This window comes from Pongo pygmaeus, chromosome 8, assembly GCF_028885625.2.
Source record: "Pongo pygmaeus isolate AG05252 chromosome 8, NHGRI_mPonPyg2-v2.0_pri, whole genome shotgun sequence".
NCBI lineage: Eukaryota > Metazoa > Chordata > Mammalia > Primates > Hominidae > Pongo > Pongo pygmaeus.
This window is the reverse complement of record NC_072381.2, coordinates 132,239,203-133,325,745: the sequence shown is the minus strand read 5'-3', so window position 1 is coordinate 133,325,745 and position 1,086,543 is coordinate 132,239,203. Positions and strand designations below refer to the sequence as shown.

The following is a 1,086,543-nucleotide window of genomic DNA, read 5'->3' as shown; positions in this document are numbered from 1 at the left end:
TGCGTTTCACAAGCACAGGTGGGTGTGTGGAAGTGTGAACACAGGCCTCCATGACTCGGCCTACAAGATGGGTGGATGGCATAGTGAGGCAACAATTCATTACACAATGAATAGTAATTTGCTGTTTTAAAATGGCTTAATAAATGTACATTGTTTTACATTTGGTGAATAGATTCACCTGAAGCACTATTTCGAAGGGGTCTGAACTAGTCATACTATGACCGTTGAAACATTGTATGACTCTAATGAACCCATGTGGTCTTGTTATGATGATCTGGGTTGCAAGGTTTATCCATATTTGCAAAATAAGTTAAGTTGTATAAAATATATACTCTTCATATAGTCTGTGATGATAACTTTAGAGAAATCAATACTTTGTTGTCAAACTGATTGGGCTCAGCCAGTGAGTTAGTGTTTGCAAAGCACGGTGGGATACGGGAGGGAACCTCCAGGCAAGCTTTGCTATGATCATTAGAATTGTGTCTGATCATCTCAACAAACCCTGTGGGTTAGGCAGGACGGGAGCATTGTGTCGTTGGATATGGCATTTCTCAGGGTCCGCCTAGGGATCCTGCAGCCAGCCTCACATGGCCATGCACTAGTGATGCCCTTGTATGCTGCCTGTGGAGCCGCAGGTACACGCCAGCAGCTTCATGCCTTTTGAGGCTGCTTGGCCTCTTGGAGGGCCTGGGACCCTGCAGATTCTGCAAACGGCAGCAGGTGCTAAGCAGAGTTGCAGAGTGGGCGCTCCTTCCCCACCCCACGCCTACCCAGCAACCCTCCTTCTCTTATGCTGGAACTGGTCATTCAGGGTAGACTCAAAGTAGGTTTCTAGTTGACTAATCTGTTGCCTTTCTACAGCCTAGACAACAGGCAAGATGTGTAGGGGGCAGGGGTGGCTCAGAGTCAGGGGCCCTCTGACCCTGAAATTCCAGTGTGGAGAGAAGCTGGGAACCCTTGGTCCCTGCGCCCCTCTGGACTCTTTGGACCCAGCACTCAGAACTTTCAGAGGCCTCAGGCAGATGAGGTCATCAGCCAGTGGTGCAGAGGACTGACCTCTTATAACAATTGACCAGCTCTCTAGCCCTGGTCCTCGTTCCCTGACCCCTTAGACACCTCTACCTCCCAGGACTTGAGAACGTTCGTAGGTTGCTCTGACATCCCACAGAGAGTGGTGAGAAACCAGCAAAGTCACTGCGTATCTCTGAGCTCATCTTTCCTCATGAAAAAAATAAATACACAAATAAGAGAAACAATAATCAGTGTAGGATGAAGCAGTGAAGTTCTGGAGTCACGCCGCCTGGGATCTGCTACTGACGACTCAGAGAAGTGACTTCATCTCAGTCAGCCTCATTCTAATCATCTGTGAAATGGGATCACAAGAGCTGGTTTAGCTTGGAGGGCTGTTGTGAGTGAACCATAATAAGGAGCTCTGTGCCCTTGACAGCTCAGGGTGGCCTCCTCTTTCACAGACCCATAAGTTCCTAGAACACAGTAGAAACTGTGGGGAACAATGTCACCACCCTTAGCCACTGCAGGCCATGCTCATTCTGCTGTCCTGTAAATAAACAGTAATAAACAAAACACTTCAGCCCAGAGGCGTTAGTAGACCTGCCCAGGAACTCAACCTGACAAGTGGCAGAGCTGAATGGAAACAGGTCTCCAAGTCCTTTCTTTCTGTGTTGGATTCGTTTGACAATTTGTGTGTATCAGGCCGAGGAGAGGTGCTTGGGTGGAGTCAGGAAGGGAAGGAAGGGTGGCCCCTGGTCCCGGAGCTCTGTCCCAGATGGGAAGTGTGGCATTCCTGGTGTGCCCCAGAGGAGGTAAGGCCTCGCCTCGCCTCACCCCACTAGTGAGTCTTATGGTGGGTCTTCTTCATTCGGAAGGAAAAGAGGCAGCAGGCTTGGGCAAAAGCATCCAATGTGTTTCACATGAATCCTCAGGTGAGCTTGGGTGCTGACCCCAGCAGGGGATGGTGGGGTCTCCTCTGCACGACCCTCCACACCTACCCAGAGGGGGACCTTGTGATCCTTCAAATAGAAGGCCAGGGCGCAAAGCACTCCTGGTGACCAGGGCGCTGGTTTACTACAGCTGCACTGGAGAAGGACCTGAGGCGTAAGGGATGTCTGTGAAACCTGAATGTCCCATGCGGGGTGGCAGTGAGGACGCTGAGGATACACAGGTACTATTTCCCCCGCTATTAGGGCCGCCAATTCTGTGTTTGTTATGCTCTTGCTGACATATGTCCTCACGCTGCCCAAAGACCCTGAAAAATAATGACAGCACTGATTAGAATTTCAGACAGTGTCCTAGTTTAAAAGCAAAACAGGATTTGTTTTAGTGACAGCTTTCAGACCATGAAAGTTTCATTTTCAAAATGTTTAAATGTTTAGTAAAAAGGGAAGATTGAGGAAGAAATGAATTATATTTTATGACTATTCATTTTACAAAAATCACTGTGAAAAAGAGCACCCCTCCTGCTTCTCACGCCCCTCCTGCCAAGCAGCGGGGAGGTGTTTCATTTCATCCTGGCCCTTGGTTTCATCCTGGCCCTCAGAATGCCCTGCTCCTCTGGCTGTCTTGAAGCACGCCACTTCAGCACCACGTTCAGCTCCCGTAAGTCACTGTTCCCACAGGGGGAAGCTTCTCCTTTTCTTACTCAGTGTAGGGATATGGTGAAGCCTTCCAGGGTCCCCCAGAAGAGAGCGGTGGTCCGAGTAGGGGTCCCAGTCCTCAAGGCTGTCGCAACAGCAGAGACCACAGCCACAGGTGCCAGGCCTCAGGGTGTGCCTGCCCCAAACCCTGCAAACAGGAGACTGTGTTGAATCCTCACAGCGATATCATGTGTTGTTTTAAAGTTAACCCCATCTGACAGATGAGCCACTAAGGCTTAGGTTGGCAAAGTGGTGTCCCCACCATGCCACAACCAAGGAGAGTCTGAGCAGAGATTCTGATGCAGATTTACCCACCAACGTCTCCTCGAGGCACACCTGGGACCTACAGCCTGGCAGCGGCCCTGCGTGTGTATAAAAGGGTTGCACAAAGTCCGAAGTGCACATCCCAGTAGTAGACCTTGGCCTCCCTCTGCTGGCCCCAGGCCCGTCTCATTTTGAGTAACCCAGTGTGCAGGACTCTTGTGGTATATACACTGGGAAACATTGACCTTTTGACTACAAATGTAACCATTTTCACTGGACACTACATGCTGACCAGTATCTTTCTTGTCTTCCTAAATAGGTCCTGGTCTTAAGATCAATGAACCTTTTTCTTCCCCCATGCTAGCAGATGGGAGGCATTGTTAGTTAGCCTGCCTCTCCCACTTGGAAACACAAAATAGTGTGTAGAGATTCACGCTGTGAACTTTTCTCCAAGAGCAACACAGGAACTTAACAGAAAGGGAAAGAAACCATAGTCCCTTTGAAAGAAGTGGCGGGCAGCAGCCTATACCGCGAAGCAGATGGAAGACTTTGAGTCTCCAGAGCGTGAGGGGAGACGCAGCTGCCAGGACGCTCACTCCCACAGGAGAGCGGCAACCCTCAGAAGCTCATGACCCTGCCCAGCACTGGAGCCGAGTTAGTGAGTGGAGGGAACAGAGGGAGGAGCAGCATCAGAACAGGCTTTGTGGGCACTCCCAGGCTCCAGCGGTGATGGAGGGAAGCCATTCCTGATCCCATCCCACAGGGGCCCTTTCGGAAGTCTGCCAGCCAACTCAGGCGGTGGTCACAGGGTGAGAGAAGCTCCCGACTGAGTTTTGCCACATAATCTCTAGAGCGGACAAACCCTATTGGCTTGAGCCCAGGGGGAAGTGGGAAGTGTGCTGTGGCCACGAGTGCAGGAGCTGGCACCCCTGCTTCCTGGGTGGACCTGGAGGGGCGAAGCATGAAAGCCAGGTTTCTGTCTCTATCAGGAAGGCTCATGGCCCGGGCAGTTTTGAGTTCTGAGAGCAGGCTGCCTGGAACCCAGCTCGCTGCTGTTGGCTGAACCCTGCGGGTGTGAGGCCTGCCTTGCCAAGTGCGTGGGAGCTGAGTGAGACTGACTGCCGCCTGTTACTCCTCACTCCCCATGAGGATTCTTTTGTGCAGCAGCGGCAGCTACACTCATCTCTGGAACATTATCCCAGCAGCCAGAGAACTGCCCTCTAATCCCCTGCTGAGGACACTGCTTGCCCCTGCATGTAGAGAGCCAGAGCATGGACTTACCTGACCTAGCCTGACCCGCTTTGCCCCTTCACCTGCTCTGGTAAACACAAGGGACAGGGACATTTGGGAACTCCAGGACCCCACCCATTGCCTGAGACTCCAGAGTACCTACCCTGGGTAACATGAGGCAAGCACCAACCCCATCACTACCACCTCAGCTGGTGATCTTTTGCAAGTGCCACCTCCTGGCTGGTGGCCAGCTGCCACCATCCATTACAGCATCTGCAGGCACAATAACACATTACTCAGGAAGAAGAAAACTTCTGTGCAAACTCGCCTACTGCCATTGCCTGCATCACCCTGGCTAACCAGATGTCGAGTCTTTCCATATGCCTAGTACGTTACTACTATTGTTGGCTTTGAGAAAGCCAACATGCTAAGGCTATTTACAATCAAGGAAATCTCAGAGCTTATGTCTCTCCCCTGCCACTGCTGGGAGACTAGACAAGTCACATCACTGGATCCCTTGTAGATATCCCTAGCACCAGCCTGGAATGTGGCAGCCCGACTGGGTGGCTAGACCCAGAGGAGCAGCAGCATTCACATTAGTCTGGCCTTCAGGGGCTGCTACTTCAGGGGAAGTGAGAATGCACACATTAAGGGAGGACCCTATGAGACAAAGGAATTCAGAAGGCAGGACTTGAGTGCCAGACTTTCCACGGGTGGGAAGTTTCTTTCAGCAGAGGCACAGGTGCAGTGCTCGGTTCGGTGGGGAAAGTCTGTTGCTCTACCCAAGTAGTCAGGCAGCCCTGGTACTTGTGAATGGTCTTAGAGAAGGGGACTTCTTCCATCCCTTGACCACCACTGCAGAGGTAGCGGGGGCTTCTCCCATAGGAGCTTGGTGTGGGTACATTAGTAGACACCCTTTCTGGAACACTTTAGGGTGACTGCATCCCCACAGCATTCCCTTCCAGGTTCAGGCTTGCGTGAGAGAGAGAGAGAGAGAGAGAGAGAGAGAGAGAGAGAGATTCACAACCCCTCTCTACATGGAACATCAGTATTCCTGATGAATAAGAGCTGCCTGTCTGATCTAACAGCTGGAATACCAGGTCAGGTGTGGGCTGGGAAGTGGATTACTTTCTTTCTGGCCTGGAAGGAGAACTGTGGTGGATCCCTCACCTCCCCCTGAAAAGAACTCAGTGCATTTTACTGACAGCTTCCTCAGTCACCTCTGTCAAAGCTGGGACCTCCACCCACCACTGGGATATCGCGTTTACCCACCTGCTTTAGCGGCAGCCATTTTCTTTTTAACCCATTGGCACCTCCTACTGGCCCGAAGCCTGAACTGTTCAACCTAGTGAATAAAATACTGGGGATTTTTTTTTTTTTTTAAGTGCACACCACTGGGGAATGAGATATTCATGAAACCACTGCCATTCCAGCCCCACATGAGACAGTGAATCTGCTTACACACACAACACATTTTTAGTACATCCAGCATCTGAGAAATCCATCACACAAAGATTCTCCATAACCAAGGAACTCAGAGTCTTTACCACTGAAAGTATGCAGAGCTGAAGCTAGGTGACAATAAACTATAAATATTAAAGTCACATCCTCAAGGGGAAATGTTTTAAATCCAATCAAATAAAAATTAATTTAAAAATCATAAGAAGAAATAGTCTACTTAAATGACAGTAAATCAGAAAGACAATTCTGGTGATATGAAAAAACAGGGTTCTAAAAACACCCACAAAAGATCACACTAACTCTCCAGCAGTGAGTCTAAGTCAAGATGAAATCTTTGAGATACCAGATAAAGAACTCAAAAGGTAAATTATTAAGTTACTAAAGGAGAGACAAGAGAAAGGTGAAAACCAACATAAAGAAATATTAAAAACAATTCAGGACATGTATGAAAAACTTTCTAAAGAGAGGCATATTTTAAAGAAAAATCAATCAGAACTTCTGGAAATGAAAGACACATTTGGGGAACTACAAATACTGTGGAAAGTTTTAGTGATAGACTAGACCAAGTAGAAGAAAGAATTTCAGAGCTGAAAGACAAGGCTTTCAAATTAGCCTAATCAGACAAAAATAAAGGAAAAAAGGAATTAAAAAAATAAACGAAGTTTCCAAGAAATATGGGAAAACAGCCAAACCTAAGAATTATAGGCATCCCTGAGGGAGAAGAAAAAGCAAAAAGTAGGGAAAACCTATTTGAGTAAGTAATTGAGGAAAACTTCCCTAGCCTTTCTAGAGATTTAGACATTCAAATACAAGAAGCTCAAAGAACTCCTGGGAGACTCATTGCAAAAAGGACATCACCAAGGCATATAACCATCAGGCTATCTAAAGTCAATGTAAAGGAAAAAATTCTAAGAGCAGTCAGACAAAAGCACCAGGTAACCTACAAAGGAAAACCTATTAGACTAACAGCAGATTTTTCAGCAGAAACATTACATGACAGAATGGAATGGAGTCCCATCTTTAGTCTCCTCCAAACAGAATAATTGTCAGTCAAGAATTTTGTACCCAGCAAAACTAAGTTTCATAAATAAAAGAGAAATAAAATCTTTCTCAGACAAGCAAATGCTGAGGGAATTTGTTAATACTAAACTAGTCCTAAAAGAAGTGTGAAAAGGAGTTCTAAATCTTGAAACTAAAGGTTGATACACACAGAACAGAAACTACTGAGAGCATAGAATTTACAGGGCTTATAAAACAACACAATGGAGAAAACAAAGTTACTAGGTAACAATCAACACAGTGACTGAAACAGTAACCCACATCGCAATATTAATGTTGAATATAAATGGCCTAGATGCTCCACTTAAAAGATACAGATTGGCAGAATGGATAAAAAAATTACAAACCAAATATCTGCTGTCTTCAAGAGACACACCTAACAGGTGAGGGTTCATATAGACTCAAGGTAAAGGGGTGGGAAAGGATATTTTGTGCAAATAGAAAACAAAATGAGCAGGAATAGCTATTCTTATACCAGATAAAACAGGCTTTAAAGCAACAACAGTAAAAACGGATGAAGAATGACATTACATAATGATAAAAGGACCAATTCAATCAGAAGATATAACAATCCTAAATATATATGCATTTAATTCCAGAGCTCTCAGATTCATAAAAAAATTACCATTAGACCTAAGAAAAGAGATAGACAGTAACACAATAATAGTGGTGGACTTCAACACTCCACAGATAGCACTAGACAAATCATCCACACTCCTCCAAGTATGGGGTGGTGATGTCCCCAGTGACAAGTTGTGCAGTTTGATGCCAATGCCTTGATACTGTGGTAAGGTCAACCCATCTCACCCACCATTGCTTTTCCACCATCTGTTCAAGTATCCCCAAAGAAAAAAGGAAATAACATCTAAGTATTGTGATGAAAATAGTTTTGATCTTGCAAACCTCACAGTGTAGTCTCAGGAGCCCCCAGGAGTCTGGGACCACTCTTTAAGACCTGATACTATAGATGCCTCCCACCCAAACTCTGCCATTCTGGAATAAATCAGGCAAATCTAGTTTATTAAATAAATGTCACACACTTGGTTTTGGTCTTCCCATCAGTTATGTTTTGATATAGAATTTCCAGGAATCCAAAAAGTTCTGAATCTTTAAGACAACCTTCTATTTCTTTAGTTATCATTTACTTTCCTGTGGGTAGCTTCTTAGACTTGGGAAAAGGTCCCTTCTTCAAAAGGTGATCAACGGAGAACAGCCAAAAATTCAAATTAACTTGATAACTTGGAGTTTATATCACTATTAAAAAGTGTTTGAATAGTTATTCACTGATTTGGAGAAAATAATCTCATCATCTCGTGGGTCCTCAACACTAAAGCTTGTAGTGTCAACACTTCCAAATGGCTCACATCTAATCTTTGGAAGACTCACTCTGCCATCAGCAATTCACCTTCGTGCACAGCCAGTCTCTGTGTTAACCAGTCCAAGGCCCTCCTCCACCTGGTCTGTAAATATATTCCCTGAAGCTGGCCTTCTTAGGGTGAGTGAGGTTGCTGAATATACGTCTGTTGGTCATAACTGTTCTGGACTCTTTTCTTTTCAACAGTCTCACTCTGTCACCCAGGCTGGAATGCAGTGGTGCAATCACGACTTGCTGCAGCTTCAACCTCCTGGCCTCAAGCTATCCTTCTGCATTGCCCTTTCAAAGTGCTAAGATTACAGGCATAAGCCACCATGCCCAGCCCTGGACTCTTTCTTTGAATTGGAATAAATTTTTCTGGTCTTTTTTTTTGTGTGTGTGTGAGATGGAGTCTCGCTCTGTTGCCCAGGCTGGAGTGCAGTGGCATGATTTTGGCTCACTGCAACCTCTGCCTCCTGGATTCAAGTGATTCTCCTGCCTCAGCCCCCCGAGTGGCTGGGATTACAGGTGCAAAACATCATGCCTGGCTAAGTTTTTTTGTATTTTTTAGTAGAGACGGTGTTTCTCCATGTTGGCTAGGCTGGTCTTGAACTCCTGACCTCAGGCTATCGCCCTCCTTAGCCTCCCGAAGTGCTGGGATTACAGGCATGAGCCACCATGCCTGGCAAACTTTTCATTTTGTGAGGGCTCCATTATGTCTTTATAAAAATTCAAAGTTATACAATAGTTTGTAATCACATGTATTTTTTTTTAAATCTTCAAGAGCTTTCCCTGCATCATCTGGAAGTGTGTTCAGTCGTGTTGGAAGCAAGCTGTGCGGCAAATATAAATCCTCCTGCTTTTAGGTTTTAAATGCACAAGCCAGGTTCTGTTGTAGCAGAAGCTCCCAGTGGGAGGGACACCCAAAGACCCTGTAGCATAAAATAATTCATTTTATCATGAAGGAAATCTGCTTGTTGCATGCTCTCCAAAGGATCTGGCTCCTTCCTGTAGGTTTAGTTTTAGACTGATGTATTCCATAATTTTCTTTGTTTCTATCTTTAAATGCTGGAGAAGAGGCTAGGAAAGAGGGAGGAAGAATTGTATTGACTCCTCAAACTACAGAAGACTTAAAAAAAAAACTAGGTTGTGTTTAAATTGCATCTTCAGCTTGATCCAAGGTGACCATTTATCTGTGTCACCAGCTACACTCAGGTCTACTCTCTGCCAGGACAGTGGCTTCCAGATGACTAGTGTGCCCATTGGACCATTGGACTCTACACACAATGGTCTCAGATCTCTGTATTTGTTTAGTTTCTGGATTTTTCCTTTCTAGATAAATGCTCTCTTTTCTTGCTGCTTGTTTTTTCTTTCAGTTTACTTCTCTGCTGTTCAGACACTCGTTTGTAGAAGGCCATGCCCCACTTCTAATTTGCTGATTCTAGTTTTACGTGAACGTAACAGCACCCAGCTGAGCTTCCTGGCCCCATCCCTTCTTTCAACAATGCATGGGCATCCTTCTTGGGTGAGCTGCTACGCTGAGTGATGGAAATATGGAAATAGATGAAGACAGCAGTGGAATAAGGATAGTGTACCACAAGCGCCCAGTGGATGGAGCAATTGTCTGGATGTGCCTGCAGTAAAGTCGTCCTAGAGGAAGAGATCCTTTTACTGAGGCTCGAAGGACAAGTAGGCGATTGTCCTGGAAGTGGCAGGTGGAGGACATTCTGGCCCCTGTCCTGGTGACTTCTCTTTGAGAACTGCTGTTTGAACCAGTTTCCAGGCCACACAGGGAAACAGCCCCCTTCCTTGAGAGCTTTGTTCCACAACTCAGTCACAGTCTTTGTTCTGAATCGGCTGATTCCAAAGGCTAAATAAATCTACCTGCAAGAAGGTTTTCTTCCATTCAGGCTGCTACCTTGGGCTTCTGAGGCAATTCCTGAACCTGTTTTGAGAATGGTCACATGATTGAAATAAACAGTCTTCTATAGTAAGTAGGAACTGTTTCTAACCTGCAGATAGGTTTCTAAATTAGTTTTTGTTATGCCATAACATAGAACTCAATTGGAACAATATTATCAAAGGAAGGTTAGGATCCCAAGATGGTCTCCATTTTGCAATTGAGAATCTGTATCTTAATAAAGCCTTTGAAACTAATTTCCATGTTTTACTCTGTTTCTATGGAGAATGACAGTTATGGAGGTTGGAGATGTGCAGAACATGGTTATATCCATGCATGGGATGTGACGAAGCAACTGAAAATCACGCTTGAGGAGATGATACATACAATATGATGTTGTATGAAAAAGGCAGGAGTGAGATTGTTAACACAGGTGCCTCTGGGTGGTGAGGCGTACTGGGTTTAATTTTTCCTAACACTGTCCTGTTGAAACAAAAGTCCTCTATATTCACACAATGCTTCTAATACCAAATGTGTAGTTATCGACACCAAATTCCCCAATTCTGTGGGGACACCAGCTGGGTGTCCTACAATTTAATTCAATTCTGACACTATCTACCTGGAGTCTGGGCAGACTCCCCAAATTAAAGAGCTTACCCCTCCCCCAAGACTGCTCCACTTCAGACACCAATCACAAGTAGTGGGTCCCCAGGTTACCCACACTTCTCTCCATCTTGGCTACAAATCAGAGGTTCCCCCATTCCCCTCCTCTAGTTTGATAATTTGCTGTAACTACTCACAGATTAAGGGAAACACATTACTCCCTATTACCAGTTTATTACCAAGATACAACTTAGGAACAAATGGCAGAGACACATAGGACAAGGTACTAGGGGGTAGGGTAAAGAGGAGCTTCCATGCTGTCTCCAGGCACAGCACCCTCCCAGCTCCTCGGTGAGCTCACCAACCTGAAAGCTTTTTCGACTCCATCATGTGATGGTTTTATGGGGGCCTCATTGATGAAGGTATGATCACTAAATCGTTGGCCATTCATGATTAAGTCAATCTCCAGCCCTTTTCCCGTCTCTGAAGGTTGGAGGTGAGGTTGAAAGTCCTAATTCTCTCGTTAGGCCTTGGTCTTTCTGGTGACCCACCCCCATCCTGAAGCGACCCTATGGGCTCCCAGCCAGCAGTCATCTCATTAGCAGAGAAAAGACACTTATCACTCTGGAGATTCCAAGGGTCTTAGAAGTTCTTGTGTTAGGAATGAAGGACTGAGACCAAATATATAACAAAAGATGCGCCTATCACCCCTATCACTCAGGAAAGTATAAATAAACAACAGAAATTTATTTCTTGCAGTTCAGGAGCTTGTGTCAGGAACCAGGGACTGAGACCAAATATGCATTTCTTATGATGTCATAATTAGCATGCATTACTTCTATATTTAGAAACAATATTCAACATTTTTCTTTTTAAAAAGGAAGAGAACAGAAAATGGGGGAAAATTAGTTCACTTATCATAAGGTCTGGAGGTTTTAGAGCATTAGCCAGAATCATAGGAAAGGGGTAAACTTGGAATTGCAGAGCTTGCTGGGGGTTTGATTTCAACTGCAAAACTGAGAGCATATGACTAAAATGCTGGTTCAGTTGCTCACCACTTGTAGAATCCAGTTAACAAGAGTGAGGTCTGGTATAAAGAAAGTAGCTTTTTCACTCTAAAGCTGGCTTAAGGGAATAAGTATAAGCTTCCTGCCTAAGGGTACCACTTAGCTTTTGGAGAAGAAAGTGAACACTTGTAAGGGGGGCCTAACATGAATGGCATTTGGTAGGGGGGCTATTGGGGAGTCCAAGGAGGCAGGAGTGGGGGAAGTGAGCAGTTTTGGGGCCCATGTGTTAGCTTGGTAGATGCAGTCAAGTTAGTGATTGCTGGTGTCTTCGTGGGCACGCATACTTTGAGTTGTAAATCTACTGTTGTCTCTAGAGGCAACCTCTTGGTGGGTGAGTTCCCTTCTGAAACTCCCAAGCACATAGTTAGATGAACTTGCCCTGTGGGGAGTGTCTAATAAAAGGAGGTAAAAGGCTATATATGCATTTCTAAAGGGCTAAGTAGGAAGTAGGAAGTATGGAAAAGGAGAAAAGAGAAAAAGAAAGAGGAAAGAATAATTAAACTATCTCTTAGAAAAAATGGGGGTACTTGGTTATAAGAACAATAACACAAACCACCTCTTACCATAGAGGTTATCACCAGGATAAAATGAGACCATTGAAATCACTAATTTTGGGGCAAATGTTGGCTGAAACTGTGACCCATACAGCATGGCCTCCCCCTTGCTAATTTACCACAATTTCTAGTGTCAAGTGGTGTCTTCCAAGATGGTCCTGGAAGTTTTCTGCATTTTGTGGGTTAAGGCTCTTTTCATCGAAGGACAGCATAGGGAACTTGAACAGAAAGAAGACACCAAGGAAACTGTTAGAAACAAGAGCTTGGAGTCACAAGGAAAATGAGCACTCAAACAAAGGATTTCTCAGGAAGGCAAATTTACTTCTGCAGAAGTATGCCACTCACACTTCTGGCCACTGCAAGAGCACACCGAACAAAGGAGGGAAGGGGTTTTTATTCCTAATGCAGTTAGTTCCTGGTTCTGTGTCTTGTCCCCATTGGCTGGAGTTGGATCACACGATCTATGCTGACCCTGGTTGGCTAAGGCTTAAACTTTTCCAAACAGGGTAAACATGCGATTCGTAAGGGAGGGAGGGGGTAGGAGTGGTCCCTCTGCTGCAGCACAAGGCATGTTCAGACATGTCTGGGCAAGTCAGGGCACAACAAGAGCAGGAGGGCTGCTTGAAGGCTAGAAACAAGAAAGTACAAGGAGATGGGGCCTCCAAACCAAGGACAAGGACATTACACAATTAAACCTTTTGAAGAGGAATTCACCATCTCTGGCAAAACTATGTAGACTATGCAGGAAAGTTTTTAGGGAATCTGAGAATTAGTCAGTGGTTCTTGAGTGGGGTGGGAGGAAGAGGCAGCGGGACTTCCAACTAACTGGCCATGCATCCTTGAGCTTTGACTCTTCCTCTTTGGGCCTCCATTTTCTTCCTCACATGACAGAGTATTATGATCCCTGAGCTCACCGCAGATCTAAACATTGGATCTTTCACAAGGATCTGGAAAGGGCAACTCTAGTGAATTTTCTTGTTCTTAACTATCACTTTGCACTGCAGCCAGCCTTTGGGAGTAAAAAGCATGAGCTTACTGTGGTGGGGCATGAGGAAAATAAATGGACCACACTTGGAAGCATTTATCCTTTAGATGAGGACAGATTCTAGCGGTGAATGAAGAGGAGAAGCCCCAGTAGGCAGACAGTCAACAGCATATGCCCTCAGTCTGCAGGCCAGCCCAGACCCACCTGGTCCCTCAGAAATCACTCACTGCTGTTTATCATTTTTTGACAATTTAGTGCAGGTTCAGGAGGGATGATCTCTGCCCAAGTCAGGAGGAAGATTGATAAAGCTTTTCAAAGGCCACTTGTTTGAGCCATTGGCACTATGAGCTTGCATAGCACAGGCCTTGCCCCTACCTGAGACCCAATCTCTGCAGAAAGGAAATCTAACAGCCACCTTCAAAGGAGACTCAATAAAATGGAAAAACACAGCCATGAATTTTTAAGGGACCCTAATGCCAAAAGGATGATGACAGAGGGAGGAATTTTCTTCATGGAAGAACTTGTTAGCCCCACGGATCTGAATGACAGCATTCACTGTGGCTTCTGCCTCCATTTGAGGAACATACAGACCAGAGACTCGGGAAAAACCAATTGATAAACGGGCTTCTTATCGCCTCGGACACCTGCTCCCAGGAACAATCCCGCTTTCTCACCCAAGCCCTTCTGCTGGGTGGAATGTTGCCAACTGTAGTACAGAGTGCTCGTAATTTGCCTGATTCCAGCTACACAATAATGTTTTGTTGCCCTTCAACCAAAGTAAATAAAGAACCAGTGTTTGGGGGCAAGATTTAGCATTGCCATCAGTGGCAGCAGCCTGGTGTCCAGGCTGCCCCAAAGGAGGTGGCTGTGATGAGCAGCTGCCACAGGCCCATCCTATGTGGTTGACTAGGAAGAAAAGCTGGAGAACAGTCTCCCCATTGGAGCTGATGAGTATACAGTCTACTGCAAAAGTAAAATATCACCTCCTACCTGATTGGAAAAGTGCTGGGTAAAGCTCCTCACTCTGCCTTCTGGAAGTCTGCAGATGGACTCCTAGGCCTTAGGTGTCTTCCCCATGAGGCTAGCTCAGAAGGGAAATGGAGCAGGCATCTTGCAGGCCTCTGGTGTACCTGCCAGCTCTTTTGTACCTCCTCCTTCAGGCATCTTAGGCAGGGACATGGCAGATGTTATATCAAGCTTCTCCTGCTGAGGTTGAGTAGTGGGTTCAAGGGCGTTCTTTATATTCTTTGAAATAAAGATTGTGAAAAGGAACAAGAAACATTTTAAAAAGTGCATTTCCAGGCACTGATATTGCTCTACAGAAAGTAGCAGAGTGGTATTTAACCACCTGGGCTTGGGGTCACACATCCCCAAGTACAACCTTTGTTCTGCCCCTAGTAGCAACAGCTTCTCTTCTTTGACCCCAGGGCATCCCAGGATGTCCCAGAGGATGCAGAGGGTTGCTCTTGGCTTTCCCTCAGGCTGGTTCAATTTCCTCATCTGTAATATGGAGTGGGAACAGAAGTGTGTTTTTGGGATGTGGTTAGGAGGTTACACAAGGTCCACGAGAAGGACTGGCTCATGGTACATGTGACATGGAAGACATGTGGGCTGCTATAACAAAGCACCATAGACAGAAATTTTAAACAACCGAAATTTATTTCTCACACTTCTGGAGGCTTGGAAGTTCGAGGTCAACGTGCAGGTGTGTTAGGTGTCTGGTAAGGGCTAGATTCCTGGCTCATGCACAGCGTCTTCTCCCTGTCCTTGCATGGTGGGGTGGGGTCGGGGGAAGGGGTGGGGGAGCACTCTTTTAGAAGGACACTGATCCCATTCATGAGTGCTCTGACTTTATTACCTAATCACCTCCCAAAGTCTCCAACTCCTCACACCATCACCTTGGGGGTCAGGATTTCACATGAATTTAGGGGACTGTGAGCATTCAGTCTATTGCAGAAGGCACCATAGATGATCATGAATGAGCAGAACAACCTCTTAGCAGACTCACTTCCAGATGAGTCTTTGTGGAGAAGAAGGGAAGGGCAAAGAACCAGGTACAGAGTCGGGCTGGACCAGGCTCTGAGGGACAGGGGTGGCAAGATAGTGCTGGGAGCTCAGGAGGCCTGGTCAGGAGGACCGGACTTGCTGAAGACCATCTTGCTGGCCCCCCCGGTGCTGACCTTTTCAAAGGGTCCTCTTTCCTCACGTGCCTGTGGCACTGCGCAGGTTGTGGGGACCCATGGGGGGCAAGGGGGTGAGCTCGGAGGGCATTTTAAAATCCTTGCTAATCGTAATTATGCAAGAGAGGGCTCCAGAGGACTTCTGGGGCATTGCTACAAGGACGGCGAGTGAATGACACTCTGTCTTGGGAGGGCGGGTGCTCAGGGGACCATCAGAGCTGGGGGCCCTGAGTTGAGAATTGCCCTGGCTGTCTCGGCAGGGAGCAAGGGGCAGGCCCCAGGGCATGGACAAGGCTGCTCAGACCCAACTCTGCTGTCCCAACTACATCATGGTCATTTGTTGAGGCCTCTGTGATAGACACTTGGGTAAGCCCCCTTTCATTAAGCCTTCTTACTATTTATTAAGCAAAATAGTAAGCAAAACATTTTTCAGCAAGGTGTAAGCATACAGAAAATAATATTCCAAACATCCATATTTCCATCACTCAATTTAAAATATTAAAAGTCTGTGCTCATTGACATTAATTACCAGGGAACTGCAAATCAAAACCACAGCGATACTGCGTGACACTCATGAGTCTGGCTAGAATCAAGGCATCAGATAATAGCAAGTGTGGTTGAGGATGTGGAGAAATCAGAACCTTATTCATTGCTGGTGGGAATATAGAATGGTACGACCTCTTTGGAAAACAGTCTGGCAGCCCCTCAAATCATTAAACAATTACCCTATCACCCCACAATTCCACCCCCAGGTGTATACCCAAGAGAACTGAAAACATTTCCACACAAAAGCTTGTACACAAATGTTTACAGCATTATTCATAATAATCAAAAGACAGAAACAACCTAAATGTTCGTCAACTGACAAATGGATAAACAAAATGTGATCTATCTATACAATGGAATATTATTCAGCGATGAACAAGGAGTGTAGTGCTGATACATGCCGCAACAGGGATGAACCTTGAGAACATCCTGCTGGGTGAAAGAAGCCAGACACTAAAGGCCACAAAGTGCATGGTTCCATTCACATGCACACATTCCCATGATTCCATCCATATGAAATGTGTGGAACAGGGTAATCAGGAAAAATAGAAGGTAGATTTGCGGTCTCTTGGGGTAGAAGGAAAGATGGGGGAAGAGATGGATAAAGCTACAGAGTTTCTTTTTGAGATGATGAAAGTGTTTTGAAGTTGTGATAACAGCTTCACATATCTATGAATATATTCAGTTGATGCAAAAGTAATTGCATTTTTGCCATTATTATTATTTGAGACAGAGTCTCGCTCTGTCGCCCAGGCTGGAGTGCAATGGTGCAATCTCAGCTCACTGCAACCTCCGCCTCCCGGGTTCAAGCAATTCTCCTGCCTCAGCCTCCCAAGTAGTTGGGATTACAGGCGTCCACCACCACGTCCAGCTAATTTTTTGTATTTTTGGTAGAGACGAGATTTCACTATGTCGGCCATGCTGGTTTCAAACTCCTGACCTCAAGTGATCTGCCCTCCTCGGCCTCCCAAAGTACTAGGATTACAGGTGTGAGCCACCGCACCTGGCTGCCATTACTTTTAATGGCAAAAACCGTAATTGCTTTTGTACCAACCTCTAAAAACCATTGAATTGTACATATTATGTATGTTTGTGAATTATATCTCAAAACCATCCCTAAGAGTCTGTTATATTCTCTTCCTGTATGTTTTTAATTGCCAAATAAAAATTGTATATGTTTATGGTGTGGAGCATGATGTTTTGATATATATTGTGGAATGGCTAAATTAAGCTAATTAACATATGCATTACCTTACATGCTGGTTATTTTTGTGGTGAGAACATTTAAAATGTACTCTCTCAGCAGTTTTTAAGAATATAATGCATTGTTATTAACTATAGTCACCACGTAGCACAGTAGAGCTCCTGAACTAAGCTTCCGGTCTAACTGAAATTTGTTTTGTTGTTGTTGTTGTTGTCCAGGCTGGAGTGCAGTGGTGCAATCTTGACTTACTGCAGCCTCAATCTCCTGGGCTAAAGTGATCCTCCTACCTCATCCTCCTGAATAGCTGAGACTACAGGCGTGTGCCACCACACCCAGAGAATTTTTCTATTTTTTGTAGAGATGGGGTTTCACCATGTTGCCCAGGCCAGTCTTCAGCTCCTGGGCTCAGGTGATCTGCCCACCTCAGCCTCCCAAAGTGCTGGGATTACAGGTGTAATTTTGTATTTTTACCATCTCCTCTTATTTATTTGTATTTGTATTTTTAACCATCTCCTCTTAATTATTATTTTTTTTTTACATAAAAGAAGTCTGGCCAGGTGCAGTGGCTCACACCTGTAATCCCAGCACTTTGGGAGGCTGAGGTGGGTCGATCACCCAAGGTCAGGAGTTTGAGACCAGCCTGGCCAACATGGAGAAACCCCGCCTCTACTAAAAATACAAAAATTAGCCAAGCATGGTGGTGCATGCCTGTAGTCCCAGCTCCTTGGGAGGCTGAGGCAGGAGAATCACTTGAACCCAGGAGCAGAGGTTGCAGTGAGCCAAGATCATGCCATTGCACTCCAGCCTAGTCAACAGAGTGAGACTCCATTTCAAAAAAAAAAAAAAAGAGAGAGAGGGAGAAAAAGGAAATCAAGATCACTGAATACGTGGAAGTCGAGTTCCTACCCCTCCTTAGTTCCATCCCCTTCCACCCTTGCCAAGGCCTTCACGATCCTGGATTTCGACCTTGAAGTCTGTGGTTAGAATGCTGTTCCATACGCCACTAAGTGTCTTTCTTGTGTTTTTCATTTAACCACCATATGAGCCCTGTGAAGCTGTACCGCTGCTATGTCCATTTGACAGATGAACAAACCAAGGTCCAGAAAAATAAAAAATTGAGCCACCCAAGGTCTAAAAGCCAGACTGACTCCAGCCAACTGTGACTGGATGCTGTTGTCTCACCTTTGTGTTATGAAGCCCTCTTTTTCATCCTCTGTCTAGTTTTCCAACAAGGTTCTGTGGCTAAACCTCACAAATAATCGCATTAATCTGAGAATATTGTGCCAAAAAGAACATGTGAATAACATTAATGGTGAATGTATTACACACAGAAATCTAAAAACACCTCTGGTGTTTTCCCAGAAATATTTTTACAGTTCTAAGGTAATTTTATAAATCTTGTTTAAAAGGTAAAGATTACTATTCTGAAGAGCTTGAGCAGAAATCTAGATTTCTTAAGAACTCAACTAATTCTCACCTCCTTCATCTGCAAATGGCACAAGTTTCCCAACAAGTCTTGAAAATTTTACCTCTTTTGTCGACAAAGGATGAAAACCAGAGGAGTGAAGAGGCTTTGCATTTCAGACAGTCCATCATGGTAGAAAAAGAACCTTCACTAAGGGATAAAACATTTGCCTCAGAAACAGGGATGAGTAAACAGATAGATTACTCTAGAAGCCCATCCATGGGGAGTCTCAGACTACTCCTACCCTGGGCACCACTTCTTTAAAAAGTACCTGCAGGGCCTCTGGGGTGAGCCACTGGCCCACCAGCCTCTGCAAGGCACCATGGGAGACACAAAGGTGAATGAGAGATGGCCTTTGCCTTCAGTGCCATGTTACCTATGAACAGATGTTGACTTGCTTCTTATTGGAAGCCTGCCCATAACAATGAGAATTAGTAGGTTTTCAAGAACTCTTGTAGACAGGGCCTTGCTCTGTCACTCAGGCTGAAATGCAGTGGCACCATGTCAGCTCACTGCAGCCTCAACCTCTTGGACTCAAGCCATCCTCCTGCCTCAGCCCCTCAAGTAGCTGGGTCTACAGGCGTGCACCACCATGCCTGGCTAACTTTTGTATTTTTTGTAGAGATGGGGTTTTGCTGTGTTGCCCCGGCTGGTCTCGAACTCCTGAGCTCAGGCAATCTGCCCGCCTCAGCCTCCCAAAGTGCTGGGATTACAGGTGTGAGCCACCATGCCCGGCCTACCCTTGTATATTTGTCCAGGAAGCGACTCTTGAGTTAGCTGGTGTGTCCCGTGGCCTGTGTTCCACAGATGAGCCTGAGGCCGGGGAACGCCTGCCCCACTCAGGGGAATCTGGGCAGTGCTGCGCTGGTGTGGGCGGAATGACATCCCCTAGAAGGGAATGGTGAAGCCCCAATCCCTGGCACCTGTCAATGTGACCCTATTTGGAAACAGGGTCATTGCAGATATAATTAGTTGAGTTAAGATGGGGTCATATTGGAGTAGGGTGGGCTCCCAATTCAATGTGATGGTCTCTGCATAAGAGGAAGGAGATTTGGTCATGAAGACGCATACAGAGCAGAGTGCTGAGTGAAGACAGACACTGGGAGGAGGCATGTGAAGACGAGGCAGAGTGCAGTGATGCCCCTCCAGCCAAGCAGCACCGGGGTTTGGCCCAAGGGGAAGGAAGACTTCGCCCCCAGAGCTTTCGGAAGGAGCACGGCCCTGCAGATGCCTTGGATTGGGACTTCTGGTCTTCGTGACTGTGACAGAGTAAACTTCTGTTGCTTGGAGCCTCCCAGGTTCTGGCCTTTGCTAAGGCAGCCCAAGCAGACAAAGACACTGACGCTTCCTGAAATTCTGGAGGCCGCTCCCCTGGGGGGCAGCGTTGCTTCCTTCTGTCAAATGTGGGGCCTGGACCTGGGCTTGCTGGGCCCCCTCCTGTTCTAGGCCACTCCTCCTGCTCCAGAATCCCAGATCCTCCCTGCCTGTCCTGGCTGATTCATGATCCCAGCCTGGCTTCACCATGGGGCCCTTCAAAGAGTCCTGAGACCTGATCCTGGGTTTCTGGAGCGCAGCCATCACAGATCCCTGCCATGTCTGTCTGAGAGGCTCCATCAGCAACAGGATACAGAAGTGAATCGTCAGCCTCCCCAACTTATCATGGGGCTAAATCCAGGGGGCCAGACAAGTGCCCAGGCCTGTGGGCCCTGGTCTGCTATTTCCAGGTGCTTGTTCCCTGGCCCTGAGGGAATCCTTGACCTCAGCCAGCCCCAGCCCCTGCAGGAGCCACCTCCATGCCTCTAGACCCCCAGTAGACACCCTCCTTCCAGGATCTGACTCTGGTTGTTAGCCTGGGCCCCCAGGATGAGGACAGTGTAAGGAGCCAGGAGGCTGGGACCAGAATGGCCTCCTAGCCTAGCTGAAGAGATGGGCCCTGGCCTCACGAGCTCCCATATGACTGGAAGCTTCCCCAACCCTGGAACCACAGACAGTTCCCGGGCTCTGGTCCTCTCAGCCAAGTGGTGCAGGGGCAGCCCATCCTGAGAGCTCCTGCAGGGAAGAGAGGCCTGTGGGGACAAGGGGATGCTACAGTGAGTGACTTTGAGGACAAGGACACACACAAGCACAGCCCTTTCAGCCACCCCATGGGCCCTGGGTTGCCAGGAGCCTCACCAAACCCCAGCTTGCCTGGTCCCCACCTCCATGAGGCCACGAGCCAGCCTGGCTGCCCCTGGAGCTAGTGCTGGAGCCCATCACAGGATCTGCTGTCCCACCATGCAGCGAGAAGAGGGACTGAGAGCCAAGACACTTTTAGAGCCATTTGACCGAGTGTCTGCCTGTCGAATCTAATCATGTGATTTGCACATCTGTCGAATCTAATAATGTAATTTGCATATCTTTATTTTCATTTTCTAGGGGTTGGGAGCTGTGATCAGTACAAGCTGCTTGGTTAGGAGGAATGACCGCAGGGTCGGCAGACACAGGTTGGTACTCAGTGGATACCTGAATGAATGAATGGATCAGAGCTGGGGAGGACAGCGGGCATGGGAGGGAACTGCCATTGTCAGAGAAAGCCCAACACAGACCTTCCTTTCCCTAGGACATCCCTGGGGTCACCAAACCTCCCCCATACACCTGAGGAGAAACCACCTGAGTCACAGCCCACAGAGCTCAGGCCAAAGAGCTGGGCTGGATGGGCTGGAGCCAGGGGACTTGGCTCAGGGTCTAATTTCCTAGTCTTGACCACTATCCCCTCCCCTACCCTGAGCCTCAGTTTCCCAATCTGTAAACTGAAGGGGATGCTCTAGACCAGGGATCCACAAACCATTATCCTCTGGGCCAAATCTAGCCAACTGCCTCTTTTTGCAAATGATGTTTTGTTGGAATGTGGCCATGCCCATTCACTTGCTGCTGTCTGCAGCTGCCTTTGCGTTGCAATGACAGGGCTGTGTAGGTGTGGCTGGGAGCTTCTGGCCCACAAAGCCATGCTTATGCACCACCTGGCCCTTTACAGCAAGGCTGGCCAGCCCGGCCTTCCGCCAGCGTTGCTCAACGGAAGCAGTGTCACCTCTGAGTGGGCATTTAAGAAACTGCTTCTGGTGAGTGCAGGTCAAGCTCATTGCAAGACAAGTTCCATGCTTTAAAAGCTACTTTTCTTTAAGTTCTTATACTTCCGCTTTATATTAGAGTTAAGATATTATGTTTATCTTTTGAGATTTGGAGCATAGATAGGCGATCGTCTGTATGGGTTTCATTACAGGGCATTACAGAGCGTCTGTTAGAACAGCAGGGCATTGATTTTGATGCAATGAGGCAGTTTCTTTAGAGGACCCACGAGGCCCTGGATTCCGCATCAGCCTTAAGTGGCAAAGCCGTGCGGCTATTTCAAGAGCACAGCACTAGAGGGCAGCATAAGCCCATGTGTGCAATGCGGGAGCCCTGCGCCCTGGGCACCGCCACTTCCCGAAGGCTGCAGGACTGGGGAAGGCTTGTGCCACCAGGACCTGAGCACTCAGCAGGAGCATCAGGCCTCTGGGCCTGGGTCAGAGCTGGTGGAGGGACCGTTCCAGCATGTGAGACGCTGGAGGGAACTGAAACCCACCTGCTGCACGTGCATGCTTCCCCGGTGGTTTTGGAAATGCTCTTGTTGTCAAAGATGTCCCTTCACATGGGGCTCTGCCTTCCCCACTGCCCTCCTGCACAGGCACAACACATGAGTGCACACTAAGGCTTCCAGGAATGTGTCCATCTAGCTGAACTGATTTTCTCCCCAAATTTATTCGACATTAGGATCTTTTGTGAGAGCCTGCGTGTGTGTCTAAACTTAGCCACATCAGGAAGCAGACATTGGTAAGTCTTAACATTGTGGGAGACATCCTTCTACACACCTGTGGGTTCCACATCCATGGATTCAGCCAACTTTGGATTAAAAAACAGTTTTATGGTTTTTTTTGTTTTTGTTTTTGTTTTTTTTGACAGGTTTTGTTCTGTCACCCAGGCTGGAGTGCAGTGGTGTGATCACAGCTTACTGCATCCTAGACCTCTGGGGGTCATGCAGTCCTCCTGACTCAGCCTCCCGTGTAGCTGAGATCACTGGTGCCCGACCCCACACCCAGCTTTTTTTTCTTTTTTCTTTTTTTTGTTGTTGTTGTAGAGATGGGGTCTTACTTTGTTTCCCAGGTTAGTCTCCAACTCCTAGGGTCTAGGACGCAGCCTCCCAAAATGCTGGGATTATAAGAGTAAGCCACTGCACCCTGCCAGGATAAAAAAATACTTTAAAAAACTATAAAAATCACAATACAACAATGAAAAATAATACCAATTCTAAAAAGACAGTATAATAACCATTTACTTAGCATTTGCATTGTATTAGATATATATAACTAATCTAGAGATGATTTAAAGTACACAAGAGGATTGTGTGAGTTCTATGCAAATACGACACTATTTTATATCAGGGACTTGAGCATCTGCAGATTTTGTTACCATGGGGGTCTTGGAACCAATCCCCCTCGGATACCAAGGAATGACTGCATATATATATTTTTTAAGTTGGGATTCTTGTTCATTTTCAAACCATCTTTGCCAATATAGCAGTTGGCTTCCCTGGGAAGGAGGGAGCATGCCATGTGCAGACGGCATGCCCCTCCCCTACACAGGAAAGAGGGCCTGTGTGCGCGGAACTGCATCCGTCTCTAAGGGGAGAGCGGGGCTCCCGGATCCTAAACACTCTGTCACAGCATCCATCACACTTGTGGGCCAGTTTGCTTCTCCTGATCTCTAAGTCTCTCTCAGGCTCCCTCTTGTCCGGGGACATGTGACAAAAGCAGCTGGAAGGTTCATGATTAAAAAGGAAGTCTTATTTAAGAAACAGATGCAGAGCGCCCTGAAACCCCTGGCAGTGCCTGCGTTGCCATGGCTTTTCCACTCAGCGTGGAAGACCATAAGTCGTGCATCTCCCTGCTGGACCATGGCTTCTGGAGATGGAGGATGGCAGGGCCAGGTGTGATGTTGTCCTCCTGTCCAGCTCCTCCTGCACCATAGGATGTCTGTCATTATCTGGTCTTAGAAGCCGAGAAGAAATGCAAACCTCTCCCAATAGGCCTCGCTTTGGCAACAGCCACTGAACAGGTAGATTAATGTCACCACTCAGGCCATTTGGTCACCTGCTCACCAAGGTGCCACCACCACTGACACCAAGCTGATGAAGGTTTCCATCCCCATTTATGATGTTACCAGGAAGCTGATTTTAGCCACAACCATTTTAAAAAACAAAACCTATTGTGTCCTTGTAGATCCAAAGTGTTGGAAATCTTCCCTTTTCCCCCCAGCCTCGCCCACCTACCATTTCAACTTAACCTCCCAAATTCTTCCGCAGAGCATTGTTGAAGGCCCTGAGAATCCTTCAACCTCCTCCACGAAGCCTTCCAGGGCCCCCATCACAGCACTCCCTTAGCATTTTATCTGCAGCTCTTGGACACTGTCCCCACCCTTCATGACAGGCCGGGGACTCCTGGCACTGGATCCTTTTTGCATAAAGTAAGCTGATTAAATTAAGCACCCATCACTGAAATGCTTTGCTTTCCATGGAACCACACTGCCTCTGAATGAGGATCTGTTGCTCTTTAAATGCTCACAGACCTGCCGTCAATGAGCTGTTGTGCGGTTCTACCAGGAATTGGAGGCGTTATGCACAGCCCTCCTTTCCAGCCTCTCCTCCCTGCCCCTTATGGTCAATGCTGCCTCGGATGGTCCCATTTCCTGGGGGCCCGGAGATCCCCGCTCACCTAGAGGTGATGGGCCCTGCTGGCTCTTCTCTGTGTCCTGCCTGGCCCTGCCATCCTCTTCTAGCTGCAGAAGAGGGCAGTCTGGGGACTAGGGCCTGCCTCCCTTCCCCTGGGGCACAGCTTCTGCCAGGCACAGCGCCATCCCCCAGGTCACGCCAGTTCTTGGATGTCCCCATCAAAGCGGAGGCGTATGGCCTCTTGTTCCTCCTCTGGAAAAACTGTAAGTGGAAATTATAAAAGGTTCTCCAGAAGGTCTAGTCAGAAAAGTCTTGAAAAGATGAGCGGCCCCTAGAACTCCAGGCCAACCCCAATCTCTCTGACCTCCCTCCTCTTGTCCTCTTCCCTAAAACCACAGCCTCTCCCCTCTACTGGCACCTCTTGTCCCCATGAAGCATCCTCTGGGCCCCTTCTCAAGGAAAACACATCAAGGAGCTGCCTGGGGCACCTGCCTTCTTCTCTGCTGTTCCACCTCACTGGGTGGCACCCGATGTGCTCCTGCTTTCAGCTGCCCTCCCCACAGATGCTACTCCTGCACAAGGCTCCAGGGGCCTCCCAGTCACAGCCTCTCCCCAGGCAGTGCCAGCTCCGCCTCACCTGACCTCTCGGGCCCAGACCCATCCCTCTGCCTTGGCCTCCTCTGGCCCGAGCCGCCCAGCACTGTGCCCAGGTGGCCTTCCCGGCACCCTGCCTCTCCCTCCTGCTCCACAGTTGGATCCGAGCTTCACTGCTAGTTGCAGCCCATGGGGTGCTGCCTGGGGTGGCCGCTCTGGAGGCCCTGGCTCTCCCTCTTGGTCTTTCACTATGGGCCCCTTACCCTGAGACAAGTGACCTCCCTCCCAGGGGAGGCTGGTCCCTCCTCCTAGCCAAGTCCCACTGTTGTCTTGTGGCCAGAAAAGGAAAGGAAGTGGCCCCCAAGTCAGCAGTGGGGGTTTATGGACCACATTTGTAATTAACTTGAAAAACAACGCATGAGCTGAACGCTTGCTCTGGTGCTTGTCCTGGGTTTTGAATGTTCTCTTCACCTGTCTCAGAGAGCGACATTTATACAAACTTCTTTCTTCTGTGTTCTTATGAACAGCAGCCAGAATGGGACCTTAGGTCTGCCTCATTTGAAGCATTCACAAGCCAGAAAAGCCATCTGTGCGCAGGCTCAGGTGTCTCTTGCAAGGAGGCAGCAGCCCTGCCTCTGGCTGTCAGTTTTGCCCTGGTGGGAGGGATTCATTTCTCTCTCCGTCTAGTGAGTTCGCACTCAGTTCATCGCCTTTGAAAAACAAGGAACAGAACAGAGCCATCAGAAACAATGCCACATATCTACAACTATCTGATCTTTGACAAACCTGACAAAAACAAGAAATGGGGAAAGGATTCCCTATTTAATAAATGCTGCTGGGAAAAACTGGCTAGCCATATGTAGAAAGCTGAAACTGGATCCCTTCCTTACACCTTATACAAAAATCAATTCAAGATGGATTAAAGACTTAAATGTTAGACCTAAAACCATAAAAACCCTAGAAGAAAACCTAGGCATTACATTCAGGACATAGGCATGGGCAAGGACTTCATGTCTAAAACACCAAAAGCAATGGCAACAAAAGCCAAAATTGACAAATGGGATCTAATTAAACTAAAGAGCTTCTGCACAGCAAAAGAAACTACCATGAGAGTGAACAGGCAACCTACAAAATGGGAGAAAATTTTCGCAACCTACTCATCTGACAAAGGGCTAATATCCAGAATCTACAATGAACTCAAACAAATTTACAAGAAAAAAACAAACAACCCCATCAAAAAGTGGGCGAAGGACATGAACAGACACTTCTCAAAAGAAGACATTCATGCAGCCAAAAAACACATGAAAAAATGCTCACCATCACTGGCCATCAGAGAAATGCAAATCAAAACCACAATGAGATACCATCTCACACCAGTTAGAATGGCAATCATTAAAAAGTCAGGAAACAACAGGTGCTGGAGAGGATGTGGAGAAATAGGAACACTTTTACACTGTTAGTGGGACTGTAAACTAGTTCAACCCTTGTGGAAGTCAGTGTGGCGATTCCTCAGGGATCTAGAACTAGAAATTCCATTCGACCCAGCCATCCCATTACTGGGTATATACCCAAAGGACTATAAATCATGCTGCTATAAAGACACATGCACACGTATGTTTATTGCAGCATTATTCACAATAGCAAAGACTTGGAACCAACCCAAATGTCCAACAATGATAGACTGGATTAAGAAAATGTGGCACATATACACCATGGAATACTATGCAGCCATAAAAAATGATGAGTTCATGTCCTTTGTAGGGACATGGATGAAATTGGAAATCATCATTCTCAGTAAACTATCGCAAGAACAAAAAACCAAACACCGCATATTCTCACTCATAGGTGGGAATTGAAGAATGAGAACACATGGACACAGGAAGGGGAACATCACACTCTGGGGACTGTTGTGGGGTAGGGGGAGGGAGGAGGGATAGCATTGGGAGATATACCTAATGCTAGATGATGAGTTAGTGGGTGCAGCACACCAGCATGGCACATGTATACATATGTAACTTACCTGCACATTGCGCACATGTACCATAAAACCTAAAGTATAATAATAATAATAATAATAAAAAGAAAAAAAAAAAAAGAAAAACAAGCTCCCTGGCAGTGGGGCTTTTAGATTGAGATATAAAAGTTAATTGTTTTATTGAACTTTAAAGAAAAGAACAACCACCAGCTAACAGTAAGCGCTTAGGAGTTGCTTGCTAATTTATTTTTATAACGAGTTTTGATTTGATATTGATTGTCACAGGCTCCAGGGGGAACCTCCGTTCGGCCCCTCTGGAGGGCGGATGGCATCAAGGCAACATGCACTTCTCATTTTGTAATTAATTCATTTTTTAAAAGAAAGCAATCAGGAAGAATCTCATGAAGTTGGAAATTTCCCCAAACAAAATATTCCCAAAGGCTTTGCCAGGCTTTCTGGTACTGAGTGGGGCAGCTGCTGGTGCTCAGTGCAGGCATTAGGTTAATAGAGTTGTGCTTAATCCTTCTTACACTGGAAACTTGTTTGTATTCTGAGCAAAGGACTTCCTTCGCTAACCTCTAAAGGGAAGGATTTGCCTAGTTCCTTCCCACCTTTTTCCTCTTTGATGGGATTACCGCAGCTTGGGAAGGATTCATTTCACCTAACAGGCTCTGACCGATGGCCTTTTTGCAGAGCCAATTCAGAAACATCCCATGGCCGGAGGGAAAAGCTCACATTTCTTCTTGAACAATTATTTCTCACAGGCTCCATTTCAGTCCTTTTTCAATAGAGATTTTCCATAAATTTCCAGCTCTCAGATTCTCTCAATAAGACGACCGTTCTTTCAAACGGAGCTCTAAGAAGGCAGATTCTTTTTTTTTTTTTTTTTTTTGGTGTCCTTCCTTTTGTTAAATGTGCATTTTTGATCTATCTGAATTAATACAAGGGGGTTAATTCCATACCAACTACCAGAAAGGAGCCAATATTGTGGCATGGCAGAAGCTTTTACTGTCAGGTTGCCTGTGGGAATGGGAATGGGAATGGGAAGAGTTGATGTATTTTTCACCATCTTCTGCACAGGGTGTAACCTGAAGGTCCCTGTGCTGGCCCTGGGAAGGGGCTCGACGGCTTGTCCTTTCAGGGACTTTGCTCCCCCCTCGCTGTCCCCCAGGGCCTTTCTCCTTGCCTGCCAGGGACCCTCCTCATAGCCCTTGTCCTCGCCTCCCCAGCTGCTCTCTATCCCATGGCCCCTTTTCAATGTATGCCAGGCACTTTATGTTTTGGTTTGTCCAGTCTCTGTCCCCACCCTCTTCCTCTAAAATCTAAGTGCCCTGAGGGCAGGCGCACAGCTGAGTATACCCCCAAACAGCCCCCGGCCCATTGGCAGCCACAAATGTCTGTTGAGCAAGGGAGTGGTGGGTGACAGCAAATTGCTGGTGCGCTGGCTGTGGACCCTGGAGAGTTCTTCCGCATTTATAAGCCCCGGTCCATTCCCCAGGGAACAGGGGACTGCTTTTTTTATTTTTTATTTATTTATTATTTATTATTATTATTATTTTTTGAGACGGAGTCTGGCTCTGTCGCCCAGGCTGGAGTGCAGTGGCGCAATCTCGGCTCACTGCAAGCTCCGCCCCCCGGGTTCACGCCATTCTCCTGCCTCAATCTCCTGAGTAGCTGGGACTACAGGCGCCCACCACCGCGCCCAGCTAATTTTTTGTATTTTTAGTAGAGATGGGGTTTCACCGTGGTCTCGATCTGCTGACCTCGTGATCCGCCCGCCTCGGCCTCCCAAAGTGCTGGGATTACAGGCGTGAGCCACCGCGCCCGACCCAGGGGACTGCTTTTAGGGTGGCTCCAGAGCCCACCGCAAGACCCTGCTGGTTGAAGGAAGGATGAGGGATCGCTTGCTCCCCTCCTGGTCTGCATTATGGTGGCGGAGGAGGCTGGCCAAGGGGAGCAGCCCTGAGGGTGGTGCCAGGGAAGGGGTCCCTGTGTGCAGGAGATGCCAGAGTACAGAGCCCCCTCTGTGAGGATGTTACTCACAGAGGAGGACCCCGGAGAGCTGGGATCAGCAGGAGCGAGGGTGTTTCTCAAGCACACTGTGAAGGCCCAGCCTCAGGAAGTTCTCTTGAGGAGCGTTGTCATGGAGGCCACGTGCATCTAGATGCAGCTGAAGCCTCATCTCCAGGGGAGACTCCTCCGTGGACCCAGGCATCCAGCACACCCTTGTGGGCCCCACCCTGCAGCACTGTCACTCCATGGCCTGGAGTCCTCCATGCCCTACAATCGCAAGCCTAAGTGCGCAGGTGCTGCTCACTTTCTCTCTCTCTCTCTCTCTCTCCCCCCCTTCCTCCCTCCCTCCCTACCGCCCTCCCTCCCTCTCTCTCTCTCTCTTTCTTTCTTTCTTTCTTTCTTTCTTTCTTCCTTCCTTCCTTCCTTTCTTTCTTCTTTTCTTTCTTTCTTCTTTCTCTCTCTTTTTTTTTTTTGACAGAGTCTCACTCTGTCACCCAGGATAGAGTGCAGTGGCGCGATCTCAGCTCACTGCAACCTCTGCTTCCTGGGTTCAAGTGATTCTCCTGGTCATTTTCTCTCTGTGTCCCTGGAAGCCAGCAGAGGAGTGGTGCCCAGGAGGGTCCATTTGATGCTTGTTGACTCAGCACTTGATGGGGCATTGGGACTCTGCAGCAGCAGCAGCGTAGGGTGCCTGTGTCCCTGTGCACAGTGTCTGCGCTCACGGGCAGGAAAGGTGGCTGGAGACAGGGATTGTGCATCCTTTCAAACACTGCTTTTAGTCTTACTCACATCAAAATAGCATGGAGCCATGCAGCAGGCTGTTCACAGGTGGAATGTGTCTGTCCCACAGCACACCAATCACAGACAGTTCTCAGGCCACAGGTAGCCCATCGGGTGTGGCTCGGCTGGGATGGTACACTCCAGTTTCCTGTTTTAGATTTTAAATAAAATTTTTTTTTAAAGATTAAAATAATAAAAATGGTAGATTTTAAATAAAAATGGTTAGAGAAGAGACAGGCAGACAAAGTACCTATGTTATGTGAACTCTAATTCAACAATTGCTGGATGCATGCTGTCTCCGTACCGGGCACTGTTGGGTTTGAGAAGAGTATCTGGAAACTCAAAAAAGATGCATTTACACAGCAGACACTGCCTTCCGATCATTAGGAGACGCTCTGCCAAGGAGCAAACATTCTAGGGTAAGTGAAACAAAGCCACAGGGCTGTGTTTCTCAAAGTGAGAGCCTCTAGTAGCCCACGCTTCTTACATATCCCCTCTCTATTACATCCACACAACACATTTCTGTTTCGTATAAATATAAAAGACTGTATGTTATACATAACATACAAATATATGTAAAAATGGAATATTAAATTACATATGTGTGTCAATATATCATCATCTACATTAGGTAAAACACACAAACGCATGCCACACCAGGGTCATACCTATGCGCTTAAATACATACTTTAAGACGTTTACTTGTAAAAATGCTATTGTGTAGGCTGTAGTAATATTAACCCTGCTGAACTTTACTTTTCAGATATGATGATGGACCCCTTTATCCCAAAATTAGGAGCCAACAGGTCTGTGGTCCAGTGCATAGATCCCCAGTGTAGACTATTTTAATGTTGGGTGAGCTTGTCTGTTATCCTCAGGAAGCAAAAAGCAAGAGTGCAGCATCACTGGGAGAAGGGAGGTGGGATGGGATAAAGTTGCATATCAGAGAAGGCTTCCTGGAGGAGGTGATATGAAAGGCCAGGAGGAACTAGTCAGGCAGTGAAGGAAGGAAAAGGCATCCTGGGTAGAGGGACCAGCAGGGGCAAAGAGCTGAGGAGAGGGTGTTTGCTGGGTTCTGGGGACTCCACGTGGAGGAGGGTAGTTGGGACTTAGCAAGAAGGAGGAAAACAGCGAGAAAGGAGGATGCAGAAGTCGAGAGCCTGGATTCCTCTCTCATCTTCCCTGAAGGCAATAGATGCTGTGAAGGGGTCTGAGCTGGCAGCAGTGGCCATGAGGTGTGGTTTAGATGGGCTATCTGTGGCGGTGTGGCCACTGTCCTGGCAAGGTCACAGCAGCTGTGGCAGCAGAGCTAAGGAAGAAGATCAGGGACTGAGCTTTGGGAGTCTCATGGGAGTGGAGGGAAAATACTTATTTCCCAAAGATTAAGAATATGAAACTGATGGGTTCAGAGAACAGATTGGAAAGAGGAGCAAGACAAGGATGCCCTGCGGGTTTCTGACAGGGCAGATAGTGGGGTGGACCCTTCCCTTAGAGTGGGGGCCACTGAGGGAGGACCAGGTCTGGGCCAGTGGGGAAGAGCTCAGTTTGGGACACATACGTTTGGGTATATTGGGGACATGGCAGGGAGGCTGCCGAGCAGGCTGTGGGCTGTGCCATCTGGAGCTCCAAGAATGGTCTGGCTGAAGCTTCGGAAGTCACTAGCCCGGGGACTGATGGCAGAGGAAGACATGGGAGGCCCTGGTGTGCCAGGAAGAGCACGGGGCATGGGAAGGGGCCAGGCTGAGGGTTGAGCCCAGAAACCATGAGACCTTCCCCCAGAGAACGTGCTTTCTCCTGCAGAAGCCCCACTTCAGGTTCTGGGGTGAAGCTGCCACAGCAACCAGTTCCCTGTGACACTGCAGCCCTGAGTGGCTTAGCCTCTCCCCCAAGCCCCTGGGTTTCTCCAGCCCACCCTCCAGCCCCCAAGGAGCCTCCCAGTGCTGGGTCTCTTCTCCTGCCCGCAATGAACCACAGTGAGAATATTAAGCCTGAAAATCTCCCCAGATCAGTTTCCATACCTGGTGCACTGAGAGCAGAATCAAGGAGTTACAGGTCATGATAGAGATCTCTCCTTGTTTATCCTGTAAACAGAAACCCACAGGGACCCAAATACCCCACTGATCTCTTCCTCTGCCGCCCCCTTCATTTAAGCAAATAGATAACAGTGATTCCAAGACCCCAAGAGAGTGGAGGGGGAGTACTGGGGCTTTGTCCTTTTCTAAGATAGCTTTGGGTGCCTGGAACACTCCCACTCACTGGGACTTGATTCCTCTTCTTCCCTGGCACCCTGCTTTGCCAGGCCAGGCTGAGCACTGCACCCTGGCTGTGAACTAAGGAAACCCACAAACCTGTAATATTTTTCAGAGAACAATAAAGACATTTCTCAGTCCCTGAGCAATTATAGGACTCTATTTGTACATGAGAAATAATCAAATCCTCCTGCAAACTAATGAATTTGGAGATAAAACTGATGGGGAAAATCAGGAAGGAGACTCTGGAGGCCTAGGAAGTGGGCTAAATGCCCTGGAGGACACTCTCAGGGCGGGTAGGGTCTTGGGCTCCAGGCGGTCTCCCCAGGTTGTCCTCTCTCCTCTCCATCCCACAATGGCCCTGGGACTCAAGTTCTCTTTTACCATCAGGAAAGAGAGAGCGGCGAATCCAGCGTTTGCCGTATCCGAGGGTCTCTGGGCTGCACTCTCCAGGACATGGCCACACCCTCGGTCTGGCTTCATCATGTCGCCCCAGCCCTAGTCCTGTTGAGATAGACTGGAGACCACCTCACACAGTGCAGTTTGACTTGTGCTTAACTTTCTTTTTTTTTTTTCCCCCACAGTTGAGTCCCCTTGGTGAAAGGCCATTGTGGTTGGCCAAGCCTTTCCGCTGATGGACCAGGTCATCCACGAAACTGCCTCAGGACTAAGACAGCTCCCAGCAGAACAGCACCTTGCCAGAGAAGCTCTGGTTGGGGGACAGCATTGCTGGGCATCAGCACCCGCTGCCATTACCCGTGTGTGTGCGTGTGTGTGTGTGTGTGTGTGTACCATGCACATGTGTGGCTCACTCAGAGGTGAGAACCCAGCATGGGCATGCTGCTGTGTCTGCACTTGTGAGACAGTATTTTTCCTTCAAAAGTCAGCCGGGGAGAAGATTCATCTGCCTATAGTCTCACAGTTCTCACTGGTGTCTTGGGCCTGGGAAAATGCTTTACATGTTCAAAGGAGACAGAAATCACCACTCTGCAGAGCTTCAGGCCCTGTGTTCGCCAAAGAGACTTGCAGAGCTACCCATCCTGGCCCCAATGGCAGGAGGGGCATCCTCCCTCCAGACCATCAGCACTCTGCATCATCTAACAGTGCTGGCATAGCAGGCCTCCCTACTCTCCTGCAAAGGAAGCTAACACCTGCCCAGGGTGGCTACCAAGGGAGGATCTGACATTCGAGGTGTGGATGAGGCACCTGCCGCAGACGTGGTGCCCATTCAATGTTGGGTTCTTCCCTTGGAGTTCCTTGGTTATGTTGACAGCCACCCCACCATGGTCTGGCCTGTTCCTACCTTCCCATCTCCCTTCTCATGACTTGTCTTGTAAGATGTCCAGTGCATATTATATGGTGGGCGGATAGGATGAGCTTCATTTATTAATTTTGTATTACACATATTAACAACAAACAGAAATCAACCAGAAATATTTCATAGTCCTTGGTCAACCATTTGGATGGCTACAGAAGTCCAGTGGAAAAGTCAAGGTCAGTATTAGTTCTACCTTACAGAGAAGGTAACTGACCTGCCTATGACCACAGGGATAGGAAGGAGCTGAGCCAGGTACAGGCTTTGGTCTGGGTGATGATGGGTCCTGGGCTCTTCCCAGCACAGAAATTAGAAGGGAGGGACTGTGAGGCCCTTAGCCATGCACACAGTGGACTCTCCTCTCATATTTGGCCATCTGGACTGGACAGAGAAGCTGTGATGAACTTCAGAGGGACTGTTGTGATCACATCACTCATTTATTACATGAATCATTCATGTATTCGCTCCTTCATGTATTCGCCACCTGTTGAGTGATGTCTTCTGGGCAACCAGTACTATGGAAGATGCAAAAGATGGAAGATAAGACCCCTATTCCTAGGGACCTTGCTGGCATTGCACAACTTGTCTTAAAACCTCTGTACGCTCACCTGCTTTCTAAGTTCATAGAGGAGAGCACCCCCTTTGAACCGGTAGGATAAACCCTTAAACCAAAAAGCACCCTAAAGAATTAGAACTTTCAAAATTAAATGGACACACACATTCACACACATTTTGTTTTGCAAGCTGCTTCAGGGTCCTGCAGCAAATCTTAATAATAAAGGCTGCACCTGTGTGATAGAAGCTTTCTAAACCCCACATTTATTTTAATCTTGGGACACCAGTCTGGTTTTCTCCTTCTTCCAAATCACATTGTATTAGTCTGTTCTCATACTGCTAATAAAGATATACCTGAGACTGGGTAATTTATAAAGGAAAGAGGTTTAATTGGCTCACAGTACCACATGGCTGGGTAGGCCTCAGGAAACTTACAATCATGGCAGAAGGCACCTCTTCACAGGGTGGCAGGGGGAAGAATGAGAACCGAGCAAAGGGGAGAAAGCCCCTTATAAAACCATCAGATCTCGTGGGAGCTCACGCACTATCACGAGAACTGTATGGGGGAAACTTCCCCTATGATTCAGTTATCTCTGCTTGATCCCACCCTTGACAAATGGGGATTATTACAATTCAAGGTGAGATTTGGGTGAGGACACCAACAAAAACCATATCACACATATTAAAAAAAACGGAAAGAGATAATTGATATTTCAGAGTGAGAAGCATTATTCAATCTCTAAGTCTTAGCAGACCAGAACTGAAACAAGAGAACACCAGATATGAAATTCATGCTGCTGAATCTCAGTTTAGGAAGCCTCAGTGTTTCCTAAGGCTGTCCAAATCCCATTCAAACACCAAGCCGTTACAGGGTGGTATGTTTTGTTGTATAACGTCTTGTTCTCTGCTAACACCACCGAGTGCATACTGAGCTCCTCAACGGCACCTGCAGTTGCCATCCTCGCCATCCTCTCCTGCTTCAAAACTGGCCTCCCTATGTCAGGTTACTGAGAGGTAAATTACTACCCAGAGGAAGATTACTGACACTCTTGACAGTTCCCCGACTCCTTAAAGTGGGCTCATTTTTATCTCATAGGAGACACCTCTATGTGAGATGATATTGATAATCGGGCTAAAGGGCTAAAGCTTTGATGTTGGCTGCAAGTACAATCAGCAGATGGAAACAGGTCAGTTTGTGGAATGCCAGAAAGTTGTGGGTCATCTCAGCTTAGTCCAAATTTAATGCCTAACTTTGAATTCTACCTAGAAAAAAAGTAGTTTATGAAGTGAGACTTAATAGGTGGGGAAACACCATTCCAGAGTCTCTGTGCTGTTTAGCACAAAGATGTTACCAGCTCTCCTTGGAGCCTTCCTATGGTCAGCAAGGCCAGGACAGAGTTGCTGAGCATGGATAAGGAAGCCCATGCTGGGAACATCCCCAGACCGTGCATGAGGTTTCAGCTTGGGCGTGGCTCTGTTGCTTAAGAGCCCTGGAACCTTGGGCAAGTCAATTCCCAATTCCTCTCTTTCTCCATATATATAATTAAGTTCCAACAATGGTATTTTCTTGTTTGATTAATGCCAACACAAAAATAATGATGATCAATTTTTACTAGGTGCCGGCATTGTTCTAAGCATTTTGCATATAATATCAGTCCTTACAATATAACTGTCTGAAGTTACATGATTACTTCCATTTCCCTGCTGGGTCAACTGAGGCCTGGAGAGGTTACGTAACCCGCGCAGGGCCACACAGCTAGTGAGTAGTGGAGTGGGAAGCATCCAGGTGGTTTGGAGGGGTCTGTAAGAGCAGTGATGTGTGAAGGAGTTGCAGGTGAGGTGAAGGGCATTTTTGCATTTGCATCTTATGTGTCTATCTGCACCCCTCTGCTTCTCCTCACTGCTCACTCAGCTGCCCGGATTCAGTGTGTCCCCACTGCATAGACACCTGCGGGCTCTGCTACCTTCCCAAATCACCTCCCCCTTGGGTGGAAAGCCATTGATCTAAGTCAGCTTCACTGCAGAATCCGGTCCCATCTATGCCTTTGGAAAAAGACACCTGAGCAAATTCTGTCCTTTTTTTCTTCTCTCGTCTGAGGACAGTGGGCTTGAACCCAGCCAACCTACAGGGGTCAGCTCGCCCTCAGATCCAGGTGTACTGCCCTTGTAGGCAGGACTGAAGGCTGTTTGTGACTAGCAGTATGCGTAGGCCACACGAGACCTTTCAAAAGGCAGGGCCAGAACATCTTTACTTACAGTGAGCATTCTGATCAGCTGGAGTTAAGTGTTTTCCTGAAATGTCATTCCAGCGTGGTTAGAAGCTGCCTTGAGAAAGCTCCACTCATTCCCAGATGTGCTCATGGGCTCGGCGAAAGTCAATATTGCTCACTTGGAGACTCAGAAAACCAGCCCAGAAATGAAGAGCCCTTGGTGCCGAGGCAGGCCTGCTCTTGATGGCATGGGCCCTGATCCTGGCTATGTGATTGGAAGATACTTCATTTTCTGTGGCTCTCAGATGCTTTTGTGAAGCCTCTTCCTCATCTGCCTCTCAGAACTCTGCTTTTTACTGCACTATATGTAGCGACAAATACCGATGGACAGAGATTGTGGAAGCCTCAGGATTCTTCTTGGCAGAACGTTTAGGAGCCCCCATCTTCCTCCCGCTCATCCTGTGGTTGAGTTGAACGTGCCTGATGCTAAAGACCTGGTGCGGGCTGTGCCCTGAGGCTAACTTCCTGATCATTTAAAGGTGCTCACTTGGCAACGCACATGCTATCAGCCCTCGAAAACTGTCAATACCCGATCTGCGGCAATGCCGTTCTCAGCTCTTAAAAGGCTTATGTAAGGAAATTCCTTCTTCAGCTGAGGCCTCCAGGGAATACAATTTTATTTGTATAATAAGGCTTAAAAAATAAACTTAACTTGAAGCTGTGCTACCCAGTGGCTCCCACTTTGGCCTTAATGGACAACTGCAGTTACGAGAGAAATAGCTTCAGGAGGTAGCGCCAAACGGTCCCTCCACCATCCTTATCGACCTGCGCTTTCTGATTTACCTGGCTGCCTGGCGAAAGCCTTCATCACCAGGCCTTAAATCAACCTGACAGGGGGAGCCTGCTGACCCTACCTACCTCATCTGTCTTCATTTGTCTTTTGCAAATGGAAGAAGGCAGCAGAGTCGCCACCTTCTTCTTCCACCTTCAGCAAGTGACTTCAGAAACCCCAAAACAAAACTTTGTGATGGAAATTCCTCATGTAGTTTCTGGGCTTGCATTGCTAACAAGAAATATGTTTATCTGTGTTGTCTGGATTGTTGACTCAGGGAAACAAAAATAATTCTTGCCCCTATAATTTTTTGTCATTCCTCATTTCTAATCTTTCGGAATTGAACTGCTATTCCCATTACAAATTGAGAGACTAGGGGCTGGGTGCAGTGGCTCATGACTGTAATCCCAGTACTTTGGGAAGCTGAGGCAGGCAGATTATTTGAGCCCAGGAGGTGGAGCCCAGCTTGGGCAAAATGGCAAAACCCTGTCTCTACAAAAAAAAAAAGGAAAAATTAGCAAGATGTGGCACACACCTATGGTCCCAGCTACTTGGAGACTGAGGAGGGAGGATCACTTGAGAACAGGAGGTAGGGTTGCAGTGAGCCATGATAGTGCCACTGCACTCCAGCCGCCTGGATGACAGAGTGAGACCTAAACAAAACAAAACAGAACCTACCGACAACAACAAAAAAAGAAAGATTAAGGGTATTTTTATTTTTTATTTTTATTTATTTTTAATTTAATTTAATTTAATTTTAAGTTCTGGGATACATGTGCAGGATGCGCAGGTTTCTTACACAGATAAACGTATGCCACCACGGTGGTTTGCTGCACCTATCAACCCATCACCAAGGTATTAAGCCCCACATGCATTAGCTATTTATCCTGATGCTCTCCCTCCCCTCACCCCCGCCCCCATGACAGGCCCCAGTGTGTGTAGTTCCCCTCCCTGTGTCCATGTGTTTTCATTGTTCAGCTCCCACTTATGAGTGAGAACATGTGGTGTTTGGTTTTCTGTTTCTGTGTTAGCTTGCTGAGGATAATGGCTTCCAGCTCCATTCATGTCCCTGCAAAGGACATGATCTCATTCCTTTTTACGGCTGTATAGTGTTCCATAGTATACATGTACCATATTTTCTTTATCCACCTGTCTTTAATGGGCATTTGGGTTGATTCCATGTCTTTGCTATTGTGAATAGTGCTGCAATAAACATACATGTGAATGCATATTTATAACAGAATTATTTACATTCCTTTGGGTATATACTCAGTAATGGGATTGCTGGGTTAAATAGTATTTCTGTTTCTAGAACCTTGAGGAACCACCTCACTGTCTTCCACAATAGTTGAAGACAGTGTACATTCCCATCAACAGTGTAAAAGCGTTCCTATTTCTCCACAGCCTCGCCAGCATCTGTTGTTTCTTGACTTTTTAATAATTGCCATTCTGACTGGCATGACATGGTATCTCACTGTGGTTTTGATTTGCATTTCTCTAATGATCAGTGATGTTGAGGTTTTTTATCATATGTTTGGCGGCCACATGAATGCCTTCTTTTGAGAAGTGTCTGTTTATATCCATTGCCCACTTTTTGATGGGGTTGTTCGTTTTTTTTTCTTGTAAATTTGTTTACGTTCCTTATAGATTCTGGATATTAAACCTTTGTCAGATGGATATATTGCAAAAGCTTTCTCCTATTCTGTGGGTTGTTTGTTCACTTTGATGACAATTTCTTTTGCTGTGCAAAAGCTCTTTAGTTTAATTAGGTCTCATTTGTCAACTTTTGCTTTTGTTGCAATTGTTTTTGATGTTTTTGTCATGAAATTTTTTCCTGTACCCATGCCCTGAATGGTATTGCTTAATCAATAAGCAAAAATCACAAGCATTCCTATACACCAACAATAGACAAGCAGAGAGCCAAATCATGAATGAACTCCCATTCACAATTGCTACAAAGAGAATAAAATACTTAGGAATACAGATAACAAGGCATGTGAAGGACTTTTTCAAGGAGAACTACAAACTGCTGCTCAAGGGAATAAGAGAGGAAACAAACAAATGGAAAAACAGTCCATGCTTATGGATAGGAAGAATCAATATCATGAAAATGGCCATACTGCCCAAAGTAATTTATAGATTCAATGCTATTGCCAGTAAACTACCATTGACATTCTTCACAGAATTAGAAAAAATTACTTTAAAATTCATACGGAACCAAAAATGAGCCTGTGTAGCCAAGACAATCCTAAGCAAAAAGAACAAAGCTGGAGGCATTACACTACCCAATTTCAAACTATACTACAAGGCTACAGCAACCAAAACAGCATAGTACTGGTACCAATACAGACACATAGACCAACAGAACAGAATAGAGATCTCAGAAATAAGACCACACATCTACAACCATCTGATCTTTGACAAACCTGACAAAAACAAGCAATGGGGAAAGGATTCCCTATTTAATGAATGGTGCTGGGAGAACTGGCTATCCATATGCAGAAAATTGAAACTGGACCCTTTCCTTACAACGTATAGGGATATTTTTAAATCCTTTTAATTTACGGTTAAGGATATCACAGCTAATAAAGCATAATAAAAAGGCATACAAAGCAAACATTTAGAATCATATGCCTTCCAGAACAAAGATCTTCATTTTACACAGATGTTTTGTTAATAAAACAATTTCACTGATAAAAAGTAAGACACAGATACATCTGTCTTTTAACAGAACAAGACAAGGGTTTTGTCATTATGAAATTAATACGCATACCTCAGAGCTAAGAACTCGGGACTGACTGATGCTTTAAAATAAAACCAAAAAAATGTCCTGCCTACAAATGCTGTTTTCAAAGAACGGATGTTGTGATTGGTGGAGAGGAAGAGGGGTGCACTGGGGTTTCACAGGAGATGCCAATGGGGTGCAGTCTGCTTGCTGTGTCCCCAGGTTGCCTGCCTCTATTCCTATTAAAAGTCAAGTGTGGGCAACCCCAGTGGATTCTTTGATCCCTGTATTTTCCCAAATTGAGACCTAGATGATTCACTCACAGGAGGCTGTCACCTCTAGGGACTCATGTCCAGTTTTCCCTTGGAAGTGAAGTTCCTTCACCCTGCATCTGGACCCCAACCCTCCTGCTCTCCCGCCGGCTGCTGATGGAGACTTCACCTTCTTGCTGTCACAGACGCTACACAAAAGTCTTCTCTGTGCCCGCTGTGCAGTGCTCCTTCTCCAAAGGAAGTATCTAGTGATGAAGCTGGTTTCTTTTCCTCCAAGTGCAATTTCTGGCAAGTGTCCAAGGATCTATCTGCTGTATAATTTCAGCATGACAACTTAATCAGCATTTCTCCACTGCCGGTTTTTTATTTATTTATTTATTTATTCTTTTTTTTCCCTCAGAATTTGGAAAGCTTGTTAGCAAAGAGAGAGAAGAAAAAATGAGAATGTGTGGAGCCTCCTTTCTGTTACATCTCTTTGAACAGAAAAACAACCATCACCAACCCAAGTCAGCTCGCTGTGCTTCTGTCACCACTACTCCGCAGAAATGAGGAAGAAGGGAATTTCTCCTCCAAACTTTTCCAAATTAAATAATGAGTTTTTGTAGTTTCAAAAATATGACTCACTTCAATGAAGAAAATTATAAGTCCCTTCCTATTTGCTTTTCTTAGAGCTTTCTGATGTATATGAGTGAGAAACACTCACCTCCGCCAAACCAGTAACAAGGCTGAGTATTTTTCTTTGCACAGAATTTCTTGGTGTCTTTCATTTGTACTAAAAATTAGGAGACCACCCTAGTGAGAACCCCCCCATGACAATGGGGAGTAATTGCAGTGAGAAATTAGTCTAAATTAGTGAAAAGATAAATTTTGCCATCTGTCAAATGACACGTCAATTGTTCTTACATCATCATCCGTCTTTTAAAGTTCAAGTCTGTCAACCAGAAGAAAAGGCATTAAACACCAAACAAAAGGAAAATAGACTTCCAATTCCCATTTCCATTCTGCATGTGAGTTCTGAAAGAATCCTGCCATCACACATGGGCCTCGGGGGCATCCTCTAGCGTCCTTAATTAAGGGGTCCGAATGTGTCTCCACAGTCATTCTTGGCATTGCCCAAAGTGACTGTAGCTCAGGAGAGAAAATGAAGAGAAAAATGAACACGCATTATCAAAAGATGTGTGTGTGTGTGTGTGTGTGTGTATGTCCCTACAACAGCTTCACTTACAAAGTAGTTGAAAAAGAGGGGCTGCTTCATCACAAGCAGACAGCTTTCTGCAGGTATCTATGTAAACTGATGCCAGCGACAGACATCTGGTTTATAGAGCCCCAGGGAAGCCAACTGGAAATTCCAAGATCTCTTTTTGCAAAAGTTTGGAGGCAGCTTCACAATGTTACAGCGGGGTTTCTAACCCTGGGCACTGCTGAGGTCTTGAGCTGAATCATTCTGTGTTGCAGGGACTGTCCTGGGCATTTTAGGATACTGAGCGGCATCCCTAGCCCTACCTACTACATTCCGGAAGCACCTTCCCTGCCCCCAGCTGTGACAAGCAGAGATGTCTCCAGACTTTACCAAATGCTCCCCAGGGAGCAAAATCACCCTGAGTGAGATCCACTGGAGTAGAGACCTGTGTGGGGACAGGGTGGTGGCATTTGTGTGTGTGTGTACACACGTGAGCTGTGCGTGTTACTGGTAATGGAAAGTTGAGCTTAAGTGGCCAACATATTTAGAGAGTCCTCGGTGGAGCTGACCCCAGCCATGTGGTACTTTTCTAAGGGATGGTGGTTTCACAGTAGAGCAGCTTCTTTGTTTACCTTCTGGAAGAGACGGCAGCCACTGTCTTTGGGAAAATGAGTCTGATGCATTGTGGAAAAGCTGTCCTCACCTGGCTTTCAGGGTTTTGCCTTTGGCCCCATCTGCCCAGCTGTTCTCCTGGACCCCCTCTTTGTCCTTAAGGTTCTTTGGGACAATATCCTCAAATGCACAGGACAGTCCCCATAACACAGAATTGTCCAGGTGACAGGGAGTGTGGATTTGAGAAGATGCCTGTGGGCCACTTCCAAGGCCCTGTGTCTGCACCCCTAGCCATGTCCCCAGCCTGCCTGGCCACTCTCCTGATCACTGAGGGAAAGTGTGCCCAGAACGGGGTCTGTGCCTTGCTCAGGGTCTTTCAGTGGCCTGTTCCCACACTCCCTGTGGCCTCTTTAAAGCTAGGAAAGGCACCATTTGCAGGGAAAGAAAGGCCATACTGAGCAGCTCCCTGTGCCTCCCCTCATTGTGATGCCTTCTCGTTTTGGGGACCAGTTGCAGGGACTCAAGGGGAATCATCAGTTCTAGCCTTAAAGAGCAAACTTCATGGAGTACAGGTTGGGTGGAGAGGCTGTAAGTAGGTGGGCACAGGGGTGTCTCTGCCCTTCTCCTTGATCCGCCCACCACCCAGCCACAGAGCACAGACAGCCTGCTCTGCCAGGCATCCAGCCAGGTGCTGGGACTCGATGGATGAAAGAGATGGTGCCTTCTCTCCAGGGGCTTGAGGTTAAGTGGTTGGGTGGGGGTAGACCATCAGCAGCACTGTGGTCAGACACAGGCCTGTGGTGGAGTTGGAGAGGCAGATGGCAGTGGCCTCCTTTCTTTCAGGAGCCCTCCTGGAGATGGACACACTGGGCAAGCCTGTTCAAGTCTCAAGGCCAGGTTGAAGAACAAGCCAGCAAGGGTTTCAGGGACCACTCAGGCAGCAGGGAATGAATGGCAAAAGGAGGAGGAACTGTGAGCCAGGGGTTCCACCCTATCCCTGGAAGGTGACATGGAGCCGGGCCCCAGGTGGGGTCAGCCCACTGTCCTTGACAGGACCAGCTTGGCAGAGCCTGGAGCCTGTGGAATAGAGAAACTGCAGTGGGCTGTATGCTTCCCATGGGGAAGGTCCTGCAGAGCCCCACAACGCTGCTGTGGAGTCCCCGTGGCTGTTGAAGGAATAGCTCGGCTCATGGCCAGAGGGTGTGGAGAGGATGTGAGCATGGGTGAGGACGGATGTGACCAACCTTACATACCTTTGTAAGGATGACTTCCTTACCCCTGCTCCCCAGAGTGGACGTCTGGGTCTTCCTGGCATCAGAGGCATTGTTCAGGGGTAGAAGGCAGTTGGAACTGTCATCCCAAGCAGCTTCAGCAGGCCCTGTGTCCCTGGGCCGGAGGAAGCCAGAGGGCAGATAGATGCTGGTCCAGGGCTCAGGCACTGGTTGCCAGATTAAGCACATAAAAATGCAGACAGCTCCATTAAATTTGAATTTTAGATAAGCAACAAATGGGACATATTAATACCAAAAGTTATTTATTGTTTATCTGAAATTCAAATTTCACTGAGTGTCCTTTATTTTCTCTGGCACTGCTCCCGGACACCCTGGCTCAGCTAAGCCCAGGGGAGGCCTCCCAGTGACACCTGCGGGTGGGGACAGGGAGGTGCTGGTGGACGGGGAGGTAGAGCCCATTACCTCCCCAGCCCCACTCCATCCGCCTGGGACACTCATCTCACCGCTCAGCTTCTGCCGTTGAACAAGGAAGGCTTTCCCCAGGCCCTTTCCGGAACTATTGATCTATAATTTAATTACCTTTTGCTTCTTACCTGTACCATCTGTTACAATAAAACCCATACAACATGACTGACGTTGAAACCTTCAGTGAAGCTGCCAGATTTTAAAATCTCATACCGTTTTCCCCGAATTGTGTTTTTAAGGACAACAACAGAGAAACAAAATGAAATGTTTTTTCCCTGTAAAACTACTCAGGAACAATCTGTATCATGAGTTGCCAAGAAGAAAATGAAAATATTCTACAACTTTTTTTCAAAGAAAAAACTATCAGCATTATGTAACGTGTGACAATTACTAAGCCCAATAGCCAACCTGAAGTAAACAATAAATGTCAGCCATAATGGTTGCTGTTACGATTTTGTAAGATGTTAATGTTTTCTAGAATACAGTTTAGTAAACTCTAGCCTATCCTTTTGCCACTAAAACAATATTACTATTATAAAGAAAAAATTTTTTTGAATTAGTCAGTTGTTTGGACAAGATGGCCTAGTGAAATAAATCAACAAGTTTAGACATGAATGCTTTTAATCCTTAAAATTTCAGTCAAATAAAATGTGGAAGCCATGGCCACCCTTACTTACAGAATGGAACGGAAGAGAATGTAAATGGACAAGAAGCTAGACTTCCCCTGGGTTGAATCCCTCACACCCAGCACTTCCTCAGAGTCCTCAGGCCCATTCACTGAGGTCAGGAGCAGTGAGGCTGAAAGCAGCAGGCATTTGACTACATTTCTCAGGCTATCTCCATTATACCAAGATGAGCACTAACATTAGTTTATAGCTTACATGCATAACTTCAGAACCAAAAGAGAACTCCCCTCCCAGTCTAATGGGGTCAACCGATGAAGCAGATCACAAATGGCAATTGTTGAGAGATTGTACCGTGCACAATACTGCCCTCATTTCACAGGTGGAGACCAACCTGCCCTCCTGCCTACAGCTGGGACCCTCTATGTGCCTCCGTGCTCTTGCTCACTGGCCTCATTGCCTTTGCCTGACCCCCTTCCACACAGCAGATATGTTACCAGTGGAGGGTGTCCAAGTTCTTGGTGTTTTGAACCAAAAAATTGGACAGAACACATAAACAAAGCAAGGAAAGCATGAAGCAACGAAAACAGAGATTTATTGAAAACGAAAGCACATTCCACAGGGTGGGAGCAGCCTGAGCAAGGGGCTCAAGAGCCAGGTTACAGAATTTTCTGGGGTTTAAATATCCTCTAGAGGTTTCCCATTGGTTACTTGGTGTATTCGCTATGCAAATGAAGAGGCTGAGGGAGGTTAGAAAGTGATTTACTTGATGTACACCCTATGCGAGTGAAGGAGATGTTTCCTGTCATAGCTGAAGCAGAATTACAAAGTTCTGTACTGGGTTGTAGAAAGTTGGGGTTCTACTGTTTCAGTTCTAGGAAGCCCTTAGGCTCTCTGTCCACAGACCCTATTCTCCTGCTTCAGCTATGGGGGTGTTTCTGGAATGCTGAGCTGGTCAGCCAGTCTTCCTCCCTCCCCACACATAATGCCCTTGCATTTCTCTCAGGAGAAGATTTGTTAGTAAGCCCCTGAGCTCGGAGTCTGCCTGGGCCCTCTCCCTACTCTCCTGTGTCTCACTTTCCCTCCTTTTCTGTGCCCCAATTGCAGTGTCCTCTGAGCCTCTGCATCTTCCACTCTCTGTTCTACCCCAGGGCCTTAGCATATGCTGTTCCCTTGGCCAGGATGCTTTTCCCTTCTTGTAGCTGATAGTCTGATAGGGCTGCCATAGCAAAGTATCACAGGCTGGAGCCTGCAACAACAGAAATGTGCCTTTTCACTCTTCTAGAGGCTGGAAGTCTGAGATCAAGGTGTGTGCAGGGCTGGTTTCTTGAGTCTTCCCTCCTTGCCTTGCAGATGGCCACCTTTACTCTGTGTCACCACGTGGTCTTTCCTCTGTGTGAAGCCTGTGTCCTAATTTCTTCTTCTAATAAAGACATCAGTCAGATTGGATTAGGGCCACCCTAATGACCTCATTTAGTTCTAATTCCCTTGTTAAAGGCTGTCTCCAAATTCAGCCACTTTCTGAGATCTCAAAAGTACGAGTTTTGGAGGGAATGCAGTTGAGCCTTTAATGCTGCGCTGAAGCCACTCTGCCTCCAGCCCTGTAACCCTGAGCGGGCTCTGGCTTCTGGGAGGCAAAGCACTTGGCAGGTGGGATTTTTGTGAAATGAGTGGGATTGCATGTCCCCCTTAGACTGTAGTCTTCATGGGGACAGGTCCCGGATTAGTCTTCCTGTTTGATCCATGCCTCGTTTGTCACAATTGCCAGCACATAGTAGGCACTTAATAGGAATCTGTTGATCCTATTTGATAGAGCAACAGGGTGACTATAGTCAATGATAACTTAATTGTACATTTTAAAATAACTAACAGAATGTAATTGGGTTGTTTGCAACACAAAGGATAAATGCTTGAGGGGATGGAGACCCTATTCCTCATGATGAGGTCATTTCACATTGCATGAATATATCAAAACATCTCATGAATCCTATAAATTTATATACTTAGTATGTACCCACAAAATTTCTTTTAAAATTTATGAAAAGGAATCTGTTGAATGAATGATTTCCTGAAAGTCTCTCCCCCAGCAAAGGGCAGACCAGCATTCCACTCCAGGTTTCCTTTCAGGACATACAGCCTGCTCCCTGGCATCACCCCACAACTGGGACTGACTGGGCCCATCTTGCTTTCCAGGGCGTACACCCTGAGCAGGGTGCCGACTTGCCAGGGAGTGCAGTGTGAGCCATGTCAGAGCAGGGACGCTGTTGCTCACCCTTTCATTCATTCAAGCATTTACTAGAGCCACTTTTCTTCCAGGGATTTGCCCACTAGATCAGTAGTTTTGAGATAGTCAAAGACATAACCATGTCCTTGGGAGGCAGCAACCATGGAGACCTCACCATCAACACACAATTTGCACTGTAGTCAAGCTCATTCCAGCAAAGCTGCCTCTGGTAAGGACTTTCCCCTGTAGAGGGTACATGCATTTTGATTTTACCTGTCCTCAAACTGACCCTTTTTTATAATAATAAAAAACACAGCCCTGGGTGGAGATTTAAGATGCTAATGAGACACGCAACGTATGAGCAAGCCTGTACAGCTACTGTGCATGTGCACCCAGAGGAGCACCCAGAACGTGCTTACTAGCAACACCTCTTCCACCCGCTTATGAATAATCACAGGAGACTCCCATAAAGGGAGTCTTCCCATTAATGGTCATTGTTGTCTCATCTTTACAAACATTTGCCCTGCATGCTTTCAGGGTGTTGTCTACTCTGCATTTCACTTACAAAATACTCTTTCTCCTGTGCAGTAAATTGCTCTATGCTGCATCTCCTTTGCTGTGTGTCTCTTGTTTAAATTCTTTTAAACTAAGAAGACAAGAACCGAGGTCTCACAACAGTTGCCAACAGTTTTACAAACTTTAAGGAAGCAGAATCATTGAAGCCTTGCCTGACTTCTCACTACAGAAAATGAAAAAAATGAAAAAGGATTTGTCCTGAGTTGAATCGTGTCTCCCACTTTGGAAAAAAGAAAAAAGAAAAAGAAAAAAAGAAAGATATGCTGAAATCCCAGGTCTTAGCACCTTAGAATATGAACTTACTTAGAAACAAAGTCATTGTGGATGTAACTATCAAAATGAGGTCTTGCTGGGGTGGAGTGGACCCTACCCCAATATGACTGGTGTCCTCTAAGGAGGCCATATGAAGATACTTCTTGGAGAGAGGAGTAACAAATTTGTGGATGTAGTTTAAAATCACAGCAAGGATAGTACATTTTTAAAGCATAAACTAGTGGAATTTCAGTTTTCTGCCAGAGGGAGGGATACATATAGAATCAGGATTCTAGAAATTACCAGTGCTCTACCTTTCTGTGAAGATGCCTCTGACTTGGGAGGCTGAGAGACAAGGTGCCTCTTGAGGATTCTGCAGGGCATCTCTGGAAACCCTGGGCTGGCAGGAGTCTCCTTTATTTGTGGCTTGGGGGCCTGGAATGTAAACGGAACTCCCAGCCTAAGAGACTCACTGGGTGACCAAATAGTGAAGACAAAGATACCGATGGAGAAGAGCCGGCCATCTGGGCTCCTGGCGAGCTGAGCTCATTGAAAGTCATTGAAAAGACGTCAGTGGAAGAAGGTGGAGTCAGAGCCAGGCTTGGTTCTCCCAGGCCTGTGGTTCAAGCTCTTACTAATGTGAAAGTTGATCATACAAATTGGGTCATTCTTGCCATACCCAAGTAAAACAGAGTCCAGAAGCCAGGAGGATAAAGCCCTCAGGGCACATTACATTGCTCCAAGGATTGAATTCTCTGCAAGCCTGGCTGCTGAAACTGCTTGCTGTCACCTGAAACCAGTTTTATCTAACAGCTACTGAAACAACCTACTGCAACTTTAAGACTAGTTGTATCCACCACCATCACTCACCAATCGGAGCTTGCCAGCTCCCCAAAACTTTACTAGTGCTACTCTAATGAACTTTCTTGCAGAACAATACATAACATTTCTCTAAATTCTTTAACCTTCTCTTTGTTCTTTGAACATAACAAAGACCACCTGGTCTGTATGCTCTGAATTGCAATTCTTGCCTCCTGAAGAAAAGTTTTTAAATTTAGAGATTCTGTCTCTATCTTTTATTCAACACTGAGGAATATAGGGAGAGCCCAGTCCCTGAAGCCGGTGTGCTCGGGTCTTGCTGAAGGGGGATGGTGGGTAAATGCATTTTAAAAGGCCTTGACCAAGAGTGGTGTGAGGTCCTGGCCCAGTATACTTTCCTGGGCCTTTGTAATTCTACATTCAGAGGATGTCTGCAAAGACCCTTACCATCACCTCCCATGAGAGGCTCCTGAGAGCGGCCCTTGGAGGAGACACAATGGGGATTTCCATTATTCCCATTTTACAGACAAGAAAACAGAGGCATTAGGAGGCCACCTAACTCAGCTCAAATTTGACCTCCTCAAGGAAGTCCAGCTCGACCATCCTTAATTAGAATAGGTTTCCCCATTGCAGGCTGTCTCAAAAGCTGGGTCACTGTAGAATTCACCGCAGAGGCAGTTCACTGGATGAGGCTGTTTTCTGTCAGTGCTGTGAGATGAGCCCTCATGGTGCTGTGCACAGCTGTGCCCCCGCACCTAGCTCAGGTGGGCTGACAGAATTAAGTGTGGCAGGGCGCAGTGGTTCACACCTGTAATCCCAGCACTTTGAGAGGCCAAGGCGGGCAGATCACCTGAGGTCAGGAGTTCGAGAGCAGCCTAGCCAACATGGTGAAACCCATCTCTACTAAAAATATGAAAATTAGCCAGGTATGGTTGCCGGCGCCTGTAATCCGAGCTACTCAGGAGGCTGAGGTAAGAACCCAGGAGATGGAGGTTGCAGTGAGCCAAGATTGAACCATTGCACTCCAGCGTGGGTAACAAGAGCGAAACTCCGTCTCAAAAAAATAAAGAACAAAAGAAAGACAAAAGAAAGAAAGAAAAAGAAAGAAAGAAGAGAAGAGAAAAGAAGAGAAAAGAAAAGAAATTAAGTGAATGAATGAATGATCCATCCGAGACAGGGTCAGACATCAGACTTCTGTGTGGAAGAGTGGAAACAAAGCAGCTGGGAGGCTGGCCTAGCTTGCTTTGAGTCCTGGCTCTACTACTTTTTAAGCTCTGTGGCTTGGACTATGTTACTTCTCTGAGCTTTGGTATCCACCTCTGTAAGGTGAGGGTTCCAACAGCAACCTCTGGGACATTTTGAGGATGAACAAGAGAGAGCAAGGACGCAGTGACCGGGCTGCTTCCCACACTCCGGCAGGGGAGCCCCCACACTGGGCCCCACCCCCTCTGGATTCCTAGGTGCTGTTCTTTCAGGACTTTTCTCTCAAACACCTGGGCACACAAGTCGAGTCAAGGTATGTGTGGGTGAGTAAAGCAGGCCTTGGGTCTGTCCAGCAGGTGTGAGGATTTTTTCAGCTGCCACCCAGGCATGACAAGCCAAGGAGGGACTGCAGCCAGCCCCGTCTGGCCCCTGCGTCCCAGAGCCTATGCGCGCATCCTCAGTTTGGACAGGCTCCATGGCTGAGCCTGGCCAAGCTCTTCAAGAAAGGTGGCCACCAAGGGGGCTAAAAGACTTCCTTTAGACCCACAGAGCCTTGGACCTCTCTGACTGGCACCTAGGATGTCAGTCTGTTGTACTGACAGATGCTGGGCAGAGTTTTCAGTGGCCAGCAACAATTGTGATAAAGACCTGCCACATGCAGACACCCGTCTCTCAGGACAGGGCCTTGGGTCTGGGAGCACCACTCCTTCCATTCCTCCTGAATCTGCGGAAAACTCCCTCCTTCCTCCATGGGGCCAGCGAGCCACAGTCTCCCCTGGTTCCCTCAGCCCTCAGCCTCTCTGGGTCTCAGTTTCCTCATCTCAGGCTAGTACTCTCTGGGCCAATGAAACATCCTCTTCCAGGTCACTTGAGGACTTTTGTTCCTGGACTGTGCCTTAAAGGGTCCCTGAGAACACTCAAAATAGTAACAAGGCCAAGGTTTCCTGACACTTACTCTGAACCATGAGCACTAAAGGACACACCTATGCCTGGACACCCACAGCAACCAGAGGGGAGGCAGGCCGGGGCTCACCCACCTCCGCTTGGATTGCCAGCCCTGGAAGGGCCTTAGGAATCTTGGGATCAGCACTGTCCCACGGGACTTCCAGCCTTGATGGAAATGTTCTGTTACCTGAACCAGCCAGTATGGGAGGTGCTGGTGACACGTGGCTATTGAGCCTTTGAAAAGCGGCTAGTTGACCAAAGAATGGAATATTTACTTTTACTTAATTTTAATTAATTCAAACACAATTTAAATAGCTACCTGTGGCTGGTGGCTATCATATTGGACTGTGTAGGTCTTGGGGATCCTAGCTTTTGGTTGTATACCTGCAGAAACTGAGACACAGTGGGGGAAATAAATTCCTTAAGACCTCCCAGGAGTCAATAAGATTTGGGTTTCCTCTGTCTGGCAGCTGGTGCTTCTCATGACACAGCAAATGGCTGACAAAAGGCAGATATCTGCCTGGCTGAGCCACAAAGACAAGTTCCAAATAAGGGAATGTCTTGGTTGTTTCAGGGGGGGCTTTTAGCTGTGGCTGGAGAACACAGACTCAAGGCCTCTGGTCTTTTTGAGAAGCAGAGGCCAGTGGAAGGCTGAGGTCTGGTAGCGTGGAGCCCCCACTGCAGCCTGCTCATGAGGGCCAGGCCTCCCTCTGGGACCTGCAGCACTGTGACAAATACTTCTTTCCAGCTGACTTTGCTCAGACACACTGAATGAATACGCAGCATGGCAATCGCCCTCTCTAACATGAAGTGAGAGCCTTGGAAAGCCCTGTAAGCAATGTGGCTGCAGCCTCTTGTTCCTTCACATATGCACACAAGCAATGCTTTGAGATGGCACGGTGCTTTGTGGAGCACGCAGCCAGCAGGAGGCTAGGACAGCAGAGGCAAACCTATTTTCTCCAGGCAGTCTGGAAACCCGAGTTGCATGTTAAGTATTATGTGTAAATGAAATAGGAATCAGGGAGAGGAAAATACCAATTTGGGCTGAATTGGCAAAATGTATATAATTTACAGAATTATGCAAAAATGAAAGGCTTCCATTTCCCTTCCATCAAAGCACTTCCTGTGAGAAAAATCAAATCCCTTCACCCTGCTTTGCATGTGTGGTGTTATGTGCTTGGGGAACTGTGTGGGGTTTTTTGCAGCGCTCTGAGCAGTTTTTCCTAGGAAGCCCATGAAACCTCTAAGGGCCAACCTGAGTGCCACAGAAGTAACGAGCCTCTATTGCCAGGAAGTCCTCTTCCTCCCTGGCTCTTCTCTGGGGCTCCTCCGGCTGACAGCCCTCTCAGCCTGCCCCCTCCCAGAAGGCCTAAGAGTAAAGCACTCTCTTCTGGGCTGGCTCCCTCTAAGGTGCTAGATCAGGACGGAGGAAGATTTGTTTTACCTAGCTTTGAATCAAAACTCCTGCTCACACTCTCCAAAATTGAGAAAATACAAACTTGTGAAAGCCAGAGGCCTCTCTAAGGCCAACAATGAGCACCGTGTGATCACTGCTTCATTTGTCGTGATGGCACAAACACCAAACTCTGCCAAAATAGCTAAAGAGGTTTATTCTGAGCCATGTGAATGACCACGGCCAAGGAAAACAGAGTCTCAAGAGGCCCTGAGAAGGTGCCCCCGAAGCCGTCAGGTTCTACTTTGGTTTTATACATTTCAGGGAGACAGCAATTGTGGGTAAAATCAATACATGGAAGGTATACATTGGTTTGCCCAGAAAAGATGGGACATCTCAAAATGGGGACTTAAAGGTCATAGGTGGGTTTAGGGATTCTTTATTTTATTTTAAAATATTTATTGTTTATTATTTTTATTTTTGAGACAGGGTCTCACTCTGTCACCTGAGCTAGAGCACAGTGGCATGATCATAGCTCACTGCAGCTTCGATCTTCTGGGCTCAAGCAATCCTCTGTCTCAGCCCCCCCAGTACCTGGGACTACAGGTGTACAGCACCACACGTGGCTACTTTAAAAAAAATTTTTATAATAGAATAGAAAAGGTCTCACTATGTTGCCCAGGCTGGTCTCAAACTCTTGAGCTCAAGCAATCCTCCCACCTCAGCCTCCCAAATTGCTGGGATTACAGGTTTGAGCCGCCACACCCTGCTGGGTTTAGGAATTCTTTAGTTGGCAATTGGTTGAAAGAGCTAAGCTTTGTCTAAAGACTTCAAGTCAGTAGAAAGGAGTGTTTGAGTTAAGATACGGGGGTCTGGTATCTCTCAGGTGATGCCATACCAGAGTCAAGTTGGAAACAGGCCACATTATGCAGGGTCAATAAAAACCTTGGGCTGTGATAGGGTTTGCTTTGTGTCCCCGCCCAAATCTCATCTTGAATTGTAATCCCATAATCCCCATGGTTTGCGGGAGGGACCTGGTAGGAGGTAATTGAATCATGGGGGCAGTTATCCTCATGCTATTCTCATGATCTCATGGTTTTATAAGAGTTCCCTGCTGGCACTCATTCTCTCCTGTCGCCCTGTAAAGAGGTGCCTTCCACCATGGTTTTAAGTTTCCTAAGGCTTCCACAGCCATGTGGAACTGGGAGTCAATTAAATCTTTTTCCTTTGTAAATTACTCAGTCTTGGGTATTTCTTCATAGCAGCGTGAGAACAGACTAATACAGGCCAGGTGCAGTGGCTCATGCCTGTAATCCCAGCACTTTGGGAGGCCAAGGTGAGGGGAATCAATTGAGGTCAGGGGTTCAAGACCAGCCTGAGCAACGTGGCCGTCTCTACAAAAAAATACAAAAATTGGCTGGGCATAGTGGCGTGCACCTGTAGTCCCAGCTACTCAGGAGGTTGAGGCTCGAGAATCCTTGAACCCAGGAGGCAGAGCCTGCAGCGATCGGAGATCACGCCACTGCACTCCAGCCTGGGCAACAGAGTGAGACTCTATCTCAAAAAAAAAAAATCTTGCTCAAGGAAATTTTATGGTTTGTAAGGTGAGACTTCCTAAGCCCCTTAGAAAGAAATGTGAGCAAGAAAAGGTCAGAGTATGGTCTTCAATCACCACCCCCCATGCCTTCCAGCCCCTCTGCCCCACTCTGTGCCCCAGAATCCCACCTCCCCATGCTGCTTCTCCCTCTGCTTTCTCAGCCCGGTGGAAGATGGCAGGGTAGGCAGTGAGAAGACAAGCATCTCTCTCCTTTTCTTGCCCACACTGTTCTGTAAGTGCTGGCTTCCCTCAGTGACAATCACTTCTGTACCAAACACAAACCCAGGCAGGTGGAACCCCTGCTCTGATCCCCTATGCCTCAGCAGGTTCCTCGTGTCACAAACACACACAAATGCATTAAGGAACACATGGTGCCTCTCTTGCTTACACAGGGTATCAGAATATGTCATCCCAAAGTCTGTCTCTTTGACATGCACATTATTTTGAGCTGAAGGCAACTGAGAACCAGCAGACACATGAAAAGCTGCTTACGTCCCCCTAACTGCCTAAAAATGTAGTATACATTTTCCCTCTTGTAAAGGAAATTTACATTTATGAAGTAAAGCTGTTTCCATAGCAGGGAGTGAGCTGCTCCTGGAGACAACCCCCATGCCCTGAGAGACTCTTAGCTGCGTAACAAGATGACCCCAACTTGCTTTCCCAGAACTGGCTTCTCCTGCTCCCAGAAGCCCCAGACCCCTTTTCCCTTGTGTGGCCTATGATGGTGCATAAGCCTCAGTCACCTGGCCACCTCCTGGAACTATATTTTTCTTTGTGAACTCCTGTGCATACCACATACAGAATTAAAACTGCTTTTACTCTTGTTAATCTGTTTTTCACCAGCCTGATTCTTGAGCCCCAGCCACAGATCCCAGAAGGACAGGGAGGAAAGACTTTCCTCACCTACACTGGCACACCCACAAGCATGTGCTTTCAGGACTAAAGCCCTTCAGGTCCCAGAGGATACATCTCCATGTCTCTTTCTTGTGTTCTGACAGCAAAAGGCAACTTCTTCCCAAGGCCATCAGGATTCGGCGGCAGTGCCACTGCCAAGGCAGAGATGGATGTTGCATTACAGAGCAGGGAGGACTTGAGTGGCTGAAGCTCTCAGGCAAGAGAAAAGACAGATCAACAACCTTGTCAGATCCCTCCCCTTATGCTAAGAGATGTAGGAGATTCATGCATAATGAGGCATCAATCACCTGTAGGGCCCAGTGCCCATTTGCTTACTTCTCCTATGGCTGATTCTGGTTCTAGTGGGTCTTGCATGTCAGGCACTGACACGTTTGTTACCAGGAGACATGGCCCCAGCTTTTCCAAGCCATGCCATTCTTTTGTACTAAGGAGTAATCCCTTGATGGGTTCTTCCTGCCTGTTGCACAGACAAAACCAATTCACCAAGACCATGGCATTGCAGTAAAGGGTTTAACTGATACAAATCTGGCCACACCAGGTGGGAGATGGGGTTATTACTCAAATCCATCTCCCTGAAGGCTAAGAGGTAGGGTTTCCAAGTATAGCTTGGTGGGCAGAGGGGGCTAGAGAATGAGTGCTGCTGATTGGTTGGGGATGCCATCATAGGGAAGTGGAAAATGGTCCTCATGTGCTGTCTGCCTCTGGGTAGGGTCCACAGGACTGAGTCAGGATTCGTGAGTCCAGGTGGAGATAACCGGTTATCAGAAATGCAAAAGACTGAAGACATCTCAAAAGTCCAGTCTTAGGTGTTACAACAGTGATGTTATCTGTGGGAGTACTTGGGGAAGTTACAAATCTTGTGACCTCTGGAAAAATGACTGGTTATTGTTTAACTAAACCTACATCTTAGCAGGATTCAGGACCTTCTTGTAATCCTAATCTTGTGGCCTTTCATTAGTTTTACAAAGTCAGCTGAGTTTTGGGAAAGGCTATTATCATTCTTGCTTTAAAGTTAAACTATAAACCAAATTTCTCCCAAGGCCAGCTTGGTCTATACCCAGGAATGACCAAGAACAGCTTGGAGGTTTGAAGAAAATGGAGTAAACTATGTCAGGTTTCTTTTACTGTCATAATTTTGCAAAAGTGGCTTCAAAGGTCAAAATGGTATTTTCTGCATCTGCCCACTATGGAACGTTGTGATGAAACACATGTCAAATTTGACTTTGCAACTGCTTTAGACACACAATAGAATGCCAGATGGATGACTTCAAAGCACTTAGGTTTAATTTAGTCAAGATAAGAGATGCACTGGATGGTTAAGCAATGACAACAAGAGGTCTTCAAATAAAGAATAAGTCTTGGTCTTTTATGAAAAATCAGTGTTGAATTCGTGATACTGTCAGTTATAATTCTTATAAATTATTGCTTGCTGTTAATAATGTTAGCAAAATCAAACCAAAAAAAAGTCAAGTAGATCATAGTTTCTCTATTTTTACTTTTTAAAGAACTTTAAATGTTTTTAAATTTTCAAGAGAAAAAAATCCACATGGAAAGGATATCAGAAAAAGTAAAGTTACATTCCAAAAAGCATATGAGAAAATTAGAATCCAAAAATAAAAATTTTGCATGACTATGAAGGAGAGAATTCTATAAAATAATTCTGAAACCAGTTTCTGTAATTAAAGAGAAAATTGAATAAATTGAATATTCTCGTACTATTATCAGTTTTCTTTATAAAAGTCTAGCATTGAAAAATTTGAAAGAGAAAAGAAAAACTAATTCTCTATACACACACACACATTGCTTTAAGAGATAGTTAAATTGCTTAATATGTGAGAATGATTTATATAATAAACTTAAAATGTTCTGAATCTTTTAAGGAATAATAATTTATCATGTGAGAACTCATAATTTTTGAACATGATATGTCAAATTTATGATTTATTTCTGAATTTAAGTATTGCTCAGAATTTTTTTGGCAATTCCAATTGCTGTTGCCTCAGCAGAGCTCACTTTCTCCCAGCTGAGTTTAATAAATGAACTTAAGAACTGAAGAACTACAGCAACTCAAGAAATGTCTAATTCGGCATTGTCATCAATACAATATAAACTATGTTAAAAGGCTTGATTTAAAACATAATTTGTAAGTTTGAAGAAATTAAGACACGGAAAATACATTGTATGGATTAAATATATAGAAATTTATGGATCACGTAGGGTTTTTCTACTCATTCAAATATTGTTTGCCTATCAACAGAATACTCCAAGATGTGTAATAATAATGAATTCAGTTGTGTAGGGGCAAGAGAACCTTCTCTCTCCCTTCTGGTGTTTCAATACTTACATCTGAGAAATAAATTTGACAGTAGCCAGATTAGCAGGAGAAACTGCATACAAATTGATTAAATGTGTATGCATGGGAGTCCCACAAGCATGAGCCTCAAAAAGGTCCAGGTGGTTGAAGCTTAAATAGCATTTTGAGCTACAAAAATAAACAGGAGCTTAAAGGCTCCTGGAGAGTGGTGGTGGCAAGCTATGGGAAGGTGAGGGGAGGAACTGCACTGGGAACAAAGGTCGTCTTATGCAGAAATAAAAGTCCCTCAGGTAGGAGCCCTCAGAAGAAGAGGTGAAAAGTCTGTCTGGGTGTGGTGAGCTGGGCATGGAGACCTTTAATCATCTCCAATTCACGTGGATCCCAGGGAGAACACTCACAACTGTCCCATTCCTTTTAAGGGAGGAAATTCCCTTAGTTAAGAGAACTTCAGGAAAAGCCCCTGCCTGCACTTCAGGAGAGGTGAGAGAAGGTCAGAGGGGCCGTGACTATGAGGCTGTGGCTCTAAAGGACTTATCACGTCCAAGTGCCATCCACTGGGGTATTGTAGACAACTATAATTTTACATGTATTTTTCTGTTTTGTCATTATAGAGATATACTTATCAAGGCAGGAGAATAGAACTAATTTTATTTAATAATTTGTTAGCTTGAAACATCACTTGGAAATGTTTACAGTGGTGGTGTGTGGGCCTTCACTGGTGCTTTGGCCCTTGCCTGAGTTTGGTCTCAACCTTCTCTCTTCTACTGAGCAGGCTGTCACGTGGCCTGTTAATTCCTTTCTCTTTCAAGCTCTTTCAGGTCCAGGGAAGTAATGGCTTCCCACTGTAGCTCATTGCTTGATATTTCAGCATTTTTGGTAGTCTCTTAACTCATATAACTGTCTTCAGCTAAATCTGTTTCAAGTGTTCTGCCTGCTCTATCCAGAATCCTGCGGATGCTCCTGATGTATGACCACGTTGAAGAACACACTTCCTCTTCATACCTTCTGTCCTTCCAGTATGCTTCATTTTCTTCATAGCATTAGTCTGCTCCTGACATAATAGGATCAGCCTGTTTGGGGCTTGTTGTCTGTCTTCTGCCCTAGATTGTGAGCTCCCTGAGGGCAGGGCCTTAATCTCTGCTATAGCCTCAGGGCTGAGTATAGTGCCTGTCCCATAGTAGGTACTCCACAAATACTTATTAAATTAATGAATGAACTTAAGTGGGAGAAGAGAACGTGTAAGTACAGGCTACAGGAACATATCAACTCCAAGCATTGGCCCAGGATGTATTTTATATGATATTCAGTGAAATAGGACTCCAAGTGGGAAAATTTTATTTCTAAAGGACCTAGATGTCCACCTACCATTTTGTGGTGGAGAGAGCTGAGATGGAAGACCTATAATATCAGCCTGGTTCATGGGCATGCAATATCCATGAGCTCCCTCTACTTCTTACTTAAGAAACAGGTGGAATATCTAAAGGCCATTTTCCCACCTCAATTATCTTTCTTAGGTCAACTACTACAAAATAGGGGGCAGGAAGTTAAAATCAGTGAGGTTATAAATGGACTGAGTGGAGAATTATAAGCCTAAATTGAGAAAAATAGAATTTGTGGCTCAGGAGTTCTCAATGTCTCAATTAAGATAAAACTGAGTTGTCTAATGTTAGACTCACTCGGATCCTAAGGTTTTTTTTTTCCCCTCCCATAATGAGCTGCCAAGAACTGTGATATACAATCACACAGCAATTATTTGGAACCTCTGGCCCGAGGAACACAGTGTTCATTAGTTGAAGGGATTCCTACAAAAAAATGGAGTGGGTTGTGCAAGAGTCAGGCTGCCTGAAGTGAGAAATGGCCTGATCCCTGTCGCTCAAATGGGAGCGGGGTCAATGGCCTCAATCCAGAGAAACTGCTCCTTGGTAAGTCAGGGTGACAGGTGCACACTTTACGGTTGTCAGGACCTGCGTGGGAGATGAATGAGTGTTGTCGCAGGGTGTCAGGAGGTAATTAGCAGCCTGTCAACTGTCTGTAAACAAACACTTTTGATGCACGCCATGAAGAGATGAAGCTATTTTGGTGACCAATTTTGCACTCACAGGAAGCAGAATTTAATTGCTTGTCTGATCTACAGAGCCCTACATCATGCCAGAGTGAACTGTGGGCAAAACATGGCCCTACCTGCAGAGGTGGCAGCTCTCTGATGTGAGGGTCTTTATTTTGTTGACCACTCATCTACAACAAACCATCCATTTCCACTGATTTTTATGTAAGGGCTATTTTATTTTTGTCTCTAGAGTGAGTCAAGAAAGCCTCAAACTTCACTGAAAAGCAGCTACAGATAAACATAACCGAGTTCTATAAACGTTTATTGAGTGCCTACTGTCTACTGTATCCCTGGCCCTATGTTAGAGCCTGCAAAGACAAAGCTGAATGAAGACAGTGTCTACCCCCAAGGAATGGGGAATGTGGATGTATCAAGCACATAATATTAAGACATAGTCATGCACGGCATAAAATGGGAGAGCAGAGGGCACCTTAAGCAGCCCAGGCATGAAGGTGAAATTAGGGAAGGTTTCACAGGGTAACCCCTGAATTAGTCAGTTCTCACACTGCTAAAAGGAACTGGCTGAAAGTGGGTAGTTTATAAAGAAAAGAGGTTTAATTGGCTCAGTTCCACATGGCTGGGGAGGCCTCAGGAAACTTACCGTCATGGTGGAAGGGGAGGCAGGCATGTCTTACATGGCGGCAGGTGAGAGAGAGAGTGTGTGAAGGAGAAACTGTCAAACACTTATAAAACTATCAGATTTCATGAGAACTCACTCACTATCATGAGAACAGCATGGGGGAAACAGCCTCCATGATCCAATCACTTCCCACCAGGTTCTTCCTTTGACTTGTGGGGATTATGGGGATTACAATTTGAGATGAGATTTGGGGGCTGACAAAGAGCCAAAACATATCAACTCCTGAGCTGGGTCTTAAAGGGTGAGCAGAATTAACTGAGAAGCCGTGCTAGAGTCCCTTCACATATAACTGTCATTAGCTACCTTAGATAACTGGAGTGAAGATGTCTTTTTAGAATTCAGCTTAATGAGCTTTGTTCTAGATGTGTATACAAACAGAACAGGAATAAGAGGTCATAACTTCTAGTTTTAGCTATAAATAACAGCAAATGCAAGATAATAGGGGCTTCAAAATTTTAGGGTTTTTTTCTCTCATGTAAAAGAAGTTCAGAGTTAGGTAGCCCATGTCTGGAAATGTAGATCTAAGGTAACAAGGACCTAAGGTTCCTCTGTTGTTTCACTCCATCATCCTTAGCACATGACAACCATTCTTAAGATCACCTTGAGGTCCAAGATGCTGTCAAATCTCCAAAAGTCATATCAGTATTCTAGGCAGTAGAAATGAAGAAGTGTAAAAACACTAAGATCCCATTAAGGAGTATGCCAAAAGCTTGACATCTGCTTTCATCTTACGGGTCAGCACTTAGTTACATGATTGTATCTAGCAGTCAGAGAAGCTAGGTTATATCATCTTTCAGCTGGGCAAATGGAGAATAGTGGATAATGGGTAGAAAATTACCACCTTCAACCATACTGGTCAACTCATTGAAGTATAGTTTCCCACTCTGACCCCCAGCCCATTTTCTACCCTCTCCAAGATTAGGATAGGGACCTTTCTTGACACACCCCAAATGAGAGAGTCAAGTGCTGACTTTACAGTGGCAGAACAATTTTTATTAAATTGATTGACTAATACATAGGTACCACCATCTCTTGAACAGTCAATGACAAAGCAGCAGCACTATCTTAGTCTGATTGCTTGTCACTTTTAGAATTTGTCACCGTGAGGACTGGTGCCACAAAAATGATATACTGAACCCAACACATGGAGAAATGCTTGTGGACTGGCTGACGAAGGAATCCTACCATGAAATAGGGTCAATATCAGGAACAGCCAGCTCTCTGAGTTCCCCATCCTCCTCCTCTTGGGGACATTTGGGTGTAGTTTCTTCTGCAATTAGCCTCATCTCTAACAAGAAGAATGTACAAGGTTCTCAGATTGAGACTAAGAGGGTTAAGGACTCAAGACCCTTTGATCCTCAGAATGGGCAGCCACTCTTCTGTTTATTCTCAGCTTGCTCCCGTGTAGCCCTTGGTCTCAGTGTCAATTTTGTCTTATACCTATTCTTATCTCAAAATTCTTAAGGCAGTGAAACAAATAAAAGACTTAACATTTGTTTTAATGTTAAGAAGATGGTTATATTTGTTTGGGTTTTCTGTTTGGGCTTTTGCAGTTTCATACTGACTTTTACTGTGAGCCTAAATTTACCTATAATTTATTTCTAATCTGGTTTAGGAATAGGGAAGCCATTCACATTTTCCTTGTTTAATTTGTGTCTTTCTAGAAACAAATAGCTTTAAATCTACCATCAATAATATATTTGCTGTCCCTTATATAAGATAACCACATTGTATTGTTATAGGACTACCAGGCTTCTGGTGACTCAGCGATATTTAGGAATTCAGGAATTCTAGGTTGGGATTTTTGTGTTCTTTCTTTCCTTTTTCTACTTATATTTTTTATTTTTTAGAGACAGAGTCTCAGGGTCTCACTGTGTGTCACCCACGCTGGAGTGCAGTAGCATGACCAGAGCTCACTGCATCCCTGAATTTCTGGGCTCAAGTCATCCTCTTACCTCAGCCTCCCAAGTAGCTGCAACTACAGGTGCATGCCACCATGCCCAGCTAATTAAAAAAATGTTTTTCCTGACTTTTTAATGATTGCCATTCTAACTGGTGTGAGATGGTATCTCATTGTGGTTTTGATTTGCATTTCTCTGATGGCCAGTGATGGTGAGCATTTTTTCATGTGTTTTTTGGCTGCATAAATGTCTTCTTTTGAGAAGTGTCTGTTCATGTCCTTTGCCCACTTTTTGATGGGGTTGTTCATTTTTTTCTTGTAAATTTGTTGGAGTTCATTGTAGATTCTGGATATTAGCCCTTTGTCAGATGAGTAGGTTGCGAAAATTTTCTCCCATTTTGTAGGTTGCCTGTTCACTCTGATGGTAGTTTCTTTTGTTGTGCAGAAGCTCTTTAGTTTAATTAGATCCCATTTGTCAATTTTGGCTTTTGTTGCCATTGCTTTTGGTGTTTTAGACATGAAGTCCTTGCCCATGCCTATGTCTTGAATGGTAATGCCTAGGTTTTCTTCTAGGGTTTTGGAGAGGATGTGGAGAAATAGGAACACTTTTACACTGTTGGTGGGACTGTAAACTAGTTCAACCATTGTAGAAGTCAGTGTGGCGATTCCTCAGGGATCTAGAACTAGAAATACCATTTGACCCAGCCATCCCATTACTGGGTATATACCCAAAGGACTATAAATCATGCTGCTATAAAGACACATGCACACATATGTTTATTGCGGCATTATTCACAATAGCAAAGACTTGGAACCAACCCAAATGTCCAACAATGATAGACTGGATTAAGAAAATGTGACACATATACACCATGGAATACTATGCAGCCATAAAAAATGAGTTCATGTCCTTTGTAGGGACATGGATGAAAATGGAAATCATCATTCTCAGTAAACTATCACAAGAACAAAAAACCAAACATCGCATATTCTCACTCATAGGTGGGAACTGAAGAATGAGAACACATGGACACAGGAAAGGGAACATCACACTCTGGGGACTGTTGTGGGGTGGGGGGAGGGGGGAGGGATAGCATTGGGAGATATACCTAATGCTGGATGACGAGTTAGTGGGTGCAGCGCACCAGCATGGCACATGCATACATGTGTAACTAACCTGCACATTGCACACATGTACCCTAAAACCTAAAGTATAATAATAAATAAATAAATAAATAAATAAAAAGAAAATAAACTGTTAGGAAGGTAATACAAATTTTTTCTTTTATTGAATTTTGGTTTAAACAAGCGATATAAACATCTGTGATACTGAAGATTATATTTTAAGTTTGAAATAGAAAAATACAAATTGATAAATTAAAAAAAATAAAAAATAAAAAATTTTTTTTTGTAGAGATGGGGTCTCCTTATGTTGCCCAGGCTGGTCTCGAAATCCTAGCCTCAAGAGATCCTCCCACCTCAGACTCCTGAGTCACTAGGATTTCAGGCATGAGCTACTGTACCTGGCCCTAGGGCCAGTTTTAAGCGGAATTTTCCCTAAGGCCTAAAGCAACTTGTTAGACAGTCTGTAAGGCACTTTTGGTTGTTGCATAAAATTAAATAAACATGACCGTGTTTGATTCTCCTCTTTTTAGAGGGGCATTGTATATTCAATGGCAAAAAGTGTATTTCCCATCTCCAGTATTTTCCCCCCTCCTAACTTAAATGTTCATTTATTAGTATTCTTAACACTAATTAAACAGTCATGGGGTAGACTCTGCAAAAGACACAAAAGGTTAATAAAAGCAAAATGAAAATGGCTTACATTTTTAGTGCCAGGAACTGGGCTTGACAAGTGACAAGTATTTAATAATAGTAATTGTTGTCTTATTAATACCATAACCCTTTAAAGTAGATATTACAATTGTCCTCATTTCACAGAAGTGGAAACTGAGGCTGAGAGATGCTAGGAAATTTGCCCAGTGTTATTCTTGGACCTCTTGCACCACAGGTTTTGATTCCAAATAAAGTTTTTGCTGTACCATAGCATGTGAGGATGTATTAAAAAGAAAAATGCAAAATATGGTTTTGCTTTTGCTTGTGGTGACATTCCCCTCACAAAATTGTAATTAAACAAAATGTTATTAACTTCCTGTATGAAAATCTACCAAAGCCAATGTTTCACATAATGCTTTTCTCATGTGAGTTTTGGGTTAGTGTCAATATTTTTGTCACCGTGTTAACTTTCGGAAATCCTAATCTAAGGACCTCTTCATTTATGACCTCTATTCAAATTGTGATTTTTAATGGTCCACAGCGACAACTTTTCTGTTTCTTCTTTGTCCAGTAGGGGATCACCTAGTTACATGGAACAGAAATTCACTCAAATTAGCTTAATCCAGAAGAGATCACTTTGCTCATAGTGTGACAGTATGGATGTTGCTATAGAAATTGGTGATGGTAGCTACAGTGGTGGTAATGATTGTCATGATGGGCATGGTTGGTGGTGATCGTGGTCATGGTTCTGGTGTCATGGTGATAGTGCTGATGGCTTTGGTGATGATATTGATTGGTGATGGTGATGATGGTGGAAATGGTGATGGTGATGATAGTGCTGAAAGTAGTGCTGGTGTGAAGGTGGTGAAGATCATGCTCATGATGGTAAAGACGATGGTGGCTATGGCACTGATGGGGGAGGGGATGGTATCTTTGGGATTCCATGGTGGAAAGGAGAACCAGGTTGTACAAGGGGCTAGACCTGGGACATGGGAAGTCAACCAGTGAGGCTACTTTTTTTGTCTTGCTGGCGGCTCATGGTTTCTCATCTTTGCTTCTTTCTGCTCTGTTGCTGCACTGCCTTGTGTCAAGTGCTGAAAACTAACCACCGTGGCCCTGGGTGCACATCACCATCCAGTTAAGAGCTGGGTATCTTCAAGTTTTCCAGAGTGAACAAATTGGACTGCCCCAGTCCAGCTGATAACTTGCCTGGAGTCTGCTGTGGATATATGGGGAGGAGAAGCCCGGTCCTTGCTATAACCTGAGCACCCAGGACTGAGAGAAGCAGATTCTCCCAAAGTCTGTAGGACAGAGGAGAAGCTGAGGAGGAAATGACCAGCATTTCTCGCACCTGTGTATCTGGAATAAGAGGAGTAAGGGTGAAGATCTGATAAGAGGAGCCACAGGAGCAAATTGGCTGAAATTTAAGAGGAGACAGTTTTAATGGTAAATACCTTCTCATTTTTAAACCATTCTTGCCAGCTCTTGAGAAGTTCTACTACGGGAGAAATTATGTCTTCAACAGTATAGGTTCAACCTTTTCAGTTTATATCTGTTCTGAAATTTTGGGAAGCATTTAATCTTTCAGTTGCTGTTCCTTCCTTCATCTTAGCAATTAAATATTTGCTAACAGCATCTATCTTCCAATATGGAGAAAATCTTTCACTTGTAAACAGATTTATGATAAAGAAGCTTCCACAATTAAATACCAGTCTCCATTCAATTTTTTTTTTTTTTTTTTGATGGAGTTTCACTCTTTGTCGCCCAGGCTGGAGTACAGTGGCGTAATCTCGGCTCACTGCAACCTCCGCCTCCCGGGTTCAAGCAATTCTCCTGCCTCAACCTTCCAAGTAGCTGGGATTACAGGCCCCTGTCACCATGCCCAGCTAATTTTCGTATTTTTAGTGGAGACGAGGTTTCACCATGCTGGCCAGGCTGGTCTCGAACTCCTGACCACAGATGATCTGCCTGCTTCAGCTTCCCAAAGTGCTGGGATTACAGGTGTGAGCCACCATGCCTAGCCCAAATTGTGATTTTTAAATGGTCGTCATGACAATTTTTGCATTTCTTCTGTACCCACTTCCTCTGTCAAAATAAGGCTATAAAACAAGCCAAAATTGAATATAAAAATACAGTAATAGAATATTTTTCTCCAAAACCTTGTTTGAAAAAAGTCATTCAAATGGTACGTAGAGGATAGTTAAGATCAGATTATAGTAGCTCTGCTTCCTGGGCATGATAGAAGGCTGGTTTCACCCTTGTGAGGCATGCCAGGGGGCATCGGGAAAGAAAAATCAAAGGCAATGAAACTAGGCAGTCAAGCAGATAGTTCTATCAGCCTGGCGTTTCACAGAGGAGAGGGCTCTGAGTTGCTGTCAAGGGCTTTCCTCCTTCCTCCCTCTTTTTCCTTCCTTCCTTTCTGGTAATGGTCAGTCCCATGATTCTTCCAGCAGAGGTCATACTTTTCCTTTGAAATGATGCAATGTATTTTTTATTTGAGAGAATAACACAACTGATTGTTCTGGGCTATAAATTTCCACAATGTTTGGAGAGATTCCACAGTGACATAAGACCGTTGGAGAGGTGTGGGAGATAGACGTAGAGATATAAGGCGGCCAATCAGCTATGCATCCCACACCATGATGAGGATAACAACACCAACACCTCCAAGATCCAGATGCCCAGTGCTGGCCTGTCATGTTGCCATTTGTATTTATTACCTCTCTGATGTTTTGGCTTAATTAATGATAAGGGCAACACTGGACACTAGTCTCTCTTTGAGATCCAGGTATTATTAGCTCTTCCTTATCAAAACCTGACTTGCAACAGACTAAAGGGGTTTCATAAATACCCTGGGACTACTGCTGCATGAATTTGGCAGGATTCTGAGAATGGTCTGAAGTTATCAACGGCTGTCCAGGGGCCTCCGGTTTGCTGGGTTGTGAGTCCACCACTCAGGAGGTTAGAGAAAGCTTCATGGAGGAGTGGGGAGAACTGGGCAGGACTTCAGGAGGTGTGTATGTAGAAACTGGACTGGCAGAGTCAGGAAGCAGAAAGATGTTATAACCCCTGAAGAGTCTGAGCAGTTTGCCTGGGGCGTCATGTGGCACATTTCTCTGGATGATAGTCCATTTTGTTTCTAACCCTAAGTACATCACAAAGAGCTTAGATTTACTGAGTACTTCCTAAATCCACTTCTCTAAGCTAAGAACTTCCCATGCATTATCTCCTTTTGATACTATAGTTGGGAAAATCAAGGTTAAGCAGTCTGCTCAAGACGTGCAGCTTCTAAGCCATACAGCTTACAGTCCGACTGTAGTTGCCTATCTAAAGGGCCCAGGCTTTTAACAGCTACGCTAAGCTGCCTCTTGTGATACAACTCAGCTCACAACACACTCACTCAACCTCACTTTGGTATGTAAGTTTGGCTGAGGAACTTGCATTTAATATGTTTAAAGTATGACACTCAGGACACAGGCAACTCCCCATTGCTACTGAGTTCGTTCCAATCCCTTTACACTCAATTGAAATACACATGCATGCTAAACCAGTTAACAATGACAATTTAAAAGGAGCTGGAGAGAGGCTTCCTGGAGTTTGGTCCTTGGGTAGTTGGCCGGGAAGGATTTGATGTCATGCACCTGAAAACAGAAGATGCCAGGGCCTCTAAGAGAGATACTAGCTATGCTCTGGTGCTCTTCCTTTAATCTTCATTTCTTACAAGCTAGAGTAACTCCTGACAGGATTTATGAGCCCATTGCACCGAAGGCACAGAAGGTAATGAGGTAGGAATGTTCATTAGCTGCTGCTCTTCGCAGGTAGGGGGTGAGTTTAATGGTGTTAGGCAGAAAGTGACATGGACTGAGCAACAGCATACAAGAGGGTTCATTTTTCACTAAGACTGCATACAGATTTCCAAGGAGATTTCAAAATATCTCTAATATCACCATAGCCCATGGAACCCTGAACATGGCAGAAGATCCAAGATAAAGTTTATGCTAGAGAGTGCATGAAGAAGAAGCAAGGTTTATTACATGAAGCAATAAATAAAGGCATAGTGCCTCAAGACTTATCTGGACAATGTGTAAGCAAAGGCTAAGATGCATGCATGGAGCACAAAGAAGAAAACTCAGCCAGAACTGTGCCCTCAGTCTCTGAGTAGGGTATCATCAGCTCCTCAGTGAGAAGAAACTGAAAATTCAACCTCAGAACTACCACACACACTTCACACCACCTTGCATATAGGAACGCTGAATAAAACACACACAGTTCTCATTAAAAACTGCCTAGAGTCTAGTCACTGGCTACAAACCCTTTTGTCATCATTGTGGAATCCTTAAATCCTATAAAGTAGTTTTATTTTTATTTATTTATTTTTTATTATTATTTTACTTTAAGTTCTAGGGTACATGTGCACAACGTTCAGTTTTGTTACATATGTATATGTGTGCCATGTTGGTGTGCTGCACCTATTAACTCATCATTTACATTAGGTATATCTCCTAATGCTATCCCTCTCCCCTCCCCCCACCTCACAACAGGCCCTGGTGTGTGATGTTCCCCTTCCTGTGTCCAAGTGTTCTCATTGTTCAGTTCCCACCTATGACTGACAACATGTGGTGTTTGGTTTTCTGTCCTTGCGATAGTTTGCTGAGAATGATGGTTTCCAGCTTCATCCATGTCCCTACAAAGGACATGAACTCATCCTTTTTTATGGCTGCATAGTATTCCATGGTGTATGTGTGCCACATTTTCTTAATCCAGTCTATTACGGATGGACATTTGGGTTGGTTCCAAGTCTTTGCTATTGTGAATAGTCCACAATAAACATACGTGTGCATGTGTCTTTATAGCAGCATGATTTATAATCCTTTGGGTATATACCCAGTAATGGGATGGCTGGGTCAAATGGTATTTCTAGTTCTAGATCCCTGAGGAATCGCCACACTGTCTTCCACCATGGGTGAACTAGTTTACAGTCCCACCAACAGTGTAAAAGTATTCCTATTTCTCCAGATCCTCTCCAGCACCTGTTGTTTCCTGACTTTCTAATGATCACCATTCTAACTGGTGTGAGATGGTATCTCATTGTGGTTTTGATTTGCATTTCTCTGATGGCCAGTGATGAGCATTTTTTCATGTGTCTGTTAGCTGCATAAATGTCTTCTTTTGAGAAGTGTCTGTTCATATCCTTTGCCCACTTTTTGATGGGGTTGTTTTCTTCTTGTAAATTTGTTTGAGTTCTTTGTAGATTCTGGATATTAGCCCTGTGTCAGATGAGTAGATTGCAAAAATTTTCTCCCATTGTGTTGATTGCCTGTTCACTCTGATGGTAGTTTCTTTTGCTGTGCAGAAGCTCTTTAGTTTAATAAGATCCCATTTGTCAGTTTTGGCTTTTGCTGCCATTGCTTTTGGTGTTTTAGACATGAAGTCCTTGCCCATGCCTATGGCCTGAATGGTATTGCCTAGGTTTTCTTCTAGGGTTTTTATGGTTTCAGGTCTAACATTTAAGTCTTTAATCCATCTTGAATTAATTTTTGTATAAGGTGTAAGGAAGGGATCCAGTTTCAGCTTTCTACATATGGCTAGCCAGTTTTCCCAGCACCATTTATTAAATAGGGAATCCTTTCCCCATTGCTTGTTTTTGTCAGGTTTGTCAAAGATCAGATGGTTGTAGATGTGTGGTATTATTTCTGAGGGCTCTGTTCTGTTCCATTGGTCTATATCTCTGTTTTGGTACTGGTATCATGCTGTTTTGGTTACTGTAGCTTTGTAGTATAGTTTGAAGTCAGGTAGCGTGATGCCTCCAGCTTTGTTCTTCTTGGTTAAGATTGTCTTGGCAATGTGAGCTCTTTTTTGGTTCCACATGAGCTTTAAAGTAGTTTTTTCCAATTCTGTGAAGAAAGTCATTGGTAGCTTGATGGGGATGGCATTGAATCTGTAAATTACCTTGGGCAGTATGGCCATTTTTATGATATTGATTCTTCCTATCCATGAGCATGGACTGTTCTTCCATTTGTTTGTGTCCTCTTTTATTTCGTTGAGCAGTGGTTTGTAGTTCTCCTTGAAGAGGTCCTTCACATCCCTTGTAATTTGGATTCCTAGGTATTTTATTCTCTTTGAAGCAATTGTGAATGGGAGTTCACTCATGATTTGGCTCTCTGTTATTGGTGTACAGGAATGCTTGTGATTTTTGCACATTGATTTTGTATTTTTACATAAGGGATTCTCAAAGACTGTTAAAGTCAAAATTCTGGTACCCAGAGTGGGCAAACCAGGAAAAACCTCTTCTAACATGAATTGGTCCTGATGGGGCTTATGCGTATCTGGGACACCACATATGCCTTATGAACACAATAGAACAATGACTTAAGTCATTTTTTGTTGCTATTACAGAACACCACAGACTGGGTAGTTTGTAATAAACAGAAAAATTTATTTGGCTCACAGCTCTGGAGGCTAGGAAGTCCAAGAGCATGGCACCAGTATCTGGTGAGGGCCTCTGTGCTGTTTCATTCCATGGCAGAAGGCAGAATGGTGAGAGGGCATGTAAGAGACCAAACAGAAGTGGGCTAGACTTATCCTTTTATCAGGACCCACTCCCAAGAATACACAGCCACTATTGCAATCATGGCATTAATCTAGTCATTAGTGCAGAGCCCTCATGACCTAATCACCTCTCAAAGGTCTACCTCTCAACGCTGTTGCATTGGGAATTTAGTTTCCAACTCACGAACTTTGGGGGACACATTCTAACCATAGCCATTTGTATTTCTAATCTATATTTTTAGCCTGGAGGACACCTGTAAATCAAAGAAAATGAGCAAGGCAAGTCTTAATCATTTTAGGAGGTTTATTTGGCAAAATCAAGGATATGTGCCCAGGAGACAGATCTGTGTTTTTCTCCAGAGATAATCTTGAGGGCTTCAATATTTAAAGGGGAAAAGGCAGGATATTGGGGAAACACACAATTTTCATATGAGGGAAGGTAGGGAAATAGTTATTTATGCCTTTGTCTGGCTTAGTGAATCTGTATCTTTACATAAGATAACATAGACAATAGGGCAGAGGAAGCAATCAGATATGCATTTGTCTCAGGTGAGCAGAGGGTTGACTTTGAGTCCTGTCCTTTGTCCCACACCTGTGAAGGTAAGCTATCAATTTACATCGTCATGGTGAACTTCAACAGAACTGCTTTAGGGTAAAGATCTTGGGGCCCACAAGGAATGTCCTTGTGGGCAAAATGTGAGGGAGGTATGTAGTTTTTCATCTGCATAGCCATCTTATTTAGGAACCAAAATGGGAGGCAGGTTTGCAAGACCCAGTTCCCAGCTTGACTTTTCCCTTTGGCTTAGTGAGTTTGGGGTCCCAAGATTTATTTACTTTTTTCACACACTGTATGGCTAAATTCACTGTTTGGCTTAGGGAAAGGAGCGTAGATGGTTACCCAGCTGTTGCAGGGAATGAATGAATGAACAAAAACTAAACTTTTATCCCACCCTGGATGATGCTATAGTTTTAGAGTTCATATAGAAACCCAGAGCAAAGTCTGAAATGTGAGTTAGAAGGAATGCCTAGAACATCAAATAACCTAGATGTGGAGACTCTAAACATCCCCTACACATGGAAACCATCTGGCAAGCCACACATCAGATTCAAAGTGCCCAGACTCTTGGGAATTATTTGTTTAAATCCCCGTGAAGTTGACAGTCATTCTTCCAGAGCAATTGAGTATCCCCAGTTTGCTTTGAGCAGCTTAAGGAAGCTAAGCTCTTTCTGTTGTTTATCTGCTTGGGATGTCGGGCCACTTTTCAGAGGTGTTTACCCTGGAGTCCCTGACCAAACTTGCGAGTTCCCACTAAAAATTCAAAGCAGTCTAAAACCTAGCTGTTCTTTTCAAATCATGTGGTCAGCATTCTAATAGGATGATTTTTCATCTCTTCTAGCGTTTTCCACTTTATTGTGATAAACACACTCTACATTTTTGGGCTAAATAATAGTTTGTTGATTTCCTGTTTTCCCATTATCAGTTTCTCATATTGTGAACTCTAAGGAATGTTGAGACCCAGGGAGTTTAAGCAGAAACCCTGCTCCTGTTAAATCACTACTGCCTTTAGGGCTCAGATCCCATGCTTCTGGGGCCCTGCTAAGACATTTGAGAGCCAAGGCCTGAGACAGGGGAAGCCTGGGGTTTAAACTTACATTTTATGTCATGCTATTAGCAGGAGGTCATGGCTGCATCTTTCAAAGACTTCTGGTTCCCAAAGCGGGGGTGCATATCATGTTAGAAAACCTTAAAGTAATTATGCTGTGGCCTTACAGACTCATTGCTTAGGTCTCAGGAAAGTCAAGAATTTAACCTTATCTACTTTCTATCCTTCTCTCATCTGTGCAAATCTGAGATTAAAGGACAGGCAGGTTGACAAAGTCCCAGGAAGAGTGAAAACCCCAGGAAACAGAGATTCGGGTGTGCTATGAAAGGTTAAAATCAGCTCTATCCGTTGATCTTCTACAAATGGACCAAAGCATAAAATGACACATTTTTCAATTATTTGTAATAGCCCAATTACCTATTACTTACTGCATACTTTTTTTCTCTTTTGTATGCATGTTTCCAGATTTTTCCAGACTGTTTAGTAAATAGCTGCCTTATAGTGTCATTCACTCCATAATTTAACTTCTGAAGCTTTGTTCTCAGTAACAGATATGATTTAGGGTAAAAAAGATATTTTTTTCCTGATCATTTGCTCCTAAGATAACACAGAAGGTTTTCAAAGCAGAGAGTAATTCAATTCGTTACTTCAACAAATATTTATTAATAACCTGCTATGTATCAGGAAACAGTCTAGGTGCAGAGAACAATCTCTGTGGACATCAGCCCTGCATTGTAGCATAAGCAAACAAATAGCACACTTCAGAAAACACAAGGTGCATTGGGTGGCGGTAAGTGCTCTGGAGAAAACTAAGCAGGGAAGGGGGTCAGGAAAACTGGGGTACTGGTTGAAAAGGTCACATGTGAGCTTCAGTGGTAGATATTCCCATTGCATGCCAAAGTTTCTCCCAGTGGGACCTAGGCCACTTGTATTTCACACTGGACCAGATGTGGGTGTCGGGTACAAAGTCAATAAGTGCTAGGGCTGGTAGTGACCTTACAGAAGCTACTTTTATATTAATTTTACTTGTGGGGAAACTGAACCCTGAGATGTTAACTGCCCTGCTTCTGTCTCAGCTTAGTCATAGGACCAGGACACTGTGCGTCTTACATGGTGCTTGTGTCTAATGACCTCTCCCTGAGAATTCACAAAGTCCACCTGTCCCCACTCCATAGTTATGTAGATTGCTTATGGAGCAACCTCTTATCATTGTCAGGAACCAAAAGACAAGCAAGCTGGCACAACTGTGCCCATTGTCCCAGACTCAGAAGTGGCTGGAATTTGGCATTAGGACACAAAAGATCTTCTCTGAGGATGAGACGGTGATCTTCCCTGTGAATTCCAGAGGCTGCTGGGCAGCCTAATTTACCTTTCAGAGAAGGTATAGTGTGTTCTCCCTCGCACACTTGTAATATAAACTCCTACTGGCATTGATCTTTGGGTGGGAGGGGATTTACAAGTAAAGTATTCTGCACATGTCTGTTATCTCTATAAACCAGCAGAAGTGTCAGCAACCAACACGCATTATGATGTTGAATGGGTTGGTTCTTCTCTTTGTAGTTTTATAATGTGTGTCAAGTATTAAAGCCTTCTTTCCATCTGCTTTGAAAAGAGCAGATGCCGAGTTTGACGTGTATAAGTAATTGGGATTCTTCTGCTGAAAATATTATGTTCTGCAGAGTGGCGAGTCATCAACATTCTATCAGGCAAGCCCATGGAGCCTGGGTGGGCTGCCATGGTATCTTTGAATAAACTAAGAGCTATGTGTTTTCTGTTCAACCATCAGAGAACTTAGGGGTCAAAAGAAGGTACCCCTTCCTTATACACTGAGCTCATAAGGTGATAGTATTAAACCCTAAATACTATTAAACTTAACACATCATATTGGTCCAAACATCTATTAATTCAACACACATCTATATGCCAGCACAGATGGTACAAAGAGGAACAAGATAAAACATGATCCTTACCCTCCATGGGGCTTGCAGTACAGTGCAAGTAGGGAATCAGACCAATGAATAAATAGCTGTAGTTCTGTTTGATGAGTGTTATAACTGTGATAAGAAACAAACTCCTGTATGGGTAAGGGGGAAAGAGATAAGAGCCCAACTTGGGCTTGGGGTGAGGGAACACTTTTTGGAGGGGGTGATACTTAAGCTGGGTCTTGAGGGGTGAGTGGAAACTCATCAGACAGAAGACAAGAAAGCATTCCAGGTAGTGTGGACACTAAGCATAAGGCATGGAGCTCTGCAAGACCAGATGTGGGGTCCAGGAACCCAAAATCAATCCATGTGTCTGAAGTGTGAAGGGCAAATGGGAAAGTTTGGTGCATAAGACCATGAGCTGTAGGCCTATCAGGAAGGGCCTTGGATGCCCCATTAGTCTTAGGGAAGGTGAAGTCATTACCTGCACAGATCCCCATCCACAAAGGTGAAGATTGTCTCACCTGGCATTGCAGTGAGAAGCATGAACCTAGAGCTCTGCACTGGGCCCATAAAGACAGCCAGACATGCCTGCAAGTTCCTACAGTCATGATCTCTTCTCATTTTCCCACATCAGAGCAAGTGATTCACAGCTGTTCTGGAATTTGGTGATTTTTAGCTCTCTTTTCCTAAGACTATCTCTGCACATCAGCTTTTCCAAGCACCAGCCAGGCAGCTAGCACACTGTTAATTGCAGTGATTGTTATGTTATAATAAAGGGATGGGCTCCATCTGAGAATCACATTCAGTTATGCAGCTGGACAAGTCTGCTTGGTGTAGCACCCGGGTCTCCATGTCACTATCGGATGCATCAGTGGCAGACAGAGCTAATTGGGAAGCTGGCAGTCATCTCAATTTTGTTGGTCTGAGACAACACTGGGTCACTGCAGTAATTTCACATGAGTGCAAAAGGGCAGCTTGGGGTGGTTTTCATTTTTATCGTAAAACAATGAAGCTGTTTGAATTTGTCTAGGGGCAGGAGCAGAGGGTGGGCAACGCTCCAGTAAACATGACAGATAGAACTGGATATGGCATCCATCATGCGTTCTGGGTTGGGGATAGGTAGAGATGAAAATGCATTTTCCCCTTCCCTCTCCTTCTGTCTTCTTCCCCTATGATGGCAACATTGTGTGATGGGGAGGTCAACCCATCCACAGTGGAAAAGCTCCCGTGTCCTTTCTTCAGGGAACCAAACACATACTTAGAATCCCTTAGAGTACACCTGACTGTAAGAAACAAACCTTGTGTCTTTTAAAATGCTTGTTCACATGGTTCCTAGAGCATAGGTTTCATGGCTGTTAACAATAACAACAAAAAGTACATCTGATTAAAACTCTAGGGTTCCGTGAAAAAGCACATGCAGGAGGAACAGACCCACAAACACTGGCTGAAGAACGGAGGGCTGCTTAGCAGAAAGCATGTGTGGATGATGGAGGTGGCGTTTTAAAAATGCAGTTGGAGAAGACCCAGTGGCAGCAGTAGTGGAAATGTCCCAAATCAATCAATCAACTCCAGGACATTGACCAAGGATAGAATATGGCATTATTGCTTAGGATTAAAATGAAAAGAGAAGACAGTGCTCCTGTCCAGAAGGAGAAGAAACTTTTATAGAGTAACGTTTTCAACAAGTTCGAACAATACTACCCAGATAATGCTGTACAGTGTGGGGCACAGAGTGGGTGGTGTTTGGAAGGCAGTTCTGATGGTGCAGCAGCCCCTCCAGACAGGACAGCTGGGGAGAAGTAGCTTTCTGTGGTTGCCAGGAGACAAGCCAATGACTGAGCAGAAGGCATGACAGAGGGAGCTGGTAGGAAGTCTGCCTAGAGCCTTTGGAGGGAGCCTCTGAAGGTCCCACCCGGGCCAGGGCTCTGGCAGGTCTATTTGTTTTTGCATATTTTTCTGGTTTGCTGGAATCTAGAATAAATGGATTCCTGGGTTCTCTTTTCTCCCAGAAAGGCCTGTGAACATTCAGAGCCACAGGGCATCAACCCCCATGACACCATTTTCTGGACTGCATTGCCCTCCCTCCCCACCACCCCAGCCCACCTCTGGGTTTGGTCTTCCACACCTCCAAGAAGGAATGCTGCAGGAGTTTCTAGAATAAAAAACCATCTTTTTGACTTTTTAAAAAATGCACTGATCTGAGTGCCCTTTGGAAGCTGAAGCCCTACGGACACCCACTCAAGGTGACCTTGGGGGTGACCTTGGGAAGCACCCTCTTGTTGTTTTCACTCTATTGACAGTCAACAGTGAGGGGAGTTGTCTCAGCTGTTGAGAATGTCAGAGAAGGCAGGTGTCATGGTGCTATTCTTATCTGTGTAAAAATAATATTTACTGTAAATCATTCTGGGTCACTTCATATCTTTCAAACATGTTCAGAAGAAATCGGGCACTCTGTTCCATTATGAAAGTGTGTTCTGAGTAAGCCACTGTGTGGCTCAAGCTTGTCTTCCTCCCAGGAGCTCTTGGCATTGGGTGAAAGGGGAAATTTACAGAAACTCCAATTCCAATGTCATTAAAGAAATCTCAGTTGTTGCATAGCTTAATACTTCCCATTCCAGAGAAACACTCTGATGAAGAAATGAAACCCTGCTGACCTGCCTCTTTGTCATATCACAGTTCTGCACCCTGAGGGAGTGGGATGGGTTTAGGAAGCTGTTTTGTTTTTTTCATTGGAAGTGAGACAACATATTGGCATTTACCAGGGCTGCAGGCTGTGCCGGAAGCTCAGCTGCTGTTACCATGGCAACAAGATGCTCTTGTCCCTTTCTGTGATGCCACTTTTGCTTTGCTGGAACCATTTTCCCCAAGTGTCTGGAGAGTTATTTTGCAGTGGACATTTTGACCTGACCTAACATTTACAGAATATCTGCCAAAAAGCTCATGCAGAGTTTGCACCTCAGATTCAGAAATGCTTCACCTTGGAAATCTTGCCAAAAAGTAAAATTTTGAAAGCAATGGTTTGTCCAAAGCCTGTGAGAAGGCTAGGTTGGCAGACAGGCAGGGTCACAAGGTCAAGATATTCTCCACTGGAGAGGCATGAACTGGGTCCAAGCAAACAAGAAGGCATTTGTCATACATCCTGGGTGAAGTCACCTTTAAAAAAAAGCCAGGACCTGACACGAGTCCCAAAGACTCTGCCAGAGCATGCAGAGACTCCGGCGCAAAAGCAGGAATGAGAGCCAGCTAGAAAGAAAAAAATAGGAGAAAGTTTAGGTGAGTAGATGAGTAGTTGTGGTCTGGAAAGATCACTCAATTATCCATAAGAGGCTGTGGTCTTCAGCACGACATGGCCCTGACTGGAATGTAGGTCCTGCCAAGTATTAATTCTGTAGCTCTGAGAAGGTTTTCCGACTTCTCTGAATGTCAGTCTCCTTATTGGAAAAGAGTGTTCATAATTCTAACTCCTGTAGGTTTATGTGAGACTTAACTATTGTGTGTGAGCACTACATCATTGCGTGTGACACACAGTGGATGCTCAGAGAATTCTTTGCTTTCTCATTCTTTGTTTATAGGGTATTTGTAGGGTGATGTGGGCACTCAAATGGGCAAGTTTCAATCCCTACTTTTAAGGATCTGAAAGCCTAATGCAGGGTGAACATGTAATTCATCCAATGATGATGCAGTGCGAGCCAACTGAAAGTGGGGGCATGGACAAGGCGGCTTCCCTACAGGAAGAATTGGGCAAGCCTCATCAGGAGGGGCCCCCAAACCATGCCTTACAAGAAGTGCTAGAGTTTACCAGATGGGGAAGTAGCTGAATGGTCATTCCTGGTCAGAAGGGCACCAGTGCAGAGGGGGAACTTCTTGGTGCATGGAGAAGCTTCCATGATTGGGGTGGGCTAACTCATTGGGTGTGATGTGGACTCTCTGGCTCAGGTGTTATTCACTCAATGCCCTTCAGCACTGATACTTCCAGGATAGTTCCCTGACATTCAGTGGGAGCGGATTCATAAAGGGTGTGCCCAGGGACCTCAGACCACTTTAAAACTGGGTCCAGCTTGTCAAAGTAACAACAACAACAATATACACAAACTACTTGCTTATTTTTTTAAAAAAATAATAGTTTTGTTGAAATATAATTCACATGACATCATAACATCACTTATTTAGTGTGTAGTTCATTGGTTGTCATGTGTTCACAGTGTGAACCATCACCACAGTCAATTTTGGAACTTTTTTTATCACCCCAAAAGGGGTCCCCCTGTATTCATTAGCAGTCACTCACCATCTTTCCCCATCCTCCCAGCCCCAGGAAACCATTGAGCTACTTTCCACAGATTTGCTGATTTTGGACATTTCACATAAATGAAATCACATAAGATGTGGCCTTTTGTGACTGACTTCTTTCCCTTAGCATAATGTTTTCAAGGTTCATCCATGTTGCCAACATGCTTCAGCACTTTATTCCTTTTTATGGCCAAATAATATTCCATTGTATGGATAGACCACATTTGTTTCTCCATTACTTGGCTGATGGACGTTTGGGTTGTTTCCACCTTTTGGCTACTGTAATTAGTGCTTCTATAAACATCAGGCATAAGTTTTTGTGTGGTTATGTTTTCAATTCACTGGAGAATATATATCTAGGAGTAAAATTGTTGGGTCATAGGTTTTTCTGAAATAATCTGAGGAATGCCAGACTGTTTTCCAAAGAAGCTACCCTATTTTACATCCCACCAGCAGTGTATAAGGGTTCTGATTTCACTAAACCCTTGCCAACACTTTTTGTTATCTTTCTTTCTGATCATAGCCTTCCTATTGGGTGTTGATTGGTATCTCATTGTAGTTTTGATTTACATTTCCCTGAGAGATAATAACATTGAGTATCTTTTCATGTGTTAATTGATCATTTGTATATCTTTTTTGGAGAAACGTCTATTCAGATCATTTGCCCATTTTTCATTGGATTGTTTGCCTTTTTATTAATGAGTTGTAAATATTCTTTACATATTCTAGATACAAGTCCTTTATCAGTGTATTAGTCAGGGTTTTCTAGAGGGACAGAACTAGTAGGATATATATATATATAAAGGGGAGTTTATTAAGTATTAACTCAAAGGTCCCACAATAGGCCATCTGCAAGCTGAGGAACAAGGAGAGCCAGACCAAGTCCCAAAACTGAAGAACCTGTAGTCCGATGTTTGAGGTCAGGAAGCATACAGCACGAGAGAAAGACGTAGGCTGGGAGGCTAGGCCAGTCTCACCTCTTCACATTTTTCTGCCTGCTTTATATTTACTGGCAGCTGATTAGATGGTGCCCAACCAGATTAAGGGTGAGTCTGCCTTTCCCAGCCCACTCACTTAAATGTAAATCTCCTTTGTCAACTCCCTCACAGACACACCCAGGATCGATATTTTGCATCCTTCAATCCAATCAAATTGACATTCAGTATTAATCATCACAATCAGATATATGGTTTTCAAAAATTTTCTCCCATTGTGGGGGTTGTCTTTTTACCCTTTGGAGGTATCTTTTGAAGCACAAAGGTCTTTAATTTTGATGATATCCAATTTATCTATTTGTTGCTTTTCTGCTTGCTTAAGTTTTGAAACCTAATTATAAATGATTTTGAAATTTTGGATAGTTCCCTCTGTATACTTCTTCTGGTATGCATAGATAAGAACTGACCATAATGTCTTGGAGAAAAAAAAAGTGCTCCAAGAACGTTAGTTATAAAAATAATAATTAATAAATAATAATAACGATTATTATATAATATCAGAAAAATATTTAACTTTCAGGACTGTTGTTTATTTATCTAGAAATGAATAAGGAAAGAGAAGGAAATTTCCCATTTTGATCTGCATTTTGTGCCAGGCACTGTGTTAGGCACTTAAATAGGTAGATGAGAATCGTCAAGCCTAGTAAGGTTAAGTAAGTTGCCCAAAATCACACAGTAAATGGTGGAACTGGGATGGACTTGAGCCCAGAAAAGACTAGCTCCAAAATCTGTTTTTTCTGCTACCATTGTAATACATCATCATAATGGGAAACAAAAATCTTTAGAACAATTTTATTAAAATCCTTACACTAAGAACACTTACAGAGTGTCAAATGCTTTGGTAGGAACTCAGAATAAAATGATCAAAGATATCCCCTGAAAATGTGAGGTCATCAGATTTTGTTTTTGCCATTTGTAAGCTGAGGCTTGACTGGATGCCGTTTGATTAATGACACAAAATTCACTCATACATTTGAATTATAGAACTGAGCAGTCTAGAGCAAGATGGGAGGTAAGCCAAGGTGGTATATGTTGGTGGGGCAGGGTGCAGAAAGGTTGAGATGAGAATTGCATAATATCGGAGGTGGAAATACCCCTCAAAGTGCACATCTTTTCTGCTACCCCATTTCACAGAAGATCTTGCTGGGGAGGGGTACCCTTGGAGGAAGCTCCTGCACAGAATCCTTCCTTTCTAGCATTGACCTTGGTAATGTTTCTGCAAGAAATGTATTCTGAGAAGCCATTTTAGTAGACCCAGGAATCAGAAATAAATGATTTTGAAGTGCTGGTTTAAATTGTATGTTGGCAGGAATTGAATGCTGGAGGACCGTGAGTGTAACTGATTATAAGAGATTGCCTCTTTTTGAGGTGATGCAATCATCAGGATTATTAATTTGGCTGCTTGAGGGGACTGGCAGGGAGGGTTTGAAGGTGTGAAGCATTTGCATTGGGTGTGCAGGAGGAGCGTTCATATAAGATGACTGATTCCTTGTCTAGTCCTGGGGCTGTTTCTGTCTTGAGTGATAAAGAAGTATTTAAGGCCCTAACACTTCTTGAAATGAACTATTTTACCTGGGAAAGACAGGCAGTCCCTCTATAGTGCCTTGCGTTCCAGCGACAGTTCCAGTGTCGTGTCACTGAAGTCACTCAATGTGACTGTGTTCTGCAGAAGCGAAGACCCAAGTGTGGGCCTGGGAGTGCTAGGACAGGTCTTCTCCATCACCCCCGTATCCAAGGTGAAGCTGCACTGGGCTGAGACACTCCACCCCAGAGACTTCGCTGGGCTGGTGACCATGGCAAAAAGCATTTTGCTGGACTATTCCCCTCCCTCTCACTCCGTGCCCCTGGCTCACCAGGGCAGGAAGCAGCAGCAGAATTTGTTTTTCAAGTCTGGTTTTCTGTTGTGCTCAGAAACTTTCCTACATTTCTGGGGAAGCTGCCAACTCCTCTGGTAGAAATAATCTCTCTCAACCATTTCGAGTGTGATATTGGCTTTCAGGCAAAACCCCCAAGATGAAGTTTCCCGAGGCCACCTTTTTCTTCTAAAAAAAAAAAAAAAAAAAAAAAAAAGCACCAGTTTCTCTGCAAAAATCAAATTCAGGTAAAGCAAAACAATAACAACAACACAAATCCAAAAATGGTTGTTTGGAACTACAAATGCCTGCCCCAAGCCTCCAGCTTCCTGACAGCCACAGCCAGGGTATTACAGAAAGGCCCTGGGCTGTTCCCTGACCTGCTCAAGCATCCTTGCAAAAGGAGGCAACAGGATGGATGGAGAGTGTGGGATGGATGGAGGGTAGGGGATGGAGGGAGGCTTCGGAATGAAGGGGGGCTGTGGGATGGATGGAGGGTGTGGGATGGATGGAGGGTAGGGGATGGAGGGAGGCTTCAGAATGAAGGGGGGCTGTGGGATGGATGGAGGCTGCAGGATGATGGGAGGGTGAGGAGTGTATGGAAGGTGAGGGATGAGAGGAGGCTGCGGGATGGAGGGAGGGTGGGGGATGGATGGAAGATGCAGGATAGATGGAGTGTTTGGGATGGATTGAGGGTGTGGGATGAATGGAAAGTATGAGATGGAGGGAGGCTGTGGGGTGGATGGAGAGTTAGGGATGGAGGGAGGTTGTGGGATGGAGGGAGGGTGTGGGATGAATGGAGTGTCTGGGATTGACCGAGGGAGGGGGATGGATGGAGGATATGGGATGAATGGAAAGTATGAGATGGAGGGAGGCTGTGGGATGGATGGAGGGTTTGGGGTGGATGGAGGGTGTGGGATGGATGGAGGGTGGGGGATGGGGGAGGGCGCAGGATGGATGGAGAGTGAGGGATGGAGGGTGAGGGATGGATGGAGGGTAAGGGATGAATGGAGGGTGAGGGATGGAGGGAGAGTGTGGGATGGAGGGAGAGTGTGGGATGGAGGTAGTCTATGGGATGGATGGAGGGTGTGGGATGGTGGGAGGCTGCCAGATGGAGGGAGGATGCTGGATGGATGGAGTGTTTGGGATGGATGGAGGATGTGGGATGGATGGAGGGTGTGGGCTCTCACGGGCTGATAGGAAGGAGGCTAATTTGCCTGAGTCTTTCTTCCATAGGACAGAGGGTGCAACAGGGCATGGGGCCTCCCTGGGCACAACTCGCAGTGAGAAACCTCTGTTCTAATCCTGAAACATATGGTCCCCCTCGTCCCTTAGGGGGCTCTTTCCTCCCTACGTTTTTCCTAGCTTGGCTTCTAAAGCAGACACATCTGGTGCCATAATTCGGAGACATGTTTTAATCATTGGTAATTTATCAACCGGCTGACGTACTTCATAGATAAAAGAATTTTACAGACAACCTTGCCTAGATCTCTCTGTTTTCCAAATAAAGATTCAGAGATGTCAACTTTTAGTTCTAGTCACAAAGCTAGTGGATGGTAGAGTCAGAACACAGCCCCATGTCACAACCCTCTTCCAGGACTTGCTTAACCATGCCATGTGCTCTCCATCTAACTCTTTAAACACTGTGTGTGGTGGGATGAGGTTGGAGGGTAGAGAGACATATGGTTTTGACCGAGCGGAGTAACTGTCAAAACATGGAAACTTGAGTACCAGATGGGAGAACACACTTTTAGACTAACTGGTCTATTTGTACCTTCTTCTCTCCCAGACACACAAGCTGAGCGTCTGCAGCCTCAGTTATAGTTAAGGGGAAATGCACAATGGCCAGGTCTGTATTACTTTTGGGCTGACAAGAGTGTAAGTGATTTTCTCCAGTTATCACCAGCACGAGGAAGGACTTAGCTTATGTTAAGGAGATGGCTTAGCTGGCCTTGTTCACGTGTGTTTCACCTTCCTTAGCATATTGATTCAGAAGATCACCAAAAAATGACTAAAGCCTCTTTCCTGGTGGCATTCGTGAATTTTTTAAAATCATAAAATGAGCCTGGGTCTTTAAGGCCTTAGAGGAAATGGACGTATTTCCTCTAAGAATTGGCCATTTCTTTGGCCATTTTTATTCTGGTTGGACACATGAGTTGTTTGGGTCTAATTTTCCTGATGTTCTGACATTTTCTAGAGCAAGAATATAATTATGAGTGTTTTTTACCTTCTGTCATCTTTTCATAATATTGATTTGGTGTGAAATTTTAAGGAAAAGCAAATATCCACCACTACAATGATGTAGGAGTTCTCAGGAAGAACGATGTCTAATATCTTTGACTTATGAAGACGCTAGCAAATTTTCTCCATGATAGCAAAGGATTTCTCCTAGTTTCCTAGAACCCCTGAAAATTAAAAGGCTGCGCTAGAAGAGAAAGCCAATAAATGGCCTTGAAAAAAGTAAATCTGGAGTTTTTCAAAGACAAGGGTAACTAAGCCCCACTCTTGGCATAAGTGCCTATGGGCGTCAAATTTCAGTTGAAAAGTATCAGTAAATAACATTTGCTTTGTAGGTAAATATCAGTTTAGGAGCCTGAGGAGCAACAACTAGTTTGCCCTGGTTGCATGCAAATTGTTAGTCAAAGTCAAGCCCATTGCTCTGAGGGGTCAAACTCTGCCAGCATCACAGAGCTGAACTTCCTCTGCGGCTGTATGCCTGTGTGTATATGTGTTTGTATGCATGCACGCATGTGTAGTTGGTGGGGTGGACAGAGTTTCAAAGTTATTGTTTACCTGGTTGATGAGGAGGATATTCCCCCGCCCCCCCCAACCCCACCCCACTCCCCTTGAGGTCTCTTCTTTCTTTCTTCTCACATTTCTTCATCAGGGACCCATGGAGTATCTCTCCAGGCCACGCATAAAATAATGACTTCACCCTCTTTGCTGCCAAGCTTGGATCCAAGCCTGAGTGACATGCTAGCAGGACCTGCATGTCACTGCTCATCACCGAGTCTAGAGACACAAAGCACAGTGCTTCATGTGTGAGATACTTAGCAAACACCTGCTGAAAGAAGCCGTGAGTTTCATGATGATAGAATAGAGGTCCAGCCTGGCTCTTTTCATTTGATCCAGGATTGCCAAATGAGTAAGGCAGAGCTTGGGTACCAGCTGATGGTGTGCCTTCATCACCCCTTCCCCACTCCCCACTTTACAGAGTAGGATAACTTTCTTTCTTTTTTTCTTTTCCTTTTTTTTTTTTTTGAGATGGAGTCTCACTCTATCACCCAGGCTGGAGTGCAATGGAGCAATCTCGGCTCACTGCAAGCTCTGCCTCCCAGGTTCTAGCCATTCTCCTGCCTCAGCCTCCCGAGTAGCTGGGATTACAGGCGCCCGCCACCATGCCTGGCTAATTTTTTGTATTTTTAGTCGAGACGGGGTTTCACCGTGTTAGCCAGGATGGTCTCAATCTCCTGATCTCGTGATCTGCCCGCCTCGGCCTCCCAAAGTGCTGGGATTACAGGTGTGAGCCACTGCACCCAGCCGAGAACTTTCTTTCTATCTCACATAGTTATATTAATTTTGGCTAATGATTTTCTAATGGTCATGTTTAAGATGAGCCAAGAGCTTGAACACTCTAGTAGACTAAATTTCTCTGATGTAAAAACCATCTGGAAGTGGCCAACCAAGCCTGGTACTGAAATGGGAGAGTTCCCCTTTCAGTACCAGGAAATGGGAGTGACCCCTTTGTGGGACTTGTGGGACTTGTGGGACTGCAAACCCACAAGGTGTGTGTGGCTCATTTGCTCAGCTGCTGCACACTCAAATCCCTTACAGGAAGGGGAGCATGCAGATGGGCAAGTGCAGGACCCAGGTGAGCACTTCTGGGTTTCGGCCGCATGGTAGCATCTACGGGTGTGTTACAATTAATGCTCTTTTAGCAGTTGCCATCCACGGACGGCTAAGTGTTAAACCAGCTCAGTGGAGAGTCAGGGCGGCAGCCTTTTACACCATGCCCTCTTGGTACCCAGGTCCTTGTCCAGTGTCCAGAAAGAATCAGGTCACATGGACTTGAAGGATGGTGGATGTGGGGATTTTATTAAGTGATGGAGGTGGCTCTCAGTGGGATGGATGGGGAGATAGAAAGGGGATGGAGTGGGAAGATGATCTTCCCCTGGAATTTGGCCATCCTGTGGCCGATCTCTCCTTTAACTGTCCCCAGCTGAATTCCTCTTGAAGTTGTGATGCTCCTTCTCTTCTCCCCTTCTCTGCTGCACCACTCTGCTGCTTTTCTGCTCATGGAGTCTGGTGTAAAGGATGGCGGTGTGGCAGCCCAAGATGGTCTTGGAAAAGGCAACATTTGGGTGTGAAAACAAGAATTTCTGTTTCCATTTAGGGCTGTGGGTTTGCAGACTTGAGGGTGGGGCCTTTGCTGGGGAACTGCCCTCTTCTACCCAGTATTTCCCTGTCTCCTATCTGTATCAGTACAGGGGTTCCACAAACTCATCTGAGTTCCAGGTTCTTTCTACTTTTCTGCTCTGCTGTTCTCAGGGGTCCTCCCCATCCTGATGCTTTCAGAACAGTTCCTAGAATTCCAGCTGTGTCTGCTTTCAAGCAGGAGGAAGACAAAGAGCAAAGGGCACAAAGCCAGTATACAACCCAAATATGCACCTCCTTATCACGATTTTAAGATTTGCCAAATCCTCACCAAACAACTTCTCATTATATTTCATTGGCCAGAACTTAGTCACTGGGCTGCCATATTTACACAGGATGATGAGAAATGTAGGTTTCTTTTTTTTAAAAAACCAGGTACATTGCCTCCACCCACAGTAATAGTGAGATCTTGTAGACACAGTAAAAAAGAAGGGAGACTAGAGTTTCAAAAATTGTTACCTATTTATCTACTTGTTTAGAGACAGAGTCTTGCTCTGTTTCCCAGGCTGTAGTGCAGTGGTGTGATCATAGCTCTCTGCAGACTCGAACTCCTGGGCTCAAGAGATCCTCCCACTTCAATCTCCTGAGTAGGTGGGACTACAGACATGTGACACCTCAACTGGATATTTTTTAAATTTTTATGTAGAGATGGGGGTCTTGCTGTGTTGGCCAGGCTGGTCTCAAGCTCTTGGGCTCAAGTGATTCTCTCGCCTCAGCCTCCCAAAGTGCTTCAATTACAGGTGTAAGCCACCATGCCTGGCCAAGACTAGATATTATCAAAGCAAGTAAGTGTCTTTATTTTCAGTTGAAGCTTTTCACTGATGAACATTAAAAATGAAGGTTTAGGCCAGGCATGGTGGCTCATGCCTGTAATCCCAGCACTTTGGGAAGCTGAGGCAGGCGGATCATTTGAGGCCAGGAGTTTGAGACCAGCCTGGGAGACATAGTGAAACCTGATCTCTACTAAAAATACAAAAAAAAAATTAGCCAGGCGTGGTGGTGTTTGCCTGTAATCCCAACTACTAGGGGGGCTGAGGCATGAAAACTGCTTGAACCCAGGAGGTGGAGGTTGCAGTGAGCCAGGATTGCACCACTACACTCCAGCCTGGGTGACAGAGTGAGACTCTGTCTCAAAAAAAAATGAATATAAATCAATATACATGAAATATATAACCCACTACATTTTAAAAAAAATGAAAATAAGAGAGCTGTCTACTCTAGGCACAGTTCCATCTCCTACCACATGACTCTGGGGTCTTGAACTTGAAAGGAGAAGCACTGAGCAGGATGGTGCCTAGCAGTAGCTGATTCCAATGGGATTCTGATAGTGAAGCAAAGCCTGTTACCATGGTCTATACCCCCTTCTTTTCTGAGATGGGCCTGCAAAGAAGTAGTTTTAGTTTGGCACCTTTATGCCTCTTGCTTGATAGGAAAGACCAAAAATATTTCCAGGATGGACCAACAGCTGCCTCCAGTCTCCTCTGTCTTCCCCATGTCCAGTTGGCCCATGAGCTTCTGACTACCTCTGACAACCACTGGTAGCACACTCCCTGGGTGTTTACCATGTCCAGGGAGCTACAGATACTTTATCTCTTTTAAGTCTTATAAACAGTACTCTAAGATAAAGGTCCTTATTTCATGGATAAAGCTCTTTGAGCCCTGTGAGAATACCTCCACTGCCCCTGGACAGAATCTTTCTTCACTCTCCGGGCCTGGGGCAGAAAGTTGATCTTGCACCTTTGTGGCTGTTGGTTCGAATTCCTTCTATTGGTGTCCCCATCATCTAAGGACCTTGTTTTTTCCTTTTTCCTTTCTTCTACAGGAGCTGGAGCACTAGACTCAGGGTCAATGAGGAGCAAAGGGGAAACAAAATATAAACATGTACAACTATACAGGTTGACCTAACTCCCCCTGTTAAGTTCTCAAGGACAAGAGAGTACTGCACAGCATGGTGACTGTGCTTGATGAAATAAAATATGAGTTCGGGTTTTCTTTATTAGAAAAATCCCTTGTTCCCACAACCTCAGCATGGAAGCCTCTTGATGCAATTGTCAAGGCTGCAGTGCATGGCTCCAAGCAGATCTTTTTGCCCCAGATGCTATAACAACAGGTGCTGCACATCTATGTCGCAGATGTAATTGTATCCCAGTTCATTAAAATGAGCTGTCATAAAGTCAGGATAAAATGAGAAGAAATTAATTGGAAAAGGATGAATTGTTTTAAAACCAATCAGGTGATATTGTTGAGTGTTTTTAAAAAGAAAATATTGATTTAAAAAACAAAGAATCTGGTGAGGTCAGAAGTTCAAGACCAGCCTGGCCAACATGGTGAAACCTCATCTCTACTAAAAATACAAAAACTTAGCCTAACGTGGTGGTGGGGGCCTGTAATCCCAGGTACTTGGGAGGCTGAGGCAGGAAAATCGCTTGAACCCAGGAGGCAGAGGTTACAGTGAGCCAAGGTCACGCCACTGCACTCCAGCCTGGGCAACAAAAGCCAAACTCTATCTTAAAAAAACAAAACAGGGACGGGTGCGGTGGCTCACATCTGTAATTCCAGCACTTTGGGAGGCCAAGGTGGGCAGATCACGAGGTCAGGAGATAGAGACCATCCTGGCTAACACAGTGAAACCCTGTCTCTACTAAAAATACAAAAAATTAGCCAGGCGTGGTGGTGGGCACCTGTAGTCCCAGCTACTCAGGAGCCTGAGACAGGAGAATGGCGTGAACCCGGGAGGTGGAGCTTGCAGTGAGCCAAGATAGCGGCACTGCACTCCAGCCTGGGCGACAGAGCCAGACTCCATCTCAAAAACAAACAAACAAACAAACAAAAACAAACAGAAAGAAAAAGAAGTTAGAATTGTAAGTTCCTAAAATACATGATGCCTGCCTTTTGTTTTTAAGGTTTAGTACATTCTATGTGATCTTTCATTAACAGCATGGTATTGGTACCAAAACAGAGATATAGATCAATGGAACAGAACAGAGCCCTCAGAAATAACGCCGCATATCTACAACTATCTGATCTTTGACAAACCTGAGAAAAACAAGAAATGGGGGAAGGATTCCCTATTTAATAAATGCTGCTGGGAAAACTGGCTAGCCATATGTAGAAAGCTGAAACTGGATCCCTTCCTTACACCTTATACAAAAATCAATTCAAGATAGATTAAAGACTTAAACGTTAGACCTAAAACCATAAAAACCCTAGAAGAAAACCTAGGCATTACCATTCAGGACATAGGCATGGGCAAGGACTTCATGTCTAAAACACCAAAAGCAATGGCAACAAAAGCCAAAATTGACAAATGGGATCTAATTAAACTAAAGAGCTTCTGCACAGCAAAAGAAACTACCATCAGAGTGAACAGGCAACCTAGACAATGGGAGAAACTTTTCACAACCTACTCATCTGACAAAGGGCTAATATCCAGAATCTACAATGAACTCCAACAAATTTACAAGAAAAAAACGAACAACCCCATCAAAAAGTGGGTGAAGGACATGAACAGACACTTCTCAAAAGAAGACATTTATGCAACCAAAAAACACATGAAAAAATGCTCACCATCACTGGCCATCAGAGAAATGCAAATCAAAACCACGATGAGATACCATCTCACACCAGTTAGAATGGCAATCATTAAAAAGTCAGGAAACAACAGGTGCTGGAGAGGATGTGGAGAAATAGGAACACTTTTACACTGTTGGTAGGACTGTAAACTAGTTCAACCATTGTGGAAGTCAGTGTGGCGATTCCTCAGGGATCTAGAACTAGAAATTCCATTTGACCCAGCCATCCCATTACTGGATATATACCCAAAGGACTATAAATCATGCTGCTATAAAGACACATGCACACGTATGTTTATTGTGGCATTATTCACAGTAGCAAAGACTTGGAACCAACCCAAATGTCCAACAATGATAGACTGGATTAAGAAAATGTGGCACATATACACCATGGAATACTATGCAGCCACAAAAAATGATGAGTTCATGTCCTTTGTAGGGACATGGATGAGATTGGAAATCATCATTCTCAGTAAACTATCACAAGAACAAAAAACCAAAAACCACATATTCTCACTCATAGGTGGGAACTGAACAATGAGAACACATGGACACAGGAAGGGGAGCATCACACTCTGGGGACTGTTGTGGGGTGGGGGGAGGGGGGAGGGATAGCACTGGGAGATATACCCAATGCTAGATGACGAGTTAGTGGGTGCAGCGCACCAGCATGGCACATGTATACATATGTAACTAACCTGCACGTTGCGCACATGTACCCTAAAACCTAAAGTATAATAATAATAAATAAATAAATTAATTAATTAAAAAAAGGAAATCTGTAATAGATGCAATTGGCTAAAATAGTCAATAAAACTTTATCAATTCAGAACTTCAGCCCAAAGATGAAATGACTTGGAGATCCGAAAGTATATTTAACTCTTTGAAGAGGAGAGATCTTCATGTTTAAGTGTGTCAACAACACCATTTTTATTTTAAAAGTTGTGCTAATTGACCTTTATCTGTATGTATCATTTTAAAAGCCCTGGGAGGCATTCTCCATTTAGCCATTTGCTGTTGTTTAGATTTATAATTTACAAAACAGCATAGAAGCTATAATACCAAGTTTCTTTAAAATTCATACTTGCTTTTCTTTCAGCTAATCTGAGCAATGATGTTTTGTTGAACAGAGAATGCACTCTCTTGACACACAACGTTTAAAACTCCACAAACATGCACCAAGTGCCTGGCCACGCACCGTGCTGAGCTCTGGGAATACAACAGTAACCAAAGAGAGGCCCCTGCTCTGCAGGAGCTGGTTGCAGGGAAGACGGATAAGCAATGGACTGAAGGGCTCTGGAAATGAGTAACCTGTTACAGAAAAGCTCCATACAACAATGCAGAAGCCTCCAGATGAATGCCAGTGCCCTACTTTCTTGCAAAGAAAATGGTCCCGAGCGATTCTTTGTGGCCCATGCTTTGTGTGGCGAATGGCTTATTCACCATGCACGAGTGCTTTCATGGTGCCTCACTCAAAGCTGATGGAACCAGAGTTGGTGCTTGAGCAGGAAGAAGCCCTACCTGGAGGTTTCCTGCCAGAATGCTGCAACAAGCCAAGCCTCTTTTTGGGAAGTGGTATGAGAGGGAGGAGGGTAGATATGGTAGGTCAGGGAGTATGTTTGAAGTCAAGAGTTTTCTCTGACTCTGGCTGTCACCCTTACTAGTTACAATGCACGGTCTAACTGGCATGTAACATCCGTAAGATGCCTTGAAAGAACCTGTGTCCTTGGGCAAATTAATGTTCAAGTCCTCATTTTCTCATCTGTACAACTGCTCATCATACTTTCCTCACATAATACTTTCCTCACATAATTGTTGATCATAATACTTTCCTCACATAATTGTTGACAGTTTCAATATTATATAATTACAGTGTGTTTTATTGTGCCTAGCTTATAGAAACGGCTAAGCAAAGGATATTTTGCCTTAAATATGAATGTTCATGGAATTAAGAGAAGGGGGCCTACGTGAACCTAGATGGTGTACAATAATGTTGAACTCCTTGTGCTCTGGGTCTGGGTTGAGCCTGATTCAGCCTTGGAAGTGAGAAAATTCAGAATGGTTAAGTAGCTGATGAGGACGTAAGAATATTTTCCATCTTGCCACATGTTTCTATAAAATCTTGCAGCAAAACTCTAGTACTTAATGATATTTTTGTATCAGAAAAGAAACACACAGATTAGTTTTAAACAACTAAAATCATGTCAAATGGCCAAAAAATAATAATAATAAATATATCATTGAAAAGCATGACTGAGACTTATTTTACAATGAAAATACATTGTAAAATAAACCTATAACTGTCATGAGTTTTTATGTACCAAATAATATAAAATATTGTTAGCACCACCACTGTGCATAAAATATACAATAGCATCAATACGTGTGAAATGTAAACTGCAAGCAATATAAGAACAAAGTGGATAGAAACATAATAGTAGCAAGAGACTTTAAGTAACCTCTAATATCTTATCAAAGACCTAAAAGAGAAAAAATAACGTATGACATGGTCGTTCTCAAAAACATAATTGATAAAATTACCTAATAGATATATCAAACTTTATCCCATTCTACCTGTGAATACATGTATTTTTTCACTGCTTATGATGCAGCATTAACAAACATTGATGTATGTTAGACTACAAATAACTCAATAAATTCCTTCCAAATGTAGAACAGATGCAGACCCTCTGGCATAATGCAATATACTTGTAATTTTTAACAAGTATATTGTATTTTTAACAAGTACATTGTATTTTTAACAAATACAAAACTGAAAAACTCAAGGAAATTTTAAGTACTTTAAAATATTTAAAATTTCAGAAAAATCCCTCAACTATTTGTACTGGCAGTGCCTTAGTCAGTTCAGGCTTTCATAACAGAATACCATAGACAGGGTGGCTTAAATAACTGAAATTAATTTCTTGCAGTTCTTGTGGCTGGAATTCTGAGATCAAAATGTCAGCACGGTTGGGTTCTGGTGAAGGCTCTCTTTCTGGTTCACAGATAGTTGTCTTCTTGCTGTGTCCTCTCATCGGGGAGAGTAGAAAGTGGGAAAGCAGAGTCTCTCCAGTCTTTTTATAAGGGCACTGCTTGACCTAGTTACATTCCAAAAGTTCCAGCTCCTAATAGCATCACATTGGGGGCTAGGATTCCAACATTTACATTTTGGGCAAACATCCACTTCATAGGAGGCGGAGAAGGGAAGCAGTCACACGAGCCCCTGAAGATAATAATCTTTAAAAAATGGGTTAAAATAGAAAAACCAACTCTTTAAAGACACTGGGAAGCATCCAAAACCAAATAGAAGCCAAGGGAGTTTAATTTCAGAAGATTGCCAAGGGAAGTGGCAGCAATTTTGAGTTTGTGGCTCATGAGCACAAGAAGGCTGATCAACCCTGATTATGGCTCTTAGGAATGGTGGCTGGACAAAACATGGCCTTCCTGCCAGAAGTCAGAGTTCAGAGCTGAAAAAACAGCTGAAAATTGAAAGTGGAAATTATGGCAATACCAACACCTCAGAAAGGATAAGACCCAAATTCAGGAATAAGCTCCAAAACTCTGGCTGATGCTAAATATGCCATTGTAGGTGAGACCACAAGGGACCCCATAAAAAGCAACAAGAAGATGGAGAGAACTAGATTCTTGAAAGATAATCCACACATCTATGTGGAAACAGATCAGTGAGTTTGATACTTTTAAAAACTGTCTGTATTCTTCAATTATGAGGAGACTGAGTGACAGCTGAAGTTGATTGGGCTTGAAATGTTACAATGCAGAGCCCAAATCCAGCAGAGTAACTGAAAATGAGAATCTCTACAAGCAAGAAAAACAGAGAGGTGAAGCCTTGTCTCTGCTCAAATTATTGACTGACCACCAAATTTCACAAGCACAGGGGAGACATACAGGTGGCTACCTATGAATGGAGCAGAGGAAGCCCTATGAATACATAGCAGCAGCTGCTTATTGGGGGGAGATGGAATTTGCAGTATGAATCCAGAAAAAAAACAATAATCCTCAGAAAAATTACCATAGACTTATTACCACATGTAATTTACATTTTCTAGTTTTAAACCAAAAATCACTAGACAGGTAAAGAAACAGGAACGTATGACACATACTTAGGAAGAAAAGAAGTCAATAGAAATTGACTTCTTTCCTTATTGTTAGAGCTGTTTGTTGAATTTAGCAGACAAATACTTCATAGATGCTATGATATATATATTCAGAGAATTAAAATAAAATACATTTAAATAATTGGAGATAATATGCTAGTAATGAATGGATAGATAAACTCAATAGAGGAAAGCAAACAATAAAAAGTCTTGGAGCAAACAGTTCAATACTGAAATAAAAATTTGCTAGTTGGGTGCAACAGCACTTTATAAAGAGCAGAAGAATAAATAAACTTGACGATGGATTAATAAAAATTACCTAATGTGACAAAAAGAGAGAAAAAGAATTGAAGATTAATGAACGAAACTTCAGAGACCTATGGACAATATGAGGCGGCCCAACATATGTGTATGGGAATCTCAGGAAAGAAAAGAGAGAAAACAGAAAAAGTATCTATTTGATAAAATAAATTTGGTGGAAATCATTATTTTATAGATTCAGGATCTCAACAAACCTCTTGCAGTATAAACACCAAAAAATTGTTTCTAAACATACCATAGTCAAATGCTGAAAGCCAAAAAGGCAGAGGAACAACATTGAAAGCACTGAGAAACAAAGAAACATATCACAGATAGAGGGGCAGTGACAAGATTAAGGGCTGACTTCTTTTCAAAACCGTGGGAACTACAAGACATTGGAAAAAAATATTCAAAATGCTGAATAAAACCAAACCAAACCAAACAAACAAATAAAACTCTATCAATTAAAAATTTGATGTCCAGTGGAATCATCTGTCAAAAATAAAGGTAAGATAAAAACATGTTCAGATAAAAAACTGAGAGAAGTTGGTAGAAGCAGACATGTACAACAACAACAAATTGGTAAGGCAAATTCTTCAGGCTGAAGGAAAGCAGCACAAATAACTCTGATTTACCAGAAGAATGAAGAGTACCAGAAATGTTGAGTATGTGGATACATGAAAGACATTATTAACATATACATTATCTCTTCATTTTCTTGAAAGATATGTGACTTTGTAAAGCAAATATGATGGCACTGTATTGATGGATTTGTAACACCTGTAGATGAAATCTATAAGGCAATAATATCACAAAGAAGATGTGTGGGGATACACAGAAATATGTAGTTTTGAGTTTCCTGTATTTTACCTGCAATAATTCAATATTAACTTTAAGTAGTTTGATGAAAATTTAAGATGCATATTCTAACTCTTAGAGCAACTACTAAAAAGTAATGCAAAGAGGTAGCTACAAAGCCACTAAAGGAATTAAAATGAAATATTGAAATATTTCTCTCTATATATTTCTCTCTCTCTCTCTCTCTCTCTCACAGACACACACACACACACACACACACACACACACACACACAGTCAAGGCAGGGAATGAAGAAGAGATGAAAAATAAACAAATAAGACAAACTTTAAAAATAGTAAAATAGCAATCTTAAATACAACAATATTAATAATTAAAGGGAAATGAACTAGATACTTGTCAAAAGACAGTATAGAAATTCAAGAACTAACTATTAATATATACTATTACAAGATATTTACTTTGAATATAAAAACAAATCGACTGAAAGTTACAGCCTGGATAAGGATACACTATGAAGACTTTCAATAGGGGTTGCTACATTGATATCATACAAAATAGATTTAAAGGCTGGAAATATTACTACAAAGAGGAACATTTTGTACATCAAGACAATATAACTACATTTTGCTATGAAAAAAAATTTTGTGTATGTGAGATCAAATCTATCAATCCTTTTTTTTTTTTCTTTTTTGAAACAGAGTCTCACTCTGTCACCCAAGTTGGAGTGCAATATCCTGGTCTCAGCTCACTGTAACCTCCGCCTCCCAGGTTCAAACGATTCTCCTGCCTCAGCCTCCCATGTAGCTGGGACTACAGGTGTGTGCCACCACACCCAGCTAATTTTTTGTATTTTTACTAGAGGCTGGAGTACAGTGGTGCAATCATAGCTCACTGCAGCCTTGCCAGGGCTCAGACCACCATGATGAGCTATTTTTTTGTAGACACAGCATTTCACTATGTTGCTCAGGCTGGTCTTGAACTCCTGGGCTCAAGAGATCCACCCACCTCGGCACTTCCAAAGTGCTGGTACTCCAGCCTGGGTGACAGAGTGAAACTCTCTCTCTCAAAAAAAAAAAAAAGGGTTTTTTTTTATGACTCTATTTTCTTTTTACCTTTTATTTTAAGTTCAGGAGTATATGTACAGGTTTGTAACATAGGCAAACTTGTATCATGGGGTTTTTTTGTACAAGTTATTTTATTACCCAAGTATTAAGCTTAGTACCCATTATTTATTATTCCTAATTCTCTTCTTCCAACCTCCTCCCACCCTCCATCTTCTGAAGGGCCCCAGTGTGTGTTGTTTATCTCTATGTGTCCATGTGTTTTCATCATTTAGCTCCCGCTTGTAAGTGAGAACATGTGATATTTGGTTTTCTGTTCCTGTGTTAGTTTGCTAAGGACAATAGCCCCCAGCTCCCTCCATGTCCCTGCAAAGAACATGATCTCACCTCTTTTTTATGGCTGCATAGTATTCCATGGTGTATATGTACCACATTTTAAAAATCCAGTCTATCACTGATGGACATTAAGGTTGATTCCATGCCTTTGCTATTATGAAAAGTGCTGCAGTGAACATATGCATGCATTTGTCTTTATAACAGAATGATTTATATTCCTCTGAGTATATACCCAGTAATGAGATTGCTGGGTGGAATGGTATTTCTGTCTTTAGGTCTTTGAGGAATTGCCACACTGTCTTCCACAATGGCTGAACTAATTTACACTCCCACCAACAGTGTATGAGTGTTCCTTTTTCTCTACAACCTTGCCAGCATCTGTTACCTTTTTTGACTTTTTAAAATTAGCCATTCTGACTGGTGTTAGATGGTATCTCATTGTTGTTTTGATTTGCATTTCACTAATGATCTGTGATGTTGAGCTTTTTTTCGTATGAGTGTTGGTCACATGTATGTCTTCTTTTGAGAAGTGTCTGTTCAGGTCCTTTGCCCACTTTTAATGGGGTTGCATTTATTTTCTTGTAAATTTGTTTAAGTTTCTTATAGCTGCTGGATATTAAACCTAGTTGTTTGCATAAAATTTTCTCCCAATCAGTAGGCTGTCCCTTTACCTTGTTGATAATTTCTTTTCTTTAGCTTCTTTTTAGTTTAATTAGATCCCATTTGTCAATTTTTGCTTTTGTTGGAATTGCTTTTGGAATCTTTCTCATGAAATATTTGCCTGTGCCTATGTTCTGAATGGTATTGTCTAGGTTGTCTTCCAGAGTTTTTATAGTTTTGGGTTTTACATTTAAGTCTTTAGTCCATCTTGAGTTGATTCTTGTATATGGTGTAAGGAGGGGGTCCAGTTTCAATCTTCTGCATATGGCTAGCCATTTATCCCAGCACCATTTATTGAATAGGGAATCCTTTCCCCATTGCTTGTTTTTGTCAGGTTTATCAGATAGTTGTAGGTGTGCAGTCTTATTCCTGGGTTCTCTATTCTGTTCCATTGGTCTATGTGTCTCTTCTGGTACCAGTACCATGCTGTTTTGGCTACTGTAGCTCTGTAGTAGAGTTTGCAGTCGGGTAGCATGGTGTCTCCAGCTTTCTTCTTTTTGCTTAGGATTGTCTTGGCTATTTGGGCTCATTTTTGGTTCCATATGAATTTTAAAATAGTTTTCTCAAATTCTGTGAAGAATGTCAATGGTAGTTTAATAGGAATAGCAATGAATCTACAAATTTCTTTGGGCAGTATGGACATTTTCACAATATTGATTATTCCTATCCATGAGCATGGAATGTTTGTCCATTTGTTTGTGTCATCTCTTATTTCTTTGAGCAGTGGTTTGTAGTTCTCCTTGTAGAGATCTTTCACCTTGCTAGTGAGCTGTGTTCCTAGGGATTTTATTGTTTCTGTGGCAATTGTGAATGGGAATTTATTCCTGATTAGGTTCTCAGCTTGATTGTTGTTGTGTAGGAATGCTAGTGATTTTTGCACATTGATTTTGTATGCTGAGACTTGGCTGAAGTTGTTTATCAGCTTAAGAAGCTTTTGTGCTGAGACTATGGGATTTTGTAGATATAGGATCAGGTCATCTGCAAAAAGGGATAGTTTAACTTATCCTATAAGGCCAGCACCATCCTGATACCAAAACATGACAGAGATACAACAAAAAAAGAAAACTTCAGGCCATACCCTTGATGAACATCGATGCAAAAATTCTCAACAAAACACTGGCAAACCAAATCCAGCAGCACACTGAAGAGCTTACCTACCACAATTAAATAGGCTTCATCCCCAGGATGCAAGGTTGGTTCAACATACACAAATCAATAAATGTGATTCATTACATAAACAGAACCAAAGACTAAAACCACATGATTACCTCAATAGATGCAGAAAAGGCTTCTGATAAAATTCAACATACATTCATGTTAAAAACTCTCAACAAACTAGGTATTAAAGGAACATTGCTCAAAATAATAGGAGCCATCTGTGACAAATCCACAGCCGACATCATACTGAATGGGCAAAGGCTGGAAGCATTTCCCTTGAAACCCAACATAAGACAAGGATGCCCTCTCTCACCACTCCTAGTCAACATTGTATTGGAAGTTATGGTCAGGGCAATCAAGCAAGAGTAAGAAATAGAGGGCATCCATATAGGAAAAAAAAGAAATATTTGTTTCAGAGTATGTAAAAGGTCCTGACTCAGCATAACTGAATCAAAATGACATTTGGTGGTTAAGAATGATTGTATTTTCAGTTGCATTTACATGGTAAATAATCAGCATAAAATTTTGAGATATGAAAACAAAACTTCCCAAATATGTTCTGTTATCAGCATCAAAGTGGTGGGAAATTTAGCAAGTGTGAAATAGCTCAGGCTCCTCACAGTTTTCTTGTGCGTTACTTTAAAATGAGCAGGAAGCTGCAAGGATGAGGTTTGAGAATGAATCATTTCTGGAAAGTGCAGAGCTGTGATTTTGGCTTCCCAGCGTGGTTAAGATCATCATGTTCCTCTTTGTTAGTGACTTTCAGAGGGTCTCTCATACCTGTCCAGCCAGGGTGATGTGTGGCTCCATGCTCTGGAGCCCAGCCTACCAGCACGAAGAAGGGTAAGGTTACATGGCAGCAACAAGATAGGCAGACAGCAGTAGGGCTTGAGGAATCTCTACACACTCTACTCCAAAGGGGTTCCATGTATGACTTTTCATAACTATAACTTATATGGCATTATTGAGATACTGGTTAAGTTTCTCACTTTATAGAAGCTATTATAGAACAGTTAATATTTTGCTCTTTGCAGAGAACACACTTTCTAGGTTTAGAAAACACATATACACGTATACACACACATACTTTATCTATCTTCTATCTTTTCTGGCTTTTACGCAAGATTTACTGCTATGTTGTTTCTTTTGAAAACAAAATTGATTTGGATATCCATTGTTATTATCAAATAACGTGTCAAAATTAGGTGTAACTGTATATGTATAAATGAGACATGTGGAAATAATTTGTATAAATCACAACTCCTGTGGTTTGCAAGTGTTGGATTATGTGAGGATCTTGCAGTCAGAGGCCCTAATTCAAATTGTCTTAGTATGTTACAAGCACTAAGGTTAGGGGAGAGTGATACTCTTGGAATATCCTCCAATTACACAATGATTTACGAGGCCTGTGAACAGCTGTGTCCTTTAGTAATTAAATTAGAACCTGCTTTTAGTTCATTTTTAGGAGGGTGGGACTCCCATGAGGTATGGTGGGAAGGACCCACCATTTGAAATCTTCAGGCTTAGGTCAGAGCCCTTGTTTGGTTTCTTTGTGGCTAATTGATCAGGGACAATCCACTTGGACTCTCAGCCTCAATTTCTCCATGTGGAAAATCATGATGAAAATAATGTATGCACCTTAGCAGTTGTTTATGAGGCTCTGATGGATAATTCTTGTCTAATAGGCAAATATGCTTTGTGGTTGTGAGAGGACTTGAGCCAGACTATTTGGGTTCACATCCCAGATTTTTACTTAGTTGCTGTGTCATTGTGGGCACTTTAATCAAGCCTCTCTGTGCCTCAGTTTCCCCTTCTATAAAGCAAGGATAACAATAAATCCTAGTTTATAGGGTTTGAGGGTTACATGAAATAATTCATATAGACTAGTGGGAATAAAGTCTTTGACATAGGATATTAGCTATGATCACTAAAAATGAAAGGATGTTTAGAGAGAGATGCTGCAGAATAAAAAATTAAATAAATAAAAAATGTCCTACCAACTGCAGGGCATTTTCCAGGAAATTTGTAAGTAGTTTATCCTTCAGTCTTCACAGAAGCCCTATGAAGTTGTGTGCCTTTTACCACAGCAGAAAGAGAAACCCGGGAATCTCACAAATTAAACAATTTTCCCAAAGTCATCCTGATGGTAAATACAGAGCCAGTGTATGAAGCCAATGCTCATACCTCTTCACTCCACCATGATTGTTTTCAAAAGCAAGTGGGTACAATCATTTCCAAGTAATCCCTTCCCCACTGGGCCAGCCCCTCTTGGCACCAGAAGCATCTGGTCTGTGGATTTGTCCTGAGAAGCAAGTCCTAACTCCCTACAGGACTTGGACCTGCTTAGCTTCCCGGCCACATCTGGTGCCCCTTTCCATGCTGGGCACCGGCCATACTGATCTGCTGTCCTTTCCCTGAAACATGCCAACTTCTCCATTGCCTTTAAGGCTTTGTAGGTCCCCACTACCTGGAATACTCTTACATTCTTGTTCAGTTTTTTTATTTGAACAAAACTATAGGTCATAAAGACAGGCAAAAGGTTTGGAAAACAATCTCAAGGACCTACATTTATTTTGTTTATTAGTGAGCTTTGCTGAGAATTATCTTTCTCTGTAAGAGAAAGTAGACAAGGAAACAGAATATTTATTGCTCTGTGGGCTGAACTCGAAGTCTGTTTATCTGACTAATCAGGTTGAAGCAATGGGCTTAAGCAAGAATAAACTTGGTCTGTTCTGTGTTCTTTATCATTAGAGATCCTCTTCTGTCTTCCTGGACACTCAATATACAGAAGAAATGGCTCCCTGAAATGACAAAGTATTTCATTATGGAGGCTTTTTTATTTTTAAAGAATATAATCTTTCAAGAAAAGGCTAATATTAACTCTAAAGTTGGTCACACATATATTAGAAAAACAGCATTGTATTAGTCTGTTTTCACGCTGCTGATAAAGATGTACACAAGACTGGCTAATTTATACAGGAAAAAGGGTTTAATGGGCTTACAGTTCCACATGGCTGGGGATCTCACAATCATGGCAGAAGGCAAGGAGGAGCAAGTCAAGTCTTACATGGATGGCGGCAGGCAAAGAGAGTGCTTGTGCAGGGAAACTTCTGTTTTTAAAACCATCGGATCTCATGAGACTCATTCACTATCATGAGAACAGTGCAGGAAAGATCTGCCCCCATTATTCAATCAACTCCCACCGGGTTCCTCCCATGACATGTGGGAATTGTGGGAGTTACAATGCAAGAAAAGATTTGGGTGGGGACACAGCCAAACCATATCAAGTATGAAATCATAAAAATGTTTATTACAGGATAACAGGATATGTAGTGGTAGTTCATAAAAGATGCCTGTTATTACTGGGTTTAATTATACCCTAGACTTTCCCCCTTTTTTTCTCTTCATTCCTTTAAAAATATGGCTGTATACTGGGAGCTTGCTGGAGAGGAGAAAATGCAATTCTCCATCACAACTTGTACAGTCCTGCACTGTACAATAATGTCTCCGTTCATGACAGATTGTATACATGACAGTGGTCCCATAAGATCACAATGAAAAATTCCTATGGCCTAGTGATATAGCTGTCATAATGTTGTAGCTCAGTGCTACTCACATGTTTGTGGCGATGCTGGTGTAAACAAACCTGCACTGCCAGTTCTGTAAAAGCATAGCACAATTATGTACAATTCATAATACTTGATAATGATATATGATTATGTTACTGGTTTATTATTTACTATGCCATACTTTCTATAGTTATTTTAGAGCATACTCCTACTTATTAAAAATTAAGTTAAGCCAGGTGTGACGGCTCATGCCTGTAATCTCAGCACTTTGGGAGGGTGAGGTGGATGGATTGCTTGAAGTCAGGAGTTCAAGACCAGCCTGACCAACATGGTGAAACCCCATCTCTACTGAAAACACAAAATTCGCTGGGTGTGGTGGTGCACACCTGTAATCCCATGCCTGTAATCCCGCCTGTAATCCCTCCTGTAATCTCAGCAGGCTGGGGCAGGAGAATTGCTTGAACCTGGGAGGCAGAGGTTGAAGGGAGCTGAGATCACACCATTGCACTCCAGCCTGGGTGACAGAGCAAGACTCTGTTTCAAAAAAAATAATAACAATAAATAAAAGTTAACTGTAAAACAGGCTTAGGTACGACTTGAAGGAGGTCTTCCAGAAAAAGGCATTGTTGTCATAGGAGGTGACAGCTCCAAGCATTGTATTGTCCTTGACGACTTTCTAGTAGGACAAGGTGGAGTGGAAGACAGTGATACTGTTGATGCTGACCTTGTGTAGGCCTTGGCTACCATTTGTGTTTGTGTCTTTGCTTTCTCCAAAACTTCTAAAAAGTTATTATAAAATTTTTTTGATAGATAAAAGCTGATAGAATAAGAATATAATGAAATAAAATATTTTTGTACAGTTATATAATGTGTGTTTAAGCTGTTATTACAAAAGAGTCAAAAAGTTAAAAAATTTGTAAGTGTATAAAGCCAAAGAGTTACAGTAAGTTAAGGTTACTTCATTATTGAAGAAAGAAAAATATTTTTACATAAATTCAGTGTAGCCTAAGAGTACAGTGTTTATAAAATCTTTGGTAGTGTACAGTAATGTTCTAGGTTTTCACATTCACTTGCCACTCACTAACTCACCCAGAGCAACTTCCAGTTCTGCAAACTCCATTCATTCATTGTAAGTGTCCTATCAGAAGTATTAGTCCGTTTTCATACTGCTGTAAAGAACTGCCTGAAACTGGATAATTTATAAAGGAAAGAGGTTTAGTTGACTCACAGTTCAGCCTGGCTGGGGAGGCCTCAGGAAACTTACAGTCATGGCGGAAGGAGAAGGAGAAGCAAGGCACCTTCTTCACAAGGCAGCAGGAAGGAGAAGTGCTGAGTGAAAGGGGAAGATCCCCTTATAAAACCATCAGATCTTGTGAGAACTCATTCACTATCATGAGAACAGCATGGGGGAAAGCACCCCATGATTCAATTACCTCCACCTGGTCTCTCCTTTGACACATGGGGATTATGGAGATTATGGGGATCACAATTCAAGATGAGATTTGGGTGGGGACACAGAGCCTAATCATATCAACAGATGTCTTAAAAAAAAAAAATCTTTTCCATGCCTATAGTCCCAGCACTTTGGGAGACCAAGGCAGGTGGATCACCTGAGGTCAGGAGTTTGAGACCAGCCTGGCCAACATGGTGAAACCAAATCTCTATTAAAAATACAAAAAATTAGCTGGGGGTGATGGCAGGTGCTTGTAATCCCAGCTACTCAGGAGGCAGAGGCAGGAGAATTTCTTGAACCCAGGAAGTGGTGGTTGCAGTGAGCTGAGATCACACCACTGCACTCCAGCCTGGGGAACAAAAGTGAAACTCCATCTCAAAAACAAACAAAACAAAAAATCTTTTCTACTGTATTTTTACTGTACATTTTCTATGCCTAGATATGTTCAGATACACAAATACTTACCATTGTGTTACAACTGTCTTCAGTATTTAGTACAATAGTGAAACCACCTTTGCAAAATTATGACTGAGACAGTGAAAGAGATCTAACTTAACTGACTCCATCTTGCTTCTAACCTCCAAGCTGTCCTTGTTCATTCCTGGGCATAGACTGAACTAACTTCGGGAGAAAATTAGTTTATAGTTTAAACAAGAACGGTAACAGCCGTTTTCCAAAGCAGACCTCCTTTTTGCCTGGGGACTAGATTGCCTTTGTAGGACGAAGTTTAGCCACAAGATTAGAAATTATGGTTTAGGAGTCATGCAGCTGGAGGCTACAAGATTCTGACCCTCCCTAAACTGTTCCTAACATCAGTGCTTGAGATGTTTTGCAGACCCTGCACTTGATGGATCAACTGGCACCACCCAGATGGATAAACTGGCTCATCTGATCTTGTGGTCCCCACCCAGGAACTGACTCAGAACAAGAAGACAGCTTTGACTCCCTATGATTTCATCTCTGACCAATCAGTACTCCTGGCTCACTAGCTTCCCCCAACCTACCAAGTTATTCTTAAAAACTCTGCTCCTCGCATCCTCAGGGAGACTGATTTGAGTAACAATAAAACTCCAGTCTTCTGCACAGCCAGCTCTGCATGAATTACTCTTTCTCTATTGCAATTCCCCTGTCTTGATGAATCAGCTCTGTCTAGCCAGCAGGCAAGATGAACTGCTTGGGTGGTTACAATAATATGCCATAAAGGTTTGTAGCCTAGGAGCAATAGGTTACACCATATGGCCTGGGTGTGTAGTAGGCTATGCCTTCTAGGTTAGTGTAAATACACTCTATGATGTTCACCTAATAAGGAAATTGTCCAATGACATGGCTCTCAGAATGTGTTTCAATCATTAAGGTACACGTGACTGTACTTAAAAATGTCTCTGGCAGTTTCTGATGCAAATACAGGGAGGTTCAAATTTTCTCTCTAAAGCTTCAAGTCTAAGTCTGGTGAAATGAATTGACAGTAGACAGATTAGCAGAAAAAAAGGCAAACAATTTGATTACTGTGTTGATAACCCAACAACCCAACCACCCAACCAGGTAGATGTGGGAATATGCCTTCTCTATAGGGGAGGGAGGAGACAGGGACTGCAGGCAATTCTTTGGAGGGGTAGTAAATAATTATTAGGTGAATGAATGGACCTGAGAGACAGAAATCATCTTGTAAATAATTCTTTTTGGAATTTGAGCCCAGGAGGCAGATATTATCTTGTGAAAAAGTCCATCAAGGCATGGTTATATTCCTTCCTTCTCACTCTTCTTTTCTTCAATAGATGATGAGATTTCAGGAGGGGATGGAAGGTGATTGTGTTCTATTTTCTTAAGGTAGGTAAGCCCATATCTGAGTACACCAATTTCAGCATCTTCTGACCTTCAGGGGTCTTTAATTTAAAATAATCAGCATACCAGGATGCCATATGTTAGGGTGAAATTCCCTGGATTCCTTATCAAATACACCAGAAAGATATCTTTCTTCCACCCCCTCCCCATAAATACACTCAACCTGGGTCAAGAACAATTTTCTGATGCTTCCAACTGTCACTCCCAGAATCTAAAGTTTAATCTGTGCCAGTTTGCTAATGAGGCCCAAAGAGCACGTCCTTACAGACAGCACAGCCTCCAGCATGCCTTCAGCTACAGATAATCACTTGTTCATCAAATACTAGTTGAGCACCTACTGTGTGCCAAGGCATCGTTCTAGGTCAGGGGTCAGCGAACTTTCTGTAAAGGGCCAGAGAGTAAATATTCTAGGCTTTTCAAACCACACATTATCTCTCCCACATATTCTTCTTTGTTTTTGTTTTTTGTGTGTGTGAGTGTGTGTGTGTGTTGTTTTGTTACAACTGTCAGCTTAAAAATCACAAGATCTATAAATTTCACAAGGAGCACTTTATTTCTCAGAAGCGTGGTGACCTGCAGGCTGGGAATCAGGGCCTCCAGCTGAGACAGAAAGGCACTTCGAGGGAGGAAGGGTGGAACAGGAGTTTCATGCTACATGGATTGGCTAAACATACGTATTTAACAGGTTATAGGGTAACCAAACCCAGGTTTGGCTGCTCATTGCTCAAAAACCAAACAGGAGAGAGGAGAGTTGGTGGGGGGAAAAGCAGGTTTATTCAGAGAGCCAGCAAAACTGAGAACTGGCATTCTAAAGTATCATCTTAAGTCAGCACAGATTTTAGACCCTTTTATGTTAAGGGAATGGGGGCACGGGGGAAGATGACAGTTCATCAACAGTTCTTTTGCTACTTGATTCTTAAAATAGAAGGAACTAGAACTAGAATATTTTGTGGGTGGATCATGTGCATGTGTGGTAAGCAAACATACGTGTTACATATGTCTAGTGTTTACTTTGGGGTGGAGACTTAACATTAAAATGCTGTAAACCTAGGCTGTATACCTCCAAAGGTGAAACTTTAGACGTAGGGGTGCTTAGTGCACACCCTCTGTAAACCGGCAGAAGCTGCCTGTGGTCAGGATCATTTAATAGGAAGGAAACTGGTCAGCTGTCAATATCAAACCCACAAAAAGTCCAAGGAGTCTGGCTGCAGTGTCAGGTATTGGTCAGTGGAGGAGTCTTCTGTTCTTTGTTTTCCAGGGCGGGTTTCTGTTTAACTCTTAGAGGGAAGAAAAAAGGTCTGGCAATGGTTAACTAGGAAAGGGAGTGTAATGAGACAAGACCAACCTCCCTCCTTTGATGGCCCTGAAATTTAGTTTTTAAAGGTTTCTGGACTGTACTTGGCTAAGACTGGTCTGTTCAGTCAGTCAGGGGGCTTAGGATTTTATTTTAATTTCATACAACCATTTACAAATATAAAAGCCACTCTTAGCTCAGAGCAATACAAAAGCAGGCACCAGGCTGGATTTGCCCCTGGTGCTATTTCAAGGGGACCCTATGAGGAAAAATCTCAACATGTTCCCCATCATAAAGAGTAACTAGGAGTGTGCTGACCGCTATCCCAGGAAGTAGGGGTTGTGAAAATGAAGATCAGGCCAAACTCAGAGAGAGCTTCCTGGAGGAGCTATGCTGCTGCGTGAGCTGAGTGGGGCTGGGAGGAAGCTTCAGTGGGGAGGATGCAGGCAAAATAAGCAGGAAGAGGAAGGCTCTGCATGGCTCAAATTTGTGGGCTGAGGGGTGAGTGTGGCCTGAGAGGAGGCAGAGGCCTGAAGTCTCAGAGCCCTGTGGGATGTGCCAGTGATTTGGGGTTAGAAGGCAATAGCGAGCAGCTGAAAGAGTTAAGCAGGGATGAGGATTCTCCAACCTTGGCTGCAGAGGGGCATGAACGGAGGCAGCGACAGGGCAGAAGCTTGTCCAGAGACAGGCTGTGCAGGGATGCAAGAGGGAGAGGACAGGGCTGAGACTCCTCCACTGATCTTGACGTCTGTCTGGGAGATACCAAGCCTCCTCTTTACAGAGGAATTGCTTGGGGAGAGGAAGAGGGACTTTGAGATTATCCTGGGCTGTTCCACCTTTCCCACAGCCCCTGGACCTTCCAAAGATGAACCAAGTCCCCATCTAGTGTGCCAGGTGCCATCAGCCTGGTTATGCTAACTCTTAGGCAGGGGGTGCCCTTCTCCCAGCAAAGCTTCCGTTGGCCGCCGCCTGATGGAAAAGGGGCCTGAGTTCTCATGGGCAGAGCTTCTGCAAGCATCCCACCAAGGTCAGTTCCTTTGCTGTTTTTATGGCCTCTGCAGGAGTGTCCATGACCATGACCTCAGTCTCCTGTTGGCTTCACTTTCTAGTTAGGTCTTGGGGGTGCCTGGCCACAGCAGGTGTCATCTAATCGCCACAGTCCACCATACACATGCTTCTCACTCTGAGGGGTCAGCAACTTCACTGCGAAATGAGTCACTTGTTATAAGTGACACCATTTTGGAAGATTTAGGATCACAAAACATTATTATACATCACCATCTACCCTACTGACCTGCGAATGGAAAGCCAAGTTCAGCTAACTTGTGCACTTGTCTTACAGGTTCTGAGAGTCCACTGGCGAGCTCCATACCGGTGTCCTGGGATTCTGAAGACTAGTTAGCTTGCTTTGTCCAAAGAGAGCCAACAGTCCACTCAGGGAGATAGACAGGCAATGCAGTAAAAATACAAGAAATAATTTAAAAATCTTGATAATTAGCAAGAGGAGGTAGAATGCTGGATAGATGGTAAGGCAGCTTCCCACAAGCTGTGGTGCTCTGAGCTGGACAGAACTTGCATTCTAGGACTCAAGTTCATGTTATTTGGAGACCCTGGATATTTCCAGAGGTGAATGAAGGGATCTTTGTTTTGGGAAACCATCTTGGCCACTCTATGGGAAATGGGTTCAAAAATAGAGTGATTTGTGGAACAGAGAACCCATCTATCTGATTTCTGCTTTTATTTTACTCATCTTGATGAACTTAACTGCCTGTCCATCAGGCCATGCCTGCAATGTGGGCAACTGTGGGAATGGACCTTCCCTGTCATCCTCGTCCATCCCAACACAGCCCTCATCCCAAATGCTGGAGCGACTCATTAACCAAGCCCAGCTACAGAGACAAGAGCTATTGGATGATAATGACTCTCATTCATTATTGAGTGATAGTAACGATTCAAGTGAAACTAATGACAATTTTTTCCTCAAACAGAAACTTTGTGCCAAACTTCTTGTTGATGATGCTTGAAAGATAGTAAGAGGTCATTAAGGAGCTTCTCCCAATTTTGTGTTCCTATTGTATAACACTTTTAAAGAAACAGTTAGGTTTATAGTCAATAAAACCCCATAAACTTCTAGGTCTTACTTATGTCAGTTATCTATTTATGAAGAAATGATCAAAATGATGCACATGGTTCAGCTGAGCCTTCCTTGATTATACTTTTCACAAACATGTTCTCTCCAAAGTTACAGGATTGTCAGTCTGATACTAAACTGGAGCCTGGGTGGAGGATAAGCTCAATGCGACTTCCTACTCTACTTTCACATTCAGGGTGGAGGAAGATGAGGACCAATTTTCATGACCTTCCTGGAAAAATCAAGACCCTAAATGCAGAGGCAAATTCTCTGGCCGATTGGGACAACCAGAGAGATGGGTCCTGTTGTAATTTTACCCTGTGGCCTCCATGGGTGGTGGGCCTGGGCACTTATAGAAACCTCTGTTTTCAGTTACCCTGCTAGGATGAAATATTTCTATTTACAAACCACAGTGAATTTGAAACAGTGAGACCATGGTCCACAAGCCTCCAGCTGGGGAGAGAAATGAAAAAGATACACTTCAAAGCAAGCTTTCCAGAGGCTTGCCTGATGGAGGGAAGTTGGGTTGGAGGGAAGAGAGAAGCAAACTTTAACCTGAGCCCCCTCCCCCAGCATCAATTCTGCTTCATCATCAGCACATAGCATCACCATCAGACTGGTCATCTGGGTACATAGGACCACTGTTTGGACAAACAAATGGTTAGGAATGTTGGTTTTCAGCCAGTAGGGCTGAATAGAACTATCCTAAGTATTTAATATAAATTCAGTTTAAAAGAGGTTTTTGTAGCTGTAGACTTTTTATTTCCACTGTTTATCAACCTATCTGTAAGTAAAAGTTAAGGATATTCTGTAGAGAAATGACATCAGGGAAAATAATATTAAAATATATTTTCATTTTTATTATATATTTATTGCTTCCAACTTTAAGAGAACAATAAATTTGAGCATATATGTAATCTGATCAGATTTTTCACTGTGAACTTGCAGAAGCTTTAAGTTCAATATTATGATTATTTGCGGTAAAATATCTGAAGCCAGTAGGGTGCATTTAGGAAAGGAATTTTGCCTATCAAGTATCACCTGCAGAAGCTGTGTTGCACTGCCAGCTCTGAACACTATACTTTGGCTGATATTGAACGCTTATGGTGGCTGAAGCTGGCAATACCACCTATGGCCTGAGCAGTGAGATATATCACTAGCAAAAAGAAACAGAGAAGAATTTATCTAGTGTCTGACTATTGGATTATTACTCGCATAAAAATTTAAGCGTCAAAGCCTATGGACAGAATAAACACACCTGTGAGAACTGCCCAGACCCAGGTGAAATTGGAGAAAAATGAGAATATGAATGACAGTGATTAAAGACTCTTTTCTCCCGTTGCTGGTCACAGGCTTGTTCCATTGAAGTGCTTAGCAGTGGGCCTGGGGTGAAGGTGCTGCCCAATACCATATGCAGAGAGGACACAGTGATGACTCAGACACACCTTGATTAAAAGAAAATGGAAGTGTCAGGTAAGATAAGTACAAAGTAAACCCTTATAGAATGTGTTTTGGACACCAGGAATGGTGTGACATGCTGGAGTTGCAGAGAAGTGGAAATTCCAGACTCTTTCCACAAAAAGTAAACATGCAAACAAATAATGAAATCCCAATATGGGACATACACACCAGAGGCATGTGTGTACAGTGCAAAGGGAGTCATGGGGAAGCAGCTATTGGGTCTGATTGGTGGGGAAAATGTCTATCCCAAGGGGAGGCCCAGAGGAGGTGACCCGACATGATATGTGATATTTTAGAGATGAGACCAGAACACAAGGACGTTGCCTCAGTGTGGCTACGGGAACAACCACTGTCTTTTGTGCATTTTATATATCACAGGTGTGCTTTTCACTGGGACTCACGTCTCTCGAACTTGAGGTTCTCTTTGCAGAGACCATGATATACACACTAAGACCCTTCCAATCAGTGGCTATTTTAATAGAATATTATTTTGGAAGCCAAAGACAACGTCTATTTTAAAGTGAAGTGCAGAAGAACAAAATTGCTGATTGAAAAGTGAACTGTAAGTGACCACTTCACCAATAGAGCTAGGAAGAATAAATAGGATGTTTGTAATCTCAGCTAAAAGTCCAGGCAGTGAATATTCCTAGAGACTGAGGCAGAACTTGGAACATGTATTTTCAGGTTGCAGTGGAGACTCATGAAGCAAGTTTCGCGTAGAATACAATTTTAGTTCCACAGGCACATTAGTCAGGGTTCTTCAGAGAAACAGAACCAGCAGGATGCCTATAGATGGAAAGGGATTTATCATAAGGAATTGGCTCCCATAATTATGGAGGCCGACAGTCCAAGATTTGCAGTGTGAGTCAGCACGCTGGATACCCAGGATTGCTCATCACCTGAGCAATGTACACTGTACCAAATGTGTAGTCTTTTATCCCTCATCCCCCTCCCACTCTTTCCCCCGAGTCTCCAAAATCCATTGTATCATTCTTATGCCTTTGCATACTCATAGCTTAGATTCCACTTACGAGTGAGAACATATGATGTTTGGTTTTCCATTCCTGAGTTACTTCACTTAGAATAATGGTCTCCAGTTACACCCAGGTTGCTTCAAATGCCATTATTTCATCCTTTTTATGGCTGAGTAGTATTCCATGGCGTATATATGTATACCACAATTTCTTTATCCACTCATAGATTGATGGACATTTGGGCTGGTTTCATATTTTTGCATTTGCAAATTGTGCTGCTATAAACATGCCTGTGCAAGTATCTTTTTCATATAATGACTTCTTTTCCTCTGGATAGATACCCAGTAGTGGGATTGCTGGATCAAATAGTAGTTCTACTTTTAGTTCTTTAAGGAATCTCCACACTGTTTTCCATAGTCGTTGTACTGGTTCACATTCCCATCAGCAGTGTAAAAGTGTTCTCTTTTTACCACATACATGCCAACTTCTATTAGTTTTTGATCTTTTGATTATGGCCATTCTTACAGGAATAAGGTGGTATTGCATTATGGTTTTGATTTGCATTTCCCTGATCATTAGCGATGTTGAGCACTTTTTCATATGTTTGTTGGTCATCTGTATATCTTATTTTGAGAATTGTTTTTTCATGTCCTTAGCCCACTTTTTGATAGAATTGGTTTTTTTTTTTCTTGCTGATTCGTTTGAGTTCCTTGTAAATTCCAGATATTAGTCCTTTGTTGAATGTAAAGATTGTGAAGATTTTCTCCCTCTCTGTGGATTGTCTGTTTACTCTGCTGGTTGTTTCTTATGCTGTGCAGAAGCTTTTCAGTTTAATTAAGTCCCATCTATTTATCTTTATTTTTGTTGCATTTGCTTTTGGGTTCTTGATAAAGTCTTTGCCTAAGCCAATGTCTAGAAGGGTTTTTCTCATGTTAGCTTCTAGAATCTTTATGGTTTCAGGTCTTAGATTTAAGTCTTTGATCCATCTTGAGTTGATTTTTGTATAAAGTGAGAGGTGAAGATCCAGTTTCATTCTTCTACATGTGGCTTGCCAATTATCTCAGCACCATTTGTTGAATAGGGTGTCCTTTCTCCACTGTTTTTGTTTGCATTGTCAAAGATCAGTTGGCTGTAAGTATGTGGCTTTAGTTATGGGTTTGCTATTCTGTTCCATTGGTCTATGTGCCTATTTTTATACCAGTACCATCCTGTTTTGGTGACTATGGTCTTATAGTATAGTTTGAAATCAGGTAATGTGATGCATGCAGATTTGTTCTTTTTGCTTAGTCTTGCTTTGGCTATGTGGGTTCATTTTTTGTTCTATACGAACTTTTGGATATTTTTTCTAGTTCTGTAAAGAATAATGGTGGTATTTTGATGGAAATTGCATTGAATTTGTAGGTTGCTTTTGGCAGTATAATTATTTTCACAATATTGATTCTACTCATTTGTGAGTATGGAATGTGTTTCCATTTGTTTGTGTCATCTATGACTTCTTTCAGCAGTGTTTTGTAGTTTTCCTTGTAGATGTTTTTCATCTCCTTGGTTAGTTATATTCCTAAGTATTTTATTTTGTTGCAGCTGTTGTAAAAGGGGTTGAATTTTTTATTTGATTCTCAGCTTGCTCACTGTTGGTGTACACCAGAGCTACTGATTTGTGTACATTAATTTTGTATCTTGAAACTTTACTAAAGTCATCTATCAGATCTAGGAGCTTTAGGGTTTTCTACGTATACAATCATATCATCAGCAAACAGCAACAGTTTGACTTCCTCTTTATGGATTTGGATGCCCTTTATTTATTTCTCTTGTCTGATTGCTCTAGCTAGGACTTCCAATACTACGTTGAATAGAAGTTGTACCAGGAAATCTTAAGGGAATTTTCAGTCATGTTGCAAATGGGTTGATTGCTTTTATGTTCAGTTCTGCTTTGTGTTATATGACCAACATTTTCAAATGCCTAACTGCAAATAAAGCTTGGGGGGTATACAACTAAGTTATATTCCCGTTAGAGCTGACAGATTTAGCAAATAAAAATAGAGGCCAATGCCCCCCAAAATTTGAATTTCAGATACACACTTTTTTTAGTATGTCCCAAATAGTGAATAAATATTCAAATTTAATTGGAGTCCTAAATTTTAACTGGCAATTCCAACTTCAATACAAGGTCGAGTTAAAAAAACTACCCTTAACTTTATCTGTACTAATTTTTGTGTATATTTACAAAATAAGTTTACTTTTTAAAATTTGAATTTCTATTCCATTTCAATCTATCAAAATTTGAATTAAAAAAATGAATTTTCTTTAAAAAGTGAAACTGGTAAATGACAATATCTTTGATGATCATAATAAAAAGTTGAAAAATCTTAAAAAAAACTAATGACTGCAGTAAGAATTTCCATGGGAAGATTTCCTGAGTGGTCAAGCAAGACTTTTCTGCCAGCATTAATGTTATTTTGACTTGATTTTAAGTTGTTTTTGAAATCAATGCTTGTGACTAAAGTCACCTCATATTTCAGTGCCATACTACAAAGCTGACAGAACCTTGGCAACACAAATCCACATATTCACTCCCTACACCCCACTACATCTGTTTGCTGTTTCAAGCCACTAAGTTTGTGCTCATCCAGTCCCTGTTACCAGGAATGCCTTCCACCTAGCCCAGGTGGGGAAGCTCAGTTTGCCCTTCAGGACTCAGGAGTAGGGGTTGAAACCGCCATTGCTGACATAACCCATTCCATCTTGCTTCCAACCTCCAAGTCGTCCTTATTCATTCCTGTCATAGGCCAAACTAACTTTGGGAGGAACTTAGTTTATAGTTTAACTTTAAAACAAAGATAGTAACAGCCTTTTCCCCAAAAAAAACCCCTTCCTGCCTGGGGACTAGACTGCCTTTATAGGACTAATGAATTAGCAACAAGATTCAAAATTGTGGTTTAGGAGTTAGGCAGTGAGGGGCTACAAGATTCTGACCCTCCCCGAATTGCTCCGTGGGATAACATCACTATTACAAAACCTAAGATCAGTGCTTGAGATATTTTTGCAGGCCCTGCACTTGATGGATCAGCTAGCACCACCCAGATTGACAAACTGACTCATCTGATCTTGTGGTCCCCACTCAGGAACTGACTCAGTGTAGGAGGACAACTTCAACTCCCTATAATTTTATCTCTAACCCAGCCAATCAGCACTCCCAATTCACTGGCCCCTACCCACCAAATTATCCTTAAAAACCCCAATCCCTGAGTCTTTGGAGAGACTGATTTGAGTAATAATAAAACTCTGGTCTCCCGCACAGTCAGCTCTGCATGAATTATTCTCTTTCTCTATTGCAATTCCCCTGTCTTGATAAATGGACTTTGTCTAGGCAGTGGACAAGGTGAACCTGTTGGGCAGTTACATTGTCTCATAATGAAGTCTTCTGTGGGCTGCATGCTACCGTGTAGATGGGCATATCCCCCTTTCTCCAATTTTATTGTCCTCCTTGATTTGCTCACTGACATTTCCCAACTCACTTGCAAGCTGTTTAGCTGTTTTCGTAGAGCCTCAAGTATATACTAGACAGAGTTTGCTGAAAGAATGAAGACATAGGCCTGTTCATAATTTGGTAAGCTTTATTCAAGCCCCTCAAATATAACATCAATTCAGTAAAACAGTAATTAATCTGCCTGCTTTTTGCCTCTGTCTCAACTCTTTAAAAAATAATGTAACTCCAGCTTAATTAACCAGAAGATGCTGTCTATTATTTTATGAAGCATACCTGGTTTAATTTTAAAACACATTAGTGGAGAGTTGGTTTTTCCTTCTGTTCTCCTCCTTGGTGAATAGTCAGGTTTCCTTCATGGTGGGACTTCTATATTTAAATCATATAATTTACTAAACAGAGGAAGGCATGCAAAATGAGACAAATGTTTGAAGATGCATGGGGTTTTGCTTATTTTTCCTGTTATATTATTAGTTAATAAAATATTTGGTTGCTTGCTTAGTGTATTTATAATGAGGGTATGATAAGGGTGTCAGGTGGGCAAGAGTAAACCTAGAAATCAGCCAGGTAATCTCAAGGCCAGGATAAAGATAAAAGTCAGTGAAAAGCCCAGATCCTTCCATTTTATAATAGCAAACATCGTTTTCTTGAAACATATATTGATGAAATATTTCAATTTTCTTGCAACAAATATTAATCAAATATTTCAATTTTCATATGGTTTCTTGTTGTGAGAACTAATACTTATTGCTTGCTGTATACCTCTGGCTTGTCAGGCCACAAGAAGTAACTGAGGGTGAGCTGTGTCTCCTAAAAAGCCACATATTTTTTAGCAGAAGAGAAAAAATATATATTTATAATCACCTTAGAGAGTTAAACGTCACAGAAAACGTGCATGTGTGTAAACATGGAAAAGGAACGAGTTCATTTTGCCTAGGAATTAAGGAAAGTTGAATGAGCTGCTTAAGGATTATTAGGGGTTCCATGGGACATGGGGAGAGAGCAAGGACACTGTGGGCAAAGGGACTTGCCCCGGCACAGTTGGCAAGGGGTGGGAAGAGTTATGGAGATGAGAATGGAAAGATGAGTAGGCAGCTGGTGACCAGAAGGTAAAGGATCTTGTATGCGTGGTGACAAATTTGGACTTAATCTTATATTCATGATATTTTAAGAATAATAAGGGAATATTAAAAATATAAGTAGGGTAGTAATGTAGGTAAAGGACTGGAGGGCATTGAAGTCAGGAGACCACTGGAGCATCCCAGACAGAGGTGACTGGGACCCAAACTAAGGTTATGGCTATGGGGATGAAGAGCACAGGTCTCAGTTAAGAACTAAGAAGAAGCAAGTGACAGGTTTATTGATAAAATAGAGGAATTTGGGGGAGGAAGTGATCAGTGTCTAAAAGGACCAGAGTGAATGCAGAACTAGCAGCTGGTTTGGTGGGGAAGAAGCCGAGCTCCAGATTGGAAATGTTGGGTTTGAGGGGCCAATAGGACACCCTTCTAACATCTAGAGGCATGAGTCTTTGATTTAGGAGGAAAGGCAAGGCTGGAAATGAAGCATTAGAAGTTCCCAGACATCTATGTCAGCTCAGCAAAGGCAGGGATTTTGTGTCTTGTGTTCACTGCCATGTGGTGTGATATGGAGTAGGCTTCTAATAAATGTTGGGGAAAAATGCATGGGACTTCTAGTTTCAGCTTTGACACACAAAAAGCTTAGAGGTCATCACTCCCCTCCTTGCAACAAGAAAAAACTGAACAAGCTGAAGACCAATGACTTTTCTCGGACTCATCAGAGAACTGAGGCCTCAGGACAAACTGCTACCCTAAAATCTGGAGAGATAGGCAAATCTAGAGTCACAGCCTGAAGCAGATCTAGAGACCTGCTTGCCAGGAGCAGAAGTTGCTGGGGCCATAAACTAGTAGGAACAATTTAAATGGGAATTTTAACAAATTGCTTAAGGCTGAGCGTGAACTACTGTGAGAGTGAGAAACTACTGGGGATCCCCAGACTTTCCTGGGTTTGACTTCCAGGAATCCCACCAGGCTGTTGTTAAATTAAGCCTAAAGCTGCCTCCTTACATATTTTGAGTTTGGCCTCAAGGTTTCTCTGTACATAGTGAACTGTAACCTAAATAGATGTGTAAACAGACTGTAACCTACTCTCGTGCCAATCATTGAGTTTTGGTTAATCCAAGGGGGCCAACTGTTCAGACCATGTTTAAATAAGGCAAATACCAAGCTGTAACCAATCGGGCTGTTTCTGTACCTCACTTCTGTTTTCTGTATACCACTTTCCTTTTTCTGTCCATAAATCTTCTTCCACCAAGTGGCTGTACTGGAGCCTTTTTAAGCCTACTCTGGCTCGGGAGGTTGCCTGATTTGTAAATTGTTCTTTGCTCAATTAAACTCTATTAAATTTAATTTGGCTAAGAATTTTATTTTAATATTACCATGGTGAGGAGATGAAAATATCCCTCATGGTTCTGGCAAAGGAAGGGGAAGAGTATTCTTTCTGAAGTACAAGCAGTGTTCTTCACAGGACAAGCTTATTCTCCAGGGCAAAAGACCACCACAGCCTTAGTCAGATGGGAGAAGAGCATTTCTCTGACTCTAGCCCCCTCGGATATTCTTGTCTAAGAAAGGGCATAAAGATTATTAAGAAATACTTGTGAAGATCAAAACCCAGGGACACAGGCCAGCTAAGATGCTGAGATGTAATCATAAGATTGTAGAATGCTTCCCTTCCTGCATACCTCACCACCACACCAACAGGGAGTCAGTAAAATCACAATGGATTCCAGCTGAAAGAGCTGCAAGACACAGGCTCTCTTTCAGGAGGAAGATTTAGGGAAGCCCAAAGTCAGCAGGGTAGCCAAAAACAAGGACACTGGGGGAATTTGAAGCCTCTGGCACCTACAGCTATAGCAAATATTAAATACAGCCAAATCCCCAGCCAGATAAATATACAACCTCACACTAAGGGTCTATTTATTTGAATTCCCAAGACATTATAGTTGGCTTTTTACAAAAAACTACAATGCATATTAAAAGGCAAAAACAAACAAACAAACAAACAGAAAAACACAGTTTGAGGACACAAAGTAAGCATCAAAACAAGACTCAGGTATGACACAGATGTTGGAATTATCAGACAGGTAATTTAAAATACTATGATTAATAGTTTAAAGACTCTAGTGGAAAATATAGATGATATGTAAGAACAGACGGGTAAGTTAAGCAGAGAGATGGAAGCTCTAAGAAAGAATCAAAAGGAAATGCTAGAGATAAAAAACATAATATAAATTAAGAATGTCTTTGATTAACTCATCAGTAGACTAGTCATGGAAACAATCAGTGAACTTAAAAATAGGTCACTAGAAATTTTCCAAACTCAAATGTAAAAGTTTTATAAAACCGACAAAGCAGAATAGAACATGCAAGAACTGTGGGACCATTGCAGAAGGTATTTTATATACAAATAATGTAATACAATTAATTACATACAAACAACTGAAATACCTGAGAAGAGGGAAATGAGCCAAGTAAATATTTGAAGCAATAATGGTTGAAGAACTTTGAAAATTAATGACAGACACCAAATCAGAGATTTAGAAAGTTCTGAGAACACCATGCCGGATAATTATTTGAAAACTGGCATCTAAGTGTATCATATGCAAAAGGCAAAAAACCAAAGACAAAAAGAAAATATTGAAAGATAGCAAAGGAAAAAAATAACCAAGATAGACCACATTATGGGCCATAAAACACACCATAACAAATTTAAGAGAATAGAAATCATACAAAGTACGTTTTCAGATCGCAATGTAATTAAGCTAGAAATCAGTAACAGAAGATAGCTAGAAAATAACAAAATGTTTGGAGATTAAATGATGCAATTTTAAGAAATGTTATAGAGTTGCAAGATTCATAGACTACTGTATTCAACAGACCAGTACACTGAGACGGTGGGGTTTGCAGCAGAGAAGGAGTTTAATAATCTTAAGGACACTGAACAAGGAAACAGGAGCAGGAGGAATCCTCAAGCCTAAAATCTTTCTCTATGAGGGGTCCTGGGCAAGGGTTATTAAGGGGATTGTGGAGGATGAGGGACTGGAAAATTGGGGTCATTAACTGGTTGAGGTAAGGGGGGAGGAGATAATTAGGATATAGAAACTACATTCTTCCATGAGTTACGTTTTTGCTGGGCCCTTTGAACCAGCTGGTGTTGGTGGTATGCAGAATCTAAAAGAGAAGCTCAGAGTGGAAAGCTTATATAGATCTTATATATAGAACAGAAAAGGAATAAAGAGTCTCATGACAAGGGCTACGTTATCCTGGGTAGTAAAGTGGCAACTAACCACAAAGAAGGGGCAAAGGGTGAGCTGGCTTACTGATTGCTGCCAATTGTTCTTCAAGCCTACTTAATCTTTTTTTCCTTTAATCAATTTATAAAAATGTTTGAGGGACAGTTTCAGTAACACATGGTTAAATAAGAAGTCTCCAAGAGAAATTTTAAAATATTTTGAACTAAATAAAAATTAAACATACAATTTATTAAAATCTATGAGATGCAGCTAATGTAGTGCTTAGACGGAAATTTATAACACTAAATGCAAAATGAATATATTAGAAAAGAAGAAAGATCTAAGATCAACAATTTAAGCTTCCACCTTAGGAAGCTAAAGAAAGATTAGTAATTAAATCCTAAAACAAACAGAAAAAAAGAAATAACACAAATTAGAGTGAAAAATCAGTGAAATTAAAAACAGGAAAGCAATAGAGAAAATCAAATGCAAAAGCTGATTCTTTGAAATGTTCAATAAAATTGATAAGCCTCTAGTCAGGCTACCCAAGAAAACAGAGAGAAGACTCAAATTACCAATATCAGAAGCAAAAAAGAGGTCATAATTACTGATCCCATGGACATTAAATTATAATAAAGGAACAGTATGAACAACTCTCTACCCATAAATTTGATAACTGAGATGAAATGGATCAATTACTTGAAAAACACAAACTATCAAAACTTATCAGGAGTAAGAAATAATCTGATTATGCCTGTATCCATTAAATAAATTTTAAAAATAATTAATGACCTTCCAAAAAAGAAAGCACTACACATACATGGTTTCACTGTTGAATTCTACCAAATATTTAAGTAAAAACGATGCCAGTTCTCCACAATCCCCCCTAGAAAATAGAAAATGAGGAAATACTTCATAGCTTATTCTATGAGGCCAATATTACCCTAATACCAAAATCAAAGATATTACAAAAAAGGAAAACTAGAGACCAATGTCTTTCATGACCATAGATGCAAAAATCCTCAGTGTCAGATCAGCTAATTGAATCCAAGAATGTAAAGAAGTAATTATATGTCACAGCCAAAGGAATTTATTCCAGATATGCAAGATTAGTCAACAGTTGAAAATTAATGCAGTCTTTAAATGTAAAGACTCAACCATTTTAACAGACTAAAGAAGAAAAATTATAAATCACATCAATTGATACAGAAACAGCATTTGACAAAACCCAACATCCATTCATGATTAAAATTCTCAGAAACTAGGATGAACAGGCAATTTCCTTAACTTGATAAAGAACATCTGAAAACACCTACAACTAACATCATACTTAACAGTGGGAAACTAGACCCTTTCCCTCTATGACAAGGAACAAGACAAGAATGTTCTCTCTCATAACCCCTATTTGATATTGTACTAGAAGACATAGCTAGTGTAATAAGATACGTAAAAAAAAATAAAATGTATACTGATTGGGAAGAAAGGAATAAAACTGCCTTTATTTTCAGATGACATGATTGTGTAGAAAATCCTGAAGAATCCACAAAATAACTCCTGGAATTACAAAGTGAGTATAGAAAGGTTGCAGGATACAAGGTGAACAAACAAAGGCCAATTACTTTCCTATATACCAAAAATGAACAATTGGATTTGAAATAAAAAATATTATTTGTAATAGCGTGGAAAAATAAATATTTGTATATGAATCCAACAAAATATATAGAGCATCTATATGTAGAAAATTAAAAATCTCTGATTTTAAAAAATCAAGAAAGATTTAAATAAATGGAAAGAGATTCCATGTAAATGAACTGAAAAACACAATATTAAGATATCAATTTTCTCTTCTCTACAGGCTCAATGCAATCCCAAAATTCAGCAAGTAAGGCCAGGTGCAGTGGTTCATGCCAGTAATCCCAGCACTTTGGGAGGCTGAGACAAGCAGATTGTTTGAGCCCAGGAGTTTGAGACCAGCCCGGGCAATATGGCAAAACCCCATTTCTACAAATAATACAAAAAATTAGCCAGGCTTGGTGGCGTGTACCTGTAGTCCCAGCTACTTGGGAGGCTGAGGTAGGAGGATCACCTAAACCCAGGAAGCTGAGGATGCGGTAAGCCAAGATTGCACCACTGCACTCCAGCCTGGGTGACAGAGTGAGACCCTGTCTTAAAAAACAAAAACAAAACAAAAAAACAAAATCTAGCAAGCTATTTTTGTATATATTGACAAATTTATTCTAAAGTTTATATGTCAACACAAGAATAGCCAACACAATGCTGAGAAAAAGGACAATGTTGAAGGACTCATGCTACCCGATTTCAAGACTTACTATAAAATCAAGTAATCAAGGAAGCATAGTATTAGAGAAAGAATAGGGACATAGATCAATGCAATATGATAGAGAGCCCAGAAATAGACCCCTGCAAGTATAATCAACTGATCTTTTGGCAATTCAAATGGATGAAGTACAGTCTTTTCAATAAATAGTGGTGGAATGATTAGACAGCCATATGTAAAAAATAGCTTCCAAAGAGGACAGTGTGGAGGGAGAGAAGAAGGATAACTTTACGGTGAAGAAACCTGACAAACATGACCTCAGGCAGGTGATTAAGGTTACAGGTCAACATGATGATAAATCATTGTGATAAATCTTAATGTGGTGTGATGAAAATGGCACTTTATCTCTGCTGTCTTCCTCTAAATAACTCAATCTGAGCCTAATCATGAGGAAAATATCAGACAACCCAAACTGAGGAGTTCTGCAAAATACCTGACCAGTGCTCTTCAAACTGCAAAGGTCATAAAAAAAAGTCTGAGACACTGTCACAGCAAGAAAAAGCTAAGAAAACATGATCACTAAATGTAACATGGACTTTTTTTGGATGGGATCCTGGAACTGAAAAAGAACGTTAGGTAAAACTATAAAATAACAATGTATTAATAATTTTTATTAATAATAAAGTTTATTAATTGTAGCAAATGTACCATACCAATGTAAGATGTTAGTAACAGGAGAAACTGGTTACGGGGTAGATGGGAACTCTCTGTTCTATCTTCATGCTTTTATGTAAATCTAAAACTGCTCTAAAAGAAAAAGAAGTGGATAGAAGGATGAACAGATATGACATTTCATGGAGACCTCGTAGAGGGCAGAAAATGGAATTTTTTTTTGGAACATCAGCAAAATGTAGAAGAAGAAGGGCAAATCAAGAGGTGCAGGAGCTGAGGAATTAGAAAGAACACAAAAGAAAGCAAAGTCCCCAGAGACATTGAGGAAAAGGGGAAAGGGAGAAGGGGTTGGAGTGTGGGCACTTAGGAGGAAACCTGGGAGGGGAGAGCTTTTCAAAATTTCAGGAGCTTTCCCAGAAGGTGGGTCTTTTAAGGAGCAAGAAAAATTATAAAAATAGCTAAATGTGATTGTAAGGGAAGTGTTAACTGGTGAGGGAGACACTGAGGAGTTAACTTACCATGAAATATTGGAGAGCTCAGAACAGATTGCTATCTGGACACACACTGCCCAAGCCCATGGCTTCCTCATCATCTCAGCAACCTTGATAGGCTTTGGATGTCCTAATGGGAGCTAGGAGCAGTGTTGAGGAATAAAGTCTAAGAGAGATGAAACCTTCTGCACAACAGAGGGAGGTGAATCGGGATGGCTGGAGGCAATCTTCAAGGATAGGAACATAATGAGGAAAGACATGGGATTGGGAAGTGAGATGGTGAGGCCAGGGCAGCCCACATCCACGGGGGCAGGCATGGTCTTCTGCAGCCAGGGGCAGAGGGATATTTGAGGAACAGATGCCCAATCCTAGAGTCTCAGATTTCTGCTCTGAGGTATGAAGCATTGTCCCCTCTGTGGCCTACAGACACCCAGAAATAGCTAAGGGGACAGAATTCTGAAGATGCAAGGATGCAAAGCACCCGGAAGTCTCTGAGTGGGCACTGGACTTTCCATTCTCCTTAACTTTCATTTCATCAAGCTTATATACGCTTATATTTTAGAAAGCTAAATATTGCTACAAAGCTTTTATAAAAGTTTTTACCCTAATTTCCTCCCATTTTCAAGTCCAAATCCTTGGTGGTAACTACAGTTGACGCCAGACCAATGAGGGGATCAGGGACGCCAAGTTCCTGCACAGTTAAAAACACATGTATAACTTGTGACTCCCCCAAAACTTAACTACTAATAGCCTGCTGCTGACTGGAAGCCTTACTGATAAAGTCGATTGACACATATTTTGTATGTTATATGTACTATATACTGTGTTCTTAAAATAAGCTAGAAATGAAAATTATTATTAAGGAAATCACAAGGAATAGAAAATATATGTACTATTCACTAAGCGGCAGTGGAAAATGTATTTATTATTCACTGAGTAGCAGTGGATCATCATGAAGGTCTTCTTCCTCATCATCTCCACAGTGAGTAGGCTGAGGAGGAGGAGGAAGAGGAGGGGCTGGTCCTGCTGTCTCAAGGGTGGCAGAGGTAGAAGAAAATCCATGTATAAATGGACCCTGAAGTTCAAACCCAGGTTGTTCAAGGGTCAGCCGTATTTATAGTTCTTCTAGCTGGGTTTTTTTTTTTTTTGTATTTTGTTTCATATTTCCAAATAATATGACCTCACTGCCATTTCTTTCTTTCTTTAAACAATTTTTAGAAATTTTCCTTTGACCTCCTACAACATAGGTGTATATTTGGTCCTACCCCTACCTCACCTCCACTTCTTGACCCCATTCTTCCATTCAAATTATGATTTTTGGTTAAATTAATGTGCATTGCTCATACTACTTTAACAAGTTAATTATTATTTGTAGTTGAACTTTGTAAAATTCTAAGATTATATTTTCTGCCTTGTACAACTTGTATTCTTTTGAATCAATTGCTAATTGTTCTCCAAACTTTCCAGCAAAGCAGTAAAATTCTGCTCAATAGCGTCAAGGGCACCATGCATATCATTCCCCCAGCTTTCTCTTTCTCTCTCTTCCCCTATGAGATACAGAGGGCTCTAGAGAGCAGTCAGGAGGGGGATCAAGAGCGGGCTTTGCTGGGAGGGTCCCAGCAGGTAAGGCTGGGCAGTCAGGGGACTGATGAGCAGGAGGTAGAGGAGCTTCCATTTCAAAGTAGGCGCTCAGCTGGAGGTCAGGAGACCTGGGGAGACTCCACAGGCCTGGAAGCCATTGATGGAGCCAAGGAAAAACATTATTTTGCAGGGCCTGGCTCCAGCAAGCCTGCCCCAGGTGCTCTTGGTGTGTTCCTGATAGAGTCGTTCCAAAGTCCTATGAGATGCGTGATATTGTTGTGAGTCTTCCAGGAGAACCGAGAAAAAACAAAACGCTGCTAGCACAGCGCCTAGTATCCACTTGTCACTCAACACGTGGTCTTCCCTGGCCCAGCGTGCTTTGCTCTGCTGCCTCCTTGTGGTGGGCAGCAGCGTAACTCAGCAGGGTGGCCAGCTCCTCCCTCTATGCGGTGGACTCAGTTGTTTGAGATGAACAACAGCCTCCTTTATACCCACCCACCACCTGGCTACACCGATTGAACATCCTCCTAGGAACCCTCAGACAAGGCCCCTACGCAAAGGTCAACAAGGCACGGTTCCTCGTTCCTCCTTTACGGAGTTTCTAATGTAACAGGCGATGTCATATACCCATGTAACCAACTAAAATAATGTAATAGTTATTACATTATAATACAGTATAAAATAATGTAATAATAATGTAACTAACTAAAATAATGATCTGGAACATAAAATGCAGCACAAACATATTTGAGCTGAATACAGATTTCCTTAGATTTTGCCTTTTACTTGAACAGAGCTTATCATTTAGGTGATAGGTATTGAGAAGTAAATATTATTATACTTAATTAGCAATTAAAAATGACAAAGTAGGAAAACCTTGAACTTGGCTAACGAAGCATTGTTTGATTAGTCATATATGATTTAAAATGGATTAAATCAACACTTGGCTCTCCTATGGCCTCATTCTCTATTTTCTACTCTTAGCCCTTTTGCCAATAGGTCTGTGTGTGTTAAAAACAATGACTTTCCATACCTATGTTGGTTATCTGAATTCTGTCCCTACTGAACACAGGTGACTTCGCATCCATGTGCCCTTCTCAAATGATACTCTCTAGAGAGGGGAAGTCAGCTTTGTGTAACTCTTCTTACACTGCATGTGGCAAACTGCCAGGGGTATTAAGGTTCCCAATAGATAAATGTGTTTTTACAAAACAAAAAACAACACGATTCTTATGCTCTCTGGAATAGCTAGAGAATCACAAGAAAATGAAGACGATAGAACTTGGTGGACTAATTTTGGCTAAGTTCTAAAGTTGAGGCTAAGATGTATGACATTTCTGTTGTGATCCTCAAATACCATCTCAGATGCCAATTGGTGGACTGGCGAATTAAGGAAGTGATTAAAAAGATGCACTTATCAAACAACTTCCATAAAAGATTCATTTTTTCTTCAGCAGCATCCAAGTATGTTTCTGCCTTTAGTTCCAATAAATCATGATCTTTCGCAACTCCTCGTCCCCAGAGAGAAGTGCCCCTTCTATTCTAGAGGCTTTGCCAACACCTGGCTGTTAAAAGAGAGCTGGTGAAATGAGGATCCAGGTTTGGGTGAGAAAGCGCTTGAACTCAGTATGTGGGCTTCCTCTTTATTGCAGTGCTGTGAAGTGCAGAGTCCCTTCTCCTAGCGGCAGTGCTGAACTCCGCTGTTAGAGGGAAACATTGAACTGGCTCCAGGATCACCCAAGCTTGGTTTTTAGCAGAGTTGTTTAAGAGAACAGGGAAGTTTCACACTGGCCCTGGCATGGACTTCCATTTGTTCAACCTCTCTCTCTAGACTGAAAATGGCAGGAAAAAGAGAATTTGGAAGACAATAAAGATCTGTGTGGAATGTGCACCATCAAAGAAAACAGAAGGATTGCTCTTCTCTCCCAGCCTCTGCTGGAATTGGATGAAAATGACCAAGAGTGCAGCATGGCCCCCTTATCCATAAGGGTCCCACACCGGAAAGTCGTCAGATGGTATTATCGTACCATAAAGTTTCAGTTAGATTAATGTTCACATATTTATAACTCAGAGTTTTTGAGGGAGCTATTTGTTACAAAGTATGTAGCTCCTACCAATCATATTAAAAAATACATGGTTCTAGAAGGCCAGGATGACTAAATGCTTACAGACTCACTATTTTGAAATTTGTCTTTTTTTTAAAAAGGAAGGAACATCAGTAGCTTCTAAACCTGTATTTGATAGTTTCTTTCTTTAAGGTCAAGATAAAATTTTAACCTACCCAGGATGACCTTTAAAAGAGAAGATACTTGCTGAAATATGTTATTGGTCATGGCTTATGAACTCTGCTGAGAGGATGTGTTAAGGATTATTAAGGGTCCAGCTCTGAATCAGGTGGCCTGAACTTGAATTCTGGCTCTGTCACCTTCCAGCTGTGTGACCTCTCTGCAAGTCCCTTGACAAGCCCCTTGTGCCTCAGTTTCCTCATCTTTTCAATAAATAATAATAATATCTACTTGGATATATTATTATGAGATAATTAAATACTAATATATCTCTTTATAAGATTATTGGTAGGATGATATAAATTTATATAATAAATTTAAAGTATTCAAAGTAGAGTGTTGCTCATTTGTGACATGTAAATATCAGCTCTTGGGAACTGCACTTAGGAGAGAACTTTCAGAGACACTCATATAAAGCAGCAACTGAAATTTCCAACACAAAGGGTATGCCTGGGTGGCCATTTAAAACCAAGCCTGACTGGGCCAACAGCACTTCTGTTTTGGAAGTTTTCTTTTTTTTTCTTTTTTTGAAACAGGGTCTCACTCCTGCCCCCCATGCTGGAGTGCAGTGGCACGATCACAGTTCACTGCAGCCTCAACTTCCCAGGCTCAGATGATCCTCCCACCTCAGCCTCCCAAGTAGCTGGGACCACAAGCACACACCACCACACCTGGTTAGTTTTTGTATTGTATTTTTAGAAGAGATAAGGTTTCACCATGTTGTCCAGGCTAGTTTTGAACTCCTGGGCTCAAGTGATCCTCCTGCCTCAGCCCCCTAAAGTGCTGGGATTACCGGCCTGAGCCACCATGCTCATCCTTTGGAGGTTTTCTTAATGCTTCTTTGACTTTTTCAAAGATGTCTGTCCAATTTGCACAAAATGCTGGAATCAGGATATTCAAGGAGATTTGGGTCTACTATACAGTTATTACTGAAATGCAGAGATGTCTGCCACCTTTTCCACAGCACATCAGAATGACAGATGGCAGACTGAGTGGAGAGACCTAGAGTCTTTGTATGGCTAAGCCACTGAGCAGTAGTCCCACTTTGAACAAATTACTTGACCTCTTTCAGTTTTCATTTATATTATCATGGCTGGAAACAGGTTTAATTACACATATGAACTCTGATAGACCGGCAATGACTTCCTGAAAAACAATGATGAGAAAGGCTCTGAAGACAGAGCAGGTAACCGTCCAGTGACAGATTACTGATGTCTTCTCTGGGAGAAACACCTGCAACAAATTTGCCATTTCTGGAATAATGGTGTCAAAGGGTCCTTCTTGCTCTAAAATGCTTGAATTTTAAGATTACTTTAAACCAATACAACTTCATAGTTTGTAGTTGGAAATAATTGTTTGAAGATAACACAGCTTTTAATTTTTTAGATAGAGCCTTGATAATTCTGCCCCTCTCTGCTTGACACCAGGATTTAGACCCAAATAAGGGACCTATTCTTGACCTCGCCTGGACCCTTGGTGATAGTCCCCAGAAGTTTTAGGGCTATTTAGTCACCTCCTTTTATCATTCACTGCTATATTCCTCTATGCCGTCCCTTCTAAAGACTGCCTTTCTTCTTAACCAATCCTTCCTTCACTCCCTCTCATACTCAACTTCTATTACCTGCAATTACTTTTACACCAACCTAATACCTCTCAACAAGTAACTTCACCTTACGCTTCTCAGAGAAAGGCAGAGCCTCAGATGGGAGCTCCTCCACCATTGCTGGAGGTGGTGACTGCATCCTTCTAGCCCCTTCCCTCCAGTGAAAAAGGAGGAGGTGGCCTTCTCCTCTTCCAGCTCAGCCCCTTCCCTGGGTTCTAAGCTGTCTCCTGCTCTCCCAGGTCTTTCTCTATCTAGGATTCCCCGTCTTGTCTCTGTTTTTTACTTTTCCTTTCCGTTGGTCCTTTATCCTCTAAATTTAAACATGCTCACTCTACACACCAAGCAAAATTCAAACCACTTAAAATACTTGTCCACATCCTCTGACCCCACCCCACTGCCTCAACTCCTAGTCCCTTAAAACTATCTGGTTCCCACCTTTGTATTGAAACTCTTGCCTCTGAGATGATGAGTTCTGCTTCAGATATGGTGAGGTGGAGGTGCTAGGAGGACGTCCATGCAGAGATGTCCACTAGACAGTTGGATATCCATGTGTGATGTTTAGGAGCGACAGAAAGGATGAAGAAACAGGAGATGAGCTGAAGCAGTAGTAGACACCAGTGTGACCCTTGGAGACAGACGTGGAGCAAGCAGAGAAAATGTATGGCACTGGGCTTCTGAGGACAACCAGCCTCTCAGGATGGTGGGAGGGACTCATCTTTCCAAGAGTGTTCATTGGTTTCCTTCTTTCCTCTCTGTTTTTCTGACCTTTTGCCTGCTTTCTTTATTTTTCAAAGTACCAACACTTGGCTCTGTTGATCATCTCTATTGTTTTCTTTTCTTTTCTTTCTTTCTTTTTTTTTTTTTTTTTTTTTTTTTTGGTGGAGTTTTGCTCTCTCATCCAGGCTGGAGTACAATGGTATGATCTTGGCTCACCACAGTCTCCGCCTCCAGGGTTCAAGCGATTCTTCTGCCTCAGCCTCCTGAGTAGCTGGGATTACAGGTATGAGTCACTGTGCGTGGCTAATTTTTTCTTTTTTTTTTTTTTTACTAAAGAGGGGGTTTCACCATGTTGGTGAAGCTGGTCTCGAACTCCTGACCTCAGGTGATCTGCCCACCTCAGCCTCCCAAAGTGCTGGGATTACAGGCGTGAGCCTGTTTTCTATTTTATTAGTTTATTCTTACTGTTATGATCTCCACTATTCTTGTTTTTTGAAATAATTTTTCTTTTATTTAAAATGTAACTGAATTATTTTGATTTTCTTTTCTCTAAATAACTCATTAAACATAATTCTAAATATCTACTTCTATCAATCATCTCACAAGTAGTTTTTCTTTTTTGCTTGAGACAGATTCTCACTGTGTTGCTCAGTCTGGCGTGTGGTGATTTGATCACTGCAGCCTCAATCTTCTGGCCTCAAGCTATTCTCCTGCCTCAGCCTCTTAAGCAGCTGGGACTACATTTATGCACCACCATGCCAGACTAATTTTTTTTTTTATTTTTAGTAGAGATGAGATCTCACTATGTTGCCCAAGCTGGTCTCAAACTCTGGAGCTCAAGTGATCCTCCTGCCCTGCCCTCTCAAAGTGCTGGGATTACAGGTGTGAGTCACCATGCCCCACTACCAGCACTTTCACCATTGCTTTTTTCTATCTGTCTTTAACTCATGCAGTTTTTTAAAATTTTAATTTCAGAATGTTCAGAATTTATGTTAGTGTCCAAATATTTTTAATGATCTTTTATTGTTGATTTCTAATTTAATTGCATTGTGATCAGAGAACATTATCTATATGATAAAAGATTTTTTTTTAATCATTGTTGAGATTTCCACTTGGGACCTAGACTGTGGTTAACTTATAAAATAAACCACTATATTTTACTTGTAAAGACTGTATGTTATTATCATATTTGGTACCTGCCTCTGTATCTATGATATCACATTTGGTAATTTTGGTGTTCAAATCTATAACCTTAGTAATCTTTCATTTTTTTGGTCTGCTTGAGCTACTAGGTGAACGTGAGTTCAAACTGACTATTCTGTGGATTTCTTAAATGGATCTATTTCTGTCGGTTTTTCTTTATTCCTTGTTTTTTGCAATATTCCCATATCTTCCTTATGGCCAATTATTTTTATTATTATGTTGGTTTCTTCATTATCCATATTAGCATTTTTGACTTAAATTATGTTTTAAAAATTAACATCATTATAGCTTTGTTTTGGTTAGAATGTGCCTGCTATGTCTTCTTCTATTTCTTTACTTTCAATTTTTTTTGAGGTCTTATTCTACATCTATTTCTTGTCAGCAATGTATAGCTAGATTAAAAAATACATATCCAATCCTCTGTCTTTATTAGAAGAGTTCAAAAATTTATATTTGTTATGATTAATTACATGTTTGTACTTAATTGCTAACATCTTATTTTGTTTGCTGTTAAATATTTTTTCCCATTGTCCTTTTCTATTATCTGATAGGTCAGGAGTAAGCAGTTATTTTCTATAAAGGGCAGATGGCAAACATTTTGGGCTTTGTGTACCAAGGGGCAGAGGCAAAGATGCATTGTGATACTTATACAACAACAGAGAAAACAAGTTTCCACAAAATTTGTATTGATGGTGTTCAAATGGTAATATATAATTATAAGAGAACAAAGTTGAGGACAAAAGCTAATACTTCTAAACAAGTTTATTTTTCCTGGACCACTTCTGGGCACATTTCTTCAACTGCTGCAATCAAACATGACTTAATTAACTTCCCATGGGTAAATGTATTCCCTGCTTGGCCAACAAAGGAGACACTTGGAAATTACTGTGGCCATAGCCTTTGTTCATTTTCTCTTTTCTTTTCTTTTCTTTTCTTTTCCTTTCTTTCTTTCTTTCCTTCCTTCCTTCCTTCCTTCCTTCCTTCCTTCCTTCCTTCCTTTCTTTCTTTCTTTCTTTCTTTCTTTCTTTCTTTCTTTCTTTCTTTCTTTCTTTCTTTCTTTCTTTCTTTCTCTCTTTCTTTCCTTTCTTTTAGAGATGTTTTTGTCATATTGCCCAGGCTGGTCTCAAACTGCTGGACTCAGGCCATCTGTCTGCCTTGGCCTCCCAAAGTGCTGGGATTATAGGTGTGAGCTACTGTACCCAGTCCATTTTCTTAACTCTGTAAAGAAATTCTGCTGTGGTGAGGGAGAGCCTGTTCTAACGTCCTTGTTTCCCTCACCATAGCTTCCATGAGAAGCAATGTTGTGAAGGGTGCCTAGTCTGGCCATGCTGGCAGATAGTGGGTTCTTGGAGCTGCAGCATGACATCATTGCCTAAGAAACACAAGGCTTAGCTTAGCCAGCTGACTCAGTAACAACATAATCCATACTCTACCTTGCCTTAAAATTGCAACATGTGAAGTCCACTTTTTTCTTCTTTTCTTGTTTTGATATGATGGGTAGGCACCAGTAAAAGAAAAGTCATGGCCTGTCAACACATGTGGCTTTTGACATGCTGTGCTATATGCCACGGCTATAGCATATATAGCTATATGCTGCATGTCATATGCTATAGCGTAGTGTCTCAAGAGTCACATGTGTTGATAGGCCATGACTTTTGGCGACCTGTCCAGTATGGTGACAAGTCCTATTCCTTTCAAAACGTTCAGCGTATGGCCAGGAGAAAACCACAAGTCTCTGGATGGGGCTGCCCAATTCTGCGCACGTAGCACTAAAGCCACCATGGATTGCCTATAAATGAATGGGCATGCCATGTTCCAGCAAAACAATATTTATGGGCACTGAGATTTTAATTTCATACAATTTTCACATGTAATGATGAAATATTCTTCTTATGAGTTTTTTGTTTTTTGTTTCTGTTTTTTTGTTTTTGTTTTTTGTTGTTGTTTGTTTTTGTTTTTGAGGTAGAGTCTCAAATCTGTCACCCAGGCTGGAGTGCAGTGGTGTGATATTGGCTCACTGCAACCTCTGCCTCCTAAGTTCAAGCAATTCTCCTGCCTCAGCCTCCCAAGTAGCTGAGATTATAGGCACACACCACCACACCTGGCTAATTTTTTGTATTTTTAGTAGAGACGGGGTTTCCTCATGTTGGCCAGGCTGGTCTCAAACTCCCAACTTCAAGATATCCACCCGTCTCAGCCTCCCAAAGTGTTGGGATTACAGGCATGAGCCATAGCACCTGGACTTTGAGGTTTTTCAACCATTAAGAAATGTAATAACCACTCTTAGCTCATAGGCCATACAAAAATAGGTGGTGGGCCAGATATGATAAATAATTTAGAATTTCCTGCTGCAAATTTTGTTCCATCTCTCCTGCTTGGAAGCTATAGATTGTATCCCTTTAGTAGTCTCTCTTAATTTTTAAAATCATGCCTACTATTTTTATAATAAAGAACAAAGTCATATTTCTATTTTTAAAACTAAATTATACTTGTTTATAGTAAATCCAAAGTTAATCATGTTTCTATCCTGTATTTGATCTTTCATAAGAGGACACAACAGATTAAGGTCTCTAGATCAGAGCTTTAGGACCAGGAACACAGCATTTCTCAGTCATCTCCATGTATTACATAGAAAGGCCATGCAGACAGCGGTGGGGAAAACATGAACTTTGGGGTCAGACAAGTCTGGCTTTAAATGTTAAATGTTGGTCCTCCCCATCCTCCCTAACTCATTTAATGAGGCCAGCATCATCCTGGTACCAAAACCTGGCAGAAACACAATAAAAAATAATTTTAGATCAATATCCCTGATGAACATTGATGTGAAAATCCTCAGTAAAATACTGGCAAACAGAATCCAGCAGCACATCAAAAAGCTTATCCACCACCATCAAGTCGGCTTCATCCCTGGAATGCAAGGCTGGTTCAACATATGCAAATCAATAAACATAATCCATTACATAAAGAGAACCAAAGACAAAAATCACATGATTATCTCAATAGATGCAGAAAAGTCCTTTGACAAAATTCAACAGTGCTTCATGTTAAAAACGCTTAATGAACAAGGTATTGATAGAATGTATCTCACAATGATAAGAGCTATTTATAACAAACCCACAGCCAATATCATACTGAATGGGCAAAAACTGGAAGCATTTCCTTTGAAAACCAGCACAAGACAGGGATGCTGTCTCTCACCACTCCTATTCAACATAGTGTTGGAAGTTCTGGCCAGGGCAATCTTCTGGCCAGGGCAATCAGACAAGAGAAAGAAATAAAGGGTATTCAATTAGGAAAAGAGGAAGTCAAATTGTCCCTCTTTGCAGATGACATGATTGTATATTTAGAAAACCCCATCGTCTCAGCCCCAAATCTCCTTAAGCTGATAAGCAAAGTCTCAGGATACAAAATCAATGTGCAAAAATCACAAGCATTCCTATACACCAATAACAGACAAACAGAGAGCCAAATCATGAGTGAACTCCCATTCACAATTGCTTCAAAGAGAATAAGATACCTAGGAATCCAACTTACAAGGGATGCGAAGGACCTCTTCAAGGAGAACTACAAACCACTGCTCAACAAAATAAAAGAGGACACAAACAAATGGAAGAACATTCCATGCTCATGGATAGGAAGAATCAATATCATGAAAATGACCATACTGCCCAAGGTAATTTATAGATTCAATGCAATCCCCATCAAGTTACCAATGGCTTTCTTCACAGAATTGGAAAAAACTACTTTAAAGCTCATATGGAACCAAAAAGCAGCCTGCATTGCCAAGACAATCCTAAGCCAAAAGAACAAAGCTGGAGGCATCACGCTACCTGACTTCAAACTATACTACAAGGCTACAGTAACCAAAACAGTATCATACCAGTACCAAAACAGAGATATAGACCAATGGAACAGAACAGAGGCCTCAGAAATAATACCACACATCTACAACCATCTGATCTTTGACAAACCTGAGAAAAACAAGAAATGGGGAAAGGATTCCCTATTTAATAAATGGTGCTGGGAAAACTAGCTAGCCATATGTAGAAAGCTGAAACTGGATCCCTTCCTTACACCTTATACAAAAATCAATTCAAGATGGATTAAAGACTTTAATGTTAGACCTAAAACCATAAAAACCCTAGAAGAAATCCTAGGCAATACCATTCAGGACATAGGCATGTGTAAGGACTTTGTGACTAAAACACCAAAAGCAGTGGCAACAAAAGCCAAAACTGACAAATGGGATCTAATTAAACAAAAGAGCTTCTGCACAGCAAAAGAAACTACCATCAGAGTGAACAGGCAACCTACAGAATGGGAGAAAATTTTTACAATCTACCCATCTGACAAAGGGCTAATATCCAAAATCTACAAAGAACTTAAACAAATTTACAGGAAAAAACAAAAAACCCCATCAAAAAGTGGGCAAAGGATATGAACAGACACTTCTCAAAAGAAGACATGTATGCAGCCAACAGACACATGAAAAAATGCTCATCATCACTGGTCATCAGAGAAATGCAAATCAAAACCACAATGAGATGCCATCTCACACCATTTAGAATGGTGATCATTAAAAAGTCAGGAAATAACAGATGCTGGAGACGATGTGAAGAAACAGGAACGCTTTTACACTGTTGGTGGGACTGTAAACTAGTTCAACCATTGTGGAAGACAGTGTGGCAATTCCTCAGGGATGTAGAACCAGAAATACCATTTGACCCAGCAATCCCATTACTCGCTATATACCCAAAGGATTATAAATCATGCTACTATAAAGATACATGCACACATATGTTTATTGAAGCACTATTCACAATAGCAAAGACTTGGAACCAACCCAAATGTCCATCAATCATAGACTGGATTAAGAAAATGTGGCACATATACACAGTGGAATACTATGCAGCCATAAAAAAGATGGGTTCATGTCCTTTGCAGGGACATGGATGAAGCTGGAAACCATCATTCTGAGCAAACTATCACAAGGACAGAAAACCAAACACCTTATGTTCTCACTCATAGGTGGGAATTGAACAATGAGAACACTTGGACACAGGGTAGGGAACATCACACCCCAGGGCCTGTAGTGGGGTGGGGTGCAGGGGGAGGGATAGCATTAGGAGAAATACCTAATGTAAATGACAAGTTAATGGATGCAGCAAATCAGCATGGCACATGTATACCTATGTAACAAACCTGCACATTGTGCACATGTACCCTAGAACTTAAAGTATATATTTTAAAAAACTACATATATCCAATAAATTTTTAAAAACATGTTTGTGAGAAAAAATTAAAAGTAGAGTTGTTACATTAAAAAAAAAAATGTTGGTCCTCCCCAATCCCTCCCCTTTGGGCATTCACCTTACCATTCTGAGTCATAGTTTTTTTTTTCATTTGTAAAGCTAAGCTAGTAATACTTACAATGACTATGAGTTTTTATTAGAAATCATATCTATAAATCTCTATTCTTATTAGGCACTCACTGAAATGTCCTCATCACCCTAACTTTACTCAAGCCTGTGTGCTGCATCTTAGAAACACTAGTTGCAGTTGTAGGTGTCTGCATTCCTCAATACAACAATCCAGCTCTAAACTTTTGCTCTGTCTTGGAGATTTCACTCAGTCTGTTGTGCAAGAACATTTATAAAGCACGCAACACATCACCTCTAAATGGAACATCTCCATTTCTCAAAGGCCACAACACCATGTCTGGTTTCGTGAAAGACTGCTCTGGTGGATGGTAAACTGGACATCTTAGCAAAGACTCATCATTCTACACTCAGCCGTGCTAAAAGTCTGTTTTACTGTGGGCGCCCCATTAGGCCATCAAGGGAGCTTTGATGTGCTGTATGAATGAGCCTGTGTGAAATCTGAGCTCAAGAGTGGGTCCGTCCTGCCAGGTCAGAATGTGCGAGCATCCATCTTACCAGTTACTTGAAAATGTATGGCTTCTTCCTGTTATAAATCTCATTTTAATTTTGTTCCTGCAGTGAATGTGGAGATATAGTTATGTGTACTAACAGCCTTACACATTCTAAACCTGAAAATGAAGAAAATATTCTCACCAATGATAACAAAAATAAACTTGCTGATAAAAGAGTATTATTGTTATAGATTCTTAAATTTTTATGTCTCAAATTTTCTTTCGTGTATTATGTATATCAACTAGGGCATTGTAGAGAAATTAAAGCAATAGTGAATGACAGAAAAAAAAGACTAGGAGCAAAGTATCTCTTAATAACTGCATAGCAAATGATTATTTAAGTTTTCCCTCTTCCTCCCCTTGCAATTTCTTTCTTAGATGTTGCATTATTTAAACAGTATACCAAACTGCCTTTAATTTCCTCCAATTGAAATATACAATGTAGTCTATTCTTTTTAGCAAAAAGGAAAAAATTTTTTAAAAATCAAAGTAGTCAATATAAATAGAGCAAGGAGGCAGTCCTATACCATTCAGGATTACAAAAAGAACATAGAGAATTAAGCTCCACACTTTTCAAGAATGCTGAAACAGAAACCTTCCATTAAAGTATTAATTCTACTCACTCCAGAAGTCCATCTTCTTCCCATAACCAGACCTGCCCTTAGGCTTCTCAGAGTAAAGTGGTCTCAGCCCAGCAAAGGGAGGTTCAGTCAAAGCGGGTGGAGTTGTTTGGTTCAGGTGTCGAGGGGAACCAGTGCCTTAGGCAGATCGGAACCACCCGTGCGTGCATGCAGGTCTGGGGGCCTCAGTGCAGGTGATGGATTGCCAGACCGGATTAGGGGCCTGGGGACAGACGACTCCTCAACACCTCTAGAAGGCAGTAAAAATGATCCCTCACAAGCAGCTTCAATGCCTCTCTCATCTTTCAGTCTGATTGCACCCCTGGCCCTGTGAAAGGAGCACACTAGCCTGACTCCATTCCTGACCTCAAATTCTTCCTGCCTCCTTGGGAGCTAAGCCCTGTTCTGGATGAGGAGGTTTAGATCCAGGGAGTGCAGCAGGAAAGGGGAAGGGTGATCTGGAAAATGCTTGGACATCATTGGCAAATAACAAATCATCCCTCAGATAAAAATATACATGTCTGACCACTGACCAACATGTGAAAGCAGGGGTGTCAGCCTAGATTCTCAAGGACATAATTTACATTATCATGATTGCTTTCACATTCAAAGCGAAACTTATATGGACTAACCAAACCCTACTGGCCTCACTGTCAACCCTATCTCTGAATATTCCTATCCCCCAGCTCTGTGCCCACTCCAAATTCCCCCAGCATGACACACAGCCCTCCAGCATGGGTATTCAACAACAATGGCCTTCTGGGCTTGGCCCACTCAGTGTTGTATCTACAGGGTCCAGCAGCAGGCCTGGCCCTGGGTAAGGAAGAATCACACCCATCATAGGAGGCTGGGGGCTGGGTGGTGGGTAGAAGGGTTTATGAAAAGCTGAAGGTATAACTGTATTCACTCACACATATACTCATTCAGTCATTCAGTCAGTCAGTCCGTCGTTCAGCTGCTACCACCTGTCCACAGTCTTCGTGGCTCTAGGGATGTTACTCTGGAAGAAGGCAAGCCGGTCCCTTCCCACATAAACCACAGGAGAAGAGGCAGGAAGGAACTTGGTCTTCTGTGAGTGTGATGCAATACATCCAAGGCCCTAAGAATACACCAAAGGGCACTTAACTTGGACCTGGTTTGTCAGAAGGAGTCTGGAAAAGTGAGGTCTCTCTAGGACCTGAGAGATGAAGTGGGAAGCAGAAAAGTCAGGAATAGAGAGTAGGAAGGCTCCTACTGACGTAGCTCAGTATTATCTGTGGCCTCTGAGAAACAAGTCACTTAACTGGTCTGAGCCTCAGTTTCCCCATAAGTAAAATGGGGATAATAATAGGGGCATCACTGGGTTGTTGTGAAGGCTTAATGAAAAATGCACAGGAAACATCTAACAGAGTCGCTGACACTTTCCTTGACCTTCAATCTGTCTGATGGATGAATGAATGGGTGACTCTTGGGGTAGAGAAAGACTCAATGACTTATAAGTTTAATTTGCTCTAGATTACAGCAGGGACGCAACTCCAATTTTCTTTTCTTTCTTTCTTTTCTTGGTGAAGGTCCAATTCAATATACTATTTATTGCCCTCCATGAAATGGGTGAAACTAAAGATATTTTTAATTCTTTGTGTTCAGCCACTGGTGAAATCTGACCAAAGAAAGTAGTTTATTGCAGGTACCCAGTAGTTAGCCCTGAATAACGTTGATTAGCAAATTTAAATTAGATTAAAAGAAAAAGAGCTCTAAAAACTTTAACCTATAGATGGACTGCACACTCAGAAGCCCTGGGGAAGGGCCAACTCTGTCCACATTAATTTCCTCCTCGTCACTGCCAAATGACAGATCTTCTAATATGAGGACAGGTTTTAAGGTTCCTAAATGACACTGTGGAAAAGTGAGCAGATGGGACCTACACCAGCCCGGGGCAGTGCTTAACTCCCTGCCTAAAATCACAAAGAAGTTATGAAACTGAGAAATCAAACACTTCCTGAGTTAGCAGGGTGTGAAACACACTGGGGTCTGTATACAAGACACAATATGATACTTGTGTTGACAAGTGAGATGGTTGATGACTTGATCATCTATAAGTAATCCTTATAGAGCCAAAAAGCCACGTCCAGCCTGTAATTGCTCACTCATCTTTGTTCTGACCACTGGAAGGAGGCTCTGTGAGGGTAGCAACAGGCTCAGCTTATTCACTGCGTGACTTAATACCACAGAGTTAACACTCAAAAGAGATAGATTGAACAAGTCACATTTTATTAGGATACAAGTGACTCAACCTCTATTGCATTCTATGGTGGTTCCAGATGTTTCTCTCCTACCTGGAGTCAAATCCTGAACTCAATGGATTATTTGAAAATACTATGCCTTTAGGTATGGAGGGTAGGGGGTGTGATCTGTGGCTTTTCCCTTGAAGATCCTACCCAAGATGGGGCTTGGTGGTGTGTGTGGGGTGTGTGTGTGTGCACATGTGTGCATGTCCATCAGTAGGTGCATTTCTGAATATGAGCCATGTAAAGGTTGCAGGTGCATCTGAAGTCCCTTTTAGCTCTCATCAGTTTAGCTTCTGGAGATCATTTAGCCCCTTGACTCAGCTTTTCTATCTGCAGAATGGGGATGAACTTCAGTGTTCTGTTTCACTGAAGAGAGAGTTCTAATAATTACTATAATGGTATTTCTTTGAATGAAAAATGTCACTTGACCAGCGGATACATTTTAGGAGACTAAAGATTGAAGGTTGATTAATATCCCAAGGCAGCACTGCTAAAATCCAAAATTTTTCATCAGAAAAAAAAAACATACTCAATGTTTAATCAATATGTGAAATGTCTTGAAATCCAATGTTCACTTTTTAGAACACTATATATGGCACTTTAAAAAACATTTCTAACAAATGTTGAGCCTTCTTCATGAATGGTTCTTCTTTGTATGGGGATAATTGACCCAGTGACCAAAGGTTTCTAGGGCAGATTACAGTTTCCTGTATTATTATTCTCTTTGATTTTCAATCACTAGGAAATCACCATTGCTGCTTGGCAATGCAAAGAATTCCTAATCACCCAATATTTTGGCATGTTTTAATTGTCTTTCACCTCTGAATTTTGAAGCTTGCTTCTGTATTTGAAACTATTCAGTGCCACCAAGTTGTTTATTAAGACTAAGAATTGGATATTCCTATGGCACACTGCCACGTGCCTATGCCATGATGTAGAGGTATTCCTTTCATTGAAGTTTCACAGTTACTTTTGGAATTGTCTGCAGGATCCATGATTTCAAAAGCAAAAAAATTAAAAAGACAGGGCAGGGGAGCAGACGGGGTCTGAGTGCCACAGTGGGCTCAGAGCCCTGGGGTTAGAGCACCCTCTTAGCCTCCTGGCAGCAATGCCCAGGCCTGACCAACAGGACCACGTCCTTCTGCTGCCTGCATTCAGTGAGCTCTAGGGACTGTGGTCAAGTTCACCAAGCCCTGGTCAGAAGAAAGTATTTAACCATAAAGTGACCTCAAGCTGCATTTTTTTGTTTTGATTTCAACAGTTTCTTTGCTATGGGAAAATGCTTCTTTGGGATAATGAGTCTGAAGCTGACTGTGCCATGCCTGGGCCTATGAAATGCATTTTGGCCTGGCTTCCCCTCTCCTAAACACATCCAGGCATGTGGGCTGTTTTGGACGACGGAATGGGTTTGCCATCTAACCCCACCCATGTCCAAATACCTTGCACTGCTAGAAGTATTTTTAACCAAGCTTTTCTCATGAAGATTTCACCTATTTGTTTATACTATTACCTACTAATGGTATAAAGCTTTGAATAAATGAGCAACTTTCAAATGGTAAAAAACGATCTTTGGGCAAACAAACCAAAAGTTGAAAAAATCTTAAATTTTTTTCCTCAATTTCAACATAAATACCATTGTTAGAGAAAAAAAAAAAAGCAGCTTCCCAACGTCTAGCAGTCATGCAGCCATGACATTCCATGTTTACATCCATACGTGTCAGCCAGTTTTCTCAAAGCTCCACTGATTGTCCAATTGTCCATTGCATTTTCCAACTGTTGTCAAATTTAATTAGGAAAAGTTCTTTCCAAGTTTCCTGCAAGTTCAGACTCTAAAATGGGGATGTTGGTGATAGCAGTGGAATTCTTATACGAAATAGCATACACATGCAAGCTATGTATGTTATATTGGTCTTTATTTTTAGCATTTCATTCCATTAAAATAGGTTCAAGAGATAATTTTTAAATGTATAAGCTAAGGAATTTATTTTCCTTTCCTGGTCTTCTTTAATTGTATTGCTTATGGGGAGTGTCCCCCCAAGAGAGATTGCGGGTTGGTTGTGAGTTTGGTTAGGCGACATCATCACCTTCGACACAACTGGCACTCTGCTCACCTGCTTGTGGGGGGCAGCAGCAGAGATGGCACGCGGAGTTGGGAGCCACCACTGATGAAACATATGATCAGGGGCCAGGTTTATCCCAACTCCTGGCTCCTTCTCTCCATGTTCCCCCGCCTCCCTCCTTCTCCCTCCTTCTCTGTCTTATACACACACGCACACACACACACACACCCCTCACTCTTCAGCAGGGCCATGATGAGTCAGCTCTAGGGACAGACAGGAGCCCTGCTCTCATTTCCAGCACTGGCGGCAGCTGCAGTGAGGGGCCCTGCAGGCAGATTAGGAATACCTGCGTGGCTGGGGCTTAGGGTTGCTAAACCAGCCTGTCCCACTCCAAAGTAACAGTATCCTGTCTCCACTCTCTTCCTGGGAAGGTCCCCTCCCACCCTCCCCCAAAATGCAGGGAAGATGGGTACCCCCCATCAACAACAAGATGGGTACCACTCCACCAATGTCTCCATCTCCAGGGAGTCCCAGATGCCACAAAGACTCAGGGCATCTGACTGGGGCACTTAGGTCCTCTAAGGAGTACAGAGGCCAAAAAATTCCTCTTCCCAGTGACTGGTGGCTCCTTGTCCTTCACAAAGATACCATCTCTAAGAATGAACTGCGTGGGCCAGGGTTCAATTTACACAGGAGGCTGCTGTTCAGGAGCTCGGAACACAGGCACAGCTTTGGCTCAAACTGTGGGTTTGGAGGGGAAAGAGACCAAAACAAGTGTGGCCTTTCATGAGCCTGTGTGAGTGTGAGTGTGGGTGGGGTGGCACAAACCTGGACCCTTGGGGAACTCCTGGGTGCTGGGCACTGCTCCTGTGGTCAGTGATGGTAGGGCCCTGGGGAATTGCCTTGTCCTAGAGGGGGGTCATCAAGGGCCAGGGCTGAGCGACAGGGAAGGGAGCTGGTATCCCAAGGGTGCTTTCTGCACACGCAGTGCTTCTCCCTCCCACCACCGGCAGTTCCAACCATTAGCAAGACCTTCCTCACACAGGACCCAATCCCAACAGTCTCAGATCTCCTCACTGCAGGCTCCTGGCCCACCTGGAGCCCACTGCAGCTGCTCCTGAGCTCTGTCCCCCAGCCCCTGCGGCAGCTTCCCTGAAGCAGAAGGGAAGGCCCTGAGCCAGGTGGGCCAAGCTGGGTGGAGATGGAAAGGGCCCCCACCACCCGGGCCGCCCTGGCAGCCTACCTTCCTTCCACCTGCTCCAAGGCTCTTTGGAGTCAGCCAGCCTCCTTGGAAAACGTTGGAGCTGAGGGCCAACCCGCCGCCCCTTCAAGGCAAATCCCTCGAGAGCACAGGTTCTAGAAGCCCAGGAGGGCTGGACTTAGAGGCAGAGCAGGGAGGCTCCGAAGGTCGCCTGGGTGACGGGTGCACAGCAGAAGGGCCACCCACCCCGAAGCCCAAGAGCCGCTCAGCCCAGCTCCCTGCTGGCCGAGCCGCCCCCGGCTCTGCGCTTCCTCCCAGGGCACCAAGGCCTTCAACGCCAACACGTGGGGCTGTCACCAGGGGAAACCAGAGGCCTGAGCTCAGCACCTCTGGACACCGCACCCGGCTAGCCTCCAGCCTCCCTTCAAACTTCGGTCCCTTCCCGGCTGTAGAGGAGCTGACTGACGCGGAAGCCAGTGGCCGCGGTCTGGTGGCCAGGGGCGAAGCCAGGCGAGGGGCTAAGGGTCGGGGGAGCGTGCGTGGCGACCGTCGGTGGCGGCCTCCCGAAAGAAAAGTCGCCCGCCAGGCCCCCGGGGAAGGTGCCAAGGCCGCCAGCCAGAGCGCTCATAGCGGAGGCGAAACCAGAGAAGCAGGTGGCGGCCTCGGGTGCGGATGGAGAGGGCGAGGCCTGCAGGTCCAGGCAAGCCGCGCTCGGGGGCTCCAGCGCGGGCGCCTCGGCCCCTTCCCCGCTCCTGGCTCCCGAGGGCGCGGCCGCGCTGGCTTCAGCTCTCCTCTTCCTCTTCCTTCGGAAGTTCCCGTTGTCAAACATCTTCTCGCAGTTGGGGTCCAGGGTCCAGTAATTGCCTTTACCTGCAGAAGAAGAAACAGCCCAGTTCAGAAAGTTCGAGCTTTGATGGGCCGTGGTGTGAGCCAGCGAGGAGGTCAGCTTCAGAAAGATCCCCTGCTGGCCCTTGCAGAGGGTCTGAGTCCTCGCCCCCATCCTACCCTTGACGGCACTCTGTATCCGATGGGCCTCCACAGCAGGACTGAGAAGAAAGTGACAATCCAGAAAGGAGGAGGAAGGGAGCCCTGGGAAAGGCCGAGCCCCGCTAAGGTGAAGGAAGGCCTGCGAGATGCTAAGGGTGGGACTCCGCCAGCCACTCTGCCAAGAACAGCGCAGACCACGCCAGGCCCCCAGGTAGGCTCCAGAGCTTTCCAAACGGGCATCCTATTTGTTTTGCCCATCCTTGGGGTAGGCGCTGTCTTCCCCATTTTACCAGGTAAGGCACTGAGGCCCAGGGAAGTTGAGTCACTCCCAAGGTCACCCAGCTTGCTGGCTCTCCCGCTTCTTCCTCCGAAGGAGCGCACAGAGATTGAGAGCCCCGTGACCGCCGCACTGTAAACGCGGGCCTGTGGGCTCAGCCGCTGTCTGAGAACCTGTCCGTGCCCAAGCACGTCTCCCCTTTCTCCCTCTTCCCCGGGTATCCCCAACCGCGCAGGGAGAAATTAGGTTGTACAAGGTCGCTCCCACCCCCGGAGTGCCCGCGGCCCAGCGGGAAGATGGGGAGTCCTGGACGGAGAGAGCCGGCGCGCCGCTGTTACCTGGATCGTCCTCGTCACGGGGCACCTTCTTGAAGCAGTCGTTGAGCGACAGGTTGTGGCGGATGGAGTTCTGCCAGCCCGCCTTGCTGCGCTTGTAGAAAGGGAAGTTGCCAGCCACGTACTGGTAGATCTGGCTGAGCGTCAGCCTCCGCAGCGGCGCGCTCTGGATGGCCATGGCGATGAGCGCCGAGTAGGAGTAGGGCGGCCGCACCAGCCTCAGCAGCTCCTGCTGGCCGGAGAGGCTCAGCCAGGCGAGGTCGGCGCCCGCCAGGCCGCCCGGGGCGCCGAGGAGCGGGCCGGGAGCCCCGCAGCCTGGGGCTGCGTAGGGTGGCGCGGGCCCGGAACCCGAAGCGTAGGACTTGGGGCTGAGCGCTGGCGCGTTCACCCACAGGAGCGGGCCCCCACCCACCGCTCCCAGATCCCCTCGCTCATAGCCCGGGGGGTGCGCGGTGGCCCGGGCCTGGCCGGGCAGGGCCGAGGAGGTGCCCAGGTCGTCGCAGTAGGTGGCCATGTCCAGCCGCGCCCGGGCCTGGGCCAGCGGTGCCGCACCGAAACTCACTGGCGACCCATCCAGGTTGGCCGCCAGCAGCGACCGGGTGCGAGCAGCGCCCGGGTGCGACCAGCCCGGCCCAGCCCTCCGCCCTTTAAACACCGTCGGGGCCAGAGCCCATGGAGAGTGACGGTGGCGAGCCCCTCCCCTGGCAGCCCTGGAGGAGCGAAATCCTTGTCCTCGCCCTGGTGTCAGTTTTCCGCCCCGCCCAGGCCTGACACGTCCTGGACCAGACGCCCCTCTGATTCCCCCTTCCTCCTTTGTGCGATCCGTCCCGAGTCCACAGTCGCTCGCGGTCTTGGTTGCAGGGACCCTAAGTCCGTAGCCTCGTCTGGCTTCATGGGCCCCGCAGCCCCGACTGCCCTGGACCGTACCGCGACTCCTCAAGGTCCCCAGGTCTGTGGCTTGGGAGCCCCGTCCAATGCGCGGCCCCTTTGCTCGCCTAGGGACATCTCGCCCCAACGAAACCCGCCTCGCCGAGGCCCCTGGGTTACCCCGGACTCGGGGCTAGGGGTAGAGGGTGACTACACTGCCCAAGAGATCGCAATGAAGTCCGTAGATCTCCAGGCTGCAGCCGCAGAGGGAGGTGGCGAGGTAGAGAACGCAGAGCTGGGCCTGGACAGCGGCCCTGGGGTCGTGCGGAGTCCTCGCGCCCTCAACCCGCGAAGGCAGCGGACTGACATCTGCGCCGAAGTCGCGCGTACCCCACGGAGGGTCGGGACCCTGGAAATTTCGGACGCCCCAGCAGTCCGGGGCAGTCATCGCTCTTCCCAAACCGGGGAGTCCGGGGCCCCGCCAGGTTTCTCCGCGCTGTGACCTCCAGCGCACAGTGCGGAGGGCGCCGAGCTCTCTGCTGGGTGTCGGAGGACGCACGCGGAAAACAGGGACTTCTCTGCAGTGCGTCCGACGCCAGCCGTCCAGTCCTGCTGCCTCCCGGGGTTGCTGCAGCCCGGGTTTCCCGGCCCCCCAAGCTGCCCGGCTTTCGGCCTCCCCTGCTCCCCGCGCTGTGGGGTGGCGGAGGATGGACCCAGGCAGACACGCCGCGCTGGTGTGGGTACCTGGGAAGAGCGCCCGCCTCCCGGACTCCGAGTCGGACACCTGTGCGAAAGAGGCGAAAATTCAGGCCTGGTGCTCAAGGCTCAGAGATGAGGAGACCTCCCCATCCCCCAAATTCCTGCCGACGGTGTTGGCGCTGACCTCCTGGAAGCTGGTCTCGCCCTGGGTATTCCCCAGCGTTACGCGGGGCTGTGGATCTAATTTTAATTCATTTGAAAAACAAAAGGACCAACTCTTCCTGACTTTTGGCGGTGGAGGAGGCTTGTAGATTGAGGCCAGCGGTTCGATCGAGGAAAGAGTTTGGGTTTGGGGATTAAAGGGCCCGGTTTGAGTCAGCGACTTACTGGTGGTGCAGCCCCTAAGCCTCCCAGATCGTAGTTCCAAATTTTATGTAAAACAACTAATTTATGGAACAATTTAACAAATGGCAGAAAGAAGTGAGAGACCCTCTGTTGGGACGTTGGCCTCTCGCCTTAGAAGTGAAGCCCCTTCAGAAGTGGTGAGTGAACTGAAGGCAGTTCCCAAGCAGTCAAGAGAAAAGAGATACCCCGAAATGGTTCTTTGAGGTCGGCTTTTCGGCTGGACTCTGCCCCCTTTTCCTTCCCCCTTTCCCAAAGATTTCTGATTTTGTCAAAGGAATGCTAGTTGTGGGGGTCCCAGGTGCCTTTTACGAAGCCACCCTCCGCTTCCATCCCCATCGTTGCAGGGGCGGTTGCGGGGTCAACGGGAAGTACTCAGGGTAGGACACGCCTCTTCTTGCTTCTCAGGTGAACACAGTCTATTGCTTCCACCCAAAAGAGCAGCCAGTGCCACCTGCCACTCAGCTTAGCGATTTCCAGTGCCCCCCTCAGGGGAAGCCATGCTGTTGTCCATACATGTGACCAGCTTTTTGGTGACTACCTCTTGAAGAAAGTGTCTTTCCCTCAGCACGTGTGTAGCAAACACGACTTGGATCCTCTCCTTATGGTGCAAACCCATATCACCGCCTATAGACACCCACTTTCCTCCCATAACACCCTTCCAGAGCTTGCCAGAGGGCCTGGGATGGCTCCACATCTTCAGGAATTTTGAAACGGCTGTTGATTAGGAAGCAGTTTTTGAGTCCGTGCTTGATGAGGATGTACAGAGGCTGCACAGCTCTGCCTTGACCCAAATCATCCCAGAGAGAGTGCAAAGGTGGGAGCTGCAGCCAGACTGGCAGGGCCACCGGCATGGCAGGTTCTACAAGAGCCTGCCTGGCTGTCTCTGCTTTCTAGCGGCTGACGTGAAGTACTGGACAAAAGCAGCTGCTCCTTGTCAAGGATTTCGCTTGTCCAAGGCTGTGTACGTAGAAAACACCTATTTTGGTGGAATAACACAATGATTTGACAGGAATAACTAATTTTATCTGCAGTTAACTGCACTACTGTGAGAATAATATCAGAGATGTTGAATTTTAAAGAATAGCTTGGGTCATCTTTTGCAATGTAAAGGAATTTTTTTAAAAAGACAGCAGCTCCTTCCACATTCTCTTGAATTTTAATAGCCTTTCTTTCTGTAAATACTATAACTCTGTAACACTCGTGAGTTTCAGGACCTCTAAGAAAATCAAACGAACCTTCCTGTAATTTCCCTCAATTACACTTTACAGAAATCATTAAAATTTGTGCCATGGATATATATGTCCATATCTTTGTCACCCTTCTTTGCTCTCTGAGCCCAATTTCCATCTTCCATCTCCACTGTGGTAGTTTTCTTATCTTTCAACAGACTGGACTCATAAAATGAATTTCAGTAGAGGGACTGCAGTCATTTTGGGGGAAAATGTGTTAACCCTTAAATGGTCTTGCATGGAACTTTGATGAGAATTTTTCCAAGAGAAAAAAAAAAAATCTCAGGAGAGAAATAACAAGGACAAAGATTGTGCCCTGTCTGGGAGTCCTGCTGGGGTTCTCTAAACAGAGCAGCCCTCCACACCCCCCTCAAGCCTCTGATCCATTTTCCTTTTCTTTATTCTCAAAAGTGACCCCCGCTGCCTACATGGAGGATAAGTCTCCCCAGCCTCCCACCTTTCAAACTGCCAAGCCCACCTGCAGCTGCACCTATACCTGTTGCTGGGGGCACCTCTTCTCCTTCTCCATCATCAGGCCAGTCTCTCCTGGGCAGGACTGGGACTCAAGTGCACACCTGGGATGCAGCACTTAGGGGACACTCGCTGGAAGGGTGTTGTGCCCTTAGGTCTGTTCTCACACTTTTCTCAGGGGCCTCACTCTGTGATCTCCTCCTCTCTCTTCTTCCCATCAGCATTTGCAGATCTCAATTCTCTCCGTGGCAACAAATCCCTTCAGCCCACATCCCTTTTGAGGTGTCTCCAGGTCTTCAGAAGCCTAGTCTCTAGTGGCTGCTGCCCCATCCTCCTCTCTCAACAGCACACTCTTCACTCAGCACAGACAGCCATCCACCCCCACAACTCAACTGAAACTGCTCAGGCACAGCCTCTGGTGGCCTCGGTCACCCTAAATCCAATGATGGTTTTTACTCCTCATTTTGCTCGACTCGCAGCATCCCTTGACACCTGCCAGAATCAATACCTCTTTCTCTGCCTGTTTTTCAGCACTGTCCATCTGGTTGACCTCCCCTTCTCTGGCTTCTTCTTGGGCTCTGGGCTGGCTTGCCCTGCTCTGAGGCTGAGGTTCTGCAGAGCTCTGTTCTGAGCCCTCTTCCTCACTCCTGTGGCTGTAATTTGTGGCCTCTGGTTCAGGGTTTGTCAACCTCAGCACTATTGACATTTGGGGTTGGGTAAACCTTTGCTGTCCTGTGTGTTGTGGGATTTTTAGCAGTACTCCTGCTTTCTACCTGCTCAATGTGGACAACGCCTCCACTATTATGGCAACCAAAAATGTCTTCAGACATGGCCAACTGTCCCCTGTGGAGCCAAATCACTCCCATGGAGAACCCCTGCGTTAACCAATGATTCCCTCATTTTTAGCATCCATTTGATTGTCTTCCTTTCAAACTCAACATGAAGAGGAATAACTCGTTATCTTCTACTCCAGAACCTGTTTATCCATAGCATCTCCGTGGATGGCAACATCACTTGCTCAGTTGTTTGAGGCAAAACCTGGGAGTCCTCCTTGACTCTCCCTTCCCTCCCTCCCACAACTAATCAGTCAGCAAGAAGTCTTTATGCTGTGTCTAAATCATTTCTCACTAATCCAAAGCCCATTCCTCTGTCTTTCAGGATGATTGCAACAGCTTTTAGTAGATCGCCTTTGCTGTCTGTCTTGTCCCTCCCAATATGTTATCCACACTATGGCCAAACTGACCTTTCTAAAACCATGGTGGGAAGGATTCCAAAGATGATTCCCAAGATTCCCAGATTACTCAACCAAACACTAACCTAGTTACTGCAGATGTAAAGTCCCAAGTCAGTTGACCTTAAGATATAGAAGTTATTCCAGTGGGCCTGACCCAGCCAGGTGAACCCTTTAAAAGCAGAGTTTACTTTGGCTGCCAGTAGCAGCATAAGTCAGAGAATGATTTTTTTTTTTTTTTTTTTGAGACAGAGTCTTGCTCCATTGCCCAGCCTGGGGTGCAGTGACAAAATCTCAGCTCACTGCAACCTCTGCCTCCCGGGTTCATACGATTCTCCTGCCTCAGCCTCCCAAATAGCTGGGATTACAGGTGCTTGCCACCATGCCTGCCCAACTTTTGTATTTTTAAGTAGAAATGGGATTTCACCATGTAGACCAGCTGGGTCTTGAACTCCTAACCACAGGTGATCATCCCACCTCAGCCTCCCAAATTGCTGGGATTACAGGCGTGAGTCACTGCACCTGGCCAGAAGTCAGAGAAGTATTTGATGCACCATTGCTGGCTTAAATATGGAGGCCACAGGAGGAATGTGGGCAGTCTTCAGAAGCTGAGAGTGGTCCCAGCTAACAGCCAGCGAGGAAACAGGGACTTCAATCCCACAACCAAAAGGAAATGAATTCTGCCAATCACAAGAATAACCTTGGAAGAAGACCCCAAGCTCCAGATGAGAACACAGTGGCTGACACTTTGACTTCAATCTGAGCAGAGAACTCAAGACATATCCTGCTAGACTTCTGACCTACAGAACTGTGAACTAATAAGTAAGTATTGCTTTAAGCCACTGAATGTGTAGTAATTTGTCACAAAGCAATCAAAAACTAAAAAAGAAATGGGGTCATGCACCCTCCAGGCCAGACACTCCCCTTGTCTCAGAAGATTCCCACTTCTCAGCGTGACTGAGCCTCCCCAGGACACGGCTCTGCCCCTATAGCCTGTGTTCTCATCACCCCGAGTGTGGAATCCCAAGCAAGGTGTGTTTGCTGAAATTTACAGCTGTTGTGCAGGAATCAACTTGGCTAGAGGAGTCTACTTAGTATTTTCAAACTTTCAAAATCTAGAGAGAGCTCAAGAGGCTTTTGTCTTAGAAGGGATCATTTGCAACATCCTCAGATACTCTCCTTGACTTTTGCAGTTTTTTTCTTTCAAATTATGTTGTAGGTTTTGGAATTTTATGTAGCCTTCCGGTTTCTCACATTAGAAAGGGTCAGGTCAGGGGCTACTGTGGCCAAGAGCTTAGTCTGGGGATACAACCAGATCTTGGTTTGAAACTGGGCTACAGCAATGAGATCTTAGGTCAACCATTCCATCCCTGAGCCTCATTTTTTTCCCTGCCTGTGAAGTGCTTTGACATAGTAAGTTTCTCCGTTAGCACAGGCATACTTTGTTTTATTATGTTTCACAGATACTGTGTTTTTTACAAATTGAATAATTGTAGCAATCCTAACTCAGGAAGTCTATCAGCACCATTTTTCTAACTGTGTGTGCTCACTTCATGACTCTGTGTCACGTTTTCGCAATTTTTGAAATATTTCAAACTTTTTCATTATTATTAATCTGTTATAGTAATCTGTGTTCAGTGGTCTTTGATGTTACTATTGTAATCATTTTGGGGAGCCATGAACCGTGCCCATATAAGATGATGAACTTAATAAATGTGTGTGTTCTGACTGCTCCACCAACCAGTCATTCCCATCTCTGTCCCTCTCCTTGGGCCTCCCTATTCCCTGAGACAAAATAATATTGAAATTAAGCCAATTAATAACCCTACAATGGCTTCTAAGTTGAAGTGAAAGGAAGAGTTGCAAATCTCTTACTTTAAATCAAAAGCTAGAAATGATTAAGTTTAGTGAGGAAGGCATGTTGAAAGTTGAGACAGACCAAAACATAGGCCTATTGTACCAAATAATTAACCAAATTGTGAATGCAAAGGAAAAATTCTTGAAGAAAATGAAAAGTGCTACTTCAGTGAACACATGAATAATAACGTGAAACAGCCTTATTGCTGATATGGAAAAAGTTTCAGTGGTCTAGATAGAAGATTAAACCAGCCCAGAACATTCCCATAAACCAGACCAATTCAGAACAAGGCCCTAACTCAATTCCATTCTATGAAGGCTGAGAGAGAGGTGAGGAAGCTGCAGAAGAAAAGTTTGGAACTAGCAGAAGGCTCATGAGATTTAAGGAAATAACCTGTCTTTATAACATCAAAGTACAACATGAAGCAGCAAGTGCTGATGTAGAAGATGGAGCAATATATCCAGAAGATCTAGCTAAGACCATTGGTGAAGGTGACTATACTAAACAACAGATTTCCAGTGTAGACAAAGAAGATTCCATCTAGGACTTTAATAGCTACAGAGGAGAAGTTGATGCCTGGCTTCAAAACTTTAAAGGACAGGCTGACTGTCTTGTTAGGGGATAATGCAGCTGGGAACTTTAAGTTGAAGCCAATGCTCACTTACCATTCTGAAAATCCTAGGGCCCTTAAGAATTATGCTAAATCTTCTCTGCCTGAGCTCTATAAATAGAACAACAAAGCCTAGATAACAGGACATCTATTTACAGCATGGTTTGCTGAATATTTTAAGCCCACTATTGAGATCTACTGTTTAGAAGAGAAGATTTCTTTCAAAATATTACTGCTCATTGACAAAACATCTGGTCACTGGAGAATGCTGATGGAGATGTACAAGGAGATTAATGTTTTTATACCTGCTAGCATGATGTTAATTCTGTAGTCTATGGATCAAGGAACATTTTCAACTTTCAAGTGTTATTAAAGAAATACATTTCATAAGGCTATAGCTGCCAGAGACAGTGATTCCCCTGATGGAGCTGGGAAAAGTAAATTGAAAGCCTTCTGGAAAGGATTCGCCATTCTAGATGCCATTAGGAACATTCATAATCCATGAGAGGAAGTCAAAATAGCACATTAACAGGAGTCTGGAAGAAGTGAATTTCAGTGCTCATAGATGGCTTTGAGGAGTTCAAGACTTCAATGGAGGAAGTCACTGCAGATGTGGTAGAAATGACAAGAGAACTATAGATAGTAATGAAGCCTGAAGATGTGACTGAATTGCTGCAATCCCATGATAAAACTTAAACAGATGAGCAGTTGCTTCTTACAAATGAGCCAAGAAAGTGGATTATTGACAACCCAAATGCCCATCAGTGACAGACTGGATAAATAAAATGTAGTACATATACACCATGGAATACTATGCAGCCATTAAAAGGAATGAGATAGTGTCAGGGACATGGATAGAGCTAGAAGCCATTATCCTCAGCAAACTAACACAGGAACAGAAAACCAAACACCGCATGTTCTCACTTAAAAGTGGGAGCTGAACAATGAGATCAAATGGACACAGGGAGGCAAACAACACACACTGGGGCCTGTTGTGCAGTGGGGTCAATGGAGGGAGAGCATTAAGAAAAATAGCCAATGCATGCTGGGCTTAATACCTAGATGATGGGTTGATCTGTGCAGCAAACCACCATGGCACATGTTTACCTATGTAACCACCTGCACATCCTGCACATGTACCCCAGAACTTAAAATAAACATTAAAATTTAAAAAAACAAAGTGGATTATTGGATGGAATCTATTCCTGGTAAAGATTCTGTGAACATTGTTGAAATAACAACAAAGGATTTAGAATAATCCATAAATTTAGTCAATGAAGCATCAGCAGAGTTTGAGAGGATTGGCTCCAATTTTGAAAGTGGTCTGCTGTGGGCAAATGCTATCAAACAGCATTGCGTGCTACAGAGAAACCTCTTGTGAAAGTAAGAGTCCATCTATTTGGCAAACTTTATTGTTGTCTCATTTTAAGAAATTGCCACAGCCACCCTAACCTTCAGCAACCACCACCCTGATCAGTCAGCGGCCATCAACATTGAGGCAAGACCTTCCCCTAGCAAAATGATTGATGACTTACTGAAGGATCAGATGGTTGTTAGCATTTTTTGAAAGTATTTTAAAATTAAGGTACGTATATTGTTTTTTAAAGACATAATGATATTGCACACTTAATAGACTACAGTAAAGTGTAGACACAACTTTTATATATACTGGGAAACCAAAAAATTAATTTGACTCACTTTATTGTAATATTACCTTTATTACAATAGTCTGAAACCAAACCCCCAATGTCTCTGAGGTATGCCTGTCCATATCCTGTTTCCTTACCACTCCCTGGTAATCATAACTAAAATTTGCTTCAAACTCTCCTCATTGAGAAAAACTACATTAAAACGACATTAGGCCTATGTAGACTCTCAGGAACTTTTCTCAGCTGGTGAATTTCTCAGTTTTAATTACAGGTAGACCTGTAGTCAAATCTTGGCTCTAGTTTCAAGCAGCTAAATGGGTAAACTGCTAGTCCCTACAAGTCTCAGTTTCTTCCTCTGTAAAGTAGAACTAATAGTGCCCACCTCATAGGACATTGTGAGGATGAAAATGAGATAATGCATGCAAAACACTTAAGCACAAGTATTAAGTAATTTATGTATAGTATTTATTGGTATTCTCTCTCTCTCTCTCTCTCTCTGTGTGTCAATCATTCATTGACCTAGAGAATGAATCTTACGTTTAAAGTTTGGCTCTCTATATGTTAAATACACTCTTCTATTCAAATATGTTATCTATATTCTTGATACCAAACTGAGAAAAGACTTTATTTACAATATCTTTTCTCCAAATATACGCTAGTGTCCATTTACTAGGAAAAACCTGACTGTACCAAAATACAATATTTAAGAGTATCCCATGTAACTGATTTCAAAACTATTTTAAATTATATATGTTTGAACTTATATTCTAAAAAGTCTAGACATTAAATTTAAATTTGTAAATAATTGCTATATTTACTTCATCTCTGTTTATGTATGTATTTTGTTGTTGGAGCCTTTAAAAATATAAACTTTAAAATTTTTACCTTTAAACACTTCGGCATCCATCTAAAAAAAGGGAAGACATTCTCATACATAATCACAACTAACATATTAGCAGCAGTCCCTAATATTATCTTATACATATTTCATATTTCAATTTATTCAATTTTCTCTAAATAACTTCTTGCCTTTTTTTTCCAAATCAGAATCCAGTGTATTTATGAGACTGCTCATGTATTTGTCATGTTCATTATATTTCTTTTATTCTAGAAGAGCTCCTCCCCCCACCTCAAATTTTTTATTTAAAAAAATGTTGTGGGTACATAGCAGGTGTATGTATTTATGGGATACATGAGATATTTTGATACAGGCATGCAATGTGAAATCAGCACTTGGGTAATGGGGTATCAAATGGGGTATCCATCCCCTGAAGCATTTATCCTTTGAATTACAAACAATCCAATTACATTTTTTATTTTTAAATGTACAATTAAGTTATTATTAACTACAGTCACTCTGTTGTGCTATCAAATAGTAGGTCTAATTCATTCTTTTTTTTTGTATCTGTTTACTATCCCTACCTCCACTCAGCCCTCCATTACCCTTCTCAGCCTCTGGTAACCGTCCTTCTACAATGTCCATGAGTTCAATTGTTTTGCTTTTTAGATCCCACAAATAAGAGAGAACATGCAATGTTTGTCTTTCTGTGCCTGGCTTATTTCACGTAACATAATAATCTCCAGTTTCATCCATGTTGTTGCAAATGACTGGATCTCGTTCTTTGTTATAGCCAAATAGTATTCCACTGGGTATAAGTACCACATTTTCTTTATCCATTCGTCTATTGGACACTTAGATTGCTTCTAAATCTTAGCTATTGCAAACAGTGCTGCAACAAACATAGAAGCACAGATATCTCTTTGATATACTGATTTCCTTTCTTTTGGGTATATACCAGTAGTGGGATTGCTAGATCACATGGGAGCTTAATTTTTAGTTTTTTGTGGAGCCTCCAAAATGTTCTCCATAGTGGTTGTACTAGTTTACATTCCTACCAACAGTGTACATGGGTTCTCTTTTCTCCACATCCTCACCAGCAATTGTTATTGCCTGTCTTTTGGATATAAGTCGTTTTAACTGGGGCAAGATGATATCTCATTGTAGTTTTTATTTGCATTTCCCTGATGATTAATGATACTGAGCTCCTTAGTTTTTATTTTCATTTCCCTGATGATTAATGATATTGAGCTCCTTTTAATAAGCCTGTTTGCCATTTGTATGTCTTCCTTTGAGAAATGTCTATTCAAATCTTTTGTCCATTTGAAAAATTAGATTATTAGACTTTTTTCCTATAGAGTTGGTTGAGCTCTTTATATATTTTGGTTATTAATTCCTTGTCAGATGAATAGTTGGCAAATATTTTCTACCATTCTGTGAGTTGTCTCTTCACTTTTTTTATTGTATCCTTTGCTATGCAGAAGCTTTTTAACTTGATGTGATCCCATTTGTTCATATTTGCTTTGGTTGTCTGTGCGTGTGGGGGATTGCTCAAAAGATCTTTGCCCAGACCAATGTCCTGGAGATTTTCCCCAATGTTTTCTTGTAGTTGTTTCACAGTTTGAGGTCTTAGATTTAATCTTTAATCCATTTTGATTTGATTTTGGTATATGGTGATAGATAGGGGTCTAGTTTCATTCTTCTGCAAATGGATATTTAGTTTTCCCAGAACCATTATTGAAGAGACTGTCTTTTCCCCAGTGTATGCTCTTGGCACCTTTGTCAAAAATGAGTACACTGTAGGTTGTGGATTTGTTTCTGGGTTCTCTATTCTGCTCCGTTGATCTATGGGTCTGTTTTTGTGCCAATACCATGCTGTTTTGACTACTATAGCTCTGTAGTATAATTTGAATTCAGGTAATGTGATTCCTCTAGTTTTGTTCTTTTTGCTTCGGATAGCTTTGGTTATTCTGGATTTTTGTGGTTCCATATAAATTTTGGGTTTTTTTTCTATTTCTGTGAAGACTGTCATTGGTATTTCCATAGAGATTGCAGTTAATCAGTAGATTGCTTTGGGTAGTATGGACATTTTAACAATATTGATTCTTCCAATTCATTAACATGGAATATTTTCCCCATTGTTTGGTGCCCTATTAAGTTTCTTTCATCAGTGTTTTATAGTTTCTATTACAGAGACCTTTCACTCCTTTGGTTAAGTTAATTCCTAGGTATTTAATTTTATGTGTGGCTACTGTAAATGGGATTACTTTTAAATTCAGACTGTTCACTGTTGGCACATAGAAATGCTACTGATTTTTGTATGTTGATTTTGTATCCTGCAACTTTACTGAATTTGTTTATCAGTTCTAACAGTTTTCCTGTGGAGTCTTTAGGTTTTTCCAAAAATAAGATCATATCATCTGCAAACAAGGATAATTTGACTTCTTCATTTCCAGTTTGGATACTTTTTATATCTTTCTCTTGCCTGGTTGCTCTGGAGAGTACTTCCAGTACTATGTTGAGTAGCAGTGGTGACAGTGGACATCCTTGTTGTGTTCCAGATCTTAGAGGAAAGGCTTTCAGTTTTTCCCCATTCAGTATGGTACTATCTGTGGGTCTGTCATATATGGCTTTTATTATATTGAGCTATGTGCCTTCTATCCCCAGTTTTTGAAGGTTTTTGTTATGATGGGATGTTGAATTTTATCGAATGCTTTTTCAGCATCAATTGAAATGATCATATGGCTTTTATCCTTCATTTTGTTGATATAATGTATCACATTGATTGATTTGTGTATGTTGAACCATCCTTGCATCCCAGTGATAAATCCCTCTTGGTCATGATAAATGATCTTTCTAATGTATTGTTGAATTCAGTTTCCTAGTATTTTGTTGAGGATTTTTGCTTCAGTATTCATCAGAGATATTTACTTGTAGATTTTTTTTATGTGTCTTTGCCTGGTTTTGGTATCAGGGTAATACTGGCCTCATAGAATGAATTTGGAAGTATTCCCTTCTTATCTATTGTTTCGAATCATTTGAGTAGGATTAGTATTAATTCTTCCTTAAATGTTTGGTAGAATTCAGCAGTGAAGCCATCAGGACCTTGGCTTCTCTTTAGTAGGAGACTTTTTATTATGTCTTTGATCTTGTTACTTGTTATTGGTCTATTCAGGTTTTGCATTTATTCTTAGTTCAATCTCAATAGGTATGTGGCTAGGATTTTTTCCAGTTATTCTAAATTTTCCAATTTGTTGGCGTATAAATGCTTATAGTAGCCAATAATAATCATTTTAATTTCTGCAGTACCAGTTTTAATGTCTCCTTTTTCATTTCTGATTTTATTTATTTGGATCTTCTCTCTTTTTTTCTTATGATTAAAAGTTTGTCAATTTTGTTTAACTTTAAAAAGAAAACAACTTTTTGATTGATCTTTTGTATTGTTTTCTTTCATTACAATTTCATTTCTTTCTGCTCTGATTTTTCTTATTTATTTTCTTCTACTAATTTTGGGTTTGATTTGCTCTTGCTTTTCTAGTTCTTTAAGATGCATCATTTGAAGTTTTTCCTCTTTTTTGGCGTAGGCACTTAGAGCTATAAATGTCCCTTTTAGTACTACTTTTGCTGTATCCGACAGATTTTGGTATGTTGAGTTTCCATTATCTTTGTTTCAAGAAATTTCTCAATTTCCTTCTTACTTTCTTAGTTGATCCACTGGTCATTTAGGAGCATATTACTGAATTTCCATGTATTTGTATAGTTTCAAAAGTTCTTTTGTTATTAATTTCTAGTTTTATTCTATTGTGGTCAGAGAAGACGCTTGATATTATTTCAATTTGTTTGAATGTTTAAAGACTTGTTTTGTAACCTAACGTATGATCTATCCTTGAGAATAATCCATATACTGAGGAAAAGAATGTGTATTCTACAGCTCTTGGATGAAATGTTCTGTAAATACCTATTAGATCCATTTGGTCTATAGTGCAGATTAAGTCTGATGTTTCTTTGTTGGTTTTGTGTCTGGAAGATCTGTCCAATACTGTAAGTGGGGTGTTGAAATCTCCAGCTATTGTTGTACTGGGGCTTCTCTGTCTTTAATATATCCTTTATATAACATATAATAACATATCCTTTGTATATCTGGGTACTCCAGTGTTAAGTGCATATATATTTAAAATTATTATATCCTCTTGCTGAATTGACCCCTTTATCATTATAGAATGACCTGTTTTGTCTCTTCTTATAGTTTTTGTCTTGAAATCTATTTTCTATAATATAAGTATAGTGACTCCTGCTCTTTTTTGGTTTTCATTGGCATGTAATATCTTTTTCCATCCTTTTATTTTCAGACTGTGTGTGTCTTTATAGGTGAAGCATGTTTCTTGTAGGCAACAGGTCAATGGGTCTTGTTTTTTCATCCATTCAGCCAGTCTATGTCTTTTGACTGAAGAGTTTAGTGCATCTACATTCAATGTTATTATTGATAAATAAGGACTTTTTTCTGCCATTTTGTTATTCATTTTCTGGTCTTCTCTTCCTTCTCTCTTTTCTTCCTTTTCCTGTCTTCCTCTAGTGAAGGTGATTTTCTCTAGTGATGTGATTTAGTTTCTTGCTTTTTATGTTTTGTGTATCCATTGTATTTTTTGGTTTGAGGTTATCAGAGGCTTGCAAATACTACCTTATAACCCATTATCTTAACCTGACAACACCTTAACATTATATGCATAAACAAACAAGCAAAAAGAAGTCTAATGAAAACTCTACATCTTAACCTCTTTTTAACTTTTTGTTGTTTCTATTTATATCTTATTGTACTATGTCTTGAAAAGTTTTTGTAGCTATTATGTTTGATTGGTTCATAATTTAGTCTTTCTACTTAGGATAAGAGTAGTTTCTACACCACAGTTTCAGTGTGATAATATTCTGTGTTTTTCTGTGTACTTATTATTACCAGTGTGTTTTGTACCTTCAGATGATTATTTATTGCTCATCAATGTCCTTTTCTTGCAGATTGAAATACTCCCTTTAGCATTTCCTATAGGACAGGCCTGGTACTGATGAAATCTCTCAGCTTTTGTTTGTCTGGGAAAGTCTTCATTTCTTTTTCATGCTTGAAGGATATTTTTGCTGGATATACTATTCTAGGGTAAAAGTTATTTGCCTTCAGCACTTTGAATATGTCAAAACACTCTCTTCTGGACTGTAAGGCTTCCATTGAAAGGTCTGCTGCCCAATATATTGGAGCTCCATTTGTGTGTTATTTGTTTCTTTTCCCTTGCTGCATTTAGGATCCTTTTTTTAATCCTTGACATATGGGAGCTTGATTATTAAATGCCTTGAGGTAGTTTTTGGGTTAAATCTGTTTGGTTTTCTTGGTTGAATCTGCTTGGTGCTCTTGTACTTGGATATTGATTCTCTCAGTTTTGGAAGTTCTATGTTATTATCTCTTTGAATAAATTCTCTACCCCTATCTCTTTCTCTACCTCTTCTTTAAGGACAATAACTCTCAGATTTGCCGTTTTGAGGCTATTTTCTAGATTCAGTAGGCATGCTTCATTGTTTTTTTATTCTTTCATCCCCTCTATGTGTTTTCAAATAGCCTGTCTTTGAGCTTACTAATTCTTTCTTCTGCTTGATCAGTTCTGCTACTAAAAGATGTTGATACATTCTTCAGTATGCCACTTGCATTTTTCAGCTCCAGAGTTTCTGCTTGATTTTAAAAATTTTTTTCAATCTCCTTGTTAAATTTGTCTAATAGGATTCTGAATTTCTTCTTTATGTTATCTTGATTTTCTTTGAGTTTCCTCAACACAGCTATTTTGAATTCTGTGTCTGAAAGATCAGATATCTGTATTTCTCCAGAATTCATTCCTAGTGCTTTATTGCCTTCATTTGGTGAGGTCATGTTTCCCTGGATGGCATTGATGTTCTTTGGTGTCTGGAGATTGAGGAGTTAGGCATTTATTGCAGTCTTCACTGTCTGGGCTTATTCTTAGTCATCCATCTTGGGAAGGCTTTCCATATATTTGAAAGGACTTAGATGTTGTGATATAAGCTGCATCTGCTTTAGGGGAATCCTGAGCCAAGTTATGCTGTAGTTCTTGCAGACTCGTAGAGGTACCACCTTGATGATCTTGGACCAGACTTGAGAGCTTTCTCCAGGTTACCACAGAGACTCTTGTTCTCTTCCCTTAATTTTTCCCACATGTACAGAGTCTCTCTCTCTCAATATCTCTCTCTCCCTTTCTCTCTGTTCTGAGCCACCTAAAGCTGGGGGTGGAGTGACACAAGAACCCCTGTGGCCACCACTACTGTGACTGCACTGGGTCTGGTCGAAGGCCTGCTGTAACCACTCCCTGGCTACTGCCTATATTCATTCAACGCCATGGGGCTCTACAATCAGCAGGTGGCAAATCTAGCCAGGCCTGTCTCCTTCCCTTCAGGAAGGTGAGGTCCCCCAGGCCCTGGGTGGGATCAAAAGTGCCATTGCGGGGGTCAGATGCTGTTGTGGAGTCAGGAACTAGAATCAAAAACTGTAGATGTCTACCTGGTGTTCTACTGTATTGCAGCTGAGCTGGCACTCAAACCACATGACACAGCCCTTCTGACTCTTCTCTCCCCTTTCCAAAAGCAGAGGAGCCTCACCCTGTAGCCTCTGCCACCAAAGTCCACTAGGAGTACTGCCAGACTACCGCCCATGTTCCCTTAAGGCCCAAAGTCTCTTAAGTCAGTTTGTCATGAATGCTACCTGGCCCAGTACTCCCCCTTCAGGGCAGCAGACTCCCCTCTTGCCTAGGGCAGATCCAGAAGTGCCATCCAAGAGTCAAGCCCTGGAATCTGGCACCACAAGAGCCCGCTTGGTGCTTTACTCTCCTGTGGCTGTGCAGGTACCTAAGGTATAAGACAAAGTCCCCTTTACTTTTCCCTTTGCTTTTTTCAAGCAGAAGGAATTTGCCCTATAGCCACCACAGCTGGGAATGTGCTGAGTCTTACTCAAAGCCTGCAAGCCTCAGAGGCACGATACCCTGATGTAGTACCTGAGTATCACTGTTGGTTGTTCTGGGCCCAAGGGCTCTTCAATTAGTAGGTGATGAATGCTGGCAGGACTGAGTCCTTCCTTTCAAGGCAGCAGGTTCCCTTCTGGTGCAGGGTGTGTCCAGAAATGCCATCTGGGAAGTAGGGCCTGGAATGGGGGCCTCATGACTGGCCAATGCCCTATCCTGCTGTGGCTGAGATGGTATCCCAGATGCAAGACAAAGTCCTCCTCACTCTTCCCTCTCCTCTCCTCAAATGGAAGGAAGGGGTCTCTTGGAGCCTCCAGCTGTGCAGGCTGGGGTTAGGAGAGGGGTGATGCCAGCACTCCCTTGGCTGCCCCAGCTGGTGTCTCAGTGTGCCATGTGCCCCCTCAGTCCACTGTCTCTGGGCCTAATTCAGCACTAGGACTTGACTAAGAGTTGCAGTTCTTACGGCCTAGACTCCCTTTCAAGTTTACTTGGAGACACAGAGCACTGTAGCCCTCAATGGCAGGGTTTTCAGGCACTCAGATTTGGTCCCCTGAGGTCAGTGATTCCCCTCTGGCTAGTGTTGTGGGAAGTCAGGGACCCTGAATGGAGGGACCGGCTGAAGCCACGGCAGAAGAACATAAATTATGAAGATTTCATGGACACTTAACACTTTCCCAATCAATACTCTTGTGATTTCCTATGCCTGTCTTTATTTTAATCTCTTAATCCCATCATCTTCGTAAGCGGAGGAGGATGTATGTCACCTCAGGACCCTGTGATGATTGTGTTAACTGCACAAATTGTTTGTAGAGCATGTGTGTTTGAACAATATGATATCTGGGCACCTTGAAAAAAGAACAGGATAACAGCAATGTTCATGGAACAAGGGAGATAACGTTAAACTCTGACTGTCGGTGAGCCAGGCGGAACAGAGCCATATTTCTCTTCTTTCAAAAGGAAATGGGAGAAATATCACTGAATTCTTTTTCTCAGCAAGGAACATCCCTGAGAAAGAGAATGCGCCCTGAGGGGAGGCCTCTAAAATGGCCGCTTTGGGGGCAGCCGTCTTTTACGGTCACAGTGGTGGGATGAAATAAGCCCCGGTCTCCCGTAGCGCTCCCAGGCTTATTAGGACGAGGAAATTCCCGCCTAATAAATTTTGGTCAGACTGGTTGTCTGCTCTCAAATCCTGTCTCCTGATAAGATGTTATCAATGACAATGCATGCCCAAAACTTCATTAGCAATTCTAATTTCGCCCATGTCCTGTGGTCCTGTGATCTCATCCTGCCTCCGTTTGCCTTGTGATATCTTATTACCTTGTAAAGCACGTGATCTTTATGACCCACACCCTATTCGTACACTCCCTCCCTTTTGAAAATCACTAATAAAAACTTGCTGGTTTTATGGCTCAGGGGGTATTGCGGAACCTGCCGACATGTGATGTCTCCCTCAGACACCCAGCTTTAAAATTTCTCTCTTTTGTACTCTTTCCCTTTATTTCTCAGACCGGCTGACACTTAGGGAAAATAGAAAAGAACCTGTGTGAAATATCGGGGGTGAATTTCACCCAATAGGCTAGGGCTGGTTTAAATGCTCCCTCCGTGGGTGGGCATCAGCTGAGTTTGGTCCAGGTTTCCTTTCTGCTCTAACAGGACAGCACTGAGTTCAATGCCTCACAATTGCTGTGCCGTCCACTCCCCAGCACCCAGAGAAGCTCTCAGCACCATGCCACCACTGCCAGGGGTGGGAGGGGTGGCATCGACAATTCAGGACTGTTTATCCTATCTCTTCAGTGCCTCTTTCAGTGATAAGAAGTTATATACACGGACTGATTTTTGGTTCTTATGAAGGTGTTTCTTCCTGTGTAGATAGTTAACCTGGTGTCCTTGCTGGGCCCAGGTTGGTGAGGGCAGGGAAGGCAGGGACAATCAGTGGAGCTTTCTATTCCACCGTCTTGCTCCACCTCTCTCTCAAACTTTTTATTTAAATGTGTTATTTTATTCATTTTTTGTTTTTGAGATGGAGTTTCCCTCTTGCTGTTCAGGCAAAATGAGTTAATTTTTTGAAAAGAGCAGTCCACTCAACTCATAGAAGGTCCCACAATCTGGGTTGGGCATGGTTGCTCACACCTGTAATCCCAGCACTTTGGTGAAGCGGGTGGATCACTTGAGGTCAGGAGTTAGAGACAAGCCTGGCCAACATGGTGAAACCCCCTCTCTACTAAAAATACAAAAATTATCCAGGTGCGGTGGTGCATGCCTGTAATTTCAGCTACTCAGGATGCTGAAGCAGGAGAATCACTTGAACCTGGGAGGCAGAGGCTGCAGTGAGCAGAGATCGTGCCACTTCATTCTAGCCTGGGCAACAGAGTGAGTGAAATTCTGTCTCAAAAATAAGAGTCCCACATCTGAAGTTGTCTGATTGCTTCCTGCTGGGGATGTTTCACTTATTACCCTATCCTTTGGATTTTCTGTACAATCAAAGTTTAGTGTATCAAAAATAAAATCAGATCAAGTAGGACAAATTTAAAATGTTATTGTCATTTAAAACTACAGATCACAATCCAGGAGACTTCAAACCAAGTGGTAGGAAGTGCACTGTATAATTAGCAGTTTCCACAGAGTTTAAGGAGAAAGTATTTTGATACTTTTTGAGATTAGCTATTATATTTTCTTTTTTTGGAAGGCAAACAGTTGTTTTAGCCAATTTGTTTATAGCTGTTTGATTTAATTTCACTGAATCATGCTGACAAGGCCATAAGACTTACATCTTGTATTTCATTTATGATTAGAACTAGCATTTAGGGGAAATCAGGATGACTTAAAGTTTTGATTACGTGGTTATAGGCAGTTGGTTTTAGGTTATCTCTAACCTGTGGTCTCCATTTTTTCTTTTTCTTTTCCTTTTTTATTTTGAAATGGAGCCTCACTCCATAGCCCAGGCTGTAGTGCAGTGGTGCAATCTCGGCTCACTGCAACCTCTCCCTCCCGGGTCCCAGTTCAAACAATTCTCCTGCCTCAACTTCCCGAGTAACTGGGATTACAGGCACATGCCACCATGACCAGCTAATTTTTGTATTTTTAGTAGAGACGGGGTTTCACTATGTTGGCCAGGCTGGTCTTGAACCCCTGACCTCATGATTCGCCTGCCTTGGCTTCCCAAAGTGCTGGGATTACAGGTGTGAGTGAGCCACCTTACCCAGCCTATTTTTCTTTTTCTTTTCTTTCTTTTTTTTCCTTTTCTTTTTTTTTGTTTGATGGAGGAGTTTCACTCTTGTTGCTCAGGCTGGAGTGCAATGGCGCAATCTTGGCTCACTGCAACCTCCACCTCCTGGATTCAAGTGATTCTCCTGCCTCAGTCCCTCGAGTAGCTGGGATTACAGGTGCCTGCCACCAGGACCAGCTAATTTTTTGTATTTTTAGTAGAGACTGGGTTTCATCATGTTGGACAGGCTGGTCTCGAACTCCTGACCTCAGGTGATCCACCTGCCTCGGCCTCCCAAAGTGCTGGGATTACAGGTGTGAGCCATGGCACCCGGCCTCCATTTTTATTTTTCTTTAACAGGTCTAAAGCTATGTTTAGATTCTCAGGTTAAATTATTTACCTCATCACAATAGAAGGCACATAATGTCAGGCGTGTCTGCTATTCTTGACATGGGATTTGATCATTGGGTTAGGGAATGACAGCTGATCTCTCCATTGTAAAGGTCAGCAGCCACTAGTCCAGGGGGTGATGCCTGTATACACTGTGAAAATCCAGTTCCCCAGGTAAAGATATTTCCCGAGAAGAATTGCTATTGCTTTTGTTTTCCATTAATGACCTCTACCTGAATCAATTGTTCTACTGGGAGGTGCAAAGTTGAAATTTTCTAGTTCTTTCATTAGTTTGACATTCACTAACTGGCATTTTTCTGTAAAAACGAGCTTTCTATCATCTCAGCTGAACTTATTTGGTTTCACTGAAATACAATTCCTATTAAAAAGGCAAAATAATTGCTTAATTCTTTTCTTTTATTGACCGGTTTTTAGAGTAATGTATTTGGTGAAACAGTCATCTTCATTGGTCACAACTTTTTGTTTTGCTGTATGGGATTTCTCTTCTTTTGAGTATCAGCATAGACGTAAACATTTTAATATGTTTAATGTTTCAATAAATTATTATTATTTTTGTGATGCTTATATCATCAAAAATTGGGTCATATGGAGTCCCCGGAGACTGGCTCTCGTGTCCTTTGGACGTGGCTCTACTAGTCTCTAGATGTTTCCTTCTTTTCTGACAGAAGCTGACCCAGTCTCACTTTGCACATTCCCTGACCCTGACATTAAATAGGCTACTTCTTCAGTGGTCCCAGATTCCTTTTCAGAAAGAACAGTAAGAGAAACCAAATGATGGGACTGGGGGGCTAATTTTCCTGGGGAAGGGGTAACATTGCTTCTAGACCTTTCAATGGACAGAACTAGGAAACGTATTTCTAAAAATCATAAGTTAATATGCTTCTTATTTAAATTAAATACTTACAGGCCTTTAAAAAAACCTACATTTACCCTCTACTTGTATCTCATTTCTCTTATACTGAAAATCTTGGTTTCTAATACTATCAACACAATTATCTCTTGTGTTATGTTACAGTATACCTGTATAATTTCAAATGACCACACGAGTGTTAGTATTAACAAACTACTAGATGAGATTTAAGAGATTTAAGATTCTTTGGTAGTTTTTTTGGGTTTTTTTTGTTTTTTTGTTTGTTGTTTGTTTGTTTGTTTGTTTACATTGGAGTCTCACTCTGTTGCCCAGGCTGGAGTGCAGTGGTGCAATCTTGCCTCGCTGCAACCTCCGCCTCCCGAGTTAAAGCGATTCTCCTGCCTCAGCCTCCTGAGTAGCTGAGCCAGGCATGTGCCACCACACCTGGCTAATTTTTGTATTTTTAGTAGAGACGAGGTTTCACCATGTTGGTCAGACTTTTCTCAATCTCTTGACCTCAAATGCTCTGCCTGCCTTGGCCTCCCAAAGTGCTGGGATTATAGGCATGAGCCACCGTGCCTGACCTGTCTTTAAAAAATAGATCCCAGTAATGACATACAGTCAAAGGACTATGTTACAGAGTCACTTGAAATGTTTTTCTCAGTGGTTTCTTGTTTTGGCATATAGTTAGGGTTATTTCATTTCATGCCACTCAAGTTTAAAGCCTTAAATTTGCTAAGAAATAAGAAGTTGGAAAACACAGTTGGTGATTTACCTACACAATATTTCTATTCTTCCCTGTATGGGTTAAATAATTAGGTGTGATGGAATTTATATAGGTTGATTGAGTGTTAAAATTTATGGCAAGCATTGGGATCATCTAAGGACTTTTAGGTTTGTGGTAAACTTTGTTGTGTTGTATCTCCACAGACAAGCAGACCCTTTCAGAGACTGAGAGGGAAGATGCTAATGGTGCTTGACTTTGGCGATGAGAAAAAGTGTTTGAGATGTCACCCTGAAGGGTCAGATTGACTCAGGCAAGAATCCTAGTCCTGTCAGTTATTACCTGTGTAATCCTGGATGAGTTAACTTGGACCCTCAATTTTCTTATCTGTAACACAGTAATAATAATCATCTTATAGGGCTTCATTTCCCATCTGGGTTAAATGAAATCATGCATATAAAGCACTTTGCATGTTTCCCGGCAGCATACATGTAGCTAATGTTATTAGGGTGGCAAATAAGAGTGCACTTTTTCTCTAATTATTCTATTGGTTTTTCAAAAAAATGTTTTTATAATGAGCATGGTTTGTCTTCATAATAGCAAACAAACAAACAGCAAACTCCAATAATTTGGAGGTGAGGGTGAGAAGGAGAATGAATTCACTGTGGTAGTTTTGTGTATTGATCACTCCTCTGTGAATTTTTCTGTCCTTAATTATGTGACTTTAATGCCATCTAGTGGAAGGTGACAGAGTCTATTTCCTCAAGTAGCCTCATTTGATAAGGAAAAAATCCCATGTTTATTTTATGTAATAGATGACTGAAGTTCCATTCCTTCCTTATTAAGGAAATGTTCAGAATCCATAGTCATCAATAAAGATATTTTTGGTGAAATTTATTTTAAGGGCATAGCCTTTAGTATTTTATGAGTGAAAAATTTCCTACAGACAGGGTAGGTTTGTTTTATTCTAAAACTTTTCTCTTGTATTTTTTATTTGTATTTAAGATTTTACATGTCAATTTTTATGATAAGTCTACTGAATTTGTTGTAACATAATGCTAGCAAATACACAGGAGCTTGCAATAAGACTATTCTTTTTAAGAGAAAGACCTGTTGTCGTTAAACACTTTTTTTATTTTGCCTTGATTTTTTTTTAAATAATGAATGTGGAATGAATATAAAGTCTCACTGATCATGAACCTAAGCTCGTCCAGTTTCACGGTGGCAGCAGGGAGCGCCAGGGAGCCAGGGGGCCAGGTTGGGCTCCTGCCTTTCCATCCAGTGTGACCTCGAGTAGAGCCCCACACCCACTTCATGTGCACATGATCAGACTGGGTGAGAAGCTCTCTCATATTTCATCTTGTGGCATCTTTTAATCCTTAGCTTCGGGTTTGTAAAGGAGAGTGAGACCTGCTCTTTACCACTGTAGCTTACCAGTTATAGGGGAGTCTAAGTCCTGATTTTTACTTTGAAATAGTTATGGTAATCGATCCATCCTGTTAGGATGTTCTTGGCTGCTGGGGCATTTCTGCCCCTTCCTTGCTGCTACCCAGATGTAACCCTGGCCACACCTTGTATTGACTAGACTTCAGAAAACTGTTTTATTTTTGAATTATTATAATTTTATTGCTTTAGTTGAATCAGTGTCTCCTGACTCCTGCCAGCTTGCTTTGGGTTTGGTGCTGAATTGGGCCAGCATATGCAGGAGGGCCCAGGGGGCCAGGCTCCCAACTTCCTGCCAGAGATGCAGATGGATATCATGAGACACACCTTAAGGAGGGTACCATTGCTCCAGCATTGGCACTTGCTGTGTTTAGGTACCACAAAGAGAAAGTACAGCTGTCATGTCTGAAGGTTACTGACTCTCCAGAAATGAGGAAGGCCTGTGTGGTCTTCGTGATCTTGCTGCTGCACAAATTGTTGATACCTGTCCCCTGTCCTGGCTCAGAGATGATCCCTTGTGGCAGGGATCAAAAGGACATGAGAGCCCAAATGTTGTCCTAAGTGGCGGTGAAATTAGTGTTTAAGTGTGGGCTCTGGATAGTTGGGGGGTCCTGGCTCTGAATCTATTTCTTTGCTCTGTGCCCTTTCTTTGGTTACAAGTGATGAACCTCATTAGCCCCGTGTGTAACGCATGTGTAATAACAGCACCTGCTTCCTCCAGCCACAGGAGAAAGCTCATACATGCTAAATGGTTAGCATATTGCTTGACATCTGGTTAATGCTTAATACATTGTTCTTAAAAGTTAACTGTTATATGTTATGTATATTAAATGAATCATATATTAATATATTAAACGGTTTTCATATTAGTTACATGTTGTATAATATTATTGCATATAACTTAAAGAGTGTAATTGGATTGTTTATAACTCAAAGGATAAATGCTTGAGGAGTCAGATACCCCATTCTCCATGAGGTGCTTATTTCACATTGCATGTCTGTATCAAAGCATATTATGTATTATTTATTATATACTATATTATTTAATATGTTTCATTAGATTAAAATTTTAATTATGTATTATAGTGTGATACTAATAGGTTGAGATTTATTTATTTATTTGGTTTTCTGGTATTCCTGGCTGAAGGAAATCATGCTTCCATTTCCACATAATGATTGCCTATAATTTGGTTTTTCAGCTTTCCCCATTTCCCCATGTCAGTTAAATAGGTCTGATTCTTCTTCCTCTTGTTGCATTTTCCAGACCTGGAGGATTTTTATGGGTTACCTCCCTGGAATTTGATAGCCTGTGGCATTTTTGAAAACTTTGGATTTCTGCAATTTTGCCAATTTTGTATATAAAAGGTGGAGATGTTTTCGGAATAGATCGGCACCCCCAGCGGAACCCCTCCCACCTCCTTGGATTTCATCTGAAGAGCCTCCATACCCACGTCAGCTCAAGCTGATCATCATTATCCACGATGATGCAGAACTGAAATAAAATGTACTGTGTCCAAAGGAGTTCCACTCTGAGGCTCTTTTTTATTTGTTTAAGTTTTGTGGGTACATCGAAGATGTATATATTTATGAGGTAGATGAGGTATTTTGATACAAGCATGCAATGTGAAATAAGCTCGTCATAGAGAATGGGGTATCCATCCCCTCAAGCATTTATCCTTTGAGCTACAAATAATTCAATTACACTCTTTAAGTAATTTTAAAATGTACAATTAAGTTATTATTGACTGTAGTCACCCGGTTGTGCTATCAAATAGTAGGTCTTACTCATTCTTTCTAACTATGTTTTTGGTCCACGTTAACTGTCTCCTCCTCCCCCACCTCCGGTTCCCCAATACCCCTTGCAGCCTCTGGTAACCATCCTTCTACTCTCTATGTCCGTGAGTTCAATGAGGCTCTTTCCCACACCAAGCGGTGCTCTCTTCCCTGCCAATGGCTTGGAATTTGCTCTGTGTTTCCATCAGACTCTTGCAGGGATGGTGGAAAAGAAGTCGTTTTCCGTAATGTTTTAGATATATCCCTTTCATCTTTAATTATCTTTAGATAGCTACTAACAGAATGTCAGCTCTGAGAACATAAAGCCAAATGCCCAATATCTGTCTAGGTTTGTTATACATTTCTAGAGAACTGCATTAAGAAAATAAAACTAGGCCTGGCATGGTGGCTCATGCCTGTAATCCCAGCACTTTGGGAGGCTGAGGCGGGTGGATCACCGGAGGTCAGGTGTTCGAGACCAGCCTGGCCAACATGGCAAAACCCCCGTCTCTACTAAAAATAGAAAAATTAGCCAGGCGTGGTGGTGCACGTCTGTAATCTGAGCTACTTGGGAGGCTGAGGTGGGAGAATTGCTTAAACCCAGGAGGCAGAGGTTGCAGTGAGCCAAGATTGCACCACTGCACTCCAGCCTGGGTGACAGAGCAAGATTCCCTCTCAAAAAAAGAAAAAGAAAAAGAAAAAAAGAAAAGAAAAGAAAACCAATCTAATTACAATATGGCAATCATCTGTGTATCTCCATAGCACATGGAGTGGGTGGGGCATTGGGTACAAGGTTGACCAGTTCACTCCGAGGCACCACACTGGGCTGGTGGGTCTCACTCACCCTTCTTAGTCTGTGAGGACCAGGTCTAGTAGCCATGGCCAGAGTCCCTCACACAGTGCAGCTTCTTCTGTGTCCTGAGACCTTTACCACCCTGGAGACCCTAGAGAAGCAATGGGAAGAGCTCTGACCAGGGAGCAGGTGGGCGGCCTTCAGGTTCATGTTTTACCAATTACTATCCAGGTGCCCTGAGGCACGACCCTTAAACTTGCTTGAGCCTCCATTTCTCTGAATGGTGAAACATGTCATATCTCAGAAAGGCTTTATAAAGAATAAAAAGAGATGAGTCAAAGTACTTTGTGATGTGCTACACAAGGATATTGGTTTTTTTTTCGTCCACAGGAGACACTGAAGGAATATGTACATCTCTTAAAAAGAAATGATGTTCAATTAGCCTTTTACCAAAACTGAAAAAATTTTAAAGTTTACTCTTCTTACACTTATTTTTTTGAAGTCCCCTTGAAATGAACTGCAGCCTACTCAGTCTCACTTTCTCCTTAGATATCGGTGTGGTTACAATGACCAGGGCTGCATACATTTTAGAATAACAAGTATTTAAAACTGTGCCAGATATCATCTGCAGCACACATTTCTCCATCTGCTCTTCCAGGCCTTTGTATCTGCTCTTTTGTTCTGCGGGGATACAAACCTACAGGAGCAGCTGGGGTTCCATTAGCTTCTGCCAATTTGAGACTCTTGCATTAGGCAGGAGAAGGTGGGAGCCGTTCTCTTTCTGGCGGCACCTCTGGTGAGGCAGGGCCGTGGATCCCTGCTAGGGGCAGCAGCAGGGGACTGTGGAAAGCTGCAGGTCTGGCAGGAGCACCTGTCGCAGTGGCAGGTGTGTGGGGTTCTTCCTGCAAAGGTGGCAGCCCGCAGAAGACAGCTCCTGGAGCCCTGCACAGGATGGCAATGGGCACGGGATCCAGTGAGTTCCAGCTCCAGCAGAGAGGTGGCAGGTCTGCAATCCCTGATATCACTGTAAAGCGACTACAATCTTTAATAGGTACTGTTTTGTATCTAGATCTTTCATTCAACAATGTTTGTTAAATTCTTCCATGTTGTTGCAAGTACTGATAGGTTTTTTGTTTGTTTGCTTGTTTGCTGTCATCTATTCCACTGTGTGACTGTACCATAATTTAACCATCCATCTTCCCCATTGGTGGATATTTGCATTGTTTCCAGTGTTTTGACTATTAAATATAGCACTGCCAGGAACATCCTGTACAATGCTTTTGAGAAATATGTGTATGGCTTTCAAGGAGTAGAATTACCTAGTCATAGGGTAAGTTTATGTTCAGTCTTATTAGATATTGACAGTTTTCTAAAATGGTTGTACTAATTGACATACATATCATGTGTAAGATTTCTATTATAATAGTTGCTCTGATCCTTTCCAACTCTTGATATTGTCTAACTTTTCATCTTACTGGTTCCATACACTTTGGGTGGGTGGTAAACGTAGGGTTCTATTTTCAGGATTTATAACGGTCAGGGTCCATAAACTGTATCTTGCCCTGAACCCTAATAGTCTGATAGGTAGTGGGCTTCGTTTTGCAGGATCATATCACTGAATTTTAAAATCGTTGACATTTTCTTCACTCAGAGCTCCTGTTTTTTTTTTTTTGTTTTTTTTTTTTTGTGGGGGGGACCTTTTTTTATAATGCCTTCCAATACAAGTTTGATAAGAAAATAGTTTATTTATTTATTTTTATTATTATAGTTTCATGTTCTAGGGTACATGTGCACAATGTGCAGGTTTGTTTCATATGTATACCTGTGCCATGTTGGTGTGCCGCACCCATTAACTCGTCATTTACATTAGGCATTTCTCCTAATGCTATCCCTCCCCCCTTCCCCCACCCCACGACAGGCCCCCGTGTGTGATATTCCCCACCCTGGGTCCAAGTGTTCTCATTATTCAGTTCCCATGAGAACATGAGGTGCTTGGTTTTCTGTCCTTGTGATACTTTGCTCAGAATTATGGTTTCCAGCTTCACCCATGTCCCTACAAAGGACATGAACTCATCCTTCCTTACGGCTGCATAGTATTCCATGGTGTATATGTGACACATTTTCTTAATCCAGTCTATCATTGTTGGACATTTGGGTTGGTTCCAAGTCTTTGCTATTGTGAATAGTGCCACAATAAACATACGTGTGCATGTGTCTTGATAGCAGCATGATTTATAATCCTTTGAGTATATACCCAGTAATGGGATGGCTGGGTCAAATGGTATTTCTAGTTCTAGATCCCTGAGGAATCACCACACCGACTTCCACAATGGTTGAACTAGTTTACAGTCCCACCAACAGTGTAAAAGCATTCCTATTTCTGCACATCTTCTCCAGCACCTGTTGTTTCCTGACTTTTTAATAATCACCATTCTAACTGGTATGAGCTGGTAGCTCATTGTGGTTTTAATTTGCATTTCTCTGATGGCCAGTGATGATGAGCATTTTTTAATGTGTCTGTTGGCTGCATAAATGTCTTCTTTTGAGAAGTGTCTGTTCATATCCTTTGCCCACTTTTTGATGGGATTGTTTGATTTTTTTCTTGTAAATTTGTTTAAGTTCTTTGTAGATTTTGGATATTAGCCCTTAGTCAGATGGGTAGATTGTAAAAATTTTCTCCCATTCTGTAGGTTGCCTGTTCACTCTGATGGTAGTTTCTTTTGCTGTGCAGAAGCTCTTTTGTTTAATTAGATCCCATTTGTCAATTTTGGCTTTTGTTGCCATTGCTTTTGGTGTTTTAGTCATGAAGTCTTTGCCCATGCCTATGTCCTGAATGGTAATCGCCTAGGATTTCTTCTAGGGTTTTTATGGTTTTAGGTCTAACATTTAAGTCTTTAATCCATCTTGAATTAATTTTTGTATAAGGTGTAAGGAAGGGATCCAGTTTCAGCTTCCTACATATGGCTAGCCAGTTTTCCCAGCACTATTTATTAAATAGGGAATCCTTTCCCCATTTCTTGTTTTTGTCAGGTTTGTCAAAAATCAGATGGTTGTAGATGTGTGGTATTATTTCTGAGGGCTCTGTTCTGTTCCATTGGTCTATGTCTCTGTTTTGGTACCAGTACCATGCTGTTTTGGTTACTGTAGCCTTGTAGTATAGTTTGAAGTCAGGTAGCGTGATGCCTCCAGCTTTGTTCTTTTGGCTTAGGATTGTCTTCACAATGCAAGCTCTTTTTTGGTTCCATATGAACTTTAAAGTAGTTTTCTCCAATTATGTGTAGAAAGTCTTTGGTAGCTTGATAGGGATGCAATTGAATCTATAAATTACCTTGGGCAGTATGGCCATTTTTATGATATTGATTCTTCCTATCCATGAGAATGGAATGTTCTTCCATTTGTTTGTGTCCTCTTTTATTTCGTTGAGCAGTGGTTTATAGTTCTCCTTGAAGAGGTCTTTCACATCTCTTGTAAGCTGGATTCCTAGGTATTTTATTCTCTTTGAAGCAATTGTGAATGGGAGTTCATTCATGATTTGGCTCTCTGTCTGTTATTGGTGTATAGGGATGCTTGTGATATTTACACATTGATTTTGTATTCTGAGACTTTGATGAGGTTGCTTATCAGCTTAAGGAGATTTGGGGCTGAGACGATGGGGTTTTCTAAATATACAATCATGTCATCTGCAAAGAGGGACAATTTGACTTCCTCTTTTCCTAATTGAATACACTTTACTTCTTTCTCTTGCCTGATTGCCCTGGCCGGAATTTCCAACACTATTTTGAATAGGAGTGGTGAGAGAGGGCATCCCTGTCTTGTGCCAGTTTTGAAAGGGAATGCTTCCAGTTTTTGCCCATTCAGTATGATATTGGCTGTGGGTTTGTCATAAATAGCTCTTATTATTTTGAGATACGTCCCATCAATACCTAGTTTATTGAGAGTTTTTAGCATGAAGGGCTGTTGAATTTTTTCAAAGGCCTTTCTGCATCTATTGAGATAATCATGTGGTTTTTGTGTTTGGTTCTGTTTATATGAAGGATTACATTTATTGAGTTGCGTATGTTGAACCAGCCTTGCATTCCAGGGATGAAGCCAACTTGATCGTGGTGGATAAGCTTTTTGATGTGCTGCTGGATTTGGTTTGCCAGTATTTTATTGAGGATTTTTGCATCGATGTTCATCAGGGATATTGGTCTAAAATTCTCTTTTTTTGTTGTGTCTCTGCCAGGCTTTGGTATCAGGATGATGCTGACCTCATAAGATGAGTTAGGGAGGATTCCCTCTTTTTCTATTGATTGGAATAGTTTCAGAAGGAATGGTACCAGCTCCTCTTTGAACCTCTGGTAGAATTCAGCTGTGAATCCATCTGGTCCTGGACTTTTTTTGGTTGGTAGGCTATTAATTATTGCCTCAATTTCAGAGCCTGTTATTGGTCTATTCAGGGATACAATTTCTTCCTGGTTTGGTCTTGGGAGGGTTTATATGGCCAGGAATTTATTCATTTCTTCTAGATTTTCTAGTTTGTTTGCATAGGGGTATTTATAGTATTCTCTGATGGTAGTTTGTATTTCTGTGGGATTGGTGATGATATCCCCTTTATCATTTTTTATTGCATCTATTTGATTCTTCTCTCTTTTCTTCTTTATTACTCTTGCTAGCAGTCTATCAATTTTGTTGAACTTTTCAAAAACCTGTCCCTGGATTCACTGATTTTTTGAAGGGTTTTTTGTGTCTCTATCTCCTTCAGTTCTTCTCTGACCTTAGTTATTTCTTGCCTTCTGCTAGCTGTTGAATGTGTTTGCCCTTGCTTCTCTAGTTCTTTTCATTGTGATGTTAGGGTGTCAATTTTAGATCTTTCCTGCTTTCTCTTGTGGGCATTTAGTGCTATAAATTTCCCCCTACACATTGCTTTAAATGTGTCCCAGAGATTCTGGTATGTTGTGTCTTTGTTCTCACTGGTTTCAAAGAACATCTTTATTTCTGCCTTCATTTCATTATGTACCCAGTAGTCATTCAGGAGCAGGTTGTTCAGTTTCCATGTAGTTGAGCGGTTTTGAATGAGTTTCTTAATCCTAAGTTCTAGTTTGATTGCACTGTGGTCTGAGAGACAGTTTGTTATAATTTATGTTCTTTTACATCTGCTGAAGAGTGCTTTACTTCCAACTATGTGCTCAATTTTGGAATAAGTGCAATGTGGTGCTGAGAAGAATGTATATTCTGTTGATTTGGGGTGGAGAGTTCTGTAGATGTCTATTAGGTCCTCTTGGTGCAGAGGTGAGTTTAATTCCTGGATATCCTTGTTAACTTTCTGTCTCGTGGATCTGTCTAATGTTGACAGTGGAGTGTTAAAGTCTCCCGTTATTATTGTGTGGGAGTCTAAATCTCTTTGTAGGTCTCTAAAGACTTGCTTTATGAATCTGGGTGCTCCTGTATTGGGGGCATATATATTGAGAATAGTTAGCTTTTCTTGTTGAATTGATCCCTTTACCATTATGTAATGGCCTTCTTTGTCTCTTTTGATCTTTGTTGGTTTAAAGTCTCTTTTATCAGAGACTAGGATTGCAACCCGTGCCTTTTTTTTGTTTTCCAGTTGCTTGGTAGATCTTCCTCCATCCCTTTATTTTGAGCCTATGTGTGTCTCTGCATGTGAGATGGGTCTTTTGAATACAGCACACTGATGGGTCTTGACTCTATCCAATTTGCCAGTCTGTGTCTTTTAATTGGAGCATTTAGCCCATTTACATTTAAGGTTAATATTGTTATTTGTGAATTTGATCCTGTCATTATGATGTTAGCTGGTTATTTTGCTCATTAGTTGATGCAGTTTGTTCCTAGCCTCAATGGTCTTTACAATTTGGCATGTTTTTGCAGTGGCTGGTACTGGTTGTTGCTTTCCATGTTTAGTGCTTCCTTCAGGAGCTTTTGTAAGGCAGGCCTGGTGGTGACACAATCTCTCAGCATTTGCTTCTCTGTAAAGTATTTTATTTCTCCTTCACTTATGAAGCTTAGTTTGGCTGGATATGAAATTCTGGGTTGAAAATTCTTTTTTGTAAGAATGTTGAATATTGGCCCCCACTCTCTTCTGGCTTGTAGAGTTTCTGCTGAGAGATCAGCTGTTAGTCTGATGGGCTTCCTGTTGTGGTAACCCGACCTTTCTCTCTGGCTGCCCTTAACATTTTTTCCTTCATTTCAACTTTGGTGAATCTGACAATTATGTGTCTTGGAGTTGCTCTTCTTGAGGAGTATCTTTGTGGTGTTCTCTGTATGTCCTGAATTTGAATGTTGGCCTGCCTTGCTAGATTAGGGAAGTCCTCCTGGATAATATCCTGGAAAGTATTTCCAATTTGGTTCCATTCTCCCCATCACTTTCAGGTACACAAATCAGATGTAGATTTGGTCTTTTCACATAGTACCATATTTCTTTGAGGTTTTGTTTATTTCTTTTTACTCTTTTTTCCCTAAACTCCTCTTCTTGCTTCATTTCATTCATTTGATTTTCAATCAGTGATACCCTTTCTTCCACTTGATCAAATCGGCTACTCAAGCTTGTGCATGTGTCACATAGTTCTTCTGCCATGGTTTTCTGCTCCATCAGGTCATTTAAGGTCTTTTCTATGCTGTTTATTCTAGTTAGCCATTTGTCTAATCTTTTTTTTCAAGGTTTTTAGATTCTTTGTGATGTATTCGAACATCCTCCTTTAGCTCGGAGAAGTTTGTTATGACCAATTGTCTGAAGCCTTCTTCTCTCAACTCGTCAAAGTCATTCTCTGTCCAACTTTGTTCCATTGCTGGTGAGGAGCTGTGTTCCTTTTGAGGAAGAGAGGCGCTCAGAGCTCCTGTTTCTGAAAGGAGAGCTTTATATAGCCTAACACAGCTATATACAGCACTCTAACACAGACCCAAAATCCAGGTTTTAGGGGAACATTTTTTCAGCATAAATCAAAGATATGAACAAGAACTTGAGCAAAAGTGAAATACAAGACTTGAAAATGTAGCCACAAATGTTCTCCATAACATTACTCACAGCTGCTTCCATTTTGACACAGAGAACAGAAAGTCCTTGAGCACATTTTTGCAGACTGCTTCCTGCAGTGAGGGTAACCTGGCAGAGTGGCTGAAAGTGTAAGGTTTATGTTTGGGATGATCTAGTCTTCAATTCTGCTCCACCATGACTTGTTACTAATCAAGTTACTTCGCCTTGCTAAGTTTTAACTTTCTTATGCGTTAAATTGGGGATTAGTCAACAGTCACTACCACAGGGCATTATAAACACCAAATGTGATAATTCATGGAAAAGCATTTAGCTCAGTAACTGGCACTCGGGAAGCCCTCAATATTTGTTAGCTATCACATTTTTCTTTGGGCGGTTATTAGATATTGTGACATCTTTTTAAATTGCTATAATAACCTTAAATATGTTAATTTTTAATTCTATAATTTTTTTTTCTTCATTATTAGAGCAATATGTACATGATGCTAAACAGTTTAAAGTGAAACATCAAAGTCTCCCTCTTCCCTGTAACCCAACCTATTCCCTAGAGGTAACTCCCTTTAATTCTTTCTGTGATAGAACTTCTGAAGTTTCCTCTCTAACTCTAAATGATATACTTATACCATTTTTCTTTTTTTGATTAGTTCCTATTTTTATCAAAGCAGTACCAAGAGCTTAGAACACGAACTTGTTGCCATTCCTGCACACCTGCCCTATTCTGTTGTACAGAGTTGATTACTTTCAAACTCTTTCACCTGATTTTAAAAATATTTACCTCCACATGTTATGACTTCATTCAAAGACTTTAGCTTTGTCTATTGGCTTCATTTAAGAGAGATGAGATTCTGGCTCATTTATCCTAACTCCCAACCCATTTTTCTGGTATAGCATCTTTATTTTTATTTAAATCCACCTTCAGGGTTTTTAACTATTTTAATAGTGTAAATATTATTCACTGCTGATGATGCAGAGTGGTATGATTACATTTTCTTTTCTGTAAACATTTATTTTTCCAAGTTTCCAAGTGCCTCATCTTTTCAATTTACGTAGTTTTTCTTCTCATTTGCCTAAGACACTCCTTATTCCTGTACTCTCTGAAGATGTATTGATACAATTCTTCACACAATCTACCGTGTCAGGTAAGAAGTTAACTAGCTGTGTGTGTGTGTGTGTGCCTGAGAAACTGTCTTTCTGGACTCCTTTTAACTTTCTTTAAGCCAAGCTGGCTGCTCTGAAGGTATCTGGGGATTTTCCTTTGCCATAATCCAGGTAATTTCTTTCTCCTCTTTGCTTATTGAATCTCCTCCTTTGTGGGTCTCTTAACTGTCTTGTTCCTGGGTTATTCGCTTCTTTTAAAGTAGAGCACCTGTTGCTTCCCAAGAAAGGGAGGTATGTGGTTTTGAGAATTTCATAAATTGAAAATTGTACCCTTACTTTGATTAGTAGTCTGTCTGGGTATAGGCTTATAGGTTTGAATTATTTTTACTCAGAATTTTGAAGATTTTTTTTTCATTGCACTCCTGTTTCAAAACCAGCTGAGAAGTCCAATGCTAGTTTTAATTCTTGAATCTTGGGTTAGGATGTATTTTTTTTTTCTACTTGAAAGTTTTTGAGGTCTTCTTTGTGTTCTTAGTGTTCTAAAGATTCATGATTATAAAGCCTCTGTTTCATTATTTTGAACATACAGAGGGCCTTTTCTTTCCAGGGACTCAAATCCTTTGAATATGAGAAGTAATCGTATTGTCATTTTTAAAAAAATATCTTATGTCATTCTTCTTTGCTTGCTCTTTCTATAATGTCTTCTGGTCAGATATTGGACATCCTGGATTGATCCACCATTTCTTTAACTTTTCTGTCCCATTCTCTCTTTTTCTTAATGTTATGCTTTCTGGAAGAATTCCTTGACTTTGCGTTTCAGTCCTTCTATTGATTTTTTTATTTGTTTTCCCAGATATTTTTAACACTTAAAAAAATCAGCGTAAGCCTGAGCTACATGGTGAAACTCCGTCTCTACAAAACGCAAAAACAGCAAAATTAGTCGGGCATGGTAGCATGTAACTGTGGTCTCAGCTATTGGGGAAGCTGAGTTGGGAGGATTGCTTGAGCCTGGGCTGTTGAGGCTACAATAAGCTGAGAGTGTGCCACTGCACTCCAGCCTGGGTGACAGAGTGAGATCCTGTCTCAATATATATATATCAGTGTCCTTTCATATTTTCTGTTTGTTCCTTTAAAATATATATATTTAAAGACAAGGTCTCACTATGCTAACCAGGCTGGCCTCAAGCTCTCCTGGGTTCAAGGTATTCTCTTGCCTCGGCCTCCCAAGTACCTAGGAACCTAGGAATATAGGTATAAGCCCCCATGCCTGGCTTCCTGGTTTTTCCTTTTTGTAGCTTCCTGTTCTTGTTTCATGGTTGTCAAGTTCTCTCTTACCTGTTTAAGGATATTAACTATAATTTTTTTGAAATAATATTTTACATCCTATGTTGCCTCTGTTTCCTTTAAGTTCCTTTCTTATTTTTTACGTTTTAATCATTTTGATCTTTATCTTTCATGGTGGAGCCTGTCATTAAAGGTGAGCCTTGGCTGATCATATTTAGGAGTAAGGCAATAAAAAGTTGGTTGAAAGCTGCATCAGTATGTGTGTGTTTATGTGCTTGTGTGTGTGTACACACATGTGGAAAGCAGGTCAACTTTTGAGTTGACCCTCAAACGTCAATTCAGAAAAAAATATGAAGGCAAGTTCCTTTTCTTTCTTTCTTTTCTTTTCTTTTTTTTTTTTTTTGAGACAGAATCTTTCTCTGTTGCCCAGGCTGGAGTGCAGTGGCAAAATCTCAGCTGCTCATTGCAACCTCAGCTTCCCAGATTCAAGTGATTCTCCTGCCTCAGCCTCCCAAGTAGCTGGGGATTACAGCAACTCACCACCATGCCCAGCTAATTTTTGTATTTTTAGTAGAGATAGGGTTTCACCACATTAGCCAGGCTGCTCTTGAACTCCTGACCTCAAGTGATCCGCCCACCTTAGCCTCCCACGGTGTTGGGATTACAGGCATGAGCAATTTTCAAAGAGGGATCTCTCGTTTTTCTGCCTGGGTGCAGAGACTACTAGTAATGCTATGGAGCTGGGGGGAAGAAGAGGACTTGTACCTCACTGTTCACTTTGCAACTTTTACTCAATTGCCCTGGCTTGAGTTAGGGATTTGTTCCAACTTCCTCTGTCCCTCACACTCTTGAGTCTGAGACTCTCTGGTAATGTTTTCTCTTTTATGGGTATGAGGTACTGATTTGAAAACATTGGTTGGCAATGGAAATATGGGGACCTGACTGCTCTTTTATATGGATTTTAAAGCCATCCCTTTGTCTTTAGACCCCTACCTCATCCCCACCTCTCTTGGCAAGTGGTGCTTTCAATTCTTAAAGATGTTATTAGTGTGCTCCCAATGGCATGTTAAACATAAAATTTTCTAAAGATCAGCAAATTGTATTAATTCTATAAAATGACAAGTCCTTTAGGCATCTGGGGAGCCTATTCTCAGCATTTCCTGTAACCTCTACCCCCACTTTAATCATCAGCTCCTCTATCCCTGAGCATCTAAGCTTCAAACCGCAGGAGAAGGTATAGTATTTATAAAGCAATCGCTAAAACCAGATCTCCTGACCTAGTCTTGTGAAATGCGGGTCTAAGCATTAGACCCAGACCTCCCTGAGGTAAGACTCTTTTACCAGATAACAGGAAAAATCATTTTGTGTGGAAACCAAAATGTGTACGGAGTTGAGTGCATGTGTGTAACCTTCTGTGAGAGCGCAGGGTAATCCTCAGACACTTGAGTGTCACAGAGGAGGAAATGAATAGAAAAGAATTCCTCTTGTACTTTGGGGGAAGGATTCTTGATCTGGTTCTACTGCAGGCACAGCAGTGGTGTGGGTAGTGGACACGCTGCTTCCAGGAAGCACCTGACTGCACCTCCCGAGCACTCAGTAGCCCAGTTGAAGACTTTTGGGGAATCCTTACAGCATTTGTCCCTAATGATGAGCCCCCTAGACCAAGCTGGGCCAGCCACAGGCAACTTAATCATCAAGACACCTTAACTGATGCTCCACAAGCCCTGCAAATGGAAAGCTTGAAGACAGACACAGGTGAATTGCTCACACAGAGAATCGCACTTTTCCAATGAACTGCCATTCCACATGGCAGGACTCTTAAACAATCACTCATTTTGAGCAAAATCAAATCTCACATCAAGTCAAAGCAAGACGAATACAAAAATTCTTTCAAAAAGTTACCTGGGGTCCAGAACCTGCCTTGAAGGAGTTGTGGTTTTACCTTCCAAGTACATTCCTTTAAGACCAGGGGTTATCAAATTACTAATTACAAAGGACATTTGAGCAGTTTAGAGTTAACAACGCCAGCCACTTTGAACTATGGCCGTATTAGGTTCCTGCCATGTGCATGACTGTAATGGTGCCCGTGGCTACAGCAGTCTGAACCTCCCAAACCCCTGTAGCTACTGCAGGCTGGACCTCCAGCCTCTGAAATAAACATCAGTGATGCTTGAGTAAGTAATAGTGTTCTTCCTAAAAGAGAAGGTCAGGAGCTCAACCTTTGCTTAAGTAAGGCGGATGTACCTCGTTTTACTCTACAAAACTGCTGCTTTCTGGAAAAAGTCAATAGCCATATCATGTTTCCTGTATGCTAACTGATTAAATGCTGTCAAAAACCAGACAGATCCTTTTGGTTCTGATGTTATCTGAGGCGTCATTGAAAAACACATACATTGCCAGGTTTAGTGTAGCAGTGCAGAAGTGGGCAGGGCAGCGCACCTCTGGCTCAGGGCAGTGTCCTGAGACAGTTTCCTGTGGACACTGCCCTGAGCCTACAAGACTGGATGGGGAAAGGGACTGATTCTCCGCCCTCCCTCAGCAATCTTGTAGGAAGTATGCCAAAACAAAGTGTTTTATTTTTATTTATTTAGTATTATTATTATTTTTTTGAGATGGAGTCTGGCTTTGTTGCCCAGGCTGGAGTGCAGTAGGGCGATCTCGGCTCACTGCAGCCTCCGCTTTCTTGGTTCAAATGATTCTCCTACCTCAGCCACCCAAGTAGCTGGGATTTCAGGTGTGTGCCACCTTGCCTGGCTAATTTTTGTATTTTTAGTAGAGACAGGGTTTTACCACGTTGACCAGGCTGGTCTTGAACTCTTGACATCAAGTGATCTGCCCACTTTGGCCTCTCAAAGTGCTGGGATTACAGGCATGAGCCACCACACCTGGTCCAAAACAAAGTGATTTTTAAAGAGCTTTTTATTTATTGAAGCAGTATTATTTCCACACACTGCATTTCAAAGAGGGAGCCATAAATATTGTATAATTCCTCTAAATACCAAATTACCTTTTTTCAAACAGGAAGAAAAAAGATTTAAAAAAGCATATCTCATAGTAATTTTTCTGGTGGATAAATATCTATGAAATTGCTGTGAAGGATGAGGTAATCAGAAGGCATTTTATAGGTTTAAAGACACGGGTCAAAATATATTTTTTTCATAGGTTAATCATATTGAATAAAAGGATTTTTAAAAACCATCTATAACACTTCTTAGTGTAAGAGATTGTTGGTTTTTTCTTTTGGACTGAAGCCATTGGAGGGCAATTTAAATCAAGTTGGTAGAAATTTGCTCTTCTTTAAAATTGTGTTTTTAAAAATGTCCTAGCCACTTTGCTAAAGTGGAGTGGCACTTCATTGTGGATTTATTTACATGTTGTTAATGTCTCCTTTTGAAATTTTTTTTAAGAAATAAAATGTCCCAATCTGTTGATGCATTTCAGTCTCCTTTCCCTGAAGGTTCAGAGAAAAATAGGAAGCAGACACATCTAATATTAATGTGTACATTCAAAATGAACAGTCAGCTCTAATTTTAGGCCTATCAACCTTGACAGCTCCTTTTTAATCACTTGGATTTGAACGGATATGCAAATACAGGAATGAGAAGTAAAGAACTCACAATTTAGAAGTCACATCAGTGCTAAAATTGCTCGAGAAGTGCATAGATTTGTAATTTGTTCATTACGCTCTGATTCCAGAAATCTATGGTTTTATTAAAAACGGAAAGCAGAAACCATCTAGAATGTGCCATTCCATATAAATGGTGTGCTTATTTGTAAATGACCCATCTAAGAAGCCACAGATGTCTCCTACACAGAGATTTCTAAACTTGCCTGTGAATGGAGTGTTCGCTCACCCTCTGGCACTGAGACTGTGAAGGCTGGTAAGTAAATGAAGCCTTCTAGCATCTTTCTCCGTAATTCCTTGTTGGACGAGATAGGCCTTTTGGAAGCTCTATAAAGAGTCTTTAATATGTGAACTTCACCATTTCTTCACTCCCAGATCAAAGTTAGTCAAGTACTGTGTACCAGTTGAGTAATAATATAGTTTGACCTTGACACAAATGGAGGATAGGATGTAAGAGTCCAAAATGTATACCTCCTGGGAGCCAAATGAAACTCAGTATTCTACAGTCATGTGTGACATTAACACAGAAATGACAGAACGTTTAGCCCAGTGAGCCCTATATCTTATTTTCTAGAGGAAGCAGGACAGTGGGTGGCTGGGCGCAGTCTCACGGCGTTTCATGAAATGCCTCTCTTTGAGCTCCTGATGCCAGATTGGGTGCCGCTGCGAGTCATCCATCTTCCAGGCTAGTAAACCCTGTATGATCAATTCCTCTGCAAAGCATGGTCGTAAAATTTTTCAGCGGTAACTGCAGAATTCTCACATCAGGAAACATCATGAACTCATGCATTATGATCAATGTTTAATCAAAGACAAGAATTAAAATATACAGCAAAGGCATGCCATGGAGGGAGAGACACTGCTGAAATGCCTGTGCTCACCAGACACAAAGCAGGTCCAGCTGGGTGGCTAATGGTCCTGGCCATGTTCTTTGTGTGGCTTCTATGCAATGACTTCAGGCTTCACTGGACACATCCTCCGCCCTGCTCCCACCCCACTCCACCCAGCTGGCCCTTATCCTATTAAAACTCCACATTAGCACTAATTTCTCTCTGCTGGAATTCTCTGACAATCGTGCTTGAACACATCAGGCAGGGAGACCTAAGCCACCTACTCGAGAGCCAGTGCTAGGTGCTAGGTGTCTCAGATGCTAGGTGCTAGGTGTCTCAGATGCTAGGTGTCTCAGAGACAGTGGCCCATGGAGGGTGCTCTGCGTTGGCCCCAAATTCCGGGGCAGAGTAGTGGCAGTATTCCCTCTGCAACCTTTGAAGATAGAAGTTTAGGAGTGGGATGGCAGCTGCCCACTCTGGAAGGAGTTCCAGGGCAGTTGACTCCTCATTAGTGCTCAGCTTAGTCATAGAAGAACCCTGGAGAGAACTGGAATGCATCATTATTTATATGGCCCATAGAAGGGAGACACATATCACTTGTTTGGTGCCAGTTCTTCTTATATTTTATGAATAATGCTATAATAAGGGGAAAATTAAAACAATAGTGTGCCACGAAGCACTCTGACTTAGGAGGGAATTCAGGAAGAAGAGAAGTCTTGCTTTAAAAGCCAAAACCTGAAAATATCCAGGGCACTGATGAATGCTGCCTATTTCAGAATTTCTCCGCATCTCCCCTGTGCTATATTTTCTAAGCCCTGGATTTGGGCCCCTCCTGCACATTCCGCGCAGCTGTGATGGGTGTGCTTCTGTGATATGAATTGGCTGTCTTCACTCCCATTTTCCAACATGAGCCAACGGTAGTTATAAGTTCTTGATGGAGTTATTTTGGCAGTTGAGAGGCTGACAAGTCATTTTTTTCCACTGTCATCTAACACTTGCTTTCTCTTTTCTTTTTTTCTGCTTTCCCCTTCCTGAGGACTCCTGCACACACACAGTTGTACTCATGACAGGGTCCTCTGGTGTGGCATGTTCTTTTTAGCACACAATTCGATGGCTTCATCTAGTTCTTATTCAACAGGTAACTCCCTGCATCGTTGGCATCGTATTTTATATGGGTGAAAGACTGCCATTGTTCCCTGATACCTTTCAGAGATGTTGTATCCTTTTTGTAAAGAACGAAAACACTTTTACAGAGAATTGCCTAAATCAGTATTTTTGGAAGACTTGTGGGCTATCATTATAAAAAATGGTCAGACGTACTCTCTCTATATATTAGTATTTCAAAGTTAATGAGCCAATCATTTAAATTCCATTCTTGAGGTAAGTGTTTTTTTTCTTTTTTTAAGAAAGAAATGTATATTTAAGCATTATCTACCACTACCAAATATTCTCTGGGCCTTTAAGTTGCATCTCAGGGGCACTGGCATGTTGACAAAATTATGGTAAACAGTATTTTTAAATGCCAGGTAATGTACTTTTGATATTAATGTTTACATTAATATCAAAATTGAAAAAATATATAAAGTACCATTTAAAAATGCCGTATTTGGTAAAACTTAACTATATACATACACATCAGTTTATAAGAATATATGTATAAACACATACCTATATACAGGCATACATTTGCACATACACAAATATATATGTACACATCGTTTTTTTAAAAAAAGTTATGTCTTTTGCTTGGCATTTCCATTTTTTTGTTTCACAAGATCTCAGTCATCTGTCACTTTGCTGGAGTGGATTGGTTTCTTAGTGGGCTCCTAGGGGGTTATTACATTTTATTTGCTGATGTTGAAACCCTGACTTATTATTTCTTGAGGATGGGTTTGAATGTAAATTAAAAATATTGAATAGCAATAGGAAAAATGACTCACATCCTCTGCAGATTTCAATATGTGCTTTTAGTTATTTTGTTTGATCTCTAATTCCTTTAACTTACATGTTTTAACTCATCCTACCAAGAATTAGATTTCATCTAAAAATAAAATTTCTGTGAATGTTTATAGCTAATTGAGCTGTGTCTTTCCTTGCCTCCAAGTTATACTCACCAGTGTGAATGTTTTTGCTTCTGAGTAAATGTCAGCAAACAAACATCTTGTGTTGAAATGAAATAAAGCCTCCTAAAAGCATACACTATTCAGTATTGAGTTTAAGTCTGTAATCTTTCTTAATGTTTTTTACTCTGTGCATCTAATTTCTAGCATATTTTAGTTTGATTTAGAGGTTTGTGGAATCTTTGTGATATTTATTTACTTAGCAAATAAACTTATTATTATAAACTAAATTAATATTGTATTGATTACAATCTTTTAAAATTAATATTGTTAAATTATTTTCAGTTGAACTTTGATCATGATCACTTACTATGATAACCAAAATATATCCCATAGGTCTTTTTATTTTATAATATTAGAGCTATTTTTGCTTAAAATATGGACTGGGAAAATGTCATTGAGCTTATGTACGGGGGAGGACCATTGCCTGAATACTCCACAACAAGGTTCTTCTATCCAAAAATGGCATCACCTCTTACTGGGCAGGTAGCTCTGAGGAATATCTTTAGCTTGTGACGTGAGAAGCATGGGGACAGCTGGGGCTGACAGATGCATATTGTCAGCACCAAGCTGCACGTGCTGCCACCCAGCCACTTTCATGTCTGTGATTAAAATTAAGATATGGAGAAAAATACTCACGGAAGTGAACGGTTCAAGTACAATGCATTTAAAGCAATTACTCCTTGAGACTAGTGCGAATAGATATTAACGTGTAGATGAAGCCCCAATAATGAAAATAGGCCTGGTGCAGTGGCTCACGCCTGTAATCCCAGCACTTTGGGAGGCCAAGGTGGGTGGATTGCCTGAGTTCAGGAGTTCCAGACCAGACTGACCAAAATGGTGAAATCCTGTCTCTACTAAAAATACAAAAAGTAGCTGGGCGTGGTGACACATGCCTGTGACCCCAGCTACTCGGGAGGCTGAGGCAGGAGAATCACTTGAACCAAGGAGGTGGAGGTTGCAGTGAGCCGAGATCGTGCCACTGTACTCCAGCCGGGGCAACAGAGTGAGACTCTGTCTCAAAAAATAGTAATAATAATCAAAATAATTTAGTTCTGAAAAAGCAATGAACAGCCAGTGGAACAGAACAGCAAGTTACTAAAAGAATCAACTAAAAAGGTAATTTACAATATAATACAGATAAGCTCTTCCAATAAATAGGGGAAAGAAGGATAATTTATGAAAATGCACAACAAAATTATAGACTGGCCTTTCTTTCTTTCTAAAGGCCAGTCTAAGTAAGGGAGCATGAGTGGGGGTGGGAAAAGAGATCTGTTTACTTCTTACATCATAAGCAATTCCAGGCCAATTGAGGAGTAAAGCAAAATAAAATGAAATCAAGCCCTAAGAAACCAAAAAGAAAAAATGTTACACATGAATTTATTTTAAATCTTGCAATATGGAAAGGCTTTTAAGCAAAACACTAAATGCAAAAGCCATAAAAGAAAATTGAAACATTTTATTACTTATAAAATTCACATTTTCACATGGAAAAAAATATCTTAACTAAAGCCAAATGACAAGTGACAAACTGAGAAGCAGTATTTGTGACCTATATGGTAAATAAAGAGCTAATTTTCTTAATCTACAAAAAGCTCATAAAATAAAGACAGACAAACAGCCCACTAGGAAATCAAGCAAAGTAGTTAAACATGAATTTCATGGCAAAGAAAGTCTACTGACTAATTAACCTAAGAAAATCTTATGCATAGTTAAAGAAATGCAAATAAATATAATGACATACCATTTTTTTTTCATCTAACTGGCTGAGAATTTGACAGCATTCACTGCTAGCCTAAATGTGAAATTTAAAACCTCAGCTACTGTTGGTCAGAACATAACTTAGGACAACAATTTTTATAGGGCTATATTCTAATATTTTAAAATAAAAAAATTATAAACCAAGAGATCTGCTTTCAGCAATGAGAAAGTCCCTTGTTTCAGACTTAAGAGTTACAGTTAGATATAGTCACATAACAGCTACAAGCATAGCAGTTACAGTATACATACATAACTGTTACAAAACATTTCTTAAACAACTATTTGAATACACCAGAAAGTGACCAAAAGAAGGCAGAAAGTGGAAAGGGTTGATCTTTGAAATACAGGAAATACATTGGGTGAGATTTGCCTTTATACAGCCTTTTCCTTGAAGTTTTGTGCTGTGGGGTAGCTGGCGATGAAGCAGGAATGCACAGACTTAATTGGTGTGAGTATTCAAATGATAGAATTCAGGCTTGCCCCTGTGGCTGGAAGGTAAGGGTGGGAGGGAAGAGGATATCCTGAAAAAGAGGGAGCTGCAGAGGTAGGAAACCCAAAATCTGAATACGAACTGCACTCAAATTCTTGGCGAACATCTGAAATACCCATGCATAAGAAGGAGACCTGAGAGAAAGCAACAGATGGGAGATGAAAAAAAAATGATTGGAGATTTTAGCTTCAGCCCACCCCAGGGAAGTCTACAGTTTAATTCAACTAAGTTTATTGCATGCTAGGAAAAATATTAAAAATCTTCAAAGCAACAAAACAGAATTCAGAGTCTCTACTATTATCATCCACTTATTTGTTCAGCATATAATGAAAAGTTGCTAGACATGGGAAGAAACAGGCAAACATGACCCATAGTGAAGAGGAAAGAAAGGCAATAGAAACTGATTCTCTCAAATGACCCAGATGTTGGGTAACTCCAACATAATAATTATAATAAACCAGAGTCCCAAACAATCATTTAATCATTTAGAAAAATGTAACCACCAACTTCAAAATTTTAAAAATTTTCTATTCTTTTGTAAACATATACATGTGTACAATGCTACATATATTTTCAGATAGATGGAAAATATAAAGTATTACTTTTCCTTATTACCTAGTTGATATGTCTTTCTCTAGGAGGACATTAAGTATGTAAAAATATATAAAGAACTCTGACAACTCAATATGAAGGCAAATAACTCAGTTTAAAAATTAAGCTCTTGTCTTCCAGCCATACCCACTCTGCTTTCTCTGCTTCGTGATGCTGGGGCTGGGACCCAACAAACCCCAAGTCTGTTTCGCCAGCTACTCCCTGTGGGGAACTGCCAATAGAGGGCGCTAGCGGGAGGATGCAAGGCTGAGAGATGGAGGCGGGACTCTGCTTTCTGTTCCTATCAGCATCAGTTTGTTCCAGGAGAAGCAGTTGATTCGTTTTCAGTTCTTCCACCAACGTCCCCAGAATCAGCCCCACCGTGTCACCTCTAGGGTTACCTGCCCCACCAGCCAAGCAGCCCCTCCTGCTTAAAAATCTGGGTCCCAGTCTCACAGAGACCTTCCTCCAAGCTTCTAAGCTTTGATAATTCTGCTTCTTTCTGTTCTCCACACGCTATACCTTCCTGTTTACTTTTCGTCTTTTCAGTTCTATAATACCTGGTTAATAATTCTTTATATTAAATTCCCTTGTTAAAATAACTGGAGTGCTGTCTGCAGGTCCAGCTGCTGACTGGAACCTGACTGCCAGGCCATCTGGATCACAGGTCAAATTCTTCCATTTTCATTTCCGCTCTCAGTCTACTTGATATTTTAATAGGCACCAAGGAGCAAGGTGTCTTTTGACTTCTCTTGGTTTAGTCTCCAGTTGTCAAAGGAGTAAAACAATGTGGTGCCGGGGGTGAGGAATTGAACGCTCATCCTCGAGGGGAGCGATCCTGTGGCTGTCTCTGCCTTCACCAGGGTTTCAAATATGAGAATTCTCTCAATCCAGAGGGCAGTTTTAAGGGGCTGTTCTGAACCTGGTTAGAATTAAATCTCAGACTCACCAGGGCATTATCATGCTACCTCTTCAATAGCTCCAGTAGTCTGGACTGAGGTTGGACTACATAACAAAAATGATAACTAATTATTTCTGATTCTGCCTGGCCTCCTGTGTTACTCCCTCACCCCATCTTACCATTTGCTGTCCTGCCTCTTTGAATTAGCTTTCATAAAGCACTGGTGATTTTTTTTTTTTTTTTTTTTTTTTTTGAGACAAGTTCTCACTCCTATGCCCAGGCTGGAGTGCAGTGTTGTCAACATGACTCACTGCAACCTTGACTTCCCGAGTTCAGGCGATCCTCCCACCTCAGCCTCCCAAGGAGCTTGGGCTACAGGTGTGCATCACCATGCCTGGCTAATTTTTTTTTTTTTTTTTTGAAAGATGGGGTTTCACCACATTGCCCAGGATGGTCTCAAACTCCTGGGCTCAAGCGACTCGGCCTGACTCGGCCTCCCAAAGTGCTGGGATTACAAGCGCGAGCCACCATGCCTGGCCCACTGGGTATCTTTTCAAACTGCAATTCTGATCACTTTGTTCTCCTCCTTCAGACTTTAGGTTGTTTCTACTTACACTTAAGACAAAACTACAGATCTATGTCATATACAAAAGGCCCTGCCTGGTTGGCTCCTGGCCCCGCTACTGCCATGTCGCCTGCCAGCCACTATTGCTCCCTTCCCCAGCCCCAGACATGCTGCTGACCTTCCAGCTCCTTAAACTACGCCAGGTCCTCCACTCATGAAACCCATCAGCCTTGAATGTTCTGCTCCCAAGATTTACCCGCCCACTCCTACTCATTCTTCAGGTCTCAACTTAAAAGTCACTCCTCAGAGTAGGCATCCATGACCTCCACCTTCTGGAAACAGTCCCTCTGTGACCCCCATAGCACCTTGTCTTTCCCTTTGATAACCTGTATTGCAACTTGCAATGATGTATTTATTTGTGTGGTTATTATTTGTGGGAGATATCTGTCTTCTTCAGGTGACTGTAAGCATTCCACCAGGACAGGGACCAGGTAAGTTCTGTTCTTCACTATATTCCCAATACTCAGTGTGGGCCCTGGTGTGTGTTCAGAGGCCTGGTAAGTATTGAGTGAATGAATGAATGAATGAATGAGTGAAGGCATGCATGAGGCAGATGTAGCCCCCCTAGAATAATCTACAAACGGCCCCTCTGCCCAGGACTCCCAGGTTTTAAGAACTGACCAAGATTCAATGTCACAACAGGGTATTCTGAGTGGAGACAGAAGTGGGCGTCAGGGCCTCGCTCTCCCCATGGACTCTACTCAGCCCGGTTCTCAAGTCTCTTGTCAGTTCAGTGGTTTCTGGTGTTGATTTCCCTGAGCAAGACGACATCGTGGTTCATGCCGTGGCCTTGATGTGTCCTTCCCGATGTCGCTAGCAATCAGTTTGTTTCCTGATTACCTTTATCCACTATGAATAATTATTAATGTTATTATTAGACCTAAAATGTGATGAATAAACAGTCCTCTTTAAAAGGCCTCTTACATGGTGTATAAAGATCCTCAAGGTGCTGTTGACATTAGGTTGACAAGGCTTGGAGCTCTCCATGGACTGACTTTCAGGATCGGAGAGGGAGGAGGCTCTTTAAAGGTATTTTCTAAGACCTTGTCTCTACAAGGTGAATAGTGATAAGTTCTGTCATCTAATTTTATATGAGTGCTCATCATGTGCTGATCAAGGGGTCAAGCAGTTTCCACATTAATACCTCATTTAATTTTTGTTATAACCCAACTGCATGTACGTGATGCTGTTCTTGGCATTTTATAGGTGAGGAAGCGAGCTGAATGCAGCGAGATGACTTGCTCCAGGACTCTCAGAAAATAAGTGGCAGAGCCAGCCAGGGAAAGCATAGTCCAGAACCCCCCTCCCCAAAACAATTTTATGTGTTGAATTTAAGAAAGAATTTTCTATTCCCTGAAACTACAGAAACCCATTACAACAAGATCCAGGCATGATTAGGAAGCCTCAGCAAGGTCCTGGCTATGACTCTGTTAAGCACATTTTGGAATGGGGGCTGTTGGAAGCATGAAGACCACACCTGCATCTCCGGTAGCAAAGACCTCCTCACTTTCCCACAGCAGGGAATTCCACAAACAGGACCCTTACTTGGCCCAGTAGGCAAAGCAATCATTTTCATCTATTTTATTCCTCAAAAGTGGTTAAATTACATAACATTAAAAATACAATTCTTCATTTAGAGCTCAGATTTTATGATCTATCCCTATAGGAGACCAGAAAACCTCAATTAAAAATAGGTCATTGCCTAGAAGGGGGGAAATGCGCAAAGCAAGTAATTATAAATTTCTCCTAAAAGGTAAAATTTATTTATTTAAAGAAGCATGAATATCGATGATGGTACAATTAGTGAAATGCTCCAGGAGCTAATTTTAATATCAGGGAAGGTAGATTAATTATTTTCAGATTGCGAGGATATTAGGGAAAAAGCGAGAGTAAGGAATCACAGGGCTTAACATGATGTTAAAGAAACCCCAGCCCAGTGCACTTGTGTTCATTTCCCACACACACACCTATGCACTCTTTACCGCAGAGCTCTGCTGCCAAGAGATGATTCTAATGTTTATCAAGTAACAACGGGTTAAAAATGGCAGAACTGGGAGACTCTCTGGGATTCAATTTCACTTAGCTCATGGCCTGTGTTCAACTCCACTTTCTCTTAAAGGGGAAGGATCGTGGAATCGTTGTTCTTTTACGATGTGACGAAAGTGTCAGGCTAGGTTTTTGTACTGTTTTGTGAAGCATTTTTCTAGAAGCAACCATGTACTCCCCATCCTGAAAAATCCAGCAATTTGTTGACGGCAGAATATAACAGAGAAGTTGAAGCCAGAAGATCCAAAGAGGCAAAAAAAATAAATCATTTTTAGCCCAAATGTTACTGACAACCTTAGCAGATAAAATGTATTCTATGAGCATTTTTATTTGCAAGAAAGCCACAAAGTAGTTTATATATTTTAGTTGAAAAAAAAGGTTGATCTAATATATCACATAAATAAAAGTCAATATTTTTAAACTTTCTACTTTCTGTACTTAAAAACAATGGTCTCACCTACCATTATTCAGAGTGATTCTTGGGTACAGATAAATAAGTAGGTTTTGTTTATTTGTTTGCTTTTAGTGTATATTATAATGATCAGTAGTCTGAGTCCAAAACCAAATACATAAAAACTCCAAACTAGATATCCACTCTTCTCATTAGATTTTTTAGTGTGGAAAATAAATATGTTCTCATTTGAATCACATTTCATGTGATGCATTTTTTCCCTTCGTTTTCAATTCTTTGTCAGAACTATGTATTACAGAGTCATTTAAAACAGACTTGAGCTGGGCAATGACCAAATAAATTCATTTTGAAGAGAGAAGATGTATTTTGCTGTGCATTTTGGAATTATCCCTTTTAGTCATATTTTCCCCGCATGCTGCATAACTAGTAACAAGCCACAAGATGGATTGTACTCTTGGGCATTTTTGAAGGGAAAAAAGTCGAGGACATTATTTGCTAGAAAAATGTTTTTACATGAGGCAGAATCTATTTGTGTTGTTCCATGGAAACTTCTTTCTCACTAGAGTCTCTCCCCCAAAATCACTTTGCAGGAGCTGTGCCTTCCACCTTCTTCCCAACTTCCCCCATGCCTGGAATGAGCCCCAGGGCCATGGTGGTGCTTAATAGCTCTCAGTGCCAACTCCTTTAGCAAAGGACTGAAACACTGGATACAGGACCTCACACAAGAGGGTTTTATTAGGTTCCATCTCTCCTGGATTAAGCTGCTCAGACCTCAGTGCAGCAAGTGAATTCCAAGAGAGAGAAAGAAGCTTAATTTTCAGGCCAACTGAATCTCTGGCCTCTTTATAAGACCCACCAGCCCTCAGTAGAGCTTTCTGACAGGTTAGGAGAATTTTTTTGTACATATGGCGGCCTCCTATCTAGTGGATCATGATAAGGTTTTGAGAGGGATCCTGGTCGTCTACATGGGCAATGTTCTGTCACTGACAACTTGGGCTAGCTTTCAAGTAATTAAGATTTCAACAAATGCCAAACATAGGAGAAAGGGGAAAAATTCCAATTTTCAGGTATATGAATTTTAATAGGGTTGGTGTACAGGAAAAAGGGGAGCAGTGAGGTGGATTAACCCATAGAAGGTTGAAACCAGAAGGGCTTCAGAGAGTATCTACAGCTCCTGCCCCATTTTATGGGCAAGGAAATCCAGTTGCTGTGGGGAAGTAACTTGATGGTTATGTATCATACCGTAGCATGTTGTTCTTTTTGACTGTATACCAGTCTTATTCAACACTGAATATAAAGGCTTGAACCTCCTACAAGTTATAGAGACTAGATGCGGCAAGGGGATCTGGAGGCATGGCAACAGCGATTGCAAGCTTAACTGCAGAACAAAATCTGGTGTATTAGGGAGTAAATTGAGCCAGGCATAAGGTGACTCTTAATCTCAATGTCGGGGAGACAACAGGGAGTGGTGAGGATTTGGTAAGCTGGAGCACTCATGTCCTATCCAAAGGGGACAGCTGCCACCCAGCGCCAGCCATCATTACCCTATAGGAGGGCAGGCCCAGGGTGGCAGTTCTTCCTACTTTTCAAAAGAAGCCAGAAGTCATATATTTGTGTGAAATTATAGTTGACTCTTCTTTTTATATATACCGAGTCTCACTACGTTGCCCAGTCTGGAGTACAGTGGTGCAATCATGGCTCACTGCAGCCTCCGCCTCCCAGCTCAAGCAATTCTCCTGCCTCAGCCTCCTGAGTAGCTACCACATCTGGCTAATTTTTGTATTTTTAGTAGAGATGGGGTTTCGTCATGTTGGCCAGGCTGGTCTCAAACTCCTGACCTCAAGTGATCCGCCTGCCTTGGCCTCCCAAAGTGTTGGGATTACAGGCGTGAGCCACTGCGCCCAGCCTATAATTGACTCTTAAATAGCGTGAGTCCACTCATAACTTGGATTTCCTTCTGCCTCTGCCAACCCTGAGACAGCAAGACCAACCCCTCCTCTTCCTCCTCTTCTTCAGCCTATGCAATGTGAAGACCACAAAGATGAAGAGTTTTATGATGATCCACTTCCACTGAATGAATAGTAGATATATTTTCTCTTTCTTATGATTTTCTGAACATTTCTTTTCTCTAGCTTACTTTATTGTAAGAATACAGTATATAATACATATAATAACAAAATATGTGTTAACTGACTATTATTGATAAGGTTTCCAGTCAATAGTAAGCTATTAGTAGTTAAGCTTTTGGGGAGTCAAAAGTAATATGCAAAGTTTTGACTACATGAGTAGGGGTAGGACGCAGTGTCCCTAATCCCTCTGTTGTTCAAGGATCAATTGTGTTTTGAATTTAAAATGTGGTCCCCATTGTGAGGGTCAAACAAAACACCTCTGCAGGCTAAGTTAGCTTGTGAACTATAGTTGGAGACTTCTGTTTAGAGAATGAACTGGACTTGCATTCCAGAAACACTGTCTCCTCCAGGCCTGCCAGGCTGTGGACTGACCAACTCTTCAAGCACAGAGATCTTCATCTTAGCCCGCTGGCTACCATGAGTCGCATCTTGAGAGATGAGTCATAGCCTCTTGATGCTGAGAAGAAACTTGCTCTGCTGTTCTTTCTTTAAGCCAAGGCTGTCCAAGCTATGCCACAGGCCCTAAGAAAGCCTCCCTATCATCTTGGCATGGCTTCGCCCAGAGAGGTTTCCATCCATTTGTGCTGTTGGACAGGGCAGAATTAGAGCCCCGGTCCTGGACACAGAGCAGGGGTGCAAGAGGAGCTATTGCTAGGTGACTACATGTTTTGTGTGTCCCTGGTATCCTTATACTTTTGGATAAAAATGTTTGCATATTATGTTGAGAAAAAATGTAGAATGCTGCCCTGCTTCCAGGGAAAGAAGGAACATTTGAGTCCTTTTTTTAATGACTCTCAAATAATGAAATGCCATAGGGTTTCTTAAATTATAAAATATATTTACACATTGCACAGATTTACAATTGTTTTTCTACCCTCCAGACAAAAACAAACAAAACGATAAATACTAAAATAGTCACTTCCAGTTGTTATCAGTGCATGAAACTCAATTTTTTACACTCTTGACTCTTCCCTTGTTTTCTTCTTTTCCCTGCGTATATTTTTCCCTCTTCAGCTACTTCATATTCTAGCAATTCCACCTTCAGAACTTGAACTGATGTTCAACGGACCTTGCAATAGGACGTTTTCCTTATCCCTAACCCAAGAGCCCTCTTTAATGGGTTAAGCCTTTGTTTACTTTTTCAAAGAGACTGAAAATATGTTGAGAGCCCTGGGCTTTAATTCCACATGTGCCGTCATCAACCAACTGTGAGACTAGGAGATTCCCCACCCTTTCCGTGATCCATTTTCTCTGTGTAAAATGGATCGGTAGAAATATGCTGCAATGCAAGCTAATATGAGAATGCAGGCAGGGAGTATAACTGCGCAGGCAAAGAATTTGCTGCTGCAGCCTCAGTGGGAATAGTGTCTGGAACATGTATTTGCTGATTATATGAATAAATTGGAAAAACAGTTCAATAGGTGCATATTGAACAGATCGTCTGGAAGCACACTTATATAGGAAAGGTAGAATATTACATTCAGGATTTTATCACCATAACTTTTAAACTAAATTACAGCCTAGTTCCTCTGGGTTATTCTCCAGGCCATTTTATCTACTTCATGACTTTCTTATGGAGCCTGCTACAAATTATCTATATTTTTCCAATTTTTTTTCTAAAACAATTTTACTTCATCTTCAAATGAAACTTCAAATAGAAAAGAATTGCACTTATATTCTACAATTTACCAGCAATTATTTTATTTGTCTGTTACAAATATTTATTCATGTATAAAATGACATGTAATCAATGATAAGTATTTTCTGTTTTTACTTATTAAGTCAATGTTTAGCAACAAAATCCCTTTTAAGCTTTCTTTTTCAGAAATTTTAATGTCAGCAGAGTATCTCTTGCAGGTTATCTCTTTAGGGTTAATACAGCATAATTCCTAAAACAGTCTCCTGTTAGCGGATATTTAGATGTTTCTCATATTTTAACCTCTTGGACCTGACTACAAATGCCAAGAGGGCAAAATAATCTTACTTACCATGTATAACTGTTAAGTTTCAATGCAAACCAAAAGCAGGTCGGGTGCGGTGGCTCACACCTGTAATCCCAGCACTTTGGGAGGCAGAGGTGGGTGGATCACTTGAGGTCAGGATTTTGAGACCAGCCTGGTCAAAATGGTGAAACCTCGTTTCTACTAAAAATATAAAATTTGCTGTGTGCGGTGGCAGGCTCCTGCAATTCCAGCTACTCAGGAGGCTGAGGCAGGAGAATCGCTTGAACCTGAGAGGCAAAGGTCACAGTGAGCCAAGGTGATGCCACTGCACTCCAGCCTGGGCGATAGAGTGAGACTGTGTCTCAAAAAAATAAAAATAAAATAATAATAATAATTTAAAAAGCAAGCCTAAAGCACTCTAGGTATTTTAAACAGAAAGGGGCTTAATACAGGAATTTGGTGCTCACAAAGTTGTCATAAAGGCTAAAGGCTTAAGACAGAGGAATCAGAAGACTATCAGGAACTACTGTTTTCAAGAAGAGAACACTCCAGGAAGCTGGGTTAGAAAGCTGCTGCTGCCACTGCTGCCCCACCTCTTAAGACCTGCAACCCTACAGCCTGGCCTAACAATGGAATGGCCCAAAAGCAGAACTAAGAATGGCCTCCACCCACCTCCTGCTTTCCAAGTTTCACATACGTGCATCTAACTTTTGGGACCTAATTTGCTCCAAGATTCCTAGCTGCTGGGGACTTTTAAAAAGGTTAGTTCTTACTTTTCCAGCCTCTGTAGTAAAGAAAGTCACACTGGAAGGAGGTAGGCATGGATGCTGAAAGTCCACTCACTGCATCCATCAACGATTCCATCTCTGGCACCAAGAACTGTGCTTGGCATATGTAACATGAGTATATTAGAAGCTAGGTCTCTGTTGGGAAGGTGCATGGAGTCTATCTAGGAAATGGGTATGAAATAATCGAAATGCAATAAGACCAACGAAACAGTTTCTTGAGCAGTACAGCAGAAGTGACAATTATTTGATTATGAAGACAAAAACGCATTTTGTTGAGGGCTACTATTAATCATTTATAACACCAAAACACAATTAGAGGTGAATGCAGACGAGTTTTTGGCTTATCTGTCTGCCTGCCTTATGTGGCATTAAGGCAGAAAGCTATCAAAAGGCCAACAATTTGTTGATGGATTTTTGTTATCCCTGTTGTCCCAACTAATGTTTTTGGAAGACAACCTTACGTACCAACTTCCTCTAATAGGACTCAGTCCCAATTATGTGTACAATTTATGTAGCTTGGGATCATCAAAACATTGTGTAGAATTTAGTGCTGCTGTTATACACGCTGGACTCTCAAAGACCAAGATAAGACCACTAGATAATCTCCTGTCAGAAAACTTTTTTCTCTCTCTTTGTTACATAGGCACTGCCAAGGTGAAGGAGAGGAGAGTACTGAATATGGAGGAAGCTGGAGGAAATGTTTTAACATCCTACTTTATGGAACATTTGTGAACACTTATCTAACGTTGGCCTTGGGCAGGACTTGACTGAGCTGTGTGATTGGTAAATTGTAACATTCTTCATGAAATGGTCCTGTGTGTTACTCTAGCTGTTCGTCAACACAGGAAGGAATATTTGACATATGGCGGGATTTTAGCAGCTGGAACAAGATGAACAAGTATCAAGGCAAGAAAGTTCATGGTCTATTCATGGATGGTGCTAAGTTCACTGGGGTTTTAAAATAAAGATTGTTTGAGAACATGCTATGAATTGAATTGCATTTCCCCCTAAAAGTCCTAACCCTCAGTACCCCAGAATGCCACCTTATTTGGAAATAGGGTCATTACAGATGTAATTAGTTAGAATGATATCATACTTCAGGAGGGAGGACCCCTAATCCAATATGACTGGTGTCCATGTGAAATGGGGAATATTTGGACACAGACACACACACAGGGAGAATGTCATGTCAGCGTGAAGCTGGCCCCCTACAAGCCAAGGAGAGAGGCCTGGAACAGATCCTTCCCTCTGAAGGATCGACCCTACTGACCCTCTGATCTTGCACTCCTAGCATCCAGAATTGTGAGACAACGAATGACTATGATTTAAAGCATCAAGTTTGTGGCAGCCTTGGCAAAAAAAAAAAAAAAAAATACAGGAGGGACGTAATAGGATAGGTGGTTGAGAAAGGCAATTTGGGGCCATATCAAGAAATTTGGATATTTTATATAGAAATGGCATGCAGAGAGGAGAAAAGACAAGACTGGTAGTTTGGGGGTAGAAAAGAGAAGGGTACGCCTTGTGTTCCAGGAAGATGGCAGGGGGAGACCCGATTGGCATGTGCAGGATGGAAAGCTGGGAGCCCTGTGGGCTTTCCTGTGGTCCAGGCAGGAGATGCAAGACCTGGGCAGAGGAAGTTCGGTGGGACAGGAGACTTGGTTGCTGATGAACTTGAGTGTGCTGGCGGGGAGGTGGTGAACCAGGCTCAGGGGTCCCAGCCTGGCCAGGGCAAGGAGGAGAGGTTGTTGGGGCTTCATTTGGAATTCAGAATTTTGTGAAAAAAAAAAAAAAACTCTACATACGGGAAGTTCTCAGATGGTTGTAAATTTAGAACAGACCCTCAAGGCAACGCTGGAGGTGTCTGTTCCAGAGTTGGCAGCTTTGGGATGAAGCTGAAGCTGCCACTGTGGACAAAAGCACCAAGTGGGAAATGCAGTGAGGGAGGAGAGTGCAGAGTCTGCCTTCAAACGGGTCTCTCAGGAGAGATTTTCAGAAGTGATATGAGTGGGCCAATCCCATGCATATTTTTGTGCTCTTACTATGTGTTGTCAAATGGCTTTCCCAAAGGACGGTACCAATTTACAATGCCACAAACTAGCACTGGACAAGTAGATCTTTTCCCCCTGGATTTTAAAATCAGTTTGTGTTCACTGCTTCAAGCCATCCTGATTTGCTGGGATAAATCTTGCTTCATCGAGATAAATAAGTCTTTGAATACATGACTTAATTTCCTTTATCAGAACAGTGCTGTGGCTCACTTTTTTTTTTTGTCGTTCTGTACACCGTCAGCATCACCATCATTATCACCATCGACACCACTGTCGTGTTCGCTGGAGAGCTGGGGCTCACCCAGTGTTCTGTGGCAGGTTGCCAGGGAAGTTGTCAGCCCATGGGAGTGGTGAAAGTTTCTGTATCTGTTCCCTATCCTTCCCAGCCTCTGGTTTATTCAGGGACCCTATGTGATGAGGAACTTGGAGCCAGGCTGGTTGCGCTAGAAACTGGAGTGAGGTTGGCTGGGAGCTTCAAAAAAAGGGAGCAGAAGCTGAGGCAGCCAAGGGAAAGAAGGCCAGGCAGGAAGGACCCTGAGGTAGTGATAGTGCCCAGATCACGGCTTCCCTGACACCACACTTCTGTTCCACTAGAGTGCCCCTCGCAGACAAACAAGCATGAAAGGATAATTCCATGGTTTCACACTCTCTTAGAATATTACCTGTGATTACCAGCCTAAAGCACTGTCCATTAGGTCAGTGGTCCTGGACTGTTTTCCTAAGAATGCAGCACACAGCACAGAGCCCAAGCATGGTCCAGGGGCCCTGTTACAGGTGCACTTGGAGGAAGAGGCTGAGGCTTGAGTGGGAAGGGACAGCACAGCCCAGCCTCACCGAGGGAGGCATTCTGAGAATGACGGGACTGGCATGCTGCTTGTTCTCTGATGCTGTGCCTCCTTCGCAGCAGTTATAGGCCTAATTCATTGCCAGGCACAGACAAATGGCCCCACCATCGTAAACACTGCCTAATGCACTCACCTCTACCACAACAGCAATTATGTCCACAGAGAACAATTTGTAGGGTGAAATTTTTCACTTGCTGTGAGGCTTCTATTAGTCTTCACCAAGTGCAGTTATTATGATGTAAATGCTATGTTTTAATTAGTTTTCGTGTATCTGTTTACCCAATTAGCAGCATTTTTCCAGGAGCATGATTGGTGGAGTTCAGCTAATGATGTGCACATGCGCACACGGAGCGAGGAAGATGATTGACAGTCACACACACGTGGCCAATAAAACATTTGACAAGCCATCTTCTGTTTTTAATAACATGAAACATTTTAAGGGAAGAGAAACAGGGAGGGAAATAGATCTATTTTTATAGAGCAGGAGATGTAAAGAAACACCATATGAGAAGGCCAAGTACGTGTTCAATAAAATTATCATTATAGATGATTTCAATTATTCCAAACTAATTGGCAATCTCTAAGGAATTCTGCACCACAGCCTCCCTAAGAAAGAGACACACAGAGAGCATGACTATCTTCTGATTCAGAAACTCCTCAGAGCAAAATTCCATATTTCTCACTGCCAACCAAGATGGTGCCTGCAAATTAGAATTAGCCAAGACACCAAGGTCAAATAGGGCTGCGGATTTATTACAAAGATGACAGGAGATGTAATTTAAAACCAGTATTCCTCTCTGCTGCTGAGAAAGTGGCTTCCATTGAATGGTGCTTGCTGGCTGACTTTAGATTTGGTGGAAGCCTTCCAATCGCCTCCAAAGGTACCCAGGCGCTTCCTGGAACCTCGCCTCCTTAAGTAGGGCCATCTTTTGAGTAATACATCATCGGTGTGTCCTGTGTAGATTATTACACTAATATATCATTAGAGCAACAACTTGCTCTGGTGATGGATGGCTAATAGAGTCTGGGAGGTGCCATTCTGTCCATGATGGACTGCTCCCTTATTCTGATATATACTCACCGTACTGCCCATGGGTCTTTTGTGAAGGGGAAGGGACAGGTTGCCGAGTGGGTTTTGTTTACAGAAGTACAAATGAAGTTCTTTCCAGTGGAGGTTCCTTGTAGATCATCCCAGATGAAATCATATAAATCCTGCATCCAGCAAGACTCTAAAAAGCCAGGATCTTGGGTAAGCAATATTGAATGTTTGAAAGACAGTCACTCTGTAGGAGATAGATGCCTCGGCTATTGGAGCAACAATGGATTCTCTTTGATTTTCAATGAATGTGTTACTCTTGGTATCCCATATACCCATATACCCATTTTCAAATAGAGTTCTAGTAGCCCTGTTTTCTAACAGATGAGCACTACTCTTAGGTAAGCAGGACATTCTGCAAAGTCCAACACCATCAGTCATAAGCAGGGCTTGAATTTCTGCCTTGCTTAGCTGTAGATTACAGGCAGATCCTGGGGTTTAGAAAGAGGGGTGCCATATTCATTTGTGGGTGCCATTTATACCCCATCAAGTCTCTTGCTATCCATAATCATCCAGCATGTCATTTAACAAATCAACCAATGTTTCCCCAAATCTCCATGCAATTCTTTTAAAAGGGGCTGGTAGTGCAAGGTCAAACTCGGGGTATCTTTCTCCCCAATTTGGATGTTGCTCTATAGCTGTAGTTTAAGACTATTTCAAGGGGTATTTTAATATATTGGCCTGCACATTTTGAATCACCTCTAAAATGATTAAGAGCAACAGTAGCCTCCTGGTATAGAGTGTTTTAAATTCTAAAAGCATAGTCACATCATTATGCAATGTGGATGGCTCTCCTGCACATCCACCTATCACATAGATTGGGTCAGTATTACAACCTCCATTACAGGGAAGGAGCTGACACCACACCCCTTTGGGCAAAGCCAGCACTGGACATACGCCTCCATGGCACCAAGCCCCGCCTCTGCCCATTGTACCACCTGCCTGCCCCTTTCACCAACGAATCATTTCAGTATCCCTGAAACCTTTAACAATCCTTCAAAGCAAAATCCCTGGGAGAATCAGCCACAGATTTGTGAAATAAAATAATGTGTAGGGCATGTGCTGGAGTTAGTGGAGTTATTTTAGCTGAAGCTAAAATATCTAAAGCGAAGTAACCAGGGACCTCAAAGCACCTGAAGGAACTCAAAGCTGCTGAAACCACAACTGGAGTGAAATACATGCGGATTTAAAATCCCTGTTGTATCCAGCTAAAAATATATTCTTTTTTCACTTAGAAATATTCTTGAAACTTGACAGGCTGACATCATCCTGCTCTGCCCCTTATGGATAAATAATGCCCAAGTCTTGGACACCAAGGCTCTGCTTCTGTTTAATTAAGGTGTGTTAAGGGTTGACTGATCCTTCCTCTGGCTGGCTTCCCTGGATCGGATCCTGCCTGGAGCCATTCTCCCCTGCTAAGCATCACCGCCTAGGTATAGCTCATGTTACTCCAGGCTTACCACTAAACTGTCCTAGTTACCCACTGGAAGTGAGGGCCCTTCCACCCTCATACATGACTGTTCAATGTCAGTCCGGCTACCATCTGGTCCTCACCTAACTGGAAGAAAGCAGACTCACTGGGCTCAGCATCCATGTCTCTCTCCTTCTCTCCTGGCCTCAGGCACAGTGGTTGCTTATGTAGAGGAGGCAAAAATAATTGTTCCTTTACCCTTCATAGTTCTTAGCTGGGACCCCCATAACAATACCAGATTAACAAGAGAAAAACAAGGAGACATTTATTAGTGTGTATACCTCATGTATGCATGGCAGATTCCCAAGGAATAAACAGTAAATCTCAAAGAGGTAGCCTAGATCTCTGGCTTATACAGCATCTTCAACTAAAACAAAAAAACAAGGGTGTAAGGGAGGCAAGTGATGGGAAACTCAAGGTAGATAAATGCCACTTAGTAAACTTTGTTACTGAGAGTCTTTGGATGCTGCCTCCAGACTGATGAGGGTGTCAGGTTTCTGGTGAGTGATCAGTCTTTGTCCTTCTATGATAAGACGGGAGAAGGGAAATCTTTAAACTTATGTCCCACCTTTAAGCAAATGGGGGGAGGACAAACAGCTTTTCTTGTGTCTGCTTCGCAGGTGCCTGCAGCTCAAAGCAATCCTGCCAAAGTGGCGTATTTTGGGGGGTCATATTCTGCTGCCTTCACTTAGTCTAGGAGGACCCAGTGTCAATGCCCACAAAGGCAAGCCCACCATCCTGGAATGATTGTGGAATCCACAGTGGGTTCAGGCAATCATTTAAATTTATCCAACAATTCAACTTCAATCCTTGGAACAAAGTTAATTTTACACCTTTTTTTTGAGACAGGGTCTCCCTCTGTTGGCCAGCGGTGAAATCACACCTCACTGCAGCCTCAAACTCCTGGTCTCAAGTGACCCTCCTGCCTCAGCCTCCTGAGTAGCTGGAACTACAGATGTGTGCCACTATGCCCAGCTAATTTTTTTAAACTTTTTTATTATTTCTATTTTTTTTTTAACAAATGGGGGCTCACTATGTTGCCCAGGCTGGTTTTGAACTCCTGGGCTCAAATGATCCTCCTGACTAGGCCCACCCAAAGTGCTGGGATTACAGGTGTAAGCCATGGCATCTGGCCTAATTTTACACTTTTTATTTAAAAAGTATTACAAATACATAGTCGAAAGTTACTGTGTAATAATGAACTTTTAAAAACGCAGCAATGTCCCCATCTCCTCCCAGAGGCGAGCTCTTAGAACCGGTTCTGTTTTAGTTATTTCTAAGGTTACCTTCGTAGCCCTCGGTAATATGCATATACCTTCATTTCTTGGCATACCAACGTTAAATATCTTCTCCACTGTTAGGTTTTTAGTCAGAAATTCTTTTGTCATTTATAACGATTACAACAGAGATCAAAATATGCACCATTCACTTATTACAATCCACCCTTGATATGGCTTAGTTGTGTCCCTACCCAAACTTCATCTTGAATTGAACTCCCATAATTCCCCGGTGTTGTGGGAGGGACCTGGTGGGAGATAATTTGAATCATGGGGGCGGTTCCCCCATACTGTTCTCGTGATCGTGAGTAAGTCTCATGAGATCTGATAGTTTTATCAGGGGGTTCCGCTTTTGCATCTTCCTTATTTTCTCTTGCCACTGCCATGTAAGACAAGCCTTTTGCCTCCCACCGTGATTCTGAGGCCTCCCCAGCTATGTGGAACTGTAAGTCCAATTAAACCTCTTTTTCTTCCCAGCCCTGAGTTTGTCTTCATCAGCAGCGTGAACGCGGACTAATACAACCTGCATTTGGTACTTTTAACACTTTCTGGATACTGCAGGGACTGTACTGCTCCATCTCTCCTGTCCCTTCCCTTGTGCGTTTGTCATCGATTTTTCTTCTCCATATGCTCTAAATGCCAGGAGACATTGTTTTGAATGTTGCCTTAAACAGGCCATATTAATTTATATTTACTCACATGTTCCTTTCTGAAGCTCTCCCTTCTTTCCTGCAGTTCTTCGCTTCCATCCAATGTGACTTTCCTTCAGCCTGGAGAAATTCCTTTGGTATGTTTTTAGTATGGTTCAGTTGGTAATAAAAATCCCTCCGTTTTTATTTGTCTGAAAATGTCCATACTTTGCCCTCATTTTTTCTTTAATCCTTAAAACTTCTCTTTTGATTTTTTTTTTAAAAATTGAGTATTTCTTAGGTATAGTTATGTGTACAAATCTTAAGTGTATAGCTTCATATATTTCTAATATGTCACCAAGATCCAGAATAAAACATAAAACACTTGTAGTGCCCCAAAACGCTCCCTCGAGCCTCTTACAGTTGCTAGTCCTTCAAAGGAAACTACCATTCGATTATCACCCTAGGCTAGTTTTGTCTGGTTTTGAACTTCATAGAAAAGGAATCCAGAATATGCAGTCTTTTCTGTCTGGCGTCTCTCCCTCCACATTATGTCTGTGAGATCCATCCATGCTGTGGCCTGAAGCCATGAGCCATTCCTTTTTATGGCTGTGCGGTATTCCATAGAGTAGCTTCCATGCCACAATTTATGTATCTAGTTTACTCCGGATGGACACTTGGGTTCTTTCCAGTTTTAACTATTATGAATAATGTGGCTATAAACATATTCATACATGTCGTTTGTTGAACATCTGCACTAATTTCTCCAGCAGTGAAATTTCTGGGTTACAGAGTTGACATATCTTTAGCTTTGGTGAATACTGCCAAAGAATTTATTTATTATTTATTTATTTATTTATTTATTTATTTATTTATTTATTGAGACGGAGTCTTGCTCTATCGCCCAGGCTGGAGTGCAGTGGCACGATCTCGACTCACTGCAAGCTCCGCCTCCTGGGTTCATGCCACTCTCCTGCCTCAGCCTCCCGAGTAGCTGGGACTACAGGCACCCGCCACCATGCCCAGCTAATTTTTTGTATTTTTAGTGGAGACGGGATTTCACCGTGTTAGCCAGGATGGTCTCGATCTCCTGACCTCGTGATCCGCCCGCCTCGGCCTCCCAAAGTGCTGGGATTACAGGCGTGAGCCACCGCGCCCAGCCATGAATTTAAGAACATGATTGCATCTCTTCAGGGACCCACCACCAATGTGGGCATTCTGGTTGATCCTCATTCTCATCAGTATTTGGTGCTGCCAGTCCTTTTAGGTTCAATCACTGCAAACCAAAAATAAAATTCGAAGCCCCCCAACCGACTGAATGGACCCCTTTTCTTGGCCAAGTGTGTTCTAAAGTAAACCCAGCATTAATATTAAAACAGATACCTTAAGACTGACAAAACAGATTCTCTGTAGTGATAAGATACCAACATGACGGATAGCAGGCCCTGAAATAAATTGAAGTATTTTACCCTAAAATATATTTCCTTGACATATTTTGAAATGGTCCCGCAAAGCTGTCTCTCATGGGGAAAGTCTGCATTCTGTAGAGAATCTTTTTCCCTTTCCAGGTCCTTTAATCGGATCCAGGAGAAAATTAACTAAGAATGTGGCACCTAAGTCTGGTAAGAATCACTTACAATCTATTCTCTCTGAAGCCTGCTACCTGGAGCCTTTATCTGCATAAGAATCTTGGTCTCTACAACCTTTTTATCTTAACCCAGACACTCCTTTCTATTGATTCCAGGCCTTTAGATGATAACTTAACTCTTTCAATCAATTGCAAATCAGAAAATCTTTGAGTCCACTATGATCTGGAAGGCACCCCGCCTCACTGCACCCCTGATGCCCCACCTCCCCACCACCACTTCAAGTTGTCCTGCGTTTCCCAATGGAACCAATGTACATCTTACATGTATTGACGGATGTCTTATGTCTCCCTAAAATGTATAAAACCAGGCTGTAGCCTGGCCGCTTTGGGCACATGTTCTCAGGATCTCCTGGGGCTGTGTCACAGGCCATGGTCACTGACATTTGGCTCAGAATAAATGTCTTCAAATACTTTACGGAGTTTCACTCCTTTCGTCAACACCATTATAGATGGGGTGTAGGGGTAGCTCTTGCGATTTGACTCTGTTTCCCTGATGGCCAAAGATGGCTGAGCTGTTTTAGACTCCACTGGGATGTCATCCTTTATGAAATGCCTGTATAAGCCTTCTTCTCAATTTTTGATTAGGATACCTGTTTTTTTCCATTTGTAGGAGCTCTTTACATAAGAGCTCTTTTTAAAAAGTAATTTTTATCTATCCAGCATCATAACAATATTCCCCTGTGTGTTCTTCTAGAAGCTTAATTGTTTCATTCTTCGCATTAGGTCTCTGATACATCTTGAACTCATTTTATGTATAGTATGAGACATGGCTCATTTTTTTTCTATACAGCTGCTATGGTTTGAATGTTCATTTCCTCTCCAAAATTCACATGTTGAAACTTAGTGACCAATGTGATAATACGGTCATCCCTCAGTATCCATGGGTGATTGGTTCCAGGACCCTCATCTGAAAATCCAAGGATGCTCAAGTCCTTTATATAAAATGGTGCAATATTTGCATATAAGCTATGCACATGCTCCCATATATTAGATTATCTTGATTACTTATAATATTTGATACATTGTGAATGCTGTGTAAATAGTTTTTATTAGGTTGGTGCAAAAGTAATTGCAGTTTTTGCTGTCAAAAGTAATGGCAAAAACTGCAATTACTTTTGCACCAGCCAAATATACTGTATTTTTAAACTGGCTCTATTTTTATTGGTTTTTCCTTTTTTCGCTTATAATATCTAACACAACTTGAATGCTATGTAAATAGTTTTTATACTGTATTTTTTAACCAGTACTGTTTTTTATTGTTGTACTGTTATTTTTATTCATTTTTCTTTTTTCAAATATTTTCTATTTGAGGTTGGTTGAATCTGCAGATATGAAACTTGTGGATATGGAGGGCTGACTGTATTGAGATGAGGCCTTTTGTAGATAATTAAGTCATGAGGACAAGCCCTAGTGAATGGGAGTAAGGCCTTCATAAAAGAGGCTTCACACAGTGTTTGGCTTTCTGCCATCCCACCTTCTGCCACATGAGGAAGCAGCAACAGGGCACCATCTTGGAAGCTGAGAACAGCCCTCACCAGAGACACCAATGCCAGCGCCTTAACTGGGACTCCCCAGTCTCCAGAACTGTGAGGAATTTCTATCCTTTGTAAATATCCAGTCTCAGGCATTTTGCTACAACAACACAGACTAAGACAATGGCTATCCAGTTGACACAACATTGTTTATTGAAAAGACTCCTTTTTCCTGCTGAATTGCTTGGAGACCTTCATCGTAATGGATTTAAATGTACATGCATGTGGATCTGTTTCTGGACTCTGTTCTGTTTCATTGAACTGTTTGTCTGTCCTTGCACCAACATTACTCTGGTATAGCTTGGTTAGGTTTTAAATCTATACTATGCTGTCCTTTTCTTATATTGTCTACTTGTTAGGTTTTGGATCTACACTATGTTAAAGGACTTTGTGTAAAATTAATACTTTTTCCTTCATAAGTGTTTGGAAGAATTCAGTAGTAAATCCATCTAGACCAAGTGTTTTCCTTGTGGAAAGTTTTAAATTATAAATCCAATTCCTTTATTAAATATAAGGCTGTTTGAATTTTATATTTCTTCTTTTGTCAGTTTTGATAAGTCTTATTTTTCAAGAAATTTGTGTATATGTTCAAAGTTGTCAAATTTGTTGGCATAAATTTATTTATAACATTATCTTATCTTTTAAAAACCTATAGTAACCCTAGTGACTTTTTTATTTTTATTTGTTATTCTTAACTCTTTTTTTGAGACAGGCTCTTACTCTCTCACCCAGACTGGAGTGCAATAGTGTAATCTTGGCTCACTGCAGCCTCTGCCTCCTGGGCTCAAGCCATCCTCCCATCTCAGCTTACTGACTAGCTGGAACTACAAGCGCATGCCACCACACCCAGCTAATTTTTGTATTTTTTGTAGGGATAGGGTTTTGGCATGTTGCCCAGGCTGGTTTCAAACTCCTGGGCTCAAGCAATCTGCCTGCCTCAGCCTCCAAAGTGCTGGGATTACAGGCGTGAGCCACTGTGCCTGGCCAACATTTTTTTAATTTCTGGTATTGAAAACAGGTCTTCTTTCTTTTTTCACCCTGACCAAACTTTCTAGAGGTTTACAAATTGTATTAATTTTTTCAAAGAATCAACGTTTAGCATTGTTGGTGCTCTCTTTTATATATTTGATTTCAATTTTATTGATAAAAAACTTTATTACTTCCTCTCCTCTAATTTATTTGGACTTAATTTGCTATACATTTTCTAGCTTCTTGAAAGCAAAGTTTATATTCTTGATTTTTAGTCTTTTATTCTTTTTTGTAATGTGCATTTAGAGCTAGAATTTTTTCATGCAATAGTTTGAAGTATATTGCACAAATTTTGGTATGTTGTCATTTCATTATAATTTAGATCAAAATATTTTCTAATTCCCATTGCAACTTCCTCTTCAATAATGGCTAATGTGGAAGTGGGGTTGCTTAATTTCCATCTCTCTAGAGATTTTCATAGGTATATTTCATTATCAGTTTTTATTTTAAGAATTCTGCTGTGGTCATAGAACACACTTTGTATGATTTCAATCTATTGAAATTTATGCAGGCCTGCCTTCTTTCCCAGCATATGGTTCGTTTTGGTAAATATTCTCTGTGCACATGAAAATGATGCCTATTTTGTAGTTGTATTCTATACACATCAATTAGGTCAAGCTGTTTAGTTAAGTTATTCAAATATTCTATATCTTTATTAGTTTGTTTGCTTTTACCTACTGAGGAAGTTATGCTAAAGTCTTTACCTGCAATTGTTTATGTGTCTAATGCTCTTCTTTAGTTCTGTTACATTTTGCTTTATCTCTTTTGAAGATGTCTTATTTGGTGCATACAAATGTAAGATTTTTGTAACATCCTGTTAAATTGGTAATTTTATCATAGACGATGTCTCTTTTTATTTCCAGAAATATTTTTTGCCTTAAAATTTTACTTTGCCTGATGTTAGTATAGCAACATTAGATCTCCTCAAGATAATATTTTCATGGTGTATCATTCTTTATAATTTAACTTTCAAACTTTCTGTGTCTTTACATTTAAAGTGTGTCTCTTATAAAAATATACTATTTGCTTTTTAAATTAAAAATCCAGTCTGATTGTTTTTGTCCTTTAATTTAAAATTTTAGCTGATTCATATGTAATGTAATCATTAATATAGTTGGGCTTAAATGGACCATGATGCTTGCTTACTCTGTATTTTTTTTTTGTTCTTTAGTGCTTTGTTCCTCTTTTCTTTGCTTCTTTTAGATTAATTAAATATTTTTTACTATTCCATTGTCTCCTCTTTTGGTTTATTAGTTATATGTATATATACATATGTGTGTATATTTATATATATATAATATATTATATATATGTGTGTATATATATATATATACACACACGTATATATAAGTTATATATATATGTGGTTACCCTAGAAAATACAAGAAGCATCTTTGACTTATTTACATCATCTCTTAAATTAATGCTTTTACTACGTCCCTAACAATGAAAAGCCTTATAAAAATTTAACTCTTTTTTTCTTTCTCATTTTTTGTGATACTTTTATAATAAATTTTACTTCTACATAAGTTTTAAACCCTGCAGACATTACTATTGTTGTTGTTTTGAAGAAACATCTTTTAAACTTTGTGATAATTTTTATATCTTCTAGCACATCCATGCTTTCCTGTTAAATCATTTTTCTTCAGCTGAAGGCTTTATTAGTATTTCTTAAGGGTAGTTCTGGCAATTTCTCTCAGCTTTTATTTGTGTGAAAACACTTTTACTTGGTCTTTATTTTTAAAAATCAATTTTTTATTCAAATGTCATGTATATACCACAAAATAAACCGAATTTTTAGTATAGAGGCTGATAAACATATATATCCATTTAAATATCACACCAAAGAAGATATAAAATATCTTCGATACTCTAGAAAGTTCTCTCCTGCCATTTTGCTCACCTCTAGGCAAGAAATGATCTGAATTCTATCACAGTCTTTTAATTTTGCCTCTTCTAGAACTTTATGTGCCTGTATTTGCCTGGCTTCTTTCACCCACACTATTGCATTTATCAGTAATGTGTTCCTTTTTTGCTGAATCATACTCCATTGTATAAATAAACACAACTTTTTTAACCATTGGATGTTTGGGTTATTTTTAACTTTTGCTCTTATGAATAAAGCTCCTCTGAATATTTTTGTACAAGTCTTTTGTGGACATGCCCTCATTTCCCCTGGGTAGTTTGGAAAGTGCATGTTAACTTTTTAAGAAACAGCTGGACTGTTTTCCAAAGTGTTTTTACAATTTTACATGACCATGATCAGTTTATGAGAGTTCTAGTTGTTCCACATCCTCACTAAAAATGGTATTGTTAATAATATTCATTTTAATCGTTCTAGGGAACGTATAGTAAATAATACTGTAGTTTTCATTTGAATTTCTCTGGTGGCTAAAATAATGTTGAGCATCTTTTTATGTGCTTATTGACCCTTCATATATTTTCTTTTTTTTTTTTTTTTTTTGAGACAGTGTCTCGCTTGTCGCCCAGGCTGGAGTGCAATGGCACAGTCTCAGTTCACTGCAACCTCCGCCTCCTGGTTCAAGCAATTCTCCTGCCTCAGCCCCTTGAGTAGCTGGGATTACAGGCGCCCACTACCACGCCCGGCTAATTTTTGTGTTTTTAATAGAGATGGGGTTTTACCACGTGGGCCAGGCTGGTCTTGAATTCCTGATCTCGTGATTCGTCTGTCTTGGCCTCCCAAAGTGCTGGGATTACAGGCGTGAGCCACAGCGCCCGGCTCATATATTTTCTGTGTAATATGTTGTTTTAAATATTTTGCCCATGTTAATGAAGTGGTTTTGTAATTACTGAATTATGAGTTATTTTTATATTCTGGCTACAGAAACATTATCAGATATATGTTTCCCAAATATTTGCTCTCATTCTGTGGCTTTTCTTTTTATTTTCTGAAATATATATGTGTGTGTGTGTGTATAAATATATTTTTAGACAGTCTCACTCTATCACCCAGGCTGGAGTGCAGTGGCGCAATCTCAGCTCACTGCAACCTCCACCTCCCAGGTTTGAGTGATTCTCATGCCTCAGCCACCCAAGTAGCTGGGATTACAGGTGTGTGCCACCACACCTGGCTAATTTTTGTATTTTTAGTAGAGACGGGGTTTCACCATGTTGGCCAGGCTGGTCTCAAACTCCTGACCTCAGGTAGTCCTCACCCCTCGGCCTCTCAAAGTGCTGGGATTACAGGCGTGAGCCACTGAACCCACCTGAATAATATATTTTAAAGAAAAGAATCTCAATTTTTGATGATGTCCAGTTTATCAGGTTTTTGATAATTTGTGCATTTTGATCTATTTGACCCATGGTCATAATGATATTCTGTTCTGTGGTGTTCTTCTACAGGTTTTACAGCTTCAGCCCTTATGTTTAGGTCTGCGGTGCAATTTGAGGTACTATTTGTGAATGAGGTAAGGGTAGGGGTTCATGTTTTTGCATATGGCTATCCCTTTGTTTCAGCACCATTTTTGAAAAAAATTATCCTTTTCTCATATTGAATTTCCTTGGAATTTTTATCAAAAAATCAACTGAACATGCCTTTGGGTCTGTTTCTGGATTCTTTATTTCATTGATCCATATGTCTATATTCATAGCAATTTCACTTTGTCATGAATAATGTAGCTTTACAGTAATTCTTGATATCAAGTTTTTCACTTTTGTTCTTTTTCAAATTTTTCTTAGCTATTCCAGGTTATCTGTATGTTGATTTAAAATGTAAAATCAGTTTGTCATGTGGAATTTTTTTCTATATACTGTTGGATTCAAATTGTTAATATCTTATCATTTTCCAGTCTACATTGATGAGTTACATTGATCAATTGTTTTTCTTGTAAAGTCCTTGTCAGCTTTGAGTGTCAGAGTTATGCTAGCTCTATAAAATGAATTAGGATATTTTCCTCCCTCTTGTATTTTCTGATAGAATTATGTAATATTAGCATTATATATAATTCTATATATAATATATATGCAACATTTATTATATATGCACTATAATATGTATATGTATATATTTGTGACAGGATCTCAGTCTGTCACCCAGACTGGAGTACAGTCGCACTGTAATGGCCCACTGTATCCTTGATATCCTGGGCTCAAGCAATATTCTCACCTCAGTCTCCCAGATTGTTGGGATTACAGGTGTGAGCCACCACGCCTGGCCCCCTTAATACTTTATTAAGTGTTTAACATAATTCACCAATGAAGCCATTTTAGCCTGGAGTTTTCTTTGTAGAAAGATTTTTGATTATAAATTCAATTTATTCCATAGATATAGAACTGTTTATGTATTAAAATATTTTTCTTGTTTCAGTTTTGGTAATTTGTTTTCAAAGAACTTGCCCATTTCATCTAATTGTAAAATTTATTGCTATAAAATTGTTTGTAATATAACCTTAATATATGTAATTATTTTTGTCTATATTAATGGCCTCTTTCATATTTCTATATTTTACTTTTTTTTTTCTCTTTAAATGTCTTTAAAGGTTTGGTAATAGTCCCGTATGAAACCATCTGATCTTGGTGTTTCTTTGTGAAATAGATCCTTGTTAACTTTTTATATTGCTTCCACAAATATTAATCTGATTAAGTATTTTTCTTTAATAGGATCAATTTTGGCAAACTATGTTTTTCAAGTAAGTTGGGGATTTCATCTGGGTTTCCAGCTCATTTATTTAGAAGTCTGATGAATATCTGAATTTAAATGTTTTCCAGTTCCAGTGGTTGTCTCCGTTAGTTATTTCTTATTTTATAAAGTCATTTCTCCTTTTTTGATTATATTAGCTAGCGGCTTTGCAGTTTTGTTAACAAAAAACAGTATTTTGATTTATTAATTAGATATATTGCTTTTTCTTTTCTACCTCATCAATTTCTACTTTTACCCTTATTGTTTTCTTCCATATTCCTTCTATGGATTGCTTTATCCTCATTTTTTAGTTTTTTTGGGTTAGAAATTTAATTAATTTATTTTTATCCTTTTATTTTAAAATATAAGTATTTAAGGCTGTACATTTCCCTTTAATAACTATTTTAAATGTGTTTCATACAAACAGATATGCAGTGTTTTCATTAACATTATTTTTCAAAAATTTTGTAATTTCTGTATTTACAGTTTTACTCAGGAATTATTTAAGAGAAGGCTTCTTACTTTCCAGGTGGTAAGGTCTTTTTAAGTTCTGTTATTATTTCTAGTCTTGTTGAATTATAATAAAACAGTGCTGCTTATAATATTACTATTTTTTAGTAAATTTACTGAATCTGTCTTTGTAAGTTAACATATAATTACTCTTTGTGAATTGCATTAGTGTGTTCAGGCTGCCATAACTAAATATCACAAACTGAGGGGCTTAAACACAATTCTGGAGGCTGGAAGTCCAAGATCAGTGTGCCAGCATGGTGGGTTTCTGGTAAGGACTCTCTTCCTGGCTTGTAGATGGCAGCCTTCTGCCTGCGTCCTCACATGGCCTTCCCCTATGCATGCACACTGAGTTGGTGTCTCTTCTTATAAGGACACTAATTGTATGCATCAGAGCTCCACTCTTATGACCTTATTTCATGTAACTTTATTTCCATCATGGTCCTGTCTTCAAATACAGTCACATCGGGGGTTAGGGCTTCAACACATGAGTTGGAGTGTGGGAGAAGAAGGCACACACATTCAGTCCATAACACAAGTATCCACTTGGCACTTGAGAAGTACCATACACCACCCCCTGCATCCTCAGGAGTTACGGTCCAAGACCCCCAATGGATGCTTGAAACCACAGATAGTACTGAACCCTGTATATGCTTTGCTGTATAGTATCAGAGGCAATCTGTCCTTCCATATTTCATGCCCTGGTGCCTCTTTTGCACTTTTAAAAATGTTATTTCTATTGAGCATCTTCTTCCAGTAGAGCTCACTTCAATAGCAATTGAAGACTTGCTTTGGATGGTATCCTTTCTCCTTGATCAACTTCAGCTCTGCTGGAAGTGTGGCAGCAGCTTCTTCATCAGCAGATGTAGCCTTTTGAGTAATTTTTATATTTTTCATTCCATACCTGAATCTGTGTAATTATTCCTTACTTGCAATAAATGACTTGGTGTCACTCTTTTCAAGGAATCTCTTGTTGAAGTCTTCATATAGGCTCAGTACTTTCTGGCGCAACACATTGTCATCATCAGTTGGAACTTTCGTGTCTTCCACCCACAAATGTAATGTCTTTTCCATCTTAATTAACCTATCACACACTGCAACTTTTGTGATTTCAGGTCTGACAGCAAAACTGGGATAATTTTTTTCCTTACAATGTAACCAATAGAAGATTCATTCTTACTGGAGATCTTAGCAACTTCAGCATAGGATTTTTTTTTTTTTCTTTTCTTACTAAGTTGAGAACTTTCACCTTTTTGCTTAAAGGAAGCACATTATGGCTTCTCTTTGGCAAGTCTGAATTGCCACCACTACCTTTGCATTTTAAGGAAAATAAGAGTTAGTCGAACACAAATACTACCATCCCATCACAGCCGATCTGATAGTCCAGATGGCTGTGAAGTGACCAGTGGGCAGGTGGCGTAGACATCAGGGGTACGCTGGACAAAAGGATGATTCACGTCCCGAGTGGGATGCAGCAGGACAGTGTGAGATTTCATCTCACTACCCAGAACAGCATTCAATTTTAAACTTACATATTGTTAATTTCTGGAATTTTCCATTTCATAAGTTCAGACCTCCATTGACCTTGGATAACTGAAATTGCAATGAATCCAAAGATGAGAGGGGCCTACTGAATTCTCTGTTTTATTGTATAAAGTTTGATATAGTGAGAGAGAAAAATAGAGAGGATACACCTCACCATATTGTGTTTAAGTATGATACATCCTTACTAAATTTATTTTGTCCCCTTGATCTAACTTGTACTAAGAGTGATATTTTAAAGACTCCACTTATTGGTGTGTTTGTTTCTGTCCCCTAATACCACCTGTAGGATACACTTTATAAAAGTGGAGATTCTGGCTATTAGCCCTTTATCAGATGGGTAGATTGCAAAAATTTTCTCTCATTCTGTAGGTTGCCTGTTCATCTGATGGTAGTTTCTTTTGCTGTGTAGAAGCGCTTTAGTTTAATTAGGTCCCATTTGTCTATTTTGGCTTTTGTTGCCATTGCTTTTGGTGTTTTAGTCATGAAGAATCTACAAAGAACTTAAACAAGTTTACAAGAAAAAAACAAACAACCTCATCAAAAAGTGGACAAAGGATATGAACAGACACTTCTCAAAAGAAGACATTTATGCAGTCAACAGACACATGAAAAAATGCTCATCATCACTGGTCATCAGAAAAATGCAAATCAAAACCACAATGAGATACCATCTCACACCAGTTAGAATGGTGATCATTAAAAAGTCAGGAAACAACAGATGCTAGAGAGGATGTGGAGAAATAGGAACGCTTTTACACTGTTGGTGGGACTGTAAACTAGTTCAACCATTGTGGAAGACAGTGTGGCAATTCCTCAAGGATCTAGAACTAGAAATACCATTTGATCCAGCCATCCCATTACTGGGTATATACCCAAACGATTATAAATCATGCTGCTATAAAGACACATGCATACATATGTTTATTGTGGGACTATTCACAATAGCAAAGACTTGGAACCAACCCAAATGTCCATCAATGATAGACTGGATTAAGAAAATGTGGCACATATACACCATGGAACACTATGCAGCCATAAAAAAAGAATGAGTTCATGTCCTTTGCAGGGACATGGATGAAGCTGGAAACTATCATTCTCAGCAAACTATCACAAGGACAGAAAACCAAACACGGCAGGTTCTCGCTCATAGGTGGGAACTGAACAGTGAGAACACTTGGACACACGACGGGAACATCACACACTAGGGCCTGTCGGGGGTGGTGGGGGGCTGGGGGAGGGATAGCATTAGGAGAAATACCTAATGTAAATGACAAGTTGATGGGTGCAGGAAACCAACATGGCACATGTATACTTATATAACAAACCTGCATGTTGTGCACATATACCCTAGAACTTAAAATATAATAATAAAAAAATAAACAAATAAAAATAATAAAAATATATACACTCTAAAAAAAGTGGAAGTGCTTGCTCTACCTTTTTCATACACAGGCTTTCATGTTTTTTGTCTTTATTATTAATTACAGTATTTTTTAACACTCAGAAGTATCCTTTGTCATATTTTACTTTCTTTTTAGCTTGAACTCTATTTTTTTCTAAGAAATCAGGCATACAAACCCTGATTTCTTATTTCTTCCATTTGACTAGTATTCTTTTGACTGTCCCTTCATTTCAGCCTTCCCAAATAACAGGGTTCTACATGTGCTTTGAGAGGTATCCTTCATATACATTATAATGTTGGGTCTTTCTTTGTGAGAAAAGTATCTTTTGCTTTAACAGGTGGGTTAAATCCATTCACATTTACTAATCTTACTAATATGTTTGGTCTCACCTTTGTCATACTCTATGTTATAATTGCTATATGTATTATGTAATATTTGCTGTATTTTTGTCTCCACAGGATGTGTTTTAATTGCTTTTTTCTTTCGGTATTTAGAAGAGTCTGTTTTTGTTTGAATGCGTGCTTTAATATACTTAGTTCCCTGGATTTTTACAATTTAATTGTTTGCTGTCTGGTTATTCTTTTTTAATGGTATCCTTGACTCCCACTTAGTACCTACACAATTAAAAATGAGCTTGTTCTACTTTCTCTTGCCCTCTTCCTTGTGTCCTTATTTTTAACTGCATTATTTCTGCCTCCTCCTATCATATAACACCTGGATATTACTTTTCCACCTAGTTTTAGTGTTACGTCTATAATTAAATGCACACAGTCAATTCTTTTGCTGCTGTTTTCCCCAGCATTCTCTGAGTTGTTGCATGTTTAAAATGTTTCCTATGGCTTTGATATTTGAAGGACAGCATGACTGGAAATCACAATTTGGGCTCATAATTTATTTCCTTAAGCTTCTTGACAATGCTATTCAATTTTGCTTCTCTTTGCATATTACTATTTAGAAGCCTGGTGCTGGTTAAATTCTCTTGCCCTTGTAAGCAATTTGATACTTTTATTTAAACAGCCTTTGAATATTTTTCTTTATCTTTAAAATCTAACAATTTTATTTAAATAGGTAGGTATCAGAATTCATCATTTTGGGTCAATTATCCCAGTGGGAGCTCTTTCCTATACAAGGTAGGGTCTTTTCTTTCCAGAAAGTTTAACTGGAGTATAGTTTTAAATATTAGTTCTCTTTCATTATTTGGTTTCCAAATTCAGGGACCCCAATAGTATGTATGTTGGACTTCCTTTGGCTGTCTTCCATTTCAATCACTTTCCCTCTAAACATTTCTCTTCCTCCCCTTTTTTCTCTTTTTTAATCTCAATTTTTTTTCCCCTCAGCTTTCAAATTTTCTTTTCCTATATATTCCTTATTAAATTTTCATTCAAATACATTCTCTGTTAGGCACCATGAACCTGAGATATTTTTGATATGATGTTTGTCTTTTTTAATATTTATTTTCTAAGTTTAGCCAGCCGTTGTTTTACATCTTCCTGTTTTAAACCTTAGAAAATTTATTTTTCATGATGTTTTTTACATCCCCCAATACTGGTTTAATGATACTTAATTTAGTTTAGAATTTTTTCTTACATTTTTTCCTCCGCTTTATGGCTATTTGGGGCAGAGAGGAGGAAACTTCCTATCAGGTGACATACTTTGATTTTTTGTTGTTGTTTGCTTCTTAGAGGAGCTTTAGAGATGAAGATTCCTTATGTTCCCACCATACATGTACATGGTTGGTGGTTTGGGATAATTTACAAGACCATTCTTTTCTTATGTGTAGTGCAGTTTTTTCAATGGATGGCTTCTTTTTGGGGAGAGGGTGTGCACACTTTGATTTTATTTTTATTCATTTAGTCTTGCAGAGCCCTAAATTTTCTTTCTTGTTTATTTTTCCTTCCTCATCCAGTCTCCAAAGTCTCTTTATATTCTTTTTCCTTCAGAAACATTATTATTTTTTTCAAACTGCCCATAGAAGTCCCATGCCCACTTTTAGTGTGTTTCCTCTGGTCAGCACTCTTATCTACAAGGATTCTTTTTCAGTATTATCACACTTACAGTGAACTCTTTATTTCTGAGGGATTTATCTCAGTTCACCTTGTTCAATCTTATGCAGCTTTTCCAGAGCCTCTACCAGTTCTCTTAGCAAAGGTTTGTGGTAGAAATTCAAGAAATAATCTGCTGTTTATTTTTTGAATTTTGATGTTTATTTTTCATGTAATTAGAAGTATTCAGTATTCTCTATTTTTTTAATTTTGCAGAAAGCATAAGATTTATGTGATTTTATTTGCTCTTTTTGTAATTTGGTAATGTTTCTGGGGTATGTGTGGAGAGATTCTTATTTAGGTAGTCTCTATTACCTTGGCTACCGGGAAATGTCCTCAGTGAAATTTTAATTACCGTGTATTCCCTCTTTAGCTTTTGTTTGTTCATGCAAGACTGCTACAGAAGGGGAAAAGTTTATATAAATATATATAGAATAAGTGAAGATATATTTTTCAAAATTTGATTCTGTAACATAGTAAAAACATTTGATTGTAAGACACAAAATTTGTATAAACAAAAGTCATTTAACATATAACATAAATTCAATGTTTAATACAATTAAAGATAGTGGACAATACTGTGTATCTTTCTTTTGAAAAAAACTCATAATCAGATGCTTCATTCATATTTCTGTGTTTTGTGACATTTTAAATTCTAGACTGCATGTGAATTCTCTCTAAATTAGTTAAACTAGGTCTCAGTACAAGCTTTGTTAATATAATATTTATCCTGCTGTCTAGAGAGAGGTAACAGCAGTGGAAACAAAAAGGAATAAACAGGATTAAACCATACAATCTGTAGGGTTTAACCTTGCTGATATTTTTTTTTTCAGTGTTACATGCTCATAAATAATTTCTTAACAGTGACTAGAATTTGGTTTATATAATATAATTACATCGCATAATGAGTCTTTCCCATTATGCAGTAATAAAGACAACTGGTAATGTACTTTGGAGAAAGTGCTGAAGTTTAATAAATATTTAAATTATGGATTCAACAAATATAAAATAATAAGTTTGAACCATATTGTTTATGTACTCAAGTAATTATTCTCCTATTTTCTTCTAATATCCCATTGTTACTATAAATTTTATGCCTTATTAATCTTCCTTGACATCTTCCTACAGTGTAACATTACTATTAAACACACACAAGTTTCCATGTACTCATAGACATTCACACACAAACAGGCACCTCATGGGAATCATTACAAGCATTGATAGTGAGTAGTAATAAAATTAATGTACAATAGAGATAACAGACATGTTTCTAACCATATAATGGACTATTTTCTAGCTTTATTCTAAATACATGAATGAGGAAAATTAAACATGGAGGAAATCCTTGGACATGTAAAATATATGAATAAAAGCTGAAGTGATATGTTTTGCATGAATCTTTGAGTTTGGCAGTAATTCAGATTAAAATGATTTTGAACAACACCTGGCAGCCTGAAGGTTTCTGTGGTGTTTCTTTCTAGCCACAGAGAATCTTGATTAAATGCATCTTCCTTATGGACCCTCATAATTCCTTGTGAGATGTGTGATTAGCATAATGTCACCCGAGGAAGGAGGTTAGCCTTATTGATTGAAAGGTACTATCTATATGTGACATTTATTCTTTAGCCATGAATAATCAAGTGTTGACTAAAGGATCAATTCACCTGATATTAAATCATACCTTTTCCTGAAATATTCGGAAAATGTGTAGGCACAGGGAGGCAGAAAGGAAATGTTTAGCTGCACATCCTTTCTGTGATACTTTGGATTTTTAAAAGTGCTTTTATGTACACTTTCAAATGCTCTGCCTGGACTTATGTAAAATAGGTATTTTCATCCCCTATTTGATAGATGGGGAATCTGAAACTAAGTGACTTGCTAGGATCACTTGGCAGCCTAAGATACCTGGGCTTGGGGAAGCGATCTTCTATCCCCTCAACCAGCATTCTCTCAACCATAACCCTCAGCTTCATTGCTTGCAAATTGATGCAGCACTCTCTACTTAGTATGTATTTAGGAAGTTAGGACTAAAGTATTACAACCAAGGCATCTTTATTCACTTAGCTTCTAAATTGTTTATACTTCATAGAGAGGTTGTGAAATGAAAAGCAGAAAACAGTGAGTGAAGGAATGGAAGTAATTATTGATCATCCAACTATGGAAGAGACATTTAATCCTCATGTAAACCCACAATGTCAAGTTGGAGTTACCCTCATTTTGTGATGGAGCTGCAATTTGGATGCTCCATCAAAGAACCAAAAGTCCTTGAAATTCTGGGCTTCTAAAACCATGCCTAACCATGTTTCAGTCAATAGAGGAAGAGCAATTTTCAACGAAGGCTTCAATGTCTAAAATTATTGAGTGCATTTCCTTCCAAACTGCTTTCTGGACCAAATTTCACCTCTGCTCCTAAGTCTTGATGAGATCAATATGAACCCAATGCTCACACTTTCTGACACATTCATCTAAATCATTTTTATTTTTTTCCACTATGGAAAATCTATCTTTAAAACAGGGGAAAAGTATATTTCCCAAGTCAAAATAGTGCTCACCGAAAGTCATATTTTTTTGTCATGTGTAATAGACACTTATTATTTTCACCCAAGGAAGAGTCAGATTTGATTTCTGCAAAAGAAGGGTCAGTAATAAGAAGTTGATGAGTTTCAAATCTGTAGTCAGACTTCTTTAAGCAAGGTCAGTGCTGAAAGATCTGGTCTGTGGTCTGAAACCCAGTGTACAGGAGCATGCGTGCGTGTGCAGACACACACACATGAATACACACACACACAGGCACCCACACAAGTGAATGAGGATAAAGAGACTCATGGCCAAAAAAAAAAAAAAGACTCAGCGTTACAGCATTTTTACACTGACTTACACTATAATTTAGGCTTTAATGTCAGTATTTCAGAGAAAATATTCAGGGAAGTAAAGATATTTATTGTTATTTCTTTTACACTATACCAGGACATGTGCACTGGAAGTTGAGGCCCGATTTCTGGATTCACAGCTTACTCATAGGAATATGTTTCAGACAGATATTTGACACAGAGTATAACCCTTGATTTATCAGAATTGAATTTATGCATTTTTCAGAGACAGCAATTTGGTATTTGAAAATTCAGGGCCAAGTACGTTAGACAAGTCACATTATTGCTGGCTGTGTTATAATGGCAGCTATAATTAATATTTTTAAGTGGATCTCTCCAGAATGTTTTGGAGTAATATTTTGATGTAAGTTTACAAATATAAAAATCCTGTTTTCTCTATTGGTCTAAAAGCAAAGATAATTCAGGGGCAGATACCCATTTTCTTTGTGTATGCAGCATACTCATCTCACAAAAGATATATATCCTTCTTGATATCCGCTAAGTTTACTTTTTTAGAATAGTAGGGCTTTCAATTTATACGTAGGTCATAAAATAGCTTTGCTAGCATTCTATGTAGTTACGTTAAAACTGAATCACTAAAACTTTGGAATTGTGGCTGGAATTCTTTTAATCAAGAATATTCTCTGTGGAAAACCCTAATTTTAAAAAAAAGAAAAAGAAAAGAATTCATTTCCTGGAGGTTGGACTTCAGCATTCTCGTATATGTGATAAGCTGAAAATGATAGGAAAAAAGGAAGTGGGTAGAAATATGCCCTTGTGTTACAGCAGGTTGGATAATTTAGACAGTTGATGGTGGTTTTTTTCTTCTACAACTTCATGAAAATTGTGTGTGTGTGCGTTTCATTTTGATGAAATATAATACTTTGTTACTTTAAATCTTCCTTAAATGTAGAGTATACATGTGTCTTTTTAAAACCTCTTTTGAATACTATTAGAATTCTTTTGGAATATTTCTACCTTTAAAATTTTATACTTGATATAACTCAATTTATATCACTGGTCTCTCTCAGTTAGAAACTTTCATTTTTCTGGGATCATTTTTTGTCTTTCCTGAATTAATCTTCCAACTACATTTAGAGACCTGGACTCTGGCATAAATATTGTCTTCTCAAGTCTCAAAAACCTGCCTTTGGGTCTGAGTATGTTTTAAATCTCTCTCCCTTATTCCCCAGTCGGCCATCCCTAGGGCTTCATTGTTATTTTAGCAATGTGAGTTCCACAGGCTGTGAACATTTGAGACTCTAAGCCAGTTGTCTCCAACTGATTTGGCTCATTTACCCACTCCCCAAAAAATTGAAAAACAACCTATCCTCTGAAATAGTTTTAATTCAACACCCAAATGCATTCATCATATATATAAAAGATGCAAATAGGCATAACTTCCAGAAGATTATAAGTATTTATGTTTTAAAATAAAATAATTTTATCATTCTTTTTAATGAACCTAATGGAATCTGATACCACAGTGATTCAATATCCACCATGTACATTTAAGAGTTATACAAGCTATCTTTTAACATCTAGAAACTTTATATTTTTATTTTTTTGTCTAAACTTGTGTTATCATTCCACTTCTGCTTAGAATATTCTCTAATTTAGTATGACTGAAAATCTGTTATTGATCAATCTATAATTCTTTTTTGCAAAAAAAGTAGGTATATTTAAATTTAAATTTTAAAAAATTTTATTATGACTGTAAGTCTTCATTAAAATATTCTGGCTAAAGCTACTATTAAAAGTGTTATTAATATGAAATTGATCAACACAGCATAGATACTTTTATCTTTTTGAGACAGGGTCTCACTTTGTCACCCAGGCTGGACTGTAGTGACACAAACATGGCTCCTGGGCTCAAGTGTTCTCCCACCTCAGCCTCCTGTGTAGCTGGGGCCACAGGTGTGTGCCACCATCCCCAGGTAATTTTTTAATTTTTTGTACAGATGGGGGTCTCACCATGTTGCCTGGGCTGGTCTTGAACTCCTGGTCTCAAGCAATCCTCTGCCTCAGCCTTGCAAAGTGCTGGGATTACAGGTGTGAGCCACTGCGCCTGGCCCATATGTAACTTTTAAGTAATTATTAATTATATACAAAATTTTATTGGAAATATAACTCTTACTAAAATGGATGGGGATTTTCCCATTTGGTTTATACACGCATGAGCGAATATGGATGAGAATGACATCGTTAAAGTGTGGCAGAGTTAATCTTACACTTTCAAGTAGATGTAAGTGCTGAGAGCACCTGTTAACATAGATACATAGATAAAAGGAGTTTTGTGATAGCAATTCTTTGAAATGCTTCTGGGTTATATACCAAAAATTATGCCAATTTAATTTTTTTTTAAATGAATGATCTCTCAGCTGACAGCTCTATTAGTTTCTCCTTCAGTTCTGTTAAAAGCAAAGGTTTGGAGCCAGGCACGGTGGCTCACGCCTGTAATCCCAGCACTTTGGGAGGCCAAGGCAGGTGGATCACTTGAGGTCAGGAGTTCGAGACCAGCCTGGCCAACATGGTGAAACCCCGTCTCTACTAAAAATACAAAAATTAGCAGGGCATGGTGGCGTGCACCTGTAATCCCAGCTACTCAGGAGGCTGGGGCAGGAGAATTGCTTGAAGCCGGGAGGTGGAGGTTGCAGTGAGTGGAGATTTTACCACTGCACTCCAGCCTGGGAGGCAGAGCAAGACTCTGTCTCAAAAAAAAAAAAAAAAGAAAAGAAAAGATTTGGAAAACATCTGAATTGAAAAAGGAAGCCAATCACCCAATCATTAAAGTCATTCACTTTCTCAACAGCAATATGGACTTTTCCAGTCATTCCTCATGTGGGGCTGGCTTCACACCCCAGAGCAATATACCAAAGTAAGAGATGCGTCTTTTTTTTCTGTTAAATAAAGAAGGGGGAAAGAAAGGAGGACCTCCATTTTCAAGACCAATTTTAGGAAAGGGTAAATGTAGGACTGACGTTTTCTTAAAACCGTAATTGGTTGTATATTTCTTGAAAATCCCGGGGGTCTAATAACCCCGTCTGAAGATGGCCGTGCCAAGGGAAGGTGGGGATGCTCTGAGGTTCAAAAGCTTCAGCATGTAAGCAAAAGGACTGGATTTGGGTCAGGAAGAGCTGGTTAGATAAGTCTGTGGCCAAGTTCCCTCTTCCCCTTATCTTGTATTCCTCATTAACATTCAGATTTGGTAAGTCTGGGAGGCAGCCCAGGAATCTGCAGTTGACAGCACCCCTGGGTGATTTAGATGCAGGGAGGTCACAGATAAGTCACCCTTTGAGGAACTCTGGACAACGGGAAAACAGATGGACTTTGGAATCACCTGGTCCCAGCCCGGGATCTTCACTCTCTGTCTAGTAGCTGTGTGGATCTTAGGCCCACAGCTGGACCTCTCTAAGCCTCATCATCTTCATGATTTATCATTTTGAGAATTTAGTGAAATAATGTAAGTAAGGCTGATACAGTGTCTGGGCATTTAGCAAATCCTTTGTAAGTGTTATTTTACTTCTCCTTTTCTTCCCTAGTCTTCTAATCTCTTTTATTTCTTTACTTGAGGCAGGGAATATGTGACTTATATTTATCCTCTAGGTCTTAGCATTCAGTGACTTAAGAGAAATTTCTGAATAAAAGTCGATACAATGAGAATGATAAACAAAACAGAGTTAAAAATCAGCTTAGAAAGTTCCTTCTACATTGATAGAGGTCTTTCCATTAATATTGAGGGGAACAGCATTAAATGCATCCAGTTGTTCACACAATTTACCTAATAAAACTAGTATCCATACTCTATTTCTCTACCTTGTCTCCAAGGATAGAAGGATATAAAGGTTTGATATACCACATCTTTCAGGTTCTCAACTTTTCCAGTCTTAAGAAAGTAGTAAGGGCTTTTCAATAGGCTCTAATGAACTCTCAGTGAATATCCATCATATTATACACCATGGTCCAGGCACATGAGCTACCAAGGAGTACCAGGTGCTCTTCCTGTCTTGGGAACAATATGGCTTACTCTCCTCTAAGTCACTATACTCTGCCCCTCCTGGGTGATTCAAGTTGTCTTTAAGTAGATGACTCTAGCATCTCATCCAAGAATAACGTTGAGGTCACCTTTCTTCCACCGTCTGAAGATCTGAAATTCACCATACTCGCTCAGAGATGAAGCAGTGGTGTCACAGTGGGGGACAGCACAGGCTGTATAGTTGAGCTACCTATATTCAAATCCAAATGCTCCTTCTTTCCAGTCGAGTTCCTGTCTGAGTCTGAATTCTCCCAAAAGCAGGGCCTGAGACAAAGGCTTGCATCAAAGAGCTTATTTGGGAAGTGACCCCAGGAAGCAGGAGTAAGAGAACAAGGGAGCGAAGAGTACAGCTGCTTTATGGAGTTGGCCACTGGTGGGATAGCCAATGTTCTGTCCTGCAGGGACTTTCAGAGGCGCCTTACAAATGATGTTTCCTAGTTACCCACCTGTGCTCAAAACTCAGGAGCACCTCTGGGAATGCTAATTCCTCACACTTGTGGTGTGTGCAGCTGAGGGCACCAGTGAGTTATGGACTGCAATCCACAACCTGGGGCTGGAGGAGTCTCACAGGCAGCAAGAGGTAATAAGAGCACTCAGAAACCACACCTCCACCAAGATCCTGGTAACTAAATGGTCTCAGTCCAAGATTTGATGTCTTTTAGAACACCTTAGTGTGCTCTTTTAAAAAGTCTGTTTCCATCTTGACTTTCAGTTCCTCTGACCAGTCTTCATTCTACTCATTTCCATCAGAAGATCCTCCCCTTATGACAAAGAGAGGAGCGGTGTGGGACCTTCATGGCCACAGTTGCATCGTCAGCACTGAGGGGCTGGTCATTTTGCTTCCTGCTTGTCTCTTTGCTTTCTTTGTAACTCTAAAAGCTCTTTGTTGACCTTAACATTGAGTAGGGGCCAGTGTTTCCTTCCATTCTTTATTGTTCCTTTCAGTCTTAGCTCAAGAGTCACCTTCTTTTTGAGAACAAGTCTGTCACAATTAAAATTGCAATCCACACCTCTCACCACCCCTTCCTCTCTTCTACTTAAAAAAATAGTACTTAGCATCTTCTAATATACTTCAATTTACATATTATATTTATAGTTCATTTTAAGCTCCACAACATCAGGGACTTTGACTTTTGGGCTCACTAAGGTATCCCAAACAGCGAAACAGTTTCTGCCACTTAGTAGATGCTCAATAAATATTTGTTGATTGAATGAATACATTGTGAATGGTTCAGGCATATTCCTTGGTAAATAAAAGCAGGGTTTGACGTTCAAGAAGAATGTTGGAATTTTCTACAGACTGAAGCTCAATCAATGTATTCACTCTAATCAATGAAGAAGGCTTTACTTGAATTAATAGCTTATCCTGAGAATAAAAGCTTGAAGAGAGACTTAGCTAATATTATTTTATGACCATTCACCATTAGAAAAACATAAGAGAGCTAGTGTGGGTTGCTAGCTCCCTTCCCCAACCAGAATTAAAGATGCTAAGAAAGGAGGACTAATCTCTATGGCTTTGGAGAAGGGAAAAAAGCCCATGAGGACCCCCAGAGACCAGATGGAGTTGTGGCCTGTTGTGGGGAGAAAAGAGCAATGAGGCTGAGGAGGAGCAGGTAGTGGGCTGGGAGGAGGAGGGGAGCTAAATGGGGCAAGAGCTGGTTAGTTGTGCTATTTTCTCTTTGCTGCACTGCCCTAGGTTGGTCATTGTCTTCCTCATCACCAGGGTGAGACAGAAAAACAGCAGTAACAGCCTAGCACTACAGGGTCAAGGGTGAGAGACTACTATTGGAACAGCAGGAGCCCTCCTACTGGGGGCAGGGGCATTCTGGATGGCCCTTCACCCTTTGCACACTGGGTGATTAAAATGAAGAAGGAATGTCTCTCTAAAGAGAGTAGAAATGGGCTGGAGGCAAAGAGAGGCCATGAGTGTTAGAGTCCCCTATAAAGGAACAGCAAATAGGGCATCAAGTTCGGGTTGTGTCTTCATGGGCTCTAGTCCCTGGGTAGACTAGGGACTAGTTTCCTCCCTTCTTTAACTCACCAGCAGCAGAGCAAGCTATAATCTTGGCCTCATACTCCAGGATAAATATTACCTCTTTAAAAAGCTGATATTCCCAAGGGGGAAATGATTCCAAAGGCAAAGTTAACCAGATGCCTAAGGATACCATAAAATTAAAGAGAAAAGAAAAACTGAACAACATGTACCGGATGAACAAGAACAAATGGGGCAGAATGATCAAGACTTTAAAATAAATGCAACAAAAGTTGAAGAGGATATTGGTAACATGAAGCAGGGGCAAGAAGAACTAAATGGAAATACTCTTTGTAGAAAATGTAATAGTTGAAATGAATAAGAAAACACAAGAATAAATGAAAGAGTGGGTGCAGTCAAATAATATATCAGTGATCTAGAAATTCAAATTGAGAAAATTCCCCAAGGCATCAGGAAATAATAAAAAGATGAAAAAATACAATAGAAAAATTGAGATGCAAAGAATAGTGTAGATATATATGTAAAAAGAGCATATATATGATGAAAAGAGGGCATATATATATGATGTCCCAGAAAAAAAAAGAGAAAAACAGAAAGAAAATATGTATTTTGAAATGAGTAAAAATTTTGCAGAAGCAAAAACTTAAAGATCCCAGATTGCAAAGGCTGATAGAATCTAGACTTTATGAATAAGAACAAATCCCACACACATGCAATTTAAGACCATCAAAGACAAATTTAAAAACCTAAGAGCTTCTGTGTAGAAAAAGCTCATGGCCCGCAGGCTAACAAGGATCAGATTGACTCTCAATTTCCCAACAGCAGTCTTGGAAACAAGAACTTACTTCATAGGCAGCTAAGTTATAAGTTATGTAACTGCGAGGACACCGTAAATATATTCTAAGCCATAGAAAGCTGAGAAAGCTTATTTCTCAAAGATCTTCTTTAAAAACACTCCTGATGGATGTCATCCAGTAAGAAGATAAATAAATTCAGGAGCATGTCATGAAACTTGTGGGAAGTATGGGTGAATAAATAACAAGGTAAAATAAATAATCAGATAAATATTATTGAGATCTAAACGTTAAGAAGCAAAAAAAAAGAAGGAAAGGAAGAAAGGAAGGAGAAGAGGAAGGAAGGGAGGAAGAAAAAGAGAAAAGAAATCATATTCAATTCCTTCAGAAATAAAAATCTAGAAGATACTAAATTTCAAAAATTCTTTCATTGAGTTGAACTTGGATTTAGAAATGATTAATTAAATTTTCTGATTTCTTTAAAAGTGTCTACAAAACACTCTTTCTTAGTGCTTTTGATCAAAGTTTAGCTTTTTAACCAGAACATTCAGGAAGAGCTTCTGGGAAGCTGGCCAAGTGTATTGATACTTGCTTTTACCTTTCAATACGTGAATTATCTTCACGTTTGTCCAGGCTGCAGTGCTGAGGAGAGGAGTGGTAGAGGGAAGCAGGTGAGGTGATAAGTCTATCAGACTTTAGAGGCATCTATATAGCAATATGATGACAAGGCTGGCCCTGCAGAGACTAGACTGATTGTCTGTTTTCCTTTGGCTCATTTGATTTCTGGCCACACTGTGTTGACTGGGAAGCTGTGTATGGGCTCAGTCCCAGCACCTCCATGCAGAGTGCGGCTCTTGGGGTTGCAGAGCAGGGGGAGGCTTCTGGGACTAATTAACAGCCTCTCTGTCAGAGTTAATGAAGGCACTCCAGCCACAGAGAATATGACTGGCAGATCGGCCTAACACAAAACGAGGCCTTTGACATCATCAGTATGCAATGCACAGTGCACTAGGCTAAGAGTCAGCCATCCAGGTCTTAGTCTTGCCTGGCCTGGTGTGAATGTTGGGTAAACTGTTGTAACCAGCCCAGGTCTTAGTGTAGACATTTGCTAAATGAAGGCATTGGACAGATCCAGGTCTTAGTCTTGCCTGGCCTGGTGTGAATGTTGGGTAAACTGTTGTAACCAGCCCAGGTCTTAGTGTAGACATTTGCTAAATGAAGGCATTGGACAGATTCTAGCTTTAATGTTCTTGGGCTCCACCAACTGAAGAAGAGATTTGGGTTTAGACTACATTGGACTACATTAGACTACAAAACAACTACACTAACTTTGGGATGAGATAAATGTGATCTCCCATCTTTGATGTGTCCTATGAACTCAACTAATAAAAGCTATCATTTTCTGAGCTCCTACTATGCACTCTGTACTTGACATTCACCATTCTGTTTAATGTTGACATCAACCTTACAAAATAAATGGCCAGGTGCAGTGGCTCATGCCTGTAATCCCAGCACTTTGGGTGGCCAAGGTGGGAGAATCTCTTAAGGCCAGGAGTTCAAGACAAAAATAGATGGCAATCTGCTCGTTTTTCAAAGGGGAATTCTAAAGTTTGAAATGGGAATGAGGATGGCAAGTGTCAGAAAAAGGACTTGAACTCTAGGCCCAGTCAATGACAATGGCCCTGATTTTCCCCCTACAAGCAACTTGCACTTTCCCCTGCCTGATGTAGATTATGTGCTGCTGTGTAAAAAGCCACCTCAAAACTCAATGGCTTATGACTTCTATGAATAAGGAATCCAGGAGTGAATCTGTGGACTCTTCTGACTTGGGGTCTTTCATGTGACTCAGTTAGAGGATGGCTGGGACCGCAGTCATCTGATGGCCTGACCAGGGCTGGAGGAGGTGCGCTCCCATGGGCAGCAAGCTGGTGCTGGCTGTTGGTAGGAGGCCTCAGTCCTTTCCGCATGGGCCTCTCCACAGGGCTGCTGAGTGCCTTCACAGCATGGCCTCTGCCTTCCCTCAGAACAAGGGATCTAAGAGCAAGAAAGCCAGGCAGAAGGCATATTCACAATGACCTATCCTTGAAAATGACGTAGTATCACTTCCACCACATTCTACTCAGTAAATGTGAGGCACGAAGTTTGGTCCACATTCACTGAGAGAAAAATTAGACACAGCATTTAAATTAGGGGGGGTGTCAAAAGAATAAATATATATTTTTTAATTCAATATCTTTCTAGTATTTTTTAAATTGTGGTTAAAAAAACCCCACATAACATAAAACTGACCATCTTAACTATTTTTGAGTGTATAATTCAATAATGTTAAGTGTATTCCCATTGTTGTATAATAGATTTCCAGAATTTTTTCATCTCACAAAACTGAAACTCTGCAAGTGAGCACAGGTAGACTCAATTAACAAAAGCTAAGAAACAGAGGGTGGCATTGTTGTTTCACTCACTTTTATGACTCCAATGTGACAACAGGGTGTGATCCATGCAAGAGCTCAGAAAATATGTGCTAAGTGAATAGTAAGAGTCAGACAGAAAGGAGATGAGAGGCGCTGTATCCAGAAAGCTGAAACTGTGTCTCACATCTCACTCACACTGCATCCCTTCCTCACTCCAGCGTGCAGCAAAGGGGCCCGCGTGGTCCTCTGTAAATATTGGAAGCAATGAACTAGATGATGTTAGCCATGGCCACTTGAATCCTTTGGTCTTAAAATCTTTGATATGGTTTGGCTGTGTCCCCACCCAAATCTCATCTTGAATTGGACCTCCCATAATTCCCACGTGTTGTGGGAGGGACCGCTCGGGAGATAATTGAATCATGGAGGCAGTTCCCCCATACTGTTCTCATGGTAGTGAATAAGTCTCACGAGATCTGATGGTTTTATAAGGGGTTTCCCCTTTCTCTTGGCTCTCATTCTCTCTTGCCTGCTACAACATAAGAGTCCCTTGCTCTTCGGCCATGACTGTGAGGCCTCCCCAGCCATGTGGAACTGTGAGTCCATTAAACCTCTTTCCTTTATAAATTACCCAGTTTATAAAAAACCGAAGTGTGTGTCTATTAGCAGAGTGAGAACGGACTAATACAACAGTTTTTTAAAAACTGTATGTAAACAACAACCAAAAAATGTATGGAAAAAAGGGCAGATTTAGCTTCAAATATAAGATGTCAGAGTTTATGACTTGATGTGCAAACTTAGCATCCATTATAATATATGTTGCCATGTTCTATGTACTTGCCCCTAAACAAAATTGAGATTCAAAGCTGCAGTTTTAAACAATAGCCATATTTTCAGGTTACCAAAAGAAGAATCAGAGAGATAGGTGGAGCCAAGATGGCCGAATAGGAACAGCTCTGGTCTACAGCTCCCAGCCTGAGCGACGCAGAAGACGGGTGATTTCTGCATTTCCATCTGAGGTACCGGGTTCATCTCACTAGGGAGTGCCAGACAGTGGGCGCAGGTCAGTGGGTGCGCGCACCGTGCGCAAGCCAAGGAAGGGCGAGGCATTGCCTCACTTGGGAAGCGCAAAGGGTCAGGGAGTTCCCTTTCCTAGTCAAAGAAAGGGGTGACAGACGGCACCTGGAAAATCGGGTCACTCCCACCCGAATACTGCGCTTTTCCGACGGGCTTACAAAACAGCACACCAGGAGATTAATATCCCGCACCTGGCTCAGAGGGTCCTACACCCATGGAGTCTCGCTGATTGCTAGCACAGCAGTCTGAGATCAAACTGCAAGGCGGTCAGCGAGGCTGGGGGAGGGGCGCCCGCCATTGCCCAGGCTTGCTTAGGTAAACAAAGCAGCTGGGAAGCTCGTACTGGGAGGAGCCCACCACAGCTCAAGGAGGCCTGCCTGCCTCTGTAGGCTCCACCTCTGGGGGCAGGGCACAGACAAACAAAAAGACAGCAGTAACCTCTGCAGACTTAAATGTCCCTGTCTGACAGCTTTGAAGAGAGCAGTGGTTCTCCCAGCACGCAGCTGGAGATCTGAGAACGGGCAGACTGCCTCCTCAAGTGGGTCCCTGACCCCTGACCCCCGAGCAGCCTAACTGGGAGGCACCCCCTAGCAGGGGCAGACTGACACCTCACAGCAGGAGCAGACTGACACCTCACACTGCCGGCCTGGTACTCCAACAGACCTGCAGCTGAGGGTCCTGTCTGTTAGAAGGAAAACTAACAAACAGAAAGGACATCCACACCAAAAACCCATCTGTACATCACCATCATCAAAGACCAAAAGTAGATAAAACCACAAAGATGGGGAAAAAGCAGAGTAGAAAAACTGGAAACTCTAAAAAGCAGAGCACCTCTCCTCCTCCAAAGGAACGCAGTTCCTCACCAGCAACGGATCAAAGCTGGACGGAGAATGACTTTGACAAGCTGAGAGAAGAAGGCTTCAGACGATCAAATTACTCCAAGCTACGGGAGGATATTCAAACCAAAGGCAAAGAAGTTGAAAACTTTGAAAAAAATTTAGAAGAATGTATAACTAGAATAATCAATACAGAGAAGTGCTTAAAGGAGCTGATGGAGCTGAAAACCAAGGCTCGAGAACTACGTGAAGAATGCAGAACCCTCAGGAGCCGATGCGATCAAATGGAAGAAAGAGATCAGCGATGGAAGATGAAATGAATGAAATGAAGTGAGAAGGGAAGTTTAGAGAAAAAAGAATAAAAAGAAATAAGCAAAGCCTCCAAGAAATATGGGACTATGTGAAAAGACCAAATCTACGTCTGATTGGTGTACCTGAAAGTGACGGGGAGAATGGAACCAAGTTGGAAAACACTCTGCAGGATATTATCCAGGAGAACTTCCCCAATCTAGCAAGGCAGGCCAACATTCAGATTCAGGAAGTACAGAGAACGCCACAAAGATACTCCTCGAGAAGAGCAACTCCAAGACACATAATTGTGAGATTCACCAAAGTTGAAATGAAGGAAAAAATGTTAAGGGCAGCCAGAGAGAAAGGTCGGGTTACCCTCAAAGGGAAGCCCATCAGATTAACAGCGGATCTCTCAGCAGAAGCTCTACAAGCCAGAAGAGAGTGGGGGCCAATATTCAACATTCTTAAAGAATTTTCAACCCAGAATTTCATATCCAGCCAAACTAAGCTTCATAAGTGAAGGAGAAATAAAATACTTTACAGACAAGCAAATGCTGAGAGATTGTGTCACCACCAGGCCTGCCCTAAAAGAGCTCCTGAAGGAAGCGCTAAACATGGAAAGGAACAACCGGTACCAGCCGCTGCAAAATCATGCCAAAATGTAAAGACCATTGAGACTAGGAAGAGACTGCATCAACTAACGAGCAAAATAACCAGCTAACATCATAATGACAGGATCAAATTCACACATAACAATATTAACTTTAAATGTAAATGGACTAAATGCTCCAATTAAAAGACACAGACTGGCAAATTGGATAAAGACTCAAGACCCATCAGTGTGCTGTATTCAGGAAACCCATCTCACGTGCAGAGACACACATGGGCTCAAAATAAAAGGATGGAGGAAGATCTACCAAGCAAATGGAAAGCAAAAAAAGGCAGGGGTTGCAATCCTAGTCTCTGATAAAACAGACTTTAAACCAACAAAGATCAAAAGAGACAAAGAAGGCCATTACATAATGGTAAAGGGATCAATTCAACAAGAAGAGCTAACTATCCTAAATATATATGCAACCAATACAAGAGCACCCAGATTCATAAAGCATGTCCTGAGTGACCTACAAAGAGACTTAGACTCCCACACATTAATAATGCAAGACTTTAACACCCCACTGTCAACATTAGACAGATCAATGAGACAGAAAGTCAACAAGGATACCCAGGAATTGAACTCAGCTCTGCACCAAGCAGACCTAATAGACATCTACAGAACTCTCCACCCCAAATCAACAGAATATACATTTTTTTCAGCACCACACCACACCTATTCCAAAATTGACCACATAGTTGGAAGTAAAGCTCTCCTCAGTAAATGTAAAAGAACAGAAATTATAACAAACTATCTCTCAGATCACAGTGCAATCAAGCTAGAACTCAGGATTAAGAATCTCACTCAAAACTGCTCAACTACATGGAAACTGAACAACCTGCTCCTGAATGAGTACTGGGTACATAACGAAATGAAGGCAGAAATAAAGATGTTCTTTGAAACCAACGAGAACCAAGACACAACATACCAGAATCTCTGGGATACATTCAAAGCAGTGTGTAGAGGGAAATTTATAGTACTAAATGCCCACAAGAGAAAGCAGGAAAGATCCAGAATTGACACCCTAACATCACAATTAAAAGAACTAGAAAAGCAAGAGCAAACACATTCAAAAGGTAGCAGAAGGCAAGAAATAACTGAAATCAGAGCAGAACTGAAGGAAATAGAGACACAAAAAACCCTTCAAAAAATTAATGAATCCAGGAGCTGGTTTTTTGAAAGGATCAACAAAATTGATAGACTGCTAGCAAGATTAATAAAGAAGAAAAGAGAGAAGAATAAATAGATGCAATAAAAAATGATAAAGGGGATATCACCACCGATCCCACAGAAATACAAACTACCATCAGAGAATACTACAAACACCTCTACGCAAATAAACTAGAAAATCTAGAAGAAATGGATAAATTCCTCGACACATACACTCTGCCAAGACTAAACCAGGAAGAAGTTGAATCTCTGAATAGACCAATAACAGGAGCTGAAATTGTGGCAATAATCAATAGCTTACCAACCAAAAAGAGTCCAGGACCAGATGGATTCACAGCCGAATTCTACCAGAGGTACAAGGAGGAACTGATACCATTCCTTCTGAAACTATTCCAATCAATAGAAAAAGAGGGAATCCTCCCTAACTCATTTTATGAGGCCAGCATCATCCTGATACCAAAGCTGGGCAGAGACACAACCAAAAAAGAGAATTTTAGACCAATGTCCTTGATGAACACTGACGCAAAAATCCTCAATAAAATACTGGCAAACCAAATCCGGCAGCACATCAAAAAGCTTATCCACCATGATCAAGTGAGCTTCACCCCTCGGATGCAAGGCTGGTTCAATATACGCAAATCAATAAATATAATCCAGCATATAAACAGAACCAAAGACAAAAACCACATGATTATCTCAATAGATGCAGAAAAGGCCTTTGACAAAATTCAACAACCCTTCATGCTAAAAACTCTCAATAAATTAGGTATTGATGGGACGTATCTCAAAATAATAAGAGCTATCTATGACAAACCCACAGCCAATATCATACTGAATGGGCAAAAACTGGAAGCATTCCCTTTGAAAATTGGCACAAGACAGGGATGCCCTGTCTCACCACTCCTATTCAACATAGTGTTGGAAGTTCTGGCCAGGGCAATTAGGCAGGAGAAGGAAATAAAGGGTATTCAATTAGGAAAACAGGAAGTCAAATTGTCCCTGTTTGCGGACGACATGATTGTATATCTAGAAAACCCCATCGTCTCAGCCCAAAATCTCCTTAAGCTGATAAGCAACTTCAGCAAAGTCTCAGGATACAAAATCAATGTACAAAAATCACAAGCATTCTTATACACCAAAAACAGACAAACAGAGAGCCAAATCATGAGTGAACTCCTGTTCACAATTGCTTCAAAGAGAATAAAATACCTAGGAATCCAACTTACAAGGAACGTGAAGGACCTCTTCAAGGAGAACTACAAACCACTGCTCAAGGAAATAAAAGAGGATACAAACAAATGGAAGAACATTCCATGCTCATGGGTAGGAAGAATCAATATCATGAAAATGGCCATACTGCCCAAGGTAATTTAGAGATTCAATGCCATCCCCATCAAGCTACCAATGACTTTCTTCACAGAACTGGAAAAAACTACTTCAAAGTTCATATGGAACCAAAAAAGAGCCTGCATCGCCAAGTCAATCCTAAGCCAAAAGAACAAAGCTGGAGGCATCACAGTACCTGACTTCAAACTATACTACAAGGCTACAGTAACCAAAACAGCATGGTACTGGTACCAAAACAGAGATATAGATCAATGGAACAGAACAGAGCCCTCAGAAATAATGCCGCGTATCTACAACTATCTGATCTTTGACAAACCTGAGAAAAACAAGCAATGGGGAAAGGATTCCCTATTTAATAAATGGTGCTGGGAAAACTGGATAGCCATATGTAGAAAGCTGAAACTGGATCCCTTCTTTACACCTTATACAAAAATCAATTCAAGATGGATTAAAGACTTAAACATTAGACCTAAAACCATAAAAACCCTAGAAGAAAACCTAGGCATTACCATTCAGGACATATGCATGGGCAAGGACTTCATGTCTAAAACACCAAAAGCAATGGCAACAAAAGCCAAAATTGACAAATGGGATCTAATTAAACTAAAGAGCTTCTGCACAGCAAAAGAAACTACCATCAGAGTGAACAGGCAACCTACACAATGGGAGAAAATTTTCGCAACCTACTCATCTGACAAAGGGCTAATATCCAGAATCTACAATGAACTCTAACAAATTTACAAGAAAAAAACAAACAACCCCATCAAAAAGTGGGCAAAGTATATGAACAGACACTTCTCAAAAGAAGACATTTATGCAGCCAAAAAACACATGAAAAAATGCTCACCATCACTGGCCATCAGAGAAATGCAAATCAAAACCACAATGAGATACCATCTCACACCAGTTAGAATGGCAATCATTAAAAAGTCAGGAAACAACAGGTGCTGGAGAGGATGTGGAGAAATAGGAACACTTTTACACTGTTGATGAGACTGTAAACTAGTTCAACCTTTGTGGAAGTCAGTGTGGTGATTCCTCAGGGATCTAGAACTAGAAATTCCATTTGACCCAGCCATCTCATTACTGGGTATATACCCAAAGGACTATAAATCATGCTGCTATAAAGACACATGCACACGTATGTTTATTGTGGCACTATTCACAATAGCAAGGGCTTGGAAGCAACCCAAATGTCCAACAATGATAGACTGGATTAAGAAAATGTGGCACATATACACCATGGAATACTATGCAGCCATAAAAAATGATGAGTTCATGTCCTTTGTAGGGACATGGATGAAATTGGAAATCATCATTCTCAGTAAACTATCGCAAGAACAAAAAACCAAACACCGCATATTCTCACTCATAGGTGGGAATTGAACAATGAGAACACACGGACACAGGAAGGGGGACATCACACTTCGGGGACTGTTGTGGGGTGGGGGGAGGGGGGAGGGATGGCATTGGGAGATATACCTAATGCTAGATGACGTGTTAGTGGGTGCAGTGCACCAGCATGGCACATGTATACATATGTAACTAACCTGCACATTGTGCACATATACCCTAAAACCTAAAGTATAATAATAATAAATTTAAAAAAAAAGAAGAATCAGAGAACAGTGTTTACAACTGGTGTAAAATGGATATTCCCTCATATGTGCATATTTCGTGTAAAGGTTTTGTAAGTACTCTGTCTCTGTGATTCGGAGTTATTTATTTTCAGGGTTTACATTTGAAAGTAACCTTTCTATCTACTGTAAGGTAGATTTATATCTAGAGAAGTATAGTTTTCACAGGGCTCATTTATTAGGCTGTAATGTATTATATAATACCACAGAGAGAGAGAAAGAGAGAGACTGATTTTTGGTAAAAGCTTAAAAACAACCAAAAATATCCTTTTAAACGTCTCCATTTTTCTCAAATATTTTTGAGTTTATCATCTAGTTTTTAAAAATTCAGATAAACAGTAGACAGGTCATGGTACTTTAAACCTGGCAGTTTACCATAAAATAAATTGTGTTTAGTAAGTTTCAAACCTGCTTATTTTGTATGTTTGTAAATGTTTCAGTGAAAACAATTATTTTTAACAAAACGAGCAGACCAAACATTCTGTATGACCATATTTGATTAGATTGTTAGAACCAACTCCACAACAGTCATACCCAGTCATGTAACATGGGACATTCCCATCATGAAGATAAAGCACATCCTCCAGGTCCTAAAACCTCAATGGGATGTGTATTTGAGAGCATCCCACACCAGTAATTCCCAGCATGCTAACATCCCGAGGAAGAAAACAACAGGTTCTGAACTCAGGTATCTCAGGAGCCTGCTAAGGGCTGCTTTTGCTTCTAGAATAAGAGCTTCTAAGTGTTATTATAACTATTTTTATGCATAAACTCCCCAACCTCATATTTCAAACACTTTTTTTAAAGGCATTCAGTAAGAAAAGGAAATAAATATGGGGATTATTTAAAACTCTTTAAGTGGTACTAAAATATAGTCCCTTAAGCATTTAATACAGCAAACAACTTAGCATGGAATGAATAGAACAGCCTGAAAAAAAAAAAGTGGGACATTTTTTGACAAGGTGAGCATTCCCGTGCCCCAAAGAAAGGTTATATAAAACAAAAGCTTCTAAAAATGTGAAGTGCAGCCAATCCACTTGGGTCATACTTGTCTCACTTGACACTGTGTCCTATAAATTTCTAAAATATCAGAGAAAATTATGGGTTTTGGTTTGATATAGGTCAGTTTTCTATTCTCTCTCTCCCTCTCTCCTTTCCTAAACATACTACATATTTTTCAAAATAAAAGTAATATAAGCATATATAATTAAAAATTGAAAATACTGAAAACCACCCAAAGTCATATGACCCTAACAAAAGACCTAACCCAACTTTGGAATATTTCTCTCACTTCTTTCTCTTGTTGCCTAGATTAAAACAAACAAACAAACAAACAAACACACACACACACACACACACACACTCTTAACTGTAAGTTTTCAGGATTGCATAAGAGTTTATTCAGGCCGGCTGTGGTGGCTCACACCTGTAATCCCAGTACTTTGGGAGGCCGAAGTGGGCGGATCACTTGAGACCAAGAGTTCAAGACCAGCCTGGCCAACATGGTAAAACCCTGTCTCTCCTAAAAACACAAAACTTAGCCAGGTGGGGTGGTGCACGCCTGTAGTCCCAGCTACTTGGGAGGCTGAGATGGGAGAATCACTTGAAGCCGGGAAGCAGAGGTTACAGTGAGCTGAGATCGCGCCACCATGCTCCTGGGCGACAGAGTGAGCCTAGGCGACGGAGTGAGACCCTGTCTCAAAAAAGAAAATTTATTCAATTCTCCCCACACTGCTGAGCTTATAAATTATTTTTAGTTTTTCTAAATTATTAATAATGCTGTATTGTATATCTTTATGGACACAGGTTCTCTTCCTCTCTCCCCCTCATCCATATTTAGAATTGTTACTTTGAGCTAAATTTCAAGTAGAATTATAGAGTCAAGGAGTATGAACATTTAAAATTAAAACAATGCATGAGTCTGCTCATGGCACCTCACCCTCACCAGCAGAAGAAAATATAAGCATCCCTTTATTTTAATGGTGCTAAATGGAGCCCATTCATTTAGTATACTTTTATTAATTATCTGCTAGCAACCATGGTTGCTGTCCTTGAGGGACTTACTATCTAATATGCTGGAGACCGGAAGCTTCCAGAAGGGTATTGGGGTGGCCCCCCGGTAATGTAGGTGTGAGCCTCCCCTCTCCCCTCCAAGGGAACCCTTCCCAAACCCGCAGGGCTGAGCAGGGAGCTCTGGCTTGTTTTCTATCTCAAGGCTGCCCCCTACTGAATGGCCAGCTTGTGGATTTTCTCACTGTTCCCAGATCTATTGAGGAGGAGGAAGGAGAACGGAGCACCAACTCCTGTGGTCAGAAGAGGACATAGATTCTCCCAGCGGGATTCCTTTGCAGTGTTGGAGCAGTCCAGCTGCCTGAGCAGCACACAAACCCACCTATGAGCGGGTGCGTCCCTCTCCAAACCAGTTCCTCATTTTTTAGAATAATCCAGTGCAGATGCAGTTTGAGAAGGAGCTGGCTTCCTTTCCTTGGCCCCACTATTCTATAGAGCGGTGTTTGCTTCTTTCCTGACTCTCCCACCAGCTGCCTGAGCAAAGAAGGTAAGGGACAGTGTTGCACAGATGTGGAAGGAGGGTGAAGTTGATCCAAATTTATTGACTTGAGGTTACTGAACAGAGATTCTGCATTTCATGTTGCTGTTAAGGAAAGTAGAAGAGGCTCTAACAGTTTGTTTGCTTGGTTGGCTGAAGCATGGACCAGAACTGGCCCACAGTGAGTGAGTTAGAAGTGCAGGAGTTGTCTTGAGTTAGTATGGAGGAAGAAATTCAAAGGCTTAGAGAGACTGGAATACTAGCATGGACTTGTCACTTAAGTTCTATTCACGCACACCGGGAGGGTCCAGAAAACACACCTCTCACCACAGGTATAAAAAATAAATTTGTGAGGGGACCCCTGGCATCTTTGCAGAGCTCTGTGATCGCTCTTCTCTGCAGGCCAGTCTTCACAGCAGGAACTGCAGTCACTGAGCTGGGAAACTCACACAAGGGAGTAATTGGATCCTGGGTGGCAGGAGCACTCAACCCCAAAGGGCAGGTGGGCGTAGTGACCGTAGGGGACAGCAGCATTCCAGCAGCAGTCAGAATACAGCAGTCTGACTAGAGCAGACCTTTGGCATTGGCACATTGATCCACCATGGTGATCCTAAATGAAATAGATATAGGAAGCCTACTAAATTCCTACTTGATCTGTATAAACAGAAAAGTTCTAGGTCAAGTGAATAAAAGTCTAATTCGAATCATAAAAAACAGAGTCACGGCCCCTCAATTAATTCCTAGACTTGAGCCAGTTTACAGACCCAAAACCCCTTGTATTAAAAGGAGGCTGTGTCCCTTTGAGGAAGGACCCAGGTACACTGCCAAAAACTGATACTGTTCAACTTTGGCCTTTTACCAGGGTAGCTGTGCCTTGGGGAAGAGGAAATAAACAGGTTTATCAGGGGCTATCGGACACGGGCTCTGAACTGACATTAATTCCAGGAGACCCAAAAAGCCACTGTGGTCCACCAGTCAGAGTAAGGGCTTATGGAGGGCAGGTGATTGATGGAGTTTTGGCTCAGATTTGTCTCAAAGGGGGCCCATTGGGTCCTCAAACCCATCCTGTGGTCGTGTCTCCAGTTCAAGAATGCATAATTGGGACTAAGACAACCAACAGCTGGCAGAATTCCCACAGCATGGGCTTGGAAATCACTGTGGGCTTTGGGTGACCTTGGGCAAGTTCCCTAACTTCTCTTAGCTTGTCATCTGTGAGATGAGTACACCCATGAGGTCCACCTCACCAGTGTGTTGTGAGGAGCAGGTGCATTAAGATATGGATAGCTTTCAGCCAAGCCTTGTTTCAACCACCCATGTTCCCCATGGAGCCTTCTGAAATGAATCCTAAACATATCCTTGTATCCATAAAAATGCCAGCATGTGTCACTGAAAGCTAAACTATCTCCTTAAAATATATGGCCACAGTACCATTATCATCTTTTAAAAATTAATAATAATTTCTTAATATCAAATATTCAAAGTTTGAATTTATTCATTGGTTCATAATTATTTTAAAGTTTTTTGTTTGAATCAAGATTTGTGGAGGGTCCATAGATAGCAGTTCATTGAGAAATCTCTTAATTCATAAGTCTCTCTCTCTCTTCTATGCAACTTATTTGTTGAAGAAACAGAATCATTTGCCCTACAGAGTTTCTGTCAGTCTAGATTTTGATGACTGCATCCCCATTTCATAGTTTAATATTTCCTGTGTCCATTGTATTCCCTGAAAAGTTAAGGTTAGGGCTACAGGCCTAGTCAGATTATGGTTCAGTTTAAAATATGTATATATAGTCCATGTTTTACCACCAACTGAATCATTTTTTATGCTTATATTATCCCAAATTTGGCCAGTGGGAGTTCTTTGAAGCTGACTCTTGTGCCATTATTTTCCATCAGTTTTATTGAGGTGTAATACATGTATGATAAAATGCATCCATTTTAAGTGCACAATGTGATGAGATTTGGCAGATGTGTCTACCTATAAAGCCACTGCCATAATCAAGATATAGAATATTTCCATCAGGAGCAAACTTTTCCTTGTGTTCCTTTGAAATCCATTTCTCCTCCCTCCTCTGCCCCCAGGCCACCACTGATCTAGTTTCTGTAGCATGGATTTGTTTGATTTTTCTTGAACTTTTTATAAATTGAGCAATATAGTAATATTCTTTTGTGTCTGGTTTCTTTTGCTGAGTGTAATGCTTTTGAGATTCACCATATTGTTCCATGTAGCAATCGTTTATTCCTTTTTATTGCTCTGTGGTATTACATTGTATAGATATGTCACAGTTGGTTCATCCATTTATCCATGGATGGGTACTTGGGTGGTTTCCACTTTTTGCCTATTACGAATAAATCTTCTAGGAACACTTTTGTACAAGTTTTTATGTGGATATATGTTTTCACTTCTCTTGGGTAAATACCTATGTTCAAAATGGTTATGTTATAGAGTTTGTTTAACTTTTTAGGAAACAGCCCAACCGTTTTCCAAAGTGGCTATACAAATTTATATTCCCACCAGCAATAAATGACATTCCAGTTGCTACACATCCTTTCCAGCACTTGGTTTTCAGTGTTTTGAATTTTAGCAATGCTACAGGTGTGTACTGGCATGTCATTTCCCTGATGACTATTGCTACCAAGCTTCTTTTCAAGTCCTTATCTTCTTTGGTAAAACATGTGCTCAAAGCTTTTGCTCATTTTATTTAGGATTTATTTATGTCTTTATTATTAAATTTTAAGAGTTCTGAATATATTTTAAATACAAGTCCTTTAACAGATATATATGTATATATGTAATATGTGTAACATTATATATAATGTATATTTTATAATGCGTATATATATCTATCGAAAGACTTGTATTCTGTTTTTCTTTCTTTATTGCTGTCTCTCTCTATATATCTATATAGTATTCAGTAAGTAATATTTTCTCCCATTATGTGATTTGCCTTGTTGTTTTCTTAGAAGTGTCTCTTAGATATTGAAATTTTTTTAATTTGATAATGGTCAGTTTGTAACATTTTTCTTTACAGTCTAAATTTTTGTGTCCTGGCTAAGAAATATTTTCCTAAACCAAGGCCACAAAACTCCCCCTGTGTTTTCTTCTAGAAGTTTTAGATTTTACATTTAAGTCTCGACTCATTTAGAGTTCAGTTTCATAAGTGGTCTGAGGAAAGAGTTGTTGCTCATTTTTTTTCTATACGGATATCCCATAGTTCCAGCACCATTTGCTGAAAAGATTTTCCTTTTCCCCCAAAGTTGCCTTGGTAACTGTCAGAAATCTACAGACCACACAGGTGAGGGTTTGCTTCTGGCCCTATTGGTTTCCATTGATCTGTGTGTCTATCCCTTTGCCAATGTCAAACTGCTCTTACAACTGTAACTTTATAGTAAGTACCCTATCATGTTCTTTAAGTTTCCAACTTTGTTATTCTTTTAAAAATCGCTTTGGCAATTCTAGCTCATTTCCATATAAATTTTATAAACAGCTTTTTCTCAAAAAAATTTTAAAAAAAACAGGTCTGCTGGAATTTCAATAGGGATGACACTGACTCTATAAACTATGTCCTAGAGAAGTAACATCTTAATAATAGTAAATCTACCTAGCTGAACTAGGTATATCTCTCCGTTTCTTTAGGTCTTCTTTAATTTCTCCCAGCAATGTTTTGTAGTTTTCAATGAAAAGGTTTTGCATATATTTTCTTAAATTTATTCCTAAGTATAGTTTCCTTTTGATTCCTTCATAAATAGAATGATGCTTTAAATTTTCTTTTTAGTCCTTTTCTGCATCCTTTTAGCATGCTCCCTTACTTTTAATGTTTGATTGATAGTTTTTCTGACAGAGTGAGATGTACTTTTCTTGTCCCAGGCCTGGAATGAAATTGTCTTTTTCTGAGAGTAACTCTGGTTTCTCTTTAGTGGAGAATGGCATTTTGTCTCTAGAATATGTCCCACTAATGTATACAGCCCATGTGTTGAGTTCAAAAGTCACTTGAAGTCATATCTGTGTGGTTATTTTACTCTTTTAACACAATGCCGGGTTTATTTGATTCCATTTATTTCCAATTTTAAGGTTTGATTTTGTCTGTTGATTTAATTTCAGTTTTTTAATATTGACAGCTCAAAAGCCCAAATTATATGCTCTTAAAGAAGTCTTGCTTCCCCATGACTTCCACTGTTTCACATACAGGGATTATTTTTATTAGCCTGTGCATTTTCCTTCTGAAGGTGTTTCTTTTTGCAGTTATGGCTTCCTGTTTCCCCACCTTTCTTTTACAACTTTAGCACCATACATACACTGCTCTGCATCTTGCTTTTATCACTTAAAAATATATCCTGGTGATTATTAGATATAAGTATATAGTTATCCCTCAATATCTATGGAGAATTAGTTCCAGGACCTCACATGGACACCAAAGTCTGTGGGTGCTCAAGTCTGTGATATAAAACAGCTTAGTATTTGCATATAACCTATACACTTTCTTCCATGATTACTTACAATACCTAATGTAAGTGCTATGTAAATAGTTGTTATGCTGTATTGTTTAGAGAATAATTATAAGAAAAGGTCTGTATGTGTTCAGTATGGATGCAATTTAAAACTATATATATAATATATATATATATATATATATATATTTAATCCATGGATGGTTGTATCTATGGATACAGATCCAGATCTAGAAGGCCAACTGTATAGGTGACTTTCTCATTCATTTCTACAGCTATATAATACTTCTTTGGATGGGTATACTGGGAGGTTTTCAACCAGCATCTTGCTGAGGAACCTCTGTGTTGTCTTACATCTGTAGCTATTACAAAGAATGCCATGATGAATAACTTTAGGTATAGGATGTTTTGCATTTGTGGACATATCTCTTCAAGGTAGATTCCTACAAGAGGGATTGTTGAGACACAGGTAAATGCATATGTAATTTTGTTAGATATTGCCTAATGTACTTAATAGGCTTTCCACAATTTTGTACTTCCATTAGCAATATATAAAAATGTCTATTTCCCAATAGCCTCACCAAGAAAAACAATGATTCCTTTAGATATACCTAGAATATTTCCTGGAACCACCACATTTTTCAAGGTACACAGAGTAAAGCCTGAAGATACAAGTTGTGGTTAAAATAAATTGATGTGGATTATTCAATGAGAGAGTGTCGTGTCTGGTCTGTTTGTGCTGCTATAACAAAATACCCGAGGCTGAGTAATTTATAAACAATAGAAATGTATTTCTCACAGTTCTGGAGGATGGGAAGTCCAAGATAAAGGTGCTAATAGGATTGGTGTCTGGTGAGGGCTGCTCCCTATTTCCAAGAAGGCACATTGTTGCTGCATCACTCTGAGAGGAGGAACACTGTGTCCTCATATGATGGGAGGAACAGAAGGGCAAGAGGATGCTCCTCTCAACTTCAAGCCCTATTATAAGGGTGCTAATCCCATTCATGAGAGCTTCACTCTCATGACTTAATCACCTCCCAAAGGCCATACCTCTTAATACTATTGCATTGGGGATTAAGTTTCAGTATAATTTTTGGAGGGGACACCATCCTTCGAACCATAACTGGTGGTTAAAACCTATCCTACTTAAATCATATAATTAAGTACTTGTTATTTTCCCATAAATTATCACTATAACTCAAAAAATATTTCATATTTTCAACCTCCTGGTAATAAAAAATAAAATAAGCTAGCTGCTGGGTAGATTAGGTTTGGGTAATATATCATTTTCACTTTAATTAAATGTGTAGAAAAGTTTAATCATGAAGTATATTGAAGTTAGTGGCATTATTGCTACTTTTATATCTGATATTTATTTAATTATGCCCAAAAGCCAAATACCAGACTTTGACACATGAGCATATAAATGCATTTACCAAAGGATGCCATGCCTTTTTCTCTTCCTGCTGTAACTGACTTGTAATTTTAGTTACACATTGGTTAATTATTATGTATAATTACTTATAAATTTAGTTACATATATTGTATTAATATAAATTAAGTAATGAGATGTGGCATGTTGACTTATCTTGTTTTAAAAATTAATACAGAGATTATTCCTTTTAGATGTATGCCATTTTAATCTTAACAGATTTTAGTTGTCTACTTTGTACAATGCATTCTGTAATTTATTTCTTAGTGATTTAAAAAATATTCTTAGCATGTTATTATGAGTTCAGTTGTATCAAACCCCCCCAAAAGGAAGAAATGTTGAAGTGCTAATCCCTAGTACTTCAGAATATGACTTTATTTGAAAATAGGGTCATTGCAGAAATAATTAGTTAAGATGAAGTTGTACTGGAGTAGGATGGACTCCTAATTAAATATGATGGGTGTCCTTGTAAGAAACAGGCCTGCAAAGACAGAGAGGCCCAGGGAAAATACTACATGATGATGGAGACAGAGGTTGGAGTTATGCAGCTGTAAGGCAAAGAAGTTCAAAGATCTCCAGCAAGCTACCAGTAGCTAGGAAAAGGTAGGTATTCTCGACAGGTTTCAGAGGGAACCTGGCCTACCAACACCTTGACCTTGAGGTGGCGTTCCAGCCTCCAGAACTGTGAGACAATAAATTTCTGTTGCTTTAAGCAACCCAGTTTGTGGTGCTTTATTTCAGCAGCCCAAGGAAGCTCGCACATGTGTGAAATACCATATTTTTAATTACAAACTGAAATGTAAAGTTAGGTATTTGTGATAGAAAGCAAATCTTATTTAGCCAATGTATTTGATAGTGAGCATTGACTTTGCTATTTAGGATGTAGAAAGGGCTTTGTCCATAAAATTCAATGAGCTCAGTCAGCAGCTCAAGTTGATTAAGGATGTAAAAAGTATTTTTATCAGGAATGTTATCTTGTCAAAAGCATATTGATATGTTTTAATTTTCCCATCCCTTCTAAATGTATCTTGTTAAACAAATTGCCTCTAAGTGAAAGAGTAGGAGTATACTCAGTAGTGATTTCATAATTTTTGTTACACATTTTTGCTGTATTTCCCAAAATTTGAGAAAGTTGTAAATCCTTTGCAGATCAAATGGTACCAATGATTTTGCTTACAACAAAACTGACAGAAGATTGGAAGTAGTTGATGGCCAATTAATCATTAAAATTCTATTTTATGAGAATTCACTGTGATTTATGACATGTAGCTAATTAGTATTATTCGCTTATGAGTATCTGCTCATTATTAGTATCTACTCTTTTATGTGAAGATTTCTCAGTGCCTATGACCATGAAAATAAGACTCAGGAATAGACTCAGTTTGATTTCTGTCTCATTCTAGCAATAAGTCATATTCATGAACAGCCATGTGAAGTAATTTGATTCATCTCATTAAGACATATATTTCCAATAAAGTTGTCTTTATCTTCAATAATTATATGTTCCATTAAAAGTTAATTAGTAACATATTTGCTCATTTTTATTTTTATTTCTAGAGACAGAGTCTTGCTCTGTTGCCTAGGCTGGAGGGCAGTGGTACAATCATAGCTCACTGCAGCCTTCAATCCCTGGGTTCAGGCAATTCTCCCACCTCAGATTCTTGAGTAGCTGAAACCACAGGTGTGCACTACCATGCCCTGAAAATTATTTTTAAATTTTTTTGTTGAGATGGGGGTCTCACTATGTTGCCGAGGCTGGTCTTGAACTCCTGGGTTCAAGCAACTCTCCCACATAGGTCTCCCAAATTGTTAGGTTTACAGGCATGAGACATGGTGCCTGGCCAACATGGGGTTTTTTTTTGTAAAATATACACAAATACTTGAAATTATACCTTAAGCTAGCAAAAATGTTAGAGCCCATGATTTCAGAAAATTTAAAAGATTTAAACAATTCAATTTACAGACATCTTTGTTATATGAACTAATGATGAGGTAAACAATAAAGTCTTTAATTCATAAAAGAATATTTGGACAAAAGTAAAAAGACAATAATTCAAGGAGTAAAAAAAGTTATGAATGTTCTAATTTTAGAGGAAGGCTTACTCTTGGATCTTCTAAGTGAGTGACGGTGGGCAGTTGCTATGGAATTTTGATTCCTTTGGAGACATTTAAATGCAGACACTTTTAATGTTAATATTTGAAATATGCTGGAAGTTATTTTCTTTTCAAGTCTTTAAATATAATTTAAAATGTTAGAAAGTAGCTTAAAATGTACAAAGAGGGTACCCGGTCTCTGGAAATCATTTTAGGAGATAGGCCCTATCACTTTAAGCCACTTTTACTGAGCTCTTCAGGCAGCCTAAGTGATACCACAATCCAATGATCATCTCTTTGTGATTGATTAATTGATTTTTACCCTTAGCACAGGGTCATTGATTTATAAAATGTATTGATTTTCCCCAAATCTTTCTTAGTTAACTAATTAGAGGTTTTCCATTGTTTTTGTTGTTGTTGTTGTTGTTGTTGTTTAACTTTCTCTGAAATTGTCTCAGTTTCCTCTGGAGTAGATTTTCTACTTATTTTCAAATTCCTCTTTAGTGATGCTGATCTTCCTTCTACCCATGGAGACCCCTCCTTTCTCATTGCTATTTAGGATGATAGGCTGGAGATGATGTGGGGGTTGCGGTGGGTTTCTTCCACAGAATTGGCAGAGGGCCAGGGTCACAGAGCTTGGGCACCTAACTAGCCGTTCCATGAGCAGCAGGAGAATAACTCTAAGAATAAGAGGGTTAAATGAAGAAACCTGAATGCTTGGATGGGAATTGTAATTAAAGGTAAGCATTATTGAAGAACAGTTCCTTAGCTTAAAAAAACAAAAAGAAAGAAAGAGTCTGGTTATATGACAATTGAAAATGCCCATGATGTCCCAGACAAAATGAGTGAAAAAATGATTACAGTTTTGAATGAAATAATTAAAGGAAAAATCCTAAATGCACCTAGATTGATGTATTAGTCTGTTCTCATGCTGCTAATAAAGATATACTCGAGACTGGGTAATTTATAAAGGGAAGAGGTTTAATGGACGCACAGTTCCATGTGGCTGGGGAGGCCTCACAATCATGGCAGAAGGTGAAAGTCATTTCTCACATGGCAGCAGGCAAGAAAGAATGAGAGCCAAGGGGAAGGGGTTTCCCCTTATGAAACCATCAGATCTCAAGAGACTTATTCACTACCACGAGAACAGTATGGGGGAAACTGCCCCCATGATTCAATTATCTCCCACAAGGTCCCTTCCACAACACCTGAGAATTACAGGAGCTACAATTCAAGATGAGATTTGGGTGAGGACACAGCCAAACCATATCAATCAATAAGACCATAAAGACAGAAAACTCAATTGGTCTCAGACTTCTTTGAAAAACTACGATCCAGGAAACAGAAGATCATTGTCCTCAGATTCTCAGGGGAGAAAAATTTTAAGGCCAAATTTTACACCCAGCCAAATTCTGATCACGTGTAGAAATAATGCAATGATGTCCTCAGCTGTGCACAGTCTGAGAAAAGGTCTTTACAAATCCACCTTGCTGTATGCTCTCTTGTTAACAGAGAGATGTTGTTTCACTAAATGTTCCAGATTGGGGAAGTGATTAAAGGACATCCTGTAGGAAATAAGCCAATAGAGAGCTAACTGTGAATACTGGTAGGCAAACGGTTCGAGACAGACTGTAAATGTAGAAAAGCATTTTGGAAACCAGAAAGCTACATCATAAAATATGCACACGATAATAATAATTAGTGGTCTCAAACCAAGAATGTGCTAAATTCTTCCTTTTACCTGGGGCAAGGAGGAAAAAGAAGAAATAAATTCATTCTTGACTTTATAATGAGAGAAATGCAGGTTTTAAAAGTTCTGCAAATGCTTAAAGATACACTCCAGTAGTATTTTTTAAAAAATGATGGAAATCACGGAGGGAAACTAACCAAATACAAAGTTAGCCCATGGAAAAGGAAAGAAACTAAACAAGCCAAAAAAAAAAAAAAAACTGGAGTGGAAGTTATTAGCTGTGGCAAAAAGTGAAATCTTTAGTTAACGATAACTCACAGTGTTCTATGGGTTGTTGGATGTTTCAGAAAACTGGTATTCACAATATAAATAAAAGCCCTGGGCCCCACACTGCTTTGCTGAGGTAGGATCTACAAGACTGGGGACACAAATTTTTGATTGAACTAATACTCTTAGAAGTTCTGTTTGAGAGGCCAGGTGCGGTGGCTCACGCCTGTAATCCCAACACTTTGTGAGGCTGAGGCAGGCGGATCACGAGGTGAGGGGATCAAGACCATCCTGACTAACACAGGGAAACCCTGTCCCTACTAAAAATACAAAAAACTAGCCAGGTGTGGTGGCAGGTGCCTGTAGTCCCAGCTACTTGGGAGGCTGAGGCAGGAGAATGGCGTGAACCCGGGAGGCAGAGCAGTGAGTCGAGATCATACCACTGCAATCCAGCCGGGGCGACAGAGCGAGACTCCATCTCAAAAAAAAAAAAAAAAAAAGTTCTGTTTGAGAACCTTGCCTTATATATTCCTAAGAATTTGGATTGGATATAAGAAAATCCAGCTGCATGCTGCTTGAAGACACACGCTGAAAATAAAACCACAATGAAATGTTAAAAATCAAAGGATGAGTAAGAAATTTATTGGGCAAATATAATTGTGAAAGGAAGAAATGGTCGTATTGATCTCAAACAGCAGAATTTAAGGCCCAAACTATTAAATATGACACAGAATAATTTGATATCTATAAAAGATGTCATTCACAAGGGAAAAAATTAATAAATCATGTTAATGCAAATGAAAATATGTTAAACAAAATATTGAGAAATTATTATAAGGGCCCTTAATTTTTCTCTTTCTCTTTCTCTCCCTCTTTCCAGCACTTTTAGATCCTAAAACCAGAAAACATTTACAGAAGTTAAAAGCATATAATATATAATAAAAATGAATAAATGAACAAGTCAATGAATTCTAAAAAGCAAAAATTACAGTTCATACTAGCATTTGTTATTAAAAGATAAATTATTAGAATGTTTTTAGCTAATACCTACTGAATTCCTAAAATGTAGCCAAGGATTAGGTTATCTGTGTATATATATTATTTCCCTCCTTGCCCTCAATTTGCCAGGGAAAAGTATTGTATTTAATTAATAGATTAAGAAACTGTGGGAGGGATTTCACAATGGCTGACTAGAGGCATCTGGTGCTGGCTTCCTCCACAAAGAAGAGCCAAAATAGTGAGTAGATAATCACACTTCAAATAGACCATCCAAGAGAGGATGGTCTATTCCTACCTCAAGGATGGAAAGAGAGAAAAGTGAGGCAGACTGCTTAGCTAGGATCTTCTGGGAGCCTAGAGAACGCTCCCTAGTACAGGGAAAGGGTAAGTGAGAAACCCCACAGTTGTCCACAGTCCCACCACAGGCTCCTGCAATCCTAGCCATGGAGAGGCCCTTGAACCTTGTGAACACTGAGACTAACATAGGGAGCTGTGTGTAGACCGTGTGACAGCACTGCTCCAGCAAGGGAGCGCAAACTAAGTCCCACACCTCACCCCAAGTCCTAAGCAGCTGCAGAACAGCACCATTTTGAAAGCCTAGGCCCCACCAGACTGCACTCTGACCTGGGGCCCAACAGCCCCTGCATCTCTATATCCCTGGAGCCCCATCTCATTGATATCCCCTGCCTATGGCTGCCACAAGATCTGGCTGCTGCCATCAGGGCTGAAGCATAAGCCACTGGCTGTGACCCTGTCACCCCCAGTAGTAGGGCTGCTGCACATTTTCAGGCACTCCAAGGACAGGCTTCCCTGCTTACAGCTGCCATCACTAGGACCAAAGCTCAATCCATTGGCAGTGGAGGCACGATGCATTTACAAGCACCCTAATGATAGGGTACCCCACATGCAGCCACCACTTGGGGCTGAAGTGTGTGCTCCCCAGCCACCTGCCTATGGCTGCTGCCACTGAAAGCAACCTCGCCCTCTCCAGTAGCAGGGACACAGTGCAGCCACTGCCGCCCCAACCTGAGCATTCTGCTGGGGACCTGGGGATCACCCTTCTCCTGCCTACCACGGCCAGGAACTGGATGTGCCAATGCAGGGCCTGAAGTCAGGTCTGTTCAGCCTGGCTCTGTCCTTAACAGTGACGGAGCTTGATGTCTGGGGGCCTGGGGATTTCCCAGCTCTATTCATCACCATTGGTACCTGAGCACTCCTCTTGGGGGGCCTGAGATTGAACCCACCCAACCTGTTGCTATCGCGACAGTTAGCACCCATGAGAACATGCCACCTATGGGCCTGGTCACTGGCCTAGCCAGCTTATTGCAGCTACTGCCAACAGCAGTGTGGATCACTTGGGAACCAGAGGGGTGTTCCATCACAGCTACTACCATTGCCCACACCACACCCACTGCCCAGGGGCCAAAGGACCTGTCCGACTACGTGAACCACCACTGCCACTACTGGCACCTGAACAAGCACTTGGAGGCCCAAGAATTGGCTTGCCTGGTCCCACTAACACCAGTGCCAGCGTACATAACCCTAGGGCCCAAGGACAGGCATACTCAGTCCACCACTGCCACCACAGCTGCCTGAAGCCTGGCTTACCTAGCATTCTCATCCCCAGGAAAACTTTAGCAACCACAGCATCCAGTAGCAACCACACCCTAAGCCACTGATGAAATTACAAAAGCACTGATGCTGTTTACCACAGAAGAAATCATATGAAGACTACAATACTGCATGCACCCAGAATCAAATCCAAAGTGTCCCATCCAACTAACATCATAGACACATCATCAGGAAGGATTCCGACCCTATGAAAGCAAATTCAAAAAGTTGGAGAAGCAACTATTTATACCAGATGTGCAGATACCCAACATAAGGACACAAGAAACATCAAAAATTAAGGAAATATGACACCTCCAAAGAAACACAACAATTTTCTAGCAACAGATTCCAGTCAAAAATAAATTTATGAAATCCCAACGCATTCAAAATAATAATATTAAAGAAGCTCAATGAGATACAAGAGAACACAGATGAAGAATACAAAGAAATCAGAAAAACAATTCAGGATATGACTGAGAAATTTACCGACAAGATAGACGTTATCAAAAAAGAACCAAACAGAAATTCTGGAACTGAAGAATTTATTGAATGAGACACAAAATACCATTGAAAGCTTTAACAATAGACTAGATCAAGCATTAAAAAAAAACAGTTTACAACTTGAAAATAAGTCTTTTGAAATAACCCAGTCAGACAAAAAATAAAGAAAAATAATTAAAAAGAATGAACAAAGCCTATGTGACACATGGGACACCATAAAGCAACCAAATATTCAAGTTTTAGGTTTCCCAGAAGGCAAAGAGAAAAATGAAAGGGATAGAAAACCTATTTAACATAATAATAGCTAACAGCTTCCTAAGTCTAGCAAGAGATTTAGATATCCAGATACAGGAAGTTCAGGGATCCCCAAATAGATACAATTTAAAAATGTCATCTCCATGGTACATGATACAGTTTGGCTCTGTGTCCCCAACTGAATCTCACATTGAATTATGATCTTCAGTGTTGGAGGAGGGGCCTGGTAGGAGGTAATTAGATAGTGTGGACAGATTTCCCCCTTGCTGTTCTCTTGCTAGTGATTGAGTTCTCATGAGATCTGGTTGTTTAAAAGTGTGTAGCACTTCCTGCTTTGCTCTCTGTCTCGCCTGCTGCCATGTGAAGATGTGCTGGCTCCCCCTTTCATCCTTTTGCCATGATTGTAACTTTCCTGAGGCCTCCCAGCCATGCTTCCTGTACAGCCTGTGGAACTGTGGGTCAATTAAACCTCTTTCCTTCATAAATCACTTAGTCTTAGGCAGTTCTTTATAGGAGTGTAAGAACAGATTAATACAGAATATTGGCACCAGAGAAGTGGGGCATTGCTGTAAAGATACTGGAAAATATGGAAGTGACGCTGGAACTGGGTAATGGGCAGAGGTTAAAACAGTTTGCAGGGCTTGAAAGAAGACAGGAAGATAAGGGAAAGTTTGGAACTTCCTAGAGACTTGTTGAATGGATCAAAATGCTGATTGTGATATCGACAGTATAGTCCAAGCTGAGGCGGAGATAAGGAACTTATTAGGAATTGGAGCAAAGGTCATTTTTGCTGTGCTTTAGCAAAGAGACTGGAGGCATTGTCCTCCTGCTCTAGAGATCTGTGAAACTGAACTTGAGAGAGATGATTTAGGGTATCTGGCAGAAGAAATTTCTAAGCAGTAAAGCATTCAAGATGTGGCCTGGCTGCTTCTATTAATAAAAGCCTATGCTCCTTTGCATAAATAAATAACCTGAAACTAGAACTTATACTTTAAAGGGAAGCAAAGCATAAAAGTTTGGAAAATTTGTGGCCCAACCATGTGGTAGAAAAGTAAAACCCATTTTCTGGGGAGGAATTCAAGGTTGCAGAAATTTGCATAAATAAAGAGAAGCTGAATGTTAATATCCAAGACAATGAGGAAAATGGTTCCAGGGCTTTTCAGAGATCTTTATGGCAGCCCCTCCCATCACAAGCCCAGAAGCCTAGGAGGCAGAAATGGTTTCCTGGTCTAGGCCTAAGGCCCTGCTGCTGCGTGCAGCCTTGGGACATGGCACCTTGCATTCCAGCTGCTCCAACTCCAGCCGTGGCTGTAAAGGGCCAAGGCACAGCTTGGGCCATTGCTTCAGAGGGTGCAAGACCCAAGACTTGATGGCTTCCATGTGGTGTTGGGCCTAAGACAAGAGTTGAGGTTTGGGAGCTTCCACCTGGGTTTCAGAGGATGTATGGAAATGCCTGGATGTCCAGGCAGAAGTCTGCTGCAGGGGTAGAGTGCTTATGGAGAACCCCTATTAATGCAGTGCAGAGGAAACATGTGGGGTTGATCGCCCACACAGAGTTCCCTGTGGGGCACTGCCTAGTGGAGCTGTGAGAGGAGGGTCCTCCAGAGGGTCCCCAAGACCTCAGAATGGTAGATCCACTGATGGCTTGCCCTGTGCATCTGGAATAGCCACAGGCACCCAGTGCCAGCCCAGGAAAGCAGCTGCAGGGGCTGTACCCTGCAGAGCCACAAGAGCAGAGCTGTCCACCTCTTGCATCAGCGAGCCCTGGATGTGAAACATGAAGTGAAAGGAGATTATTTTGGAGTTTTAAGATTTAATAACTGCCCTTCTGGGTTTTGGACTTGTATGGGGCCTGTAGCCTCTTTGTTTTGGCCTATTTCTCCCTTTTGGAACAGGAGCATTTACTCAATTCCTGTACCCCCATTGTATTTTGGAAATAACTAACTTGTTTTTTATTTTATCACCTCATAGGCAGAGGGACTTGTCTTGTTTCAGATGAGACATTGAACTTGGACTTTTGAGTTAATGCTGGAATGAGTTAAGACTTTGGGGAACTGTTGGGAAGACATGATTCGTTTTGAAATGTGAGAAAGACATGAGATTTGGGAGGGGCTGGGGTGGAAAGATATGGTTTGTCTCTGTGTCCCCACCCACGTCTCATGTTGAATTGTAATCCCCAGTGTTGGGGGAGGGACCTGGTGGGAGGTGATTTGATCATGGGGGTGGATTTCCCCCTTGCTGTTCTTGTGATAGTGAGTTCCCATGATATCTGGTTGTTTAAAAGTGTGTAGCACTTCCCCTGCTCACTCTCTCTTGCCACCATATGAAGATGTTCTTCCTTCCCTTTCATCCTTCCACCATGACTGTAAGTCTCCTGAGGCTTCCCAGCCATGCTTCCTGTACAGCCCACAGAACTGTGAGTCAATTAAACCTGTTTTATTCATGAATTACCCAGTCTCAGGTAGTCCTTTATGGCAGTGTGAGAATGGACTAATACAGTATATTATAGTCAAACTGTCAAAAGCCAAAGACAGAGATAATTCTAAATGCAATGAGAGAAAAATGCCTAGTTACTTATAAGGGAACTCCCATCAGAATAACGGCAGATTTCTCAGCAGAAATCATACAAGCCAGGAGAGAATGGGATCATATATTCATAGCACTGAAAGAAAAATATCCTGTAAGCCAAGGATATTATAACCAGAAAATTATCCTTCATCAATGAAGGAGAAATAAAGGCTATCCCAGACAAGCAAAAGCTAAGGGAATTCATCATCACTAAATCAAGCCTACAAGAAATTCTTAAGGGAGCCGCACACCTGGAAGTGGAAAAATGATATCCAAAATCACTAAAACACATGAAAGTATAAAATCCACTGATTGAAAAAACACACAAATGAGGACTCTAATGTTACCAGTACCACCAAACCACAGTGATAAACAATAAGACAGAAAGGAGCAAAGCATATAGAAAACAACCAGAAATCAATTAATAAAATGACAGGAATAAGCCTTCACGTATAAATGATGACCTTGGATATATACAGATTAAACTTTCCACTTAAAAGATATGACTGAGGCTGGGCACAGTGGCTCACACCTGTAATCCCAGTGCTTTGGGAGGCCTAGGCAGGTGGATCATGAGGTCAGGAGTTTGAGACCAGCCTGGCCAACATAGTGAAACCCCATCTCTACTAAAAATACAAAAAATTAACTGGATGTGGTGACAGGTGCATGTAATTCCAACTACTCAGGAGGCTGAGGCAGGAGAATTGCTTGAACCCGGGAGGAGACGTCAATAAGCAGAGATTGCACCATTGCACTCCAGCCTGGGTGACAAGAGTGATACTCTGTCTCAAAAAAAGGATATGGCTAAATTGTTCTTTAAAATGATCCAACAAAATGCTGCCTATGAGAAACTCATCTCACCTGTAAAAACACATATAGACTGAAAGTAAAAGGATAGAAAAATATATCCCAAGCAAACAGAAAGAAAACACAAGAAGTAGCTTTCCTAATATCAGATAAAGCAGACTTTAAATAAAAAGAGTAAAAAGAGACAAAGAAGATCATTACATAATCATAAAGTTAAATTCAGCCAGATGATATAATAATTTGAAACATATATACACCCAATACCAGAGCACCTAGATCTATAAAGCAAATATTATTAGATCCAAAGGGAGAAAAAGACTCCAATACAATAATAGCTGGGGACTTCAACACCACACTCTCATCATCAGACAGATTATTTAGACAGAAAATTAACAAGGAAACATTGACTTTAAACTGCACTTCAGACCAAATGGATCTAATAGATATATACGGAAAATTTTATGCAATAGCTACAGAATATACATTGTTCTCATCAGTACATGAAACATTTTTCAGAATAGACCATATAATAGGACACAAAACAAATTGCAACAAATTTTTAAGAATCAAAATCCTATAAAGTATCTTCACAGACCACACTGGAATAAAACTGGTAATCAACAACAAGAGGGACTTTGGAAATGTACAAATACATGAAAATTAAACAACAAGCTCCTGGATGACCACTGGATCAAGGAAGAAATCAAGAAGGAAATAAAAAATATTTTCTGAAAACAAATGAAAATTGAAACACAACATACCAAAACTGAAGGGATACAGCAAAAGCAATGCTAAGAGGGAATTTTATAACAATAAACACCCACATTGAAATGGTAGACAGATTTCAAATAAACAATCTAATGATGTACCTCAGGGAACCAGAAAAGCAAGAACAAACCAAGCCTGAAATTAGTAGAAGGAAAGAAAGAATAAAGATCAGAGCAGACCGAAGGAAAATAAAGACTTTAAAAAAATACTAAGGATCAACAAATCAAAAGAGTTGGTATTTTGTAATTATAAAATAAATCAATAAAATGTTAGCTAGAATTATGAAGAAAAAAAGGGAACACCCTAATAACAAAACCAGAAACACAAAGAAGACATTACAACTGATGCCACAAAAATGTAAAAGATCATCAGAGACCATTATGAACAACTATAAACTAACAAAATGGAAAACCTAGAGGAAATAAATAAATTCCTGGATACACACAACCTACCAAGACTGAATCAGGAAGGAATAAAAAACATGAACAGACTAATAATAAAAAAAGAGATTGTAATGTCTCCCCACAAAGAAAAATCTTCACACCTGAATCCTATAAAACTTACAAATAAAAACGAAGATCAATTATTCTCAAACTATTGTAAAAAAATTGAAGAGGAGGGAATTTCCCCTAAGTCATTCTATGAGACGACACTATCCTGATACCAAAACCAGACAAGGACACAACAAAAGAACACTACAGGTCAATATTCCTAGTGAACATTAATGCTAAAATCCTTAACAAAATACTAGCAAAGTAAATCTAACAGCACATCCAAAAGATAATATGCCATGATAAAATGGGATTTACCCCAGGGATGCAAAGATGGCTCAACATACACAAATCAATAAACACGATATATCACATCAACAAAATGAAGGACAAAAACTATTTGATCATCTCAATAGATGCAGAAAAAGCACTTGGTAAAATTTAGCATGTCTTCTTGATAAAAGCTCTTAACAAACTAGGCATAGAAGAAACATACCTCAACATAATAAAGGCCATACATGAAAAAGCCACAGCTAACATTATATTGAATGTGGAACAGTCTAAAGCTTTTCCCCTAAGACCTGGAACAAGACAAGGATGCCCAATTTCATCACCCCTTATTAATATGGTACTGAAGCTTCTAGCCAGAACAATCAGGCAAGATAAAGAAATGAAAGGCATCTAATTTGGAAAAGAGGAAGCCAAATTGTCCATATTTGCAGATGAAATAATCATGTATCTAGAAAAAAAAAAGACTCCACCAAAAAACTTTTAGATCACACAAATAGAGTAAAGTTGCAGGATACAAAGTGAACATACAAAAATTAATAGTTTCTCAATATGCCAAGAATAAACTAGCTGGGAAAGAAATCAAGAAGGCAATTCATTTCCAATAGCTACGAAAAATAAAATAAAATACCCAGCAATAAATATAACCAAAGAGGTGAAAGACCTATGCAAAGAAAACTACAAAACACTGATGAGGGAAACTGAAGAGGACACAAACAAATAGAAAGATATCCCATGCTCATGTATCAGAAGAATTAATATTGTTAAAATGACCATACTGCCCAAAGCAATCTACAGATTCAATGCAATCCCTGTCAAAATACCAATGTCATTTTTCACAAAAATAGAAAAAAAATCCTAAAATTTATATGGAACCAAAAAGAGCCCAAATAGCCAAAGCAATACCCAGTGAAAAGAATAAAGTTGGGTGTTGCGGGAAGTCAGGGACCCCAAATGGAGGGATCAGCTAGAGCTGCCACAGAGGAACATAAATTGTGAATATTTCACCTTAATATGGACATTTATCAGTTCCCAAATAATACTTTTATAATTTCTTATGCCTGTCTTTATTTTAATCTCTTAATCCTGTTATCTTCATAAATTAAGGATGTACATCACCTCAGGACCACTGTGATAATTGTGTTAACTGTACAAATTGATTGTAAAATGTGTGTTTAAACAATATGAAATCAGTGCACCTTGAAAAAGAACAGAATAACAGCAATTTTTATGGAATGAGGGAAGACAACCATAAGGTCTGACTGCCTGCAGGGTCGGGCAAAAAAAGCCATATTTTTCTTCTTGCAGAGATCCTGTAAATGGACATGCAAGTAGGAAAGATATTGCTAAATTCTTTTCCTAGCAAGGAATATTAATATTAATGCCCTAGGAAAGGAATGTGTTCCTGGTGGGAGGTCTATAAACAGCCGCTCTGGGAATGTCTGTCTTATTCAGTTGAGATAAGGACTAAGATGTGCCCTGGTCTCCTGCAGAAACCTCAGGCTTACTAGCGTTGGGGAAACTCCACCCTGGTAAATCTGTGGTCAGACCGGTTCTCTGCTCTTGAACGCTGCTTTCTGTTGTTTAATATGTTTATCAGTGCACCACTGAACATAGACCCTTATCAGTGGTTCTGATTTTGCCCTTTGCCCTGTGATCTTTGTTGGACCCTTATCAGTGGTACTGCTTTTGCCCTTTGTCCTGTTCCCTCAGAAGCATGTGATCTTTGTTAGACCCTTATTAGTGGTTCTGCTTTTTGCCCTTTGAAGCATGTGATCTTTGTACCTACTCCCTGTTCTTAGACCCCCTCCCCTTTTGAAACCTTTAATAAAAACTTGCTGGTCTGAGATTCAGGCAGGCATCACAGTCCTACTGATATGTGATGTCACCCCCGGCGGCCCAGCTGTAAAATTCCTCTCTTTGTACTGTCTCTCTTTATTCCTCAGCCAGCCGACACTTATGGAAAATAGAAACAGCCTACGTTGAAATATTGGGGGCGGGTTCTGTCAATAGCTGAGGGCAGAAAACTATGTGAATTCAAATATATTACAAAGCTATAATACTCAAAACAGCATGGTATTGGTATGAAAACACACCAAAGGAATCCAAAATAAATCCACATATTTATAGTCAATAGTTCTTCTTCGGAGACACTGAGAGCACCCAGTAGGGAAAGTACACACTCTTCAATAAATGGTGCTGGGAAAACTTAATCCATAGGCAGAAGAATGAAACTGGACTCCTATCTCTCAACATATGCAAAACGCAACTCAAAATGAACTAAAGACTTAAATGTATAACCCAAACATATAAAACTGCTAGGATAAAATATAAAAAACTTTAGGGCATTGGTCTAGGCAAAGATTTTATGGCTAAGACCTTAAAAACACAGGCAACATAAACGAAAATAGAGAAATGGGACTGCATTAAACTAAAAAGCTTTTGCTCAGCAAAGAAAACAATTAACATAGTGAAGAAACAACTGGTTGGATGGGAGAAAATATTTGCAAATTATTTATCTGACAAGGGACTAATACTCAGAATACACAAGGAACTCAATTCAATAGTAAACAAAACAAAACAAAGTCAAAAATTAATAATCCCATTAAAAAGTGGGCAAAGATCTTTTTATGTGTGTCCCAAAATAGGACATACAAAATGTCGACACATATATGAGAAAATGCTCAACATCACTAATCATCAAGGAAATGCAACTCAAAACCACAATGAGATACCATCTCACCCCAGTTAGAGTGGCAGTTATTAAAAAGACAAGAAATAACAGATTCGGTGAGGATGCAGAAAATTATATTGATTATACTTTTGGTGGGAATGTAAATTTGTATAGCTGCTATGTAAAACAGTATAGAGATTTCTCAAAAAAACTAAAAATAGAACTACCATATAATCCAGCAATGCCACTTCTAAGTATTTATCCAAAGGAAAATAAATCAATATATTAAAGGGATAACTGCACTCCCATGTTTATTGCAGCACTATTTACAATAGCAAAGACATGGGATCAACCTGTGTCCATCAGTGGATAAATGGATAAAGAAAATGTGGTGTATATACACAATGAAATACTATTCACCACAAAAAGAATGAAATCATGTAATTTACAGCAACATGGATGGAACTGGAGGTCATTATGTTAAGTGAAATAAATCAGGCACAGAAAGACAAATATCTCATGTCCTCACTTATATGTGGGAGCTAAGAAGTTGTGATCTCATGGAAGTAGAAAGTGGAATAACAGATACCAGAGGCTGGGAAGGGTGTATGGCAGGGAGGATGATGAGAGGTTGGTAAATGGGTACAAACATACAGTTATATAAAAGGAATAAGTTTGATGTTCGATAACAGTGTGGGCTGACTATGGTAAACAACACTGTATTGTGTGTTTCAGAATAGTTAGAAGAGAGGACTTGAAATGTTCCCAACACATAGAAATGATAAATGCTTGAGTTGATTGATACCCCAAATACTCTGACTTGATCATTACACATTCTATGCATGTAGCAAAATATCACATGTATCCCATAAATACACACAGATATTAAGTTTTAATTTTAAAAACAGAAACTGTGAGTCAGAGATGTTACATAATTTGCCCAAGGTCACTAAGAATAAGAGCAAGAACTCAGAGCCAGATTGGCCTGAGCTTTTTCTTTTGTCACTATAACTCATCCATCCATTCATTCTGTACATATTTCTTGAGCACATCAATGTGCCAGCTACAGTTCTAGATTCTGAGGTACTGTGGTAAACAAAAATCACACAGTCTTGCCTTAATGGCTCTTACAAGACACTGAGAGGGACAAACAAAAAATGTGTATAATTAAAATTTGTAATAAGCATAAAAGCAAAAATAACTAGAGGAATGTATCTTCAGATCTACTGAATAGGAAGACTCCCCTGGGGTGGTAACTACAAAATGGAAACTTGAAAGATGAGGAGTTAGCCATACAAACAGCTAGGGAAAGAGTATTCTTACAAGGGGAATTGTATGTGGAAGGACTCTGATGTGAGAAGGAGCTTGCTTTAGGAGCTGAAAGATCAGGACAGCAGGACCTAGTAATCAAGAGGAAAAGATGTGGCAGCTGAGCTATGGGTGTGGCTAGGATCTCCATCTTGAGACCGCCCAAAACTATGTTAGATTTTCTGAATTTTATTCCAAGCCATTAGAAAGACTTGGGAGAATCTTAGGCAAGGGTATAATGTCAACCAATTTGTGTCACTGACTGCTGCTTGAAGTACTAATTAGAGGGAAAGAGGAAAGAATGGTTAGAAATCTATTAAGGCAGCATAGCTGAGATATGTTTAATTGGATGGGATGCTGGGAGTAGCAATGGAGGAAAATCAATGCATCCAGGATATATGTTGGGGGGACTCCACAGGAATAAGTGATGAATTGACTGAGGAAGGATGAAGAATGTGCTGGGATGGCTCTCAGTTTTCTGGCTGGGGCAATTAGATGGATAGAACTGACAGTTTTTTTTTTTAAAGATAAGAAGATATTCTTTGTTGTTTTCCAGACAAATATACATTTCTCTGTTCCAGTCCCCAGAAAATAATGAATACCTTTTAAAAACACTACAGATAAATAAAAGAAATGAATTAACAAGCCACAAAAAGACTTGGATAAATCTTAAAATATATTTTGCTTAGTGAAAGAAGTCAGTCTGGAAAGGCTATGTACTGTATGGTGCCAATTAGATGGCATTCTGGAAAAGACAAAACTGCAGCAATAATAGAAAGATCAGTGATTGCCAGGGGCTTAGTGGGTAGGGGGGAAGGATTAAATGGATGAAGCACAAGAGATTTTTTTAGGGCAATGAAACAATTCTGTATGATACTGTGAGGCATTTGTCATGACTGTGCTTTTGTCAAAATCCATAGAACTTTACAGCACAACAAATGAGCAGCGATGCAAAGAATTTTAAAAATATAACTTAGGCGGTCAAGGGATCCCAGGATATGATGCAGAATATGACAAGAGAATCTAACTCTTTTAAAATATATGACACAACCTCATTGAAGAGATTGGAGAGAAAATGTGCTGACCTAAATAACTTTGGACATGAATGGATTCTATAAGACTAAAGACAAAAACAATTGTGCATAATCTTTGTACTCCAGTTGATAAAGTGTCTACCCATGGAGGCACAGGTAAACAAGAGGCATGGTGATACCACAATATGTGTATACTAAAACTGAACAATTAAATAGATCGATTATGGATGTGGAAGCTAAGTTTCTCACTTTATCTTCAATGTTTTCTTCAGTACCAAATTTTACAAATCTTGTTCAGTGTACTTTTTATTTTATAAATTGTTTTTTATCTCTTAAGTTTAATTTGAGTCTTTACATGTTTTCCATTTTTCTCATTATGTGCATGGTTTCCTCTACCTTCTTGAATGAATGGAGGATATTTATAATGGATGTCTTAACATCTATGTTTGGTAATTCTATCATCTCTGTAATTTCAGTGTCTTTTACTATTCATTGATTATTTTTCAGGTTATGAATTGCATTTTCTTGCTTGTTTGCATGCATAGCAATTTTTGCTTGGATGTCAGACTTTATGAATTTTACATTGTAGGGTGCTGAATTTTATTATATTCCTCTTATTTCTGGATTTGATTTGGGGATGCAGTTAAGTTACATGAAATCAATTTGACCCTTTTCAGGCTTGTTTTAAATAGTGACATCTCATTATGTTAAAGGAGTTAATTCATCCAGGAGACATAATAATTCTAAATGTGTATAAGCCTAATAACAAAGATTGAAAATACTAGAAATAAAAATAGTAGAACCAAAAGAAGAAATAGGAAAATGCACATTTATAACTGGAGAACACAATGGCTTTCTTTCAATAATTGATAGAATAAGTAGATTAAAAAATAGTAGGAAATGGAAAACTTGAAAAACATTATCAAGCAACTTGATCTAAGTGACAATTATAAGGCATACCACCAGAAATATTAGAAAAGAGAAAAGACTTCAGAGCAATTACCTAATATTCCAACTTAAAACACTAGAAAAATTGAAATTAACTCAAAGTAAATAGCAGGAAAGAAACAATAAAGATAAGAGCAGAAATCAATAATATAGAAAAAGAAAAGAGATACAATAAACTAGTTGTTGAAAAAGATCAATAAAATTGATAATCCTCTAGCCAGAGTGAGCATGGGGAAAGAAATTCAGAAGACATAAATTACCAATATCAGGAATGGAAGAGAGAACGTCACTACAGATCTTACAGACATTAAAAACATAATATGGGAATATTATGAACAACTTTAAGTCAATAAACTTAACAACTTAGATGGAATAGAAAAATTCCTTGAGAAACATAAATCACTAAAACTTCCATAAGAAAAATTAGATTATCTGAATAGCCCTATATTTATTAAAGAGATCAAATTTGTGCTTAAAAGAATGCACACACACACACACACACACACACACGCACACACACACACAGATCTCCAGACCAAGATGACATCACTGGTGAATTTTACAAAGCATTTAAGGAAGAAGTAATATAAGTTCTCCACAAACTGTTCCAGAAAATGATATAAGTAAAAAGACTTTCTAACTAACTTTATGAGGCTAGCATTCTTCTCACGTCCAAATGAGACTAATGTTCCAAGGAAAACATAACTACAAACCATAGTTCCTCATAAAAATAGATACACACATACACACACACACACACACACACCCTTAAAATATTGTCAAATGGAACCCACCAACATATTAAAAGAATAATATATCATGGCCAAGTTGAGTTTATCTTAAGATTGCAAAATTAGCCTAACATTTAAATATTATTGAAATTTTCACATTAACAGACTAAAAAGAAAAACCATATGATAATTTCAATAGATGCAGAAAAAATTTGATGAAATTTAACATCAACCTATGATTTTAAAAAATTATTATTAACCAGAAATAAAAGAAAACTTTCTCAATCTGATAAAGGACATCTATGAAAACCCCATAGCTAACATCGAACTTCGAACTGATTTTTTCCCCTAAGAGCAGCAATAAAGCAAGGATGTCTACTCTCATCATATCTATTTACTCTTGTGTTAGCCAGTTCAATAAGGCAACAAATAAACAACAAATGAGCAAGCAAATAATTGTCTTATAGGCTGAAGAGGAAAAAATAAAACTGTCTTCACAGAAATGTGATTTTTTTTGTAGAACATCCTAACAAATCTACAAAAAACTATCAGAATTAATGAGATATCAAATTGCAGGTCAATATACAAAATCAACTATGTTTCTTTATGCTAGCATTAAACAGTTAGAAATTTAAAATTAAAATAAAACATCATTTACAATAGTATAACTGTATAAAATGCTCAGGAATATGTATAGCAAAATATATAAAGAATCCATACACTGAAAATTATAACACAGGGCTGACAGAAATTAAAAGAGTTCTAATAAATGGAGAGATATACCATGCTCATGGACCAAGAGACTCAATATTGCTAAGATGTCAATTTTCCTGAAATTGATCTGCAGATACAATGCAATACCAACTAAAATTCAAGCAGGCTTTTTTTTTTAAAGAAATGAACACGTGAATTCTTAAAATACATAAAACAATGTTTATAAAGAAGAACAAAGTTGGAGGGCTTACAATAACTGATATCAAGACTTATTATAAAGCTATAGTAATTTAGACAATGTGGTATTGTCAGAAGACAGACAAACACATAGATCAGTGAAGCAGAATAGAGTTCAGAAAGGGACACATGACATTTGACAAGGCAATTCAACTGTGGGAAAGATAATCTTTTCAATATATTGTGCTAAAATACTGATAGCAATATGTAAAAAAAAAGTTCTTATACCAGATAACAAAAGTGAACAAAAAATAGACGTGAATGTACCTTAAATTATAAAACATTTTAAAGAATTCTTAATGACCTTTGGTTAGGCAAAAATTTCTTAAATAGAATACAGAAAGTGTAAATTACTAAAAAATGATATTGAAATTTAAAATGTTTACTTTTCAAATAATACTTTTAAGAAAATGAAAAGGCAAGATACATATTGGAAAAAAATTCCAAAATATATATCAGAATATATAAATAATTTTTACAATACAATGATAAGAAGATAGACAATCCAAATTTTAAAATGGACAAAAGATTTGAACACTTCACCACAAAAAATAGTTGAATCACAAATTAGTACATAAAAAGATGATCAACATCATTAGTTATTATGGAACTTCAAATTAAAACTATTATGAAATATGACTACATATCTACACAAAATAACTAAAATTTTAAAAGCCTGAAATTACAAAATGTTTGGAGGACATGGGGTAAATGGAACTCTTGTGCATTGCTGGTAGGAATGCAAAATGGCACACTTTGGAAAAGAGTTTGATAGCTTTTTACAAGTTAAACCTACATCTACCATATGACCCAATCATTCATTAAGTATTCATTTACCAAGAGAAATGAAATTACATGCCCATGCAAAATTTTTTATTTGAATATTCAGACCTACTTTGTTCATAATAGCCAAAAGCTGTGAATAATCCAAGTGTCTATTAACTGATCAATAAAACTGAACTAAAAACAAAAACAAAAGCACCCTAATACAAAATGGTTCAAAAAATAATAAAAACATTAAAGAGGAAATATCAGGGGGATTTGAAAATTGATCCTAAATACTGAATAATGAGAATAACTTTACCAGTTAACACCAGAGTCACTATCTCAAGAAAAATAAAATTTACTTATTTTCAACTAAACTTATTTTATCAGGCAATAAATACGTGCAATAAGTGGCTTTAATAATGAGAAGATATTTTAATTCACCTATCCATTTTTTATGTAAATGAATGAATGAAAACACTTTGTTCTCTTGAGTAGCTTAAACATTCCCTCTCTAATCTTATTTACATTTTTAATTTGCTTTGCAAATTTTTCGTTACCCAGATAAAATTCAAGTGGCTACAAATTAAGAATAGAAATACCTAAATTAATGAGGTTTTCCCATATATCATTTTTAGATTATGTTTTTCATGGCTTTTTAGAGAGAGAGATTTGGTTCCAAAATTCCCCTGGAGCCTGGCAGATTTCGTTGGTCTTAGGTCTGGGTGTATCTGCCTTTGCCATATTTATGCCAATGGCTTCATCTTTCAATTTGACTGTTTTCCCTGCAGAGCTAAAATTATATGTTATAAAGAAAGGCATAAAATAATATTTTGGTGAGCTCTTCATCAATGTTTTCCAAATAAGGACCTTTCAGATTGTATTGTTTAAATATTTATTAATTTCAATAAAATGTTAATTTCTCTTCAAATATATCCCATTCCATTATTCCAGTAGTCTTGGATTCTTTTCCAACCTCTCTGTTTCCCCCTCCACTCCTTGCACACAGTACAAATGCAGTTGTCTCATTGATTGAAGACATTTGAGTCCCTCGGGCCTGAAGTGCCAACCACTAACCCTGCCCTCCACCAAGAGTCCCCTAAAATCCCTTGTCCTCCACTCCTAAGAGATTGCATTCCTCTGCTCTTCCTTAATTCTGTCATCATTCATTTTGCAATTTATTCACCTACTGGAGGCTACTTGAAAGCAGAGTCTGTGCTTAATAAAAGTTTAATGGTTGCTTCAATGAATGAAAGTTGTACCTTGTGATTAACATGTTCATTCAACAACTTTTTATGGAGCTAATGGAATAAGCCTTGAAAAACAAAGTCCTAGCTTCATGGAATATAGGCTGTAGTTGAAGGAAGCAAATAAAAAATAAACAGCTGGTCATGGTGGCTCACACCTATAATCCTAGCACTTCGGGAGGCCGAGGCAGGAGGATCACTTAAGCCTAGGAGTTGGAGGCTATAGTGAGCTGTGATAGGCTCCAGGGTGGGCAATGGAGCAAGGCCCTGTCTCAAAAAAATAAAAGAATGAAATGTCTGGGAATTGAGAAAAACAGGAAAAATAATGACAAAGCCCCTGATTGCCTGGAACTCATATCCTAGTAGGGGGCACAAAATATGAAGCAAATCTTTAAACAAGGTGAGTTCAGCAGCAGGCACAGAAGCCCACTTCAATCTCACAGAAGCTAAAAGATAATTTATTGGATCCTGTAATTGGAAAGTTCAAGGGCTAAATCTGCTTTGGGATTCAGGGTATAAAATGCCATGGGGCCTTTACCTTTCCCTCTTTGACTTGACTATGCCCTGCTTGGCTCATTTCAAATTCTCCCTTCATACCAGTAGCAAGATGTCTGTGAACAAGCCTACGTGTCCCCTTCAGATTCCATTTCAGAGCAAGAGAAATGGCCCTTCCAAGTGGTCCCAGCAGACATCTCCAGGAAAGCTCGCATTGACCAGATCTAGTCATGGGGACCTGACTCCCAACTAATCACTGTGGCTCAGGGGACACTGGTTTTCCAGTTTGAGTTATATGCCCACTCCTGGGACTAAGGGAGTGAGTCCAGCTTTGCCTCAAGCAAAAACATTGAATGAGATTACAGTGAAATGGGGGGGTGGGAACTGGACTCTCCAGGATGGGGAACCTGGTCAAGCAAAACCATCTAGGACATGGCTTTATTTCCATAGCACTTGCCTGCATCTTAATACTGATAATAGACTCTCTCATGTCCTCCCATCACCCACTACAAGAGGAAAACAAGGAACAGAGGAAAGAGGACAATTAAGCAGGCGGGATCTAAGTGATCAATGAGTTTTTAATTATTGCTTTGGGGAGTGTAATGCGTCTGTGTGCTGGGACCTCATCCATTGCCAAGTCTTCTAAGTGTCCTATTCAGAGGAGAGATAGGGCTCCAGGGGATCTCCCCCAGGGTGTTTTTTTGCCCAGGATCAGAGGATGAATGCCAAGGACATGTTCCAACACTAAGGTGCTGGTTCTTCAGGTTGCACGTATTATTGACTGAAGGTCCTTCCTTACTAAGCCCTGTTAAAGAAGGAGCAGATTGTTTATATCTTTCAAAAACAAAGCCACGGCTTCCCAGCTGTACAGAATGGGGTCATCTCAGAGGGTTTTGCCAGGGAAAACCAGCAGGCTGGTACAGCCTGACATTAACTTCCCCCACAGTTAGCCACCAAAAAGGCTGTGTTCCCATGCACGCTGACCCAAAATCCACATGATGCAGCTGCTTATCAAACAGCTGCCCCATTACCATGCTGGGGAAAACATCCTTGATGCATCTACTAACAGCCTGTGCCAGGGCTCACAAGAGCAGATTAGATGCTGCAAAGGGGGGGCTGGATCCAAAGCTATAATTTGAGCCAGGATCTTGTTACACTTACATGCAGCTGTTGCATTCAGAAATACAATATATTTCTTCCTCTTCTAAATAGGCTCTGTTCATCTCAACCGCTTCATTTGCTGGCTTTTTTCTACAACTTTGGCAGTTGGGTATAATAATGTAACTGTTGAACTATCTGCTGTTAACAACCTTCTTTTTGTGGCATTCTTTTCATGTTACAGGCACTTGTGTAGAAAGAAATGTTTCCCCTTCCCGTCGTTTTGTCAATCATGATATCCTTTTTAGTGGCGTTTCATTTTTCTTCGCATGGCTTAAAATTCCCAACAAACAGAATGGAACTACCAGCGATGCTAAAAGGCCTCCATGACTTTATAACGTGACCCACTCTTTTCATTATGATGGTGTTTAAGGGAAATGAAAGTACTTCAGTCTTTAAGTGCTATGACTATCTGATGTACTGATACCATTCCCAGTGCTGTAGATATTTTGCCTTTGTAACAGTGAATTAATTCAAATGATTATTTTTTTTCTTGTAATAAAAACTATTTTCAGGATCTGAACTCTGGAGTAATTACAATGTGTCATTTATTTTCAGCAGGGAGAGCCATACAATTCAATGAGTGTTTATTAAGCACCTACTATGTGCAAGCCTCTATGTCTCATGCTGGGGAGGATTCAACGATGACTTGCTCCACCTCTGACCTTAAGGAGAGTGCTACTCAATAAGAGAGTCAGACAGGAACAGAGCCACTCCTAAAGCAAAGCAGAACATTCTGTGGGTGATTGAGCATAGAGACTTAGCTGCACCCCTGGAGTTGGACATCTGGGGAGGCTCCACAGAGTAGCAGCATCAAGTAAGCCTTAAAGAATGAGCAGATTTAGGCTGGGAGTGGTGGGTTATGCCTGTAATCCCAGAACTTTGGGAGGCCAAGGAGGGTGGATCACCTGAGGTCAGGAGTTCGAGACCAGCCTGGCCAATGTGGTGATACCTCATCTCTGCTAAAAATACAAAAATCATCCAGGTGTGGTGGCGGGCGCCTGTAATCCCAGCTACTCAGGAAGCTGAGGTGGGAGATTCGCTTGAACCCAGGAGGCAGAGGTTGCAGTGAGTCAAGATCGTGCCATTGCACTCCAGCCTGGGTGACAAAGCAAGACTCTGTCTCAGAAAAAAAAAAGAATGAGCAGATTTAGATTGGCTTTATTTTGCTGAAGAATAGAATGGGTCAGCAGAGGCTTCACAGCATCGAGTTGCCTGTGTTTTTAAGGACTGGTGAGTTGGGTAGGTGCAGCAAATAGGGATGGGGCCAGCTTGTGGGAGAACCTGAAGTGCCAGGTCAAGAGATTGAAATTTTTTCCAAAAGCAGTAGGATTCCCCATGCTTATCTTAGGTTCCATTTCTCCCTCAAAAAAATTCGGACCAGAATACCCTTGATTCAATGTCCTCATTCTTAGGAGGTGCACGTTGAGGAGTTTAGGAGTAAAATCACACTAAGAATCAAGACATTAACAAATGTCAACATTGGAGGAAGAACATATGGATGCTCATTGTATTTTTTTAACTTTTTGAAAGTTGAGAGTTCTCACAATAAAGATCGCGACTAAAAAAGAATGCCTCATTCTACCACAGAGTATGGACAAGTTGGCAAATCTGCCTAGCATTTTAAGGATTCTGGGTCTAGGGATTTCGCTCAACTAGCAAACAGTCTGTTCTAACTAAGAGTCCCAGCTCCGTCACCCCAGAGCTATGGGGCCTCAGACAGGATACTCAAGCCACCTGAGCACAGGTTTCCACATCTGTCTGATGGATGCAGTAATAAGAACTGCCAGCCTCCCAGGGCTCTTGGGAAGATGAAATGACAGAATTCACATTTAAAGCCCTTGATGCGTGGCCTGACACACACTAGGGCTTAGGAAATGGTACAACTATCATTAAGCTTTAAGCTGAAATATTATATTTCTGAGTCCCATTCTCCACCTTTCTGCCCAGCCTCCGTGATCCATGTCACAGACTCAGGGCAGCATCCCGACGGCTTTGCTGGTGCCTCACCCTTCAGTGAGGGCTGAGTTATGAGGTTCAGCAGCAGCCTGTGCTGGCAAATAAACTCTGTCTGTCCAATCTGATAGATCGCAAAGACCACTCAGATGACACCGGTGAGCATATTTTGAATATTTAGATGAGGTGTCGATATCTTCAGTGGTGTAATAATTTGATTTAAATTTTAAAAAATGCAAATAAGGTGTGAAAATGACACTGTTCTTTCAATTGCATCAGCAGAACCACTATCCTTTTTTATAAGTTATTGTTTCTAAACAAGTGAAACTTATTTCGATGTGACAATAAATCATCATAAATGTGACATGATTGATTTGAAGATGGCCAGAAAAGCTCAAAGGTAAAGGTCATCTTTTTCCTGGCACAATCTGGTTTTCTCGTGGACCCACTGCACCTATAAAATGATGTTACACTGAATCGGGAGGCATTCTGCATGTAAAACAGAACATTTAAGACCACGCGCTCAACTTACAAAAAATAAACTTAAACTTTCTGCATTGAAGCCACATGTCTTTGTTTCATGTTTGAGAATGGGAATGCACATACATGTGTACATACAGCTAAAGTACTAAGCAAAGTGAAATGAGTGATTCAGTACATATATATTTTCTTGCTCACAAAATTATCAATTTACTATTAATATCAAATATTAGCAAGTCGCTGGAAAAATAAGCATTCCAATAATCTTTTGGTTGGGCATTAATAAGAAAATTTTGATAGGCAATTTAAGAATGTGAATCAAAAAACAAAAGGCTTTCGCACCAGCAACATTGATTCTAGGGCTAAAACATTAATAAGCATAAATCTACAGTGACATTAATCAAATCATTCTTTATAATAAGGAAAAATATGAAACTTTGAGAAAGCCCAAAACATTGAATTACAATATATCACAAGGTGGAATATCACTTAACCATGAACATGATATTGTAGAAGATTCATGCATACATATATCCTAAGTAATAATGCACTGAAATTACACACAGCAAAACCATGAATGTTCAATGCAAATATATATGTACACAATAGTATAACCAAATATACTTATATGTATAAATATTGCCTCATTTAGTTGAAATAAACCACAGGTACATGTATCACAATGATAACAGTGCACATACTAATACTTGTATGAATGTGATGCTCCAAAGAAAACACAATTCAAGCAACAAAGGTAACTAAATAATAAAACTGGCCAACTAAAACCACTTCGATGCAGCTATACATGGTTTCCAGGCTTCCACTAGTTTTGTAAATCTCTTTTTTAAAATAGATTTTTAAGAAATAACAGTTTTAGATTTACAGAAAAATTGGGAGAATTGGACAGAGTTCCCGTATAGCTCACATCCAGTTTCCCCTATTGTTGACATTTCACACTTTATGGTACATTCGTTCCAGTTAATAAATCAATATTGATATATTATTATTATCTGGAGTCCATACTTTATTCAGACTGCTTTAGTCGTTACCTAATGTCCTTTTTCTGTTCCGGGAGCCCATCAAAGACCCCATATCACATTTAGTCCTCACGTCTCCTCAGGCTCCTGTTGGCTGCGGCAGTTTCTCAGACTTCCCATGTTTTTGATGACCTGGATAGTTTCACGGCCTTCACACTTGTTAATGGCCTCATTTGCCTGCCTTCCTATTTCTAACCACTAAATACTGGAAGCTTCCAACACTGTTGAAATGCTTTGAATAGTCTTTGCAAGAGACTTGTATTGTAATGTCAAAGCAATTGTGATTGACTAGTAGTTATACTTTAAAACTGTGTTTGTGTTGAATAATAGATTAGAGCATTTGTATACAAAATTGCTTTCTGGTAATTAGATATTTTGAAATGTGTTTTATAACCCCAAATTTCATTTTACTTAAAATTACAGTTCACTACAATTATAAACATAACCCATTTACATTGGATCAGTCTGATAGCTATTATGCATTATGGGCATAATTATATCTACCCCATATTCATGCCTTTCTCACTCTGTAAAAAAAAAAAAAAATTACCAGAAAAGTAGGGTGGAGGGAAATTTTTAGAGGGGAGAGCTGATGGGATGGCATCACATCCTTTTGTCTCCTTGCTTCCAAGTCACAAAACCCCAAACTCCAAAAGCCTGTGTCATGGGTCTTTTTCCCTAAACCAAGCTCTTACGGCTTTGAGAGTCCACGGACCTGCTTCTTTCATTATTTAAAAATATATCCTGAGCCGGGCGCAGTCACTCACGCCTGTAATCCCAGCACTTTGGGAGGCCAAGGTGGATGCATCACTTGAGGCCAAGAGTTTGAGACCAGCCTGGCCAACATGGCGAAACTCTGTCTCTACTAAAAATACAAAAATTAGCTGGGCATGGTGGCACTCACTTGTTGTCCCAGCTACTCGGGATGCTGAGGCAGGAGAATCACTTGAATGCAGGAGGCAAAGGTTGCAGTGAGCCAAGATCACGCCACTGCACGCCAGCCTGGGCAACAGAGTGAGACTCAGTCTCAAAAAAAATAAAAAATAAAAATATATCCTGAGCAGCTTCTCTGTACCAAGTACTTGGCATGAACAGAACAAACCTTTGTTCCTGCCCTCGTGGATCAATCTAGACAGGGAGATAGACATCGAGTGAATAACCTGCTAAAGACTTGGCCAGCACAATACAGGAGTCCCATAGGTTGGGAGAGTCCCAAGCCTCGCTGTGATCTCACTTTTTGTCCCTTCTCCCTAACCTGACTGTCATCTGTGTACCCGTCTGTGTGCTTGCTGCACCTCTCAGCACTCTGCATGTGACACATCTCAGCCTGCCAGACTGATCCAATGTAAATGGATCATCTCAGCCTGCCCAGCCATGGCTCAGCCCCTCCACGTCCCTGTTGCTGCGAGCTCTGACTTGTCTGAGACTCCTCATCTCTGACAGTTTCCCATTTTGATGATGGGGCCATGCTGTCTGGCTTGTGATGAGAACTGCATGGCATTAGTGGAGGTCAGACTAATCACAGAAGAAAAGCAGTTGCAGACACAGCTATCAAAACTATCCAAACTAAAACACTGAAAGACTGAAAAAAATTAATGGAGGATCAGTGAACTATAGGGATATATCAAATGGCCTAATATGTGAATAATGGGAGGCCCTGAGGAAGCACAGAAAGTGAAGGAGACAGAAAAAATATTTGAAGAAATAATGGCCCCAATTTTCCTTAACTTCAGACAAAGTAGATTCCAGAGCAAAGAGTATTACCAGAGATAAAGAGGGTCATTTGATAACAAAAAAGAGGTCAATTCATCAAGAATACATAACAATGCTAAACACTTGGTGCACCTAATAAGAGAGCTTCAAAATATATGAAGCAAAACCTGATAGAACTGCATGGAGAAATAGACAAATCCATAGTTTTTGTCAGAAATTTCAGCACTCCTGTTCAATAATTGCTGGAACAAGTAGACAGGAAATCCGAAACGTATTTTTATGTTAATATAGTCAATTTAGCTCTCTTTTGATCAGTGTAAATATATCTTTCACCATCCTATTACTTTCAACCTACTTGTGTATTTATATTTAAAATGAATTTCTTGTAGACAGCATGTGGTTGAGTCTACTATTAATCAAACTGGCACAATTTATAATTTTAGAACACTCCACCCAACATTAGCAAAATATACATTCTTATCAAGTACACACAGACTACTTACCAAAATTAACCAAATTCTGAGCTATAAAATATGTCTTAATACATTTAAAGGGATTCAATGTATATAAAGTATGTTACCTGACAGTAATGGAATTAAATTAGAAATCTATAAAAGAAAGACATCAAGTATATCTTCAAATATTTGAAACTAAATAACATACTTTAAAATAACCCATGGGTTAAAGAAGAAATCAAAAGAGAAATTAGAAAGTATTTTCAACATACTAAAACCGTGCTAGTATGTCTGAAAATATAGCATAATAAAATTTGTGGGATGCAACTAATGCAATACTTAAAGGGAAATTTATAGTAATAAATTTATATCTTAGAAAGTAAAAATAATTACAAATCTGTGGCTTCAGCTTCCACTGTAAGAAAATTTTAAAAGTAGAGCAGCTCAAACTCAAAGTATGCAGAAGAAAGAAATAATAAAGATCAGAATGGAAACCAAAGAAATACAAAACAGAAACTCTAAAGAGAAAATCAATGAACCCAAAAGCTGGTTCTTTCAGAAAATGAATAAAATTGATAAACCTTTAGCCACGCTGATGAGAAAAAAAGAGAGCAGATACAAATAACCAATATCAGAATTAAAATAGATAACACCACAACAGATTTTCGATTTTACACATGTTAAAAAACATAAAAACCTTATGCCAGTAAATGCAACAGAGCAGGTGAAATTGACAAATTTCTTGAAAGACACAAAAACTACCAAAGTTCATCCCAAAAGCAATCAAATTTGTAGTCTTGTTGATTTCATGAGTATATATACAATGTCGAGACATATCAAATCATGTACTTTAAATATCTGCAGTTTATTGCATCTCAATTATGTGTCAATAAAGCCATTAAAAACATATCACCTACATTTATACTCAGTAATCCCTTTCCTGGGAAGCTATGCTTTAAAAATTATACCACCTGTACATAAGGATCATGTAAAGGAATATTACTGCAATGTTTAACCTAATGCTAACAAATGAGTGGTTGAATATGTTCTGGCACATACCAACCTTGGAACATTATTCAGCTCTTTAAAAAGATTGAGCTCTTGTCCAGCAGCTGACAGGAAGGGATCCACTGGATGTGCTGTGAAGGGAGGAAGCTAAGACGCAGAACAATGCATGTGTGAGATGAAGGTAATTCAATGGCTACAGTGAGTGAGAGCAGGGCAGTCACACCTCCTTTGTTACCAGAGAGGGCAGCTTCAGAGGAGCCCTGTTTGAGCCTCTGAGCTAAGATGGTTCCTGTAACCAGAACTGAGACTTGGTGTCCAGAAATGTTCTCCCATCAGCCTCCAAAAAGGGGCATCCAGCAGAGACTATTGGTCTTGCAGTTGAGAACTACCCAATCTGGACTCAGTTGTTTTCAACCAACTGGGACTGAATGAGTTTAAATTCTTCATTTACATGAACAGATTTGGTTGAGGCTGGCACGGAAACTTTTCCTACTTAAACCAGACCCACACTTTGTTTTCCAGAGTCCTTTCCATTTACACTGGAAGCCGTGTCTCCCAATCTTCAGATTCTTTTTCTTTTTTTAAGAAAATAAAGTTCTCCTTTGTTTTTCCTTTGCAGAACCCTTTGCATGTGTATTTGTCCATTTTCATGTGGCTATCAAGATACTACCTGAGACTAGGTAATTTATAAAGAAAGGAGGTTTAATTGACTCACAGTTCCACATGGCTGGGGAGGCCTCAGGAAACTTACAATCATGGTGAAAGGCAAAGGGGAAACAGGCACCTTCTTCACAATGCAACAGGAGAGAAAGCACAAAAGGGGAACTGCCAAACACTTTTCAAACCAATAGCTCTCATGAGAACTCCTCCATGATCCAATCACCACCCACCAGGTTCCTCCCTCACGAATGGGGATTTCAATTTGAGATGAGATTTGGGTGGTGACACAGAGCCAAACCATATAAACATATAGTCTATTTCCACTTTTGTAAACTGATGACCAAATTTCTGTCACATGAATATACTGTCTATGCATACACACATATATATACATATATGCTATGCAGATATACATATATACATATGTATGTGGTATTGTTGATATTGGTTTAAAGTCAGGGAAATAGGGAAAGAATGAGAATAGTAGAGGTAACAAAAATAAAGGTTACAGTTTTAAAAAGAGGCTCAACCTAGTTTGGATACTAATTCAATAAACTAAAAAATATGTGAGGTAAGAAGGAGAATTTAAATGACTGGATATTTTGTAATATTAGGGAGCTAGTGGTGTTTTTTAAACTATGAAAAAATGGTATTATGGTTTTATTTTTCAATGTTATCTTTTAGAGAGGCATACTGAAATACACATTTATGAGATGACATAATTCTGGAATGCAGTCTTGGGATTTGGAAAGAGTAGGAAGGAGTATAGAGGAAGCGAGCTTGCGAATAAGTCAATAATCACTGGGTAATGGGTTTAGGGGACATGTCTAATTATATATGTTGAATTGCTTTTCAGTAAAATTATTGAAAACTGTGGTTTCTAGTCTCATGTAAGGAGATTGGAAGTTGTCACTCCTGGCCTCACGACAAGAAAAAAGATGAACAAATTCTTGATAAATCCATCAGAGAACTGATTCCCAGGGCAAACTACTGTCCCCTTAATTGGAGGGACAGACTAGTGGGTACAGAGAGTCACAGCTTACTGGAGGAGAAGCCACCGTGGGAACCCACGCTGGAGTAAGAAAACCTAAACTGTAACTGAGGAATTGATGGACAAGCTCAGAAACTCCAGGGAGACCCAGTTGTAGGGGGAACCCCATACTTGCATGAGTTTTACTCCCAGGAGCTCTACTAGATTCTCATAGTGTAGATCAGAGGAAAATCACTTCTGGCAGAGGTAAGAGGGAAGTAACCATTTGGAAATATGCCCAGAGTGTTCTGTTCTCCTTAGCAAAACATTGCCACCAAGCAAAACTATTTTACTAACCACTTTGGATTTTGCCACAGTGTAACCTGCCTGGGCGAGAGAAATATCCAACTCCAGCCCCCTCTACCCTTCCGGCCTAAGGGGGAAGAAACAAAATAAAACAAAATGAGAAGCTGTGTGAAGGTCTCAGCCCAGGGATACAGACCCACTAGAGGACGGAGACCAAATTAGAGGACCAGAGAATGCTTCCCTTCCCCATGCCTGACCATCTCCCCAACAGACTCCTGTGTCATAACAGGAATGCAGCAAAAGCAGAAAGGAGTGCATGAAAAAGCCACGCATGCACAGACGATCAGACCCTTCCATTGGCTTATTGTTTCCTCTGCTCCTACTCTGGTCCCAGACATTGTCATCTCAGCTTGGTCGTTTTCCAGTTCTAATTTCAGCCCTCTTCTATGGGAGTATCCTCTCCTCTTTTCCATCCTGGCCCTGCAGGTTAGGAACTCCAAACATGACTCTCCCCTCAACCTTGTACTCATTGGCTCCAAAGGTTTAGCTCACGCTATTCTGTCTTCTGGAGGTACCCTTTGAATCTACTTTACCAAATCTAATCAACCCTTGAGAACTCAGCTGCTTCAGCGCAAACCTGCACATCCTCTACTGATGTCTCCATTCGGAGCCAGTGCTGAGGAAGCCAGGACAGAGGTTATCCTTCCCTCCATAAGTGGGATTCAGCATGAAGGCAAGGCTGCCATGGGAAGAGGAGTGGGGGTGCATATCCAGGCTCCTGGCTCTTCCACACACTCACCTGACGTGACTTGGGCAAGACACTTGTTCCTTTTGAGTCTTACTTACTTCAAAATGAAAGGAATATCTCCCCTGCATCACAACTTTAGGTTTCTGGGCAAGATCTTCTGTGAGGAAGTTATAAACTTGCAGGTAGCTTTATTCACATAGAGTGTGGTTATTAAGAAATCTTGTATTATTTCATTTTCCTTGTATTTGTCTTTTCTGTCAACTAGTTTGCAAGTTCTTTTTGGGCAGGATCTCAGCTATAGCCCTCTTTGTATGTGCTGATTGTCCAGTAACATGCATGTAATAAGCACACTGTGAATAATTTTCTGAGCCAATCACTGCTTTTGTGGCTCATAAGGGAATATTTCTGCAGGCTGAGACCATTGCATATCATCCCTTCCCCATCTTCAGCAGAGATATCTGTTATTGACCATTACAGATGTAAATCTCTGCAAACAAAATACAAATCTATAATTGAGTTAACGTTTCATTGTTTTACATTGTTTGTTTCATTTTAAAAGCAAAGCAATATGAAGTGGCTTTTTAAATTTTGTAAAGCAAAATGTGAAGTGAATAGTCTCTTCTGGTCGATAATGGCATCACATTCTCTTTATCATTTGATATCAGGCATATTACTGCTAAAATGGTGGTGATCATATAATGAATTCTGACAGCATGAGTTCAGCAGATTTCACAGAGGCCCATAGCTAGCAACTAATCCCAATTTCAAAAGGTACAGATAGCCATAGGAGATGAGAGCCTAATCAGATTTTCCTAAAATGACTGTTTGAAGAAGGTAGACTGTACATTTCATATTAACCTGTCTCAGATATTAAAAACAGCCATGATTTTTATTTCCAACCTTTACCTTTATGACCCATGTGTCATCGGCCTTACTAATCCAAATTTCAGCTCCAGCTCCTCAGCTTACTGGCATAAAATTGCCCTTTAAGATTCAAATCTTGAAGAGGACAAATTAATTGTGGTATATTTACATAATGAAGTGCTACTCAGCAGTGAAAAGTAATGATCTTTTAATACATGGAATAATGTGGTTGAATCTCAAAAATATGTTGCCGAAAAGAAGCAAGGCACAAAACGGTACTTACTATATGATTCCATTTATATGAATTTCAAAAATAGGCAAACTTAAACTATGGTGGGAAAAGCCAGAATTGTGGTTTCCTGAAAGGTGGGGAGGAAGGCAGTGACTTGATAAGAAAGAGCACAGGGAAATTTTCTAGGGGATGGATCAGAGAGATGTCTGCTATCTTGAGCTGGGTGGAGAGCATAATGGGCGCATATGTGTAAAACTGTAACCAGTACACCCTTAAAATGTAGACACGTTTCTGTACGTAAATTATACCCCTAAAGTCCTATTTAAAAAGAAATGAGTATTTCTGCTTCTGAAAAGATGAAGTAGACATACTTTCTCCTATTCCTTTCATGATGTACAACTAAATACCCAGAACATTACACATACATAACAAAAATTTTAAAACTCTAAAATGTGAAGAGAAGAAGGCAGAACAGCTGGGAATCCTGAGAACAAGTGAGGCAGGAGATCAGTGGGACTTGTTTTCCAAGCACTGGCCATGACCCGGGTAGTGACCCTGTTAATAGGAGCAGGATCTGGTGGAAACCAGGTACAGGGAGAAAGCTGGCAGAAACCAGCCAATGGCTACAAAAGTCACCTCTAGCTGCCCTCACTGCTCGTTAACATAAAGACACTCCCACCAGCACCATGACAGTTTACAAATGCCATGGCAATGCACCATGGCAATGACCTGAAAGTTACCTTATATGGTTCTAAAAACTCTCTTTTCCAGAAAAACTTAAATAATCCTGCCCTTAATTAGCATGTAATTAAAAATGGATATAAATACGGCTGCCAACAGCCCATAGACTCTGGCTACTCTGGGTACAGAGTGCCTATGGGTTAGCCCTGCACTGCAAGGAGCAGCACCTCTGCCGGTCACTGCCCCTTCAATAAACTTGCTTTCTCTCACCACAGGCTCACCCTTGAATTCTTTTGAATTCTTTCCTGTGCAAAGCCAAGAACCCTCCCAGGCTAAGCCCCAATTTGTGGGCTCACCTGCCTTGCATCACAAGGAACAACACAGTGGAGGGTTCTTGGGGTTTTCTTTTTGCCTCATATATCCCAAGCTTGGAGCTGAAGAAGCTGGCAACCTGGATGGCCCACACATTGCTGGTAGGAATACCAAATGGCACAGGTACTCTAGAACACACTTCAGTGGCTTCTTGAAATATAAACATGCAAATCCCACATGACCCAGCAGTGCACTTCTGGGCAATTATCTCAGAGAGAGGACCATTTATGTTCACACAAACACCTGTACATGCATGTTTCATAGCCGCTCCATTTGCAATAACCGAAATGGGAAATGACTTAGATGTCCTTCCACAATGAATGGTTAAACACACTGGAGTGCATTCGTATCATGGACTACTACTTGGCAAAATAAGAACTATCTGTGCAGCAACCTGGGTTAATCTCCAGAGAATTAGGCTGAGTGAAAAAAAAAAAAAGCCATCCCAAAAAGTTTACATGCTGCATAAATCCCTTTCTAGAACATTCTTGAAATGACACAATTATAGAAATGGAGAACAGCTTAGTGGTTGCCGGGGGTTAAGGATAAAGCAAGGGCAGGAGGGGGCTGGGTGTGGCTATGAGAGGCAGCAGGAGCGATCCTAGTACAGACAGGCCCTTCGAATCATCACTATGTCGATGTCAGTATCCTGGCTGTAATTGTTGTATTAGTTAATTGTTAACAGTTTTAAAAGATGCTGCCATTGAAGGGATATAAAAGCACATAGGATCCTTCTGAATTATTTCTTATAACTGCATATGAAGTTACAATGATCTCAAAAGAAAAAATTTAGTTAAGATAGTTTTAAAATTATAGCAGAGGAGGATTTGACTGGAAAGGGGCCTGAAAGAGCTTTCTGGGGTGATGGTAAGTTTTTATGCCTTGATAGGGACTTGGGTTACACAGGTGTCTGCAGTTGTCAAAAATCGGCAAATGGCCACTTAACCTTTGTGCACATTGTCTGTAAATTTTACACTAAAAAATTAAGTAAAGGCCAGGCACGGTGGCTCATGCCTTGTAATCCCAGCCTTTGGGAGGCTGAGACTGGCGGATCACCTGAGGTCAGGAGTTCAAGACCAGTCTGATCAACATGCTGAAACCCCATTTCTACTAAAAATACAAAAATTAGCCGGGCATGGTGGCACACATCTGTAATCCCAGCCACTTGGGAGGCCGAGGCAGGAGAATTGCTGGAACCCAGAAGGTGGAGGTTGCAGTGAGCCACGATTGCAGCACTGCACTCCAGCCTGGGTAACAGGGTAAAACTCCTCTGTCTCAAAAAAAAAAGGAAAGAAAATTAAGTAAAAGACCCCTCACCCCCATCCTAGGTACAGTGGAAAAAACATCATTCATCTTGATCCTCTAGGGAGCTTATGGAGGGGCAGGGGCTTTGCTTTCCCAGTTCCTCCAGTTCTAAACTGAACCCTTGCTGAATTTCTCACGTGGTGAACCCTGGGTGGTTCCTTTTCTCCACTGCTCAGCTGGACTCTGAGCTGGACACATGGCTGTGTGTGACTGACTTACCACCCATCAACTTAAAACTGGACACTGGGTATCCCTGTCCGTAAACATCCCTCAGCCATTGTTGACCCCTGGGAACCTCCACTAGTGGCTTCTACTTGGGGTCTGGTCTTTCATCAGTTTCTGAGCCACTTTAATTCCAACCCCTCCCTGCCTCATCTTTTAACATCCTCCCTCGCTCCTTGACCCTCCACCCCAACACAATTCTTTTTCTTTTTCTTTTTCTTTTTTTTTTTTTTTTTTGAGATGGGGTCTCACTCTGTCACCCAGGCTGGAGTGCAGTGGTGCAATCTCGGCTCACTGCAAGCTCCACCTCCCGGGTTCACGCCATTCTCCTGCCTCAGCCTCCTGCGTAGCTGGGACTACAGGTGCCCACCACCACACCTGGCTAATTTTTTTGTATTTTTAGTAGAGACAGCGTTTCACCGTGTTAGCCAGGATGGTCTTGATCTCCTGACCTCGTGATCCGCCCGCCTCGGCCTCCCAAAGTGCTGGGATTACAGGTGTGAGTCACTGCACCTGGCCCACAATTCTTACAACAATCTTTCTCTGTGTCTCTTCCCCAGCCTAGCCTGACTCATTATCAGAGCAGCAAGAGAACATGGAAGCTTGCTAGGAGTGTTCCTTCCTGAATGGCCCAGGCATCACCCTACTTGCTCATAGAAGTCATCAAGGAAGCACCGGAATGGTCTCTCCTACTCACCCCCAACACCCCCAGCACATCAGGCCAGCCTTGAACTAGGATGTCTGTGTGCTAAGTGTTGCTCTAAGGACCACCTTGACAATCTCTTCCCAGGATCTCAGGCCTGCTGCTTTTGATAGAAGAAGCCTTCAGCAGGCCAGGGTGGAGTGGAAGTTATCTTTAAAAACAACAAAGGTCACTCTCTGCAAAATTACGTGTGGTGATAGGTAGAATAATGGCCCGTAAAAATGTTCATGCCCTAACTACCAGATCCTGTGAATGTGTCATGTTACCTGGCGAGAAAGACTTAAGGTTGCAGAAGGAATTAAGCTTACAAATTGGTTGACCCCAAGGTGGAGAGAGTACCTTGAATTATCCAGGTGCACCCAGTGTAATCAGAAGGGGTCTTAAAAGTGAAAGAGGGAGCCAGAAAAAGAGAGTAAGGTGGAGGGGTGATATGGAATGAAAGAGGGGCAGAGAGAGATGATGATGCTAGCTTTGAAGGTAGAGGAAGGGGCCATGAGCCAAGCAATGTGGGCAGCCCCCAGAAACAGAAAGGGCAGGTGAAGGAATTCTCCTGCAGAGCCTCCAGACCTGAACCCAGACCTGCTTGCACCTTGATTTTAGCCCAGGAGACCAATGTCAAGCTTCTTTTTTTCAGCTTTATTGAATTATAATTAACAAATAAAATTGTATATACTTAAAGTGTACAATGTGATGATTTGACATACGTGTACATTGTGAAATGACTACCACAATCAAGTTTATTAACACAGCCATTGCCTCACATAGTTACCTTTTGCTGAGAGGAGCGAATCCTTGAGGTCTACTCTTTTAGCAAATTTCAAGTACACAATACAGCGTTGTTAACTACAGTCTCCAGACTGTGTGAGAACTCCAGAACTTGCTGATCTTATACCTGAAACTCTGCACCTTGAACCAACATTTCCCCATCCCACAACCACCCTTCTATGCTGTTTTTGTATAAGTTAACCTCATTTATTTTAGGTTCCACATATACATGATAACATGAAGTATCTGTCTTTCTGTGTCTGGCTTTTTTCACATAGCATAACGCATTCCAGGTCCATCCACGTTGCCACAAATGGCAGGATTTCCCAATGTTGAACTTCTAGCCTATGGAACTGTAAAATAATAAATTTGTTTGTTTAAGCCACTAAGTTGTGTTAATTCATTACAGCAGCAAGGGGAAAGGAATACATATATGAATACAGGTACTGTGATAAGTAAGTAGGAGGACCAAGGAGAATAAATTATGCCCAAAGGCTTTGCAATAGATTGGTTTACCCTAACACTGTTGTAATAAAACTTAGTAGTCATAGCTGTCTCTGATGCAGATCAACCTTGCCAGGGATTTAATGAATTTTTTTGAAGAAAGTCAGTACATTCCAGTGAAGTCCATTTTACCCTGACCAGCCATTTCTATATTGAAAGAAAAATAATAAGTATGAAGACAGGAAAAAAAGAAAATCATTATTAGGGTGGTTGTTTTGTAGGTGGTTTTGATTTGGACTATTGACTTCTGAGATTTCTAAGCTGAGAGGGAATAGCAGCTGGAAGAAACTTTGCAACTAAAATTCTACAAGTTTATGTTTTCTCTTAAACTTTTACAATGTTCTCCTGTACACTTCTTTTTTGACAGCAAGTTTTTGAATGACTTGTCTTTTCCAACTTGGTTTTCATAAAACCCGCAACTAATTCTGCATTTACATTTCAACAGTTTGCAAACATGATAATAAAAACTTCAAGGAACTGGCATAAACCGACTTGGGAGCAGACACAACTGATCCTTGGTGAGCTGACAGTTCAGCTGGTGGAGGAAGAATGTTCTGGAGCCTGTCATCTGTGGGGAGAAGGATTCAGGAAGCATGGCTGTCTGCATGTTGCTATGAACTTACGTTGCCTGCAAGGGCTCCCTCAGGCCATGGGAAGAGTCTACAAATGTGTTCACCACATGAAACTTGCCTGAGTCAAATATGCTCCAATCAGCTTAGACCACTGTCAATTTCTACTCCAGTTTCTCCTCACTCTGGGTGATGTGGAGTGGCTGATAGCAATTTTGGGGTTGGCTCAAGGAAGCTGAGTTGGGGATACATTTAGCTTAGGTTTGCTGGGACATGTGATTTGCAATGGCTTTCATGTGTAAAAAAGTTATTATAGCCACAGTTTTAAGCCAGCAACACGCACTGTTAGATCCGTAAGCAGGTTTGAAGTTCTCATATGCTAAAGATCACACCACTACACTGTAAGGCATTTCCTATGCTGCTAGTGTGTCAGGAACTGTGAGGGGTCTGAGGTTTTACTTTACTTGTAAGATCACAAATGAGTCTCCCAGTTTCATGGATGTTCGTAGAAGACATGAGACTCCTGGGCCAGAGACAAAGGACTTCAGTATTCATGGCAGAGCAGGCAGCAGGAACTCATGTTCCTATCAGTTCCTTTTGTTCCCCAGGGTTCATAGGGGTGACACAGAGTGGCCCTAGTGGATGCTGTGCACAGAGTGAGTCTGCATCACAGCTGAGGATCACCAAGTTTAGGAGATGCACACCTTATAAGAGACTACTAGCAAACTTTCCCAACCTTTACCTAGAAGAAACCATTATCTTTACTATCCTGGTCAGGAAACAAATCTGCCCTCTGACCTGGAGGGAGACATGATCGCTGTCTTCCAAGGTCACTTGTTATGCTAACATTCTTGGAAAGATAGTCCAGGGGGTAAAAAAGTCATCAGTTTCTTTACTGAGAAGGTGTGCAGAAATATTAGAGATCCATGGAGAAATATCTCCAGTACAGTGCTATATCCACAGGTGTTGATTCCTTAACCTAAAGGCAGGAGAACCTCTCCTTAGCCTCTCACTAGCAGCCGACAACCTTTCTCACCTCCCTAGCTGAGTCCAGCACACTTTCCTTTTTTTTTTTTTTTTTTTTTTTTTTTTTTTTTTTTTTGAGATGGAGTCTCGCTCTGTCACCCAGGCTGGAGTGCAGTGGCACAATCTCGGCTCACTGCAACCTCTGCCTCCTGGGTTCAGACCATTCTCCTGCCTCAGCCTCCTGAGTAGCTGGGACTACAGGCGAGCACACTTTTCTAATCTTATCCTGTCTCCTTCTACCTCCTACACATCATTCACGTGAATTCACCTGTCCAAGCACATCTGTATAGGTTCTTTTCAAATTTCCTGCAGATTTGTCATGGAATACTGACATCAAAGATAAGACAAAAAAAAAAAAGCCACTACAATGTGAATATTGACAACAAACTGGTTAATGAAACCACAATGAGATACCATCTCACACCAGTTAGAATGGCAATCATTAAAAAGTCAGGAAACAACAGGTGCTGGAGAGAATGTGGAGAAATAGGAACACTTTTACACTGTTGGTGGGACTGTAAACTAGTTCAACCATTGTGGAAGTCAGTGTGGAGATTCCTCAGGGATCTAGAACTAGAAATACCATTTGACCCAGCCATCCCATTACTGGGTATATACCCAATAAATCGTGCTGCTATAAAGACACATGCACACGTATGTTTATTGTGGCACTATTCACAATAGCAAAGACTTGGAACCAACCCAAATGTCCAACAATGATAGACTGGATTAAGAAAATGTGGCACATATACACCATGGAATACTATGCAGCCATAAAAAATGAGTTCATGTCCTTTGTAGGGACATGGATGAAACTGGAAATCATCATTCTCAGTAAACTATTGCAAGGACAAAAAACCAAACACCACATGTTCTCACTCATAGATGGGAATTGAACAATGAGAACACATGGACACAGGAAGGGGAACATCACACTCTGGGGACTGCTGTGGGGTGGGGGGAGGGGGGAGGGATAGCATCAGGAGATATAACTAATGCTAAATGATGAGTTAATAGGTGCAGCACACCAGCATGGCACATGTATATGTATGTAACTAACCTGCACATTATGCACATGTACCCTAAAACTTAAAGTATAATAAAAAAAAAGAAACACACTAAAACTAAAAAAAAAAGAAGGTCTTCAATTTAAAAAGAATTTAAGATTAATCCCTGCAGAAGATAACCTCAAGTGCCCTGAAATTTTACAACTCATATGTGAAAGACTTCATAGAAGTTTTTCCAAATACGGTGATAATCCTAGACATTTCATGAGTTTGAGAAGCTAAAAGGAACTTTCCTAAGTTACCAGTAATAAAAAATAAATTTTGGTCCACCATGGCAGAAGGAAGACTGGATTATCTGCCTAGTCTAGATAGAGCTGCTCAGTCCAATATGGTGGCCACTAGCCACTTGTGACTACTGGGCATTCAAAATGTGGCCAGTGCACATTGAGAAGTGATGTGAGTGTAAAATGCACACCAGATTTCAAAGACTTACTAAGAAAAAAAGAATGTAACATTCCACATTAGCATATTTTATACTAATTATATGTTCATATTACAATATTTGGCTATATTGGGTTAATAAAGTATATAACTACAATTACTTTCATGTATTTCTGTTTTACTTTTTTAAATGTGTTCACTAGAAAATTTGAAATAATAAACGTGGCTCACATTACATTAATCCGGGCAGACAGTTCCTGCAAGTTGATTATGAGATCATTTAGTGTATTGTTTCTAGCCTGCTTCTCATGAGGTTCCAAATGGCTGTAGGATGAGAGGAGAGTTGGGTGAAGAGAGCGGCAGGGGACAGAGGGGGTGGGGACAATAAGAAAAGAGGAGGAAGAGGACCGAGGAGGTCAGAAAACTCTTGAGAGAGAGATGCCTGCTCTTTATTTTATGATCCCATTCCACACAGTATAAAGGCCTTCGTCTTCATCAGTACTGATGTTAAAGAAGAGGGGAGAATGAGTTAACAGAATTCGGTCTGTGCAAATGAGGCAAAAACAGATCACCTCTTGAAGGAAAAAAATGATATTATAAAAGAGGCTGAGCAAATTTGTGGGCAGGAGTAGTAATGAGGAAAGTCAGATACAGCCCGTTTATGAGTTTAAGTTTATGCCACAGAAGGACACAATTGGAAATTTTTGAGTAATTGAATTTAATGGCAACACAGAAAGCAGCAATTAAAAGAAAGCCAGGTGACACTGAATCAGAGACGTCCTCAGATGAGAGGTTGCACACCCTGGCACGGGGGCTGTGCTCTGGTCCATGGCAGTAGTAAGAAGGAAGCAAATAGCAAAAATAGAGGTAAAGGATGAGGTCAGGCATTCCTATCATGTGAGTTAATCTGGTGCTAGAGTGTACAGTGGTATATGTCTAGTGTAATGTATAGCATGCTTTTAAAAGACTGAATGCAAGGAAGGAGGAACGATGGATAACTCTACGACAGGTAAATAAGTTCTCCAATTTGTAGAGGAGAGGACTCAGATGATCAAAGCTGATAATCAACTTTGTTATGCCGTTCAGTCACACAGAACATCTTAGCGGCACATCACTCAATTTCCCCAAGTGCAATCATCATACCTGACCCTGGTAATGATTCCTGAGGCACTGAGTGCTCTTCTGGCTCCAAATGTGGGTTCTCCCCTGACTCCTTCTTTTCCTTTATCCCCAATACAGTCAGCCGTTGACTTCTGTCCTTCCTTCTAAGTGTCCTCCAATCCACTTCCTCTCCACTGCCTTTGTCAGCACCCTGGACAGGGCCTCGTCCCAGGTTCAAGGGAGGATTGTAGTGAGGATTGAAGATGACCTGTCCCGCCCGCAGGCTGTAAGTGTGAAGTGCGGCCCACAAGTGTGCAAGGCAGTCTGCAGATCTCAGATACAGAGCAACCCGGCTGCTCTGCCTGGTGCAACGGTTCTCCCCAAGGTGATGATACCCTGAGCCCTTGCTCAGGCTCCCATGGCCAGGGTAGGGGAGATCTGCTCTTCCTTGCATGCTACCTTCACTTGGTGTGTGCTATGGCAAGGATGCTCAGGGTTTTATATGGTGCAGAGTTTGGGAGCAGCCCCTTTCAGTGTTGCCCTACAGTCCCCTTTCTTCCTATATCTGGACCTGAATCAAGGTGCTGGGGCAGAGTGGAGAACAACCACTACCTTCCTGAGGATCCCCTGCACCTGTGACTGTGGCTTTGTAGCTAAGACCTGTTGATCATATCTTCGTCCTTCTTCACCCAGAATGGGGTCTCTCAGAAGAGCCTCTTCAGTCTCTGCAGAGTCTCGCAATTGCCCTTGTTTTTCCACCCACACTGAGACAGCCCTAGACCCTGACAGTTGGTGACATGGACATAACATTGGGATGAGCAATCGTCATCAGTACTGTTTTACTTCCTGGCTCAGAAACAACCAGGTACCTTCGATTCCCACTGTCTGTTTGCAGGATAATGTCCAAATTCCTGCCCTCCCCATTCTCTGTGTTCTCTGCAGACTTAACTTCAGTTTTTTCCTAGCACTAGAATCCACTTGAGCCATCATTCCTCCCTGGGTGGAGGACATCACTGGTTCATGTTTGAGTCCAGATGCTTTGTTTCCTGCTACTCCCTCCACCTCCATGAGGATTCTTCTCCTTCCAGTCCATCTGTCCATCAGTCCATCAATGATGACTGATAGGCAAAGGCTCAGCTCTTCAGGCACCAGCTCCTGTCATCTTCCCCCAATCAGCCACCACCAGTCCCTGTGCCCAGGCTGGCTGCTGACTCTGGATACTCCTTTATGTAGCTGTTGCTGTTGGAACCATTCATGTCAGAGCCATGTGACCTTCCTCACTACTTCCCATCAGCATATCACTTTCCCAGCTTGATGGTGATGACCTTGGCTTACTCTTCCTTTGCCTTTCTGGCTGGGTGAGATGCACACTTGGCCTCCTTTAAAAACACAAATGAAATAGGTGCTGGTGTGCTTTCTAAATCACAAAAGAGGAATTCCAAAACATATTAAATTGCTTAATATTTTTTAATGTTTATGTTTTCAGAAGTAGAAATCCCTGAGAGATATTTCATGTCATGAATATATTCAGTTTTAGTGTTGAAAGGCAGTCCTGGAGGAGCCCTCTCTCCAGCCATCATTCCAATGGCTGCTCTTGCAGGTAAATGAAGACCTTGGTTATTAATGTGTAGAACCAGTGGCAAGACCTGACAGAATTGAAAAATTGAAAGGAGCAGAAATAGGCTGTACACGTATGAATATAACTATTAAAATGGCAATTTATGATGAAGAGGAGTCCCAACTCAAATTAGCTTAAGTAAAAAGCAGGATTTATTGGCCAATATAATTGAGAAGGATGGGCTGGAGAAGGTCTCAGGCACCACTGATCCAGAGGTTCAAATTGAACCATCAGGTTCTGCTTTCTCTGTCCATCTCTCCTTATCTCCATGGGGCCTCTGTCCCTGTGTTGTTCTCACCTCTCAGGCTCCTCCAGGTGGTGGCGACATGGATTCCAGCAGCTTTGGTCACATTCTTATAGCCAGTCAGCTTCTCCCTGCCAATTTCCTATGGCAGACCTTAAAGTGGGCTGTCTTGGCCATGTACCCAAACCTGGGCAGTCACTTTGCTGGCATTTGGAAACTAGGATTTACCAGACTTGGGTCTAACATCCACTCCATGGCAAGGCAGAAAATCAGGCTGAGTGGGTGAGGGGCAGTTAGCGTTGTTACCAGAAGAAGGAGCATGCACAACCCATGCCAAGCAAATAAAAACAACATGTTACCCCTGCATTTAAATATGCAATTGGCTCAATATCTTTGTCCAGTCATAAGCAAAGAAATGCCATATGGGGCAACATTAAAAGCTGTGCGATTAGGATGTGTCTGTTACATCCTCTTGCGTGTTCTCCAGATGCCACCTATTATCATTTAGCATGACTTCGATTTCCCCCATTCTGACCTACAGAAAAATCTTCAATTTCTTCCTTGTATACATCAGGTAGCCAAAAGCCCAGCAGTGAAGCTGGGAAACACAGCTGTGGGAATTGCTCCTTCTCCATTGCAGTAAGATTGCCTTCCTGTTTGTCAAAACTACTTTTCGTGTGGAGCACCCTTCCCTGGGGCTGTCTCCCTAAAACATGCAAAGACCTCAGGTCCTACAACTTTCCTTCTTTTCAGCTCAAACACAGAAAAGGATGAAGAAATAGAGTAAGGGGCCCCATCTAAAGAAGGCCGTGGAAGGATCCCTGACCCATTCCTTCCAAATGGGTCAGTTACTGGATCAACACCTTCCAAGGTGAGAATCCCACCAGAGCTTCCTCTTTACTCAGCATTGGGATGCCCACTTTGCTAAGATCCCTTCCAGATTTATCAGCTAATCTTCTTAAAAGGAAACAGTGTATCTCTCTCTCCCACCCATAACACACCCTCCTGAATTGCTTGAAATGCACTTTGCATCTGGTGGTGGTTTTGAAGCCTGTTCACACAGTAGATTTTTTCAACCACACAATCGAATAATTCACAAAACCCAATTTCCCAGCTCCCATTCTAACTGGACAACACAGTGTTGTATCCAGACTCTATCTCCCTTCTCTTTTGCCTTTTTCTTGTATAAAAATGTATCTGAAATACAGAATTTTGTCCTTTTGTAAAGAGGGAAACTTCTGCCCAGCAGATTAAGGAAATACGTGGGCTGGTGTGAATCACTTAAATTCATACCTAAGTCCACCCAAAGTTTATCTGTGGAAAACACATAACTTAGTATCCCCAAAGCCCACTTCTGGTCTTGGGATAGAAGTATGGCTCAGGAATCCTCTTTACAACTTTGCTTCCTGTAACACGGACACACTTTGATTCCTTGAGCAGTCTTATCAATAGAATTAACTATCATTATCACGGCCAGATGCGGTGGCTCACGCCTGTAATCTCAGCACTTTGGAAGGCTGAGGCAGGAGGATCACTTGAGGCCAGGAGTCCAGGAATTAACTATCATTGTTGAGAACTTACTATGGAACTGGCTCTGTGCTAAGCAATTTTGTTTATATGTCATGACAGCCCCTAGTTTAGGTATTAGCATCTTCATCTTATATATGAAGGCAGCATGGGGTGCAATCATGGAGAACTGTGCCCTGGATGAGCCAGCTGGAGATGAAGCCCCAGTACCAGAACTCACGTGCCCCTGAGTACTGCTCCATCCAGGGAATTGTGACTTGGATACAGACAAAGCCTTGTTTAGTGACGTTTTGTTTTTAATTATCTTCTGTTCTTTTAACAGTCTTCAAAACGTCACTCAGTCTTCATTTTATTTTACTGATAATGTAGGCACTTCATCTAGAGGCAAAATAGATAATGGTATCTAATACCATCTCATGCCAGTTAGAATGACAATCATTAAAAAGTCAGGAAACAACAGATGTTGGCGAGGCTGTGGAGAAATAGGAATGCTTTTACACTGTTGGTGGGAATGTAAATTAGTTCAACCATTGTGGAAGACAGTGTGGCAATTCCTCAAGGATCTAGAACCAGAAATACCATTTGACCCAGCAATCCCATTACTGGGTATATACCCAAAGGATTATAAATCATTCTACTATAAAGACACATGCACATGTATGTTTATTGCAGCACTATTCACAATAGCAAAGACTTGGAACCAACTCAAATGCCCATCAACGATAGACTGAATAAAGAAAATGTGGCACATATACATCATGGAATACTATGCAGCCATAAAAAAGAATGAGTTCATGTCCTTTGCAGGGACATGGACGAAGCTGGAAACCATCCTTCTCAGCAAACTAACACAGGAACAGAAAACCAAACACCGCATGTTCTCACTCATAAGTGGGAGTGAAACAATGAGAACACATGGACACAGGGAGGGGAACATCACACACTGGGGCCTGTTGGGGGGTTGGGGGCAAGAGAAGGGAGAGCACTAGGACAAATATCGAATGCATATCGGGCTTAAAACCTAGATGATGGGTTGATAGGTGCAGCAAACCACCATGGCACATGTATACCTATATAACAAACCTGTACATTCTGCACATGTATCCCAGAACTTAAAATAAAATTAAAAAAGAAACAAAAATGGTGTCTAAAAAAAACACATAAAGATCTAACTCTGAAATAAAAATTGAGATGAAAGCTTAATTTTCTAATTCTCTTGCTCAGCTTGGTCTTCAGGAATGCAAGCCAGCTTGCCTGCCGTTCTAGAAGTTAACACAGATGCAGATTTTCCACAAGGGCGTGGTGGAGAAAGCACCATGTTATGGAGCCTTGCACCAATAATCTCAGTGTTTCTAGTCTTGTGGCTAAAAACACACACACTTGCACACACACAGACAATAGGTATGTTTTAACTGTTTATCCTTATAACCAACAGTGTGATCAATTTTCATTTAGAAAATTCGCTTTCCATATGGCAGTGAGACAAAGGAAAACCTTTGGTATTTTAAGAATTGTCAATGATGTGCAATAAACAGATGCAGGGATGAAGTGATTCCACATGTCCGGCATGAACGGAGCTTTATTGACTTTGAGAGAAAGAAAAATACATGAATGGATATGGAAATCATTTGTCACTCTTAAGGAGGTCTTACATTTTAAACAATTATTAATTTTAGAATATTTCCCCTCCTACAATTTGAAGTGCCACACAATTAGTGGTGGGTGCTTTTACTGAAGAGCTGTCCTGAAACAGTAGCTACCATTTTTTCTCTAACATAAAAGAGAAAATTTAGTACAAAAGGGGCTTATGGCAAAGAACCTAAAGTGGGTTCACTCCTTAAATAACTAAAGAGACTGATAACCAATATGTATTTTTTAGCCTACACTGAATAGCAAATATTTTATTTTTCCAAAAGTTATGTTTTTAAACGGCATATATGTTAGGAATGTCCTTGTTTATAATGTTTACAATTAATTAATAATTGGTGAATCTGCTTTTTGATGAGCCAACCCCAGACTCTGCCCTCTGAAGACCCCAGTGGATGAGGCAGACTGAGACAGGAATGGGGTGCGGTGCAGAGAGAAAGGGGTGATGTGGAATTGAGGCTTGGCCCAGGTCAGACACAAGAAATTCCTCTCCTTGCCAATTCTCTCTGGAATAAGATTTCCTGACAATCTTCACTCATTGAAGTCATTCTCAAAAATACATAGTCATATGAAACCACTTAAGGATATAATCATTTAATGTTTTTTATAAATATGTTACCTTAAACATATTTTAAGTTGTGAATTTTGGCTTTGATTAGTATATTATTATTTGATAATTAAACTATCAAATTAATTTTAATATAATCTAGAATGTTATTTATAATCTGTCTGGCTTCTTTCCATTTAGCAAAAGATGCATACATTTTTGTTTGCTTTCAATTGATTTTATAAGAAAAGGCATGATTTGTCAAAGATAAATTTTTTGTTTCAGTACCTTTAGAGGTTCAGAGGGGTTTGGTTACATGGATGAATTGTACCATGGTGAAGTCTGAGCTCTTAGTGTCTTGGTCACGCAAATACTGTACATTGTACCCAATCAGTAATTTCTCATCCTTCACCCTCTGCCCACCCTTCCCTTCTGAGTCTCCAGTGTTCATTATACCACTCTGTATGCCTTTGCATACCATAGCTTAGCTCCCACTTATGAGATATGTGATGCTTGGTTTTCCATTCCTGAGTTACTTCACTTAGGATAATGGCCTCCAATTCCATCTAAGTTGCTGCAAAAGACCTTATTGTGCTCATTTTTGTGGCTCAGTAGTATTCTGTGAGACATATATATACATATGTATCACATTTTCTTTATCCACTCATCAATTGATGGGCACTTAGGTGATTCCATATCTTAGCAATTGTGAACTGTGCTGTGATGAACATGCACAAGGAGACTTCTCTTTGATATAGTGATTTTTTTTTTATTTTGGTTGGATACCCAGTAGGGGATTGATGAATGGAATGGTAGATCTACTTTTAGTTCTTGTCAAAGGTAAATGTTAAAGTTACATGTGGTAGAATGTTTCCACTGGGGACCAAAAACTGTACGTTAAAACATAGGATGATAGTTACATACATGTTATGCTGCAGTCCTTTGAGGTGACCAGGTGTTCTGAACTTCCACCTGGAATGGAAGTTCCATTCCTCCCCCACTCCATAGTCTTTGTCAGCTGAGGCTCTACTTTCTATCCCAAGCTTTCAACTCCATTGAAAACCTTTGTACCAGGCATTCTCCACTTTGTACCAGGCATTCTACATTTTGCATGCTTCACACGTTAGCCTGAATATTCCCCTAATTTGGAGAAGAGAAAATTTAATTTCCATAATTTTGATAAAAACAAAGATGCTAAAATTTAGTTTTAAAAATGCTTTGTTTAAAAGGGGTCCAAAAATATTTTTAAGTCTAACAAACATATGCTTACTTAACACCCACCTTTTGCAAAGCATTCACCCTGTCCATTTCCTCTCTCCATGCTCTTTTATCAAACAAACAATTTCCAAGGCCAGAGACAGCCTACGAGAAGAATATCTTATTTTGGCTTTAATACTTTGAGTTTTCCTTTGCAAGACGATTTATTTTGAAAAAGGAGGGAAGAAACCGAAGCTGCCTATTTATTTTCACTTGAGCTGCTTATTTATTTTCACTTGAGTTTATTTTTATTTACACTAACATTGTAAAAATTTGATATTGCAAAGTTTGGGTAGACTTTGCTCCACAAATTTCTACTGAAGGTTCAGAGCTGTAAATCTCAGAGAAGTGCAACATGTCTAGGAATTGCTCACATATCCTTCATTTGTGCCCTGCAAGTATCACCACAGGCAGTGAGAAAGGGCATGTGGTTAACGATGCAGGAAGCATTTTCAATCAGCCTTTACATTGAATTTGCCTCACACACGGGACACTAGATGCATCATCTAACTAATAAGGCCAGGAAAGAAATGTCATTTGCTTCAAGATAACCTCCAAATTTCAGCTTGCTTTCCTTTGTAAAATAGTAAGAATTAAAATAGCCGTTGCCAGCATTTTTCTGAAAACAAGTTAGGAGTCTGAGAAGTCAAAATAAAATCTATTTGTTTTATCTGATTATTTAAAAATAAGAAATGCCTTTATAATGAAATCTACAGAATACGGGAAATACTAGTTCACAGACACATTCTCAATGCAAAAACACTTTTAAGCTTGAGCTTTTTCAATTATCAAAAGGCTCTGGAAGGGTCCTCTTTTAATTGATTACTTACCTGGGTTTTTTTTGTTGTTGTTGTTGGGGTTTTTTGTTGTTTTTTTGTTTGTTTGTTTGTTTGTTTTTCCTAAGCATAGGTCCGTCAACACTTCTTTGGAGCCAGTTTTTTCCTTGGGCTATTTAAAACCAATTTTGCTATGCAGTGAAAAATTCATTCAGTCTTTTGATGGTATCATCTGTCCATCCATCCATCCACCCACCCGTCCATTTATTTATTAGAAATTAGTTTAGTGGCTTCTTTATGCCTCTTTGATTTCTATGCCAGACACTGTAATAAGTCTAGAAATCCAGGGATGACACAGAACTTAGAGTCTCACTGGGGGAACTCTGTCTGCACACCCTGGGCTTTATAAGACCGCCAGGGCCATGTCCCCACTAGGAGAATTAGACATCTATCTAATGAAAATGGCTTGTGGAGAACAGGGCAATTTAGACTCTTTCCTGGTGCCACATGGGGAAGGGCTGTCTCTACTTCACAGTGATTAGACACCCACCTCCTCTAGACCTGTCAGTAGCAGGAGCAGCAGCAGCAACAGAGAGTGATTGCTTCCAGACTTAACCCCAAACCTCATTTTCTTCTGTGCCCGCTTGCAAAGCCCTCTTGACCAACTGTGGGAGGTTTGAGAATGTGCCATTTCTGGATTGTAATGGACAATATTACAATCCCCTCCAGCCACTGAGTTTCTCTGACGTCCCAATGCCTTATTCAATAGAATTGAATCTGGCAAAGGAAAGAAAGGATTCACATTTATTTTTAGAATTTAACTTAGGGTTTTATCTGCAGGTAGGCTCTATCTGACTAACAGAGCAACTAATTGAAAGGAAATCTTCCTTCTCGCAAAGTTAGCTCACAGGAGTTCAAGAAAACATGAAGATCAAAATTACTGTGAAGACGTTTTATCCCAGGTGATTTAGTAACACAAACTAGCTTCCAAAACATATCCTGGATCTCTATCAATTAATATTTCCTTAAATAATCTGTGAAATTGCCCAGTTACCACATCCTCACCAGCACTTGATATTCTCTCTCCCTCCCCTTTTTAAATTTGGTCAATCAAATAGGGAGAGAAATGTGTGCCCATTAATGTCTTATATAGAATTTCCTAATTATGAAGGTCCAATTTTTCATTGGTTTATTTCCCCTTTACCTTTTTTAAATAAATGAATTGTCTGTTAAATATGTATACCTATTTTTATATTGAGATATTTGGCTTTCTTTTTTAATGTGGATAATTTTTGTTATATATTTGCTAAATTTTAAAAAATTGAATTTAGTAAATAATTGACTGCATATTTCTCTTTCCTGTCTTTCTTTCTTTTTTCTTTTTGTAGTAGACTTTATTTTTTTAGAGCAGTTTTAGGTTCGCAACAAAATTGAACAGAAGGAAGAGTTACCACTAACACGGTTAGGCTTTGTGTCCCCACCCAAATCTCACCTTGAATTATAATCTCCATAGTCCCCACAATCCCACATGTCAAGGGAGAGACCAGGTGGAGGTGACTGTATTATGGCGGCGGTTCCCCCCATGCTGTTCTCATGATAGCAAGTGAGTTCTCACGAGATCTGATGGTTTTATAAGGGGATCTTCCCCCTTCACTTGGCACTTCTCCCTCCTGCCACCATGTGAAGAAGGTGCCTTGCTTCCCCTTCGTCTTCTGCCATGATTGTAAGTTTCCTGAGTTCTCCCCAGCCATGCTGAACTGTGAGTCAATTAAACCTCTTTCCTTTATAAATCACCCAGTCTCATGCAGTTCTTTACAGCAGTATGAAGATGAACTAATACAACTACATACTCTCATCCCCCGACAAATGCACAGCCCTCCCCATGATCAACATCCTCCACCGGGATTTTATATTTGTTACAATGTATCAAGCTACATGGACACATCATTATGTGTCCACAGTTTACATTAGGGTTCACTCTTGGTGGTGTACATTCTACTGGTTTTGACAGATGTATAATGCCATGGATCCACCATTGTAGAATCATATAGATTGGTTTCACTGTCCTAAAAGTCCCCTGGGCTCCACCTATTCATCCTCAGCTGCCCCTGGTCCCTGGCAACCACTAATCATTTTACTGTCTCCATAGTTTTGCCATTTCTAGAATGTAATATAGTTAGAATCATGTGGTATGTAGCTTTTTCAGGTTGCCTTCTTACTAAATTTTTCCACAAGCAAAATTCCTGGTCTCCTCCTCCTCCTTTCTTGCTTTGCCCGTGGTCTTCCCCACTTTGAGAATGGCAATTCCATCCTCCCAGTTGTTTATTGGAAAACATCCATATTTTAGCCATGAATAATATTTCTCGTAGCTTCTGTAAATTTACTCTGAAGAAAACATTTACTCACTATAAATAAAAATCAAAAAAACAACACAAGCTGGGCTCATGTTGCAAGGTCACCACCATCTTCTACATCACCAAATCAGATACAGGGGAGTCCTTGTACCTCCTGAGAAAACTCAAGGCAGAAATCAGAATCACAACCAAACACTGCAGTTGGAGATCAGGAGGAAATGTAGCATCCTCCAAGCCCACGCAAGACACAACCTTTGTGCTGTTGTTTAATTTCCACAGTTGCACACCCCTTGTCAGGAGGACCATTCACGTCTCCACGGATGAACCGCCTGTGCCTCATCTGAAGCCAGCACCACCGCCTGGTGCACTGCAGGCCTCCCTCAGCACTCGGGAGGGGGTGCTCCACACCATGCTCTCTCCCAGTTATCAGATCTCCCCATCCACTGGGTTGTTCCATAAACACACGATCGCCAAACACACTTTACTTTCTCTCACTAAGCAAACAAACAAAACAAGGCAAACAAACAAGAAACCCTTATTTTCTAATACCATCTGACAGCGTTCCTTAAGTGACTTGGAGCCCCACTCCAGGAAACTAAGTGCCATAAAGAATCAAAGTGAGACCAGCCTCAGGCCACCTTCAAACCAACTCCGGTGAGGAGGGTTAAGACACAGCACATTTCTTTAGGAATTGAGCCAAGGGGAATATGTGCAGCACAGTTTTGTGTTGGTTTCATAGTTTTAACAATAGAAATTTTAAGTTTCTTTCCCATACAAAGATGCTCTGGGAAGGTAGAACTTCTTTTTCCCTCTGGATTTGTCCTGAGGTGCCCAAATTATCTCAGAGGCTGTCTGAAAACCAAGTGGATTGGGAGCTGAGTCTCAGTGAGGAGGGAAACACGTTGCCTGCTTTCCATGGAGCTTTCAGCGAGGACCGAGAGCTCACTGAAGACTGTGGAACAGACCAGAGCACTGCAGTGTGATAAATTCAAACATATGAAAATCAAAGTGGATTCCGACTGTGTAATCATAATTAGTGATAAGTTCCTGATTAATCATTATTCATGTCATGGGATGTTTTAAGTTCCCCCGAAACAGATGGGCAGAGCACAAACTTCTTTTATAAGAGTCCTTCAGTTTTCTAAAGCGAGTCAAGTTTTCTGAGCTCTTTGCTGATTGGCATGGCCCAGTAACCCTTGACTCATATAAATTTGGAGAGAGAGCTTCTTGGCTGGTTGGCAGTGGTTAAAAAGGTACCCAACAGATGGCTCAATTGGTTCATTAGAAATAGATCGTGTTTGGAGAAGCTCTTGCTGTATTTCAGTGGTTTACTGTTCTGAAATCGAGGGTGGGTGGTGGCTCCTAGTTGCTAAAGCCGCTGTGACTGCTCAGAGCTCTAGAGGGGGTCCACAGAGAGCTGCACAGGATGAAGCCAGTGTGATCAGAATCAGCTTTTCTTATCCCCTGCTCTTAGCATGTGCCTGACTCTAGTAGGTGCTCAGTTAGAGTTTAAAGCCAAGCTCCTCCCTTGCTGGTGATTCTTTTTTGTTAGGGTAGGGAGTCTCAGTTTTGTGATTTGGAAGTTGGGGTGCAGCAGGGCTCATGGAGAAAGTGGGATCAACCCCATGCACAGATGGTCCTGCCCTAAGCCCCATGCCTTTGAACCTCTGCCACTGCCTCCAGCTCCTAACTGACCTTGGAGCTATCTGCTGTGAAAAGCACATTGCCCCTTGGTTCTAGCTCCCTAAGTGTGATCTGAAGTAGGAGCCCTCTGGCTTAGATCATCCAGAGGTTCATCAAAGTCTTTGGCCCACTGAGTTGTCCCCATGAGTGTGTGACCTTTTCCTCTCAATTAAGTGTGATCACTATTGGAGGGAGGCAAATGCGTGGATCAGGGTCCCATGTTGAACTGAAAGTGGAGGTTTAAGAAGCCATGAGATCATCACTTATGGGCTGCTGTTGCATCAGAAAATGCTATTGGCTCTTGCCAGTCAGTTCACCTTCTAGAAGTTGTGTTCCATCAATGATTTATTTATCAAAAAACATGACTTAGTTAAAAGTCAGCCACAAGGAGCTTCCTGACAACCTTAAAAAACTAAAAGGTGATGGGTTTAGGAGTTCCTTGTTCTTCACTAGCCGTTTTACACTTGGTCTTAGCCAAAAGGCCAATAAATGATATTATTTGCCATTTTAAGGTGTAAATTTTTAAGAATTTATTTCTTTTTGTGCTTTTAAAAAAAGTGTCACTGGAAGTTTATTTTGAGGAAGTAAAAATATGTTCTCAGTGCAAAATCTTGAACTAGAAGCCATTTTTAAAGTGAATGTGTCACTTCCTGAGCCTGTGTTTGATTAAAGAAAATAAAACTGGCCCACGCAAGTCAGTTTAGCTTCCTGCCATTGTGCATTGGCTCAAGATTTTGTTTATCAAAATGCAACTTTGCCTGGTTCCAGCTGCAATGAATTCTCATGACAAAAAGGACTGCAAATCAGGCTTTTGCTGAGTTAGTACCATTCTTCATTTTCCCAATTAAACCATTATAATTTTAAAAATTATGTTTTCAGTTGGGAACTTGAAACAGATTACTTTTAAAAGGGAAGTTAGAAGCCTAAGCATGAAATGAGTGAAAATATGCCAGGTAATGAAGACATTTGGAGCTTCCTGGAGTTGCTGAGGATTAAGACAGATATGCCTTTGTCTGTGCAGTTCTGACACTGAAGCTGACGTTGCAGAAGGCACTTCAAACACAGCCAAAAGCAGCAGCAGCCACCGATCCAGAATGCATAGGTGTTCTTAGAATGTTATTTCAGAGATGAATTTTATCACTGTGTCAATGCAAATAAGCTCAAATATTATTGTCATCTGTTCAAAAAAACTGTGCAATATATTATACAAAACCAAGATCATGACGTAGTGTTTGAAAAACAAACCTGCTGGCTTTAAAGAAAATCTAAGAACTTTTTTTGAGGTCAGAAAAAAATTCTTTATTTTATTTTTAATTTTTGTGGGTACATAGTAGGTCTATGTATTTATGAGTAAGAATGTTTTTTTGAATCCGGAAAAAGTGATGTCTTGACTAGAAACAATAAATGAAAAGTACAAGTAAATAAAACCTAAAATAAGAAGTTGCTTGACTCTTCCATCAAGCTCAGTTTCAGAAATGTCTTATGGTGAAATCCACATTATGAGAGAGAAGTTGATGACAACCTACCCTGTCAGTATGATTGATTCTAGTTTGGAACAAATATAAGTAGTCCCACTGGAAAACATAGCCTTCTCAAATGGCATGGTAAAAACGCATTTTATTCAGATTAAAAGTTGCCTTTTGCTTAAATAAATGGTTAAGATATTGAGTTTAATTCAATGCTTTAATCTTGCAGTTGGTTGATCACAAACATGTTAATGATAAGAACATCATATTGATCTGTGTTTACAATGTTTATAATGATGATGTCTGTAAACACTAATTACAATGCAAAGCACCTGATGGTTAGATAATAACACAGAAATTTTAAATGTGTGAGTGTTTTTAGTTATGGCAGGATTGACTATGGAAGACACGTGCATTCAGAGGCACTGATGGGCTTAAAATTATGACAGTTTGTGTTCCTGAGAAACATCCCCTGAGATGATGTTTGTGGAAGTTGTTTATCAGGAAGTGATCCCAGGAAAAACTGGTAGAGGAATGGGGAAGTGGTACCAGGAAGGAAAGGAAGCCAAGCAAAGGCAATGCCAGGCTGAGGCTTGAGCAGTGAAACTTTGGTTTAAACCCACACCCCCACCCCCACCCCAGGACACTGTAGAGATATGTAACTCACATGTCAGAAATATTCCAGTTAGTGTAAAGAGAATGGAGGCATTTATACTATTGGTTAAGGGCTGATCCTGAAGGCATGTAAATTCCCAGACACTTTTCTTCTCTCCTGTATATAAACAAGGTGCTACAGCAGCTTCAGGCAATCTTTCAACAAAGAGACATAGGTGCTTCCTTTCAGGAGTGAAAGCAGGTATGCATGAAAATTGTTAGGAGCAGCGGCTGCGGGTGATGCTGATGCAGCTGCTCCAACCCTTTGCACACTCTAAGCATATTAAGCACACCTCACCTCCAAGACCTTTGTCTGTTGATTTCTGTGTGTCTATGGCAGAGTCTGCTAGTTGCATAGCCAACATCTCTTCTGCCCATTTTCCTCACTAATAGGATCCTGATGGCACCTTGGGCACAGAGAGCTCAGATAAAATATCCACACTGCCAGACTCCCTTGCAGCTAGAAATGGCTGATGTGATGCACCTTCACCTATCTGCCTTCCCTTTTTTTCCATCCTTTTCCCTCCTGCTTGGTATGGAGGTCATGTTGTGACAAGAGATGGCAAGCATGACAATGAAGTCTGCCATGAGCACAGTGGAAAGCAAAGACAGAAGAATGGAGACAGCCTGGTTCCTGGAGTCCCCTGCATCAGCCCTAGATGGCCAACTCCTTGTGCTGTGGGTTAAATACATCTGGAGCTAAGCTACGTTAGTCAGTTTCTTTTATTTCAGGCTGAAAGTACTCCTAACCAATGCTGCATTAAATGGAGGTGGTAAAAAGTAATACATTTAATAAAATAGGTGGTGGGTTTTATTTATTTTTGGTCAATTTTTAATAAAATGGGAAGTGGCCTTGAATGTTTGTCCTGCTCTGTAGATACTAGCTGACTTGGACTGGTCAGTGTTTTCCAATTCATGGTTGGATTGTGTTTTTCTTCAAGGAGGAAAAATAATAGGCACCACTTGGATAAGGGAAATGAATTCATTGTTCATCCTAACAATAAAGAATGGCTCACAGATTTGGTTTATTTTAACACATGTTTAACATTCTTAGTCAACAATTGCAAGGCGAAATGGAATATGTTTATTGCAGATGACAAGATTGCTGAAATGAAGATGAGCTTGGGAACTGGATGAAGACAATTTATCATGGGGATGATTAATCATCGGGGACTTTCACTCATTTACATGTGATGAGATTTACTGCATTGGCAGCAAAATAAAGTACATCATCAATCGTCTTTCCTCACCAAGAAATAGTATTGCTGGCAGTGTGAAGGACTGACCAGGAGTTCTCTCCCATGTCTCTTGAGGTCCGCAGATTCCCCTATTATGTGGCTTGTAGCAGGTGTGGTTGCCAGTCTTCCCCACCCCAGGCTCTGAGCTCCAGGAGAATGGGGAGTGGCTCTCTTATTTCCTGTTTTATCCCTTTCCTTAGCCATATCATGGGCTTGTAAATATTATGGAATGGATGAACACAGAGAGGGTGACAGACCTCTTCAGTCTGCCATACATACAAACACTTGGCCCCCACTCAGAAGGTGCAGTCATTGAGATCCACACGTGTGGAAGCCCAGACACTTTGCACTGTGCAGCATCTTGGGCAGCAATGCAGTTCCCTCTCATGGGCAATCACACTCACATGGGTGGTAGAAAAGTAAAAAATACTAATGCCAGCCTGGATTTCTGAAATACTGAGCTAAGAAGTCAGGGAAGAGAAGGGGCCAGGATATAGAATCTCATAGACAGCTTCTTCCAGTTCAGCCTAGGCTGGGTGCAGTGGCTCACACCTGTAATCCCAACACTTTGGGAGGCCAAGGTGGGCATAGCTTGAGCCCAGGAGTTCAAGACCAGCCTGGGAAACATGGCAAAACCCCATCTCTACAAAAAAAAATCCAATTGAGCCTAGGTTTTTGAAATTGGTAGACTCACTGCTACAGCATTTCATCTGCTAAGCAATGAAGCGTAAAGGAAACCTTTGGTTCCTATTTTTCTTTATGGTATATTTAAAGTATTATTTTCCATGTTAAAGGAAGCCTAAACACTAAATTAGAATATATAATTCACTGTTATTGGGTGGCAATAGGAAATTGGTGGCAGAAAACAAAACCAAAACTGGAAAAAAAATTTTAAAAACTGGAAAAAAATCAAAAGGAGTTAAAAATGTTTCCATCCAATTATCCCTTGTGGTGGAGGGAATGAACTGGTATTTCCTAGGGTGTGTGGTGAAATGCAAAGAGGCCCTGTGGGTATAAAATTTTCCTTAAAGTCTAACAGTTCTTCCGGAAAATGAGTACTTTCTATACATTAACTTTCTTTTAATCTATAAAAGCCAGAAGAGTAGCATAAATATTTTGGAAGGGTCAAGAAATATATAAAGGCTTATTAATTTTTGTTATGTAACATTAAATTCTAGGTACTAAAGGACTGGCAATTAAATGCCCTTTTAATCCAAACTGTCATCAAGCCAATGGACAGCTAAGAATAGTGGATTATCTAGCTTTTAGTCTTGCATCTGTAGCCTTCTTGCATCTGTAGCCTGAATTAGAATTGTCTATTTTCAGTGGTTTCACATGTAAGATACCATGAAATCAAATAATTTTGAATCTACATCACTCCTTATACAATCTCTGTTTTTGTATTCTTTTGTTTATAAAGCAGAGTAGTTCCATGGAGAGAGAATATTCTTTTCAAAAAACAGTTCTGGAATAATTTGACATATATATGCAAAACAATAAACATTGATTCATACCTCACACCATATACAAAAAGTAAGTCAAAGTGGCTAGTCTTAAATGTAAAATCTAAAATTATAAAACTTCCAGTAGAGAACATAGGAGAATATCTTGGTGATTTGGAATTAGGCAAAGATTTCGTGGATACAATCGAAAGTATGACCAATAAAGAAAAAACTGGGAATCAGAATTGGAGTTCATCAAAATGAAAACCTTCTGCTCTTTGAAAGACACCACTAAGGAAATGAAAAGAAAAGCCACAGACAGGGAAGACATATTTGCAAAACATATAATGGGTAAAGAACTGGTAACCAGAAAATATAAAGTACTCTCAAAGTTCAATAATAAGAAAATAAACATCTCCCCTGCCCTGAACAAATGCTTTGACCATACAAAACACTTTACCAAAGAAATACACGGATGGCAAATCAGAATGTGGAAAGATGGTCAGCATCAACTGCCAATTAGAATTACAACAAGTTCCATGACACCCTCTTAGAATAGCTTTAGAAAACCCAAACAATTTCAAATACTGGCTAGAATTCACAGCAACTGGATTACTGGAGGAATGCAAAATGATGCAGCCACTTTGAAAAGCAGTTTGATAGTCTTTCATGAAACTAGTCATAACTTTAGCATTATACCCGGAAATCCCAATCTTATGTATTTACCTAAAAGAAATGTAGTGCACAAAAACCTGCACACAAATGTTTATAGCAGCTTTATTCATCATCACCAAAAACCGAAAGCAATTCCAATGTCTATCAACTGGCAAATGGATGGACAAATTTTGTTAGTGCATGAAATTCTACTCAGAAATTAAAAGGAACGAACCACTGAAACATGCAACAATGTAGATAACTCTTAAAAGCATTATGCAAATTGAAAGAAGTCAAACTCAATAGTTAGACTCATCATCATACTGTACAATTCCATTTATATGACATTCTGGAAAAAGGGAAACTTTACAAATAGAAACCAGACCCATGTTTCCCAGGGGTGAGAAGGGGAAAGCGACATTATTGATTATGAAAGGGCTAGAGTGAAATTTTTGGTGTGATGGAAAAATTCTATACCTTGAAACTACCACCAAAGTAGTTGCATCACTATGTAAGTTTATCAAAATTCATAGAATTGAACGTCTAAAAAGACTGAATTTTATTCAGTGCAAATTCTACCTCAACAAATTTGTGGGGGCGGGGGTAACCAAGTGCAATGTGGAAGCAAAACAATCGGATCCCAAGCCAAACAAATGAATAAACAAAACAACATTTCAAAACCCAACAACTATAAAGGACATTATTGGGACAGGTACGAAAAAAAATCAAAGTGACCTATATATGGGTTAATATTAGGGAACACATGTTAAATTTCTTCAGGATGGTAAAGGTAGCATGGACATCTAAGAGAATGTCCTTTCTTTGGAGATGGAGATGAAGGCTGAAGAGTTTAGAAATGAGTGAAATATTGTGGTGTTTGCAAGTTATTTTCTAAAGGTTCAAGTCATTCAGGGAAGTGTGTGTGTGTGTGTGTGTGTAGAGAGAGAGAGAGAGAGAAAAGAAGGAGTGAGAAAAATGTTCCCATTTGGTGAATCTAAATGAAATTTTGATTATACTATTCTTTCTACTTTTCTGTAGGTTTGAAACTTTTCAAATAAAAAGTTGGCAGAAAAATGTGTTAATTCTTTTTCATCCAACAGTGAGCTTTGAAGAAGTTTGTCCTAATAAAATAATTGAAGGTATACAAAGATGTGGGAAAAATATACTCAATACTATAAAATTTATAAAGCTAACAATTTAGAAAGTAACAAAATGCCCAACAACATATGGCACCTAACTCAATCAATTTCTATTGAACAAATGAGCATTTGCATGAAAGGATAATGGGTAAATAAATTATAGTATAGTAATATAATGGAGTATTATTCAGACATTAAATATGGTATAGTAATAGAATATTATGCAGATATTAAACATGTTTTGCTAAATATTTAATGACATGGGGAATGCTTATGCTATGTTAAGTGGAAAAAAATCAAAATGAAAAACCTGTACATATGAAGTTACTTTCTAAAACCTTTTTTTTTTTTTTTTTGAGACCGAGTCTGGCTCTGTTGCCTAGGCTGGAGTGCAGTGGCTCAATCTCAGCTCACTGCAAGATCCCCCTCCCGGGTTCATGCCATTCTCCTACCTCAGCCTCCCGAGTAGCTGGGACTACAGGCGCCCGCCACCACGCCCGGCTAATTTTTTGTATTTTTAGTAGAGACGGGGTTTCACTGCGTTAGCCAGGATGGTCTCGATCTCCTGACCTCGTGATCCGCCCACCTCGGCCTCCCAAAGTGCTGGGATTATAGGCGTGAGCCACCGTGCCAGCCCTCTAAAAACGTATTTTTTAATACATGGAGAGAAAATCTAGGAGAAAATCCACTAAAAAGTTAAAAGTGGTTGTCTCTGGTGATGGGATTTATTTTTTGTTTATACTTTGCTCTATTTCCCAATTTTCTATGCTGAGTATATTTTTTTTATTTTACTTTTGCCACATCAACATCTGAAAATGCTTTTGAGTTCAGCAATGCAGTGCATTAGAAAGGAAACAGTGTATATAGAAGAATTTCTGAAAACAAGTCTCTGTAAGTAAGATGACAACATGGGTGAGACCATTGGGACAGTCTATGAGTTCAACAAATCCTTGATGGATTCATTGATTCACAGTTATTTACCTTATTATGTCAAAACCTCTGGCTTACACTGAGTTGTTCTCTTCCTCTTCATTAAGAAGATATTTTCAAATATGCTTTAATAAAATGATAGCATTTTCTAATTGGGTATTACCCTTAGAATTTAAAAACATAGTAAAATTAAATCTTAAAGGCAGATTAAATAGAAAAAAATCGTTGCCCCGTTTTCCAGCGTTTTCCTGGTGGCCCCCTTGCCTCTCCAGACAGGCTCTGCTGCAGGGTGTGTGTGTGTGTGGGCGGGGGAAGGGGGCGGAGGGCAGCGAGCTCGGAGCGAACCCCCTTCTGATCTGCTTCCACCCCAGGGTTGTCTCTGTGCCAACTGGGTGACGTTCAAATCCTAGTCAGAACTTCTTTCTTGAAATCATGTGGCTTGAGGGAGTGAGCATGAAACAGGAGACAGACCGTGCAAAGGCCAAGCGGAAACCGCGTGAAAATGTGGAGCTGCTCATCAAAATCTCCCAGCGGGAGGCAGCCCTGGGCGACTGGTTCTCGGTCTCTGCAGATCAAGGCTGGGTCATCCAGTGGAGCCCCGGGGGTCTCAGATTTCAGAAAAGTCCTTTTGCACTGCTGAGGTCATTTCACCGCCCGGAAGGGAGGGCTGTGCAGGGGCCCCGGCCACAGGACGCACGGTGAGAGGATGCCGCGGCTTTTCTCAGGCTTGGAGCCCGAAAGCCGAGGTCGTGGGATGATGCAGCGAGGCCAAGAGCATCCAATTTGGGGAAACTGCTCTTCAGGGAAGTGTTTGGGTGTGTTCGCTTTGGGAGATTCCTTTTAACGGAGGATTTGATGACTCGAGCAGAGAAGCTGCAGTAACCAGGCTGATGCTGAGCAGCGTTAGGGAGGTCAATGTCACACGTCTGGGAGAATCCACAGGGAGAGCCAGAGGCCCGTGGCCGGGGAAGACCTGGGATGCCAGCGGGGTAGCTGGGAGGGTCCAGTAACTGAGTGCGTCTCTTGCTAAAACCAGTACCATGAATCCTATGAGGTCTGGATATTATTAAAGTGTCAGGCTGACATGGTGTTAAGAGAAAAGGGTGGCAAAAATCCCAGTAGGCAAGCAAGAATGTTTCAAGCAAATTGTCCTTTAAAAAACTTACCAAGCCATATTTTATTTTTTAAAGACAATTTTTTTCTTTATTATGTCTTCTTGAACATTGATTGTTATCATGTACAGACTGGTCTTTCACATATTTCACAGAGTAATTTCATATTGAATGGTATTGAGTTTTCCTTTTTTTAATTTTTAATTTTTGTGGATACCTTATGGTGCATATATTTATGGGGTACATGAGATGTCTGGATGCAGGCATGCAATGTGAAATAAGCATGTCATGGAGAATGGGGTATCCGTCCCCTCAGGCATTTATCCTTTGCGTTACAAACAATCCAATTACACTCTTTCAGTTATTTTAAAATAAACAATTATTATTGACTACACTCACCCCGCTGTGCTATCAAAATGCATATTTTTGAATGGACTTTCTTCATAAAAATATTTCTCTATGCTTTACTTCTCAGGATCATCTGAAGGCCTGTGGGAAACTCTTAACAGTCCACACATTTGCTTTGCACTTTATTTGAACATTAACTGCTGCAGAATTCCAGTGTTGCCAGGCATTTCGAATATCCTAAAATGGACACTTGCCCTTAAATAATGTAATTGTCCTGCATAAATACTTTTATGCCTGTGAACTCAACTGAGTTAAATATTAACTGTAAAGAGTCCTACAAAATCTTGTAGTTAATAAATGATGTTACAGCTTAATGTTGGTGCTTAGGAACCTTTGAGAGCTTTTTATCTTCATATTTTAAATTCTTAATGATCCCTCCCCCTTTCTTATTAATGCCATTTTGAGAAATGAATCTTTTTATTCAGGGAGTCCTTACCATTTTCCTCATTCGTTGGAAGAAAAGGGACTGTAGTGAATGAGTGAATGCCGCCTCTCTTTCTCTCTCTCTCCACAGTGCCACTGCCTCTATCTGACTGTGTTCCATTGAAACAACTGGAATCAAATTTTAGCGGGAGAATTCACTTGATATGACCACGCAGCTACATGCTTCCCCGTACCAAGCTCTTACTGTAGTAAGCACCCTGTGTGTGGATGAGTGTGTACCACACAGGCACACACAGTCGTGGTTGGGGGAACCTCAGAACGTGAGAACAGCTAAGGTCCTCAATAGATCATTCTAGCCCAAAGCCCTCATTTTCTATGTGAGATAACAGGTTCAGAGAAGACAAGTGAGATGGCCAAGGTCTCCAGCAGGCCTGGGGTCACTGTCCAGACTCCGTGCCCTTCTGTTGCACTGTGTGGTGTGGAAGGAGCAGGAACATGTCAGTTTGAATATCAGCCCGTTTCCCAACCCCACAATGGGACTGGGGTCACCTACCCCCAGGCTGGAGGTGAGTGAGGTAGCCTTCCTTACAAGGCTTTTGATGTGCCTCAGTGAAAGCAGATTCCTAGAACTTTAGTGCGGTTACCCAGCCCTGGACTTCAGGGCCCATCCCGCTGGTACTGGGGTGAGGTGGAGGGGACCCAATGGGTGGGAGGCAGTAGGCACTGCCAGTCTCTTGGTGCCTGTTCCTCGGCACAAGTACCACCCCATGCTCTGTTAAAAGGAACTTCATAGTGGAATAAGTGTGCGGGCCACAACACATTGTTCAGCTTTGTGTAATTCGGCAGATCTTGGAATGATTGGACCCCACCCACCAACATCCTGCTGAACGAGCATAGTCAGGAACAGCTCAGGAATTGCTACTCCAGGCATGGGTGACTAAAAATGAAACCAAACTTCAAGGAAACAAAGCCAAAAGTACTCCGTGGCTAGATTCTCAAATGTGGGTCACCCCTCCCCATTCCACTGTCCTCATAGCTGAGAGGGGCTGCTGGCCCGGTTTATGCTCCTTTGACCCCAAGCCCATAGTGATCCCCACCCCCAGATCTATTCTTGGTTTTTCTTTGAACCTGGCTTCACCTGGGGCACCACATTCAGTGGGTACTTTCTGGGACATTTCCCACGCCCACCCCTGGAGACCTCACCTGCTGACCTTGAAGGTACAGCTCAGACCTCTTCAGGCAGCGCCTGGAACTGAGCCTGGTGTAAGCATCATGACTGTGCTCCCCATGAACAAGAGCTCCTCTCACAGCTCCCTCCCTCCTCAGTGAGGGATGTTTCCCAGCAAAGTGACAGGCACAGCGGCTCGGCTCCTGGTGCCACACTTGACCTGGATGAATGCATGTCAGTGTCCAGACAATGGTTCAGATTTTACAAAATCTGATCAGGTAGAAACCCTGAGTTCATTTTATGTTTGTCGGATGTAGCTGTTTTGATTCTTCCCTTTTCTTTTTCTGTTCTGTTTTTTTTTCTTTGTGCCTTAACACTTCAAGACAGCTTAGGTCACTTAAAGTTCTGAAGCCAACATAAGTCCTCTGGAGCATATCCGGTACAAAAGCAGAGAGAGAGCTGGACTCCTTTTCAATAAGGACCGAAGGACTTACCCATCCAGTATGTGGTTATCTTGAGGCTGCTAAAAGGTATTTTCTGTGGTCATCGACTCTGTAAGCTGGGCTCTTCCTACTTTTATAAAAATAAGGACAACTCTCCCATTAGCTTAATGAACTGGGCTGTGTGATTCACTAGACTGAAATTGTGAAATTCAACAAATCCCCCTGGAAACCATCGGTGTGCCCTCTAAAGCGCTGCCCACTGTTGCTTAGGGAATGGCAAGCATATGCCATTTTCAGGTCATCTTTACTCTGCAAATGACCAAAGAATGACAGGCAATTATGAGGTGCTACTAATTTTTATGAAAAGAGAAAACAATCACCTTTAATAGAAATTGAGATCCCTTTTTAAATGAAGAAAAAACGACTTTGCTTATTCCAGTCAATAAAAAAGTAGACAAAACCATTTATTGACCAGTTGGTGGCAGTGTTTTCATTAAGAAAAGATACAGTGATATTACGCACACTTTACTTCTGATTCATTTTATCAAATGTTTAAGAGGATGGACTTTAGATATTTCTCACTAATATGCTTAAAATTCCAACAGAATTTGGAATTCCAATGGGAAACAGAGTTTTTAAGAGTTCCTGAGTAAGTTTCTACCTCCAGGAAATTACATAAAGTATATGATGCAAAATTTAAATCTTTGTTATATTTTCTATTGCTAGTCTCTTTGCTAAGGTTTATGCAAATGGTAAACAGCACTGCTTGGCTGGGAACACGCTTCCGTTGATTGGTTTACAAGTTGACTTGAGCTATATGGATAAGATGCGCTTTTAACAGGTTAACAGTTCCTCTTTCCTGTGTTCTATCAAAGAGGGGAAAGGAAGTCATATTCAGCTCTCTTCTCTAAAATTATCCAACGAAAGCTTTTCTCACTCACTCGCTGCAGACAAGGAAGTCTGCCTGCAGGGAAGGGAGTCGTACGTCACAGACAAGCAGAGCACCCCGAGGTTTATTTCTGTAACATAGTCACGTGACAACATCCTTGCCAACATGTAAATTCCATTACGCCAAAAGAGATTGCCAATCAGGTGTGGGAATAACGTTGTCCTTCTACTGAAAGGCACCAAAAATATCCACAGCCTTGACCTCTCCATCTGGGAATATGATTTTACTCCTTCTCCAAGGGACTGAACCCTCCCACTCATGTGCTGCTGGCACCATCTGGACCGTCTCCATCTGGGAATTGGATCCTAAGCCCACACAGATGTACTCAAAGCCAATGTCTCTACCCAGCAGATACTCTGACCTCTTGGCCCAGGGGGAGACACAGAGCAGCACAAAGTAATTTGTCAGAGTCTGTATTTTTCCCTCCTCATCCAGAACCTGTGCCTTCTTACTCTCCCTGAGATTTGAATTGTGTTATTTTGTGTTCAGAGTTTTATTTCCAAGGGTATGTTGTTCTAACTGGCATTGCATTTAGGATGATCTTTACCAATTAGTATGGCAAAACTCCCTTGCCCTTCCCTGCTGCCTCCAAGATGCACAGCTCTCCAGGCCCATACAGATGAAGGATTGGGGTCACCCAACTGAGGGCTGCACAGCAAATTTACAGAAAAATGAAAATGGCAGCCTTGGATGCAGTTTTCAGTTCATGACAACTACTGTAAGTGAATGAAATGCACATTGTTGATTTAATCAAGTAGGAATGCATACTCTGCCCTAAGAACAGGAGCAGCCTGGCCAAGGGAAATCGACCTTGAACACTTTTTTATTAGGTGGTTACTCCAATCATCACACTGGCCAAGCTCCTAGAAGCTTGCAAAGATGACTAACTAAGCCTAATGTGTATAAGAAAAGCTGTCACAAAGGGCTTTGTGGCAAGGCCTTCTGAGGGATCTAAGCATCCAGTATCCTCCACCATCCACACAAGGCCACCCGAAGCTTCCAATGCCCTTGGCTAGGACTTTTGCCAATGACCTGGGACACTCATGTTTTTACGGATGCTGGTGCCTAGAAGACACTTAGCATTTGACCTGCAAGTGGGGTAATTGAGTCTTAGCTTCAAACCATTGAGCAGCAGGTCAGGGGGGCATTGCAGGGCAGAGTAGCTGTTTTTTCAAAAGCTTGAAAGACTGTCAAGCTTCAAAGAAAGGGGTTAATGTCAATGAATGGCCGATTCCCTCTCAGTGTAAGGAACAATTCAAACTGCTCCTGATAGCACACAAGTGAGAACATTCATAAATGTGGTACCAGAATGATTCAGGTTCAAATCTTCACGTTCCTACTTCCCAGCTGGACGACCTTGAGGTTATTTAACCCCTCTGGTCATCTCTTTCACCTGCTCATTCTCTTCCTCAGAATTGTTATGGCAGTCAAGTTCAAATGCGTGTGATGGGTCCCAATTTGAAGTGTAAATATTGTCACCTGAAGTGGTCATCATTTTTAAGAAGCAGAGCCAGTGGTTACCAAGGTTATTAGCAAGGGAATTCATAGGGTAATAATAGTTTCATTCATTATTCATTGAACTGTATTGTTCATTTACATGATTTCAGATAATCCTCTCAAGAACCTCTGAAAGAATGTTGGAATTCTCATAGGTCAGGAAAGTGGGGCTTAGAGATGTGAAGTAAATTGCCCAGATGACTGGCATCCCTGAAACTGGAACCCACATCTGCGGGGGCTCTTATCTCCTCTGGGTCCCCCATACACCCCTCTTAGTCAAGGGAAAAGGCTATTCCCAGTGATTCCAACAGGGTTCACTGCAATGCAGAATAGAATGAAAATGGAAGAGAAGTGTGCACATCTTCCTACAAGTCTCCACCCACTGAAATCTGGTCACACCAGGAGATCAGCAGTAGTTTAAAGGTTGTTTGTCTCTTACTTTTTGACAGAGCTGCCCTGCTCCTTTCTGTACATAGCAGCTAAACCTGTAAGTGTATAATGCTTGAGAAGATCAAAGGGTTGTCTTCTAAAATATGCTCTAAATAGCTATTAAATTCTACTTTAATCTGAAGTATAAATTCTACAAACACAGCTGTGATCTCCCAAGTGTATCGTGAATGTCTGAACAGCTGGGCAAAAGCTGCACTGGTGTAAATGGACTTGTCTCAGACATGTCTGTTGCAGCCCAGCATGAATTGGAAAAATTTTCCTGTGATATTCCTTTGGTTTGTTAATAAATGATTACAGGCAGACTGAGAGTGATCTAAACCCTACAATTAGTGTTGTGAAGACAGGAGAAAATGTGCCTATGTACACATTGCCGATCAAATTGTGCACTCTGAAAACGCTGCTGCCTAAAGTTCAGAGTCCTATACATGATCAAGACCAGGTATCAATCAGCCAAAACATCATCTGCTCAGAAAAAAGAATCTGTGCACCCTCTTTTTCCTTCTCTTGTGTTTCATTCTTTCCATTTCTCCCACTTCTCCCTTCCTGTCTTCCATCCTTCATCCCCTCGTCCTTTTCCTCTGCTTGTCAGTTAGTTTTTAGTTTTATCAAACTTACACATGTATATAAATTAAAGAGCCAATTAATCATACACATTTCCTCACTCCTCTTTCCCCTTCCCAGAAGCAATCACTTTCAACACCTTCAGCTGATTATTTTATCACCTCCATATCTCCAAAAATATACCTGTATTCCTTCTTTATTTTTCTGTTTCAGACATTATAAAGTCATCTTTTTCGTGAGATCAACAGTTATTTACATATTGTGACTTTGTAACATCAGACACAGGGACGCCATATAGTAAGCTAAGAGTACTTGTCTTTTCGTGCACAACTTTTGCTTTCTCTGGAGTTAATATATTTATCTCTTTAATTTGATGAATTGTCTATGTACTCATCCTTAATCCAACAACAAAAGCTTCATTAGTTGTATAATCTCCCTTAAGACATTCAGACACATCTGGATCTTTGTCTGTTTAGTCTTCCTGAAGAAACCTCTCTCAGAGCTTTCCAACCCACTCCAGTCTGAATCAGTCAAGCTGTAAGCTTGGGGCACAGCTGTCCCCTAGAATCACCCTTCAGAATCATTTGCAGGGTTCCTCTATTTATCTTTTGTCTTCATCACACGCTGTTCTATTCCTATGTCACTTTCTTGATCTATACTCTATTTTGGTGTGAAGCACATCCGTCTACAGACTCCTGAGAAAAGGTGCATGAGAAGTGCATCTTTGAGACAGTGCTTGCCTGAAAATATCTTTATTTCACTCCCACAATTTCCTTCAGAATTACAAAGATCTCATGCAGTTGGCTCTCAGCTATACATGAGTGTTATTGAGAAGACAGAAGCCTTTCTGATTCTGGATCTGCATGTGACTTTTTTTTTTTTTAACTTACAGAAGCTTATAGATAGGGTCTTCTTTTTCTTCCTGAATGTTCTGAAATTTTATGATATGTGAATAGATTTGGTGAGGCCTATTTTCAACTATTATGTTACATGCTTGGCAAGCTCTTTTAAACTAGAGACTGATGTTCTTCCATTATTGGAAATTTTCTTGCTTTATTTCATTGATTATTTCTTTCCATGTGTTCTCTCTTTTTGGAACCACTATTTCCATATTATTTAAATGTTGAACCTCCTAGACTTGTCCACTAATTATTTTCTTCTATTTTATATTTTTTAGATCTTTTGTTCTGCTCTCTGGGAGACTCCCTTGACTTATGTTTCAAACTTTCTAATGACTTGTGATCTCTATTGTGATGTTTTTTATTCCCAATAATATTTTGTTGTTGTTGCTGTTCTTTGAATATTCCTTTTCTATAGTGTCCAGTTCTTATTTCATGGTTTCATTATATCGTCTTATCCGTGTAAGGATATTACTGATACTTTTTTGATGTTGCTTTGGTCCAGTTTGGTTTTGATGTTGTCATGTTCCTCTTCCTGTATAGTTCTATTTCCTAAAAGTTGCTTTTTTTTTATTTGTAAATGTTCTATCTTCCATGCTAGAGGCTTTCCTCAGATGTCCCTTAATATTTGGTTGTCTTCTCCTATTAAGTAGAGTGCACTGCAGAGTTGGCCATGAGCTCTAAACACATTAGGTGGAGGTTTTCTTCTATGTGCCTCATTGCTAAGTGGGATGGATGACTGCTCAGCTGGGGAATCTCCAGTGTTAGCATCTTTGTGTCTTTCCTTCGGGTGGCCAAATAACCAAGGGAGGAATCTCCAAATCTTATGACTGGAGGGTGAAATGCCAGCCTTGTGGGAACTGAGTGAAGGTAGAGGGTTGAAAGAGATTCTCAGCACCCAGGATGTCCATATTCACCTGACCTCTAAGTTCTCAATAGAGTATCTCTGCGTTCAATTATACCTAGTTCCTCCAGTCCAGAAACCCTCTTTTTATTATTGACAAAGAATAAACTTCCAGTCTTGTATCATGCAAGGGGCACAGGGGAGAGGTAGTCACCTAGAATGAAAGAGGGAATCTGGGGTCTGATTGCTTCTTAAACCGACTTCTAAAAATACTCCTTATTTTAGTGACCCACTTTAACCCTACTTCCAGAGGTATCCAGTGCCACTAAATATTAAGTCTTTTGAGGTATAAATCATCTTGTTTTGTTTTGTTTTTTTTTTTGAAACGGAGTCTCTGTCACCCAAGCTGGAGTGCAGTGGTGCACTCTCGGTTCACTGCAACATCTGCCTCTTGGGTTCAAGAAATTCTTGTGCCTCAGCCTCCTGAGTAACTAGGATTACAGGCATGTGCCACAACTCCCAGCTAATTTTTGTATTTTTGGAAGAGACGGGTTTTGCCATGTTGGCCAGGCTGGTCTTGAACTCCCAGCCTCAAGTGATCCACCTGCCTTGGCCTCCCAAACTACTGGGATTACAGGCATGAACTACCATGTCTGGCCGAATCATCTTAATTCTAAGTTTTTTCCATTGCCAGTTTAGGATTAAGTTTTCCAGGGTCTGATAGGTAATTTACCCCCTTTTCTATCTTCTTTGTCCCTTTCAAAATTTTATTGCTGTTGTTTCCTCCCTCATTCTCCTTATCCTTTGGGTTTATGCTTGTTTTAAACATCCTTTTATTATGATTTTAGTGGAGCTTCTGGAGGCTATAAACATAGATGTATATGTTCTATCTTCCACCTTTAGTGGAAAGTCAGCCAAGATTTCCCTTTAACAGTTGAAGTCATGAGAAATCACTTGTTTGTATCTACCTCTAATACCGTGTATTAATGTTTAAACTCATTTTCTCTTCTCCCATTTTCCATGATGATGAAAGACAGCTAATCAATGATTTCCTTATGCACATTTTCAAGTACTCCATTAAGGCACCATTAAACATAAATGGAAGTGACTCCTCTTTTTCATTAAGAATCATCTTAACTTTTAATTTGTGCTTAAGTGCAGTTTACAATCCATTGTGATTCCTTAGATGTTTTTTAGTTCTACTTATTCCTAGTTAGTCACTTCTTAAAAATAAAGCAAGGTTTAAGTAAGTAAATAATTTATTCGTTTAATCAGTGAGTTATTATTATTTTCCAGTCACTGTGTTAAGTACAGAAATAGCAACAGGGAATTAGACAAATATGTTATGTGCACAGGGACCTTATTTCCTGTTCTAGTGGAGCTCAAATTCTAGATTATTAAAATTTGGGATAGCATATGTTTTTCTGACTGGCTATTTCTTTAGTGTTTGCTGTCATTTTGAACTCTTTTTTGAAGTTCTCTTATGCAGTGTAAGGATCCCATTAACATGTCAAAAAATTCTCACAGAGAAAAGTAATTGTTTTGGATGCCATTATCTGGGGGGAAGATTAGATTTTGGTTTCCATCAGTTTGGTAGGAGAACTTCACTGGTCCTCTTGGCACATTAGTTATATTTACATTAATATGGAAATTCCACTTCACAAAGCTTATTTCCCAAGTTCTAATGGTTACATAATAGAAGAAGCATCTCCTTATATTATTTTATCATCTTTAATTACAGTTTTCAAAAAACATTTTATGTAATATATTTATATTGGCTTGCCACTAAAAACTATGTTAAGATATTTATGTATTTATAGGAACCATGTTTGGGACATGGTTATTATAAGGACATATAATAAACATTGAGAATACAGTGTATGAAAAAATCCATTGCAAGAGCTATATTTTGCATTTCGCCATATTTTTGCAGGCTAGAAAACTGGCATAAAACTTGTACCTAGCAAGAAATATGTGAACCATATTGAAATTTAGAAATAAATGTATCCTTATGAGGTTTTGGTGGATATATTCAGCTGTAACATTGCCCAAGGATTTCCTAATCACCCCATGGAAGTGACTACCCATGCCTAATATGCCTACTGTTCTGCATGGCCTGGAATCCAGGTACAGCCATATTCCCTGAAGCAAGCAATGCTGGGTGCTGCCTCTTCTCCCTGAAAATATGCTTTTTTTAAGGAAAGATGGCCAACCCAGGGGGCATTGTGAAGGTGACACCCGCCACCTCCTGTCACTCAGGCCACCTGTCCTATTCCAAAAAGCTAAGGAAAGGTGGTTAGACATCAAGAATGATCAATCCTGAAGACCCAATCCAGTCCACATGACATTCCAGCAACAGGCAGACTTATCTATCTTTCCTACCAATTCTTCCTGGTGTTTAAATGTTTTCTAGACTCTCTGGAAGACACAGAGAAAGCCTGTCTTTGAAGAGAAGTCCAGTGGACATTTCACCCTAAGTGGACTTCCATGGGATTGTCTTCCATGAATGGCTCCCTCCTGAGGCTGATCCTCCACATCATGGTTATGTGGCTGTCATTCACAAACGAGGTTCATATGTAATGAGACTCAGCATGCCATACACCGTGTTCACACAGAGGGGTCTTTCCTGGCCACAGTTGATTGAGCCAGGAGAGAGTGCCCGCCTGGAGCCTGGCCAGTCAGAATCCTTCCACCAGAGTTTCCCAAATACCAGGGACTCAGAGCACAAGTTTCCTTCTCAGGGAGTTTCCTTCTCCCTGAGCCGCTGAAGCTGTTAGATGAGCACAAGGTATCTCCAGGTCCAACTACATGAAGGAAGCTGTTCTGTTGAGTGGGAGAAGAGAGAAACCAACAGAGAGAGAATGGAGGAGAACTTTCCAGACAGAGTCTGGCTGAAGCTGGGCCTGAGATCAGTGGCTTCTGAGGCCCGACCACACTCCTTCCTCCATGTCTGAGAACACGCTCTGTGTTTCAGAAACTCCATTGAACTTGACTCTCGCCACCTGCCATCGAAGGAGTCTTGACCGATAGCCCACCCCAGCCCAACACATGCTGTTTGGTCTTCCTTAGAACCAGATGTTGCTGATTTCATGTGGTTCTTCCTCAAAGACATTGAGCCAAAAGCTTCTCAAAAATCGTTCTGTTTCCAGAGCTCATGTCAAGTGATATTTCAAATTAGAATAAAGAAGGGGAGACAAAAGAAAAAGAGAGAGTCTGTTGGGATCAAAGTTGCTTTGAAATACACAGGAAACATCTCTCTGAACCAGCAACAATGAGAGTCCAACTGGCATGTGTGGTCAAGCCACCCTCGGAGGGGATGCTTCTCCCTCTGCTTGTAAGAGAGTCCCTTTTCCGAGCATGGAGCCAAATGAGGGTGAGTTGTCACATTTCTTTCTTTATTGGTTCACTTACTCAGCTCATGCACTATTTTAATATGCCTCCTACTCAGTGCCAACTGCTGACGGACAGGGATTCATCTTCTTCTCCTCCCCCATCTCCTCCTTCTTCTTTGAATCCTGTGATATAGAGTAGAGGAGGCACACAACAGATCCTTGTACATGAGTAGATCAACTGTCTTCCTTCATCAAGGAACTGGTTACCATGCAACAAGCCAAATGTATCTCTTGATGCTCCCTAATGAAAAACCTTTATGCCTATATCTAAGGAACCAGAATTATGATGTCTTGATGTTTCTCCTGCATCAAATCCCCAAACCTACCCCAAACCAGCTTGAGAGGGCTGTGGCTACAATTTCACAAAGGTTGGAATTACGGATTTTGTGCTCACAAAGAAGTGTTAGGAGTGTCAACAAGACTTGGGGTTAATAATAGTGCAATATGCTTACTTTTTTATGTGTAAATATTTTCTGCAAACTTGAGCACCATTCTAAAATTAAACGTGGAAAAAGAAACTTGTGCACATAACTTAAGCAAAGAAAATTTAGCTGAAAGTAAACAGACATCCCACACAACCACTCTACTATAAGAATTCTAAAACCTTATGATTTTTAAAAATATGTAGTTTAAATCTTACAATTGCTTTCCTTCTTTCCAGCAACTGAATATCTTACTATAGATGAGAGGAGGGAAGTGGAAATGGAATAGATTTTTCTAATCTATTAAAAAAATTTTTAGCATACCTTGTTCCAACATCTGTCTCAGACCATTTCACCAAGTAGAAAGACTTTCTTTTTTCTCATTAAGCCAAATTATATTTTGAAAATTTGAAAGCTTTTAGCAGTATTTTCTTCATGAAAATACACAGATGGAGGGGTCTCATAATGGCAAGTGATTTTCCAAGCCAGGGCTATTTAAAATATATAATCATCACAAGGGGGTATTAATCAACAGGACTTTGACAAATAAAGCCATCAGATTTGCACCTGGGAGTAGCTGCTGCAAGTGAAATATACTCCTTGACTGTCTGGGGTCCTAATGAAAAGTCCTGGATTTTCTCTTGGGCTATGCAATATTAGAGCCCGGTGAGAAGCAGAATGAGAGAAAAACACAGAAGTGACTACAGTCAGCAAGTAAGGCCAATTTCCATCATTTAGGATTATAACTATAAAATGGCAAATATCCAAATGAGCCCCTAATTTGTTAGTGGAGTGTTTATAGAGCTACTGAGTCATTCAACTGGAATTACATAAGACACTGTGTTACCATTTGAGAATTATATTTCTTGTCATATTTTATGTTGACTCCTGTGTGTGATGCTGGGAGTATGAAACACAGAGCACAAGCCAAGCATGGTGGCTCATGCCTGTAATCCTAGCACTTTGGGAGGCTGAGGTGGGTGGATCACTTGAGGCTAGGAGTTCAAGACCAGCCTGGCCAACATGGCAAAACCCTGTCCCCACTAAAAATACAAAAAAAAAAAAATTAGCAGAGTGTGGTGGTGTACACCTGTAATCCCAGCTACTCGGGAGGCTGAGGCACGAGAATTGCTTGAACCCAGGAGACGGGGGTTACAGTGAGCCGAGATTGCACCTCTGCACTCCAACCTGGCCAGCAGAGCAAGACCCTGTCTCAAGAAAAAGAAAAAGAAAGTAAGAACCACAAAGCATACCTCTATATCACAAGCAGACAGGCAAGGTCATAGCCATGGAGTCAAGACACTAAACTGTTGGATCTCAGGAAGGTCGATAACTAGAGTCCCCAAAAGAGAGACCTAACATGGTTTCCATGATATGATGCTGCTGCTGCTGATGATGATGGTGATTCGGGGGATGAGGGGAGTGCTATGCCAAGAATAATGCTAAAAGTAGCAATTTTTTCAGTACTTACTGAGTATCAGGCTCTGTACTGAGTACTGTATGTGTATTACCTCTTTTAACCTTTACAAAACCCTGTAAAATCGTTATTGTTATTCAGGACATTTTACAGAGTAAGGACATAATTCCTAGATAAGTAAGTAACTTGCCTAAGGCAACCAGCTAGTAAATGGTGAGCTGGGATTACTCCTAGGTCTATAATGCCAGTGCCCATGAGCCTGATGGGGATTGGATAGCATCCAATGCATTCCAGTCCCACCTGATTTTGCTCACTGATCTGAGGCCAGGAGCCCAGGGAGATCTGCCTACCCACCTTTGATTTGCAATGTGGCTGTGTCTGTTTCTTAAGTAAAGTGCAGTTGTACTTTAACTGGAATCTTGCAAATATCTGTACTTCCGACCTGATACAATGTGCTGCTTCTGAAATGGTAAACTTAAAGAGAGCTTGGAAATAGGATAATGAGTTAAACCTTCCAAAAGTTCTTATAAAAAAATTGAATGTAGCATTTAAAATTAATTATTTTGAAGAGTTACTAGTGAAAGCATAATATCAATGGTAACACTGGTCCTTTGCAAAATTCTTTCATAATTTGGAACTTCTGGGATTGTGGACAAGACAGTTCATTTTCTCAGTAGTGAGTTTCTGCATGATCTTTTTGAAATATAACATAATATCATCTGTAAGTCAGAAAACAGAGAAGTTCTTATCCTGAGAACGCACAGAGCATGGATTAATAATTAGGAGTATGTCCCTGGTTTATTTCTATGGAGCTCAGTTTTATCAACTGTAAAAACTGAAATTACAGCATCTTCTTTCCCTATATCACAGAATTATAAGGATCAATTCAGATATACATGTGAAAGCTTTTTGAGATATAAAAAGAAAAAAGCCTTATCCAAATGGAAGTGATTTTTTTCATGGTTATCACCACAAAATAAAACAAAAGAATTTTTAAAGCCTCATTCAACTTCTTCTCCTGTCCTCTGGTATATCACCTTTTTTCGTGCTTATTGGCAGGATTTTATAACCAAAGATGCCACTGCCTTTATTCTCCCTCTCTGCTCCCAATTTATGTGAGAGAGCTAGTCAGTACACATTTCGGATGGAGGGTAATTCAGAACCTTCTCATCCCCACATGCCCTGGAAGCTAAGGAAAGGAAGTCTCCCACGTAAGAAGAGGGCAAATTTATACTAATTATGCTTGTTGAAAGTTTTATGTAATACTTCCAGGAAAATAACACTCTAAGGCAGGTGCGTTGGGCAACTGAAATGCTATGGCCAAATTATTAGAGAATATCAAAGTTGTTTAGTAGAAACCAAGACATTGGAGAAAACACTGACATCTGACTTCAATGGAAAGAAAGAACAATAAGGCTCCTGCTTAAGCACCCAAGCAGCCAAGGTGAACAGTGTACTGTAGAAACATTCGTTAGCAAACTGCAGAAAACTCCACTCAAAGCTGTTTAAATAAGAAGATAATTTATTGGATCATATCAAGTGAAGGGCTAGGGTGGATATGGCTTCTGGCATGATGGACTCCAGAGCCCCAGACCTTGTCTCCAGGGACTTGTGTCTCCCCGAATTCCTGTATCCCTCAATACTATTGAAAGTTTTCCCTTGCTGTGGAAAAATGGCTACCAACAGCCCCAAGACCATGGAAGAAAGGAGTTTTCCTTCTAGGCGGATTCAGCAAAAGTCTGGGCTCCACGTGACCATCCCTGCACCCATCCCTGTAGAAGGGAGCTTAGTAGGCTGACCAGCTGCACCTCGGTCACATGGCCACCCCTGGAATTGAGGCCAAGCCCAGAGAAACCACAGGGCCAAGAGTACAGGAAGGTGGGTCCTCGACGTGCAATCTTTTGTTACCAGAAGGGGGAACAGATACTAGGTGGTGACAAACAGCTAGCATCTACTGTGCAAACCTGGAGAAAGCATAAGGACATCACGACCAGCTCACTTCATGACACCTCCTTCTTAACTTCTACAAATGAAGTCCAAATCCTGGACTTTGTGATTAAATATCAGGCACGTTCCTGTCCTTAATGGAGAACCCATCTCATCAGCTGTGTCCCCACCCATATCCCCAGCATTGTCCAATGTCTTCTCTTGAAAACCAGAGGAAACATGCAATTAAAAGGACTTTTAAAACTTTTTAAAAATCCACAGAGATGCACCCTCTCCCTTTGGACAGTATTTTATATTATTAAAAGAGATGCTTCACTCACTATCCTGGCCTGAGGTGCTTGGCTTTGAATTTGTGTTCACTCAATATCTGCAGCAATGCAGAGGATACAGAGTGACTGCTTGGCCTACACTGGTGGTCAGGAGGGCTTGGTTCTTCTGGGAACCAAGAAAGAGTCTACACCAAAGCTTTGTTCCTCTCTTGAGTGCTGAGAAGCAAAATTCTAGCAGTTCTTTTCTGTGTCTGGTAATCAGCAATGCACTGCACCCTGCTACCCAATTGAGATGAATGCTGGGGACAGGGAGGAAAGTCGGGCATTTTTATCTGGTTTTTAAACCTTCCTTTTGGCAGATGAAGAGCTGAGATTGCAGCCCCGTTGTTTCAATCCTGGACAACCAGCAGCCCATATTGAAAATACAGTTTGTGTCTCCAAAACAATACAATATGGGGTAGGGAGAAAATACAGCCAAGAAACTCAAAGCTAGAGGAAAATTAATTTAAGCTCGGTGTTTCACACATGAGGAAATTGAGCATAAATAGTGCAATGACTTGGTCAAAGTTCTGCAGCTAATCAGATGAATAAACAAGGCTAAAAGGTCTATTTAGGAAGGCATAATAAGCTCTTATATACAGAAAGCCCTCGATATGTGAAAACAGGATTTGGAGACAAGTACAGCTGGGTTTAAGTCTCCTCTATGTTTTAGCTATGTGGTCTTGGGCAATTTAATGGATTTCTCTATGCTTAATTGAGAAAACACTACCTATGTCATACTATTGTCTTAAGGATTCAGAATGCTTACCAAAGTACTTGCCATTAGTAAGCACTCAAAAGTGCATGATTATTCTGGAATTTTACTTTTAGAAAGGAGGAAAAGAAGGAAAGAAGGGAGAAAGGAAGACACAAAGTGGTCACTTTAGAAAATCAAATAAATCAGAGAATTTCTTCACGTACTTAGAAAGTAAAACTAACAAAAGATAAAAGCCTAAAGAAGATAATAGAATGAGATTAAAATAGACCTGGCAGGCCTAAGTAAAGATAACGAAGAGAAAAACAGTGCCATTGCAGAAATCCCAAATGTTTTAGAAGCTGCAGTTACCAGAATCGACACAGCAGAAACCAGTTGAATAACATTCAGGACAGGACTGAAAAGTCACAGATAACATAGAGGCAGAAGACAAAGAAACAAAAAAATGACAGAGAAAATTACTGTTCAGGGGCTGGACATTTAAGCCTCCCAAACTGTCTGGGCTGCACACCTCTGGGCCCCCTGGGGAGCCTCAGCAGGGAGGCTGCCCTGCCCCCCAGTGAAGACAGCCTGCATCAGGGGCTGCAGCCACACACATGGTACAACCAACACACACACCTGGCCCCAGGTCAGGGCCTCAGGCATTTCTCCTACTACCACAAGCTTAGGTTTACATCTGCATCCAACCCCCTTCTCCTCCCATGACCTCCAGACTCAGATGAAGAATCATGCACTGGAGCTAGGACTATGACTGCCCAGCAGCTGCCGGAAGGCCCAGGTAGCACATCCCAGTATGAAGGAGTAGGTGGTGAACCCTGTGGCAAACTTGGATGGAAAGGAGCAAGCAGACAAACATGACCAAAGACTTGGTGACAGATGATTTGTCTCTCCACCTGCTGCCTGATGAACTGTTCCAGGACACAGTGGTTCCTGAAGCCGCGGAACACCAGCTGTCTTCTATGGATGTGAGACCAGCTCAGGAATGCACCCTGCTTTTGCTTTGTCTCTTCCTTTGCTTCTCTCACTGCCGTTGTTCTTTCATCCTTGCTGTCCTGGGATTGGATTCCAAACAAAGTGTCACCATGAAGTTTTGCTCATATTCTGTTTTGGGGGTAATTCAGACTTAGATAATGATCAAAATGTGATGACAATGGAGATGATATTGGGTTCCATGAATTAGAGAATACAATAGAATGGAGAATGGGCCAATGGAATTAATAATAAAAATGCAAGAGAAACGGACTTTCAAGAAAGGTACCATGGCCTAGAATAGTATTAGGGAACAATAAATACTGGGATTAATCCTGGTAAGATTACTAAACTTCAAAACAACTAAAAGAAATGTATAAATATTCAATAAGAAGAAACAGGTGGCTCATAGACAAAAATAAAAAATAAAAGATTGGATAGAATGTCTCCTCAACAACATAGGACTGCACGACAAAATGGACCAATAAAATGTCTATAATATTTTGACGGAAAAAAATGCAAGTCTGAAGATTGTATACTCAGGAAACTGTTATTTACATGAGAAGTCTGCAGAAGGACACTCAAAATATGCAAAAGGGATTAATATATGAAATGCACTTGATATAATCTCACCCAATAAGTGATACTGTCCTGGAACAGAGATTTAAATAAAACCTTAAAACCTTTTATTATCCTGAAATAGGAATATATTTTCTTTCCCATGACCCAATAGCCAGAAACTGTAAAGGAGAAAAAAAGAAAGATATTTGCAAGGCAAACACAAACAATGCAAAATATAATTACAAATGTGACAAAAATGCTAATATCCAATTACATAAGGAAGTTTTAACACCAGTAAGAAAAGAAGCCCAACTGAAAAATGGACCAAATACATGAAAAAGCAATTTATAAAAGAATTCCAAGGGTGCGTGTGTGTGTGTACAAATATTTGTTCTGACTCATAATGAAAAAGTACATATTCAAGGCCAGACGCGCAGGGACGGCGGCGGAGGCGGCCGATCTGGGGCTGGGGGCCGCCGTCCCCGTGGAGCTGAGGCGGGAGCGACGCATGGTGTGCGTGGAGTACCCGGGCGTGGTGCGTGATGTGGCTAAGATGCTGCGGACTCTGGGCGGCGAGGAAGGCGTCTCCCGGATGTACGCGGACCCCACCAAGAGGCTGGAGCTGTACTTCCGGCCCAAGGACCCATACTGCCACCCAGTGTGCGCCAACCGCTTCAGTACCAGCAGCCTGCCGCCCCGCATCAGGAAGAGAACGAGGCGGCAGAAAGGGGTGCTGGGCACTGAGGCCCACTCTGAGGTCACATTTGACATGGAGATCCTTGGCATCATCTCCACCATTTACAAATTTCAGGGGATGTCTGACTTCCAATACTTGGCCGTGCATACAGAAGCAGGCGGCAAGCATACGTCAATGTATGACAAGGTGCTCATGCTCCGGCCCGAGAAGGAGGCCTTTTTCCACCAGGAGCTGCCGCTCTACATCCCCCCGCCCATATTCTCCCGGCTGGACGCCCCGGTGGACTACTTTTACCGACCAGAGACCCAGCACCGGGAAGGCTACAACAGTCCCCCCATCTCAGGTGAGAATCTGATTGGCCTGAGCAGAGCCCAGCGCCCCCACAATGCCATCTTTGTCAACTTTGAGGATGAGGAGGTGCCCAAGCAGCCGCTGGAGGCTGCAGCCCAGACGTGGAGGAGAGTCTGCACTAACCCTGTGGACCGGAAGGTGGAGGAGGAGCTGAGAGAGCTGTTTGACATCCGTCCCATCTGGTCCCGGAACGCTGTCAAGGCCAACATCAGCGTCCACCCAGACAAGCTCAAGGTCTTGCTTCCCTTCATAGCCTATTACATGATAACAGGCCCCTGGCGCAGCCTATGGATTCAATTTGGGTATGACCCCCGAAAAAACCCAGATACCAAGATTTATCAAGTCCTCGATTTCCGAATCCGTTGTGGAATGAAACACAGTTACGCCCTCAGCGACTTGCCGGTCAAAGCAAAGCGCAGCACCCACAACTACAGCCTCCCCATCACCGTCAAGAAGACACCCAGCCAGTTTGCCACCATGCATGACCTGAAGCAGGGCCTGGGCCCATCGGGGACGAGTGGTTCTCAGAAACCAGCTTCCAGCAAGTACAAGCTCAAGGTCAGCCTTCAGACACTGAGGGACTCTGTCTACATCTTCCGGGAAGGGGCCTTGCCACCCTATCGGCAGATGTTCTACCAGTTATGCGACTTGAATGTGGAAGAGTTGCAGAAGATCATTCACCGCAATGACGGGGCAGAGAATTCCTGCACAGAACGGGATGGGTGGTGCCTCCCCAAGACCAGCGACGAGCTAAGGGACACCACGTCCCTCACGATCCGGCAGACCATCCGCTCCAAGAGGCCTGCTCTCTTTTCCAGCTCAGCCAAGGCTGACGGCAGGAAAGAGCAGCTGACGTACGAGTCTGGGGAAGATGAGGAGGAGGAGGAGGAGGAGGAAGAGGAGGAGGAGGACTTCAAGCCATCCGACGGCAGTGAAAACGAGATGGAGACAGACATTCTGGACTACGTGTGACAGGGCCCAAGGCTGGACCTCCCTGACCCGGCCAGACTGGTGTCTGGCCTAATGAGGGAGCCAAGGCTCCCCATTGCCACCCACAGTGCCCGGAATGGCCCTAGGAGGCCCTCTGAGGACAGCTGGAGTCCCAGCAAAGGGTGCAGCTGACCCTAGCACTGGCTGTGACGTGCTGCTTGGTGCTGCCTCTGGTCCTGAGGGGTTAGGGACATCCCCAAAGGGGATGAACCAGCCCAGCATCCAGCCAGTGAGTGGGCACCCAATGCCTCTCAGGATGAGACCAGTAAATGCCAGAGGTGGAGCTGGGCAGCTGCGGAGCCCCAGGCCACAGGCCAGTCTTGCTTGGCTCTCATGACTGTGGTGGTGGAGACAGCGTGGGGAGCCTGGCCCATGGTCTCTGGTGGCAAGAAGTGCCTTTAGCTCTGGATCCCAACCGTTTGGCAGAGCTTTGGCCACAGCCAGGCCCCTCTGGAATTGTCCTTATTAAACCAGTTTCCTGAGAAAAAAAAAAAAAAAAGAAAAAGTACATATTCAAACGAGAATGTGATATTGCTTTTTACTTAACATATTGGCAAAATTGGAAAGGATAGACAATGTTCAGTGTTCCTATAGTGATATGACTGTTCTGGGGGGTAAGTTACAGTAAGTGTTGAGATTGTAAATGTGTATAATTGTTGACCGGCTTTCCCACTTCTAGCATTCTATCATTATAAAACAAGAGGATAGATGTGTAGTAGTATACATTGTAGCAATCTTCCCATTAGCATAGTGCTGTGAATGATCTAAATGTCCATTAATAGAGGATAGCTTAATTAAGTGTGACATATCCATTCAATTGAATATCATACAGATGTTCAGCACAATGCTGTATTTCAACATTCTTCGACCTGGGAAGATATCCATCAATATTTTGGATTTCAGAATGAGAATTTTATAATCACTTTTATGTATAAAAAAAGTATGTGTGTGTGCACGCACGCATAGTCCCACCCATATCACACAGGTATCTGAATGCATGAGGGTGGTTCTCTATGGGAAGAGAGATAGGGGTTACATTTTTACCTGTTTGTCCTTTCTTAGTGTAAATTTTCTAACTGTCCAACTTTTAAATTTACAGTGAGTCATTAATACAACTGCCTTTATTTAAGAAAAAGACTACTTAATCTTTTTATGAAAAAAGATTGTGACTTTCACTGGGGAGTTCCTGTGACGTTGGTCTTGCTGTGTGCCACTTTTACCATATTAGTGTTCCAGAAATAAAGAGCACCCAAATTAGGACAAACAGAGGCTATGCATTCAGAACTTCCATGGCAAGGGTCAGGCATCATCACTTGCATTTGGCAGAGACTTGAAGGCAAGCGAGGAGCTGGAAAGTTTCATAGTGAAAAAGGAATGGCTTCCAGTGTGATATGCTGGCAGGGTGTTGGTGTGAGGAAACTGGAGGTGGAGTCATGTGAAGTAAGACATCGTATGTGATTGGCTGGAGAACATATGTGGCTTTTTCTGCTGGTTCTGAGTTGGAAGTTGGGGGCGGTGGGTGGGAATTAGGAATGCTGGCAGTCATTGACCATGTCCTGGCTGTTCTGAGCCCGTTACTGCAGTGATTGGCTTCCTGAACTGGCTGCTGCAGCCTTGTGGGTGTGCATCGTTGTACATGGTCTGACCATTGCCCGTTTGTATATTCATCTCTCAATGCACTGCAATTAATTTACTTTATTGGCCACATCATTTCTAAAAAATATAGAATTCTCCCCTTGGGACTCAGCCATACCAGCATCTATATTAGCTTAGCAATATACTCAGAATAATATCTAATCTGTATTTCCATTATCAGCAAGTATTATCTGCCTCTATTCTTTACTGATTTAGTTTATAAGTATGAGTTATATAGCCAACTTTCGATTCAGCATTAAACTGGAATGTTCAAAACACCCCTGCTGTGGCTGGCTGCCATTTATGGAGCACTCACATGGGATCAAGCACTGGGTTGAGGGCATAGCATGTACTATTTCTCTTATCTCTCACTACAGCCCCACTGGGATGTCACTGAGTTCCATTTCACAGATGAGGAAATTGAGGCTTGGAGAGGTCCATGAACATGGCCACAGTCATGGACCTTGTTAAGTGGAACGCCATTTGAGCTTGGGTATGTCTGACTGTAAAGCCGGTGCTTATAAATCCCAGGAAATGTGAGACCGTGTAAAATGATTTGACCACACATCCGGCATCCGACCTGGGTTACCAAATCCCAGAGAAGCCTGGGAGAGAATGCAATGCACCAGCTCTGAGCTGCAGATCTTTCTTCTTAAAGACCATAAAGGAATCTTAACCCATAATTCTTTTATATACCTGGAGAGTTTCCATCATGGTTGCAGGAAGCAGGATTCTAGCTAGTGTCATCCTTTGGCAGTGACTGTAATTCACTTTGATAATTACTAACCTGCTTGCCCAAGGATGCACGGAGTCCCATCGTGGACGGGGGAACAAGAGTTACAAACCCCCCGCAGGCCGTCTTCTCCAGTAAAACTTTTAGTGCATTTACTGTTGTAGATGGCAAGACACCACAGATCCATTCCTTACAGAAGAGTTACCTTGCGACGTTATATCAGTGTTTACCAAGTGCGCGGGCAGCTTCTTTATAATTTCATAATTTTCTATTTGAACTGGATCCAGTCATTTGCTAATTGCTCCTTTGTTCTTTCCCATGGGAATGTATTTCACCATGTGAAATATACCTTGAAAATTTCTAATACATCTTCGTTTCCCCTCACTGGGTCCTTTTTGCCATTTCTATTTACTTACTCTCCACCCTGTCTCTCCTGTAATCAAATGCAGCCAGCTTTTCTTCACCAGCCTGTGCCATTCAAAAATGTTGGGACACTCAAGTAAGATAAAGGCTTCAGACACTGGGCTGGGGACATGTTCATATACTGGAGTCAGACTGCCTGGGTTCCCAACTTGGCTTTACTGCTCACAAGCTACATGACCTTGGGCAGAGAACTTAACCTCTTTGCACCTAATGGCTTATCTGTGAAATGGAGCTAACAAGAGTATCTACCTAACAGGTATTTTGTTGTATTTTTAGAGTTGTTATGGAAATTGAATGAAACCTTATGTAAACTCTTCAGCCAGTGACTGGCACATAGTAGGACTCTAATAACTCAATTATTTATATGTGTTTAGGCCCTAAAAGAATCTAAGTCTGAGCCTCAAGGTTGTTGCACAGCACGCAGAGACACAGACAAGCCCTATGAAGGAGAAGCTTGCTTACATGTATGATATGGTTTGGCCGTGTCCCCACCCAAATCTCATCTTGAATTGTAGTTCCCATAATCCCCGTGTGTTGTGGGAGGGACCTGGTGGAGATAATTGAATCATGGGGACGGTTTTTCCCATCCTGTTCTCGTGATAGTGAGTTAGTTCTCACGAGATCTGACGGTTTTATAAGGGTCTTCCCCTTTCATTGTGCATTCATTCTCCTTCCTGCCGCCCTGTGAAGAGGGACGTGTTTGCTTCCCCTTCTGCCATAATTGTAAGTTTCCTAAGGCCTCCCTAGCCATGCTGAACTGTGAGTCAATTAACCCTCTTACCTTTATGAATTACCCAGACTCGGGTATGTCTTTATTAGCAGTGTAATAATGGACTAATATAATGCATATACTTGTGGTTTAACACCTCATGGCTTCTTTTTTGCAGTTCTTGCTCACATACTAGTCAAATTTGGTATGGATCTCACTTCTTAGGGCTCTGTTCCCGCCTGGGATGGTCCTCTCCCATAGCTAAGGTGGCCACTCATAATGTCAGTGCTGGACAGACTCCACAGTGCCCCTCATGGTCCGTATGTCCCTGTGCTCATTCTCTTGTATAAGCCACTCCCCCTGAGTGTAGGCAGGACTAGTGACTTGATTTTAGCCATTAGAATACAGCAAAGGTGATGAGATGTCACATTCATGATGATGTTACCTAAGGTTGCAGCACCCCTTTTGCTAGAAGATTCTCTCCCATGATGGAATTGATGAAGCTGGCAGCCACGGTGGGTACCTATGTGGCAAAGAACTGATGGCAGCCTCTAGGAATCAAGGTGGCCTTCTGCCAACAGCTAGCAAAAAAACTGAGGCCCTCAGGCTTTAAGCCACAGAGAAATGAGTTCTGCGAACAATCATATGAGCTTGGAAGCAAATTTTCCCCCCAACTGAGCCTTGAGATTATACTGTGGGTAGTTCGACATCACAGATCACAGGGCACCAGCTTTGAAGCCAGGCAGACCTGCCACTTACCAGATATGTGACCACAAGAAAAGCACTGCATCTGTCCAAGATTTGGTTTCCTTGTCTGCACACAGGACTAAGAACATCCTAGTGCCCCTCACATGGCTGTGGAGGGGCAAATGAGACACTATATGGAAAGCACTTGGCAGAAACTTCAGACCTGTCAAGTGGAGGCTAGGTGAACATTGAAGAGCAGCCTGTTTGTACCCACATGTTGGGTCTCACTTATCTCCTTGGGTTAGATTCCTAGGCAAAGTTTCTCCATAGAGGGCATTAGCTGGATTTAAAACTTGATAGGCAGATGTCAGCCAGGTAGATGCCAGCCAGAGGCTCAGACACACTCTAAACAATGCACAGTGCAAGGTGGAACTCACAGGCACAAGGCCTAGCAGATGGAACGATCCTGCAGGACCCGGTCTTGGTCTTTGTTATTCTAGAGAGGGATGTTTGTGCTGCATGGGCTGCATCTGTGGCTCCACCATGGTTTGCGCTCCAGGAGTGGCATCTTGCCTTTCATCTCCCTTTGTGTAAGGCAAGCATGAGAATGACCTTGCAAGCTGGTGACAAACACTGAGCTGGTGGGGTCAGCTGCTCAGAAAAGCTGCACACTTGGCTTGGGGGAAGGTGGCACTGGGGGAAGCTGACAGTGTGCACAGCCCGCATGAAGAGGAGAAGCACAGGTGAGAGTCCATCCCAGACAGCCCTGAGAGAGCCATCACGGTCAACCAAAAGACCATCTTTACCCCATAAAGCAGAAGTCAATCCAAAATCTTCCACCAACAGAGAAGCCTGCCTATGTCCTCACCACGTGAGTGTGTCTGAATATTAACAACGAGAAGTTCAGGAGGGAAAGAGTGGAGAGGAGGCTCCTGGATGCTCACTGTTATTTTCTGATGGGACCAAAGGAGAGATGAGAATATTGAGTGTAGGAACAGGCCTTTGATATCAAATTGCCATATTCTCAGCCTTACTGCATGTGGGAGATGAAATCTAATTGGTTTCAGATTTCCCTTCCCTAAAATGTTGATCTCTTACTGCAAGTACTCAAAGATGAGTGGGAATGAATGTTTGGAGTAGAAATTTTATAGCAGACCTCTTTGTTTGTTTTTTAAGGACTTAGCATTAGAAATAAATAGCCAACAGAAAAAAATGAGAGGAGCCCCTAAAAAGTCAGGTGCAAGAGTAGAAATCTTAATTATTTTATTTTTTTGCTTGAGCTTTAACCCACAGACTTTCCACACATACTCATGTGTATTAGTCAGGGTTCTCTAGATGGACAGAACATATATATATATATATATATGTTCATATATGTTTATGTTCATATATATGTTCATATATATGTATGTTCATATATGTATATGTTCTGTCCCTCTAGAGAACCCTGAGTAATACACATGAGTATATTCCATATATATATATATATGGATAAGGATATATATATAAATTCCATATATTTTATATATATATATATGGAACTTATTAAGTATTAACTCACACAATAACAAGGTCCCACAACAGGCTGTCTGCAAGGTAAGGAACAAAGAGACCCAGTCCAAGTTCCAAAACTGAAGAGTCTGATGTTCAAGGGCAGGAAGCATCCAGCACAGGCGAAAGATGTAGGCTGGGAGGCCAGGCCAGTCTCTCGTTCACATTTTTCTCCCTGTTTTATATTCTAGTCGCGCTGGCATCTGACTAGATGGTGCCCACCCAGGTTAAGGGTGGGTCTGCCTTTCCCAGCCCACTGACTAAAATGTTAATCTCCTTTGGCAACACCCTCACAGACAAAACCAAGGTCAATACTTTGTATCCTTCAATCCAATCAAGTTGACACTCAGTATTATCCATCACAACATGCATCCCTCCAAAAAATAATGGGGGATATTTCTATGATAATCTCAGTAGGTATTTGTGAGAACAAAACGTTCCTCATTCGCACATGAAAAATAATCCAGGGGCATGGCATTCTAGCCTCAAGACCATTTTCAGAAGATGGGCCAGGAATCTGCTCTACTGTCCCAAATCCCCTCAGCACCTTGGAGAGCAGCCACGTTCCTGTCTCAGGGTCCTGACCCAATCCAGGGCTTCACGTGGCCACTTAATTACTTCTCAGGGCAGAATCGCAAAGCAGGCAAGGAAGGAGAGAATCTGTGTTGCTGGATGTCATTCACACCACGAATTACTCCTACTTTTATTGAAACCTGCTAGGTGTATATTTTCGTTTTCACTCTTAGGAATTTATGAAAACCAAAAATACATTTGATGATGTCATTTATTTGCTTAAAAACCCTCCAGCGGTTTCCTCTGTCACTCAGAGGAAAAACAAAAGTCCTGCAAGGCCACACAGAAGCCCTCCTACCTGTAAGGTGCCATCTCTCTCCACCCTCACCCTGCTCACTCTAAGCCAGGAAACTGGGATTCTCACAATTCTCAGCGATCCCTTACTTGACCGCTGAATCAGAAATCGCATCCCCATCTCCACCTCACAATACTCCAGCTCCCCCTTCCTTGCTGTTTCTCCTTATCACCATCTGAAATACTGTGTACACCTACACATATATATACACACATACATAGGATTACATATTAAATATATATTCTTGTTTTCTCTAACTCTATCACCCCATCCCACCCCAATAATTGGGCTCTATTTTCTTCATTGCTGCATTCCCGGTGCCAAGAACACAAAAGGTGCTCAATAAATATTTGTCAAACAAATAAATTAATTAATAAATGAACAATCTTCAAATGTAAGTAATACTGGCCCCATTTTAAGGGTGATTAAGCTTGGGCTCAAAGGATTCTAGAAGCTAGAGCAAGGTGGCACCACTGAGTGAAAAAGGACCCCAGGATTCAAGTACAGTTCATGTGGCCCGGTGCCTTTGGTATCTGGCCTCCTAAGCTTCCCTTTGCACTCCCCTCCTCCACACCAGCATTCTCACTCTCCAGGTATCCGTGGCCCTCATGAGTTCTTTTCTTTCCCTTCCAGTAAAATCTCTCCAGATAGAACATGAAGATCAATCACATTCAGGTAGAGTTGGCCAAAATTGACTAAAAGATTATTCATCCCTTGGGAGGCTTGCAGTCCAAGGGCTTCCAAAGCTTTGCCTGATGCATCCAAATCTAAAGGTGAAATTCAGGCCCCCAGCAGCACCCCTGGTGTTGGAGGGTAGAGGGTCACCAGGGCCCTCTCTTATCACTGCCCCCGTCACCCCAAGCCACTCTCCTACTTGCCAATGCTGCCTTGAGAGCAGGCCTTGCTTTTAAACACTTTATTCCTAAAACTTTAGTAAGAGGCGCAATTTTTCTTCAGAAAGAAAATACTCCTTCCTACCAGCTTTTCATCTGCTATGATTTTTGGAGTGCAAATAGTTTTTCATAGGCCTTTTTCCCCCTGAGGTTAAAATGATATTTTAGATCTAGAAGTGGGAAGTGAATTTTTCCAATTATGTTTTTGGTGTTTTATTATTCCAGCCAATCCATACAAATGCAAATAATAGAAAATTAGGAAGATTCTCCTGAAATAGCAATCTTTTCTGTATACAAGATGCCCCATTGACACCACACTTACTATGAGCTTATTAATGAAGTAACTCGTTTTCTACTCCGCAGCAGTAAATAACGCCTATCAGCCTATCTAATTAGCTTCCCTGCCAATAACGTTAGGCAGATAAGAAATACCAATTTCCCTGACAAGCTTCTGTCAGATTTTGCACATTTTATTGGAAGCATTTTGCATGTTACCCTTGAAACCTCACGGTGCTGCAGAGCCCTTTGCCGCATTTGCAGATGCTCCAAGAGAACTCCAGTTTCAGGGCCGAGGGTAAGGAGAGTGGTGCTGCCACTGGCTGATGGCTTAGATTTTTAAAGCCACCTCATAGGAACAAAGGCAGAGGCCATAGCGGCAGAAAACAAAGGGACACAGGATTGCCTGAGTACTTCACTGCATCTGTGTCCACATACGTATGGAGAAGTGGGAAACAGAATGATTGTTTGGGGTTAAAAAAGAATTAAAGGTACATCCACTTCAAAGGGTTTTGCTTGTTTCTGATTTCAAATATTTCTTTAAAATCTCAATGACTTCAGCCACTTGTGTGGCCACCAAGCAGGAAGTAACTGGATGTCATTAATGGATAAGGGAAATGCCTTCAGATCCTACACCAACACCTGGAGCACTGCTGGGCTGATCTCTCATTTCAACACCTGCACAGAAGTCTCCCACCTGCCCCACTCCACACACCCTGGGAACAGAGGCAGGGGCCACGGTGCCACTGAAGGGATGGCAGTGGGTTGGTATGACCTCTTATGTGGCTGCTGGTGGGGGAAGATGCCAGGGCCACCGCTAATGTGACCATGACCAAGAAAGGACCAGGCCCATGAGCAGACAAGGGAGCAGCAAAGGAGCAGGTGGAGGACGCCCATCCTGAGCTAACTCTTCCTCTCCCAGTGATGCCTGCGCCCTGCATCCCCACCTGCTTGTCCTCGCAGATGCCCAAAGGCCACGTTTGCATCAAGACTCAAGGCCATGCCTTTGAATCTAGAAAATCAGCCCATAGCTGCCCCTTCTGGTGTGTGTTCCTATGCGTGTGTGTGTCTTTAGGGGAACACTGATGTGAAGGAGGTGACCTTAGAAAGAAAATATGAATTTGTTAAAGCAGACCGTCTAAAAATTATTGAAGGGTATATCTGGCTTTCCTATACATGGAATATCTGCTGAAAGAAGGACCAGACCGGAAGGCCACGTGTGTCCTTTTGGATCCAGGGAACAGTGAGGGTGCAGTGGGTGATGCAGCAGAATGAGCAATGTCCTCCTCTTCTTGCTCTCTCATACCCCTTCTTAGGGGTCTGCCCTGCCACAGCCCATGCTACAGTCACACACACATGACCCTGTCTGCATCTCTGGCTTCTGCAGAGAGAACCAGGAGTGGATCCCTGACCCCAAAGGGAAATCAAAGATGCTGGCCCAGGGGAGGTGCTGGGCCTGATGTTGTGAGGCCCTATAGAGCAACACAAAGCCCCAGGTGGATGGAAGTTATGGGAGAGCAGAAACAAAGGTCTTACAGACCATCCAGTTTGCAGGGAATAAAACGCAGCTAGAAGGGCACAAGGGACCCTGGAGGGCAGGGATGCTGCCTGATGTCTTCTACTTCTACCAAGCTCCTCTGTGCTTCCCAAAATGTGTTTCCCCGAAGTTCCCTGATCCTTAAAATAAATGCTCCTTCCCATAACTTGCATTTGCATGATCTATGTTACTTCATCCCCCAATACTTAGGATGAATCTGTGTAACAGGAGTAGAATAAGCATACACCACAACCATGAAACCACTTGTTTTCGTAGAAGTCAGCAACAAATCACAGAAAACCTTTAGGGGCCTCTGTTTCTTTCAGTGGGCACTTGGCACATCACCAACAATATGGCATGTGTAAAGACTGCTTTGTGTAGAAACCGATTTGTTTGTGTGAACCTAGCTGGTTACCTTGAGACCAGCTCACCACGAGTACTGTTTTCTGAAGACTGTATTTCTATCTGAAGCTGATGACTAAGGACAGGTCATCCTAAGGCTTCCGCTGCCCCTAGTCTAGGAGCTGTGTGTGGCTTACCGCGAACACACTTAGTGTGCTGCAGAATCCAATATGCGTGAACAGATTTATTAACGTTATGCATTTGAAATAACACGTCAACCAATGTCGCATTATCCTTTTAAAAAAGCAGTGTCAGGAGTTTCAATGCAAAGAGTGGGGAGTCTTTCCTGGAAGGACAGGGGAAAGGAGAGGGCATTAATCAGCATAGTTTGGGGAACAGGTTTCCAAATGGCTGCCCTGACAACATAGGGCACTGTCAGTCTCTCTGTTGTTGTTGTTACTGGCAGCATTTCTGTGCTTAAAGATTTTAAAAGGCAACAAATTTCCAAGACAAGACAACAAAACAACACCCTATAGCTAAGTGTATTTGGAATAGGAAAAGGGAGACAAGAATTACATCTAGAGTGCTCCAGGGATGTTTGTTCTTGGTATCAATTAATTAATTGATTGATACAGCTGTACTATTCACCTTAATTTTGGTGAACTTCACAAGCCCCTTAGAAACAGAAATAGCACATCCCCCCACCCCAAGAATTGCGCCTGTTAAGTCATTTGGGAAAACAGTATTAAAAAGAAAACAAATATCACAGTATTCGTGTTATGATATTATAGGCATGAAAAAATATCATACTATCGTGATGACTGTCAACATGCTCATGTATTCTGGCCAAGTCAAAACCAAAGCAAAAGTGTCCATCCCATTCAGGAAAAAGTTACTAGTGGACCACATAAATTGTTTTTTCTCTCAGAAGTGGAAGTTTGAGACAGGTTTGAGACATGTTTACATTTTTTTTTCTTTTTTTACTCAATTTGCTCTGTACCAGTTGGGAGAGGAAAGATATTTGAGAATCGAGAGGAAAGATATTTGAGAATCGAGAGCATGCCAACACTCAATGATAAAGAGACAATGGACTTTGAGCACGTCAGTCACACTCTACAGTTAGATTAATTCCCTGAGTCCTTTGCACACTTAGTCATGATTTTGCTCTTCGAAAGGAAGTTTTTTTCATCCCTGTGCCAACTCCATTGCAAAAGGACCTTTTCACAAACATCTTCTCCAAAATTGGCTTTAGAAAAGCTAGTTCTTTGCTCCTGTCCAATCTGGTTGGGCAGCTGTTCAGCAGAATGAGAAAGTAATCAGATTTTCCAGACACCTGGCAATTCAGATGGGTGAGGAGAAAGAGAATACAGCCTTAGGGTTAAAAGAGTATTTCAACAGTAACAATTTTCAAAATCTTATGGCGATAAATCCAATATATCAATCATGTTAAAGGCAGAAGTTTTGCTAAAACACAGTATCTACTTTATCTGGATACAAAATATTATTTGGGGTGATCTACCCACTTGTCCAATTTTTACACTACTTATATACTTGCTGCTATTCCGTATTTACATCATGCACTACACATAAGTTATCTTGTTGCTGTTATTTTAAAAAGAACATTTCAAGCAGCACTAATTAGCCCTGGGAATTGTTTTTGAAATTCATTTAGAAAAACAATCCATGAGGATCAGACTCTAGGTGTCAATCAGAACCACTTTTCTCCTGGGGCCTGTCCTGGGCCATTTGCCAAGTTTCCCCATAAGGATGTCTTGCTACTTGAACAATGGCATCTTCAACTTCTGACTTTAGTTCAGGTCCTCATCACTGGCTCGAGGCCTGGATAGTGTAGGAGAGTGTGTGGCGCTTAGTAGTGGAAGAAATAGATCTGCAATAGAGTTCAAACTGGCCTTCAGGAACCTGAAGTTCAACCCCATATTTTGAGGATAAAAAAACTAAGTACAAGACCAAAGGTGCATGCCCCGTGTCACGGGGCTGGAGATTCCAAGAGGCAGCTCTGACCCAGGGCTTGGGTACGAATCTTCAACACTTGTCATGTTTTCCCTCTTGCACGGTTTCAGAAGAATTATAACACACTGATAAGATGCTAATACAAATTTCACCAATAATGCAAAGCACAGATTTATCCATGATCTGTGTGCTGCTTACATTATGGGCATCATCTTATCCTACTCCTGAACAAAGCTCTGTGAAGTAGATACTATTGTTTTCAAGGCTTCTGACTCCAAGTTTAGGTTTCTCAACTATACTAGAACTACAAGAGGAAAAGGAAACTGAGTGCTTTTATTATCAATAAAGAGACATACTACAAGGTAAAACTCATACTTTTTTTTCTATCTTGGTGCAGGAAAACAAGTGTGGTCTCAGGTTGCTGTATTTGGAAGTTGAAACGGGGCCAGAGTGCATAAAGCGTTCCCTGTAATTCTTCACCCAATAGTGGGTGGTTTACTGAAGATTCAGTGCATCCCAGACAAATCATTCCCGCTGGCCTCTGGGGGGGGGGGGGGGAAGAAAACATTGGGCTTTTTTTCCCCCTTTTTCATCTCAGAGAGTTTGGTCAGAGAGTTTCAGAAATATTGGTCATGAGAAAACCAATCAAACACTCTTAGTCGGACATCCACTATGTGTTTTTCCGTGTGCTAACAGAGGAAATCTAAACATGATAGAGAGAATGCCTTCTATTTAAAATCCCCAGCAGGGAGGGGCCTCTGAGTCATTGCAGGAAGGGAAGCAAGCCAGTTCTTTCCAGAAATACTCATGATGCCACCTTTATACTGCAAAAGGAATGTATCAGTTCTGGTTATGAGATTCCTGAAACATCCCTAAAAGGATACTGATGCACTTTGCTTATCGTTGAAGGCAGCCCCTGCCAGGGCAGACTCATTAACATAATAAGATTGTATATTTGCCTGGTTAATGGACTCAGTGAAGTTCGCAACAAATATTATAAAAGCCTATGTGTCATCTGCCTGCATAATCATTCACCCTAAGCAATCAAATTGGCATGAATAGCATCCACACTCTTCCTACAGAACTAGGTAATAACAAGAACAAAACTGTCACGTGCAAAAATAGAAATAAGGAAAATGCAGTGGAAGGAGAAACATTTCATTTATGGACAAGGAAGTCTCATAAGTATATTAGAACAAAGAACATTCTTAATTTCTTTTTAAAAAGCTACAGAGAAGAGCCTGTTATTCAACAGAAATGTCATGAGTAAACCTTTGGGAAAAGAACAGAAAGTAATTAGGAAGACACTTGAGAAAATATACCAGTATATGGATTGTGACTCATCAGCTTGATCAATGTGGTGTCTTATAGAATTGATGACTAAATTAGTGTTGAATGCTCATAGGAGTAAAACCAAAAAAAAGAAGCTATATTAAATAAACAAGAAATAGAAAAATGACAGATGCACAGATTAGTGAAAAAGCCAATAATAGAAATAACTAGATCATTATGTTCGGACATACATTTATCATTTAGGATTTATGCGACATCCCTTTATCCTAAAAGTAGTTTCATAAATCACATTGATTTCAGTAATTATAATGTGACAGATTACGTTTTAGTGAAAAAAAGTTAAAGTTCAAAATGCCGTCAATGACAAAAGATATTTTAAAATTATAAACAAAATATTGATATAAAGGCAACTGAAATATTATGTAGAAATAGTATTAAATATTCCAAAGAAAGATATTTATTTTCTGAATATCTTGAACAGTTCAGTGAACATAGGAGTTCAATCAATATTCTCTAATAAATATATGAATTAATATTTTAAGTGATATTTCATTTAGATCTAATGTTTTATCTATATTCTGCATCTGAAAAAATTAAACTGTTTTTGAAAAATGACCACTTTATTTTTTTTTTCTTTTATTTATTTATTTATTTATTTATTATTATACTTTAGGTTTTAGGGTACATGGGATCAAATTTGAATTAAGAGACTGTTAAAAATTGAAATGTACAATTACCAATTAGAAAATATCCAATAGGTGGTAGATGTTTCCTGAGAGCCTTAAAAAGTTAACAGACTAGAAATCAATACAAACTAAGTCTTTTTTGATCAAAGAACCAAAAGCTTCCCTCTGTAAAGTACCTGTACATATTGCAAACAGAAGAGCCAGTGGAAGAATCTAAGTTAAATTTTGGGACCACTTTATCTTTAATATTGTTTCCATGGTTAAGTGTTCACTTTGATTATGAATGAATGCATGTGGAATAAATAAATTGCCACTGGCAAAAAAAATTATTTTAGATTGAAATGAATATTTCCCTTTGCAGGAGCCAACCCTAAATAATTCAAAACAAATTTGAATATAGTCCAGTATTACTTGTCACACAAATATTTTCTTTTACTAATGTCATCAATCTGCTGACTTTTTCCCATTGAGAACTCTAATAACAAAGGAAATTACTTTTCTGTCACATATTCCTTGAAAGTATTTGGAATTTACATACTTTACCATTCTAGTCATCTATTTAAGTATCTAAAATGGAGGCAAATCCTTACCTTAGAAGACGGAACTGGATAACACCAAAACATATGCATTGTGGACAGCGACAGAACTAGGATGAGATTGAGTTTTAATGAGCTGCAAAGTAGAAAAAAAGCACAATCAAGATTTAGTCTCATGTAGGCAAGAATAAGTAAAACAGCATATAAAAATTCAACATTTTTCTTTGCATAAAAACATAGCCTTTTACCTAATCATTTTCGACTTCCCAAAATCTGTGAAGATAGGTGGTTTTATTGCCAAATTTCTCACACTTGCTGTCAGACCCTCATTGGGTGGCCCTTTTATATCAGAAAAGTTCGGGAGTGAAAATGTCATCTCATCCCTCGTATATGACTAATTGTTCTGGCTGTGGCCTTTTCTTCTTGATAAGTAAGAAAAGGACATAACATGTAGGCATTGTCATTGAGCTGCCAATGATCGACTTCATTTAAAGTTTGCCATTAAGAATGTCCTTCAAAACCATTGTCTTCGAGACTGCATCATTGTGGCATGGGTGGCCAGAGGTCTCAAAAGGAAACAAAAGGTTTTTTTAGCTTAGAATTTAAACTTTTAAGAAGGATGACATTCTTTCCTTGAATGTCCCAGACATTATGTTTCAGAGACTAACACAAAAGAAATACTTACAGGAATAAAGAACATCTACCCGGCTGGGCGCGGTGGTTCACACCTGTAATCCTAGCACTTTGGGAGGCCAAGGCGGGTGGATCACCTGAGGTCAGGAGTTCGAGACCAGCCTGGCCAAAATGGTGAAACCCTATCTCCACTAAACATACAAAAATTACCCAGGCGTGGTAGTGCACACCTGTAATCCAGCTACTTGGGAGGCTGAGGAAGGAGGCAGGAGAATCACCTGAACTCGGGAGGCAGAGGTGGCAGTGAGCCAAGATTGCGCCACTGCACTCCAGCCTAGGTGACAGAGCCAGACTCTGACTCAAAACAAAACAAAACAAAACAAAAAAACAAAAAAGAGACACATTTACCCAAACAACTCATGCAGATTATTTACATTTTCTACCTTAGATTTCTTTCCTTTAGGACTTCAGCAGTTAAAGCAGGAAAATAAATGTCACACGTTTTCCACTAGCCATCCAAATAAAGGAAGGACACTGTGTATCCCCTGTCCATGCCATGTTCTCCCAAAGTCCCACGGGTTCCCAAAGTCCCAGGCCCACAGTTCTGGGACAGCCTGCTTTCATGGCTTCCTTTTTCTCCCCAGGGTGTGGGATTTCTCCAGGAAGCCTTTGCTGTCCTTGCACTTCAATGGGCATCTGCATTAATAAATGGATTCAGGAGCGCTAAGTGTGAACAGATGTTGCTGAGGCTTACAATGGAGAAAAACACCAAGGGAGGTGCTTTCTGCTTGGATAACTAGTGTTTCTGAGATGATGCCAACAGTTTTTGAATACAAAGCAACCAAGGATAATCCGTGCCTCCTCGAGATCAGCACCTTTTGGAGGACAAAGCTGCCCTGTGTCTGGGACACTTGCTGCCAATTTGTTGGCACTGCATTTCTTTCTTTGGGGAACTACCATTTGCAGGATTTTTATGTAGCTGTCAATCATATAGTCACAGTTTGCCTATCACAAGGAAAAGCAGATGACCAGGACTCTCAAGGGAACCAAGCTCACAGGATTAGAGCCAAGTTGAGGGGCTGAGGAAGTGATGCAAACGTCTTTGATCAGTGTTCTTATGGGACATCGTGAGGATATTAGGAGACAAAGGGCCTAAGAACACCAAGGGACTGAACACACATATTTACTTTTGGTAGTTTCAGCTAAAACACACACACACACACACACACACACACGTACACACGCACACAGGAACCCAAAAAGAATGCAGAAGGATTTTATTAAGTGATAAACAATTGATCAAGTAGATCTGAGAAAGGTGCTTACTGAAATACCCCCAACAGACTCAAGTTATTTTTGCATGTAGTGAAGATGGTACCAAAATGGAGGGTTAAGTGGAAATTTGTTTAAGAATCAACTCGATCAATAGCACATCCCCTCCCAACTGCCCATTGCCAGACACTGTCTACTTTCTAGAATTGGCAGATGACAGGTTTATTATTTTTATTTTTTATTTTTGAGACAGGGTCTCCCTCTGCTGCCCAGGCTGAAGTGCAGTGGCACGATGATGGCCCACTGCAGCCTTAACCTACTGGGTTCAAGTGATTTTCCTGCCTCAGCCTCCAAGTAGCTAGGACCACAGACATGCGCCACCATACTCAGCTAATTTTTTAATTTTTTTGTAGAGACAGAGTCTCACTGTGTTGTCCAGGCTGGTCTCGAACCCAAACTCCTGGACTCAAGCAACGATCCTCCTGCGTTGGCCTGCCAAAGCGTTGGGGTTACAGGTGTGAGCCACTGCATCTGGTCAGAGAGGTTTATTCTAAGGAGAAGGTAAAAAGAAGGAATCAGGTATAGTGAAATGAAAGAGTATCTTTCTAAAAACAAAGATTGAATAAGGATAATACTCAATGCTGAGACCCATGGATCTCTTCCTTGACACAACTCTCAGCACACTGCCAGACAGGTCTTAAACCTCAAGACAAGTCCATAGAAGATCCTCCTATGAGAAGCCCAAGAGGAAAAACCTAGAGATACAGATGTTAGGATTTCTAATAAAAACATCTCAGCCAACTGCAGTACACAGAAGTCCACAGCTGATGATTCCCAATAACACACAAAATCCTGCCATGGACTTTTTAGTGTCCACTTTTAAACAGACAATCCAGAAACACACTAAAATGAATGAAGGATATTTATGAAGTCATAATCTAACAAAAACAAAGAAGATAAGAACTCTATAGCAATAGTAATTTATCACGAAAAATGGAGACCAAAACATGCAGAAAAAAATAACTCAAAGGAAATAAGAGAAAACACAGGAGAAGAAAACCTTAAAAAGAAACACCTTAATATTCTTCATGAAAAGGGAAGATACTGAGATATTGTATCTACAAATAAGAAAAGAAAGCTATAAAAGAGAAACATCGAGGACTCAGAAAAAGCTCATGAAAAATTAAAATGATTTTAAAAAACTTAGAAGAATTAAAAGATAAGGTTAAATAAATCTCCCAGATATCAGAGAAAAAAGACAAATGAGAGAAAATTAAGATAATAAAAAAAATAAGAATAGTTTAACAGGTCCAACACAGAAACAAAAGAATTCTACAAACAAGAATAGAAAAATGAGGGAGGAAGGAATTATCAATTAAAAAAATCAATATCATGTCCCATAATACAAGGCTGTGACTTTCCAGATGGAAAGGACTAATCAAGTTTCCAGCACAATGAATAACATTCAACCCAAACCAAGGTACATCTCATAAAATTTCAGCAATTGGATCCTACCAGCTTCCAGATGACCTACAAAGTCTCAGAAGCCAGAAATACTTTGGACTTCTTAAAAATAACCATGGGAGCTTAGAAGACAATGGGAAAATGTCTTCAAAACCCTGGAGAAAAAAATAATATTTTTAATCTAGAATTTCTTCCCAACGATTCAAGAATAACCAGAATGTATTACTCTCCATTAATACCATAATAAACATTTTCAAATATGTAAGATCTCAAAATTATACTTCCCCCAACCCTTTCTCAGGAAGCTACTTCAGGATGTACTCCAACAAAGTAAGTATACAAACCTATAAAGAGAAAAACATGAGATACACACAAACAGGCCATGAATAGAGGAGACAAAAGAAAAATTTCAGGATGACAGCAAAGAGAGATCTCCAATGAGAAGTGTATGCCAGATCTAGAGGGCAACAGATCCAGATTGCTGTGGGTTAGAAGACTCTGGGAGACACTTCTGCAGAAGTATGAAAGCCATTGAATGTCTGAACGTCTTGAGTGGAGAATCAGGAAATTAGAGAACTTGGGATTGAATTAGTGATAAATCTATAGAGAACTAAGCAAAAGGAAAGCAAAAGAGGAATATGTATTCACGCCAATGAAACAATATTATATACAAAAAAGAAGTATGTATTTCACAGTTAACCACTTGACTCAGCTTGGAGTAGTATTTACATGTATAATAATGTCATTACCAAATAATAATCTAACAATAGAATAATTTAACTATAGTGGGAGCTGGGTTTAGGGAAGGGTATATTTCTGTGGTGAGGTGAATTGCCTAACTTCTACAGAAGGAATTCAAGACATGATGAAAAATTAACAATCAAAATGTACTATGTAATTTAGAAAGAATAGTAAGATAATCCACTTCAAAGTTTGAAAGTGATGACTCCGGGGGAGGAAATTGAACAAGAAGCAGAGACAGCTGTTTTTGTAAAAATGCGCCTTAGAAAGATTTGATTCCTTAAATATGGTGCACCATTAACTGCAATGAAACTAAAGCTTTGAAAAATTACATCATTATGGACAAGGTATGCCTGGAGATGCCAGAAAGCACCTGTGTAACTGCATTGAGAAAGACTGCCTGATAAGGAAGCGTACACCAGAAGCCAGAACCCAGAGATGGAGAGGAGAGGGAAAAGGAGGGAGGGGAGCAAGAGGGAGAGAGAGAGAGAGAGAGAGAAATGAAAAGGGGGAGAGAGAGAGGGCGAGATGGAGAGGAAGAGAAAGAGAGAGAAGGAGAGGAAGAGAAAGAGAGAGAGGGAGAGGAGGTGAGAGAAATATGGAGAGGGAGAGAGAGAAATGGAGAGGTGGGGAGAGAGAAGGAAATGGAGAGGTGGGGAGAGAGAAGGAAATGGAGAGGTGGAGAGAAAGAGGTAGAGAGAGAAGTAGAGATAGTTGGAAAGAAGTAGAGATAGTTGGAAAAAGGGAAAGTTGAAGACATAGAGAGAGAGACAGACAGAGAAGGAGAGAGAAAGAGAGAGAGAAACAGAGATAGAGAGAAATTGAGAGGTGATGATATTGTTTAAACTTTTGGCTCCAGCCATGCTTGAAACTAATTTCTCTCCTTCAATTCCCCATTTACATACACCAGCTCCCACACTCCCTTTATACAAACTAGTGATTGCAACTGAAAAAGTTTGACTAACATACCCCAGGCTGAATACAAAATAATAATAATGGGCCTCCCTCCAAGATAACAACTACTGGTTTGGACATACACCTATAACCAATCCAAATCGTCTCACCCCCAGGTAGAAGGAAGCTGGACAGATGGCAGCTCTTCCCACCTCTGCCATCGTCCTCACAGCACCCATGCATTCACTCATTCATAGGACAAGGTTCATAAAGGGAGCAAAGAGTACAAAGTCTTATTGTGAATGAGGCTAATGGGATATTTCTGGCATGTATTTGGGCTGATAGATGAGATCCTTGTTCAGACATATTCACTCCTTCCTGCCTTCCCTCTCCATGCAGAGTGTACTTTCCCACCCTTCAACTTTGAGGATGGCCATGTAACTTGTTTTGGTGCATAGATCCCAGCCAGACATAACGCTACAAAAGGTATGAAAGGCACTTGCTCTCTTGCACGTCTGTTATTGCCCTGAGAAGAACATGCCCATGTCAGGCTGTTGATCCCAGGAAGACAAGAACCTCGTGGAGCAGAGCTGCCCAGACAGCCCAACCTAGATCAGCCACCCCAGCCTGCAGATTCAGGAGCCATGATAAATGGCTGTTGTTAAGTCACTGAGTTTTGGGGACTATTGGTAGTAGAAGACTGGTACAGTAGGTGTTCAGTTAATAATCACTGAAAGTCTTGAATGCAGCTCCTTCTCAGATGTAATCCCATTGGCCTTCCTTCCCCAAACACAAACACCCCCTGGTACCACGAATAGGGTTAGAAACCTCTCTCCTAACACTGACCACTGACCAAAGAGTGATCACCCCTCATACATAGTAATAAAGATTACAGAGTAGAAATGACTTAAAATTAAGTTTTCACTGGTATAATTGGCAACCCACATGTAGAGAAAGGAAACTAGATTCTTATCTCTCACCATATACAAAAATCAACTCAAGATGGATCAAAGACATAAATCTAAGACCTGAAACCATAAAAATTCTAGAAGATGACATTAGAAAAACCCTTCTAGACATTAGCTTAAGCAAAGACTTCATGACCAAGAGCCCGAAAGCAAATGCCACAAAAACAAAGATAAATATATTGGACTTAATTAAACTAAAAAGCTTCTGCACAGCAAAAGAAATTATCAGTAGAGTAAACAGACAACCCACAGCATGGGAGAAAATCTTTGCAATCTGTATATCTGACAAAGGAATAATATCCAAAATCTACGAGAAACTCAAACAAATAAGCAAGAAAAAAAACCAAACAATCCCATCAAAAAGTGGGCTAAGGGCATGAATAGACAATTCTCAAAAGAAGATACACAAATGACCAACAAGCATGTGAAAAAATACTCAACATCACTAATAATCAGGGAAATGCAAATCAAAACTACAATGCAATTCCACTGTACTCCTGCAAGAATGGCCAAAATCAAAACATAATAGATGTTGGCATGGGTGTGGTGAAAAGGGAACACTTTTACATTGTTGGTGGGAACGTAAACTAGTACAACCACAGTGAAAACAGTGTGGAGATTCCTTAAAGAACTAAAAGTAGAAGTACCATTTGATCCAGCAATCCCACTCCTGGGTATCTACCCAGAGGAAAGGAAGTCAATATATGAAAAAGATATTTACACACGTATGTTTACAGCAGCACAATTTGTAATTGCAAGAATATGGAACCAGCCCAAATGCCCATCAATCAACACATGGATAAAGAAAATGTGATATATATATTACTCAACCATAAAAAGGAAAGAAATAATGGCATTTGCAGCCACCTGGATGGAATTGGAGACCATTATTCTAAGTGAAGTAATTCAGGAATGGACAACCAAACATCGTATTTTCTCACTTATAAGTGGGAGCTAAGCTATGAGGACACAAAGGCATAAGAATGATACAGTGGACTTTGGGGACTTGAGGGAAAGGTTGGGACAAAGTGAGAGATACAAGACTACACATTGCGTGCACAGGAAGCAGCTGTACACTGCTCGAGTGATGGGTGCACCAAAATCTCATAAATCACCACTGAAGAACTTATTCATGTAACCAAACACCACCTGTTCCCCAAAGACCTACCAAAATACAAATAAATAAATAAATAATAAAATTAAGTTTTCAAGGCCTGGGCCTGCCCACAGGAACACCTCCTTCCTTTGAAAGTAACCTCTGCCACGTGAATCAATCACAATGTTTAGCTCAAGAGGCATTCAGTCTACCATTTACTCATTGGATCCATATTGTTTGGTCATTACCCATGTACTAGGACCTGTGCCAGATGCAGAGGACCTGGAGTGAACAAGATGCCCTCAACCCCTGTCTCTTGTCTTCATGGAGCCCTCAGTGAAGGCTCAAATAGCAGGATTTGCTTTTTAATTCTGAGCTTATTAAAAGCAGCACCCAGGAAGCAGCTGTGCATACCCTTGGGAGAGAGCAGGGCTGGGGCTCAGGTTACGTAAGTGGCTCTGACTTCGGAGGCAGGGCCAAGGCCTCAGCATCTCACCTTCCTTCCCAAATCATTAATAGAGGCTTGACTTCCTCAATGAGAAGCAGAGACTTTCCCCACTCTAATTAGGGTCTAGGATCAGAATGTCCCAACCAGCAGCAGCATCACCCTCCACGGCAAATGACTAATGCAAGATATTTCTTTCAACCAGGTTTTAATTGTGGGGAGGAGAGAAAGAAAACTGCGCTCTGGATGTTTAAAATCATAGGTGACTACCTGTCACACACGATGGAGGGCAGAAATGGGAGTGGAGTGTCAAGAACCTCAAAAGGATTCTGTCTGGTACAAGATCATGAGGGTTTGCCTGGCACTGGACCATCTCTTGGTGCTGCTTCTGGTGTGTGATGTCTACAATGAGTATTTAGGGTGCAATTAGAATGTGCAAAGACCAACTGTCCATACCAAAAGAGAAGGTCAGCACCCAGCTCCATCCTGGAATTTGCCAGACTTCTCATGGAACGTTGACCCTCTTCTTTGTCATGAGGTAACTGTCTTAGAGTCACCCAAGCCCTCTTCACACGTTTCCTCCTAACATCAGTGTGAGAGCAAGAGTGAGCAATTTCTTTCTTTCTTTTTTTTTTTTTTTTTGACTTTTGCTTCTCATTTGTCAATGCTAAAGTGTTTGAGACACTTTCTGAATCACCCCTCAGAAGTTCAGTACGTCAAATCAGACATATTTTGGACTGAAAATATCAAAGGAGGCCTTTTCTTATTCCCAGAGTTTCCTGTTATCATACCGAAAAACTTCTTACAAGGGCCAGCTTTATTACTACTGGGTTTAGCAGCTTGCCAAAAGCAGGACTTAAAAAGGTGTTAGACTGATTTTAAGGAAACAAGTGACAAGCTGGAAGAGGTTGGCAGTTCAATATAATTTAGGGTTTTAGTGACTTTGAAATAAATTCTACAATTGATTTCGTTGTCCCTAATTATAATGCACATTAAGTCCTGCATCTTTCTGCATGTATGGAAAAATCGATTTAATTTTACTGCTTCTTAATTCATACAACCGTTATATCCTCTGAAAGTATAATTAAAATGCAGAATGTGTCTAAGTGCATTTTCTGGTTTTATACTAGAGTGGGAGAAATAAAGGCTTGTGCAGAGCTTAGTTTAATCTATTGAAATAAATCATGGCTCCAACTCACGGAGGCTCCTAAAATGCTTTGTTAGAGTTTTCGTATATGCATTCTGAATGGGCCCAGTGCTTAAGATCAATGCTCTACAGAAAAAAAAGCAAAGAAAATCCAGAAGATGATAGAATACAAAAAGTGCAAGCAATTCTTGTTTGTTCTAGAGCACCGTTTCTCAACACTGGTGCTACTGACGTTTTGGGCTGATGATTCTCGGTTGTTGAAAGTTGCCCTGTGCATTGGAGGAGATTTAGCAGCAACCCTGAGCTGTACTCACTAGATACCAGTACCACCAGTACCCCAGTTGTGACAAGTGAAAATGTCTCTAGACATTGCCCACATCCCCTCGGGCAAGGGGGAAGCAAAAGCACCCCCAGTTGAGAACCACTATTCTGGAGATAAACTCTATGTTCAGACTCTCCTGGTGGAGGTGAACAGGCAGGACAGTCATACGCTTTACAATCAGGGGTCACAGTTAATTGGAAGCATATTTTTCTTTATTGATAGTGCATAAAATAAGGAAAGGGGCGCATGGCGATCTGAGGACCTGCAGATGGCTCGGTCTCACTGCCACAAGGGCCGAGTGGGAGGACACAGAGTATCCCCACCGTGCAGGGCATGGGTGCCAGGCCACAGCATCTGGACTTAATTCTGAGGACCCCAGAGGCCACCAAAGGGCCACAAGCAGGGATTGGGCCTAATCAGATCTGTGTTTTGGAAGAATGATCTGGCTGCCAGAAGCAGGCAGAGAAGAATAGGAGGGTGAATGAGCAGGGCAGTGCTGTACATAAAATAACAGCTCATCTTATGATTGATGGAGTCTTAGATTCAATGAAAGATGGTACTTATTTTTAGATACTATGGAAGGCAACAGCATTTGGGACAAAAGGCTTATGTATTACATATTGATTTAAACAATTAGTAATAAAATACGCTATTAGGTTTTCTTTTCACTGACATATGTTCTTAGTTACAAACTTCTACATATGGTCTTATTTTTCTTGTACTTTTTTTTTTAAATGATACTCTGAATTTGTTTTTAAGAAGGCAGATGTTACACTAGGCATGATTTCATCGTATCCTAAATGGCATTCTGTTTAGTAAATTCCCGTCAATCATTGATGTGGTATCTATGGTTTACTATGTATGTGTCTGGATCTTGCAATAGCCTTTTTTTTTTTTTTTTTTTTGACGGAGTCTCGCTCTGTCGCCCAGGCTGAAGGCAGTGGTGTGATCTTGGCTCATTGCAACCTCTGCCTCCCAGGTTCAAGCGATTCTTCTGCCTCAGCCTCCCAAGTAGCTGGGACTACAAGCCCGTGCCACCATGCCTGGCTTCTTTTATTTATTTATTTATTTTTTGTATTTTTATTAGAGGTGGGGTTTCACCATGTTAGCCAGGATGGTATCTATCTCCTGACCTCGTGATTCACCCGCCTCAGCCTCCCAAAGTGCTGAGATTACAGGCATAGCCAAGTAATGGCCTTTCTAAAGAACCACCATAAGAAGGGAAAATCCTGTTACAAAGCACCTTGCCCTGCCAGGGACAGCACAGCCTCCTGAAAGCATTTTCAAGGAAGACTCTGCAGAAGCCAACACTGAATTTACGCATTTCTCAAAAAACCAGTGAGGGTCCTCTACATGCCAGGGACTGGACGAGGTCCTGGGGTGCAGTGATAAGTAAACACCAAAGAGGGGTAAAAGCAGGAGATATAGGAATGTCAGGGTGAGACTGGGGTGGAGCAGAACACAGGAGGGGGCAAGAGCAGCATGTGCTACAGCCAGGACAGGGACGGAGCCCACAGTGATCTGAAGACCTGCACGTGGCTGTCTCACTGCTGCAAGGGCCCATTTGGGTGGCCCCAGCAGGTCCCCATCGTGCATATGTGCCAGGCCAGAGCATCTGGACTTGATTCTGAGGGCCACAGAGGCCACCAAAGGGCTGTAAGCAGGGGCGGGGGCCTGAACAGATCTGTGTTTTGGAAGCGTGCTCTGCCAGAAGCAAGTGGAATGGGAGGGTCAGTGACTGAGGCAGAGGGCCCACCCTACGGGCTGTGGTAGGAACCCAGGTGAGAATATGGGGCTGTGGACCAGGGCAGTGGCAATGAGATGGGCGCAGGAGCAAACTGACACTGTTACTAATTGGATGTGTGGGTGTGATGAGGAGATCTTTATCACCAGCTCACTGCAGCCACTCAAAAACGTGCCCCCTCCAAATGTCAACTCAGTCCCTTTCCACCTGAAGTGCTCCCAATCACCCACCTCTCATGCTGTCCTGCCCTGCAACACTTCACCCTCATCATTGATATCTTCGTTTCTTCTGTTTGTTTATTTTTGGTATCCTGCCCTATTCCAACCAGAAACAGGTAGTTTACCATCTTGTTCACTGCTTTATTCTGCAGACCAGAACAGAAATATCTCAACAGTCATTTGTCAAATGAATTCATTAATGAAATAAAGAGAAGAGAATGAGTGCATTGTAAATAGCAAAAGGATTGTGGCAAAGTTTTGTTTCACGAGGGAGATCATACGTTCAGTTTTACTGTAGAGAAAGCATGTGTTTATTTATTCAACAAGTACTTTTAGAGCTTCTCTTGGGGCTGTGCCCTGTTCTCACCAGCCACAGGGTGGACAAAGAGGAAGCCTAAACGATGAGAGCAACAGGGATTGTCTTCTTCCTCCTCCCTTCCCTTCCCTGACTGATGTGCCACCCATCACCCACCCCCACTCTCTTCCGGCCATGGTGGGGGCCAGGCTCGAAACAGGTGAGGAGGCCAAACTGCCGTGAAAGTCTGGGGAGACCAGAGTCACCTTTGTGGGACACATCCCATGAGTGTGTTACATATTTTCTCCAGCAAAGGGAGCAGCACTGGAAACAGCCCCTGGGAGTTGGCAATGGGTGTCCAAGAGTCTTCACAGGTAACCTAGGGTAGCCATGAGGACGTGCCCAGCACGCTTGACCAGATGTTCAGGTGAGTGTCATGGCTGAGTAGAGCCGGAGTTAGGGGACAAGGTAGATTGATTAAGGGTGGCAATGGGGTTGAGGGAGAAGAGGGTGCCACAGACGTAAGAGGCAGAAGTGAGGAGGAAGAATGGGAGACATGGCCACAGGAGGAAACTGCAGCCCCTTGCCTGGTGGGCATCACAATACTGGGAAGCCAAGTGGATGTAAAGTTCCCACTGCAGAGAAGGGGAAGCCGGGATCATGAATGGCCTCTCAAGACACCTGTGGGCCAGGCAGTGGGGCAGAGCTGAGCCAGGTGCAGTGTCCTGCTGGAAGGTACAGAACCTTCCTCTTCCTTCTGTGCCTCTCAGAGATTAGACTAAGATGACCGGGGAAAACAGCCGTGTGTGCCGGGCGCCGTGTGGTTGCTTCATACTCACTTCTGTACTGCATCCTCCCCATGGTGATGGGAAGCAGGGGCTGTTCTCATCCCTGCTCACAGATGTGGACACCCAGGCATCATCTGGAGTCCGGCTTAGACATCCGAGGTCACTCTCACGATGCCCCAGCCAGAGCATGACCCCACACAGCTGTGCCCGAGGAAGAACCGGAGCCTGCAGAGCCACCAGCTCCAGGGGCCCAGCCCTGTCTCCCCTTCCTGCTTCCCTCCTTCCTGCTCCAGAGGCAGCTTCCAGAATGATCTCCCTAAGCGTGGCAATGCAGATAGCAGGTGATGGGGCAGGGAGCAATGCTGGCCTGGACAGGGAGGCCCAGCCAGCCCCCATCAGCCCTCACCTTCTCACATCCCAGACAGAATTTTGTCTGGGCTCCAGAGCTGAAAGGCTCAGAAACAACACAACAACAATCTTTAGGCCCCTCAGGGGCTGCTAGCTTCAAAGCCTCTTCCCTGGAGGCAGTGCTCCAGGCCTCAGTGATGCCAGTGAATCCCATCTCTCAGGACAAACCTGCCAGCTATGTTCTGTTTTCCACCTCTGTCCTCATCTCTCGCTCTCTCTTTTTTTGTTTTTGCAAGGTTTCAGACCTCTCATCCATAGATTCTACTACCGAGTTTTTATGAGTACCATAGTTATCTTCCAACTACATACCCCTTTAAACTTTACAGTCTTTTATTAGGGTTGTATTCATGGACAAATAAATACCAGGCACTTGAAACTTTATCTACTGGAAGCTTCTGCTTTGGCCTACAGAATGATCCTGATCTCCCAGCTGAAATAATTTTGTGTCATTATCAAGCTCCTCTGAAAGACAGAGCTTTCTGAATCTCAGACCCCTAAACAAGATAACGATAAATTTATCTCTTCACTCAAACTCCCTCTTGTTATTTTGTGAATTTCTTTTTACCATTTTTGAATTTTTTATTTAGAATTCTGAAGCTATCTGTGACTATTAAGTATAATTAATTTCCCTGTGAAATGAACACTAAAGCCTGATTATAAACATGATGTCTACAGTACATGTGGTTTGGGTTTCGAGCAGACTTCCGTTGGTTGTCACCTTGCATTTTTAGACAGATTATGAATACAGTTGCTTGTGAAAATCGCAAGGGCATCCAACTAATATTTTAACCACACAATTAGTAACAGATACCACAATTCATTTCTGCACAAATGAGAGGCTGCTGAGCCCAATAAAAGCAGCTTGTTTCCTCTAAATATCTATGTCCTTTATTCTTACCTTTATTTTTACCAGCTTAAGTGGGAAAAATTTGAAATACACATCTGACATTGGCCAGAAGGAAAAGTTAAATACCTAATAAGAGTGGGTGTGGCTGGGGGCAAAGATGAGCAAACAGGAAGGCTCAGGCATGGGGTTGCTTTGGCAGAAAATCTTACCAAGCTGGGAGCAGAGCCAGAGCACAGGATCCCTCCACCAGGACGGGGGCAGTGTCTGGCTTCCTGGGAGGGAGAAGGTTTGCAATGGCTGGTGTCGGGGCTGCTGTGTTTATTCCCTGGCCCTTCCTTTCTCTAGCCGAGGATGTGTCACTGTGATCTACAGATTCTACCCAGTGGCCCCCTTCCCTGAAAGAAGGAGGGAGAGATCAGCCATGGCTGTCACCTGCTTTCTCCTTTGTGCTGCAAGAAAGGCAAGAAGATATGTCGAGGATTCGCCTGTGGGGCTCCAACCTGAAAACCACTAACAATAGCGTGTTTTGAGAATTGCATTTGGATAACACACTCATTATTTTTTTCAAGCTCTTTCAGGTATTTGGTCCTTAAAACAACTTGTAATTTTGGTCATGTGGTTTGGCTGTGTTCCCATCCAAATCTCATCTTGAATTCCCACATGTTGTGGGAGGGACCAGGTGGGAGGTAATTGAACCACGGGGGCAGGTCTTTCTCATGCTGTTCTACTGATAGTGAATAGGTCTCCCCAGATCTGATGGTTTTGAAAAACAGGAGTCTCCCTGCACAAGCTCTCTCTCTTTGCCTGCTGCCATCCATGTAAGACGTGACTTGCTCCTCTTTGCCTTCCATCATGATTGTGAGGCTTCCTCAGCCACGTGGAACTATAAGTCCAATTAAACCTCTTTCCTTTGTAAATTGCCCAGTTGCAGGTATGTCTTTATCAGCAGCATAAAAACAGATGAATATATTTGGGAATGTTTAATTTATTTTATACATGGGGTGCCTGAGACACAGAGAGGTAATTAAGAAATAACTATTGTCTCTCTATTTTCTCTATCTGTTTCCTCATCATGCTCACGCTAGGATTCTTCAAGGGATGAGGCATCTGGAAATGTTTTAAACTTAGCATTGAAAGCTAATTCAGTTGCCAATAAGGGTCTCCTTGTATTTAAACAGTAGCCTGTAAGTCAACCATGTGTTGGTGGGTTTTTTCCTGCCATTTCCTGCTCCTCTCCCAGAGGCACCTGGGTAAGGTAGGAACTGCTCTGTGGTAGCTGCAGGTAAGGGATTCCTGTTTCTTGGCTGCTCCTTCCTGGAGCAGGGCCGTCCCACAGGCATCTGAGACTCGTGTGTTCTCCTGTCCCCACCCTGTCCTGACAGCTGCATCAGCCCCTAGCTTGTTCACCTGCAGCCTCACTAAGGGGCCTGGCCTATCTTGCTCTGGTCCTCTCAGGTGGGGACAATGGCTTTTTGACTTTTAGTTGCCTTCTACTGAGAGCAATAGAAACTTCTCTATTCCTCCCTGTCCACCTGATGGTTCATGGAGCCCCGGGGAGTTATCTTTGATCCTCTTTCTGGCTTAGAAAACCCTAAGCCGTGGTTTCTATTCTCCTGTGGTCACCCATTCTGGTTCAGGAATCAACAATGAAGCCCTTCCAGAGACTGAGAAGAGAGGTTAAATCCCTCTGCTTCTGCACCATTTCTATGTATCTGAGTCTTTTCTACTGATCCCCTCTGCCACCAAGTTTCCACTGTGGACAGAGCTGTGGATGGGAAGGGGAGATGGGAGAGTGCTGACCTCTCACCACTGGCCTCCTTCCTTCCCTCAGAACTGGAAAGGATTTGTGTGACTTTCACTTTCTGAATTACAAGGAAGCCCCTAAGTCATAGCTTCTGCCTTTTGAAGGTAGCATTCATGCTTGCCCTCCCCAGTGGAATTGCAAAAGACAAACATGGTTGCTAAGTTATGTAAGCTTCCTTACTTAACCGTCTCTGAAAACATACTCATCACACTAGGTCAGCCAACTAGGAAACGTCTTCTAACTGGTGACATTTCAGAGTTTCCTGTGCCTGTGAAAGCAACGATGACCACTGCAGTGCATTGAAATTAGGTGGAATTGGCAAAGTTCTTTAAAACTTGCTTGCATGTCTGCAATATGTAGCTTAGGTGGGGAAAAAATGTTAGGGTTTCTTGTTGACAATGGTAAGTTCTAGATTGTAGCCTTGATCAAATTGGTCCAAAAGACTGGAATACAAGGGGAAGGCCCCTGAGGGTCAGAGCAGATATGGTTTAAGATTCTGGAGGGTAAACTTGCAGGTCTTCTGCTGATGACATGTTCTGTCCCAAATGTTCCTCACACCCCTTTCCACAGCCCGGGCTGAGTTCTCTTGATTTCCAGTGGGAGCTAATGGGGATTTGCCTGCAGGTCAGTCCTCGGGCCTCCATTTGCTTTTCAACTTCCCTGAGAGTGGGGGATGCCCACTCCTCCTGCCAGAACATACCCCCAGGCTAGTGCTAGACTCTGCACTTACTCAGGAGTGCATGGGGGCGGGGGCCCCTTCCCGCTGGAGTGCACTGCCCAACAGCATTGCCAACCGTCTCATCTCAGCAGCCAGAGCTCTGCCAGCCTATCTGAGTGCTGCTGGCCTGAGAAATAGGCAGCAAAAACAGCCATGGTGGACACTGCAAAGGAAAGAGGCAAGATTCCAGCCTGGGGAGGAATCGCATTAGGATGGCACTCACTGGCTGCCCGATGCCAGGCCCACCCCCAGGAACCAACCACACCTCCTCTGTGCTGTGGCCATTCCTGAAGGCATTTGCCCTCAGTTTTAGGAAGTGTTTATGGCTTCTTGGCACTGCTTCATCCTTCCCTGATAGTCTGTGATTCCTAAGCAGGACTGTCCAATCTTTTGGCTTCCGCGGGCCACATTGGAAGAAGAATTGTCTTGGGCCACACATAAAATACACAAAATATCATTAGAACACTAATGATAGCGGATGAGATTTTTTTAAATTGCAAAAAAATCACATAATGTTTTAAGAAAGTGTATGAATTTGTGTTGGACCGCATTCAAAGCCATCCTGGGCCTCATGTGGCCCCCAGGCTGTGGATTGGACAAGCTCGCCTAAGAGATTTATCAGCCCCAAAGTCTGTCTGGTAGTTGCATATTTTTTCTTCTTGTAAATACAGATTTCTGGTGAATCTTCAAGAATGAACAAGGTGGAGGAAGGATGTACCATATTTTAGAGACTGCTAACTACAAGATTGAGGCAATTCTAGAGGAAGAGGAGCACAGAGGCAAGCAGGCCTGGTGCCAGCATGGGAGAAGTGAAACCGCCAGTGTCTGCTCTCCTCTATTCCCCAGGCTGCTCTGTGCCAAGCCCGCCCTCACTGGTAGCCAAGAGCTGGCAGGGCCTCCAACAGCCAACTTCAACTTCATGTCTGAATAGCACCAATAACCTGGTTTTGAAAAATTTGTGAGGACTTTTGAATTTCACTCCTTTTGGAATTACTTTACTTATTTTCCACGAAAGCCCATTAAAGACTTGGCCAATTCGGTCTAAAGAATCAACACATCTACATGGCAGATTATTCTTTTTCTTTACATTCATATTTGAAGCTCTGGGAGGAAGGCAGGGGGCTACAGGCAGAAAGTGGGACATTCTTTCTGTTTGGAATGTGGCTTAGGAGGCCCAGAATGTGCCTCCTCCACTTGGCAGCAGCTAGAGAACCTGGGAAGCTGGGTCCACCAACCCGGATGACGATTTCGCAGGCAGCTCAGAGAGATTCTACGGGAAGTTGCTGCTTGAGAAACACGTCAGCGCTATGGAAAAGACACCCGTCAAAGATGAAGCCTCATCACACTTTAGAGTAAAGAGCTCCTTTGGCTTCTCAGCTGAACATGTGATAAACAAGGAATTTCTCTGAGCAGCCACAAGAATAAATTGCCAGTAAAGTTGCAGGAATGTGAAGAGCAGAGTCCTTGACTTTCAGCGCAAATGGCCACGGCCATCTTTTTCTGAGCACCTACTGTGTGCTGGGTCTGAGCCAGGCACATGGCGGGCATTGTTCTGTCACCACAATCCAGCATGGCAGTTATTATCACCATGCTCCACAGACAAGCACCCCAGGCCCTGTACAGGGTGGGGTTTTCCATTGTATGACACAGAGATGGGCTCATTCAACCAGACCAGGGAAGTCTGTGGGAGGCTCACAGGAAGAAAGCAGTTGAGCAACGGGGCCTGGCACTGGCAGATCCAGGCAGACCCAGGGATCTTGGTGGCAGAAACGCATGGATGCAGCAAGGTGATAGACCACTTAGCAACTCTCTCCCCGAGGAAAATTCCAGAGAGGAAAAGGTTAGAATGGCCTATCTGGCTCATAAGACTTTGCTAGGGTGGGCTCAGGGCAAGCATGAACTACTCCATTAGAGCATCTGGGAAGGTAGCCGGGCCTTTCCATAGAGTTCACGCAGAGGGCTGCTACCTCAGAATCCCAGGAATGCCAGGCGGGCAAAGGCACAGAGACAGCTCAGGGAGATCAGATACTTGCCTCAGAAGCAGCAGTGTGTGAGGCTGTGAGTATTAGACTCTGGAGCCTTGAACTCCTACCTTCTAGCTTTGTGACCTTAGACAAGTGGCTTAACCTCTTTATGCCTCAGTTTCCTCATCTGTAAAGTGGAGCTAATAATAAATACCAATAACTACCTGATAGACTTGCAGTGAGATGCATGCAGACACAAGTGCCCAGAACAGTGCCTGGCACAGCTCAACGAGGTGGCTATTATTGTCACCATCTTGTCTGAGATCTAGGACCTGCTGCATATGTGCAGAGCCACCCAGTGAATAATGAAAATATGGGGCTTCTTGTCCAAAAATTACGAAGAATTTCCAGACAAGGACAGCAGAGCATTACACAAACGAGGAGCCTTTCTGAGCATGGGCCCCATGGGACTGCATGGGCCACACACCCACGGAGCCGCCCGAGGTTGGAATTGAAACGCTGGCCCATCTCTGCTCCCCCATATCACCTCTCTATGGGGTTCCTCTTCTCATTCTAAAGAACTACATACAGGAACTAGCAGGGTTCTCTGAGGAGCTCAGGGACAGGCAAACCCGGAAAGAGAAGCCGAGATGAAGCTGCTGCTTTCTCCAGATGACCGCAGAGTGACTGTGGCGCGGCTTAGTTACCAAAATCAGCCACTCCAGAAGCTCCCCAGCATGGGGTTCTGGGGAGAAAAGGCTGTGGGTACAGAGCTAGGTTTCAAGTGATAGAAAGAAGGCCACGAGAGAGCAAGAAAGGCCAGAAGCAGCTTGGCACCTCACCATCTCAAGGTGACAGGCTTTACTAAGAAGTGACTGGTAGGAGAAAGAGCCACAAGACGGAAAATGTCAGCGGGAGATCAGGATTTGATGCCTATCGTCTTCTGCAAAAAGGTCCCCTTAAGAGAAAGCAGCCAGCATCACGGCAGCATAATCCCAGCCCAAGTGATACTTTGTCTGGGTCTGAGCTCCTAGCCTGGTTTCCACTCAGGAGCAGACACTTGTCCAAGAATATCATACACCTTGGGCCAGGGAGTGTTTCCCATCTCAGTCCCCTTTTCACCAAATCTCAGACTTCTACCTCAGGCGTCTTTCTGGATGGCTGGGTCCCATTTTGTCTGCATTAGTGATTTGAGACCATCTCTTGGAAGTCAGAGGAGAACCAATGCATGTCCTTCCCTCTGGTGCAGTCTCCCAAGTCCCCAGTGTTTTTCAAAAGAGAAAAATGAAGTGGCTTTCCTGCTGAGCTTCAGCGCTACTGCTCATCAGCTTGGGTCCCTGGTGACCATGACAGCCCCATCCTTGCCCTGGTCCCAGCTTCCCCCTGTAACTTCTCAGCACTTCTCTCTCTCTTTGTTTCTTTCTTTTTTTTTTTTTTTTTAAGACAGAGACTCACTCTGTTGCCCAGGCTGGAGTGCAGCAGTGCAATCTCAGCTCACTGCAACCTCCGTCTCCTGGGTTCAAGCGATTCTCGTGCCTCAGCCTCCCAAGTAGCTGGGAGTATAGGCGTTCACCACCACGCCCTGCTAATTTTCGTATTTCTTTGTAGAGACAGAGTTTCACCATGTTGCTCAGGCTGGTCTTGAACTCCTGACCTCAGGTGATCCACCCACCTCGGCCTCCCAAAGTGCTGGGATTATAGGTGTGAACTCAGCCCTCGGCACTTCTCTTGCAATGCAAACAAGGGTGTCCACTGTTGGCCCTGGCAGCCCTCAGGCCCTTGTTTGCTGATTCTGTACCCCAGCTCTTCCTCCGGGCTCCCAGGGCCAGCACCTGCTGCTCTCCTTCAGAGGCTGCCCTTGGGAGATCCTGGAGTAGAGAGCCAAGTGCAAGGAGTTCACACTGCCTGGACAATTGCTAATCAGAGACAGTCCCTGCATGAGGGCAAAAACCCAACTTTCTTGACTCTATTAGGGACAACTCTGAGATGTCTCTTAGATGGTCAGCCTGAAGCAAGGCCACGTTGTGACTTTCATGAGTCAAAGCCATTATTGTCCTCATAGGCCCCTTTCTTCAAAAAAAAATGTTTTAAAGGAATATTAAAATTTATATATTCTGACTATTGTGGCATGAAGACAAATATAATCAGGCTGGTTTATAGTCTTCTGATTCTAAAAACAATTAAAGCATCTTCACAGGTTCTAAAATGCCATAGGCCCCAGGCAGAGGTCCCACTGTGCCTCCTGGATGAGCTGATCCTGGGCAGAAGTTGCCTCTGGTGCTGTCACCGGAGCTCCCTCCTTGCAGGTCCCTGCGCTGCTTCCTCACCTGCTGCTGCTATTTCCCAGGAGAGCTTTCTGCTTGCGTCCCCCTTCACCAGCCTAGATGCCCCAGTGTCTGTAGAACCCACATTCACCCATGTTTCCCCACACTCTTATCCATGTGTGAGCCTGTCCCCAGCTGTGTAAGAACCCCATAAGACCAAGACACGCCTTGTCCAAGTGTGTGTCCCAACAACCCAGCATGTGTTGGACCCATAATAAAGGACACATATAAACATGAACAAATGCTTGTTAAATCCATTCATTCATCCATTAATACTTCTTTGTGATAAATTGAAGTCTACAGACAACATTTTAACCAAAAAACAATTATCTGAAAAAAACCTAGAGCTTAATTCCAAGTTTGGGAAAATGAGAAACACGATGCCTTTGAATTTTCCTTGTGGCTTTCAACCATTTCGCCTTGGATGGTGCTGACTTTCAGAAAGAGGAAAAGTCATTCCGAATCAGGGCTGTGAATTCAGTGGGGAATCAAATCGACCAATACAGTATGATTAGGCTAAAAATAGAGGCATGGCTGGGAAGAGATGAGAATGATTTTCTGGAGTTTCCAGAGTTTCAAATAATGTAGCTCTGAACACCAGATCAAACGGCTGTTTGAGTGATCATAGAAGCCCTGGAAAACATGAGTAGATTCAAAAAGTGATGATTTTGAAAGGGGTTGGCACTTCCAAAAATGCATCAGTTGAGGGTTATATTAAAAATCACATTCTCATCCCATTGTAATAAAATCTTGTTAAATCTCTGAGCTCTGTCATGTGATGACGATCTGACAGTTCTTTGAAAATGTGATGTACTTTTCAAAGTCAACTAAATCCACAAAATTGCAGTTTATCCAAACATTCTGGCAATCTCTAATAAGGACCTAGGACCTCTCTAACTCCCTATTTCCATAGCAAAGTGGAAATTTGATCACACACACACACACACACACACACACACTTCCTAATGCTTCATTGTCATAAGCATCAGAAACTAGGAGGAGGAAATTTTTCTTCTGATGTGGGAAGCAGGCCACATTTGGTTCAGCAAGACCAAATCTTTATTCCAATTTGGCAAATGCGTAAAACAGAGAATTTCCAGTCTTTTCTCTATTGTAGCTATTTGACATTCTCAAGTCCTATTTTCACATCGGAGTGCTAATTCGTGATTTCAGATAACTGCTGTATTATTTTCTTCTTTTAGTAACACTTCACAGCTCACAGTCAGGGCCACATTTTCAGATGATCTTCAGGAGGTTTCAGTGCAGTCTGGTTTTCTGAAGTGTTTCTAGCGTGGCAGTCCCGCCCACAGCTGGCTCTTCTCTAGATAGAGCTTGGCTGGCTGTGAACATCCTGGCTCCACACCACAGCCCCATGCTGATCACCTCCTCTCATGAAAACAGTGACGGCTTGAAACAGGAAGCAGCTTTTCCAAAATATGACAAAAAGATGCAAAGATACCTTCTCATACATTTTATTTGGCTTTCTATTGTGAATGTGGATTCTCTTACAACCATTTCATCCAACACAGGTGAACAAGGAGTAAATCGTAGAGTCGATTCATCATTTCAGTGGGACCCTTAGCCAGATTAGGAAGCTGGTTGTCCTGCTGCCTCTGAAAACTTCCTTCTATCTTGTGTAAGGAAAAGGTGCTCTCTTCTACCCAGAAGAAACTTTGGCATCGGAAGTTCTGTTGCTCATTTGCTGGGACAGCTTTTCTTACTCTTAAAAGATTCTGGTTTTATGAGTTAGGTTTCTTTCCTTTCCTTGAGGAATTGCCAAAAAGCTCTTGTAGGGTTTTGCATTGTGTTGCAGAGCTGGAAAAAGGTGGCATAGGTACATGCAGAAGTCATGGGAGAGGCGTATAGGGAGGGGATGCTGGGGAACTGGAGCCTGGGAGAAAGGCAGACAGAGGAAGAGGAAGGCTTGGGAGAAATACCGCCCTGCACGACTCATGCCATTCAACAAGAGTGCAAAAGACAAGGAAGGAATTGGGTTAATGTGAAATCACTTTCTGGTGGCTGAGCTGTTATTAGAACTTTGATAGTGGCCTTCATAATGTTCCACTCCAAACCTGATCATCTCAAAAGTGCATCTAAAACGAAAGCTTCCCCTTTGAATTCCAGACTCATATTTCAAACTGTTTGGCATGTCCACAAGAATATTCCTGGGAGATCTGAATTCATATGTGTGAAACTGAACTTTGGCTTTCTTGCCACTCCCCTGTCTCTCTCTCCTTCCTGGGGAAGGGGAGGAAATGGGTTTTGATGAAGAATGGCATCTCTGCTGAGATATGAATTATGTGGCTCCGTGGGCTAGGAGAAGAATCTGAAGGCACCTCTGCCCAGTCACTGCCCATCTGAAAGACCCAGAGCACTGTGCCTTGAGGGCCTTAGATCATCTGTCACATGTGAGGGCTCAGGGAGGCCATGCCTATGTGATAAGAAATCACGGTTGATGTTTGTTGCACTACAGAAACATCCAGAAGGATTTGGGGCACTGCTTCATTAAATTAGGCCTTTCGAATATGTTGTCATAAGAGCCTTGTATCTACATGTCCCATTTTTTAAAATCTGTGATTGAAATGGTTATGCATAGCATTAATTTTCAAGTTCTTCTTTGCTCCTAAATATTTAATCTCTTACTTGATGTTGCCTCCCCTTATTTTGTACCAATATAACAATTCCCAGTTGGAATTTTAAATAAAAGTAATTGAAACTGTATCTTGTAGCTGAGTAATAAGTCGAGAATCTGTCCATCTGTTGGCAAAGAAGGTAAGTACTGTTTACCTCTTCATTGTACCTGCCTCCTGTAATTTGGGTTGCAGACAGCACCATCTGTTTCCAAAATCCACTTATCTGCAGTCAGACAAGAGGGTAATAACCTTCCTGGCCTGGATTCAATCTGCCCCTCATTCTGACCATCCATGATACTCCTCCTCCCTTCCACCCGAGAGATTGGCCATGGGAGGCCGGGAGCCCAGGTCAGCTAGGCCAGGATAGCCCACCTTCCTCCTAACAAAGAGGATGTGTCCTACGCCCAACAAAACCCACAAGTCTAGGAAACAAAGAGTCTGAGAAAGTACCCTGAACCCAATGAATAGGAAGACATTTCTGTTGCCTGGGAGATGACTCCCTTTGTATCCTGGGATCAGCACAGACATATTCTATAAATTTCCTCTCAATGATACTCTCATCTTGCTGATGTGCAGCATATTGAGAAAAGCCTGACGTTTGATAAAACTTGGATAGCAATCCACTAAATCTGATTAACCCTTTTTAGCATGAACTGTCAATTCCTGACATTCAAAGCAGTGCTAAAAGCTTTAAGCCTGCATACAATGTATTTCCAACAGTTAATAAAATATCTTGGTTATAGGCCTGTCTCCCCAACTGGTATGGGGGAAAGATGGGGCTTAAGCCATCTGGTGTATACTTAGCAAGCCAGAAAGAACTCTGTGAGGTAAGACAGCTGGTTAGTAGTCAGGCTAAAGAAAGGTTTTGGGAGAATTAAACTCCATCTATTCATTGAGCTGAGTCATCTATGAATGACAGTTAACTGTGGGAGGATGATTTAGGAGGAGAATGTCTCCATTGACATTTGTATAATAGTTGATTCATTCTTAACCACAACATGGTTAAGAATTTGGGATCATTATTTCTGCTCAATCCAGCATCACAATTGCTACTTTATCGGCATCCTATTCCACATGCTCAACTCAAAAATATGTAATAAAGAACCCTATTAGTGTGTACACTGATTTTCAGTGGTTGTTTCTTCAAGTTGCTAACTACCAATGTTGCTACCCAGTTTAGAGATGTTGTCCTAGAGAATTAACCTGTCCACAACTACTTGAATGCCAGAATTAGAGCTCTGCTATTTGTGCGTATCTCAAACTCTAATAGGAAAGGCTTCTAACTCATGGAGGGCAGAATAAAAGGAACGTAAGTGGAACTGGGGGATATCAGCAGGACATTGTCAGTAGTGATCAAAGCACACCCATTTGTGCTTGGGCTTCTCGGCAGTGAATGGGGAGGATAGAAACCAGACAAGGCTGCTCTCCAAGGGGTTTAATAACACACAGTAAGAAACTCTGGTTCTAAGTCAATATTTTAATATTCAGAGAGTGAAGAAACAGTCGTCTATAAAAACCCTACTGTGTGCCAGTCACTGTGTCATGGACTGGGGACTCAAGGAAGCCTATGCCCTGGTTTCTGAACTCAAAAGTTTATAACACAGCTGGAGAGAGGCATGCACAAAGAAAATGGGTGACTCATAGCAGCATAAATGTGCCAACAGGGTGGCACGGAAATGGGAAATTGATTCCCCACCCCTCCTGCCCACAGCAGGCATCACTCATTGTAGCACTCTTTGTGTCTGAACTGAGATGTCGCTTCAGAATTTTCCCCAACATGGTCCTCCAGGCAGCCACTATGAATCAGTTACAGCTGTGTACAAGGACGCCTGTGTGCCATCCCTGGGGTAGACTGTCAGTGCTGGGAAGGAGAAGGAGACTCCTCCACAGATCTGTGTCTGCTGATATTCTTTTTTCTTTTTTTCTCATTAAACTTTTTTAATGGGACTCAAAATTCTGTGAGAAATTTTTGGTCAAGTTGTTTCCATTAAAAAGTACTGATCCTAAAAACTAATAACTTAAAATTGCCACACGCAAAAAAGAAAACCAAAGTGGTCCACAAAACATTCTCCTTTCCTTCTGAAAGTTTTACGATGCATTGTTATCATTAACCAGTCTTTTACTACTAAACTGAAATGGCCAATTGAAACAAACAGTTCTGAGATAGTTCTTCCACCACTGATTAATACGGGGGTGGCGGGTGTCAGGGATAATATTCATTTAGCCTTCTGAGCTTTCTGGGCAGACTTGCTGCATATCTGCTGATATTCTAAAGGCCAGTCAGCACACCTCTTCTGAGCTAAGTCGGAAGCAACAGAAGGGTTTTAACCCTTGTAGCAAAATGCCTGAGCATGGAAGGATTTCCCCTAGTGGACTGTCATGATTGCTGCAGGCAACCTTAGATTCCCTGGTGTTATGTGAAGTCTAGGGTATGGTTCCATCCCAATGAGAGGTGAAGCCGTTTGGACCAGGCCACTGAAGAGGGGATAGGATGAGAGGGTCTTACCTGAGTCCTCATAAATAATTCTAAAGATTGGCAGAGAGTGTAGTCTTGCCTGGAAGGGGCATTTTCACTGTCATGGCAAGCATCCCAGTCCTACCATTTGGCTGAGATAAAGTATGTCACCTTGGGACAGAAACTGGACCTGTGGGGAGGCATGAGATGGGGGTGTTTTGACTTTGGAAAACAGATAATAACATAGCGGGGAGTAAGAAGCTCACATCTTGCAGAGACTACAGGCCAGACACCACCAGAGTGAAAAGGAATCGGGTCCTTGAGATTGGCAGGTGGTTATCATCAGAGCAAAAGTTATCTTTGAGAAAGGGAACAATTCACTCATGCCTTTCGTAAATATCTTCTGTGTGCCTACCCCAGGTAGATTACAAGAGCAGGCAAAATTAACCTGGATTCTACCCTGTGATGCTGATAGTCCATTAGGGGAAAGGCAGCATTCTTCACCCAACCCCACCAATAGTGATGTGTCACCACATAAGATTTTGACGTATTACTACACGTGTTTCCTATTGCTGCTGTAACAAATTCCCATAAACTTAGTGGCTTAAAACAACTCAAATTTATTATCTTACGATTCTGGAGGGCAGAAGTCCAAAATGAGTCTCAAGAAGCTAACATCAGGGTGTCAGCAGGCTGCATTCTTTCCAGAAACTCCAGTAAAAAAAATCTGTTTCCTTGCCTTTTCTAGCTTCCAGAGGCTGCCTGAATTCCTGGATTCATTCCTCCCTCCATCTCCAAAGCTCATCCCTCCAACCATTGCTTCTGTTGTCTCATCTCCTTTTTTCTGATTCTGACCCTCCTGCCTCCCTCTTATAAGGCCCCATTGATTATGTTGGGCCCACCCTGATAATCCAGGATAATCTCCCATCTCAAGACACTTAATCACATCTGCAAAGTGCCTTTTGCCATGTAGGGTAAATTCACTGGTTCCAGGGAATAGAATGTGGTCGTCTTTTGGGGGCTATTATTTAGCCTATGATAATTACCATCTGTTTTTCCTTTGAGTTCCTTTCACTTCTTCCCTCCCCTCCACCACTCAAGCAGCATGAAGGGCTTTTTTATGAACACCTCCCTCGCCCTGGAGGAGCTCTAAGAAGATGAGAGGAAGCTGGGGCAAAGCATGGTCTTGAAAGCCACAGCACTGAATGGTGAGAGCTAGGCCCTTGAGAGAGAAAAGGCTGATTTGAATTCCAAAAACCTTCGCTGGGAAAATCAAAAGCTGAAGTCTGAAGGATGAAGGCACAAAGTTAATCCACATATAATAGATTAGAAAGAGAATTTGTTTCTGTCCAAAAGGGGATAAGGCTTTGCCCAGCTAGTTATAGGAGAAAGACCAGAGGGGACTGGCATGAATTTAGAACTTGTAGGACCTTGAGAAGTCTGAAGCCCTGACCCACTGCTTAGGTCAAAACTCCAAAAGAAGGTTGGGCAATGGGAACCACCAGGTCATCATGGGACTGTGAAGCTGCCCTTGCGTTTCTCCAAGGACAGCCAGATGTGGGTGCCTCCCTGGCCTCTCATCCTGAGGGCTTTGGAATTCCATGCACTCCACAGTGGGGCAGAAATTCACCTGAGATGTTCTCATTTCCCTCAAGATGGGAACAGAAGGGCTGAAAAGGAACCAGAGGGCCCAAAGTCTAAGGAAAAGAGAGAAGTCAGCCTTCAGGAGCCACTACTGATGGACAAGAACAGCAGTTGGGTGGATGAGCTACATCCAGAGGAGGCCATCAATCAGGGTGGAAGCAGCCTGGCCCAGGCCGTGCCCCCAGGGCCAGGTGACACAGAGCCCCTCACCACCCCACCCACCCCAGTGTGGTGTCTGGACTGCAACCCAAAGAAGTGGGAGACAAAGAGGCAAGAGGACCCTGAGTTGCTTCAGCTTAAGGCTCGTTTTGACCACATTTAAAGCAAGAAGCCACAAGGTCATTTTTACAGAGACTGAAGTAAAATGGGAGCAGGTGATTTCTGTTTGAGAAAACACCTAAACTATGGACAGTGATGCGGAATTCTTTTCAAAGGATGTTCAGGGAAGATCTTGGTCTAGACAGGTACAGTGAGGGTCACTCACGGGAGGTGATGTTTGGCCTGAGACCTGCAGTCTTTTCTGTCATTTGGTAATCACCAGTTCTGTAAGGCCCGTTAATGCTTTTTGAAAGTGTCAGCCCAGCGTTTCGTCTGGGTGTAGGGGAGAGCGAGAATGAGGATGGCGAGCATTGATGGAGGATCTGCCATGGGAACGTCACTCGGCCAACCACTTCACGTGTGTCATCTCAGCGACTCGCCACCTTAGGCCTATGAAGTGGGTTCTGTCATTGAGTCTGCTTTACAGGTGAGGAAGCTGAGGCTCAAAGGAGCTGCCACTGCCCCAGGTCACACAGTGAGGAATTCTCCATCTTACCAGTTTGTGTCTGGAGTTATTTTTTTAAAAAGGGTCTGTCTTCACACAGTCCTGAAGAGGGAAGCTGGCCTTGGGCATCTGAGGGGTAGGGCACAGGAGGAGGGGAGACCCTGAGCCAGGGATTCAAGGTTAACCTTCCTGAGCCCTGGTAATATAGTGTCCAAGGTATCTGAGCCTCAACAGTTTGCCATTCTGTTCCCCACTTCTGACATTACTATGCCTGCCTTGGGGTAGGGGGCAGCTCTTAAAGTTTCCAAAACACACACATTGCACATCTTCCCACGCACCAACGTTCTTTTTAAGATTTGGAAAAAAAAATTAAGTATTTAATTAGAAAATAATTTCTATGTTTTCTTAAGAATGTAATCAAGTATACCCAAAGTGTTTTTGTGGTTATGAATGCATTTTATTTTATTTTATTTTATTTTTAACTTTCATTTTAGGTTCAGGGGTACATGTGCAGGTTTGTTACATAGGTAAACTACATGGCATGGAAGTTTGGTGTACAGATTATTTCGTCACTCAGGTAATAAGCATAGAACCTGATAGATGTTTTTTTTCTGATCCTCTCCCTCTTCCTGTCCTCCACCCTCAAGTAGGCCCAGGTGTCTGTTGTTCCCCTCTTTACATCTATGCTTTCTCCTTGTTTGTTTGCTTTTTTTGTTTTTTGTGTGGGTTTTTTTTTGTTTGTTTATTTATTTTTTTTGAGATGGAGTCTCGCTCTGTTGCCCAGGCTGGAGTTCAGTGGCGCGATCTCGGCTCACTGTCACCTCGCCTCCTGGGTTCAAGCCATTCTCCTGCCTCAGCCTCCCAAGTAGCTGGGACTAAAGGTGCTTGCCACCACCCCCAGCTAATTTTTTTGTAGTTTTAATAGAGATGGGGTTTCACCATGTTGGCCAGGCTGGTCTTGAACTCCTGACCTCAAGTGATCCACCCGCCTCGACCTCCCAAAGTGCTGGGATTATAGGCGTGAGCCACTGCGCCCGAAGCATTCTCCTTGATTAGCTCTCACTTATAAGTGAGAACATGCAGTATTTGGTTTTCTGTTCCAGAGTTACTTGCTAAGGATAATGGCCTCCAGCTCCATCCATGTTGCTGCAAAGAACTTGATCTTGCTCTTTATGGCTGCATAGTATTCCATGGTGTATATTTACCACATTTTCTTTATCCAGTCTACCACTGATGGGCATTTAGGTTGATTCCACATCTTTGCTATTGTGCATAGTGCTGCAAGGAACACACTCGTGTATGTGTCTTTATGGTAGAACGATTTATATTCCTTTGGGTATATACCCAATAATGGGATTGCTGCATGAAATAGTAGTTCCATTGTAAGTTCTTTGAGGAATCACCACACTGCTTTCCACAATAGCTGAATTAATTTACATTCCCACCAGCAGTGTATAAGCGTTCCCTTTTCTCTGCAACCTAGCCAGCATCTCTTATTTTTGACTTTTTATTAGTAGCCATTTTGACTGATGTGAGATGGTATCTCATTGTGGTTTTGATTTGCATTTCTCTAATAATCAGTGATGCTGGGGTTTTTTAAATATGCTTGTTGGCTGTGTGTATGTCTTCTTTTGAAAAGTGTTTGTTCATGTCTTTTGCCCACTTTTTAATGGGGTTGTTTGTTTTTTGCTTGTAGATTTGTTCCATATAGATTCTGGATATTAGACCTTTGTCACATGCATAGCTTGCAAATATTTTCTCCCATTCTGTAAGTTGTCTGTTTACTCTGTTGATAGTTTCTTTTGTTGTGCAGAAGCTCTTTATTTTAATTAGGTCTCATTTGTCAATTTTTGTTTTTGTTGCAATTGCTTTAGGTGTTCTTGTTATGAAATCTTTGCCCATCCCTATGTCCAGAATGGTATTTCCCAGGTTATCTTCCAGGGCTTTTATAGTTTTGGGTTTTACATTTAAGTCTTTAATCCATCTTGAGTTGATTTTCTTATATGGTGTAAGGAAGGGATCCAGTTTCAATCTTCTGCATATGGCTAGCCAGTTATCCCATCTCCTTTTATTGGATGGGGAGTCCTTTCCCCATTGCATGTTTTTGTCAGCTTTGTCGAAGATCAGATGTTTGTAGGTGTCTGGGTTTATATCTGGGCTCTCTATTCTGTTCCATCGGTCTATGTGTCTGTTTTGGTACCAGTATCATGCTGTTTCGGTTACTGTAGCCTTGTTGTATAGTTTGAAGTCAGGTAATGTGATGCCTCCAGCTTTGTTCTTTTTGCTTAGGATTGCCTTGACTATTCGGGCTCTTTTTTGGTTCTATATGAATTTTAAAGTAGTTTTTCTAACTCTGTGAAGAATGTCATTGGCAGTTTGATAGAAATAGCACTGAATCTGTAAATTGTTTGGGGCAGTGTGGCCATTGTAATGATATTGACTCTTCTATCTATGAGCATGAAATATTTTTCCATTTGTTTGTGTCAACTCTGATTTCTTTGAGCAGTGTTTCATAATTCTTATTGAAGATATCTTTCACCTCCTGGGTTAGCTGTATTCCTAAGTATTTTATTATTTTTGTGGCAGTTCTGAATGGAGTTGCACTCCTGATTTGGCTGTCACTTTGGAAGTTGTTGGTGTACAGGAATGCTACTGATTTTTGTACATTTTTGTATGCTAAAGTTGTTTTATCAGATCAAGGAACTTTTGGGCACAGACTATGGGGTTTTCTAGATATAGAATCATGTTGTCTTCAAACAGGGATAGTTTGACTTCCACTCTTTTTATTTGGATGCCTTTATTTATTTCTCTTGCCTGATTGCTCTGGCTAGGACTTCCAATACTACATTGAATAGGAATGGTGAGAGAAGGCATCCTTGTCTGGTTCTAGTTTTCAAGGGAAATGCTTCCAGCTTTTGGCCATTCAGTATGATGTTGGCTGTAGACCTGTCATAGATGGCTCTTGTTATTTTGAAGTAGCATACAAAGAGTTTAAGCATAATCAACATACAGAGACATTGAAGGAAGAATGCTGTGTCCAGCTGAATACCTCCCACCCGAATCAACCTACCGGCTCAGACAGATGTTGTTGTTGTTGTTGTTGTTGTTGTTGAACCATTGAAAAGTAAGTTGCACATATCCTGATGCCTTACTGTTAAATATTTCAACTGGATCTCTTGAAAATATGAACATTGGCTGGGCATGGTGGCTCATGCCTGTAATCCCAGCACTTTGGGAGGCCAAGGCAGGCAAATCACGAGGTCAGGAGATCAAGACCATCCTGGCTAACACGGTGAAACCCCGTCTCTACTAAAAATGCAAAAAATTGGCCTGGTGTGGTGGCAGGCGCCTGTAGTCCCAGCTACTCAGAAGGCTGAGGCAGGAGAATGGCGTGAACCTGGGAGGCAGAGCTTGTAGCAAGCCAGGATCATGCCAATGCCCTCCAGCCCGGATGACAGAGCGAGACTCCATCTCAAAAAAAAAAAAGAAAGAAAGAAAAAAAGAAAATATGAACATTGAAAGTATGGATCACTATCACAGCTAAGAGTATGACGTAATTTCTTGTCTAATGTCCAGGTCATGTTCATATTTAATCTATGGCAAATGTCTTTTATAGCTCATTTGTTTTCTAATCAGGATCCCAACAAGTTTCACGGACTGCATTTCTTTGTTATATCTTTAAATTGAAATTGCCCCTTTACTTGGTTTTAATGACATTGACTCTTTGAAAAGATAATTCCAGCTGTCTTGAAAAATATTCCATGTTCTAGCTCTGATTATTTCTTTGAGGTTTTGCTTAGTTTTTTCTTTATCCACGGACTGCCAAGCTTTTATAGGTCATGTTTTCATATGTACATATTTTTATAATCTTTGTAATTTATTTATAATTATAATAAAAAGGATAAAAATTTACTCTGATCCAGGTAATTGTGCAAAGTGTGTTGCATGCATTACCTGATAGAATCTTCACAGAAACTTACAAGGAACACATCCTGACACTTTTAATATATCCATTTTGCAAATGAGGACACTGGTCTTTAAAGTGTTCAGTCATTTTCTTAAGACCACAGAGTAAATGGTTGGACCAGGATTTTGACCTCTTTCTGTCTCTCAAGCCCAAGCACACTGTAAGCCTCACGCTTGTGTTGCTCTTGAAGGGTGAAGTCACGTCTTAACCTTGCTAGCCTCCTAGCACAGGGCCCAGTGCCTCTGCCTCCGTACAGATTCAGAAACAGGACTGCTGAGTGAATATAGCCTTCTGCTAAATTCTATAATGTTCTGGATTTCTTTTGTTATTTCCTGTGATGTTGTCTATGTTCTCTCATCCACTAAATTTGCTGTAAACTGGCAGTTAGGTCAAAGGGCTTTGTTAGATTCTGGTTAAATATTTTTGGCAAGAATGCTTCAAAGGAGATACCGTGTGGGTCACATTGCATCACATCAAGAGATCCAGGATGTCAGCCTATGTCCCTATTAGTGATGCTAAGTCTGACCGCTGGTTAAAGGGTGGCCCTGGGATCTCCCCCTGTAAAGGCTGGATTCCCCACTGTGAGTAGTCAGCAATCCACATGGGATACTTTGGCACTATGCAAATATTCTGTTCCCCAACATTTCAGAATGGTTTTAGCATCGTTTAAGTCTCCTTGCTTATATCAGTCATTTGCTTGAGGACTGTAGAATGGTGATTTGCAACTTTCATCATAATTTCTACATTTATTAGCCAGCATTCTTCTGAAAGGAGAGCTTGCTAGCATAAACTGGAGATAAAGATCATTTCTCAAAAAATGCACAGTTCATGATTTTTCCCCTTCAATTACCAATTTTCAGAGCAAAGAGTTAATGTAAAGCCACTGGAAAACTTATCCCCCTCCACCAGCCCCCCTCTCAGGGTGTACCACTTGGGGGACTCATGTATTTTTATGTATTCTATGAATTAGTCTTTTTTTTTTTTTGAAGTTCAGCTTGTCTCCCCCTATCTCATTTAACCAGTAGAGCCCCAGTCATTTTAGTAAGACCCCTTTAGCCTTTGAGTATATCCATGTCTTTTGGATCAAAATGATCCCAGGCTTACCATCCATCTTTCTTATCTGAAATCATTATTATCTGCCCCAAGAATCCTTATTTCCTTTTAGGGGAAAATGATATTTAGAAACTAAGGTCTGGGTGTTAGATAGGTTTGTTGCTACTGAAGAGTCAGTCTCTAGGCTCTCTCAGGAGGTGAAGGTAGGATTTTATTTTTAAAAAGCATGAGCTTATATTGCTATTCCAATTCAAATTAAACATTATAGGGTTTTGTTTTTAACCTTTTAGACTTTATAGTTGTACTTCTTTTCTCATATCATGAATATCTTAGTTTCTAATAACATTAATGTATTTACTATTTACTTTATCCTACAATGTAGATTAAACTGTTTTAAAATTACAATACCAATAGAATTTCTACCCATGAAATCACTAAGGAACATTCAAACTTTCTTTGCTGTTCTTTTTGTTGAGGTGATAACTCTCACCATGTGCTGACCAACTGGAGAGAGTCACATCCAAATGTGACCAGCGATAGCTCACTTCTGCAGACTTTTTTTAAACCAACTTGAAGTGTAGTTAGTTTCGTTGATTCTATTTGAATTTTCTTTTTAGATTTTTCTCTCTTTTTTTTGCCTTTTAGGATTAAATTTTACTTTTTGTATATATAAATCATTTTCAGGATTCAAAGACATGACTGTCTAAAAGGTATTATTTGAGAATTCACGTTGCCTTCTCTATCAGCTCCACCATTAGTCCACTTTCCTGCCTCTGTGGGCAGCCACTTCCATTCATTTCTAGAAATTCTTGGGGGGTTTCTTTGAATTTTTCAAAAGTAGGCAAACACACATATCGTTTTTATTTCCTCTTATTTTTTATCCCCAAAGTAGTATTTTAGATATCCTGTTCTGTGCCTTGTTTTTTTTTCACAGAACAACATATGCTTGACATCATTTCAAATCAATCCAGAGAGGTCTTCCTGCTACGTTTTTTCATGGCTGCAGGCTCCGTCATCATTTATTCAGCTAGTCTCTTGTTCATGGCATTGGGATTAATTCTAATTATCTGTTATTGCAAAAAACGGCACAATTAATAAACTTGACCATATGTGCTTTTGTATTTGTGGAAGTTTATTTTCAAGGTAGCTTTTTAGAAAGGAGATAGTCTGGTCAAGGACAAATAGAGTAGAGCTAACGCCACATTCCGCTGCATAGCGTTCATATAATTTTGTGTTCCTACTGGAAATACATAAAAGCCTATCTGTCCACAGACTTTCCAACAGAGTGTGTTTTTCAATGTCTGCATTTTTTAAGTGATGGGTAAAAAATGACATTTCAGGGTAGTTTTAGTTATCTTTCTTTTTTTTTTTTGAGTCGGAGTCTCACTCTGTCGCCCAGGTTGGAGTGCAGTGGTGCGATCCTGGCTCACTGCAAGCTCCACCTCCCAGGTTCACGCCATTCTCCTGCCTCAGCCTCCCGAGTAGCTGGGACTACAGGTGCCCACCACCACGCCCAGCTAATTTTTTGTATTTTTAGTAGAGACAGGGTTTCACCGTGTTAGCCAGGATGGTCTCGATCTCCTGACCTCCTGATCCACCCGCCTTGGCCTCCCAAAGTGCTGGGATTACAGGCATAAGCCACTGCACCTAGCCAGTTATCTTTCTCTTATCAGGACTGAGGCAGAGCCTATTTTTATATATCAAGTGGCCATTTACCTTTCTACCTTTCTTTTAATCTAAACTCTGTGTTTGGCATCTATTTTCAACATCAGGTTTATCAATCTTTTATTCTTGTTATTTTAGAGAACTTTTTATATGCTAAGATATTAGCCATTTGCCTTGGGTTTAAGATGGAAATGCTTTCTCCCAGAAAACACAGAAGTAGAATGTAAAAATCACATGAATTTTGAACATAAAATATGAGTTTTCTTTCTTAAGATCCTTGGAGCCATGGCTTCTGAGGGCATTGGAGAGGCAGGGCAGATTGTGCTTTCTAATTTGGACCTCGTTGTAATAAATGATAATAATAGCTACCATTTACTGAACACTTCTTATGAGCCTGGTGCTAAGCTAAGCACTTTATGTTAAATTTTCCCACCAACTCTATGAAGTAGGCAGTATCATTCCCTTTTTACCAGTGAGGGAACTGAGGCACACAGATAATTTAGGGCACATGTCCAAGGCCACCCAGCTAGCAGAGGATGGCGATGGGATTTGAACCCCAGTTAATTTAACCCCTAACCTGAAGCCCTTAACCTCTGGGCTATTTGCCTCCTACTTCTAAAGGGAAGCCGTAAATCAGAATGACCATTTTCCAATAAAAGTACTTGCCAGAGTCCATCTGTGTTCACGTAGCAGCAGCTTGTCCAAGAGTCATGGTGGAGAAGAGAAAAGGAACCACCCTCTGGGGAGCCAGAAACGTGGCCCTGGAGTTCAGAGGACAGCAAGCTGTCTTGAGAACGGAGACAAGGCCACGGTTCCCAGGTGATCTGGTGCTAAGGAGGATAAGGAGCTGTGGGGTCCGCGGGTCCAGCTGTGGCTGTGATTCCCTGAGCAGGGTCTTCCCCACAGAAGCATGTTCAGAGGTGGGGCACTGGAGGATCTGGAAGAGGATGAGATTTTTGAGGCTTTTCTTTTTCCTCTGTACATCCTTTACTGGGCCTCTTAGGGATGAAAAGCCGGGCCATGGGGCCAACCAGCCTGATCTGAATCCTGCTTCCCCATTCCGCAGCTCTGGTCTTGTGCCTCTGACTTAATCCTGGGTATCTCAGTCTCCCCATTCATAACCGGTGGAAATAACACTGTCGCTTATGCTTCAATCAGTATAAATTATGTCGATATAAATTGCCTCACACTGCTACCTGAATCATAGCAATTGGCCAATAAAGGCTTCTCATTATGTTTTTTTAAATTTTGTTTTAATAAGGGAACTTTAAAATGTTGCGTAGACTAGAGCAGCCACTGAAACACAGCTACCCTTCCCACCTGCCATTAGACACAGTACCCCTCCCCAGGCCGTGGAGGGTAAGAACGATGGCTCTTTCTCTTGACCACTGACGGGATGTCCACACCTGTTCTCGCCCTCAGTTGTCACAGTCACCCAGGGCTGTGTGTGGGTATTGTTATTTTTATTCCTATCTTAAAAGTGATTTTCCCTCATCACGAAGGGTATGACTGGCAGACCCAGCTCTCCTGTTTCCAAAGCAAAGCTGACTCTAGATAGTTAAGATCCATATTCATATCCCAAGATCATTTCCCAGGGTCTTATTTAGTGCTAGTCAGCGAGGCTCAGGGAAATGTACTTACGTTATCACATTTTATTCCATGTTGACAAAAATATGGAGGCAGGAAGCATTTTTGCCACTACACTGCAAGTTGGACTCCATTTTGATGAGAAAAACGAAGTCAGCAAAGCTGAGTGACTTGCCCAAGCGAAATAGCTAACAAGGGCAGGAGGTGGGATTTTAATCCTAGGTGGTCTAATCCCAAGTCTACTATTCATTCCTCCTTTTTGCCATTTATTCATTTGTTGATTGAATAGTTTAGTGAATAATTTTAAGGCAAATAATGTTGCAGCCATCGCTGCAATCATGAACTTGGCCAGTCACCCCCTTTCAACCCTAGACCCTTGCTTGCTCTAAAAGTCACCACTGTCTAATGTTTAAAGTAATCACATCCTTGGGATCTCTTATGTTTTTGTCACCTGCATTATCTTCAGATATTACCATTTAATCTTGCCCATATTTTGAAACTTGATTTTTTTTAAGTTTTGAGGAATCCATATTCTTTTTTCTTTTCCTACAATTTATATGGAGAAGAACCTAGGCTCTTTGACTTATAGTTTCCCACAGATTGGGCTTTGCTGATTGCAAGATCCTGGTGTGGTTCGTCGTGTTCCTGGGCCTCTGTATTTCCTGGAATTTGTCAGCTGGATCTCAAAGCTGGGTCAGACTCAGGTTGGAACATTTTGGCAAGTCTGCAAGTTGTGTTCTTTTATCAGGAGAAAAGAGGGTCTGATTTATGGTCTTTTTAAATGTTAGCAGCCATGTTGCTTAATGCCTGTATCCATTAGTTCCCTGGGCGTTACAGAACACTGATGTTCTCATTCCATCATTTCATTTCATTCTATCATTTCATTTCACTAGAATAATTTTATTTATTTAGTTAATTTTATATATATATATATTTTTGAGATGGAGTCTCTCTCTCTCACCCAGGCTGGAGTGCAGTGGCACATTCTTGGCTCACTGAAACCTCTGCCTCCCAGGTTCAAGCAACTCTCCTGCCTCAGCCTCCCTAGCAGCTGGGATTACAGGGGCCACCATGCCTGGCTAAATTTTTGTATTTTTAGTACAGACAGAGTTTCACTGTGTTGGCCAGGATGGCCTCGATCTCCTGACCTCGTGATTCACCCGCCTCAGCCTCCCAAAGTGCTGGAATTACAGGCGTGAGCCACGGCACCCAGCCTCACTGGAATAATTTTATAAGAAGATGCTTTCTTCTCCCAGTGTTTGGTTATCAGTGGCATAGTTCTTAAAGAAAAGGCAAAGTAAATGCTTGATTCTTTTCTCTATTTTTTCCCAGCTTTCAAGATAATGAATTTGTTCCTGTCATTTTCCAAAGGTGACAAGTTAATTGTTTAAAAAGTCATTGCAAATTCATAGATATAAACATATTTGTTGGAGTTCAATCCATTGCAATTCTCATTCATAACAAAGCCCTCTTTACTTGTTCCACATTTGGCCAGAGGAAGTAGTCTCACAAGCTTCCTTACTGCATTAGTCTGTTTTCACAGTGCTGATAAAGACATACCTGAGACTTGGCAATTTACAAAAGAAAGAGGTTTAATTGAACTTACAGTTCCACGCGGCTGGGGAAGCCTCACAATCATGGCCAAAGGCAAAGAGAAGAAAGTCACGTCTTACATGGATGGCAGCAGGCAAAGAGAGAGAACTTGTGCAGGGGAATTCCTCTTTTCAAAACCATCAGATCTCGTTAGACTTATTCACTATCACGAGAAGAGCACGGGAAAGATCTACCTCCATGATTCAATTACCTCTCACTAGGTCCCTCCCACAACACATGGGAATTCAAGATGAGATTTGGGTGGGGACACAGCAAACCATATCACTTACTATCTAGTATTATGTGATATTCCAGATTCATCTTATACATCTCTTGCTCCAGACCTGGAATCAATTATTTCTCTAAGCTCTAGTTTCTTTTATTGGAAAGTGATATTTCGAGACCACAATCTGGGTTCTTACAATTTTCATTGCTACTGGATGTTCATAGTTACAATGGACAGAGTTGGGCTATATCAATAGATGATAGATAGATGATAGATAGATAGATAGATAGATAGATAGATAGATAGATAGATTTCTCACTCCCCACTCCAAGTAAAAATAAAATAACTTGTAAGTTCATACTGATATTTTAAAATTACATTCAAAGTTACAAGGTTTTGAACTCTATTATATTGAAATTCCCCCCGGCCTTTTTTTTACACTAAGAGTGTTGGTTCTAAAGGACATAGGAGATGGTAAAATTAGAATACCTATAGTTACTCACTTGTTTCATCTTATTTACACATACTAGAGTCAGATGGTAATTATTCTGCAGTCAAATGATCTATCCCTCAGCTACACCCCCTTGTTAGATGGTAAGTATTCTAATACTATCATCACCAGTTATCATCATTGAAAACATTTTAATTTTTTTATTTTGCTTATATTCTACCTATAGCCATTACACACTATGATATTTCCCTTTCAGCTTTTATTGAGTCTTCATTTACAAGGAAATATATATGTAACGCACACTGCCAGTGTTTAGGCTGAGACTCTCAGGTCATTTTGACTGCCTGAAGTACGTTCTTTACTAGTTCCTTAGGAAGATCTCACTTGAACAAGATTCCTTGAGTTTTTTACATTGGCAACCATTTATCTGTGCTCTTTGTACTTGAAGATAAACTTTGTCAGATGTAAAATCCTGACTTATATTTTCATTTCTTAAATATCTTAAATGTGCTACTTCATTTTCTTCTGGCACAAAATGTTCTGAAAAAAGAATCATCTGCTAATAATCTATGTTTATTTTCCTTTTAAATTGTATTTTCTTTCTTTGCTGAATATCTACAGGATTTTTCCTTTTTTAAAAAAAAAGTGTAGTGATTTCACTGGAATATATCTTCTTATCGGTTGTTCTGTGTTGATATTCTCAGGCAAGTGTGCTGCTTTGGCAAGTAGTTTTATATATCTTTATTTCAAGAAAGTTTCCTTGCATTAGAGTTTGTATTATTTATTCTATAGCTTTCCTTCAGTTTTCTTCTTTAGGGTCTACTCTTATCTGTTGGATCTTCTTTGTCTATCTTTAATCCTTTGTGCATTATCTTCAATTTAAAAATATATATATTTTTTATGCATTTCTTTTTTTTTAATTTTTTTTTGTTATTATACTTTAGGTTTTAGGGTACATGTGCGCAATTTGCAGGTTAGTTGCATATGTATACATGTGCCACGCTGGTGCGCTGCACCCACTAACTCGTCATCTAGCATTAGGTATATCTCCCAATGCTATCCCTCCCCACTCCCCCCACCCCACAACAGTCCCCAGAGTGTGATGTTCCCCTTCCTGTGCCCATGTGTTCTCATTGTTCAATTCCCACCTATGAGTGAGAATATGCGGTGTTTGGTTTTTTGTTCTTGAGATAGTTTACTGAGAATGATGATTTCCAATTTCATCCATGTCCCTGCAAAGGACATGAACTCATCATTTTTTATGGCTGCATAGTATTCCATGGTGTATATGTGCCACATTTTCTTAATCCAGTCTATCATTGTTGGACATTTGGGTTGGTTCCAAGTCTTTGCTATTGTGAATAATGCCGCCATAAACATATGTGTGCATGTGTCTTTATAGCAGCATGATTTATAGTCCTTTGGGTATATACCCAGTAATGGGATGGCTGGGTCAAATGGTATTTCTAGTTCTAGATCCCTGAGGAATCGCCACACTGACTTCCACAAGGGTTGAACTAGTTTACAGTCCCACCAACAGTGTAAAACTGTTCCTATTTCTCCACATCCTCTCCAGCACCTATCGTTTCCTGACTTTTTAATGATTGCCATTCTAACTGGTGTGAGATGGTATCTCATTGTGGTTTTGATTTGCATTTCTCTGACGGCCAGTGATGGTGAGCATTTTTTCTTGTGTTTTTTGGCTGCATAAATGTCTTCTTTTGAGAAGTGTCTGTTCATGTCCTTTGCCCACTTTTTGATGGGGTTGTTTGTCTTTTTCTTGTAAATTTGTTTGAGTTCATTGTAGATTCTGGATATTAGCCCTTTGTCAGATAAGTAGGTTGCGAAAATTTTCTCCCATTTTGTAGGTTGTCTGCTCACTCTGATGGTAGTTTCTTTTGCTGTGCAGAAGCTCTTTAGTTTAATTAGATCCCATTTGTCAATTTTGGCTTTTGTTGCCATTGCTTTTGGTGTTTTAGACATGAGGTCCTTGCCCATGCCTATGTCCTTAATTTTAAGACTGTATTTTTCACCTACTATTTATTTATTTATTTTTTTTGAGATGGAGTCTCACTCTGTTGCCCAGGCTGGAGTGCAGTAGCACAATCCTGGCTCACTGCAACCTCTGCCTCCAGGGTTCAAGTGATTCTCCTGCCTCAGCCTCCTGAGTAGTTGGGACTACAGGCATGCACCACCACATCCAGCTAATTTTTTTGTATTTTTAGTAGAGACGGGGTTTCACCATGTTGGTCAGGCTGGTCTCGAACCCCTGACCTCAAATCATCCGCCCACCTCGGCCTCCCAAAGTGCTGGGATTACAGGCATGAGCCACTGTGCCTGGCCTTCACCTACTATTTTTAATAAGACATTATTTGTTTGCTTATTTGCTCTTGCATTCCTTCTAGTTTAATGCTAATTTCTAATTACGTTTTAAAGTTTGTATTTCTAATCGTTTCTTGAGTTCTGTTACCTCATTCTGAGTTTTTCTAATTCTGATTTATTTTGTTCTTTTGTGCCATGTGTTGTTTTCTTAATGTCTTAGCACATTTTGAAATGGTTTTCTTTTTTCTTAGCATGGCTTTTTGGAGTGCTTTCATGGTGGGACAGTTACTCTGCTCCGTGATCTATTTTTCCTTACTGTACCTTGGCATGGGATTTGATCTTGATAGTAATCTGTTGTCATTCTTTACATGAAGTTAGTTTTTCTGAACTTCTAGAAGGTGGCTTGTTCCAATACAGCTTTTCTAACTTCTGCTGTTTTCATATGGTGTTCAAATACAACTGCTTACTTTTTGATATTTCCTGGCTCTGTTTCCTCCACATCTACAATTTTATCTCACTTTCTATTTCCGTTATCCCCGGGGCCCTTTCCTGCTCAATTTTGATTGCACTTCTAACAGCATATTGTCAATTTGAAGCTTTGTCCTAGAGGTTCCCAAGGGTCAGTTTCAAGATTCATCAGAGCTGGATAGCCTCAGATTCTTCTTAATCCCTGTCTCTTGCCATTGCTCATTATTGGAACAAGCCAAATCTCTCCACATTTCAACCACTGTTCTCAGATTGTCACACTGTGCTTACCCATGAATACCTGCTGACCATGTTGGGGTCCCCCTGTTCTCAAGTCTTCCTTCCACTTTCTCCCATACTGACTCCAAAAGTCTGCCAACCACTGGAGATTTTTCTCCATTTGATTGCATTTTTGAAATTGCAGGAATACTTTGTTATCTAGTTTTCCTGTAAATTTTGTCCATGGGTTTTGATTTGCTGTGTAGTTGCTCTATGTGTTTTTATGTGGAGATTCTGGAAAATTCAAAAACTATGTCCCCTGACAGCTTCTCAGAATTGCATTCTTTCTTTTGAAAAAAAAAAGGAAATTATACATTATTTAAAATGCATAAAAATGTAGAGAATAAGATAACGAATATTGTACAATCACCATCCTGCTTAAGAAGTAAAGCATCACAAATATAGTAGAAACCTGCCGGGGATCCCTCTTCAATCACTTTCCATAGCTCACTATACCAATCCTCACCACTCCCCAGAGGCAGCCAGTCATTGATAAACAAGTCGTGGTATATTCACGGAATGGAATACACAGCTTTGAAAAGGAATTGCTTAAACCACAGGTATCCAAATATATATATATATATATATATATTTTTTTTTTTTTTTTTTTTTTTGAGATGGAGTCTCGCTCTGTCACCCAGGCTGGAGTGCAGTGGCGCGATCTCAGCTCACTGCAAGCTCCGCCTCCCCGGTTCATGCCATTCTCCTGCCTCAGCCTCCCGAGTAGCTGGGACTACAGGCACACGCCACCACGCCCAGCTAATTTTTTGTATTTTTAGTAGAGACGGGGTTTCACCGTGTTAGCCAGGATGTTCCCAATCTCCTGACCTCGTGATCCACCCGCCTCGGCCTCCCAAAGTGCTGGGATTACAGGCATGAGCCACCACACTTGGCCACACATTTCTATCTTAACTGGGCAGAATGTAGCTGCTTTTATATCTCATTCACTGAAAGTTCTGTCTGTCTGTGTGGGAAGCTGATGACCTTACCAGTGACCAGAAATTTCCACCAGGGAGTCCTTCCAGTGCCAGCTAATTCTTCTGTAGTCATTTTTCCCATTCGAAACACAGACTTCTCTTACACTTCACGGTTTGTAATTTTCACAGGTTAATATTCTTTGCACCAAGAAAAAACATAATTACTTTGCACTAAGCTGTAAGGAGCTGTACCAACTCAAGAACATAATTATTGCTGTGTTGTGAGCACAGTGGAGTTGATTCTTATTTGTAATCCTGAGTTATTATGCTGCAAGTCTGCAAAATTATTTAGACAGAAATAATTATACCCAATGTAGTCAGATTCAGAGAATCACAGATTGCAGTAAATTAGGAAGCCTGATCCTAAATATATATATTATGTTATCTTGTTTTCGCTCTCTCTTTCCCTGAGTCATTTATCCCTTTCCTTGCAAGTTTTTGATTCACTTAACTGCTTGTCTTTGAAGGTTTTTTTTCTCTTTTCCTAGCATCTTTTAATAAGATGCAAATGATGAGCATCACAGGAAGCCAGTCCATCCTCGGCTGCCTGTCTTTTATGAGCGTATGTGATTGTGTAGTTCCTCACCCACGCCCTGGACATCTACCCCCTACTCAGTCAAGCTTAGAGACTCGCATAAAAAGCAATTATCAAACAACTTCTAACGTGGGCAAGCTCAACTCAGCAGTAAACCTTTAAGAGTTTGCAGGCCATGTGGTGTGATAGCAAGACCACTGGGCTGGGCTGTTCCGAAAACCTGCATATTTGTTCCATCGCTTTGCAGTCGGGCTAACTTGTGCAAATGCTTTTACTTTTCCGAACACCACTTTCTTCATCTGTAAAATGTAGTTGGCAAGATCAGCCCTACCTAATTCAGAGGGCACACTGTGTAAGGTATTGAATATGATTAAGGAAATTGACAAGCAAGACTTTTTTCTGGGATGACCTCAAAAGTCAGCAAAAGGCAACCAAATCGACATGCATTTGAACAGGGTTTTATTTAACTCAGTTTTTCTCAATGCTGCTGTTCTAGAATCTTCTAAGAAAGCTCTAAATGAAGAATGCCTTGGCTTCACCACAGGGATTCTGACTTAAGTGGTTTGGAAAGAGGGCAAAGCACTGTTTTTAAAAAGCTGCTGCAGGTGGTTGTAATGTGCACCCAAGACCGAGATGCTTTGACTGCTTGGCTCAGCTCTAAGGTGATCTTTTACCTTGCGGTGATTTAATCCTCTTTAAAAGTATTGCTGACCCTGCTGCTGGTTTTGAATAATTATAAATTTGTGCTTCCCAAATACAGCTGTGCTCAGACTCATCCCAAAAGGTATTTAAAAGTGGAGATTTCTACACAAGCTTAGGTCTACTGAATCAGAATCTCTAGAAGCAAAGACCAGAAATCTGAGTCTTTTTAATAAGCACCACAGCTATAAATGATTATCTAAATGCCAGCAGGGCCTGTTTTGCTATTCGTGGAGGGATTGTTTATCAAGAAAAAAAAATGAGCTCAGATCTAGATTTCTCCTTTGAAAACCAAACAATGTAGATGAAATTGAGTGGGCTGTCTGAGTCCGTGCTAAGTCATTTTATATCTCATTTTCTTCCAAGAATCTTTCCTTATTTCATGTGGCTTTATTGAACACCTGAGTACCTACACTGTGCAGACACCTTGCAGGTCCTTGCCAGAAAACATCAGTAAATCAGGTATGACCTTTTCCTCAAAGGAGCCTGATGGAGAATTAGTGATCAAAGAACACTGGAAATATTCTTACATTTTTTTTTCGTTTGGGGGATTTTCAGAAGAAATAAACACATAAAACCTTTTTAATTTCTTGAAAATGCATATTGTTTGATGCTTCCATATATCTCTAGTTCTGAGCAGTGTGGAGTTACTTTTCTAGCCATGATGAGCTTAAAGCATCCACCTCACTGAATTCCAAAGAACGCCGCTTCCTGTCATCTAATCTGCACATCCAAAGGCGGAAGTGCATGATTACTGTGTGGGCGCCGTCTACCTCTGCTCTCCTGAGAGTTATGGAGGAAATGCTCTCATCAACACTCCTTTTGCAAATGCTCCAGCTGCACGAAGGGTTGACTTACGTCCATCCTTTCAAGTCATCTTCTAAAGAGCCAAGATCGCAAGGAACAAGGGAAGGAAAATTTTACTTTACAGAAAGTGTTTTAGTAAATGAGAATCTGTAACAAGGTTTTAAATATCGAATCTGATCTTCCCTTGCAATATAACATTGGAAAAACTTGTGGTATTTGCAAAGGGGTTACAAGATTACAGCAAGGCCATTGCTGTCATTCATGAGATGTCCAAGTCCTTTTTAAGAACAAGCTTACGTGACCAGGTGTTAAAAGCAGTCCAGTTCACTGCTCTCTCCCAAATTTCGGATTTTAATGAATCTCAGCTATCTAAGACTGAGCTAATAGCCCAAAAGATAATCACTGATTCATTCATTCGTTCAACAAATATGTGTCCTGTATGCCAGCCCTCATTACAGGCTATAGCAGAGGGTTGCCTTCACTCAGCATTCTTGCTTCTGAGTATGTACTGAGGCAGAAGCATTGGGCCCTGTGCTAGGAGTCTCCGTAAGTTAACACATGAGTTCACCCTCCAAGGAAGATACAGGTGTGAGGTTTATAGTGTGCTTGGGTATGGCAGACAGAAAAAGGTTAAAATCCTGGTCTAGCCATTTACTCTGTAGTCTTAAGAAAGTGACTGATCACTTTAAAGATCAGTGCCCTCATTTGCAAAATGGATATAATAAAAGTGTCAGGATGTCTTCCTCATAAGGTGCTGTGAGGATTCCGTAAGGCTGTGTATGTAATGTGTGTAGCACGGCATCAGGCTCAAGGTGAATGTTCCATAAATATAGCTTCCTCGTTCTGATCTTTTAACAGGAGCCTGAAAGCCACAGAGTCTCTGGAGAATGGTCAGCATCCCCAGGTGATCACAGTTCAAGTGACAAATAGGTTTCATCACTCCTGCCAACTCCAGCTGATTGACAGGACATTCCAGGAGAACTGTTCAAAGAAAAAATAATTTTTGAATATTGTATTGAGGTTGACATTTGATGTCTCAGAAAAGGAATTGCTTAAAACCTGAGTCTAGTGGACCAGAGAAGTTGTTTCCTGTGGTTTCTTCAGACTTTCTGATTTTCCAAGTAGATTTGGGACAGAAGTATATGGCAAGCTCTAGAAACTTCAGCCATCTAGGAAAGCATCCTACCTCTTTTTCCTCCCAATTGTCATTCTCCCTTTGTAGGTGCTTGATTTGTTGGAGATAATGATAGGTGAATGGAATCAATTACAAGTTTTTCGTGTTGAGATTCCCATGTGAACAATGAGTTCTCATGTTGTTAGTACAGGAACCACAAGGTAGCAACAGACCCTGTCGCCACTGCCATCCTCTCTGGGAGTGTTTCTTGGTACATCTGTCAGGCAGGTGATGGGAGCAGGTAGGGAGAGGAGTTCAGCCTTCCAAGGTTTACCCATGGTTCTCTCTCTAAAGTTGCCATTGACTGAAACCCATGAGGGAGGGCTCAGGGGATGTACCTCTGAGTATCAAGCAGCCCCTCCCAAGTATCCTCATGCCATTAGTACTCAGTCTCCCTGCTCCCTCGACTTCCCCTTCCCATCCCTAAGCAATTGTTAATCTACTTTCTGTATTTATAGATTTGCCTATTCTAAAAACTTTATATAAATGAAATCAGACAATATATGGCCTTTTGTGACTGGTTTCTTCCCCTTAGCTTGTTTTTAAGGGTCATCCATGTTGTAGCATGTACCAGCACTTCATTCCTTTTTATGGTTGGTTAATAGGTTATTGTATGGATAACCCACATTTTGTCTATCCATTCATCAAATGAGAGACCTTTGGTCCAGCCAATTACTAGTCAAACAAAGCTGCAGGGAACATAGCAGTCTGTGCACATATGCCATTTTATCTTTAAAATAATAATATAGCATTGGAATGTCAAATTCAAAGGTTACATGCATTCTGACTTTTAATAATGTGGCCAGATTACCATCTACTACTTTCCACAGGAATGTAATATCATGGCAATAATAGTGAGTAAACAGGCTGAACTATGTCCTTCCAAATTCATTTGTTGAAGTCCTAACCGCCCGTAGCTCAGAATGGGACTGGATTTAGAGCCAATGTCTTTAAAGAGGTAATTAAGGTACAATGAGGTCATATGGACGGGCCCTAATCCAATATGGCGGATGCCTTTATAAGAAGAGGAGATTGAGAGGCAGACAACACAGACTGAGGTATGACTGTGTGAGGACATGGCAAGAAAGCAGCCATCTGTAAATCAAGAGAAGTGGCCTCAGAAGAAAACAAAGCTGCTAGCACCTTGAACTTGGACTTCCAGCCTCCAGAACTGCAAGAAAACAGATTTCTGCTGTTTAAGCTACTCAGTCTGTGGCACTTTGTTATGGCAGCCCCAGCAAACTAATACAGGGGGCATCTTAATCATAACTTAACTGGATTGCTTCTTGTATTTTCCCCACTCGCTGGATGCTAGCTTTTGGTTGTACAATGTAGAAAGATTTCCATGATGTCTTAGTTTATTAAGAAGTATTTGTATTGTAAAAATTGGATATGAATTTTTTCATGTATGTACTTTGCCATCCATGGAGAAGGTCATTTGATCATTCTTCTTTGATTAATTAATATCTTGCATTATATTAGTGGATTTGCTATGTCATGTTATCCATAAATTCTTGGGAAAAAAACACACTTGATAGTAGTAGATTTCAGTTTTTGTAACAAGTTACTGGAATCTATTGCTAATATTTAATTTCAAATTACTGTATCAATACTTATAAGTGAAATTGCCCTAGTCTTCTGTCATATCTTTGATATGTCATGTTATCCATACATCCTTGGGAAAAACACATTTTATAGTAGTAGACTTCAGTTTGTGTAATAAGTTGCTGGAATCTGTTGCTAATATTTAATTTCAAATTACTGTATCAATATTTTTAAGTGAAATTGCCCTAGTCATCTGTATTGTTTTGTTTTGCTGTGTTTGACAAGTTTTGTTTTCCATGTTACTCTGGCTTTAATAAAGAAGTTAGATTATGTGTATTTTGAAGTTTTGACAAAATTTGCCTCTGAGACTTCTTGATAATTCTGTTTCTTTCCTGGAAACTTATCGACTTTGATGTTCTGTATCTTTGTTTTCTATTGCTGCTGTAACAAATTATCACAATTTCACAGCTTAAAACAGAGCCCATTTATGATCACACAGTTCCGTAGACCACATTTCAGGTAGACTCAACTGGGTCGTCTTCTTAGGGTTATGCCAAGCAGAAATCCAGGTGTCAGCCAGCTGGGCACTTATCTGAAGGCTCTGGGAAATAATCTGCTTAAAACCTCATTCAGGCTGTTGGCAGAGTTCAGTCCCTTGTGGCTGCAGGACTGACAGCCCCATGTCCTTGCTGCCTGTCAGCACCCTCTACTCTGTGCTCCTAGAGGCCACCTGCATCCCTTCTTGTGTGGCCCCTTCCATCTCCACACGCACAATGGTGCACTGAGTTCTTGCACTTCAAATCTTTCTGACTTTCTTCTACCACCAGCTGGAGAAGGTGCTCTGCTTTTAAGGGTTAATGTGATTAGATGACCCAAAAGCTCTCTATTTTAAGGTCAACTGTGCCATACAAGAGGACATCATGATGAGAATAATATTTCATCATATTTACAAATATTTACATCATATTTACAAATATTTAATCATAATTTAAGGTCAACTGTGCCATACAAGAGAGCATCATAATGGGAATAATATTTCATCATATTTACAAATATTTACATCATATTTACAAATATCTCATCATATTTACAAATTCCAGGGATTAGAGTGGAGTATCTTTGGTAGGGGTGGGGGAGTGTTTTAGATATGTGACCACAGTTTTCTAGGGCTAATGTTGGTAATTTTATGCTTTCCAATTGGAAATCCATTCCATCCAGGTATTTAAGATTTATGCATAGTGTTGATGAAGTATACTTTCATAACAATTATTTTAATCACATTGTATTTGCTTTTAATTTTTCACTCCCATTTCTGATTTTTTATATTTATGCTTTGTCCTTTTTTCTTAACTATACTAACTAGGGTTTCTCTCTCCCACTGCAAAGAATCATCTCTTAAAGTTAATTGATTAGTTTTCACCGGGCGCAGTGGCTCACACCTGTAACCCCAGCACTTTGGGAAGCTGAGGCGGGCAGATCACGAGGTCAGGAGATCGAGACCATCCTGGCCAACATGGTGAAACCCCGTCTCTACTAAAAATACAAAAATTAGCTGGGCGTGGTGGCACCTGCCTGTAATCCCAGCTACTCGGGAGGCTGAGGCCAGAGAATAGCTTGAACCAGGGAGGTGGAGCTTGCAGTGAGCCAAGATCACGCCACCGCACTCCAGCCTGGCAACAGAGCGAGACTCCATCTAAAAAAAAAAAAAGTTAATTGATTAGTTTTCTGATTCTATATTTCCAATACATTAATTCCTCCTTTTGAGTTTTTATAGCTCACTTATGTGTGCCTGTTTCCATGTGACTGCACTGTCTTTTATTTGTTTGCTATCACGGAGAAGTGCCTGTTTACTAGTATGTGCTGTTTCAGGGCGTAATTCTTTCATTTGTGTATTTTGGTCCTACATTTGATCTTATCAATTTGATAAATTTGGTCCTACATTTGATTTTTATCAAATGTTTTTTTTATCCTTTTGTTTTGCAGTTTTACTTCTGAGACCCATACAGATTCCATTTTGGTGCTTCTCATCTTTGAATGAGTGTTTTCAAGCCAGGCATTTGCCCAGCTACAGCACAGAGGTTGTGCCAGGAGAGTGAGTTTGGATGGGGACCGAAGAATATCGATTGTCCTATTGCTGGGCAATCTGCCCTAGAGAGGCATCTCTGCTTTGAGCAAGCAGGGGGCTTGCCTGGCTCACAGAGGAGCCCAGTATGTAAAGGCCCTTCTGGCACACACTTAATGTTTCTATCTTTTCGACTGCCTGAGATCAAGAGTTGCAGACCTGATCATCACCAACTGTCTTTCTTCCACTCTGACACTCATAGAAGAAGCATCTTGCAAAGACACTGTGTCTGCTTGGGTCCTCATTCAGCACTGCGTCAACTGACACTCTGCAGTGTCACCACATGATCAAGGATGTTCCACCAGAACCCATCACTCCAAGCAAGGTATTTCTGGCTCGGCCACTTGATATCACGGAGCTCAGCTTACTGCTTAATATCTGCAGAGTCCACGCCCTTTCTTGGCCTCTACACTGCATTCTCCTGCTGCTGAATTCGGGAGCACACAGGTGTGTATCCTCCAACAAGCAATGTTTGCATCCTGGCAAAGGGAAAGGTCTCTCTCTGGGAAGCTATTCATTTTACAATAAACCAAGACAACATGTCCCAAAATGTTGTTTTGAAGCCCAGAATTAACCGGTGAAGCTCTAAGTGCAGACACATAAAGTGGCACCTGGATGTTTGCCAATGTTTGCCATTGGTGAGAAATTGAGTAGAAGAATTAGCATTTTATGTTCTTCCTGAGTTGCTACCTCTTTTACTTTCTGTGAGCCAGAAAAATTGGGTCATACCATCTAATAAAAATTCTGCCATCTGCATGTCTGCCCATGCAGTTACTTTGAAACAGGAGAGCCCTGATAGGAAAGCTCAGCTGTGATGAGAATATGTCTGATTTCAATCTCCCCAATGTTAATTGGGGAACTTTCCTGACACAGAGCATAATGAAGGTGGAAATGACGAATATGGTAAATGATTACATGTCAGAGGCATTTTCAGGAATGCTTAATGTCTAGATTTGTTTCCAACTAATGACCAAGATGGTATTAGGAAATTAACGAGAGCTAGACACTGGGGTCAGGCTACTCACTGTGATGAAGTTGATGTAGTGTGGAAATCACAAAATAGCTATTGGCAAGAATTTAAAAGTGTGACTCCAGTAGGCAGGAAGGATGCAGGCGGAGCACACGGAAGTCAGGGAGTTCAGATTCTGTGAGCCACTTTCACAGACAGAAATAGAACAAACAGAGAAGCAGTGGCTTCTCCAGGAGGCCGTGATTTGTTTACCCAAATAGCAAAACGAATGCTGTCATATGAAAATTAAGGGCTGGTTATGGAAAAGATTGTGCAAGAAATCAAATAAATTGAAGCAACAAAAAATGGCCATCTTCACTGTGAAATAGTATTGGGTTTCTGAAGTCAGAGGAAAATCACTTCCATTTTGGAGTGTGATGGAGATAGATTGGACCACTGATTCTGCTCCTTTGCCGTCTGTGATGGGATTCTGTGCCTCTCCACCCCTGCCAGGTTACTCTGCAGCCCCTCCCCTGCCAGCAGACTCTTCTTCTCCAGTTAGGTTGACCTTGGCCATGTGACTTGCCTTGCTCAATGGAATGTTAGTGAATGGGACCTGAGCGGAGGCCTTACCAGCACAGTACACTTGGATCGGCCCCTTGTACTCCTGACTCTTGCTATGAGAAAGCTATGCCCCTGGTAGCAGGGGTCAAAGAAGCAACATGTGAAGAGGACAGGTGCCAAACCCTCAGCCTGGAGCCACAGTGCCGATCTGCCACTGACAGAGCTGCCCACCCAACCCTCAGATCAAACCAAACGAAATAAACTAAATAAAACTCAAGTCTCTGACACCAAGTCTAAGGTGCTTTGCCTTTTTCAATGGTTTCATTTTCATAAAAATTCAAAATCCCAATTTTACAAAAATTTAGGAATCATGAGTTCTATCTGTATTCTCAGCAGTTTTTAAAAATTTTAGATTCAGGGGCTACATGTGCTGGTTTGTTACCTGGATATATTTCATAGCGGTGAGGTTCGAGCTTCTAGTGTACCTGCCACATGAAGGGTGAACATTGTACTCAACAGGTAATTTTTCTAACCCTCAGGACCCTCCCATCCTCCTTCCTTTTGGAGTCCCAAATGTCACTTTATAAAATTGAGATAAAATACATATAACTTAAAATGTACCATCTTAATCCTTTTTAAATGTCCAGTTCAGTGGCATTGAGTACATTTACATTGTGGTGAAGCCGTCACCACCATCCACCCAGAACTCTTTAATCCTGCCAAACGAAAACTCTGTACCCAATTAGCAACAATTCCCCTCTCTTCACCTCCCCCAGCCCCTGCTGACCACCATTCTATTTTCTATGTCTGTGAATTTGACTATGCTAGGTTCCTTATAGAAGTGGAATAATACAGTATCTGTTTTTGTGACCATTTTATTTCACTTAGCATAATGTCATTAAAGTTCATCCATGGTGCAGCATGTGTCAGAAATACTTTTTTTTAAGGCTCCCTAATATTCTCCTGCATAAATATTCCATGTTTTGCTTATCCATTCCCTCACTGATGGACACCTGGGTGACTTCCACCTTTTGGCTGTTGGTTGCCTTTTGGCTACTATGAATCATGCTGCTATGAACACGAATGTACAGATACCTGTTCGAGTGTCTGTTTAATTCTTTTGGGCATATACCCAAATGAAATTGCTGGATCATATGTTAATTCTATTTTTAATTTTTTCAGGAACATCCATACTGTTTTGCATATTTCAAGGTTTTTTTTTTTTTTAAACTCTTCACTTCTGGAGGAAAAAACACTCATACAGAACACAGGCCTGGCCCTGCATATTTTTAAATGAGGAAACTCAGTCTTTAGAGAGGATGGGGAACGCACACAAGCTTACACAGCAAAGATCTATGTTATGGTAGATAGCTTTGTTTATTCCAGTTTTGCTAGAAAGCTTTCAAAATTCAGCTCAGAAGACGCTCTCTCTGAGAAGCCTCTCTTCATGCTCCAAAAAGGAATGGCCTGCCTCGGGCCCGTGCAGGCCTGCCTCGGACGCTGTGCACTCGTCTATTTTGTTCAGATGTCTGTCTCCCCTCCTAATTGAAAGCCCTTGGGAGGCATAATCCCTCAGTGCTTAATCGACATTTATTGGAGGACCCATGCAACGTGTCACCTCTGAATCGCTGCGCCCCCTCAGCCCTCAGTCTATTAGTATTTGGACACATTCCAGCACATACTGGAGCAGCCCTCTGCAGCCACCCCTGAGCTGGTTTTCCGGACCTCCCTGAAGCACAGGACATGGTTGGTCACTCCCTCTGTGGAAGCCTCCGCTAGCTCTTGTCCTACATCTCTGTCATTGTTTCTCAGGGTGGGCCACCGTCCCCTTCACCAGGGCCTTCAAGATTTTGTGTTCTTAGCCATGAAGTTTTCCTGCAAACCTGCAGCCATTGAAGAAATCATGTGCCTGCCCCACGATTTCCGCCATGTATCCCTCTGCTCCTGCTCCGTCTACCTATCCTGTTGCTCCCTGGCTCTGAGCTCCATGGCCACTTTTTCCAGTGGCCTAACAGCAGCTCCCACTTAGCAAGCCCGCCCACGCTTTACCCTCTCTTGCCTATGTCCTCACCCCACCGCCCATCCTGAGCTGCTTAGCTTTGATAATGGCCTTGCCGTCTTCCTCATCACACCCAGAGGTCACTGACAGTGCTCTTTATAATATCCAACAGTTTGCTAGAAATGTCAGCCGGTCCCTCGGGAGCTCTCTAGGCTGCCTGTTTCTTCCTGTGGATGCCGCCACCACCTTTGTGTAGGCCTTTGCCATCCATCTCACCACCTCCCATGTATCTTGCACATGATTACCCAATGCAGATGACGCCAACCCTGCCCAAACACCCCCAGTGGCTTTTTACTCTTACACGGGGCAGGCAGACACCTGCGCAGCCCAAAGCCTGGCTCCATGACTCTTTGCCTTGTCAACCTTAGCGAGGCAACAGAAGGAATATGAAGAACATGAACTCACATTTCAGCCTTCACTGGGTCGCTGGGGAGAGCATGTCCACACATCCAATCACTTCCTTATCTTTACAATGTGGCAACTGTTTCTGGTTTTTAAAAAGAGATCTCAGAATGTCTCCATCTCTGTCCAGACTTCTGTCCTCATTCCTTCACCTGCAAAGTCCTGCACCTCCCAAATCTTTCAGACAGCCCAAATCTTTCTGACAAGTTTTGGCACAAAATTTCACCCCAGGCATGATGAGATGGCAAAGCCCCTGCCCTCTGTATTCTCCTTTTCATCGCTGCAGATGTTTCCACTTGCATTCTTGCACTTGGGATGCAAACAGCAGCTAGGTCAGGGGTCTTCACTGTGGGCGCCTGTGCCCTTGACTGCTGCACCAGCTGCCAAATGCCGTGCAGCGGCTGCTCCAGCCCCACAGGGTATGAGAGCAGGATCCTAAGAAGAGGCGGCTGCCTGAGGGCCATGTGCGTTCGCGAGCAGACAGATGGTCTCCCCTCTGGAAACCTTCATAATATGCTCGGGCTCGGCAAGCATGGAGAGGTGAAGTCCTGGGCTTGGGCGGAATTGGGGTCTACCTGGGCCCAGCTGCATGGGGTGCTGCTAGCCAGGGCCCGCGGGAGATGCAAGGAGTGCTTGTTAAGCAGTTATGGTTACCGCAGTCCACACAGAGAAACTGAGTGGCCCGCTGGACCTCACCAATCTGTGGCTGCTGCTGGGGTCTGGAGACTAACAAGCCTCTTCAATCAAACAAGATTAATTTTTGAGAGGCAAAGCCCACTAGGGAGGAAAAAGGGACTGTGAATCTCAAAAGAGCTGATTTCTCATGGAGCGCAAATCCTAACAAGTGCTGGGACCACTGCCAGGGTCTCAGATCTCGGTTCAGGACTCTCAGGCCCAGAGCAAGAGGTAGGGTGGATTTAAACTCTGACAGTTCAGGATTGGCTGGCTAAGAGGGGAACCACATCTGGGACCTGGCCTGAACTTGCGCTTCGAGTATAAATGCAGGCCCAGCCACTTACTTCCCAGCATCATGAAAAAACAATTAAACCCCCTCTGCAGGAAAGTGCAGGCGAGGGTACCACGGTCAGCATGGGAGCTGAACTAATGTCCTTGAATCCAGGCGGGCTTCAAGCATGGCCAGTGACGGTGCATACAGAATCAGCTATTTCGATTCTTCAGAAGAGATACTGATAGACAGCTCCTTGTGGCAGGTTCCTGCACAGGAAATGAGCCCTGGGGATACAACCAGGGACATGAGAAGGGAGAAAGTGCCGGATCATTACATAAAACAGATGTTACTTATCCATGGAGGAGCTGAACTGATGCTTTGCCAGGGCCACTGATGGAAAGACTGGCAAGGTGCAAAATATGAATCAAATTCCATCCAATAGGCTGTAGGATGCGCCATCTAGAGTGTCTAGAGCAAGTCAGTCTCCCACCCAAGACTGACAGGGAGCATGGAAGTGCGGGTGGAGGGCAAAAGTAATCAAGGCAGTGCCAAAGAAGGAAAGCCAGGCTGCAAGGACTTTGGGAGCGGTATAGCATTGCACGATATGCAAGAGCCAGGAGAGGGACTGTGACTAAAGCACAGACACGAGGCTCTCCCAGGAACAGAGATCCTGAGACGGACGATCGTTAGGAGGCTAAGACAAAACAAATATGCATGCTTGCCACAGGGCTCCAACAAAGGGAAGCCCACACAGGGCATTTTTAGGGCAGTGATATGATCCTGTGTTGATACTGTAATCGTGCATATGTGATATTATGCATTTGTCAAAACCTATAGAACTAGAAGACACAAGGAATAACCCTGATGTAAACCAACACCTTCAGTTAATAATCAGATAGCAACGCCGGTTCATCAGCTGTAACAAATGCACCAGACCAATGCAAGAAGAGGTGAATACCAGAGGAAACTAGGGAGTGGGAATGTGGGAACTCTGTTCTTTCTGCTCAACTTTTCTGTAAATTGAGAGCTGCTCTAAGAAAAAAAGTCTGTTAATGTTTTTAAAGGCAGCTGTATGGGAATGAAGAGGACTCAACTGAGAGCCTGCATCCAGCTCTTGACCCTGACAAGGCCATGTGAAATATAAGTGACACTGTCCTTATTTAGTGACCCCTGAATCACCACATAGCTCATGGTATGGCTTATTTTGCTCTAATCTTATAGTAAAACGATTCCATATTTGAATAAATGTACTTAATTTGGTTTTATCTTTTCCAGATTCCAGAATACTTGCATCAAGATTTGGCATTTATATGTGTTTCCCTGCTTGATGAAGACTTCATTTACTTAATGTTTTCATCTTGTTGTTGGACAGATAATACATAAACAGGAGGAGATTTTGCAGAATAATGCCATCATTTTTCATCTGCCAGAAGAGTATAGAACTTGTCCCCAAACTCGGATGGAATTTCTCCTGCCAAATAGCTTGTTAAAACTATACCTTATCATTGAACTTTTCGTTTGGAATCATACGCCAGACTAAATAGAAATTCAGCAGAATTTCTAAAACTTTCACAATGTCAATTCTGTATTCAACTCACAAATGCACACACACAAAAGACCTAGCATAACCCTGAATTGCAGAAAACAATTAAACAAAAATCCTTCTATGACACCGACGATGTTCTTCTAGTGTGTATCTCACAGTGGTTTTATTTCTGCTAAAGCACAGTTATGTTTAAATTCCCAGTTTTACTTTTCTGCTCCTGAACTTAGATGATGCCGAGCAATTTGCCTCTCTCATTCACTTCTGATCTATTGGGGTTTGCAGTGCCTGTGAGACAACTCTATAGCAGAGGGAGCATCATAGAAGTTTGACAATAAGATCCCCCTCATATCTCAAAGCTGGTGAAGAGATGAAACCCTTCAGTGAGATGCTAAAAATGAGTCTGCAGCTGCCTGGGCTCCCTGGGTAGCCTTATTGAAGCAATCCCACTTAACCGTGACATCCGAACACTGATGTGCCTTTGCACAGGGTCTTTCGTCTAATGAACAAAGCTACAGGAAGAGCCTGTCTGCACCCACTTGCCCACTATCAATGGATGGCATTAGTGGTCACACTGTCTTCAAGACCTCCATTGGGCTGCTCCCTGGCTGGATAAACTCATGCTCAAGTTTGGGGGGTAGGGGGCTATAATAGTTTTAACTTCATTATGTCTGATAAGCACCAAGCCAATCAGAATGTAAACAAATGCTGAGACTATGAATGAGAAGGTGTTGTCGTCTGAATATTTGTGCCCCATTTCCCCCCAAATTCCTATGTTGAAATCCTACCCCTCATTGTGATGGTATTACGAGCTAGGACCTTTGGGAGGTAATCAGGTCATGAGGGTGGAGACCCCATGAATCGGATTAGTGCCCTTATAAAAGAGATCTTTGAGAGCACTTGCCCCACTTTCAGCCACATGAGGATACAATGAGAATAAGTCAGTCTGCAACCCGCAAGAGTACCTCAGCAGAATGCAACCATGCTGGCATCCTGGCCTTGGACTTTCAGCCTCCAGAACTATGAAAAGTCAATACCTATTGTTTATAAGCCACCCAGCCTATGGTATTTTAATACAGCAGCAGATGAAGACAGAGGGAGGTATGGTCATGCAAATAATAATAAAGATGATCCTTTTAATTGAAAAAGGATGACAACAGAGTATGTTTATATGTGTATATGTGCATGTGTGCACAGCCTTTGTATATGTGGATATGTATATGTGGCCTTAGGAACAGTCTTTAGAACCCAACCTGTCAGGAAGGATACAGGTGTCTGTGTCTATGAATTCACTTCTGTTGATGTCTTAGGCAATTTTCTGTTGCTTATAACAGAATACCTGAACCCAGGTACTTTATAAAGAAAAGGAATTTATTTCTTACCGTTATGGAGGCTCAGAAGTCCAAGGTCTAGGGGCCACATCTGGTGAGGGCCTTCGTGTTGGCGAGGACTCTCTGCAGAGCCTGAGGTGGCACAGGGCATCCCATGGTGAAGGGGTTCATTGTGCTAGCTCAGGTCTCCCTCCCTCTCTTTTAAAGCCAGCAGTCCCACTCCCCTGATAACTCATTCATTCATTCATCCATTAATGGATTCATCCATTCATGAGGACAGAGCCCCCATGACCCAATCACCTCTCAAAGGCCCTGCCGCTCAATATTGCCACATTGGGGATTAAGTTTCAGCATGAGTTTTGGAGGGGGCAGATATTCAAACCATAGCAGTCGGCTTTGGGAACTGCAAGGATGTAGATTCAAATATGGGAGAATCAGGAGACCCTCCTGAGAGGCTCGTTGGGAACACAGGGTGCTGGAAATAGGGGCAAAGCAAAGTGAAACACCAAGAAGAAACATCTGTGCAGTGAATGCTTGGTGCAGGCACAGCAGGGACATGGGCTCGGAGCTGCCCTCTGATGGCCAGGGTGAGTGTGGCCTTGAGCCCCACATAAGAGGGCAGAGCTGAGGGAGCTTTATTCAGTTAACAACTAACAACTAGTCCTTAAAAAGTACTTAGCAAGTGCTGGGCTCCAGCATCCTGGGAGGGTTTTTCGTGTAGTCTGTATAAGGGAGGAACGGTGATTGTCATCCCACTTGAAACATTGGACAATGGAGGCACAAAGAGACTAAGTAACTTGCTCAAACTGTACAGTGGGTAAACACAGGAGCTGCCATCGCAACCCACGCTGTCTGGCCCGAGTCTTCATTCTCAGCTATTACGCTGTGAACCCAGCCACTCGTCAAGAGTGAGTACAATGTAATTCTTACCATATCTATTGTGCTAATTTTATAATTTTGTTTTAGCAATTATAAAAATAGTTATGAGAGGTGGTAGGAAGAAGAATGCTTACTCCCCCCACACCCCTGCCAAAGAAAAAAAAAAAATGTCCACGTGCTAATCCCTGGAGCCTATGGTATATTAGGTTATAAGCAAGGGGAACTAAGGTTGCTGATGGAATTACGGTGGCTAATCAGCTGAATTTAAGATAGAGAAATTATCCTGGATTATTTGTGTAGACCCAATGTAATCACAAGGGTCCTCAAATGTGGAAGAGGGAGGCTGGAGAGGAGATCAGAGATATTCTTTCTGCAAACTTGACCTGCTGTTGCTGGCTTTGAAGATGGAGGAAGGGGCCATACACCAAGAAATGTGAGAAGCCTGGAGAAGTCGAGAAAGCGAGGAAATGAATTCTCCTCTACAGCCTCCAGAAGGGAAGGTAGCCCTGCCAATGGCCTGATTTTAACCTGGTAAGACCTGTATCAGGCTTCTAACCTACACAAGTATGAGATAACTTTGCGTTGTTTCAAGCCACTGTGTTTGTGACAATTTGTTATAGCATCAATAAAAAACTAATATATAAGGAATATATATTAGTTGAGACAGTGAGTACTCAACAAATACTTTTGAATACTCACTGTCTATCAGGCATTCATGTGTCTCCTCATTCTATCCTTATGACAATCCTAGAAGAGCCCCATTATTTACCCCATTTTAGAGGTGAAGAAACTGAGTTATAGAGAGGTTATTGCTGACTGTGGGTTTGTGGAGCGCACCTGCTTCCAATGAGGGTTTGCAGTCAGAGAGAGGGGAGGAGAAGGAGGGCTTACAGACCATCTCAGAGGCTTTGACTCTTCTAAGCTGAGTTAGGAGACTCATGAAAGAGAAGAAGCTGGGCCACACAGAGCTTGGCTGGGTGCCTCGAGCCGTCCTGGCTCCTGGTCCCAAGGGATCTCTCCTGGACTGTTTCTTCCTTTGCCTGATTCTCTCGCAGGCCAATGAGCTCACAGCTGATCCTCCTCCAAAGCAATGCTGACTCTCTACTGCCTGGCTCAGCAGCTGTTCTCTGCATTGAATCCAGCAGTGTGAAAATGTGAAATCAGGATGCTGGGGTTCCAGTCCCCACTCTGCCACTCGAGCGCAATCTGCATGCATTTTCCTGGGCCTCCATCGTTACTCCTGGTCAAGGGCATGTCTGTGCAGGCAGCTGAAGTGCACGAAGCCCGATGCCTGCAAACCTCCAGAGAGCTTTTCTCCGGACCTTGCAGTGACTCATGGTAATTAAATCATATTCTTTTCTCCTAATGAAGGTACAACAGTGATTAAACTGCTAAAAAAATATTTTTTTAAAAAAAGAGAGTTGGAAATTGCCTTACTTTTGCCCCCATTTTTTTCCAGTGAAATTTTGAAAACAGTAAAATCATAAGAGAAAAATAAAAACTTTGGAACCAAAATTCCCATTACAATCTCCCAGAGGCTACTTCTTTGTGAATTTCAGACTACTCTGGAGAATTACTTATTCCCTAAAACCAGTTTTTTAAAAAAAGGCAAATTCATCTTCAGGTGAGAAAGAGGGGCCATTATAAATACAAATAATGCACTTTGCCCTTAGCTTTTTTTAATAGATGCCTCTCATTGTTGAATAATGAAGAAGAGAAGACATAGCTGTGTTTGCAGAACAGGAAGGTACTCAGTAGGGAAAGGGGACTAGGGAGGGGGAGGGAAGAAGGAAAAAGTTGTGGCTGCACAGGTGGGCTGCTCATGGGACGTCTAGGAATAAGCTGTGCTGAAAACTAGAAAAAAAAGTCACCTCCAGTGGTCCATCTGATTTAAGTTGAAGAAGATGGCCTTGAATTTAAATGATAATTGATATAATGCATTTCAGCAGACATTAATTGTGAGTCTGCTGTGTGCCAGCCCCTACACCAGGCACGGAAGATACAGGGACGGCTACACCCTCAATGAACTCACCTAAGGGGAGAGAAGATAAACTGTACTACGGGCAGAATCAGAACATCAGGGAAGCCATCGCTGCAATTCATTATGTTAAGAGGTTAAATGAGAAAACCATATGGTCATCTATATGGGTGCCAAAAAAACATTTAGTATGGTCACAATCCACTTCCGATATGAATTCTAAGTATTCCGAGAGTAGAATTAAATTTTCTAAAATTAAGAGTATCTATTAGAAACATCCCACAAGCATCATACTTAATAACAGATCATTAGACTGTTCTACGCCACTATGTTTTAGGGTGATTTGTTAAATGTACTAGTCTGCTAGGGCTGCAGTATTAAAGTACCAGAAACTGGTGGCTTAAACAACAGGCATTATGGGGAGCCACAGTTCTGGATGCCAGAGTCTGAGATCAAGGTGTTGGCAGGACTGGTTTCTCCTGAGGGCTAGAAGAGATCCTTCTAGGGCTCCCTCCCCAGCTCGTGGGTGGCCGTCTTCAGGCTCACACGGCGTTCTCCCTGCGTATGTGTCTATGTCTCCTTTTCAGAGCTACTAGTCATATTGGATTACAGCCTACCTTAATGACCTCATCTTAATTTGCTTATCTTTTTGAAGACCTTATTTCCAAATTAGATCACATTCTGAGTTGTTGGGGTTGGGATCTCAACATATGAATTTTAAGAGACACAATTCAACCATAACATCACACAACAATAGATGACTCATACAGTTGGGAACAAGAATAATTGCTATTCTTTAACTTTGCTCTGAGGGCTGTAACTAATATAATAAGGCAAAAACACAAAGCAAAATGTTTATTGCAAAGGAAAAGACAAGATGATCATCATTAGAAGATTACCTCAATGTCTACCCAGAACAATCTAAGAGCATTTCTAAGAAACATGATTAAAACTCCTTAACAAGAGCATTTCTGAAAATTCCCACATATAACGTTAAAATCGTTTTCAAAGCAACTTTCCTTTATATCAGTAACAACCAATTTGAATATATAATCTTTAAAACTATATTCACAAAAAGACTTGTATATAAATGTTCCTATCAGCTTTATTAACAATATAACAAAATATTATTTCTAATCCAAAACAGAAGCAACTCAATTATGTTTCAATAGTTGAATGTCTAAATAGTGGTATACAGTGATGTTTACATTTGACAGTGTGTACATGTGTGGTATATAGATTTTAATATATTAAGTGGAAATATAAAATACATCAAATCTACACTTAGTATGGGTGCATTCATTTTATCATATGCTGATGAACTTCAAAAAATAACTTTTTAAAATTCCAATTGTGTTAAAGGGATAAATCTAAAAAAAAGAAGACATTAAAATTCCAAAGAAAATTTAGAAGAATATTTTTGTAACCTTATGGTAAAAAAAATAATTTAGTCAACATGAAACAGCAAAGCAAAAGCTATAAATTAAATGATTATTATACAAAATAATTAACCGGGCATGTTGGCGGGAGACTGAGGCAGGACAATCACCTGAACCCAGGAGACAGAGGTTGCATCAGTGAGCTAATATTGCACCACTGCACTCCAGCCTGGGTGACAAAGTGAGACTCCGTCTCCAAAAAAAAAAAAAAAATTTACATTATGTAAAACATCGACATGATTTGTATGTCAAAAGACACCAGCAAAAAAGTTTAAAAACAAACAACAAACTTGGAAAAACTGCAACATATTTGGAAAACAATGGGACTCCATGAAAAACAGTAGTCTAGGGTGTGAAGTGAGAAGAGAAAAAACTACTGGGACTCCTGGGACCTCGGAGATCCAAGAACGGGAACGACAAGGATGCCGGACCCATGTGATGTCGAAGCTGCCAGGAAGGGAGGCCAGAGGACAGGCAGGCAGCCAGCACCAGGCGCTCGCGCCCCAGCCACACTGGGTAGGAAGCAGTGGGGGCATCCTGTGCTTCTGTGTTTAGTGCAACGCACGCTGATCCCCAGGCTTAGTGGCAGGTGAGATGCAGTCACTGTCCTATCAGCCTACTGTCTTCTCCTCCCTAGGTGAGAGCGGGATTAGGACAAGGATTAACTGGGCCAGTAATTCTTAAACCTTTGGCTCTCAGAAGCGCTCTACCCTCTCAAAAATGTTTGAAGACCCCCAAATAACTTTTCTTAATGTGGGTTGTATCTATTAATGTTATCGTATTAGAAAATAAAACTAGAAATGCTTCTAAATTCTTGATACAGTTTAAAATAATACTAATAAAGCCATGATGTATTAACATACACTATTTTATTTTAAAAAATAGCTATTTTTCCCAAAACAAACAAAATATAATGCAAAGAGTGGCGTTGCCACATATCTCTTTAATGTCTGGCTTAGTAGAAGATGGCTGGATCTTCAGAATTAACCTGTTGTGATCTGTGGTTTTGGTTGAAGTATAATAAGAAATTCAGGCCTCATTCAGATACGCTGTTGGAAAAGGAAGTATTTTAATAGCCTTTTCCAATCATTGTGGATATCCTCTTACAGACTTCATAAAAACTCAGCAAGTTATAGGTTCTTAAAGTATGTTGCAATGTAGAATCAGAAACCCCACCAGGGAACATTTTCTACTCTGCTACATTAAACTCTTGGTCCATCTTGTGCTTTGAAAGGATCATTTCTCCACATAACACCATGCATTGGTCATTGGAAAATGGCAGGTCACTGTTATGCAGATCTTCCAAATGTTGACACATTTCACTGTACAGGATTAAAAAATCATCTTTGTTAAAATCACCACCTGTGTCATCAGTGAAGTATTTAAGTCAAGGGAGACTGTCAAGCTCATGGTGGCTGAAGGAATGTTCCAAAATTCCAATTTTCACTTGAAAGCTTGAATTTTATCACGGGCAAAAAATAATGTCAGTTACTTTCCTTGAAGTGACAGGCTCGCTTTGTTCATTTTAAAGAAAATGACTAGCAAATACCCAAGTCTGAATAGCTGTGGTATGTCTGTCAGTCTTTCTTTGAAGCGAAAATGACGGTCCAAGGAAGACGCAGTTCATTCAGCTCAGAACAGAAACAATCGCATAGGTGCCTTTCCTTGAGATAACGTGCACACCGGGTATGCACACTTCACATTTTAACACGGAGAATATAAAGGATATGTACACAAGGGCCAAGGTTTAATAAAATTAATAGTTTATGCTGCTTCATCAAAAACATTCTTAAGTGAAACTGGTGCTTTTTTTTTTTCTTTTGAGATAGATTCTCACTTTATCACCCAGGCTAAAGTGCAGTAGCACGATCTTGGCTCACTGCATCCTCTGCCTCCTGGGTTCAAGTAATTCTCAGGCTTCAGCCTCCTGAGTAGCTGAGACTACAGGTATGTGCCACCATGCCTAGCTAATTTTTTGCATTTTTAGTAGAGATGGGGTTTCACTGTGTTGGCCAGCCTGGTCTCGATCTCCTGGCCTCAACTGATCTGCCCGCTTTGGCCTCCCAAAGTGCTGGGATTACAGGCATGAATCACTGTGTATGGCTGGTGCTTTAAAAAAAATCGTGAGTACACAAAATGACCAGGAGTGTAGTTGGCTACCGCTGCTTTGATTCCTGCTAAAGATCACTGTTTTACTCACCACTGCTTTTGTACCATAAGTACAAGTGTCTGCACAGTGAAAGAGAAAAGGCATCTTATATTATTGTGGAAAGAACCTTGACCTCACAGACCTCCTGAAAGGGTCTCAGGAACTTTCAGAGTCCACACTTTCAGACGCACCTTGTTATGCTATTCTGAGGAAGTCATCAGAAGTTTGTTCAAAGACGTGTGGTCAAGATGTTACTTTCAACAACGTTTAAAATAGTCAAAGGCTGAAAATAAGCTGAATGCACCTAAGGAGGGCACTGTTTAATGACGTGTGGTGCACCCATGCAGTGAAATATTACACAGCAGTTCAGGCCTCAGGGGAATCGGATGAGAGACTGAGATTTGCTCGGGAGGTTTGTTGGGGAGAACACACGGGACCAACACCTGGAAGGATGTGGAAGAAGGAGAATTGAGTAAGTGTGGTTGCAAAAGAGGCCTCAGCTCATCATACCGAGAGCTGGCAGGCCTTTCAGAGGCACCTGCAGGGCAAGGAGACAAGACCTTTTTACCCCTGCCTCGGCCAGCCACTGGAGCATGTGTGCCTGGGCAGGGGCTCAGGTGTGAGCTGTCCCAGCAGCAGCTTGGGGAATGAGTGCCTCATTGCTGAAGGGGATAGTAGAGGTCTGGAGGCAACAAAACAGAGAGAAGTTTCTGGAAAGAAGCAGCTGTGCAGAGGAGGAAGGAACAGTGTGAGAAGGGCTGGAAAGGCAGCCTGGGAGAAACTGAGGTGCCTCAAAGACCTGTCCCAGAGTTTGTGACAAGCATCTAGGCAGTAGGGCATTAGAAGTTTTTGAGTGAGCAATTTGATAATTCTGGGATGGAAGTTGCACTCCTGAAAAATTAATCTGGCAGCTCAATTGTTCAAGGAGACATCAGAGAAGCAGAAATATCAGTAGAGAAAATAAATGGGAAATAGAGTGAATGGATTTCAAGGAAAAGAATGGAGCCCTTAGAAAGAATGTGGAAATTGTTGAAACGACGCTGATGCGCTGCGCTTAGCGCTGCTCAATTCTGTGTCCAGTTATGACTATCGAAGGAAAGGTCACCAGGAGAAAGTATTCATTTGATCATCGACTAATTTACTCACTCACTCAGCCTGCATCTATTGAGCCCTCCCACATGCCAAGCAGGTGTTTGATTGTGTACAAGTTTGTCAAAGCTTCATATTCCAGGCATAGCTAACCTGCCCATGGAGGCGATTTGGGAAAATTCAAGCCACATGCTGAGAGACTGAAAAGCAGGGAGAACCTTGAGAAGCTTCCGTGATTGTGTTATTTAATGCTGGGAACACAGAGCAGTCACCTCTGCAAAATTATTTTTCTAAGAGCTTCATGCCAGGAGGTTTAAGACCTATGTCTTATGACTCAGCGTGAGCAAGAGCAGCAGGGATGACGAGGCCCTGCAGAGGCCACTGCTCAGTGACATGCATGGGAGACTCAGCACCAAGGTCAGCAGCGAAGCTCCAGCGGGGAGGCTGAGCCAGGCTGGGGCCCAGGGGCAGAGGCAGGAGGGCTGGGACAGTGGGTGTCCTGAGCTGCTCCCAGGGAAGCAGAGCACAGAGGGGGCAGGCTGCTGCTGCTGGTCTCAACCACAAGGTCTTTACCTGTGGCAGCGTCCCATCACTCACCGGAGCCCACGCAAGTCCACAACCACGTGCAAGGCCCCGACTCTGGGCTGGGACAAGTCCCATTCTTGAAGAACTCAGAGTGACCCATAGGTCCAAAAGCCACACATCTAATGAGCTCTAGCCCAAATCAGGTGCTGGCGGGCGTGTGACAGGAGGCTGAAAAGGTATTAGGGGAGACAGGGAATGACAATGGAGTTTTGTGGTGATGGAGGCTTCTTGGAAGCTTTGGCATTTTGGCAGAGCCCTTGACTGATGAGGGTGATTTTAAGTGGAGCCCCTCTCACGTTGCAGTAAGAATTTCTGAAATATGAGATGGTTTTCCATATTTTCAAGCATGAAATCATCTCAACATCACTCTGTAAGAAAGTGTGATCTTGCACTTAGATCCCCCCTCTGCCTCCCTTTCTCCCCTAAACAATCCATCCTGGAATCCAGGGCTGAATGAATTTTCCTAACAGTGTTTTCATCATATTGCCCCAAGATCAAAATCCTGCCATGATTCTGCATGTAGAATTAAAAAAAAAAATCAATGGAACTAAGAAACATCTCAGAAAAATGGGGTGGTGGGGAAAGCCCTGCTTTCAAAGCAGCAGCTCTGCTAAGAAAGGCCTGGGAATTGCCAAGACACTGGTCCTGGTAGAGCCCACAAGTGGCCCCATTAGAGCCCAGGCAGTGACTTCTTAGAGCCTGGGAGTGCCTGGACTGCATAGAAGGTTGGACAGAGTTTAGACCATGGCATCTCAGGAGTCTGGAGAGCTCTGTTGCCCTCTGGGAGAGTGTCCTTTAAAGGGGAAATTGCCAGTGGGGAGCCTGCAGAGGAGGGAGAGAGGATGAAGACAGTCTGGACACCATGGGGATGGGGACTGATGGGAGAGGCTTAATCCGAGAAGGGCCTGCAGGAGCCGGAACCCCAAAGAAGGAATCCCCGCAGAAGGTGAATCATACCTTCTGTCTGCAGCTCCCAAAAGCAGAGGAAGGACCAGGGCTAAGAGCCACATGGAGCAAACTTGGGCTCAGCAAAAGGGAGACTTTCTTAGGGACATGATGGCATATTGATCAGAGAAGTCAACTTGCTCAGCAATTGCCAACACCTAGATTCTTCCTCATATTCATCCCACCCCAAATCCGTCCTTGGAGGCAGTGGGAGGAGAAATGGTATTGAAGCACCATTGTGTGTCAGTCCCCATGCTGGAGACGTAGCGTCCCTAACCTCATGAGTCTTGTAGTCTAGTCTAGAGCAGGGCTCAGCGACAGCCCCCAGCTCAAATTGGGCCTGCCACCTCGTTGAGTAATGATTTTCTTGGCACACAGCCAGGCTCATTTATTTACGTATGGTCCCGGGCAGCCTCCAGGCTGCACTGGCAGAGTTGAATCGTTACAAGAGAAAGCCTGAGACCCACAAAGCTGAAAATACATTCAGGAAAAGTTTGCCAATCCATGCTCTAGATGAGAAAATGGGCTGCATCTAGTGTACAGCTGCCACACCAGCTCCTAGAGATGTTGTGATGATTAAAGGGTAATTCATGCAGAGTACTTAGTGCAACTCTTGCTACATAGTGTCTAGGAAGTCACAGCTGTTGATGATGAGGAGGGGGAAGGTGTGTGGAATGCCACAGGCACACAAGAATAGCAGCTATGGGGGCAGGAGGGAAGGCGTCCTGGAAGAAGTGATGTCTGCGATGACTGTCTGAAGGATCAGTGTTAGCCAGGTGGATTACAGTTCCACACAATTACAATTACATGGAAATAGCTCATGTAGGAGTCAGAGTGAGGAGGCATGGTGCATTGGAGGCCATTTCAGCATGGCTGGAGTAAGCACAGGGGAGACAGTGCTGGCAGGGACGTCAGGGCTGTAGAAGGCACATGAGGGGTTTCTCCAGTGGGAATTCAATACAGGTTTACTGGGCACTGACATAATCAGGCTTGAATTCTAGAAAGATTTGTCCTGACTGCAGTGTGGAGAGTCATTGAAGGGCACAGAGGCAGGGGAGGGAGGGAGACCAGGTGATGTCCTGCTGGAAGATGACAGTGGTCTAGACAAGGGTTGTGGCCATGAGGATGGAGAGCCCAAGAACAGAGGTTGGGAGCTTGAATGGGGTGAATCCTGGTGGTGAGGGAGAGGGAAACATCGAGGAAGAGTCACAGTGCCCTGGCTGGGGCAACTGGGTGGTGAGGGGCCAGTCACTAAACTCAGAAACAGGGGTGAACAGGGAGTGGACAAGGGGGAAGGTGGGCAAGAGCAGGCAGAGAGGCAGGGGGATCATCACACTGGCCACAGAAGCAGAGGGCACACCGATCAGGGAACCCAGGAGAAGGCAGCGAAGGCACCAATGGCACCGGCCTGGGCAGGGATGAAGGGGCAACCAGGGACAATGAAGCTGCCGGAAAATGGGGGCAGCAGGCCAGCACATCCTCCAGGCCTGAAGGTGAAGGGAGCATCCGTTACTGAGTCAGAGGGAGCAGCTGTGCAGAAGGGGACACAAAGTCAATCCCCAGCCTTGCAGGGAGGGAGAGAGCCCCCAACTCTGCCTGGGCTCTCCAAGTCTTCTGTGGAAGCCCAAGGGTGAGGGGCCCATGGTGCAGTCCACAAGGGTCACCGCCCGGGCACGGAGCAGGGTGGAGATGGGGGAGAGCCAGGCAGAGAGCAGCCAGCACAGACACAGGGACACTGAGGGCCCAGGGGACATCCTCGTGGCGCCTTACCTGGGTGATTGAATATATGCGCCTGAAACTCGGGAGAAATGTCCGGGTCAGACACGGAGTAAGAGGAGCCATCAGCCGAGATGTGGGACAAGCACAGGCAAATTCCGCGAAGGTACTAGGAGAAGCCATCGGTGAGGTGCGAGGGAAATCAGGAGAGTGTGGCTTCCCGGAGGCAGGGAAGATGAGGTCCCTCAAAGGGAAGGTGAACCGCATGGAGTGCTGGGGAGAGGTGAAACCAAGGACCAAATATTGCCCATGGATATAGTTAAAGATGTGTCGTCAGTGAGCTCAGTATAGGGATCTTACTGGATGAGGGAGGGAAAAGCCCATCTGCACTCAGCTGAAGTGAAGCCATCAGGTGCGGTTGGTCGTGAAGGGGCAGACGTGGCAGAACTGAGGGACAATGGGGGCTCTCCCTGCACGTTGGAGGGTGTGGCCCCAGTGGTGAATGCAGAGTCAAGAACAAGGCTCCTGCCTCCCTGGAGGGCTGAGCACAGCAGAGACGTAGCCCCATAGAAGTTCTTGCTTCCCTGGGCTAATGGGCTCCACACTCTGCGGGTTTAGATCTGAATAAACCACTGGAACCTTCAGTAAAGGAGAGTGGAACATCTCATCTGTCCAATCCCTTGTTTCCATGCTGTGGGTACTGGGGGTAACAAGGAAGGTCCCTTCATGGGGGACAGAGAGTGGAAGGGAAGGAGGATATAGTGGGCACAGCCTTGCAGACAATGAGAGAACACTGACTATGTAAACACACAAGATTTTCCGGGCTACGTAGAAAACCCAGAGATGCCTTCCACTTACAGGCGTTATGACCTTGAGGAAATTCCTCAGCCCCTTCAGGTCTTGACCTAACTCTGTTACTTAACCGAAGGTCGTACCTCCAGCTCCAAGTGTGAGGGTGACAATCAGGTGGGGTGATGATTACCAAGTGCCGGGAAGGAACTGATGTCTAGTAGGGGCACAATACATGTTCATTGCTTCTCCAAACTCCATGTGTGTTTCTGAAAATACTTGTCTTGCCTCTTCCATCAACAAAGAAGCCCTAAAAGCTGTAAACCCAAAAGAAATAACTTGGTCACCAAGATAGAGAAAGAGGTTGAGAATAGTTCACCCTTCTTCTAAGACAATAACATAACCAAATGTCTCTTTTGGAGGGACAGTTTAATCTATAATCTTTCTGACAATAGAAATCTTTAATGACGTAGAACAAAAACAACAAAAAAAAGAAGAATGCTTTAACACATAGCCTTTCAGCTGGCACTTAAAATACAGATGGAATACATCTTTTTGTCAGGCTATTCAATCCTTGTTTCCATGTTTGTTTTAATTAGTTCAAGCTCAAGCTACCTAAATTATCAGAGGAAAGAATTAAAACAAACTTGCTAAAAAAAATACTTAGCTACTAGGAAACAGTTGAAGAGGGCATGATATTTTTTCATTATCTCTTAACTGTTCTGGTCTGACAAGAATTATTTTATTGTCAACAGATTTGTTACAAATTTATGAACCATTTTAACCTCTTTCTGTTGCACTGGGAAGATTTTCTGGTGAAGGAGTTTGAAGAAATTGTTCAAAGCAGCCTCTTATGAAGAAGTTCCCCCATTTTCCCTGGAGAGCTTCTGGGAGAATGATGCACTCCACCGAACTTATCAAGAACAACTGCTCATGTCTGTGGATGGGAGCATAATATTTAGGACAGTTAGAAGTCATCTTCATAATATAATAAATAGGACAGAGCACTGTGAGATTGTTCGTGCCTATTGACCTATGAAAGTGAAAGAAATGATAAAACCACATTTAAAAAAGATAGGAAATAAAGTTCCTTTTAGGGAAACATTTTTAAAACACTTAACTTTCCATCACTGATCAAAACTCTCCAAAATTATTGTTAGTTGATCTACTTTTCTTAATCAAAACTCACCTCTGACATTCTGTAGAGGGCATAGCTGCATCCATTATAAACTGCTAGAAGAAAAAATACGAGTGTCCAGCCCATTGATTACATTGTATTCTTTGGACAGTAATCTTTGTCAGAGAGAGAGGATTATATGTCTCATCATCACTTTAATTGCACAAGGAAGTAAACTGAAACATTTTCTTTCACCTATAAATGTCATTATCTCACATGTGAGCCTGGGAGAGGAACGTGAGAATATGATCATTCTGCCAAAGTGTTAGCCACTTCTCTTTTGCAGAAAGAAAGCTCTCAGGTCAGGGTTCAGGCAATAATTAGACACTTTATGTATACATTACCTCCAATTGTGCCTTTCCATTCATGACAGAGATGACCCAATGAGCATTCAGGGAAGTGGCAGGATGACAACAGCCTTGCTTTGATCCATGGACCATTTGTAAATTAAAACAAACAAAAAGAAACTCTGCATGTTAAAAGTCCTTGAAAATGCCTGAGTAGCATAAAGAAGAAAATGTTACAACCTAAGCCCCTGAATATAAATGTATAAAAAGAATTGTTGTCTTACAACATTGAAGAAACTGGTAAATATTCTTTCTTAGAAAATATCTTGCCTATGGGAACTGGGGGTATATGAAAACTCTCTGTACCTTTTGCCCAATTTTGCTGTGAATCTAAAATTGCTTTAACAATAAAAGCTATTTTAAAAAATGAAAATAACTTGCATATACCATATGGAACAGCATTAATGCCGCTAGGCAAGCATTGGGCAAATAGTTCTGAACATTCTGAGGATTTTAAAGTCACTGTACACAGGACCTTCAAAGTCAGCAGCAATTCGCCTGGTCTGCTACCTGCATAACCAGGTAATTAGGGACAGGCAGGGGATGTCTTTCTAATCTCCAAATATCAGACTGGATTGTCAGACTGGAATAATGAAGCTTGCCGAGACTAAAGTTGAAAAAGGGTTGATAACAATGAATCTGCTACAAGCTCTGAATTTTAACACAAGGGTAATATTATGCTTTAAATGAAAAGTTAGCTAATCTGCATGTTTTTAATAAAATATAACATTTCACAAAGAAAATGTGTGCCCAACGTACACTAGAGTCATTGACCTTGGAAATATATTACTCAACAAACATTTACCAAGTTCCTACTTGATGCCCAGTGCAGTGCTAATCCCTGAAAATGCAGAACGGAGGGAGACATAGCCTGCCCTCGAGGAGAAAGACGGACACTGACTAGCATAGGATGGGATCACTCCAATCACAGCAAAATAACTAAGTATTCTGAGGACCCAGAGATGATTTGAGAAAATGGTCTCCTGTGGCTGAGAGTCAGAAAAAGCTTTGCAGAAGAGATGATGTTTGATTTTGTTTCTGAAGGAAGACTAGAAGTATGCCAAGCAGAGAGGGGATGTTTGGGGCAGAAGGGACAGGGTGACTATATATATAATATCTATAGCTTTATATATTTATATTTATTCACATGCTTACGTATATCTAAATACATACAAATATATGTAAATATATAAAACTTTGCACTCTAGCTAATACATATTATCCTGAAATATCCCTGGGCCATGTACAAAAATTTAAAATATTTTTAAAAGTTAAGAGTGTTTAGATCACTTTCTCAGACCACATAAAAATGGATGATGAAAATTCAATCATTGAGAAGTAAAACATTTCTTTTTTTTTCCATTTTTTAAAATTATTTATTTATTATTATTATACTTTAAGTTTTAGGGTACATGTGCACAATGTGCAGGTTAGTTACATATGTATACATGTGCCATGCTGGTGCGCTGCACCCACTAACTCGTCATCTAGCATTAGGTATATCTCCACTGCTATCCCTCCCCCCTCCCCCCACCCCACAACTGTCCCCAGAGTGTGATATTCCCCTTCCTGTGTCCATGTGTTCTCATTGTTCAATTCCCACCTATGAGTGAGAATATGCGGTGTTTGGTTTTTTGTTCTTGCGATAGTTTACTGAGAATGATGATTTCCAATTTCATCCATGTCCCTACAAAGGACATGAACTCATCATTTTTATGGCTGCATAGTATTCCATGGTGTATATGTGCCACATTTTCTTAATCCAGTCTATCATTGTTGGACATTTGGGTTGGTTCCAAGTCTTTGCTATTGTGAATAATGCCGCCATAAACATACGTGTGCATGTGTCTTTATAGCAGCATGATTTATAGTCCTTTAGGTATATACCCAGTAATGGGATGGCTGGGTCAAATGGTATTTCTAGTTCTAGATCCCTGAGGAATCACCACACTGACTTCCACAATGGCTGAACTAGTTTACAGTCCCACCAACAGTGTAAAAGTGTTCCTATTTCTCCACATCCTCTCCAGCACCTGTTGTTTCCTGACTTTTTAATGATTTCCATTCTAACTGGTGTGAGATGGTATCTCATTGTGGTTTTGATTTGCATTTCTCTGATGGCCAGTGATGGTGAGCATTTTTTCATGTGTTTTTTGGCTGCATCTTATAGATAACACTTGACACAAGAAAAAATCAAAATTGCAGTTATGAAAACACACAGTGGGGAAAGGACAGTCTTTTCAAGGAATGCTGTTGGGGCAACTGGATAGCCACATGCAGAAAAATGAAATTAGATCCTTATCTCACAACCATATACAAAAATCAACTGAAAATGGATTAAAGAATTAAACATAAGACCTGAAACTGCAAACGACTAGAAAACATAACGGGGAAGCTCCATGATGTTAATCTGTACAATGACTTTTTTGGATATGACCCCAAAAGCACAGGCAACAAAAGTGAAAATGCAGTCATCCTCCCTCATCCATGGTTTTGTGTTCTGCAGTTTTAGTTACAGTTTCAGTGCAGTGCAATAAGATATTTTGAGTGAGATATATAGAGAGGGAGAGAGAGAGCGACTACATTCACATAACTTTTATTATAACATATTGTTATGATTGTTCTATTTTATTAGTTAGTGTTGTTAAGCTCTTACTGTGCACAATTCATAAATTAAACTTCACCAAAGGAATGTATGTGTAGGAAAAAATGTAGTATTTATAGGGTTTGGTACTCTCTGAGATTTCAGGCATCTACCTGGGGTCTTAAAACGTATCCTCATCGATAAGCATGGACTATTGTAGACGAGTGGGATTACATCAAACTAGAAAGTTTCTACACTGGCAAGGAAACAATCAACAGAGTGAAGAGACAACCTGTGGAATGGAAGATAATATTTGCAAATCCTATGTCTAATGAGGGGCTAATATCCAAAATACATAAGGAACTCAAACAACTCAATAGCAAGAAAACACACAACTTGGTTTCAAAAAATGGCAGACGGCCAGATAGACATTTCTTAAAAGAAGACATACAAATGGCCAGCCAGTATATGAAAACATGCCCAGTATCACTCATCATTACAGAAATGCAAATGAAAAGCACAATCAGATAGCATCTCACATCTGTTTGAATGGCTAATATCAAACAGATGCAAGATAACAGGTGCTGGTGAGGATGTGGAGGAAAGGAACTCATACACTGTACGTGGGAAAGTAAATTAGTACAATCATACAGAAATCAGTGTGCAGATTCCTCAAAAATTAAAAATAGGACGCTATATGGTCCATCAATCCTACTACTGGGTATATATTTAAAGAGAATTAAATCAGTATGTGGAAGACATATCTGCACTCCCATGTGAATTCCAGCATGATTCACAATCGCCAAGAAATGGAATTAAACTAGTGCCCATCAACAAATGAATAGATTGTGTGGCGATTCCTCAAGGATCTAGAACCAGAAATACCATTTGACCCAGCAATGCCCTTACTGGGTATATACCCAAAGGATTATAAATCATTCTACTATAAAGACACATGCACATGTATGTTTATTGTGGCACTATTTACAATAGCAAAGACTTGGAACCAACCCAAATGCCCATCAATGATAGACTGGATAAAGAAAATATGGCACATGTACACCATGGAATACTATGCAGCCATAAAAAAGAATGAGTTCATGTCCTTCACAGGGACATGGATGAAGCTGGAAACCATCATCCTTAGCAAACTAACACAAGAACAGAAAACCAAGCACCACACGTTCTCACTCATAAGTGGGAGTTAAACAATGAGAACACATGGACACAGGGAGGGAAACCACACACTGGGGCCTGTTGAGGGGTGGGGTGAGATGGGAGGGAGAGCATTAGGACAAATACCTAATGCATTTGGGGCTAAAACCTAGATGAAGGGTTGATAGGTGCAGCAAACCACCATGGCACATGTATATCTATGTAACAAACCTGCACATTCAGCACATGTATCCCAGAACTTAAAGTAAAATTTTAAAAAAAGATGGTAAATTTCATGTTATATGTATTTTAACGCAATAAAAAATGTTGGAAGGAAAAAAAAAACAAAGGAATATATAAAGGAAATGGAGTATATGTACACAATGGAATACTATCCAGCCTCAAAAAGAAGGAAATCCTGTCATTTGTGACAACCTGGAGGACATTTTGTTAAATGAAATAGCCAAGCACAAGACAAATACCACATGATCTCACTTAAAAGTGGAATCTAAAAAAGTGAAGTCACGAGAGTGGCAGGCAGAATGGTGGTCAGTAGGGGCTGGAGGTGGGGGCATTGGGAGGTGTTGGTCAACGGGTACAAAATTTCAGTGAGGAGAAATAAGTTCCACAGATCTATTGTAGAGAATGGTGACTATGCTAAATAATATATTCTTGAGAATTGCTAAAGGAGTAGATTTTGTGTTCTCACCCCCGAAAAACAGTATGTGAGGTAATGCATATGTTAATTAATTTAGCCGTTCCACAATGTACACATATTTCAAAACATCACGTTGTACATGATAAATGGATATAACTTTTATCAATTTAAAAAATAATAAATTGCCATTGCAGAGTATTTATACAATAATGATACTGGAAACTTCAAATGTAAAAACCTTATTTAGATGAAGTCACATTCTCATTTGCTTTTTAATTATTAAATCAAAAAAATTAAAAATAGGCTTGTCTTTCAACCAAAGACTTAAGAAAGAGAGAGAGAAACCTTAGGAAGCTGTGATAACACAATTAATCAAAATAAAAGAGAAAATAATGGAACTGGAATATACAAAGAAGATGAAAACATTGATGAGTCCAACCAATGTTTCTATTAAAAAGACAATAAAAAGATAATCTCTGGAAAATCTAATCAAGAAGAATTATTTCCAACAAAAGCACATCATTATGAATGACAAAAGGATATAGACACAAATATAATAATTTTAAAGGTAGGGTATAAACAACTCTCTGAAAAGACATTTTAAAGTTTGAATGAAATGCATGCTTTTCTTAGGAAAGGATAAATAAACCAAGATCAATTTAAAATGGGGTTGAAAGTCAAATAAGCCAAAGTCATTTTAACTCTATCAAGGAGCTCTTACGGTGAAACTCAAATAAGCCAAAGAGAAAATTTTATGTCTATCAAGGATCTACTTTCAAAATAAAATTTAAAAAACTTCTTGTTCCAAATGGATTTGTGAGTGAGTCCTATCAAACTCCCAAGAAACTGATCATTTCTATGTGATTTTAGCCATTCCATGTCATAAAAAATATGAAAACTGTCCCAATTTATTTTTCCAATGTAACAGAGCTACATTAGTTATCCATTGCTTTATGATGAATTACCCCAAAACTTAGTGGCTTTAAACAAGAAGCATTTACTGGCTCACAGCTTTTGTGGGTCTGGGATTCAGAAGCAACAGAGGTGGGTAGTTCGACCTCCGAGTTTCTTACAAGGCTGCAGTGAAGGTGTTGGCTGGGGCAGCACTGATCTGCAGGCTTCTCTGGGGCTGCAGTTTGCAACTCCAAGATGGTTCATTTTCATGGCTGTTGGCTGAGGACTCATTCTTTTCTGGCCGTCAGAAAGCAGCCTCAGTTCCTCACCATGTAAGGCTCTCCATAGGATTGCTTAGATATTCTCATGACATGGCAGCCAGCTTCTCCAAGAATGAGTGATCTGAGAGAGAACAAGAGTGAAGTTGCAATGGTTTTTATGACTTAGGCTTAGAAGTCACACACTGTCATTTCTGCCTTATTCTATTCATTAAAATGAAATCGCTAAGTCCAGTCCATATTCAAAGGGAAGGGAATGAAGCTGCACATCTTGAAGGAAGTGTGTCAAAGAATTTGTGGATATATTTTAAAGCCAGCATAGCCTGCCTTCTGGCCACAAATGATTTACATTTCTTCCACAGGCAAAATATACTCACCCCTCCCCAAGACCTCCTCAAAGATCCATTCCCTTATATCATTAGCTATGTCCAGAATGTTTTCCCCTAAGTCAAGTCTAGATTGAATGGGGCTCGTTGGATGCATTTCCTGAAATGCAGCTCCTCAAATGCACTCCCTTCTGATTCTTTTGATTGGAGACCTGTGCACCAAAGAGAAAAGTTACCCGACCCTCACACATCCAATGTACAATGGTGGGGTGAGCATAAAATAATTGCTATTGACACTTGCTCAAAAAGGGAAATTGGAAGGCATGGAGGATTTGCCATACTAATTTTAAAATCCAGCCAGGCAAGCTGTAGATTTTTTTAAAATTAGGACTCAGTCCCATTCCTGCCTTGGCTCTTGGCTCTGTCCTCTGAACTCTGATTCTGCCTTCTGAATCATACTTTCATTTTCATAAATGGTAACCATGTTCGCAGCTGCAAAAATTTCTCAGCCTGCTTCCAGTCAGCATTTGTGGGTTCAAAGTTTACTTTTTGTTTTCTGTTTTCTCTCTCCCTTGCAGTCCAAGCTGGTGGTATTTATGCTAATATACTTCTTTTTAAAAGTTTGGGGGTCTTCTGCAAATCTAATTGAACCTTCATTCCATTAGACAAAAGCCACAGCCACAGATATCTTCAGGATAAATCCTTTCCTACCTTGAGCTTCTACTAAGGGACAATTCCCCTAAGCTTCTTGGAAGCTCTACTATTGGATTGAACAATTCTCTGAGGCACCACGTTATATCTTTCTGGGGTCTAAACAGAGGACTTTACAGTAATACTCCTAAATTTATCTGGAGGCAATACTTGCCCATGAGCACCCTGAATGTGATTTTTACCTGGAAGCCATTCTTTATCTTAGCATTGTTTGCCTTCAGGAGAGGCTAAGTTCCAAAAACACGAGTCCTAGCTCCTTTAATGTTTAATGGCCCTTCTTTAGATTCTCTCTCTCCTCTCACATTTTACTGTAAACAGCAATAAGAATCCTTATTTATCACTAGCTGCATCTGTATCACTTTGCCTGGAAATATCATCAGCTAGATTATCTAGTCCTTTATTCTACCTCCCACATTATCACAGGTGACAGTGTTGCTAAACTTTCTGCCAACATATAACCAAAGATGGCCTTTCCGCCACTTTTAATAAGATTTTTCCACTTTTGGAAAGCTCCAATTCATTTTGTTCTTGTTAATGTGACTTCATGAAAGTGCATTATCACGACATTGACTTTATGTGTAGGCGTTTTGTGTGTGTGTGTAAACATGTTGAAGCTGCCTCAATAAATGAAGAGATGTCCCTTTTGAAAAAAAAATATATTTTCCTCACTTTCCTTTAACAACTATGTCAAAAGCCATCATGCTTCTAAAATTGGTTTCTTCAAGGCCTTTCAACCTTTCTTCACTAACTGACTTCAGAGTCCTTCTAGCTTCTGCCTACTGCCCAGTTCCAAAGCTGCTTCCATATTTTAAGCTTTAGTTATGACAGCACCCTACTCTTGGTATCAAATGTTGTATCCATTAGGGTTCAATGAAAGAAGCAGATTAGAGCCGCTGGAACATATCTAAAAGGATCTGACTTGATCGGGTGGTTGTGGGAGCTGGCTGAGCTGTGTCTGTATTATGGTTGTGTCTGGTGGTGGAGCTTCAAGTCCTCAGGGCAGGCAGCTGGGAAGGGAGCACAGATATCAAGTGGAGTAAAGCAAACATGAGCTGGAGTTCCTGGGCACAAGCTGGATCAAACCCACGAGGACAGATGAGAGCCTGTGACAGTCCCACTGCCTTTTCTCTTGGTAAAATGCATCGAGAGACTAAGCATACAACTGGCTCTGGAGTCAGAGAAGCCAGGGAAGGTTCGAGGGAGGGTGGAGCAGTTGCTGGTCCAGCTGCTGCCCTGTGCCAATGAGGTGAATCAACAGACAAGTGACAGCGTGTGCACTCCAAAGGCACCTGCCCTGACCATCCACGTGGACAAACAAAAATGGCTGTGGCCTCATTACATCTCATACACAAATGTCTGTGGCCCAGCCTAGCTCAAAACTACAGAATAGGAAATTTGAGGAACTGGTTCAGTCTAACCTTAGTTCAGCCAGGCCAAATTGACATATTATAAAGTCACACAATGGTCCTAATACCAAAATGTGAAACCAACAGCCCACATTTCACCCCGAATAAAACTACAAACAAATCTCCTTTATGAAGATGAAATAAAAAATTCTAGCAATAATATTAGCAAGTGGAATCTGTAACTTTATTAAATGAATACGAATACTACTTCATGACCAAGGAAGGCATTTGTAGAAATAAAATTACAGTTCAATGTTAGGAAATTAGTGAATACTTTTTCCTTTCCAATACATTGACCAAATTATCCTCAAATTCACTTGGAAAAATAAATTGGTGAAAATATATTTGGGAGGCTAAGTTGGTAGTATTAGCCAAGAAAAGAGGCTAAAAGAAGAGTCATCATGGAGAGAACTGCAGTCTGTAGAAGCTACCTCTATCTTCTAGAGATCTCTACAAAAAAGAAATTATATTTTGTACTGCAAACATTCTGCAGCCATCAGGCATGTCTTGAGCAACCCTGAGACTGCACTGTGAGCCCTAATTCTAGAACCAACATGGAGGGAGCAGCACATTTGGTGTGTTTTTGGAAGCTAAAGAAGTCTTTCAAGCCAACAAACAGTAATACTATAAAGTAACCTCTTCATCGTGTTTAATGTCATCACCATCTACCACAAATGGTGGCCCCCACTTACCTGGTCTCACCTGCCCCTACACACCTGAAGGGAAGAGATCATCAGAACTCCTCCACCTTGTCCTCCCTGCTCTCTCCCCTGCACCATCCTGTCCTCATCTCTCTCCTTTGTCCACCTTCCCTCCCTCTATCCTCCCTCATCCTCTGCCATAATCTGCTCCCTCCTGTATACTCTTCACAACCCTCCTGACACAGCCCCACACACTTGTACAAATGGGTGGTGCTGTCATATATGCATCTTCTTTTCTTATTTTGTAGAAATTTGTCTACATTCCTCTTTTCTGGGTTCTAATTCTTGGTTTACTCTGCAATAAATGATTCATTGTATTGAAATAAGCCAGGAAAATACGTGCAGGCACGTCCGCGAGTGTGAGGGATGTCCCTATAACGCTCCATTTACCATTATTTCTCATGACAAGATTTGGTTTGATTCACCCAGATTTGCCTTACATGTGGATTTCCAGAAATATATTTGCAGCCAAAAGATGCTTTTATTTAAAGCCAATGGTTCGCGTGGACTCACTATCCCCAAATCAAACTTTCTGTGCTCTGATGATCTCGTCCCTTCAGGTGGTTGGGCAGGTGAGACTGGAAAAGAACAGCTTTGCCATGCACCTGGGAATGGAGTCCCGGAGAAAGTAGCTTCCTGGGTCATTTGCCTGTGCGGGTAAGTTTTGAGTCCTGGTTGGATTAACTCCTAGCACAGAGAAGAGCAGCAGGAAGTGCTTTCAAAGCAGCGCTCTCGTGTAGTTCTTTGAATCAAGCCTGCATTTCTATTCTGTTCATTATTTCTATTTCCCAAGGTAGATTTCCTCCCTTTTCAACATAGCCCACTTTGGAAGATGCTGCTCAGAGCCACTTATCATCCATCCATCCATCTACTCATCATTTTGACCAAGCACCCCTATGAAGAAAGATCTAGGTGCTGAGAGCTGTAGGATAGACCAACCCCTGGCCTGCCCTGATAGGGAGACCCTTCCCTCCTGAGGCTAAAATCTCACACACTCCATCCTTTAAGTACTCAAGTGATACACACTCTGGAGTAACCAAACAGTTTTCTCACTGACAAATACTATCCAGCCTTAACACCATGTATAGCTTCCCTGGAAATTAGGTCTATTAAGACCATCTGAGGACACAGCTTGCCATCTTCCTAAGAGCACTGCTTTCATGCTGGGCAGAGAGTGCACTTAATGATCAGGCAGGTCTCAGGAGGCTGTGAGGGAAGGAACGATGCTTGAGATCAGAGACCAGGGAATTCGAGGAAATCCCGTCTGCCTATGGTGGGGCTCAGCTGGTGAATCAGTGCCAGCACATCTGAACTGCCGGGTGAGTTCTTTCTCTGTGCTGAGCCTATGTGGGGGCAGCTTTCCCTGCAGGATTCTGAACCACCCCCGAAGAGATTCCTGAAGGCCTGCCACGTGACCAGAGAGAGATGGACCACTGGGGTCCCTGCAGAAGACCCTGAAAAGAAATCAGGAGTCAGAGGATGATGGTGGTGTGCGTGGACCCTCGCTAGCCCTGACCAGAACAGCTGCCCTCACCACGGCCAGGGATGGATCCGTTCATGGCTCTATCCAGCCTGCTCTTTGGTACCAAGCTGTCATCTTCTCAGGTCTTGAAGAAAGAGTCCTTCACACAAGCAAATTCTAGGATGGGCAGAGGGAAGGAACTGGAGTTTGGACCATGACTTAGTTTGTAAGACAAAAGGCTCTGAACCATGAATTTCAGAGAGTTTCCCTGGACACATGTATTCCCTGGATTCGTGTAAGATCTGAAACAAAAGACGTTGTGTAATCTATATCCCTTGATGAGACTCACTTTATCTGTCAAGGCAGGGCAGGGCTCAATACAGACATATTTTAGATTCTGAAATTCATTACCGAGGAGCCTAAAATTTTATTATAAGGGGTTCAGCAAGATAGGTATTGGAATGTTTCCAAAGTTGATATGCTCAGCAGAGAGTCGTATATTAAAGACGATGTTTTAGAGGGTCTTTTTCTTATTGTTGTTGCTGATGACATTGGCTTCTGCTGACTTTTTTCCTTCATAATTTAGTGTGATGGGTGGGTCACGCAGCAATTATGTGTTGAGTGCTTAACGTGTAAAAACCCAGGGGCAAGGAGCTAAGGGGAGCCCCCAAAAGTTGAAGTAATTGAAAGCTGAACCTGAGGAACATTGAACAAATCTATATAGGAGTGGAATTGGGTTGAGCCATCTGCCAAGCGGGCAGGTTGTGCCGGGGACCAGGCCTGGGTTTGAACTGAGTTTGGAAGGACGTGATAGGCATGCTGGGTCCGAGAGGGACAGCACAAACCCTGGTGTAGAAGCAGGGCTGGGGTCTCTGCAGATGTGAAGACCAGCTTTGCAGGTATGGGGGGACCATGGCGGAGCTGCAGATCCCTGAGCCAGGATTCCATCCTCCCATCCTGAATATGGCAGCCGTGGTTTTCAGGGCCCTCTGCTACTCACAGTGTGACCTACAGGGCACCAGCATTGGTCCGGTTGTATAGCTCCTGACTAGTTTCCAAAGGCAGACTTGTTCCATCCTTAAAAACTGAAGCCTAGCCGGGCGCGGTGGCTCACACCTGTAATCCCAGCACTTTGGGAGGCCGAGGCAGGTGGATCACGAGGTCAAGAGATTGAGATTATCCTGGCCAACATGGTGAAACCCCGTCTCTACTAAAAATACAAAAATTAGCTGGGCGTGGTGGTGCACACCTGTACTCCCAGCTACTCAGGAGGCTGAGGCAGGAAAATCACTTGAACCTGGGAGGCAGAGGTTGCAGTGAGCCGAGATCGTGCCACTGCACTCCAGCCTGGGCAATAGAGTGAGAGTCCATCTCAAAACAAAAACAAAAACAAAAACAAAAAACCGAAGCTTTACTGCTAGCTGCTCCTCGTGCAGGCGGAGGAGCTCCAAAGTGTTTGCTGCAGGTGGCCAAGTGGCATGTGGCTCTGTCTTGGTCACTGGTCCCGTCTGTGTCCAAGCTGGCATGGCTGGTCTTGGCTCCTAATACTGTGCTCATCCTCATGTAGTTGCCCCCTCTGGGTAGGTGGGGGACCCCACTCCTGTGGCCTCCTCCCACACTGACCCGTAATTCACTGGGGCCACAGCTCTGTTTTAGCACAGGTCCTCTCAGTAAAGGGGAGCTTAAGACCGGTTGGTTGTTTTTGGAAGGATCTATGTACCTGTGGAAGGAGGTGATGGAACCAGCCCTCGCCTGCGCAGCCTTGCGGGCATCTATGAGCCCACTGGATCATGCGTGGTGCTGAGATGGACCACCTCTTCATGCCCTTCCTGGGCACTGTCACTTTGGCCTTCTCTCTACTTTGAGCTGCTAAGGGCAAAAGGGGTTCTGCTATGCCCCTGCGTGTGGGATCCAGGCCTTGCAGGATGGAGAGGGAGGCTGAAATTGCCACTGGGTCCCAGCTGGGTTTAGCATGGACTGTATCACCTCCTGGAAACAGCTGGAGGGCAGGGTGGCATGGACGGCTGAACTTGAAGCCCCTCTAACTGGGTTGAAGGGCCGGCTCTATGCTCACTTCTTCTCCTGTCAAGGGGATATAATCTTGCCTAATAACGTGCAGAGAATGTCTAGTGCACTGAGGAACGTAAAGCAGGAACTCAACAAATGGCCTTTCCATTGGAACAGCTATTTGTTAACAGCTATTTCTAAAGCACTCTGCATGCGTGAACACACACACAACACAGAGACACAGACATACATGTGTGCACTACACAACACGTGCTCACACACATGTACAAAGTACACACTCAGATGCCCAAGATCACAGTAGATAAGCTGCCCTGTCATTTCCCGGGAACTAAGCAAGGAGGGCCGTGAGTCTCCTGAGTCGTCAGCTGTTGCTCAGAGCACCTGCCTCTCCCCTGTGCTCTTCACTTACAAAAGAAGAAGAGGAGAACCACTCTCCTTATTCTGTGCAGGGGTAGGGACATCCCTTGCTGTTCCCCAGGTTAGCTGGCAGCAGGGGCACATCAGGAAGACGGGCAAGGACAACGGGCACTCTGGAGCTCAGAAACGTTAACTCCTGCTCAGAAAGACTTGTGATCGCTCTGAGGCATCACGGGAGCACGTGTGTCCTGAGTAAAACATTACCCAGCACGTGGGTGTGTTGATGGGGACCTTGCCTCGATGAGGCAGCCTGGGCCATGTTCTAAGTGAAAAAGATGACTGAGCACTAGGAAAGCCCCCATTGCGTCCCCAGTATTTTGTTAGTGGGAAAACACCCATAATATGGAGGTTACTTCTCAGGATAATTTGGGAAATTCAGCAGCATATTCAGAACTTTCAGGATGAATGGGGCTGGGCTCCATCAGACCCCTGAGGAGGACTTTGTTCACCAGCCTGGGTTAAGCACAGGTGGCAGTGGCCCTATACAGGTCTTGTCCCATCTCAGCCAATCCCCCAGTATCCACAAAGGCAAGAGAGTTCCTTGTATCCATGTGTCTTCCTTCACTAAGAAGCACCACACCAACATGATTCCATGGTGAGTCCACGTGTCCTCCTTCATCAAGAAGCACCACCCCCACATGATTCCATGGTGAGAGTCACTTCCAACTATGCTGTCCCATCGCTAATGCTCTTTGTCGGGCAGAAATAAGAGCAGTGGTGGCAAGGAAGTTCTAAGAGGAAGATTGTTTCTTTAGTGTAACTGTGACCTGAAGAACAAGCAACCATTCCCAGGGAAGACACATAATGATGGGTTAGCAAGCACTGTCGGGAAGTCCACAGCGGTGGGCATTGCCCATTAGAGATGCTGCCCTCCCGTCAGCCCCCCATCAGCTCCTATCTGCAGGGGAAGCTGTCCTCCTGCTCAGGGACATGCCTCCCCAGACAAAGGCAAGGGAGGCGGAGGACATGGTGCTATGGCAAGCTGTGGGCCTGGATAGTCTAGCTTAGGGAATCAATCCTGGTTTAAATCTCAGCTTTTCCCCCAGGGAGCTCTGGGAGCTTGGGGAACAGTCTTCTCAGACACAGTGAAATGGCAGTGCCTGCCTCCATAGGTTGTGGATGATGAGTTGGATGTCAGTCATGATAGCTGCCATTCACTGTGCCCTGCACAGAGCTGAGTGCTCCATGCATGTCGTATCACTTAGGCCTCTTGACTGCCACCACAAGGTAGGTGACCAGTTAGGATGCTCACAGCTGTAAACAACAAGTGGCTCAAAGAAGCGCAGACTAAACTCAAAGGAAGCAGAAGGAAGGAAAGTATGGCGATGAGAGCAGAAATAAATGAAATAGAGAGGAGAAAATCAATAGAGAAAATCAACGAAACCAAGAGTTGGTTCTTTGAAGAGATCAACAAAATTGACAAACCTTTCGCTAGACAAACCAGGAACAAGAGAGAGGACTCAAAGTACTAAAGTCAGGCAGGAAAGAGGGGGCATGGCTATGCTGACCTTACAGAAAGAAATACCCAGCTCAAAGAATAAGCAAAATCACCATTTCACATACAGTAACTGGAAATCGAGAACGACAGCTCAGCAGTGCCATCAGGCACATGGGTTCTCTTTGCTTTGCGACTCCATGATCACCCAATATTTCTACACTCTCTGCTAGCATTAACACCACCCTCCTGCTTGCCACTTGAGTTAGCTGGTGAAGTGTGAGCAGAATGGCATGGGTCACTTCTGGGAAGCTGCTTTATGAGTGAGGGTATGTTCACAGTATGTTCTTTTCCCCTCTCTGGGATGATTGTGGAAGCCCCTTGTTGGAGGAAGCTTCTGTCTGCCTGGGCCACTGAGTTCCTGCAGTGAGTAGCTCTCCTTTCTCCTCCAGGAGGGCTGAATACAGCAGATCAGGTAGCAAGAGTGAGTGATGTGTGTTGTTTTAAGCCACTTAGATTTCAGGGTAGTGTATAACTGCATGTGACTGAGAGACTATACACAGGGCCAGCCTGGTGCTAAGGTTGGTTCTCCTGATTACAAAAGAGCTATACAACAGGGTCCATGCATAGTCATGACTGGGAACAAAAGCTGTCGTTCTCACAACCATCAAGAGCAGGAGAACCTCTTCCCCAAGGATTAAAAAAAAAAAAAATCTCCCTTCAGTCTGATTGGGTCCATGTAGGTTTCATGTCCATGTCTGGACCAATAAAAATTGCCAGGGGATGCTCATGTTGATTGGCTGGGATAATGACCAGCTGACACATCAATCCCATTCTTCAGGACATAGATTCATATTATTATTCAAATGACTTATATCATGATTTGATAACGCTGATGAGACAGGTTCATTAACTTGCTCAAGGTGAATAATTTGCACAAGTGATAAGTGGCAGAACTAGGATTTACACTGGGCTGTCAGGTTCCAGAGACGGAGTCCTCACCATTCCGTAAGCCCTAAGGTGAAGGGCTTTTTGGATGGGCATTTTCCCATTGCCTTATCCTAGCACCTAGAAAAATGGACTTCTGTGGAATAAATGAATATGTCAGGCTGCAGCCACCTGATGGGGTGTTGAGAAGATTAAATGAGACATTACCTGTTCTAAGCCTCATGGGAGGCCTGGCTGGAAAGTCTGGGGGCTTGGTTTTGCCACAGCCACAGGGACCCGAACTTTTCAAGTTTTAGTACCTCCTCCATGAAATGGGAAGGAAATATGTTACTCTTCTTATCTATTTACTAGATATTTATAAAAACTCAATGAGATAGCCGGGCATGGTGGCTCACACCTGTAATCCCAGCACTTTGCGAGGCCAAGGCGGGTGGATCATAAGGTCAGGAGTTTGAGACCAGCCTGGGCAATATGGTGAAACCCTGTCTCTACTAACAATACAAAAATTAGTCGGGTGTGGTGGCGTGTGCCTGTAGTCCCAGCTACTCAGAAGGCTGAGGCAGAAGAATCGCTTGAATCCGGGAGGTAGAAGTTGCACTGAGCCAAGATCGTGCCACTGCACTCCAGCCTAGGTGACGGAGTGAGACTCTGTCTCAAAAAAAAAAAAAAAAAATTCAATGAGATAATACAGGTGAAGTTATTTTAAAAAGTAGAACGATTGCTACTATAACAATAATGCAGATTATTGTATTTTATGTACAACAATAATTCGCCAACATTATAATTTTCTTGGCTCATGACTAAGGGGCTCTAGGAAGCTGATGGCAGTGATTAAAGTTTTAAGATTTTTCTGTTTTTCATTTCCTCAGACTCAAGATGGCCTTTCCTGTCCCCACCAAAGAAATCTATCAGGAAAGGAACAAGTGACAGAGAAGGGTGCGAATTAGCCTTGTCAGAAAGAGGCAAGCCTGGGCATTCGGTGGGCACTGACTGGGATTTTTTTTCCTTTTCTTTCCTTGGCTGTGCATCCTCTGAGTCGGTGAAATCGATGACAGGTCCCCAGAGTGTGTGAATTAGGTAGAGCTGCAGTTGCACAGCTGGGCCAGGTGTTCTTTTTTTCTTGTCCTTTCTCCTCTCCTATTCTCTTCTGTCTTCTTTCCTCCCTGCTTCTTTTTCTTTCTCCTCTTCTCTCCTTTTTCCTCTACCTCCTTTCTTCCTTCTTTCTCTCTCGTCTTCAATTATTGTCCATCCCACTCTCTCCCTCTGTGGGCTGGTCTGTGGTAACAGGAGTTCTCAAAGACACACATCGCCCTGCCACTGCTGCTCTGGACTTGGAAGCCCAGTGCTCTCTCGGGGTCTGCACCTGCACCCCCCTTCTGGAAGCCCCTCCCCACTGCCTCCACAGCTCCCTTAATCTGAACCTGGATTGCTTTGCCGCCTGACTCCTGCAGACCCTGATTCCCTGCAACCATCTTTAACAAACCCTGTTTCCTCTCACATCCCCTATACCTCAGGGCTAGGGGTGGTGGTGCTGAACAGGTACTCGTCCTCTTTGCTTCTGGTCAGGGCTAGGGGTGGTGGTGCTGAACAGGTACTTGCCCTCTTTGCTCCTGGTTGCCACCTCCCGATCACTCCTCCCCCATCCTCTTCCTGCTCCCATGAAGAAATGACGTCCACCACCACCAGTACTTGGCCCTGAGCTGTATCTGGGACCAGTTGCCTCATCCCAGCAGGTTCCCCCATCTGCAATCCCTTACTTTTTTGTCTTCTGCTGACCTCCTGATCTTCTCCCTCAGTTGCTAGCAACTCTAGACCCTGGGGTCTGGTCTTTATCGCCACCTCAATGCCTGTTCTTCTTCTCAGGTGCTTTACAATCCCTGCTGACCCTCCCCTTCTTCACCTTCCATGCTTACGGCTGATGACGTTGCCTCCTACGTCATTGTCAAGTTCAGTGGACACTCTCAGGATGCCGTGCCATGCTCTCTGGCTCAGCTATGACCTCAGCACAGTTGAAGAAGTGACAGGACCCACTCCGACTGCCCCTTTGCTCTCAGCTTTGTGCCTCAAGGGCTTCTCTGAAGCTGCTCAGGCTTTCTCTCAGCCTGGAGGGTTGGGGCACTTAACAGCCCCACAGGCAACTCTCAACCAATGGGAACCAGAGCCTGTATGCCCTGCAAACTCACTCTCCAACTGAGGGTGTCGCTAGGGCTGGAGGATAAGAATAAGGCAAATTGCTGGTCACAGGAGGGGAGGCGCACTGGTGGCTGCTGGTCTCACCCAAGGCAGGACAAGGACTAGGAGGGTTTCCTGGTCATCCATCTGGTGACCCTCTCCATCCATTGGTGTCATCCATTGGGTGACCCAAGCTCCAGTGTATATGGGTGGAGGCTCCCTGCATCCCATCTTCCCCTTCACCTGGGGAAGGACAAGACGGCTTCTGAGGATATGGTACTAGGGGCAAAGGCACACAATGAAATCGGACTGGGTGGCCACTCGGCTTTCCCAGCTCCAGCAAGAATGTGAGGATTTGCGGAGGGTCCTGTGGGTGTCACTCCAGCGAAGGAGACACATGCTCAGGGGGAGAAGGGGGCGCTTAGCTGAAGGGAGGGCACAGGGACAGCAGGGACCCCGATGCAGGAAGGAAGCAAAGGACATGGAGTCCTTCCTCCAACAGCATCGTCTCTTCTTCCCTGTCGCCACACGTGGCATGATCTGTGCGGCAGGAACCACGGTGCTGGAGGCACAGCCCTCTGGGGTCTCCATACTCACCTGGGAAGGGGCTCTGGTCGCCTGATCCCTCTGTGGGCTTCAGGCAGGCTGGGAGGACCCTGGGAACAAAGAGCTGAGTCCTGGAAGAAGGAGGAGATCTACCTTCAAAAGCAGGGAGAATGGCAGGTAGAAACAAATGAAACGTCTGGAATAGGAAGGGTGAGTGTTCCCAGAGGGCTTTGGAGGGAATTGGGAGTGGGGCAGAGTGTGAGGGGCCCAGCTGCCATGTGCATTGATGAATAGTGACCACAAAGGAGAAAGGCTGTTTTTAAGCTGACTAGTAGGGCTTTTAAGAACTGTACCTGCTACTCCTTCCCGGCCCTTAAGTTCGGTGGATTTCTGCAAGACCGTTGGTTTTAATTCTTTTTTTCTATTCAAATGTTGTTCATTTGAGTCCGCTTTTCTCAAAGACTGGCTCCTCTGGGGCCCTGGGTTACATTTAGATTACTCGAAAGCAGCCTGTTTGGGTTAAGAACTCTATTTGTCTTCCCCTGGACCCTGGCCAACTGGGCGTTCCCCTTTCCCTCACAAAGGTGAGGAAGGAAAGAACTGGTTCTCTCTTTCAACATGGTTATCCGTGGAGGGTGATGTGAAAGGATGGCTACTCCAATCACTGGCAGGATGATAGCTTTGAGTAATTAATATGTACACAATTTGGTAAGGCACTGTAGCATGAACAATCATCTGTGGTAACTGTGGCTTTGGCTTATAATTACACCATTGTTAGAAAAGGAACTGCAGCCTGGCCAGCTACTTTGTTACACTTGTAGAGAGAAAAACAACGTGGCAGCCTAGTAGTCCAATCTGCTGCTGATTTTCAATTATGAGTTGTGCTTCACACCAGTGAAGGAGGCTTGGAGCCTTAAGAAAAATAAAAGACCCACCTTTCAACTGTCCATTTCTTTTTTTATTATTATTATTATTATTATTATTTTATTATACTTTAAGTTTTAGGGTCCATGTGCACAACGTGCAGGTTTGTTACATATGTATACATGTGCCATGCTGGTGTGCTGCACCCATTAACTCATCATTTAGCATTAGGTATATCTCCTAACGCTATCCCTCCCCGCTCCTCCCACCCCACAACAGTCCCTGGTGTGTGATGTTCCCCTTCCTGTGTCCATGTGTTCTCATTGTTCAATTCCCACCTATGAGTGAGAACATGCGGTGTTTGGTTTTTTGTCCTTGCGATAGTTTGCTGAGAATGATGGTTTCCAGCTTCATCCATGTCCCTACAAAGGACATGAACTCATCATTTTTTATGGCTGCATAGTATTCCATGGTGTATATGTGCCACATTTTCTTTATCCAGTTTATCATTGTTGGACATTTGGGTTGGTTCCAAGTCTTTGCTATTGTGAATAGTGCCGCAATAAACATACGTGTGCATGTGTCTTTATAGCAGCATGATTTATAATCCTTTGGGTATATATCCAGTAATGGGATGGCTGGGTCAAATGGTATTTCTAGTTCTAGATCCCTGAGGAATCACCACACCGACTTCCACAATGGTTGAACTAGTTTACAGTTCCACCAACAGCGTAAAAGTGTTCTTATTTCTCCACATCCTCTCCAGCACCTGTTGTTCCCTGACTTTTTAATGATCGCCATTCTAACTGGTGTGAGATGGTATCTCATTGTGGTTTTGATTTGCATTTCTCTGATGGCCAGTGATGATGAGCATTTTTTCATGTGTTTTTTGGTTGCATAAATGTCTTCTTTTGAGAAGTGTCTGTTCATGTCCTTTGCCCACTTTTTGATGGGGTTGTTTGTTTTTTTCTTGCAAATTTGTTTGAGTTCATTGTAGATTCTGGATATTAGCCCTTTGTCAGATGAGTAGATTGCAAAAATTTTCTCCCATTCTGTAGGTTGCCTGTCTACTCCGATGGTGGTTTCTTTTGCTGTGCAGAAGCTCTTTAGTTTAATTAGATCCCGTTTGTCAATTTTGGCTTTTGTTGCCATTGCTTTTGGTGTTTTAGACATGAAGTCCTTGCCCATGCCTATGTCCTGAATGGTATTGCCTAGGTTTTCTTCTAGGGTTTTTATGGTTTTAGGTCTAACGTTTAAGTCTTTAATCCATCTTGAATTAATTTTTGTATAAGGTGTAAGGAAGGGATCCAGTTTCAGCTTTCTACATATGGCTAGCCAGTTTTGCCAGCACCATTTATTAAATAGGGAATCCTTTCCCCATTTCTTCTTTTTGTCAGGTTTGTCAAAGATCAGATAGTTGTAGATATGTGGCATTATTTGTGAGGGCTCTGTTCTGTTCCATTGGTCTATATCTCTGTTTTGGTACCAGTACCATGCTGTTTTGGTTACTGTAGCCTTGTAGTATAGTTTGAAGTCTCAACTGTCTGTTTCTAATCCAAAGTGAGCTCTAAAAATGTCATCAAATAGCAAACCAGCTATGTGACTTGGTGTACTGCATGGCCATTCTGTACCTTGTCCCTCCCAGGCTCACATGGAGTGTTATGATGAATAAAGACTCTAAACATTGAGGGCATTGAGCACTGTGAGTTCTCAGGGTCCTTCCTGAGACAAATACTGGAATTCATTTTTGGCTTTTCTAAAATATGAGCCTGTTCCAGCTGTGGATCCCTCCTTTCCTTTTACTTCTGATGACAAATTCAGCTGGAAGGACTGAGGTAGCTAATGCATTTGAGCCTTCACTGCATGACAGATTTTGAAAATACCAGGTTGCTTTGCCGAGAAGCAGAGCTCTGGAGGTCACGTTTGCTCTCTGCTGGGTCATTCCTTCCTAGGATGACTTCACAGTCTCCACAGTTCCATGCAAATCTCTTTTCTCAGCCAGGAGGACCAAGGTACTTGGGAAGTGCACCGTTTTTAGCTGTCAGTTTTTGCGTCTAATCCCTGGCAGTCCTCCCTTGGGGAGGGGGGGCATTTATCCAAGGAACATTAAAAAAAAAAAAGCTGTGACCCACAGGCCCCTTCTGTCCATTTCACCTCCAGGCTGCCAACTGAGCCTCGTCGGGAGGCACAGGACCAAAAGCAGCAGCACCTCCTCGCTCCAGCGCTGAAGTAACACGGTCTTCCTGTCAAAGAACACTCATTTCACTAACATTTCTGAAAAATGAAACATTTCTGAGGAATGATTCTGATGTTGCTTTTCCATGATAATTGCTTTGCCTTCCAAAGTTTGCTTTTCATGTGAAAAAGCTTTAGCAAGGCAGTGAAACCCCACGATGTCATCTGTGTTCCCTGCAAAAAAAACCCAAAAATATGTAGGAGCTTAAAAATAACCCTGCATTTTGCAGGTAGCTCCTTATTTGATATTAAGTGCCCTCCTCTCCAACACAAGTGTACATAATCCTAAATTAACTGTTAACATTTATTTTAAAATAGTCTAATTTATGCTAATTCAAAAAGATTCCCATTTCCAAACTGCATGTTTTTACCTCCCAAATTGCCACACTTTTGCATTGAAGGCTGACGAGTCAGGGTGCTGTGATCAAGCCTCTGTGTGGCTTCTGGACTCCTGGTCACTTCCATGGGAGTTGTGCAGGGGAGGTGTCCACGGGTGCACATGCACAGCTTGCCTCAGAACCCCATGGACAACAAATTTGTGTGTTTAGTTTTACACTATGGATATGATCTGTCATGACTGTTGGGAGGATGGGGGACATCACCAGCACCGTGGGGCTTCCAACTCTGAGGACACATGGGCCTCCTTGTCTCTCAGGGTAGGGCAGCCATGGGAGAAACCACTGGCTCCCACTGAGGGCGCTCCTTTCTCCCCTCTCACCTGCAGCAAGAACATCAGGAACTCTCAGGGTGGGGACAAAAATCCCAACACCAAATGCTGCTTTGGGGGCTTTTCGTTTCCACTGATGTTTGGACCCCTGTTTTGTCCAGTTGAGAGGTGAAGCCAGCTGGACTTCATGGGTCAAGCCTGTACTTGGAGAACTTGTCTGTCTAGCTAGAGGATTGTAAATGCACCAATCAGCACACTGTAAAAACACACCAATCAGCACTCTGTGTCTAGCTAAAGGTTTGTAAATGCACCAATCAGCACTCTGTAAAAATGCACCAATCAGCACTCTGTGTCTAGCTAAAGGATTGTAAACACACCAATTAGCATTCTGTAAAAACGCACCAATCAGCACTCTGTAAAATGGACCAATCAGCACTCTGTAAAATGGACCAATCAGCAGGATGTGGGTGGGGCCAAATAAGAGAATAAAAGCTGGCCACCCGAATCCGCAGTGGCAGCTGGGGGTCACCTTCCACCCTGTGGAAGGCTGTTGTTTAGCTCTTTGCAATAAATCTTGCTGCTGCTCACTGTTTGGGTCCACACTACCTTTATGAGCTGTAACACTCACTGTGAGGGTTTGTGGCCTCACTCCTGAAGTTAGCGAGACCACAAACCCACGGGAAGCAACAAATAACTCCGGATGCGCCACATTTAAGAGCTGTAACACTCACTGAGAAGGTCTGCAGCTTCACTCCTGAAGTCAGCGAGACCAAGAACCCACCGGAAGGAACAAATTCCGGACACACAGTGGGGGGTGAGGAGATCCTGTGGCCGCACGTTCTACTTCCTCTAGCTCACTGCAGGGGGAGCACTCCATCCCACCTGGCCCTCAGCTGGGGAAGGCTGGTCATATCTTCCTCCTCCTGCCTTTGTCATGAAACCCAAGCTCTTCTAGCGGACAAGGCCATGGCCTGCCCTGGCCAAGCTCCGTGCCCGCAGTGCCATCCACTGGCTCTTCCCCCGAGCCTCCTTCACCTCCTGCTTCTGTTTTGCAGATATTCCCTGGTCAGTCCTAGCCCAGGCAAGGCCTGTGTGCCTGCTCTTTCTCCACCCTGTACCCTAGATTCTCACCGAGCTCGCAGGTCTCTGCTGAAGTCTCCCAGCCTCAGGGAGGACCCCTGGCAGGGGAGGTGAGCCCCGCCCGTCGGATGACTACCCTGTCTCACCCCTTCCAGTTCTAATGGCCGTGTGGAATGGCCTTACTTGGTTACTTGAATATTGCTTGTCCTCTCGTGGAGGAACTTTGGAGATGTTGTTTGTCCTGCCCACCTCAGTACCAAGTCTGTACCGGGCTGGGTTTGGCAGGGACTCTGTCAACATTTAATATAGACAAGAAAACACTGCCCTTACTGTGGCCTGCCCAATGCTCCTGAGATAGGGACTCACTTTTCCCTCCGTTGGTTTCCACGTGGAGCCTTGATTGTTGTAGAAGCACAGAGGTGGCTGCTGGCTAGAGTCTCCGCCTCCTGTTAGGGTGGCACTGTGCCCGTAAACTGTTTTTGCGAAGTCCAGCATGTAGGCATGGCCAGAAGGCTTTGTCAGAGAAGCAAGTGAAAATGATATCATTATTCCCTGGGGAAAAAAGTATTTCTAGAGTGGAAAAGGAAGGGCATTCTGCACAAGTACAATATGGGTCATTCTCTCCTACCCCGCTCAGAGTAAGTTGGAAGTAAGTTGCCTGCCTGGTACCACACTATCCCCAATGGCTCAGTGTTCTTTCTCTTTAAATGATGACATCCTTCTACATAGCCACAGTACAACCAATAAAGTAAAGAAATGAACACTGAGATATCTCCGTCGTCCAATCCTCAGACTCCAGTCAAGGTTTGCCAGTTGTCCCAATACGTCCAATGTAGAGAACATCCAGCTCCAAATTACAAGTTGCGTTTACTTGTCATGTCTCTTTAGTCCCCTGTAGTGAGGACTAGGTCATTCATGGCCTTGACTCTTTCCAAGATTATAGGCCATTTAAAAAAAAAAACAGCTTTATTAAGATATAATTAATTCAATAATCATAAACTTCACCCCTTTAAAGGGTGCAATTCAGTGGTGTTTAGTTTTGTCATATAGTTGGGCACTATCACCATAATCTGATTTTAGACCATTTTGATCATCCTAAGGAAAAAACCTGTACCCCTTAGCAGTTATTCGTCCCAGCACCTGAACACCACTAATCTACCTCCCAGCTCTGTGGGGTTGCCTCTTCTGGACATTTGATGTAAATGGAATCATACATGAAGGGTCAGTTTCATAGAACCCCTCCCAATTTAAGTCTGGCTGATGTTTTCTTGTGATTTCATTCTGATCATGCATCTTTGGTAGGAATATTGCAGAGCTGATGTGTTCTCAGAGCATCAGTACTGTGGTGGTGGGGGGAGCATGTAATTTTAATTTGTCCCAATACTGATGATGTTCTCTTTTATTTCTTGATTAAGGTGGTATCTGCCAGTCTTTTCCACTATGAAATTGTTTTTCCCTTTGTAATTAGTAAGTGTTTTGTGGGAAGACACTTTGAAACTATGTAGATATCCTGTTCTTCATTAAACATTCAATTTATTCATTTATTGATTTATATCAGCATGGACTTACAGAAAAGGCCTACTTCATTCAACTGCTTTAAAATTTGTTACTGTCGTCATTGATTTTGATGCTGAAATTGTCCCAGATGTGGGCCATCCCATAGAAGCCACTTCATATGGGCCCCAATGTCCTTTTGAAGTGTGGCCCTTATTTCTTGAACACTTCCTTGTATTCTGGTACAAAATGTTCTAGGCCGTCTTGTATTCCCAGACCAGAGTCAGCCATTTCTTTTTTCTTTTCTTTTTTTTTTTTTTTTGAGACAGAGTTTCACTCTTTCGCCCAGGCTGGAGTACAGGGGCACGATCTCGGCTCACCGCAAGCTCCGCCTCCTGGGTTCACGCCATTCTTCTGCCTCAGCCTCCCGAGTAGCTGGGACTACAGGCACCCGCCACCACGCCTGGCTAATTTTTTATGTTTTTAATAGAGACGGGGTTTCACCGCGTTAGCCAGGATGATCTTTCTTAAAGAAGCCTTGGTTTGTTTGATTGGAGAATGGTATTTAGAAGCCAAAGAAGAGATGGAATTAAGCACTTCCCCAAAGTGAAAAGAAACATTAGTTAGTAGCAACAGCTTAAGCCCGGGTGCCAACAGTTGAACAAAGTGACAGGACAGGAAGGAGATAAGGAGAGAGTGCTCTGGGGCTAGACAAAGGCATGGAGCCCTTCCTAGTGGCGGGAGGGCAGCATGACCACTGGAGTTTGCATGGCAAATTCCGGAGCCTCATGTTGCAGACGAAGCACATCAAAAAAGGAAAGGCCAGCAGAGTTGCGTGGGCGGCCTGGGGAGGCTGGTTCAGGACCAGCTCCCAAGCCACTTGCCAAGGGCCAGGGGAACGAGGACAGGCTCAACCAAGAGCTCAGCATGAGAGGCTGCAACACGGGGAAGCCGCAGAGCGTGACCAAGGAAAACTGAGAAGAAGGGTAGGTCACGGTGGCAACCTCACAGTGGTTTACCAGGAAAAAGAAATTCTGTTTGGGATTTACACAGGGAAACCCTGAGCATGCAAAGTAGCTTCCTACAGATGAAACAGCCCTGGAAAATGAAGGACAACCCAAGGGAGATGGAAGGAGGGAGGGGGAGAGGGAGAGAGAGAGAGAGAGCGGAGAGAATGCCTAGCCAGCTGCAGTGAAGCAGCGTGCCAGGTGCGTGAAGGAAGCCATCTTGGATGTTCCAGCCTCAAGACACCATGACAAGGTGGCAGCAGACATTATCACGTGACCCATAGAGACACACATGACTGAAGAGGCTAAGTGGCTTGCTTGGGGGTCTCTAGATTCTTGGATTCTACTCCAGGTATGCCTGAAGTCACCTGTTTCTGCCAAATACCACTTTATGAGAGGAGGTTTGCTATGGTCTGTCCTTTGTCAGAGAGAGTGTGTGTGTGTGTGTACAGAGAGATTTAAGGAATTGGCTCAGCCATTGTAGGGGCTGGCAAGTCCAAAATTTGTAGGGCAAGCCAGCAGGATAGGAAGTCAGGCAGGAGCTGATGCTGTGGTCTTGAGGCAGAATTCCTTCCTCTCCAGGAAACTCTAGTTTTTGCTCTTAAGCCCTCTTCAACTCATGGGATGAGGCTGTCCCACATTATCAAGGGTCACCTCCTTTATGTAAGGTCAACTGATGATAGATGTTAACCACATCTACAAAATACGTTCACAGCAACACTTAAAAGTTGCTTTGATTAACTGGCTACTGCCGTCCAGCCAGGGACACTCAAGACCACATCAGAACTCTCTTGTCCAGGGCTGAAACTAACCCAGGAAGTTTGCCACACACCAGACATCCAGGGAGTCCTCACTCCACTCTCCAGCTAGTGACACTGCACTCAGGCCACCGTACAACCTGGAGGAGCAGAGGTTTCCTCATGTGTGTGGGAGACAAACAGGGCAGGACAATTCTAGCTTGTTTGGGTACAAAGGCTTATTGGCCTACAGGTTCCCCATTTTTTTGAATCATCGTCAATGAAACAGTAGATGTTTAAATAATTCTGAAAAGGCAGATTGCCAAAAAGTGTGGGGGCAGAAGTTCCCAGACTTTAAAAAGTAAGTAAAATATTAAAAAGTAATTAGAGATAGAACTAAAAAGCAAAAACGAAAATCCATTAAACCAACAAAGAGTTCCGTGGACATGAAACAAAGTCCAATACCATATAAGAATCCAGAGCAGAAGATAATGAAATCTGTAAGGAATTTAAATGATCAAATCTTTGCATGAAAGAATAATCTTAAAATTGATTAAAAAATAATTTCTTTAAATACTAGGAAGCAATCTTCAAGCACCAAGGGTGGTTTTCAAGTAAGAAAAAGACTTTTCCATTTATAAAATACAGTTTATATACTAACTACTTTGAATAAAGATTTGATGAAAGCACATATGAAACTAGGTAGTTAAAGTAAAGATGGATTTTTAATAGTCCAGAAAGCTTTTGGAAGGCAGGAGAATAAAACCAAAATTTAACTGAATGTGTGAGGGCAAAATTTGGCTTTGAGCATCCTGGAAACCAGAGCAAAAGTAGAGCCTAAGAAGCGCACCATTCCTGCTTTGGAGCATGCGTCTGCAAAAAGGCAGTATCACCCCCTGAAAACTAGTACTTGGGAAACAAACAAACAAAAAATCTTATTTTTTAATGTAAAAAAGCATAGGTATACACAAAGTACATAATAGATATGCAGTGTATAGTCTAAGTGATACACAGTATGGCTGTACTATTAAAATTTCATCATCAGAGTGATGGAGGGAAAAAATGTCTAAAAAGTCTCCTTGAAAGGTAATTGTGAAAAAAAAAAAAAAAAAAGGTTAAGAAATAGTGTTTCTGTGTAGAAGGGATATGTCCCCTCATGTACAGAGGCAAACCTTCCCCTGGAACCACATTCCAGAAGGAATGCATGTAGCAGGCACTGTGCGCAGAGGCCGGTTTGTCTCTGATTATTGTGTTGCAGCCCATCCATTGATTTACAAGCTGAGGAAATGTTGCATCTGCATGAAATGTTTGAGAAGTTTACTCATTGGTGAATATATTAGCATATTTGTAATTCATATTAATAAATAGGAAATGTCTGCAACATTTTGGCTGTCTTCACTTTTCTTTAACTCTGTTCTGTGTTCTCTGCAAACCTCCCAGCTCTAGAGATCCCCGAGGGATATAAGGTCCTTGCGGGGCTGTGGGGCAGGGATTCCAGCCAGGGTTGTGCAGCGCGAGGATTAACCCGGTAGATGGAGGAAGAGCAGGAGCCCACACGTCATTCCACAAGAAAACCATCATTTATCTTAGGGCCAGGCACTATTCTTTCTGTGTTTTTATTTTTTTTATAAATACAATTATATTTTATATCATTTTATAAATTTTATAATTTTTATTTTTTAAAAATACAATTATATTTATGAAAATAAAATATTTTTATTTTATTTTTATAGCTGGAGATAGAGACGGAGACGGATTCTCGCTCTTGTCGCCCAGGCTGGAGTGCAATGGTGCAATCTCAGCTACTGCGACCTCTGCCTCCCAGGTTCAAGCAATTCTCCTGCCTCAGCCTACCGGATTGCAGGCGCTTGCCACCATGCCCGGCCAATTTTTGTATTTTTAGTAGAGATGGGGTTTCACCATGTTGGCCAGGCTGGTCTTGAACTCCTGACCTCAGGTGATCAGCCCGCCTCAGCCTCCCAAAGTGCTGGGATTACAGGTGTTAGCCACCGCACCTGACCTATTCTTTCCGTTTCTGGTGGCCGCTTATACAATGTGGGGCACAGACTGCCCAAAAACAACCTGTCCCCAGGCTGGGCTCTCCGTGGTCGCCTACATGGGTGTGCCCATTTGACGATTTCTAGGGTTGTGGATAATATTCAGTTTCTCACACACTCAACAGAAGATGAATATTTATCTTGGTGCAACAGTTGAAACAGTAAAGATTCTTCAAGAAAAAAATCCCACATTCACACAGGCCTACAGTTTCTCGGGGGTGGACTGGATATTTACAAGCATGAATACGCTGGGGACAGCACCTGAGTAGGAGGAAGAGCCTCCCAGCTTCCTGGGCTCCACAGCAGCCTCCTCCTAGGCCGGGTTAGACGGGCAGAGGGGCACATCCTTATGGCTTCCACACGTCTGGCAGGAGCAGAGGTGAGAGCCCCGTCCATTGAGAAGAGGACCCCCTGCTTTCCTTGTTTCTTGCCACCCCAGATCCAGCCAGATAGGCCCTGGAGAAAGCTCTCCATGTCCAGGCCTCTACAGCTAAATCACACACCCATTAACCAAAGCCCTCTCTTAAATTAGCAGCTGAAAAGAGGCCCACATGATCTGCAGCCCCAGAGCCCTCTGGCTTTGGTGATGGGGAAGCACTCAGCTGGGCTCTGCTCAGCTTCTGTCTATCAGGACGTGCAGCCATGCACGGGACACGGGCACTTCCCATCTGGGCTCCAGATCAGACACAGTTAACAGAGAGGATTAAAAACAGTGTTGGAGGAAGAGGTGCATATAGAAATGTGTGTCACCAAGCACCTTAACAAAGCAGAATAGAAACAGCAGCGCCTGTATTTTACAATCAAGGATGAAAACACAGTATGTCAGACACTGTGAGTCTTTTAAAATAACATTTTATTTTTCATCGTCAATGATTAACTTTTGAGTCTATTAGAAGAGTATCATGATTATAGTGAATAAAAAAATATAGATGAGAAAATACAAATATTAGGTTACACAAAGTTAGTTTTTTAAAAATCATTGTCCACCAAAATTTTTAGGCCTTTGGAGTTCTGAAAAAAAAAAAATTTAATTTGTGTGTGTGTGTGTGTGTGTGTGTTTTTTAATACTTCCAGCAGTTAAAAATTAAGAACACATACGGAGAATCATTTGTGGATGCCTATTATAATAAACAGAAGGACCACAAAAATTAAAACAAGTTCTAAGAACCATCGTATGTACAAATTTCTGTACAGAATGACGACAAAAACAATTCACCCCATTAAAACCAGCTCTTGTGGTACACATACTCTTTTTCAGAAAAGAACGAACATTTATCTTCCTGTATTCACTTGTTTTTCCATTTGATTCAGTATTCTTAATGCTGTTTCCACCCCATAAATTAGTAACTGTTCAGTAGCTGAGAAATATCCTATTTTCAATTATGCCAGGGGAAATCAGGAGCTTCCCTGGAGGGGTTTAACTTCATTGTCTGATGTAGGTTGGAGACACACCTCAACCAACGAAGTCACACCACCGTCTGGAACAAGGAGGGGCTGGATACAACATCCCATGACAGTGAGGAGGATTCTTATACATCATCACTACACAGCTTCCCAAGAGTGACGGCCTAGCCTCTCCTACTTGGCTGAGCTCAGAACCGTTGAGCTCTTTGCAAATGCAAGTCATTTGGCACATAAAGAAAGAATGTTTGGGCAAGACTCGGACTCTCTCAGAGCCAGACACACTCAGAGGCCCCCAACTCTGATAACTACGATGGCACATCCCGGACCCATACCCACCTCCCCGACCCACCTTGCTCCATGACGCGAAAGGCCACTCACTCCATGGTGAGAACTGAACTCCTCTGAAGGAAAAGCAATTGCACGAAATGTTAACATCACAGGCCCAATGAGGTAAACAGCAGACTCAGGGGACACAGAAGGAGAGGACATGGAGACGGGGAGGGGCAGCACACTCTTTCCAGGAAAGACAGCCTCGTGACGTCACTGCACGATCCCGGAGTCCACCGATGTCTGCTTGCGAGTTGTCTTTGGAGGGGGAGGAGGCGGAGTTTTGCTGGGCAGTGGAGGTGGCAGATGCTAAAAAAACATGAGGATCGGGAAGACGTCACATTACTGATGTCCTGACAGAAAAGACACCGTCTCCAGGTGGGGTCTGACCTGGCACAGCCACTCAGCCAGAACCATCCTCTCCACGAGTTGGGCTCCATCCTGTCTGACTTGGGGCTGGCAGGTCTACTAGGCTCAAGACTGGGCTGCTATGGGCCTGGGCCTTTCTGACGCCTCTGAGCACTCTCCCACCGTCTGCACAGCCCCTGAGAGGTACCATTGCCCTTTGCATGGCCTTTTTAAATCTAGATGCTATCGACCAAGTTATCCATCTATTGTCTAAGGGATAAACAAGTCCTTAGAGGCACTCTCCAGGGGCGAGATGAGAGACCTTCTTTTGCTTTCTGAGCTTCAGGCAAAGGTTAGCAAGCTTTTCCTGGAAAGGGCTAGACAGTACATATTTCCAGCTTTTCGGCCGGCCACATGGTCTCTGTTGCAGCCACTGAATGCCGCTGGTGTGGCCGAAAAGCAGTCACTGACAGTGTGTACAGAAAGGGGTGTGGCTGTGTTCCAAGAAAACTATTCACAGAAACAGGTGGCTGGCTGGCTGGCTTCAGCTCATGGGCATATATTACCTTAGATTCACAAAAAAGAACGCTAATTTCCAATGTAAAGATAATAGCAAAGCCCCTGCTGATGGACCTGGCTGGAGTGTTATGACTGAGGGCAGCTGCACCCTATTGCTTTTGGGACCCTCATGCCCATCACACACACCTGATGTGCAGGAGACTCTCTGGAAATATGGGTCAATCGAATAGGAAAGTGGATGAATGAGTGAATAAATGAATGAGTGAATAAATGAGTCAGTGGATAAATGAAGAAATGAACAAGTAAGTAAACGAATGAAGAAGTGAACAGACCAGGGTAAGTGGGAGCATGCCACAGGTAGAGGAACCAGAATGAAATCACAGAACACTATCATCTAACTTAAGGGTAAGAGTGGATTTTTATCAGCCTCTCAGTGTGGGTTTGCATTTAGCTGAATCTGAGAAAAGAGGTTTTCAAGGATAGACAGTGACGCAGTAGTCTCTCACTCATCGCCCAGATTTCCTCCTGATTCACAGACGAGTAAATACAAAAATGACCTAGTGCTTAACACAGACAGGAGAATAAATGTGGAAAAGTAAAGCTGACATAAAGATGTCCTATGAGTATATGACCTTATATTAAGGAAAGTAAAACAACAATTAAGTCTTTTTAAGGTTGGTTAGAACCATTAAAAGAGACATCTATTTTGAGGTCTGATGAAACTGTTTACATGTGAAAGCCACACTGATAGGCCAATGAGGAGCAGGTAAGGACCACACTAACACAGCCTGATAGCAACACAGCGCTGCAAATGACCTCCGTGCCAAATATGAGCATGTCAAAAGTTTATCACCATTAAGCAAAATGATAGCTCAGATTACTGACAGGAAGAGCCATTTGGAAAGAAATGACAGCTTAGTGGCAACAACTAGAGACAGAGTTGCCTACAAGCCTGAGGCTGATCAATGAGAGTGACAGGAGGATATTGATCACACCCCCATCATGGCAGATGGATGATCATTATCCTAGAACAGCTTTCAGGGCCTGTGCAAAGGGAGGCACCCCAGGAAATGCAACCGCTTCTGCCTAATGATGACATACTAATCACCAGCGTGTCACCTGAGCATGCGCTCAGGCTGCAAGTAAATTAAACAAGAAACAAAGACCAAAGACACTTGGGTCATTAATCTAATTGAATTCACACCGCCTTTATAAATTGAGACAGAGCTAATCCATGTTATCCCTTACTTAATCAACTGCATGTGGCATCAGTAACCCACAATGGTGTATCCAAGAAACTGAGACAATAAAATGTTACCCTGGAGTTGATCTGTAACAAGAGGAGGAATTGGCCGTAATTCTAAGTTTAGAATTTTCAGTTTACTAGTGCAGGGAGACTAGGGGGAACATTCCTGCCTTTGCAATAAAATAAAGAAATGAAAATGTGACCAATTAATGAAGCTGTTAGGGAAACAATACTCCAAGCAACTCAATATTCTTGTTAGACCCCCCGAATCTCCTTTTGCTCTCACAAGTAGTTAGAAATGCCTGGGGAAGGTCAGGCTTCCATTTCGGCGCTGCAACAAACCATTCCAGCCTGCCAGAAAACCCTCTTCACGGGGGAACCTGGTGCCTCCTCCAGGACCAGTTCTCCATCGAGGCGTCTCTAGGGAGAGGGAGCCTGTTTAAATGGCATTTGGGTCTCAGAAGAGCAATCTGCCTCTTTGATATTAAAGATGACTGCTTGTTTAGTTTTCTGTTACAAAGGGAATGATGAAATATGTATGCTGTACACAAACACCGTCTCTCTTCCACTCCTAAGGGATGTAATGACCTGGCGGAACACTCCATCAACAAGCCTCCATTAAAAAAAAAAAGAAAAAGAAATGGTACGTGGGATTTATATTGTTTATTAAAGAAAAATTAAAAAAAAAACCATGTCTCACCATTATGAAAAAAACAGAGCCACCGAACAATCTCATGTTTTCAACGTTCTACAGGAGTTTTGCGGCCATATAATTACTTCACTGAGGCTGGATAGCAAAAAAAATATGGCCAGCTGTCCACATATGAAGAGGGATATTTTACTCTTCAGACAGCACTGATTTAATTGTCAAAGCCTGTGAATACCATGGCCTGGGGAGGGCTGAGCCTGGAAGCAGAAGTCCTGCTGCGGCTGAGTCAATCACTCGCCTGCCTCCATCCCACTCATGCTGCCCTCTGCATACGCCTGGGCCCGACATGAGGATGGGGCTGGGACCTGCAGGGATGAGTGACGCCCGACAGCATCCTTGAGAACCAGGAGAGGAACGGGGTGGATCTCAAAAGAATGTTTCTAGAACTGTCAACTGGTAACTGAGGTGCTTGTTTAAATGGCTTTTTATGACTTTGACTAATATTTGTACGGGCAGGCAGGCCCAGGGGCTGTTCGGCAAAAGGCACTTTAGGTGGGATGAATGACTAAAACAGCTGCTGGGGGGTACCAGCTTCAGGGACTCATGCCGAAGAGGGGTTCCAGCAGGTTGCTTAGGCTTACAAAGGCCAGTGCTGCTGGAGGAAGCCAGGCCAGCACCCCCGAACTAGCACTGGGGAGGGTGCCCAGGAGTGGGGGCACAGTGAGGGTGACTGTGCCCAGGAGCCAAACCTGGCTGTCTTCTGCAGTCTCTGTAAGGTGAATACCTGTCACCACCCAGGAGCTCCCAGCACCAGGTGAGGCTGCCTGGAGGAATGTTTGGAGATGAGCTTCTCCAGGGCCAAGCAGGTGTACAACAGGTGCCTGCCACACAGGGCAATACTGGCCAACCTCTTTAAAAAGTCAGACCTCTTGATAGAAAAGCCACTTCTCAAAAATCAAAATTTCATTAGAATTGCATCTCCAGTGGAATGATCTCCATGGTGATGATAACCGATGACAACCTTGGAATGTCTTTCCTCTTCCTCGTTCTGAGGCATGATATCAAAATGTGCTTTTTGATGCAGTTATTGATAATGACGCAGACCCACAGATCTTACCCACTGGAGTCCTTACTGCTTTGATATCTTTTTGCAAAGTCAAACCCGGGCCCATCATACATGGTTTTCCTCATGTGCTCACTAGCCCGAAGTAAACCTGCTAGTATCTGGAATGAGGGACTCGTCCTACTTTGTGGAGGCGAAGCAATGAAAGCCCGTGTTTCAGATTGCCGACTTACCCTCTGGTGTGGAGGGGGAGGTGGAGGTGTTGGCGAGCCCAGCAAGTCCTGGTTTTCCATCAAATTCCCGTAATCGGCCACGCTGCCTTTGAGAGGCAGAGGGGGTGGGACATCGGCCACGTCCGCCCCCGTCATGCCGTTCAGCTCCAAGCCTGGAAAACCGGGATCTATTTAAAATCAGCCCGACTTCCCCACGGAGCCTGACTGCTCAGGGAGCTGCTCCACGTTCCCTCCCAGAGAGGCAGGCACAGCAGAAACACTTCATCTGGCAGACACGTTTGTCAACAGAGCAGATGGGGGCAGGGAGGGAGTGAACACAAAGGGTGGGACCCTCTCCTAATGGCAATGTTCTAGAAAGAGAATAGCAAGTATCACATGACAACTAAAACCGGAGCGTGAAGCAAGGCATCCAGCCACTGCAGGAAGGGTGATGTTCGCCCTGGCCTCTCTGTCCCTGCTCGGGCCCCCTGCCTCAGTGGAAGTTAAACAGCTGGGTGCCACAGGACCGTCTCCGCTGCTGCTGCTACCGCTTTCAAAGCCCAGCCAGGCCTCTGCAGTCACCCCTGCAGTTATCACCTGGAGAGATTCGCTAAGCAAAGTCTAACATGGCGACCAGCCACCCCACTTCCAATCTCTTTCCACAGGAAAATCCACAGTCGTGTGACATGAAGTCATTAGCCGTAGCAGTCACTGTGGCTGTTGCTTTAAATAAGCCAAGGGGAAGTACAATTGATTTTTAAAGTAAACTGGAAGAAAATAGCTGTTTTCAAATGGAGGAATAATCATTAAGGCAGGATATTTTCTCAACCCTTGTTGAGACTCTTAAAAATAATTTGTTTTCTTTTATATTAAAGAGAGAAAAATTGACATTTTTACTGATGAGTCTCTTTTGGAGTTTTCCCCTAGGATCCATTTGATGAAAAATCCTTTATTAGGAAAATGTGTCCTAGGAAGCCACAATGTCAGCTTATAAGGAAGCTCTGCCATGGGGCTGAGGGAAATACGAAGGCTTCGGCGAGTGACTGTCCTCATGACTGCTGCCTACTTCTTTGCTATTATTGTGTGGCAAGATATACATGACATAAAATTTGCCATTTTAGCCATCCTTTAGGGGACAATTTGGTGGCATTAATCACATCGACCACGGTGGACAACCATCACCATGATGTATTTCTGAAACATTTCCATCACCCCAAACGGAATTCTGTACCCATTAAACAGTAACTCTCCACTCCTCCCTCCCGCCCCTAGTATCCTCTATTCTACTTTCTTTTTTTTTCTTTTCTTTTTTTTGAGATGGACTCTCGCTGTGTCGCCCAGGCTGGAGTGCAGTGGCACGATCTCAGCTCACTGCAACCTCTGCCTCCCAGGTTTAAGTGATTCTCCTGCCTCAGTCTCCTGAGTAGCTGGGATTATAGGCACGCACCACCACACCCAGCTAATTTTTGTATTTTCAGTAGACACGGGGTTTTACCATGTTGACTGGCTGGTCTCGAACTCCTGACCTCAGCTGATCCACCCACCTCTGACTCCCAAAATGCTGGGATTACAGGCGTGAGCCATGCCTTTCGGTCTCTGTGAACTTGCCTTAGATATTTCATTTAGGTGGAGTCATATAATATTTGTCCCTTTGTGACTGATCTATTTCACTCGGCATCATGGTTCTGAGGTTCATCCGTGCTGTAGCACGTGTCAGAACTTCACTCCTTTCTACGGCTGGGTAATATTCTATTGCATGGATATTTCTTTGGACATACATTTTGTTAATCTGGTCATCAGTTGATGGACATTTGGCCTGTGTTTGCTTACTGGCTCTTCTGAAAAATACTGCTATGAATATTAAGTATCTGTTTGAGTCCCTGTCTTCAATTCTTTGGAGTACAGGCCTAGAAGCAGGACTGCCGGTTGATATTATAGGTTTATTCTACGTTGAACTTTGGAGGAACCACTAAATTGTTTTCCACAGCAGCAGTGATGGTGTCTGTTTTCAATATTAAAATAGATTTTAAACACATTTTTAGAAAGATCATGTAGTAATAGTGCAAGGATGTGAAGATGCACCCTCCAAAGACATATCCAGTGCCCAGAAAGCTCTTTGCCTACTCAATTAGACTCACGCACCCACTCCTGGAGCCAGCCTCCCCACCCACTGACAGTCTCCAGAATCATGACTGCTCCCCTTTCAGCAAGAGGAAAATCAGGAGCAGAGGACAATCACTCACTGCCTTGCACAGCCCTCGCCACAGGGCACAGAGCTCTCCTGCCTGGGACCCCTCTCTGTGCCACAGGAAGGAGAGTGGGCTCCCTGGTTCTGCTGCTGTCCTCACCCTCAGCACCTTCTCCCTGCCAAGATTTCTCCTCTCTGCTGGCTCTGAATCTAGTGGTGAAAAGCTGTCTACCACTTCGAGTAAGTTGAGTAGAGTCTCTCCAAAATGTAGACCTCTTAGGGCCACCCAGAACCTCAGAATGTACCTTATTTGGATGTAGGGTCTTTGCAGATGTAATTAGTGAAGGATCTCAAGGTGAGATCATCCTGGATTTGCAGTGGACCCTATATCCAATGACTGGTGTCCTTGTAAGAAGAGAGGACACAGAGAAGGAGGCCACATGAAGACAGGGGCAGAGAGGGGAGTGATGTGGCCACACCAAGGAGGGCTAGGGACTGCTGGGAGCCACCAGAAGCTGGAGGGAGGCCTGGGACAGGCTCTCCCTTGGAGCCACCAGAGGGAACCAACTTGCCACCTCCTTGATTTCAGAGTTCTGGCCTCCAAAACCTTCAGAGAACAAATTTCTGCTGTTTGGAGCCACCAGTTTTGTGGCAACTTCTAGGGTAATTTAAACATTGGTCAAAACTAGAAAAATAAGCTGCGCCCCTTAGCTGTTGCCAATTGCCTGGAGGCGCTTCTCCAGCGCACAGTCCTAGACACAAGCAGGCCCACGGCCTCCTGTAGCTCTGTGTCCTGGGATAGAAAGTGTGGCGGTTCCACATGCCTCACAGGTCCCCTCCACATGGACCCTGGGACAGACCCTGTACTTTCTGCCCCTCCAGCGCTGGAGACCTGGGCTCTGGGTTTTGGCCTGATTTTCGGAAGTTCAGACTCTACAGCCTGTCCCAAGGGATGCTCCCAGGAAGCCAGGTGTTTATCTAAACTCCCACCCTCTGCTGCAAGGGGAGGGAGGAAGCGCTTCTAACCTCAGAGCCTTCAGGCAGGGGAAGTCACGGAGCTATAGCACGATTCGTATGTGGGGAGTGTTCCACTTACTCGACTGCATGCTGAAGCTGAGCTTGGCCCTTGGTGTAACCGGAGGGGGTGTTTGCTGGGAGGACGGTGACGAGGGGGACACCGAGAAGCGCCTTTCGCTTCCAATGACGTTGATCACCTGGCTCTTCGGTCTCTGGGGCCGCAGGGGACTTATCTACATCGAAAGGACAGAAAGAGCACAGTTAGGGTCTGTTATGGGCTGAGTTGCGTTTCCACCTAAATTCCTTTGTTGAAGTCCTGACCCCCATTACCTTAGAATATGACCTTAACTGGAAATAGGGTCTTTGCAAATGATCAAGCTAAGGTGTGGCCCTGAGGGTGGGCCTGTTACAGTGGGCAGATAGTAAGATATGAAAAGGAAAAGGGGACTGGGAGAGGAAACTCTGGAAAATCTCAGGTCCCAGAGACTCCCCCAAAACACACATGCTAGGTGTGAGCAGAGGGGACGGGAATACCTAGGCAGGAGGCAGCGTCCTGAAACACCCCTTAAGACACCCAGTAATTGCTCCCTCTGCAGCTAACCTGTGACAATGTAGCTAGCTACATGCTGATCAGGAGGGAAACAGGGCAAGGGATTAATTCCTAAGAGATACACACGCACAGTATGTACAGATTTGACCGCTATACGACCTTCTTGGGGTGGCGGTAATGAGCCATGCCTCCATTAGGTAGGTTCCTATTGATCGCTGGGCCCCACGCATGCACATCAACTAGCAGCAAGGGAGAGCCCCACACACCTGGGCGGGAACTAGGCAGGGAAAAGGTGGAGACTTAAGACAGAGCGGGAAAAACAGACAAAGACAAAGGGAGAGGCCTAAGACAGAGGTGGGAGCTTAAAACAGTCCAATATAAAAACCGCAACACAGAACTCCTGGGGGCTGCTCTCCACAGGGTCAGCCTGCTCCTCTCCTGGAGTCTATGCTACTTTTATTTTCTTAATAAGCCTACTTTACCTACTTTACTAATTTCCCTACTTTACTAATTGGTCTCTTGGCTGAATTCTTTCCTCTAAGGAGACTAAGAACCAAGGACCTGCACGCTTCCCAGTAACAGGTCCTAATCCAATAGGACAGGTGACCTTATGAAAAAGGGAAATCTGGACATGGACGTGTCCAAATTTGGGAGGGCACAACTTGAAGATGAAAGCAGAGGTCAGGGTGATGCTTCCATCAGCCAAGAAACGCCAGAGATGGTAGCAAACCCCCAGACAGGAGGAGAGAGGCATGTGCAGACTCTCCCTCACAGCCTCTGAAGGAATCAGCCCTGCCGACGCCTCTAGAACTGGGAGACGATGAATTTCTGGGGTTGGAGCCGCCCAGCATGTGGTTACAGCAGACCTCCCCCACACGAGGGGCTGGCACTGCTGTCCTCACACAGCCTGGGCTGGACAGCACATCGCAGGTGACCTGAATATAGATGCAAAAGTGGCTGAGTATTGTTGCAAGCCACGCAGATACCCAGCAAGGACACACGGGGCAACCTCCGTGCGGTCAAGAACAGAATCAATGGCCTGTTCCATGGCAGAATTATTCCCAGGTGTGCTCAGCATGCTTTGGTCTCCTTGGCGTGTACCTGAAAGTCTAGGAATTGGCTGAAGGATTTTTGCTATTCCTCTCCTTTGCTTCTTCTCTCATCCTAGGTCATTACTGGACAGGGATTCTTTTTCTCTCCTTTTCAACGCATATTTTTCCTGCTCATATCTGGCTTTTGGAGGCACTTGACTTTCCCCCACCTAAGCCTTTTCCCTGTTTGTTCCATCAGTAAGTTGTATTTATATATTTCTTACAGGTTGGTCTCAGATCATCAGGCTTTGGGGAACAGGAACAGTTACAAAATACTCTGAGGCAGGAGTAATTAGAAAACTTATTAACCCAGCCAAAAAGAAGGGGTCAAGGTTCTCCCCAAAGGAAGGGCAGGCAGGTGAGTGGGCAGCTCCGGGCTTGGTGCTGCGGCTGGGTCTGGGGGCCTGGTGGATGCGCTGTGCTGGTTTGGGTGAGCAACAGAGCACGTAGGCTTCAATGTCTGCCCCAGAAGGAGTCAGCCGTGCCAGGGCCAGTCTGGAGGTTACTGAGGCTGGAAGGAGGAAATGGGAACTAGGCTTGGGAGGAAGATTCAGGCCCTCTGGTAAATGAGTGACAGGGCCAGGCCAACAGGTCTATTTCCAGAACTATCCTGTGCTGTCGGGGGAGCCAAGTACCCAGGAGCTGCACCTCCTCTGAAGAAATGGCCTTGTTCCAAGCAGCAAAACTGCTGGGGGAAGTTAGGAAAGGCCGGGTGAAGTGCTGGGCTCTCTAAAGGTGAATGTGCTGGCAAGAGAGATTTGGGGTCTGCTAAGGTGCTTCTCCGGGCTTCCTTGCATCCCAGGGCGGGCACATTCTGATTCAGAGAGCGTGAGGAGGCTGGACTGCTGAGATGCAAATCGCAGCCTGGAGGCTCTAGCTGGAGAGGCTCAGCTAAAGGTCAGGAAATTGTTGATGATGCAAATCAAGTAGGAAACCGAATCCAGCCACAGGGGTGAGGAGGGAAAACCTTTGCAGAAGCTGGGGTGCAGGGGAGGCCAGCAGGGGGGAAGGGCAAGGAGGACACTACAGTGGGGGTGGGGTAGGGTGGCTGGTGGTGTCCCCAGGGAATGGGTTGCTGCTTCTGCTCCTGTGAACCTCCTCCCCACCTCCCCTCCTGCACATGGCTGGTCACAGGCATGCAACCGCCTGCTAGGAAACTTCAGGTGTCTGACTGTCCTCACAGACCTTGCCGGCACCCGTCCCCTGGAGGAGGTGGCCTCTGCGTAGACAGACAGGTCGCTGGGCTGGACCAAGAATAGTAAGCCTGTCCCCGGTGGGATGTTCGGATTCTCCGCCTCCTGGAAGGTTCAAGCTGACACTGGGCCAGATGCTGAGAAGCACCGCCAAGGTTCTGTGCTCTGACCTTGGTGAGTTCCTGTGGATTCGCTGAGGGTGCTAGGGCCAACCGTGGGGAAGCAGCCCTCGTGGTGCTACCCCTAGCCCTGCTGTTTGCAAGGATCCTAGAAGGATGCTTGGGCCACCAAGGGCAGGGACAGAAAATGCACTGTGCTGGCTCTGTGCCTGTCACGTGTGTGCTTGTGTCCTTGGACTTCTTTTCACACAAGTCAGCTGTGATCAATTCTGCCACTTGGCACAACTGCTCTGAGGCCCTCCAATTTAGCATCTTAAAAAAGAGCTTAAATTAAAATGTATGAAAGACTTGCACCGTGTCTGGCACTAAATAATATTCAAAAATGCTTCTGTTCATTCCCCTACCCAGCTACAATGTTTTGAGACTTGAGAAATCTACCTGGGGCTTGAGAGAAGGAGACTTCAGCCAGCCTCTGGGGTGGTGGCACCCCAACTTCCCAGAACAGCAGACAGAGCATGCTGTGTGGTCAGGAACCCCTCGATCTGCTGGACGCTGAGCATCTGGGTGCTTCAGGCCAACCTCCAGCCAGTGCCCCCCTGGTCTGACATCCTCGGCCACCCTCATGGGAATTCTCCAGCCCAGCTGCAGCCGCAGCACCTGCCCACAGGCCGCAGAGCAGCGCTGGCCTGCTGGACATCAAGTCACGGCTGGGGCGTTTGCCTTCCACCTCTAGATAGCCAGGTAGCATGTGACTGCTTTCTGAGTGGCATGAAGTATAGATAAAACGTACCTTCTGGGTTTTAAGTTATAAACAAGCAGTGCAGTATGTCTAACCCTCTAATCACAGCCCGCCGACGCCCAGGGCTGAGACAAGCAAACACCCACCCATTTCCAGGGAGGGCGGCTCCAATCCTGACTTTGCCTTTGATGCTGACAGCCCATGAGAACTCCTTCTTTATTTTTGTTTCCAACTACAGCTAGCACTTTCGGAATCAAGTTCGCCCCGGAAGTGGGCTGTGCCTCATCTTCGCACTCAGACTCTGATACAGCTCGGATATCTGTCCCCTCCAAATCTCATGTTGAAATGTTGGGGGTGCGGCCAGTAGGAGGTGTCTGGGTCATGGGGGCAGATCTCTCGTGAAGGGCTTGGTGCTGTCCTTGTGGTAATGGGGGTAATGAGTGGGTCCTCATTCTATCAGTTCACGTGAGACCTAGTCATTTAAAAGAGCCTGGAACACACCCCCCAGCCCCCGCCCATACTCTCTTTCTCACCATGTGACATGCCTGCTCCCCTCCCCTGCCTTCAGCCAAGGATAAAAGCCTCCTGAGGCCTCACCAGAAGCCAAGTAGATGCTAGTGCCATGCTTGTACAGTCTGCAGAACCATGAGCCAAATCAACCTCTTTTCTTCATAAATGATGCTGGCTCAGTCATTCCTTTACAGTAACACAAAACAGATGAACAGACTCCCAGTGCGCTGCACTTCCGGGAAGATCAACCCTCAGGCCCAGCCCCAGGATGAGAGCCGGCTCCTCGGTTTCACCGCCCTCACACGCCCACGACTGTGGAATGAACGAGACTCCCTGGGACCCGTTTTTAAGGTCAGCTCAGCAGCTCGGGTCATATGAAGTCCCTGTAAGTCCTTGTGAAAGATGGCCAGGAGATTTAAAGGTGGAGCAGATGAGACAGAGCAGGATACCCCAGAACCAGGTCCAGCTGCTGGGGCCCAGTGGGAAGAGGTCTTTGGATTCTAGTTCCGCTGATTTTAACACTTGGGCCGTAACTAGCTTAGAGAGCTCCAGTCGGCAAGGGGAAGACAACGAAAGGACTCCTGCTCATCTTCTGGGATATTAGGACATGTGTAGGAAACAAGTCCAACAGAGCAGCAGAGCCTAGCAGCACAGCGGCCTCACCCCAGGTCCTGTGGAAGGGGGACAAATGCTAAGCCCACCTTCCTCCAGGTCTCTCCAAGGCTCTGGCTGTCCTACTGCCTTGGGACATTCGAGGTTAGGGGAGGAGGACCCCAGGTTTCTGAGTTGCTAATTTATAACAAGTTCAATAAGAGCCCACTGTCAGCCCTGTTGGCTACAGGTGTGGCAAAGGTAGGTCCCTGAAGCTACTGCAGAGCGAGGAAAGATACCCTGTCAGGTTACCGTTTCTGAAAGGATCACAGCCTCAGACTGCTGCAGGGAAATGTCGGTGGGTTTAAATTCTTTCTCAAATATCTCTTGATGTTTGCTGTTCCTTTTTTCCTTCTTCTTGTCCTTCTTCTCCTTCTCCAGGTCATCCTTGTCCAGCTTGTCCTGGGACCTGGAGTGCATTTTCTTTGGCAGGAGAGGCTCCAGGGCAAACCTAAAGGAAAGGTCAATGACATCTTAATAGGAGAGCAATTGCTTTCCAGCCCACAGACACGTGTAAAGTCACTCACAATCCATCGAAGACATTTACAAGGAAAGCAATGATTTAAAAGGGAGGCCAAGGGTGACTTCAGATACATAGTCACCAGATGCAAGGACTGTGTTTCAATTCCAACGCAGACAAACTGGAAAAAGATAGAACACTTAGCACGATAGGGCAAATGTGAAGTCTCACTGGATATGTGATGATGATATTAAGGAATTGTTCATTTACGATGGGAGGATGGTATTTAGGGCATATTTCAAAAGGGGAACCCTCGTCTTTTAGAGATTTATATAGAAATATTTTGTCTATTTTTTAATGGGGAAGAATAGACGTCAATGCAAAGAAATGTCTGCTATCTTAATCCTGACCAAGGCTCTATGAGTACAGATAGATGGTTGTTTCCAGGTGAAAGCACTTTGCATGGCTCGGTCAGAAGCAAGCCGGGGCCAGCTCACAGGTGCTTGGAGATGCCCTGAGGTTTCCAGCCGGCAACTGAGCTGGAGACAGAAGACCTGCATTCTAGGTCTGCCACTGTGGGTGACTCTTGATGTCCTCGTAACCTCTGGCAGCTGTCTCACTTATAAAAGGGTATAAAGACACCACCATCCTTCTGCCTACCCCAGAGTTGCTGTAAAGACACATTCGTGGTTATACCATGGAGTAAATGAATCTTAGGCTAGTGTCTAAGTCATGTACCAAAAGGTTAGTGTGCACGCATATCCACACACGATTGTGATTTGTCACTCCAACACAAGATTGACATGTCCATCCTGTTTCTGGTCCTAGAAGTCCTATCAGGAGGTGGAAGAAATGGATCCAGCTCTAAGACTGGAGTTTCATCCCTAGCAGCTCCTGCTGTGAGGAGTCAGGAGAGATGGTTGAATGGATGAAGGCATGAGCCCGCCTAAAAAACTGTATAGCGTAACTCACATGGAAGGCAGTGCTGTTACTAGGATCTTACATTTTCAAAATATAGCCTGCTCTTTGGAGCTCTGAGCCTCACAGTAACTTCCAAACCTGACTTCCGTGATCGCCTGGAGAAGGCAATTGGCTTCTTCAAGGGGAGCATGATTTCAAGAGAAGAAAATTTAACCAGCCAGTCATATTTTCATCCTAGCTCTAGTTTCTCTTACATGTATTTCTGAATGGGACACTTGGAAGGAAGCCACTGTTCTCATTAAGAAGGCCATTGCAGGGCTGGGCGCAGTGGCTCATGCCTATAATCCCAGCACTTGGGGAGGCTGAGGTGGGTGGATCATTTGAGCTCAGGAGTTCGAGACCAGCCTGGCCAACATGGCAAGATCCAGTCTCGATAAAACATACAAAAATTAGCTGGGCATGGTGGCGTGCACCTATAGTCCCAGCTACTCAGGAGGCTGAGGTGGCAGGATGGCTTGAGCCTGGGAGGCAGAAATTGCAGTGAGCCAAGATTGTGCCATTGCACAGCCTGGGTGACAGAGCCAGATCCTGTCTCAAAAAAAAAAAAAAAAAAAAAAAAGATGGTCATTGCAGCAATCTCGCTCCCCATTGATTTGCTCACTGTTGATTATTTCCACGTTGCGTGTCCCATAATTGGAAGTAAATTGAACCAGGAAGGGAAGGATCATTTGCAAAACTGCGCTTAAATTCACTGAAGATGCAGACTGCCCAGAGCAAGGACCACCACCTACTCTTTGCTTCTCCCATCTAATGTGGCTGTGCAGTAGGATCTGCTGCAGGTACATACGCTATGTGAACAATAATGGTATTGAATCTAAGCACTGATTATCAATAGCTGTTAACATCTCCATAAGAGAGATAACAGGATATGATGTGCCTCTGAATGGAAGAACATACAAGTACCTATGAAGTCATCTTGTCTCTAAATCAAATCTGAATCTGAACAAATCGCTAGACTCAACTACCAATATACAGGGAATATGGAGAATCGAGACACGAACTAAACAATGCGATAGGACATGCTATCAGCAAAGTCCTGATGGTGGGGACCATGACAGGATACACAACCTAGGGTTTCCCAGAAATAAATTACAAGGGAGAAAAGGGGACTAAAAGAGACTTAAAGAGATAATATCAACCAAGTGCAAGGTACAAGGTGGGAACCTTATTTGGATTTTGCCTCAAACTAAAAAAAAAGACATGACAATGGGAAATTAACACTCATATATTATTATCATATGGAATTCCTGTCAATATTTTTGGTGTGAAATAAACTATATTACTATAGTTTATATAATATAACCTAGTTATGGTTTTAAAAAAGAGTTCATACCTTTTAGAAATTCATAGTGAAATAGCTATAGATAAAATGATATGATATTTGAGATTTGCTGGAAAATATGATTGATACAGATTGAAAAAAAAGATTAGTTAAAAGCTGACAATTGTCAAGACTGGCTGATGGGGCATGGGGGCCTCATTATACTGTTTGGCCCATTTTGTATATATCTGAAATTTTTCTTTTTTTTTCTGAAACAGAGTCTCACTCTGTTGCCCAGGCTGGAGTGCAGTGGTTCAATCATGGCTCACTACAGCCTCAACCTCCCCAGGCTCAGGTGATCCTCCCACCTCAGCCTCCCAGGCAGCTGAGACTACAGGCATGCACCACCACACCCAGCTAATTTTTATATTTTTTGTAGAGATGGGGTTTTGTTATGTTGCCTAGGCTGGTCTTGAACTCCAGAGCTCAAGCAATCCACCTGCTTCAGCCTCCCAAAGTGCTGGGATTTTAGGCATGAGCCACTGTACTCAGCTTTGAAATTTTTCTATAATAAAATGTTTAAAAAATTTAAAATGATTGATAAAATATACCAATATTGACTTAGATCATTAAGGCATTTTGGGACATCTGGACTTTTCACACTGGATATACAATACATCCATATCCGTTAGGTGAGAAATATTTTATCTATTATAAGCAACGACCAAACATTTCATGATTTTATTCTAGGTTTAGCAGAACTTGAGATAATGTAGGTAAGAAAAGGACTAGTAGATGCTGTTTAGCTCAGGGAGAAGACCCAGGTTGTGAAATCCTGATGCATATACAAAGAACCCAGAGAAAGGCAGGGGGAGTTTTAAATTTTCATATTACGAGAAGCAACTGCCTACAGAATGAACTTTATTCCGCATGTAACCTGTGCCATTTGAGACCAAAGCCTCATTTTCTCCACATTAGTTAGCTAGGAAAGGGTGGTAACCCCAAGAATGAACACAAATCTGGACTGTAATAAAGATGCCTTCCAGTCAAAGGTTAAACAAATGCCTTCTGGGGAAGAGCCAGCAGCCCGAGCTCACATGTGCAATTCACCACTCTTCTATGTAAAACCTCTCCATCAATTTCCACCCTAACCCCTATGTTCCTAGAAATATAGAAACCTTTCCATAACCAGCCTGGGGATTTTCTCGGGGAGAAGTTGAATTAAATTTCTGTAGCAATCTTGCTGTAAGTGACAAGCACACATGATTTAAATACCTCTAAATTGAGAATTTCCATATGGACTTGGCCTTATAAATATCAGACGCTGATAAAAATTACTGTTAAGAAAAAATGTGGGGATAGTTTGCAATTATCCATCAGGCACATCAGTCATTGGCAACAATGGGCAATCAGAGTTGAGCCGTCCCTTGGGGCTCTCTGGAAGTTTGTGTCTGTGTGTTGAAGGGGCCAGATGCCTGTGGGTTTGATAGGGTGATGGATTGTAAACCAAATGGGATTGGACACACAAACAACTGTACAAATCGGCAGTAAAACAATTAGAGGTTCTTCTGTTTTGTTTAAATTGCATGCAACATTTTTTTCTTTTTGTAGAAGAACAAACTTTACGTGCTTGCCACTCAAAAATACAAAAAAAATACCAATGTTGCAGTTCTCTCTGCAATAATCTGAGCTAATGCCAGAGCCACAGTGTGTGCTCAATAAATGTTAACTATTGGGTACTCAAGAGCAAAAATGCATCTCCAAAGTGGCCTTGTAGAAAGAAGGTGGCCCATGAGTATTTAGAATAGTCAAAATCATAGTGATAGAAAGTGGACGTTGGCCGGGCGCGTTGGCTCACACCTGTAATCCCAGCACTTTGTGAGGCCGAGGCGGGCGGATCACGAGGTCGGGAGATCGAGACCATCCCGGCTCGATCTAAATATAGTAGATATTTAGACGGGGTGAAACCCCGTCTCTACTAAATATACAACGAATTAGCCAGGCATGGTGGCATGTGCCTGTAGGCCCAGCTACTTGGGAGGCTGAGGCAAAAGAATTGTTTGAACCTGGGAGGCGGAGGTTGCAGTGAGCCAAGATCATGCCACTGCACTCAGCCTGGGTGACAGAGGGATACTCCATCTCAAAAAAAAAAAAAAAAAAAGAAAGTAGACATTGTCAGGGCATCAGGGGTGGGGGGAAAGGAGAATGCGAAGTTAGTGTTTAATCGATATGGGAGGTAAAGAGTGGGGAATTGTTGTTAAATGGGTACAGACTTTCAGTTTGGCAAGATTAAAGAGTTCTGGAGATGGATGGTGGTCATGGCTGCAGAGCGATGTGAACGTACTCAATGACACCGAACTGTTCACTTACAAATGGTTATGATCGCTTGAGCTTGGGAAGTGGAGGCTGCAGTGAGCTGTGATCACACCACTGCACTCCAGCCTGGGTGGCAGAGTGAGAGTCTGCCTCAAAAACAAAATTTTTTAAAAAGGGTAATATGTCTTTTATTTTCCAGAGTTGTCGTAAAAAGTAGGGACAGATGGTCATTCTCAGAAGCATTCACTTAAACACCATTCCCCTTTAAAAGGCAATAAACCTCACCAGAAACAAAAATAAACAAAAAATTTGCTCTCCAAAAAAATGAGGAAGGGAGAGAAAAAAAAAAAAAAAGAAGGTGGCCCAGCCATTCATCATGAAAGCCTGACTCTGTGACAGTTGTCTCGGCAGAATGGTGTCACGGGTAGATAGTGGAGGTTGTGTCATGCTCAGACCACACCAGCTCCTGTCCGGGCACAACACCCTGGAGGTGAACAGGAGATGAAAAGTACAAGGCGCTTGGCCAACCTGAAATGCACCTTGCTTCTTCCCAGGGGTGTCCAATCTTTCGGCTTCCCTGAGCCACATCAGAAGAAGACTTGTCTTGGGCCACACATGAAATACACTAACACTAACAATAGCTGATGAGCTATTTAAAAAAAAAAAAAAAAAAGAAATCACAAAAACAATCTCATACTGTTTTAAGGGAGTTTATGGATTGGTGTTGGGCCACATTCAAAGCCATCCTGGGCTGCATGTGGCCCGTGGGCTGCGGGTTGGACAAGCTTGTTCTAAGCCATGCTGAAGAGGACTGAACACTCACTGGAGGTTCTAAATTGGATGAAAACCTTACCCAAAGTGGTACCCAAAGAGAGGATGTTTTTCTCAACGACTCACAAGACCTCAGAGTAATATTGGGCACTAATTGGTCAGAAAGTCTCGGAGGGTCTCAGTTTCAAAGATAATTTTGATGAACACAAAACCCTCAGTTGTAAGAAAATAAACCCAGGGTCCTGGGTGGCTCCTTCCAGATCCCCCAAGCCCTCGCTGCTCAGCCCAGCCCTGCTGTGAGCTTGACTCACCCGTCGGAGCCTGGCCTGGAAGGGGTGCTGTCCGATGAGAGGGAAGAGACAGAGGCCACAGACAGAGGCCGGGATGAGGAAGGCATCGTGAAGGACCGCACCATGGACCGGGGGCGGCTGCCTCTTCTATCGTCCAGACTTGAGGGCTGAGAGCGAGAAAGAGAGAGAAGGAGACTTGTTTGATGCCTGTGCCTGCCACAGTCAGACTCCTGAGATAAAGTGGCCTTAGCTGTGTGGAATCGAGACCATCATCGTTCAGACTTCTGTAAACAGTACATGTTCTTGCTCTGAGTGGAAGACAAAAACAATGATTATTTTCGAGTCTTTTAAAACCTAATCCAAGACTGTGAAAGTATCAGAAGGAACCTTCTTAGCCTTTTAATACTCAATGCAAGTTTTCTTCAAAGACCGCAATGCGTCAACACATTCCAAAGCCACAAGAGAATGTGCCGACCAGAAAGTTTAATGTAGAGTAACACCTAGAGAGTGATTAAAGAGTCTTTCGATCTTTAGATGAATTTTGTATATCTCTGCAGGTTGACAGACTACACAGGCCATCAAAATGCATGAATCCATAATGACTGACCTCCTCTAGACAAAAATAAGATGCTCCTGCTGCTTAATTAAAAGTACGTTTCCTTTCTGCAAGTGACTGATGCCACGGAGTAGATGAAACCACTGCTGAAGTTGCTAAAGCTTCTCCCACTTGTTAGGTAGTGAATTAGTGATGCATTGTGCCAAAAAAAAAAAAAAATCTCTAGATAGACTTTTCCATCTTCTTCTTGACATATTACTGAAGAAAGTGTCCCTGAAATACAGCATGTGTCAACACCTGATTAGCTAGAAAATTCCCGTGTACCTGCACCCCGAGCCAGATGTTGGCACATCTGGGACTGCAGCTGCTGCACAAGGACTTTCCTTTAACCTGAGGATGTGGAAACTAAATTCCTGTAGGGCACTTCCTCTCTGTGTGGCGTTGACTTCCCCACCCTGCAACCCCACCCCGCCCATTTCATTCAGCCAATCAACTACAGAAGACCTGCTGTGGACCATGGTTCCAGCCCTCCGAGGCCAGAAGCGGTAGATTACAGGTAATATTAATATAACGCCACTTCCCCTTCTGAAAAGTGGGCCTTTTTCTTAAATATCTGATCTCAAATAAAACAGCATTTGATGTGTAAACTATCTCTTTCATAATAAAAAGTTCAAAATTGTAAAAGGGCAGGAATTGGCCCACATTTTCTGTAAAGCAGTGGTCCCCAACCTTTTTGGCACCAGGAACCGGTTTCATGGAAGACAGTTTTTCCACAGACCAGCAGGGGATGGTTTCAGGATGAAACTGCTCCACCTCAGATCATCAGGCATTAGATTCTCATAAGGAGTGCGCAACCCAGATCCCTCACATGCACAATTCACAATAGGGTTCATGCTCCCATGAGAATCTAATGCTGCCACTGATCTGACAGGAGGCAGAGCTCAGACAGTAATGCTCCCTCACCTGCCGCTCACCTCCAGCTGTGGGCCCAGTTCCTAACAGGCCACAGACTGGTACCAGTCCACTGCCTGGGGGCTGGGGCCCCCTGCTGCAAAGGACCGGGTAAGTATTTTAGGCTTGCAGGACATATGGTCTCTGTGGAAACTAGCACGCACTGCCACGACAGCACAAAAACAGCCACAGATAATACAGAAATGAATGAGCATGGCCTGCCTGCCAACAAAAATTTATTTACACAACCAGGCCAGGGGCCACAGTTTGCTGACCACTGGCTCTGAGTGACGTGCAGCTGGGATTTGCCAGCAAAGAGGGGCTGGTCAGTCTTGGACTTGCACCAGTGATGGTGCCGGGGGATAGCTTCATGGAGATGTTCATTGTAATTACTCTGCCTTTAGAAGAAACTAAAAGGGAAATGGTTGCTTGGGGATTATCCCCAACTGTGAAACCTTACCCCATACATAATCTCAGAAGGTGACCTCAGGTCTTGGTTGAGATGTGTGAGTATGGATTTCAAGGAATAAAGGAAGGGGGTTGGCAGGAGGATGACTCCCGGCAAGGAGGGGAAGAGGGCACTCAGAGTCCCACATTTGCAGGGCACTCCCTGGGTGCGACCGTGGGTTTACTGGGCGGTCTGCCTCATAATTCCTTCTTGATTGAGCAGAGCCTCTAGAAATCAAGACATCAGGGCTTTACTTTTGTTTCATCTGATGCAATTAGAGTCTCACCCAGTCCTGGGAGGTGGGACTCCACAGCCAGACACTGTGACTGAAAGCAGGGCTGGTGGGTAGGAGTTGGGGATATTGGAACTAGGTTGGAACTGTGGCCCTGGCACTGACGGTGTGACCCTCCATAAAACTCTGAGCCACTCCGAGCCCCAGCTTCCTCCTGAGCACACAGGGAGCAGTCCTCCCTGCCCAGAGGGCCAGCATTAGAACTAAATGAAATGATGCTGGGGAAGCCCACAGGGCTCGCTACCCTGAGGCTGCTGTCTTCACCGCCTGAGCAAACACTCATTTCAGTTCTCTGACCAGGAGCGACCCTCTGGCCCTGCCCAATGACCCTTAGTTTTACGTCGCTGTCTCCTGGCTGAGCTGTAACATCCCACCTTGAGCCAGCCACAGGCGTTTACTGCCCAGAGTCTTGGATGCCAATGGGCTGGGTTGAGGGGGTTGGCTGAACTTAATCACAGGGACCAATGCTGTACGAGGAAGGGTGAGAAGCAGGCACACTTCATCGTGATCTGGAATGTCCCTTTCCAGGTGCTATACAAATGCCAGCTACAGCCTGGAAATCCATAGGGTGACACATTTTCCCTTGCAGAGGGCAGGTGGGGGAGGAGGGGCTGGGGGGTGGGGAAGAAGATGGGCAGGCCCAGCAGGGAGGGTGCGAGTGTGATGTTAGAACCTTGGCCGGCCCTCAGAGGCCACAAGACTGAAGGACACAACTGCACCATCAGCTCTGCATCTGAAACAGAACCCTGGTCCCTGGCTGTCCTTGTAGGCCATGCCACACTGCTTCTCCTCCCCATGGAACTCCAGCACATGGAATAGGTAAAGCTAAATGTTCCTGCTGAGGCAGGGGCTATCAGCTCCACCTCCCAGTCAACACCCCTCCCAGCAGCCTCTGAGGAACCCCAGGGTCCCATGGATCCCAGTTAAGAGAACTACTGGGATGGGTCCCCCTGGCAGCCGTGGAGGGAGGGCGAGAGAGGAGAAATCCTGGAAGCTGGGGGCCAGGTCAGGGGCCAACTGTGATGGCAAAGATGGTGGGGTGAACCCCAGCACCACCAGGGGATACCATGGCTAGAACTAACTTGAGGGAGGAAGGCGACTCCTGGTTCTCTCCCGGGTCTGGGTGGCCAGCAGGTGTTGTGACAGTAGGTGGAGAGGGGGACGATGGCATGTTGGGGTTATGGCTCTCCACGGTGTTTGGAGTGATGAGGTGGATGGCAGTAGAGAGAATGCAGAACCAGGATCAATTTCCCTGCTCCTAATCGGACTTGAAGAGGTAGATGAAGATTTGGTGAGAAACCTAAAGCTCTTTTTCACAAGCTTGAAGGCCAGCACACATGCCTCCTGCACGCTGTGGGCCAGTGAGGGCACGGGGGCCAATGTCGAACGTGGCGCTGTGGGCCTGTGAGGGCACGGAGGCCAATGCCGAACGTGGCGCTGTGGGCCAGTGAGGGCACGGGGGCCAATGCTGAACGTGGTGCTGTGGGCCGGTGAGAGCATGGGGGCCAATGCCAAATGGGGCAGGTGCTCACGGGCTCATCCCCGGGGCCCTGCATACCTCACTCCCTAAAGGTCAGGAGAAGCTGGCCTGCAGAGCTCCCATCCAGGGAATGGCAGCTCCTTGGAGCCCCAGGACTGGGAAGATGAAAGCCAAGGCAGAGTGGCAGAGGAGCCTGGGTATCAAGAAGTCAGAGGGCGTCCACACCTTCTCTTTCTATGGCTTAAACTGGCCCAGAAACATTGACAAAAGGGTTTATGACCTTTCTGTGGGTTTATTTTTAAATTTTAAAATCCATCTTTTTTTGCAAACAGGGTGATACTAGATTGCTTTTCAAAGTGCTCTGAGATGCTTGCAAGTTTCCAAAGTAGGTAAGACAGGACAGGCACATCCCAGACTGCTTTTCATTGCCACATTTCTCAGGGAAGGACAGGGGGACCTGCCAGTCCCCTTGCCTGCTCAAAGGATGCTTGCAGAGCCTGCTGTTGGGGTTGAAGGATGGAGCAGGACTCTGCAAGGTGGGTCTGGGGAACAAAGTATCCCAGGGTGGAAAATGCAACCTTCATTCTGTAAAAGCCTCCCACCCCCTAGACGGGGTGCCCCAGCTGGCGCTACAGAGAAGGATGGGGAGTTTGACGGAGATGGTGCTGCCTCACGATGTGCTGGAAATAAGCTCCAGCCAAGGACACACAGCATCCCAATCCACACGGCACCCGAATCCACACGGCACCCCAATCCACACGGTACCCCAATCCACATGGCACCCCAATCCACATGACATCACAATCCACACGGCACAATCCACATGGCACCCCAATCCACATGGCACCCCAATCCACACGGCACCCCAATCCACACGGTACCCCAATCCACATGGCACCCCAATCCACATGACATCACAATCCACACGGCACAATCCACATGGCACCCCAATCCACACGGCACCCCAATCCACACGGCACCCCAATCCACATGGCACCCCAATCCACATGACATCACAATCCACACGGCACAATCCACATGGCACCCCAATCCACACGGCACCCCAATCCACATGGCACCCCAATCTACACGGTACCCCAATCCACATGGCACCCCAATCCACATGACACCACAATCCACATGGCACAATCCACACGGCACCCCAATCCACACGGCACCCCAATCCACACGACACCACAATCCACACGGCACCCCAATCCACACGGCACCCCAATCCACAAAGCACACCAATCCACAGCACCCTACCTTCCTGCCCTTGCTTTCTCCACCTGTGCCCAAAGCAAGCACACTCAGAACTCATGAACGTGGCAGAGAAGGGGATATGCAGGATGTCTGGTGAGCCAGACAGCTTTCTGTGATTTTGAAATATACATTAAATGACTGAGAAAAGAGGAAGCTTTTCACTTAGGAAGAAAATGTCAAGATTTCACAAGTGTTTGTTTCTTAGAACGAATTAATACAGGCATCAACTTTGAAAGAGATGCGACGTGACGCACTCCGAAATGCTTCTTGCCACTCAGCTCTGATTGTAATGAGTTGCAGGCTCTGAAGCTATCAAGCGCTACTCTAGCATTCTGACTTGCACAAAGGATCCTCCAGCCCAGCCTTGAAGGAGAGCGCCCTGATTTCCAAGCCTGTTCACCTGCAGCAGCTCCCGCTGGCTGGCAGTTCCAGACTCCCACCTGCTGAGTTTTCAACCTCAGAGCAGCAGTTGTGTTATATTGGCTTTGTTGGGTTCAAGCCCTGCTGGGCCTGGGACCCTCTCATCTGATGGACACCAGGCCCTAGGCTTGGAGGCACCAAGGTTCACTCATGCCCGGCAGAGGCGGGGAGACTGGGAGAGCATGCAGTGTGATCATAACCAAATTACCTTCTCTCAGGGGTTGTCCAGGTGTCATATGCATTTCCTGCACATGTGGGAGAGAGGCGGAGAAGCTCTGTGGTGCCAAATGTTAGCCCCTGGAGTAGGGGCTAAAAGCACAGACCCTGGAGGTACATGGATAGGGCTTGAACCATGGGTCTGCCACGTGCTAGGGTGTGACCTAGTTATCTTCCCATGTCCCCATTTCCTTGACTGTAAAATGCAGATGACTGCAGTGCCTGCTTCACAGTGTGAGGCAGATGAAGCAACTGAGTATCTATATAGCACTTAGGAAGGTCCCTGGCACGTGGGGAGCACTAAATTAGTGTTTGCTTATTGAGATCAGTGTGTGAAAGAAAAGAGGGTTCAACAGAGAGCAGCTGAGAACTTCAGGGACTGGTGGACAGGCGGCCCTGGGCCCAGAAAAAAACCAAAATGGCACACCCCACTCGGCACCTGGTCTTCAAGGAGCAGAGGAAAGTGCCGTATGTTATCTGGGAGAAGCAGCGCGACTTCCCACAGCTTGCCTTCCTTTTGCAGGGGAGTTGAAGCCCTGTGCACACCCCCTCAGTGCCGGCAGGCATGGAATTCCAGTAGACAGAAGAGAGCGCCCTGCTTCTCTGTGCCACATGGCCCCTCATCCCTGAACAATGGGGAGTGGGGACCCTTTGCTGTGTCTGGTGTCTCCACAGTTCCCGAGCAGGCAGGGTAGGCCCAGCAAAGCTCCCAGAGACTGAGTAAAGATGGGAGCGCCACTCTGAGCTGCAGAGCAGGGCAGCACTGTGACTCACGGCGCCTGGCTTTGCCCCCACATCTGCTAAGGCATGGCTCCTGGGGACGGTCTCAAGTCGGCTATAAGATTTGAACTGCAAGGTTTTTGCATCATTAAAACTCAAAGCTGCTCTCCACCCTGCTCCTGATGTCAGCCTCTGCTCAGAAACCTTCCATAAACTCATCGCAAAAGCTCAGTTCTGCCCTTCATCCCGAGCAGAGCCTCCTGCCCCAGCCTGGCATCCCTCGTTCTTGGAGGTTAGGTGCCTTTCCATCTCCACTCCAAATTTTCTCTTCTGCCCAAAGCATGCCTGTGTCTGCACTGGCCCCTGGCCTGCCATCCAAACTCCTGCCTCTCAGCCTCTGTTGAGGGAGTTCTTTCCCCAGGCAGTGTCTTCTTGATCTCCTCCCCTGACCACATCTGGCTTATCCTCCTTGGTCTGGCTTATCCTCCTGGGTCTAGATCAATTACCCCTTCCTACAATAGGTAAATCTTCGCTAATAATTACACACTCCAGATGTTGGTCACTTCTCCCCTGATGGCCACGATCCTTTGACGTCAACCTTGGGCTGGGCCACCTCTGCCATGGGCCATCGTGAGTGCTGTTGCCCTGTGGATGACCGAACCCTTTGTGTGTATTGTATGACTGTAGGTGTGTGCTGTCAACCAGCTGAGTTGCCTGGGAGCTGTGAGATTTCTCCATTGCTCTGCAACAGTAAGGTTGGACTGTGTTCACAGCAGGTCAGGGGGCATTTGGCAATCAAGGAAATTCATGAATGTTTATTCGCCCTGGCATTTCCAGTTATTGAAAGGAGGTTGGCTGGGTTGCCGGTAGACAAGACTGCCCAAGGGGGCTGAGCTCCCTCACATCCCACTTCCTAAGCAGGCACCATGTGTACATGTGAGTTCCTCTGCTCTGGAAGCTTGTCCCAGTTCAACAGTGGGATGCCCAGACACCCACTCTTCTGCAACACTACGCATACTACACTCTTACCATGATTCGGACGCCGTACTCTTTCTCCACCTTTTCCTTCAGCTGTTTGAAACAGGCCTCCATCCTCTCATGGAACGGCCTCAGTGCCTCCGTGACTTTGTCTCCGTGGATTCTGATCCCTTCGGCCAGAAAAGGAATCTGGAAAACACAGAGGTTGACATTCCTTATTTCTTGGATAATGGTCTAGGAAGAGCAATGCACACTTGGGGAAAGGGGAACTGGCAAAATGATCTGCTTTGGTTTCCAAATCAAACCAGCTGATTCAATTCACAGGAGGCATATTACCACCAAAGACCAAAATGGTTACATGAAAACCATTTGTGTTCTGAATTGACTATGTCCAGTGTGGTGCGTCCTACACCACGGCTACTCAGTTAATTTCCCAGAATAGACTTATCTGTGCTTTTCACTTGAGTTTGGGAAGAGCTGCACCTTGAATTTGTTTAGATGTAACTTGTTCTATTAGCAAAGGGTCATGTCACAGTGCAAACATTTTTTAGCTAAGAATATTGCCTTTACGAGAACCCTATTCCAAAAGGTAATTACATGTGATCTATAGTCCTGAAAAATCTTCCTTTTTTGGAAGGGAAAACCAAATTTATTCTTCTTTAAAACTAAAAATAATCGCTTCTCTGCCGACACTGCTGTCACAAAATATCCATGCCAACACTTCACTTCCGAGAGTGGAGATGAAGCTGACCTTTAAAAACGTTCTAAGAGAGACATTTTCCTTCTCCCAGCTGCAGAGACCCACCAGAGTTGCTGCTGTTGTAGGGTGGGAGAAGGAAAAGTCTCCCTTTCTGTCCCTGGTCTCTGCTTCCCTCCAGGGCCTGGACTCAGTTAGACATTCTTCCATGTAATCAAGCTAAGAGGCTTCCTCTCAATAATTTATAATTAAATCAAAATACTGATTAAAAACAGATTTTCCTAATAGGACAGAACACCAATCTAAATGAGCAGATTTATTAGTATGAACGATAATAAGTACACAATTGAATTTCATGTGAGCAAATTCAAGAAATCTTATCAAGATGAATCAACGCATCAAATGTATTTGGTTACCATTTATAGCACGCAGCTGTTGCCTCTCTTGGTGCTCCAGGAAAGGAGGGAGTAGCAGCGCTCTCCTCGCTCATAGCCCTCCTAGCCTGCTTGGAGGCTGCACCGACACAAAAGTTTGTTTTGCTGACAGTTGGCCCCAAACCCTAGGCACACGTCAGGCCTTTCTGGCCAGTTATCACCGAAAGGACAGCATGCAGAGAGATTTCAAAATACTTGGGATGTTTTAATATTCCCTATGAATTACTCGTGCAGATGGCAGCTTCCCTGGGGCTAGCCACGGTTTACTCAGGGCCAGGAGTAGAAAATGCTCACTGTCAGCCTTCTGCCTCCTGAGTTCCGCCTTGGGGGATGACGCAGGCAGACTGGGACAACTTTTGGCGGGATGTCGAATGTGTTGTGTCTCTCTCTGGATGCAAAGGCAGGGATGTGTGGAGGCGCTGTCGCAAGCTGAAAGCACAGCCACCCTATATACTAAAAGCATTTCTGATTTAGGGTGGGCCTTTCTCAAACTACAAAATGTAATCTAGTTCCTGAGTTTTGCTGTTGTTGGTGTTGATGGTGGTGTGATAAAACTCTTAATGGTCAGATTCTTTCTGTCAAAGAAGGTACTTGCCAGATGAGAGTTAAGACCATTTGGTTTAGGATGCTGGTACTGCTCGAACTGCAATCTGATAGGTGAAATTTACCAGGTGTGAGAATTCACCACTCTCAACAGTTCCTGACATTGACGGGGAATAACCTTCTGATAGGACAGGACCTGGTTCCCTGTTATATGTCTACTTGGGGCTGAACTGCAGGTGTGATTCTAAATGAAAGAAGATAAGAGGATGCCCTGAGTAAACACATTCCAATGCACAAAGCACTTAACATAGACCGAGGGTCTGAAATGGTCTCTGGAGACCATTTCAGTGGGTTCCACTCTGGCTAAGCATCAGTGTCTCTCAGGCGGATTCCTGAACCCCACCTCCAGAGCCCTGATTTGCTGTAGGCAGATCCCAGGAATCTGCATTCCTAAAGAGTTTCTCAGAACCCAGAGATGGGAGAGGACTTTCCCTAAGTCACACCTCTAATTGATCAAAGCGAGCCTGCAGCCTGCTCTATAAAGACGCCCTCCTGATGGGCCGTATTTGAAGTTTGCTCCTGTCTGTCCCCTGTACGGATTCATGCCCTGAAAGCAGCACAGAACATTTGGAAACCTTGCTTAATGCTCCAGGAGCACCACCCCTGGACACAATAGTCATGCTTGTCATCAGCTGGGGATGATGGCTGAGTTCAGCCTTTCATCTTTGTACATTTCAAAAGAGAAATATGTATACATCACAGTAGTTTAATATGAGACTGTATGGATTTATCTTTGGATACTCGGCAGGGAGGCAGGGATGCTCCGCAATGACAGCTGTGTATGGAGAAAGATGGAATTGTGCCTTTGAGAAAGTGACTCATGACCTGGTGCCAGCCGCAAACCTAGAAGAGGCACTACACAGTGTGCACCCTGACTGCCACCTCCCACCCAGCGAGGAGCAGGTCAGCCCATCCTCTGTTTCTGAGTCAGCAAGCAGGGCTGAGGAGGAGCTGCCTGGGATTTATTAACCAACCTTCACAAACCATTTTAGGCATCGGAGCTGAGCTTATTATATATCGGTGATGAAAACTCTGCACATGAGTCCTGGGGCTCCCAAGAGAAAAACCTCACTCTGCCCTGACAGTTTCAGGAAAAAACCAAACCAAATGAACTAATAAACAAAAAGAGAACAAAGCATTCTGATAAATTCAAACTTCTTATTTTTAATGAACATATGACTCAGTTGCCAATACCAAGATACGGGTTTTCCAAACACTTGCAAATGAAAGCAAAATCACAGGTAATGTTTGGAATATGCACTTTTCATCACTCTTTGATTTAATGAAGCTACTAGAAAACTGATTTGCTTTTAACTTTCCTGTGACCTGCTTTAAAATTCATCCTTTAATATAGTTATTAGGAATGATGACATAGTACTGACATAAAGCTGCTCTCTGGGGAACAAATTATTTTCCTCTGTAGGACTTGAAACTCTTAAAATCCAATTTGCTGTAAAAGCTTACAGGAAAAAAAAAATCAATAGAACTTTTGCAGACCAAACTAGTTTTTGTATAGCAATAGTTTTATAGCCTGCAGAGGAATTTTGAATTTCATACCCTTTAGTACAAAATCTACAACATCTAAAATGGAATCATTCACAATTTTAAACTCTCTCCCACTTTTTTAGTTACAGAGGGAGACTGTCTACATGAGGCTTACAATCCATGCAAAGAAGCCACAGTTGGCCAACAATGTCCCTTTCAGTCAAACTCTTAGGATGTTCAAAACCATAATTCCAAAGCAAACAGATTTCAAATGCAGATTTGTGACAAAGTCTGATTTCTTTCCTTTTAATTTTTGTTTATATATACATATAAATAAAACTTCTCACTCATTAAAATCGCTATTACTTAAAAGATAAACAGGCCAGGTGCGGAGGCTCACACCTGTAATCCCAGCACTTTGGGAGGCTGAGATGGGCGGATCATGAGGTCAAGAAATCGAGACCATCCTGGCCAACATGGTGAAACCCCATCTCTACCAAAAATACAAAAATTAGCCAGGTGTGGTGGCACGCACCTGTAGTACCAGCTACTCGGGAGGCTGAGGCAGGAGAATTGCTTGAACCCGGGAGGCAGAGGTTGCAGTGAGCCAAGATCATGCCACTGCACTCCAGCCTGGTGACAGAGCGAGACTCCATCTCAAAAAAAAAAAAAAAAAAAAAAAAAAGACAAACAAAATAACAAGTCTTGTTGGGGGTGCAGAGAAGTTGGAATCATGCATTACTGCTGGTGGGAATGTCAAACGGTGCTGCGACCGTAGAAGAGTTTGGCAGTTTCGCAAAAAAGTAAACACAGAATACCACATGAGCCAGCAATTCTAAATTTGGGTATATACCCCAAACTATGGGAGTATTGAAAGCAGGGACTTGAGCAGGTATTTGTACACCCACATTCATAGCAGCATTGTTCACGCCAGCCAAAAGGCAGAAACAACCCACATGTTGTTCCTCGACAGATCCATGGAGAAACACATTGCGGTCTAGCCCTATAATGGAGTATTATTCAGCCTTAAAAAGGAATGGAGTTCTGACACACGTTACAACATGGATGAATCTGGAAGACATTCCGCTAAGAGAAACAAGCCAGACACAGAAGGACAAGTATTACACGATTCCACTCATATAAGGTATCTAGAGTAGGCAAATTCATGGAGACACAAAGTAGAATGGTGGTGACCAGGAGGTGGGTGGAGGGAGGAATGGGGAAGTCGTTCAACGGGTAGAGAGTTGGAGCTTTGCAAGATGACAAGGCTCTGGAGATGGATGGTGGCGGTGCTGGTTGTACAACAATGTGAATGTACTTATTGCCTCTGAACTGGACACTTAAAAATGTTTGAGATGGGAAATTTTATGTTATGCATATTTTATCACAATTACTTATAATATATACATAATGTATATTATGTTTATATATCAATATAAGGACTTAGAATTATGAAAATCCAACCCGTCCTATATATCTAAACACAAATTTAAGAGGACTCGTACCTTGGCTCACAACCAAAGCTCAGCCTTGCTCCACTCTAAGACGTCTCATTGGCCAATGTGCTGACGACAGAGAGGCCACTAAGAAGAGGCCCTGCTGGGATGTCAGAATAAAAATGCTCACAGTGGCCTGCTGCAGTGGCTCATGCCTGTAATCCCAGCACTTAGGGAGGCCAAGGTGGGCGGATCACCTGAGGTCAGGAGTTCAAGACTAGCCTGGCCAACATGGCAAAACGCCATCTCCACTACAAGCACAAAAAAAATTAGCTGGGCATGGTAGTGCACACCTGCAGTCCAAGCTACTCAGAAGGCTAAGGCAGGAGAATCACTTGAACCCCAGAGGAGGAGGTTGCAGTAAGCTGAGGTCACGCTACTGTACTCCAGCCTGGGCAACAGAGCAAGACTTCATCTCCAAAACAAACAAACAAACAAATAAACAAACAAAATGCTCACAGTGATGTCTCATAAGAGGAACAACCTTGCCCTGTTCTTTCTTTTTTTTTTTTTGATAGAGTTTTGCTCTATCTTTGCTCTTGTTACCCAGGCTGGAGTGCAGTGGCGTGATCTTGGCTCACTGCAACCTCTGCCTCCCGGGTTCAAGCGATTCTCCTGCCTCAGCCTCCCGAGTAGCTGGGATTACAGGCATGCGCCACCACGCCCAGCTAATTTTGTATCTTGCCCTATTCTGGACTGGGTGCAGATCAAATGCACAGCATCTCTGGGCCTCGACTGGGAGCCTGGGACCCCAGCTTAGCAAAGTGGCCTGGGCTACGACACCCGGTCCAAACCCATGCAGGCCTTTGCCCCACCTCCCTCAACTCTCTTTACGCAGTGTGGCAAGATCTCGGGGACAGCACCCTCCTTGCCTCCCACTTGCGAAAAGGAAGCCTAAAGAGGCAGTGGCCTAAAGCAGCAGAGCAGGCAGGTGCCGGCCCAGCTCTTCTGAGGACTGGCTCTTGACGACCCCTACACTTCCAGGCCCAGGAAGGCTCTGAGAAGCACAGACGCATTCGCCCGGTTCTGACACTTGAACCCAAGGCACCCAGGGTCTGCCCTTTCAAGATGCTGGCCCTCTGGGAAAGGCTCCCGAGGCCCCAGGAGCATGAGTAGAACAGTGAAATAACATGCACAACTTCAGCTGGGAAAACACAAATGAGGATGCACACCGCCGCCAGAGGTGCACGGAGAACAGGAAGAGGGTGCGCTGCAGCTTCTGACCTACATGTGTTTCACAGGGACCGCACTGGCCCGAGCGCCTTTCCTGGTACAGGCTAGAGCTCAAGGCTTCATGGCTCTGAGCTCACCTCAATGTTTTATCAACACAGAAAGAAAAAGTTTTCTAGCAGCCGGCAGAATTGACCAAGGGGAGGAAAGAGACCTTGTTCATTTGCAAGAGATAATTTTCTGGGTGTTCAAATTCCTGACTGCAGCCCAGGAGCTGAGTTGATCATGACAGCAGTGGGTAGGTTCACCCAGGGACAATCACAGCCACGTGCATGGTGACTGCAGCCCAGGGACCTCCATGCTGGCTGGTGTGTGCTGAGCTTAGACCCTCCTAGCTTTCCTTCCCTCCAGCCATGCAGGGCTCTCGCTGGACACTTTACCTGCCAAGCAATCAGGTCCTTGAGCTTCTCGATCTTTTCATGGGCCTCAGGGTGCTCCTGCAGGTACCGGTCTGTAAAGAAGGCCTGGTGGAGACAAGGAGAGTCACTCAGTGCACCTGCTCAGCAAACACAGGTTTTTGCATACTTACTGTGTGCCAGGCCCTGAGAATAGAGCTGTGCATAAAACAGATCCACACGGAGCTCACTGCAGACTCAGGGTCACACCCTCCACAGCACCCAGGACAAAATGTCCCACAAGGTCAAACACTGTAAGTGGAGCTAACAGGGCTGTCTACAGCAGCAACACCGGTTCTTAGGGTCCAGGAAGGCCACAGCTGACCTGGTGGCTTGGTCCTGCTGGGTGGCAGTGAATACAGCCCTCCTAGCTACTCACATGCCCATGCCTCCCACCTAGCCCCTGCACCTGCCCAGGCCTGACCACACCTGAAGGCAACAAACTTCTTTGTGCAAGGGTGGGTAACCACCTCCTCGCAGCCTTCTCTCAGGCAGTATCCTTTTTGTCTGTTTTTACTCTGTCTATATCAGCGGTCAACAAGCTTTTTTGGTGAAAGGCCAGATGGTAAACATTTTAGGTTTTGTGGACCATACAGGTCTCTATCACAACTACTCAACACTGCCACTACTCAACTCACCAGTTATAGTATCAGGAAAACACCCTCAAGCGGTAAGTAAGTGCACAGGTGTGGCCTTGTTCCAAAAGAACTGCATTTACAAACACAGGCAGGGGTGGTCTAGGATACACCCTGTGTCCTTCAACTTCTGCCCATTCCTACAGAACTAGGATCCAGGGAGACCAGCTGGCCAGGCCCCCTCCACTGTCAAAGCGCTACCTCCCTAGTCCTGATATTCTGGTGTTTTTGTCTAACTTTATCTTTTGTCCTTTAAGATCCCAGACCTTGTAAAAGCCACTGGAGGCCTGGGTGCAGATAAGCCCAGCCTGGGTGGGTCAGTGGGGGCTTCCTGGCTGTCTGGGGATGCCCAGCGGAGCCTTGCTGAGGCTCAGGCCTTGACTTTGCTGCAGCCTTCAGGGGCCGCCACTGGCTGCTGCTGCCTGGCCTTGGCTGGGCCACTGCTGAGATTGCTCAATGAGACCAGGGGCGTTTCTGGGCTTTGGGGACTCTTGGGAATTTTCAGTTTGTCCCAGGGCAGGACTGCTTGCCCAGAGCAAGCTGGTGGGTCCCGTGCCTTTTCGTAGTTTGTGAAGCCCCCCATGACAGCTGGGTCCACGATGCCATTCAGGAGCATGGAGAGCGGGTTGATGGGCAGGCTGGGGTCATCCAGGTGCTGCTGTACCATGCTGTTGATCTTGTCGTTCGTCAGCTGCATGGTCTCGATAGCATTCTCCAGGGGGCTGATTTCCACCTGCAAAGAGAGAGGAGAGCCCGATGTCAGCCCCACAGCTGCCTCCACTCCCGGGGTCTCACCAGAGGAGCCACATGCTCTGGGGCAGGCTTCCTGCTCCTCCACGAACCTTTCTTCCAAGCAGAATTTTTGGGCAGCTGGGCATTTTATTATTACTGTTTGTTCCCAGAGATGAAAATTCCAAAGGAACAAAGCAAAGCTGCTGCTCAGCTCTGGGGGCGGGGGCTGTGTGTGTGCAGGTGGCTATGCACATATGTGGTCATCCCAGGAAAACACACAGCCTTGAGTGCTTGAATACACCTGCTTCAGGACAGAGACTTCCAATCCTGTTCTTGTTCTCTGCTTGCTGTGCAGAGGGAGATGTTCAGGAATTCTGAGGAATCTAGGCCAGGGCAGCCTGCACTACCTGTCCGGTTAGGGAGGGCAAAGGAGGTCAAGGGAGGGCCCCGCCATGGCACCCCACACCATCATGTGAAGGAAGAGTGATGGGCAGGCATGGTGGCTCCCGCCTGCAATCCTAGCACTTTGGGAGGCCGAGGTGGGTGGATCACCTAAGGTCAGGAATTCAAGACCAGCCTGGCCAACATAGCGAAACCGTCTCTACTAAAAACACAAAAATTAGCCAGGTGTGGTGGTGCATGCCTGTAATCCCAGCTGCTTGGGAGGCTGAGGCAGGAGAATTACTTGAACCCAGGAGGCAGGGGTTGCAGTGAGCCGAGATTGCGCCACTGCACTCAGGCCGGGCAACAGAGTGAGACTCCAAAAAACAAACAAACAAACAACAACAAAGAGAGCTCATGGCCCCTGAGGTTGGGAGGAAAATGCTGCTTGGAGCACTCCAGGCTGCCCTCACAGGCCTCATTTGCACACCTGCCATGGTTAATGAGAGCTTCAGTGCAGGAGATAGTCCTGGCTCCGGTGTATGTCTCTCAGGGACCTCCACCCTCTTTATCTGAGGGCCCCACAGGGCTTGGCCTGGCCGAGTCCCAGCCCAGTGCCCTCCAGCTCAGCCCTAAGGTGCCAGGGCAAGGTGGCTGGGTCTAAGGCAGGGACCACAGCTGCCCTAAGGTCTTGCTTGAGCAGATCAAACCTCCTCCTCATGCTGGGCCACGGGGACCATGTCCCAGGGTGACCTCAGCAATAACTTTGCTCCTTCCAAAGGAGGCGTGATGGGCCCCCACCCGTGCCCAAGAGCTCTTGGTATCCTCATGTCCGGCTTTCTTCCTGCTACAGCCTCTAGGGGACTGCCTGGGAGCTGGGGGTGGGGCAGGGCAGAGATGAACAGAGAATGGGCGATTCTGTCCATCAGCAACCCTAGACTGGCACTCCTAGGTGGCTGTGGAGATAACAGAGGCCTGCTGCCCACCGATGTCACTGTCCTTGCACCGATGGAAGGACAGCCTCGGGGAGATTGTGATGCACTGGGTGTGGCCAGCCACGTGCACACTGCTGAGAGGGCCGCTTGTCCGGTGTCCTGGACAGCAGGCATAGCCACGCTGACCCCACAACTTGCTTTGCCAGGCCCTACGACATTTCATCCCGGGCACATAGCTTCAACAAATGCACACTCCAGGGCAGTATTCCACCTGGACTGACTGTTACCTCCCTGTTACTAATCTCATTTGCACTAAGAAAGAATCCCTTCCTATTTTTATTGAAGAAGGTTAGCTGCTGCTCCCACTGATATCCCACGGGGCTTGGTCCCAGGTGGCACAAGGAGGGCATCAGGGTTTGGTAGCAGGACGGGAGTCCTGCCATTCTGGGATTATTTGCCTTCCTGCCCTCTTAGTCCATTCAAAATGGCCAACGCAGTCCGAGGAGAAGCTGCATCCTCACGAAAGGTCAGGGCTCCCCTCTCCACCTCCCTAAGCTCCTGCATCCGGCAGCTGTTGGCTGGCAGGCCCCGATTACAAAGGGCTCATGGGCAGAGGGTGATTAAGAGGATCATGGCCTGTTTAGGTGGAGGGCCTGCTCTTCTGTTGTCCCTCAGATGTACAGTGCCTCACTAGCTACAAAGGGACCCAGTAAAGGGGGTGCATTTTTACCACCTGACACATAACTCCCACAGCCTTCTAACTGTCAGGCACTGCCTGGCTGCTAGGGGCACAGAAAGGGAACTCCGGAGCAGAAAGTGACCCCAGGAGGGATAGGTGAAGAGCCCTGGGTGCTTCAAGTATAAAGAAGTGGCTCTGACTGCGGGCGACCTCTCAGAGAGTGGCCCATAGCTGCCCACAGCTCATGCTGGTGTGGGCAAAGGAGAAGGCTCGGCGCTGGACACGCAGCTGGGCAGAGAGATGCCGGCCCCTAGAGACAAATAATCAGGGGTTTCGGGGGGACTCATTGAAAACTAAATGGCAAGTGCCACCCCCTCAGTGAGTTCTTGCCAGGTGAAAACAAAAGGCACTGAGACACATGAACAAAAACTTACAGATTTCAATCAGATGTTTTCATATTGCCAGTTGCCTTGGCCCTGACATTTCAATACTGTCAATAAATCTGCTGCCCAACTCTGGTTCATGTAAATGAAACTGTCCAATAGCTCACTGCAAATGTGAGCTTCATGGAAATGAAACTGTCCCATCGCAAAGCAAAGTTTAGCTTTGCTGAGAGCTGGAAATCGTTATTTCTTTAAAAGGAGTCAGGGAGGGGTATGTTCTCAGGCTATTTTTACTTGAAATGGGCAAGGACTATTAATTAATAGTTGTTTGTCATGTAAATGGCAATGAAACCATCAGGAAAAAAATCTTTAAAAAAGTTTATGTAGATTGGAATTTGTCTTAAACTTTTCACTTGGTTAACACAAAGCATTGTCAAAACAGCACAGCTATGACTGAATTTAAATATGTTGTAAGAAGAAATGAAATCTTCACTCTGGGTTTTTGATAAGCTAGAGTTGGTCGTGATTACACAGGATTTCCACTAAAATATGGCTGAGCGAGGAGATACCGATGCTCTCAAGAACAGGTGGGGTCGTTACATGAACTGTAGGGTCTGCTGTGTGCACGCTGCCACAGTGACCACGGGGCACGAGCAGGTGAAGAAGGCGTGGCAGACTATATTGAGGAAGGGAACGGACAATTCCTTCTGGGATGGGGCCATCCTTACCATGAAAACAGACTTGACCTCAAACCATCTTAAAATTCCAGGTAATTTATATGCAGTTGTATATATGGTTCGCTCGATCCACATATTCTGCAAAGGAAACACACACACACAACACGGGTTAGAAGGATGTCAGCAGGTGGACAGCTCTGCCCTAAGGGGGATTTATAGAATAACTCCACAAGAGTCAGGTCCTTCAGCAGGACAGGGTCTGTGGTGCTCAGCACAGGGCACGTGTGCCTTCATGTAGCACCTCACAAGCCACGCTCTGCCTAACGGTCGCTCAGGATACATCAAAGTATCCCCTGTCCCCTAGCCAACATTGCCTACCACTCTGGTATTTGACAATGAAAGTATACTAGGTGAGTGAGAAAGATGTGTATACTCCAAAATGAGGCATGGGGAGCCCCTCTTGAGCAAACAGATTTTCAGAAAGGCTCCAAAGAAGTGTTACGTTAGCTACAGTGTTCATAAGAAACTAAAAGGGGCAAATACATCTTTGGGAGACTGGATTTAATCAAAGTGACCTCTGATGTTCTGATAAAAGCAGTCGGTATTTTAAACTTTAAAATGTTTTGATGTAACTAATATATGTTTACACGAGAACACAAAGATATGGAAACAGCAGGAGGAGAAACCATCTCCTACCCGAAACTGATAACCTACATGCTTTAGTATCTATTGTTCAGGACTTCTTACTAAGTATTAAAAAGTGTGTCTATGCATATTTTAAATAAAAACATCATTTGACAATCTGTGTTCTTTGTAAAACAGTATATTACATATTGCAGGAAACTGTTCTAATCCAATAAATACAATTCTACTACTCTTTAGGGATTGCACAAAAACTCCATTGCAGGGGTCAACTGGAAATTCTTTATCCTACCGCCTCTTTTGTACTGTCTAGCTTGCAACAATCTTCTGCCATTCCAACCTCCCTGCACCACAGGGTCACTGAGCAGTCTGAGTCTGTCAACAGGAATCTAGCCTTAAGCAGATGGGATAATGGAATGCCAGTCATTCCAGAAAACTGGGACAAGCGTGGGGGGCTCACATCTGTAATCCCAGCACTTTGGGAGGCCAGGGCAGGCAGATTTCCCGAGCTCAGGACTTCGAGACCAGGCTGGGCAACGTGGCAAAATCCCATCTCTACGAAAAATACAAAAATTAGCCAGATGTGGTGGCATGTGTCTGTAGTCTCAGCTACTCAGGAGGCTGAGGCACGAGAATCGCTTCAACTTGGGAGGCGGAGGTTGCAGAGAGCTGACATTACACCACTGCACTTCAGCCTGGGCAACAGAGCAAGACTCTCTCTCAAAAAAAAAAAAAAAAAAAAAAAAAAATTCAGAAAACTGACTTGGATCTTGGAAAGCACTTATCCCAAACTTCTTACGTTCCATAGGAGGAAAGGGAAGGAGCTGGCTGAAGCCACAGGGACACAGGCTAGGCCTCTGTGTCCCAGGCCAGTCCTCCTTTGCCCCATGGGGACGGCTCCCTCAGGTTTTTGTCCTAGCAATGGAAGCAGGTCTGGCCCTCCCATATCCACCTCTAGACCAGATTCCAGTGCTTTCTCTCATGTCAACGTGCCCTGAGAGGGACCTCTGGGTTCCACCCTGGGCTTTACGGCCAGCTTCTGCTCATGCAGGCCCCATCTCATCTTCCTCCTTGTCAGTGCCCTCACTCCCCAGCACGTCAGTCACCCCTTGCCAGGTCTGCAGGTGTGAGCCACCTCGCACTGGTCTCGGCCTGGTGGGCAGCTTCCCCAGCCCCCTGCACTTGGAGCTGGGCTCTCTGCTGTAGGGGCCGGAGCCTGGCTTCCCAGTAGAGCAAAAGGCGTTGCACTAATCTAAGGCTTTGTGGGGCATGCGAAGGACCAAATCCAGCGGCTTCCGAACACTTTGTCCAAGTGCCCGGACCTCAACGGGGCCATTAGGGGGATTTCAGGGCCATTTAGAAGAAGCATAGCCTCTGAGGCTCAGCACAGCTCAAAATGTCAAGAGCCTTTGTTACTCTTAGCTCTGCACCCAACTGGCCGCGCACCCTTCAGCGGTTCACTTGACCTCCTTGTGTCTATTTCTTTATAGTCTAAGAATATATCTACTTGCCAGATGGGAGAGGTGTGAGGGAAATTCAAGAACTGCCTATAAATCCCACAGTTGAGGGACTCCATATAAATACTAGCGTTAGTGCTTGTGATGACAGTAACAGGTGCAGACTGCTCTGAAAGCCACTGCTCTTAGCGAGGGTGTCCAGGTTGGAAGTGCCTAGGTTCTGCCTGCACTGTTGCAGACAATAGATACTGCAGTGACCAGTCCCGGAGGAGGTCCAGGGTGCTGGGTTCACCAACAAATAGGGTGAACATAATCTTCAAACAGCCAGCCTGTTGGGACTGCACAATACTGCAGATTTCACCAACTCCAAGCTCCTTTGTGTTCCTTGGTGACACACACGGAATCTGGCCTCAGGGCTGGAAGGAACTTCCCCATGGCTCTTGAGAGCTGAGATAGCAGACTCACAGGTACTGCCCTGAGGATCCGATGACCGGCAGACCCCTGAGGGATTGGGAGGGAGAGTGGGTAGATGCCACTCTTTACTTGAGGCAACCCTGCTGGAAGGGTTCCGAGCTTTGCTCTGGTTAGGAGTAGGGTGCTAATTCACCTTTGACCTTTGCAGCCTAGATGCCTTCAGACGGCACACAAGAGAAGCCATTCTCAGCAGAGCTGGTCCTCCTTGGGGGTCCCCAGGCTAATGCCTCCTTGCAAAACAGGAGTACATAAGGATTTCCGGAGGTTTCCCAGGCAAGATGGAGAAACATTAACATTTTTTAAAAATTATGGCTTATTTGATGCCTTTTCAACATGGATCCACTCACTTGAGCCCAGGAGTTTTGAGACCAGCCTGGGCAACATAGACCCCACCTCTACATAAAAAAATAAATAAAATAAAAATACAAATGAATCCATGAAAGCAGTTTGTATATAGAATTTTTAAAAGGCTCTAGGGCTGGGTGCGGTGGCTCAAGCCTGTAATCCCAGCACTTTGGGAGGCTGAGGCAGGGGTATCATGAGGTCAGGAGATCGAGACCATTCTGGCTAACACCGTGAAACCCCGTCTCTACTAAAAATACAAAAAATTAGCCGGGCGTGGTGGTGGGCATCTGTAGTCCTAGCTACTCGGGAGGGTGAGGCAGGAGAATGGCGTGAACCTGGAAGGCGGAGCTTGCAGTGAGCCGAGATCACGTCACTGCATTCCAGCCTGGGCGACTGGGTGACAGAGCAAGGCTCCGTCTCAAAAAAAAAAAAAAAAAAAAAAAGAAAAAAGAAAAAAAGGCTCTAAAGATGTTTGCTGTTATTTCTACAACTTGAATGCCACGGTTTGCAACAGGGGGTGGATGTTTTATTTTGCAACGTCCGGAAACCTTTTTTTTTTTTTTTTTTAATGGCGTTTCACTCTTGTCCCCCAGGCTGGAGTGCAATGGAGCGATCTTGGCTCACTGCAACCTCTGCCTCCTGGGTTCAAGTGATTCTCCCACCTCAGCCTCCCGAGTAGCTGGGATTACAGGCATGTGCCACCACGCCCGGCTAATTTTGTATTTTTAGTAGAGACAGGGTTTTACCATGTTGGTCAGGCTGGTCTCGAACTCCTGAACTAATTTGATCCACCTGCCTCGGCCTCCCAAAGTGTTGGGATTACAGGTGTGAGCCACCATGCCCGGCCTGGAAATCTTTTTGATTGGTTGTCCCAACTGGGGTGGTGGCACTGGCACCTAGTAGGCAGAGTTCAGGGATGCTGCCAAACATCCCTGGATGTACAGGATGGTCCCCACCACAGAGAATAACCCAGTCTGTATTGCCAGTAGTGCTGGGGTCAACCCTGCAGTTGTGTGTTGTGCTCCAGTGAAGTTCAGGTGCTGGATACTGAATGAGGAATGAGCACCCGGGTCCAGATCCAGTTCATGTGCTGACTGCTGTGTCACCTATAGAAAGCCATGTCAGCACCCAGCACCTCAGCACTCGGTGGGTCCATTTGTAACTAGAGATAACAGGCACCTGCTCTCTCACCTGGGCCTCGCAGGGAAGGCAATGCGCTACTTATATGGGAGCTCTGGCATTCGGCTGGCATAGTCTCCTTATTAAATATCTCAGTGACCTTAGTCATATTGTTAGTGAAATGGCAATTAGTTTCTCTAACTTTGGAGGGGGTAATAGATTAAGATTTCTGCACATAATATACAAAGACATTTAATATGGCCCCGTGGCTGCCTCTGAGGCCACGCTTCTCCAATGGCAGTTCTACTGGTGGTGGAATGATGTTTTTTGTTTGTTTGTTTTGGTGGTTTGTTTGTCTTTTACCGCAAATTCATTGTCTGGGTTTTTCTCTCCCTTCCGGATTGGCCGAGAATATTCAAATCGCTGGACCTCGTTCACCCTGTAAAAACTGTACAGAGACAGACAGATCATTAGACATTTAACCTGGCAAATAGCCAATTTGCTTTTGGACACGGGGTCTGGCCTTAGAATATGTCATTGCCTCCTGTAAAATGTCCCTAACCTTGACCGGAAGCCATCGCCTTGGCGTCCTCTCCCAGCCAGGGAAATGTTGGCAGGTGGAAAAATTAACTTGAGTTTTTGCCTCTTCCCTGTCCCCAACAACCCTCAAGGGAAAACAGAAGCTGAGTAAGAGTGAAATGAGCAAAAACAGAGGAAAGGTGAAGCGAAGGAGAGAGAAAAAAGCTTTTGTGTTCAACGTATGTGTTTATTATTATTTTTAAAAAGTATTACATACTTTAGTTTCAGATCTACAAAGTACAGATTTTGCAACCACCCCAAGAGTGACACACAAGAAACATAAGTAACCTGCCTCCGCGGTTGGGGTAGGAGGCAGGCTTTCCGCATGCACAGGGGAGGGCGTGGAGAGACTGAGACTGATTTCTCCCCTGCGCTGAAATGCAGGCAGGCTTCCACAGCCAAAGAAACTACTGCATCTGAGAAGGCTCTAAGCTTCACTATTTGCTTAAGGCCTCTGAAAAAAAATGTTGCAACACTTAAAATGTATGCCTTGCGAGAGCAATCCTTTGTAAATAAACAGGGTCCCAGTTTATTTCCCATTATTGCTGATGAAAGGTCAAAGAAACCACCAAACTTCAGGAAGCAAAATGAAGCAGATCCTAAGGAATATGAGGTCATCAAAGAGATTAATATTTTCACCAGAACATGGATCAAACAAAACAGAAAAGTCTTAATATCAAACACATCTGCTAAAGCAGGTCTTTCTACACCATTGCTAAGTCAGGTGCAATTCAACTGACAGGCAGAAAATCTCACTCAAATACGGACAGTTGACTCAGGAGTTTTAAAAGCCCCCTCATAACCCTACATTATGGAATTGCTGTGCTGTAAGGCTGAAGGGTTCTCCTGTGTGTCACCAGGAGCAAATGTGCAAATCCCATTTCCCGCCTTCTAAAATGCAAACATTCAGGCCGCACTCACATGTACGGACTCAGCTTTGCTGGGAATGGGCAGGACTTGTGCACTGCTGTGAAGCTCCCTAGGGGATTGTACCCCACAGGGCAGGTCTATAAAGGAGACCAGACGGCCTCCACTGCCCGCTTAGGTTTTCGCCGTCAGCTGACTTTGGGAAAGGAATAGGCTTTGCACACTCCCAGCACACGGATTAACATCTCCTTTCACTTTTTTTGGATGCTGAAAATAATTAACTTCCCTTGCTCTTCAAAGAGGACAGAAAGAGCATTTGGAAAGCAAATCCAAGGCCAAAGTCCACCCTTTAAAAGGTGGAATTATTAGCAAGAGATCTGTACGCAGCCTCTTACAACCCTCACGTTGGGTAAGAAAAATGAGATGATTACCTTACGATCTGCTCTGACACTGGCCTGTGAAACTTAGGAGGCAGATCGAGTTTGGGCTTCACTGTGAAGCACTGAATATCTGAGGTGAGGGGGTTAAGGATCACTAAGGCAGCATAGACATCAACCATGAGAGAGGCCCCCCATCACACCCAACCACCCAAATGAATGGCGCCACCGTGGTTTCAGAGTCAATGAGGTTGTCTTAAAGGATACACTGGCCAGGGGAGTTTTTAATATCGTCGCCTGGTGGAGATGTTGTCTTCATTTTCTCGGCGTTTGGAAACTGAGTTAATAGCCGAGCCTCAAAATCTTCCCGGCGCTCATACTCTTTCCCTCGGTAAATGAAAACTTTTCCCTGAAAAGGGTGACATTCATTTAATAACACCACAGAGAAAGGGCCACGAAGAGTTCACATGCAATATGCTGGTCTTAAAATATGCCTTACAGGTTCTTACAAAATGTCATTGAATTTAAGAACAACTTGTAATTTTTATGTTTTTTGTACTTGCGTTGGCTTTGTTAATCAGGAACACATGGTCATCAAGCATGTAAGTTAATACTGTTTAAGAGGCACTCAACACTGCGCTACTAACATCTGTGATATGTTTTCATCTTGACAGTAACAACTGAAATGAGCACTCAGAAGCCTGCACTAGAGGGTGCATGAAATGGTTAGAAGGGGGCAAGGCAGCCAGGACAAGTGGATAATGATGTCCACACTTTTTCTTGTTTTTGTTTTCTTCTCAGGTAGGTCCTAATGAAGTCGTTTTCATTCTGCCATAAGGAATTTAAGAGAGCTTGAGCTAAGGTGGGGCCCCAGCACCTGAACACGGCCACCTGGTGCTGACTCCTGTGAGACACAGTCGAGGCGAGCAGAACCCGAGGGGAAGGGATGCAGACCAGAGCCGAGAGCTACTAAGTTCCTGGCCTCCCCCGAGTGAGTGACTGGAGATGGACGGAGAGCAGGACTTCCCTTCCTGCATTCAGAATGCATGTGCAGGTCAATATCCATCAACACATGTCAAGATAAAATATACACAGCTCTTCTTGGAAGGGCTGGGTTTGGTCCATCTCAAATGACACTTTTGTCACCTCCATAAATTCCAAGTTGGAGAGTCAGTCCACTGGGGTTGTTATAGACGGCTAGGCTAGACTAGTTAGCCTGGGGCGGGGAGGGGAGTTAAGTAGGTAAGTGTTCTTCCTTCCACAAGGCTGTCTTGTCGTGGTCATTTCTGCCTGAGTGTGACACAGTCCTCTGTAAATTTACCTTTAAGGAACGTTTTTCTTGCAAGATATAACAGGTCTCCGTTTTTTTTCCTGATTTCAACACGTGTGTTCTGAGTGTCAACTCGGTCACAGAAAGGGGCCAGTGAGTACCTAGTGTAATGCTGCTGCTGGTTTTGGAAGGCTTCTGCCTCCCCCCACCCACCCTGTCCCATCTGGGGCTGTCTCAACCGAAATGAAAACTGCCACAAGGAGGAGACAGCAAGAAGCCACAGGAGTACAAGAAACAGAAGTCTTGGGGGGTAACACTTTCCAGGACGGGACGTGGTTGCTGAGGCGCTTCTGTTCTTTGATCAGGGGACACTGGGGAAGAACCTCCAGGTTGCCTGCTCCCAAGTCAGCTGCAGCCTTGCCCCATCTGCAGTCATTCCTGGACAGGTGCCAGAGAGGGAGATGAACAGAGACAGAGGCAGACAGAGAGGACAGCATTTTGCTGCATATTTTTACACTTACCCCCTAAAGACTAAGATTGAAATCAAATTAAAATTTGTCTAACTAATGGATTTTCAAAAGGATTAAGAGAGATTCTATGACACTGAATCAATTGATCCCTGCTGTGGTCAGAATGTTTGTAGCCCCCAAAATTCAGATGTTGAAACCTAATCACCAAGGTGATAGTATTAGAAGGTGGGGCCTTTGTAAGGGAATTAAGTCTCGAGGGCTCCACCCTTATGAAAGTGATCAGTGCCTTAGAAAAGAGGCCCCAGAGAGCTGCCTGCCCTTTCCACCCCATGACAACAGATGGAAGGTGCCATCTATGAAGAATGGCCCTCCCCAGACTCCAAATCTGCTGGCACCTCGATCTTGGACTTCCCAACCTCAGGAACTGTGAACAATACATTCCTGTTGTTTATAAAGTACCCAGTCTAAGGTATTTTGTTATAGCAGCCCCAGTGGACTAAGACAGTCCCCTTCCCTTGCCCCAGCTTATTCTGAGTTCTCCTAAATCACTAAAAAAGAACCAGTTTAAGAATTGAATTCTTTTTCATTTTGTGCTTAGATATATCTTAAAAGTACCATTATGGAAGAAAAATGTTCTATTTCTCTCCACAAAAAAAAAAAAAAAAAAAAAAAAAAAAAATTCAAGCAGAAACCAGATAATATGTAGTCTTAATTAGAAATATAAATACAGTTTGAGCATCTTCTAAGGCTATATAAAGCCACGCATTTCCAAAATTCAGTAAGATTTAATGTATAACAGACTACCATCAAACTAGCAAGCATTTTTCTTATGCTTTACATGAGAAGACACAATAATAAAAATGTATATAAAGACTTTAATAGAAAAAAGCTAGTGAGTTATAGATAAAAACACGAATAACACTTTCTGAAAATGTCAGTTACTTTGCACTCTGAAGTGATCCTTTCGAACATGAAAACAAGGGGAAAATGTACATATAGTCAAAGATATTTATTCCTTGTAAGGCCTATAAATATCAATATGAGCACAAAAAACAGTGAGATCAATTTTTAGAGAAAAACAAAGCAAAAGGGACAGCTAGTCAGTTCTTGGAGGCTCCTCTCCAGCAGGGCATGAAGCACCCATTCTGCCCACGTTTTGGTAACTGCCAGTGTCATTGGCAGATTGACCCCTGACAGGTCGTCTGTGAAGTGTGATAAATATATTGCTGCAGCCCCACAGAATGATCTAGGTGTGGCGGGAAAGTCAGTTCAATATTAAATCAAGCCTGTTAACCTCCATTTGGACTTTTCATTTTGTCCTTTTGGCGTGGAGATGACCCAGCACCGCCCCTGGAGCCTGCTGCGTGTGAGCTCCTGGCACAACCTGGCATCTACTGGCTCAGAGGCTGCGACGTGTCCTCCGCACCCGGCACTGCCTTCACATAATATTCTACGCAGGCTGCTCCCTTGCTCTGGATTCTGGGATAACCATCCTGCATGGATCCAGAGTTGGTGCCTACATACCAGAGGTAGATCTCCATCCACAGGGGCCACACGCACCATCTAACACCATGCACTGCACAAGGCTGCCACAGCTTAGGGTCCATCTCTCTCCCTTTCCTAAAGATGTATGTTCCGGAGCACACAGACACTCGAATTAAAGCCTTTAGCAACAGTAAGTGGCTTTAACTCCAAGCTCATTCCACCCTTCAGCTTTGTTTTTTATTGAGAATGAAGCTAATTTCAAATTTGTCTCTAATTTAGAGCTTGTAACTAAGCCTCCTTTATTCATTCTTTGGAAAGGAAGACTTTGTTCAGAATCTGTGCTTCTGATCAACCACTGTCTTTGCTGCACGATGAAGGCAAAGGGGAAGCTGACCAGCAGTGACCAGGAGTGACCAGGACAGGGCCAGACGCCTCCGTCACCAGGCAGGACACTGAGGAGTGGGCAGCCAGCCTCACCTCCTAGAGCAGGCCAGAACTGTGGGGCTCCCCTGTCAACAGTGACATGCCCTTCCTAAGGGGAGGTCTGTATCCTCTGGGTGCCGTGATGAAGAGATGTCACACTATTAGTGACTCCCGTGGAGTCGGAAACACAGAACCCCAAATGAGCAACGTCTGGAACGAGGGGAATCTCCCAACTGGTTTCAACTGCCCCAGACAGCTGTGCTCAAGACACAGAGCTTCTGCTTCCTAAAGCCAGAGCAATCACACATGGTCTCCTAGGATAAGAGAAAACTAAGTGTCCAAAAAAAAAAAAGTCATAAGAAATATCAGGAAATCATGACCCACTGGTCAATGGCATCCAAAGAATGTGTTCTTGAGAAAATTTATAAACAATTCTATGGTAGGCCAGGCAGCACTATTAATATTTATGTAACTTCTCCTTTGGCCTCATGTGAATATTGGGAAATGGGCACCTGGCAGGTGATCATGGTTACTGCTTCAATTACATGTCTGAAAGCACATGCCTGTCTCAGGGATGGAGCCTGATTTGGAGTTTCCAGCACCGTGGCCATACAGATCCATTTCCAATTTCCCATATAATAAAAAACATACATCTTCATAGCAGCACATTGGGCAGGGACAACCCAAATGTTCATCAATGGATCAATGAATAAATAAAATGTGGCCTCTCCATGCAATGAAATACCATTCAGCCTTAAAAAGGATAAAGTTCTGACACATGCTACAACCTGGATGAAACTGGAAGACATTCGGCCGAGTGAAACCAGCCAAACACAGAAGGGCGAACACTGTACAATTCCAGTAATACAAGGTCCCTAGAACAGTCAGATTCATAGAGACACAAAGTAGAATGATGGCTGCTGGGGATAGCAGGAGGGAGAATGGGGAGTTAGTGTTTAATGGATGCAGAATTTCAGTTTTGCAAGATGAAAAAGTTCTGAAGGTAGTGGTGGTGCTGGCTGCACAACAACGTGAATGTATTAATGCCACCGAACTACACACCTAAAAATGTTTAAGATGGCAAATAGTATCACATATCATATATCACACCTCAATTAAAATAATATGTGTAAATCTCTGAAGGAGGGTCCTTTTAAGGAAAAATCAGATAGAAAGGTTATATGCAACCAAATAAAATCTTGTCAGCCCCTCTGTCCCCTGGGCTAACCACCGAGCTATGGCAGTGTGGAGAGTTGCACGTTCCCACGCGGATGCAAACTCCCCACCCTTCCTCAGAACGGGAAGGGGATTCTCTGCTGGGGGAACAATCAAGGCTCAGATTAGGCAGAATCAAACTTTACCCTCAGGAATGTGGGGAACCCTTGTCCGTAGTAGCCAACAGCAAAATAATCAGGCTTGGGCCTGATCACTTTGACGATGTTTTCATAAAACTGAGCCTGTTTTTTCTGGAAGGAAAAAAGAAAATGCATTTCAGGTTTGAGTATTCAAACGTGTGCCTCTGGATTCTTCTTGCGGGCTCTTTAAAAGCTCTGGCAACTTCTATAGGGTGGGAGGGGGAGATGGTGGGAGAGGGTACTGAGGCTTGCATCTGAATTTCATCTCACTCCATCGTTTTGACATTATTTTTCACGCATTCTCCATCATTCCGCAAGGGAATCTGAACAAACAAGCCCAAATTCAGCAAACAGTTGTGACTTATGGGTGTTTTCAATAACTAAAGAGGTGCCATAGAAATGGCTGGCCCTTAGTATTTTTTAAAAGGTGGGTCAGATAGTGGGATATGTTCAAGGAGAATTTAAAAGAACAGAATCGTTCTGTTCTAAATTCATGACAGACATTCCCACATCATTAAGGTGATCTGCTGAATACAAAAATGACAAGGTGGAGGAGGTAGCAATTAGAAACTAACAGCGTTCCCATGGCAGAAAAAAGGTCTGGTCATCATCCGTCCATCCCCCTCTCATAGAAGGGTCAGGTTTTTTTGTTTTTTGAGACACACTCTCACTCTGTTGCCCAGGCTGGAGTGCAGTGGCATCATCTCGGCTCACTGCAACTTCCACCTCCCGGGTTCAAGCGATTCTCCAGCCTCAGCCTCCCAAGTAGCCGGGACTACAGGCGTGTGCCACCACGCCCGGCTACTTTTTTGTATTTTTAGTAGAGATGGGGTTTCACCGTGTTAGCCAGGATGGTCTTGATCTCCTGACCTCGTGATCCGCCTGCCTCGGCCTCCCAAAGTGCTGGGATTACAGGCGTGAGCCAGTGCGCCTGGCCTGGGGTCAGTTTTAAACTAGTACAAATGCTCACAGACTGCTGGGCTGTCAAGACCACTATACACAAGGTCAGCAGTTGTTTACATACAATTTGTTCATAGAAGCCTTAAGAGTTTGGTTATAAGAGCTGACTTGGGACTAAAAAGTAAATATTTATGGGCCAAATATCAACCAGCAAATTAACTAAAACCATCTTCCTAGGCAAACGGAGGGACATGGCCAAAGTCCCAGAGTGCCTGGGGGGAATCCCAATGTTGACATGGAAAGAGAAACTCCTGAAAAACCAGCTGAGATTGCCTGTGTTCATTTAAATGAAAAGAAATAAAGACTCACCAGCAATTCACTGAGTTGCTCATAATCAAACATTTCATTCTCATACTGCTCGGCTAGCTCCTTGCCCAAGGCAATGGCCTCCTCCCACATCTGTGAGTTAAAATAAAGAACAGAAAGAGAAACCGAGGCCTGAATCGTGCAAAGAGTCAAACAGGAATGCAATCATTCAAAATAAAACAGTGTAGAAGTACATTTGAATGAAACACTATGGGAATAACACCGAAAAAATACAAATATTTTCTTGAAGCTCCTGTCTTTTGGCTCGTGACCCACGGCATCAGCTGGCCAAAGAGGTCAATCACTGGCACGTGAATCACGCAGGCCTCTGGCCATGGAACAGCAGTCTGTTGGCCAGTCCTCACTGCTCCTGTCTTTGCTCTCCTGCTGCCAGCTGTGGCCCGAAGCCCGTCTGTCAGAGCAGCCTTGGAGCCAGGGAAAAGGAACCGTAGGGTGAAGAGAGGCTGTGGGGTGCCATTTATGTAGAAACTGGCCGCCTGACTTGGCTCTTTTCCCAAGCCATCCACCTAAAAAATGCTATGTCAAATATTATCAATGATCAGAAATATCAGGGCAGACTTTGACTCTAAACTAAAGCTTGCAGAAAGTTTGATGTATGTGTGTGACTATGCTATGGATATAAAGCCTGCTATCATTTTGAAAAGGGGGAACTTTGTAAGGTAAGTAACTTTCTAAATAAGTGATTAAAATGTTGATAAGTTTTGACACATGTGGAATAATTTTTTGATAGATAGTTGGCCTGAATTTCCCTTATTTTTCTTGGGAAAAACAAAGCGGACTACTGGAGAAAACCATGGAAAAGTCAGAGGAACCATCTCTTCCAGGAAGCCTTCCTAGCTGCCGCCCACTCTCCTCCTTTGTGCTCCCACAAAGACCCAGGATCCTGCTGCCTCAAAACTTTTGGTAAGGTACTGAAACTAGCATGCCCCTTTGTCCTTCCTCCTCAGAGAATATAAGCCCTTGAGGACAGGGGCTCAGCTTTATCAACCTGTAAAACCTCTGGACCTTAATCCAGGGCCTGCTTAACAAGGTTTAGTGAACAGAACTGCAGGATGCTGATTTACAATCAGGAAAGCTTCCTATATGCTGCATTCCCAGCCACGAATCACCACTTCTCAACTTCCATCATTCCCACAAGACGGTAGCCCCAGTCCTCAGGGGAACCACGCAGCTTTGGAACCACCCAACAGGCCAGGCTTTATAGGCCCCGAACCTAGACTACCCTTGGCACTAAGCCCCCACCCGCCTGCTGCACAAAAAAAGACCACAGCATTGCAGTAAAGAAGGAGTTTAATTGACATAAGGCCAGCCATGCTGTTACAGCAGGTAGCTAGTCAGGCATGAGCGGGGCAGGAGAGGGCTGCCCTGACACCCCACCAGGAAAGTCAGGTGACCGTCAGGTGATGGTCAGGCAGGTGTTACACTGTCTCTCTAAAATAATAAGTGGTTGCAGACAGTGCCAGGGAAAGGCAGTTTCCCAAGAGCTAGAAACACCTTAAACTGGTGATCAGCAGCTTCCTGATAAGATCTCAGGAACTGGGTGAGTGGGCTCAAGCATGTGAATTGAGAGGCAAAATGACGGAGTTTAACTGGTAACCTTCCAGGGGCATTCCACCGGAAAAGGGGTGCACGACGCTGGAAGTAGGCCAGCATATCAAACCCCAAGCCCAAGGTCAAATGGGGCACTTGCCCTCCAAGATGTCTGCTTGGCCTTCTTCCAAGTGTACTTTCTTTTCATTCCTGCTCTAAAACTTTTTAATAAACTTTCACTCCTGCTCTGAAATTTGCCTCGGTCTCTTCTTCTGCGTTATGCCCCTCAATCGAATTCCTTCTTCTGAGAAGGTGAGAACTGAGGTTGCTGCAGAGCTGTATGGATTTGCGGCCAGTAACACCGTCATGTGGGAGACGGTATCATTACTCAAATCAATCTCCCCAAAGGTTCCTAGGGGAGGGGCTTTTCAAAGGCAGTTTGGGAGAAGGGGTGGTGGCCGCCAGGTAACGGATGCTTGCTGCTGATGGGTTGGGTCGGACATGAAATCACAGGGGGTCAGAGCTGTCCTCTTGAGCTGAGTTGCTTCTAGGTGGGCCATAGGAGTGGGGCTGGTGGTCTGGGTGGAGCCAGGTGTCAGGCATGGAAAAAACCTGGAAAGATCTCAAAAGGCTCATCTACAATAGTGAAGTTGCATATTTTGTGAGCAGTCTACACCTTAGCAGAATTCAGGTTTCTCCCCTCTTCCTAGCCTGATGGCCTTTCATTAGCTTTATCAAGGCGGCTGGGTTTTAGGGAAGGCCTATTATCATTTAAACCATAAACCAGAGGTCTCCCAAAGTTGGCTTAGCCAAAGCCCAGGAATGATTACAGGAGAGGCACGACTGGGGGTGGGAGGCGGGTGAGGATTTAGATCAGATCTCTTTTACTGCCGTCATTTCCTCACTGTTAATTTTTTTGCAAAGGTGATTTTGGCTTTTCCCAGCTTACTCTATGTCCAGCCACCTGTGCTCTCCTGTTTAAGGCCTCCAATCACCTTGTCAGGTGGGCATCTGCATTATACCCATTTTGCAGATAAGGAATCTAGGGATCAGACTGGTAAGTAGCTTTGCCAAGGACACACAGCATATAAGCGGTGGGCTTGACCCAGTGTGGCCTTTTTGAAAGTCCTTGCTCCTGATGGCCACGTAGCAGCACTTCCAAGCTGCTTCCCCACCTCCTGCCAGGACGGATTTGAAAACAGTCCAGGCTGGCCTTGAACTCCAGGTTCCCACAGGGGAGACAGACTGCCAAGCCCCAAACCTGGGTCACCCATGGCACTGAGCCCCCACCCGCTCACTGGCCTTCGCCTTTTCTTTCTAGGATGACCCCACTGAAGTCCTCACTCACTTCAGAGCCACCCAATAAACTTAAGAACACTGTTTTACTTAAATGCTCCCAAAGTACTCTTGTCATAGACACGACGTAAAGAAACCATCTGCTTTTTTTTTTTTTTTGATGAGAGTAAAAGTTATTCTACAATCAGAGCTGCATTTTAATACTTCGAATAACAAAATAAAAGTAAGCCCAAGAAGACAAAGATTTCAGAGCTGGGACCAGCGTCCAGGGAGGGTAGGAGATGGCCCAAGACATCCCGCCTACGGTCCCTGCTCTGCTACCTGGTCCCTTCCCAGAGTCCCTGTCTGTCTGTCTCCCCCATCCTGCTGAAGGTTTAAAGTTGCCTCCCGTTCCTGGAATACTCAGTCTGCTGCTCTCAGTCTTTCGTATGTCCTCTGCCAGAGCCCCAGCTCACATTTTCTAGGAAGGGAGAACTTCCCTACTTTTAATGTTTTTTTAAAGCTCCAGTGACCCCTTCCTCTCTAAGCAGATTTCCATTTCAAAGAGAACATTACCTTTCCTTGTAGGTCTCTTACACTGGATTCTTCTTCTTCTTTTTTTTTTTTTTTAATTTTCTGCAAGTGGATACAAACTCTGTAGCTGCCTAGAATGCCAGGGCTTCTAATTCTAAAAGCCTAATCTGTTTTTATCCTAAATGACAGAGGAGATACTTTAGATACATATCAAAAGTAATTGTTTTTAAAAGAAATACAAGTCTTGAGTAAATATCTTCTCAGACTCACCCTCAGGTTACATGGTGGTATCTTCTATCGGATTTCCTGTAAATATGTATCTCTCATCCCTCCCCACTACCCCTGGCATGTTCTAAAGGACTCTGCATTAAGGAGATTTTCATCTACTTTTAATTGGATGGGGCTTTAAAGAGAGTGTGGGTAATTCATACTTCCAGCGTGAATACCTTAGAAAATGTTTCCATGCCAGAGAGAAGGCGGATTCAATATGATCTAGATTTAGATTACCTCAGTGAAAGAATCACTTTAACCTCTGCGATTGAACACCCTGGTTTGGCTCCGTTCTCAGAATTGCTACAGGCTTATGAGGTTTGCCACAGCCCCAAATGAAAAAGCCCCATATCAGCAGAAAACTTTATTTTCTGATGCGAAATCCTTAATCCAATTTACAGCATTCTTGAAATTGCCGGTTGACTTGCAGCAAGGAGCACAGTCTCCCCACCCCTGCTTTCTCCCAGATGATATGAGACGTGTTCTTTTGAGATGATAATCTTCTCTCTATTTTTCTGAACCTCCTGGTTTCAGGAAGTTCCATTTCTTCAAGTACCATGAATAGAAACTTGAATAAAAACTTTCTTTTATAATAAAACTCCTTCCTTAGTTCCCAGACAGAAGCAGCTGTAGAGAACGTAGCAGGAATTGATTTCTTACCCATGAGGTGATGTTGATGATTCTGATAGGATGACAACACGGATGTCATAGGACAAGGGAACAGCAGCAGATGAAAGGAAAGATGCCAGCCGGGACAGCCATCCCTTTCTAATAATTCAGGCTGGCGATGACTCACCAGGATACTGGTGGGCGACTCTGGTTTCGTTTGCTGACTAGCTGTAAGTAACTCACCAGTGGAGATACTTCACAGGATGCTTGAATTTCAGACATTCTTCTAAAATTCATCTGTTCTGTTTTTTCACAGCAGTTATTGGGAAAAGAGTCATACTCAATTACCTTCTGAACTTCCAGAGTCCTACACAGGTCTCTGACATCAAAATGGATTAAAATCACTGGTGCGGAAGAATCCGGAGCTCTGGGGGGGTCCCTCAGCAGCACAGGAGCCAGGGAGGCCCAGGACTAGCAGGAGGCTGCGTTCAGTCCGTTCTTTGCTCAATGCATGCTGAGTGACAGCGTCCCTTCCAGGTGTGGGGCTGGCGGCCCTGGTGAGGTGGGCCTGGATGATTCCAAGGGCCCAGCTAGTCTTGGTGTTGCCTGCAACTACGCTGCAAGGAATGGAGACCCTTTTCAAGCATCTCCACTCCCTCCAGGCCCCTCGCTTTTTCCTTGAGCCAAGCCTCATCCTTGGTCCTCCTGGAGTGCTCAACCGGCACTGACTGATCTGGGTGCAGGATTGACTTTTTGCAAAGACCTTTCTGACACAGACTCAGGCCTGACTCCCTGCGCCAGCTGCAGTTCAAAGCTGGCTGATCATGCAGTAATGATGCCAAAGTCTGCAGTTCAAAGCTGGCTGATCATGCAGTAATGATGCCAAAGTCATCCCAAGTGTGCACAAGATGGATCAGCCACTCCAATGTCATCCTGGAGCCACTGCCCATGTCACACAGGAGCCCCATCACACGGGAACCACTGCCTTGTCAAATCAGAGTCACTGCTGTGTAATACAGGAGTCAATGCCTGTGTCATCCAGGAGCCACTACTTGTGTCATCCAGGAGCCACGACCCATGTCATACAGGAGTCACTGCCCAGGTCATACAGGAACCACTGCCCAGGACATGCAGGACCCACTACCTGGGTCATACAGGAGACAGTGGACATGTCTTACAGGAGCCACTGCCTGGGTCATGCAAAAACTGCTGTCCGTGTCATACAGGAGACACTGCCTGGGTCATACAGGAGTCACTGCCCGGGTCATACAGGAGACGCTGCCTGTGTCATACGGGAGTCACTGCCCGTGTCATACAGGAGTCACTGCTCATATCATACAGGAGACGCTGCCCGTGTCATACAGGAGTCACTGCCCGGGTCATACAGGAGACGCTGCCTGTGTCATACGGGAGTCACTGCCCGTGTCATACAGGAGTCACTGCTCATATCATACAGGAGACGCTGCCCGTGTCATACAGGAGTCACTGCCCGGGTCATACAGGAGTCACTGCTCATGTCATACAGGAGACACTGCCTGGTCATGCAGGAGCTACTACATGTGTCATGCAGGAGACGCTGCTCAGATCACATAGGAGTCACTGCTCATGTAACTTATGCTCATCAACACGGCTCCTTTATTCCACAGCAAGTCCTTATTAGTCAAAACAGAAAACTACTCACTGAGCTTGTAATGCACTAGATTTAAAAAATGAAGAATTTTTTTTTTTTTTTTTTTTGTAACAGAGATACGGCATTTTTTCTTTAGGCCGGGACATTTGTAGTTTTGCAAAGAAAGACCTTGAAAAAACTAAAGCGGGCAGCAAGAGATACAGTTGCTTCTTGCTCGGTGCTTTAACTGGACAGAAAGAGACACCGTGCTGCTCACTCCTGCCTTCCACAGGCAGCTACTGGCCACCGGTGAGGGAGTGGGCTCCAGAGACAACAGAGGAGAGGAACAGCAAGTGCAGACCACCCTTTACGGAGTGTTGTAGAAAGAGGCGGACAAATGGGCAGTGGCTGGACAGGGGAGTTGGAACAAGAAAGAACTCTTCTTAAAGGTGAGAGCAATAATGGCATGGTTGCAGGTGGGAGGGTGGGAGCTGACAGAGAACAACACGTGGGTGCTGCAAGGGGAGAGTGCGGACTTGCTGGTGTGATGTCCTGGGATCGGGGGGATCCAGGGCACAGGCTGGGGAGTCACCAAACATCACTGCAGCTGTGACCTGGCCCATGGCTCTCTATGCACCCAGCATCACTGCAGCTGTGACCTGGCGCAGGACTCTCTATGCACCCAGCATCACTGCAGCTGTGACCTGGCGCAGGACTCTCTATGCACCCAGCATCACTGCAGCTGTGACCTGGCCCAGGACTCTCTATGCACCCAGCGTCACTGCAGCTGTGAACTGGCCCAGGACTCTCTATGCACCCAGCGTCACTGCAGCTGTGACCTGGCCCAGGATTCTTGAATGCAGCCAGCATCACTGCAGCTGTGACCTGGCCCAGGATTCTTGAATGCACCCAGCATCACTGCAGCTGTGACCTGGCCCAGGACTCCCTATGCACCCAGCATCACTCAGCTGTGACCCTGCTCATTTCTCCCTTCCCTTGACACCCTCCTTTAAATGCCCTGCACAGGACTGCTCAGTGTGCACCCTCGCTGCCTTGCTCAATGCTGAAAGGATGAAAGGACCTCCATCTGCTCTCTGCAGCAAGTTGAGCATTCTCTCCCTACATCTTCCTCCCAGCAAGAACTCTTGGCTTCTAGGCCAGTGGGTGCCCCAGCCACTCCTGGCACTTGCTTTTCTGTCTTTAACCCTGTTCAAGGGTCTTTGACACTGTGGAATCAGCTCACTTGAAGTCTCATGACATCACTTCCATCTGCCACTGGCTTTGTGGGGCTCCGGCTTGGCCCAATGCCCCAGCCCTCGCCTGGTCTCTGGCCCCGCCCTCCCTCCTCTAAGTCTGCTGCCACCATATTGCCAGAATCACCCGCTGAAAAGAGGAAAATGAAATCATTACTTTCTACTTTCATGAAATTTCCATTAGGTCCTTGTAAGCCAAATCTTCAGGAGACAATACAGGGCCACTGACAAACTAGCTCCAATGTCTGCTACGCTCCGAATATTTGTGTCTCCCTCAAATTCACGGGTTGAAATCCTTACCTTCAAGGTGTTGGTATTAGGAGATGAGGCCTTCGAGGGTGATTAGGTCATGACAGTGGAGCCCTCACAAATGGGATGAGTGGCCTCAAAACAGAGGCCCAGGAGAGCACCCCCACACCTGCCAGGACATGACAACTCAGAGAAGGCACTACTTATGTGGAGCAAGCAGAAGGCCCTCTCCAGACACCAAATCTGTGAGTGCCTTGATCTAGGAATTCCCAGGTCCAGAATGGTGAGAAATGAATTTGTGGTTTATAAACCACCCAGTCTGTGGCATTTTGTTATAGGAGCATGAAGGGACGAAGACAGTCCCCTGCATTGCTATCTCCCAGAATGGCTATGCTTCCCCGGAAAAGCGAGATGTCATCAGGAGCTCTTCCCCTTCTGGCGCTATTCTCACACTCTGAAATTCCCGTTCCTCCCAGCCATCATCTGGCAAACTTAATTTCACTCTTCAAGAAGCATGAAATGTGACCACCTCTGTGAAGTCTTCTCTAGCTCTCCAAAAGAAGGCATCACTCCTGCACCTGTGAGATAGGGAGACCCACCGCCCGCCTGTGTGATGGGCGGAAGGTGGGTTTTGTTATTTATCTGCTCATACGAGAGCCCTGATGCTAGAATTGCCTCGAGGTGGGCCCGGCTCCATCTTGGTATTTCATGGCGCAGGACGGCACTGGGCACACTGTGGGCTTTGAGAGGAAAAGCTTGTTAGTGATCCCACATAAGCTAAGGGAGCAGTGTTGTTACTGGCTCGAAAATGGACTTTCTCATGCTTTGATCATAAATTACTGTATAGGAGCAAATCATAATGAACATATGATCTCTTTGAATATTCAGGCCAAATTCTGGCTGAATAGGTTCTGCTAATATCACATTTTCAAAAATTCTAGAAATGCCCACAAGAAACCCATATGATAGCTTCATTATGTTGACCTGCAATCCCTCTTAATAACAACTGTGTTTCCAAAGGGAAACTTGGAAGATGAGAAAATTTCACCCCAAATACTTGGAAAAGAGATGCAAACATTTAACCAAAAATGGAAATTCGCTCCAAACTCCTATTTTTAGTTTACACAATGATGCAAGATGCTTTTTTATCTTATTTTTTATTTTTTTATTTTGGTGCAAGGCAAAGTGTGAACTTTGTCAAGGGAAGGTTATTTTAAGGGAAAATACAACAGAGCTCCAGCTGAAAAGAGTCACAGGGCTTCATATATCACTTGGGCTATAAATTATGTATCGCATTTGTCAACCTGCCAGGCTGTTTCTTGATTTCAGAGGTGGCTGGTGTTGGCTAATACTGACTGTCTCACTCTGACTGCATTTTCCTTATAGAAGGACTTCTATTTTCGACTCTCATCCTCCACAGAGAAGCCTGGTAATTTTCAGTGAAGTACTTGGATTAAGGGCTTTATCGAAAATTACTAGGCCTCAACCAAACACAATAAGACAGACAATTCAGAGCATCTTCAGAAAAGAACACTGGTCTGCCATGACAAAACCAAACAGAAGGCTTTTGGGGCACACTCAGGCGGGTGGCAAGAATGGAACGGAAAAGGAGCAAGGAGTCATTATTAGCTTGGGAAGGAAGAAAAGTAAAAGAATGAAAATGGAAACAGATGGAAATGACATTTTGCAGAGAGAAAGAAAAAGATTAAGAAACCAAGAGCTAGGCTGAAAGACATTCAAAACTTTAAAAAATGGTGGAAAAGCAAAAACAGAAGAATGATTCCGCGGGGAAGAAATACAGAAAGATAAGAGAACATCATTCAAAAGCCCGTGTCCAATATAAAACAGCAGCAAATCCACTCTGCTTGCTGGTTTCCAAGCACAAAGGCAGAGAAACTTTAATATCACCCGATTCCCGTCTCTCCCTGCTCCCCTGCCCCCGCTCTCCTGGGGAGCACAGACGCCATCGCAGGGGGCCCGGGATGGAGACCCCTGCTCCCTTAACAGTCTGCTCAGCCTTGTCCGGAGGCAAGCTTGTCCTGGATTCTGGAAGCCCCTATTTCCCCTAGGAAGCTGTAGACATTTCAAACAGTGAATGAGCTCTAGGGTGTATATTTCCACAGAGTAAGTACGTAATGAAGATTTCCTTAATTGCATATGGAAATGGGCCACGAGGAGACAGGCTGGGTCAGTGGAGCTGTAGCTGGGTCATGGTTTTGCCAGACTGACGTCCCACTTGGCTTCCATTTTATCAGATTACTGCAAGCCCCAGTAATCGCTGGTCTCCAAGCTTAACTGAGGTCTTCAGTCTCCTTACCCCAATATATTTGTAAAACCGGAATTGCATTGTTTCCCCTAAAATGAAATACATGTAAGATCGAACCAAGGAAATTCTTGTAAACACTCCAAGGGCTGCGGGCACATGCTCAGGACGTGAGCCTGGTGCACGCGGCGCCCTCAGTCAGGTCGGTAAGTTCTGTGGATGCTGACGGCCCTCCCTGCATGCTTGTCTGCCCCTTCGGTCACTTAATAAACTGCTGTAATCATTTGGACAAAGATTGTTATTTTTAACATACAAGATTCTAGACAGGAAAATCCAGCCCTGCTCCTGCAAGAATTTGTCTCTGTCTGATCCATAACTTTTGCAGTGAACGTGGTGCTACAGTCAAGTTAGCGTTAGCCTTGGGAAAGGAGCACACTGACAAAACCCAACCGCGATGCGGCACGTGGCAGAGTGGGGTGCGATCTGCCCCCGGCCCGGTGCTGGGGGTGCAGAGGTGGGAGGCATGGCCTTTCGTCCTCCTGGGGGCTCAGTCTGGCTCAGGAAGCAAGATCCATTAACAAACAAAATATGACCCAAATAAGGAACTTTGTGGAAAGTCTGAGTGACGGCCACCTTCTTGATCGTGTGCTGTTTGCTCAAGTGCTGGCCAGAATGTGCTCAACTCACTAATGAATGACCACCCTGAAAGCCCCATGCCTGTGTATGTGTGTGGGCGGGGAGTGTCTGGGACCTGGCGGTACTCACTGTTCAATGTTGCTGTGAGCCTAAAACCACTCTTTAAAAAGCTATTTAAAAAAATGGAGTGGAACCCAGGCCACCGCACAGCTCCCTCAGAGGGAGATCCAGAGGTGGCAGCCACAGCCACTGCCTCTGCTCCTCTGCTCTCAGGAGCTTAAGTCAGCACGGGCCCTGGGGACTCAGGGATGGTCCCTGGAGCAGCTGGGACATCACCTGGGAGCTTCTCAGAAATGCAGAGCCTCGGGGCCCACCCCAGACCAGCTGAATCAAAATCTGGATTTTAACAAGATTCCCCAGTGAACTCCAAAAGCCACGAAAGTTTGAGAGCAGTGAAATACGCCCAGAAGGCGAGAAGGCAGCCGTCATGGCAGCCGTCACACGAGACAGCAGCAAGAAGCAGCTGGTCCACGCCCGGGCAGACCATGGGAAGGTGCAAGGGCTTGGGGATCAGAGGGCATGTTCAGAAGGCCAGATGCTGTGGGTGATGAGAGGGTACATCTGGAGGCTCGATTCCTACTCTAAGGGGCCTCATGCCAGGTGAGAGGCCTGGATCGCCTGCAGAGGAGATGGGGGAATCCCTGAGGTTTGGGCATCTTTGAAGCAGTTCACGCTGTGATCCAGAGGCCACTTTATTAGAAACCAGACTGCTATCTATCTGCAGGAGCAGAAGGGTGCAGACAGGCATGGGGCCTTGGGGAGGAGAGTGGGTAGGCATCTCAGACAGACCCAGGTGAGAGGGACTGAGAGCTTACAAGGAGACACAAAGTGAACTGGATCTAGCAGCAGGGCTTCTGCCCAGAGGCCTGAGTTGTTCAGAAGTGGCCCAGGTAGAACCGGGTCAAGACGGTGCAGATCTTAGAGCCAGTCTGTCAGCGGGGAAGGCTCGCATTCCCTAAGGAACGTGCACAGACAGATCCTGAAGAGCAAACGTGACTTATCCTTGCTAAGCCCGGGAAATGAAAAATGAGATTATAATGGGATTTGTCCAAAGCACAAATGAAAACAACATCACCAAGGGGCATAATTCTAAATTTTAATAATAAAATAGGTATCAGAAAACTCTGTCTTGCTCCAACAAGGAGATGCTGCTTTTTCTTGATTTCTTACACTTTATCTTCGCAGCCGCCTGTTTCTACCTCTCTCCTATTTGCCTCATCTGTATTTCCTTCAGGGCCACGGGAGAACTCCCAAGCCACCCTTCCCTCCAGGTTCCCGCTGGTAACTGCCGTAGTCTTGACAGCTGTTTCATCACTACAGAAATGACATTGAGTCACAGGAAAAAAACCCCTTGGTGCTTGTGCTCATGCTTGATCATGCTTTTTTCCTTGCCATTTCGACATACATTTTATTCTTTCCAGACTTGAGTCCCCATTTTGTAACTCTTTCAGAAATATTTTAGCTTTTTAAATATTCCTGTAGTCTAAGGAGTAGATACCAACAGGCACGCAGGCAATTCTGGCTGCCTGTGAGGCCCCACAGGACAGTGGGCAGCTTCCGCTTCCCAGCCGCATGTGGGCGGCAGTGCTGGTCTGACGATGTTCTTGGTGCTCAACAAGAGCAAAGTCTTTGACTCAGAGCAGCACCGTCCAACAGGAACCCAATAGGAGCCACATCTGTGACTGTTCCTTTTCTTAGCTGCTACCTTTTAAAGAGTAAAATTAATTTTAGTAATATTGACTCTATCTAAAATATTACTATTTCAACATGAAATCTACACAAACAAATGAATGAGACACCTGGTATTGGTATTAGTTTGCCAGGGCTGCCATAACGAAGCATTGACTGGGTACTGGGGGCCTCAAGTCACATTCATTCACTTCCTCACTGTTCTGGAGGCCAGGATTCTGCGATCAAAGGGTCTGCAGGGCTGGTTTCCTCTGAGTCCTCTCTCCTTGGCTTGTAGACGGCCGCTTTCTTGCTGCATCCTCAACATGGTCTTCCCTATGTGTGTGTCTGTATCCTAATCCCCCTTCTTATAAGGACACCAGTCAGATTTGATTAGGGCCCACCCTAATGACCTCATTTTACCTTAATTACCTCTTTAAAGACCCTATCTCCAAATACAGTCACATTTTGAAATACTGAAGGTTAGGACTTCAACATAGGAATTTTGGGGGGATGCATCTCAGCCCATAAGAACATTTGTTTTTTTGTACTTCATCTTAGAAAGATGGTTCCCACGGGCCCAATGGCCACATGTGGCTCAGGACTCAGTACTGGACAACAGTAAGGGTTAGAGTCCTACCGAATAATTGAGAGCTGGTTTCTCTGGTGCTCAGCTGCTCGGAGGGCTTAAAGAAAGATCTGAAACTGAGTAATGTATAAAGAAAAGAGGTTTAATCAGCTCACAGTTCCATAGGCTGTCCAGAAAGCATGGCAGCAGCTGCTTCTGGGGAGGCGTCAGGGAGCTTATACTCATGGCAGAAGGCAAAGCAGGCACAGGACCGAGAGCAGAAGGCAGGGAGGTCCCACAGACTTTTTTTTTTTTTTGAGACAGAGTCTCTGTTACTCAGGCTGGAGTGCAATGGCTCGATCTCGGCTCACTGCAACCTCCGCCTCCCAGGTTCAAGCGATTCTCATGCCTCAGCCTCCCGAGTAGCTGGGATTACAGGTGCCTGCCACCACACTGGGCTAATTTTTGTATTTTCAGTAGAAATGGGGTTTTGCCATATTGGCCAGGCTGGTCTCAAACTCCTGACCTCAGGTGATCTGCCTGCCTCAGCCCAAAGTGCTGGGATTACAGGCACAAGCCACCACACCCGGCCGGTCCCACACACTTTTGAACAACCCAGATCTCACGAGAACTCACTCACTCTCACGACACAGCACCAAGGAGGAAATCCACCCTTATGACCCAATCACTTCCCACCAGGCCCCACCTCCAACACTGGAGATTACAACGACTTGAGATTTGGGCAGGGACCCAGATCCAAACCATATCAGGGCCCCACACGGATCAAGGCCCTCCTTCAAGTCTCCTTGGGCTGTGTCACCTGCCCACTAAGTCCTGTGATGACCTGTGGACCATTTAAAAAGTATTTTTCCCCCGAGATAATTGCAATCTGGGAATGGAGTGTGGAAAGGTATGCCCTGGGCCCTCCCAACTTCAAGCTTCTCAACCTTCAGCCATGGCCTTTGTCATTCCACTGCATTTAGGAAAGGCAGGAGGACGTTATTTCTCAAATGATGGCACATCCCCAAAGCAGCCAGGGATACTCAGGCCTCAGCCTTGTTTCTTAAACAAAAGTGATTCTAAGTCTGGCACAAAATGTCACACTTTGAGCTTCTCCTGTGACTCCCTTCCTCCTGCACCGGCCACCTGGTGGGATTCCCCACATCGCAGTCACGGGGGTCAGGAGCCCATTCTCTCAGGCTGCTTCTCCTGCAGGGTCCTGCCTACCTAAGCCCCCTCTTTAACGGAAGAGCAAACTCCACGACGAAGAAACGAGGATTGAGGCCCAGCAAGTTTTATGGGATGCTATTCTCACATCTCTAGTTGCCGGGGAAGCCAAGTTATTTGGGAGACTAGTGTGGACGTCGTCTTTCTCAGAATACATGCATACTTAGGGGATTTCTAGATGAACTTTTGTTAATGTAGATTGGATGGTGCTCTTGATTGGAACCCGACTCACCTGTCTAACGAGCTGTGTGGTGCACGTGGGTGCCGCTCACACTCACTTGCCCCTAAGGGCACTTCTCCACCCCTTGAAGTCTGGGGTGACCATGTGATCTGCTTCAGCCAACGACATGAACACTGTCATTTTGGGGCAGAAGCCCCAGGGTTGGGGACTCCTTGCTGTCCTCTCCGGCTGTGTTCCTCTGTGGCGGAACCTCTGTTCACCTGGGTTCCGAGCGAAAAGGAGGACACGGAGCATGTGTGAGAAACACACCTGTGCTGTTTGGAGCCATGGCGATTCGGAGAGGTTCAAACTCTAGTGCAGGCCATCCAGATTGTTACAGAAGATGAATTATTTCCTACTGCTCTTTTTCCCAGAAAATGTAATGCTTGTTGATGTTAAAATGAATTTTTTGCCTTGCAGCTGATCACTCAGATACTTCAAGTTTCATTTTATCAAATTCTTTCCAGCACCTGTTCTTCGTGTCACTTTAGTTTTACAGGGATAAGGAGGCTTTGTTCCTTTTTAACATTCTCGTGGAAATATTATGGATATTCAGAAGTGGCTTTTCCATCGGTTTTATCAATACAACTACCATGAAGAGAATCCTCCTAAAACTCATTCTGATTCAAGGCCAGCCAATGATCACTTTGCCATAGCCCTTGTTCTGTCTCCACCAAAACACAGGGACATCTGAGGACATTCCTTGAGTCTGTTTTGCTTTAGCTGCCCATCCCATTTCGTCACTTGAATTCATTTTTTCTAAGGCAGGCTTTCCCAACCTGGACACGACAGGGATTCTGGGCTATTTCTTTCTGGTGTGGGGGCCATTGTGCACTGTTGGAGGGTTAGCAGCACCTTCTCTTCCCCCAGTCAGAAGAACCCACAATGCCTCCTGCAGATCTCAGTTGAGAACCACTGTTCTGAAGCGAACACATTCGTTTTGCCCCTCCATGTGATTTTTTTGATGAACTATCACAATGTAGAAAAAGATATTTGGCTACCTTTGCTAAAAAAAAAAAGACTCTGTTTTTTGATTTATCATTTATTGAAGGCCACCTGTCCTGCCATACATGAGCATTTCTCATCTGTCAGGAAGCATTGTTAAATGCTGACTTTTCATTCATTTGTTTGTTCTTTCCACACACGTCCATAACGTAACGAGCAAGTGCTGTGTGCCAGGCACTGTTCCGAGCATTAGATGCATGGTGGGGAATCGACGTGTGAGGCTCTGTCTTCACAGAGCTCAGAGCCTACTGGGGAACTCATTAAAGAAACACACAAGCAAATCTATCATTGCAAATGATAGTGGGCGCCATAAAGGAGAAAAGAGGATGTTTCCGTGGCTGGAGAAGAGGTGACATTTAAGCTGAGACAGGAAGGAGTAAGCCCAGGGCACTGCAGGGAGACATTCCTTGAGTCCACCATGCACGCGTGGTCCTTTACCACAAAGAAACACCCCAGAATGCCAATCGTGCCCAGATTGAGAAAGCCTGGCTTAGAAAAAGCTAATTCAAGTGACAAAATGGTACAGGCAGAAAAAGGAAAACTGACACAAGCAATGTCCTCAAGGCAGCGCAGCAGAAACCCGCTGGGCAGTGTTAGGGAGGGCTGGTGCATTTCAGGACGCAGAAGGGCCAGTGTGGCTGGAATGCAGAGGGCAAGGAAAGGAATGAGGGTGGAGAGGTCGCGGGAGCCAACGCTGGTCAGAGGATCTGCTGCCACAAAGAGAGCCTGGCAACAGCCATCAACAAATGCACATATTCCTTCAGTCTGGTGACCTCTGGCCCTCAGGCCTCCCGGCCACCCTAGGGTCCCTGCCTCCTGCCCTGCCCATTCTGTAGCACTGCTCACCCTGGAGCCAAGAAGCCACTGCGGGGAAGGGATGGCTGCATTTGCTCCATTTCTTTACCAGTTTGCTGAGAAACAGGATTCTCCTGGCTAACCTAGTACAATTTTAGTAATTGGCCCTAATCCTCAAAGCTTCTCATTCAAGTGGAACAAAAATATATCCTGTTCCACTACAGCAGCAGTCCCCAACCTTTTTGGCACCGGGGACTGGTTTCAGGGAGGAAAATTTTTCCATGGACTGGGGTAGGGGATGGTTTCAGGATGATTCAACGGCATTACATTTATCGTGCACTTTATTTCTATTATTATTACATTGTAACACATAACGAAATAATTATACAACTCACCATCATGTAGAATCAGTGGGAGCCTGAGGTTGTTTTCCTGCAACTAGATGATCCCATCAGGGGAAGATGGGAGACAGTGACAGATCATCAGGCATTAGATTCTCATAAGAAGTATGGCACCTAGATCCCTCACATGCACAGTTCACAACAGGCATCATGCTCCTGTGAGAATCTAATGGTGCTGCTGATCTGGCAGGACGCGGAGCTCAGGTGGTAATGTGGGCGATGGGGAAGGGCTGTAAACACAGATGAAGCTTTGCTCGCTCACCCGTTGCTCACCTGCTGCTGTGCGGCCTGGTTCCTAACAGGCCACGACCTGTACCAGAGGCTGAGGACCTGGGGTTTGGGGACCCCTAAACTACAGGACTGGGTGTAATTCACAGAACATTTCCGATCCTTATTTCCAAGCAGCCTTTGGGAGCCCACATGCCATTCTGAAAACGTCAGACTTTCTCCCTGTGTCAAGAATGGCAGGGACAAATAAAGGATGCAGCAACGCTTACTCCAAATGTGAGCAGAATCCCAAGCTCGTGACCACGGGGACTCTGTTAGGTCATTGTTTTCAGTGGGGTTTGGTTTACATCAACAGCCACAAAAAGGGGCAGCCATCATCCCTCCCGGGCATCAGTGCAATTGTGGGTAGGACTGTGTCCCCAGAAATATTTGAAGTCCTAACCCCTGGTATTTCTGAATCTGACCTTATTTGGAAACAGGGTATTTGGATGTAATCAAGGGAAGATGAGGACCTGCTGGAGGAGAGTGGGCCCTCATCTAACCGCTGGTACCTCCTAACGAGAAGGAGATTGAGACAGAGACTCGCATGAGGAGAAGGCCTGTGATGACGGAGGAAAGGCTTGGAGCGATGTGGTTACAGATGACCAGTGCCAGAGACCGCCAGCAACACACGCAAAGGAAAAGGCACGGGGCAGATTTTCCCCTGCAGTCTTCAGAGGGGGCGGCCACGCCAACACCGTGACCTTGCAGCTCCCAGCACTAAGCTATGAGAATACATTCCCGTGGTTGAAAGCCACCCAGTTTGTGCTACAGCAGCCCTAGGATGTGAACGTCGGTACCTTCATGAAGTGTGCTAGTCAGTTTTCTCAAAGAAAAAAAAGAAAAAGAAAACAGGTTCTGAAATGAGTTAGGAATCTTGATGAAACCAAACAAGGAGTTCCAATGTCACTCCGGTGGCAGGTTTTAAAAACTTCTGAAATTGAAACACCTTTTTTTTTTTTTTAAAATAGTTACTGCATATCTTAATCACAAGAACTACAGTGATCAAATATAATACTGGCTGATTAAAATGACAGCAGGTTTCCTTTTAGTGGAAGTCAAGTGGAATCTATAATTTTGTTTAAGCCAATTAAACTAGAAGCCACCAGGATGGAGCAACATCCATCCTACCATGGGATTAATTCTTCCGTGACAACAGAAAGATGCAGGATGTCAAAGGAATACATTAGCTCTGTGGGCACGGAAACACCTCCGAATCAGTGTTCCAGACTTAGTTCCCTCTGGTAAGGGTTATAAAAATACTTGGTGCTTTTTTAGAGCATCTATAAAAGGGCTATTGATTTTTTTTTAAAAAAAAGATTTCTACTTTTAAGCGCAAGCTGAAGGAACATGCATAAAACATTTCAATATACAATTTGTAATAAATTTCTGGTTCTGCAAAAATCACATGCTAAAAAACGTGTTTACAACGCTGCAGGTAGGTGCATGGAAAGAGGAAAACAAGAACGATTGCTTTTTGTGTTTTACCTTGCCTTTGTCGAAGTAGTGGATGATTTCCTGGTAGAGCTGCTCCTTCAGCTGTCCCTGCGTGGTGGCCTGGTACCCGTCCCGCTGGGTGAGGTGGGCCACACACACATCCTCCGACCACTAAGGGAGAAGCAGAGCATGAGCGGACCCGAGGCGGACACACCCAGGGACGTCAGAACGGTGTGAGCTTTGCATCGGACACGCGTGTGGGCTGCGATTCTGGAGACACGTGTGGCTGCTGTCAACAGGCTGGGGATTGCCAGGACAGAGCCTCTGTCCGGACATACCGACAGGCATAAAAGACTTGGGGGAGGCACAGCTGCAGTGGGGTTCAGACAAAAGAAAAACCCAGCAGGTTCTGGAAAGCACAGAACTGGCAGCTTGCAAATGACACCTCCTAACATCCTGGGACAAATCAGGAACCAGGTGATCCAGGGCCATCCTAAGAGTGGCACCCCAGGGCTCTGGTCTCGGTGCTGCATGGGTTGGCATTTTAATCAACAGCAAAGATGGTACATGGAACACACAAGTCACCCAGAAAGGGACTAGAAAGGCTGTCAAGCTCCTTAAAGATGGGGAGGTGTCTTTGCACCATCAGCCATAGGCAAGGTGCTGGGCACAGAGTCAGGGCTTGGCCAGTATTCCTGGAAGCAGTGGTGCAGTTGGCGTGTGAGCTGAAGATGCACGAGGAGACATGCCAGAGGGAAGGCGAGGCCACTTGACAGATACAACGTGTCAGCTCCTGAACTTGGGCTCAACACATCGGTGGCATTAAGTATAGGGTTCAATAAAATTCAGCAGCTATTTGATGAGGACCTGCTGTGTGCCACAAACTAGGTCAAAGAGGAGGCGGAAGATGCCTGACCCCCAGGATGGTGCGATTCTACATTAGAGAATAATGACACAGAACAACACGGCGTGAGCTAGGACCGGGCCACTGCACTCTAGCCTGGACAACAGAGCAAGACCCTTCCACAAGAAGAAGAAGAAAAAAAAAAAACAGAACAAGAAAAAGAACACTGCGAAAAAGACTCCACGGGCACCTAAGGGCAGGAGGCATGTGCTCCCACTGGGCAGCCTGGAGGCTCACAGGAGGACACGGTGAGCATGGGCTTGCTTATTGCTGGCCATAGGAGAGGGAGCTTGACCCTGTTTTCAGCCAGGCCAGGGAAGGTGCTGCAAAGGCACTAAGTGGGAAGCTGGGGTCCAGGCAACGGGGCAAGGCTCTGTCAGCTGCTTACTGTCTTAGCAAAGGTCCTGCCCCACTTTCCTGAAACCACGGGCTGGGGAGCACCTCCCGCTGGACATCAGGGCTCCCAGGCACAGGGCACAGGCCCCGTATGGCTCTGCCTTTCCAGAAAGGTCAGGCAAGAGTGAGAAGCCTTTAAGTGGTCTGCAAGATTTTTCACCTTAAAATTGAACTTGCATATCTCCATCACAATTGGACAAACTCTTTAACTTTGAAGTTTGTACAACATAAATTGGTCTACTTTTATTGGAGGATGGAAAATAAAAGTAAAACTAGATTCTGAAACATAACCACAATAAAATAAATTAAGAACAAGCAAGTTCAGAATCCAAATGACTTCCTTGCATTTTTAAATCACTTTTGCAAATGAAAACGTTGACTAGGGAAGCAAAAATCCTCTCTACCTTCCACCTCCACATGGAGATGTAATAATTTGATTGCTAGGCGAAAAACTAAAGTTTTTATTGCTCTTGGTTTTGACGAAAGATATACCTAACCAAAAGAGAAGATTCTATTTGAGGATTTTCAGTTAACAAACAATAATATATCTGTCATACTGAAGAATTTTCGCAACAACACAAATCATGTTCTTTAGTGAGTTGATTAGCATGAATTCACATTTACAGTAATATCAAAACATATTTAGAAAAAATTGCAAAATGTAATGGGACAAAAGATATGGAGAGAGATTATGTAGCACTCCCCATTAAACTGGAAAATTCAGAAGCTCAGGGGAAACAACAATGCAATCGGGCCTATCGATTTGAGTTGTGAAACAAACCATCATGCAGTTTGTGACAAACCCATCTGTACTCAATAAATCTAATGATTAAACAAATGATGCTTTATGCACATATATATGTTTTACATTCACACATGCATATAAAAGTTTACGTTCTATGAGAGACGGAGTAAGGGTTGAGTGAGCAGTTTGTCAACCCCATTTTAATTTCCCTGGGGTAAAAGAAATATCTTCACATTTGCAAAAAACACCTTGTTACTGAAATTTGAGTTTTGAATAAATGAAGGCCATCAGAATTCATAGTGGGATAGCTGGTATCAGATGTACCAACTGAAATTTCCATCCTCATAAATTATGCTCCTTGGGAGAGCCTTATGTGGCATGGGGCCAAATGGGTCCTCAGACAGCCAGCCTCAGGAGGACAACTGATGAGGCCCCTCCAGACTGAGCTGAGCTCTGTGTGTTTTATTTGTAACAGACACTGCTGTTTCCAGGCAGAGGCAAATTTCCACGCTCACACGTCTCTAGGGCAGCCTGTGTATATTTGTGTCACAGAAACTATCAGAAATTTCAGGATCGGGCCAAAGACGGAAAGAGTCTTACCAGAGTTTTACTCCATAACACAATGTCTTCCTTAACTCCTATTACCTAATTGACACTACTGAATGCCCATTTAATGTAATTTTCTCTGGTTTTCTTTCATTACATTTTTGGTTTTTGGGAGGCTGGCCTGGATTTGGAAACATGACTCCTTGAATGAGCAGTCTTTGTGGAATGCCACCAAACTAAATTCTAATTCTTGTAACTGTTCTTATTTATCCAGTTCATAATTTTTCAAATTTTTATAAGGATGTCATGAGCAAGATCATCTAATAACTTGCTGAAGTTGTGAAATATAAAACTAGAGGCTGTATAGCAATTTATCCATCCATCCATCCATCCATCCATCCATCCATCCATCCATCCATCCATCCATCCATCCATCCATATGTCACTGTAAACAAAGAAAGTCAATGTCTGAAGCCATCTGAATAATAAAAGAACCACTAAGAGTAGACAGTTGTCATGCCAGACTTGTGCTAGGAGCAACACTCTTTAGAAGAATCAGGCAGAGAGCACTAGCAGGAGGTCTCAACGTGAACTGATGATAGAGTGAAAAGTCATGATCTGGTCCCCGACTCTTTACTAAGACAATTAGGGGTATGTCTCATCCTATCTCTTAGCTGTTCCACCAGGAAAATTCCTTCTTGATATTGTTCTCCACCATCCTGGAGTCCTGGAGTCCTGAACAAGGAATTGTAGAATCTCTAACTTGCTGTCAGCTCACAGCCAAGTGACGGGAGTTTATAATGCTCAGTGATCACCTGCTATGACATCTAATTAAATCTGCATTCAGCAGGGACAAATCTCTAATCAAAGTACTTCCTAAATATTTTTGTTCATATCCTTGCATTTATTTAGTCAATTTCATAAAAACTTAAGTTATAGGCCACTAAAATTTGCCATGGAAAAATACAATTCTGAATACGCTTAGAATTTATAACAATAGAATCATCAAAGTGACTGGTAATTGACATTACCTTAAGAAGCTTTGCATGGAGAAGCAAGGTGTAAGCTGCTTCGGTGTAGTTATCACACTCCTTGTGCAGGTCACAGAGCTTGTACAAATACCTGAGACAATAAAACAGAGGTATGTCCTTAAAATGTCACTAAATAATCTGTGTTGAGGATTGCAAGAGCTAAATTCTATGTTCAACAGTAAATCACGGCTACACTTTCCTTTTACAATGTTCATAATTTATAATGCCTTAAAAATTTTTGGTATAGAAAGCACTAAGAAAAACTCAGGAAAAAAATAAAGATGATACACAAAGGTAGAATTTTCCTTCAAATTTTTCATTCCTTTTCATTTTCCCTTAAACATTTTTAATGAGACACACAATGCTTGATTGTGATTTCCTGCATTTCTACTGAGTCCAAATGTACAAAAAAATCCGTAAAAATACAAATCCATCCGAATAAAGAGCTCCAATGATTACAATCAATGTGATCAAAAGAATTTCTTTGCCATAAAGAAATAAAGGTAACTGAGTTATTAAATTCACATAGTATGTTTTTAAAAAGGAGAAGTAAAAACAATCTTAGAAATAGAAAAGTAGACAATCACACTCAGTGTAATAAACACATCACTAAAAACTCATGCCGCATAGGTTACATCCTTCTAGTCTCCAGAGTGGTAATCTTGCTAATTATTTGACACTAGACTTTAGAAGTAACCAAGAGAGAAGGGCTCAATCACAGTCCCTCACTCAATCACAGTCCCTCACTCCAGGGAGCAAGGCGAGTAGGGGAGCAAAATCCAGCAGGAAATGCAAAATGTTTCTCTTCTTCATGGAAGAAAGACATAAAAAACATGGGACTGTGGCATCAGTTAACTAACAGCACACTGAAAAATTATAACTCCCCTATGTCTGGTAAAGTTATAACTGGATTTCTCACTGGATCATATAACTTACTGTGAAACATTAAAATTTATGTTCTTATCTTTTTGCAAAAGGGCCACATGAGTTGGTCAACAGGTACAAAACGCTGTGAAACAATTATTTGTAGTTTTGCTTCTGAGTTGGCTAATGGTGACCACCAAGAACTCTGCACTGGTCTGGACAAGCTACACAAGAGCTGAGAATGTACCTGGGAGCTCCACCAAACTCTACCTTATACGTTTCACAATTTTCTACAAAATAAACCTTTGTGGCTATAACACATTTCTTAGAATACGTAAACATACAACATATATTATTATTTATAATTAACATGCAGACAAGCGTGATGCATACATACCTTATATACATTTCTTCTCTTTCAATTTCTTTGTAGAAATTCTGAAAAGTTAAACCATAATACTGTTTTAAGAAATCTGTTCCACAAAAGGTATCACATGCACAATAAAAATTCAAGATACTTCATCTTGTGTCAAACACATCCAAATGGACCCAGCTCCGGATCAGAACCATAAATTCACATAAATTGCAAAACCATCTTACACGGTTCTTCACTTTTTTTTTTGCTAGTCAAACACAATTACATTTCTACACTGAACACTGTGATGACTAAAATCAACTTCTGCCACTTGAAAGTCACTTGTCTTTAATTAAAACAAGGTATTGCCCAAAAAGACATGAAGACATGATATCTTAGCTATAGTAATCTCATTAGAATAAATGAATACACAAATAAATATCCCAAATTTGGGAATAAGCAAATAAGCATCATCAACATGATTTAAAGCTTTCTGGGCCCAGCCTCAGCAAGAGCTACAAAAAGGCAATATGATAATACAGGCCTGAGTCATGCAATACACTAGCCAGTAGCCACATATATTAAAAGGCAAAGTAAATTTAATTAACACTGAATAAATAATTCACTTCCCCAGCTGCACTTGCCACACTTGGAGTGCTTAACAGCCACATGGGGCCAGTCTACTGTATCAAACAGTGTAGACACAAGACACTTCCATTATCCCAGAACTTTCTGGTAGACAGCACTGTTCCAGGCAGACAAACTTTCCAAACCACGGTTAAAAAAAAGGGCTGCCTCTGCAAAAGCCCCCTGTGTATAAACACTGATGGAGAAAGCTTAGTTAGTTAGTAGATTAAAACCAATGGATTATTTCTACATATTTACTGGAAAATATCGTCTGGTTGAGCAATAACATTTCTATGAAAATTATATTTCTTAAGGTGAACATCTCCATAAACACTTTAAAATCTTTTTCACACAGGAGTCACCAGAGGCACAGAAGTCACCCCACAAGGCCTAAGGTAAGGAAACATCAGAGTCACTTTCAATGTGAAATTTAGCACCTAAAAATGATGTTAGCCCCTAGAATCGGAGCCTGAAGTAACTAGTGAATATCACCATTACAGAGACATACAATTATCCAAGAAATGGCATAGGCTCTTGAATTTCATGAGCAAAACCCAGCGTTGCTTCTACAATTGATGTCTCTGAAAAGAAATGATAACTAAGTCTAGAAAATAAGCAGGGGCACATTTAGAAAAATGCACCAAGATTTTCAAGTTTTGTTGCCGGTGACACTTTAACGTCCTCCAGTTCATATGACACGGCTCAGTAATGAGGATATTTTCAGCTGACAACTCAGTGTCGCAACAAAGAGAATCTGCATCAAAGGCAGAGGATAAGCCCTTCATTTCCAACTCAAACTCGCCAGTATTTACAAGCTACGGTTTCACACCATCCCCTTTTGTACCCGTATTTTTAATCCTTTCTAAGGTTTTGATCATTTTTCTTTACAATTTCACAACACGAATATCATGCGACCTTAATTCCTCTCTCGGAGATACGAAATGTCTTCTATTTTCTGCCTGTGCTGAGTCCTGTTCCCTTCCTAGGACTTCAAAACCTCTCCACAACCGAAGTACACTCATCTCCAATCCCAATTTCTATATAAAACCTTTGTGTTTCTTACGTAAAGGTTCACGTGGTGCTCCCACTCCTGGGCTCCGCGGGCAGCCTTGTCTCTCAAGTCCCCCCACACCAGCGCTGACTGACGTCTGTGCCAAGCTTGCAGCTCAGCTCCCAGAGGAACCCCATTGGGACCGGCCCCCCAACTCCAATCCACCGCTAGGCATTGATCTTTTAGAACGCAGACATCTGCATTATATTTCCAATTTGGACTAAAACAGATACCAAGATTTTAAAAATACTGTACCCCACTCTGCATTTAATTAGCCTTGTCAAGAGGCCAGGAAGAGAAGTAACCAGCACCTGCAAATAATGACGAGTCTACCAGTCTCAGAGATGGAACGTGTGGATGACTGCACAGAAGCACTAAGTGACACTCAGCAACATTAATGACCAATAATTAAAGATGCTCGATTATGAGCTGTCAGTGAAATTCTAGTTAAAGCATTACAAATATACATCCAAGATCCAACATACATGCAGACATCCTTGCAGGAGACGTCCTGGGGACTTAGGTGGCCAAGCAGAGTGACTGCTGCGTCTCTTGCTTTTTCATTTTCTTTCTTCTTTTTTTTTTTTTTTGAGACAGAGTCTACCTCTGTTGCCCAGGCTGGAGTGCAGTGGTGTGATCTAGGCTCACTGCAACCTCCACCTCCCAGGTTCAAGCTATTCTCTTGCCTCAGCCTCCCGAGTACCTGGGATTACAGGCACCCAACACCATGCCCAGCTAATTTTTGTATTTTTAGTAGAGACGGGGTTTTACCATGTTGGCCAGGCTGTTATCAAACTCCTGACCTCAAGTGATCGTCCCTCCTTGGCCTCCCAAAGTGCAACAGGCGTGAGCCACCGCACCCGGTCCTATTTTTGTTTTTTCAAGGGCAAGAAAATAGGACATGAAGGAGCCTACACAACTTACAATGTTCCACTAACTGTGTTTTGTAAGAAACCACAAAGCTGGTTCTAAAGGAAACGTGGCAACAGACTTAAAGAGCATTGGTAAATTCTATGTTCTTTATTTTATTAATTTAATTTTTTAACTTTAGGCTTCATTTCTTCTTAGTGACTAACAGTATACTTTATACATCTCCAATATCTATACATCTATATTCATTTGGAGATGGTTATACATATCCATCTCTATTACACACTGTTTCTGTAATAAAAGTACCAGGAGAAAAGGGAAAAACTGACCAGGAAATTGAGCTGGGCAGTGAGTATCTATGGTTAGGAGACCTATCTACCTATCTTTAAAACTCTGGTTTCTTGTTTCTCTTTATTCCACAGATTTATTTTCTAAATGAAAAAACTGTGACAGTTGGGATCCATTTTATCATCCCCAGGAGATGGTTAAGAGCAGAACACTTGATTTTTCATCAAATGATTCAGGACGTTCCCATTTGAAGAAAGTTAATAATGTCAGATAATCTTGAGAACCCTGGGTGTGTTTCTTAGTTAAAACTGAGCAAGTGCAGACCACAGTAAAAGTACGTGGGCACTGAGTCTGGCTCTGAATGAAAGAGGAACACAGGTTCACATTAGAAACTGTGGTTGTAGGTTTTATTACAAGTTTGTTTTCTGACCCTAGATTCAGGTAGTAAGAGCCCATATTCAGAGCACACCACCATTTCTCCACTGTTTCATGTCCTGGTGAGCATAAGAGATCTTGCTTAAAACAAACAGAAGTCTCAATCATCAAAGTTGGAAGACTAATAAACTTATTGATAATTCTTCCTTCTGGGCACTTATCAGCCTCTTAGATCCCCTTGAGGATTAGAAGGAACACTAGAAAGTTATGTCCATAGTAGGGAAGGATTTTGTAAAGTTCTCCATTTCTTCCCAAATAGAAAAATAATGGTTCCTATTTCATGTCAATCACATAGGCACCATGACAATAAATTGCTTTGAACGTTGGTCAGAGTGCAAGAAGACAGTGAAGCAAGCGTCAGGTTCTTTTCTGTCTGGAAGATCAGACCAACTGACCTGGGGCAGAGCTTGCTGCTGTACCACTTGGTCAGTCTCCAGGTGAATATAAAGACAAACACAGCCATGGCCCAGACCTCAGGGCCAGACATCAGAGGCCAGTAATTTCTACAGTAGCCTAAGACACCATGATGTATCTGCAAACATTCAGATTTTTCAAGCTCACAGATTCTGTGTCCAGTTGATTGATGAGACCATCAGAGGCATTCTTCACACCGTTACAGTGTTTTAGATTTCCAGAATTTGTTTTTGATGATTTCTTAGTGTCTCTACATAGTTTACCCATCTTCTTTTATGTTTTATCTACTTTTCCCATTAGAGCCCTTAGGATATTCATCATAGTTGTTTTAAATTGCAGGTCTGATGATTTCAAAACCTCTGCCATATCAGAGTCTGGTTCTAACGCCCGCTCTGCCTCTTCACTGTGTTTTTGTCTTTAGCGTGCATTGTAATAATACGTTGAAAGTGAACATGATGGACTGGGTAAAAGGAATCTAGTACTGGCTCCAGTGGTGGTTTCCGTTCCTGGGCTTCCACTCTGTGGTTCTCTGTATCCTCCTGTTTCTCTGGGTTTGGGGTCAGAAGTTTGTCTACAGATCTAAGAAGATGGAACTAATAATTGTTGACTGTTTTCAATTTGTTCAGCTTTTTTCTTGTTGTGAGGACAGGAGTGACAATTTGCAAGCTCTTTACATGCTGGACCAAAAACTGGTCCCTTATATCTAGATTTTCAAGGAAAAGAAAACTTGTTAGAGAAATGTTTATCATTAGCCTAAACAGGCTGTCCAGCCATGCGATGAAGGGGCGAAGACTGCTCATGAGCTTTTAGCTGTGAAGTTCCTCGTGGCAAAGCACAGATCCAGCACTGATACCATAGTCGATGAAAAGTGAAAGCATTCCTTTTCGTTTATCTTTTTAATCCACACAACTCTGGCTTTTTAAAGAGTGAATGATGTGTCATGTTCCTCCTGGCATGAAAGTCCATTTCCATGAGCATAAAGCACCCACGAGTCCACACAAGGGGTGGATGTGGCAGTGAGGGCTATGTATCCACATGTTGTTGGCGACTCTGAAATCCAGAGGCCAGTGGCTAGGCAGAGAAGGGAGGTAAGTAGAGCAAAGCAGGAGTAGTGTTTTCTTGCATTCCTGCCATGGGACAGGCAAGGAAACTTGAGGAAAACCCTACTATGGCCACGAGTCAGCCCTTATGGTTCTTTATAAGAGAAGCAGCGAAGAGAGAAGCAGAGAGCTCTGGAGGCAGGTTGTGGGAGTGACGAGGCTGCTGAGAGCCATGAGGCTGGCCAGGAGCTGAGCTTGTGGTAAAGCTTCCCAAAAGCTCATTGGTACTAATGGAGTTCCTGGAATCCATGTTCCTGTATCAGGGCAACAGCAGGAATGCAAAAGGCAGACAGATGGCAGCAGCCAAGGTCGTCCAGGCGTCTGCTCTCCATGGTGCCCAGATCTGGTTTCCTGTGGCTGCTGTAACAAATTACCATAAACCTAAAACAACAGATATGTTTCTTCTCACAGTTCCAGAGGCCAGAATCTGAAATCAAGGTGTGAGTAGGACAACGTTCCCCTAGAAAGCTCTAGGGGAGGATCCTTTCTGGCCTCCTCAGGCTTCTGGTGGCTCCAGGCATTCCTTGGCTTGAGACTGCATCCCTCCCATCTCCGCCTCCATCTTCACAAGGTCTAGCCTGTTTCTGTGTCTTCTCCTCTTTTGTCTCTTATGAGGACACCTGTCATTGGAGTTAGTACCTCTCCCCTCCCCTTGCATGTAATCCAGGATAATCCCATCTGAGATTCTTATTTAATTATATTTGCAGGGCCTCTTGTTTCCAAATAAGGTCTCATTCACAGGTTCTAAGGACTGGGGGATGGATCTACCTTTGAGGCCACCATTCAGCCTATGTACTATATAGCATGCGTTTATAGTCTCCTAATCACAAAGCCTTAAGGCTGTAATCCATGAGGCACTGCCCTGGCTGCAAAATACGGTGACTCATCATTCACAATGACAAGGAGAGCGATGTTAAAACGTCCAGAGATGGGACCATTTTACAGACTTATTCAGAGTGGATGACTTCATGATTCCTTCCCTGCAGCAGATGAGGAAACAAGCAAAGGAGATTGTTCTGCCATGGAAAGCTTCGTGGCTGACTGTCATAGATAAGGGCTGGGGCACTCCCCGCTTCAGTTTCTGGTGTGCTGTGAAAACTGAAAAAACGTGATTAACCTTTCACTCACCAGCACATTGACGGTGCAGCTCATGCGGTTTTCTTTGTTCTCGTCGTGCATGATGGTTCTATAATCCAAAAGCCTTTCCATTAAGCGCACAACGAGTTTTACAAAAGTTTCTCCTGTTTTGGCGAGGTATTTGTGCTTCCTGCAGTGCTCCAGAAGGCTGAAAAATAATTATACACACCTTGTTAATCACACTCAGAAAAAGAAACTCAACAGAGGTGCAATTTTAACTATTTCCCATTATTAACACATTTTAATTATTTCTGGGCTACAAAGTTCATTGTAGTCTAATTACGGTCTCTCTGTCTCTGTGTCTCTCAGACATAAATCCCACTGCTAATCAACACTTACATTTTATCAAATAACACTTTGTACTGTTCGTCTCCTCTGCCTCCTTCGACTTCATGATCCAGCTTGGTGATGATCTCATTTTCAAACTATAATTAAACAGAGGAAGCGTAAATAATCAGCATGGCGAGTATTTCATTTTATGACTTGAGTGTCAATAGAACATAAATCGGCAAGAGAGATCATCACAGACGGCTACCCTCTGCCTTTGAAGCCTCATTTAAGAGTTGCCAACACAGAACCCCTGGAGGTTTCTGATGATCCCCTGCCACAGGGGGACCTTTCATTTCCTTTTCTGGTTAATGGAGCCTGAACATGCATGTCCTGATAGCAGGAGCAAGAACTAGGGGAAGAAAGACAAGGAAACCATAGGGGAAAAGAAAAAAAAAAATCAAAGCGCAGCATGAAAAAAAGTCTCAAACTTCATCTCTACAAACACGTAACATCTAAAATAGCTTGTTGGTTCCTGAAATGAACAGATGGTGCTTCCCCTGCCAGTGAAGAGTTCTCGGAAATCTGAAAACATCCTAGGGGCCACTTAGCTGCCATTCCTTGATAGATCCTAGTGAAATACCTCACTCTGGCTGAAAAAATGTTCTAAAGAGCAAGAGGAGCAATGTCCCTAAAGATAGACCAGCAGGCACCTCAAGAAGGTCCATCTCCAGCCTATCCTCCATCCCCAAAGCTTCTGATTAAATTTCCTGGGAATCAGGGTGCAGAAGGGTCGCCAGTATCAGCTAATTATGTCTCAGATCCATGCTTTCAGAAAAACTCTAAATTCTGGGGGGTGGAAATCTCTAAAATGTCTTCAAGTGTCTGATCAGGCTGAAAAAAACCTCGATAACAATGGACACGTTTTCCCCATCCTCACTGCCCAGTTCCCCATCTCTGGCAGAGTTCAGAGCCATCTCAGTACTGGGACTCCGGCCTGGTGACCAGCCATGCTGCAGGGGGCCCTGAGGTTACCATCAACTTGTGCCAGTAGCAAGGAGGGGCTGTGAGATTGTTCATTCCCGTAAAGATGAGACATGCACACTCTAAACTGAAGGAAGACGGACAAAGGAAGAATTGAAGAAAGCTGAATCCAGGGTTCAGAAAGCAAGTACGCCATGGGCATGTATGCAAGGCTCTCCAGGATCTCTCTAAAGCCATGTTCAATCACCTACTTTCTCAGGCAACAATTCTCAAGCCGCCCGTTGTTATTAGGATCCCAGTGGAATTTAAGCTGAGTGAGAGGAAGAATTTTTTTTTGGTCATTGCTCTAGCCAGCCCCAAAACCTCAAACAGTGCCTTTGATGCTCTAATGGAATGAATGTGCTGTGTGCACATAAACTACTGAATACAGTCGGTCTTAGACCAACTTAGATTGGATTAAAGTGCTTAGAGTGGATAAAGCTGGAGAGGGCTTAATATGTCAGCAAAGGAGTGGTCTAGAGGGTTGATAAATCACAACCTGCATTCTTGGCCAAGCCAAGTCCAGTCGTGAAAACAGCTCATCCAGAGTGCCTGTGACAGACACTGTGGGCGCTGGAGACTTGGGGATGCCCCTGCAGGAGCAGCTGACTGTGGCCCCCTGAGAAGCAATTAGCAAGGAGCCGTGAAACCCAAGGAGGGGCCTCAAAATGGGCACAGACGCCCTGCCTGTCCTCGATCAGTACACACTGCCCAAAGCCACAGCTACAGATGAAACAAAGGCTTTCAGGGCTGGAGAGAAGTATTGATTCTTGCCTGACATCAAGGACTCAGCAACATCCCCAGAACCCGGACCTTTATTTTCTTCTTGATCTTCTCCATAGTCTCCTCCCCCAAATAAACACTTCTTTTTGATTCTGTCTGGCCTAAGAAGTTCAAGGATTTTAGCAGCATAGACAGATGGTTCTATTGAAGAAGGAGGAATGAACTGCTTTAGATGTTTTTCTCTTGAAATCTCACATTAACAATTTTTACTGTAAAATAACAACCTTTTGATACTAACCACTACTATCCTGCCCTTTACAGAAAAGAATTCTGCAAAAGGTAGTACTTTTTGGAATCACATACAAGGGAGATCACTTGGTGGTAGCCCAGAAGTTGGCATTTCAAGGCAGTCCCATCTCCCAGATGGTGCCATGATCCAGACAGACTTCAAAGATTAAATGTTTGATGAGGGCTGATGCTTCAGGACCAATAACAGAGACACAAAATTAAGTTAAATTTAATCAAAACATGATTCAATTTCATGTATGTTTAATGAGTACAGACAACAAGAAAGGTACAGAGAATGCAGAGAAATGTGCCTTCTCCTGACATGGGCAGACACACAGGCATTTAAAACGCTCATCAATGGTCAAGCTGAAGGGATCTGAACGCGGAGTGTAGGTTATGAAAACGGCTTGTTTTCTCTGCTTCCATGTAAACCTAGCTGTCACAAACACAGGCAATGAGGAAGCTACAGCTACCTAGGTATGCTGCTGATCAAATTTTGACTGATGAACTTAATGATTTCCAAAAAAGGTGGATGAGTGGTAAGTAAACCACAACACAGCTGATTCGAATTTTACTAACCCTAGTCCAAACTAAGTAATTTACACAAACACCTGGCCACCCTAATCTGTTTATTAGCAAGGATTCAATACCAGAGATCTACAGCTAGCCTCTAATTCCAGGATCCTCGTTAATTTTTACAGAATACACTCGAATTGATTCGCTAGTGTGCTGTGAACTGTTACTATAATCAGAATTAAATGATCCTGTCCCACTAAATTGGAGACAGTACATTGGCTGATAGAGCAGAGCTGGTTTTATAAAAATCATGCTTATTATCTTCCTCATAAATGCACATTGTCTGGTGATTTGCAACAAGGTTCTCTATGGCTGGGATAAAATTAGCAAGGGTTTACTGTGTTGCTCAAAAGGTGGCAGAGGCTCACTCACGTAATAAGCAAAACCATTATATTTTCTTCTCTTTTCTGAATCACTAATATTGCTCCAAAAATATTCACAGGGTGTCCAACTGAAAATACTGAACAGAGAGTCTCTAAGTGTCTGATACCAGCAGCCCTCTGAGAACATGACACAAGAGAACACTTATGAATAGAAGGCCTTTCAGAAAGTTGCTGTTAAATTGAACCAGATGGAGTCAGGGGGCTGTGCTCGAAGCGATATTGATGTCTTGTTAATTCAATTAACTTAAAAAGGAAACACTGCTTTTGCCACTCACTGCCACAGTTAACCATGGGCTATTGGCAGCTATTTGAAAGATCATGGAGAGAAGGATCCCAGTAGTAGCTAATCCAAAAGCCAATTATATTTGGTTTGGAATGCATAATTTTTGTTTTGGGTGAGATTTACTCTTCTTACTCTAATGCATCTATAATTTTATACATCTATAATGTATAAAATCAGCCTGCACTTGCCAGACATCCAGGACCATGCTTTATACACCAGAAGAGCTCTACGGTTCTGTGGGAGCGCAGCAGGAGGCTGGGACAGGGTGGAAAGGTTTGCACAGACCACTCACCACCTTGACGGAGGGCTCCGAGGTTATCAAGAGCTGGGTGAAATCTGAAATCTATGGACATGGCCTGCCAAGTACATTAGCTGAAGGGCTTATTTGACCCTTTACAAATAAACCTTAGTACAATGCTGCTCTTTGCCCAGAGTGCTCTAGTTTCTCCTGTATCTAAAGAAAAAATGCTCAGAAGATACTGCAGGCAGAGGGCACCAAGGAATCAGACTCTCTCTGCCCTCTCTCCCTGGGACGGGGCCAATCTGATGAAACTGCACAACCACACCTTACCCCCTAAGCATGTGCAGGAGGAGGTGGGTGGGAGAAAGTTGCTGGACTGTATCCGGGTGGAAAACATGGTTAAGAAGATGAAACCCGCAAGGTTCAGCAGACAGAAGCGTGACACCGCACAGCCCTTGGGGCTCCAGGCACCCATGCTGACATCCTACAAGTGACTGGTCCCTCCCGATCCATCACTCAGCCTTGAGTGCCTGTGCTCAGACACATTCATATCTTTATGTACAGGGCATTCCTCTTGCCTAACTGCTCTGGAAACTTAATTACACACTAATTAATCGGTGGCACTTCATCCCACATTCAAAAACCTCCACATCCTCCTACCTCTGTCAAGCAAGGGGCTTGCTGACCTTGGAGCTCCTGTGAACACTCATGAGCCTGGAGGACCCAGAGCCACTCACTTGGAGCAGCCTGGCTGGGGAGCTGTCCATCGCAGGCCACGACACCTTGCTGATGCCTGAGACAGGTGCAGCGGCTCCTTATGTCTACATGACAGATTAAAGAGTGACTTTAGGGCTGCATGCAATTCCAGAGGACTCTGGGAACATGGCCTCAAAATTAGTCCTGTTTAATCTGGTTAAAGGGGATTATGGAAGAATCTCTTTGCTGGAGGGCTTTTAAGAATGAAATTCAATATAATCACAGCTCCTGGAGTCAAGGATCTTGGTTTCCATGGCCTCTCAGACCATCTTTGGGTCTGGATTCAATGAAACAGAAGCCTCTTGTGCCATATTTCCTCTTTAGGCAAGAATTATTTTGACATTGAAAGCAAAAATAAACAAACCAACACATAAAATCCTAATGAATTAAAGAATACACAAGATAGAATTGCTACCAAACTCATTCACATTCATATTACAGTGGAAAATACGTTGGCCTTTCCACTAAGTGGCAGAAGCCGCTGACATTCACCCGGCCATTCAATTACTGGCTTCCGGTTACCAGCATGCGCAGCGTGAAGAGATTATTCAAACAGGAGCTCGGCAACACTGATGACACAAAGATTACTCATGTTCTAATACTGTTACAACTAAATGGGAATTTCTGGAAGTTGTGCAGCATTTTACTGAGCCTCACAAAGATGACAGAAAATAGCTCCATGATTGAAAATATTATTTTTGCTGGGCAGCTTTTTCCATTCCATTTTTATTAATGGTCTATGGCTCATATGGTCATTTGCTGCAATTCTCAGCTGTTAGTTCTGTATTTTCCAAAGGCATAACAAATGGAATTCTTTAAAAAGATGCCAGGAGGGAATTTAAAAGTATGCTTTTTATTATGAAGCAAAATCCAGTATGAGGGTGAGACTCGGAGTGTGGTCCTCGGGAGGGCAGGGTTCTTGGTGAGACACGGAGAGTCAGCTTAAGGCCAGGAGAGGGCTCATCTCCCGTGACCAAGGGCAGGCTCGTCCAGGTGGATGGGATAAGGGGCGCGAAGACCCCAGTGCCTCTCCACATCTCCCCTGCCAGCTTATCAGTCCCGAAATCTTCCCAAGTAGGACCTCTCCTTTCAAACAAATGGAGATTCCTAGAGTCCTGAGCTTAGGGGTAAGCATGCTACTCTCTGGATTGGGGTGGGGACAGGGCGAGGGGGTGGGATGAACACAGCTGTGGTGGTGTCTTGAGGAGTTGCCCAGCTGTAAGGAAAGGTGGCAGAGAATGTGCCCTTAGGCGCCAGGACAGGAAGCAGCAGCGGGGGGGGGATGATTTAGGAGAATGGCTGGGGCATCCGGGTCATAAAAGATTCATAGAAAGTGCTGGAAGAGCCAGGATGACCACAGGCAGCTGGAGCACTCGAGACAAAAGAGGCAGAAGAGATGAGAAATGGGTTTTTGTTGAGGAGCTGCAGTGAGTGCCTTAGGTCAGCCTGACAGAGCTGGCTCTGGGGAGGTGGTGATGAAGCTCTGCCAAGGCCTCCAGACGGAAGGTCTCTGATGCTAATGGAACTTCCCCTGTGAAGGGCCATGTTCTGGCAAGAGCTTGGCCAGACAGATGCCTATGAGATAGGAGGCCCCAGATGTCCACAGTGGCCTTGAGTATGGACAGGGCAGGGAAGTAGCACAAGAGTGCCCAGTGATGGAGGGGGTGGCTGATGACAGTGGCCACAGGGCTGGGGGCCACCCCAGGGGCATGGCTACAGTGGGCATCCACTGGGGCTTCCCACATGTATCCCCACCTCCCCCGGCTTGGAGTATCCACACTGCAAGCACTAGGAGGAAAAGAAACCCCATAGGCAGCAGCCGCCTGGCCGTACACAAACAGGGATGGGATGGGAGAGAGGTGTGAGATTGCAAGAGCGTCATGCAGCGTCCAGTCGCTGCGAACGCCCTCCTGTCAATGGACTGGAGCTCTATGGCTGTGGACCCAGCCCACAGTGAAGCATATGACTTTGAAGGTAGGAGGGATTTCTAAAAAGAATTCAAGGCCACTGTGCACATCCAGGGCCTCCCATCTCACAGGCTTCTGTCTGGCCCAGCTCCTGCAGAGTACGACCCTTCACAGCGGGCTTCCACTAGCATCAGGGACCTTCAGCCTGGAGCCTTCTGTGGAGCTTCATCGCCACCTCCCCAGAGCGAGTGCTGTCAAGCTGACCTAAGGCACTCACTGCAGCCCTGGACAGCGAGTCCCAGGCCACAAGGAGGACATGGCCCATGAAAGGATAACTCCATGCCACCCCATCCCACCACCAAGAGAGCCCATTCAACACATGGACCCTGGAGAAGCAGGATAAGGGCAAGGCTGAGCCTATTCCGAAGGAACATTTGTGCTCTTTCTTGCACAAGTGGAGACAGGAAAGCAGTAGGCTCCTGGGGAGGTGTAAGGGAAAGAACGTTCTAATGAAATGCCCGCCACTGCGGCTGAAGAGCACGAGCACAAGAGCAGAAACTCTGGGCAACGTTAGAGAAGCCAATTTGTAACACATGCTTTTAAAATTCCAGTAATGGTTTGGTGCAGTTTAATCCGGAGTAAAATAGCAGGTTTTTCTTCTGAATCCAGCAGGTCTCCTCTCTCCTCCAACTGTAACAGTAAAATACAACCTGGACATATGTATTATTTCATATTTCATAAACAGTAGCATATTAACAGCTCCACTCCAAAAGACATAGCAACCTTTAAAACATAAGCTCTATCATGGGTTCAAAACACTAAAGTGTCGTAAAAACAAACCCCCCTAATGTCTTCCACCCACTCCAGTAGGGTCTGCACATCTGCTATAAAAGCTATAAAAAAAACTTAAGCCCCTGCTGATGTGACTAATAAGGTGAGGTAACTGGGCTTGTGGCAGAGGAGTTACGCAGCAGCCGACCATCCCCATCCCAGAAGCTCGTGGATGGAGAAGCAGGTGGGGCCAGCCCTGCACCAATGTGCCACACACATGCCCACTCTACACATTCGCCCACATCACCGACAATAGGGGCCATCCCTTGTGCTTTAGGAAGACCAGCTGAGAGGGACGGGTGGAACTGGGGCAGAAAGGACTTAGAAAATGTAGATAGAGCGAGTTAAGAGATAAATACTGTGGCCCAGGAATAATCCTGGACTAGGGCAATGGTGATTGCGCAGAGGACGGAGGCTGCAGACGAGACAGAGGGAGGACTGATGAAGCTTCACAACCGACTGCCACGGAGGCCAGTGGAGCAAGCAAAGGCCAGCCCAGTGTGACCCACAGCCAGAAAACCCAGTGACAAGGAGACCGGCAGAAAAGGGGATGATGCTGCAGGCTTGGGGAATTCCAGCTGGGAAGCTGAGGTGGGCACATCAAACAGAAGAAAACTGATCTTTTCCCAATCACAGAAGCAGATTAACATACAAGAGGGATTTTTTTAAAACAAGGGTTAGTTTTTATGCCTTCATTTTAAAGATCTTTAATGTACGCTATCCCTTGTCTGCAGAGGTGCAAGCAGATGACAACATAGATAAACAGGTGACTCTGAACCAACCACGCTCAGCCTGACCGTGGGTCCTTCTTGTGGATGAATCTGTGTCTTCAGGCTTATGCTTGGATTTACATACATCCAAGCACGGCTTGTTTCATGCTAGTGAAATAGTTTGTTGTTTATGAGATGGAACTGAATGTGCCAATTACTTCATGGTATTACTCAAAAACAGTTTGGTTTTCTGGAAAGATGTTTCCTGACGCTGGGTCGATGTTGAAGCCCCAATGGGGAGACAGTGTTTAAAATGGCAGCACAAATTCTGGCTCTCATTAACTTCGGACCGTTTCCTAGCAAACCTGGGGCCCCTGCAAATTGGAGAAAATGAAGCACTTCCTCAGAAGATTGTTGTAAGATTTTTTAAACCTACCACAAGGCAGCCATGAGACAAAAGAATGTAAGGGAAAAGGGGAACAATTCAGAAACCAAACTCTCATTCATCTTTATTCTAACTGCCCTTGACCTTATTTTGACCCAAAGACTGCTTAAAAAAATGACAAATAGAATGATGTTTTAAACACTTTTGATCTCAGTTTTCAGTGCTAGTGACATTTATCTATATAAATACACTTTCCCCCTCAGCCTGATTCTTTAATAGCAATTTTTCACAAAGTCCTTCTTTGGGCTAGATTTATATAAAATTCAAAAAGTCAGATGAATTTTCTGCCTAAGAAAAAGCATTTAAATTATAATTCATAGTTTCAATGAATGGGCAGTGAAATTGGGGCCATGATATAGTGCCAGCAGCAATGGAGATGGGGCAAATCTTATCGTATTAACATCAAACCATTTGGCAATAATTCCAAAAGTTACAAAAATATTTGAAATCAGTAACTACATTTATAAGAATGTATACTGGGAAAATTTTCAAAATAAATTCAAGCTATATGCATGAATGTGTTCACTGCACAGTTATTCACAGCAGTGAAAATCTGCAAACAACCTACATGCCCATTTATAGGTGATAGATAAGAAAGTGATAGTTAATTTTACGCCATCATTAATATCATGGTTGCTATGTTGTAATTAAGGGAAAGCTCTTTGATATATTGTCAAACAGAAAGAACATTAATAAAAAAAACCTAGGTATAGTATTTACAATGTTGTATTAGTACAGTCTTTATACAAAGACTTTGTATATACATAGACTGACAGTGAGCCAGAGAAACAAAAACAGCTGTTCTTTCAAAAATGAATTATCTTTAATATTATTAAAAATAAATACAGGGAGACCTTCTGCTATCATGGGAAAAAAGAGAATACATGGGAAAAAATAAATACAGGGAGACCTTCTGCTATCATGGGAAGGAAAGAAGGAAGGGAGGAAAGGAGGAAGAAAGGGAGGGAGGGAGGAAGGAAGAAGGGGGGAGGTATTAACACCACTCATCCCAGTCCAACTGACATTACACTGGGGAAGTTAAACTAAAGCCCTCTCTACTGTCCACGGTTGGAATAATGTGAAAATAACAGTCACCAGTCACCTTATAAAAAACTGCCTAGGGCTGGGTGTGCTCACGCCTGTAATCACAGCACCTTGGGAGGCTGAGGCAGGTGGATCATGAGGTCAAGAGATCAAGATCATCTTGGCCAACATGGTGAAACCCCGTCTCTACTAAAAATACAAAAATTAGCCAGGCGTGGTGGCACGCACCTGTAATCCCAGCTACTCGGAGGCTGAAGCAGGAGAATTGCTTGAACCTGGGATGTGGAGGCTGTAGTGAGCTGAGATCACGTCACTGCATTCCAGCCTGGCAACAGAGTGAGACTCCGTCTCAAAAAAATAAAAAAAATAAAAAAACTGCCTAGTGGAGCAAAGTGCAAGAAACAAATAATGATATCCTAGCCAGGTGTTAGGCTCCTCTGCAATGGGTTTTGAAACACAGTTGTGGGCGTGTGGAGGTTAAAGGAAACGAATCCAGCAGTCAGACTCTGTTCATCTCCTGTGCGTTCCTCCCCGGCTTCGGGAGCGACCCGGATGAAATGGCCATGCCCAGGTTTGTATGCAGTGTTGGGCCCCATGGTCCTACAGACACTGGGGGCTCACCCTGTACGTTGCCCCCTGCACTCCACAAACACCCAGACCAAGGGAGGTTCTGGCCTTGAGAGAAGAGCAGCATCCACAGCCACCTTTTATGGTGCCAGACACCGTGCTAGGGATTGTACAGGTCTGATTTTATTTCATTCTCACGACATGCCTTTCTGGTAGATTCTATTTCATGCCAGTGTTACAAGCTTGAACTGGAGACTTAAAAGATGTTGAGTGATTTGCTGAGGACCCAGATAATACCTGGCTAAGCCTGTGAATCTCCGTCTCCCTGCCCTCAGTATCTAAACTCAACTCACAGTGTGGAGACCGTTTTGGTTTCGTATCTCTCTTTTCTGTTCTAGGAAACAGCAAAATCATTCTTCATGGATACTGCCTTCATGTGATATGATGAAGACAACCAATGAAAATCTATAAACTACTCAAAGCTCCCTTAAATGATAAATTGCAGAGGCGGGTAAGGATAATATACCCTTTAATATTAGATCTCACCAACATTAAGCTATCTTGATTGATGAAGTTTTGATTTCCTTTCATTATAGGAATTTTTCTCCAAATTCCTGTAAAATATATGTAAAATGCTTAGTATGTTGACTTACTTGAATTGCTATAATAATTTTTAATATTTATTTATTTATTTAGAGACAGGGTCTGGCTCTGTCACCTAGGCGGGAGTGCAGTGGTGTGATCACAGCTCACTGCAGCCTTGACTTCCCTGACCACAGGCGTGCACCATCATGCCTAGCTAATTTTTGTATTTTTTGTAGAGATGGAGTCTCACCATGTTTCCCAGGCTGGTCTCGAACTCCTGAGCTCAAGTGATCTGCCTGCCTTGGCCTCTCAAAGTGCTAGGATTACAGGCATGGGCCACCACATCCAGTCCAGTATAATAACTTTTAAAAGGTATCTTTCAATTCAGAGGACTCCCTAGCACTTGGGCTTCTCCCAGGTCTCCTGCAAAGCACCATGGCCAAACCATTAGTACACTAAGGAGAAAGTCACAGCATGTGCACGTGTGTGTGTGTATGTGTATGTGTGCACATATGTGTATATGTGGGGATGTACGTGTGTGTGTGGGATGTGCGTGTGTGTGTGGGGATGTGCATGTGTATGTGTGTGGGGGGGATGCGCATGTGTATGTGTGTGGGGATGTACATGTGTGTATATGCGTGTGTGGGGATGTGCATGTGTATGTATGTGTGGGATGTGCATGTGTGTGTGTGTGTGGGATGTGCATGTGTGGGAGTGTGTGGGATGTGCATGTGTGTGTGGGATGTGCGTGTGTGTGTGGGATGTGCATGTGTGTGTGTGGGGGATGTGCATGTGTGTGTGTATGGGGGAATGTGCATGTGTACGTGTGTGTGTGTGGGGACGTGCATGTGTATGTGTGTGTGTGGGGATGTGTATGTGTATGTGTGTGGGGATGTGTATGTGTATGTATGTGGGATGTGCATGTGTATGTGCGTTTGTGGGGATGTGTATATGTGTGTGTGGGTGTGGGGATGTACATGTGTATCTGTGTGTGTGGGGATGTGTGTGTGTGGGGGGGAGGTGCATGTGTGTGTGTGTGTGGGGATGTGCATGTATATGTGTGTGTGGGGATGTGCATGTGTATGTGTGTGTGTGGGGATGTGTATGTGTATGTGTGTGGGGATGTGTATGTGTATGTATGTGGGATGTGCATGTGTATGTGCGTTTGTGGGGATGTGTATATGTGTGTGTGGGTGTGGGGATGTACATGTGTATCTGTGTGTGTGGGGATGTGTGTGTGTGGGGGGGAGGTGCGTGTGTGTGTGTGTGGGGATGTGCATGTATATGTGTGTGTGGGGATGTGCATGTGTATGTGTGTGTGTGGGGATGTGTATGTGTATGTGTGTGGGATGTGCATGTGTATGTGTGTGTGTGGGGATGTGTATGTGTGTGTGGGTGTGGGGATGTACATGTGTATCTGTGTGTGTGGGGATGTGTGTGTGTGTGTGTGGATGTGCATGTGTATGTGTGTGGGGATGTGCATGTGTATGTGTGTGTGTGGGGATGTGTATGTGTGTGTGTGGGGATGTGTGTGTGTGTGGGGGGATGTGTATGTGTTTGTGTGTGTGGGGGATGTGCATGTGTACGTGTGTGTGTGTGGGGATGTGCATGTGTGTGTGTGGGGATGTGCATGTGTGTGTGGGGATGTGCATGTGTGTGTGGGGATGTGCATGTGTGTGTGGGGATGTACATGTGTATGTGTGTGTTTGGGGGTGTGTGTGTGTAGGGATGTGTATGTGTGTGTGTGGGATGTGCATGTGTGTGTGGGGATATGCATGTGTGTGTGGGATGTGCATGTGTGTGTATGTGTGTGTGGGATGTACATGCGTATGTGTTTGTAGGGATGTGTATGTGTGTGTGTGTGGGATGTGCATGTATGTGTGTGTAGGGGGTGTGCATGTGTGTGTATGTGTGTGTGGGATGTACATGTGTATGTGTGTGTGTAGGGATGTGTATGTGTGTGGGATGTGCATGTGTGTGTGTGGGGGGATGTGCATGTGTATGTGTATGTGTGTGTGGGATGTACATGTGTATGTGTGTGTGGGGATGTGCATGTGTGTGGGGGGGATGTGTATGTGTGTGTGGGATGTGCATGTGTGTGTGTGTTGGATGTGCATGTGTATGTGTGTGGGATGTGCGTGTGTGTGTGTTGGATGTGCATGTGTATGTGTGTGTGGGGGGATGTGCATGTGTGTGTGTATGGGATGTGCATGTGTATGTGTGTGTGTATGTGTGTGGGATGTGCATGTGTGTGTGTGGGGGGGGATGTGCATGTGTATGTGTGTGTGGAGGGATGTGCATGTGTATGTGTGTGTGTGGGGTTGTGCACGTGTATGTGTGGGTGTGGGTGCCAATCCAAGAATACATAAACACTATACTTATTTTCTTGGGATCCAGAAGGAGATTTTGTTACTTCTTGAGCATAAGTTATGCAACAGAGTTTGTCCCTCATGCTGTTTGTCACAGTTTGTTTTGAGCACTTTACATACACTTTCTTAGATAATTTTCATCAGTTCCATTGCATAGGCAAAAGAACATGACACACACTTAAGAGAATAAAGCAAAGACTTTAGCTTTCAAAATACCATAATTCTGCAATAAGCAGCCGGTCTGAGAGAATGTAACACATGACATTTGATTAAACACTCTACAAGAGCATGTACCAAGAAGTGGGAGCGAGAGACTTTTATTCAGGGTTGAATGTGTAAGTAAACCCAGATTAAAAGAAGTAAGAGCTAAAAATTGAGAATAATCCTCCCGAAAATTGAGTGCAAGGGATGATAAGCTTCTTCAGTAAGGAAAATCACAGGCTTTTTCTCTCTCTCAAGCTGTAGGAAAATGTGTTTTCCACATTGGCACCTCTAACTCCAGAATTGTCTACAAGTTTCTTTCAAGGTTTTCAGGTTCGTCTCCTTCATGTCCCCCGGCCACTCGCTGCACATCCTTACCATTTGGAAGCTTCGGGTCGAATGGAATTCACACTGCATCATATCAAAGAAGATGGGGATGGTGGCTTTGCGCAGCTCCGTCTCGGGAATTAATGTCATTTCTAATATTGGGCCCACCATTTCTGGAATGAACTTTATCTTGTGTTGACCTTGGAATAAAGAGATACAATATTCAGAAATAAAGAAAAATAGAATTCTAAAATGGGCTTAAATGGATAAAACAACACAACACAGATCACAGTGACTTTGAGCAGCAGGATCCTGAAAATGTGCATCAATTTCTCGTCTGCAGATGATGATTTTGAACTTTCCCAGCCATTAGTATAAGAAGTGGCCTGTATTCCACGTTATAAGTGAAGTTATTCAAAGATCCGCGGAGTATAAGCCTGTAATCATGACTTCTCTGTCAGAGAAGATAAACACTGTTTTACAAGTAGCCAATTCCATCACACGGATTCAGAACACATGCAGCTAATTCCCAATTCTGAATAGAGCAGGGGCTGCGAGTGGGGAGTCTCAGCCTCTAACTCTGTGCACAGTGACAGGAACAGGAGCCGACAAATGAGAGAGAGCAGATAGTCTCTTGGGTCCTTTTTATCTCCCACATCTTATGAAGATGAGTTTACCATTTGACACCTCTGTAAATAATGCAGGGTGATTTCTGCAACATTCCAAATGACTCCAATCAAAGTAAATCAAGGCGCTGGCATCTGAGGCTGAAACCCTAAAAACAACAGTGATTCTACCTTTTCGAGCTATTGTTTGACAGGAAAATGCTTATTTAAATAACTACTTTAGGCTGGGTGTGGTGGCTCACGCCTGTAATCCCAGCACTTTGGGAGGCCAAGGCGGGCGGATCACGAGGTCAGGAGATCGAGACCATCCTGGCTAACACGGTGAGACACCGTCTCTATTAAAAATACAAAAAATCAGCTGGGCGTGGTAGCGGGCGCCTGTAGTTCCAGCTACTTGGGAGGCTGAGGCAGGAGAATGGCGTGAACCTGGGAGGAAGAGGTTGCAGTGAGCCAAGATCATGCCACTGCACTCCAGCCTGGGCGACAGAGAAAGACTCTGTCTCAAAAAAAAAGAACTACTTTATTAATCTCATCTCACCTATCTTGTTCCAGATATGATTTTTAAAGAACTCAGAAAAATGTTTCTCAAAAGTTTTTCAAATGTGAATAATAATGAATATGATCATATTAGTTAGCATTTACAGTTTACATGACAAGCTCAAGATAAAGCATCATCTCACTGAATTTTCACGGTAACTTTGCCAGATGGGTACCTTCTTAACCTGTTAAAAAGACGAGGAAAGTGGGCTGTACCCAAAGCTGTTCTGTGAGCTGTTCAGAGAAGTGGAGAAGCAGGATTTGAACCTGGGTCTGAGACTACGAAGGCTCAGCTGTGACCCTCATTTTACAAATTCCTTCTCTGTTTGCTTGTCTCAGGATCTTTGCATGGCACTCGGACCCTACCCGCCTCTCTGAAAGAGAAATTGTTTGAGCTGTCCACTCCCTTATTTGTCCTCCCTAATTGCAAAATGAACACAGAGGTCAGTGATCTGTCATTTTCTGTCATTTTATCCCCCACTGTTGACCTGGACCTCTGTCACTGACTTAGAAAGATGCTAGCCCAGGATCACCATCAGGAAATCTGGCGACTGGGCAGAGCAGCCGGCAGCTGAGCCTGATGTGGTGGCCAGCCCCTCCCTCCTGCTAGTTGTGGGTTGGCTGCCATTGTGCCCACCCCAGCCGGGGACCCCATATCCTGTGGGTGCGTGGCTGCTGTACTCCTGAGGATCAGGGTGAGCTCATAAGGAGCTTGAAGTGAACCAGGCAAGTTCAGAGACATGGCAGAGGGAGGAAGCCACAGCAACTGCCAAGCTTCTTTCACTGCCTAGACATTGCACCTCTGGAATGAAGCTCCTGGAAGACTCCTTTCTAAAAATGGGGCTGCGAACCTTAGTTAAGGTGTCATAATGAAACTCAGAGGCAGGTCCTGTCAAAAAGGTGGTCTCTTAAAAGCTGACCCTCTTTTCTTTCAGAAATCTTGATTTTGTTTTCATTTCACCCCACTGCAACTAAAACCATTTCATTTCCAACATATAACAGAAGAATGCCCAAGAAATTAAATGTTTGAATAAATTATTTGCAATATTTTGTTAACACCAGCAATGTATCCCGAATTCATCGATCTTATTAATATTTTTACACAATCAGGAAACTAAATTCTTTAGTTTTCTTTGCAACTCAGCGAATATACATTTCTGTAAAGAGAATCATTAAACAAATGTGGCTACTATAACTCTACTTAAGAAAATACGTAATCCTCATAATTAGACTGAATTACTTTTTAATGGGTGGACATACACACAAAATGTAATTAACATCTTATTTTTAACTTTTACTAAATAATTAATATTTTGACTAAGGCTATCATTGTGTGATTCTCATCACTTTCCCAAATGCTTAATGTTTCTGAAAGGCCTGTAACTGCTGCAAAGCATTCTCTTGAAAATGCTATTAGATTCCATCTCTCAGGTGACACTTTCCTTGTATTATGCCTAAAAAATGTCACAGCCAATGTTTCAGAAAACAGATGACGGTGACAGCGAGTTGTTCATCAACCACAATTTCAGTGTCATAAAAGTTCTGTCTGTCACCAACAGGTTTTATTGTTCCAAGCTGGGAAAAACATAGAAAGCGTAACAAGTGGTTGTAGAAGCAGGGATTGGAAAAAGAAGCTACCAAAACGACAGTAGCTTAACCTTTTATTATCACCCTCCTTATTAGTACAGAAGACACACTGGCCTGGAGCTGGTACTGGGTTCTATGGATAGTGACAGCCCTGGGGACTGACTCTTTGTAAACCAGTGGTCCCCAGCGTGAGCAGGAGTGGGTGAGGAATGTTCTCTGGTAGCCACCTTTTTTTTTTTTTTTTGACATTTGCATTATGGATTTCCCCTGGAGCATATCTCGCTCAAATTTAAGGATGAGCTCAGGTTTGGAACCAATGAGGATCAAGGTGACTCCTGCAGTGTAGACTTAAAGAAAAAGAGGACACACTTTTGAGCCAAAGGAAGGTGATGAGGAGAATATTTTACTTCCAGTCCTTGCCGGTCTCACAGCCCATCTAGAGTCTATTTTAGTTACAGAACGTGGAGCTCTTTCCCCTGGGAACAACATCTTGTTTTCTCACGAAGCCAGGGCCTCCCCAGTCAGAAGCCTCCCTGTGGGTGTTTAAATTATCTCTTTGCAATCACTGGTGTTCAAAAATCTGGACATTAAACATAGACTTATCCCAGAAAAATCTCTATACACAAGAGCAGGCAGAGCAAAAGGTTCTACCACCCGGCCAAACCCATTAGGCCACAGTGTATATGGGTTTTAATGAAAAGCACACAATTTGCCCAGTCGCCACTAAACACCCATGAAGGGAATCCCTGCATGAAAAATATCCCAAACCCAACGCGGCGGATAAAGATCTTGCTCCAAGCACATTCGTTCTGGCTGGCTCGGGTCTAGTGCTCGCTCCAGTGTGCTGGATGTAATAAACAAAATGTAAATTGAGGCGGCACAGGCAAGGAGATCAGGTGCTCCAGCGGGCTGCCACACAGAGTGCGCTTTGATAAATAACTCAGGAGCTGGGTAAATAAGCACATTTTCCCCCCTTTTTTCTTTTGAGAGAGAGCCTGCTTTTGATTTCCCCTTTTAGACTCAAAATATGACAGGTTTGGGAGGGAAAGAAACACATCACTCTGTCTCATGGGGCAGTGCCATGTTTGCCCTTGCATTAAACTGAGCAAAACAGACCCCAGATCCTTGCTCTGAGGCTGGGCAAGAAGAGGCAAGAGCTGAGATGCTCCTCTCTATGGGCCATGTATACTATTGGAAAGACTCAAGGAGGAGGCTCATGGAGCATTCAGCTGAAGGTCTGCTCAAGCGACAGTTTATTAATTGTAAGCAGATAAATAGATCTGATTTCCATTTCTATTTTCTTGGCAGAGTCGGTGCTATCATCCTGCCAATATGTTCCCAAACCTGCACCATTTATAAAAAGTAAAAAAAAAAAAAAAAAAACAAACAAAAAAACTATGTAGAAAGTAGGTTGTATACATCCTGGGAAACTGAGATGTGCTGTCATAAATTTGGAGCATGACAGCCTTGGCAAACACACTCAGGCACCTGGCACCATGGCAGGAAGGAGGCCACCCTGTGGCGCTATCCTTACCCATCCTGAGGGGCTGCTTGGGGAGGATCCTGTGGGCTTGGGGAGGGGCTTGGGGAGGATCCTGTGGGCTGCAGGTGCTTTTAAGATCATCTCCCTCACTTTGAAAAATAACTTATTTTACCAGCAAGGAACCCAACTCTGGTGGCTAACTGTTATTTCTTGTTGTTTCCAAGTCCCTGACCCTAATTGGCTTTGGTTTACTTTTGACCTCTTGGCCACTTCTCAGGCCACAGTCAATGTTCCTGGCTAAAAAGCTGCAAAACACACATCTCATGCATTAATCACCATATTCAAATCAGCCACTGACAGGAGGGAAGGGGGGGAACTTGCTCTCTTCACTGCAACCTTTTCCAAATCAGAAGTCTCCTGTCGCTTGACTTGGCCTATCTGGAGCATGACAGATAACATCAAGAGAACCAAGTGCTTTGTGTCAGACCCAAGTGTATCCTCAGAAGGCCAGGCCTGCCCAAGCACTTGGAGGGGGCACGCGGAGAAACTCGGCCTTTCTGGGCCCGCCTTTCCTTCCTTCATTGTTGTCATGGCACATAGCACAAATTGAAATGGAGCCACTTTCAATGGTGATCAATCTCAGGGACTACAGAAGTGACATTAAATATACTTGAAAACAAAAACAAAAACAACCCCAAATCAGAAAACTAGAAAGGCAGGAGCACCCATCAGTCAGGGTGACCTCTGGCCAGCTGTGGCTCGAGCTGAGTTTTAGAGGCTCCCTCGGTGCTAGGCAATGACCTTGGCACATGGAGAGCAGTGGAGGATCCTGGGGGTGCTCAGGGGCCAGGGTGAGTCAAATGGTGGCTGCAGCTGTGTACGGGGAGAAGGAAGCATTTCAGTATGTAATGACCCATCAGATCCTCCGCTAGGGTGGTGTCTCTAATTACCAGAAATGATGTGAAATGTTATCGAGCCATTCCAGAATGAGAACCTTCATTTGAAAGTATATGTGTAAGTGTCCTCTTGGGGGAAATACACAACTCCCTGTCTATACTTTAGAGTTGAAATGGAACAACAAACAAGAAAATGGACTCACTCTTTTAGGAGGGGCCAGGGTAAAAGATGGCCTCAGAGACAGCCTGTGTCCAGAGAAGAGGGCTGGGGTCTGCTCTGAGAGCCCGACTGTGGCAGATGGAGCTCATATCAACTCCTTCATGAACGTTGGTGCCTATAAAAGTCCTGGACTCCCTGAGTTCCAACAGAGAACAGCCCCCCTCCATGCCATTGCTGTGAAAGCCCCCTCCCCCGTCTCCTGCCTCTCTCTCTCTCATCGGACCACACTGGGTCCCTGCCAGGCATGGGGCCTGCTGTCTGGCCTGACAGAGCAAATGACAGATGCATCTGTCAGAGCAGGATTTTAACAGAGAACACAGAGAGATCAATTAGAATGAATCATGGATGGTCCTCCTCCCTGTTCTAAAAGCCTTAGCATGTTATTACTGAGATCATCGTATATATATGTCATAGAATTATTGAGTTTTGGGATTGGAAGGCTTTTGAAAAATTCAGTCCAACCACTTTCTCTAACAGCCCAGAAAGACTGAACCATGTGAATTAGGCCTGACGGGGAAGCAGGAGTAGGAGAGGATGAAAACTTCAAGGTGGGACTTATCATCTCTCTTGACTCTGAGCCCAGAGCCCCTACTTTCCTCCCTGGGATGGCAGGAAGGCCAAGGACAGGATGGTGCCCGGTAGGTATCATGTTGCAGAGATCAGCAGGCCCTTTGACAGCTGAGACCCAGTACTCAGATTCTGGACATAGGAGCTACTGCAGCAAAATCATGTGCAGAGATCTAGCACAGAGCTTCCTCGAGGAGTCCTCCACTGACTCCAGGACTGACACCCAGAAAGGATGCAATGGTGCAGGTTCTCTTTGTACTGGGAGGGCACAGGCAGACAGGGCCACTCTGACCCGCTCTCCATCCCCACCCGGGAGCATCTGCTGTGGCTTTCCATTCCTGAGAACCTAACTGGGCCTCATGTCAAACCAAAGAATGGCAAGGAAGATGCAAAAGCAAACAGCGAGCTAGAAGTGAAGCGTGGCTCGCTGGGTTCTGCGTCTTTCTTGCCATGCTCTCCAGCCACCGCAGGGAGTCACAGCTGCTTGGGAAGTAAGCAGGCTGGGGTGCAGCTAAGTTGTCCCAACCCTGGTGCAACAAGTGAAACCCAAATGCAACGAGGCTAACAGAGTGATGCGGACAGACCCCTGCCTCCTTCTAATAGGAAAAGATTCTCTGAGGTAGAGGGGAGAGTGGAGGGTTTCTCGCAACAAGCCAATGCAGGCTTCTTGTGTCCATTGGAAGGAAGGAAGCAGAGGCCTGGAGATCCTGGGGCAGAAAAGCAACTGATGCTTTGCTCAGGACTGAAGCAACGCCACCAGCACCCCATGGCCTAGGACACCTCGGCACAAAGCAAGCCTGAGGGCTGAGGGCAGGAGCCAGGGAGAGCTTCATCTCAACGAGGAGTGAGGCCGGATTCCTAGAGGGTACTGTAAAGATTCTGGGAAGATACCAAGTTATTGTCAGTCACTGATTTCTTGAAGGGGCTTATCTATAAGAATTACATGTCACATTGGTTAAAATTTTAATAGAGAATTTATTCTTACTGTTCATGATAAAAGTAGTTGGAAAAAATTACTTAATTTACAAATAAACTCGTATTAATTTCATATACACATACAGACCCTTCACTGCTTTGAGTGCAGGAGCATGTTAGGCTGCCACCACCTGGTGGCAGCGTACCTAAATACAGGATCTGGTTTTGAGGAGGGGAATTAACCCTTTAGAAGGCAGAGTCTGTAAAACTGAATATGGTTAAGTGATGGCAAATGTCACAGCAGGATGAGCTTCCTATTTGATGTAGAAGGAACTGAGGCAACTGAGGGAGGGAGGCAACCAGGGAGGGAGGAGCTCCAAGCCACATGTCTACCCGACACAAGAGGGTGCTCTGCGGATTTTTCTTTTTGCCCCACCCATGAGATTTTCTTTCCTTGCCTTTGGTCTTCTATCTCTTAATTCCTGAAAACAGTTACTACAAAGAGTAGCAACTGCTGTCCGAGGAACAAAAGCCATTAGGATCTTCAGAAATCCCAACACTGATGAACACGGCCAGCGTCATGATCCACCAGGGATGCAAGATATTCACCATGCCCCCACATCCAGGCTACTCACCAAGGTTGTACCACATGTCTCTGATTTCAAAGCCAATCTGTCTCCTCATATCTCCGTACCTGGAAATCAGGGAAAAGAAAAACGCTGAATCACTCCAGAGAGCATTGGAAAATCAGACTGGAATTATTTTTAAGTGCAATTAAAGCCTTCTAGCACTGAGGCAAATAAATAGAGTGTCGAAGCTTCAACTTCTCTTGCCACCAAAAGGAATCAAAGTTGGAGGAATCTAGCTGGGGGAAATCTCACTTTCTCATCACTGAGGATTACACAACATCTTCCCCCCCGGTGGGAACATGGGGGAACTTGTGGAGAGTCATGAAAACATTTCCCTTTCTTCAATCTCTTGGCTCCTGGGCCCAAGGGGGAGCTTGGTTCCATGCATGTTGTTAGCGTCCAGGCACTGCAGACACCACAAAACATCCTACTGCACACAACAGGTTGCTTTCCAAAGTTAAAATTAAATCCGGAGTCAGGGCAGACCTCTTCCAAAGTTCTTGCATTCCTCTGTCATTTTAAATGCAAGGAAGGGCTTAACACCAAAAGATGCCAACAAATCTTCCACTGTTTTTGTTTATCAGGGAAAATAAATGCTAATTTTCCTCCCGATGGGTGCATAGAGGAGGTGTGTGTTTCATGAGTAAACAGAATTTGATGCTCCAGAAGATAAACCTTTATTAGTTTGTGAGCAATTTAACTTTTTCTTTTATTGCCTAAGGAAAAAGCTGATTATATTAAAAATAATAATTTGCAAAATTATCATACAGGATTACAGTTGAGCAGCTGTGTCATCGAGCCTGCTCTGCTCATCCTCGTGTCAGGAGATGTGAGAAGGAAAGCACTGATTACAGATGAGCTTGTGGTTCTTGAGGCGAAGATCCTGGCCGGCAAATCAACAACCACGGCCTGCTGCCACCTTATTAGAGAAGACTCTGGTGCCCTAAGCACCTGTCTGTCACTCACGGCGTGAGTGGGCTACAGCCAAGAGTGATCATCTCAACCACAGAAGATCAATCTCACCTGGCAGCTCTGCTGCAGTGCGTGGAAGGCCACGTGCCTTGGCCCACAGTGCTGGTGAAGAAAAGGAACTGGAGCCTAGGCCACTCCCTACCAGGACACGCTAGCTCTAAGCGCAGCCCTAACCCAGGTGAGCACTGATGCAGGCAGACTCGGCTAAGGAGGGGGCATCTCAGCTGGGGAGACGGCCCAGCATTGAGGCCACGGTAGGAGAGGCCCGTCCATGGTTGGGGAAAGCACACAGGCAGCAAAGCTACTGGACCTGGGTGGGTGGGAAAGAGGAAAGCGCTCTGGGTAACTCACGCCCCCAATTGCCCAGGAAACACACGACCTGAACACTGCTTTGAGGCTTGTAGTGCTGGCTCCCCCATTCCCATTTTGCTTCTGCACTAATGACAAAGGGATCCCAGCAGCTGCTGCGGCCAGGGCTGGGAAAGGATGCAGTTGGCTGCGGGGTGACCTGGCAGGCTGGCGTCCTTGCAGCATTTCCCAGGGGTGGGACACACAGAAAGCAAAACTGTGGTGAAACCCCGTTCTAATCTTTCCTCTGAGGTTGGTGAGGTTCTCGCTGTGCAGGTGGGCAAGCCCAGGAACATGGCATCAGAAAGAGGTGGCCCCCCTGAACGCAAACACCCCCTGCGCCCATGTCCCCCAGCGGAGGTGAAATGCTCACAGTGGGATCGGCCTAGCATATATTGACCCACTCAAGCTCTGCACATGCTTCTCACATCCCAGCTACACAGAGTTCTTCTCATTCTGGGATGATTCCCTCAAAATAGGAAGGCCCAGGCCAGGTGCGGTGGCTCACGCCTGTAATCCCAGCACCAAGGCAGGTGGATCACCTGAGGTCAGGAGGTCAAGACCAGCCTGGCCAACGTGGTGAAACCCCATCTCTACTAAAAATACAAAAATTAGCCGGGCGTGGTGGCACATGTCTGTAATCCCAGCTACTTGGGAGTCTGAGGCAGAAGAATTGCTTGAACCTGGGCGGTGGAGGTTGTAGCGAGCTGAGATCGCGCCACTGCACTCCAGCCTGGGCGACAGATCAAGACTCTGTCTCAAGAAAAAAAAAGGCCCAATGCTAGGCTGAACTTCATCAGTGTCTGTGCCTTGCTGGCCCCCGACTCAGTTACTTCTCTCAGGTCCCAGAATTATTAGAATGATAATGATCCCAGGGAAATCCTAAAGTTCAGACATCCTAAAGTACAGGAGACTCAGCTGCAGTGGATTTTCCACTTGTGGTTTGGGTAATTCAGGAGTGATTTCCAGAGCTGGCACCACAATCTGGATCTGGGAGGCCAGGTGCATCCGCTCCTCCCCATCCTCTTTGCCCCTCCCCACCCCTTCCCGCTCCTCCCCATCCTCTTTGCCCCTCCCCACCCCTTCCCGCTCCTCCCCATCCTCTTTGCCCCTCCCCACCCCTTCCCGCTCCTCCCCATCCTCTTTGCCCCTCCCCACCCCTTCCCGCTCCTCCCCATCCTCTTTGCCCCTCCCCACCCCTTCCCGCTCCTCCCCATCCTCTTTGCCCCTCCCCACCCCTTCCCGCTCCTCCCCATCCTCTTTGCCCCTCCCCACCCCTTCCCGCTCCTCCCCATCCTCTTTGCCCCTCCCCACCCCTTCCCGCTCCTCCCCATCCTCTTTGCCCCTCCCCACCCCTTCCCGCTCCTCCCCATCCTCTTTGCCCCTCCCCACCCCTTCCCGCTCCTCCCCACCCCTCCCCCATGCTCCCCACCCCTCCCCACTCCTCCCCATCCTCTTTGCCCCTCCCCACCCCTTCCCACTCCTCCCCACCCCTTCCCACTCCTCCCCACCCCTTCCCACTCTTCCCCACCCCTCCCCCATGCTCCCCACCCCTTCCTGCTCCTCCCCACCCCTCCTCCCCACCCCTCCCCACTCCTCCCCATCCCTTCCCGCTCCTCCCCATCCTCTTTGCCCCTCCCCACCCCTCCCCGCTCCTCCCCACCCCTCCCCGTTCCTCTTCACCCCTCCCCGATGCTCCCCACCCCTCCCCACTCTTCCCCACCCCTCTCCGATGCTCCCCACCCCTCCCCGCTCCTCCCCCTCCCTTCCCAATGCTCCCCACCCCTCCCCACCTCCCTGCACAGCGCCTCTCCCTTGGGTGGTGAAGGAGGCTGAGGGGTGAGGGATTTCCATTCTCAGATAGACTTTACTGTCCTGTAGGTGGAAGATGACAGTTGCTGGCAGTATTTGAGAACTGGGGGATTAGCAAGGATACAAGAGCCCACCCCTCAGGAGAGTCGGGCCTGCGGCATCAAGGTGCTAAAGATGCGGTTTTAATTGTCAAATAGGACAAGGGCGCTGTAGCCTGGAGCGGCGGCAGTGAGGAAGAGTGGGAAGCTGTGAAGGGGAAGGGCCAGCTGGAGGTCCCTGGCAGTCAGAGGGATCTTTTCCTTGGTTTTAATAAGAAGGCAGCTTTGATGAATGTATACATGCCCCAGAGTAATCCCCAAATAAAGTCACAGCTGTCACCAGACCTCCAGAGGGCTTCCCAAGCCATTTCTTCGTTCTTCCCACTGAGGAGGAAAAAAGGGTAATTGAGAGCGTAGGGCTAATAAAGCTTATTGCCTGGAAGCAGAACCCCAGGCTGGTGGCAGCCCTGGGGACCATAACTAAGTTCCTCTCTAGCAATAAACAGCCGAGGGGACTGCACTAGTCATAGAAGACAGAAGCAAAAGGACATGGCCATCCTCACCAGGAAGGAGAGTAGACAATCCAAGTCCTCATACTCCCACACCCACAGCATGCACCCCCAGGACAGGGACTTTCCATGCCCCCATAGCACGACACAGCGTCGCATCTTTCAAAGTGTTTCCTTTCACTTGATTTTGGAATAAGACTATGAGCTGAGCAAGCTGACATTTCTGTGCCCATTTTCTCAATAAGAGAGCTGAGATTCACAGTGGGGAACACACATGCCTGACTCCACCGAGCCAGGATGGCCTAGAGCTGGGGTCACCGTGCTCTGCCTGGAGCTTCTCACCTGAGCCCACCCACGGTGTGAGTGAGCAGGAGAACCTATGCTTAGGAGGCACACTTCCTACCACCCAGGGAGATCTGGGATCCCACATCCACGCTGTAACCTGGACATAAAATCGTGTGAATTTGGTCCCTGTGGCCTAAACTTAGCACCTGGTTTCTTGCACCTTCACTCCAAGAAACATACCCCCGAGCGATAGCTCAGGCTTGGGGATAAGGCCAGCCTGAGCCTGAAACTAAGCACACCGGGCAATTTACCTGATCACTCTGACCCTCAGTCTCCTCACCTGTAGTGCTGGGAGAATGGTGCATGGTGCTCAATCCTAGGCTTTTGTGCACAACAAGAGAGTGATGATGTCCCTGTCTATCTGGCAAGCACTGGAGCCACGCTAGGTCCTTTCTTTAAAATCTCAGGCTGGACACAATATTCCCTTCATGGTTGCAATGGTCATTTAGATCGATTCATTTAGGGAACATTTACTGAGCACTTGGGCCAGACACAAAGCTAATGTGGAAATATGAATATTCATATTGGAATATTAATATTACTATGATATGGAGAACAGACAAGACTCACAAACCACAGTGGGCTATGAGCGTGGTAGGAGAGATGAACATTAATAATCACACAAGATAAACATGTATAGATACATAGAGGAATTGTTTTTGCGAAAGCCAGGATCATGGCTTTATGGGGAAAGCATGGGAACTGTGAGAAAATGTAACAGTGGGCTCAGCTTGGCTCTGGCAGGAGTTCTCTAGGACAGTAATATTTGCTCTGAGATTTGAAGAAGGAGAGATGAAATCTGGACGAAGAGGGTAGGGAAGAGCATTCTGGGCAGGAGGACCAGCAGGAGGACCAGCAGGCGCCAAGGCTCCGTGGCAGGGAGGGAGGAGGTGAGTGCCTGGTGGGTGGGGCTACAGAACACAGAGCTGGCTCCTTCTGTTTAAGAGACCAGGGGGTGAGGGGGATGCACTGTGAGCAGAGGCTGCAGGAGGCACGTTTTTTTTTTAAAGCACCACCCGCCCCCGCCACTTTTTTTTAAGTTTCATAAACTTTTCTGACATAAAAAATGCATTTATTAACCAGCACATTATTAATATACATGTATGTGTATAAAGTTTTATGAAATGATGCTTAACCTTACTGCCTGCAATGAATGCTGATATTTTTTCCTAGATTCTATTTCACTGGAAAAAGAAAAAAAAAAGTCTATTGGTCATTGACTAGTGTGGGTTGGACTGTGTCCCTTTTAAAGCTATGTTGAAGTCCTAAACCCTGGTATCCATGACTGTGACCTTATTTGGAAATAGAGTCTTTGCAGATGTACTCAAGGTAAGATGAAGTCATACTGGAGTAGGGTGGCCTCTAGATCCAGTGACCTGTGTCCCTATAAGGAGAGGGAGACTGAGAGACACAGACACACAGGAAGACACAAGGAAGAAGGCCACAAGAAGATGGAGCAGGGATTGGAGTGACACAGCCACAAGCTACGGAATGCCAAAGACCGGGGCAGCCACCGGAAGCCAAGAGAGGGGCGGGGAATAGCTTCTCCCTCAGAACCTCCAGAAGGAACCAACCCTGCCCACACCTTGATTTGGGACTTCTGGCCTCCGTAACTGTGAGACAATCAATTCAAGCCACCCGGTTTGTATTCACTGTTACAGCAGACCAGCCTAGGAAACGGATATGATGGCCCTTTAAGTGAATATTCTGACCCAATCAAAGGTTGAGACCTGCAGTTCGAAAAATGCTTTCCTAAGGAAAGAGAATAGAATGTGAAGGCCTAAGACCAAGGTGTGTGGACCTCCCCCGCTACCCGCCACTTGATGCTGGGGTGCAGGGGTAGAAATCTGACAAGAGACAGCAGACACCAAAAAGCTTGGAGAAAAGCTCAGGAGAGTCCTGAGAGCGAAGAAAAGCATGTTCTGAGATGGAGGGAAAGAAGAAACATGTTGAGGATGTGGGGAGAGCATCTAGGGGGCTGAACACCCTCCATCTGCTTGGGGGCAGCCAGGACCTGGCTGAGGCTCTGGGGGAATGCAGTGCCCGGAACCAGCAACGGAGTGGGTGGGAGGTGGGGAAAGGAGACAAGGAAAGGGCTGAGATGGACCTAAAAGAAGCTGGAGGGAGCTGATGGCTGGGGTGAGGCATTTTTAACTTCATGGGAAAGACTGGTGGGTTCCTAAAGAGGTGAGAGGGAGTGGGACCTCAAATGGGAGCCAATGAGTAGGAGTAAACCTTGCCAGACACAGGTCTGATGTGACAGTGCCTACCTACCTGAGGCAGGACACAACACCACCGGTGCGTGTGGGACACAGTGAGCTTTTCTGACTTGAAGCTGGCACAGGTCACCGCTTGTTAAGTCTAACTCCCTGAGTCTCCTTCTAATAAGTGAATTTAATTTTGAATACTTTCAGTCTCTTGAAAAAAATTAGCACAGACACAAATTAAATTGATCATGTCTCCTGTTATAATCAGGAATATACAATTGGAGCTTCTGATTAGGTCACGCTGCAAAATGCCATGCGTGGCACGTTTATTTCCTGTTAGTTTCCTTAAAGGTAGTATCTAGAGTTTGATGTAATCTTCTGGAGAAGATTCTGCAGAACCCAGTGTTTGGTCAGATGGGGATATTTTGGTCCAATTGTGAAACCTATCCTCTTAGAACACTGCAGACTTCTATAGTTACAAAAAAACAAAAACAAAAACAACCCCCCCCACCCCAAAACTGAAAACAGCCTAGGGACCAGGTGGGGAGGTCTTTGTGGATGGTCTCTCTGCACTGAACTGGACTTTGCCATCAAACTTAACCTCTTGTGCTGAAATTTTAAGTGAGTATTTTATGCTTAGATATGTGGGAGGCCCAGATCCTGAACCCTGTTGCTCTTCTGGTCCTGAACACAGAAGCTCCTTTGCAGTCATTCGACACACTGCCCCACACCAGGATGCATGTGTCTTACATACCAAAATTGTCAAGCTGGCTGCTAATCAAAAGTCATCCCTTTTACATTTTAGACATATTTCCTGCGCCCCAATAATGTAAAAAGGGCTAGGGGGCTGGGATGGGAGGAAGAGCTGCCGGTCAGGCTTAGAATTCTGTTGACATCTCTGTCCTTCCTTGGGAGTCACTAGCACCAAGGATGTCTGAAGGTTGAGCCAGTTAAATTTTCATATTATGGACTTGATTCCTAGGGGTTATTTGTTTTGTGGTACACTGGCCAATCTCATACTCAATTTGGGTCTGACATAATCAGTTCTCTGCGTGGTATGGCCCATTCTTTTATTTACTCCCATGTACTTTGGGGAATGTCTTTAGAATGAAAATCCTAATTCTCTCCCCAACCTCAGTCATTAGGAGGATGGAGCAGGCAGGTTTCCTGATGCTGGAATTTCTATTGTTTTGAGCCACAAAGCTGTGGACCAAGCAGAGGTGAGGAGCTGCAAGGGCTTAGCAAGGGGGAAGGTACAGGTAGGCTGAGGGGTTGGGGATGCTCCCTCAGATGCCTTAGGTTGGATTCACAAGCCCTAGAGTAAGAGACAGGCCCCAGATGGAGGCAGTGCTGAGCCCACTAAGTGGGTGTGTCATGGCTCCACCTTTATACCACATGCCTTTCCCCCTAGAAACAGACAGGTGCATGCATAATGCTCCGCGGGGCTCCAAGTCAGCGCCCATCATTTGCCCAGAGTGTGAGGTTGACTCCCAGACCACGAGCCCCCACACCCTGCCCCAAGCTCCAAGCCGCCCAGGTCCTGCTGCTCCCTTACACTTCAACAACCCAGATCATGTCTCTGTTCATATGTAGATGGCGCCATGCCCTTTGGCACTTGATGTCCTGTGGCAAACCTCTCAGCTGCCTTCGCCACCCAGCCGGGAAGCCCAAGCTGCCAGGAGGCCTCTGTCTCCCACAGCTGAGACCCACAGGCCGTCTCCGGGCTGCCAAGGCCCTCCGTCACCACTCCATGCGTGCCCCACTCCACTCATTATTTTTGCTTCTCCATTTACCCCATTAGACCATGACCTTCTTCATCATGAGGTCTGTGTCTTTGTCCCCAGCACCAGGACCATGGCCCGACTGAGCACAGAGTGGGCACTGAATCCCTTTTACCCAGACAATTTTAAACAAATCACATTTCTAGGCACTGTATGTGCCTGGGAAAATTTAAGCACTGGGGTAGGACATCTTCACATATTTCTTATGCAGGTTTTGCCATTTAGAAATAAAATTTGCAAATGGACTATGAAGGGCTGAAGGCTTATCAAGTGGCACGAAGACTACAACACATAGGGCTGACCCTCCACACGTGTGTGCCGCGCGGCCTGAAGGTCAAGGCAGCCTTATCTCAGGCTCTGGGGGCTTTGTCCTGGATCTCCTGTCACCTTCACAAGCGGAGCAGAACTCATGCCCCTGGAGAGGCCCCTCAGACAGCACAAAGCCCTGAGGCTATCCTGCCAGGGTCTTGCAAAGACAACTTCTGAACTGCCTGGGGACTTTCCTGGGGGAAATCCAGAGTCTCCTGTTGCTATCATCGCGACAAAGAGAATACGAAAGCCCTAGGCAGAGGCCCTGCGTGGCTCCTGAGGGGGCGACACTGGCTGGCTGTGTTTAATTTTCCGTGGCTTTGAAGCTTCTGAATCCACGCCACTATGTGGGAAGCAAACGTTTTCTTTAGTAGCCAAGGCCCTTCGAGGTTAATGTTTTTTTTTTTCTTTTCCTTTTGGTTTTTGAGACAGAGGGTCTCACTCCGTCAGCCAGGCTGGAGCGCAGTGGTGTGATCATGGCTTACTGCAGCCCCGACCCCCTGGGCTCAAGAGATCCTCCCACTTCAGCCTCCAGAGTAACTGGCACCACAGGTGCGCGCCACCACACCTGGCTAATTTTTGTATTTTTTGTGGAGAAGGGGGTGTTGTCATGTTGTCCAGGCTGGTCTCAAACTCCCGGACTCAAGCTATCCTCCCATTTTGGCCTTCCAAAGTGCTGGGATTACAGGTATGAGCCACCGCCCCACTGTTAATGCATGTCTTGATGTTGCCTTAGGCTCTTAACACTCACACCAACAGAAGGAAGGGCCCAGCACAGATCTGCCCTGCTGGGGCTTGTGGGGTGCTCAGCCCCACCACTAAGAAGATGCCAGCTCTTTTGGGGCAGATTTCCAGTTTAAATTCACCTCTCTTCTCCCGCAGGCATCTCCAAGGCTAGGAGCTGGGGGGCTGGGCTCAGGTCCCAGCTTCACCCCACAGCGGGCGCTGGGCACGTGGGCAGGCGGCTCCACCTGCTGTGGCCAAGCCGTCCTTTTGCTGGACGGGACAACAAGGGGCGTGTGCTGAAGGAGGTGTGTCCGCACCTGGTGGATTCACAGTGCATTGAAGTGCATTGTGCCGCACTGCGCTTTGTGTGTGCTGGTCACCACCGTCTGCACTACAATTCCCAGCACAAAGGCAAATCAACAAGAACAGCAACAATTGCAAAGCACCATCCCTCCCTTCTCCGGGTCCTGAGGGAGCACGCATTCCACAAAGCAGGAGCCCGCGCCCCTGCCCCTGCTGAGCCAGTCTCCAGAAGATGCAGCCTGGAGAAGTCTGTCTCTCGATGCTGCAAGCCAGGACGAGCGACAGACACCTGCGCAGGCCCCGAGGTGGTGGGCTGCAGTTGCTGCGTGCCGCTCTGGTAGTCACAGGCGAGCACCCACTCTGCCTACACCATTCTCAGTGCTTGGCTCAGCAAATGCATTTCTCGTTTCTGAACAACGATCACTGGTTACATAGATGGCTGTCACACAGGAATCACCCAGCTGAGGAAGCCTGAAGGAAAGATGACCAGGTGAAAGGTGATCTTTACTTAGATAGGTGCAGACCAAAAGCTCGAAGGTTCTAAAAGCAGCCCAGGTGAAAATGGTGGGCCCTGAATCACCTAGATTAGAATGCTGCTTTGCCACATTCTAGGTGTGGGACTGGCCAAGTGGCTTGGTCACTGCGTGTGACCTTCCTTATCTGGAAACTAGGGCAGATACGAGGGCCTAAGGAATGGTTTTGCTTTTTAATGATTATATTAGAAAAATGCACATGAAATGCCTAGAAAGTCACCGACATAAAGTACAGGCTGAGTAAATGATTTGCTGAAATACACTCATGCTTTGTTTAATGACAGGGATATGTTCTGAGAAACATGTCACTGAGTGATTTTGTTGTTGTGTGAACATTGTAGAGTGAACTTACACAAACCGAGATACTACAGTCTACTACACACCTCGGCCATACGGTATAGCCTGTTACTAGTCTACAAACCTGTACATGTTTGTAATGTACCATGTGACTACAATAAATACCACAGGCAAATGTAACACAATGGTGAGTATTTGTGTATCTAAACAAAGAAAAGTTACAGTAAAAATACAGCATGTAGTCTGTGGTTATGCAGTGTGTGACTATAATTCCTTCTTTCTTTTCTTTTTTTTTGAAAGGGGGTCTCGCCATGTTGCCCAGGCTGGAGAGCATGGCAATTCACAGGTATGATCATGGTGTACTACAGGCTTGACCTCCTGGGCTCAAGTGATCTTCCTGCCTCAGCCTCCCAAGTAGCTGCTATTACCACTACTGGCTGAACACCAGAGCCCAGCTCATGACTATAATTCTTACTCTCCAGAGATGATGTGCTTTGGATTTGCCTTGAAAGTGAGATACAGACTCACAGGATATAAGAGCAGCTGCCACCTTCTGAAACTCTTTCTGGAATCTCTAACCTCAGCTAGCAGCACGGAGTTGGCCAAGCCTTAGAACAGTCGAGATATTGCAGAGGTATTTATAAAATGACAAACAGGGACTGATGACTCGGCAACATCAAAGCAATTTCAGAACTCTTCTCAAAAGGACTTATGAAAGGAACACCGACAGCAGTGAGAAATTAGTGAAACGGAGGCAGAAAGAGACGAAGCAAGACCCTCCGGGTGTCCAAACATGAGAAGGAAACCCATGCAACAATGGTGCTTCTTGATACTGAATCATGAGCGGTGCCTGATGCAAACTGGGGTTACAGAGCTGGAGGAGCCAGTAAGGATCTCGGCCTTCATGGAGCTTTGGAGAGGTTTATTTACAATGATACAAGGTGCCACTTCAGTCCATTCAAAGCTCCTGCCCAGAAGAAGACAGGGGTTATCTGCTGCCAAGAAGGAATCACCGATAGCTCTAACTCCCCAGTAAATTGTTCAACAATCCCAACAGACCCAAGAGCTTTCATCAGAAGCTCCTTTCAAGTTGAAGAATTAAGCAATAAAGTAAACCACATGCGAAATGACATTGGAATAGTGCACAGCAAAAGAAATTATCTCCAGAAGCTGAAATTCTGCGTTGCACTAATAGTCTTGGATTACACTGACCTGGAACCTTCCAGGATGAGTCCTGCAATTTTAGACCCTGATTCATGGGTTAGAAAAGGCAATACCTGATTTGTGATTTAAAACTACCCTTTCATTACACCGTGATTACATCTCAATTTGTACCAAGTTGGCTTAGAAACGACATGAAAATTATGCTATTAGAGTTGGAGGCTCCTGCCTGCAGTTTCAAAGCTGGATGAGAACTTACTTGTTAAGGATTTTGGCTCTCTTGGCACTTGAAAAATTCTCCAGTTGCAGGGACTCTTGAGTAAGGAAAGCAACAGCCAGGTGAAAGTAGTTGTTCCACAGCTGAAAACCGAAAAGGAGGAGATGCTAAGTTGTTGAACAGCTTGATATAGGATCTCAACAATGCTCTCAGACATTTACCATTTGCTCAGCACACACTTCTGAAAAGTTAAAAAAAAAGCCCACACTCACTCTATACATGTTGCTAACCAGCCACCCACGGTGTAGTTCAGGTCTGAGTGTGTGGGCTCGGAGATTACGGTGCAGAAATTCAAATCTTGGCTCTACCATTTACTCAGACTCTAACCTCTCTCTGCCTCAGTTTCCTCATGGATAAAATGTGAATTTCAAGAGTATCTATCTTATAGGAGTGCTCAGAAGATCAAAGAAGTAAATATATGCACAGAATTTAAGGCAGTACAGAGCATGTGTAAGCACTTCATCAATGTTAGCTCTTTTTTTTTTGAGATGGAGTCTCCCTCTGTTGCCCAGGCTGGAATGCAGTGGCATGATCTCGGCTCACTGCAACCTCTGCCTCCTGGGTTCAAGCAATTCTCCTGCCTCAGCCTCCTGAGTAGCTGGAACTACAGGTGTGCACCACCATGCCTGGATAATTTTTGTATTTTTAGTAGAGATGGGGTTTCACCATGTTGGCCAGGCTGGTCTTGAACTCCTGACCTCAGGTGATCCACCTCCCTCAGCCTCCCAAAGTGCTGGGATTACAAGTGTGAGCCACCATGCCTGGCCAATGTTAGCTTTTGTTAATGTAATTATGAAGCTCCTCACTTAAGAATAGTATAGATTTCCATAATTTAGGACTCTTTACCCCCAAATCATACATACACTAGACAAGGAAAACAAATGTAAAAAGATCAAACATTTCTTGTTTCAATAAACCCATATTTCAAGGGTTTATGGACTACATATATGTGGTTTAAAAGACAATGGCCTTTAGAAGAAGAAAGTTGTGGGTCTCAGTTTTCTCATTTACAAACCAGGGATAATATTTATTATATCAAAGGAGATAGCTGCAAAGAGTTCTATGAAAATAAAGTGTGAACGTTATATTGACTCTATTTTTAATTACCTGAGAAGTAAGGGGAAATTTAAGAGCATTTGCAGGATTTGAGAAAAGTCTGTTGAGCTTGCATTTATCCAACACTTCCCATGAACAGCACACTTTATATAGTAATAACACCAGCTCATTTGATTACCACAGAATAACCAAGTAGGTGTTGTTATCCCCATTGCAGAGCTGAGATTTAGAGACCAGCCCAAAGCTACAGGTAACACATGAAGCACAATGGGGGTCTGAGCCTGGCACCCCCAACCTCAGAGTCCACAATAGGGCTCTCTTTTTTTAGCCCCCTTTATAAAGAAAAGGGAACACCAGTCAACAAAATACAAGTCGTTCCTTTTGTTTTTGGGACTGACACCTCCCACCCATTTCAGCCTAGCCACAGCACCGGCAGGAATCACTGGCTGCAGCCACCTGTATTCTGAGAATCATGGTCAGGGGCTCAGCCAGAATAGGACCCATGCCTGCAAGGACCCAGAATAGATCTTAATTTCTACCTGCTCCTTTTAGCAACAACAACAACAGCAGCAGCAACAACAACAGCAACAGCAACAGCAACAACAACAAAACACAAATGCTTCTTTTTAAATGACAGCTTCACCAACTCCTAATTCTTTCTGTTCCTATGTGGGACCAGGACTGCCTATGAGCCAGAACACTCATGGTAGTGATGGTGGTGTTTAAATTAAGATCTGTTCTGGGTACACGCAGACATGGGTCCCATTCTAGATGGGCCCCTGACTGTGACTCTCAGAATGCAGCCGACAGCAGGCAGCGATTCCTCCTAAACCCTCCTCAAACAACAATAAATATGTGTGTCACACCTGCCAAGGGGCGAAGCTCTATGTGGGCCCTGAAGCACGTGGCTTGTAAGGTGTGTGGGCTCACGGTGAGAGTCCAAGGGGTCATCCTCATGAAACAGGACGAAAGCCAGGGAGAACCAACATGTTGAGAAACAGGCTCCCCCACCAGAGCAGCCACAACTAAAACACACGGGAATCTACCCAGCAAGTCATGTGTGAGACCTGACCTAGAAAAAACCAGAACAATGGCAAAACAAATACTTAAATAGTCTAGTATGAGATGGGGAAAAAAAATTCTGCAAAGTATTCCCTCAAATACCATAAACTTACTCCAAATTTATTTATCAATTCAATGGGATTCCAGCTAAAATCCAAGCAGTATGCTTTTAAAAGAGAAACTCAGCTATCTGATTTTAAACTCCAAATGAAACAGGAAATGCACAAAAATGGCCAAGATAATTCTGCAGTAGAAAACGAGTGGAAAAGTAGCGACTCGGCTAGCTGGGTACAAAGGTATAAGGATTAAGCCTCTATGATAATAACACAGAAAATGGAATTTATACACACATACATTTATAATTATGTTAATTGTAGCATTTCAAATCATTGGGGAAAGAGTCATCTATTCATGAAATGACGTGGGAAAAAGTGAAGTTAGATCCTTACCCCTATACTAACTACAGAAATCCCAAATGGATGAAACACCTGAAAGGTAAAACAAAAACAAAAACACAAAACCACAAAGGTATTAGCAGATCCTAACTAACACAAAATAGTAAAATTTAGAAGTATATAATATTAAGGCAAGGAGAGATTTGCCAAGTAAAACATGAAACCAGATAGCTGTAAAAGAAATAACAGATTTCACTACAGAAAAATGAAATATTTCTATATGATAAGCCTAAACCCATGCCTAGCCTATATCAAGAATTCCAACTTATAAAAAAGAAAGACAGCCAAATACAAATGTGAGGAGAAGAAACGATCAGAGAATTCACAGCAGAAACCCACATGGCCACTAAGTATTCTTAGCCTAAATAATCATCAGAAAAATGCCAATAAAAACAAAAATCAATCATTTTAAAGAAATCAGTGTTGAAGAAGATTCTAGATAGAAAGTGGCTGCTCTCAAACAAGGTTGGTGGGATGGCAAATTGCTAAAATCATGTTAGGAAGGAAATTGATCATTTTCCATTAAACTTGAAATGTCATATCATTTGGCCTAGAGATCAACCCTTTCCATAGCAATGGGGGTACTAAGAGGCACATGTATCACAGCCCTCACGGTAGCACAGCCTGTGATTGTAAACACCTGGAAACAGCCTCTAGGTTATCAGTGCAGAAATGGCTGAATAAATGTTGGTACATTCATATCGTGGAATATGACAGGGCTGAAAAACACAGAATATGATCCAGTTCATGTTAAAGGCCAAAAGAAAACACACACAGGCCCATATAAATGCTGAAAGCATGACAAAGAATTCAGAACAATGAGTTAAAAGTTATCCCTGCAGAGGGGCAGTGAGAGGCAGCAAAGGGTTAGGAAGGAATGTTTCCTATTTTACCTGCTAAACTGATATTCAGCACATATATATTGTATAAAGAGAAAGCATGTTATTATGACATATGAAAACAGGCATTCAGCAGAGAAAATGATAAAAAATTTTATAAACAAGTAACATGTTTAGATATACGGCACCTGATAATATTATTATCTAATTATATCCTATAATGCCAATACAATAAACATTTAGAATTAAAAAATTATAAAAATAAGGGCAATGCAAATGAAAGAGCATTGGGGAAACTTATTATTTGCTATGGGGTAACTTATTTTGGGGTTGGATCACCCAATGGGTGAACAAAAATCCTTTGGGTTCCTTTTGAGAGAGTGAACCATCTTGCCCAGGAAATAAACATGCCGTTTGTATCTGCATGCTTTTCAAAAATTTGTATACTTTACTAAAATAAACTAAGTAATAATAATGACAGATAAAATCATTACTAGCAGAAACACATCCAGAGTACAATGGAAGTGAGAGGCAAAATCAATCCTTACAGCATGCATGCGCGCACACACACACACACAAACACACACACTCTCTCACACTGCATTCACCAAAGGAGCATTTCTGATGGACCATGGGGTCTGGGGGGCAGGGTCTCTGGCCTGGTAAAAGCCACTGCTAGTAGCACAAGGCCCAGAGAGGATATGGGGGGAACACAGAGTTATAAAAGCAAACTGAGCTCGAGGTGCAGACCTGTGTCTCCTCCTCTGCTGATCCTCCCTCCACAGTAAGATGGGCTGAGACAATCTTGGCAGATACACACACTGGGACTTGGTGGCCTCCCTGCTTGGAGAGTCCCTCCTTGTCACTCTGATTCAATAGCTTCTCTCTGAAACAACTCTATCTCTTTCCTTGCTAAATTAAGCAAATACTCCAAAGGCATAATTTTCACTCCTCAGGTTCCAATAGTATATACTACAAATTCCATTTCTGCATCTTGGATGGGAGACCAATTAAGTTCAAGGATTAGAAATACTGTAAGATACTGGCTCGGACCAGCAATTTGTTTTAACATGATTTCTCAACAAAGGTCGTGTCTACCTCTTCTCTTACCTGTAGCTCAAAGTTGGCTTGATCCAGAAATTTTTTGTTCAGCATATCTGCATACTGATTAATTGCTCGCAGGAAGACTCTGAAAGATCAAGAGAAAATTACATAATTACACACTTACGCTCTGGCACTTCGGTAGGTTTGGCATTTCAATTAGATACAATCCCAGACTGTCTGGAATGTGAACTCTCCAAGTCTTGCGCAAAGCTGTGAGGGTTTGCCAATGAAAACATCATGGAATTATATGCAGATGTTCTCCAAATTAATCAAGGAAATTAGCACATGCAGGATGAAAGAAACAGACCAAAATAACAGCTTCTGAAAGTAACATTTGAAAAGTATGACTTAAAAAAAAATCTAATTTAAAAAAAGAAAAAAAAAGGTGCAAATTAAATCTTTTTCTCAAGTTGCCATGTCTTAATGTTCTATGATTCCATTGATCTTTGCTTAGCTGGCGTTTTCAAGTTACCCATTTGAAAGCACTCTTCGCAAGGAGCTATCAGGCTTGGAAGAGGTTGCTGCAGTATCTCTAGGCTTGGAAGCATGGCTTACGACTCCAGTATCATTGGCCTACTTTCCACATGCTAATTTTGACCACTATTTTACTAGAGAAAAAGTTAAAAGCTTTAGTAGACATGAAAGTGATTTGACAAGAATTTTCTCAGAACTTTTAATTTCTTGATTCATTGATAATGTATAATTTTAACACTATAATACCATGACTTTATATACTTTTTATAATGAAATATACAATTTGGGCAATCACACATGACTCTAGAATACCATCTCTCACATGCTTGTTCATTCAACAGATTTGTTTTATAACCCTTGAAAGTGTTTACAATACTAAAGCTCGTCCACTACTTTTTAAATGGCCCTTTTCCTTTTGCACAAAGGCAGGATGTAAGAAGAATTAGTATTAGGTCACAGATAATAAACTTAATTCCACTTTCTCTATTTAGACAGCAGGGAGCAGCCAGAGTAGAAGGGAAATGTAGGTTACTTACCAGTAACTGCTGTCCTCTGACAGCGTTATCTCTTTAGCTAAGCGTGCCTGGAGAAGCTCCCCACGCCCTGGCCATGTCACAGCCGCTAAAAGGCAGTGAGCCAGGGAGAAGAAGAAATTCACCACCTGGGGTTTTAAGGAGGTCTCCATCACCACCTGCCACCACCACCTCCCGCCCATCACCCGCTGTCACTGCAGATTCTCTCACGCTCACACTGCGTGCCGCTCTGAGAAAGGGATTCGCAGACATTATTTCATCAAGAAACCGATCAGCTAGCTCTGGGACCAAAACAGCTGTGACAAAGGGCCTGTGACAGAGTTTGCAATTTTGGTCACTAAAGAAAACTGCAGGCGGAATTATTTGACTTCTTTCCTGGGGACATTAAAATATAACCAGAAAGGAGGAATTAGTGTTTCTAAGTGACTATTAATGGAGGGACGCGAGCATTGCTGCCTTGTCCATTAACCAAGAACACAGGCTGGGCAGCAACATTCCTCAGCTGCAGGGTTGCCAGATTTTGCAAATATACGATGCCTGGTTAAATTTGAATAATAGCTCTTATTGCTGAATTCTGTAATTGATTAGAAAAAAAAAAAAAAGCTGAATACAGGACATTTAGTGCATCCTGACAAATTAATACAGGATCCAGGACAAAAGTTGCAAAATTCAGGGCATGCTTTGTATATACGGGATGCCTGGCAACTCTAATCAGCCCCCCAGTCTTGGGCTAGGGTCTGTCCTGTTACCTTCAGCCCCCAGAAGTACAAGGTATGAGCTAGAGAGATGGTCTAAGTAACCCACCTGACCCTTGGTAACTGTGTTGAGAGAGCCTCTGAGGATGTACATGCAGCAACCCCAGGGTTCACAGAAGAGCTCCCAAGTGTCAGTGGAATACACCTTCTTGTCATTACAGGGTGGGCTGTGCCATGATGCATAAGGACACAGGGCTTCTGAACACTAACACAATTTTTTTTCCCCCTTAATTTTTTCCTTCAGGTTTAGAACTCTGCTATTCGCAGAGTACCCTAGGGTCCTTATGAGCTTTAAGAAGACACTCTTTCCAGCCCTCTATGACAATAATGACCAGTTTACTAAAACACACATTATTATTATAGGGTAATTATTGTGCCTCAAGATAGCACCCAAACAGTTGCAATATGCTGCTTCGAATTAAGCTCTGGGACAACTGCAGCTAGTTAAATAAAGATAGTTCTCAAAATGACTTTTAAAAAATATCGGCCGGGCGCGGTGGCTCATGCCTGTAATCCCAGCACTTTGGGAGGCCAAGGTGGGTGGATCACGAGGTCAGGAGATCGAGACCATCCTGGCTAACACAGTGAAACTCCGTCTCTACTAAAAATACAAAAAATTAGCCGGGCGTGGTGGCGGGTGCCTGTAGTCCCAGACACTAGGGAGGCTGAGGCAGGAGAATGGTGTGAACCCGGGAGGCGGAGCTTGCAGTGAGCCAGGAGTGCGCCACTGCACTCCAGCCTGGGCGACAGAGCGAGACTCGTCTCAAAAAAAAAAAAAAAAAAAAAGTCATGCTAAAATAATTTGAAGGCTGAACAAAAACTTTTTAAGAAACTGATGACTGAGAAAGTGCAGGGCTGAGAGGTAGATTCTGTAATTCAGATTCCCTATAAATTTTTTAAAATGCCGGGACAAAAACAACATGGAAATTCAAGTAGCATGAGGAAAATTGAAGGAAAGATCAAATAAAACCATAATCAGTGCAGTAAACAAAGATCAGATGATGCTTGGGCTCAATGCATCAAGGGCTGCATCACTTGCACAGAAACTTCCAGGACATGCATAAATGATATCCTACAGCCCACATCTGATGGGACGGAAACACAGCTACGCCCCGGGCCAATCACTCAACGAGGCAAGGAGAAACATAACCAGAGACTAACTTTTAGGCAAGAAAATCTATTAGTTGGCCGAGTGTGGTGTGGGAGGCTGAGGCAGGCAGATCACCTGAGGTCAGGAGTTCAAGACCAGCCTGGCCAACATGGTGAAACCCCATCTGTACTAAAAAAAAAAAAATTACAGGCTGGGCATGGTGGCTCACATCTGTAATCCCAGCACTCTGGGAGGCCAAGGCAGGCGGATCACAAGGTCAGGAGATCGAGACCATCCTGGCTAACATGGTGAAACCCCATCTCTACTAAAAAATACAAAAAAATTAGCAGGGCATGGTGGTGGGAGCCCGTAGTCCCAGCTACTCGGGAGGCTGAGGCAGGAGAATGGCATGAACCTGGGAGATGGAGCTTGCAATGAGCCGAGATTGCGCCACTGCACTCCAGCTTGGGCGACAGAGCGAGACTCCATCTCAAAGAAAAAAAAAAAAAATTAGCTGGGCGTGGTGGTGTGCACCTGTAATCCCAGCTACTCAGGAGGCTGAGGCAGGAGAATCACTGGAACCCGGGAGGCAGAGGCTGCAGTGAGCTGAGACTGCTCCACTGCACTCCAGCCTGGGTGACAGAGCAAGACTCCATCTCAAAAAAAAAAAAAAAAAAAAAAAAAAAACTATTAGTTACTGTAATTCATAAGTTATTTCTAATAAATGTGAAAGTAGGGAAAATAAATAAGAAAATCATATTAGAAGCTTTTACATACCAATCCGCTTTCTGTTACAGAGGAATATGAGAAGGATCGCAAGCTAAGCCAAGTGTTTGGATGGCAGGAGCCTTGCCAAACTAAATGAAGGGCTCCACACAGTGCAGGATCATAGTCCTTTGTCCAGCAGGCAATTCTAGGGCGTGTGGGGTAGGAATGTGCCTGACTCTGCATCCTGACGACTCTATCTGTGCTGGACACTGCTGGAGTTGGGTTTAGGTAAGAGAAGCCCTCCAGATTGTGAGTAAAGCATAGGTATCTCGAAGGCAGTGGCCACATCTGCTTGTTCACCCAAGTGTCCTCAGTGCCGAGTCAGCATTTGGTACACAGTATATGCTCACTAGGTAACTGACACAGGAATGAATGAATAAGTAGATGGAAGAGTAAGTGAACGAATGAATGGATGACGGAGCTGGCTCAGAAGGTCAGGCTCTGGCCCAAATGAGAGGCCTCAGGGAGGCTAGAGTATTTGGTTGCCTCTGGCTCTCCCTGAGTCCTTGCAGAAAACCGTGTAGGTTTTCTGCGGTGGGATTCAGCTCTCTTCAGGTTCTTCTTATGCAAACTTCTCATTAGGGATTCCACCAGAAATGCCAGAAACTCAGGGGGAAGGGATCAACCACCTTGTGAACCACACAAATTAGGTCTTATTCTGAGCCAGGAGAATTAATTAATTAATTTCTTAAAAAAAAAAAAAAAACAAATGCTGTGAGAATTAAATGCTTTCAGGAACGCTGTCCTAAAAATGGTCAAAATCTATGGAAGGATTATTTGTAATCTAAATTCAGGAGATAAAACCAAACATAAATAATCCAGAAAGAATCACAGGCAAATTATGTCAACCTAAAAAGATTCAAAAAGCCATAAGGTCTAGAAGCCTGTGAATTTTATTTTTAATGGCTCAGTGGAGAGAAATGTTATCTCTTCTTGGTAATTGATTCCTGTCTCCAGGAAGTCAGAAGCATCATCTTTATCAAACCTGTCATAACATTATCCACTTAAAAAAATGTGAGACCAATAGGAAAGGGAGATGGGGTCACTCCTAAGCCAATGCAATTAAAGCAACAACAAACCAGTAAGCTTTCCTGACTTCTTTCTCTGCTATCCCGGACATTTAACCCCATTAGAAACAAAAACTACTAATTCTTGACAGCGTCATATATGAGTTTAATTGTAGCCTACACATACACACATTTGTACAATTAAAATCTTAATTCAAGTGTATCTATCTATCGATGGCTTCATGTCCATTTAAACATGGAGCTACCTGACCTTCAGAAAGTTGTTCAACACCACCAAGACATGAGAAGCATGTGAGGGAACAGACATGTTAATTCGTTTGATTTAATCATTCCACAATGAATGCAGGTATCATAACATCGACTGCATACCATACACGTACACAATTATTATTTGTCAATTTAAAATAGAATTTTAAAAATGTTAAAACAAAAAAAATGTTGCTCAAGTTTTTGAGATCCTCATCTTCTCCACTGACAAATGAAAGCACTCAACCACAAGTGCCTCTAAGCTCCCTGGAACTTTGAACCTACAGGTTTTGTTTTTTTATTTTTGAGATTAAAGGTAAGGAAGAGGCATCACCATATGATACAAAGTTATTTGAACACTGATATGATCTCCACTGACACCTTACAAAATGTAAAGTCGCATTTGGTAAAAGAGAAAGACAAGCCCTGTGCATTCTGCAGTTCTGCGCGTCTTTGGGAGACAGGCTGGTGTGGCCGGCGAGGCTCTGCCTGCAGGAGGCACCTGACAAGGTCCAAGCCTCTCCGCAGCATGAAGGTTCTGGAGGAGGTCCCACCAGCCTTGCTTTTGTTCTTGAACAAAAAGGGCGGGTAGATGCAGTGAGTGGGCTCCCGAGGGAGATCATCCCCCAAAGCTGCCTATTTGGAAAGCCATGTGCCAGTAATAAAAGTAGCATAGTCCTAAATAATTATATGTTAATTGAGCTGAGGGGAACTTAGCAAGTGAAAAGTAATCAGGAACCAATTTAACTATTCCAGGCTCCTGGCACAATTATAGGCCCTTGATTATGACAGAGCCTCAGGCCCTTCTAGCACCCCTGTTACCCAGTGTTTGCTGCCAATAAAACAGGAAGATGAGGGGCCTCATTACTACAGAGGGAGAATGTGGAGGAAGGCATGGAACTTCCAGCAGCTCACACAGCCCCATTTCCCACATTGTGAAGCTGTGGGGGTATTTAAATTCCTTCCCTAAACTTACTTTAAGTTACATAATTAGCTTGTACACTTCAATATGAGGGCATTTAAATCCCTTCGGCATGAAGACAGGCTGCTTTGGGGGTGGAGACGATGTATCTTTTAACACAATGTTTTACCCAAAATGGGTGGGAAAAAAGGAAACAAGTTAAAAGTGACACATTCCTCAATCCCTGCAGAAAAACGAGTCTAGCAACAGTAGCTGGGAATAGGCAAGTTGAGGTGAAGTGATAACAGAGATGCAGAGAATGTCACTTCAGTTCCATGGAAGGAGAGATAATGAATGCTTCATCTCAGCCGGTCCGTCTCCTGGCACCTCCCCACACTTGGCAGGGTGGCTCCTTCATCCAGGTGGTGACTCACATGGCCAGCAACTTCCTACCTTGGGACCTTGACTGGGAAATGAAAACCATATGTGCGGAAAGAAGTGACTTCTAAGAAAGACCCCCCAGTATCACAAGGGCAAAGTAACGCAAAGCTGGGGGCCTAGGTGGGATCTGCCTCGTGTCTTTGGAATTTGGGAAATGGTGGGAAGACCAATGTCACTAGAAAGTTTTGGGAAGGAGGTAAGGGGGGTCACCTGGGCCAGACTGTGAGAGACGGGGATGGATTTGGGAAATGGTGGGAAGACCAATGTCACTAGAAAGTTTTGGGAAGGAGGTGAGAGGGATCAACTGGGCCAGACTGTGAGAGACGGGGATGGATTTGGGAAATGGTGGAAAGACCAATGTCACTAGGAAGTTTTGGGAATGAGGTGAGAGAGATCAACTGGGCCAGACTGTGAGAGACGGGGATGTGGGGCTCTGGAGTCTGCATATTTGCTTGTGGGCAACAGGGGTGGAGGGGGTGCCTGAGGATTTTAAAGCGAGGAAGGGACCTCTGGGGTCACGAGCAGGAAAGCCAAAAGATTTCATTGCTATTATTTCCTGTCTGCACTACAGCAAGTTTCTTTTTTCCAAGATTTCCTTTCTTTTCTTTTTCAAATCAATAAAAGCTTAAACCTCCATCAAACTCTTAACTAAAACCTAAATTGCCCCAGACCTTTCTTCTGGTCAGCCCTGCTGGACACAGGCTTGGGCTGTGATGCCGACAAGAATATAGAGGATTCCCAGGGCGCGTCTGCTTTAGCCTGAGACCGTGTCATCCCCACTTGGGTCTCCATGAGCCGAGATTACTGGGCCCTTGTCTACTAGTCTGATGCCTGCTAAACAGAGTGACGTGCTGGATGCACACCATCCCTGTTTCCACCAAAACAGCATTCCTGGCCAACGAACTGTCGTGGGCCAAAGGTAAGAAATCCTGAAAGCAGTCAGTTCCCAGCCACCGGTTCCTCCATCCTCTCCCACACGACCACCTCTAGTTTCTGCTGCTTTGCCGCTAAGCATTTGGTGAGCGCCCCCTAAGTTCCAGACACTGTCATTGCTTTCACACAGATCATGTTATTTAATGCTCACAAGTCTTGCAGGGTATGAATCACCCAATATTTTACAAATGAGGAAATGGAGGCTTTTGGATGCATATGCCACATCGTGTATACCACCCATTTATCTGTTGATGGCCACTTGAGTACATCTACCTTTTGGCAACTGTGAATAATGTTGCTATGAACATCAGTGTACAAATCTCTCTTCAAGTCCTTATGTTCAATTATTTTGGATAAATATTGAGAAATAAAATAAAATCCTAATTTTCCCAACGGACTGAACAGACTCCTTCTTGGCCAAGGGGACTCCAGAGAAGCCTTAAAAACTGAATCCGGGCCGGGCGCCGTGGCTCACGCCTGTAATCCCAGCACTTTGGGAGGCCAAGGTGGGTGGATCACCAGAGGCCAGGAGTTCAAGACCAGTCTGGCCAACATGGTGAAACCCCGTCTCTACTAAAAATACAAAAATTAGCCGGGCGTGGTGGCAGGCGTCTGTAATCCCAACTACTCGGGAGGCTGAGGCAGGAGAATCGCTTGAACCTGGGAGGAGGAGATGGCAGTGAGCTGGACTGCACCATTGCACTCCAGCCTGGGCAACAAGAGTGAGACTGCATCTAAAAACAACAACAAAAAACAAAACAACAACAAAAAAAACTGAGTCAGCCCATGACCATGATGGGATGGGAGGTTGGACCCGCTTCAGTATACCCTTTCCTTAATAGCCTTTAACCAGAATTCTCTCCTAAGAAGGAAGCAGAAACTGGCTCTAGAAAACAAGAAGCAGACAACTCATTCCTATATCACCTTTAGCCACTTGTCTGAGCCACAACTGGACTCTCCCTCCCTCTTTGCAGTTTCCACGTGACAGCTTGCCCGTTTGACACTGCATGTCCTCCTGCTGAGAGGCCACCGACTGCAGGGTGGCTCTGGCCAGTCTAAGGAGGATGTGCAGTGAGGGTTTTCGTGGTCTCTGACCTTTTGACATCAGAGGGCCAAAACCTCCACCCTCGGGTCATCCTGATGCTGGTATTTTTTTGAACATGGGATCCACGAAGAGGCATGGCTCAACCACATATGCGTGTGTTTCTCCTTCCTTAATATTCATGACTTCTTCTATAGCTTATTGATTATGTATACTTAGCCAACCCACTCAGCATAAATTCCTGTCTCATTCCTCCTCCCTGGAAGTGCTTGCTCTTGGCAGAAGCTGGAGGCTACGCTTCCTAGTTTGCAGAAAGGCTGGCCTGCAGGCTACAACCCTTTATGAGAAATAAAGCTCTGCTTTCCAAATTTATGAACCTCACGATTCTTCAGTTGACGATACCCAGAAGTGGAATTGCCAGATCATGTGGCAGTTCTATTTTAAAGTTTTAGAGGAACCATCCTACTATTTTCCATAGTGGTTGTGCCATTTTACATTCCCAGCAACAGTACACAAAGGTTCCAATTTCTCCACACCCTCATCAACACTTGTTATTTCCCTTTTTTTTTTTTTTTTTCTGATGTAGCCATCCTAATCAGTGTGAGGTGGTTTAAATAAAATTTTATTAGAACACAGCAAAACTCCTTTACTATGGATTATCCAGCCATTTCCCCACTACACCAGCAGTGTTGAGTAGGTGTGCCTGTGTTGGTCCTTTAAGGAAAATTTTGCCAAGGCCTGAAAAGTTGTGATTCAATTCTGATATGTCCTCTCTACAAATTTTGAAGAGTTCTTCACCTACTTTCTTTTGGTGGGGAGTCGGAGAGTTCACACCTGTTTCTAGGTCATCAAAAAATAAAATTTGTTGATCGAAAAGACCTTAAAATGCTCCTTCCAAAGCTTAGAGTCAATTAGCCACTTCCAGCCCTAACGCGGAGTTAGCAAGTGTTGGGATAAACCAGTCTGGAAATCAAGGTAGGCAGGTTCCCTCAGCTTCACCTCCAGAGCACCAAGCCTGTTCTCACTAACAGTCTAATTTCAGGATTGTGTTTTAAATATCATAAGGCCACCCACTCTCCCTCCACTCTCCACCACTTGGTCCTTCTTATTCGCCTCTACCTCCTCCCAGTCCTGCCTGGTCCACCTATTTCAACTTCACAAAACAAATGTTGATGGATTCAGCAGCAGCTTGGGTAATGAAAAAACCATCTCCAAGACAAATACATCAGAAATGCCCAGCAGCGAACATCAGGAAGTGAGAAGTCTCTACTGCTGGGGGAGGCCGTGAGAGAGGGCAAAGCCTGACTGTAAGACTCCATCCTGGCAAATAAAAAAGGGTCCTGGGTAGCCCCAGAGTCCCTGCCCCAGCACCCCAGTATCTGCTCACCCCAGAATCCTCGCCCCAGCACCCCAGTGTCTGCTCACCCCAGAGACCTCTGCCCCAGCACCCCAGTGTCCGCTCACCCCAGGGACCCCCGCCCCAGCACCCCAGAGACCCTGCCCTAGGACCCCAGTGTCTGCTCACCCCAGAATCCTCGCCCCAGCACCCCAGTGTCTGCTCACCCCAGAGACCTCTGCCCCAGCACCCCAGTGTCCGCTCACCCCAGGGACCCCCACCCTAGCACCCCAGAGACCCTGCCCTAGCACCCCAGTGTCTGCTCACCCCAGAGACCTCCGCCTCAGCACCCCAGTGTCCATCCCTCAGGCCTCCTCCTTCCTCTCCCAGGCTCCTCCTGTTGTCCTGTGATCACTAATTGGATGAGTGAAGGACAGCCATGGATGGGCAGAGGAAGCAGGGGAGGTCGGGGTGACCGTGCCCCATCCCTCGGGCACAGGACAGCTTGCCCTGGACGCTCTGCTTGCCGAGGTGTAGGAATGTGCGTCATCAGCTGCCACTGGAGTCTTTTCCTAGTTCCATATGCATGGGGGATGGGAACAGGGAGTTGAGAGTTTCTGCTTGGGGTGAACAAACATTCTGGAAATCAACAGTAGTGATAACTGAACAACACTGTGGATGTAATTATGCCACTGAATGATACACTTATAAACGGTTAAATGGCAAGCTTTGTAATGTATGTATTTTTTCTTTTTTATTGTGGTTACATATATATATATAATATTGATTTATATATATATAATCACAATAAAAAATAAAAAACACAAGAAGGAAAGAGGGCATTTTTCAGAAACTGTAGGCATGGGAGTCATAATTTTTCTGTTCATATCTGTACCATTGGTGTGACTCAGTTTCGTGACTAAAAAATAAATCAAAACAACCCGGGAATAAGAATCTCTAACCTTCACTTCCCAGAGAACCAGATCTCTCTGGAAGTAGGTGGGGTGTTAATAAACAAGCATAAACAAAGACACACCCAGAAGCCCAATCACGACAACCAGAGACCTCGCATCCCTGCCGTCCCTGGCATCCCTGCCGTCCTTGCTGTCCCTGCCATCCCTGGAAAGCCTCTGCTCACCAAACACCACCCAGGACAGCGGTCCCTGCAGGGAATGGCCCCTGGTCTACAACAATACATTGAGGGTCCATCTGTGCAGAATCTTTACTCCCCACAGCATCCAGCAATGCATCCTTACAAAAACAGTGTAAATGAATCCTAGTGAGCCCAGAAAAAAAGGAAGTAGTAGGAGGCCTTGAGAAAACTGTACTGTTCAAGGCAGAAATGCTTAAGAGAAAATAAGATCCTTACAAAAGAGAATGCTGCTTTCAAGGTATTTCATGCTCAGCATACACCAGTGATGCTTAAAATTTATCCGGGTTCATTTTCAAGACCTGCTATGGACACTGTAATCATTTAGCATGCTTATGTCATTTGCTCAAGGCTCATTTGCCACAGGCTGAAAACTGAGACAGATTTTTTTTTTTTTTTTTTTTTTTTGCCCATTTGTAGGAGCCTAGGTGCTTGCTACCTGGCAGGTGGTGACATTGTCCACATTTTCCCATTCTCACTGGTGCTTGGTAACTTCTACTCACTACGCATTTAGTTTCACTCAAGCCAGGCCTGGTGGGTCTCTCTATGTGGGGTGTGCCCTTGGAGAAGAGCTACAGGAAACACACAAAGAAATGAAGAACTAGAAAGAGCAGGAGCCTCATGGTCATAAGTGATCTATAAGTGACAGGTCATACTGATTCATGTCCTGTCACTTATAGGCTGTGCAACCTTCCTCAAGTTAGATGACAGCTCTGAACTCATTTTCCTTATTGAGGTCTTGAGAAGGAGATTAGAAGCCTCAGTGTCTATAGAGAGGCTGGGTCCTACCAGCTGTTCAATAATTGGTAGCTACTGTTGAAAGCATGGTAAAGATACAAGAGATGGCGGCTTCTGTCATCTTTGCTATGTGTTTCCAAAGAGGTCTCTGAAGGATCTTCTCAGCTTGCAGTGGGCAAAGAATTGAGGAGATTAATGTCCATGATAGCTCGGCTGTTGTCAAAGCTCTTAGGAAAAGAGAAAGTCTTGTAGCTGAGAGCTTTCAGCTCTTTGATTTTACGGTGGCTCAGAATTATCATCATTCAATTATTGAGCGCATGGGACTTTTTTCAACTGTCATTGTTTATGTAATATTTCTTTTTTTTATTTTTATTTTTTATAAAATTTTATTTACAAAAATAGGTGGCGGTCCACATTTAGCCTGCAAGCTGTAGCTTACCAAGCCCTGCTTTAGAGCAGAAGTTCTCAAACTTTTTAGTCTCAGTACTGCTTTAAACTCTTATTGAGGACTCCAGAAATCTTTATATATATATATCTCAATATTTACTATTTTAGAAATTATAGATTAGGGACTTTAAATTATTTATTCACTAAAAAATAAACAATTAACCTATTATGTGTTAACAACATAAATAACAATTTTATGAAAAATAACTCTCTTTCCAAATAAACAACAACAAAAAATAGTGAGAAGAGTGTCTTTCAGGGATCATTTCTATAGTTCGTTTATGTAATATTTCTAACTCCTTTCATTATTATTATATTTGTTATAGTGATCTATGATTATGGATCTTTGATGTCACTCTTTTTTTTTTTAGACAGAGTTTCGCTCTTGTCACCCAAGCTGGAGTGCAATGGCGAGATCTCGGCTCACTACAACCTCTGCCTCCCAGGTTCAATAGGGTCTCCTGCCTCAACCTCCCCAGTAGCTGGGATTATAGGCGTGCACCATCATGCCTGGCTAATTTTTGTATTTTTAGTAGAGACGAGGTTTCACCATGTTGCTCAGGCTGGTCTCGAACTCCTGGGCTCAGGTGATCCACCCTCCTCAGCCTCCCAAAGTGCTGGGATGACAGGTGTGAGCCACTGCATCTGGTCTGATGTCACTACTGCAACTGTTTTGGGGTGCCAGGAACTGCACCCATCTATGACAGAGAGCTTCATGGATAAATGTTGTGTGTGTTCTGACTGCTTCACCGACTGCCCTTTTCCTTGTCTCTCTCCCTCTCCTCAGGCTTCCCTATTCCCTGAGACATAACAATTGAAATTAGGTCAAATAATAACCCTACAATGGCCACTGGGTGTTCAGTGAAAAGAAGAGCCGCACAACTCTCTCTTGAAATGACAAAGCTGAGCGAGGAAGGTGTGTACAAAGTGGAGACGGGCCGAACGCTAGGTCTCTTGTGCCAGTTGGCCAAGCCGTGAATGCATAGGAAAAGTTCTTGAAGGAAATTAAAAGTGCTACTCCAGCGAACACATGAATAAGAAAATGAAAATGAAACAGGCTTACTGTTGAAAGTATGGTAAAGATACAAAAGATGGCAGCTTCTGTCATCTTCTTTGCTATGTTTCAAAAGAGGTCTCCGAAGGATCTTCTCAGCTTGCAGTAGGCAAAGTTTAGTGGTGAAACTTTTTTACGGAGAAAGTTTCAGTGGCGTGAATAGAAGATCCAACCAGCCACAACATTCCCTCAAGCCAAAGCCTAATTGAGAGCAAGGCCCTAAACTCTGTTCAATTCTGTGAAGGCTGAGAGAGGTGAGGAAGCTGCAGGAGAAAAGTTTGAAGCTACCAGAGGTTGATTCTTAAGGAAAGAAGTCATCTCCATAACATAAAATTGCAAGGTGAACAGCAAGTGCTGATGGAGAAGCTGCAGCAAGTTCTCCAGAAGACCCAGAATAGACCATTGACGAGGGTGGCTACACTAAAAAGCAGATTTTCAATGTAAATGAAACCACCTTGTATTGGAATATGTCATCTAGGACTTTCATATGTAGGGAGGAGAAGTCAATTCCTGGCTTCAAAACTTCAAAGGACAGGCTGACTCTGTAGCCGGGGGCTAAGGCAGCTGGCGACTTTAAGTTGAAGCCAATGCTTGTTTGTTATTCTGAACATCCTAGCGCCCTTAAGAATTATGCTAAATCTACTCTGCATGTGCTCTATAAATGCAAGAACAGAGCCTGGATGACAGCACATCTGTTTGGAGCATGGTTTACTCAATGCTTTAAGCCCACTGTTAAGACCTGATACTCAGAAACAAGATGCCTTTCAAAAATATTACTGCTCATTGACAATGCACCTGGTCAACCCAGAGCTCTGATGGAGATGTACAAGGAGGTGAATGTTGTTTTCATGCCTGCTAACACAACATCCATTCCGCAGTCCATTAATCACGAAGGAATTTTGACTTTCAAGTCTTATTATTTAAGAAATATATTTTATAAGGCTATAGCTGCCAGAGATAGTGATTCCTCTAATGGATCTGACCAAAGTAAATTGAAAACTTTTTGGAAAAAATTCAGCATTCTAAAAGCCATTTAGAAGAGTCATGATTCACGGGAGGAGGTCAAAATATCAACATTAACTGGAGTTAGGAAGAAGTTGATTCTAATCTTCATGGATGACTTTGACCGGTTCAAGACTTCAGAGGAAGAAGTAAATTCAGATGTAGTGGAAACAGCAGAGAACTAGAATTAGAAGTGGATTCTGAAGATGTGACTGAATTGCTGCAATCTCATGATACAACTTGAATGGATAAGGAGTTCCCACTCATGCTTATGAGCAAAGAAAGTGGTTTCTTGAGATGAATCTACTCCTGGTGAAGATTCTGATAACATTGTCGAAATGACAACAAAGGATTTAGAATATTACATAAAGTTAGTTACCAAAGCAGTTGGCAGAGTTTGAGAAGATTGACTCCAATGTGAAAAGAAGTTTTAGTGTGTGTAAAATGCTATCAAACAGCATCACATGCTACAGAGAAATCTTGAGTGAAAGGAAGCATCAAATGATGTGGCAAATTTCACTGTTACCTTATTTTAAAAAATTGTCATAGCCACCTCAGCCCTCAGCAACCACCATCCTGATCAGTCAGCAGCCATCAACATTGACGCAAGACTCTATCAGCAGAAAGATTAAGACTTGCTGAAGCCTCAGATAATTGTTAGCATTTTTTAGCAATAAAGTATTTATATTAAGGTATATACACTGTTTTTTTAAGACATACTTTTCACACTTAAGAAAATATTTTATAGTGTAAACATAACATATATGCACTGGGAAACCAAAAAATTTGTGTGACTTTATTGCAAAATTCACTTTTTCGTGGTGGTCTGGTACCACGATATCTTGAATATATAGCTTTGACTGAACATTCAAAGAGCTAAGATATAATCACCTACCCTAAGCCGAAGAACAGTTTTCACTACTTTGTCCTTGTAAACGAATTACTCCTTTCCCATTTTGTAGTTAAAATCTGCTGCCTTTTCATATCAAGACCATCTGGTCTTTATTCTTTCCTGGGCATACAGGAGTTTGGCTATCAAGAAACCCTGAGCGTCCTCCTTAACAAAAGCCCAGGCTTGAGATTTGGAAAGTTGGATTCAAGCATTGGTTGGTGTTGAGAAGCAGGTTAATATGGTGGTTAAAGCAGGGACTCCAGGAATAAACACCCAGAGATGAAATCCAGGCTGTACCACTGACCAGTTGGCTGTGTAAACATTGAGCAGATTTCCTTAGATTCTGCATCCGTGAAATGGGTGTCAAGAGCACATCAGCCTCCTAGGTGGTAACCATTAAATAAGCTCACGTTGCATAGAGTGCCCAGAACAGTTCCTGACACACAGTTAGCAAAAGGAAAGACTTAGGAAGTCTGCAAATAACTCTCAAGTACTCAAACGGTGAGTGCCAGCTTAAAGGATGTGCTACTAGCTTGTCAGCTGCTTGCCAATCTTTAATCAGAAAACTCCATTCCATGAGAGTGACCTGGGTGGGTGCTTCGGCTATTCTTATCTTGATCAAAAGCAGAAACTGCAGAATAATAATAGTTAGAAATTATTTTCTGTTGTGAGCTTTGTGTTTTCTTAATGAGTGTAATGATTAAGAGAAATGGGTTCTCCTTGTTGAATTCCACACCATGCAAGGTATGTGGATGAGCTAAAATGTTTCAGGGACTCTCCCGGGCTGTGTGTGGATTGGACGTGTGTGTGTAAGAAGCCCAGTGTTGAAGGACAGTGCCCAACGCTGGACCCTATGTTCTAGTGGCAAGAAGCCGTGGGTCTGGAGGATGCTGGTTCCCTAAGATGACTATCCATGCAAACTGAATCTTGCCTCCAGAATACTTTCTCATTTGCTTCTAATGAATCATTTATCAAGGCTCAGGGAGAGCACCTCAAATGACAGGGAAGAGGGTTTTATGAAGCCTAAGAACAGACTGTATGCACTGATTGTGCAAAACTGTTTTTCATAAATGTCTGTGTGTGTGGCTGACTTTGATCTAAGACTTTCTTTGATTATAACCTGGTAGCAAAGTGGTGAGATAACAGTTAACTTACACCCAAGTCTAGTGATGATCAACTCACAGTACCTTTAAAAAAAATAACCGAGTCTGTTGTGGGGTGGGGGGAGCAGGAAGGGATAGCATTAGGAGATATACCTAATGCTAAATGATGAGTTAATGGGTGCAGCACACCAACATGCCACATGTATACATATGTAACAAACCTGCACGTTGTGCACATGTACCCTAAAACTTAAAGTATAATAATAATAAAATTAAAAAAAAAATAACCAAAATATTGCCTTTGCTCAGCTCACAATGGTGGGGCTCTCCCCCGAGAGAGGTGTGACTGGGTGCTGGATGAGACTTCAGCTGCCACATCTGCAAAATGGGTTTAGAAAGAAAGCTGCCCTGAGATGACATGTACATGGGTCCCCAGTCCCGCCCAGAAGCCCCAGTGGGAGCCAAAGGGGTTTGGAGACCCAGAGGCTGTCTTCTCCATCTGCCCTGCAAGAAATCTACTTTCCAGGCATTTCTGATTTCTATTATTGACAGAATTCTTTAACGAATGCCTAACTAATGGCAAGCCTGAGATGACAGGCAGGTGACAGTTAAGGCCACTTCATGTTTCCGAGGAGATGTGGCTGGTGCTGGATTGTCAACTGAATTTGAGATGGGTGATTTTTGCTCAGCCCATCTCTTGCTGTTTGACACTTGAGGTCCAGGGTGGAAGACATCAGAAGCGGATTCTCCCCCACCATGGGCTCCTGTGCTAGCATCTACCTCACACTCTTCTCCATGGCCTTGAGAGTATATTTGTTTTCCTGCTGTTCCTTCATCCTGGGACCACTCACAGCTAAGCTGGCAGAGCCACCGCTCCCCCTCCTCAAGAACCAAGAACCAGCTCTGTATGCAGCATCCTAATCCACTGCCCGCTCTCCCAGGAGGATGAAGCAGCGCAGGGCCTTATTCCACAGGAGGCTTTGGCACCACACAGCAGCGAGGGAAGCACTGAACACCAGCTCAGATGCCAAATGCACCACAGGGGAGGAGCAGGCTTCCTGTTCTTCCCATGAAGGAGAAGGGGGCTCGCATTGATCAAGCAGCTCTAACATGCTACCTGCTGGGCCAGGAGCTCAGAAATGCCCTCTTAATTACTCTCCCCAATTTGCTGGTGGCAACAAAGAATCAATGAGGTTCACCACTTGCCCAGGTTACTCAGCTCGTAGGTGGCAGAACTCAAAGAAGCAGGCATGTGACTGCCTGTCCTTCTGTGCACCCCACGGATCAGTGGCCATGTGGTCTGGAGAAGGGGGATGCTGAAATCCAGACTCATCACTCACAGAGGAAGGCCCCACAGATCTACTCAAGCGCCTGGTGTTACACAAAAGTACCCTTTGTGGATAATGATGTTTGGCTTTTAGAAGATACATCAGAGAAACTGCAATTTAAGTGGCCCGCCTTTGCTTCAGCACAATTGGCTGAAAAGAACCACAAGCACTTTGCTCAGCCACCAGAAATATCCACAGGAGAGACATCCTCACCAGACAGGACATCTCTGAGAGGCTGGAGGGAGGCACGGTGCAAGACACACACCAGCACCACCCTTAGGCAAATCAGTAAACTCACTGGGCAGGGCGGCCATGGGGAAGAGAATGTCTCCTGTGACTCTGGTCTGATGTTTGCGCCTTACCCCTCATTTTTATGTTGAAGTCCTCACCCACGAGGTCCTCACCCAGCAGAGAGGGAAGCGCTGAACACCAGCTGGGATGCCAAATGCACCACAGGGGAGGGGCAGGCTTCCCATTCTTCCCATGATGGAGAAGGGAGCTCGCATTGATCAAGCATTGATCAATTATCCAGAACTTGTGAAACAGACTGGGGCGAGCACAAGGGGAAGACACGGTATCCTCTACAGCATGCTTTCTACATAGTATGTTCTCAGGTTACATCAGAGTGATTGATTATTGATTATTGATTGCAGTCTGTGAATAAGATATGCCCATTCTTAACAGTGCACTTTCCATTCTTGACAGTCTACTCAAGGGATCAGTACACTTTTTCTGTAAATGATCAGATAGTAAAGAAGTCAGGCCTTGCAGGCCATATGGTCTCTTTTGCATTTACTAATAGACTCTGCTATTATAATAGCGCAAAAGAAGCCACTGACAATAAAAAAAGTGAATGGGTATGGCTATGTGTCAATAAAACTTTATGTAGAGACAGCAAAATTTAAATTCATATAATTTTCATCTGTTATGAAATATTATTCTTGCCTTTTTTCAATCCCTTAAAAACATAAAAACTATTCTTAGCTGGTGGGACAGACACACAGACACACACACACACACACACTACAGATGGAGGGCTGGATTGGGGTCATCAGTCACAGCTTGTCAACCCCTGGTTTAGAAAATTATGTGTGTGCCAGCTGGGTGCAGTGGCTCATTCCTGTAATCCAGCACTTTGGGAAGCTGAGATGGGTGGATCACTTGAGGTCAGGAGTTCGAGACCAGCCTGGCTAACATGGTGAAACCCCGTCTCTACTAAAAATACAAAAATTATCCAGGCATGGTGGCACATGCTTGTAATCCCAGCTACTTAGGAGGCTAAGGTGGGAGGATCACTTGAACCCTGGAAACAGAGGTTGTAGTGCAGTGAGCTGAGATCACACCACTGCACTCTAGCCTGGGCAACAGAGTGAGACTCTGTCTCCAAACAAAAAAAACCACACACAAAAAAACGGAAAACGAGAAAAAGAGAAAATTATAAAATTATGTGTGTGCCAATCTGCCATGGCCTATCATTCTTGTTCATTCATTCTTTTTTTTTTTTTTTTTTGAGACAGAGTCTCGCTTTGTCTCCCATACTAAAGTGCAGTGGCATGATCTCGGCTCACTGCAACCTCCATCTCCTGAGTTCAAGTGATCCTTGTGCCTCAGCCTCCCAAGTAACTGGGATTACAAGTGTGTGCCACCACACCTGGCTGATTTTTGTATTTTTTGTAGAGACAGGGTTTCACCATGTTGACCAGGATGGTCTTGTACTCCTGACCTCAGGTGATTGGCCCGCCTTGGCCTCCCCAAGTGCTGGGATTACAGGTGTGAGCCACTGCGCCCAACCTCTTGCTCATTCACTCTTTAAGGAGAAGGAGCATCCAGGTCATGTCTGGAACTGACCTGGTCTAGAAAGGGTGACAAAGTAAATTTAGCAGGGGTGGGGGGAGGGCAGGTTGCGGCTGAGGGGAAGGAGGCTGCAGAGGTGACTGCGTGTCTACCTCATGCAGAAGGTGGGGGAGCCATCCACAGCCATGGGGAGTGGGCTCAGAGCACCTCCTTGGGGATAGGAGGGGCCTGTGCTCAGCCTTGGGGACCTAGGTGAAAGTGGGGTCTGGGATCAGGTGAAGGTCAAGAGTGGAAGGTACAGTTTGAACTCAATCTCCGTCCACTTATAAAGAAATCATTGGAAATCAATGAGAGAGCACTGAAGAGAGATTTAGAATAAGAACCTAAAAAGGAAGGCTGAGATAACAGCCTTGGAGAATGTCAGTATTTCTTCTGGGCAGAAAAAAAAAATGAGCTAGAGAGAGAGAGAGAAGACAGAGGATAGAGAAAGGAAAGAAGGGAGGGAGGGAGGAGAGGGGAGGGGAGGGAAGGGGAGGATAGGGCCGAGGGGAGGAGAGGAGAGAAGAGGGGTGGGGAGGGGAGGAAAGGAGAGGGGAGGGAGAGAGATAAAGCGAGAGGGAGAGAAGGAATGAGACATGCCAGAGGGAAACAGGGCAAGATGCGGGGTCATGGAAGCTACTGGAGAAGAGCACTTAAAAGCAAGGGCTCCATCAACAGTGTCTGAGACTGGAGAGGGTGGTAATGTGGGCTTATTGATGAGGACACCATTGGTAACTACAGTAGAACAGATTTCATTAGCCTCATGGGGAGATGAAGAGTGAGTGAAGGCTGGGGACCTAGGGACCACTCTGTGTGGTCTGTCTGTGAAGGACAAAACAGAGGTGTCCACAGTGAGGGTGAGGGTGAGGTCAAGGGAGCTTCCCTGCAGTAGAAGAATCTGGAGGTGAAGGGACAATCGACAAGGAAGGCTCCAGAGGACGTAGACAGATGACTCGGCGCCCCAGATCCGGGGTTTCCTGGGGGTAGATCCATTCTACACCTGCCACACCTAGTGCTTAATAAATATTTCTAGAACAATCAAGTGCCTAAGTGAATGGCATCGTGGCCAGATTTTAAACTGAGGATCTGCCACCTTACTACCATTGTTATTCTTGTCTCTGTCTCTTTTCTCCCCATGTCTAGTTTCTGGCTCACCACTGTCCCTGGGACACCTCTGCTCACCCCATCTGCCTTGAGCCCATTCCTCACGCTGCTGTCGGGTTTACAGCCCCCACCTGCCTTCCCCGGCTCTGACCTCTTTCCGGGCTCTCCATCCTGGTGCACGGTGTCTGATTTGATGCTATAAAACCTGACAGGTTCCCAGCCACGTGGCCGCGCTCGAGGGAGCCCTGGGCATCTCATTCTACTTACGCAAGGACTTATGCAACTGCTCCTTGGCCGCACTGGCCCCTGCGTGTTGGCGGCCCCTGCCTACCCAGCCAGCCGCTGGAAAGACTTGAAATAGATTTTTAAACCAGCTCCACATCTGCCTCTGCTTTTCCTGCCAGATTCCTTTTCTTTTTTTTTAATGACCCCTTTATTTCTTCCATGCTCTTGTCTTAATCATAAAGAGGTGAGTCAAAGGTCAGTGTCCGCAAGGCCAGGCCCCAGAAGCTTCTGCTCTTAGACGGCTACTGGGACTGAGAGGAAGAAAAGGAAAAAAACCTAATGGGTTATTGCGGGCACCGATGAGTGCACAAGGGCTCTGGCTTGTAACTTATTGACTCCTCTGCTACAACAGCCCACGAGGCAGATTCCGTGGCCTATATAACATGATGATCACGGTTCCTCCACCTCAGGGGTTGATTTAAGATGAAATGCGATGCCAGACAAGTGGACCACTGGACAAAGGCTAGCTAGCATCTTGCCCTCGCCCTCTTGCCCATCACTGGCAACCAACTCCTAGGTCATGCCAGAAGCACACATGGAGCAAAGACCAATGTCTGTCTGCAGCAGAGCTCAGGTTAAACACAATTGGTAAGGCAGAGCCGATCAGACACGTGGCCACATGACGCTCTGCTTCCAGGCAGGGCACTGGTGGCCCAAAAGCCACTTTCACACTTGACTGTGAATATGGGCTTTCCATGGCCCACAGGGGATGGAATTCAGGATTTCCTTGTTCCGTCTAGTAAATCGTATTCACCAGTATAATAGTTCCACTTTCCATGTAACTCCACATTTTACCACCCGAATAGGGCCACAGCGATGGTGTGCATTGACTTTGCTATTAACAGGAGGCAACTGGGTGATCATGGGCTAATGATCGTCTACCTTCTTAATGCTAAGTGACTTATTACCCATAAACACATGCGGGAAGTGCTCTGGGAAGCTCCCGCCCGCCGAACATATGCAAGTTAAGCTTCTTAATTGAAAATATAATCTGTATTGCAGAGATTAAAATATATTGGATTCATTTTGGCTCAATTCTTCCCCATTGTCCCACATACATTTTCTTTATGCTACACAATCAAATTAGTTCCCCTGCTACGGAAATTATTTCAACACAATAAACCAATTTTATAGTGAAGCTATGACTGAATGTCCTATTCAAAGGAAAAGCAAATCAGGGATGGAAACAGTTTTCTTACTGATGTGATCAGTATTTGCACCGCGCATTTGGTGATCTCTCTTGGTTTTATCTTTTCTGATTTCTTCGTTTTCTTTTCTTCTCCTTTGTTGTCCTTGGGGAAGGCAATCAGTTTTGTGTGGTAGAGAGGAGGCAAGGAGGCAGATCCCTGCCATTAGGGTGCCAGAGCAAGTCACAGACGGGACCCTTTGGCAAGGCTGGCTTCATCATTCCGGTCTCCGGTCAAGGGACAGCTCCAGCATCCACGCTCCAAAGCCTTTCCCAGACCTCCCTGACCACAGCAATGCAGCCTTCCAGGCCCCTCTGGCCCCTTGTTACACTGTATCTATTTCTATTCATAACACTCATAGTCTCTGACATTGCATGGCCCAGTTATAGGTTTGCTGGATTACTATCTGAGCCCCTGCCTAAGTAGAAGGCAAACTCCACGAAGGCAGAGGCTTGGTCAGGCTTATTCAGCACAACATCCCCAGCATTTAAAATAGTCCTGGTGCAAAAGTCCACACATAATCAAAACACCTTAAACAATGAGATCACACCGCCGTGCCACGCCCAAAGCATTCGTGAGCTTCACTCTCACTGCACTTTTCCCTCAGGGAGGGAAAGCAGTCATCAGAGTGGCCTTGAGGCCCAGACACATGCTTGAAGGATGAACCCAGTGCTGGGCCCCCGTCCTTGCACATGCTGCTGCCTCTCCCCAGGAGGTTACTGCCTCCTGCACACATGGTTAACTCTTTCCAATGTCACAGCTCCCAGCCATCCCAGACCTACTAGTCTCCTCACATGCTCTTAGAGAACTGTGTGCCTCTCCTTCAGTGTTCCGGGATCACACCTGTCATCTCATTCGGCTGCTCAAACAATGTCTAGTGTACCTCCTCTCCACCCCCAACCTCTCAGCTCCTAGAAAACAGGTTCCACACCTGTGCTGGTTCACACGGTTCCTGTCTTCTAGCACTCTGCCCAGCCCTTAGCAGGCACTCAATGCACACCGAATAGGGAAAGAATGAACAAATTTTGCAATGAAAATAATCCAGAAGTATACGTATCATTTTCATTTTGATTATCACTGAACTTAGCAAATCAATATCTAGTTGTGTCCTTACGTACATTTCTACTTAAAGGTGGGAAAAAAGAAGGGAAATAAGTCCTGAGCAAGGGCCATGCCCCAGACAGGCTGCCAGCTGCATTAAAGATGCCACCCACCTTCAGTAGAATGGCCTGATGACTCCCCTAAGGCCACTATCTTCTTTACCCTTCAACAGAGTGAAGTCAGAGCCTCTGGGTACAAACTGCACTGCTGTCAATGAATGTGAACCAAACACCTTGGTATCTTCCAAGAACACCAAGAACAGGCAAGGCACTGCTAGCAGCATGGGAGTGACACACAGAACATGCGGGCACACTGGCAAGTTTCAGAGACTTCCTGTTGTAGGATTTTCAAAGTTGGCCAAGTTCGTTATCTCAACTAACCCAACTGTACGAGGTGGCTCCCGGACATGTATTAAGTTGCTATTCAAGAGGCTGCAGCACAAGGTGGTTTTGGTGAATTGCCTGCTCAGTATTATCAATGGGTGAATGTGCACTCGAATCCAGAGCTCCTGACTCCAGACACTGTGTCTTCTCTCCACCTCGCTGTGAGTTCTGTAATATAAATTGTGCGGGGCGAGCAGAGGAACGAACAGTGCCCAGCATGAAGAGCAAGACAGCTGGACTCCAGGTTGCACATTTGCAAATCACCTGCATGAACATGGCAAGCAAACGAACATAGAAAAATCTGTATGACTTCAGCAAATCCAAGAATTCTGTGTTATGCCATATTTTGGAAAAAACATTGCTTCAATATCTTTTGGTAAAAGGTTGTAGTGAACTAAGTCACTCTCCTAGTCCAAACTCAGATGTACGGACATGACTTTAAAAGGCCAGGGTTGTTTTTAACTTGGGATTTTTAAATAAGAATACAACGTGTGTCCTCACACCAATACCCACAGGCTCATACAAAAATATGCATATAATGAGGTCACAGAGTTATTACTGAAATGTCTGAAATACATACTGTGGGTCCAGAAAAACTGTCAGCAAAGTCTCAAAATAGCTTTCCTAAGGTCTGTCAAGTTTTGGGAAATAATCCAGGAAAATGATACGGAGTGTATACAGAAAAGCCAGCTCGCTTTAGCCAGTGACGGCACAGTGGACAGTTTGGGGTGAATTATTTGATTATCTGAGGGGAATGTTTATGTTCTATGCTGATATTTTTCTTAGTGTTGGGGAGGGGGTCTTTGTTTTTGGTGGGGGAGCGGCAATGTTCAAGCCCGCCCACCCACACACGTGGCCACAAGTGTACCTGGGATCCAGTGGGGCAGAGCAGGTGTTTGCAGCAATGGGAGGCTGACAGGTTGCTGCTTCAGGCCCCACTCTGTGTTCCGCCTTGTCTGTACGGTTCTGTGTTCCTGCAGAATAATGCTACTCATAAACCCACCCTCAGTTAGCCTGTAAACCGCACCCTTTTGAGTTAAGGGTCATATATCTTTGCCAAAATCACCCACAGTCCCAGAAAATAACATAAAGGCATCACAAAAATGACAACCCAAACAGTGCTTTCAAAAATAAAAAGGAAAGAAGAAATGAAGCAAAGCCTTTTGTTTTCAGTAGTCGATTCAGAATGAATCCAATACAAAGCCAAACAGAACACAGATGGCTTTTTCTAAGTTTGTCTCAATATGATTTCTGATATCCAGAAATAAAAAAGCAATGTTACCCTCCTCCCTTCTAACTAATATGATGGAGTTTTATCATCACATAGATACAGTGCATCAGTCTCTGTTTCCCCCACGTACTAAATAAAGGTGGGGTGAGTGGGGAAAACAGGCAGATAGAAGTCAAAGGGTAGAAAGTTGCAGTTCTGTCCATGAACAAGTCAAGAGCTCTTAGGTACAGCACCGGACCAAAGTTAATAATATTGTATCATATGCTGGAAATTTGCTACGTGAGTAGATTCTAGGTGCTCTGACCACAAAAAATAAAAACTGAAAGGTAACTACGTGAGATGATGGATATGTGAATTTACTTGAAGGTAGCCATCACTTCACTACGTGTATCAACACATCCCATTGTAGGCCTTAAATATGCACCTTTTTTTCTTCGTTTTAAAGAGCAAGCATTCAAAAGCCTGTCCCCGGCCGGGTGCAGTGGCTCACACCTGTAATCCCAGTACTTTGGGAGGCTGAGGCGGGCAGATCACTTGAGGTCAGGAGTTTGAGACCAGCCTGGGCAACATGGTGAAACCCCGTCTCTACTAAAAATATAAAAATTGGCCGGGCATGGTGGCAGGTGCCTGTAATCCCAGCTACTCGGTAGGCTGAGGCAGGAGAATCACTTGAACCCAGGAGGGCGGAGGTTGCAGTGAGCCAAGATCGCGCCACTGCAGCCTGGGTGACAGAGAGAGACCCCATCCCAGCTATGTGGAAAAGGTATTTGGAATCCGGAAATGCAACTGATGTGACTTCAGGGGCAGCTCTCATTACAAAGATTGGTAATAGGATTCCGTATTAGTTCGTTGGGGCTGCCCTAACAAAAGGCCACAGGTAGCGGGGCTTAAACAACAGAAACTTCTTTTCACACAGTTCTGGAGGCTGCAGTCCCAGATCAAGGTGTGAGATGTGTTGGTTTCATTCTGAGGACTCTCTCCTTGGCTGGTAGAGGGTCGTCTTCCCCCCGTGTCCTCAAATGGCCTCTCCTCTGTGTGTGTCTGTGTCCTAGTCTCTTCTTGTTCTAAAGACACCAGTCAGATGGGATGAGGCCCTATCTTAATGATCTTGTTTAACTTTAATTACCTTTTTAAGGGTCCTATCTGCAAATATAGTCACATTCTAAGGTACTGGGAGGTAGGACCTCAACATGAATTTTGGATTTTTAATAGTCCACAGAACAGATTCCTGTGGATGTAGCTCTGTGTACACTTGGTGTTACTTTTCCTTGTTAACACCCCACCACCATCTTCTAATCCACTCTCACGGAGGAGGGGGCAGCTCTCCGCCATGCCAAGTGCATAACCCCCCTGACATCAGGAAGAAAGAGCTGGCTGAGCCCACCCTAAGATGAGGAGCCTCCCAGGGCTCAGGCCCTGGGCCAGGAGGAGAGGATTTGCTTTTCCCAGGGGCTGCTCCTTCCCCTGCGGGCACTCCCCTGCTCCGTGGTGACCAGCTGCTGTTATTACCGTCATGGTTGTTTCTAGATATCTGCCTGCCCATGTGAGTGGCAGGGATGTTGATCTTGGAGTCCAAGTGCTTTCTGAACACACCCCCGTTACTGTGTGTTACTCACAATGCTGGTGGCCTCAGACGGTCTCAGCCCCCTGCCTGCCCTAGGAGGGTGCCAGGTCAGCACACACAGCAATGAGCTTCCAGACCCTGACAGACAGGGTTCTTTCCAACAGTTACTTTGTGAAGAAATCTGGGAAGACTTTGAAAACTGGCTTCCCATTAATGTGCTTCTGGGCTTGCGTAGCTCTTCTTACTTTAAGAACACAGGGATTTTGTCACATTGTGACCTCTGATTTTCAACAAAAACCTAGTGCTGGAGACAGGATCTGTGAGGTTTTGCCTCTATGTACATGCATACATTACTATCTGCAATTCCCTAGAGGGCCAGGAGGGCATTCAAAATGACTCACAATGAATAAAGCCCATTTACACTGGAAGTTGCTCAAGCTGTCCTGGCTTCTCCCCAGCATGAATGGGATGCTCATCTGGAGGCCGGCAGGCACTGCACAGCCACAGCTTGCCCAGAACCTACTGCTGGAGCCACTACTGGTCTCCAGGTAGTCCTTTATGATTCATTTTCCTCTTCTTCAGTGTGTAGTTGAGAAAAATGATCTATCAAATCATACTTATAAACACACACACACTCCCGCCCAGTGCTAAACTTGAAGCTAAATACTCCCACAAAGGAAACATTTCCATGGTCTGCCCTTTCCTGTTTTCAGGAGGCACTAAAAATAGGCATTATTCGGATCCTCAGGTCTTTGGAGGAAAGTGATGCCATGAGCAGGCTCATCAGCTCAAGTGTGAAAACAAGTGCACGCAGATGCTTCTGAGTTCAGAGAAATATTTCCAGCCTCATTATTCACGGGCATGAAAGGTCATTTTCTCTAGAGGGTGCAAAACTCCAAAAACCACCACATAAAATACGTTCCACACAAAGCATCTGAACAGAACAAATCGATGTGCACATCGGAGGGAGATCCTATAAAAATGTAACACACACAGGCCCGGATCAAACGAGCAAGCTGGGAGCCAGATGGGAGCCAAAGAGCCAAAAGTTCCCGGAGTCCCCTCGAGGGGCTGTAGTTCTAGATGAAATCCCTCAGCCCTCAGGCGAACCTGTCTAATAGGAACCAGCATTTGGCAGCATACCCTGAAAGTACCTCCAAAGGGAAACCAGGGAGGCGGGGGGAAAAGAGGAAACCTGGGGGTGTCTGCTGCAGGTCGACAGGGGTGGAGGATGGGTGAGGACCGGGAATGAGGGCCTTCTCTCAGGACTCCATCCTTCTGAAAACGTGCACCTGCAGTAAGCCCCCTGAAGAGTACGGTTAGGTCTGAAGCAAGCCCACAACAATATCAGAAAATAAGAAATCAGCTCATTGACTGACCCAAGGAGGAAACATTTTACTTGACATTTCATTGTGAATTTCAGAAATCCCATTAGCTATTTTCTCGCTATGGCTTAAATGCTGTTCCCTAAAAGTCCAGTGCTTGTAGTGGAAGGTACCAAGCAGTGATATCTATTGTCCATTTACCCGCTCTTCCAGTCTATCATTGCATGTCTACTCATGAGCTTGTCCTGGGATGTAAAGATGCTTAGGACATTCTCCCTGCTTGTGTGTGTCAGGGCTATTGAGAGTGATTGCATCGCATATGGGTGGCACTCCGAGGGGAGGGGAGGGGTGCATATGGTGCCTTATGGAAATAGAGGAAGACGAGGGTCTGGGGCTTGCATCCAGGTGGAAGACGTCATAGAGTAGCTGGCGTTTGGAGTGGGTCACACAGCTGAGGTCTGGCTGAGCCATGATGTCTAGCAGAGGATGGCATGGGCAATGGCTGACGGTCAAGGGAGCCCAGAGCTTCAGTTTGTTTGCAGCCCAGGACTGGGGGGGCCAGGGAGCCAAGGCCTCAATGGCCAGGCTAGGGGAGTGGACTTACTACATCTCTCCATTTATAAATGGTAATCCTTGAAAGGTTTCCAGCAGGAGAGAGAAGTGGTCTCGGTGTGGAAAATGGTATGTGGCAGGAGGTCCAGAGACCAGGAGGTGAGTTGTTCAGTGGAAGGGAGGGAGAGAAGGAGGGAAGGAGGGAGGGAGTGATGGCTGTGAGGGGGAAGACCATCTGGCTGCCAGGAGGATGGGGGTGGAGGCACAGGGACAATGGGAAACCCTAGCAAGTGAAGAGAGAAAACAAACATTGCTTTTGGTAAACAGAGGAGGGACAGGCATTGCAAACTCAGCAGCCCACTGAACAAGCCCACTGGGATGAGCCCTTAAGAAATTTAGCAGGGGCTAGTCCTCAAGCCCCGGGGGTAAGGACAGAGACAGAGTGGACCCTTGGCCCAGTGCATACCAGTCACCAACCTAAAATGCTGCATGAGTAAAGGAAGTGTGAAGCCCTCACTGGAGACCATCCCAATTCATTGGGCTTTCCTATCCATGGGGACTTAATGCGCCCTGCAGAAGTGCATAACGCCTGGGAGCCCAGATCTCTCATGTTTGCAGCCCCCAGAGGGGCAGCGACAGCCCCCACTACCAGCCAGTGCACTGGGGAGTGCACGGCTCTGCTGCTCTGTCCTAGGAAACCGTACTGGAGAGCTTGGTGATCATCACTGCTATTTCTACGGACACTGCCTCTCAGGAGTGCCGGCTGGGATACCTGCAAACCTGCAAGTTTAACAGCCCCAATTCTCTTCTTCTTAGGCAGTAATGGGCCCATCAAGAGCTCTGGGTTCCTGACAGAATGCCATGAAAACAAAAGCCACCATTTGAACCACGAGAATATATGTTGTCAGCCTGGCCAACATGGTGAAAACCCGTCTCCACTAAAAATACAAAAATTGGCCAGGTGTGGTGGCGTGGGCCTGTAATCCCAGCTACTCAGGAGGCTGAGGCAGGAGAATCACTCGAACTCGGGAGACGGAGGTTGCAATGAGCTGAGATCACCCCACTGCACTCCAGCCCGGGTGACAGGGTGAGACTCCATCTAAAAAAAAATAAAAAAATAAAAAAATAAAAAACAGGTGCATGCAGGATATATATTGAGCATGTAGGAGTCAATTTAAGCAGCCCAGAGCAACCTTCTTTGTCCTCACTGAGGATGAGGCAAGAGGGGAATGGGTTAGATAGAGGGTGTAGGGAGTTCAAATCCGATCACTCACAATCAGCTGTGCAAAGACAGGGACAACAGTTATGTAAAGGACGAAAGGACGACTGTGAAATAAAGAACAACAGGCTGAGTATCCCTGATCTGAAATGCTTAAAACCAGAAGTGTTTCAGATTTCATTCTTTTGGGGGGATTTTGGAATGCTTATAGACTGAACATTCCTAATCTGAACATCCAAAATTCCAAAATACTCCCAAACCTGAAACTTTTTGAGCACTGGCTTAACATTCACAGGAAATGCTCACTGCAGAAGTTTGGATTTTGGATGTTTGGATTAGGGATGCCCTAAGTGTATTACATAAAGGAAGACAATGAGCTGTTTTCGGTTCTGCCTGGAGGATGTTCCTTCTGCAGGATGAGTAAGAATTTCTGCAGGTCCCTTCTACAGGATGAATGAGAATTTCTGCAGGTTCCTTCTGCAGGATGAATGAGAACTTTGCTCCTTCAAAGCATGGCCCCAGGAACAGCTGCCTTGGAAGCATGGAGGAGCTTGGTAGAAATGCAGAGTTGCAGGCTCCTTCCCAGACCTTCTGGATTGGAATCTACATTTTAAAAGAGCCCCAGGCGATTCGTGTGCTCAATGAAGTCTGGGAAGCACTGGAGCAGACAGCCTTTTGGCCTATTCTTATGCCCAATCTGTCATCTTCAAATATCTCTGTACTAACAAATAAAACACACTGAAAAAGCGTTGAGTTCAAGCTTGGGTTCTTGAACTTAAGAACGATACAAGCCTGCCTGCATCACACTCATTTCAGGGTAATTTTCAGCCATCGGCTTTGGTTGTCCTTTTTTTTCTTTTCTTTTCTTCTTCTGAATGTCACTTAATAAGACATAACGGGAGATAAATCAGTCTCCTAGTTTGGGGCATTAAGAGATTGTAGTAATGTGTTCTAGCAGCCCACTGGAGTTTATTTCCTTCTATTTCACGACAACTGGGGCATTAAATTATCTTAAATCATTGGGCTGTCGTTGCCCGCTCTGTGGCCACTCCTGTAGCTTTGAAAATCCAATATGAGAAATCATTCTTTATGGCAACCTCCGCAGCTGCAAGCAAAGCAATCTAGAGAACGCTTTTACAAGAACGGTTTCTACATACTCTGCTTCTGTTGCAAATTACTCCCTCCCTTTGACAACACTTACAAAATGCACAGTTTAAGTAATACAAATGGATTATCACATTTCCATAATGTAAACAGTCAAAAAAGTTGTTTCTTATCAAATCCATAATAAGGCAGTGACAAAGCCTGGCCATGCCCTTGGCCTCCCGTGATTCCCGCTAATTTAGCACTCAGCCGCTGGGGCAGAGCTTTCATCCCATTTCCTTCATTTTCAGAGGTGATCTGCTTAATGATGGCTCGGCTGCTTCATTTCTTCCTTATATTAGGAAGGCTGTAGGGGTGGGGGTAAGGGGGTGGGGGTAAGGGGGTGGGGTGGGGGTATGGCATATAACAGGCTGTCATTCACAGAAAAATCCCAGGTCCAATTCTCACCAGGATCTATGTAAAAAGTGTAGAGCAGGCCGGGCGCAGTGGCTCACGCTTATAATCCCAACACTTTGGGAGGCTGAGGCAGGCGGATCACTTGAGGTTGGGAGTTCGAGACCAGCCTGGCTAACATGGTGAAACCCTGTCTCTACTAAAAGTACAAAAATTAGCTGGGTGTGGTGGCACGTGCCTGTAGTCCCAGCTACTTGAGAGGCTGAGGCACAAGAATTGCTTGAACCTGGGAGGTGGAGGCTGCAGTGAGCTGAGGTTGCGCCACTGCACTCCAGCCTGGGTAGTTGAGCGAGACCGTGTCTCAAAAAAAAAAAAAAAAAAAAAGAATATGGTATTCCTTAACCTAACACATAAGATATATGGAGAATTGTTTAGTGTTGTGAGTCATCTCACTGATTAAAAACATTGACATTGAAAATTAAGGAAGTTCTCCACAGGGTTGGTCTCAACCAGCCTTAAAAATGATCAGAGGGATCTTCAACAAGCCAAGCAATGGGGAAAGCATTCCCTATTTAATAAATGGTGCTGGGAAAACTGGCTAGCCATATGTAGAAAGCTGAAACTGGAACCCTTCCTTACACCTTATACAAAAATTAACTCAAGATGGATTAAAGACTTAAATGTAAAACCCAAAATGATAAAAACCCTAGAAGAAAACCTAGGCTATACCATTCAGGACACAGGCATGGGCAAAGACTTCATGATCAAAATGCCAAAAGCAACTGCAACAAAAGCAAAAATTGACAACCGGGATTTAATTAAACTAAAGAGCTTCTGCACAGCAAAAGAAACTACCGTCAGAGTGAACAAGCAACCTACAGAATGGGAGAAAATTTTTGCAATCTACTCATCTGACAAAGGTCTGATATCCAGAATCTATAAGGAAGTTAAACAAATTTACAAGAAAAAAAACGAACAACCCCATCAAAAAGTGGGCAAAGAATAGGAACAGACATTTCTCAAAAGAAGGGATTCATGGTGCCAACAAATGTGAAAAAAAAGCTCAACATCACTGATCATTAGAGAAATGCAAATCAAAACCACAACGAGACAGCATCTCACGCCAGTCAGAAGGGCGATTATTAAAAAGTCAAGAAACAACAGATACTGGTGAGGCTGTGGAGAAATAGGAACACTTTTACACTGTTGGTGGGAATATAAATTAGTTCAACCATCATGGAAGACACTGTGGTGATTCCTCAAGGATCTAGAACTAGAAATACCATTTGACCCAGCAATCCCATTACTGGGTATATACCCAAAGGAATATAAATGATTCTACTATAAAGACACATGCACACGTATGTTTATTGCGACACTATTTACAATAGCAAAGACATGGAACCAACCCAAAAGCCCATCAATGATAGACTGAATAAAGAAAATGTGGCACATATACACCACGGAATACTATGTAGCCATAAAAAAAGAATGAGTTCATGTCCTTTGCAGGGACATGGATGAAGCTGGAAGCCATCATTCTCAGCAAACTCATACAAGAACAAAAAACCAAACACTCCATGTTCTCACTCATAAGTGGGAGTTGAACAATGAGAACACACAGGCACAGGGAGGGGAACAATGCATACCAGGGCCTGTCAGGGGGTTGGGGGTAAGGGGAGGGAGAGCATTAGGACAAATAGCTAATGCATGTGGGGCTTAAAACCTAGATGACAGGTTGATAGGTACAGCAAACCTCCATGGCAAATCTATACCTATGTAACAAACCTGCACGCTCTGAACTTGTATCCAGGAACTTAAAGTAAAAACAAACAAACAATAAAAGATCAGAGGAATAAAGAAGCTTGGTCAAGGCTGTGTAACTGGGAGAAAGATGGAGACAATCCTACACTGAGTCCAAACAGAGAGTGGGTCCAGCATCCCAGGTCACCTCCACCAACGAGGTGGCAAGGAAGAGGCCAGGCCCCACACTGGAGGGGCTGGTTAGCTGCCCAACACATGCCATTATGGCACCACCCGGCATGAAGACACTCATAAGGACTGACAGGAGGATGGAAGCCAACAATGCTGTCACGCCCAGAGAGAAAGGCATGTGGTTTCTGAATTTCCACAAACTGAGACGTCAACAGAATTGACGGAAGAGACACAATCTGAGATGCAGCCAATGGTGCTGCCAGAAACAGCAACGTCATCCACCAGAAAGAAGCCTGACAGCTCCAGCCCCTCCCCAGGAGTCCCCATGGGTCAAGGCAGTCTCAAATGCAGCCAGATCACCAGCCCACAGGGGCCACTTGCTGGGACAGCCAGAGGGCTACATTCCCCACCCTCCCCACAGAACTCATTCTCTGCATTGTGACAATTCCAGGAAAACTCATGGACAGGAGAGACGGGGAGCCTTCTGAGGGGTGGGGCTCCCATGAGAAAGACTGTAGGTGGCAAGAGACCAAGGAGACAGAGAGAAGCTTTGCAGCAGGATGTCCCAGAGATGGTGGTGTTCACACCAGGATGTGCACTGAACTCAGAGTGGGGGTGGGGCAGGCACTCAGCTATGGCAGGGAGTCAAACAGTACTCAGGGTTTCATGGGGCGAAGCCAGGTCCACCTAGGGCAGGACTTGAAACCCAGAGGTTGCAGAGGTGTTTGCCATCCTGTTCTGCCCCAGGCCAGGCCCGGGAAGGATCATGACCATGCCACACCTCCTCGGATCGGGGAAGAACGAGGCAGCCTGCAGCCTGCAGCCAGCAGAGCACGTTTGTTTCTTGATTGGGCACCATTTGCCATGACAGTGCATTGAACGACACAACTCCACTGAGGACTTTTGTGTCCAGTGTCAGAGGGTGGGTTAAAATCTAAAACACTCCAGAGAGAAGAGGGCGGGCGGGGAAGAGGGGATGCTCCCACAGAAAAAGTGCAGAACCTGAAAAGGTAAAATGTCAAAACATGGCAGCATAATGTTTCGCTTGATGATGCCAGCCCAGGTCAGGGACAATGCTGCCCAACTGTGGGCCAAAGCAGGAAGGAGCTTCACCTGTCTCACATCAAATGACAGGCTGTCAACACAGAAGACTTAAATACAAAAACAAAATGAAGAAAGGCCAGGAAAATAAGAGGTACCATAAATCTGATTAGTATAGTTCCAGTAGGCTCTGGGAAACTCTTTTTACCTGCTCTCAAAGTAATATATTGAGAAGTAATATAATGAAGTTATCAAATTACCATTACTAAAATGAAAACATTTTCTTACAAATGGATCTCACTTTTAATCCTGAAACAATTCCCAAACTATTGACAATATTGCATCTTTTCAATTATGGTGAATTTAACGGATACACTTTGCACATAACACATGTAAGTATTTTTCTTAATTCTTATCCAGAGAGAGATTATGGTAAAATTCCTTTTAAGAAATCAAGACTTTCAGATTCTCAAACTTCCTTTATAATGGCCCCCACTGCCTTCGTTTGGTTTAGTTTCATAATAGCTGAAAAACTATCACAGAAAGATAAATTTAAAAGTCCCCCAAACAGTTATCCAAGCTTCCCATAATGTAGTCAGTATAAACAGAACGTATTTCCCTGATAAATTCCTAACAGCACGCCAAAGTCAGAGAAAGCTGATGTAATGCTGAATAGGGGACAAATTCCTGTGTGAAAGAAGAAAGTTCACATAATCCTCAATCTCCTAGCTACCCGAGAGCTCCTGTACCAAAGGTTGGGCTTCTAACGTATGATGCTGAGCCACGTCTTCAGACGGACACCGCGTTCACTGCTCCTAAATGCAGGAGCCAAGGGCATGGCCACAGCACCAAGCATCAACAGTCCATTCAGATGAAATCGGTGAACGTGGAAACCTATCCCTAAAAAACCCAGTGTTCTCACAGCCCCCTTGTGAGGTTTTCGAGTTGATTCACCAACTCAAAATCAAATATGCATAAAATGGGCCGGTCGCGGCGGCTCACGCCTGTAATCCCAGCACTCTGGGAGGCCGAGGCAGGCGGATCACCTGAGGTCAGGAGCTTGAGACCAGCCTGACAAACATGGTGAAACCCCATCTCTACTAAAAATACAAAAAATAGCTGGGCATGGTGTTGGGCAGCCGTAATCCCAGCTACTTGAAAGGCTGAGGCAAGAGAATCGCTTGAACCTGGGAGGCGGAGGTTGCAGTAAGCCGAGATCATGCCACTGCACTGAAGCTTGGGTGACAGAGCGAGACTCCGTCTCAAAAAAAAAAAACAAAAAAAAAAAAAACAGGAAAAAAAATGCATAAAACGTATTTGAGCTAACCATATAAAACCCTCAGCCTCTAATACTCATATTTAAATGCATAGATGCCACAGTGCTGGGTGCCAGCCATTTGGTCAACCCAGCAGAGTAAGGGGCATGGAGGAGCGGGGGTCACTGGTCTATGACATGAACAGAAACTGAAAAAACAAAACGAAAAACTACTTCTGAAATCAGAGGAAACAAATCAATAAACTTCTACCTCTGTGCGGAGATGCCACAGCAAATTGCTGTCTCAATTCTCTTACCTGTGTTTCCTCTGGATTCTTTTCTGACTGTACACAGAGTCCAGTGAACCCAACATGATGTTCCTGAGGATCTGCCTTGAGGCTTGAGCACAGTCACTGCTACTCCCTGCTGGTCTCCAGCAGCTCCTTGTCTGATCTCCCTGAGGGCACATCTCATTTCTTTACTGTTCCCAGAATGGCCCCGTGTCTCCCACACTGTGTGCCCTTACGGCTGGACCAGATCATGTACATCCAAGTGTCCCCTCAAGGTCTAGCAATGTGTGCTGGGCACTCGAGGAACACAGAAATCCTCAGACAAGATTTCCAGGGAAGCAAGTCCTTGCGATAAGCGAGGTTTTGCAATGCCTCGGGACACTACACTGACCAGTGTCCATGGCACGCTGACCACTCGCGGCCACAGGCTCCCCTAGAACACCTGGGCTCTTCTGCCCGACTCATCAGAGTGCACAATCCCAAAGTCATTGGGTTTCACTCAAAACTTACTTAATACCAATTCTCCTTGCTACTATAATTAGGTAATTCAATTAAATGTGACATGAGAAAATGAATTATTAGTGCCATGAAGAAGAACCAGTTTTGGAAAACTAAATGGAGTGCTTTAGAAAGGCTATAATAAAGGTAAACAACTAGAAGAATATGCAAAATTAGGCTGGGGTGAGACAACTGGAAAACCTGAAAAATGTGACTAACTCCACTTTAAAAAATCGTAGGCAGAACTGTTGACGAGGCATTATAGAAGCTCATCAGTGGAACCATGTTCAAAAAGAAGCAGTGGACTTACATAAAAGGTAAGCAAAACAAACAAACAAACAAAACAAGCCTAAGGTACACTCATGTGAGTTTTTTTGTTGTTGTTGTTTTGGTTTTTTTTTAGACAAAGTCTCACTCTGTCACCCAGGTTGGAGTGCAGTGGTATGATCATGGCTCTCTGCAATCTTGAACTCTTGGGCTCAAGTGACTCTCCCACTTCAGCCTCCTGAGTAGCTGGGACCACAGGCATGCGCCACCACACCAAGCTAATTTTATTTTTTGTAGAGATGAGGTCTCCCTATGTTGCCCAGGCTGGTCTCAAACACCTGGGCTCAAGCAATCCTCTCACCTCACCTCCCAAAATGCTAAGATTACAGGCATGAGCCAACACACCTGACCTCACTTATGTGTTTTCAGTACAAATAAAATACAAGGTATGTGGTAATCATAAAAATAGCTTCCACGTTTTCAATTAATCAGCTAACTTCTGGTCTCTGTGGGGGATTCCTCCTACTCTGGAGGTTTTAAAATTTAATTGAAAGTCACAAGTGGACAAAAGAAACTTCAGGAAAAGGGCTGACGTTTTTCTCTTTGGTAAGGTTAGTGAAAACACAAATATACATTAGAATTTTGCTCACCATAAAAAAGGAATTTATTTTCTGAAGTGCATGGAAGGCCACTCAGATCATCCCAAGTAACAGAGGGCTTCGTAACAAGCGGCTGGGGTAACACTCCTGGAACAGCATGGTTTGGACTCACTTGTCAATGATGGAAGAGGTTCCCCTGACTGCTCAGCAGCCTCAGCTCCTGCCCCCACCCCCACCACGTGTGCCTTGTAGGCCTGGCTGGAGCTCTGCCCCCTGAGCAGCCACAGAACCCGGCTCTTGTGTTCCCCATCGCTTGGCACGTGCTGTTCCCTCAGCCCAGTGCCCTTTCCACTCTCAAATACTCTCATCCCAGCAAATTGTTAAAATCTAAGAACAATCCCCAAGGTAGCTTCTTTGCTGAATTTTCCCTGGGGCCCAGAGGGAATTCTTCTGGTTGATGAGCCCGCACTGGGTTTTCTGCACAATTCCATTCTTGCATGTTTTTACACATTGCGATTACATGATACTCTCTCACCTGCCACTAAACTATTCCTTTTTGAGACAGGATCTCACTCTGTTGCCCAGGCTGGAGTGCAGTGGTGGGATCACAGCTCACTGCAGCCTCAACCTCTTCAGCTCAAGATATCATCCCATCTCAGCCTTCCAAGTGGCTGGGACTATGGGCACACACTATGATCTGGCTAATTTTTAAAAATTTTTTGTAGAGACAGGGTCTCACTATGCTGCCCAAGCTGGTCTTGCACTCCAGAGCTCAAATGATGCTCTTACTGTGGCCTCCCAAAGTGTTGGGATTACAGGTGTGAGCCACCCATGCCTGGCCAACTTTTTTTTTTTTTTTTTTTTTTTTTTTAAGTGTTTAACCCAGTGCCTAGCTCAGAAAGTATCAGTGTTGTGTAATAAAACTAAATCGAGCACTGACTAAATGTTAGCCAGGCTCCTCTGAGCTCTCTTCTCAACTAGGCATTGACTTTGGCTCTATCCTGCTAAGAGACCTTACAGTGAATCCCCACCCTTGACATGAGATCAAATTACTCATCCTCCACCTTTGCTGTCTAAGTCATCAGCCTGTTTTCAGCAAGAATCCTATTAGGTTCATTTAGCAAGAAACCTCCTATCCTTGAGGTGTCCTCTTAGTAATTTTCCATCCACTGACTGTCACCTGCCCCACCCAGGTTGTTGGCTATAAATCCCAAGTTTTGTACTGTATTTAGAGTTGAGACTGATCTCTCTCGTCTTCTGTGGAATCTTGACACCTATCGCAACACTCCTGAGTAAAGTCTTCTTTACCCTGTTAACCGTTGTCAGAATAACTCTTTCCTTAACAGGACATGGTGTTTTGGTTTCTGATTACAAACTTAAACGCAAGACTTAATAATACTACATTTCAGTAAAATATTTAATGTCACACAGGTGTTTCAAAGAGCCAAAAATTCAAAGAATGAGGCATCTTTTCTAGTGACCACACACCTGCATTTTCATTGCACACAGGGATGTCTGCTGTCCATATTTCATGCTGTTCTCTGTTGTCACGCATTTTGAAGTGTTTCTCTTCCATTGGTTTTTGACAACACACACACACACACACACACACACACACACACACCCTCTTTTCCAGAGTTAGGAAAAGCTGTCCCTATGCATAGAATAGTGATTGTGCCTACAAACTATCAACATTAACCACAAAGACTTCAACCGAAGAATACATTTAGGAAACAAAATTGTTTGAATTGTTCCTCTCAGCACTCTACTTTCTAAGCCACGATTTCTAGGCTATGGTTTGGACTGCCAGCCCATCACCAGACAATGATGGATTGTGTGGGGGAAAATATGTTTGCCGTCCTCAAATTGCCTTTACCTATGGAAAGCAACCATAGCTTTCACTGGGAGGCAGGTGGCTGTGACACAGAATCACAAACCAGCTTCAGAATTCCCTCAGGGAGCAGCTCCTGGCCCCAGGAGTGGCCCCCCAGGGCTCTCCTGTAGTCTAGTCCCACCTGGTCTGCACACAACTCTGCTCTCCTCAGCATCTCCCTCCCAGACCTTCCTACCTCCCCAACAGGTGGCTAGAGTTAGGGGACAGACACCCCCGGGACTCAGGTACATGGCAAGCTCAGGTTGGCCAAGCCAGGCCAAACCTGACTTGAATTTCTCTAGAGCAGACCAGAAGCAGGAAACACAGGCTGTGGAAAAGCTCCAGGCCACAGCATTCAAAGCTTGTGCTGCAAGCAGAGAGGACCCTGGATCCTGAGGCTGGCCACAGAGGGCCATGCAAACCCACAGGGCCACTGCAAGAAAAAGGGAAGGCACACGAAGCAGGCAGGCAGGCTTTATCAAAAGCTTGCATTTTTTTTCTTTTTTTTTTTTTTTTTTGAGATGGAGTCTTGTTCTCTCACCCAGGCTGGAGTACAGTGGTGCGATCTCAGCTCACTGCAACCTCCACCTCCTGGGTTCAAGTGATTCTCCTGCCTCAGCCTCCCAAGTAGCTTGGACTACAGGCACCCACCACCATGCCCGGCTAATTTGTGTATTTTTAGTAGAGATGGGGTTTTGCCATGTTGGCCAGGCTGGTCTCGAACTCCTGACATCAAGTGATCTACCCTCCTCAGCCTCTCAAAGTGCTGGGCTTACAGGCATGAGCCACAGCGCCCAGCCAAAAGCTTGCATTTTATGTCCAAGGATCTTTAAATGGCTGGTTCATTATAAACCCTTGCCCATAATACATTTGATTTCCAGATAAACACTAAAACCTAGACGCATATATTCACCGGTGACCACAAAGCCTTGAGAAATTCCTGTTCTACTCACGACAATAGCAAAGTGAAGCCGTTTTGCAAACACCCTTCTTTCCTCCCCGCACCAAAAGAAGCGGTTAGCACAGTATTCACTGAAGTGTGTTTTACACATTCATTTGTGTAATATTGGAGTTATTTAGCTAGGCTCAATACACAGGGTTAGCAGCTCAAACAAAGGAAGCAGCCTGACTTGTAAAAGCGCTTATTGCACAGCACTGGTGGGAAAAGCAGCCGCGGAGAAACCTAACCATTAACCCTCCAATCCAGGCCTAACCTGCACTTCCGCCTAGCACTCAAGTGACACTGACACCCTACATTCAAGCGGCACTGAAACTGAGACCCAATGCCTGCCCAGTTCTCACTGTAACTGGAAAAAGCTTCACAACTCCTCCCCTTGGTGGATCCTGGCTTTTACAGAGCTCTGATTGCACTGATGCATGCTGCTAAGACACAAACATTGACTCCTCTTCCCCAGAGAGTTATGATTTTGACATCTCTCAAGCAGTTCAAGGGTTAGAACAGGCTAAGGGGTTAGGAAAAGCTGGTATCTGTTCTGGAGATTACAGTGAGCGGATGTGCCCAGCCCTCCCGGCCTCGTGGTGGGGTTGCAAGCACTGATAGGGTTCTCCAGTGCTGTCACTGCCTTCAAAATGACAAGGAGGAATGGATGAAACAAGCTCAGCCGCAGAGGCAAAGCAAAGCAAAGAAAGTCAGGTGGGGCTCTCCGGAGGCCAGGCAGGCCAGGCTCCAGAATTAGGGAGAGAAAAAGGCTGGAGAGGCCATTTTGTGGTGGCCCCTAACAGGGAAAAAGGCCCAAGAAAAACTAGCTACCTGGAAGTATTCGAAGATGGATCAATCAGGCATCTCAGGCCTGGAAGGGAAGAAGATAGTAAATTGGAATATAATTTTTGATACTAGCATGACTGGTAACGTTTGTGCTATAAAAGGGAGGGCGATATCTCTTTTCTGTTTTTGCGGCCTGATGCCATCTTCCTGAAGGGTGAACCCCACGGACCTTAGACTTTGTCCTTCGATAGGTCCTGGAAAGGGGCAGCTGTCTCCTCTGCAGTCCCCAATGCTAGAACATAGAATCTTTTCTACTTGGCCATCGTTGTCTAAGCCCGGTCTCTTGGTGGCTCATTTCCTGTTTGGCTTTTCCCGGGAAGCTTTAGAAGAGATCCAGGAAGCACAAGAGAGGAGGCAGACGACGGAGAGAAGCTGCAGAGGAGAGGCAGCGTGAAAGAAGCCTTCCAATCTGTCTTCAATATCCTGCTTTGCGTGGTGGTCTCTAGGCGGCAATTCCCAAGAGTTCAGGTGAGGACTCCAGGAAGTGCCATCGGGGAGGATGCCAGCTGGCCTGCGGAACTTCCCAGAAAGGAAAAGCCAGGTCAGTGTTTGCTGAGCAGGTGGAGTCCACTGGTCACCTTCCCCTTTGCTGGGTCTGCTTGGCTTCCACTCCCCAATCACATCTCAGGACAGAACTCACATGGGAAGGCTGAATTTGGAGAAACGGAGTCAGCTCTCAATGGCTGGATGCTCTGAGAAATGCCATGGAGCCTGAGATAAGGAACTTTGCAGGAATACTTTTCTTTTTTTCAAATCCACATCTTCAGAAAGGCAAGAGAAAAGGATGCAAGGTTTGATTTTACTAGGTTGAGGCAAGAATGGGCTCCAACAGCTTGGTTGAACTAACCAAGTCCTATGCCTCTCGCTGATCATACCCTGGCTAGCTCCAAAGTACATAGGTCTAGGAGATCACATCAGGACTTAACCAGTCACACGGAGAGATGACATGTCAGTTTCCCAGGGTTGGCATGACAAGTGACCACAAGCTGGGGGGCTTAAAGCAATATAAAGTTATTCTTGCAGTTCAAGAGGCCAGAAGTCCCAAATCCAGGTGCTGGCAGGGCGATGCTCCCTCCGAAGCCCGTCTGGAAGACTCTGTCCCATGCCTTCCTCTTAGTTTCTGGTGTTGCTGGCAATCTCCTTGACTTGCAGATGTTTCACTCTGATCCACCTCCACGGTCACACAGCATTTTTCCTGTGTGTCTGTGTCTTCTCTTCTTTATAAGAGACCAGCCAATGGATTAAGAGCCCACCCTTCTTGGCCGGGCACGGCGGCTCACGCCTGTATCCCAGCACTTTGGACGGCCAAGGCAGGTGGATCATCTGAGGTCAGGAGTTCAATACCAGCCTGGCCAACATGGTGAAACCCTGTAACTACTAAAATACATGCAAAAAAATTAGCCAGGTGTGGTGGCGCATGCCTGTAATCCCAGCTACTCGGGAGGCTGAGGCACGAGAATCTCTTCAACCTGGGAGGTGGAGGTTGCAGCGAGCTGAGATCATGCCATTGTACTCCAGCCTGAGTGACAGAGCAAGACATGGTCTCAAACAAAAAATAAAGAGCCCATCCTTCTCCAACATGCACCCACCTTAACCTGATTATATCTGCAAAGACCCTATTTCCCAATAAGGTTACAATCACAGGTGACAGGAATAAGGACTTCGGCCTATCTTTGAGGGGTTCACAATCTATCTTACAATAGACACCTTGGCTGACTCTATCCCATCTCCCTGGACCACCCCGAGATCATCCGAATTACTTTATGAAGAAAACAATCCCCAGGACACCTGGGTGGGTTCTCTCCTTTCTCACTACCATAGCCCTCAGGTATCTTCCTATGTCAAAGTGCAGAAAAGCTCTGACAAAGGTACTCGAATGATTTTCAAAAAAGATGAACTGCTAACTGCAGGCCCTGGGCTTTGTAATATAAACCCCAACAAGTTTGCTAGGTGTTTCCTTCGAAATCAACCGCTAACAATTTTTATGCGTCTTCCTAAGATTTAATAAAGCCCAGCTCTGAGCACATCATCGCTTCCAGCTTGCTCAGGAGCAGACAGCAACCTCAGTCACGAGACAATTTATGGCCCAGTTGGGAGACAGAGAAATGCTGTGGGGAAATTCTTTCTGGTTGACAATGGTCAAAGTGATTGCTTCTCACTCAAGGAGAACTGAAGGATACTCCAGTACATTTAAAAATGAAGGGAAAACTCCCTCTTAACTGAACCAGGAGTAGTAATTTAACAAAAAGATTTCATTTCAGTTAATGGATGATTTACTGAAAATGCAAATAAATTCAGCCCTCTGCTACAATTATCACTAGAATTTCAAAATAGGGTACTCACTTTCTAATTAATCACAGATTCGAGCTAACCCCCAAAAAAGGGGCTCATCTGTGAAACGCCTGATTGGCTGACCTGTGATTTTTGACACTAATTAGCATATAGATATTATTTGTTTGGATATTAAGGATTTAAGGTTACAGAACATGGTATAACACAGTATGCATGAACAAATACTAAAATTATGGTGCTCATAACGAGGAACCAATCTGATCTTAATAATAGTTTTAAAATTCACACTGATTCACACTTAATGGATTATTTTCCCTACAGATGGCTTATTACACGTGGTGGGAATAATTGCTTTTCCAATATTATGTTTGGTGGGATTAATTAGGTAGTGTTTGTTTCCCCTCAAGATAATATAAACAAAACCTTGAAATGAGTAATATTCAGATTAGCAAGCAGAGAAGAAGGCATCCCAATAGGTAATGGGTGGTGAAATCGGGCACTCTCGCTCCGACATGTCTGAATAATGCATAGCTTTGGGATGCTCCAAGCTGTCATCACTTTCTGCTAAAAATGCTTCCCTCATTTCCTCTCTCATTGAGCTGATTTTCATCACAAGGCCTTCCCATGCTAGTGCCATGAGGGTTTGGTTTATGTTTCCAATATTCCAAGGTGCTAAAACATAACTAGAGAGTTAAGAAATGTATTACTGTAAAGTTGGGAAGGTATAACATGATTGAGAGGTGCTTTGTATTTCTGAGGAGTATTAGTCTGTTGGTTAATTATGAAAATGTGATGAAAACACATCACAGCAAACGCACCCTTCCGTGATGAAAACACATCACAGCAAACGCACCCTTCCTTGGTGTCACTGGCATAGCTCCTGCCTGGTCAAATGCTCGCTTCCTTGGTGTCAGTGGCATACTCCTGCCTGGTTCTCCTCTCCTCCTTCTGTGCTCACTGCCTATCTCTCCTCTCTTTTCTCCCTCCCTCCATCAAGATGGTCCCCATGACGATGCGTCCCCACTTCTCTCATCACACATCCTACTCTCTACAATTAGGGCTCATTCTTATGACTCATTGACCCCCTATGATTCAGTCAGTGTAATCCATTCCTGCAGATGCCACTTGCTTCCGAGCTATGGATTCATCCCTCCACATTCCCACAGGTTAGCTTATCCTACTGCCCTGGAGGCATCTCAAACTAAGCATGTCCAAAACCAAGTCAATGACCGCGTTCCTCCGTTCCAACACCTCCTTCCATCTCCATTAATGGTGTCCACCCACATTTATTGGCCTGTGCTTGTCTTCCACAACTAGCTAGCGGGCAAATCAACAGATTCTCCCTCTCAACCATCCCTCACTCCCACCCCTCCTCTGCACACCGTGGCTGATGCTGATAAACTGGGAATAGCTGCCCTACGCTCTGTGCTGGCCTCCCTGACTCCACAGCCAAGCTCACATGAGGCCACAGCAAGTTGTTCAGAACACTTGACACAGGCCCTATCTCAGTGAAAAACTCAAATGTTCCCACCTCCAGCCACTGATGGGCCACAGCTCACAGCTGCCATGGCTGAGTGGCTCTTTAGGAGGCATTTCCAGGCTGCTCTCCTTCTTCAGCTGTGCCCCGAGATTCAGGCTAAGCCTCCCCCGCAACTGTGGAGAGCGCCCCCTACCGCTTTACTGTGCATGCCACATAAAAGCCACCTCTGCCAGCCTCTCTCTTCCCCTTCCCTCATCCCCTTGTCCTGGAATCAGCTGTGCAACCCACTAGACCAGGGGTGTTTAGAAGCTCAGCCCTGAGGCAGACAGAGAAGCAAACACACTCTGCAGCGACTACTTTCATCTGAGTTAGAGAGTAGGAATCTGGAAGATTCTTTGCCTGGTGTAGACAGAGCCTCGATGGCATCTTGCAACGTTCCTGACCTTACTCCACATGGCAGGTTTCTTGTTGGCTTGCTATGGCAGCCATGTAAAAAGAGAAAAGCAAACCCCACTGCTGGATAATCTTCTCTTATGCAAAACGGACCACAGCTAGGCTTGCAACAAACAGGCCTGCAGGTGGAGGCGCTGAAAGGGGCTTGAAGGATTTTCTGGGAGATGGGCAGGTGCAGCTCCACTACGTGAGGATGGGTCTGGCTTCCGACACCACATTCCCCCTCCTCCCCTGCCTTCCCTTGTGAGTAACTGTGACGCTTTGTTGCATTGTAAGAATCTACGTGAAAAACAACTGGCTGACCTGCTTCGATAACAAAATTGAATGGCAGGCGGCACAGTCAGGTATAGAGAGGTAATGCTCCATCTTTTAAAAACAGTCAGAAGCTCTGAGTAAGAAGAGGCTTCAGAAATTACACAGCAAGTACAACAACTGCTCATTTCAGACAAGAGGAAAGGAAATCCCAGAGAGGTTAAGAAACGTGACCCAAACCACACAGCATGCTGTGAGAAAGCAAGAGCCTGTCTCCCCAGATAGGCCTCTGCTATATTTATTTTTACTTAAGAGCATCATTATCCAGTATCCAATAGAGGAGATTTAAATATTTATCTCCAACCTGATTTTAGGTTTTTCATATTGTCAACACCCTAGTTACACCCATCACCTTTTCTTAAGAACAAAAGGAACTTAACGTATCTTAGCTACTTTATTGGTTATCTAGGGGTGAGGCAGGAATCCCAAACCTCAATTGGCACAGAGCTGTGGGCTGTGTTTGTTTAAGCAACCTTGGCCCCAAACCCTCCCAATCACAGTTCTTTCTTTTTTTTTTTTAATCGGGGTGGGGTGGGCAGGGTCTCACTGGACTGCAGTGGTGTAATCACAGCTCACTGTAACCTCAAATTCCTGGGCTCAAACAATCTTCTCGCCTCAGCCCCTCGAGTAGCTTACAGTACAGGTGCACACAACCACACCTAGGTATTTCTAAATTTTTTTGTGGGGGGGGCCATATGATTTGGATGTTTCGTCCCCTCCAAATCTCATGTTGAAATGCGACCCCCAATGCTGGAGATGGGGTACAGTGGGAGGTGTTCGGGTCATGGGAGTGGATACCTTATGAATAACTTGGTGCCCTCCCCATGGTAATGAGTGAGGTCTGGTTTGATAGTTCACACGAAAGCTGGTTGTTCAAAGGAGGCTGGCACCTCCTCCTCTCTCTCTCTTGCTCCTGCTCATGCCATGTGACATGCCTGCTCTCCCTCTGCCTTCTGCCAGGAGTAAAAGTTTCCTAAGGCCTCTCTGAGAGCTGAGCAGATGCTGGTACCATGCTTGTACAGCCTGCAGAACTATGGGCCAAATAAACCTCTTGTTTATAAATTATCCAGCCTCAGGTATTCCTCTAGAGCAACACAAAATGGACTTACATAAGGGGTTTCACTTTGTTGCCCAGGTTGAAAACTTAAATTCCTGGCATCAAGTGATCCTCCCACCTAGGCCTCCCAAAGCCCTGGGGTAACACCTGAATCCCCATAATAATTCTATATGTGCTATCCTTATTTAAGAACAGGACAACTTGGCCAGGTGAAGTGGCTCACACCTGTAATCCTAACACTTTGGGAGACTGAGGCAGGCGGATCACCTGAGGTCAGGAGTTCGAAACCAGCCTAGCCAATGTGGCAAAAACCCGTCTCTACTAAAAAATACAAAAATTAGCTGGGCATGCGTCTTTAATCCCAGCTACTCGGGAGGCTGAGGCAGGACAATCACTTGAACCAGGAGGTGGAGGTTGCAGTGATCTGAGATCGCGCCATTGCACTCCAGCCTGGGTGATAGAGTGAGACTCCATCTTAAAAAAAAAAAAAAATAGGACAACTCACATGAAACACTACATTTGAATGGGCGCGGTGGCTCACGCCTGTAGTCCCAGCAATTTGGGAGGCCAGGGTGGGTGGATCACCTGAGGTCAGCAGTTCGAGAGCAGCCTGGCCATCATGGTGAAACCCCATCTTTAATAAAAATACAAAAATCAGCCTGGCGTGGTGGCGAGTGCCTGTAATCCCAGCTACTGGGGAGGCTGAGGCAGAAGAATTGCTTGAACCTGGGAGGTGGAGGTTGCAGTGAGCCAAGATGGTGCCATTGCACTCCAGGCTGGGCAACAAGAGTGAGAATTCATCTCAAAAAAAAAAAAAAGAAAAAAAAATCAACGACAACAAAAAACAAAACCAAACCACATTTAGGGCAAATAATGGTCTCTGGGAGAAAAGGAAGTTCAACTGGTAAATAAAATCTGTTCTATTGCATTATAAGTATATCTGAGACAGGCCTTAAACTGGACACCCCAAGGACCATGAGGATGGAAGACAGAGGGTCAGTAACACAACCTGAGTTGAGGGGCCAGGTGGGCTGAGAGAAGTGGCCACCTGCACCTGCCCTGGAGGGTACCGTGGGCAAGCACACACACACTGGCTTTCTCATGCTGCATATCCGCGGTGTGTTCCGGGTGGCTTCACCTGAGGAGTGAAGGAGCTCAGTACGCCTGCATGATGGAGGCAGATCAGATGACTAGGCGGGTTCTCAGGGCATACTGGAGGCAGAGAGTTGGGTGGGGAAGTGGATGGTGGTTTTGGCAGAGGCCACATCCTATCTGTTCTCATCAGGCTTTTTTACAATGAAGAGTCTTTTCTTCTGTGTTGGTTTCTTTTTGATTTCCTCAAGCATCCCACAAATACGTAGTGGGTGCCACCAACACGTTAGGCCCTGTGCTGTATCTAAGGGTGATCTAGCCGCAGAATCTGCTGCCTGGCTTCAGAGGGGTTGATCTTCTGGTTCATAGGGCAGGCAAGTCGCCCACATCCCATGTCCCCAGACCCAGCCCTTTCACAGCAGGTGGAAGAGGATGAGCTGCCAACGTGGCAGTGGGATGGGGTGGGGGAGAAGCACGCTTTGGTCAAGGACCTCCATCCACCTCAATGGCAAAGCCATCACAGTGCTCGCTGGGAAGGGACCAGGAAACCAGTCTGGGCTGTGTGTACCAAGGGAGAATAAAAGTGACACACAAAACCCGGTGCTGGCCCCGCAGTGTCCAACGACAGCAGCACTCCTTCATGGCACCAGCCACAGGTAAGGAGAGGCGGCTACACTCAGCCCACTTGTGTTCTCTCCATGGTCGGGCAATTTTTCCTTTCCCACTTGTGCTAAGGTCTCCTTTGAGATAACAGATTGCACATCAGTTACAGCATCCCATGCCCTATGAAAAGGCCATTCCCACCACTTCCGTGCTTCTTCAGATGACACAAGGCCACGGGAGCATGCACAGGAGCTCAACGTCCCTGACGCTTTGTGGCCCTGGGCTAGCAGCAGCCCTCTTCCCAGGATTATGTATGAGTCCTCCAGGGCACCCTACAACAGCCCCCTCCTCTCCCACACTCATGCTACTAGCAGATAGATCCCCTTTCTCTTTCCCTCTCTGAGTGTGGGGACAGCAGCCTTGGCAGGAAGCTGCCTGGGTCCTTGCTTTGTTTCTCAGCACCTTTCACATTACAAATCGAACCTGTCAAGTGGGGACTTGCCACTCCTGTTTTTAATATCCCTAACAACTCAGAGGCAGCAAACTGGTGACCAGGAGACAGGACATGCAATTTGTCTGCCAGTATCAGCTCTCGGCGGGTTGAATGTCACTTCACATCATCGACAAGTTTTCCTCAGGAAGCACAAAACATAAAGCCCATCACTGCAGGTGGGGCTGCGGGAACGACTTTATTTCTTCTTAAATAATGTGATCAACAGCATACCTGACAAGCAGGCACGTTGCACCTTGAATCAATCAGCAGGAATGCAAAAGCATACAAAGATGTAAGCAACAGTGCATCTGAGAAACAGGGAGTCACACAGAGTAATGATCACACCTGCAATTTGTCAGTTACCAACTGTCTTTTCCTCATCTTCCCAGCATGACTCCACAGCTCCAAGGCCCCTGTTTGCTCTTCTCCTAGGCATGTTACCCTGAAGCTCTGGTGACAAACACTGGTGGCCCATCTCCCTTGTAAACACCCAGAAAGGCCTCCGTGTACTGTTTCACACTCTTCCACTTCTTATGAAGCAAGAGAAAAGAGCTTTGCAGCAGAGGTGGCCAGTGGAGAGCGCTCCTAACCAGTAGCAGGGCTGCCTGAGTCACTAAGGTCCTAGGGCCCAGGGCAGAACCCTGAGCTTCCTTCCCTGGCATTGGCACAGAACCCACAGTGTCTGGATGGGCATTTTGAGATAGACGTGGGCCCCCCAGAAAACATTAAAACAGAGGATTTAAAAAGAAATATTAATGCAGAGACCTGGAGTGGTCATTCTGGAAGTGCAAATGGTAAAAACTGTCCAACAACAGAGTGGTCTTTTAGAAATATTGTCAGAGGCTAACTGTGACTCAGCTCAGGCAGGTCCATGAAATATATCCAGAGGCACTCTGGACACAGACTTTCCAAGGATTGGCTGCCCTGTGCATCCTTGTCAAGCCACAGATACTTGGTTCTGGAGTGGTGCCTGGCACAGAACCTGGCTTGCGACCCTGGGTCAGGAGGCGCTCTGTGAAGGAGGGAGGGAGCCCTGAGAGGGCCTATTTCCTCACACAGGCCTTCCTACCGCAAACCCACCCTTGTTTAAAAGATGATTTATGTCTGCATTTCACTGGATATGCCCTATCACCAGAAATGCTGTCTGTCCTTCTGTTCTCTCTATCTAGGCTATAATAAACAGTACACAGCCAGCGCAACAGGAGAGCAGAGAGGCCGAGCTCTGTCTCCCCACAAGGAAGAGAAATCAGTAAAACCAAAGGAAGGAGGCAAATGCCTGGGGATGCAGGCTCAGCTGCTGATGACAGCTCCTGTCTGACCGTGAGCAACTCTCCTTCTCTCTCAGGTTCTCACACAGAACTGACCCGACAGGGTGCTACTGTCTATGACAATTGCCCCAACGCTGGCACTCCCAACACATAGGGCTGTGCTGTAAGACTCTGGCACTGGCCACCAGGGACAGAACTAGACATAGGACCCAAAGGGACATTCAGAGTTCTGTCTTAGGACATCTGGAACTCAAATTAAGGGGCTAGTGTACATCTCTGTCTGGGGGTGGGGTTGTGGGGGCTGAGCCTGAGAATGCCAAGTGGCCATATTCTCTGCCTGCTTTGAGGATAAAGGGGACAGGGCATGCAGGAAGGAAGCTGGCACTTGCTACCAGGTAAAATTCGATATCACTTGCCTCACATGTGCACAAATGGTCCGTCCAGTAAATCCACGTGATGCTTAAGCACTGTGAGCCTCTGTGCTGCCCTTTGTAAGCAAAAGTCTTGACTGAAGTGAGAGGGCTGGAAGAGAGAACAAGTGATGTCTTCCCAATCTCAACCTAAGCCAGAGTACACAGACTCTAGACATGTGTCTTCAGCTGAAGTAGTCGAGGATGCAAAGCCCCAGCTGTCCTATGCATCCCTGGGGCCCCAGCAACCTTAAAGTCCTGCCTCCCAGATGTTTACAAAACTAAACATGCAATTACCATGGGATCTAGCAACTGCACTCCTGGGCATTTAACTCGGAGAAATAAAAACTTTTGTGCACGCACAAAAACCTGCACATAAATGTTCAAAGCAGCTTTATTCAAAATAACCCCAAACTAGAAACAACCCAAACGCCCTTGTATGGTTGAAAATAATTATGCTACATCCATATTATGGGATACTGCTCAGTAATAAAAGGAACAAACTATTGCTATATACAACAACTTGGATGGACCTCAAGGGAATTATGCTGAGTGGAAAAGAAGCCAGTCTCAAAAGGTTACCTACTGTATGATCCCATTTATGTAACATTCTTACAGTGAAAAAGTTACGGAGATAAAGAAGGCATTAGTGGTTGTCAGAAACTGGGTAGGGCAAGGAGGAGAAAAGTGGCTTGGCCAATAAAAGAGTAACACAATTTCTTGGTTGTGATATATTACAGTTATGCCAGATGTTACCACTAGAGGAAACTGAGAGAAGGCGCTACAGGATCTCTTTGTATTATTTCTCATAACTGTGGACATCTTCAATTGCTGGAAAATAAAAAGTTTTAAAAACACAATACAAAACTGCCTTCCACCAAAACTACCATGACCTTCATTTTGAATATCACAGAAAAGGAGTTTCATGGTATTAAACAAATATACACAATATAAAAACACAGGAAATTAGGAAAAAAATAAATGCTATCTGGAGTAAGATAACATCATCGTACCTTCAATTAACTCTGTACATTTTTTACATATGACCTATAGCATTCATTTCAGGAAAATCTAGGTATACCAGAAACCAGGATGTGATCATAAAACAAGACTGACTTCTTCCCAAAAAACTCAACAGAAACAGATCCACAGAAACAGAACCACCAAGAGTCTTTAAGGGACCAAAAGACTGAACAGGGAATTTTAGTTTCCAACTAGCAAAAATAACCAAATGAAAACTCCATAACAGAAACAGAGAACAAAAATGCATGAATTTACCAGCAGATTATAGGACAGAAGAAAGAAATACAAAAGTAAAAAATATATCAGAAATGTATAGCTAGAATAAAATACAGAGAGAAAATGAACGAAAAATAAAGTTAAAAAAAAGAAAAAGCACAAGACATGTATGTGATGTGGGGATAAGGTCTAACAAATCTGTAATTGAGTTCCAGAAGAAGAAGAGAAAGGGAATGAGATAGAAGTAATGATAACGGAGATACTGGCTGAGAATTTTCCGAAATATTATAAACTCTAAGCAGTATAGAAACAAACCAAAAAACACACATTGAGATCTATAAAACTGCACTCAGATGCCATTTCTCACCTGATAAATTTTCAAAGGTACAAAAGTCTGGCAACATAATAGGTTGGAAAGGTTGTGGAGAAATAAGCAGGCTCATTTATTTCTGGTGAGATGTTACAATTCAATAACCTTATGGCATTCAATTGAGTATTATTTACCAAAATTGTCATACGCATTTGCCTTCCAATTACATCCACCCACTGCAAAGAATCGATCATGACGACACACTGGCAAAACCATATAAAGTTGTGTGCATGAGGCTATAGATGAAGCACCATCTGTAACTGTAAAAGATGAAAAACAATCACATGCCCATTATTAGAGGACAGGTGCAAGAAAGTATGAATATGCATGCAATGCAATCTGCACAGTGGTAAAAAGTGATGAGAAATATCTCTATATACTACAACACACCAATCTCCAGAATACAAAGTTAGATTTAAAAAGCAGTATCGATGTTACCATTTAATAAGAAAGGGATGGGAATACAAGTGTGTGTGTGCACGCATGTGTGTGTGCATGTGTGTGTGGTGTGTATTTACTGATATTAAAAGTTAAGTTACAATATATAAACAACAAATGAATAAAAGTGGTTTCCTGTAGGGAAAGGTAGGGGCAGAAGTGAAAATACTATGAAAACACTTGCTTAGTATATCTGAGACACATTATTCTAAATAAGAAAGTGCAATCACTAAAAATCAAAAACAAAATAAAATTATCCTAAATATCAAATTGATGAGTTTAGCTACATGCAAGGATTCATCTCAAGTGCCTGAGAAACATAATGACTTGATTGTGTATGTCTGCAGGATATACAAAGGAGAAAACAAACTTTTCAAGTAACAATTGGCATTGTTATTCTGAAACTATTTTACGTGTGTGTGTGTGTGTGAAATATATATAGTATAGTATATACTATGTATTCTATATTATGCTGTATATTACAAATTATTATATATTTTATATATGCAGACAAAGCAACAAGACATCATGTTTGCGTCATTAGGGACCCAAATTTTCAGTGTAAGAGACAAATTACACATATAAAATCAAAGAAGGTAACTAAAATCTCCATAATCCTAAATTGGAAATGCAAATATAGTATGAATTCATGTTGATTTTTTTTCCTACCGAAAATGTATTTCCTTACTTTACATGCTGGTGCAGGGAAAAGAGAATTAAAAAAAAGAAAATGTATTTCCTAGCTCTGCCCACTAGAAGGCTTGGAAAGAATGAGTAACTCAGTTGCAGTGAGCACCCCCGTTGTCCATATTATGATCTCTAAATACCATTTCCCACTAAAAGCAACTATATTTTCTTGGCTTATTCCAGGTTTGAGATGGAAAATGTAAAAGATCAGCCTGAGATATTTTGTCACATCAAAAAGAAGACCATTATCAAAGACTACTTGAGCAGGGTGGTAAGGACCCAGGAATCCACCTGAAAAGACTCCCAGTGGACCAAGATGGAAGAATTTGTTCAGCAAAAAGAATCATAACTACAACGGACTTAGACACATGAAGATTCATGAAGGTATTAAAGAAAAAAATTTACTGGTCATCCTTGGAGGATGCCAGGGAACCAATTCACTATTTAGCAAATAGATAATTAAAATGAAAGAGACAAGCATCTATCCTTCCTTTCCTTTAAGAAACGCTCTCAGGGTACCATCTATTCTATGAAAAAAGTTTCCATCTTATGAAAGAATTCTGGCTAATGAAAGCAGACAGAATAACATAATTAGAGTAAGGATTTTTTTTAACTCCAAAGAAAATAATGGGTCTAGTCAATGATCATTGGCTGCCATAACAATTAGGTGAAAAACTACTGTATATTGAAGGAATCTGGATAATCAATCTTCATGTTATAAGAGAGACAGAAAAACATGACGTGCTTGCTGGTGTGATGCAATGGGAAGAACACCACACCACTTATCAGGTATTCTTGCTAAAAAACAACAACAAACAAACAAACAAAACCTGAATCTCATTGAGTCTGTAGATCTATCAGTTTACATAAATATAGCAGACAGAGGAACATGTTAAATAACAACATGCGGATTCAATCTGCAAAATCCAGAATGTGGAATTTCCTACGGAACTTGAACAAACATTGCAATATAAATTATAAGGCAAAAAAAAAAAAAATGGGGAGCCTGGTCCAGTGGCTCATTCCTGTAATCCTAGCATTTTGGGAGGCTGAGGTGGGAGGATCACTTGAAGCCAGGAGTTCAAGAGCAGCCTGGCCAACATGGTGAGATTGCAGCTATACAAAAAAATTAAAAATTAGCTGGGCATGGTGGTGCACACCTATAGTCCTAGCTATTCAGGAGGATTGCTTGAGCCCAAGAGTTTGAGGCTGCAGTGAGCTATGATCACATCACTGAACTCCAGCCTGGACAACAGAGTGAGATCATGTACTTCAAAAAAAAAAAAAAAAAAAAGGCCAGGCACGGTGGCTCACGCCTGTAACCCCAGCACTTTGGGAGGCCGAGGCAGGCGGATCACGAGGTCAGGAGATCGAGACCATCCTGGCTAACACGGTGAAAACCTGCCTCTACTAAAAATACAAAAAATTAGCTGGGCTTGGTGGCAGGTGCCCGTAGTCCCAGCTTCTAGGGAGGCTGAGGCAGGAGAATGGCATGAACCAAGGAGGCAGAGCTTGCAGTGAGCCGAGACTGTGCCACTGCACTCCAGCCTGGGCAACAGACAGGAGTCTATCTGCCCTCCAGACAGAGCAAGACTCTGTCTCAAAAAAAAAAAAAAAGAAAGAAAGAAAAAAAGTAGGAGTGTCAACCTAAAGATTATCAGAAACTTACTAGATATAACAACCAAAGGCAATATTTTTACCTTGTTTAGATACTAAATTGGGCAAACTATAGGAACTATATATAAAACAACATTTTCTAAGGAGTAATAATCTAGAGGTGTTAAAAAATTCTTATTTTTAAGAGATATTTTTGAATGACAACTGAAATATTTATGAATGACATGATATAATGCCTAAAATTTGCTTCAAAATAATGGTGGGAAAGACAAAGCTGGGATGATAAATCTAAGAAACTTAGCTATGGTTGACAGTGGTAAAGGTGAACAATGGTTATAACAGGGCTGTAGTATATACTATATAATATAATAGTAATAGTATAACTACTATTCTACTTCTGTACATGTATGAAAGCTTTGATAATAAAAAGTTTAAAAACAAAGACAAAAAAGCACTGAGATTAAATCTCCACTGGAGAAAAAGATATGTTATCTTCAACAGAAACAATGAAAGCTAAAAGATGGTGCAATAATTATCTTTGAAGTGCTGAAAGAAATCAACTGCTAGCCTCAAATTCTAAATCTGAATTATCCTTCAATATTGAATTTTTGAAATAAAATAAATTTCTTTTTCAGACAAACAGAAAGAGAATTCAAAAACCAGCAGACCCAGGTGTTTCTCAAGCAGAAAAAAAATGACCACAGATGGAAAGTAAGATATGCATCATTTACTTTTCCTGGAAATGAACACGATTCAGGCCTACACATGGAGTTATCCGAGGGCAACACAGGAAAGGGGGATTGCAGTAGGCGCGTCGGGCTGAGCCCAGTGGGAAGCCAGCTGGAAAAAGGGCATGCTAGGACACCATCACCAACCAGAGGAAAACACTTGCCCTGCCTTTTGAGGATGATTTCAAAGTGGGGAGCCAGCCTCAGGCTCGTGAGAGCCCAATGATATCAGATCAGTTCACTGAAAGACTGACCTGCTTAGGTAGTTTCATGGAGCCCAGATAGAGGTCTTTCAGGTGATTCCTGTGACAAAGTCACCATCTCACAGATAACAGGTCGTCAAGCAGGAGGGTTGGACTGTGGAAGCACACTCTGAAGAGTATCCTCAAATCCTCCAAATCTTCCTGCTGGCCAGCAGCAGCTCCATAGGGACTACCAGTGCCCAGAAGATGGCATGACCTTGGTGGTCTGACTGCACCTTCCACATGACCACTGCCTGCATGCCTCACTCTCTGGACCTGGCTCCCTGCTAACAGGACAGATGTGCATCTAGGGTCCTCAGCACGGAGTCCCACTCCCACCTCCAGAGTGAAGGTTCAGTGGTACTGGAACAGCCTGTGAAGTATCAGTCCCACTGCCAAAGCCAGGAGAGAGAAGATACGGGCACAGACCAGACAGTTCTACATGAAACAGTCAGCAATGGCCATTTATGGAGGATGAGCCACTTGCTTCTCATCTTTCACTGTTTTCCATAATAAACATAATTTCCTTTGCACAAAAGGAACAATGTTGAGTATGAAATCTGGCACCAAAAGGTGTGCCTGTTTTAATACTGAGCTCTAATGCAAATCTAATCAAAATTAAAATAAAAAACTATTTTTGCTGGATTTCACGGAATGATTGTAAATTACATTTGGTAGAACAATAGGTTAAACTACAGAAGAAAAATCAGAAAATGAATAGTAAAAGAGAGATGGGCTGCCAGATATTGATTTATTATTTATTTTGAGACAGGTTCTCACTCTGTCACCCAGGCTGGAGTGCAGTGGCGCGATCACGACTCACTGCAGCCTTGACCTCCTGGGCTCAAGCAATCCTCCTGCCTCACGCTCCAGAGTAGCTGGGATTACAGGGGGCACACCACCTCACCCAGCTAATTTTTAATTTTTTTTTTTTTTGTAGAGACAAGGTCTCACTATGTTGCCCAGACTAGTTCTGAACTTTTGGGCTCAAGCAATCCACCTGTCTCAGCCTCCCAAAGTGCTGGGATTACAAGCGTGAGCCACCGCACCTGGCAGATGCCAAATATCTAAAACACACCATAAAGAAATGGTAATTAAAACAACATGGTACTAACCCAAGAATAAAAGGTGATGATGGTGATTACTGTTATTTAGAGACAGGGTCTCACTTTTTCATCCTGGCTGGAGTGCCATGACATGATAATAGCTCACCATAACTTCGAAATCCTGCCCTCAAGTGATCTTCCCACTCTGGCTTCTCAAAGCGTTGGGATTACAGGCATGAGCCACTGTGCTTGGCCAAACATGTTATTATTGAAACAACAAATTGCCCAGAAATTACCCCTAACATTATGTTAAAACCTTAACTGAAAGAACCACTTTTAAACCATAAAGAATTATTTAATAAATGGTGCTGTAATAACTAGTTGCAATTTAAAAAATCAACTTACATGCATTTAATACAAAGCATCAAATTCTAGATAAACCAAAAGTTTAATATAAAATAATAAAACCTAAAATGGGCTATCAAATTTATAGAGGGAGGGTGTTATTATGGAGAAATCATTAAAAAAGATGGAAAGATATAAATTACATATTTGTAAGTAAAATAATAAAAACGAATTTTTAAAAACCTAACCAGATGAGATGGGCGAACACCACCACAGAAAAAATAACTGTGGGAATATGAAATAGGTTACTATGAGCATAGTATAACAATGTTAAGAAAGTTTTTAAGAAAAAACACTAAAACCAAATAGATTAATGAGCAAAGTATGTAAATAGTTTACAAAAACAGAAACTACATTTGGAAAGAAAATGGCTGGGAACTGTTTTATATTGCAAATCACTGAAGACATGAAAATTTAGTAAAAATAAAACAACATTTTGCTATTACATTAACAATTTTTTTAAAAAGACAATATTGAATTCTGGCGAGAGTGCAATAAAATCAGTAAAATCCTTTTGGAAAGCAATTTGACAATGTGTCTCGAGCCCCAGTAATCCGACTTCTGGGCATGTGTCCTAGCAAATAATCCAAAATATAGAAACTATATGCATGAAGACACTCACTACAATGTTATCTATAACAGATACAACTTGAGAGCAACCTAAATTTATGAAAATGATACAATGTGCTGACAAGTTATGGTATACCCACTGGATAGACTCTCATGCAGCCAATAAGAAAGTTGGCAATGAAAACGCTGGAGTAACATGGAAAAATGCTTGTGATGGAATGTTAAGTAAAATAATGCAGTACACAGATGATATTACACCATGATTATGAAAGAGTAAAGTATGCATGTAAATAGATCTGCAGAAAATCAAACCAGGAAGAGTTGCAACCCTAATAGGATTACATGTGCTCTTTTCACTCCTTCATTTTTCAGAGAAGATATAGGATGGCTTTATTCCTTCTATAACTAATGAATGTAATGCATCGGAAGGAAACTATTCAGTGTTCCTCTGGCATGTGAGTTGGTTCAGACAGTGTGCCTTCTGGAGGCTTCAGTAACCTCCATGGTGAGAAGACCGCAAAGGTGGGCCCAGCCCCTGTTCAAGGGTTTGCTCCAACCTCACTGGCTTGCCTGGCTATGCAGTCCAGGCCTCCTTTCCCAATTCTGACCTGCTACTTCCAACAATTGCTGCCTGTGGCAGACAAGGAACCCAGCAGTCCCATCCAAGAGTGAGGGTGTGGAAGCACAGCTGGGAAACAGAATTGATGGTTCATTATTCAAGGCAGCCAAGCAGAACTTCCAACTGGCCTTCAAGGCCTCCTTCCAGAGCAAAGCAGGAGGTGCAGCAGCTGGTCACAGACCACGTAACACTCCTTGTTGTCGCCAAACAGGCCCCAAAGAATGTCCTGCTCTCCCAGCACATTCTAAACTCTCAGGACAGACAGCCCTGGTGTGGAGACCTTTCCCTGTCAGCTCTACGTTTACTTGTTCTTCTGTGGTGGGAGAAAAGAGGATGGAAACACAGTTAGTAGGATCCACGCATGATCCTGCTGCCCCTCTGGCAGCTCCCCACTATCACTCTGCAGAGACTGCCTATCCTTCTTCATTTCTTGAAAAATAAAGGCTGCCACTAAGAAATGACAACTGGATGTCACCAAGGCAGAGCTTGCTCTCAGGTCTCACGAAGATGTCGGAAGAAACTGAGGGAGGAGAATATGCAGTCAACTGAATGCCTGTTACTGAACCAACAGGTAAAGCAGGTAAGAGCAGGCAGAGTGCCTGGACTAGTGTGACTTAAACGGAGAGGCAGGTGTGTGCTGTGGCTTTGCCCTGGTGACCCGCTTGTGGGTGTTCACTGGCCTTTTAAAATTAACCTTTGCAACAGAATTCTAACCACTTTTCATTCCTGCAGATCACCCTGAGGGGCGGAAGTGTCAATGAATCTGAGAACAATCCTGCTCCAAGCAGGCTGCCTGACTTCTAAAGCAAGAGGAAATCCTGCCTGTGTCTCTCAGGTGAGCTGCAGGCCGCCTGGCCACATCACAGGACCTCAGAGATGCAAGTCAACAAGTCTGTGCTTTTGTCCTCTTTTCCATTCAGCACACGTTTCTCCCCCAGGCCAATGGTTTAGCTTTTGGGACTACCCCAACAGGACTTCTTTCAGAGTGAGAGATGACAGACAGAGAGAGAGAGAGAGAGAAGAGAGAGAGAGAGAGAAAGAGAGAGAGAGAGAGAGAGAGAACACAAGAGCGCACCCTTACCCAAGCAACCAACCAAGCTGAAAGCTGCAAGTTCTTCTGTCCTCTAATCCAAGCTTGTCCAACCCGCAACCCACAGGCCACATGTGGCCCAGGACGGCTTTGAATGCAGCCCAACACAAATTCATAAACTCTTAAAACATGAGATTTATGCACAGATCTTTTTATTAGTTTACCAGCTATTGTTAATATTAGTGTATTTATTTATTGTGTGGCCCAAGACAATTCTTCCAACATGAAGCCAAAAGATTGGACACCCCAGCCTAATCCCAGCACTGATGCAACATCACTGACCCACAGGGAGGCCAGCATTCTCCTAATCCCTGCCTTCCCGCACCATGGGTGGTGCCAGGGAGCTGTACGGAACTAAGTCAGCATCTACTCATCTGAATTGATAACTGCCCTGCTCCCATCATTTCTCAAATCATCCCAATCAAAAGGAATCCGGCTCTTGATGTGAGATCAGAGCCCATGAGCACAGATCAACCCTACGTGTCTTCTGCTGACCTCTGACTGCCACAAGCCCCTGGGGTCCCCCTGCAGCAATGCCAAAGAGGCACGGGGTCCTGAGGCGAGGAGGAACCCCATCTCTAATATGTGGTGAGGGCTCCTTCAGAGACACCAAGTGTGTGTGTGCAGCACCTGTGACCCACTCCCAGGGACAACAGATTCCTGGAAAACAATGAAAGACTTCCCTCCTGACGCCTCCTGGAGTGAAACATCCTTCTGAGTTCTTCCAGGAAGGTCAAGAATGGTCCCATTCCCAATTCTCCCGGAAAAGGCAGTGTTTGTTGTTTGTGAGGCTCTCCCGTGTCACTGCTGTGTCCTTCTGCTTCCTAAACTCTGTATCATTTTCTCAACAAGCCACAAAACTACCTGAGCGCATTACAATTTGCTATGCCACAGCTCGATGAGCTAATCCTTCTTTCTTGCTAACTTTCTACCAATTATGATCTTGGCAATGCATTTTAGGAAAGCCAGAGCTTTATGAGTTTGCTTCTTGGAGGATGTTAAACAAATCCACTTTTCAATTTAAAAATAAAACTGTATGAGTGAGGCAAAGCCCTGGAGCCTCCACTTCCAGCCACGTTGGAAACACAGAAGAAAAGTCTCCCTCACAAACCAAACAAGGAAGCCAAGGCTGTTATTTAAAACAAATACTTGCTAAATGGAAATATATTAAATATGGCTTTACTGTAAATTCCAAAGGAGTAACTCGCTAAACTAAATAGTGTTGGTGATTTGCTAACTCAAGGAATAAAATATGGACCATGGGCTGACGTCATCTTCACTTCCTTTGCACTATTTCACCAACGCTAAAGTTGAAAATATTCCGATGTTCCTTAGCTTGGAGTAAAAAATGAAAAAGAGAAAAACAAAAAAAAAAAAGAAAGAGATCTGCAATTCTACACCAGCACAGGTGTCGACAGCAGCATGAAACCTTTCAGAACACGGTGAAGAATGATGGCATTTTGCATTTCTATTGTAAGCCCTTAACTTACCTGCACATAGCTTGCCTCTGCAGCCACTGATTTCTGATCTATGCCCAGAATTCTCTGATGTTAAAGTGCTCGGCAAGAGGCTAAGTGCTTGCAAGAACAATGAACAAATTGCCAACTTTGTCCCCAGCAGTTGTCAAGGATGACTGAGCTCCCTTCATTCTGGCCTTCAATTTTGCAAGTGCCTGAGAGCTCTCTGAATGTAAGATGATGTGAATGGGTAAGCATGATGCTGTGTGAAACGTGGCGTATGTCTGTCAAAATAAAAAAAACCTTAAAAAATGTTCACTACCAGGGCATTTTACTCAAAGAACAAAGGTTTCCCCTTTTTACAACATAAAAATATATGAAATAAAATTTTAAAACCACTAAAATGTCTTTAAACAATGAATGCATTCTCAAAGTGTGACACTTGCCTCAATTTTAAGGTCACTTTTCTCGAACTCTATTACCTGGCGATACTAAGAAAATGCCACTGCTTTGAATGAATGAGAGATGATGGAATAAAATAAATATTGCCTTTGCATGTGATAATCCTTTATAAATTACCAGGCTCTCTCATTCTTGCCGAGGGCACCAGCCTCAGGAACTGAACTGCCACCTTTTCCCAATAGAGCTGCAGCCCAGGCAAAGCACTGAGGTCTGAATACACCAGGCTGGGAGGGGCCTCTGTTCTGTGCTGGTTTTCCAAAGTGCGTTGTGAAAAGGTGAGGACCAGCCCTGTAGAGAACAGTAACATGTTTCCTTATTTGAATTTCAGCTTTATATTTAACCCCAAATATTTACTCAACCGGCAGAGGGTTACAATTGGTACAGAAGTTCTACATCAAAACAAGTAGGGAAAAATGTTTCTCCAAGCGATTACCTTATTGGATGACCTCATGCCTTTGCCTTTTCCAATTGAAAAATAAAGATCATATGACCTGCCCTCTTATGGCTATTGAGAGGATTTCTTAAAATGATACTTGTAAAGTGTGGCCTGCACTAAAGACACAATAAATATGAAATGCTTTGATTTTGATTTTCATTACCTTTAATAATAATTTGTGAGAAATCCACCTACAAGTCTAATAATTTGGGGTATTTCAAGCTGTTTTAAGGCACCATGAATGCTATTTTATTGTGAAAAAGCCACATGTGTGGATTCACACCACCTTATAGGAAACGCTACACTGGAAAATTATTAATTAACTATAAAGGAGGAACAACAGAATTTGTCAATTAACCAAATCAAGTATTTCTGGAAAACCCAGACTGTTCATGGCACTGTGTGTCTCTCATGGGGACGTGGTAGGCACCTTAGGGCCTGGACATCACGCTGGCATTTCTGGTGATGAAGACTTCAGGAGTCAGCCTGTGCAGGTATTAATTTTTGCCCCCATCACCTTGTAAGTAACAGATCTAAACACTGTCACTCTGATCCCCTGCTTGTCATACAGAAGGAAGCTCTTTCTATTTGATAAACATTGCTGAGAGCATCTCGTGGGTTTGCTAACAATGGTGATTACATTTTGCCAAGAAACAACACATCTTTTTGAAGAAAAACAAAGTTAAGTTCCTCGCTCCTCCTCTCTTTCCCTCCCTGTGCATGGCCAGCCTCACAGCCTGAGTGGTGCTTTGCCGGGTGATCAGGTACTCTGGCTCAATAGCCTGGGCTTTGGGAAGAATATACATCTTTTGAGTTAAATCAGCCTTCTTTGGTAACTTCCTGAATTCAGCTACCTGCAACTCCCTCACCCTTGCTTAATTCTCTGTCAGACTAGATGAGAGAGATTAGCTGGAAAAGGGAGAACAAAACCTTCTGGTCCAGTGAATTCTAGTTCTGCTTGCTTTATTTTTTTCCCCTCAGATCTTAACAAAACTTAGTCTCATTTTCTGAGGACCTGGGAGCTCACCAACCTGCCCTCTTTCCCGGGTAAACAAACAGTTAATGAGTGGCTCCCTTACTGTACCGCATACTAATGGTCTCTTGGCTGCGGAAAGACCTACACAATGGAGTTTCCGTCTCTTTCCTTTTAAAAGGTAACTACAGTGACTCAAGGGACACCCATGTGCAAATTTGCTTACACTGGACACTGGCCAGTGAGAATATACTTTTTTACTTTAACAGAGTGTTTAAAACTCCGCCTAACAAGGACAGCATGGGGTTCCACTGAATAGCTCCCCTAGTGATGTGATCATGCGGTGTCTACAGCTAAGAGGGAAGCGTGTGCACATGGATTAGTGAGTGGACACAGCTGTGTGCATGCTCCATACCTGCTTTATGCCAAATAAATCTGTTATTATAACTGTTTTAATGAAATATTATATAAAATAGGGCTATGAAAAGAAAGTTGACTTTTACATGAAAACGAATTCTAAAGATTTGAAAAGATTAAAAAGATGACTCACTTGAAAAAGTGCTGTCAAGTCAGATGGGTGAGAGACAACTTAAAGACTCACTAAATCTAAAAAGCGTTCAAATTTTTTCATCTATTGTCTTCAGTTCTTTTTTTGAGATGGAGTCTCGCTCTGTCACCCAGGCTGGAGTACCGTGGTACAGTTTTGGCTTACTGCAACATCTGTGTCCCAGGTTCAAGTGATTCTCCTGCCTCAGCCTCCCCAGTAGCAGGGATTACAGGTGCCCGCCACCACACCCAGCTAATAATTTTTTGTATTTTTTAGTAGAGACGAGGTTTCACCATATTGGTCAGGCTGGTCTCGAACTCCTGACCTCAGGTGATCCACCTGCCTCAGCCTCCCAAAGTGCTGGGATTACAAGTGTGAGCCACCACGCCCAGCCCTTATTCAACTTTAAAGGTATGAAAACTGGCTCACAGAAAACAAAGGCAAACACTCATCTGTAGACCTATCTTAAGTCAAATAAAAAAAAAACAAAAAACAAGAAAGAGCAACTTGACAAATGCACATGCTTTGTGAAATGGATCTATTTATCTACTGGAAGTCAAAATGAAGTGTGCAAGGTCTATATGTATTTTTTTAATGATCTGCTGCCTTATCAAAATTTTTTATTAGCTACCAATAATGTTTATAATTGTATAGGATAAAATGCTTCTACATTTTTAAATGGAGAATTTTTTAAAGTCAAAAGGCCATTTGAATCACTGCTGCTCTTGAGAGTAACATTCTTTTCTGAAAGGGAAACTGAGCATGTACCAGTTGAGCTCAGTTCTCCATATACAGGCAGCTGAGATAGGAATCCCTTAGTCATGGCTACCCCAGGCAGCAATCACATTTCCAGCTGGACCAGAGAGATGAGGCCCCTCCACATCAACGTGATCAGTAAGATGCATCTAGTCTATTAGTTTTTCCAGCTCTGTGCACACTGACCGGCTGCTCACTGGCACCAGGGACATTCATCTTACGTCTCTGAGGAACTAGGAAGGTAAAGTCAGCAATAGGAAATGGCCCATAACGTTTACCATGTGATTTCTAAATTCTCTTCATGCATTCTGCAACAGAGGAATTGGAAAAACAATGGCTTCATGGAGACCAAAGAGTAATTGGGATAATATAGGAAAAATTTGATTTTCAAAATTTTTGCATCCATGATTTCTGGGGCCTGACAAAGGAGCTCAGAGCAGAGGTGTACAATCTATACCTCTAAACAAAATGGAAAAAAGATCAGGTGCCTGCCTGAAGCGTCCCACAGCTAGAGCCTGAAATGTCCATGTCACCAGTGTCCTGAGTCCCTGCTTTGTGGTCTTAAAGGACCAGAGGGTGAGAAAGACAAAAAGCATGAGTGGCGAGAGAAGGAACAGGAACCCTGGTCTTCCAGGAATTTCCACAATCAAACAGCTGATAGTTCTGGAAGACACCTGAGTATCACAGAACTGCACTCAAAGAAAGAGGACCAGCAAAAGGATGCTTAATGCTGCCTGTCCCCCTGTCCTCTCCTAAATATCCCTAAGCCAAGGCAAACAGAGAAGATACATATAGCCACTGACAGCCCATGTATTGGAAAGCTTTAAGAATGATGCTCGGACACAAGTCATCTCTCTAGGGGCTCTGGTTCCTATGTACATAGCCAGCATCCCCACCCAACCTCTCCAGTGGCCACCCAGCCATGACGCAAGCATGTGGGAGCAAGTCTGATGAGGGCTATTTTGAGAGACTGGAGGATTTTGATGGCTAATAGGGTTTGTTGAAGCTTAAAAGACAAGATCCATCGAGAAATGATCACAGGAGGATGATTTAGCATGAGTTATTTAAAGCAATCTATCGTTTTAGACTCTTCTGCTTGTGAGGCCTCTCCAGGGCATTACGTAATAAGGCAGCATGAGCCGCAGGGATCTCCAACGCGGCCTGTGCACCATGCGTGGGCATTAGCGGGGAAACTGGTGAGAGGTGAAATATTAATACGGTCATCACAGAGGTATAGAGGTCATAATATCTGACTATTCCCTGCACCCCTTCTCACTAATTACCTGACTTCATACTGCAGTAGGAAATCAGAAGTCATATGGGTTTTTTTCCATCATCCAACCACCACCTACATCTACACACAGGTTGACACCTGTACCTCCCACTGTCCTCTCCTGTTGCAACGAATCACCTGACCTTGCTCCTCTCCGGGCCAGCCCCTCCTCTGCCATCCTTTTCATCTAGAACTCACTGCCCTAATGAACCTCCTCCATCCCAGCGTTTCCACCGTCACCCATCATCGGCTCATCTCCACCAGTGTTCCCAACATGCCCTGAATCAACAGCAAATTCCTACAAACTCTCCTGGTATCACAGCTCCCGACACACCATCTGTCTGACCCTGAGCGCCATGAAAACCCAATGAACGCCCACAGCCAGGGTGCCTACCTCCTTCCATGCCTTCCTCCGTGCCGCACAGCAGGCTGGCCTCCTCCTCTGCCACTCCCTCCACTGAGGCAGCTCTGGTCCATGGGAGCAGTGACCACTATGTGGCCAAATCCTTTGGTTACTTCTCTGTTAATTTCTATGCTCTCTCTCAGGAATCCAACACTGTCTTCTCTCTCCTGTGTTTTCTTTTCTTCCTATTACTGACTCCTGCTCTTGGTCTCCTTTGCTGACTTATCTTCCACTGCTAAATCCCCAGATATCAAAGAGCCCTGGGGCATTAGCGTGGGTTGGCTTCTCTTCCCTAGAGACACTGCCCCCCAGGTGGCCTGAATATCATCATCTAAATCCCAAATTATACCTTCTAGCCTTACCTTTCTTCTGAACATCAGTGTAGAATTTCCAGTTGCTAGCTAAACTTCTCTATCTGGCCACCTCCTGGGCACCTCAGAATTAACCAGGCCACACATCCACACTGGGGGAAACATCTCCACTAAGGGGGTGAAATTGATTCTTGGGAGGAGGGTAAAGAACATTTTCGATATTATTCTGCTTGTGGTCTTCCAAAGCACACCCTACCCCACAAATTCTTATTCCTTAGCATTAAATTTCTCTTCTTAATTAAATTTAAAGTGAATTTACTCCTCCCCTTAGGAGGGTCATAACGGAAAAAAAAAATAAAGAAGGTTGAGAAACACTGCACTAGGCCAAAACAGAGCTCGGGAACACTCCCACCTCACAAGCCCGCTTCTTTATCTTTAAACTTTCCACCAATCACTTTTGGCTCAAGCCAAAAATAATAAGACTTTTCCTTGATTGTTCATTTTTCTTCACTTCTTACATCTAGTTTGTACAGGTTCATGTGGCCTCCAAAACACGCCCCAAATCTCTCATTGTTCTCCTCTTCTCAATGACTACCTTAGCCAAAGACACGGCCATCGCTGGTGTAGCTTATCCCCAGGGCCCTCACTGGCCCTCCAGTTTGCACACGAATCTCCTATTCCCTGTGCTCCGCACAGTGGCCCAAACAGTCTCTGAAAAATATTAGGCAGTGACAGCAGTGCTCTGTTTTAAAGTTTCCAGCAACTTTCCATCTCTAAATGAATGCAGGCTATCACCGTAAGCCCAGCCTTTGTTCTGTTCCATGGATTCCCTCCAGTCCCTCTTCACCCAAAAGTCTCTCTCTCACTGGAGGAATATATGGTTTCTTTAAGCTAAAACACAACCCTAAATCCAAGCTCCAAGCAGAATATCAATGGTAGCCAGGACCAGGACATGCCCTTTCTCTACCGTTTCTGTCAGTATTCGAAACTCACTTCATCACGCACTTTTTTTGGGAGGTCACAGTCCATGGCAGACACGCATTTGAATACTGCTCTGAAATGCCAAGTCCTGTGAATTACATGCAGATCATGTTTTCCCCCAAGCGTATCTCATAAGAAAGAAACACTTTTTTCTAAATCCAGCTTAATTCTTAGGCTGAATATCATAAATAAATACATCTATCAATTAATCAGCTTGCTTTTTAGGTCCCATTTCCAAATCATCTGCAGGCTAATAGCTTTTTTTTTTTTTTTTTTTTTGAGACAATCTCCTCTGTAACCTAGGCTGGAGTGCAGCGGCGCGATCTTGGCTCACTGCAACATCTGCGACCGAGGTTGAAGCAATTCTCCTGTCTCAGCCTCCCAAGTAGCTGGGACTACAGGCGCCTGCCATCACACCCAGCTAATTTTTTTTTTATTTTTAGTAGAGATGGGGTTGCGTCATGTTGCCCAGGCTTGTCTCAAGCTTCTGAGCTCAGGCAATCTGCCCACCTCAGCCTCCCAAACTGCTGGGATTACAGGTGTGAGCCACCGCACCCAGCTGCTAACAGCTAATTAAAAATACCTTTCGCACAATATGCTACAGCATCAGATGGCAATGAGATGGCCATTTACTTAAATAAAGTAGAAGCAGTAACATTCAGTTTGAAGAATCAAATCAGATTCCCGGCCCCATAGTCCAAGGGACACTGGGGACAGGTGCAAGGATCCAGCTTGGAGTTAGCAGGGAGTGGGGAACTTCCAGAGTCTGAGCTGAAGCTGCCACCTATCAAATCCTGCACAGCTGCCTAGACTTCCTTAGCTAAGGCAAAGGAAGGCGCACAGCAAAAGGGTGAAGGGTGAATGCTGGGAAGCTCCTCAAAGCAATACCAAAGTGGGAGGTATTTATGGTTCAGCCTTGGTCCAAGGAGCCCAGCCCTACATCCACCCACTGCATCTCAGTTGCAGAATTCAATTTGTTAACTTAGGATTTTCTGGCTCTTGCAGGAAACTTCACTTTACTGTTTTCCCCTGAATAAGAATAAGAAAAGAAGGTGAGGCCGTCCAGCATAATCACAGAATAGAAGAGGAAAGGTGGTTGATATGGTTTGGCTGCGTCCCCACCCAAATCTCATCTTGAATTCCCACGTGTTGTGAGAGGGACCTGTGTCCCCACCCAAATCTCATCTTGAATTCCTACATGTTGTTGGAGGGACCTGGTGGGAAGTAATTGAATCATGGGGGCAGGTCTTTCGTGCTGTTCCTCTTGATAGTGAACAAGTCTCACAAGATCTGAGGGTTTTAAAAAGAAGAGTTTCCATGCACAAGCTCTCTTCTCTTGTCTGCCACTATGTGAGACATGCCCTTCACCTTCCGCCATGATGGTGAGGCCTCCCAAGCCACATAGAACTGTGAGTCCAATAAACTCTTTCTTTTGTAAATTTCCCAGTCTCAAGTATGTCTTTATCAGCATCGTGAACACGGACTGATGCAGGGGTGCTCCTCCAACCTTCTTTGCCAAACCTCTGCATCCCAAGCAATATCACTGAGGCAACAGCAGCAAACCAGAAAAACTAGAAAAAGATATTTTTTCTGTTTATAAAAAATAGATTGCATGCTGGGAAAAGTGGCAGGTGCTAAAAGCTACCCATCCAGTCAGCCAGCAAAAGAACTCCTTCCCTTTCGGGGTATGGTTAATATTTATATTTACAAACATTAGCATTTAGCAGAATCTATCTCTTCCTAGGACTCTGTGTGTCCATGACATGGAGCCGGTAGCTGCCGAGGTTTGAGCATGAAGAATAGCTCACAGTGGTGTCTCTGCCAAAGCATGGAGGAAAGAGGCTTCAATGCAGGTCTTTTGTTTTGAACCATTAGAATCCACTGAACTGAAAAGATCGAGCTGTCAGAGTTCGTTTTCTTTCTAAATCAACCAAACTGCAGAATAACACAAAATATTTCACTTTACAACATAATTTGTATCTTCAATTTACTTGCAGCTCTGGGAATCTGACAGGTACGGTATTAAGTAAAAACCTTCTCTGAAGTCTTATTGGAAAGGTTGACCACAAAACAGCAAGTAATCGTGCACAGCAGCCTTCCTGCATCCTCCTGCAGTTGTGATGGAACTGATGTGATGCGGTCGGCTGAAACGTACAAACACAGATCGCCCTCATGCATTTTGGTGGTAAATTTAGAACAACATTCAATTAAGGAATTAGCTCTGGCTAATAGATCTTAAAGAGAATAAGAGGTATTTGTTCACTGCATATTTATAGCTGCAATTGTTTCTTTGTGGACTCAAATATAAAAAGAGTAACTGCCTTTTATTCTCCAAAATGAACTGCTACAAAAGTATTTCATGTATTTTACTGGTTCACTTTGTTCCTAGAACATTTCCTAGGGATACGCCTTCTTTCAGCCCAGCAGTTACACAGTCACTGCCTGTTGAGCACCTACTGTGTGCTGGGTAATGGGACAGTGCACGGTGCAGCCACTGAGATGTTCAGAAGAGATTCCCCCCCAGTGCCAAAGACCCATGCACAAACGCACAATATCGCGCATGACAAATATTAAGTGCCACACAGAAGGGTCTTGCATGAAAAACAATGTATAGGAAATGTCACAATGCTGTTAACATTTCAGTTCCATGGAAAAATTATAATTAAACATTATCATTTCTCTATAGACCTGAAGATGTATTACATAAGTGAATTTTTAAAAATTTAAGTATATCACAGGCAGGATTTCTTGAAGATGGAGACAGTATATTATTCAACTTTATTTCCAATTTTGTGTTGAAAAAATAGCAGGAGCTTGACAAAGAATGGTGGAATTGCATGTTTGGTTTTGAAGATAATTTTATTTTTTAAACGGCATTTCATAAAGCTTCCACACAGCAAGCATGCTGAGCGTTGCTACCCAGACAGTCACCAGCAGGTGAGTCCATTCAGGTTCTTTCTGCAAGCGTCTTCAAAAGACATTTTAAATGTCATCCAACAAAAAACACTATTAAGAGACAAAAAAAAAAAAAAAATCCTGCAGTCACTGAGTGGAGAAAGATACCTACAGCACACATACCTGACCCAAGGATCTTATCTAGAACATAGATACATTTATATGTGTATATATATACACACACACACACATATAACACACACACACATATATAACTTTTGTTAAGCATAGAAAAAAGGGACAAGAGTCTTGAATACAAGAGAAAATAATGATAATTTCTCATAAATAAAAATGTGCTCAACCTAATCAGATTATCAAGGAAAGGCGAGTTTAACACAATCTCACCACATACCACCAGACTGGATAAAGAAAAATCAGTGTGAAGGTACAAAGTATGACTGAGGCTGCATAGCAATATGAACACTGCTTGGGGGACAGCGACATGTAAAAAGGTGGAATGAACAACTCTGGACAACAGTGAAGCCTTCTCTGAAGTCTTGTTGGAAAGGAAGTTGGCAGCTCCTACAGAAGTTGAAGACACACAGCTCCCCTGCCTACACAACACTACACACCCATGAGAATGGCTAAAATGAAAAATAATGACCACGCCACACACAGGCAAGGACACTGGGAAAGAGGAAGGAAGGAAGGAAGAGAGGGAGGGAGGGAGGAAAGTCAGCCATGTGGCATTTTCTGCTCTGGGTGGCATAGGCTGGCATCAGTTGTGATTCATTCAGTGGAGCATGAAATCAATAGAATGGGTAGAATGTGAAATTGTATTTATTTATTTATTAAGTGAAAAGGGATAGAATGGAAGGGATGGAATAGAACAGAACAGAATAAAAACATCGGAGGGCTCTGCACAGTAAGGAATTCTCGCTCAGTTCCACCTCGATGGGGGTGGGAAGTGCATCGAGCAGTGATCGGAAATGTTTTTCTTCATTGGAGTTTTGTTCAAAAACGTTTGGAAGTCCCTGCTTAGCTTTTCTCGCCAGACATTGGGAGCCTGTGGAGGTGCAGCCAGGACTGAGATGGACACTGATTTCAGAGGAAGACACCCCTGCCACAGGAGAGAAGGACGGCAGCTCGGAGGAGGGTCTGGGGAGCTGGCTTCCGGAACTCCAGTCCTATCCACTGGGTCCCGCGTATGATTGGCTCTGAGGGTGGGAGAAGGAGAGGAGGCAGGTGGAGTCCCCGGTTCCTGAGAGGCTCTGTAGACAGTGCCACTTACTGTTAGCAAAACTAAGCGTGGTTAGGAGCTGGCATTCATTCACTGAGGACCTCCTCATCAAGCTCTCTACTCTCGTTATGCCAATGGGGCTTCCCAAGGGCTGCATGGGTGGTGGGCGTCACTGTCCACATTTTATGTGCCTGGTCTTAGATGTGGCTTAAGAGCAACCAGTTCTGCAGTCTCTCCTGCTACTCACACAGGGGGCCCGGAGCCGCTCATTCAACCCCCCTGAATCTCAGAACCTCATCTGCACATGAGGGACAACACGGGGTCCTCTCTGGGGACTGCAGCTCTGTCCTTCCAAGATGCCAGGGCAGACAGGACCACCATTTTGGTGACTGGTTTCTGAACAGAGACAGCTGCACAAGACCTAGGCTTGACAGCATGTCAGCCATGTCACATAAAGCAATTCACAAATGCTGCTTCTAGGAAAACAGCAAGCAAAAATGGGTTGACTTAATTACCTATAAATCAAGGAAAACCATAATTTGAATATATACAAATATCCTCACAAGAAGAGAGTGAATCTATGAAAGCAAAGAATTGTACTTTTTATAATGTAATTTCTCAATACACGTACAAAGTGCTCTGAATCTCCAAGGCAATGTCTATGCTTCACACCCTCACCTGTGGGCTCAATTCTCACATTCAGAGGGACAATGACATACTATCATGTCATCTTCATAAAAATGGAGGTGGCCACAGATACCGCTTGTTACAAGGTCACTGGAGGTCAGGCTCTGAACAAAGCACCCCACATGCACTTTCTCATTTATTCCCCCAAAACACTCCAGCAAGGCTTGACTTCTGTCTCTAATTTACGGGTGAAGAAACTACAGCACGGGGTAAATCTGCCCAACAGTAAATTTACAAAGCTCACAAGTGGTGGAGCATGGATTTGACCTGACAAACTGACTCCAGGGCTCAGCTCCCAACCCTTGGACTGAAGGTTGCCTCTGGCTGGGAGAGGTAGAGAGGAAAGGCATGTGGCTACTCTTTTACCCCAGGCTCGGCAGAATCCGGGTGCAGAGGCTGGCAGCCCAAGCACCCTGAGAACAGGCTCTTGCTAATATTTTCAATGCGTGTCCCACATGCCAGGCAGGACTGGAGGCAGCCCTGGCATGTACATTCATGTCACTGTGATTCCAACGCCATCTTGCTCGCAAACACCACCCCAAACCAAAGCCCACAAGAATCTCCTGCAAAGACACTGGAGCCCCTGGCAGAGCGACTTGAGGAAACCACCTCCAATTCTCGGACACCCCCCTAATAAGTGAAGACCAGTCCTATCTTCAGCAGCTAGCTGCTATTATTTGTTCTAGAGGGCACTGGTTTGGCTGAGGTCACATGGCAGAGAAGGGTGGCTGAGAAATGGGGAAACAAAGAGAAGACAGTCACTGCAATAAATCCCTCCTCTCCCCTCCCCTCCCCTCCCCTCCCCGTTCCTTCCTTTCCCTTCCTTTTTTTTGGCGGAGTTTCGGTCGGTTGCCCAGGCTGGAGTGTAGTGGCCTGATCTCGGCTCACTGCAACCTCCGCCTCCTGGGTTCAAGCAATTCTCCTGTCTCAGCCTCCTGAGTAGCTGGGGCTACAGGCACACGCCACCATGCCTGGCTAATTTTTTTTTTGTATTTTTAGTAGACAGGGTTTCACCATATTGGTCAGGCTGGTCTTGAACTCCCTCGGCCTCCCAAAGTGCTGCGATTACAGGCATGAGCCACTGCACATATATTTCTATGTATTTCTAACAGTTACTTAGCATCACTGAGACTCTGTTTTTTTCATCTATCACATGGAGACACTAGTGACATTTTGGATGAAATGACTCTTTGCGGCAGGGGGCTGTCTCGTGCATGGAAAGATGTTTAGCAGCATCCCTGGTTTCTACCCACTAAATGCCAGCAGCCCTCTCTCCCCAAGTTGTGACAACAACAATGTGTCTGGACGTTGTCGATTTTCCTCTAGGGGAAACAACTGTCCTTCATTGAGAACTACCAAAAAGACACGGAAGACACTGCCTGGCAAGCCTGCGAGGACTCAGTTCACCTGGCTGCCTCTTCCTCCTGTTCTAGACGTAAAAGCATCACACCAGAGGGTCCTATACTGCACAGACCTTCTTCCAAGTCCCAGTAGCACAGGAGGTTAAAACTTAGCATGAGAGGACCAGGAGGAGGATCATAATAAAGTGTATTTCCTCCATTTTACTTTGTGTGGAGAGATGTTTCATGCATAAAATAGAGAGGGCACTTGGCTTCGGTCCTCGTAACGTGAAGTGCCTCCTCCGGCATTAAGTGCCAGCGGGATGCAGCATCAGTACCAGCCAGGCACTCCCGACGAGGTGCGCGTGGTCTCTGAGAATTCTTAAACAGACTTTGCCCTTTTCAAACTTTCCTTTAAAGCAAGCTTCCCTAAATAAGAGTCCTGCTGAGAGCTCTTCATCACTGCCACTCCTTTGAGAGTAGGTTGATTTTTCATCTCTGAATTAAAATTTAAAACAGGCAATCTGAATAAGACGACATAGTTTAAAATATCTAGGCTATGTGCAATACATTGGTTATAAACAACCAGGTAAAACTCTGGAAATTATTTGTTTTAGTTATTAAGCAAAGAGCAAAAGCAGACATGAAATAGAATAACTGTTACAGAAAGTATCTGAAGTAATTTATGACTAGGCCTTAAGAATGAACAGAGCTCGAACAGGTAGCATTTGGTCGTAGGTCAGTTTCCATCCCAAGGTGCGGTGGGCTCTGATACACCATCTGCAACCATATCTAGACCCAAAAGCTGCTGAGAGAGAACTGCCAATGTCCCTGTGTCCCCTCTAAAAGCAACCTCTGGAGATAAAACTAAAATGTTAGACAGCAATGTAGCCCCAGTGGGGTCGTTTTCCTGCTGGAGGGTACAGAGCGTCATTACTGGATCCAAGTCAGTATCTGTCTTGAAATCCTGATGCATCACAATGGCCAACGCAGCCCCCAGAAAAGTCTCATGTGTTTCTCTGGGTGACTTGCCAGAAATGCACTCAGGTATGGCCCAAGTTAACCAACCTAGGAAGCAGACCTGTGGCCCTGGTGCCTGCAAACTGGGGGCTCTGGGCTGTGAAATGTCTCAGGTTAGGCCAGTTTTCTTGGAGAGGAAGAAGGCTCAAAGAGCAATATTATTAAGTGCATGAGCTGTAGCAAAATGCAGGTATGGAGAACTCTAGGGAAATCCTCATTCCAGAATGTTTTCACTATACTGACTTTCAATTGCTATTTTTTTCACCCCAAATTCTCAGAGACCGTGCACATCTCATCGTGAGCACCTGGCTGGTGTTAATGCCACATCCCACTGGCACTTAATGCCAGAGGAGGCACTTCATGTTATGAGGACCAAAGCCAAGTGCCCTCTCTATTTTATGCATGAAACATCTCTCAGCGCAAAGCAAAATGTATAGTCAGTATAGTCTATATATGTGTGTGTGTGTGTGTGTGTGTGTGTTTGTACTTAGCTAGTTGTGTTTTGACAGTGTTTCTGTCAACAACTGCTGTATACTGTTTCAAAGGAAAAAAAATAATTTTAAAGTGTGCCTAAAATCATCAAGCCATTGGATGTGCAAAACCTCAATAATAAGCCAATAATTTTTAAAAATAAATTAAATGAGAAGTCACAACATCAACTAAAATCCAGGCTTCAAAGAAAGGAAAAAAGATGTTAAGAAGTAATAATCCAAGAGTTTCTCAAGCCCCAAATGCTTTATAACCGTAATTTCGACCTGCACAAAGAATATTCAACTATGCACCCTTAATTGGGATGCAGAGGTGCTTCTCTGGACGGAGGTAGAACAGGAAAGAAAACATGCAGTTCTCCTGACTTGGCCATCCACAGGTTGCCACTGGTGCCATGGTCCTGGGGGCAGGTCCCCTGCACGTGGGCACTAATTTTTCCCTCTCTCCCATCCTAAGGCAAGTGGTGCCTTTCCTCTGATCCAAGCCCTCAGCTCAGTGCGGCCAACGACTAAAATTCCTTCACGGCAACAAAAGCAAATGGCAAAGTACCTGCAAACAGCCTACCCTGCAAATTTGCCTTCTGAGCACCAACACGACTTATCCTTAAGGAACTGGCATCTCCAAGGTGGAATCCCTTTCTAGGGCTTAAGGCCCTTTCCTGTCCTGACTATAAGCCAAATTAATTTTGGCAGAAATAGCAGAGAGCTTGCCATCCTGGACTCTGATACATCTGGTAGATAATACTTATGAGTGAGGAAATGCATTATATTTAAAAAGGGAGAAATTGTTAAGTTACAGAAATAAGCACGGACGATTTTCCTCATGAAAGGAGCTGCATGTGATTATGAGGTGTCCATAGACATCATATATGGCAGGCTGGTGAAAATGTAATACGCTACGTCACTGGATTGAGGAAAACACTTCCTGACTGAAAGAAGGATCAATCATGGGGAGAGGAGGACAGGCCACAGAGAAATGAGCCAAGACAGTTGTCAAAATGCGGTCAAGAGATCAAAATCCTCCACCCTTTGCAGACTGCAAGCATCATCCTAATCTGTTTGGGATGGTCTCCATATGGCCATAATTTTTTTTTTTTAATGTGTAACACAGACACTGGAAATAAATAGCAACATGATCTCACAAACTCCAAATAGGGATGCAATTTCAAAGTTTGAAAGGACAAGTATAAGATTAATTGATTGCAGATAGAACAAAATCAAACAATAATTTTTGACTGACAATCTCTAATGTTGAAATGGTCAACGACTAGACAAGACTGAATGGATCAGGTCAGCTAAACCCCCTTCATTTGATGAGCTAGTCTTTCAGACAAGTCCAATTATAACCAACCACTGTTATAACCAAGATGCTGACTGGTAACATCTTATGCATTTCCTAACTGAAAGAATAATCTCTTCTGTTTTCTATGGGCAGAATTTTGAATTCTCAACTGATTCCTTCTCTATGATCTTCTCTTGATCAGTGTCTCCTATATAAAGATCTACATCATGGCCGGGTGTGGTGGCTCATGCCTGTAATCCCAGCACTTTGGGAGGACAAGGCAGGTGGATCACTTGAGCCCAGGAGTTTGAGACCAGCCTGGGCCATATGGTGAAACCCCATCTCTCCAAGAAAATAAACCCACAAAAAACTAGCTGAGCACAGTGGTATGTGTCGGTAGTCCCAGCTACCTGGGAAGCTCAGCTGGGAGGATTGCTTGAACCCAGTAGTTAAAGGCTGCAGTGAGCCATGATCCTGCCACTGCACTCCAGCCTGGACAAGAGTGAGACCCCGTCTCGGAAAAAAAAAAAAAAAAAAATCTACATTGTAAACTGCCAGCTTCCCCTGATAAATGGCAAGGATCATTTTCACCATCCAGTGAGAATCCGGCAACCGTCTTATTTGCCTTTATGTTTTATCTTGCAGTCAGCTTTGAGTATTTCGACTTCTAGAAAGCATCGTTTTCTCTACAATTTTATGTATTCTATTTTATATTCATGTTCTGTGAACCTTTACTTGCAAGACATACCAAGTCCTCTATGAAACTGTGTGGGCTTCAAAACACTAATCATTATTTCTGGTAGGTCCCAGCCTAGCCTGAAAAAGAACAGGAAGTCTCAAACACAAAACCTATGCCAACAGAGAGGAATGCCTGGAAGCAATTGATAATCACAGTTGCAAACTACACTAGCTCTGAGGAAATGCAAATGCTGGTTTCATGTCTTTATTATCCTGAGAGCAGAGGGTACAGTAGGCAGGGAGGACTAGGGAAGCTGTGAGCTGGAGTAGTTGAATTTTTAAAAACTCTGTTACAAGTCTGAGTAGCTGACAACTGTGGATAAGGTTTTGTTACACGCTATGTAGTCAATATGAACAAGAAAGTCTAATTCCAAAATAGGGAAAATTACATTCAGTACTGGCCTTTCTCTCACCCACCACATGTTGCAGAAATGCCTTTCTCAAGCAAAAGTAAAGCAGTTAATAAGAAACGGTTTCTTCGAGGTGACAAAGGGATTCGGTTTACCTGGCAGACTCACTTCCTACCAGGTCATTCCTATCACTTAAAATTCTAGTAGGGGTTATTAGTACATAAACTCAAGCAGCCTACTGGAGCACGAAGGCAAACCCTAAGACTAGAAGAGACACAAAAATTCAAGCAAGTGGTCACATTCTCATGAACAACCAAGGAGAACTCTATGATAGCCATGGTATGGTTGCTGGCCATTAGACTATGCTGCACACACAAAGCGTGAATCTGAGAAAGTCAGCTAATAAGAGTTCCAGGATGGATACCAGCATGTAGGTGCCAACAGGGAAAGGTCTATGCTTCCAACAGAACCTGAGAGCTTCAATGAAAACTTAGCAGCTGCTCCCCTCTGGGAAGATTCTAAAGCACTTCTGGGTGCTAGCACACAAGCACACTTCTATTCTTTCTGTGCTGTGCTCATCTTAAATGTCATCTTGCCATCTGGTACTCTCATATCCTAGAGCACAGCTATAATGTCAGGCCATCGCCAATCAGTTCCCATCTTGAATATAACCAAGTGAACACCGTCCTTTGGGATAGTCATTAAATCCTGTAATTTTGATTCTTGATTTACAAGTTATATCACCAAAAGTAATAGACATTGTCCTTAATTACATTTTACAAGCCCCATGTATCGAGGAAAGGTATGTTCACAGAGACAAAGACAAACAAGTACGCAAATATATAAGAGACCACAGAGGCTGATTTTGACCATTTCTAAGTCATAGGTGGTAAAACTACATGTCCAACTGTGCCATTAAAACTGAAATACAGACTCCAGAAGCTTCTGGAACCACTGCTCCTCCAGCCGAGGCAAGGAAGTCTCTGGTACTTGTTAAGGGGTGGAGGGAGCAGGGAAGTCTGGCAACATATAAAATATTAATCTAGTAAGAGGCAATCTATATATACACATATATGGCAGGTAGATAAAGACATAGAATATGGTATCTGTAATTTCCATAAGGGGATTACTTTATGACAATACTAGGGAGATGTGATTTTTCTAGACTGCACAGTAAGATTCGCTCTTATGAAGCACATTGATAAATGCTGCATACACTTCTAAAGGTGAAGAAAGTAAGTAGGAATGTAATGAATTCCACACTCAAAATTCACTCACGTAAGCAGTAAACCTTGTGGAAAAGTTGTTATGTTTTATGGACACTCAAATAAAGACAAAACAGAAACTCCTAACACTCTCTTGGGAAACAGGAGACCTACTTAAGACTAAGAAGCAGGGTAGCTAGGTGGCTCAGGCACGGCTCTGGGGTGGATGCTCTGGATTTAAATTTTGGCACTAACACCACCCAGCTCTGTGTCTTTTGGTAAGTGACCCAACTTCCATGCCTCAATTTTCCCATGTGTAAAGTGGGCCTAAACACAGCAGCTGTCACAGAGGGCTGCTGAGGGTATGAAGGACATGATGGCATGTGACATCCCCACAGCAGTGCCTGGTGCTGGGAGGCATGCCCAATGTTAGCTCACTCTCAGCTCCAGAACGCAAACGTGCAATGCCTCATAAAGAATGGGTATGTACAGGGAAAGTGATGCAAACCCTTCATTTTGAAGCTGGTATTGAAGCAAAGGTGTCAAAGAATACTTAAGGGTCTCCCAACCAGCTGTCTCCAGACAGTTTGAAGCATCTTACCACATGGAGGCAATAACCTTCTTCAAAAACCCACCTAATCCAGCTTCTAAACATTCATGTTGTTTATTCAACACAAAGGGCAGCATTTGGGGGCAGAAGGATGTGGGAATAAAAGTTACAGTTATCAGTGACCAACTCCAATTAGGACCTAAAATGCCTCCTCCGTGGCTGACTCTTGTGCTGTTTGGGCTTGGGAACTTGTTTCTGCTGAATGTGTCAACTGGGATAGGAATATGGGTTTGTTTGAGCTTCTGAGAGTCAGAATCTCCGCAAATAAGTGTCTTTACTTGAAACCAACACCTCAGCACACAGGTACACACACACACACCCACAGGCACACACATGCACACACATACACAGATGAGCACGGTACACACACACACACGTACACACATGCAGGTACACACACACCCACACGCACACACACACACACGAGCACGGTACACACACACACACACAGATGAGCACGGGCACACACACACACACCCACCTGCACACACATGCAGGTACACACACAGATGAGCACGGGTACATATCACTTCTCTGCAGGAAGCTCCCATGGAGGAAACACTGTTTGCTCAACGACCTGGCCTCACAGTACTAGAATCCTTGATTAGACGGTTCAGGATAACATTTTATGTAAAACAGAAAATAAACTGTAGGGATTTTACATTCAGGCTGCTTCCCTTGTCAAGACGTCTTTCCAGCTGCAGTCTGTGTACACGATGAACAAGAGAACAAGGAGGACTTTATCATCACCAAGGTAGACTTTATCCTCAGAAGTCTCATCCAATCAACTGCTGAGAGGACACTGAGCACTGTGGCTTCTCCCCAGAGTTTCCCTGTCCTCAAAACAAAAGACTCTCTTCCCGGTTTCTAAGACGCAAAGGCTTTGGTCCAAAATGCCACTGTACCAACCTGCTGCTGCAGCGTGGGTACTTCTGTCAGGCGCCGTGCCCTGTGAAGGGGCTCTAGTGAGTAGGGGTGCTGGCCGGGGAAGGTTGCCACTGGTTTGCAACAAATTCATGATTCCAAGGAATGTGGATCAAGCCACCTGCTCACCCCAGAAACAATAGAATATCCCAGGAGAAGCTGGACAGGGTCTCTGGAGAAGGAGACCAGAACCATAGCACTCCCAGGGTTGAGCCCCAGACCACTTACTGTGTGGCTTTGCATCACGGCCAGTGCTGCAGCAACCCTTATGTAGCGCAGGGCTGGCGGCAGGAGGAAGACATTGTAGTAGGAAGAGAGAATGATGCGGCTATGATGTTCCAACTGAAAACAGGCTCTCAATTATAAAAAAAAAAAAAAATCATAAAATAAGTAGATTTTGACTATGCCCTCCTAAACAGGAGACCCTCGGAGTAGAAGCGACATGAATGCAACTTCAGGGAGCCCATCCTGCCTGACCTTTGTTGGAGCAGTACTCACCCAGGGCCACGGAATCCACAGCCTGAGAGCCAGGACGTGCTGCTCTGCTGGGAGACCCAGAAGGTCAGGTCTACACGTGGAGGAGTCAAGAGGTGGACAACAGCATCCACACGTGCCGCCTCCACACCCTGTGCTCAGGCGCCTGCTCAGCCACACCTCTGCTCCTGGCCAACGATGCCATGAGATCTATGGCTCCAGGACAGCGGGGTTTTTGATTATTGTTGCTGATGTGTTTGCTTGTTTTCGCTATGTGCAAAATATAGCCATTAAAAACACAACGCTCTAGAGCTCTTCAGAGGAAATCTAGACTGTCAATCACAAAAGTTCATCCTAACAGAGAAAAAGGGAAAAGACCAGTGCTTTCTATTAAGTCCACCATTTTCTAAATCACGACTCAGAAGCTGAGAGATGGCCACAGGAATAATTTAAAGTCACCCAGCAGGTGGAAGAGTGAGGAGGAGCAGAGGCCAGGACCCTCGCTCTGCTCCCTGGGCCAGAGCTAAGGCTACAGCAATGCCAGGGTCTCCGGGGCTTCCTCACCATCTACTCTCAAATGCCATCTTTGATGTGTAGAAGGAGACTTCCAGCTCAGTAACATCTGACGCGGGGTGAACATCACTCCCTCCCTCATGCTCACCCCTCAGGGAGGTTTGTAGGACTCCTGCAGCCGTGGTACACAAGGCCAATCTGTCTCTGCTGCCCCAGAAAGCAGAAAAACCCAGAGGAGGCCAAAGGAAAGGTCGTGCTGCTTTGGATTTGTCGAAGGGAAGGACAACAGGCATTAAAGAGAGGCAAAGCCATCACAGAAAATTCAATTTAACATCCTAGGGAGATACACTACACACTTATCAGCATGGCTAAAAGAAAAAACAGTGTCAACAGCAAAGGCTGGATGCAGACAAACCGAATCACTTACACGGCTGATGGGAATGTAAAATGGTACAGCCATAGATTGGCAGTTTCCTATGTCACGAAATGTGCAATTACCCGACAAGGCAGCATTTGTCCAGGAAGGCATTTATGCCACAGAAATGAACTCACGTTCACCCAAAAACTATGCACGAAGGCTGGTGGCAGCTTTATTCATAAGAGCCACAAACTGGGGATAGCCCAGACGTCCTTCAACAGGAAAATGGTTCATCACACTTGGTCTGGGCGTACCATGGGACACTACCCAGCGATAGAAAGGAATAAGCCATTGATACAGGCAACAACCTAAATGGATCTCCAGTGAATTAAGCAAAATGAAAACAGCCATGCTGAAAGCTTATATACTGTATGATTACACTTATGTAACATTTTTGAAATGAAGCAATTATACAAATGAAGAACAAATGAGTGGTTGAGAGAGCTTACGGATGGTGGAGTGGGGAGGGGAGAGGTATATGTGGCTATAACTGGGCAACAAGAGGAACACCTGTGGTGATGGAAACACTCAGCGGCTTCACTGTGGTGGTGGAGTCCACAGTATATGCATGTGGTGAAACTTTACACAACTCAACACAAACACTAACGAATACAAATTAAACTGAGGAAATCTGAGTAAGATCAGTGAATCGCATCATCGACTGACTCCCTTATACACAAGATCTCTATGACTTCCTACAACTGCACATGAACCCACAATTATCTCCATAAAAATTGCAATGAGAAAGAAAAACAGAGATGAACAGAAAGTTCTTTTTTAAAATCCCACGTGACTGAGAATTCTATGGTCATTGTTAGTGCTTACAGAAATGATAAAACCCAATGTGCTAGAAAATTAACCAACAGCCCTCGCTGGAGATTATAAACAAGGCACAAGTTCAATATTTAATGAGTATGAAGAAGATGCTCATGATTAAAAAAACTGAAATATGTGAAATGTCAACACTTTGCAAAAGCCTCTCGCGTGGAGCTGACAGTGGCTAGGGCTGATAAAAATATGTGGGTAACATGAGAGCGCAGAGCGACGCCGAGCAGAACCCCTGTGCCCATGACGACAGCTATGGGAGATCCAGGTTCAGGCTGTTTTTCTCCAGGGGACGGAGCTCAGGTTCTTAGAGCCAGAGCCCTGTGTTGTCATAAGGAAATCACCACAAACTCAGAGTCCATGTCTCCCTAGAACTGTTTGCATCACGGAATTAGGAACAGCGTTTGCAGAACATTTGATTGAAGCCAGCTTAGTCTCCAGGCAACACCACTGTTCCCAGCAGACATGAATTGGGAGCCATAGGAAAGGTGAGGGCCGCTCCCCCCACACTTACTTATTCTGCACCATGTTCATGATCACCCAGTCGAAGGGGTAAACGTTCTTTCCAATGAGGTTCTTAAACATGATGAATGTTTCCATTAGGAAATCCTGAAATAAAAAAACAAAACACTGAAATGGCCTACCAAGAAAAAGGTAAAAATGATACCCTCCTGTCAATTAGATTACAAAAGACCCCATTTTAAAGGCTGAATGAAAACATCCTGAAAAGTAATGAAGATATATTTCACAGGAGCTGTGAATTAGACCTGTCTTTCTGTTTACCTGAGCACCTCCTGTCTGAGATGGCTTCTTCAAGAATATATTCTGAAACAGCCCCTGAGCATGTCTCTTTAATAGTTAAAGAGTAAATCCCCAAAGGTTAGGAATAGGCATTCAAATCCTTTCTGCTTCTAGGAAAACATGATTTTTACAAACAAGGCTTGCGGGTTACAGCTTTTTCTTATGTTTGCTCTAAATCAATTTTTCATAATGAACAGGACACATCAGGTTGAATATGGGATACTACTGTCTGTTCCTTTCACTTACGGAATTTCAAAACGAAAGACTCCAATAGGTACTCCTGACCATCTGCACAGATTTGGCATGCAGTAAACCATTTGAGTGTGCGGCCGTGTTGCCAAACTCTCCTAGATGGCAGCTACATCCCCAAAAGCTACCGAGTTATGCTTCTGTTGTCTTAGATGATGCTCTGTACTTCGCAGGGCAACTGAAAAGAAGCAGGGTTCAGTACACACCCAGCTGCTCTACCCTGCTTCCACGCCAGTAAGAATGTGCCTGACATCAGGAAGGGTTAGCCGGTTCCTAGGGGCTCCACTATGTGTCTATCAGAATTAGAAGATTTCCTACTTTTGAGAGCTGGACAGGTGCTCTGAGCTAACCTGAACAAAACAAGTGGCTATCCCGAAAAGCACACATCCCTGGTAGCCCCAAGCTCACTCAACACCCAAGGTAGGAAAGGAAAAGGCAACCGAGAACTGTCTTAGAAAAATGAGGCCATGGACAGGCGTTGCCAAATGAGTGGATATTTCTCATTTATTTAATCTCCTGAATCATAATTAGGTGCAATGGCTGTGAAAGCCAAGGTGGTGAACAGAATTTAAGCAGCCAAGAAAGCAATTCCCAGTACGAAGTTCTAAATAAGCAGCTCCTGCAAAGAGGCACAAGTTAAATTTGATGACAATAACAAGCTATGTTCAAAGTTAAGATACTTTCTCTCTAACTCTAATGGCAAAGTCAGGTTCTGGCAGGTGAAGTCTGCAGGGTGAGGAGTTTGGTGTGCCCCACCATAAATAAAACGAGTGATCCTGATCACTCTATTAAAGCAGATGCCTCCAGTCTAGGAGACATTAGTGACCTGGACAAAATCAAGTTGGAAAAGTCAGTCCAGATGTCCTCCAAACTCTGTACATGGGCACTGTGTCCACCTGCTCTCAGGAGCGGAAGCATCCCAGTCCTCCCTTCCGACACAACAAATGGCTTCTTTTCCAGTTTAATTATTGAAATTCATATTTCACTACTGAGTTTCCTCACTTTGTCAAGAGTTTCCCATTTTAACGACCAGGCTGCATATTTTGTAGGCTGAGTACCGTAATTCAGTCACATCTCTATTTGCATGAAATTGCTGGCTTTCTTGATGATTACTTCTCAAAGCCTAATAATTGAGCTACAGCCTCTCGTTTTTATTATTCTGGAAGAGAAGCATATTTTCCCAATTCTCTTTCTTTTCTAAGAGACACAGTCCCATACTTCATTAGTATGGCTCAGCTGTTAAATTTTGGTACTTTGCTGATCAAACAAAATGCTGCATCTAGTGGGAGATGAGTTCTGCAAGGCTTCCTTGTTTTCTGCATAATTCACTAGCCATGGTGGTGGCCCCTAACAACTGTGTTTGCCTTGAGCAGCTGATGAGGCTTACCGGACTGTTCCACTAGGGTCTCCAAGTCAACAAGGGATATTTTGTGAAAATTTCATCATTCAATGTGGATTTATTCCTGTTGCATTTTTTGTTTTAGTTTCTATTTATTTTATTTATTTATTTCATTCCCTCACCCAGGCTGGAGTACAGTGGCACAATCTTAGTTCACTGCAGCTTCAACCCTGGGACCCAAGTGATCCTCCCGTTTCAGTATCCTGAGTATCCTGGGACCACAGGTGTGCATCACCATGCCTGCCTAGTTTTTTTTATTTTTAGTAGAAATGGCATCTTGCTATATTACCCAGACTGGTCTTGAACTCCTGGGCTCAAGGAATCCTCCTGCCTCAGCCTCCCAAAATGTTGGGATTACAGGTGTAAGCCACCGTGCCCGGCTGCAAGTTTTAGTTTGACTATTCACAAGATGTCTTACACAATAAGCAGGCTGCTCTAAAAACAGCCATCCATCTATTTCAGAGGCAAAATCGTGTCATACCTCTGTCTGCACCTTTCCATCCCTGTGCCCACCCACTAGAATAAAACAGCCATCCCCTCGCACCTGGACTGCCACAGGGGACTCCAAACCCATCGACTTAGGTCCATCCTTGTCCTTTCTTGTCCCCACGCTTCACTTTTCAAATGAAATCTCATCAAGGCATCAATGCTTTCCAGACATCACACTGAACCCATTTCCCCAATGACTTCCCAATGCTCGTAGACTAAAGACAAAGCATCTTCACTGTTAGACTTAGGAAATTCCCATTCTGCTCAGCCAAAGGAGTAACCATTATGGACAAGGACCAGCCATAGATTTTCAACCCATCCGATGAAGGATTGTTAGGGAAATAGGACATGTCCACATTTTTGTGGATTCAAAGTTTCATCCAAAGATTATCTGACAATTGCAAAGGTAGGAAGAGGTACATATTTTCACAATGGAGGGATCTGGAAGTTACCAGCTTTTAACCCAGCGGTCAAATTCAGCATCGCCAGTAGTGGGTCAGCATGACATGCCCAGCCTCCTGAAGTAACACAGCAGGAAGCTTTCAACAGCAATGCTGAAACGCTCCTGCCAAGGAGCGGAGCTTGAATCTCAGAACAAGCTTCTGGTTTGCAGAACATACAGGGGGATAAAGAAACCAGTCGAAAGGCATATTACAAGACAGCACAAAAAAAGTCCAGAATGGGAGATAGTCTACAAAAGCTAGTGGATTGGTCTCTTCAAAAAAACTGAAAAGCAATGCTATGAGAAGAAAATAAAACAGTGTGATGGTGATGGATTTATTTTAGAAAAAGAAAGATTAAAGAGACACAATCATCAAATGCAATGCGTGAAAAGGACATAAAAGTCTGGAAAGAATGGAGGAAATCTGAATATAAATGGCATGAGGGGTTGTTGCTGAATTCTCATGGAGCAATAAGACCAATATAGAATGTCTTTACTCCCCAGAGACGTTTGCTGAACAGTTTAGGGCAGGTGCATCCCTGTCTCTCACTGACTGAAAGGGGTTGGCTGTGTAGATAGAGACACCTGGAGACACATTACGGAAGCAAATATGCCAACGTGCTTTCAACTGATGAATTGAGGTGGCAGGAATCATGGTTTCCTTTTTTTTTTTTTTTTTTTGAGACAGGGTCTCATGCTATCACCTAGGCTGGAGTGCAATGGCATAATCTTAGCTCACCGCAGCCTCAAACTCCTAGGCTCAAGTGATCCTCCTGCCTCAGCCTCCCAAGTAGCTGAAACTACAGGAATGAGCTATCATACCTGGCTATTTTTTTTTATTTTTTGTAGAAATGGGGTCTTACTATGTGGCACAGGCTGGTCTTGAATTTCTGGGCTCAATAGATCTTTCCGCTTCGACCTCCCAAAGTGATGGGATTACAGGCGTGAGCCACTGAGCCTGGCTCCATTGTATTTTTTTTTCAGCTTTTCTGTATTTGTAAAATTTTTTGTGATCCACAGGGGAAAGAGAATAAGTAAAACACTGGTGAAATCTGAGTAAGGTCAGATAAGCCCTTTTCCTTGCAGAATCTGATGCTAACTCCAGGTAGATGGTGTCAGAACTGAATTGGATTGTAGGACATCTAGCTGGTGTCAGGGAATGGGTTGCGGTGGGAGAGACCCACACACTTCTGGTCACAGAAGTGTGAGAGTGTAGGAAAATGTAGTGTGTTTTCCAAAGCCACACAGTGGGAATTTGTGACAAGTGGCAAAACAACACTCTCCGCTAGAAGTCCCAAAGCCCTCATCGTCCCCTTCTAGCTGACTACAGAGAATCGGGGCACATTCTTTGCTTCTGTTACTGAGACATGGACACGTGGCAGCCAGCAGCCCCTTGGGCAGGTCAGCATCTCCAGTGTAGAAGATTCTACAGATTCTTTGTGGTTCGAATCCTAAAGGGTTGGGATGGCCTCTGTCCTGAGAGTTCTGAGCTGAACATGTCTATTGTGTTTCTCTTCTGGATCAGTCATTCCACTTGTGCTCTATATGCTCACTATAACTGGTGTTGATAATAAGTGATATTTTGTATGAAAAGGACTCACTCAACCAAAAAGGGCTAAATTTGAGAACCTGAATTAGTACTTGTTAAAAGGAAACAGTCTCAAGAAAACGGTTTGGCCACTTTCATATTGAAATACTAAATAACATCAAATAATTTTGTACAAAATAATCTTTTATTTAATAGTTGTCAGAATAAGCCGGGCGTGGTGGCTCACGCCTGTAATCCCAGCACTTTGGGAGGCCGTTTGGGAGGCCTAGGAGGGCAGATAACCTGAGGTTGGGAGTTCGAGACCAGCCTGACCAACATGGAGAAACCCCATCTCTACTAAAAAAATACAAAAAAAATTAGCCGGGTGTGGTGGTGCATGCCTGTAATCCCAGCTACTCGGGAAGCTGAAGCAGGAGAATCGCTTGAACCCGGGAGGAGGAGGTTCTGGTGAGCCGCGATTGCGCCATTGCACTCCAGCCTGGGCAACAAGAGTGAAACCCCGTCTCAAAAAAAAAAAAAAAAAATCATTGTCAGAGTTGAAAAACAGTCATATACTCGGTATAGTTAACAGACAGAAACACATTTTACAAAAGTTCTGACAGATTAACAACAGTAAAAAAGTTCACATACTTTCCAGTCTACATTTGTGGTATAAAAAACCACAAATGTCATTTTTTTTTTTTTTTGAGATGGAGTCTCACTGTGTCGCCCAAGCTAGAATGCAGTGGCCCGATCTCGGCTCACTGCAACCTCTGCCTCCCGGGTTCCAGCGATTCTCCTGCTTCAGCCTCCCCAGTAGCTGGGATTATAGGAGCCCCCCCAACCACGCCTGGCTAATTTTTATATTTTTAGTGGAGACGGGGTTTTGCCATGTTGGCCAGGTTGTTCTCGAACTCCTGACCTCAGGTGATCCACCTGCCTCCACCTCCCAAAGTGCTGGGATTACAGGCGTGAGCCACCACGCCTGGCCAACATCGTTTCTTAATGGAAGTCAAACTGTCCACAAATCATTGATTTTCTGAACTGTTGTGTCTATGGAAAAACATCCCCTGGGAAATTGAGACCACAACACACAGTAAACATCTGATCCTGGGATCCGAGCAAAGACAGAGGGCACACACTTGGAATTCAGCAAGCTACAGTAATTTTTAAATAGCATTCGGCATCATCGCTTTTCACTTACCTTGAAGGATCCTTATCAATCACAGCACTTAATAGTTCAGATTACATGTTTGCACGTGGGGATTTTTATGAAGTGATTGTTCTGAAAAAGGGCAAAGTACTAATTGGAGTCCTGACTTTTCCAGATGGGTAATTCTTCTATTTCTGAAGACTTTATTATTCAACCTGGAACGTTATCTACAAAACTCTTCCTCTAGCTTTAAGCTACAACTATTCTTTACACTGACCAAAGCAGGTGGTCGGGTGTAGTTTAGATTCAATTATGGAATAAAATGTTACAAATGTAAAATTTGATTTCGCTATGCCATGATTTCCAAAGAGTCATGGGATATAAACAGGATACAGGTTACATATTTGAATATACTCCTACTATCAACTACTCATTAATATTCAGGGAAAACCAGACACAGAAATACAAACATATACATATTCTTGTTCCCTTACTTTTATTTAGAGGAAACTGCTAGGGCTTTAAGGTCTAGATCCCATTTTTGTTCTCCTTAGAAATCTTGAAGTACAGTCACATGCTGCATAAACATTTTGGTCAATGACAGACTGTGTATATATCAGTGGTCCAAAAACTGTAATGGAGCTGAAAATTCTTATCACCTACTGACATCATAGCCATTGTATTACAACTGCCTATAGTACTCAGTGCAGCCACATGCTGTACAGGTGTGTAGCCTCAGAGCAATAGGCTAGACCATCTAGCCTAGGTGTGTAGTAGGCTCCACCATCCAGGTTTAAGTAAGGGTACACACTATGAGGCTTGCACAATGATGAAATCGCCTAATGATGCATTTGGCAGAATTGTTAAGCAACACATGACTGTGTGTGTGTGTGTGTATATATATATGTATATGTATATATGTGTGTATATATACATGTACATATGTGTATATATGTGTATATATAAATATAAAAAGATTATTTTTTCAAAGGATTATTTCTAATACATAATTTTCTTATTGCTGCCACTATAGATATATAAGAAAATTATGCATTATACATACAGTGGCAACAATAAGAAAATTATGTATTAGAAATAATCCTTTGAAAAAAATCATACAGATCATTCTCTTCTTCCCATTTCTTAATGAGATACACGTCAAGTACAACAACCCCTGTTCTAGAAACACTAGTACACTCCTGTGTTCTGCAGGTATCCATGAGTATTCTTTTATAGGGGTCCCCAACCTTTTTGGCACCAGGGATCAGTTTCGTGGAAGATAAATTTTTCCATGGACCAGGGGGTGGTGGGGGCAGGTTTTGGGATGAAACTGTTCCACCTCAGATCATCAGGCATTAGATTCTCATAAGGAGCGTGCAACCTAGATCCTTCACATGCACAGTTCACAATAGGGTTCGTGCTCTTATTAGAATCTAATGCAGCCACTGATCTGACAGGAGGCGGAGCTCAGGCAGTAAGGCTCCCTTGGCCACCACTCACCCCCTGCTGTGTGGCCCAGGGATTGGGGAACCTGCTCTACAGGACCTTACGGATCCTTAGAAATGGAATCTCAGAGTTCAAGTCAACATGTAATCACGAAATCTGCCAACAAGTTTGGCTGCAGCCTTGCAGAGGATATTTGCCATATGGCAATGTAATTTCAGGTCATTAGGGAGGTAGTTCATAAGCAATAAATTCCCCTCTATTATACTTTTCCTAATTAAGTTGTATCATAGTTTTACTGAGGATGACTAGAGAATTATTTGGAGAAATGCTGATGAGCTTCCATGATTACAGCTAATTAATAACGGAGTACAACTTAGAGCTGAAAAGTCACTCTGGCTTCTGCTATTAAAAAGTCAACCAATAAATGAATAGGAGTTAATGGGAGACTATCCATGGATAACATCTCCAAATTTTCAATTATCCCAAAGCACAGGAGAGGAGACTGTCACCAAGAAAGACAAGAGATTTCCCTGGGCTCAGTCCCTGAGTCATTCTCCATTCAGCCCTAGAAGCAAGTCTGCAAATCCAGACCCTTGTCTTGTTAGAAACAAGGCTTCAGTCAGACCTTTCCAGGAGGCATTGGAAACCAATCAGAGACAAGTTCTCATGCAAAATCCTATTTTAAATGAATATATTGATATCAGGCTTTTGTCTAAAGTGCTGGCCCTAAAACACGGTTATGTGAACAGGATGAAAGGGACACTTACTACCACATCAGTCCTCATTTTCCCAAAAGTCTTGATCAAGTGGGCATAATGGTAATCTTCCATTTGTCGTAAAATAGCTGTCATGCAAGCCACGAAGTTTCCCTGTAAATGAATCAAAAGATAGAATTAGATGAGACAGAACAACACTCATGGGAAAAGCCGAAATCATCCCAGATTCTGGGACTTGAAACTGTCAGGGAGAAGCAACGGGGCATGGGCAGGGAGCCCTGGGTTCTGCTGCCCCTCTCTCAGGGCTGATCAGCAGAAGGCATGGGTCACTTCCAACCCCAGGAATGTTTTTTTGGTAGGGGGTCTTTAGAATATCAAGTTGAAAGTAGAAAGAAAAGCAAAACCCCTGAGGGGGTCTCACAATGCTGAGGACATGAGCACACAGTAACATGAATGAGAAACACTGGTGCACTCACACTCAGGGCTGTATTTTATTTTCGCTAACTATTAATACCTCAAGTGTTTCCTGATACAGGGTTGTCCTGACTGGAAAAACAAGCTTGAAATATTTTTGCATTAAATACAAGAAAATTAAAGACAGGATGGAAATCACGGGAACTTCTGTTTTGTGCTCTCTTGGAAACTTGCTGCCCTTATTATCAGGCAAAATGTGTGTGCAGCCTCTCCTCTTGGGCCACGGCAAAGAAAGGCCTCTAATTTCTCAAAATCAGCCTGTATCCCCCCATGCCCGATGTGGAGGCAATCACCACAACTCCACAATGAGTTATGGCCCAATTCTCCTCCTGAGAAGGAAAGGAGGAACGCGGGCTCATCAGAATGTCAAGTGGGAGAGCTGGGAGTTTCTCAGACCAGACGGAGCTGGGTGGAAAGGAAAAGAAGGAGGAAAAAAGAAAGCAACACAGAAAATCAAGAATGAGGAAGGTAAAGGGCCAAAGCTGAAACGTCTGTCTGGCTGTTGCAAATGGAGGCAGCCAGTATGTGTGTGGACGTGGGTGTGCACACATTTGTTTGCGTGCCCTGAAGGGTGTTTTCTTTGGTGGTGAGTTGTGGGCTAAGCAGTTCTGTTGCCATTAACTGCAATTGCTCACTGCTAGGGTTTGTAGCTAACAACATTGTAAAGCCTTCCTTGCTTTTAAATATTGCCCCCTTAAGTTAATGACATTTTAAGAAACATAGGATATATATTTTTTCCCATTAAGCCAGTACAAGTTTGGTAAAATTAATAGAATGAAACATACTTTGAGACATGTCCCTATTTTTCCTCTATTAAATGAGCTATCAAATTGCATTCTTTTACTAACTCTCCTTTTACCAGCAATATATCAGAATGCCTAAATGTCTTTTATATTAATTTGGAATACAGGCTTTACAGTGAAAAGTTAAAATCCAATATTTTCTCTCATCCATTTTATACCTATAGTATACATATCTATTTCCAAATGAGTCCTCGAAGGACACATTACTCAAATTGAACAAATACAATAATGATGATATGATATCTTCCATTTGCCCAGAAATATAAATTATTTGTAAATGATGATAATTGCTGAGATTTAGATTCCAAGTTGGTGTTCAGGGAAATAGCTAAATAATGCTTGTTTTCCATTGAGGCAATGATTAGTAAAATGAAAAAATTTGTGAACTTTCGAAACATATAAATATTTGGCATACCATTCAGCTCAAGAGAGGCTGCCTTTGTATCTTGTCTACTCCTTATGACAATGAGATGTGTCCCGTGCATAATCGTCTTAATAACATTATACACTGATCAAGCACTGTGCTAAGGCTGTTAGAACTATGGCCCTTTCAACACTGTCACTTTAACAGAACACGACCTCTTTCAATCACACACAACTTTCTCTTCCTGTCCCACTTTACAGGCAGTGAAACTTGACGCTTAGAGGTTTCACTCTCTGAAGGAGTGAATGGCAAAGCTGTGTGTGGAGGCTGTACTCTAGGACTATAAGACAGGTACTTACTGGCTAACCTCATTTCTTTACCCCTCATCCAGATGCCCATTTTAACTCTTCCTCTAAGGAATCTGAAGACACTTCTGATGACCAACACAACACGAGGTAGAGATTCACTTTCCCCTACTCTGGCAGTCGTCAGAGAAAGTTGGAAGAGGGTGAGGAAGAAGAGCCTTCAAAGTACTCTGCCCACAATTGACCCTGATGCAGTCGCTGACCCAGACTCTTCCCCATGAGAGGAGGAGCTTTTCCCGCTGAAGAAGAGGCCTGTATCAGCCTAGGTGAACCTAGTAGGTGCTGAAATCAATTTTCTGCAGGTCAAACCAGTTACACAATGGAGACTCACACATTAGAATAAATGAAATCACAAAGTCAGCTATTTATCACCAGAAGCAATGTATCAATGTGCTTCGCTTAAATGATCAGGCTGAAAGTAGAAAGAAAAGCATAACCCTTGAGGGGGTCTCAAAATGCTGAGGGTATGAGCACAGAGTAACATTAATGAGAAACACCAGTGCGGCCAGAATCAGGCCAGATATGTGAACAGGTGACATGGACATACTGAATTCAGGGAGCAGGCTGTCATGTCATGCTGAAAAATTCATGCAAGGCAACAAATGCCAAAACCGTTGTAACACAGAAAACGAAAAACCGAAGAGAACACAGCAATTTCCATAAAGCAAGTCCTGGGAGGACGTAAATGCCCTGTTGGGAAGTCTCTCTGGATGAGAATATCAGAGAAGGCAACCAAATGGCCCCTTGTTTAATCACGATGGGGATTAATTACAGGAGGCCCAGAAGGGCCAGAAGGACAGGCCATTCTCCAAAAGTTAGAGGCAGTGCTGCCAGGCACTGTGCGTGCCCTCTTTACCAAACTTAAGGAAATGTTCCAGAAGTCATTTGCACCATTCAGTCTTTCCTTTCTTAGCGAAAGTAAGTCTTGCTTTTTCAGCTCTAAGGTGAAGCATGAACTCCATTAGGAAAGGGATGATCTGCATATTAAAATTCACTGAAATGCCCCTCCCTTTCCTCCCTGCCCTTTGGGAATGGAGTCCCATCCTTGGGGTATCAGTATTTTTCTGGGCAAATACTGCAGATACCATGAAGCCTTATGGTTTCCATGAACACAGCAGAAGCCTGCAGCATATTTGTGGGCTTATAAGGGTGGATAAAACGGGTATTTATGGAAGCCCTTTGAAACCAGTCATTTATTAGGAACAAAAGTGAGGGAGCTCTGTGAAAATAAAACTTTAATTCTGTGTGCTCAGAAGGAAATTACTATTCTATGCTTTAATTGATTTATTTTAAATGCATTTGGGAGATGACTCCTAAATGAAGCTTTTGTCTTCTAGACAATGGGTAGCCTAGCAGGTAGGCTGGGAGCAAAAGCCACTGTGCAGAATCATCCCCGAGCCTGAACATAGGGACCAGGCTCCAGCACCAGCAGCTGAGTAAAAATAAGTCAATAAGTAAAAATAAGACATATTCCTTATAACTTCAAAGCAATGCAAAGTGGGGCCACAGAAGTCAGGATATACTTGCAGAAAATTTAAAAACCAGGACACTAAATGCCTAATAAACAACAAAAAAAAGTGAACCTCATTAGTAATCAAAGATGAAAATGATACATCATTATTTGCCTGCCAAAATAGCAAAGAAGTATTTCAATGATGATAATGTGAGCAAGGGTGCAGGGAATGAGGACTCTTGTGTGCTGTTGGTGGGAACATAAATTGCTATAACCTTTTTAAAAAGTGATTTGGAGATAGGTTCGAAAAGTCTTGAAAATAAATACTCATCTCCTCAGTAATTCTACTTCTAATAATCCACCAAAGGAAGTAATTCAAAATAGAAAATTTCATACCCAAAGATGTCCGTAGCATTGCTGAAAATTCTAAATATCCACCACAAGAAACTGTGTAAATAATATGATATTTTGTAGGGTTGCAAGATAAAATACAGGATGCCCAGTTCCATTTGAATCTCAGATAAACAATGAAAAATAAATATGTCCCAAATGTTGCAATGAAATATTACATGAGACATACATATACTAGAAAAAAAATTTGTTGTTTACCTGAAGTTCAAGCTGAACTGAGAGTCCTATATTTTTATCTGGCAAGTCAAGCAATCATAACTTGTGTTATGATGAAATATTGTGCAACCATTAAATCATTAAACATTATGCAAATATGGAGTATTTTAATAGCATGAGAAAATAATTGAAGAGGAAAACTGCAGTAATTACGTATACACATTTGACCAATATAAAGGATATACAGTAAAAGAAAAACAAAAAATGACTAGAAAAGATACCAGATAGTCATGAGTGGAGGGAGACTAAGCCCAGATTGTTTTTATAAAGAGAAAATATGCTAATATTTTTAAAGGTGGTCCAGAAAGAAAAGGATCCATCTGGCAGGAGGGACAAACTCTCCCTGCCTGCCCCTGATCTAGTTCCATTTCTTAAGCTCCTGTCTTAAAAAATCTCTCTTGCAGGGCTCCCCCTGTTGATGTGGCCTTGGCTACTGCCTGACACTGTTCCTGGAGGGAACCCTGGACAGAACTCATCCTCACACACCCCCAGCCCCCCGGAAGTACCTCAGTGCCCCAGTTTTAAATGTGTTTGGGCCCCCATTTCACTAGATAGGTTGATAGGCAAAATGGAGAACAGGTAGAACTGAGCACAGGTAGAAAGAAAGGCAGGTGGAACTGGGCACAGCTTTAAGTGAGTCTCAGTAGAAGGAAAACAGCACAGGTAGAATGGGGTGCTGGTGGTGGAGCAGGGGGACATTCGGTGGCAGGCAAGTTGAATGTAGGATGTCACTGCAGGATATAAAAACAAAAGGCTAACAAAAGCACAGACTGGTGAATGGAAACTCAGGATGAGACATATCTTTTAAACAGTGCCTTTGTCAACTATGCCTGGTGGAAGGTCTAAGTATGAATTAGAAGAAAAAAATCCAAAGGGTTTTAATTCATATCCTTGAGGAGCTGTGAAGGTGTAATAAAAATGGACTTAGCCATGTGACTTGGATAGCAGGGTACAAAATTGCTCGTGGTAATTTCATCAGCCAGACAAGAGCTGTCTCAATCGACCCTGGAGCTCACACTTTGTACAGAGCACAGATTTGCTCTCTGGGACACACAACACAGGCAGAAATTTTAATGTTCTTCTAAGTTCTCTAAATTCCAAAGGATCTCTGGGCAGTTCTCAGCCTCAGAAGCTGTTGGAGCTGTAAACAGAGACACAGGAGTGCCGAGTGTGGACAGTAGGTGCCCGGTTTCAATAAAAGGAGAACTCTAAATACTGAATCCGGGATTATGCTTCATGATTTCAACTGGGGTCTTGTTAAAAAGTTTAACTGTGTTTTCACTAAGGCAAGTACTTTGAAGAGGAAATCTCATTCAAATGCTTAAATTTCAAATATATTAATGAAAATAAACCCATCTTATAATCATCATAAAAAGTAATGAAAATGAATTATCCAGTAACATTTTAAAATATATTACTAAAAAACAACAACAAAAAAAAACATAAAGGTGATGACTTCTGGATGATTTTTCTTTTGGGGTGCATTCAAGCCAAAGAATCAATACTGTAAAGCAACATTATGAAAAAGAGAATATAGGAAAAGGGAATGTAACTGAGAGTCAAGTCCTTCTTTTAAAATGATTTGAAATAAATCCAAGTATGAGTAAGTTCTTAGAGCTGATAAGATGGAAGGCCGACAGAGCACAATGGCTTGCTTTTTTGTAGAGGGAAAGCCAATGGCAAAATGTTCATAGGTGGTATTTTCTGTGAGAAAATATGAAGGAGAAAAACAGGGAGTCCAAAAAACAAACAAAACCTCAAAATATTATAAATTAGCCCCAAACTCATGCAAAGTCTGCACAGAGCTGAAGTTTGTCAAAGTATACTTAGGGGGCACCTACATCACAAATTAGAAACTATTTAAGACGTGCATTCCCAGTTCCTCACATTAAATGACAGTAAGGCACATATTAAAACTGCACAAGCCCACAAGGACCAGGGGACTCTGAGGAGATGCAACTAAAGACAAGAGAATTCTGGAAACAGGAAAGAGGGTGATGAGTGGGTACCAACTGCCCTCGAGGCAAGAATGTGGTGACATTTAACAGGAAGGCTGTGAATCCCTGGTGCAAAACCCTAGGAAGGCCCAGAAACTAGGGGGTGCCAGGTACTCAGGAGGCTACATGTGAGGTGAAAAACAACAGTGCTGATGGCTTTGAAATGTGACCCTATATCCAGTCTGCCTATGCCAGCATGTCCAATGAGGGGCTCTCCAACTCACTCTTGGGGAGAGGACCACATGTTTACTCTCTGGACAAGGGAGGTGCCTGAAAAGCAGAAGACAATGACAAGAACCACCTGAAAGAAACACCTGTTTAGTTTGATGTCAAACCAAACAGTATACTCCCCTCTCTCTTTTCTGCTCAGCTCCCAGCATATCAGCAAGGAGGTTTAAACTAACCCCTGCTAACCTTAGTCCCAAACCAAACCTAGAAAGAAGACCAGAAGAATCCTCTTTGGTGAAAATGACCAGCCAAAGAGAACATAAGCACTAAAACTAAGCATGGAGGTTGCAAAAGTATGACAGCTCAGCCCATCCAGGCTTGCCATGCAGGAAAGCCCATGCGCCTCCGTGCTCTGTGCACAAGCTTGGAGACAGAGGGTCTGAGCAAGAGCACTGGGCTTGTGAAAAAAATTCACCCAGCATTAATAAAGGAGGCCCAAACAAACAAAAACAGAACCGAGAGGAAAGGAAGAACATTTAGAAAATGTAAGAGAAGTAAAAAAAAAAACAACTACAATAATAATTATTATTATTGTTATTATTTTTGAGATGGAGTGTTGCTCTGTCTCCCAGGCTGGAGTGCAGTGGTGCGATCTCAGCTCACTGCAACCTCCGCTTCCTGGGTTCAAGTGATTCTCCTGCCTCAGCCTCCGGAGTAGCTGGGACTACAGGTGTGCCACACCTGGCTAATTTTTTTGTATTTTTAGTAGAGACGGGGTTTTGCCATGTTGGCCAGGCTGGTCTCGAACTCCTGATCTCAGGTGATCCATCCACCTGGGCCTCCAGAGCGTTGGGATTACAGGCGTGAGCCACCGCGCCCAGCCAAAGAACTATAATTATTATCCTCAGGTAGATATGAGATTATATTCATGATCATCATATCTTCCTTATATTCCTCCCCCAACTTAGTGATTTTCAGGACAAGTCAAACGATTTGCCCTTATAACTACCATATTTCTCAGATTTAAAATAATAACATACTTGGAAAAATATTTCAAAATTCTCTAATCCTTGTAACGTTGTTCTTTCACTTATATTTGTTGAAATAAAAATGAGATAGCTTCTCCTTGTTGCTTTGATTTTCTCACACATGTGTTTTCATATTATATAGAATTTCTTTAAAGCTCCCTCAAAATCCTTTTAAGATTAAGGGGGGGTGGGAGTATAAGAAAGAAAGAATAATTAAAAATATAGAAAGAACGATGTGGTAAAATGAGGACAGAGGATAGTGTGCAGTGCCACATACATTGAATGTCAGGAGTCATCGCTGTGCCCTCAAAAAGTATGTCATGTTTTATTAATTAAATATTTGATTAAGCATAAGACATAATAAAAAGGCTGATTCAGGTATTATTGTTAAAACTGAAGCTCACTGGAAAATGGGTGTCCATTCTCATCAGTGAACTTATAAAACCTTTCTCATATAAACGACCCACGGTGAAATTATTCCGTTTTTCATTTAAAGATAAATTCATTCCCATGATGCCTTTATTCAGTATATAATTAATTTTTACTCATTTAGTCTCCCAAATATTACAATTTCTTTATTTTATAAAGAACCTTAGAGTGAGGAATGTTTAAAAAAAAAAAAGCCAAAACTATACAAAACAGAAAATAACTTACACTAATGTCATCTTTTAGCTATTTGGAACTACTAACAACAAAATTAAACCTGTATCTTAAATTTAAACTGAGTGCTTAGTTGAATTCATAGAGTACTAGTATCTCATACCATTCCAGGCACTATAAGGAAAGAAATATAATTTAAAAACAAAATTGATTTCATTTTTATAGTGGCAGTAATTGCAGAAGATGTTTATTGGACAAATATACCAAAAGGGAATATTTGGATCTTAAATTACCCATAACAGTTATTTGCTACTTATACAGTATAATAATTTAAACACATATTCACATTTGTTATGAAGAATAAAAATAAATTATAATCAAATATAACATATAAATTATAGTTTATGGTGTAATGAGGACTACATACTTTGTTTGCAGCTTAATATAATTCATTTGATCCTAAAGCAAGACAGCAAAGCAGAAAATTTTATATGTTATTTTTATATACTCAAAATATCAGGTAATATTAGAGCCTTAGAGAGTTTAGAATTTTCGAAGTCTTATCGCATGATATAGAGGATCTGGAAACACACTGTAATAGAAACAAGAGTAATTCGGTCTTAAAAAAAAACTCTTATTATTGAAGAGAAGATCGATATGTCTATACATGTTTTTAAATTGACTTTCATAGATAAAGGACACTATGATTATCATTTTATAAATGAAAGTTGAAACTCTTTCTTAGCTAAAATGGAATGCCTTACATAAATCATAAAAGGATACTGTCCTCAACATTATTAACATTGGTTGGATGATGTATTAAGGAGAAATGTCACACACATCATTAAATATTAAGTATTAAATATTTATGATAATACTTAAGTATTATAAATATTAAGTATTAAAACATTAAATGAATCGTAAGGAGAATAAAAGATACTTTGAAATATGAGATTATAGTAAATAAAAACATAGATAATCTTTTATGGTATTTCTTATAAATACGTATGTACTCATAATATATACATATGTTGTATGCAGTTGTATGCTCAAACGCTGCACATGACAAGTGATCATCCAATAGCTTATCTACTTACAACTACATAAGCTACCAAAGTGACTTTAGCCATAAATGCCTAATGCTTATTTTCAAAATCGCCTACTGTGGTGGACTGAGACTCAATTTGTGGGAACCCACAAGGAATTCTGCAGTAGCCCTGTACCTGTCTAGCAGGGTGTGCAGGAAAGCATCAACACAGGAAGCACAACCCACTGAGGTTCTACTTCCACCCCCTGTCTCACTTTCCCCACATCCCAGGGGAAATTGAAGCTTCCCTAAATGGGTCCTCCTAGAATAGGTCATGAGAAATGCAGGGGATAAGGCTAAAATGACAAGAAGATTCAAAACCATGAAGAGCATTGCCAAGTCAACACTCAACCAACATTCAACGAGTGTGCAGTGTGTTGACAGCATTGAGTTCCCAGGCGTAGGTCAGCAGGAGATAAAAACAGCCCCTGACCAGGATGACCTCGGTGGGAGGCTGGGTCATGTCTTTCTTCTAGGCTAGTGGGGCCATGTCAAAAGGACACAGGAGGTGGTGTGGGGAGGCTCCCTGGCCACGTGTAGGATGCGTGAGACAATCTGAGTATCAAAATGAACAATGACAACAAACAAATGTAGCAAACTGAATGAGCAAAAAATCCATGTATCTATACAGACATATAGGCGAGGTGGCAGGGTTGAGGGCAAAAGTAAAGCTGTGACCTGCGGAAGACTATGAGCCAAAAAAACAGGGAATGAAGAAGAGAACTTGATAACTGAAGGTTTCAACTCCTAAAGGAATGGTTGGTCCAGAGGAGACTCCTCAGTGGGCACTGAAACCTCGAGGTAAAAGGTCTTTGGGGACCAAGACACTCAATCTGAAAGCAACACCCTATAGATTCTTCCTAATTATAGTCTGGGCCTTTAGGTAGAATGCTAAGCACACAGGATCACTTAGGTAGGTTACTTTTTTTGCCAAAAATGTTCCAACATGAGGAAATGAATAGACAGATTCAGAATATACAGCATTTGACAAGACAAATGGTAGGGACCCTTAAGGTCAAAGGGAAAACTTCACAGGGAAGAGATCTTACATTCTATTTGGGAATCATTGTTCATTTTCATAGGCATCATAATATTACTGTGACTACAGAGCAGTTATTCATAGGAGTTGCATGAAGCGAGGAATGATGTGTCCCTGTATCTGTGACCAACTTTTTGGTATGTCAGAAAAGAAAGTTTCCACATGCAGGGATAATGCAGACATGGCAAAATGTTAATATGTAGTGAATTTAGGTGGGTAGGTGTGTTTAACACTAATACTGATTCAACATTTTTGTACATATGAAACATCTCAAAAAGCCAAAGGAAAACAACTTCTACTCACAACCTAGTGAGAAGACTTATATGACAACAATTAATTAAGGCACAATGTTACAAATATAAAAGGGAGTTATTACAGACTGCCAGGGAATTCTAAAAAGGAGGTATTTCTTTTCCAATCAAAGGAACTATTACTGAATATAATAATAGAACTACAACCAATGATTTAGGTATTTTAATCTGGGCAAAAGGGAGTAGTACAGAGATTAAAGCAGCAGGAATAATCACTCAGAAAAGTATCTGAGGAGCTAAAATATAACTAGAGGGCTTTGTTGCTTTTGCACATAAAGCTCCACCATATGCATGCTTCTTAAGTATGGGAATGGCTTATTTATTTGGACTGTCCACTGTAGAGGTGTATTCTGGTCTTAACAAAATACAGTGGAAGTGGTAAGAAAGAGTACAAATATCTTGCTTCCCTGCCAAATATGGATCCCAACATCACTCTTGCTCTTTTCATTAGTTTATAACATTTTTTGTCTTTTTTTTTTTTCTGAGATGGAGTTTTGCTCTTGTTACCCAGGGTGGAGTGCAATGGTGTGGTCTCGGCCCACTGCAACCTCTGCCTCCCGAGTTCAAGTGCTTCTCCTGCCTCAGCCTCCCAAGTAGCTAGGATTACAGGCACCCGTCACCATGCCCGGCTAATTTTTTATATTTTTAGTAGAGACAGGGTTTCTCCATGTTGGCCAGGCTGGTCTCAAACTCCAGACCTCAGGTGATCCGCCCGCCTCGGCCTCCCAAAGTGCTGGGATTACAGGCGAGAGCCACCACGCCTGGCCAATATTTTTTGGTCTTAAGGCAAAAGTTATACACATAAATGATACAAAATTAGTTTAGGAGTCAAGAGTAAAGGTTTCAAAGGCGGACGATTTGGAATAATCACTTGACCAAGGGTACGTTTGCTGTATAAATTATAACAGGCTATTTAACCTTTCTGAGCCTCATCTTCCTCATCTGTAAAACTGGGATCATGATTCTAAAATCTGGAATTCTGGAAAAGTTTAATTAGATATGTATTTAAGGATATTTGCACAGTGGCTGGCTACATAAATGAATGGTGGCTATGATGATGGTAGTGATGATGATGGTGATGAAGAATAAAACACAAAACCATATACAGAAGAATATTTTAAAGTCACAAAACTGTATACTGAAACACACAAAACATTGACAAGGGAGTCAAATAAGACCTAAAAATTGGAGGAATATACCATATTCATGGAATGGAAGATTCAATATGGTTAAGACTTATTATAAAACTACAGATATCAAGACAGTGTGGTACTACTGGAAAGGACAGACAGACAAATAAAACAAACTGGCTACACACATAGGGTTAACTGATTTAAAAAAAAAAACCATGTCAAGAAAGATCAATGTGCAAACTGTACTTTCAACAAATGGTGCCGAAACAGTTGGATACCCAAATACCAAGGAAGGAAGAAAGAAAGGAAGGAAGGGAGGGAGGGAGGATGGGAGGGAGGGAAATAGGGAGGGAGGAAAGGAGGGAGGGAAGGAGGGGAGGGGAGGGGGGAGGGAGGGAGAAAGAAAGGAGCCATACCTTAAACCATATACAAAAATTAACTCAAAATGTATCATAGATTTAAATGCAAAACTTAAAACAACAAAACTTTTTAAAGAAAACATAGAAAACTTTTGTGACCTAGGCATAGGAACATATTTCTTAGGATACAAAAAGCATGAAACATAAAATTTTAAAATTGGTAAATTGAACTTAAATTAAAATTAAAAATTTTGGTCTTTGAATGACACTATACAGAAAGTAAAAAGACAGGCTGCAGAATTGGAGAAAATATTTTTAAAAACACCTATCTGACAAAGGGTTTGCATCCAGAGTATATAACAAACTCTCAAAAACCAATAAGAAGAAAACAACACACCAAAAATTGGCAAAAAACGTGAGCAGATATTTCATCAAAAAAAGGAACACAAATGGCCAAGATGCACATGAAAGCATGTTCTATCTCACTAGTCAATAGGAACAGGCAAGTTAAAACCATATTGAAATATAACTATATACCTATTAGAATGGCTAAAATTAAAAAAACAACCACCAAAAAGATGAAGAACAATGGAAACTCATGTTGCTCGTCTGAAGGCAAAATGGTAAAGCCATTTTAGGAAATAGTTTGGCAGCTTCATATAGAGCTGATAATATACTTACCTCATGACCCAACCACGCTGCTTCTAAGAATTCACCCCAGAGAAATGAAAAGATATGCCCACACAGAGACTTCTATACAAATATTTATAGAGCTTTCTTCATAATTGCCACACATAGGGGACACTCCAAACACCTGCTACCTACTAAATAAACAAATAAATTATGGCATATCTACATGATGAATAGTACTCAGCAAGAATGAGGAACAAACTACTGGTAAATGAACATGAGTGAATCTCCAACACATCATGCTAAGCAAAATAAGCCAGATACACAAGGCTAGATACTGTATGAATCCATTCTTATGTCATTCTAGAAAAGGCAGTACTAGAGTGACAAAGAAGAGAGAACTGAGTATGAAGGGGCATGAGAAATATTTTTACGGAAATGGAAATATTCTAAATCTTGTATTTGGTAGTGGCTACACAACTGTATTGTCTGTCAAAATTTAGAAAGAAGAATGGATGTTACTATGTGAAATATAAAGTATATCATTTATAAAGTATAAAATATATGTATTTTATACTTTATAAAGTATACAAACTATATAATGTTTAAAGTATTCATATATAAAGTATTCTATACATATAAAGTATATAAAGTATACTTTATATAGATTTATGTATAAGTATATATGCTTTACACAGTATATACACTTATATGTATTTATTATATATGTATAAAATATACATATATTATTTACTTTTTATGTATAAAATCCATATACTTTATATGTATAAAATATAAAGTATATATTTTATATATTTTAAAATAAAGAAGAAAATCTGAAAATCACCATGTCCTATAAGCCATATGTTGTATTTCAAAGGATTCCTTCTTGCTCTTACACTTATATAGAAACAGAGTACTTTCAATTTAATTAATACTTTATTGTAGCTTTCAAATGGTTTTGCTATTCAGTATTGCAAGGCCTACTTCACATTACTCTTGTTTTTCACATTTTTCTTGAGTATTCCTGCCAATTTATTCTTTTGCATGTACTTTAGAACCACATTATTGAGTCTGAAACAAGGTCCTATTGGGATTCAAATTGGAATTCCATTGAATTTTTAAATTAATTGAAGAGGCTTACAATATCAGCCTTCCCATTTAGACATGCAAACTGTCTCTCCATTTGTTCAAGTCTATTTTTATGCCATTTCAGGAATGTTTTGTGGTTTTCATCATATGGATCTTTAACAGCTCTTTTTATTTTTGTTTCTTTTGGAGGGAGTGCTTTTTTAAATAACCCTTTGAACATTTTGTGTATTTTTATTTGTATATTAGGGTAAACTATTGAATTTGATGTACACATTTTGCAATTGAACCTACAGAATTCTCCTATTACTTCCAAACTATTTTTCCCCCACTTTGGAGAGGGTTTCTAAATACATCAAACCAACATCTGTCAATATTTTGGTGTTGTCTTTTCTAATCACTGTAGGTCTTAATTCTGCTTCTAGACTTACTTACTCCTCAGGCTGCACTATCACGGTAATGTCAAATTATAATAATGACAGCAAGTGCCTGTTTTCTTAAGTGATTTTAATGGGCACGCTTTTAGTGTCTAATTTTTAACTATTATTTTTAATGTTGGTTTAATATACTGTATGTATCACGTCAAGGAAGTATTCCTAACCTCAGGATCGGCTATAACAAAGTGCCTCCAGTTATGGTTATGGATATTATTGGTTAACAAACATGGTATGGAAATTATTATAAAACAAGAGTTCTATTATTGAAGAACAAGTAGATCAACAATAAAATGGAGCAGCCAAAATCACATTGAATTGATGCTGTTACATTCTTACTAAGACGGGAAGAATGGTACCTTCAAAACGTAACTTATATGTAAGGTCACACTATAATAAAATTAAACTTAGAAGATCAACATTTTTTATAATTCTTATTTCCTAGAAAGGGAATGTAGCCACAGTATTTATCCATTCGCTGAAACCTTTGCGAAGGCACACTGTGTTTCGGACATTGTTCTAGAAGCCTGCATATAACTCACATTCTATTGGGAGTGCTCTGACAGAGAACTTACTGGCAGCTGAATTTAAACATTAGCTTCACTTGTCAGAGTTGACATTAATTAGTATCTTAATAAGACCATCTGGTACCTGGAGTAAGTTAACAGTTATGCACTTGGCAAGTATACATTGTAGATGTTTCACATCACATTTTGTGGGGGAAAAAATCTCTTGAATGTCTGCTCATTGAGAAAAATAATCAAGGGGATATCAATGTAAATATATAGCTTTGTTTGTAGCTGTATATGTTTGTTGTAGCATGTCCCCTGTTATGTAGACAAAATTCATATTTCCAACTTCTAAGTTATTTTTATACAGACATAATGAAAATATGTGAAGAGGCCATTTCATCAATCTTATCAAAATTTAGAGCTTGCACTTCCTAATTACCAAATAAACACTTAGCATTGATCATACTGCTGACTATCATAATTCTAATTAGGGAATACAAAACATTGGTTTATAGAGATTCATCTCCTTGAACAAAATTCAAATATTTTAATGATATTTTTTCACTTATGACAATCATGGACATTTCAGTTATTTGCCTCGTACATAAAATTAAAACGGGACCATGCCAAATCAAATCAAATTCCCTTAACCTAAACCAAAAACTCTAATCACCAGACACATAGTGAAGAGCCAAATTGAAAGTCACTTTGCAACAGATATTCAGTCAAGATTTTTTATTTTTTATTAATCTTGCTTAGATGAGATCTTAACAGCATGCAGTGGAAGGTAAATCCGCAAAGTAGTACTATAATGACTAATTGTAATTACTTTCCAGAATCACTACTTGTATGTAAAACTGAGTATGTTTTTCACAAGCTAATTATCTGGCTACACAGTTAAAAGCTGTGAAATGCAATGCTCCTATTTCCTGTTTAAATAAGAAGCACATGAGATCACAAAATGAAGTCCACTTGTTTTGAATTTCAACCCACTGTGTTGGTGTCATGAAGGGGCAAAAAGCAGAAATCTAGGTTGACTTGTTAAATGGAAATAGGGTCAACAGGAGGCATTTGTTTGAAAGAATCAGAAACCTCAGACACTACTATGTGGTAAATATGGTAGGAATATCACCATTATTTAGTATAAAATCATTATCACAAATAAAAACAATAACTGCAGTACGAATGTGGACCAAGGCGCAGACCTATAAGGCCATGATGAGTGCCCCAGCCCCACATCACCTCCCAGACTCTGCCTCTGTTGCTCACATTGCTCCAGTCACAGTATCCAGCAAGGGATCCTGGAATTTGCTGTATGGAAAACAGGAGACTTTGTACAGCACCCTCTCTAAATGTACAAGACATTTAAAATAGAAACCTGCCTTCATTTTGATATTAGGAAATCATTCTGGGGATTCTTCCACTCCTGAAATGAGTTGATTTGCAGATAACTCACAACTTCTTAAGCTAAATGGTATTTTCATTTTTCTCAAGCTCTTCCAATACATATGACCACCAAGATGCAGAACCAAAAGGTCTGCACCCTTCAGGACTGTACTCTACCTGTACCCTCTACAGAACGCTTCTCTGCCAGCTGACCACCTGGCTCACTTCCTTCCCTCCTTTTCTGCCTTCTCCATGCACCAGTCAGGTTGACACAAATTGCACAAATTGTTTATGTCTCTCCTCACTAGAATATGAACTCCATGTGTGCAGGGACCTTGGTTTTGCTTGCTGAAGGACCCCTAGCAGACAGCCTTTACCTAGGTGACATGTGAACTGTCTCTCCATTTGTTCAAGTCTGTCTGAACAAATGGAGAAGTTTATTTGAACAAATGAAGACGTCTGAGCGAATGCACTCAGTCTTCTATTTGTTTTAAAGTGTATTTAAAGGCAAAGAAAAGAAGAAAGCCTGACACAAACAAGAAGGAAGGAAAAACATTTATTCCAACAAAAGCCTTGAGTCTAAATAAGGGGACAATGATTCTATCAATTAATGAGTGAATGTACTTCTGACAAAGTTATAGATGTCATTTCTAGTATTTTTAAAGATCCCCAAGCCTCTAGCTAAATGGCACTGTTCTAAAGTAATGTGTTTAGCCAGGCATGGTGGCGTGTGCCTGAAGTCCCAGCTGCTGGGGAGGCTGAGGAAGAAGAATTGCTTGAGCCTAGGAAGTGGAGGCTGCAGTGATCCATGATTGTGCCACTGCACTCCAACCTGGGCAACAGAGAGAGACGTCACCTCAAAATAAAAAAAAAAAAAAAAGAATAAGAAAAAGAAATTCATACACTGAATATTCTTTTTTACAATACACTTAAAATATACATTGTAAGACACTGACTATACCAACATTTTCTTGTATCAAATAGTACTGAATTCGTATTTTCAAAATAACTTTGTGGTGGGGCTTGTGGAGAGGGCATTTAAATGTTTAAAAAAAAAAAAAAAAAAAAAAAGCCTTGGATTCAGTCTACCCATTCGCTAAAGAGTGTTTGATCTCCATGTGATTATTTTCAAAGCAAACTTTAACCCTGCTCTGATAGAAAAGAATTACCAGATTAGTCTTAAAACAAAAATTTCTGGTTGTTTAATGAAAGTTGCATTAATGAAAGTAATCAAACGTGATAAAATATGCTTCAAAAAATAAAAGACTTAGGAATAATTAAACCAAGAAAGAGAGAGATCTGTATACTGAAAACTATAAAACACTGATGAAATTGAAGATGCTAAAAATAAATGGAAAGATACCTTATGTTCACGGATTAGAAGAATTAACATTGCTATAATATCCATATTACCCAAAGTTATCTACAGATTCAACGCAAGTCCTATTCAAAATTCCAATGACATTTTTCACTAAAATTAAAAGAACAATCCTAAGATGTGTTTGGAACCACCAAAAACAAACAAACAAACAAACAAAAAAACAAAAACAAAAAACCTAGAATAGCTAAAGCAATCTTGGGCAAAAATAACAAAGATGGAGGCATCAGACTACCAGATTTTTCAAGATCTAATATAAAGCTATAGTAATCAAAACAATATAGTGCTGGCCATAAAAACAGACTCATTGACCAACGAAACAGGATAGAGAGCCTGGAAATAAATCCACACACTTACAGTCAATTGATTTTCAACAAAGATGCCAAAAACACACAAGGAGGAAAGGATGGTCTTCAATAATGATGCTGGAAGAACTGGATATCCACATGTAAAAGAATGAAATTATAACCTCATCTCATACCATATACAATAATTAACTCAAAATGTATTAAAAACCTAAGGCCTGAAACTGTAAAACTGCTAGAAGAAAACATAAAGAAAAAAACCTCTTGAAATTGGTCTGAGCAATGAGTTTTTGGATATAACCTTAAAAAGCACAATAAAAAATAAAGCTAAAAATAGACAAATGATGTTAAATCAAACTAGAAAGCTGTTGTACAGTAAAAGGAACAATCAGCAGAGTGAAGAGACTCCCTACAAAATGGGAGAAAATATTTGCAATTCATATATCTGAAAGGGGATTAATATCCCAAATATGTAAGAAACTCAGATAACTTAATGGCAAGAAAATAAATGACCTGTTTTAGAAAGGGGCAAAGGAAATGGACAGACATACTTAGTACATGTGCTGCTAAAGTGAGCACTGGATAGATATTTTTCAAAATAAAAAGTGTACAACATATGTATGAAAAAATGCTCAACGTTACTAATAATCAGGGAAATGCAAATCAAAACCAGAATAAAATTATCACCTTACACCTGTTAGAATGGCTACTATCAACAAAAGGAATGAGAACAAGTGTTAGGATGTGGAGAAACGGGAGCCCCTGTGTGCTGTGGATGGGAATGTAAATTTGTAAACAGCCATTATGGAAAGCACAACGGAGGGTCCTCGAAAAATTAAAAATGAAATTATCAAATGATGCTGCAATCACACTTCTGAGAATATACCCAAAGGAAATGAAATCAATATGCTGAAGACATATTTGCACTCCCATGTACACTGTAGCGTTATTCACAATAGTCAAAACAGGGAAACAGCCTAAGCGTGCATCCACGGATGGATACGGAAAATGTGATCTAAAAACACAGTGGAGTACTGTTCATCCTTAAAAAGGTGGAAATACCATCATTTGGAACAATGTAGATGGACCTGGAGGGCATTATTTTTAAGGGAAATAAGCAAGGCACAGAAAGACAAACACAGCATGATCTCACTTCTAAGTGAACTCTACAAGTCGAACTCATAGAAGCAGAAAGTAGAATTGTGGTTACCAAGGACTGGAGAGTGGCGGCACTGGGGAGACAATGGTCAAAGAAAACAAAATTTCATTTAGACAGGCAGAATAAGTTCAAGAAGTCTACATCACGGTGACTTTAGTTAATAGCAATATACCGCACACTTGAAAACTGCAGGCAGTTTTGTGGGGTTTATTTTGTTTGTTTGTTTGGTTTGGTTTGGAGATGGAGTCTTGCTCTGTCACCCAGGCTGGAGTGCAGTGGTGCGATCTCGGCTCACTGCAACCTCTGCCTGGTGGGTTCAAGCGATTCTCCTCCCTCAGCCTGGGATTACAGGTGCGCACTACCACGCCCGGCTAATTTTTTGTATTTTTTAGTAAAAACAGGGTTTCACCATGTTGGCCAGGCTGCTCACGAACTCCTGACCTCAGGTGATCCACCCGCCTCAGCCTCCCAGAGTCCTGGGATTACAGGTGTGAGCCACCGCACCTGGCCAAAGACAGTAGTTTTTAAGTGTTCTCACCACATGTGAAAAATAAGTATGTGAGATAACGCATGTTAGTTAGCTCAATTTAGCTGTTCTACAATGTAAGCATACATCAAAACATCATGTCGTACATCATAAATATATATAATTTTTATTCATCAATTTAAACAATAAAATTTTAAAATGTTGACATAATGGCAATCTAATATGCTAGAGAATGTGTGTGGTTTTCTACATGGAACAAAAACACATGGCTTTGTGTTTGACAGAAAGGGGGTCTGTGAGGCTATTCAATCAGCAGTAACAAGCTCCTGCTCCAACATGCAAGCACAGCCTCGTGGCTGCTCACCACCTGCAGAGCTCCACCATGTGTCTCAGGCATGTCACATCATCAAAAGACATGGCAAAGGCTACGACCAAGCCACAGACTGTGCCTGGTACCCACCCAGCAAGCATAATGCAGACGTGGAATTCAGCCCCTGGAAGCAGAAATCCTCATTTTGCAAACAGGCTTTTTATAGCATTTGAAAGAACAGTCCGCTCAGTGCTCTCTGCTGGTCACCACCCAGCAGATGAAAAACAAAGTGAGACTTCCAGCCACCTCCAGGCCGGGCAGCGCAGGGGTGACGCACATACACGTTCTGGAGAATTTAGCAAGAGCACATTCATCTAAATTCCATGAGGAACGAGGGAAGTTGGGTCCCCAGTGATTTAACCCTTCTCACTCTACCACCCCACAGCATAATTCCCTCATAAGGAAATCAGGCAGGAGGCAAATATGGCTTGTTTTTGAAATATTAAAGACAGATATTTACTGTCTGCAAACTACTGATATTTTTACCTTTTTACCAGGATGGAAAATCGTTTTGATTTTTAACAAATAGCAATTATAAGGCAGCCAGTAAAATTCAAGCTAGGGTGTAGAGGCAATGGGGAAGAAAGAGTCAGAGCTTGAGAAATTGCCAACATATCAGGTTTCTGGAAGGTTCAAAGTCCTACTTTAGTACACCGGGAGGCAGATGAATGGGATCACTGAGAATTTATTCTCAGCTTAGTCCTAATGCCACTCTAAGATCTGGCTTCTAAGATTTGGCTTCCAGATTTGACTGTCTGAGCCAGTGTCAAACCCCAATGTCAATGCCCCAGTAGAAGGGTCAAAAGTCAAAGAAGGTTTCATTTTGATTTCAGCCAGCATGGAAAGACGTGCCAAGTTCTTAGTGCCTGGAACCTCAAGGCTGTAGGGAAAAGTTGCACATCCCTGTGGCTTCCCCACTAACTATGCACAAGCCTTCCTTTATAACAGAACTTGAAGCAAACCTTTTCTAATCAGAGGGAACCTTTTCAGGTGCAGAAGGGGTAGGGTTGTTCCTGTGTGGACCAGCATCTGTGTAGAGTGCTCAGCCCATCTTGTGTAGCTAGATGTTTCAGTTAAAGTGCTACTGGAATGTGGCTTGGAATGCAGGTGGCAGGAGGCTAGAGGCCACGGCCCATATGCCTTTCGTGCCTGCTTCTTGCCAGGCCAGATGGGTGCTCAGGACACACTGGGACGCAGCTCAGAGGCACTGGGAATACCTCGTTCCAAGGCACTGAGGCAGGCCTGCACTGGCAGGGTCTTACCAGCATATCCTCCATCTCCCTACTCCCCACAGGCATCCTTAATGGTGGTAGGTGTCCTCATGGCCTCACCTACTAAGTGTATTTGTGCTGCCGTGGCCGTGAAGGGGCCAGGATGAAAAGTTCTGGAGCAGCAAGGCCGAAGACTACAGGCAGGCATCAGGTGAGGAAGAGGGCTGGCCACGGTGTCATTCCCAGGTCAGCTGTGGGAGTCAACGGTGGCCACGTGGAGAACTGGCCTTCAACGAGATTCCTGGGATCATGTACTCATTCGTTAATAAAAACAAGCATTGTCACTTGCTATAGGCCAAGGCCGGTACTGGGGCTTGGGGCATGGAAGAAAATACGCAACATGGTCTCTGCCCCCTGTGTCTAATGAGAAATGACCCTTTAAAGGAGCAGTGGTGTATGCAGCGTGACAGGGCCATGATGGGGTGACTTGGGTGCTGTGGGGAATGCAATAGCATGCCTCGCAGGTGAAGGTGGGGATGGGAGCGGGAGAAAGGCAGTCCAGGTAGAAATATTGTGTAATCACAATGGCAAAGGCATCAGGAGCCCCACCCACTCTTTTCTTTTGTTTGTTTGTTTTCATTTTGAGACGGAGTCTTCCCCTGTCACTGAGGTTGGAATGCAGTAGCACCATCTTGGCTCACTGCAGCCCCTGCCTCCCGGATTCAAGCAATTCTCCTGCCTCAGCCTCCTGAGTACTTGGGATTATAGGCACGCACCACCATGCCCAGCTAATCGTTGTATTTTTTAGTAGAGATGGGGTTTCACCATTTTGGCCAGGCTGGTCTCGAACTCCTGACCTCAAGCGATCCACCCACCTCGGCTCCCAAAGTGCTGAGATGACAGCTGTGAGCCACTGTGCCCAGCCTCCCACATGCTATTTATGGGGGCTGGGCAGAGAGGTGGAAAGTGAGGCAGGAGCAGAGACAGGAGGCCATGAGCGCCTGGCATGGGATGTAGTGGGCCTGGCTGACAGCATTATCCAACCCTGTTCTTGTTTGATCCTTCACTAACTGCCAAGAAATACCTGTAGATAGGGTAGGGTGGAGCAAAGGAGTATAAATCAATTTTATCTGCCTTCAAGTTTTTCCTGAGTCTTATGCATAATCATTCAACTTGCAAATTCAATCCTATTCCAGGAAGCTCAAAATGACAGAGAAAAAAACTGATGATTAGGAAACTCCAACAACTTGGGTGATCACTTAAGGAGAAGCATATGCTATTAACTACATCTTTTTTTTGTTTTGTTTTTGTTTTTGTTTGAGACAGTCTCTCGCACTATGGCCCAGGCTGGAGTGCAGTGGCATGAACTTGGCTGACTGCAACCTCCGCCTCCCGGGTTCAATTGATTCTCCTGCCTCAGCCTCCCAAGTAGCTGGGAGTACAGGCACCCACCACCACGCCCTGCTAATTTTTTGTATTTTTAGTAGAGACAGGTTTTCACCACATTAGTCAGGCTGGTCTCCAACTCCTGACCTCGTGATTCACCTGCCTCGGCCTCCCAAAGTGCAGGGGTTACAGGCGTGAGCCACTATGCCCACCCAACTACTTCTTATGGGTACATCAGGTTTGATATGGTTTTCTACTTTTCCACTGTTGTACACAATTTCTATTCCTGCCCATTACAGAGTGAAAAGGTAAAAAGGGTACTGGTAACTTTCTAAGCTAGGGATCCAACAGTTAAAACTCAAAAGACTAGCTTCTCGCAATTATTCCAAAGCAACCCCAAACTCCTTGGCTAGAAATCCTTCAGTCTGGTGTGTAGTTCATTAGCTATAACTAATGAAGCCCTTCATTTGGTTGCTGGCAATCAGGAGCAATATGAGATGTTCACGAGTCTAAACAAGGAAAAGGAGGGGTTCCATTACAACCTACGTTGTGTCATTTGCCTGGGATCTCAAAGGAAAGAATGAAACCCAAAGAAAACATCAAGACTCACAAGCCAGGTCATGTCATGGGTTACCTGCTCTCCTTCCTGCTTTGCTTCAGGAAGTTACTGCAGACCCCCTCCTGTGCCCTTGGCATTGATGGGGTAAGTCGAGGAACACTGTTTGACTAAGATGTATTTGTTTTCTGTCTTTACCAATAAAACATAAAAATATATATTAAACACCTGTCAGTTTAGTACTTAGAAAATTGCATGCGCCTTAGTAATGTATCACAATTCTTGTCCTTCTCATAAATTACTTTCTATATTTTTGGCACATAACAACATAAGACCTCCAAACCTCTCTAGTTCAGGTTTCCTGGTAGGAAGAGAATAGATTTAATGGTGGAAAATATGAACTTCAGGATATATTTTGAAAAAGAATGTATGTATATTTGGGTAGCAACTTACCCAACAGTAGATTCTTCTATGGTTTCCTTAATTAAGTATGGCTTTCTCATTCTTTTCTAGCAGCTCAGATAACATTCACATTCATTAAAATGTACTCAATGGCTCCATCATCTTGAGCCTAAAGGAAAGTTTAATGCATGCACTCCTTCTTGCCCTCTCCCTAAAACTCCTACTTCAAATTTCTACTGAAATAATTTAAATTATAATATAAAAATATACAGATATAGATAATATATAGATATATACATATGAACATTAATATTTCTTTTCTTTTTTTTTGAGACAGGGTCTTGCTCTCTCTCCCAGGCTAAAGTATAGGGGTTTGATCAGAGCTCACCACAGCCTTAACCTACTGGGTTCAAGTGATCCTCCCAAGCAGCTGGGACTACAGGCATGCACTACCACACCATTTTTTTTTTTTTTTTTTTTTTTTTTTCTGAAGCAGAGTCTTGTTTTGTCACCTAGGCTGGAGTACAGTGGCGTGACCTTGGCTCACTGCAACCTCCTCCCAGGTTCAAGTGATTCTCCTCCCTCAGCCTCCCAAGTAGCTGGGATTACAGGTGTGTGCCACCACGCCCAGCTATTTTTTGTATTTTTATTAAGAGACAGGGTTTCAACATGTTTGGCCAAGCTGGTCTTGAACTCCTGACCTCAAGTGACCTGCCTGCCTCAGCCTCCCAAAGTGCTAGGATTACAGGTGTGTGCCACTGCACCCAGCCAAACATTAATATTTCTAAATAGTCATTCTCCATCTTAAATAACATGATCCAAAGCCATCTCTGGATATAATTAAATCAGAATCTTTTCTTATTAAATACCTTATAACTAATTGAAAAAAAGCTGGTTTTCCATGGATGAAAAACAAATAAATGAATTTTAACAAGAAGCATGTCTATGTAAGCTCAAAACATGATTATAAACAAAACCCAAGAAAATATCAGTATCTTCTTTTTGCTGTGAGTCACTAACTAACTTTGATAGCCTAAATAGCAGAAAACAAACACCAGAGTTATAATGGCAGAAAGGGATTAATTAACTCATTTCTCACCCACAAGCACAGCTCAGCATCCTTTCCCCTGATCCTGTCCCTTGATGCTGAGACAAGTAACTAAGCTCCACCCTGAGCCTCACTGTCACCTAAGATTTCCTGGGTCCCCTCTGTAGACAAGGAGACAGTAATCAGCTTAAAAAGGGTGCTAAGGCCTAAAAAGACCACTTCTTAAAAAGCCTCACTTCTTTATATGAACAAACAGCACTCCCAAAAAAGTAAAGTGCTCATCTGTAGCTTTCATTTGATGCTTGATGTCTTCTCTGGTGGTTTCTTGGTGAATAAGAATAAAAGTGAAGTATCCCTTATTCAAAATGCTTGGGACAAGAAATGTTTCAGATTGCAGATTATTTCAGATTTTGGAATATTTGCATTATACTTACTGGTTCAATATCTCTCATCTGAAATCCAAAATGCTCCAATACGCATTTCCTTTGAGCATCATGTTAGCACACAAAAATTTTGGGGTTTTGGAGCATTTCCGATTCCGAATTTTCCAATTAGGGATGCTCAATCTGTAATATTAACATTCCACTAAGTAAGTAGAAATTGAAGGTACATTAGCAAGATAGAGTTACTAAACTCAAGAAAATCCTGAGTTAACTAACACCATGTTATTAAATTAAAAGGCATTAAGAGATAATTTTGATAGGAAAAATAGATTTTTAACTTTCTAAATGATAAACACACACTTTGAGTTGATTTGCTTTTGTATACATTTCTAAGCTACTTTCTTTCAGAAAAAAACCTTGAAAGTTGCTAATTTATGTTGTTCCAAATTTTGAGATTACTAAAACTAAATAATCAGACATTGTTATGAATTCAAAGAGATTTTCAGTATTGGTTTATTAGTTGTGACCACCGTGACATGGTAACACAAAATGTCAATAATGAGGGCAGAGACTGAATGAAGGATACATGGGAACAGGTTCTACAATTTTTAAAAACTTATTTGCAGATCCAAACTATAAAGTCAATCTTTTAAAACCTAGGAGAAATGGGCTCGGCATGGTGGCTCACACCTATAATCTCAGAATTTGGGGAAGCTAAGGCAGAAGGATCGCTTGAGCCCAGGTGTTTGAGACCCGTCTGGGCAACACAGTGAGACCTAATCTCCACAAAAGATTTTTAAGAAAGAAAAAAATTAGCCAGGCGTAGTGGCAAGTGCTTATAGTTCCAGCTACTTGGGAGGCTAAAGTGAGAGAATCACTTTAGCGCAGGAGGTCAAGGCCGCAGTGAGCCATGACCACTGCACTCCAGCCTGGGTGACAGAGCAAGATCCTGTCACAACACAACACAACACAACACACAACACAACACAACACAAAACAAAAACACAGGAGGAATGAAATGTCGACCAAAAAGAAAGGTTGTCTCTATGTACAGAAACCACAAAATTTATCTCCCAAGGAAACTTGTTTATGACGTTAGCATGTTAACATGACAATTTGATATACTCTGATCAAGCATTTTTTAAAAACTTGGCTACAATTTCAAAAACTAATGTTTGAAAAGAGGTATTTAACCCAGTATTTGTGTGTATGCTGAAACTTCTGTAGTTCCTACAACATATTGAGAGAGAGAGAGAGTAAGCCACAGTGATATGGGGGCTGTTTTTCAGAGATGTGGAGAGACTGAGGAAGAAAAGGTGATTTAGTAGGCTCATTACACAATTCCTTTTTAACAGGCTATCGGTAAGCGCAGATCCTGATTAAAAATAAATTCTGGAAATGCTGGCATGGGTGAAATTTCACATCTGAACTCCTGCACTGCTGCTGGCAGCTCAGAGGCAGCCACTGTCCTCCCCACATGTGAGCCTTTAAAGACTACAGGGACAAAAAGCAATGAACGATGCTATTAAAACCGCATCTCCCTGAGAGAATTTCATTAAGCTAAAGAGTCTCTGTCAAACACCCTGCCATAATATTACTTTGTTATGCAGCAAGTAAGTTTACACATTGAACATAATTTTAGTCTCCTTTGAGTGAGGCTAATGTCTCTATTGCTTTGGAGAACAGAAAATCTTGAGCATCAAAGGATGTGGAATGTCCTCCCAAATGTTTACCGTCAATATTTTTTAATTGAAATAGCACTAAGGCGTTCCATTAAATTAAGGAAATAAATGAAGAAAACCTACTAAAGGAAAGATAAGCCATAATTTGCAAGCTCCATACAAGAGCTCATTTCAAGCCACATTCTGACTTGGTTCTCACTAGGACACCACTTCCCCTGAGTTGCACTGGACAGCTCTGCACAGAGTGACACCTCAAAACAAAGGACACGTGACCTTGAGTGTTCACGCACTTTTTGGACATCCACGTTTCCAACCAATTACATCATATATTATGAGCCCTGGAGCAGTGGATCAAAGGACAAAAGTCCTGAAGGGATGTCACAAGGACGACACATGGGCACATGGATGCCCAGAGCTCCCTGAGCAGATTGGAGCTGACCATAAGGCGCAGCCACCCTCTCACCTGGAGAGGCCCTCCACACAAGACACACATGCCTTTCACGTTAACATACATGAGGATCAATGTCTTGAGATAAGATCTTGATATTAGTTTGCTAGGGTTGCCATAACAACACACCATGCACTGTGTACTCTTCTTTACCTCATAAATCACACTCATAATGCATTTTCTGCAATTTCCAGTTTCAGTTCATTTAAAGAACTTGAAGACATAGGAAAAACGACGTGAATATAAGATGCTCCTCCATTTTTACGATTTCTTCCAACCTTTGATAATGGTTCCACCCACATCCAATTCAACAGAAACTGCTTAGCAACTTGATTTTCTCGTACTTTCCATAGCTAATTGAAAAATAAAATACCATAGCTTCCAGTTACACTTTTTTGTTTATGTATATTAAACAAAGCTAAACATGGACCAATGGTACCAACAGGTTTGCAAACAAATACCGTGACTCTTAGCAACCACACATCTAAACTGGTGAGTGCACAGTTATCCCCATAAAACCTACTGCCTTCCAGCTGCTATTCTGAGGATGTTGAAAGCATCGGCATAGAGAGAGGAGAGCTCTGCTCCTCCACGGAGCCTGTTAAGTGGAGGCCATTTAACAGCACTTGTTTGGGAAATAAATCTATAAACAGAGTATTCAAAAAAGAACAACTTAAAAACAGAGGTAAAAATCAATTAAAGGAAAAAAAAAGGGCAAATTCTTTAAAGGTGGAAGATGGAATTCTACGGCCCCCATCTTTGCTTGTAATTCTTGTAATCTCCACCCTCTTCCCTCCATATTACTGAACTGGACTGGGGACCCCGATCGCTCCTCCATCCATGCCTTTGTCCAACGCTTGGCTCTACCCTACAAAACTCCTTCTTCCCTTTATAGCTAGAGTTGCCAGACAAAATCCAGGACACTCAGTAAAATTGGAATTTCAGATAAGCAACATTTTTTCTATTGTAAGTATATCCTAAATATTGCATGGATAGACTTGGGTTTTTTTTACCTGAAATTAAAATTTGACTGCATATCTTATATTTTTATTTGTTAAATGTGGCAGCCCCACACGCAGTTCATTCTCGCCCATTCACACTCAAAGCTGCTGCAACACACATGTCCCTGGGCCTCCTGGTTCTCTGTTTCTTCCTCCCCACTCCTGCCTCCTCCTCATTCTCTTGTATCCTCAGTCTAGGGACTCATCAAGTTTCCCTACTTAGCTTCTCCACACTCTTTCTCTGCAAACTCCAAACTCTGGTATATTTAAATATCACATCAACTGAGACAGACAACTTCCCATTTATCTAGGAAGACACAACAGGGGTCAATCTAGGAGGCAAAAGTGGAAGGAATGAATGTTTAACTACATGAAATCTTCAAACATTTTTTTCTCTGTAATTTTCTCCTAATGCTCCCAGCATTGATTTTGAACTCATGTTCTGTGCTGAAGACTCTGTGAAGGATGGAGGATACAGAAATGTAAAGATAATGATCTCAAAACTGTAGATTCTCAATCTGTAAGTAAGACGATCCTGTGAATGGTGCACAGGACTGCCAGGGTGTAAGTCAACACTAAGAGACATTCTGCACCTGCTGAAGGTGTGGGCTGGGGCCAGGGTGGGTGTCGCCAAACAGGATGGGCTGAAGACGCGGATGGGATAGAGTGTAGGATAGAGCTCCATGGGCAGGGTCATGGTTGGCAATGGAAATAAGTATGTTGGGAAGAGGATTCCACCTCAAGAAAGGCTGTCAAAATTGGCCCAATAATCTAGAGTAACCAAACTCATAGAGACAGGAAGTAGAACGGTGGTTCTACAGGTGCTGAGAGGAGGGAGAAATGGGGTGTTGTTATTTAATGGGTAGAGAGTTTTAGTCTTATAACATAAAAAGAGTTCTGGAATTTAATCATGCAAAAATGTGAATGTTCTTCACGATACTGAACTGTACACTTAAAATGGCAAAGGTGATAAATTCTATGTGATATATATTTTACCACAATTAAAAATTTTTGAAAAGAAAAAATCAGCCCTGACATGACCTAGCACGCCCACATAGAAAAAATGGCCAAGGACTAACTGGCCTAAGCAAGTAGGCCAACGGGTGATGAGAAAGTTAATATAAAGCTAAGTAACTCAGAAATAGCCATATGCTCAACCAAAGCCTTTCCTTCTATAATATAATACTGCTTTGATAAGATGGCAAAGCACGTTCACAATTGTTGGGATGTGTAGAATATATTCAGAAACTCCACTTCCACCCAAGATGAATTTATGGTTTCTTCTTTACCCTTTTATTCTACTTCCTCCTGAAAGGAAAACTTCAGAACTCATCTGCAGTCCCCACTACTTAATTTGGGGAATTAAATAAACAATATGCTAGAAGTTAGTCCTTGCTACAGTTTGAATGTGCCCCCTCCAAAATTGCCAGTGCCAGTGTGATACTATTAAGAAGTGTATCTTTTAAGAGGTGGGATTAAGGCCCTTAAAAAAGAGGTTTCACTTAACCCTAGGTTGGCTTGCCTTTCCATCCCACTAGGAGGGGACACAGCTTTCTCCCCTCCAGAGGATGCAGCAACAAGGCGCCATCTTGGAAGTAGTGAGCAGCCCTCACCAGACAACCAAACATGCTGGTGCCTTGATTTTGGACCTCCCAGCCACCAGAACCACGAGAAACAAATTTTTGTTCTTTATAAATTACCAGTCTCAGGTAATTTTGTTAAAACATCACAAAGTGAACTAAGACAGACCTTAATACTGGTTTTACTTTGATTGGGAAATAACAACAGAAAGTGGAGGGAAAAAAAGGTAAGAGACATTGAATTTTAATATGGCACCAACTGTGCAGAGCCCATATGGTCATGTGTGAGCTTTGAAAAACCACTGCTTCATTTTAGCACAAACAGTCAGAAGTCATTCCAAGGGAATATTTTTGGTTGGTAGAGTGAGAAAAGGTTGATAATCACAGGTATGATGGGGAAAATACTGAACAGATTGGGAGTCAGAAAACTTTCGTTCTAGTCTTAACTTTGGCCAAGAAGTAATGCAAGTCATTAACTTATTGTCATTGAAGAAGATTTCCCTATCACCACCTCCAACCAAAAAAATAGAAAAATCCCTTGAAGTTCAAAAGTTTTATGACTTGATGATTCCATTGTGACCCAAAGTTCTCTGGCTCTACCATTACTGGTGTAAAAAGGAAATGAGCAGATTCTGTTTAGACAAAACAACAGTTTCAATTGTATAGTCTCATGTATACTACTGCATATTAAGTCAAATTATAGTTGTATTTCTATAAATATCTGTATTCAAATACATTAACAAGGATTCTCTTAATGAGATTAATTACTTTCCACAATTTTTAGATTTCATAAAGATACATTTTTAAAAATTTCAGTTTTTATTTTATCAGATACTTAGAACAACCGAATAGAATAGAAAACTCAGAAATAAAGCTGCACTCCTACAACCATCTGATCCTCAACAAGGCCGAGGAAAAAAAAAGAAAAAAGCAATGGGGAAAGGATTCCTTTTCAATAAATGGTTCTGGGATAACTGGCTTAACATATGCATAAAAATAAAACTGGCCCTTTAACTTCCGTGATATGAAAAAAATTAACTTGAGTTGGATTAAAGATTTCAATGTTAACACCTCAAACTATTAAAATCCTAGAAGAACACCTAGTTAATACCCTTCTTGACATTGGCTTTGGCAAAGAATTTATGGCTAAGTCACCATAAAGGTATTTCTATGTGGCATGTTTTTCAGATAGATGTTACTAGCATATAAGACAACCTTATTCTTCAAGATGCAGAAGCATATTTGAGTATGCTCAGATCTTTAGTTTGTTGGCATTATATATCTGAAACAAGACTTTGTCATTATTTCCACGTGGTTCTGCAAACAGATAAGAAACTGTTAAGTGAACTCAAAATTTCATAACTGAAAATAAAGATACATCTTTGCTATTTTTTAAGAGAAGGATGAAAAAATCTTAGGAGCTCAAGGTCTCCTGGCCAAGTCCAGCAAGCTGAACAGACTGCCAATACACATGATAGGCTTCTTGTCAATTTGGTTTCCAGTAAATCAGCATATTATCAGTTTATGAGAATTATAATCCATACAGCATATCACTAATGAAATAAAGCCCAGTGTGAAACTACTTAAACCGCTTATGTTCTGCAGTTTCACAGAGGTAATATGCAGAATCCAATTTAAAAACCTGTTTTCATCTGTTAAAGCAGGAAATCAAAAACTAATTCCAGGTAAAGTGAAATAAGAGGGTGTTTGCAAGTGTCCCATTAGCACAGACACTGGTTCTAGCTCTAATGTCCTGAGACATGGCTTTGGAATGTTCCTATTCTTTTCCTGCCTGTGCCCCTTCCCTTCTTTTCTCTTTCTTTCTCCTCCTTTCCTTCCCTCTCCCTCTCTTTATAATATAGCGTCCATGAAACTAAAAAGCAAGGGTTCTGCCCTGATCTCAAGGCAGGATTCAGAGGCTCGGATTTCAACCAAATGGAAATGATGCCAGTTGTGACAGGCCCCATGCACTGCCCAGGACATGTACTCACCACAAAAAGAAAAAGTCACATCTGTGGTAAAACTACTTTCTAGTTGGTCTGACTCTTTTATTCAACCAGCAAGTTTATTAAATCAGCAATTTTTTTTAAGTACTTCAGAACTTCACTAACCTTGAAAAGTCATGAGACAAGGCACTGATTTTGAAAATTAAGGTGAAGGGTATTTTGAGATATGCCTATGTTTCCTGAACAGCAAAGCTCTGGGGCAGTTGGGATGGGTGCATTACTATTATTATTGAGATGGGGAAATCACGACTTTATCAAAAGGAACCTTTTGCCTGCATATGAGAGTGGGGTTTATCCTCTTCATTTTCCAGCCAATGGAAAGGTGAGGTTGCCCAGCCCAACGGCTGCAAGGCACATTCATCAAGAACACTCGCGGGGCGGAGACTTCCAGGACAAGCTAGCTCAGAAAGAATTCCACCCCTCTAAGCAGAAGTGGTCTTCCCAGCAATAGCTGGCAATGCTTCCAAAGACAGGCAATAGTCTCTCTCTGCCCATAAGTATCTGTATCCTGCACTTTCAGGTTGGTTTCGAGGGCTTGTTTGCTTTTTTTTTTACTAAATTATCACTTTGGCACGAAGACTGGTAGAAAAGCTCACAGATAGCGACTTCCTAACTTGGGTACTTAAAAGCATATATAATGAAAGATACAGGTCTCCAGTAGCTCACAAGTGATGCCAAAAGGGACTTTTTGGTTTTTGCTCTCCCTAAAGCAGCTCCAGGACGTGGCAGACTACATCCTCTCTAGAAAACATTCTCGTTCATGCATTTCATTGTCAGCCCCTTCCCTACCTCCTGGAGATCAGGGATTCTATTACACTCAGTGAAGACCCCATCCTGTCAAAGTTAAGATAGTTTACTGGGGGAGCAACATCTCTGTAGGCTTACGTTTCAGATGGAAAGCAGCAGTTAGATAATCCAGCAACGCAAACACAAACGAATATTCAGAGCCACATTTAAATGAAGTGGTGCAGTTCCTTTTGGCTGAAGGTACTTGGTAATAAAGGGGAAATCTTGTTTCACTGCAGGGATTATTTTGATGTTTTTGCTTTTGTTGTTTTCTGGGGGGTGGAGGGGGGGCATTGTTTGCTTGTTTTTGCTATGGTAAAGTTGGGTTGTGACTATTTTGAAAGTGTCCATACATCATCCCATATGTAGGTAGGACTTTTTTTCCTACTTATTTTTCTTTAGGTCAATTTAATATATCTTGAAATCAACCTTGGGTGGCATATTTTAAGCCTTTGAATGGGATTTAGTTACAAAAAGTGCCCATGAGTCAAAAAGCATTATCAAAGCCAACCCGTCTATTTCAGGGTCTAAAAAAACAAGGCAGAGCTATTTGTTCACAATCCATCATTATTGGTACCTGCTAACAGGAACTCAAGATAAACAGGTACAGAATTTAGCTACAGCTTCTGCTCTAAATTATCCTGGTTAGATGCCCTGGCCATCCGTGGGAGCTGGACCTGCCATGCTTAGGGCCACGTAACAGAGACCCTCCTTTCAGTAGCAGCACCAGGCGGCCCACAGAGGGGTCACATGGAGCTGTGTGGCTGGGTCTTCCCCAGCGCTCCATGGATGCTGCAGGAAACCCGAGGCCAGTGGACCAGGGGAAGGAAGACAGGGCAGGGCAGGAAGACAGGGAAAGCTTCCCGAGATTTACAAACAGCCACTCATGGATCCCAGGACTCCTGGGGATGTGGGAGAACATGATTACACAAGCTGTCCATTGGGTGTGGAACGTGGCTGGGGATGTATTCTAAAGAAGGCTGATAGCGAGGCAGGAAGGGAGGCAGGAGTCTTGGAACAGGCAAAGAACGAAACGAGAACCAAAGGGAGGCCCTGGGTGAAACAGATGCAGGGCTCAGGGTGCCCAGGGGAGACTGTACACGATGATTAAATGAGGGCAACCATCCTGCACGTGAGGCGGAAAGGAGCGGGTGACCAGGCTGGATACTTAAGATTCTCACTACCATATTCCATCACATAGAAACTACACGCATATGTTTAAAATGACAATATCATAAATATGATTCTGGGTTAGGAAAAGAGGAGGAGTGGCTGAGAAGGAATCACGGTAGCTGAGTCTTCATATTACTATTGCTGTGTAGACCACACTTCTGAAGCCTAAGAAACACTGGGGGCCTCTGTTTCCCTAAGGTAAGCACCTGCCTTAAGGACCTGCTGGCCTGGCAATCCTACCCTGGGGTGTGTTTCCTGGAGGCGCTCTCCCGCAGGTGTGCCTGGAGATCGCTAAATGCAGGATCTAACACGCTGTCCTAATAGCAAACACTGGCATCACTCAGGTACCCATTCATGAAGAGGGGTTACGCCTGCTGCCATCTATTCCTACAACAGGAGTATTGTTCAGCTAAGAAAACGAATGGACCACAGCTGCACCCACCAACCTGGACAGACTGCAAAACCACAGTGCTGAAAGCTAAAAGCATGTCATGGAAAATTATATATTGTTTGACTCTGCTTCTATAAACGGCAAAAGCAAGCAAGGCTTAAGAACATATTGTTTAAGGATACATTAATACGTGGTAAAACTAAAAAGAGAAGCGAGGGAAAATGAATCCCAAATCTGTGTAGAGACCACATCACAAAGAAGAAGAAGTACACAGCTGGGCGGGGGGAGCTACTCAGGGACTGGAGCGGGAAGCAGTACAGAGGCCCACTGAATGATGTGTCACCTCTACATATGTATTTCTTCTCTTGTATGAATGATCTGTTTTGATTTAAAAGTGAAAAAAAAAGGCCGGGCGCGGTGGCTCACACCTGTCATCCCAGCACTTTGGGAGGCCGAGGCGAGTGGATCACGAGGTCAGGAGATTGAGACCACCCTGGCTAACATGGTGAAACCTTGTCTCTGCTAAAGAAAAAAAAAAATACAAAAAAATTAGCCAGGCGTGGTGGCGGGTGCCTGTAGTCCCAGCTGCTTGGGAGGCTGAGGCAGGAGAATGGCGTGAACCCGGGAGGCGGAGCTTGCAGTGAGCTGAGATCGCGCCACTGCACTCCAGCCTGAGTGACAGAGCAAGACTCCGTCTTAAAAAAAAGAATGAAATGATGCTGATGAACATTACTTATCAGCTGGAATAAGGCAGAAACGTCTACGGGGGAAGCTCACAGCCCCTTGTGCACTACACAGCCAAAGGAGCATCATTTCCTAAAGTGTGTTTCCTGGAATGCTGGCCACGGCAGCCTAACAAAAAATAAATAAATAAGGAGCCCGTGAGTAAGGAAAGTTAGGAAAACACTGTAATGCTGAGCTCTAATCCTTCTTCTACAAATGCTTGGTGTATATTAATGTATTCATGTTCCTGAAAGCACTGCTATAGGGAAACATTTTTCATTCTCTTCATCTTGGTGTTACCCAATCTCACGTGATCAATCTCTTTAAAGAGAACTTATCACTATTCCAATCAAACATTAGAAAAACACCCCCAAAAATGATTCCAAATCATATAAATTCCACCCTAGCTCAGAAGTACACAAAAGTAATTTATGAAGAATAAATCAGACCTTTCTTGGGAACATTCTAGGCATAGAACCTTTCCAAAGCATTAGAATATATCATTGATTGCTTTGAATAAAAAGAAAAACTACCCATCTTGTTCTGTCTCTAGCATCCTACTTGTTACTTATACTGATGCCCACGCTTAACTTCCAAGTATTGTCTTAAAAATCAAAGAAAACATCTTTCTCTCTCTTCCCTTCCCAACAATATTCTGAGCTTTTTGAAATACATGTAAAAGAAATATCTATGCATACAAAAGCTTTCATGGGTACACACAAACAAGAAGTAAGGTGTGTAAAGACATACAGCAAGCTGTCAACATTGCTGAGTAATCTAAAGGAGATGGATAGAAAGGGGGTGGCGGAGAAGAATGATTAGCTTTGACTTTATACATCCTTATTGTATTATTTTCACTCATTACAAAAAGCAGGTATTACTGTTAAATTTTTTTAAATAGGGAGGTTGTTTATATGAAAACATTTTTCCAAATGTGAATTTAAAAAGCAAGAAATCATCACAGAAGAAACGCTGAAGCAAAAATGAGATCCTCCATCCTCTTTTTTTTTTTTTTTTTTTTTTTGGCAAGGGGTGGGGAGAGTGGGAATGAAAAAATGTTGACAAAATAAGTCAAGTAATTAACAAGGTACTTTCCAAGCCCTCAACAGAGAAGCTGCCATCATGGACAGGTGTAATTATGGATTTAGAAAATTCATCCTTCACTGAGAAAAAAAAAAAACAAAAACACTCCTAAAGGAAATGAGAGCTTCGGCCTTGCTGGGCATTGCGAAATCACTACAAGGAGAGGCTTAACTCACGCAGGCTCCCTGAAAGCACAGAGGGAGCTAAAGAAAAATAAATCGAGGTGTCTGCAAGCGAGAAGCACAGTCCTCCACCCTTCGCACCTGCCCGCTGAATCAAAGGCTTCAAATACTAGAGGCTCTTTACCTTCTAACGGAAACACATTCTCAACTTCTGTATGGATTAGATCTCACGCTTGCATAGCCCTTCAAGCATACATGAGTATAAAATAATGTGCAAAAATAAAGTCTCACTTTTCTTGACATGCAGCCAGTGATGTCACACGATGGCCTGGTAGAAGTTTGCTTCTAAAACCATTTTTACTTGAGAGCAAAGACCAAAATGATTCTTGAAATAATTTAATACCTTACCCAAGCAGACACATCACGGAAAGCTGCCTTGTAAACAACTCTGAGAAATCAGTGAACTTGGGTTAAATAACTCTGCTTCCGTGAGGATATCATCCTCAGAGTCGCTTAAAGGGTGCACAGAGCCAGAATGACACACCCACTTGTGATGGGTGATTGAATAATTTTGTAATATGTGCTTATTCTCCAAAGCATCGAGTCCTTCAAGAAGCAAAACACATTGTATTCTCAAATGCAAAGTTAGTTTTATTTGCAGGTTTAAATCTTTTCAAAGGGCACTGCTTTGAAACTCCGGAATATTGGCGCACTCTGCAGAGCTTTCGGAACATGCAGTGGGCTGGCTGACACTCACAGGAAATGATTTGCAAATGTCCAGCAGCGGGGAAGGGCAGGTGTGTGCAGGGACCTCCTTGTAACTCAGCGCACACCCCGTGAGGATTCAGGGCTCCCATCCCAGGGGTGGCCTGGACAGCAGGGCTGGACCCTCTGCCATGACATCTTCACTTTTCACCAGGTACATGCGTAATTTTCAGTATGTTTAGAAAAACAATGCTGTCTGAATTCTTCTTATTTGGCCAATTATCTGATCCATAATTTCTGCTATGAAGAAAAAAATCAATGTCTTCAAAATTCAATAAATGAAAGCTGTGAAGTGTCAGCAGCAAACATGACAATAATAAAAAGCACACAGACAGCTATATTTCCTCTATGAAACAGCAGGTCCTCATCAGATCACGTCTCAAGACCCCAAATTCACTAATAGGGGATGGCGATGTCTATAAAGACACCAAATCGGAGACATAAACGGCAGCTTTGCTAAGGGCAGTAGATGAATTAGGAGCATGCTTATCAGGGGTATTAGGAGCATGGCTGAGAGGAGTGTCTCTCCTTTTATGATGTCTGACAGCATCAGCCCAGAACCCGAGTCTAGGAGTCTGCTGAGTACACTGAGACAATGTCCTGCCTGATAGATGAGACATGAAAATCCCATCTGTCTGGCAAGTTGCACTTGGCTTTCCTTAGCTGCCCTTCCTGCAGTTAGAGTGCGGGACTCAGCAGCCCAGCTAAGGCTTTAAGAAGGATCACAGACATAGTTGCACAGTTTCACCTCCGCAAGATGAGTAAGTTCTAGACATCTGCTGCACAACATTGTACTCAGAGTTAACAGTACCGTAACGTACACTTAAAACTCTGTGAAAAGGGTGGATGTAAAGTGTTCTAAATAAAACAAAGACAATAAAATAATAAAGTAAAACAAAATGCTAAACAAAATATAATAAAATATCATGGGTCCTATACCAAGAGCTGCTGGCTGTAATACATTTAAGTCATTACGCCACGTGTCACATTCAGAAATCAGTCACAAGAATATTCTGAGTTTTAATTTTTCTCTTGGGAGAAATTCAGTAACACCTAGAACAATGCAGCGGAGGGAGAGGATCTGCATTAGGCTTTAAACTTCATGAGGCTGAGGAACCCTCAGAGAAGGAAAACAAAAAGAGGCAGGGGGAGACAGCAGAGGCCATGCTGCACCAGCCTCCACTCACCAAGAGGGCAGAGCCACGAGTTATGTGCCTGGCACCCATGTAGTCCATGGCTGGAGCCACCCAGGGAAGAGGCAGTGGCTCAGAGGCAGGACTCAGGGACAGATAGAAGAACCAAGGTTCAACGAGACAGAGCAAGAGGGAAAAAGAAACCCCTCCGCTTTGACTCCTGGTAGGTGTGCGTTACCTGGTTTCCCAGGCTCAGCCTGAGAGTTATTCCACAGTAATCACAGAAAGTCCTCCTCTGACTGCATTATCATCCAAATGCACACGGTTCTACATCCTGCAGAAGAAATTCTCAGGCATCGGTCCCTTTACAGCCCCTCTAATGCCGCCTGTCACCTTCGTGGCTCTCCACAGCTTCCATGGGAGTCATTTGCCGAGACAAGCAGGGGCCATTTTTCCTGGGATGAGCACTGGGGCCACCTTATGTGGCACCGCCGAAGGCCACAGCGCCTGCTGATGGCAGCACTGTGGGGTCTTTACAGCGGTTTCCATAGGTAATGGGCCAATAATCACCAAATGTAAGACTTCATAAAAAATCTCATTCTCACTGTGAGGGAACCAGGAAATGGAGAGAAATCTTTTCTTATTTCTTGATTGGGGTTTTGGGGAAGTCTGGCATCGCATCGCAATGCATCCAGGTGACTAGAAAGAGAGAATGATGGCTTGTACCAGCAGCCTAGCAGTCAAGCTTGGAATTCCCTTAACCTAAGTCTCCATGTCCACAGGACTTACCAACTCCTGCAGCCTTACTAAGGTGAATAAAATTAAAACGAGGTTTATTAAGTAGGCTCTCAACGGAATGTCTCTGCTGAGAGATTCTGCGTATTTAGGTGTGTGTGCTAACAGGAAGAGGTGAGCACATGCATTTATAACCACCTTTGCAATCCCTGGGACACTCCAAAGTTCTTTCCATAAATTCTATGTGTAACATTTAATTGCCCAGTTGTGGGACATGTTGATTTTTACACCACATCTGATGGAGCACCTACTGATGTGAATCATTTTCCTGCATTTTCACTACTTGTCCATTTTCCAAATCCATCATTTACAAATGAAAGGCAGCTCCACTCAAGGAAAGAAAAATGGGTTTGATGATGCCCTTTAAGCACCCAGCTCTAGTGGTATAATGTGAAATACACTCCAGGGCTGTATTGTTGCCTCTGACAGTAAGGATGAGACGGGCCCTCACCTTTGCATCTATGATGTCCTGAAAGTCACCAGGTGCCTAAAGGACACACAGGCACCACCCAGTCCTTAGCTCTGCTCTCCGGGAGGCTACTTCTGGCCCTTGCTCCTATTTTCCATCTGTAATCTCGGATGAGGTTTTCCCACACAGGGTGACCTCAGATTTTGCTTTATTTTATGAAAATCCAACTCAGGCCCTAAAATAGGCACATGCACTTGCATTTTCATTCTTAAACCCCAAAAGCAAGCTCAATCTTCTCCTAACTTCTCGGAGTTAAACATTCAGACTCATCCACTGGAATCTCAGTGTAAAGAACATGAAACCTTCTCAAAGCTGCCACTTGTTGTGGATGGAAATAAAGTTTAAAACCAAGGAACTGATTCTGGATCATCAAATAGATTTCAGTATTTCCAGTTACGCAGTGAGAAGATAAATTCAAAGATGTTTCCTTCGGTTAAACACACATGAAAAAAATGCAATGTAGGTTAAGCTTTTCATTGCTAGGTAAACAAAAAGGCATCACCTAAGAGAGGCTGTATTAACTACCACTTGGTAAGTGGTAGCAATATACACAGTGAACTAAATTTAATTAATAAGGAAGCTCCACAGTCTTAATGATAGGCAACACAAAAATACTGCAATAGGAAATTAAATTAGAAGTTTATCCTAGGTCTTTAGAGAATATCTGAACGTTATTATCTTAGAGAATATCTCAACATTAGATATCATCTAACAGATGATATCGTGTTGACAAATTTGAAAGTGGGGTGCTAATCCACAGTGAAGCCCAGTGATCTCCACGTTCACTATGTCACATTTTGTCATGTTTTTAAAGAAATGAAACGGGGTCTTGAAATCTTGGCTTCCTGATAATATTCAAATCTGAGGCATTAAATATAATATTCAAAAGGATAACCAACTGATTACTGATTCTTATTTTAGTGAAAAAACTCATGTGAAGCTAATACATAATCATTTTTCATATGGTTACAGAGAACAATTATAGAAACTTAACTATTCATCTCAATGTTTGGAAACCATCAATACAGGAAACTAAATTACACCAGTCATCATAATAGCTCCAGTATTAAAACCCTACAGCAAAGATACTCCATTGCGTTGCATGAAATATTAAATAAATCAGCTGGAGATGAAAATCCAATGCTGACTGTCCAGGATTGTCTCGTCAAGTCTTCTCTCAGGGGAACGTGCTGAATAAAATTATTGGACTAAGGAGCCAAACATATATGACCATCCATTTAAAGCAATTACTGCACTTTGGTTCCCATAACTTGAGTATTCCCATGACTAAGACAGCAAAATTCTTCAGCTTCACAATGACAAAGACATTACTATTCCCAGTTGTTTGTATGGAACTGTTTCTTACTCAAATATTAACAGATGAATGGCCCCTTCACCATATCCCTTGCCAGAAGTAATCCTTGATAGGACATACTGCTCTAATTCTGCCCAAATCACAGAGGAGGCCGGGTGAGCCTACAATCTAGTGTATGTAAGAAGCAAAGGGGAAAAACACTGAATTCTCCTGTGATCAATCAAAAGCATCAATTCATTCTTAAAATTTGGGTCTACATATGGTATCAAAGTTCTGTCCAACAACTTATGCTATAAGCCAGGGGTCACAAAACTTTAGCCTGTGGACCAAATCTGGCCCACCTCCTGGTTTTGTAAATAAAGTTTTGTTGGAACACAGTAGTTGCCTATTTGCCTACATATTCTCTACAGCTGCTTTCCTGCTTCACCAGCAGAGTTGGGTTTTCATGACCTTTGAAATGTTATGATGTTATGGCCTTCAAAGTCTAAAATATTTATAATGTAGCTCTTTAGGAAAAACTTTTAACACCTGCTATAAACTAGTCTTTCAATCAACACGTAGATAATAAAGTCAGTTGCCTATTAAGACAATCCTAAAATGCAATAATTGTTCATGTTCTTAACACGTACAGGAATGAATACTCTCTCATTTTCCTGGGAAAAGAGGAAGAGTACGTCCAAGTCTTCCAAAAGTGTTATTGGTACATTCAGGTACAAGTTAAACAAGGCCAAAATATGCCTATTTTTGCTTTACTAAAATTTGAACGATTTATCTGGTATTTCTGGAGACAATTCCTAATCACCCCCCAACTTCCTTGTGAAGCTTTCTACATAAGATTCCTGACTTAGTCACATTTAGGGACCGCCCTGTGCTTGCTGCCTCATCTCACAATGGTGCTGATAACAGTGCCCAGTTTCACAGGGATTTTAGGAGGATTAAGGTGAGATCAGGATTTAATTCTCATAAAGCTCTAGAACTATGACCAGCAAGAACTGGTTGGCATAAATTGAGTTAGCTCAATTAAGACTGGAGAATGAGGGAAGGTTGTATTTTTCTTTTTCCCCCACAAAGGTTCAGTTTCTTCTGGCAATTGCAGTCCTATTCTCTGTGAAGTGCAGGCAGGTTTTGGGAGAGATTACACCTCCACCGCCAAGAAGAAACTGAAAGGCATTAGAAGTAAAATACTTAATAGGCCACTAAGTCTGTTTATATTAGGAGGAGCAGGGTATTGGATATGGTAAAAACAGGAATAAACTGATTTAAATTGAAAAAGACCTTCAGACATACTGAAAGACAGCACATTATTAAGTTCCAATGGAGCAAAGCTTTGAAAAATGGAGCAGGGAAGGAATCCTGCACTATTCCGTAAGACCAGCCCTTGATTTTTTCATATCCTATCAACATTTCATAGTTCATAATCTTGTCAAAAAATGAAAATTAAGAGACGTATGTATAAAGCAGATAACACAGTGCCTGGCTCTTTGGGAAGTACATGAGGTTCTTTATTTATTGAGCTCTGGATTCTACTGAATAAATGCCATCCAGGAGGTGGAGGGGGACTTTGGAGAACATAAAGCACCTAAGTTCTGCTCTCACAGCACAAATCACATCAAGATTCTCTTACCCAAGGAACATGTGCAGAAATCCACAACAAACAATTTTGTACATTGATAGCCTATTAAGTAAATGCATATTCTTATACACATGTATGTATAAGAATATACGGTAGGCCGGGCGTGGTGGCTCACGCCTTTAATCCCAGCACTTTGGGAGGCCGAGGTGGGCAGATCACTTGAGGTCAGGTGTTTGAGACCAGCCTGGCCAACATGGCAAAACCCTGTCTCTACTAAAAATACAAAAATTAGCCGGGCATGGTGGCGGGTGCCTGTAATCCCAGCTACTCAGGAGGCTGAGGCACTAGAATTGCTTGAGCTTGAGAGGCGGAGGTTGCAGTGAGCTGAGCTTGCACCACTGCACTATAGCCTGAGAAACAGAGTGAGACTCTGTCACAAAAAAAAAAAAAAGAAGAAGAATATATGGTAGATGACAATGTAATAGATGATGTTCTAAAAAGTCACCTTTTAAATTATTTTGGAAAACTGAATCCCTCTAAGTGCATGATAAACAGTGGTTATCTGAAGGTAGCCTTAATCAAAATGAGCATTTATTTGGTAAGGTTTACTTGTTGATAAGTCATACTTGCATGTAAAGAGTTTGCTTAAAGTGCACTATACCCATAGATGATAACTCTTTTAAAATAACTGACTCTATTCTGTATTCAAACAGAGAGATTATTCATGCTTGTCAAGAAGTAAAGAATAGGGGAAGGCTATGGGAGACCATTGCGTCTTACATGGTATATAGACATTTCTGCTTTAACGTAGCTTATTTAAATTTCATGGCAAACATCACCCTGTTTCAACACTTGTCATATGAATCGCAATTTAAGCTGATTTCACTTCAGCAATGTTTAAAAATGTCCTTTAAATACTAACAAAATATGTATTGTCATCAAAGAAGCAAAAGTCCAACAAGGAACTTTACACAGGCCTAATGTATGGAAGAGGAACATTTCTTCGTAAAGCCACATGGTGTTTGCTGTGGCCACCTGCCTCCATTCACTTACGCCATCAAGAGTGGGTGGTTGCCAAACACGTGTCTGAGTTCAGCTTTAATCTGCTTACCCTATTTTCTCAGTAGAGGTTCTGTAAAATATCAAATCGAATGCATCATGCAACTCGCCCACCAGAACAGAGACGGAACGTGGAAATCCCAGGGCTGAGAGACCCAGAGAATGAACCAGGCAGGCCAGAAGGTGCACTCCTTCATCCACGCTGGAGTCGGAAGCAGAGAAAGCTCCAGAGTGAAAATGTTCATTAACACCCACGGACCAAAAAGGAAAGAGCCAATAACGTATGAATCTGAAGGTGAAGATGTTGGTTCTCTACCATTTTCATGGTGTGAATGAATCACAAGTCTTATTTTAAGGGACTCAGAAGTATCATCAGCAATTCCATGTGACAATATTTACTCTGTGGGGAAGGAAAAAATCAGTACCTTCAAAATAAATTTCCTCATTGTCATATTTGGGTTCAGGGAAGAAAAAAAAAACATCAATAAATGTTATTTTCCATTAGAACTTAGGGGCATCCAGCTCAGATAGCCCAAGGCATGGTAATGAAAGGGTAAATTTATTGCTCACGGTCATCAAACAGAGCCAGGCCACCCACAGTCAAATGGGGAGGGTGACTGATCTGGAGGCGGGTCATAGGATAGCAAGCCATGTGCAAGGATGGCTTGTCCGACAGGCCAAGAGCAGCCATTGAGGGTATCGGCTATCACGGCCTCTCAAACCCACATTTACTTCTTACCTACTCAACCCTAGGTGATCTTCAATGTTTAACAAATTCTGAAACAAATGTCTGGGATGCACACTGGAAACACAAATAAAATGAATTTAGGTTTCCTTTCAACTTTATACTGAGTAACAGATCTCTCGGACAATGCTACTTCACCTTTTGAGTGACTCAATTTCCAAATGCCCATCTCTATTTTTTAAAAAAAAACGTTTGGGCATGGTGGCTCACGCCTGTGATCTCAGCACTTTGGGAGACTAAGGCAGGTGAACTGCTTGAGGTCAGGAGTTCGAGACCAGCCTGGCCAACATGGTGAAACCCCATCTCCACTAAAAATACAAAGATTAGCTGGGTGTGGTGGTGCACGCCTGTAATCCCAGCTACTCAGGAGGCTGAGGCAGGAGAACTGCTTGAACCTGGCAGGCGGAGGTTGCAGCGAGCCAACATCACATCACTGCACTCCAGCCTGGGTGACAGAGGGAGACTCCATCTCAAAACCAAACCAAACCAAACCAAACAAAACAGATTTTCAAGTTTCTTTCTCGAATCCACGGAAACAGCCAATAAATGAACACAAATGGGAAAAAGCTCTGTAGGATTTGCCTCCCTCGCTTAAATGAAATGAATATTCTGGAATCTTAAGATCCTCCCTTTCCCCTCTCAATCTAGGAAGGCCTAGGAGATCACTCAGAGGCCTCCGTCCAGGCAAGGGGGAGAAGGTGCCAGGGAGCTGTGACTGCCGAGATACAGGGATGTGGATGAAGCCAGGAGCGTTTGTAAAACATTCTAGCCATATTCACTTTAAACTATGGACACTAGATTTTCTAAAAAGAGAAGAAAACATTAAGCAACATTTACAAGCAAAATTCCCTGCCTTTCTTTGAATCTTAAAAAAAAACAATCAAAATTGTATAAGAAATGTCTAAAAATAAGTTTTTGATTTTTTACTTTAACTTTAGTTAATGGGCTAATATATGAGAACCCAGAAGTGAGGGGTGCACACACTTTTAGAGTATGGCACAGCTGCAGAATGTGCCAAAACACAAATTAGGTGAATTGGACATGGGGAGATCTGCAGCCCTACCATGCAGTGCAATTCTCCGAAGACTCAATAATATGAAAAAAAAAATGTTTACGGAAAACATGGAACCGACAGTCTGTGTGCCCTCAGAGGTCATCAAACATAACGAGATTTTTTTTTATTTTTAATTCTGTACTTTTCCCATTTGGAACTTGGTGTTTAAGAATAAAATGCTTGCTTTCCAATGTTCCATAGCTTGCTATCACATCACCCATGAGCCACGCTGCTAAATAAATACATCTAAAGTCAGGTCGTCAATTCTTAGACCAAATTAGCAAAATAATTTATTGCACTAAGCGCATAAAATGTCAAGGGTAGGTACTTAGAATTATATGCACAGTGTGTTAGCCATCTTTAAAGAAAAACAAAAGCACATATCCTGTCCACTATGACTGAATCTCAGCAAATGACAGTACCAAAGAGGTGTTCAGGATAGTTAAAAGGCCATGGTACTACGATGCCATTATACCTGGCACCAGAAGGGTGTGAAGTGGCCTCTTGTGGTATAGATGGGATACGTATATTGTGATGAACCATTTTAACAGCTGTTATTCAACGAAGAAAACGTGATAATATCACTGAAATTATATTGGGGAAGCTTAGAGTGCTATCGAAATGCAAAATGATATGAGTATATTGCTGTTTCAGTGCCTGTTTTTATTTCAAAGAGTAACTAATGCAGTGAGATAATGAGAGACGTCTAATGACGACAAAAGAATGCTGGTCAAAGCTACTCTCCAGCCAGCCTGGATGTAGCATCAGCTTCCTGAGAGCCTGGCATGAGCATTTGGCATTTTTGGTCAGAATCTGTCCTCTGGTTGCATCAGACAGAACTGGATTTGAATCCAGGCTCCACTCCTTCCTAGCTGTGTGACCTCGGAGAGATCATTTACGTTCTCAGATCCACATCTGTGGAGAGAGTTTAACAGTATCGAGCGCCCAGTTATCTGGTAAGAACCAAAGTATATAACCCACAATGGACCGAGCACTTGGCACCCTCGAGGTGCACAACCAAAGCAGAGCATCATTCTCATCAAAGTCTCATATTCAGTCAGGGCTTGGGGAAGGAAAAAAGTAGAACAAGGAGGCTTCCATTTTCCTTGCCTTCCCCTTTACTCCATCCCTCTTCCATGCCTGTGGAACCTAAGGTGGGGATGGAGGGCAAACAAGGAAGTTCCTACACCACCCAGCTGGGAGAATACTCCAGGCCTCCCTGCAGTGGCCCCCTAAAGAAAAGCCTTCTGTGCACCGGGGCAGAAGGCCTGGGAAGGGCAGCCAGTAGTTCCAGCACCAGCACAGAGCGCGGGTGGGTGGAAACTCAAGTGTGAAATCCATTCTTACCCCTAGTTCTTTTTTTTTTTTTTTTTTTTGGAGACAGAGTCTTGCTCTGTCACCCAGCCTGGAATGCTGTGGCGCGATCTTGGCTCACTGCAAACTTCACCTTCCAGGTTCAAGTGATTCTACTGCCTCAGCTTACCGACTAGCTGGGATTACAGTCATGCGCCACTATGCCTGGCTAATTTTCCTATTTTAAGTAGAGACAAGCTTTCACCACAGTGGCCAGGCTGCTCTCGAAATCCTGAGCTCAAGCAATCTGCCCGCCTTGGCCTCCCAAAGTGCTCGGATTACAGGCATAAGCCACCGTGCCTGGCCCCTTCCTGCCCTAGTTCTGATCAGTGTCACTCTCTGTGGGCATGTTAGCCGCTTTATGAGAAGGTGGCTTCAGCAGGCTCAATGAGACAGGTGGCCTTACCAGCAAGGATTAAGACAGGCCCATTGAGCCATCTACCTGTGCTGAAGAGGTTGGCTCCTCAGCGATGAGAACGGGATAGTAAGAAACCCTATAGAAACCAGCACCCAAGACTGACCAAATAAAGGTCAACAAAATAAAGGGTTTCTGTTTCATTCCTCAGGAGTCCGCCTAAAAGAAAGGAGAGGCTGCAGTTGGGAGGGGAAAGCCTTAGGGTTTGCTCGGAGCCCTGAAAATGAGGGATTGTGAGGGGAGAAGGGAGAGCCAGAGTGCATGCCGGCTCCTCCTTATTCCCATACATCACTGCCTCAGTTGTAGGGAGCATTAAAAAAAAAACAAAAACCTAGAGCCACTTCACTCTCTTCCAAAATGAAAACCTTCCATTTCTGTGGATAAATTAGATTCACAATGATGCATCATAGAAAGCCAGGGATCTCAACTAGTCCTCACGATGCTCAGGTTTTCCAAAACAAATTTGTATTTCAGGCCAATAAACCATCTCTAGTTTCTTATTATGAAAGGAAAAGAAAGCCAGAGGAGTGGCATGGCCCTGGAACATGGACCAGCACCTCAGAAACAGCTCTGGTTCCCACCAGAAGGAAACACGGCTTGGCTGCCAGGACAGTGGAAGAGCCACGGGCAAGGGGCTTTACACAAAGCGAGAGTCTTAAGCCAGAAATAAGCCCAGAAAGAGGAGAGTGAAGGCTCGAGCAGAATATGACAAGGGGAATGATGCAGAAAGCCTTCCTGCAGGGCTTCTCAGCAGAAAAGGAGGCCCCACTGGGGCACCTTGAGCATTGTATCTGTCTTGTTCTTGAAAGGCAAGGCTAAAGTGCCCCCAAGTGAATGATCTCGACCCTACAGGTCGAAGGCGATATGAGAGTTACTTTTCCCTTGTAGGCGTTGAGCACTGGCTGATCTGCTACCACAGCTTCTGAACTGACAGGTGTAACCTGCCCATCACAGACTTAGGTTGGGCTCATCTAAGAGTCTCTCTGGAATATGAAGATGTCAGAGGCATTCAAACCACAGCAACTCCATTTTGAGTGAGGACTAGAGAAATGAGGCTGAGACTTACTGGGCTGCATTCTTAGAAAGTTAGGCATTCCTCACCTCTAGATGTTTAAGGTTAAGGAAACACACTGATGATGTTTACTAAACACACCCAGACTTGGGAGTGTCCTAACATCCAGATATCCTGAGAACAAAGGCATTCCTAATTTTACTTTAAAGATAATAATATCGGGCGCAGTAGCTCACGCCTGTAATCTTAGCAGTTTGGGAGACTGAGATGGGCGGATTGCCTGAGCTGAGGAGTTGGAGACCAGCCTGGGCAACATGGTGAAACCTCATTTCTACTAAAATACAAAAAAATCAGACAGGCGTGGTTACAGGTTACTCAGGAGGCTGAGGCACGAGAATTGCTTGAACACGGGCGATGGAGGTTGCAGTGAACTGACATCACGCCACACTAGCCTGGGCAACAAAACGAAACTCTGTCTCCAAAACAAAAACAAAAACAAAAACAAAAACAGGTAATATCGATTCTTGCAAAATATAATAATTAAGAAATTTAATCCTTTATCACAAAACCTTGTAGCAGAGCAGAGCTCCCCATATATATGAGTATTGTACCTAGGCTGGACGCATTCCTCCTCTTACTTTTGGGAATGCCCCACTCTCTATGGAGTAGCTGTTCTTTCACTACTTTATTCTCTTAATAAACTTGTTTTCACTTTGCACTGCGGACTCGCCCTGTGTTCTTTCTTGTGTGTGATCCAAGAACCCTCTTGGGATCTGGATCGGGACCCCTTTCGTGTAACAAAGATATGGGAAAGAAAAATTCATGTCCATAGTGAGCTCTGTCATAGCCACATCGGACAGTTGGGAGGGCAGGTGTTTCATCGGCAGCCTCCTAAAGAAGGAAGTTCTGCCGTGCAGCTAAACCAGAAGGCTCCTCTTCGGCAGTTGCTAGTTTGGAGACACTTCTCTCTTCTCCTGCCTTGCACACTGGAGAGGATACAGGTTAATCGCACTGACAGATATGCTGCTTCATTGAGGGGTGAGGGTTATTGGGGAGCATGCATGTGGACACTGCAATGACACAGTGATGATGCTCAGACAAACGGGGTCACACTGAGACAGGAAACATCTCCGTGAATTTCTATATATGTGGAAAACTGCATAAGCAACTAGTGCAAGAGACAGAATGATCTAGCACCAGTGAAGGTGCTGTGGTCCCGGGCAACGAGTATGCCTCAAAGGTAATCCCCACTCTGATATTTTCCACCATTGATAACTTTGTCGCATTCTTGGACTTCATCTAAATGGATTCATGTCATAAACACTGGGCGTCTGGCTTCCTTTGTTCTGCACCTTTGTAGAAGCCCTCCATGTTAAAGCATGCATCAGAAGTTAGTGCTTTGGGGTTGCTGTCTAGTATTCCACTATATGAAGAACCAAGAAATCTTTATCTACTGTTGACTGGTATTTGGATTATTTCCAGTTTGGAACAGATATAGATAAACCTGTTAGGAACATTCTTGAACATCTTTGACTTGTATATTCTTGACTTCTTTATGTGGAAATTGAGACCTCAAACTTACTATACCATAGGGGTGGAATTCCAGCAATTCTCTGTACAACCCCTGCACAATTCCAAGAAGGCGGCAAAAGAAGAGAGACTTGGATATTTTGCTTAGTTAGCTGTCTTGAACTTTCCTTTATTTTTATTCCTCTGCTTTTAGGAAATCCCACTTGAAAAGTAGCTATTTTCTCCTTTGCAAGTCTATCTTTTTCAACAAAAATCTTAAGCAAAATATAAAAAGCTAATACCAATTGATTCCTAAAATGAATCTTTCTATCAAGTTTCACTTTTTTTTTTCCTGAGGAAGCCGAGCATATTGACTCATTCTAGACCCTAAAAATATGCCTACATCCCATCTATTAAAAAAAAATGCAAGAGGGATCTGTGGGCAGGAAGATGGCTGAAACTCCCTTCTCTCCAGCCAGCCCCCAGCATGATGCTTGCTTTAAATTCTGGAGCATGATGACACACACCTCACCCATGTGGAATATCTCTCCAGAGCCAAAGGTACGGTGAGGCAAGTTTTCACCAATATTTTGATTTGTGATGCTGAAGACATGTACTTAAGTAATACAATACGTAAATGGTTTCTTACTTCAAAAAAAAGAAGGGATGCCAATGATTTTAATAGACAGCAAAACAACTGTAAGTCTACTACACAATTGAACAACTCTAAGCAGTCTTGATGATGTTACAGAATTCCGTTATACTCTCCTCTTCATATAAGTGGATTTTCTAACCAGCCAATTACGGCTTTCCATTTTCTTCCTGGAGTTATACATCATGCGAATCTCAGATAGCACTGTCCTTGGAGCTGTTTTCTTGCCAGCTCACAGTGCCACCTGTGGCTGAGCACTGCCTTGCTGTGCATGAATTTATGTTGACCTGTTTTCACTCTTGGTCCCGGAAAACTTCAGCCTTCTGATACTACCAGCCCAATGCCCAAGTTTCCTGGCAGCTTTATTTACAGTCACTTTAAAAGACGGAAGGCAGATTTCAATTTTATGGATTGCCAATAAAGTAAGACTTACAGAAGTTCCCCAGACCACTGGGAAAATTACTGGAGCCCACAGTTGCAACAGCACATCCCCAAGGGAACATGCTGGAGAGTGGCAACTTCTCCTATCTGGTTTTAAACGTCCCCAACTCCTATACATTCCCTTCCCGGGCCTCTTCCAGGCAGAAGAGGGGACTGCAGTTTCCATACTGCTCACACATAATTAAGCATCTCTTTCCAGCCAGCTCCCAACAGCCTCCCTGGTAAGCTGGAAAATCGGGCTTGGGGGATCTGAGTTAAGAAGGAGAACAAGAAGAGTGAGGTGGGCAGAGTTTGGATCCACAGGCTCAGGACTTCCGTCCTAGGCATAATAACTGGATCCCCAAGGCTGGCAAAATTGTATACCAAAGGATGCTGCGGGGTAAGAGGGAAATAGATAACATTTTAGATTTTTTTTTTTCTTCTGGAATGTCTGGACACACTGCCCAAAGCATCCACATACAAAGAAGGTATTTCGTATAAAGTCATTTATAAAAAACAGACACTCTATAAGGCAGTGATAGGCTCAGTTCGGCTCAGTGAACAAGGATGGAGCTATGGCTTGGCACAGGCACAGAGCTGGTGCTAGGTGCAGAGACTCAGGGATGTATAGGCAAAGAGGTCTCACTCCCCACTGATGTGTCTGGAGAGGTGGGTGGGTGAAAGGACTTTCCATTTGTCCTCCCAATTTCCTCTCCGAAGCCTATCCCTTCCCTGGGGTCCACTACTTCTCTGTCCTTTCCTGAGAAACAGACTAATAAATGTGGCTACTTACATTTTACATTACGTTCTAGGAGCAAATCCAGGGGGCCAGGAGCCCTGCACTCAGCTGGCTGCTTAGTCCCTGGCCCAGGCCCCAGGGCCTGCCAGGCATCAGAGGAGCCCCTGGGTCTGCTGCTCTGAGCTCAAAACACCCAATACTCTTTGGTGTGTGGGAAATTAAGGGCGGGGATAGCTCCCTGTGCATCCTAGGTCTTTTCCTCCCCCAAGAAAATTCTACTCTGCCACAAAGGAACTCAGCCTCTGCGCCCTGTGGCTTCTGCTGGTGGGTGGTGTGTACTCTAGCGGGGGGTAGGGTTCCTGGCTAGGAGTGGCAGTGGCGCCTGCTCTGGAGTGTCCCTAAATGTCAGCATGCAACATTACCAGGCAGGCCCTCCCACTTCAGTCCTCAGGACACTCATAGGACCTCCTGTCCCAATGTAGAGGGGCTGACACCAGCTTGGAGCCGGCACTGAAAGGATCCCCGAACTCCTGCTTCTACAAGGCAGCATCCGCAGGTGAGTGGCCAGGCACCTACAAGACCCCCACCCTTCGCGCCTGGCTTCCCAAAGCCCCGCCGGGCCAGGCTGGCTGGCACAGCAGACAGTCATGCAGCAGGGTCCCCAGCGACCCCCCATCCCTGAGAGAACACACGGAGTCCCCCGCCCGCCAGCTGCTCCGGAGGCGGCTCCAGGGTAGACTCAACAAGTTCCCGGGCCATGCAGCGCCGCCTGCAGCCCAGAAACCCGGAGGACGCGCTGTGGTGTAGCCCCGCGCGCAGGCGGCAGCCGGCGGCAGCTCCTTCCACCTCCTCCTCCTCTTCCTTCTCCTCCTCCGGCTCCGGCGGCGGCGGGAGGGGGCTCCTCCACTCCCTCCCGATCCCCCACCCCACGCACGCGGCCCGGCCCGGCCCCGCGCCGCCCCCGCCCCACCTCCGCCCCGCGGGGCCCAGGGCTCCGCCCGCCTCAGTGCCAGCCGGGCGCACAGGCAGCAGGCGCGCGGCTCGGGGGCGCCCTCGCCTCTGGCCGCCCGGCTCCGCGGAGTAGCTGGGACCTGGAGCAGCGGCAAGGACTTCCCTCCTGCTCCCTCCCCCGCCCCGCCCCCGCCTCCTGGCCCTGGCTCTGAGATCTCGCCGAAGACAATTGCAGTAAATGAGGACATCGGAGGAGCGCGAAGCCGGGTGGCTGTGGCTGGCTCCGCCGCGTCGCGAGCAAGCCAGCGCGCGGGCGTCCCCGGAGCTGGCCGAGCCGCTGCCTCCCCGAGCGCGTCGCTAAGCGGGGCCGGAGGGACGCGAGCGACGCAAGCTGCGGCGCGGGGGCCGGCCGGGCCAGCAGGGCCGGGCCAGCGGCGGTGGAGGGGGCGGGCAGCAGGCGCGCAGCGGGCCAAGTTCCCGGAGCCGAGCCTTCCTCCGCGCGAGCGCGGCGAGTCCGGCCGCGAATGCCCTGCCCGGAGTGCTCCGTGCCGCGCCAGGCTTGCCAGGGTCCGCGGCGAGACATGCCCGAGCCAGGCGCTGCATCGACCTCGACTTATCTGTAAGCAGCGGAAGGTAAGCGGAGCCCCGCGTGCCCTCCTCCCGCGCCCCCGCGCCACCGCGCCCTTCGTACTTGGCCGCGGGCAGAGCACCGCTCGGACGGGCGCCCACCCCCGACTCGGGCGCACACACTCGCCCCCAAACCGGCTTGGCCGGAGACTCGGCGGCTCCCGGGGCCGGGACACCCCGGTGCAGCCAGGAGCGGACCCGGTGCGGGCGCAGGTTGGGGGCGAGGTTATGCAACTGCATCTGGCGCGACCAGGTCGCTGAGGGGCGTCTGGCAACTTTGGCGACATCAGGGAGGAGCGGGGCTGCGCCTTTGCAATGTGGGTTCCAGACAGACGCCACAGCTTCGTGAGCGCCCGACAGCCCTAGCCAGGCAGAACTGGGGGATCCGGGGACGGCCGTCTCCTCGGAAGGTTTCGAGGCTTTTAAGTATTTTCCAAACTAAAGCGCCCTGGAAAGTACAAGTACGGCTGATTAACTTCGGGGGCGGGGGGATGAGTTGGAGCAGAGGGGCCCTGACGCCGGCCGTTGAGGAGAGGCACGAGCAGCAGTGAAGGCAGATGCCCACGTGAAATGCCCGTCTCCTCCACTCGCTGGGGTTGGCACCTTCCCGGGGCTGCGGGTTGGGGTCGGCGCCCGCGGGGCTTCCCGGTGCCTGGCATCCCGAGTCAGACCGGGACAGGCGTGGGAAACCAACCAACGCTGCAGACCTAAGAGAGGGCGAGCTGGCGGGCGAGGGCAAGAGGGAGGAGGGAGCCCGCGGGCAGCCCGGGGCCGGGGCAGCTCCTGGAGCCCAAAGTCAAGAGCGAGAACCTGCATCTTGCTGGTTCATGCTCAGGGCTCCAGGCTGATGTCCCCACTGCTTGGATAAAGAGCCGCTCCCTGTGACCTCAGCATTCTACTACCCAAAAATATGCCACAGGGAGAGGGAGCCAGTGATAAAGAGATGCCAGGAGTGGGGGAGGAGAGGTGCCTCTGGAGTAAACAGGAGAGAAAATGGGTGCGTTTTGCTTATCTACAGCCCAGGGCTCCCACCCGGACCCCTCTCCTGCTGTTGGTCTGTGCTGGGGAGCTGGACGCGCTCTGGGCCCCTGCTCCAGAAGCAGCGGTGAAGCGGTTTACTTTGACCTTGTCTGCTTAGGCGCCGAAATTCTGCGGAAGCATCCCGAGGTGAAACTGCAAGAGTGGGAATGAACTTTGGGGGAGCCCTGCCTTGGCTGGGAAGCCAAGCGATCATTTCAGAAGACTACAGCTAAGGATAGCACAGGGTAGACGTCTGTGCACTAGAACGCTTCCCCCTCAACGAGGACTTGCTAGAGGGTTACCTTTCCATATCTCAGTGGGGGGACTGTCAGGGTGACTGCGCTGGCTGGGTACTTGGTTAAAAAATACCACTCACAAGACCGGGGCCATTCCCAGAGTAGTACATACGTGAAAAGGATATAACCCTTATTAAGCTTACGCTACAGCAAGTTACCGTCATTTCACTATGCAGAGGCGGAAAGTGCTGGTTTTTACTATTCCCCCACACTGTGCTATTTCTTACATTCATATCCTGTTGAATGTTACTTTTGAAAGTTCATATTTATCTTTGCAATTTTTTTGCAAGAATGATTAGCAAACATGCACAAGGAGCTCAAAGAAAAAATGGAAGTCCTGCCATCTGCATGCCTCACCAGATATTAATCATTTACTATCCATGTTTACTACTTACATTAGATGGCACTGCTCCTCACGATGGTTTTATTAGAGGCGTATTTGGTTAAGAAAAAAAAAAAAGTCTAGCACAGCTATCACTAATTGCATGATTTTGCATAAATTACGTTAGCCATGGAGAGTTTTGTTTTCTTCACTAAATTCATCATTTTGTTTAAAAGACTAAACAATTCAGTTTAATTTCTTTAGCTAAATGAAAGACTTTTTCTTAAAGACAAGATGTCCTTGAAAAGCTACATATGTCTTTAAACTTATTACAGTTGCCACGACTTTGTATTTTATCATTGTGATTAAGACTTTGAGCTTTCATGTAAGTCAGGCCCTTTATCCTATTAAGAAACAGAATTACTGGTTAAGAAATAGGCTAACAAGGCAAAAGCTGGGAAGCTCCATGTCTGCACAATGAGATTTCTGCAAGCTCTATGGGAGGCTGGGTACTCTATTACTCTGTTTACTTCGGGAGCTTCTCTGTTTTGCCACAGTTGTTTTCCCCTGTGGCAGGAAAGGGAATTTTTGTTTTGTTTCTCCCTCTGTAGGGAAAAATTTTAAAATAAATCAATAAATAAGAGAAAGACTTGTATGTGAAAGGCATTCATCTACAAGGAAGACTCCTACACACTGAAATAAGCAGTCCAAAAATCAAAATGATTCTCAGAAATAACAATGGATCGCAGCAGAGTGGCAGGACAGACCCATTCATGTAGACATTTGTATTCTCTTGTTTGCGCCCAGCCATGGCTATCTCATTTAGAGACACAACTACTGAACTCTGGAATATGAGAAGCAGGTGACTTACGCTTCTCAGAGACTCATGATACAGAAATGATCACAGCTACCTCCCAAAGCAGCAGCTCTGTGGTCAGACATTTACATAGGAGGGCAGTGACAGGTTCACCAGGGATTTTAATGCTTGTGAAGGATGCTGTTCAACCCATCCATAGCACCCAAGAAGCTCAGTTGGGAAGGCAGGCAAATTCTACATACTTGAGGCAAACCACCGTCATTCTGGGAGTGTGAGGTCATAAAAACTCCCCAGATGAAACCAGTGTCATCGTCATTTTCAACAGTCCTCCATAAATGTGAAGCACCACATCCTTTCCCCACCATAATTCCACTGGTTGGAGACCTACATTCCCCAACCAGAAATTAGCTGGCATGATTTATGAAGCAGATCCTTTTTTGTCTCCTCACATATTTGATTTTAATATTTCATAACATTATGGGGTGACTTCAATATTTTAAAGCAAAATTTAATATGATTGATACTACATGACGACACTTCGAGTACCATGAAATTCTCATACAGACATTGAGAGAAGTCTTTATTCCAATACTGGAGCTAACCTATGATAGGTATGCAGTGAAACTTCATGACTTTTAATCAGTTAATTTAAAATGTACATTGTTCTTATACATTAAGGACAGAATACAGACTTGCAGGAACCAAACGACAGGGACCCTGCCAGGATTGCTGTAAACAAGTTGTTTGGACAATGTCTTGTGTTAAGCACTAAGCCGGGAAAGTACAGGTTTGAACCTTTGGACCACGTGTGATAATGTGTCTGTTTCAGATCCTGAAGGCACTAAGGTATCTCCAGGCAACCAAGGATCTTACCTCTCACACTGAGAAAAACCATAACTTCAGAGACATTTCCTGGCTCCAAGTCCTTTCAGAGACCCCTCTACTGTAAGTCACAGGATATTCAGTGTGCATTTGAGTCAGATGTGCTTAAGACATTATTCAAACCATAATGAATGGGTTGAGGGACTTTGAGGTGTACAAAGATGTTATCAGATGACAAATCACTACCTGAATAAAAACAAAACATTCTAACCTGACAACTGTGTCTCTTTCTGCTGAGTATATACTGCCAGCTCGAATTGGGACTGAGAGAAAATTAACTTGAATGTAGAACAGCAGATATTAGGGACAAGCAGGAATTACGATTCTAAATTACTCTATAAACCTTTTGGCTAACAACATATTTCAAAGGGATTTGGAAATAACTCTCCCCAAAGTCATTATTTGTGAATATTTATTTTATAGAGCACTGAACTGTTTATTCAAAGTATTGCACATCCATAGACATGTTCTCTTTACCACACTATCCTGCTGTTAGGAAGTTTGAGCAAAAAAAGAAAAGAGATTCTTACATCTCTTCACAGCATACGTTCATATGAATTATACTATTCTATCCAATAGAATGGTAAAGACACACACAAAAAAAACCTCAGCTTATCAAAATGCTTGTTGAAGTTTCTATTCTACTTAATATGGAAAATTCCAGTTCAGTCCTTAATAATCTAGCTTTGGCCATGAAATGAAAGGCAGTAAACTACAACATATGAGAGACATGGGAAGGAGGCTACAGAATGCTGAAAATACTACAGGCAGCCTTTCAAATAAAAGTTGCTCTCACTCCATCTCAGTAGAGATGATCACAGCTATATCCCAAAGCAGGGGTTCCATGGACAGGCACATCCCAGAGAGAAAGAGGAAAAAGCACAGGCTGATGGCATGAGGGCCTTTTTACAGCTGTTCAGCTGAGGAAGCAGCATGGGGCTATATCATACGACCTTAATGAAATTGAGCAGTCTTTGTGTTTCTAGGTCATTCCACTGGTGATGTGAGATCCCCCACCCTTGTTCTTCTCTAGGAAGGATCTTGTATTTGTCAATTGTCCTTCTTGATGTTTTTAAAAATCTTTTCTATGTGTACTTAGTGGTTACGTTTTAGATACCTCTTACTACCTGCATTTTGTACAGTGAAATCTGCTTATTTTTGTAGTAAGTGATTTTAGCATCCGTAAAAATGTAGCAAAGACATAAAACCTGGGATTTTTAAATGGGGCAAGCACAGGGAAGGTAGATGGATATGCAGATGGCTTTGTTCAGAGAGGACTTCTGATTTGTGGATAGGTACTGAGCTGTTGCAGCAGTGGCCAAGGCAATGTGTAAGGTGTTACAAGACCAAGTGAGAGGACTCCAAGAAGCTCAAGTCCAGGAGGAAGGGAGGAGGTGGCAAGGAAGTGGCAGGAGGCTAAAGACTCCCAGGTAGAATCAGGATAGGAGATTACAAGCAGAGAGTGATGCCCTGGCTGACTTCGTGGGTGATGCTTGAGATTGCACTCCTGAGCCCAGAAGACATTAGTCCTGGAGCTTAAGCAAAGTGGTAGGGTGCTCAGGGCTACAGACTTGTATGGGAAGAGTGAGAAGTGACATTTAGCAAAGGTTGAGGTGCTGGAATCAGAGAGTGGAGGCACAGTTTGGAGTCAGTTTGAGGAGCAACCAGCAGGGCAAGAGGGTCCTATGTTGATGTTTGAAACAAGAACATATATTCTCAGAAGATTAAGGCGGTATAACTAGAGGCAAACCAGAGGAGAGGAGTTGGAGACCAGTTGAGAAGGTGTCACAGGTGAGAATGTGCCAGTCTCAGTAGCACTGGGAAGTAAGTTAGGGGGCAGCTATGAGAAAAACCTTCTGGCAGACAAGTCTTTGTCATGTAGCAAGATAGAAAGAAGGGATTAAAGATGCTACCCAAGGCCAGCAAGGCGGTGGGGTATTTTAATGGAAACAGAAGTCTGGGAGCCAGCAGGAATGGGGGGAAAGATAGGATTTCTATTAAATATTTGAGTGTGAATTTTCAACTGGAAATATTATTTAAAAAATAAGTTTTTCATTATCTCTTACCTCCTAGAATGTCCACAAGAAATACTTTGAAATAGGAGGAAATTGGATGAAGCTATTCACAACGCAAATCCTTAAATGACTAAGCATAGTACTATCTATAACAGGTGCTTAATAAATATTTAATGAGGCTACTAACACAAACCTAGCCAGTGATTTTGCTACCAACTCAGGGAATCCTGATTGGGAAAGAATTGTTTTCTTCCATTTCCACTTGTAACTTTTTGTGTAGCAGGAATCGAAGGAAACACCGTGAGAAGGCAGTAAAGAGGAAGACGGCTTCCAGGGCTGAACAGTACTGACGTCTGGCCATGCAGTGTTTAGAAAAGAAAAAAGCACCAAAGGGTTGGGTTCTTTACCACCAAACTCAACCTCAGCAATTCCTTTGGTGAAAACTCAGTTGGGTAGAAGTTGAGTTTTTAGGGAAAGAATGTCTTTGAATATGGTGACCTAGTATTAGGGTAAAAGAAGCAAATAAGGAGAACTGAGAAAATGTATCTCACTGCAGTCAGATAAATTAATGTTCTTATAACCCAAATGCTGACATTTGGGGTTAAAAAGAGTTTTCACCAGAGCTCCCAAAAAAACTGGAGAGTTCATTGGGTCAGCAGGAGAGAAGGAAACGTCTGTCTCTCAGCCTTAACCTCACATCTCAATTTGACGTCGTGACTTCAACTCCATTGATCTCTGTGCCAGACCCACCAATTTATCATTTTAAAAACCAATGCCAGTGCTGCATAAAGACTATTTTTGTCTTTTTTCCTTGAGTAAATCACACTGTATGGTATCCACTTAACCATGCGCTTGAGACTCCCATAGCTTAGATAGTGTGCCATGTGCAGATGTAGTGTGTGAAATTAAAGGAATGCTGAAAATATGCTGCTCACTTTCAAACCGTATTTTTCATTTGACTTCTTGCCCAGTGATAACTGCATTTCTCAATTACTTACTGTTTCTGTTTTAAAGGTAGTTGTTAGCTCAGTGGCTTCACTGAAGTCATTCACATCCTCATTTAATTTGTTTTGCACTTGCTATTTATATTTTAGTCTTGCTATATAATATTTATTCTGAATATATATCTACTTTATTTATTGTGTCTATCACATTTGTGCATGTGGCAAAAACACCCAGGGTGAGGCTGAATGACAGAAGTTAGCAGGTGGCTGGACACTGGAGCCTCAGACAGAGTGCCCAGACTCATTGGCAGGGTTGGCCCCACACTGCGCTGGGCAGGTCAGCTACTGAGTGAGTGGCAGAGACTGGACCCCAACTCACTCCTAGTAATTATTTAAAATAATTCCACATGGAAGCATCAGTTCTAACTGTATCTGAAGAGTCAGTGAGAGTGACCACTGGCAAATGCAGCTTTAAAGTATAAGTCTAAGACAACCGTACAGTTTTTAATCAGCCACTCAAGGTTGGAACCTTCTGGTGGTGATTTTCAAGCTTGTGTCGCTTAGGTCCTGCATCCAGTGTCATCCACATGCACAACACATCCCAAGGTGTGCTGTCTTTGTGTACATCCACTTCATTACCAGGGCTGTGTACTGAGTGCTTCCTAGGAGCCCACCACCTGAGCCCTGACCCAGCTCACAGTGGAGTGCAACGTAGTGGTGAGATAACAGGCTCCAGGCCAGGCTGTCCTCCTTTGCCCTCCTAGCTCTGCCAGTAACTATCTGTGTGACCTTTGGCATGTGACTCCACTACCTATGCCTCTGTTTCCCCATCTTTATTAAAAATAGTAATTTCTCCTTCAGAGGGTGTTTGGAGAATGAAAGGTTCAGACATATACAAAGCACAGAATGGTACCTAGCTTGTGGTGAGTGTTATACACAAATGTTACCTTTTCTTATCTTTGCTCTCCCAGGTTAGATCACTTGCCCAGAGTTCTGGGCTATTAAGTGGAGGGGAAGGGCCAGAACTCAAAACCAAGCAAGTGCTCTCAACGCCCCAGTTCTTAAGAACTACGGCCAGAAATTAACCACGTTAGCAAACCACGGTAGCATGGGAAGACCTTGAGCACCCCCTCTCTAGTAGAAAATCCAAAAGTTATTCACTGTGCAAAGACTGTCAATGTACGAATGACTGGTCTCAAACCCCAGATCCATGGTTGAAAAGAGCTGCCCCAAGCCATGGAATTTCTAGAAGGGAACAGAATTCTAAATGTTTTACATCTCCAACCAGAAATATATATATATATATAAAAAAGTGTGAATATGCCCTATTCCTACTATGGGTCTGCTCAGTGACAATTTACTTGGAATTTGCCATCCCATAATTAATGGATGTTGTGAAAGACCTGGATTTTCATCCATGACAATAACTGGCCACTATTGTCTCCTCTATGGAACATGAATCCACCCCATCTGTTGGTGCACAGCACAGCCCAGCCAGGCAGGGCACAGACACTCTGTGGGCCTGTGTGGGATCTGCTGGTGATCATCCCAACACCTGGCTGATGTCTAGGTTCATTCTAGAAAAAAATGGAAGGGGCTCAACCTCCCTGCTCCCTCGTGACATTCACTCATTCATTAAGCCCTTCGTTCAGTCAATATTTCTGGGTACTTTTTATATGCCACAAACTTCTCTAAGCTTTGGAGATACAGCAGGAAATAGAAGACAACAAGGGGTGAAAAAGATAAAGGAAGAAGGCCAGTGGTTCTTTATCGTATGTGCATTATTAAAATTATATTAGGTATTTAAAACAAAAAGTGGTACCCAGTCTCCATGCTCCAGAAGTTCTGATTTACCTGGACTGGGGTAGAGACCAATATGCTTTCTCTTTCTTTCTTTCTTTCTTCTCCTTGTTTTTTAATGGATTAACTTCCTGGCCTCCAAGTGTGGCCTTCGAGGGAGCGAGGCTGAGGGAATAGAGCCCTTAAGGAAAAATGCTTGTTTACCTCCTTCCTGTAGGAGGACAGCCACCCCCTGGATTTTCTTCTACGTGGCAGGATATGCTCTCTTTAAAAACCCACACACAAAAACCAAAACCAAAACAACTTTTAAAAGACTCCATTTCATCCACACCTATGCTCTCCTCCAAAGCTTCAAGAAGGCCAAAGCATACAGGGGTCATGTGAGGTTTTGGAAAGATTTATGTTTTCCTTTTTCAAGATCTTTTTAGCATGCTCAAGTCCACAGAGAATGATTTCACAGATCATCAGTACTGCTTACTCACTACGATGCTAACTTCTATTCATGAACTACACAGGCTTTTGCTACTGTTCTCTTTCTCTTTTCCACAAGCCTTGTAAAGTAGCAGGGCATCTGTTCCAAGGAGGTGCTGGAGAGATAAAAAGATAGAGGCAAACGCAGGAATACTCATTGAAAATGGGACTCTTTGTTGAGTTTAACACTTAATGTGTTATGTGTTGGGTACTTCATAGAACAGGAAACTGTATGATGTCCTGCTTCGGGTGCCTGCCCAAGCCTGGGCTTTTGTTTTGCCCCAGGGTGAATTGTCACATTCCCTTCTGGACAGGAGATGGGGTTGCTGCAACTGGCCCTTTAAGAGCAGCCAAAACGCTGGGAGTCGTGGCTGAAGGCCATCAAAACTCTGTGTGCCTGATTCAAGGGAACAGCCCACAGATGTCCCACAGCTGACCTGGACTTATGTTCCAGCACACATCCCCTTCCCCTCCTGTGTCTGTGTGTGCATGTGTCTGTTTGTCTGTGCATTTCTCTCGACTCACCATTCCCCTAACAACCTCTCTCTCTTTATACATCCCCAATGCCCTTCTCCTTCCTCTCCACATTCATCTCAATGGACAACAGCAGTGTGGCATGAGATTCCTAAGTACTGCGCTTCCTTATTTAGTATAATTTTATATTCATTGTTCTCAATCCAAAGAACAGGAAAATGAAAGCTATTTCATTCATGTTCATGCCCCTCTGATATGGTTTGGCTCTCTGTCCCCACCCAAATCTCACCTGGAATTGTAATCTCCATAATCCCCAAGTGTCAAGGGCAGAACTGGGTGGAGGTAACTGGATCAGGGGGGCGGTTTCTCCCATGCTGTTATCATGATAGTGAGTGAAATCTCAGGAGATCTGATGGTTGTCTAGTGTCTGGTATTTCCCCTGCTTGCGCTCATTCAGTCCTGCCACCTTGTGAAGAAGGTGCCTGCTTCTCCTTTGCCTTCCACCATGATTTTAAGTTTCTTGAGGCCTCCCCAGCAATGCAGAACGGAGAGTCCGTTAAACACCTGTCCTTTATAAATAACCCAGTCTCAGGCATTTCTTCATTGCAGTGTGAGAACGGACTAATACACCCTTGGCAGTGACTAGACCCCTGGGTATGCCCCAGACCCTCTATTGTTTTTTTCCCTCTGAAAGCCAGTGATTCATCCTCTAGAGCAGATTAGACAACTGAGCTTAGGAAAGCTGCCATGCTCTAAGACATTGTTATTCCAAGCTATGGAGATTTTTTCATTAAACTCAATTTATTTTGCCACTACCATATCTTGGGAGTACCCAAGAAGAAAGTTGAGTAATGTAAGAACAAGCCTTCTGATAATTCCTACCAAGTCACATTTTCTACAACAGTATGGAGCCCCAATATACTGCATGATTAAATACAGAACCTGTACCATTTCTGTGCCATCTACTCATTTTTGTGAGTGTGTGTGCCATCTCCTTCTCTCCCGTCAGCACCGGAAACATTTGTACGACAACCACTCAAGGTAGTTATGCCAAAGTTCAGAAGATAAAAATCTCTGGATATGGTTTTACCTCAACGAATAAAACTCTATCCCTTCTCCTTTCCAATTCTCTAATTCCTACTCATGTTTCATTATACAGCCAGGTTCTACCTAATCTGAGGATCCAGATAATGTAGAAAGACTCCTTGGAAGCCACTAATATTGTACACTCATCCTAAGTCTTCTTGCCATATCTCAGCTCAGGCCCCAGCTCTAAGGATACTGTGATGTACAGTGTTAAGATTCTCTTGCTGGAGTGTAGTGGTGCAAACTCAGCTCACTGCAACCTCCCACTCCCTGGTTCAAGCGATTCTCCTGCCTCAGCCTCCCAAGTAGCTGGGATTACAGGCACGCACCACCATGCCCAGCTAATTTTTGTATTTTTAGTAGAGACGGGATTCACCATGTTGGCCAGGATGGTCTGGATCTCCTGACCTTGTGATCCGCCCACCTCAGCCTCCCAAAGTGCTGGGATTACAGGCATGAGCCACCGCGCCTGGCCAGTGTTAAGACTCTTAAACCAGTAAGTAAAGAAGGATGACTGAGCAGTGGAGGAAGATGGTGCTTAGAGGGACCTACTCCACAGAACACTTACATTTGTGTTAAGGAGAGAAAACCGACACATAGCAAAGCAAAGTGAGCATCCTTCAGGCCTGCTCTTGCACATCTCTCAGATGGAGCCTACCCTGACTCCCCAGGGAGCACTCTCAGTACTTCCCTCTTCTTACATGGTCCTGTGCACAGTGGACTGGTGTCAGCCATCAACGTGTCCCTCCCCTGCTGGACTAGACACTGCCAAAGAGTATGCCTTGTTTTTTCCTGTGTGCCCAGCATCCAGTATGGTGCCTAGGTCCCCCTAGGCATGCAGACACTGTTCAGTGAGTAAATGAAGGTGACAGATAAGGACTGGAGAAGGCATAGAAGATAAGACTAGATCTAGACCACCAAACACAGACTATCCATGAGGAAGGAGGACCAGGGCGTGGTCCTTGAAAATGAACCTGTGGAAGTGAAGACACAAAGTAGAGACTGACCATGGTGTGTTCAGGAGACAGTGCAGGAAATGGCTTAATGGAAGTCAGCAAATGGAGCATTTCTGAGTAGCCAGGAGAAATCCAGAAAGATGAGGAGGTAGGAAAAAGTATAGATGATCTTATAATAATAGCCTCTTTGGAAGTGCTACCAACTGGGATGTATCCAGGTATATGCAGAGAGAAGCGACGTGACTTGAAGCCAAGACTAACAGGAACTGCAGGACGGGGGATGGGGGTGGGGCATGGGGGATGGAGAGCTGAGGGCAGGAGAGTTATGAAGGCCAAGATCAGGGTGGGAACAGTGTGGAACTAAAGGGAAGAAATCAGTAGGAGAAGCAACAGGAAGGAAAAACAAAAATGAATATGGCATGGTGATGACTGATTTGGGGGATTAGACTGGGGAATGAATTAAGCAAGCCGTTGGCAGCACTCATTGGAAGCCTTCAGCATAAAAATACTGAAAGAATCTACTAAGTTGGAGATGGGTCTCGTGACACCGATGCAAACCAAGTCCAGTCCTGCCTTTAACATGGAGTGTCTTTTGCTCCAAGCTCAGCTGGGGTAAACACAGTAGCTGTGTTGCTGGGTTTAGTCCAGGCCACCCTTGGGTCTCAGGCATTACATCGTGTCCCAAGAAAGACCACTGAGTCCTCCTCCTCCAGATTACCAGAGACACTGCCAAGCTTTTCATGCACAAAGAGATAAACCTTCGAAGACATTAGATGAAACTTTGTGAGGGAAGGATATGGTTTCATGTTTTTAAAAAGTAGCTACTTATTATCATGCACAGAGAAGACAGAGGTTCGCAACAGCTGCTGGTCAAGGAAAAAATTAAACAACCAACTAACCTGGCAGAGTAACACCAGGATTGCTAAGAGATAGATTTTATTTATATTTATATTTATATTTATTTTATTTTTAAGGAATAAAATATACAATATATAGACCTTTTGTTTATTTTCTCTTCTCTTCACCACCCCCCAACAAAATGACATTTTGTGTTATGAATGCTAAAACTTCGCTCTGTGCACACTTGCAATGAATAGCTCACTCAAACCAAGACAGTCTTTTCAGACTAGGCCATGGACTGCAAACTGTATGAGGGCTGAGAAAATTACAAGCACTAAGTCTTTCTGCAGACTTCGGTTAGGATTGTGTACATGGACCCCAACGGCAGGTTATTTTCTCTACATTTGGCTATCAGCTTAGGAATAGAAGCTCATTACAAGAAATGCTCAAGTTTCCTTTTCTTCCTGGCACAGCTACCTCTGCAGTGAACCGAAGACCATGCAAAGTTTAGGATTTGGCCAAACCAAGGAAACATCGTGGTATTTTCACACTACGATGAAAATACAAGAGGGATCCATTCTGACGGTTGAGTTGATGAGCATTCCCATGGCCTCACCAGGAAGACAGATTGCATCTTCAACTCTAAATGACTTCCATTGTAGTGACCGTTACCTCCAAGCAGATATCCTGCCCTGAGTGTTCCAATAGGGTATCCTCAAATAAGACTGGGAAGTGGCAGGGAAAACAGACTCCTTTGATATAAGTCTTTTTAGGGAGGAAAAATCAATGTCCTAGTTTTAGTTTCAGATAAATCATGAGTCAAAACGTGCTGTTTAGTTAAAAAAAAAAAAAAGATTCAGCATAATCAGGAAGGCAAAGCACTCCCCAAGTACATTCTAGTATGTATCTTTGTGTTTTCCTGTGAGTGAGATTCCCATTAAGTCTAAAAAAGGGAGACCATCTCTTCTGTGTCCTGCCAACTCCCGCCTCTGATGGGCCCCAAACTACCAGCTGATTGTTGCTTCATCACCAGGAAGCCTCCGGGGTCAGTGGGACACTTGCTGTCCTAACTAAAGGTACTCATGAGCTGTGTTCAAAGCACAGCCCTCCTGTCTCATACTCTGTCACTGTCATGATGATGGGAAAGGGGGAGTCAGGAGAATTAGTTCCTTTTACCAATCTCACAGGTGATTTTGGTGAGTTGTTGGAACCAACTGTACTGAACTCCTTTTGGCCATTATTAGCTGGCATAGCTAACTGCTGCAAATAAAATTTTTTTTACATTGACATAATGTCTCATTTCAAGGAGGCATATTTTCCAGTTGATTTTCACCAACATCATAAAATTTTGGTAATTCATTTCTACGAATGTAGATTCCATTTACACAGGATGAGCAAAGGTTAACATCAACATAAGCTGAAAAATCAAAGAACTGGGTAGTGAAACATAAATTAAAAGTCTGGACCATTTAAGAGGGCCATTCCCTGGTTCTTTTAAAACATGAGCACCAAACCCCAAGCATGCATGCTTCCCCTCCTTTGTTCTCACTCCCCGAAGTAGGCCAGTGTGAGCCTGTGTGGTTTACATTATGCGGCTAAAGCAACTGACCATAGGTTTTTTGTTCGTTAAGAGTGTTCTCTAAAATCGCAGATACGCACGAGTGGGGGCTGCACCTAAGATAGGTTTTCTTCTGCCTCGATGCCTACATTTAACCTCCGGGAGTGCCCCTTTTCCCTGCTTTGGACTGGGTGGTCATCAGTTCTTAATGACAGAGGCTTCACTGCAATATTCTACACATCGAGGGAACGGGGCGTGCCATCTCTGTGTTTCCTCCAAGGAGCCATAGTTCTGCAAGAAAACAGTTCCTCACGCATGGCTCAGTCACACAAGGGTGTCTGAATTCATCTAGTCACCCCTTTTTGGTCCTCATCAGTGACCTCTGCAGAAAACAACAAATATAGGGGAAAAAATAACATTTCACTATATAAAGAAAATTAAACCGGATAATGAATCTAAGACACAGTCCACCATCTATGGCAGCTGGCTTTGCCCCGAGGAAAAGAGGACTTCCAGTTCTGAAGACTCAGTTGGCACCTATGAAACAGGTCTCTAAGTTAACTATTTCACAACGTGAGTGACTTCATTGAGTGAGTGAGGTTCTATTTTACCTCCCCTTCCGGTGGAAGCCGGTGGTGAAGAATGGGATGTTCATTTTCACCATTCTCCCGTTCTGAGTAGCCTCATGTTCAGGCACCCCCTTGGCATATGGAAGAAAATGCTGACCCAGTTCATCTTGAATCCCCGCCAGCATCTTTGACTCCAAGGTGTCTGAACAGTGAGAAAGCCACTAGGAAAACCCATAATTTCATACAATCCCTTGTGGCACTCATCAGACTGCTTGCCTAGCTATCTTACTATATGCGGGGATTGCTGGGCCCTGGGAGGTGTCTCGGTCAGACTGGCAGCTGCCTGCATCTTCCCCCACAAATCCCATCACAGGGTCAAACCGCAAACCTGCAAATCAGCATGGACATTTTAAGAATGGACAGAATCCAATGGAGACTTTCTCTTGGCAGCTGATGGAACCCCACAAAATTGCCTTCAGACTATTGAATCCGTTTTATTTCTAATTAAAACAGATGTTAACTTCCTTCCTTACAGTACGTTTGCTCAAATATTGACATATCTTCTGCTAAACACTTAACTATACATAGCTAAATACATATGCAGGCACGAATATACCTATGCATATATACGTACATATACACACTTGAAATTCATTTTCATTCTTTATCAGGGCTCCCTCAAAACAATAAAAGATGACCTTTGACAAACTACTTATACCACCATCTCATCATTTCTGGGTTTTTCTTATTCTGATACTAGTGGTTATGCCTTCCAGAGGCCTGCTTCAGGTGTGGATTGGATTTTACTTTGTGTTATTTTCATTGGCAAAACCAGAACGACACTGTACTTCCCTCCATTCTCCCCAAATTGGAAAACAGAAGGAAAAATAAATCTCTCCGAATGTGCTGTCTTAATACCAAAACGATGACCGTTTTTGTTCATTTTTTTCCAGTATAATTTGTAGATTACTTTGTTTCACTTAACATTATTTCGTAAGTGTTTTTCTATGATACTAAATAATCTCTACAATTATCCTTTTAATGGCCGCCCAGAGTGAATGTAAACCATAATTTACTTAACTGTTTACCTATTGGTAGTCATTTAGTTGCTTCCATTTTTCACTTATTTAAGTTGGAATGCACATTTTCATATCAGTCATTAATTTAAAGCAGCATGCAGAGATGGTTCTCCGTCACTAATCTAAAAATGCAGGGTTTATATATTTACAACTCACATTTGATTATGAAATTGAATTTGAGGGTAATTAAGACATTTATATTCCAAGCAGCTCCTCGACATCTAGCTCTCTCGAGCCAAACAGGCACAACCATGACTAGCCATTTTCACCCCAAGACAGCACAGTACAGTGAATTCTAAAACACAATTTTCTTAAGAAAAATAAACTTTATGAACTCCTGCTGCTTTACAGCCAAGAGATTAGCTCCCCGAACCAGAGTCCATGGTTCTCTAGGGTGACCCAGCCAAGGCAAACCATCATGAAGAATCCAATTGCGACTTCATGCTCAGTCCAGAATTCAACGCAATATTCACTCAGTGCTCCAACACCCACTGTGTTACTGGAACTACCTGGATGTCCTTGCCTAACCGGCACCCAGATACACTGTGGGAACAAGACAAGGACATTGCTCAGATGCGTTTCAGTTGTTTGATGTTTTCAAGTTTATCATGGATCACTTCAAGTTACAGAGTTCCTTGAGCAGGGGTAGTGGGTTAGGGCATGTGATTGAAACGGATTCAGCTGTTTCAATGGGTGTGGCCCACTAGCCTTGTGACTCTGAGCAAGTTGCAAAAAAACCCCAAAATCGTGTGCCTCGGTTTCTCAATCTGCAGTACGAGGACATCAATAGTGGCTGCCTTGTAAGGATATGATGAGGATCAAATCTAGAAAACACAACTGCTATGCATAGGGGAATGCTGACATTTGATTAGCACATAGAAGCACTTAACTGCATGCTTACTGAATGTTAATGCTACACTGTAACGTACGTACATTCACTTGCTGAATAAATGCATGAAGGAATGATGAATGAAGTAGTGTGGGAGAAGGTTCCACTTGTCTTAGGGACAGTCCTCTGAGGAATGCCCCATTTCCTTTCATAACAAAATCATTGTCTTAATGGTAATCACTGTAAGCCTTACCCTCCACCCCCAATAAAGAGCAAATGAACACCCCGAAAAGATGTGTCCACCTTAGTAATTCTTAATGTCCAGAAATTCAATTTTAAAGCTTTAGAAAATGTCATCCAGCCATCATAAAGAACTCATAACCTCATTTGAAGCCAAAATAAACCAGCCACAAAAATTCCTTGGTGTTTTCCCTATCAGAGAATAAGAACAACTCAATTACTATTACTGTTTTTTTTTTAAGTCAGCAATAACAAACTAAAGTGATTAAAAATCCTAAGTATTACCATCATTTTTTTACTAACAACAAAATGATTTTTATGTACTAGCAACTCTCTATAAAACGGAGAAGAGCTTAGAATTTTTTATTATTATTTGGCCACCAGCAATTAATTCTTCTGATTTGTTGTATTAGTTTGATGGTTGGGTCCAAGACCTAGAATATTTCTTACCCCAGCCAACTGATGTAAGAAAATTATTTCAGTGCAGTCCCTAGCAAATGGTGATGATGAATAGCATGGCAGGACAAACTTATTCAGACACACATTTTTCAGAAGTAGCAGGGAAAAGGCTGAAAAATTACTAGTAAATTGCTTTTTGTAAAAATGCTCTCTCTTTCAAATTTTCCCTAGTATGAAGGTCTTCTGCAGAATGACGGCACAATACGTTCTGACATACCTGGACAACAAAGGCAGTTAAAGAATGAATAGGAGATCAGAGTGAAGGTTAAGATTTAATTTTCTTATTCCATCCCCACTGCCACCCATACTGTCCCCCACACCAAGCTGTCTTGTGTGCATCTGTTTAACCTGCTGGGATAAGAATCTCTAAAAGCCATCGATGCTTTCTCTTGAGCAGGCACGCCTTGTCCCTCCTTCCACCTATCATCTAGCCATCCCAAACGGAGCCAAGATATTGGTGCATCTCCAGTCTGTTTCTTGCCTTTTCTCTCTTCTCTAAAACTGCCCAGTTTTCAAGTTTCAAATTGCAGCAATCTCCAAATATCCCCAGCACCTAGTAAAGCACCAAGGACTTCCTCTGCTGTCTACGCAAGCCTTGCCTTTCAGGACATGCTATAGGATAATCGAACAAGAGCCCGAGGCATCCAGAGGTGCAAGGGCTAATGCAGCGGTTCTCTGCCAGGCAAGACTCTGCTCCCGGGCTCATCTGGTAATGGCTGGAGACATTTCTAGTTGTCACACTGGGAGGGAGCGGTGCTACTTCTTCAGTGGGGAGAAGCCAGGGACCGCTGACCACCCTGCGCCACACAGCACAGCCCCTCCAACAGCAAATGATCCATCCTGAAATACCAGTAGTGCCAGGATTTAGAAACTCTGGTCCCATCTAAATCAAATGCTGCAGAGATTGTTTTTTTTTTGTTGTTGTTCTTATACATGATTACCTGTTAGTTGTTCATGGCATAATGTATGAAGAATTTGATTCCTTCACTCTTTCATCCAGTGAACAGCAGTGGAGACTAGCAAGGTGACAGGACCAGGCTGGCTTGAGACATAGAGGTCACTTTAACAGAGGGCCAGTCATGTCACTTACTTTTTAGATGGGGGCTGTGAAGTTGTCTCTTCTTCCCCTTTACGGAACCACCGTGCACCTCGGCCTGTCATGCTAACTCAGTAAGGGCTAAGGATGTGGGGAGGGGTCACGCCTCTGTCTGTCAGACAGCTGGGTCTATGAGGAACAGCATGGATTCAGAGGTCCACTAAAGTAGGAGGGTCCCGCTCCTGCCTGCGCTGCTTATTTCCTGTGTGACACTGAAAAGTGATGCAACATCTCTGCACCCTGGTATCCTCCTTGAAATGGGAAGTGTAGCCTTGACGTTCAGGAACATTTGTAAGCAAGGCATTCTGTATGTGGACGAGCAGAGCATCTGGCACTCGAACCACCTCACTCCAGAAGCAGTGGCCATGCTGTGCATGTCATAGTTCTTGTGGCATTTTCCAATGAGTGCTGCCACAGGTCTCTGGGCTGGTTTTTCAGACTACCCCAGGATAGGGCACAAGGTCTGTCGGCAGCCGGGCTGGGGGCAACGTGGACAAAGTCTGTTTTTGTGCAGCTCTCACGGGCCCATGTCTATGACCTTGCCTCTCTGGGCACTCGGCTTCAGCCACTCAGGCCCTGTACACCCTCGGTGCCTTCCGTTTGACTGTTTTCTTCTCAAACACAAGGGGGGGAAAAGGCGAAGCCTCACTCACAAACAACATACTTAACTCTATTTTCTTGCTTTAAGTGCAACCATCAAATAAGTTCCTCCCTGTGCAATAAGCAGCTGTGAATCTGCCTAATAAAGTGAAGGCATTTTACCCCACTGGTATTCCCCGAGAGGAGTCACTGGCCACCTGCATCTTTTTAGCTGCATTTAATAATTCAGCCCAGGATGAATTTGCATGATTAACATAAAGCCTCATAGTTTTATTTGCTTTCAGAATTTAAGTACTGAAACCACCACCGTTGTTTTCATTTTTGGAGGTTGTGATCAAAACACAAAACTTGATTCTAGAATGAGTAATTTCTTTTATTTTTTTTTTTATTTTTTATTTTTTATTTTTTTTGAATAAAATGCTAGTCTTTATTGGAAGAGTAACAACTTGAAATGGCACTGGCAGGCTTCAGACTGGTAGAGTTTGAGAACGGAATTGCAAGGGAGCCAACAGTCAGGTGAGTCAGGTTAGTCGAGCATCAGAAAGTGCTCATCAAGGACTTCCCGGATGCCCAGCCCAGCATTCCAGAAGAGCAAAGCCCTGTCTCCATCCTCAAGGAGCTAACAGTCCACGGGGGAGACACACAGACAAGACACGGTAGTTTCAATACACTGTAAGAAGTTCTCACTGAAGAAAACAATTCATGAACCGATGCTAGGGGAGTCCAGGAACATCTATAAAGTTTACTACGTGCTCAGTGCTGAGTGGGAGCATGGGAGATGTACAAGAGCTGGCAGTTTAGATATTAACCCAATCTCTGTTCTTTTGACACCCTTTCCTGTATTCCACCAACACCTATAAATGGCTGATTGCGTGTCAAGTATTAGGGATAAAGCAATAAATGAGTAGATACAGTATCCACCCTCAGTCTAATAGAGGAGAAGCTACTTAATAAATAATCACACAGACCCTCAACAATACCTAGAAGATCTTTGCAGCGATGCAAGAGTGATAAGAGTATTTGCCTCTGGGAAGGAGAACTGAGAATCAGAGGGCCAGGAGCAGAAGCTAATTTTCTTTTCCTAGTATGCTATTATTACTGTCTGTATTTTATATGTGGGTATTTTATGAATTACTTTTTTTAAGTGAAATTTAATAATCATCACACAAATATACCATTAAAAACTGTGATAAATGCCATGGTGGAAAAGTTTAAGGTATCTGAGAGGGTAACAGGAGGAACTGCTTTATTTTATTATTATTCATTTTTTGAGATATGGTTTCCCTCTGTTGCCCAAGCTGTAGTGCACTGGCTTGATCATGGCTCACTGCAGCCTTGACCTCCTGGGGCTCAGGTGATCCTCCCACCTCAGCCTCCGAGTAGCTGGGAGTACAGGCAAGTGCCACCATGCCCAGGTAATTTTTGTATTTCTTGTAAAGACAGGGTTTCGCCCTGTTGCCCAACCTGGTCTTGAACTCCTGGGCTCAAGCAATCTGCCCACCTTAAGCTCCCAAAGTGCTGGAATTACAGGGGCGGGCCACTGCATCTGGCCAGGAATTGCTTTAAGTTGAGGAGTCAGTTAAAGGCATTTTCATGAAAAGGTCATTGAAGCTAAGACCCACAGGTTTAAGTTGTAGGTGACCAGGCAGAGTGCAGGGAAGCGTTCTAGAGGAGGACCCAGTGTATATAAATCCTGGAGGTGAGGCGATGCTTGGTGTGTTCCAGGAATCCGAGGAAACCAGTGTGATGGAACCACTCAGATGAAGGAAAATATCTTTTTATAACCTCAATTCATTCTATGAATGAATCCAGCACCTATGTTAGGCTGGAAGGGTGATGAAGACAGGGAGAGTATCTATTTTGTTCACTGCTAGAGCAGTACCTAGCATCCTATAGGTAATTAAGTTCTTGTTGCATGCATAAATGAACAAATTCAAACTATAAAAATGTCAAGTGGTGGATTTGCATTAATGCTCTACTGCCTAAGAGTTGGGGATTTATCGAATCTGAGAACCACTGGAGGGTAGAGTCACGGAAACCAAGTATAGGCTGAACAAGTCACTGAAAGAGCTGATATGCCTGGGTATAAGCTGTGGTCACAATACAGTATAACAGAACCATGGCCTTCTGAATTCTATTGTTTTCTTTTTTTTTTTTTTTTATTTATGAAGAATTTATTGATGATTCTTGGGTGTTTCTGGGAGAGGGGGATATGGCAGGGTCATAGGATAATAGTGGAGAGAAGGTCAGGAGATAAACACATGAACAAAGGTCTCTGGTTTTCCTAGGCAGAGGTCCCTGCGGCCTTCTGCAGTGTTTGTGCCCCTGAGTACTTGAGATTAGGGAGTGGTGATGACTCTTAAAGAGCATGCTGCCTTCAAGCATCTGTTTAACAAAGCACATCTTGCACCGCCCTTAATCCATTTAACCCTGAGTTGACACAGCATATGTTTCAGAGAGCAGGGGGCTGGGGGAAAGGCCATAGATCAACAGCATCCCAAGGCAGAAGAATTTCTCCTAGTCAGAACAAAATGGAGTCTCCTATGCCCACCTCTTTCTACACAGACACAGCAACAATCTGATCTCTCCTTCCTTTCCCCACACTTCCTCCTCTTCTCTTCAACAAAACCGCCATCGTCCTCATGGCCCGCTCCGGATGGTCGCTGTCTCTTCGGAGCTGTTGGGTACACCTCCCAGACAGGGCAGCCGGGCAGAGGCGCTCCTCACCTCCCAGACCGGGCGGCCGGGCAGAGGCGCTCCTCACCTCCCAGACGGGGCGGCCGGGCAGAGACGCTCCTCACTTCCTCCCAGACGGGGTGGCGGTCAGGCAGAGGCGCTCCTCACCTCCCAGACGGGGCGGCTGGGCAGAGGTGCTCCTCATCTCCCAGACGGGGCAGCCGGGCATAGGTGCTCCTCACTTCCTCCCAGACGGGGTGGCAGCCGGGCAGAGGCACTCCTCACCTCCCAGACGGGGCGGCTGGGCAGAGGCGCTCCTCACTTCCCATACGGGGTGGCGGCCGGGCAGAGGCGCTCCTCACTTCCTCCCAGACGGGGTGGCGGCCAGACAGAGGTGCTCCTCACTTCCCTGACTGGGTGGCCGGGCAGAGGCGCTCCTCACTTCCCAGACGGGGTGGCCAGGCAGAGGCACTCCTCACCTCCCAGACGGGGCGGCCGGGCAGAGGGGCTCCTCACTTCCCATACGGGGTGGCAGCCGGGCAGAGGCGCTCCTCACTTCCCAGATGGGGCAGCCGGGCAGAGGCGCTCCTCACTTCCTCCCAGACGGGGTGGCGGCCAGGCAGAGGCGCTCCTCACTTCCCAGACGGGGCGGCCGGGCAGAGGTGCTCCTCACTTCCTCCCAGACGGGGTGGCGGCCAGGCAGAGGCGCTCCTCACTTCCCAGATGGGGCAGCCGGGCAGAGGCGCTCCTCCCTTCCCAGACGGAGTGGCCAGGCAGAGGCACTCCTCACCTCCCAGAGTGGGCGGCCGGGTAGAGGCGCTCCTCACTTCCCAGAGTGGGCGGCCGGGCAGAGGCGCTCCTCACTTCCCATAGGGGGTGGCAGCCGGGCAGAGGCGCTCCTCACCTCCCAGACGGGGCGGCCGGGCAGAGGCGCTCCTCACCTCCCAGACCGGGCGGCCGGGCAGAGGCGCTCCTCACCTCCCAGACGGGGCGGCCGGGCAGAGGCGCTCCTCACCTCCCAGACGGGGCGGCCGGGCAGAGGCGCTCCTCACCTCCCAGACGGGGCGGCCGGGCAGAGGCGCTCCTCACCTCCCAGACGGGGCGGCCGGGCAGAGGCGCTCCTCACTTCCCAGAGTGGGCGGCCGGGCAGAGGCGCTCCTCACTTCCCATAGGGGGTGGCAGCCGGGCAGAGGCGCTCCTCACTTCCCAGATGGGGCAGCTGGGCAGAGGCGCTCCTCACTTCCTCCCAGACGGGGTGGCGGCCAGGCAGAGGCGCTTCTCACCTCCCAGACGGGGCGACCGGGCAGAGGCACTCCTCATCTCCCAGACGGGGCGGCTGGGCAGAGGCGCTCCTCACTTCCCATATGGGGTGGCAGCTGGGCAGAGGCGCTCCTCACTTCCCAGACGGGGTGGCGGCCAGGCAGAGGCGCTCCTCACTTCCCAGACGGGGCAACCGGGCAGAGGCGCTCCTCACTTCCTCCCAGACGGGGTGGCGGCCAGGCAGAGGCGCTCCTCACCTCCCAGACGGGGCGGCCGGGCAGAGGTGCTCCTCATCTCCCAGACGGGGCAGCCGGGCAGAGGCGCTCCTCACTTCCTCCCAGACGGGGTGGCAGCCGGGCAGAGGCGCTCCTCACCTCCCAGACGGGGTGGCAGCCGGGCAGAGGCGCTCCTCACATCCCAGACGATGGGCGGCCGGGCAGAGGCGCTCCTTACTTCCCAGATAGGGCGGCCGGGCAGAGGGGCTCCTCACATCCCAGACGATGGGCGGCCAGGCAGAGATGCTCCTCACTTCCTAGACGGGGTGGCGGCGGGGCAGAGGCTGTAATCTTAGCACTTTAAGAGGCCAAGGCAGGAGGCTGGTAGGTGGAGGTTGCAGCGAGCCGAGATCACACCACTGCACTCCAGCCTGAGCACCATTGAGCATTGAGTTAGCGAGACTCCGTCTGCAATCCCAGCACCTCAGGAGGCCGAGGCAAGCAGATCACTCGAGGCCAGGAGCTGGAGACCAGCCCGGTCAACACGGCGAAACCCCGTCTCCACCAAAAACACAAAAACCATTCAGGCGTGGCGGCGCGCGGCTGCAATCCCAGGCACTCGGCAGGCCGAGGCAGGAGAGTCACAGGAGCCCGAGGCAGGGAGGTTGCAGCGAGCCGAGATCATGGCAGTACAGTCCAGCTTCGATAACAGCGGGAGACCGAAAAAAGAAGGAGAGGGAGACCGAAGAAAGGGGAGAGGGAGAGGGAGACCGAAGAAAGGGGAGGGGGAGGGGGAGGGGGAGGGGGAGGGGGAGAGGGAGAGGGACATTTTTTTTTTTAAGAATTATTTTCCAGTACCCCTCTCCATGGAATAAACAGAGTTGCAAACACGGCCTTTGTAGATGCAGGGAAACCCACGTTCCTTTTAGGGCTGGTGTTAACCCATGAGAAGTGACCACCCCTCGATGACTTCTCCTTTATGGTTCCCACCCAGGAGCACGGCCAACTCTCCCACGGAATCCATAATGGCTCACACAAATAGATTTCTTTCCGTTCCTCCTCGGAGGGCTCTCCACATTTATCTGCTCAAGACGTAGCAGCTCCAGTAAGTCTTTAAAACAGCAGCTCTCCCAGATTCCAGCAATAGATTAATGACGTCATCCTCAAAAAATAGTCAAAACGCAAACCAAATAAGTAGCACTTGGTAAACCATCTGCCTAAGAAGGGGAGTCACGCGTGTGAAAAGATAATTTGCAAAGCAGAAGAGGCAGCATCATTGGGTTTCTTGATGAATGTAGTAAAACAGGTTTGTCTAATGGGGAAACATGCATTACTATCAAAAGAAAAAGCGAGTGTATCCCACCTGGAAAAGCAAGCAGGCTTTAATATCTGAGAAGCATTTCAAGCTGTGCTGCCAGCGACTCTCAGCCCGTGTGATTTTCCTTAACATAAAGGCCGACCTCACCTGCTTAAATATAATTAGGAAACAGGCAGTCGTCGTGGTGGCTAAAAGTTTGTGCGGCCGGTGCTTGCGTGTGTATTTCTGTCCCACTGACACCTCTGTTGCTGTTTCTGAATGCAGGAACCATGGTCAGTAAGGACACCGGCAAATGCATACTCACAACGTCGGAGAGTGAAGTGGAACCCGCTGCCTGCCTGGCCCTGGAGATGAAATATGCCCTGGACCCCAACCGGCAGATTAAAAAACGGAACAAAGCCCTGCAGGTGCGATTTAAGGATATCTGCGAGGCACAGAATGAGCAGAGGGACACACAGCTGTCCTCAGGCCAGCTGGGGGAGAAGCGGGAGGCCAAGCCCGTGTCCTGCAGAGCAGCCTACCGCAAATACATGACAGTGCCCGCACGCAGGTCCATCCCCAACGTCACCAAGAGCACAGGCGTGCAGACCTCGCCTGACCTTAAGAAGTGTTACCAGACGTTCCCTCTGGACCGCAAAAAGGGGAACCTCAAAAGCCTCCCAGCTGCAGATCCCTTTAAAAGCCAAAACAATGGGTTTCTAACAGATGCTAAAGAGAAGAACGAGGCTGGACCCATGGAGGAGGCCCGGCCATGTGGCGCAGGGCGGGTGCACAAGACCACAGCCTTGGTTTTCCATTCTAATGAACACATGAACACAGTGGACCAGCCTTTGGGGGTCAACTGCACAGAGCCCTGTAAAAGCCCGGAGCCGCTCAGCTATGGAGAAGCTGCGCTCCAAAACTCCACTCGGCCCCCATCCGAAGAGCCCGATTACCAGCTGCTCGGGAGGGCCAAGCAGGACCGGGGGAGGCCAAACTCCGAGGAGCCCGCTCCACCTGCCCTCACGAGGGTGTTTAAAACGGAGGTTGCCACCATTTATGCACCTGCCCTCAGTGCCAGGGCCCCCGAGCCTGGTTTGTCAAACTCTGCGGCCGCCAGCCAGTGGTCACTCTGCCCGGCAGATGAGGAGCGGAGGAGAGCCACACATCTCAACGGGCTCCAGGCGCCCTCGGAAACTGCCCTGGCCTGCTCACCCCCGATGCAGTGCCTGTCCCCCGAATGTAGTGAGCAGCCCTCGCAGACTCACACCCCGCCGGGGCTGGGGAACCAGCCTAGTCCCACAGCGGTTGCTGCTGGTGAAGAATGCCAACAAATCGTGCCTCATACGGAAGTGGTCGACCTCAAAGCACAACTTCAGATGATGGAGAACTTGATCAGTTCAAGCCAAGAAACCATCAAAGTGCTCTTGGGGGTCATTCAGGAGTTGGAAAAAGGAGAGGCCCATCGGGAAGGGTATGTATGTTCACCCATGTCTTAGGAAGCTATGCAGGCTCATCACCGCAGGGTACATCTGTAGCCCCAAACCCAAGTCTGTAATGAGACTAAAGCCAGCATTTCTGTAAACAGGTCATAGTCTAAGGGCGTGGCGGGCTCCAAGGGGTCACAGATTATTTTATGATACTAGACTTCACTGCATCCTGCACGATACACTTTCTGGTTAATGTTCATCTTTCTGGCCTTGAGTTCAAACCATACCTATGCTCAGAATGAATTGATAGACTTTTCCTTTTATTCTGCTAGGGCTAAAGGTTTATGATATTGATAATGTATAATAACATATGCCAGTCCAAAATATCTATTCTAAATAAGAATAGAATCATATTAAGAAGAGAAGAGGCCACAGGCCGCTTAGGAATCATATTAGGAAGAGAAAGGAAATTTCATGTGACATTTGGAAAAGTAAATGCTGACTTGCTTATAATAATTGAAATAATATTGGTATTCAGGACTGTACAAGGCTTTACATCATAGACAGTGTGTTTTCCATTCTGTACCTGGAACTCAAAGAAGCAATGGGCATCGTGAGACCAGTCCTGACTGTATATGATTAGGAGACAGATGCCCTTCCCCACGGGCTGCCCTATGTGTCCAGTGGGGCTGCAGAAAGAATGATACTACCTTCACGGCCAGTACTTTATTGCGTTGATAAGACCAGGTTGCAGTTCATCTTTTGAAGTTTAAACTGTGCAGGAGCATCTTTAAAAACAAATGACCTAAAGGTGGGGCTTTAGTTCTTGAGCTCCCCAGTGCAGAAGCCTCCTACAGGCTGGCATGTGCTCAGCTGATACAAAGCAGCCTGTTCTACTCTGGGTCCGGGGGTTATTGGACTTCGCCTGGATTGCCGAGACCTCTCTTGCCCATTGCCCCTTGAAAGTGTCTGTGTTCCTGCCAGCCTGTGTAATGGAGGTGACATCGGAGGCAGCGCCCTGTTGCCTCATGTGATGTGCACCCTTCACTCTGTGAGCCCTGAGCCCTGGGTTTAACAAGCTAGAAGCCAGCCTGAAATAAGCCAAGTAATGTGTTTCCAGGACAGAAAACCACCTGGGCACAAAGTTTCCTTAAGAGGATTGCTGTGGCTGAGTTAGACAGTTTGCTGACTGCAAAGAATGGGGAGGAAACACCTCCTGCCTTAAGGTGGAGGCTGAGGCAAAAGGCCCAGCTCCAGCAGCAGAGAGGCTGGGGCAGGTCCTGCCCTTGGCTCTGGCTGCTCCAGCTTGGTGCAGGAGGCCTGTCTACAACTTGATGCTCTTAAGCAAAAAGGATTGCCAGCCAAATGTACAAAAATCTTAACAGTAGATTCATAGGTAATCTAACACCATATAATATTTCCAAAAGGCCTTGTTCAATCTTGGGTTTACATCTCCATTTTCATCCCATTTCCATCAGTACAGATCCAAAAGCAACACTCATCGGGGGTGGGGTGGGGGAGACCAGCGATTTACTGATCAGTAGTCCACATTCCTGCAAAAAAATTAAAAGGTCAAACAGTGACCAATCACTGACGTTGATATAGTTGGTAGTGAATTAAACCAGACAGCAAAAGAGAAAGATGCCAACATCTTTGGTGAAATAAAGTTCACCAAATGGTGTAAAATGAAATATGTACACTAATGTGCATACTCACAGGGGTGTGTGCCCAAAGAAGAACCTGAGAGGGCTGAACACCCACGAACACAAGAAAGGAAAACCGTACGATATATGGGAGCTCCTTCTTACACTCCTCTTAGAACAAGTATGGAAGACTGCTTTAAATAAGATCCTCAGGGTTCTCTGAGATGCCATCCATCTAGCAGTGTGGTTCTAAGTTTACTAAGACATGTCTGGGTAGGAATCTGGCACTGAGGGCTTGGGCAAGGGCTGTATGTCTCTGTGCCTTCTTTCTTCACCTGTAAGTTGAGATCACTGTCTGTCCTGCAGACAGGGGATGGAATGACATGGGGTGACCTTCTAATGTGTTCAGCCTAGTGGCAGGTGTGTCTGAATGGGTAGATGTCCGCTAGTGGCATGAGTGTTGATCTTGCTGGCCAGCAATGCTGGAGCAGGGGCCTGGGGAGGACTTAGTGGTCTTGTGGGCGTCTAATGTGATGAATGCATCCCCTGTATGCCTGGCACACAGGCTGCCACATAAGACTGTCCCTGAAACTCTGGAGCTGCTCTGTCCAATACAGTGGCCACTAGCTGCACATGGCTATTGAAATTCAAACTCAATGACAATTGAAAATTCACAGTCACAGCAGTCACATTTCAAATGCTCAATAGCCACATACATAAGACAGTGCAGCTATGGAACATTTCCATCATCATGAAATGTCCTTCACTCCGGTATCCCAGAACATGGCACAGTGCCTGGTTCTTAAGCATGTGAGGACTTGGGCACCTTAAATCAAGACAAAGGATGGTTTTACTTTAAAATCAATCCTAGTTCAGTCGCTGCCAGCACAAGCTCACGGTGGAAGGTAGAAAGGCAGGTCTCTGTTGTGTTCCTGGGAACATTCATTTCCTCCTCTCTGTCAGCCCTCTGGACTCAGATAGCAAAGAATCAAGTGGTTCCAAAATTCAAGGCCACCTTATGGGGCCCCCTCTTGCTCAATGCCCCAGTGTCGTTAATTTGGCTGAAATTCAAATTTCCCACCCGTCTTCTCCATGTCAGAACATAGGAGAGGACTGCAGCCTCAGAGACAGGCAGATAAGATGCAAGCTCATTCTCCATCCCTTCCCAGACCCTGGGTACAGCACAGAGTCCCAGGAGTGACAGCTGTGAGCAGTGGCAGCCAGCACTGGGCTGGGACATCTGGAACAACAGGCTCTGGAGGGAAGGGAAGTAGCATCTGCTGATTTCCATGGTGTAAATACTGCTACCGTGGCCAATTTCAATCTCATGAAATCCTAAAAATGTAACACTCTGCTCCACTGAGCACCCAACCAATCCCTTGAAGGGCAAGTTCTAGGACTTTAGAACGAGAGATTCACACGGCTTACTTTATGTACCAGATCTGAACTGGGAAGTAGGTATTTTAGTTGCATCTCATGGTTTAAAAGAAAAACAAAACCAAAAAGAAAACAGGAAAATGCACTCTGCTTTGTGTACATGATACATAGTTATTATATGATAGGACAATGAACTCAATGACCAAGTTAAAATATCAATGGAGGCCGGGCACGGTGGATCATGCCTGTAATCCCAGCACTTTGGGAGGCCAAGGCAAGTGGATCACTTGAGGTCAGGAGTTTGAGACCAATCTGGCCAACATGGTGAAACCCCGTCTCTACTAAAAAATACAAACATTAGTTGGGCGTGGTGGCGGTCACCTGTAATCCCAGCTACTCCAGAGGCTGAGGCAGGAGAACTGCTTGAACCCGGGAGGTGGAGGTTGCAGTGGGCCAAGATCATGCCACTGCACTCCAGCCTGGGCAACAGAGCGAGACTCCGTCTCAAAAAAATAAAAATCAATGGAACTTTTCTTGGAAAATATTGTAAAGCCTACAAATCAGGAGCTGGAGAACACTCTTGAAGCTGGGGAAAGTCAGTTCCTCTCCCCACTTGCCACCCCAATAAAGCATACAGGGGCTTCCAACAGAATTTCATCTGCATTCAGAAGAGTCCTAGTGAGGGCAGGCACCTCGGGGCCCATGAGTTTGAATGCAAGTGACAAATCTTGCCCCCACATTTCCACACTGTACTTAAGGTTTGACCTGGCCCAAAGGGGCCATGGGCCTGCTCCTTGGGAAGCCAGTACTCTTTGAATCCTGCTGATGGCCCTGGGCAATGTATGTTTCTTAGAACATGTTTATTGTAAAATCTCCTTAATAGGACTTCTTTTCACTATTGAGTTTGTCAAGCAAGTGCTTCCCTGTAGTTCTTAACCTGTGCAGGAATTTCTGTGTCACTGGCTACAGCTGCTTTCGGTAGCTTCCAAATTATGTTTCATAAGAGACTCTCCTTCATTATTTTCATTTGCTTATGTAGATTTCCAAATGGCTTCGGCAGAGAATGTTTATGGCTGAGACAGGTTAACCTCTGTGAGCTTCAATTTTGTCTGAATCAACTAGGGGTGATAGACACTGAAATACGGTATCCACAAAGCTCCCACTTATAACCAGCACACAGTTGGTGCTGAATAAAGGACATATCCTGTTACGAGCATTTCAGTGGGATGAATTCTGCAAGTAGGTTAGATGTGCAAAAAGTATGCAAAATCATGCCTTTCAGTCCCTTGTAAAACACTGGGGCAATTCACTAAAATCACTCTGCTTTATGCAGTGCGGGCTTGCATGAATGCCAAGAATTATCCTGCTTATTTCAGAGCTCTTAGTATTATGCTTGTGTCTTCCGGAGAAGTTCAGGGTCACACAGGCTACCTAAATAAGTCACTAATGGGAGTCACTGAAGGCTAAGAACAAGGCAAATGGGACAGTGGATTTAAAAAACCCAATCAATTATTAGAACAGTGCTAATTCCCTGTAGCAGCTATGGGATTCCTGGGCAGGAGATCCTCAGACCAATGGGGTGTAGGTCTTGGTGGCTCGCTGGGTAAACTCACCAGCAACTACAGTGTGGCAACCCGGACAGTGCTCTTTGCCTCTTAGATTTCCTACCCCAAACATTTAGTGTCTTGAAGTGTCCATTGGCTGGTGACAGCTTAATGATACTCTGCTATTTGGAGAAGACCAGAAATGATCGTGAGAAGCTTTACTTGAGGATATCAAGCACATGATCAGGATCTGTCATTGCCCAGAGTGAAGCAGATTCTTCTACCGGCCAGGCCTCCCTCAGCATTTGCTGGGTGTTACCTGCAGGCTTGGGGTAGGGGGAGAGAGCAAGAGGACCCAGGCCCTTAAACATGACCAGCAGGTAGTGATGAGACCCTGAGGCTTCGGGGCTTTGTGACTTTACTAATTCAGAGCAAAGGCAAGAGTATGATTAAAAACAGAAAATCCTAAGTAACACACCAACCCAAAGAGTCTAGTACCTTGCAGGAAGGGTGGCAAACCCAGTTATTTACCACCTTCCATCATCCCTGCCACCCCATCACGGGGGCAGTTCCCTGTCAGCAGGGGTCCTGTTCATCCTTACTGAGAAAGGGTGGTTTCTTGGTGGTGTGAGGCCAGCTCTCCCGAGTCTCGGGCACACAGTGGTAAAAAAAGAAGCTAAAGGAACCCCCTGAGTTCAGGGGCTCTGTGAGGGTGCCGTTCACAGTGGTGTTCAAGACAAGGGAGAGAGGAAGAAAGATCTGAGGGATGGAACGAGTTAATACAGATAAAGCGTGGTATCCTGTATCAAGGTTTGCTCAACTTTACCAAAAAAAATGAATAGCCAACAAGTAATGAAAGGTCTTGTGCACATACACATAATTAAGAGGTAAGGACTTAGTCTCATGGACATCAGTGTTTACTGCAGGGGCTCAGGGTCAGCTCCTACATGGCAGAGGTCAGCAAACTTTTCTGCAAAGCGCCAAGTAGTAAATACATATTGAGAGCCAGTCTATGTCACAGTGATTCAACTCGGCCCTTGTATCCTGAAAGCACCCACAGACAATCTGTATGAATGAGCATACTTGTGTTCCAATAAAACTTTATTTACAAAAACAGGTGGTAGCCAGATTTGGGCCACAGGCCATAGTTTATGGACTCCTGATATACGGTTTGTAAATACAGTGACCACATTCATACAGCTAAAACTGTTCAGGCCAGAATATGGGTGCAGGCAATCCAAGGTGTGTGACTGCCAGGCACACCGGCCTATCATTCATTCACACATTTAGAAGGTTTCTGCCAAACATCACTGAAGTGATGGACACTGTGCCAGGCAATGAGAGGATGTGAGAGTCAAAGGAATTCGGGCCCAGCCTTTGAGGGCTTCACAGTTCATCAGCATTCAGGCTGTTCAAATATACGCTTAATTGTTCATCGGCCCATACAACCTGGGATCCTGCTTTGGAACTTTGTGTGTGTATGATACACATATACCTAATATGTATGTATAATGTATATGACAGCATCTCTTGGAAACATGAAAAAGTCTCATTCTCCCAGCAGCAGGAATAAAAAGCCATCACAGAACATGTTTGTGTGATGTGACTTGCGTTAACCTAGATATTGATGCCAGATGGGTAGAAATGATATACTTGCTGTATCTTATGTCCTCATATTGACAAATCACTCAGAATCAGGCATTCTTCAGAGAGACCTGTCAGGGTATAAGAAATCTCTGAATTTGCTCTAATTACCAATGCCCAAACAGAATAAATACTGCATCACAATTACAGAGGAAGCATAAGGGGACTATTTAAGTTACAGAGCAGAAAGAACCCACATAGAAAATTGTGCACCACTGCAGCAGCTGTGCATAAACGCTGAGGAATCACGAAGGTGTGGGCTTAGAGTCTGATTTCCTAGCTTCCCAGGTTCCCCCCTCCAAGAGCCAAGGGGAAAGCTGGGCACGGTGAGGTGATCCCATCCCAATTTGGCTGTGCACCCTCTAGCAGGATGATTAGGTTGTTCTTGCCAAAACCTACCCTCTTAATAGAGATCAAAGTCTTCCACCTGGTTAGCTGGGAATGGCCCAATTTTGAGGAGAGGAGGTGGGTGACATTAGACGGTCTCTCAACAGCCTCTGCAGTCCTGAAAACGATCTTGTGGCTCTTCTCTGGAATATTGAGTGTCGTGTTCCCTGGCTCTGGCCAGATGCATCACAGAAAAGCAGGGCATTGTGAGCAGCAGAGAGAAAGCAGCGCTGAGCCGACATCAGAAGCAAAAAGGTTGTTGCTGCCAAATGCTCTCCTGTGCCTTAGCACTCCCTATTTGACTGGCATGGAAATGTCAGCACTTCATTTTCTAATATTCTTGATAAATCAGTTTCGATGTCTCTCTCCACATTTATCATAACCCAAAACATTTTACATCATTCCAGCCAGCTGGCTGAGGTCAGCCTCCCGTGCACTTGGTTCTTCCATTTTTCCAGAGTGAGATTCAGGAGAGGGGTAGGGTGGGGTGACCAGGCTCTCCATTCTGCAGGTCCTGAGATGCTGACCTTCCCTCTCCTGACCTGTGTGCACAGGCTTATTAACCCCTCTGGACCTCAGCTTTTCTCTGTAACAGACAGCTGAGAATACCTGCCTCCTGGGCTTCTCTTGGAGATGAAATGAATTATGGACAAAGAGGGTCTCAGTCCTCAGACTATGTTTGTACTCAGTAAGTTACTCCCTTCGAGGTTACTTTGCTACTAGGAAGCAACCCTCCAAGTGCTAAGATTCAGGGAAGTGAAGCCAGGGGAGGAGCTTGAACACAGAGAAGAGATTTTCTTGCTTTATTTTACAGGGTAGTGTATTTTGGGGATGGGGGGTGGTGGTGAGGATCACTAAATGGAGACATCAAGCTTTGTCTTGGTGGTTTCCAGAGAAAAGGACAGGACCAGTTCATTTGGTGTCACAGGCAGGGGAGCTGACGTAGCGTCAGGAGACCTGGATTTTCTTCTAGTTCATCCTGGCCTGGCCTCTGAGCTACATTTTTTGATATGAAAGGAAGATGGTCCAAATGAGAGGAGAGGCCCTAGAGGCTCCTTTCTGCTCCAAGAACATATTCTATAGAGATGTCTGAGAACATCACAGTTTCAGCCACTGCCTTATAATACTCATAAAAGTTTGGGAGGGGGAACCTCACTGCAGATCTCTATCAATAAAAGTGTGCAATGATCCCACTGTTCTGTTTTCTTTTTTCCTCTTGACACTTCATCAATTCCTTATCTCTCCCAGTACTACAAATGCTAGAGTTGGTCTCTGTCCTGCAAGATTGCAATCATTTGAATTGTTTTCAGGGTAGCCATTTTCTTTTCTTTTTCTGTTGAAACTAATGGCTTTTATTTATTTGCAATAGAATATTCAAGTTCGAACCCCCAAATATGTTATCATTTCTTTGAGATTTTGAAATGGGAAGCACATTTCATATTCTTTCTATCATTTTCTTCATTTAATTCACAGGGTCACAGCAAGCCTTTTTTATAGCTTATATTTATATAACTTTGTAAACACTACTTTTAAGTTCTTAAAAAATAATAAGGCTTTCCATCTCTAATATGAAAAATAAAGCAAAATATATTTGTAAGAATACAAAACACATTTCAAATTCTTGCTTTGGGCTTCATGTAGGTATCACACATACTTGAAAATGTAATTTAAATAATCTTCCTGTGCAGAATGCCAAAATAGATTTCAAATACCTCCTCAGCCTTTTAAGTTGGTAGGTGAATAAAAGCCTCACCACCAAGCCACTAGGCAATCCAGACAGCCCATTTGCAGATAAAATGAGCAATTCAAGGCATGGCATGAACATTTATGGAATTTATGGATTTGTGTCCCAGAATTTGGATTTAAAAAAAAATGAAATGCAAGTTCTAATTTTCAAATAATTTTAAAAACTCCATGCAATTCCTGCTAAGCTATGCAAAAATGGTTTGAGCTCTATTTCCCACTGGAGCTGAGGGAGAGTTCTAGTGAAATGAGAATCCCCATACAGAGGACCTACAGAGGTCACCTATTTTGGGCACCTACAACGTGCCAGCCATTTGGTATTATCTTCTCTAATCCTTAGAGTAACAATCCAAGGTGGGAATGCCCTCTATGAGGAAGCCAGAGCTTGGATATGCTCAGTACCTTCTCCAAGGTCAAAAAACTGGTGAGACATGTTAATGCCAGAATTCACATCTGGGCTGTCAGACCAGCCCACTCATCTCTCTCCCCTGAAAATGGGGAACTAACATGAACTAATGAAAATGCAGGCATTTTTTGGGCCGGGTGCTGTGGCTCACACCTGTAATCCCAGCACTTTGGGAGGCCGAGGCGGGTGGATCACGAGGTCAGGAGATGGAGACCATCCTGGCTAACACGGTGAAACCCCGTCTCTACTAAAAATACAAAAAATTAGCCGGGCATGGTGGCGGGCACCTGTAGTCCCAGTTACTTGGAAGGCTGAGGCAGGAGAATGGAGTGAGCCCAAGAGGCAGAGCTTGCAGTGAGCCGAGATTGTGCCCCTGCACTCCAGCCTGCACTACAGAGCGAGACTCCGTCTCAGAAAATAAATAAATAAATAAATAAATAAATAAATAAATAAATAAGAAAATGCAGGCATTTTTTAAATTTTTAAATTTTTTTGCTAATGCAAGTCTGGATTTTCCCTTTTACTTGAAAAGGCTACAGAAGCTTCTACCCTCCCAGGCCTGGTAGGGTTCATGCCAATTCATCTTCTGGAGAAAGCATCTTTCCGGTGCTAGAGACAGCAGAGACCCCCCCCCCGCCCACCCACTGCCATTGAGGGGGTCCCATAAATAAAGTGTATTGGGAAGGATCTGTAATCATTAACAGGAATCCTCTCTGTGAGGTAATTTCAGACAAATCAAGGCCATTGATCTTTAAGTCCAGGGATCTGGGTGCCAGGATGCAACGTCTCTCCTTGAGGAACCTGCCTGGAAACCCAGTTCATAGGCCATTTGTAATATCAGTGGTCCTTCAGAGGGCCGTCACATGCCTGTCTGGCTCTTCCTTCCTCATACTGATGTCCACATCCGTGTGAACAACAAACATTTGATACTGCATTGTTTGCAATGCAATATAAAAATAAACCTTAAAGATAGGCTGGCAAGAACATTCATGAACATTGAGATCCTGGGGGAAAAAAATGATCGAAAAATGAGCATACTTTAACCAAAAAGGTAGTAAAGTTTTCTCTATCAGTATGTCATTGGTTACAGCACTAGGTTATCCCCTTAGAAAACTCTCATAACTGGACATCAAGAACTTTATAAATGATCACACCAAATTTAAAGATTTTAGTCTTTGGCAACAAGAGCTCTGAAACATTTGTTTAAAAAGCAAATGCAAGGTCAGGCTTTTGAAACAAAGCACTAAAGCTCCAAGACGTGTAAGTTCTCATTAAAAATTGCTAACTAAGCTTGATCTAAAAACACACATCAAAAGAAATTAAAGATAAAAGACTCTGTGGATATTTACCATCAGAACCACTGGCAAATAGACAACATTAATGCTTTCAAATTCAAACCTCTGTGACAGTACAAGAGCTGAAGAAATATGGGAGTCCTGAAGGAAAATTTGGTTTAATATAGTATACTCACATTCTTATTTTCATTCTAGTTTGATAGCCAGTGCCACCAAAATTCATTTTCATTAATTTTCAATAAATTATAGCTTAAGCTTTATCTCTCCTCCAGGAAAATAAGTTAATCAACTCGGCCTCAGCTGGAAAAAGTTGTTTTCCTTATTAATAGCTGCTACTGGTGCCTTCTGGGCCAAATGACTTGTTTGTATCATTGTCATCATTTTGCAACTTAGTATTTCCCTGACTGCATGAATGAAAGAAGGAAAATGTAAGCTTTGCCCTGTTTATAATATAGCCAGGCAGTATACACACAAAATAATAATTACTAGCTTTCCTGATATTTATGTTATGATTTTATATTATGAAAATATGATTAAAAGGCACCAAAGCTAAAAAAAAAAAAAGTCCTGCCTTAATAATAGTGTTCATCTCTGTATTTGTCCCTGTCCAAATCTGCATGTATTTCTGACAATAATAATGTCTATAAAATACTGATGCATTCCATTTTCTCCATCATGCATGATGGCTCTGTGAAAAAAGCAGCATATAAGTTGCTGGGACAGGGCTACAGAGAGGAGCGACAAAAACAAGGAGGCAGGGCCGGGCGCGGTGGCTCATGCCTGTAATCCCAACACTCTCGGAGGCTGAGGCGGGTGGATCACCTGAGGTCAGGAGTTTGAGACCAGCCTGGCCAACATGGTGAAACCCCGTGTCTACTGAAAATACAAAAATTAGTGGGGTATGGTGGCAGGCACCTGTAATCTCAGCTGCTCGGGAGGCTGAGGGAGGAGAATCACTTGAACCTGGGAGGCGGAGTTTGCAGTGAGCCCAGATCGCGCTGCTGCACCCAGCCTGGGTGACACAGCAGGACTCTGTCTCCAAAAATAAAAAAAAAAAAACAACGAGGCAAATGACAGGGAGACAAAGGGCCGAGGAAGAAAGAGAGGAGAGGGAGCCCGGCTGACCCCTGCGTCCTCTGGGACGCGACGCAACGCCACGCAGGTTGGAATCTCCCTGCTAACTGTGATGCTTTGCCACGATCCACCAGCATTGTTACCCTTTAATTCTTGATAATGAAAACAAGCATTAAAAGCTTCCCTAACAGCCAGAGCCTCCCCAGAATTATAGTGTCACCACATCTGGGGAGCTGCGAGGCCAATAAAAGTTAATTTGTCCACACCATCGAAAGAAAGCCACTGAGTTCATTAAGGGTGTTTCTTCATGGAACACATCCACCAGGATTGCTTCGGGGCAAAAAAAAAAAAAAAAAGCCTTTATCTGGACACAGAAATGGGCCTGCTTTAGGTGCAAGACCAAGCTATTTATTTTCAAAACTGGGTGTCGGAAGCAGAAAACGACTGACCTTTTTTCTACTTGTTTGAAGAAATTTAAAATGGGCTAATATGAATACTATTTAGACAGATGCATCACAAAACTGTGAGAGTCCTATTTTCCTTTTCAGAAGCAAAAGGGTATGTTATCAGTTCACCCAAAAGGGCACTCACACAGATTCCTCATTCATTCACTCAAGCATTATTCAAAAAATATTTCTCAATCATCTACTCTACTTCTGGCCCTGAGGTGGGCACTGAAAGTTCGTCCGCCAGGGAACAGACAAAAACCTCTGCCCACATCGTGTTGACCTTCTCGTGGAGGGAGACAGGGAAAGCAAAATAGCTACAGCTCACAGCATACAGGTATACACCATGGTGAAGAAGTCTCAAGCAGGGAGGGAGGGAGAGGTGGGAAGGAAACTGACTTTCACTGGGCATGAAAGGACCAGGCATTGCTGATGCACCTCAAGCCCCGATCTGCAGAAGTCACCAAGCTATCAGCAGCTAGGATTGTGAAGAGGAACAAAGACATGTTCCCAGCCAGCAAAATGCCCAGACCCATAGGACAGAGAAAGTGCATCTGATCATCAGATTCCACGGTGGCATGGTCTGCAAGAGAGCCACAAACAAGGTGCTGGGAGTGCTGTGCTGCGGATGTGCTGTGCTGCCCAGGAGGGAAGAGAGAAGCCGGGCCAGGACCAAGGATGCGGGTTTGCATGCGGGTTATAACAGTCCCACGGAAGGAGTGCTGCTGTTCAGGGTTATGTGACTCTGCTTCCTTAACCCATCAACAATTCCTTCATTTTGGAAACAAAGGTCTTCTGGATTTTAAGTGTCTGGGGGCAAGACCTGTGTTTTATTCTTCCAAGCAACTGTTCCCCAGCACAGGCCACGCACAGTGCTGACGCACAGCAAGCACCTGATGAACTGTGACTGGCAGGCCTGGGGAGGCCGGCTCGTTATGTCGGCTCATTTGTAGCAAAGTCTGTTAAGGTCTGTGATTAGAACACTAAGTAGAAATAACTAGGCTTGTTGAAAATTATCCTGACATGTTAAATGAGACCACATGGAGTTTACATGTACAGGTGATCCTTCCAGGGTTTAACATCTCGATTCCTGGCTTTAGGGGAATGGGATGTGTGTGATTCTGAGAACTTTGCCCTACCATGGAAAAAAAGTAAGGTAAAGAGAAATGGGATGAAGACAGACCCACCTCAACTTCTGAATGAGCTGTGTGCTCCAAACATCATTGCTAAGTAATTTGTGTTGAGGTTGCTAGGGTAGCCCTCAAAATCCTTTAATCTATATGGAGATTCAGCATTAGAATGCTATCAGATCTAACTATCATGTTCTTAGAGATATATTACTTCCAAGTTCTCACATGGGATGACAAAAATAGATCCCCCTTAGAGTAATCAATTGGGACACAACTGTATACAAGAAACACTATAGAACACACATGTTCATATTCAGGGAGATTGCACGGGTATCTGAAAAAGAAGTATTTGCCTTTCCCCAGAAAGACATTCTAGACAAATGGAGAATACTGAGAGTTAATGGGATCAGCTTTACCACCTGACATACATCTACAGGCGAAAGAGCTGGAGAAAAGAGAAACCAATCATACAATATCAAATCGCATTAACATTCTCGAAACCCATGAGTGGTGGTTATATTAAAGTAACTCTACCACAGACACTGCTTGTCCCATCATCAACGTCCTGAGCAGAAAACATGGGAGACAGTTTTCCAGAGTTTTACTTAACTGTCAGGAAAAAGCTGCTAAGTTTCTCTGGAACAGGGGTCAATCCAACTCCCATATATCTGAGACAAAGACACCTTCTCAATTATATTTTTCATTTGCTCCTTCATTGATCATTCCATGTATCCACAGACCTTTATTGCCATCTCCTCTGTGACTGGCATGGCAGATATTCATTTGCTGGGCGAACAAAGAAAGATTAGCCTGCCATGACAACATGGCAAGACAGGTGTTCTGGCACAGGAAATCGAGCAGAGGCGAGGAGAGTGGGGGAGAACCAGCCAAAGGGTCCGTAAAGAACAGCTGCTCCAGCAGAACTCTCAAAAGGTGGCAGCTGGGCAGCTGGGCAGCTGGAGAGGTGTCAACAGTCACCCCTGTTCGACATCCCAAAAGCAGGGGAGAACAGAGGCAGTACTCCAAACAGCCTTGCCAGTATGGAGGGTCATAATTTGTGCTCTTCAAATTGCAACTTCGGTTTTTACCACTAACAACTTACTTTGTCTACTTGGACATCCAAGGCCAGCAAGGATCTCATAACTGCTCAGCCTAACTGTAGTAAGTTGGGTGCTGGCTGACAGATGGCTCCTATCAGCTACTGGGAAAAAGGGAACAGACAAACCATCACCAAAAGCCAGTACTGCCTTTGACTGATGAAGGGGTGATCTTGGGAGCTGGTTGAGAAAATCGACTTCATATTCTTTTAGCAACCATAAATTGGCTGTTCCCTCAAATTCTAGCATTTAACAGCTCAAATGCTAAGACAATGTACTTGCGTTTCCATGAGTATATGGTGAAGTCTAAATCCACTTTAGCTGTAAACAGCTGACATCTGAAATAAGTACATGTCCAGGGCATAATCTGGCAAACTCCTGGTAAGACCTTAGATTCAGAAACAAGCCAAATCTACTGCTCAGAGTGGCTCTCAAACATAGGAGGGAATCACTGAAAACAGTGCCTTTACTATTTTGAAACTTAATTTCTCCCAGCAATAGTGGTGGTATCATTTTATGCCTCTAATTAATGTCACTTTGAGACTATTAAGTGAAAAAGTCCTTCAAGATGCTGACATAAATGATGGCTTAGTTATCAAGAAGAGACAGCTAGTGCACAAACCTGGGTAAGAATGCAGAAGAAAAAAACTGTTGTTGCATCCAGTAAGAAAACTGAAAGAACAAGAGAGATCAAACTTAAGAGAATAAATTAATGGCAAAAACAATTTTCTTTGGGAGCACAGACCATGCCTTTTTTATTTCTGCAACAACCACCATCTCTAGCTAAGGTCCATACAGGTAAACCTAGGATACAGCCTCTGCATTGATTCAGTGTGACAACTGCCATACCCTATGTAGTGAACGTTTTGAAGACCACACTTAGAAGGTCACGCCTTGATTTCAGCATTATCCAACGTGGTGTTCCCTGACATGCTAGAAGCTCTGAACTTACTGAAAATTAACAAGCCATTTAAAAGAGCAGCAAATCAACAACCGGGTCACTTGCCCTCCCCTGCACTGTGTACTGAACACATCTTCCAGGGAGGGGCCCACAGCACACTGCTGAACTCTGCAACCAGACTGGGCACACACAAATGCCCCATCATCCAGTCACCCAGGAATGTGAGAAGAGAATTTTCCATTGAGAATTTAAATCTTATGAAGGAAACAGTGTCGTGGGACTATGGCAGTAAAAACAGCACATTTACATCAATCCAATCACCCAATACTAGTATTGTAATTACTATTAGGTACTGTAAAATTAGTTTCCACTTGCTAGCCATTCCTCTAGCAGATGCTTGTCACTTTCTCGGTCTTTGCTTCTAATGACAGCACAGTGAGAGACTTTTTTTTTTTCTTTCCTGACCTTTTAACCAAACAATTCATGTTTTGTTATGATTGCCTCAGAGTTGTTAGTCCTGCCTCTCAGGCCCCATCTTCAAGGTCTCGGAGACACTGAGCAGAGCTTGGATATGTGGCTGGGAAGAAAGCTTGCAGTGACCTTTCTCTGACATTTCTCAACACCCTTTCCTAACACCCAGGGCCCTGCTGACTTAGATCTCCCTGTGGTACCAGTATGAAAGAGCAGATGCCGTCCAGCCCTCCTGTGCCCTGCTCCTCGGAGTCCCTGCCGCCCAGGATGTGGCCATGGTGCGGCTCTCAGGCTGAGGCTGGCAGCCACCGCTCCTCCTTTATCATTCCTGCAGTGGTGTCACAAAAACTGCAGCACCAGCTCTGCCATGGGTCTGCCCTTCTTTGTTTCTTTTCAGATGTCTACCCGTGATGCCCTCTTTTGCTAATGGTCTGTAAAAGGAATAACTGAAAACACGCATACCCCAAATTGTCACCAGCTTTTAAAATAAATATACAAAGGTGCGTATAGTCCCTCTTTTGCTATTGGTCCAAAAAGGATTAACTGAAGACTTGCATGCCCCAAATTGTCACCACTTTTTAAAATAAATTTACAAAGGTATGTATGTATGTATGTGTATTTACACACAAAAAAATTCAGGTATGTTATATACTTGTAAGTATACAAGTATATATATATATTTGTACATTCAGGAATTGCTGATAGTAACAACTGAAGAATTAGAGCTGATTATTATAAAGGTATAAGGTAGCTAGAGAAACTGGGGAACTGCATGCTGAGCTAAACCTGAGAGGTCCAGGCCATTACAGAGAGGTAGCCCTGACACTGTGTTGTGTAAGCCAAGTTTATTTTACTTTCTTTAAAGTAGAGCAAAGTCCTGTGAAGAAAGGTGGTTCACTATGAAACAGAAGTGTAAATGACTCAAAAACTGGACTCCACAAAAACCACCTTGTAAAACTGGCTTGTCCAGATCCCTTCTCTTTTTAACAGAGCATCACCTTCTCTTTCATTCACTGTCACAGAGTCTATGTTCTTAGCTTCCCTATTAACAGTTCATGTCCAGGCTCTTCTAACAGGCAAGCCTACCTTGACCAAGGAGTGTTCAAAAGGCATCATCAAGCAAGGAGAGGTCCAGGGTCCCCAAATTGGTCCCTGGGATAAAACCCAGTTCTAGAAAGATGGGAGGCTAGAGCATCAACAGAACAGAAAACAAAAGCACCAAAAAAAGAGAGCTCCTTGGACTTTTAACACTGTCCCTGGTGCTAAATGCGACGTTTTCCAAGCTATATGCATTGTTAAGAGAATACTTACAACTAACTGCCATAGGACAATAAATAGTGAATGCCACAAAATCCATATTTACAATGAACATGCTTATCATTAGCACCCAAAGGAGTTCATATGGGGAGAAAAATGTAGACTAGAACTTTTCACAATTTATACTTGTCAGGTTTTTTTCCACACTCAGTTGGAATTCTTTAAATAGATAAATGTGTTATTCTGGACTTATGAAAATATAAATATGGACTTATGACTTGGCTACATTAACATTAACTGAAAGTCCAGAAGGTACCAGGTATTGTATCACACATGGAGTTACAAGCCTATGTATATATAATACAGGCTCCTCAAAGCAAAAGGGAAGAGTGCTTTACAAAGGTAGCAATTAATCTGCAAGACAGAAAATTTATAATTTGTGATCCAAACGTTCTTCCACTGCAGGTTTTACATCAATAACCTAACCTTTCTCCTCTCTAAACTTCTAATTTGCAAAAGATCTCCAGCCCTACTGTCACTGGAGAAGAATCTGCTCTAGCAGTTTAAAGTTTTTAGATTGTTCTTCCTTATGGCAATGGCAATACAGAGAATCATTCAAAGTACTGTTTTCTGATGTGTTTCCAAGTTGAGAAGGAAAAAATAGGGAAATTCCATAACAGCACTCTGTGTTCCCTGTCCTGTAGAAATAACTTATCTGTTTCATCTCTATTTGGAGAACATATTCAGATGCTGCAGCCCAATTATTAATGTGACCATAAAATTATCAGTGAAGCCAAACCCTACAGCTTGGAAGCTTCAAGGACAATTAGATGGATTATCAAAGCAATAAGCACAATGGATTACACAGTTTTAAGCCCTCTATTGAGAACACTCTCGTGCTTAATAAAATTTTAGCAGGCATACCCTGATTGACATCAGCTGCTGGCAGCCGCCTGTGAATTAACCACATGACAAGGTCAACACTTTAAATTTTATGCACAAATTAATCTCCTGCTGACATTCATGGACTCCAGACAATTGATTCCTTTAAACAAAAGGAAGATCCTAAACAAAACTTAAACAAAACCTCACCTTCATGGTAATGAAGTCCTAAAAATAATTCTCACACATGGGAGAAACATACATATATGTAGAAATTGACAGACCACCCACTGTTTTAAACTAGCTGAAAAAAGAATGACCACAGATATGTCTCCATACAAAGAAAACATAATGACTCCTTTGCTTCTTACCAACAAACGTCAGCCAAACCATGCCATTTTCTCAGGAATTGGTGAATTGGGCTGGGTTGTAAATAAAAGAAGCAAGAGACAGAAAATTGAGTGAAAATGATGTTATAGAAGGAGAGGATTGAGAGTAAAAGTCAAGAAGTGTTTCCATGTCATTCAACCACCTATAAGAAAAACTCTATAGTGGCTTCCCATTAAATTAAAAATAATGCCCAAAGGGCCTCTCATTTTATACACATGTCCTCATCTCTCCCCACTCTCACCTGCTGCATCTATTCCAGCAGCACTGGCCTTTTTTTCTGACTTGCAAACAGAGGAACATCATTCCCACTGCAGGATGTTAACACGTGATGGTCTTTGTGTTTGCAACATCCAACCCTGGATCAACAGATGACTGACTGCTTTTTCATTAGCATCCAGGTCTCACTAAAAACGTCACCTTAGAGTTCATTCTAGGCCAAACTACTGCTTCGCAACACTTCCTTAACACTCAGCAGTATCGAAAATTAACCGTTCGCTCATTTATGCATTTATGTTGCCCTTCTGCCACTCCCATGCCACTGTGAGCTTTGTGAGGACAAGGACTCCATCTTATTCGCAAATGTCTCCTGTAGAGCCAGAAAAATGTTTGACACTTAGTAGGTACTTAATAACTATTTGCTTACTGACTGTAATGGAGGAATATGTGCTTTCTACAAAGTGATTGCAGTAAAGTCTTTTCAGAAAGGGCTTTAGAAGAGCAATTTCTCAGGCCAGGTGCAGTGGCGCATGCCTGTAATCCCAGCACTTTGGGAGGCCAAGGCGGGAAGATCACTTGAGGTTGGGAGTTCAAGACCAGCCTGACCAACATGGAGAAACCCCGTCTCTACTAAAAATACAAAATTAGCCAGGGGTGGTGGCGTATGCCTGTAATCCCAGCTACTCGGTAGGCTGAGGCAGGAGAATCACTTGAACCCAGGAGGCAGAGGTTATGGTGAGCCCAGATTGTGCCCATTGCACTTCAGCCTGGGCAACAAGAGTGAAACTCGGTCTCAAAAAAAAAAAAAAAAAAGAAAGAAAAAGAGAAAAGGAAAGAAAAGAATAGCAATTTCTTACTGAAGAACTCCAAGGTCCTGGAAGATTCCTCTTGTACATTTCGGGTGCCTGAAGCCTTTGTCCTCTCATTGTCAGGTTCATTGCCTATCCCAAGCTGCCAATTACATGTGGTGCAGAACACCAGCCCCAGAGTACAAGCAAGGTGACAGGGAGCATCAGAAGCCTGGGGTCTAAGAATAATGAGATCCTGGACTTGAAGTGTGACTGTATGCTCCTCTGTAAGTGAGGCTAGCATAATTAGAAGGCTCAGGGCTCTAATGCAAGTGAGGCACTGGGAAACTTGGACACTGGGCAAGGAAGGAGTATTGATGGTGATGAGGCTTGATAGAGATTTGCCCTGAGGTTTAGGGCAGGAAGGTTCTATAAGCTTAGAATTCACACCTTCCTGTGAGCACAAAAAGAGTGCCTTCAGAAAACTGTAAATATCCCTGTTTTCACCCACTATAAGAACGTAAAATTTGGATATGACTAGCACATATAGACAAGTACTAGGTGCTCTTTCTCCTGACTTCTGGCTTATACCCACTAGCACAACACAATAGTAGAGCAGTACCTCATCTGCAACCCAAGCCAACGGTTTAACAACACATTCAGCATGGACCATGCCATTGCCAGCACCTGAGCTCAAGGATGGCACTGACTTCACTGTACAAAATGACCTTGGTCAGCACTGAGCTTAGAGCCAAGCTCCAGTAGAATTAGCTGATGGAGAAAGGCTGTAAGTCTATCTAGGGCAAGAGAGAAGGGAAAAGAGTGATGTCATGATATGGAAGAGCCTTGGCATAGGGCGGACAAATCTGGAGCCAGGTGGGAAAGTGCAGGAGGAATGCATTCTTGGGGCTTGCCATGAGGAGGAAAGGGGTAAGGACTGAAAAATCACCATGTCTGGGGAGGAACAAGGGTAGGGGATAAGGCACAGGCTGTTCATCCCCCGTCTCCTGACAAAGCCAACGGGAGAATGGAATGGCCTGATGTGGGGTTCCAAAGGCACCTAAGGTGGGAGGTGATGATGGAAAGACGATAGAGACAGCCATACTGTAATTCCAATTCGGGTTGAAATATGATGAATCACAGAAAGTGCTTGGCAACACTTTGGAGCAGAATATGGTCACTTGATCAACAAACTGCACAGAACTGTGAGGTCACGTCTGAGTTTTGCAAGCCCACTGAGACAATCACGGCATGTGGCAGACAATCCTTTTGTCAAATGTTGACATAACAGAAAATATAATGAGGAAAACAAAAGTTATTTTCAATTTAAAACCCATGATGCAGAGAAGTTTACATAGCAAAGGGGATAAAAAGTACTGACTAGCAATGTTGACAGAAGACCTTCTGTGCACACTGTTACTCTGGTGAGTAGCTCTGTACGTGGAAATTTGCCCCCAGAGTGTTTATAAGCCAATTCAGATGGGAGCTTTTCTCTTGCCACAAATTTAACATTCTGGTTATCATGTCTGTGCCTGAACACAAAATAATATTCAGAAAATACACATCTGCATGTTAAAAATGTCAGAGAGGAAAGGCTGGATAAAATAGGAGAAACTGTGAAAACATAAAACACTCCCCAACTGTTCCTGGGTGGCTGGACCAAGAAACAGCCAAGGCAACTCCAGCCTGGTCCAGAAAATTCTCATCATCAACCCTTTATGTTTATACAACCTTCAACAATATACTACAGAAAGACCCCAAGGTCATTATTATTAATTTTTTAATTAGGGGGGAGAATTAGCAACCTCCCCTACAAAGGCCAAAATCTGCCTGGCCTCGGGGGTCTGACAGAACTGACCAGAGAATAAAGCCAGGGAAAGTAACTCAGAAGTTATGGCAATGGCAGTAAGACATTCTAACATAAAGCTTGGCATTTTTTTCTCTAAAGAGCCAGAGAGTAAATGTTCAGGGATTTGCAGACCAAGAGGCAAAATTGAGGATACTAGAAATAGGTATTTTCATAAAAATTTTCACCATTTTATTGTCCAAAGTAAAAACTTTATTCATGGACACTGAAATTTAAATTTCAGATCATTTCCATGTGTCACAAATATTATATGCTTTCAATTTTTTTTCAAGCGCTTCAAAATGTAAAATCCATTCTTAGTTTGCTGGACAAAACCAGGCCCCGGCGGGATATGGCCTGCAGGCCGCACTTTGCCAGTGCCGGTTCTAGCAGGACAGGCGGGCGTAGAGCAAACATACGCCATGGAGTCAGCATATATATATGTGGTTGGTTTTTCCTCAAAGTTTCTTTAAAACACCATAAATCTGCGTTGAAACATCCCACATTCCCTGTGCTTATAACAAAATCATATTATTTACTTCATCCAGGAGCTTATGTTCACTTCTAAATTTAACTTAAATATCATCTTAGCTATAGGTGTTGCACTGGTTTTGTACAACGAAAGCAGAGACCGGAGCAAACTGGGAAACACACATTAATCAATTTCCATGACCATGATGAGCTTGGCATTGGGAAGGCATCTGATTTGAGGCTTCTGCTCTATAAAGCCAGTGACCCCCAGCCACCGCTTGTAATGCTCTCCTGTTCTTATCTTGTAGGCTTTCATATCGGACGGGGCAAGACACAGCTAATTGTGACACATGCAGGAACAGTGCATGTATTATCTATAGGTATGTTAACGTTCTCCTCTTCCCACTTTCTTATTATGAGTGACAAATGATGTTTACCCACAAATGCAAGAACGATCTGGGGCCATGCTGGGATGATTCTATCAGACAAAAAGTGAAGGACCTTACTTGATTGTAATTCTAAGCTACCTCTAAATACCCCACCCCAAGTATAGAACTGTGGGATGTAGGAGAGCTTGAAGCCATTTATCTTGCAAATGTATCTTAGTGGTTTCAAGAATTGGTATAAGTTTGATGGCTTGCTCCCTTGGAATCGATAGGCGTGAGCCCTGGGCTGTGTGTTCTGGAAAGGCTGTAAAACATAGGCCCTTCAGAGGGTATAGATCAAAGGCTTGAAACCACACCGTATGTGCTAGGAATACCATGGAAAGACCTGGGCTGCTCACACCAAATATGGAATTTTATTTCCTGGGAACTCTCGAGGATTGTGCTGCTTGCCTGTCTCGGGGCAGAATCCCTGCTCCAGAGCCCCTACAGCTGTTCCTTGTGGTTTTTCATTTGAAGTTTGTTTATATGACTGACATCAACAAGAATATGGCAGAAACTCCCAACAGGAAGAACCTGTGTTTGGCTTTCATCAGTAATTTAGGATTTTAAGATATAGTCAAAACCTTCAGAAGGATGGCTATCCTTTTTTCTTTTCTTTTTGCAAATGTAATTTTTCACAAACAAAATATAAAAGTGGTGAGAAATGTTATGAGTAAGTTCTTTTTCTAAAGTTTAGACTGGAGAATAATTTTAATGATCCACCAAATTACCAAAAAAACAATTATCAAACCAAAACACCCTCTAAAAAGTTATTCAAAGTTACTGTCCTCTGCATTAAGAACACAGACATGAGGCGAGCAAAGAGGCTTGAGGCTACACAATCTCAGACCCATCAGGGTTCTCTCCCAAGGGAAAGTCTAAATCTGGCCGTCCATGCCTCTGATCCAGACAGAGCATCCCAGACAGGGCCCAGGTGCCTTAAAAGCAAAAGCAAAGCTGGGTCACCTGGAGACCTTGTCTGGGAGGAGGCAGAAGAAACCACAGGTAGAGATGGGCACCGAAGGCCACATCAGCACATTCCTTAACCGCAGAGGTTCTCAACCAATGGGCCATTTGCAAAGTCTGAAAGGAGACGTTTTCAGTTGCCACAACTGAGGAGCTGCTGCTGGTTATGTCGCAGGTAGAAGCCAGGAATGCTGCTGACATCCTATGCTGCCTGCACAGGGCAACCCCCACAACCAAGAGCTATCCAGTCCCAAATGTCAATAGTGCTGAGGTTGAAAAAGCCTACGTTACTGAAGCCACCCCCACCTTAGAGTGTTGTAAGAGGCACACACAAACTGGTAAGGCCTCCTGGCAGCAGGAAGGGAGAAGGGGCCCCTGCAGCAGCCTGGCATGGCACACCAAGCTGCTGACTGTTCTTGGCAATTGCCAATGAGGAGGTTAAAATGAGGCATCCATGCAGGTCTTTTCTTCAACGATTCCTCCAAATTAGAAACTCAATGATAGCAACAGATCAGAGAAGTCTGCTTAATGGAAAACTTTTCACTCCACTCATATTGCAAAAGAGAATTTTGAATCAACAACGAAGGGTTATAACACTGACATAAAATTACCCTTCACTAACATCAGTACGTTAGGAAGTGCAGAGTGTAGATGGCCTGGCATATACTCAGAGTTCAGCTTCTGTTACTTTGGGAGCTGAAGCACATACCGTCTTTAACGCAACCAAGCAACAGCGAGTCAAGACATCCAGGGTGGGTTCAGAGAATGAGCTGTTCAGCCTAAACCTATGTAATACTCTGTGGGTGATCGGGAAAAAAAAAAAAAAAAAAAAAAAAAAAAATATATATATATATATATATATATATACACACACACATATGAGAACACTGTCTAACGTAACTGAAATAACTTAAATGAACTTAGCTCTAAATCCAGAATTCACTCTTATAAAAAGTGATATTAAAAGTGACTCAGTAAGTCTCTAAAGGACAGAAATCTGTCCTTTCAGGAATTACTCGAGTGGTCACTGTTTTGAACTGGCTCAAACATCACTCTACATGAATCCCAATACATCAGCCACTGGTCCACTTGCTACAAGAACTGTGAGTGACCAAGCACCACAGGAATTTGCCAAGACTTAGGAAGACTTACTAGGTAGAGGGTGAGACACTGTGATCGCTCTGGTTATCTCATACGAACAGGGAAAATGCACGACTACTCATCGAGAACTTCTACAGCAGATGCGATTTTACAGACGGGTGATTTTGGTGGCATCTTCAGAAACTGAATAGAGATGTGGCCCTGGGTAGCCCGCAGATCCGACTGTCACCCCCTTATAAATGGGAGAAGCATCCTGGAAGAGGTAGTGTTTGAGGAAGAGTGGAGTTTTAGTTCTTTCTTTCCTGATTTTTAAAATCACTCCCTTGGGAGTGGTCTCAATGACAAAACATCCCTACAACAGCCAAACTTCTGCTACAAACAGAAGTTACCCTGGAAGGCTTTTGTCCCCAGGACAGTCTGCAGAGTAATATTTCGGCTGGACTCCTGCTGCCTCCCAAAGTCTTTATTTCATTGAGTCCTGTCAATGAAATAAACTAGTGTGAAACTCAAGAAATGAACTAGTATTTAAATAAAGACTGCACTATGACTACCAAGTTGAACATAGAGAGCTCATCAAATGCTGCTTCCTAAACTCCCTATCATGTTCTAATGGAAATAATTAAAGTTTAACAATTACTCTTATGGTGGTTATTATGTTGGATAAGAGTTTTCTGAGGTCTGCAGGACCTCACAGGGAGTGAAAGCTCACTTCTGGTCCATTAATTGAAAAATCAATCAATGGGGAAATCATAAAAAATTGACATGTACCTAACTTAAACATGTTATTTTAATTTGAATCGCATGAATTGAAATCTTACATTTGAATGGTTTCAAGTTAGGGCAGCCTTCAGAGGTGAGGCCCAGACGTTTTCTTTGAATGTGGCACCCCCACTATAGTTCCAAATTATCTGCCATGAACCACATCAATTTTCCTATCTTTAAAGTGGAGCAAAGTCCTGTGGCAGAATCTGAGATCAGAATCCTTCTAAATCCATACTTGGCCTGTCCCTACCTTTTTCATTGAATATTTTGTGGTACCCCACTCTTTCCAAAGCATTGAACCCACAGCAATGACTATCTTCTCATGCCTCATTGGTTTGCATGACATTCAATAATCACATTTCAATAGTGAGTACTAATTGTATAAACAGGTCCAGGAACAAATCTAGCATCCTCTCGGTAAGCATGAAGCTTGAGAAGTAAGGACAGAGAGTCACAGGACAAAGACAGAGAAGCCAGTTAGTTAAGGGTCCCAGCATCAGGGGTGCACCACTTATATCATGAAAGGACGGGGCGATGTGGTTAATCTAGCACATCAGCTAAGAGGGCTTATGTAATCCTATCTGACTACCAAACACTGGTATACTAGGAGGAACAGATACTTGGACTGGCTTTGGGAAGCCTCAGGTCTGTCTGATTCTGGTGGCTGAAAGTTGCTGATACACAGGGACAGGTAACTTCCCTCAGGGTCCCACAGAGCAAAGAGAAAGGGGAGGGTGAGCAATGGGGACTGAGCTGGATGACTTCGCAGCTTGCGGTCAGTCCTGTGAGTCAACCCCCAAATGTCAGAAGCTTAAGAATAGAAGTTTCTTCGGTAGAAGAGTGTTCAGAACCCAGTGAGTCCTGGGCAGGAGGAATCACCTATTCAGGTGACTCAGTAGCAGCGTACGGGGGTGGCCACAGCACCTCGGAAGTATAGACTCCAAGTGAGCCAGAGGGTGTCTCCAAATTTCAAAGGCTTTACAAATCTACATCCATGTCTTGTTCTCACATGCAAACTTACAGGCAAGTCCTCCTTGAATTCCTGCATATGAATCTGTAGAAAGACAATTCCAGCAGCAGGGGAAAGTGTAGCTTAGGTTACGGTCCTTGCGGTCAGATCAAAGCCTGGCTCTTAGTTACAAGGACCTGAATCCGGGAGTTCAGGAACTTTCCTGTGAGTCCCTACACCACCGTTACAACCCACTTCTCCATATGCACCATGGGATGCCTGGAACACCCTGGGACTGGGTAGCTTAAAGGAATTTCAAAATAAATCTTAAAATGTCACATGACTGTGGTTGTACCAGAGGCTTGAGAACACGTGGGGCCATCACAGCCGCCAGTGTTCACACATTGTAATTTGTCATACCCTGGTTTCTGGAAGGCCAAAAGCCCTGGAGGCAATGAATTTGACCCTGGCCTGTCTTGCATTTAAACACTGCTTTTCACTCAAAACCCAATTACCCTCTCCGAGCAGCATAGCTATCCACCGTGTTTCCAGTAATGCCTGGCCCAGGGAGATGAAAAGGATACTGTGTTCAAGACCTGGCTGCCTGGGGCTTTAGCAACACAGCCGAGTAATAAATGTGTACCTTTGCCATGGGAGGCGGTACATATTTCTCTATGAAAAATAATTCTGTCGTGGAAATATAGAGGACTAGGGAAAAGCATCAAAAGGACAAAAGGTCTTGATGCAATTTTAAGGGGGGGAAAAAACCAACCAGCACGACAAGCGAAAGTTGAGAAACATCAGCCCATGAGAGCCTGCCGCGTACCTGCAAGGTTAGGGCTGAGCTTCTGCCCTCTCTCGGGTGGGGTGTCTGTTCAGTCCCCAGGTCCTCTGGGGTTGCACTAAGGGATCATCAAGGTCCCTTCCAGATCTGAAATCCCAGGAGCTGCTTTTTACAATTATGCAAGGGATGTAACTATGGGTTTCAAGAGACAGTGCACAGAAGGGTAAAAGTGTGGACAGTCACAAGGCATTTCTCAGCTGAAAAACACCTCTCCCTTATTGGCAAATCTATTGACTCAGAGCTGAGTAACGCTTCTTCGGCAGAGGATTGATGGGCTTCCTCCTAGACCACTGAAACCCCAAGTACCAAAAGTGATCTTTTTGACAAATTTTGAGATGGTTGACACAGCTACATCTTTTTCTGAGATGACAGACATCCCTTCGGTTGTGATCTAGATCAACTGTGCTACTCTAATTAAAACCATCTCAGCATGAAAAAGATTAAAAGGGAGTCCAGTTTCCGTTTTCTTTAGTAAAACTTTTCTGGCTTATCTTCCATATTTCTTGTCAAAATATGCTGTAATCATTTCAGAAAATGTTTTGTGGATAAATTACTAATATAATCTTTGCTCATAAGCAGTTGAAATTTCTTCTCTCCAGCCCTATTTTGGTAATTCTTTTGTCAGACTAATCTGATGAGTCACACCACTGATGATTCACCTTTTGTTCGGATGTGGTTTCAGAAAGGAACAATGAAACATATCATCGGCAAACCAGCCATTCTCTCTGCTGAAATGGTTAACTTGTAACATAGTACTGCAACAGAATGGCCTGAATTCTAATGTGTACATTTTCATAAAAATAACATGGACCAACTGCAATCCAAAGGCTTTTGGAGATGCAAGCAAGATTTAAAACATAACAGGAATTCTGACTCCGATTCATTAAACAGCATCTTTCCCAGAATTTAGAATCTTCTCGTAAAGTGGTAGAATTCCTACCATTAGTTCCAAGCCCTGAGTGACCACATCCTCCCGGAACACGCTGTGTCTGCTTCATTTCTGGATCATCACAGCCACCACACAAAGTGGCCTCAAGTGACACTAATAATTCTGCAGTGGATCAATGAGTGGGCTTGGAACCTGACTGGATGGGAATGCCACAAGGCTCCATGCCACTTGTCTGACATCACAGAGAGGGGGAGCTTGTGAAATGCCTTGCTGTGTACTCCACGTTTTCACTGTTTGATATGATCCGTGATGGCCAAGGGCACGTGGAATTTTTTTTTTTTTTTTTTTTTTTTTGAGACAGAGTCTCGCTCTGTTGCCCAGGCTGGAGTGCAGTGGTGCAGTCTCGGCTCACTGCAACCTCCTCCTCCTGGGTTGAAGCAATTCTTCTGCCTCAGCCTCCCGAGTAGCTGGGACTACGTGCGCGCACCACCAATCCTGGCTAATTTTTGTATTTTTAGTAGAGATGGGGTTTCACCATATTGGCCAGGCTGTTCTCACACTCCTGACCTCATGATGCACCCGCCTCGACTTCCCAAAGTGCTAGGATTACAGGCATGAGCCACCGTGCCCGGCCAAGGACAGGTGGAATTTTAAACAACCACTTTGATAAACATGCCTTAGCCCTTTCCATTTGGGGTCCTAAAGGGTATTAATTGAACAGGTGTTTTTCAAGGGACCTCCTAAAGACAAGCTCTGCACCAGGCACTGGGAGACTGGGAGGAGTGTGAAGCTACTGAAGACAGCTCCATGCATGCCCCTTACCCTGGGACCCTGGGATGAGGGTAAGGACAGAGCTGTGGCGAGAGAGAGCCCTCTGTACTGAAGGTGGGAGCCACAAGTACAAGGACATAAAAGGCAGGCGAGGAGGAGGTGAAGGAAGCCAGGGTGCCCGACCTGGCAAAGCAGACTCCATAGAAAACAAGATAATCGTGAAGGGAGGCCAGGTTAGGGAGGATTTGGATGGCCTCTCTAGAACCCTCCAGGATAGAGCGTTAGGAACAACTGGCAGGAACTAGGAGGAGAAACAGCCAGAGCACCCCCAAGGATGGACGGGAAACCTCTCGACCCGTGAACGTTCCCCCTTAGAGAGGCTGGAGAACATCCCAGTCCATCACAATCCTTGACAGCTTCTCAAGTAGGAAGCTCCAAAAGAAGGCAAGTTCCTTCCCCAAATGACTGGAGGATTTCAGGAAAGATGGGGAAAAAGTATCTAACATTATGAGATCGAATAAAGAATTCAGAAAAGCGATGGGCTGCATTTTCTCACATCATTCTTGGTCATTTATTACACCACCAATAAGACCACAAAACAGAGGGTGCAAAGAGTTCTAGATAAAATCACGCACACTGGCACTTCACTGATTCCAAGTGTATTGCAAAAAAGAAAGCTGGTCAGGGTAGTGCACGATCAAGACAGCCGGCAGAACCGGGCGCCTCCTGACTAATGGAGACCTATTGTTAAGAGTGGTAATTGCATTTGTATGCAGAATCCGTGCCAATTCCAGCCTGTCCGGAGCCCACTCGGAGTGGAGTCTCTGCAGCCTTTGTCATTCAGCGATTATCTCTTCATGGAAGTGCCCTTTCTAGCCCTACTTCAATGACCACAACTTGTGCATATTAAGTTCTTTAGCGGCATGAACTGAGGTGGGGGAAATTCGCCTTTTGCCTAATGTTTAGCGCTCTGTTCTTAGTATTTACGGTGAGTGAAATTCGCCTTTTGCCTAATGTTTAGCGCTCTGTTCTTAGTATTTACGGTGAGTGACAGGGTAGGAAGATGACAGAAAGGAATCCCTGGATAACACCTTACACAATGTTATTCTGGGGTAAGGAAATACTTTTGTTTAATGAAGTCAGGAAAAAAGAATGATTCTGACAGACCTCAAAATTCTTCTTGAAAATTCCCAAAGCTAATAATCCAAGTTTTTTCTTTTCTATTTGAAATCCAAAAAATATATTATTTATGTCCCTTGAATATGTATGGATTTAGGTTTAGTCATTTTTACTAATGTTTAGTAATGCCTTAATTCTCTTATTTAGATGCTATAAAACTTGTTACAGCCATAAAACTAAAAACTGATTACCCATCTCAACATATTATTTGTGAAACAATTAGTTAAAATTTATTAGCAGAGAAAGGCTAATTATACTGATAGTCCCAGCCTTTGGTTATACCCCAAGGTCAAAGTTAAGGAGGCATTTACCAATGTCCAAAACAGCATGAGGGGACTACGCTGTCAGTTTCATGGGAAGATAAAGATAATTCATTTTTAGATGAGTATGGAGATTTTTCTGGGGGTAAATACGGGATGCAGTCCTGGCCACAATGTCCAGGGCTGGGTTGTATGAAATTCCATGGGGAATAGAGTGAATAGGGAATTCAGTGGTGCGGGGTCCCCGGGGCAGGTTCTTCCTCACAGATAGGCGTCTTGAAAGAACCTGTTTGAGAAGGGACCTCCTGCAGGAATGCACAGGCTGACGTTTAGACCGGTCACTGGTGACACCAGATGGCACACACAAGCAGCTAATGGTTTCCGTGTGTGATGAGAACTATCACTGCTACATTTAGTGGACATGACGCTCTCAGTGGCTATCAGGATGGATGGAGCAGGAGCTCCTGACCACATCTAGAAACCAGGGTTCCGGGCTGGTGGCCCAGGGAAGCAGGGTGGCTTTGTAGGCTTCACTCCAACACTGGGAGCCCGGGACATCACCCATGTCTCCAGACAGATGCACTCCCATCTTCAAAAGGAGACGGGCAGGCAAGGTGATGGCCCTGGTCGCAGGGTTGGACTGGCCACGAGGGACTCACAGCAACCAGCTTAGAACAGGAGGACAACAGCCCTGTGTCATCTCTTTTCAAGGCAGTTATAACACAGTTTCTGTCAAAAGCTGGAAAACTGGCTGCTCTTCACTGAGGCCAGGAACAACAGTGTACTGCAGGCTACGTCTCAGAAAGGACTGACCCCCCGGTTATCATGACTCATCTTCCTGGCTTCCTCGGGGATGGCATAAGACATGCTTCATAGACATGTGGCAGTGCTGTTAGTTATGGGGTGTCTTTCCTCATGGAGAACTTACGATGGGCAGAGGTGATCCAAATGACTTGGGTCTGCCTCTGCTACTTGGTGGCACTATTTATGGGATGCCAGGTTCTCCAACCCCCGTGCGTCTGACCTGCCCTCAGACCCAGGCACCTAGATGAGGCTGAGGACCCAGAGCCGCAGGTGCACTCCAGAGAGTGCCACAGGTAAGATGGGCACCTAGGATGAGCTCCAGTCAAGCAAGTTCTCCAGTATGGTCACGGAAAACATCCAAGATGCATTCAGAAAGCTCAGCTCATTGTCTAACTCTAACTTTGGATCCTTTGTAGTAAAATATATAGCTAGGATATCTGGCTAATGCTTTTTAAAAAAAAACTATAATCATAATTTCTTGTTCATAGTATACCAGGAAAAGGGGACAGATCTTATAGTTTGAGTGTTAATGTCATGGATTAGCCACTTATTCTGGTATTTTAAGCCCTACAGTGATACCATAAACATTGATTAATGCACCTACTATGTAAAATAGTGGTAAAGGAAGGATACAAAGTTACGGTGAATCATTTCTATGTTTAAAGTGTTGAAAAGCTAGTAACTACAAACCACTGATATTTTAAGCTATTAGGATGAGATCCATATATAATATATTTAATATAGGTATATAATATAGGAATAGTATATAACAAATTATATAGACAGAATAAATAGAATTATACAAATGTATAAATTTTAAATGAAAACAGAAAATAGGGCGGCAGCACTTTGCTGAGATTAGAAGTGAGGGGATTTGGTTCAGTTCATCAGTTTATTGTAATTCAACAAACAAATAGTGCAGGTTCGGAGCCAGCACTGTGCTAAATGCACTGCAGACAAAAGATGAATTAAACATGGTCCATCCCTCAATGAGTTCACAGACCTGGGGGAAAACAGCTACAATCCCACAGGAGACAGGCTCTCGTAGAAACCTAGAGACAACGCTGCCAGAGCAGCAACTCATCCCAGAGGTGTGTGGATGAGGCAGGAGGGAAGGTGGACTTCGTTATTCTAGAAAATCCACAGAAAGAAGGAGTGACGTGTGACCTAGGTTTTGAAGGATAAGCAGGGATTTGAGAAGGAGTTTGCCAGTTTTCCCAAGGTGACTCTGGTAACTGGAGTGGGAGAGAATACAGAGAGTGAGGGAGACCAAGCTGTTTCAATGGCCAAGGAGAAAACTGCTGGAGTTCTGGACTACAGCAGTGGAAGGTGGGCGGAGAGGAAGGACACCGGATGTTTTGAGGGTTAAAATCCACTCGACCCAGGGATGCTGAGGCAGGAGGAGCAAGTCGAGCTTGATTCCAGGGTCTGCAGTCATCCGGGGAGATGAACGGGGGCTGCAGGCTGAGTCTGGAAGGACAGAGATGCAGGCTGGGGGAAAGATCTGGTTCTGGACATGCTGGATTTCCAGTGCCCCTCAGATATGCACACGGAGATGTGTTCAGAAGAGAACAACAAATATTTGGGGTCCTGGTTCTTCTGTTGCCTGGAGAGGTGGCCAGGGTCACATCCATAAACCAAGGCCCAGAAAGGACTTGCCTAAATTCACCTCCCATGCAAGGGGGAGAGCCAGGCCTGGGATCTGGACCCCAACTTTCAGCTTCCTCTGGACAATGCTGGTGTTGGCCATGGCACTCACATAAAACTGGCCAAGTTGGCGCCAATGTCAGTTGACATAAATTGTTGCGCTTTGGGGACATGGCTGGTCCTATCCAAAGCTACACGATAAAAGCCAGCCCACATCCTTGTGCACCTGCCCTCCTGGACCCAGGCCTTGTTCCAGGAGACCGCTGTGAGAAGTGGGAGCACATCTCAGCCATCATTTCACAGCCAAGCAAGCTCAGGTCCCCAAGGTGAGGTGATTTATCCACAGTGGCAGAGCGTGAGTCAGCGCAGAGCCACGGTTAGCACTGGGGAAGACTCTGAGATCTAATTCAAAGAGAATTAAAGGCAGAGGCCTCTGACCTGCTGGCCACCGAGCCACACGGCTCTGTCGAGGCTAGAGACGCCAAAGACTAAGGGTTTTCTTCCCTTCCAGAAAACAAGCAAGCTCCAGGGCACCAGACTGTCCTGCTTTTAACTCTTAACTGTTACACATGGACGACTGGAGAAGGCAACTTTAAAAATGTGTTCCTCTTAAATTATCTTGAGGATTCAGTGACAGCTTGCTAAAGAAACTGTGGCAGGGCCTGAGTATTTATAGGAGCATGAGACAAACAGAGAATAAGCTGGAGAAGCAAGAAGGATGCCGCTCTGCAAAATCACATGCGGCAGCGGGGAGAAGTGTTACTACAAAGCCTAGCACAGTCTCTGGGAAGAAAATAAAGCTTGGGTGCAGGCTGGAGAGCAGCCTGAGATGTAGGGCAGATTCTTCTTTCTTTGGAAATGTACAGAATAATCATGTTGTAAGAAAGTCCCCACACTTAAAACTTTCATTTTGAAAAGGGAAAGACCAACCAAGAGATTAAATCTACTCTCAGTTGCTTTCATCATGCCTCACAGGGAGTTGCCAAGAGCACAGCGAGGGCGACACAGCCCCAGGGCACAGAGTGTTTGGGTGGATAGTTCCCTTATCTGGAGGGAGAATGGAGGTGCAGGCAGGGAGAGGGCTACAAAGGTAAATCTCTACAGTCCCCAGGGATTCATGTCTTGTCAACATCCCCAGCCGTCCAGGGATCTTCCCTTCTCACCCAGCAAAATCTACAGGCTGTGTTTGACTCAGGTGTTTATAGGGCAGAACACCCCGCACAGGTAAGGCTGGCCTGGCTCCAGCTGCTTCAGACTCATTCTTTGAATCTCAAGAATCAGGACTTTTTCCAGGCTGCTGCTCCTCCCCAGGAGTAAGAATTCCTCATGACATGGACACTCCCCTGCCCATGCATTGCAAACACCAGATCCCTCCAGCAGGAGGGCAGCAGCACCACCCGCAGCCTCCCGCCTCCTGAGCTGCTGGAGAGTGAGGCCTGGGAGGTTGCAGGGGGGCTGTGCAAAGCCACAGCCAGAGTCCTGAGAAACCACAACAAAGTTTGGAGCCCCGGCTTCCCGTGTGCCTGTGTGGCTGTAGAATGAGCCCCTGCACTGGAGCCGCCCTGGGAAAGCAGGTCCACACAGCACATCTGGAGGCCTGGGACCGTGATGGTGCTCAGAACAAACATTGCCCAGAAAAGATCCGGCTAGACCTCCACCTTCTGTCCACAGGAAAGTGAAAAGGGGATAAAGTAACTCTCACACTCCCCCTTAGCACAGCGACTGTGGTAGCTGGTCACTCACAAGCAGACCCTGCTGGCCCCACCCATCCTATCCGAGATCTTACTGTAGAATCCTAGAAGACGGAAAGGAGGGGATCGTGGCATGGGAGCCAGGCTCCAAAAAGATCCTGGAGTATGTCTTGCAGAAAATGTTTCAGGATCTTCGATAAGTTCTAATAGAATAGAACCAGGCCACAGACTCCATCTGGAGTGGTTCTGACACTGCCACCAGGCAGAGCCCTATTTGTCTGTGGCAAGGAAGGGTCTCATTGTGGGAGGACACAGGGGAGGATACAACAATTTTTGGCCAAAATAAAGCAGTCCAGGGCAACTGGGACTAAAAGTGAGGTAGAATTTGCCTTTTTTTTTTTTTTTTTAAGTCTCACTCTGTCACCCAGGGTGGAGTGCAGTGGCACAATCTCAACTCACTGTAACCTCCACCTCCTGAGTAGCTGGGATTACAGACATGCACCATGACACCCGGCTAAACTTTGTATTTTTAGTAGAGATGGGGTTTCACTATGTTGGCCAGGCTGGTCTTGAACTCCTGATCTCAAGTGATCCGCCCACGTCGGCCTCCCAAAGTGCTAGGATTAGAGGCGTGAGCCACCGTGCCTGGCCAGAATTTGCCTTTTAAGACTCTGTTCTCATTCATTAATTCTAGCAATATTACGTAGGCAACTGCTAGGACCCAGCCCCTGCTATAGTTGCTGGGAACAGAAAGACGATGACCGCATGGCATCTCTGATTATGGTGCCTGCATTCGAGAAGATGCATTTAGGAAGATGAAGGCAAGTAATATGGGAACGAATAATTATTTGTGGTTAGTGCAAAAACAAATAAGAAAGGATGGACTGGGCAACCTTTCGGAAGGTGGTCAGACAACAAGGAGGTTATGTGGACCTGAGAAACAGTGGGCCAAGGGATGCCAGCCATGCCATGAGCCCAGAAAGGCGTTTCAGGTGGGGAGAAAGTGATAACCATGAACCTGGCAGCAGTGGACAAAGATGTGGCCCTAGATAGGGCAACCAACACTCCTACCACAGGTCTGCCAGGCAGCAGGAAGGGAAAGCTGAAGCAAGAGCCACAGGCCCTCCACCAGGCAGGCCCCCAGGCACTATCTGGACAAGCCATGGGCCCTCCACCAGGCAGGCCCCCAGGCACTATCTGGACAAGCCGCTGTCTCAAATACAGAGGGAGGTCTGTGTGCAGGGCAGTCCCAGTGCCCTGGAACATCTACCGGCAGCTTTTCTCCAAGTCCACTACTCTAACCAGAAGAGCAGGTGTTGCTGCCTTTTGATTCATTTAGCTATTAAGACTAAAGGGACCTTTGTTCGATGTCAGCCAGAGTTGGCCAGACCGTTAACCTTCTGATGCTGCCCCCTCCAGTCAGGTTTCTGCTTCAGACTCAACCCAGAGACTTGGTGTGTCAAACTCAACCCGGAGACTTGGTGTGTCAAACTCAACCAACAGACTTGGTATGCTTCCCCAAGAAAAGTCCTCGAGCAGGAAGCAGTGTCCAGAACAATGCACATTATTCCTTCACACCTCTGCACACGTTGCCTGGCTGGTGCACGGGCATTATCCCACACGCAGATCCACTGCAACTCACATGTGACAGATGGGGAGATGGGCTGGGGGGTGGACCTCAGGGTCAACTTGCTGCCACCACGGCAGGCGTTTCCAAGTGGGCACTCACAGACTCACAAGTGCCCTCTACCAAGGAACCTGCCTCTGGTTGCAGATTCCCCGGGCAGCGTAATGGGGAGTGCAAATAGGAATCAACTCGACAGATAAAAGTCGAGTCATTTTGTTAACAAGAACTCAGATTAGATTACTCTGTGATTACATGGTTCCTTGGTGTAATAAATTGGTTAATAACAGGATTCCCAATGTAGTTGCTTAATGGGAATTCAATAATTACAGGTAGCCAGAATTGTACTGTAAGCCTAGGAGATGCTAGCACCTTCTCTCTGTTCTAATAACCCAAAACCAATCTGGGGCTGTTGAAACGGTTACGATCTGGAGAACACACCTTCAATATTTACCAAAGCACCTTGGTAAAATTTCGCTTCTATACCTAACATACCATATATTCACAGATTCGATTGACAGGCTCTTGTTTTCCTTGTTAAATGTCCAAGTTGAAGAGATCCCTAATGGATACCTTTATTACTTAGCTCTTGTTTCCATTATAAGGTTAGTGACCAACAGATAATAATGGTACAATCATATTTAAATTGCATCTTACAGTTTAGGAGGCTCGTTCATGGGCATTTTTTGGTGGGGAGAGAGTGTTATCACAATTCAGTAATTATGACATCCCGGAAAGGAACTATTATCTCCCCTTGAAGTGAAAGAATTGAAGTTTAATGAGCCCCCTACTCCCAAACCAGCATCAGGTGGAAGAGGCAGGGCGGAAACCCCATGTCCTTCTAGTGCACCGCATCACAGAACTGAGGCCCAAATTTCATTAATGCAGCACAGCCTTAGACTGCACTTTTCACAATTGTCCTTAGGAGAGACTATGCCTCCATCATCACGTAGTCTGGATTAGCAAGACTTAAATTCATGAGATTTTATTCTACTTCCTATAAATTAGAGCATAACTCAAAGAGGCTCTTTGAAAAAAGGGAAAAGGATAACTTGTTTTGGGAGCAGGAGGTCACTAGCCATAAACTTCTCTGACAATTTTTTTTTAATTTTTTGAGTAATATTAGAGTCTTTGACAATGAGAAAAATGGAACAGTGGATTTGAAAATGGAACAGTGGACCCATTAGATGGGTCCTGAACTTGTTTTAAAACTCCAGATAATATAGCTTGGCTGTTTTTGTCTTTCCAAAATGTCAAAATTTGTCTAGGATTAATGGTTCTCTAAATCAATAGGATTTCATGTTTATAAATGGTTTACGGTTCCACTGGTTATAAAATGTTATGAGCTCATGCATTATCATCACCGCTGAGCCTTTACTGAAATCTACTGACATTTAGCCTGGCATCCAGACCAGACATGGAAGGAGGACAGAGCAGAATCCTCCCAAGGCCTGGCCCAGACCACAGAGGTCCCAAGGAGGGACAGGGCGAGTGGGAAGGGAAGCAGAGCTCCTCAGTGCAGAGATCATCACAGAAAAACGATGCATGGACCGGGGGTCCTATCCCAATTGCCAAGGAGACCTGTTAGGACTCAAAGTTAGAAGATCAAATGTGGTCCTTTTCAAAGACATGGAGACAAGAGAGGGCTCTAGACAAGTTGACGGCAATTTTCGGAGAAATGTTGTAAGAAATAACATAGTTCAAAAATCATCTTTAACACCATCTTCTAACAAACATTATCACTGCTGGCAAATGTGCATCCACATTGGCTCTGTGCTTGCACGCCATGGCTTGAGTGATGTAATTTTACTTCTGTGTTGTCTTTACTGAACACTCCCCACGCTTCTCCCAAAGAAACTGTGGTTAGTAATGACGGAGTACTGTTCAATGGTGTTGACTCCATGAACACACTATTTTCCCCAGCGTTGGGCACTATGGCCCTTATCAGATTTTCAGACAGATAAGCTTTCGCAAGGAGAATGTCAGCCAAGGTCATTTCCTTTCAGAATTCTTTTAGGTGGGAGATCAGAGAAATCTGTTTCTTTCTCTGATCTTGTGACACATTGCACAGGAACGGACCTTGCGTGCACTTGGTATAGATGTACTAAGGTGACCCCTGCCCACTCATACTTTTGGTTTTCTGTTTTATTCCATGAGGCCCATGCGAACAGACTGTGGACAAACAATGGGGTTATTCATATTTCACATTTTTCATTTCCACAAATACATACACCAACTGTGCACATTAACACAATATTAAAGACTCATCTACAGAAGCAAGTAAGTTATTTTCCAAAGGAAGTGAGTCTACTTGAACTATTTCACAGGAGCATAGAGCTGAAACATAGTATGTCGCATTGCTATTATTAAACCATAAAATTACATTACAAACAAACACTGATCATGCCCAAATCTTGCTGTCACTAAGAGGGATCTTCATATGGAAAAGATCAAATGCTAAAGTCTTCACTCTCTCTCTTTTCTAGTGTGGAGCTGGATTTTAAGCAGCAAGAAGACAAACTCCAGCCAGTTCTGAGAAAACTCCACCCTATTGAGGAAACTCAGGTCATACCTTCGCCTTACTCTCAGGAGACTTACTCCTCAACTCCCAAGCAAAAATCCAAAACTGAATCTAAAAAGCACGGAAGATGGAAACTCTGGTTCCTTTAACACTCACGGTGTCTGGAGTCTCGAGGCCGTCTTTAGAACCCACTGGAGTTTAAGTCAATACTTTTCCAAAACGAATAGGATCGAGGGAACTGTGGTGCCCATTCAGGCACCTCTCACTTCTCGCCCTGCGTACCAAAAAGGCCTTTGTACCAACAGATAATTAACAGAAGCAAGGTATTCTGTGTCACTCCTTGCCAGCTGTTCTTTGCAGTTCACTGATGTGGGATGTAAAATCCGAAATGAAACTTATGTAGTCCAAGATGATAAGTAAAAATTTTCCCCCCACCCCCGATCTGCAAGTAATACATTATCAACCTGCAAGATGGCAGGCTGTCACCCTGTACACAGCTATAACTCATAATTATTTTCAAGCCTTGATTTTTTTTTTTTAATAATGAGAAGAAAAAGCAAGCCTTATGTTTGCAAAGGACTTCATTTTTATGTTTCATTTTGCAAATAAGCAGGGGGCGAGTGCAATTCTCAGCACATCAAATTCCGGAGAAAGCACAATTTTTTCAAGTGGTCGGAGACCATGAATAATCTCTAAAATGTGACTATATATATATTTGCCTTCATGTGCTATAGCGCTAAGCCAAGTGACCACATCTCAGTGTCACAATGACACCTCAAATTTAGCATCCTCTTCATCTCCAGACTTACATGTTTACTGCTCATTTTCCAAATGGCCAGCAGCCAGGAGTCCCCCAAAGTCAGGATATGCCTTTAATCACTGCAAGTAGACAGGGTCAGAGCTATTGGACACTAAGTTTTCTTAGATCTCGTTTTTAATCTTTTGGTACCCAAAGGCCAAATAATACATTCTGGCAAGAATCTGAGAACACACATAGAGATACACGATGGATACTCCACTCACCAATAAATCACAGGCATTCTGTACCATGGCAGTGTTTTTGTGGATCGATCCTCTGAGACACTGTTAGCGATGGTAAGTGCAGCCAGACATTATGTACAATTCGTTATGCTTTGTATTAATGGTGGAAGACCCGACCATCTCAAAGAGAAACAGCGCGTTTAGTTTAGCTGCTACCAAGGGGCAATGTCGCCTACATTTAACCTATTAGTAAGTTGTACTAAACAACATACTTAGGGGAAAGCTGTGAATCAGATGTTTTTAGGTATTTTTTAAATCAACAGTAACACTTAGAGTTCTCTCTTGATTACACGTTGCAATGTAAATCTTAGTTCCTTTATTTTTTCACTCATTTCTTTGCACCTTTGCAAGTATCTTTTTATAGAAATCAAATCCCCTAGTCTATTAATGACTTTGTCTATCAATTTTTTGATTTTCACAATAGGAAGCAGGGATCTTACTTTGCCTTTTTTTTTTTGTACAACTTAAATTTTGAATAGTTTGTGAGCATACAGGAAAACCTAGTCTTGAAGTTTCTGTCCAGCAGTTTCACATCTAGTGGAGTGCTGACATGCAGACCTCATTGATTAGATGCCAAACACACAGTGGCTAACCTTGGTAAAAGGATCTCACCTGCTTTTATCAGATTGGAGCTGCTTCTTGCCATGTATTTTCCTCCTGACTCAACAGCAAATCTGTTTTAGTTCTAAGTGTTTTGATTCTACAAGGACCTAGTGATCGGTAATCAGATCGGACCTTGAAAAAAAAATGAAGAGTATATAGTGTAAACATTCTTCGGGGGCCACTCAAACAATACTGCAGTTGTATGCTTTAATTTAAAACACACACGTGCACACACACATCTTTTGCAGAAACACTATATGAGGTTCGAATCCCTGAATATCAGTAAAAGGAACTGAGAAATATTTTGGTGCAAGAACAATGAGGAAGTTGATCCTGTAACATGAAGGAAGTGTAACTGTTTCATGTAGACTAAACATTTAAAAATGGGTTTCATGTTTTTTATACTGTTTTTAACTAAAGTTATAAAAATGTTTCCAACAAGTTATCTCTCCTTATGTTTTAAGAATCCCAACTATCTCAGTAAATTGAAATAAGGGTATTAGCAGTTTTCTAATTAGTAACACAAATCTGTCTAAACAAGAGGACATCCTAGTACACAAAATAATGTCACTGTTTCACACCGGTCTAGACCGAAAAAAAAAAAAATTAAAATGTTCAGAGTCAAAAGGGAACTTCTGAAGATAAACTAATTCCTCCCTAAAAATTAAAGTATGTTCAAAATAGAAAAAACTATTGTCAAAATCATTTCATAGTTTAATTGCAACACGTCACTAACAGATGGTGATTCTTCTCTTGGAAAGATTCAAGTAAAAACTCTGATACAAAAGCAAGGTAAAACGCACAGGGTTCCCTTATGTAGATGTACACATGGCATTGCATATAGAGATTAAATTATTATACTTGTCATTAAGTTCTTTATTAATTTTTAAATAAAAAAATCAAAGATGTTTTATGTGGCTATTAAACTTATTTCATGGCCTCAAAAATTGGGGAACATAAAAGTAATCTAAGAAAATAATAATAAAGGAAGAATGTTTGGGCCGATAGGCATTTCATCCGGTCTGCAGAAGACAAGAGCATCGTAAGGCCTGGGCCTGACCCACCAGCCAGAGCTGGCCTGGCTTGGGGAGGGGAGGGACTGACGCTTACACACCTATGCACCCTGGCATGGAGTTTCACCACCGGAACACATGATGGCATTTTAGGATGCACACAGGCTCACAGCAGGAGGTGTATGAGGTTTAATTTTTAAATAACCTCAGAAGAAATAGCTAAATACACTGAGTGTTGCCACAGTACACTGTGGCATGTAAATCTTGCCTCCATGGCCCAGGGGAGGTAGCTTCTCTCTAGATCTTCCATGGAGCACATCCCCAGCCTCAAGGGATCAGCTGCCTCCTTCCTTTCTTCTTCCCCTTCCTAGTGGGAGACAGGCTGAGTGCCTACCTCTCCTGCTGACACTAGCCTAATACTAACCCATCTGCACAGGTGGGCTGGTGCTTGCCTCACCTGGACGGCCTAGGAGAGGAGAGGCCACAATGCTTTTTCCCAGTATCTGCAACCACGGAGTCCATGTGCAAGGGAGAGGGCACTGTAGACCGACACTCAAGGCTCCTGCTACCATCGCATGTTCTTCAGGGAGAAGAAGGGGATTCCTTTTCTGACACATGCAGAAAGGGAAGGAAGGCCCAATGCACAGCCCAGAGCAGAGAGAGGGAGGGTTCTGTCTCATTCTATAATCATTTCTGAGCCAACTATTGGTGCTGCCTCAAAGGTCCTGTTCTGCAGACACCCCGATACAATGAAGGGTGCCCACCAGTCACTCTACAAATGTGCAACTCACTTCCAAGAAGCAGAAGTCCTGTAGTCCTGCATCTGCTCCTTCAATCTCCGACCCTCCAGCAGAAGATAAATGGGGAGGGGCTCAAAGTACGGGAAAACCTTGCTACCTTGGAAACAACTTAGGCAGTTGGCAGCGTTTCCCATGTACCCTGAGAGGCAGTTAGTTATCTACAGCCACAGAGATGTGAGATGTGGCTGGACTATTGGGTGTAAATGGTGTCATAGTCATGGCCCAGCCTCAGGCAGACCAACTCCAACCTATAAACAGTCACAAGGAGGATGGCCTGCAACACTGTTTTCCCTGGAGACCACATGGGCATATCAGAACCAAGATACACAACTCTTAATTAAAACTGTGAAGACAGACCATCAAATAATGGCCTTTCCTAGAAGACAGCAAGAAAAGGAAACAAGAAAGAAAGAGGCATGAACTTTTCTATGTCATGATGTTAGTAACAACATGGCCTGTTTAGAAAACCTGTCACTGGTGGACCCATTCCTTAGCATTTTTATCAGCAAGTGAAAGTTGATTTAATTATGAATCAGGGGAGTTTTGCTGGAGCAGTGTCACCTAAAGATCAGAGCAGCTGCTTCCCACACCAGCACGTCTTCTTTGATCTATACAAACTCTACCACTAGCATATTTGCATGCACTGCATGTGCAGCCACTTCATTTACAGAAAGTAAACAACTCTGTGGTACAAAGATCAGAAAGAACATCCATTTCATGAACTGGCATAAAGTCATCATGCTACAGTGGATCCTATACATTTTGGTCAATGACAAGGTCATTTTAAGTTGCGCAAAAATGAACTTAAGGCAGTCTGGTTTTGCAAATACCTTTGCTGTTTGGTATGAATATGTAAGGACTGCAGAGCATATTTTGCCCGTTCAATAATGTGGTTTTTACTTCTTCTGCAGTAAACCCATAGCTAGTAACCAACCTTGAAAAAATACCAGGGTCACAGGAATATCAAAAGAAACCTAAAATTGCTGTAGTTGCCCCAAAGAAAAATGAACTTATAAAACCATTGGTGCACACACACACGTTAGGATGATTTTCTGAAAGCAGGTAGGTTTATTAGCAAACAGTACAATTATAGACATTTTTTATGATGACTATATACAAAAGCCAGACACTGTCCATTTGAAACACAACATTTTTTTGCAAATGATTTTAAAATCATTTTTAAAACACATTCATACTTAAACTCTGTTACAATGAACATCTCAAAATGAATGCTCATGCATGGGGATATAATATCTTTGTGAAAATATTTGGTTATGAGTCTTGGGGAAAAGGCACTATTCACTGGGAAACCAATTCTATTATACCATTTTCCAAATGAAGGAGCATGTCAGGCCCTTAGCAATCACCCAGGCTCAGAGAAAGCACTGGGTTTTTCACCAACAGCAAATTCCCCACCAAAGATGCTGTTGTCACAATGAAACACACCCTCCACCATCCCATCAATGTCCCCCTGAGACAGTGTTTAGAGTGGAAACAAAATAACTTCCATCACTTGTGTCTAGGGAGTCAGGATGCTCCAGTGGTCACAAGAGTTAAGTAGAGAATCCAGGCAAAATCTTCCCCTTCCCTAACCCCACTTCTGTCAATGTTCAAAGGGAATTTTTCCTTAAAAGAAGCCCACATTTTCATTTTCGTGAATTAGTAATTTCCAATCCCCTCGTGTGTATCCAGGCCACAGAAAAATCTTTAGAAGTCCTTCTCACTCGATTACATTTTTAAAGGACCCATTAACAGAATGTAAATCTGATCATTTGAAAGAAGCAACAGCAGCGTGTATCACAGGAGACGGAAATGTTACTCATTTCACCAGCTCTCATCTCAGCCTGGAGTGCTTCTTACTCTAGGAAAAACACACACCCAATGGCTGGCCAGCCCACCTACACACAACACAACAGCACCTATCCCAGCCGTGGTCACCTGCTCAGACCCGTGTGTGATGAGGAAAAATGCTGCATAATGCTGAGGGCTTAGAAAGCTTCTCAAAAAGGAAGGCTAAAATAAATCCTGAAGTCTGACTTAATATGAACATAAGTATTTCACTCCATGTTTCTACAGCATGAGACTACATCACAGTAAAGATAAAATTACCTTTTTGTTCTGTGGCAAGGTTATTGCAACGCCTCTGTCTCTGGGCATGTGCTAGGTATTCACATGGTCTACAATTCTGCAACTGCGGAATGAGTTGTTTTGGTTTTTTCTTAAGGATGTAATACTTAGGATCATAGCACATGATTATCCTAGGCACGAGATGCATTCCAATCACCCATTTCAAATATAATCAACTAAAGCAAACAATATACAACTGACTGCAAAGTCGAGTTTTTGTAAAATCCCACAGACAGAGATAAAAGAAAAGCCTTATATTGCATATCCCAATTTATCTAATTAAGTGTGAAGTTCCCCAGTTTTCTATTCCTTACATAAATAGGGGGAAGCTGTCAGGGCATAATCACATTCCCAATTAATACCTTATTCCGATGGAAAGAGGCCACATTTCTAGCACTGTTGTTGACAACATCATGGAATAAATCATTAAGTAAAGTATATCAATTTCAGAGTTCTTTTTAATCACTTTAATTTTTAAAAACTCATTTTCAGTGATTACTTAGAATTTTTAAGCTGATTCACAGTTATATAATTTCCACTATATTTATGCAAAAATGAGTAACATATAAAGGCTGAAATCTCTAAGATATAATGGAATGGTACAGCCTACCCAAAACAGACCTATGAACTATTTGCTGCTCTTTTTCCACTCTAGAAGGTCCACTGATTAAGGTTTTTGTCCACCTTGTCAGGGATACTTGTTGCCTTGATCTTCCTCTAATCTAAATTCACAGAGCAACAACAATGACTTTAAAAAGTTAATGCATAAATCTACATTTGATGCAAATTGGAAGAGCAAGGGCAGGCATCCTAAACAGGGTAGCATTTCACTCACACTGCTCTGTTGACTCCAGAAAGGGGGCTCGTGGCTAGTTGGGGATTACAAGGTCCCACTAAACAACTCGAATTTTCAGTGGCGAACACCCTTCTTGAAAACATCTTGATGTTGTCATCACTCATTAAATGATTATAGCTTATTCAGAATTTTTTTGAGAGTCCTTCCAAGACAGCTGCATTTTATAAAAGAAATTCCAAGGATTTTTTTTACTTCTTTACAGATCTTAGAGATGGTGGGATTGGGAGGAGTCTGTTTAAGACCTCTCTCCTCTTCCCACTTTGAGGCTTCTGTTCGGGAAGGTCAGGGCTGTGGAGGATGGTTCTGGAGGTGGACAGTTTGTTCTACCTGTTCCGTTCCCGGACAGTGCTTAGACCCCTATGCCAAATGCTTGATATCAATGTGGCTCCGCATAAGACCAAGCATGGGTCCTCGCTGTCCCACCCCCTTCTTAAAACATGCAAGGCTTCTTCCTGAGGAACTCCCCAGGGTTCCTTAGAACACAGGGGTTCTTCCAAGCTGGAGTATCCCCAGCCCTTCAGGAAATGGGCAACTAGCTTGTGGTCTGGCCCTTCCAGCAAGGAGATCCTAGAGTTGCACCATGGATACGACATGATAGAAAATAGAAAGGTGCTTATTTCCCTGAACAGCTGTCTCCCTAAGCAGGACAGGGATCTAGGAGCAGCTCAGTCCTTTCGATGACTTCTGAAGTGGACCACGGCCATCAGCATCGTGTGCCTGTGTCTTATAGAAGGGACTGACAGCATACATGGGAACCAAATCCAGGCTCGAAACAAGTGCTGCCATGCTAGCTGTGGGATCTTGAACTGTTTCTTATCTGTCTGCAGGGCACTGTGAGAATTAAATGAGAATCTTCCTGTTCATTATATAGTGCCTAGCATGTAAATGCATGCTCAATGAAGAGGTGCCATTATTACTACCACACTTATGATTATGCCTGAGATAAGAGAAATTTCTCAAAGACATCCTGGACCACATGGTCTGAGAGGAGATATCATTCCCTGCAGGGTCTGTTCTACCCTTTGATGACGCTGCGAACACATCTTATAATCTCTCCACATTCCCAGCTTCCCATCCAAACTTTATGAGCTTTCTTTGTGCCCTCTTCCCTCCAGTTTAACTGTTGGCCAGTGGGCTACAAGTCAAGTGAACACACACCTAGCATAAAGACCCTAAATAAGGCTGGGCCTGGTGGCTCACGTCTGTAATCCCAGCACTTAGGGAGGCTGAGGCGAGTGGATCACTTGAGGCCAGGAGTTCAAGACCAGCCTTGCCAACATGGTGAAACCCCGTCTCTACTAAAAAATACAAAAATTATCTTAAGTGTGGTGACATGCACCTGTAAACCCAGCTTCTTGGGAGTCTGAGGCACAAGAATCACTTGAACCCAGGAGACAGAGGTTGCAGTGAGTCAAGACTGCACCACTGCACTCCAGCCTGGGTGACAGAGCAAGACTCTATCTCAGGGGAAAAAAAAAAAAAAAGAAGACCCTAACTCGAGGCAGGATTGTGCCCCAGCTAGAGACAGGACCACACCCCCTAACCAGAGACTGGACTGTGCCCCCCTGACCAGAGACAGGACCTCCTAATCGGAGAGAGAGGACCAAGACCCACTAACCAGAGACAGGACCATGTTTCCCTAAGCACAGGCAGAACCATGCTCCCCTAAACAGAGACAAAATAGTCTCATGAGACCACCTGCCTCCACTTCTACCCTCTCCCTCATTGCCACCATCCCTGCATGCCATCATGTCATCCCCAGCCTAAGTCCACCTACCCCAAGAGGGTCTTGGCAGAACCACACTTGGTTCAAGTTCAAGCCACATACTGTTTGCTCTACATAAGGCCCTTTCCAGTTCCACTCCTGAGACCATGCAGAGTGCACCTGCGGCACGACTCCAAGAAGACAGGAACGCCGGACCTCAGGGGTCAACGCCGGACATCAGGGGTCAACGCCAGACCTCAGGGGTCAACAGGTGGCTCCTGGAGTCACCGCAAATCCTTCTCCATGGGCTCAGTGCCCATTCCATATTAATGTGTTCCAAATGTGTTTGAAGACTATGAATAAGAATAATTATGATGGAGAATAAGAAAAGGCAGGCAAATTTACATTTATGTAATAATGGAAAGTTCTACTGTAAATAAAGCCAATTTACATGGAAACATTTTATTTCCTGATTTCTACATGTTGTAATCCAAACTTAAAAGAGGTACACTTTAAAAAGGAAAATCTGAACCTCACATGTGCTGAAGCTCTAAGACATGAACTGTTTTACTGGATAGAAACACACTAAGGCAGCGTTTGTCCATCTGTGAGACCTGTCTGTGACTCACACAAAGCGGAGTCCTCTGTGGTGACACCAGACATAAAAACGCAAAGGACTCCAGTGCTCCGTTCTGACTATGCTGTCCAAGAAGACACACATCACCTCCCTGTTCACACCCCAGATATGCAGAAAGAACAACGGTCACGTGCCAGGAAAGACCAGGGTGCCTCCTCTGATTTCAAGTGAAAACTCCAAAAGGACGTTTTCTCCTTTCAAGTTATTTTTTGGAAAGGATCCACCAAGATGACTTAAATGATAATGTGTACTAAATATTTTAAACATTATCCAGTCTATCTTTGATGGGCATTCAGGTTGGTTCCAAGCCTTTGCTATTGTAAACAGTGCTGCAATAAACGTACGTGTACATGTGTCTGAATAAAGAAAATGTGGCACATATACCCCATGGAATACCATGCAGCCATAAAAAGGAATGAGTTCATGTCCTTTGCAGGGACATGGATGAAGCTGGAAGCCATCATCCTCAGCAAACTAACACAGGACCAGAACACCAAACACCACATGTTCTCACTCATAAGTGGGAGCTGAACAATGAGAATACATGCACACAGGGAGGGGAACAACACACACCGGGGTCTGCTGGGGGATGGGGGGCAAATGGAGGGAGAGCATTAGGACAAATACCTAATGCATGCAGGGCTTAAAACCTAGATGATGGGTTGATAGGTGCAGCACACCACCATGGCACACGTATACCTATGTAACAAACCTGTATGTTCTGCACATGTATCCCAGAAATCAGAGTTACAGAAAAAAAAAAGAAAAGAAAGTATAACCCCTTGAACCTCAAAAAAAAAAAAAAAAAAAAAAAAAAAAAGTAAATGAGACCTACTCAATGCATTTTTTGCTGAAGGAAACAAACTTAAGGTAAGGGGGTGGGGAGGACAGCAGTGAACCCTGGGAAAAGGCACTGTGATCAGAAACTTGATGGACTGTCTAAATTAGTAAAATATTCTTGAAAAAAATGAATAGGCTCCTGCCTAATTACTGTTTAAGAGAAACACCTACAATATATTAGAGTAGACAATAAAATAACTAAGGCGAAGTATCTCAATTACTTTTTAGGATCCTTCATAAAATTTTATTAATGGCACCTTAAATGTAAACACTATGGAGAAACTGCCATAACAATGAGGACTTAGCAGAAAATGCGTGTCTTTTGCTACAAGTAAGTAATGAGAAAACAAGAGCCAAATGTTTCCGTCTTTAAAGTTGGTTTGCTTAACCCTTCAACTTTGACATTCATTTGGAAAATGAGGACATTTTATATACCAAGCTGTATCTCGACTGCTCACTACATTGCAATATAATAAGCTTATGTTCAAATAGCAGTTGGAGAAGGATGCTGTCAGCCCCAGTTAAATATCCAAACATATGTCACCAAGCACTTACGATGAGTTCGGAATCTCGTCCCATGGAAATGACGGTTCGGTTCACGGTCCGGAGAAGTTTCTCCATGATGATCTGGACGTGCCTCTGAGTTGGCCCCTGGGAAAGGACACACCAATGAACATCAACACCAGAGACATTAACGTGCAAGCCCCAGTGGTTGTCACTGAATCCATTTACCCCGTAAAGAGTAAATCAATTATAACCGTTAATGAGATGAAAAATGGCCCTTGTCAAAGGCAAAAGCTCTCACAAAGAAAACTCAGGGGATTTTATTAATTATAGTCCATTAATGATAATTTGTTATATATATAATCATAGTAATTTAATTTAAGCAAACCTTAAAAATAAAAGAAAATCTGTTTAAACAATATAATGTTTATGATCCCTGATTAGCCCACCAATTAGTTTTCTAAAGATATTTGGCCATCTGTAAATGGAAGGCAAGCAGATAACAGTCCTAGATGGTTCTGCATGTCAAATGCAAATAACTTAAACGGTCACATAGGATAGAATGTTTAAACAGCATTTAGCCAACTATCTAAAATTCACACTGCTGCGGCATTCAGTAAAAATTGACTCTTTTATTAGTGTGGGATGCAATTGTTGATTCTTCTTCGTGAACTTTGAATCTGATTAAACACATGCTCTAGGCCCTTCCCAGCGTCAGCACCTCCTCTGTGAGCTTTGGCCAAACAAGCTCTTACCCCAAGCTTTTCTCCAATAAAAACAGGGAAGAGCCTGAAGTGGGACCACTGGAGGCTGGCCTTTGGGTGAAGGCTTCCAAGACCTCTCCAAAGGCAATGCCGCTGTAAGAGGTGAGGTTTCCAGCATCACCAAGAACAGATTTAATCCGATCTTTTTCTTCCAGATCACTAACCAGGCTCTGAGAGAATGAGCCAGTGCTACAGGGGAGTGGGTGGCTAGATATGTGGGCCTGGTGACTAGGAGGGATTTCCAAGGTCATGCAGGAAAAGGCCAGGGACAAGCCTCGTCTACTTAGAAATCCTGGCCACTCTGTCCAGGGCTAGGGGCAAGGACAGACAAAGCCCTGCTTTCACCTTTCCAGGCACACCTGGAAAATCAATAGCATCACGTGTGTGCTCCAACAGGGATAGTATGTTGGGAGTGAAAGGCACAGGGTCAGACTTTTCCATATGTGCTGGCACAAACTTGCTTTTCATTTTTTCTTTCATTTTCTAGAGACAGGGTCTCACTATGTTGCCCAGGCTGGTCTTAAACTCCAGGGCTCAAGCGATCTTCCCGCCTTGGCTTCGCAAAGCGCTGGGGTTACAGGCGTGAGCTACTGCGCTGGGCTGGCACCAACTTCTGATGTTTAAAAAAGTCCCTGAAAAAAGCATACAATTTAGAAATGCAAAAGGAATAGGGTAGGCCGGGTGCAGTGGCTCACACCTGTAATCCCAGCACTTTGGGAGGCCAAGGCGGGTGGATCATGAGGTCAGGAGTTTGAGACCAGCCTGGCCAACATAGTGAAATCCCATCTCTACTAAAAATACAAAAAAATTAGCTGGGCATGGTGGCAGGCACCTATGATCCCAGCTACTTGGGAGGCTGAGGCAGGAGAATCGCTTGAACCCGGGAGGCAGAGGTTGCCGTGAGCTGAGATTGTGCCACTGCACTCTAGCCTGGGCGACAGTGTAAGACTCTGTCTCAAAAGAAAAAAAAAAAAAAGGAATAGGGTAGAGCTACAAAAGCAAAGCACTGACCTAGGGGAAGAGAGCCTGGGGGGAGGAAAAGAGCTGCTCTTCTCCTTACGACTCTCTCAGCATGCCTGGCCTTTTTTTTTTTTTTTCTAACTTTGTGCATGTATTACTTTAATAAAAATAAGAAGAAAGAACACAGGTAATTAGCCAACTTTAAGCATCAAAGCCTTTTTGTCTGACCTAAAGGATGAAAATTTAGGTCCTGAGAGACATTTCGCTGAGAAGACACAGAAAATAAAAAACAATTTTCAATGCAGAAGGATAAATGTTGTAATGTAATAATCACCATATATATAAAAATAAAAATAATTTAAGGGTGCAACTCTACTGAGACAAAAAGAGAGGCTAGACCTTAAAATCAAGGCCATTCATTTTTTAAGTGAATAAAGTTGTACTGCAAGGCAAATGGCAGGACATCACGCACAGATCCATCACTCACCACGTCCTTCCTGTACAGCACCTCCAGGATGTGGCTGAGCAGCTGACAGCAGGCCTCCAGGTCCTCCTGTCTCTCCAGATGGTACTTGAGCTGATCGGTCATCATGGGAAGCAGGATCTCTCTGCAGTCTACACAGGACACAGCATTGCCAGTCAGTGTGAAACTCACCAAGATGCAACTCGTGTTTGCTATAAGCTTGTCTGCCCTTTCAAGCAGTTTGCATTCACATTGTGCAACACGTGAAACTGACATCTGGAGGGGGGTCAATTACTTGACTGTGAGAACATCGTGTCTGCTGTTAATTGTAAATAATTCACATACAAACACACTTCCATGCATCTATGTGTGTATCCCAGGTAAACAGATAATAATTTGCAAATATACATGATATATATAAACACACACACACTTATATCCCATTATCCCATTGTGTGCACATAAATGCAGACACAAACACACATGGTTTTTTTTTGTTTTGTTTTGTTTTGTTTTTGAGATGGAGTCTTGCTCTGTAGCCCAGGCTGGAGTGCAGTGGCGCGATCTTGGCTCACTGCGAGCTCCGCCTCCCGGGTTCACGCCATTCTCCCGCCTCAGCCTCCTGAGTAGCTGGGACTACAGGTGCCTGCCACCACGCCCGGCTAATTTTTTATTTTTATTTTTAGTAGACAAGGGGTTTCACCATGTTAGCCACACATGGGTTTTTTAATGAATTTTCTCTAACTATAAATTCACTAATTTGCAACATTAAAAGAAATGCTTCCTACAACACAAATTATTTGAATTGCAGCTTTTCTCATCTATTCCAAGGTGAGCCAAAGTATGGTTTCCTTCTCCTAGGTAGAAGATGCTAATCTTCGAATGTGGAAATTTAAGGCACACAGAGTCCTTCTCAAGGCAGCTTCCTGGAGTGGGCTGAGGAGGAACAGGAAATGAAAAGCAGGAGCAGAGGCCCCGTTCTGGGATGCATGGCTATAAAATGAAGGGACGCCATGGTGTAAGGATCAGAGGCAAAGCAGGTTTGGGTTTCCATTTGTTCTTTCAATAAGAGCATAGGAAGGATGTTCAGAAAATAACACAGCAATAGGGAAACAGACACAAATACAATTAAAGGTGAAATGCAGTTCCTAATTGTCTCTTCCAGTTGGGAAATCCAACTTAACTGGAGCATCATCCACTCTCCAGCATGAACTATCTATTTACAACACCAGTTCTGTGTTTTGACACTAGCCCAGCCATTCTTGTTTCCCTTAAATGCAGAGCACAAGAGGAGACAGCAGTGCTCTAAAGCCTTAAATAGACAGCCGGTTTTCAGGATTTTATATTTTAAGACTTACAACATTAAAGATATATTAAAACATGTTTTGCATTAATGTTTCTTTTACATAAGAAAACTATAAGCATGCAACATTGGAATGGTTCCTCTAAGTACACAGAGCACACTTAGAACTTTCCCAAGAACTACACTGCAATGAAGGACTGCGGAGCAGGCAGAGAGAAACAAAGATTGAGAAGAAACACAAACCCCTCTACTCCCCTGTCTCCAGCGGATCACATGCGGGCAGTGCATGCCGAAGGCCTTCCCCAATTCCACTTTTTGTTGATTCACCAGGAAAGGACTGATAGCAACTCCATTTTTCCAAGAAGTTTTGTTCAATTAATATAGGAAAATATGAATGTACCTGTTAATTTCACAATGCCAGTAGTCAATACTTAGGAAGAAGAAACGCATGACGTGCTAAGAGCTGCACATCTTCTGGAAAGAGGTCAGGTCAGCCTCGAAGGCTGTGGTGTCCGGAATCCCACAGGAGGTCAGTGAGGGAGAGCACAGTCCCAAGATGGGCTGCCCATGTAGGAGACTGCCCTAGTGTTAGAGCCACCTGAGAACAAAGCCAGTCCAAGAGAAAGGAACAAGAAAATGACCTCATGGGAGTGAATCCAGCCTGGAAACACTAACACATGGGACACACTATTTCCACAAATACCCCCAAATCTCAATGCCTTTCCTATAGAACCTCGACGTTTACAAACTACATCCAACTTTAGTGACTCGAGCTGCTGACCTTAACCACAACGCAGCATCCGACATAGGGTTTAACTCCAAATGCTCTAGCCCAGCTGGCTGGAATGCTTCCTCAGCACACCCTCATCTGAGCCCAGCCCTGCCAGCACTCTTCCTCGTGGTGCCTACCATAATATCTCCCAAATGAGTCCTCTTGCCCTTTGGCTGGAAACACATCACGCATTGTGCCAACCTCAACATGGGGAGAGCCCTGGGCCAACCCTGTCACTTGGTCATCCCTAGCACTGCCACCATTCTGGAAAACAAACTGAATTTCCAAGAAACCTCAGAGGGAGCAGTTAGAACTACTAAGACCTGAGCAGGTAATGATAGCCCCTGACAATGTGACTAAGGAAAAAAATGACTACATAAGCTTAGAAGCCGTCTTCCGAAGCAAGCTTAGGATGGACCCAAGAGAGGGAAAAGGTCTAATGGACCAGCCAGTACAGGCTGGAAGGAGGGTGTGTCCATAAGTGATTCCAGAAAATCAGAGGAACATAGCACTGGGCTCAGAAACAGCAGAGCTGGCCCTGTAAGCTCTGGTACCCAGATGTCCTGGCCTAAATTCATCCCTCACTGCACCATTTATCTGTCATGCTGGGTAGGCAGTTGTGGTCTGTGCTATTCTCAGAGTTAATTGAGTGTGCTGGTCTCATTTGTTAGAATTACTCTGGGGAGAAGAAAGAGGTGTCTGTCTGTTCCTCTTTGGCTGGGGGATGCTATCAACCATCTTTGGTTACCTGGTGGGAACATTCACCATCCACCCCACCTGGAGGACTGCACTACCTTCACCTGTTTGCTATCCAGCCTCTCCAGATGAGAAACAACAAAACTTTTAGAACTGTCACTGTCATTTTGTCCCATATAAAGACATTTCATTCACTAAGCCCCCAAGTAGATGTAAAAAAAAAAAAAATTGTTATAACCATCCTGATAGACCAGAATCCAACTGCACCTCAGCCTTCATGACCCAGCCATCCATGGCCAGTCAAGATCAAGTGGGGAGGTGGGGCAATGTCTACTTTAACTGTCGAGACAAAATGAGATGATGCTTGAGGAAGGACTTTGTAAAAAGCCATCCAACATGCCTCAGTGAGAGGTCTCCCCCGGCACCATCAGCATCAGGAAACTCCACCCCTGACCCCAAAACAGAACCAGGTCACTGAGGAGGAGCAGGCTGGCAACCAGGCTTTCCCTAAAGGCCAAAGGTCACTCTGCCCATGCCAGGGATTTCAACCATGCTTCCAGGCAGAGGGTCACACAGGCTGTGGCACCTTACAGTACTGTCCGTCACCTGGTCCACAGCAACCCATCCCAGGCCCCCAAAGAAAGACAACTCCCCAGAGCCACTCAGAGAGGCTGCGAGGACAGAAGCTGAAGGCAGCAAAGCCAAGGAGTGCACCTCCCTGGTGACCTGTGATCTGCTGGCCTCAGCACAGCCCCCAGTGGACCCAGGTACAGGAAGGCCTCCAATGCCCCTTTATCGGAACACTGAAATACTGATTGCTTTAATTATCTGGTTTTCCTTGCTGATATGCAATCTCCGTAAGAGCAGAAGCCTTCTTATTTTTCTTAAATGGCTTATCCAAGCACATAAACCAAGGCCTGATGATAGTGGTGGTATGAGTGTGTGTGTCTTGGATTAACTTGCAATTACACGCATGTGGTATCAAATTAAAGTCTGCAGTTAAAAGCAGGTCTGCCGCTCTCAACCCTCGATAAATGGTAGCTGTTAATAACAATAATACAAGTACTGTTATACAAAGTCAGCCTTTTCAACTAAAAATATACAAAGAAAACTAAAGCCTTACAGCTGCAGTATCCAGTACAGTAGCCACCAGCTGCCTTCCCCAAAAGCAAAAACATAAATTTCTTAAAACCTCATTTTTTAAGGGACTTCTCTTACTCTATATTTCTGTCTACAGATAGGTTTTTTCAAGAAGTGGTGGGAGTACACGTTTTAAGTAACAGTAAGACTCTTGAATTTTGTCTTAAGATAGCAAATCAAGAGCACTGAGGAACATACACTACAAAAACAGACAGATGGACAGACGGACAGATAGACAGACAGACACACACACACACACACATATACATATACCCTACAATGACCTATTTTAAAGCATGAACAGCTGTCTCTGGCAGCCAAGGAAGAGGACTCTCCTATCTTCCTATGGACAACACACCTAAATGTCCTGAATACTTTTCCCACGGACAAAATGTCATTTCTACAGGTTTGGCACTGATAGTCCCATTAGTTCCAAAACAGATGGCCTGGGAAGCCAACAAATAATCCACAAGGAGAAAAAAAAAAAAAAAGGGGGCGGGGGGGGTCTTATATTTTAAAGAAAAATACATCATCTTTTGAATACTCTGGAACAAATACTTGACCAGAAGTCCAGGAACCTGGGTCACTTTATGGGATTTGGGGAAAGCCTTTTAACCAGTTTACCCACACATATAAAGAAATAATGCAATCCCCCCTGCTGGCTCTTTGCTTTGTATCTTGGGCAAGTTACTCAAAGTTACTTAAACGCTAATGTGCAAAATGGGGATGCTGTTGGTCATCTCCCAGGTTGACTGAGAACTAAATGATACGATGCATGTATTTAGCAAATATGAGCCTACAACAAATTGTGGTAACAGAAGGAACAGTATTATACAAAGTCAGCTGTTCAACTAAAAGGACACAAAAGAAAACTAATACCTCAGAGCTGTGATATCCAACATGGAAACCTCTGAGCATGTGAAATCTAATTAGTGCCATGGAGGAATGGAATTTTTAATGTTATTTAATTGTAATTAATATAAACTCAAATGTAAAAAGTGCTACTTGATTTACTTGTTAGAAACCAATGTTTGGAACAATTGGGGTATGAGAATCTCATTTTTCAAAGGTAAATTATATTCAATGATGAAAATAAAGATCAAGTGTCTGGTGAAAATTTCACATCCAAACTGAGATGTGCTGTAAGTGTGAAATACTGGATTTCTGAGACTTCATATGATAAAAAGAATGTAAAATATATATCATTAGTAATATTTAGAGCGAATTCATGTTGCAGTGATGTTTTAGACAAAATACATTGTTAAAATTAATTTCGTCAATTGCCTCATTTTTTAAAATGTGGCAACCAGAATATTTTTAATTACATACATGGTTCACATTCTATTTCTGCTGGACAGCACAGTCTCAGAGTACACTAGAAAGCAGATTTTAAAGACCTTGTATGTGACTTCTCATTTTTATGAACTGGACTTTATTATAAGCAGAGTCATGGCCACAGCTCTCTCCTATCAAACACCCCATCACATGTACGTGACTCCAGGACTGCCAGTGCTTGTCAGTGCTGACTTAGGCTACGGTGACCTACGAGGAAGCTGGAATCAGCTGGCACAGCTGTCCTGGTTTCCTCTGCCATGCACAGAGCTATAAAGGTAGCCAGGTGGGCCCAGGCTCCATGCAAATCAGCTGTGAGGATCACACCAGCCACCCTTTCACGGCCCTTCCCCAGTGTGATCCACAATGATTACAGACGGCAATAATTCAACATCTGTTCATCCTCAGCTGCAAGGGCCGAAGCCAGGATGATTAATGCTCTGGTAATGAGGACAGAGTAAAAAATATTAATCTTTATAAAAGGTATTCAACAAGCATTATCAGCTTATGAATGACCAAGCAGAATATCCGACCATAACCCCATTACAACTCTATATTAAAGCAAGATGCAAATACAAGAATGAATTTGTCCATTTAAAACATTCATTTTTATGAACAGAGTAATGTACTTCTTAATTTTTAGTTTGGGCACATTAAATAAATGATCCATAAAGTGCATTAAATAACTCTGTGAGTGTTACATAGAACTGAGATCCAGAATAACACTTTTCATGAGAATTAAACAGTAAGAACCATATACATGGGGGCTGTTTGCTATTCATCTTGTATAGTCAATTATCTTATTTTCCAACCATCTAAGAATCCTGGACCCACAGGTTTCAACACATTCAAGTGCTTTTCTCCCTCCATTCAAGTCTTCAAACAACAGAAATACAGAAGACGGTGCTGACACTGGAAGGAATCGCGGAGCCATCTACTTAGCTCCACACTTCACACATGTGGGAACTGGGAGCTGAGTGAAGGGACCTTCAGGATTGCACCCCTACGCACCATCGGAGTCAGAATTATTAGATGTCTATTCCGGCTGGGAGTGGTGGCTCACGCCTGTAAACCCAGCACTTTGGGAGGCCGAGTCGGGCAGATCACGAGGTCAGGAGATCGAGACCATCCTGGCTGACACAGTGAAACCCCATCTCTACTAAAAATACAAAAACAAAATTAGCTGGCCGCCATGGCGGGTGCCTGTAGTCCCAGCTACTCAGGAGGCTGAGGCAGGAGAATGGCGTGAACCCGGGAGACGGAGGTTGCAGTGAGCCGAGATTGCGCCACTGCACTCCACCCTGGGCGACAGAGCGAGACTCCGTCTCAAAAAAAGAAAAAAAAAGATGACTGATTCCTCAGCGGGAGCCCCCAGGGTAAAGGATCCATGCAGGTACACGTGTGTGTAAACCTGTATGATTCAGGCATTTTTACATAACAGACGCAAAGCAAATTTTTCAAGAATCATTTTAACCTAACAAGTCATGAAAGTTAGCAGTACCAGTGAATAAATCAACATCAAGTTACCCTTGGTAGGTCACTTTTCCTTTCTGCACATTAGTTTCCTAGTCTGTAAAATGGAGTAAACACAAATGGTCTGTGCAGTGTTTCTACTCCAAGCTGCCGGGCAGTACCTTTTACGTGTTCTGATTGGAACAGGGCCACTGGGCAGAGGGCTGAAATTGTTAGAAATGCGGTAATCTGCAATTCACCCTTGAGGTATTCAGTATCATGGAATTTGAAATGAAAAGGTGACAGAGCAAGTAAAAGGGTGTTGGAAATTGGAAGGAGGGGGCGCAGTAGCATGTGGATTATTGAACAACAGGAAAAAGAAGTTTGTCAAAGATATGTTTTCTGGACATCGGTACAAGGCCTTGTAAAAAAGCGAGCCATCCTTTAAAGGAAGGCAGTCAGGGAGCAGATATTTTTTATCTTTTACTTTGGAAAACTAAGGATTAAACTTCCATTACTCTGTTAGTAACAAGTTGTCAGAAGAAAGAAATGAAAGAAAACAATGGAGAAAAATCGCAAATGAGTCCCATTTATTGGTAGATGAAAAAATTAGCAAGATGCAAGAAAAATGCCAGAAAACATGGTGTGGGAAGAACTGGTCAGGCAGGAAGTCTGTTCTCTAGGTGGAAAGGGGTACATCAAGGATGTGGCTTGTGTTAAGTTCAGAAAGAATTTACAGGGCTGTCAGTCTGCAGGCAGGATCTCACCACATGGAGGATGAGAAAACCAAGAGAGAATATACAGGGCTGTGGAATGGTGGGTATTTTTTAAACCAGGAGAATAAAGATAGCAAAAAAACATAGGTCTTGGCCCATGTGGTCCTGCACAAACTCGCCTCCTGGTTGCTCTGACAATAAAATACATATGTTAAAACCCTATATTGTGTTGCAGTTCATCTTAGCGGAAGGACTGTGCACCCTGGGAGGAGTTTATGCCCAAGAAAAGACAGAGGTCCTAAAGCAGAACCTAGGAGACTGCAGGCTGACCTGGGGCTCTTCCCACTGTCCCAGGCTAGTTACTGTAGACAACACATCATGCAGTTAGAGAAATCAGCTCCCAGGAGCTAGAAGAAATCATGTACTAAGGAGACTCAGGGACTTGCTTTCCTGGTGCCCAGTGTGCACATGACTAAATACAGGACAACCAACACAGTCTCTTCTCAGATTGTTCTTCTTGCATTCAACATCCAGCAACAGGAACAGAAGCCCACCCAGAAGTGACAGCAGAACTCAACAGACGATGATGAAGTTTACACCAACTACACCATAAAGAACTGTTGGCACCACCAATTTGATCACAGATTAAAGTCCCACACAGAAAGAAGAGAAAAACTATTAAAACTCCATGAACATATAAGCACAACACTGTATACTTTATACATTTAATTTATTTGTATGTTTATTTACTCACTTATTTGTATTTTGTCTTGTTCCATATGGCATTTGAAGTAAATTCAGTTTTCAGAATGCATTACTCATATGGTGGGTGTGAAACAGTTTAAGAAAAGAGTGGGCTGATAGATTTGTAAGAAGCCACCTCCTCAATCAGCAGCATGGCGGTAGACAGCTCCCTGCCAGGCTTCTTGCTGAACTCTGGTGTCCTTATCTGAGCATTGAGATAATCATTCTTTGCCAATTCTACATTTTTAAGTAGATGACGCTGAAGACTCTCAAAGGAAGCAAACTCGCTAATCAATGGTCCTGAGCACACGGTAGATATTCAATGAATTATGATGGAATTGAAATGGATACAATTAAAAACCTGAAATTGAGTTCACCCTCCTACATTCAATAAGTCATTTCTAAAACCCTGCAGTGTTTTAACAAATGGTCTTTTCAAAAACATATATAATGAAAGACAGAGAATGATATACAGAATGAGGGATGAAAAAGGTGCAGTATTACAGATAAAAAGTTTTCTCGAGGCATGAAAGAAACAGAAGAGAAAATGATGTTTACATTCCACCATTATTTAAAAGAATCAGTCTTCAGGGTTCACAGCTGGTACCGTTCATTAGAAGTCATCAGCACAACTATCTAATTAAAGTACTGCAGAATGCTATATGAGTGGTACATTAAGTGACTGTGGCAAAATTGACCCCAACCCCAATTTTTCCTTCTGCACAACATCTATCAAGTTAACAAAACTACCGCAGAGTAGCTCCAGGTTTAAGATCCCTTTCGATATATTTCTATTTTCCACAACAGTAAAGCTCAAGAGATTTTATTTTGTTTTTTTAATCAAAAATGCTTTTATCAAAACATTAAGAAGGTGTATTATGGGTTTGTTTTAAACACGCAACTTTTCTATAATTTAAGGCATAATAAGTTTATTAACAGGGTAATTTTTTGAGATATAAATTTCTACCACAGATCAAATCACAATGATAATAGTGTAGAAATCTGACTTCAATATTTCCTAATAGTTAGTCCCAATAGGTGTCTGGGACTTTGCCCTCAGATTTCAAAGGGCTGCTGTAACTAACGTTTCCACCATTAAAAAGGAGAGTTTTACTCTGCTTGATAACTAGAAGAATCATTCACCTTGAAAATAAGAATAAGGAAAATAAATTAAACTCACCAGGCTTACACTTTCAAGAAGCTCTGTATCGCTCAAAAATGGAAGCAAATGAAGTTTGAAAAGACTCATGAACACTGTCTACAAGGAGCCTGTTTGCTATAGTGAAGGGAGGAGCCCCAGGAGGGCCAGGGTATGAGGGAATGGCCTCTTTCCCATTCCTACTCACTGCCAGAGTCCAACCACCAGGAAAACAACAAATGGACAAACAGAAAACTACACAGGGTGCCAAAGAATAGCAGGCTTACAGAAGAGCAATCTATCTAGAGTATCCAACTATTTGCAAGACCAACAAGGGGTAGTCTTACCACTAAAATTTACTCTCAAAATCTCATACTCCCATCCAAAACAAACTAAGTGAGGACAAAATGATAAGTACAGTAAGCTCCAAAGAAAACCTGTCCATTGCTTTGGCTACTATAGAAATGGGAATATGGAAAAATTACATCTTGCAAGGCAAAGAAGTGACCCAGTGTTCATTGAAACAAGCCTCCCAAAGCTGTCAGATTCAGAAAGGGGCCAGTGGGTGAGAGAACGTGTTCCAGGAGGACTCTCACCTCCACTCAAAGGCTTCTTACAAGTATGGCCAATGCTCTTTACTAACTTAAAAGTCAATGTTAGCTCAGGTTGATTCATTTTATTCCAATTTCTATAACATTAATGTTACACATTTTTGTGAGCATAAATCCTAAACGTCAGTGTTCTAGTGTTTAATTACACTAAAACTTTTCATTTCTGTAAGATTTAAGCTTTAATTTTCACAGCTTTTGTCAGCTATGTGGGCAACAATATAATCACATGGAAACAAAGCTAGAAATGCACAAATGATGAAGCTTTGACTTTTCCTTCTCTTTGTATCTATCTTGCTTTGAAAATCTGCTCACTCCACACCACAGATTGTATGCAAGAGTCATCTTTTGGTGAAGCATGTAATCTATTAACCAGCTGTCAAGTAGTCAAGTCACATGGAGAGACAAAGCTTTAAAGCCATCACAGCCTACTGACTCTCACGCACACTGCCCATTCACTGATTCTCACGCACAGTATGCTAACGCATCACAGGCCCTCTACCTCAGCAAAGGGGCAGGGGTGGCAACATCCAAGGTGGATGCCTCATCAGCATGGGGACCAGCTCCTCTGCACAACCTCTTCTTAGGAGCACTGTTTGCCCTCTGTATTACCACCATACATTTAAAATGACACAAATGGAATGCTGTGATGGCAGAGATTTGCCTCAAAATATCTGGGGGACGGACATATAGATAAAAAAAAGATGGACTGGCCGGGCGCGGTGGCTCATGCCTGTAACCCCAGCACTTTGGGAGGCTGAGGAGGATGGATCACGAGGTCAAGAGATCAAGACCATCCTGGCCAATATGGTGAAACCCCGTCTCTACTAAAAATACAAAAATTAGCTGAGTGTAGTGGCACGCGCCTGTAGTACCAGCTACTCAAGAGGCTGAGGCAGGAGAATCGCTTGAACTCGGGAGGCAGAGGTTGCAGTGAGCCGAGTCCGTGCCACTGCACTCCAGCCTGACAACAGAGCGAGACTCCATCTCAAAAAAAAAAAAGGATCATGAGTTGATAATTTGTGGAGCTGAGTGATGAGTACACTGGTGTGCATTACTCTCTTCTCTCTGCCCTACTGTATATTTGAAATTTTCCACAGTTTTAGCAAAAAGTTATCTTGAATGCATAGATCTGAACTGCACCCCCCTCCTATTTCCAGAAAACAGAGGAATGATTAGATCAGATGCAAATAGAAGAGCGTCTTGATTTTATAAAACTGCTCAGAGAAGACTCTTCACACCTCAAGTCTCTCACTCTTCTCCCTCTCCCTTTTCTCCTGATGTTACTCCTCCTCTAAGACCTCTCCTTTCTCCCCTATGATCAATTCATTCAAAGCTAAGACAAGGAAAGACTGCCAATTTCCCCATGTGAACCCAAACCTTCACCTCCCTTCAATCAAGTCAACTACACATGTGTGTAGCTGGTCCTGCTTCTTTCTCTGTACTGCCTCCTGGTTAGGAATACCCATAAGCATTTCATTCATTCAATAAATATCCATTACAGGCATGCTGAGGCCAGGCATGTGCTAGGTACCAGCAGAAGAGCAAAATCTAGATGAACAAGGCCCAGCTTGGAAAGCTCTCATCCTATGGAAGGCCCACAAACAAGCAAGTAAGAAATACAATGATTCCATATGGGCAGCGTGCCATGAGGAGCCATGAGGTGGCATGTAGGGGGGTATTTTAAGCAGGGTAATCACAGGCCTCTTGGAAGAAATACTCTGTGATGGTTAATTTTAAATGCCAAAAGACTGCACCACGGATGCCCAGAGAGCTGGCTGAACATTATTTCTGAGTGTGTCTGTAAGGATGTTTCCAGCAGAGATTAGAAATGGGATTGGTGGACTGAGTCAAGCACGTCTACCCTGCAGAGTGTGGGTGGCCATCATCTAATCCTTGAGGGCCTGGATAGAACAGAAGGGCAGAGAAAGGCTGAATGCTCTGTAGGCAAATAGCCGCAGTGACGCAGGCCTGGTGTCCTCATTCAGGCCAGTCCCACACGGACTGGACCACACAGAGCTGTCTTGCTTTGACAAGCCCAAAGACGTGACTCCTGTGAAGCCCAACAAACTCAGGATGCACCTACAGTTTCCACGTTCTCCAAGAGAGAGAAATGGGGAAAACAAGACCAGAAACAACCAAGGCACTCTAAGGCCTGGCCTACTGGGACCCAGACCTGGCAACGAAAGGCTTTTCTGCAGAGGAACAACACCAGTTTCAGAATTCACTGCCAGCCTCTTGCAAACAGATCCACTTGTCATTATATCAGGCGGAGATAAAAAGAAATGTTTTAGTGCAAAGCAACCAGTGGGTCTCTTTCAGTGAGTAAGGCAACACACAAGCTGAGAAGCAAAGACTTGGGAATCTCACTTCACCCAGGGAGCCCCTGCAAAGGAAACTGGAGGACACATACAGTGACACATTCTGAACACATCCTCCAGAGGATGTTTACTAAGAGCAAGTGCATTCAGTGGCATATACAGCTAAATGCAATTATACCAAGTTCTAAAAATCTGAACACAAAGAGAGTTCATTTGACTGATTCCACTGGGATCAGGAAACAGGACAAAAACAACCACATTTGTACAAATTAACAAGAAACAGGAAAAAAGCATGAAAATCAGATTTAACATGTCTCATCAGAAAACAGTTTGGCTTTAAATTCTTATACCAAAGGTGGCACAGAATATTTTGCAAAAGTAATGACATCTTTTGTAAGAATGGACCAACTGGAAGACTTCTGGTGATAAATCTTTCCTGATCAGGAGGTAAGATGTCTGTTGGCTGCTTTGAACAAGCAGAGAGCTTGCAGATGAGAAAAACTGAGGTTGTTTTAAGAAAAACACTTAAAACTCAAAGGCAGTAAATGGGACCATTTTCACATTGGCCAAAGCATTCCGAAATGCTTCTAGGCAACCACTAAGCATTTAGAAGTACATTTGAGCTGCCAGTTACGGCTTAGACAACTTCTACTGATGGGGCAATTCTGGAGCTGCTTGTAAGATATGAAGCTTCAGGCTAATTTTGGTTCATTTAGCCCACAATAATTTGGGATTCATATATTTCATACAATCTCATTTACTACGTTGGGTACAACTTGCTTATACGAAGATCAAAATCCTAACTCTGTACTTAAAAAGATGATAGTAGGTTAATTATTTCAAAATATTACATTACCTGGTAATTCCATATTAAACAAAGCTAAGCATTTATTCACATCCTGCATACTTCCAAAACAGGACTTCAGGCTGTCTAAGATAAAAGGCTTAGAGAACAAGAATGAAACAGAAATGCGGCATAGGAAAGAGGGAGAGAACACAATTACAAACACCTAAGCTAATAACAAAATCATCGAATATAAACAGTAAGTTTCCTTCAAGCTTTCTACGACCTAAAAAAATGAGCACGTTTTAATAGAGAAAAAATATCTGGGGTCAGGCTCAGTGGCTCACGCCTGTAATCCCAGCACTTCGGGAGGCCAAGGCGGGTGGATCATTTGAGGTCGGTAGTTTGAGACCAGCCTGACCAACATGGTGAAACCCCATCTCTACTAAAAATACAGAAATTAGCTAGGTGTGGTGGTGGGTGCCTATAATCCCAGCTACTCAGGAGGCTGAGGCAGGAGAATCATTTGAACCTGGGAGGCAGAGGTTGCAGTGAGCTGAGATCGTGCCATTGCACTCCAGCGTCGGCAACAGCACGGGACTATGTCTCAAAAAAAAAAAAAAAATCTAATTGAATCTTTCATGGCTTACATCCTTATTCAAAGAAACTAAATGACATACAGAACAAAGTTTTGCAACAGAAATTTAAAAACATATGTAAATATATCCTGAAGAAGATCTTCGTTAAATCAACACTCGAGAAAAATCAAGCACAATTCATCGACAATTTACTGACAATTGTTATTCAGGGACGATGGACACTTATTGACAGCTGTTAATTTGATGAAGATACTGCTGATGGTAGTGCTGGTGATGGAGTATGTCTCTGTGTGTGTCTTGGCATTGAATGGTTAGGCGCATCAGTAACCCACCTAATAAGACCCAGATATAAAATTTTCAGAGGATTTTACTTGCTGTGGTACAAAGCTTATTCACTGTAGAAGGAAACCCTGAAGCAGGGTCCCTGGCCATCACCTCTATCATCAGCCTTTCCTTAAGCCCTCTAGAGTCCCCAACTCTTGGAAGACACCTGGTGAGTGGGCAATTCAGTTTCCAGTGAGAAACTGAAATATGGACAGTCAGGAATAATAGCTCAATGGAGAGTCATGTGCTTTGAGTCCCAGACCGTGGTGAGAACTGACTTTCTTTTATGAAAGTAAGAAATGGCTTCTGACACAAGAGAGAGGTCTACATGGAGGGGCTGCAGAAAGCCACCCACTTCTTGGTTTGATGTGTTTTTTCTAGAGAAGAACACTCCCACCTAAATGAAGTCAACATTTTCTTTCAATATTAGCCTTAGCAATAAGTGTACACTGGTGCATTTTATAAGGTTAAGCCAAGAAAGAAGATTAAAATTCGCATCCCAGAAGGCACAAAGGACCAAGCCATACACAGAGTGTGTTCTGAACCCAGCCAGTAACTTAACAGGGACATCCCAAGTCTGGGATCCGTGAAAGCACAGGGGAACTGAGAACACCACCAAGAATGAGGACAACAGAAAATGGAGCAGCCAAATGTCCAGGCACAAATGGAATCGAATAAATCCATGCTTCTCAGTCAGAATGTCACTCAACAGACTTCACATTTGCCTCCAATAAATGAGGAAGTTTGTGGAATTATGCAGAGGTTTTAAGCTTTCAATAAAACTGCTTGACAAGGGTAAAATATTAATTCAATCTGTCCAAATAGAAAGAAAATGATTACTAAAAAGGACAGGGAGATAACATAGGGAAATATAAAGTGTTCTGCAGGATAAATGAGTTGAAGAATCATTAAAATTCTTATTACTTTGAGTAGGATTTGAAGAAATGCTGTCAAAGAATGCAAAGTTTAGAATAAGATAAAACCACTACTTTCAGATTTAAAGAAAACTTGAATTCTTTTCCTTGCAATCATCACAATGGAGCGAAGTGATTGCCTCCCCAGGACAGACAATCACATATCTTAAAGGCTACAATGTATGCTGATTACCCTAGGACTTTGGTGTATACCTAAATTACAAACTACGAGCTTCTGCCTTCATTTCTCAATGATCTCTTACCTGCACTACATGTCAATTACCCTTCTCTTGTAAGGGCTAAACTTCCTGTCTTGTAATACAGCAGTTTTAATTGGTTGCAACCTCCACTCCTTTTGTCAAGAGGAGGCAATTCAGAGGGTCAATGTCTTCAGAAAATGAATAACAGGACAAGTGAATAATTCTTGGGGTTCCACTCACCATGCTGTGTGAAGAGGTCACTGTGGACGATTTCGATCAAGCAGTAGAGTTTCTGGATGGTCAGCAAGCCCATGGGAACATTGAGGATGAATTCAGTAAACATTTTGCTGTGAGGAAAAACACAAGGGAAATAATTTTGAGACACACAGCAAAAGGATCCAATGCCGTTACAATACTGAGATATAAGGTCATCACGTGGTCATTAATGTCACCAGTATGTTCAACACAGCCTCTCATGCACTATGGGGTCAATAACTCATTCCAAGAAATGATGTTTTGAAAGTGTTCGTTTTCACTTCACAACCAGTAACATGCCTATAATCCAAAAGACAGACAATAACAAGTGTTGGCAAAGATATAATGAAATGAGAACAGTCACACCAAGCTGGTGGGAAGGTAACACAGCACAGCCACTTTGGAAAACAGTTAGGCATTTCCTCAAAATGTTAAACATAGTCACCATCCACTTCCAGGCATATACCACCTCCCCAAGAAAAAATGAAAACATGTATCCACACAACAATTTGTCTATGAATCCAAGTGGCATTGTTCATTATACTGAAAAAGTAAAAACAGTCCAGAAGTCCATCAGTTGATGACTGGATGAACAAAATGCAGTAAATCCACACAATTCATTTCCAAAAAGAAGGAGGCACTGATGCTAAAACATGGAGACACCTTGAAAACTTTACACTAAATAGAAGCCAGTACAGAGGCCACACGTTGTATGATTCCAGCTCTATAAAATGCCCAGAAAACACAAATGTGTAGAGACAGAAAATAGATTCGGGGTTACCTGGGACTGGCTAGGAGGGAAAAATGACCAGAAATGGACACAGGGATCTTGCTGGGGTTATAAAAATGTTCTAAAATTGGACTATGGTGATCACTACACATCTTCGTAAATATACTAAAAACCACTGAATTGAACCGTCTACAACAGGTGACTTTATAGTTTGTAAACAACATCTCAATAAAGCAATTTTTTAAAAATATACTTTTACAAAAGGCTAACAGACATGTTAAGAATTTTAGAAGAGCTCTTGTTAGTAACTATATAAACACAAATTAAAATGGGCAGATACAGTTTCACCAGTCATACTGGCAAGGTTCTATAAAATGGTAATTCCCAGTACCGACAATATTTTGGGAAAACAGACACCAACATATACTGGTAGAATATTGGTTTTACCTTCTGGAGGGGGGCAACTAGATAAAATCTACTGAAAATCCTTTAAGAAAATGCAAAACCAAGTAATGCCATTTCTCTTTTTATCCTAATGATATAAAATAGGAGCAGAAACTACAATTAAGCTACAGGAAATTTTATCCTAGCATTTTATAATACATTTTTTTTAAAAAAACTTGAATACAACTCAACAGCAATCAGGTAGCACAGTAGCTAGAGGCCTGTTCTTTGTATTCAAAAAGCCCGGGTTGGCCTTGAACCACTGCCATTTACCAGCTGAATTATCATGGACAAGTTACTGAGGATAAAATTAGGCTAACAATAGAACCTATGTCATACCATTGTTGTAAAGATTAATGGACTAATACAAGTGCTTTGTGCAAAGCCTATTTTACATGGTGAAAGCACATAATAGATGCTGCGTCTATTGTTGCTGCTTAAAGATGGGCCAGCATGGGACGGAATCAGCATGAAAGTTATTAACAATGATGACGCAGAAGATGCCCTCATGGCATGGGAGAGGAAGAGAAGATGCCCTCGTGGCATGGGAGAGGAAGATGTCTTAAGTGCAAGAGCTGATCACAAAGAATGGTGACTTTTTTTTTTTTTTTTTTTTGAGACAGAGTCTTGCCCTGTCACCCAGGCTGGAGTGCAATGGCGCGATCCTGGCTCACTGCAACTTCTGCCTCCCAGGTTCAAACAATTCTCCTGCCTCTGCCTCCCAAGTAGCTGGGATTATAGGCACCCGCCATCATGCCAGCTAATTTTTTGTATCTTTAGTGGAGATGGAGTTTCACCATGCTGGCCTGGTTGGTCTCAAATTCCTGACCTTATGATCTGTCCCCCTCGGCCTCCCAAAGTGCTGGGATTACAGGCGTGAGTCACCATGCCTAACCAAAAAACGGTGACTTTTTTAAGTGTGTGTGTACGTATGTATGTAAGGGATCCGGCACTTTCTGATTCTTTTGGGTAGTGGACTTAAGTTTGAGTTACCCTCTTCTGTCATCTCTTCTGTTTATTAAAACATGAACCAATTTTCTAAATAGAAATAAATATGTGTGTGATTTTCAATGTCATTTTTAAAAATCAGTGTAACAGGCATTGAGGAGGAACACAGGGATGCACAAATCTCAGAGAGGCCAGCAGCGGCCTGCATCGGCCCTTCCTAGCAGGTCTTCCTAGCTGGAGGCCAAGCAGATCTCCAAGCACACGGCTCAACCACAAACTGTGAGCATGGATGATACCCTCCATGGGTGAGGGGCTAATTTGTGTGTACAGTGAGGACAGCCCAGCTCAAGCACAAACTGAGAGCATCGACGATACCCCGCCACGGGTGAGGAGCTGATCTGTGTGCACCATGAGACAGGCCTGGAGTATGGCCACAGCCCACACCAGCTGTAGCTTTCTCTGCTTCCTCTCAGTTTTTCAAGACCTGAGCTGCTAAAATATGAGAGAGCCCTGGAAGCACCTGCGCGGGGAGGGGGGTTGTTAAAACCAAATGACCAGGCCCCACTGTGCAGTTTCTAATTCAGAAGGTCTGGGGAGGGAGCCAAAGCTTGGCTTTCTCTAACAAGCTCCCAAGGGCTACCGGAGCTGCCATTTTGGGGCCCACTCTTGGAGAAGCATGTGCCAAGAAGAGGACTTTACAGCGCGCCAGGTGGGCAGACACCACCTGTGAGCCTGTGTGTTTCTCCTTTTCTCATGTAGGGCCTGCTAAGCTTATGACCAGCACTGTTAGTGCCCTGGGAGCAGAAAGTAAATGTTTCCCTGCAGGACACTAAATCCTAGGGAACATCAGATTCACAATGATTCGTGGGGGACAGCGCCTCCCAGAGAGCCCCTCGCCCTTCAATTCCAGGGCACGAGTGACCTATGGTAGACATAAAGTACAGGAAGGATGATCATTTTTTATTCAGTTTCACCGCTCAGTGGACAGATGGCCCTTTACTAATATTTAGGAGGGCTTCATTGGCCGGTAAAAAATGGTGTCTTCACCCACAGGTAGTTCATTGTGTCAAATCAAAACCAAAACAAAAAGTAGTTGAGGATTGTGCTATTGAATGTCTGGGGTTTAAATGACTGTGCATCCCTGGGGTGGGAGCGGTGGCGCACGTCCGTAATTCCAGTGCTTTGAAGGCAGAGGCGGGAGGGGCGCTTGAGGCCAGAAGTTTGAAGCTGCAGTGAGCTATGATTGCGCCCCTGCACCACAGCCTGGGCAACAGAGTGAGACCCCTATCTCTTAAAAAATAAAAAGGCTGTGTATCCCATTTGCTCACAATGGCAGTGATACCAACAGATTAGGAAACAAACAGCACACCTGGCCACTGAAAGGCGGCAAGTTAGGGAGAGAAAAGGAAGGATTTGGTGTCCAGTCTCACTCCTTGGTCTGAAAGCCCAGTGACCAGCTTTCTCAAAGTTTGTTTCTGGGGTTTTCTAAAAATGATTTTCTTAGTAACTTCTGAGTCTTCTGCTTGAGGCTCAGGGCCCCTCCCAAAGAGGAGTTGCCTCTATTATAGAAGCAGGAGCCGGCACAGGAATATTAAAGCTCCTATGTCAGGACTTTTAGGTGCTGAAAATAAGAGCAAAACCAACAACCACATATTGAAATTCAAACCTCAAAGTATGCAAATGCCAAATGGACATTATATACCAATTAGACTGTAAACAATCTTCTTAAAAAATATTGTGATAGTTGACTGGTGACACCTTTTCTACATAATGTCATGATTATCGCAGAGTCACAGACACCACCAGCAACACGTGTTCCAGAATGATCCAGGGCACTGACATATGGAGACATGAGGCAGAACCCTGAGCATCCCATAAACTAAGCACACTGAGAAGGAGGTCACACACGGCACGTGACAAGCATTCACCTGGGCTGCATACTTACCTGAGCTCTTTGGGATCAAACACCAATTTCACATCGTTGACGATCGTTGGTAAGTATTTCAGTGCTGCCCCCTGCAAATCAAGAAACAAGAAGGCTAAGCAGCATGCAGGTGAGGGAGTGTTCATACCAATTTGTAATCCTTATGAGAAGAACCGCAGAAACACTGAGAAGACAAAGATCACTTCCAGATGAGGGGATGATGGCTAACACAATGAAAATAGAGCAAAGAACAAAAGTCATCAGGCACAATGGCTCACACCTGTAATCCCAGCACTTTGAGAGGCTGAGGCAGGCAGATCGCTTCAGCTCAGGAGTTCAAGACCAGCCTGGGCAACATGGCGAAATTCCACCTTTACAAAAATATACAAAAAAAATTAGCCAGGCACTGGTGGCTTGCACCTGTAGTCCCAGCTATTCAGGAGGCTGAGGCAGGAGGATCACTGGCGCCCAGGAAGTAGAGGTTGCAGGGAGCCATGATCACAGCATGGCAATCCAGCCCCGGCAACAGAGGAAGATCCTGTCTCAAAAAAGAAAATGAATCTCTAACCTACAAAGAATGCTCAAAGCATGCTAACTTCTTAATGGTTGTCTTGACACATAATAAAATTATTATTAACAGAAGCCAACACTTATCACCTGAGGCCTAAGTGCCTATACTGTGTGCTAAGCATGCATGTGATTTTCTCCTTTTACCCCTGCAGAGCTCTGGGAGGTTAAAGCAAAATGAAGACCTGTCCCCCTCAGAATAATCCTCTTCCATTAAATTCACTTCAACTCTTCCACATTGAATGATTAAAGTCAACTGTCTTTGTTCCATTCCAAAAATGTTTTCCTGTGTATCTGCATATATTTTAATAATGAATCATTTTGTTCTTTAGTAATGTATCTTCTAGAAAACAAACACCCTCAAAAAACAGAGTAATGATATTAATGATAGATCCTGTCATGCTACACACTGTGCTAGGACCCTTGTATATTTGATCTTTAATTCTTACAGACCTCCTGTATTAGTCCTTTTTCATCCTACTATGAAGAAATACCTGAGACTGGGTAATTTATAAAGCAAAGAGGTTTGATGGACTCACAGTTCCACATGGCTGGGAAGGCCTCATAATCATGGTGGAAGGTGAAGGAGGAGCAAAAGGACATCTTACATGGCAGCAGGAAACAAAGTTTGTGCAAGGGAATTGCGCCTTATAAAACCATCAGATCTCAGGAGGCTTATTCACCATCATGAGAACATCACAGGAAAAACCTGCGCTCATGATTCCATTACCTCCCACAGGGCCCCTCCCACAACACATGGGGATTATCAGAGCTACAATTCAAGATGAGATTTGGGTGGGGGCGCAGCCAAACCATATCACCTCCTATTACAAGGTAGCTGAGTAGGAAGGAGGAAAAAACCGACAATGGAGACATTAATTACTTTGTCCCTGTTCACAAAGCTAGTACTGAACTAAGCTAGAATTAAGTTCAGTCGGGGGAAAGTCAGAGCCTGAGTCCCTTTGCTGTCTTCTGTTGGGAAAAGTTGCTAGATTTTAAGTGATCTGACTCTGGCTCTGCCACTTTCTACCTGTGTCTTTAAGTAAGAGGGGAAAATAACATTCATGCCAGATACTTCAAGGAATTGCATTAAAGCTCAAAATCAAATTGGAAAATGAATAGGGTAACACTTTGAACACTGGAAAATACTACGCAATTACAGAAACAATTTTTACAATTGTTCTCCAAAAGCAACTAGGCAGAAACTCACTTCAAAAGTATTCCCCTGAACATATACAGATGGTTGATGGATTTGTAACAAAGGTACACAGTGCCATGGGTAAATAAATAAACTTCATGCCCTACTCTCTCACACTGTACAAAACTCAACTTTAAATAGATCACAGATCTTAAATGTAGAACTTCAAAAACTGTAAAACTTTTGGAAGAAAATACGTGTGAGTTTGGGCTAAGCAAAGATTTCTTAGATATGATACAAATAGCACAATGTGTAAAAGAAAAAATTGATAAATTGGACTCCATCAAAATAAAGAATTTCTGCTCTCCAAAAGGTACTACTGAGATAACAAAAGAGGAACTACACAGGGAGAAAATGACTGGAGATCATATATCTGCTAAAGATTAGTACCCAGAATACACAAAGAACCCTTAAAACTCAATAATGAGAAAACAGTCTTCCCCTCCCTGCAAAATGGGCAAAAGAGATGATGAGACAGTTCTCCAAAGAAGATAGATGGATGGCAAATAAGTACTTAAAAAGACGCTCAGCACCATTACTCATCAGGGAAATGCAAATTAAAATGACAATAAGATACAAGCAACATCTATAAGAATCATGAAAACAAAACAGAATTCCTACAACGTGCTCTTTGTATAACACTGCTAGTCTGAATGCAAAAATAGTTCAGCAACTTTAGAAGAGAGTTCAGCAGTTTCTCATAGGTAAACATTCATAATCCGTAGCACCCAGCCATTGTACTCCTGGCTACCTCCTCAAATGAAGTGAAAACCTACATTCACAAAAACTGAAGGCATCCTCATAAGGTTAACAAGAACTCTGGACAGCAATACAGTGATAATTAAGCACGGAACAGGCTGCACTTCGGCCCACTTCCTCGTAATCCAAAGTCACGCAGCACTAGATACTGGTCATCTGCATCCCCAACGTTCCTGCAGATAGGATTTCTGACATTAGAATCATAAGTCTTTTGTTTAAGAACTGTTTAAGGTGTTTCTCAGATCCTGAATTCCAGGGAAACTGCTGGTGCCAACTGGTTTGAAAACCCCCCACAGAGGAAAGGAATCAGCAATGCAATGCAGTTTCTTCATCTCCCTGTCCCTTCACCCCACGCTCTTCAACCCACTTAGGCCTGCTCCAAAAACCCTTAACAATACCTAGCCCCAGACTCCTCCAGCAGACAATCTGAGGTTTCCTCCTTCTGTTTTGGTGGTCCTACAATTAAAACTCTTTCTCTGCTGCCACCCAGAGTCGCAGCACATTGACTTGGCATGTACGTGGGACAGCAAACCTATGACGGTTACAAAACCCTTATGTGGACGTCTCTAGCAGCTTTATTTGTAATCTCCAAACACTAGAAACAACCCAAATGTCCCTTCAAGAGGGGAATTCATAAAACGGAACTCGACGCAGTAACAAGAAGCACAAACCACTGTTACCTAGAACACAGATGCACCTGAACGATCAGTGATAAATAAAACGAGACATATGCAAGAGGCTGCATCCCGTGTGACTCAATTTTCCTAACATTCTGGAAAAGGCGAAACTATAGAAATGGAGAGCATGTCAGTGGCTGGTGAGGAAGGGGGCAGGGGGAATGCAGGGGGCTCAGGGGCCCTCCTGTGGGATGACTGCATTATGCGTTTGTCAAAACTGGCAGAGCTGTACATTGAAAAAGAGTAAATTTTATTGTATGTAAATTGTACCTTTTTTTTTTTTGAGACTGAGTTTCACTCTTTCACCTGGGCTGGAGTGCAGTGGCACAATCTCGGCTCACTGCAACCTCCACCCCCCAGGGTTCACGTGATTCTTCTGCCTCAGTCGCCTGAATAGCTGGGACTACAGGTGCCCGCCACCACACCCAGCTAATTTTTGTATTTTTAGTAGAGACAAGGTTTCGCCATGTTGGCCAGGCTGGTCAACACCCAAACCAAACCCACACACCGAAACCAAACTCCTGACCTCAAGTGATCCGCCCACCTTGGCCTCCCAAAGTGCTGGGATTACAGGCGTGAGCCACTGTGTCCAGCCTATACCTTAATTTTTTAAGTGACTAAGAATATATTACCTGGGAATATTTCCATAGCTATCTGGGATGGGAAATGCCTGAAAGAATGGCGGGCTGGTGTCTCAACTCTGGTGCACAGGTGAAGTCATTTCAAGTGAGTTCAAGTTGCCTCATCTATAACGTTGAGTATTCTGCACCTGTCAGACAAGTTTCTAGGTGCTGGGCTCTATGGACACATTACATCCCCATGGCAACCTGATGAAGGAGGCCTATTACTATCCCCTTTCACGGAGGAGACAGTGGAGACATGCGAAAGTGAAGTCTTTGGCCCAGACCAGCACTGCTGGGATTTGGGGTTGGTCTGTGCAGCCCCAAAGCTAATTGTGCAAAACCACCACACTTCAACTACACCAAAAATAGAGTGGAGGATAAAGCAACTTTAGCCCCATAAATCTCCACTCCAGAATGATCCATGCTGTTGTTCACCTCAGCGTTTGCCCTGTCCTTCAATGCCCACCAGATCCCAACAGTCTGCTTTGGGATGCAACTTTTCAAAAGAGCACTAAATAGTAATAATTCCATTCTGATTTCAAATGTTCTGCTTCCACAACGTCAGTGTTGCTTTGAAAAAAAACAGAAAACATTTATTGTGACATTTAATAGCCAGTGTTCGCACAGGATGCTTGCTCAGTCTCCCGGTCTCTCGTTTCGCTTGTGAACGCCCAGAGGGTGAGGCACAAATTGGCTTCATGCATTTTATACTGTGCCCAGCAAAGCATCAACCGCCTGTAGCAAGTTTATAAATACCACTTCACCAGGGTGAATCGGCCACAAACAAGACAGGCCTTGATGGCCCACCTGCCGCTGGCTCCCCTTGGGCCGCCGGACGCTGCGTGAATCGGGACCGACACACCGCCAAGCGGGGTAAGAGCTCCCAAAGTCTTCCCTGCCGGGGTCTTCCCGAGCTCCTAGCATCAAAAGTGTCATGATGACACCCCCAGAGAAGGGGTCATGCCCCCTGAGGCAGTGACATGGAATGCCAGTGATCCCAAAATGCTGATTAAACCAGAATTCTGCTTAACCAACCAAGATGATTTTGTGTCTTTTGGTAAATGAGGTTTAGCAAGAACTGGGAGGAACCCACATCTGCTATCAGTCCTGGGTGACAGAACAAAAGACAGGACAGAGAGAACAGAATTCAGAAGAAACATGAGGAGAGGCGCGTCTTACACTGTGGGTCCACCTGTTCTCCTGAAGGGCCGGGTTTCCTCTCCTTCTCCACTCTCCCCCGTGGCGGACTCAGTCTTTCTTTGCTCTCCTCAAGCCTGGCCCCCACCCCTCATGTCACCACCTCCTTCAGAGAAAAACAAAAGCCACCACAAGAAAGGAACTCGCTAAGCTTCCAACCACCCAAACCAAACACAAGACTCCAGCTCCCAGCCTCTGTTCCTGCCTTGGGTTTTTGGGGCACCCGCCTGCCCTATGGGGCTCCAACCTCTTCCCCCACTGTCTGCTCTAGGCCCTCCTGCCCTTTGTCCTTCTCCCTCTCTCCTCAGAGCCTTCAGTTCTCACCCCTCTGGCTCCTGCTTTCTATAATGAAGCCCACACCAGCCTCTCACCCAGAAAAACAGCCCCAGGCCCTGCGAGCCTCTGCTCCATCGGACAATCCCCCACACCGTGGGCCGGGCCTGCGTCCACTTCCCGCACGACCCCTCCTCACTCCCACTGCAGCCTGACTCCGGCCCGCACCACAGCTCTGTTCCTGCCAAGGCCACGATGACTTCAGGCTGTTCTCAAGTGGCCTTTCTGATGACACTTTGGCCACCTCACCTCTGGGGCACTCGTGGCCCTTACTCCCAGGGTGGCCGCCTGCCTCTCCACCCTCCTTCCAGCTTCCTGCGCGGGGCCCTGCTCCCCCAGCCCCTTGCCTGTGGGTTCCTGGGGGTCCCTCCACATATCCCCCAAGGGACCTCACCTCCTGCCATGCCAATGACTCCCAATTCTGATACATCTCCAGGGCTCCCCTTCCTCCTGAACCCAACACCCACACCCCACACCCACCAGAATCCACCCTGGCTGACCCTTGACATTGCAAACTCCCCCTGCCTTGGTGGAAGCCACCGCTGCCTCGCCTTCCCTAGGGATTCCAGTGCCAGGCACTGCATCGCCAAGCCCCAGCTGCACGCCACAGGCCTAGGCATCACATCAGGTGTTCTCTCTTCCTCACAGCCCCCTTCCAGGCAGTGACAGAGCCCTCGGTTCAGGCTGTTAACTCCCCTAGGGACAAACAGCACCTGGGCCGCACGGCTACTGCCTCCCATTGGCTTTGCTGCCAGCCTCCTACCCGCCCTCCCTGCCTCCACGTTGACCCCTCAAGGACACTCCTCACTGGGCAGCCAGAGCAGCCTTCTGAAAATGCAAATGGAATTTAGATACTGTGGCAACACCCCCTGCTCATGGGATACAGGGAACCTACCCCACACCCATGGAGGGCCATTGGCTCTGGCCCCACCTCCCCAGACTCACCCTTGGTACCTGCAGGACTCTCTCCCACCAAGCCGAGCCTCTTCCAGTTTCCCAGGTGGGCCAGGCCCCTCTGCCAGCTCAGAGGCTTGAGCACATGCTATTCCCTCTTCTGGAGTCACTGCTCTGCCGCCTCACCCAAGTCCACCCCAAACACACAGTTAGACTCTGGTACCCCTCAGTCCTTAGCTTAGACATCATTTCGTCCAGGACACACAGGTGCCAGCTTAGGAATCCGATATGGTTTGGATGTGTGTCCTCTCCATCTCTCATGCTGAAACGTGATCCCCAGTGTTGGAGGTAGGGGCAGTGGGAGGTATCTGGATCATGGGGGAGGGTTTCTGACGAATGGCTTGATACCTTCCTCGCAGTAACCAGTGAGTTCCTGCTCTATGAGTTCACGTGAGAGCTGGCGGTTTAAGACAATGGCACCTCCCTGCACTCTCTCTTGTTCCCTCTCTTGCCATGTGACACGCCTGCCCCCCCTTCACCTTCTGTCATGAGCAGAAGCCCTCATCAGAAGCAGATGACTGCACCATGCTTCCTGTGCACCCTGCAGAACCAGGGGCCAAAATAAACCTCTTTTCTCTGTAAGTTACCCAGGCTTGGGTATTCTTTATAGTAACGCAAAATAGATGAATACAGCATCTAGAGACATTCCTATTTGGACTGCAATGGAAGGTCAATTTGTCCATATTCCCCATAGACAATAAGCTCCTCACAGATAAGGACAGAGCCTATTTCAGTCTGCTCTGTCTCCTTCTGTCCTCACAGAGGACATTGCGCAGTCAACCCTCCATGACTCCCAAACTGACTGCAAACTTCATAGATAGTCACGACCTCTTTATTTTCAAGAAGCATTCCTCTCTCTGCATTCAGCCACAGAAATCACCTCCTTAACTAAGGGAAAAAGTTGTCTTCCCCATCCAGTTTGATTAGCCAGACAAGGACAAGATGCAAAGGGAACTCGGATTCCTTCCTACCACAGGCTCTGGCTTTCCTTGGCAGGAGGGTTCCATTACCCACTATTGTAAGAGCCACACCTAGCTTGATTCATTTCTAATATTGGTTATTTGTCCAGAGTTTCAAGTGTTTTGGATTCTGCTTGTGCTTGCAGGAAAAACCTTCAGTTTCCTCTGTGGAGTTTGGCAGCTTCACTAAATTCAGGTCTCTTTCGAGTGGAAACAGTCCTGTCTCAGGAGCTTGCCAAGACACAGAGCACCTGACAGACGAAGCAGGGGACACCTGCCCTGTGGATAGATGGTGCTGCGTGGACTCTTACCTGCCGAAAGACACCTCCAAAAATAGAAATCTATGAACACATGTGGGGGACCCTAACCAGCACCATCAAAGGAAGGCAGTGCCATGGTAGATGAGGTCAAGGCTCTGGGGTGCTGTCCGGGCTACTCCACCACTCGCTGTGTGAATTTGGGGAGGTAGCATTTCCTATCAGGGCTTCTCATGGGCAAAACAGTGGTGATCAACAAGGCCTGCCTCAAGGGGCTGTGGGAGAATGGAACGATGTGTTGTGCATGTGATATGCTCAACTCACTGCTCCTGCTCAACAGATGTTGGCCACGGCTACCACCAGCAGTGGTGGCAGGACAGCGTGTGGACCCATGCACATGTTGACATGGAAAACCTCCTCAGCGTGCACATCTCTCAAACCTGAATCTTCATTTGGTGCAAACTTCCATTTGTAAAGTGCCATCTACATTGTGGCAAATATTGAGTAGAATCAGTTCCCAAATCACAAAAAAGATCAGGGTGATAGAAACTGAGAACATTGAAGATTTTTCCTGTTTTTGTTTGCCTTTTGTTATTTTTGTAAATCAGTGAAGATCTTTATTTAAATAAAACTGTGCTCAGAATGTGCAAAGCTGTTTTGAATTGTGGGTGAGAGGCCAGGATGCCAGTCCCTCAGCAGGTATCTGCTCCACGGTGCCTCCCAGGCACTGGCAAGGTTCCCTGCAGCAGAGCGGGATAATCACTAATCAGTTCACTGGGGGTGAGGGACGAAAGTGGGAAGGAGGACAAAGTCCGTGGGATGTCCCCAAAAGACAGAGCTGAGTTTGGAGTGAGGCCCACTTATGCTCCCTGACCCCAGAGGTATGAACCATGGACCATGGAACTGTATGAATGCACCATTATGGCCTGGCCCAGCCAAGAACAGAGAAGAGTACTCTATACACAATTTAGATGAAGTCACTGATTTTAGCTTTCTTTACTCCTCGCCTGTTCATTAAGTTATAAGTGAACTTACCAAATAAATGTTTGCTATTTAAGCAAGTAATTTCTTCAGATTTTATTTTAAACTTAGGTAAATTAACTTAATGGCAGTTTAAGTCCTGGCTTATGTTATTCTATCAACTTGGTAAAGCTTTCATCTGTCCACCAGAGGGGGGATGGTCTGATTCTACCTGCATTTAGTCCTCGGACCAATCAACACCTGTGTAGGACCCACTGACACACCAAGAACACATACCTGGGTCCCATGCACACTCAGGCAAGAGAGAGGCTTAAAGAGAAACTGAAATTACCACCAAATGCATAAGGGCTCCCAACCATTCATTGAGCACTGATGGGAAGCCAGCAAGCCACAGAAAGATAACACAAACAAAATTAGAGAGAATCACAGCCAGTGGTAAAACTATTTCTATTTATATTAAGACAGGCAGGCTGTTGAGTGTCCCTCTTAAGATCTGGTTCACCTCTTAATATCCAGGCAATCAGGAACTCATCGTATTCAGCAATCACAACTCTTGGGAAGGAAAGTGAGATCAAAACTGAACCAAAAGGAAAAGAACACACTGAAACCAAAGCTTTAAAGGGAAAAGAAGAAACAGGAAAGGGCAGAAGATGATAAAAGTTTTCTAATTGCTGAAATACTTCAGGTTAAAGAAATAAAATAATTTTTTTTCCCCTTTCTGAGACAGAGTCTCACTCTGTTGCCCAGGCTGGAGTGTAGTGGTGCGATCTCGGCTCACTGCAACCTCTGCCTCCCAGGTTCAAGCAATTCTCCTGTCTCAGCCTCCTGAATAGCTAGAATTACAGGTGTGTGCCACCATGCCCAGCTAATTTTTGTATTTTTAGTAGAGACGGGGTTTCACCATGTTGGCCAGGCTGGTCTTGAACTCCTGACCTCGTGATCCACCTGTCTTGGCCTCCCAAAGTGTTGGGATTACAGGCGTGAGCCACCATGCCTGGCCCAGAAATAAATTTTATACTCGTCTCTAAGCAAATGTAATAGTCCCAGATCTCAAAAGAATGCCAACTTAATCCAAACTGAAAAATAAAACAATAAATGCACTTCCCATCTAGTATCAGCTTAAGGTTGTAAGTGTCTCTCTGGCTAAAAATATTACTGATGATGATGATTAATAGATACTATTTTAGAATAAAGTTCAGGCTACATTATTCAGTATAATTATTTTAATTAAATCCATTAGCATATCTTTATATAAGATTAGAAGAGCTATGGGTGATACAAAATAAGTTTTTCTTGAATAATGTATGAAGCAATTATTAATTTACATATTTCTCAAGAAAACGCATATTAAAATGATTCCACTTGGAGGTTTTGAGCTAAAATATATATGGTCCACAAATCCTCCTTTTAGACTTAAGTGTTCTGTCTTTGGAAGATTTGGGGAAGAGCCAAACAGCCTCCGGAAAAACAGATAAACTTAATAGGGGAAAATGCACCAAGACCAGTTCTGCCAATTGGTGCCCCTGGACCCACTCTGGGGACTTGATCAAACAGGACGGATGGCCGGACGTGATGGTCTGAGGCGGCTGAAGAAAGGAAATCCACAGCACTTTGAAGACACTCACGGAGGCATCTCTGTGGCATGTGTGACAGCAGTCCAGAACAAAAAGAAAGATGATGGCAACAAATGCTTCAATTCTTCATATATTATTAAATTAGGACTGTCTACATCGTATGTATTTTAAATCCAAAAATACTTTTTGTAATCAATTCTCTTTGTAATCAGCTTCCTTAAAGCTGATTCTGGCTTTTCAGATAGCATTCCCCATCTCCACCACCAATGCTTTGGTTCACTCAATCCCAAATGTCAATTTAGCGCCTGAGGGACGTTGTTCCTACAAGTATCTGCATGCTTCTCTACCACAAAGCCCAAACTGAAAAAAGTACAAACTTCCTGAGATTCTTCAGTGAATCCAGTTCAAGTTCCTACACAAATCAATTTGTTATGCCTTCCTTGAAGCATATCGACGATGAGGAACGGGTCTCCTGGGTTTCGCAGGGAGAGGGATATTGATATTGTCTTCACTGTGCAGGACTGCTCTCAGCATCTCTGGATCCTGTCCATTAATTGCAAACACACATACACACACACACACACACACACACACACACACACACAGCTTCCTGGCCCACGTGGTTGTGTCACAGATCGGTGTCTGGCACACAAAATTCCTCGGCCCTTGGGTCAGCCCAGCAAGACCTGGGCCATGGCTCCTCTCTGGCCACAGGTAGCGGTGCCATGCAGCAATGACCGTTTTCTCTGCCTTCAGTCTTGGCTAAGTAAATCCCCTGCACTTCCCAGATCCCTTCTCTAACAGATCCCTCTCCCAGATCCCTTCTCTAACAGTAGTCAGAATCACTGTTCAAATGAGCAACCGAAGCCTGCACCTGACTCATCCTTATTTCCCCAAAGCTAGGCACACAGGAGAATGGAAGAAAATGTGGTCAAGGATGGAATAATCTATAAAAGAACAGGAAGGGTCAGAGTAGAAGCCACCAGGACTCAGGGCGTCAGGACAGGGCTACAGTGATGCCTTGCAGATGACTAGCTAGGCAGCAGAAACCACGTAGCAAAAAGCACGAGGCAAGAAAAAGAGAAAGACTTAGCCAACCTCAGCACAGACAGCAAGAACACCGTCTTCTGCTCTCTGCTCTGGAGCCAGGGTGCTCCCCTTAACCTCCCACAATCCACTTGCCAGGAATTAAGTCATACTAAATAGGAGCATTACCGTAATCTAGGCAAGAACAAATTTGAATTAAATTACTGAAGTATTCTTTTTGTTTTTTCACTTGATACCAGCACAGTCATCTAGCTAAAGTGGCTCATGGAGAGGGCACGATCCTTAGAAGAGGCCTCCATAGCCTCCAAATCAGTGAAAATTGGTCACCTGTCTAGACAGCTTCCAGGAGGCAAAGCATGACTTCCAAACGATGGAGACTTTCTGAAAAACGCTTAAAATTCAGAAGTCGACAGACAGGAAAATGGTCCAGTTCCACAGCATCTTAAGGGTCTGAACTGCAGCAAAATAGTTTTGCAAACAGCGAGTGGGGAATGAAGCACATCACACTTGTGTTTTATTCATGGTCTGAATAATCTGACAAAATGGAACCTTTCGGGAACAGAAGTGGGTGGAAGATGGAGTGTGTGCAGGACAGCAGAGGAAGAAAGATGCAGGAACGAGGCAAAATCGTGCAGGGTATTCTGCCTGTCCAGTGTGCACCCGTCCACCCTCGGCCACCCTCCAGCCGCCTCGCTGTCCCAGGCTCTAGCCCACCCTACCAATACTCAGACTCGCTGCCATCAAGGATGGCCAGGGTACACAGACGCTCACAGGTCGAGGGAGCGGGACACGGGAAGGGAAGGCTTTGGGGTAGAGCAAAAAGTGAATGCAGAGTGGAGCTCAAGCCCCTGGCTCCCCACCCGCAGGCATATCCCTTCCACTCCCATATGCAGTGCATGGAATTGTGACCCTGCCAAAAAACGTTCAGGACCTAACCCCTGTGATATCATTTAAATGTCTGTCCCCTCCAAAATTCAAGTTGAAATTTAATTGACATTGACATTGTAATAGTTATTAAGATGTGGGACTTTTTGTTTGTTTTTCTGTTTTTGAGACAGGTTCTCACTCCATCACCCAGGCTGGAGTGCTGCGGAACGATCACAACTCACTGCAGCCTCTACCTCCTGGGGACAAGTGATCCTCCCACCTCAGCCTCCCATGTAGCTGGGACTACAGGCAGGCAAAGAGGTAGGAACTTTAGGAATAATGTGATTAGGCCATGAGGACTCAGCCACATACGGAGGATTGGGTCATTGTAAAAGGGAGAGTTTGGCACCCTCTCATCCTCTCTCACCCTCTCATCCTCTCTCACCCTCTCACCTTCTGCCACGGGATGACCAGGCAAGAAGGCCCTTAATGCTAGCACCTTGGCCTGGGACTTGCCAGCCTCCAGAACCGCAAGCCAGTATAACTGCTGTTCATCATAAATTACTCAGGTATTTTACTGAGTCTCAGATATTTCGTTACAGCAGCACAAAATGGACTAGGACATCCTGGTGCCTGTGAATACAAATGAACTTAGAAACAGAATCTTTGCAGATAAACTCCAATTAGAATTACAGTGGGCCCTAAATCCAATGATGACTATCTTTATAAGAAAAAAAAAAAGGCCAAGACTGGGTGCAATGGCTCACACCTGTAATCCCAGCACTTTGGAAGGCTGAGGCAGGAAAGCTCAGGAGTTCAAGACCAGCCAAGACAACAGAGCAAAACCCAGTCTCTACCAAAAATACAAAAAATTAGGTGGGCGCAATGGCACGCATCTGTGATCCCAGCTACTTGGGAGGCTGACGTAGGACAATTACTTGAGCCTGGAAGGTGGAAGTTTGCAGTAAGCTGAGATCATGCCACTGCACTCCAGCCTGGATGCCTGTGGTCCCTGCTACTCAGGAGGCTGAGGTAGGAGGATTACTTGAGCCCAGAAGGTGGAAGTTGTGAGCCGAGATCACACCACTGCACTCTAGCCTGGATGACAGAGCAAGACCCTATCTCAAAAAAAAAAAAAAAAAAAAAAAGAAAAGAAAGAAAGAAAAAGGAGAGGGAGATTTAGATGCACAGCCACACACACCACAGGAAGGCAGAGGCAGACACGAGCGTGATGCAGCCACAAACCACAGCACATCAAGGACTGCCAGCAGCCCTGGAAGCTGGAAGAGACCAGGAAGGATTCTGCCCTACAGCCTTCTAGAGCCTTCAGAGAGGGCATGGCCCTGGTGATGCCTTGCTCTTGGACTTCTGGCCACCAGAACAATGAGAGAACACACTGATGTTGTTTGAAGCCCCTCATTTGTATTGTTTGGGACAGCAGCCCTGAGGGACGAATAAATCACCCCATCCCATGAGACACTTAAAGCAAGGATTCTCCCATGACGTGGGGAAAGACTAGGATTTGCTTCCATTTTCATTCTGTTTCTGACCAATACCTTTGTAAATTGTAATAAAAATGAATGTCTGCCAGGCGCGGCGGCTCACGCCTGTAATCCCAGCACCTTGGGAGACTGAGGCAGGCGGATCACTTGAAGTCAGGAGTTCGAGACCAGCCTGGCAACATGGTGAAACCCTGTCTCTGTTAAAAATACAAAAAAATTATCCAGGCGTGGTGGTGGGTACCTGTAGTCCCAGCTACTTGGGAGGCTGAGGTAGGAGAACTGCTCGAACCTCAGCCTCAAAAAAAAAAAAAAAAAAAAAGAATGCCTAGAAAACCAAAAAGCCACTTGGATGACAGCAGCATGAGATGTCAAGGTTCCTCAACTTTTCCTCCCAGTGTCTGTCCTCTTTTTGCCATGGAGAAGTAATTGGACCCATGCCATGGAGAAGCAATCAGACCCATGTGTGGCACAGCCCTCACTCTCCTGCCCTGAGTAGCACAGAGGGCAGCCAGTGCCAGGCCCGTGGTGGGCACACAGGGAGGCTGGGGCCCTGTGGCGGGAGAGATGCCTTGCTGAGCGATGACAGAGCCAGGACTACAACTACACCTTTCCCGCATCAAATCCTGACCTCTCCTCCCCGATCCAGCTCATCCTCCTCCATGTACTGGGCACCTTCTCAGCTCCCAGCACTACTGCTGTGGCCACTGCTGTGTCTATGGTCCAGCCAGACCTGACCAGCAGAACTTTCTGCAGTGATGGGACTATTCTACAGCAGCTCTGGACAGTACAGTCGCCACTGTGCACAGGTGTCCATCAGGCACTTTAAATACAGGTAGGGTGACTGAGAAATGGAACATTTAGCTGTATTTTATTTGAATTTCAATAGGGCAGTACAAATCTAGACGACGTACTATGGCAGCATCCCTAAGTCTGCTCTTTTTATCCTGAAATTCATCCCGGCCCTCAGGTTCCCCGGTACCAACTTGTCATGCTTTCTCCCAGAGGATGTACCGTGTAAGCATGAATGGACCCCCACAGGGCAGGGGTCTATAGAGCATGCAGTCAGTGCTCAGGAGCTTCCCTGAGAACAGGGTCTGTGTGTTTTTGGTCACTCTGAGACTCTTCACCAACCTAGGTCTTACGACTTAGTCAGCTGATTTTGCTTTCTTCAATTAGGAATGCTGCATTTTGACACGTTGTTCTCTGGGAAGGGGCACAGATTTATGGTGATTTCTGAAATCTCAAGATGGATTTGCTGTCCTGTGATTCTGACCTCAAGCATTCCCCTTCTCCCACCCTCTAAACAACGCTCTCTCCTGCTCAGAAGCAAACACAGCATGAGCTTTGATTCCTTGGACCTTGACCCCCAGTGAAGTTCTTAGAGATCTGAAAACGTGAAAGACAGCACTTGTGTTCAACCTACAGATAAAGGCACAATGCAAAAAGGAAAGAGGGAAAGCGATCCAGACCAACCTTCACAACTCACTGAAGTAATGCAGGAGAGGTCCATACAGATAGAGCAATAAAAAGAATATCCTTTCTTCAATCAACTCAACAGAAACAGACCCAGCAGTTTCACTCCTCGATGTATACCCAAAAGAATTAAAAATAGACATTCAGGCCGGGCACGGTGGCTCACACCTGTAATCCCAACACTTTGGGAGGCCAAGGCGGGCGGATCACGAGGTCAGGAGATCGAGACCATCTTGGCTAACGTGGTGAAACCCCATCTCTACCAAAAATACAAAAAAAAATTAGCCGGGCCTGGTGGCAGGCGCCTGAAGTCCCAGCTACTCGGGAGGCTGAAGCAGGAGAATGGCAAGAACCCAGGAGGCAGAGCTTGCAGTGAGCCGAGATCACGCCACTGCACTCCAGCCTGGGCAACAGAACGATACTTCATCTCAAAAAAAAAAAAAAAAAAAAACAAAACAGACATTCAAACAGAAGCCTGTACAGGAATGCTCATAGCAGCTCTATCCACTACAGCCAAAATGTGAAGTAAGCCAGGTGTGCATCAGGAGATAAATGGATAAACACCTGTCGTCCGTCCATACAATGGAATACTACTGAGCCATGAACAGGAATGGGGTGCCAACACATGGATGAACCCTGAGAATATACTAAGTAAAAGAAGCCATATACCAAAAAAAGCCACATATTGTATGATGCCATTTATATGAAATACGCAGAAGAAGCTAATCGTACAGAGAGAAAACAAATTCGTGGTTGCCAGGGAGTGTGAAGGGGGAAACAGAGAGTGACTGTAACGGCTGTGGGGTTTCCTTCTGCAGTGATGGAAATGATTTAGAACTACCTAGTGGTGATGTACTGTAAATGTACCCTATGCCACTGAATTGTTCACGTTAAGATGGTTAAAAGGATTAACTTTATGTTATATGTATTTTACCGCAATTAAGAAATAAATTATTAACAGGAAAAAAAAGTCCCATTCTCCACTGGAAAATGACACTTCTTGGAATAGTCACCGCGTTACCTTTGCATACTGATAGCAAGTCCCCGTCTGTCACTCACACTGCAGCAGACCATGTGACTGATCCACACAATGGTCTCCAGCGGCGACCGACAAACACCTGAGAACCATGATGGAGCCTCAGTCTATATTAACATGGCCCTGAAATTAGTCACCTTCTTAATGAGTTCCGGTGCCACTGCCTGGTACCCAGGAACAGCCATGTCTTGCCAAATGCAAGCCACTATCAATGCCAGTGCCTTCATTAAGCAAGGTTTAATATCACCTGCCCAGGAAAAAAAATCCCAGGAAGCCAGAAAGGAGAACCATCCCAGTGTCCTGAACAGCAATCGTTGTCCAGAACTGCTGCCCACACCTCCCGCCCCTTAAACAAGCTCCTGCTTCTCTACAGTTGTTTTTCAGCAATCCTTCGGCTGTGTCTCAACAAACATTTTACATCATGGGATTTAAACATGAACATCCAAACTAATAAATGTTTCAAAAATGTAGTCAAATATGTAGGACGGGGAATTTTTATAAATGCCACCAAAAAAGAGAAAGAAAAGCTTACAGTTATGGAACTAAAAGTATTGCCACAAGTCAGACAATCTTTTCACCTCCAAAGGAAAAGCTGGTTGGGGAAGACTAAATGGCACAGTCTCCACGCGCCAGCACTGGGCAGCATCTCTCCTGAAGACAAGAGCATCCAACACCCAGGACTCGAGGGCTCACTCCATCTCCACACCCTGCCCAGGACCTCATTCAAACATCATCCATGGCCTGGAAAGGCAGAGCCAGCCTGAAGCCCGGACTTGGCCAGGGGCAGCCCCCTCTCCTGGGGGAGGGAGGCTCTTTCCTATTATCTTCGGTGTGGGGGTCAGAATCCTCTCTTTTCCTGAGGTCCCCAGGAGAAGGAAGCAGTAAGTCACTGAGAGTGGAGATTGAGGCCGGAGTGAACAGCACAATGGAAGGAAACAAAGTGGGTACACAGGAGAAGCCAAGGCAAACAAGGAGGAAGGGGCCAGGTGGGGGAGGCGCGAGAGGCCCAAGGGGTAGGGGGCCTGACTCCAGATGTGGGGGCCTCCAGGGAGTGGCCACGGGAAAGAGCATCAAGAAACACACAGAGAACAGGGGCAAGAAGCAAAGTCCACGGGAGAGACCAAAAGAGGCTGACCAGAGACAGAAGACAAGAAGGCCAACAGGAGCAGAGCTGAGTCACAGGAGGGGCCCAGGGACAAGGCACTCCATCAGGGGCAGTGCGGGCCACCGTGTCCAGGGCTCCATGTGTATGGGCAGGGAAAAGGATGGCAGAGCAGAGGTGACACAGGGGAGCCGCCTAGCTTCCTCAGGAGTCTGGAGGTTAGGTGCTGGTGGCTGCGGCATGGCTGGGGGTGAAGTCTGTGGGGAGCGACCCAGCTATGGATGGTCTTGGGTGTTAGGGAGAGAGGGTTCCAGACCCCTGGTGCACTAAGTGGGGAGGCTGGGGGCATTTCTCTGCAGCGGTGGGGCCGTATCACCAGGAAGCCCCTTAGACTCTGAGGGGTGCTGAACTCCTCTGGATATAACCTTCCAAATACAGGGCTTTCCCTTTCTCTTTTTAATCTCAGTTTTGACCACTGAGGGAGTCGCAGTCATTCACCAATTGGCAACCATGGGATTCTAAGTCCCTTTCAGGCTGGGTGACTCTGAAGTGCAACATAATTCAACGTGAGAATCATGAAAAGGTCAGCATAAACGCATTTAAATGGACTCCTCCCAAAACTCAGCTTCCAGTTCATTCTGAGGGGTAACATTAAAATAAATATAACATATCTTTCACATTCTCTTTCCTACATACAGTTTAAACACACTGTGAGTTATTTAAAAAGCACCATAATCATTGTTATTTTCAGAGACAGTAACAGAAACAAGAGATTAATTTCAATAAAAACAAGAGTTCAGAGACATATATCCAGGACAAACGAAACAAATACAGTTGAGGTATCTACCATGCACATAACCACTAGTCAGCTGGACAGCTTTTAATAATTTCTAATGGGTATATTTAACACAAGCACAGGAATGACATCTCTGTTTAGAATCAAGAAAAAAATGGTGTTTTGCTGCAGAAGAAGAATGTGCCTGCTTCCAAAATTGACTGAAGGCAAGAGAAAATGTCACAGAAGACGATGGTAAACAGTACAATAATAAGTGAAAAGGACAAAAGTATGCACATCCAATTTATAAAAGGTTTGGTGTTTGACGATTTAACAGCGTGCCCAAACATATGATAAAGAAAAATATGAGGCCCTTGGTGGCAGCCAACTGGTTATCAAGTTAAATAAAATTACATTTATAATTGCCACCATCAGAAGAGAAAACCTGCTGCCTTTCACTATGCATTTGTAAAAGATGATTTAGAGCAAATCGGAGAAAACTTAGCAATTAAATACGAAAGCGATGGCAAGAAAATAATTACATTTATTGGAAAATGAATTGAGACGATCATCAGAGAGAATTAAATAATTCAGCTGTGGAGCTTGTAAGGTCTAGAATTTGATCAATACAATTGTGTATAAAAATAAAGCTATGACAAAGGAAGTTCAGGGTGAGAGTCCCCATGTAATTCCAATATGTGTATTTGTAGCCAAAGCTTCATTATCTGTTTAATGATCAATTAATACCAAATTATTTTGGTTCCACTTTGGGTAAATGGTCCTAAATGATGCCAATTCCTAGTTCTACAATGCTACTCACATTTCATCACAGTAACCTCATCGAGGCTTGGCTACTACCCCAAACCCCACAGGGACACTTGAGCAAGAGTGGGGGATGTTTCTTGAGAATGGGGCCTGTGGTCTAACTTTAAGGAGTCTCCCTCGCCCACTCCAGGTCAGCCACTGACTGTTTTCTGGAAGAGCTTGCAGGACCACAATCTACCCTAAAGGCTCCAGGAACCAACACTCTACTCAATATTCTCCCCAAGATAGGTCCACAAAGCAGCACTCCTCCACTCCACTCCCCTGCCCCTGTTAGCATCACACTCTGAGCCTGGCATGAATTTCTGTGACTCAGTCAACACTAGGTTCAATGTCAGAAAACAATGATCCATCTAATTGGATTCTCTAAACATCATAGAACTTCTCAGCATCCACTTGAAAAGCTGATGCTTCCTCTGCTGCATGAAAAATTATAAGACCATCTCCTGAAAACTTACATTACTTTGCCAAGTATAGTTTGAATTTAGCACACACATATCATGAAAAAAGTCACTAGTTTAGAAAAATGCCCATTTAGATATTTAATAAACCTGGTGCTCTAAGAACAAGCTGCAGAGTGCTTTTCCTTCCACCAGCCTGATCACATCCCCTGGCCTTCTGGAGGCTTATGTAGCCCATGAACCCCTCTTCTACCAATCCAGCTCTACAGAAATGCTTTCTGTCCCTATGAGTGAGGTGACTCTGGATGAAATAAGAATTGCATTACAATGAGAAAATGTCAAGTTTTGGCTACCTCAAGTATTTACACTTTTACAGATACAGATAAAAGCCAAGTGCCTACTAAAACAAGTTATTAATTTAACTATGCATGCCTATCTAATATTCATGTACAGGAATATTAAAGTAGTTTTGTCCACTCTCCATTTCATAAAACTATTTTACGCTTTTTACATGTCCCTTTGACATTAGTGTTTCCATCATCACCAAAACCCATTTTGGTCATCATTTTACGTCAATCTGAAGTGCTTAAGACGTGGCACTTTTTATGAACCACAGAAAATTTTTCCACAAGCCACAGCACCCATTTAAATAATATTAGCAGTTGTTTTTTTAATTATCTGTTATGTACATATTCGTGATCTTCCATGATCTCTGTAATGTAGCCAATTATTCTATTTTTAAAGTGACTTTTAAAAGGTTTATTTACAATGACATCCAATAATTATGTTCGTGCCAACAAGAAAATGCCAAGTACATGTTAAATTTCTTTGCTTCTTTTGTATTCATTCTGCCAGGTAACTTCTAAAATCGTGCCAAGCTAGCATGGAGGTTTCAAGCAAATGTGTTTTTGCATTTCGGATAAAAATGTTAAAAGGACTCAAACAGAAGGTTACTCAACTCCTGGGGACTAATTTGGGGGGAAATGTGGGAAGTCTACATAAGTGGGTAGTCACATAATGAAGACTAAGTTCCCTTCCTGCACCGGGGGTGTGGGGATGGGAGGTGAGGTTTCCAGGGCTGGTTCCTAAGACCTGCAGAGCAGTTTCATCCAACAGCAGCACAGCCCAGGACTGTAAGGGGCAGGGGGCTGTGTCTCCCTCACTGAATCCCTCTTGCATCCCCGCATCGAGTCACGAACTCCTGAAGAGCTGAGGCTCTAATACCTTTCCAGCACCTCCCATAGCATCTGGCCTTCAGTTGATGCTGGAAAACATTTGTTGAATGAAAGCAAGTATGAATAAAATCACCAAAGGCTTTAAAAAGGCACAGTACCCAGAAAGAAGTCATGCCTCCCAAATGCCTGTGTGCAGCCTGCAGTGATCCACAATGTCCCACAACTGGACTGTGATACAATAAGAAAAATAGGGAAAAAAATAACGGCTTCTATAACTTAGATCTGTTCTCTATGAAGAGCTCAGTTCCCTCCTGCTCTAAGAAGGCAAAGAGTTCCAAAGAGTTCCTTTCTTTTTCTCTTTTTTTTTTTTTTTTTTTTTTTTTTTTTTTTTTTGAGACAGGGTCTCACTCTGTTGCCAGGCTGGAGTGCAGTGGTGCAATCTTGGCTCACTGCAACCTCCACCTCCTGGGTTCAAGCAATTCTCCTGCCTCAGCCTCCCCAGTAGCTGAGACTACAGGCGCCCACCACCATGCCCGGCTTATTTTTGTATTTTCAGTAGAGACGGGGTTTCACTATGTTAGCCAGGATGGTCTCGATCTCCTGACCTCGTTATCCACCTGCCTCAGCCTCCCAACGTGCTGGGATTACAGGCATGAGCTACCGCGCCTGGCCAAGAGTTCCTTTCTTAAATAAGATGATAGAGATAATAAACAGCAGTGGGTATTTGTTGTTTTATCACTAACTGATAAATGGATAATTCAATTCTCTACTGTCTCTTTGCCCTGATGAGAACATAAGGTCAGCTATATATTACTGCCACCTGTACCCCCTGCCCACTGATAGAGCTCCACGTCTAGAATATTGCCTAGCACATACCAGAGGGCTCAAAAGTATCTGGTGGATATAATTTGTTTAGTTGGCACTGATGTGGTTTTTAATATCTACTAGTTCATAAAAGCCTGCTTACCGTTGTACGAAAAGATCCAGGAAGTCACATAATAAAGAAGCAAAAAGATAAGGATTCTTAACCTCCCGTTCTCCCCCTCCAAATTCCAGGCCCTAGGCTTCTCCATTACTACAGAGGCCAGCGGTTGACAGGAAGATGTGAGAATCTAGCTTTGGGAAGACAATCGGCTAAAATGCAGAGATTCAATCAGAGGACAACGAACAAGACATGAATAAAGGCAAGATTTCCAGTCTTCCATCCCAACCCAGGCTAAGGTAGTCTCAATGCCACAGTAGCTGCCCCGGGCTCCAGAAACACCTCTCTCCCACCACCCAAGTCTTCAGGAGGTAAGATGCCTCATATTAACTCCCTTTCACAGAGCCAGCTCTGCCCATCAACCAATCCCCACCCTCTTCCTCACATTTACTGGAGTCTCTGTGCCTTGGTGGGTGGTGGACAGGTGGAGTGAGGGCAGCAGGAGCATCCCTAGGGGAGGACCTACTCTGCATAGAACACCCTGTGAAGTTTGAGCTCCATCCCCTCATGTAAACCTGTTAGAAAGGTATAGCAAAATACATTTTGTGCAGACATTCACTTGGGTTGTGTTCCGCTTGACAAGTGACATAGGAAACAATCAATGGTATTTCAGCCTCCTATTCCCAGGCAGGCAATCGTGCCTTGTTGGACAGAATACTGCACCTGAATGGGGCATTACCAGTGTTGGTTTCCTCCCCTGCAGACTACCGAAGAAGCACTCAAGACACCCTGAGGACAGTCACAACCCCAGTATTGCTCCCAAGCCCATTTAGGGAAAGGGCCTTTTTCAACATGCTTAGATTGAGTGAGAACCGCTTGCTGGTGAGAGAGGGTCTTTGAACCAGATGGCTTTGCTTAACAAAAATAAGGTCAGAGATTACTATAACGTGGTAACTACAGACCTCTTGAACCCAAGCCTGGTAAAGAACATACACATATTTAACTAGAAATGGCTTTATGCATGATCTTCCTAATTGCAATATGAAACAATCACTCACCAACCAAGAATTAACTAATTATGAATCATTAGACACCCGCAATTATAAACAGGAGATTATGGGTGAAGGATTTAAGGATAAAGGAGGTAAAAAAAATAACAATTCTTTAATCATCAAATTGCAGAACAATATTAAATAATGGGATTTAGAAGGATTTAGACCCATTACAAATATTAATTTAGGGATAACAAGAGATGGAAAATTATAAATATTTTTACATCTAGAATCTCATCACTACATTTATGACAAGTATCAGCAGGACAATAATGTGGTCAGAAGATGTCAAGCAATCCTAGCCCTATGTTAAAGCAAGGTAGAGTGGTTGTCTGTAATTTGTTTTCTCTCCTGTGCCATAATATACTAAGGGGGCAGAAAGATTACTCAGTTCTGAAGCTTTAAACGGCTTCTTAAAGATTTTAAGCAAATTTTAATGGGTTTTTATTTTTCTTCCCTGTATCGCAGGAATTTGTTGGGAAGATTAAAAAATCACCTTAGGAAAAACAGAAAACAGAACTCACTAATCATCTTCCATTTAGCCTTTTATATGAGTAAATGGGGAAATCATTTATAATCACATCCATTACAAAGAATTCAAATTATTCCACTCTGTTTTATTATCTATCAACAGGAAGCATACTTCCTCACTATGAAGTTCAGTTAGTGAGTTTCTTAGATGATTAACTGATATTTTAATAGCCGAAGCATTTCTCAAATCAAAGCAGTAGGTCAGGAGCAAAAACTAACAAAGCAAAGGGTGGGGAGAATGCTGGCACCCAAGCACGCCCTCAAGGCTCACCAGACAATGCCCCACCAAGGAGCCAGGACTGCTTGTCCAGCTCGGAGGGGTCCTGGGAAGGCAGGGCACCAGGTATTTTACGTCTCCTCAAATGCCACAGCAGGTGCGTTTTCAAAATAACTTTCTGATCTCCAGTTCACTTACTCATTTGTCCAGAAAGTGTTGGAACCTGTGGCATGCCAGGCAAAATGCTCAATGGCCAAGAGCATTGCCTTGCTAGAGAAGACAGATCTGCAAATGACATTTGCCAACATGCCTCCTCTATGTGTTTAATGAAAACATGGTGTCCTTTGCAGAGGACTCTGGGAGTCCAATGGCACAGAGGACAGGCCTCTGGGACAAACCTGCAGAAACAAGTGGCCTCTGCACTGGATATAGAAGGCTGACTGCGGACAGGCAGATGTCCTGGGAGAGAGGAACAGAACAGGCCTTCCAGGGAGAAAGATCCCTGCTCACAAAGACACGGAGACAGCAAAGCACAGCACGGCCAGGAAAATGAGCAGTTGTTTTGTGCCTGGGGCTGTGTACAGAGACGAGAAGAGAGACAAGGGAGTGTGAGGAGGGAATCCAGCTCCCCAGGGCTAGGAGTAGGGCAAGGGGAAAGGAAATGAAGGCCCAGGGACAGGTTCTGTCTCCTTCCCCTCCAGCCAGTTGCTGTCACTCTTGATTCTCCCACATAAGCCTCTGCAACCCTGATATGGTTTGGGCTGTCTCCCCACCCAAATCACATCTTGAATTGTAGCTCCCATCATCGCCATGTATTGTGGGAGGGACTTGGTGGGAGGTAACTGAATCATGGGAATGGGTTTTTCCCATGCTGTTCTCATGATAGTATGATAGTGAATAAGTCTCATGAGATCTGACGGTTTTATAAAGGGCAGTTCTCCTGCACACGCTCTCTTGCCTGCCGCCATGTAAGACATGCCTTGGCTACTCCTTCACCTTCCGCCATGATTGTGAGGCCTCCCCAGCCATGTGGAACTGTGAGTCCATTAAATTAAACCTCTTTTTCTTTATACATGACCCAGTCTAAGGTGTGTCCTTATTGGTAGCGTGAGACTAGACTAATACAAACCCAGACCCGGGCAGACACCAATTCTCAGGACCTGGACAGACTGAGTATGGCTTAATATCTCTACTTACATAAGAAGGAGAAGATGACTGTGAGAAAGGAAAGCATTTGTTTGTTTCCTGGGTAAGGAAATGGTTCCTGCCGGGAAAACCTCTTCTTTGTTACTACAATTAACCTTCCCCAGCCTGCGGCGCCAGCAGTCATTCATGGTAATAGAGAGAAAATAGGAACTAACATGAACAAAATCCTGTAGTTTAGGGATGGATCGCAGAGGAAGTCAAAGAGGAAAGGAAAGCAGGGCTCATGCTCACCCTCTTTGAGGTCAGCTGCTTTCCCGTGAAGAACCACCACATGGATGAGCATCGCCAGGGGCCAGCAAAGGGAGATCACTGGAGTGGCAAAATGTTCCAGCTCTTGATTACGGTGGTGATGAGAGAACATTTGGGACATCTTCAAAATGATCCAAAATCAGATACTTCAAATGGTTCTATTTTTTTGTTCATATAAATTTTACCTCACTAAAGGTGATTTCTTTAGAAAGAACTCATAAGGGGCCACGATTCTGTTTGTCCATGGCAAGACAGAAGAAATAAAGAGACTGCCTGTTCTGAACCAGGACACAGGCATTTTCCCCTAGCCTTGAAATCAGGCCAGGAAATCCACAGCGATTGAAGCCACTGCCACTGGGGAGGAAACAACTGAGGTTATTTGCTTATGACAGGGCAGAGGCTCACCAGGAAAGAGACGAAAGCGGACAGAAGAGTGAAGACAGAAACACACAAGAAACACACTGACCCTTTGGGTTGGATTTCACGTAAGGAGGGGACCCAGGGGACACACCACATTCTCAAACCTGAGAACAACAGAAGCATTAAACGTATGAAAGGTCATTGTCTACTCCTAAAGGCAGGAAGTCTCAAACAGGCAAAAAAAAGCCCCACATACAGGGTCCACAAATTAATAGGCAAGAATTATTACATGTCCTCTGCAGAGGACTCTGGGAGTTCAATGGCACAGAGGACAGACCACCAGGACAAACCTGTAGAAACAAGTGGCCTCTGCACCGGGTATGGAATGTTCCAAATCAGATACTTCAAATGGTTGCATCTGAAGTAAAACCGCCAGCAGTCCCTTCCTCCAAGAAGGTGAACATCAGCTGATAACTGCTCATCTAAGAAAATCGTTCTATCTCCTAATAAAAGGAAATAAAATGGATGGGTCTTACATTCTCTGAAAATAGTATTTATTTTGCCAAAATACAGCACCATGGGTTCAGGAACATTTCAAATAGATATGACATAATTAATTCATAGAGAGCAAAACCTCATTTAACTACCTTGGAAGGCCAGGAAGGCCGAGAGCAAGATCACACCAGGCTCTGAGGAGGTTAAGAAAACAATTATGAGCTAACGACTACACAATGGGGGGCAGAGAGTACAGATGCAAATTGCAGGGTGGCTAACTCGGCCCTCGCTTATGACAAATAAAAGACCAAAGGTGTCATTTTAAAATATTAAATTATTGAACAGGAAAGTCAAAATTCAAACACAAAATAAATAAAGCTGATTTATAACAGCCTGGCATTCAAGACAGGCTGAGAGGCAGACTCAGGGTCCACTGTGATAGATAATTTTAAGTACCCAGGCAAGGTTTCCTTCCTCCTCCTAGAGCCTGTTCAGCTCTGCACGATGTCATGAGCCAGGTGTGCCAGGAAATACCCAAAGGACCACAACCACACTACCCCAACAGCTCCAGGCGATGTGACATTTTCTGCTTGCAATACAATGTGGCTGCAGTGAAGCAAACCTCAGGAGGGTTGGATATTAAATAGTAATTACAATACAAAAGCAAATATCAATCAAACCCTGGGGTACAGGAAGGGGTCAGCTATGGGAGCAGGCAGGTTAGTGAAAAGTCTGAAGAATGATAAATTTCCAAAAGATGAAATGCTACTCATTTTCAAAGGAAATTTTTCAAAGGAAATTATCAACCCAGCTTAGCATGATATTGGCAAGAACTCAGAATGTCTCATCCAGAGGGAGACTTGGAGTCCATCAGTTCTAAACTCCTTGGTAGAGATCTGGTGGAAATGAGAGTTAAGAAGGACTCATACATACTGTGGTACCTGAAAAGACTTAATTCTCCTAGGAAGTATGAGCATGCCATCAATGACTTAATCCTGTTTATATATGCATTCGTCTCGCAAAGCCTCATTTTCCTAGCTGTAAGAGGTGAGTGGCAGCCCAACCACTATGCTAATTACCCCAAATTATGAATAAAGAGGATATAAATGAGACCTTGCTCCACTGAATTTAACACAGTCAAAAAAAATGAGCTAGGGAAAAGATTTATTTATTTATTTTTTATTGGGACAGAGTTTCATTCTTGTCACCCAGGCTGGAGTGCAGTGGCGCAATGTCGGCTCACTGCAACCTCCGCTTCCCGGCTTCAAGCAATTCTCCTGCCTCAGCCTCCTGAGTAGCTGGGATTACAGGCATGCACCACCACGCCCAGCTAATTTTTCTATTTTTAGAAGAGAAAGGGTTTCACCACATTGGTCAGGCTGATCTCGAACTCCTGACCTCAGGTGATCTGCCCGCCTTGGCCTCCCAAAGTGCTGGGATTATAGGCGTGAGCCACCTCACCCAGCCAGGAAAAGACTTTTACATATCACACAACTGGTGTGCTAATTCTGAGAATGATTAAAATACAAAGGAACAGCACTTTTAAAGACTGACTGCCACATTACACACGCAACAGATTTTTTTATTAGTCTGTCTCTATGCACACTTAAAAGAAATTACTTCCCAATGCAAGCAAATGAGAGCACTTTGCCCTTTTCAGCCTATGCAAGGTTTTCCTTGATGTTCATTGCCTGTTTTAAAGAGGTAACCATTTTGTTTGGACAGAGAGAAGGATTACAGAGAGTAAATGCAGAGAGAACTGCAGAACATAGTTTAAATCTCTTCCTTTATTGATGGAAACAAGAAAATACTGTGGGATAGAAAGTTTCAGTCTGAAGGAATCAGAGTTGCTGAGGCAAATGGGATCAAAAGGTTCAGATTCCAGACGGGAATATGGAAGAAATATACCCAACACCACCGGTAAATGCATCCAATGTTCAGAGACTGGTGATGGAGACATTCTTTAATCTGGTGCAAATATGCCAGTGTGGGTTACATGAGTGTCAGCATTTGTCAAAACTGATTAAGCTGCATACTTCAGATTTGTGCCTTTCAACATCTATAAATTTATACATCAATTTATAATTCAGCTGTTTTATAAAGGGATTATTAAACAAAAAGCAAGGGATTAAATACTCCAAATAAAAGACATAGGTGGTCAGATTGGAGAATACAAAAACAACAGCAATATACCGCTCCCAACACGCTGTCTTTAAGTAAGAGAACAAGGAAAGGCAGAAAGAAAAAGGATGAAGAGGAGATTCCATGTTTGGTTTTCCATTCCTGAGTTACTTCACTTAGAATAATGGTCTCCAACTCCATCCAGGTTGCTGTAAATGCCATTAATTCATTCCTTTTTATGGCTGAGTAGTATTCCAACATGTTCTTTATCTACTTGTTGACTGATGGGCATTTGGGCTGGTTCCACAATTTTTGTAATTGTGAATTGTGCTGCTGTAAACATGCATGTACAAGTATCTTTTTCATATAATGACTTCTTTTCCTCTGGGTAGATACCCAGGAGTGGGATTGCCGGATCCAAAGATCAGTATCTTCTACAAATACATTGCGCATACACAGAATGTCACGTTATGACACTCTCGCCTCTTCAGCTGATGGAAGGAGCCTGAGTGAAGAGGAGGTACCAACCCCAGAATCTCCCAGGCGGCTGAGTGGAGAGGAGGTGCCAGCCCTAGAATCTCCCAGGCGGCTTCCTGGGATGCAAGGTTGCCCCATACCCCCAAAGGGGCTCCTTGTAAGAGCCACAAAACTCTGAAAGCAGACATGCAAGTTTCCAGGAAAGCTTCTAAAGTTTCCCCATGACAAAAATAAAAGAACTAATAAAAAAATTCTATAAGATAAAACTTTTAAGAACTCAGGTGATTTACATACTAAGAGATCCCTGGAAAAATAATGCCCATTTCTCCTCCTATGTCTTCTCTGAAAGATCTTAACCTTTATTTAAAACATAAATAAAATAAATAAATAAACCCATATGTCAATTTCCAGTGTGTCAGCTCAGGATCTCTAATATTGTCTCTGATTAGCACAGCACGTCCTCATCCACATTCCTCTTCTTGGCACTGAATACCAGAGGTGGAACGAGGCTGCCTGCCTCCACTCCTGCCCCTGGGCTCCCAAGAGAACAACCCATTCCCACCACCTCCTTCCACTCTCCTTCTCCCTCCCATCCATACCCTCCTGCCCCTCCATGGAATGCTCTGCCATCTCAACTCACACCCACCCCTCAAAGCTCAGGGCAGTCCAATCTGCTCCAAGGAGGCCTTAACTGGTGTATTCAGTGCACTTGCCACTTTCTTTAGGTCCTTGTCTTGCCTGCAATCTCTCATCTGGACACCCAATGATGCAGTGATGTACCAAGCAATCTGTCATCTATTTGGGGGATCGAATACCTGGTCTCCTCCCCTGCAGTGTGAATCCAACATCTTCCACTGTACATTCCTCATGGCATCTGCCCAGTATGAGTCCAAAACTGGCACCAAATAAGCACTTAATATGCTATAAAGTCGAGTAATCCCACCCACCCATGCCATCCTTGAATCTATGTGAAAAGTGCACGTATATTAAAACACTACCCTTTCCAATAACATCCACAAAGAAGCCGGAGAAGCTGACCGACATTAAGCGGTGCTGGAGAAGTACTTAGCATTGCTTTCTTGATAAGAACTTTTTTTATTTTTATTTTGAGACAGAGTCTTGCTCTGTCGCCTAGGCTGGAGTGCAGTGGCGTAATCTCGGCTCACTGCAACCTCCGCCTCCTGGGTTCAAGCGATTCTCCCACCTCAGTCTCCCGAGTAGCTGGGATTACAGGAGCCCACCACCACGCCCAGCTAATTTTTGTATATTTAGTAGATATGGAGCTTTACCATATTGGCCAGGCTGCTCTCAAACTCCTGACCTCAAGTGATCCACCCACCTCAGCCTCCCAAAGTGCTGGGATTATAGGCGTGGGCCACCACACCTGGCTCTCTTGGTAAGAACTTAATTAACAACAAGCAAGCTGACCTCAGAGAAATTTAAGTTACCCTGATATTTTCTTTCAAGAATCATCCTCCTTGCTATTCGCACAGGACATCCAACCCTTAATCACCACACTCTCAAGGGCTTCTGGCACCTCCCTGCCTCTGTTCTCAAAGGCCTGCAGACAGCAGTGAAACTCCAGGCAAGAAGGCAGGAGCAAAGTGCCAGAGGTGCTGCAGAATTCCTGCACCCCAGGGACAGGCAGGGGCCCCCAACATGGAAATGCCACCAGGAGGAAGGAGGAAGGCACAGACCCTGGGGTACATGAGGGAGCCCCCCTGTCAGCCCTGGGCAGAGATGGGGCTGAGGCCAGGCCTGGAATGGAGTCTTGGGTTTCAATGGAGCAGCTCCACCAATGAGGTGGGAAGGCAAGGATCCCGGAGGAGCTCAGCAGTGAGGAGAAACCAGGGTGCCGGGGTGGGGGACGCAGCTGCACATGCTGCAGGAACCCTCGCCACTCCCTGGGGCATGCTCTGCCTTTGACCTTGAATACCAAGGTCCTCACCAAGGTTTACGCCACGACCCCTGTTTTCTGGTTCTTGGTATTTTCTTTTTTTTTGAGACAGAGTCTTGCTCTATCATCCAGGCTGGAGTGCAGTGGCGTGATCTCGGCTCACTGCAACCTCTACCTCCCAGGTTCAAGCGATTCTCCTGCCTCAGCCTCCTGCAGGGACTACAGGCATGTGCCATCTCGCCCGGCTAATTTTTTGTATTTTTAGTAGAGATGGGGTTTCACCGTGTTAGCCAGGATGGTCTCGATCTCCTGACCTCGTGATCACCTCAGCCTCCCAAAGTGCCTCCCAAAGTGCTGGGATTACAGGTGTGAGCCACCATGCCCGGCTGATATTTTCTCAATGGATCTTTACTGATCATTTTAGTTGAGGTTTTGGTGTCACTTGCTGTCAGGAAGTTCTCAATTTATCAGCATCTCCTTGAATGCTGATTTGACTCAACCTTTGCATCCCTCTGTGTAAGAAGGACATATTACCTGTGCACATGGCAAGATGTCCACATACTGGGCGGAGAAACACAGCACAGAACAGTGCTGGCCATGAGTATATCATTGGCTCACTCAAAAACACACATAGCACCCACATAGGAAGAGAAAGTTTTGTGAATGATCATAAGCTTCTCAAACACTTGTAAATAATAAAAGTATAAAGTGCCCTAAAATAACACACAGGAATCTAGCACTCAGCCTGGGCAACATGGAGTGATATGGTTTGGCTCTGTGTCCCCACCCAAATCTCATCTCAAATTGTAATCCCTACGTGTCGGGTGAGGGGCCTGGTGGGAAGTGACTGAATCACGGGGGCAGACGTCCCCCTTGCTGTTCTCATGACAGTGAGTTCTCATGAGATCTGATGGTTTAAAGTGTGTGTCACTTCCCCCTCCGCTGTCTCTCCTGCCTCCATGTGAAGAAGGTCCTTGCTTCCCCTTCATCTTCCTCCATGACTGTAAGTTTCCTGAGGTCTCCTAGTCATGCTTCCCGTTAAAACTGTGGAACTGTGAGTCAAGTAAACCTCTTTTCTTTATAAATTACCCAGTCTCAGGTAGTTCTTTATAGCAGTGTGAAAACAGACTAATAAATGACGAAACCGTATCTCTACAAAAATTACAAAAATTAGCCATTTGTGGTGGTGCTGGCCTATAGTCCCAGCTACTTTGGAAGCTGAGGTGGAAGGGTCACTTGAGCCTGGGAGGTCGAAGCTACAGTGAGCCAAGATTGTGCCATGCACTCTAGCCTAAGTGACAGTGAGACTCGGTCTCAGTACATCAATCAAATCCATCAATCAATGAAAGAAAAACCATGAAAAAACTTGATGGTCACCTAATTTCTCAGACCTAACACCTCTCCTTTTTTCTTTTTTTTTTTTTTGAGACAGAGTTTCACTCTTGTTGCCCAGGCTGGAGTGCAATGGCACAATCTCGGCTCACCTCCACCTCCACCTCCTGGGTTCAGGCAATTCTCCTGCCTCAGCCTCCCAAGTAGCTGGGACTACAGGCATGTGCCACCAAGCCCAGCTAATTTTGTATTTTTAGTAGAGACAGGGTTTCTTCATGTTGGTCAGTTGGTCAGGCTGGTCTCGAACTCCCAACCTCAGGTGATCCACCTGCCTCAGCATCCCAGAGTGCTGGGACTACAGGTATGAGCCACCACACCCAGCCAACACCTCTCCTTTTAATCTTCAATAGTGACCATATAAAATGTTTAATGTCAGAATGTGTATTTCTTGGAATTACATGAAAATGTCCTTTTCAAAAATCAACGAGACTTGTGTCACGTTTCACCTAATCAAATGAGGACTACTGTTCTTTCTTAATCATTTCACTAGAGAGAAGACAATTTGTGATTTAAAAAATAGTGATTCTAAGAATTACTATCTAAAGGTGACACAGGCAAGAAGAAAACCTACTTTGTTTTAATAAGATACACTTTTTATAGCCCCTTTTTTCTTCTACCTCTTTCCTAATTCAATGTACCATATTGAATGTATAGGATTTCCCAAGGGAAAAATAATTCTACTTGAATTATAAAAGTGTCACATTCACAGTTCATGGAGAATAATACTGTTCAGCTTCTAATCAAAACTGTACTGCCTGGCACAGGATTCTAAATAAAGCCAGTGTAATGCACAAATTTAAAATCTGACTTGAGTGATGTCATGAAAAAAGCACCGGGCTGAAGAACAGAGAACTGGGGTCTGGTCATCCCACCTAGGACCCCTCTGTTCCTGGGCAAGTTCCTGAAAAAACTAAAGATGTGACTTTCTAACCTCCTAATCCCCTGATTCTTGATGTTGACTATTTGGGTGCTTGAGAAATCCAAACTTCTATAACTCCATGATTTCATCAATACATACACAAAAGTAATTTATTCTATCATAAAATTCTGCAAAAACAGTTTTAATGAAATTTTGCAAGTATTCAATATAACAGAGCTGATGATTTTTAAGCTCACATATGAAATATTCCTTTTTCCCTCTTGATAATGCTACAGTGGTAGTTGACATGTTTCTCAATAAAATGTTTCCTGGGACATATTTAAAGTCTGCTCTCCTCCCAGGCCTCGGTTTGGGCTACTTGGCACGCCGGCGGAACAGCAATCCTAAATGAAGCTTTTAACTACCCTTTCCATCAGCTCAGCAGACAGCTCCAAAGAATAGCTGCAAAACCCATTTCACAAAGTCACCAATTTGCACTGGCTTCAGCTGCATTTACAAATGTCCCTTCAGCCTTCCTGCGAGTCCTCTCATCCCTCTTTCTCCATTTTCTGCATTATGAAGCTCTACTTCTGTTTCAACTTCACAGTCTTTTCCTTTCAGGGATAGCCTCCTGCTTAAAAGAAGGTTAACGACAGTTCTGTCTGAAGATTAACGTTGCCTTAAAGAGGGAGACGGTCACTCTGTGTCCTCGAAGACTATTAGACAAAAAAGAAAATTGCAAGCCTCTGGCTACTGGCAGCCACTTTTCCCTCAAATGGAGAGAAATAAATACTAAGCCAAGAGGAGGATATCTTCTAAATCCTAAACTCACTCATGCCTAACACTTGGACTTCCAAACTACATGAATCAATTAATTTCCTTCTTTCTAATGTGAATTGGAGTTGGGTTTCTGTAATTAGATTACTGGAGCTTTCCAGCAGACTTGAAGTCGAGTAGTGCCAGTCCTCTGACTTTGTTCTCCATAAATATTGTGTTGACTATTCTGGGTCTTTTGCCTTTCCACGTGAACTTCAGAATCAGTCGGTCAATAGCCACAAAATAACTTGCTGGGATTTTGATTGGGACTGCAGTGAATCTGTAGATCAAGTAGGGAAGAACTGACTTCTTAATGTTGAGTCACCTATAAGCATGCAATACCTTTCCTTTGATTTAGATCTTATTTGAGGTTTATGCAATTTGCAATCAAAATAGGCCTCAACGCTGCAAACTTAAAACATAAAAAGAATCTACAAACACCTACGGTGAATGCATTTATAAATGCCACATCATAAGTGAGGTGCAGATGAGCCTTAGTAGGCCTAGTATCTTCAGTTCACTTGAGAAGACCTTGTTTAGACTGGTCTGTTCTAAACGCTGGTATCTCTAGGAAGGGCTCCTAGGGACAGATGCATTTGAAGAAGCCAGACAAGAGCCAGTGGATGTGGGATACAAATGTTTCCATCAATGAGTCAGCTATTAAGACGCACAGACTTTGCATGATTATGTTCTCTGCCCGTCCCTTTAGAAAGCTTTCTCATTATTTTTAACAACCACCATGGCAGTGCTGGGAGGATCCTAAGAGATAACACGCATCAAAGGCTTTGGTGCCTGAGAGTACTGCACGAACAGAAGTGATTAGGATTACTTCATGCTCCACAATCCCTCTGGACAAAAGTGGCAGCACAGTTCTCTCCAAACCATACTAGAGTCTAGGTTTGGCATTTTCCTCTGCTGTATTACATATCCAAGCACCTAATGGTGACTACCTTTGTATCGGCACCTTCTTTGAACCCCTAAACTACTTCCAATGCCCCAATATACCTTGTCACCCTGACCTTTACTTTTTCTTAAAATGAGTGACTACAATCCACAGTGATAATTTTATGTCTGTGATTTGCTTAAAATCACATATTGCAACTGTGCAACTATATACATAGGGGATGGTTACTGAGTTCATGCCCGCCTTGCTCACTCCAATGGAACCACCATGAGAATACAGAGCATATCTGTGTGATTGGTGCTGTAACCCCTCAGTGCCTAGCACAGTGCCTGGCACACAGGAGAATGAACATATGATTGAAGGAATTTTTTAAACAGATGAATACATAACTCAGTGATGAGGTACTAAGCATAACTCTACTTTGAGACCTGCTCACTTTCAGAGAAACGCTGAATAAATCCTGACCATGATGGAGGAAGGAGAAAGGGGCTCACTGGCACCTTGCATGACGGCAGCAGGCAGAATCCAAGACCGGGGGCACAGATGTGGGAGGAGCACCTGACAAGAGAGATCTCTGAACAAGGTCAGGGGTGGGAGAAGAAAATAAGTTTAGGTTCCTGAGTGCTGAAGCCACCATGGCCAAAGAAGAGATTTTCCACCAGTGAGCGTCATTACTGGGGGCAAGGCAGGAGGGATGGCAAGCAAGTGCCTAGAATTCTGCAATCTCAAATTAAAGCCTTGTTCTCTAACAGGTGGCAATGTGAAGGAATCAACATGGAAAAATGGATCATAAAATTAAAGAAAACATAAACATACACTACTTATCAATGAAATAATTTGTTGCAGGGTTAAAATGCTAAAAGCAAAATTGTAGTATTCAACAATAGAAAAATTAATTTGAGGAAAAATCATTTGATTAAGCAAATGATTGCACATCAATTCAGGCACATGTTCTGAATTGGCATACAGCCATTACAATTACGACTACACATTAATAATGGAAAGGTGTTGTGATAAAATGATAAAAAATCAGCAAACCAAAAACTACGCAGGTTGCAAGTATAAACATTTTGATGTGCATGCGCTAGAATTGGAAGAAAACCAATAGAAATACTTGGTTTGCTGAAGAAACGGTGGAAGAGACATGATTTTCATTTCTGCTACTGCTGCATTTCTGCGAGGTAGTGCTACTGCTGCATTTCTGCTACTGTTGCAAGGTACTGTGCACAGTATAAATGCGGGTGGAGAGGTGGTCAAGGAAACAAGTGTTTTTATCCAGACCTCTCCTGATTAATTCTTGCCTATGTGAGTGGTATTCCTCCCTCCAGAGAGGGCAGGAAGAATCCTAGGAAGCAACCAAGAAGACTGGAATGCTGCAGCACCTGGTGAGTTCAGATCTCAGCCAGACTACCCAACCCTCTGCAGGGCCACAGACCAGCAAGCAGTGTAATGAAATGGGGAGCATTTCGACCCACAGGTCCTCTAAGAGCAAGCCATAAAATATTTTCTTCACTTCCCTCGTTCCTTCTTCCGCTGAGTCTTTCTTAACATGACACACTCGCAAGTATGTCATCATCTGTGAGTAGGGCAAACTTATCAAATCAAAATAGTCCAGAACATCAGACAGCTGAGGGCAGGCAGCCTGAATGAAGCCAGCCTTGAAGGCTGCAAGAACTGAGACCAGGTGCCCTACCCACAAACACTACTGCTCACACAGCAGCTGTCCGTGCAAGGCGAGGCGTGGCCACTTCTGACCCAATATATGGCCAGGGACCCACAACCTTAGCATCAGCTGGGAGTCGATTAAAATGAAACATCTTGAGGCCCCCTCCCTACAGAGTCGGAATCACATTTTAACAAGACCTCCAGGTGACTCATGTGCACACTAGATTCTAAGAAGTTTCCAGTCCTGCAGCTCCCATGTCAAGCTGACTGTGGGTGCCTGGCTAAGGACCCACTTCCTCTCCAGTCCTTTGTTCACCACTGACCTGCCAGTGAACTCCGCACTGACGCCCACAATGACTTCTACCGTGGGTGAAATTGTGTCCTTCAAAAGGCTACGTTCAGGCCAGGTGGAGTGGATCACGCCTATAATCCCAGCACTTTGGGAGGCCGAGGTGGGCAGATCACAAGATCAGGAGTTCGAGACCGGCCTGGCAAATGTGGTGAAACCGTGTCTCTACTAAAAATACAAAAATTATCTGGGCATGGTGGTGGGTGCCTATAATCCCAGCTACTCGGGAGGCTGAGGCAGGAGAATCATTTGAACCCAGGAGGTGGAGGCTGCAGTGAGCTGAGATCACACCATTGCACTCCAGCCTGGGTGACAGGGCGACACCCCACCTCAAAAAAAAAAAAAAAAAAAAGGGGGGGCTACATTCAAGTCCTAACCCTTGGGACCTGTGAATGTTTTGGAAACAGTCTTTTTTCAGATATAATCAAGTTTACCTGAGGCCACGCCACAGTAGAGTTGGCCCTGAATTTAACATGACTGATGTCCTCATAAGAGAAGAGACACAAAGACAGACACACAAGGAGAGTGCCACGTGAAGACGGGGGCAGAGACTGGAGCAAGGCGTCTGCAAGTCAGGAAATAGCAAGGATCACCAGAAACCTAGAGAAAGGCACAGAACACATCATCTCTTGGAGCAGCCAAAAGGAACCTGCCCTGCCACCACCCTGATTTCAAGTTTCTAATCTCCAAAACTCTGAGAGAAGAAAAAACCGCTGTTTTAAGCTACCAAGTTTGTAGTATTTTGTTAGAGCAACTTCCAAACTTGGCCCACTCACCTCCTTGACTCTGGGACCTCCCTCTCTTCTCGATGTTGCAGGAGAACTCTCCAGAAGGCCTGGCCTGTTGCTGATTCTCAGCAAGTGTAGTCATTCCTGTCACGGTTGGCTTCACCTGAGTTGCCAGCCTCATCTGCCCAATATTCTAATTCAACAAGTCTGTCTCCATACAGACAATGTGACATAGATGGTCCTCATCCAAACCTACCGCATCTGTGTCCCCACGAATGATGAGAGACTCTCAAATAGACTCCTGACTCATGCCCATGACATCCTCGGATCAATTAACACCATCAATGCACCCCCTCCTCCACTCAAAATCAAGAAGGGGAAAATATTTTATTACTTGCTCTTGGAAAACCCTTCTGGCTCAAAATACTCCCAAATTTCTTTAAGCTGCTTGCTGGTCTGTGACGGTGCCAACATCTCATTGGTCGGTTTGCTCCAGGCCCTGATTCGTCAGGTCAGAGGGAGTGGAACTCACTGGAGTTCTCGTCTCCTTACCTAACTTGGCCAACAATCCTGTACCAAGAAACACAAAGGTCGCAGAAGCAGGTGGCTTCTGAGAGAGGGAAGTGGCTCCCGACTCATCCACCTGCCCAATGCCAGGAAGCATAGAAGGAAGTGGAAAAGAAACAGAGACAGATGGGAGCTATAGTGGAAACCAAGGCAGGGCAGACACATTTCATACACACGGCCCCAATGAAAGAAGCACAGAGTCATCACCCAGGAATCAAGTCCTCATCGCCTTGATCATGACTTTCATGGGACTTTAGAGCATTTGAAAATCTGGATGCCTCAGAGCAAACCAGATGGAGCATGGCCGTTGCCATAGACAGAGAGGTCAGCTAAGCACTGTTCATGAAAACTGAAAACTAGAAACCAGCTAAGTGCCCTCAAATGGAAAATTGGTTAAGTAAGTTCTCATATAGCCATGAGGCAATGTGTAACCTTTGAAAATGTGTGCTTGAAAAATACTGAAGGACACAGGCAGATATAACAGAAAAATGCAACACTGTAAAAGTGTGTGTGTGTGTGTGTATGTGTGTGTATACAGATGAGAATTTATACTATACATATGTTACATTTATATGTGTGTATATATAGGTGTGGGTGTGTACATATGTGTGTGTATATATATATAGGATAATGCTAAATGAGCAAAAAGAGCTCATCATTATAAAAACAAAAATGCTAACAGTGTAATCTCTGGAAGATAGGGTGATAAATGATTCTTATTTTTCTTAATTAACTTTTTGGCATTTTCTAACCAGATCACGTATTACTTTTAAACTGAGGGCAAGGACACAATAAATGGCTGCTTTGTTTAATGCAACTAACAGGACTTGATATCTTTATGAAAATCTGGAACACACATATAAAGACAGAGGGGCGAAGTCAGGAGCTGCTGTAGGAGAAGCGCCAGACAGGCCCAAAGTTACTCAGTGAAACGTGACTTCCATCTGATCTTAAATTATCATCAACCCTAACACATTCAGATCATTTGTTCTGAGGACAATAAAGTTCTACGTGTACAAATTTGTGAGGAGCCGTGTGGATCCCAGATGCTAGCCCGGAAATAAATACACGAAAAGCAGCAAAAACTTCTCATAAGGAAGAATTCTGGGTAAGATTTAAGGCAAGAAAATACAGTTCATTTCAAATCAGGAAATTATTTTTAAGGGAATCAAAAAATGTGCCTCTTGGAGGGCAGAACTCACCCATCAGCTGTATTTACTGAGATTACAGAATAGCTTATTTCAACACAGCTCCTCTCTAAGAAAGCCAGATGGAAATGGCGCCCTGTGATGGTTAGAATGGAAAGAGATGGGGAAGTCTGCTCCCTGGGGACAGTGCCCCAGAAGGAAGACAAACCCTCTGCATCTGTGTGCCAACCTCAGCTTGGGGGGCCTCAAATTCAATTAATCTTCACCCCAGTCCAATCCGCATGCTGGTCAGGAAAGTTGCCTGAGCGCCAGGGGCCTGGGGCTCTACATGACAATGGAAGAAATGCAGAAAGCTAACAATATTTTCTTAATAAACTAAGCAGGAGACACAGGGGCAGAGTCCTGAGATGAATAAAGAGGAGTGTTTTTCCAATGCAGGTTGAGATCCATTAGTGCTCATGAAATAAATTTAGTGCCTGTCAACCAGCAATTTTGTTTTAACTGAAATACATTAGTTTAGAATAACTAAAGGAGACTAGACTAGAAAATGCCAGAATACATCACAGGGAATCAGTGTAGAACTTCTTCATGAGCATTTTCCAGCTTCATACGCACAACACACACACACACATGCACACACACACATACAATGCACATACACACACACTCACTCACATATACCAAGTAAGCATCAATTTCCTACTGTGGATCACGGTCAAAGTTTCCTTCTATAGAAAATTCTGACATTCTCAGCCCCAGATGGAACAGGCTATGCCGAGGTCCTGCATGGAGTAGTCCTTTCCCAGGGTCATCCTAAGGGAAGGTAGTAATGTTTGTGGACTTGAAATGATGTCAATGCCTGTAAGAACTGACTGCAAAGCCCCAAACTCCTCAATCCAGCACTGCAATCCACGAGTGGCCAAGATACAGCCACCTGCTGCCAACACAGTGGGGCCATCACCAAGGTCTCCTCCCACAAGCCTTCGTGACCAGCCCCTTCTAACTCTCCTCCCTCCCCTTCACACTCACCCAATTCTTGTGGCATTTCACCAGAGTTTTTAAGTTGCTTAATGCATGTCCACTTTGATGGAAAGCTCCACCAGGGATAATGTCGGCATCTTTCCAGCCCAAAGCATCCAGCCTGTTCTCCATTGATGTGGATGGCAGGCATGGGCCCTGTTTCCAAACACCATGGGATAGCCAGGACTTAGCAACACTGCCTCTAGGAGCCAAATGGGAAAGAGAGTGGTTCTGGAACTGGCCAACCAGGGTTTAAACCAGCGCTTTACCCCATCCCAGCTCCTGTGGCCTTGGGTAGGTTAATTAAGGTCTCTAGGCCTCAGTGTCTTCATCAGAAAGCAATCAAAGTATCTACTTAATAGGGCTATTGTAAAGACTAAATCAGTTGAGAAATACAAAGCATGTTGAACAGCAGGCGATCAATAAGTATCAGCTCCAGTTACTCTGGCACTAGGTGCTCATGCTATTTCTATCAACCACTGATTGGGGGAGCTAACCCTCAGGAGGCTCCTCACACCCAGATGTGTGGTGTTTCCTGGGGAAGGCACTGGCTCTACTTGGGTCTCCAAGAGGGAAAAAGGCTTGGAGAGCCAGCTGGGCTGCCTACGAAGCTGTCTGGATGTCACACACTGGAATCTGACCCATTTCTCCTGGCAGCTGAAGAACAGCACAGTTTTCTGAGAAACAGGAAGTCATCACCAGATGGGAGTTTCAGGAAAATACCAAAAGAGATGCTGAGGAAAAAAGGGGCAGGTCCAGCACCAGGGTGCAGGAAACAGTTCCAAGACTTTTCTGCCCTAATTTCAGGAAGAAGAACTGGGGACCTAGCAAGCCCAGTGGTTGATGAAACCACCGCCACAGTAGCACAGAGAAGAGAAGACAGCAGAAGGGAATTCCGAGGCTGACTGGAGACACCGCAGCTGGGGGCAGCCGGGGCACCTGGGAGGAACAGCCGGGGCACCTGGGAGGAACAGCAGACACAATCGCTTGGGGCAGAACAGAGAACAGGACTCGAGGGCAGAGGCAATGGGGCCAAGGACCCTCTTGTCAGGTAGGAGAGAGAAACGCCGAAGGCAAAGAAGAATCCAGAAGGCACGGGTTGAATTTCCAGAACATCTGGGCCGGGTGAAGGGGCAGCTCAAGGTGAAGACAGATCTGAGATGGTGAGGAAACAGTGAGGGGTGGAGCAGGTCTCAGGGAGGGGGAAGGTCAGCACTGCGCAGCAGGTGGGCTTCTCCTCCTCAGAGGGAAACAGACAGAAAGAGGTGATACTGAGAGACCCCAGGTCTTTTCTTTTTTCTTTTTTTTGAGACGGAGTTCCGCTCTTGTTGCCCAGGCTGGAGTGCAATGGCGTGATCTCGGCTTACTGCAACCTCCGCCTCCGACCCCAGGTCTTTTCAGTGCAGCAGTCGGAGCGGCATCATTCACTCAAGGTAGGTGATGTGTGGCAGAGGATACACCTGGAGCTCAAGGAGCTGCAGAAAGAGCTGCTAAAGGAAAGTCAATATGGAATTTCAAGTGAGGTTTCAGTAGCATGGTGGGGTGCTGGGGAAAACAGGATGATTCTTCGAAAAATTCAAGCATAATTACCACCAGAAATAGCAATTCCACTTCTGGAGCACTGGCAGCAGGGTCTTCAAGAGGAACCTGTACACCCCAGTTCCCAGCAGCATGAACCACAACCACCATGAGGTGGGAACAGGCCAAGCCTCTATCCAGGGACAGGTGCGGAGGCAAAATGTGCACGAGACACACAGCAACATGACAACCTTAAAAAGGAAGAGATTCTGACACATGCTACCACCTGGTAGAACCCTGCAGACATTATGCCATAGAAAAGAAGCCAAACACAGCCAGGCACAGTGGCTCACGCCTGTAATCCCAGCACTTTGGGAGGCCGAGGCGGGTGAATTATTTGAAGTCAGGTGTTCGAGACCAGCCTGGCTAACATGGTGAATCCCCATCTCTACTAAATATTAAAAAAAATTAGCCAGGCATGGTGGCGGGTGCCTCTAATCCCAGCTGCTGGGAGGATGAGGAAGGAGAATCACTTGAACCGGGAAGGTAGAGGTTGCTGTGAGATGAGACTGTGCCACTGCACTCCAGCATGGGCAACTGAGCGAGTCTCCGTCTCAAAAAAAAAAAAGAAAGAAGCCAGACACAAAAGGACAAATGCGGTATGAGTCCACTTCCATGAGGTTCCCAGAGCCATTAAATTCTTAGACCCAGAAAGTAGGCCCGTGGCTGCTAGGGGCTGCAGGGAGTTGGTGTTTGATGGGGCTGGAGTTTCACTCAGTTTGGAAAGACGTAAAAGTTCTAAAGAGGGATGGTGACGATGGCTGCACAACAGTGTGATTGTACTTAATGCCACTGAACGGGACACTTAGAAATGGGGAATTTCATGTTATTTGGCCACGGCAGTATGTTTTCAAAAACTATTTGGCTGCAGCCCCAGGGCTGAAGGCCATTCACTGAGGGATGGTGAGGTGGCACTGAAACATCTGGACATGGCGGGCGCCTGGGGAGCGGGGGTGACGGGAGGCGACCACTGGGCAGGGGAGTGAAGGGAGGCAGCATCCACACACTCAGTGGAGTTTCCTGGACATTTGACTTAACATAAAAACTGGCCCAAGCGTCCTCCATTTGTGTTTTCTCACTTAAATGACCTTGGAAAAATTTTGTCACTAAATCAATGAAAACAGTCCTACTGAGAATTCTAGCTGGAGACCATGCTTATCCTGCAATAAATGACTTCTGAAGTTCCTCCTGCCCTCCCACTTCAATGAGGTGTAAAACCCCATGGCTGAATCTAATCTGCAAAGTGGATGCCAGTGGCAGGTTTGGTACCAAGAAGGAGATGGGGCCCTTCTCTGCTAAAAATTCAAAAAAATTAGCCAGGCATGGTGGCGGGTGCCTGTAATCCCAGCTACTGGGAGGATGAGGCAGGAGAATCACTTGAACCGGGAAGGTACCAACCGTTTGGTACCAATGAGGGCCACACTTGGGGAAACAATGTTTAACCTTTAAATGTCACAGTCTGAAAATATACTTCGTCTATGGAAGATGGTTCACAAGGTATTTCCTTCCATTTAGACACAGCAAAACTGAAAGAGTTAAAACAACACAAAAGCCAGGCTCCCACGTTGGGAATCTTTAAATTTCCAACATCGTCGAGAAAGCACCTATTGTGAAATAATATGATACCAATTAGCAGAAGGGAGGTGACATGCCTAATAAAACGCCGTGCGTCTGTCTTGCAGATGTAAGGTTTGCATCAATGCACACACGTCACTCAATTCACTTGTGTCTTATAATAAAACACCCACTAAAGCAAGGTCTTCCCAGTCCCTAGTCACTAAGTAATCTGACTTCAAGGGACGGAGGCAGACACAAATCAAGCCCAATCAAATTTAATAATGTAAGAATATATTTAGCAATCTAAAATTACTGCTGGGCTCAAAACTTCCTGTAATTTTTATCTATTCTTACACTACGCACGTCTGTTTTTCTAAAATGCCACTGAATTCAGTAGTAAATGTACCAAACACATTGCTAATTTTAACCTTGGGACAATAAGACAGCTTTGGGCAATATCAAGTTGCCCAAATAACCTAAAATTTTAACGTATGCACCACCTATATTTCTTTCTGTATAAAACACCAATTTTTATAGTAAATTCATGTAAAAAAAAATCAAGAAATCGTAGTAAAGAGTCCAAATGGCTCCACTGAACAGCTGCACCACCTCTGAGATGAAAGGTAGGCTCCGACTTGATTCATGTCTACTTATGCTGGTTTCCTTGGTCACAGCAACCATAAGCCATGTCTCAGCACACACACGTCTTTGTTCCAGGGCATATGGCAAAGCTTTAAGGCTGGGAAGCAACTTGATGAAAATATTTTTAAGACACTAGCCGTAAGAATGCCTTCTAAAATTATACATTAAACGAACATTAAAAGAGGAAGAACAGAGGCGTCTACCATGATCAGCAGTCGAGTGAAAGATGTAAGTTAATCATTTGGAAGATTCTTGTTCTTTGAAGGAATTAATGCAGGCAGCAAATTGCAAGTTGTACAGCTCCTTCTGCAATAAGTCAGCCCAGTGAAAACCGCCATAACTGGGATAACCAAGAGTGTGGGGGTCCTGCGGCTGCTCCATGGGCCTCCCAGGCACTTCCACACCAGTGAGCATCCTAAAGAACACACAGGCCTCATGTGAGTGGAAGGGATCTTTCTTCCAAAGGACAACAGGGTGAGACCAGGTCATCAAAAGAGGGAAGAAGGACAGAAGGACAGGGGCACTGGAAGGCTCGCTCTTGCACACAGGCAAAGATCCGCTGAAGCACAAAGGTTCACCACCCTTTCTGGGGCATGGACACCCTGAGAAATTAGGTGTAAAACATGATTCTCATCAATTCCCCCAAATTTAAATAAAGTGAATTCAGAACCTGTCTTGCCAAAGAGCAAAGAGAGAAGCAATGAAAATATTTAAGAGCACCTAGGGAGGAGGAAGAAGGGATTACACTGCACATGGAGCATGACTATGTTCACTACAAAAGAGGCTCCGGGGCCTTTCCCTCGAGTTCAGGCTTGGCAGGGCCCACAGCCCCTTCGCTCAGCCACAGGAAGCCCTTCATCTACAAGTCCACTTTGATACAAAGCTACAGCTAGATAAGAAGAATAAAGTCCAGTGTTCTGTAGCAATGTAGAGTGAAGACGGTCAACAATAATTTAGGGAATATGTTCAAAAATCTAGTAGAAAGGATTCTGAATGTTCACAGCACAAAGAAATGAAAAATGTTCAAGGTGACGCTATGCTAATTACCCTGATTTGATCACATCATATACCTGTATTGAAATATCAGCATGTGTCCCATAAATATGTACAGTTTTTATGTGTCAACTAAAAATAAAATTAAAATTAAAAAAAGGCCAGGCACAGTGGCTCATGCCTATAATCCCAGCACTTTGGGAGGCTGAGGTGGGTGGATCACCTGAGGTCAGGACTTGGAGACAAGCCTGACCAATATGGTGAAACCCCATCTCTATTAAAAATACAAAAAAATTAGGCAGGCATGGTGGCATGCGCCTGTAGTCCCAGCAATTCGGGAGGCTGAGACAGGACAATTGCTTGAAGCCGGGAGGCAGAGGTTGCAGTGAGCTGAGATCACACCACTGCACTCCAGCCTGGGCAACAGAGCAGGACTCTGTCTCAAAAAAAAAAAAAAAAAAAAAAAAAGCACAGCTCTTGAAATCAAATTGAGATCTCTGACATTAACAACTATAGTATTTGGGGCAAGTTAATTAACTGTAATCAAAATACCTACCTCCAAAAGAGATAATGAAAGAAGAAAAGAAGGAGAAGTCTGCCTTGGCGGTGGCCGGCACTCACCTTCACCCGGACGGTCTGGTCTGACATGCTGCTCATCATGTCGTTGATGGACCTGAAGAGCTGCAGCAAAGATTCCACGAAATCGGCCTCTCCCTTGTTTTCATACAGTCTGCAAAGAAACACACAAACTGTGGGGGCCTGGCAGAAATACCTCAACATTTTTTGAATCCATGTCTATAGCCATGAAGGGAATCACCTGGGTGACAAGTTAGAATGAGAGACCACATCCTCAACATCTAGGAAGCGAGGAAGGTAACTTGGCAGTGAGACTCATGCAGACTACTCAGCCAAGGCAGCGTGCCTCCACACACAGAGGCTGACTCTCAATGCTACCACTCACTGCATTTTTCATTGTAACACACTACATCTTATAAATCTGAGAAACACAGAAAATATACAGAAAGAGAGGGAGGATAGGGCCGAGGAAGAGAAGGAGGGAAAGAGGATGGGGAAATTCAGCTTTATTTCTACCCCACAAAAATTACACTATTAAGATGCTGTTGTGTTTTCTACCAGTGTTTTTATTTTTATTTTATTTATTTATTTTTGTAATGGAGTCTTGCTCTTATCACCCAGGCTGGAGTGCAATGGCATGATCTCGGCTCACTGCAACCACCGCTTCCTGGGTTCAAGCAATTATCCTGCCTCAACCTCCCAAGTAGGTGGGATTACAGGTGGCCACCACCATGCCCAGCTAATTTTCATATTTTAGTAGGGACGAAGTTACACCATATTGGCCAGACTGGTCTTGAACTCCTGACCTAAGGTGATCCACTCGCCTCTGCCTCCCAAAGTGCTGGGATTACAGGCATGAGCCGCCAGGAGGCCACTACCAATGTTTTTAAACCCAGTATGTCACAAATTGAAAATCAACAACACACTCCATTGCCTAAATTTACCATGATCTTCTAATCCTTTAAAATGATATTACAAGATCAGTGGTAACTGAAAAGTATTCAAGAGGTGGGACATATTCAATAAATAGGTAATAAGGAAGCTGTGCATTGGTTACATGTATGCTAATATACGTTACTAACTGAAAATACGTCTCGTTTGTAAATTATTTATTAGCAGTTACTTCAAGTTGCTGTGTTACTAAAAAGCAACACATTTGCATTTTAAAATATTGTGACTCAGATGTTTTATTAATACAGTGTTTATTAATACTAGTTTGCTGCCTAATTAAAAATATACGATACCTGAAAACTTGTATACAATGGAAAATTTTGTAAACTAAGTGATAATTAATTACCCTAGAGGTAGTCTGATATTTAAATGAATTCCACTGTAAAGCAACAAATTCTGTGTAAAATGGGAAATTGCAACCTAGTGGATCTGTTTTGTAAATAAGGGTTTTCAAATGGGGTTTGCTTAAATGATGCACCAAACAATTAAAATGATGGAGTCATGAACTTCTGCTTGCAAGTGACATGGAGAACACCTGGTAGACTGGTGCAACCCTTGGGGAGGCATCAAGCTGCAATCATTTTTTCCCTCAGGACATCTGTGATTCCTAGAGCTGTATGGGGTAGAAGACTAAAAACCAAAATGAAAACCTCTGTAAAGCAAAGTGGAATTTGTATCAATCATCAGAGAAAATGACTCGAGTTTGGAAAACTCCAGGGATAGAGTCCCCAGGTAACAGAGCCGACTCTCAGATGAAAATCCTAGAAAGCCAGAGGCATAGTAAATGGAGACTGAGGCATACTAAAGGTACAATGTAGCCTTGAAACTGAGCACAGTCTCTGATTAAAATAAGATGGTCAGCCCCACTTTGTCTAGAAGAAGGCAGGATGAATTGTCTCTGGAAGAAGAGCACATCATCTGAAACTTCTACAGTTTTACATACAAACGGTCTTGACTTCAAACAAAAATTATTAAACTCAGCAGAACACCAGACCACAGTCCAAGTGAAAGAGGAAAAAGAGAGTAGAAATAGCCCCACAGATAATCTAGATATTACAGTTTCCTAGAACATCAAAACGACTATAATCATATTTGAGAACAGGGAAAATAAGATAAAAATATGACAAATACAAGGTAAGAGAAAAATTTCAGTAGAGAAATCAATCTATGAAAAAAGAATCAAATGGAAATCCTGAAACTACAAAATATACTCTCTAAAATTAAAAATTTATTATATGGATTAACAAAATAGAGAGTAGACACAGCAAGAGGCAGAATTAGTAAAATGGAAGACAATCCACAGAAAATAACTAAACAGAAGTACTGAGGAAGAGAATATAGAAAAGAGGGTTAGGAATGTGCAGGCATATTGAGGAGATCTAACATACATGTAATTGAAGTGCCAGGAGAAAAGGAGGAAGATAATGGGACAAAAGTCACATTAGAACAGACAATGGCCACAAATCTTCCAAAACTGATCAAAGATAGCCATCAAAAAATTCAAAAATTCAATGCAGGATAAATAAAAAGCAAAAACACTCCTATGCAGCCCATAGTAAAACTGTCAATAACCACAGAAAAGGAGACAAGCTAAAAGCAGCAAGAAAGAAAATAATACCATTTAAATTCAAAGATGTAACAATAAGTCTGAAAGCTAATGACTTACTATAAATGAATACCTGAAGGATTCATTTATAGTCCTTCCTATATATATATATATATTGAATATATATATATAGTCAATATATATATATTCATTTATATATATATATGAATATATATATATTCATATACAGAAATGAAGGAAATCAAAATAGAATAGAATAATACATGGAAGAAGAAAATAACTTCCAATCTAGAATGCTATACTGAGTGAAAATATCTTTCAAACACAAAGATGAAATAAATCATTTCCATACAAACAGAGTCCCATAACTGGCCAACACTAAAAGAAATAATACAAGGGAGTTCTTTGGACAGAAAGAAAATGATCCCAAAGGAAAAGTGAAATTGAAGGATGAAAAACAATTACAAACATAAAACACATCAAATGAATACTAACTGTATAAAATAACATCAATGTCTTATGGAATATAAAACATATAGAATTGAAATACAATAATAATATAAAACAGATGAGAAGAAAATGGCAATTCTAGGGTGCTATTTTCCTGGCCATATCTAGCATTATCAGTGGATTGGTAAGAGTAATCATTTGAAATACTCTAAAATAAGTCCAACATGGATGTTACCATATCCAGAATAATTGTTAAAAATAATAGTAAAAGAATATTTAAATAATATGTTTAAAAATCAGAAAATGGGATCCTTAAAAAAAGTGTAACTGGTATAAAAGAAGGCAAAAAAGGAGGAAAAGGGGAACATAGCACAGATGGGGAAGGGAAAATTAATGCAAAAATAATATATAAATCTAACATATTACTTAATTACACTATATATAAATGGATGAAATGCTCAATTAAGAAGCTTGTCAGACTGGATGAAAGAAAAATACAACTATATGTTGTATTATAAGAGGCACACACCTTAAGTATAAAGACACAGAAAGCATGAAAATAAAAGAATGGAAATAGGTATTCCATGCAAATACTAGCCAAAAGATTAAGAGAAACTTTTCATATTGATTAAGGAATAGATCAACAAGAAAGACATCATGATTATAAATCTGTATGCCCCCAATAACACAGCTTCAAAATCTATAAAGCATGATTAATGAATCTTTAATATTTTTAAAATTCTACCAGAACCTCTCATGAATAAAAATGTAAAACAGTTTCTCTTGTGCCAACCAACATGTTTAGAACATAGTATTTTGCAGTGATCCTTTTGAAGTATCTTTCTGTAACAAAAGATCACTGTTAAAGTCTCTAGAATCTTCCCTTTTCGTTTTCCCAGATAAACCAGGGAGAGTCACTTTTTTGATCCACCCTGAAGTGGATAAAAAACTGAGAAAAAACAAGTCAGAAACTTATCGATAAATAAACAGATGAATAAGACCTGCTCATTCTTTGGTCTACTTAAATAAGTATTCATTAACAAGGAATGACAGGACCTTTGTCTATTAACTACATTCTATTTTGTGACCCAGGGAATGACAGCAAAAAGGTCTGTACAACTTATTCATGATCAATAACTAATTATTTACAAAGCTAACACCAGATGACAGGCAAAAACTCTACAAAGCACAGGAAACCCAGAAGAGGAGGCAGGCAATAACTAGATTTAGTAATTTGATTCTGAAGGTCTGATGCAGGATATCTGTTTTCTGGCTTTCTAGTTAATGTGATCCACCCACACAGAAAACACAGACAAACAAAAACCAGTAGAGAAGTGCCCCCGGCTGTCAGGAATCTTTCAGTGGTTTCCCCAGGAACCAAATGTCTTTGGGCCATAGCTTTTAAACTGTTGTTCTCATTTCAAAACAAAATGAGCTTTCTAAACAAAACAAGAAATATGAGATTGCATAGCAAGAAAGATAGTAAGTTAACAACATAAGCTTCAATATCTTCATTTCCAAAGTTTCACCTCTTTGTTCTTTGCAAGAATAATTACTGTCAATTATCCTGGAATTTAACAAAGCTACTGCATTATAGGAAAACACAATAGACCATTTTGAAAGCAAAAGAAAAATAAGATCTCAAAAGTTTATCCCAACTGCAAAAAGGAAAACACACTCATGAATTCCAGCTGTGAGCACAATTGTTTTTCTCTCAAGGTAATAAACATGCTGCAGGTAAGAAGATGAGAGTCCTAGTTTGTTTTCTTCCCCACCTCTGACAGCACCACACAGGAGACACATTTGGAGCTTGTCATGGATCAAACATCCTAGATATCTGTGTGGGACGTGGGGCTCTTTTTCCTTTAAGTAGCCTATACAAGCTAGGAAAACAATTTCATCGACAATTCAGACCTGTGATAGCACAGATGAAGTAACAACTGACATGCTGTGGTGGGATGATGGGGAGCAGGGGCGAGATGGGGAGGACAGAAGGGGATGGATTACTAGAAGACTTCTGCCTTACCGTCCAATATTCTAAGGACATGGGTTTTTTCCTCTCCTAAAATCTATGAAATATCTTCTCAGCCATTTCAGAATACAGACTTAAAAGTATTTGTTGTCTCTGCAAAATGCGGCTAGGTGCTCTACGTCTCAAAGAACGTTATGTCCTTCTCTCCCCTCAGGAATCAGGGTAGGCAGCCAGGATCCATATTCAGGAAACGTTCAGAGAAAAAATAATAAAGTCAAACTGTGAAAGTCTGGGATACACTTGGGGCTCATACACTCATTAAGTATTCATGGAAGGAAGGAAGGAAGGGACAAAAGAGAGAAAAAAGGAGGGAAGGAGAGAGGAAATAACAAAGCAAAGAGAGAAGGAAGAAGCTAGGGAAGAAGGGAGGAAAAGAGGGAGGGAGAGAAGGAATATGAGTATCAACATCCCCAGAATCAGTGGGGTACAGGGGCTCATGCTTGGAATCCCGGCACTTTGGGAGGCCACAGCAGGAGGATCGCTTCAGGCCAGGAGTTTGAGACCAGTCTGGGTAACATAGCGAGACCATGTCCTACAGAAAATTAGCCAGGCATGCTGGCACCTGCCTGTAGTCCTAGTTACTTGGGAGACTAAGGCAGGAGGATGGCTTGAGCCCAGGGGTTTGAGGCTGCAGTGACCTATGACTGCATCACAGTACTCCATCCTGAGTGACAGAGGGAGCTCCTATCTCCAATCATCATCATCATCATGATCAGGAGCAGCAGCATCATCATCAGGATCTCCAGAATCACTGCAGTACTTGGTTAGCTAAAGTCAGGAATGCCCAGACAATGGCCTCAGAGGCTTAGGGAGCCTCACTGAGTTGTAACAATTAATACAACTTGTCTTGTGACCACTTTGTGTCCTCGACAGTCTCAACTCTTCTAACAAACAAGTTATCCCAGCAAAGAAACTCAGTTTGTGGACAATGCCTGGCTCCTGCTGGGTCCATACCAGGACAAAGGCAGGTAGAGTGATCATGGTCTGTGCCATGCTGTTGAGCACCCGAATGCAGGCATTCAGAGGACTTCAGCACTAAACACTTCCTGTCCCAAACACGATGGGCAGCTGAGTACTTCAGTCCATTTCTATGTAGCCTGGTAGGACTAAACCATGCCAGTGGATCACTTGGGGCCTAAAGAGATACTTAAAGCCAAAGAGATACTGGTGACAGAAGTCTCAGAGATTGACTCCCAAACTAATGGAGAAGAAAGGCTCTGCAAAACCTAGTTAAGTAGGATTTAGTAACCCAGAATGAGTTAGGGAAGCTCTCAGGGAACAGACCGTCTGGGTTGAAGGTATGAGGAAAAGAATGTTAACTGACCATTATCTATTTCTCCCTAACTCCTTTACTAAAATCACTCTGGTACTGTAGAAAGCATCAATCAGCCCATCTAAAAATCCTTTCCAGCTTCCTTGCAGGTAGGGTGGTCATGTGACATGGTTCTGGCCAATAAGATGAAAGCACACGACACTTTCTAGGGATGGGGGAAAGCTCTTTCAAAGGAGAATAGTTGGCACAGCTGTTTCTCCTTTGCCTTCCCCTCTCCTCCACCTGGAATGCAGAGCTGATGCTGGGAGGGGCAGGAGCCATCTTAGGATTAGGAGATAAAGAGACCCCACTAAGGATGGTGGGGCAGAGAGATCAAAGGAGCCAAGGACATCAGGCCGCTGAGTCCTCATGCAGGTGCATGAACTCGGAACTCTTCCTCCGGGCTGCACATTATGTGACTAAAAAAAAAAGTGAACCCCATATGGTTAAGTCATATAAATGGGGTTTTTCTATTACATGCAGCCAATCATATTCCTAAGCACTATTAGACTGATCAAACGAAAAAAAAATTGTGGACCATGAATCTAAGATTTTGTGCCATTTGTATTTTGAAATTGAAAGAGATTAAAGAAAGAGGCAGAGAAATAATTTGCTACTGGTCAACCTGGGTAACTCAGTCTTTTCTAAAGCAGCATTATTGTATAAAAGACTATATAGCATTTACTACTATAGCAGAAACACCATTATCAATGCACGATCGTTTTAATTACAAACCTCTGAATGAACGGGAAAGTCCAGTGTTATCGGGTGAGAATATGCAGATCATCAAATGCCTGAGTCAATGTCATATTGATCACAAACTGCACAAAATTAACATCTTTCAAATAAAACACGACAAAATCTGTAACATCTTCTTTCAAGTTCATCCTCCCACTCTAGTACTGACTTGGGTTTAGCATAATCAGAGATTTAAAATCAGTGAGGAAAATCTAAGAGCAAGGCAGAGGGGGCCAGGAAGTTCATTTTCATAGAATTAACTTTACTGAAATAGAATTAAAATACAAGAAAACATAACCTAGCTTACCATGCTGTGTTTCACCCTAACAAAGAGAAAATAAATGACAACTTAGACCCTTGAGGGAAAGTTTCAATCCACACCAAAGGTCATGCATATCCATAATAAGCAAAATTAAAGGGTGTAATATCTAAGTCAAGGACAAAACCATGATGCCCTCAAACATGCCATCTTTGTATGCAAAAATGGCAGCACAAGGACTGTGGTTTTAACCATCGGCACCCCAGAGTGAACACAAGCACACTCCAGTCCCTGACCAGTAACACATCGCTAGCGGTTACCACCCTGTTTATGACTTTGATAGGTCAACACACAGTCAATAACTTGTTGCTCTGTCCTTATTACTATCATGGGGGACACATGGTTAGATTTTGAATTCTTCCCCCTTCTCCTGGGTCCTTCTGGACACGACTGCTTCAAACAAACGAAAACACAGTGAGGAGGAAACGAGAAGGCACTGATGTGGGCCCACACTTTCAATTCCTGATTCTCATAGGTTACAAGGGCACCATGCTTTTCAAAGGCAAATGTATTCACTAATTCAGAGGGACACAGGTTCATGAATCCCATCTGTGTGTGGAACTCACAACAAGAACAGTAACAACATAGAACCACCAACATCCATTGACATCACTCAAGGCAGGTCACCCGCAAAATAGCCATCCCCCAAAAAACCAAGCAGAGGGAGTGAAATTCCACACCCCACCCTCAATACGCTTGCTTTTCACATCCTTTGAATCATACAGTGAAGAGGCGTGGGCCAACTTAGAAAGTCCTCATTTTAGCACAGCTCTTAACCTGCATCTGTATCTATACAACATTAAGGCTCTCTATAATCAAGCCATAATATCCCAATTTATTTATTTTATTGAGGTAAAATATACATATATATAATTCAACTTCTTTACCATTTTTAAGTATACAGTTTAATGGTAATAAATACATTTATATTCTTTTTGTTCACCTTTAACCCTTCAATTTACTTTAAAGCTCAAAAATCATTCATAAGTTCATCCACACAGCGTGTGAAAACTGTCACTAGGCTAAAACACCTGAGTATCCTTCCTCATGGAAATACCCTAGGTAGGAAGCCATCTCCCGAAATGAAACATCACTCTACTGAGGAAAAGAGGAGGAGGAAATCCCAGAGTCTGCCCAAGTGAGGCAATTTCACTTGGTTTTGCCTTTTCATTGTTGTTTTATTTTTATTTATTTATTTTGTTTTTGAGAGGGAGTCTCGCTCTGTCGCCCAGGCTGGAGTGCAGTGGCAGGATCTCAGGTCACTGCAAGCTCCGCCTCCCACGTTCATGCCATTCTCCTGCTTCAGCCTCCCGAGTAGCTGGGATTACAGGTGTGAGCCACTGCGCCCGGCCTATTTTGTTGTTGTTGTTCTTTTGGGACTTTTTGCCATATAAAGATATCCTGAAAAGGGCTTCTGAGCCCTCGGTAGACGCCCAGGATTGCACCTGCGCCATCGCCAATGCTTTCAGGAGCCAAGGCTCGACTCACAGGCACATATCTCAGACCAGGAACAGGGCTCCTGCCTCAGCACCGGCAGGGACCCGGGCGGGTAAGGAAAGAGTGGGCAGCTCACCCCAGGATCGACAGTGCTCTCTCAGCCTAGAAAGCAAGGGGGAAAAAGAGGGAAGAAGAAAGGAAAGAATAAGGGGACGAGAGAAGGGGAAGGAAAGAAGTGAAGGATCTCCTGCCAGTCCTCTGAGAGCCCGTGCACGGAGAGGATAGGTACGCACTGATTGAACAGGATCCTGGAGCGCACGATGAACTTGAAGATGGACTCTAGCGCTTTCATGGCTTTGTACAGCTGCTCGTTTACTCCCGGCTTCTCAGCACCGTCCACGTAGTTCTTCAACACTTTTGTCAACTTCCTATTCACAACGCAAACACGCACAAATAAGCTCAGGAAAGGACAATATCTCAAATCTTAACTGCTAAGGAAATATACAAGTAGGTTACTTTTATTTGGTTTCCATCTATCAGTATATGAATATCTGTAAAACATTTTCTTTCTCTTTTTTTTTTGTTTGAGACATTTTCACCCTGTCACCCAGGCTGGAGTGCAATGGTGCAATCTCGGCTCACTGCAACCTCTGCCTTCCAGGTTCAAGTGATTCTCCTGCCTCAGCCTCCCAAGTAGTTGGAATTATAGACCCACGCCGCCTTGCCCAGCTAATTTTTTGTATTTTAGTAGAGACAGGATATCACCATTTGCCCATGCTGGTCTCTAACTCCTGAGCTCAGGCAATCCACCCCCACCCTTGGCCTCCCAAAGTGTTGGGATTATAGGTATAAGCCACCACACCTGGCCTGTAAAACGTTTTCTAATCAGTAAATGTGCCTGATAAAATATCTCTGAGAGCAAAGGCTGAGCATTTAATAAGCACTTTCTAAGCGTAGGCGCTGATCTAAGCAGGTGAAATGCATTATCTAATTTAGCCTTCACAGCAACACTATGAGGCGGTATTATCCCATTTAATGGATGAGGAAACCAGGACTTCCACAGGTAAAACACTAGCTTCCCCAAGGTTAAACAATAAAATCGAAGAGATTTTCATTACAGCCAAACAGACACACAAAAATTTTTTTCAAAAAGGGGCACGACACCAAAAATATTCTCTGATGGATAGTGGTGATGATTTTCTCAACACTGCACTTTAAAACTATTAGGTAGGGGCCGGATGCGGTTGCTCACACCTGGAATCCCAGCACTTTGGGAGGCCAAGGCAGGTGAATCACTTCAACTCAGGAGTTTGACACCAGCCTGGACAACATAGTGAAACCCTGCCTCTTGAAAAAATACAAAAATTAGCCGGGTAGGATGGCATATGGCTGTAGTCCTAGCTACTCGAGAGGCTGAGGCAGGAGAATCACTTGAGTCCGGGAAGCAGAGGTTGCAGTGAGCCAAGATCGCGCTACTGCACTCCAGCATGGACGACAAGAGTGAAACTTTGTCTCAAAAAATAATGAAATAAAATAAAATGATTAGGTGAATTTTATGTTATGCGTATTTTACAACAATTTTTTAAAGGCATGAAACAATATATTTGTTATTGGAAAGCATCTCAGACACTTTTATTCATTTTAGTTGATTTTCTAAAACTAGAGTTCTTACACTGAAAATTAAAATTTACAAATGGTCTTTCAAATAAGAAGCAGTCTTAAATTTTTAATAATATTGTAAAAATCCTTATAGAAAAGAGTATAAACAATATATAAGAATAGTAAGAATACTATCAATGGACACATGAAGATTTTAAAATATTGACATTTCCTAATAAGATTCCCCAAAAACATTTAGTTTTAAAAACATAATGACTACTATACTCTTAGTCTGTTTATTTATAAATTGGGATCTAAAATCAAGTAACATCCTAATATGAAAACATTTAAAACTTTTTCCATGATAAAAAAGTTTACACACTTTGGAATACACAAAAATTGAGTAAAATTATTTGTAAATTTTTCATCCTACTACAGAAGTAATTATAGACAGTTGGTATAAATAAACTATATATTAGGGGCTTAATATTAATTCATGGCTTCATAAATATTTTCAGTGTTTAATTCATAGATAGATTTTTTTAATTCCTTGCTAAAGATGAAGGGAAATGTATTAAATTATTTTTACTTTACTGTAATTCAAATAACAAGAAAGTTCAAATGATAATAGATCTCAAAGTTTTAGGGAATGTGAGAAGGTTAATTTTTAAAAATCTAGAAATATATTAAATTAATCAACTTCATTAATAAATACATGAAAATTAAATAAAATTTCTACCTAGTACAGACAAACTTTGGGGTATCATAACACTGCTGCTGGATAAATGTGCATAAAACTTTTTTTTTTTTTTTCTTAGACAGGGTCTTGCTCTGTTGCCTAGGCTGGAGTGCAGTGGCACGATCTCAGCTCACTGAAACCTCCACCTCCCGGGTTCCAGCGATTCTCCTGCCTCAGCCTCCCGCACAGCTACAGGTGCACACCACCACACCCAGCTAAGTTTTGTATTTTTAGTAGAGACAGGGTTTCACCATATTGGCCAGGCTGGTCTCGAACTCCTGACCTCGTGATCCACCCACTTCGGCCTCCCCAAGTGCTGGGATTACAGGCGGGAGCCACTGCACCCGGCGGGGCATAAAATTTTTTAGAGGGTAAAGTGGCAATACGTATTATAATATCTATTGGAAATATCTATTGTATTATATATAATAGTTGGAAAATCTATTATCATTAAGAAATATCTATTATAATTAAGGAAATATCTATTATATTTGGAAATATCTATTATAATTAAGGATATTGGAAATATCTATTATATTGGAAATATCTATTATAATTAAGGATATTCAACTCCTTTGACACCAAGAATTCCAACTCTAGTAACTGTCCTACAGAAACAATTACAGATGAATCAAATGATGTTCACTGCCGCATGATCTGACTAGTAGAAACACATAAACAATGGAAATGCCCAACCTTTGAGAGCCGGTTCAATAAATGGTAATACATCCCTACAATGAAATACTGCACAGCAGTTCAGTACACTAGGTGGGCACTCCCTCATCACTATAGAAAAAAAAAAAAAAAAAAAAAAAAAAAAAAAGGCCAGTTTTGTCATTATGCTGTTAAAAGAAACAGCAGTTACAAAATCAAAGGTCTATTGTGAATCTGTTCTGTATTTTATATTCTCTCCTTCTGATCTTTTTGTCTGTCCTTATGCCAATACCATACTATCTTGGTTACTGATGTTTAATAACAAATCTTGAAATTTTGATCTTCTATTGGGTATTTTAGACTTTTCGAAAGTATAAATTTTCAAATTAGCTAGTCCATTTTTTTTCACAAAAGCATATAGAATTTTCATTGAGACTGTGTTCAAACTATAATTTGAAATAAACATTCAAGCAATATTTTATTTTTCAATACATGAACATGGTATATATTATCAAATTATTTACTTTTTATATTTCTCTTAGCAAATTTTGCAATTTTCAGTCATCTAACAGTAAATTTATTCCTCATTATTTTATTTATTTATTTTTGAGACACAGTCTCACTCTATCGCTCAGGCTGGCATGCAGTAGCACGATCTTGGCTCACTGCAACCTCTCCCTCCCAAGTTCACAAGATTCTCCTGCCTCAGCCTCCCGACTAGCTGGGATTACAGGTGCCCACCACCACGCTTGGCTAATTTTTGTATTTTCAGTAGAGATGGGGTTTCACCATGTTGGTCAGGCTGGTCTCAAACTCCTGAAGTCAAATGATCCACCCACCTCGGCCTCCCTCCCAAAGTGCTAGGATTACAGGCGTGAGCCACCACGCCCGGGCTATAACTTTTTGATAATACCATAAAGTGTACTGTACTGTACCATACTGTAATTCTACTGTACTTTTAATTCCCTCTCTCAATTATGTGTATATATACAATTGAAGTTTCCTTTTATGTTTGCTTTATTTTAAAATAAATTATAAAATAGATTCAGGAGGGTTTTTTATATACAAAATCAACTGTGAAAATACGGTTTTTCTTTCCAATTGTTATACCTGCAATTATTTCTTCTTGCTTTACTACTTCCAGCGCAATAATAAACGGATATGGTGAGAAGAGACATCCACATTTGTTCCTGAACTTACAGGAAAAGCCTTCCATGTTCCAGCATTATGTATAAGGTTAGCTATGACTTTTCTTAGATGAGCTTTATCAGATCAAGGAACTTTCCATATATTCCTAGTTTGCCAAGAGGTTTTATCGTAAACAGATGTTGAATCCTGTCAAAAGCATAAAGCTTCTGAAACAGTGGTGCCCAGCGGAACTTTCTGCAGTGATGGAAACCTGTTTCTGAGCTGTCTGACCTGGCTCAGCACTTGAAACACACCTGGCACAACTGTGGAAGTAAATGTTTAGTTTAATTTTATTTAAATAGCCACATGAGGCCAGTGCTGTGACATTAGACAATGCAGGCATTGTTAAGACCTTTGGCTAGGCAAAGATTGTTTAGCCACAAAATGAAAATCCCTATCTGTTTTTTTAAATGATGATTTAGGCTTCAACAAAATAAAAGATTTCTGCTCATCGAAAGACACCATTAAGAAAAGGGATAAACAGAGGCAGGAAGAAAATGTTCAAAAATCATGTTTGACCAAAAAAAAATTCATATATTTATATGTATAAACACACAAACACATACACACACACCATACACATCAATAAGAAACAGACAACAAAATATAAAATGAAAAAGAGATTTGAACAGATATTTCACAAATGGCAAATCAAAAAAATAAACAAGTACTCAGTATCATCAGTCATCTAGTAACTGCAAATTAAAATCACCAAGAGATAATTTTGCCCCCAGTACAACAGCTACAAAGTCAGACAATACTAAATGTTGATGAGGATACAGAGCAAAAGGAACATTCACAGATTGCTGGTGGGAATGCAAAATGGTACAATCCTTTTGGAGAACTGTCTGGCAATATCTTACAAAGAAAACTCTACACGTATCCTTTAGCCCGGCAATTCTACTCCTAGGTGCTTATCCAAGGGAAACAAAAACAAACTTCACCAAAGACTTGGACAAGAATATTCACAACAGCCTTATTCGGAATAGCCAAAAACTAGAAACACTTCATGTATCCATCAACAAGAAAATGGCTAAACAAATCATGAAATATTCATACAATAAAATACTGCTCAGAAATAGAGAGGAGCAAAATCAAATATTTAATGATGCACAAAGCAACATGGATGAATCTCAAGAGAATTATGTGGAAAGGAAGAAGCCAGACACAAAAAGAGTGCATGACCCCACTGGTGTAAAGTTTAAGAACAGGCAAAACACATTCCTAACAGAAACCAGAGAGTGGCTGCTTGTCTGGGAGTGGGATGGGCTCAGATAGGCCAAGAGAGATGTTTCTGGGGAATGGCAATGTTTTATGTCTTGTTTTGGGCAGTGGTTCCAAGGGTATACAAAACTGTCCAAACAAAATGAAATGAGCATTTTGTTGTATGCAAATTATTCTTTAAATAAATATTTTTTAAACAAATTTTTAAAAGTTTTTAAATTTTAAGTAAGCAAAAATAACAATGCTGTTTGGTAAAATATGCAGACATACTAGTCATAATCTTAATAACAATGTTAATATAAACATAGAAAATAAATGCTGGCACAGTAGATATCTCCAATATGTAGCATTACATACAGAGAACTTTTACCATCTGCACTATAACATTTGGGTAATGTGAGATTTCTTTAATTTTTGTTATCCGTTGAGCATGTGTTATTTTTAAATGACAGAGGCAGTAGTGAGGATCTGCCATTTTTAATTCCATCCACACTTCTACACTTTCAACCATTACTGGCTCATCAAATAATAATCCTTGTTCATAAGGATGACCCTCAAGCAATAGCTTACACATAATAAAAGAACAAATAGATTAACAACAACACACTTTCATTTTTTAATGTATTGAGCTGCACTACAACTCTCCAAAAACCAGCACCATGCGTGCAGCCAGTAAGACACCAGGAAGAATATCCGCCACCCAAACTTCTCCAGTCACCAACATCTTACACATTCAACAAGATTCACTGAGGCTTTTTAAAAGCCACATAAAAGATTTTTATGTTCATAAAAGCAATCTGCTGGGGTACTGACAGCATGTCTGGTTCAGTTGTGAGCCAGTAAAGGCCAGACTGCTCACTCAGATTATGGAATAAGACACTCAAAAGAGCAACCTTCACTGCAATTATCGATGAGCTAAGAGTAACTATTTTACCAACACATCACAATGAAAAGCTTTTTTTTTTTTTTTTTGAGACATAATGTCGCTCTGCCCAGGTTGGAGTGCAGTGCCGCGATCTCAGCTCACTGCAACCTCTGCCTCCCAGGTTCAAGCGATTCTCCTACCTCAGCCTTCCGAGTAGCTGGGATTACAGGCACCCGCCACCACACCAGGCTAACTTTTTCGGTTTTTTTTTTTTAATAGGGATGGGGTTTCACCATGTTGGCCAGGCTGGTATGGAACTCCTGACCTCAAATGATCCGCCCATCTCGGCCTCCCAAAGTGCAAGGATTACAGGTGTGAACCACCACGCATGGCCTGAAAAACTTTTTGGGAGACTGAGTGGATGTGAAGCCATTTCTAACACTGATCAGGTGCCAGAGCTCCGGTAGAGAGCCCTGATGCTCTCAGAGTCACACTCCTGCTCGCTATTCTGAAGAGGAGAGGTCTGCAGATCCTCCTGCTACAGTGTCCATCTCCATTGGCTGGAAAATGCACCTTGCCATATAGGCCTCTGCGGGTGGTGCTCACTGCACAGGAGAGCATGCAACGCCCTGGCATGAAGCCTGCTTCACTCAGTTTTACTTATTTTCCCAAACTTACTGGACCACACACCTCTTATTACATCTATTCATATCCCAAGGAATAAACATTCCATAGAACACATTTTGGGAATTCTTCAACCCAATTAAAAAAAGAAATAAAAGTAATAATGATTTGCAAAGAGAAGGACTTAGAACCAACAAATGTATCTTAACCTGGAATTAGACAGCAAAAAGAAAATAAATAAAAATAAATCTGCCAGGTCATCTTATACCTGCACAAAAAGCAACCCCTTGGCACTGGCTGGAGGGAGCAGAGCAGATGGAGCATCAGTTGCCAGTGAGGAGCCTGCAGCAGCTCCATAGGGTGGACAAAAAGGAGCCCAGTCATGCTGGTTTTATGGAAAAGCAGCCCCCAAAGCCGATGCCTCCCTTCCTTCTCACTTGGACCAGTGCTGGTCAGTCCAGTGGGGCTCCAGCATCCACAAACTACCCACGCAGGGGAGCCGCAGACATGGCTCGGGGTGCTGAAGAGGAATGCCCGTTGCCAAAATCTTTCATTCCTTCTCTTGGTGTTGTTGGGAAGAAGGGCTAAAGATCTCAACATTTACCAAAGGAGAAAGGCCACATGGACAAGAGTCTAAAGTAAGCCTGTACCTACCAAAACCTTCTAGAGGAGAAGAGGACAAGGACACTGTGGGATAATACTCAGGACTGGAATTTCGCCTGGCCCAGAGAATACTGTAAGCATATCACCAATGCAGAGGCGACCTTCCATGATGTGGTCAGAGCTGTCTGAATCACCACTGACTCCTTTGGAATTTCAAGGTGGAGACATGCAAATTCAGGCTGCTGAGGAACCACCTGAGATTGCCAGTTTACCAAAACATGCTAACAATACTTATTTCCCACAATAAAAATTTTTTTTCAGCAGATTCCACAGATTGAATGAGAGGATCCTTTTTTTTTTTTCCTGAGACGGAGTCTTGATCTGTCGCCCAGGCTGGAGTGCAATGGAGCCATCTCGGCTCACTGCAACCTCCGCCTCCCGGGTTCAAGCGATTCTCCTGCCTCAGCCTCCGCAGTAGCTGGGACTACAGGCACGTGCCACCACGCCCAGCTAATTTTTGCATTTTTAGTAGAGATGGGGGTTTCGCCATGTTGGCCAGACTGGTCTCCAACTCCTGGCCTCATGGGATCCACCCACCTCAGCCTTCCAAAGTGCTGGGATTACAGGCGTGAGCCACTCCACCCGGCCATGAGGATACTACTCTTATCTCAGTCCCATCACGGCATAAAGAAAAAATGGTACTTTTTGTTTGTCTCATTAGGAAACTCGTCAAAATCTCCCATTTTTCTTTCTCCACCTATGAGAATGGCTGCATCACTCTTTCCCCAACAGCACAGCATGGAAAGGCTGGCGCCAATGAAGAGATGTGGCTGCGGTGTGGTAAGCTGATTCATGCCTTTCATCTTCTGAAACTCAAGCACAGAGCCTAATCTGAGAAGAGCTGTTTGGCCACATTTCAATCAAAAGGCAGAATTTTGAAAATGAGCACACGTGGAGGCCATGCTACGTTTGCTGCAGTCCGCAGGCCACTTCCGCAAACCCCACACACTCCTGTTTTGGTCACAAGAGCCAGGAAAAGTGCCCTGCAATGCACCCTCCCCACGGTCTGTAAGGAACTACTCGACATGCCCACACACCGGGCATCTCCACTCAGTGAACAAAACGTTTTAAACAAACATTTATTAGCAAGCAAGTGCAAAGAACTAGTCACAGCTTGTTCCGCAGGCTTGAGGACCTCACAGCTCTTAGCCTTCCTGGAGCTCCACCCACCACCTTACAGTAAACATGCACACGAGGCAGACATGAAAGAATCCAGGCGCAGCACCAGGGTATATTAACACCTGGCTTCAGGAGGCCAGAGTCCTCTGACCTGAGTTCATGACTGCACACAGGGAGGAAAAACAGGTATTTTGCAAAGTATGTTGAAGACACAGAAGGGAGTTTTAACTAAATTTACTCACACTAAAAAGAATCCTTTCTACTGATTCTAAGCAGGATGTTCTTAAAGAAATTATGTAAATCTTTATGTTTTGCTGTAACTCACACAATAAAAAGTTTGAATAAATGCCAATAAATTCCACCATGAAAGAGCCAGTAAGTCATCAAAATAAATCTATTAATAATGAAACCCAATAATTGCTTAGTGCTTTCTAAGCGCCAGGGATTAGTCCAAGCACTCTACACGTAATAACTCATTAAAATTTCCACACAAGCCTACAATCATGCTCTGATTACAGACAAGAAGGCTGAGGTACAGAGAGGTTAAGCAACTTGCCCAAGATCACAGATCTTGTGAGGGACAGAGCTGCACATCAAGCCCAGGCAGCCTGACTCCAGACTCCAGGGCTCTGCTCTTCAATACCAGGCACGCTGCTAAGCTGGCCCAGGCACCATGCGCAGACTCTGGTGTCTTCCTAGACCTCTGGGGCACAGACGGGCAGAGGGGCGGACAGAAGGAATCCAAGACAGTGACAGCTGAAGCTTGTCAAAGAAAACGGAAGGTGCTTTTTAAAGAACAAGGAGATACATTGCAAAGTACAAAACTGCATCTAATTCACACTAAACAACCAATCTCCTTAACACGGGAACACATGCATTTATCCATTCATCAAAGGCTCGCGAGGAAGCCGCTGTGTCAGACACTCCGCATCCATAGCTCAGTTTCATCCAACATAAAGTGAAGATTTCAAAGATAAATGGAAGGTGTGAGGGAGAACAAGAATTTATTCCAGAATATTATGATGATTTATCACGTATCTCTTTCAACAAGGTTTTTAGGTATGTTAAGAGGGAAACAATACTAAAAATTATCCCAGTAAACTCAGAGTTTTGAGCAGGGTAAATACACAATCATAGACAAAAGTACATGAAAAAGACTCTAAATAACACAAATACCAAAAAAAGAAGTATTGGTTTTAAAACAAAGTAGGAACTTACGTGTAGGCTAACGTTGCACTAAAGTGTTTCTTAATGTAAGTTTCCAAAACAGGATTAAAATGCTGAAATTTTCTATCAGCAATCAGTCCAATGATAAATACCTGTCAAATTAATCAATAATATTTTCATTAGCAACATAATGTATGCCATTTTATAATCTTCATCAGAACCATCAGAACCTGTGTTAGGATATGAACCATAACATTTTCAGATAGAAGTTGGTGGCTAGTTTACCTCTTCTTACCCTAGAAATGACATCTGCCTAACTACAGTTTTACATTTAAAAAAAAGAAAAAAAAATCTGCCACCCCAATTCATCTCTGATTGGATTTACAACTGCAAATGCATTCAAGGCCACCGTGAGGAAGCCCCCAACTCCAGCCTCAGAGGCTGCAGCATGAAAGAATGCTGTGTTATCCAAGCACATGAGAAGGAAAGCTCTCTTACCAGAGCATCAAAGACTAACGTGTCAAAAGTCTCACTCTCTGAGTTCTCCATCATGATGTTGAAGAGGGCATCCAACGTGTCCTGAAGAAACTGCATAGACACAGAAGGTCGGTTGACAATGTGAACCCACCAGACTCCCCACACACACTGGAATAACTATCATCTCTGCAGTACTCCAAATACCCACCTTGCCCCCAGCACTACTTATAAAGCCATTCAGGATCTTTTTCAGCCACTAGACGCACAAGACAAAAATTTTGGATGAGTGAATTCAGAACAAAGAAATGCCACCAGAGTTAAATGGAGAGGGTCAAAGCAAGGAGAGGGCCTACTGCTTCCCCCAGGGGGCCTTTCCAACCCTCTTCCCAGTTTTCATAAGGCTGGTAACAAAGCGCTGAATGGCAACTCTGGGAAGATGCATCTCACTCATTCTACACACTGGGTACAGGACTTCAGCTAGTGAATGGGCAGACGCCACACAGGGACAGGACTCAGCTGAGTGGAGGGAAGGACCTTCTACCAACCAGGGTGCCCAGGCATGGAAGAGGATCGTGATTCTGAAACTGGAATACACAGCAGTATCCCAGTTTTGAGACCAGAAGGTGCTTACTTTATTCAACAACAACATCGAAATTACAGTTACAGTTGATTAAAATGTACCAAATAAATACTACCGCAAAGAAGGACACAGCATCATACATGTAATTAGGAAGAGACTTCAAAGGCATGTCACACTACAAGTCAGCTTCAAGTCCCACCCCATCCTCCCCTGCAGGAAATGTAAGACGGACTGAAGATCACGGTGTTGGAAGTGATGATCCGTATTAGAAGAGAAGGTCAAGAAGAGGCAGAACGCCACGCAACAAAATACTGGCCATAAACATGATGAAGTACTGATCTATCACGATTACTCATTAGGGATATACAAAGGGAAACCATCATGAGATATCACTTCACACCCACTATCCGGGCTACAATTCAAGATGAATAATAAGAAGTGGGCAAGAACTCAAAGAAATTGGAGACCTTGTACACTGCTGGTAGAAATGTACAATTGTGCCATTGCTATGAAAACCAGTTTGATAATTCCTCAAAAAGTTAAACACAGATTTACCATATGAGTCAACAGTTTCATTCCTAGCCATATCTCCAAAAGAAAGGAAACATATGTTCACAAAATAACTTGTACACAAATATTATTCATCATCTCCAAAAAAACAGAATCAATACAAATGTGTGTCAACTAATGAATGGAAAGACAATCTGCGGTCTATCCATGTGATGGAATGTTATCGACCATAAAAAGGCATAACAGCAGGCCAGGTGCAGTGGCTCACACCTGTAATCTCAGCACTTTGGGAGGCTGAGGAGGCCGGATCACCTGAGGTCAGGAGTTCGAGACCAGCCTGACCAACATGGAGAAACTCCCATCCCTACTAAAAATACAAAATTAGCCGGGCATGGTGGCGCACGCCTGTAATCCCAGCTACTCGGGAGGCTGAGGCAGGAGAATCACTTGAACCTGGGCGCCACCTCCCAGGAGGTTGTGGTGAGCCAAGATCCTGAGATTGTGCCATTGCACTCCAGCCTGGCCAACAAGAGCAAAACTTCATCTCAAAACAAAAAAAGGCGTGAAGCACTGATAGTCACTACAGCACGGATAAACCTTGAAGACACAATGCTAAGTGAGAGAAGCCAGACACAAAAGGCCACAGGGCGTATGATTCAATTTACATAAAATATCCAGAACAGGTAAATCCATCGAGACAGGAAGCAGATTAGTGGTTACAGGGAGAGGAGGAAGTGACTACTAATAGCTATGTGGTTTCTTTTGGGATGATGAAAATGTTCTGATATTAGCAGTAATAGTTGTTCAACTCCATGAAGACACTAAAAGCTTCTGAGTAAAAGGATGAATTTTAAGGTATGTGAATTATATCTCAATGAAACAGTAATTTAAAGAAAAATAAAAATAAATGGGTGAGGTGATCACATAGCAAGGACATCAGAGGAAAGGCCGGGTCAAGCGTTTGGTTCAGATTCCTCCTGGACTGTGCAGCCTCTTCCCAACACCCAGGGGGCCTTCGGGATGGCATGGAGGATCTCAAACCGCTATAGCAAACCACAGACTCCTGCTCGCAAGACTAAAGAAGCAAACCACAGACTCTTGCTCGCAAAGGAGTGCCGTGGAACCACAGCAGCAGCAAGAGCCTCACCCGCCTCCTTCGGGAGAGAGGATGTCCAGCATGCCCAGCTGGAGCCTCACCCGTTTCCTTTGGGAGAGAGGACGCCCAGCATGCCCAGCATGAGATCGGAGACCCTTTAAGGAGTAAAATCCTCTCCATGCTTGGCTGTGCCAGCCACCACCTACTTTATACCAGAAAATGTCACATGCAAACAGTGGCAAACAAAACCAACCTGACCAAAAGGCATGCTGGTCTGGATGTCAAGGGATTAATCAACTCCTAACTATGTGGATCGGTACCACTTTGTTACTTTTGTATCATCTCCCATCATTTTCAGAATGTAGATTCTTTGCAAAGGTCAAAACTTGATGCCATCTGCTAACAGCCGAATGTTCCCCTGCCAACAGGCTCCCAGGTGGCAGGACCTGGCTTGTCACGGTTCATGCAAAGTCCCTGAAGTGACCACCTGGTCCCACCCAGACACATGACATGGTCAGTGGCACAGAAACAGAACCACAGGGAGATGGAGCTGCACGTATTGGGCTGCGGAGCTGCAGTGGGGCAGGGGCAAGCACCTGAAGGAGGGCCTTCACACAGAGCCATAAAAGGGCTTCGTCTGGCACTCCATACTCTCTCTAAGACCATGTTCAAGGGCACCAAAGTCACCATTTCCATTTTCCATCTAATGGGACAGCGTAGCTTTTGCTAAATACACAAATACCTTCCTCAATCTATCAAGCAATGCCATCTCTCTGCTATTAGTCATCAATATGCAGAAGGGAGGTCTTGAATAAATGGAACCAAACCCACAATCTATCAGCATCCCTATCAGCAAAAGGAGCCCCATGCAGGCAGGAATTCCTCAAGTCCTGGCTGGCCATTAACAGCCCCATGGCCTCAAGTCAGTTCCGCTCTCTAGGCTCACGGCACATGTCAGACACGCCAGCAGAGAAAAAGCACAAAGTTAGGCAAGGTAGGTAAGGGCTGGACAGGTCACCCAGGCTTGTGTGGTACCAGCATGCGCAGGAAGAAAGGAAAGGTGTAAAGGCCACGTCTAGGGATGAATAATCAAATGTGAGAATCTATGAGATGAGGGGAATGGGGGAGAATGACGGGACAAGATGATTCTACATTCTTCCAGGTAACTGTGGCAACCGGTCGACAGAAATACAACTCATTCCTAATATGATACAGGGACTTCAAAATGAAAGAGGACAAAATGTCATTAACTGGATTCTTCTCAACTACGTTCATGTATTCACCTAGTTTCCATCTGAATTAGGGAATTTACGGAACGCACGGAAGTTTAAAATGCAATTAACATTGTCCAAGCCATTGGGAGAAGACCAGGACTGAGAAGATGATTAAAATTTTAAGATTAGCGAGGATATGTCTGAAGGGTTATACGATTCAGGAAACTGGTGCGACCAAATTAATTGATACTGAAGTGAAGCACGCTGCTGGTTAATTAAGGCCATTTTAAGTAATTAATTTTTACAGAGATAAGGTCGTCTCTTTCTGCAATCACGTCTCCTAGAGGGTGAGGAACTGAGGCAGCAACACGCAGACCTTGCTGGAGAGTCTATGCTTATAGAACGCCACATGCCAGTGACCCCCTTAGCGTCCCATAGCCAAAAACAGAATCGACTAAAAATGGAAATTCGCTTCCTCACGTACAAGGAAAAGTTGCCCCAGCAAATTGTGGGGTATCTGAGAGTAGAGAAGAGCCTAATACTGCAGAAAATATCAGAACCACAAACAATTATAGAATAAAGAATTCCAGAAGCTGAGTGCTCCCAGGGACCTCAGGCCATGTAATCTGACTGTCCTATCTCATAGATAAAGATGCTGAGGCCACAAGGGTCTGAATAAATAATTATACCCGACACTGCTGCAGAGTGTCCCACAGGAAGAAAACAGCCCAGACAAGCCTCTCAGTGTCGTGATCTTTCTATCACACCACAGACCTCTCCTGGTCACTTAAAGAGGATCTCAGGGAGTCATAAGCCAGGGCTAGTACGAATGCTGATGGCAGTAACAAGGATCATGACAACAGTAAAAAGACCTGAGGCTCCACAACGACCCTGCAGAAGGCACTACTGTTACCCCACTTCTCACAGAAGGGGAAAGAGAGGCTTAAAGAGGCCACTGAACTGTTGTGAGTCCTGCAGCGAGGACCTATGGGAAGAGGACAGAGAACCCACGATGAGGTTGACTGCAAAGCCAGTCCCCTTCACGGCTAACCCAGACAGTCCCCCCAAACCAGAAGCCAAGAAGCACTCTGTGCACCTAGAGGTGTTTGTCACTATTTTTTTGTTTTGTTTTTTTGAGATGGAGTTTTGCTCTTGTTGCCCAGGCTGGAGTGCAATGGTGCGATCTCAATTCACTGCAACCACCGCCGCCTGGGTTCAAGCAATTCTCCTGCCTCAGTCTCCCGAGTAGTTGGGATTACAGGCATGCGCCACCACGCCCGGCTAATTTTGTATTTTTAGTAGAGACAGGGTTTCTCCATGTTGGTCAGGCTGGTCTCGAACTCCTGACCTCAGGTGATCCGCCCACCTCGGCCTCCCAAAGCGCTGAGATTACAGGCGTGAGCCACCACGCCTGGTCCGTATGTCACTATTTTTAAAGGGAGTATAACCACAATCCTATACTACCTTTGGAGTCACTGCCTACTTCTGTTAATACACATTTAAAAAAAAAAAAAGACCCAAAAAGTCCCTTTGGGCTCCACATTACCTTCACTACTTCACCACCATCGACTTTCATCAGCTGCCTCAAGTTCTGCTGCAGCAGGCTGGTGTTGGAGCGCCACTTCAAGAGCCCCAGAAGGTCCACTAGAAACAGAAAATGACAATCAGCTCTTCACAAGCAAGAACTCTGTTCTGTCTCTGTTAATCATGCATTACGTGAGGTTCTCTATAAAATTTTGTGAACAGAGAAATCAACCCTATTTTAAAAGATTCACCTGCTATATATTCCATTCCTTTGTAGCAACATACTTAACACCTAGTACACTTGAATTCATTATTCCCAACGACATTTACCATGAAATGATTTCCATGTAGAAGCTTTAAAAATGCATTTGGGAAACTAAAAAAGAACTTGTCTTTCCATTCTACAAGAAGGCAGTTTCAGAGCACCACAAGGCCTGAAGAGGCCTGCTCACCCAGAAAGTGCTGCCCAGGTACTGGATACCAAATGATTTGTTTTTCCTGCTCAAGAACAAGCTGCTACTTTTTTATAGATAATATAAATAAAATAACTAACACAAATTAAAGTACTGAGCCTACAAGGTTAAGAGTCCCCACAGCTACAGTACCTCTGGACAACTGAGACCACGCCTGCACTGAGGTTCACGCCTGCACTGAGTGAGCTTCCGGCCCTCACCATGTCTGGGCTTCCACAGAAGTTTGTGGTTCTTATGGTTGTGTTTTTGTTTGTTGCATTTTTTATAGAAAAAGCAAGGAATGAATATACTGGTTTTTAAAGATTCAATGTGGAAGAAGACAGTGTCCGGAAATGTTTTTTGTTTAAGGCATCAAGATATTCTTTTTCTTTTTTTTTTTTTCCTTGAGACGGAGTTTTGCTCTTGCTGCCCAGGCTGGAGTGCAATGGCGCAATCTCAGCTCACTGCAACCTCCGCCTCCTAGGTTCAAGAGATTCTCCTGCCTCAGCCTCCCAAGTAGCTAAGATTACAGGCAACTGCCACCACACCCAGCTAATTTTTTTGTAGTTTTAGTGGAGACAGGATTTCACCATGTTGGCCAGGCTGGTCTCAAACTCCTGATCTCAGGTGATCCACCTGCCACAGCCTCCCAAAGTGCTGGGATTACAAGTGTAAGCCACCATGCCTGGCCCAAGATATTCTTTAAGGTAAGAAGACAGGATCCAAAAGCTCTCTAGGAAAGTACATATGCCTACCCAAGTTTCACCTGAAGTTATATTAACATCCCATTACTTGAAAAAATACCATTAGCAAAGTACATCTAATTTACCATAATGCTCACGAACCAACTTCAGCTACAGAAACTGTCTCCATAAAAGAAAGAATCAAAAAACAAAACCCTAGTTCATACTGAAGAAGAAGAAAAAAAAAAAACTCTAATGGTGACTGTAGGTAGAAAATCAGGAAATACAGACATCCATTATAACTTCAGCACCAAATTGTACAAAAGGCATGCAGGCAATAAGAACCAAAACAAGTACAGCTGACAAAGGGAAGAGTTAAAAATACAGAGACAAAAAAGGAGCACCCAAAGGTCCCGTGGAAGACGCCCAAGTGTGGGCTTAACGACCAGCACGCAGCAACGACTTGGCCTGGGGAAGTAACTTCACCTCAGTGTTCTCATCTGAACCATGGGTAGGTACAGTGTTGCCTGATTCACAAGGTGGCTGTAAGAATTAACTGACATGACATGTAGAAAGCACTTAGCAGAATGCCTAGTCCAAAGCACAAATGGCAGCAGTCATCCCAGGAGAGGATGATGAATTGAGCAATCTACTCTTTTTTATTTATTTATTTATTTATTTATTTATTTATTTATTTATTTATTTTTGAGACAGGGTCTCACTCTGTCATCCAGGCTGCAGTGCAGGAGCACAACCACGGCTCAATGCAGCCTCTAACTCCCAGGCTCAAGCGATCCTCCCACCACACCCTCCCAAGTTGCTGGGGCTACAGGTGGACGCCACCACACACAGCTAATTTTTAGTAGAGATAGGGACTCGCCACGTTGCCCAGGCTGGTCTTAACCTCCTGGGCTCATGTGAACCTCACGCCTCAGCCTCCCAAAGTGCTGGGATTACAGGTGTGAGCCACTGCACCTGGCCAACATGTCTTCATTTCTAAGTGAAAGTGAAGTAATGGAAAAGGCTCCATCCTGCCGAGACACACTCTTGGTCCCAGGGTTAAGGGAGATTTCCATCTCACAAGAATTACCAGTATTTTACCAGTATTTCCTTAATAGACAGTAATAATCTGGATCCCCTTCATTCAAAGTTGGTGGCATGCTGTACTGTAAGTTTGAGACGAGGTCCAATTGGGCTAACGAGTAGTAAAACACCTTGGAGCAAAGGGAGTGTTAGAAGAAAACAGGGCTTGTCCAGCCCCCATGAGGCTGCCCAAGGCAGATGAGTCCCACCCCAGGCCCTTATTACTGGGACTCACGGCCCATATTCATGACTCGTTTCTAATTATATAGTCAGTTAATTGAGAAGAGGAATCACATCTTATACTTCTTTCACATCCCCCACAGCATCTAGCATAATGCTGAGGACAGAGAAGTTTAATACAAACCTCAATGAATAATTCAGCCACTGTGTTGCCCTAAGTAATGGAACTTCGCAGGAACAAATCATGGTTTCAGAAAAATGATTCCCTCAAATGAGAATGTGGGAGTCGATGCTTAGATGCCATTTGGGGCAGCTCCATCTTGTACACACCTGACATGCCACAATCCCGAGAAGGGGAACCGTGGCTGGTGAGAAATGAAAGGCAGACTTCCCATCAGTCCTGGTGAGTGGCATCACATCGGAATTTCCTTGTTGCCTGGCAACAGCTGCTGCTGAGAGCAGGGTGCCCTCTCCCTCAGTCTGGGGAGGGGATTACTCTGCAGCTGGTGAGACTTAAAGAGCTTGAAGGTGAAAGGAGGGATCACCACTGACCCCACCCCCCAGGGGGATGTCCTGGTCCACAGTCCCCTTCTCCAGGGTCATAAGGGTTAAGAAGGATTCTGTGGATGGGCCTCATCACCTAACCACAGCTCAGAGTATTACTTTCAATGGGGAAAGAAAAGCAAGTTCCAAGTAATGACTTCCAAGCATGCTTTTGGAACATGACCCAAGTATGAGATGATGGCTTCCTGCACCATGAGCACTGCAACACATGGCACCTACTGAAATGCTAAAGTGTGGCCCACCTGGAGATGTCACCTTTGGGTTAAATGAGGCTCTGGATGCTGTCATCTGTCAGGCGAGTGGAGCTATCAAGGCCACATCCAGAGACTAACATGTCACAGGGGAGCATCCTTTCCATAACCAAGTCCCAAGTTGAGCCCCGCACTGCTGACCACATGATATGGTTTGGCTGTGTCCCCACCCAGATCTTATCTTGAATTCCCACGTGTTGTGGGAGGGACCTGGTGGGAGGTAATTGAATCATGGGGGCAGGTCTTTCCTGTGCTGTTCTCGTGACAGTGAATAAGACTCACGAGATCTGATGGTTTTAAAAAGAGGAGTTCCCCTGCACAAGCTCTCTCTCTCTCTCTCTTGCTCTCTTTCTCTGCGGCCATCCATGTAAGATATGACTTGCTCCTCCTTGCCTTCCACCACAATTGTGAGGCATCCCCAGTCACATGGAACTGTACATTAAACCTCTCTCTTTTGTAAATTGCCCAGTCTCAGGTATGTCTTTATCAGCAGCATGAACACGGACTAATACACTGCACATTCCTTGGGCACGCCACTAGCAGGCTCCCTGTGCATTCTCTCCCTTCCCCACTGCATGGCTGCATAGATCCCACCCCCAGGTAAGGCTTTGCATTAGCTCATGGAGACCACTACACAACCACAAGCTAGGACCCTTCATAAATAGTTCGAGACATGCATGCAAACGGAATATAGAAGTATCCCAGTAGGTTTAAGGCACTTGAGAGACTTACTGCTCCCACACCAAGCAGTTTACTCTGCAGACCAGCAGTGGGAAAGTGTAGCCCAGAACAACAGAGTGCAAAGTGCAGAAACGGTAAGATCCAAAAGCATTTGACCCAGGGCTCGCATGCCCAAACACACAGCACACTCGGTGCACGCTCCACTACAATGTCCTGACTTCCAGACGATGGCTTTACTTTTGTCCTGTGTTTATCCTATTAAAATCCAAACGATGACTGTCCCTTGGGCAAATCCAAAACTACTGCCATGATTTACGGACAATCCCCCAGAGACACAACTCATGATAGCAACAGACGGTAATAATAAAAATCCGTATCGGGCAGTTAAGAGGAAAAAATTGGATTTTCAAGCTCTGTTTCAAGAGAGCATAAAGTCACTCTGCACAGCTGTGATACGGCTGCATTTGGAAGATGCAATTTTTAAATGTAGGATTTCTGCCTCTTCCAGACGGAGTGACAGCAACAACATCAGTGTGCTCTGAATAAGAAGTACCCCTGGCTGGACAGCAATGTCACTGGAGAGGCTGCAAGCAGTGGTGGTGCAGGCACTCAAAGCATCGGCCGAACCCTGCACAAGGGCACGGCACCAGCTGATGGATGAGTGATCTGCCACATTAGGGCTGAGCTTTGGGGTGTGGGAGTCAGCAGGGGGTGCCTTATCCCACAACATGAGGAGGGCTAGAAAGTATCATCCAAACCAGCTTTTAAAAATAAAGATAACTGGTAATTATCTCAGAGAGTAGCTGAGAATGGGGAAGACATAAAGAGGGAGGTGAGCTCCCAGCCCGCTGTTCATGTAACCCTCACTAAGCCCTTTGAGGCAGGCACTATTCCCGTATCGACAGACAAGGAAGATAAGACTCAGAAACATGCAGATGACCCTTGTTCAAGGGCATCCCCAGGGTTAACACAGGGGTATGGTCCCATTCCAGGTCTTTGGTCTGACTCCAAATCTTGTGCACTTTCCTTTATGTCACGCTACCTTCCTTTGGCCAAAAATCATTTTAAGAAGTAAATCCATTGCTTTATCTCTCTTTAAGAGTAATACAGGTGGGCACAGTGGCTCGTGCCTGTAATCCTAGCACTTTGGGAGACCGAGGCGGGAGGTTTGCTTGAGCCCAGGAGTTTGGGAATAGCCTGGGCAATAAAGTGAGACCTCATCTCTATAAAAAATAAAAATAAAATTAGCCAAGCATGATGCTGCACACCTGTGGTCCCAGCTACATGGGAAGCTGAGGTGGGAGGATCGCCTGAGCCTAGGAGGACAAGGCTGGAGTGAGCTGAGATCACACCACTGCACTCCAGCCTGGGCAACAGAGCGAGAATGAAACCTTGTCTTAAAAAAAAAAAAAAAAAAAAAAAAGAATAACCCTTAGACCAGAGTAAAAGTGTGAATTTTAAATTACAACAAATGAAAAAATGCCACCTTCTATGCATTGATAAATCATCACAGCCCGATGCAATGAATGCCTTACGGGTGACGTTCATGCACCTACGGAGCACACCCCCACACAGGAAGGAACACGGAAAAGACAGGACTGGGACAGAGCTCCTGGGGTGAATGTGTTTCTCCTCTCGAACGCACCATTCTGGGTCAGTTTGGTGGAGCACACGAGCGTGGAGATCTGGAAGGAGTCCTTGCTAATGGTGCAGCTCCCAAGGCTCTGCATGCTCTTGCCCGTGGCCGAGTGGCCCTTTTCTTCCAACTCCGCCTTCGTAGAGGGCAGACTCAAGTACGTGGCCGCGTCTTCCAGCTTCTTCGCTTCGGCCTGTGGGTTTAGTCATGCCATATGTCAAAGGCAATTCACAAACAGCAACACACCATTTTTGCCATCCTTTGTTATCCCTAATCCTTGTAACCATCATAATTGCTTTGTATCATATTAAATACACATTTTAAAAATTTCTCTTATTCCTGCAGCATAATTCATGTTCATGGCATTTTTAGATGACACCTATTGTTATATTGTATATCATCTTTTCCCGTTAGGAACAACAAAAGGGCTGGTCATCGGAAATGTTCATTTGCATAATTAAATGTAGCTAGATAGCAGCTTCCTCACAATGATGGGAAATGTCAGTTCAGGTCAGGAAGCCCAGAAAAGACTGAAACTGTCTATAGCAGCAATATTGCACCAATGCAACCAGATACCTTATAGACGATAAGATCATGCTCTCCGTCTCGCAGGGTGGTACCATCGTATCTCATCAGCTTGACAAATGCTAGTGCAAATATTTTCTCAGATTTATCCTTAGCTGTAAAACAAAAAACAAAAAAAATTGATGATTGCCTTCAATTATCATGACAAAATAACATTATAAGAAGCTACAAAGACTACCTTTATGAAAACAATTACAAAATCATACGAACAGGTATTAAAGTCAATCTAATAAATATATGGAAAAATGGACCACGTTTACAAGTAAGAAGACTCCTAGCATAAAGGGATCAGTTGTTCTCAAATTAATCTATAAATTCAAAGCCATTCTAATCAAAATCTCATAGAAGAGATTTTTCCTGGAACGTGAAAACGGATTCCAGGATAAAGGGCCAAGAAGAGTAGCATGGTCTTGAAGAAGGCAGAGGAAAGCCCGCAACACTAGAAAGCGAGAGTAACTGTAAAATGACAATAAGAAAGACCGTGTGCTTTCAACCCAAGACGCCCAGACCAGTGGAAATGAAGAGGGCCTGGAAACAAGAGGCCACAGTAAACGACAGAGGCTGGGAAGGGGCAGACCATTCCACCAAGGAAACTGCGGGTCAATACACAAAACTAAAATCAATTCCTGCCTCGCAATATCCATCACGAGAATTACCAATGGACTAACGACCTCAATGTGAAATTGTGCTGCCTTCAGTGAGAAAGTTCATCCCCCAGGTATCTGCATGTGGGGCTTACTCACTTCATTCAAGTTTCTGCCAAAATGTCACCTCCTCCAAAGTGACCACATCTTGTCTAAAATAGCCCATTAATCACCCAATCACCCTCTTTCCTCTCACCTGATTTAGTTTTGTGATAATTCTTATCACTACCAGACGTCGTGTGTTTATGTGTGTGTGTGACAGAGAGAGAGAGAGAGAGAGAGAGACAAAGATAGAGATAGAGATAGATTGATAGAGAATCTTGTTGATCTTGTTGCTATTTATTGTTGGTTTCATCCACTGGACCCTGGAATGTAAGTGACCTTTTGTTTTACTGCCATTTCCCAGTACATGAAATAGTGCCTGGTGCCCAACAGGTACTCAATCCATATTTGTGCCACTTTGGGAGACAGTCAACAAACAAATGAGCTTTCAGATGATAAAGAAAACAAAACATTGTGGTTTCTTAAGGGGTCACAGTGACAACGGGGATAATCCAATTTATTAGTCAGAAGACATCCCTCTGAGAAGCTGGACAGCACATAAGCCAAGATGTCAATGCTGCAGGAAGAGGGGGACCTAGCGCAGAGGCCCTCACGAGGACCAGTGTGGCACATCTGGGGACAGAAGACCAGTGTGGCTGGTGACAGGCAGCGAGAGCCAAAGGCGGGGAAGGACTGATGAACCAGGACAGATGAGGAACATGGACTGAAGAAATGGATCTGCCAGAAATTCCTCAAGTTGCAATCCCAGTAGAGTACAGAAACAGAGGACCAGAGCTGGAAACTCTCTCTGCAATTACAGATTCCGAGCTTTCTCTTCATAGATTAAAGGACAGAAATTAGAGAGGGAGAATGACACATCCACCCGCCTTGAGTCAGCGGCTCCAAATATTTACCCTCAGATCCCACTACCCAAGACAACATGGCTTATCACCTTTGCCTTCCTGGTTGTGCAAATTAAATGGTTCCATGAATAATCAACCAGCCAAAAAACACAGGAAGAAACAGAAGGAAAATATATGTACCCTAGGATTCTAAAAAAATACCTCTGTAAAAGGGCACCAGAGCACATAAAATATTTCAATGTTCAAACAGCAAAGAACAGAACAGTTCCTCCTAAGTTTGGGTGGACTTGGAAACAACAACAACAAAAAAGACATGCCTCCATGAAAACAGCCAGGGTTCAGAAGGACGTGTGACAATAATGGTCAGCAGAAGACTTCTACTGACCCTACCAGTAAGTAGTACAATAAGTGCACCTTTTATTAACATTCTGCATCTTCACATCCGAGGAATGGACTGCTTTTTACTGCATGCTCACTAGCAGCCATCATGAGGTGGTGGTTTATATGACAAGTTTACAGAACCTTAGGAACCACAGTAGGGGTCATGTGTTCTGGAGCGTGAGTAGAGCTGCCCATTCCCTAGGCCGCCCCACCCAACAAGCCCACTACAATCAAGGAAAACTCAGCTCCTGACCAGCTGGGCCTGAGAGCTGCAAGTCTGCCCGGCTCCGTGGACCACACGGTCTGGTGCACCCGGAGTTGCTGACAGGTTGCTGGAAAGGTATTATGTTAACCCATCGACACCAAATTTTCCAATCCCAAGGACAGATCCCAGGTGAGAAATCCCATCACTTGTTCCCTTTGCTAGCCTCCTCTTCAGGGTAGCAAGCAGGGACCAATGTGGCCTCAGCTCTTTCTACCTGTTTCTGCCCCAGGTATCTGCATGCAGGGCTGGCTGGGGGAGGGCCCAAAGGCCATGGTCAGCGGCCGACATCCAGGCTTTCAACGGCATCGCACTTGCGATGCTCAACATGTTTCCAAAATCCCACAAGCTGTGACCACAGAGACTTCATTTATTATGCAGATGTGTCCTGGTATGTTGGGTGATAGCATCTTGTCTATAATGAGTACTTAAAACTGACAAGAAAAACAAGGATTTTGAGAATTAAAATGCTACAGGAGCTATTGCTCTGCCCTAGTGTAATTTATTAATTAGAGAGAACGAGCTTGTTAAAAGACGGGAGCGTGATTTTGAGATGAATCCTCTGTGGATTCCAGAACCCTGTCCTTACCTTGCTTCCTCTGTGGGCCTCAGGGTGATGTAAGCATGGAGCCCTAGAGGGTCTGGGGCACACTGCAGCCCACTAGGCTGGCCCCCACCATGCCCTCCACGCCTTGATCGAGGACACACCTGTGCCCACAGCCACCCCCATTCCACCAGCACCCTCCGCTCACATCATACCTCTGCCTAATTCATGTGATACTCACAGGCTGCCACGCCCTAGCTGGTTCTTGCAAACTAATCTCAAACCTCAACTCAAACCTAAGCTCTGCAAGAGGAGAAACCCCAGCAGCTTGTTGTGTATACAGCAGGAACTCAATAAAAGCCAAAGGAGAGAAGTGGCCTCGCCACGCCCCCAAGGCATTGGAGCATAAGGCTCGGGCACAAGGACCTGGGTTAGAACCAAAGCTCTTCCACTGACTACGTGGGTGCCTTTCAGCCCCTGACCTGGGGTTTCCAAGCCCCAGTTTCCTCATCTGTAATGTGGGAAGTAATAATACTGATACCACATGGGAATCCTGCGAGGACGAATCCAAATAATACAATAAACTTCTTGTGTCGGGCACATGATAAGAGCATAGTGAACGATGGCCAACATCCATTGATAGTTGTTATTATCCTACAGCTTCGGCCACCAAGGATGTTATGTACCATTAGCAGACCCGACTTGGTCTGGGGTCTGGTAGCCTGGATCTGGTCCTGGGGCAAGGAAGAGATGGCAGGGAACTGCCTTCCAAGCTGGCGGCCTTCCTGCCCCTGCTTCTCCCATTAGACATAAACCTTGATGTCCTTGTAACTGAACCCCTGACCTGCGTGCACTGTTGGGACAGGACAGGAGTGCAATGATGCTTTCGGCAGCTGCCAGCCGCCACCCACCCTCCCACACTCCCCCGCCATACACCACCCACCACCGGGCACCCCATGCTGCTTGAAACCCCTCCAGTCAGCCATATCCCAGGCCGGGCCCCACCACACACACATCTGCCATTGACAGTCATGGGCCGGCACCCCCAGCTCTGCAGACCTCACACACCAGGCCTCTCCAGCTCCCCTGAACAACAGCAGGCCCAAGCTTCTCGATGGTCCCACAAGGTGGTCTACACACCATAACATCATGACCGTGCTCGTGCATTTGCTCTCCAGGCTGCTCTCCTGCAGCCCCCCTGTCCAGGCACACCCACCCCACATGGACGGCCCAGGGCAGGCCAGGCCCCAGAAATAGTCAGGTGAATGAACACATTATCCCAGCAGCAGCAACTACAATGGAGCCCCTATCCATACCAGGCACCGTGCCAGAAGGTGGCCAGCCTCCACCTTGCCTGACCTTCAAGAATACCCTAGGAGGAAGGTTTATGTTTTTTTTGTTTTGTTTTTTGTTTTTGAGACAAGATCTCACTCTGTTCCCCAGGCTGAAGTGCAGTGGTGCAATCACAGCTCACTGCAACCTCCGCCTCCCGGGTTCAAGCAATCCTCCTGCCTCAGCCTCCTGAGCAGCTGAGACTACAGGTACACACCGTCACACCAAGATAATTGTTTTGATTTTCAGTAAAGATGGTGTCTCACTGTGTTGCCCAAGCTGGTCTCAAACTCCGGGGCTCAAGCAATCTTCCACCTTGGCCTCCCAAAGTGCTGGGATTACAGGTGTGAGCCAAGGCACCAGCCAGAAAAGTATTCTTATCCTCAAATGAAGATACAGAAGAGGCTCATGCTTAAGCTCCATCCAGAGCACACAGAACCTGAAACTGCCCACTGCATGGTGTGACCCCCACAGGGTCATCAGTGACAAAGGGTGGTCTGCCCTCCACACCACTCTTTTCCTTTAACTGCCTGCAGCACACAAGCCTGTAGCCAACTCTCTTTGCCACTTATTGTCCCAAATATTAATATGTCTCAGTTCCCAATGCCAAAGAAACACACACCCTGAAAGACAGGAATCATGTTTTTCTTCTGTGATATCTTACTGTCTAACACAGGGCTACAGCTTTTGTTGACAATTAATTTAATAAAATGTGATGGAACAAACTTCAGTCATCAATAATAAATTCTTTTTGAAGGAGAGTGATTCAAATAGCAGTTCTTTCCTCTTAAAGTCTTGGTATCATGGTCAGTATTCACAAAAATGTCTATGAGAAAAGCCATCCCTGAGCTCCAGACAGCAAGGGCCACCAAGGAAGACAAAAAGGGTTCAAGGTTTCCAATTCTAAGACAGGGGCCTTAAGAGCCCATGTTTGAGAGGTATTTGTTACAGCTCAGTAACTTTCCTGATGGATGGCATGGATGGATGGCAAGTCAACATGGAAGACTGGAAAGCAAAAGAAAGAAGGGGACCAGAAACACTGGGTAGGAGGAACTGGAGAAGGAAATTAAGATCTGCTCCTGAGATCTGCTCAAGGAAAAAGAGAGAAGAATGTTTCCAAGGAATAGGTTCCGGTGGAAAATGAACCTTATTGTGTTATGATAGCAAGTTCCAGAACAACTGAGAGTGGCCTCTCATGCTTTCCCCCAGTTCTCCCTTAAAAATACTTGGGGGAAGAAAGTGCTTGACTACTCACAGTCCTGGGATGACCTGTGGCGGAAGGTAAACCGAAGGTGACTGCGGTTAACGTCCTCGATGGGAATGGCCACCTTCAAGAATTGAAAAAGAAGTTTAAGCACTGTTATCAATATCGTCCAGCATAACAGCTTTATTCAACTGGAGCTATCAGGTACAAATGTAAACATTTCTAACTGCAGTGGTGAAAATACTGTACACCTAGTCCCCTATATGATTTTTCCAAAGACAAAATGCCTCTGCAAAATTTTGTATCATATTGTAACAGCTGCCAAGCCAACTGACTCCGTGACACAGCTGGATTTTTTTTTCTAAATGCTCTGACCATTACTATTAAGATTCTTTTTTCTTTCTTTCTTTTTTTTTTTTTTTTTTTTTTTTTTTTTTTTTTTTTTTTTTTTTTGATACAGAGTTTCACTCTTATTGCCCAGGCTGGAGTGCAATGGCTCGATCTTGGCTCACCACGACCTCCGCCTCCTGCGTTCAAGCGATTCTCCTGCCTCAGCCTCTCGAGTAGCTGGGATTACAGGCATACGCCACCACACCCAACTAATTTTGTATATTTAGTAGAGAAGCTTTTTCCATGTTAGGCTGGCCTCGAACTCCTGACCTCAGATGATCTGCCCACCTTGGCCTCCCAAAGTGCTGGATTACAGGCGTGAGCCACCCACATCCAGCCAAGATTCTACTTTTAAACGTTGCTGTTTTGGGGCCGGGCATGGTGGCTCACGCCTGTAATCCCAGCAGCCTGGGAGGCCGAGGTGGGTGGATCACTTGAGGTCAAGAGTTCGAGACCAGCCTGGCCAACATGATAAAATCCCATCTCTACTAAAAATACCAAAAAAACTAGCCAGGCATCATGGTACATGCCTGTAATCCCAGCTACTCAGGAAGCTGAGGCAAGAGAATCGCTTGAACCCAGGAAGTGGAGGTTGCAGTGAGCCGAGATTGCACCACTGCACTCCAGTCTGGGTGACAGAGAGAGACTCCATCTCAAAAAAAAAAAAGTTGCCGTTTTTCTTCTTAGCCCCAACCTGGAAGGGTCTACACTCCTTCCACAGCTGTGGTGACCTGCCCACAGCTGCGCCAAGAAAGCTTTCCTGTTGTCACATTACACTCAAAGAAAAAACACCTAATATATGCTGCCTCTAAGCAAAAATTGTCCCTAATTCTCACATCAAACATCTGTATTCCAGAGCCAACCCCTGGCCTGGTTTTCAAATATTCAAGCTCTTGGTGGTGGGACGGTGTTTACTCCATCGTGGAGATGTGAGCATGCTGCATTATGAAAATGCACCACGTCAGAGCTACAGAACAGGATCCGACTCCCCAGCAATGACCTCCACAGGCTGGCAGCTCGGTTTTTTTGTTTGGTGTAAAGACAGCATGCCACACATAAAACAGTACTGGAAAGAGAAAGACAATAGCTATCTTAAAAAGACTCTGTCATTTGTCTCCATGAAAGTCCTATTTTTACGTCCAAAACGAGATGAGAGTAAATGTATTCTAAGAAACGCCAGTGTGGTTCCTTAGCAACCTTGAATGACTTTGCTGGGAGACACTCTGCCTGCCTAGAGCAGCTCCCGGGCTGAGGAGGATGTTAGGATGTTTCCTTGGGTTACAAATGAGCATTTCATAATCAGCATCATGTGATAAAATGACCATGTAAATAATACCTTAACAGTCTCAAACCAGCGTGGCTGCTTTACTTGGTAGTAAATCACAGATTTGTACTCTGAAATCGCTTCATCACCAGCACCCGGGAAAATCACATGCTTTAAAAGAAGACATAAGGAGCTCACGTAAGACCTCATAGAGCTTGGCACCATATACATCTCCCACTATATATGCGGGGGGACAGGTACGCTCCAAGAACACCAACACACCCCACCACAAATGAACGTGTTCCCAGCAAGGGAAGCACAGATCCACCCGAAGCCAGCGGCCCGCTCCAACCCCTGTTCTCACACATTGAAGATCTTGATGGTTATGACACATGGGGATGACACTGACCTCCAGTCCCCCAGACCCTCAACCCTAATAACTTTAACATTAGGATCTGCAGGAAGTCGCCTGATCCATGCCATAGGTCTAGGGTGAGGGACTGTAGACTAAAAGGTGGGAACCCTCCTCTCCCCTTCCTCCAGCCATGAACACTGTTTGCTTCACTCCAACCAGAAAGACCAGTGGCAAGGGCAGCACCTATGTTTCCAGGGAGATGAGGCAGGCAGTGATGCTAGACGGGGTTCACCCAGAGAAAAAGACATCATGCTTCTCTCGGCGACACAGCCTTAGGCACAACCCCATGGGCCCAGAAAAGCCCAGTCCTCCAGCCCTGGTGCAAAGAGGCACCTCCCAGGGACAGCAGCTCTGGTTTGACCTCTGGTCATCAGAGGAGGCAATGGCTTCTGAGTACCTCCCAGGTGGACCCTGCAGGCTGCTGTGGCCACGGAAACACATCTTCATGATCACCGGTAGGTAGAGCACGAGGTCAGAGCTCCGGCTGTTATGGGCAGGTGCTCAGTTCCACCCCTCACTAGCTCTGTAACCCTGAGCAATTTAATTGATTTCTTAGGGCCTTCGTTTTTTCATCTCTCAAATCATAACAATGGTATCTGTACTTCTAGTGTGACTGCTAGACCTTTAGGCCTTGGGCTTATGACAGCAAATGAGACTCCATGATAAGGTTGGGCAAAGGTGGTCAAGACCACAGGGACCTGCTCGGGCACAGTGGCTCACGCCTGTAATCCCAGCACCTTGGTAGGCCGAGGCAGGCGGATCACTTGAGGTCAACATGGTGAAACCCCATCTCTACTAAAAAACATAAAAATTAGCCAGGCACAGTGGCACACACCTATAGTGCTCCAGCCTGGACAACAGAGCAAGACTCTATCTCAAAAAAAAAAAAAAAAAAAAGACCACAGGGAACTCCTGAGATAGGCCAGCTGCCAGGACCAGAGGACCCCAGGCCCTGCATGGCAAGCTGGAGAAAGGGAAGCAAGAACCAACGCCAATCCCAAGAAATGGGATTCCAAAGCCCCACCCGTGATGATTTCTATGCTGTAGCAGAGCCAAGGTGACCACTTGGCAAGTAAAACTGAAACACTACAGATGAGCCCTCGCCACAATAAATACCTCTAATCGCTTCCCATCCTCATCGTACACAGACACCGTGACCTCCACATTCTTCGCTGTTGTTTTGCTTCCTTTATCAAAATCTCCTTGAACTAATGTTACATAGATATCATTTCGAACATCACCTGAGGGGGAAGAAATCATACATTTAAAAAACAATCCATTATTAATAGCATAATTGTGAATTTTGCAAAACTGTCTACCTATCCTCATAGATTATTATAAATACATATTAGATGATTATGAAATATTTTCTACAAAAGTCTTACCATTTAAATACATGACAAGAGCAATTTTCATCATGATAAAATTTTCTAGAAAGAGGAAAAATCTCAAAGTTTCTAATGATCTGCTTGGTTCTCATCTGGGCAGAGGACACGCTATCCCTCTCGGGGTAGCCGACAACCAGAGGGGCTCCAATACTGTTGATGGCATCCACGGCCCATGGCAGCCCACACCATTGTCCCTTGTTAGACAGCTGGCTACGGCTGTCTGAGTCCTCAGTAGCCAAGGAATATCGCAGTATCCACTGGCACTCCCAGATAACTGGCAAGGTTGCCTCCTATGCATTCTTCTTAAAAGCATGACTCCAAGAGTTGAACTAAAAGCTGATTAAGAATGAGGACCAGCCAGGCGAGGTGGCTCACGCCTGTGATCCCAGCACTTTGGGATGCCGACGTGGGTAGATCACTTGAGGTCAGGTGTTCAAGACCAGCCTGGCCAACATGGTGAACCCTCATCTCTACTAAAACTACAAAAATTAGCTACTGGGCATGGTGGTGCAGGCCTGTAATCCCAGCTACTCAGGAGGCTGAGGCAGGAAAATCGCCTGAACCCGGGAGGCGGAAGTTGCCGCGAACCGAGATCCTGCCACTGCACTCCAGCCTCAGCAACAGAGCAAAACTCTCTCTCAAAAAAAAAAAAAAAAAAAAAAAAAAAGAAGAAAAAAAGAATGAGGATCACCAGCCTAGGATCAGGGAGGAAAAATAGATCTAGGGAGAAACTTCCCGCACGGCTCTTCCCTTCTGGCAAGCAGCTGTCAGGATCCCGAATGAGGACCACAGAAAGAAGAGCAAAACAGACCTGTCTATTTTAAAGTGAGATGGGCTTTTAATTGTAGGGGGGAGAAAATGCAAGAAATGAGCTCAAGACTCTTCTTCCTACTGAGAACACAGGAAGCCCCTGGTAATGGCCCGACTGGGAGAACTTCACAAGCTTCATTAGCAACATGATTTAGAGGAAGCCTTGTTCCCAGCCACTGCTCCTCTGCTGCCTGCCTGGCCACCTCCCACGCCCTGACCACCCGCTCTCCCAAGGAGCCAAAGAGCGGTTCCGTCAAGAGCAGCAAATGCCCATTCTAGCTGAAGACCAAGGATCCCTTAAGGAAAATAACTCTCTTTGCTCCTTGCTTTCTTGTTTTTGCTTTTTTTTTCTTTTAAACTGCTCTATTTTGGCTTTTAATGTATCCAACTATTAAATCACGCTTTCATTTAAAAGTCATTATCATAATAATCCCAGTGGGTTGCTACCACAGCCACAGTAGCTGTGTGGAAGGAGGAGCGGCTGCCGCCCGCTGATACTGACCACAAGAGAAGAACTGTGGAGCACAGGATGAGGGGCAGGCGCAAGGCCACCCAACCAAGACTTGTTGCTCATTCGCTGTGTGACCTTGGACAAGTCACTTAGCCTCCAAGGCCGGCACCACTAAACAGCCTCATTGATAAGGAAGGCACAAACTACACGATCTCTCAGCCCAAAAATTCTATCAAGGCACAAACACCATCATCAAAAAAGAACTTCAAGGCCGGGTGCAGTGGCTCACGCCTGTAATCCCAGCACTTTGGGAGGCTGAGGCGGGTGAACTGCCTGAGTTCAGGAGTTTGAGATCAGCCTGGGCAACACAGTGAAGTCCCGTCTCTACTAAAATAAAAAAATTTAGCCAGGCATGGTAGTGCGTGCCTGTAATCCCAGCTACTCTGGAGGCTCAGGCAGGAGAACTGCTTGAAACCGGGAGGCAGAGGTTGCAGTGAGCTGAGATCATGCTACTGCACTGCAGCCCGGGTGACAGGGCGAAACTCCCACAGCCTCACTCCCAAGTACACCTCGAGTGTGTTACTCCAGGGCCAGCACAGAAGTAAGACCTCATTTACAGTAGGCAAACCCCACAAATGGGCATTCACCATAGACCCTCATCAAATGCCTCCCCAGGTTACAGAACACTCTGGGGAAGAAGGAACTGGAAGCAGACATAGTGGACTCCTGCTACCTTCCCAGCTCAAAGAAAAACTTGGCATCGCCTGGCTGGATCCTTCATAAGGACTCCAGGAGTCCAGCGAGCCCTAAGAAAGTAGCAGAGCAGGCTGCCGGGTAACGGGACAGGCTCTGCGCTGTCCAAAGAAGATGCGCATCCCTGCAAACAGTGACAAAACTAGGTGATAACACAGGTTCTGCAGGCTAAAGACAGGGAGACAGACTGATAACCACCCACACTCTCTCTCTCTGGTGCCCACAGCCTGGTCAGTGATTACTCGGCCAACAGAGAACACAGATGACCCACCCAAGCTAGAATCCCTTCCTATGAGATATATACCCGAGGACTTAGCACATGGAACCCGCCAGAACAATGGTCAACTGTATCATTTCCCTATAAATCTATCATGAGATGATCTACAAGTATTAGACTTACTTTTTTTTTTTGAGACAGGGTCTCTCTCTGTCACTCAAGCTGGAGTGCAGTGGTTGTGATCATGGCTCACTGCAGCTTTGACCTCCTGTGCTCCAGGGATCCTCCCACCTCAGCCTCCCTAGTACCTGGTACTACCAGGTACTACCTGGCGCTCACCATCATGCCGGGCCTAGACTTAGTTTTTAAGTCTATCCATCATAAGGGAAACACTATTGGCATGAACTGGAAGCTTCTGAGTTTCCCTTTGAACATGAGGACATCCTAAGGATGCCAAGATAAATGCATATTGCCAATTGCTTCATCCTAATTTATAAATCTGCATCTCAAATGCAAATACAAAGTATACAAATTAGTCCACTCCCATTAATAAACCTAAATTAATTTCCTGCATATAGACTGGACACACACAAGCAATAGCTTCAGAACTGACTAAACGTCATGCTTTTCTTTCTGTACAGGTAAGCCTAGCTATTATTTAGTCTAACCAATTTAGATGTCTTTCATATGGATTTACCAGACCGACTATTCAATGACCCACAACAGCCCTGAAACACAAAAGGAGTAGAAAGAATGTGTCTTGAAGTTGCACTAAAGTAAGCAAAGCAATAACTCCTACAGCATGCACCCTGAATAGCCACCACTCTCCTGGCTATACAGTACAGGCCTATAAAAGGAGGCCACGTTGAATATGGGGTAGTTTGTCCCCATTTCCACGGCCCATTAGCTGAGCGACTTTAGGCTACAGTTTAATCTGGATAGCAATTAACTCAACACCAATTTGTGGGTTTTCAAGAGCCTCACGTGGTTCAAGTTAGTTTTGTTTTGAGACAGGGTCTCAATCTGTCACCCAGGCTAGAGTGCAGTGGCATGATCTGTGCTCACATCAACCTCTGCCTCCCAGGTTCAAGTGAGTCTCCCACCCCAGCCCCCCAAAGTAGCTGGAATGACAGGCACGCGCCACCATACCCAGCTAATTTTTTTATTTTTTTGTCAAGACGGGGTTTCGCCATGTTCCCCAGACTGGTCTCGAACTCCTGAGCTCAAGTGATCCCCCCGCCTCGAACTCCCAAAGTGCCAGGATTACAGGCATGAGCCACTACGCCCAGCCAGGCCATGTAAGCATCACTTGCAAACCAAAAAGTATCACACAGATACAAAGGATACAAATTAACATGCTTCCAAAGATCTCTTGATGATCAAATCAGATTATTAGGAACGTTATTTGGAAACTGAAAAGTATTATGTAAATATGAGTTAATACGGAAATCCTGTTATTGGTTTGGTCAGTTTAGAATTCATGACTTAGAATTCATGGAGCAATGCCAGTATAACGTACACTAGCTGAGCGGGCGCAGGCACAGGCATTTCCATTCAGCGACCATCCAACCCTGCCATTTGCCCTAAGATGGGCTTCATATTGGGCAGCTCCCTTTCTGACCTCTTTCCTTCTTTTGACCTGATGTCTACCCAGACATTCACTGGGTGCCCACGCCCCCCTCACACAACCCTTGCAGTTGGGGAGAGTTGATCCATCCAGGGGTCCAGGGGGCCAGGGAGCATATTGTACCATTCTGGTCACAGCCCTATGATCCATAACCATGCTGGGGCTTACAGGGTCACCTACCAGGAGCTGAGCCCTTTCCTTGCCAGAGCTCATACATGATGCTGCCCACACGTCATTCTCCGTGGCCGGCTACCCGCATGCCATGCTGAGAAGCCCTGAACAAGCCAGTTCTTACCAGGCATGATTATCTCCGGAAACCCTGTTTTTCGAGCCACAGCTGTGGTCCTGTCCACTAAATGCGGAAACTCTTTTCGGATCTGATGGATATCTCCAGGAAGTAATTTCAATGTTACCCACAAACCTGGAAAAACAATGGATGCTGTTAAGTCACATTTTATCCTATGCATTTTTAGAAGTTTTCACGAAACCAATTTCAATGAATGAGAGACTTTTAATTCACAATTCAATATCTCGAGAGAAATGGTGGGTATATGAGAAAGAGAGGGGCAAGGCAAAAGGTGCCTGTCGTGGGGACTCCGTGCATCCAACGATCTGGGATGCCAGCCCTGCCCTAGGGTGACTCACAGGCAGCTGAACACACATCAGCAGCCACTGTGCACCCGCTGTGCTGCTGAGGAATGCCAAGGGCCAATGTCTCTTTTGAGTGGGTTGACATTTAAGATAAATCAGCAGGTCACCTTTTTCTGGGAGGGGGCTGAGAAGTCTGTCATTGTCTAGTCTCCCAGGAAAGACAAAGGCAGAGGAGGATTCTGGAGGTGAATTCACAACTTCGAGAACCCATCAAAGTTTCAAGTAGCTAAGCAGCATCACACAACCTGGACGAGCAGTGGAGCACCAGGCTGCAGGGCCACCAGCAGGACAGCCCTCCCCAGCCAGGACAGATGCAGCCTGTGGAGCCCAGGCCCTCTGTACCACAGTGCCACAGCAAAAGAAAACAAAGCTCCAGCCGCTCTCGGCTCTTTTCTCCAAGAGAGAAATGAAGGCTTTCAAAGCCTCTAAACCTAGATGCCAGGGGTATGCTGGGGAGAGGGCAGTAAACCCGGTGGGTTCCATGTGTAAGGGCGTGTGTGCGGGGTGTGTGCGGGATCTTCCTCCCTGCAAGGCTGACAAAGAACTGTGGTTTATATAAATACTGAGTAGCAACCAAATAGGAGGTGACAGTATGAGGAAACATGCCAGACGCTTCCAACACGTCCAAGGTGGGGCAGGCAGGGGTTCGGCCTGAGCTGTCTTCTGCGATGGCATCTTTTCCCCCCATGGGAAGGGGCTGGCACTATAAGCCAGCACATGGGAGTGCTCTGTCCCTAAGGCCTCCGGGGGGCTGCCTGCTTGCTTCTCCCCACTCAGCTCAGTAGGGCCTCATCTGCCCCTCAGAACATCAAAGCCTCTGTCCTCACTTCTGCTACTAGCATGGGTTTGCACGCATGCCTGTGGCTGTGCATGTCTGTGTGTGTGTGTCTGTGTGAGTCACTGTGTGTCTATCTTTATCTGTGCATGTGTGTCTGTGTGTGTGTGTGTGTCCATGTGTGTCTGTGCACGTGTGTGTGTGTGTGTGTGTCTCTGTGTATCTGTGTCTATGTGTATCTGTATGCATGTGGCTAAATCTGTGTCTATCTGTGTTTCTGTATCTGTGTCTGTCTGTATCTGTATGTATGTCTGTGTCTGTATCTGTGCTTATGTGTGTATCTGTATCTGTGTGTGAGTGTATATATGTCTGTGTGCGTGTCTGTGTCTATATTCATGTGTGTATCTGTGTCTGCGTGTGTGTGTCTATATGTGTATCTGAGTGGGGGGGGTGTCTGTATCTGTGTTTGTGGTGTGTGTGTGTGTGTGTGTGTGTGTGTCTGTGTTTATGGTGTATGCATCTGTGTGTATATGTGTGGTGTATCTGTGTGTTTGTGGTGTCTGTATCTGTGTGTGTGTGTGTGTGTGTCTGTTTTTATGGTGTATCGTGTGTATGTGTGTATGTGTGGTGTATCTGTGTGTGTTTATGGTGTCTCTATCTGTGTGTGTGTTTGTGGTGTCTGTGTGTGTGTTTGTGGTGTCTGTGTGTGTGTGTGTATGTGTTTGTGGTGTATCTATGTATCTGTGTGTTTGTGGTGTCAGTATCTGTGTGTGTGTTTGCGGTGTCTGTATCTGTGTGTGTGTGTTTGTGGTGTCTGTATCTGTGTGCGTGTGTCTGTTTTTATGGTGTCTGTATTGTGTATATGTGTTTGTGGTGTATCTGTGTGTGTTTATGGTGTCTGTATCTGTGTGTATGTGTTTGTGGTGTATCTGTGTGTGTGTGTGGTGTCTGTGTGTCTGTTTTTATGGTGTCTGTATCTGTGTGTATGTGTTTGTGGTGTATCTGTGTGTGTTTATGGTGTCTGTATCTGTGTGTATGTGTTTGTGGTGTATCTGTGTGTGTTTATGGTGTCTGTATCTGTGTGTATGTGTTTGTGGTGTATCTGTGTGTGTGTTTGTGGTGTCTGTATCTGTGTGTGTTTGTGGTGTCTGTATCTGTGTGTGTGTGTGTATGTGTTTGTGGTATATCTGTGTGTATCTGTGGTGTCTGTATCTGTGTATGTGTGTATGTGTTTGTGGTATATCTGTGTGTGTCTGTGGTGTCTGTATCTGTGTGTGTGCTTGTGGTGTATCTGTGTGTGTGTTTATGGTGTCTCTGTGTGTATGTGTAGTGTATCTGTGTGTGTGTTTGTGGTGTCTGTATCTGTGTGTGTGTGCGTGTGTCTGTGTTTGTGGTGTTTGTATCTGTGTATGTGTGTGGTGTCTGTATCTGTGTGTGTATGTGCGTGTGTCTGTGTTTGTGGTATTTGTATCTGTGTGTGTGTGTTTATGTGTGTGTGCAGCTGTCCCCTCTTCAGATGCCTCCAGAGCAGAACCCGCCCTCCATCACCCTCAGCTCAGTGCCCTGCCCTGGGTGGAAGGAACTGAGACAGTCACAGGCCTGTTCTCCAGCAGCCTGCCTTCTGAGCAGCACTGGGAGGTAACTGACAGCGGTGCCGGCACCTCAGGCTGTCCCTGATGGGAGCAGCTCTGCTTGATTCAATCCCACACCTCACGCCCTGTCCTCTGGCTGCCCATTCCTGTATCCGCTATCCTGGAAACGGCATTCTCCTTTGCACAGATCTCTATTAGTTGGAGCTGAGAAGTCAAAAGTCAATGATGATGTTGTGTTCTTTGCCAGCTGGTGAAACCCCCTTTCCTCTTGCTATCTAGTCAGTCCCTCTAATTTATTTAAAAGTACCTACTGAGCACCTACTATGTGCCAGGCAAATACTGGGCACTCAACCTACTGGAGACATAGGGCAGACCCTCACGACCTCCCCTGACAGGGGTTTAGCGTCCATTGCTGACGGTCAAACACTAACTCCACGGTCTCTTAGAAAAATATGCAACTGTGAAGTTCTCATGGGAGAAGTCCTGAGCACACTGCAAGGCATCCTGGGACCACAGTCTCAAGGGTCACAGAGGAAGGGACTTCAGGGCTGAGACCTGCAGGAAGCGAGGGAACTGAGGCCTGTCCTCACCCAGGGGAGGTGGAGCCCTCAGATGCTGTGGTAAGACAGTGGGGAGGCTGGGGTGGCAGGGACTGTGGTCTATCTGAAGGATGGGGGGCACCCAGAGGGGGACTCAGGAACAAGAGTCAGGCTCTGACCTGACACCCTGTGGCAACACGGAATGTGTAGGCAGGAGAACAGAGCACGGTGGGGATGGAATCGCAGCAGGGAGGCCACCGCATGATCCTAGCTGGCTGGCAGGACGTGAACGCCACTCTGGAGGGTGGGAAAGGGGACCAGCGTGACGATCAAATCAGCAGAACCACGGGGAGTTGGGGTAGGAGGAGGCGCAGCTTACAGAGACGGTGCCCCTTGCAGGCACAACCACTAGCAAGTCCCGGGGGTACCATTCCTTGGAACAGGAAGACCCGCTCTAGGCAGAGCTGCCTGAAGGGCAAGCACCCAGAGTGGGGAAGGAAAGAAGAGTCCCGAAGAGAGGCAGGAGAAGGGCCCACTTTGAGAGCTCACAAGGGGACAGAGACGTCAGAATGGGAAACTGGGACGGGATGGTGCCCATGCAGCCAGAGGGCTCCTGGTGGGAGACCGGGACAGAGGGGACAGGGGCGCTCAGGGAGAGGGCCGACGCTGGGAGGCAGAAGGGCGAAGATGAATGGGAGACGAAGACCAGAAAGAGAGGCCACATAGACAGAGACGGATGTATTACTCAGGGTAGGACTGCTTCTTGGTGTTTCTTTTCTTTCCTTTTTTTTTTTTTTAAATATATTTTTTTCTTTTTCCTTTCTTTCTAAGATATGAAATTCCAGATCATGGGAGGGAGAGTTTGAAGGAAGGATGAACCACCAATAGAAAGCGGTCCCCAAAGAGGTATCGGGGATGGCACCCAGACAGGAGCACATGTACCACTGCCCAGAATGTGCATTTCACTAGACAAGTGACGACAAAAGGCAAGTGGGAGCTAAACCCTGCCTCTACTCGCTCACAGAGCCACAGGCCCTGGAGCTGGCTGCATCTCCCTACTCACCCGGTTGATGGGGCCCCTTTCTCTAATTCACACAAAAGCACCCTGAGCTAACAGCAGCTCCAGACCTGCAGAATAGGTAAGCAGACAGATGTGCAAAGGGCCAGGCACTTCCTTACCCTAACCCCTGGCCCTGGCCTCCGGGAGAGCAAACCAAAGCCCAGACCCTGATGGAAGAGCCTGAGGAACTGGCACATTGGCTGACAGGGAGCTGGTCTTCCCTGGGACACCAGGATGCAGCTAAGAGTTTCTCAAATATCAGGAGTTTGAGTCCAAAAGCCTCCCTGGAGAATGAATGTCCACAAAATAAATCTTACAGAAAGATGCTTCTTTGAAGGATTGCAGGATGTGGTGAAGTCATTATTTAGAGGTCAAAGGTTAAGACATGAGGATGGAACACTTAACACTTAATATTAGAAATCCTGCGTTTCAAACACCTTTCTCAGAAACGCCAGCCTGCTCAAATATCTTAACACATAAACTAATGCACTAGTGAAACAATTAAATTTATTACCACACACTTTAAAAATGGAAATTAAATGTTCCTGATTACCCTGTGTTTTAAATGCTTTTCTCACAGGAGAAAAAAGTGCATTTGGGGTTGACATTTGCTTAACCAGAATAACTAAAAACAAAGAGGATTAGCATACATTCTATCTCAAACAACAGAACCAGCTGTCTGGAGTCTTCATGAATTCACTGTCCACATAAAATGTCCCACACCTCTGGGTTCAGGGATCAGAATAATTTGGATTAAATATTCAGGATTTTGTCTATTGTGAAGAGGAAATATGTTGGCATAAACCAAAAACTGGCCAAGGCCAAGGGTGAGCTCAAGAGACAGGAGGCGCATGTGGACAGAGGCATGAAAAAACTCAGTGGTTCTCTCTGAAGATGAGTATCTCCTCCATGTCCCTTCCACTCCTGGGACCGCTAACAGTCACTTGACAGACAAGCAAGGATCAGGTTAAGCCTGGGCTGCTGGTGATAAAATGAGCTCCGGTGGGCAGCGCCCTGAAGTCCCAGCGGCGGATCTGTGCGGCTGCCCTCACTGGCCACATCGCTCACCTCTGACCTGAATTCCACCCACCATTGTGCCCTGGAGAAAATTCAGGTTCAAGGAAAACAAGCACTAGTCATGTTGCCTAAGGCCATTCTGATTCAGGAAGTCACCCGTGATCCCCTTGACAAAACTATCACTGTTCTTCTCCCTCGGTTTTCACTGTGACTTGAAAATGCCCACTCCTCCCAGAAGTTCAAGGAACTGGACCCTCGGGCATGAGCCCAAGGTTCGCCAGCTTCAAAGATCTTGGCCACACACCAGTGAGCCTGGCAGAGCCAGGCTTCTGGTCCTCTTTCCCAGTGATTTCCTGCTGGCCTGACACCAAACTCCACTTTCCCTGAACGACTCTAATAAAAGTTTATCAAAACTCTGATGACTGCAAAAGAAACTGGAGATCCGAGGGCAGTCCCAGCTCGAAGCACTTTAGGATCGGCTGGCAACCTTTGCACTGGCACTCCCAGCCTGAGAGTGACTCCAATCTAAACAGCCCTAATTGGACCTCCCTGTGGTTTTCAATTAAAGTGTAAATTGGGAGGGCTGTTAATTTAGGAGAAGATGGGTCCTGGGTCAGCTGGAAATTGCTCTGTCTGCAGAGGCCACATCTCATTGACGTTCTGGGTTGGGGTTTTTGTCCTGCTACTGTTTGCCAGAGAGCGGGGTAGTTCACACCAGAAGAAAGCTGGAGGTCCCTGCAGAGCCCTAGGAAGGCTCATTCTCTATAACATTCTTCAGGCTCAGTTCACATTCTCCTTTAGAATAGTGGGAAATGAATCAATATAATTGTTTTGTAAAAGTCTAGTGACATAAGGTAGCTGGACGATGAAGCAGGTCTGTTCACCGAAGCTCTACCGCGTTTACGGGCAGTCTGTATAGATCAGGGAGTGAGATGGTCAAGTTCTGAAGGTGACTTCCTCTTGGGCTGGAGGCGGGGCCTCGGTCACAGTTGTTTCCTGGCAGCCCTCCTGGCCAGCCAAGCGCCAACTGTCACCGGCCCGAGGTGATTGATTCATTCCTTCTGCCAGCAGCAGGTCAGCTGCTCAGAAACGTGTCAGTGCAGGATTAAAAACGGTGAGTGTGAGGCGGAGCGTAGGGGAGGAGAAATCACTTAAATGACCTAACTCAGGGGAGCAAGTCTGCACAAATGAAATCACCTTCTTAGGGAGACCAGCAGGGGAGACCCAAAACAGGCAGTGATTAGCACACAACATGAGCAGAGGGAGTTACGCCTACCGCCTGCATGTTCCTCTAAACATCTAATCCGACCCCACTCTCTATCCAGGAGTGGGCTTTCAGCTGTGTTCACAAGGGTGATGGGGAAGAAAACAGTCATGCACTGTACATGGGGGCAACTGTAACACACATTCTCCACCACGATCACTGTCCTCCCCATCATCATCACCACCATCATGATCAACATCAAACTAAAACCAACCCAGAGAGCACTGTCCCAACGCATGCAAATACACACTGATAGAAACAAAATAGGAAAATACGTACCCTGACCCTTGTGGTTGACTTCTTTGGCAGCGATGACTTTGTTTATAACAGTCTGAAGGAAGTCATTCTCCCCTGCCACCCTGGGTGAAAAACGGGATGACATGTTCAGCGGCTTGTGTCGAATGGCGTCGTCCAACGCGAGCCTGGAGGGCACGGGACGACCAAGACCACAGGAGACAACGGGGCACAGAGACCCATGGGTCACGGTAACAAGGGAACATAAGAGATCATCGTCACCGAGTGCGAGGGGGAGGCATCATGAGTCAACGCACGACAAAGGATGGGAGAGGTGACAAGAGAAACAGGGAAAAGCACTGATCAGGAAAATGCTGAACCACGAGAGGGAACAGAGCAAATGAGGGCAACCCTCTCCCCCAGGAATAAACGTGCACCAGGCCTCCACTGCGTCTCCATCAGACACTTGTGTTTAAAAAAAGGAGCTTGTCTGAAAGCCACGTGGTTGAAAGGCATTTAATCCCAAAGAATGTTTATGGCCATTCCTCCAATTTCAATAATTCTGAACATAGCATAGGTCAAGGGGCAGGTTGATCTAAAGGGAAAAGCAAAATCGAGATTAAAAAAAAAAATTCCTGGAACCTAACTGCTTGCAAAGGCTTTCTACTCTACCCTCTTGGACTATGTACACAATAGGCCCTAAAATGACTACATGTGAGAAGAATGGCACCATGTTTGGAGAACACTACTACCTATTCCCATGTGTGGTGCCGTTATGAACACAGACCACCCATGTTTTCAGGGCCCATGAACCAGGAGCCTGTGACAGATGCTGTGCTGTACAAGAGACCGGCTACAGGTAGCATATGCCCAAATAGAAATACCATGTAGCACAGCAAAGTGCACTATGAAATGAGCAAGAAAATAGATAGCACGGCCATTATGTTTAAAATCAATCCTGGGAACAAGAACAGTGCTATCCATCACTTGAGCCACATGACTTGAGGGAACTGAAGACTGTTGTCATTTACTTCACCAAGTTAAAAAAGACAGGGAGGGAGGGAGATGTGCAATGTGTTTCCTTCTCTAAAACCAACCCTGTGAGATAATAAATCAGTTTTAATGGAGCAAAAAATGGTTTCATTAGCATGACATTTCCCAAAGAACTGGTTTCATTGCTTATTTTGCTATTAAAAATCATGCTGTTCTTTTGTTTCTAACACTTCAAATATTCATCTGTCTATTAGTCTTCCTTTAATGGAGCATGGAGTCACAAATTACATAAGAGTTACACATGGAATAATATATTTTTGAAGTGGACATTCCACTACAAGACAGAAAAAGATGGCAGCAAAGCACAGGCAATCTCAAACAACTCATAACATGTTCTGTGAAAATGTTATGTTTGAGGGATTCAAACAATCCCTCAAGTTGGATTTGTTTGTTTTTGTTTTTGACTTTTCACAGAGGACACTAGCAGGCAACAGGTAATTTCAACTTAGTGGTACATCTGGGCATCAAGAACCTCTGAGGTCTAATATATAATACAGCATTCAAAACAGCAGGGGGCTGCATTATTTCTCATGAGAGAATGAGGCAATTTAATCTTATAATTTTACAAAGGTGTATTTTATTTATGACCTCAATATCTGCCCAAGTTCCACGATACTGTTCCCCTTGTTTGCTACGGAAACTTCCAGATTCTGCAGCACTGTGTTTCTTTTATAAACTCTCCTCACTGGGTGGGACTACAAAACATTATTATCCAGCAGAGCTTTCTGCAGTGCTGGAGATGTGCTATGTATGTGCTGCCCAGGACGGTGCCCCTGACCTCCCCTGCTGCCGAACACTTGAAACAGGACCAATGTGACTGAAGAACTAAATGTTTAATGCTACTTCATTCTAATTACTATTATTATTATTATTGAGACAGAATCTCCCTCTGTCGCCCAGGCTGGAGTGCAGTGGCATGATCTCGGCTCATTGCAACCTCTGCCTCCCGGGTTCAAGCGATTCTCCTGCCTCAGCCTCCCAAGTAGCTGGGATTACAGGCGCCTGCCGCCACGCCCGGCTAATTTTTGTATTTTTAGTAGTTATGGGGTTTCGTCATGTTGGCCAGGCTGGTCTCGAACTCCTGACCTCAGGTGATCCTCCTGCCTCGGCCTCCCAAAGTGCTGGGATTACAGGCATGAGCCACTGCGCCCAGCTCATTTTAAGTATTTTAAATAGCCACATGGAGCTAATGGTTAGCGTATTGGACAGGAGAGTAAACCTAAAGCATTTAAGCCACAAAGAGACCTTTGCCTCTAGTTGTGCATGGTGAGATACATATAACTTAATCCTGACTCCCAGCTCAGTAACGCAGGGTTTGCTGTTATTCTTATGTCAAGAAGATAGCAAAATCTCCTACTGAGCTGTACAAAAAGCCTTAGGGTGCTATGTGACCAGATCGCCCGCCTGCAAGGAAAGCCATACTCTTCTTGTCTTAGCCAGTGGCACTCAAGACCCAGAGGAGTTGGGTGGGGTTGAGTGCGGTGGTCCGTCACCAAGGATGCGTGGGGCAGAGGGAAGCCAACCTCACATCTCCGGGCCCCCAAGGAAAGGGCTCCTTCAGTCACTCAATTACTACCCACTTCCTAAACCCTTTAGCCAACAGCTAAAAACCATAAAATTTCTAAAATCTAAAAATGTGTTTCAAGTCTGAAGTCGATTAAGAATAAAAATGAGGGAAAAGTGAAACTGCAGAGCACTATGGCAGGTGGCTTCCACTTCCCCTACCACGCCTTCTCCCCTAACATCACCCCCCAATCCCACACCCAGGAGGAAGCTGTCTCTTACAATTAACCTCAACCATCTGGATTCCTTTTTCTCTCCTCCTCTGTGAGGAGTAGGAGTGCCCTTAAGTGGCCAACGACCATCATCTGGGTACACTCTTGCTTCCACATGAGGGAAATAAACGCCAATTCTTCCCACCAGTTCCCTGGGTTCTACCCACAAATCAGATAATCAATTGAATGAATCTCCTCCAAGAGCTTTTTCTCAGCTTCTGTGCCTCTTTAAAGACTTCAGGTCAGAACTAGAGAAAGCCTAAAAACAAACACAGATAGGCTGCACTCTAAGCAAAAACCCAGACACAAAAATCAGCAGTGTGATTATATGCTTTAAAGCATTATTTCTCGCTTTAAAATAATTCATCATAATTTTGTTTGGTTTTCTATTTTAAAAACAGCAACCTCCTATGATGAATTTGGAAGTATTGTGCTTTGAAAATACAAATAGCTACTAGAATAAATCAATTATGTAAAGAAACATTCAGGCTCAGAGCAGAGTTGTAACTCTGTGCCTTCTATATAAGGCAATTCAGTGATTACAAGTAAAATCTCCTACTTCCAGGACCATAAACAAACTTTGACCCAGGATTCTTATGGCTACAAAAAATTCCATGCACTACAGCAGTGACTAAAGAGGTTTTTCATAATTATAAAATAATCAATCCTTAGTTATGTTTATCCATTTAATTATAAAGATAATTATTACAAGCCTACGTTTTCCACATTATATCTGGCTAAGTACTTGAATTCCTCCATACTTACGGCTGAAAGGGAATGAAATGCTGCTTATCTTCATCGTCTACTTTTCCATTTATTATATCTGTTACATCCATCACTGGAGACAAAAAGAGAACAGAGATTGTTTTGGCTTAAATGCTATAATCACAGAACACAAACAAACAAAGGAACATCAGAATATCTTCTGGCAAACAACAGCAAAAGCTGTTTTCTCATAGCCAAGTCTAAATTATTTCCCTGCTTGAAAGACAAATTAAGTTATCAGAAAATGCTGGCCCAAATGGAACTGGGGCTCAAATGGCAGAGTTCCATTTAATAATTTCTTTTGCCTATTATCCAACTGTCACCCTAGAGCTGCCCTGTCCAATAGAACTTTCTGTAATGATAGAAAATGTTCCATAACAACAAGCAATGAAAATGTGAAAGCATAGGCCAGGCGCAGTGGCTCACACCTGTAATCCCAGCCCTTTGGGAGACCAAGGCGGGCAGATTGCTGGAGCCCAGGAGTTCGAGACCAGCCTGGGCAACATGACAAAACCCCATCTCTACAAAAAATACAAAAATTATCCAGATGTGGTGGTGTGCGCCTGTAGTCCCAGCTATGCAGGAGACTGAGATGGGAGACTTGCTTGGGCCCAGGAGGTGGAGGTTGCAGTGAGCAGAATTCACACCACTGCCCTCCAGCCTGAGTGACAGAGTGAGACCCTGCCACAAAACAAAAGAAGAAAATGTAGAAAGCGTGATGGAGGAACTGAAAATTTACTTTTATTTCATTCATTTAGTTTAAATTTAACTAGTCACATGTGACAAGTGGTTACCACGCTGGCCAGCACTGTTCTGAAGCCTCACGTTTTTGCATTCCCCCAAACAATTAGGCAAACAAGTAGCTACCATTTACCAAGCACCCACCACATGCTGGTATCTGTTGATGCTCTTTTAAGAAGACACTTCAAGGCAAATCCTCAGAGTCACCTACCATACTGACAAGAAACTGAGGCTCAAAGACAGGCATGAACAAGCATGCTCAAAGTCTACAGCTAGAAAGTCTCCAAGACCCAAGCTCTTTCAATCCTATTAAACTGCCTTCACAAACACACCCCCCGGGAGGTCCAGGCCTGCTAACATCACAAGAAAGGCTAATATCCTTTGCAATGTTCTTGTGTTAAAAGACATTCCCTGATTACATTCAGGGGTAAACCCAGACACACTGTCTACCTTTCAAACAATTCCTTTTGCCCTTGGTCATGACAGAACAAGAAAATCCAGGAATAACCCCAGATGGCCCGGGTCACTTTCCCTGTCTCTGCTACTGCTCAACCGCCACACTGGACTTAAGAAAAGAGAAGAAGATGCCTTGTTTATTTTCTTTGCACAAGATCCTTCCCCAGAAGGGTCTCTCTGTAGCCCAGCTCTATGTTCAGGTAAGAGGATCAGTCTAAATATACTTTGTCCAATATATAAGTAATCATATATTGAAAATTTTCCTTTCTACCATCACCATCACCACCCTCCAAAAACAGGGAGGGATGCATAGAACCAAAAAAAGCAGCATCCTCATCCCCTGCTTGGTCTGGTGAAGCCCAAGGGGCCTCAGCAGTGTGTCCTAAGGGACGACACCCACACTCACTCCACTCAACCAAGGGGACTCAAAGAGCCAAGAGCCCACGGCTGTGTTTGCAGATACAGGTCAAAGAATCCCAAATAACTTGGAACATCAAATGACAGCTGCTCAGAAGATGCATGGTCTGGACACGAGCCCTCACCTGGCCTGGGGTAAGCATTTCCCAGCTTCCAGCACTCTTGGGGGTGACTGACCCACACACAACTGACTGCAGCACCCACCTTTTAACCTTTTTCCAAGATGCCTGAGACCACCAGTTCAGCATCCTTCAATAAACTCATTTGGGCAGCAGCCCACGATGAGCCAGAACCAAGGGAGTCTGACCGAAGCAGGCCCGCCCTCACATGCCAGCTGGTCCTGGGTGGCCTTGCTGGGTGCCTGCAGAGCTCCTCTCTGCCATGGGACTCATCTCACCAGCTGACCATGGGACTCCCTTGCCACATCCCCAGTGCCCAGCCCTGGAACACAGGACCATGTGCAGGAAGGCAGCAAACAAGCGGGAAACGCAAGCAGAGCCTGAGCACCCACAGGTGGAAAACGCTCCGAGTCCCGCACCCATCCTGAGCCTCAAGGAGAAGGCCTTGACGTCACCAGTCATCACCGCTCATCGCGCTTCCCAGGGACTCTCCTGACTGCTCTTCCGCACACAGCCCCATGCAGAGGGAGTGCTCCCTGCAGTTTGGACAAGATGTCCCTGACACCAAAGGAGGAAATAAAGGACTTGGGGAGAAAACTCCCCCAAACAGCCAGCCCAGGGTCTCTACATTCAGGTAAGAGGATGGTGAAAAGACAGAGTCCAGCTGAAGTCAGTACAGCTGTGTGAGGGAGAGGCCGGGTAGACAGACGGCACCACGTGATGCTGGAAGACAGAGGGCAGGAGAAGGAAGAAGGCAGTGGCGTCGGGACAAGAGTGACGGAGGCCCAGGGCCAGAACAGGGAGGAGAGCAGAAGGCGGGAGGTGAGAAACATCTCGCAGGGAGAGGGGCTGATGGCTCAGTCCCACTGGTAGGGCTGCATCAGGATAACTTGCTCATGGCAAATGGACCCCCACACCCTGCGAGTCAGCAACTCCGCTGCAGGGGCTGGCCTGCAAACAGGCACAGGTGGGATGCTTCAAGCCCCAGGATGCTCACTGCGTAGCTACTACACCGCAAGGCTGAGATACCCTCAGAGCACAAAGCAAATGACTGCTGGAATCACAGGGCTACAGGCTGCAGCCATTGAGAAGTCGAATTTTTGAATAATACTTAATAAAATGACATGTTCATAAGATAACGCTAGGTTTGTTAGAAAGATAAAAGTATATGCAATGCAAACATACTTACTACTGAACTGCACACCTAAAAATGGTTAAGATGGCAAAAAAGGGACTAAAAAGACATTAAAAAATCAATCAGTTAAATAAACAAATACATGGTAGGATGGGATACTGTATTCAAAAATCATATGCCACACACAGAAAAAAAAAATTGGAAACAAACATATCAGAATAAACATGAGGTACTACCCTGGCTATGTAAAACTATGGATAATTTATTTAACTACACTTTTCCATAAAATGTCCATTATTTTTACAATTTTCTATCTTTTAGAAAAAGATAGAAAAGGTTACATTATAAAAAGGTTAAAAGACAGAAATGTGACACATTCTTTTCAACCGAAGACTAAGAACTGTAGACTTAAAGGTCCAGGAACACTTTCTCATTTTAAGGAACTGAACTCTGTTGACACAGACATGCAGAAGTCATTCTGAAGAAAGCCTCAAAATTAAATTTGCACGTGGAAATTGAAGTAGCATACGAATAGGTAGAATACGATTACCAAAATGTTGATCAACTTTCTCAGATGTGGGAAGCATCCCTTCTATCCCTTCTTTTTTTTTTTTTGAGCGTGTCTCACTCTGTTGCCTAGGCTGAAGTGCAGTGGTACAATCATGGTTCACAGCAACCTCAACCTCCCAAGCTCAGGCAATCCTCCTGCCTTGGCCACCCCAAGCATGTACCACCACAACCGGCTAATTTTTGTATTTTTTTTTTTTTTTGGAGGGTAGAGATGGGGTTTCACCATATTGCCCAGGCTGGTCTCCAACTGCTGGACTCAAGCAATCCACCCACTTTGGCCTCCCAAAGTGCTGGGATTACAGGTGTGAGCCACTGCACCCGACCAAGTATCCTTTCTTAGTAACAAAGAGAACATCTGGTTGGACAACACACTGAATAAGTTAGAAGCAAGTCCTATTAAAAGAAATTCCCCAGATGTGCTGAATGCCACCACGTGATCAGCGGGGCAGAGTAGGGAGGGCAAGGTGGTCTGGTGGCAGCAAACTGCCAGTCACTGAGTGGCCCATAGTGACAAACAAGTGATTTTGGTTAAAGTAGAGATTCTGGTTTACCTGGACAGGAGTGGGGCTTGTGCAAGACTTTTTTTCTTTTTTTGGGGGGGAGCGGGGGGGAAGTTGGTGGGGACAGGATCTGACTCTGTAGCCCAGGCTGGAGTACAATGGCACGATCGTGGCTCATTTGCAGTCTCGACCTCCCTAGGCTCAGGTGATCCCCCCACCTCAGCCTCTTGAGTAGCTGGGACCACAGGTGCAAGCCACCAAGCGCCCAGCTACTTCTGTATTTTTTAGTAGAGACGAGGTTTCGCCATGTTGTCAGGCTGGTCTTGAACTCCTGATCTCAAGCGATCTGCCTTCCTCAGCCTCCCAAAGTGCTAGGATTACAGGCATGAACCACAGCACCTGACCAAGAATTTTTATTGATAGCTCGCAAGATTTTTCTCATATTCAGTTAGGATTGAGAACCACTGCATTAAGATATTCACTTTTTGTGCCAAAAATTTACATAGCCAGATCACATAATTAAATGTCTCAGAGAAGAGTTTCTACTAGGAAACTGGAAACTCCACAAGCAGAATGATCAAGTCCTTACTTTTTTGTTGTTGTTTTGTTTTGTTTGAGATGGAGTCTCACCCTGTCACCCTGGCGTGATCTTGGCTCACTGCAACCTCCGCCTCCCCAGTTCAAGCAATTCTCCTGCCTCAGCCGCCTGAGTAGCTGGGATTACAGGCACGTGCCACCACGCCCAACTAATTTTTTGTATCTTTAGTAGAGACAGGGTTTCACCATACTGGCCAGGCTGGTCTCGAACTCCTGACCTCGTTATCCGCCTGCCTCGGCCTCCCAAAGTTCTGGGATTAGAGGTGTGAGCCACTGCACATGGCCTTTTTTTTTTTGGGACAGAGTCTCTCCCTGTTCCCCAGGCTGGAGTGCAGTGACACAATCTTAGCTCACTGCAACCTCCACCTCCCAGGTTCGAGCGACTCTTCTCCCTCAGCCTCCTGAATAGCTAGGACTACAGGCATGCACCACCATGCCTGGCTAATATTTTTTATTTTTTGTAGATAGGGGGTTTTACCATGTTGGCCAGGCTGGTCTCAAACACCCAAAATCACGTGATCTGCCCACCTTGACTTCCCACAGTGCTGGGATTACAGGCGTGAGCCACTGCGCCCAGCCAGGTTCTTACTTATAATATACAGACACACACCAGCTGAGCAGGTCTAGGAAGGCTGGCCCCTGTGGAGTGAGCACAGAGGCCACAAAGACTCAGTGCTCAGTGCTTGGGACCCAGAGATGAGCAGGACATCCCCACCCCAGGGCATGCAGTGGAGCCAGGCAAACCAGCAACTGCTAGGCAACTGTGACAGCAGAAGGGACAGAGAACTCAAAGGACCTGGAAACCCAACATTAACAGCTGCAGGCCTGAAATCTTCCCACAGAGGAAAACAAACGCCTATGGGTATCTCTGAAGCACTTCACACAGGTTCACATAGGTTCATAAAGGTTCACGCAGGTTCACATGGGTTCACACGGGTTCACACAGGTTCATAAAGGTTCACACAGGTTCATAAAGGTTCACAAAGGTTCACGTGGGTTCACACAGGTTCATAAAGGTTCACGTGGGTTCACACAGGTTCATAAAGGTTCACGCGGGTTCACACAGGTTCACACAGGTTCATAAAGGTTCACGTGGGTTCATACAGGTTCATAAAGGTTCACAAAGGTTCACACAGGTTCATGCAGGTTCACACATGTTCACAGAGGTTCACACAGGTTCACGCAGGTTCACACATGTTCACAGAGGTTCACACAGGTTCACGTAGGTTCACACATGTTCATAGAGGTTCACACAGGTTCACAAACGTTCACACATGTTCATAGAGGTTCACACAGGTTCACAAAGGTTCACGCAGGTTCACACAGTTTCATAAAGGTTCACAAAGGTTCACACGGGTTCACGCAGATTCACACATGTTTACAGAGGTTCATGCAGGTTCACACAGGTTCATGCAGGTTCACGCAGGTTCACACAGGTTCTTTGCTACCCTAAAGTGAGGGGGGACACCCCATGTGCCAGTCAGAGCAGAGCAGCGAGGAGAAGCCACACTCCGGAGAATTCATGAGCAAGATGACAAGGCTAGAACTTGGCCCCTGGTGGGTTTTCAGAAGCCCCAATATCAGTGGGTACCAGGGACATAAGACAGGAAGGGAAGGAACCAGAGACCAGTCCAGACAGGAGGAACCAGGGACCACAGGGGGTGTCCATGTGGTCAGCGGATATCAGGGGACAGAAGTCCCTAGTGACCACACAGCCAGGGATCCAAACTCCAGTGACCAGACGTAGTGTCTCAGCTAACACTACACAGGTGGGGGCTCCAGAAACAAGGAACTATGTCCAGGCTGCCCGCCCTGCCCCAGTGAATAACCCAGGCTTCTGTAATTCATGGAGAACTCCAGGAGCTGGGGGGCCCAACCTAACTCTAAACCCCACCAAGCAAGCGTAAGTGAGCATGTAAGAAACAGTGAAAGGCCACAGTGGTGTCAGCTGAGCCCATGCCCATCACCCTCTCCATCCATTAGTACCTAGACTTTCCTGGAATGTCAACCCAATGAAAACTGAAAAATATTCCAAATTTTAAATTCCAAAAATTTTAATCAAAAGAAGGTAAAAACTGTCAGCCTGTGGTCTAGATTTCATCTTTAAGAAATATAACTACGCATTCGTAGGAACTTATGACACAGTCCATCTTGTAATCTAATAACCAGAGAAATGTGTAGCTCTGCTGATGAAAGGAGGAGCGACTTCCGTGTGTTGTCAAAGATGCCTCTGATTGCTCAAATGAAGCCAATTATGCCCAAGACAAAAATTAAATATTTTCTTAAAACTACTATCGAGGTGGAAAAGAAAAAAAAAATCCTGGAAAATGAAAGGCATTTTAAATATAACACCAGATTACATGTAAAAGATGCTACAGGCTCTGACAAATAGAGGGGCAATTTTCAAGTATGTATTCAAGTCATGAGATGAAAATGTTAGCAGGGCATGCACCTGTGGTCCCAGTTATTCAGGAGGCTGAGGCAGGAGGATCACTTGAGCCCAGGAGGTCGGGGCAGCAGTGAGCTGTGATCACACAGCCTGGGTGACAGAGTTAGACTCTGTCTCTTAAAAACAAAAAGAGAGATGAAAATGCAAAAGGATTTCCCCAGCCCAAGGCTGTGGAGACTTCAGAAAGAACACCTCAGCCTCACCATTTCACTCACAAATGGTAAAATCATTGGAACACTCCGTTAGTTAGCTCTATGGGTAAACTGAATTCAAGTAAACTAAATTAATATGTTGCTCTCATTATGTCTATATCACTGCTATTGCTTACTCCTTATGATGTAGTAAGTCATTTATTTAAATGATTTGAAATATTTTTCCAAAAATTCCAGGCGGAGCATAGAGGACTTTTAGGATGGTGAAGCTACCCAGTGAGAGACTACAATGGTACATATATAGTATTATTCATTTGTCGAAACCCACAGAAGGCACAACATCAAGAATGAACACTAATGTAAACTACGGACTTCACAGGGCGACGATGTGTCAATGTGGTTCACCCACCGTAATCAATGTACCAATCTATGGGGGATATTGATCATGGGGAGGCAGGGGGAAGGAAAGAAATATGTAGGAACTGTCTGTATTTTCTGTTCAATTTTGCTTGAACCTACAACTTTTCTAAAAATAATGTTTATTTAAAAGGCAGGGGGAATAGACTAAGTTCAGAGTTTCCTGGTAGCCAAGGGAAAGAATGTCTTCCATAGCTGTTCCTACAAAAAATCCAGCTGTGTGTCAAGAATCAGGGACTTTTCCCACATAAATATTCAAATGAATCCCAAAAATCACAAAAATTAAAATAAATATCACAGTGCTGGGTAATGAAATTGTACTGCAACCATAAAACAGAGAAAACCACTTCCCAAAACTATGAAAAATGAGAGTGACATTGAACTAGGGCATATAATCAGCACTTCCTGGGTATGCCTTCATCTTTCCTCAAAAGAGATAATTGGTCTTTCACATTTCTTGTGCTATCACCAAAAATAACAGAGCACCACCATGGCGGAGGAAGAGCACCAACGTGGCGGATAAAGAGCACCAACGTGGCGGATAAGGAGCACCAACGTGGAGGATAAAGAGCACCAACGTGGCAGAGGAAGAGCACCGACGTGGCGGAGGAAGAGCACCGACGTGGCGGAGGAAGAGCACCAACATGAAGCTAACCGCATCCTCTTCACGGTTTGCTTTTCTTCCTCCTCTTCGTCCTGCACAATCCATTCTTATGTCCACCACTGAGACCCGAAAACCTCCACTGACTGGCTTCCCTACAGACTGAGAATATGGGTCAGGATCTCTCCCAGGGAAAGATGGGATCCACTTTAAAACCAAATATATGATTTACATCTGAAACTTGTGGACTAGAGCATCCTGAGCCTAGCAGGTCAACTTGAAGCCACAATGAAAATAACTAATAAATATATTTTTTCTCTCCAGCAGAAAAGCTTATAAATCACAGCTGCCCATTGTCCAATCAACATTCAACAGTGGTTCTTTTGAAAGTGACTGTGAAGATCTGAAACTCTCAAGGAAACACAGAGAAATGGATTACCAGCCACTCCAAAAGGTCGCCGCAACCCCGAGGTCAGTTTCCTGGTGTTGTTGTCCCTCAGCTCCATGCGACCCACGCGAACAATCTGACAGACAAAACTGATTTTCTCCCTTTTCAGGTCTTTGCTTCCGAGGTCCTAGAAATATTAGTTTCCGTAAATTATTTTGGAGACCCGTTATTCAATGCAAGCTCCAATGAAAAGGACAGTAAAAAAATGGATTGAGCCTCTTAGACCAGTTTTTATCATTTTAATCAGTTATTCATATTACAAAAAGGAATTTAATAACAATAGTCAATTACTGTTAAGTGAGCTTAAGATACACATTTAAGGGCTGGGTGCAGTGGCTCACACCTGTAATCCCAGCACTTTGGAAGGCCGAGGAGAGTGGATCACGAGGACAGGAGTTCGAGAGCAGCCTGGCCAACATGGGGAAACCCCATCTCTACTAAAAATACAAAAAATTAGCCAAGTGTGGTGGTACATGCCTGTAATCCCAGCTACTCGGGAGGCTGAGGCAGGAGAATTGCTTGAACCCAGGAGGCGGAGGTTGCAGTGAGCCAAGATCATGCCATTGCACTCCAGCCTGGGTGACAGAGCAAGACTCCGTCTCGAGGAAAAAAATAAAAAAGATACACATTTAAGAGGCACATTACATGGTAATGGGTAAATCTTTGTCATGGTGATTCTAAGGGTGGCTAGAGACTCAGAAGATTTCTGGAAATGCACTCTACTTAGTAATACTAAATTAACCTGTATACAGGAATCCCAGGGACCCATGTTCTAGTGTCACAGGAAGGCAGAGAGAAATCACTAACAGTAGTCATTAGAATAGTGGCTAATTCAACTAGGCATCTTTGGGTGCACTTACAGTAAACACGGCTCGCAAATTATGTAATCTGTCTATGTCTTTAGGTAATCCTGAACTGGACCAGCGAACCAGGTAGTTCTCACTTGAAAAATGGAGAAATAAAAGCAAGTTAATTTTCCAAATAACCGGGTACCAAATGTACATCCACATTGCTTCATAATTAATACCATGTAAGTGCACTATACAGACAATTATGAGTTTATAAATATCAAAAGTATCACATACAGCTACTCATCAATTAACATCCACAGCACAAAAACCTTGCCAAGTTTTAATGTGCAATGTCTTGGGTTGTCACTGTAATGGAACTACTTGCAAATGGTATTTCTAGGTTGGTTTTTTTTTTAAGAGCCTATTTGTTCATTTAGAATGACAATACTACAAAATTCAGCACAATGCATGTTTATTTCAAAACCTATGACAAACCAAATACATTGTAAAATAAAAACTGCATCCTATGTCAAGAGGAAACAAAGTCTTTATCAGAAGTGAGAATAAAATCCACTCATATTTTTCTGTATCATTCATACACTAAGTTTTCAAATTTTGAATAATACAAGTGAAGATTAGAGTTTTAACATATACACAGACACACACACAATTCATACATAGTTGAACCACAGTGCTTCCATCTGGGCAAAGAGAAAGTTATACTGAAGGCTAAGCAGGAAAAATAGACTTACAGTGTTTTCATTTAACAAATATTAACTAACAGTCTGTATGTGGCAGGCACCATTCTAAATGATGCATTCCAGCCAATCGTCTTGCAGAAAAAACAACAGGACAAAACTCACAGAAATGGCATTCATAGAAACCAAATTTTGAAAAATGGAAATAGTAATATTTGAGGGACCAGGATACATAAAATCTTACGAAGACAACTTAGGAAACAAACTATTACTTCAATCTTCAGCTACACTCTTAAGATACGACCAGAGTGTACCTGCAACTGCTATAACTCTACAAGCAAATAGCAATCTACAAGCGAGAAGGCTCACCCTGACCCAGAGCCCAACCTGGCACTGTCCAAGACAGCTCTTGACTCGGCTGCTTGCTTGTGTTCAGCAGCCATTCATCCAAGGCCTCTCAGCATGAATGGGACGCTTCAGTGGTTCTGATCCCAAGTTCCTAATACTAACCAAAGAGGAAAGACAGCAGCCAAGAAATGTCACCCACCTGATGAATTTGGACTCCACAGGGTCATATAGAGACATGAGGACTTCAGCATCTTCTCCTATTTTACAAACCACATTTTTGAGGTTCACAAACAAGGCCAGAGAAGGGGTTGCAGCAAACTTGGCTTGTCTGTTAATATCTATATTCTGCTTTTGAGACTGTGTATGGAAGGAAACAGAAAGTCAACCCCAGCAACACTCATCACTAACACTTGCTTTCTTTATTCCCTATAGAATAGAAAATTGTAATAACTCATTGGCATAACCCAGCAAAGCCCTTGGTGCAGTCACTTTCTTATCTCCCCTGCACATTCTTAAATCATGCATTCACACAACAGACAAAAAAATTGTATCCTGTGCAATTGTTGTGCTGAGTATTTTCAGAGATACAAAACTTTCAGGTGTCCATCCAATAAATCAAAATAATGATTATATGTCTAGTTATTTAATTTTTTGTTCCCTCATTAGACTAAACCCTCCAAGGACATCTGTCTCATTTATCATTATGTCTTCAACATTTGGTACACAGTAGATGCTCAGTAAATACTTGTTGAATTAACAGACAATTCAATTAGTCAATTTCTGAATATCTACTCTGTGTGTGTGTGTGTATATATATATGTATATATACATATACTGGTGGGAGGTGACTGGATCATGGGGTGGATTGTTCATGAATGGTTTAGCACCATCGGCTCAGTGCTGTCCTCATGATGGTGAGTGAGTTCTCACAAGATCTGGCTGTTTAAAAATGTAGCGTGTAGCATGCCCCCGCACACCCTCTCTCTTCCTCCTGCTCTAGCCATGTGAAGTGTTGGCTCCCACTTCGTCTTCCGCCATAATTATAAGATTCCTGAGGCCTCAGCAGAAGCCACTATCCTTCCTATACAGTCTGCAGAATCATGAACCAATTAAACCTCTTTTCTTTATAAATTACCCAGTCTCAGGCACTTCTTTATAGTAAGGCAAGAATAGGCTAATGCATATATGATACCATTAAAGATCATAGAAGATGAAAAGACCAATAAAGACATGTGCTCTCTGCCCTCAATGAGCTTGGAATACATGACCTGCCTACCATTATCCGAGAGGAAATGCAGAATCAAGTCTTGTGTCTCATTTGACAGATGAGAACACAAAATCAACATCATTAGGATCCTGTCTCCTAAGATGAAACACAATGCTGTCCAACCCCCTTTCATGTCATGGGTGACATCCTGTGCCACCAGGCTCCGTTCCACTCAATGACTGTAGGACACAAACTCTGCAGCTACTCCTTTTCAGGTTCTTTCTTAGTGAAAATTTTGGGCTTGACTGATATTTTACTAATGTTGAAAACTTATTACTGAGAAAACGTGAATGGCATATGACAGAGTCAAACTTACTTTTTCCTCTTGTAACCTTTCCTCCACTTGTTTAGAAGCTATTTCATGAGCTCTGAAGAGACTAATCGTGCTAGTTAATTCTGGATCCAAAATATTCCCATCTTCATCTCTAACCACCAGGTCCAAATCTAGAATTCTAGAACAACAAGAATTTAGAAGTTCACAGACATAGACCAAGGAAGTTGAATTTTCTAGCACAACTTCCACCACAGCAACTGGGCAGGTAAAAATATCCTAGAAAGTCGGGCTTGCCCAAAATATTAGGAATATAAAATTCTTGGAGGCTGCTTTCTTTAGCTCAAAATGTGTCACCTTGGGAGAAGTAAAAAAAAAAAAAGAAAAAAAATTCCTCAATTTTTATTTCCATTGCAATCAACAGTGGCTTTGTCTTCCAATGAGAAGTTTTACAGATCTACAAGGCCCAAGTGAAGTATGTATTACTAATTATTATGTAAAATATGAAAAGTTTTAAGGCATACTTTTTTTTTTTTTTTTTTTTTTTGAGACAGAGTCTTGTTCTTGTTGCCCAGACTGGAGTGCAGTGGTGCGATCTCGGCTAACTGCAACCTCCGTCTCCCGGGTTCCAGCGATTCTGCTGCCTCAGCCTCCCGAGTAGCTGGGATTACAGGCGTGTGCCACCACACCCAGACAATTTTTGTATTTTTAGTAGAGATGAGGTTTTGCCATGTTAGCCAGGCTGGTCTCAATTCCTGACCTCAGGTGATCCGCCCACCTCGGCCTCCCAAAGTGCTGGGATTACAGGCGTGAGCCACTGCACCCCACCTAAGGCACACTACATATGTACACACACACACATATTCAAATATATATGCAATCACGTATACATCCATCAACCCAAACACATAGCTGGCAGTTGTGACATCATCATGGAGTTGAGGAAGGAGAGAGGGAAGAAAACTTGGAGGAGAGATCTACCCACCACCTTATTTACTCCCCACTGACCCCGGTAGGGTCCCCTGCATGTCTCCCCTACTACTTCTAGTCCTTACATGAGGCCACAGGAAGATTTTCAATACAGATGTTCTATTGTATGTGAATACCAAACATATGGACGTTATCTACAATAAGGTTAAGCAACTTCCTGGCCAGATGGCTAAATGTAGTTAACAACTAAAAACACAAGCAACATCTGGCTAATAAATCTGTCCAGTCTATAACAGTACATATTTTGGGGAATACTCTGATTCCTCAAATCCAACAAAATTGTAAGATGATTTTTACCACCGTTTTTATTTAAAGAACACAGACAACTATGTAACAAAAGAGATCAAGAGTTGTGATCTGGTAGTAGGTTCTGGCTTTCTTGTTAACAAAACATGCAGGTCTAAGGGCAGAAAATTAACCATAGATGCCTCTTACCCTGCCGTTGGGATTATATTCCTATAATTAACAAGCCAATGGAAACAGGCTTTTTTAACAATATGAAAAAGGAAAGAGAGTCATTTGAAAGAATGATACATTTCAATTAGAGAACATCTTTATAGTTACAAATTAAAGAGGAAAGTTGAATTGCCCATAAATGTTCCATCTAAAAAACTACCCTGAGACTTTGAGTCTTGAGGTCACACACCTTAAAGCCAGATATGAGTCTGTCAGAGGCTCAAACATATTTAGTCTTTGGAGTTTTGCTCAGGCACTGTACCACTGGGAAGGCAAATACAGAAAACTCATTTTTCCTTTTAATATCTATTGAGCAAATTCCACTGATAGTGAAGCAGGAGGACCAACTGGGCCTGTCTACAGCATCAGGGTAAACAGACTTTAAACAAATAGAGGCTTTTTGCGCTGCAGGAAAACAGCCTCAGTGGCTGCAGTGTAAGCGGGGTGACTCAAGACCAACAGAAAGACATCTGGAGAAAATGTAAAAAGCATTTTACGGTCTCATTAGTTATTTTTGTAACATGTCTCAATAACAAGGCAAGCTCCTCCCTCCCAAATACTACTCCTTATCCTATCCCTGAACCGGCCCCTAGGAATGTGCTGGTACAGGCAGGTTCAGTGACAGTGTCGGCATGGTTTGTGCTGGTGTGGGCGGGGTCAATACTGGTATGGGCAGGGGTCAGTAATGCATGGATAGAGTCAGTACTACTGCGGGTAGGGCCAGTGTTCGTGGCGGCGTGGTCCCTTCTAGTGTAGGCATGATCAGTTCTGCTATGGGCACGTCAGTGCTGGTGCCAGGGCAGCTACAAAGAACCAGCTTAGGAGGCCCAGCCAGTAGGTCCTACAGGCCACGTAGAATTGGGTTCCCTCAGGAAACACACGAGAGGACGGCCCTGTGCCAGCCTGCTGTGCACGTCCTGCCACGTCATCACCTCACACCTGCCAGGGCAGACGGTCAGAACCATTGCACAAAGGAGGAAACCTAAGCTTGGAGAAGTTATTTATTCCAAAATCAAACATCTAGAAAAGCCCAGAGACCGGGTTCTGTGTCAGAACTCCCCAATGGCAGAGCCATGCTCCTTCCAGAATGCCACATGCAAACCATCAAACGAAGTGGCCTGTGCAGTAAACCCTTCTATGCATTATTCTCAGCAACCAGTGTTCAGCTGGTTCTGAATCAGAGTGCATTTCCATTATGAAGGTGCAACTTATCACAGCAAGGCAATGGAGAGATGAAGTCCATGGAAGCCCAATGCATCTATGAGGACAGGGTGGGAGCCCTCCCCAACCTGAAATCGTGTGTGTGTATGTGTGTGTGTGTGTGTGTGTGTGTGTGTGTCTGTGTCTGTGTGTCTGTGTTGGGGGGTCTGTGTGCCTGTGTGTGTGTATTGTGTATGTGCATTTTTCTAGAGATATGGTCCAAGACCTTCATCACATTCTCAAATAGCTCCTCAAACCCCTCCACCCAGGTTAAAAATAAATCAAAAAGGCAAGAATGCCTAAGCGATCAATGAAAAAGACGCAAAACATCTTTTCCTTATTAAATCCACCCACCTTAAAATCAAACATTCAACACTGTGATATCATTTTGCATCATTTAGGTTTTCTGAAGGAAGAAGTAGGAAAACATATGCAGAGCACTGGGCTTTGGAGAAATTATGGAGGAGACTGGAGATCCTTGGGCAAAAAAACTGTCTTATTAAGGACTGTATTTCCTATCAAAGTAGTAAACTGTATTTGGAAACACTTCCTTCCTTAACTAGATTTTTCCATGATACAATGTACTTTGCTAGCTTCCTGCAGCCAAGTTAAGCAGGTGGTCTCTGAACATAAGTTTAAACTATGATACTCCAATAGAAAATCAAATCAAAGCTCTAAAAGTCTGCTTTTTTAAGCAGGTGGTCTTGAAATGGGTTTTGCTGCAATAATAGCTAATATCTCAGGCTTTCTGGGAAAAAAAATAAAAACTTCTCCTACAGCATTTCTAATCCAAACCCTACATCTTGCTTATAACATTGCTTTAAGAAATTTTTCACACTTCAAAATATAAATTACCAGAAAATTATGTGATAATTCTGATTTTACAGAAAGGTTCTTTGATTTACCCAAACTCCTTTCTGCTGAATGGCTGGAAGCAAACCCCTTCCCTTTTGTGACTTCCACATTCCAATGTGTAAAATGAGGGGGTTGAATTAAACCAGAAGTTTCCCAAATCTGCTGTCCAGCACAACCCAACTCTATTTTTAAAACTTGAGATTTCCGGCTGGGAGCAGTGGCTCTCGCATGTAATCCTGGCACTTTGGGATGCCGAGGCGGGCGGATCACCTGAGGTAGGGAGTTTGAGATCAGCCTGATCAACATGGAGAAACCCCATCTCTACTAAAAATACAAAATTAGCCAGGCATGGTAGTGCATGCCTATAATCCCAGCTATCCGGGAGGCTGAAGCAGGAGAATCACTTGAACCCAGGAGGCAGAGATTGCAATGGGCCAAGATCATGCCATTGCACTCCAGTCTGGGCAACAAGGGCGAAACTCCATCTCAAAAAAAAAAAAAACACCTGAGATTTCCAGCCAGCATCCCAGATATCACAAATCAGAGCCTTAAGGGGTAGGTCTCGGGATTCTATAATTCAACAGCTATCCAAGTGATTCTGAAATAGAAGAGCATTTGGGAACCATGTGACCAGATACTTTATAAGGCTTCTTGCAGCTCTGCTATTCTATGAAAAACTAAATATTACCAGGTGGAAAAGGGCAGGGACTCATTCTAGTTACAGGACCCAGCAGAATTAGGATCAGAGCAGCTTGTTTGCTTTCAGCATCAAAAAACACGTGCTAACATAGAAGGTACAGCTGTAGGCAGGGGTGAGCACTAAAGGCACTCATGCAGAGCTGGGGGGATGCCTGCTGTGGATGGGAAGAGCTCTTGCTCTGGCAAGAGACACAACTGCACAAAGCAACTATTTGTTGTTTATCTGCAGTGAAATTTAACTGGACTATATTTCTGTTTGTGAAAACTGGCAAGCCTACACAGGTGACAAACTTTCCAGTGATCTAATGTCCATTCCAACTCTCAGAACCTGGGATTCCACAGGAAGAAACCTGTTGCTTGTCACTACACAAGGCCCCCAAGATCTGGACTCAAAGTCAAAAACTATGGTCAGAAAGTAAAAGTTCCTTGCTAGGGGAGTAATGATGGGGTTCCCTCCAGAACGGTGAAAACCACAGGCTCCCTGGCTTCTTGACTCTATCCCTTGAAGAATGACAAGGTTTCAAGAATGGCTCCCAGTTCAGAATCCAGTGGAAAATACCTCATCCTTTTCAAAATGAAAAACATGCCATTATTTTGATGGTAGAAATTTTGTTTTATGATAAAATGTGATCTTGGTCTCCTGAAGGCTTATAGTGATGTTATTACATTGGATAATTTAAGCGTAAAATCATCTTTCAAATAAACAAACCTGTTTCCATAATCAATTTTGGCTGTGACCTTCTTCTTCAGTTCTTTGAGTTCATCCTGAGGCAGAGTTCCAGAAAGAATTTGTGATCGCCATTCAATAAGGTCATAGATCATGTGCCGCACACTTCGAAACATCTCCCTGTTATCTTGCTATACGGGGGAAAACCCAATCAGAAAGATTTTGTTATAAAACAGCATTGTGGAGATGGTAGAGAATGGATATCTCTTCAAATATACATGAGGTGTAAGCACTAGATCATGAGATTTAGTTAATATTGAATTAAAAGGTGCTTTCAGCATAAACTAAAACATATTATACGGAATTTGGTTTCCATGAGACATTAAAAGATTAAAGGAATAAAAAGTAATGCATAATCCCCAAGAGTTAATCCAACATCCTATGTCCCACTGAAGCAAAAAGGTGATCCCAACAGGGGCTAGACCTTGAGCATCAACACCTGCTCGTGAGCTTCCTGCATCTGGATCAGAGATGGACAACTCTAAAGCTCCTCCAGAATTAGTCTGAGCCTAAAGATCTGAATCCTACAACCTACATATGGTCTTCAGAACACCCTGCACCCTGGACCCTTCTCCGCACACTGAGAACCTGAACTCCTCAGCCTTGCTCTCAGCTGAGCTATAGGGAAGAAGAAGCATTCCACCCTGGGTGGGCTGCTGCACACTGTGGTGTGTACAACCCACAAGAGACACTTCTGCAAGAGACCAAATCTCAATCTACAAGCTCTTGGTGCTTTTGTGACAAGAGGAAAATGCAAATAAGATGCAAAACTCACACTTCTTACCACTTTCTAAGAATTTTGATGGGATTGACGGCTCAAAGAAAAGCAACAGTTTGCAGCTTGCAATTACAAGCGTACAATAATCAAGGAGATTAGGGATTATCTGAAGGAAAATAACTCAGTGGTTCTTTCCATGAAAAGAAATCTAGGTGGAACCTAATGTGATAAAATTCTAAGCATTGCTAGCCTTGGTAGCTCCAGCCTATAATCCTAGCACTTTGGGAAGCAGAGGCGTGAGGACTGCTTGAGTCCAGGAGTTGGAGACCAGCCTGGGCAACATAAGGAGACCTCATCTCTTCAAAAATTAAAAAACTTAGCTGAGCATGGTGGCTCACAGGTGTAGTCCCAGCTACTCAGGAGGCTGAGGTGGGAGCATTGCTTGAGCCCGGGAGGTTAAGGCTGCAGGGAGCTGTGATCGTGCCACTGCAATCTAGCCTGAGAGACAGAGCAAGACCCTATCTCAAAAAATAAATAAATAAAAAGGTATCTAAATGTCATGTTCTCTTTAAAACATTAAATTTGTTCACTGCCACTTTTTAAAAAAACTCCCCCTCTACATATCTAAACCATGTACCTCACTCTGGTATTTAACCTTCTTTCTAGGAGTTTCTAATATCCACGCTGCCCTCTCTTGTCCACTGCTCTAAGGCTGTATCAACTATCTAAAATCCTTACTATTTTGCTAATATCTACAATGTGGAGCAAAAAATGCATTTTTTTTTTTTTAGAGGGGTCTCACCCTGTTACTCAGGCTGGAGTGCAGTGGCGCAATCTCAGCTCATTGCAACCTCCGCCTTCCAGGATCAAGCAATTCTCCTGCCTCAGCTTCCCAAGTAGCTGGGACTACAGGCACGCTCCACCATGCTCAGCTAATTTTTGTATTTTTAGTAGGGACAGGGTTTCACCATGTTGGCCAGGCTGGTCTCGAACTCCTGACCTCAGGTGATCCATCCGCCTCGGCCTCCCAAAGTGCTGGGATTACAGGCATAAGCCACTGTGCCCAGCCCATATAAAAATATTATAGCCATTTTTTGGCTTAGCTTTCTTTGCACAAATCCAACCGTGTAAGTCTATCAGAGGCAAATTTAAGTTTTGTAAAAGGAAACCAATGTGCTCATTAAGAATACCTACTCTAGGGTTATAGACTTAAGTAGGTCCACTGACTATTAGCATCAACTCCTGTTTGTTTTGTTGCCATATTTTTGTTTAAAAAATTGCTAAGTTGAAGATGAAACCCTGACTACAGAATTGCTCAGATTTACACAAAACATTCATGGCTAACTTTACGCTTTTAGGTTTTTCAGTACATTTGATGACAATTACTGCAACTGCTTATTACTGTGCATTTACAGGAAACCACTGTATAATCAGAAACAACAAGCCTGCCCAACAAGCAGCTGCAGGACTTTAGGAAGTTTTCTATGTTCTCAAGAAATGAACGTACCGACTTCCTTCCAGAGCCCTGGCTTGGTGATAATAACATTAGCATATGAGAAATCAACACTCTGAATAGAAATACAAGCTTAACAAAAGGTAATCTTCTGCAAATATGAATTTATGTGCAAAGAAATGCCCTGAGGGAATACGAAATGGAAGATGTCAGAGCTTCAACCTCTCTGCATTAATAAGAGTTCTTCTGTGATCAGGAGAACTGGACAATTGCACACGAAGCTGGAATGTAAAATATTTCCCTATCCCTGTCACAAACACAGGTAAATCTAGAAGACTCTGTTGTTTTTCTTAAATGATAAGAGGTATTACCTACTGTCAGACAACGACAAAAAAAAAAAAAAAAAAAAAAAAAAATAGTAATTGCCCTCTACTGGATCCTTAAATAAGCACCTATTACTGTTTAAAAGGTGACATCAACACACACTGCCCGATCCCGCGTTCCAGGGGCCTGAAACAACCACATTTCTCCTTCCAATGCAAGGAAAGACACATCCTACAGTCCCTTCTGCTACAGCTCACTGTAATACACCCAAATACATGGCAGGTCGAAGGGCACACAGCTCCCAACAGGGGCTAAACTCTCAGCCATTCCTTTGCCGTTTCTGAGTAAAACTCTGTCTCGGAAGCTCTGCTTTTAAGGTTCGCTGAGAAAGAAAAACATCCCATTGGCATATCAGGGTCAAAAAAGCCCACTCTCTATTTCTAAGCTTTGAATGAATATCTCATTTTCTCACCACGTAGAGCTGCCTCCAGATGGTGGACCACTCTCGGAGTGTCGTGGTGACTTCCTGGATGAGGGGGAGGTCACCAGGGATGACTGTTTCATGTTGCCTGGGAGGAAAGAAGGAAAGAGCAGCTGAGTCCACGGTTTCACTGCCTGCTGTGAGTAGTACCTGATAAATTTCACATCTAGGCCACAGCGTTCAGTATTAAGCAAATGGGAAGACAATCTACAAATAAGACTGCATGCTCACATATAAATACATACGTCTCTATGAATGACAAGTTATATTTGTACAGAGCTTGGGAAGGTTCATACATTACCCTGCGCTTAAGCCATCCACCTCATACGTCAAGGTAAGATGAAAGAGGCAAATAATATTCCATTAAAAGTCTACAGAACATCAAGGTCTGGCAAAAGGAAAGTATATTCATAATATGTGTACCCATCTATCTTAAAGATGCCATAAATCACAGCCGGTCCATGTGGTATTAAAATACAGGTTTGGGTTAAGATGACTTTTATATTTTCCATCATGCATAAAACTCGTTACATGATAGTACAGGAAGCAGTTATCCTTGGCGAAATATGAGAGAGGTTACAGCTTCCAAATGTCCGTGGTTACTCTATCTGATGCCAACTCTGATTAAATTCTGTATCCTCTTTCTTATCGTTTTTCCTCCACCCCAAAAGGTTAACCTTTGACTTACTCTTTGTTTTTGAGATGGTGTCTCGCTCTGTCACACAGGCTGGAGTGCAGTGGCACAATCTCACCTCATTGCAATCTCTGCCTCCCAGGTTCAAGCGATTCTCCTGCCTCAGCCTCCCAAGTAGCTAGGATTACAGGTGCCCACCACCACGCCCGGCTAATTTTTGTATTTTTAGTAGAGATGAGGTTTCACCATATTGGCCAGGCTGGTCTTGAACGCCTGACTTCAGGTGATACTCCCACCTCAGCCTCCCAAAGGGCTGGGATTACAGGCATGAGCCACCATGCCCAACCCCTTGACTTATTCTTAACTCATTACCTATTTATGCACTGGTTTTCATCAAATCAACCATTGCTTCCTGGGCATGTGCTCTGGGTCAGGCACTACACTAAGTAAGACTCAGACTACTGAGGGTTGGGGGAAGAGAGTGAATTTGTGGCTGGTGTAGTTAGGCTAGCTGGCCTCACAGGTTGTCTGTGTGTCCTGAACAGGCAAGAATGTGGCCAGCATGGAATGCCGAGGGATGCTACAATAGGTCCCACCTACATCCCTTGATGTGCACAGAGCCCAGACCTATGGAAGGAACTCTGACTTTGGCTCACGATTGGGGATCAGGCCTGCGATGACTTACTGACAGTGGAGGGGAGGATCCCAAAGCAAGAGACAATGGGGACCCTGAAAGAATGGTGGTCTCGTGGATAGTTCCAGAACCAGACATCAGAGGGAAGGAAGGATGCAGGCAAGACCATCCCCTAGAAAACTGCTATGAAGAATGACCCTTTGGGCTGGGCGTGGTGGCTCACGCCTATAATCCCAGCACTTTGGGAGGCCAAGGTGGGTGGATCAGGAGTTCGAGACCAGCCTGGCCAACATGGTAAAACCCCGACTCTACTAAAAATAATAAATAAATACAAAAAATTAGCCGGGCGTGGTGGTGTGGGCCTGTAATCCCAGCTACTCGGGAGGCTGAGGCAGGAGAATCACTTGAACCTGGGAGGCGAAAGTTGCAGTGAGCCAAGATTGTACCATTGTACTCCAGCCTAGGCAACAAAGTGAGACACCATCTCGAAAAAAAAAAAAAAAAACCACCACCATCACCACCACCACCGCCACCAACAACAAAATGACCCTTTCATGGGCCACTATCAGTGCCTATTGAAGAACATGACTATTAAAACAGCCCTGCCAAGGATGTCCCCAAGTTTCCCAGTAAGGATGTTGATGGAAATGCGGTTCATTACATGCTAAGGTGTCATCCCTACAAAGTCTGCAGGGAGAAATTTCCTTCCACTCACAGTGTGAGGATCTGCAACAACAACTGGGATGTTTTCATCTTACGGATCCTGGGTTGAGTCCACTGGGTGCTCCTCACACTGGCTATGAGAAGCTTGGAGCTCAATGACCTCCCTTCCATCATGTGAATAGGGCCTCAGTGCATGCACCATGTCCTGCTGTTGGTTCTGGTTCCGCCTTAGGTTCCTCCCTTCTGGTAGGCCCAGTGGATCCCTGGGATTAACATGCCAGCTGGCATTAACGCATTTGATCTGGCTTTATTGTCTTACCTTTGTTACCACCTTGTTACCTGCCAGGGTTCAAGCATACGTAACCCCAACAATGCCTGCCTCATAGGGCTGCTGGTAAGACTGAGGGAAAGAGCATCAAGGCAGAGCATTTTTAAGAATGAATGGGGCTCCGCGCAGTGGCTCACGCCTGTAATCACAACACTTTGGGAGGCTAAAGTGGGTAGAACACCTGAGGTCAGGAGTTCGAGGCCAGCCTGGCCAACATGGTGAAACCCTGTCTCTACTAAAAATACAAAAATTAGCCAGGCATGGTGGCGTGCACCTGTAATCCCAGCTACTCGGGAGGCTGAGACAGGAGAATCGCTTGAACGCAGGAGGCGGAGGTTGTAGTGAGCGGAGATCATGCTACTGCACTCCAACCTGGGCAACAGAGCAAGACTTAGTCTCAAAAAAAAAAAAGAATGAATGGGACATAGCGGAGTGAGGAGATGATGGGTCAAAGGGACACCGAGTTTCTGTTAGGAGGAATAAGTTCAACAGGCCTACTATCCTACACCAAGGTGACTACAGTCAATAGCAATGTACTGTATACTCGAAATTGCTGAGAGTAGATTTTAAATGTTCTCACTACAAATAAATGATAAGTATGTAAGGTAATGCACACATAGGTAGTTTGATTTAGCCATCCCACAATGTATACATACTTCAAAATATCATGTTGTACACCATAAATACATACAATTTTTTTTAGTTGTTAAATCTAAAAATAATTTTTCGGCCGGGTGCGGTGGCTCACATCTGTAATCCCAGCACTTTGGGAGGCCAAGGCAGACAGATCACTTAAGGTCAGGAGTTCAAGACCAGCCTGGCCACCATGGTGAAACCCCATCTCTACTGAAAAAAAAAAAAACCCAAAAATTAGCTGGGCATGGTGGTGAATGCCTGTAGTCCCAGCCACTGGGGAGGCTAAGGCAGGAGAATCACTTGAACCTGGAGGCAGAGGTTGCAGTGAGCCAAGATCTTGCCACTGCACTTCAACCTCGGTGACAGAGCAAGACTCCCTCTCAAAAAATAAAAATACACAATACAAAATAAAAATAATAATAATTTGTTTTGAAAAGAGAATGAATGGGACATAGCAGATGCTCACCCAACAGTGGGGATGATTCTCTTTAGTTACTTGGCTGCCTAACTGAATGAGGGGTGAAGACAAGTCAGGGCTGGTGGTCCCGATGTGAGCATCACCCATAGAGACAGATCAGCTGAAGAGGGGAACGCAACAGAGGCCATGTCAATCAGGGAGGGGCAACAAAGAAACAGGAGAAGGCTAGGACAGCACCCTCAGAGTAGCGGACACGGGACAGAGGAGATGGTGACATGCCTGAGCAGTAGGTCAGCATAACAAGAAGAGGATGAGAGCATCAGCGTTAAGATGGGCTTTCAGTGAAGCAGGGACCAATGTGTCCAAGGCTGCAGTGGAGCTCCAGAGGCGGAGGATGAGAAGAAACTGTGAGGTCTGGACATAAGGAGGCATTGCTAACCATGTCAGTACTGGGAAAAGCATGGGGGACAAAATGGGAATTGCTTTGGTTATGGGGGAATAGGTACAGAATCAGTGGTAACAGGCATAGAGTAATCATTTGGGATGTCTGAGAATGAATGAAGTCAGCATCCAGAGAGAAGAGAGACGAAGCAAAACAGATCCTTCACGAGAGTCAATGCAAGCAAGATACTGTGAGAGAGACCACATGAGAGAGAGCCTTGCGAGAGAAAGACAGAGCCCGCGAGAGAAAGACAGAGCCCGCGAGAGAAAGACAGAGCCCGCGAGAGAAAGACAGAGCCCGCGAGAGAAAGACAGAGCCCGCGAGAGAAAGACAGAGCCCGCGAGAGAAAGACAGAGCCCGCGAGAGAAAGACAGAGCCCGCGAGAGAAAGACAGAGCCCGCGAGAGAAAGAGCCCGCGAGGGAGACAGAGCCCGCGAGGGAGAGACAGATGATGCAAGAGAGAGCTCATGCAAGAAAGAGAGGCTTACGAGGCAGCCTGCAGGACAGAGGCCATATGAGAACGATCATGCAAGAGACCAGCAAGAGACAGATCCTGAAAGAGACAGACTCTGCAAGAGAGACAGGACAATAAACTTGGAGAGCAAGAAGGCAGGCAGAGGTGGGATGAAAGCGTGGCCCACATTGGCACTAGAAAGGGCAAAGGACCAGGAGAAGAAGGGAAGCTGGAAGTCTACAACAACCTGCAGGAAAAGAAGAGGGATGAGATCACCTGTCAAGCCTGAAGGCCAGGGTTCTTCAGGGAAGGAGCTGTTGGGCAGCTAGGCTTGAGTGGCCGTGGCAAGGGAGACAGATAGAGCCAGGAAAAGAGTGTGGAACAATCACAGGGAACCCAAAGCAACAGCAGGGAAATTGTTTCTAAACTGTTCATTTCACCATAGCTCTAGGCATTTGCCCACAGTGGGGCACCTTGGACCAGAAGGCCCAGGAACACGAACCAAATGTGTCTCTGTCTGCCTGTCTGGTTAGGTGTGACTCTACTGAGACTCAGAATAACCTGTTGTTCACTTTATTGTCATGCTTCATAATTACATTTTACATATATTCTTTTGTATACATCAAAGTGCTTTTTAACTAATCATATACAGTCTGCCCTGTATAAGGATTCTAACGCACATATAAAGTATACTAAATGCACACTTGATCCAGTTACTTCCACAGAGTAAAAGTCTCAACTTTCTTTTTCTTCCCTTTAAAACTCTGCATACAAAACACTTTATCTGTCTAAAAAGTACCATACTGCAGGCCATCATCATTCATGCCTCTAAATTATTTTCTTCATTTTAATTATGCATCATGGAACTATGGAACCCGAACAGTTCTTTTCGTATGTTAAAAGTACAGTGCTTGGAAAGGCAATTTTGTAATCAGCCAAAGAGATGTCATTATGCAGTAATCATATGATTAGTAATTTTATAATTTACATATTTAACTGAGTGTGAAGATGTAGCAGAGACAAAAAAAGAAACCATTTTAATGTTCCTTCTTCCAAGTTCACACCTGGCTATTCATTTGCCATTCCTGCCTAATGGGTTCCTGTTCTAGAAATGTCCTTTTAATGATCTTATACATCAGTTTTATGACCTCTAGGAAACATACATCACAATTAGACAAAATGTAAACTCATGCATGTCCCAATTCAACAACTGTTGCTTCACCCTAAACTCCATTTATATCACAGCCTGCAGTGTCTTCCCAAAAAAAAAAGGGGGACTCAGAGCTGGGGGGCTTTGGAGTCTCTGCCAAATGAAGTCAGTAGCTCACAGAGGAAGCACAGAGCACCAGGGCGAATGCTTTCCAATAGTGACCCCAGGTTCAAGGACAGTGACTGCCAAGTATGGTGCTGACTTCAGACTCTAAAAAGGATCAAAGCCATGTTAAACACAACTCTGAATCACAAGTCCCCTTTCTCTCCCCAAAACTCCTGTCCCCCTGGAGTCAATCACATCCATTGTCTTGACCCTCTCATATTACACCATCATACAAAAGAGGAGCAAGGCCAAATACAGTAATTGCAATTCTTCATTTAAACATCAAGACCAGACTCACCCTTTTCCTTCAACTATCGCTTCTTTAAGATGAATATATGAAGCAGGAAATATACCCTTTGGGAGAAAAAAAAAACAGTAGCTTTTATTATCAATAGGATTGCTGAATGTAAATCAAACAATAGTTCCCAAAAAGGTGGGGTGAGGGGTGGCTAGATCGCTCTTAATTTTTTAAGTCTTAACATATCAAAGAAAACACAAAGAAGTGGAAAAGACGGCAACTCATTCCGCTTGAATTGCAGAGTCTGCCGACATCTTAGAAGCAAACAGACAACACACTTGCAAAGGAAAAAGTCCACAAAGATACAGGCAATTTGCAGGCTGCTCCATAGATCACACCTTTTTGGCCTCAACGCAGGCAGAAAAAAGGCCAACTGATGTCTCAAAAGCAATTTTTGATGATGGCCTCCTCTTTCAAAATGATGAAAGTTGGTTTACACCAACTTTGCACTGACCATGTACCCAGACCCACGGGGACTTTCTCAGAGACCTCCCCAACAGGGGGGCCCTCTGGTAAAATACAGGAAGACAGGCCGAATTTCGCCCAATCTGCACAACACCTGGGGGTACACCCTAGCTTCCGCTGATAAGCTGGCCTGCCTCCCTCAAGTGCAATGCACATGTGAGCCCAAGAGAATGAAGCCTGGGGAGAGTTTCTCAACAGGACATTCAGCCTCAGGCACATTCTGTGAAGTGCCAGAAAGAGCTTTGTCAAGAGTTTGGGTCCTAGGCCAGGCGCGATGTAATCCCAACACTTTGAGAGGCTCAGGTGTGTGGATCACTTGAGGTCAGGAGTTCAAGACCAGCCTGGCCAACATGGTGAAACCCCATCTCTACTAAAAATACAAAAATTAGCCGGGTGTGGTGGCGGGCACCTGTAATCCCAGCTACTCAGGAGGCTGAGGCAGGAGAATCGCTTGAACTTGGGAAGTGGAGGTTGCAGTGAGCTAAGATCCTGCCACTGCACTCCAGCCTGGGTGACAGAGCAAGACTCTGCCTCAGGAAAAAAAAAAAAAAACCTAGGGTCCTGCTTTCTGAGCAAGCAAAATAACTCCCTTACTGGAATAAAGCAGAGGTAAGCAAAGGAAGGTAAGAAAAGGGGCAACGGGGCTGGAGTCTTGGGCAGTGCAACACAACCCAGCTACCGCTTCCTGCATGAGATTTAGTGCATGCAGCAGAAATGCATAAAGTGGCACCCCTGTGGCTTCAAGGCACCTGTTGTGGGAATGGAAGCTTCTGCCTGGGTTTCCCCGGCATCCAGCCCTGAATGATGCAGAAAACAAGCTACCAATCAAGTTTGAGAAGGGCAGGGGGCGGGCAGGGGGCAGGCAGGGGGCTGAACTGGTCTAGCAGGCACCAATGATTCATGTTGCTTCTGCCAACAAGGAAAGTGGCCAAATTCCGTATAAAGAAGAATTATCACAGAGAGGGAAGGCGTCAGGCAGAGAGTCAGAGGCTGAGCAACAAACAAGGCTGGGCCAGGCTCAGAGGTGCACACCTGCAACCAGCACTTCGGGAAGCCGAGGTGAGAGGATCACTTCAGCCTAGGAGCCTAGGAGCTCACCAACAGCCAGAGCAAGATGGTGAGACCCTGTCTCTGCCAAAATTTTTTTTACAAATTAGTTAGGCATGGTGGTGTGCACCTGTAGTCCCAGCTACTTGGGAGGCTGAGGGAGGAGAATACCTTGAGCCCAGGAAGTCGAGGTGGCAGTGATCTATGATCACGCCACTGCACTCCAGTCTCAGCCACAAAGTGAGACCCTGCCTCCAAAAAAATAAAACATTAACTTAAAAAAAAACAAAAGTCTGAAGGGACCCCAACGCTGGGTTGCTGTGTTCAGGTCCTGGTTATCCGAGACACCTCCAAATCCCAGGTACACCCTCCTGGGTGTCTTTCCATGATAGCAATAGGTGTCCACCCAGATGGGGGAGAAAAACAAAAAACCAATCCCAGTCCTGTCCATGTCCACAGGCGGAAACGACCCTCAATCTCAGCAAACTCACTGGAGAATCATGAAGCCACAGGAAGGATCACGACTGCGTGAGGCTGGACACACCTGCAGGTTTGAAATGCGCAACTTCCGCTGGGCTTGCTCAGCACCACCCCTGATCAACTGCACACTTATAACTACAGGAAAGTTGTTCACAGACATGTGGTGCCAGGATTCCTAGGGCCCACATCCCTTTTCTGCTACTGCCTAGGAGGCCCCTTACAAATTTACAATCTCTGTAAAGCTTGGATTTATTCATCTACCAGTGGAGATCTTAGATGGAAAAATAGGTACTCCCTACCCAGCTCTACTGTGTTGATGAGTTATGAATGAGTTATGATGTCTAGGCACCCAGGTGTAGTGCAGAAGTACTATGGTTTGGGGAGGCATTGTGGGAATGAGAGATCTCAAATTGGGGAAGGTGATAACAAATACCAAATAAGATTCAAAGAAAAAGGAACAGCTTGCCTGGGGCACATCCAGCCCAGGATGTGGCAGCTGTGTCCTATGTAGGAATGCGACAGGGGAGGGGCATATTAGTCCATGATCTTAATCTCTTATTACTAAAGGTTTCAATTGCAGCTTTCCCACATTCAGAGTTTCATCTGCAGGCACACACTATTTTTTTTAGGGATAGATCTCACTCATTATGACCAGCAGAGGCTGGTTTCAAACTCCTGAGCTCAAGCAATCCTCCCACTTCAGTCTCTCAAGTAGCTGGGCCTACAGGTGATACCTTTGGACCTGGCTGGAATTCACTCTTGATTGGGGAAGGGAAAATCAATGTGAAAATAGAACTTTCCCTGGAGAAATCTATTCTACCATCCGCTAGGTTGAAATCTATCTTGTGCAAACTTCAAGGCTATAGGTCACTGGATGTGTAGAGACCTATAGCCCAGTCTGAGGTTGGCACGGTCGAGGTAAGAGGTCCTGGTCTCAATTTGCAGATCTGGCTCACTGATTTCCTAACACTGTCTCTCACATTAGACATGACTGTGCCAGAGGATGGCTGCCATAGGGACCACCCTGGACCCTTCCCAAGTGCTGGTGTTGCAAGAGGATGACCCACTCTGACCTGCTCAGCAAAGCCTGGGTTAGAGGCTCTGGGGAAGGCAGAGTGGGAGGACCCTGGCACTGGGGCTGCTAGACTTTGGAAGACTTATTACAGGCTCAGGACCACAATCCAGAGTCCAGCCCAATAAGGAGACAATGAGAGGCAAATTTAGGACACAAAAGTAAAATGAACCATCCGTCAAACATAATTAGATATTAAAACATCTCAGTTAACGTGGACGGCCCAACCACAGCTTAGAATAGAGGTTACTTCAAAATCTTAACATCGTAGAATGAAACAGAAGAGCCATAATTAGGTTCTATGAAGCTAAGAATGTTAAAGCCACAACAGAATTGTGTACGGGAGTGCCCACCACAATGATCCGAGGTGTAATTACATGTCTTAGTTTCAGAAATTCAAACAACCACTCATGCAAACTGCTCTAGGAGAGCAGAACTCCTCTTTTCCCAGCTTGACTTAGGCAGGGTAAAAACAGTTATATGCAAGAGGGAAAGAGCACGCATGAGCTTTGCAAATTTGCTAATTTATTATTAAGGACAACACAAGATTGACAACTATGAGAAATAATTTTTTTCCTGAAGTTGCTTTACTCAGATCATTCTCTGACACACACAGGCCTAAAAAGACACAAAATTCAGGAACAGAAGACAACAGGCCAACACTATATCACAAACCAGCAATTCACTCAGGGAGATGAAGCTACAATTTCTATGTACACATATTGTTCAGAAGAAAACAATCCAAGGTCGTTCACATTCCTACCCATATATTTTTTTTAATTCAGAGAAAGAGATATAGAAGTAAAACCCTCACACACAAATGAGATGGAATTGATTTCCTCTCAAGGTTTGATTTATGAAGAGACATGCACTGTGTTTAAGAAGAAGGACTTACCTTCTTAGACTTTTTTCTTAACGTGTAACCTCGGTACCACCCTAAACAAATACAAAGTTGAAACAGTTAGTACAAAGAGACGTGTTAGGGTCCTTACAATACATTCATGATGTGTAGAACTCACTGTTTGGCAGAACCAGTGAGGTCAGTTTGTCACCAGCATTTTTCAATGAGCCTAAGGCTTTGGAGATATACTACGTGGTTTCCCAGAGAGCATTTCAACAGCACACCCGGAGCCCAACTGGCAACCTTCACACGTGGGCCTCCACACCTTCCCCTCCGTCGTCTCACGTGGTTCAGAAGCAGCAGTTTGAAGTTCAGATGCACAGTTCCAAGAGCAGGACTTGTCCTTTCAACCACTGGCCCTGAGTAGGCTCCTTGTGTATGCATTTTCTTCACTCTCCCTCTGCCTGATTTAGACCAAGATCTCTCCAAGGTCACATACCAGCATCTCACTGCCCCGAAACAGAAAACCCATTGAGAGAGAACTTCCTCCCGCTTCAAGACAGGGCACTTTATCCTGGAGCAGCCACAACCTCACAAAGTACTTCTGTAGCAACAATACAGCCCTCAACCCCCAGAAAGCTCCAGGGCCAAGCACAGGACACATCTGCCCTTTGGGTTTGGCCCAGGCTCCACTTCTCGCTCCTTCCAAGTGGCGAGAGAAAGAAAATAGTGAGAGCAGAAAGAAAGACACACTCGAACCATCCGCATGCCGTGGATGCCACACAGAAGAGTCCCTTCAACAAGTGACCAGACCCAGCCACACCCCTGGTACCCCTCTTAGGCTGAGGACAGGGACTGCCCCTGCAAAGGCCTAGGGGTCTACCGTCAGTATCCAGCCTCCAAGCACCCCACCATTTGTGAATTCAGATGGATGATTTTTTAATCCCAAACATTCTGAAGTCACTCCAGGCCATCTAGTTTCTGGAAAGCTAATCAAAAGCTCAAAGAGACCAGCCACAGTGGCTCACGCCTATAATCCCGGCATTCTGGGAGGCCAAGGCAGGTGGATCACTTGAGGTCAGGAGTTCAAGACCAGCCTGGCCAACATGGTGAAAGCCCGTCTCTAATAAAAAATATAAAAATTAGCCGAGCATGGTGGTGAGCCCCTATAATCCCAGCTACTCAGGAGGGTGAGGCAGGAGAATTGCTTAAACTCGAGAGGCAGAGGTTGCAGTGAGCTAAGATCATGCCGCTGCACTCCAGCCTGGATGAGAGAGCAAGACTCCATCTCAAAAAAAAAAAGCTCAAAGACAAATCCCAACTCTGCCCCATAGGAACAAAGGACCCTGTCAGAGAGTGACAGAGGGCACTTGGAAAACGTGAGATGGGTAAATTCCCAGAGAATAACCAAACATTGGGTTTCTTTACACTATTAAAAAGTCAAACCTCAGAAACCAAAGATCAGACAGATGTGAAAATGGGCCATTGTTGCGGCAGCTGGCCTCCGCCTCTCTCAAAAGGTGAAAATTTTCACAACCAGGGATGAAAAGGATGATTATGAAACAGAAAGTGATGGTGTTAAGATGAGCAGAATCCCCAAGGGATTACTAAACAGCTGTTTTCTGCATATCCAGAAAAGAGGACAGAAACTGCCAGGACTCTGGCAAAGGTTTTGCTAAGACCCAGTTATGACGAACTGAACTCATTTCACTTTCTTGACTGGAGACTCAACAGATTGATTAGGGGGAACCTCAGATACAAAATGCCTAGACTTCAGCCACACATTTGAAGGATTATCTCCTGATAGCCATACTGCCAAGTTCAGTGGTTTTGATAAGCTGGTCCAGTATCAGCGCCCATCTATGACACAGTGCTCATATATCAAAGCCCATCTATGACACAGTGCTCATATATCAAAAAGGAAAAAGAAAGGTCAGTTGAATGAGTTATGCAAAGCTGTGTACTCAATTTCAACAACTGTCCTTTATCCTATTATAGTCTTCCTGCGTTTTCAACATTAATATGTCCTTTCTTTTCTGAAACTGACAAAGATTAATGTCTTAGAATATATAAGGAAATAAAACAGAGACAAAAAAAAAAGCAACTAAGTATAGTAAGAAAATGAGGACGGGAGTGGTGGCTTACTCCTGTGATCCTGGCATTTTGGGCAGCCAAAGTGGGCAGATCACTTGAGGTCTGGAGTTCCAAGACTAGCCTGGCCAACATGGCGAAACCCCATCTCTACTAAAAATACAAAAATTGGCTGGGCGTGGTGGCATGCACCTGTAATACCAGGTACTTGGGAGATTGAGAATCACCTGAACCAGGGAGGCAGAGGTTGCAGTGAGCTGAGATCATGCCACTGCACTCCAGCCTGGGCAATAGAGCAACAAGACTCCATCTCAAAAAAAAATAAATAAATATAAGAAAGAAAATGAGCAAAGTTTATAAACTATGTATAGAAGAAACCTATAAGACCTCCACATGTATGAAGAGATGCTTCAGTTTAATAATAATCAGAGAAATGAAAAGTACACAGTTAAGAGTGGTAGAAGGCAGAACACTGCAGGATGCAGGAAGCCCCTGGTCACCATGGGTGGCAGTGTCCACTGCGACAACCAGCCTGGGAGAAGCAGGCCCTGCTTATCCAAAGTCTACGTCTCCACACCCGAGACCCAGCAACCCCCTCCTGGGAACACAGCCCAAAGACATCTGTGTGCCCTGCAGAGTGAGATGGACATAGGATGCTCAGGGCAGCTTGATCTTGGGTGGTGGGAAGCGGGGACAACCTAAGTGCTCATACCTGGGGAGGCAGGCAGTTAGTAAAACATGAAACGTGCACACGATGCAGTTAGAGCCATGGACTAAAGGGACACAGAGAACACAGTGCATTTTAAATGGAGCACCAGGGAAAATAAAAAACAGAACAAGACTATAACGACACACTTACATCTGTTAAAAACAGATGCACACCAAACAGCACAAGAACACAGGCAAACGAGAGGCCACTTCAAACACAGCAGAAAGGTTTTCTACGGGAGGCAGGAGGAGGAAGGGCCAAGCAGTAGGCATGAAAGGCAAGGAGTTTTGTGTCTTTATTTAATGTTCGTAGGCAGTCAATTCCTCTTCTAATGGCCTTCCTAAGCAAAATGAAAACTATGGTTTTCCTCCCCACGATTTTTGGCATGCACTATTTCTTCAACAAAGTGAGCCCACACACCATGTGCCAGAGACCACACTGGGCGCCACAAATACAGAAAGAGATTAGACCCAATCTCTGTCCTCCATGAGCTCACAAACTCCAAGTGCCCTAAGACAAGTAGGGGTCACACCACAAACCCTGCTGCATGGCAGAGTTCAGCATGAAGGAGAGAGGATGTCCCAGCAGAGGTTTTGCACCGGAGAGTGAGAGAACAGACGGAACGATTACCTGGCTGCTCTGGGGCACAGCAAAGAGGGGATGAGGCTGGGAAGAGAAAGACTCACAGCTGTTACAGAACTGACTTCTCCCTGGCACGGCTTGCAAGTGGCCTCCACGTAGTCAACCAACCTGCTCCAAAAAAAGAGACATCCACCCAGGGAACAGGCAAATACAGGCAAGACACAGGTCCCGAACTCAGGGAGGACACAGTCCAGCACAGGAAAATGGCGATCTAGTCATTTTAGAAGAAAATGCATCACTATCCGTTTTAAAGAGTTGAATAAATTAAGTTTGAATGTGGCTGAATCAAAAGCACAATTTCCTCAACTTTGGGCAATGCCTGCAGCTTGCCTCTGGTATAGCATCTCGCCCTGGGGACCCTATGGAAGCCCTGGGGACCCTATGGAAATGAGTCGACAGCAGGATTGGCATGCCCTTGACCAGACAAGAGTCATTCAATCAACATTGGGGCCTGGCCTCACCTCTCCTATCTGGTTGACCCAGGACATTGTTTAAAGGCAGGGGTCTGCACAAATGACCTCTCAAAGCTCTTTCCACTTCCACCATGAGCTAGAAAGTTCATTTTCTTTGTTCTATGCTGTAAGCCTTCGTGAGCTTGAGAAAGAGAAATTAACCACAACTTGAAGGTAAATTTAGTCTTTGAACCCTAAAATAAAGAGTTATCATCTAGAAATTATAGCCTCGGAGCAAGCTCTGTAATATCCTGGAAAGGATCATAGAAAAAAAGAAAATCAAACTTGCTAAACTGAAAAATTGTCTTAGAGGAAAAGGAGAGGCAAGGAAAGAAAAAGAAAATGCCAGACTCTAATACAAGTCATGAAATTGAGACAAAACAAGAGGAAGATATTGGAAAACAAATGGAGGTACATTATTCTCTTTTTATTTAATGACAAAAAGCCACCACACTTCCCAAACTCAAAACTATTAATACTTCTCTAAATGCATTTCTCTCATTAGATTCAGATTAAAACCAAAAAGTTAGTTGTCAAGGAACGGAAATTCATTTTATGCTAAAGAGTCTTTACAAAGACTGAAATATTTTCATCAGAATCTAGAAAGAATGACTAGCCCAGAAAATTAATGTTCACTATAGATCCCTTATCATGATGTCAGTCAAAAAGTCAAATGCCTGCAATCAGATATTTTTGAAGTTACACGTATTACAAGGACCATTGACATGCCCGAGGATTCCACTGTTTAAAAAACACATTCCTCAGCTGGGCACGGTGGTGGGCACCTGTAATCCCAGCTACTCAGGACGCTGAGGCAGGAGCATCCGTTGAACCCAGGAGGCAGAGGTTGCAGTGAGCTGAAATTGCACCACCGTACTCCAGCCTGGGCGACAGAGCGAGCCTCCATCTCAAAAAAAAAAAAAAAAAAACACCACCACACACACATTCCTCTTATGAAGCAAAGAACAAAAATGCAGTCTCCACATGCCCAGGGGCCACAGGAAATCATTAACTATTCAGGAATGACATCATTGCCCAGTGTTTATTAACCAGGATTTCAACCTCAACTGACCAGCAGCAAAAGTGAAAAAAGATACAAGAGCATTTCCCTTCAGATCAGAGAAGTGTCTGAGATGAGCGGTTTGATCCTTAACCTCTACTTAATTTCTCTCTGTCTCCTCTCAGGCACATGCAGTATATACTGAGAGGAGATAAGGGAACACAGCTGTCAGCTGTAAACACGGAAAACAAGCAGAAGACCCCATCACAACTACTCATCCGCTTAAGGACTGGGGCTGGTTTTTGCAGAGCTGCACTGGCTTCCATGCAGAGGCCACTAAAGTCGATTTTTTTTTCAGACAGGACTTTTTTAGGGAAGGTACAGCATGCATCAGATGGGGAAATAAGGGCCATGAACATGGATCTGTTAGTAGGTCTGTGTTTCTCAGAGGAGTCTACCAGGAGCTGGTCACAGTTTGCCTCGAGCAGGGAAGCTTGGCACTGCTTCATTCCTTGTAAAGTGGATTTCAAGTTGGAAGTTCAATTTGTTGATTACTACGGGATGTCTTCGATTTCCCCTCTTACCCCCAACCTCCCATGTGGAAGGGTTTTGCTAAAAAACCTTTGTGAAAAAGCAATTTTTCTAGTGAAATTATCCTTTTTATTCATATGCTATATGGGAACCACCCTTTCAAGCAGGAAATTAAGCCGACAACAATAAGAAAACACAATCTCACCAAAACCTCCAGATCTGAACAGTCTTTAAAAAATCAAGCCCATCATTTCTTCCCTTCTGTGCAACAATAACCACAGCATAAAATGAAATATGGCCTGCTCAAATTATTTGCAAAACACGAAATATAAAAACAAATTGTCTGAAATGCCAAGGACACTGAAAAACCACTGTCACCAATAGTTTATTTATTGGATAATTATAACAATTGCTTCAGGATGGGCATGGTGGCTCACGCCTGTAATCCTAGCACTTTGGGAGGCCGAGGCGGGCAACTCACCTGAGGTTGGGAGTTCGAGACCAGCCTGACCAACAAGGAGAAACCTCGTCACTACTAAAAATACAAAATTAGGTGGGTGCAGTGACACATGCCTGTAATCCCAGCTACTCGGGAGGCTGAGGCAGGAGAATTGCTTGAACCTGGGAGGCAGAGGTTGTGGTGGGCCAAGATTGCGCCATTACACTCCAGCCTGGGCAACAAGAGCAAAACTCCGTCTCAAAAAAAACAAAAAAAATATTGCTTCATTGGACGGCATCCCATATAACTATGATAAATCTCTGTTCATCCCCAAAAAATGGGGATTACAGGTTTAAAAAAAAAAAGAAAGGAAGTAAGAGATGAAAATTGTGGTTCCTCTGAGACATAACTGCCAACAAATCTAAGTGAGGACATTAAAAGAAAAAATCTCAGTTCACATCAAACACATCAAAACAATGAAACAGGCTAGGCACAGTGGCTCACGCCTGTAATTCCAGCACTCTGAGAGGCCGAGGCAGGCAAATCACTTGAGCTCAGGAGTTCAGGACCAGCCTGGGCAACATGGTGAAACCCTGTCTCTACAAAAAATATAAAAATTAGCTGAGTGTGGCAGCATGCACCTGTAGTCCCAGCTACTTGGGAGCCTGAGGTGGGAAGACCGCTTGAGCCCAAGAGGTGGAGGCTGCCTGCAGTGAGTTCTGATTATGCCACTGCACTCCAACCTGCGCGACAGAGCAAGACCCTGTCTCAAAAACAAAACAACGAAGTAAACTATTTTAAACCTATTTTTTATCAAGTGGTCAACTGTTAACAATCAAGATTTACACACACTTGGCCAGGCAGAGTGGACCACACCTGTAATCCCAGTACTTTGGGAGGTTGAGGTGGGCAGATCATTTGAGGTCAGGAGTTCGAGACCAGCCTGACCAACAGGGTGAAATGCAGTCTCTACTAAAAATACAAAAAAATTAGCCAGGCATGGTGGCAGGCACCTGGAATCCCAGCTACTCGGGAGGCTAAGGCACGAGAGTCACTTGTACCTGGGAGGCAGAAGTTGCAGTTAGCTGAGATTACACCACCGCACTCCAGCCTGGGCAACAGAGCAAGACTCTGTCTCAAAAGAAAAAAAAAAAACAGATTTACACATGCTTGAAAATAAGGAGCCAATGAGTTTAAAAATGGGAATTTCAGTTTTAAGTTCACCTTAATAAAGTATTAAACAACAGCCTCACTACTACCCTTACCTAAAACAGTATCCATCTGCAAGAAAAGTGAGCCTGAGAAGGGAGCATGACTGTCTTATGTGTCTGTAACAGAGGAATGCTTTGCCCAGCAGGCACTGAGAAGTGTGCCATCTGCCCAAACATGTAAGAGAAAAGATACCAAGATGCATACGCACCTTCATATGTTTCTAAGATGTGCACAGTGTCTCCGATCTGTAAAGAAAGTTCATCCGCTCCTCTGGCATCATAGTTATAAAAAGCTGTGATGAAAAAAGGGGAAATATATTAGTAATAGTAAAGATAGAAGTGACCATGCTGAGTCGTGTTGGTTTGTTTTAATGTTGTTGTTTTTTATATTGAAATACATTCAGTCGCTGCCTGCATCATCCTCTCTGATACCCACAGAAGTGACCTTTTCTTTCAGACAAATATAAAGGGTCAATAGTTTAAGGAGGAGAAATTCATAACTACCCACGACACCAGATGACCATAAGTGACATAAGAAGACATTGTTAACAGCATTTTGATTGACACTTCAATACTATCTTTTATTTCCACTAATAGATTCTTTTTAATTGCCTGTGAATCAATTGCACATGGACTGAATATTCTTTGGAAACCAAATTAATAAAAAAATTATCATATAGCAATGTTGATATTAAGCCAATAGATTTTACAATCACAGTAGACAAAAATATGTCCTGTGTTAGAAGAAATCCTTAAAACTGTCAATGATAAGCAGGAAATGTCTGAAATCCCATGTTTATCCTGACATAAAGCTGTTCCTATTTTGCAAAAGGATCATATTGCTCCTACATAAGCCCCTAAAAAGTCATACCATTAAATTCCAACCACACTTTTGCTCATGCATTATGGAATAAAGGCAGCAGTCACAGGTGTAAAAAGGATGCTACAAAGTGTTTAAGGCCCAAAAAGTATTCAACTAGCCCACTCTCAATTTAAAAATATATATATTAATGTTCCTCCTACCCAACAGCCTCTACCTAAAAGGATATAGCATTCAATATAAAACTCATCTTCAAAAACCCTGATCAAATTTCTCATCCATCTATCCTGCACAGCCCAGCCAGGCGAGGCTATGCACAAAAGGCACCTGCATTGTGGCACACCTCTAAAATTCTCTAAAATTAAACCATGTCATGTGCAAACTCCTTTGGCAAGCACGGGCCACCGTACCTTCCCACCACACACTCCCTTCCCTGGGCCCTTGCTTCTACTGAAGGAAAGAAGCCAGTCCAGCCCACATCTTTGGGTACCAACTTCTCCCTCGCCAGCTGGGCCTTCCCACTGGGTGCACCTCATCACGAAAGCCAGACCCAAGTCCGTGTTTGATCTTTTAACTCCGCTCCTCCAAACAGCCCTGGCACCATGCAAAGCTTCCCGTCTCTTGTTCTGTATAAGCCAGTCTTATTTCAGATGTGTGTGTTAAGACGTCCCCAACTAAAGAAAAGCCACCAGAGAGCAGAGCCACCCCCCTTTCAACATTTCCTGCCCACACCTCCAAGGACAGGATGGTGCTTAGCTGTACAAGGAATGGCCTCCATAAACCTGAGCTGCCTGAGCTGCACTTCAGGCTGTAAAGTCTAGAATTTCAGGCGCACGCAGCCTCCTGGTGTTCATGTTCATCGTCTCTACAGACAGCTAAAGTGGGTAGGGCAGCACCTCTCCCCGAGCCCCTGGGTGCCTGCCCTCCGGCAAACGACCTGCTCTATCTTCAGGTTTTCAATGGCCAAAATAAGGACAGGATACTGACCTCATAGAATTGTGTGTGTGTGTTTTGTGTCTTAGAGAAAATGATGCCCCTGTTGGATTTGGCACAATGGGGTCATGGTGAACACTCAGGTAACAGTGAAGGCCTTTCTTCTGGTTGTATTTTTTTACTGCTATCAAGACATCTACCTCTACCTGAATTCTTTTTAGAAAGCCAAAGCAAGCACATTGCCACATGTGCACAAAAATTCTATAATATCAAAAGCTATATCTATGATATTGAAAATTCTATTTCCTCAGGTATTTTCCTATATTTTCCCAAAAATTCATAAAATTTAAGTGTCCTCAACTGACAAAGATGGTTATTAGTAGTTATTCAGTTTATTTGGCATTTTACAGTGAATCTTTAACACAAAATAACTATGTCAGGTGAAGGAAGCCCAGGGCAGAGGCTGGACTTCCCCAGCTCAGCATGACCGTATTCATAAACCTTCAGGAACCGTAAATGCATTTATCACAGTTCTTAACAGCATCCCTGCCAGCACACCTATTCTGTTCTAGATGTGGGAAAAAATAAACATGTCAAAAATCATAAAAATGAAATAAAATGAGCACATCAAGGGTAAATATATTCAAGCACATGTGAATTTGTAAAGCACATACACATAATTCCTTTCTTCCTGTTTCACCTCTAAATACCCTACTCCCCAATCCCTAAAGCAGACAGTGGAAAGCAGTGATTAAAATCTCATACATGGATATGGAAACTTCAAATTTAACTGTGAAATGAGCCAGACAACCCATGATTTTGTAGATAAGAAAAAAAAGAGCCTCAGGGGTTATACACGTGGCTCCAAATCATGCAACCCAGTCAAGATCACAACCCCAGATGCCCAGCCCCCAGCCCTTTGTTCATTTTAGGACTAATGATTAAATAATCCCATACATGAAGACAAATTAAAAGACAACTTCGCAAGGGTATTTGACAAGGGAGTAGGAGAGAGGAGCGGAAGGATGCAGATAGAGTAACAGCCCTCCAAAGACGACTCCAAAAGCTTTCACAGCCACAGGGGCACTGCAAGGGTGATTAAATTCAGGATCTTGGCCGGGTGTGGCGGTTCATGCCTGTAATCTCAACACTTCGGGGGGATTACTTTTGGGAGGCTGAGGCAGGCGGATCACCTGAGGCCAGGAGTTCGAGACCAGCCTAGCTATCAAGGCAAAACCCCGTGTCTACTAAAAATCCAAAAAAAAAAGCCAGGCGTGGTGGTGCGCACCTATAATCCCATACTCTGAGGCAAGAGAATCGCTTGAACCCAGGAGGTGGAGGTTGCAGTGAGCTGTGATTGCACCATTGCACTCCAGCCTGGGCAACAGAGCAAGACTCTGTCTCAAAAAAAAAAAAAATTAGGATCTTGAGATGAGGGTTAATCTTGGATCAATCCAGGTGGGCCCAATGTAATCACAAAGGTCCTTATAAGAGGAAGACGGGAGGGTCAGTCAGAGGGAAGGAGAGGGGGTCGAAGAGATGCAAGAAAGAGGCAAAACAAGCCGAGGAACACAGTGGCCTCTGGAAGCTGGAAGGGGTGAGGAAGCACAGACTCTCCCACAGCCCCGTGGGAACATGGGCCACTGACACCTGCACTTTAGGACACTGAATCTCGTGTTTTAGCCCCTGAGTTTGTGGCAATTCGTCACAGCAGCAATAGGAAATTAGTACAAGGAGGCGTGTGAAAAGCAATGTGAAAGTGGTACTTTGTGGTTCACTGATTCACTCTTTAAGGCAGCTGGAACAGGGGTCTCCACTGCAGGCACCTAAACCCAGACAAGTCCAGGGCTGTGGTTCCCAATTCTTGAGTGATATGAGAAAAACAAGAACCATGTAGGGAATTTTTTTAAAGGAATCCAAAAGTATGTAATGTGAGAGGCTATCCTTTATTCTGATTATTTGGCCTTTCACAGTTGCCCCTTCTTAGGGAGTGAGGGCAAGGACTTCTTGTCTCCTTTAAGAAGGATGAGGATGACAAATGGCATCTGATTTAAGATGTCTTCACCTGATGTATGATGTACTACAAAGATGGCGGCCTTTTTGCTGATCGCTCAGTTTTGCTTCTTCAATTTTCTGACCTGTTAGGGTCTGGAAACAACTCCATAGAGAACAGGCTCATGGCATCCCATTCACATCCTGGCAAGGGTGGCACCAGCCTCCCTCTGGGTTGTGGGCTGAATGCCTACTACATTCTCCCTGGTCGAGTCCATCTTCCTTTTATAATGGCCTGGCTGCCGATGAGCATCTTCAGGTCCACATGAATTTCTCAACCCTGGACAGCAGACTCCAGTGTAGAAGCTGGACACATTGTGTGAGATGTTAAGTGGGAAAAGAGACAGAGATAAACCAAGCGCCAAGTTCTTTGCTTGGATGGTGTTTTGGTTTTTTGTTTTTTTCTTTTTCTAGGAGAGTGTGCAGCAGCCCACAGTGAGTGGATCTTTTCCCTAAAATAAAAAATTAAGAGCCTGCACTCGTGCCTCATGTAGCTGTGCCTTATCAGAGACCTAAAAAGGTACTGCAATCACCTCTGTTCAGTCTCCTGATTGTCTATAAAAAAGCTGCCCAGGAAAATGCAAACCAAACCACAATGAGGTATCATCTCACCCCAGTTAGGATAGTTAGTATCAAGAAGACAAAAAATAACAAATGCCAGTGAGGTGCAGAGATAAGGGAACTGTTAGACACTCAGTGGGAATATGCCATTATAGACAATAATATGGAGGTTCCTTAAAAAAAAAACTACAAATAAAACCACCACACGATCCAGCAATCCCACCACTGGGCATTTATCCAAAGGAAAGGAAATCAGTGTATCAGAAACACATCTGCAACCCCAAGTTTCTTGCAGCACTATTCATAATACCCAAGATACTCAATCAACCTAGGTGTCCAACGCAGATGAATAAAGCAAATCAACATAGGCGTCCAACAACAAATGAATGGATACAAAACAATGTGGTATATATACATAATGGAATACAATTCAGCCATTAAAAAAAAATAGTATCTTGTCATTCCCAACAACATGGATGGAACTGGAGGACATTAAGTGAAATATGATAGGAACAGAAAGTTAAACACCACATGTTCTCACTCATAGGTGGAAGCTACAAAAAACTGAGCTTATAGAAGTAAAAAGGAGAACAGAGGATTCTAGAGCCTAAGAAGGGTAGGGGGAAGTGGGGATAGGAGAAATTTGCTAAAGGATACAAAATCACAGCCAGATAGGAGAATTAAGTTCTAGTGATCTATGGCTCCTTAGGATGACTATAGTTAACCTTATATAATATACCATATAGTTTCAAATGGCTGGAAGGAAGATACTGAAATGATAAATGTTTGAGATGAGAGACATGCTAATTACCCTAATCTGATCACCATACTTCATATGTACCACATCAATGTGTACCTCATAAATACATACAATTATTATATCATCTCAACTGATGCAGAAAAAACATTTAATGAAATGTAACACCCATTCAGCAAAAAAACCAACTTGACTACTCTCACTTGAGAAAAAACACACTAAGCCCATCAACCCACTTCACAGATGAAAAAGAGGTCTACAGGGGCGTTGTGACTGGCTCAAGGTACACAGTGAGCTGATGGCAGCCCTGGGATCCTGGGGCTTCCCTCCTAGGCTATCTCACCACTCCACACTGCCCAGCCCAAGACTTCATCACCCCTCAATGAGATGTACAGACTGTCTTCCCTTCTCTCCACCACCAGTTACCTTCCTGAACTCTCATTCCAAAGCCCTGGACCATTTCGCCCAGCATTCTGAATGATGGCTCATTTCTCCAGCACATAACCCACCTTTCCATCTCATCTCAGCCCCCTCACCCTCCTCGGCTCCACCTGCCCCGCCAGGCCTGCCACACGCTCCTCTGCAGCTCAAAATCCTTCCTCCCTCCGCCTCTGACAGCCCCACTTGTCTACAAGGCCTGCCTTTAATTCCACAGCCTTTTCCAGGCCCTAACAGAATTATTTCTCCCCCTACCAAGAAGAAGTTACATGCAGACCTAAATGAATGGCTTCCTTCTGAACTCCCTGTACACTCTGTGCCACCCCACAACCTCGTAGAGTTGCTCATCTGTATGTCTGTCTCTCTCATCAGACACAAACTCCTTGAGGGAGGTAAATATTTATTAATCATTGGATTTCCCACAGTAGCTAAAACCATACCTTGCAGGCACTCAATAAAAATGCACTGAATTTAACCAGATCCCAAAGTACTCTTCCTCGTGCAGTCTGAAAGAGCAAAAGCAAAAGCTGTAGCATTTGTTCGTCTTCAAAATGTTCTTGCCCTCTGCAAAAAGATCCAGAGGCTGAGACTTAATCAATAAGAAAGAGAAACACAATATTAGCTTTGCCAGCTCTGCTGTGGGTCTTTTTGATCTAAGGAGATAGCCCACCTGCCATCAGTGCTGAGGTCCATAGCCTCCCCAAGGCATCAAAGGCCAGGGGTGGCCATACATTACTCCTTGAAATCAACTCAGCTCAGTCTCTCTCTGTCTCACACACCACTGAAACAGGATTTCAAGACTTCAAGTAGCAACTTAAACGTTAATTAATTCTTTTAAAGTCAATTTGTGAAAATTAATTGCTCTGTGTTCTCATTTCCTTTCTCTTGCCTTCAGTTGCAAAAGCTTTTCAATAGTATGCATCTTCTCAGGGCTGGGGAAAATACAGGCCATGTCCTCACACGGCCTGAGGCCAGGGCCCTCCCTGTCTGTGCTCCTACAGGGTTTCACCCTAGGGCCATCGGCCTGGTCTCGAACTTCACACACCCTACACATCTGCCTGGTCCATGCAGGTACCTTGCATTTCCTAAGCCTCCATAGGCCCCTGCGCTGGTCCACACTGAGCTGGGCTTGGAGAGAGGAGATAAGCCAGATGTAACACCAGAGAGGAAATCAGCTTAAGCCAGGTCTCCAAGGAACAACCTTTCACTGAGCCATTCAGGAAACACCATGTAGAGAGAATCAGAACATTACATACACCCTTTGTACTTGACCATGGGGCAGAGACCAGCCATTTATAGCAACTTGGTGAAGATGGAGAACAAGTCAACTGTATTGTTGCAAACGGCTCAGTACCCAACATTACCCACAGTACTACTAGCGAGAATGTGATCCCAGTAGCCACAAATAAAAGGATAAATTCATCAGGTAGCTTTAGATGGCACCCACTTGGAGCTGGAGGCTGGGTTTCCTAAACTCTATCTTCAAAATCAAACTGGCAGCCACGCCATCACCAAGCTTCTACGACCTGTAGCAAAATCCTTCCACTGCTTTTGTTTGGGGGCAAATGCCTTAGGCTGGATTAGAGCCTCCCAGAGAGATGAGCCTGAATCCAAGCACTTACTGTATCACACTGCCACCATTTAATCACCTGTGTCTCTTCCACTTGACTGTGAGCCTCTCAAGGACATAATCTGCATCTTATTTTTCGCAATCATCTAAAAACACCTGGCACACAGCAGGCCAAGGAAGGAAGGAAAGAAGGGAGGGAGGGAGGGGGAGGGGGAGGGGGAGAAGGAGGGAGAGGGAGAGGAGGGAAGTGAAGAGAAGGAAGAGAAGAGAGGGAAGGAAGTTTCTTAGAGCCTGGTTATAATGGTGTTATTAAAAGTATTGTCTCTAATATTTTTTTAAAGATGAAATGAATAAAAGCAAGAACATAGTTGGGAATAATCTTAAGGAGGTACAGACTTTTACACTAAAACTAACAAAATGTTGCTGAGAGAAATAAAAGACATAAACAAATTGAAAAATATTTGTGTTCACGGAGTGGAAGACTTAATACTGTTAAGATGTCAATGCTGATCCAAAACGATCTACAGATTCAGTGCAATTCCTATCAAAATCCCAATGACACTTTCCATAGAAATAGAAAAACCCATCTCATAGGTCCCAGATTAGCCAAAACAATCTTGAAAAACAAAAACAAAATTGGAGGGCTGATTTCAATAGCTACTACAAAACTACAGTAATTAAAACAGTGTGGTACTGTCATAAAGACAAATATACAGACAAAACAGATAGAACAGAGAACCCAAAAGTAAACCCTCACAAAGAAAGTCAAATGATTTCAACAAGGATGCCAAGACCATTCGATGAGGAGAGGACAGTCTTTTCCACAAGTGGTGCTGGGAAAACTGGATATCCACTTGCAAAAAAAAAAATAAAGTTGGATTATTATATCATTCACAAAAATTAACTCAAAATGGATGAAAGACCTAAACATAAGAGCTAAAACTATAAAATTCTTAGAAGAAAACACAGAGGAACAACTTCATGACACTGGATTTGGCAATGATTTACAGGATATTATATCAAAAGTACAGGCAACAAAAGAAAAGATAGCTAAGTTGGACTTCATCAAAATTAAAAACTCTTGTACATTAAAGAATATTATTAGCAGAGAGAAAAGGCAACCCACAGAAGGGAAGAAAGTATTTACAAATCCCATATCTGATAAGGGAATGGTATCCAGAATACATAAAGAATTCCTGGGGGCTGGGCGCCGTGGCTCATGCCTGTAATCCCAGCACTTTGGGAGGCTGAGGCAGGCGGATCACTTGAGGTCAGCAGTTGGAGACCAGCCTGGCCAACATGGTGAAATCCCAACTCTACTAAAAAAAAAATGCCAAAACTGGCCGGGTGCGGTGGCTCACACCTGTAATCCCAGCACTTTGGGAGGCCAAGGTGGGTGGATCACCTGAGGTCAGGAGTTAGAGATCAGCCTGACCAACATGGAGAAACCCCATCTCTACTAAAAATGCAAAATTAGTCGGGCATGGTGGCACGTGCCTGGAGTCCTAGCTACTTGGGAGGCTGAAGCAGGAGAATTGTTTGAACCAGGGAGGCGGAGGCTACAGTGAGCCAAGATTGTGCCACTACACTCCAGCCTGGGCAACAAGAGCGAAACTCCATCTCAAAAAAAAAAAGAGTCGGGCATGGTGGTGCGCGCCTGTAGTCCCAGCTACTTGGGAGACTGAGGCAGAGGAATCGATTGAACCTGGGAGGCGGAGGTTGCAGTGAGCCAAGAGCACACCACTGCACCCCAGCCTGGGTGACAGAGTGAGACTCTGCCTCAAAAAAATAAAAAAAGCAAAAACCAAAACAGGAAATAACCACCTTGGTAAGGACATGAAGAAACTGGAACTCTGCCAGTTACTGGTGGGCTCCAAAACGGTGCAGCTGCTGTGGAAAGCAGCAAATTACCATGAGATCCAGCAATTCCACTTCTGGATACCTACCCAAGAGAACCAGAAGCAAGGTCTGGAATAGATATTTGCACATCCATGTTCACAGCAGCATTATTCACAACAGGCAAAAAGTGGAACTAACCCAAGTTTCCATCAACAGGTAAATTACTCAACAACATGTTACACATACATACAGTGGAGTATCATTCAGCCTTAAAAGAAAGGACATGTTGACACATTACAACACAGGTGAACCTTGAAGACACTGAAGATATTATGCTGCATGAAATAAGCCAGTCACAGACAAATACGGTACAATTCCACTTATATGAGGTTCCTCTTCCTCGAGTTGTCAAACTCAGAGACAAGTAAGAAACGAAAGTGAGAAAGGTGGTTGCCAGGGGCTGGGAGGATGAAGGAGGAGTGAGTTAGTGTTTCACTAGGGTGCTGAGTTTCACTAGGGAAGATAGAGTTGTATTTTTAGTAGAGACAGGGTTTCTCTATGTTGGCCAGGCTGGTCTTGAACTCCTGACCTCAAGTGATCTGCCCGCCTCAGCCTCCCAAAGTGCTGGATTACAGGCGTGAGCCACCGCGCCTGGCCCCACCCCACATTTCTAAAAAGGACACCACTTTCAAAGTCACCAAGTCTCTCCTTTTGGGTTCATATCTTCCTTAGGAACAGAAAGATTGTGGCTCTGCCAATAAAATCCCCTGAGGCAGTATTTCATGCAATGTTTGGATAATAGAATCAAGGAGTCATCTACATAATTAAGGAAACAGAGCTAGCTGGGCCTGGTGAGACAGAGGAACCATCATTTGTTATTCAATATTTCTTTTTGGCTTTTGGTTGGAAACAGGTGGGAGGGATGGTGAAGATAAGAATGTGAAAAGAAATATACAAAAGAGCCTTTCCTCACATTCTAATTTAACTGATAGACACAATAAAAGACATTTTAATATCTTTCTTCAGAATAAAATATCTCTGTATGCCTTATCCACAACTAGCAACTATCTTTTTTTTTTTTTTTTTTTTTTTTTTTGGAGATGGAGTCTCGCTCTTGTTTCCCAGGCTAGAGTGCAGTGGGGCGATCTTGGCTCACTGCAACATCAGCCTCCCGGGTTCAAGCGATTCTCCTGTTTCAGTCTCCTGAGTAGCTGGGACTACAGGCATGCGCCACCACACCCGGCTAATTTTTGTATTATTAGTAGAGACAGGGTTTCGCCACGTTGGCCAGGCTGGTCTTGAACTCCTGACCTCAGGTGATCCACCCACCTCGGCCTCCCAAAGCGCTGGGATTACAGGCTTGAGCCACCGTGCCCGGCCCAACTATCTAATTTCTGTCTAGCCCAAAAGGCCATGGTGCCGAAACAGTCAGGCTTCTTAGGAAGCATAATTCTGAGTTGTGGGTAAGTGCTGGCTTTATTACTATTCCAAGACAGAACTATAAGATTCTACTTTTCCACATTTTCATCTCCCATAAAGTCAGTTCTAGGATAGAAAATCACTGGCCTCCTTATTGACAGTCTTTGCAAATCTACCCAGAAATAAGAAAAGACTTAGCTGACCTGAAAATTAGCTATTTTTGCATTGAATTTTGCTCAGCAGCAAAGAGGCAAGATAGGGGACAAGATTTAATCTCTTTAATCATCCTTCTTCAAGTTTATTGCAACTTGGAAAAATATCGGCTAGTGAAATAGTCCAGTACTGACCCCTTGGGAGACAGGGACTTGCTGGTGACCTCACCAGGCAAAGCCCATCACTGGCCAGCCCGAAGAGACTCACTGCAGAGTGGCACCAAGACCATGTGGAATGAGAGCCCAGCAGACTCCAGGATCAGGGGCTGGTCCCAGGGAGCTTCCCAATGGGGACCAGCAGGCAGCCAAGACCTCACCGATGACTGAGTTGAGTGAGGACCATCTTACTTTCTCTGCTATAAACCTGGCCTGGACTTGCACTTCCCCTCACCAAACAGGTTCTACCTAAAGGGTTCTGTGAAAACAGGCACAGGCCTGGGGACCTCGTGGGGCAGGGGAGACTGTTCTCCACCAAGAAGGACCTAGCAGAAAGGAGAGGCTTGAAAACTTGGGCCTAGAGCCACCTATTTGTGATACCAACTGATGAAGTTACTTTGCCGCGGCCCCCCACTCCTCCTCCTGGGCTTCAGAGAAAAGTCTCAAATCATTTGTTCTGCAGAATATGAAGCCATCCCTTCCCTTCTCCTTTCTCACCTGTGTGTCAAATCATTAAATCTAATATCAACGGTGACCAATAAGGAAAGAGAAGGACAAAGGGAACGTTTCAGAGTGCTAATTTATTTTTTAATGGTAAAGACTCTACCTATAGTACACATATATATATACACGTATATATATACATGTACATTTTAATCTTTCTTCGGAATATCTCCATATGCCTTATCCACAACTAGCAGCAACTATCTCTTTTTTTTTTTCTATTGGGTTCATATCTACACGTATATATCTGTATGTATAGATATAGACACGTCTATACACGTGTGTGTGTGTATATACGTGTGTGTGTGTGTGTGTGTGTGTGTGTGTGTATTTGAGGGTGGGTCTGTTTATAATTCACAAATAAAGCCAGCAATCATCCAATCATCCCAGAGGAGGCTTTGTCATTATGCAAATATAAACAGATGAGTTCTTGCCAAACCAAACCAGAGTCCCCATGTGCCCTCCCACTTCAGGCCTTGGTCCACAGCCCTACCTCTCCCAGCTTGGCTCCCCAGGTCCCCATCACCTCTGGATGAAACCCTTCCCTGCCACTCCTCCATGACAGTCAGAGGCCTCATGTGAGCGCTCAACAGCAGCCTTGCACATCACGACAATATACCGCCAGGCAACTGCTCACTGCTGCCCGTGCCTGTCACATAGCAGGTGCTCAACAAAGGTTTCTCGAGCGCAGCCACCACTGAGGACCCCTCCTCTAGCCTCCTGTTCCATGCCCCCACTACAATACCACATGCCTGGTGACCCCTTGACCTCTCTGCACCTCACACCTGCATATTCTCCACCTCAGCATCCATGCCTAACAGTGCCTGGCACCTGGAGTGCCACAAATGCTCACTGAGTGAATCACTTAATAAATAAATAGAGGAAGTCAAGGCAGTAAAACTATTACCTGAATGTTAAACCCACTGGAAACCACTGCAGCTTTGCTTGCACTTATTTCAAGCAAATAAATGCGGTGGCTCATGCCTGTAATCCCCAGGCGGGCGGATCACCTGAGGTCAGGAGTTCAAGACCAGCCTGACCAACATAGTGAAACCCCATCTCTACTACAAATACAAAATTAGCCGGGCATGGTGGCGCATGCCTGTAATCCCAGCTACTCCGGAGGCTGAGGGAGGAGAAACCCGGGAGGCGGGGATTGCAGTGAGCCGAGATTGCACCACTGCACTCCAGCCTGGGCAACAAGAGCAAAACTCCGACTCAAAATAAAAAAAGAAACTAAAGAGCAGACCAGGATCTTGACTAGTAGAGACAACTTCCAACAGTCTAACCAGGTAGGCATGTCCTGGAGATCCAACCCCTATGTCCAGAAACAAAGCACACTCTATTTCACTTGAACAAATGGTGCTCATGATCCTCCCCAGGGCAGCTGTACACACCCTCAAGGAGCTGTGAGCAGCAGCAAAGACTGAGGAGGTCACGCTGGCTCTGATCCAGGGCCCACCTGGGCAAGATGCAGCCTGGCACGTCAGAGGGTCTCCCCTTCCATGTGTGGGCTAAACTCTGATTTTTTTTATCTAGTCCAAATTCGTGTCTAAAGGGTCTGGGAAGTCATGCCCTACAAATCATAAATTCTCATCAGATGGGTTTTATTTAACTCTATATATCGTGATTTACTTTCCAACCTGACTCTGGCATAACGTTATGAGGCAAAGAAGAAAATCAAAATATTTTACCCCAAAACATGTTTCTTTGCCATATTTTGAAATGGCCCCGCAAAGCTGTTTTGTGGGGGAAAATTTGTATCTGTAAAGAATCTCCATTAATATAGCTAGATCTTTTTCTTCCAGTCCCTGAAAAGATTAAGATCTGAATAGGAAACATTTGTCACCTATTGTCTCTAAGGGCACCCACTGTAAGACTTCAAAAGAACTTTGGTCTCCACAATCTTTATCTTAACTTGAACTTTCCCTTTCTATCTATCCCAGTTTTTTAGACAAACTCAACCAATTGTCAACCAGAAAATGTTTAAATTCACCTACAGCCTGGAAGCCCCTGCTTTGAGGTGTCCCGCCTTTCTGGACCAAACCAATGTATTTCTTAATGTATTTGATTGATGTCTCTTGCCTCTCTAAAATGTATAAAATCAAGCTGCACCCCAACCACCTGGGACGCATGTTCTCAGGACCTCCTGAGGGCTGTGTCATGGGCCATGGTCACTCATATTTGGCTCAGAATAAATCTCCTCAAATATTTCACAGAGTTCGACTCTTTTTGACACAGGAACACTCAGCAGTGACCCTCCCCTGAACACATCTGAGTGGAGTGAAACAGCAAGAACTAAGCAGCCGCCTACCTCAGAATGAAGAAGATTCCTCATAGGTCCCCAACCCACTAGAATCAGGAAGGTGTCATAGAGCCCTGTGGCACATATTCTAGTATACTAATACCCAGGTGCCCAAAGGACTCAGCCTTCTAGAGAAAACCTACCTGCTTTATCTAACAGAGCCCTAACCACCCCCCCACCCCCCAAAGAATACCGAGCCTCCGGTCCTGTAAATCAAGACATCATGATCTCTCAATCACCTTCTGCACAGATGTGGGAATACCCACTGTGCCAAAATGCCAAAACAAAGTCCCTGCTCTGGTCTCCATGAGCTGTGACTTCCCTGTCAACCTACCCTCTGTATGGCTGGCTTCTGAAGCCCCAACAAACCCTGTGAGTTTAAAATTACAGAGCCAAAGCAGCAACATTCCTGCGTATTACACAAAGACCGTGGACCATGACATCCAATATCTCTAACTACAGAAAAAAGTTCAACACTGTGAGCCATGTAACAAATGGGCATATATAAATACATAAATATGCTCACATCCATCTACATATATACACTCACATGTATGTTAGTGGTATAATAAAACACAGTCTTAGGTGATCAGCTCAGTGACTTTTGAATAATTCTATACGCCATGTATACCCAAGATAGGAAGAGATCCAGAAAGTACCCTCAGGCCCCTCTCTAGGAGATTTTTCTCCCAAAACACCATTTTCTAATTTTTATTACCATAGATAAGTAATAAATAACTGTCAAGGCTTACACTTCAAGTGCATGGAATTCTATGTACTCCTTTATGTCTGACTTCTTCTGTCAACATTTTGAGCCACATGAATGGTGTTGTACCGGTAGCTTGTTATTTTCTATTGTTGAATAGTATTCCATCATATCAACACATCACAATGTGTCTATCCATTCTCCTGTTGATGGACATTTGAGTTATTTGTTTCCAGGTTTGAGTTATTAGAAATAAGGCTGCAGTCAGGCACAATGGCTCACACCTGTAAAACCAGCACTTTGGAAAGCTGAGGTGGGAGAATCACTTGAGCCCATGAGATCAAAACCAGCCTGAGCAACATAGGAAGACCCCATATCTACAAAAAAATATATTTGCTAGGCACGATGGTGGGCACCTGCAGTCCCAGCTACTCGGGAGGCTGAGGCAGGATCACTTGAGCCCAGGAGTTGAAGGCTGCAGTGAGCTATGACCGTGCCACTGCAGTCAAGCCTGGGTGACAGAGTGAGACTCTGGCTCTAAAAAAAAAATAAAAATGAAGATAAATAAATAAATAAGGCTGGATTGAACAAACCAGCATGAACTGTTTTGTGAATGTGTTTTTGGCCCATGGAATTTCAGCTTTGATGGGAGGCGTTTGCACTTTTGGAGAAGTTGCACATGCCAAAGGCATCTTCAGGTGAGCCAGCAGCCCAGTGCCGTCCCCAAGCCTGAAGAGTGACACCTCCGTCCATACTGCAACCAGGAGGGAGAAGACAGGGAAAGGCAGCCACGCCAGGGACTTGCCAAAACATATTTGGTTTCTTTGTAGTTGCTTGAAATTCCTCCTCTGTCGTTGTTACATTATTTAGCTTTGATAAAAAAGTAAAATTGAAGATTAAAAACCAATCAAGCCCTCTGTGAGGAAAACAATAAAGCCTAGTGCCTGTCGGCACAGGCTGCTGGAGAGGACACCCTTGCAGAGACCCCTTCCCCGCTTCCCCCCGTCGGGTGCAGCCTGTGCCCAGGGAGAGCCCACGCTCCCTCCAATGTGGGGGCTTCTCAGGTGACAAAGCACTTTGCCTCCTCCCTGTGGGCTCTGGCCTGAGCCTCCTCTAGCACCCTAGGGAGAATGCCCAGTCTGGGCTCTTGCCCACCATGCAGATGAGAGAAGAGTAAGACAGGTGCCCCCGAGGGTCATGCCTGAAGAGGTGCCCCTCAACACCCCCGACCCCTCCCCGAGGGGGCCTCGCTTCCACTGCCTCACCATAGAGTCCCATTTTCAAGGCTGGTGGCCCCCCACTGCTCAGGCAAAATCCCTGGAACTCTGCAGACCAGCCTGGCCACTCCCTCTGAGCCAAGCACTCAGCCTCTAGAATCAAGACATGGACTCGGCCCCAAACCCCTGTTCTGTGCCCTGACAAGCAACACGAACTCTGTGAAGCTCAGTTTCTCCCTCCAGCAAATGGGAGGATGACAGCAAAGGGGTCCCTGGCGAGTGTGTATCAGCTCCTGCGTATGAAGGCCCATCCAGCCGGGGACACCCTACATGTGCACAATAAACATTCGCTTAGATTTTAAGACAGCCCCAGTGCGAGCTGAGGAGCTCCTTTTCTCTCCCAGCAAGGCACGTGGGCGGGGAGCAAGGATCTGCAGTGTCTTGCCATCTTCCCACTGAGCAGCTCAGCCGGGCCCAGCTCCTGTTCCTGTGCTCCCCTCCTGAGCCCCTCTCCTCCCGCTCACTCAGCTGCACCAGGACCTGGTACAGTCACTTCTAACTAGACAGAGGGTACATGCTCGTAGGCTGTAGGCCTTAGCACAAGAAGGTACAAAGTCACTCTCAGATCCTAAAGGTCAGGACACGCAGGACCTTTTGCTGGTAAAATCTCAGGCTTCCAGAAGTCCCGACGGGGCAGAGCTCTGGAGGAAGAAGTCTGCTCAGATGTGTTTGCACACCTCAGATGCTGACTGCTGATGAGCTCTTCCAAGGCACAGGCAGCCCAAACATAGCCCTCTTGTTCCCGGGCAGATCAACAACTGCACAGTGGCAGCCTGGGCCTGGCCCAGATGCACCGGCTGCAGAGAAGCGGGCATTTCCATACTTGCAGACCGAAACTGAGCAGTGGCGGAGAGTCCATCCCAGCACAGCCTTGGAGGAGGCAGCCAAGTCTCCCAACTTGACCAGACCTGGGCTGCCTGCCTTTGTCACCTGTTTTAACAGGCATACGGACAGGTCTCACCCAAAGGCTACCCTCACCACCACTATCTGAGCCAGCTAGTATGCAGTGTCAGTTCCCAGAGGACACAAACAAATCTTTTCTTAGTTAACTGCTTGATAAATTTTCCTTCCCCAGACAGCACCCAAAATGTGTGTGGGTGAGCTGCCCTTCAAAGAGTGAGCCACTGATCTGCTCACAACCCCTGTGCAACGTGACCACTCGGCAGGAATAGAGATTCCAGGTAAGGCACTAAATAAAACAGCGGAGGCCAAGACAGCCATCCCTCCTGCCTGCCAGCTCACTGCACACAGAGCTACTCTGCCCCAGATCTGGGCCTTCTGGGAACCACCTTTAACCCCAGACAGCGCCAACCTGTCTTCCCCAGCAGCTTAAACTGACACCTGGCCAAACCCTTGTGCCCATGAACATGGGCGGGGCTCCACAGAACACCCAGGCTGCATCAGTTCCCAGCAGGACTGGCTACAAAATGTTCGGGGCCCAAGGCAAAATGAAAATGAAAAGAAAGGCCTTTGTTCAAAAATTATGATAAATTTGGGCCAGGCACGGTGGCTCACGCCTGTAATCCCAGCACTTTGGGAGGCCAAGGTGAGCGGATCATTTGAGGCCAGGACTTCAAGACCAGCCTGACCAACATAGTGAAACCCCTTCTCTACAAAAAGGACAAAAATTAGTCAAGCATGATGGTGCATGCCTGTAATCCCAGCTACTTGGAAGGCTGAGGCACGAGAATCACTTGAACCTGGGAGGCAGAGGTTGCAGTGAGCTGAGAATGCGCCACTGACTCCAGCCTGGGCAACAGAGCAAGACTCCATCTCAAGAAAAAAGAAACAAAAAACAAAAATTGTGATACATTTGGAGATGATTAGGATGGCTATTATTTAAATAAATAACAAATGTTGGTAAGGATCTGAAGCAGCAGAAACCCTTGTGCACTGGTCACATGAATGTAAAATGGTGCAGCCGCAGAAAAACCGTTTGGCAGTTCCTCAAAAGTTAAACATACAACTACTACATGATCAAGCAATACCAACATAACTGAAAGCAGGGACTTGAACAGAAACTTGTACACCAAGGTTCACAGCAGCATTATTCACAATAGCTAAAAGGCAGAAACAACCCAAATGTCTATCAACAGATGAATGGATAAAACGTGGTATGTACATATAATGAAATATTACCCACACCTAAAAAAGGAAATTCTGACACATGCTACAATGTGGATGAACCTTGAGGACATTATGCTGAGTGAAATAAGCCAGTCACAAAAGGACGGAAGCTGTGTGATCCTACTTACACGAAGTTCTTAGAGTAGTCACATGCATAGAGACAGAAAACAGCACAGCGGCTGCCAGGGGCTGGGAGGAGGAGGGAATGGGAGTTAGTGTTTAATAGGAACAGAGTCTGTCTTCAGGAAGAAGAAAAGCATTCTGGCAATGGATGGTGGTGATGGTTGCCCAACAACGTGAATGTGTTTAACGCCACTGAACTGTACACCTAAAAATGGTTCAAATGGGAAATTTTAGGTTATATATATCTTGCCACAATAAAGAAAATAGAAAAAACATTTCAAGATGTGACAGCAGAGCCCAGGGCCATTCTGAGGTTGTGGAGGGTCCTACATAGCAGCCCAAGCCTCAGGCCCCTGGCATCGGCTGTGATTCCCAAGAAGACCTCTCTTTCCAGGACTCAGCTGCCTCATCTGCAAGGGCAGGCCTCTCCAGCAGTGCTGCTCTGAGCCTGATGAGCAATGTTATATTTTAATAGTCATTTCAATTGACTATAAAAATACAGCAGCACATAATAAGATTGCTTTTGCACCATAGTAGAAATACTTAGCAAGAGATGAGAAATACTTAGCAAGAGGTTATAAAACCCTGTTTGCTTGCTTACAGAGGTGCTGCTGAGCAGGACGAAAGCACACAAGGATAAAGGGCAGGCAGGGGAGACTTTGCCCAGAAAGCACCCACGACAGTGTGTCCACCATGACACCCAACACACAGGACCACTCGGAAGTTTTAAAAATGTACCGAGCAAACTACTGAACATCTCTCCGCATTTTCTGTTTGTTTCATTTTTAGCTTTTAAAGCTCCATCGGACCTGACATCAGAAAACACTCATCTCCCTGCAGTTCCCTGATGCTCCACCTGACTCACCTGTAACATGTTTCAAGTGACATCAAAGCTGACCACTGAGCAGCCACACACCCTCTAACCCCAACACACATGGAACAAGGCTTCCCCCACCAACACAGCTCCTGGGAAAAATCGCAACCACAAATGAGGGATGTTCTACCCATACTCATTCCCAGGAAGCCTATGCTACGAAGGCATTCAGCTGAAAAATGGGAGCTCCACTGATGACAGTGTACTAACACCAGCACCCCCACTGCTATCACCAACAATGCTGCCACCACCATCACCAATACTTCACCAACAATACTGCCACCACCATCACCAATACTACCACCACCACTACCAAAACTGCTATCAATAATATTGCTACCACCACCACCTCCACTGCCATCACCACCGATAACAACACTACCACCTCCACCATCACCACTACCACCACTACCAATGCTACAAAAAATACTACCAGCAACACTACCACCACCACCATCACTGCCATCACCACCACCACCACACCACAACACTATCACCACCACCATCACCAATACCACCACTACCAATGCTACAAAAAATACTACCAGCAACACTACCACCACCACCATCACTGACAATACTACCACCACCACCTCCTCCACTGCCATCACCACTCCAACCACCACCACACCACACCACTATCACCACCACCATCACCACTACCACCACCACCACACCACTATCACCACCACCATCACCACTACCACCACCACACCACACCACTATCACCATCACCATCACCACTACCACCACCACCACACCACTACCACCACCACACCACACCACTATCACCACCACCATCACCACTACCACCACTACCAATGCTACAAAAAATACTACCAACAACACTACCACCACCACCACACCACACCACTATCACCACCACCATCACCACTACCACCACCACACCACACCACTATCACCATCACCATCACCACTACCACCACCACCACACCACTATCACCACCACCATCACCACTACCACCACTACCAATGCTACAAAAAATACTACCAACAACACTACCACCACCACCACACCACACCACTATCACCACCACCATCACCACTACCACCACCACCACACCACACCACACCACTATCACCATCACCACTACCACCACCACCACACCACACCACTATCACCATCACCATCACCAATACCACCACCACCACACCACACCACTATCACCATCACCATCACCACTACCACCACCACCACACCACACCACTATCACCACCACCATCACCAATACCACCACTACCAACACTACTAAAAATACTACCAACAATACTACCACCACCACCTCCACTGCCATCACCGCCAATAACAATACCATCAACACTATGAAAATTACTACCAACAACACTTCCACCACCACCATCACCAAAATACTACCACCACGACCAAAAATACTATCACCACCATCACCAACAATACTACCACCACCACCAACACTACCAAAAATACTACCAACAATACTACCACCACCCCATCACTACATCACTAACAATACTACCAACAAAAAAATACTATCACTACCATCACCAACAATACTACCAACAATAACAATACTATCACCACCACCACCACATCACCAACAATAACAACGCTAACACCACCATCACCTACAATATTACCAACAATAACAACACTACCACATCACCAACAATACTACCAATACTACCATCACCACCGACAATACTACCAAGAATAACATCACCAACACTACCAACAATAATACATCACCAACAATACTACCACCAATACTACCACCACCACCATCACCAACCATACTACCAAGAATAGCAACATCACCAACACCACCAACAATAACAATACTACCGCATCACCACCAATACTACCACTACCACCATCAACAATACTACCAACAATAACATCACCAACAACACTACCAACAATACTACCAACAGTAACAATATTACCACCACCGTCCCCAACAATACAACCAACAATAACAATACTACCGCATCACCACCAATACTACCACTACCACCATCACCAACCGTACTACCAAGAATAGCAACATCACCAACACCACCAACAATAACAATACTACCGCATCACCACCAATACTACCACTACCACCATCAACAATACTACCAACAATAACATCACCAACACTACCAACAATACTACCAACAGTAACAATATTACCACCACCGTCCCCAACAATACAACCAACAATAACAATACTACCGCCACCACCACCATCACCTACATACTATGAACAATAACAATGCTACTACCACCAGCATCACCTACACCACCACCAATAACAATACTACCGTATCACCAACAATACTACCACCACCATTGGTTACTTGGTGTACACCCCATATAAATGAAGAGGCTGGCCAGGCATGGTGGCTCACGCCTGTAATCCCACCCCTCTGGGAGGCCGAGGTGGGCGGATCACAAGGTCAAGAAATTGAGACCATCCTGGCCAACATGGTGAAATCCCATCTCTACTAAGAATACAAAAATTAGCTGGGCCTGGTGGTGCACATCTGTAGTCCCAGCTACTCAGGAGGCTGAGGCAGGAGAATCGCTTGAACCCAGGAAGCGGAGGTTGCAGTGAGCCAAGATCGTGCCACTGCACTCCAGCCTGGGTGACAATAGTGAAAATCTGTCTCAAAAAAAAAAAAAAAAAAAATGAAGAGGCTGAAGTAAAGTTACATAGTCATTTACTCAGTGTACACCCAATGTAAATGAAGAGGTTATTTCCTGTCACAGCGTGTTTCCATTTGATTTAGTTCTAGGAAGTCCTTAGGTCTTCTGCCTCCAGGCTCTATTCTCCTGCCTCAATACTATTAATACCAACAACAATACTACTACTACTATTATTGTCACCAATACCAACAACAACAACACTACCACCAACAACAACACTACCACCAACAACAGTACCACCAACAGTACCGCCAACAATACTACTGCCAACAACAATACTACCAACAACACTACCGCCAACAACAGTACCGCCAACAACACTACCGCCAACACTACCACCAATACTACCGCCAACAATACTACCGCCAACAACACTACCACCAACAGTACCGCCAACACTACCAACAACACCAACAATACTACCACCAAACAATACTACCAACAGCAATACCAAAAACACTACCAACAATACTACCACCACCACAATCACCACCACCACAATCACCAACAATACTACCAACAGCAATACCAACAAAAACAACACTACCACCATCACCACCATCACCAACAATACTACCAACAACACTACCACTACTACCAACAATACCACCACCACAATCACTAATGTTACCAACAACACTACCACCATCACCAATACTATCAACAATACTACCATCACCACTATCACCAACAATACTACCAGTAATACTACCAACAACCATGCTAACACTACCAACAATACGACCACCACTATCACCAACAATACTAAAAACACTACAAAAAACAATACTACCACCACCACCACCAATACCACCACCTTCACCCCCCCACCAACGTCAATACTACCAACACAATCACCACCAGCAATGTTACCACCACCACCATCACCGCCAACAGCAATACTACCAACCACCATCATCAAAACTAACATCACCAACATCACCAGCACCACCACTATCACCAGTACCATCATCATCATGGTAGAGTTAAACTTCATTCTGCCCTGGGAAAGACCAGAAACTCCAACGAACACTTGATGCATTTCCTCACATCATCCCATATTAACCCTATCAAGTGGGGCTAACAAAAACCCCATTTCTGCACACAAAGACTCTGAGGCAAAAAGCAGGAGGAAGGAGGGCATGCTGCCGCCCCGCCTCCAGGCATCATGTGGCCTTGCTCTGAGAACAGCACTCCCAGCACATCCCAAACAAAGAGTAACTGTACTGCTGCATCCACAACAAAGGCTGCAGAGTCCCTCTCTCTGCAACCGATTTCCCTTTGCTTCAAAGGGATAGTGACAATTCTGGGCACTGTCAAAGGCCCCATTGCCCTTATTCCAGAAAGCCCTTGAGACAGGATGAAATAACAATTCCATTAATCCCATGAACGGAACCCCAGTCTAGAGGAGAGAGAGCCTTTCCATGTCACAGCTAGGCTAAGCTGACCCTGCAGGCGAGCACAGACCAGACCTCCAATCATTCAGTCAATCCAGACCAACAAACCAGTATTTACCACCCAAGACCCCAGGTAAGAACTGCCACCCAAAGCGGAGACAAGACATGATACAGATAAGCTGTGGCGAACTCGAATTAGGAACCAGCTCTCCAAATAACACAACTAGGAAAAACTGTAATGAGAGCTATTAGCCCCTTACCATGGAACAGCCACTGACTGCTTCTGGCAGACTGCCTAATTTATCTAATTTCATTATCACAAAAACTTTACAAGGGAGGGATTACTACTCATTCCCATTTCACAAATGGAAAAAAAAATGAGGCTTAGAGAGGATGTTAGATGGCTGCTCAAAGACACAGGTCTGGAAGGTGGGAGAAACCCGCTTTCGGGGGGCTAATGTTTCTGACCCAGCTTCTGTCCCTAGCCACAACACTGCATGCTGCATAACACGCGGCTCCACACTCTAAAAAAGCACAGCCCTCCCATCGAGAGCCAGACAGAGCTTTGCCTCTCTGGCCACTCTCCCTTTGGTGCTCCCCGAATAGCCCTCATAAAACCAGCCAGAGACATGTCAAAACAAAAGTCACAAGAAATATCACCCAATATCATACAAGGACTGTCACAAGCAAACCTTGTCACAAAGTCCTTTTTAGGTGAAATATTCTTGAGTAATACTTTTACCCTCCAGATCCTTCCTGCATCAGTCAAACGCCTACATTTTGCTGTCTAACATGAATTTATAGTTAGAGCACAGAAAGGACATTCAACACCCGATGCTCTCATCACAGAGAGATCCATCCGTGTCCCAGCTCTGCCCTTGCTGCTCTGAAATTAAGCAGGGGATGTACTGATGCCCTGGGAAAAAGGAATTCACAAGAATGGGTCTCATCATAGGACCAACCCTCCCTTACACACCTACCCACTATGGACTGCCATGTACAGTTGGAAGGTGTGTTCACTGCCAAAGGCCCAGGGCTGAAGGGACACGTGGGAGCCGAAATCCTGCCCAGGTTGCACTTGCCAAGCAACACGTCCACCCAAGGAGTGCCTTCCTGGAATCCCCAGAGGCACTAGACGGCTTAGGGGCTGTCCCGCAGCTCCCCATTCCCCACAGGGAGAGGGCTGCAGGAGAGCAGGACCTGGGTGTGTTAACCCCATGTCCCCCAACCCAGGTCACCTTCAATAAACACCTTTGGGACTCAATGGAGATGGATCAGCAAACAAGTGCAGAGGGGAACCCAGAGTGCCAGGCAGGCAGCAAGGACAGGGTGCACCTCCCCTCAGCAGAACCTGCACCACTCCCAGAAAGGGGTGGCCAGGGACCCAAAGCAAAGACGAAAGCTCAGTTACAAAGGGAACAGGGTCAAGGGGGTGGGCCCGGGCCACGGAAAGGGATTCTGAATGCCCAGCTTGCTGGGCCCAGGCATACAACCAGCTCCAGACCTGCCTTCTCACCCAACCCCAGTACTGCCCTGGGCCAGGCCCGGCACACATACCCCCAACCTCAGGACAGGCAGAGGGGGCAAGTTTCCCTTTGAGGGAGAGGATGGAAAATCCAGCCCAAAGGACCAGAGCAGCTCAGAATGATTCCAGGGAGGGGAAGCTTGGGATCCAGGCTCAATGGCAGCTGCACAGCTGGGCGCCCGCATCACAGGCTCCGAGAGGTGAGAATTCCTGGGAAGCAACCCCACATCGGGAAACTTTCCTTCTCCATCTGTGGCCTGGAGCATTTTGAGGGCCCTGTTTCAGGGTGCCTACCCCGACCCCACCCCACGTAAGAAAGAGGTTCAGCCAGATGCCCTCAAAAGGCCCGGCTGGACAGTATTACCATCTTCATCACGCTCACCAGCAACATCAATACTACCAACACAATCATCATCAGCAATATTACCACCACCACCATCACCACCAACAGTGATACTACCAACCACCACCATCGTCAACCACAGCTTACCAGCACCACCATTATCACGGTAGAGTTAAACTTTATTCTGCCCTGAGAAAGACCAGAAACACCACAGAATACCACATCATCCCATACCAACCCTATGAAATAGGGCTAACAGCAACCCTATTTCTGCAAGCAAAGACTGAGGCAAAGAGCAGGAGGAAGGAGGGCATGCTGCTGCCAAGCCTCCAGATACCAGTCTTTGTCTCAGCTCTGGCCGGGCCGAGGGGGCCGCATCTCTCCCAAGTCATGGGCCAGGGATGAGGGACAGGATCAGACCTGCATTCTTGCTGCATTGATCTGCTTCACAATGAGCATCTGATCCAAGAAGTGAGCCTGTCCGCTGTGACTGTGAGATGGGCGCTAATGCACTTCCTCCAGCAAAGAGTGGACAAGTTATTCACAACAGTCAAACGCTGGGAAGAAACCATGTCACAAGTGTCCATCAAGAGATGAACAAATTAAACAAAATGTGGCTATGCATACAGTGAAATATTCTTCAGAGCAAGGAAGCGTTGACGTGTGCCATGACATGGATGAACCCGGAAGATACTATGCGAAATTAGCCAGGCACAAAAGGATAAATACTGTGCATTCCGTTCATATGTGGCTCCCAGAGTAGTCAAATTCAGAGACAGAAAATATAATAGATTAGAAACTAACGGAGGCTGAGGGGACAGGGAATGGAAAGTTAGCTTTTTCCTTTTTTAGATGAAGTCTCGCTCTGTTGCCCAGACTGGAGTGTAGTGATGCGATCTCAGCTCACTGCCACCTCCGCCTTCTGGGTTCAAGCGATTCTCCTGCCTCAGCCTCCCAAGTAGCTGGGATTACAGGTGCCAGCCACCACATCCAGCTAATTTTTGTATTTTTAGTAGAAATGGGGTTTCACCATATTGGCCAGGCTGGTCTTGAACTCCTGACCTCAAGTGATTCACCCACTTCCGCCTCCCAAAGTGCTAGGATTACAGGCCTGAGCTACCGCTTCCGGCCAAGAATTAGCTTTTAATGGATACAAAGTTTCTGTCTGGGATGGTGAAAGTCTTGGAAACAGAGAATGAGTAGCACAACACTAGACGTATTTAATGCCAATGAAATGTGCATTCTTAAAGGGTTAAAGGGGAAAATTCTATGTTATATGTACTTTTCCCAAAAATTTAAAACATTAATGTAATATGCCAAAAACCATTGAATGGTACACTTTTACAGTGGATACACTGCATGGTATGTGAGTAATTGCTCAAGAAAGCCATTTAAAAAGAGTCCAGAGCATCTCTGCCTATCAGGTGAACATTCATCAGTAAGTGAATGCCGCAAACCACAACTGAGCATTCCAAGTTGTTATGCTCAATAAAGCACTGTGGCAATCATGAGATGCACGGCAGAGATGTCCTCAAAACCCCCTGCTCTTGGCCACTCCGACATTGAGCTGCCTGCATAAGCAAAGTGCCAGAAACTTCAAAGAAACTGCTTCCGACCGCCAGCCATACAGTATGTGCATCTGCACCCAAGTGGATTCATGAACACGTGTTTTTTGGGACTGGAAAAAGAGGCCGGTGGCAGCAAAACCAGATGCACAGCCGAGCATGTCCACATGTAAAGTAAAGAGTATTTGACTCACTCCATTCATTTCCTAAAAGAAAATCCATAAAAATGATCCCGTTGAGTATGGGCTGGACCTAGTGACTCACTTCCAGCCAATAAAATACTGCCAGTGATGGGCTGTCACTTCCATGATTCAGTGACAAAAGGGCTCTGACTTCTGCCTTGTGTGCACTCTCTCTCTCTCTTTCCCCTTCTCCGCTCTTTCCCTCTCCCCCTCTCCCCCTCTCCGCCCCACCCTCTGCTTCCCACTCACCTGCTGTGACAAAAGCAGCCCTACATGAGCTGCCCCTATGGAGAGGCCCACAGGGGAAGGAAATGCAAGTGCCCTCCGCCAACAGCCATCAAGAAAGTGGGTCCTGCCAACACCACCATGTAAGCTTAGAAGCCGATTCTTCTCCAGTGAGACCCTGAAATGACTCTGTCCCCCGTGGATACCTTAAATGCAGCACTTCAGAGGGCCTGAGCTGGGGGCCCAGCTAAGCCACACAGAAACTAGGATAAAAAACATTTTCTGGCCAGGCACGGTGGCTCACACCTGTAATCCCAGCACTTTGGGAGGCTGAGGCGGGCGGATCACAAAGTCAGGAGTTCGAGACCAGCTTGACTGACATAGTGAAACTCCGTCTCTACTAAAAATACAAAAATTAGCCAGGTATGGTGGTGCACGCCTGTAATCCCAGCTACTCAGGAGGCTGAGGCAGGAGAATCGTTTGAACCCAGGAGGCAGGGCTGCAGTGAGCCGAGACTGCACCACTGCACTCCAGCCTGGGTGACAGAGTGAGAATCAGTCTCAAAAAAAAAAAAAAATTGTTTTCAGCTCCTAGGTTTTGGTGTGATCTGTTACATAGCTGTTGATAACACCCTCTCCAGCTTCTTACTGAGAGCTCTCTTGTCTTTTTACAGCCAAGTCTCTGTGGCAACATTGCCAACACAAGCCCCAATCCACCTCGCCACTGATACGTGACCTGCAGAGCCGAGGGCACCCTGGCATCGACACTCTTCCTTCTTTTCCTTCCCAGCCACTTCCTCCTCGGGCTTGGTGTCTTCCCTGGGCCTCCACTCCCTGGTCTCCTCCATCTCAGTCCTTTGCACAGCTGTTCTTTAGGGCTCCAACTCCTCAGCTTCTCCTCACTTTCCAAACCCTCCCGCGCAGGTCATCTCTGGAGGCTTCCATACCCATCTTCGTGCTGACTCCCAACTGCGTAAACTGCTCCAGCCACCCGACAGCTGCCTCGGCAGGTCCGCTTGCAAGGTTCAGAGACCACACACGGCTCTGCCTGCTGAGGGTTTCCTGCAGCAAGCATTTCCTACTGTCCACCACGGGCACAGCCCTGCACCCTGTGCCCAGTGCTGGGGAACAACTATACCCTGAGTTCATCCTTCTCCAGGACCACCGGAGACCAGCAGCCCCTGCATCCAGGCCTGGACACTTCCCTCCCCTCCCCTACAACCAATCAGTCAGGACATGGCACTCCTTATCCTCCTAATATTCTCAAACCCACCGGCTCCTCCCCACCCCCACCACCATCAACCCCATTCAGGCCCCATCACCTCCCCTGCATGGCTGCCATGCCTCCCCATCACCTGTCTCCTCTCCTTCCTCCTTCCCGTTCTTCAAACCACTGCCCATGAACTCTTCCTGCAACAAAATCTGATGTAGCTCTGAACCCTTCAAGAACCATCCACTCCGAACCTTTCAATCACCAGCCACTGCTCTGAGCATTAAGTCTAAATTCCTCCAGACAGCTTGGGATGACCCTGCTCAGCTCCCAGCCTCACCTTGACTCACCTACACTGAACTGCAGTGGCCTGTGCACTCTTGCGCCTCAAGGCCCTCAGCTAAACTGATGCTACTCTCTCCTACCCCTCTTCATCTCATTAACTCATATCTATTTTCTTCAAAGCACCTATTTAAAAAGCCACTTCTTCCAGGAAGCCTCCCTGGGTAGTCCTTTCTCTCTCCTACCATTCGCAGCTGTCTTGTGGCCGCCTACTTACTTGCCAGTCCCCCAGATCTACTTCAGTCCCTATTGTATCCCAGGGCCAAGTACACAGCAGTCATTTTGCAGGCACAGGGTAAATATTTACTGAATGCATGAATTTAGCCGAAATCCACTGAATGATTGCATTAACTTAAATAGCATTCAGTAGGTGCTTGCATACACTTACTCGTTTAACCTCAATCTTATGCCACAACCACTATTACTACCCCCATTTAAGAGAAAGGCTGCACACAGAGATTAACTTACCTCAGGTCAACCAGTGCTAGGTCTAGGATCTGATCCCAAGCAGTTTGGTTCCAGCGCCTATTCTCTTGACCTCAGAAAAATTAACTTGCCAAAGAAGGCAAGGCAGTCAGGTTCAAAGAAGGTCTTAAACCTTTCATTTGTTTGTTTTTATTTTTTGAGATGGAGTCTCTCTCTGTCACCCAGGCTGGAGTGCAGTGGCACAATCTCCACTCACCGCAATCTCCGCCTCCCAGGTTCAAATGATTCTCCTGCCTCAGCCTCCCGAGTAGCTGGGATTACAGGCACACACCAATACATCCGGCTTTTTTTTTTTTTTTGGTAGAGATAGGATTTCACCATGTTGGCCAGGCTGGTCTCGAACTCCTGACCTCAAGTGATCCACCAGCCTCAGCCTCCCAAAGTGCAGAGATTACAGGCATGAGCCACCACGCCCGGCCTATTTGTTTGTTTTTAATGATCATTTCTAGATGAACAAGAAAAAGAAATCAATATATTTTAGGATAGTAACTAAAATCACAAAAGGTCAGGAAAACTAAAAGAATTTATATTGAGGTCATGAAACATGTAATCTAGTTAAGCATTTTCTGGAAAGAAACACCTTGCAAATAAACGCCCATCCAGAGGAATCATCAGCTATCCCCTACTTTCCATCAGAAGCTTCCCAACAGGACAGATCATGCTTATCTTTTAATGAATTTGTGTAACATTGAGTGTATTTACAGCAAAAATAAACAGGATAATGGAACTCTGCTGCATCGCACATCCCAGGGTCCCAGATGAGGGCTCCCTCGGGGCTGGCTCGTTCCATTAAGGAAACTTCCTGCAAATCAGAAGGAAGGAGCAGCTCCATCCATTCCTCTCCCATTCTAACGCTTGTAGGTCTTCAAGATTTATTCTACTGTTCTACCTGCCAACCTGTCCCAAATGAATCCAGTGCACAGCTTCCACCTGAAAATAAAAGTGAGCTTCACCCCACTCGAAAACAAACCTAGAAGAAGGAATGAACCCATCTCCTCCTTGAGCTCATTCCTCAGGACTCACAAAACACTCGGAAAATGAGCAAATATCGGCCCGGCGCGGTGGCTCATGCCTATAATCCCAGCACTTTGGGAGGCCGAGGCAGGCGGATCATGAGGTCAGGAGATCGAGACCATCCTGGCTAACACGGTGAAACCCTGTCTCTACTAAAAGTACAAAAATCAGCCAGGCGTGGTGGCGGGCACCTGTAGTCCCAGCTACTCGGGAGGCTGAGGCGGGAGAATGGTGTGAACCCGGGAGGCAGAGCTTGCAGTGAGCCGAGATCCTGCCACTGCACTCCAGCCTGGGCGACACAGCGAGACTCCATCTCAAAAAAAAAAAAAAAGAGCAAATATCAGAGTGACAAAACACATCCAACACCCTCTTGGCTCTCCCCTCCTCATGATGTGACTTTAGAATCCTTTAAACAAAGCAGCTTAAAAGAGAATAATTTGCAAAATTATCTTCCCATGGGACTTTTAAGTCTGAGCACCTCACCTGCAAAGGCGGGCTGAGAAAGGGAAAGTTGTCTAGGAAAGGTGATTATACACTACTCAGACAGGTACAATCCACAAATGCTGTTTTTTTGTTTTGTTTTGTTTTGTTTGTTTTGAGATGGAGTCTCGCACTGTCGCCCAGGCTGGAGTGCAGTGGCGCGATCTTGGCTCACTGCAAGCTCTGCCTCCCGGGTTCACACCATTCTCCTGCCTCAGCCTCCCGAGTAGCTGGGAGTACAGGCGCCCGCCACCACGCCCAGCTAATTTTTCGTACTTTTAGTAGAGACAGAGTTTCACTGTGTTAGCTAGGATGGTCTCGATCTCCTGACCTTGTGATCCACCCGCCTCGGCCTCCCAAAGTGCTGGGATTACAGGCATAAGCCACTGTGCCCGGCCCACAAATGCTGTTTAACTGTGGTTTTGAAGATGTTTTTGTTGTTGGATTGGTTTTACTTTTGTGTTTTAAAAGATTAAAGTTAAAACTAGCACCATGAAATGAAATATTTCATCAGAATTTAGGTAATGCAATCTATCCATAAAACAATCTTTTTAAACTGGTTTTTAGGGGCTTCTTTACACAGTATAGCATTTCCTCTCATAACCACAGAATACACCCCATCAAACTTTCTCTTGTCCCCTCTGTCCACTAGACACCAATAAAAACAAGGAAGCTACCAACACTTTCTGGGAGTTTAAATAGCTGAAATGCCCTCTGGTAACAGTGCAGGGCAGATAAACCAACCAAGCACATTTTATGAAGAATGTCATCCTCCCAGACAATGACCAAACAGATGACTCTGGACCAGCAGGTCCCTGAAATATTGTGATGGAAAAATGTGAATGTACAGATGATAATTACTTTGGTTGTTTATCCATCTGTTTGCTTTCTCATATATATGGAAAAGCATATATGATTAATCATCCTCCAAAGAATCATCTTGGTGAAGTTACAGGGCAATATAATAGAGTCACTGTAATTCAATAGACGCTTTTGATTTCCCTCATAAGATAGAGTTAGCAATTACTGTTTGCTATCACAACTCCAGTTCTTGTCAATACAAGTCAAATTTTACTTGATAAACTAATTACACAAACCCTGGCCAACTACAAAAAAAGACACTCTGACTTATTTGAACTGAGAATTTGTTTACTAAAATAGGTACTTTGGGCCAGGCACAGTGGCTCCCGCCTATAATCCCAGCACTTTGGGAGGCTGAGGTGGGTGGATCACTTGAGGTCAGGAGTTCGAGACTAGCCTGGCCAACATGGTGAAACCCCGTCTCTACTAAAAATACAAAAATTAGCTGGGCATGGTGGCAGGCGCCTGTAATCCCAGGTACTTGGAAGGCTGAGGCAGGAGAATCATTTGAACCCGGGAGGCGGAGGTTGCAGTGAGCCGAGATTATACCACTGCACTCCAGCCTGGGTGACAGAGACCCTGTCTCCCCAAAATAAATAAAATATGTACTCTGAATATTGAGTATGAAGTGCTCCAGACTCCTATCATCTAATATGGAAAACCACTTGGCTTGAAAGAATAAGCAGAATGGTTTGCATGGATGTCTTCCTTCTAGAACAGTTTTATTCCAAATTATTCTCAATCAACTCCCAACTGCAAATGAAACCAAAATTACAAAGCAAGGCAAATCACTGAATCCCCAAATATTTTGAGTCTGCCATCATTCCTGTAAACCATGCTTAACTCACAGGGCAAATTTCTTATCCATTACTGAGACTACAAAGAAATGACCAGATTAGAGGCAAAAACATTATTTGTGAAAAACAATTCTCAAAGGTTGGAAAGGCATTAGGGAGGAGTTGCACCCTTCTCCTTCTTGCTTCTCCTCCAAATCTGTCTTACCCTAGACTCTCCCAATGCCAGCCCCAACTGAGGGCTAAATCCAGCCACCAGCTCTTGGAGGCTCCTATTCAGGCAACAAGGTAGGCGTGGCCTTCAAAGGACAAAGGAAGCAGTCTCCTTCATTGGGGACATGCGTCACACTTACAGCTGCCAAGAAAGGGACCCAAATACAGAAAGGCCTAATAATCTGACTTCTGGGATTAACAAACACCAAACCAAAGCATCCAAAGGAATGAAAGCAGGGGCACTAATCCACTTCCCTGAACTACAGCCTATCACAGAACGCTGGTCTCATGACGACTCTGACTCATCTGAACTGAAGAGTTTGTTTTCTAAAATAGGTATTTTGGGTCAGGCGCAGAGGTTCACGCCTGTAATCCCAGCACTCTGGGAGGCCGAGGCGGGAGAATCACCTGAGATGCGTGATTACTAAATCAAGCTACTACAAATGAGAGAAAAATTAAAAGATAAATTTAAATTAAAGTAAAAACACTGATGTCACTTAACCTAGCAGCCTAAGAAATATGGCAAAAGTAAACAGGTACATGCAGAAATAGAAAAATTCATCCTAGAATTTAGATGAAATCTCAAAGGACCCTGAATAGCCAAAACAATCTTGAAAAAGAAGAACAAAGCTAGCGGACTTACACTTCCTGATTTCAAAATTTAGTACAAAGCTACTGCTATGGTCTGATGTCCCCCAGAATTCCTGTGTTGAAACTCAATAGCCAACGTCATCGTTTTAAATGGTGGGACTTTGAGGGGTGACTAAATCAGGAGGATGAAACCTTCACGGATGGAATCAGGCCCCTTACAGAAGAGCTTAAGGAAGGGGGTTCATTCCCTTGCATCCCTTCTGCCATGTGAGAGCACAGTTGTTCATCCCCTCTGGTGTTCGTCCCTCCTGGTGTTCATCCCCTCCAGTGTTCATCCCCTCCTGTGTTCATCCCCTCCGGTGCTCATCCCCTCCAGTGTTCGTCCCCTCCTGTGTTCATCCCTTCCAGTGTTCATCCCCTCCGGTGTTCGTCCCTTCCGGTGTTCGTCCCCTCCTGTGTTCGTCCCCTCCAGTGTTCATGCCTTCCGGTGTTCATCCCCTCCGGTGTTCATCCCCTCCTGTGTCCGTCCCCTCCAGTGTTCATGCATTCCGGTGTTCATCCCCTCCTGTGTTCATCCCCTCCAGTGCTCGTCCCCTCCGGTGTTCGTCCCCTCCGGTGTTCGTCCCCTCCAGTGTTCCTCCCCTCCTGTGTTCATCCCTTCAGGTGTTCATCCCCTCCGGTGTTCGTCCCTTCCAGTGTTCGTCCCCTCCTGTGTTCGTCCCCTCCTGTGTTCGTCCCCTCTAGTGTTCATGCCTTCCGGTGTTCATCCCCTCCGGTGTTCATCCCCTCCTGTGTCCGTCCCCTCCAGTGTCCGTCCCCTCCGGTGTCCATCCCCTCATGTGTTCGTCCCCTCCGATTTTCATTCCCTCCAGTGTTCGTCCCCTCCGGTGTTCATCCCCTCCGGTGTTCATCCTCTTCTTCCCCTCCAGTGTTCGTCCCCTCCAGTGTTCATCCCCTTCATCCCCTCCGGTGTTCATCCCCTCCAGTGTTCATCCCCTTCATCCCCTCCGGTGTTCGTCCCCTCCGGTGCTCATCCCCTCTGGTGCTCATCCCCTCCAGAGAATGTAGCAGCAAGGTGCCATTTTGGAAGCAGGGAGCAGCCATCATTAGACACAGAATTTGCTAGTGCCTTGATCTTGGACTTCCCAGCCTCCAGAACTATGAGAATAAATTGCTATTATTTATAAACTATCCAGTCTCATGTATGTTGTCCTAGCAGCACAAATGGACTAAGAAAGAACTCATAATCAAAACACTGTCAATCAAAACAGCTGCCATAAAGATAGATATATAGAGACCAATAGAAGAGAATACAGAGCCCGGAAATAAATCCTCACATATAAGGTCAAATGGTTTCAACAGAGAGCCAAGACCATTCAATGGGAAAGAACAATAAATGGTTTCAACAAATGGCTGAAGACTGGATATTCACAAGCAAAAAAATGAAGCCAGGCGGGGCGCGGTGGCTCATGCCTGTAATCCCAGCACTTTGGGATGCTGAGGTGGGCGGATCACCTGAGGTGGGGAGTTTGGGACAAGCCTGACCAACATGGAGAAACCCGTCTTTACTAAAAACACAAAAAATTAGCCGGGCATGGTGGCGCATGCCTGTAATCTCAGCTACTCAGGAGGCTGAGGCAGGAGAATCGCTTGAACCCGGGAGGCGGAGGTTGTGGTGAGCTGAGATGGCGCCATTGCACTCCAGCCTGGGCAAAAAGAGTGAAACTCCGTCTCAAAAAAAAAAAAAAAAAAAGATGAAGCTGGACTCTTCTACTATTCACAAAAGTTAACTCAAAATGGACAGAAGCCCTAAGCATAAGAGATAAAACTGTAAAACTCTTAGCAGGAAACAGAGGAAAAACTTCAAGGCACTGGATTTGGCAATTATTTCTTGGATATGACCTCAAATGCACAGAAAACAACAATAACAAGACAGAGAAGTTGGACTTCATCAAAATTAAAAACTTTCGTGTATCAAAGGAGACTATCAACAGAGTAGAAAGGCAACACCACAGAATGGGATAAAATATTTCCAAATCCTATATCCACTAAGGGCTTAATATCCAGAATAAAGAATTCCTACAACTCAATAAAAACAAAGAAACAGATTAAAAATGGGCAAAGAGCTTGAATAAACTTTTCTCCAAAAAGATACACAAATGGTCAATAAGCTCATGAAAAAAATGCTCAACATCACTAACCCTTAAGAAAATCCAAATCAAAAGGACAGTAAGATACCACTTCACACACATAAGGATGGCTATGATTAAAAAGAAGACCAAAAAAAAAGAAAAAAAAAAAACAGAAAATATCAAGTGTTGGAGAAAAACAAGTGTGGAGAAACTCAAACCCCTGTGTACTAGTGGTGGGAATGTAAAATAGATAGAGCCACTAGAGAAAACAGTACAGCAGTCCCTCAAAAAATTAAAAATAGAATTACCATATGACCTACCAATTCCACTTCTGGGTACACACTCAAAATAAGTGAAATCAGGGTCTTGAAGAGATATTTGTACACCCATGTTCATAGCAGCATTATTCACAAGAGCTAAAACATGGAGACAACCCAAGTATCCGCTGGCAATAGATGGATAAGCAAAACTGGCATATACAAACAATGGAATATTATTCAGCCTTACAAAGAAAGGAAATTACGACATATGCTAAAATATAGTGAACCATTAGGGCTTTAAACTAAGTGAAATAAGCCACTCACAAAATGACAAATGCCAATTTATTATGAGGTTCCTAGAGTCATCAAATTTGTAGACAGAAAGCAGAATGGAGGCTGCCAGGGGCTAGGAAGAGGGGGAAGGGAGGGTTAGTGTCTAATGGGCACAGAGTTGCTTTGGGGAAGATGAAAAGAGTTCCGGTGATGAATGGTGCTGCTGTTTGCACAACATGAATGTCCTTAATACCACTGAACTGTACACTTAAAAATGGTTAAGACAGTAAATTTCATGGTATGTATGTTTTGCCACAATTTTATAAAATAAAGGAAAAAGAAGTAAGCAAACATGTTCACCAGGGAACAGTTTGGGAATTTACTTCTCCCAATAAGTTTGATCATTTTTCTCTAATTTTACACTAATGTTTTGTATTCTTTATAAATGGGAGTCTTTGTCATGAAATACTTTGAACCAATACCAGAGGTGGGCAAACTACAGGTTAGAAGCCAAATCTCACTGTCACCAGTTTTTGTATTCCTGTGAGCTAAGAATGGTTTTTATGTTTTTAAATACTTTGGAAAATATCAAAATAAGAATGTTTCATGACATGCAAAAACTATAGAGTATATACAAATTTCACTGTCTATAAATAAAATTTTATTGGAACACAGCCATGCTTATGAGCCTATGCACTATCTGTGGCTGCTTTTGTGTTACAATGGCAGAGCTGAGTAGCTGCAGCAGAAACCATGATGACCCACAAAGCCTAAAATATTTACTTTCTGGCCTTTAACACAAAAAGTCTACAGCCAAGCACAGTGGCTCACGCTTGTAATCCCAACCCTTTGGGAGGCTGAGACACAAGGATCACCTGAGCTGAGGCCAAGAATTTGAGAGCAGCCTGGGCAACATAGCAAAATCCTGTCTGTACAAAATGTTTAAAACTTAGCGAAGTATGGTGGTGTGCACCTGTAGTCCCAGTTACTGGGGAGGCTGAGGTGGGAAGATCACTTGAGCCTAGGAGTTCAAGGCTGCAGTGAGCTATGAGTGTGCCTCTGCACTCCAGCCTGGATGACAAAGTGAATCCACACATCCAACACGTAGCATCTCCGGAGTCATCAGCATCTCCATCAATATTCTATGAACTGTCTCAGCGGCCCACTTTTATTCCATCTTATTAACAAAAGACTTAACGCCTTTCTACTACCTGACAATTCTTTGTTACCTTTCTAAGTAACCTCTGGAAGGGGAGCTTGAGTTTGAGCTGGCTGGGCTAATAACAATGCCAGGTACTCTGTACCAGGCACAAGATTAAGCACTTTCCAGTGACTCTGCATCCTCCCAAAGCCCAGGGAGGGCAGGGGCCATGCATATCCTCAGTTGATAGATGAAGACACATTGGTTCCTGGAAGTGACAGGAAGGCCATACGCCAGAGCCTGACTGCATAAACTCTGTGCTGCACCACCTCCCGCTTCAGAATGGCTTCCCTGAAATACATGGGAAAGTGGAGCTGGAAAACTGGAAAGTCTCAACACCTCCACAGAATCCATCCTGATTGTGGGAAGCCCTGCCACACTGGGCAGCCTCCCAGAGGAAGGTCCCCACATCAAGGCCCTGGCCCTGGGCCTTCTGCTTGTCCAGACATCCAAAGCCAAGGTCCTCCCAGTCCTCCTCCACAAGCTCAAAAATGCCTCAGACTCCTCCACATATATCCAGGCCAACCTATGGAAAAAGGACTGAAGGACGCATATACGAGAGACCCCAGAGCAGGAGGGGAGGAGGTGGCCAGGAGCTGACGGTGACACTGGGCCCAGTTCTTGGCCTGATCTCAACTCTGGGCACCTGCGGTGAGGGAAAGTTCCCCCAAGTCTGGCAGTAATTGAACCAAATGTCAAGCGGAGAGGGACTTGGAGATATTCTGCAGTTGCCTGTGCGCTGTGCATCAGCCAGTGGCCCAGTGTGCCCACCTCCACCAGTGAGGGCCACGGTACTTCAGGGACGGTCTGCCCTTACCTACCACAAAGGGCCTCCTATGCTCGGCTCAACAGGGGCTCCGGAACCTGCACTGCTGGGCCTTGTTTCCCCTGGCGCCACCAGACCAGGTCCCACCCACTGCTCCAAGACAGAGTCCCACACGGCCACGTATCCTGGTGTCTTCGCCTCTCCAAACCTCACAGCTGCAGTGTTCAAATGCTCCTCCAGGACAGCCTGGAATGGTGCTAATTTTACTTTTCGAGAAATCCCACCAGCCTGTTGATTGGGTTTAGTCAAAAGCAATCTCTAGGTCTTCCCGGGAGGACAGGTTTTTTGTTTCTTCTGTTTTTTGGAGACAAGGGTCTTGCTATTTTGCTCAGGCTGGACTTGAACTCATAATCGTCCTGCCTCAGCCTTCGGCATAGCTGAGACTAGGCGCATGCCAACACACCCTGCCCCAGCATGGCTTTGAAGGCCCTTCTCTGCTATTTTGCAGTCATCAGCTGATCCAAGTCCCTAATTTTAAACTTCACATTTAGCCGGAGGAGATTCCTTCAATGCTAGGCCTGTAGGCTCAGATAATCAAGCGCTCTGAATACTCATTCTGGAGTTCAACTTTGACTATCCTCAACCTTCCAGAATCCACACATCCAACACGTAGCATCTCCGGAGTCATCAGCATCTCCATCAATATTCTATGAACTGTCTCAGCGGCCCACTTTTATTCCATCTTGTTACCAAAAGACTTAACGCCTTTCTACTACCTGACAATTCTTTGTTACCTTTCTAAGTAACCTCTGGAAGGGGAGATTGAGTTTGAGCTGGCTGGGCTAATAACAATGCCAGGTACTCTGCACCAGGCACAAGATTAAGCACTTTCCAGTGACTCTGCATCCTCCCAAAGCCCAGGGAGGGCAGGAGCCATGCGTATCCTCAGTTGATAGATGAAGACACATTGGTTCCTGGAAGTGACAGGAAGGCCATACACCAGAGCCTGACTGCATAAACTCTGTGCTGCACCACCTCCCGCTTCAGAATGGCTTCCCTGAAATACATGGGAAAGTGGAGCTGGAAAACTCCTGGAAAGTCGACCACCCCATTCAACAGATGAGGTCCCAACCCCAACCCCAGTGGGGGCTTCTGTCTTTGGCTTCTATCCATGCCTCTCCAAGTCTGAGTCCATGAGAGGCTTCCAGCAAAAACACACTGTTGTGTTCACTGTGCTCAGCTCAGCTCGGGCTCCTGAACCTGCACTTCTGGGCCTCGCTTCCCCCAGCACCACCAGACCAGGTCCCACCCACTGCTCCAAGACAGACTTCCACACAGAGAAGGATCAGCCATGCATCCTGGTGTCTTCGCCCCTCCAAACCTCACAGCTGCACAGCGTGCAAATGCTCCTCCAGGACAGCCTGGAATTGTATGAATTTTAATTTTATAGAAAGTGAAAGTATCCCGTCTGGGCTTCTCCCCCTGGCTTCTATCCATGTCTCTCCAAGTCTGAGCTCATGAGAGGCTTGCAGTGAAAAGACACGGTTGTCTCTCCCACCCACTATCCTCTGGGATTATACTGCCCAGATCTTATTTCCGAAATGCTCCATCCCTCCTGGGTCAGAGACCTGGCTCGGTGGGCGTGCAGCAACTAGCCCAAGAGAATTCCCAACTCCAAAATAAACGGGCTTCCTGTGGCCCCCAACCTCGACGCAGGGAATCTGAAGCTGGCACTGCCCACGGGCAGGGGAGATGGGCCCTTGCAGGATCTGATGAAGAGACAGGGAGTCCGTCCTCTATCAGCTCCCCTTTCATGTCCTCAGGTCCAGCATCTCAAAACTGTCAGAAACCACTTGATGTCCAAATAGCCAAAAACCCGATAGGGGGTACTCACCTAGAGAAAACCAGGGACCGGGCCCCGAGTCCTTGTGCTGATGCCCACACTTCTCTGCCACGGCTAATGCAATCGGGGCAGCACAGGCAGCTTTGTCTCTACATGTCTTAGATGCCAACCTTGGCAAAAGCTTGCCTTGGCCTGGACTCCTGTGCACAAGGCCAGTGACCCCAAGCCAGGCCTCGCCCATGCAAGGCCTTCAACCACAGAATCAGAATCTACAGTCTCCCAAGGCTGGAGAGGGCCAGCCCTGGAAATGCAGGAGGAGGCGCTGCACCCCCTCTAAGGAGACAGAACAGCAAAGCGGCCAAGAGGACCATCAGCTCCCATGCCAACCTACCCAGGCAAGGGCACCTGCTCCCCACCCCGATGGTCACAGGGAAGTCTCAGGGAGGTAAGAGGTGAAGTGCGTAGTGCAGGCCTGGGCCACAGGAGGTTCAGCAAGCCTTTGCTGCTGTGTCCAAGAATCGTGCAACTACATGAAACACGGAAGCGCCACATGACCCCGCAATTCCACTCCAGGTCCATACCCGAGAGAACTGAGCACCTGCTCAAACACACACGCGGACATGAATGTTCCCAGCAGCGCCAGTCACAAGAGCCAAAAGGTGGAAAGAGCCCACATGTCCATCACGAGGGGAACGGACAAACAAATCGTGGTCTACACATACAGCAGAATGCTATTCCACCACAGGAAGGAACAAAGCAGCGATCCATGCTACAGTGTGGATGAGCGTGCTAAATGGACGAAGGCAGACACAAGGACCACACACTGTGGGATCTGCATTTTTATGAACTATCCAGGACAGATAAATCCAGAGACACAGAACACAGTTTGGTGGCGGCCAGGAGCTGGGGGAAGAGGAAAAAAAAGAAGAAACTGCTAAATGGGTACATGGCTTTCCTTTGGAGTGTAGAAATGTCTTGGTTTACACAGTGGCGGTGGCTGCACACACTGTGACCTAAATGCCACTGAATTGTTCTTGATCATGGTTAGCTACATGTTATGTGACTCTCACCTCCAATATTTTGTTTTTAAATCATGCAACTGATTCATGAACTTACAACTGTGCCATGAAGTGCCCTCCCGCCTGCTTCCCCTGCCCCTCCCCGCAAAGGTCCCTCCATCCTGAGGTTCTCAGGACAAAAGTCCTACCTGTTAAGCTGGCCTGAGCACTCCTGGCCCTGACCCAACCTCTCTCCCATGCATCTGAAGCTGGAGCCCAGGCAGCGCCTCCCTCAGGCTCCTCCCAGTCTGCCGCTCTCCCTCTGCTTCCCTCCACATCCTCAGCGTCCTCCAAGGCTCGCCAGGAGCCTCCTTGGTGAAGCTTCCCAGAGACTCCACCATGAGTACTGAGCCCCAGGCCCCTTCTCTGGCCAACAGCAAACACTCCGAAGCTCCTGTCACCCTGTGGTCCATTTCTCTACTAGATTACGGAGCAAAGTCCAATAAATGATAACATCTCTTGGGTGTCAACACTGAATCCTCATGAAAACACCAAGGGGTAGCAATTGCTTTTCTCCCCAGTTTACAGGTGAGCACACCAAAGCATAGAGGGTGAGGTAAATTCCAAAAATTACAACTAGCAAAGGGTTCACCCCCAGATCAGTCCAACTGCAAATCATCTCTTAACCCTCTGGGATTCCAGGTCAGTGGAATGTAGCCCATAAGAGGATCTGATACTGGATTGCAGAATCAATTCCAATGCAAATAAGCTTCCATGAAATTTCACCTGTACCTGATGGATCTAAACACGACCGGAAGCTCTGGCTCCGCCCTACAGTCTTTCTGGACAGAGAGGCCCTCGTCAAATGAGACATGTGAAAATGCTCAAGAGATTAAAGGTCTCCCGCCAAGCCTCTGAAAGTGACCTGATTAAATACTTAACTGTAATACCAGTCTAGACTCAATAGATCAAGCCTCCTGGCTCACGGCAACAGTGGCTACGGGGTGACTGTGCAAAATAATGCTTAGAAATAGAGGAGAAGAGGAAAGGAAGTCCATTTCTCTTTAGTTTCTGGTAAATTGGGTGGCAAATTGCCCTAGAGGCTCCTGGACACTACTTGGCTTGTGGTCATGTAACGCCCACTTCTGCCTCCATCCTCACACGGCTGGGTTCTCATGTGTCCCTCCTCTTCTTACCAAGGACATCAGGCATATGGGATTAAAGGCCCACCCTAACCCAGTATGACCACGCCTTAAGCTGGAGGCTTAAGAATACTGGGCAAGTTTACAAGTCAGACTGCAGGCTCCACTGAGGCCCTTGGGGGTAGGGCCTGAGACACATGGACACCAGCCGAGGACACAGCTCTCAGGACACAGCTGAGTTCTCATGTGTCCTTCCTCTTCTTAACAAGGACACGAGGCATCCTGGATTAAAGGCCCACCCTAATCTAGCATGACCACATCTTAAACTGGAGGTTTAAGAATACTGGGCAAGTTTACGAGTCAGGCTGCGGGCTCCACTGAAGTCCCTGGGGGCAGGGCCTGGGACACATGGACACTAGCCGCGGACACAGCTCTCAGCAGTTCATCAGGCTGAACCCTGGCCCACGGCAAGAGCCCAGGGAGATGGGTCCCATGCGCTCATGCTGTTCCTCCAGGCCCTCATTCGACCTGGGAGGCTCCGAGTCCTTTCTCCCACTCACAGCTTATTCTCACTCTGCTGAACGCCTTCACTCTGTGCATGTTTTATTTTTTCAGCTTCTCCAACGAGGCACACAAGGCTTGGACATGCCATTCCCACTGCTAAGAACACTTAGCCCCTCTTCCCCTGAGTATCTTCAGTATGTCTGTCAGAGTCTAGAAACAATACACCCCTCACTGGCGTTCGCAGACCAGGTGGCACCTGGGTAGGTGCCCCTCACCTGCACGACAGGTGTCTTCTCTGAGAGCACTCACCTCTCCGCCGAGCATGGTAACTGCCTGGCCCCAAGTCTTTCCCACTAGGCAGCAACAGCAACCCAAGGGTGGACACCAAGCTGGTGTTGTTCTTCACTGAGTCCTTAACGCCTAGGAAGGGTGTTGCCATGTGGGCAGCTCTGGCTGCATGTCTGCTGAATGAACACGTGAAAGAATGAAGACAGGCCAGGCGTGGTGGCTCACACCTGTAATCCCAGCACTTTGGGAGGCCGAAGTGGGCGGATCACCTGAGGTCAGGAGTTCAAGGCCAGCACGACCAACATGATAAAACCCCGTCTCTACTAAAAATACAAAAATTGGCCGGGCGTGGTGGCAGGCATCTGTTATTCTAGCTACTTGGGAGGCTGAGGCAGGAGAATCGCTTGAACCTGGGAGACGGAGGTTGCAGTGAGCCGAGATGGTGCCACTGCACTCCAGCATGAGCGACAGAGTGAGACCTCGTCTCAAAAAAAAAAAAAGAATGAAGACAGTAACTCACAGACATCCTCTATGGAAAGAAAGAGATCATCAGCTCATCCTCTAACTCCAAAGCTCACTGCGCCAGGGGAATCTGGAATGCACATTTCAATGCCTGGTCCCTCTGGAGGGAAGGCAGTTAATTCTCTCCTCTTCACCTCCAGTTCTGGTCAACAACATTCACATCAAATCCAAACTGAAAGAAAAAGCAGATCAGAGATGGAAATCTGCTAACATGTTCACACACCCGGCACGGTAGTCACCACCGCACTCTCTAGGCAGTTTTCTTCTAAAAAGACGATGCAAAATACACTGGAGAACAATTGTTCTGAGACTTATTTCCTTAATGACTGGAGATAAGACAAGATGCAGGGTGCCAATGGTCTGGAGTGAGCACTAAAAGCCCAAAAGTCCCTCCTTCTCAATTGCCCACTAACAGAAATACCTTTTCCCCTGTGTCTCAACTGCATTTCTACCTCTGTATCAGTATCCCGGGGCTGCCACACAAAGTACCAAAGCTTGGTGACGTCTAATAACAGATATTTATTCTCTCACGGTTTCAGAGGCCAGATGTCAGAAATTGAGGTGCCTGCAGGGCCATGCTCCCTCCAAACCCTCTAGGGGAGACTTCTTCCCTGCCTCTTCCAGCTCCAGGGAGCCCTAGGGGCTGCTGGACACTTCTTGGCTTGCAGCCGTGTAACGCCCACTTCTGCCTCCATCCTCACTTGGCTGAGTTCTCATGTGTCCCTCCTCTTCTTAACAAGGACACCAGGCATACTGGATTAAACGCCCACCCTAATCCAGTATGACCACATCTTAATCAATTACGTCTGCGATGACCCCATTTCCAGGTCAGGTCACACTCTGAGGCACTAAGGGTTAGGACTTCAACCTGTCTTTCGGGGGCCTCAATCAACCCATAACCTCCTCTGGCATAGAATGTTTATTAAATGATACAGTCATAAAAGTGCAAGATAAGTAGTTGTGTTTTCCCTTAAGTTGACATGTAAATATTTGAAAATACTTACGGGAAAATGTTGTTCAGTTTTTTTTTTTTCTTTTGTCTACTTTTCCTGGAAATCTCAATTCACACTGACGTTTGTACCTATTTTTGAGCTGAGAACAAACATCAAGTCTTTTATGTGGAAATCTGATGATTCTTAACAGCTCTCTGGTATTTAAAAAAAAAAAAGAAGACAAAACACTTAGGCGGCTCTGTCACCGGATCAATTTTCAGGCTTACACGGTGCCCCGATGGTACTCGCATGTACCAGGTGGCTACCAGGTGTCTGGCACGATGCTGAACATTTTACCCCTATCACACCACTCTTTTCTCCAGTCATAGGAAGCAGGTACTATTTATCCCCACCCTACAGATGTGCAAACTGAGGCTCAGAGCAGTTAACTAACTGGGCCAAAGTCAAATGGGAATTACGGAGTTTGCACCCAGCTACGCACCTCCCCCACGGGTTCAGTTTATGGAGCTCAGGGCCAAAGATTCTCAGTGTTACCAGCTCAACCCATCCCACTCCAACCCCACCCAACACACATAGCAGGCACACCCCACATCACACCCTACTGTGACATAAGCCCATCCTGGAGATTCTCCAGCTATTGCCTGGAGTTGTAGACTTATTTCTGCAGATGCACCTATGCACACACACACACACAGACTATGCAATATGTGTGTATGTGTTTAGACATGTTCACATAAGGCCAGCCGGGGTGGCTCATGCCTGTAATCCCAGCACTTTGGGAGACCAAGGCGGGCAGATCACGAGATCGAGAGATCGAGACCATCCTGACCAACATGGTGAAATCCTGTTTCTATTAAAAATACAAAAATTAGCTGGGCGTGGTGGCATGCACCTGTAATCCCAGCTACTTGGCAGGCTGAGGCAAGAGAATTGCTTGAACCCGAGAGACAGAGTTTGCAGTGAGCGGAGATCCTGCCACTGCCCTGCAGCTTGGCGACAGAGCGAGACTCCGCCTCAAAAAACAAAACAAAACAATAAATGTTCACATGAGTACCCTGAGTAATAAGAGAAGACACCAAGAGATCTGATGGATAAAATGAAAAAGCAGGTCTGGTTACTGCCAGGATTTCACCCAGCTCTAACTACGTGTATACATGTGTGTGTGCATAAATAAAAGTGTTTCAGAAAATAAGGCTATGGTGTGTTAGGCTGATTGCCCAGAAAGGTGGGCTGTATGAAACAGGAAATACTAATAAAAACTGAAAACAAGACTCGACACCACCGTTCAGTTTCTCCAGGCTAGTGATGCTTTCCCAGCCATAAGATGAATCATGATTAGATCAGTGATAGAGGCGGGAAGCCCAGTGAGAATTTTCTAAACCAGTTTTTAAAAACGTGGGCTGACACATTTAAAAAGAATCTGCAAAGCTGATGCACCTATGTGCAGGTAAGCAGTAGACTTTGGCAGGTAAGTCAAATACCAAGTTTTTACAATGGAAGTACTAATGCTACAGTATGTGTACCACGATTATTAAAACTGTCCTTAAGAAACACTTTCATCCAATCCTTCATTTCCAGGGACTTAGATCCTTCACTCTGACGGCTCTTTACACATTAATCCCACCTTTAAGTGCCTATCTATAAATCACAGAGATCAAAGAGGGAAACTGTGTAGACAAATGTTCTAGAGCCCTTGACCACACCTGGCCCTCCGTGGTAACTGCTGGTCAGATGATAACTGCAAAATGGAGATTTTATTTTCTGTTCTTCTGGAGGCAACACGGTGGAAGAAGCAAGAATCCTAAAGAGTTGGATTTCTGTTAAATTGCTTTTTAACCTTTTGGTCAACTCTCCCCACCCTGCCGTTTCAAGGGCTGTTTGCCTTTTTCAAGGCTCCAGACAGGACTCCCCAGAGACAGTTCCAGCACTCACAGTATCCCCCCGCTCAGTTCCAGCACTCACAGCCTCCCCCTATTGAGTTCCAGCCCTCAGTCCCCACGCTCAGTTCCAGCACTCACAGCCTCCCCCTACTGAGTTCTAGCCCTCATTTCCCCTGCTCAGTTCCAGCACTCACAGCCTCCCCCTACTGAGTTCCAGCCCTCATTTCCCCCGCTCAGTTCCAGCACTCAGAACCCCCGCTCAGTTGCAGCACTCACAGCCTCCCCCTATTGAGTTCCAGCCCTCAGTCCCCACGCTCAGTTCCAGCACTCACAGCCTCCCCCTACTGAGTTCTAGCCCTCATTTCCCCCGCTCAGTTCCAGCACTCACAGCCTCCCCCTACTGAGTTCCAGCCCTCAGTCCCCACGCTCAGTTCCAGCACTCAGAACCCCCGCTCAGTTCCAGCACTCAGAACCCCCGCTCAGTTGCAGCACTCACAGCCTCCATTTCCTCAACTAGAAATCAAGGAGGGTGGGGTACCCTTCAACTCTCCTATTTCTCTGCCTGCTTCTCTCTACACATGGTATCTACCTCTGTTTGGGCTGCCATATCAAAATATCATAAACCAGGCAGCTTACAAACAATGGAAATTCACCTCCCACAGTTGTGGAGGCTGGGAAAGTCCAAGACTGAGGGGCAGGTGGATTTGGTGTCTGGCGAGGGCCTGTTTCCTGGCTCATAGAAGGCACCTTCTCACTGTGTCCTCACAGGGTGGAAGGAACAAGCTCTCTGGGGCCTCTTTTAGAAGGACACTCAGCCCTCATAACGTAATCACCTCCCAAAGGCTCCACGTCCTAATCCCATCACCTCGGTGATTAGGTTTCTGTGTATGAAGTGGGGAGCGGGAGGGTATGGAACATCGCACGTGGAGAGAGATGCTGAGAATGGCGCTCCTTTCTCAATGGTAGATTGCTTGGAGAATGCCTAGGATTTTTATTGTTTTTGTTGTTGTTTTGAAACAAGAGTCTTGCTCTGTCACCCAGGCTGGAGTGCCGTGGTGCCATCTCGGCTCACTGCAACCTCCGCCTCCTGGGCTCAAGCGATTCTCCTGCCTCAGCCTCCCGAGTACCTGGGATTACAGGCACCTGCCACCACACCCAGCTAATTTTTGCATTTTTAGTAGTTATGGGGTTTCACCATGTTGACCAGGCTGGTCTCGAACTCCTGACCTCAGGTGATCCAACCGCCTTGGCCTCCCAAAGTGCTGGGATTACAGGTGTGAGCCACCACGCCCAGCCATGCCTAAGTTTTTTACATCCTTTTAACTTTAATATAGTTTGCAATCTTTTAATAACTAGCATACAATATTATTACAAAAATAATGGTCATTATTCTAAAACTAAAAGGTTCTAAGACTCTAGACCAGAGGTCAGCAAACTACAGTCTATGGGCCAAATGTGGCCCACGGCTTAGCTTTATACTGCCCATAAGCTAAGAATGGTTCCCATCTTTTATTCTATTTTATTTTTTTAGATGGAGTTTCATTCTTGTTGCCCAGACCGGAGTGCAACAGCACAATCTCGGCTCAATGCAACCTCCGCCTCCCGGGTTGAAGCAATTCTGCCTCAGCCTCCCGAGTAGCTGGGATTACAAGCATGTGCTGCCACATCCAGCTAATTTGTATTTTTAGTAGAGATGGGGTTTCTCCATGTTGGTCAGGCTGGTCTCAAACTCCCAACCTCAGGTGCTCCGCCCGCCTCAGCCTTCCAAAGTGATGGAATTATAGGCGTGAGCCACCGTACCCGGTCCTCATCTTTTTTTTCAAAGGAGGTAAAACTAACATAACAGAAAATTAACCATTTTAAAGTATACAATTTAGTAGTGTTTAATATTTAGTACATTCCTAATGTAGTTCTTAAGTATTTTCATCACTGCAAAAGGAAACCCAAAGCCACTGATACCATTTGGATGTCTGTCCCCTCCAAATCTCTTGTGGAAATGTGATCCCCAATGTTGAAGATGGGCCTTGTGGGAAGGGTTTGGATCATGGCACATCCCTCCAGAATGGCTTGGCACCATCCTCTTGGTAAGGAGCAAGTTCTTGCTCAGTGAGTTCCCGAGACACTGGTTGTTTAACAGTGTGGCAGCTCCTCCCCTCTCTTGCTCCTGCTCTTGTCCTGTGATTCACTGGCTCTCCCTTCCCCTTCTGCCATGATTGGAAGTCTCCGGATGCCTCTCCAGAAGCAGATGCCAGCACCATGATTCCTGTACAGCTTACAGAAACATGAGCCAATTTTAACTCTTTCCTTTGTTGTTTTTGATACAGGGTCTTACTCTGTCACCCAGGCTGAAATGCAGTGATGTAAATCTCTGCAACCTCCACTTCCTGGGCTCCAGGGACCTAATCCTCCCACCTCAGCCTTTTGAATAGCTGGGACTACAGGTGTGTGCCACCATGCCTGGCTAATTTTTAAATTTTCTGTAGAGATGGGGTTTTGTCATGTTGTCTAGGCTGGTCTCCAACTTCTGGGCTCAAAGGATCAGCTTGCCTAGGCCTCCCAAGGTTTTGGGGCCACAGGCATGAACCACTATGTCCAGCCTTATACCTCTTTTCTTATAAATTACCTAGCCTCGTGGATCACCTGAGGTCAGGAGTTAGAGACCAGCCTGGCCAACACAGCAAAACCCCATCTCTACTAAAAATGCAAAAGTTAACCAGGCGGGTGGTGCATGCCTATAGTCCCAGCTACTCGGGAGGCTGAGGCAGGAGAATTGCTTGAACCTAGGAGGTGGAGGTTACAGTGAGTTGAGATCCCACCACTGCACTCCAGCCTGGGGAACAGAGCGAGACTCCATCTCAAACAAACAAACAAACAAACAAATCTCTCTCTATCTTACCCATCGTCAAGTATTCCTTTATAGTAATGCAAACAGACTGACACTCCCACTAAGAGGCCACTCCCCATCACGCCCTCCCCTAGTCCCTGGCAACCACTAATCTGCTTTCTGTGTCTACAGATTTGCCTATTCTGGACATTTCATACGAACAGAATCACACTTCCTATGAACAGAATCACATTTCCTATTAATAGAATTACGTATGTCCCTCTGTGACTGGCTTCTTGCCCTTAGCATAATGTTTTCAAGGTTCACCCATGCTGTAGCATGATCGGTGTTTCATTCCTTCTCGTGGCTGAATAATATTCCATTATAGGGACATACCACGTATTCTTTATCCATTCATCCAATGATGGACATTTGAATTGTTTCTACCTTTTAAGTATTGTGACTAATGCTGCTATGAACAATTGTAAATAACTATTTGTTTGAACTTTTCTTTTTTTTTTTTTTTTTTTTTTGAGATAGAGTCTTACTCTTCTGCTCAGACTGGAGTGCAATGGTGCAATCTCGGCTCACTGCAACCTCTGCCTCCCAGATTCAAGTGATTCTCCTGCCTCAGCCTCCTCAGTAGCTGGTATTACAGGTGCGAACCACCACGCCCAACTAATTGTTTTTGTATTTTTAGTAGAGACAGGGTTTCACCATGTTGCCCAGGCTAGTCTCAAACTCCTGACTTCAGGTGATCTGCCCACCTCGGCCTCCCAACGTGCTGGGATTACAGGTGCGAGCCACTGCGCCCAGCCTGAACTTTTTGTAAAGGCAAGTGAAGCAGTGGGAGTGGAGAAGGAACAATGACATCAGTAACTGGTTGTGATCAGCTAGTTGTAAACACCACTGCACTCGGACCAGCCTATGTGAACTGTTTCTACTTTTTCTGGGTGCACACCTAAAAGAAGAATCACTGGGTCAGATGGTAGTTCTAGGTTTAATGTCTTAACATAGTATCTTCCATTTTGCCTCTTGGCCTGCAAAACCTAAAGTATTTATTTTCTAGACCTCTGCAGAAAAAGTTTGCCAATCTGTCCTCTGAACAGAATTTATTATTCCTTTTAGCTGTTTAATGCTTTATAATTACAAAGTACTTTGGCATATATAATATATACTTTGATTTCATTGGCCTTTCATTACTGCATTTGGGAGCAGAAAAGACTAGTGGCAGGACCCTCATTTTACAGATGATCAAGACCCGAAAGCTCTGGGGAGCCCCACTGGGGTCCCACAATGACTAGGAGCTAGAAGCGGGACTCAAGCACAATCTCCCTTCAAAATCCGCTTTTCGTCTATTCTCCTGCCAGCTAATCCAGTCACTGCAGACAAACATATCAACAAGGGGACTAGGAAAGTGTTTTACTGGAACATTTTATTAAGAAGGAACTTTAATTTAATTGCCTTACAGCAATGTCAATGGGGGAAATTCTAGAACTTATTAAAATACCAGTGATATCCCCAAATCATCTGAAGAACATACAGCGTCGTGTAACTGACTTGCCCAACCCACCAACATCGCCACGTATTTATCCAGCATGGACAAGGCACCCATCTTAGCTCAGGAAGCCCATTGGGATGGAGCCCCCAATGGGTGCTTCCCACAGCCAGGGGTGGAGGGAGCTTTAGGGCTGCTGACCCCATCACCCACTGCATCCCTGAGCTGAGCCAACTCTGCCTTAGTCCTGGAAGTGGCGCCCCCTCCAAGATGTAACTCCCCACCAACAGAAAACTCATGGTTCTCCAGGCAGTTCATGACATTTTGCTAAGATGAAATCTCTCCCTTTGCCTTCATTCAGTGTTCGACAAGGTGTGCCAGGGACCACAGCAGGTGCTGGGAAGAGAGAAAGCAACAGGATTCAGCCCTCACCCTCGAGGGCCCTCCGTCTAGCAGGGGACATGGAGCCACCACCTGCCCCCAGGGGGACTGGAGGGGAAGCATGTCGCAGAACTGCAGAGAGCAACACAGGATCGGGGGGATCAGCCTGGGTTGGGATAAGAAAGCTTTTGTCCCTCAGAGCAACGGGCTGATGGCCACAGAGCCTGAGTATGGAAATAGCACAGACCGTCATCGGGGTCACCTAAGTCTCAGGCCTCCTGCACACACCCCCACCTCCCCTTCCCCTTGGCCTCACTGGGCTGATTCTCACAAAGCAACAACCCCCAAGAATAATGTGAAGAAATTTGGCCACTTGGCCATGGTGCCTGGAGGAACAAGACCACTCCTGCCTTTGAAAAATGGTCAGGAAAACACTTATGATGTTAGGAGGACTTGAAAATAAATCTTGTGAAGTTAATAGAAGCACAGCAATTTGAAAGAAAAATAATCACATTTCCTTCCTGCTAAATCGGTATTTGCCCCTGGTAAAGTCAATTATGTTAAAGAAAATAAGTTATTATTTTCGAAAAATAAAAAAGAGGTTGATAAGTGCCTTTATTCCAGCAAATAAAACTCCAAGAAGCAAATGCCTGAGTTCCTGCCTTTAGGAAGGTCTCTAAGCAGCCTGCATGGGGTTTCTTAAAGGACATGTTGGGATGAGCCACACAATTCCCGTTCATCTGCACATCACTCCTGGGATCTGACCTCAAGAGAAACTCATGTTTGTCTCTCAGAAGGAGAATGAAACACAGCCAGCTCCTAACGATCTTTAGACAGCCAAGAAGCTCGGCCGAAGGGTCCCCACGCTCCCTCTTGGCTTTCTCCTCCTCCAAATCCTCCGTGTCCACCTGTCCGAATCCTCCGTGTCCACCTGTCCGAATCCTCCGTGTCCACCTGTCCGAATCCTCCGTGTCCACCTGTCCGAATCCTCCGTGCCCACCTGTCCGAATCCTCCGTGTCCACCTGTCCGAATCCTCCGTGTCCACCTGTCCGAATCCTCCGTGCCCACCTGTCCGAATCCTCCGTGTCCACCCGTCCGAATCCTCCGTGTCCACCTGTCCGAATCCTCCGTGCCCACCCGTCCGAATCCTCCGTGCCCACCCGTCCGAATCCTCCGTGTCCACCCGTCCGAATCCTCCGTGCCCACCCGTCCGAATCCTCCGTGCCCACCTGTCCGAATCCTCCGTGTCCACCTGTCCGAATCCTCCGTGCCCACCTGTCCGAATCCTCCGTGCCCACCTGTCCGAATCCTCCGTGTCCACCTGTCCGAATCCTCCGTGCCCACCTGTCCGAATCCTCCGTGCCCACCTGTCCGAATCCTCCGTGTCCACCCGTCCGAATCCTCTGTGTCCACCCGTCCGAATCCTCCGTGCCCACCTGTCCGAATCCTCCGTGTCCACCTGTCCGAATCCTCCGTGTCCACCTGTCCGAATCCTCCGTGCCCACCTGTCCGAATCCTCCGTGTCCACCTGTCCGAATCCTCCGTGCCCACCTGTCCGAATCCTCCGTGTCCACCTGTCCGAATCCTCCGTGTCCACCTGTGCGAATCCTCCGTGTCCACCTGTCCGAATCCTCCGTGTCCACCTGTCCGAATCCTCCGTGCCCACCTGCACACCCTGCCAGACCAAGTCGTTGGGGTTTCTAGCTTTTCTTCCCAAATATACAGAAGCGACTTTGCTGACTTTGCTGCTAATAACACAGTATCATTGGTAACAGTAAGCAGCTGTTGAGTGTTTACCATGAGTTAGGCCATCCGGCCCCACTTACCCCCGGGACAGTTGGCAATGTCTGAGACATCCTGGCTTGACATCCTGGCAATGTCAATGGCGGAAATTCTAGAACTTATTAAAATACCAGTGATATCCCCAAATCATCTGAAGAACATACAGAGCTGGAGGGGGATCCTGCTACCGGGATCTACTGGGCAGGCCCTGCTAAGTATCCAGCAAGGTACAGGACAGCTCCCTAGGGTGAAAAATTATCCTGCCCGGAATGTCAACAGTGCAGGGGCTGAGAAACTGTGCTGACATGACCCAGGTCATTCAACTCTCCAGCAACTCTGTGCAATAAAAAGTACCGTCATCACCTTGGACAAGCACACCAGCTGGGCACAGGCGGCTACGGCCACGCACCAGTAGGCAGCGGCATGCAAGCCCAGGCATCAGCAGAGCCCCCGCTGCACGCTGGCAATCAATCCCAGGCATCAGTGGAGTCCCCGCTGCACGCTGGCAATCGATCCCAGGCATCAGTGGAGCCCCGCTGCACGCTGGTGATCCTGGGCATCAGCAGAGCCCCCACTGCATGCTGGCAATGAATCCCAGGCATCAGTGGAGCCCCACTGCACTGGCAATCGTGGGCAGCCTCCCCTGGAAGTCCCTTCTTTGTGTTGAAGCCATTTAATATTCACAGGGACCAGGCAATGAGCCTCAGGCAGGTCACTTTGCAGGCAGCACAAGCTCTCAATGGGCAGAGCTGAGTCTCTCTCATCCAGATGAGGGGCTACCTACTGCAGGCCCAAGCTCCTAACTATGCCTGGCTGACAAGAACTCATACCCAGAGTTCCATCACCCCAGAATCTGCTTTAGGGGTTCTGGCTAACGAACTGAAGAAGGAAAATTCACAGCTCTACGCGCCTGGGGGAGACAGGCCTCTAATGTCCTCAACCCTGACCTCTTAAACCTGGCCCTGGGTGCGCTTAGTCCTCGCATCTCCTCCCCACTCTCCTCCTCCTCCTTCCCACTTCCACCTAGGGCTCCCAGGCCCTAAGGACTCAAGACCATTCTCATTGGGCCCTCAGCTCTCACAAAATCTTGTCCCCACAGCCCGGGGTGGAACAAAGCGATAAGTCTCTTCCAGAAGGGGTCCGGAGGCCAATGTGATGAGGCCAGCAGTGCCCGGGGCCTGACCCGGATCAGCCACAGACCCTGCAAGCTGAGGCAGGGGAGCGGGAATTACAGACTGTGACCTGGGACCAGCCAGGCACCCAGCTGGACAGGAGTGGATCTGGGAATGAGGCCAGGATGGCCACGAAGGGCATTTTAAAGGGCTTCTGGGCTGGCTGCAGGCACCCACAGTCTGAGGAAATCTGATCAGAGAACCAGAATGAATGACAGGCCCTGAGAAGACAAAACCTGAATGTGTTGGTTTAGCTGTGAAAAAATACAACATCGACAGTTCATTACCCACAAGCCCGAAATACCCACAAAGTTCCCAACCCCAAAGAAATTTTTGTAATTCATTTAACTGCAAAAGTCTAGCCTGAGTGGAGAGGAGCTAATTACAGATGGCTTCCCTCGTGCTGTGAATGTTCACACGCTCATGGCAGCGGAATCAATGTGCTCGACTCCAGGGTGTTGCCCAGAGCTGCTTGGGGCTGTCTGGCACAGGAGCCACAAGCACGGCTCCCACCTGTCTCTCCACACTGTGACAAACTGGAATTCTGAAACACCGCTGGCCTCGCACAGCTCCCACCTGTCTCTCCACACTGTGACAAACTGGAATTCTGAAACACCGCTGGCCTCGCACAGCTCCCACCTGTCTGTCTGCACTGTGACAAACTGGAATTCTGAAACACCGCTGGCCTCGCACAGCTCCCACCTGTCTGTCTGCACTGTGACAAACTGGAATTCTGAAACACCGCTGGCCTCGCACAGCTCCCATCTGTCTGTCTGCACTGTGACAAACTGGAATTCTGAAACACCACTGGCCTCGAGAGTTTCAGATATGGAAGAGTTGGCTGTATCAGACTATAGACCCCATGAGGGCAGCTCCAGATACAAATGTCTAAGAACAGGGCTGGCAAGCAAACAGGAAGGAAGGAAGAAAGAAGGGAAGGAAGGAAAGGAGGGAGAGAAGGAAGGGGGGGGGAGGAAATAAAGGAGGAAAGGAAGGAGGAAAGAAGGAAGGAGGGGAGGAAGAAAGGACAGAAGGAATGAGGGAAGAAGGGGAGAAGGGAGGGAAGAAATGAGTTATTTCGAGGCAGAGTCTTCTTTAACTTACCTGTGGCTTAGGACAGAAGGTTTCCTAACCGAGGCTGAAACATAAAGGCTTCATCACCATTCGTCTCTATACATAGGTTACACAGCAGCCCAGGCTAGCTGCTTATGCAAGATGTTCATCTACTCACAACATAATCAATTACTAGAAAACTTGTCTACTAGTAAGTAAAATAAAAATCATAAAACTTTGAGGAAAGTGAAACTCACAATGCCACACTGTCCTTTTCAAATTTAAAACAATCACCAGAAATCGCATATTTTCTCTGTAAGAAGTTAATATTGACTGTATAATCGTTTAACATGAATAACCCAACACTAAGTAGTACTTTCTCTTCTCAAAGCTCTTCCACACACACTGTCCTGCTCTCTCCCCTGGGCAGAGCTGAGATGCATAGATGTGCTAGGATATGCCCTAACTCCAGGTAAGGGGCCCAGGACTCGGAGGGCAGAGGTGGCAGCAGTAAGTGCTGTACCCAGGAATACCAGACTCCATTATTCAGGCTCTCAATCCAGTGCTCTAAACTCCACACCATAGTGTCCCAACGCCTAACTTTTAAGTCACTGTTGCTCTCCTTGATTTAACTTTATAGCCTTTTTCATTGCATACACACTCATGGACAAGTGTTATTTCAGAATATAAAGATTCCATTGTATAAAGACAAAAAACACTTAAAAACAAAGACAGGGTTCTCATTAGCAAGCTTTAGTACACAGCATTCTGAGGTCAAAAGAATTAAACAGCACAGGAAAGGGGCCTGGGGTGTGCATGTGTTTTTGGATGGTGGGAACAGGAACAGCCAGACAGATATGAAAAGGACACACTGAGGCCAGGCACGGTGGCTCACACCTGTAATCCCAGGACTTTGGGAAGCCAAGGTGGGCAGATCACGAGGTCAGGAGATCGAGACCATCCTGGCTAACACGGTGAAACCCTGTCTCTACTAAAAATGCAAAAATTATCGGATGTGGTGGTGCGCGCCTGTAATCCCAGCTACTTGGGAGGCTGAGGCAGGAGAATTGCTTGAACCTGGGACGCGGAGGTTGCAGTGAGCCAAGATTGTGCCACTGCACTCCAGCCTGGGCAACAGAGCAAGACTCCATCCCAAAAAAAAAAAAAAGAAAAAGACACACTGAGAAAGCAGCACTGCTCTTGGGCTTGGTACACCTTGAAGAATATCCTGAAATCTATAGGACATAAGTAGCAAAATACACCCCAAGGAAAAAGGCGGCGTCTGTCCTTGGCATCACTTCCGTCTTTATAGGGACATGAACATCTGTTCTGCCAAGTGACTTTCAGGGTGAAAGTCCTGAGGATGTACAACCTCTGTGCTCAACGCCAATGAAGCTGAAGAGTCCAGACTAACACTCTTCCTGGTAATGGAAAATAAGCATCAATAGGAACACGTGGAGGAGACCACCAAATCCACATTCTCCTCTTCCTGTGAGGCACACAGTCTGATTACATTTCCCACCCCACTTGTTGCAGGTCTGACCAGAGACTCAGGTCACGGTGAGAAAATGTGAGCAGAAGGGATAGGCACCACCCCCAGACTCGGCCAGAAAGAAAATCTATGCACCGTCCTCATCTCTTTCTTTCCCCATCTACGGTTGAATGGTAAAGGGCAATGGAGGGCAGACTGGCAGGGCCGAAGGAGCCAGAGTCTCTGAATGGCTGGGCAGAGCAGAGCCCCTGCTCACCCTCCCCACCACCCACTTTGACACAAATGAAAAACAAACCTGTATTGTAGGAAGCCAGCAAAATGTTGGGGCTGTTTGTTACAGCAGCTAGCTAACAGTCAGAAAGGAAACCGTGACTGTTACATAAATATACCTAAGTTTACCTAGTGTAACTAATTAAGTTAAATCACTCCCCTGGGTGTGGTAGCTCACATCTCTAATCCCTACACTTTGGTCAAGAGTTTGAGACCAGGGCAACATAACAAGACCCTCTCCCAATCTCTTTAAAAAGGTTTTTTTTAATTAGCTAGACCTGTAGTCCCAGCTACTCAGAAGGCCAGGGTTGGAGGATCACTTGAGCCTGGGAGTTCAAGGTTGCAGTGAGCTATGATCGCATCACTGCACTCCGGTCTGGCCAGTAGACCAAGATCCTGTCTATAAAAATAAATAAATAAAATAAAATTTAAAACTGAAACAAGTCACTCAAGATGGCATATAAATCTTGCATCACACTCCTCAGGAGATGCAGCAACAAATCATATGTCTAAACAGCAACTGCAACTAGATAAAGACTCAAGGTAACATTTCTGATGAGGGATGTAGAGATCTGCCTTCATCCTGTCCCTTCAGGACCCCCCAGCAATCAATAAGAACTACAGTCCCTGATCTAACCTCAGAGCTAACATTAAAATTCTGACCAGCACTTTGCAACAGGCAGGGGCTACAGAAGCAATGGGGCCCATGCAGCAGGGCTGCGGAGAGAGTGAATTAAGCTAGAGATTCAGTCCCAGGCAACACAGCCTTCTACTTACAAAGCAATCAATAAAGGATGAAAGAAACTAACATTATCAAGCACAGACCATGGGCCCGGTTTGGGCTAGGTTATCTTTCTCCTCAGAAGGGCCCAAAGAGGTTGGTGTTATCGCCAGTTTTACAAAGCAGAAACTCAGACTTAAGGTAAATAACCCCCAAGGTGACATGCCTAATAAGATACCAGGCTGATATTCAGAGACGGAGCTCTATGACCCCTAACCTGAGCTGTTTTCACAGCACACACTATATGCCAAGAGAAAGCACCTTTTTCTCCTCAAGGCACCCAAATGAAAATTTAACAAACTGACAGACATCTGTCTGGGGTGAAACCATCCGCCTTTCGAAGACAAGGAGTGCCTGCGTGGATACTCAGTTTCCCACGTGCATGTGGGCATGTGGATAACTGCAGAGTGGCAGGCCAAAACTGAGCTTGTAAGTCATCATCAAGAAGCCCAGTGTCATTTATTTGTCACAAGCCAAGCCCCCTCCCTTGCCCCATTAGCTCCTGATATTAAAGCACTTTTCTGACTGCCCAAGGCCACGGAGGGCCGTGCAAGGTGCGAGTGGAGGACAGAAGCCAGCCTCGTGGGCTGTGGAGAAGAACAGTGCCCCCTGGAGTTGTGTGGGACAGCCCTGGGTCACCAAGTGTGTGACAACAGCACCAAAGCCCAGGTTTTGCCATCACTGTCCAACTAGGATTGCAGAGCCAGTATGAGGCCGGCTGCCCTACTCACGCTACAAAAACATAAATGGTAAGAAACTGGAATTAAGTCCAAGCAGGATGTGTGAACATCCTAATGCTAAATGCAGCTTAAGCCCAGGTAGGCTGAGCTCAAAGCCACGCTCACAGGAGAATGATCACACTTAAAGAACTGCTCTGAAGTTCCTGTTTGGATCTCAAACTACCTGACTGCGTTGTTCTGTCACTAATTGGATTACAAGGAATTTCCAGATCTGAATACAGAAACAAATTGGAGTCCATTAGAAAGCTACTCACCTCCCTGGAGTCCAGCAGCACCAGGGACCCACAGGCTTGCAGAAAAAAAAAAAAAAAAAAAAAATTCAAAGGCCACTAAAGACAGAGGGAAACTGTAGATGAAAAGTCTTATGTTATCAAAATCATACTGTTATGGGCTACATTGTGTCCCTCCAAATCCATATGTCAGTGCTCTAACCTCAGAAATTCAGCATCCTGGATGTGTGACTGTATTTGGAGGCAGGGAGTTTAAAGAGGTGACTAAGTTAAAGTGTGGTCTTTAGGGTAGGCCCTTATCCAGTATGACCAGTGTCCTTTTTTTTTTTTTTTTTTTCCGAAATAGAGTCTCGCTCTGTCGCCCAGGCTAGAGTACGGTGGCGCGATCTCGGCTCACTGCAAGCTCCTCCTCCCGGGTTCACACCATTCTCCTGCCTCAGCCTCCGGAGTAGCTGGGACCACAGGCGCCCGCCACCACGCCCGGCTAATTTTTTGTATTTTTAGTAGAGACGGGGTTTCACCGTGTTAGCCGGGATGGTCTCTATCTCCTGACCTCGTGATCCGCCCGCCTTGGCCTCCCAAAGTGCTGGGATTACAGGCATGAGCCACCGCGCCGGGTCTTTTTTTTTTTTTTTTTTTTTGAGATGGAGTTTCGCTTTTGTTGCCCAGGCTTAAGAGCAGTGGCTCGATCTCAGCTCACTGCAGCCTCCGCCTCCCAGGTTCCAGCGATTCTCCTGCCTCAGCCTCCCCAGCAGCTGGGATTGCAGGCGCCCGCCACCACACTAGGTTAACTTTTTGTATTTTTACTAGAGATGGAGTTTCACCATATTGGCCAGGCTGGCCCCTAACTCCTGACCTCAGGTGACCCGCCCACCTCAGCCTCCCAAAGTGCTGGGATTACAGGCGTGAGCCACCGAGCCTGGCCATAGTGGCCTTATAAGAAGAGGAAATGAGGACACTGACACACACAGAAGGAAGACCATATGAAGACAGGGTGAAGACAGCTGTCTGTAACCCACGGAGAGAGGTCTCAGAAGAAACCAACCGCCAAAACACCTTGACTCCAGCATTGCAGAACTGTGAAGAAACATAGTCCTGTTGGTTAAGCCACCCTGTCTTGTGGTCCTTTGTTATGGTAGTTCCAGTCAACTAACACACAAATTCCACACTGTGATTTCAACGTCAGCTCCAAAGCACTCCCCATCATATCAATAAAAGCAAATTGAGGAACAGTGGCTGATGGCAAATGCAATCCATTTGCATAACAATGTTTCCAAACTGCCTTAAGATACATTAATTAGCTCCTGTCAACTCCCATCAGCCCAACCTCAGTGAGGCAAAGCCCACAATACCATCCTGAACATCGCTGCTTAAAAACGGGGAAACCAGGCTGGAAGAGGTTCGAACACTCACCCTGGGTCACAGGCATGAACAGTGGCCTTGTCAGGGCTAAAACTCAAACGCTGACCCCTCCTCGGGCGCCTCCTCATTTCCTCCCTGAAGGCCTTCCAGATGCACTGAACATCTTGACAACCGCATCTTGACAGCGACCGCCTGGTGTTAACCGTGGTCTCCACACTGGTGCATGTGCCCGGTCAGCCTTCCACTCCATGATGTCTTTTCAAACTGGATCAAAGTCCTCCCCTGAATGCACTCAACAATTTCACAGCTCAGTGGACCCGCTCATACAGCGCCCCCACCAGCACCCTCTGGGTCGGCTGCCTTCTCCTACACCGCAGCAGCACAGGGAGCTGCACGCTGGCTCCCACATGAAACCAAGGCAAATGCAAACTCCAAACACAATGAGAGACAACTACACACCTACACAAGCAATAAGGATGGTGACAAATGATGGCAAGGATTCCGAGAAATCTACAATCACAGATACGCTGCTGGTGGGAATGTGAACTGGCACAGTTACTCCAGGAAAGTCTGGCAGTTTCTTAAAAAGCTAAACATCCAACTACCAGACAACTCAGCCTCTGCACTCTTGGGCATTTATCCCAGAAAATGAAGACTTAGATTCACACTAAAACCTGTATGTGCTTGTTGACACAGCTGTATTTGTCACAGCCAAACTCAGATGTCCTTCGACAGGTGAACAGTTAATCTGGGGCATATCCGGACCATGAAATGATACTCAGCAAAGAAAAGAAGCAACACCCTAGTGAATACCCAGAGAGAGATACTGAGTGAAAAAAGCCAATCCCGAAAGCTTACCTCCTATGCAATTTCATTAATGGAACACTCTTTAAAGGACAATATTATAAAAACACAGAACAGGCAAAGGGTGGCCAGGATTTGAGGGGAGAAAGGCATGGAGGGAGGTAGGCGTAGCTACACAAGGACAACCAAGTGGTGCTTGTGGTGCTGGAAATGTTCTGTACCTTGACTATCGATGTCAATATCCCAGTCGTGATGCTGTACTACAGCTTTATAAGACGTAACCTTAGGTGAAACTAGTAATGGCTACTCATGAAATCCCTGAATTATATTTTACACCCGCATTTGGCTATAATTATCTGAAAATACAAAGTTTAATACAATCCTCTGAAAATACAAAGTACAGAGAGGAAGAAAAGAAAGAAGGGAAAAGGGAGGGAAGGAGGGTGGGGACAGTGTACAGGCATGCACTTGCTACAGCAACGGCCCTGGGGTGTCAGCGCCACACCCAGCAAAGGACACCATGTGGCCTATTTCTTCCTCCCCATTTCACTACCTGCATCCACAGAGGTGATAGAGACAGAACTATTGATACATACTAAGACAATCCTGATCAGATGTCTGGTATCCTAGGCAAACAATGGCACAGAAATAAATTTAAATTTTTTATGTTTCCAAAGTAAAATCAGGTTTGTAGAAATATAATATGCCCTGATTTGGTTTTGCTGCAATTCCAGTGAATGAAAATGCCTGCATTTCTATTTACTTGTGATCAAATCTACTTTTTCTTCCCCAAAGTAGCAGCTTGCTTGCTACTCTAGATAACAAAAGAGATCTCTCATCAACTCCCATGCTCCCAAATTTATTTGGATATCACACAATTCCTAGCAATTATCATTGCTTAGAGCTAATGTGAACATGTGCAAGTCAGGCTCCTCACACTGAGCAAATGTGACTTCTACCCCAATTAGAAAGCAAAACACACTATCAATAAACCAACTTTTGAAGAAAGGCATTTTTCCCACAACCTGTTAAATGCACACAGAAGTCACTTGTCACTACGTTTCTAAACTTTATGCTTTATTAAATAAAAAGTTAATAAAAGCAACGCTTCATTGAGGACTTGGCATATCTTAAACGCAGTGCTAAATTCTCTGCCAACATCATCTCAGTGAGTCCTCACAACTCGGCAGCAAGCAGGCTTGGTTCCACTTCACAGATGAGAAAACCAAGGCTAAGAAAGTATGAGTAATTTGCTCAAGGGTCCCATTATGAATAAGAGCAGTGCCAATGCCCCATCCCATTTGAGAGCTGCACCTGGAAGTGGCCAAAGTGAAGAGCACACTTGGGTTCACTACCTTCAATGAACTTAGTAACAGATCTCAAGGGTGCAGAGGGCCTCACCCTGCAAGCTTCTCTCCCATCATCTGTATTAGTTTTCCATTGCTGCCATAACAAATTCCCACAACCCAGCCAGCTTAAAACCACACAAATTTATTATCTCAGTTCCACAGGCCACACGCCCAGCAGCTCAGGGTCTCAAAATCAAGGTGTTGGCTGGCTGGGCTCTTAGCAGGAGGCCCTGGGGAGGAAATCTGTTTCCAAGCTCATTCAGGGTGTTGGCAGGATCCAACTCTTTGTGACTGCTGGTCATTAGCTAGGGGCCTCCCATAGCTCCCTGAGGCCTCTCTCTGGTCTTTGCAAGTGAGCCCCTACATCTCAGGGCCAGCAACTGTGCCTCCAAACATAGGCTCTTCTGACTGCCTGTTTCATAACTTTGACAGCCAAAGTTCCCTGTGCCCATGTGGATGGTCCTGAATAATAACCTCCCATCTACCAACTCCAGGTAACCTGAATCACATCTGCAAAGTCCCTTTTGCCATGTAACATACCGAATTCACAGAGTCTGGGGATTAGGGCATGAACCTTTTTGGGGACCATCATTCTGCCTTCAGCACCATGGCTGAGATGTGAGTGAGTGGGCACATGGTCCTCACGTGTGATTCTAGAACATACTGCATCTTTTCACCTAATCTTAGGAACAGGATCCACAGGAACATAATTTTATTGACGTCGGAACATAAGACTGCCTACTGGGCTGTGAGGGAAAAGATCATCTGGCCAGTGTGACAGCTGAGTCAAGGTTTATGCCTGTTAATATCTCAGGCCCGTAAACATGACCCACCAACTCAAAACCAAGGGGGAAACGCGAGCTGGTAAATTTCACAGGCAGCCCCCAGTGGAACGAATTGGGAGGAACCAGCACTTCCTGCCTTTGCAGAAGGAACCCCAGATCGGCTGTTTACTCCTTTCCCAATTTTACAAAATAAATATACAACTGAAGTATCTCATTTACAAACAATGCTTCTAACAGATTCCAAGTACTTGCAAACAATAAGCTGTGATTCATGTTTCCAAATGAGATGGAGTTTTATCATTTTCTTTCCCCTCGTGATTCATTCATGGGCCAAGTGGCCAAAGTGGAAGTGTGGTCCACCCACAGAGCCACCCGGGCGCCTCCAGGGAAACACAGCCCTGTTGTTAAGCTCCGAAAAATGCTGGAGTTGGTAAGGGTGGTGGAGGGGTCCTCCAGTCATTTTCCCTTAGGTGGAAACAGCCAATCACCTTCTGGAAATAAATCCCTGCATCCCAGCACCTACATCCTTCCCAGTCAGCACCCTCCATGAGAACCACTAAAATCCTCCCACTGCACACTTGCAGACAAGTGGGGAGCCTGGGATGGCCCCAATGCGCTCATGCTCAGCTCCGCTCCCACCCTCCCTGATGGGGGACTCCAGCTAAAGTGCCTCTGGATGCCGACGGAGTGGTGCTGTCTCATTACCGTCTACCCAGCAAACTGTCATCTGCACCCAGTGAGAGGAAGCACAGCAGCCACTCTCTCCTCTACCTTCAGCCCTTCACATCTTTCCTAGAATTTCCTGGCAAAACCATCCCAGATACTTTTTGCCTTTTAAAATTTTCCAACAGTTTTCTATTTTTTATTTTTTTAACTTTTTAAAATTTATTTTTTCTTAATAATCAAACATGGAGTTTTCTTAAAACCAAAGTATTAGCAAGAGGTGTGATGTTAGAAGTCACCACCATGAGCGGTGGTGAAGCTTCTGGAAGGTGTGAGACTCAAGAGCACTGCCCTGTTCTGGCCCTCAGCCTCCTCCCCAGCAAGGAGACCCCGTTCTCCCAACTACGAACATTCTTTTCGGTCTTCTCCAGACCATCCAGCTACGCTATAGGATCCTAACTGACACCATCCAGGTCTCTCTGGGGGCAGACGAAGGGTAACAAGGTCACTTAAAATGTGGTGTCCCAAAGAGAAGCCCTCCCCATCTGCAGGCAAGCACAGGACACTGTGGCAGCTGAACCCAGGGCGGCCACACTTCACACCCAGGAGGCACCACTTACTGGTGATGTGAGCTCAGGCAAGCAATCCACCTCTTCCTTGCCTCTGTAGAATGGGAGCGGTGACGGCCCCCACTGCACCCCGATGGGCCCCACTACACCCCCAATGGCCACTACTGCACCCTGGCCATGGGCACGTAAGTTGCTTCCTCAGGAGGGCCAGGGCTATGGGATGCCTGCTCCTCTGCCAGCCTCCTGCCTCTCCTGCCTATCCACCTCTTCCTCTCTCTCTGCGTGTGCTGGTGCTAGGTTCCCTGGGAGTCAGTCCTCAGCTCTCTCCTCTACACACTACCCCCGCAGGGACCCCCACTGTCGCCACACCCCAAGCATTCTCAGCTGGAATATCCACCCGGAACCTCTCGCCTCCGATGCAGACTGAAGGCACGTGCCAAGTGCTCCAGACTGAATCCATTAGGTGGTGCACAGGGTGCAGGTTACACACTGAGTCTGCAGTCAGATGAGCTCTCCTGCACTTTTGTGAATGTGTCTGAGCCTCGGTTTCCTCATCTGCAAAATGGGGAGATGGGGAGGAAGCTCAGCCATAACGGTCCTGAAGCAAGGAGGCCCCCTATGCCTCCCAGCATGTGGAACAAGCTAAGTGCAGGCCCGGTGGGACCCAGGGCTGTCCCAGGACTGTCCCCATGACCACTGTCCGGCTGGCTCCGTGCTCAGGGCCCACTGTAAGTCACTGACAGCAGAGAGAAGCAACTGTTCACAGAAAGGAGGGCGCTCCGGGGACAAGGGCTGCCAGGGCGCTTCCCAAAAGTCAGAGAGCCAGGATTCGAACCACACCAGCAGAGGATCAGGCAGGCCCAGCACGGGCCAGGCACAGAATGGGCGCGGGGCTGCTGCTGAGACGGTGCCCTTGGAGGACACAGCCTGGGCTGTGGGAGGCGAGACCACCAAAGATCTTCCCAGTCGGGTCGAGTGGCCTGGACGAGGCAGGCGGTCAAGGATGTCTGTGGATGGTGGGACGGGGAATAGCAAGCCCGAAAACCAGCTGGGAAGATCCCGGACCCCGGAGAGCAGAAGAGTAGCCACGGCCCAGTCCCGAGACCAGGCGCGCAGATCAGGAAGAGGTGGGCGTCCGCAGGCCTCGGCGACGGACTGCGGGTCCCCGGGGCGCAAGGATGCAGGTCCCCCGCGGACGGGCCCGTCTAGTCAGCCACAAGGGAAAGCCTCCCTCTCAGGAATGCGCACTCGGGTCCGAAATGTAAACTTGCAACCCGACTCCTTCCATCCCCCCTCGAAAGCGACAAAGAGCCGCGGAGCAAAAACAGGCCCCCGCTCTCCCGGACGGGTCTCCGGGCCCGGGGCCACTGGGGCGCTCGGCCGCTCGCCTTCTCTCCAAGGTCCCACACGGTCCCCAGCGAGACAGCCGAGGGGCAAGGGGCGCCGGCCACACAGGTCGCGCCCGCACCTCCCCGCCGGGAAAGGGCGGAATTCTCCGCTGGGACCGCGCCGACCTGAGCCCGCCCACCTAGAGCCCGGACGCGGGACGCAAGTTCATCCAAGAAGCAGAAGCCGCCGCGAGACCGTGACCCCTGGGCTTCCCTGATGTGCCCAGCCTCGCAGATGGCAGCGGCCGGGGCCGGGGAGTTGGGGGGTACCCCGGGGGGCTCCGCCGCAGAGGTCCAGAGGAGCGGGCGTCGGAGGGGACACCCTAGGGAGGGACGCGCCCGCCCCCATTCCCACCCCACCCCCTCGTGTTCCCGACCCGGATCCCCGGGGCTGGAGCGGACGCCGCCGGGGGCACGGGGCGGCCGGGGGCGCTGGGCACTGCGCGCGGGGCGGCGGCGCGGGCGCGGGCGGAAGCGCCTCTCCCCGGCCCGGCGGCCGCTCTAGGCGGCGGCAACAGGCGCCCGGCACACCCGCCCCGCCGGAGCCTGAGCTTGGGGCGAGAGGCGCGGCGGCGGCGCTGCTCACCCACGCCGTACTTCTCCTCGCGCTTGGTGGGCACCCAGCGCGTCATGGCGCCGCCGGAGCCGCCGCGGGTCGGGCAGGAAACTCCGCGTCTAGGCCGCCATTTTCCATTCCTTTCGAGCCGCGACAGGATGGGGAGGAAAAAGTTTGCGGCGGAGGCGGTGTCATGTGGGACGGGGCGGGCGGAGCGTCGCGGGCCGGATGGGAAAGGCCGGGAGCGCCGGCGGGAGGAGGGACGGCCGCGGGCTCTGCGCCCGCCCTCGGCGCGGACCCTGGGCCCCCGACCCCGCGGCCGCCGGGGCTCCCCTTCCTCGGTCCCAGTGCGCCCAGCCCCGCGCCCAGCACCCGGGCACCCCCGCGGGGTTCTCCTGAGTTCCTGGAGCTCCCGGGGCTGGCGCTCACGCCTTGAGAGGGGTGCTCCCTTAGGGGGGCGGGACGGGCGGGGGTTTTCTACGGGAGGTAGGAAACGGGCGGCTTGCAAGGCGCGGGCTTAGGCCGGAGCCTGGTGGTGCGAGGTCCCCAGCTCGGATTTCTCCTTGGTGGAGAGTCCCGGAGCAGAACAAACCAGCAGAGGCCCTGGAAAGGGCCCTCCTGAGCACGTGGCTCATTCATTCATTCGACAAACGTTACCTGAGCGCCTGCCCACCCATTGCCCGAGTGTGCTGGGAGCGCCGCACCAACTGGCTGGTAGGTGGGAGAAGGGACATGTCAGGTAACAAACAGCACAGGTAAGTGCCGGCCACTCAAATGGGGTGGAAAGAGGTGGCACAGCGCTGCCGAGGGAGTGCGTTCCAGACAGGTGACCTCTTGCTTGGGTGCTGAATGAGTGGAGTTTTCCAGAGAGACCAAGAAGAGGCAGCCGCAGAAACCTCAGCCCAGCTGGGCTTGCAGAAGCTAATGCTAGTATAGTTGTGGGACTCAGGATCTGCTGAAGTTGGGGGAAGAGAGAAGCAGGGAAAGGAAAGCCCAGGCCACGCGTGGGGCTCAGGAACGGCATCCTCGCCCGAGTTGGGAGTTCTTCTCAGGCCCTGGTGTTTCCCATGACAGTAAAAGGTGGGGTCTTCAGATTTCTCCAAGGGAAAAGTTAAAGCAACACACACCTATTTATTTTTACTGCAATTTCAGAAAAGAGAGGCTAAAACCAAGAAATGGACAAAGCCTCCGAATGAAGGCAGCCCTTTAAATGGAGTAAATTTGGTTTCATGGCACATTAATGGGGTGTCTTCTCTCCGAAGACACAGACACAACTACAGTAGGTCTGGGGGCCATCAGGGATTGGAGGAACGAAGGTAAGAAAAGGAAGAAGGTAAGAAAAAGAGGTCCCTACCTCTGTGAGGTAGGGACAGTGCTGAACAGCAGGGATGGGAGAGCCCACAGGGAGGTGGCCAGGATGGCCACAGTGCCTGGGGAGGACCAGGTGGGGCACCATCCTGCGGTAGAGAATGCCCGTCACCTGCCCTAGGGGCCACCCAGAATGCAGATTAAATAAGCATTCGGGAATGGCAGAGGAGCTTTTCCATTTTCGTGGATTAGAGGAAATCTGCTGCGTTCAAGAGGATAACGTGGGACCTGAGAATTCTGGTAAGTCAACCCCACATTCGTGGAAAGCCACGGGCTCTGTTTTACTGATAAGGAACTGAAATCCCACAGAGGAAGTGGCCAGGCTCACTCACACACAGCACGCACTTGAAGCTTTCTGTGGAAATCAGAAACCTCCGGGGCTCAGGCGCTGTAGTGGTGGCCTGGTGACTCTGACCCCTTGAAGGAGAAGCATCTGTGAAGGTGCTGTCCAGGAGAAGTAGGGTGCTCTACGGTAAAGGACATGGTGGCCTGACCTGCTCCAGAGCAGGGAGGGCTCCCTTGAGGAAATAAGATAAACCCAGACTTTAAGGATAAGCAGAAACCAGCTAGGTGAACTGGAGTGGGAACAGCATGTGCAAAGGCCCTGGTTTAGGAAGGAACACCACTCCTTCGGAGCACGGAAAGGCCAGGATGGCCGAAGCATAGGGAACAACAGGAAAGTGACATAAATCGAGGCTGCAGAGGTAGAAGAAGAGCCTTATTGGTCGTGCTAGGAATTTGGAATTCTGCAAAGAAGCCTGGGAAACAGATTTTGGTGACACTCGCCTTCTCTTTAATGTGCAGTTTCAATTCTGTTGGTGTGATTCTGCATTTGAGATGGTGTGCTGTAATGAATGGCCCGGAGCTTAAGAGTCACACAGATCTGGGAGGCCTGGCCTTGCCATCCCCAGCTGCATGGCCATCCTCCTCCTGTTTCTGGCCGTTCTGTTTCTAAACCTCGGGGTTCTGATATTCCTACATATAAACTAGGGGTTGTAATAGGAACCTCACAGGTCAGTCTTAGGATTATAAGAGGAGACATGACTGCATGTGTAAGACATCGTGATGATGTGCTTCCTCATCTGACCCTACCTCCAGGTTCTTTGATAACCTCATGGTTCCCATTTTCTAGAACAGTTGCCACTTGCACTCAGATAAAGGTGACTCACTGAATGCATAAATAAGTGTAGTGCAGGATTTGCATACTTTTGGTAGACTGTCATATAATAAATTTATAAATCAGAATTTTAAAACTCCAGGTGGGGCCGGGCACAGTGGCCCATGCTTGTAATCCCAGCATTTTGGGAGGCTGAGGCAGGCAGATCACTTGAGGTCAGGAGCTCGAGGTCAGCCTGGCCAACCAGGGTTTTAGTAGAAACCCTGTCTGTACTAAAAATATAAAAATTAGCTGGGCGTGGTGGCGCACACCTATAGTCCCGGCTACTCAGGAGGCTGAGGCAGGAGAATTGTTTGAACCCGGGAAGCGGAGGTTGCAGTGAACCAAGATCGCACCGCTGCACTTCTGCCTGGGTGACAGAGCGAGACTCCATCTCAAAAACAAACGAAACAAAACAACTCCAGGTGGACCGCGGGCCAGGTGGTTGTAGCTTCAGTCCGTTGATTGCAACATGTGCCTAAGTTTGGCTGAGATGTACCTGTAGCCACAGTCCTTGAAGCTCTGAGAAGATTTGTCAGCATCCCCACAGTGCTCCAGCAGTGGTCTCATCTTGTGGCTCTAAATCGAGTCCATGGCCCTCTGTCACTGTCCTATGGTTGCGTAAGCTCAGAACTGGCTTCGTCTCCAATTCCAGGAGCCCTGGAAGTTGTGGCCTGTTGACATTTTTACCTCCTGAGTCGATGTGGCTGGGCCACAGGTCTCAGTTGCCCTCCCAGGCATCTTGCAGGACTTGGAACTGTGCCATGCTTGTGGGTGTGACCAGCCCAAGAATGCTGAGGCTCTCAGTTGCTCAGTGCTGCCCATCACTGGGATTTCAGAGTAGTGACCCCCCTCCTCCAAGATACAACAGAATCTTGTTTTGGTGCCATGAAGAACATAATCAATATTACAGTTTTAAATCTTGAAAATTACAGTTTTAATTTTTTAATTCAAAAAAATTTCACACATGTGCACTGCAAATTCAGGAGGTAAATTCAGCAAAATCTTGCCTGGTGGAGGTACCAGAAGGCACAGTGAGTCAATGGGGCATGTTTCTCAGTTGGTGGGGAGAGATGAGAATGGAACAGGGATGTGAAGATTTTATGCAGGAAAAGGGGCCTGACCACAGATTGCTTGCCCTTTGAAAAGGGAGGAACACGGTCTTGCAGCAAGGCCTATGCCCACTGCCTGTTGGATTCAGTGGCAGATCTGGGCATCATACTGGATGACCAGGCATGTGGTCACAATGCACAATGCCACCCAGCCCAAAAGTGTATATTCAAGACTTTAGACCCAACTTCGTGCTTACAGGAAATAGAGGAGGTTGAGGAACAAGTGACACCATAATAAATACAGTGAAACAGGCCAGGCACGGTGGCTCATGCCTGTAACTCTGAGCACTTTGGGAGGCCGAGATGGGTGGATCACCTGAGGTCAGGAGTTCAAGACTAGTCTGGCCAACATGGTGAAACCCCATCTCTACTAAAAAAAAATATCTGGGCATGGTGGCAGGCACCTGTAATCCCAGCTACTCAAGAGGCTGAGGCACGAGAAGCACTGGAACCCGGGAGGCCAAGGTTGCAGTGAACAGAGATCGTGCCATTGCACTCCAGCCGGGGGCAACAAGAGTGAAACTCCATCTCAAAAAAAAAAAAAAAAAAGACACTGAAACAAAGCCAGAAGGTAGAATATTCTTTCAGGTAGTAGTCTGGTCTCTTCAATAGTCAATATTATAGAGCGAGAAGGGGCCAGCGGGGAAGAGCTGTTCTAGATTTTAAAAGATGTAAGAAATACAACATTTGGCCGGGCACGGTGGCTCACGCCTGTCATCCCAGCACTTAGGTAGGCCGAGGCGGGTGGATCATGAGGTCAGGAGATTGAGACCATCCTGGCTAACATGGTGAAACCCCGTCTCTACTAAAAATAGAAAAAATTAGCCGGGCATGGTGGCGTGCGCCTGTAGTCCCAGCTACTTGGGAGGCTGAGGCAGGAGAATGGCATGAACCTGGGAGGCGGAGCTTGCAGTGAGCCAAGATCACGCCACTGCACTCCAGCCTGGGTGACAGAGCAAGACTCCATCTCAAAAAAAAGAAAAGAAATACAACATTTAAATGCACTGTGTTATCCTTAATTGGAAACTGCTTTAATTATCCAACACTAAAAAAATGTCAAGGGCAAGAGGTGGTTTGAACTATGGACTGGTATTAGATGATTTTTTTTTATTTTGTTAGGTATAATAATAGTTGTTATGGTTAGGTGGGAGAAGATCCTTAAATTTTAGAGCTGCATGCTGGAGTATTTAGAAGTGAACCGTCATTGTATTTGTTATTTAAAATACTACAGGAATAAACAAGATGAAGCAAAATTGCTCAGTCTAGGTACGGGTCTATGAGTGTTTCATGTTTCTGCTTTTTTCTCCATGTTTGCAATCCTTGGTAAAATAAAGTCAAAGTGGGGGAAGGAGGAGCTTAAGATTGAAAAATCAGTTTGAGAAGCAGCCACCTTGACTGGCTACACTCTAGTAGCCTGGACGCTGCCTCCACACTCCAGGTGCACTGCTCAGCATTCTCCAAGAAGATCATTAAGGCAGACCCTACGTATTAAATTTCAATCAGTTTCATCGAGCAAATATGCTGTTAAATGGAGAATGCTGTGTGCTGCGTCATTGTGCCTTATGGGCAAATGTGATGGTGACTATAAATGCAGACCAAGCAGTCCTTCCCACACTGTGTACACAAAGAAATGAGCTCTGGAACTGGGAGCCAGGACATCTGCTGGAGGAGAATTCTGAAGTGAAAGGAGGCCTGGATATTGGTTGCAAGGCCTTGTCCCTGGAGCCTGGATGCTCTCAGACCTTCTACCTCTGGGCCTCTGGGTCCAGGACAGTGCCAGGGAGAGTTCATAGAAACAAATGTGTTCAAGACCTTGGCAGTTGTCTGACTGAGACAGTTACCTGGCCACTCTAGGTTTCCTCATTTTTTTTTTTTAATTTTAAGTTCCGGGATACACGTGCAGAACGTGCAGATTTGTTACATAGGTATACATGTGCCATGGTGGTTTGCTGCACCTATCAACCTTTCATCTAGGTTTTAAGCCCCTCATGCATTAGATATTTGTCCTAATGCTCTCCTTCCCCTTGGCCCCCTGACAGGTCCTGGTGTGTGTGTTGTCTGGCCCCTGCCATGTCCATGTGTTCCTATTGTTCATCTCCCATTTATGAGTGAGAATATGTGGTGTTTGACTTTCTCTTCCTGTGTTAGTTTGCTGAGGATGATGGTTTCCAGCTTCATCCATGTCCCTGCAGAGGACATGATCTCATCCTTTTCATGGCTGCATAGTATTCCGTGTTGTGTATATACCACATTTTCTTTATCCAGTCTTTCATTGCTGGACATTTGGGTTGGTTTCATGTCTTTGCTATTGTAAATAGTGCTGCAATAAACATATGTGTGCGTGTGTCTTTATAGTAAAATGATTTCTATTCCTTTGGGTATATACCCAGTAATGGGATTACTGGGTCACATGATATTTTTTGGTTCTAGGTCCTTGAGGAATCGCCACACTGTCTTCCACAATGGTTGAACTAATTTACGTTCCCACCAGCAGTGTAAAAGTGTTCCTATTTCTCCACAGCCTCGCCAGCATCTACTGTTTCTTGACTTTTTAATCATTGCCATTCTGACTGGCAAGGTTTCCTCATTTTTAAGATAGTGTGACTTCTAGGGTGTTGTGAAGATTTAATGAAATAATGGTAGCAGAGCTTAGCCCAGGTAAGGACTCTAGATGAAACAATGGTTTTCCGATGCTGGACATCAGGTGGTGCACGACTGTGATCCCTGAAAGGAGTAAAACAACTGAGGTGCACCCTGCGGTTGCCCAGCTTCCTTCTTGGAGGCAGCTTTGGGCTGCGCACAGGAGGGAGAACTCAACTGAACCCTGAGTCTCACTGGGTGGAAAAAGATAATGGAGTTCAGAGAAGCCAAGTCACTAGGATTCGCAGGTCAGAGTACCCAGGATGAGGGAGCTGCTCACCCAAAGAGAGAACACCAGAGTTCTGCAGAAGGACCACCCTAAGTCTCTGTCTGAATGCTGATCTCTGCATCTGTGGAGTGAAGCTCCATGAGGCTGGCAGCGGAAAGGACACCAGAGAGTACCAGGCCTGGAATAATTCAGAAAGCTCACACAGTACTCAGTGTTCCTCCAGCCAGTGTGGAAACACCTCACAATATAGAGGGTATCAGGCAAAGTCCTCCAAAAGATCACAGCTTTAAACCAAAGGCTACTCTGGTAAGTAATAAAACTTAAAAGCCAACTCAAGAGAATGAAATTGAGCTCAAGTTACTTGCTGCATGCTGGAACGAAGTCCAGCAGTGTTTAATCACAACAGTGTAAAATCACAATGTCTAGCATCCAGTCAAAAATTACTAGCCATGCAAAGATGCCAGAAAATATGGCCCCCAACCAGGGGAAAAAGTCAGTAGAAACAAATGCAGAAATGACAAGGATGATGGAATTAGCAGACAGAGGCCTAAAAACAGTGTTATAAATGCACTCTATGTGACCAGAGAGATAGAGGAAACCATGAACATAATGAGGAAATAACCAGAGGCCAGGGAAGCCAGAGCCAGTGCTTTCATGGGAGCTGTGATTGTCATGTGGGACTGGTGTAGATGATCTCTGAGGTCCCTAATTCTAGCTGGCAAATTCTGGTATTATCAGTTTCTTTCTTTTAAACTTAGGCAGAAGTGATCCTTCCTATCTCTGGTTGGGAGCACTCACTGTTGCTACTGTTCTGAGCTCTGTGAATTACAGTGGCTGCCTACTGGAACTGTGTGTCCCCACTCACTCCTCTTTTAGTAACACCATCCTGATTGTTCTTTGGGGATCCACTATTATGGGCTGAATGATACCCCCCAAAATTCATATGTTAAAGTCCTAATCCCCAGTACCTGAGAGTGTGACTGTATTTTGGAGATAGAGCCTTGAAAGAGGTCATTAAGGTAAAATGGGTGAGCACTAATCCAATTTGATTGATGTCATCACAAGCAGAGGAAATTTAGGGCTGGGCCAGGTGGTTCATACCTGTAATCCCAGCACGTCGGGAGGCCAAAGTGGGAGGATCACTTGAGGCCAGGAGTTTGAGACCAGCCTGAGCAACATAGTGAGACCCTGTCTCTACAAATTAAAAAGAGGAAATGTGTACTCACATAGAGACACCAGGGCTGCACACACATACAGACCGTGTGAGGAGAAGGTGGCCATCTACAAGCCAAGGAGAAGAGCCCTCGAAGGAAACTAGATCTGCCCGCAACTTGATCTCAGACCTCCAGACTCCAGAACTGTGAGAAAATAATTTCTGTCGTTTAAGCCTCCCAGTCTGTGATACTCTATTCTAGAAGCTCCAGGAAACTAGTACATCCACCCTCCCCACTGCCTGCTAGGGGTTGCCTCATGACCCAGGTCCCGGCAATCAGTGAATGCCATTGTTCTTGGCCCAGCACTCAATTCAGGGACCCATCTATTGACTCAGTTTAGAGGTTCTGATGGACCTGAAGAAACGAGACACTCTCTTCTGTGGACTTTTCAGTTACATGAGAGATGCAGAGACGCATGACCCTTTTTTTTTTTTTTTGAGACGGAATCTCTGTCGCCCAGGCTGGAGTGCAGTGGCACGATCTCGGCTCATTGCAACCTGCACCTCCTGAGTTCAAGCGATTCTCCTGCCTCAGCCTCCCGAGTAGCTGGGACTACAGGCGCCTGCCACTATGCCTGGCTAATTTTTGTATTTTTAGTAGAGACAGGGTTTCACCATACTGGCCAGGCTGGTCTCGAATTCCTGACCTCATGATTCGCCCACCTCAACCTCCCAAAGTGCTGGGATTACAGGCGTGAGTCACCGCACCCGGCCTTTTTTCTTAAAACTATTTGAACTGAGTTTGTGCACTAACGATAGAAAAAAGCCATGGCTATGTAAAATTGCAGGGCTTGGGTCAAACAGATGTCAGCAGGCTCCAAGTTCAGCCACCTCCTAATCATAACACCTTAAATGAGTGAGTCTCAGCCTCAATCTCCAATTCTGAACTAATCCTTGCCTTGTAGGATGGTTGGAAAGATTCAACAAAAAAGAATGCACTGGCACATCGTAGGTGCTCAGTACACATGGCTGGCATTTCTCCTTGCTGACTTTTTGCAGTCTCCTGCACAGGAGCTGTGAGGCTGCCCTCTGTCATACATCCTCACCCAGAGCTATCCCAAAGGCTAAGGACAAGATGGGGGCTGCAGAGCTAGAGGCTGGCCATACTCCAGGGTCTGGCTGTCACCATCTGAAGGTTCAAACCACCGCTGCTGCAGCTTCCTCTTCAGAGCCTCAGAGCCTGATTCCTTTACCCAGGAGGGTCCTTGTGAACATGCCAAGCTTCCCAGTTACTGCCAAAGAGTCTGGATGAGTTCCTACCTTGTGCCAGACCTCCCATTCTTCCCACGGTTGGATGAGTGCCTACCGCGTGCCAGACCTTACATTCATCCCACGGTTCTGCTGATACGTCAGAAGGCACACTGGGGGCAGGCTCCAGAGGTGTGATTCAAGGGACTCCAACACACAAACCCACACCTTTCCCCTCCTCGGACATGACTGCAGGCTTAAGGTGTCCAGAAGAAAGAGAAACTCCTACTAGCTGGAGGAACTGGGGAAAATGGACCAAGAGGTGACCTCTGGGGGCAAGGGTGGGTGTGATGGAAGCATGTCATTCCAGGCAGAAGGAACAGTCCTCGTTGGCAGAGTGCTCAGTGCCTGGGACTGGAGGATGGGGGTAGGTGAACAGTGAGTGGCAAGATATGGGGCCAGAGGGTTGGAGGCTGAGATCACTGAGCCCAGGGAGCAGCACAATCTGAAACTATGCCTTAGGGAGCTCACCCTGGTGGCAGTAGGGAAGATAGACTGTGGAGGGAAAAAACTGGAATCTAGGAAATGGGTTAAGGTGTTTGTGGAATGAATGTCTAAAGAAAGGAAGGAAGGAGTGAATAAATGGGGGATCTTGAGCAACTCGGCCTCCCTTCTGGGTGCTGCAGGAGCTGTGTATGGCACGGAGAGATACAAGCCCAAGTGCCCTGCCCTGGGCACCAGCTGACCTGGCCCATGTAAGGGAGCAGCTGAATGACAGTGGAGAATACATAGCAATCTCAATTAACCTTTTATTGAACCTGGACAAGCCACCTGAAAGCAAGCATCACAGGGCACCCACTCCCAGACCTTTTCCCAGAAGAGAACACGCCAAGGACCTTCAAATATATTCGCAAGCCCATTACTGGGCTCTGTCTTTCCGGTTCCATGGCTGGGCCCTGAATCAGGCGCTGCAGAGCCACCCAGGGGACCCAAGGTCAGCGGTGGAGTCGTGAGAACTTCTGAGGCAGGACCACAGCCAGATGCAAGCAGGTAAACACACTGTTCCCTGCTTGGCTGTCATCCAGGGACCAGAACCGGACCACAGGCAATGAGGAAGTCATTTTGGGCCAAGCCAGATGCACAGCCAGGTCTAGCAGGAGGCTGTGGGGCACACAGGGCCCAGCTCAGGCAGGAACTGAGTGTGCAGTCACTGAGTGCTGGGCATCACAGGCCTTGGGGACACAATGATGGCCAAGAGATGTTTCTGCCTCCCTCCGGGAGCTCCTGGTCCAGAGGGAACAACAGACTAGGAAAAGCTACAGTGGAAACGTGTGCGTGCAAGATACAGTAGATACAGCTGGGGCCGTGAGTCTGAAAACGAGCCACTCTTCCACCACCTGAAGGACTTTGCACACATCCAAAATCACTTGCTTAATCTTTTTCTTAAAATGAAAAAAGAAATAAGTTGTTTTTAGGAAGGAGAACCAGTATTACTTGCCACAAATTGAAGATAACAAAAAATAAAGGCCTGACTACCCAAAGAAAGAAGTGCTTATTAATGTGCACACTTCAAATCCTCTCCCATCCCACACTGCGGACACTATGCCCTCTGCAGGGCTCTTGCCCCAAAGGGGGCGAGGCAGGGCTGAGAAGCAGGGAGGGGACATGGGAGGAGTTTGCAGGGGAGGGGTTTGTAGGGGCCCAGCCCTGCAGCAGTAATGGGGCTGCAGAAATGAATGAATGAATGAACGAATGAATGAATGAGCAAAGAAGAAAAAGCACCTGGGCCGGGCGCGGTGGCTCACATCTGTAATCCCAGTACTTTGGGAGGCCAAGGCGGGCAGATCACGAGGTCAGGAGATGGAGACCATCCTGGCTAATACGGTAAAACCCCGTCTCTACTAAAAATACAAAAAATTAGCCAGGCGTGGTGGCGGGCGCCTGTAGTCCCAGCTACTCGGGAGGCTGAGGAGAATGGCGTGAGCCCAGGAGGCAGAGCTTGCAGTGAGCCAAGATCGTGCCACTGCGCTCCAGCCTGGGGGACAGAGCAAGACTCCGTCTAAAAAAAAGAAAAAAAGGAAAAGCACCTGTGGGGAGGAAGAAATGAGCTCCACCAGCAACAAACAACACAAACGCAGACTGGCAGTGGGAAGCTGTGCGTGTGTGCATGCATGGGTGTGTGTACACGTGTGCATGCACATGTGTGTGTTCACAACAGGTACCTGCAGTCTCTAGTGGGGACCATTCACAGGGTCAGTGTGGAAGCATCCACCGTGAAAGGTCTGGGGACCAGGCTAAGACATCTGGATTCTGTCTTAGAAGCAGGCAAAGCCAGGAGAGAGTTTTAAGCATAAAGTGGCACGCTTGACAAAGCCATGCGTTAGAAAGTGCATTCTGCTGGATTGGAGGGACAAGACCATAAATAGAGGGGTTCCAATCAGTTAAGGAGGACATGGCCAAGGCAGCAGGGCTGGGGGCCGCCTGCCTCCAGCGGTTCGGCCATGACAAGGACCAGGAGAGGGCCAGGAACATGCTGGGCCCCAGTGCAGTCTCGGAACTGTGGATACGGGGAGATAAACCTTGAACAAAACAGTGCGTGTGCCCTCCTGGCTGCCTGGCTGCGCCTCTGACCTGGCTGCAGGTAACAGGCAAGGCCCTCCGGGTGGGTTAGACTCCCTCTGGGGCAGGCTTTGGAAGAAATTCTTTCAGCCTCTGCCACACTCCACTTGAACTCACTAAGTTATGAGGACCCCGCACTCCACCCCCAGGTGGACCCGTAAATGTCTTCCAAGGTTGACCTGTGACACATACCGGGTTGTGATAATGTTATAAAACTTAAAATTTCAAACTTTAAATTATCTAATAATTGCACTATGTGTAGAATTCCTATTCTGGATGAATCCAGATTTAAAAAGGGATCTTCATTTTCTGAAGTTCATTCTTTTTTTTTTTAAGCAGTGGAATGAAACAGGTTTATGAAACAGGTGCTCTTGGTGTATTTTGGGCATGCTTGATTTTCTTTCCACAAGTAAAAATAGTAATGAAGAAATTCTGCGAGAACAGCACCACCTGAATGGAACTTCCTCAGGCTATCAAATCTATAGCTCCGGGCTCTCCTGCTGCTTGGAAAAGAGCACGTTGCAGAGCAGAGGTGCTGCAGGGAAAAGGGGTCTCCTCGATCTTGTTCTCTGAGCTGAGCACCCCATGGGAAGGTGAGCGGACAAAGCTGCCAAGCCCGCAGGGTTGGCTTTGGGTTGGGAGAGCAGGTGGGGAGCCCAGGCCTCTTTATTCCCTGCTGCAGCAGGCACGTCGACAGCTAGGAACTAACATTTATTCAACACTTGCTTCTAATGCATGAGATGTGAGATAGCGATTTGGGCTGCATATTTCTCTTGAGCTCCACTGGGGCAGGGCTCCCCGCTCAGTATTTCCTTTCCCGAGGGGCTTCCCCAGCAGGAAGCAGAGGGATGCTTGATGTCCATGGCCCTTTGGGCATTTGTATGAACCTAAACACTACAGGTGGAAGCCCGTGGAGCCTGCCCAGGTAACTTTCCCTGCCAGGGTGGCATCCCCAGCTGCAGCGAGCTCTAGCTGCCCCCCATTGGCAGATCTTGCCCTGGCTGGATGGGAGCTCATCTCCACCCTCCCCAGGCTAAGGCCATTGACTGATGGACACAGAGGCACTAAACGCCGACTTCTTGCCTGCAAGTGGGACAGGTCTGTGGGGCTTTTCCTGCTCCAGGGGTCTCCAGGGTGGGGGAGGCTGCTCTGTCTCCAGGGACACCACTTCTTGCCCTGGTATCCTCACCTCCTGCTTCCTCCCTGCCCTTTTCTTGAGCACATGCCCTCAATGCACCTGTCAACAAGGTTCCCCACCTCATGTGGAGACACTAAGCTATGACGTTTGGAAAGACGGAGGCCAGGTAGCAGGTAAAAAGGGAGGGTGTGTGCTGAATCAGGGAGGGGAAGAGAGGTCCCCCAGACTGACAGGAGAACTGGGCAAAGGGAATCCCATCCCTGAGTTTTGCTGCTCAGCACAAGCCCCAGCTGTGGGATTTGTAAAAGGGGGGTAAGGACTTGAGGATGGGAGTGGGGATGGTGACGGCAAAAGTCAGGGGCCTCCCTGCAACTTCTGGTTCCCCGAACAGCTCTTGGAGCCTGGTGGTGTTCCAGAAGTTCAGGATATGACAGTGGAGGGATGCCTGCTCTGAGGGCGTTTGTCCTTCAGTGGGGGACAGGAAATAAACCAGTGAACAAATAGATCAGCCAGATCCCAGCAGCTGGTAAGTGCCAGAGAGAAAATGAAACTGCAAAAGGGGAAAATCCCGGTGTGTGTGTGTGTGTGTGTGTATGTGTTAGGTGTGCTGTGTGCATGGTGGGTATGTATGTGTGTGGTGTGTGTATACATAGCGTGTGTGTGTTATGGTGTCTTGTGTGTTGAGTGGTATGTTGTGGGGTATGTGTGTGTTGCAGCATATCTGTGGCATGTGCATGTGGGTGAGTGGTATGTGGTATATGATGTGTGTGTATGGTGTGTGTGTTGTGTGTGTTGTATATGGTATGTGGGTTGTGGTGTATGTAGTGTGTATGTGTATGTTTATGTGTGTGGTGTATATGTGCGTATGGTGTGTGTATGTTGTATATAGTGTGTGGGTTGTGAATGTAGTGTGTAGTGTGTGTATGTTTATGTGTGATGTGTGTGTGTGGTGTGTGTGACGGTGTGCATATGTGTGCATGTGTGTGTGGCATGTGTGATGTGTTTGGTGTGTGGTGTGTGTGTTATGGTAAGTGGTATGGGGTGTGCATGATATGTATGTGTGTATGGTGTGTGTGTGTGAGAATGTGTATATGTGTGGTGTGTGTGTGTTATGGTATATGGGAGGGTGTGGTGTGTGTATGTTTTTGCGTGTGGTGTGGTGAGTGGTGTGTGGTAGTGTGTGTGGTGGGTGTGTTGTGTGTGTTGCGGAATATGGTATGGTTTGTGGTGCAAGATGAGTATGTAGTGTGGTGAAGGGTATGTGGTGTGTGGTATGTATGTGTGTGTATGATGTGTAGTGTGTGTACATTTTTGTGTGCTGGTTGGTATGTGGTCGTGTGTGTGTGGTGTGTATGGTGTATGTGTATGTGTGCAGTGTGGTATGTTCGTGTGTATGTGGTGCATGTGTGTGTGGTATGTGACGTGTGTGTGCATGTGTGTGTGGTGTGTGTGAATATGTTGTGTGGTGTGCATGTGTGTGTGTGAATGTTGTGTGTGGTGTGGTGTATGGTGTGTGTGGTGTATGCATGTGGTTTGGGTGTGGTGTGTGTGCATGTGTGTGTGTGTGCATGCGTTAGCTGAGGGCTTTCAGGAAAGCCTTTGGGAGGTGATGACATATTGAGCTGAGCCCTGAATCATGACAAGGAGGAGGATTTTAAAACCTAGGTGATGTGTGTAATGTGTGCAGTGCGTGTAGTGTGTGTGGTGTGTGTAGAGTGTTGTGAGACCATTTAGAAATGAGGGAACAGCAAGTGCAAAGGCGGGAATGAGTCTGGCAGATCCCAGGATCAGAAAGGCCTCGAGAGCACTGGGCGTGGCGGGGCCGGCAGCAGGCGTGTGGAACGGTATCGGGGAAGTTGCCCCGATAGTCACGTAGGTTCTTTTCTGTTTTCCCTAAGTGTCAGCAGGTTTGAGAAATAAAGGGACAGAGTACAAAAAAGAGAAATTTTAAAGCTGGGTGTCCGGGGGAGGCATCACATGTTGGTAGGTTCCGTGATGCCCCCCAAGCCACAAAACCAGCAGGTTTTTATTAGGGACTTTCAAAAGGGGAGGGAGTGTGCGAATAGGTGTGGGTCACAGAGAGCACGTGCTTCACAAGGTAATAGAATATCACAAGGCAAATGGAGGCAGGGCAAGAACACAGGACCACAGGACCGGGGCAAAATTAAAATTGCTAAGGAAGTTTCGGGCACCATTGTCATTGAAAATATCTTATCAGGAGACAGGGTTTTGAGAGCAACCGGTCTGACCAAAATTTATTAGGCGAGAATTTCTTCTTCTTAATAAGCCTAGGAGTGCTGTGGGAGACTGGGGTCTATTTCACCCCACAGTCTACAGACCATAAAAGACAGCCACGCCCGGGGGGCCGTCTATAGACCTATACCCCCAGGTGCGTATTCTCTTTCCCAGGGATGTTCCTTGCTGAGAAAGAGAATTCAGCCATATTTCTCCCATTTGCTTTTGAAAGAAGAGAAATATGGCTCTGTTCCACCCGGCTCACCGGCGGTCAGAGTTTAAGGTTATCTCTCTTATTCCCTGAACAATTGCTGTTATCCTGTTCTTTTTTCAAGGTGCCCAGGTTTCATATTTGTTCAAACATACATGCTCTACAATTTGTGCAGTTAACGCAATTATCACATGGTCCTGAGATGACATACATCCTCCTCGGCTTATGAGATGACAGGATTAAGAGATTAAAGTAAAGACAGTCCTAGGAAATCACAAGGGTATTGATTGGGGAAGTGATAAGTGTCCATGAAATCTTTACAATTTATGTTTAGAGATTGCAGTAAAGACAGGCATAAGAAATTATAAAAGTATTAATTTGGGGAACTAATAAATGTCCATGAAATCTTCACAAGCCATGTTCTTCTGCCATGGCTTCAGCCAGTCCCTCTGTTTGGGGTCCCTGACTTCCCGCAACAGAACAGCAGGGAAGGGGCGGGTGAGGTAGCTTAGTGTTCAGTTGCTTCTTGGTTACTGCCTGTGTGAGAGGATCACCAGCCCAACTAGACACCCTTACTCTCCAAGGCAGAACCCACACCTTAACATTACATATTATCATTGATATATGTACATAAATATACATTTATAATACGTACCATAGAGTATCTATTTATTATTGCACATTACCATGTACTGAGGGCCTCTGCAGGCCGGGGCTCTGGGAAGGCAGGAGGCCTGGGTTCCACCCACAGTCAGGGAGCTCCCAGATCCCAGCATCCTGACCTTTTTCAGGTATGCCTTAAAGGTATAGTTCCATTTTCCAGTGACAAGATTAGAGATTCTTGTTATTTTTCAAGTTCACTGTTAGACTCACTGCAGCTGGGGAAGGGCCGCACTGGCAGGGAAATGTACATAGGCAGACACCACCAGTACTACCCATTTGGATGAGGTTAGGTTAGCACAAATGCAGAAAGTGCTGTTGACTTCAAAAAAGCAGACCTACGTCTTACATTTCTGCTGGTTTTCTTGCCCTTGAGAAATGCAAGGGGCTGTTTTTGACCTCCCTCGTGGGTCTGGGGAGTCAAAGTTCAAATCTAACATCTTTGGAGGGCCCTGGCATCTGTTTACTAAATGACTGGCACTAGCAGCTCTTAAACAAGGTGCAAATGGAAGCATCCAGCTCAAGGGCATGGCAGGAGAGCTCAGGCAGAGCCAAGACGTCTCAGAGTGCAAAGCTATGCTTAAACCTGCTTAGACTCATTCATCAACTTGAGCCAGGGAGCCCTTGGCTAGCTCAAGTCCAACCCAGCATGGATGACCTTAAGTTACCAAGCTGAGCTATACTTTTCTAAGGAACTTGAACAATCTCAGACTGTCTCTCTGTCAGTCTCAAGCAGAAAATGGAGAAGTACATTTTTGTTCTATTGAAGAAACGTGACTTAATCCTGTTCTGAGAGAAGGAGGTGTGTGGGTGAATTTCTCTATTCTGCAGACTGGAACAGCCACACATAGCCCTGTGAAACTGAGCAAGGAGATCATTGTGTGTTCATTCTGATACAGGATACAAGTTTCTAAAGAGGTTTAGTTCCTTCTTTGTTTTATAGAAATAGTTATGTTATAAACTCTAGAAAAGAACATAAGACAAATTAGGTTTCGGCTTTCAAAAACAAAGTTGTCCTCATAGAGTAAATCTTTGCTTTTGTTTTTCTTTTAAGTCTTTTTTATTGTAAAATAAATGACAAATTCAGCAAACTTCACAAATCAAATGTATGGCTTAGTGAATTATTATAAGGCAAACACCTTCAAGCTAAGAAATAAGAAATAGAACTCTGATAGCCAGCCCAGAAGCCCCTTCATCCATGAACCTGTCCTCCTCACAGCCCTGTCTCCAGCCCCATAACCAACCACTATCCTGATTTTTATAGGAATAACTTTCTTGTGCTTTTTAAAAATATTTTTTATCACCCAAATAGACTCCACATACATGCTTTATCACCCAGAAAGACTCTGGGTGATACTATAGTCTTACATTTAAAATATTTTTGATTTGTCTTTTAAGTCTCTTTTAATCTTTAGGTTCTTCCTTCATCTCTTTAATTTCCTTAGAGAGCCCTCACTTTGTTATAGTTCTATAGGTAACGATAGATGTAACGTACACCACCAGTCCTTGTGCTGGTGACTCTGACCATTTAGGGGTCTGAGGCTCAATCTCTATTAGACTCCTCAGGAAGAGCTTGTGGGAACACTCTTTTCTTGTTTTGTTTTAATTTTCTTTTTTCTTTTTTTTTTTGAGATAGAGTCTCGTTCTGTTGCCCAGGCTGGAATGCGGTGGCAAGCTCATAGCTCACTGCAGGCTTGGACTCCTGGGCTCAGGCAATCCTCCCACCTTAGCTTCCTGAGTAGCTGGGACTACAAGCATGCACCACCATGCTTGGCTAATTAAATTTTTTTTTTAGGCTGGGTGCCAGTGACTCACACCTGTAATACCGGCACTTTGGGAGGCTGAGACGGGCGGATCACTTGAGGTCAGATGATCAAGACCAGCCTGGCCAACATGGTGAAACCCTATCTCTACTAAAAATACAAAAAAAAAAAAAAATTATCCAGGCATGGTGGCACACGCCTGTACTCCCAGCTACTCAGGAGGCTGAGGCAGGAGAATCACTTGAACCTGGGAGGCGGAAGCTGCAGTGAGCTGAGATCGCACCACTGCACTCCAGCCTGGGCAACAGTGGGAGACTCCATCTCAATAAAAAAGAAAATTCTTTTAAACAGAGTCTCACTATGTTGCCCAGGCTGGTCTCAAACTCCTGGCCTCAGGTGATCCTTTTGCCTTGGTCTCTCAAAGTGTTGGGATTGCAGGCATGAGCCACTGCACCCAGCAAGAACACTACTGAGTTCTTGCATGTTCAGAATAATTTATGTTCATGTTTGAGAGCCAGTGTTGCTGGATATAAGATCCTTGCCTTACTATTCCTCCCCTTCAGTTTCTTAAATATGTGCTTCATTTTCTTCTGCCGTGAAAGGCTGCAGTTAAAAATTGTGAAGATTATCTAATTTTTTTGTTGTTGTTGTTATTGTTGTTTTTGAGACAGAGTCTCACTCTGTCGGGCAGGCTGGAGTACAATGGCATGATCTCGGCTCACTGCAACCTCCGCCTCCCAGGTTCAAGCGATACTCCTGTCTCAACCTCTTTGTATTTTTAGTAGAGATGGGGTTTCACCATGTTGGCCAGGCTAGTCTTCAACTCCTGACCTCAGGTCATCTGCTCACCTTGGCCTCCCAAAGTGCTGGGATTATAGGCATGAGCCACTGCACCTGGCCCCGATTTTCTTTCCCTTACATATCCCATGTTCTTTTTTTTCTAGACACACAAAATCTTATGTTTTTATTTTTTTAACTCAGCAATTCTACTAGACTTTGCCTTTGCGTTGGTCATTTTGAGTTGGTAGTCTCAGATGTGCAGTATGCTTTTTCAATATGTAGTTTCCCATCTTTTTTTTTTTTTAATTTCAGGGAATTTTTCTTGAATTATATTTTTAATATTTGTTTTCTTCCTTTGCTTTGATTATTATCTTAAGGGACTCCTACTATCTGCATGTTTAATCTTCTTTGCCTATCTTTAATACTTGTTTCTTTTTCTCAAATCTTTTTATATTTGTTCATTTGTTTTAAATGTAAAATTATTATCTTTTTTTAATCTACTGTTTCTTTTCAGGCATCATCTTTTGTTCATTCACTCTTGTGTTCCTTCTAATTTAGTCCTTAATTTTGCTATAAACTTCTCTTTGACTTCGAATTCTTTCAGGAGTTCTGTTCTCTCATTTTCAACTTTTCCCAAATGTTTAACTCATATGTTGTGTCATTGTAACTCATTTTGAATGAGTAGGTTAATTCTGTTAATTTGGTTCTGTTTTGTGGTCACATCTTCCTGGCATGCTTTGATGGTCTGTAGGAGTGTTTACTGTGGCCCTCGTTCTCCTTTTCTGATAGTCATTTTGTATGGGATTTGGTCTCGATACTCATCTGTGGTTATTTTTAAGTGAAATTAGTCCTCCCAAACCTCCCATTTAGGAAAACTGTTTTAACTCCACAGAACTTCTACCTCTCTTGCTTTTGTGCATTGTTTTGTGTTTTGTTTTGTTTAGTTTTTAACTTTTATTTTAGGTTTGGTGGTACATGTGCAGGTTTGTTATATAGGTAAACTCATGTCACGGGTGTTTGTTGTACAGGTTATTTCATCATGCAGTTTGCTTACAGAGTTTGCTTACGGAGTTTTACATAACAGCTTGCTTACGGAGTTTTCCTGGTTCCCTGTGGTCTGGATCGTCTCTTTGTCTCGATTATCTCTGCCTTTGTCAATTTTTATTTCATCATCTGAAGTGTCTCCTCTGTGCTAAAAGAGAGCTCAGAAGGACAGTTTGGGGGTTCTCAGGACTTGGGTTGCTCCGGCCCCTTCTGACCCTCCTTCCATAGGCCCCCTGCAGTCACCAGTTGCTGGAGCTGACTAAAGCACTCCTGATTTCAACAGCTGCTCTCACAATTCCCCTTGACCTTTGCTTTTTGATAATTAGATAATCTAAAAAAATTAGATAATCTTCACAATTTTTAACTGCAGCGTTTCATGCCAGAAGAAAATGGAGCACATATTTAAGAAATTGAAGGGGGGGGAATAGTAAGGCAAGGATCTTATATCTAGCAACACTGGCTCTCAAATATGGCTTTTACTTATGGTACAGTCCATCCATAATTGCATTCCAGTTAGAGGTAGCAGATGCCCGAAATTTTGTCACCATCATTTGCTGCTACAGTGGGTAGAGGGGCAAATAATATATTCTATTAGCCGTGCCTGGTGACATGCGCCTGTAATCCCAGCTACTTGGGAGTCTGAGATAGAATTGCTTGAACCTGGGAGGTGGAGGTTGCAGGAGGGAGCTGAGACTGTATGACTCTACTCCAGCCTGGGCAACAGAGCAAGACGTCATCTAAAAAAAAAAATTCTAGTTGCTCAAGCACAAGCCAAGAACTTGGCAACTAAGCTTTCCCTAAAAATTAATGGTTTATGGTATGGTTGAATGAACACTTTACATAAATAGCAGTTTGACTGTCTCTGTAATTATATTATCAGCTGAAAAGAGTGGTAAGTGTTTGTTTTAGTATCACATCTTAATTTGGGAAATTTTGGCTTGATTGTAATTTAGGGATAATTAATAATTTTTTGGTTTTCATTAATAATAAATATTTAATGCTAAGATATTGCATAAAAAGATAAAATCTTAAATCTTTGATATCTCTGTTAATTTCTGTATTAAAATAGAAAATAATTGAAAAATTATTTTAAATAATATTCTACTTTTTTAGGGACTGATTTAGTTTAAAATTTAATCTTTAAAATGAACTGAAAATTCATATTTTGTGACAGGTGGGAAAATCAAGTTATGAATCATTTATATGCCACAGTGAATACACAAATTATGAAAAGAGAACAGTCTTTTCTTAGAATATGATTTTAATTCTTGGGGTTGAATTCTTTGGTGGAGTGCCAAGCGATCGTGAGCTGGGGGCCTCAGCAGAGGTCATTAGGAGATGACTCCTCCTGGGAATAAAAAAAAGAATCAATTATCAGACAGTTCTCCATTTTTAGAGCAATTTAGCTGATTGTAAATGTGTGGCCCAGGAGATCTGAGAATTCCCAGTTGTAACATGGGCTGTGGGCCCACGTGAACTCACTTGCCTCTGCAGACACTCCGCTTGTGACCTGACAGCTTGAGCCTTGAGCTCTGGTTTCTCTCTTCCCCTCTGCTTGAAAGCCTTCTTTGGCATCTTGAAGCTTGCCTAGGCGCACGTGGCACAATTTGGAAGTGGAATGGAGAGTAAATTCCCCAAGGACTAAACGTCACCCAGTGGGGAAGAGAATATATGGATAAAAGCTCTACTGGGCATGCTCCGTGTGGTGTCTCAGATGGGTCTGCGTAGGGACCACAGGCACACCCTGCTCATTGATGAACCTTCATAGACTTATTTGTTTCTTCCTTGGCTCTACTCTCCTCACTTTCTTCTTGTGCTTCCTGAGATCGCCTTCCCCCAAAGCTGCCTTCACTCAAGTCTTTGTTGCAATATCGCTTTTGGCAGGAGTCCCCAACCCCCAGGCCGTGGGCTGGTTATGGGTCTGTAGCCTGTTAGGAACTGGGCCGCACAGCAGGAGGAGAGCAACTGGTGAGCCAGCACCACCGCCCGAGCTCCCCAGTCTCATCAGCCGCAGCATTAGATTCTCATCGGAGCAGGAACCCTGTTGTGAATTGCACATGCGAGGGATCTAGGTTGTGTGCTCCTTATGAGAATCTAATGATAAATGTAACACACTTGAATCATCTCGAAGCCATCTGCCCCCCATTCCATGGGAAAATTATCTTCCACAGAAGTGGTCCCTGGTGCCCAAAAGGCTAGGGACCACTGGCTTTTGGAAATGTAACACCAACAAATTTGGGTATTATTGCCAAAAGTCTTATACTTAATCCAGCATGTCCAGTCTGAGGAAGGGAGATGGGCTAGAGAAGATGCAGACAGAGAGCCAGGATGGGTCCACTCCAATCCACGCTTCTGAGGAGTGGGTTCGACCCCGCCTTACTGTAGACATGGGAGCGTTGGCTGGTAGAGTGCCCAGGCCTTCTCTTTATGGCAGCTGGAACAGCAATGTCCGCTTGACTCTGTGCTCCCCAGTGCCCTCCAATTGACCACGTGACCTCCCTTGCAGATTCCCCTCCAAGGAAAGTATGCACAGATCCATAGTCATGGATATTCATGGAGGCTACTTCCTATTTTATTTTATTTATTTATTTATTTATTTATTTTCAGACAGAGTCTCACTCTGTCGCCCAGGCTGGAGTGTAGTGGCACGATCTTGGCTCACTGCAATCTCTGCCTCCCAGATTCAAGGCTGCCTCAGCCTCCCAAGTAGCTGGGATTACAGGCATGTTCCACCACACCTGGCTGATGTTTTTATTTTTAGTAGAGATGGGGTTTCACCATGTGGGCCAGGCTGGTCTTGAACTACTGACCTCAGGTGATCTGCCCGCCTCGACCTCCCAAAGTGCTGGGATTACAGGCATGAGTCACTGCGCCCATCCCCTATTTTATTTCTTGACTTAAATGAACATGTATATTGTTTTGATGCATTCATCCACCTCTTGGAAATTTGGTTAACGTTAATTTATTCCTCATGTCAACCCTAGGTTCAGTTTCTGTATCTGTGAAGTTGATGTCTAATACCCAGCACATGAGAAGCTCAGTTAGGAAATATCTAGCTCGTACCCCGTGAGGGCCTGTTGACATATATATTGGCCCCCTAAGTGGTAGATGAGTCTCACCTTTTTCTTATAGCTTCAGGAACTTGAAGATGTCCATTGGCTTTTGAGCCTCAGTACAGCCCTAAAGCCAACGAGGTGAATGGAGAGTCCTCTTGTTACTCCCCCTAGAGGGAAGCTCCTGCCACCAGTAGGTCCCTGCTCAGGTGCAACCGCACTGAGGGGTCTATGGATGGCTCCTCATCAGTCTCATGCTATTCATATGTCTTGGCAGCTCTTCTTTAATTCAGTTATTATTTTTAAATATCTGAGTTCTTTAGCCTTTTGCTTTCAAATTCATTTACCAGTCCTTTCCTTCTTTTGTCTCTACTTGTGGCACCTTTGAACAAATGTAGGTATGTCGGAAAATTTGTTTTCCTCACTGAAACTCAAGTGAGAGCCTTCCATGTTTGGCATCTGTCTTAGCCCGTACTTACGCTGGTAATAAAAACATAGTCAAGACTGGGTAATTTACAAAGGAAAAGAGGTTGAACGGACTCACAGTTCCACGTGGCTGGGGAGGCCTTACAACCATGGTAGAAGGCAAAAGGCATATCTTACATGGCGGCAGACAAGAGAGAATGAGAACCAAGTGAAAGGGGAAACCCCTTATAAAACCATCAGATCTCATGAGACTTATTCACAACCATAAGAACAATATGGGGCAAACCACCCCCATAATTCAATGACCTCTTACAGGGTCCCTCCCACAACACGTGGGAGTTATGGGAGCTACAATTGAAGATGAGATTTGGGTGGGGACACAGCCAAACCATATCAGCATCATAAGGGCAGTTTCTCTTTTTGATTCCTGTGCCCACCTCCACAATGGCCTCTGAGAGCTAATCTACCTCCCTTCTAATGCTACACCCAGGCTTGGACACCGACTTCTTGTCTATGGTTCCTGTGGCCCACATCATGGGAGCAGGCATTTTGTTAAAAAAAATAAAAATAAAAAAGGCTTGTGGCAATAACTGTAAAACAGGCCCTGTCTCATTCATTCATTCAGGATTCATTCAATTGGCATTTGTTGAATGACTGCTATGTGCCAGAAACCACCCTGCCCCTGCCCTCGAGGATGTCACAACCAGCTGGGGAAGGTGGACCAGTCAATAGTCTATTGGGAACCCAGGGCATGCACCGGGTGTGGTGCCTGCAGAGAGGGGGCCTGGAGCAAAGTCCCGGGTTGTGGAAGACTTGCCAGAGGTGGTGAAGTCATGCTTTGGGGGGTAAGTGGAAGGGCACTGACGGGGAAGGTGAGGCAGGAGAGGAAAACACCTTACAAGAAGAGAGAACATGATGTGAGGAAAGCTAAGAAGACACAAATCAGTTTGTGTCTAGTACAGCTTCAGTGTGGGGTGGGAAGGAAAGGTGGGGAGTGATGGGATGGATCTGGAAAGGTGGGAAGGGTGCAGGCAGGTCTCACTTGGCAAGAAGCAACGAGGGCTTCACAGGGGCAGCAAAGAAGGATGGGAGATGCCAGATCAGATGGGAGATAAGATAAAGCACAACACAAAAGAGCTAAGAGCCTTCTCTTTTCTTTTTTTTTATTTTTAAGACAGCGCCCCACCCTGTCACCCAGGCTGGAGTACAGTGGCATGATCTCAGCTCACTGCAACCTCCACCTCCTGGTTTCAAGCAATTCTCATGCCTCAGCTTCCTGAGTAGCGCACACCACCACGCCTGGCTAATTTTTGTATTTTTGGTAGAGACGGGGTTTCGCCACGTTGGCCAGGCTGATCCCGAACTCCTGACATTAAGTGATCCGCCCACCTTGGGCTCCCAAAGTGCTGGGATGACAGGTGTAAGCCATCACGCCCAGCCTAAGAGCCTTCTAAACAAGACTCTTGTTGTTGGCACAGTAAATCACCTGAACTTTCAGCCATTCAGGGGTGGCCCTACCCTCAGGAGAGATTTCCCACATAAAGCAATGAGCTTGTGGCCGCATTGAAATGCTCATCCTTAAGTCACAAAATCCTCATGTAAAGTACAATGATGGGGAGAAGGTGGTTATTAATATTTAGCATAACATGAATCATGCTATCTTCATCAGGCTTTAAGCCAACACATATTATAAAATGCATTACAGTTTTAAAGTCAGAATTTTAGGGAGAAGGTCCATAGGCTATAGCTATAGGTTACATGGGGTCTGAGAGCATCAGCTGACACCAAAGGGCAAAACCTACCTCTAGCAGAGAAAGCCCTGCATATTCCCCTTTCACTAGCCCAGTCCTTTCCTTATTAGACTATGCTCTTTACACACACATAGAGTTACCCATTTGAACAACAACAGCACCAAGTTTTGACTTTGCACAGCTCTGGGCCACCCTGACTTCTGATTATTGTCTGATAGAGGTTCACGAACCCTTATGGTGTTGGTACATTTTTTAAAACTGTCTACATTAGGACCTATACTTTTGACTTCAAATTGGTTGTCTTATGAAAATATAATCCTGACACATAATTATAGCAAAGTGACTGATCAAAATTCAAATTCTGGGTAAAGGAACACCTAGGCAGCTGACCAGTGTGGCACGACTGCCAAGCGATTGCACATTGCACGGCGTTTAGTGGCCAGCGATGAGAGTCAAGGGTCAAGGTGGAAAAAAACATTTCTTTGAAGATTGAGTCTGAGGATTGTAAATTGGGACCATTTTTCTCTGTCATTGCTGGTGTCACTGGTGTAAAATGTTCTCATGGAAATGATGAGGTTGATGTACAGGAGGAACTAGAAGGATTAGAAGTAGCAGGAACTGCCGCTTAACTGGACTTCTGGACGTGACTTTCATTTTCTCATTTGTCTTTGAGGATAGAAGAATCGTCATCTCATTGTCCTTGTGGGTGGTTTACTTCTCAGAAGACTCTTGGGGATACCCATTTCTGAAAGATACTTCAAGGCCCATTGTTTGGGTCAATTCAAACATTCATTCATTCTTAATTCACTCAAATGCTTCTCGGTGACTACTGCAGTCACTGCTCCAAGCCATGGGCAAGAAAGCAAAGGAAACAGCATTAAGGGTTCTGCAGAGAATTCAAATAAGGGGAGATAAGAGAGAGTGTAGGTTGGGAAGCGGACATTTAAAATAAGATGGCAGGGGTAAATTTTGAGGAGAGGTCCTGGGGAGAGCCGAGACCCACCGAGAGGAATAAAATCCGTGTATTTAAGGGATAAAAACAGCTGATCGCCAGAGAGACGTGAACAAGGGCAGAGGGGGTGCAGATCAAAGCTGAGAGGTAGACAGGCATAGGAGATCTAGAGGGTTGGGTTGTATTCTAAATGTAGTGGCAAGCCTTGGGTTTTAGGCTAAGGGTAACATATTTGATGTTTTTTTAAAAAAGACTCCAATTTCTCTATCGAGAGTACACTGAAGAGGACCAGGAATCAAGGTAGGAATCTGTTAGGCTAGAGAGTTCCAGAGAGTAGGATGGCTTGGCTCACAGTGGTAGCCAGGGACATAACAGGACTCAGTAATGAGCTGCAAGTGGGGACGGAGGCAAAGAGAGGATTCCACGAGGCCTCTGAGATGCTTCTTTAAGAAGCTGGTGGTTGGTAGCGGAGGTCACCAGGATGGAGGAAGGCACAGGCTGTGGGTAAGGGAGGGAAATAAAAAATTCTGTTTGACCCTGTTCCGTCTGAGATCATTGTTAGGCCATGTCAATGGGCAGGTGGATCAAGGAGTCTGGAATTCCAGGAGGAGGTGGGGGCAGGAGAGAGAGATGACAGAGTCCAATCAATGGTATTTGGAGCCTGGAGACAGGATGAGATTATCTGGGAGAACTGTGTGGGGAGGAAAGGAAGGAGGTCCCAAGCAGAGCCCACGTGTGCCATCAATTAGAGTCAGAAAAAGGGGCCGGGGGAGCCAGCACAGGGAGCTGAGGAGGCGCACTCAAAAGACCAGGAGGGAGCCCCAGAAAGGGTGGGGTCCTAGAAGCCAGGGGAGAAGCATTTCAGCCAGGGGAGAAGCGTTTCAGCCAGGGGAGAAGCGTTTCAGCCAGGGGAGAAGTGTTTCAGTGGGGAAGGGGGCTGAGAAGGTAAGACAAGCACACAGCAGGGACCACTGACTTGGTCACATGGAGCTTCAGTGTGGCCTTGATAAGAATGACTTCGCTGGGGTTGTGGGGCTCGGAGCTTGTTTGGAGCAGACCAGAGATGGAGACAACAGAGCATAGGAATGAATTGCAAGCGCAGGGCCTGCATGCTGATGCAGAAGAACTTGATGAAGTAGGAAAGAGAAGGGGAGTCCAGACCTTGAGATAAGCAGAGGGGTGGGGTGCAGAGTCTCAGGGGCCCTCACTGAATTGGGAGGAAACCCCAGAGTGGGGGCCCTAGAAGCCAAGAGCGGGGGTCTTCCCCAGGGGAGCAGGAAGGGGTGTTGGTTTAGGCTCAGACAAGCCTCTGTTCTTGGCAACAGTGTTCCTGTTTGGCCACAGCACTGGGCACCTGCCCTGCAGCAGGGAGCCTCAGATCCTCCATCGGAATTGGGCTAGATTCTGCTTCAAATTCTTGCCAGAGACACATTAACGTGGAATTGTGGCCAGGTCCCCAGGATCACCCTGCACACCTCTGACCAGGACCTCCACCCCAGCGATGGCCTCAAGGGAGGTTTATTTACAGGGAGCCAGAGTCAAAAAGAAATCCGTTATATTCATGGGGCCCTGAGTTCCTTGCGATGCTGCGGGGTTTGTTTTTCTAAGCCTCCCTTATTCTCTCTGTATCCATTTGCCTTCCAATGGCTTCGGCTTTTTTGTTGTCTTCTAAAGAGCTCTGCATCTTTCTCGGGCCCACTTCCCCATCTCTGATTCTTGCTTGTTTCTTTCCCTCTGCCTGGCATGACTCATGCCTCCCCCTGGCTGGGTCTGGTTTCTTCTTGGTTTTATGAGCAGATCCTTTAAGCCATGAAGCTAAATGACTCAGTGGCGTCCCCAGGGACTGAAAGAGTTAAGATGGTTGTTTTTTTTGTTTTTTTTTTTTTTGGTTTTTTTTTTTTGGTTTTTTTTTTGGAGCATTGTGCTGTCTTTAAGCATTTATGAAGCGCTTTCCCCAGGCTGTGGTTGCAAAGAGGCTGAGGACTAGGAGTCAGGCTTTGGAGCAGACAGGTGAGGATTCCACTCTGCCCTTCTTAGTAGTGGGATGTTTGGCAAGTGCCATAACCTTTCTCACGTGGGTCCCCCGTGTATGGTTGCACAGGCTGCGCGCTGCACAACCCTAGGAGGCTCTATCCACGTAGAAATCCACAAGAATAGAATGCCCTGTGGATGTGCTGTGCATAACACCGACAGCTCACATGCAGCAGGCTTGATTCTCTGAGTCTGTTTCCTTCTCTGTAAAACTGAGTTGATCTCACACCACGAGAATTGTTGGCGAAATTGTTATCCACGTAAACTTCCTGATCTTGGCATAGGGTATAGGTCAAGCATATGGCAATGCTGTGTGGCTGGATGCTGAGAGGCGTACGAGTGGCCTTTGTCCTTGGTCAGGTTTATTGTCTTGTTTGAGAGGCAAGACGAACCCCCTAAAAAGAAACCCTGGGAGGTGTGTGGCCTTTGGTCAGACCCCATGAGGGCCCCACGTACCCACCCACCTTTAGCACTCCAGTGCTCACCGGCCGGCCCCCCAGGGCCTGCATGAGCTTTTGATGGCCTGAGGGATTCTCTTTGCCACCTGCACAGCAGGTCAGAAGTGCCAGGGAATTAAAGGCCTTTGGGAGCAGGTTCATCTGGCAACTGTTGAGAGCTGGCAAATAAACACCCCAGCTCCCTGGTCCTCCAGTGGATAACTCAGAGGTGGGTATGCTACACTGGCTCCTGGAGTTCCCAGCAGGACGACGCTCCATCTCATGGGGGAGCTGGCTGATAATGTGCTTTTCCTTGTCTCATTTCTTCACTCTCCTACAGCATACCTGGAGCCTCCTGGGTAGCTTCTTGCATTTCAATTCCAGTCTTTTTGTTTTTTTGAGATAGAGTCTCGCTCTGTTGCCCAGGCGAGTGCAGTGGCGCGATCTCAGCTCACTACGACTTCCGCCATGATCTCAGCTCACTGCAACCTCCGCCTTCATCTCAGCTCACTGCGACTTCTGCCTCTTCAAGCGATTCTTGTGCCTCAGCCTTCTGAGTAGCTGAGATTACAGGCATGTGCTACCACACCCGGCTAATTTTTGTATTTTTGGTAGAGAAGGGGCTTCATCATGTTGGCCAGGCTGGTCTCAAACTCCTGACCTCAGGTGATCCGTCCCCCCCTTGGCCTCTCAACGTGCTGGGATTACATTCATAAGCCACCACGCCCGACCTAATTCCAGTCTTAGGATTGGCTTCTGGGTACACCCAAGCCAGACAGCAATGCTGGGCTGTGCTCCTGCAGAGCCCCGGGTGCATTCCCACCATGGGGCTTCCTGCAGTCTTATTGCAGACTGATTGACCTGTTTGCCTCCCTCCTGAAACTGAGCCCCAAGCCCATGTCTTCTTTGACATGAAAGCTGCCACAGTGCCAAGCACAGTGCCTGGCCTGAAGTGAGACCCACAGAAAATCTGCTGAGTGCTAAATGCAGTGTGGGCTTCACCCGCATGGCATATCTCCAGGGTTAAAATAATCAAAGTGAGTATATTTTCCCCAGTGTCTACTTAACAATGCACTTCATCTTTTTCACTGCAAGTTTAATGAGTGGTCATTAAAAATTAAGCCTATACATTTCAGGTGGATTTCATCACAGATCCTGGAGAAGAGGCAGGTAGAGGATTCCTCCCAAGGCACTGTCTTCTCCCTTTCTAAAAGGGCACAGATGAATGAGCTACCAGATCAGGACACTGTCTCTATGTGGCCCACATTTTTCTGGAGTGTGTGGGAATGGACCTGGGGTAGGAGTCAATCTTCCCTGGTGGCAGCAGCTGTTCAGTGTCCCTTAGGCATCCTGCGTGCAGTGTGCTCAGCCTCACTGCCAGAAGCTGTCGTCTTGGGGCAGGGACCAGAGCAGCCAACCTACTTTGATCCCACTTCCTCCTCTGCCCCCTTTACCAAGGTATCATGAGTGCTTAATACTTAGATGATATTTTAGTTCTGGCTTCTGACCATGTGCCTCCTGGTGATGACTACAATCACTGGCCCATGTCTGGTGACCATGAGCATGTTTTCACGGTGACTTGGCTCAGGGTTGAGGCTCTTTATCTTGGTTTATGATGGCGGCCATGCAGCCTTTCCACATTTGTCCTTATCTTGACATCACACAGGTCCTTGAGCAGGTCACCTGACCTCTCCATGTGTTAATGTCCTTGATAGGAAAGTGGAGATTGTGGAATATACTGTGTAGAGTCATTGGAGGATTAAATGAGATAGTCCATTTAAAAGTGCTTAGTACAGTGCTTGACATTGAACAAGTGTTCAATCAACATGAGTTACTATTGTTACTCTGTCATCCAGGCTGGGGTGCAGTGGCACCAATACGCCAATATGGCTCACTGCAGCCTCAACCTCATGGACTCAAATGATACTCCTGCCTCAGCCTCCTGAGTAGTTGGGGCTACAGGTGTGCACCACCATGCCCAACTATGTTTTTCATTTTTTGTAGAGGTGAGCTCTTGCTATGTTGCCCAGGCTGGTCTCAAACTCCTGGCCTCAAGTGATCCTGCCGTCTTGGCCTCCCAAAGTGCTGGGATTACAGGTGTGAGCCACTGTGCCCAGCCCTGGACCTTTTTAAAAGTCTCATTCCCCCTAGAGGTTCTCTATGAATCCTGCCAGACCTTTTGTGAAACCTTCGTTCTCAGATTCTCATTTACATTGAACTCCAAACCCTTTGCCCACTTCCCACTGATTAGCCCCCTCCACACCCTCTTTGGAGCACTTGCCCCACTTCATATCCCAATCTGAGGCCAGATAGTTGACCATGGGGTTGGGAGGGACGTGGCATAGTGTTAGGGAACTATGAACATGTGCTAGAACTTGGGTTGAGAGTCAATGACATCCTCGATACCAGGTCCAAAGCACAAGCACTGAGAAGAGCAAACAGCTGCCAGATATTCTGGAGGAGGAGGAAGGCCCAGGGATGACGCCTGGCCTCAGCAGCTCTTCAGCCTCTTCCTTCCTCCTGCCCTCCAAGGCTGCCTCTGCTTCTGCATCCCAAACCCCAGCCCTGTAATTACCACTCGCCATCCTGTCTCCAGTCCATCCTTCACTGTGATGCATCCTCAAGCCTCTTAGACAGACACTTTTATCCCCACAGCTGACATCTCTGACACCCCTGGTCATATACTACCACAATATTTATAGGCTCCTGGGTTGCAGATCCCGATAAGGGGAGGAAGGCTATGGAGGGGAATTAGATGCTGACAATGCAAAGTTGAGCTGGGCCGGACATAGCTCTCATTGATGTCCCTGTAAATCATGCGATTGCTTCAGGATGCGCAATGTTTTCATATTTATCTCCATTTTTCAAGGGGAAAGTGTTTAATCTATAAAGCCAATTCTTTATAAATGACTTGTCAGTTGTCAAGGCATCAGGTGGTGTCTTCATGGATCTGTGATTCTATCAAAGAGCTGGGGAAGGCTGGATGCCTCATGGTAGCATCCTACTTAAGAGTCCTCATTGGTAAGCAAAGATGTGTGGAGCCCTAGCCATAAACCAGGAGCCATGCCGGAGTGTGCGGCTATACAGACCAGTTGGTGTCAGGCCATGCTCCCTCAAGAGGCCCGCCGTTTGCAGAAGAAGGAAACACCTCAGTAAGTAGTTACCTGGTATCCATGGTCAGTGTGTCCAGAGGGCTGTGGTCAGATACCAAAGTGGGATGTAGCTCACTCCTTGTGGGGACTCAAGAAAGCCTTTATAAAGGATAGGGTTTGTTTGTTTGTTTGTTTGACAGAGTCTCACTCTGTCGCCCAGGCTGGAGTGCAGTGGCACAATATTGGCTCACTGCAAGCTCTGCCTCCTGGGTTCACGCCATTCTCCTGCCTCAGCCTCCCGAGTAGCTGGGACTACAGGCGCTCACCATCGTGCCCGGCTAATTTTTTGTGTTTTTAGTAGAGATGGGGTTTCACCATGTTAGCCAGGATAGTATCAATCTCCTGACCTCGTGATCCACCTGCCTCAGCCTCCCAAAGTGCTGGGATTACAGGTATGAGCCACTGCGCCCGGCAAGGATAGGGTTTTTAAAAATAGTTTTTAAAAAGTGGTGGTGAAATACACATAACAAAATGTACCATTTTAAGTGCACATTCCAGTACCATTAAGTATATTCACATGTCCAGAACTTTTTCATCTTGCAAAACTGCATTTCTATACCCACTAAACAGCATTCTCCCTCCCCCCAGCCCCTGGCAGCCATCATTCTGCTTTCTGCCTTTATGAATTTGACTCCTCTAGGGATTTCCTATCAGTGGACTCACACAGGGTTTGTCCTGTTGAGACTGGCTTATTTCACTTAGCATCGTGTCTTCAGGGTTCACCTGTGTTGTGGCAACCCTCAGCATTTCCTTCCTCTCTACAGCTGAATATTATTCCATCGCATGGATAGACCACATCGTACATACTCATTTATTAGTTGACGGACACTTGAGTTGTTTCCACCTCTTATGAATATGCTGCTATGAACATGGGTGTGGAAGATGGGTTTTTAAATGATGAGTCTTGAAGAGATAGGATTTCACTGGCAGGGCAGGGGAAAGCAGGGACCAGGGAACACACACAGCATGTGCAAAGGCCCTGGGTCATGCCGACTTGGTGGGCGTGGGCATGGCATGGGTTTCTATGTCACTGGGGCTCAGGCGCATGGTTCAGAGTGAAGGGAGATGAGGCTGGACCGCAATTGAGCTGGGACCGCAACAGGCCTGAGTGCCATAGAGAGGGCCCCAAGCCACAAGACGGCATTATGTGAAGGTGGTAATTAGATGTCTTATTTCCCAGGAGTGGACCACGTTAAAATTTTCCTGATCTCAATGGAGTACACAAAAGGAAATGATTTGCTCACCAGTCAGAGGGACCCAGTCAAGCGTAGTATCTGTTGGGCTGCTTATAAAGCTGCTCTGAACCCAAAGCAGGATTCAGCGCCAAATTCTACTATGTCATTGGCAAAACTTTGCTATAACTCCTTAGGGTAACATGCCCTTCGCAATGCTAAGAATTCCTGAGAATTGGGACTGAGTCTGGTTCTAATAGCTTTGTGGTCTTAGATGAGTTACTTACCCCTCCTGAATCTCAGTGTTTTTATTTGTCACGTGAACGATATGAATCACTTTTAAGAATGCTTAAAGCTTCCCCAAAGTCCATACACTTATAAATTCTATCAATGCCGGTCATAGATATGCTGCTATTCTCCCCCGTTACTCTGTGGGAATATAATTCTACAAATCGTTGGCCTTAGACAAATTGCTTAACCTCTCTCTGTGCCTTCGTCTGAATCATTATCTGTAAAAAAGGATTGTTAGAAATAATCCCTTCCCGTTTTTTTCCCTGCAGGTCACTGTATGTATCCATATGCAACTTATGAAAGAAAGTATTCTGGGCAAGGTGTTACTGTTCCTTTAACATTTCATCACATCAGATCATTTTCTCCACCTCTCCAATATCAACACTCAGTGCTTCTCTTCCTGAGTTCTTTCCTCCAAAGTTCCTGATCTTCCTCAGGGCCTAGCATCTCTCTTGACTTTTTTGCAGAATAATGTCTTCTTGGTCATCCATGTGTTGGGCTGGACCAAGGTCAGATCAGAAACAGGTGCATGAGACCCCCTTTACCTCTGCAGCCTGCCTTCAGGTACCCTGGCCCAGTCACGGCAGGTGGAACGTACAAACCCTTCCTGCCTTGGCTCATCCCTTTCTCTTCTTGGGGAGCTCCTTCCTACCTGTGGCCACCAGAGTCTTTCCATCCTTCAAGGTTCCTGTCAGATGTCTCACCCCCATGCCAGCTGACTGAAATCGCCTCTTCTCACCCAGATAGAACATTTCTCCCCACTCTGATTGAGATCTGCTTATGATTTAACATCCTCCTCCCCCCACAAATATTAGTGGACAGATTATACATGTATGTATCTGTGTTCTATAGGTGGGGCATCTGTGGTTTTCATCAGATTCCCAAAGTATCTGCAACAAGAAGGGAATGTTAAAGGCTACTGAATTATAAAATTAAATGTAAAAACTGAAATCAGGGCCGAGGCGGGTGGATCACGAGGTCAGGAGGTGGAGACCATCCTGGCTGACACGGTGAAATGCTGTCTCTACTAAAAATACAAAAAATTAGCCGAGAGTGGTGGCACACACTTGTAGTCCCAGCTACTCGGGAGGCTGAGGCAGCAGAATGGTGTGAACCTGGGAGGCAGAGGTTGCAGTAAGCTGAGATCACACCATTGCACTCCAGCCTGGTGGCAGAGTGAGACTCTGTCTCAAAAAAAAAAAAAAAACAGGAAAAACAAAGAAAACACAGCATTTATCTCATCTTCATGGTGAGGAGCTCTAAGCATAATAGGAAAAGATAGAAACATGAAAGAAAATATAAGAGAGTTGGCTTTCTAAAAAAAATTGTATATTAAAAAAATAGCCAAGTTAAACCAAAAATTGATAGAATAAGGTAAATTTTCTTTTTGATATTGAGTTAGTTTTCCACTACTTTTATTACAAACTACTACACAATTAGTGGCTTAAACAACACAAATGTATCATCTGACAGTTTTGTAAGACAGAAGTCCAAAATGGGTCTCAGTAGGCCAAAATCAAGGCATTGGCAAGATTGCAAATCTTCCGTAAGTTCCAGAAAGAATCTGCCTTCTTCCCTTTTCCAGTTTTCTGTTGCTAGAAGCTCCTTGCTTTTCTTGAGTCTTGGGCCCTCCCTCCATTTCCAAAGCTGGCAGCACTCAGCGGGGTCTTTGTCACACCACATCATTCTGCCCGTGACTCTTCTGCCTCCCTCTTCCACATATAGGGACCCTTTAGTTTCCAAGGGCAGCCATACTAATAAAGTACTACAAAATGGCCAGGTGTGGTGGCTCACGCCTGTAATCCCAGCACTTTGGGAGGCCGAGGCCGGTGGATCACTTGAGGTCAGGAGTTCGAGACCAGCCTGGCCAACATGGTGAAACCCCATCTCTACCTAAAATACAAAAATTAGCCGGATGTGGTGGTGTGCGCCTGTAATCCCAGCTACTCAGGAGGCTGAGGCAGAAGAATCACTTGAACCCAGGAGGCAGAGGTTGCAGTGAGCCGAGATCACACCACTGCACTCCAGCCTGGGTGACAAGAGCAAGACTCTGTCTCAAAAAAAAAAAAAAAGTACCACAAACTAAGTGGCTTAAAACGAATTTATTCTCTCATAGCTCTAGAGGCTGGAATCCTGAAATCTAGGTGTCAGCAGGGGTGGTCCTACCAGAGGCTTGGGTGGCCTTCTCCTAGCTTCTGGTGGCCTCCAGCAATCCTTGGCAGCCCTTGGCTTGTAGCAGCATAAATGCAATCTCTGCCTCTGTTGTTGCATGACATTCTCCTTATATGTGTCTGTGTTTCCTATTTCCTCTTCTGATAAAGACAGCAGTCGTTGGATTAGGGCCCACCCTAATGCACATTACCTCATCTTAATTTAACTAATTAGATTTGCAGCAACCCTATTTCCACATAGGGTCACATTCTGAGGCTCCAGTGGGCATGCATTCTGGGGGGACACTATTTAACCCAGTGCATTTGTGATTACCTTGGTCCCCCCTAGAGAATTCAGGATAATCTCCCTATTTTTTAAGTCAGCTGATTAGCAACTGTATTAGTCCATTTTGTTTTGCTATAAATACATACCTGAGGCTGGGCCATTTATAAAGAAAAGAGGTTTATCTGGCTCACAGTTCTGTAGCCTGTACAAGAAGCATGGTGCTTGCATCTGCTTCTGATGCCTCAGGAAGCTTCCAGTCATAGTGGAAGGTGAAGGAGCAGGCATGTCACATGCTGAGGAAAGGAGCAAGAGTGGGAGGGAGGGGTGCCATGATGCTCTTTTAAACAACCAGCTCTTGTGTGAACTAATAGAGCAAGAACTCACTCATTACTGCAAGGATAGCACCGAGCCATTCATGAGGGATCTGTCCCCATGACCCAAACACCTTCCACTATGCCCATCTTCAACATTGGGGATCACATTTTTTTTTTTAATTTTCTATTGTCCACATTTTTGTTTTTTATACTTTAAGTTCTAGGGTACATGTGCACAACGTGCAGGTTTGTTACATAGGTATACATGTGCCATGTTGGTGTGCTGCACCCATTAACTCGTCATTTACATTAGGTATATTTCCTAATGCTATCCCTCCCCCCTCCCCCACCCCTTGACAGATCCAAGTGTGTGATGTTCCCCACCCTGTGTCCGAGTGTTCTCATTGTTCAGTTGCCACCTATGAGTGAGAACATGTGGTGTTTGGTTTTCTATCCTTGCGATAGTTCGCTGAGAATGATGGTTTCCAGCTTCATCCATGTCCCTGCAAAGGACATGAACTCATCATTTTTTATGGCTGCATAGTATTCCATGGTGTATATGTGCCACATTTTCTTAATCCAGTCTATCATGGATGGACATTTGGGTTGGTTCCATGTCCTTGCTATTGTGAATAGTGCCGCAATAAACATACATGTGCATGTGTCTTTATAGCAGCATGATTTATAATCCTTTGGGTATATACCCAGTAATGGGATGGCTGGGTCAAATGGTATTTCTAGTTCTAGATCCTTGAGGAATCGCTACACTGTCTTCCACAATGGTTGAACTAGTTTATAGTCCCACCAACAGTGTAAAAGTGTTCCTATTTCTCCACATCCTCTCCAGCACCTGTTGTTTCCTGACTTTTTAATGATCGCCATTCTAACTGGTGTGAGATGGTATCTCATTGTGGTTTTCATTTGCATTTCTCTGATGGCCAGTGATGGTGAGCATTTTTTCATATGTCTGTTGGCTGCATAAATGTCTTCTTTTGAGAAGTGTCTGTTCATATCCTTCACCCACTTTTTGATGGGGTCGTTTGATTTTTTTCTTGTAAATTTGTTTAAGTTCTTTGTAGAGTCTGGATATTAGCCCTTTGTCGGATGGGTAGATTGCAAAATTTTTCTCCCATTCTGTAGGTTGCCTTTTCACTCTGATGGTAGTTTCTTTTGCTGTGCAGAAGCTCTTTAGTTTAATTAGATCCCATTTCTCAATTTTGGCTTTTGTTGCTATTACTTTTGGTGTTTTAGACATGAAGTCCTTGCCCATGCCTATGTCCTGAATGGTGTTGCCTAGGTTTTCTTCTAGGGTTTTTATGGTTTTAGGTCTGACATTTAAGTCTTTAATCCATCTTGAATTAATTTTTGTATAAGGTGTAAGGAAGGGATCCGGTTTCAACTTTCTACATATGGCTAGCCAGTTTTCCCAGCACCATTTATTAAACAGGGACTCCTTTCCCCATTACTTGTTTTTGTCAGGTTTGTCAAAGATCTGATGGTTGTAGATGTGTGGTACTATTTCTTTCTTTTTTTTTTTTCTGAGACGGAGTCTCGCTCTGTCACCCTGGCTGGAGTGCAGTGGCATGATCTCGGCTCACTGCAAACTCTGCCTCCCAGGTTCACGCCATTCTCCTGCCTCAGCCTCCCGAGTAGCTGGGACTACAGGCACCTGCCACCAGCCTGGCTAATTTTGTGTATTTTTAGTAGAGACGGGGTTTCACCATGCTAGCCAGGACAGTCTCGATCTCCTGACCTCGTGATCTGCCCACCTCAGCTTCCCAAAGTGCTGGGATTACAGGCATGAGCCACTGCGCCTGGCCATGGTATTATTTCTGAGGGCTCTGTTCTGTTCTATATCTCTGTTTTGATACCAGTACCATGCTGTTTTGGTTACTGTAGCCTTGTAGTATAGTTTGAAGTCAGGTAGCATGATGCCTCCAGCTTTGTTCTTTGACTTCAGATTGTCTTGGCAATGCGGGCTTTTTTCTGGTTCCACATGAACCTTAAAGTAGTTTTTTCCAATTCTGTGAAGAAAGTCATTGGCAGCTTGATGGAGACGGCATTGGATCTCTAAATTACCTTGGGCAATATGGCCATTTTCACGATATTGATTCTTCCTATCCATGAGCATGGAATGTTCTTCCATTTGTTTGTGTCCTCCTTTATTTCGTTGAGCAGTGGTTTGTAATTCTCCTTGAAGAGGTCCTTCACATCCCTTGTAAGTTGGATTCCTAGGTATTTTATTCTCTTTGAAGCAATTGTGAATGGGAGTTCACTCATGATTTGGCTCTCTGTTTGCTGTTATTAATGTATAGGAATGCTTGTGATTTTTGCACATTGATTTTGTATCCTGAGATTTTGCTGAAGTTGCTTACCAGCTTAAGGAGATTTTGGGCTGAGACGATGGGGTTTTCTAAATATACAATCATGTCATCTGCAAAGAGGGACAATTTGACTTCCTCTTTTCCTAATTGAATACCCTTTATTTCTTTCTCCTGCCTGATTGCCCTGGCCAGAACTTCCAACACTATGTTGAATAGGAGTGAGGGCATCCCTGTCTTGTGCCAGTTTTCAAAGGGAATGCTTCCAGTTTTTTCCCATTCAGTATGATATTGGCTGTGGGTTTGTCATAAATAGCTCTTATTATTTTCAGATACGTCCCATCAATACCTAATTTATTGAGAGTTTTTAGCATGAAGGGCTACTGAATTTTGTCGAAGGCCTTTTCTGCATCTATTGAGATAATCATGTGGTTTTTGTCTTTGGTTCTGTTTATATGATGGATTATTTTTATTGATTTGCATATGTTGAACCAGCCTTGCAGGGGATCACATTTTAACGTGATTTGCAAGGGACACACATCCAAACTATCTGAGCAACCATCATGTAATTTACAACTTCAATTCCCTCTTGCCACATAATATATTCACCATATGTGGGATTTAGATGTGGCCATCATTGGGTGGAGAGGGGACATTATTCTGTCTAACACAGACATCAAAGAGGCTCCAGAGCTCAGAGTGATCCAATTTAGGTCACCCCACTGCTGAGCCGCTGCACTGCCCACGGAAGAATTTGAGGGAGACCCCAGGAGGACCATGTATGTGCCCCTGGTAAGACGACACTCCCAGCTATCACCACAACCTGCCCACCTTATCTCTACAAAATGCCTAGGAGATCAGTTCAAGAAGGAGTCTGTAATTAGAACTGGATTTCTGTGCCCTGCAGCATCATGAAGACCTCAGTGTCCGCATAAATGACTTCTGACACTAAGGCCTCTCAGCTGCTTCATCTTTTCACGTCCAGTCATCTCCATCTTTTCCTTCTACTCACCCCATCCACATCCTCCCATATTCTCAGTTTTCATTATAGAATCATGTGAAGAGTTGATTTGAGTTTTGTTTTTTGAGACAGGGTCTCACTGTGTTGTCCATGCTGGAGTGCAGTGGCTATTCACAGGCATGGTCATAGCACATAGCAGCCTTGAACTGCTGGGCTCCAGTGATCCTCCTGCCTCAGCCTCATGAGTAGCTGAGACTACACGTGTGTACCATCATGCTTAGCTTTGAGAGATTTAAAATGTACTGATACCCAGAGATAGATTCTGACTTAAAGAACCTGGGGTGGTCCCAGGCCTTCAGTACTGTCAAAACCATCTTGGGCTGTTTCTAATGCCCAGCCAGGGCTCCGAGTCACCGTCTGGCCCCATTTCTGTGATTCTCCTAAGTCTTTATTTTAGTCTCGGACTGGCACCACCTAGTTTCCAGCTTACTTCCTGCAACACTTCCAGTGCCCCACCAGAACTAACACTGCACTGAATCTTCTATGCATTCATGTTCATCCAGAAAGTTCTTTAATCCCTGCCTGAAATCCATGAGCCACTGCCCCTATCTCGCACATGCTCCTGTTGGAGGGTTTTGAGCACAGGAATGACATGATCTGATTTTAAAAGTTAAAGATTATTCTGGCTTCTGCATGGAAAACAGACTGTGGAGCAGGACTGAAGCAGGGAGACCAGTAATCCAGGTAACCTGGAGGTACCTGCAGTAGCCCAGGGAAGAGGGAACAGTGGGAGGAGAACTGCAGCAGTGGAAGAGGTCAGTGTAAGGATGCACTTTCAGGACTTGCTAATGCAGCTTAGTTTAGAGAGAAAGAGCAGAGTCAAGATGAATTCATGCTTTTTGCCTGAGCATCTGGGTGTGCTGCGCCCTTTACTGTGGTGTGAATAGCATGCTGAGCAGGTGGAGGTAGAGAAACCTTGGGTTCAGTATTGGATATCTCAAATCAGAGAGGACTAGTAGAATCCAAAGGAAGATGTCAAAGGGGCACTTGTGCCAATGAGTCTGGAAGCCCAGAGGAGAGGTTGAGACTGGAAATATGGATTTGGGTGTGCTCAGTAAATATATGATGTCTTAGAACCAGATGAGGTTATCCAGGGAGACACGCAGATGAAGAAGTATGTCCTGGGGTATTTGTTTAATGGTCAAGAGGAAGGGGAGGGTTGAGTAAGAGAGACTGAGAAGGAGCAGCCAGTGAGTAAAGGGGAAACCAGGGAATTCTGGCATCCCCAATGCTAAAGAGTTTCATGAAGAAGATAGTGACCAGCTGATCCAGTGTAGCAGATGTTGGGTCACAGCCGTTCCAAGACTTGCTGTTGAGTGTGGCACCTTGGAGATCACTGGTGACCTCAGAAAGTGCAGGACTCTGGTGGGAGAAAAGTCCACCACCAGAGACGGCACAGTGAGAAAAGAAGCGGGATTGATTGGCAGGATAATGGCCCTCCAAAATTGTTCACATCCAAATCCCCAGGGCTGGTCTGTTAGCTTACATGGCAAAAGGGTTGTTGCACATGTGAAGAAGTTCAGGATCTTGTGATGGGGATGTTTCCTGGATTATCCAGGTGAGCCCAAGGTAATTACAAGAACCTTTACAAGAAAGGCAGGAAAGTCAGAGTTGGAGAGAGACTAGAAGGTGATCCACTGTTGGCTTTGAGATGTGGCCACGAACCAGGGGCTATGTAGAGGCGATGGCAATGTGGGCAGCCTGCGGAGGTGCAAGCAACTGGAAGACAGCTTCTTCCTGGAGCCTCCAGGAGGTGTGCAGCCCTGCCCCTGCCTTGATTTTACCCCAGTAAAACCCATTTTGGACCTCTGACCTCTGGAACTGAAAGGTAATGAATGTTGTTTATGCTGTTTGAAGTGACTAGGTGTGTGGCGATTTGCTGTGGCAGCACTAAGGAAGGAATCTGGGAGATAAATCGGCATGTTTGCGTGGTGCTGGGGACCATCTAGATCTAGCAGAGAGAAAAACACTGAAGATGTAGGAGAGAAAGGGGAGAATTGGAGGAGCTGCCTCCTGGAGTAGGCAAGAGAGGTGGGGACTTCGGACCCAGGTGGAGGGGTTGCCCTGGTGAAAGGGGGTAGGCCAAACAATGTTTGGGTTCAGAGGAAGGTAGGTTGTGGGGTTAGTTGGTCAAAGGTGATAAGGAAGTCCCCTTCTGACTGCTTTGGTGCCCTTCATGAAATAAATGGGGAAGGTTATTAGTGGAGATGAAGAGGAGGAGGGAAGGAGAACAGGCCAAGTTATAAAAGGCTCAGTTCAAAAGTGGAGTTAAGGCCAGGCATGGCGGCTCACGCCTGTAATCCCAGCACTTTGGGAGACTGAGGCAGGCAGATCACCTGAGGTCAGGAGTTTGAGACCAGCCTGGCCAACATGGTGAAACCCCATCTCTACTAAAAATACAAAAATTAGCTGGGTGTGGTGGTGGGTGTCTGTAAGCCCAGCTGTTCGGGGGAGGCTGAGGCATGAGAATCGCTTGAACCCAGGAGGTGGAGGTTGCAGTGAGCCAAGATTGTGCCACTGTACTCCAGCCTGGGCGACAGAGTGAGACTCTGTCTCAAACAAACAAACAAACATAAAAAACCAAAAATGGAGTTAAGTAATTCTACTTCCTGTAACTTTTCCAAAAGGAATAATCAGGGAGATGCCCAAAGTTGTATCTGTGAGAATGTGTCTCACCATGTTGTTTAAAATTGTGAAAAATTGGGAACAGGCAAAACAGCAGACAAGAGGGTTCTCATTGAAGAAATTATGTTATATCCATGATGAATTACACCGCAGCCAATATAAACCATGCTTTAGAAGACCATTTAATTAAATATGAAAATGTATGATCTTGTTAAGGGAATGCGGCTACAAAACAAATATGTACAGAATGAAACCAATTTTGCAAAAATAGTGTGTGTAAATATGTGCATTTAAAAAGACTAAGGAAACATGCCCAAATTTAAATAATAATTATCTTTGGGTGAGGAAATTACAGCTATTTTAATTTACTCTTCTTACTTGTCTGCATTTTTATATTAAATAGAAATTATTTTTATATTATAAGGCTTCTATGTGTGTGGAAAAACGAAAATAGTGAGAAAAGAATGGATTTGGAAAGTAACATTGATCAATTAGCTACTCAGTGCTCCATATGTAGATTATTTAATGAGCAAAACAACCCTGTGAAGGAGACATGACATTTACACGTGACTAATGAGGAAATTAAGATCAATCAATTTGCAGATTAGAATATTCACTCTTCTTGGTGTACATTTCCATTGACTTTGACACATGCATGAAGTCAAGTACCCAGCACTATACTAGAGATGCAGAAAAGTTCCATCCCACCAAAGTATCCTCTCATTCCTTTGTAGTCAGCCTTCTTCCAACTCCCAACCCTGGTAACCACTCATCTACTCTTTATCCTTATAGTTTTGCCTTTTAAAATGTAAATTAATTAAAATGAATAAAATAAAAAATTTGGTTCATCAGTTGCACTAGTCATAAGCTCAATAAGCTCAACTTTCATAAGCTCAATAGCCACATTTAGCTAATGGCTACCATTTTAAACAATGCAGATATAAAGTATTTTCATCATTCCAGAAAGTTCTGTTGCACAGTGCTAGTGAAAGAACATTTATTTAGCGGTTGTTAAATGTTTAGGGGGTCATATGCCCCTATGTATCCTCTTCCTAGAAAAAAGCGCATAGGAGAGACATGCGAAAATGTCTGATGCAAAGTTTCAGGGTGTCCATTGATTCATTTAAGCCCCTCTGTAGAGGTTAAGGCTCCCAAGTTTCATGTAAACTTGAAAGTCTAAAAGCATTTCTTTCAGGCCTAGTTTTCTGCTTTCTATGTTCAGGTTAAACAACAAGCCCAAGCATCATCTGGTAAGCTTGCTGTTTCTCTTTAAGAAGCTGTGCAGACAGGCAATTATTCACGGAGATTGCTCTGTGCACAGCATCTCGCCTGCTGTGCCGCCTGTCTTGATTGCAGAAATGAGCTTTTGGAAATCATCATTATTAGTAAATATGAATCGGGAGTGTTTGGAAGACTTAATGGAAGTTTAGCTTCTCCCACATTAAACCTTTTTTGTTAAAATGTAACGGTAAAGGAGTTTCAGAATAAGTTTAGCATGTTAAAAAGGTAGCTTCTGCCTTAAAACAGTGCTCTGGGTAAGTCTAGTCCAGATCAATTCCATTCTGGAAGCTACTTCCTTCCATCCCACAACTTAAGTGCAATTACTGTGTCTGCTTTACTGATGCTGTCCTGTTCACCATCCCTGTTTGATCCCTGACTCCTGATCAGCTCCCGGAGAGACCTGGGGAAAGCCTTTCCCTGTTGTTGCATATCCGCTGTTTATAAAACACTCCACGCAAAATGGGAAAGGCCTGGCTTAACCATTGTTAATGGATCCTCATGTCTAGATCCTGGATCACTCTGCAGCAGTATTTCATCAAGGAAAACATGTTGTCTACTTGCCTACACAGACCTTTCTGAGAGTAGACTCAATAATAACACCCGAAGAGGTAATCTGGTCCACATTTTGATGTCTCGTCTGATCATAAGACTTATTCCTTTGTAATCCAGATGTCTTCTGAGGTCTCCAGGTCCCATGGCATCTAGCGAACAGCAACTCAGATACCCATTCCATGCCCTGTGGAAATCAAAACCCCTCCCTTTGAGTCTGACTTCCTCTTGAGTAGGTAAGCCATACCATTTGCAGGACTCAAAGGAAGGGGTTTTGAATTCTGTAGTGCCTGGAGTGGGTCCTGCCTCAAAGGTCTACACGCTGTGCCTCTTGTGGTTGTTCCTTATCTCTACCGTATGAAGAGGACAACTGTGACCCTGGGCCCTTTTCCTTGATTCATCATCTACCTTCCAACTACCGTGATTACAAGCTGGTTCCATGGAGCAGAGCTTTTCTGCAAGATTACAGATCATGGGGAATAGTCACATGCACGGTGTGCAGCAAGCATTCTAAAATCATGTATTCTGTGTTGTTGATCTTCAGAGCCCTCTTGGCCCCTCTGCTGGTTCACGAGGGGCAGTACCCTGCCTTCCGCCATCTTCCAAGCTCCTCTTCTCCCTCCTTTTCCTGCCCTCTTTCTCTCTTCTCTTCCTCTGAGGGATAAGTAGATATTGCCATCATTTTCTAATGCAGAACAGCTTAGCTCTGTATTCCTGTGCCTTTGTTCTTTCTAGCACCTGCATCCTTGGGACCTCATTCCTATCCCATATTAATCAGGACCTTTGATTGCAAATGACAGAAACCAACTCATATTAACTTAAGGAAAAAAAAAGGAATACAGTATTCTACCTACTCATAAAACTGAAGGATATACAGGGTTGGCAAGGGAGGGCTGGCTGGAGGGTTGACTTGAAGGCCTGAGAGTTCTTTTTGCGCATTTATTCTTCCAGCCTATCACAGGTTCTTGGGTTCATAGGCTCACAACTGTCTCCAGATAATGGGGCTGTGGCTTCAGGAAGCCACGGACTCCCATCCTGGGTGACCTGCCTCCAGAAAGAGAGCAAACACTTTCAAGTACAGCACTCTGGGGAAAGAGCTCTTCTTGGCACTTTGAGTTACATGCCCACTTCTGGACCAATTATGGTAGACAGAGGAACAGGTTGTTATGACTTGTCCAATCTGAGCCATGCACCCTTCCCTGTAATTAGTGAAGCAGTTTTCATATCCCGATAAAAGGGAAAAGAAGGCTAGAGGAGACCGGGCACGGTGGCTCACACCTGTAATCCCAGCACTTTGGGAGGCTGAGGCGGGCGGATCACGAGGTCAGGAGATCAAGACCATCCTGGCTAACACGGTGAAACCCCGTCTCTACTAAAAATACAAAAAAAAATTAGCCGGGCGTGGTGGCGGGCGCCTGTATTCCCAGCTACTCGGGAGGCTGAGGCAGGAGAATGGCGTGAACCTAGGAGGCGGAGCTTGCAGTGAGCCGAGATCGTGCCACTGCACTCCAGCCTGGGCGACAGAGCGAGACTCCATCTCAAAATAAAAATAAAAATAAAAATAAAAATAAAAATAAAATAGAAGGCGGAGGAATAAAAATCACCCCCGGTGCATATGGTGAGTTCTGGATAGGAGCCTGGGGCTTAGACAGCCCCGTGACATGTTGCAGGCCCCATTATTCACCTTCAACAGAGGCAAGGCCAGAACCAGATCTTTGCTTGGGGAATTTACACCTTTTTATCTCCCCCTTTCTGGCCCTAGGAAGTGTGCATAGAAGATAGACAGTAAGAATGTTTGGAAGTCTAGAAATTATGTAAACTCCTGCAAGAGGCACTTTTAGTACAACAAATAGAGCTGGAAGGCACTTCAAAGAGATAATTTCACTTATCTTACTTCCTACTCAGACTATTCCTGAAACAGCCTGGATGGACGAGTAGTTGTCCCTTGAATTATTTCCAAAAAGGTGAATCTATAACCTGTTTCTGCAATCAGCATTTAATAATCTTAATCATCTGGAAATTCTTCCTTATTTTCCAACCTAAATCCTTCTCGATGCAATTGAAAATCATTTTCTCTCTGTGCTCAGGAAAGGGATACCAGATGGTCAGTATCCTATGTCAAATAACTTTTAATAAACTTGCCACAATTAGTGAACCATCACGTAGTCTTTTTCTTCTCTGGGTGAAATAGTCTTAATTCAATCAAACTTTTCTCTTAGGTCTTGTTTTCTAACGTCTAAATTGTTGAGCTTCTTTTCTCTAGAAAAGACTCAAGTTCTTGCAATTATTTGCTGTGTGTGATGGTATTAAATACTAGTTAGGCAGGAAAGAATCCGCAAAGAAATTCCTAATGCTAAATTAACCCAGCTCCAGACTGGGGGACTCCCAAAGAGATATTCTTTGTTCTATGAAGGTTGGGAGCCCCAGAGCCTAGCCCTACCCAACTGGACATTTTTTAAAGCAAAAAGTGTCAATTCATTGCTTATTCATTTCTGTTTTATTTTCGAGATTTTTTTTGTCAGTTCTAAATCGTTTGTTGGAAGTGAATTGTTTTTACTGGGCCTAAAACAGGAGCACATTTCATTGAGTTGTTCTAGGTTATTAGCAGGGGCAGCTCTCAAGAAACCATTTAATGTTCTGCTAGTTAGAGTTAGGAACCCATCACTTATGACAGGGGAGGAGGTGGGGGAGCGTTTTCTCAAATGTAAATCCAAACCTGGCCAGAAAAATAACCCTCCTGATTGTTCATCAGGAGGCAGCAAGGGTTCCAACCCACAAACGTTAGAGTCAAAGGAAGATGTGCCCAGGAGCAATGAGGCACAAGAAACACTTCCTGGCTTCCTGGCAACATCCCAGACCCCGGAGTGGCAGCAGACGGAGCAGCCGTGTTCGCTCATTGGATGCAGGAATCTCCTGGCAGCCCCTGTGAGAGTTCTGTGGGGGAAATTCACAACTTGTGAGTGAAATAAGTGAAAGAAAGAAAGAACGAACTGAAGATGGTTCTGATGGGTAGGCAATTCTTTCTAAGATTTGAAATTTGTTTTCATTCTTGGCTGTGTTCTTTGGGGGTGCACGGGCAGACTCTACTGCTCCCTCAAAGTGACGGCTCACTCCTGACAGTTGTGTGGGTTGTTCATTACGCAGCTCCAGCAGGTGCCTTCCACATCATTCTCAATGAAAAAGAGGCCCCTGTAGTTGTTCAATGCACAACCTGCATGGCTGTACATGGTGACCCCATCCATCTCAAACCCTACAGACCTTCCTGTCAACCAATTTTATCCATCTGCAAATGGGCTCAGTACCACCCAGCACATGAACAACAGACATATACAGCAGAGCTGCTTTCTGAGCATAATATACAAAATACAAATTTTGACACAGTTCTTTTAAATTTCTGTAGATATTTGTAAATATCTACTGCATCATAAACTTTGTTTTCAATTATGTACACTCAGAAGTGATTCCATTTTTGATATATTTAGGGAAAGTTCAGTCACACTTTCAGAATTGTAATGATTCCCCATAACACATCTGATTCTGAAATTTTGTATTTATACAGTACAAATAACATAATGGCAGGCAAATCATGCTACATATTACCATCCTTTACGCTGTAAAGTTATTACGGCTCTCCAAATAGTGTGCTTTTCAGTATCATAAATAAAGAGCCTTGGGTACAGGCTATTTGTAAAAGTAGACTTAACTTGGAGACCCATTACCTGCTTATCTTTCTAATACACATCATATTTCTTCTCAGTCCAGTTTCTTCAATAATATTTGTATGGAGGTAGAATTTCTAAAAATACTCTTTCACCCAAAGGGTCCAGTTTACCTGGAATAAGTACTGTGAGCAGAAAAAACACTGCCTCGGTATTGGAGGTGGGATAGACTGGTGTTCAAAAGAGCAGCAAAAACACTATGTCCGTATTGGATGTGGGATAGACTGGTGTTCAAAGGCTTAGCTGGAAAAGAATCCACTCAGTGGACCTCCGTGGACTTTGGCTGAGTCTAAGCAAAAACTGCTCCTGTTTTTCTAAGGGAGTGTGGTCCTGGCAGGTGTGATCCAGGGAGGTGACCTGACTGGGGTGCCACCCTTCTGCTGTAATGTTCTTTGCATAAGCTGCTCTTAAGGGAAGAGGTGGAGAGGATGACCAAGGTGTCGAGGGACGCAGTGAGAATACAGGCCACCAGGGTGGGTGGGACAGATTCACTTGGTGCCCAGTGACAAGTGGGCACATTCTGTTTTATTTATTTCTTTTTTCTTTTTTCTTTGTTTTTGTTTTTTGAGATTGAGTCCAGCTCTTATTCCCCAGGCTGGAGTGCAGTGGCATGGTCTCAGCTCACTGCAACCTTCGCCTCTTGGGTTCAAGTGATTCTCCTGCCTCAGCCTCTTGAGTAGCTGGGATTACAGGTGCCCGCCACTTGCCCAACTAATTTTTTGTATTTTTAATAGAGAGGGGGTTTCACCATGTTGGCCAGGCTGGTCTCGAACTCCTGGCCTCAGGTGATCCACCCGCCTCGGCCTCCCGAAGTGCTGGGATTACAGGCGTGAGCCACCGCACCCGGCTGTCACATTCTGTTTTAAAAGGGGCCCCTCAGTCCCAGCAGTCCAGGAATCTCCTCCTCTTTGGGCCTACAATCCCCTATCTCTCTCACCCAGAGGTTCCAGGGCATGTCCAGCTGTGGCCCCTGTGGGCTGCCAGAGAGGCAGAGGCCTCCGGGACAGTTAGTGCTGCCATTCCCTCAAGACTTCATTTGTTCCTTTATTTGTTCATTTGTCCATGCATTCATCTAATTTCTTGACCACGAACAGTGTACCCTGAATCCTTTATGAAATAAGTTAGAGAGACAGGCAACACCAGTGGCCCCAACAGCTGCCCTAGGTGCTTGTGGGGGGAAGTATGTTCGGCACAAACTCTGCCCGCAAGGAGCTGGCAGGCCAGCAGAATGGTGAGGCCCATTAGGACAGAGAAGCCATGCCACAGGGGAGAAAGAAGTCTCCATAAACAGAAAAAGTAGAAGAAATGAGGAGGATCTAAAATAAGGTGACTTGATTTCCAGTTGGAGGGAAGGGGTGGTTTCTTCCAGCTCTAATCTTTATTGCAAGATCTTCTGAGACTAAAGCTCTGATTGCCTCACTGTTCTGGTGGGAAACCATCATTGGCTCCCTGTTACCTGCAGAATAAAGTACAGATGCTTTGATGTTGCATTCAAGGACTCTCAAAAGTGGCCCCATGCTGCCTTTCCAGGAAGACCTCACAGCCTCTCCCTCCTTCAATTTATACTTCAACTTGATGTTCTCACCATCTCTTTTCTGAACATTGATTTTTCCCTTCCTGTCCTCTTCCCAGAAACTAGCCTGAAGATGAGACCCCTTGCCCCACTGTGTAATGTTAGCAGAAGGGGTGATGTGGTGGAGGGTCCACACAGCACCCCTCAGGAGAGTCAGAGGGTTAAAGATGAAGATGGAGAACAAAGAAATTCAGAGAACAAAGCCCCCTGTTCCATTTGGAGCATGGGAGGAGGTGACAGTGGATCTGAGTTTACTGGCCGGGTGGGACCTAGTGAGAGATATGCTGGGACCAGGTTGAGAACATTACCTGGCCCCTTGTCAAAGCAAGTTAGTTGCTGGGTTTCAGAAATATCAACAAATCAAAGAAAATGTGCACTGGGAGTTTTGGGGTAGATGCATTCCAGTGCTTTTCTAACTAGATGGTATTTTAATAAATTTTTTATCCTATCTTTGTGAACTCAAATGATTGATGTTTCAATAAGCAATTTAAAGAGAGATCTTGTACCCACGATGCCAATGTTTTACATGCTGTTAAATAAAACCTACGAAAACCTTAAAGATTTTTCTTTAAGAATGAAACATTGCAGGAAGTCTACGAATATATGCTGGTTTCCTTGGGCATCCAATCCAGCAGGTGCATTAGGGGGCACATGAACAGTAAGACCCACACAGCATTGGGTGTTTCTGGCTATCAGAGGACCTCCAGTAGGATCTTGAAAAATCCTTTCTACACACACACCCACACACACAATTATCACTGGTTACTCTAATTCCTGAAATGAATTCACACCGAGGCACACTGAAAAATTCCTAAGAGAGAGCCACCATGCTGGACTCAGAATGGTCCCTCGGCTGTGATCACAGGGGATTTGGTATGGGGCCGAGCATGTCGGACTTTCTGCCCAATTGCCTTTCATTTCCCACCTGTGAGTGGGGTCTGGAGACCCTCTTCATCTTCTCCCATTGGACACTCTATCCCACGGGTGAGACAGGCCAACCAGAGTCGAATCCCAGTGGCAGGCATGGCTTCATTTCAAGTTGCATTTTAATGAGATGGAAAATAGTACCTATTTCTAAGAGAACTCTATATAAATTAGTTATTGATTTCCAAACACTTTGGAAGTGAAGTGTGGGCTGCAGTGCCACACCAGGGCCTGAATAATTAACAGGCAAAATGTAGGTACGAGCTGTTGCTTGTGCCGCCCCTGACTCAGGTGATGGGGAAACTCAGTCCCCGCACTCAAGCACGTGTGCATGTTGGAAAAGGGGTTAGCCGGGCGTGATGGCTCACACCTATAATCCCAGCAATTTGGGAGGCCGAGGTGGGCGGATCGCTTGAGCTCAGGATTTCAAAACCAGCATGGGCAACATGGCAAAACCTCATCTCTAGAAAAAATAGAAAAATTAGCTGGGCGTGGTGGTGCACACCTGTGGTCCCAGCTACTCGGGAGGCTGAGGTGGGAGGATCGATTAAGCCCAGGAGGTCGAGGCTGCCGTGAGTCATGATCACGTCACTGCACTCCAGCCTGGGCAACACAGTGAGACCTGTCTCAAAGAAAAGAAAAGAAAGGGAGTGGCTGTAGTGAGGCGTGGGGCCTCCAGCCAGTCTATGTGAGCTGGTTGGATTCCTCTGTCATGCAAATCCACCCCTGCCACACCCCCCAGGGATGAGAAGGCCTCCAGGACACAGATGTCACCAGGGGGCCATCCTTGGAAAAACAAAAAATGGCAATTCTAAGCTGGCTGTGGGAGTAGAGGCAACTATAGATCCTCTTCTCTTTGGGAAGAAAAAGCATTATGATTTCTTTCTACACAATATGAAAGTAATAAATGCTCACTGTAGAAAATCTGGTAAATACAGAGAAGCAGAAAGAAGAAAGAAGCATCCTAAACTCATCACCCAGAAACAATCGGCCTTCTTGTTATTTTCTTCTTTCATTATATTAGAATCCTGTGAGTTTTAAAATATGCATTTGCCATCGAAGTCTTCATATAACGTTGCACAGCATAGACTATTTGTTTTTTTGTTAATATTATATCATAAGCAATTTCTCATGTTATTATAAGCTCTGTATAAACATAATTTTAAATAGCAACTTAGCACATTGCAATTCTACTATTTCCTCAACCATTCCTCGATTGTCGGACATTTAAGCTACAGACCATTCGATTCTGGCAATAATAATAAGCAGTGAATGAATGAAACCTTCAGATGATGTGCTTAGAAATTAACATGTACTCCTACAGCCAGAGAGATCCCCTCTCTTCTCAGCCTCCAGGAGGTGCATTCACCGGGTCCACAGTGGTTTCCATGTGGCTCAGCTTCTGAGATCAAATATGGGCCCAGTAATGTCACAGGGGAGAGCTCACAAGCATTCACAAATTTGCCATTTTCTGTTCATTCATTCATTCATTCATTCATTCTTTCTTTCACTCAGTAGACAATTATTGAACACAGCTATGCTCCAAGCAACACACAAGCACTAAGGATACACCATGAATTCGAGAGATAACGAAGAAAAGGCCTCTGCCTTCATGGAGTACACCACCTAGTTGTCATTGAATGTGTAATTAGGAGAGAGGCGAGGCTGTGGAAGTTAATGATGAGGAGTGGGGAGTCAGGACAGAGATGGGGTGGACTAGAGGGGTCTTAACTAGTCCATGAGATTAGCAGAAGCCTACAGGGGGAGCAGGAATGGGATCTACCCAGGCAGAGCAGGGGCAGGTGCAGGGTCTGACTTGGGAGCGACGCCTGTGCCTCCTTAGGCCACCAGAAAGAGAGGCCGAGCACACTGGGGGGACTGGTCACACAAGGTCATGGGGGCTTTGAGTCAGCGATGGGGTGGGGATATCCTCCAGCAACAGGGCAGTGTGTGCATGGGGAGGGTTGGTAGGGGGCAGGTGGGCAGGACACTCCCTCCCGTCCCTGTTCCAGGATCAGGTGGATGAGAACTGCGGAAAATGGGCCTGAGTGAGTGGCTGATGCATGATACTGTCACTTCAAGGTATAATTAAACAGACGTATGCTAATTTTTAACTTGGTTAAGGGATATTAACTCAGACAAATGAACCTCTCCTTTCCCAATAATTAGATATCCAAACAAACACACACTTTTCTCCCCAATTAAATGAATGGAAAATTTAAACCACACAGCCCAATTCCATATGCCCTATTTGTTATAAGTTTCCACTTCACTGCGTTCTTTAACTTCACAAAAGCAAACTACCCTATAAAGGAGCATAATAAAATCATAACAGTAAAAATATCATTTTGATTTTTGGAGGGCATAAAATACTCATTTACAGTTGGAAAAAAAAGACACTTATGTTCAGCTAAAATGTCACGTTGTTTCTAAGAGAAGGTAGTTTAAAGGACTTAAGGGATGGTGGCATCCAGGTGGCATGTTTCAAAATTATATTTAATTTAAAGCAGTAATGCCTATTCCTTAGGTATATAAAGGATGGATCATATAAAGGAAAGTTAATTTTGTAAAAATTAAATTGCAAAATTAGTAAAAGAAGGGAGTGCAACAGATGAATTACACACTCTTTAGTGTGGGCCAATGATTCCCAGTGTGGCACATGTACTGTGAGCAATGATTTGAGGCGATGTCAAGACAAATACCTTTTATTTTAATGTTAGCGGCTGCGGCATGTGTGTGCAGGTAGCTGGTTGGCCTTGACATGGCAGACAGACTGAACAAGGTGGGCAATGCTCAGGCACCCCACACATTCCTGCAACCATACCCCTGTAGTCCCTCTCCTCATACAGTTTTGGGGCTTGATAGAAATTCCCGACACTAGAGTCACAGTGCTTGGCACCTGCCACCCCTCTGCTGACTAGAACATGGTTCAGGGTGGGTAGGATCATAAGATGTCATAAAATACAGGACCAGTAGATGTACTTACATTAAAAAAGTTGGGAAATTTAGGCCAGGCGTGCTGGCACACGGCTGTAATCCCAGTACTTTGGGAGGCCGAGGTGGGTGGACCATTTGAGGTCAGGAGTTCAAGACCAGCCTAGCCAACATGGTGAAACCTCGTCTCTACTAAAAATACAAAAATTAGCTAGGCATGGTGGCAGGCACCTGTAATCCCAGTTACTTGGGAGGCTGAGGCAGGAGAATTGCTTGAGCCCGGGAAGCAGAGGTTGAAGTGAGCTGATATCACACCATCACGCTCCAGCCTGGGCAACAGAGCAAGACTCCGTCTCAAAAATATTAAATAAATAAATAAATAAATAAATAAATAAATAAATAAATTTAAAAAGTGAGAAATTTAAACATTAGATATGTTTGCCATCAGTGCATGTGACATTGTTGCTGAGAGCCATGAGGATGATGGCATGTGTGTGTGTAAGGGGTGTCTTCCTGGAGTGGCATGTGGGATTCCCACTCAAAGTTGACACCGTGGTAATGGGCAGAACCTTACCCATAAGCACAGCAAAGACCAAGTCCTGTTTTCCTCATTCTTTGCTCTCAAACTCCAGTGTCGGGTACTGTTTGAATTAAGAAGACAGAGGCACTGCCCAGGTGGATGTCCCATGTCTTCTTGTAGGCAAGTTCTAGCCAATGCAGAGTTCCACATAGTCATGTGTGTGCTCCAGTAGGTCGTGGGGAATTGGAACACTGGGCAGGTGCAGGTCAGTGGGGCAGCAGAGAGCAGGGGCCCACCCTGGAGTCCAGGTGGAACGAAACGGAGAGGTCAGCAGAAGCAGGAGTGCAGTGCCCCGCATGTCAGAGAAGGCTGCTCAGTCCTTCAAGTGGCTCCAGTTCTCTGAGATCCCAACAGCCTCTGCTCCATGGTGGGGTCACCTGAAAGGTAGGTGATTAGCTTATCCAGGGGGAGGGCAGGTGACTCGATGTGATGACTCAGAGTCAGACCACACGAGGAGGTCCCAACAGTGGAAGAGAGTCAGGGCTTCCTTCTCTGATGCCCAAGTCTGTGGGGAACTGCACATGTTATCACCAGTAGCCATGGTGACAAAACCCAACAGAAGCACAAAGCATCCTTGATGTAGAACTTTCTTTTTCTTTTGGTTTTTTATTTTTTCTAGAGATGGGGTCTTGCTCTGCCAGCCAGGCTGCAGTGCAACGGTGGGATCATGACTCATTGCAGCCTCTGACTCCTGGGCTCAAGCTATCCTCCTTCCTCAGCCTCCCAAGTAGTTGGAACTATAGGCACATGCCACCACGCCCAGCTCCTGATGTAGACTTTCATATTCTCTTTCATATAACCTTTCACAAAAATAACCTTTCAAGATAGAAGGTGGTATTATTCCCATTTCATAGATGAGGTAACTGAGGCTCAGAGAGGTTAAACAATATGTCTTAGGTCACCCAGAAGATAAAAGTGGAACACGGGGCTTCACCCTCATGAAGTTGGACTCCAGGCTTGTTCTCTGCTCCCCAGAAGGATTTGTCCAGTGAACAGTGATGGGAAGGGCCTGGAGACCTTGGCGCGTGAGCCATCAGGCAGCAGCTCTTGCACTTTCTCCACTTTTAGGTACGCTTTGTTGGTGACCAGACACTGTCTCTCTTCTCTAGATAGGGCTGGATTGAGACAATGACAACACAACAACAAGAACAGCAACAACCACTCCTCCTATCAAATCACACTTTGCAGGAGGCTAAGTAGCAAGGTGGACTTGGACCTCCGACACCCGGCTAGGATTTCTGCGTCTGCTTTTTACAAGGCTTGTTATGGCTCCTTATCCAAGCGTCGGCTCCTGGCTTGCTTTATGGATACACTACAGTAACATTCTCCACCCCATAGTGATGTGAGGGTCAAAGTTCTGATGTGCAAATACCTGGCACATAGGAGCTGCTCAGTAAAATGCTTCCTTATGTGATCTTTTTTTTTTTTTTTTTTAGATATGAGGATCTTGCTTTTTCCCAGGCTGGCCTTGAACTCGTGGGCTAGGAGTGATCCTCTTGTCTCAGGCCTCTGGAGTAGCTGGGATCGCAGGCATGTGTGATGGCGCCTGGCTACTTATCTGATCCTGAGGTCCACATAGCCTCATCTGTCTTCCTTAAAAGATTCCTTGAGGACTGGGTTGGACTTTGCTGTCCTCTGTTTAACTGGCCATAGGCTGGAGTGACCCTGTCCTTTGAGATTAAATGGACATGAGCCCCCTATTTCCTGCCTAGGCTGTTTTTGCCACTCCCAAGGGGCTTCAGGGGTCTGAGTGAGCCACTGCATGGCCATCCTCTCCCCTCAGCTCCCAGCCCTCCCTGCCTCAGGGGTTGTACTCGGCTCCCTTTCTGGGTCTCTCTCCAGACCACTCACACAAGGCCAATATACTCAGTCTGGCTGGGGATGAGGAGGTTGACGTCACGGGAAACAGGAGCCATCTTTGTCCTTCAGAGCCCGTGGCCAAGGCGCCCTGGACATGCCCCATTAGCCTCCTTGTCTCCCCTGTCTCTCCCTCCCCTGCCACTCGCCCTCAGGCTGTTCTCCCTTCCGCATTTCCTGTGCAGCGGGGGTTCAGCTATTTCTTTGTTTTGCTGCCTGTTTCTAATCGGAGATCACAAACTGGTGGGCTCCGGGAAAGAGACGTGTGGCTCACAGGTGTGCCTTCTTTGGCCCATAGAATTTGAACATTTTTGAAATAGAGGCCAATATTTAACATTTGGTTCTCTGCACGTGAAAATCTGGAATTCTAGTTTCTTTTAAAAACATAGACAATCTGGCAACATGGACCCCTTCCTGCAGGAATCATTCTGCTCCTTTGAAGTGGCCCACTCTGTCCACTCGTGACTTCTCTTCCACACTTGTGACCTCCTTATATGGTCTGACTCTGTGGTCCAGTTGGCAAGAGTGGGCCCCTTCAAAGCTGCAGAATGATTCCTGCAGGAAGGGGTCCGTGTCTGCCTGCCACCTCACAGCAGCCAGCTGGAGATCCCCTCTTCTGGCTGGCCCCATGGCATTTGGGCCTCGCCTTGCCCAACTCAAGAGGCTGATGAAAGTATTCTCCTAAGCAAAGCTGCTGATGACAGCTGTTAGTATCGATCAGTGGCCGATCAATCAATTGATTGATCTATCTACCCACCTATTCTATCTTTCTAGCTCATCTGTCTTTTTAAAAGATACATTTGTGTTTATAGTGCTTGACACATTACCTGGCACAGAGTAGGTATTCAGTTAAGTATCTGTTAGACCAACTAACAAATATGTTACAGATGACGAAACTGAGGCCCCATTCCCAGCTTGTCTCTCCCTAGCACCCTCCTAACCTCTAAGGCTTCTAAGTGGGACAGTCAGGCCCACATCCCAACCTCCGAGGGACTCTGTGGCTCTTTTTCACCTCCAGGTCAAGGTTGGGAGTGGGGCTTGCCCTGCCCGCAGTAGCGCCCTCCATATGTCCTCATGCTCTCCAACACATTGCAGTGCTGGTTTTGCCCATGTAACTCCTGGGAAGTTGGCAGCTTCCTGGTGCCCACTGGGCAGGTATCTCACTGTCCTCAAAGCCCCTTCAAGTGGGGCACTTTGGGGAGACATCAGTCTCCTCGGAAGGGTCCACATCCCCCTTGGTGTTTATCAGAAGGGTTCTGTTTCCTGACTGGCGCATCCTGGTCTCTTCCTGATTCTTGTTTCCATTGATTTATTCTAGAGTTTGACCACAACAACAACTACCCCACCATTGATGGGACGTTCACTACAGGCCACAGACTTCATAAGCACCCTCCCAGTTGACCTTGACTGCAGCCCTCTGAGGAGGGTGCTAGGGAGAGGTTAGGCAGGTGGTTTAATTCCACGGTGAGTCAGAGACAGAGCCAGGATGTCATCTTAACCTTGCCCTTAGCCTCTAGAAGAGGGCAAAGTATGGTCTAGATGGTAAATCGGGTCTGTTTTTTGTGCAGCCAGTAAGATAAGAATGGCTTTTACCTTTTTATATAGTGGGGAAAAGGCAGAAGAATATTGCACAATACATGACAATTATATGACATTCACATTTCAGTGTCCATAAGGAAAGTTTTCTTAGAATACAGCCATGCCTACTTGTTTACGTATTGTCTTTGGATAATTTTGAGCAAAATCAGCTGGGTGGAGTAGGTGCACACAACTGAGACTGTATGGCCCACCAAGACTGAACTACTAACCATTTAACTCTTTGTAGGAAAAGCTTGCCCGCCCCTGCTCTAGACAGGCTGGGGCCCCAGCATCCAGGCTGTGGGGCTCATAGAACCAGAGGCTCTCCAGAGACTTTCTGGAGAGGAGCTGTTGGCCTGAAATCCAGGAGCAGGCTAAGCCTGGGGAGGCTGGGCTGGGATCTGCATGGTTCCTGGGAAAGAGGGGGATTGGGTGTGGAGATGAGAATGTGGAATGTATTATAGCACAAGCAGGTGCTGTGTGTTTCACCACTTGTCCTTGGCCAGCAGTCTCTCAATCGACCCAAAAACACTTACTGAGCACCAACTGTGTACAAGGCCTTGACCTAGACCACGCTGCAGCAAAAAGATCAATGAGTCAAAGACAGCTGCCACCTTGCTCTGAGGGTCAGGGCGTATCTCAGATGGGCAGGTTGTTCTGCTGGTACAGCCAGCTCAGCACTAATTTGCATGCTTTGTGCTTGCACGGAATGCAAACGCTTATTTTAGTATATTATTAGGGGGAGAGGGAGTAAGAGAGAGAAGCAAATCAGAGGTTAAAGGGAAACCACACCCTGTTTTCTTCACCTGCAAACACATGTACACACAAACACACACATCAGGAGTCATGTGGACATGGAATTACAGTCACGTGTTGCTTAACAATGGGGAGATATCCTGAGAAATGCATCATTAGGCAAAATGTTGACATTGTGTGAACATCATCAAGTGTGCTTATACAGATGGGTATAGCCTACTCCGAACCTAGGCCACATGGTACAGCCTAGTGCTCCTAGGCTATGTGAAACCCGAAGATTTGAGACAGGTCTCAGTTAGTTTAGAAAGTTTATTTTGCCAAGGTTGAGGATGTGCCCGTGACACAGCCTCAGGACATCCTGACGACATATGCCCACGGTGGTCAGGGCACAGCTTGGTTTTATACATTTTGGGAGACACAAGACATCAATCAATATATGTAAGAAGTACATTGGTGTGTCTGGAAAGGTGGGACAACTTGAGGCAAAGGCAGGAAGACTCCAAGCAGGGAGGGAGCTTCCAGGTCACAGGTCATACACAAATGGTTACATTCTTTTGAGTTTCTGATGAGCCTTTCCAAAGGAGGCAAATCAGATACGCATCTACCTCAGTGAGCAGAGGGGTGACTTGGAGTAGAATGGTAGGCAGGTTTGCCCTGAGCAGTTCCTGGCTGGGGTTTTCCTGAGTGACTTTGGGGGCCCGAGATATTTTCCTTTCACAGCTACAAACCCGGACGGCAAGTTACTGTACTGAATACTGTGGGCAACTGTAACACAATGGCGAGGATTTGTGCAATAGGAATTTTTCAGCCGTGTGAGAATCTCATGGGAGCACCATCATGTATAAAGCCTGTCGTTGACTGAAACGTCATCATGCAGTGCAATACTGTCATTGAATCCAGGAGTGGGAAGGACGTTAAATTATGTAGTATGGCGCTTAACAAACTTTAATGTGTGCACGAACCACCTGGAGAATCTTGTTACGCTGTGGCCTCTGAATGATAGGTGTGGGGTGGGCCTGAGAGTGTGCATTTCCAGCAAGCCTCCAGGTGATCCTGACGCCACTGGTCCAAGGACCACAGTTGGAGTAAGCAGGCCCTAGCGCTGTGCTTCCCTAAGTGTGGGTTTGAAGCCAGCAGCAGCTGCAGCTTGTGGGGACTTATTAGAAATGCAAATACTCAGGCCCCATCGCAGACCCATGGAGCAGACTGTAGGGGTGTAGCCCTGCAATTTGCTATCAACAAACCCTGCAGGTGATTCGGAGGCATCTGGAGTTTCGGAACTGCTGCCCTAGTCTCTTCTATGTCCTTCCCTTGCCCCCGTCTCTTCCCCTCTGTTCAGAAACCAGCTGGGCTTCCTGCCATTACTTGAGAGAATCATTAACCATTCTTTGATACCTAAATCCCTGAGGCCTCTCACCTGGAGCAGGTGAGAGGGGGTTGCCTTCAGGAGAAGCAGCTCAATTATAAGCCAATGCCTGCAATCTGGAACTTCTGCCAGGGTAATTTTCCACTCGGGCTTGTTTTTGAAAGTACTGTTTGCTTTCTCTGTCCACAGTGTCTTAATATGCAGGCCCTGTCGCTCCCTCGGGAGCGAGTCACGTGGGCCATGCTGGTGCACCCGTCTCAGTGGCACTGGCAGGCCTGCCTGGCCAGGGGAGCTGCACCCACCAGGGCCCTCCAGAGGCATCTCATAAGCCAGAATCTTATATTTAAGTCACGCCATTCCAAACCTGCCCTTCCCAATTTTGTGATTCTCTATTTAAATATTTTTGTGTGATGCAACAATAAGAGAGAGAAACAATTTTATCTTTAATGAAAGCACAAATTACATGTTTTGGATAGTAGAAAATTATTGCAGAGATAAAACGTTAGTTTCCTAGGAATGTAGCTAAAGCCTCTTACTATGGAGTGAGAAAGTGAACCTAAAACCTACTGAAGAGTGTATATTTGTACTGCTGATTCCTATTATAAGAATATTACATTTTTATTTTCATGAAAGGTTTTAATTTATAAATTTGACCTTGCATTAGCAAGTGGAGCTTTGGGATTACGGAAGCCCATATTTTGACTTCTGCCTCTTAAACAAATGAAGCTTTAAAAACGTCGAGAGTAATACTAAAATAGAATGTAGTTAGATTTCACAGTGACTATAATTGTGATTACGATTAGATGACTGTAACGATACGAAAGACACATTATCTTTATAATTTATGATCCTCTTGGACCAAACTCAACATCTTAAAAATGCAACATTTCAGTACCATCTGGGAGATTTGCCCAACAAAATTATGGATAAACAAAGTTCTTTATTGACTCTCTGAGATCCAAGTGGAATCAATTATACATTATTGTTGTCTTTGTCGGCACTGCAAAGTGTAATACAGCTAAAGACCCACATTCCATAAATCATCTAAGTGTAATTTCCCGAGGGGCTAAGTTTTGTATGGAAACAAAGCATTGTTTGTATTTTCTGCTCAGATTTTGTCGATCATATTCATAGTGGGAGTCGATCCATTTTCCCCAGGCTCCCCAGAGAGCTTCATGGGGCTTGCTGAATTTGGTGTAAAGTGTTGCACTGAAGGTTTCAGACTGGTGGGGGTCTAGAGAAGGGAGGTGGATTCGGTTGATTACAGTTAAAGCTACAGCTTTTCAGTTCCATTATTTTCACTTTAGTACACCCTCAACATCAAAATGCTGAGAAGTTGGTATTTTGCAAGCTATGCTGCACAGTTATTTGGGATTATGACCTAAACCTAGCAGTGACAGATGCACTGAGCTGTATGTCCCTAAAGGAAAAATGACTCTATTTCAGAAATATGGGGAAAATAGCCCCAGTAGAACCCAGGCCGTAGGAGCCTAGACTATGCATTGTATCATCCTGTGGATGTCTATCAGTGTTTACAAGGGAAGATACTCTGCATCTACAGTGTGCCTGCATTTAAAACACAATCACAGGCCAGGCGTGGTGGCTCATGCCTGTAATCCCAGCACTCTGGGAGGCTGAGGCAGGCGGATCACTGGAGGTCAGGAGTTTGAGACCAACCTGGCCAACATGGTGAAACCCCATCTCTACTAACAATACAAAAATTAGCTGGGTGTGGTGGTGCACACCTGTAGTCCCAGCTGCTCTGGAGGCTCAGACAAGAGAATCGTTTGAACCTGGGAAGCAGAGGTTGCAGTGAGCCGAGATCACGCCTCTGCATTTCAGCCTGGGTGACAAGAGTGAAACTCCTTCTCAAAAAAATAAAAATAAAAATAAAACACAATCACAGCACTTATCTCAAAGGAAGAGGCAGCACCAAGGGGGAGACAGATGTTCCTGTTGAGCGCAATCAGAGAAGAATGTGACTGCGACCGGGTGCAAGAACTCTGGCGAGTTCCTCCTCATCTTGCACTCTCTCAGAAGCTGTGCCTGTGGTTCGTTTGGCCTCAGGAAGAGGTGAGGAGCTGGTTGATCTGGGATGGCCATTTAATAGCCTTTGAATCCACTCTTGTGTTGGTCTAGATTCGGTTGAGAACTAGCTTCTTGGGTAGTTTTCTGCCTGCCATCTTTTGACATCTTCTGCCTCCCGTCTTTAATATGTTCATTCTGCCAACTTCCTGAGCCTCCAGTAAGAGCCCATGCTGGGCTCACCACAGGGCTGTCACTGTCAACAGCTGGCCAGGCATTAGAAATAGTGGGCAAGTTCATGGTAAGAGACCCCATGAGGATGCCGGAGATTCTCCACTGATGGGACCCAGAGGCTTGAGGGGTGAGAAGACAAGAGTTAGACAAGTGGGGGAAGGAGTGGATGAGGCTTATGCCAGGCCTGGAATTGAGAGTTCAGAAGGAAACTGTGGAAGATTGAGGGTCTGAGGGTGAAAAGAAGAACTCTAGAACCAAAGCCTGGGATGTTGGCAGGAAGAGATCATGTAGGGCCTTAGAAATCCTTATGGGATTCCACCTTTATCCTGAGATGCTGGAGAACCTCTATGGGTTTATTTCAAGTGCAGCGGCGATGAAGTCAGGTTTGCAATCTAGAATTCTCCCTCTAGCTGCAGTGCAGAGAATGGGAGGGGGGGAGCAATTAGGAAGTAGCCATCACCATCACTGTCCAAGAGAGAGGCTGATGAGTTCAACAGGCAGTTCCAATAGAAAGGAAGATTCCAGACACGTGAGTGCATGTTTGTGATATTTGACTTAAATGAGATTCTCAAGTGTAGATGTGCTCTTTGAAGGTATATGGGGCCAATGCTGGAATCTGTGTTTTCCCAACACGGGCAGTCCTTCACCTTTCCTTCCCGAACGTGTCCTCCTTTCCTGCAGTGATTTTGGATGGTGCTGACTGGCCATGCCAGTCTTGGTGCTACAAGACACATGCCTATCTTCTCAAGGTTACCATCTCAGCCATCAGCATCTCCTTGCTCCCTTTGCAAGGGCAGACACCAGGACCCCTGCCCTCTATGGCCTGGTGGGAGGGAGAGGAAAGGTTTCTGCATCCCCAGGGCATGGCTCCAACAGGGTGTCGGTCTTTCCCTTCAGGACCTCAGACACTTCTGTCTGCCCTGGACCTGTATGGTCAACCAGGTGACTAAGCCTCTCTCCATGGGTACCCCGGAACCTGCTGGTGGCCCAGAATGGTACTTCGTCCCTTGGGAGGCTGCCTCCAGTCTGGTTCTTCCAGTCTGAAGTCACTGTGCTTAGACAAGGGAACAGCTTTTTCTCTGGGGGAAGGACACTGCATCCACTTGGTGTTGCCTCATCACGTGAGAGAAAACGGCAAGGAGAAAGGACTCACTGCACACAATCCAGGAGAAAGCCACTGTTGGGAGTGAGTGCCTGGAGAAGAGGCTGTTCCTGAGTCCCGCATGAATTCCACAGCTCAGAGGTGTGTGCGTGCGTGCGTGTGTGTGTGTGTGTGTGTGTGTGTGATGTCAATATTTTAAGACCAAGAATATCCAGAATTGTTTTTTGGCTCATAGAAAGAATCCAGTAAGTGTTTGTTATTATTTTTATTATATGCTTCTTATCAATAGTAATATTGTTAGGCCCATAATAGATGCCCAACACATATTTGCTAAATATTTGAGCATTAGGCAAAGGAGACTTGTGCTCATTGATATAAATTTGTGACTTAATAGTTTACTTTGGAGCAAGAAAGCATTTTACTTAGGGATTTTTCTCTTGGTGAAGTGCTGTATTCTAGTAAAGATTTTAATATTCTTCCAGCTTGTCAAATAAGATAGTTATAGGGAATCATGGATGCTTGATTCTCTGCCGCATGATAGGTGAGGCTGACACCTGAAGGGAAATGAGCTCTCGCTCTCTTTTTTTCTCTCTCCCACCCTCTTCTACCATGTGGAGGATCTATAGATAATGAAGCCATTCTCTGATACTGAGAAATTCTCAAGCCCAAGAAAGGGCTTTGCAAGAAACAAAAAGTCTGGCTGCCAAGGAACCCCTTTTCTGAATGGCAATCCAATATTGTACCCTCAACTTTTACCAGGTATCACTGTGAAAAACATTCCCAGGAAGAAGGTCTTTGTTCCTTCCAAAATGGCCCCAAATACATCGTTCATTAGGAAATTCCCAGTCTCTTGTGTGTATCCACAGGATAAATTTCTCTGTGCATAGAGGGTTAAAGTTTCTTTCTCAAAGAACTGTTAAGCTTCCTCTCACTAAACACTAAAAACTATGTAAACTCTGGCTTTCCTAATTTACTAGGTATTCAGCAAGCTCAGAACTATGGTGAACTGCAATAGTGCAGCACCAATAATTATCATTAGCATCGTATTTCTGACATATTAGCAAGTGATTTTGCATACGGCTTCTAATTGAATTCTTACGGCATTGCTGCAAGAACAATGCTATTATTATCCTCATTTTACAGATGGGAAATAAAGGCTTAGATGAATTTATTCACTTGTGTAATATTCCACAGCTGGTGAGAGTTAACTTGACCAAGAATCTGGGAATCATGCTCTCTTCCTTTCTTTGCTTGGCTTCTCTATGCTGGTAGCTCCAGAGATGCTGGGGCAGAATGGGGTGTCCTTAATAACTAAGAACAGAATATTAAAAATTAAATCAAATCTATTCTGAGCTGTCATAGGAACTCTGCTTGGAAACATTGTTTAAAATATATACTGCTACAGAACCACGGGGTGGAGAAGAAAGAAAAAAGTAAAAAAAAAAATATATACACTGAAATCCTTAAATTCACCACTTGTTTACATAAATGCAGCTTCCTGCTAAAGGTTTATAGGTTCCGTGTGAAGACTGTTTCTGAAAGTTAGCAACTCTGAATAATTCTTACCACATTAAGAATGTATATTCTGAGATCCAGATTGAATAAATGAGGGAGATCTAAGTGTTTTACTCCATATGCTGGGGGAGATGTGCATTTAATTCAATTTGAGAGGTAGTAATAGAGGCCCTGCTACATGTGGAGTTAAGCAGGAAACACACAATGACTGATCTATGGCCTATGTATGTATCTTACACAATTTAATACAGGTAGCAAGAGAAATACCCAACTCACTACTAGGTGAGGCAGATAATGAGAAGTGCTCTCAGTGAGGAAGGGGAAGGAAACGAGGGCCACATAGATGGTCTCTCATTAGAACTCATGGGAAGCCTTCCAGGTGGGCCTGCTTTATATACAGGATATTTAAGGAACTTACTCAAGCTCACATAGTGAACACAGATCACGAATAGGATTCAAACTCTTTTGGGAAGGTCCCGGCACTTTCCAGGACACCATGAGCCTCCAAATACTTCTGTGATTTTGTCAAGAAGCTACCAGGTGTTAACACACGTAGAAAAGCAGGTGTGGACACAGAGAGAATGGGGGGATTGCAGAAATGTTTCTCTGAAGGGAGTCATGTGGTCTCATTTTGAAGGATGATTAACTTTCCACAGACTCAGCGGTGAGGTAGCATTTTTGCAGAGAGAACAGCAGAAGCAAGAGGTTGCTACGGGAAAGCCTGGGATGCTGCTAGGAAGTGATACCTAATAATAGGAAATGAGGCAGAACAGGCAGTTCTATGCCCTGGGGTGGACCCACAAGGACACGTGTACTGGAATCAGAGCAGCATGAGTCTGCATCCTGGTTCTGACTTTAGTTAACACTGTGACTGGGTGGTAAGAACCATGACAAGAAAGCATTTATGACAGTACTGCCTAGCACATAGTGAGTGCTCAGTAAACAGCCACGTGGTACTAGACACTTATCAAGTAAAGGGGAGCATTTCAGGGTTCTGGGAGCAGGAAACGACTTGATGTATGCTACTAGGCTTCTAGGTTTCAGAAACCTATGTGTTCTGACCCTTGAGAGAGCTAACTCTTCTTTTTAAAAAAGCACTATTTGTCTTGGTTTGTTTAATGCTGCTGTAACAGAATCCCACAGATGAGTAATTTATTATGAATAGAAATTCATTGGCTTATGGTTCTGAAGGCTGGGAAGTACAAGTTCAAGGGGCTAGCATCTGGTGAGTGTCTTCTAGTTGCCTCACAGCATGGCAGAAGGGCAAAGAGAGGGCAAAAGACAAAGAAGGGGCCAGACTCATCCTTTTATAAGGAAACCACTGCTGCAATTACAACATTAATCCATTCACTAGGGCAGTGTCCCCATAACCCAAACATTAGGACCTATCTCCCCACATGTTGGGGACCAAGTTTCATTAGGACCTACCTCCCCACACACTGGGGATCAATTTTCCAACACATGAACTTTGGGGAACACATTCAAACTATAGCACTATTAGTCTATTTTTTTCTTATAAAGCTTCATTCTTGTTCACAGTCATTGAGAGATGGCCATAGCACAGTGAAAAAATGGTAAATGATGTCAAATTTTTTTTGTGATTGCTGACTATCTCCAAATTGGTGTTTTGTCAACATTTCAAAATAAAAAGCAAGCAGAAATTGCTGAGTTAAAAAAATGGTTATGAATATTAGCTTATCTAAAGAGGGCTTACATGTTAGAATCATGGTGGTTGCAGACTCCCCTTAGCTTCCTTTGGGGAGTAGCAGTTCTGTTGTTGTAACTAAGAATGCTCACATTCTCCAGAATGTCCTACATCTCTCTCCACTTAGCATGATTATAACTAATAATTAGAACAACTGTTTCCTTCCTCCCAAGTTTTTATTTGACTTTATAAAACTAAGAGAAAGGGGGAGCAAAAGGGCCATAATTCATAATTCTTTCAAAAATTTATCTTTTTAATGGACAAATAATAATTACACATATTCATGGGTTACATAGTGATGTTTTGATACATCTAATGTATAGTGATCAGATCAGGGAAATTAGCATATCTATCATGTCAAACATTTATCGTTTCTTTGTGTTAGGAAAGTTCAAAATCCTTCTCACCATTTGAAACTATAAGATATATTGTTGCTAACTGTAAAATATATTATTGTCATACTGCAGTAGTAGAGAACACTAGAACTTATTCCTCCTGTCTAGCTGCAATTTTATATCCTTCAATATAATTCTCTCTATATACCCCTTCCTTCCTACCCTTTTCAGCCTCTAGTATCCTCTGTTCTACTTTTTACTTCTATGAGATCAACTTTTTAAAGGTTCCACATATGAGTGAAAACATGCAGTGTTTATCTTTCTGTTCCTGGCTTATTTCACTTAATATAATGTCCTCCGGTTCCATCCATGTTGCTGCAAATGATAGGATTTTATTTTTTTAATGACTGAATAGTAACTCATTATGTATATGTACCACAATTACTTTATCCATTCATTTGTTGTTAGACACCTGGGTTGATCTAATATCTTGGCTATTGTGAAGAGTGCTGTAATAAATATGGGAGTGCAGATGTGTCACTGATATAATGATTGCCTTTCCTTTGGATGAATTTCCAGTAGTGAAATTGCTGGATTATGTGGCAGTTCTATTTGTAGTTTTTTGAGGAAACCCCATACTGTTCTCCATAGTTGCTATACTAGTTTACAGTTGCACTAACAGAGTATGAGAGTTCCCTTTTCTCCACATCCTCATGAATATTTGTTATTGTTTGTTTTTTTGATAATTGCCATCCTAACTGGGGTGAGATGATACCTGATTGTGGTTTTGTTTTGGATTTCCCTGGTGATTAGTGGCACTGAACATATTTTCATGTATTTGTTAGCAATTTGTATGTCTTCTTTTGAGAAATGCCTGTTCAGATCATTTGCCCATTTTTAAATCAGATTGTTTGATTTTATGCTGTTGAGATGTTTGAGTTCCTTCTATTTTCTTAATGTTAATCCCCTGTTGGATGAATAGTTTTCAGATAGTTTCTCTATTCTGTAGGTTGTCTTTTCATTCTGTTGATTGGTTCCTTTGCTGCTCAGAAGCTTTTAGTTTGATATATTCCCATTTATTTATGTTTGCTTTTGTTGCCTCTGCTTTTAAGGTCTTATTTATAATATCTTTTCTCAGACCAATGTCTTGAAGCATTTCTCCTATGTTTTATTCTAGTAGTTTTATCATTTTGGGTCTTACATCTAGGGCTTTGATCAACTTTGAGTTGATTTTTGTACAGGGTGAGAGGTGGGCATCTAGTTTAATTCTTCTGCATATGGATGTCTAGTTTTCACAGTACAATTTGTTGAAGAGGCTGTCCTTTCTCCAATGAGTGTTCTTGGAAACTTTGCCAAAAATCTGTTGGCTGTAGATATGTGGATTAACTTCTGGGTTCTTTATTCTTTTCCATTTGTCTAGGTGTATGTTTTTATGCCAGTACTATGCTGTGCTTGTTACTACTACAGTTTTGTAGTGTATTTTGAGGTCTGGGAGTGTGATACCTCTAGCTTTGTTCTTTTTGTTCAGGATTGGTTTGGCTATTTGGGGTCTTTGTGGTTCCATACAAATTTTAGGGCTTCTTTTTCCCATTTCTGTGAAGAATAGCATTGGTATTTTGATAGGATTTGCATTGAATCTGTAGATTGCTTTGGGTAGTATTGTCACTTTAACACTGTTCATTCTTCCAATCTGTGAGTATTGCATGTCTTTCCACCTGTTTGTGTCCTCTTCAATTTTTTAAATCAGTGTTTTGTCATCTTTCTTGTAGAGGTTATTCACCTCCTTGGTTAAATTTATTCCTAGGTATTTTATGTTATTTTTTGTAGCTATTGTAAATGAGATTGCTTTCCTGATTTCTTTTTTCAGCTAGTTTGTTGTTCATGTATAGAAATGCTACTGATTTTGTTAGTTAATTTTGCATCCTGCAGCTTTATTGAATTTGTTTATCAGTTCTAAGTGTTTTCTTGGTAGAGTCTTCAGGTTTTTTTTATGTATCAGATTGTATTGTATTCTTGGCAAACAGGGACAATTCGATTTCCTCCTTGCCATTTTGGATGTTCTTTATTTCTTTCTCTTGCCTAATTGCTCTGGCTAGAACATCCAGTACTATATTGAATAATAGTGATGAGAGTGGGCATCCTTGACTTATTCCAGTTCTTATAAAAGCTTTTCTCCATCAGTAAGATGTTAGCTGTGTGTTTGTCATACTTGGATTTTATTATGTTGCATCACTTTTCTTCTAAACCTAATTTATCAAGTTTTTTTTTAATCATGAAAGGATGTTGAATTTTAACAAAATATTTTCTGTATCTATTGAGATGATCATATGGTTTTGTTCTTTATTAATGTGATGTATATATTCCATTAATGATTTGCACATGTTGAGCCGTTCTTGCATTCCTGGGATAAATACCATTTTGTCCTGGTGTGTTATCTTTTTGATGTGTTGTTGGATTTGGTTTTCTAGTATTTTGTTTAGGATTTTTGCATTTATGTTCATTAGGGATATTGGCCTGTAGTTTTCTTTATCTGTTATGCCTTTGTCTGATTTTGGTATTATACTGACCTCATAGAATGAGTTAGGAAGAATTCCCTCTGTTTCAATATTTTGGAATTGTTTGAGAATAATTGGTATTAATTCTTCTTTAAGGGTTTGATAGAAATCAGTGATGGATCTGTCGATCCTGGACTTTTCTTTGTTGTAAGACTTTTTGTTACTGATTCAATTTCATTACTTGTTATTGGTCTTTTCAGGTTTTCTATTTCTTCTTGGTTCAATCTTGGTGGGTTGTATGTGTCCAGGAATTTATTTCCTCTAGGTTTTCAAATTTATTGGCATATGGCTGTTCATAGTAATCACTAATGATCCTTTGTATTTCTGTGGTATCCATTGTGATAACTCCTTTTTCATTTCTGATTTCATTTTTTTGGATTTCCTCCAGTCTTCTTAGTCTAGATAATTATTTGTCAATTTTGCTTATCTTTTTAAAAAACTAACTTTTTTTTGGTTGATCTATTGTACTTTTGAGTCTCAATTTCATTTATTTCTGCTCTGATTTGTATCATTTCTTTCGTTTTATTAATTTTGAATTTCATTTGTTCTTGCTTTCCTAGTGTTTATTAATTTTGAGTTTGGATGGTTCTTCCTTTTCTATCTAGTTCCTTGAGGTGCATCATTAGATTGTTTATTTGACATCTCTCTAGTTTTTTTATGTAAATTGCTGTAAACTTGCCTCTCAATACTGGTTTTGCTCTGTCGCATAGGTTTTTGTATGTTGTGTTTCTATTTTGTCTTGAGAAATTTTAAAAATTTATTCTTAATTTCGTTCTTCACCAATTAGTCAGTCAGGAGCCTGTTGTTTAATTTCCATGAAATTGTTTAGTTTTAAAACTTCCCTTGTTATTGATGTCCAGTTTTATTCCATTGCGGTCAGATAAGATACTTGATATGATTTAATTTTTAAAAATATTTTGACACTTGTTTTGTTTTCTAACATATAGTCAATTCTGGAGAATGTTACATGTACTGATTTAAAAAATGTGTACTCTACAGCTGTTGGCCGAAATGTTCATAAATGTCTTTTAAGTCCATTTGGTCTATGGTGAAGTTCAAATTCAATGTTTTTTGTTGATTTTCTGTCTAGGTGATCTGTCTAATGCTGACAGTGGGGTGTTAAAGTCCCCAATTCTTACTGTATTGGGGTCTGTCTCTCCCTTTAGATCTAATAATGTTTGCTTTATATATTTGGGTGCTTCATTGTTGGATGCATATGTATTTATAATTGTTATACTGTCTTGCTGAATTGATCTTTTTATTATTATATAGTGTCCTTCTTTGTCTCTTTTTAATAGCTTTTGACTTGAAGTCTGTTTTGTTTGTTATAAGCAGACCTACTTCTGCTTAGTTTTGGTTTTTGTTTGCATGGAATATCTTTTCTGACCTTCACTTTCAGTCTATATGTGTCTTTACAGGTGATGTGAATTTCTTGCAGGCAGCATATAGTTGGGTCCTTTAAAAATCCATTCAGCTAACCTATGTCATTTAAATAAGGAATTTAATCCATTTACATTCAAGGTTATTATTGATAGGTGAGAACTTACTTCTGTCATTTTATTGATTGTTCTCTGGTTGTTTTGTATATCCCTTGTTTCTTACTTCCTTTTCTATTTTTATTTTAAATTAAAATTACAATTAATTTTTTTTTTTGAGACACAGTTTCACTCTGTTGCCCAGGCTGAAGTGCAGTGGTGTGATCTGAGCTCACTGTAACCTCTGCCTCCTGGGTTTAAGTGATTCTTGTGTCTCAGGTTCCTGATCTCCTATTGTTTATTTTTGTGGCTGAGTGGCTTTCTGCAGTGACAGGTTTGATTTCTTTTTCTTGTGTATTGGCTTTACTAGTGAGTTTTTTAGTTTTGCATGTTTTCATGATGATCATCATTGTCTTTTCACTTCCAGATGTAAGACTCCCTTCAACATTTCTTTTAAGGCCAGCCTAGTGGTAAAAAATTTCCTTGGTTTTTGCTTCTCTGTGGAATATTTTATTTGTCCTTCATTTTTGGAGGATAGATTTCTTGAGTATAATATTCTCGGCTGGCAGGTTTTTTTTTTCATTTAGTATCCTAAATAAATAATCCCATTCTATCCTGGCCTGTAAGGGTTTTGCTGAGAAATCTGATGTTAGTCTAATGGGATTCTCTTATATGTGATTGACATGTTTTCCTTGCTGCTTTTATAATTCTTTCTATCTTTTTGACTTTTGACAATTTGACTATAATGTGCCTCAGACAGACCCTGTTTGGGTTGTATCTATTTGGAATTCGTTGAGCTTCCTAGACCTGGATATCCATATAGCTCCCAAGACTTGGGAAGCTTTCTGCTATTATTTCATTAAATGTGTTTTTTCTTACCTTTTCCTTTTTCTTCTCCTTCTGCAATGACCGTAATATGAATATTTGTTTGCTTAATGATGTCCCATAAATTCTGTCAGCTTTCTTTATAATTTTTTATTCTTTTCTTTTTGTCTGCCTGTGCTATTTCACAAGACCTGTCTTCAAGTTCAAAAATTCTTCTGCTTGGTCTTATCTGTTATTGAAGCTCTTGATTGTACTTTTAATTTTACTCATTGAATTCTCCAGCTCTAGGATTTCTGTTTTTATATCTATTGCTTTGTTGAATTTCTCATTCAAATCATGAATTGTTTTTCTGATTTCATTGAATTGTCTATGTTCCCTTTATCTTACTGTGTTTCCCTAGGATTATTATTTTGAATTCTTTTTCTGGCATTTCATATATTTCCTTGTGATTAAGGCCCATTGCTGGAGAATTATTGTTTTCCTTTGAAGGTGGCCTTTTTGTTGTTGCTTTTTCATGGTTAATGTGTCCCTGTGTTGACTTCTATGCTTCTAGTGGAAGAGTCACCTCTTTCAGTTTTATAAGTGGGTTTTATAGGGAAAGGTTTATTTGTCTGAATGGGTCTTGTGGTGTTAGTTTGCAGTGGTGCATTCACCTTTGTTCTAGGTGAACACAGTAGTGTAGTCTCTGTATAGTTTCTTCAATTGTAACACACATTAATGGTGTTTGCAAGTTTCTCAGTGGCTTAGGCTGATAGAGTTTGTAGGTGATGGTGGTGTGCCTTTGCCAGAGATGGGCTCACCAGGCTGTTTCTCAGGTCAACAGGTCAAGAGTACATGTGTGCACATGATGGGTTGGCCAACTTAGGATCTGGCTCACTTGGGTTGGGGACACAGGCCTGTTACTCTGGCAGGAAGCACAGGCACAGAGTTGCTTGGATGTCCTGGGTGTGTGTGTGTGTGTGTGTGTGTGTACCAGGAGTGGCCCATGGGCTGCTTCTCAGGTCTTGGATGCAAGCACACAGCTACTTGGCCAGCCTAAGAGCGCGTCTGCTGCAGCTAGCCCATGGGGCTATTCTCAGGTTTGGGACATGGACACGTGGCTGCTTGGCTGGCCTGGGGGCATGTCTGCTCATGGCAGGCACAGAGTGATTTCTCAGGCCAATGATAGGCACAGAGTGATTTCTCAGGCTCAGTATGCAGGTGCAGGGCTACTTGGCCAGCCTGCAGCATGTCAACCAGGGGTGAGCCATGGGGCTGTCTCTCAGGTCCTTATTGGGGGAATAGGGCCATTGGGCAGGCCACGTCTTGTCTGTGGTAGTGGAGCACTTTGGAGTTGTTTTGCAAATCCTGAGCATGGGAATATAACCATCCTCCTGGCTGTGGGGCATATCAGCTGCTCAGAGGCTCAGGGGCCTCTCCTGCTTGGGAGAGAGCATGCAGTGGCTTGGCTGGCTCAAGACCATGTTCTCTCTAGGTAGGACTGGCAGACTGTTCGTCTGGCTGGTAGTGTGGTGGTAGAGGTTGGTTCCCCTGCTTTGCAAAACCAGAGTCACAGCCAATCCTGGGCCCAAGCTCTGTGCAGCTAGGATTGTGGCATTCAGCTACTTGCGTGGGCTTGATGGAATGAAGACAGAGCCCTAATGCTCCAGAGGTGCACTGGCCTCCAGAATAGGGTACACTCTAAAAGTGGCTCTGGTCTCAAGATGGTGCTGTGCTATAGTAGCTTGGTTCACAGGAGTGAATTGGAGTGGGGAATGCATACCTTGTGCTCCTAATCTAGGGCAGTGTGGCTGTATGAATTCCCAGCAGCTCTCCAAAGTGGGTTTAAGGATTGTGAGGACCATGGAGATTCTTGTAAACACTATAGGTATTTGTGGTGGCAAGGAGGGTTGGTGGGGATTTTCTACTTGCCTTTTCTCCACAATGGGAAGGCCCTCCTGACCCCAGGCAAATCTGATCCAGGCAGAGGATGTGGGGCTCCTTGTTGCCCTCCTGAACTTCCAATCACCATGGGTGCATCTCTACTCCCCTGCTGTATGTCAGCACTCTCCCTTAGCTGTTTATTAATTGCCTTGGTTCTTGTTTGGGGTGGTGAACGCCAGGTGTCTCTAGTTAGCCATCTTTCTTCCATAATTCATAATCTGAAGCATTTTTTTTGTTTTGGGGTCTTTGTACATTTGCACATTGATTTTGGTACAGTTGTAAATCCCTGCCTAGAGTAGGGCCAGGTTCATGAACATAGTCACCATGTCGCTATGATTTATTGCATGTTTCCCAATTGCTAGGCATTGTGCTGAGGGCTTTATTTTCTCTACAGAAAGTGTAACAAATTTCAGAGCTAGAAAGCTGAAGTTAGGCACCATGAGTTCAAATCCCTGCTCCTTCTTCCACTAACTCTTTTCTATAGAGATAAACTAATATGACAGGTGACTTTTATTGTGTAATCCACTGTGCCAGCTGTAGGTTAAATGCTTCCATACATCCCTTATTTGTGAAACACCTTCATCAAGTATGTGGCATTTTCATTTCCATTTTATAGAATAGCAGGGACTTAGAGCAATAAATAGCTTGTCCAGGGTTACACAGCTAAGCGCAGTTAGCTTTGTCTTGTATGAATTTGGAATCAATCTGTTGCAAACAGGGCATGGACATTTGAATTAATAAATAAATAAAGGTCATTCCAGAAACATGTGTTTTTCTGATTCTTAAAAGTAAAGCCATAAAGATACATTTAAAAGTCATTAGATGTATTGGATTTCAGAAAGCTCCAAAACGTCTTTCTACTCTTTGAACTCATCACAGAAATAGATATTCAGAAGAGTGTTAAAATTCGTGGAAAAATCCCTAGTTGATTTGTATTTAATGGGAAAGACATGTATGTGAGAGGAAATAAGAATTTTAACAAGTCCCCTGTGGAGAGCAGATCCATTCATTTTGTAACACAATTTGTCATTACTTCATGCTATGGTTCGAATGTCCCCTCCAAAACTCTTGTTAAAATGTAATCGCCATTTTAACAGTATTAAGAGGTGGTACCCATAATGTAGAATCAGGGTGGACGTCCATTTTCTGGCCTGGTCTCATTGTTGCTTTTTGATAACTGCAGCTGCAATCTTGAGCCCCTCATGGTCCAGCTTCCGAATGTGGCCTGCTGGTCTTCTCAGGACTCTTCCCATCCCTTCTCTCTGGCTCCCTCTTTTTTCCATCTCCCCGGGCAGAAAGGGGTAAAGAAGAGCTGCTCATTTAAGTCCCAGGGCCTTGGTCTGAGCCAGTCATCCTTTTCATTCTTGGTAGAATCCCCTTTTCTAGCCCTTTCTCTCAGGCCTATGTAAAGTTACAGAACCAAGATTTTAATTTTAACAGTCTATTGAAATATAATTCACATACCACACAATTCTCCCATTTAACATGGACAATTCAATACCTTTAAGCGTATTCACAATTTGTGCAACCATCACCACAATCTCAGAATATTTTTATTACTAATATTCTGATATTAGTAATGAGTTCATTGCTGATTTTAGAATATAACTAGAAGAAAACCTATGCCCCCTAGCCATTACTGTCCTATCCCCAGTCCCTAGGCAGCCATGAATCTACTTTCTTTCATTAGAGCTTTGTCTATTCTGGACATTTCATGTAAATAGAATCGTATAATATGTTGCTCTTTGTGTTGGCCTCTTTCACTTAGCACGTGTTCAAGGTTCATCCACATTGTGCCATGTATCAGTACTTCTTTTTTATTGTCCAATATGCTAGATGTTTGGGTCATTTTTACTTTTTGGCTGTTAGTAATAATGCTGCTTTGAACCTTCCTGTAGAAGTGCTTGGGTGGTCCTATGGTTTGACTGCTCTTTAGTATATGCCCAGAGGTGGAATTGCTGGAATACAGAGGTATTCCATGTTTAACTTGCCAAACTGTTTTCCATTTTCCATTCCCACCCAAATTTTTTTAAAAAAAGAAATTCCCATGGGTATTGTATACACTTCATGAATGTTGACCTTAAGAGCAGTATGCTGTCAGGTGATACTGATATTTAACAGTTGAAATGTGGTATAGTGGAGCAAGATCTGGGTTCTTTGCCCAGTTCTGCTCTAACTGCCTCCAGGACTTGGAACAGATTACAGAAGTCCCTGAGTTCCAACGGCCTTATTCTCTTATGTTAAATCAGTGGGTTTTTAGTAGAATTTTTCTGTAAGGTCCTCCAGCTAAACTGTTTGCAACAAAAAAAATTATTCAATTTTTAAAAATTATTAAAATAGCACATAAATTGAGTAAAAAATTAAATAAGGGTTAATGATGAAAAATCCATCTTCATTTAATCCCTGATCCCATCCCCATGCCCCAGAAGTCACCATTTTGTTATATATATGCTTTTCTATATATCCTTCTGGAATATAAGTTATAAATATATATGCAGACATATACATTCCATAATATACTAAAAATAATAGATTTTATAGATTCCAAAATATATAGTTTAATCTTATACATGTACGTTTTAAATTTTTATTTCAAGATGACCATATTCTAAAACTGACCTCCACTTTGCTTTTCTTCAATTAATAATATTTTGGGGGCTCTTTTTATTTCAGCCACTTATTCTTTTTGATGAATGTATAGTACTCCATTATATGTCTGTTTCATAATTTATTTAACCTTTCTTTTATTGATAGGAATGAAAGTTTCTAGTTTTGTCATAATTACTTCAGTGTTTCAGTGACTATCCTTCTACAGTCATCTTTGGAGCTGTTGGTGTATCTGTAGAATAACTTTAGGGGTTGATAAAGTTGATTGTGCTTGAATAGTCTGTCCCCATTGCCACCTCCATGGCACTTGGCAGAGCTCAATGCACCCCCCATGGTAGTACTTTTGGACACTGCTTATTGCTTGGCAGGGCTCCATAAAAGCTGTACAATGAGAAGAGGTAATGGTTAGGGAGGGATGGTGGGTGAGAGTCCCTATCAGAAGTCCTCCCCACTCACTTGTGTCTCTTCTCTCCCTCCAGCCTACTTCAGACTGGCTCACCCAAGTTCCTTTCTGTCCTTTCCCCGTCCCTTGCAACCAAAGACATCCTGTCATTGATGTCATATGTATAGTGTCCATTGCTGTGCTCAGGCCCAACAGACTGAATGATAATTTATAATCCAAAAGCTAATGAGACTCCCTTCTTCAAGTTGGACTGGAATTAGATTATTTCCTGGAGGAGGCTAGTAGGAGACAGCAATAAATGGTGAATCAAACACCCTCGAGAGCTTAATATGCTCCAGATGGTGCATTAAACTCTGTGATAAATGAAAAGAGAAATAATTTGGGAGGTGGGGAAGACAGGTCCTTGTTCTCAAGAATCTTGACTCCTACACTAGAAGGGGAGATAAGAAAACCATGTAAGTGAGAAATTACATAATGATGACCACACATAGTGTTAGCCAATAAATATGTTGGCAAATTAGCAAATGAACTTAACTGAGTAATAATATAAGGATTATTAGAAGGTGGCACAGGATTACTGCCCAATGAGCACTCCAGCAAGGAAGAGGAAATAATGCATAAAGGTCCTTGGCACAAAGAATGCTTTTAATACAGTTCCCTGTTGCTTATTATAGGATGTGGGTTGTTTAAGTGATGGTCTGGGAAAAAAGTAATGTAGGAGTGGATTTCTCTTTTCTCTGTTTATATCTTTCAATTTTTGCTTCATATGTTTTAAAGTTTTGTTTATGAGTGCATGCATTTTTAAGGATTGTTATTTCTTCTTGATGAATTGTCTTCTTTATCATTTTAAAATATCCCTCTTTCAGGAGGGTAGATTGAGCCCAGGATTTTGAGATTACAGTAAACTATGATCCAACCACTGCACCCTAGCTGGGGTGACATGCATGAGACCTCGACTGAAAAAACATAGGTCCCTCTTTGTCTCTGATTATCCTTGATTTGAAGTCTATTTTGTCTGATATTAACATAGCTATACCATCTTTCTTATGCTTAAAATATGCATGGAAATTTCCCTGCCATATTTTTACTTCAATCTGTATATGTCTTCATATTTAAAGTTGTTTTCTTGTAAATGGTTTGTTGTTGAATCTTGCTTTCTAATCCAGTCTGACAATCCCTGCCTTTTAATTAGGGTATTTTGTTCATATATATTTAATGTACTTATTGATACTGTTGAGTTTAACATTCACAACCTCCATTTATTTGCTATTTGTTGACTCTTCTTTGCACTTTGGCTCTTCTATTTCTTTTCTTTTCTTCTTTTTTTTTTTTTGATGGAGTCTCACTCTGTCCCCCAGGCTGGAGTGCAGTGGTGCAATCTCGGCTCACTGCAAACTCCACCTCCTGGGTTCAAGTGATTCTCTTGCCTCAGCCTCCCAAGTAGCTGGGACTACAGGTGCATGCCACCACACCCAGCTAATTTTTGTATTTTGTTCAACTTTTCTATGGCATTAACTTAGTGTTTTGTAGTATTTCATTCTATCTCCTTTATTGGCTTGTTAGTGATACCTCTATCTAGCAATGTGTTTTTCATGGTTGTTCTAGGAAATAACGTATGCAATCTTAATTTATCACACAGCTTCAGATATAAGCTGAATATAAAATGTTTTATGTTTTTATATAAACTGCTGTTATAGAAAAACATAAAACTGAGTAATTCAATTTATCTCTTATCCTTTGTGATAGTGTGGTAATATATTTTATTTCTATTTATGTTATAAATCTCATACTACAGTGTCTTAATTTTTGTTATAAACAGTGAATTAACTTTTAAATAATTTAAGAAAAATAAGTCATTTATGCCAACACATATAATCGACACTTCCTGATAGTAGTCTGCATTTCTGCCTTTAGATATGAATTTCTATCTAGTTTCATTTTCCTTCAGTCTGAAAAACTTTAAGTATTTTTTGTATTGTAGGTATGCTATTGACAAAAATGACATTCTCATTTTTGATTCATCTGAAAAAGTTTTTATTTCACTTTCATTTTAGAAGGGTATTTCCATTGGATACAGAATTCCAGTTTGAGAGTTTTTTTTCTCTCAGCTCTTTTAAGATGTCATTTCAATGACATCTTTATTCTGGCCTCCATTATTTCTGGTAAGAATTCAGCTGTCATTCTTATCATTATTTCCTTGTGTGTAGTATGTATCTTTTTTTCTTCTTTCCAGATTTAAAAAATTTGCTTATGATTTTCAGCAGTTTGACTGCAATTTTGTCTAAGTGTAGTTTTTTGTGTATTCATCCTGTTTGGGGGCTACTGAACTTCTTGGATTAGCAAATTGCTATTTTTATAAATCAAAATCTGGACCATTTTCAGTTAATATTTTTCCAAAACATTTTTTCAGCTCCTTTCTCTGCTTCTCTTCTTTAGAGATGTCAATTACAGGTATGTTAAATGGCATGGTACAGACCCAAAAGTCACTAAAGCTTTGGTCATGTTTTGCAATTTTGTTTCCTCTTTGTGCTTTAGGTTAGATGATTTTATTGACGTGCTTTATGTTACTGATAATTTTTTGTCTTCAGGCAGATCTACTTATTCCATCCAAAATTTTTTCAATAATATTATCCAATTGAAAAATTTTAGATACCATGTTTTTAATTCCAGAATTTCTTTCTTTCTTTTTTACACCTTCCATGTCATTCCTAAAATTCCCTACCTCTTCATCTGTTATGTAGTTCTTTTCCTATATACCAGTGGTACTCATCCAGGGACAATTTCTTCCCCCAAGGAACATCTAGTAATGTCTGAAGACATTTTTTGGTTATCATATCTAAGAGAGTACTAACTAGGGGTGTATTAGTCTGTTCTCACGCTGCTGTGAAGAAACACCTGAGACTGGGTAATTTATAGAGGAAAAAAGTTTAATTGACTCACAGTTCTGCATGGCTGGGGAGGCCACACGAAACTTACAATCATGGAGAAAGGCACCTCTTCACAGGGTGGCAGGAGAGAGAATGAGTGCCAGCAGGATACATGCCAGATGCTTGTAAAGCCATCAGATCTGTGAGAACTCACTCACTATCATGAGAACAGCATGGGGGAAACCACGCCCACGATTCAATTACCTCCACCTGGTCCTGTCCTTGATATGTGGGGATTATTACAATTCAAGGTGAGATTTGGGTGGGGACACAGAGCCAAACCATATCAAGAGGGTAGAGACCAGGGATGCTGCTAAACATCTACCAGGCACACAACAGCCCCTTGCATGTTAAAGAATTAGTAAGTCCAAAATATCAATAGTGCCAAGGGTGAGAAATTCTTTTATAGATTCTTTAACATATTTATCATAGCTATTTTGAAGTCATTTTCTGCTAATCTAACATCTGAGATTTTGTAGTTCTGTTTCTATTTACTGTTTTTTTTCTTTTGACTATGAATTACATTTCTTATTTTTATTAATATTGAATATTGGCATTTTTATTAATATTTTTATCAATTTTTATTAATACATTTTAGAGAATCTGTATTCTGCTATCTCTCTAAAGAGTGCTGGCTTTTATTACAGTAAGTAGTTAGATTACTGATAAATCACTTTGAATTTCATAGGCTTGACTTAGGCTTTTTATAGGCTTGATTTTAGATACTGTTAGAGTGATTGATTTCAATTTTGCCTTTAGTCTTAGGGCAAATATTTTAGTCCTGGGACATGAGCTTTACTTTCAGGGTGTGGTCTTTCTGGTCTTTAACAGAAACCCTTAAGTGATTACCAAGTCTTTCTAACTGGTGAGACTCAACTTCCAAACTCTATTTCCTTTGAGAGAGGCAGCTGCTGAAATCTCTGCTTAAGCTCCTTTTGCCTTTTTGTCGTTGCTTCCTTCCTGCTACTGATAGTTTCACTTCTTGCTAATGCAATTCAAGGCTAGCCAGTGATTTGGAGGGGAGTTTTCTCCTAGATACGGGGGTTCCCTTTTCTGTGCCTCCCTTCTTTGTTGGGTTTCCTCTTTAATTTTTAGTGACCCTAGCAACCCCAAATTTCTCCTCTACCTCTTCTTACCAATAGTCTTACAGCTTTCTGCTTGAAATCTACCAGATTATCATTATGGAAAGTGGGAATGCTCTTGCAGGAGAGGCAATATAAACATGGGTTACACTAGTGCAATTCCTTTCTGTCAAGGGTTGAATTACCTAAAGTTTCTACCTAATTTTGGTTATTCTCCAATGCCTTCAAACATTGTAAAAGTATTTTGTCCAATGTTTATAATTACTACATAAACATAAAGGTCAATCTGACATAAGCTACTCTGTATTACTAGAAGGCAGCAGTCTCATCAGTTGATAGCTTTATTTTTTGCATTTTGTTTTGTCCCTGCTATGTTTCTGAATACTAATTTTGGTTGTTTCCAATATGATTTTGAATTCATAAATGTTTTTATTTTTCTCTTCCATGTTTTCTTAGCTCTTCCAACTTGCTTATCTTCTTCTGATTTCTTGTAATATTATTTTGAATCTTTATATCTCTTTGATCTCCTTTATCAGAGAATCAGGTTGCCTATGATATCTTTGAGATGAAGAAGTAGTCTCTCAATTTTCAGCAACCAAAATGTTAGTGGAGCTTTTATAAAGTCCTTAGTCATAGCTTCTCTGTTTTATCAACTGATAATGGCTGTATCTCTTTCCTCTTTTTCCCTGGCAATATACTTCAATTCAGATGCCATGTCCTCGATAATGGAAATTGTGTCTCACCATGGTTTCTCCTTGACATTGACCTCTTTTGACTATTGATCAGTTTGCTTTTCTCATGCCCTACCCTATTCAAAAGATCTAATCAAAGGTTAATGAATGGAGTAGCCTCTCAGGACTGCAACAGTAACTTTTGTGGACATTTGTAAGTAGCTTAAAGTTGAAGACATGCATTATCTCTTGTCCATCTTCACCTTTTTAGACAGATTTTATAGTATTTTTCAGGTATGCATCATTTCATACTTTGGTGTTGTGGTTCTTTCCTTATTCCTTTTAAGAAGACGTTTTTCCTCTATTTTTTTCTTGATGTTGTTTGAGATGGCTTTGAAAGGGATGAGAGAAGTAGCTTTACACAACTGTCTTTAATCACATAGTCCCTTTGCTTCTCATTTTAGGCAGTCATAAATTACTAAGTAAGGGCACAGGCAGTCCTTGCTTTTGCATGGTCCTGATATGCACAAGTTTCAGTTACACAGTACTATGATGTCTTTGTTTTGTGCTGCTATAACAGAATAGCACAGACTGGGCAATTTATAATAAAAAGAAATTAATTTCTCAAAATTTTGGAGGCTGAGAAGTCCAAGATCAAGATGGTAGCATCTGGTATCTGTTGGGGCCATGTCCTCACATGGTAGAAGGTGGAAGGGCAAGCAGAGACCAAAGTTGTATCCTTACATGGCAGACGAGCGAAAAAGAGCAAAGCTACTCCGGCAATCCTTTTTTAAAGCAGCATTAATCCATTCATGAGGGTAGAGCCCTCATGACCAAAATACCTCCCATGAAGCCCCACCTCTGAACACTGTTGCAATGGGGATTAAATTCCAACACATGAATTTTGGGGGACACACTTAGACCATGACACAGGCAAAATGAGGACTGCCTATACGCATAATGTTCCAGAAAGTTTTAAAAAATGAAAATGGGAATGTATTTCATATTTTCCCTAAAACGTCTATATACATTTTGAGGCTTGATGGGAGCAAAATAAAAGCGTTTCTTTCTCTTGGTACTTTTTGTTTTTTGTTTCCGAAAGCTGAGTGTAGGCTGAGGACAATGCGGGAGCCAAGGGTGCTCTCTAAGCGTGTTTAGAAAGGTTTGATGCGTGCGTCAGCTTTAGAAGTGGGAGTGATTAATATTTTATGTACCAGTGTGGAACACTTCATATTATCAGAAAATAACTGGAGACTTTATAAGCTGTTTTAGCCAAAGCTTATCTATCACGGAAAAGAAAATAAAGAAACCCTGAGGAGGAGCAGAATTCAGAGATTCATCTTGATTGACTCTGCCATCTAGGTTCCATTTTTCTGCTCTTCTCTCCCCCACAACCTGGGCTGTGAGGGTGGACACAGACCCAGCTCCTCCACTCCCTGCTGGTGTGTGTGAATTTTTACTATAGCATTAGGGTGAACCAAGGGGAAGAAAGGAGATTCTTGTTACTTGTTAAAACGTCCTATGTTATGATGTTTCCTCTCCAGCACAGATTAAAGGCAGCTATCTTTGCTTAAGGAGAGAATTCACCAATGTGTTTGTCAAAAACAAACTGGCAATTTTCTACCATGAATATGAAGATTCTGACAATTTTTTTGATTTTTTTAAAGTTTTAATTGACACGCAGTAATTGTGCATGCTTATGGGGCACAGAGTGATATTTCAATACATACAATGTATAATGATCAAATCAAGGTGATTGACGTACCCGTTGCCTCATATATTTATCATTTTCGTGTGTTGAAAATCATCTCTTCCAGCGATTTAAAAACCTACAATAAATTATTGTTAACTATAATCACCCTACAGTGCTATAGAACACTAGAACTTACTCCTCCTGTCTAGCTGTAATTTTGAATCCTTTAACCAACATCTCCCTGTCCCCCCACCCGCTACTCTTCCCAGCCTCTAAGAACCCCTATTCTACTGTCTAGTTTCGCGGGATCAACTTTTTTAGTTTCTACATATGAGTGAGAACATGCAGTATTTATCTTTCTGTGCCTGGCTTAATTTACTTAACATAATGTCCTCCAAGTTCATCCACATTGCTGTGAATGACAAGATTTCATTCTTTTTTATGGCCAAATAGTATTCTGTTCTACGGTGATTTTTGTTTTCCTTTGGATAAATGCCCACTAGGGGGACTGCTGGATTGTAGGGTAGTTCTACTTGTAGTTTTATGAGGTGCCTCCATACTGTTCTCTATAATGGCTATCCTAATTTTCATTCCTACTAATAGTATATAAGAGTTTCCTTTTCTCTGCATCCTTGCCAGCGTTTTTATTTTTTGTATTTTTGATAATAGCCATTCTAACTGAGGTGAGATGATACCTTGTGATTTTGATTAGCATTTCCATGATGACTAGCGATGTTGAACATTTTTTCATATATTTGGCCATTTGTATGTTGTCTTTTGAGAAATGTCAGTTCAAATCATTTGCCCATTTTAATTTTTTAATTTTTATTTATGTATTTATTTTATTTTAATTTTTATTTATTTTTGAGATGGAGTTTTGCTCTTGTTGCCCAGGCTGGAGTGCAGTGGTGCAATCACTGCAACCTCCGCCTCCCGGGTTCAAGCAATCCTCCTGCCTCAGCCTCCTGAGTAGCTGGGATTACAGGCACACACCACCATACCCAGCTAATTTTTTGTATTTTTAGTAAAGACGGGGTTTCATCATGTTGGCCAGGCTGGGCTCGAACCCCTGACCTCAGGCGATCCACCCTCCTTGGCCCCCCAAAGTGCAGGGATTACAGGTGTGAGCCACTGCACCTGGCCTATTTATTCATTTTTTTGAGACAGAGTCTCACTCTGTTGCCCAGGATGGAGTGCAGTGGTGTGATCTCGGCTCACTGCAACCCCTGCCTCCCGGGTTCAAGCGATTCTTATGCCTCAGTCTCCTGAGTAGCTGGGATTACAGGTGCCCACCACCAAGCCTGGCTAATTTGTGTGTGTGTGTGTGTATGTGTGTATGTGTGTGTGTGTGTGTATATATGTATATGTATGTATATATCTTGTGTGTATATACACACACACACACGATATATACGTGTGTATATATATACACACATACACACACACACACACATATATATAAAACTTTTTTTTTTTTTTTAGTGAGACAAGTTTCCTTTTTTTTTTTTTTTTTTTCAGTAGAGACAGGGTTTCACCATGTTGGCTAGGCTTGTCTCAAACTACTGACCTCAGGTGATCTGCCCACCTAGGCCTCCCAAAGTGCTAGGATTACAGGCATGAGCCACCATGCCTGGCCCCATTTGCCCATTTTTAAATTGTATTATTATTATTATTTTTACTCTTGAGTTGTTTGAGTCTCTTGTATACTCTGGATATTAATCCTTGTTAGATGAATAGTTTGCAAATATTTTCTCCCAGGTTGTCTCTTCACTCTGTTGATTGTTTCCTTTGCTGGACAGAAGGTTTTTAGTTTAATGTAGTCCCATATGTCTATTTTGCTTTTGTGGCCTGCACTTTTGAGATCTTATCTAGAACACACACTGGGGAAAAGACAGTGTCTTCAATAATGATGCTGGGAAATCTGAATATCCATGTGCGGAAGAGTGAAGCTAGACCCCCATCTCTCACCGTATATAAAAATCAACTCAAATAAATTAAGACTTAAATGTAAGACTTGAAGCTACGAAACTACGAAACTACTAGAAGAAAACACGGGGAAATACTTCAGGGTATTGGTCTGAGATTCTGACAATTTTTAAAGTTAGTGTCCATTTTTTGAACTATTAAACTTAATGAAAGAAAGTTAACTTTACTAGACAACATATTTTAAATATCAGGTGAGTGTCATGGAAAGTTATGTGCAACATCTTTTCCTGGTAGAGAAGGGTGAGTGGTTAGAGAAGTCCTCAGGAAGACGTGGGATTGAATTAGCTTTGGCAGGATTCCACCATGTGAAGGAGGAGGAGAGGAAAGTGTGGGGAGATGGACAATTCTGTGGTTGTTGACAAGTGTCTGGTGTGCCTAGAGAGTTGGAAGATCTAAGGAGACATAGAGAACAAGTAAGGGAGCAAGTGAGTGCCACTGCTTACCGCAAATTCATTCCCCATGCTTCTACCATCAGGGCCAAGGGTGCCATATTTTGTGTGTGTAAAGTTTAAAAATCATCCATTAATAACCTTACATCCTGACATAAACCTTTATTTTAGCTTTTATCATGCCAAATTTCAAACATATACTGCTATGATGAGAATGTTCGTGTTCCCCTGAAATTCATGCGTTGAAATCCTAACACTGGCCAGGCACGGTGGCTCACGTCTGTAATCCTAGCACTTCGGGAGGTTGAAGTGGGTGGGTCGCTTGAGTCCAGGAGTTCAAGACCAGCCTGGGCAACATGGCAATACTCAGTCTCTACAAAAAGTAAGCTGGGCATGGTGATGCATGCCTGTAGTCTCAGCTACCCAGGAGGCCTGAGACAGGAGAATCGATTGGACCTGGGAGGTCGAGGTTACAGTGAGTCATGATTGTACCACTGCCCTCCAGCCTGAGTAACACAGTGAGAACCTGTCTCATAATAATAATAATGATGATGATGATGATAATAATAATAATAATAATAAAATAGAAATTCTAACCTCCAAGGTGATGATATGAAGAACTGGGACCTTTGGGAAATGATTAGGTGCTGAGAGTTGTGCCTTTACCAGACACTGAATGTCCTGTCACCTTGATCTTGGACTTCCCAAGCCTCCAGAACTGTGAGAAATAAATATTTGTTCTTTATAAGCCACTCAGTTTATGGTATTTTTGTTACAGCTGCCAGAATGGATTAAGACATATACAGAATAAATATAATGTTATAGTGAACCTTCTTGTACTCATCACCCAGTTTCAACAATTAGGAACATTCAGTCATAATTTTAAAAACTGATATCTTCACTCACTCTCCACACGCTCAATTACTTTTTACTGTTTTTTGAGGTAATATTTTCAAACAGTGGACCATACAAATCTTAGCTGTAATTTTGACAAAGGGATAAACCAATAATACGTCCCTATCATGATGTAGAGTATGTCCATCTCCCCCAGAAGATTCCCTTAGGCCCCTTCCCAGTGAATCCCCGCCCCCACCCCTGCAAGCAATTGTTTTTCTGATTTATTTCTCACCTTAGATTACTTTTGTCTGTTCTAGAACTTAATTAAAATGGATCGATGTATGTACACTTTTGTATCTGGCTTCTTTCTCTCAGCATAATGTATGTTAGATTCATCCACATTGTTTGATTCAGTAGTTGGTTCTTTTTTATTGCCAAATAGTATTGCATTATGTGTAATATTTTATTACATAAATACATAATGTAATATATGTAATATGTTTGACTATAATATATAGTTATGTTTTAGCTATATAATATGTAACATAATTACATAGCTAAATATATGCTATACTAACATTATATATAGCATATGTAATGTATAAATAGGTAACATAATAATATATTACATGTTAGATATATAAAATATGTATACATAGCATATATAATATAAAGTCGTATATTGCAAATATAGTTATTATGTTACCTGTTATATATAGCAATATATAATGATATATATACTTTGCTAATGTTTTAGGAATGCATCTATGTGAGGGATATTAGTCTATAATATTTTTTCTTATATATTAGATTTTTGAATCAAAGTTATGCTTATCTTATTAAATGAATTGAAAAGTTGTCCTTATTTCTCTATTTTCAGAGAGTCTGCATAAGATTGGCATTATTTTGGCCTTAATATTTGCTAGAATTCACCAGTGAAAATATCTGGGGTGGCATTTACTTTTTTAATAACAAATTTAATTTTATATCCATCTTATTCTAATTTTAATAAGTTGTGTTTGTCAAATCTGTTCATTTTTTCCAAGTTGTTCCATTTATTGACATAATTTGTTTATAATTTTTTATTGTTCTTTTGGTGTATGTAGGAATTACAGTGATATCACCTCCTTTGTTCCTGTTTCTAGAGATTGATTTCTCTTTTTTTTTCTTTCAATGGTCTTACTAGTGCTTAGCACCTTTTTCTTTATATTACAAAGAACCAATTTTTGACTTTATTTTCTTCATTGTCTGTGTTATCTTCTTTTTTCAGTTCTTTGTTAATTTTTTTACTTACTTTGGATTTACTCTCCTCTTCTTTTTCTAGATTTGTAAGATAAAACCTTAATTGATTTATGTCTTGTGGTTTATTCTTTGAATGATAGGTTATTTAGAAGTTCAATTATTTAATTTCCAATAGTTGAGACTTATAAATTTCTAATTTACTTTTATTTTGGCCATAGTACATACTCTGTAAGATTTCTACTTTTTAATATTAATTAAGACTTGCTTTATGGCCCATCATATGGTCTATTTTCATGAATATTCCCTGTATATTTGAAAAGAATATGTGTTTCATAGCTATTAGCTGTGGTGTTCCGTAAATGTCACTTAGGCCAGGGGATTTTGTGGTGTCATTCAGATCTTCTATATTATTGCTAGGTTTTTTCTAATTGTTCTATCAATTACTTAAAGATGAGAATTAAAGTGTCCAAAACTCTGACTGTGGCTCTATTTCTCTCTTTTCTTCAATCAGTTTTTGCTTCATGTATTTTGAAGCTCTATCTTTATTATTAGGCACACAATTGTAAACATATTATTCTTCCCTGGTATGTTGACTTTTTGTCATTATAAAATGCTCCTTTTTATCTTTGGTAATGCTTTTTATCTTAAAATCTACTTCATTGGATATTAGCATAACCAGTCCATCTTTGTTGTAATTAGTGTTTGTAGGGTATGCCTTATTTTTATCTTTTCACACTCAACATATTTATGTCTTTGCATTAAAGTGTGTCCTGTGTAGACAGCCTGTACTTGAGTCTTAGTTTTTTATCCAGTCTGAAAAACCTCTGTTTTTTAAATTAGAACTTTTAGTCCATTTACATTTAATATAATTAGCGGTAAGGTTGGATTTAGGTATGCAATTCTGCTATTTGTCTTCTGTTTGTTTCATTTGCTTTTTGCTTCTCTGTTTCTCCATTTCTACCTTCCCTTGGGTCAATACAATATTATTTTTGGTTCCTTTTAAGCCTTTTTGCTATGTCTATTTTAATTTTTTGTAGTGGTTTCTCCAGGGACTACGTTTTGCGTTTTGTGTCTTTAATTTATCACTATCAACTTAGACAATTTTTTGTTACTTCATATATAATATGGAACATTATAATAGTAGCTTGATTCCACCAACCTACTCTACTATTTTTGGAAGTTGAAAGTCACCCTCCTCTTTTTCAACTTAATTTAAAAATATTGTCATACAGTAAACTTACCATTTTTCTTTTGCTGTATAGTTCTCTAAGTTTAAACACATGTGTATCTTCATTTAAACAGTACAATCAAAATACAGAACAGATTTCTTACCCTCCAAAATGCCCTCATCCTATCCTTCTGTAGTGACAACTTCCACTCACCCATCATTCCTGGCAGCCACTGACCTATTTTCCATAACTCTTGTTTTGTCTTTTTGAGAATTTCAAATAAATGGTCACATACAACATGTGAGCTTTTGAGGCTTGCTTCTCTCACTCAGTGTATTAGTCCATTTTCATGCTGCTGATAAAGACATACCTGAGACTGGAAAGAAAAGGAGCTTTAATTTGACTTACAGTTCCATATGGTGGGGGAGGTCTCACAATCGTGGCAGAGGATGAAAGGCACTTCTTACATGGTGGCAGCAAGAGAGAATCAGGAAGAAGCAAAAGTGGAAAGCCCTGATAAACCCATCAGCTCTCATGAGACTTATTCACTATCACAAGAATAGCACGGGAAAGACCAGCGCCCCATGATTCAATTACCTCCTCCTGGGTCCCTTCCCCAACACATGGGAATTCTGGGAGCTACAATTCAAGTTGAGATTTGGGTGGGGGCACAGCCAAACCATATCACTCAGCATACTGTCTTTGCAATTCATCAGTGTTGTTCCATTTATCAATAATTTGCTTTTTAAAAAAATCTGCTGAATGATAGGCCATTGTATGGTTGTATCACACTTTGTTTATCTATTTGCCTACTGCAAAACACTTAGATTGTTTCTAGCTTTCGGATGTCACACATAAAGCTACTATAAATATTTTTGTACAGGTTTTTTTTTTAAGACAGGTTCTCATTCTGTCACTCAGGCTGGAGTGCAGCGGTGTGATCATAGCTCACTGCAACCTTGAATTCCTAGGCTCAAGTGATCCTCCCTCATCAGCTTTGAAGTAGCTAGGGCTATAGGCATGTGCCACCACACCTGGTTAAGTTTTTAAACATTTTTATTTTTTTGTAGAAAAATGTTGCCCAGGCTGGCCTTGAACTCCTGCCCTCAAGTGATCCTCCCACTCTGGCCTCCCAAAGTGCTGGAACTACAGATGTGAGCCACCACACCTTTGTACAGATTTTTGTGTAACTGTATGTTTTCTTTTTTTCCTAGAGCAAACACCTGGAAATGGGATTGCTGGGTCATATGGTAAGTCAATGTTTACCGTTATAAGAAACTGCCAAACTGTTTTCCAGAGTGGCTATACCATTTTGTGTTCTTATCATCCATGCATGAAAGATCCAGTTGCTCTTCATCCTTTCCAGTATTTGATGTTGTCAGTATTTTTAAAAATTTTGGTTATTCTGAGAGGTTTATAGCAGTATTTCATGATTTTATTTGTATTTCTCTAAGTTACTATCCTTATTTAGTATGTGCTGAAGTACCTATTCAAGTCCTTTTCCCATTTTTGAAAAAATTGAGGGCCAAGTGTGATGGCTCATGCCTTTAGTTCCAGTACTTTGGAAAGCTGAGGTGGAAGGATCATTTGAGGCCAGGAGTTCGAGACAAGCCTGGACAACATAGTGACACCCTGTCTCTAAAACTATTTTTTTTTAATTGAGTTGTTTGATTTCTCCTTTTTTTTGGATTATTTTTTTCTTCCTACCCAGACAAGAGTTGTTTGATTTCTTATTGTTGAGGTTTGAGAGTTCTGTATATATTCCAGATGAAAATCCTTTGTTGAATATGTGATTTGTAAATGTTTTCTTCCAGTTTATAGCTTGTCTCTGTTTTCTTGGCAATACCTTTGGATGACCACAAGTCTTTAATTTTAATAAAGTCCAATTTATCGATGTTTTTTAGTGAATCATGATTTTGGTGTCATTTCAAGAAAGTCTTTACCTAACCTCAGGTCTTGATGATTTTCCTCCTAGGTTTTAAATCTAATGGCTTTATAGTTTTGTATTTTTACATTTAAACCTCTGATTAATTTTGGGTTAACATTTACATAGGTCAAGATTTATTTATTTTGGCATATAGATGGCAGCTGTTCTAACATCATTTGTAGAATCATCTTTATTTTAAAAAATGTAACTCATACTCTTGCTTTCTGAATAGAATACAATAGCTCAGTAAATATACGTGAAGTATATAGTTAACAAGTAAGTCTCCCTTTTACCACAGTGCACTAGATTCTTGGTTACCTACCCCCATAGATAACCACTGTTAGCAATTTCTAATGTATTCTTCCATTGAAATTCTATGCATATATAAGCATAGGCATATATATTTCCTTTTTAAATGCATGCACATACAGACACACACACTCATACACACACACACAGACACACAGATAATGACTTATTGTACCCACAATTTATAGCCTGTCTATTCGCACTTAGTAATATATTGTTTTGGTGAACATTCCATGTCAGTTCATGAACTGCCTCATTCTTTTAAATAGCTTGGTAATGTCCCATTGTATGACTGCCATAATTTCCTCAACCAGTTGAGGCTGATGCATCCTTAGCCTGTTTGAATTCATTTCCTATTCAGTTGTATTCTTCTAATAATGATCTTATTCACAGGAAGTTCAGGTTCCTGTCAAACTCCAAAGCAATTGGTGACATCCCTCCTGTTTAGCAAGAGTGGCAGAGTACAGCAGGGCTGCTTTTTCTTCAAGGAAGAAGAAAGAGATTTTCTACAAGTGCAGAAGAATTATCTTCAAATAAAATTCAGACCGACATACATCAAGAATGTCTCTTGTAATGAAATTTTCCTACCTGAGAAGAAGGCAGTGACCCTTATAGTATAGCTTAACAATGGGATTAAATGGTCTTATTTCTTTTCAAGAAATGTCCTGTTAAAGAAGTTATTTCTGACAAGCACTTCTCTTTCTGTCTTTCAACAGCAAGTGCTGCTCACATGCCAAGCAGAATTCTAAACTTGGACCTCAAGACCTTCCTAAAGTCACATATTTAGCTGTTGTGTCAGAGCCTGATGTAAGGAAGAAGAAGTAGAGGATGTGGCCATCTCTTAGATCTCACTGACCCCATGGCTGTTGGCAAGGCTGTTGGTTAGACATCTGCCAAAATGTGGGAAATACAAAAATGAGGAAGAAACATGACAAATTTGGGCATCTTGTCATTTTACCAGGGCCCACAAAAGCCTGAGACTAATATTTATAATGTGAGAAAAGATGCTGATGTCAAAGGCAGAAGGTGAAATCCTTCTTCATCATCTGTGAAATGTGGTTACAGGGCAGGAAAGATGAACAGAGCCTCGTAAGTATTATCACCCCATGATGTAACTCTGATGAAACTCTTATTTCCCTGAGTTCTGAGTACTTGGCTCAGAGTGTTTTAAATCTTCAGAGCTAAGAGCTTCATAAAGGTGAATGAATATTACTTTGTGTTTGGGCGGTGCCATAATTTTAAGTTAAGATCATACAATTCACATGACAGAAGCTTCTGGAAAGAAAATTCCTTGCTTTGATTAAGCTGACTGGGTCATTAGGACTCCATTATGCTCATAGCAGTTGGGTCATGATAGAATGAAAAACCACTGTGTTTATGACCTGAGAACTCTTTCAGCTAAATGGAAATGATGATATTAGCGTAGCGACACAATTATGCTATTTCATTCTGGGAGCAAATATGGAATTGGTCCCTAATGTGTTTTAATTGCTCATGCAACTTTATGGAATTTTAAAGTCTGTAGTAGTTATACACATTTCTTCCTGCGCAGATGGGCCTTTCTACCCCTTGCCTGCTTATTTGACTACTGTCTGAGGTACAGTTTCATTAGTCTATTCTGAATTCTTTGTCCTTCTGATAATTTGAAATTTTCTTTTCTGAAGGTTAGTGACAAATATTCCAGATGACAAGGGAATGAATAGCAGGTACCATGTATTATACCCGTACTATATGCCAGGCTTTATTCTAGACACAACAAGAAATTAATAATTATATTTGCTAGCATCGATTGAACACTTGCATTGTGCTAAATACTGTTTTAAGTGCTTTACATAATAACATCATCCACTTAATCCTCATGAAAGCCCTATGAGGGAGGGACTGTTATGATCCCCATTTACAGACCAAGAGGACAGTGAAATGCAGTAAATGCCTAAAAATAGCTAGTTAATGATGGAAAAAAGGAGTGAATCCAGGCAGTCTGTTCTAGAGCTTGGGATGTTAGCCACAGTGACCTACTTCCCAGATAAGTGAAAGTTCTCACACAAAGCATTCTCTGGGCCCCATCCCTGGGCAAGTGCCTGAGCTGGCATGTCATTGAGTATGAAACCAGGTGTGCTCCACAGTGCCAGACAGCACGGAGTGTGCAGTCATTCACTCCACAAATAATTGTTTAGCCTTACACCTGTCTGGGGAAATTAAACACATACTCAGCTGTTGAAAATAACTAATGAAAGAGCACTACAAACTGTGTGTTATGGGAGATAGAAGGAGATAAGATGGCTTCTCATGGTTTTGTGGGTACAGGAAAGACCACATGTGGTAGATGAGAGTTGAGAAGAGCCTGTAGGATGTATTAGACCAGGATACCCTGGGGAGGGGAGGGAGGCAATTACTACGTAAAGGGAGCAATAGTCATAAGCCAGCCACTTGGATACGCTAGGTCTTGGTTTCTTTTTGTGAAAATCACAGGCAAAATGAGAAAATTAAATGTGATGACCTCTAAGGTCAGTTGCATCTTTGAAATTCTGTGATTCTCTTGACCTAAGCCTATGGGCCTTGATTAACAACCCTGATAGTATAATCAAGAATTCAACAAGCAATTTATTTAATTGTATCCTAGCTATATTCACCCTGGAAAGCCATCTGCCAGCACTTATTTGCTAGAAGGAGTGGGCTCTCAGACTTTTCCTTTGCATGAATCCCTTCCCTGAGTCTAACTCATTTACTTTCCCTCACATCCACAAGACATTTTCAAAATTATGGAATCCTTTTACCTGGGCAAATAATTTAATGTCTTCAAATGTCTATTAAACGTTCCACATATTAAACCATCAGTGTGATTAATTAATAAGTGGACATTTAAAAATGTTTAATCTTCTTAACAATAAACCTTTGATTATCTATTAGTGATCAAAAACTATGTTAATAACAGGGAATATAGCTGTGAACAAATGAATCTCACTTCCTGGTGTCTTGGCGTTTGTATCTAGGGTTTTAACATTACTGTAGAATCAGAATGCAGATGTCCATCTGGGTTTCCTACTTACAGGTGGTGTGACCCTGGGCAAGTTACTTAAATTCTCTGTGAGTCAATTTCCTCATATGAAATGGAGGACATTTAGGGAACTAACCTTATAGAATTGCTCAGAGGAGTAATAAGTAATTTGGAAAGTGATTTATAAAGAGCTTGGGGAAATACCTAACACAAGGGTTTTAAGAAGGCTTTGTTAAGTGAACAGATTATTGAAGTCCATTGGCCGTCACATGTTTTCTCTGCATATTGACATACCATAAGTTAACTGTTATTTTAAATATCACTAAAGTTTGCTCTTTAACTCAATCTATAATTTTTGCAGTGGTAGGACTGCTTGTTGAATCAACTCATGAATTGCTTTTCCAGAAAAAGAGTAAAGTCATAACAGGTGTAGATATGGAGCTCTGCCATGTTCAACATTTTCCTCTTTAATCTATCCCACACCTTCACCTTCTAGCCAAGAACCATCCTTTCTTAGATGTTTTACTTCCGTCACCAGCACTGTTTTGCTTTCCGGTACTATTTTCCCCAAATAAACAATATTTTTTAAAAAATCACCTCATGAGAGCTGCTGCCTGAGAAATGGCCTATTGGGAAGAAGAGAGTTTTATGGGTATAAGAATCCCAGGCTTAGGATACAGACCCTTAGTGTGTCAAAGCCTGAGCTGGGATTAGCCAGGTTTCCAGGCAAAGGAAATAGACTGTGCAAGGGCTTGGAAACAAGAGACAGCATGAACATACAACTGCCCATGATGGAAAGAGAGGAGCCCGTGTGGGCTGAGGGAAGGAGGCACATGACCAAAGAGATGGCCAGATCATAGAGAGGTCTGAAAAGATTTGCCTTTGATGTGAAGACAGTGGAGGACCAGTGAGGAATTTAATGGGGTCGTGTAGTATAGAATTTAACGTTGCCTCAAAATAGGCCTGGCCTCAGCTTCCAGGAGGTCATCTCTAAGACCTTGGAATGCCATGCCTGCTGGAAGTGTCTCTGTTTACCTGGGAGCCTCAGGCTGAGCCAGAGAGTACAATGTGATGTAGGCTGGGAGCTTTGAGCCACATGTTATCATTCGACCTCCAGGGAGCTAGAGACTGAGATCACAGCTACATGGACAACCACTCATGCCTACACGATGGAGTCCCAGTAAGAACTCTGGACACCGAGACATGGGTGAGCATCCCTAACTGGCAATACTTTGTGCATATCATCATCACACAGTGTGCATGTCCACAAGTCCACAGGGCAAGGACAACAGAAATTCCACACTTGAAGGGACCTCTCCTTCACTCTGCTCAGGATCCTCTTTCCTTGGCTGATTTTACTTTGTATCCTTTATCTGTAATAAATGAAAACCATGAATGTAACAGTTTTCAGTGAGTTCTATGAGTTCTTCTAGAGAATTATCAAACCTGAGGGTGGTTTGGGAATCTCCTCTAACTTGCACTTGGTGTGAGAAGTGAGGACAATTTTGAAGACTGTGTTCTCTCCAGCTCGCAGTTGGCTACCTCTGTAGGGGTGGTTAAAATTTGCAGTGGATGACACTCATAAGGATAAACTTTAAATATTATAAATGTGATATTAAAATTTAAAATGTAAAATGAAAGTAAAAATCATCCATGACCCCAGTTCTCTCTCTCTCCCTCATACATGTGTGTGTGTATATATATACATGTATAATATTTATTAGATTTTTGTTTTAGCCCATACACCCAGCTTATTTGCTAAGTCTTTATACTGGGAAGTGCAATCCCAGGGCAGCAACAGTGAGGGGAAAGGGAAGGAAGCAGGAAAAAAAAAACCAGATAGGATGTGGTACCTTATTGAGCTTTCAAGAACTTTGCAGGAACACTCAGCTGGCTGTCTTTTGACAGTTGGTTAGGGACTGGGAGGGAGGGATTCTTATCCAAGGCTCTTTCTGATCTCTTGCCTCTTATTGGTCAAATTTTTCCCTATGGTATATCGGCTTCCTGGCATTTCTGTGCTTTGTGGCCACCCTCTACAGGGAGCCACTGGTAAAACCAGCTCCCACCCTGTGGCCCAGGGCTTCATCTGGGCCTGGGAGTGGTGGGCAGTGCCATGGCCTATATGGGTTTATTGATGGAGCAGTGGGGCCTGAGCCTGAGCCCAGCCTTTGTCTGGGGAGGCTGAGGCAGCAGGAAACTAGGTCATGGTGGCAGCAGCTGGGACTCCCATTGAGCAAGCAGCCAAGGCCCCTGAGATGGGGGAATCAGGAATCTAAGCAAACTGGATCCGCTGCAATTTTTTTCCCACTTAAATATGTGCTATTAATATGTTATTAAACATGTATCTGATTATAGCATAGATATGATTTTTAATGGCAATATAGTTTCTTATTTGGCTATAAATTATATGCTTAGTGCCACGTTGCTAGACGTCTAAATTGTTTCCATTTTTTGGGTGTTTGATTCATTCTGATGAACATCATTATACACACTTTCTTCGGACCATATTTCCTTAAGATATGTTTCTAAAAGTAGAAAGGCTATGTCAGAAAGGAAAATCATGCTTTTGAAGTTAAATGAATTTTTTGCATGTTGGATTTCTGAATGAGTTTCTTGAGCACCTGATAGATTCTCTTGGCCTGCAATGCAGACTTGGTGCAGAGCTCTTCTGAGTAACAGGTGAAGGTGTTCCCAGCCGGCCAGGGACATCATGTCTCACAGCAAAGCCACTGATTGAAGAGGCAGGAGACCTGATTTGAAGTCATAAGCTAAAATGTCCACAGGATACCTGCAGGTGCCAACCATGGGGATCTGGTGGGGGTAAGTCAGTGGATGTTGGGCCTGTAGAACAATAGAGGACATACATTTGAATGATTAGCCCACCAGAATTGAGATTGCTCAAATTCAGATTTATAAGACAACACAAACAGCCAAAGCAATGCCACGCAAAAAGGACAAAACTGGAGACATCACGTTACCTAACTTAAATTACACTACAAGGCTATAGTAACCTAAACAGCATGGTACTGGCATTAAAATAGACACATGGGCCAATGGGCCAGAATAAAGAACAACAGAAACAAATAGAAACAAAGCCATGTATCTTCAGCCAACCAATCTTTGACAAAGGTGACAAAAACACTTTTTTGTTAAAAAGGACACCCTTTTTAACTGAATATGGATAGCCATATTCAGAAGACTAAAACTGTACCCCTGTCTCTCAAAGTATACAAAAATCAATGCAAGATGGATTAAAGACTTAAATGTAAGACCTGAAACTGTAAAAATACTAGAAGGAAACCTAGGGAAAACTCTGCTGGATATTGGTCTAGGCAAATAATTCATGATTAAGACCTCAACAAAACCAAAAATAGACAAATCAGACTTAATTAAACTAAAAAGCTTCTGTACAGCAAAAGAAATAATCAACCAAGTGAACAGGCAACCTGCAGAATGGGAGAAAATATTGGCAAACTATGAAACTGACAGGGGATTAATATCCAGAATTTACAGGGAGCTCAAGCAACTCAACAAGCACAACAAAACAAATAAACCCAATTAAAAAGTGGGCAAAGGACATGAATAGACATTTTTCAAAAGAAGATACACAAATGACCAACAAATATATGAAAAAATGCTTAACATCACCAATCATCAGAGAAATGCAATATAAACCACAATGAGATACCATCTTATAATAGTCAGAGTGGTTATTATTCAAAAACCAAAAAATTTCAGATGTTGGGGAGGATGCAGAGATTTTGGTGGGAATGTAAATTAGCACAACCTCTATGGAAAATAGTAGGGAGGTTTCTCAAAGAACTAAAAACAGAACTACCATTTGATCCAGCAATCTCACTAGTGGGTATCTAACCAAAGGAAAAGAAATCGTTGTATCAAAAAGATACCTGTATTCATGTGTTTATTGCAGCACTATTCACAATAGTAAAGATAAGAAATCAACCTAAGTGTATGCC

At 43.7% G+C, this 1,086,543-nt stretch overlaps 5 protein-coding genes, 1 long non-coding RNA gene and 1 pseudogene across 7 annotated transcripts; 3 read left to right on the top strand and 4 right to left on the bottom strand.

The window, feature by feature from the left end:
* Positions 1-140,081: 140,081 nt before the first annotated feature.
* Positions 140,082-141,770, bottom strand: FOXI2 (forkhead box I2). The gene is made up of 2 exons (XM_054437033.1): positions 141,260-141,770; positions 140,082-140,527 (listed from the first exon to the last, which is right to left on the bottom strand). Exons 1-2 carry the CDS (start codon positions 141,768-141,770, stop codon positions 140,082-140,084), a joined length of 957 nt encoding a protein of 318 aa, XP_054293008.1.
* A 585-nt stretch (positions 141,771-142,355) lies between these two features.
* LOC129045098 (uncharacterized) lies at positions 142,356-145,811 on the top strand (annotated as a pseudogene).
* Positions 145,812-325,028: 179,217 nt separating this feature from the next.
* On the top strand, positions 325,029-327,113 carry LOC129006180 (general transcription factor 3C polypeptide 5-like). The gene has a single exon (XM_063670391.1). It carries the CDS (start codon positions 325,107-325,109, stop codon positions 326,616-326,618), a length of 1,512 nt encoding a protein of 503 aa, XP_063526461.1. The 5' UTR covers positions 325,029-325,106; the 3' UTR covers positions 326,619-327,113.
* A 9,408-nt stretch (positions 327,114-336,521) lies between these two features.
* Positions 336,522-341,090, bottom strand: NPS (neuropeptide S). The gene is made up of 3 exons (XM_054437311.1): positions 341,025-341,090; positions 340,831-340,912; positions 336,522-337,623 (listed from the first exon to the last, which is right to left on the bottom strand). The coding sequence occupies exons 1-3, from the start codon at positions 341,030-341,032 to the stop codon at positions 337,444-337,446; spliced, it is 270 nt and encodes an 89-aa protein (XP_054293286.1). The 5' UTR covers positions 341,033-341,090; the 3' UTR covers positions 336,522-337,443.
* Positions 341,091-439,418: 98,328 nt separating this feature from the next.
* On the bottom strand, positions 439,419-990,383 carry DOCK1 (dedicator of cytokinesis 1). 2 transcript variants are annotated; one of them, XM_054503625.2, is made up of 52 exons: positions 990,208-990,383; positions 925,332-925,415; positions 918,102-918,142; positions 914,143-914,198; positions 908,312-908,408; positions 905,327-905,475; positions 900,463-900,598; positions 899,079-899,236; positions 897,903-897,984; positions 897,034-897,169; positions 888,441-888,513; positions 884,893-885,035; positions 878,011-878,136; positions 873,586-873,710; positions 872,127-872,225; positions 870,452-870,524; positions 865,120-865,223; positions 864,553-864,736; positions 859,036-859,133; positions 854,111-854,200; positions 853,664-853,764; positions 844,064-844,198; positions 835,010-835,118; positions 790,386-790,456; positions 786,304-786,410; positions 771,045-771,172; positions 768,885-768,980; positions 643,962-644,063; positions 636,202-636,296; positions 554,489-554,567; positions 549,949-550,049; positions 538,355-538,413; positions 530,940-531,088; positions 517,702-517,787; positions 517,354-517,510; positions 511,483-511,523; positions 510,222-510,312; positions 506,651-506,770; positions 488,706-488,795; positions 487,443-487,547; positions 482,701-482,842; positions 482,488-482,566; positions 480,974-481,058; positions 476,625-476,711; positions 473,343-473,519; positions 472,137-472,220; positions 465,863-466,000; positions 458,509-458,654; positions 452,661-452,859; positions 447,635-447,788; positions 444,372-444,523; positions 439,419-440,622 (listed from the first exon to the last, which is right to left on the bottom strand). In XM_054503625.2, the coding sequence occupies exons 1-52, from the start codon at positions 990,251-990,253 to the stop codon at positions 440,527-440,529; spliced, it is 5,661 nt and encodes a 1,886-aa protein (XP_054359600.1). In that variant the 5' UTR covers positions 990,254-990,383; the 3' UTR covers positions 439,419-440,526. The 2 variants fall into 2 exon arrangements, with proteins under 2 accessions (XP_054359600.1, XP_054359601.1); XM_054503626.2 differs by having other exon boundaries at positions 884,893-884,972.
* Positions 695,607-767,003, top strand: INSYN2A (inhibitory synaptic factor 2A). The gene is made up of 4 exons (XM_054503627.2): positions 695,607-696,041; positions 720,122-721,310; positions 742,583-742,654; positions 758,673-767,003. Exons 2-4 carry the CDS (start codon positions 720,127-720,129, stop codon positions 758,854-758,856), a joined length of 1,440 nt encoding a protein of 479 aa, XP_054359602.1. The 5' UTR covers positions 695,607-696,041; positions 720,122-720,126; the 3' UTR covers positions 758,857-767,003.
* LOC134740191 (uncharacterized) lies at positions 967,150-971,534 on the bottom strand. Its single transcript, XR_010127489.1, has 3 exons — positions 968,649-971,534; positions 967,643-967,816; positions 967,150-967,295 (listed from the first exon to the last, which is right to left on the bottom strand). It is a non-coding gene; the product is annotated as an uncharacterized LOC134740191 (long non-coding RNA).
* Positions 990,384-1,086,543: the final 96,160 nt, after the last annotated feature.

Coding starts and splice junctions, on each gene's coding strand:
- FOXI2 (XM_054437033.1), bottom strand. CDS start 141,770: ATGGCCACCTACTGCGACGACCTGGGCACCTCCTCGGCCCTGCCCGGC. Junction 140,528..141,259: donor CCGTGACGAGGACGATCCAG/GTAACAGCGGCG, acceptor CTTCTTCTGCAG/GTAAAGGCAATTACTGGACC.
- DOCK1 (XM_054503625.2), bottom strand. CDS start 990,253: ATGACGCGCTGGGTGCCCACCAAGCGCGAGGAGAAGTACGGCGTGG. Junction 644,064..768,884: donor GACGAGATTCCGAACTCATC/GTAAGTGCTTGG, acceptor ATTCATTTACAG/GGAAACTTCGTGGCTTGCAT. Junction 458,655..465,862: donor AGTACGGCGTCCGAATCATG/GTAAGAGTGTAG, acceptor TCTCGCTCTCAG/CCCTCAAGTCTGGACGATAG.
- LOC129006180 (XM_063670391.1), top strand. CDS start 325,107: ATGGTGTGCGTGGAGTACCCGGGCGTGGTGCGTGATGTGGCTAAGATG.
- NPS (XM_054437311.1), bottom strand. Junction 337,624..340,830: donor ATCCAGTTCCGTCTTCTAAG/GTAAGGATTTGC, acceptor CTGAATTGCCAG/GTGTCTGGAAAATCTGATTA.
- INSYN2A (XM_054503627.2), top strand. CDS start 720,127: ATGGTCAGTAAGGACACCGGCAAATGCATACTCACAACGTCGGAGAGT. Junction 721,311..742,582: donor GGAGAGGCCCATCGGGAAGG/GTATGTATGTTC, acceptor CTTATCTTGTAG/GCTTTCATATCGGACGGGGC. Junction 742,655..758,672: donor AGTGCATGTATTATCTATAG/GTATGTTAACGT, acceptor TCTCTTTTCTAG/TGTGGAGCTGGATTTTAAGC.